This window comes from Bos grunniens, chromosome 22 (genome assembly GCF_055505025.1).
Source record: "Bos grunniens cultivar Pamir isolate PY7600 chromosome 22, Bosgru_T2T1.0, whole genome shotgun sequence".
Taxonomy (NCBI): domain Eukaryota; kingdom Metazoa; phylum Chordata; class Mammalia; order Artiodactyla; family Bovidae; genus Bos; species Bos grunniens.
Genome location: NC_141186.1, coordinates 39288987 through 40442419, shown reverse-complemented (window position 1 = coordinate 40442419; position 1153433 = coordinate 39288987). Strand labels below are relative to the sequence as shown.

Genomic DNA, 1153433 nt, shown 5'->3' with positions numbered 1-1153433 from the left:
CAACAGAACGCTTATTTTCATTGGGGGAAATTACCCTTTCTTCATTCATATGCCATACATTTTGCATGGCGTAGACCCTGCTCCATCCCCTCCATTTCCACATGTAGACAGGTATATGAGCCAGGGCTTGCCAATCAGAATATTGGGAGTAGTGAGGGTATCACAAGTGGTGAGTGATAAATAAACAGTTCCTTCAGAGGGGTAGACGCAGGTGAACACAGGGTGAACTCCATGGAGTGTGGAATTCAGGGGAGGGTGTGGAGAAAGGTAAGGGATGGCGGCCTTGGATGTCTGCTGAGGAGTTTGGAATATGTTCTGGGAGCCATGTGACAGCTTTCGACAGGGAAGATAGATCGTAGATGTGTTTTTGTAAAGTAACTCAGTCTGCATTGTGGAGAATGATTTTTAGGGGCCCAAGATAGAATCAGGGAGACAGTTGGGGAGATAGCTGTAGTTGTCTCAGATGTGATCATTATGTGCTGAACCGAGGTTCTGATAATGGGGAGGAAGAGAAGAAATGTTAAGGCGGTAAGAGCCGGCTCTGATTGACTGAGGAGAGGAGTGAGGGGAGGAAGAAGTACACACAGGCTGCTTATTTGCAAACCTTGAATCTGTTGTCAATCTCTTGGGGTGAGACTCATGTGTGGTTCTTTTCAGTATCTCTCATTTAGGAAGGGCTTGTTTGAATCCAATATAAGGGGGTGCTTAGGAGCCCAGATTCCAAAGCCAAACAGCCTGTGCTTCAATCCCAGCTCTGCCAATTACTGACTGTGTGACTTATGCCTCTGGTGCCTCAGTTTCCTCATCTGCAAAATGGAGGAGATACCTGTAGCTACTTCACAGAGTAATTGGGCATACTGAAAGAGCTATTCCATGTGTAATACTTAGGACAGTTCTGGAACATAGCAAGTACTCTACGAGTGTTATTATTAATATCGTGTACTTGCAATATGTGACTCAGTGGTAAAGAATCCACCTGCCAAGCAGGAGACATATATTTGATCCCTGGGATGGGAAGATCCACTGGAGAAGTAAATGGCAAGCTACTCCTGTATTCTTGCCTGGAAAATTCCATGGACAGAGGAGCCTGGTGGAATATAGTCCATGGGGTCACAGAGTCAGACACGACTTAGTGACTAAACAGCAGCAGCATATTTTCAATAAATATTATAATAACCAATTCACATTCCCCCAAAACACATATATTCCAGGGAAAAATAAAAAGATGTCTTTTGACATGATGTTTATCTTGGTTATCTGTTTCTTGGTGCTGAAAGTTACAAGTTACTTTCTGCATATATATGTATATATCTATTATTATTATTTTAACAAGAAAAAAGTGACAGAATGAAAAAATAGCTGCTAACAGGCCAGAGTCAAATTGGGAAAAGCAAGAAGCCAGAAGGCAAAAGCTGAAGCACAAGCTATTTAATATCTTTATTAATGATCTGAAGCACAAAGTAAATTGTACATTATTCTTATTTGCAGAAAATCATAAACAGTGAAAAATAGATCAACAGTACAGAATAATCTAGAGACCTTGGAGAGGCACACACATTTAAGTGTGATGAGTTCAATTTACAAAAACATAAAACAATACACTTTGGGGAAAATACAATGAAGCACAGACATAAACTGAGAATTCTCCTAAAGAGCAAAAAGGCTTAAGAGGATTTGGGATGAGAGTTGATAACAAATTCACAAGAGCTTACAATGTGCTGCTAGTAGCAGAAGAAAAAGGCAGGGGAGGTAAATAGCAGAGGAGCAGTGTGAGATTACTGAAACTGAGAGAACAGAATAATACTATGCAATAATCTAAGTTATTCCAAATCTCCCCAGGATTTTCCAATTTCTGGTTTAGAAAAGTACCTAGCAATATATCCCTCACTATGAAAATGTATGTCTTCATCTCTGTATTCCTGAAATAGTAAGCGAACATAAAAAATAAGCCTGAGCAAATGGAAATAAACAAGACTTTTCATAGCGGAAATAGGGCTCCCAGATATTAATAAAACTTGTCCTTTAGTTTAAGGAATTTGGGTGAAAAATAATGTAGCACTATTAGAAGCTAGTTAGTGTCTACAAAGATGTAATTATTACAGACATTGTGTTTTGCCATCATTATCTGTAAAGGAAAAATACATTGCCTTCATTTATTTATGCGGTCAGCAAATTTTATTGAGAAATAATACAAATTATAATGAGGCCAGATGTTGTACAGTGCACAGAGATCAAAAATGAATGAGATATAGTTCTTCTGCAAGAACCATGCCCTTAAAGCTGTTCATCGTAATCCCATATGGTGAATCTACTGACAGACATACAGACAGGAATAGAGCTTTAAAACTGCATGGTGGGGACAGCAGCACAAAGCTAAGGTGGGAAATGCTCTGAGCAGCAGCAGGTCTAGGCTGAGAGATGTGAGAAGTAACACTGAAGAACCACCAGGTCCTTATGGAGTCACTGAAAAGTGTTAATCCAGGAAGGGTAAGAGCCAGTTTGGGGTTTTATGGGGGTCACTCTGCAGCCAGCATGGAGGCTGAATTTGACAGAAACAGGTTTGGAGATAAATGACATCTAAGAGCCCATGTATCGAGTGTTACAAGTAACATCTGGTGTTTTTACCTGTGCTGTGTCCCTGAGTGGACACCTTCCTTTGGTAAGAGCTGCTGGATTTCCCTTGGGGAAGATCCTCCCTCAGTGGCTTCAGGCTTGATGAGAAGATGTGGGCCGAAGACTCATGCTAGGCTGACCACACTCATCCTTTCTCTCTTCCTGGAATTTGAATCACGAGGCAAGGGACAAATGAACTGAAAACAAAAGGAATTTCTTTACCCCTATAGCAGTGTCCTCACAAAACTGTTTTCTTTCTCTTATTTCCCCTGCACCCCCTTACTGCCTTTCTGTGCCCCTTCTGGCCTCTCCATAGGCCTCAGCTTTTCCCCCTGGATTCTGAGACCCGCTTCTTTAAGTTTTTGGTTTCAGTTAGCCAAATTCCCATTCTGTTACCTGCAACTAAAGGAGACAAACTAATAAAGGTCTGAGAAATAGTTAAAATAACCAGGGCACAAGGGCTCCCCTGGGGGCTCGGTGGTGAAGAACTTGCCTGCCAATCCCTGATCTGGGAAGATTCCACATGCCACGGAGCAAGTAAGCCTGTGTGCCACAACTACTGACCCTGCGCTCTGGAGCCTGGGAGCTGCAGCTACTGGGCCCACATGCCACAAGTGCTGAAGCCTGTGTGCCTAGAGCCTGTGCTCTACAACAAGAGAAACCACCGCAATGAGAAGTCTGCACATGGCAACTAGAGACTAGCCCCTGCTTGCTGCAACTGAAAAAAAGCCCAGAAAGCAATGAAGAGCCAGCATAGGCAAACATAAGTAAACAAATACAATTATTTAAAAAGGAAAAATAAGCAGGGCATAGTTTCTATATTTCAAACTATTCTTTATTAAGAAGTATGGCTAGGAATATATATATTATACATACATTCAGTTCAGTTCAGTTCAGTCACTCAGTCGTGTCTGACTCTTTGTGACCCCATGAATCACAGCATGCCAGGCCTCCCTGTCCATCACCAACTCCCAGAGTTCACTCAAATTCACGTCCATTGAGTTGGTGATGCCATCTAGCCATCTCATCCTCTGTCGTCCCCTTCTCCTCCTGCCCCCAATCCCTCCCAGCATCAGAGTCTTTTCCAATGAGTCAATCTTCGCATGAGGTGGCCAAAGTACTGGAGTTTCAGCTTTAGCATCATTCCTTCCAAAGAACACCCAGGGCTGATCTCCTTTAGAATGTTTTATATATATATATATATATATATATATACACACACACACACACACATACATATATATAGCTATATATATATAGTTTCTAAAAGAGTATATATATATATTTTTTTTTTTTTCTGAAAGAGTATAGACCAAATTGCAAACATTACAAAGTTCTACAACTGGCAAAAAAAAAAAAAAAAAGCAAGCATTCATAAGCTATTTCAAATGCATCATTCCAAAAAATTATTTGTGAAATTCCTGTTTTTAAGGCACAAAGTAATTTAACGTTCAAAGATATGGGTTTTCCCAGGTAGCATTGGAAAATGTTTAAAGCTCTACTCCAAATGCCTTAAAAGCATATTGAAGGGACATAAAATCAAGTCATATTAGAACAATTGAACAGTGGGCTCCCCAAGCATTTTCCCTTAGGGAAAATGGGTAGAGTACTTAAAATTATTTTTTCCATTAGGTATAAAAATGAATGAATTTGAAATTATTGAGTACCCAACACTGCAGCACAGAGGAATAATGTTCTGGAAGTCTTAAATTACTGACATCAGATATTTTAAAATGAATGACTATGAAATCTGCCTACAGGTAAGACACCATGTATGCACTTATTCGTTCAATTTCAACTAGAGAGACGTGCTTTTAAAAGCTTAAGATGAAAAGTTTTTAAAATTACATTAGCCATTGTAAGTATAATTGTACAATCATGGACACAGGGCCCCTCTCTTTCTCTAATAATTGGATATTGTAAAGTGAGAGTCACCCCTACCCAGGAGTTAAGTACCAGCAAGATATGTAACATCTGGCTATGCTCTTGTTTAAAAATCTTTAAGGATTCTCCATTTCCCTCAGAACTAGTTCACACTCTTTGTATGTAACTTTCAAGGATGTCTGTCAATTAACAAGATCTTTCAAATTCTGAGCTGAGGCATTGACCAAAATGTGCTCTCTTGCCCCTGGATCCCTTTCTTGTGTGCTCTTCCCCCACTGCCACTGTTTTCATCTGTCTGTCTGTATAAAGCCAGTCAATCCTTTAAAGATCACCTTAGAGTTTATCTCCTCTACTAAGATCATTGCAGCCATCAAACCACTCTGATTTATTTTTCTTTAAGCTCTTCTTACCAATCACTGGCATGGATCAAACATCATTTTGTGTCACTATGTTTTCTTTTTTTCTTTGATCATATCATGTGACATGCAGGAACTTACTTCCCCCAACCAGGGATCGAACTGATGCTCCCTGCATTTGAGCACAGCATCTTAAACACCGGACTACCAGGGAAGTCTGCTATCTTTCTTGTTACACATTCACCTATCATTTCCATGACTAGAGCATTTATTCATTCATCAAATATTGCCTGGATTCCTACTCTGTGCAGACGTGGTCCTTCATACAGAGAATCCAACACTGAGAAAATAAGATATAGATACATATAATTTGGTTGGGGAGAGAGATGGGAATTGATCTTTTTTATTAAATACATTTTTTTAATTTACTTTTTTATTAAATAAAAAATTCAAACAGTTGAGAAAGAATTTTATTGTACCCATGAAGATAACTCTAGCTTCAAGTGACAAAATCTTCACCTCGAATTGGCAAAAACAGTTTGGACATTTGCCACCTCTCAGGGGACATTTGACAGTAGGATAACTCCACCTGCTTGCAGATGTCTCAGTGCCGCCTGCCTCCTTCTGTGGTCTCCATCCACAAGCTGGCAGGACAGCACGATAGCAGAAGCTGTTGGAGGCAGCTCATTCTGGTCAGCAGAAGCAGAAAGATACTGTTTCCTCCTGAGTCCTCTCCTTAACGGCAAGAAACACTCCCCGCAGCCACCTGGCACACATCCTTTTCCATTTCATGGTCCAAAACCTGGTTATGCACCCATTCCTTAACCAATCCTTGTCAAGGAGATTCACTATGAGATGGAAATAAGGTCATACTCACTAGAGTCACATAGGGAAGGGCAGATACCTGAACAAAATTTAGGCTTTTTACTAAGGAAAAAGTTTTAAATGAATGGTGATTAGGCACCTATCTGTGCCTGATGCAACTATCTACCAACCGCGACTCGGGGCCATGACAGGAGGAAACATGATGTCATGAGAATAGCACAGGAACAGGACATAGACTGCAGGACTGTGGAGTGAAGTGGTCAGATTCACAAGAGATACAGGAAGTAAAGTTGACAGGCCTCAATGAATCGGACACCATGGTAAGGATAGCAGCTTCAGAGAAGATGACCTCCAGTCTTCTGGCTTGCATCTACCTTGAATAAGTCAGATAGAACTGGGGCCATTTCCCAAGCTAGAAAACACTGGAAGGAGACCAAGTTTGGAAAATAACTTAATTATTTTGTTGTATGTGTGTGCTTTATTATCCTTTGAGACATCCAGGAAATAATGTCCACGAAGCAGTCCAGTGTATGGGTTTGGAGTTAGGGGAGTGATTGGGCTGAAGAGGTAAATTTGTGAAACATCTGTTTGTTAGAGGTCATTAAAGCTGTGGGCATGAGTGAGATTTTCCAGACAAATGAAGAGAGTAAAGAAGGTGACTCAGGACTGAGTGTTGAGGAGCCTCAACATTTAATGGCCGGAAATAAAAACAGCTGAAAGGGGGATAGAGAAGGAACTGCCAGAAGGTAATAGCACATGCCCTACGCGGTACACGTATATCATATTTCTTGATTGACTATGGTTACTCTTTCCATAATGATCATCACAATTAGCACCTTTGAAAAGCAGTTATTCTCAAATTATCTCCAATATACAATTTAGCACTCATTTTATCCATATGCATTACAGTTGTATAGAACTGCACAGCTACTGTATGCTTCTGTTTATTTCCCAGCCAGACAGTAAACTCTCCATTGGCAGTGACCAGCTCTTATATTTTATGTCCTTTGCTCTCAAGATCATAACACAATTTTCTTCCCACAGAAGACATTCAGCAGATAATTAAATTAATTCTAACACATCCCATACATTTATTTTTATTTTATCTTTTTGGCCACGCTGCACAGCAGGCAGAATCTTAGTTCTCCAACCAGAGATGAAAACTGTGCCCCATGCAGTGGAAGCGTGGGGTCTTAACCACTGGACCACCAGAGAAGTCCCTCATACATTTATAATGTCCTTCATTCTAGGCTATGGAAAAGACTTATTCTTCTTGTTCTGAGTTTAGTACCAGGCCTACCTGATGGTACAGTATAAAGAACTAAGATAAGGAACCAACCAGTCTATTTCTAATCCATACCCATCGCATTCCCAATATCAAAATTATCAAAGGCATTTTCTTTTTTACTAACTATGCCTTTACCATTTAATCTGCAGCTTCTCATTATTTTTCTAATAGAATGGTTAATAATTTACAAAGTACAAAAATGAAGATTGTGACTTCCAAGAAACATGACCCCTCCCTTCTTTAACTAGATAAGAATTGCTAATAACATTAGACTGCTATCAGTCAAGCTACACTATTCTAATTTTATGCTCCGAAAATGCATTAGAACTCATTTCTTCTCTGTCCCTTCAATGGCCAACTTTTCAAATTAATTATAGAAACTCGATGCATAATGACTGAAGGCCATCCCACTTTTAAGAAGCTGGGTCTTAAACACAAGCTGTGGTCATTCAGTCAACATCTGTCCACTTTGGCATCTCCAGTGGAGACATAACAAAAGCAGTTGTCTCAGGAACCTTAGAATCATTTTAAGTAAAGCAACAGGAAAATCCCTATTCGAATGGGCAACATAAAAACAAAAATGTCACTGTCTGAATATTAAGAAGGAAATATTTTCACTCCAATCATCAGGAAAACAGAGGAGACATGGTAAGATCGGCAGTGAAGAAGAGTTAGTGACCACCACTAGCAGGTCTTGCCATGAAAATAGCCAAGCCAGAAACTCCAAAAGAGTTCTTGCCAAGTCTGTTGAAATTCCATAGCAATATCTCTGACAGTTTTCAGTAGGAAAAAAAAAAAAAAAAAACCCTGCCCCACATTTTCATCGTTTGTAAGGACACAAACACAAAAGCGCAGGGTGTGTTATAGATGCTTTGTTGTTGTTCGCTCCCTAAGCCATGTCTCACTTTTGCGCCAGGCTGCAGCATGCCAGGCTCCTCTGTCCTTTATTGTCTCCCAGAGTTTGCTCAAATTCATGTCCATTGAGTCTGTGATGCCACCCAGCCATCTCATCCTCTGCCGCCCCTTCTCCTTTCACCTTCAATCTTTCCCAGCATCAGGGTCTTTTCCAATGAGTCGGCTCTTCGCATTATGTGGCCAAAGTATAGGAGCTTCAGCTTCAGCATCAGCCCTTCCAATGAATATTCAGGGTTGACTTCCTGAATATTGACTGGTTTGATCTCCTTGCTGTCCAAGGAACTCTCAAGAGTCTTCTCCAGCACTACACTTCAAAAGCATCAATTCTTTGGCACTCAGCTTTCTTTATAGTTCAACTCTCACATCTATACATGACTACTGGAAAAACCAAAGCTTTGACTACACCAACCTTTGGTGGCAAAGTAGTGTCTCTGCTGTTTAATACACTAAGTTTGTCATAGCTTTTCTTCCAGGAAGCCAGTGTCTTTTAATTTCATGAATGCTTTGTACCAACCTGTACATTTATCTGCTTTGTATCCTAAAGCTCTGTGCCCAGTAGGCCATCCGTAGGCTGCCAATCAATCTGCACACCAATACTGAGAGCCTTCTGCAAGTCCATGTGGAGAGGAGGTGAGGCTGTGGAAGCAAGTTTTCCAATCTGGCGCCTTTCATTAAATTCCAGAGTCACTTGTCTTTGTCTCTGTATTAAAAGAAATGATTTCATGTCCAGTCCCTCCTTGAAAAAGTGACAGAACTCAACTATGCAATATTCATTAGCTCTTTTTGGCAATCCCATTAAGCTAATGGAAAATCAGGTACATTTATATGCAATTATTAGATATTGAAAAATTAGAAAATGTCCAACTTCTCTTTTTATAGCACACACATATTTCCAGGTTTCCCTCTATGGTTGTGAAATAAACACATGCAGCTGAGACATGTCTATAGCCCATTGTAGAACTGGTAGGTTTTCAGTTTGCTGCATTTACATACCATGTGACAGGCAGTCAGCTAGAATTGCTTTTGTTGGTTTAACTTTCTTGTACTTTTTCAAGCAAAGCTATGCAATTACTAACCCCAAATTTACCCAAAGTAGGAGAAGGTTTGAGGGGTTGCCTGAAGTGCGGAACTGTATACCATTTCTATGCTTCTTGTCATGGCCACCAAAAGGGCAGTGATTGAGAGACAGGTCTGCATTAGTGGTTTACAGTGCTCACCTTGGAGACACTTGGGGTCACCCAAGTGACTTAGAGGCATCTGCTTCATGTGTCTGAGCCTCAGCCTCTTTATATGTAAAATGGAAATAATATTAGTGAGAAAGCCAGGCACATTAGCCTCAAGAACAAAAGTTAAGAGGATGCCCAAAACTCAGACATCAAGGAAAATCACATTTTAATCCAATATTTTAATAAATCAAATTGAAAATCTACAGCCACCTGTTGTTTTTTTTTTACTTTATTTTAATCGAAGGATAATCTCTTTACAATATTGTGTACAGCCACCTGTTTTTGTACGTAAAGTTTTATTGAAACAAAGGCCAGCATTAGAGTGAAGCAAGTGAGTCAGGGTCATGCAAGTCCAGGCTCAGTTCTGTCTTTATTTAAAATGTTGGCATTTTGTTTAGCGTGATTTGTAGACATTGATTATGGGTTTTTAAAATACTATCTTAAAATATGATTTATCTCAGTTACTGTTTTTCGACACTCACTCACTTGACTGTAGCCCCAGTTGTCACTAGTACCCACCTCCTGGTGTTATTGGAAAGACTGAATGAGACAGTGCCTCTAGATATTGGCTGTTGGCTGCTCTTGTGACCCATCGTTCTGTCCCTCCTCACTCCCAATCCTCTTGGTCCACCCCAACTACAGTGCACAGGGTTCAGACGTGCTGACAACTCCCCACCTCAGGTGCCCGGCCTCTCTCCTTCTCTATCTGAGGCTTCTCTCCCACAACAGGGGTGCTTATGTAGCCCTGAGTGAGACATTCAGAGATGCCAGAAATTTAATGCCTCCAAAGGGAACCCTCAACCAATGAGAACAGTTGGTTGGTGGACAAATAGGCCATGGGGTCTTCCCCAACAGTTCAGTGGTTAAGACTCCATCCTCATTTCCAACGCAGGGGGTGCTCCCTTGATCCCTGGCCGGGGAGCTAAGATTCCACATGCTGTAAAACATAGCCAAAAACAAAAAATAGGTCCTTCATTATATGGAGGTTTCTTCCTACAGGCTGTTGACAAGCAGGACTAGGATTAAACAAGTGAGGCACTCTCTGAGGAGCAAACATTAAGGGAATACCCAAAAACTCAGTGTCAGGATAGGGATTTTCTTTTTTTTTTTTTATTGAGGTATAATTGACATATTAGTTTCCAGTATATAAATAATCATTCAGTATTTGTACACATCACAAAGTGATCGCTGTAAGTCTAATTAATATCCCTCACCATGCATAGTTACAAAAAATTTTTTTTCTTGTGATGAAAAGTTTTTAAGACCTACTCTCCTAGCAACTTTCAATATGCCTTGCAGTGTTATTAACTATACTATGCAGCACATTACATTCTCTGTCTTATTTTATAATTGGAAGTTTGTACCTTTTGACAGCCCTTCCCTCTTTTTTCCCATCCCTCACCATGTCTGACAACCAACAATCTGTTCTCTGTGTCTATGACCTTGATTTTGTTTAGTTGTGGTGGTGGTTGTTGTTTAGATTCTATATAAAAGTGAGATCATATCATATTTGTTTTTCTCTGTCTGACTTATTTCACTTAGCCTATAAGGGGAGAAGGCAATGGCATCCTACTCCAGTACTCTTGCCTGGAAAATCCCATGGGCGGAGGAGCCTGGTAGGCTGCAGGCCATGGGGTCGCTGAGGGTCGGACACTACTGAGCGACTTAGCTTTCACTTTTCACTTTCATGCATTGGAGAAGGAAACGGCAACCCAATCCAGTGTTCTTGCTTGGAGAGTCCCAGGGACGGGGGAGCCTGGTGGGCTGCCGTCTATGGGGTCGCACAGAGTCGGACACGACTGAAGTGACTTAGCAGCGATGTCTTCAAGTTTCGTCCATTAACACAAATAGTGAGATTTTGTTTTTATGACTGAATAATATTCCATTGTATGAATATACCATAACTTCTTTATCCATTCACCCATTGATGGACCCTTAGATTGTGTTCATATCAATTATGCAGCAATGAACATGGAAATATATATATCTTTACAAGTTAATGTTTTTGTTTTCTTTGGACAAATGGAAATTGTCCCAGAAATGGAACTGCTGCTTCCCAGGTGGCACTAGAGGTAAAGAACCCAGCTACCAATTCAGGAGACTTAAGAGACACTGGTTCAATCCCTGGGTCAAGAAGCTCCCTTGGAGGAGGGTGGGGCAACCCACTCCCTTATTCCTGCCTGGAGAATCCCATGGACAGAAAAGCCTGGAGGGCTATACTCCATGGAGTCACAAAAAGTTGGACATGACTGAAGCAACTTGCCACATCCCATGGTAGTTCTATTTTTAACTTTTTGAGGAACCTCCATATTTTCCATAGTGACTGTGCCGATTCACAATCCTACCAATAGTACACAAAGGCTCCCTTTTCTCCACATCCTTGCCAACACTTGGTATTTTCTTTTTGATTATAGCCATTCTAACAGGTATAAAGTGATATTTCATTGTGGTTTTGACTTGCATTTCCCTGATTATTAGTAATGTTGAAAATATTTTCATCACCTATGTGTCTTCTTTGAATAGAAGTTTAAAAGATATTTATTTATTTGGCTGTGCCAGGTCTTATTTGCAACATGCAGGATCTTTAGATGCAGCACACAAACTCTTACTTGGGGCATGTTTGATCTAGTTCCCTGGCCAGGGATCGAACCCAGGCCCCTGCATTGGCAACTCAGAGTCTTAGACACTGGACCACCAGGGAAGTCCCCTTGAACAGAGTTTTAATGCAATATTTAAAAAATAATGAACCATAATATTTAAGGACAGAAACTAAGATTGATTTGAGGTTGGTACAAGTCTTATACTCCACATCTTTTCACCTCAATCCTGAAAGCAGAGCTAGAAATTTAGAGTTTTAGAATTAATATAAGAAAGAAGTGAGGAGAAATAATGAGGGAAAAACTAAGCTCCAACATGCCAGGGATTCTCTTCATTTTCCATTCCCAACATCATAACACATTTCCCTAACAACAAACTACTCATTACATATGAAAATTATGACTGCAGTGTTTTTGCAAAGCAGACAATGAGGTGTAATCAAACACATTTGGCCCCCAAAACAATTTTTCCCTTCAGCCAAAATCCTTTTTTTACTTCCTTGATAAGAGAAGAAAACAAATTCATATACGTGAAGCAAATGAAAGGTCTCCATGTGTGTTTTAATTACTTAGTTTCTCCAATTCAACCTAGTTTTTAAAGAGAAGCCAAGTAGAGCCTGTCAAGAGCACGTATGATTTGCCTAGTTCAGTGGATGTTGAAAGCTAACTCTTTTCTTGTTTATACTCAATGCCTGACAACTTAAGAAAACCTAAACATAAGATTTTCCTCTCCACAATCCTTCACAGTGGCACAAGATTTTAATATTTTTCTTGTTCTCGCCAGTTTTACCTCACTCTGACATGGAGCCAAGTGCTTGGGAAAATCAGTGCTTTTGCTGCCAAGGGGGATTGGAAGGGCTGTCTGGAACAGAGATGCATGGGAAATGTAGTTTGTTTTATATTTACCTCTAAGATTTCCATAAAAAACATGTTATCTTAAATAATCCTAGAGGGCTTGGAATGTAAAACATATTTGCTCTGTCAGAAGTGCAGCATCTTCGATTGCTTCTTGATCTTAGCACAATTTCCTGGGAGAACCTACATTCATTCGTGTAGCACCTCACTGAGCTCTTTCTATTCAACCTGGGACATAATCTTCCTTGCTCCTCCACTTGTTTTCCACTGCTGCTGCCTCCATGATTATGACACAACCAGCCAGCATTTCTTTCAACTCAGGATATTAGCTTCATCCTATTTGCATCTAAAATCTGAAGACGCATTCCCGGGAGAATCCATGCAGAAAGCACTGGTGAAAGTCAATAATAAATAAGACTAGCTGTGATGGCCCAGTAAATTCAGCAGTCCTCTGGTAACCTTTCTGAAAATGAATGCAGGTTGTAAAGGGGTGGTATTTTTCCCAAATAAATTTCAAAGTATTTTAGTCAAACACTCAGTAAGATATTAAAAGATGAGCAAGATTTGGTTTTTCTTCTTCAGCAAATATCATATCCTATTAAGCTACATTAACTTGGTATAAAATAAATCTTATTTTAATACAAGTTAGATATCAAAAACAAATCCTTTTTTTAAGGAACTAGGAAATATGTTAACTAAAGTGCTAACCACACTGTGTGAAACACTCAAGTAGATGGGTGTCGTATTGTCAAAACGCGTAAGAGTTCAACACACTTACCTAAACACAAATGTTGCCTCTGAAGAAAATATTAAGCAATTATACACCTTGCAATCTAAGCCATTCTAGTGTAGTTTGAGTCATTTGTGGAGAAAACCAGTTGGAAAATTAGTCTTAAAAGCAAGTGATAAATTAGTGTTATAAAAGTAAAATCTGAAACTGAAGAAATTGGCTAGATTTTTTTAGAAGATTGAACAAACGTGATCATATTGGAAAAACTTGTATTGGTTGCTTAGTTTTTGTCCTGTCAAAATTAGAATTTCCTTTAAACACCCTTGAAGTCTCTTGTGAATATTTTTAAAAATATATTCAGTGTGGATCAATCATATGGCTTCAGGAATGCCATATTCTGGTTAATTTAACCAGAAAATCTTTTTGCTCAAACCCTTACTGTTGAAATTCTTACTAAAATTCCTTTTTCAGGAAAGTGTACTAAGTTTCACCTTCCCTTGAGAATCTGTCATATTGGATGACTGAGCACCACACACAGCTCAGAAAGTGAAGCCAAGATGTGGTTGCACAGGTACAGATATCAGGGTCTATTTGGGGTGGGGGGGTGATGGTATAAGCCACTCATGCCCCATACTCTCCCTCACCTTATTGAGATTTAAAAAGCCTGCCTGACCTATTTGCAGTCAGATTTTTTAAAAGCGGGAGTGGAGGGAGTACTGTATTAGTCAGGGTTCTCTAGAGAAACAGAACCAATAGAGAATGAACAGATGTAGTCTAAGAAATTGGCTCCCATGGTTTTGAAGGCTGGCAAGTCCAAAATCTACATGGTACTTAAGCAGGCTGGAGGCCCAGGAAAGAGCTGAAGTTGCAGCTTGAGTCTGGAGGCAGATTTCTGTCAAGGGAAGTCAGTCGATTTTAGGTAGGGCCCTCCCACAGTGCAGAGTAATCTGCTTTACTCAATGTCTACTGGTGTAATTGTTAATCTCATCTAAAAATACCTTCAGGGCAATCTCTAGATTAGGGTTGGACCAAATACAGTTGACCCTTGAACAACAGAGGTTTGGACTGCATTGGTCCAGTTACCTGCAGAAATTTTTTCAGTAAATATGCAGAGTTCTACACAATCAAAGATTTGTTGAATCTGTGAATATTATGCAGATTAGCCAAGGGTTTTGTTTTTGTTTTCTTTTAATTAGCTGGTTTAACTATCTCTTTTTAAGCCGCAAAGCATTATGTGCATGGTGAGTGTTCTAATGTTCCATAGTTTTGCTCTGGGAATTTTGTGTGACACCTGGAAAGTGGTAGAAAGATATCCTGGTGCATAGTAATATTTAGTAATAATTGAGTACTAAGATGATGCTGTGAAAGTGCTGCACTCCATATGCCAGCAAATTTGGAAAACTTAGCAGTGGCCACAGGACTGGAAAAGGTCAGCTTTCATTCCAATCCCTAAAAAAGGCAATGTCAAAGAATGCTCAAACTACCACACAATTGCACTCATCTCACATGCTAGTAAAGTAATGCTCAAAATTCTCCAAGCCAGGCTTCAACTGTATGTGAACCATGAAATTCCAGTTCAAGCTGGATTTACAAAAGGCAGAGAAACCAGAGATCGAATTGCCAACATCCGTTGGATCGTTGGATCATAGAAAAAGCAGGAGTTCCAGAGAAATATCTACTTCTGCTTTATTGACTACACCAAAGCCTTTGACTGTGTGGATCACAATAAACTGTGGAAAATTCTTAAAGAGATGGCAATACCAGACCACTTGACCTGCCTCTTGAGAAATCTGTATGCAGATCAAGAAGCAACAGTTAGAACTGGACACGGAACAACAGACTGGTTCCAAATAAGAAAAGGAGTACATCAAGGCTGTATACTGTCACTCTGCTTATTTAACTTATATGCAGAGTACATCATGAAAAATGCTGGGCTGGATGAAGCACAAGCTGGAATCAAGATTGCCAGGAGAAATATCAATAACCTCAGATATGCAGATGACACCACCCTTATGGCAGAAAGCAAAGAAGAACTAAAGAGCCTCTTGATGAAAGTGAGAGTTTTGAAAAAGTTGGCTTAAAGCTCAACATTTATAAAACTAGGATCATGGCATCTGGTCCCATCACTTCATGGCAAATAGATTGGGAAACAATGGAAACAATGACAGACTTTATTTTGGGGGGCTCCAAAATCACTGCAGATAGTGACACTACTTTGCTGACAAAGATCCATCTACTCAAAGCTATGGTTTTTCCAGTAGTCATGTATGGATGTGAGAGTTGGACTATAAAGAAAGCTGAGTGCCGAAGAATTGATGCTTTTGAACTGTGGTGTTGGAGAAGACTTGAGAGTCCCTTGGACTGCAAGGAGATCCAACCAATCAGTCCTAAAGGGAATCAGTCCTGAATATTCATTGGAAGGACTGATGCTGAAGCTGAAACTCCAATACTTTGGCCACCTGATGCAAAGAACCAACTCCTTGGAAAAGCCCCTGATGCTGGGAAAGATTGAAGGCGGGAGGAGAAGAGGATGACAGAGGATGAGATGGTTGGATGGCATCACTGTCTCGATGGACATGAGTTTGAGCAAGCTTCGGGAGTTGATAATAAGCAGGGAAGCCTGGCGTGCTGCAGTCCATGGTGTCGCAAAGAGTCAGACACGATTGACTGAACTCAAGTGAATTCAGTACACTAGGCACCTTCTGTGCATTACCTCATTTTATCTAACAACTCTCTGAAGTAGATAGTACTATATTTTCGTTTCACAGATGAGAAAATTAAGAACTAGGGAGGGAAAGATACCAGCCCATGCTCACCCAACAAGGAAGGGGCAGAACAGTGAGTCATAGTCAGGTCCACAGAATAGCAAAGCCCATGTTCTTATATACTGTACTCAATTGCATCTCTGTTTTCCTTCATTAATTCTCAAGTAGGTATCGAATGTGAACTATAAATAAACTGTGTGCTATTTGGACTACAAATAAATAGGAAATGACAAGCTGAGAAGTATTGCTGCTCTGTTCCCTTCCCGTCTCTCTTCTGCTTTCCCACTTAAGAAACCCAGCCAGGCCATCTACTGCATGCCGATTGTGTTGTCACTCCCTCGTATATTTCCTTGAATGGTTGCTGGAAAGTAAAATGAAATCATCATTCGGGCGCAGAAAGGCAATTTAAGTATAAACAGCCCAAATAGGCAATATTGATCACGGGAGCTAAATGTAACACGTATAACATGAAACACTGTACATGGGAGGGTCAAAAAGATGAAAAGCAATCACCCAAAGTCTAACTTGCACACAAATGCAAACCATTCTACTCCTTAAGTGTTCATGGAAGAGTGCATCAAGGAAATAATGCATTTATGCTCTCAAGAAGCTTAAACTTTTGTTGGAGAAACAAAACGCTCCTGGATGATACTGTTAAGGGAAAAAAAAATCAGTCATAGTTCAGTGCCAATAATAAGTGTTTCAGAGGTCCTTGGGTAAGAAAGAAACTGTGGTTAATAATTGGCCTCAGTCTTCTAGTTTCTCCAAGAAAACCCTAAGTAAAGCTGGACTCCCACCAAGAGGTGATGGAAATCAGTTTGCTTTCAAAAGTGGAATATCTCTGCCAGAAACTTCAGGTCAAAAAAGCACTGAGAACATCCTGTTGTGACTCTCCAAATGGTTGTCTTCTCAAGATTTGCCTCCACAAGTGGCACCCAAGGAAATAAAAGCAACCATGAGTGTCATCAACGTCAAATAATAATATGGCCAGGTTGGTGGTGGCGCTGGCTCTGGTCTCCAGCACCTGTGGGATTTGGACATAGACCAGGGCATCCTGCCACAGCTTCTAGATGGCCCATGAAGGCAGGGTCTGTGTCTGGCGTGCTCCTCTGCCCCCAGTGCCCGAGGCATTGCCTGGCATGCAGGGGGCTCTCAATAAATCAACCAAATGAATGAAGCTACCCAATCCAATGGAAAACTAAAACTAGTTTGGGGACAGTATTCACTTCTGTAGATTCTTCCTATGTCTTTATGATTCTCATTTCAAGCAAAGAGCCAGACTTTGGGCTTCCTTGTCTCAGGGGAGATCTGACGGCAGCAGCAATTCCTGTCTTGTGTGGAAACCCAAAGTCACTGAAATGATTATTGTGGGTTTTCTGGAGTTGGTGGAGGGGAGAGGGAAGCATTTCTCAGAGAAGATGGGGAAGAGGACAAATGTTGGAGATCCTTTGTTTAGTTGGGGTTTAAGCCTAACCATGACAGCATTCTGGGAGCACTAAGATCTCAGAGAGTCCTACTCTGGGGTGCTTAAGCAGGCTGGAAGCCAGGTGCCCAGGTTCTACCTCTGCCCCAGCTCTGGTGCCTTAGCCTGAGAAGGCCCTGCAGCATAATAGAATGATACCCCATGCTCTCTTTAAGACCATGGGAGACCTTTGCACAGCATCCTTGGTACAGGGTGGTGGGAGGAAACATGGGGGAAAAAGTGTTCTGGTAATGACTGAGTCTGAAATTGGACCAACTATGGCAGGATGAGAAAGCTTAAGCAAAGATTTAAGAAAATCATGAAATGTAATCATTCTTCCATATGTGAGATTGTAGGTGGCAAGTCATGACTGCCATAGTCACTTGGTATACAAGTTGCAAGCATGTGTAAAGTCCCCAACTGCTGATGCACTTATCACTTGGTGAAGCCTGACGAGTTGATAAATATCACTTAGCGGGAAGCGCAGCCATGCAGAACTGTGCTGGGGCGTGGGGATGCCAACGTCAACTCTGCTGTGGGACAAGACTGACAGAGGGGCCTGGCTTCAGTCACACAGGGCTCCAGTTTGGAGCCTCAGGGCAGGATACTCCACAGGAGGCCAAGTCCAGCAGTTTCTTCAGCCCCTTCTTGCCTGACTACTCAAGTTGTACATCAACTCCCAAGGATTTAGACGTTCATTTTGGCACTGGAATTTATGCTTCAGCATTGCAGCCATTCCACTGCCTAATGATTGGCACCTAATTAACTCTAATAATGAGGCTTCCCAGGCCTCTTGGTGGTAAAGAATCCACCTGCCAATGCAGGAGACACAGATTTGATTCTTGGGTTGGGAAGATCCCCTGGAGAAGGAAATTGAACCCACTCCAATATTCTTGCCTGGAAAATTCCATGGACAGAGGAGCCTGGCAGGCTACAGTCCATGGAGTTTCAAAGAGTTGGACACGGTAGTGGCCTTGTTCTCCGCTTTTCAGTGTTGCTGTTTGACGACGTTGCCCTGCTCACTTCAGCCTCCGGCCCGCCATCTCCTTGAGACCTACCACCATGCCTTCAATTAAGTTGCAGAGCTCTGATGGAGAGATATTCGAAGTTGATGTTGAAATTGCAAAACAATCTGTGACCATCAAGACTATGTTGGAAGATTTGGGAATGGATGATGAAGGAGATGATGATCCAGTCCCCTTGCCAAATGTTAATGCAGCAATATTGAAAAAGGTCATTCAGTGGTGCACTCACCACAAGGATCATCCTCCTCCTCCTGAGGATGATGAGAACAAAGAAAAACGAACAGATGATATACCTGTTTGGGATCAAGAATTCCTGAAAGTTGACCAAGGGACACTCTTTGAACTTATATTGGCAGCAAACTATTTAGACATCAAAGGTTTGCTTGATGTTACCTGCAAGACTGTTGCTAATATGATCAAGGGCAAAACTCCTGAGGAGATTCGAAAGACATTCAATATCAAAAATGATTTTACTGAAGAAGAGGAAGCCCAGGTACGCAAAGAGAACCAGTGGTGTGAGGAGAAGTGAAATTTCGTGTCTAATGCTGTAACACTGTAAGGATTATTCCAAATACTAGTTGCACTGCTTTGTTTATAATTGTTAATATTAGAAAAAGAGTCAACAAATGCAGCAGCAAGTCAATTGTATCAGCAGAATGTTGTCCTCATTGCATGTGTAGTTTCAGTACAGTTCCCAAACTTAAGGCCCAGTTTCTTCTAGTGTGATTGAAAGTTTCTTTTCTTTGCTCTGAATAAAATTGAACTGTGGGTTCCCTATAGAAAGTGGCATTTTGGGCTTTCCCTTTTTGTAAAGCAATTTCTGCCTAGTTTATTGTCCAGTTAATTTTAGTTCAGTGACTTTTAAAGTTGGCGTTGTAAATAAAGCAACTTGCAAAAAACCTTCTGAAAAAAAAAAAAAAAAAAACAAAGAGTTGGACACGACTTAGCAACTAAACAACAACAACAACAATTAGTGCTAGTAATAGCAACACAACTAACAACAACAATGATGAAAGTAACAAAAACAATAATACTGATAATATTGCTGAATTCATACTCTTGCCAGGGAATGTACTCATCTCTTTACATGATCAGTCAAGTGAAAAACAAACAACAAAAAAAACCCTCTTATGTTACCATTTTACAAAGGAGAGGATTAGTTTTATCTTCACCTTGAAGACCAGGAAATGGAGACTTAGAACTGCTTTAAACTCACCCAAGGTCCCAAATAAGCAGATAGTAAAGGCAGGGTTATGATCCAGGCAGTCTGATCCCAGAGCTCCTGGTTTTAGTTACTACAGAAGATGCCTTTGCTTTAAAATGCAGTAATTAACAAATAAATAAATGCTAATGTTCAGAGATGACCCCAGGTTCAGTGTAACGTACTTTGCAAACTACAAAGATTGACACAGGCCAAATACGCCATGTTCCCTGATTCCCCAGTTTCCCATGAAATGCTGGCGAGAAGGCAACCACTATCCACCTTATCTCCCTGCCTCCAGGTAAACTCCCTTTGGTCTAAAGGAATACTGTTCTCTATCCAGACACACACTGCAACAACCAAGGGGGCGTTCTTCCTCCTATGACCCAGACCTCTCTGCTTTAGACGAGTGTGGGCTTGGGGTAGCTCCCCTGGGAAGACATGTCACATCTGCAGGAAGGAGGTAGTTTAAAGTGCAAAATATAACATTTTATATTAAAATATAAAAACCGCAATATTATTTCTTTATAAAAATAAAATATTTTTTGAAAAGTACCAATCACATACTGTTTTATAACATATCCTATGTGAAAGACCCTATGGAAAAGACTCTAAAGCTGGGAAAGATTGAAGGCAAGAGGAGAAAGTGGTGGCAGAGAATAAGATGGTTAGATAATATGACTGACTTAATGGACATGAATTTGAGCAGACTCTGGGAGATAGTGGAGGACAGAGGAGCCTGGTGTGCTGCAGTCCATGGGGTCACAAAGTTAACGACTAGACAACAAAAACAAGAGCTAACACCTCTATGAGGGGAGCCCTTATCTTAGTTTGGGTTTCCAAACTAAGAATTGGTGTGAAAGTAAAGGAAATGGCAACCAATCCAGTATTCTTTCCTGGGAAATCCCATGGACAGAGGAGCCTGCCAGGACATGTCACAAACGTCACAAACTGAGTCAACTCAGTTGGATGCAACTGAGCAACTAAACAACAAGGGAAGAGGAGCTCTTATTTTCATTTGGGTTCCCAAACTGAGAATTTCTGTGAAAGTGTTGAAAGTGTTCCATGATTAGTAGGTGTGGAGAGAGAAATGAGAAAGCAGAGTAGGGAAGGGAAGAAGAGGGAAGAAGATTGCCGTATAAGCAAAGTCTCCACTCAAGGAGGTGGTTCATCCCTCAGAGGAGCTCTGGAGATCATGTATGTCAGTGATTCTCAAAGTGTGGTCCCCAGACCATCAGCATTGCCCAGAAATTTGTTAGAGGTGCAAATTCTCAGGTCTGCACCCCAGGCCTGCTAAATGAGAAACCCTGAGGTAGGACCAGCATGTTGGACTTTACCAAGCCCTCCTGGGATTTTGATGTAGGACACCTCAGAGTTGTCCTGATCAGGCAAGGAAGCCAAGAGTGTTTAGACCCCATAGTGTCCATAATTAGTTCTGTGCTGGGTGGCCAGAGTGGAGGGAATGTTTAGTGGGAGAGAAAACCCACAAGCAGGGGGTGGCAAGAGATTTCAGAGAGACTCGGGGTGGGGGAGGTCCCTTCTTTTCAAATTGGTCAGTGAGGCAGTGTGACTTGCCCAAGGCCACACAGTTGATCAGTGCCAAAGTCAAGATTCACGTCTACATCTGACATGAGAACCAGTCTTTTAATCAAAACACCACACTGCTTTCAGAGGGCATGAATGAAAAAATTGATGGGCAGATACCACTGCATCAGCTCAGGGGCCCCTCCTCTTCTCTCCCCCGCCCCCACCCCCACCCCTAGCTCTTTTCCTCAAGTAAACACTCTCTACGAATGAATCCATCACTTAGGTTTAAACTGTCAAAGAAGTAAGTAAGTAAGTGTATCTACCTGCCTCAAAGAAGTAAGTAAGTAAGTGTATCTACCTGCCTATCAGCGATAAAGCTACATTCCTTATTTAGAGTCTGCCATGGTCTCTCCCCTAACAAATCGGTGAAGGCAGAAGGACTTTTTTCTTAGTTTGGGAGTGTGAACAAGACATTCTAAATACAATACCAGAAATAGAAAGGCTTGCCTTCTAGTCCTACCTGTAGTGGGACCTATTTATATACTGATGAGAGGAAACGTGTAAAATAAAGATTATATAAATTGGTTTTGCAAATAATCCAATCAACTGCTTGGAAAGAATCATGATCTATGGAAGATGTTCTAAATAATAACTTTTGTAGTGCTAATGTAGCAACAACCGAGGAAACTGGGAGAAGAGTTACTTCATAAATGTGGATTATTGATTAACAAACCACCATGTGACATGTAGTGCAATTTTTCTCAATTTGGGTTTCATAGGCATCCCAAGAGTTCATAGACTTTACATTGCAGTTCACGTGTTACACAAGTATTTTATATTTTCACCTAAATTATGATCTAAATTGCTGTGACGTTTCCTAAATGAAAGACAGTTTAATAAAATTAGATTCCAGTTTATTCATGGTGTTTCTGTAGGCAGCATCCCAAGATGTCCACTTCTATTTTCTAAACAGAGTCCATACAACACCCAAGCATGGGAACCACTGTGTAGTGGCTTAAACAATTGCTTCTCAAACTGCAGTCCCTGGATCATCAGCATTGGCATATCTAGGGGATGATTAGATATGTAGAACTCAAGGCTCCCTCCTGCATCCATGAATCAGAATCTGTACTGGGTTCCAACCCAGACAGTGCAGGGGTTAGATCCCAGCTCCAGCACTTAAAAAAATTTTATTTAACCTTTTTCGGCCTGAGGCTGTAACTGAAGATAATAATGTAAAATCCTATTTCATAGGTTTGCTATGGGGACTAAATGAAAGAATGAACACGAAAGTGTCACTCATACAGTATAACCCAATGCTCTCAATAAATACTAGCTATTGTATTTTCATCAAAACAGTAAGAAAGAATAGAAAAACACTTTATCAGAAAAGTGACTTTCTATTTCAGCCAATAAAAGACGCATCTCCAACAATGCTTATGGCTGACATTGCCTTCAGTGTTCAAAGAAGAAATGCTCAGATTTCCTACTAATTTGTTAATGGATGATAGGCTCAATATTGATTTGCTTAATGGCAACGTGAAACCTAATAGCTTATCAAATTCTTTGTGTAGTGAAAGTAGATTTCCAGAAACAACATTTAAGCTCTGCTTCATAGAATGCTCTTGTTTGATGGAGAAATGAGGAGAGTAAATTGGAAGCTCTCTTACTGGCAAGCTCACATTCACATGAGAACTCAGTCCATACAATTCGTATTTATATCTTTGCCTCAAAATCCCTACAATATTGACTCATTTTAAAACATGACGTCAAGTCAGATTCAGTGTGACTGAAATTAAGCCACACAGACAGCCTCATCATGTCGTTATGGCAACTTCTCACATAACTTGTCCTTGTAGTCATTGAACAATTGCTAATTTCCTTGCTTTGTGAGGAAGCCTGTCTTGCTTTCTCAGAAGGCTCATCCTGGTAACAAAGGAAATTGTGTATGATGGTGATAGAAATGGTCACAATAGTAACTTTTGTAAGAATAGTATTTCACTATTAGTCACACTTTGCATTTAAATTTGTTTTCTTCAGCATGCCATTTGTGTTGGCATTGGCTTCCAAAAGCTCAGCTGACTTCAGCAGTAAAGGGCTTGGTTGGAACTTTGCTTCCTTTTCTAAAACTCAGGGTGATTTAAAAAAACATGAAAAAAAAATTAAAAAAACGTGAAAATATCTCTAACTAAAAAAAGATTTTAGACCAGTCTGTGATTAGAAGCTGCGCATCTTCAAAGCTGACATAGAAGCTTTCTCTTCTTTGTATCCTTCAGTCTAACCACCATGTTTGCTGGATAAACAGTGGAGAATCAGTGAAAATCTAGGTGCATGGGCTTTCCAAGTGGTGCAGTGGCAAAGAATCTGCCTGCCAATGCAGGAAATTCTAGGTGTATTTTGACATTATTTCCATCTTTTTCAGAGTGCATAAGAATTATTTTAATATTTTACTTTTGCAGGGTTCCAGGGGAATAATTCACTAAACAAATTGGAAATGCTGACTGTAAAGGTGAAGATGTTTAAAACAAACATCTTTACTCATCAAACACTAAAAAGTCTAAGGGTTTGTTCTGGATTAAAAGGAAACCAAAGAGACAAGATAACTAAATATAATGTGGGATCTTCAGTTAAATCCTGGATTGGAAAAAAAAAGGTGGGGGTCGGGGTTATGACCCAGAAAAGATATGACTGAGACAACTGGACAAATCTGCATATGTGCAAAATACTAGATGGTCTTAAATTAAGGTTAAATGTCCCAAATATATAGTCATGGCACATTGTCCATTATGGAGGCAAATTTCCTTGTTCTCAGAATATGACTGTTAAAGGATTTGTTACAATGTCTGCAGCCAATTCTCAAATAGTTGAGAAAAATTATGTATATATACATATATACCTTACACTTACACTGCACACATTTACACAAAGATGTATTACAGAAAAACAAAGAAAGGAAATGTGGCAAGGTGTTAACAACTGATGAATCTAGGTGAATAGTATAAAGTTGCTTCTTGTACTACACTTACAGATTTTCTCTTAGAAACAAAAGGTAAGGGTGGGAAGTCCTTGATGGTGAAAAGCTTCAAATCTGTAGGGAAAGAAATGACAGGAAAAAAAAAAAAAAAAGACCTAACAGTAGAATATGATGATCTGAAAGTATAAGAAATCATACAAAAGATTTGTGGAGACCAAAAGCATCCACATAAGATGGGTCTCCATAGAGACTACATTAGATCCTAAATATATAAATAGATTTTAATCCACAGATAAAAACACCTTAAAAATAACAGAACTAAAGTGACATAATCTAAGACTTCTTATGGAAGCACCAGAAATAGTCATATAGTCATTAAAGTCAAGAGAGAGGAATAGATATCTTGGACTTGTTTTCTTAGATAAGGAGTGCATAGACAGAGGACTGGCAAAGCCTTCAACCACTCATGTCAAGTGACTGATATCAATTGCATAACCTCTTGCAAAAATGCCTAGTCCCACGCAATCACTAAACTTATGAGCTCATAAGCTTTCTAAACAGAAGAAAAAATCCAATACACCAATATCATTTCTCAAATTCATCTTAATAATGGATGTAAATCTGACAAATGCTTCTATTCATGTCTGTTCTTGTAAATTGTTTTCAGATTTTAAAAAAAATGATCAGTCTGTTTCTTTTTTCAGTTACATTTTCCAAAAATCATTAATATGCAATATAATAGACTGGTAAAAGGTATGGGCTCTGAAGCCAGGCTACCAGACGTTGAAATTTACTAGCTATCAGATCTTTTAACCTGAATCTTCACATCCTCATCTGTAAAATGGGAAAGAGAAATACTTGGAATCTCACAGACTTCCTGTGCTAATTTAAAGTGATGCTTTGGGGACTTCTCTGGTGGCCCACTGGTTAAGAATCCACCTGCTAATACAGGAGACATGGGTTCAACCTGGTCCAGGAAGGTTCTGCATGCCGTGGTGCCACAACTACTGAGCCTGCACTCTAGAGCCTGCAAGCCACAACTACCAAAGCCCACGTGGTGAGGACTATAGGCTTTAGGAAGTGTGCTAGCATCAGCTAGCATCTATAACATTTCAATATATCTACACTCACATATTTTCTAAAGCAAAAGACAGGAATATTTAAGGGTTACATAGGGACCCTGGTGGTCCAGTGGTAAAGAATCTGCCTTCCAGTGCAGGGAATTTGAGTTTGATTCCTGGTCAGGGAAGTAAAATCCCACATTCCTTGGGGCAACTAAGCCTGCGCACCACAGCTAGGGAAGCTTACAAGATGCAACAAAGAACCTGCACATTGCAATGAAGACCTAACAGGAAAAAAAATAATAATAATAATGCTACACATAGCAGAATACCTTGCCTGTAGTAAAAAAGACTAATAAGAATACTAATAGCCAAGGCTATGGTTTTTCCTGTGGTCATGTATGGATGCGAGAGCTGGACTGTGAAGAAAGCTGAGCGCCAAAGAATTGATGCTTTTGAACTGTGGTGTTGGAGAAGACTCTTGAGAGTCCCTTGGACTGCAAGGAGATCCAACCAGTCCACTCTAAAGGAGATCAGCCCTGGGTGTTCACTTGAAGGACTGATGTTGAAGCTGAAACTCCAATAGTTTGGCCACCTGATGCGATGGGCTGACTCATTGGAAAAGACTCTGATGCTGGGGGGGATTGGGGGAAGGAGGAAAAGGGGACAACAGAGGATGAGATGGCTGGATGGTATCACCGACTTGATGGACGTGAGTCTGAGTGAACTCCGGGAGTTGGTGATGGACAGGGAGGGCTGGCGTGCTGCAATTCATGGGGTCGCAAAGAGTTGGACACGACTGAGCGACTAAACTGAACTGAACTGAATTCATAATTATCTACCTGGCTGCCATATAGAGTGGGAGAAACTACATAGGCTTTGGAGTTTTAGAAACCTGAGTTTAAATCTCTAATTGCTTCTCTTTAGCTATGTGTTCTCTAGCAACTACTTAAGATCTTTCTGGTTCCATCTCCTTATCTGGAAAATAGGAATAATATCACCTTCCCTATACTGAGATAACAAACTGTATATACAGTGCCTGTCCCACTGCAGGCAGTCAGGAAATAGAAACCATGATCATTCTCATTATACCAGCCTACTGAGCAGAAAAGCTTATCCAGTAACAAGCATACCAGATTTTAATAATAATAATATATCGGATAGTCTCAGATATAGTCCATAGTGACTGCAAGTGTTTATTAAAGATTTTAGTAACTGACTTTGTAAACACTGTAATTGTTTTGTTTTGCTTGGGCCAATTTTTTGAGTGCACTCATCACAAGGGTATAGCTTGATCAACTTTTACAGAATATATACATACACATCCGTATACCCAACACCCAGGATCTTCATCCTATAGAACACATTCAGGATCTTCAGGACCTTTCCAGTCATTACTCGTCCCCAGGCGTGACCACTACTCTGACTTCTGTCTCCACAGTTCAGTTTAGCCTATTCTTGAAACACATAAATGTAATGGTACAATGTGTGTACTTTTTTTGGTAGTAAACAGTATGTACCCTTTTGAAAACACATTCAAATTCCCAGCATGTTTCTAATGAGGTATATTCCTGGGCTCTTCCCCTTTGTATTATTATTTTTTTACTTGTAATTGGAAAGCCTTTGTCTTGGTTTCATATTCACTTGCTGTTTGCTTTCAGATCAATTTTCTGGACATGCTTTGAAATTAATGGAATGCATCCAACCATCTTTCAGGAACTAAATGATAACTACTTGTGTCATTCTATTGAAAGGAACAACATGGGTGTGGGCATTCAAGTACATCCTCTAGAAAAAGAACACACAAGTGGCTGGTGGGTGCTATTATATAACCAACAGGCATATTCTGTTATACAAGGTTTAAAGAATAAATGTTTCCTTTAGGGGAAAGAAAAGCAAAAATCCAGTTGTGTAGAGTTTGGGGAAAAGAATACACAATATGAAGAAGATATAACTCCAGGAGACGGCTGAAAGGAGATGACTTACAGATGCAAAAGAAGCAAGAAATTATGGCAAAGCCTTCTAAATATAAAATAGGATGTTATGCCCAAGAAAAACATACAAGGCTACTTTTGCGAAACCAGGGTTGAGAACATATTATGAAAGATGCAAAGAATAGTGAATATGGAACCACTCTCTCTTGTCTCTGCCGTTAACACAAAGAATGAAGGAAGTAGGAGCTCGGCAAGATAAATATTAATGAGTCTCTGGGAGTATCAAGAAACGGAATTAATAAGAGGCAGGTAAAAGAATACTTATACAATTTAAATATTTATAAATCAGCAGAGCTGGATGAGATTCATTTGAACACATTCAACAAACTGGCTAAGGCAGGACATACCTCCAGGACTAGTGTTTGTCGTGGAGACTTATGTACCGGGGAAATTTAAGCAGGCTGATTTAGTGTTGAAGATAAAGCAGCCAACAGCAGATCCGGGAAAAGGCGGGCTAGTTAACGTATCCAAACTACCAGTCAAAACCTTAAATGAAACCATAAATCAGTCCATGAGCACCTTGAGGAAAATAACATAGTAAGTAATAGCCAGAGAGGTTCATAAAAAATAAAGCCTGTCAAAGCAACTTAATCCAGTTTTGGATATGCTAAGAAATTTGAGGAAGGTAATGGATGTTACGTTTAGGGAGGCCCTGCAGGTACCACCAGACCATTCATTTTGGACCCATCTTGTTGATGCCATTGCTGTTGTTCTCACACTTCTCAGCAGTGAAAGGCAGTTTTACTTGCACATTTAATATGTGGGGATAGGACCGTCATTTATTCCCTGTGACACCCCAGCATGGAATTTAGTTATTGGGTAAATGCAGTCTGCACCTAGAAGTACAAAGTAAATGCTACCTAAATGAGAATGAGAGGTAGAGATAATACTGGGACAAACTGGACTGACATCTTTTGGAAGAATTGTGTGTGGGTGGGGGGGTGGCTGCGGTGTGTGGTGTGTGTCTGCAATTATCAGCATAACTGATAATTGAGGCAAAACCAAATGTTTTTCTCTGAATTCTCATATCATTATAAAAAATATAAAAGAATGTGGAGAAAAGGCTCTGTTAAAAAATGTGCAGATCTGATCATCTCAGCAGGTCCTGCTGAAACCAAACATTGACTTCCCATTTCTCTTAGACCAAAATGCTTAGCCTGCCCAAAAGGTCTGCCTAGCTGGCCTGTACTTACCTCTCAGCCTTCCTCATTCCCCACTACTCCCCATCCTCCTCCTCCTCCTTCTGGGCTAGCCAGTTTCCCTGGCCGTCTTTCAGTTCTTCCAAGGCAACATGTTATTCTTGCCTCTGGGCCTTTGCACAGGCTATCCCTTCTTTCATTTACTTATTAATTCTTCAGCTTTCTACCCAAATCTCACTTGGTGGAGTGGGAAACCTTTTTAACCTCTCAGACCATATGGTTCCCATTGTATTTTGCTCTGATAAAATTATATATCCTTCCCAGAAGTGGTGTTTTTGGAATGTTAATCTAATACTCATTTTAAATAATTAATATAGTCCTTCCCCACTAGACTATAAGCCCCGCAAGAGGAGGGACTGACAAGGAGTTTTTTTCAAGATTGTATCCCCAAGACCTAGTACAGTATCAAGCACAGTATCTGTGATCTGATAAAAGAAAAAAAAAACTAGAAATATATACACAGAGGAGTTCCCTTCATAAAGAGTTAACTGGAAAGAACATCTCTCCATCCTGAATATTATAATATTTTCCAGTCTTCTTTTCAAGTAGAATAATGGGGAAAAGTCTTTAATGAGGGTCTTGTTGACAGAGGTGTAAAAACACGAAGCAGCAAAAACTCAAATTGTTGAATTCTACATTTGCACATTACATTTACCTCTGATGTGTTCCAAAATTTCATTTCATGGTGATAATGAATCTGTGGGAAATTAGCATTCTATCGCTCTTCACATAAGAGTGTTAGTGAAGGTTTTCCAAGCCCCGTATCGTGCAGGAAACAAAATGCTTTTCGGGTAACTAACTTTGTAACACATCCTTACTGCTTCAACAGTGTTCATCTTTACACCTTGGAGGGATGGAAACCTAGAACTAGAGAGAACCATCAAGTTGGAGACAACACTTTGTTCTAAAATCAATCACCGATGGGGAATGTTCTCTTTTTTAAAATAACGCTTGGATTTGAGATTTTTAAAAAATATGAATTTGTAAGTTCATAAGTAACCAAATGGCTTTATGTGAGGTTTCGATATAGTCAAGGTCACACAGAAATTAGTGATACAGAGGAGACTAGAATTCAGCCTTCTAGATTCAGTCTATTGTTCTTTCACTAGTTCCTTCCTTCATTCAGCAGATGAGACCTGAAGGGCTCCCATGAGTCTGGTGCTGTGCTAAGCACTGTGGAAACAGAGATGAAGGACCTTTCCTTGTAGAATTCAGTACTCTATGGGAGAAAGCAGGCAAGAAGGAATGATTTCAGTACAGCTGTGATCAATGCTGCTTGTAACTACATCGGCTGGAGCCCCAGGCTGAATGCTCTCAGTGCTTCTCTGACTTCAGCTGTGACTGTGGTGGACAGCTCCAAGCCTGCTGGTGGCTTCCTGATCAGGAGCTCGCTTAGCAGGGAGGGCTGTGACCGCCCTGAGGGGCAGCCCTCAAACAGAGGATGCTGCAAGTTGGTGGATATATGTCCCATCCTTCGGAAGGAAAAATCTGAGGGGCATTCTACGCAGTGCTTCAGAGTCCCCTGGAGACTGAGCCTCAGAGTCCACAGCAATAACCAGCTCAATAATGTGCCTTTTCTGGCTTTTTGTCCATCTGTGGCTCACTCTCTCCACTCCTCCACTCCTGCTTCCCAAGATCACCTTCCAAACAAGCTCCCTGCACCCAAGCCTTTGTTTCAGGCTCTGCTTTTAGAGGAGTGGATACCACCACATAGTAACAGTGAATGATCATGTGAACAAATTAGTGAATGCAGAGGAGACACCAGGGCCAAGGTTGCAAACTGCAGCATCTTTTGTTGGCTGTCCACAAGGTCACTGTCTACAGTGCATTGGTTTGTGTGTGTGTGTGTGTGTGTGTGTGTAAACCTCCTTGAAGATCATGTTGTTAAGTGTTGGGTGTGCATCCAGGTCAGAGGTGAATTGCTCTCCTAAAGAAATAGATACATATGTGTGGGAGGAAGAAGATTCAGGAGCAGAGAAGGCTGGGCTGGTGCACCAGTGGCCTAGATAGGAAATGGATGGAGATGGAAACAGTGAGCAGAGGAGAGGGTGTAAAAGATCTGGGTACTGAGGATTGCTTTTGGTAGGAGTGTTGTGGTGTGGTATAAAATCCCCTGACCTTTCCCCAGGCATAGACACTGGATGTCTGTGGACACTGACACTGGATTAGACTAGATACTGTGTGCCTCCCAAGCTGCTGGGACCATGCACACAGGACATGGTTGCAGAGTCACTTCTGTGACTCCACTCTGAGCTTGTGGGAATTACTGTTGCTTACAAGAATCCATACCAAACAAAGGGCACTGAATGAGAAATCAGAGGACAAAGGTGGAATAAAATGTCTGGTGAGGGCTAGCATTCCTTAGGCTTTTCTGTGAAAACTAGGATTTAGCCTCAGGGAAGTACTCCCAATCAACTGAAACTGGATCTGGTCATTCCCCTACGATGCTTTCTGTCATATTGAGATGCTATCTGCGTCGGAGACCCAGCACGCAGCATGGTACCTGGCACACAGCGGTACTCAATGTATATGTTTATGAAACACAACTAGAAGAAAAGGAGGAAGGGAAAGAATCAGTAGTTAAACAATTAATACATCATCAATCAAAAGATTTAACACTGGTGGAAACTCAGGATCGATGCACAGAACCCAGGAAATCAAATCTTCTGAGGACAAAAGCAATAACATAATTAAGGATCTCCTTGAACCCTGCAGTTGGAGATGGCTGTGGGGACTGAGGAGTCGGTGGAGGAAACACTGTTCCCGTGAAGAAGGTAGAAAAGGTGATTTTTTTTTTTTCATTCAGAAAACATCAGTGGATAAGATGATGCTCTCTTATTGGTAATGAGACATGGGCTTCTTTCCAGAGAGTGACAGAGATCCTTCCAGCAAATCTTGTCTTTGATGTGAGCTCTGCCGAGAAAATACCTTCCGCTGAGCAAGGATGGGAGAGAAATTTGAAGAAGGTGTTTTATGTTCTCCTTGTGTCTTTGATGTACACAAAGGATTTAGTCCTGGAAGATGAAGACTTTATCCATTTTCTTCTTGCTAAGGAGAGCTTTGTTCCACGTTTCCCTGTTGGGTATGATCCTGGTGAGCAGGTGACAGATAATTTTAGGATTTTCTCATTATCTAAGGAACCGTTACACAAGTCCCCACAGGCAACAGGTTGCACAGAAAAGCAAAAGTCATTGTAACACAAAAATATTTACTAATAAATATTAGTAATATTTAATAAATTAGTAATTTATTACAAATATTACTACTCTGGCTAAAATATGCCCTGTCAATTACAAATATCCATGTTACACTATAAATTCAAAGCAAATCAACTATGAAGACAATCTCAAACTCTTTTAAGGGATACAGTTTCATAAAGTCAATCAAGTGATCTGGGAGAAGCACTCCAAGTACAGGCAAAGCTTTTGGTAAACGACAAATCAGCCTACTTAAACTAGTTACCATCTGGCGGGGCGGGAGGGCGGGGGGAGAAAAATAAAGGGGATAACACAATAGCACTTCAAAAAGAAAATAATTGAATAGCAGAAAACGATATCCTTGGGGAAACTGACAAACACAAATACGTACCCCAGATGATCTCCATGATGAACTTTTTGCAAAACTTAAACATGAAGTGAAAGATTGAACTGTTATAAAATTTGTGTTGAAAATTATGCCCTCTAAACTCCTGTTTTATCCACCTTAAACATTAGTTTATACTTGTGATTATAAACTTTAAAATTACTTAACGTATTAAAGTGGGTTTTTAGAAAATATTTATTTATTGGGCTCTGCCAGGTCTTAGTTGCAGCATGTGGGATCTAGTTCCCTGGTCTGGAAACTAGATTCCAGAAACCCCTTCCTCCTGTAATCTGACTTCCTTAATCAAGTCCACCATTGTTTCTCACTTGGATTATTACTAATACAATCACCTCCTATCGCTCCTGCCTCCCGGCTTGCCCTTCTCCAGTTCTTCCTCCTAGTTGTACCCAGATGGCAGGTTCTAAAATACAAACATGAGGATGTCACTCCTCTGCTTGCAGTCCTTTTAGGCAGCCCATCTACCCACTGTGTGCATGTGTCTCAGCATATCTTGCAACGCCTTCATCCATCTCTTTCCAACATCCTCAGCCCTTGTTCCTGTGCTGCTCTGCTCTTCGTTTCAGCTTCTCATCATCTCTAATGTACTATCGTGCCACAGATCTGGCCATTGCACAAGCCTAATGCCTACTCAGCTTTTGGTTCTCACCTTAGAGATCAATTCCTCCAGGAAGCCTTCCCAGATCACTTGGGTCTGCTGTGTCTCCCTTGTGGTCAGTCCCACAGCATCCTGCACTAACTGTACCGAAGCTCTTATGAAACAATATTATTATCAGTAATAGATGAGGGCGCTGGAACTGATACTTCAAGAATCTACAGCTCAGCATCTGGCCCAGAGTACATACCTTAGTCCTTGTGTGTGTGTGTCTTAGTTGCTCAGATACAACTGAGCAACTATTTGTGACCCCATGCACTGTAGCTCACCAGGCTCCCATGTCCATGGAATTCTCCAGGCAAGAATACTGGAATGGGTTGCCATTCTCTTCTCCTGGGGATCTTTCCGACCCAGGAATCAGACTTGGGTCTTCCACATTGCAGGCAGATTCTTTACCATCTGAGCCACCAGAGAAGCCCACTTTAGTCCTTAGTATATGCTTAATTAAAGGAATGAATGAATAAGTGTAACACCAAGCAAAGCAAAACAAAATTAACAGTGTCATGAAAGCAGTAAAGCCTTGCAATTAAACTGAGACATTTCCAAGTCTGGTAGGTAAGGAATATGAAAGTTAAGACATCAAAACTCTTCCCAGAGGTCATTTCTGGGGAGTGTGACTGGGACAATGCAAAAAGGGAATTTCGCTTTTTTACTTTATATACCTAACAGTTGATATTGCTATAAGAACGCATTACCAGTGTAACAATTTTTTTTTTTAATAAATGCCCATAACCAAGTATTTACTGTTAGTTATTAAATAGCCTCTGATCTTCTTGTCGGACATGACTTAGAGACTAAACAACAACAACAAAATCTTCTTGTTTTTTTAATTTTAATTTTATTAAAGTTGATTTACAATGTTGTGTTAATTTCAGGTGTACAGCCAAGTGATTCAGTTATACATATACATGTATTCGTTCTTTTTCGGATTTTTTTTTTTCTCGTATGGGTTATCACAGAATATTGAGTAGAATTCCCTGTGCTTTACAGTAGGTCCTTGTTGGTTATTTTATATATAGTAGTGTGTGTTCATTTGTAAGTCTGCTTCTGTTTTTTAAATAAACATTCATATGTGTCATTTTTTAAAATTAGATTCCACATATAAGTGATATATATGGAAGGAAAAGGGCATTTTCCTTTCTCTAACTTACTCCACTTAGTATGATCATCTCTAGGTTCACCTGTGTTGCTGCAAATGACTTTCATGTTTATGGTTGAGTAATATTCCACTGTGTATATATGACACATCTTCTTTATCAATTCCTTATCAATTCCTCCATCGATGGACATTTAGGCTTCCATGTCTTGGCTATTGTAAAAACAGTGCTGCAATGAACATTGGGGCGCACGTATCTTTTCAGATTATGGTTTTCTCTAGATATATGCCCAGGAGTGGGATTGCTGGATCGTACAGTAGTTTGTAGTTTTTTAGAGAACCTCTATACTGTTCTCCACAGTGGCTGTACTGATTTACATTCCCACCACCAGTGTAGGAGGGCTCCCTTTTCTCCATACCCTCTCCAGCATTTATGTTTGTAGACTTTTTGATGATAGCCTCCTCTTCTTAATTTGAATAGTTCCATTTGTTAAGCTTTTCTCTAAAAAAAAAAAAAAAAAAAAAAAACAGAAAAACTTTGAAATGAAAGCTATCCTAAAAAAATGAAATGTTCTGAACAATTTTAGCTTACCTGTATAAGATGTTTATATAAAATCATCACAATTTCTGCTTGTCATGGAAAATTTTAGGATGTTCTGAATAATTGTGTGTAATGAGAATTTAATCTTGTTTCTTCAAGAGAGTGCAATTGACTTAGGGGGAAGAATATACATCTAGAGGGAAGGAACCTTTTTCACTGTATTATTATTCTGTACTATTATTCATTATTATTATCATTCTCTATTATTCAAAAACTTTCTAAGAAGCTCCTATTACCTTTATAATAAAATAAAAACTAATTAAAAATTTAAAAGTGAAAGCATTTTATGAAGCTTTTAAAAAATACATTAATATTCTTGGCAACTTTGCAAGGTAGATATAATCATCATTTTAAAGATGAAGAAACTGAGACTACAAGAAATTCTGTGACTTGTTTAAGGTCAAAGTGGTAATAAGGGGCAAACTGAGGACTCAACCCCAAATCTAATTTTAATGCCAAGATATAATTCTTTAAAAATGTAATATACTGTGTTTTCTTGTTTTATTAAACATGTAAATAGTAGTTTGCTAGAGGATAAGTGTATTACTTTAGGGATGGAGAGAGATTTATTTTCTTAGTTTAAGGCAGTAGTAACGCTTAGGGATTCAAAATAAATGCTTTCCTTGACCAAGGTACCAAAGAGGAATCACATTAGCTGCCAAATTGAAAACAAATTTCCTCCTAACATTCTTATTAGTATCTTAAACCTTATCATATTTCCTAAATATTCTTTCTTATCTTTACCAACAACAAAGCCTTAGACATAAAGCCTTAAATAGAGGAAGCAATCAATATTGACTTTAAATTTGTTAAAGTATAAATGTGCGTGTTTTATGTACATGTATGTGGATGTTTTCATACAAATATTTGTATAGTGTAGAAAATATATATACCAGATGTTAACTGTTGTTATACTTGGCTAATGAAATTATAAATACTTTAATTTCTCTGGAATTTCCTGTACCTGTTAATTTGTCTAAAAATGGACAATTTACTAATTTGTAATAAGAAGAAAAAAGAGTGGGGATTGTTATGCAAGATAATGAGATTTATAAAGTCATAGTAACCATGTATACTGGCTCAGGAATAGACAAACTGACCAAAGAAACACAATACAAAGTGTAGAAATACACATAGAAATTTGATATATGAGAGGTAATATGCTAGCCATGTGGGATCAGGGGAGGAGGCAAAATCATTCAATACATTGAACTGAAAAAAAAAAACAGTTATCCATAATAGAAAAATATGATTTTGGATCCCTAACTCAAATCATACTCAAAAGTCAATTACAGATAGAGTAAGGACTGAAACTCCAGAGGGAAACAGAAAAGATTGAGAGAAATTCTTAATTAGATATAAAGAGTGCTAATCATTAAAGAAAAGACTGATAAGCTCAATTCCATTAAAACTAAGAACTTATGCTAAGAATACCCTAAAGAAAGTGAAAAGACAAGTCAAAAGCAGGGAGAAAATATCTGAAAGGATACCAACACCATATTAGTCAGGGTCCTCCAACAAAAAGGAGATGTGTGTACATATGAGGAGATTTATGACAGGAATTGGCTCACATGATTATGGCAGCTCAGAAGTCTCACAATCTGCCTTCTGCAAGCTGGAGACTCAGAAAGGCTGGTGATGTAATTCAGTCTGTTCCTGAGGGCCTGAGTACCAGGAACCTAGATGTCTTAGAGCAGGAAATGATGGATGACCCAACACAAACAGAGAGCAAATTTTCTCTTTACATTTTCATTCTATCTAGTCCCTCAAAGGATTATGTGATGTTCACCCACCCAAAGAGGGTGATCTTATACTCAGTGTATGCATTCACACGCCAATCTCTTACAAAAACATCCTCACAGACACACCCAGAAATATATTATCAGCTATCTGTGAATCCTTTGGCCCAGTCAAGTTGACACATAAAATTAACTATCATCACCACCAACAGATTAGAGTAAAATACATATATATATATATCAAATACTTCCCTACAAACCAATAGGAGAAAGCAAACAAATCAGTAGAAAAGCAAGAGACATGAACAGACATCTCACAGAAAAGGAGATATTTATGGCCAATTGATACAAAAAGAGGCCATCAACCTTATTAGCAATCAGAAAATACAGATCAAGATCAAAATGCCATTTTATACCTAACAGCTTAAGAAAGGGGCTTCCCTGGTGGCTCCAATGGTAGAGAACCTGCTTACAATGCAGGAGACCCAGTTTCAATCCCTGGATGGGGAAGATCTCCTGGAGAAGGAAATTGCTTTAAAAAAAAAAACCAAAAAAAAAAAACAAGAATACCAAGAGTAAGGGAGGATGCAAGTCAACAGGAAAGCTTACACATTCTGGTGGGAGTATACGTTATTACAGTCACTTTGGAGAATAATTTCATATTATTTGGTAAAGCTGAACATTCATTTATCTCCAATCCAGCATTTCTACTGCTGAGTGTGAATTCCTGAGAGAAAATCCTCTTTATGTGCCCATGAAGATGTGTTTGAGAAGGTCCACAAGAGAACTATTCATAACAGCAAAAAAAAAAAAAAAAAGGAAAGGAAATGACTAAATTGAGCACTGAGAAGAGAACAGATAAAAGTAAGTTTCTAACATAGCCATCTGGCACATGGTAAACAATCAATAAATGGTAGCCCTTACCATTAGCCCTGAGTATCAGTTTCATCATGTTAAATACAGCAATAATAATACCTATTTTACAGTAACATATAAAGAATTAAATGAGAAACAGATGTAAGTCCTTGGCACACAGATAGCATTTGACAAATGTTACTGCCTCCTTATGGATCTGGGTGAAGTTCGGGAGCTATGAGCTTGGTAATGGAAGAATGTGTATATGTGATGTTGCCCAGCAAGGCCTACCCTTAGCAGGCTTCCAAGGCTGGCTGTTTTTGTCTTGAAGAAACAGAGTATGCCTACTCCATGTCTGGAAAGCACCTTCTGACATGGTATTTTATACTATTGTTTCCATTGTACTGAGCTTTGAGAGGTAAGATGACTTGCCTCAGGTCATCCAGCTCAGAAGCAGATGTGGATTTGAACTCACACGATCTAATCCTCAATACCAGCACCCTCTGTGTACTAAGTCACTTCAACCGTGTCTGACTCTGTGTGACCCTATGGTCTGTAGCCCGCCAGCTGTCCATGGGATTCTCCAGGCAAGAATAATGGAGGGAATTGCCATTTCCTTCTCCAGGGGATCTTCCCAACCCAGGGACTGACCAAAGTCTCTTACTTCTTCTCCTGCATTGGCAGGCAGGTTCTTTACCCCTAGCGCCACCTGGGGAGTCCACCAGCACCCTCTACTGCTTTCCAAATGCTACCAGATCTCAACATCACCTCTAACAGAAAGGCAACATAATCTCAACTGGCAGGGATTCCAGAACCCTTCTTCCAGTTCCAGTTCCTGTCCCCACCTGAGGGGGAGTGTGTGTGTGTGTGTGTCTGTCTGTCTGTCTGTCCATGTTGGGAAAAGGAGAAGACCCAGTCTTGACAACCAATGAGTGACCCTGGAGCAAATGTCAGCTTGGAAGAGCAGAGGCCACAAATGGTTAATGGCATTATTCCCCAAAGGGCACCAGAAAGTCAAGTAAACTATTCTTGACCTTTCAGAAGCTATTATGAGGAAAACATAAAGAAACAATTCTGCGGGCTTAATGAAGGAACGCTGTGAAAAGTGTAATGGGCTATTTGTGAACATCTCAAAAGCATCATATAATTTGGCACAATTGGCAGTCTATTCTCCAGCAAGGCCAAGCAGTGTGTTGCTACTTTAGGCCCAAAGTGCCTTGGCAAAGCCAGGACCCCACCTCCATCCCTTCTCTAAAGCCCAGGGTGTCTATGATTTAATTTCCAAGGCTTAAACAGCAGCTGCTGAAACGAAATGTGGCACTGGCTCATTCATTTTCCCCAAGTGCTAAAATATGTTTTTTTGCTTCAAAATATGAGCCCTATTCAGGTTTTGGGGTTTTTTTCCCACTACACACACAGAGTTCTTCTTTTTAAAGTTATATTTTCAAGCAATTAGTTTATTCTATTGACTCAGCTCTTCATGGCTTTGGTGGGGGCTGGTGGAAGAATGAGGTGGTAGAGTACTTCATTATTTTTAAAAATGGTTATTGGCCATGCTTGGCTCTCATATTTCATTCCCAATTTCATAAGGACATTTAGTATGCAGAGTCTCTGAGTAAGACCATCAGCTGCCACGTTAGCACAATGGCTCTTTGGAGTCGTAACAGTATACTACAGAAATGATCCGTGGATTATATAAGCCTATAAGGTCCAATACACTTACAGTTTTTAACCCTTCTCCATTATTTATTCCTCATTAGGCTTCCCCCTCCCTTTTTTCTGCTCTTAAATACAAATGCAAAATTAACACGCAAAGCCAGGAAGAGATACACCCAAAGTATGTTTAACTAGAGCTAAGAGAAGGCTAAGAAAATGATTCTACAAAAGCAATAATTTTCAGTTAACCCTGACCATCAGCCTATGTTATGTCCTGGCAGAGTTTCTGTTCACATTTCATATTGCCTCCCAAATAGAGGAATAGGTGACTTTGGATGCCAGGGTTTCTAGCTTTGTGTAGTCTGTTCCACAGTCTGGGGAACTGTTGTATGACTTCAATAGTGTTTCTAAGTTGACTATGAAAGATTTGAATCTATTTCAGATTCCCAGCTGTTCTAAAACTGAGTGATAAAGGTAGGAAGCAAAACTGGTTACTGTGTCTTCCAATAACATGCGCATTTGTAATCAACTTACTTAAAAGGTTAAAAATGGTTATTGGCTGTGTTCAGTTCCCAGATAGAAAACTTGGTCTTAAGATGCCAGAGATCAGTGGGCAGAGGGCAAACTGAAATATTCTCAGTGGCTCGAGCTGGACCAGGACTAGAGTCCAGGTTTGCTGAAGCCATAAACAAAGGCAGCAAAGCGAGTTTAATAACAGAAACATGTCCTGGACAACTGTCACTGCTCATACTTGATTTAGATAATTCTTTACCAGCGGTACAGCCTTGCCCTTCACTTCTGACACCAGAGAATAGATTGTTTTCTTAGAAATGGAATATTCAAGTGAAAGGTATTTTTAGACATCTGTAGAAGTGCATCCACTAGGAACAGAGGGTTGACCATCAGCATTTATCATCTCTCCCTGTCAAAATCCAATAAATGATAGTGAAAGAATGAACCCATAACCAAGACAAGCACAGAAAGGAGGCCATCAATGAATAAGGCACCTGGACAAATTTCTGATGGATGGGTTGAGGGTAGGAGGCTGTTGATGGACAAAGAAAGAGCAAGGGAGTCGCTACAGAGTTTGCCCAGAGGAGACTCCACAGAAGGGAGACATGACTTAGGGGAGCCCTAAAGAAACCAGTCAGGATGGGCTGAGTCAGCAGAGGCTAGGAATGAGAAAGAGTTTGACTGAAAGTATTTTTGGAAGGACTATTCCCATCGGCTCCCTCTCTCACTTTTTCCCTTCCCAATCCTGCTGCAAACAGACCAGCACTAGGTTGATGGAGCAATTGTAGCTCCCACATTGCCTTGCAAGTCCTCCTGTCCCCAAGCAAGTAAAGCTCAGTGTTGCCCTCCTGCTGCCCTTTCCAACTGCAGTATTTTGCCCCCAGGCTGAAAAACTAGAGATTCTTATCTAAAGAAGCTGAATAACTGCCTAGAGAGGAAGAGATGCTTGGGCAGACGCAGGTCCTACAGTACAAAATTACCCTTTGGCATTTGGGAACCTTGCTTAGAATCCACGCCCACACTGCTGAATTCATTCTCTCCCTGAAGTGAAATCAGCCCAGCAGGAATCCTTGCCCTTATCCTCAGAGCTTCCAGGAAGCCTGCCCATTCAAAGGCTAACAGTACAGAGACCTACCCAGGCCACAGTCAGTAGTCATCCCTGAGGTTGTCATCAGTGTCATCACCACCATCAAACACTTATTGAACACTGACATCACTCTAAGATCAAAGTGTTAGTCACTCAGTCGTGTCCGACTCTTCGCAACCCTATGGACTATAGGAGCCCACCAGGTTCCTGTGCATAGGATTCTCCAGGCAAGATTACTGCAGTGGGTTGCCATGCCCTCCTTCAGAGGAATTTCCTGACCCAGGGATCAAATCCAGGTCTCCTGCATTGCAGGCGGATTCTTTACCGCTGAGCCACTGGAGAAGCCCAATAGAACTGTGGCAGTGTTTTTTTTTAAGAACGTGTGCTCCCTTAAAAAAATTAAACACAGAATTATCAAATGATCCAGCAATTGCACTTCTCAGCATATACCCAAAGGAACTGAAAGGAGGGGTGCCGGGAGCCGGCATATTGCATATTGAGTGCATATTGCATATTGAGTGCAGCACTTTCCACAGCATCATCTTTCAGGATCTGGAATAGCTTAACTGGAATTCTATCACTGCCGGCAGCCAGTGTGAGGAGCTCCACCCATGACAAAGGTCATGAGGAAGGAGGCTCGGCATACGCAAAGGCGGGATCCAGCCTCAGGAGTCTCCTTGGAAATTCTCGAGTATCTACCCCCAAAACCAGAGTCTGCCTACTTTCTGCTTTGTGCTTTCACCTACACCTCTAACTTTACGGGGGGCTGTCCCCCACTACCTCTGTCTGAAAAAAGAGTTAGCTTACAGCTCCAGTTAATAATTCCTGGGTGTGACAGTGTTTTAACCTACAAACTCCTTTGGAAGTCCTCTAGCCTGCCTGAATAGGTTTTTCCGGCCACATGTGGTTGTTCAGAGCCTCCCAACTGTGAGAGGCATGAGATGTTCTAAACTGTCTAAACACAGATTCCTTTGAGCAGTTAAAAGATTGATTAGAAATTGTATTGGTGAAGGGATTTTCACTTGTTGGGCCAATGTTTGCTGCTAAGTCTCCATATCCCTTACCTGCTGTGTCCCTGGCAGTGTATTGATTAATATAATTGGTGTAAATAGTAGCTTTAATGTTTGTAACCTGGGACCCTTGAGTTAATTCTTTTTCTTGTTATAGCCCACCACACCTTTGCTCTGTAGGAATGCAACTTTATCTAATGCTTTTGGAGGGTGGCTCCTGACCAATCACCTTTAGAGAAAAATAAGTTTTCTGAAGAAAGGGTCTTAAAATGTTAACAGGCCTCCGGGCCAGAAGATGATGCAAATCACCTAAGCTTTTGCATATGATAAGTTTGCAGGAAGAAAGCCTGGCTTACTGCATGACTCTACCCCTTCCCCCATTATCCTCTATGCATAACTTAAGGTATAAAAACTACTTTGGAAAATAAAGTGCGGGCCTTGTTCACCGAAACTTGGTCTCCCCATGCCGTTCTTTCTCTCACCTGGCTAAATTATTCAACCTCTTTTCTCCACTGAATTTCCTCACTGAGCTATCCTTATTCTATTACTCTTTATATCTTTGATAAGTATTTAAATAAATAGGTCGCCTATGCCGTCTCTCCTTCGAATACCCTGGATCAGCTGGGGCTGGACCCCGGCAGAGGGGCTCGGGCAGATACTGGCACAGCCATGTTCACAGCAGCATTACTCACAATGGCTAAAGAACAGAAACAATCCAAGTACTCACTGCCTGAAGAATGGAAAAATAGAATATGGTATACACATACAGTGGAATATTACTCAGCCTGAAAAAGGAAGGACATTCTGGCATATGCTACACCAGGATGAACCTTAAAAACATTACACCAATAGCCAGTCACAAAAGGACAAATATTGTATGACTCTACTTACGTAAGGTACTAAAGTAGTCAAATTCATATAAACAAAAAGTAGAATGGTGTTTGCCAGAGGCTGAGGGGTTGGGGGAATAAGGAGTCACTGTTTAATGGGTACAGAGTTTCATCTGGAGAAGATGAAGTTCTGGAGATGGATGGTGGTAATGCTTGCACAGCACTGTGAGTGTATTTAACACTGCTGCTGCTGCTGCTAAGTTGCTTCAGTTGTGTCCAACTCTGTGAGACCCCGTAGACGGGGGCCCACCAGGCTCCCCCGTCCCTGGGATTCTCCAGGCAAGAACACTGGAGTGGGTTGCCATTTCCTTCTCCAATGCATGAAAGTGAAAAGTGAAAGGGAGTCGCTCAGTCGTGTCCGACCCTCAGCGACCCCATGGACTGCATCCTACCAGGCTCCTCCGTCCATGGGATTTTCCAGGCAAGAGTACTGGAGTGGGGTGCCATTGCCTTCTCCGTATTTAACACTACTGAATCATATACCTAAAAATGATAAGAATGGTAAATTTTATATGTAATGTACCAATAAGAAACCTAACAACAAACCCAACCAAAATAATACAATTATTGAAATGTAAGCTTGTCTGTTAAATATATGAGGTATTAAAGATGAAATAATATATATTCCTTTAAAATCATGTGATGAGGGGAGAGGTTGAGGAATGTAAGGGAAATAGAGGGTGAGGGGTGTGAAGCTGACACAAGACTCTCCAAATACAAAATCACTGTTAACTGTGATGGTATATATGGGTGCATGATATGTGGATACTACTTTGTGTATGCTTGAAGTTTCCATGAAAGGAAAAAAACAGTTCATCTCATTTGACACACTGTACGGTTTGCAGGATTGGAAGTTTCCTGACCACAGGCTGAATTCATGCCTTTGGTAGTTAAAGCACAGAGTTCTAACCACTGGACAACCAGGGAATTCCCTTGAAAAATCTCATCCCAGTAGATAACAGGACAGTAGCTGTCATCGTATTTATTAAACTTTCAAAAAGAGACAGGGCCATGGAAGGAAGCTTTCCTCTCAGCCCATTCCACGATGCTCTTGAGAACATACCCAACTGCTCACCAGTAAGGATTTCACCCTCAGAGTCCCTTAGAGAACTCTCAGAACCTTTACTATCAGCAGCTGCCCACCCAAGGTGATTTCTAGGGTTGGGAGAAATAAAAAGTATTTCCTTCTAGTGAACTACCATGTACAGAAAACTGTTTCATCCTGTAATACAAAAAGGAAAATGGCAGAGAAGGTCCATACCAAGAATCTTACCTAAAAGGTACATCTGCTTCATGTCATGGGACTCATCAACTCAACAACCACAACAACAACAAAAAAAACATATTTTAAACTATAAAATTAAGGAATCCAGGTCGCTGTGAATGTATTTTTCCTGAGCTTTCTCTCACACACACACGCACGCCATTTGCCTTGACCAAGCAATCACAATGAGTTGGGAACTGGTCACATAAGCAAAGAGTGAACACTCTACTCATCGCTTCATTTATTCATGTTTTAACAAGTATTTGCTGAGTACCATTGGTAACTAAGGCATAATATCAATATTGGGTGCTAGGTGATGTGCAGACCCACTCAGACCCTCAGAGCTGATGTGAAGATCAACTGAACTAAAGACGTTTGAGATTGAACAGATCCAGAAAGAAGCCTTTATTTACTTAGCTGTGCCCGGTCTTAGTTGTGGCATGCGGGATCTTTAGTTGTGGGATGCACTCTTGGTTGCAGCATGTAGGATCCAGTTCCCTGACCAGGGATAAGACCCAGATCTTGAGGGTGGTGTCTTAGCTACTAGACAGACCACCAGGCAAGTCCCCAGAAAGCAACGTGTTTTGGAGCTTCACTTACCTGATTAAAGGCAGACACTCCTGGAAATGAGGCTGTCATAAATACCCTTTGGGGCAGCTTCACTCTGAAGAAGGGAACTTAGAGCAGAATTGCCACAAATCTTCTCTTGGGGTGGCTTTTACTAACTAGAAAGAAGTGGGAGGTGAGTACTTGCACCTGCATTAACAAACATAATCACAAATTTTCTATCTCCCGTTTTGTTCTCCTAAAAGCCCATCTGTCTTTCCTGAAGAAAACTCATTTGTTCTTCCCATTAAATCTTTTGTCTCCCCTCCCTTTCCCATTATTCAGTAAATATATAAGCCCCTATCTTTGGCTGTTTGTTGAGTCACATTTTTTCTGTTAATTCCCACATCTATAAATGAATAAAAATCTGTCTTTTCTAGTGCTAATCTCTGTCAGTTTAATTCACAGGCCCTCAACCACTGAATTTAAGAGGGTAGAGTAAAAGTTTTTCCTCCCTGACAGTGACAAAGACAGAAAAATTCTGGCTCTCATGGAAACTGCATTCCATCAGGGAATATACACAGAAGGAGCAAATGCACAAATATTTATTTACATTTTGTCATTATTGCCTGATCAAATAATGGGTCAGTTAAGAGTTGGATACAGAATGAAGTAAGCCAGAAAGAAAAAAACACCAGTACAGTATACTAACGCATATATACGGAATTTAAGAAGGTGGTAACGATAACCCTGTATGTGAGACAGCAAAAGAGACACAGATGTATAGAACAGTCTTTTGGACTCTGTGGGGGAGGACGAGGGTGGGATGATTTGGGAGAATGGCATTGAAACATGTATATTATCATATATGAAACGAATCACCAGTCCAGTTTCGATGCATGATACAGGATGCTCGGGGCTGGTGCACTGGGATGATACAGAGGGATGGGATGGGGAGGGAGGTGGGGGGGGGGTTCAGGATGGGGAACCCATGTACACCCATGGCGGATTCATGTCAATGTAAGGCAAAACCAATACAATATTGTAAAAATAAAATAAAAAAATGAAATCAGAAAAAAAAAAAAAAAGAGATTCCCCTGGTTAGCCTCAGTACAAGAAAACAATATGTTAATACTGGAGTCTCTTCTGATCAGTTGGATATATGTACATCATCACACTAGGTGGTCTAGAAAAGCCTCTCCAAGGAATGATACTTAGGCTGAGTCGAAAAACATGAAGAAAAAACAGTATTAGGAGACGTGGGGAGGAGCATTCCAAACAAAGGGAGGAAGGGAAACATCACACAAGACATGGCAGTGTTTGTGTGTGTAGAGGACTTCAGAATTTGTGAGGGTTACCACCGAAATCATGATTCTCTGTGATGGGTGAGGGATAGAGGATGGGAGAAACTCACACTTACAGACAAGTAAAGAGAGATTTAAAGTTAAATTGAGAGTGAAGTTGACAGAGGATATCCAAGATTAGGAGATCAAGTTAAGCATTAAACAGTAAATTCAACAACAAAGACCCGATGGTAGCTACAGACGTCAATTAGAAAGTAGGGGACTTCGCTGATGGTCCAGTGATTAAGACTCCACGCTTCCAATGCAGGGGTTGTAAATTCGATCCCCTTACACCCACTAAGGGGGGACTATGATCCCACATGATCCCACATGACTTGCAGCATAAACAAATAATAGAAGTAGAAGCTATCTCACCCCATAGAAACTAGGGAGGGTTGAGACGCTAGGGGGCAGGGAAGAGTCCTTATAATTACTTCATCCCAAGGCCTTATAATTTCATCCTATAGTTGTCTTGAATCCTAAGGAGGGGCCAGATGAAGCTGAATCCACAGGCAGAAATATAAAGATCAGGTGCATTTATCAAGCCATGCAATACGGTTCACAAATATTTCACCCACTGTTGTGTTTTGGTTTCACTTTATAGGAAGAATATAGAAAGGCAGATTCACACATTAACTTCAGGACTCAAGAGAAATAATACTAAAAAGTAAAGTTTCATTAAATAAAGTCCTGATTTCCCCTGGAGACAGGCCCTAGAACCCTAGACTGTAGGCAGGGCTGCTTTATGCCATATATTTACATGCAGCACTGGAGGAAAGAGTCCGCAAGAATACAACTCCATTGTTCCTAGAATTTGGTTCATAGTTCTTCAGTGAAGACCTGGGCTTACTTTTTCTAAAGGAGAATGTATTTTATGTCATCTTCCAGGAAATGCAATATTTTAAGTTAACCTTATCACAGGAGGAATTCCTGGAAAAATATAATAAAATCCAACAGTTGGTGAATTCAAGCTGGAGGTCACCCTAATTAACACAGTAAAGAGTAAATGGAATGCAAACAATCCTATTTCACACTAAACAATTCAACATGGGGAATCATTTGAACATAATGACTCAAGGGTAGATTACATTCCCCCATGCATAGGTACAGCCCCCACTGACTACCAGCGGAGACACTGATGCAGATCCAGAAACAGTTTGAGACCTAGAGGCTGGTGAAATAAATTGTGTGAATCGATTTAAAATGCGGCCAGCTGTTTTTGCTCCAAAAATGAAAAGACAAGGGTGGGATGGGGGTGGGACTCCACAGAGCCCACGTGGCAGAAGACTGAGGTATACCCAGTTTTAAAGTCAGCCGTAAATTGGTGAACTTGACCTCTTTTCCTATCTTGCTATCTTTTTATTCTGTTTAAGGAAGAATGCATACCAATAAACTATTTCGTTTTTAAGCCTCTTCATTTTAAAGCACTCTGAGGAAAACAGAGATGGACTGACCTGAATGCTGATCTCAAGAAGTTCAAAACTTGACTAATAAGAGAAATGATCTGTATGTGTACAAGATTAAACAGGGAGACATTCAGAAAATAGTCACAGATGTGTGAATAAAGTTGCCTACGGGGATTTCACGGAAGCCATTATTATAGTGAAAAACTACTCAGCAGAGAGTAGTTAAGAGTCATACTTTTTAAATCATTCCCTATTACCTTTACTTTAGGCTGCACTGCTTGGCATGCGGGATCTTAGTTCCCCAGCCAGGGATTGAACCCTTGCCTCCTGTAGTGGAAGCACAGAATCTTATTAATAACTGGACTGGCAAGGAAGTCCCAGGATTGATACTTTTTTAAAAAAAAGTACCTATTATTAACGATGGAATAGTTTGCAGCGATTATATTAGTGTAGGAAAAAATATTTAAGGACTGGAAAACTGTTGATGAAATATTAAGTTTAAAAATAGCTAACCAAAAAAAATTAATAAAATAAAAATATAAAAGTAGCTAACCAAATATTATGTACACTGTGCTCCATTTTTTAAAGAAAAAAATATTTTTGTTGATGCAGTCCAAACACAGGTTCGAAAAGAATTTCCAGACACATAGCATTTCAGAAGGGAGTGAGTTTATTAAGAACAAAGAGTAGAGATAAGGTGGGCACTGCGAGCACAGTGGGCCAACCTCCTCACAGACCAGGGAGAGTCGACTGTTTTCGTGAGTCAATAGCCAATTTTTATAGCCTCAAGACAAAGAAAATTCCTCCCGGAAGCGTGGCATTAGGTGATTGGTTAGGGGTCTACAGCATGTTCACTGGAGTGGGCACCTTTGCCTAATTTGGAGTCAGGAAGCTTATTAGGGATGATCAGGGGCTTTTGGCAACAGTTACAAAGGGACTCAGTTAGCTTCAGAGGTGACTGGTTCTGGGCTCCACTTCTGTGGTCTTGGTACAAGGCTTCACACCTTGGCCTGGTGATAACTAAAAGAGAAAAAAAATCAGAGTTATAGGGACAGAAATACAACACAGAGGAATTTACAAGAGGGAGAAAACGTCAGTGTGTTTCAACAAGGGTCTTCCCTAGTGGAGTTGCTTGAGCCAATACAACGAGACCCGGGTTCAGTTCAGAAGAAAAGGTAAGTTCCAGTCTTAGATCAAAGAATGAAGAGGGGTGAGCTCTGGCTCTAGAGCACACGCAGTCCAGAAAGGCCTGGGTAGGGCTGCTTTATAGAGTTCTTGTTCCCAGGGACAGGCAAACTTCTTGTGGCTCGGGCGTAGAGGAGGACACAGGCAGGCACTACTGTGCTGCTTGTGGGTCCCAGTCACAGTGCCGGCCGCAGCGTCTCTGCACACAGCCCACTGCTGCCATCTTGAATTGAGCGTCCCGCGGCTTCTGCACACAGCCCTCAGCTGAGGGGTCGGCACAGCCATTAAGCGCCAGGAGCTCTGGTCTTAAGTGCTGGCCAAGGCCTCTGCATGTGGCCCCCTATGAGCTAGTGAAACTAGACTAAGCACAAAGGAAAAGAAAGAGAAAAAAATGTCAGATTTTATTACCCAGATTCTACTTTTATTCTCTGGAAATTGTTAATGGGCTTTGCCAGTGACAAATCCCTCATCTGGCTTTCGTTCTGCTCCTCATTCTTGAGGGGCTCTCAAGGGGAGTGGTCTCCTGTAGCTGCTTCCTGCAGTCAAATTTTTCCTAAAGACTCTGGTATCTAGATCTATAGCGTGTCTGCAGAGCACTCGGATGCTATGTTCATTGCCAGGCCCTTTATCTCCTGGTCACATCTCTCTTGTTTTCCAGAAGAGAAGCTTCAGATTAGAGAGAGGTTCCCAGAAGCAGTTAGTCAAGAGTGTCCGTTGTTGCCCAAGGTTCTCTCTCTGGAGTTTGGTGCTTGGTGGTGGGGGTTCGGGGGGCAAGGGCGGGGGTTGTCTCTTCACTCAAGTGCTATGTCTCCATGGAGTGAACCCCAGCAGCTTCAGGACAGAATGGGTGATGGGATCACAAGTGGAGCCCATTCCATTCAGGAGTGAATGGGCCTTGCCGGCTGATGGTTTGTCAGGCTTTTAGGTCTCAGGCTGGGAGCCATGTGGGGCCAGGCTGGTGGGTGCCAGAGCACCTGAGGACCGTATTCCATGAGAGCTTTCATGGTTTCTTCTACCTGGAGGATACGCCTGAGTTGTTCCATTGCAACGGCTGTTCCTTCTCTTGGGCTTGGGTAATGGGCCTGCCACACAGGAGTTCAGAATGTCATCCACCTACTGATCTCTTAGGTCTTTTGCTTAAGCTTCCCCAAAGATGGTGCAGGAATTTTTGAGCACTTCAGACAGGACTCTCCAGCAGTACTGTTGTTTTCCTGTGTGTCTGACTCCTGCCATTCAAAAGCCAGAATGTCTTGTCACTCTGGGCTAATGGAATACAGAAGACGATGTCTTTTTTTTTTTTAAGGTTTTTTGTTTTTTTTTTTACTTATTTTAGGCTGTGCTGGGTCTTCATGGCTGCAAGAGGGCTTTCTCAAATTGTGGGCTTCTCATTGCGATGGCTTCTCTTGTGTGGCACAGGCTGTAGGCATTTGGGCTTCAGTAGCTGTGGTACGTAGGCTCTGGAGCACAGGTTCTGTAGTTGTGGCACATGGGCTTAGTTGATCCACAGCATGTGAGATTTTACCGGACGAGTGATTGAATCCGTGTCCCCTGAATTGGCAGGTAGATTCTTAATCACTGGACCACCAAGGAAGCCCACAAAGGCATTTTAAAATGTAACACAGACTACCAGGCCCCTGTGGACAGCAGAGCAGCCTGGAGGGTGTAGATGGGATGTGTGCCCTCGGTGGCTTTCAGTACCATCCAGTATTCCCCACTGGGTTTCCTTACAGGGAGAATAACGGTATTACAGGCTGATTACCATGGTCTGATAAGGCCCTAATAGGGGCAGTGCCCAGCAAAGCCTCTTGATGGAGAAGGTACTGTTTTTTATTGATTCATGTATGTACTTCTCCAGTTATACAGATCAGAAGTGGTAAGTGGGATATGTACCTAGATAAGCCCTCCTTCTCCACTGGGAACCTGCCTCAAAAGGAGGTAGGTCCTTTGTACTTTCCCTGGTGGGTTGTTGGACCCTGGTTAGTAATCAGTCCCGCTTTGTGTAGTTGATTAACTGGGCTATGGCAGAGGAGACTTGTATGGAGGGAATCCCTGGGGCCTAGGGCCCAGGTTGGGACACAGGAAGGAAGAGGGTAGGGAGGGAAGAGTAGAAGAAGGATTAATGAAGATATCAAGGTTCTCAGGGGGAGGGTCAAGCACTGGTATTATTGCAGTGGAGGAGAGCCCACATCCCTTTGGAATTTGTGTGTGTGTGTGTGTGTGTGTGCTGCACAGCATGTGGGATTTTAGTTCTCTAGGCAAGGATTGAACTCACAGCCCTTCCTTGCGTTGGAAGTGTGGAGTCCTAATCACTGGGTTACCAGGGATGTCTGAGAAGGCCACTGTTCTAAGGCCTTAAAAAAAGACAAACATAGGGAATTTCATCCCATTTTTTGTCTTTGGCATGGCAGGTCCAACTGAAAACCGGTGTTTATTAGAGACCCATTGATGGACCAACTTTCCCCATCTCCAAGCCCCATACTGGGGCCAAGCAGTTAAAACATAGGAAGATAAAATGTTTTGGGGTTGATGTAATACTGGAAAAACTCCAGTTCTGCAGGATACACCCCAAGGGGCTATCCTTTTGTATTGTAGACATTTGGTTTCCCATACCTTAGATCTTCTATTTTTGAATGTTTCCAACTACTGATTGAGGGCGGGGGAAGCAAATGTCTTAAGATTTGGCCCAAATAAGAATTCAGGTTTGGGAAATTTGGAACCAGCACCAAACTGTTAATGGATTCCTTGAAAGACCAATATAGGAAGCATCCAAATGTCATGAACTCTGATGTAACTGGGGTCTTTCTTGAATGTATAATGGCATGTGCTTGAGATAGGCAGAATGTCCCACAGGAGGTGAGACAGGACTGCCTCTTGGCCAGAGCAGCTTAGCCATCACCTTGGTCTGTTAGTGGGTGGCACACATGTCAGAAGTGGTGGTCTTCTCTTTCCTCCTTTTAGCCAAAAAGGAGGAGTTCATGGACTTCCCTGCGGTGAGAGCTAAAAGTACAAGGAGTTCCCATGCAACACTCACCAGATCACTGGGGCAGCTGGTATTCTGTGTTGATAATGGGAGATGTACCTGGGGAACTTTAGTTGATAAAGAAAGGATCATCCCAGACAGGGAGAAGAGGTCAGACGGTGGGTGTTTCTTGTTCTTGCCAGCAGCTCACAGTGTTCCTGGATGATGGGGTTCCTGGTCTTGCAACCAGCTCACAGGGCTCCCCAGCTCACTTCAGAGAAACCAACCTGACCAGAAGAGGTCAAGTCATAGGCAAACCTACCTTGGGAACATTCTGCATTCAAGCGTCCCTGGTGCCTTTTCTTCCAACTCAAAGTCAGTGTCCTTGTTTTGTTTTGTCAGGGGGTCCTAATTAGCTGGGATTTTCCCAGTCTTATCTCCTAGCTCACAGGTCTGGCCACTTTCCTTTACCAAACTGAAAGTGACCATGGAGAATGCTATTGTTGGCTCCTGGAGGTCTGCAAGGTGGGCAACAGCCCTGACATGGCAACTAGTGTCTTGAACAGAGGACAGCACTACTGGTGAGGCAGAAGCAAGACTGCCATGGCTCCCTCACATCCACACGTCCCATCATCCCTAGGTATCTTCTATCACTGGAAGGCCAGCCAGAGGCAGCAGGGAGACATGCCTGAGTTTCAATCTCTGATCCCCAACGATGCCACAGTATGATCTGCACTCAAGGGAATGCAGTCCAGATGACTCTGGGGGCTATGCTGTATGAGAACCACACCCGGGTATCAGGTTGCTGGGCAGAGTTGTTCTGAATTTGGCTAAAGACTGTTGCTGTTCTAACCTGTCAGAGTGTACTCAAAGACCAGAGGCAGTCATTCCCAGGCGAACCTTCAAAGCCTATACCATCCACGGACTGGAGCCCTGAGCTCGAATGAGTCCAGAGCTATGTGGATTGGTACAGATGAAAAAGCCATCTGGGTTGCCAAAAGTTGATCCTTTTGAGTCAGGTCCCAGGGTCCTCCTGCCTGGTGTCATTCGAGCCAATAAAACGAGTCCAAGTTCCATTCAGAAGCAAAGCAAAGTTTTATTCTTTGATGATCAAATGGAGAAGTGCAAGCTTGAGCTCAAGAGTACATGTTTTTTTCCAAACGGCGTTGGCAGGGCTGCTTTATAGGGTTCTTGGAGGACGGAGTTCTTGTGCTGCTGCTCATGGCTCCAGATCCAAATGCCAGGTGCGGCACGTCTGCGCCTGGTCGGCCACTGCCATCTCAAAGTGTTGTGCACAGCGTTTCTGCACCGAGTATACCGAGTTTAAGTGTCAGGCGCAGCCGTTTTGCATTAGGAACTCTGGTCTGAAGTGCTGGGTGCAGGCACCCTGTGAGTTAAGTGAAACTAGATTAAGCACAAAGGAAAAGAAAGAAAAAAAGGTTAGACTTAATTTGATTTCCCAGATTCTATTTTAATTTCCTGGAAATCGTTAAAGACCTTTGCCAGTGACAAGCTGAAATGGAACTGGGAATCTGGTGGAATTGAAGGATGTCATGTTGGAGCTGGTCAATGAAGGAGAGACAGAACTGAAGGCAAAATGTCCAAAGTTGATTTCTCTCACCAAATTTCCAACCACTCCTGTTTTGTAGCCTTACTATAGCCGTAAGTAGGCAGGGACCCCACGCCACAACCGTTAGAGGGCACCATCTACGTTGAGTCCATGTATATACTCCTAGAGTTGTACAATCTATATAGCCCAGTGGAAAAATTGGCTCCTTTTAGAAGTTACGGTCCTTGCTCTTACACACAGGCAAAAAGCAAAAGAAATCCAGCCAGCCAGCCAGGGAAATTCCAGTCACTTTACCGGTTTAGATCTGTAGAGACTAGGATTCCATTAAGATGCCTCTTGGGCATCAGGCAGAGACAGGCTTACTGGGTAGAATTCTGGACTACTCTCCCCCAGCCCCACTTCCATAGCCAGCTACATAGGCTGCAGGGTTCTGGGCAAAATGAAATGTGAAATCCCTTCCCTTTCCAAAAAGCAGGGGGAAAATGCAAGTTATTTGAAAAGACTCAGAATATACCACTGTAGCATAAATATAACTTTGAGCTGAAAACATCTGAGAATCAACAGATTCAGGAAGAGGTTTTGTTTGTGCTCTCATTTTCTGTCTAAAACAGAGGCTTCCAAAAGAACTCAACTGCCAAAAACCCCCCTCCAAGGGACATGTCCTATATCGGGGCAAACAGTGACTCCTGTCGACTTTAAGGAAAAATGCACATCGTCAGAGCTGTGAGTTTAACTTTTCTGCACGGGCCTTACTGACAGCTATCACCTGGGAAACAGTCCCCCAGTCGCTCTGCTCCAAAGAGGCAGGGGAGCAACCAGCTTACCTATGATTCTGGGCTAGTGAAAACATGCAGTCAAGCATTTTTCTCTATAAAAGATTATGGCCAGTTACAAAAAACAGACTTCTCAAGTTAGTAATTTTAGTGCTTTTGTACATACGGCAAGATGCACAAATCTGGGTTCATTAAAATACTTCCTGAGATACACATCTAACTTTGTAAGGGGCTGGTCTTCCAAAACACAGAGCACCTCATCCTGTTTTTCATCCTAAATTCCTCTCAAGGGGCATTGTTGGTCAGCAACAGCAGTATATGATAATGTAATCCTGTAGAACTGGGTACGAGCAACCAGAACTCTTTGTTCTTCTTTGGTCTTCTCGCCTCCTGTCACCAGGTGAGAAAGATGACACTGGGGTAAAAAACTGTATAAGTAGGCTTTACAAAAACAAAGCTTACCTTCTATTAATTTCCCCCCCTCCACATATTTCTCCGTGCCTACCATTTACTGTCCCTTGAAATCCTAACCCTTTTCCTTGTAAAGATGGTATATACATCCCAAATTCTAGCCATTTCTTCATCATAGTTTTCTGTGCACTGTTGTATATGTATGTGAATAAAGATCTGTCTTTCCTCTTGCTAGGTTAACCTGTCTTTTGTCAGTTTAATTTGCAGGCCTCCAAGCACTGAAGCTAACAGGGAAGAGGAAAAGTTTTCCTCCCTCCCAACAATATTAAAATATAAAACTCTTTCTTCCTTCTTTGGCTTCTCTTTTGCTTTGTCATAGTGTCTTTAGCTGCTTTTTAGTGCTACTTTATATAAAGAAATTTAAAATTTAAATTATTAACATGAATTGTACCATTTACCTTTATATTGTACAGTGTAGTTTTAAGTGCAAATATAAGCGCATTTGTGCAAAAATCAGTGAAATTACACAATTAATATTTTGTAGCTCATTCATGCATATGTGTTTTATTCTTATATGAACAATGGAAGAGCCGCACAAAACTAACTCAACTGCTTTATATTTTACTTCTTGATGTTCACATATCCTACTAATACCAATACTCTCTACCATGACTTACGGATGACTAAGGACGGACTGCTAAGAAAAACAACTATGGATTGCTCATCTTTCCCTTTCTTTTTCTGTAATTTTCAGTATAAGTGGTTGGCTGATACAGAGAAGTAACAAGAATAAGAAAGGATATGTTAGGGCTCCTTGGTCACTTAGGTCTCTTAGAATGCCACAGCCTTCTTTCTCTGTCAGAAGTTAATTCTGTTTGAATGAAAAATGTGGTCTTAGCCTCTACTTAGTCATAGATGTAAACCACTCACCTTGTAATGGCTTTGAGTCTCACTGAACTCCCACACGTCTCTGGTCCATCAGAATTCTGTGTTCACGTGGCATCGTCTGACATTATATGCAAATGCATCGCAAGAAACTGAGGACTGTATACTGCACCTATCTCCTCTGCTCGTGTGTGCACCCCGCTGTCCCCGTGGACTTCACCTACAAAACATAAATTCAAATGTAAAATTATTAAGAATTTTCAGGATGAGTTCAGGGCCCAAGACATCTTTTGATGTCTTTTGATCAGGGGCCCCTTTGAACAGGGGCACGCACAACTACATGTGGCTAGTAGTTACCGTGTTAGATAGTTCAGGTCTCCAGTATGTAAGGAATTCTCTCAATTCAATAACTCCTATTAGGCTCAATACCTGCATTGCGAAGATCCCCTGGAGGAGGAAATGGCCACCCACTCCAATGTTCCTGAAGGGATAATCCCATGGACAGAGGCGCCTGACAGGCTACAGTTCATGGGGTTGCAAAGAGTTGGACACGAATGAATGACTGAGCATGCACACAATGTCAATTCCCATAGGAAAATGGGTAAAGGATATGAATAGGCAATTTACATAAGAGAAAGTACTGCTGCTGCTGCTGCTGCATCACTTCAGTCGTGTCTGACTCTGTGAGACGCCATAGATGGCAGCCCACCAGGCTTCCCGTCCCTGGGATTCTCCAGGCAAGAACACTGGAGTGGGTTGCCATTTCCTTCTCCAATGCATGAAAGTGAAAAGTGAAAGGGAAGTCGCTCAGTCATGTCCGACTCTAGCGACCCCATGGACTGCAGCCTACCAGGCTCCTCCGTCCATGGGATTTTCCAGGCAAGAGTACTGGAGTGGGGTACCATTGCCTTCTCCAGAGAAAGTACTACTAAGATACAAAAAGATGTTCAAAATTATTACTAAATTCAGAAAAATCAAATTAAATCCATGAGCCCAGAAAAATCACAAAGTTGGACAACGCTAAGGGTTGGTGGGGATATAGGTATAAGGTGTCGTCATTAGCTGGGGGTAGGGGAGGATGGACAAGTGCATACATTATGAACAGTGACTTAGTCAAATTAAATACATGAGAGCAATTAATTCTGCTGATAGCTATTTAGCCTAAAAAAACAGACATTTCTTTTTGTGTTGATTGTCTTCTCCACTTGACTATAAGCTCCATTGAGAGCAGGGACTTTATTTAGGTTATCCAGCTCAAGTGGTAAAGAATCTGCCTGCAATACAGGAGACACAGGAGACTAGGATTCAATCCCTGGGTCAGGAAGATCCCCTGGAGGAGGAAATGGCAACCCACTCCAGTATTCTTGCCTGGGAAATCCCATGGATAGCAGAGCCTGGCAGGCTACAGACCATGGTGTCACAAAGAGTTGGACATGACTGTGTGATTGAGTGTGCACACACACTGTCAAGTCCAATGTAGAGATCAGGGCTGGCACACAGTAGATGCTCAATAAGTACTTGCAAAATGAATGAATGAATGCTGTAGTCATTACAGAAACCCAATGAAGCATGTACTTTACAAATGAAGAAAATGAAGCTCAGAGCTACTGTCATGATTCCAACATCATATGTCCAGTTGGAGGCAGAGTTGGCATTAGCACAAGGTCCAAAAGGCTGACTCCCAGGCATCATCTATTCATTATTTCAACATTTCTTACTGCGTATCTCAGGGAAAATCAGCCTACAAGTAACTGGAGAGAGCAACTGCACAATCACAATTTCAGGGTTTAAATTTGAGCCTATCTCAATATAGAAAAAGTCTACTAGGTAAGGATTCCCTCCAATGCCTTCCTGAGTTCTTGAGTGGTGCCTTTTCCAAGAGTTGCTCCTTTTTTAAAAAGAAGAAAAATGGATACAAGGAAAGGGAAAGATAGGAAGCTATATAATAGACTTAAGGTTTTAATTTTACTGCACATGTTCAACCGTTCAGAAACAAAACAGGCAGTCTCAGACAGAACCAATTCACAGCTTTATGTTACAGCTTTAATGTTAAAAAGGGTTAACATTTACCCACCAGCTTGTTTGCTTTTTGCCTTTCACTTTCTCTCTGTAGTGTTTTGATGAGTTATCTTTTGAAAATAGTTTGAGTACTTGCTTCAGTTTTCTCAGCTCTTGTTGGCCACCCTTCCCTTGGCAGGTCGCACCTTATTTGGGTCTAAGTACTCACTCTACACCTTCTCTCCACCCGCTATTTCATGAATCAAGTGTTAACTAAGTTTGCAGCAAAACAAATCCATCTGGAAATTGGCATTTATACGATGTGTTCCTAAAACTGCCATTTATTATTCCTGGCGTGTGCGCGTGTGTAAAAAAACTCAGAATAATTTAAAGCAGGAAGCGCTGAAATGGCTGGGTGTGCGTTTAGAAGCTGGAATGCATGCTAGTAGGGGAGAGCATACACTGAGAGCTCTAAAGGTTGAATGACTTTCGTTGGTATCAGGCATGCTAAATATTTGACCATTTTAACTAAACGCTGTTAGTCTGAATGTGTTCTATCTTCTCTATTTACTAAAGGATTATTTTCCAATTGCAAAAAGGATTACAGTTATACCAAGTCAAAATACATAACCTCTTTTCTTCATTAGTTAATTTATTTATACCCAGCCCTGCTTATGGCAAGAGGATTTGAGGTAGCTCAAACATGGTGCGATGGACTGGATTATCTGGGGAAGCATTCTTTTCCTATGCTGATTCCTACTTCCAAATGGATAGTAGTAGTAAAATTAATAACAAAATAATGATTCAGAATCACTAATATCCTCTGAGAGCCTACCATGTGCCAGGCTCTTTGCCAAGTACTTTCCATATATTTTCTCATGCAGTCCTCACAACGAACCAGGAGTAGACACTACTTTTGACTCCATTCCATTGATAATAAAATGAGGTTTGGAGAAATAGAATGAACAACAGCATTTATTATAATGCAAGTGATGAAGATGGGAATGAATTCAAGCCTGTTCCAGGAGGTTTCCTCCCTACCAGCCCTATTCAGTACAGTCCTGGTGGAAGATGTCCTGGCTGGAGGAGAAGTTCATAATCATTCACTTGAATCCAGGGAACCCTTACTGACAGGCTAGAGGAGAAGGACAACTAAAGCTGGAGGCAGAGAGACTAACTGTGTGGTTACCTCAACTTGCTCATATCAAGTGGGGGGATGTAACAAGTTCCCACCCACAGTTTTCCCCACGGCATCTCTCTGAGATTTCGAATAGTGAGCACATCTATTATACTGACCAGTCTATCCCCTGGAACATTTGTGTTCGATGGGTATTTGTTAAATGAATGAATATACCACTGGGTTCACCAACTCATAAAAGAAACCTTCTTAGGAGGTGAATGTCTAGAGACACTACCTTCAGGAATTAAAGAATGGAGCAGGAAGACAAGTGAATTTCCCTCTAGTAGACAACTTCTAAGAATAAATGTTTCATATTTCAGTTTCTGTGGGTCAGAAGCATCCAACTAATGCATGTATTCCAGACCCACAGAGATTGTGAAATATGAAACATTGTTTCAAACAGATAGGTTTCAGTATAATTTGTCATGCAGCAAAAAATAACTAACACTTTTTCTGATAACTTCGACAGTAAAGAATCTGCCTACAGTGTAGGAGACAAGGCCCAGGTTCAATCCCTGAGTCAGGAAGATCTGCTGGAGAAGGGAATGGCAATCCACTCCAGTATTCTTGCCTACAGAATCCCCCGGATAGAGGAGCCTGGTGGGCTTCCCCAAGCATGGGCTTCCCTGGTGGCTCAGATGATAAAGAGCCTGCCTGCAGTGTGGGAGATCAGGGTTTGGTCCCTGGGTTGGGAAGATGCCTGGGAGAAGGAAATGGCAACCCACTCCAGTATCCTTGCCTGGAAAATTCCATGGATGGAGGAGCCTGGTGTACAGTCATGGAGTCGTAAAGAGTTGGACACGACTGAGCAACTTCACTTTCACTTTCCAATGTAACAAGGACTATAAAAAGGAATTGAAGCTATGAAAATGGTATAAGACCATTTATAACTGACCTGTTTGTTATTTCCTGGTTGATTTACCCAGAGTAATTATCTATAAACATCCTTACAACAGAAAGGGACAATGTACTTATTTTCAGAGGCAACAAAAGGGAGAGGAGGCCTCAGGACCCTCAGTCCCATTCCACAGCCAGTCCTAGGAAGAAAGGACCCTCAAGAAAATGAGCACGTCATCATAGCTTTGGAAAGGGAAGACAGCCAGGCATAGGGAGTATGTCCAAGAGTAACAATTAACTCTATGGAAAAATTCATCCTGGTTTCCAAATACTCTTTAACACTGAAGTTGGGTGATGTATCAACTGGATTAGGTTCAGCTATGTAAAACAGAAACCTCTCAAGTAGCACAGGAAAATGAGCTTGCTTCTCAGTTACCTAGGATTCTCACATGGGACGAGGTCATCCGAGGACTGGTCTAGCAGCTCAGTGATGTCATGCAGGTCCAGTCTCCTCACATTCATCCCTGAGGAGATGCCTAGACAGCAGCCCCACTCTCCCAGTCCAACATGGCTGTTTGGTTTTTGCGTGTACATCTTACAACAGGATGGAGGAAAGGGCAAGGAAGAGTATACTCATCCATTTCAACAGACCTCCTAGAGTCCCACATGACTTTTCTGTTTACTTCTTATTGGCCAGAACTTACTCATGTGGACACGGATAGCTGTAAAGGAGGCAGTGAAATGTGTCCAGATAAAAATCAAGATTCTGTTACTAAAAGCAAGGGGAGGCAAGCAGTAACCTTTGCTACAGGTAACAGGACTGTCAGAGCAGCAGACGGCTTGTTACTCTAAGATTTCTAGGGTTTGACCCATCTCACATTTTCAGCTCTATCTCTCACCTTTAATTCTATTAAACAAGACTAGACACCACTCTCTTTGCCTTTCCCTCTTCATACCTCTGCCTCTGCTGGTGCTGCTGCTGGAGTCCCAGCCCCGACCATCCATATTCATCCAGCTCCACTGTCACTTCTCCTGTGATTCCTTTCTCAATCCTCTCCCTCTTCGGAAAACTCACAGCACTGATTTGTACTTTCACCCACTTACTAGAGGAAACAAGTATTACCGTGTGCTTTTCAACTACTAGATACAAATATGAATTAGGTAAGGACCCAGCCATTGAAAGAATGTTTAACAGTCAGTTGATAAATGTTTGCTAAATAACAAATGACTAATCTGCTTTGAAGCCTCATACTAAGAACTGATGTATGGTTTTCATAGTCATATGCATTATGAGGGATGAAATGTGGCCCATGTACATCTAATTGAATAGGATTTCTTTAATACCTCCTATGTGTTTGGTACTGTGTTTTACACATGACTCATCCATCCTACACTCACATGTTTAACAATAATGTGGCTGACATTGTGCAAGGTGCTCGGCGTAAGAAGAAATGCCTGATCCTTTTCCCTTAGAAACTCAGGGAATAGACAAATAAACAGATTGTTACAACCTGTTGCAATAAAGAACTAGGGTGGAGACGCCTATGGAGTGATAACAATATGAAACCTAGCCTACAAGGGGCAGAAAGCCCCAATAAGAAAGTGGCATTTAAATCTGAAAGATAACTAGAAAGTGGCCTAACTCAGAAGAAAAGTGTTGAGATTGAACCCTCACTGCAGGGTTGAGGGAGCATCTCCTCCAAAGGCCCGGTGGTGAACAGCAGAACATGGAGCATTTATGGTACAGTAGCATGGCCCCAAATCAGGATTCCAGGTTGGGAACAACAGGAGATGAAGCTGGAGGTGTGCTGGGTAGACAGCTGTATAAAATCAGTAATGAACTGTATTTGATGTGAATAACAGTCACCCAAAGTGTGTCTTAAACAAAAAACTATATTTTTCTATTTGTTTACTTTCTCTAGCTTTATTGAGGTATAACTGACAAATAGTTGATATTTAAGGTATACAATGTGATGTTTTGACATACATATATTATATGAAATGTTTACTAAAATCAAGTTAAATAACATATTCAACACTTTACACAGTCACCCTGGTTTTTGTTTTTTCTTTTTGGTGAGAGCAATTAAGATATACACTGCTGGTAAATTTCAAACATACAATAAATATATTATTATCGACTATAATCACTCTGTTGTACATAAGATCCCCAGAACTTACTATCCTGCATATCTGAAGTTTCATATCCTTTGGCCAACTTTAAAAGTTTCGATTTTTTTTCCCCCTAGTACAATGACTCCCAGGTTAGGCAGTTTAGGACTGACAGAGAAGCATAATGGTGCCACAAGGGACTCAGGGCCCTTCTGTCACTCAGCACAGCATCCTTAGGACATAATTGACCCTTGTGGTCACAAGATGGCCATTCCACCTTCAGCATCTCCTCAACCACCAGAAACTAGGTGAGAAGCATGAAGCAATACTACCTCAGAGCTCCCACAAGGAACCAAGCTTGCTGACACCTTGACTTTGGACTTCTAAATTCCTGAAATGTGAGAGAATAAAGTTCTGTTGGCTGGACCACTGAGTCTGCGGTAATCTGTTACAGCAGCTAATTGCTATTGCTGCTATTGCTAAGTCACTTCAGTCGTGTTCGACTCTGTGTGATCCCATAGATGGCAGCCCACCAGGCTTCCCCATCCCTGGGATTCTCCAGGCAAGAACACTGGAGTGGGTTGCCATTTCCTTCTCCAATGCATGAAGGTGAAAAGTGAAAGTGAAGTTACTCAGTCGTGTTCGACCCTCAGCGACCCCATGGACTGCAGCCTTCCAGGCTCCTCCATCCATGGGATTTTCCAGGCAAGAGTACTGGAGTGGGGTGACAGCAACTAATACAAGACTTAAAGAGATGTTAAGGAGACTAAATCAACAAGACTGAGTGGGCATGAAAAAAGATTCCCTGCTTTCTGGTTTGGCCAGCTGGGCAAATGGTGGTGCTTTTGCTGAGGTGAGAAACACAAGAGGAAGGACAGAATCGGAAGCACAAAAAAAGGTTCAGCCAGAGACAAGTTGCCCTGGAGATGCCTAAGGGACATGGGGGCGACAGGTCTGGGATGGAGATTAGATGCAGCAGCACCTGAAGCCATTAGAGCGGACCTTGCCTGCAAGCTGCCTAATACTTGTCCAGAGGGAAGAGACTTTCACATGTGAGGTGATTCAGGAACACCCGAGACAGTGTGCACTAAAATGCCCAAATGTGGAGCATAACTATTTCAGGAGGCCTGAATTAGGGAAAATTAATGTAAGGTGGAAAAAATGGCCCATGATTCTATACTAATGAGCAAGGTTGTTTCATTTTTATTATTAATTGGCACAAACACACATTAGCCTCTGACCAAACAGGCTGTACCGACTCAAGAGGTTGGTTTTCATCACACGTGTGGATACTCGTAGAATGTTAGAACTCGAGAGGACACATCCCGTTCAACCTCCTCCCCTCACAGATGGAAACGCAGAGACTCTGAAGGAGAAGCACTTGCCAAAGTCAGTAAAGAGGACCAAATGAGATCCCAGCACAGGCCTGACCTCCACCCTGAAACTCACTTTGGAAAACAAATCGTGAAAAACTTTATCTGAAGGAAAATGATGCATGGTTTGATGTATAAAAGTCGAATGAGGAGGAAAATGAGCAGATGAAAATATTGTCAGGCTCCAGAGCCAAAAAGACCTGGTTTCAAACCCAAATGTAATCAGGGCCTATCTGTAAGAATGCTTTTGGGTTTTTTTTTTAAATTACAGAGATAAGATGATTATTGGCTGGCACAATTGAGTAAGTCCAGTGGCAGGGAAGACTTTGAGTGTGGTTTAAGCAGGGCTCCAACTTTGTTTCTGCGGCTAAGTTTTTCTCTGCCCTTTGCAGTTTCACTCTCAGACTAGTTTCCCACTGCAGCTGTACCTGACTGCATCTCACCACCCAGAGCACACAGCAACTGTGCAGTGGTACACTGAGGACAGAGAGCAGGGGCGGTCCACACATTAGCTGTAGACGATTTTAAAACAGCAGTAAAACCAATGAAATTGGATCTATTATTATCATTACAGTACAGAGGCATTTTGAGACAAGGTCAGTGATGAAATGTTCCTCCCACCTAAGCCACCTGCAACCACACCCAGTGCATGGCACCCCAGTGTATCTGTGCCCCAGAATTTCCAACACAAGTCAAGAAAGCCATACTCACTTGTCTAGATTAAACCACCCGCCTACTCCTAAACCCAAGCATGGCCAATGAAAGTATGGGATGTGCTAACTGGCCTAGTATAAGTTATAGGCTGATTCCCGAGATGGAATCAGCTTTCTCAAACTCCTAAAAGTTCCCAGTTGAAACCTGGAATGGGTGAGATGGGGAAAGATGAACAAAGGCTGGTGAAGAAGCCATCAGATGTTCACTATACCTTGTGACCTTAAGAAAGGTCACGAGTCTCAAATATGTGCTACACACTATCTTAAGAGCTGCATGTGTAGGTATCAATACATTCTAACCCAGGAGATAGCTACTCTGATTATCTCCATGTATCAATCAGAAGCCTAACAGAAAGCAAACAATACACTTAAGTTAAAGCACTTTGACAAGGGCTTATTTACAAAGAGACTATTTACAAAGGTGTAGGCTGTGTGTGATCACGATGGTGTGATCACTCACCTAGAGCCAGACATTCTGAAATGTGAAGTCAAGTGGGCCTAAGGAAGCATCACTACGAACAAAGCTAGTGGAGGTGATGGAATTCCAGTTGAGCTATTTCAAATTCTGAAAGATGATGCTGTGAAAGTGCTGCACTCAATATGCCAGCACATTTAGAAGACTCAGCAGTGGCCAGAGGACTGGAAAAGGTCAGTTTTCATTCCAATCCCAAAGAAAGGCAATGCCAAAGAATGCTCAAACTACTGCACAATTGCACTCATCTCACATGCTAGCAGAGTAATTCTCAAAATTCTCCAAGCCAGGCTTCAACAGTGCGTGAACCATGAACATCCAGATGTTCAAGCTGGATTTAGAGAAGGGAGAGGAATCAGAGGTCAAATAGCCACATCCGCTGGATCATAGAAAAAGCAAGAGAGTTCCAGAAAAACATCTATTTCTGCTTTATTGACTATGCCAAAGCCTTTGACCGTGTGGATCACAACAAACTGTGGAAAATTCTGAAAGAGATGGGAATACCAGATCACCTGACCTGCCTCCTGAGAAATATGTATGCATGTCAAGAAGCAACAGTTAGAACTGGACATGGAACAATAGACTGGTTCCAAATCGGGAAAGGAGTGCATCAAGGCTGTATATTGTCACCCTGCTTATTTAAATTATATGCAGAGTACATCATGAGAAATGCTGGACTGGATGAAGCACAAGCTGGAATCAAGATTGCTGGGAGAAATATCAACAACCTCAGATATGCAGATGACACGACCCTTATGGCAGAAAGCAAAGAACTAAAGAGCCTCTTGATGAAAGTGAAAGAGGACAGTGAAAAAGTTGGCTTAAAACTCAACATTCAGAAAACTAAGATCATGGCATCCGGTCCCATCACTTCATGGCAAATAGATGGGGAAACAATGGAAACAGTGACAGAGTTTATTTTGGGGGGCTCCAAAAATCACTGCAGATGGTGACTGCAGCCATGAAATTAAAAAGCTGCTTGCTCCTTGGAAGAAAAATTATGACCAACCTAGACAGCATATTAAAAAGCAGACATTACTTTGCTGACGAAGGTCTGCCTAGTCAAAGCTATGGTTTTTCCAGTAGTCATGTATGGATGTGAGAGCTGAACTATAAAGAAAGCTGAGCGCTGAAGAATTGATGCTTTTGAACTGAGGTGTTGGAGAAGACTCTTGAGAGTCCCTTGGACAGCAAGGAGATCCAACCAGTCCATCCTAAAGGAAATTAGTCCTGAATATTCATTGGAAGGACTGATATTGAAGCTGAAACTCCAATACTTTGGCCACCTGATGTGAAGAACTGACTCCTTGAAAAAGACCCTGATACTGGGAAAGATTGAAGGCAGGAGGAGAAGGGGACGATAGAGGATGGGATGGTTGGATGGCATCACCAACTCAATGGACATGAGTTTGAGTAAACTCCGGGAGTTGGTGATGGACAGGGAAGCCCAGCCTGCTGCAGTCCATGGGGTCGCAAAGAGTTGGACACAGCTGAGCGACTGAACTGAACTGAATTGAGGCTGTGTGTTAGACAAGAAAATGTCAACCCACTCCAGTATTCTTGCCTGGGAAATCCCTAGGACAGAGGAGCCTGGCGGGGTACAATGCATGGAGTCACAAGAGTCAGACATGATTTAGCAACTAAACAACAAAAACAGCAAGTTGAGTATAGAAAACTATGAAGGAGCAAGCAGGGACCTAAGAATAGGAGCAAGGACCTAAGAATAGGAGCAACTCAGTTGTTACCACCCTTAGGCCTACAGGGACAAAGGGAGGGAGGAGTTACCGGAAGCTGAAAAAGAGAGTAAGATATAAAGAGATGGTCTCAGAAACTTGACAGTAGCCGTGGCATTTGGCTAAGAACACAGTTAACCCAAGGCAGGTTCACAGCAAGAGAACCTAGGAAATGAATAATCTCACCTCATTCCTCTTCCTCCCAGCTATGGTGGGGGCTCTGTGCTGCTCAATCCAAACAGGAAGCACAGGGTGCCACAGCCTGCTGATGACAGCAGACAGTTTCCTGGAGTGGAAATCAGAGTAGAAAGGGTGGAGAGTAGATTTGGAGGGACAGAGAAAAAAACATCTAACCCACTCCATTTTACAGATGAGGAAATTGAGACTGGAAAGTTTAAGTTACTTTTTGTGGTCCAGAGCATATACTTTTTTTTTCTTTTTTCTAGCTTTACTGAGGAATACCTAACAAAGAAGAGCATATTCTTTTAATCACTATACTATGTAATCTCTCTGAGCAAGTAAAAATCCAGGCAGAGTGCCATATACATAAAACATGCTTCACAGATGTTATTTTTCCACTTCATTTTAGCCTCCACTGGCAAAGAGAAACCACTGATAAAATCAGTGTCCAGATCTTCCGTACGCAGGGTGCTCCCCCCAGCAAACGAACTAAAGCTCCCTTCCAGGGAGTCAGCCCACATCTCGCAGTCCACACAGTCCCAAAGCACCAGGGAGACCACAATATAAATGTAAAAGACATGCTGCTTTTCCTCTCTGCATTTCTAAACTAACTTGAGTCACTGGCTGTACCACAAAAATAAATCAAAATGTGAGAGTCTGTGAATAGTTGCCATTCGAGGTGCAACTGATTTGTTACACAAGGCACACAGTAACCAGAGGCACACAGACCAAGCGAACAGGGTGTCTGACAATGTGTGCAGACTCCGGCAGCAGCACCTGCACAGGCCCTCTCTAAGAAAATCAAAGCGCTTGACTGGAGTCTTCTTAATCCAATTCATGCTCTTGCTTCACTCTTGTCAGGAAGGTGGGTGGCAGACGTTATTTATCATTCCAGTGTCACCAGTGGGCTCAGAGAGTGACATGATTTACCTATCGTCAAAGGAGTTTTCAAAACAGCCTAACTCCATTTGACACATTCTTTTCAGCAAGCGAGATATGCTGTCGGTCCATACCTTGAATGTGTCAATATTATTTGCAAGTGACACCCACATCCCCATCCCATGTGATAGAGTTAGGTTAGTCACTTGAAAGAGTTGATAGGGAGGTTATTCAGAAAAGAGGAATGCTGGAAAATTTGTACTTTGGGGGCTATGCATCACATGGATGAGAGACTGATAATTCTAATGCTGATACGTGCAGGAGATGGCTGCAGGCAGGGTACCTCAAGTAAGTGTGCGTATGACCTCACTTAAGGCTCAAAAGCACCGCAAGAAGGGGTACTACTGTCTGTATCATTTTACAGAACAGGAACATGAGTCCAGAGAGATTAAGTAACTTGCCTGGAGACAGGGTTGGATTCTTGGAGATGCACCTTTAGAAGGGACCAGCACTTGGTTCAGGGCTCTACCGCAGACATCATGAAATTCCTTATAACTTCTAAACAAGGGGACCTGCGTTTTTATTTTGACCTGCACTTTATTTACCAGGCTGTGCAAATACTGTAGCAGGCTCTGCTTGGAGGCATCTATCCTATAAATACCTACAAGTTGTCCCAGGAAGAGGGGAATGACAAGATGCTCAGGTCCCTGGTCTCACAAAGCTGCCATTCCACAGAGGGAGAAAGATGACAAAGGAACAGCAAGATAATGACAGACGGTGATGACTGCTATAAAGAAAGTAAACAGGGGGGTGAGATAAAGTAAATGTGGATGGGTAGGTGCTACTTTATATAGGGTGATCACCTTTGAACAGGTAACACTTAATGAGACCTGAGACTAAGAAGGAGCTAGCCTGTCAGGACCCAGAGACAGGCTCCGAACAAGGGAGTGCAAACAAGGGTAAAGGACCAAAGGAGGAAGGAGTGGGACCTGTGTGGAGGGTCCAGGAAGAGTCCTCAGGGACTTCACTTGTGTGATGGGAGCTGAAGTGCGGACAGTGAGAGGACAGGCGCAAGTTGAAATTAAGGATTAGGCAGAAATCATATACAGGGGGCTTTTTAGGACAAGGTTAGGAACTAGGATTTGAAGCTCCTGCACTGTGAGGTTAGTAAAGCGTATATTAATCAAGGGCATGAGACAAGGTGATGCAATTTTAAGATCACGCAGGCTGTTGCGTGGAGAACAGATTGGAGGAGGGCAGGAAACACAGGAGTAAATCACAACTATAACCCACCACCACACATCATGGCTTCCAACAGAACCAGTTAGACAGCACGGGAGGATTTCAGGAAGAGCTCCAGAGAATCTACGTGAAACTGAGTCACATTTCATGTGCATCTGTGTGTACTTGCACACACACATGCACACTTATAAGGCATCTGGAGAGTCCATGTATAATTGATTCACATTTCATAAGTATAAAGATAAATTTTAGGACAAGATTAGGAACTAGGATTTGAAGCTCCTGCACTTGAGGTTAGCAAGATTAGGAACTAAGATTTGAAGCTCAGTCGTGTCCGACTCTTTGCGACCCCATGGACTGTAGCCTACCAGGCTTCTCCGTCCATGGGATTCTCCAGGCAAGAATACTGGAGTGCAGGATGGGGAACACATGTATACCTGTGGCGGATTCATATTGATGTATGGCAAAACCAATACAATATTGTAAAGTAATTAACTTTCAATTAAAATAAATAAATTTATATTTAAAAAAAAGAAAAAAAAAGAATACTGGAGTGGATTACAATTTCCTTCTCCAGGGGATCTTCCCGACCCAGGGATCAAACCCAAGTCTCCTGCATTGGAGGCAGACGCTTTAACCTCTGAGCCACCACGGAAGCCCAAATTTTAAATAAAATATTTTAAAAAATATATACACAAATATATCATATTCCAAATTTATATTTATTAATTTGTGAAGCTGGATTAACTCAAATTTGTATATATATAAACCTGAGATTTAAAATTCCTTTGCTATCTCTGCTTATTAGAAGAGTCTCCTAAGATGACACGATGAGATAATTAACACCATTACTATTTAAAAACATTATTAAGTGCTTCCTAATACTGTACAACCAGAACAAAATAAATAGGATGCTGCTGGGACCAACAGAAAATTGCATCTCTTATCCAAAGTTCGCAATTTCACATTTGGTGATCCCGAGCTTACCACTGGCTATTTTTAAAGAAAGGAAGATGCTATGTATTGTTTTGTATTCTTAAAGAATGATTTCTCTATTTAATGTTGACATAGCAAATGATAATGAATACTGACACATAAGGCAGCTCCATTCCTTAAGTTGCACATATATTCACTCATATAACCTGAAAATAGCGAAAAAATTCTATTATTAGCCCCCTTTTCACAGATGAAGAAACTGAACTATAGAGAACTTAACTCTTCATATTAATAACTGAATAGCAACGCTACATGCGTGTGCTCCGTCACGCAACTGTGTCCAACTCTTTTTGACCCCATGGACTGTAGCCTGACAGGCTCCTCTGTCCATGGTATGTTCAAGCAAGAATACTGGAACGGGCTGCCTTTTCCTCCTCCAGGGGATCTTCCTGACCCAGGGATTAAACCTACATCTCCTGTGGCTACTACACTGGCAGGTGGATTCTTTACCACTGAGCCACCTGCGAAGCCCCAAATAACAAGGCTGCACTGCTTGTAAGCAGTCGTTTCAGAAGAAACACCCAGGTAGTCCGGGTGTAGAGTTCATGCTGTCAAGTATATGATGGAAGATATGGGTGGTAAACTACAGCCCACAAGCCAAATCTGGCCATCTGTTTTTGCAAATGAAGTCTTATTGGAACAGCCACACTCACTGGTTTACAGGTTGTTCAAGCCTGTTGTAGCAAACCTGATTTCACTACACCAGCAGAGTTGGGCTGTCATAGCAAAGATCATATGGTCCAAAAACCCTAAAATATTTACTACCTGGTCCTTTACAGGAAAAGTTTACTGAACCCTGCCCCAAACTATACTGCATGTACTACTTGTCAGGCACTGTTCTAGCACCAGGGATGACACGCACATGGAGCAAATGAGACTCCTGTTCTCATGGTGCTTATAATTATATAATGGATTTTGTAAGATTGTATGGGTGTGTGTGTGTGTGTGTACATGCGTGCACACGCTTGTTTGTATATGGACACATGCAGGGGAGCAACAGTCTGCTGCTATAAATTTTGACCATCCAAGTACAGATGATCCCTTACATTTTATGCCTGTTTAAAAAAAAAAATCTAATAGTAGCAGAGCCTTGGGTGTCTTAGAATTGCTTTGAAAGAGAAAACAATTGATATCGTTCTAGGGCCTTCTGTCACAGGCAAGTTACAAAGAGCATGGCTCTGACACAGCAGAGTAATTCTCATGTATAAAATACACCTGCCTATTAGAACTGTACAGCTGCCTTGTTCTTGACAAGTATGCCAATAAAAGGCTAATTAATAAAAACAAAGATTGCTAAAATTGATAAATGTTTATAATAACCAAATCTGAGCTTGCAACTGAAAAGGAAACCTGGCTAGTACTGCAGGAATTAAAATATTTCTCAATCAAAACTCTACCTGCAATATTTATTTTTTCCTTACACCCTTAGTAGATGCTATTAAGATTTTGTGATTGTCAACATTACCATGGCAACCTGTTTGAGAAGGGATGCAAAAAGATGCACTTAAGGCTTCTCTATAGCTGATACTCACCAATAGTGCTCGTCTTTGATTAAAAGGGTGAAGTACAAATTCTTGATGTAACCAGCATCCTATGCCAAAGAACTTGCTTTTTTTTTTTTTTGGCAGATTATCAAATAATTAAGAAATTCATTGAATTCCTAATACGAGCTGAATCCTGGTAAAATTTCACACTTGTAATCAAAACGTGGTGAAAAATCCATCGATAGAGAATAGTTTGCTGATCATATTATCATAATTGTTGATTGATAGATGACATTAACGGTCTAAACACAGATTTTCTTCTCTCTTTAAAAATGCATTCCTAATTCTAACATGTGGCCTTACCTCATGAATTTTGAAGCCACTCATCTAGAATTTGTGATTCAAATTCAATCAGAATGTATTGAGTTCCTACCAGGTGCCTTCACAAGCATCTTTTATTGAATTCTCTCAGCTACACAACCATTCTTGGAAGTAGACATTATCATTCCTATTTTGTAGATGAGTAAATAGAAGCTCAGAGAGGCTAAGTAACTTGCCGAAGGTCACCCAGTGAGAGAAGGACACAGCCAAGAGTCAAATACTACTCTGTTTATGATACTTTCAGGCCCAAGCTAATGTCTATCATTCCTTAGCAATGTTTTCTTAATAGAATGTTGATTATATATAGGACAGAGGAAAGGGCAATATTAAAATAAGTGAGGCAATTATTTTCAAGAAGCTCAAGCTCTTTAACATCTAACACCACTATTCAAATCCTTACATATTTGATGAATATAAATAGTTCTCTTACTTATTAAACCTTGAAACAAACTGTGCTGAATATTCTCCAGTCATCCCTTCAGACACACCCTCCTTCAATTTCTACCCTATTCCATGCTATGGGAGGCCTTTCTTGCCCTCTAGCTTTCTTGTGGGTTCAGTCAATGCACAGCACCACAGAAGATCAAAGGACAGAAAGCAAGTCAGGGTATTTATTCCCCTACCTTCCTACAAGTTGGCAGTGGCTTCATTCCTTTGATAAATGTTAAGCACCTCCCAGGCCACTTTATCCTAGAGCTGCAGTTCTCACCAGATTTCAGCAGAAACTGTCTACTTCTGTGCCTCCAGGCCTAGAGGGTGACAGTACTTTCTTACCACTGCTATCCTGGGGTGCTTCACCACATCATCCCTTGTGAGTTTCCTTTAACCCAGCCTTTTATCAATAGTCCCGTCACTGAGTGCTATTCAATCGAGGCTCTTCAGGTGAGACCTTCGATTACTCATTTAAGATCTTTTCTCTTTTCTAAAATAACCATTCATGCCATAAATTTTCCTCTCAGCACGGCTTTTGCTGTGTCTACAAATTTGATATGAATTCTTTTATTCAGTTCAATGTTTTATTTCCCCTGAGGCATTCTTTTTCAACCACAGATTATTTAAAAGTGTGGTGGTTTAGTTTAAAATTGTTGGGAGATTTTTCTGTTCTTTCTGATACTAGTTTTCTGTTCCATTTCTGGTCAAATACATTCCACATGGTTTCAGTGCTTTTAAATTTATTGAGGTTTGTTTCATGGCCCACATATAGTTTATATTAGTATATGTACCATGCTCAAAAACAATGTGTATTTTGCTTCGTTGGGTAGAGTGTTCTATCTATGTCAGTTAGATTACTGGTCAGTGGTGATGATGAGTTCTTCATCCTTGCTGATTTTCTGTCAAGTTGCTCTATCAGTTTTCAATTGTAATCATGGATTTGTCCATTTCGTGCCTTAGCACTATCGTTTTTGTTTTGCTTATTGTGCAGCTCTGTTGCTTTGGCACCTCAGTTATCACCTGGTGACGATGGGGCTCAGTCCCTTAGTCCATCTTCGTAGGTGGGAATAAGGGTAGGACAGTGTTTTTTTTCTGTACAGCAGCTGTTTTCTAAAAGTTTTTTGTCTTGCTAGGCTGCCCTTTTCCAGTCTTTTGGGTAAAGAAAGCAGGCTTTTGTTGGAGCTCATTTTGCCTGGACCCACTGGTCATTTCAAGTTGCCAGTTTCTTTGGCAGCCTGTCTGGGATGTGGGAGACAGAACACACAAACACACAAAACCCAGGGGACTCGCTGCCTTGTTATTATTCGGGTCCTGAGGTCTCTAGTCAGTCTGCCTTTCACAGTATTCTTATATATTCTTTATATTTGTAACATAATGCATTATAATAATGATTATACATATATGTAATTTATCATATATATAGTTAGTATTTATATAAATGTTAAATTACATTATTTCTAGGGTTTTCAGTTATACTAAGCAGAAGGAATAGGACAAAACATGTCTATTCCATCTTCCCTGAAGCAGAAGTCTTCAGGTCAGGTAGCTTGAAACAGAAAATTTAATACATGAAACTAGTTAGAAAAGGTTGGATGAGCTGAAAAACTAAACAGTGAATAAGGAGACCACCCAAAGATCTGCAACAGCAGAAAGTGGCTTCTACCCTAGGACTAGCGGTACACAGAGTACGGGTTGTAATCAGAGCCTAAAAGTTGGAGCTGCCCAATGGGAGACTGGACCATAGAGGGGAAGGACTGTCCAACAGAGAGTCTGAAGGAGCTGAAGACCAGTTATGGACTAGCCCCAACCCGAAGAAGAGACAGACAGTGAAAAACTACATTGGCTTCTCCCCTGACATCTCTTCCTCAGTCCCCTTCCAGTGCCTCCCAACAGCCAAAACAGCTGGAAGCCCCATGTCAGAGGAAATGCCATTTACAGGAGTTAGACATCTTGGACACTGAGTAGAGAAGGGTGAGGCAGGAAGCAAATATGGAGGCAAACAGATGCCTGGCACAAAGATGCATAGTTATTTCAGAGCTGCCTTGGATCTGAAGTCAACAATCCTTAAGAGAAGCATGTGCTAATGGCAAGAACATAGTAAATATCTCAGAAGCTACAAGAATGTATTATTGGGTGGCCTGTGTGTGTCTGGAGGAGGAGGAAAACCAGCCTAACATACCCTAAAACGTCCAGATTATTTCCTTAAAATCCATCCACTATACTCTGGCTATAATGTCGTAGCTTGAAAGATAACCACAAATATTTATTCTTGTGACTATGCTATCTTTAGACTCTGGTGTTCTGATAACTGGGGAAAAATAAGCCCAAAGGTATGGCTGTGCCCACCTCAGTAATTATTCTTTATTGGGCTAGAAGTCTCGTGGTGTGTTTTGTTTTTTCCATTCATTAGTGAAACTACCTGTGTGGTAGTTCCGTGCACCGAGATGGTCTGAGTAGAAGCTGGCTACGTTCCCCTTTCAGATGGGTACATGAACTTAAAAAGAGCACTAGAAAATGTTCTGTTTGAACAGGGAAAAGTTTAACAAATAGATGTTCCATGCCTATGAGTAGATCAATCCACAGAGAAGACCAACAGATTTTAGATGTACAACTACCACTGCATCATGGCGTCAACTTGGAGACAATCCATGTGAAATGTCTTGGAAGGTTCCGGTAGAAAGTTTAATTCAGCACAACCTATAAAGTTAACAATGAAGAATGGTGAGTCGAAGAACTTAAGCCAAATGTTGTAAAGAATGCAGTCAAAGAACCCATTTTAATGAACAACTACTCTATCCATCTAAATTCTTATCCTTTCACTATTATTTTGAGAATATATTTCTAAACCTGGGAGACTACGTCAACATTCCTATACAATTATTTTACAGCTCAGACTTGTTATACTCCTCTCAACAGTGTGCGCGTGTGTGGAAGGGTTACGTAAAAGAATTTATGTACAGGACAAATAAGCTATCTCTGTTCTCACAAATGAGTAATTGCCTTGACTGTTTTTTCCCAATTAGTATAGCAACCTAGAGCTGACTGTACTAGTGTTAGAAGACCAGTACATAAATTATCCTTCAACTGTCATTCAAAACAAATATCAAGACAGAACTAAATATCAGGCAGGGGGGAAAAAAGCATGGTATGCATGGTTTAATAATAACATACAAGGATAGCCAGCACAGTACTTGAATAAGATGGAGGTGACAAAAGTCAATTAAAATCTTGAGACAGTTTTTGAGATTTGGAATATTAATTAGCAAAAGCAACAACAGAATACCGGCATAAACAGGCACATATTTTGAAATCTTGTTTGTAGTTCAAGAAGCCATTTTTTAAAGAGCACTTGAGAGACTGAAAAGATGCATCTAGAAAAGAAAGCAATTAAAATAATTCAGAACTGGAAGACTTTAGGTTAGCCTGGCACATGTAATACAAAAGGATATGGTCGTCAGCAGGGCATGACAGGAAAACTACTAGGACAGCTATTTCTGTGGGACCCTGTAGTGTTTATTTTTTTCTGGCAAAAGCCACTTTAAAAACACACATGTGAGAAAGTCCGTTACAAGCCTATAGTGTTGTAAACCATCATGAATTGCCTCTTTCAAGCATAAGTGAAAGAAAGGCCATTTCTGCTCTGGTTAAGCAAATCATATTTGTCCACAATAGGATTAGAGATGCCACAGACTGGGTAGTTTGGCTCTATTTCTGTGACAGGATGTCTACCCTGCAAAAATAAAAATAACTAACATCTTTCAAGAGCCTTCTGTATACCAGGAATTACAGTAAGCTTCTAAGTGTGTCAGTCCTTCCAAAATGTAAACTACAGGAAGGCAGGGAAACTTGCTTGTTTTAAACATTATTTCACTCTTACACCCAGCACACAGTAGGAACTCAATATATATTTTATCAATGAATGGCGTTTTTTTCAGTAGTTAAATTTTTGTTTATCACTTCTGCAATCAGGAAAAAATAAATTGTGGTTTACTACCTCTTGATAGCAGCCATGAAATCAAAAGACATTTACTCCTTGGAAGGAAAGTTATGACCAACCTAGATAACACATTCAAAAGCAGAGACATTACCTTGCCAACAAAGGTCCATCTAGTCAAGGCTATGGTTTTTCCAGTGGTCATGTATGGATGTGAGAGTTGGACTGTGAAGAAAGCTGAGCACCGAAGAATTGATGCTTTTGAACTGTGGTGTTGGAGAAGACTCTTGAGAGTCCCTTGGACTGCAAGGAGATCCAACCAGTCCTTTCTAAAGGAAATCAGTCTTGGGTGTTCATTGGAAGGACTGATGCTGAGGTTGAAACTCCAATACTTTGGCCACCTCATGCAAAGAGCTGACTTATTGGAAAAGACCCTGACACTGGGAGGGATTGGGGGCAGGAGGAGAAGGGGCGATAGAGGATGAGATGGCTGGATGGCATCACCAACTCGATGCACATGAGTTTGGGTGAACTCCGAGAGCTGGTGATGGACAAGGAGGCCTGGCGTGCTGCGATTCATGGGATCGCAAAGAATCAGACACGACTGAGCGACTGAACTGAACTGATCTCTTGATAGTCATGCCTTTGTGTAAGTCCCCCTCCTTGAGTGTGGGCTGGATCGACTGGCTGACTTTTAACAGGAATACAATGAAAGTAATGAAATGTCACTTCTGGATTAGCTTAGAAAATGACTCTGATTTCTGTCTTGTTCTCTACTGCTCTTTGGCTTGCTTATTCTGATGGAAGCCTGCTGCCTTGCTGTGAGTCACCCTACCAAAGGGTCCATGTGACAAGGAACTGAGGGAGGCCCCGGCCAACAGCCAGTGAGGAAATGAGGCCATTACATTAGTCCAGGGGCTCATGAGGAACTGGATTCTGTCACCAATGACATGGGAGAACTTGGAAGTAGACTCTCCAGCCTAAGTTGAGTCTAGAGATGACTGCAATGCTGGCCATGAAATCTTGTGAGACCCTGAGCCACAGTTACCCACCCAATCCATCCCTGAATACCTGACACACAGAAACTATGAGATAAAAGCACTTGTTTTGAGCTGATAAGAATGCATAATTTATTACATAGCCATAGACAGCTAAATCTATAGAACATAAATCTACAGAAAAACATCTTCTGTCACATTTTTCATCCCCTCCCCCACCAAGGCATTGTCATTATCTACTTTCTGCTCTTCATGGAATTACTTCTGTCTCTTAAAAATTGACCTGGCAATGTGGTAACAGCTGCTCCTTCCATGACCATGGAGGCTGTATTACAACTGAATGTTTTCTTATTTTAATATGGTCCCTAGCATATTTACAAAGGGAGTTTTAAACAGTTCCTGGAAAATTATAATTAAATCAAAGTTTAAAAGCTACTTTAAAATCCATTAAGTTTATTCATTAAAACACTGTACATATCACAATGATACTAAGTGTTAACATTGATCTTCAGCCTCCTTCCTATTGAAGTTAAAATGGGTTCTCCCTATCTAGTTCCATCTATGGCATAATGACATCCATCTGTTTTCTTTCTAATAGCCAGACAACAGCTGCACAAAAGAGTCCTAAGGATTCACACCAATTCACCATTCCATTCTAAATATAGTTGACACCCTCTTGTCTGGCCCCCAAATTCCAATAATATGTACACATTACAGCTTACTTATGCATTGCCAATGTATAACCCCTTAAATTCTATAAGATACATCTAATACTAAAATGAAACCATAGTAATATAACCTTTGAAACTGGAAGGGTCTTTGGGTTGTCATTATGAATAGAAATGAAATGAATAGAAATAGTTGCCATTATGAATAGAAATAAAATATAAATTATTTTATTTCATTAATGTGGGTCTCTTATAATGTAGCTTTATCACAGGCCTTTTGCTTATCTGCCCAGACTATAGATATTCTGTTTTATCCCCAGGGACTACCTGATATACAGTAGAAACTCAGAAATATATGCCTAATGATTTAATACAAGAACTCCACCATCATATCTTCATTATTTTCAGCATTGTCCTAGCTCTCAAGAATTGACAAGAAAGGGGAGGAAATAGACAAACAACAATGATGTACTGAATAAAGCAGTAATAAGAACTGCTTTGGGAAGTATTCAAAATTATATTAGGAATTTATTAAAATCACACAAATCCCTGGACCCCAGCCTCCAAGTGAATTTCTAATTTTATATGTGAGGGAGTTGCAAGCAAATTTTTCTTTTCTTTTTTTTTTTTCCTAATGTTTACTTATTTGTTTGGTTTCATTGTGGGATCTTCGATCTTTGTTGTGGCATGTGGGCTCAAGTTCTCCGACCAGGGATCAAACCTGGGCCCCCTGCATTGGGAGGGTGGAGTCTTAGCCACTGGACCACCAGGGAAGTGCTAGCAACTTTTTCTATAAAACAGCCATAGAGGAAGTATTTGAGGCTTTGCCAGCCGTATACTTCTGTTGCAGCTAATCAACACTGCTACTCTAGTGTGAAGATATCTGTAGACAACAGGTAAGTGAACAAACATGCCCAGGTTCCAATAAAACATTATATGTAGACACTGAAATCTGAATTTCAGAAATTTTTCACATCATATTGTTCTTCAATTTTTTTAACCATTAAAAACTATAATAACCATTCTTTGCTCCTGGACTATACAAAAACAGACAGCTGGCCATATTGGCCTGTAGGCCATAGTGGCAAACCCTTGGCACAGATGAAGGAGCACAAACTCTGGAATCTTTGTGACCTAAGTTAGTATTCCAGCTCTGCGCCTTTCTAGCAGGGGACTTGGGCAAGCTACTTTCCCATATGCACTTGTCTCTTCACCTGAGAGATGAGAGACTTCAGTAATATCTACTTCATCCATAGGATGACAAGAAACTTGAAGACCAAAAAAAAAAAAAAGAAAAGAAAAGAGGCTAACAGGCCTGTCTGCTAAAACAACAACTGTGCTACTTGAATTATCATAGTAAACATGTTTTCTTTTAACATGCCAATCAGAGAACTAATTTGGACATGGAATTTAATTAAATGCAGTTGGCTGCATCACTAATAAACTCTTCTCTCTTCATCATATTCTATTACACAGTAGTCACTTCTTTTTGGCATTTGTTATTGTAATGTGATGAGACCTCACCATAGCGTGTCATGGAGTGCACCAGGCAGCATCTTTTATTTTTATATGACTAGGTTTTAATGGGATTTTACAATTTAGCTCTAGGATGTCTAGCTTGCCAAATCATTCAGCAAATGCTAAGGAAATTGTCTTAACTAGCATACTGCAAGTAAATGGTTCAATTTAATACATCATAAAAATAATAAAAAGAGGAAAATAAAATGGATAGGAAAAAAATCATTTTGGAGGAAAGCCTAGTTTCCTACTGAATTAAGATGTTAAGAAACAAAGTTTATCTTTTATTTCTTCCATTTATAGAGGGAGAAGCATTATAGCTACTGTGATCACGATTCCCTGCAAACCCCTCCCCTCCCAAAAGACATGTTCTTAGTATAATCACATTTACTTTACACCAGGCCTGACAAGTAGTCAGTCATCCAGCATCTTTTCACAATCTTTCCCTGATAAAGACGAGTCTTAAAGGAATGCTTTAACTCAAGAAAATGAGTATCTAAATAACAGAACGTTATGCATTAGGACTACAAGCAAGTATGCAGTGGTGAGGGTAGTGAGACAGTACGGTTACAGGCAGAAAATAAGCCCACCTCTGTTATTTGCAGGACCCAGGGAAGGAGCATAAATGGAGAATACATGGCATGTTGAAATATTTAGAAATTATAAATCAAGCAGCATCTCACCCAAAGTACTAGGCCCAATATCTGGGACTTGCCCTCCAGCCTGGATGTTAAAAGCCTGCTGGACTGTGTAATAGCACAGATATGCTGGGCAAGACAGGATGGAACCTAGACCTTGGTTCCCACCTTGGACTTCTGAGTGGTAATTGGATTTAAACACCATTAGAACTCATGATCAAGTTCAGCAAGGTCGCAGGATACAAGATCAATGTGTAAAAATCAATGATATTTTGAGACATTAGCAATGAAAAATACAAAGCCAAAATTAAGAAAGCAATTATATTCATAGTAGCATGAAAGATAAAATACTTAGACATAAAATTAATAAATATCAAGTGTATACTCTTTAGGAAACATTTTTCAAAGAAATTAAAGAAGACCTAAATAAATGGAAAAGACATTCTATATTCAAGAATTAGTAAAGTAAATACTGTTAAGATAATAATACTGTCTAACTTGAACAGATTCAATGCTATCCATATCAAAATCTCAGCTGGCTTTTATTGCAAAAATTGACAACTTGGTCCTACATTTCACATGGAAATGAAAGGAACTCAGAATAGCTAAACCACCTTTGAAAAAAGAAGAGCAAACTTGGAAGACTCAATTCTCAATTTCCAAACTAACTATATAGCTGTAGTAATCAAGATACTGGTAACAGATGGAGATATATAAATCAATAAAATAGACTTAAAAATCCACAAGTGTAACCTCAATTGATTTATGTCAGTTGATTTTTCACAAGACTACCAAGACAATTCAATGGGGGATATACTTGTCTTCTCAACAAATGGTTTGGGGATAGTCACAAGGTAAAGAGGTTTAATCCCCACAGTCTAGAAAATCTGACTCAAAACGGATCACAGAACTAAATGTAAGAGGTATACTATGAAACTTTTAGAAGAAAATATAGAGGTAAATCTTTATGACTGTGTTAGGCAAAGCCCTCTGAGATATTACATCAAAAGCACAAACAACAGAAGAAAAAAACAGATAAATTAGACTTCATCAAAAATTAAGACCATTTGCACTTCAAAGGACACCATCAAGAAAATGAAAAAACATGGACTGAGAAAAAAATACTTGTAAATCATATATCTGATAAAGGACTTGTGTTCAGAATATATAAAGAGCACTTACAAATCAATAATTGAAAAGTAACCCAATTTAGAAATGGGCAAATATTTTGAAGAGACATTTCTCCCAAGAAAGTATACAAATGGCCAATAAGCATTTGGAAAAATTCCCAATATCATATTCATTCATTTCAGTTCAGTTCAGTTCAGTCGCTCAGTCGTGTCCGACTCTTTGTGACCCCATGAATCGCAGCACACCAGGCCTCCCTGTCCATCACCAACTCCCGGAGTTCACTCAGACTCATGTCCATCGAGTCAGTGATGCCATCCAGCTATCTCATCCTCTGTCATCCCCTTCTCCTCCTGCCCCCAATCACTCCCAGCATCAGTCTTCTCCAATGAGTCAACTCTTTGCATGAGGTGGCCAAAGTACTGGAGTTTCAGCTTTAGCATCATTCCTTCCAAAGAAATCCCAGGGCTGATCTCCTTCAGAATGGACTGGTTGGATCTCCTTGCAGTCCAAGGGGCTCTCAAGAGTCTTCTCCAACACCACAGTTCAAAAGCATCAATTCTTCGGTGCTCAGCTTTCTTCACAGTCCAACTCTCACATCCATACATGACCACTAGAAAAACCATAGCCTTGACTATTATTATTTATTAGGGAAATACAAATCAAAGCCACAATGAGCTACCATTTCATACCCACTAGAATGGCTATAAACAAAGGACAGAAGAAAGATAATGTTGGAACCCTCAGACATTTCTGGTGTGAATATAAAATAATGCAACCACCATGGAAAATATTTGGCACTTCCTCAACAAGTTAAACATGGAGTTATCATGTGATGCAGAAATTCTACTCCAAGGAAGCCAAGAGAAGTAAAAATACATGGACACACAAAAATTTGTACATGAACGTTCACAGGAACATTATTCTTAATAGTCGAAAGGTGGAAACAATCCATGTGTCCATTAACTGAAGAATGGACAATGGAATATATGCCAATAAAAAGGAGTGACATAGCTGTATGTGCTGTGACATGATGAGCCTTGAAAACATTACGTTAAGTGAATGCCGTCAGAAGATACCATATATTGTATGATTCCTGAAATAGGCAAAGCTCTAAGGACAGATATTACATTAGAGACTGTCTATTGCTGAGGTGGTTGGGAGGAAATGGGGAGTGGCTGCTAATAGAAACAGGTTTTGTTTTGGTGTGATGAAAATTTTCTAAAATTGGTTGTTGTGATGGTTACACAACTGTGAATACACTAAAAACCACTGAATTGTACATTTTAAATGGATGAGTTGTATGATATGTGAATGTATCTCAAAAAGTTGTTTTAAAAAAGCCCAAAATTATACCACCCAGTTATCTGAGGAACATGGTCCATCTAAATACCTGCTTATTTATGTATTCATTCGATCATCATTTGTTTATGGTTGCCCACTATGTACAAAGTATGAGACTGGGACTTTGTGGGCAGGAAACCCTGGTCTTGCTCACCCCTGTCCCTAGTGTCTAGAACTGTGCCTAGCACAGAGACTGTGACTTTCTCCCAGCCCTCACCTCCCACACTTGCAAGATTTCAGTCTTGCATCCTCAAAGGTCATTCTCTTCCTTAGTTGCCATACATTCAACTGTTTACTCAACTTTCTTACGAGAGAAAAGAAAAAACAATCTTGGTGCCTGGATATTTGTCATTATGTGGGATCCATTTAAAATTTGGTTTTTCTCTTGCTTGTGTCTAACAGTGGATAACCATCAGAAACTTTGGGGATGTCCACTACAGCACATGGGCAAGGCAGTCAAAGAGTTACTGGACACTCAATAAACTTCTCTTTGTTTCTCAGAGAATGTGAAGGACTGGTAATGTCCTCCTCTCATTGGAAGGCTGAGCATCACCAAGTAGATTAGTTCACTTGAACCCCACACTACTCACCCAGGCCCATGAGTCAAGATCTCAATGTTCTTTACCTTAAATCCAAAGAAAATCTAACTGATCTAGGGTAGAAACCGGAAACCTTTTTTCTTAAAAGGACAGACATCACACATTTTAATCTTTTTTTCACCAAGGACATGCTTTTATTTATTGATGTATGCATCCCCTCCAAAAGCCTTTATCCAACCTTCCTATGTGATAAGTACTTTTAAGAAGTGGAAATTAAGATGAATTAGATCTCTTCCTTGCTCCCAAGAGGTTTGTGGTTTTTTTTTTTAATTTTATTTTATTTAACTTTACAATATTGTATTGGTTTTGCCATATATAAAAATGAATCTGCCACAGGTATATATGTGTTCCCCATCCTGAACCCTCCTCCCTCCTCCCTCCCCATACCATCCCTCTGGGTCGTCCCAGTGCACCAGCCCCAAGCATCCAGTATCGTGCATCGAACCTGGACTGGCGACTCGTTTCATATATGATATTATACATATTTCAATGCCATTCTCCCAAATCATCCCACCCTCTCCCTCTCCCACAGAGTCCAAAAGACTGTTCTATACATCAGTGTCTCTTTTGCTGTCTCGTATACAGGGTTATTGTTACCATCTTTCTAAATTCCATATATATGTGTTAGTATACTGTATTGGTGTTTTTCTTTCTGGCTTACTTCACTCTGTATAATAGGCTCCAGTTTCATCCACCTCATTAGAACTGATTCAAATGTGTTCTTTTTAATGGCTGAGTAATACTCCATTGTGTATATGTACCACTGCTTTCTTATCCATTCATCTGCTGATGGACATCTAGGTTGCTTCCATGTCCTGGCTATTATAAACAGTGCTGCGATGAATATTGGGGTACACGTGTCTCTTTCAATTCTGGTTTCCTCAGTGTGTATGCCCAGCAGTGGGATTGCTGGATCATAAGGCAGTTCTATTTCCAGTTTTTTAAGGAATCTCCACACTGTTCTCCATAGTGGCTGTACTAGTTTGCATTCCCACCAACAGTGTAAGAGGGTTCCCTTTTCTCCACACCCTCTCCAGCATTTATTGCTTGTAGACTTTTGGATCGCAGCCATTCTGACTGGCGTGAGATGGTACCTCATAGTGGTTAGGGTTAGGGTTATGGACACCTTATCTTTGACAAAGGAGGCAAGAATATACAATGAATTAAAGACAATCTCTTTAACAAGTGGTGCTGGGAAAACTCGTCAATCACTTATAAAAGAATGAAACTAGAGCACTTTCTAACACCATACTCAAAAATAAACTCAAAATGGATTAAAGATCTAAACTTAAGACCAGAAACTATAAAACTCCTAGAGGAGAACACAGGCAAAACACTCTCCGACATACATCACAGCAGGATCCTCTATGACCCACCTCCCAGAATATTGGAAATAAAAGCACAAATAAACAAATGGGACCTAATTAAACTTAAAAGCTTCTGCACAACAAAGGAAACTATAAGCAAGGTGAAAAGACAGCCTTCAGAACGGGAGAAAATAATAGCAAATGAAGCAACAGACAAACAACTAATCTCAAAAATATACAAGCAACCCCTACAGCTCAATTCCAGAAAAATAAATGACCCAATCAAAAAATGGGCCAAAGAACTAAACAGACATTTCTCCAAAGACGACATACAGATGGCTAACAAACACATGAAAAGATGCTCAACATCACTCATTATCAGAGAAATGCAAATCAAAACCACTATGAATAACCTATTTCAATCTTCATGAATCACACCAAGAAGTTACTCAACACTGTCCTTAGCACTCAGACCAAACCTGATTTCTGCTTCTGTGCTAGACAATATTAGAACCAAACTATAAATAACTTAAGTCATTTGCTCCAAATACCTGCTCCTGAAAAATAAGACTTAAGTAACTTACTAAGTCAAACATCGTGCTCATCAACATTTGCTTTAAAACTTCATCTTGTGCCCACCAACCCAAAATAAGTATCCCACAAAACTCAGCCCAATTCCAATCAGTTTCCACCTTGCAAGTCTTACCTTAAAATCATCCAGAGCTCTATAAAATAGTCTTCTCTGACCTTACCTTTCTAAGAAACTGGTAAGATTCTATGACAGTGTTCTCCCTACTACAGTAATTCTAATAAGTTATTTTGCTTGATCAACAGATATTTCTGGTGGTCTGCTGAATCTTCAGTCAACAATCCAAAATGGATAAATTAAACAGTTGTAGGAAATGAATGTTGTTATATTTAGATATGGCTTCCCTGATAGCTCAATTGGTAAAGACTCTGCCTGCAATGAAAGAGACACCAGCTCCATTCCCAGGTCAGGAAGATCCACTGCAAAAGGGATAGGCCACCCACTCCAGTGTTCTGGCTTGGAGAACACTTGTGGCTCAGGGGTAAAGAATCTGCTTGCAATGCGGGAGACCTAGGTTCAATCCCTGGGCTGGGAGGATCCCCTGGAGAAGGGAAAGGCTACCCACTCCAGTATTCTGGCTTGGAGAATTCCATGGACTATATAGGACATAGGGTCCCAAAGAATCAGATACAACTGAGAGACTTTCACTTCACTTTCATATTTAGATATATTGAAGTAACCACCTAAAAACAGAAATGGCTAAAAGAGTAGTGAGGAAGAACACAGGAGGGGACAATTGCATTTCATGTTCAGTCTTTGATATTTGAATTTGTTTCAAAATGTGTGCATATTACTCTGATTGTTGTTGTTCAGTCACTTAGTCGTGTCCAACTCTTTACAACCCCATGGACTGCAGCACACCGGGCTTCCCTATCCTTCACCATCTCTGGAGCTTGCTCAAACTCATGTCTCTTGAGTAGATGATGTCTTCTGAACATCTCATCCTCTGTCATCCCCTTCTCCTCCTGCCTTCAATCTTTCCCAGCAACAGGGCCTTTTACGGTGAGTTGGCTCTTCACATCAGATAGCCAAAGTTTTGGAGCGTCAGCTTCAATATCAGTCCTTCCAATGAATATTCAGGACTGATTTCCTTTAGGATTGACTGGTTTGATCTCTCTGCAGTCCAAGGGACTCTCAAGAGTCTTCTCCAACACTACAGTTCGAAAACATCCATTCCTCAGTGCTCAGCCTTCTTTACGGTCCAACTCTCACATCCATACATGACTACTAGAAAAACCACAGCTTTGATTATATGGACCTCAGGAGGCAAAGTGATATCTCTTTTTTATAATATGCTGTCTAGGTTGGTCACAGCTTTTCTTCCAAGGAGCAAGTATCTTTTAATTTCATGGCTGCTGTCACTGTCCACAGTGATTTTGGAGCACAAGAAAATAAAGTCTGTCACTGTTTCCATTGTTTCCCCATTCTATTCTGGACCAGATGCCATGATCTTCACTCTTTGAATGTTAAGTTTTAAGCCAGCTTTTTCACTCTCCTCTTTCACCTTCAACAAGAGGCTCTTTAGTTCCTCTTCACTTGCTGTCATAAGGGTGGTGTCATCTGCATATCTGAGGTTATTGATATTTCTCCCAGCAATCTTGATTACACCTTGAGCTTCATACAGCCTAGCATTTTGCATGATGTACTCTGCATATAAGTTAAATAAGCAGGGTGACAATATACAGCCTTGACACACTCCTTTTCCGATTTGGAACCAGCCCGTTGTTTCCATGTCCAGCTCTAACCGTTGCTTCAGTTACTGTTGCTCCATACAGGTTTCACAGGAGGCAGGTAACGTGGTCTAGTATTCCCATCTCTTGAAGAATTTTCCAGTTTGTTGTGATCCAGAGTCAAAGGCTTTAGCGTAGTCAGTGAAGCAGAAGTAGATGTTTTTCTGGAATTCTCTTGCTTTTTCTATGATCCAATGGATCTTGGCAATTTGATCTCTCATTCCTCTGCCTTTTCTAAATCCAGCTTATACACCTGTAATTTCTCGGTTCACATACTGCTGAAGCCTAGCTTGAAGGATTCTGAGCATTACCTTGCTAGCGTTAGCATGTGAATGAGTGCAATTGTGTGGCAGTTTGAACATTCTTTGGCATCGCCCTTCTTTGAGACTGGAATGAAAACTGACCTTTTCTAGTCCTGTGGCCACTGCTGAGTTTTCCAAATTTGCTGGCATGTTGAGTGAAATATTTTCACAGCATCATCTTTTAGCATCTGAAATACCTCAGCTGGAATTCCATCACCTTCACTAGCTTTATTTGTAGTGATGCTTCCTTAAGGCTCACTTGACTTCACACCCCAGGATGTCTGGCTCTAGGTGAGTGATCACACCATCATGGTTATCTGCATCATTAATACTATACTTTACTGAATAGTTTCTCTGTGCATTCTTCTCACCTTTTCTTAATATCATCTGCTTCTGTTAGGTCCATACCGTTTCTGTCCTTTATTGTGTCCATCTTTCCATGAAAATTCCCTTGGTATCTCTAATTTTCTTTAAAAGATCTGTAGTCTTTCCCATTCTCTTGTTTTCCTCTATTCTTTGCATTGTTCACTTAGGAAGGCTTTCTTATCTCTCCTTGCTATTCTTTGAAACTCTGAATTCAGATGGGTATACCTTTCCCTTTCTCCTTTGCCTTTCACTTCTTTTCTCAGCTATTTGTAAAGCCTCCTCACACAACCATTTTGCCTCTTTGCATTTTTTTTCTTGGGGATGGTTTTGATCACTGCCTCCTATAAAATGTTACAAACCTCAACCCATAGTTCTTCAGGCACTCTGTTTCAGATCTAATCCTTTGAATCTATTTGTCACTTCCACTGTATAATCCTAAGGGATTTGATTTAGATCATATAAGAATGGTCTAGTGGTTTTCCCTACTTTCTTCAACTGAAGTCTGAATTTGGCAATAAGTTCATGATCTGAGCCACAGTCAACTCCTGGTCTTGTTTTTCCTGACTATAGAGCTTCTCCATCTCCAGCTGCAAAGAATATAATCAATGTGATTTCAGTATTGACCATCTAGTGATGTCCATGTGTAGAGTTGTCTCTCGTGTTGTTGAAAGAAGGTGTTTCCTATGACCTGTGTGTTCTCTTGGAAAAATTCTTTTAGTCTTTGTCCTGCTTCATTTTGTACTCCAAGACCAAACTTGCCTGTTACTCCAGGTATCTCTTGACTTCCTACTTTTGCATTTCAGTCCCCTATGAGAGGACATCACTTTGTCAACAAAGGTCCATCTAGTCAAGGCTGTGGTTTTTCCAGTAGTCATGTATGGATGTGAGAGTTGGACTGTGAAGAAAGCTGAGCACTGAAGAACTGATGGTTTTGAACTGTGGTGTTGGAGAAAACTTGACAGTCCCTTGGACTGCAAGGAGATCCAACCAGTCCATCCTAAAGGAGATCAGCCCTGGGTGTTCATTGGAAAGACTGATGTTGAAGCTGAAACTCCAATACTCTGGCCACCTGATGTGAAGAGCTGACTCATTTGAAAAGACCCTGATGCTGGGAAGGATTGAGGGTGAGAGAAGGGGATGACAGAGGATGAGATGGTTGGATGGCTGACTCAATGGACATGGGTTTAGGTGGACTCCAGGAGTTGGTGATGGACAGGGAGGCCTGGCGTGCTGAGGTTCATAGGGTCGCAAAGAGTTGGACATGACTGAGCAGCTGAACTGAACTGATGATGAAAAGAACATCTTTTTTTGGTGTTAGTTCTAGAAGGTCTTGTAGGTCTTCAAAGAACCGTTCAATTTCCACACTTCAGCATTAGGGGTTGGGGCATAGACTTGGATTACTTTGATATTGAATGGTTTGCCTTGGAAATGAACCGAGATCATTCTGTCATTTCTGATGTTGCATTCAAGTACTGCATTTGGGACTCTTGTTGACTATGAGGGCTACTCCATTTCTTCTAAGGGATTCTTGCCCACAGTAGTAGATGTAATGGTCATCTGAATTAAATTCACCCATTCCAATCTATCTTAGTTAGCTGATTCCTAAAATGTCAATGTTCACTCTTGCCATCTCCTGTTTGACCACTTCCAATGTACCTTGATTCATGGAGCTAACATTCCAGGTTCCTATGCAATTTTGTTCTTTACAGCATTGGACTTTACTTTCACCACCAGACACATCCACAACTGGGTGTTGTTTCCACTTTGGCTCAGCCTCTTCATTCCTTCTGGAGCTATATCTTTGCTCTTCTCCAACGGCAAATTGGGCACCTACCGACCTGGAGAGTTCATCTTTCAGTGTCATATCTCTTTACCCTCTCATACTGTTCATGGGGTTCTCAAGGCAAGAATGCTGAAGTGGTTTGCCATTCCCTTCTCCAGTGGACCACATTTTGTCAGAACTCTCCACTATGACCCATCTGTCTTGGCTGGCCCTACAGGGCATGGCTCACAGTTTCACTGAGTTAGACAAGACTGTGATCCATGTGATCAGTTTGGTTAGTTTTCTGTGATTGAGGTTTTTATTCTGCCTGCCCTCTGATGGATGAGCATCAGAAGCTTGTAGAAACTTCCTGATGGGAAGGACTGGTTGTGGGGAAAACCAGGTCTTGCTCTGGTGGGCAAGGCCATGCTCAGTAAATCTTTAATCGAATTTTCTGCTGATTGGTGGGGCTGTGTTCCCTCCCTGTAGTTTGGCCCTAGCATAAACTACAGTAGGGGTAATTATATATAAAAATATATAAAACCATTTTAAAATATTAGTAAACAGTAAATCAGTGGCTAAGAGGCAATTTCCCTAACTTTTGTATAATATCAGGAGAGTTGGCATTCTTTGTTCTGAATTTAGCCCTGAAAACATAATACTGAGATAACAAATAAACATTACAAGTTATGTCCATCCCTGTTACACAAACATAAAAGTCACAGTATGATAGGCATGTTTTACAGGCAGAGATGAGGCCAAGAAAATCGAAAAAGATCACTGAAAGAGTCCATATTACCCTTCATCTCTTGTAGTGGGACTTCCTAGGTCTTATGGATTGACCTAAACAAGTTTAGGACTGGGTCCCCCTTTGCCTGTCTGCTCCCAACAAGAAAATATCACAAAGGAAAAAGTCCTTTTTCTTGTAGGACAGACCATTTTCCTGAGCCCCAATTACTTTTTTAATCTTAAACCTGAAAGAGGAAATTACCTTTTTAGATTGGAAACTGCAATAGCTGTTTCTGCCTAGCTCTACTTTGAGTCTACATATGAAGTACATACTCTGCTATGAGATGGTATTGGAAATGCTGATGGGAGAACTGAGAGGGAGTTATGGAAGTCATTTAAGGGATCTCAGCACACCAAATGCAAATACATTACCGTTCAAAGAATAATTATGTGTGTGAAAAACTTCCAAAGTCCCTGGTACAAAAAGTTCCAATCTAGTACTTCACCGTAGTCGGCACATCATAAATATTTGATGATTAAATGAATGAACAAAATGTTTTCAAAATTTAAGTCAAAATATAATAAAATCACACTTAAGCATTAGAGTTTTCTAATCCTTTTAAAATTTATTTTTACTGGAGGAATCAACCTGCCTGGCTTCAGGCTCTACTACAAAGCCACAGTCATCAAGACAGTATGGTACTGGCACAAAGACAGAAATATAGATCAATGGAACAAAATAGAAAGCCCAGAGATAAATCCACACACATATGGACACCTTATCTTTGACAAAGGAGGCAGGAATATACAATGGATTAAAGACAATCTCTTTAACAAGTGGTGCTGGGAAAACTGGTCAACCACTTGTAAAAGAATGAAACTAGAGCACTTTCTAACACCATACTCAAAAATAAACTCAAAATGGATTAAAGATCTAAATGTAAGACCAGAAACTATAAAACTCCTAGAGGAGAACATAGGCAAAACACTCTCCAACATATATCACAGCAGGATTCTCTATGACCCACCTCCCAGAATATTGGAAATAAAAGCACAAATAAATGGGACCTAATTAAACTTAAAAGCTTCTGCACAACAAAGGAAACTATAAGCAAGGTGAAAAGACAGCCTTCAGAATGGGAGAAAATAATAGCAAATGAAGCAACAGACAAACAACTAATCTCAAAAATATAAAAGCAACTCCTACAGCTCAATTCCAGAAAAATAAGTGACCCAATCAAAAAATGGGCCAAAGAACTAAATAGACATTTCTCCAAAGAAGACATACAGATGGCTAACAAACACATGAAACGATGCTCAACATCACTCATTATCAGAGAAATGCAAATCAAAACCACTATGAGGTACCATTTCACACCAATCAGAATGGCTGCGATCCAAAAGTCTACAAGCAATAAATGCTGGAGAGGGTGTGGAGAAAAGGGAACCCTCTTACACTGTTGGTGGGACTGCAAACTAGTACAGCCACTATGGAGAACAGTGTGGAGATTCCTTAAAAAACTGGAAATAGAACTGCCTTATGATCCAGCAATCCCACTGCTGGGCATACACACTGAGGAAACCAGAATTGAAAGAGACACGTGTACCCCAATGTTCATTGCAGCACTGTTTATAACAGTCAGGACATGGAAGCAACCTAGATGTCCATCAGCAGATGAATGGATAAGAAAGCAGTGGTACATATACACAATGGAGTATTACTCAGCCATTAAAAAGAACACATTTGAATCAGTTCTAATGAGGTGGATGAAACTGGAGCCTATTATACAGAGTGAAGTAAGCCAGAAAGAAAAACACCAATACAGTATACTAACACATATATATAGAATTTAGAAAGATGGTAACAATAACCCTGTATGCTGCTGCTAAATCACTTCAGTCATGTCTGACTCTGTGCGACCCCATAGATGGCAGCCCACCAGGCTTCCCGTCCCTAGGATTCTCCAGGCAAGAACACTGGAGTGGGTTGCCATTTCCTTCTCCAATGCATGAAAGTGAAGCGTGAGAGTGAAGTTGCTCAATCGTGTCCAACTCTTCACGACCCCATGGACAGCAGCCTATCAGGCTCCTCCGCCCCTGGGATTTTCCAGGCAAGAGTACTGGAGTGGGGTGCCATTGCCTTCTCCGATAACCCTGTATACGAGACAGCAAAAGAGACACTGGTGTATAGAACAGTCTTTTGGACTCTGTGGGAGAGGGAGAGGGTGGGATGATTTGGGAGAATGACATTGAAATATGTAGATCATATATGAAACGAGTCGCCAGTCCAGGTTCGATGCACGATACTGGATGCTTGGGGCTGGTGCATTGGGACGACCCAGAGGGATGGTATGGGGAGGGAGGAGGGAGGGGTTCAGGATGGGGAACACATGTATACCTGTGGCAGATTCATTTTTATATATGGCAAAACCCATACAATATTGTAAAGTTAAATAAAATAAAATTTAAAAAAAAATAAAAATAAAATTTATTTTTAAATCTGGGAAAATATTCATTTCTGAGAAGTATCATAACACTATCTTAGAGAGATACAAACTCCATATACAATTTTATTTAAATACACACACACACACACATATCTCACTCCATAAGAAGGAAAAATCTCTAATGCAGCAATCCAAAATATTAACTGTAATTTCCTTTAGGATTAGACAGTATTTGTTTTTATATTTTTACTTTTCCATCTTTTAATTTTTTTATACTAAGCATACATTCTTTGAATAAGAAGGGTAAACTATTTTAAAAAGAAAAATATTTCTATCGTAACTCTTCACTTAGCAATGGAACTAAGACCTTCAGAAACATACTGGATTGACAACTTTGCCTATCAACAATGTGCTCAACACCACAACTTTTTTTTTTCCTCAAATTTTTTCTCTGTGTGGTGAGGAAGTTCCTAATTCACAGAAAAGGAACTTGCAACTCTACCTCCGAGAAGAAACCAGAGAAGAAAAAAGCTCCATAGCACAGAATCCAGAAAACAATGAGGAACTTGTTTAAGGCAACATATACCTGACACAAGGGAGCTCTTCACACTCACACAGGGTTGGAAACATTGTCAAATGATCTCGTTATTTTTATTTCATCTGTTCCCTAACTCATGAAACTCGTAACAGTATATTTAATATTCAGTTTCTATAAAAAGAAACTTTCTTTAAAACATAAATGGTAGGTATCATGGAATAAACAGACGCTAACAATTACAAGAACAGCTAATGTTTCTGCAGGCCTGCTATGTTCCAGGCACCGTGCCATCTACTGTGCACACCATGCATGCATTATTTCATTTAATCCTCGGTGCCATGAAATAGGTACTACTATCTACCACATCTGGAGATAAGGAAACACACAATAAGGAACTCACCCCAGATCACAATGCTGCATGGAAGAGGAGTCTTCAAACCCGGGTCTAATTGCATCTCATATTCCTAATGATTAAGAGTCTTAGTTATTTACTATTATTTTTCTCTTCTTGTACCACAAAAAATTCTTCAGAACATGATATTAGACATTTCTTTCCAAAAACTGAGAAGAAACACAAGGTTTAAGCATTTAGCAACCTCTGTTTATCCATTTATCCATGTTTTCTTCATTTTTTTCCCCAAGAAAGTGATGCTTTGAGGGAAGGAAACATGCTAAAATTATTTTTTTTAATCTGAAAAAGTAAGCTGTAAAATGATACGTGGTCATTTCCACATCATTTTTTGTCTTGTATTTTATAATGAAAAAAATACATGCCTTGGTATTTCCACCATTCTTAAGGCATCCGATATAGAAAACTGTGTAGGCAGAAAAATACTCCTTCTGATGAATTTACTGTTTCAACTTAACATTTAGAATGTAGTGGAAAGAATCAATAGGCATATACTCTTCTTGGGAGCCATAAACATTTATTTAAACAAACTCAATGTTCCTTTTGTGTATATTCAACACATAAACAGCTTGAAATTGACTAGAAAAGGAACTATATTCTTAAAAATCTCAGATGAAATACTAGTGAATGGGAGAAGAACTGTATGACAAGAGCAGCATATATACACTGCAGGAGCATGAGTCTTTTCTATTACCTGATATTTGTACAAATGTGGTAGGTCAGTTTTGGATAAAATGTTAGAGCAAAGAGCAGTAGTTCACAACCTCAGGGCCCTGAAGAAAAACTGAAACTCATCACCTCACATTTCAGGGAGTCTGCCTGCGCTGGCATCTGACAATCTATACTTGACAGGTGTCCCCCAGGATGGGGATGCAGGTGGCACATGATTCACACTTCCAGAAATACTGCTATGAATAAGAGCAAATAAGAGCATGGGCTCCAGAGGCAACTGTATCAGTATGAACCATGGCTCCCCAGTCAGGCACAGAGTGTCCTTAGTTAGGCAGCTTAACCTCTCTAAACCTTAGTTTCTTCATCTGTGAAATGTGAGAACAGCAAGAATATCTTCCATAGTTGTGAGAATTTTTTAAAAGATTGTACAATATGTATCTGTCTTGAGATACACACACACACACACACACACACACACACACACACACAAAGAGAGACAGTGAAGGGAAGAAATTTCCCATACTGCACAACAAAAAGTAAATGTTCAAGAACTGTATCTTGCTGATATTAAATTACTGTTTTAAAAGACAAAGCCCCAAAGCTCTAAAACCTCTGTTGTCATGCTCTCTACATTTCTCAATCTCTTCTCAGGGATCTGAGTCACCTTCATATTTTCTCTTAGTTAAATCTTCCTTGAGTATCAATCCTAACTTGCTTTGATTGTGAGGTGCTGGCATTTTGTAAAATCACTATTAGGCATTCAAACAGTTCTTTCCATATTTCAAAATATTAGACCATCAGGACAATCTATGGCCCAATTTGGCCTTAGTTGGTACAATAATTGCAACTGGTCTCCCTGGATCCAATTATGCTATGAATAAAATAAATCCCAGAGCACAGAAAATTGATTAACTAGTTATCAAAGTAGTGTGCAGATATTTTCTACCAAGATTATTCTATATATTGTTTGATTTGTAAAGGATACACATATGCACACAAGAATAGACACTCAACTGTTTCTTTCCATTATCTTTGAATAATACAACAGATGCACTTTCCATTTCTAAATCTTTTAGAATTTTTGCCTAAAACATTTTGTTATAGTTTTTATTATTCAGCAGAGAGGGTAAAAATATGTTTTAATTTTTATTGAAATTCAGGTTTCTGGGGGAATTTGTTTTTGACCTTTTTATTGACAATATTCATGCAATTAAATGCACCAATCTTAAGGGCACTGCTCAATGGATTCTAACCAAGTTAACACATTCCTGTAACCACTAGTGAGGCTGAGATTTAGAAAACCAACACTTCAGAAAGCTCCCTCTTACTCTTCTAAATCACTACCTTCCCCACAGTTCAGTTCAGTTGCTCAGTGGTGTCCAGCTCTTTGCGACCCCATGGACTGCAGCATGCCAGGCTTCCCTGTCCATCACCAACTCCCAGAGCTTGCTCAAACTCATGTCCGTCGTGTACCTTCCCCACAGGTAACCACTATTCTGACCTCCATCACCAATGATCAATTTCATTTGCTTTGGAACTTCAAATAAATGGAACCAGAGAGTGTACATTTCCTCTACAACATTGTCTGTGAAATTCATTCATATTTTTATTTCTAACAGTAGTTAATATTTTTATCACCAATATCTAGTGTTTCATTGTATATCCGTGTCACAAGTTATCTATGGACATTTCTGTTTGGGGCTACTATGAGTAAATGACTGAACATTCCTGTCCATGTTTATTTAGCACACATGTGTACTTAAACTGCTGGGTGGTAAGTTGGCTTATGTGCAGTCCTAGCTTACACTGTCAAAAAAAAGTTTACAGTGATGATCTTAACAATTTATACTCCCACTGACAGAATATGAGAGTTCCATTCACTCAGCCCATTTTGCTATTGTCTGTCCCTTCCATTTTAGTTATGTTGGAGGATGTGTAGTGGTACTGCATTGAGGTTTTAATTTGCATTTTTCTCATAAGTGATTACATTGACCATCTTTTCTTGTCTGTATTGGATATTTCAATATTAGCTTTTTTTAAGTTCCAAGTTTTTGCTTATGTTTGTACTAAGTTGTCTACCTCTTTTTATTTTTAGTAAGTTTTGGGACCGTAAGGACAGCTTCAGATTTACAGAAAAGCTGATATGAGAAAGATGGAGAGTGACAGGATATGCAAACACTAACTAAAAAAAAGGTGTTTACCTGTAGCAGTGGTAGACAAAGTTTGATCCAAGAACTACTACTAGAGATAAAAAGGATCATTTCATAATGATTAAGAGACAATTCAAAAGGAGGATATAACAATGTCAAATTTGTTACAGCTAATGTCATAGACTCAAATACACAAAAATGAAAACAGATATAAATAAAAGGAAAAATAGACAAATCTGTAATCATCAGAGATTTTAATACATTTTTCTCAAAGACTTTAGTAGAGATATAAAATATTTGAGCAATACAATTAACAAATTTCCCTGTGTGTGTATGTGTATGTTGTATACCATGCACCAAATAAATGCAAAATATACACATTCTTTTTCAGGTGTACATGGGACATTTATTAAACCATCCACTGAGTCATAAAGCAAGTATTAACAAAGGTCAGATTATTCCTTCTAAGACCCATAATCTCTATCCAATCATAAGGAAACTATCAAACTGAAATTCAGGGACCTTCTACAAAATACCAACAGATACTTCTCAAAACTGTGAAAGTTATAAAAACAAACAGAGGACTGAAAAACTGTATGGACCAGGGGAGACTAATGAGACACAATGACTAATCACAGTATGTTAGCCTGGTTTGGATGATGGAAGAGAAAAACAGTAGTATAGTTCTTACATTTAAGGCATGTCTCTTGTAAGCAGTATATGGTGTTATTTTTTAAATCCAATCTGACAATCTTTGCTTTTAAAAATGTCTCGCGGTTGGCCAAAACGTTCATTTGGGTTCTTCTGTAAGGTGGTACAGAAAACCCAAATGAACATTTTGGCCAACTCAATATTTGCATTTATTTTTTTTAATATTTTATTTTTTAATTTTACAATATTGTATTGGTTTTGCCATGTATCAACATGAATCCGCCACAGGTATACACGTGTTCCCCATCCTGAACCTACCGCCTTACTATTTGTTTTCCATTTGTCCCATCTCTTTTGTGTTCCTTTTTTTCTGCTTTCTTGCATACATTCTGATTATGCGAGTAATTTTTATCATTCCATTTTATTTTTTTAATCAGATTGTTATACATTTTTTAAAATTTAGTATTTACCCTAGATATTGCAACATATATCCAGGACTTCTTAATCTACCTTAAATTAATAACTATACCACTTCCTAGATAATGCAAGAATCTTACAACACTTCAATGACCAATACTCTTCTCCTACCTTTTGTGCTATTGTTGTCATGCATTTTAATTCTGCACATAGTTTAAACCCACTGGACCTTACTGTTTTATAAAGTCAACATTTATTTAGACTTTTAAATATGTATTTACTTATTTAGATGTATTTATCTTTGCTGTTGCTCTTCATTCCTTCTTGCATTTCCATCTAAGATCATTAACTTTCCGCTGAAAAACATCTTGTAGTGATTATTTTAGTGTGGGTTTTCTAGTAACAATTTCTCTCCATTTTTATTTGAATGAAAATGTCTTTATTTTACCTGCATTTTGAAGGATATTTTCACTGGGCGTAGAATTTTTCTTTGGCAGTTATTTTCTTTCAGTTGTGTATACATACATCATTCTTTATCCACTAGCTTTCATCATTTCTTCTGAAAGGTCAATTGTCACTTTACTTTTGCTCTTTTAAAGGGAATTTATCTTAGATTTTCTCTTTATAGGTGTCATTACATTTTGCCATGATACTTTGTATTTATTTTGTTTGAGGTTTCTAGGGCTTGGTGAATTTGCAGTTTGTTATCTTTCTTTAGTTTTGAAAGATTTTGGCCAGTTTATCTTCAAATATTTCTTCAGCTCCATTGCCCCTCTCTTTTATTTTCCATTCGTTTTTATTCTCTGCACTTCTAATTTAGTATTTTCTATTTATTTATTTTCAGCTCACTAATTCTCTATTCTGCTGTGTCTAATCTGCAGTTAAACACATCTTTTGACTTTTAATTATTTCTGCTTTAGAACTTCCATTTGGTAATACTTCCACAGATGCTAATTTTATGGTGACAGTCTCTATTCTTTATCTACTTTCTTTAACTTAATAATCTTATTTCAAATTTTTATTTTTATATTAACCACAATATCTGTATTACATATAGGCCTATTTTTCTTGTTATTTCTTTATTGTTTTTCTTGGCTGTGCCCTTGGCAATGAAAGCACAGAGTCCTAACCATTAGACCACCAGGGAATTCCATAAACACCTATTTCTACTGTCAATTTTTTTCTCTTAGTTTTTGTCATTTGGTCTTATTTCCTGGCATAGCTGGTAATTTTGGATTGAATGCTGACATTAAGCATGAGTGATTTCAGAGACTGTGGATGATGTTATGTTTCTCCAGAGAATATTTTATTTTCTTCTGTCTGACAGGCAGGAAACCTTAATCCAATCAGAAACTGAAATAATTGGAGGTGGTGTTTAAGACTTTGTGAGGCCTCATCTATCACTAATTTACCTCTGTCATCAGCTGTAATACTTCAGAGGGCTGTTTTAAAAGCCTGAGGACTTTACTGGGATATATTCTCCTTGGCAGTTTCTAAATTATAATGTTGGTCTCTCCTTAGCATCAAAAGCTAAGATGGCCAAAAGTTGTGATTATTTTTTTAGTCCCTTAGCAACTACTTTTTGGTGTTTCTTAGCCTCTCACTCCACTCATGCCCAGCTTAAGAATTAGCTAATTCCTTGAAGGGAAATTGCATAGAGAATTCTGGATCACTTCTCTGAAGTTCCCATTTCTTCAGATTTTGGCTCCTTAAGTCTTGACTATTTAATTAGCCCTGAAGTTAAGTTTGAGGTTCCCCATTCTAGTAATATTGCTGTCTCTGCTTTCCCTATTTCAGTTTCCAAGTCCTGCAAGGCAAATAAACAAAGGTTCTAAAGGTAAAAACCTCAGTAAATGCAGAACTCACTTTATGCTTTTTCCTTCTCTATGAGATGATCACCCTTCCAGTTTTAGGCACCTTTATTGTCTGATGGCTTCCAACAGCTGTTATTTTGAATTTTAGTGAGATTTTATCACTGTTCTCAGTGGGAAGGTCAAACTAATGCTAGAGGATTTGGTTTCCGTTTACCTTACAACTAGCTCAGCCACTAACAAAACTGAAGCCAACTGTTGAATAGGGTGATATCATATCCCAGTTTGTATGGGACGGTTCTGCTTCATGGCTTTTATTCTGGAACAAAGATTACTAGTGCCCCCTTTCATGTTCAAAAGTGTCCAGTATGTGCAGTAAATTATATGATCACTTTACCTTCAAAGGTGATTTATATCCTTTTTCCTGCCTCCATTAAAATAACTATTAATTACTTATAAAGAATGCCATATGACTAAACAATTAAAAAATGGGTACTTCATATGTATTGTTTGTATGTATCTTAGAATTAGCATTTCTTCAATTTACTTGTATGTCTGACACATCATTCTGAAGCCAAACAAGCAAAAAAAAATAATTTTTATTTTTAAAGATCAAGGAGATTTCCATAGACCAAATAATCAATCCCAATGTCTAAAACCATAACACCATGCATGTAAACACAAACATACATATAAATGCAATGTGTTCATTTGCAAAAATCAACTTTTTCTGTATGTATAATTTTCATGGTCTTTCAGGACTAGAAGAAACCTCAAGATGACTGAACTCTGCCATACATTCCTTTTATAGAAAAAGACCCTGAGGTCCCAAAAGTTAGTATAGGATGACCTAAATGATTTATCCAGCATCACAGGTACATTCTGAACTGTCTTGTCTCCTAGTTCAAAGTAGTTCTCTCTATATACACTACTTAACCCAGTGTTTGTGTATCAGCAGAATCTTCCTGCTCCCATAACAACCAATACCTCCCGTTCCTATATACTAGTATACAAGGATAAAAGGACTTGGGAATCCTTCCATGTTGGGATATAAAGGGCAAGATTAGGACCTTTCATACTAGGATATAAAGGGCAAAAGCTCTTCCTGTGAATTTCATAAAGTAACCATTTACATTTTATTCACTTAATGTTTGCCAGATTATCTACTGAGTAGTCCCCAAGGATTTGGAGTTGCAGATGGTTCATTAGGATTCTTCGTTTATTTCAAATAGAAGAATTCACAGAGTACATGATTTATTAGGTAGCTGCAGCAGACACATCTGGTGCCCTGAGTCACATCCACTTAGACTTATGCCTGATTTTAGCCAGGTTGGAGTAGATAATTCAATGCAAGCTTAGATCTGTTTCCCTGATAGCATCTCACCTACAGCCAAGACTGAGTATCCTTACTTTCTGTCCTATGACCCTCTGGGATGTTGGTGGGAGTTTTTGTACATGCGTGGAAACAGCAGGGGCAATCTTGACCAATGAACAGGAGTTAGTGAAGACTTAGTCAATAAACACTCCTGCCTGCAAACTATTGTAGACAATTCTGAGGCTCATTCTTCTTAGGATCGTCATGTGCTTCCTAGGATGTTTCCGTGGAATTAAGCCCTGTTGCCCAAATATCACCCTTATGTTTCTCGGTTTTTCTTCTCTCCAATCTCATTCTTCCTGCTCCCTCATTCTTGTCCCCCTTCCTCAACATCACCTCTCAAAAACATTCACACACACGTCTTTGTGTCAAAGCATGCTTTTGGAGGAACCCAAATTACATAATGTTCAAATTCTATAAATTCTTCCACTTATAAAATGTCCCAATTTCAAACCCCTCTCAACTTCAGACTCACATGTGAAGACTAGTCCTTAGCTCCTATGCTATGCCATGTCCTCCTAGACAGTAAAGGATAACCATAATGAATGTGTTCTATTACAGTGCCATCTAGTGGCAAGGATGAATCAAAACTCATGGCATCTAAGTGACCATCCTGTAAATTAAACTTAAACTGGTAATTTCACATTATATAAGAAACATAAATGTATTAAAGAGCAGGCAATCTTACAGTTCCATTGAAGGTCAAAAAGATAAATGTTTGTGATAGGGTATTAAAAGGTTGGGATAATTTTATGATATGTATGTAACACAAGCTAACACACTGAGAAAGATAATAAAATCTCATGCATGAAAAGGCAAAAGCTAATCGCCAACAAGGTCAGGTAGAGGTTTACCTCTGTGTTTTTATTTAGCTGAGCACAAAGCCATATTAAACATACAAAGTTGGTTCATACAGCATAGAAATCTGCCCCAACAAGTAGTGCTTAAGAGATCTCAGGACAGAAATGAGAAGTAACGCTAAATAATAATTACAACAATAACAACAACAGCTACCATTTAAGGAGCACTTACTATGTTCCACGCCCTATGCTAAACATTTAATCCATGTGGGCTCATTTAATTTTTACAACAGCCCTATAAGGTAGGTACTACTGATACCTTCATTTTTTAGATAAAGAAAAGTAGGCTCAGCAAAATTGGTGAAGTTCTCAAGGTCACACACCCAATAAAGAGCAGAAGGAGATTCAAACCTAGTTCTGCCTGGCTACAAGATTTGTTCTTTTATCCAGTTCACATTTCACGCTGCATCAGAAATGATGACCAATTTTATGCCAAGTATATTGTGAGTGATTGTTATCAATAACAAGCCCCATTTTACAGATAGAGTGATGAAAACAGTCATGGTTAAATATGTTGCCTTAGGCCACCTGGAAATCAGTGACTTGCCTGAATTAAGATTCTTTGGTCATTAGACTCTAGTCAAAACATATATTCTTTCTCTTGACTGACTTCTGTCAGCAATTAATTTATATCCCTAAGCAAAAGATCTGATTGCCTTATCTTAGATTGTCTAACTCAAAATGCTATTATTAGATGATACTCTACAGAACTATGGGAAAAAAATCTGTCCTGGAGAATTTAATTGTGTGCCATCTTCTGACAGTGAGTTTCATAGTTCAACCAAGTTTTGGGTAAATTAGAACTCAATGGTTAGGATTTATGGTCCCAGTAATTCATCCTAACACAAGAATCAGGGATAAGATGGACTTATCATCAAAGGGCATATGGACCTTGATCATGACTGAAAATAGAATCTTCTTAGTTATATAGTCATGTCTCACTGAAGAAAGAAGAAATATGCTTTTGGATTCTACTGAACGATCATTAGTACAACCTTGGGTAAGATATTTAACCTTTTGGGGCCTTAGTTTTTCATCTTTGAAGAAGAAAAATGGAACTAGCTTCACAGAGTGATGGCGATGGTAAGCATTCAACCAAGAATAACATATGACACGTGGTAAAACTTAAATTGTTTTTCTTTTCATCCTTTCTTCATTTCATAAATACGTTTAAGTTGCTTATGAAAATAGTCTCAAAAAAAATGTTTTCTCTCTTCTTCCTTCCTCTGGTTCAAAGAAGAAAAGTTCTTCCAGCAATCCGAATAGTGTAAGGACCTAATAAATAAATACTTCTGAAATACCTGGACTTGCCAGTGGAGGAAAATTTAGCAATATCTAACAAAGGCGATGGCACCCCACTCCAGTACTCTTACCTGGAAAATCCCATGGGCGGAGGAGCCTGGTAGGCTGCAGTCCATGGGGTCACGAAGAGTCAGACATGACTGAGCGACTTCATTTTCACTTTTCACTTTCATGCTTTGGAGAAGGAAATGGCAACCCACTCCAGTGTTCTTGCCTGGAGAATCCCGGGGACGGGGGAGCCTGATGGGCTGCCATCTATGGGGTTGCACAGAGTCGAACACAACTGAAGCGACTTAGCAGCAGCAGCAGCAGCAGCAGCAACAACTTATAAACGCAAATACTATTTGATCTAGCAATTTTACCTGTAGGAATCTATCCTACACATAAATGGTTTACGTGCAAGGCTATTCACTGAAGCATTAATTTAAACAGCAAAATATTTGTTAAAATCTGAATGTCTATCAACAGAAGATTGCTTACACAAATTATGATACATGGTACATCAATACAAGGGTACAATATGCAACTGGAAAAAAATTACAGGATATATTTTTAAGTAAGAAAGCAAGGTATAGAACATTATGCATAATATACTACTACTGTATAAAAAGAGAAAATAAATACAAATTACTATTTGTTGGCATGTGCACAAATTCTAAAAAGACATCCCAAAAATTGTGGCTTCTAGTAAGCAAGGTGCGAGAAAACTGGATCTATGTGTGGAAAGAAAGATTTCACTGTATTTTACCTTTTTAAATCAGTGGCAAAAATTTAATAAATTAACTACATTTAAAACACGTATTGTTGGGCTTGTACCCACTTCCAAAAGCTAGTAAGATCTTAAAGTCTGCCTCCTTATCTCATATAGTTTATAATAGACAGATGGATAAACTGAGCCATAAACTACCAGATTTCCCCATAGCTTTTTTAAAAACATGAATTTAGCAAGATTATACAGCATAAGGTCAATATATAAAAATTAATTGTATTTCTCTATATTAGTGACAATTAAAATTTAAAATACCATTTGTAATAGCATAACAAACATAAACACTTATGAGTTTAAGGGGAAAAAAAGTACAACCTATACACTGAAAACAATACAACATTGCTGAGAGAAATTAAAGAAGGCATAAATAAATGAAGAGGCATACCATTTTCATGGATTAGAAGATTCAGTATTACTAAAATGTCAGTTCTCTTTAAATGAATCTAGATTCAACAATCCTGATCAAAATCTTGTCAGGATTCCTCTTGTAGAAACAGACAAAGTAATTCTAATATTTATTTGGAATTTCAGAGTTTAGAATACATCTGTAAAAAGACTAAATTGAAAGACTCTCATCTGATTTCAAGACTTACTATAAACCTACTATAATTAAGACAAAAATAGCAAGATAATTCAATGGGGAGAAAAAAGAGTTGTTTCAATCAACTCTGCTGGATCAAAATATACTGTATAGGAAAAAATGAAACTCAACATCTGCCTCACACTATATACAGAATTTACTTGAAATGAAAGATAGACCTAAACATAAAACTAAATGATGATACTTCTGGAAAAAAAATGTAGAATACCTTCACAAATAGCTCACCTTTTGAGGTAGGCAAATATTTCTTAGATAAGACAATGGAAAAGCATTAATCATAAAGAAAAAAATTGGTGAACTAGGCTGTAACAAAATTTAAAACACAGCTCTTCAAAAGATCGTGGAGAGAAACTGAAAAGGCCAACCTCAGATTGAGTGAAAATATTTAATAAAGATCTCGAATGAAGAATAAAGTTATCAATGAACTGCATACTTTACTAAAATGATAAATTGTATGTTATGAATACTTGAACAATAAAAAAGGCAAAATAAGAATATATACAGCACTCTTAAATCACCATAATAAAAAGATGCTCAACTTTACTAGTGACCAAGAAGACGTACATTAAAATCACAAAAAAATGCTATTCTACTCCTCACAGGATGGTTAAAATTAAAAAGATTGACAATACCAAGAGTTGGCAAGGATGCAGAACAACTGGTACTTTCAAACCTTGTTGCTGGGAATGCAAAATTGTACAATTTCATTATAAAAGAGTTTAGATGTTTCCTTAAATTTTAAATATGTATCTAAACCAAGTTTTCTCAGCCTCAACACTACTGAGATTTTGGGTCAGATGGTTCTTTGCTATGGGAGCTGTTCTGTGCATTCCAAAATGTTTTGAAGTATACCTGGCCTCTACTTGTCTGATGCTACTAGCACCTCCACATTCATGACAAAAATGTCCCCAACACAGTCAAATGTCCTCCAGAGTGCAAAATTGTCCCCAGCTGAAAACCACTTAGCTATTCTATGGCCAAGCCACTGAACAACTAGTTACTTACTGAAAAGAAAACATATTTCCAAAAAGAGACTTGGGCATAAAAATCCATATCATGTTTTTTCTTAATAACTAAAAAAATACAGAAATAATCCAAATGTCCCTTAACAGGTAAATGGATAAGCAAATTGTAATACATTCATTCATACAGTGGACTAATTCATGAATAATGTTGCTATGAACATTGGTATACAGGTATCTGTTTGAGACTATATTCTTAACTCTTTGGGGTATATACCTGGAAGTGGAATTGCTAGATTACACACTAATTCTTTAACTTTTTGAGAAGTCTGCAATAACTTTCGAGAGTATAAAGGGATTTGAGATTTTTTAAAAAGTTGAGAACTGCTGTCCTAGAACATTCCAGCTTTGCCTGAATAATTTCTGCTTGTATATTCAACATAAAGATAGGTATCATCTGCTGTGTTATGAGGCCCTCCTATGTGTAGCTTATGGCTCTTGGTATGCTATATTTTAATCACCTGTTAGCTCCACTCTCCTCTCTCTAAACTATATACTCTTTAAGGCTGAGATTCAGGTCTTTTCTATTTGTGTGTATACCCAATGTCTGGAACGTAATAATGCACACGAAGTATTTGTGACATATTTTTTAAGGAAATTAAAGATGATTATTTGAAATGTTCTATAGAAGAGGATTGATAAAGATTTCACTCATATGTCATCTCTAATTGCCTAGTAATGGCTGCCTGCAGGTCTGTGTTGAAAAGGATCCTGGGGTCATCTACAGGCTTAGCAGGAAGGAATGCAGAGACTAATTAGCAATGTTACTGAGATGTGGAAAAATTCATACTTACACTAGATGCTAAATCCCCTCTCAGTTCTAACATTCCATGCAGGAAAAGCAATTATTTTTGCCTTCAAATCTCATCCTTATTAATTTAGTCTAAAAATCTGATACCTCTTTTATTAGTAAATTAAATGTGACAATGTTACAAAATCCACTAGATAAGAAACACAAATATTCCTTCTTCAGTCTGCATCCCTACCCCTGGATTCTGTCAAGATCAAAAGCCCCTTATAGAATTCTTCATAGATTTTTACAAATACATCAACACAATTTTATGATAATATGAGGTTGTTAGATTTGAAATGACTCATACTGCTTTCATCTGGGGACTCATTCCTTACCCAAGTAGCATTCGGAGAAAAATATATACAGCCTACATTTTCATTTTATTTCTAGTTTCATGTCTTTGGTTTTATTTATAAAAAGCTACACACTGCTAAAAAATGAAAATCATTCCCCTGTATTATTACATTATTTCTTCAATCTCTTTTTGCAGATGGACAGCTATTTGAGTTAAAGAAATTACTGGCTAAGACAAAAAAAATAATTATGACTTAGAAAGACTAAGAAGATACATTTGAATGGGGAGTCTGAAATCGTTGTGGCCTCCATTTCAGGAAAAAAAAGGGGGGGAGAAATCTATAAATTACGTGTGGGTATATTATTATTCACATAGGTGACATGTTGATATATTATGGTATTAATTTAATGACACTGACCCAAAGATGTTACTCCCAGAAAGATGCTTTCATTTGTGCTGTTTAGATTTGTGCAAAGATGACTGGGCCTCAGAGAATGAGCAATGTACTTATCTAAAACTCACCTTGTATGGTGTAGAAACACTAAATGAGGAATTGAGAATTTCATGACAATCTAAATGATGCTACCTTCATAAAGGAACAGAAAATTTTCTCATTTCTTGAGGATAGAGAAAGAGCAGCAAGAATGCTTCTTCCATATGCATATGTGTGTAGAAGAGCTAATAAACTATGAGTGTGATAGAAAACAATTTTGCAGCCAAGGCACAAAAAAACACTACCTTGAGTTTTACAGCACTTTTTGCTTTTTAAAAACATGTTCACATCCATTATTTCATTTTATCCTCCCAAGAAACCTGTGAGGTAGGTAAGTCTAGTTTCATTATCTTCTAGATTTATCTAACACTCTTGCCACTACTACTTTATGATAGGGTTCATGCATTCAGAGAGTATTCCTTGCATTACAGGCATATTAAGTGACTCAGAAGAATCAGAGAAATGAATTAACAAGTATGCATTATAAGGGACACGGATGCTCTTTCCTAACTTGGGAGTTGACTTTCCCTTATAAATATTCTACCAGCAAAATATAGCAATAAATACATTTGTTCTGGTGTATTGCAATGGGGATTTCCAGACAAACCACAGTTGACTTGCCAGCCCAGCACAGGGTGATAACTATATAAAAAGTGACCCCCCATGACTATGTGCAACAAAAGCACTGGCTTTATTTCTTATCCCCTTTCTCTTTTTTCTTACTTAACCTTCTTTCTGGCCTTTAAAAGATCAAAATCTAAGAGAAGGAGCATTTTAGGTAAGACAATGCAGTGAATAAAAACTGCCATTGTGTAGACAGAGCCCATGATTCTATTTAATGTAAAACTACTATACGTATTATTTAGTCCATGCCTTATTAGAAATACAACTGAACAGCACTTATAGGCAGAGTAAAGAAATTTACTTATAAAAACACTACCTCAAAGTTTGTTCTTCTATCGAAGTGAAGAAAAGCATTTCTTTAGGAGCTGGGATGGAAAGTGGTTTTGGTCAGCTGTGCTTATTAATATAGCCCGTTCACTGAAAGCATTTCATCTATGTGTGTAAAGTAGAGGGGGCCACTGCATCCAGAGGTCTCTGCTCTAGACCCCTAGACTCTGACCCCCACAACTCCCTCTCAGCAAGTTCATATCTGAGATGAACGTGGCTAAGAGGCTGTCCTCTATACTGGGTCTTAGAACCAAACTCAGTTTTTCTGCTGATGGCTTGTATTTTTTGAAGGTAATGAGAATGTTATGCAATCATATTACATAGTAAGACACAAAGTTAAATTTTACAATATTCCAGGAAGCCTTCATGAACTGTTGTTTTTACCTATAGTTGAAAATATCTAGCTAAGAGGTTTTCCTGCTCCTCCATTATCTCCATCAGCTTAGGATGGTTAGACAATGCTGTTTGGACACAGTGCAGCTAGAACTTTGTTCTTGTTGGCAGCAATTCACCCCTAAACAATGAGAGGGGAATGCTATCTTCTCTCCCTTCCTCACCCCAGCTATGCTTCAGAATCTAGTGATTAAGGCCTGGGATTTGTGTTCCAGCACCTCTCCTTTCTGACTTTAGAAAATAATTTATGTGGGCATGTGCTTCCTGATTTGTAAATGAGGACTCTGAAGGGCCCTGCCTCACAGCCGGTTGTGAGCATAAAATGAGGTCATCCTTAGGGCAGAGTGCCCAGAATGGTGTAAGTGCTCAATGTTAGAAGGGTACATTTATATAGTTAAAAACATGGTTTTTCTCAATCCTGACAGCAGGCAACCTTAGGAGAGGTGAAATTTGTTGTTGTTCAGTCGCCTAGTCGTGTCCAACTCTTTACGACCCCATGAACTGTAGCATGCCAAGCCGCTCTGTCCCTCATCATCTCCCACAGTTTGCCCAAGTTCGTGTTCATTGCATTGGTGATGCCATCCAGCCATCTCATCCTCTGCCACCCTCTTCTCCTTCTGCCCTCAATATTTCCCAGTATCAGGGACTTATTTTCTGATACCTTTTCAGACAGGGCCCAAGGTGGGTATGTATTTATAGTGTTGACTTCTGAAACCATGCTAAAATAAAACACTGCTTTTTTATACCTTATGTAATCAATTCTTTCCTATCTCAATCTTCCGTTGTACCTCACGTTCCCCTATATATCATTCTACACAACTGTCCTGTTCATTATTTTGTCCTACCTCAGAGAATAGGCATGTGAAGAATGGAGATCTTTTACTTAATGTTAGTTTCTGCTACTCTAGCTCCGCAGAAGTTCTTACACTGATTGCCTAAGATTTCCATGGTGCCCATAACCAAAATATTTTTAGTCCTGATTTTCCTGGATCTGTTTCTCCATTGTACTGACTGACTACTTAGGGTTTCTTGAAACCTTCAAGAAGCTACTTTTAGCTAATACTCCTCCTACCTCCCTCCCTATTTTTTCTTCTCCTTCTCTTCCCAACCACCAAATATTAGTATTCCCACTGGGTAGCAGCTTAAAAGGAAGAAGTAGTTCTGTTTGTGCTGATGTAGATAAATTTCTAAAGTATATCATGAACTTTTAAAAAGAGATATTTTCACTTATCATTAGCTTTCTATGTTTATTTTTATATAACCCAACCATGTATATTAGTTTTGTGGGGCTGTTATGACAAAGTACCATAAATTGGGGGGATTATCAATATACGAATTTATTTTCTCATAGTTCTGGAGGCTGGAAGTCTGAGAGCAAGGTGTCAGCAGGGTTGGTTCCCTTTGGGAGGCTCTGGGGGAGAATCTCTCGCTTGCCATTTTCCTAGCTTCCAGCCTGCTGTCAATTCTTAGCATTCTTTGGCTTGTAGATTCAACACCCCAATTTCTGCCTCTGTTGTCATATGGCATTCACCTCTGTGTGTGTCTGTGTCCAAATTTTTTCTTATCTTACAAAGACACCTGTGACTGCATTAGGATCTACCCCTCTCTGATCCCATATGACTACATCTTAACTTGATTACACCTGCAGAGAACCTATTTCCGATTAAAGTCACATTCACAGGTCCTGGGGGTTAGGACTTCAATGTATCTTTCTGAAGAAAACAGTTCAACCCACAATGCTATGCTTAACTTGTTTTTTTTCTTTTCTCTCATTACATTTTTTTTAATATAAATTTATTTATTTTTATTGGAGGTTAATTACTTTACAATATTGTATTGGTTTTGCCACACATCAACATGAATCCACCACAGGTATACACGTGTTCCCCATCCCAAACCTGCTTCCCTCCTCCCTCCCCGTACCATCCCTCTGGGTCATCCCAGTGCACCAGCCCTAAGCAACCAGTATCATGCACTGAACTTGAACTGGCGATTCGTTTCATGTACGATATTATACATGTTTCAATGCCATTCTCCCAAATCATCCCACCCTCTCCCTCTCCCACAGAGTCCAAAAGACTGTTCTATACATCTGTGTCTTTTTTGCTGTCTCGCATACAGGGTTATCGTTACCATCTTTCTAAATTCCATATATATGCGTTAGTATACTGTATTGGTGTTTTTCTTTCTGGCTTACTTCACTCTGTATAATAGGCTCCAGTTTCATCCACCTCATTAGAACTGATTCAAATGTATTCTTTTTAATGGCTAAGTGATACCCCATTGTGTATATGTACCACAGCTTTCTTATCCATTCATCTGCGATGGACATCTAGGTTGCTTCCATGTCCTGGCTATTATAAACAGTGCTGTGATGAACCAAGGAAACCAGAATTGAAAGAGACACATGTACCCCAATGTTCATCACAGCACTGTTTATGCTTAACTTTTAACTGGTTTAAAATGTTAACAGAGGTAATCCGAACAGTGGGTTTCTACAACTCATTTCCTTTTCTTCTGTGTCTTTTGTATTTTTCTTAATCTAACAAATATTACATATATACACACAAATATTGATACCTACATATGCATGCATATATATTGACATAAAATAATTAGCACCTTATAACTTTCTATCCTTGGGTCACCTGGGTCTCCATTCTTGGATCAACTTCCTTTCTTTCTATTCACTCAGCAGTTTCATCCATTCTCATGAATTTAGTTCTGGCCTAAAAGATGCTTACTCCTTGGAAGGAAAATTATAACCAACCTAGACAGCATATTAAAAAGCAAAGGCATTACTTTGTCAACAAAGGTCCATCTAGTCAAGGCTATGGTTTTTCCAGTGGTCATGTATGGATGTGAGAGTTGGACTATAAAGAAAGCTGAGCACCAAAGAACTGACGCTTTTGAACTGTGGTGTTGGAGAAGACTCTTGAGAGTCCCTTGGACAGCAAGGAGATCCAACCAGTCCATCTCAAAGGAGATCAGTCCTGGGTGTTCATTGGAAGGACTGATGCTGAAGCTGAAACTCCAATACTTTGACCAACTGATGCGAAGAGGTGATTCATTGGAAAAGACCCTGATTCTGGAAAAGATTGAGGGCAGGAGGAGAAGGAGACAACAGAGGATTAGATGGTTGGATGGTATCACCGACTCAATGGACACGGGTTTGCGCGGACTCCGGGAGCTGGTGATGGACAGGGAAGCCTGGCGTGCTACAGTTCATGGGTTCTCAAAGAGTCGGACACAACTGAGCAACTGAACTGGACTGATGCACTCAGTTCAGTTCAGCTCAGTTCAGTCACTCAATCGTGTCCGACTCTTTGCGACCCCATGAATCGCAGCACGCCAGGCCTCCCTGTCCATCACCAACACCTGGAGTTCACTCAGACTCACGTCCATCAAGTCAGTGATGCCATCCAGCCATCTCATCCTCTGTCATCCCCTTCTCCTCCTGCCCCCAATCCCTCCCAGCATCAGAGTCTTTTCCAATGAGTCAACTCTTCGCATGAGGTGGCCAAAGTACTGGAGTTTCAGCTTCAGCATCATTCCTTCCAAAGAAATCCCAGGGCTGATCTCCTTCAGAATGGACTGGTTGGATCTCCTTGCAGTCCAAGGGACTCTCAAAAGTCTTCTCCAACACCACAGTTCAAAAGCATCAATTCTTCAGGGCTCAGCCTTCTTCACAGTCCAACTCTCACATCCATACATGACCACAGGAAAAACTATAGCCTTGACTAGACGGACCTTTGTTGGCAAAGTAATGTCTTGGTTTTTGAACATGCTATCTAGGTTGGACATAACTTTCCTTCCAAGGAGTAAGCGTCTTTTAATTTCATGGCTGCAGTCACCATCTGCAGTGATTTTGGAGCCCAGAAAAATAAAATCTGACACTGTTTCCCCATCCATTTCCCATGAAGTGGTGGGACCGGATGCCATGATCTTCATTTTCTGAATGTTGAGCTTTAAGCCAACTTTTTCACTCTCCACTTTCACTTTCATCAAGAGGCTTTTGAGTTCCTTTTCACTTTCTGCCATAAGGGTGGTGTCATCTGCATATCTGAGGTTATTGATATTTCTCCCAGCAATCTTGATTCCAGCTTGTGTTTCTTCCAGTCCAGTGTTTCTCATGATGTACTCTGCATATAAGTTAAATAAGCAGGGTGACAACATACAGCCTTGACGAACTCCTTTTCCTATTTGGAACCAGTCTGTTGTTCCATGTCCAGTTCTAACTGCTGCTTCCTGACCCGCATACAGATTTCTTAAGAGGCAGGTCAGGTGGTCTGGTATTCCCATCTCTTTCAGAATTTCCCACAGTTTATTGTGATCCACACAGTCAAAGGCTTTGGTATAGTCAATAAAGCAGAAATAGATGTTTTTCTGGAACTCTCTTGCTTTTTCCATGATCCAGTGGATGTTGGCAATTTGATCTCTGGTTCCTCTGCCTTTTCTAAAACCAGCTTGAACATCAGGAAGTTCACAGTTCACATATTGCTGAAGCCTGGCTTGGAGAATTTTGAGCATTACTTTACTAGCATGTGAGATGAGTGCAATTGTGCAGTAGTTTGAGCATTCTTTGGCATTGCCTTTCTTTGGGATTTGAATGAAAACTGACCTTTTCCAGTCCTGTGGCCACTGTTGAGCTTTCCAAATTTGGTGGCATATTTAGTGCAGCACTTTCGCAGCATCGTCTGTCAGGATTTGAAAGAGCTCAACTGGAATTCCATCACCTCCATACTAGCTTTGTTCGTAGTGATGCTTTCTAAGGCCCACTTGACTTCACATTCCAGGATGTATGGCTCTAGGTCAGTGATCACACCATCGTGATTATCTGGGTCATGAAGATCTTTTTTGTACAGTTCTTCTGTGTATTCTTGCCACCTGTTCTTGGTATCTTCTGCTTCTGTTAGGTCCATACCATTTCTGTCCTTTTCGAGCCCATCTTTGCATGAAATGTTCCCTTGCTATCTCTAATTTAAAGACTTCCGAAATCAATGTCTCTAGCCCTTTTAAATTCAGTTCCATCGTTCAGTCATGTCCAACTCTTTGCGACCCCATGAATCACAGCACACCAGGCCTCCCTGTCCATCACCAACTCCTGGAGTTCACTCAGACTCATGTCCATCAAGTCAGTGATGCCATCCAGCCATCTCATCCTCCGTCATCCCCTTCTAAGAGTTTCAAATATGTATCATTTAATATGTCCACAACAAAATTATCACTGGCTTTTCCTTTCCTGTCCTCATTCTGCCCGAACCAGACACCAGTGAGTCCTTCCTGAGGCCTCCTTCTCCCTCAGCTCTCACATCCAATAGAGCACCACTCTGCTGGTTCTTTCTCACTGACATCTCTCAATCCAAGTGATCCTCTCCATCCAACTGCCATTGCCTAAGTCTAGGCACTCATGATCTCTTACCTGGACTATGAAATAGCTTACTAATTGCTTCCCCTGAATCCAATTTTAACCCTTTAAATCCATCACTTACAGGGTAGGCAGTTAGTTGTACATGTGTGTGTCAGTTGCTCAGTCTGTCTGACTGTTTACAACTCCTTGGACTGTAGCCCGTCAGGCTCCTCTGTCCATGGGATTCTCCAGGCAAGAATACTGGAGTGGGTAGCCATGCCCTTCTCCAGGGAATCTTCCAGACCCAGGGACTGAACCTGGGTTTTCTGCACACAGGCAGATTCTGTACCATTTGAGCTACCTGGGAAGCGCCAGAGTTAGATATATGAGATGCAAATTAGACTATATTGCTTTGCTGCTTAAAACCTGTGTCCTGAGTCTGCGCACAAGACTCTCCATCACTGTCCTACCTACCCCTTCAGCCTTGTCTCTTGCCTCTCCTTGCTGTGAACACTCACTGCTAACATCAGATAGCTTGCGAATTCTGCTTCACACTTTTCTGCTGTGCTAGTCCCTCTGCCAATGAAGTCCATTCTTTCTCTTTAGGATGCATTCCAGGTGTATCATGTCTTCTCAGAAGCCTGTTTGAAACCCAGGTAAAGGAGTGTTCTTAGTATATATGACCAGAGCACTCTGTGACCACAGCACCCTGTGACCCTTTAACCTTTCCCATATGTATTAAATGCCAAATTTTATGACTGTCTCTCTGACTGTAAGCAGAAGAGTAAATGCCAATTATTTTCACCAAGTGTCTACAGTGCCTAGTCCAGTGCTGGAATGAAGGAGAGGCTAAAGAAATGCTGATTTAGTGAACAAAGGAAGGCATTTTACTATTCGGGAATTTCCATAAACTTAATTAACAAAGGAATAAATTACCATTTAGTTTTATGTTAATAACATCTCAAAACACTTATTTTATACACAACAGTGTCTCTTGACCTTGGTACTAGTGACATTTGGTCTGGATAATACTTTAAGAACTGTCCTAAGCATCACAGAATGTTTAGCAGAATCACTGGCCTCTACACACTAGATACCCATAGTTTCCCAATTCCTAGTTGTAACTATCAAAAACTATTCCCTAATATACCCTGGTGGGAAAGGAGGAACAGAATTATCCCAGCTAAGAGGAACTAGTATAGATTGATATTTAGTATAGATCTTAAGTTTTATAACATCTGTGAAGGTAGGATTTCCCATAACATTTTATTTGATTCCAAGGGATATCAATTATTCTTTGTAAGAGGAAATCTGCCATTGTTTATTATATGTTTTTAAAGGCATTTAAATCAACTGTATGTAAAACTTTAAAGCACTTTTCCAATATAATTACCATGTAAAAAGATGAGATCATATCATTTATTGTTCTATAAAAATATAGGTTTGCTTTAAAAAAAAAACATATATATGTGCTAATTCTCATTTGGAAAAGAAAGATGCTATCCTCTGGCTGTGAGAGAAGGAAGGACAGAGAGAAAAAAGGTATAAGGGAGAAGGTGGGGGAGAGGCTTGTTTTAATTCAAAATTCAGGTTGTTGTTTTTTTAATGTTAACTCCCAATTTCCTTTGCTCTCTGCATGATTCTAACCCACTGTTATTGACCAGTGTGGTCAACATTAAATAAAGAACAGTGAACTCGATTACACAGCCTAGTCAGGCAAAGGTCAATCCAATATTCCAATTGACAGAGTTTCCAATATTCAGAGTATTCTACTATTCATAAACACCCTAAACATGAAAACTATACGAAAATAGTTTAGAAATTCTTTGAGGCAAGGGGAGCACCTCCTATGGCCAGGAACTATAGATTTTTTTTTTTTAATGAGCCACAGATATGAGCTCTCTTCTCTGAAAGTTTATGGTCTAGTAGGTGGATATAAAAGTTAATGAAACAGTCACAATGATGGGGGTATAATTAGAAACTGAAAAAGTGCTATGAAGGAAAATAATTGAGGAACATGACCTGAACTTAGGGAAGTGACACAAGATCTAAAGAAGGAATCGAAGGAATTAACTAAAAGCGACAGAAGACAACCAGCTGCAGGTGGAAGGGAGAGCATGAGTAGATGCCCTGGGCAGCAGGGAGCACGTCAGAATGCAGAGAGAACAGAGGAGCCTGAGGGAGCTGGCGAGCTGGGCCAGGGCAGCCAGGTAGGGCATACTGGGCCATGCCGAGGGTAGGTAAGATGCAAAGGCCATCAACTGATGCAGATGAAACAAATCATTCTGCTGTGGTGTAGAGAATGTATTGGTGAAGCAGAGCGGAGAGGATGCACGGAGACTAGCACCAGCATCTTACCAAATCACTATCTCTTGAAAGCTCAGGCAAAAGAGTTCCAGTTTTACCGCATGGATGAGCCTTGAAAACATGATGCTGGACTTTGTTGGTGGTACAGTGGATAGGAATCCGCCTGCCAATGCAGGGCACACGGGTTCAGTTCCTGGTCTGGGAGGATTCCACACGCCGCAGAGCAACTAAGCCCATGCACCAAGAGTCTGTGCTCTGCGGCAGGAAAAGCCAGCGCAAAGAGAAGCTGAGGCACTGCAGCAAAGAGAAGCCCCTGCTGGCCACGAGAGAAAGCCTGCACACAGCAACAAAGACCCAGTGCCAGAAAAAATAAACACAATGCTAAGTGAAAAAGCCAGTCACAAAAGGCCGCAAGTTGAATAACTCCATCTACACGAAGTGTCTGGAATAGGTAAATCCATAGAGACGGAAAGATCAGTGGTTGTCAGGGGCTGGGGTGGGAAGGGACTAGAGAAGAATGCTAGTGGGTACTGAGCTTCTTTATGGGAAGATAAAAAATGTTTTAGAAATAGATAGTAACAATGGCTGCACAACTTTGCTAATATAGTGCAAACCAATGAACTGAACATTTCATAAGGGTGAATTTTATGGCATGTGAATTATATCTCAAGCTGTTACCAAAAAAAAAAAGCCCTTCTTATTATGTCATGGGAGAAAACAACTTCTATCTAAATCTCTAAGCAAAAATAAGGTAAAGAACTGACTTTTAAAAGTCTTTAATTTTAAAGTCATGTTTTTAAAAATGCTTCTTGCATTCTAAAATTCAATGAGCCAAAATTTAACAATTATATTGAAAAAGGCATTTAAACAAGAACAGCTGATCAACGATTTAGAGAGAGAGCCCTGTAATTCCCGAATAATAGTTTTTGTTTTTGTTTTTTTAATCTAAAAGACCAGCCACTGGGAATTAGATCAATTGGAATTTTACTATTTTGTCAATTCAGTTAAATAGTGGATTTTAACTTTCAGCACGATTTAAATTTTCTACCCAGACAGCCACTTAGCAGATATGTGCTATCAATCCTGATTTCCAACTTCAGTTTTCTGTATGAATTTAATGGGGGAAATAATTGTGCAAGAATGTGTTTTAAAACACAAATCTCAACTACCCTGTTATTACATTTACAGCTGACTACCATGTGAATTGCTTTTATGCTATGCTAGAATATCACTAATACTGTTCTTTCAAGGAGTACAGTATGAAGTAAAGGATGTATGCAACAGCTTCTAACAACGATGACCCTGGCTAACACTTAGTTTTAAATTCACATTTACATTAAAATTATTACTAGGAAAAAGTAACGTGTGGGGCATTTGCTACATCAGGACTCTTTTTGGTATACGTAAAAATCCAACTCAAAACAACACAGTGCAAATACAATTCACTGACTTTCTTAACTGCCAAGTTCAGTGGTGATGCTTCCATCAGCACTGGCACAGCTGGATTCAGGGCTCCCACGCTGGTTTTCTGACAGACTGGTTTCATTTTCAGACCCAAAGTCTGTCCCTCCTGATGGCAGGATGGGAGCAGCAGCTCCTCCCGACGCTTTCCCACATTCTTAAGAAAAGACTCACTGTGGCTGCCAGGTTCTAACTGAACCCTGTGCTTGGTCTTGGACCAACCACCACACACAGCAGGATGGAGCATGTTGACTGATTCAGGCCTGGGACACACACAGCCCTGCAGGACAGAATCCCATTCCAACCATACAGACTGACAATAGGGGAAGAATGAATCCTCTGAGGTGGGGTGGCGGGGTGGGCGGACAGCAAGTATTGCTGCTAGAAAAAAGGACAATGGAGACTGGAAAGGAAAATAACAAATGTCCCCTTAAAAGATGGGGACATTTCCAGTTAAAGATGGGCCAACCTGACAATGAGTTGGGAAGTACAGTGGACCCTTCTGAGGGTATCTTCTCATTGGTTTCCCTCTCTGAGAATTTTTCCATTTGCCTCATGGTTTGAACCAGATTCCTTCTATTTGCCCCTCCAGAGCCACTCCGCATCCTTCAAGCCCTGCTTTCTATTCCAGAAGCCTGAACTGAAAGGATGACAGAAAGAGTTTCTGGACCCTCTCCCTGACTTTTGGTTGGGGTTGGTAAGCGGGGAACACCCGCAAAAGATCTAAGGGAAGAAGGAAGGGGTCCTTTCAGTCTTGTTCTATTTTCAACCAACCATCATAGCTCCTCCCCACCCCTATCTTCATGGAGATATAACTGAAACGCGACACTGTGTAAGTTTTAGACAGACATGATGATATGACACACACATCTATATTTCAAAATAATTACAATAAGGATAGTTAACATATCCCTCACCTCACATAATTACCTTTGTTGTTCTGGTAGTGGTAGTGAGAACATTTAAGATCTACTTTCAAGTATACAATATGGTATTATTAACCACTGCCACCAGGCTGTACATTTCATCGCCTTTTATGACTGCCCTCTGTACTCAAACTTTTCTTCCTAGCTCTGGTAACCACTCCCCAGGTTGTCCTTTTAGGCCTAGACATGATCAGGACTTCTAGAATACAACATTATTCTTTACGAGTTTTCCTAAACCGTGCCCAAAGCTTTGAAAATTGTCCCATAATTAAACCCTCTTTGAATTATCACATTTGAGTGCACCATCTGTTTCCTGCTGGGACCCTGACAGATAAGTAATAAACATTGCAGCCATATTCCTTAATGCATGACCTCAATTTACATATTATTCTGAATTCTCACATTTGTTCAGTGAAATAGGCATTCTTAATCCTATTGGATCTATAATGGAACAGAGGCTCAGAGGGGTTAAGTACCTTGACCAAGATCCCAAAGCTACCAAGGGACCCAACAGACACTAGTCTAATTTCTCATTCTCTATGTCCAAGATACATCATCTCTGGCCTGGATCATGACTTCCACTCTTGCCTTCTTATAGTCTTTCTCCTCACAGTAGCCAAACACCACCCATTAGATCTGCCAAGGTTACCAAATGTCAATGAAATAACAAGCAATAGCAGTAAAGTGCCTTACAGATTTAATAAATTAGCTCACTCAATATATATGTATGTGTGTGGGGGTATATATGTGTGTGTGTGTGTGTGTGTGTGTGTGAATGAGAGATCGATCCTCCGACCACTTTCAGAATCAGACTCCTTGAAGATGGAGGATGTGGAGGAGACTTTGGAGGAACTGATTCTAGGGATCCAATCCTTCTTCACTCAGCTCACCCAGCATCTTCTCTTGGAAGTCTTTCTGATACCCCAGGAAGGGTGAGGTACCCACTCTATGCTCCCATAGTATTTATCCTACCCCAGCATTTATCCCATGGAAAAGGAGCTCGTCAAGGCTGTATATTGTCACCCTGCTTATTTAACTTATATGCAGAGTACATCATGGAAGAAACACAAGCTGGAATCAAGATTGCCGGGAGAAATATCAATAACCTCAGATATGCAGATGACACCACCCTCATGGCAGAAAGTGAAGAACTAAAGAGCCTCTTGATGAAAGTGAAAGAGGAGAGTGAAAAAGTTGGCTTAAAGCTCAACATTCAGAAAACGAAGATCATGGCATCTGGTCCCATCACTTCATGGGAAATAGATGGGGAAACAGTGGAAACAGTGGCAGACTTTATTTTTCTGGGCTCCAAAATCACTACAGATGGTGATTGCAGCCATGAAATTAAAAGACGCTTACTCCTTGGAAGGAAGGTTATGACCAACCCAGATAGCATATTCAAAAGCAGAGACATTACTTTGCCAACAAAGGTTCGTCTAGTCAAGGCTATGGTTTTTCCTGTGGTCATGTATGGATGTGAGAGTTGGACTGTGAAGAAGGCTGAGCGCTGAAGAATTGATGCTTTTGAACTGTGGTGTTGGAGAAGACTCCTGAGAGTCCCTTGGACTGCAAGGAGATCCAACCAGTCCATTCTGAAGGAGATCAGCCCTGGGATTTCTTTGGAAGGAATGATGCTAAAGCTGAAACTCCAGTACTTTGGCCACCTCATGCGAAGAGTTGACTCATTGGAAAAGACTGTGATGCTGGGAGGGATTGGGGGCAGGAGGAGAAGGGGACCAGAGGATGAGATGGCTGGATGGCATCACTGACTCGATGGACATGAGTCTGAGTGAACTCCGGGAGTTGGTGATGGACAGGGAGGCCTGGCGTGCTGCGATTCATGCGGTCGCAAAGAGTCGGACACGACTGAGCAACTGATGTGATCTCATCTAATTATTATTTGCTTTCCTTCTCTTATCCCACATTCTGCTCCATTATAATTGCCCATATGTTTCTCTCCTTCTAGAGTACAAATTTCTAGAAGGCAAGAGTCATATCTACTATTTCTGTATCCCTAATGTCTGATATATACCTTTAGCTAGGTGCTAAATAGGTATCTGTTAACTGAGTGACAATATACTTCTGAACAAAACCCATGAGAAGGAGTTCCCCAAGATGGGCTGTCAGGGACCATACTGAAGGGATTCCCTCAAGAGGAAGAAGAGAAACTGTGACTGCTGAGATGACATCTGAACTCTAAAATTACATGATTCTGGATAATAGAGCTCCACAAATTACAGGAAACATGTTTCTTTCAAGAGGTAACAGTTAATAATTTTAAAACCACCTCATGTCATTTTTGCTAACATTGATCAAATAACAAAAGATAACTGTAAATAATAAAACCTAGTTTTTCACTGTTGAAGAAAAAGACTATAATGAAAAATCTGATGGAATTTTAATTAGATCTCTAATGTAGTTAACAATATAACACCAATGTTAATTTCCTGGTTCTGATCACTACATTATAGTTATACAAGATATTAACATTAAGAGAAGCTGGGTGAGAGATAATGAAAACTTTTTTCAAATTTTCTAAAAAAATTTTTTAAATTTATTTTTGCCTGCACTAGGCCTTTGTTGCTGCACGTAGGCTTTCTCTAGTTCTGGAAAGCAGGGGCCACTCGCTAGTTGGGGTGCTCAAGCTTCGCACTGTGGCGGCTTCTCTTGCTGCACAAGCTCTAAGGCATGGATTTCAGCAGTTGCAGCTCAGCGGCCCTCGAGTACGGGCTCCGTAGTTGCGGCACGCGGGCTTCACTGCCCTGGGGCAGGTGGAATCTTCCCAGACCAGGGACTGAACTATGTCCCTTGCATTGGCAGGCAGATTTTTAACCACCACTAGACCATCAGGCAAGTCCGAAACTTTTTTTGAACTTTTCATAAAACTTTTCTCTAAGTCTAAAATAAGTTCAAAATTCAACTGTCTATGGTACATTCTTTTAAAGTCATACTCTAAGAATCTAACATAGGTGATAAAATTTCACCAAGAAGTACAAGGGGGTATAACACCTTAATAGCTTCCTGTGTTACTCAGAATGACAGAATTTTACAGTTTAAAATAAATCTTGGCAGTCCCAGTCCATTATTCTACTCTTGAGGGAACCCCCTCAGTACTCTCTCTGACAGCCTAAAGCCTTTGCTAAGATGTCTCCACAGACAGCAGTGTACCTCTATCCTAAAAATGAATTACTGGAAGAACAGCTTGAATTGTTAGAAAGATCATCCTCTTTTACCCACCAAGGTGAAATTAGCCTCATGTTGATTCTCTTGACCCCACATGGTGATGACCAGTTTCATGAAAACAGTGAGCATCATCTCACCTGTGGTTTTTCTTCTTCAAGTAAAACACCCTCAATCCCTCTCCAGATGATATAATGATGCTTTAACAGGGGTCACTGATGCTTTGATGCAGTCATTTCTAAACTTTTTTCTCAGCCACAGAAATCCTCATTAAAGAAATTCTCAGGTAGAAGTGAAAGTTGCTCAGTCATGTCCAACTCCTTGCAACCCCATGGACTGTAGCCTGCCAGGCTCCTTTGCCCATGGAATTCTCTAAGCAAGCCCCTCATGTAGAAGTCAGTATGTAAAACAGATAAAACTTCTCTGCTGGAGGTAGTAGGTGAGAAGACCAAGGGTTATCTGATCCCCTCACCCCTTCCCTTCCCTAGTGGTCCTTGAAGCACAACTGTTAGGACATTTAAAACTTCCAGAATACATAAACACTTCCTCAAACCAAAGGCATGAAAGAGCATGGGCACCTCAGAAATCAAGGCAGGTGTGTAGGGAAGATGTTTTGAGTACATGCTTTCTATTGTCTCCAAATTATACCACGTGGACAATCCCTGACTTAACTGTTGGGCCATAAGTCGTAATGATCATGACAGTAAGAACTAAGACTTTATATGTATTAACTGAAGAATCCTATGATACAGCTCTTAGGCATATCCCATGTTATAAATGAGAAAACAAAGGCATGACATAGGTAAACCAACTTATTCAGGAGAAGTGGTAGAACTGGATTTATAACCCATATCTCTCTGACTCTGAACTATGCACTTAACTGCTATATTCTCCTGCTTCACGGGAACAGAAATCTAAAAGGATTATGGGACTCTAGCCTACTCATCTAGCATCCTCACCTATACAGTAGTCACTTTACAACCTGGAATCATCTTGGAGTGGATTCACTAGGAAATCCATTGTAAACACTCTACTCCTGACATCAAGCCTCTACAATATAACCCATCTCCCTTGCTTCGGACATATTTCAGTTCTCAATTTAACAATATCACCTTGGAATCTGAGATCCTAAGGATTAAGCATTTTGGAATGGTCGGTCCATACGTAAGGAAGGGTCATCTATAGATACTCTTAGGTTAATGCCCAGCAGAGAAATGGTTTGCAAGGAACCCAAGCACCCTGTGTAGTTCTGACCTATGGCTGTTTTATGCTTTTACACAGAGCAGATACTTGGTGAGCCTCAGTATGCAGCCTTTCCTCCCCAAGTAAGGGCTGGGATGGTGTTCATTTGTTGTAAATGCCTTCCTGTGATTCCTTTCGGTGGAAACCCCCTACCTTAACACTTCAGTATTTGGCGTTTGCATCATCAGACCTCACTTTCCAAGTTCCACCCCAGAGCACATAGTTGGCTGAGCCCAGATAATTAGCATACTAACAGTTCCATGTGATCCTAGCTAGACCAATAAGACTGAATATCAAGACGTGTTGGAACCATTGAAAAAGACACGTCTTTTCCCTAGGACCTCTGAGTTAGGAGATTGCAAATCCAGCAGCCATCTTGTTACTGGGAGACTACCAGCTCAATGTTGAAACCAAAGAGAAGAAAGCAAAGTCAAGATATGAAACAGGACACCACATCCAGCTGTGCTTAGGGATGGATTCATTATACGTAGGTGAACTAATAAATTCCCTTTGTAGCATAACCCATTCCAGTTGGAAGTATGACCTTTGAATTCTCTATAAGCCTCTCCTGCTCATCCTTTATAAAATTATAACCTTCACCATACCGTGGTGCTCCCTAAACCCCTTCCTACACTTATCTTTTTTTCCTAAGTACTTATGTAATACACTACAAGCTTTACTTATTTGCCTCATTTATTTTCTGTCTCCCCAACTAAACTCCATAAAGGCAGAGCTTAGGCCTACTTGTTCATAGCTTACTTTGAATGGAATGACCCCAGAATATAGCAGGTACTCAATAAATATCAATGTTTGTGAAATGAATGAGTGAGAGAACTTGGAAATCAGATAGTTCTAAATGGTTTATATGGAAATTCTCTTTGAGCATTATAAAGTCAGGATGGAAGCTTCCGCTGTGACTGAACATGAGGCAATTTCTCTTCTAATTTCAAATATATGTTGAATAAGCATGTATTGAGCACCTATCTAGCTCATCACTGTGCTGAACACAAAGATAAATACAGTCCCTGCCCTCCAGTAGCTTTCAGAGTGACGCTACTGTCTGGCACAACAGCCAGTTGGAGAAGCACCAGCTTTCAAGTATGAACATCCTTCCAGAGGAAGGCAAGGTAGTCTCTGGCCCTCTCCTTCTCCCTGTCCCATGTTCATAGGGTGATCTACAAACTCAAAGTGAAGACTTACATGTATCCCAGTCTGGGAGCTGTGAGACAAGCACAAAAGGCAAAGATACAGCTTAATTAAGGAGAGAAGAGGAGAAATAATAGAATCTCATCAAGAACAGGGAACTGACTGTCGCTCCTCATGAGGACTGAACTGGACCCCTCTGGGATCTAAGACACCTTAGCCGTCTGGTTATCTTGTGGTTTCCTCAGCGTCCCCTAGAGTCCTGCTGTTGGCATAACTCAGCCTTTCTTGATCAGTGTCTGTTTCTCCTGGTTTGCTTGGTCTCACATTCACGCCCTCTTTCCCCTCTTTTTCCCCCATTTTCTTTCCTCATTTCCTTCCTTTCTTCCCTTCCTCCTCCCTCTCTCTTTTTCTTCCTTCCCTCCTTCACTTATTGAGTTATAACTGACATATTTAAAATTCAGTTTGCTGAATTTTTACATATACACACATCTGTGAATTTATCATCACAATTAAAAGAGTGAACATATCTGTCATTCCCCAAATTTCCTAAATCTTTTCTTAATCCTCTTTGCCTCTACTTCCTCTCGCCACCCCCATGCAATTCTCACATGCAGTTTAGGTTGTAGTTTCTAAACTTTCTTATAAAAAGAATTATGCAGTATGTACTCATTTGTCTGGTTTCTTTTACTCAGCATACTTATTTTGAGATTCATCCATGACATTGCCCTATAGCAATATTCCATTTCTTTTTCCCTGTGGCCTGACAGTATTCCACTACAGGGACATACCACAGTTTGTTCATCCACTTACCTACTGATTGCTATTTGTATTGTTTTTAGTTATTTGACTAGCAATGAATAAGATTTCTATGAATATTTGTGTACAATCTCTGTATAAACACACATTTTCGTTGTGATTCAGTAAATACCTGGGATTGGAACAGCTGGGTCTCATAGGAAGAGCATATTTAAACTGTTAAGAAACTGCTGCTGAACTCTTTTCCAAAATGGTTGTACCATTTTACATTCCCACACAATGTATGGGAGTTCTAGTTGTTCCACACCCCCACTAACACTTGTTACGTCAATCTTTTTTTAACTTTAGCCATTCTAATCAGTGCGATGCTACTTACTTGTGGTTTTAATTTGCATTCTCTAGTGAATACTAATGTTGAGTATCTTTTCATGTGCTTAATTGCCATCTGTACATCTTCATTGCTGAAGTACACATTCAAATCTTTTGCCCACTTTATTAGGTTATTTGTTTTCTTGTTGTGCTTTGAGAATTCTTTAGGTATTCTAGATATAAATTCTTTCCCATGTATGTGATTTGTTAATATTCTCTCCCACTCTGTGGTTTACTTTCTCATTCCTTTAAAATAGAAGAAAATCATAATTTGATGAAGTCTAATTTATTAATTTTATTATGGTTCATGCTTTTGATGTTATATCTAAAACATACACTGAACTCAAGGTCACAAGGTCCTCCTGCTTTCTCATAGAAATTTTACAGTTTTTGGTTTTACATTTAAGTCTGTGGATCATTTTCAGTCCATTTTTGTATAGAGTATGAGGTATGGACTGAGGTTTATTTTGTGGCACATGGATATACAATTGCTCTGCAACACTTTGTTGGAAAAACTGTTCTTTCTCCATTGAACTGCCTTTTGAGGGGCCTTTGTCAGAAAGTCTATTAATCAGATATTCTTGGGTCAATTTCTGGAGTCTGTATTCTACTTCATTAATCTACTTATCTACCTTGGCTTCAATACCATACTGTCTTGATTATTATAGCTTTACAGTAAATCTTACAATCAGGTGTGTTAGTTTAATTCTATTTTGTTTTAATTTCTTTTGGCTCTTAAAACAATCTGCTGGAATTTCAAATGGGATTACAAAGACTATAGTTTAATTTGGGAGAATCAGCACTTCAATAATGAATCTTCCAATTCATGTAATGGGTTCTCTCTTCATTTTGTGTATCACCTGTGGTTCCTCTCAGCAATGTTCTATAGTTTTCAGTAGACAGATCTGGAACATCTTTTGTCAAATTTACCCCCTAAGTATTTCATTTTTCCAATGCTGCGTAAATAGCATTGTTTTTGTAATTTTAATTTCCAGTTGTTTGTTGCTAGAAGAGTTTCTTTTTGCTTCATTTCTATTTAAAGCAGATCTTATAAAACCAAGCCATTTCTTAAGCCACTGGCCCAAGTTGTTGTCTGAGATGTGGAATGAACCCAGTCTAGTCAGCTACAGCTAAGAGTGCAGAGTCATATGGTACAGATCAGGTACATATCTTTGCTCACCTCAGGGATGGCTCAGGGTCACTGACCCTCAGCGGGATTGGCCCTTGATGAACCCATTCTATACCCTATGTTAAATGATCACGAACAAATCAGTAAAATGATGAGAACTAAATGTCAATTCTGTCCTTTTGATCCTTTTAAATTTTGCACAGGAAACTTGTATGGCTGTTTGGGAGGGCCAGCAAAAAAAAGAATCTTGCATTGGAAGTCAAGTATTTATTTCTATTGGCATCTCTAAATACAACCATATGGTCCTAGAGGCCAGAATGTTACAAATTCCACCTACTACAGGAAGATCTAAATTCCTAGGAGACCATATGTCTAATGATGTATCCCAGCCCCTTAATTTACACTCTCTTTTACCATAAACTCTGCTTTAACTGGTCTGCTAAGCTTAGAAGGCAGCAAAGTCCAAGGGATGCCCAGGGTAAACAGCAGGACTTAGAACTTTGTGACCATATGACTGCCCACTAAAAAAGGATATCTTGAGCCAAATACAGTTTTAAAGGAAGGCATTTTTAAGCCCAGTTTTCTTAGTGAATTATGTTTTTCAGCACATGCTTATGCCTTTTTTTTTTTAATTCTCATGCATTCATTCATTTTTTCATTCAGCAGTTGTCCATGTAAAGCTAATGTGGATCTCCATGCTACGGAGATGGTAGGGGTGGGAGGTAACACCAAGATTCATAATGAGGATTCCTGTTCCTAGGTAGGGAAACACACAGACCAGTACAACATGAATAAAGATACAAAGTGGAATATCTGGCACTGTGATTTGTAAAATATAAGGCAGTATTCCAATGTCTGTTATTTCATAGCTCAGAAGCAAAGACAGCACTGTAGAGAGTTGAGAAAGGCCTTCTAGGGAATGGAAGGAGACATGATCTGGTTTAACAGATGCAGAGAAATCCCTTACCTAGGTGAGAGGAAAATGTCTACCCATTTCTCCAAAGACCTCAGTGTATTGTGCTGGAGGAACGCTGAGAAGAGGATGTGGTAGAGGGATGTGGTCAATCACATTTTCCAAAGACGGCCACACTCCTCATCATGAGACAGAATCTAATTCTCTCCTTGAATGTGACTGGGCTTTTGTGACAGTTCAACCAGTAGCAAATGGCAGACACAATACCACTTGGAAGAGTCAGTCATAAAATTTCATGTCTGCCCTTTTCACCAGAACACTCTTCCTAGAGCCCTGAGCTACAGTGGGAGAACTCCCACAGCCCTGAAGGTGTCATGCTACGAGGAGGCCCTGTCTACTTGATCCACAGACTGCATGCAGAAACCCTGAGAAAGAAATGTCTAGCTGGCCCTCAGATACTCCAGTCCCAGCCACCTCTGACTGCAACTGCATGAAACACTCTAAGCCAAACTGCCTAGCTGGGCCTTTCCCAAAGCACTGACCCAGAGAAACCATGACAAATAAAGAAACAGCTACTGTTGTTTTAAGCCACTAACTTTCAGGGTGATTGGTTACACTCAGTAATAGATGATCAGAACAAGGAAGTAAGAAATGACGTGGCTGCTTTTATTTTTTTCTCCTTTCATGTCAGATTTGGGCTGACTGGGACTTGATGACAAGTCTGATTCCATAGTGCAAAAGAGGTAGGTAGAATACACCCAGGACTAGAAGTAGTATCTACATAATTGGTCAACAAGATGGTAGAGAAACAGGCTCTACAAAGCTTTGGGATAAGACAGAACCACCACTGAAGCAGGATGCTAAACTGAGAACCATAGGAGGGTCTCACACAGGACGCAAAGGCAGAGAATCCACTACCCAAACCCATGACAAGATTACACAAAGATAAGCAAGTGAGGCTTGAAGAAGTGTGACCTGACACTGAGTTATGAAGATCTAGTTACAGTGTTTCTCCCAGCAAGGGATACAGAATGATCTCAGAGCCTGGAGGGAGATGACACCTTTGATACCACCTGTGTGGATTAGATGGGAGTCAGATCAGGGGAGGTGCCAATCAGCTTATTTTGTTTCCAGTCAGCCCAGATTAACTGCCTATCCCACTTTACCCTACTTCTCTACTTGGAGAAGGAAATGGCAACTCACCCACTCCAGTATTCTTGCCTGGAGGATCTCCATGGACAAAGGTGTCTAGAGGGTTACAGTCCATGGGGTCACAAAGAGTTGGACATGACTGAGTGACTAAGTATCACTCTACCCATCCTCCAGCAAAAGGAAAAAAAGAGGCCAGAAGACCAAGTAAGAAAGTAAGTCTAAGAAAAAAAAGAAGGTAATATGCAAAAGAGGAAGATATTATGGATGGCATTCTGGTATAGTACAAATCCACCAAAAAATCAAATTAGGGAACCTACACTAATTTAGCAACATGCATCAAAACATATCAGGCAACATGCCTGAAAACATTTTTAAAAGACAGAATAGAATGCAAACATTTAAGTAACTGAAGAATGATCAATTTGATCAAATGTTTACAACAGCTACGTTCACACCTAAAAGGGGAACATCCAACAATCTAATTGTCCAACAGATTAGCTAAATTGCAGAATAGTATGCAGCCTGTTTTGAAAATTATGTTATACAACATGAAAAAAACACTACCAAAATATTGTTTAGTGTAAAATTTTTCCTGAATAGCACGTTCTGGGCCTGTTCCTTTAAAGATGCCCGTAAAAATTCCTCATACCACTTGGTACTCAAGAAATGTTGGTTCCCTAAATGAATTCTATAATTTTCAGTGCGGACCTATTACATGCCAGACATGGTTTTATGTTCCCCCTACATGTAAATCTCTTTCACCTCCACATAATCCTAGGAAGTAGATACTATTACCATCCCTGTTTTGAATGGGTGAAAATAGTGGCAGAAGATTAAGAAATGTGCCCAGTAAATGGTAACACTGGGGCAGCTAGGGATGCACAGTCTGGGTCCAAAATACAGTATTGTCTCTTAAGCTAGACAATGCCTAAAATAAGTGACCTTTGAAAAACTAAAATTTAGTTTTGTCCTCGTCAAGACTTTACCCTCAATCATCAAGGAAAAAAAGTAATAATGATATTCACTAGGTCTCATGATTAATGGCAACAAATCTTTCAGAACTAAGGGCAGAGGGAATGGTAACCAAGACTCCAGCATTAAGAAGGAGAAGGTGGAGGGATCCAAGTATATTCATTATTTACATTTTTTTCATTTTCTTCACTGGCCTCAGGAAATAGAGAAAGCAGAAGGAGGGAGGATAAAAAGGAAAGCAAATCTGTTACTAAGTACTTTGGAATCATTATACGGGAAAGATGTCAGTAAAAACATTTTAAATGCATTATCTTGGGGTCTTCTAGTTGCACATTCATTTTATCTCCCTACTTATCTGTATGCATTTGTTTCAGCACCGATTACACTGGCGTAGTTTGTCATAAATTAATTTAGGTCTGTTCAGGAAATTTAAAAAATCTTACCACCAAGAATTAAGATGAAATGAGAATAAAGAAACAGCTGATCACTGTCCCCTCAAGAGACTATCTCATGCTGTTTCTCAGTTGTTTCTTGACTCAGGTTAAGACCCCCAACTGGAAAACAGGATTAGTGCTACATGCACATTTGCTGCTTGAAATGGGGATGGCGCCAGCAAGTCGCTATTTCCCTCTCACACCTCCCCATTTCTCTGTCAGCATTGGGAATTGGGACTGACTTGAAGTGTGTGTGGTGGAGAGTGGGAAGTGTTAACCAAAATTCCCCTCCCTCAACTTCTGCATGGCACTCGCGCATGTATTACGCCACCCTAACGCTCTCCATACTGTCCAAGGGGAGAGCATATGGAGCCTCACAGTATATTTTATTTCATTTCTCCCTTCATTCTCACACTTAGAAAGAAACGGGTAAGGTTAGATAAAATTGCTACTTAATAAGGTGTTACTGAGTGTGTAATTGCTCCCAGAGTGTTTTTAGAGTGATAGTCCGCCGGTAGGAGCCAAGCTTGCTATAAAGAAGCCAAGCTCGCTAAACTGCCCAACGACTGCAATTCCACTCATTTGAGATTGAGGAACACACCAAAGATTAAGCAGTATCTTTTACTAAAATACTTTTCCTCCCACCTCGTTTCAAACAGGTCAGCAAATTCAGAAGTTCAAGGTTTCCGTCCTTAAGTTGCGAGGGAACAGGTTCTGGATTTAGTGCTAGAGTGACTTCAGAACCTTCTTTCCGGCAGCAGAAATTTACTAGCAAGCACATGTGATCTTCAACGGGGCTGCAGGCAGAATCAAGGCACTGTATAATTTCTTCAGAGCTTAAGAAATCTTAAAGATCATGATTGCATTCACGTGCCCTATTTCACAAAGTAGGTCACCCAGCTGGAAGCAGATGTTAGTTCTGCTGTTAACTTATTCCTCTTCCTATCTTCTCCCCAACAGAGGCATGGCAGACCTGGAACAATGTCGTGGTGGGCTGAGGGATGGGCACAGTCTGACTTGGCAGGTAGGCTTCTGCTTAAATTGACACAGTTCTCACTCGGTATTAATGTTTCTCTTGATGAAAACTGTGCCAATTTCAGAACCTCAGAAATGGTTTTAGCCCTTCCCCACCCTCCTCCACACATACCTTGTAGCTTTCAAGCCTTTCCTTCAAAGCTCTGTCTGGAGGGTGCCAGGTGGGGACTGTCCAGGGCTCCCCATTCTCCTGCTGGACGCTCTTGGAGGTAGCATAGAGCTACCTTAGAATCCCTGAGTTTTCGTTTCCTCTTTAAAGTGTCTAACTTGCGGAGCTCACATAAAGGTGTTCATTGGAGAAGCACCGCCTGGAAAACAGCGGCTGTTCCCTCACTTCCGGTCATGGGACTTTCACTTCCGCAGGAGATACGTAGCTAATCACGTCGCGTTCAGCTGCTTTCCCAGCGTCCTTTTCAAAGTGCTTTGGTCAGGAGTGAAGCAAAGGCAAGGAAACACGCTGGTGTACCTGCATGTCTAGGTTACTGAGTCTATGAGAAGCCTCAGCTTTTGTGGACTCCTGTCAATTTCTGGAGAGTGAGATAGATTTAGGAAATAGGACTACACCCCTGCCCCCCACCATCTTTCCAATCACCCTAAAATCTTGGAGGAGCTATTTTTTTCTGTTTTGGGAGTTTTCTCCAGAGCCTCCACTCTGTGGATTTTATTACTTTCATTTAACCTCCTTTGTTCTGTTGCTTTAGGTGAATTATTTTTGCTTATTTTTACCGTGTCACTCGAGGCTTTCAGTTCAGTTCAGTTCAGTGGCTCAGCCGTGTCTGACTCTTTGAGACCTCATGAACCACAGCACGCCAGGCCTCCCTGTCGTTCACCAACTCCCAGAGTTCACCCAAACTTATCTCCATCAAGTCGGTGATGCATCCAGCCATCTCATCCTCTGTCCCCTTCTCCTCCTGCCCCCAATCCCTCCCAGCACCAGAGTCTTTTCCACTGAGTCAACTCTTTGCATGAGGTGGCCAAAGTATTGGAGTTTCAGCTTTAGCATCAGTCCTTCCAATGAACACCCAGGACTGGTCTCCTTTAGGATGGACTGATTGGATCTCTTTGCAGTCCAAGGGGCTCCCAAGAGTCTTCTCCAACTCCACAGTTCAAAAGCATCAATTCTTCGGCTCTCAGCTTTCTTCAAAGTCCAACTCTCACACCCAGACATAACCACTGGAAAAACCATAGCCTTGACTAGATGAACCTTTGTTGGCAAAGTAATGTCTCTGCTTTTCAATATGCTATCTTGGTTGGTCATAACTTTCCTTCCAAGGAGTAAGCGTCTTTTAATTTCATGACTGCAGTCACCATCTACAGTGATTTTGGAGCCCCAAAAAATAAAGTCTGACACTGTTTCCTCTGTTTCCCCATCTATTTCCCATGAAGTGATGGGACCAGATGCCATGATCTTCGTTTTCTGAATGTTGAGCTTTAAGCCAACTTTTTCACTCTGCTCTTTCACTTTCATCAAGAGGCTTTTGAGTTCCTCTTCAGTTTCTGCCATAAGGGTGGTGTCATCTGCATATCTGATGTTATTGATATTTCTCCCGGCAATCTTGATTCCAGCTTGTGCTTCTTCCAGCTCAGCATTTCTCATGATGTACTCTGCATATAAGTTAAATAAGCAGGGTGACAAGATACAGCCTTGACATATTCCTTTTCCTAACAGAAGCAGAAGATATTAAGAAGAGCTGGCAAGAATACACAGAAGAACGGTACAAAAAAGATCTTCACTACCAAGATAATCACAATGTTGTGATCACTCATCTAGAGCCAGACATCCTGGAATGTGAAGTCAAGTGGGCCTTAGAAAGCATCACTACAAACAAAGCTAGTGGAGATGATGGAATTCCAGTTGAGCTATTTCAAATCCTGAAAGATGATGCTGTGAAAGTGCTGCACTCAATATGCCAGCACATTTGGAAAACTCAGCAGTGGCCACAGGACTGGAAAAAGTCAGTTTTCATTCCAGTCCCAAAGAAAGGCAATGCCAAAGAATGCTCAAACTACCGCACAATTGCACTCGTCTCACACGCTAGTAAAGTAATGCTCAAAATTCTCCAAGCCAGGCTTCAGCAATACGTGAACCATGAACTTCCAGATGTTCAAGCTGGTTTTAGAAAAGGCAGAGGAACCAGAGATCAAATTGCCAACATCCGCTGGATCATGGAAAAAGCAAAAGAGTTCCATAAAAACATCTATTTCTGCTTTATTGACTATGCCAAAGCCTTTGACTCTAGGCTATACTACCTGGGAAAGTTCACCAAGGGCAGGACCCTCTTGTTCATTTCATCTTTGCAAATGCCATGGACAGTGTCTGGAATAGGTAAGCACTCTACAGCTATTTGTAAAAATGAGTGATTATGAAGTATTCAAAGGATATGAATATTTATTTTTTTAGTCTTCACAAAATGAAGTATGAAATTTGAGAGGAGGAAGGGGAGGAGGTGGTCTAGTGATTTGCTTTGTACATTTCAATGTTTATGTTTACTAATATGCATAATTAAACACTGTGTGTCCATGGAAAGAAAAAAAGTGATAAGTCATGGTCAATTGGAAAGGCCTGATTACAAGTCTGTAAGAGTGAGAAAGTGTGGTGTTGGAGAAGACTCTTGAGAGCCTCTTGGACTGCAAAAAGATCCAACCAGTCCATCCTAAAGGAGATCAGTCCTGGGTGTTCAATGGAGGGACTGATGCTGAAGCTGAAACTCCAGTACTTTGGCCACCTCATGTGAAGAGTTGACTCATTGGAAAAGACCCTGATGCTGGGAGGGATTTGGGGGCAGGAGGAGAAGGGGACGACAGAGGATGAGATGGCTGGATGGCATCACCAACTCAATGGACATGAGTTTGGGTAAACTCCGGGAGTTGGTGATGGGCAGGGAGGCCTGGCGTGCTGCAGTCCATGGGTCACAAAGAGTTGGACATGACTGAGAGACTGAACTGAACTGAGCTGAAATGTGAGAGTATTCACAGAGGGATCATGAGTTAGCAATTTAGCTGTTGCCTTCTAGTTCTTCTTTTATAAGCAGCAGAAAATTTTGAGTAAATAGCTCAAGTGAAAATGGGAGGTGGAGGTTCACTGTAATGCTGCAGAAGTCTTATAGAGTCCAAGAAGAAACAAAGCTAAGTTATATGCAGATCAGAACATGGAGAACAGAAAAACCAAGATTTCTCTATAGGCGTTTTCTCATTTCTTCATCTCAGAGTCAGCGCCTTCACCTTTCTCTCACTTAGCTTCCTCTGTCTAGTCATCTTAGACAATATCCAGCAGTGATATCCTCAAATTCCAGATTATTTGGCTACTCTAGTGCCCATCTTCTATGACAACCTCTCTGAGAGGGTATCTGAGCAGCCCAAATCATCTGACATTTTTAGTGATGCCATAGAAGTCATAGATAGGTGGCCAGCCAATGGAGTGGCCATCTTTGAGTCAGATGTTCACCTCTAGTCCAACCTGCAGGCAAGGAGGGCAAGGAAGGAGGAATATGTATTACCTAGAAAGCTTTATGAATAGATTAGACTATGAAACATATCTAGTTTTATATTTCTAGTAGTCTATTAATTCCTCCGTTTTAGAGGTGGTGTTCTATTCTTCTTTGTATTCTTGGCTGGTACATAGTAAATATTCAGCAACTATCTGATGAGTGACTGAATGATACATGGATGAGACTGACTGTCCATTAAGTTCTTTGAGATACCATGTCACACACAAGAATATTGATAATCAAAAAAAACACAAAGAAAAAAAAACCATAACAAGGGTTGACAAGGATATAAAGAAGCAAACCTTCATACGTTACTGGTTAGAAGATAAAATGATGCAACTTCTTGACAAAACAATTTAGAACTTTCTTAAAATATTAAATATAATTTAACATATGACACAGCATAGTCATTTCCAGAAAATATCAATAACCTCAGATATGCAGATGACACCACCCTTATGGCAGAAACTGAAGAGGAACTAAAAAGCCTCTTGATGAAAGTGAAAGTGGAGAATGAAAAAGTTGGCTTAAACTCAACATTCATAAGACGAAGATTATGGTATCTGGTCCCATCACTTCATGGGAAATAGATGGGGAAACAGTGGAAACAGTGTCAGACTTTATTTTTCTGGGCTCCAAAATCACTGCAGATGGTGACTGCAGCCATGAAATTAAAAGACGCTTACTCCTTGGAAGGAAAGTTATGACCAACCAAGATAGCATATTCAAAAGCAGAGACATTACTTTGCCAACAAAGGTTTGTCTAGTCAAGGCTATGGTTTTTTCCAGTGGTCATGTATGGATGTGAGAGTTGGACTGTGAAGAATGCTGAGCACCGAAGAATTGATGCTTTTGAACTGTGGTGTTGGAGAAGACTCCTGAGAGTCCCTTGGACTGCAAGGAGATCCAACCAGTCCATTCTAAAGGAGATCAGCCCTGGGATTTCTTTGGAAGGAATGATGCTAAAGCTGAAACTCCAGTACTTTGGCCACCTCATGCGAAGAGTTGACTCATTGGAAAAGACTCTGATGCTGGGAGGGATTGGGGGCAGGAGGAGAAGGGGACACCAGAGGATGAGATGGCTGGATGGCATCACTGACTCGATGGACGTGAGTCTGAGTGAACTCCGGAGTTGGTGATGGACAGGGAGGCCTGGCGTGCTGCGATTCATGGGGTCGCAAAGAGTTGGATATGACTGAGTGACTGAACTGAACTGAACTAAACCAAGAAAATTGAAAAAATACATCCACATAATGGCTTACACACAAATATTCATAATAGCCAAGAAATAAAAAAAAACAGTGAGTGAATAAATGAAATATGACATACTCCTACGGTGGAATACTGTAAAAATGAAGTGCATATTATTAAGTGTTACAATGGAGGTGAGCCAAAAAAATATCCTGCTGAGTAAAAAAAAGACAATTATATAAAACCACGTATTATATGACTCAATTTACGTGAAATATTCAGAAAAGGCAAATCTGTAGACACAAAATAGATTAACAGTTGCCAAAAGGTGGGGACGGAAATAAGGAGTGACCGCAAATACGCATTTTTTGGAGAGTGATAAAAGTGTTCAAAAATTAGATCCTTGTGATCATCACACAGCTGTAAATTTTCTGAAAATGATTGAATCATACACTTAAAATGAGGAAATGTTAGGGTTTGTAAATTATACCTCAATAAGCTTTTTTTTTGGGGGGGGCGGTGTTAGTTCTAAAAGGTCTTGTAGGTCTTCATAGAACCGTTCAACTTCAGCTTCTTCAGCGTTACTGGTTGGGGCATAGACTTGGATTACTGTGATATTGAATGGTTTGCCTTGGAAACGAACAGAGGTCATTCTGTCATTTTTGAGATTGCATCCAAGTACTGCATTTCGGACTCTTTTGTTGACCATGATGGCTACTCAATTTCTTCTAAGGGATTCCTGCCCACAGTAGTAGATATAATGGTCATCTGAGTTAAATTCACCCATTCCAGTCCATTTTAGTTCGCTGATTCCTAGAATATTGACGTTCACTCTTGCTATCTCCTGTTTGACCACTTCCAATTTGCCTTGATTCATGGACCTGACATTTCAGGTTCCTATGCAATATTGCTCTTTACAGCTTCAGACCTTGCTTCTATCACCAGTTACATCCACAACTGGGTATTGTTTTTGCTTTGGCTCCATCCCTTCATTCTTTCTGGAGTTATTTCTCCACTGATTTCCAGTAGCATATTGGGCACCTACTGACCTGGGGAGTTCCTCTTTCAATATCCTATCATTTTGCCTTTCCATGCTGTTCATGGGGTTCTCAAGGCAAGAATACTGAAGTGGTTTGCCATGCCCTTCTCCAGTGGACCACATTCTGTCATACCTCTCCACCATGACCCGCTCATTTTGGGTGGTCCCACACGGCCTGGCTTAATTTCAATGAGTTAGACAAGGCTGTGGTCCATGTGATTAGACTGACTAGTTTTCTGTGATTATGGTTTGTGTAATTCCTCTCACAACAGCTACTGTCTTCCTTGGGTTTCTCTTACCTTGGACCTGGGGTATCTCTTCAGGACTGCTCCAGCAAAGCGCAGCCACTGCTCCTTACCTTGGAGGAGGGGTATCTCCTCACAGCTGCCCCTCCTGACTATAGGGGAATGGAATGCAAAAGTAGGAAGTCAAGAAACACCTGGGGTAACAGGCAAATTTGGCCTTGGAGTACAGAATGAAGCAGGGCAAAGGCTAATAGAGTTTTGCCAAGAGAACTCACTGGTCATAGCAAACACCCTCTTCCAACAACACAAGAGAAGACTCTACACGTGGACATCACCAGATGGTCAACACTGAAATCAGATTGATTATATTCTTTGCAGCCAAAGATGGAGAAGCTCTGTACAGTCAGCAAAAACAAGACTGGGAGCTGACTCTGGCTCAGATCATGAACTCCTTATTGCCAAATTCAGACTTCAATTGAAGAAAGTAGGGAAAACCACTAGACCATTCAGGTATGACCTAAATCAAATCCCTTATGATTATATAGTGGAAGTGAGAAATAGATTTAAGGGACTAGATCTGATAGATAGAGTGCCTGATGAACTATGGAGGTTCGTGACATTGTACAGGAGACGGGGATCAAGATCATCCCCATGGAAAAGAAATGCAAAAAAGAAAAATGGCTGTTTGGGGAGGCCTTACAATTAGCTGTGAAAAGAAGAGAAGCAAAAAGCAAAGGAGAAAAGGAAAGATAAAAACATCTGAATGCAGAGTTCCAAAGAATAGCAAGGAGTGATAAGAAAGCCTTCCTCAGCGATCAATGCAAAGAAATAGAGGAAAACAACAGAATGGGAAAGACTAGAGATCTCTTCAATAAAATTAGAGATACCAAGGAAACATTTCATTCAAAGATAGGCTCGATAAAGGACAGAAATGGTATGGACCTAGACAGAAGCAGAAGATATTAAGAAGAGGTGGCAAGAATACACAGAAGAACTGTACAAAAAAGATCTTCATGACCCAGATAATCACGATGGTGTGATCACTCACCTAGAGCTAGACATCCTGGAATGTGAAGTCAAGTGGGCCTTAGAAAGCATCACTACAAACAAAGCTAGCGGAGGTGATGGAATTCCGGTTGAGCTATTTCAAATCCTGAAAGATGATGCTGTGAAAGTGCTTCACTCAATATGCCAGCACATTTGGAAAACTCAGCAGTGGCCACAGGACTGGAAAAGGTCAGTTTTCATTCCAACCCCAAAGAAAGGCAATGCCAAAGAATGTTCAAACTACTGTACAATTGCACTCATCTCACACGCTAGTAAAGTAATGCTCAAAATTCTCCAAGCCAGACTTCAGCAATACATGAACCATGAACTTCCAGATGTTCAAGCTGGTTTTCGAAAAGGCAGAGGAACCAGAGATCAAATTGCCAACATCTGCTGGATCATGGAAAAAGCAAGAGAGTTCCAGAAAAATATCTATTTCTGCTTTATTGACTATGCCAAAGCCTTTGACTATGTGGATCACAATAAACTGGAAAATTCTGAAAGAGATGGGAATACCAGACCACCTGACCTGCCTCTTGAGAAACCTATATGCAAGTCAGGAAGCAACAGTTAGACCTGGACATGGAACAACAGACTGGTTCCAAATAGGAAAAGGAGTTCGTCAAGGCTGTATATTGTCACCCTGTTTATTTAATTTATATGCAGAGTACATCATGAGAAACACTGGGCTGGAAGAAGCACAAGCTGGAATCAAGATTGCTGGGAGAAATATCAATAACCTCAGATATGCAGATGACACCACCCTTATGGCAGAAACTGAAGAGGAACTAAAGAGCCTCTTGATGAAGGTGAAAGAGGAGAGTGAAAAAGTTGGCTTAAAGCTCAACATTCAGAAAACGAAGATCATGGCATCTGGTCCCATCACTTCATGGGAAATAGATGGGGAAACAGTGGAAACAGTGTCAGACTTTATTTTTGGGGGCTCCACAATCACTGCAGATGGTGACTGCAGCCGTGAAATTAAAAGACGCTTACTCCTTGGAAGGAAAGTTATGACCAACCTAGATAGCATATTCAAAAGCAGAGACATTACTTTGCCAACAAAGGTTCATCTAGTCAAGGCTATGGTTTTTCCAGTGGTCATGTATGGATGTGAGAATTGGACTTTGAAGAAAGCTGAGCACCGAAGAATTGATGCTTTTGAACTGTGGTGTTGGAGAAGACTCTTGAGAATCCATGGGACTGCAAGGAGATCCAACCAGTCCATTCTAAAGGCGATCAGCCCTGGGTGTTTTTGGAAGGACTGATGCTAAAGCTGAAACTCCAATACTTTGGCCACCTCATGCAAAGAGTTGACTCATTGGAAAAGACTGTGATGCTGGGAGGGATTAGGGGCAGGAGGAGAAGGGGACAACAGAGGATGAGATGGCCGGATGGCATCACCGACTTGATGGACGTGAGTTTGGGTGAATTCCAGGAGTTGGTGGTGATGGACAGTGAGGCCTGGTGTGCTGCGATTCATGGGGTCGCAAAGAGTTAGACACGACTGAACGACTGAATTGAACTGAAGCTTTTTTTTAAATCCATGGAACAAAAATAGGCCATATAGGTTCTGTAAGATAAAGCCCTTTGGCTGATTCTTAATTTTATTTTTTTCTGTTTTCTGAATTGTCTTACACCCAGTCCTTTGCTGGTTTCACATCTTCTTATGTCTAGCTTGTACAGAAATAATCCTAGCAGAATCAGAGTGGACAGACTGCTTTGAGTGGACAAACCATTCATTTTGGGGCTGTAAAGAATAATGAAATTGTGTTGAGATAACATCACCAACTAAAGATAAGATAATATTTTTGATTGGAATATAATTGCTTTACAATGTTGTGTTGGTTTCTGGTGTTACAACAAAGTGAATCAGCAATGTGCATACATATATGCACTCCCTCTTGAACCTTCTTCCACCCGACCCCCACTGACTGTGGTAGCTTCTTCTTCATCTTCATGGCCCAGATGACCAGTGAAATCTTTCCCCACAATATAAATAATTTATTCATCTTGGGAGGTATTTTACACACACTGTTATTATACGGACCATTTCCTTGCTCCAGAAAGCAGAACCAGCTGGTCATTTCAAGCATCCATAGAAACTATAATGTAATTGCCTAATACAGAATGCCACGTTACTGTATATAGAATGTACATTACATTCTTCATCAATATATGTCATGATGCTTCTATAATATCTTTAACATAAATAATCTTTCCATGTAGAAGGGGTTAAGCCTGAAGATGACATAAAGATATGAAAGTGAAAGTGCTCAGTTGTGTCCAACTCTTTGCAACCCCGTGGAATATACAATCCATGTAATTCTCCAGGCCAGAACACTGAAGTAGGTAGCCATTTCCTTCTCCAGGGGATCTTCCCAAACCAGGGACTTAACCGAGGCCTCCCCCATTGCAGGTGGATTATTTACCAGCTGAGCCACCAGGGACATAAAGATGTAGAAATAATCAAAATATTAATCAGTCACCATTCATTTCCTGAGTGGTAAAGGAGGATGATGTTGAGTAAATACTGATTTTAAAGACAGCAATATCACATCTAGATATTTTATAGATACTTTTATAATTCAATTTTTATAATTACTCTTATGCATTCAATTGACCATAACTCCAATCTTGCAACTCAAACAATACTTGAATACATGATTTGAAAGTAAGGAATTACTTAACTGTTCTGTTCTTTCTACCCTTTGCCATGGAGTATTGTGCTCTAAATTTTTTTAAAAGTTTTTCCCAAATTCATGGATGAATCATAAATTATGCTAGGTATGATATAAAGAATATTGACCTTTTTTTTTGGTCACAACACACAGCTTGCTGAATCTTAGTTCCCTGATCAGAAATTGAACTTGGACCATGGCAGTGAAAACACCAATTCCTAACCACTGAACCATCAGAAAATTCCCTAAAACTGACTTTAAAAATAAAACATGTTGTGAATGCCCTAAACAAGTTGATTAGTTGGGTTTTTAAAAATTTAATGTATATGTAAATCTGCATATATAAATATACATTCAATGTGTATGTTTGTATGTTCTTTATTCAACTGCTCCAGATGATATGATATGGGTCCCTCTAAGATTTTTTTCTGTGATGATCAAATTGAGCCAATAAATGTTTGATTAATTCCTATGGTGAGCCCCATAAAGGCCAGTCACAGATAGAAAGGATAGTTAAGGAGGGAACTGCTAGTTAAGGAGATTTTTTAAGGCTTAGAGTAGAGCCTGAAGTCAAATAGAACAGAAAAGGATTAGCATCAAAAGAGAGTGAAAACCCAAAAGTACTGGTCTCAGTCTCTAGAAATGCACAACAAAAATTCCCCCAAAAAAACAAAAGAAAAAAAACAAGAGTTGAGAATTCTTAAATGCAAAGACAAATAATAAAATGTTTCTTAATTAACCAGAGCACCTTGAATATATTGATTATAACTTAGGAAAATAATGAACTTATACGTCATAAATCAAACAGAACATATTCCTTAAGGCAAGATGGATGGAAAACAATGGAATGAACTTATTAAAAAGCTCATTACAAAAACAAAATATTTCAATGGTAAACTGATTATACTTCCTCTTTATCATATGATCTTCCCAAATGAAATAGATCTTGAAACACATTTTTCAAAAGCTGAGATACTGATCTTCCTACATTAATGGAAAATGAAAAAAGAAAATATATCAATCAAGCCAAAACATTACATGACTTAATGTCTTAGGGACATAATGGAATTAGAAATAAGTCTGAAATTGAGGTGTCTGTCTTTAAGGGTTAGTATGTAAGATATTTATCTTTATCTTATTGTGTTTAACAGATACCTGAGTTTAAAATTAAAGAGTTGGAAATAATCACATTTTTGGAAAATGGAAACTGCTTTTAAATAGTATGGGAATGGAGGAATAAGTATTTGAGAGTTTGTATACTATAAAATGGCACTAATTTGGATTAATGAGTATAAACCTGGTCTAAATTAGTAAAATGTGAACAGGAAAATATTTGAAAAGAAAATAAATGCTTTTCTAGTACACGCCCTTGAAATGAAAAAAATGGCTAACGAAGTACTGGGCCTGATATTAGGGCTAGTTTAATTGGTATATGAGACAAGTTTGTAAATGTGCATTAATTGCTTCTTTTCACCTGTATTAATCAACAAGTTTTTCCTAAGGCCCTTATTCCATGCCCACAAAATGCTGGGCAAGACATCAGCAAAATGTAAGAGAACTTCGTAAATCTGGCTTTCTTAGGGATGATTTATTGAGTAGCCCACCCAATCAGAGGGTCAAGTATTTATAAAATAGTCACAGACCCTCCCCCCAATATTAAAAAGAAGCTATTTGGTAAGCATTGATAATCATTGGCATTTGTTGCACGTGTACTACCATTCAGTGGGACTTATAAGAACTGTTAAGGAGCAAACAGTCCTTGAAATATTTTCAGTCACTGGATGTCTTGGTGTCTTCTTCAACTACTGCTTGTATGCCTTTAGGAACAACCCTGCTCCATTCTGATTTACTGCTTACACTCTCCATTGTAATGGAAAACTGCATAGTTTCCCATTTTATTTTCATCTGAATCATTTTCATTACTTTAATCAAATCATGATTTCATTATTTACTGATAAGTTTATTTTTATTTTATTTATTTTCAAAGTAATAATTGTAATGATAACAACAGATATTCCTATATGATGCCAGGCTCTGTGTTAACCTTCTCTGATGAACATCTGATTTTTGTCTACAGGCATCCATTTCCTTTTCTTTTGAAAATAACATCTAGATTTCACTTTGCTTGATTTAGGTGAGTGGACTTGTGGTACAGGTTGGCCTTCTCAAGATATTCCATTTCCCCGAATATGGTCATTAGTCAGGGCTGAACCAGATTGATCCAAGAGAATTGCTCCCTGTTTTGATGGGACTTTCTGGAGGGAGATGATCTCCTTCTACTATGATGACTAGGTATAAGAATAATAATGAAAACTTGGAAAGTTCTCTTGAAAGTGAAGCCAACACAGAAGAAAGCAAAAGCTAGATATGGAAAAAGAGGCTGAATCATGACAACATTAAGTCCCCTGGATTCAGCTATTCCTGAAATCCACTCCTAGACTTTTCAGTTATATGAGCCATTATAACCTCCTTTGGGCTTATGCCATTTTGGGTTCTGTTTCTGACCCTTGCAATTATAAATACCTGCTTAATGAGTGAGTGAGTGCGTGAAGTCGCTCAGGCATGTCCGACTCTTTGCGACCCTGTGGACTGTAGCCTACCATTCTCCTCTGTCCATGGGATTTTCTAGGCAATAGTCCTGGAGTGGATTGCCATTTCCTTCTCCAGGGGATCTTCCCAACCTGCTTAATAGACATTCTCTATTTCATTTGTTCTCTCATTGTCAGGAGAAGATGTTGTATCAATAATTCTCTATATTTTAGGTATCAGAAATCTGAGCCTCACAGAGATTAGGAATGTTGCCCAGTGACCTAGCCATTCAGTGATATAGTTGCTGCTGCTGCTAAGTCGCTTCAGTCGTGTCCGACTCTGTGCGACCCCATAGATGGCAGCCCACCAGGCTCCCCTGTCCCTGGGATTCTCCAGGCAAGAACACTGGAGTGGGTTGCCATTTCCTTCAATGCATGAAAGTGAAAAGTGAAAGTGAATTCACTCAGTCATGTCCAACTTTTCGCTATCTCAGGGACTGTAGCCTACCAGGCTCCTCCACCCATGGGATTTTCCAGGCAAGAGTACTGGAGTGGGTTGCCATTGCCTTCTCCAGATATAGTCGTTGCTGCTGCTGCTGCTGCTGCTAAGTCGCTTCAGTCATGTCCGACTCTGTACAACCCCATAGACGGTAGACAGACTCAAATCCATGAGTCATTAGTTAGTTTTAGTTTTAGTTCAGTCTCTCAGTCATATCCAACTCTTTTCGACCCCATGAATCGCAGCACACCAGGCCTCCCTGTCCATCACCAACTCCCAGAGTTCACTCAGATTCATGTCCATCGAGCCAGTGATGCCATCCAGCCATCTCATCCTCTGTCATCCCCTTCTCCTCCTGCCCCCAATCCCTCCCAGCATCAGAGTCTTTTCCAGTGAGTCAACTCTTCTCATGAGGTGGCCAAAGTACTGGAGTTTCAGCTTTAGCATCATTCCTTCCAAAGAAATCCCAGGGCTGATCTCCTTCAGAATGGACTGGTTGGATCTCCTTGCAGTCCAAGGGATTCTCAAGTCTTCTCCAACACCACAGTTCAAAAGCATCAATTCTTCGGCGCTCAGCCTTCTTCACAGTCCAACTCTCACATCCATCAAATCCATGTCTATCTAACACCAGTGCCCATGCTCTTAACCCCTGCAGCCATCTGCCTTCATGCTTCATTTCTCTGTCTCTCCAGCATTTAACACAAGTTCTGACATATACTCAATGTTCTGTCAGTGTTTTATGAACTAGTTGGCATTAGAGGAGAGAGGAACAGACTTTCCTGCCTAATGGACAAAGGCATATAATAAAATAGCATGAAAGAAGGTAAATTGGAGAGTGGAAGATTTAAAGGACTGGGGAATGTAAAAAGACAGATTAGACTACAGCAAAAAGTTTTGGAGAATTCCTGGAAACTGGCCCAGTTAAATCCTTAAAAAACAATTGATTCTCAAAAGTGGGTTAAACGTTTACCCAAACTAGCTTATTTATCTGATTCATTTACTTTATAACCCCATACTTCATAGATAGTACAAAAAAACCCAGAATGTTTAAATTTGCCCAAATTCCTAACGAGTAAAATCAACATATTCTTCTCCATATTTAAGATAAGCTTTCCACTTTGTTACTGTATTGACATAGCCTTTTTTTTTAAACTCACACTAGTTAATGATCCTGAAAGAACCTACTTTTTGCTCATGTTCCAAAGGCTGTGATGCTTATCTGAGAGCAGATCTCACAGAGTTGAAAGGGAACTCATCCCTCAGATATGCTCTGTGGAATTGGGTAGCAAGATAAGAAACAACCTCTTAAATGGACATGTAGACAGGTCTGTCCTAATTAAATAATACCCCATGTAGCCTCTGGCTTAATCATATCACCAAACGCACCACAAATATCACTTGCCCCAACATAAAGACAGATATATGAGGACCAGCATTGTGACATGAGGGAAGAATGTGCAGTGTGAGAATGGCTGCTAAATTATATCCATGTCATGGATCTCTGCCAAGGATGGCTGACAAGCCTCAGCTGTCTGGTTCACTCATCCTTTGCAGGTCTGAGTCCATTAGGCAGATGATGGGGGAGTGAGACTAAAGCAAACTGAAGATATTAAGGGTCCCTACATCCATGAAAATGGATGATTGCATGGAGATTCCATCCCAAATGATAGCCTGGAAGGCAAAGAACTCATTGAAAAACTCCATAAATTGTCCTTATTATTTAGCACATGTGAAATATATGAAATCATACTAGTAGTTTCAACTCACTGAAGCTTGCTGTAGTCAAGCACTTTGCTAAGCATCCTGCATTCCTTATCCCACCTTCACGACTGCCCAAGGGTTTGTTGCTGCTGTTAATCATGCAGATTCCAGAGCTAGGGAGGGTGAGGCTCAGTGAAGTCAGTAACTTATCCAAGGTCACAGAATTCATAAGTGATGGGGTTGAGGTTCAGTCTTATGGCTGGCTGTCTCTAAAATGAGGATACTTATTCATTGAACTATACAGCTCCTATGAGAGACTGCACAGAACATTAAAGATATCCTCTAGAACGTAATTTGGTTTAATTGCATTCCTTTTACTTTTTTTTTTTGTTGTGGGTAAAATATACATAACCGATGCCTTATGTGTCTAGAACATGAATCATCAAACTTAACATTTGAAGGCCAAATCCATCCCTCTACCTGTTTTTGTATGGCCTATGAGATAAGTATGGCATTTGCATTTTTATATGGTTGTAGAAAAATCAAGGGAAGAATATTTCATGACACATGAAAATTATATGAAATTTTTATATAGTGTCCATAAATAAAATTTTGCTAGGAAGCAGCCACACTCACTCATTTACATCTCATCTGTGGCTTCTTTCATGCTTCACCTGCAGAACTAAATAGTTGTGACAGAGACCACCACACACGCAAAGCAGAAAATATTACTGTCTAGTATTTACAGAAAAGTTCACTGATTCCTGCTGTAAAGTAAGATCACCGCCAGCCTTGAACTGTTATGTGAGCCCCTCAAATTTAAGCTAATGGGAGTTCGATCTCTATTGCTTTGAACAAAGTGTTTCCCCAAAAATATCCTCTTGATGTGAAGGATGAGAAACGTGAAAGTTAGAAGGACAAAGTGACTGGCGTGGTCATGGAGTTGGTGACAGAATTGAACCTGTATCCTCTTAGCCCACTGACGTAGGGCTGGCTTCATGGGTGTACACCTGTACAGTTGCCCAGGTCCTCACTCCTCTCACTGAGACAGTTCTGCACTTGGATTAATGTGCTGTTATCCTTTTAATTAATTAATTAATTTGGCTGGGTCAGGTCTCAGTTGTTGCATGTGTGGTCTTAGTTGCAAAGCATGGGCTTAATTGCCATGCAGCATGTGGGATCTTATTTCCCCCACTGGGAATCAAACCCATGTTCCCTGCACTGGAAGGCGGATTCTTAACCACTAGACTGTAAGATGTCCTGTGCTGTTGTCTTAATCTTGAGGTTCTTAATACATTTCAAATGAGGAGTCTTGTATTTCATTTTATACTGGGCCCACAGATCATGTCATAATGCCACCCACACAGCCTTCCAAACCCTACAAAACTTACTGTTTCCTAATCCTATTCTACATCCACAGTACAATTTTTAATCACCTGAGCACATTCAAATTAGAGGAAGTCACAGTGTAATGCCTCTATGTTTTAATGCCAACATAACTTATATATAGTTGAAAAAGCACATTTTCCTACCTTTATAAACCAAATTATATTTCTCCAGGATTCAAGCAAAATAGCTATACTTTGATTTTTCATGTGATTTAGTCATTCTCATCACCATCATTGTTTTGTATTTATTTTTGTATTTCATTTATACTCTGAGAGTGGTATGGCCCAAGAAATGGATTCAGTGATTCTACAAGTTCATAAATTGTAAATACGATTTCAAAAATCGTGCCTGTTACAGAAGCATCTGTCTGCAGTGATACTTAAAACATTTATAAAGTGCTTAGATATCTCTGTAACAGAGCAATGTGTGGGTCAAGAAATTTATAGCACAGGGCAAATTACAAGGTTTATTTGCCTGCTGCTGCTAAGTCACTTCAGTCGTGTCCAACTCTGTGTGACCCCATAGACGGCAGCCCACCAGGCTCCCCCGTCCCTAGGATTCTCCAGGCAAGAACACTGGAGTGGGTTGCCATTTCCTTCTCCAACGCATGAAAGTGAAAAGTGAAAGGGAAGTCGCTCAGGTCGTGTCCGACCCTCAGCGACCCTATGGACTGCAGCCTACCAGGCTCCTCCATCCATGGGATTTTCCAGGCAGGAGAACTGGAGTGGGGTGCCATTGCCTTCTCCATCAAACCTAAATCTCTTGTCCAAAACAATTGGGGCCACACACACACACAAAAAGTGAACCTAAGAAATATAAGAGAAAGAACAAGTTAAATTACACAGTACAATATTGTCCTCCATTTTTTCAAACATTGGCCTATTCAGGCTATGTTAGGTTTTTATGTTTCTCTTTCACTCTCTCTCTCTCTCTCCTTTCTTTCTTTCCTAATCACTTTTGCAACTTTTACCATTATTGTAAATTACCAAAGTAATGTAGGATATTTTTTAAGTAAAGGTAAGGAAAAATAAGAACATAAAACCACCCATGGTCTTACTACCCAAAATAGCCATGGCTAACATCAACTTTTCCATTGCCAATGTTTAGAAGATGTCCTTTCTAATCAACTTTCTATACACACATAAAACTTTAGAAAATGAAATCTCACTGTATATACTATTAGGAATGGGCTTGTGAGCATTTCCCAATGTCTTCATTCTTCTTCTTCACTGCCGTTTTAATGACTACACTGTATATCACTGTGATGGTTAATTTTATGTGTTAGCCTGTCTGGGCTAAGGGGATGCCCAGAGAGCTGGCAAAACATTATTTCTGGGCCGGTCTGAGAGAATGCTTCTGGAAGAGATTAGCATTTGAGTCAATAGGCTGAGTAAAGAAGATCTGTGCTCTCCAGTGTGGGTGGGCAACCATACAATCTGTCAAGGGCCCAAACAGAACAAAAAGATGGAGGAAGGGCAGATTTTCTCTTTCTCTCCTTAAGCTGACTCATCCATCTTCCCCTGCCCTCAGACATTAGAGCTCCTGTATCTGGGGCTTTCAGCCTTGGATTGGGAGTTACACCGTCCGCTCCCCTGGTTCTCAAACGTTCTCTTTCAGACTAAATTATACCACCAGCCTTCCTGATTATGCAGCTTGAGATGAAACATCATGGGGCTTCTCAGGCTCCATAATCCTGTGAGGCAAATCCGACAATAAACTGCCTCTTACATATCCATATATACCCTATCGGTTCTGTTTCCCTGGAAAATCCTAATACATTCCCAATTGATGGACACTAGGGTTGTTTCCAACTTTCAGCCATTCGAAACAGTACTGCAGTGTTTAGTATAGTACTAATAGCCATATCGATAACTACACCCGTGTTTCTTTTTTTCATTTCATGCGCTGTGCTGTGCTGTCACTTCTGTCGTCTCTGATCCTTTGTGACCCTATGCGCTGTAGCTCGCCGGGCTTCTCCGTCCATGGGATTCTCCAGGAAAGAATACTGCGGTGTGTTGCCAGGCCCTCCTCCAGATCCTCCCAACCTAGAGAGCGAATCTGCATCTCTTATGTCTCCTGTATTGGCAGGCGGATTCTTTACCACTAGCGCTACCTGGGAAGCCCCTTTGTTTCATACTAAAGGCTGAAAGAAATGATCCTTAATCTATATAATCAAACAAGTTTTATTTTGGCAACACTATTGACAAAGTATTTTGGATGAAAGTATATATTAATATAATACTAAACAGTTGCATAACATAGTGCCTACCTATAGTATTTGCTCAACAAATGGTTAAGAATGTTAAGAATGCCAAGGTGGAATTTCCTGATGATCCAGTGGTTTAGGACTCTACCCTTCCACTGCTTGGGCCAAGGGTTTGTTCCCTGGTCTGGGAACTGAGATCCTGTATGCAGTATGGTGTGTCAAAAAAAAAAAAAAGAGCTCCAAAAATGAGTAACGTTTCTGACATCAAACTCAAAGAGCCACTTTCCTCAGCTGTCATATAAACTTTGACATAGCATTTTTTTAAAGCAATTTAAATGGTTGCGTTAAACCATTCTTCAGGAAACAGGTTCCATTAATTTAGTAGTTATATGAAAAAAAGATTTCCTTTGCCCCACCTATATTTCAGTATCCCCCTCCTCCTGGTATTTCAAGATTAAGATGAATCTATTCTTAACTCAAAGTACATATAAAACTTACAAACTTATGGGGACATATTATATGCAAAACAGAATTCACTGTTGCTTTTTTTTTTAATGGATTGTGATACTTTTAGAAAGAAAAATCCAGTCACATCAATAGAAATTAATAAATGAGACTTAGGATTTTCACTTTTAATGTTAAATATATCTAAAATATTTTATTATAACTGACAGATAATTTTAATTTTTTAATTGGATTACGTACTGTTAGTAAGAGGGCTAAATGTCTTCCCTATGTGATTCAATACCCTACAAAGGACTTGTGTCTTTTAGACTTTCCAGTAACCAAGCTTTCAACCTGGCAGATCTTCATTTAGATGTCAGCAAAGATTTTCTATAATCACAGGTTTTTGATGAATGTCTAAAATAATCATCACTTTAGGCACGTTAAGGACCAGTTTGGAGAGTACTACAGCTTAGTGCTCAGCCTGTGTGTGTGCAGGTTAAGTTGCTTCAGTTGTGTTCAACTCTTGGCAACCCTATATAGCTCACCAGGCTCCTCTGTCCATGGGATTCTTGAGGCAAGAATACTAGAGTGGGTTGCCATGCCCTCCTCCAGGGGATCTTCCTGACCCACGTCCCAACGTCTCCTGCATTGGCAGGCAGGTTTTTACCACTAGAGCCACCTGGGAAGCCCAGTAGCGCTCAGCTTAGGGCCTGGTATGTAGGTAACAGTTAAATTTTTATTAATGAATAGATGAGTGAGTCTATGTCACCAGGTAATGCCCTTGACCACGAACATCCAGGAAAGCTCTTATTCCTTCTCTTTATTTATCATCACCATTGGTTCTCTCATCTGTAAAATGGGAATAGTAATAGTGCTTTGCATAATTGTTGTGGGCATCCAGTAATGTAGTACGTGTGGAAGCACCTGCAGCAAGCCAGGTACTTGATAAGCCCTCAACAAATATTAGCTGTGTTACATTAACAGTAGGACAGTCATCATCATTATCATTAACAGCATCATCATCATCATCGTTCTGGAATGCAAATGCCATCTGTCCTGCTCTCTTTTCAAGCAGGCTTGAGTCTTATTTTCTCTCTGAGAAGGTTATTCGACTACAGTGGAGTTTCCAGTACCTTCCCCACCTAAGGGCATGATGTGGAAGGAGTCAGAATGTGAGAGCTGAAGGAGAAAGGGAGCCCATTATCTTGGGAAAAGCAACAAGTTCCAGAAAACCTTGGCCTAGTGTTTGGGGAAAATGAACTTAGTAATTACCACTGTTATGAAACTTTCTGTTTTATAGAGCTACAGGCTAGAAGTGTACAATAAAACAACTCTGAAATATCAAAACATCACTTTGGGTGGACTGCCAAAGGATTATAGACATGACTTTTATATTGAGAGGGATTGTCTGGCATTGAATCGGAAGAACTATATGGTTTGAGCAGCAGGATATCAGTAGCTAGTTTAGGCTTAAACTTTAAAAAAATCGAAAGTGGCAAGTCAGTACAGCGTAAGCAAAACCTAAGAGATTTGTTATGTACAGTGTAAAGTAAGAGAGAGTTCTATAAACATCCAACTCTGGAGGAAAATGCTGGAGATTTTTATTTAAGCTATTTCTTTCAGCACATTGAAACTTTTCAAGGACTTAATTGATTTTTAGGGAGACATTTAACATTACAATCTGTAGGGAAATGTTCATCAAGTTAATTTAGGAGGGAATTTATCATAAAAGCTCATTTTTCTAATTATTGAGGGGAGAGTAAAAAAGATTGCAGGCTGGAAAGAGACATGGCACAGCCCAGTTAAAAAAAAAAAAAAATCTCTGCAGTTTCCTAACACAAAAGGAGAAAGGAAGTGCAGAATTGTCCTTCATTGAAAGCCACACCTGTGAAAATTAATGAGAACATGGCATTGTTATGTCTGTGAACTACTGATATTTGATAACACCTAGTTCAAAATGGAAATAAAAGCATGCACAAGTTTTAGCCCATATTTGGGCAGCTTCCAGAATTTAACTTGCTGCTCCCTCTCCTCAAGACAATCTACTGATCCACTTGCCATTCAAGTTCTAAATTCATATTTGCAGCAACCATGGCCATTTCTTATCCACAAGAATGAAACATACACCAAATATACAGTAGGGCGGCGAAATGGAGTTATGTCTTGGGATTCTTAGAAGCCAAGTGTTTTGTTTAGTCAGGTAAATTATGACATAGAGGAGGTTATCAGTACTAAAACGGAACACAAACAATCCATTATTTCTCCCTGGAAATTTTCAAAATGGGTTTTGGCAATGAGTTACTCTATTCTAACAAAGAGGAGAGTCCTGAGCCTTGTAAAGGATATTGTTATACCTGTAGACAGCCATCTTCAAGAAACAGACTTTTATAATATTAGCACATGTGAAATGTTATGATTGGAGTCTAGTCCACCTAGGGTGTTAAAAATAGAAGGCTTTTTATGTTACAATCTTGTATACTAAAATGTCCTACGACCAAACCTGTTTGACTGGAGATTCATCCATTGACTTCCCAGCCTTTCCAGAATGTCTGAATGACTGCTTGATTGCAGCTAATTAGCTCAGCTTCAGCCAGTACATATACACGTTTCCAGCCCAGACTCTTCTACCAGTGTTGGCGAGAAAATAAGAATTGTCTTTTTAAACTCTGACTAATCTTGCTGTCACCAACCTTACCTCCTTGGATCAATCCTACACAGTGCCTTCAGAGATACCTTTCTAAAATATAAATCTGATATTGTCAGGACTCTGTTTTAAAAATCTTTAGCGGCAAACCACTTTCTTACTGGATTAAGTCCAACATCCTTATAATAACGATTTGTAAAAAACCTATATTCTGGGCATTTTATAAACATTTCATTTAATAGCATAACAATTACAGTATTTTTCTAAACTACTAAGCAATGATTTTTTAAATTTCTCTTAAATGATGTGCCCTGTGGCTTTTCATCTAATGAGTAAATGGCTTCGGTTTTTCACGAGTGGAGCAGACACAGAGTAGAGCAGTGGTTTTCAACCAGGGATAATTCATCCCCCAGAGAACATGTAATGTTCAGACATTTTTGATCGCCTCAACTGGGAAGGGGTGGCTCGTCTCTAGTGAGTGGAGACTAAGGATGCTGCTCGACATGCTACAATGCATAGGACAGCCCCCCACCCCGACCCCAGCAAAGTATTACCCAGTGCAAAATGTGGTTAGTGTTGAGGCTGAGAAACCCTGGGCTAAAACAATAAAATATATTGCCAAGCTATGACCGTGAAATTTGTGTTTGGAGTTTCAGGCTACAAGGCTGGACCTTAGAGGCTTATGGGTGGGTCCCTCTGGGAATTTCCCTTTGCTTCATTCAGGGTTACAATGAACACTAAGGAAGGAGCTGGGACTATATTGCACCAATATATATGGCACACCTGGCGGGTGAGAATCTCCAGATAAATCAGGCAGGAAAAGAGGACAGTGTGCCTGCATGTTCAGTCCCTCAGATGCATCTGACTTTTTGTGACCCCATAGATTGTAGCCCACCAGGTTCCTCTGTCCATGGAATTTTTCTGTCCAGGCAAGAATACTGGAGTGGGTTGCCGTTTCCTTCTCCAGGGAGAGAGGTCAGAAGAGTTAGAAAAAAATTAGAATGGCAAGGGAGCATCTCGAATCGGGGGGGACTCCTCACTTAGCACAGTTAGCAGCATTCATTGCTGTAGGCTCTTATGAAGAACTTGGGGGAACTGAGAAGCCATCCCTCTGAGAGCATGCAGTGACAAATTCTGCTCTAGCTAATGGTCTGTTTCTACATTCTTTGCCATTTAAGATTCTTACATCATCCAACTTCATCTGTTGGTGTTTCCATTAATCACCATCTCTTTAGGACATGACGCACCAGTGAAACAATGATTTTTGGAAGCTAGGCTGAGTTGACAAAGAAAAGGCAGTTCTAAAATCTCCTTTTAATGTATCAAAGATTAAGCTTTAACATTGGACTACACATTTTTAACACAAGCTATAGGAACCTGGAAATTATGACATGACATAAGGAAATTTCCCGGCAGCCCAGACAGTCAATAAGGGTATTTTCGTAATAGGGGAATCGGAAACTAATGTGGAGAAAAAGGAAAGGAGGCTGGTGGTCAGGCACAAGGGTGACTTCCCTTCAGGATCAATAGCTTGGATGGTTTGAGTGAAAGGCAATAAAAATGCCAGATAGCATTAGGTGGGAGCGGAAAGTTTCAGGGATTTGCAACTCACTTCCCTCTTGTCATTCTGGAAGGAGGTCGTTTTCAGCATTCTTCTGACAAATGTACATTAGTGGAAGAGAAGAAGCAAAGCATGGCAAGGTGGTGGCAGAGATGGCATGGGAGGAGTCCAGATGTGTCACCTGCACGCGGTGAGGAATACAAAAGGATAACTAGATTACCCTTCCAGGTTGAGACTCAGCAGTTCAACAAGAGTTGACTTTATAGAAGAGGCTAGGAGCAGACAGCCAGACCAGGCACTCAGATGCAGGATGTTGCTGAGGTTCAGGGGATCTGCATCAAGAAAGCCCACATCAGCATAGGAAGGGAGGAAAACACACCAAAGAAAACTAACCAAGAAAATAAGACGCAAGTTTTACCATCTCTCAACTTCAATGACAGTTACCAAGTAGCACCAAGAAAATCTTCACAAACCCAACAAAGTCCTGGAAGGACCAGCCTTGTGGATTTGCAATCCAGGAGTCAGTCCATGACAATGCGTGTAATACATATACACAGGCACCAGCTTAGGAGAAAGAGGAAGAAAGGTAACGTTTTGAAAGAACCAGAACTGAAAATCTATCCAAATGTCTAAGTAAAGTTAAGCAAGTGGGCACTCAAGAATTTTAAATAAATTATGGGAAATAAAGTATATCTAAATTATAATAGTTAAAATGTTGATACTCAACATTTTAGTATAAAGCTCTACAGATAGAATTATGAGGAAACTGGAGCACAAAAAATAACCTAACTTGCCCAAGTTCACAGAACCAGTATGTGGAGGAGCTCTAACTCCAAAGACAAAGGATATTTCCACTGTGCCCTCCTTTAACATAGCATCTCAGCAGACCCTTGGCAGTCTGGCCTTATTTACCTCTACAATCTTCATAGCCCCTTTGTTTCAGTCACGGGATTATTTCCAAAACATGACATGCATTTTTCCTGCTTCATGCTTTTAAACAAGTTTTCCCTGCTGCTTTAATGGACTTCCAAGCTACCTTTTCTTTCTTCCCCCTGTTGATTTTCTCTTCCATACAACTTGACACCTTTTGGTAGGCTTGAACCCTCTTTGTTGGCTAAACGTGAAAAGTATTGAGCAACCTAGACAGCATATTAAACAGCAGAGACATCACATTGCCAACAAAGGTCCATCTAGTCAAAGCTATGGTTTTTTCAGTAGTCATGTGTGGATGTGAGAGTTGAACCATAAAGAAAGATGAGCACGCAAGAACTGATGCTTTTGAACTGTGATGTTGGAGAAGACTCTTGAGAGTCCCTTGGACACCAAGGAGATCAAACCAGTCAATAAATCATAAAGGAAATCAGTCCTGAATATTCACTGGCAGCTCCAAAACTTTGGCCACCTGATGCAAAGAACTGACTCACTGGAAAAGATCCTGATGCTGGGAAATATTGAAGGCAGGAGGAGAAGGGGACAACAGAGGATGAGATGGTTGGATGGCATCACTGACTCAATGGACACAAGTGTGAGCAAGCTCCAGGAGTTGGTGATGGACAGGGAAGCCTGGCGTGCTGCAGTCCACGGGCTCGCAAAGTGTTAGACACGACTGAGTGACTGAACTGAACTGACTGAGAAACAAGCTGACAAAACTTAGTTACCCAAGTCAGTTCCCAGAGAGGACTGCTGTCTAACCCAGTTCTGTTTCCTCTGGGCAGAGGCTGCCATGTCAGCAGACAAGACCACCCACCTTGTTTTCAGTAGCTTCTGCCATATCAGCAGAGTCTGCAGATCTGGTGAGTTCTCAAGCTCACAGAGGTGGATCAGTCATCCTGCTTAAAGCCCCACCATTCCCTTGACATTCATCCTTCTTCTGGATCACATGCCTCCTCAATTTCTCCCCAGCTTTCCTTCACCATGAAACTAGCCAGCCCACCAACAATTCCTGTTTATCTGTTTGCACATGGCCTTTCTCCTTCAGTGTCATTAATATGACATGAAAACCCCTCCAATCAGGCAATCAGAAGTGTGTCAGTCAAATCCTCTGCTTCACTTGGTTTATCTCCATCTGGCTCATCTCACTCTCATGGTCACAAGAATCTAAACACCCCACAACCTCTTCTCCTACTGACCTTCATGAGGTCTTCCTACAGCTACTCTGATCAACTCTTGTTCTCCTAAAGCCAATTATGTTAGTAGAACACTTTCCAATAGAACTTGCTATGGTGATGAAAAATTCTGAACTGTCCAGTATGGGACCCACTAGCCATATGTAGCCACTGAGCCTTTGAAATGTGGCTACTGTTATCAGAAAACTGATTTTTTTTTTTACATTTTAATTAACTAGAAATGTAAATAGCCATCTGCAGCTGGTGGCTACAAGACTGGACAAACACAAGACTGGAATATTCCTCTTTGACCAATGTAACATAAAAAATATTTCCCAGCATATATTCAAAGCACTCATGATATATTTTTATAGGCACTAACCAAATATATCTTACGTACTTAATACTTAACCTAAAATATTTTCTTTCCTCCAATACAGTAGATTTTCCTTTTCTTCAATGATAGCTATCAGCTATTCAGTTCAGTTCAGTTACTCAGTCGTGTCCAACTCTTTGTGACCCATGGACTGCAGCACGCCAGGCCTCCCTGTCCATCACCAACTCCCGGAGTTTACCCAAACTCATGTCCATCGAGTCGGTGATGCCATCCAACCACCTCATCCTCTGTTGTCCCCTTCTCCTCCCACCTTCAATCTTTCCCAGCATCAGAGTCTTTTCAAATGAGTCAGCTCTTCACATCAGGTGGCCAAAGTATTGGAGTTTCAGCTTCAACATCAGTCCTTCAAATGAACACTCAGGACTGATCTCTTTTAGGATGGACTGGTTGGATCTCCTTGCAGTCCAAGGGACTCTCAAAAGTCTTCTCCAACACCACAGTTCAAAAGCATCAATTCTTTGGCACTCAGCTTTCTTTGTAATCCAACTCTCACATCCATACGTAACTACTGGAAAAACCATAGCCTTGACTAGATGGACCTTTGTTGGCAAAGTAATGTCTCTGCTTTTTAATATGCTGTCTAGGTTGGTCATAATTTTCCTTCCAAGGAGTAAGTGTCTTTTAATTTTATGGCTATTATAAGTAAGCAAAAATTATCCCCTAAGCAAAGCTTCCCTGTTACCACTATGGAAGCAGTCATGACTCTAAGGCTCACACATCATTTTATGTGTATGTATCTATCACAGAACCCACCCCAGTGTATTAGATCAGTGTTTACATTTTGATTCTCCCCATCTCTAACAGAATGTAAGCAATGATCTAATATGCTGTCCCACCCCTCCTGTTATAGGGCTTCCCTGGTGGTTCAGTGGTAAAGAATCCGATTGCTAATGCAGGAGACAATGGATTCAATCCCTGGGTCGGGAAGATCCCCTAGAGAAGGAAATACCAACCCTCTCCAGTATTCATTCTTGCCTGGGAAATGGACAGAGGAGCCTCAAAAGAGGAGCCTGGCAGGCTACAGTCCATGGGGTCGCAAAAGAGTCAGACAAGGCTTAGCAACCAAACAACTCCTGTTAGAATGTGTTCTCTCAGAAAGAGGGGAGAGGCTCTTTTATTCCTCTTGGATTCACCAATACCTAGAGCAAGAGTGGACATAAGAAACATAAAACTGTCTGATGAGTAAATGAATGAAAAATAACTAAAGGCAAGATGGGTAGAAAGGTTACAAATATTTTTTTTGAATGAACACAGGAAGGATAAAATCCAGCTGGGGCAGAGATAATTAAAGTATCATCTGTTTTATGTCTTTTTTTCTTCCACATTTCTTTTTATGGGTGTCACTGTGATCTATTTGAGAGATGATATAGAATTCTAATTGCCAATGAGAGCTCTGTGGAGGCCAGCATTAAACAGTATTTGAGTTGTCACTTAGCAAATGTTGGTAATAGATGGGAGACAACATGCCTGGTGGAACAGTTCTCACCACAGTTGTCATCTGCTACACACACCAACCCAAGACATTTCTCTGCAGACTTCTGAGTCACAGTTAATATACTGGAGTGTTGCCATCACTCCAGCCCCCTCTAATCCTTTTTTTTAACACCGCTTTGGTGGTCTTTTTAAATGCAAGTGGTATTGTGTCATGTCCATGATTAAAATCCACTGCTGCCCAAACTCCTTCACATGAGTTGCAAAACCCTGTGTGATCTGATACCCAACTCAGCTCTCTACCACTCTAGCCTTTTTTAGCTGTCTTTGCCGAGTTCTTCTGGCCTCAGAGCATATGATATTTCAGTTCACGCTCCCTAGAATTCTCTTCACTCTCTTTTTTGCCTAGTTATTGTCAGCTCAGACATCACATTTCTTGATGCCTGGACAAGGTTTATCATAAATCACACTTACCTCTCCATATTAAAAACACTCATCACTGATGGTTTTACATTTATTTGTGAGTATTTGATACAAGTCAGTCTCTGCCCCCAAATGCTTAGATCCACGGAGACATGAGTACGTTTACTTTTGCGACCATGTGACTGTCTCTCTCCTAACACTGCCTAGCACAAAGTGGACACTCAGTAAATGTCTGTTTGATAAATTAATGAATGATTGATACAAAAAAAAATCTCCCTTAAGAGCATAAACCCAACAACTAAAGATCATTAAAGATCACGACTCAAGTGCCTAAAGATCACAAAGGTTAGGTTCCTGATAAAGAAAAAAAAAATACCAATCGTGGCCTGACTTTTTTCTAGTAAAAGACAGTAATGACTCTCAGGCAAAGGATAAGGTTCCAAAATCACTTAACAGATTCTATCTTATTCTAGGAAGTGACTCACCTGTGTGTGCATGCTAAGTCACTTCATTAGTGTCTGACTTTTTGTGACCCCATGAACTGTAGCCCACCAAGCTCCTCTGTCCATGGAATTTTCCAGGTAAGAATACTGGAGTAGGTTGCCATTTCCTATTCCAGGGGAGCTTCCCCACCCAGGGATTGAACCCACTTCTCTTGTGTCTTCTTCACTGGCAGACAGGTTCTTTACCACTAGTGACACCTGGGAAGCCCTCGCCTAGAGGTCACTAAAGCAACACACCACGTCACCATCTACGGTGACCAGACAGACGCTTCCAGGGATAACTAGAAGCACTGATGTTAAAATATCCACAAATTTCCATTGTGGAATTTACTTCAGGCGTCAAGGATATGGACCTTTTAACTTAAATGTTTCCTGATCGTTAAAACAAAACAAGAGAAATGGCAAATCCCACTGTTCACATTTTGCATCTGGATTTGGATATACTATGAATTTTGTAAACATACAGTAAAACACATTGCTTACATACTGACAGTCACCCGTTCACTCATTCATCAACTATTCAATGACTCATTAATATTTCTCAGCCGTGGTGGACACATAGGGACACTATGTCTGGTCTCATGGTGCCTACACTCCAGTGGATGATAACAGCTAACATTTATTGAGCGAATGCTTTCATTCCAAGCACTGTGCTAAGAGCTTTACATGCATTACCTCATCTTAATGTTTCTGCAAATCATGTAAGTTAATATAATAGGCATTTTGTTTGTTTGTTTGTTTGAAGACTGCCTAGAATCCACAGTTCTTAACAGCCACTGTTTCTCTTGAGAAATTATCCTTCCCAGAGACATTCTGTAGTTGGGACCATTAGACAAAGGCACCACCCTCCCCAGCCAAGTGTCAAAATGTAACCCAGTCTTCTAAACCAAGCAATGCTCCCTCCCTGGAATCTGAATATTGGGCAGGGAGAGAATGAGATCAAAACGGGCTGCATTCAAACCAGACTTCTCTGATCAAGACATAATCTGGGCTTCCTTCTTCTTAATGTCCTATGCATGCTGCCTTCAAATCCATGATGTCATCATAATTAACTATTTTTGCATAAGTTAGAGCAAGTTTCTGTTGCATATAACTCAAGAACATTAGTTATCACTGAAAAGATGGCAAGATGGGTTGAGAAATATATCCAAGGTCATACAGCTGGAAAATGGTGGGGTTAGGACAGAAATAGAACTAGAACTCATGCAGTCTGATTCTAGAACTCATCCTTACTGGAAATGAAGATGCTGTCCATAGGTGCCATGGCTCGTAAGGTAAGTTCCAACAGTTTCTATGCTGTCCTGTCTTGATCGATGTTTTATGAATGTACCACTATCAGCTCATAGTGAAGTCCCTGCCTCACATCCTTGTTTGAGTGTTTGAAGGGAATTCTAGAGCAGAACATGGAGGTTTCCTCTATGCAATAGACTGGTGGACACTTGTGAACAGAACTAGCCAGAGTCTCCAAGACACCAACTCCTGTCACTTCAAACTGGACCCAGAGGCAGATGAGCTGGCTGCTGGCTGTCGGTAGCTTCCTCTGCATAGCACCCAAAGTGACCTTGAAACAGAATCAGCTACAGGTCTAAATGGAGCCTCCCTCTCCTTTCCCCTGTCCCCTAGCCAGAGGTTCATCAAGTTCTAGGGAGTAGAGAAACTCATCCAAAAACATGCACCTAAAATCTTTGAGCCAGAAATCTCTTTCTCTGAGTATTAAAGTGTTTGCTGCAGCTTCCAAAGTGAGTGAGTCAAGCCTGTGGGAAGAAAAAAGCCTTGAAGAACCAGTAAGGAGGCACAGGGGGAGGAATACCACCAAGCCAGGGTTATAATCCTGCCCCATGACCTTAAGGACCTTGTCAACTCATGAGAGGAGGAAACACATATAAATACATTGTTGGAGTCCAGTGAAGAATCCAAGAGAATTTCTTTGGCTGTGTTGGTTGTGATTTCTCATGCATACAATAACAAGTTTCTGGCTTCCCTGGCACATATGCTTGAGCAATGTGTTGCTGTGTCTCTGACAGTTGGTGACATTTCCTTTGCAGTCAGTCAGCAAGAATCGTACAGAGGCTGTGTGTCCAACGAAGAAATCAACATCCTGAGTCCCATATTGGCTGTTAGTCATCATTTGTACCTCCATCCAAAACACATTCATTGAACACCTACTGTGTGCTCAGCCTAGGGAAAACAAAGATGGATCTGAAGCAGTTCCTGCTCCCTCAAGGAGATGACACATGTACTTAAATAACTATATTACACAGAGATATTATTAACTACAAAAACTGCAATTAACATTTAATTGTGCCAAGAACTACTCTAAAATATTTTGCATGCAATATTTCTTTTAGCCTTCACAGTAGTTATGCTATTATACCATTTTATAGATGAGAAGTATGGAGAAAATGTGTAATTTCCCCAAGATCACACTAGTATAAAAAGAACGGGGGCAAAGTACTTCTGGATTCTAGGGCAAAGATGTTAGTCACATAGAAGAGTAACAGGAAGATTTTGTAGTGAAGACAGTGTGTGAACTGGTCCTGAAACTCTATCATCTATTAAGCTGGTGTTAAGGAAACATGATCATATTTCTATTGTGATTCCTACCCTCAAGAACCATTGTTAACCTACATTCTTCATCCAAGAATTTCTTTTGAATCTGCTGGTACTGACAACAGACTTAACATGAAGGCTTTAGACTTATATTGATCTCTTTTTCAAAGCTTGAAAAAGTTCATTCTATTGTTCTGCTGTGTTTGAGATCTGAGAATTCAGTAAATTGATTAAAAAATTAACACAGAGTTAGAGGATCAATTGAAAAACTGATGCCTTGATGGATTTATCTATTGGCCAAAAGGCCATTCAACAATGAGAATCTTCCCACCAGGTGAGACTCTGAACATAAACCAATCCATCACTTCCAATATAAAAATGAAAGAATGAAAACACATCGAAGTGAAAGAGACTTGTCCAAGGGTACACTCAGACTTTGTGTAAGAGCCAGGACTGGCACCCTTGCCTTCTGATTTTTAATCCAACATTCTTTTTTATTAAAAACAGTAGCTTAATTTACTGAAGTATAATTGAAAGACACAAAATCATATGTTTTAAAGTGTACAATTTGATCCATTTTGACATGTGTATAACCTCTGAAACCATCACTAGAACAGACATAAATATTTTCATTGTCTTCAAAATTTTCCTTATGCCTCTTTATCCCTCCCTATACCTCCATTCCCAGGCAACCACTGAGCTACTCTCTATCACTGCAAGTTTTCTTTTTGGGGAATTTTATATAAATGGAACCATACACTATGTACTTTTTTTGGGCAGGCTTCTTTTACACACATGGTTACTGTGAAATCCTTCCACGCTGTGTGTGTGTCCATAGCTCATTCCTTTTCAGTGCTGTACACTATTCCATTATGTGACTATGATGCAATTGTTCAGCCATTCATCTGTTAATGTACACTTGGGTTGTTTTTGATTATGAGCTGTTGTAAATAAATCCATCGTAAACGTTCCTGTACTTAGGTTCCTGCAAGTGTTTGTACGGACATATGCATTCATTTCTCTTGGACAAATACCCAGGAGAATGGTGGTTGAATCGTATGATAGCTGCATGTTCACCTTTTTCAGAAACTACCAAACTGCTTTCCAAAGTTGTACCATTTTATGTCCCCACCAACACTGCATGTGAGTTCTACTTGCTCCCTATCCTCTCCAACATGTAGTACCAATTTTCTCTTCAGCATTATTTTTATTAGCTGATAATGATTCCCATCACAACTGACTAGTAAAGTCTTTAATGCTGCACAAGTAGAGGAATACCTTTCAGTGTCTGATTTCTGACATGATTTTCTTATCCCCTCGCTCTTTTCTTTTCTCTCCTCATTGGTTTTAGTAGGATAGCCTTTGCTCAAGTTGAGAAAAAAGAGTAGCTTTTTTTAGAGGAAAGGTCAATGTGAAAAAGAGAAAGCTCTAACTTTCTTAGAGGTGCTCCCCTTTGGTGAATATGAAAGTTTGCTCACACAGCACACAGGAAGAGCTTTCCATTACCACCAGACTGGAGCTAGGAAAAACTCACTGACCTGAGGCTAGGAGCCTAAAGGGTCCAATGAAGGGGGAAAAAAGGCAGGGAGACCAATGAGAAAGCTCTCCATATCCCATTCTGGTAGGATCTTTACAGACCAAAAGGTAACCACCTCTTTCCTTCTGGATGTTTTCTCTTGGTTATCCCTGTAAGAAATCCATAAATACCTAGCATTAGTTATTGAATCATAATAACTACTACTAAATTAGCAGAGACTTCATGTCAGGAACTGTACTAAGAATTTCACATTCAGTATCTCATTTTCTTAGAACAACTATGTGAGGTTGGTACTCCAAATCTTATTTGACATACGAGGAAAAGTGAAACAGAGATGTTAAGTGACTTGTCCATGATCATCAACCTAGTAACTGAATAGAATTTGAACCTAGTTCTGACTGATTTCAGAACCCAAGTGCCTAACCACTCAACCACCTTTTTCAATGACTGAATATGCATGTTGTGAACACAAGTGAATAGTAAATGAGTATGACCCCCCACTTCCAAGTCTAACCCTCAATGAGTTTATTCTGTAGTGTCATGGATTGATTGCAGGCATTGCATGCCAAATATTCAAGGAATTTCTGCAATCCTTAAATGTTTGCCAAGAATAGGTCCTTCATGCTTTCTAAAAAATTTTGGAGGGAAGGGAAAATCCATATTTAGAACTTCAGTTACTAGCTGCATCGATCTTTTCTGCCTACTCATTCAAGCTCATATTTCAGAGATGCTGTAGTTTTTTCCTCTCTGAGTACCCCTGCCCACAATGTTCAGTGATTCTCCATTTTTGATATACGTATCTCACCTGGGGAGCTTGTTAAAAACAAAAATGTCAGGGCTTCACATTCTGAGATTCTCATTCCATAAGACAGGTTTTGAACCCAGCATCAGTATTTTCCACAAGCATCCTACCTAAATAGAGAGGCAATTGCTACTTTGTAGCTGCCATTATCCATTTCCTAACCTAAAATCAACCCAATTTTATTTGAGAGAATTACTTCTATGCTGGGCTTGATCCCAGTGGGAGGGTAAATCCAGGCACTCATTCTCATAGAAGCCAAACCCCTTTTCCCATCGGTTGGTTTTGCTAAGGAATTTTCAGGTAAACTAAGGTTAGCCAATCGTGCGGACTCTCGCAAGACTTTGAATGTTCAGGGAAGAAAAAAAATGGAAATGTTGCAGCTCAACAAAGATGTCCTGCTCCATCCAAGAGTTTCCTTGGACCTAACTTGTCCTCCATCCTACTTGCCCAAATATCTTTTCAACAAATATTTCCTGTTCAAGTTACCGAGTCACTTTCTGATGCTTGCAACTAAAGTGATACTCTGTTAGTATCAGAACTTTCAGTTTCTGATGCTTGCAACTAATGTGATACTCTGTTAGTATCACAACTTTCACGATGCAGGTTGTGAAAGAATTCATAGGAATATTAGCAAGAGGAGAAAAGAGAGTTTTTATTCACTTTCCAAGAGAAGAAAGGGACAAGACTCATAGAGTGGCATTTGCACTGAAAGGGGGGTTTGAGTGTTGTATTGAGCTTCAAAGGGCAAAATGCAGGAAAAGGGGGTGGGTTCATCTCTATTTTGGTCCACAGTAGTACTCAGCTTTGCCGTGTCTTTATGTCATGTCATTTTTTGGAGAATAGACTTGCAGTCTTTCATAATTTTCTAGTCCATGAATGTCTGAAAGAGGCTTCATACTGACTCCTGTGCTGTTCTATTTTGAACTGTTAGATGTGTTGACATGTGGGTGTTAGTCACTCAGTCTTGTCCAACTCTTTGCAACCCCATGGACTGCAGCCCTCCAGGCCCCTCTGTCCATGAGATTTTCCAGGCAAGCATACTGGAGTAGATTGCTGTTTCTTTCTCCAGAGGACTTTTCTGATGCAGGGATTGAACCCAGGTCTCCTGCATTGAATGCAGATTCTTTCCCATTTGAGCCACCAGGGAAGCCCAGGGGTCTGCATATTCCATGATAACTCTGAAAAGGGATCCAAAGGCCAGCCTTTGAGAAACAGGCCCTTTAATTTTTAGTACTTCTCTACTTGGTCATTTTGGAAAAGGGCCTGTAATCAGTTCTAGCTATCTGTAGCCATCATTCCCACATGAGTAAACTTGTCAAATCTTTTCAAAAACAAAAGGATACCCAGTGTTCACAATATTTTAATCTTTTTCTTTTGTTGTCTCTGTATATAGTGAGGATCCTTTTTTTCCCTTTTGTCCTGTTCACTATTAAATAAGAACTCCAACATGCTGTTCTTAGGCTGACAAACTCACAATTACTCTTACTAGCTTTTCTCTGTGCACATCAGGAGCTGCTATTATCCTAAGAGTAGAGAAACCAAGTGGACATCTGACAAGCCACTAATTAGCTGGCTGGTGGTGTGTTGATGTAGGCCATGACCTCTAGGAACTGACTGCAATGTGAAGATCCATACGAAAGCATGGAAAACCAAAAGAGTCATGTTGTTAGCAGCTCTTCATGAAATGATGACATTCCAATGATAACAATAGATGCTAATTGTTCCCTCAAAGGAAGTTTCTATGGTAATGAGCACATGGTCACAGATTTTTGGCTAAAGAGTTAGTCGTTGCAGAACAAATTGTAGCCGAAAAGAATAAGGACTGTGACCCTCATTTCCCCCAGCTAAGGCTTTTGTGTTATGTACTGTTGTTAACAAACTAGTTTCGGATGCCGCAGTTATCTTGCTCTTCAGAAGAATGCGCTTCTGGTGGGTTGTGGACCTCTGGGGTTTGAACGAGGGGCAGGCAGGATGTAATATTTCTTTATTTGGTAGTGCCAGGCCTTAGTTGCAGCACTGGAGATCTTCAATCTTCACTGTGGCATATGGGATCTTTAGTTGTGGCTTGAAAACCCCATAGTTCTGGTGTGTGGGGTCTAGTTTTCCGTTCAGGGATCAAACCCCAGCCCCCTGCATTGGGAGCTCAGAATCTTAGCCACTGGACCACCAAGAAAGTCCCCTCTGGGGTTTTTGACTGGCCAACATCTTTATTTTTCCCCTTCTCTGAGAGTGACATCCAAGTATGCTTCTGGGAGACCACCATTTGCCCATCATAGTCTGTATACGTTCAGTGAGGGCAACACCACCTCATTATTTCCAAGAATGGGAATAGAACCTAGGCCTGGCTAGTCAGGGCATTCAATTTCCCTGGCCAGAGTGACTGATCCAAGATAGACAGTATGGCACAAGACAGACCAGTGACCCTCCTGGGCTAGAGCCTTTGGGAACATGGTGCTTTCAGCTGAGTTCATTAAGCTAGTTAGACCCAGGCCATTTTTACCATCAGGAAGGGAGAGGCAATATCAGAATCAAATCAACTCAGAGAAAAGCAGAACCAGGAGACTGAGAAAGACGTTGTATGAATCATTGAATTCATCCATGACTGAGGTAGCTCTACCACCTGGAGTTTTCAACTACACCAGCCACCAAATTCCTTTTTAATTTTGCTCAAGTTATTTTTGAATTGGGTTTCTGTCGCTTGCAACTACAAAAATCTTGAGTAATTCACATGAGAAGCAATATATTGACCCCCCCGCCTCCCCGCAACTTTCTGAACTACTCTTTCTGGTCTAGGAGGAGAAGTGGTATAGGCATAAGGGAAGGACAGGAAGCTCTTATAATTGAATTCTCCTGCTACAAACACTTTCCCACACATTTCCTAAGCTCTTCAGCAAAATCTTGTTTCCTTGCCTTCCTTCTGCACAATGTTTTCAAATTCAGAACATATGCTGAAACATTCCAAATGAACTTGACTTCTGCTGTTTCTCTCTCTTAATGAAAGCATTTCATTTTGTGTGAGTGACTGGCCTCCTCATCACCTGATGCCTTTCTTCCGCTTGTGTTTTCCTGTAAGAAGCAGCAACAGCTTCCTATGAGGCCAAGGTCATTCAACCCATCATGGCCACCCAATACTTCAGGCAAAGTCTCCATCAGAGTGAGTCACAGAGAGAAGACTCAGAGAACACAGGTCAGGGTCACCTCCTTGTATCCATCCTAATGTCCACACGCCACTTCTTAATGCGTTCACACCCCAGTGAGGGACACTAGGTCTTTGATATTTAATGGCTTTTCTGATGTGATGAGATGAACTAGTGAGTAGTCCAACATGCCTCACTAGTATGAAGTTATAAAGTCAGTTTGCAGCCTATCACCATTCCTGACCCCTCACAAGTAATTCATTGCCAGACCCTGTGATTTCTGTCAAGAAACTTAAAAGTGAAGCTCAGAATGCTTAAATGAAAACACAAGGGGACTTTCCTGGTGGTCCAGTGGCTAAGACTCCTCGGTCCCAATGTAGGGGGACCTGGGTTCAATCCCTGGTCAGGGAACTAGATCCCACCTGCCGCAAAACAAAGATCAAAGATTGCACACCTTCAACTAAGACCCAGATCAGTCAAATAAACAGATACATATTAAAAATAAAAAAGAAAATAAAAAGAAAACACAGGGGATTTCCATACCTCTGGCCCATAGTTTACTTGGCCCAAAGAGCCTCTGCTTCACATACATAACAAAAATAAAACCTAAAACCTGATGGAGAATAGATTGGGGAAGAAAGAAGAAGAAAAGATTGGGGAAATGTGAAAGAAAAACATAGTAAAATCTGGCAAAAACTGGACTGGGAATACAAAGAAAAAGACAGATTAGAAATTGTGCTGGAGTTTGCTGCTTAGAAAGCTAGACATAAAGTAGAAAATAGCCATAAATTAGAGCTCACAAATTTAAAAGTATTGCTTTCATTTCTTTTACAAAAAGAATGCTGTTTAATTGTAGAAATAGAAATTCCCTATAATCACAATGCCCAAAGACAAACACAATTAAAACTTTAATGCATTTCTTTTTTTTTTAATTTGGGTATAATTACTTTACGATGTTGTATTAGTTTCTGCTGTACAACTGTGTGAATCATCCGTATGTATACATATATCCCCTCCCTCCTGCACCCCCCTCCTTCGCCTCCCTCCATCCTCCCCCTCCAGGTCATCACGGAGCACCCAGATGAGCTCCCTGTGTATAGAGCAGCTTCCCACTAGCTGACTGTTTTATACATTGGGTAATACATTTCTTTTATAACCAGACATACACACCGATTTAGAAAGCTATGATTATGTTAGCATTATTTATTACAACCTGTTTGTTTAAGCATAATATTTTATGATAATTATTCCACATCGTTAAAAATTCTAAATGCTACTTTTAAATTTTATTTTTTCAGTTAATTATTCAACATTTCAGATATTTGAAGAGGTATAAGGAACAATACCTTGAGCACCTTATACCCACTCCCCATCTTAAGGAGTTAATTATTACAAACTCAGTTGAAGCTGTCTGTATAAACCTCTGGAGTAACATTCCTATCTTCTCTCCACTAAGTATGAAGTTTTTCTGGGTACATAATGCTCCCTCATAGAAATGTATCATAATCTATACATAATCAATGTATCATAATTAACCATTACTTTTCTTTAAAATTTTTTAACTTTTATTTTGTATTTGGGTATAGCCGATAAACACTGCTGTGATAGATTGAGATGAACAGTGAAGGGACTCAGCCATGTGTACATATAGAGCCATCCTCCCCCAAACTCCCTTCCTATCCAGGCAGCTACATAACCTTGAGCAGAGTGTAATGTGCTGTACAGTAGGTCCTTGTTGATTATCCATTTTAAATATAACAATGTGTAATGTCCATTCCATGGATGAGCCTAGAGATTGTCATATTGAGTGAAGTAAGTCATACAGAAAAGGAGAAATCTTGTATGACATCCCTTATATGCAGACTCCAGAAAGAAATGATACAAATGAACTTACAAAACAAAAACAAACTCACAGTCTAAGAGAATGAATTTATGGTGGCCATTACTAGGGAAAGAATGAGGGGTAAGAGACAGGGAGTTTGGAATTAACCAGTTTTTTATTGCTATTTTTCACAATTATGTATGTTAGTGCAATGAACATCATTAAATATATATTTTTTACATGCACATGTGTCATTATTTCAGGGTTCTCAGGTGGCACTAGTGGTAAACAACCCGTCTGCCCATGTAGGAGACATAAGAGATGCGAGTTCAATCCCTGGGTTGGGAGGATCCCCTGGAAGAGGGCCTAGTGACCCACTCCAATATTCTTGCCTGGAGAATCCCATGGACAGAGGAGCCTGGTGGGCTACAGTCCATGGGGTCACAGACTCGAACACGACTGAAGCGACTTAGCACGCACACACGTGTGATTATTTCCTTGAGACAAATTCCTAGAAGTAAAATTGCTTTTGCCCAATAGTAAGAACATTTTGCTCCATATTGTTACTACCGCTGCTAAGTCACTTCAGTCATGTCCAACTCTGTGCGACCCCATAGACGGCAGCCCACCAGGCTCCCCCGTCCCTGGGATTCTCCAGGCAAGAACACTGGAGTGGGTTGCCATTTCCTTCTCCAATGCATGAGAGTGAAAAGTGAAAGTGAAGTCACTCAGTCATGTCTGACTCAACGATCCCATGAACTGCAGCCTACCAGGCTCCTCCGTCCATGGGATTTTCCAGGCAAGAGTACTGGAGTGGGTTGCCATTGCCTTCTCCGCCATATTGTTAAGTTGCCACCAAAAAAAGTTCAGACTAAGTACACCTCATCTCACCTGAGCATTGTGTGAAAGAGCTTATGAGACAGCTGCACATGGAAAATTGGGTAAGCATCATAAATTTTGTTTCTATACCGTCTTTTTACCTGGCCTACAAAGTGTCTGTTTCTGGGCACAGGTTCTATACCCAGCACTGGAGATACAGAAGTCAATAAAGGTCTATCAGTTTAGCAGGGAACAGCTCTGGAGTGTGAGGCAGAAGATGTGGATTCTGGAGAGGCAGCCTAGCAAAGTGATTAGAGCACTACTTTGGCAGCCAGGCTTCCCACTTGGGCAAGTTATTCAGCTTCTCTGTGCCTCAGTTTACTTATCTATGAAATACAGGGACAACAAATCAAACTTGTCCAGTATAACCCATAAATCTAAGTCTAAAGTGAAAGCGAGAGTCGCTTTGTCGTGTCTGACTCTTTACGACCCCAGGGACTATACAGTCCATGGAATTCTCCAGGCCAGAATACTGGAGTGAGTAGCCTTTCCCTTCTCCAGGGGATCTTCCCAACCCAGGGATCGAACCCAGGTCTCCCACATTGCAGGTGGCTTCTTTACCAACTGAGCCACAAGGGAAGTCCAAGAATACTGGAGTGGGTAGCCGATCCCTTCTCCAGCCGATCTTCCCAATCCAGGAATCAAACCGGAGTCTCCTGCATTGCAGGTGGATTCCTTACCAACTGAGCTATGAGAGAAGCCCCAATCTAAGTCTAGAAAGACACAATGCACAGTACCACTTGATTGAAATGCAGTGTTACTAATTCACGTACAGGGGCTTCCCAGATGGTGCAGTGGTAAAGAATCTGCCTGTCAATGTAGGAGACATGGGTTCTTCCCTGGGTCAGGAAGAACCCCTGGATTAGGAAATAGCAACCCACTCCAGTATTCTTGCCTGGAAAAATCTATGGACAGAGGAGCCTGGTGGGCTACAGTCCATGGAGTCCCAAAGAATTGGACACAACAGAGTGACTGAGTACACACACATACACAACTCGCCTACGTGCACAGCATCTTAGGAAAAAGTAAGGGATTGAAAGGAAGGGCAGAGTAGAAGTCAGAAAATAAAAACAAGGAAGGGAAGATGGGCAGGAAGGAGAGCAACAAGATTTCTGCTTGTGGCACAAAAATTCACTTACTCTCCTAAGTAAGGGGGCCCAGGAAATGCCCCGTGACAGTTCTCCTGGGTCCCTGCCTGCGTGTCACCCCCAAAGCACATTAGCTAAATGCTTCATGACTGTGATCCACTCTGCCTGCCTGAGGCTTCCTCTGAGCCATGCAGAGGCAAGTTACTACAAGGGCTTTGGCTCCCATGAAGAGGAGTGTAGATTCTGCTGACAAGAAGAAAGGAAAATATGCACTCTTGTTGCACATCCAGTGTAATCTCCCACACACCATCACATAGAAAGAAAGCACATTGAAGACAATATGCTGCATATGATCCCATGTATATACATATGAAACTATTATTCATTCATTCACACAGTAATTCATTTAAAAGTCTTTACTGAGGCCTTGTTATGTGCCAGGCAGAATATGCTCATTGTTGTAGGGGAGTTTCCATTCCATTGGCTGAAACTGACATCAATATATTATATACTTGAGACCACTTGATTTTTTTTTTAAGTAACAATTAGGTATTACTGGGCTAATACACAGAGAAGGCAATGGCACCCCACTCCAGTACTCTTGCCTGGAAAATCCCATGGATGGAGGAGCCTGGTGGGCTGCAGTCCATGGGGTCTCTAGAGTCGGACACAACTGAGCGACTTCACTTTCACTTTTCACTTTCATGCATTGGAGAAGGAAATGGCAACCCACTCCAGTGTTCTTGCCTGGAGAATCCCAGGGACGGGGGAGCCTGGTGGGCTGCCGTCTATGGGGTCGCACAGAGTTGGACACGACTGAAGCGACTTAGCAGCAGCAGCAGCAGGGCTAATACAAACAATTTTTTTTTTTTGCTTTTGGAATGTGAATGGTCTGCAGCAGCTATTAAGACAGAGATAGAAGAAACAAATGAAAACACAAAACAAAGCAAGAAATAAACCAGATCATGGGGGTGAGAGAGAGGTTCAAGAGGGAGGGGACCTTTGTATACCTATGGCTGATTCGTGTTGACATATGGCAGAAACCAACACAATACTGTAAAACAATTATTCTCCAACTGAAAATAAATAAAAATAACTAAATTTAAATAAATAAATAAACCAAGTCAAAGAATACTAGGAAAAAACCCACAATTGAAAGGAAAGCAGGCAGTTTAGGAAGAACAGGGGATTAAAATGAATCTGTTGTTCGAAAGAATCTTGTTTAGTGATCTATTCTAGACCAGCAGTCAGTAAACTTTTTCTTTAAAGGGCTTGATAGTAAATATTTTAAGCTTTTCAGGCTACCCAGTCCCTGCTGAACTATTAATACTGTGCTCAACTCTGTCAGGGAAGGGTTGAAGCCAGTCAGCAACAATACATTGATGGATTGGCTTGGCTATGTTCCAAAAAATCTTTATGAATGAACATAGTGATTTGAATTTCATATGATTTTCACGTGTCCTGAGATATATTACTTCTTTGAATTTTTTAACCATTTAAAACTACAAAAAATCTTTTTTAATTCCTGAGGAAGATTTGGTCTATGGGCCATAGATTGTCATCTGCTGATTTAAACATTAGCCGCCCATTCCATGGGTACTTCAAAATATTTTGACCAGATCCCCAGCTGATGACATCTAGATCATTTCCATTTTTCCCTATTACGTGTAGTGCTGTGATGAGCATCCTTATAACGTACCTTTTGCATCCTTGAGTGTGTAAATAACTATCTTCTGTCTCTGAATCCATGCCTATGTCCCCAGCAGGAGCCCATTTGAAAAAATTATATGGGAGGGGTTCTTAAGACAGTCCTGCTGAGCTCCAAATGCTAAGGATCATAATGGCTCTTTTATTCACTAACCTAATAATTCCATTTTTAAAGGGCTGTCAAACTGCCCAACATGAGTTATTTCCTGTGAAACCTGCTGCTTGTTTTCAGAAATCCATTGTCCTCAGTGTTTGCAGAATTGTCAAGATGGCCTTCACAGTTTTCTTCAGGAGGCTGTCAGAAACTTCATGTCCACTCTCCAGTCCTCCCTGCCTCACCGAGAGACCGTTCCCCCCAGCGTCTCTCACCAGGCTCCTCACCCTGCCTTCGTTTTAAACATTCGATCAGTTTGACATGCAATTACCCTCCCACTTGCACTGTGACTCAAATACTTGGATAGGTGTTTGGTACATTTGTAGATTTTTCCCCTCAACGATCCTCAACTTCTACTTATGTATACACTGCAATCTCTATCATGTCTACACAGTTTTCAATTTTTTTCCCTTTGTTTAAATCACTTTGTGTTTTTTTTTCCATAAAGCTATATTTTAAAATTATTTTTGCAAAAGGGATACCAGCTTGTTGTAAGAAAAACAAATGCAAGCTCATTAAACTTCATAAAAGTGTTAGTCACTCAGTCGTGTCCAACTCTTTGTGACCCCATGGCCTGTAGCTCACCAGGTCCATGGAATTCTCTAGGCAAGACTACTGGAGTGGGTTGCTATTCCCTCCTCCAGGGGATCTTCCGGACACAGGGATTGTACCTGGGTCTCCTGCATTGCAGGCAGATTCTTTACCGTCAGAGCCACCAAGGAAGCGCTCACCTTCATAAAACAGAATGTGAAATTTTCCCCTTCTCTGTCCCACCAATAACTCCCAACCCCAGAGGCAGCCATTATTCTCAGACAAACTGGGGCTTTAGCTGCATAACTCCTTATCTTTGTGAACTCAGACAAGTCACTTACCTTCTCTGAATCTCAAGGTCTTCATCTGTAAAATAGGAGTGATAATTCCTATTACCACAGATGTGAATCATACTTGTGAAGTTTAACCCATAGTACAGTGCCTGACTGTAGGGAATGCTCAGGAAACAGGAGCTATGTTAATATTCTTGATAGTTACAGCCTTACATTATCATTCCTCTGCATATGTGGTCATAATTTTTCAACATTGTATCTGATTTTTAATGCAGATGGTATCATTCTGTGTGTGTGTTTAAAAAATTGTCAGTTAATTTATCTGGGGCATCTATCTTTATTTTGGCTCATCAGGTCTTAGTTGGGGCTCGCGGGATCATTCTTTGCAATGCCTGAGCTCTCTAGTTGTGGCCCGCAGCCTCAGTATTTTCGGTGCTTGGGCTTAGTTGCTCTGCAGCACGTGGGATCTTAGTTTCCCAACCAGGGATCACCCCAGCGTCCCCTGTACTGCAAGTTAGATTCTTAACCACTGGGACCACAGGGAAGTTCCCTGGGACACCTATCTTAATCTTTTTAATACATTAGAGAATACCAATGCATTGATATCCCATTACTTGCTTAATCATTCCATTATTGACAGTTATTTAGGCTTTCAAATTAGGTTCTCAGTGCTGAAAGGAACATTCTTGAACACAAAGATTTGAGTTTCTATGGGAGTGTTTTCTCAGTGGAGTCTCAAAAACGGAATTGTTGTGTCCATTTTTAATTTTAATAGTTATGACCCAAGGCAGTCATCTGTTTTGCTCCCAGAATATTTCCAGCTTTCTGCCTTCCAAGGCCTCGTGGGGGCTGCACCTCCTGGTCCCTTAGCCAGCAGAAAGCCTAGGGGACTTGATCAGTAAACTGTGAGGACAAGGGACACGTGTCATCACCGTGTTATTGCCAGTTTGAAGCCTTGCAGGCGTCCTTTATCTTCTGCCGCAGTGACCAGCAATGTTCCAGATAGTGGCTGCTTCACCAGCCTGAGTCCTGTAGTGAGGACCGTGTGGAACAGAGCCTCGGCTGACTCACCAAGAACACACAGAATCACTGAGAGGTAAACATGTGTTGTTTCAAACCGCCGTCATTTCGACTGTTGCTTACTGTGTCATATTTTGATTGACACACTGCCAAATTTCTCTCTGGAAAAGTTGGTTTTTTTTCTCCAATTTACACTTGTACATAAAGTAAGTAAAATAGTCTCATTACTGTGTACCCCTTTGTGCAATTTTTCTTAATTTTACCAGTTTTTCTTTTTGATTAGTCTTATTAGATATGAACAAAAAAGGGGGGTTTAATGCCTTAGGCACTTACCAAAGCTTTATTAATTTCACCCCCTCCTTATTTGTTAGAAAATCCCATTTTTTCAAAAATACCCTAAAACTACCCTAACTTTTCCCTCCACATTGCCTAATTTCCTTTCTGTCAGCCTCATCTTCCATTTGCTAGCCTTAACAAGTACATATCCCATCCATATCTCTCCCCACTACCTTGATTTTCACATGATATTTTTCCCCCATAGAGAACTGAGGAGTCACTCTATTTTATATGTGACTGTCTTGAATGGTCCTTTTGAAAAATTCACTCTAACTCCATACCTCTTACCTTTATTCTTCATCAGTTCAGTTCAGTTCAGTTGCTCAGTCGTGTCCGACTCTTTGCGACCCCATGAATCGCAGCACGCCAGGCCTCCCTGTCCATCACCAACTCCCGGAGTTCACCCAAACTCCTGTCCATCAAGTTGGTGATGCCATCCAGCCATCTCATCCTCTGTCATTCCCTTCTCCTCCTGCCCTCAATCCCTCCCATCATCAGAGTCTTTTCCAATGAGTCAACTATTCTTCATAAGGTGGAACAAATGTTAAGTGTGTATCCAGACCCTGGCCACTCTTTAAGAACCAGCTCAAATGCCACCTACTCCTTTAAGCCTCTCCTCTATCAACTGCAGCTCAAGGCGAGGACTCCCTCTTCTAAATACCTGTGATTTTTCTATATCTCTTTCAGGTCACTCACTTTGTTGAACTGCAATTAGAAAAGTCTGCTCTGTGAACCCCACTCCAGCACTCTTGCCTGGAGAATCCCATGGACGGAGGAGCCTGGTGGGCCGCAGTCTATGAGGTCACTAAGAGTTGGACAAGACTCAGCGACTTCACTTTCACTTTTCACTTTCATGCATTGGAGAAGGAAATGGCAACCCACTCCAGTGTTCTTGCCTGGAGAATCCCAGGGACAGGGGAGCCTGGTGGGCTGCCATCTATGGGGTCGCACAGAGTCGGACACAACTGAAGCGACTTGGCAGCAGCAGCAGCAGCAGCAGCTCTGTGAACTGACCCTTCCTGTGTCCCTTTTGAAGCACATTATTCACTTACATGTAACATGTTTTGCTATCACTGCATCACAAAGTTGCATCATTGAGTAGCAGCTCTCACTGGGAGAGAGGGAAAGCAAGTAATCAGAACACAAGTGTGAAGGCAAGGTCTTCCAGAGAGGTATTTGGGAAAAGCCTAAAAGCTTTAAAATATGAATGCTCTCTCAAACTCTCAGGACATTCTTGTTCTACTGATAAAATCCAGGAAGAGAAGAAACAGAGGGTGTATTTTATAACCATTGGTGTCCAAACAAAAAGTCTCCCCTGGGATGTGTCTATCTCTGGCTTGGAAGTATATAGTAACAGTGTGAACTTACTCAGGCCAATTTGTTTAAGTACAAACTGCTACTGCTGCTGCTAAGTCACTTCAGTCGTGTCCAACTCTGTGCGACCCCAGAGACGGCAGCCCACCAGGCTCCCCTGTCCCTGGGATTCTCCAGGCAAGAACACTGACTACTAGGTTTATTTAATAGAATATAAGTTCCAAGAAGGGACATAATAGTTGTTCAGTAAGTAATTTTTTAATTGGAGTATAATGGCTTTACAATAGTGTGTTCGTTTCTGCTGTACAGCAAAGTGAATCAGCTATGTGTATATACATATTTCCTCTTTCTTGTACCTCCCTACCCTGCTATCACGCTCCTCTAGGTCTTTGCAGAGCTTTGAGCTGAGCTCCCTTTGCTATAGAGCAGGTTCCCACTACATACCTGTCTTACACATGGTAGGGTATATATGACAATCCTACTCTCCCAATTTACCCTCTCCTTCCCGCACTGTGTCCATTCTCCACCTCTCTATCTCTATTCCTGCCCTGCAAACAGGCTCATCTGTACCATCTTTCTAGATTCCTTACATATGCATTAATATACAATATCTGTTTTTCTCTTTCTGACTTCTCTCTGTATGACAGACTCTAGGTCATTCCACATCACTACAAGTGACCCAATTTCCTTCCTTTTTATGGCAGAGTAATATTCCACTGTATATGTACCACATCTTCTTTATCTGCTTATCTGTCAGTGGACATTTAGGTTGCTTCAGTATGTCTTTTAATAGTTAGAGGTAGGTAAGTATAAACTGCCTCCCCCAGACCTTGCTGCAATAAAAGTATATCCAGTACCATGTTCAATCCCACAGACATTTATTAGATAAGTATTTATCAGCAAAGAGGGACAAAACAGTCACATAATCTCTATGCTTGATAACATCCCTGCTCTCTGTTCTTTAATGTGTTTCAATCATTCTTTGCATGACAAATTCTCTTGAGATAAACACAACATTCTTGAGGAAAGCTTCTTAGAATCATCAGGCAAGCAGAATCATCTCACTTAGTGAATGGAGATAGGACCATATTAGAGTCAAACCACAGGCACCATTTTGAAAGTTGGAGGATAAAAGACTCACTAGAGTTTTATGTATTCTTCATTTAAGATTGAAAAATGTCTCTAAAACATTTTAGCCAAACTACAGATCTTGAGCACCAGTCATTTTACTAGTGAAGACCCACTTCTAACATTGTTATACTAATTAATGAGACCTTTGGTATTGGTCAAGGATAAATATAGTTAAAGCACTTGTGGTTAAATCCATCTGGAGTGCGGTCTTATGAAGAAATGCAAACTGGCCATCTCTGGAACACATTCCCAATCAGAGACTGACTGCCCCTGGCGTGTAGCTTAAACTAATCAACCACATGCTTAGATCATACTATTTCAGCTGGCATAATGTAAAATCAATTACAGGCACCAAAACACAAGAGGTCACTCATGTCAGATTCTCAAGCACAGAAATTAGAGTGTTTAAACTCAGCTTCTGAAACCAGGAGGAGATGAACAATAGGCTCAGTAGGCACCTCTCTGTTTGTCTCTGGTCATATTAGCTTTTGTGACTGAGAAATAAAAAGGAGAATTTGATGCACCAGGAAGACAGTTCTCCTGATAAATTGACTGTATATAATGGAAACAGCTAAGAGTGAGCCTCAGCTCTCCAGATTTCTCAGACTTTATTCCATATGTTTCTTCCCACCCCCACCACCCCATCTCATCACAAACTCTGGAAGATTTCTAACACACAGCTCTAAAACTGGGGATACAGGGCACTAGATGCTTTATTCCTTCTTCATTTTCTGTAAGAAGGATATAAAGGAGAAAAGACCTTCTCTTGGCCTTTCACCAAACTGCTCCTTCTCACCCGTGTGCATCTCCCCTCTCCAGTACAGATGTGAAGTTGATGTAGAGGTAGAGGTGGAGGAAGTGGCTCTGAACAGCCCTACTCTCATCCTCCTCTCCCCTCATCACTCCTGACAATGAAGGATATACTCTTTATGTCCATGGTATTTTGTACAACATCTTACTGTACCCCTAAAATTCCTCCACCAAGTCAAAGCTCAACATTTTAAGGTGCAAATGATTGCACATGGCCTTTTATTATTCCTTCAGTACCTACATAATGCCTTTGAAGTGTTTTTAAAATGTGTTTTAGGTCAGTGTTAATGGATAAAAAAATGTTGAGTGGTAAGGCTCTGAGCATGCGTCTAGATTTTTTACAATACTTCTTATGGAAATAATTTCCCATTATAAATCTTTGCACTGTACATTGCATTCTTCCCAAGATATAGCCTTGACATGTGATACAAACTCCCTGTCTTCTCAGGCAAGTCTTCTCTCCCCATCAGAGCATAGCAAGAGCCGGGTCCACACCTCTTTTCAGCTTTGTGTGTCCTGCTTCTAGATCAGTGTAGTGTAACACAGTAGGCCTTCAATATGAATTTCTGGGCTTCCCTGGTGGCTCAGTGGTAAAGAACCCGCCTGCCAATGCAAGAGACTCAGATTCGAACCCTGGTCCGGGAAGACCCCACGCACTGCAGGGCAACTAAGCCCGTGCACCGCAGCCTCGTGCTCTAGAGCCCAGGAGCTGCGACTAAAGAAGCCTGTGTGCCTAAGCCCATGCTCTGCAACAAGAGAAGCCACTGCCACGAGAAGCCCCAGTCCCCGCTCTCCACAAGCAGAGAAAAGCCCACGCAGCAGTGGAGACCCAGTACAGCCCAAATAAATTAATAAAATTGATAAAATGACAAAAAATATGAATTTCTTGAGTAGGTGGATGGATACTTCTGTGATCATGAGCAGTTGGGGCTGTTTGTGTTTAGTTGGACTGTGATTCTGCGTACACACTTACCTTTGTTCTGAAATTATTTTCATGGTTCAACATGTTTAACTGTATCCTAAGTGCACATAGAAGTTTAGAGGTGTGGTTTATTTTATTTTTCTCCAATACTAATTCTACATTTTTATAGAAGTATGATAGGCATTATGCCAACCCTACATTATTTTTGCATAAAATTAATTCAGTGTAGTTGCCATTTTTTTAAAAAGACTCCAAACTGTGAGGAGAATTGGTAGCTAAGTAATTTTATAACTAGAAGAAACCCTGGAGATTATTTAGTAATACTGGTTTACATCTATTGTGTACTGACTATAGTAGAAGGCTTTGTGCTAAATACCTTACAAGCAGGGTCTGATTTAATCATTTTCCTTTGTGCCTCAGACTCCAAAACAGCACTATTACTGATAATATCCTTATTGAAAATGTTCATGATAAATTTTTGCATTACTTTTGGTTTTTAAAACATGGTATTAAACCATTATTTATCTTGACTGCTGAGTGTTTGGCATCCCCTTATATTTTGCAGTCTATTCTTGGCAACAACCTTAGAAGGTGAGGACTATTATTTCTCCCTTTAGAAATGAGAACCCTGGAAATCAGACTAGTTACACTTGCCCAAGTCTTACAGGTGCCAGTAATGGTGGAACCAAGATTGGAGTCCACATTATCTAGACATATCAGCTCTCAGCCACATAATTTCACAGATGGGAAAACTGAGAAGCAGAGAGGCATAAGAATGCTTGGAGTCACTTGACAGCTCTGCCGTAGAGCCAAACTAGAGCCCAGACTTCCTCACCTGTCACTGAAATATAGCATCATGAGCCATTCATTGTGGATGCATTGTACTTATTCTCTAGGCTACACCAGGCTGTAGAATTTATTCTCTCAGTAACTGTTTACTAAGCATCTCCTAGTTGCTGTACACTATTTACATGGTATAATGACGGCTGACTTCCTCGGCAAAGAAGCTAGGAAAAGGAAGTCTTGGAAGGCATTCATTTATTCATTCACTGTACTGTGTGATACACAGTGGAGTAAAATTTAAAAGGTTCATTGGCAAAGGACACAGATATACAACTGAAAATTTGGCATAAAATATGATGGCATCACCAACTCAACGGACATGACTTTGGGCAAAGTCCGGGAGATAGTGAAGGACAGGGAAGCCTCAAGTACTGCAATCCTGGGGTCGCAGATTCGGACATAACTTAGCAACTCAACAACAACAAAATGATAAGCACAGCCATGGAAGGGTTCAAAAGTTCAGATTCTGTCCAGAATCTGAAGTTGAATAGTTTTATTAAGTACCTTCAGAATTTAAAACACTGTGCTAAAAAGATTAAGAGAATGTAAGATTCTCTGCCTTTGAGGAATTTATAGTTGACCTGGAGAAAAAGATCATATGTACACATGTCCTGTATGTATGCTATGTTATGCTGTCACTTCAGTCGTGTCCGACTCTGTGTGACCCCATAGACGGCAGCCCACCAGGCTCCCCCGTCCCTGGGATTCTCCAGGCAAGAACACTGGAGTGGGTTGCCATTTCCTTCTCCAATGCATGAAAGTGAAAAGTGAAAGTCAAGTTGCTCAGTCGTGTCCAACTCTTAGCGATCCCATGGACTGCAGCCCAGCAGGCTGCACACAATACATTCTTAATGAATGAAGGAAAGAATGAATGACTGCCCAAGTGTCAACTACCTAATTAGAGATCAGGTACATGTGTGCCTACATGTGCCAGCCGTTTTTTTAGGTACTGGGGATACAAGCATGAATCAAATGGGCAGAGCCTCTGTTCTCAAGAAGTTTTATAAACAGAGAAACTAGCTTTGTATAACAATAAATACCCAGGGACTACCCTGATGGTCCAGTGGTTTAGAATCCACCTTCCAATGCATGGGACGTGGGTTCAATCCCTGGTCTGGGAACTATGATCCCACGTGCCATGGGGCCCCTAAGCCCAAGCTTCACAACTAGAGAGCCCTTGCACTGCAAGCACTGGACGTGCACGCTCTAGAGCCTGTGTGCCATAACCAGGGAGAAGCCTCCGCACCACACTGAAAGATCTTGCATGCCACAACTAAGACCCACTGCAGCCATACGGGGAAAAAAAAAGCAATAAATACCTAAAACAAGACAAAGAGACAGTGTGGTCAAGGAAGTCTTCTCCAGGCATTGATGATTGAGCTGAGGCCCAAATAATAAGAAAGATCCATTCAGTGATGATGTGGAATAAGAGCAGAGGAAGCAGCAGATACACAGACTAAGTAAGAATGACCATGGCTGTGCTAGTAGGAGGATGTGAGTCGCTCGGTCAGGTGCAAATCTTTGCGACACCATGGACTGTAGCCCACCAGGCTCCTCTGTCCATGGGATTCTCCAGGCAAGAATACTGGAATGGGTTACCATTCCTTTCTCCAGCGAATCTTCCCAACCCTGGGATTGAACCCAGGTCTCCTGCATTGCAGGCGGATTCTTTACCATCAGAGCCACCAAGGAAGCCCTTGGTAAGAGCAAGGAGGAAGGCTGAAGATAAGGTAAAAAGATAGACAAGGACCAGACCACATGAGGCCTCACAGGCCACAGTGAGGACTTAAGATTTTAGTCAAATTTATCCATCTTATAACTATTCAACATCTACCCTCCAAACCAGAAAATAAGATCCCTGAGGACAGGGCTTTGTTCTTGTTGTTCTCCATGACATTCTCAACACTCAGAGTAAGAAATGGATAGAACTGGTACTCAATGCTTATTTGGGGAATAAGGAAGAATAAGCAGAAGTAATTAGAAATTGTGTCATTCTGATTGAAATTGTAAACAATTGAAACGTTTCTTTTGACTTTTTATTTTTAGCATTTTTTTCTTCCCCTCAAATGCCAACTTGAATCATCATCTGCATCTCCATGTGCAAAAATGATACAAGATAGATGGTAGTAGGGTAAGTGTTCTCACTGAAAAGTCTAAGCCTCAGCATTTGACTTAAGTAAGAAGGTGTATGGTCTGCTCTGACATGGGAGAAGGCAATGGCACCCCACTCCAGTACTCTTGCCTGGAAAACCACATGGACGGAGGAGCCTGGAAAGCTGCAGTCCATGGGGTCTGAGACACAACTGAGCGACTTCACTTTCACTTTTCACTTTCATGCATTGGAGAAGGAAATGGCAACTCACTCCAGTGTTCTTGCCTGGAGAATCCCAGGGATGGGGGAGCCTGGTGGGTTGCCGTCTATGGGGTCGCACAGAGTCGGACACGACTGACGTGACTTAGTAGCAGCAGCAGCAGCTCCAACATGAGGTTTTAAGAATCTAGTAAATATTCAACCCTACGTATAAAGGCTGGGCTGTTTGAGCCTAATGCAGTATGCATGATACTCAATACTCACCTTAGAATTCCCCACCAGGCTGGATGAAAACTGTGTGGGAATCTTCTTCCTCTTACCTGTCCTGCTTCCTCCTCCTTTTTTCACAGTTTTGATCCCTAGCAAACATCTGTACACAAAGCTCTATCTTAGCATCTGCTTCTGGAGAACCCAACTGGTGACATATTCCAGATGCTTGGGCCATTTCCTAGCACATGGATCATAAACATTCAAAAACATTATTATTATTATTATTGTTATTATCATTGTTATTGGCCCTAATGAAGGCAAGAATAAAACTGCTTGCTTGTACTCAATATGATTTTCTACAACTGTATGTACTGAGATTAAATTTTTTCAGTGGCATTGCCAGGAATTTTGAACCTAATTCATCTTCGCTCTCTCTCTTTCTCAGAGTGCATGTGGATTCATTTATTTATTCTAAACCGTGACTGACTACTATGGGCCACCCTCTGAGCTATGCCAGAAATGAGAATAATACAACCAGCCTTGCAAAGCATTTTAATTGGCCTCAACTAGACTCTAAGGTGAGTGTGGGACTTACTGCCCTCAGTAAGTGATCTTGTAAATGTTGTTTATCCCTGAAACATGGACCCCAATGAAGAATGGAAAGGAAGCAGGGGCTCCACAGAATGTGATAACAGTAAATTATTCTACCTCTGTTGACACAAAGAGAAAAGTTATAGTCAGCCAAGATAGATGCATCTTTTACTACCTCCCTTGGTTTTCTCTCAAGTTTATTCATAGAGGAAGCACATAATTCCCCAAGCAGATGGAAATTCTGGTTTCAACTACGGCCAAACTGATGAAGAATAACATGGAAATAGGCAAGAATATAGAAACACAGTGGGAAGAAAAAAAAAACTTCAAAGACAACCAATTATTTCATTCGATCATTTCATAAGCATGCTAGATGCAAAGGCCAGCTATGATGCTGGATGTAAGAGACACAGAAATAAGTAAGACAGCTCTTAGCCTTAAGAAACTCAAGGCTCTTAAGTAGATAACGAGACCTATGCAAACTTACACTATAGAGAGTAGAGCATTTCTAATGGGTGTTTGTGTAAGAGTATCACATATGCGTGAATATAAGGTAACTTTTAATTTTCTCAAATGTTTATCCACCAAAATGAAGAGAGTTGACATGTATTTGAGTCCTTATCAAGTCTCTCAATATAGGACATGTGCTCAAATATTTTAATTTGAAGGACAAATTATTAAAACAGAACTAACTTCAACAATGTTGGTTTGGGTTGATTATGGAGGTCACCTGATAATATTTTTTTTAAACAAATTAAAAGAGAAATTTAAGACAGATTTAGAAAGTATTCCTAAGTGTATAACTTCACAAATCCAAGAGTTATATTATTTATAAACAAGTCTTTGAGAGACCATTTTAGAAAGCAATTCAGGACTTTGATTTCAGCAGGGCAGACACTAAATAAACAACACTGCTGAATGAAACGAGTAAAAAGCTGGATTAAAAATATAAAAACCATCTGTTTAAGTGCTTTGCTGGACTGGAATGGAAAGACAGATTCTCCAGAGGCCAAGAACAGAAAAGCAGGGTGCCTGGGAGACATTCTTCCGAGACTATAGACACTGATTTTTTGGCAATGAAAGCAGTTCAGAGTGAGTTCCTGAGGGCCTGGGGCTGGGGGTGTAGAGGCTGCTAATTTGGTGTACCAGGTGAAGGTGTATAAAGTAGAGACCCAAACAGGCTGTACTTTCGGTGCAAGGAGCAAGGAGAAATAAACCTGTGTACTGAAAGGAATCAGAAGAAAACAGCTCTGGGTGAACAGGGAAAAAAGTTCCCCTGAGAGTCTGTAACTACAAGCCAGCCTTCACCGGATTTGCAGTCTGAATTCTACCTGTGTGATCCAACAACACATCCAGAATAAAATTTAACACAAAATAGGACACAATAATTTAACAGCTGTGTCTTTTCATCCTTAAAACTACAATAATTTTTTAAAAAACATTCATTTTTTATTACACAGGTATACTTAATCATATTTTTTAAAAACAGAAAATACAAAAAGAAAAAAAAACATATGAACAGTTTTCAAGAAAAGCTATGCATTCATCTGAATGAATAAGAAATCATAGAGAGTTTTAAGGATGGCAGCCAAAGGCAGCTATGACAGAAAAATGTTGAAAAGTAGATTAATATAAAAAATGACTGAACTATTTTCCTAACTCTCTTTTTTACCTTTTTTTTGCCCTCTCATGTGAGAAAAATGAGATAAAACTTTTGGGGATATTTTGGAGCAAAGTGAAATGATGCTTCTTGTTAATCTGCTAAATTAATAAGAGTTCATACTTTTCTTTAATTATATCAATATTCAGGCTCACCAGAAATAATAATAGACTTATCTGGGCATTGGGGAAGCATTTAACACCAAGAATCTCTCAAAAGCTTGTATAAGACAAATGAAGAAGAGGAAAAGAAGTTAGATCCCTACATGTATTCAGGTCACCAGGGATAATTAGTATAAAGGGAATAATTACCCTGACATATCTGTGTTTTCCTCTGATAATTACACACTTTCAGATGTTCAAATTTGCTTTATTTGTTCAAAGAGAACCAGTGAAGGCCATAAAGCACATCGTTTAAATAATCAGGCTCTGAATTTCATCCAAATGGATTTTTTTTTTGCCTCTATTACATGTTTTGCCCACCCTTCAACATTTTTTTACAGACATTCCTAATATATATAATTTCAAGTAATTCAGGCATCACCATAAATTTATCTATTGATGGACAATCAAATGAGGCTAATGTTCACCATTGCCTAAATAATTAGTAGCTCTATTCTGAAGACATAGCTTGGAAGTCTGGATGGAACTGTTTTAAATCCAAAATCAAGAGTCTCAGCATGATTCCATTCAAACTATAAAAACAGGTCTGCGTAGTATTTCATTAAACATAAAGATAGTTCTTTAATGAATTAATATTAACCTTACCTTTCTGATGGATGTCTTCAATAGGAAAAGCTAGAGCCCACCCTCTTAATTGGGTTCTTTGTGTGTGTGCTCATTCGTGTAGAACTGTTTGCAACCCCATGAGCTGTAGACCACCAGGCTCCTCTGTTCATGAGATTCTCCAGGCAAGAATACTGGAGTGGGTTGGCATTTCCTCCTCCAGGGGATCTTGCCGACCCAGGGATTGAACCCACGTCTCCTGCATCTCCTGCATTAGCAGGTGGATTCCTTACTACGAGCACCACCTGGGAAGCCCATTATCTCTAAGGCAGTTTAAAATAGGTTGGTGGATGACTGCTTTCTAACTAAAGCCAGACATCTGACCACACTCACCAAAACTTGCCAAAAGGTGTTTTGCACTGCAGTCTAGGGAAGACCATGAAATGAATATGCCTTGAAATAGAGGCAGTTTGGAGAGAACATATTTTGGTTGCCTTATCCACATACCTTCTAGCCTTCTCTCTTTAAAAACAAAAACAAACCCACAAACTTCTCAGTCATGAGGTTTGGCTGGAATTGAACTCTCCTAAGAATCTAAAGACAGGCTGTTCAACCTGTGCTTCCTTCTCCCAGCTGGAGTGACTGGTTTTTTGGAGGAATTCTGAGAAAGAAGTGTCCTCTCTTTTCTGGAGAATCTACTAAAATAATTCTTTCTCCTCTCTGCTAAAACAGAAAAGTGTGGGCGGTATCCCTGCTTCCAGCCTTTTGTGGACATATTTAAATGAAAAGACTTCCCTGGAGGGTCAGTGGTTAAGACTCTGTGCTTCAATGTAAAGAGTCATGGGTTCAATCCCTGGTCTGGGAACTAAGACCCCACATGCCGTGTGTCATGGCCAAGGAAATATGAAAGAAAAAGGAGGGGGGGGGGGAAGAAAGTGAAGATGGGAAGGACAATATGGAGAAACAAAAAGAAACTAGGCCCCTAGTGATATGAGTGAACTACTAGATCAATCCATACCTGAAGTTTGCACCACTACTTAATTTTTCAGTTAAATAAGCTGGTAAATTCCCTTTATTGTTTAAGCTAATGCAAATTGGGCTTTCTGTTATTTGCAACCAAATAATTGCAAGTAACAGATACTTGTAATCTAGTTAGTTATTAACAGAGGCTGAAACCAGATTAGAAGAACCTTAAAAACCCAGAGTTGAATAAAATTATCCAGATTCAAAGCTTAGACAGTGTAGGGCATTTTACTTGACAAGCAAATGTAGCCTGAGTTTTAGAAAAGTTTATTTTATTACAATGAAAAGATTTTAACACTAGCATGTAGAAAAGTCTATTATTGCTTATAAAATGGCACATTTTGTTAAAACATTTTAGTTCACTGTGAAAAAAAGAGCTGAGGCCAATACCTCAGTCCATTCACTATGCACGGGCTGTGAAGAAGAAAAAGAACAATTGTATAATTTCCTCTATCATCTCCATGGCAATTTGCAGTCTCCTTCATGAAATGTTTAATCCAAGAACACTATTTTGTTTTGTTTTTAAGAAGAAAGATAAGAATTCACAGAGATATTCTTTGAACAACCAAGATAAAACAAAGACTGTTTTGTTTTTTTGTTTTTTTTTTCTGCTTCATTTTTCCCTTTTCCTATTGAATACCACCAAAAAGTAGCACATTTAAAGGTTTCTTTGACATATCATATACCAGATTGTCTGGCCAATGTCCACCACCTGACCCCTTTTCTCTATCCACATGGTTACCCCACTGGATTCCTGGCAACTGTGGTTAGCCCTGCCCACTCTTGTTCAGTCACTCTGTCATCCAGCTCTTTGCAACTCCTTGGACTGCAGCACACCAGGCTTCCCTGTCCTTCCCCATCTCCCGGAGTTTGCTCAAACTCATATCCAGTGAATTGGTGATGCCATCCAACCATCTTCATCCTCTGTCATCCCCTTCTTCTCCTGCCTTCAATCTCTCCCAGCATCAGGGTCTTTCCAGCGAGTCAGCTCTTCGCATCAGGTGGCAAAAGTATTGGAGCTTCAGCTTCAGCATCAGTCCTTTCAATGAATAGTCAGGGTTGATTTCCTTTAGGATTGACTGGTTTGATCTCCTTGCAGTCCAAGGGACTCTCAAGAGTCTTCTCCAACACTACAGTTCAAAAGCATCAATTCTTCAGTGCTCAGCCTTCTTTACATACAGCTCTCACATCTGTATGTGGCTACTGGAGAAACCGTAGCTTTCACTACACAAACCTCTGGGTTTAGTTTATTAGGCCTGAAATGCATGTCCATTCCAACAAGTCAAGGGCTCACCTTTAGAAATTTGACTTTGGAGCTAAGAGAATGTCAAGTTAATTTCTTCCCTGTGACTAATGCAGAAATCTATAAAATCAGTAGGACTGAGTGGTCATTCTTAACTATACAAACTGGAAAGTTAAGAAATCAAGTCTGCAGTCACACACTGTAATGAGAAGAATTCAAAGAACAAACAGTTGCTGAGCTCTTAGTAAGTAGCAGGCTCTTTGATAAGCCCTTCATGTGCATCACTGCTTACTGCTTAGAATCACCTTTGAGGAAGCTGCTATTATGTCCATTTTGCAGGTGAGCTCACTGAGTAAAGTAAACTGTTTAAGATCAGAGTTGTGTCAGAGCAAAGATTCAAACTCAGTCTGTCTTCAGAGCATTTGCTTTAAACCACCACATCCCTTCTCTCGTTCCATTTTGTGCCTGTTTCAGATGTGTCTCTCTCTTTGCATGCTATAAAAGTCACTCAGTATTTCTGTCATAAACTCTCCCATTTTCTTTAGTTTAACATGGCTTCTGTGTTATGCAGCCAAAAATGTCCTAAGGAGCACATTAGTGATAATCAGACAGCAAACATTTATAGTTCCTAAGAAGTTGATAAACAGTGAGTAAACAGATAAATGAACAAATTAATATCTTATTACCAGAAATCCCCCTTTGCTACAGGCTACTGGACATTGTAATTTGTAACAACTCCAGACTCAGATTCTCTGATCAGTGCTTCTGATTTGTGCCCTGTACAGAACAGATGTCCATCCCTGGGCATTTTGGGAGTAGGTGGATAAATTCCTGGAAATTAATCAAGTTCTTCATGTTCTTAAGAGGTGGCAGAGATGATACCCTTCTCTGCAGTCTTGGCATTTTGAAGGACAGATGCAGGACTCAGTCAGTAGTTAGAATCCAGGAGGAAAAGACAGTTAGGTTAAATTTTTGAAAAATAAAACCATATTACTTATGGCAAGGTTAACTCAAAGCTGAGAATTGAGCTTTGGAGGCAAGCAATTCTGATTTGGAACTCCCACCATCTCCACCCCTAGGAGCTTTCTGACATTAGACAACTTTCCTAATGTTTCTCCAACTTTTATGCATTTTTAAAGTATTGCTTTGGGAATTTAAAAGTACCCCAAAAAAGAACAAAGAAAGAAAGAATAATGAGCAATACTTACCTGGGAACTAATTGCCACTACATCTTGGCTTGGGGCTTCCCAGATGGTGCTCATGGCAAAGAACCTGCCTTCTAATACAGGAGATGCAGGAGATGGGGGTTTGATCCCTGAGTCGAAAAGATCCCCTGGAGTAGGAAACGGCAACCAAGTCCAGTATTCTGACCTGGAAAATTCCATGGCCAGAGGAGCCTGCTGGGCTAGTCCATAGCGTAGCAGAGAGTCGGACATACTCAGCATGTACACAAACACACACACACATCTTGGCTTATTTGCCCCCATTTCCATGTTTGCTTTCTAGGTTAATTGGTTGACTCAAGAAAAATTATAAAATAATGTTCACAAAGAATGATATGTGTTCAATATAAAGAATCCAAACAATGCAGGAAAAAAGAAGAAACTTTATTTTAATTACACTAAATTTCACCATCTAGAAATCATTATTGTTTACATCAGGTGAACAAAATTACGGAAATTTTTCTATGTCTGTACACTGAAAGGTTGGCTATATAGATAAATAAATCATTTGAGAAATACTTTATTAAAATCAGATAGTTTCAACAGTTTTTAAATAAAATATTTGATTTTATTTGACTTCAATAGAAAAAATAAACTAAGGGGATATTAGAGAAATTATTCTTATAATTTTTAACTTCTAATTTCCTTAGCTTAAAAGCCTCAAATTCCAGCTGATGGTTATGTAAATATCTCTACACTCCCTCACATTTACATTTCCTAAATTTCAGAAGAAATAAGACCTTCAGATTGTCCCATGGTATTTTTTTTTAATTATGGCAACTGTACCTACCATTAAACTTACCATTTAAACCACTTTAAAGTATACAATTCAGTGGCATTTAATATATCCACAATACTGTACAACCACCACGTATTTCTAGTTATAAAATATTTTTATCACCTCAAAAAGAAAATCCTACAACCATTAAACATCCACTCCCCACCCACCTCCCTCTAGGAGGAAGGATAGATCAGATCAGATCAGATCAGATCAGTCGCTCAGTCGTGTCCGACTCTTTGCGACCCCATGAATCGCAGCACGCCAGGCCTCCCTGTCCATCACCAACTTCCAGAGTTCACTCAGACTCACATCCATCGAGTCAGTGATGCCATCCAGCCATCTCATCCTCTGGCGTCCCTTTCCTCTTGCCCCCAATCCCTCCCAGCATCAGAGTCTTTTCCAATGAGTCGACTCTGCATGAGGTGGCCAAACTACTGGTGTTTCAGCTTTAGCATCATTCCTTCCAAAGAAATCCCAGGGCTGATCTCCTTCAGAATGGACTGGTTGGATCTCCTTGCAGTCCAAGGGACTCTCAAGAGTCTTCTCCAACACTACAGTTCAAAGGCATCAATTCTTCGGCACTCAGCCTTCTTCACAGTCCAACTCTCACATCCATACATGACCACAGGAAAAACCATAGCCTTGACTAGACGAACCTTTGTTGGCAAAGTAATGTCTCTGCTTTTGAATATGCTATCTAGGTTGGTCATAACTTTCCTTCCAAGGAGTAAGCGTCTTTTAATTTCATGGCTGCAGTCACCATCTGCAGTGATTTTGGAGCCCAGAAAAATAAAGTCTGACACTGTTTCCACTGTTTCCCCATCTATTTCCCATGAAGTGATGGGACCAGATGCCATGATCTTCGTTTTCTGAATGTTGAGCTTTAAGCCAACTTTTTCACTCTCCTCTTTCACTTTCATCAAGAGGCTTTTTAGTTCCTCTTCAGTTTCTGCCATAAGGGTGGTGTCATCTGCATATCTGAGGTTATTGATATTTCTCCCGGCAACCTTGATTCCATCTTGTGTTTCTTCCAGTCCAGCGTTTCTCATGATGTACTCTGCATATAAGTTAAATAAACAGGGTGACAAGATACAGCCTTGACGAACTCCTTTTCCTATTTGGAACCAGTCTGGTGTTTCATGTCCAGTTCTAACTGTTGCTTCCTGACCTGCATACAAATTTCTCAAGAGGCAGGTCAGGTGGTCTGGTATTCCCATCTCTTTCAGAATTTTCCACAGTTTATTGTGATCCACACAGTCAAAGGCTTTGGCATAGTCAATAAAGCAGAAATGGATGTTTTTCTGCAACTCTCTTGCTTTTTCCATGATCCAGCGGATGTTGGCAATTTGATCTCTCGTTCCTCTGCCTTTTCTAAAACCAGCTTGAACATCAGGAAGTTCACGGTTCACATATTGCTGAAGCCTGGCTTGGAGAATTTTGAGCATTACTTTACTAGCGTGTGAGATGAGTGCAATTGTGCGGTAGTTTGAGCATTCTTTGGCATTGCCTTTCTTTGGGATTGGAATGAAAACTGACCTTTTCCAGTCCTGTGGCCACTGCTGAGTTTTCCAAATGTGCTGGCATATTGAGTGCAGCACTTTCACAGCATCATCTTTCAGGATTTGGAATAGCTCAACTGGAATTCTATCACCTCCACTAGCTTTGTTCGTAGTGATGCTTTCTAAGGCCCACTTGACTTCACATTCCAGGATGTCTGGCTCTAGGTCAGTAATCACACCATCGTGATTATCTAGGTCGTGAAGATCTTTTTTGTACAGTTCTTCTGTATATTCTTGCCATCTCTTCTTAATATCTTCTGCTTCTGTTAGGTCCATACCATTTCTGTCCTTTATCGAGCCCATCTTTGCATGAAATGTTCCCTTGGTATCTCTGATTTTCTTGAAGAGATCTCTAGTCTTTCCCATTCTGTTGTTTTCCTCTATTTCTTTGCATTGATCGCTAAAGAAGGCTTTCTTATCTCTTCTTGCTATTCTGTGGAACTCTGCATTCAGATGTTTATATCTTTCCTTTTCTCCTTTACTTTTCGCTTCTCTTCTTTTCACAGCTATTTGTAAGGCCTCCCCAGACAGCCATTTTGCTTTTTTGCATTTCTTTTCCATGGGGATGGTCTTGATCCTGTCTCCTGTACAATGTCACGAACCTCATTCCATAGCTCATCAGGCACTCTATCTATGAGATCTAGGCCCTTAAATCTATTTCTCACTTCCACTGTATAATCATAAGGGATTTGATTTAGGTCATACCTGAATAGTCTAGTGGTTTTCCCTACTTTCTTCAATTTAAGTCTGAATTTGGCAATAAGGAGTTCATGGTCTGAGCCATAGTCAGCTCCTGGTCTTGTTTTTGCTGACTGTATAGAGCTTCTCCATCTTTGGCTGCGAAGAATATAATCAATCTGATTTCGGTGTTGACCATCTGGTGATGTCCATGTGTAGAGTCTTCTCTTGTGTTGTTGGAAGAGGGTGTTTGTTATGACCAGTGCATTTTCTTGGCAAAACTCTATTAGTCTTTGCCCTCCTTCATTCCATATTCCAAGGCCAAATTTGCCTGTTACTCCAGGTGTTTCTTGACTTCCTACTTTTGCATTCCAGTCCCCTATAATGAAAAAGACATCTTTTTTGGGTGTTAGTTCTAAAAGGTCTTGTAGGTCTTCATAGAACCGTTCAACTTCAGCTTCTTCAGCATTACTGGTTGGGGCATAGACTTGGATTACTGTGATATTGAATGGTTTGCCTTGGAAACAAACAGAGATCATTCTGTCGTTTTTGAGATTGCATCCAAGTACTGCATTTCAGACTCTTTTGTTGACCATGATGGCCACTCCATTTCTTCTGAGGGATTCCTGCCTGCAGTAGTAGATATAATGGTCATCTGAGTTAAATTCACCCATTCCAGTCCATTCAGTTCGCTGATTCCTAGAATGTCGACATTCACTCTTGCCATCTCTTGTTTGACCACTTCCAATTTGCCTTGATTCATGGACCTGATATTCCAGGTTCCTATGCAATATTGCTCTTTACAGCATCAGACTTGCTTCTATCACCAGTCACATCCACAGCTGGGTATTGTTTTTGCTTTGGCTCCATCCCTTCATTCTTTCTGGAGTTATTTCTCCACTGATCTCCAGTAGCATATTGGGCACCTACTGACCTGGGGAGTTCTTCTTTCAGTATCCTATCATTTTGCCTTTTCATACTGTTCATGGGGTTCTCAAGGCAAGAATACTGAAGTGGTTTGCCATTCCCTTCTCCAGTGGACCACATTCTGTCAGATCTCTCCACCATGACCCGCCCATCTTGGGTTTCCCCACAGGCATGGCTTAGTTTCATTGAGTTAGACAAGGCTGTGGTCCTAGCATGATTAGATTGACTAGTTTTCTGTGAGTATGGTTTCAGTGTGTCTGCCCTCTGATGCCCTCTTGCAATACCTACTGTCTTACTTGGGTTTCTCTTACCTTGGGCGTTGGGTATCTCTTCACAGCTGCTCCAGCAAAGTGCAGCCAATGCTCCTTACCTTGGACGAGGGGTATCTCCTCACTGCGATAGGCTTTCCCCAAAATATCTCCTCAAAATAGGCATGGACAAAGGAAAGTACAGAAGCCCCTTTCCTCAATGTTACTGGTTAATAGGTAATTTAACAATTCAATCTGAAAAATACTAACTCATTTACTAATCGGTCATTGTGAGCCAGGCACTGCCTCTGCATCTCACACAGTTCTCCTTGAATCCTCACCATAACCCTACAGTTCAATAGGCACTATTATCATCCCTTTCAGGTTAGAAAACTGAGGTTCAGAATGGGCTTGCTGCTTCTCAGCAGGTGGCATAAGTAGCATTTAAATACATCCTCAGCCTGATGCCAAACCCATGCTCTTAACTCATACACTATCAGCCCATAGCTGAACTTCCAAAAAAGCAAGTTTTCAAGCACAATACAAAAGTGAGTTCAGGAGAAGATGCCTCCGAGAAACTAATTTGAGTATATTGACAAGGAAAAAGTGAAATGAAATGTCGTTAACCCTGATACACCCAACCCATGAGCTTCACCAGAAGTTAGATGGTGCAGGTCAAATTGCATTATCTCCAAATACATAATACATGACATAACAGTTTTCAATCTCATCTCTTTCCAACATGTTTCAACATAAATAAAAACAGATGTACTCATGCTATCTTTTAATCATTTAAGCCACATTCATAGACCGCTACTGTGCTGGGCAGGTGGCACTTTTAAATCTGTTGAAAGATGATTTATCCCACATATTTAACTACTGGATATGCTGTAAGTCTCAGGAAGACCAGTTGTAAGGAGGAACACTGAATGTGCTGTAATCACAGCTTTCTTTTGAGGGGCTTGGTAATTAGATACTAGGAATGAAATTAAAGAGGAATTTGAGTAAGTATTTAAAACTTCTCACTATCTCCATCAATATTATTGTAATTTGATTAATCCTTATCCCTTTTCTAATGCAAAAATTAAATGTCAGCTAAGCCTAAGAATTTCACATTTTAAAAAATCAAGTCAATATGGAACAATTCAAGCATGTTACCAGAATGAGACTACACATACAAGTTCTTATACCCTTGTTGTGGAAGGCAGAATAACAGCTCCCAAAGATGTCCACATGCTAGTCTGTGAAACCTGCAAATATGCTATTTGCATGGCAGAAAGGACTTTGCAGATGCGATTAAGGGTCTTGAAATGGAAAGATTCTCCTGAATTATTCAGGTGGGCCCATAGTAATCACAGGTGTCTTCATTAAGAAGGAGACAGGCAAAGAGAAAAGTACATAAGATGAGAAAAAGAGAGTTTGAAGTGATAAAGTGTCATAATTCAAGGAAGCACACAGCCTCTAGAAACTGGAAAAGACGAGGAAAGGGATTCTGCCCTGCCAACACCCTAGTTTTAGTACACTGAGACTGATTGTGGATCTCCAGAGCTGTAAGAAAATATCTATACTGTTTTAACTCACTTAATTTGTAGTAGTTTGTTACAGCACCACTAAAAAACTTGCAGACATACCTTTCTGAATCATATGATGGTTAGCTTTTTTTCTGACTGCAGTATAGTTGCTTTACCATGTTGTGTTCATTTCTATTGTACAGTAAAGTAAATCAGCTATACAAATACATGTGTCCCCTCTTTTTTGGATTTCCTTCCCATCTAGGTCACTACAGAGCACTGATTAGAGTTTCCTGTGCTATACAGTAGGTTCTCATTCAGTTCAGTTCAGTTCAGTTGCTCACTCGTGTCTGACTCTTTGCGACCCCATGAATCGCAGCACGCCAGGCCTCCCTGTCCATTACCAACTCCCAGAGTTTCCCCAGACTCAGGTCCATCGAGTTGGTGATGCCATCCAGCCATCTCATCCTCTGTCATCCCCTTCTCCTCCTGCACACAATCCCTCTCAGCATCAGGGTTTTTTCCGATGAGTCAACTCTTCGCATCAGGTGGCCAAAGTACTGGAGTTTCAGCTTGAGCATCAGTCCTTCCAAAGAAATCCCAGGGCTGATCTCCTTCAGAATGGACTGGTTGGATCTCCTTGCAGTCCAAGGGACTCTCAGGAGTCTTCTCCAACACCACAGTTCAAAAGCATCAATTCTTCAGTGCTCAGCTTTCTTCACAGTCCAACTCTCACATTCATACATGACCACTGGAAAAACCATAGCCTTGACTAAATGGACCTTTGTTGGCTAAGTAATGTCTCTGCTTTTGAATATGCTATCTAGGTTGGTCATAGCTTTTCTTCCAAGGAGTAAGCGTTTTTTAATTTCACGGCTGCAGTCACCATATGCAGTGATCTTGGAGCCCAAAAAGATAAAATCTGCCACTGTTTCCACTGTTTCCCCATCTATTTCCGATGAAGTGATGGGACCAGATGCCATGGTCCATCCTTGTCTCTGCAAATGGCACAGTTTCATTCTTTTTTATATATTCCACTGTATGTATGTAGGGGTGGTTAGATGTTAAATTACCTCTGAATGTAAGATCATCATTTAAAAAAAGAAAAAAAAATGTGTCTTTTCACACTAGTCTTTTTTTTTCTCCCCTATGGGGATTTTAAGTGTTAATTAACTCTTAATATGGAGACATTTTTCAGTATCATGTTCCACTTACTTTTACTTTTATAACTTTTTATTGTTATTTTTTATTATTATTATTATTTTTTTACTTTACAATATTGTATTGATTTTGCCATATATCAACATGCATCTGCCATGGGTGTTCCCCATCCTGAGCCCCTCTCCCACCTCCTTCCCCATACCATCCCTCTGGGTCATCCCAGTGTACCAGCCCCAAACTTCCTGTATACTGCATGGAACCTGGACTGGCGATTCATTTCGCATATGATATTATACATGTTTCAATGCCATTCTCCCAAATCATCCCCCACCCCTCCCACAGAGTCCAAAAGACTGTTCCATACATCTGTGTCTCTTTTACTGTCTCACATACAGGGTTGTCGTTACCATCTTTCTAAATTCCATATATGCATTAGTATACTGTATTGGTGTTTTTCTTTCTGGCTTACTTCACTCTGTATAATAGGCTCCAGTTTCATCCACCTCATTAGAACTGATTCAAATGTATTTTTTTAATGGCTGAGTAATACTCCATTGTGTATATGTACCACAGCTTTCTTATCCATTCATCTGCTGATGGGCAGCTAGGTTGCTTCCATGTCCTAGCTATTATAAACAGTGCTTCAATGAACATTGGGGTACACGTGTCTCTTTCAATTCTGGTTTCCTCGGTGTGTATGCCCAGCAGTGGGATTGCTGGGTCATATGGCAGTTCTATTTCCAGTTTTTTAAGGAATCTCTACAGTTCTCCATAGTGGCTGTACTAGTTTGCATTCCCACCAACAGTGTAAGAGGGTTCCCTTTTCTCCACACCCTCTCCAGCATTTATTGCTTGTAGACTTTTGGATCACAGCCATTCTGACTGGCATGAAATGGTACCTCATTGTGGTTTTGATTTGCATTTCTCTGATAATGAGTGATGTTGAGCATCTTTTCATGTGTTTGTTAGCCACCTATATGTCTTCTTTGGAGAAATGTCTGTTTAGTTCTTTGGCCCATTTTTTGATTGGGTTGTTTATTTTTCTGGAATTGAGCTGTAGGAGTTGCTTGTATATTTTTGAGATTAGTTATAATGAGAAAATAGAAAGAGAAATTAAGGAAGCAATTCCATTCACCATTGCAACGAAAAGAATAAAACACTTAGGAATATATTGACCCAAAGAAACTAAAGACCTATATATAGAAAACTATAAAACACTGGTGAAAGAAATCAAAGAGGATACTAATAGATGGAGAAATATACCATGTTCATGGATCAGAAGAATCAATATAGTGAAAATGAGTATACTACCCAAAGCAATCTATAGATTCAATGCAATCCCTATCAAGCTACCAACGGTATTTTTCACAGAGCTAGAACAAATAATTTCACAATTTGTATGGAAATACAAAAAAACCTTGAATAGCCAAAGCAATCTTGAGAAAGAAGAATGGAACTGGAGGAATCAACCTGCCTGACTTCAGGCTCTACTACAAAGCCACAGTCATCAAGACAGTATGGTACTGGCACAAAGACAGAAATATAGATCAATGGAACAAAATAGAAAGCCCAGAGATAAACCCATGCACCTATGGACACCTTATCTTTGACAAAGGAGGCAAGAATATACAATGAAGAAAAGACAATCTCTTTAACAAGTGGTACTGGGACAACTGCTCAACCACTTGTAAAAGAATGAAACTAGAACACTTTTTAACACCATACACAAAAATAAACTGAAAATGGATTAAAGATCTAAACATAAGACCAGAAACTATAAAACTTTTAGAGGAGAACATAGGCAGAACACTCTCTGACATACATCACAGCAGAATCCTCTATGACCCACCTCCCAGAATATTGGAAATAAAAGCACAAATAAACAAATGGGATCTAATTAAAATTAAAAGTTTCTACACAACAAAAGAAACTATAAGCAAGGTGAAAAGACAGCCTTCAGAATGGGAGAAAATAATAGCAAATGAAGCAACAGATAAACAACTAATCTCAGAAATATACATACTAGTCTTTTTATAATCTTGAGAAAATGAAATGTTCCTTTTGTGAAGGCAAAGGGCACGAGGTGAAGTCTTACCTTTCAAAGGGGGATACCATGAATTTAAAAAACTTCTATGAGTGTAACTCATACAAAAATCTACACAAACCCCTACTATGTGGTCCAGTTTCAACACAGACTCATATTCAAAGAGACACAGATAAAAATCACAATTCAGAGCAACTAAAATCATAATGCAAACTTTCAAGATTATAAAGGAGAAAATTTATTAATAACTTCTCAAAAATCTGTAGCAGTGGCTCCAAAAATTCTCCTTTTTCTCTTCTACCCCCTAAAATTGTCCTCATCACCACTCCATCATGCGGTGACACTCCCTATCCCCTCCAGGTCTCAGTCCTTAAACACGTATATCTATGTTTCTCAAGTAGGGACCAGGGGTGCCACTAAACACCCTACAGTGCATAGGACAGCCTCCAAAACAAACAGCTATTTGGCATAAGACATCAAGATGTCAAGGATGTAGATGAGTCTCTCCATCTCTTGATTTTCTTTTCATTTTGGAACACCTGGACCCTGCACTACAGAGGTAGTTCCCTAACCAATGCAGCAGCCTTCCTCTTTTAGAAACAGGGGAAGGAAATCACCCACAATCTCTTATAATTTAATGTATTTTCTTTATCCCTATCCTGTAAGAATAAATTCAATAACATGTACAAAGTTCCCAGCATGGTTGCTCAAACCATGGATGGTAATGGGTGCTCAAAAATTATTAGTTCCCAATCCTTTTCCAGAAGGGAATGAAGAATCCAATTTATTCTTAATATGATGTCCCCGACATAATAGCATCTCCCTACTGTATCCTCCAACCCCAAAGTCACCTCAGATTTTTGAATATTTAAATTATAGACACTGTTCATCTGCTAAAAAGGACTAATACATTCCCCAGGAGAATTATGTTTTAGAAATAAGAACATCAGAAAAACAGCAGAGAAGAGGATTACTGAAATCCGGTGTTCGGCTGCTGAATACCAAAGGCTTCAGTTAATATGTTTCAATATTTAAAATAAACAAAAATTTTATCAAGTTGCAGTCACAATGCATAAGAAGGGAAATGATTTATACGTGTTTTCAAAAATGTCTCATTTTTATTGTGATGACCATGAAGCTCTTAAAATTTGTCTGAATATATGGAATTTCAATTTGTATAGATTTTTTTACATTGAAATCATATATACATATCATAAACTTTACCATTGTAACTATTTTCCAGTGTACAGTGTAGTGGCATTGTGTGCAATCACATCATTGGGTAAATATCAACACCATCTATCCTCAGAACTTTTTCCATTTTATAAAACTAAAACAATACATCCCCACTTCCCCTCCCCCAGTCATGGCAGTTACCATCCCATTTTCTGTCTCTATGAATTTCATTATTCTAGGTACTTCCTACAGAGAAGGCGATGGCACCCACTCCAGTACTCTTGCCTGGAAAATCCCATGGACAGACCAGCCTGGTGGGCTGCAGTCCATGGGATCACTAAGAGTTGGACACGACTGAGTGACTTCACTTTCACTTTTTACTTTCATGCATTGGAGAAGGAAATGGCAACCCACTCCAGTGTTCTTGCCTGGAGAATCCCAGGGACGGGGGAGCCTGGTGGGCTGCTGTCTATGGGGTCGCACAGAGTCGGGCACGACTGAAGCGACTTAGCAGCAGTAGCAGCAGGTACCTACTATAAATTGAATCATACAGTATTTGTCCTTTTATGACTAGTTTAATTTCACTTAATGTCTAGCACGTGACAGGATTGTATGTATATACTACATTTTGTTTATCTATTCATTCATCAGTGGACACTTGGGTTGCTTCCACCTTTGTCTATTATGAATTATACTGCTAGGAATATGGCATATTTTTTAAATGCATGTCACAATAATTGTGTTTATATTTGTACATGTTTAAGGAAAGTTATGACCAACCTAGACAGCATATTAAAAAGCAGAGACATTACTTTGTCAACAAAGGTCCATCTAGTCAAGGCTATGGTTTTTCCAGTAGTCATGTATGTGAGAGTTGGACTATAAAGAAAGCTGAGCACCAAAGCATTGGTGCTTTTGAACTGTGGTGTTGGAGAAGACTCTTGAGAGTCCCTTGGACTGCAAGGAGATCCAACCAGTCCGTCCTAAAGGAAATCAGTACTGAATATCCATTGGAAGGATTGATACTGAAGCTGAAACTCCAATACTTTTGCTTCCTGATGCAAAGAGCTGACTCATTTGAAAAGACCTTGATACTTGGAAAGAATGAAGGTAGGAGGAGAAGGGGACGACAGAGGATGAGATGGTCGGATGGCATCACTGACTCAATGGACATGAGTTTGGGTAAACTCTGGGAGTTGGTGATGGACAAGGAGGCCTGGAGTACTGCAGTTCATGGGGTTGCAAAGAGTTGGACACGACTGAGCGACTGAACTGAAACTGAAACTGAAAACATGAAATTCAAGTTCTACTTTTACTGGCTGATCAAATATTGCAACAAGTTAAGTTTTCTGAAACAAAATTAAATAAAACAGCATCAACTAGAGATAACATAATTACAGTAAAGTCAAGAATATCTGTACAGTATTTTAAGGGTTAAAAGGATGGTGCTCTTTAGTGAGCGTGAGTAACTCTGGGTGAGTAACTTGATCCTCCAATAATAGTTTTTATTTTTTATTGAGTAGTTACTAAACAGCAGATTTTTTCCAGAGTTTGTTGTGGTCCACAAAATCAAAGGCTTTGGTATAGTCAATAAAGTAAAAGTTGATATTTTTCTAGAACTCCCTTGCTTTTTCGATGATCCAACAGATGTTGACAATTTGAACTCTGGTTCCTCTGCCTTTTCTAAATCCAGCTTGAACATCTGGAAGTTCATGGTTCATGTACTGTTGAAACCTGACTTGGAGAATTTTGAACATTACTTTACTAGCATGTGAAATGAGTACAATTGTATGGTAGTTTTGAGCATTCTTTGGCATTGCCTTTCTTTAGGATTGGAATGAAAACTGACGTTTTCCAGTCCTGTGGCCATTGCTGAGTTTTCCAAATTTGCTGGCATATTGAGTGCAGCACTTTCAGAGCATCAACTTTTAGGATTTGAAATAACTCAACTGGAATTCCATCACATCCACTGCCTTTGTTTGCAGTGATGCTTCCTAAGGCCCACTTGACTTTGCATTCCAGAATGTCTGGCTCTAGGTTGGTGATCACACTGTGGTGATTATCTGGGTTGTGAAGATCTTTTCTGTATAGTTCTGTGTATTCTTTCCACCTCTTCTTAATATCTTCTGTTTCTGTTATGTCCATACCATTTCTGTCCTCTATTGTGCCCATCTTTGCATGACATGTTCCCTTGGTATCTCTAATTTTCTTGAAGAGATCTCTAGACTTTCCCATTCTATTGTTTTCCTTTATTTCTTTGCACTGGTTGCTGAGGAAAGCTTTCTTATCTCTCCTTGCTATTCTTTGGAACTCGGCATTCAAATGGGTATATCTTTCCTTTTCTCCTTTGCCTTTCATTTATCTTCTATTTACAGCTATTTGTAAGGCCTCCTCAGACAACAATTTTGCCTTTTTGCACTTCTTTTTCTTAGGGATGATCTTGATCCCTGCCTCCTGTACAATGTCATGAACCTCCATACATAGTTGGCTTAAAACTCAACATTCAGAAAACTAAGATCATGACATCTGGTCCCATCACTTCATGGCAAATAGATGGGGAAACAATGGAAACAGTGAGAGACATTATTTTCTTGGGCACAAAATCACTGCAGATGGTGACTTCAGCCCTGAAATTAAAAGATGCTTGCTCCTTAGAAGAAAAGTCCTGGGTGTTCTTTGGAAGGAATGATGCTAAAGCTGAAACTTCAGTACTTTGGCCACCTCATGTGAAGAGTTGACTCATTGGAAAAGATTCTGATGCTGGGAGGGATTGGGGGCAGGAGGAGAAGGGGACGCCAGAGGATGAGATGGCTGGATGGCATCACTGACTCGATGGACACGAGTCTGAGTGAACTCCAGGAGTTGGTGATGGACAGGGAGGCCTGGTGTTCTTCGATTCATGGGGTCGCAAAGAGTTGGACACCACTTAGCGACTGAACTGAACTGAATACCTTTGGATCTAACCTAACAAGGTTGCTGCTGCTACTGCTGCTAAGTCGCTTCAGTCATGTCCGACTCTGTGCGACCCCGTAGACGGCAGCCCACCAGGCTCCTGCGTCCAAGGGATTCTCCAGGCAAGAGTACTGGAGTGGGTTGCCATTGCCTTCTCCAAACCTAACAAGGTTAGGTTTCATCAAACAATATCATTCCCTAATTCCCTCAACCCTATTCAACAGAAAGGAAATATGATCAGTGTATGTGTGCAGTGTTAGTCACTAAGTCATGTCCAACTCTTTGCAACCCCATGGACTGTAGCCTGCCAGGCTCCTCTGTGCATGTAATTCTCTAGGCAAGAATACTGGAGTGAGTAGCCATTCCCTTCTCCAGAAGATCTTCCTGACCCAGGGATCTCCCACATTGAAGCAGATTCCTTACTGTCTGAATCAACTGTTTGGATACATGTGCAAGGTAAAACCTTTTCATAAGGATTGGATTCTGCTGAGTTAGTAAACTACTCTATAAAAAATAATTTCCACTCCCTCCAGTAAGAAATCCGTAGACACTTCCCTGGTGGTCCAGTGTCTAAGACTCCATGCTCCCAAAGCAGGGGTACTAGGTTGGATCTCTGGTCAGGTAACTAGATCCAACTTGCCATGACTAAGACCTGGCACAGCCAAATAAATTATTTAACTTTTTTTTTTTTAAAGAAATCCCTAGATGGCCTCTGTACAGAGATGACTCTTGGTCAAGTGTATCAATTGCTTCCTATCTCTTTACCATTATGAATGAAAGAGCTGGCATGTTGAAGTTTTGCTCACCAGAAGAGCATGCACAAAGCCTGTGACAGACGGATTTAACACCCTCTGACTCCCTGAATTCTAGGCCTTTTCATGTGCCATTTCATCCACCAGGCATATCCTTCCTTGCTGTGGAACTACTATCCATCTTTCAAGGCCCAGTTCCAACACTACGTTCCTTCATGAAATCTTCTAAAGCCTAGCAATTTGTAGGGTTCTTTCTCTGTTCAGCTCCAATAGTATTAATTCATGCATCTCTATTGATCTTTATCATATACTTCCTTGCTTGATTTGCATATGTCTGTCTAGGAAACTTGCCTTTTTCATCTCCAGAGTCCTCATAGTGCTTAACTCGGCATGTTACAGATGCTCAACAAACACTGACTGGTGGATCCTATCTATAGACCATCTGCAGCTAGGTGCTACCTGTGAAACTGAATCTGGTAATTTAATGCATTTATCCCATTCATATATCCCACAATCACCCTCCGAGTCACTGTTAGATTGATTTATTTTGAACAGATTATTTATTTTGGATTACTTTCACACTGTTTAAATCTCCTTGGTCAGAAAAATGTGAAAATGAGAAACGCGGAAAATCAGGAGCATCTTTGTTTCCCTGGATGGGAAAATCTTCTCACACTTGATTCAGTGCTATTCTTTATGACTTAAAGAATGGAAAAACAGACATCAACTGGATGACTTCAATAGTATGCTGTGAAGTTCCCTGAAGATAAATAATAATAAAACAGATGATTTCAAGTCATTATGAATAATCTCAATGGACACTGAACTGGGCCAGATGTCATTGCAAATAAACAAGTTTGGATAGGAAGACTAGTTGGAGATACTCAAACATGGACCAATACCAATTTGCAACTTCTGTGAAGAGAAAGTAGATGGCCTTTTGGATTTATCAAAGCTATTTATAAAAGTCCATGAGGCTATGAATTAACCATAAAGAATTAGAGAATTGGCAAGATATAAAAATCCATTGGCTGATGCTACCTAGAACTGAGGAGCTCACCATAAGTGTTGAAAGATGTCTCTCCACTTTACCTTGAAGGACTGAGTAATACATAATACTAAAGGAAGAAAGTCACACACAATCAAAGATGGGAATCATCAGCTTCAGTATAAACAAAGATGTCAATTGGCAAGCAATATTTGCGATGAATAATTAAATCTAGAATTGGCTGAAGGCAGATTCCAAGTAATTCCTTAATGTAAAATCAAATTCACTGAATAACCTCCAGGGAACTTCCCCATGTGTTAGATGGAAATCAGAGTCCCAGGGTTCTGGACATGGCTCTTGGAAAGACAACAAGCTGGCTACATTTCTGATGTTATCGCCATAGAGTCCTGCCCACAATCTCAGTGGGTTAGATGCCCAATATTTCTGTTTTTCTCAAGTTAAAATCGTATAAGTATGAAACGATCTTTGTACTTTAACCAGTTCAGTATATTCTATTAAAGACATTTGTACTTGAACAGCTCATACAACTCAGCCTCAACAAAAAACAGATAACTGGGTTTCCCTGGTGGTCTAGTGGTTAAGAACCCACCTGCCAATGCAGAGGGCACGCGTTTGATCCCTAGTCCAGGATTATTCCACATGCTGCGGGGCAACTAAGCCCGTGCAGCTACTGAGCCTGTGAGCCCCAGCTACTAAGCCTGCTTGCTGCAGCTACTGAAGCCTGTGCTCTCTACAGCCTGTGCTTCACACCAAGAGAAGCCGCTGCAGTGAGAAACCTGCCCACCACCACTAGAGAGTAGCCCCCACTTGCGGCCATTAGAGAAAGCCTGAACACAGCACCGAAGACCCAGCACAGTCAAAAATAAATACATAAAGACAATTAAAAGTGGGCAGAGACTGAAAGAGATTTCTCCAATGCATCTACATTTAATTTAAAAATCTATTTGTCAATTCCTATTAAAAAGAAGACAAATTTAAACTGGGATCATGTTGAATTTATAGATGGATTGGTATGAACTGACATCCTAACAATATTAAATGTTACAACCCATGAACATAGTATTTGTATATCCATTTATTTAGGTCTTTAAAATATCAGCAATATTTTCATTGTAAAAGTCTTGGATAGCATTAGTAGATTTTCAAGAAGTTTGTGTTTGGGAGCACTACTGTACATGGAATTTAAATTTTATTTTTTATTTGTAACCCTGGTGGCTCAGATGGTAAAGAATCTGCCTGCAATGCAGCAGACCCAGGTTTGATCCTTGAGTTGGGAAGATTCCCTGAAGAAGGGATTGGCTACCCACTCAAGCATTCTTGCCTGGAGAATCCCCATGGACAGAGAAGCCTGGTACAGTCTACTGGGTCGCAAAGAGTTGGATACAACTGGGTGACTAACACTTTCACTTTTTCACTTCAGCATATAAATGCCCCATTTGGTCATGATATCTGATCCTTTTTATATTGTTGCATTCAATTTGCTGATTTTTTTATAAGAATTTTTGCATCAACGCTTCTGAGGGATATTGATCTGTAACTTTTTTTAAGTAGTGTCTTTCTCGGGTTTGGGTATTGAGGTTATGCTGACCTCATAAAATGAGTAAGGACGTATTCTCTCCTCTCTTTCCTGAGAGAGATTGTGTAATAGTGGTTTTATATCTTCCCTAAGTGTTTGATACCATTCACCAGTGAAATCGTCTGGGCTTAGGGAGTGTTTTATTTGTGGGAAGAACTTTGATAATGTATTTCATTTCTCTAAGAGAAATAAAACTATTGAGATTTTCTGTTTTGTCTTGTATTAGTTTAGGTAAATTGCATTTTTCATAAAATTGTCAGTTTCATCCAGCCTGTTGAATCTGTTGGCATAAAGTTATTTATAATATTATATTATCCTTTTATTGCCTGTGGGATCTGTAACAAAAATATCTATTTAAATCCTGATGTTGGTGATTTGTGTTTTGTTTTTCCATTGATCATTCTAGCTACGGCATCATCAATTCTGTTGATCAATTTAAAGACTCAACTTCTTGATTGGTTAATTTTCCTTATTCTTTATTTGTTTTTATTTTACTGATCCCTTATCTTTTATTTTCCCCCTTTTGTAGTGTGTGTGTTTGCATGTGTGTGTGTTAGTCAGTCATGTCCAACTCTTTGTGACCCCATTGTCTGTCCATGGAATTCTCCAGGCAAAAATAATGAAGTGGGTTGCCATTCCCTTCTCCAGGGGATCTTCCTGACCCAGGGATTGAACCCAGGTCTTCTGCATTGCAAGAAGATTCTTTACTGACTGAGATACCAAGGAAGATCCCCCTTTTTTCTTTAGTCTGGCTACTTGTAAATATATAATTTTTGGTCACTGATGAAAAGTGAAAGTCATATCCGACTCTGCAACCCCATGAACTACACAGTCCATAGAACTCTCCACACCAGAATACTGGAGTGGTAGCTTTTCCCTTCTCCAGGGGATCTTCCCAACCCAGGAATCAAACCATGGTCTCCTAAATTGCAGGCAGATTCTTTACCAACTGAGCTATGACGGAAGCCCTTTGGTCACTGATATAAACATTTAAAGTTTTATCTTTTCACCTAAATGCTGTTTTGGCTTCATCCTAAAAATACCTGTTCAGTTCAGTTCAGTCACTCAGTCATGTCCAAATCTTTGTGACCCCATGGACTGCAGCATGCCAGTCTTCCCTGTCCATCACCAACTCCTGGAGCTTACTTAAATTCATGTCCATTGAGTCAGTGATGCCATCCAACCATCTCATCCTCTGTCGTCCCCTTCTCCCACCTTCAATCTTTCCCAGCATCAGGGTCTTTTCAAATGAGTCAGTTCTTTGCATAGGAGGCCAAAGTATTGGAATTTCAGCTTCATCATCAGTCCTTCAATGAATATTCAGGACTGATTTCCTTTAGGATGGACTGGTTGGATCTCCTTGCAATCCAAGGGACTTTCAAAAGTCTTCTCCAACACCAAGTTCAAAAACATCAATTCTTCCGCACTCAGCTTTCTTTATAGTCCAACTCTCACATGCATACATGACTACTGGAAAAACCATAGCTTTGACTATACAGACCTTGATCGGCAAAGTAATGTCTCTGCTTTTTAATATGCTGTCTAGGTTGGTCATAACTTTTCTTTCAAGGAGCAAGCATCTTTTAATTTCAGGGCTGAAGTCACCATCTGCAGTGATTTTGTGCCCAAGAAAATAATGTCTCTCACTGTTTCCATTGTTTCCCCATCTATTTGCCATAAAGTGATGGGATTGGATGCCATGATCTTAGTTTTATGAATGTAGAGTTTTAAGCCAAATTTTTCATTCTCCTCTTTCACTTTCATCAACAGGCTTTTTAGTTCTTTGCTTTCTGCCATAAGTGTGGTGTCATCTGCATATCTGAGGTTAATGATATTTCTCCCAGCAATCTTGATTCCAGCTTGTGCTTCATCCAGACAGTAACAAATACCTATTACATGTTCTTTATCATAGTTCAAAATATTTTCTACCTTTCTCTGTAATTTCTTCCTTGACTCATGAATTATTTAGAAGTATGCTGTTTAATTTTTGAATATTCAATATTTTCCTATGCTATTGTTATTAATTTTAAATTAATTCCTCTGCAGTCAGAAAACATCTTTGCATGATTTATTTTCCTATACATTTATTGAGACTTGTTTTATGACCTAGCTTATGGTCTATTTTTAAGAATGTATAGACATTGAAAAGAATGCATATTCTGCATTTCCTTGTATAGTATCCTATTACTAATCAGACCAAGATGGTTGGTAGTGTTGTTATTCTACAACTTTACTAAATATTTTGGTCCAGTTTTTGTTTCAATTGTTGTGATGGAGTCTTAAAAATTAGACCTATAGCTGTAAAATTATCTTTCTCCCTTTAATTCTGTCCTTGTTCCCTCATGTATTTTGAAGCATAGAAATAAACAGCAGGATATAGTTAGGAAACCTTCATTCAAAGCTGGGTAAGGCTGGGCATGGAGCAATGTTAGAGCTATTAATTTCCATCTTTATTAAATAATGATTGCATGTGTAGCAATAACAACATTACCATGCTGTTCCCAGCTCAGCCTGTAAAACTTTATTATAATAAAAATAGTGTTATCAGGAGAATCTGCAGGTACTTCTAGAACAAAATAACATTAGATGGAGTTTAAATGAGATTCTTTATAGAAGATTATCTTAAAATGTATAAACACAAGTAGGAGTTATCATCATCATCATCATCATTATAAAATCATAGTCCTCTTCTATCCAATTCCATCCTAAAAAAGGTTATGTTCTATCAAGACTTTAGTATTCTTAAAGTTTATTAGAGCCATTTTTAAAACTCTTTAAAGAGTCATTATAGTGTTAGTCAAGAGGAGTTCTTTTCTATGAAAAAAATGGGGAGTGGAAGATAAAAATATTCTGAAAATTGCAAAAGGTACATTATATGAATATAATATTTGATAATAAATTAAATAAGTTTATACATAAGCATATGGAAAGCTGAGTAGGATATATTGGTACATTTTTAAAAAACAGTTGTAGAATAATACATAATGTTGTTTTTAAAAAATTCATGTCTGTAAATGCATATTTATATTTCTATAGGCCTAGATCAAGAATTAGGCTTTCCTGGTAGGTCAGCTGGTAAAGAATCCACCTGCAATGTGGGAGACCTGGGTTCTATCCCTGGGTTGGGAAGATCCCCTGGAGAAGGGAAAGTCTTCCCACTCCAGCATTCTGGCCTGGAGAATTCCATGGACTGTATAGTCCATGGGGTCGCAAAAAGGTGGACATGACTGACCGACTTGCACAGATCAAAAATTAAGTTATTCACTGTGGGCAGTGCTGTTAACTGTGGGCAGTTCCTTTTAACTTTGTGTAGTTTATATTATTTGTATTCTTTCTTACAGTGAACATGCATTGTTAAACAATATTTTTTATTTAAAGATTTAAATACATCTTTATCCTGTGTCTCTCACTGACCACTCCATCCAACTAAGTCCTGATTCAATGTTGCTCTGACTAGGGAGCCCTGTGTGTCTTCCCCCACTATGCTTCTGTAGAACTTGTGACCCCCTGAGCCAATTTAATTTAATTAATCTAATAAATGACAGCACAGGAGAAGATTCCTTTAACAATTTAATTTAAATGGACCCAGGTTCTTTCCATCTTTCTGCTCTGCCATTTCCAGTGTATCAGTGACAGTGTTCATTCAAAGGTATAAGAAAGCTGCTACAGTAGCAAAAGGCAACAGTGTCAAAAAGCAGGAAGAAAGATTTCTTTCAATCATTTCTTTCTTCATTCCAGAAAATATAATTTAATTTAAACAATATTTTTTATTTGCACAAATAACAATTGATCAAAAAGCTGGAAAATATGCAAACATAAGTTAAATTTTCTAATATTAGGACAGAGCAGAATCTTGAATAAAAACAAAGAGGGATTCTTCAGTGAATTTACCTCTAAATTCCAAGGCTAGATAAGATTACTGGAGTATTTTTTTCATAAATACATGAAAATAATCTGTTCTGAAATTAATGATAATTATACATTGTAACTTGTTTGTTTTATTGAATTTTTAATCAAACTTTAAAAAAAAAAATTAGCAAATACAGAGCTATCTCCTGAGCATTGCAGCAGAAAAGCAACCTTCTGTGCTGTCATTTATTAGATGAATTAAATTAAATTGGCTCAGGAGATCACAAATTCTACAGAAGCATAAAGGAGGAAGACACACAGCGCTCCCTAGTCAGAGCAACATTGAATCAGGACTTAGTTGGATGGAGTGGTCAGTGAGAGACACAGGATTTGCTTGCAGACTGTAGCATCTTTAAGCAAATTCATTTTATCCCAATAAGCTATGCCAGCCCGCTCAAGTGTGGTCTATTAAAATGTAAAGTGATTAGGTAACAAAAAGTGCAATTACCACTATGTCAAAAAGCAGACAGTTTTAGTTGCCAACCTAACAGCCATTTTCCTACCCTTCTTTCTTGCCGGCAGAGCCTTCCTGTATTCCAAGGGAAGCTGAAAATCCAGATGTTTAATATCGGAGCCTCCTTGAAGTTAAGGTATATTGTGACTCAGGCCTGTCCAGTAGGACTGAAAGAGCCATATTTTCTGGGATGAGGAAAGAAATGATTGAAATAAATCTTTCTTCCTGCTTTTTGACACTGTTGCTTTTTGCTACTGTAGCAGCTTTCTTATCCCTTTGAACGAACACTGTCACTGATACACTGGAAATGGCACAGTGGAAAGATGGAAAGAACCTAGGTCCATAAATCAGCTAGAGAATTCCACCTAGAAATCACGTACTTCCGTGCTTCTATTTTGCTTTGGGAGATAGAGTAGTCTGTGGTCGGATCAGGTGTGGAGAAGAAATTGGGGGCAAATAGGAAAAGTCAGGTGTTATCCACCTCTTTGACACAGCTTAGAAAACGGCTACATTGTTGCAGCAGAGGTATCGGATATGTGAATGGGGAAAGCTCCTGAGTCACCCATTGTAGTCTAGGAAGGTACTGGAGACAAGGCAGCTAGAAATGGCAAATGAAATCCCCACGGGGCAGCCTGCTTCCCATCCCAAGACAGAGTTGCATTTACAAGGGGGAATTGCATCTGTCAGGCCAATCAGGAATGAGATAAAACCTACTTACCTGGTTGTTTAAAGCAGATGCCAAATCCATCCAATCTACTTCTGTTCAAGGCATTCTTTGTTCAGAATTTCTCACTGTTGTCTTCAAGACCTCCATGGTTTCACTAAGAATCCTCACAGCCTTCTTCTATGGTCCCAAAGAGGTACCTCTGTACCTCACTGTTACTCCAGCTGATGGCTCTAACTCCTGGGCAATAATATAATAATGAAATAGCTAGGGTTCATGGAGCACTCATTCCATGCCAGGTGATATTTTAAGTGCTTTAATGTGTGTGTCTGTGTGTGTATGTTCAGTCTCTCAGTCATGTCTGATTCTTTGCGACCCTATGGACCATAGCCCACCAGACTTCTCCGTCCCTGGATTTTCCAGGTGAGATTACTGAAGTAGGTTGCCATTTCCTTCTCCAGGGGATCTTCCCAATGCAGGAATTGAACCTGCATCTCTTGCGTCTCCTGCATTGGCAGGCAGATTATTTACCAGCTCAAAATAATTCAATAAAGAGGATTCTATACATGTGAAGAAATAAAGGTGCTGAGTAACCTGCCCAGCTCATATTTAGAGGGTAGCAGAGCTGAGCTACAATCCCTGGCAGTTTGGCTCCAAGGCCTGCATATCCAGCCCCCATACAAAGCTGCCTCGTAGAAATAAGCCTGCTTTAGAAGGAAGAGGCGGAAATGAGGAATTAGTCCAAAGAACAGATGTGTGGAAGTGACAGTGTAGGAAGTTAGACAGGCTGCAAGTGTAAGAAGTAACACTGGAAAAAATGACTAACAATGCGAGAGACTTTCCCGTGTCACCAAATCATTCTAAGCGCAATCCTTCGTATTTCCACTTTTTTCTGAAAAAGCAGAGAATGCACCATCGTAGTCAAAATATCTCCCTCACCAGCTTGCCAAGGTCATCAGCCTCTTCTCCCGAAACTCCTACTTTTATGCTGTCCATTCCTTCATTACTTTTTGTTTAATAATGTATTTATCATCTGATAGACTTCAGGTGTAGGTTTCTGTTTTACTTACTGTTTTGGAGACACTAGACTGTGTTACCCTTTTGTGGCATATGACAAGGACTTGGTTTTAGTTTTCTTAAACACAAAGGAGCCACAACAGTGAGAAGATGTATAAGAAATGTCCCTTTTTCCTAGTGTTTGTCTCACCTAAGCTCACAGTCAACATAAGACTAGTCCCCAAATATTATCTCTCTTCAGCAACACCCACTCACATCCACTTTTCCCAGTGAGAATCCTGAAGCACCAAAGAGACTACTAGATCAGAAGTGGTTTCAGTAGAACTTCTCTTAAGACAGTGATTGTCAACACCAAGTACTGGTAGGATCACCTGGGGAGCTTAAAAAAGAAGAACAAACAAAGTGGTTGCCAGTCCCAGGTCAATCACATCAGAATCTTTGGAGGAGGAATCAAATAAAAAGAGAGTCCAGAGATAAATAAGGATAGAATTGAACAAGCCTATACATCTCTAGTCAATTGATTTTTGACAAAGGTGCTAAGACCATTCAATGAAGAAAGAATAGTCTCTTCAAAAATTGATCCTGGTAAAACTGATTACCCACAAGCAAAAGAATTAAGTTGGACTTTTGACTCATACCATATACAAAAATGAACTCAAAATGAATCAAATACCTAAAGAGCTAAAACTATAAAACCTAGAAGAAAACATAGGAGTAAATCTTCATGACTTTAGATTTGACAATGCTTTCTTAGATATGACACCAAAAACACAAGCAACAAAAATGACCAAAAATAAACTGAACTTTATCTAAAGAGTGAGAAGACAACCCAAAAAATGGGAGAAAATATTTGAAGATCATATATGTGACAGGAGTTTATTTAATGTCCAGAATATATAAAGAATACATATAAACTCGACAACAGAAGGACAAACAACCCAATTTAAAAATAGCAAAGGACTTGAAAAGATGTCTCCAAAGAAGACATACAAATGGCCAACAAGCACATAAAAAAATGCTCAATGTCATTAGTCATTAGAGTAATACAAATTAACACCACAATGAGATCACATCCCCTAGGTTCGTCACAACCCTTAGAAAAGGAAAATAAATGTTGACAGGAATATGAGGAAATTGGAATACCTATACATTGTCATTGGGAATGTAAAATGCTGTAGCTACTATGAAAACCAGTTTGGTGCTTCCTCAGAAACTTAAACATAAAATTGCTACATGATCTAGCATTTCTAGTCCAAGATATATACCCAAAGGAATTAAACACAGATATTCAAACTAATACTTATACGAGAATGATCACAGTACCACTGTTCACGGTAGCCAAAAGGTGGAAAGAACCAAATGTCCACCAACAGATGAATGGATAAACAAAATGTGAGCTAAATGTTCAGTGGAATATTACCCAGTTACAAAAAGGCATGAAGTATTGATACATGCTACAACATAGATAATCTCAAAAACATACTAAGTGAGAGGAGCTAGACACAAAAGAAATATCCAGAGTAAGCAACTCCATAGAGACAGAGAGCAGATCAGTGGTTGACAGGAGCTGGGAATGTGGTGGAATGGGGATTAACTGTTTAACAGGTACAGAGTTTCCTTTGGGGGTGATGAAAATGTTCTAGAATTAGATAGAGGAGACTGTTGCACAAGATTCTGAACATACTAAATTTGACTAACTTGCACACTTTAAAATGGTTAATGGTTAATTTTCTGTTGTATGAATTTTACCTCAATTTTTTTTTGTAGAATTGATTAATGTCCAACAAAATCATAAAGTATACCCTTTATGGTCTTCTATTCTACCAAATAGAATTTAATTTCATCTGGCTCCTTGGAAGGAAAGTTATGTCCAACCTAGATAGCATATTCAAAAGCAGAGACATTACTTTGCCAACAAAGGTCTGTCTAGTCAAGGCTATGGTTTTTCCAGTAGTCATGTATGGATGTGAGAGTTGGACTTCGGCTGAGGGCAAAAGAATGGATGCTTTTGAACTGTGGTGTTGGAGAAGACTCTTGAGAGTCCCTTGGACTGCACAGAGATCCAACTGGTCCATTCTGAAGGAGATCAGCCCTGGGATTTCTTTGGAAGGAATGATGCTAAAGCTGAAACTTCAGTAGTACTTTGGCCACCTCATGTGAAGAGTTGACTCATTGGAAAAGACTGTGATGCTGGGAGGGATTGGGGGCAGGAGGAGAAGGGGGCGACAGAGGATGAGGTGACTGGATGGCATCACTGACTCGATGGACGTGAGTCTGAGTGAACTCCGGGAGTTGATGATGGACAGGGAGGCCTGGCGTGCTTTGATCCATGGGGTCACAAAGAGTTGGACACGACTGAGCGACTGAACTGAACTGAACTGAAATCCCATCAGATAAAAATATACAAAATCTCTGCCTCCTATGAGTGATGAAATGTCCCTGACAGTGTAAAGTCAATCTAACACTGAACTAAATAACATTCAGGAACATCTTTCCTATTTCTAAACTGTAGATATTTTTTTGCTGACTTACATATAGAGTCCACATTATCCGTTCAGACTTCACCTTAATGAGAGTTACTTTCACCTTTGGAGAGGGGTGCCTTTTTCTTTTTTTTTTTACTCAACTGGCCTCCTTCAGGGCCTCCCCAATCAATTAGAAATGCTGAACATACTGAAACTGGGAAGGCAAAGTATTAGTATCCAGATATTTTTCCTCCCTAATTGCACTCATCTCACACGCCAGTAAAGTAATGCTCAAAATTCTCCAAGCCAGGCTTCAGCAGTACATGAACCGTGAACTTCCAGATGTTCAAGCTGGTTTTAGAAAAGGCAGAGGAACCAGAGATCAAATTGCCAACATCTGCTGGATCATTGAAAAAGCAAGAGAGTTCCAGAAAAACATCTATTTCTGCTTTATTGACTATGCCAAAGCCTTTGACTTTGTGGATCATAATAAACTGTGGAAAATTCTGAAAGAGATGGGAATACCAAACCACCTGACCTGCCTCTTGAGAAACCTATATGCAGGTCAGGAAGCAACAGTTAGAACTGGACATGGTACAACAGACTGGTTCCAAATACGAAAAGGAGTACATTAAGGCTATATATTGTCACCCTGCTTATTTAACTTATATGCAGAGTACATCATGAGAAAGGCTAGGCTAGAAGAAGCATAAGCTGGAATCAAGATTGCCGGGAGAAATATCAGTAACCTCATATATGCAGATGACACCACCCTTATGGCAGAAAGTGAAGAGGAACTAAAAGGCCTCTTGATAAAAGTGAAAGAGGAGAGTTGAAAAAGTTGGCTTAAAGCTCAACATTCAGAAAATGAAGATCGTGGCATCTGGTCCCATCACTTCATGGCAAATAGATGGGGAAACAGGGGAAACAGTGTCAGACTATTTTTTTGGGCTCCAAAATCACTGCAGATGGTGATTGCAGCCATGAAATTAAAAGATGTTTACTCCTTGGAAGGAAAGTTATGACCAACCTAGATAGCATATTAAAAAGCAGAGACATTACTTTGCCAACAAAGGTCCATCTTGTCAAGTCTATGGTTTTTCCAGTAGTCATGTATGGATGTGAGAGTTGGACTTGGAAGAAAGCTGAGAGCCAAAGAATTGATGGTTTTGAACTGTGGTGTTGGAGAAGACTCTTGAGAGTCCCTTGGACTGCAAGGAGATCCATCCAGTCCATTCTAAAGGAGATCAGCCCTGGGATTTCTTTGGAAGGAATGATGCTAAAGCTGAAACTCCAGTACTTTGGCCACCTCATGCGAAGAGTTGACTCATTGGAGAAGACTCTGATGCTGGGAGGGATTGGGGGCAGGAGGAGAAGGGGACACCAGAGGATGAGATGGCTGGATGGCATCACTGACTCGATGGACGTGAGTTTGAGTGAACTCTGGGAGTTGGTAATGGACAGGGAGGCCTGGCGTGCTGTGGCTCATGGGGTTGCAAAGAGTCCAACACGACTGGGCGACTGAACTGAACTGAACTGAACCGAAGGATTTCATCATCATCTTTGGCTGCAAAGAATATTATCAATCTGATTTCAGTATTGACCATGTGGTGATGTCCATGTGTAGAGTCTTCTCTTGTGTTATTGGAAGAGGGTGTTTGCTATGACCAGTGCATTCTCTTGGCGAAACTCTGTTAGCCTTTGACCTGCTTTTGTACTCCAAGGCCAAATTTGCCTGTTACTCCAGGTATCTCTTGACTTTCTACTTTTGCATTCCAGTCTCCTATAATGAAAAGGACATCTTTTTGGGGTGTTAGTTCTGGAAGGTCTTGCAGGTCTTCCTAGACCTGTTCAAATTCAGCTTCTTCAGCTTTACTGATGGAGGCACAGACTTGATTACTGTAATACTGAATGGTTTGCCTTGGAAACAAACAGAGATCATTCTATCATTTTTGAGACTGCATCCTAGTACTGCATTTCAGACTCTTTTCTTGACTATGAGGGCTACTCCATTTCTTCTAAGGGATTTTTGCCCACAGTAGTAGATATAAGGGTCATCTGAGTTAAATTCACCCATTCCAGTCCATCTTAGTTCGCCGATTCCTAGAATGTAAATGTTCACTCTTGTCATCTCCTATTTGACCACTTCCAATTTGCCTTGATTCATGGACCTAACATTCCAGGTTCCTATGCAATATTGCTCTTTACAGCATCGAACCTTTATTCTATCACCAGTCCCTTCCACAACTGGGTTTTGTTTTTGCTTTTGCTCCATGTACACGTAAACACCAAACTTTGCAGACTTTTTCTAAATTTCAGATGCTTTATACTTCCAGAAAGGCATCCAGATAAAGAATTCCTCTTCTGGCTGCCCCAAGCCATCAGATCAGATCAGATCAGTAGCTCAGTTGTCTCCGACTCTTTGCGACCCCATGAATCGCAGCACGCCAGGCCTCCCTGTCCATCACCAACTCCCGGAGTTCACTGAGACTCACGTCCATCGTGTCAGTGATGCCATCCAGCCATCTCATCCTCTGGCATCCCCTTCTCCTCCTGCCCCCAATCCCTCCCAGCATCACAGTCTTTTCCAATGAGTCAACTCTTCGCATGAGGTGGCCAAAGTACTGGAGTTTCAGCTTTAGCATCATTCCTTCCAAAGAAATCCCAGGGCTGATCTCCTTCAGAATGGACTCGTTGGATCTCCTTGCAGTCCAAGGGACTCTTAAGAGTCTTCTCCAACACCACAGTTCAAAAGCATCCATTCTTCGGCGCTCAGCCTTCTTCACAGTCCAACTCTTACATCCATACATGACCACTGGAAAAACCATAGCCTTGACTAGACGAACCTTTGTTGGCAAAGTAATGTCTCTGCTTTTCAATATGCTATCTAGGTTGGTCATAACTTTCCTTCCAAGGAGTAAGCGTCTTTTAATTTTATGGCTGCAGTCACCATCTGCAGTGATTTTGGAGCCCCCCAAAATAAAGTCTGACACTGTTTCCACTGTTTCCCCATCTATTTGTCACGAAGTGGTGGGACCAGATGCCATGATCTTCGTTTTCTGAATGTTGAGCTTTAAGCCAACTTTTTCACTCTCCTCTTTCACTTTCATCAAGAGGCTTTTGAGTTCCTCTTCACTTTCTGCCATAAGGGTGGTGTCATCTGTATATATGAGGTTATTGATATTTCTCCCTGCAATCTTGATTCCAGCTTGTGTTTCTTCCAGTCCAGGGTTTCTCATGATATACTCTGCATATAAGTTAAATAAACAGGGTGACAATATACAACCTTGATGTACTCCTTTTCCTATTTGGAACCAGTCTGTTGTACCATGTCCAGTTCTAACTGTTGCTTCCTGACCTGCATACAAATTTCTCATCAGGAGTGGCCAAATAACCATTTTAAAATGTTCTGTGTGATCTGCCAAACTCATATGTGGACAAAACCTTCAATATGTATCTTTCATCTTTTTGCAAAGATCTACAGAATATATAATATTGCTCTCTTTATTTGTAGGTTCCTGAAATAAGAAAATAAAATTGTGAATGGGCAGGAGGAAGCATGAAAGAGGAAAACTTCATAGACTTGCTTTTTGGAGCTGTTTCATTATTTTAACTAATAGCCAACTACTGTTAAAAGACATTTATTTTGAAAAACTTATTTATTTTGCTCCACAACATTTATTCGCTCAGTGTCACTCTTATGTACATAGATTACTGGTTAATGAAGTCTGGAACAGCTTTATTCAGCACGCATTTCAGTTTTAAGCTGAAAACTCAATGAGCTCTCTAGATCAACTTCTAACTAAAATTAATCTTCACTTTTTTCTTAGGTTGAGTACATTTATAGCCCTCCCTTCCCCTCCCACTTACCAACTCATTATTTTCATCTGCTAATTTACTTTTTAATTACTTATTTCTACCATACTATACAGTTAGATTGAATGGTTCTTGACTTAGTAAACGTTGGACTATTTCAGGAAAAAAAAAAATGTCAGAATGGTATATTTTCTTTTTGAGTCTAAAATTAAAAATAAGATTTACTTTGCATGCACCATTAAAGGTGATAAATCTTCCAGCTTCTATGTTAAGAACATAGCAGCATCAAATGTCGTAGAAATTCTGTCTTTATGCCACTTATTTCATTTTGAAATTTAAAGTAGAAGTTAAGATCTTTTTAAAAAGGTCATGGAGTTGATGAACATAGCTTCTGGAAAGATAAGGAAAGCTACAAAACCAGGGCTAGTAATCAGCTGCCAGGCGCCAGTACCCAGTGTGGGGTTTCACATAAGGTATCCCTTCTCTTCGGGCTTCCCAGGTGGCTGAGTGGTAACAAATCCGCCTGCCAACACAGGAGACAAAGGTTTGATCCCTGGGTCAGGAAGATCCCCTGGAAAAGGAAATGGCAACTCACTCCAGTATTCTTGCCTGGGAAATTCCATGGACAGAGGAACCTGGCGGGCTACAGTCCGTGGGTTTGCAAAGAGTTGGACATGACTGAAGCAACTGAGCAGGCGCACATCCCTTCTCTTTGGGCAGGTGTCCATTCTAATTGATCAGGTGTCTCCAGTTTAAACGCTGAAAATCCAACAACCTGGAAACCCTTTTAGGTCTGGGGAAACTGCGACAACTGTCACCCTAATGAACCATTTCAGCAAAACCCAACATTATTAATTTTAAAGCATCTCAAGTCAACATTTTGTATAAACAATTGACCCTCTTACACCCCAGAGATTTCTTTTTTGAGACCAAAGACATTTAAGACAAGAATGGAAATCACATGAGTATCATGTCAGAGAAGCCTGGTAGCAGAAAGACTAATTTGCATTGGCATTTATAATGGAGAAAATATACATATTACTTGTGAAATTAAAAATAAAGATTGTTTTAAGAGACAGATTAGGAAATATGCCTAAAAGTTGTTAATCTGTGAGGAGTATAGAATAGAATTTCTTCTGAAGCTGAGATGTGTTATTGTTTTAAAATTTGAATTGTATTGATTGGAGTAGGTGTAAATTTACGTAGTACAAAAGTTCAAAGGAACAAACAGAAAATGAGCAGTGAAGCATCTTTCCTCCCACCCTTGTTTCCCAGCCATTCCACTGCCTAAACAATTGTTATTAATTTCTAATAATTGTCCAGAGATATTTTGTGCAAATATAAACAAAGAAATATAATTTTTAGAGGGTAAAATAATTACTGAAGATGAGATCAGAGCAGAGATGCTGAGTTTGGAGTTGAAGGATAGAAGTTAGCCAAACCAAAACAGGCAAGGAAGAGCAAAAGAAGAGCATGCATGAAGGGACAGAGTATGAAGTATCTTGGAGCACTTGGGGAACTGCAAGCCGTCAGGTCAGCGCAAAGGTACGAAAACAGGGGCAGCACTGAGAAGTTAATCTGGAGAGCCTGCAAAGCTAACACAATTTTTTCATGGTGAAAGTATAATTTTCATTTTAAATGAATAAGAACCAAAGAAAAGCAGCTTAAGTCTTCAAGGCGGTGGGGGTGAGGGTCTTGATAGGCAGTTCTCCAAGTCCATTTTGTACAAACCTCTGGATAATATTTTAGATAGTTTGGAGGGGAAGGATATCTACATTCAAGACCAAACTGAGTTTCTTCCGAGGCTAATGTCCAGCTCTGTTAAGCGAACCACCAGCAAAGCTTTGGGAATGGTAGACATCAGAGGGAATCATTTCAGCAAGGGCCCCTACTTACATGCAGAGTGCCTTGATAAACACTCTATATCCTTAAGAGTGTTGGAAAGTGCTGCTTTATGCAGCTCCCATGAGCCCTCCTCCCACAATCTTAGCTCAACAGATGTCTTAGCTGTGATCTTCTAGAAGGTGTTCTCTGTGACTGAAATCTCCATTTGAGAAGCTTAGGGGACACTGTCCTCACTTGCGCATCCCCTCTGCATGTCAACAGACTTCTGGCAACTGTAAACATGTTCCCAGTTACTGAGCCAACAAATAGGGACTCCTGTTCTAGAGAGAATGGCTGGCACCATTGCATAGTAATTTCTAAGAAAAAAGAAAGAGTTGCCACAATGCAACGCAGAAATTCCTTAACCTGGCTCTTGAAAATTAAAAGCACACAACACACAAACCCATAATTCAGAAAATTAAAAATACACAACACGCAAAATCCCATAATTCAGGGCACCAACTTTGACGTATTAGGTCAGAATGGAGGATGAGTAGTAGTAAGTGTATATTTTTAAAAGAGCACCCCAGAGATTATAATGATCAGTCAGTTTGGGAGACTCCATCTATTAATTCAAAATGGGACAGTCCTCAAACATTCTTTTGTTATCCTGGACTCATTCCAAATGAGCCTGATTGCACTAGGGTGTTGAAAGGTATTTAATCGCTTAGGTTGTGAGACTAACTTCTTGGCAATTTGGTAATCTCCACAGCAGAGGAAATGGCCGGTGGAGAAAAACCCATTGGTGATGGGTCATTGAGCTGTATTGGTGTACCTTAATACAGTAGATGTGTTCCAGAAAAAAGAGTGTATGAATCAAATTTTTATAAGTGGAATTTTTTTCAAGTGTACTACTATAAGACCTAAAGATTTAAGGGGATCATGTGGGGCATTTTTCAAGTCAGTATTTTATTTTAAATGTAATACATGCTCATGGTTTAAAAAAAAAAAAAACCCACTTATAGGCGAGAGGAAAATAATATGAAAAATAATATCACCCTTTTCTCTTCTTACTCTTTCCAAATAGTCAATTTTAATACTTTCTTGTTTTCTAGCCACTTTTGCTGCATATTTCAGTATGATTTTATAGAATATTTGCCTTTTTAAAATTCACTTATATGTGATAAACTCCACTCCATGTTAGGACATAGAGAACCCCCTCATTCTTTCAACTGCTGAATGGATATACCATGTACAATTATGTTAGTATTGCTCTACCTAGGGAAATTTGGGTAATTTTCCTTCTTTCTCCTCTTTCTCTTTCTCTCTCTCTCTCTCTCTCACACACACACACACACACACACACACACAGAGCAATGCTCCAATAAATATCCTTGCCCATATATGGAAGTATGTCTCTAGGATAATTACCAAGTGAAATCGCTGAGTGAAAGAGCATGTACATTTTACATTTGGTAAATGTTTTCAAAATATATTCTTCAAAAGAATACACCCACTTCCCCTGCCATCAGCAGTGTATGGGTCCCTATGCTCCCACTTCCTCCTCTCCATTTTATCAAATAGTTTCATCTAGGTCATTTCGTTGGTGAAAAATAGTATCTCATTCTTACTTTACTAGTGTTTATTTTAGTATGAGGGAAGATGAGTGTTTCTTCCTATTTTTACCGGCCACTTAGATCTCCCCCCTACCCCGGCCCCAGTCTATTGAGAATTCTTTTGCAAAGACTCATTTTTCAAAGTGATCCTTCAAGTACCATGATTTATTTCTTTTTAAGTTTCAGTCATCACAAATCAGCCTGAGTAAGTCATTTCCAATGGATAACTGCACACAGGTCACTCTTATTTTGAAAAAGCCATTATTTGATCCTATTCACATCCCATTTCTCTCCTTTGCTTTGCTACCAAGAGGCTGGTTCTTCTTTCCTCTCCATCAGTACCTTCCTCAGTCCCCAAGATCTGGTGTCTCTCCCATCACTCTATTGAACGCACTCTCCGGAAGGTCACCAAGGGCTTCCTTATTGCTAAACCCACAAACTGCTCTATAATCGTCCTCCTTCATTTGTAGTGGTACGTGGGCACTCCTCTGCTCCTTCACCTCGCTGGACCTCAAATTCCTCAAGAAGTACTGATAATACCCTTTCTGCCTTGGGTTTATTCAGAGGTTTTAATGAAAACATATGAATGTGCTTCATAAGCTATACAAAAACTACATAAATAAAAATTGCCATTATTGTTTGCCTGAGCCCCTGTGTTTTCCTTCACAGGCTTAGATGTTAAGAAAAGTCGGTCTACTGAGGCACTCCCCTAGATCCCTCTCCTGTTCTCCTCCTCCCTCTGAGAAACGGACTTTTATTAAGCACCTACTGTGTGCCAGGCAGCATCCAGGGTGCTGTGGAAACAGTACTAACCACTTCTGGGAAATGTTCGGTTAAGTATTGACGATGTGCCAGTGCGGTTCTTAGAAGCCCATGGGGATAACAATGCTTAGTCCTTATATGAAGACTCAGAGTCAAGTATTATTTTACCTTTTTTTTTAATTTTTAAAGATTTTTATTTATTTATTTATTTTTGGCTGTGCAGGATCTTTCTTGCTGCGAGGCCTTTCTCTCGTCGTGGGGAGTATTGGCTACTCTAGTTGCAGAGCATGGGCTTCTCATTGTAGCTCGGGCTCTAGGGAGTATGAGCTCAATAGTCGCAGCTGTGTGGACTCTAAAGTTCATGCTTCAGCAGCTGTGGTGCACGGAGTTAACCGCACGTTGCTATGTGGGACCTTCCCAGATCAGGGATCAAACACAAGTCCCCTGCACTGGCAGGCAGATTTACTGCACCACCAAGGAAGGCTCCTTACCTCTGTTTTAAAGTTAGGAGTCTGAGACCCAGAGAGGTTAAGCAACTTATCTGAAGCTACACAGCTAGTAAGTAGGGAAGTAAGAATTTAAACGCAAATATCTGTGGCTGCTCCATATAACGGCCATTACCCTGCATCCTTTCTTATGTGGTTATAGGTGACTGAGATCATGTAGGTGTTTAATGAGATGACGTAGATGGGAATGAGATGTTGTTGTCCTTGAGTCATTAAATCGTGTCCAACTCTGTGACCCCATGGACTGCAGCACACCAGGCTCCCCCGTCTTTCACTATCTCCTGGAGTTTGCTCAAACTCATGTCCATTGAGTTGGTGATGCTATCAAACCAGCTCATCTTCTGCTGCCGTCTTCTCCTTTTGCCTTCAATCTTTCCCAGCATAAGGGTCTTTTCAAATAAGTCAGTTCTTCCCATCAGGTGGCCAAAATATTAGAACTTCAGCTTCAGCATCAGTCCTTCCAATGAATATTCAATGTTGATTTCTTTTAGTATTGTTTGATCTCCTTGCAGTTCAAGGGACTCTCAAGAGTCTTCTTCAATACCACAATTTGAAAATATCAGTTTTTTGACACTCAGCCTTCTTGATGGTCCAGCTCTTACATCTGTACCTGACGACTGGAAAAACCATAACTTAATTATACGGACCTTTGTTGACAATGTGATGTCTCTGCTTTTTAATATGCTGTTTAGGTTGGTCACGACTGAGCTCCTTCACTTTCACTTTCCACTTTCCTGCATTGGAGAAGGAAATGGAAACCCACTCCAGTGTTCTTGCCTGGAGAATCCCAGGGATGGGGGAGCCTGGTGGGCTGCCGTCTATGGGGTCGCACAGAGTCGGACATGACTGAAGTGACTTAGCAGCAGCAGCAGCAGGTTGGTCATAGCTTTCCTTCCAAGGAGCAAGCGTCTTTTAATTTCGTGGCTGCAGTCACCATCAGCAGTGGTTTTGGAGCCCAAGAAAATAAAATGCTGTCACTACTTCCACTTTTTCCCCATCTATTAATATTTGGCATGAAATGATGGGACCGTATGCCATTATCTTAGTTTGTTGAATGTTGAGTTTTAAGCCCACTTTTTCACTCTTCTCTTTCACCCTCATCAAGAGGCTCTTTGGTTCCTCTTCACTTTCTGCCATTAGAGTGGTATCATCTGCCTATCTGAAGTTGTTGATATTTCTCCTGGTAATCTTGATTCCAGCTTGTGATTCATCCAGCCTGTCATTACACATGATGCACTCTGCATACAAGTTAAATATCAGGGTGACAATATACAGCCTTGTCGTATTCTTTTCCCAATTTTGAAACAGTCCATTGTTCCATGTCTGGTTCTAACTGTTTCTTCTTGACCTGCATACAGATTTCTCAGGAGGCAGGTAAGGTGGTCTGATATTCCCATCTCTTGAAGAATTTTCCACAGTTTGTTGTGATCCACACAGTCAAAGGCTTTGTTGTTATTCAGTTGCTCAGTCTTGTCCGACTCTTTGCGGCCCCATGGACTGCAGCACACCAGGCTTCTCTGTCTGCTTTAGCATAGTCAGTGAAGCAGATGTTTTTTTGGTATTCTCTTGCTTTCCCTATAGTCCAACGAATGTTGGCAGTTTGATCTCTGGTTCCTCTGCCTTTTCTAAACCCAGCTTGTACGTCTGGAAGTTCTCGATTCACGTACTGCTGAAGCCTAGCTTGAAGGATTTTGAGCATAACCTTACTAGTGTACAAAATAAGCACAATTGTATGGTAGTTTGAACATTCTTTGGCACGGGCCTTCTTAGGGATTGAAATGAAAACTGACCTTTTCCAGTAGGTGCTAATGAAGGTAGACTCTTACTAGCAAGAATGTCAACATGGTTAATTCAAGGAAGAGCAGATTCCAGACAAGATTGGCAGAGGTGGTGTACAGGCCTGGGGTGGTTGGAGGGGAACTTTGACATTCCAGATGAGCATAACAGCGGCACTGCATGGTGATCAGCTGGGGCCACAGCCATTATCTGTTTCCTTCTCTGCCACAGGAGTCCATGATGATTCTGTCTCGTCCACTCACTGGAGGGAACAACAAAGGGATCAGATGTCACACCACAGTCCCAAGTCCCAAGAAAGGCTTTTGAACTAGGTACCTGCAGGCAGAGAGAGTAGCCTGCTTTTTCGGGGGAGAAACTTCAGCACATTTTGTGTGGATAGTATTCTCTTGAAGCAGGCACTCAGAACTAGGGACTCTGGGTCATTCTGCAGATTCATCTGCTAGGTCAAAGAGAGACAAAATTCACTGGCCAGCCTCCACTCCAAACAATGAAAAAACTACCTAGACATTGCTATACGGTTCTACCAAGGATACACGAGCCCTGTGGCACAATAATCTGAATGCGATTATGACACTGATGGCTGTAGCCATTTCTCATTCAACCCTAAAAAGCATGAATTGTACAACATGCTACTTTTTAATGCGCTACCGAGAAAAAGGGCTTCCCAGGAGCCTTAGTGGTAAAGAATCCACCTACCATTGCAGGAGACACAGGAGTTGTGAGTTCTGTCCTTGGGTCAGGAAGATCCCCTGGAAAAGGAAATGGCAACCTAGTCCAGTATTCTTACCTGGAGAATCCCATGGACAGAGGAGTCTGGTGGGCTGCAGTCCTTGGGGTCCCAAAGAGTTGGCTACAACTAAGCATGCATGCCACAACTCAACAACCAAGAAAAAGCACTACTACTTAACTTGTTGTGTGCCACCGACTGTAAGACACAGCCACATTTCTGAAAAGGTTAAAAGTGGGGAAAAAACAATGTACATCTAAGAATTGACAAAATTGGTGATAGTAAGAACAGCTAAAATGTTAGCGGGCATTCTGGCTGGGGAGTCTGGCAGGTGCTTTGGATAACTTACGTTATTGAATCTTCAGAAGCTTGTGAGGGAAGCCTTACATTCCCCCTTTCACAGGTGAGGCACCCTGTGAGGCTTGGAAACACCCACTTCAAACAGACATGGCGGAACCCAGATCTGTCCACACCCAAGTGCTCTTTCTGTCACCACCCTCTGTCAGTTTGGAAAAGGTCAGTGCATCCTTTGCAATGCCCAGCAGGCAACGTAGCATCTCTGAGACCAAGTTGGAGAATGAATGGTGGTGGGAACAGTGCCCAGAGCTGCCACCTGCCAAATGAGCCTGGGACGTGTGGCAGACGACACATGTGGCTTCCGGAATGGTTTCCCCAAGGTCATCTAACACGAGAAAAGTTCAAGATGAGTTCTGGAATGTAGTTTACTAACAGGTCATGATCAATCTCCAGCAGTGAGCTTGGGAGGGTGACAAGCAGTGACATAGTGAGGGTGACAGCGAGCACGGTGGGTAGAAGGGACTCAGCCCCTCCTAACTTCATTTAATGTAGCTGAATTCTGGAAGCATCCACAGACAAGTCTGGCTGGTCAGATAAAAAAAGAAGGAAGCACGCTCCTTCTGAACATGTTTTCTGAGACACTTCAAATGAGTACCCTAAAAATAGTTGGCTATAATCGTGTTTGTCTCTATTATTAAATCTCCTACAAACTGATACTTTTGAATCGTGGTGCTGGAGAAGACTCTTGAGAGTCCCTTGGACTGCAGAGGGATCAAACCAGTCAATCTTAAAAAATCAACCCTGAATATTCATTGGAAGGACTGATACTGAAGCTGAAGCTCCAATAGTTTGGCCACCTGATGCGAAGAACTGACTCATCGAAAAAGACCCTGATGCTGGGAGAGATTGTGGGCAGGAGGAGAAGGGGGCAACAGAGGATGAGATGGTTGGATAGCATCACTGACTCAATGGACATGAGTTTGAGCAAACTCTGGGAGATAGCGGAGGACAGGGAAGCCTGGTGTGCTGAAGTCCATGGGGTTGCAGTCAGTCATGACTTACCGACTAAACAACAACAACAACACTGAGCTCAACCTCTTCACATCCTTGCAAGGAGCACCTCATCCTCACTGCTATAGCTGAGGAAATGGACAAGAGCAAAGTCATCCAAATAGGGGTCAATGGGAACTAAAAATCAGTCCCCCGGCTGCCCAGTCCCATTCAAGCCTGTTGGTCTCTAGAGAAGAAAAAAAAAAAGGCTGGATATTTTTACAAGGGAAATCAGTTCGTGATTAATAAGGGGCAGGAAGGCCTTCAGGCAACTCTCCCAACAGACCTAATCTTAGGGGTCCCCTGGGCAATCTCATTTAAATTGCTGGTGCTTGCACCCTCTCCTCCCCTGTGCACTAAACCAAATTATCTAAGAATAGATCTAATATTTGGATTTTTTTTCAGAAAGTGCCCTTGGTGATTCTTCTGAGCTGGATTGTTTGGAAAACCTTCCCCTGAGGGCAGTTCTTGTTTCAATAGTCGGAGGGTCATTGGAGTAGGGTTACCCTGGGTGGGCAAATTAATGGACTGCATACTAGTCCTCTAGACAAATGGAAAATGGAAAGTTGTTGATTCTTTTTTTCTTTTTTCAGTTTGATTCATTGTTGTGTTTTCGGCAGTGCTGGGTCTTTGTTGCTGTAGGTGGCTTTCTCTATTGCAGTGAGCGAGGTCTACTCTCTAGCTGCAGTGCATGGGCTTCTCAGTGCTGGGGCTTCCCTGGTTGGGGAGCACAGGTTCTAGGCACACGGATTCAGTAGTTGCAGCTCACGGGCTCTGGAGCGTGGGCTCAGTCGTTGTGGCACACAGGCTTAGTTGCCCCACACCGTGTGGGATCTTCCTGGACCAGGGATTGAACCTGTGTCCCCTGCATTGGCAGGTGGATTCTCTACCACTAGACCACCAGGGGAAAATCCAGGTTGTTGGTTTTTTACCATTATTTTCTCTTTAAAAAAAGTCTTCCAGCCAATTACCTGGACATGGGTGAGGATGAGTTGTACCCTTAGTGGCTACAGCACAAAAAGAATATTCAAGACTGTGAATCAGGGACTGTTTTACTGGCTACTGTTACTCTTCATGAAAACAGTTGGTAGTTGGTATGTTCTGTTATTCTTCCAATTTTACAGATGAGAATTCCAAAGCCCAAAGAGCCTCCTGGTGAGGAGTCAAGTATGAACGAAGCAAATGGTAGCTGAAGAGATAGGAAGGAGTCTAAGCTTGAAACTGTCATTCAAGTAAATCCAGTTTCCATTTGAAATCTTATCTCAGGCTTTTTAAAAGTTACTGGGCTTTGAGTTAAGAGGCATAAACCCTACTCTAAAGTAAATTAGCTTCCAACATGTTCTGCCATTTTAATTCACTTGAAAAAAAGTGACCAAAGCCCCAACATGACCAAATATTCTAAATTTTCTCCAGGTGTCACCTGATGAATTTTTTTTTAATTGGCCCACTGCCCTATCCTTATTAATAAGGATGGAGAAGATACTCATTGCACTTCATCTATACCCATTTGTGGTTCTAATTGCAAACTTACAAGAAAAAACTTCAACTGCTACACAAAGAACTTTAACTTCTATCCAGATAAGACTACTCCATCCTTCTGAGTGTTGTTAAAATAATTCTTTAGTTCTGTTGATTGAAATTCAGTGTGCAGAAGAATCCTTGTGCAGTTTGTCTAAAATGCACATTCCTGGATCCAAGATCCTGCAATTTTAATTCAATAGGTTAGGTTTCCAGTGAAGCCCAGAAATGTAATAATCAACTGCCCAGTTGAATCTCACAGTGAAGTGAAAAGTGAAAGTGTCACTCAGTGGCAACTCTTTGCAGTCCCATAACTATAGCTCAACAGGCTCCTCTGTCCATGGAATTCTCCAGGCAAGAAAACTGGGAGTGGGTTGCCATTCCCTTCTCCAGGGGATCTACCTGACCCAGAGATCAAACCTGGGTCTCCATTGCGGGCAGATTCTTTACCATCTGAGCCACCAGGGAAGCCCATAATGAGGACCCATTTGTGACAGTCTGTGTTGGTAAAACTTGTTTGTAACTGCTTTCTACACTTACTGTTTTCTTTTACTCCAAGGAAGCCTCTTTTTACATTCAACTCACAACATGTCAGAGGTGGCATGAGTTTGAAGAACAGGTGAATTACCAGCAGAGTGATTTATGAAGTGAAATAACTCCCTCATTTAGGCAAATCAGCTCCCCCTTGTGGAATGTGTTCTAGAGCTGGTTCAGGCCTCACAAAGGAACCATAGGTCCTGGTTCTGAGTTGATTCACACAACTCAACCACTAATATTCTTATGGTTGTCGGACCTGGAATTCTGGGAAAGCCATTTGGTTTCCAATGTCCTGCTGGAACAGAACACTGAACTTCTTGCATCTGATTTGATGCTTAGAGTTCCTGTTTCATTGATGCCATGAATAGAAATTAACTGAATTAGCCAGTTTCCAGTTTTCATTTGCACAAATTCACTTTGAATTTAATTCTGCAAGGTCTGCTTTCCTCAGAGCCCTCTCTTTTTAGAGGTAAAATCCCTAGATAAACAAACCACCAACAAAAAGGTTTTCCCGTTGGCTAATTCCAAAGATAGATAAGCTAAAAGAATTTCATATAATAGGGTCCATCATCATTTCTCAAACCAGTATTTTTTTTGTAAAATCTCTTAATTCTATGATAATCTCTTGTAATGTGTGTTTGCTGTATTATTTAAGATTGTTCAATTCTGCAATGGAAAGTAAGAGAAGCAAATAGGGAGAAGAGATGAAACTAAACATGGAAGCAAGTATCTTAGGAGCTACATTAGACATAGATAACTGCAGTAGAGGAATATACATGCTAAACAGAGAGAGGAAGCGAGAGGAAAAATTGAGAGGCACCAGACATTCCTGCCATACACGTAAGGACAAGATTTTTTTAAGGGTATTGTGTAGGAAATTACACGGATGCAGTTGCCTTCAGGTACATGAATCATACACTATTCAATCTGTGAGGTCTTAATTGCTTCCTATGAATGACACTCATCCTGGTTCCAGGGTTTCTGCCCCAAAATAGGTTTTCTGCTCATCTGACTTTCTGGAGTACAGATGTTGACCAGAGGTACTTGCAGGCATCTCAGAGCAAGTGTGTGTCTTGTCCCTGGTACCTTTCATTTTAGGGTATTTTACTCAAACCTCACTTCCGGTGCTCATAAACGCACCATTGCCAGGAAGACTGCTGTGGCAGAGACAGAGGGAGAAGGAGAGCGAGAGTAGGAGAGAAGGAACATGCAAACATGGTTTCAGCCTTTCAGCTCTTGGGTACCCTATATTATTATGTTAGTCTGTCCCATCTTGTCCCCTTTGCTGTGCAATGTGTTTTTTTTAATGTATTTATTTTTACTTGTTTATTTATTTGGCTGCACTGGGTCTTACTTGAGGCACACAGGATCTTAGATCTTCACTGCAGCAGGTGGGATCTTTCAGCCGTAGCATGCCAACTCATTAGTTGGGTGTGGTATGCAAACTCTCGGTTGGGGCATGTGGGATCTAGTTCCCTGACAAGGGATCAAACCCAGGCCCCCTGCATTGGGAGCTTGGAATCTTAGCCACTGGACTGACTACTGGGGGAGACCAAGCAATGTTTTCAATAAGCCACATGATGTGAACATCTTACTTGGTATATGAGGCTTTTAGTTAAGTACTCTCTGAGTTAGCTTGCCTGGCAGTTTCTTTGGAGATTATCATTGCATCCAGGTAATTTTCTACAAACATCTGTTATTTTTATATTGTCTGTAACTTGTTTCCAAACATGTCAGTAGAGACGTTAAGAGACATAAAGACAAAGGGGACTTCCCTGTCAGTCCATTGGTTAAGACTTCACCTTCCAATGCAGGAGGTGTGGGTTCAATCCCTGGTCGAGGAACTAAGATCCCACATGACTCAGGGCCAAAAAACCAAAATGTAAAGCAGACACAATACTGTAACAAGTTCAAAAAAGACTTGCTGCTGCTGCTGCTAAGTTGCTTCAGTCGTGCCTGGCTCTGTGCGACCCCATAGACGGCAGCCCACCAGGCTCCCCCGTCCCTGGAATTCTCCAGGCAAGAACACTGGAGTGGGTTGCCATTTCCTTCTCCAATGCATGAAAGTGAAAAGTGAAAGTGAAGTCGCTCAGTCGTGTCCGACGCTTAGCAACCCCATGGACTGCAGCCCACCAGGCTCCTCAGTCCATGGGATTTTCCAGGCAAGAGTACTGGAGTGGCAGCCATTGCCTTCTCTGAATAAAGACTTAAAAAAGACAAAAAGGTATATGTATTATCTATGTGCACTGCCCAAGGTGTGGTGAATTACCATACAAAGTACAGTAAGCCAGAATCCACACTCAGTTGGCAATGAAGGATCTTAATCAGGAAGCAACACACTGGAAAAACCCCTTCACCCAGAGCTTCAAATATCCCTAACTGAATCCACACCAGAAGTTTCATTAATTAACATAGGAGATGTTAAAAATAAGTTCTTGTGTGTGAAATGATGTGAAGTTGGCAGGAAATTTTGTACAGGCAATTCATTCTGGCGTGGATGAGGTATAATTATCTGGTGAGCCCAGAAGCCTACCACCCCCTGAGTGACACCTGAAGTTTATAACTCAGTTCAGTTTTGTGTCACCCAGACTGACTTTCTGGAGGCTTCTTTCATCCAATTCAGCTGGAAGGTTAGTCAATCCTGCCATTGCAACAAAGTCACATTTATCTCGGAATAAATCTTTCATGTGAAATGCTATTAATACCAATGAGCCTAAAATGACAAAGGACGGGGACTTTACTGAGTTCAGAAGGCTCAATGTGTGATTATTTTGTTTCTACTTGTCTCCACCACAGAATTAGATCTGAGGTTTGCCATCGTTTTTTTTTTTTTTTTTTTTTTGTTCAGTCATATTGTCAGGAAGAACTAGAGCTCTCACCTACTCTAATTATTGGAGGTTACCAATATCCATCAAAAGAACACGTGAATTGTGAACAACCAAATTGACTTAGGTTAATTTGAGGCATGTATTAGGGTGGCAGAGGATGAGATGGTTAGGTAGCATCACCAACTCAACGGACACAAATTTGAGCAAACTCTGAGAGAGAGTGGAGGACAGAGGAGCCTGGCTTGCCGCAGTCCGTAGGCTCACAGAGAGTCGGACATGTCTTGAACAATTGAACTCCAACAAATTAGTTATCTAGTGCTATGTAATAAATTACCTCAAAACTTAGTGGCTTAAGAAAATAACCATTTTCTATCTTTCTGTTTCCATGGGTCAGGAATTCAAGAGTGGCTTAGCTAGGCAGTCTTGGCTCTCAGAGTCTCTTACTGAGGTTGTTGTCAAGATGTCAATCAAAACTGCAGTCACCTGGCTGAGCCTGGCAGGCCTGCTTCCAAGGTGGCTCACTCACATGCCTGGAAGGATGGGACTAGGTGATGACAGGAGATCTCTCTCCATAGGAATCCTTGAGTGTCCTCAGGATATTGAGGATGACTCTCCCAGAGTGAATGAGCCAAAAGACAGCAAGGTGACAAGGACGATAACTTATACAATACAGACGTAGGAATCACACATATGGCCACTACCACATTCTATTCATTAGAAGTAAGTGATTAATTGTACAGCACAGGGAACTCTACTCAGTGCTCTGTAGCACCTAAATGGGAAGGAAATCCAATAAAGAGGGGATGTATGTATACAGATAGCTGCAGTGGAAAGCAACTATTTTCCAATTTAAAAAAGAGGTAAGTCTGTCCCACACTCAAGGGGAGGAGAATTAGTTTCTTCCTTTTATAGGGAGAAGTGCGAATTAAATTGTAGACGTATTTGAAAACCTCCACAAGGCACTTACTTGATCTTCATCTTTGCAAGTCTGATAGTGTTTGTTCTATCTATGTTCATACAATAAATATTTATCAGGCAATTACTGTGTGCCAGGTTTTGCCTTAGAAATTTGGAATACATCTCTAAACAAAACAGATGAGGTAGGAGGTGGAACAGGGTGGAGGAGACCACAAACCCATGTTTAAGGAAAGGGAGGTGACACGTATAAGAATATGTAATAGTGGTTGTTCAGTCACTCAGTCATGTCTGACTTTTGTGACCCCAATGGAATGCAGAATGCTAGGCTTCCATGACCTTCACCATCTCCCAGAGCTTGCTCAGACTCATGTCCCTCAAGTCGGTGATGCCATCCAACCATCTAGTCCTCTGTTGTCCTCTTCTCCTCCAGCCTTCAATCTTTCCCAGCATCAGGGTCTTTACAAATGAGTCAGCTCTTCTCATCAGGTGGTTAAATTATTGGAGTTTCAGCTTCAGCATCCATCTTTCCAATGAATATTCAGGATTGATTTCTTTTAGGATTGACTGGCTTGATCTCCTTGCAGTCCAAGGGACTCTCAAGAGTCTTTTCCAACACTACAGTTCAAAAGCATCAATTCTTTGGCACTCAGCTTCCTTATAGTCCAACTCACACATCCATTCCTGACTACTGGAAAAACCATAGCTTTGACTATATAGACCTTGGCCAGCAAAGTAATGTCTCTGCTTTAGTATGCTGTCTAGGTTGGTCATAGCTTTTCTTCCAAGGAGCAAATGTCTTTTAATTTCATGGCTGCAGTCACCATCTGCAGTGATTTTGTGCCCAAGAGAATAATGTCTCTTACTATTTCCATTGTTTCCCCATCTATTTGCCATGAAGTGATAGACCGGATGCCATGATCTTAGTTTTTTAAATGTTGAGTTTTAAGCCAGCCTTTTCACTCTCCTCTTTAACCTGCATCAAGAGGCTCTTCAGTTCCTCTTGATTTTCTGCCATAAAGGTGGTGTCATCTGCGTATCTGAGGTTATTGATGTTTCTCCCAGCAATCTTGATTCCAGCTTGTGCTTCATCCAGCCCAGCAATTCACATGACGTACTTTGCATCTAAGTTAAATAAGTAATCAGGATGACAATATATACCCTTGATATACTCCTTTCCCAGTTTTGAATCAGGTGATTGTTCCATGTCTAGTTCTAATGATTGCTTCTTTACCTGCATACAGATTTCTCAGGAGGCAGGTAAGGTGGTCTGGTATTCCCATGTCTTTAAGAATTTTCCACAGTTTATTGTGATCCACACAGTCAAAGGCTTTAGTGTAGTCAGTGAAGCAAAAGTAGATGTTTTTCTGGTATTCTCTTTAATCTGATTCTGCTTTCTCTATGATCCTGTGGATGTTGGCAGTTTGATCTCTGGTTCTTCTACCTTTTCTAAATCCAGTTTGAACATCTGGAAGTTCTCAGTTTACATACTGTTGAAGCCTAGCTTGAAGGATTTTGAGTATTACTTTGCTAGCATGTGACAGCACTCTTGCCTGGAAAATCCCATGGACGGAGGAGCCTGGTAGGCTGCAGTCCATGGGGTCGCTAGGAGTCGGACATGACTGAGCGACTTCACTTTCACTTTTCACTCTCATGCATTGGAGAAGGAAATGGCAACCCACTCCAGTGTTCTTGCCTGGAGAATCCCATGGACAGGGAGCCTGGTGGGCTGCCGTCTATAGGGTCGCACAGAGTAGGACACGACTGAAGTGACTCAGCAGCAGCAGCAGCATGTGAAATGAGTGCAATTGTGTGGTAGTTTTAACATTCTTTGGCATTGCCTTTCTTTGGGATTGGGATAAAAACTGACCTTTTCTAGTCCTGTGACCACTGCTGAGTTTTCTAAGTTTGCTGGCATATTGAGTGCAGCACTTTCACAGCATCATCATTAAGGACTTGAAATAGCTCAGCTGGAATTTCATTACCTCCACTAGCTTTTTCATAGTGATGCTTCCTAATGCCCACTTGACTTCACACTCCAAGATGTCTGGTTTTAGGTGAGTGATCACACCATCGAGGTTATCTGAGTCATGAAAATCATTTTTGTATAGTTCTTCTGTGTATTCTTGCCACCTCTTCTTAATATCTTCTGCTTCTGTTAGGTCCATACCGTTTCTGTCCTTTATTGTGCTCATCTTTGCATGAAATGTTCCCTTGGTATCTCTAATTTTCTTGAAGAGATCTCTAGGCTTTCCCTTTCCTCTATTTCTTTGCATTGTTCACTTAGGAAGGGTTTCTTATCTCTCCTTGCTATTCTTTGGAACTTTGCATTCAGATGGGTATATCTTTCCTTTTCTCCTTTGCCTTTCACTTCTCTTCTTTTCTCAGCTATTTGTAAGGCCTCCTCAGACAACCATTTTGCCTTCTTGCATTTCTTTTTCTCGGGGATGGTTTTCATCACCGTCTCCTGTACAGTGTTATAAACCTCCATCCATAGTTCTTCAGGCACTCTATCAGATCTAATCCTTTGAATCTGTTTGTCACTTCCACTGTATATTGTAAGGGATTTTATTTAGGTCATACCTGAATGGCCTAGTGGTTTTTCCCTTTCTTAAATATAAGTCTGAATTTTGCAATAAGGAGTTCATGATCTGAGCCACAGTCAGCTCCCGGTCTTATATTTTGACCGTTTAGAGCGTCTCCATTTTCTGCTGCAAAGAATATAATCAGTCTAATTTCAGTGTTGACCATCTGGTGATGCCCATGTGTAGAGTCATCTTTTGTATTGTTGGAAGAGAGTACTCACTATGACTAGTGCGTTCTCTTGACAAAACTCTGTTAGCTTTTGCCATGCTTCATTTTGTACTCCATGGCCAAACTTGCCTGTAACTCCAGGTATCTCTTGACTTTCTATTTCTGCATTCTAGTCCCCTATGATGAAAAGAGCATGCTTTTTTGGTGTTAGTTCTAGAAGGTCTTGTAGGTCTTCGTAGAACCATTCAACTTCAGCTTCTCCAGCATTAGTGGTTGGGGCATAGACTTGGATTACTGTGAGATTGAATGGTTTGCCTTGGAAACAAACCAAAATCATCCTGTTGTTTTTGACATTGCACCCAAGTACTGCATTTTGGACTCTTTTGTTGACTATGAGGGCTACTCCATATCTTCTAAGGGATTCCTGCCCACAGTAGTAGATATAATGGTCATCTGAATTAAATTTGCCCATTCCCATCCATTTCAGTTCACTGATTCCTAAAATATCAATGTTCACTCTTGCCATCTCCTGTTTGACCACTTCCAATTTACCTTGATTCATGAACCTAACATTCTAGGTTCCTATTGAATATTGTTTTTTACAGCATTGGACTTTACTTTCTATTGTTTTCCCTTTGACTCAGCTTCTTCATTCCTTCCATAGCTATTTCTCCACTCTTCTCCAGTAGCATATTAGGCACCTACTGACCTGAGGAGTTCATTTTTCAGTGTCATATCCTTTTCATACTATTCATGGGGTTTCAAGGCAAGAATAGTAGCTTGCCATTCCCTTCTCCAGTGAATAACATTTTTTCAACTCTCCACCATGACCTATCTGTCTTGGGTGCCCCTACATGTAATGTAATAATAGAGATGGGTGAAATGGAGAATATGTAACCTATTAACAGAAGGCATTCTCTACCAAGTCATATGGGGCAATATGAGCTCAGTCTACCCAGATCTTCTGATTTTTCAAGAGACAGTGAAAAATAAAGACCAGTGTATGAAATTTCCAGAATTTTAATGTTAGTAAGTCGTTCCAACATTATCAAAACACTCTGAGGGAAAGAGTCAAGGGACCTAATTCAACCACAGTTTGCCATTATACAATGTCTAAATGTTTACTAGAAAACAAAATTTCTGGATGACATGAGCAAAAGTAGGGATATGATACTGTTGCTGTTGAATCACTAAGTCATGTACAACTGCTTTGCAACTCCACGAACTGCAGCCCACCAGGCTTCTCTGTCCATGGGATTTCCCAGGCAAGAATAGTGGAGTGTGTTGTCATTTCTCCTCCAGGGGATCTTCCTAAACCTGGCATACAGTAATTGCTTGATATATTTTTATTGTATGAACACGTATAGAACAAGTACCATTAGACTTGCAAACATGAAGATCAAGTAAGAAAGGACATGATAAGCAAGGTCTAAATGATAAAGTAACACTTTAGCTAAGGTGGGGAAAGATGAGATGTTCATATATAAATCTCAGAGGTATTCACAGAAAGCTCCGCTGTCATCTTAGTGTTACTAATGAGCTTGTACACTAATAGATGCCTATATTTTTTAATGTTATAATGTTTTTAAGGCTTGCCACAAAAATCTTTGAGAAATAGAGTAGAAAAAAATGGTATCTGGAAGAAATTGAAATCTTCTGCATTTCAATAACATGAATTTACAATCAAGTACACAATATTCTGGATAATTTTTGCCCTTTCCTTTTACGGAAATAAAGCAATTATGGTATTTTTTAGAAATAGATGGAAATAGGGACTTCCCTAGTGGTCTAGTGGGTAATTGCTTCCAGTGCTGGGGTTGAGGGTTCAGTCCCTTGTTTGGGAACTATGATCCCTCGTTTGGGAACTATGATCCCATGTGACTTGCAGCATGACCAAAAGTCAACAACAACAATAATAAAATATACCCCATGTATGTCAGCTAGAAGCAAGGACCATATTATACATTTCTCTGGTACTAGTTCTGAGCATACTATGTAGTATTTCAGTGAATAATGGATGAACAAGTGAGAACTACCCTTTAAAAATAGATGGAATTAGAAGCAGATACAGATATAGAGATACAGATATGTCCTAAACTCAGATTCTTGATTTTGGTGATTTAAATATGAGAGCTATTGGAAATTCTCTGGTGGTCTAGTAGTTAGGACTTAGCTGGGGGGTGGTTCAATCCCTAAGATCCCAGAAGCCACAAGACATGGCTGAAAAAAATAAAAATAAATAAAAATAAGAGCCATTAATACTCTTGCATGATCAGTGTCCTTGTCATTCTCTTCATCTCCAAAATTATTTATTCTGTTCTAAAATGCAGCTTACAATTAAGAAATAGAAATAATGATGTAGAATGTCTTGCTTCAACAACGTGAACTATGGAGCCAGTAAGATTTAATATACCAGGATTTCAAATTTAAATAAGAAATCATTATGACTGACAGTCTGTAAATGAAGCAGAGTGGGTGTGGATATTTGGTTTAGAAGGTGAATGACATCTGCAGATATAATCACAGGATTAAAATCACGAGGGTATCAGTTAGAATTTGAGTTTTTAGCTGCAGTTTCTTGGTTCAATTTTAACCTTTAGGCAGATTGTTATATCTCTGTAAGGTTTTTATTTTTTAATTTGTAAAATGGAGATAATAAGGTGCACAATTCATCCCACTGGAGAGATAATGAGGTCAAGCAAGTAAAGTTCTGCACATACTATCAATGCTCAAAAAGTGTTAGCTATGGCTATTGCTGGGCCATTTGTCTTCCATATGGCCGCCTCCTGGGAAGGAAATCAACCTGCCTTGAATAGCTCTTCCTTACCCTCAAAATCCACAGGATTCATTGTAGGCCTCAATTTGGGCCAACAGCTGCTTTCTTCAAAGGCAGTTTAACATCACCAGGTGGGTGTTTGTTAAGTCCCTGAAAAATTGCCTTAATGGTCCTTGTATAGGTTCAAATCCTTGGAATTCTGTCTGTGACCTCTTCTCTCAGAAAGGGTAAATCACTTAAATTCTCAGCTTGTTTGCCTGGAGAAAAGAATAAAAAGTCACTTCCCCAACTGTGATATTAATTAGTAGAAGTAAAGTGTTTTGGAAATGCAGAATATGGTTAATTTTTAAAGGGTAAAACATAAATGTTAAGTGCAAAGGAATTTTATCATACTGTGGAGGGAATGTAACTGTTTTAACACTTTTTTTTTTTTTTTTCCAGCAAAACATGGATGGCAGTGATAATGCTTTGCTTTTGGGAGTCAGGATTCATTTTGAGCAGAGCCAAAAAGAGCTTTGGAAGATGAGGCAAGTTTTTTTTTTTTTAATTTATTAATTTCTTTGGCTGGGTTGGGTCTTAGTTACTGCACGCATATGGGATCTTCATTGCATCATCTGAGATATTTCCCTGTGGCACATGGACTTTCTAGCTGTGGCCCTCAGGCTTAGTAGCTGTGGTGAATGGGCTTAGTTGCTCCAAGGCATGTGGGATCTTAGTTCCCTGACCAGGGATTGAACTTTTATCCCCTGCATTGCAAGGTGGATTCTTAACCACTGGACCACCAGAGAAGTCTCATGAGGCAAGTTTTTAAAAATTGGAGGGGAAAAAAAAAAGCACTAGGAATTTTACATGATTGCTTTCTCCATGAGATCCCTTTTGTAAAAGTGATTTTTTTTTTCCAGTTTCCAAAGATTCCCAGTACTGAATACCTCTAGCTTTTAATATGGGCATAATAGCACTTAAATTTCTTCTTTGTCACAAAGAGGCTCTCTGTTGAGTATTAAATTGCTCATTTTACTTGTGGAAGTGAGGGTCCCTGAGTCACCAAGTCAATGTAATAGATTTTACGATCTGGTTTAGATTGGTGAGGTGTTCCAGAATAATGACTCGCTTAAAGAACTATTTAGCCTTTCAAAATGGAGGCATTATCCATTTGACCAATAAAGTGCACAAAGAAATCCCGAATGAGGGACTCATTGCCATGGCCCTCGTAAAATAACTGTTGCTTATGAGCAAGGAAACTGATCTGTTTGTATTTTTTAAGCGTGCTGATTTTATTATACCAGCCTTTAAAAATCCCCTGTGGAATAAAAGAGCAATACTGTCCCCATTGACTGGAGGAAATCGGGGCTGTTGGGCTTGGTGACTTTTCCTGAGTTTGTGATGGAAGCTAATGAAAGAGCCAAAATTAGAATCACTAAGTTCTTGCACACTCTCCGCTGTGGCTGGCTCTCCTGAACCCCCACCACTCCTGGCAAAAGCACTTCACTTTACTGTTTCCTGTTGGGTTTTGGAGGAGTTCAGCCCCTCCCTGTTCTTTCTCCTTTTGTCTGACCTTCCTAAGACAGGAACATTCATCAAAATCCCCTCTCCAAATGATCTGGTTGGCACTAACCACTTTCAGATTTACCATAAAGCACAGGCTGGTGGCACCCCAGTACTTGGTGGATTTGTTTCAGAGGGACAGTGTGCCTCCAAAAAGGGACAGACCATGATGAGAAGGGGTAGGGAAAGGGTTCTATGAGAGAAGAATGAAACTAGTTGAGGAAAGGAAAATAAAATCTAAAGAAAGCCTGGAAGAGGAAGTATTAAGAAAAAAGAAACATAGTAACTGATGTTCTCTAGGGACTGGGGACAGAGCTGGAAATCAAAAGATTTAAATTGCAGGAAAGAGGTTAAAACAGTAGGAAATGCTCGGGTTTCCTGGCTCAGTGAAGAAAGCTGGATAACTTGATGACAATAATGCCCTGGTCAGGACTTAGAGAAATTGAATGCAGTGCTGCCTGGGGCTAGGGGGCGGACTAAGTGGGTCTGTTGGGTTTGGTTTAAGCCACAGGGTTGCAGGCAGTGCAAAAAGTTGAAAGATGAAAGTTGAGAGGCAAGCAGAGGCACAAGGATCTTGGTCAAATGCAGATTCTGGTTTAGCACCCCTGAATGGGGCTTAAGCTTACATTTCTTTTTCTTTTGATTTGTTGTTATTTATTTATTCGGCTGTGCCGGGTCTTATCTGTGGCACGGCAGGGTCTTCAATCTTCGTTGTAGTTTGTGGGATCCTTAGTGGCAGCATGTGAACTCTTAGTTTTGGTATGTGGGATCCAGTTCCCAAACCAGAGATCGAAGCCAGACTCCCTTTATTGGGAGTGTAAAGTCTTAACCACTGGACCACCAGGGAAGTCCCCAAGCCCACATTTCTAACAAGCTTCCAGAAGATGCTACTGGGTCAGTGGATCACATTTTGAATAGCAAAGCCCCACGCTACACTGTTATATGGAAATATAATGTGAACCACATATGTAATTTATGGTATTCTAGTAGCTATCTTACAAAAATAAAACAAAAATTAATTAATATATTTTATTTAACCTAATTTATAAAAAATATATTTTAACATGAACTCAATATAAAATTATAAGTTTTTTTCCCTCTACTAAATCTTTGGAACCTGATACATATTTCACACTGACAGAACATCTCAATTTGGACCAGCCACATATGGCTGATGGCTTCTGTTTGGAGCAGTGCAGGTCCAGCCAACCTTAGCAAAAACTTAGCCAGTTCAAAAGCTGAGAAAAACTGTGCTTTCACCACCGGAACCCACTTAAGTAGGATCCAAGAATTCCCAGAGCCTTAATGAATTCCCTGCTATGGAACAGAAGTCCTCAAAATATGATTATTCAACAGGATCTCCTGAGGACAAGGTTAAAATACAGATACTTTGGCTTCACCCCACATTATTTTTTTTTAATCTTTTTATTATAAAAATGTTAACAGGGGACTCCCTGGCAGCCCAGTGGTTATCCTGCACTTCCATTGCAGGGAATATGGGTTGGATCCTTGGAAAACTAAACTCTCCCATGCCACAGGGTATGGCCAAAATGTTTTCCCTTAAATATGAGCATCTGTACCCTGAAATAGAGAAACTGGAGTATCAGATGTCTTCTGCCTTTGTAATGCCATTGATGTGTCTGTTAGAGAAACTGGGTTGCCACTCCTCCTTGACTTGGAGGGTTGCTTCCCTATGGCGTTATTTCGCTTATCCTTCTATTTCCTGCATTTCCTGCAAGCTGGCTTTCAATTGCTGAAGAATTCAGGAGATGTAGGTCCCAGAGATTCTAACTGGGGCAGAGGTTCTCACTCCTGGCTCCTCAGGGGAAACAACACAGAGCTTAAAAAATGTCACGTGCCAGGGCCCCTCACCTAGAGCTTCTAATGTAAGGTATGGGGTGCGGTCTGCACAGAAGGCTCTTAAAAAGCTTCTGATGGTTTTAGTAGAGCAAGGGTGGAGAACCACTAGATGAGACTAAGTGGCTTGAAAAAGAGTCAAGGGCTCTGTAAAGATCTGGAAACAGGCCTTCTCTCCCTTTTCACTCACCTAAACAGCCTTGCAAGGTTAGCCTCAGAGAATGCTCAATGCTAAGAATTAGAGTCACCTGGGGAAGTGAAACTACTCTGTCCAGATTCCATGACCAGAGAATCTGATATAATTGTTCTAGGATGGGCTCTGTTATCTTTCAGGTATCCCCTACTTTAATGGTGATTTAATGTATAGCAAGCATTTAATTTAAATATCTCCCAGGATTTAATGGTTTGAGATCTGAGACAGTGCTCCAATTATAATGAACATATCAATCAACTGAGGATTGTGTTAAAGTACAGATTCTGATTTTGCAAGTCTGGATGGATGTCCAGGTTCTTCATTACTATTGAACCCCCAGGTTGTGTTGATGCTGCTGGGACTGGTTTGAGGAGCAAGGGTGTAGATGGAAAATGTCTACTATAGAACCAGAAAGAACTGGCTCTGAACTCTGCTTTTACAGCTTACTGTCTTGTGTGGCTTTTAGTACTTCACCTCTATGAGCCTTTTTCCTCATCTATGAAATAGGGTTCTATAATGATACCTACCTTTACCCATCCCATGCCAGGTGTTCAGGAAACAGGACCCTCTTATACTGGCTGATATCAGTAGCACAGGAACCTAGTTGGATGTTGAGACTTTTTCCAAGCTCTTATCCACTGATGCTAGATCAGAAATCTGGGGAACTTTGTTTGCTTTTCGGTTGATCCTTTGTTTGAAATCCACACTAGATTTAACCAAGGACTCTTACCTTTAGACCTTTGCACATAACGTTCATTCATTGTGCCTGGAATACCCTTTCCCTGGTGGCTCAGATGGTAAAGAATCCCCCTGCAATGTAGGAGACACAGGTTCAATCCATGGGTGGGGAAGATCCCCTGGAGGAGGAAATGGCAACCCTCTGCAGTGTTCTTACGGAGTGCTTAGTAGGTGCCAGACAATGTACAAAGTGCTTATACGTGATCTAATTTAGTACTCAGGCATGTCCACCTCTTAGCAACCACATGGCTTGTACCCTGCCAGGCTCCTCTGTCCATGGGATTCTCCAGGCAAGAGTACTGGAGTGGGTTGCCAATCCCTTCTCCAAGGGATCTTCCTGACCCAGAGATTGAACCTAGGTCTCCTGAATTGCACACAGAAATTCTTTACCATCTGAGCCACCAAGGAAGTTCCATGGACAGAGGAGCCTGGCAGGCTACAGTCCATGAAGTCGCAAAAGAATCTGATACAACAGAGCAACTGAGCAAAGGGCATGTATGAGGCCAGCATCCGTATTTCTCTTCTTGTTGCCAGGGTTTCTGCTTGGCAAAACAGAATTTCAGGTTATCCATGGCCTGTCTCTTCACTTCTCGTCCTCCTTACCTCGGATTGGTTTCCCTCCCACTCTGCTTTCCCCAGCATTCTGGATGAATTGTCTTTATGTCACTATAAATCACAGCCCGCACCACGTATTTCTATGACTATGCGGAAATAAAAACCCTTTTCTCACCATCTGCCTGACTTGCCTCCATGTCTGAATCTCAGTGGGTTCTTCATGCCACGACTTTCAGGGCTCAGAACACATGCCAAAAGGAAGGCATCTATCCTGAGTTTGAGGGAGAAAGCCTCCTGTTAATATCTTATGAACTACGAGTTCAGATCGTCTATTTTTAGCCCCACGGAACAATTTATACTATACTAAGTCACTTCAGTCGTGTCCGACTCTGTGTGACCCCACAGATGGCAGCCCACCAGGCTCCCCCGTCCCTGGGATTCTCCAGGCAAGAACACTGGAGTGGGTTGCCATTTCCTTCTCCAATGCATGAAAGTGAAAAGTGAAAGTGAAGTCGCTCAGTCGTGTCCGACTCTTAGCGACCCCATGGATTGCAGCCTACCAGGCTCCTCCATCCATGGGATTTTCCAGGCAAGAGTCCTGGAGTGGGGTGCCATTGCCTTCTCCGATGGAACAATTTGGAACCCTATAAATCACATGACCATGTAAACTAAAGTAAAACCACCTCTTTCTCACACTTACAAAAAAGTTTATATTTTTTTTTCTGTTTTCTAAAGTTGACAGACCAAAAAAAAAAAGTTTGCTATGGCTTTCTGACTTTACAAATGTGTCTTCCAGAGGCTTTCAACATTGTTCCGAGCGTTAACAGTTCACAGTGGAAACTGATTAACAGCATTAATAGTTTTCCAGTTCAACAGCCCTCTCCTGTCTGAATGACTTTTAATATTTGTTTCTTTCCATGCGCTCCCCACTCAGGTGCCTGACTTCCTCTCAGTTTCAAGTTTTTGTTGTGTCTTTTGAGGAATCAAATAAATTAAAAGACTTTTTATTTGTTTCCCAGTAGAGATGTCCTAGGCTAAGTAAAGTGACTGAAAATGCATTTTCTTTTCAAATTAGAGGGGGAGAAAAAAATACTCTATCAGTATTTTCAAAGCAAACTATTTATTCACTGATTCAATAAGCAATTATTGGATGTTTGCTGTGTTAAGAATGTTGTGCTGACTGCTAGGGAGGGCACCTACAGAGATGAAAATAACGAAAATAAAGTCTGTCTCGAAGGACCTGAAAATGTAGGAAGGGAAAGAAATCTACACATATGAGCACCTATAATATGAGCACAAAGTGAAAGATGTTTCTCAAAGCCTTCCGAAGTCCTCTGAGATTTCCCTTGTACACTGTTAACCGTTGTGTTTTTTGTTTTGTTTTTATGGGAGCCCTCCTACACTGGGGGTGGGAATGTGAGCTGGTGCAGCCACTATGGAAGACAGTATGGAAGTTCCTCAGAAAACTAAAAGTAGAACTACCGTATGATCCAGCAATCCCACTCCTGGGCATATACTTGGACAAAACTATAATTCAAAAAGATACATGCCTCTCTATATTAATAGGAGCACTGATCACAATGGCCAACGCTTGGAAACAAGCTAAATGTCCACCGGCAGGTGAATGGGAAACCATTGTGACTTAAGCACTTGCCTAACCTATGTCTCCTTGGCAGGGTTATAAGGACTCTGAGGTCACAAGTCTTATTTCACTACCTCTCTGGTTTAAGCAGATTCTAAGGTGCTGGGTGAAAGAATGGGGTGGGGGAGGAGAGAGCATGCGCTAATGGCAGAGCGGGGACCTTAAGGGTAAGAAGTTGTTCCTGGGCTCCAGACATTCAAAGCTTCTCTGAAGAGGGAGGTAAAATTTAAGTCAGATTTTCAAGTCTGGGAAGAATAAAATTGACTAAAAACGAGGGAAAAGACACTCAGGCTTAAGAAATGATATGAGGAGAAGAATGGAGGCAGGAAAGTCAGGGCTCAATCTGAGGAATAATTCCTAAGTTTGCTGCTCCTATTAAACCCAAGATAGAGACATTAAGAAATGTTAAGAGGGTGATTAAGAAGCAGAAACCCTCAGTAGCGGAAATGCCAGTGACTGAGCTGGTAAAAAGCCTGGTGGCGATCCCTCGTTCATTCATTAAGCCAACATGTTTAATTGTACATATCGAGCCCTAATTATATGCATGTTGTAGTCCATGTTCTGAGGGCTCAGCGGTGATCGATTCAGGTTTGTGAGTTTCCTGCCTGCACGGGACTCATGCTCCACTGGAGTAGATAAACCAACAAAACCAGACACATATATCATGCGCTAATTTACTGTGAAAGAGAGAGTGTGCAGTGACAGAAAGTGACCAGGGAATGACACTTTAGCAATGATTCACCTGGACCCCACAGCTGTTGTAAATTATGATTTTGGGTGGATGAAGTAATTCTTTTAATAACTCCAAAAAAAACCAAAGTCATTGTTTTTGGTTGCTTTTCCCAGCTCTCTGCTATTCCAATAACAGAGCAAAAAATTATCTCTTCTGAGAGCTTGAAGAAAAAAATGTCCAAACAGTCGGCCCGTTCATTCTGTGGATCAACAAAATTCCTGCAGTGAAGAGGAATCCAGAAAATGGAATCTTGTTTAACCTTGTTTAATCCAATTCTTCAGTCTTCTGTCATGTATCTTATATGGCTCTTTTGCCCACCCAAATTGCAAATGTGGGAAGAAAGACACCTTCATTACTGAGAACTCAGACATGATGGATGATGATGTAATGATTGATTTGCCATTGCTGGAAAACTGAGCTGTACATGTTAAAACCTCATTGGAGAGAAGCAAGATTAAACAAGAATGTGGCTATTAATGTGGTTCGGAGAAACATGAAATAATGTGCCTTTGGAGGCTTTTAATGCATACACAAATGTATAGTTTTATAAACATACTCATAAATAGTTATCAGTCAATCACTCATGTATGCTACAAATACTGCTGAGCACCTACTAAGTTGAAAAAAAAATGTGTATGATGTTGGAATATAGAAAGAAAAACAAGACAGTGAGAACTTGGTTTCAAAGAATGCATGGCTTATAACTGAGGTATGGCATAGACCCAGCAGTCCCCAACCTTTTTGGTACCAGGGTTCGGCTTCATGGAAGACAATTTTTCCGTGGACCAGTGGGCAGTGTGGGTGTGGGTGTGCCTGTGTGTGTAGGCACACATTTTGGGGAAGTGGTTTCTGGATGGCTCAAGTGTATTGCATTTATTGTACACTTCATTTTTATTATTATTACATCAGTTCCACCTCAGATCATCAGGCATTACATCTTGGAGGCTGGGGACCCCTGACATAGACAACAGTGTATAATATAATCCAAAATTAAAGAAATGCTGGATGGAAGACAGGTATCTATAATTTCTGCCTGTCTAGCATATATTCTCTTTATTTTAGTAATAGCAAGTTGATTTTTCTTCAGGGAGCAACAGTCCCCACATCCTCCGTCCATGTGGACTGGATCAGTTTGACTCTCACTTACCCTCAGTTCAGTTCAGTTCAGTCACTCAGTCGTGTCCGACTCTTTGCGACCCCATGAATCGCAGCACGCCAGGCCTCCCTGTCCATCACCAACTCCCGGAGTTCATGCAGACTCACATCCATCGAGTCAGTGATGCCATCCAGCCATCTCATCCTCTGTCGTCCCCTTCTCCTCTTGCCCCCAATCCCTCCCAGCATCAGAGTCTTTTCCAATGAGTCAACTCTTCGCATGAGGTGGCCAAAGTATTGGAGTTTCAGCTTTAGCATCATTCCTTCCAAAGAACACCCACGACTGATCTTCTTTAGAATGGACTGGTTGGATCTCCTTGCAGTCCAGGGGACTCTCAAGAGTCTTCTCCAACACCACAGTTCAAAAGCATCAATTCTTTGGCGCTCAGCCTTCTTCACAGTCCAACTCTCACATCCATACATGACCACAGGAAAAACCAAGCCTTGAGTAGACGGACCTTTGTTGGCCAAGTAATGTCTCTGCTTTTCAATATGCTATCTAGGTTGGTCATAACTTTCCTTCCAAGGAGTAAGCGTCTTTTAATTTCATGGCTGCAGTCACTATCTGCAGTGATTTTGGAGCCCCCAAAAAATAAAGTCTGACACTGTTTCCACTGTTTCCCCATCTATTTCCCATGAACTGGTGGGACCGGATGCCATGATCTTCGTTTTCTGAATGTTGAGCTTTAAGCCAACTTTTTCACTCTCCACTTTCACTTTCATCAAGAGGCTTTTGAGTTCCTCTTCACTTTCTGCCATAAGGGCGGTGTCATCTGCATATCTGAGATTATTGATATTTCTCCCGGCAATCTTGATTCCATCCTGTGTTTTTTCCAGTCCAGCGTTTCTCATGATGTACTCTGCATATAAGTTAAATAAGCAGGGTGACAATATACAGCCTTGACATACTCCTTTTCCTATTTGGAACCAGTCTGTTGTTCCATGTCCAGTTGCCCCTTATTATTGCTGTCTCTCTTTCTGATAGCAGTAGGCACGTGACCTGGCTTAGCCAGTCAGCATATTCCATCTTTTGGCTGAAGGGTGGCTTGGTCCAAAATTCCAGGAAGACAATGGACTCAAGTTGGTCAAATGCTAGTCACTTCCATCAAAGGGAAGGCCAAGCTTAGAATAAATCCAGCCTAGAATAAGAGAGACAAAAGTTGGAGAGTTCAGTTCAGTTCAGTCACTCAGGCATGTCCGACTAATTTGCGACCCCATGAACCGCAGCACGCCAGGCCTCCCTGTCCATCACCAACTCCCGAAGTCCACCCAAACCCATGTCTGTTGAGTCAGTGAGCGACTTTCACTTTCTTTTCTTTGCTTGCATGGGAAATGAACACAAATGTATGGTAGTTTGAACATTCTTTGGCATTGCCCTTCTTTGGGACTGGAATGAAAACTACTCTTTTCAGTCCTCTGGCCACTGCTGAGTTTTCCAAATTTGCTGACATGTTGAGTGCAGCCTTTTAGGATTTTAAATAGCTCACCTGGAATTCCATCATCTCCACTAGCTTTTTCATAGTAATGCTTCCCAAGGCTCACTTGACTTCATATTCCAGGATGTCAGACTCTAGGTGAGTGACCACACCATCGTGGTTATCATGGTCATTACCACCTTTTTTGTATAATTCTTCTGTGTATTCTAACATCTCCTCTTAATATCTTCTGCTTCTGTTAGGTCCTTACCATTTCTGTTCTTTATTTGGCCCATCTCTGCATGAAATTTTCCCTTGATATCTCTAATTTTCTTGAAGAGTCCTCTAGTCTTTCCCATTCTGTTGTTTTCATCTACTTCTTTGCATCGTTCATTTAAGGCCTTCTTATCTCTCCTTGCTGTTCTCTGAAACTCTTCATTCAGTTGGGTATATCTTTCCCTTTCTCCCTTGTTTTCCCTTCTCTTCTTTTCTCACATATTTGTAAAGCCTCCTCGGACAACACTTTGCCTTCCTGCATTTCTTTTTCTTGCAGATGGTTTTGGTCACCACCTCCTATACAAGGTTACGAACCTCTGTCCATTGTTCTTCAGGCACTTTTCTGCCAGATCTAATCCTTTGAACCTGTTCATCACCTCCACTGTATAATCATAAGGAATTTGATTTAGATCATACCTGAATGGCCTAGTGGTTTTCCCAAGTTTCTTCAAGTCTGAACTTTGCAATTAGGAGCTAATGATCTGAGTAATAGTCATCTTCAGGTCCTGTTTTTGCTAACTGTATAGAGCTTCTCCATCTTCGGCTGCAAAGAATATAATCAATCTGATTTCGGTATTGATCATTTGGAATAGCAACCCACTCCAGTACCTTTGCCCGGAAAATCCCATGGACGGAGGAGCCTGGTAGGCTACAGTCCATGGGGTCGGAAAGAGTTGGACACGACTGAGAGATTTCACTTTTTCACTATGTGTAGAGTCATCTCTTGTATTATTGGAAGAGCGATTTGCTATGACCAGTGTGTTCTCTTGACAAAACTCTGTTAACTTTTGCCCTGCTTCATTTTGTACTCCAAGGCCAAATTTGTCTGTGGCTCCAGGTATCACTTGACTTTGTACTTTTGCATTCCAGTCCCTACCAGCAACAGATGAGAGTTTCATGTGCCAGGCATCCTACCCACTACTAGGTATTGTCAATCTTTTTTTAAGTCATTTTAATAGGTGTACAGTGATACCTTCAGTTCAGTTCAGTCATTCAGTCGTGTCTGACTCTTTGTGACCCCATGAACCGCAGCACGCCAGGCCTCCCTGTCCATCACCAACTCCCGGAGTTCACTCAGACTCACGTCCATCAAGTCGGTGATGCCATCTAGCCATCTCATCCTCTGTCTCCCCTTCTCCTCCTGCCCCCCATCCCTCCCAGCATCACAGTCTTCTCCAATGAGTCAATTCTTCGCATGTGGTGGCCAAAGTATTGGAGTTTCAGCTTTAGCATCATTCCTTCCAAAGAACACCCACGACTGATCTCCTTTAGAATGGACTGGTTGGATCTCCTTGCAGTCCAAGGGACTCTCAGGAGTCTTCTCCAACACCACAGTTCAAAAGCATCAATTCTTCAGCACTCAGCCTTCTTCACAGTCCAACTCTCACATCCATACATGACCACTGGAAAAACCATAGCCTTGACTAGACGGACCTTTGTTGGCAAAGTAATGTCTCTGCTTTTCAGTATGCTATCTAGGTTGGTCATAACTTTCCTTCCAAGGAGTAAGTGTCTTTTAATTTCATGGCTGCAGTCACCATCTGCAGTGATTTTGGAGCCCAGAAAAATAAAGTCTGACACTGTTTCCTCTGCTTCCCCATCTATTTCCCATGAAGTGATGGGACTAGATGCCATGATCTTAGTTTTCCAAATGTTGAGCTTTAAGCCAACTTTTTCACTCTCCTCTTTCACTTTTATCAAGAGGCTCTTTAGTTATTATAACTTAATTTTCATTTTCATAATGGATTATAATGTTGAACAACTTTTCACATGTTTACTTGTCATCTATATATCCTCTTTGGTGAAATGTCTGTTCATTTGTTTTGCACATTTCTGCTTGTTTCCTTGTTGAGTTTTGAGAATTCTTTAAATTCTAGATACAAGTGTTTTGTTGGATATGTAATTTGTAAATATTTTCTCAGAATCTTTAGCTTGACTTTTCATTCTCTTAACAGTATCTTTCTTATCTTGATGACAAGTTTTTTATTTTGATAAAGTCTTGGTAACCATTTTTTCCTTTTTATGGACTTTTGGTGTTTTGGTGTCTTATTGAAGAACTCTTTGTCTAACTCAAGATGGAAAAGATTCTGACCTCTGAATTTTTTATTATGTTTTACCTATAGATTTATACCCCATTTATTATTTTATTTTTTAATTCAAGTTTAGTTGATTTACAGTGTTGTGTTAATCACTTCTGTAATCAGCAAAGTGATTCAGTTACACATGGATACACCTTCTTTTCTTTTTTAATACGCTTTTCCATTACAGTTTTTCATAGAATATTAAATATAGTTCTCTGTGCTAGGCATAGGACCTTGTTGTTTATCTATCCTATATTAAAAGCATACATCTACTAACCCCAGTCTTCCACTCCAGCCCTCCCCTGATTTCCGCCCCCACGACAACCACCATTCTGTATTTATAAACCATTTTGAGTTAATTTTTGGTTAAGGTGTGGGGTTTAGACTGAGGACTTTTTTTTTTTTTTTGCATATGGTTGTCCAATAGTTTCATTCCATTTGTTGAAAAAATTGTCTTTACTACTGACATTATATTAAATAGTCTTTGCATTTCTGTGAAAATCAATTTGCCATGCTGATGTAAGTCTATTTCTGGGATCCCTGTTCTATATATTTTACTCTTCTATGTGTATATACCTCCACTGATATCATATTGCCTTGATTAGTGTAGTTTTATAGTGCATCTTACAATCAAGCAATGTGTGAACTTCCAACTTTATTCTTCCTTTTCATAGTTAGTTGCTTATTCTATTTCATTTTTTCCCCATACATTTAGAGCCACCTTGTCTGTATTTACAAAAAGTCCTGCTTGGATTTTGATTGGAGATGCATTAAATTAGTAGTTTGGGATTAAAATATACACACTACTATATATAAAACAGCTAACCAACAAGGACCTATTGTATAGCACAGGGAGCTATACTCAGTGTCTTGAAGTAACCCATAATGGAAGAGAATGTAAAAAAAAGAATACATGTATTTTTTACATATATGTATGACTGAATCACTTTGCTGTACACTTGAAACTATCACAGTATTATAAATCAACTATAATTCAATAAAATGTTTTTAAAAATAAAAAATATTAAAGAAATGCATTAAATTTATAGATTTGTTGAAATTTTACATCTTAACTGTAATGACTGTTCCAATCGATGAACGTGATATGTCTCTCATTTATTCAGCTCTACTTTGGTGTCTTCCATTGTCGATTAGTTTTCAGCATACTATCTTGCACATTTCATTAGATTTATACCGAGGTATTTCATTTTCTTAGATGTATTGTAAATAAGTTTCTGAATATCAGTTTTCAGTTATTCACTGCTTATGTGAAAACATAAAAGTTAATTTTGTAGGTTGACCTTGTCCTTTATAAATTGATTTATTAGCACCAGAAACTTTTTTTGTAGATCCCTTGGGCTTCCCAGGTGGTGCTGGTGGTAAAGAACCCACTTGCCAATGCAGGAGACATAAAAGACTCAGGTTCAATCCCTGGGTTGGGAAGATGCCCTGGAGGAGGGTGTGGAAACCCACCCCAATACTCTTGCCTGGAGAATCCTGTGGATAGAAGAGCCTGGCAGGCTCAGTCCTTAGGTTCTCAAAAAGCCAGATACGACTGAAGCAAATTAGCATGCACAGGGGACCCCTATATAGACAAACATGTCATCATCAAAATAGGGGAAGTTTTATGTCTTGCTTTCTAATACGTATGCCTTTTTTGCACTGTCTAAGGTGTCTCGGATAATGGTGAATAAGAGTGATGAGAGTGGATATCCTTGCCTTGTTGTGTGCCTTGAGGGCAAAGAATTTAGTCTCTTACAATTTACTCATACAAAATATGACTTTAGTTGTTGATTTTTTGGTAGATGCTCCTTATCAGATTAAAGAGTTTTCCTTTTTTCCTAGTTTTCTAAGAGTTTTTTTTTTTTTTAATCATGAACGGCTGTTGAATTTTGTCAAATCCTATTTCTGCTTTAATTAATATCACCATGTAGTCTTCTTTAGTCTGTTAATAAGATGAAATATAATGACTGATTTTTCAAATATTGAATCAGTCTTGTATTCCTGGGATAAATTATACTTAAAAATGGTATATTATTCTTATTATACATTGCTGGACTCAATTTTTGAGTAAAGTCCCATTTTTTTGTTTAAGCCAATTTGAGTTGGGTTTCTGTAACTTGAGTCCTGACTAGTATTTATAGGTTCAAACAAGTACTATGACAATTCCTAAGAAAGTACAATAATTTCTGAATGTTGTGAATAGGAAAGCTTACACAAAAGAATAAAGTTCTCTCCTATTTCACAAGCAGTGAAGATAGAAATTATACAGTAAAATTAAATCACTGTGTAAGTTTCTATAGTTGTTTTAGTAAATATTCCTAGATTTACATCACAATAGTAAATTGTTACTAAAGTTTAGAAATAGCTTTATTTTTGAGATTGTACATGTAGTATACACAAGTTATAAGAAATTTAAACAACAAAATGTAAAAAATAGTATATATAAATTACCTGCAATATTATTCATTATATTATCACATAACCATACTAATAAAATTTTATATGTACTGTCTATAATGGTATTTGTCAAACATTGCTGCAAATTAGAATCACCTAGGAAGTTTTGAAAATATTGACATCTGTGATCTACCTGTACGAATCAGGGTTGTGACCTCTGACTCAAGATTTTTGAAAACTCTTTCAGTGACTCTAATATGCAGCCAAGTTTGGCAAACACTGCTTTAAAACTTAGATCTTATGTGTAGCCAGTAACATATGCATGTGCTTGTTACTGTCTAAAAATTGAATCAGATATTCTTTAATGTTTGCAACTTATTTTTTAAAAATTAAGCATTATTTTCAGATAAGTGTATACTGATACATAGTTATAACAAATAACAGAATTCCTCAAAGTATAAAACATAGTTTTACAGTATGACCCAACAATTCCATTCATTAATATATACCCAAGGGAATGAAAATATATGTCCACACAAAAATCTGTGTACAAATACTCATGATAGCATTATTCATAATAGCTGAAAAGTAGAAATGACCCAAATAGTCATCAACCGATGAATGGATAATCAACTGATGAATGGATAAAATATGGTATATCAAGAGAATGAAATAATATTCGGCCATAAAGAGAAATGAAGTAGTGATATATGCTACAAGGCAGATGACCCTTAAAAACTTTATGCTAAGTGAGAGAGGCCACACACAAAAGTCACCTAGTGTGTGGTTCCATTTCTGTGAAATGACCACAGCAGACAAATCCACAAGACAGAAAGCCCGTTGGGGCTTGCAAGAAGCTAGAAGATAAGGTGATGGGGGATAGGGAATAAGTGCTTAATAGGTACAGGGTTTCTTCTGAGGTTGATGAAAATCTTCTGGAATTAAATAGGAGTGATGGTCGAACAAGCTCATGAGTACACTAAAAGCCACTGAAGGTGACTTGCTCATTTTTGAATTTAAAAATTTATGATATGTGAATTATATCTCAATAAAGCTGTTGTTAAAAAGTAAAACAGAAAAATAATAATGTGAGGTCTCAGATACCCTTTACCCAGTTCCTCCCAATGGTAACATCTACTGAAACTATAATAATATAATATTAGAACCAGGATACTGATGGTGATACAGTCAAGATACAGAAAAATTCCATTTGCTATCTATATATTCTCTTGGGTGAAATGTCTCTTCATTGCTTTTGTTCATTTTCTAATTGGTTTATTTGTTTTTACTCTGGAGTTTTGAAACGTCTTTAAATATTTTAGATACTAGAGCTCTGTTGGATATATGGTGTGTAAATATTTTCTCTCACTCTGTACCTTATCTTCTCAATCTCATCTTATGAGTTTTCAGAGAGTAAAAGTTTTAAATTTTTGATGAGGTCAAATTTAATCAATGTCTTTTTTTTTTTTTTTTGGATTTGGCTGTTGGTGTTGTTTCTAACAACTCTTTCCTTAGCCCTGAACTCTGAAGGTTTTCTCATTTTTCCTCTAAAATTTTATACTTTTATATTTCACAGTTAAATCTATGATCCATTTTAATTACTTTTTATGCAAATTGTAAAGTTTAAGCATAGGTTTATTCTTTTTATAGATATATATAATTTTTTAATGGAGGTATAGTTGATTTACAATGTTGTGAATCAACTGCAGTATAGCAAAGAGATTCAGTTATACAATAACTACATTCTTTTTCAATATAATTTTCCATTATGTTTATCACAGGATGTTGAATACAGTTCCCTGCACTGTACAGTAGGATGTTGCTGTTTACCCATTCTATATAGTTAGGTTTTATCTACTAACCCCAAACTCCCACTCCATCCCTCCCTACCTCCTCCTTGGTAAACACAAGTCCATTCTCTGTGTCTGTAAGTCTGTTTCTTTGTTACTAGGTAAGTTCATTTGCATCCTACTTTAGTTATATATATATAATTAAATTAAATTTATTGACTTTAAATTTAATATAATATATATATGTATATATATATGATTAAACTGTGGATACACAACTGCTCCAGCCTTTTGTTGAAAAGACTGTCCTTCTTCCATTGAATCACTTCTGCACATTTGTTAAATATATCCTGGTCCAATCCAGTAGAACTTTCTGCAATGCTGGAAATGTTCTACATCTGTACTCTACAATACAGTACATTCTATACGTGTCTGCTAAGTCAATTTGAGTGAAAGAATGGTTCAAGTCTAATATTTCATTGTTGATTTTCTGTGCGGATGATCTGTGCATTGGTGACAGGGGCAAATTGAAGTTTCCTACTATTATTGTACTGTGTGTTTCTCCTTTGAAATCTGTTAATATTTGCTCAACATATTTAGGTATGCTGATATTGGATGTGTATATATTTATGATGGTTATCTCTCTTAATAAGTTGACCCCTTTGTAACTATATAATGCTCCTCTTTGTCTCTAATTACCATTTTTTGGCTTAAAGTCTATGTTGTCTCAGTATAGGTACCTCTGCTTTCTTTTGATTTCCACTTGCATAAAATATCTTTTTCCATTCACTTACTTTGAGCCTATGTGTTTCCTTAAAGCTGCAGTGAGTCTTCTGTAGGCAGTACATAGACAGGTCTGCTTTTTTTTTTTGTTTTTAATACATTAATCCAGTCTTTAGATTGGAGAATTCAGTTCATTTACATTTACAGCAATTACTGATAAGTAAGGGTTTCCCTCATAGCTCAGCTGGTAAAGAATCTGCCTGAAATGCAGGAAACCCAGGTTCAATTCCTGGGTCAAGATTCCCTGGAGAAGGAAATGGCAACCCACTCCAGTATTCTTGCCTAGAGAACCCCATGGACAGAGGAGCCTGGCAGGCTACAGTCCATGGGGGCCCAAGAGTCGGACACGACTTAGTGACTAAACCACCATCACGAAGGAGTTACTGTTTCCTGGGATGATCAGCAGGTAAAGAATTGGCCTGCAACACAGGAGACACAGGAGATGTAGGATTGATCCCTGGGTTGGGAGGATCCTCTGGAGTAGGGCATGGCAACCCACTCCAGTATTCTTGCCTGGGAAATCCCTTGGACAGAGAAGCCTGGTGGGCTTTGTTCATGGGGTCACAACGAGAAACGACTGAAGCAACTGAGCACAGCACCCAAGGACTTACTGGTGCCATATTATTGTTTTCTGGCTGTTTCGTAGTTTTTCCTTTCTACCTCTGTTGCCACCTTTCTTGTGATTTGATGATTTGGGGGTATTAGTATCCCAAGCGTATCAGCCCTGGGATTTCTTTGGAAGGAATGATGCTAAAGCTGAAACTCCAGTTCTTTGGCCACCTCATGCGAAGAGTTGTCTCATTGGAAAAGACCCTGATGCTGGGAGGGATTGGGGGCAAGAGGAGAAGGGGACGACAGAGGATGAGATGGCTGGATGGCATCACCGACTCGATGGACGTGAGTCTCAGTGAACTCCGGGAGTTGGTGATGGACAGGGAGGCCTGGCGTGCTGCGATTCATGGGGTCGCAAAGAGTCGGACACGACTGAGCGACTGATCTGATCTGATCTGATCTGAATCCTAGTATTAGGATTCTCTTCTCTTTACTGTTTGTGAATGTATTGTAGATTTTTGCTTTGTATAGTTACTGTGAAGCTTCCATGAAACATCCCATAGCTGTAATAGTCTATTACACACTGGTAAGTACTTAATTTCAAACACATACAAAGACTCTACCCTTTTATTCCCTTGCCCTTTATTGTTTTTATTTTTTTGGTTTGGGGGTTTAGTTTGTTTATTTCATTTTTTTATGTCAAAATTTATTTCTTTCTGTACTGTGTATACATTAACAAATTATTGTAGCTATGATTATATTTAATACTCTTTTCCTTTAACCTTTATACTAAAATTAATTGGTTAACACTTCAGCAGATTAAAATATGATAGTATTCTGAGTTTGACTGTATACTTACCTTTATCAGTATGTCGTATATTTTCATATAACTAATTATCATCTTTCCATTTCAGCTTAAAGAATTTCCTGCAGCATTTCTCTTAAGGCAGATCTAGTCGTGGTGAATTCTCTTAGCTTTAGTTTGTCTAAGAAAATCTTTCTGTCTTCTTTATCTCTGAAGGACAGCTTTGCCCAGGGAAGTACTCTTGGTTGGCAGTTTTTTTGTTTTTTTCTTTCAAAACTTTGAATATATCAACTCACTCTCTTTCAATGTATAAGATTTATGTTGAGAAATCTGCTGGTAACCTTATGGGGGATCACTTTAAATTACAAGATTTTTTTCTCTTACTGCTTTAAAGATTCTTTTTTTTTTTGATATTTTATTATAATTTGTCTTGGACAAGTTCTCTTCAAATTGATTTTGTTTGGTTTGTTTGGTGACTTTTGAAGTTTGTGAGGTTAGATATCCAAATCTCTGCCCAGATTTGGAAAACTCTCAGCCATTATTTCTTTAGCTAAGTTTTCTTTCCCCCTTTCCATCTGGAACTTCAATAATTTGCAGTTTGCTTCTTTTGCTAGTATCTCATATATCATATAGGCGTTCTTCATTCTTTTTCATTTTTTCCCCTTTGCTTCCCAATGATTGGATAATGTCAAAGTTCCTGTCTTCTGCCTCAGATTCTTTATTCTGACTTGATCTATTCTGATATTGACACACTCTGTCACAGTTTGAAGTTTTATTCATTGTATTCTTCAGCCCTGGAATTTCTGTTTAATTCTTTTTTTTCTTTTATGATTCCTATCTCTTTCTTAAATTTCTCACTTTGTTATTGTTTTTCTGACTTCAGTGAATTATCTTTCTGTATTTTCTTATAGCTCATTGAGTTTCTTTAAAATATCTATTTGAATTCTTTATCCAGTACATTTCTGATCTCCATGTCTATGGCTTTGGTTATAAAAAGATTATTGTGATTCTTTGAAGATTTCATGTTTCCTTGATCTTTCCAAGTTCCTTAATGTTTTTGTTGCTGTCTTTGCATTTCTAGTGGAAATGGCAACCCACTCCAGTACTCTTGCCTGTAAATCCCATGGATGGAGGAGCCTGGTAGGCTACAGTCCATGGGGTCGCAAAGAGTCGGACATGACTGAGCGACTTCACTTTTGCATTTCTAGTAGGAGACACCTTCTCCAGTCTTTATTAATTACCCATTCCAGTGCGTCTACACTCATATATATATATATATATATATATATAAATTACTTTTTTTTCCTCCAATGGTATGCTGTAACTTCTCCTCTGGAAACATGAACTCCCATATAGGCTCTGTCATTCATGGGAGATTTTCCAAGTGTTTTCCAGGAGTTCCCAAATGTCACTGAGAGGGGCTGGAGCATGTTCACAGGCTACTTCAGTCACAGTCAGGACTGAGGTCGGACTATGGTTTACCCAGTACATGGCACCTTCCAGGTGCCTTGGTGTATAGTGCTGTATCCCACAACCCTTTTGTGGATGAATGCCAAATTTTTGTTGTTCGGGGGACAAAAATGAGGGATATCTATGTTGCCACTACAAATGTTTCTGTTTTGAAAAAATAAGTTCCTCATAGATAAGTGCAAATGTGTTAGACATGTAAAGAAGAAAATAAAAATCAGTGGTAATTTTACCAACCTAAGATAAACATTTAAAAGGTTGCAGTGTATTTTCTCCCAATCATTTTATATATATAAAGTGTCTTCGTAAACATCATTTAAATGGCTATGCAGTAATCTTTGGTAGGTGTTTCAACATACTGTTATATACAACTTGGATTATAAATATTTTTGCAAAGAATATCTTTGTAAATATTTTTGAGGCATTTATGGTTATCTCTGATTGTGTGTATGTGTGTTTGAGTGTGTGCACTTTGTCATTCAGTCATGTCCTTGCAACCCCATGAACTGTAGCCTGCCAGGTTCCTCTGTACATGGTATTCTTCAGGCAAGAATACTGGAACCAGTTGCCATTTCTGACTCTAGGGGATCTTCCCGACCCAAGGGTCTAACCAGAATCTCTTGTGTCTCTTGCATTGGCCAGCGTGTTCTTTACCACTGAGCCACCTGGGAAACCCTGTCTCTGATTATCTCTGTTTTAAGTGTACTAAGTTTAATTTGGGGTCAAATAATACAAATGTTTTTGAGGTTTTTGATACACACTGACCATTTGTCTTTCAGAACATCTACAATTTGTCTTCTACTGATATACAAGAGTACCTTTTTCACTGCATGTTACCAAAATTTAGTATTATTAAGCAATACCTTATTTAAGAGCTCCCCTGGTGACTCAGCAGTAAAGAATCTACCTTCAATGCAGGAGATGCAGATTTGATCCCTGGGTCAGAAAGATCTGCTGGAGGAGGGCATGGCAACCCACTCCGGTATTCTTGCCTGGAGAATCCCATGAAGAGAAGAGCCTGGCAGGCTACAGTCCATGGGGTTGCAAAGAGTCGTATACGACTAGATAGACTGAACACGCACACGCACACCTTTTTTAAACAAATGTTTGCTTATTTATTTGGCTGCACCAGGCCTTAGTTGCAGCACGTGGGATCTTGTTGCAGTATGAGGGATCTAGTTCCCGATCGGAATTGAACCCAGGTCCCTTGCCTTGGGAACCAGGAGTCTTACATTACTGGACCCCTAGGCAAGTCCCAGGAATATTTTATATGTAAATTTTCTTCCTTGTTTGCTTTTTTAAGAGGTTGGGTTGCCAAGACATTTTATAGGTCTGAAAAATCAGCCATTTCAGGAAAAAAATAGGGATTCTGCTTCACTAATAGAAAAATATCAAACAGAAAAAACTAAACCCACGGCTTTCACATTATTTCATATTTTTTTCTGAAATTGTGGAAAAGATTTTTACAGCTGTATGAAAAATATTTTAGTGTTTAACACATTCAATGTCAAAGCATTATTGTGAATTAGTTAGTTCGTTAAGTCGCTCAGTTGTGTCCAACTCTTTGTGACCCCGTGGACTGTAGCCCACCAGGCTCCTCCATCCATGGGATTCTCCAGGGAAGAATACTGGAGTGGGTTGCTATTTTCTTCTCCAGGGGATCTTCCCGACCCAGGGATCAAACCCAGGTCTCCTGCATTGCAGGCAGATGCTTTAACCTCTGAGCCACCAGGAAAGTCTTATTGTGAATAACAGCATAATATTCCACTAAACAGGGAAATAATTATTTAATTGACGCCCCTCCACAGTTGAACATTAATTTTTTTCTACTCTTTACCTGGAAATACTGTGATGAGGCTTCTTGTTCATGAATTGTTATCACCATCTCTGATTACTCTGGAACTATGATGTTTTTGAGTCATGTTATTATGATTTTTGGCTCTGACTCCTTTAGCATTTAGGTCTGGTAAGTAGGTTTCAGGACTTATGTCTGAGCCTAAGTTACTCCAGTGACCGAACTGCTTTAATCCCCAGCTCCTTGTTAGCCTCACATCAAAGTACCTAACCTCTCCACCCTTTACTTTTCATCTATAATTATTCCCATTGTTCCCTTAAAATAGGGATAATAATCTTTCCAATCTGAAAAGACTGTTGTCAAGAAGTTTCTTTTCTTTGTTCTTCTAATGTGATGGAAATCAAAAGGGAGTCCTGCCTCCATCACCAGGCTGGTCAAGTCCAGTACTTTGGTCCAGGCAGTTATAGGACTCAAGAGAGGGATATCAAAATATATCCAGGGGAATCAATATGGACACTGGGGAAGATCCTTTTTTGAGAACAGGAGTCACAGGAGCCAGTCAAGGAAATCAAAGTAAGGGAAAGCAGAACCATGAGACCTTAAGCCGGTGCATGGAGGCGTCACTACATGAGTGCATGGAGCCCATACACTCAGTCTAACCCAGAGTCTTGACTTTGCAAGCAGTGTCAAATCGATAACTTCCTTTCTTGGCTCCAACTGACTTGTTTTAGGCTTCCTACTCATTAAAAAAAAGAGCCTCATCAGTCATGTTTGCTGTTAGTATTGAATCTGACTTCTGAAATAGTATATTAAACTAGCCCCACTACTTGTTTATTCTGTTTAGGCAGCTGGATATAGAGTTTTATGTAATAATGGATATCATTATTATTAGAGGACTTTGAGGTTTTTCTTTGTCAGTTTTTTCAGAATAAGCAGTTATGCTGTCTAAATTTCTTTTCTCCTAAAATAAAACATCGCCTCAAAATGCAAAGTCAGAATGACTAGAATAGGTTTTCTGTACAGTTTTGCAAACATTCATTTGTGAGGTGGAAAATACGGTCACAACTGTGATTTGTCTACACACGAAAACCATTTAAGGGCTCTGTTTAGAGTTGCTGTAACAAAGCACCACAAATTGGGTTGCTTAAAACAACACAAATGTATTGTCTCAAAGTTCAGGAGGCTTGGAGTCCAAAATCAAAGTGTCGGCAGGGCCATGCTCCCTCTGAAACATGGAGGGCAAATCTTTCTTACCTCTTCCTAGTTTCTGGTATTTGCCATCAATCCTTGGTGTTCCTCAGCTTGTAGATGCATCCCTCCAGTCACATGGCCAACTTCTTCCCATGTGTTTGCACATCATTTTCCCTCTGTGCCTATCTGTTGTTGGTCAGTCATGTGCGACTCTTTGTGACCCCATGGACTGTAGCCCACCAGGCTCCTCTGTCCATGGGATTTACCAGGCAAGAATACTGCAGTGGGTAGTCATTCCCTTCTCCAGGGGATCTTCCCGACTCAGGAATCGAACCCCCACCTCCTATGTCTCCTGCATTGACAGGCAGATTCTTGACCACTGTGCCACCTGGGAAGCCTACTCCCCTCAAGGACTAGGGCCTATTTCCACCTTCCCCTGCATCTGGGCTTTTAGACTTGCTTTAACCAACAAAATGCTCCGGAAGGGACTTCCCTGGTGGTCCAGCGGCTAAGACTCCGTGCTCCCAATGCGGGGCGCCTAGGTTCAATCCCTAGTCAGGGAATTAGATTCCATACACCGCAAGTAAGACCCAGCACAGCCAAATAAGTAAATATTTTTTAAAAATGCTGTGGAAGTGATGTAATGCCACTGCTAAGTCTAGATCTCAAGATGCCTTGCAGCTTCCACCTTCTGTCCTACTGGCCCGAGAGTTCTGTGTGAATAAGTCTGAGAGAGGTTACTGGAGAAGTCATTGGCTGAGATCTGAGAGGCCTCAGCCAACAGCCAACGCCAGTTGGCAGGCATGTGACTGAGGTTATCTTGTCCTGTGCAGACCTAGTTGAGCCTCTGGATGCTGGTGCCATAGCTGCATGTGTGACCTCAGACAAAACTAGCAGGGCTGCCTAGCTGAGCTCAGCCCAAATTACTGGCCTACAGAATCAGAAACAAACAGAATGGCTATTGTTTCAAGTGACTAAATTTTGGACTGATTTTTTTTACACAAGAAAGACATGATTGCTACTGTAGGTTGGGTGTCAGAAGCTCGAGTCTTCTGTTGTTTATTATCTTAATCACCTCAGGTAAATTACTTAATTCTAAGAGGTCATGCTTCTTTATTTATTAAAAAAATATAAAATGTGGATATTTCACTGATCTTTTCCCATAGGTCTCAGGTTTCAAGTTTTTAGTTCCAATTGAATAAAAACCCAAATTAAAGTGGTAAAAAGAAACAAAGGAATTTAGCAGCTTAAGAAACTGAAAAGTCCAGCATCTGACCTGGGTTTCAGTAAGATTAACCCAAAGACACAAGTGATGACATCAGAGGTTTGTTGGCTCCTAGTATTCCCACACCCCACCCCACTTTCCTCTGTGTGTCAGCTTCACCCAAGCAGGTTCTTCTCAAGCCTCCTTGCTTCTCGAGGCTGAAGTTCATCCAGGTTGGATAAACCCAGGAGGAAATTTGACTTTCATTGGACCAGGTAGAAACACGTAGCCATATCTAAGTCAGTCAAGCCAGAAGGTTGAGATGGTCCAAACAGTCAAGCTGGGACAGGTGAGGTGAGCCAGTGAGGCGGAGAGGCAGAGGGTAGAGATGGGGGGAAGAAGGGGTTAGGCTTCCCAAGACCATCTGGGAGATTAGCACAAAGGAAGCTGGAATGCATTTCTTAGAAGAAAAGAAATGGGAGCTGAGCAGGTAAAAAAATAACATGTTCACTCCTTATTTCTAAAGCTTGTTAAGAAGATAACAGTAATAGTTTATGTTTATTAATTGCTTATTAGGAACCTGGCACTGCTCAAATTACTTGTTCTGTTTAACTCCTTCTAATCTTCTCGATTTAAGTGTGGGTGTAGTTATTATTCCCTGTTGACACATGAGGAAACTGAGGCACTCAATGATGAAAAGTTAAGTGGTTAAGTTGCCCATATTCAAGCAGATGTAAGTATCAGAACCCAAAGAGACTGGCTTGGGAGCTGTTGCCTTTCACTATCAGTCTGTACTCAAAACAGGGGCTTTCCAAGTGCTCCGGTGGTAAAGAATCCAGCTGCCAATGTAGAAGACATAAGAGATGAGCATTCGATCCCTAGGTCAGGAGGATACCTTGGAGGAGGAAATGGGAACCCACTCCAGTATGCTTGCCTGGAAAATCCCATGGACAGAGGAGCTTGAAAGGTTATAGTCTGTGGGGTCGCAAAGAGTTGGACATAACTTAGTGACTGAAGATGCAATACTCAAAGAGATCAACAGCACTATGATAGGAAGAATTCTAAGGTGATCCTCAAGATTCTTACCCCTGGTATATAATCCTCTTCTTATATGGGTGAGACCTGTGAATGTGAAAGGATAGTCAGCCCTTAATTAGGTTACATCATATGCCAAAGTGTTGGAATTGTCATCCCCAAAATTCCTTCACAGCAAACTGGAGGGAGATTCTCTTGTTGGTTTTATTTTTATTTATTTTTTAAATTAATTTTTACTGGACTATGGTTGCTTTGCAATGTTGTATTAGTTTTACCATACAGCAAAATGCATCAGCTATACATATACATATATCCCCTGTTTTCTGGATTTCCTTTCCATTTGAGTTACCACGAGCATACAGTAGGATTCCCTGAGCTATACAGTAGGTTCTCATCAGTTATCTATTTGATACATCGTATCAATAGTGTGGCTTCCCTGGTTATCAGTGGTAAAGAATCTGCCTGCCAATACAGAAGACTCAGGTTCATTCCCTGGGTTGGAAAGATCCCCTGGAGAAGGAAATGACAACCCTCTCCCATATTCTTAGCTGGGAAATCCCACAGACAGAGAAGTCCGGCCAGCAAGAGTTCATGAGGTTTCAAGAGTTGGACTTAGCGACTAAACAACAACAAAATCAATAATGTATACATATCACATCTGGTCTCCCAATTCATTGCCTCCCCCCAAACCCTTGGTGTCCATACATTTGTTCTCTACATCTGTGTCTCTATTTCTGCTTTATAATAAGATCGTCTATACCATTTTTCTAAATTGCACATATATGTGTTAATATACAATATTTGTTTTCCTCTTTCTGACTTACTTCACTTTGTATAACAGCTTCTAGGTCCATTCATGTCTCTACAGATGACCCAGTTTCATTCCTTTTGATGTCTCAGTAACATTCCATTGTATATATGTACCATAACGTCTTTATCTATTCCTCTCTTGGTGGACATTTAGGTTGCTTCCATGTCCTGGCTGTTGTAAATAGTGCTACAGTGAACATTGGGTTCATGTGTCTTTTGGAATTATGGTTTTCTCTGGGTATATGCCCTGTGGTGGATTGCTGGGTCATATGGTAGTTCTTTAATACTTTGGCCACCGGATGGGAAGAGATGACTCATTGGAAAAGACCCTCATGCTGGGAAAGATTGAAGCCAAAAGGAGAAAGGGGCAGCAGAGGATGAGATGGCTAGATGGCATCACCTACTCAATGGACATGAATCTGAGCAAACTGGGAAACAGTGAAGGACAGAGGAGCCTGATGTGCTGTAGTCCAGGGGGTCGCAAAGAGTTTGACACGCGTGAACAACAACAGCAACAAATACCAATTCTATTTTTAATTTTTTTAAGGAACCTCCATACGGTTCTCAGTAGTGGCTGTATCAATTTACATTTTCACCAACAGTGCAAGAGGGTTCCTTTTTCTCCACACCCTTTCCAGCATTTATTGTTTGTAGATTTTTTAAGTAGTTCTGACAGGTGTGAGGTGATACCTCATTGTAGTTTTGATTTCCATTTCTAATGCAAATTGATGAGTTGAGCATCTTTTGATGTATTTAGTTGATCATCTTTTCACGTGTTTGTTGGTCATCTGACATCTTTGAAGAAATGTCTATTTAGGTCTTTGACTCATTTTTTGATTGAGTTGTTTGCTTTTTTGATATTGAGCTGCATGAGCTGTTTGTACGTTTTGGAGATTAATCCTTTATCAGTTGCTTCATTTGCAAATATTTTCTCCCATTATGAGGGTTGTCTTCTCATTTTGTTTATGGTTTCCTTTACTGTACAAAAGCTTTAAAGTTTAATTAGGCCCCATTTGATTATTTTTGTTTTTAATTTCTCTAGGAGGTGGGTCAAAAAATATTTTGCTGCGATTTATGTCAAAGGGTATCCTGCCTATGTTTTCCTGTAGGAGGTTTATATATAGTGTTTTACATTCAGGTATTTGATCCATTTTGAGTTTATTTTTGTGTTTGGTGTTAGGGAGTGTTCTAATTTCATTCTTTTACATGCAGCTGTCTAGTTTTCCCAGCACCACTTATTAAAGACGCTGTCTTTTCTTTATTGTCCTGTTGGTTTTAAATAGGTAAGATGTTACATTGTTAGGGGGCCATGTGGCTGGGACTGGAATGCAGCTTCTAGCTGAGACATACTTCTAAACAACTCAAGTCATAAAATGAAAGCAAGAAACTGAAATCTGTCAATAATGTGAATGAGTTTCGAAGAGGATCCTGAGCTCCAGAAGAGAACCCCTAACATCTTGATTTCAGCCTAGGGAGACCTGGAACAGAGGCACCCAGTTACGCTGTGGCCCAGCTTCTGATCTACAGAGCTGTGAGATAATAAACGGATACTAGATTGTTTTAAGCCACCAAATTTGGGAATACTTTATTACCCAAACCAGCACCTTCTCTCTGCAGCCTCATTTTCACATGGGGTAGATAAGCACTCCCAGGGCTGTTCACACCTTTGTTGGCGCTCACAGGCTCCTTCACACCAATCGTCCTGGAGCACTGTGTGATGCAGCCCCTATCATCACCTGGGGGAGGGGGTTGTAATCAGCAGGGGAGAGTACTGTCAGGTCCACTGCCTGTCATTTTGTGCCGCTAACACTTGATAGAGTATCTGGTGTGTATGAACTGTTCTGTAGTCGGTTGTAGAATGAATGAAAAGGCTTCTCATGTGGTATGCCTGTAACATTCTATTTTATTATGGAAACTGATGGGGCCTGGGTTGTGGGCTGGTGCTTCCAAGAGCACTTTCTGGTATACTTCAGCCTAGGGCCACCACAGTCATCAGCCCTCACCTAATTAAATGTTAATTTGATTGTGGGCCTTCTATATTGTAAGGGTAGTGGTAATTCACTCTCCAAACCCATGGGAGGTTTTCCCTACTCCGAAGTCATTTCTCCTCATCCCACATTTCAGTGTCTTCTCAAACTATCATTTCTTTGCCTTTTCACATCTATGGAGGCAGACAGACCTGAATATCTTAGCTTTGCTTCTCACTAGCTGGGGATCCCAAGAAGTCAATGGTGACCCACTTCAGTACTCTTGCCTGGAAAAGCCCATGGACAGAGGGGCCTGTTTTTTAGGCCGCAGTCCCTGGGGTGGCTAACAGTCAGACACGACTGAGCGACTTCACTTTCACTTTTCACTGTCATGCATTGGAGAAGGAAATGGCAACTCACTCCAGTGTTCTTGCCTGGAGAATCCCAGGGACGGGGGAGCCTGGTGGGCTGCCCTCTATGGGGTCGCACAGAATCGGACACTTAGCCGCAGCAGCAGCAGCAGCTGGGGATCTGTTATTTTACTCCCCTGTCAAGGTTCCTTGTCTACAATGGGGAGAATAATTCTTACTGCGGTAAGAACTGTTGTAGGGTTGTGAGGGAGTGAATCCTTACTTTGGAAGGTCCACACAGGTCATAGGCCTCCTCTTGTTGTTCATGGCTGTGTCCCCAGTGGCCCCTTCCCTTCCTCAATAATTGCTCGATGAATTTATAGAATGAACAATTTAAAAAATTTAGCACAGTACTTGGTAGATGGTAAGCATTCCACAACGGGCAGTTTTTATTATGTTATTTTGCAGAGGAAAGTCACTTGGGTATGTCTATTCAGGTGTTCTGTCCTGATTCAAATTCCAGAGATTTCCCCATTTTATCACTCAGTTTTTAACGAGCTAGTCAGGCACGCAGGGGTCCTATGCACCTCTCTGAAAGCTCCTACTGACCAATGGACATCCCTTAAATACAACACTCCCAAGAAAACTGACCCCCTCCGAGCATTTATGGGGGAGTCGGATTCGAACAAAACCAGGAAGGACCAAATGCCAAAGCAAACAAACGACTCATTCTCCATCCTGGGGGAGAGTGTTCACCCCCGTTTTGCTAAAGATAGAGCGCGGGCCCTCCCCGGGAACTTCCTGGCTTTTATTAGTTCTTAATCCCAAATGCAACTTTTCAAACGTTTTTCTTCTGGAAGTGTGGGTGTGAAAGTGTTTCCCTAATAACATCTTGCGGGAGGCTCTCGAACATCTGTACATTTGAAAACCTAGCATCCGGTTGGGCTGTTTGGGTGGGTGGGGGACCTGCGGGGTGGGATGAAGCAGCAGGGGCAAGTTAAAAACAAGTCTAGATGGCGTTTAAACAGAGGCAGAAAAATTAGGCAAAAATTACAAATGGCTAATTACTTTGGCTCAGTTACACGTTTAATCAAAAGCCCGCCTCCCCCACTTTTAGCACCGGCGTTAAGAGGGGAAAATAGGGCGCTTAGACGTCTAAGCGATAAAGATCTTTCTCTCCACGAACTAAAGGACAAAACTCATTACAGATAAGCCCTGTCCTCCCATTTCCCTCGGACGCCTCTCCACGATTGCTAAAGAGGTTGCCGCTCCCCGCGTAGCTGCCGGGAAATCGGTCCAGCCCCGGGGCGCAGCTTTCACCCAGCCAGGGGTAAGAGGCGCACTTCCTGCGTCCTCCCCGCCACCAGGCTGGAGTGCGGGAACCTTCCCTCCTCCCGTGGAGCGGCGAGTTGGGAAATCTCGGCCACTGATCAGCCGTGCCGTGGGGAAAGGGGGCGTGGGACTCGAAAGGGCTGAATCTTGCAAGCCTAGGATCGGTATTCCTCCCCTCCCCCACCCCTCCCCAGCCGGGAACAAGGCCAATGGAAGCCCGAAAAGGAAAAAAAAAAAATTAAATCGCAAAGCGGAGCCGGAGTGCAAAGGCCGCTCGGCTTTGTTTCCTGGCGGGGGAATTCGTCGGTCTGGGGGCGCGAGCAGGGCGCGCCCCGCCGTGGCGCTGCCAGGGCGAAGAAACCCACCATGAAACCCTGCCGCCCTATAAACGCAGCCGGCCGCCCCTTCCTCTCCTCAAACCCGAGCCGGGGTGCCCCCGAGTCTCGCCATCCGCGAGCAACGCAGACGGGGGGCGGGGGGGAGACCGAGCCAAGCCCGCTCAAAGAGTGGCGTCTTTAAGAGCTCGAAAGACGGGAAACAGGCAAAGACTAGCCGGCCCGCGAAAGCAGTCGCCCTCCTCCCTCTTTCCGAGACCCGACCAGAGCGGGTCCCCAGTCCCGAAACTGCCCCGGCCGGCTCAGCAGCGCGCGGGAAGAACCTAGTTGTGGGACGCCCGAGGCGGGAGCCCCGCGCTGCAGCTTTAAGAGCTCGAGGCGCGCGCACCCGCGACCGGCAGCCCGGCTGCGCGTCCCCGCGGTCGCCGCGCGCCCACTGCTCGCGCGCCGCCACCGCCGCCGCGCGTCCCCTGCTCGCTCGCTCGCCGGCTTTAAAGTCTCTGCCAGGATCCATGCTCACATGTTACTTCCTGTATGGAGGCATGGCTAGTTTCCAGCCCCGCGCTCCCCGATCCTCCCCAGCTCGCGCCAGAGCCACAACTTTCAGGAGCATGGACTGAAGGCGCCCTCGCCCCTGCGCCCCTCTGAGATCCTTTGTGTTTTCCTCGGTTTCCTCCGGCTGTTCTATTTTGGGGGCTCTTCGCTCTCCCCCCGCCTCTACCCTCCCCTTCCCCGCTTGCAAACATGCCTCCTTCCTTCCCGGGGCCCTGGAAGGAGCTGCCTGCCTGAAGCCCGGAGACGCCGCGCCGCGCTCAGCCCCGCCGCCGCCCGCCGGCTCTCGGGCTCCGCTGCCGACTCAAGTTGGGGATCTTCGGCTACTCGCCGCCGCCGCCGGCGGTCTCTGCCTGCCCGGGGCTCCGGGCATCGCCGCCGCCCGCCGACTCCTCGCCCTACCCGCTCGACTCGCTCCTTTTTGAACATAAAGCAGCCCTTCTCCGCCGAGGATCGTCCCCAGCGTGGCTCCGCGTTCTCGGCCACTTTTTGAGATTTTCCGGGGGGCGCTCGGCGGCTTCCCAGATTCCAGAGGGGGACTCGGGCCGCCGAGCGCGGGGGCCCCGTAAAGCAGGCGAGCAGGCGAAGAGCCGGGGCTTAGCGGAGGCTCACACCGAGGCAAGAACTTATTCAACAAGTTTACCCCCCCTGCCTTCCTCTTTTCGATGTGCGTTTTCGGACATGCGGAGGTTACTGGAACCGTGTTGGTGGATTTTGTTCCTGAAAATCACCAGTTCCGTGCTCCATTATGTCGTGTGCTTCCCCGGTGAGTGCTGACCGCCGAGGGGACGCGGCCCTGGCCAGCGCGAGGGGGAAGCGGAGTTGCCGCCGGGGCATGGAGCTCAGGCGCCCGTCCCGGGGACCCCGGAGAGGGTTAAGTGGGGGTCGAGCACCCGGGGAGGAGAGAAGGATCCGCTCCGCTGACTCTGGCGGCGTAATTTAGGGAGGCTTTTGGTTGGGGAGGGTGGAAGCAAAGAGCTGGCCGGGGAGAGGAACGGGAGGCGCAGGGGTCTATTTCTCGCTCTGCTTTGGGGGCCTGGGGGAGCCGGAGTCGGGAGAAGACTCGTTCCGCTGCTCCGCCGCTGTGCAGGAGAGCTAGAGCTCTGAGGCTGTTGGGGACAGTGGGGCCATGGGGAGGATGCCTCTGTGGGTTTGTGTGGGATGCCTCTGTGCGGGCCCTGGGTGCGTTCCCCGCTCAGGCGAGGATTGAAGGAGCTCAGAAGGGGGGATTGGATTTGTTGCTCCGCGACTCTTTCGAGGGGCTGATGTTCGTGGAGTGGAAGCTCGAGGCTGGCCGTGGAGGATTGGGGATGGCGGGAGCAACCTCCGTTTGGGTCTCGGGGGTCAGGGACGACCTCAGCTTGGGGCTGGGGCGCGGGCTGCGCTTCGGTGCCGGCGCGAGAGAACCTTCCTGGCTCGGGGACCTGGGCGCGGTGGGAGAGCAGGGAGCAGGAGGTTTAGGGAGATCCATGACTCCCCCATCCCGGGCCCGCGGCCCCCTTTGCTTGGCTGGGCTGCTCGGGTAGGGGAGTGGAGGGGGTGGGGGGGCGGGTCGGCGGCTGTGTTGCTGTTCACTCCCGGGCGGATTTTTTTCTGTCTCGAGCCCTGCCTACCTGCGTCTTTGCCTTTTTGCAGGCTGTTAGCAGCTGGCGGACCCACACCCGCACCCTTCTGGTCAGGTTAAGACAGTAACACTGTTGACCACTGACGAAGATAATAAATCACCACACGCAGGGTGTGCGGCTCGGCGATCCTCCACTTCCAGCCCTCCATCGGCCGACCCTCCTTCTTCTTTCTGCTAGGGGAGGGCAGAGGCCAGCTACCTCCTTCTTCCCTCTTGCAGCCCCCTTTATGCCGGGCTGCAGCCCCGAGCTCTGAATCTGTCCGACCCCCTCCCCTGGTGGAGGCCACGTCCCCTCTCCTAGTCGGGGAAAGGGTGGGAAGAAGGGTACCATTCATTTTAAATCTTTTGCTCTCCTAAGGACAGGGAATCCCCCGTTTTTCTGCCTTTTCATCCACCAGCTCCTGGATATTCGGAAGTGGGGGTTATCCAGAAAAAAGGAACGTGCTCTCCCTGGTCACAGCCGCCTGTCCCCTGGTGGCCCGAGCGCAGATTTTGGTGCAACGGGTCCCCCAGCTGCGTCGTGCGCCCTGGAGCAGGGTGCTGGCGCTCTTGCTTGCTCTTAGGGATTGGCAGCGAGGGTCCCCTTTGCAGGCAAGTGGGTGCCTCGAGGGACAGAGAGGCAAAGCATGGTCTTTTCTTCGGCACCCCGCTTTTCCCTCTGCGCATCCTCCTGTCCCTGGAACCGCACAGAACTCCTGCCACAGTCCTGAATCCCAGCTCGGATGCAGAGCCAGGACATGTATCCACACTCGACCCGAGGCCTGGGTTTGTCCACCAGGCTCCTGCCTCCACCGGGGGCTGGAGGCAGTTTTGACATTTACTCCTAAACACTCCCTCTACCACTCCTCATTATTTGTGTTAACCACCTGCCCCTTCTAGACTCTTCTTTGCCGTGGACTTGCCGGCAGAGTGAGCTCAGGCACACACACATTGGGGTTTAGCTTTGTAAGGGTCACGCTTAAATGGGGGCAGTGGGAAGCAGCCAGAGAGCAGTCTAGCAGCCTTGCGAAATACAAGGAATTTCTGATTCCACTTCTGGCGTTCACTTTACACTCGGGCGTACAGTCAGTGGGCCAGCCGGGATTTTTCTTTTTCTTGATGTCTGAGGAAGCCTAAAATCCAAAATGGGACCGCCAGTGATGCCGCCTGTTTCGAGCTGGGACAGTTTTCATCTTCCACATTTCCTATGCCTACCCTCTCTGCGAGGTAAACAAAGAGCCCATTCCGTAGTCCGGGAGCCAAAGGGTCTAAAAGGGAAAGGGCAGCGGTGCCCGGGGAAGGAGGGTTGTGGTTTGGATGAGTGCCGCCGGAGAGGGTGCAGCGGCAGGCTTTGCAACCAAAGTTAAAATGTCAGAGCCGGAGACGTCGGCTTTGGGTTTTCCGAAAGTGCCGCGACGCCGCTGGACCTCAGGGGGCGCCCCCGAGCCACTTGTCAGGCTCCCGCCACCTCCGCCCGTCGGACTCGGCTGCCTCGGTGCGGTTGGGGCCGCGGTGGGAATGGGGCTGGGGCGCTCGGCTGGCAGCTGCAAATGCGCCTGGGAGCGGAGACGCTGTCTCAGCTCCATCCTGGTGCTCCTGGGGGGCTCTAAACCGCCCAGCAGCGGTGGGGACCTGAGTTCGCTTTGGGACGCCCCCCTCAAACCTGGAAAGTATTTGTCTGGTTGGTACCAGGGATAAAGATGCTTCTGGTTTGAGTTAGGGTCCTCCTTGTGACATCTTAACCAAAATCCCTTGTTATTTTGTGTTCCCTCTCAGAATCGCGCCAACTTCTCTGATAACATTTTGTTCTCAGCTCCTGTTCAGGATACAGGGTAGCTGTAATTTGAAAAGGTTTTGGAAGCATCGTCCTGGCGTGAATTTTTCTCCAGAAGATGGGAAACAGTGGCTTTTAGTCTCTCAACGGTGTGGCAGCTGTGGGATCCACATCACCATTAGTGTTTCAAGTGATGTTTTCCACTTTGCAGAGCATAAGCGTTATCTACATGATGTAGTGCATAGTATCTTGTTTTCTGACATCTTAAAAAAAATACTCATATGGAAAATTTTACGAAAATGGAGAAACTTAAGGGGCCCTTGAGAATCCTGTCCAGCTCTAACAATTACAACTCAATTTTTGCTCTTCCGTTACCCACCTCCCCAATACCCCATTATTTCAAATCTTATCCATAGTTCATTTAGGCATTTGGTATATATCTCTAATCATTGGGAATTTGTTCATCTTACAGCATATATATTGTTACTTGAAAGGGTTAACATTTTGTGTATTTTATATTCTTCAGCTTTCAAAAGAAACTTACAAAAAATTTCCTTTAAGGTGATTTCTCTTTCCACCCTCTGAGAGAAATTCTTCTCTATGATTCTGGTATGTTTTGTAGGATAATTACATCTAGGAGGCTGATATTGGAAATGTTTTAGATGGATAAGCTCTGCTGTGTACCTTGGATGTGTCAAAATCGGAGGACCTGTGATTGATGTCTCTAGAGTCTCCCTCTGAGCTGGCTCTTGGTATATTTGCATCTACATGCTTTGGTCCTGGTGGCCATCCTTCATGGCCGTATTAGAAACTTGCATATGTAATATAAGTCAGCAGTCTTACTCTTGAGGGATGGAGTGAGAAGTCACACACCTCTAACTCCTTTTCCAAAGTGTCTTGTTTGAAAATGAAGGGTCTTTGTCCAGTCTTGAAACTGGATCCCTTTGATGCCGTGATGGAATAAACTCTTTTGTTTCCTTCTAAACAGTGTTCATGTCACAGAGTTGATGAAGTTAGAATATTAGTACAAATAGACATGACAGAAAGAAGTAGGGAAGTTGCTCTTGGTGGAGGCAGAAGGGTTATTGGGAAGGCTGGCTGAAATGAGAAAAAGGACTAACCAATTGTGAAGCTCTGGGCAACTCCCCTTAATTGTGGACCCATTTTCACAGAGTAAAAGATAATGTTGTTTACATGAGGCAGTACAGGGAATGCTGATGATTTAACACAGCAAAGTAAAACAAAAACCCTTTCTGATTTCATCTATTTCTATTCTGAAAAACTCCCAAGTTTATGTGGTATAATCAGTTACATATCAGTGCACTAATTGAAATGAAGCTTCTCGCCTCTCATGAAAGAGCATTTAAGATGCCCCAGAGCAATTGCTATTAGGGATCTCCTCCTACTTCCTTACCCTTCCTCCTCATTTTCCTAGAAACTTCTTGACCAAAAGGACAATCTGGACACATCAGCCAGACCTAGGGTGAAGAAAGAAATTAAGTGTTGCTGGTGCTTTGTTGCTTTTCCTATTTTCTTTTATGGTAAAATTAAAAAAGAAAACCTGAATACATAAGCAGTGTCATTTCTAAGCAGGATAAAGTGGTAATAGGGGTGTGCTTTCTGAGTTGCAAAACTGAAAAAAATTGTGATTAACACTTTAATCCTAGGGTATATCTTTCATAGAGTCACATTTCAAAAATCAGTGTATGGTAGAAATTCACAGCATCTGAAGTTATCTCAGAAGTGCTTGATCTCCCTCCCCTCCCCCCCCCCCCCCCCAATAAGCTCTTGCTATGCTTTGGTTATAGATTGAACATTATTAGGTGATGGGTGGTAATGACTTGAAACTTCGTTTTTGATTGTGTAGAGAATAAAAGGCCTATGTATCCACCAATATAAAGAAAGCCAAGAAAATGTGCCCTGCCTCCACTTTCAGTTTGCCCTCTGAGAATGATTTAGGCAAAGCTGGTAACTACTCAGGGAGGGCCTCGGGAAAGTGAGACTGTTCTTCTGAGAAGAGCCTGCCCCCAACAGGCAGTGAGAGCTGCTTGTGGAATTCTGCGGCTGTTGCAGAACCAGAAGGAGGCATTGGAACCAGAATGAGGTTGCCTGGGCACACATTAGGCCCTCAGTAAGTAATCCCAGAGGATTAAATGATCTGATACCTTTGTTTGCCTGAGAAATGGGAGTGATTCTCTTGCTTGTGTAAGATCCAGGCCCAGAACTATGGCAGTGTTCTGTGCCCTCAGAAGATCAGATGCACATGTGAAAGAAAGTTATCTGTTACAGACTGTGCTTTGACTCTTGTATTTTTTAGTTTCCATTGAGGTGAGCACACATCCTTGTACTCCACCATCTTGAACCACTCTTAATTTATGTGCAGTTGTAACCTAAAAATCACTTGAAAAATGATGTATATTTTAAATACCCTGTTTATTTCTCCCTGCTTTTTTCCCTACAATTCCTTTTTGTTTAAAATTTTCAAGACCAAGGATTTGTTTATGTCTTAAAAAAAAAAAAGAAAAAAGGTCTGAAGGTAATGTAGGTGGATTTCATTTTCTAAAGTCTGTGATGACCGAAATATGTAACAGGTAAATTTGTGGTTTTTCTCCTTTGATGAGAAGGGCAGTGAGGTTTATCAATGATGGATGTGCAAGATTGCTTGAGGTAGCTAGAGGGCTCCGTGTGCAAGTTTCCTCCTGTAAGGACACCTCTAATCTGAAAGGCCATTTCCTTGGTATCATTCATAGCAAAATGTTTGGTGTTTTAACAGAAAAAAAAAAAAAATCTATGTTAGTTGGCTTGTCGGGCCTATGCAGGCTCAAAATTTCTTAGGACTTGATACGACTACTTTAAAAAACATTGTGAAAAGTGTTTTGAGGGCTGGTTAGGGGAGTGCCAGTCAGTTCACCAGGTTCTAGATGTGCCTGATTTCTCTTTTCGAAGCCCTCTTAACGGAATTGGGTAGTGTTCCTGTTGTACTGCCCACTCCAATATTCTTGGGCTTCGCTTGTGGCTCAGCTGGTAAAGAATCCGCCTGCAATGTGGGAGACCTGGGTTCTATCCCTGGGTTGGGAAGATCCCCTGGCGAAGGGGAAGGCTACCCACTCCAGTATTCTGGCCTGGAGAATTCCATACACAGACTATGCAGTCCAAGGGATTGCAAAGAGTTAGACCCAACTGAGCGACTTTCACTTTACCTTTCATTTGCCTGCTGTACTTGGGGTGGACAATGGGAGACAACTTCCACACTGAAGGAGAATCACTGTGCTGTTCTATCTGCTCATGGAAAGGAGAAATCCCAGTTCATTTGCTTAGTTATGTCTGACTCTTTGCGAACCCATGGACTGCAGCACGCCAGGCTTCCCTGTCCATCACCCAACTCCCGAATCTTGCTCAAACTCATGTCCATCGAGTCGGTGATGCCATCCAACCATCTCATTCTCTGTCATCCCCTTCTCCTCCTGCCTTCAATTTTTCCCAGCATCAGGATCTTTTCCAATGAGTTGGCTTGTCATATCAGGTGCTTAGAGTATTGGAGCTTCAACTTCAGCATCAGTCTGTCCAATGACTATTCAGGACTGATTTCCTTTAGGATGGACTGGTTGGATCTCCTTGCAGTCCAAGGGACTCTCAAGAGTCTTCTCCAACACCACAGGTCAAAAGCATCAATTGTTTGATGCTCAGCTTTCTTTATGGTTCGATTCTCACCTTTCTTTATGGTTCGATTCTCACATCCATACATGACTCCTGGAAAAACCATAGCTTTGACTAGATGGACCCTTGTCGGCAAAGTAATGTCTCTGCTTTTTAATATGCTGTCTAGGTTGGTCATAACTTTTCTTCCAAGGAGCAAGCGTCTTTTAATTTCATGGCTGGAGTCACTATCTGCAGTGATTTTGGAGCCCCCCAAAATAAAGTCTGTCACTGTTTCCATGGTTTCCCCATCTATTGGCCATGAAGTGATGGGACCAGATGCCATGATCTTAGCTTTTTGAATGTTGTTAATACTGTTTCTTTTGTTTCTAAACCAGGTAGCTATGGAAAATTGTTTAAAATACATCAGAATATCATCTCAAGCCAGTTGGTCTCTGCTATTACTGGCTGTACTGCTTTACATGAGTCACTTAACCTCTCTGTACCTTGCTTTTTTCTTCTCTGCAAAATGGCATCGTGTGAGGACCCTGAATTCCAAGGTGTTCATGAGGCTTGGAATGAGCATGCTTGCCAAAGGACTTAGCTCTGTGCATGAACAGTAAGTGCTCAATAAAGTAACCATGTTTATTTTTTGTGTATCGAAGCCAGTTGAGTAGGAGTATAGATAAAGGAGAAAACTGAACCAAAAAAACACAACTGTATGTAAAAACAAAAACATTTTCAAAAAATTTATATAAACTTGCATGATAGGTTTTGTGCCTGGATTTGCTCTTGAGGGCAAGCTAGGCTGGCACAGGGACATTTCATGTATAATTAGTAAAATGGTTACGTTTTGAGGTTTAAAGAAATGAGACAGCCTCTGTGAAGTCTGAGATACCTCCTTACTCCCACCTCAAAGGTGGTCTGTTCTTTCCCTGCTTAAAGATGAGAAATGGTATCTGCAGGCTAAAAATGTACCATGTGAATCTTCCAGGTCCTTGTGGGGTGTTATGCATTGTAGAAAGTGTTGCTTGGTCTTGCACCCTGGAATGCCCATCCCCCCTTTTAAGGCCTCTGTGCTGTGTGGTATTTAAGGAGAATGGATCTACCTGTGACTGTCATTTCTGGATTTTAGTTGTGTGCCACTGCTGGAAAGCAAGCAGTATTTGGGTGTTGCTTTTACTTTGTACTTGAGTGACACTTGAACACATTCATGCCCTTGTCTCCATATCTTCATGGATTCAGACCTGCAGCGTATACAAGAGAGAAGCACGCACCGTGTGTGCAAAACTCCTGCCCTCCAATCAGGTTTTTTCAGACAAATCCACAGGATGGTTTTCTGACCAAACAACAGAATACAATTTAAAGTACTCAACTTAGCTATTTCGGGGTTGCAGCAAAGTGACACAGTTGGCTGCTGAAATTTAGCAACTAAGAAAGAAGCAATGAAAGCATAGTTCATGGAATATGTAACACTTCCATGTAAGAAAATAGAACAACTGGTCTTATTTTTGGGTCTGTGATACTGTTTTCTTAACGAGGAGGAGGAAACAGGTTGCCAACTGATACTGCAGTGGGTATACTTTTGAGGAATCCATATGAGTTATTAGATGAATCCGAGAGGTATTTGATTTCTGACACCATTGCAGCCACATGAATTTCACAGCGTACTTAAATCAGATAAACTCATCAGTGTAGAATAATTTGGATAGGAGACATAGCTGTTAGCCATTTACCAAAAATAAAAGCATAATCCAGATTAATGAGGAAATGTCATTGACTTTCCAAGAGTCAAGTTAGTCACGAGTCATCAAAAGGATTTATTTTCAAAGCCATAGTTATTTATAACAAATGAGTTCTGTTCTTTTTCTTTTTTTAAATATCACTTTTCCTGAAGTGTTTTGATTCAGTGTGGAGGTTAAGAGCTGGCCATGGCCTTGGCTATGTCGCTGGTTAGCTAGCATGTCACTATGCCACTGGGCAAATTCCTCAACATCCTGTTGAAGTGGGGTTGGGTGGTAGTGGGGATCTGTGAGTCCCAGTTATACACACCTCTTATTCAGGAGCTACGCTAGGACCTCAGAGGTCCAGGTTGAAATTCTATGTTAATTCTATGTTATGTTGCTATGTTGAGAAAATGGCCTCATTTTTTTAATCTCTAAAGTGGGGACATTGGTTATAACAGCCCACACTCACCAAGCACTTGCCATAATCTTGCTGGGGTATGTGAGTTTTTTATATTCCTTTAATCTCCTCTGGAAGAAACCATGAATGTCCTCACTTAAGGATGAGGAAACTGAAACCAAAAGGAGGTTGTCTCTTGTTCAGGGTCACCTTTGTTCTTAGTGAGAGTAGCTAAAATATGTCTCTCTAATTGTCTCTCAGAATTATTTTGAATCAGAATGGTTTCTGTTTATTTGGAAGATGCTTTTCCTAATTCCACAGGAAGGCAGATTAAAAGACCCAGCCTTTCGTATTTCATGCTACTGCTTTTCCCATAGAAGCCAAGTACCATAAAGGCTGGGTGAAATAAAGGTGTCTTCCTGTATTTGCTACAATTAAATAAGGAAGTAATGCAATTAGTATAGGATTTTATTTGGTTACATTGAAGAGATGACCTTTCTGCAAATTACTTTAGCTTCTGAATAAGCTGATAATAACTGTGGATAGAGTGAGTTTGTTGGTGTTTTTTCTGACTCCTCTTCAAAAGAATCTAAATTGATCTAGTTTATAATTCGAGAACTTTTGTTTGGGGCGTTAAAGATGGTTATGTCATAATAATGGGGTATTATTATCATCCTATCATTTAAATGTGGGCTGCAGGCTCGAGTTATGGCTTCAGGAAAATGTCTAAGGGAAGTTGTACTTGGCTGGAGAAAGTTTGGGTTCTGGATTTTACCTCTGGAGTTTAGAACTCGCCATGGAAGCCCGCCAAGCCAGCTGTGGAATCTGGGCAAGACCCTAGGTGTTTGGGAGGTTGTCTTTCTCACTCTTAAAGAACCATTCTTCTGGAATTTTAGGGATTGTTGATTCCATACTGGATGGTTTCAGAGGTTGTGACTTCTGAGCTACGCTCGAGTCCAATGCCCGGTCCATATTATGATGTGATTTGTCAGGGGTCCTTCTGGTTAGTTTTATTCTGACAGTTGGCTTTTTAAGGCACTAAGAATCCTTTCATTATTTCTCAGACCCTGCTGCAGAATATCCTGAGGGAATTAGCAAATGGGATAGTGAGTGGATCTTGGTTAATGAAATTCCTGTAAGCTGTTTTTTTTTTTTTTTTTAAACAGGAAACCTCATTTCTCCTGGAGTCCTTGTTTAAAAAAAAGATTGGAAGTTTGCTCATGCCGATGAAGTTATGCCTGGCTTTTAAAACTTACTGAATGTGATTGAGGATTGGGAGAGTGGTGGCAGGGTTCTTTATCTAAAATGAACCACCCAACCTAGTTCCAGAGCGTGCTCTGGAAAAGAGAAACGGAGAAGGGACAGTCATTCGGGTTATCTGGAGCTCTGCAGGGGGCATCTGGTATTTTTGGCTGTATTGTGTTGAAAAAAAGGTTGAGTTAAATATTGGAGCATTTCTCATTCATGTCATCAACAAGTCTGTCCTGAATACCTGCAGCACACCAGGCACTGGGGAGATAGCGGTGACCAAAACAGGGGGAGAGTCCTGCCTTCATGGGGGCTTCTTGTAAAAATCTAGGTAACTCCTGGAAAATCGGCAGGTACAGCAGCCAAGGGCACGTGTCTTCCTTCTAGACAATAGTAAGCTGGAATTAAATAGTGGCTGCCCCTTGAGAGAGGGGCACTCATCTGGCCCGCAGTGGTTATTTACAACACTCAGCTGATCCCTGGAGGTGTTTGCCACCAGCATGCCTGATTTCTAGATTTCTACCCGAGGGACACTCTTTTTTAAAAAAAATCTTTTTGCTGTTGCTTGTTTGGGGTTTTATATTGCCCAGATTGGCTGTATGTAAATACGTATGTGTGCGCATGTGCTAGCGCGACGGAGCCCATCATTGGCTGAAGCCGTGGCGTCATTCCTGTCTGCCTGAAGTTCAGCCGTCCCGGGTCTGTCCTTTTTTGGCTTTGCAAGTAGGCTGCTGCTTGGATGCTTCATTGTAATGTGGCAGATTTCCTGCTGATCTAAATCGCAGTTGGCTTGTTCAATTTTGAGGTTACATTTCTTTCTTTTTTTTTTTTTTTTTTTTTACAAAAGTTTCACTTTGAAGAACTAGGGCCCTTGGTCACTTTGTTGTTACCAAACTACCCAAGACGGGGATGATAGGGGAAGGCCAGGGACCACACAGTGGAATGTGAGTAAAGTAATATTGGAGATATCCCCTTCCCAAGGAGCTTCATTTTTTCACATAAAATCCCTGACCCAGTAATTTTTTCCCATGTGACACCTATGTATGGATTTCTGATACATGACAGAAGTATCAGGAATCTTAATTTTTCCAACAGCAACATAGGAAAACCTGGACTTTGGATGGAGTAGTGTGTGTGGCTTTTGATGTGAGCAGTTGGAAGGTTGAGGAGGTGATTTCTTCACCCTAATTCCAGCTCCTTTTGTCATTATAATATGCCATCGATGTGAATTGTTCTCTTATGATTTAGAGCCTGATTAGAGTCTGCTGTTTGCCCCCTGAGGGCAGGACTCACATCCTTCCTCTACCTACTGAATCCTCAGTGTCTAGGTGGTGGTAGTCATATTTGACTACTGATAAAAAAAGTGAAAGTATTAGTCACTCAGTCATGTTCAACTCTTTGTGATCCCATGGACTGTATGGTCGTCTGACCATGGAATTTTCAAGGCAAGAATCCAGGAGTGGGTAGCACTCCAGGGCATCTTCCCAACCCAGGGACTGAACCTGGGTCTCGCATGTTGTGGGTGGATTCTTTACCATTTGAGCCATCAAGGAAACTGAGCAAAATTACAAAAATTAGAAAAATTGCAAAATTACAGGACATTGTTTAAGACAGTGATACCCTTGTATGTGCTTTCTAGAAATGTCACATTGTATCCTCTTAAGAGACACATTACTCAAAGTCAGCATCTTTATTAAGAATTCGAAATGTATATAATAATGTTGTCATGGTGTTTGAAGTCCATCTTTGAAAACAGAAGCTAAATGTGTGCTTTCTGTTACTCATCACCAAGGTATTTATTGCTGAAAATGACATATTCTAATTAAAGGTCACATGTCTTATGTGGCAGCAGGACTAGGTTTTGATGGTCACAGATCTTCTGTTTTCTTCTCTTATGGAATAATTGAGGCTAAATTCTGTGAATCTGGTGTTTGTTTGCATCAGAAATGCCCTTGGCTGTAGGGTTGACCCAGAAGTATTAGGCAGCCTCATTTCTGCATGGGCTGTCCTGGTGACAGTGACAGTAGATATGTGGAATATAGCAGAGCTTCTGAGAGCTGAGTGTAGGTCTGTTGCTTGGTAATGGCTTTGGGCAGATGGATCTAGGAGAAGGACCAGAAGTGACCACTTGGGCCTGCTTGACAGGTACTGGTTGACTACCCTGTCAGCTTAATTAATCAGATACTGACTGTGCATCACGTCATTCCAAATATGCTTAGGCAGAAGTTAAGTTTTCTAGAACACATTGCTAGTCGATGCCTGCCTTCTTTCATTCCTCTCCCAACTAGTTGTTTTCTCTTCTAAAACTAGTCATTTTCTCAGCTTACATGTGTGCAAGGGCCATATGTGGAGGGTGCGGAAAATCACTTGACAGTTTTAGGCATCAGCCCCTCATTTTCTCAATTGGTCAATTTGCGCAGAAGCTGCTGAAATTGTTTTATGTGATGGAGGGTGGCTGACTCTGGCATGAGAGTTCTTCCTGAACACTTTTTAGGATGTGCTCTTTAAAAGAAAAACACCTTAGTTACTGCAGTGAATTAACCGACTTGAGGGAGCTGCTGGTTCCTGAGGTTTCTGCCTTCACTCGAGATGCTGAGTGGAGGGAAAATTGATTTTTGGAGAATCTGGGGGAACTGTAAGCACTCTGACCAGATAAACAAAGCAGTTTGTGGAAATAACTCTCAGATGCCTGGGGGACCTTTAATAGGATTTTGAGAAAATGAGACTTGAGATGGGTGGATTCAGATGAAAGAAGCCAGTGGCAAATGCATGTTCTTAGAATTGCACAGATCTGTCAGTCAGGTTAACTGGCTCAAGTTAGTGAATCTTAGTTTTGGCCTGTACTAACTTGGCCCTGAACGTACTTGATTGGTTTTCTCATCTGTAGAATGGGGATAATGAGACTTTCCGTCTCCCAGAGTCCTTGTGAAGATGGAATGAAATTCTGTATGCAAAGCACCAGGAAAGCATTAATCACATAGGACAGTGTAAGTGGTACCTTCCTTTAGTAGCTGTTGGTTAAGATTTGTGAAAGAAGCACTTGCCTAACTATACTGTCAGTTAACCCCACGCAACCCTGAACAAAGCTAGGAGGGCTGGAGCTCGGGGAGAATAGAGATCCCCAGTTAATGAAGTAGTGCAACAGAATTGAACTTGGCTTTCTGGATGATATCATGTTCCTTCTCTGCTAGCAGAGTAGGCAGTGGATGAATGAAGGTACACGTGGCCACTCAGGAGCATTGTCTGTTGACAGTCTCTGTTAGCTAGCATCTCTGTTAGCGTGAGGCTGTTCTCATCCGTGGGTAGGATGTACATGCCTTGTGTATCTCTGTTAGTATGAGGCTATTCACATCCCTGTGTGCGTACAGATGGAAACATTCAGGGACAGTCTGTACTGTGCCACGTGTGTTTTTCTCTTTCCTGCCCTTGTGTTATTTTATAGTTTTTTCTACACAGGGATTGCAAATTGACATGTGAGGCCCTTCATCTTTACTGTAGCCATGGCAGATATTGCTCATTGATCACAGAACTCTTTCCTGCCTTTGCAACGATTGAACTGGGAGAGGACTTTAGTGCCGTCCCTGTGCTGTACCGAGACATGTTAGCCAACCTGTGAAAGTAGTATAAGGAGAGGCAGATCTAGGGAGCATTTACATCCTTGCAAATATGTTTGCTGATATATAAGCAATTTTAAAGCTATATAGCTATTTTGCGGAGAAGGCAGTGGCACCCCACTCCAGTACTCTTGCCTGGAAAATCCCATGGGTGGAGGAGCCTGGAAGGCTGCAGTCCATGGGGTCGCTGAGGGTCGGACACGACTGAGCGACTTCCCTTTCACTTTTCACCGTCATGCGTTAGAGAAGGAAATGGCAACCGACTCCAGTGTTCTTGCCTGGAGAATCCCAGGGACGGGGGAGCCTGGTGGGCTGCCGTCTATGGGGTCGCACAGAGTCGGACACAACTGAAGTGACTTGGCAGCAATAGCAGTATAGCTATTTTGAAATTGGCCCAAAAGAGCAGGTATTGATAGCAAGTATCTTGTGCAAAGGTTTCCTGATCCATGAAATTGATTAGGGCTTGTATTTGACTCACATTCATTTATTCAGGGGGAAGGAAGTCCAGTCTCTTGGCAGTGGTTACATCATATTCTAATGGGCAAGCCTTACTAATGGAGATTTGGGGATCTAAAATTAGTTGCTTATTTTTCCTTTCATCAAAGCCCAGAGGTTTTGCATCATATTATGGCTTTTGTAGGACTGTTTATATTCCAAAGCAACACCTTTCTGAATTCTTAGCTATTTAAGTAAGTGTTAAGTATGGCGTGGTGACAGCAGTTTTTAAAACTGTGACTGAATAAATGGATCCTTTACCTCTGTTGTTTATACCTGGTAAAGTGTCCTTTGTTAACTGTGAATACATTCATTGTTTCCTTTAGGGTAGCATGTTTCTCAAAATTTGAGTGGTCCTCTGATCAGTATTGTTTCTGATAAGGAAATTGGAGAGTTAGGATAAAAGGCAAAAGGAATTCTTTTGTGAAGCTGACATCAGATAAATTTGTGGTGCTCTTAATGCACCAGGTATTAATACTTGGGTGACACCAGGTGAGCCCATATTTGTTTCCTGGGTGTGGATTTCCTCTCCAGAGATCCTTCCAATGCTGTTGTTTAGTTGCACAGTCGTGTCCAAGTCTTTTGCCACCCCCTTGGACTGTAGCCCTCCAGGCTCATCTGTCCATGGGATTATCATTTCCTTCTCCAGGAGATTTTTCAGACGCAGGGATCAAACCCGCATCTCCTGCATTGGCAGATGGATTCTTTACCACTAAACCACTTGGAAAGCCTTCTACTGTTGTACAGTTCAGTTAAGTCTTATCTGACTCTTTGTGAGTCCATGCACAGCAGCACGCCAGGCCTCCCTGTCCATCACCAACTCCCGGAGCTCACTCAAACTCATGTCCATCGAGTAGGTGATGCCATCCAACCATCTCAACTTCTGTCGTCCCCTTTTCCTCCTGCCTTCAGTCTTTCCCAGCATCAGGGTCTTTTCCAGTGAGTCAGTTCTGTGCATCAGGTAGCCAAAGTATTGGAGCTTCAGCTTCAGCATTAGTCCTTCAAATGAACATTCAGGACTGATTTCCTTTAGGATGGACTGGTTGGATCTCCTTGCAGTCCAAGGGACTCTCAAGAGTCTTCTCCAACACCCTAGTTCAGAAGCATCAGTTCTTTGGCGCTCAGCTTTCTTTATAGTCCAACTCTCACATCCATATGAGACTACTGGAAAAACCATAGCCTTGACTAGATGGACCTTTGTTGGCAGAGTAAAGTCTCTGCTTTTTAATATGCTGTCTAGGTTGGTCATAGCTTTTCTTCCAAGGAGCAAGCATCTTTTAATTTCATGGCTTCAGTCAGCATCTGCAGTGATTTGGGAGCCCAGGAAAATAAAGTCATTGTATCCATTGTTTCCTCATCTATTTGCCATGAAGTGATGGGACCGGATGCCATGATCTTAGTTTTCTGAATGTTAAGTTTTAAGCCAACTTTTTCACTCTCCTCTTTCGCTTTCATGAAGAGGCTCTTTAGTTCTTCTTCACTTTCTGCCATAAGGGTGGTGTCTTCTGCGTATCTGAGGTTATTGATATACCTCCCGGCAATCTTGATTCCAGCTTGCACTTCATCCAGCCCGGCATTTCTCATGATGTATTCTGCATATAAGTTAAATAAGCAGGGTGACAATATACAGCCTTGACGTACTCCTTTTCCTATTTGGAACCAGTCTGTTGTTCCATGTCCGGTTCTAACTATTGATTCTTGACCTGCATACAAATTTCTCAGGAGGCAGGTCAGGTGGTCTGGTATGTCCATCGCTTGAAGAATTTTCCAGTTTGTTGTGATCCACACAATCAAAAGCTTTGGTGTAGTCAATAAAGCAAAAGTAGATGTTTTTCTGAAACTCTCTTGCTTTTTCGGTGATCCAGTGGATGTTGGCAATTTGATCTCTGGTTTCTCTGCCTTTTCTAAATCCAACTTGAACATCTGGAAGTTCATGGTTCACATACTGTTGAAGCCTGACTTGGAGGATTTTGAGCATTACTTTGCTAGCATGTGAGATGAGTGCAATTGTGCGTTGTACTGTTGATCCTTAGCTAATTTAACAGTATGTACTGTTGAGCCTTCGCTAATTTACTGTGAAATGTTTGTGAAGCTGTGCCGTCCGGTATGGGGACCTCCCCTGGCCACATGTGGCCATTGAGCACTTGAAATGTGACTTGTCCGAATTGAGATGTGCTTTAAGTACAAAATACACCTTGCATTTCAAAGATACATGAAACAAGTAGGTGTGTGCTTAGTTGCTCAGTCTTTGTAGGTCAGGAGGATCCCCTGGAGAAGGGAACAACAACCCACTCCGATATTCTTGCCTGGAGAGTCCCCGTGGATGGAGGAGTCTGGCAAGCTGTAGTTTATGTGACCCCATGGACTGTAGCCTGGTAGGCTTGTCTGTCCACGGGATTCTCCAGGCAAGATACTGGAGTGGGTTGTGTTTCCCTTCTCCAGGGGATCTTCCCAACCTAGGAATTGAACCTGGGTCTCCAGCATTGCAGATGGATTTTTTACCATCTGAACCACCAGGGAATCCCTGAAACAAGTATGGATAATACTAAAATTTTACATTGTCTGTTGAATGTTTTAGATATATTTTAGATATATAGGGTTAAATGTACAACATTAAGATGAATATCACTGCCTTTTTATTGTTTCACATGACTATCATAAAATTTAAAATAATACATGTGGCTCCCATTCGTGGCTTGCACTGTGTCTTCGTCGGATGGTGCTGGTCTAGGAAGACCAGCTCCTTCAGACTTTTCCTGACCTTTCTCAAGAGCATTTCATAGCCATAGTCCCTGTGTGACAGCAGCCACATCTTCCGTTCCTGCCCCTTGAAGCCATAGGACCAAGAGAGACCTTTGCATTGATAGAGCGTTTCCTTCTGAGAAGCACTGTCACTAGGCAGCCCTGGAGTCTGGGTGGTATCAGGATAGAGGGCTGGGGCTTTGTGTGCCTGACTGTGAAAGGGGGTAATAGTCCCTGCTCCGTGAGGTTGTTGAAGGAGTAATTGAGGTAAGTCACGGAATGCATTTTACACAGGCCTGGCAGACACGAGGCACTTGAAAATAATAGCCATTATCGTTTTAGCTCCTGAGTGGGCATTTAGCAGAGCTCCAGACTTCTGTGTCTCCCCTTTCTGGTTTCTAGCTGGTGATGCCTTGAGGGACCTGTGGAGGGTTACAAACAGGCCTGAGTCCTTTTAAGATGCCAGCCTCTGCTGTGGAGGAAATCTAGTACTGTATAGAGTTGAGCGTTCTGATTGCATGCTTGCTCAGCAGTTCAAAAAGCAGAGGGGACCTTAGACATCTCTGGAGATTGCAGGGGTCCGCAGAGGTCTGCAGAAACTCCCTGACAAGACTGCTAATGGGTCACAGTGCCCATTCTCTCTTGCTGGTCGGAGAAGCCATAGTATCCTTCCTAACACAGGCTCCCAGGCTCTTGCATTTACTCTCCTGGGTGTTTGGATTTACTGTGGCCCAAGTTCCCATTTTTAGCCAATCTTGTACCAGATCCAAACACTGAACTCTGCATATTACCAGGGAGTGATCCAAGCTTTAACACAGCTGTGGAATTGTTGAGGTGGATTGGGTGGTGTCTTTGCATTAGTACAGTGTAGAAACTTCCTAAATGTCTCTAGAGGATGTTTGATTCCTTCTTCCAACAGACTGTTAAAATGAGAGGCTCATATATGGATATGAGAGATGGACCATAAAGAAGGCTGAGCACCAAAAAATTGATGCTTTCGAGCTGTGGTGCTGGAGATGACTCCTGAGAGTCCCTTGGACTGCAAGGACATCAAACAAGTCAATCCTAAAGGAAAACAACCCTTAATATTCATTGGAAGGACTGATGGCCAAAGCTGAAGTTCCAGTATTTTGGCCACCTGATGCCAAGAGCTGACTCATTGGAAAAGACCCTGATGCTGGGAAAGACTGAGGGCAGGAAGAAAAGGGGATGACAAAGGATGTGATGGTTGGATGGCATAATTGACTCAATGGACATGAATTTTTTCAAACTTTGGGAGATAGTGAAGGACAGAAGCCTGGTGTGCTGCAGTCCATGGGGTCATAAAGAGTAGGACACGACTGAGCTACTGAAGAACAACAGATTTGCCAACCTACAGCTTAATTTGGATGTGGAAAATAGGGTGAATGGAAACTAACATACTTGTATCAGAAAGCTCAGGTCTGCCTACAAGGGTTTCTAGCCAGGGTCCTGCATGTCCCTGCACATCTACAGGCCAAGGATTTGGGCAGGAGATTCTGCTGCTGGGGAGCAGAGTAAGTAGGGAGCTGACTGGGAAAATCCATCTCCGTTTAATTGTTCTTTCGGGTTGTGGATGGGGCCACTTCCTTCCCAGGGGATGATGGGCACGGTGGACACGTACCCTTTGGTGCAGCTGATAAGAACCTGGGCTTCAGTTATAAGTTTGTTTACGAGGGATATCCAAGGATGTTGAAGCCTTAAAGCTAGGGTGTTGAAGGGGTGTCAATGGCTCCTCAGTCCCCACCCCTGCCCCCGGCTCTGAGCTTGCCTTGGAAACCCAGGGGAGAGATGATGAGAGCAGCTGTATGTACCCACATGGGAAGCGGAAGACAAGGAGCTCCCTATGGACCTTTTCAGTCTCTTCAGCAGAGCCAGATTTCAGGGTGACTCTTAAAGGCAAGTAGCCCTCCAGGCCTTTTTGTCCACAGGGAGCTTTAGTGTTTCCCTTGCTGAATTAAGGCAGGTCCGTCCCTTTTCAGGGATGGTGTGATCGCCGGTGTGTGCTGCTGCTGACAGCTGCCCACTTCCTTGTCCTTTCTCTGGGTCTGGGAGTTTTATTCCTGGGTAGTATTTCCTGCTTCAAGCCCTGATTTCTTTTCTCTCTTTCTTTATTTTTTGGCTGTGCTGGGTCTTTGTTGCTGTGCAGGCTTTTCTCTAGTTGGGGAGAGTGGGGGCCACTTTCTGTTGCAGTGCTTGGGCTTCTCCTTGCAGTGGCTTCTCTTGTTGCAGAGCATGGCTCTAGGGCACGTAGGCTTCATTAGTTGTGGCTCCCCGGCTCTAGAGCACAGGCTTAATAGTTGTGGTGCACGGGCCTACTTGGCTCTACAGCATGTGTGATCTTCCTGGATCAGGGGTTGAACCCATGTCTCTTGCATTGGCAGGTGGATTCTTTACCACTGATCCCCCAGGGAAGCCCCAAGCCCTGATTTCTAGCATGAACACCCTTGTGTCCAGCCAGTTTTCCAGGGAAGAGGGAGGGTATCTTGAAATTGTGCTATTACTCCTGCAGATGTGTTTACAGTGTTGTTGTTGAGTCGCTAAGTAATGTCCGACTCTTTGCAACCCCGTGGGCTGGAGCACACCAGCCTTCCCTGTCCTTCGCCATCTCCCGGAGCTTGCTCAGACTCATGTCCATTGAGTCAGTGATGCTGAGTATGGTACGGCCATTTATTGAGCAGCTGCTACCAGCATGGTGAGCATCATGCTAGGGGCTGGACTCATCTAAATTGAAATTCATCCTTGTGCTTCCCAGATGAACACATGGAAGTTTTGCTGTATTAAGAATCTTACTCAGCATCAGATACCTTTGAAAGTGGTGGAACCAGACTTCTGCCTCCAAAGCCAGTGATGTTTTTCCTAACAACCTGTTATTGATACTCAGATGGTAAAGAATCTGCCTGCAGTGTAGGAGATCCAGGTTCGATCTGTGGGTCAGGAAGATCCCTTGGAGAAGGGAAGAGCAACCCACTCCAGTATTCTTGCCTGGAGAATTCCATAGACAGAGCAGCCTGGTGGGCTACAGACCATGGAGTTGCAAAGAGTCGGATATGATTGAGGGACTAACACTTTCATTTTCACTGTTATTGATACTTATTCATACATAGATGAGTACCTCCACACGTACGAACTGCACTTACTGGATTGAACTCTGTGTAGTTTGAGACTGATATCTGAGTTCTGAAAAGGGGAAAGGCCAGGTGAGTGAGGACTGAAGGTCAAGTTGGACAGATGTCTTCATTCTGTCGTTCTTGGCCACTGTACGGGATCCACTCTGTGTATATTCTGATGGAAGGTGGATGAAATGCTAGATTGGATTTTAAAGTCAATAAATGATAATGTGTGTTAATAGAAGTAAGGAAAAAAAGCCTTACTGGGTAAGTGTATTTTATTCCTATGGCTAAGAATAAAAAAGTAAAAGGATTTAAAGACTATTATTTTCTTTTGGCCGCAGAAACCTTTCAGGAGTTCTTGGTAAGGTACCTTGGGTAACAGGATATAATTATACTTTTCATCTGCGGAGGGCGTGTTTGCAAGTTAGTGTGTGATTTGTACTTAGTTTCTGGAGGTTTCTGAGTAGTTGGAAAAGTATTGTCTTTGATGGAGGTAAATTATTTGTGCTTCCTTCATTGTTGTCTTACCCCAGAGCCTGGCAAACACATGTTCTCGTCTTCTGATTGCTCCTGGGCTTCAGACTTCTGCTCAAATGTTTTTGTCCATGATGTTTGGGGCACCATCTGTAGTCAAGGGAACCATCATTTAGTTGGGGATGAAGTCTTAACTTTTGCTTCTTGGTGGTGGGTCCTTTGAAAGTCTGAATAGGTGGACTCTGTGAATAATGAACTCAGCTCACTGAGTTCTCTGCCAGTTCTGTCCTAAAGGAGCTATTGTAAATCTAGACTCATCAATTCCCTGAGAGAAAGTTGCCAAGGTTTGTTTTTTTCCTGCTTTCTTTCTTGCCACACCTGTTAATTAGTTCCAGACACTAGCTAATCAGCAGGCAGGCGTGAAAGCTCAGGGGTGAGAAGGAAGGTCAGATCAGCTTTGTCTCCTTACCACCAAAGCCCTTGTTTTAATAGAAAGGTTTTTCAGTCTCCTTTTTCCTCTGCTCCTGCCTCGGTGTTTGAGTCATTTCTGAGTGCAGGGCTACAGACAGCTGTGGGGCTTTTTCCACTGTGATGTAAGATTTGTGCTTAGCAGTTTGGGAGCATGTGGCCACAAGAATGTGAGCGGGAGAGAGCAGTGGCAAAGAATGCAAAGGGTAAATGAGAGCACCCAGAATTGTGTCTTATATCTTGGCGGTTGCTGTGTGCCTATCTTTTTAACTGGGAATGCTGAATATATAAAATATTCAGGTATATTACAATATATGTATGTATGTGTGCGTGCTCAGTCATGTCCCGACTCTTTCCGATCCCATGGACCGCAGCCCGCCAAGCTTCACTGTCTGTGGAATTCTCTAGGCAAAAATCCTGGAGCAGGTTGCCATTTCCTCCTCCAAGGGATCTTCCTGACCCAGGGATGAAACTTGCATTTCCTGCATCTCCTGCATTGTAGGCAGATACTTTCACATTGAGCCACCAGGGAAGCCCATATTATAGTATATCAGTGTTAAAAATCAGAAGGGTATCAGTAGATTTGGGCAGAGTGATAAATTTTTTTTCAGTACATTATCTCTCATTGCATTAGAATGACTCTGAGATGGATACTCCTTGTCTTGGAGGGCAGAGAGACAATAAGAGATGGGTCCATCTGGCCACGAAGGCAAAATGCAGCTAGGGAGTAGCATAATTTGAACCTAGCAAACCTTTTCCTATGTTTGACAAGAATGAGATCAGTGTCGAATTAAACCATGGACTCCTGTGTCACTGAGATGCTGGGAAATGGAGGATGACCAGGCTCACTCTTAGGTGAAATCAGTGACTTCTGGACTTTACTGTTTTGAGTCCATAGATAAAAAAACGAAGGCCTGAGCCGTTCAGTGGGGCAGTATATTCTTTAACTTCTAAAGGGGCATCCTCTTGCAGGGTATTGCAAGGAAAGTTACAGGTTCAAGTCAAATGTAAGTTAAGGTTCAAGTCAAATGTAAATGGAAACTTCACATGTATAGATTTGCTTGGTGTTACGGGGGTTCTAAAAATGTGTGCAAATTGGGAAAATAAAGCGAAAGCCGCTAAATCCATATAATAGAGCTCTGGAATACTGATTCAGTTGCTTAGTGTTCAGGAGCAATAGAGTAATGAGAACGGTACCTTCCTGGGAGTAGGGACTTGAAAGCCTGGATACTATTTTATATATATACCCAGGGAACTGGTGAGCAGAGGCGGTAATGAGCTGGTGAAGGTGGTTGACGAGTGGGCAAAGTAATGCAGTTCTGGCACTCGGACTGGGTCTACCTTGTATCTTAGCTGCTTCCTTATGGCATAAAACCATTAGTGACTGTCATCTTCAGTGTGGACACTGTTGCGATTTGAGAGGCTCTCACTGTTGGATGCATTGACTGGACTTTGAATGCCAGGCTTAGGCATTTGGGCTTGAATTTGGTGGCGCTAGTGGTAAAGCATCCACATGCTAATGCAGGAGACCCAAGAGATGTGGGTTTGTTCCTTGAGTTGGGAAGATCTCCTGGATTAGGAAATGGCCACCTGCTCCAGTATTCTTGCTGGGAAGATTCCATGGACAGAGGAGCCTGGTGGGCTATAGTCCTTGGGGCCACGAAGAGTTGGACACAACTGAGTGACTGAACACACACCCATTGTTGTCTAGAGACCGTAAGTTAGCACGTGGAACAGCTGAATGACCTTCTCACGGTGGTCCTGTGTACTGAGACGGCAATGTCATCTTGCTTTGTCATGGACTGTCTTTGTGTCCTGTAGCCCCTATTTCTTCATCTACAAGGTAGAATAATAATTGCTGTCTCACAGAGTTGATGTGAAAATTAAATGAGAATATAAGGCTCTGATCCTAGCAAGCACATAACTGTCATTAATTGTTATTTACCTATTTGTTTTTGTAGCGAAACAAGTATTTATTAGGAAGAAAGAGTACATGTGGGTAGACACACGGGCTGGCTCAGAGAGAGAGAGTCACCATATTATGATTGTGCCCTTGTTTTTGCCTGCCCAGCATCCCTTTACCATTTCTTTCCTTCCTCTTTGGGTATTGATTGCTCCTCCATGGTCTTGAGGGGACCTTCTGCACACCAGGGAAATCCTGGATTTGCCTGGTGGCTCAGACGGTAAAGTGTCTGCCTACAATGTGGGAGACCCGGCTTCGATCCCTGGGTCGGGAAGATCCTCTGGAGAAAGAAAGGGCAACCCACTCCAGTACTCTTGGCTGGAAAATCCCATGGACGGAGGAGCCTGGTAGGCTACAGTCCATGGTGTCGCAGAGTCGGATACGACTGAGCAACTTCACTTCTGCACTTCAAGGGGCTCTTTTGAGGTCCAAAAGCCAGGCTAGGCCAGTCATACCTTCTCTCCCTGGAACTGGACACTTGAGGCAAGTGTCATGAAGATCTCTCTCTCAGTTCCTCCTGCCTGAATCCCCTGAGCTACTCTGTTCTTGCCTTTCAGAAGCTGAAATATTTGATGGTTGATTGGATTCTTTGAGATGTCCACTTCAGTTCAGTTTAGTTGCTTAGACGTGTCCTACTCTTTGCAACCCCATGGACTGCAGCACACCAGGCTTCCCTGTCCGTCACCAACTCCCAGAGCTTACTCAAATTCTTGTCCATTGAGTCGGTGATGCCATCCAACCATCTCATCCTCTGTCGTCCCCTTCTCCTCCTGCCTTCAATCCCTCCCAGCATCAGGGTCTTTTCAAATGAGTCAGTTCTTCAAATCAGGTGGCAAAGTATTGGAGTTTCAGCCTTAGCGTCAGTCCTTCCAATGAATATTCAGGACTGATTTCCTTTAGGACTGACTGATTTGATCTCCTTGCAGTCCAAGGGACTATGAAGAGTCTTTTCCAACATCACAGTTCAAAAGCATCAATTCTTTGGCGCTCAGCTTTCTTATAGTCCAACTCTCACATCCATACAGGACCACTGGAAAAACCATAGCCTTGACTAAATGGACCTTTGTTGGCAAAGTAATGTCTCTGCTTTCTAATATGCTGTCTAGGTTGGTCATAGCTTTTCTTCCACGGAGCAAGCATCTTTTCATTTCATGGCTTCAGTCACCATCTGCAGTGATTTGGGGGCCCAGGAAAATAAAGTCTGTCACTGTATTCATTGTTTCCCATCTATTTGCCATGAAGTCATGGGACTGGATGCCATGATCTTAGTTTTCTGAATATTAAGTTTTAAGCCAACTTTTTTACTCTCCTCTCTCACTTTCATCAAGAGGCTCTTTAGTTCTTCTTCGCTTTCTGCCATAAGGGTGGTGTCATCTATATATCTGAGGTTATTGATATTTCTCCCAGCAATCTTGAATCCAGTTTGTGCTTCATCCAGCCCAGCATTTTTCATAATGTACTCTGCATATAAGTTAAATAGGCAGGGTGACAATATACAGCCTTGACATACTCCTTTCCCGATTTGGAACCAGTCTGTTGTTCCATGTCCAGTTCTAACTGTTGCTTCTTGACCTGCTTACAGATTTCTCAGGAGGCAGGTCAGGTGGTCTGGTATTCCCATGTCTTGAAAAATTTTCCACAGTTGTGATCCGCACAATCAAAGGCTTTGGCATAGTCAATAAAGCAGAAGTAGATGTTTTTCTGAAACTCTCTTGCTTTTTGATGATCCAGTGGATATTGGCCAGTTGATCTCTGGTTTCTCTGCCTTTTCTGAATCCAGCTTGAACATCTGGAAGTTCACGGTTCACATATTGCTGAAGCCTGGCTTGGAGAATTTTGAGCATTATTTTACTAGCGTGTGAGATTGTGCGGTAGTTTGAGCATTCTTTGGCATTGCCTTTCTTTGGGATTGGAATGAAAACTGCCCTTTTCTAGTCCTGTGGCCACTGCTGAGTTTTCCAAATTCGCTGGCATACTGAGTGCAGCACTTTCATAGCATCATCTTTTAGGATTTGAAATAGCTCAACTGGAATGCCATCACCTCCACTAGCTTTGTTCATAGTGATGCTTCCTAAGGCCCACTAGACATTCCAGGATGTCTGGCTCTAGGTGAGTGATCACACCATCGTGGTTATCTGGGTCATGAAGATCTTTTTTGTACAGTTCTTCTGTGTATTCTTGCCATCTCTTCTTAATATCTTCTGCTTCTGTTAGGTCCATACCATTTCTGTCCTTTATCGAGCCCATCTTTGCATAAAATGTTCCCTGGTATCTCTAATTTTCTTGAAGAGAGCTCTAGTCTTGCCCATTCTATTGTTTTCCTCTATTTCTTTGCATTGATCACTGAGGAAGGCTTTCTTATCTCTCCTTGCTATTCTTTGGAACTCTGCATTCAGACAGGTGTATCTTTCCTTTTCTCCTTTGCCTTTTCCATCTTTTCTTTTTTCAGCTACTTGTAAGGAGATGTCCAAGAATCTTTCAGTACATTGTGTTTCTGCTTATGTTAACCAAAGATTGATTTGGGTCATTTTCAATCAAAGGACACCAGGATCAGCTAGAAAGTACATCAAAGGGAAGGTAACAAGCTGCATTGAGAAGGACAGGAACCATCTCCCTTGCCTGCCAAAAATAGTCCTTTCATAATGGCTTCATTTCTCCCTTTGATTTTTCGAGTTCATTCATTTTGAGCTTTTTATCTCCAGGAATAGGAGGACTTTTATTTTGGTGCAGAGGACAGCCTCTCTTAAGGAGACATGCTGATAACACTTAGCCTTAACTGCGTCTCTTGATTTTATTTGTAAATGAGAATCCTAAGGATCTGTAAGGAAATGAGTAAAACTTAATTGAACAACATTTAGAGCTGGAATTTAAAAAAATAATAAAAAGAGTCCATAATGGTAAGAGGCCCTGGAGGATGAGATGAATGGGAAACGGTGCATCTGGGTGTCTGTTCTGCCCGTACCTAATCCTGTCTATCACGTTTTAACTACAGATGAGACCGGAGGTCGGCTGAGTATCTGATGGCCTCTAGAGTTTGTCTCTTTTATCATATCTTGTCCTCACTCAGTTTCCTTTGCTGGCGTTATTGGACAGCAAGTGTTCCGGCCTAAATTAAAATCAATAGGAAGCAATTTCATTTGTTTTTAACTATGGAGACAAGCGCTTCCAGCAGAGTACTGTACTTCCAAGTAAAGTTCAGTTGTGTTTTGGTTTGGTTTTTTTTGCTTCTTTCTGGCTGGAGCCCAAAAGGCATTCCTTTTTCAGCGTGGGCTTTGCTAGCGTTGCCCTGCTTTGATTTAAGGCCTTGTTACCATCATCGTCTCTTTAAAACTGGGATTGTTGGCATCTGAATTACTTTTGTGTTTTATAGAGTCTTGGCAATCAAAGCGCTGTTGGGTTTGTCCAGCTATTGCGTGGGAGCTTGTTAGAAATGTCAGTCTTCACCCGCACCCTAGGCTAATGGAACTGGAATTTGTCTTTCAGCGAGACCTGCAGGTGACTTGGGAGCACCTTGGAGTTGAAAGACTGCTTTCTGTTTGAATGAGAATGTTATTTTCATCTACTGGGTTTTCATTTCTTTTCTTTAATACAAATGTAATAAATGTTCACTGTAGAAAATAGCGGAATTCATAAAGTCATGTAGAGAAAAAAGAAAATCATCTGTAACTTCCACACATTTATTTAGTTGTTGGTCTACAGCCTTTTGGTGGGTTGTTGGTATCATTTTGTGAAAGATATTAAAACATCATAAATTCAGCATAAAGCTTAATTCTTAGGAAATGAAAGATGAAGGTCCAGGTTCTCCTTTGGTCAAGGACAGGAGATTGTTAGTGAGAAAGCTTCTATCCTCCCTAACCTGTATCATTTGTTAGGGACCTGCTGTGTGCCGAGTACTGCTACCTGCCTGTGGGACCCATATGTGGGTAGTCAGAGGGTAAGATGACAATTAAGACACTGACTGACTGGGCTTTTGAACCATATCATGCATTTTCTGGACAGTTGAGACCAAGGGAATTATTAATAAGGCTTGCTTTTTGCTTCACTTTCCTCCTTTTTATTTATTTTTTTTGTCTTGTTTTGCTGCTGTGGATTTTGAATTATTTGCCAGTTTAATTGCTTTCGTTAGGTGATAGATTCCTCTGATTGAGCAGACCTTTCCATCTGAAAATATCTAGGATTTGAAACTTAAGGTCAGGAAGGACAACTTCTCCAACAGGGGAGGGGGAAAACGGTGGTTGTCTTGGCAGCGGAAGCTTGCTAATTACGCGGCCAGTTGTAGTATCTATTTATGACGGAGGCACTGGAGACCCAATTAGCAGGTCATTCTCATGTGAGGGTTTTGGAATTGAACTCTGGTGTGTGAAGATGGTATGGCAACCAGCAAGCAACTTCTCAGTGCAGGGGAATTGGGGATGGTTTCAGATCCCGTCGCCTGGGATTGCCACAGGTCACTGATAGGAAAGAGAAGCTCAGCTGTTCCTTCTGTCCCTCTGAACCCACAGATTCTAAAATTGTGTTGTCTGCAGGGCTGCCAGTGCGAAAAAGTTACTACTCTTGAGAGAGGCCACCTTCCTGGAAAGGAACTGGCCATGTGATGAGAGGAGGCCAGTCGAGTCATGAGAATCAACAGACTGGAATTAAAGGAACGGGATCTGCTGGGGGACAGTCCTTTGGGACTGGGTTCCCATTTGTCTTGGGTACGGGGCGGGTAGTAAGGGAAGGAGACTCCCTTCTCTGGAAGGAATCTACCTGGATTCTTTGACTAGTGTTACTATGCAAATGGCAGGATATCAAGAGACAAGACTGGGTAACCTTTTTCTCTCCTTGTTTATTCCTTTATCATTTATGGGGCCAGGTATCCCCCAGGTAGGTCTGCTTGCTTCCACCCCTCCACCAACAGGAGGGGTGTAGAAGGAATGTGACTGACCTGGTGGGTGCCCTGGGCAGAACGGTTGTCTGTGATGGCCTCACTGTTAGGGCTTGAGGGTATTTTGACTTGTTTTTAGTCTTGTGAAGGGCTTCCCTGATAGCTTTGTTGGTAAAGAATCCGCCTGCAATGCAGGAGATCCTGATTCAATTCCTGGGTTGGGAAGATGGGCTGGTAAAGGGTAGGCTACCCACTCCAGTATTCTTGGGCTTCCCTGGTGGTTCAGCTGGTAAAGAATCCACCTGCAATGTGGGAGACCTGGGTTGGGACCATCTGCTGGAGAAGGGAAAAGTTACCCACTCCAGTCTTATGGCCTGGAGAATTCCATGGACTGTATAGTCCATGGGGTTGCAAAGAGTCGGACATGACTGAGCAACTTTCACTTCACTTCAGTCTTGTGAAGACATGAGACACCGTCTTGATTTTAGGTGATTTATAGTTGTTAGCTGATTTATAGGAGTTGGTGATGGACAGGGACGCCTGGCATACCACAGTCCATGGGGTTGCAAAGATTCAGACACGACTGAGTGACTGAACTGAACTGATAGCCGTTTTTTGTAGTTGTTTAGTCACTAAGTTATGTCCAACTCTGTGACCCCATGGACTGCAGCATGCCACGCTTCCCTGTCCTTCACTGTCTCCCGGAGTTTGCTCAAATTCATGTCCATTGAGTTGGTGATGCTATCTAACCATCTCATTCTTTGCCATCTTTTTCTCCTTTTGCCTTCAGTCTTTCCCAGCATCAGAGTCTTTTCCAATGAGTCAGCTTTTTGCATCAAATGGCCAAAGTATTTTTTACAGTATTTAATAAATTAAAAATATTTACAGTATTAATGGCAAATGTCACCTTCCATAGGCAAATTTTTGCCTTCCATTTTGTGAAATAGAAACAACAGAAAGCAAGTAACCATGCTCTTTATATAAGGTCTTTAGACAGAGAACTTGTTGGAATCATTTATTCTTAGTCCTTAGATTTTTAAATTTTGAAATGATTTCTAATTTCCCAAGAAGGTACAAAAATAGTACAAGGAATTTCTGTATCCCCTCTGCCCAGAATATCCAAATATTAAGTTTAACACATTTACTTTCTCTTTATTTTCTTTTGGATAATTTGAGAGGAAATGGCAGATACATATTTATTTATATATATGTGTATATACACATACATGTATATACATACATATGTGTCTATGAATGCTTAGTTCTGTTTTTTTTCCTTCAAGTAGCCCAGTGCTGGAGGCTCCTGCAACAACTAGCAGTTAACAGTTCTTGTTTAGTTGCAAAGTTGTGTCCGACTCTTTTTTAACCTCACTGACCGTAGCTAGTCAGGCTCCTCTGTCCACAGAATTCTCCAGGCAAGAATATTGGAGTGGGTTGCCATTTCCTTCTCTGGGGGATCTTGCTGACCAAGGGATCCAACCCGAGTCTCCTGCATCATCAGGCCAGTTCTTTACTGCTGAGCTGCCAGGGAAGTTATAGCTCTACAGACAGGAAAAACTTGTTACATATAGGAGTCTCTCTAGTTCCTAGGATTTCTTCTAATACAGGAGTCAGCAAACTAGACTGGGCCCAAATCAGACCTGCTCTTTGTTTTTGCCCAAGCCAGTGCATTAAGAATGTTGTTCTACGTTTTTGAACTGTTGAAAAAATTAAAAAAATAATTTGAGACATGAAAATACGGCATTCACATTAAAGGTCGGTAAATCATGTTTTATTGCAGCATAACCACACTTGTGTGCTTACAAGCAGGAGCGTACTGTCTGACCTGCGGGCTTAAACTATTTCATGTGTATAATATATAAACTATGACCCATTAAAGCAAAAGTTGGCCAGCTCCTCCCATAACACCATGTTATTAATGAAACTACCACTTGCTGAATGATATATTTCAGGTCTTGAACTTAGAGCTATGCAGGTATTAATTTAACCCTCACCACAACCCCATGAGGGAGAGGTCACCTAAGATACCTCCTTCCAGGATATTATGTCCATCTGAAAATGAGAACCTTGGAGCTTTGAAGAGAGCAAAATTTCCCCCAGTTACATAGTGAGGTGAAGGGGCTGGGGTTTTGAAAGCAGCTGCTCTGCACCTTAGCTCCTGGTGGCTCAGGCTCACTCTGGGCTTGGAGGATTCTGGTGATTACTGGGATGGGTTGGGTGTGGATGCAGGTAGCCTGGGCCACTAGACTGGTCTGTGTGGTCGGGATAGTCTTCCCCATTGCTGTGTCTTTGGCATGCTGGGCATGGGGCAACTGCTCGGTGTGAAAGGATGGATGGATGGATGGAGAGATGATGCCCAAACCCAGTCTGGAAAACGGAAGTGGAATACCGGGCTATGGTCAGGGTCAGTCATTAGATTTGCCAAGAACAGCCACTTCAAGGTGGGCTAGATGAGCGTCTCATAGCCTTAGGACATCTGAGGCAGGAAGTTGAGGAGGTAGTGCGAGATGAGGCTGGAAGGACCCAGGGTGTCAGACCTAAGGTTTCCTGCATATTCGAGTGAGTGGTGACCGAGGACAGCACAGTCCTTTGCTAATGCCTGGGTGTAGTCTCTGTTTCAAGGACTGGTACCTTCTCAGGATGCTGACATCTTATGTTCCTGATAGAAATAATGGGCCAGGAACACGGAGCATCTACTGTTGGCTGTTGACACCCCTGTCCTTTATTTTTTTCTTAAAAAAAAAAAAAATTCCATGTAATATGTTAACATGTTCTTTCTTAGAACATTTCAGCCAAATCTTTAATCTGTTGACTACTTCTTATCTTGCCTTCCCAGCTATTTTAATAGATTTACATATAGTTATAAAAATATATGGGCTTCCCAGGTGGCGTGAGTGGTAAAGAGGCCGCCTACCAATGCAGGAGACATGAGAGACTTGGGTTAGATCCCTGGGTTGGGAAGATCCTCTGCGGGAGGGCATGGCAACCACTCCAGTATTCTTGCCTGGAGAATCCTATGGACAGAGGAGCCTGGCGGGCTGCAGTCCATAGGGTCACACAGAGTTGGACACGACTGAAATGACTTAGCATGCAGTCACACATGCAAGAATCTGCCTGTGAACCAGGAGAACCAAGTTCAGTCCCTGGGTTGGGAAGATCCCCTGGAGAAGGGAATGGCAACCCACTCCAGTTCTCTTACCTGGAGCATTCCATGGACAAAGGAGCCTGGCAGGCCTACAGTCCATGGGGTCACAAAGAGTCACACACGACTGAGCAACTAACCCTTTCACACACACTTACAAATATATAGATTATTTTTACATAAATAATATATTGTATATATCATGCTGCTGCTTTTTGGAGGGATTCAGCAATAAGTTAAAAAAAAATTTCATGGATGATACCTGATAATTTTAACACAGTCCTGTTACTTGTAGTGTGGGATTCCATTGTTAAGAATGGGCTGCAGAGGTAGTGAGGTACTTTCTTGCTGGTGGTCCCTGAAGTCACCTGACACAGAACAGTCTTTATGGATATCTCTTTGTGCACATGTGTCAGTACTGGCTTATGGTCAACACAGAGAATTGGAAGTGCTGGGTCATAGGTTCGTAGAAATGCGAGTCTTGATAAGTTTGTCCCTCCCCCTGGTCTTGGACACCCTGGGGTATGATTCTGTTTCTTTTTCTTTTTGGAGGTTGAGAGGGCAGGAAGATAGCTTGCTGTGGTATTTGCAGAGCAAGTGTGCAGGAGTCCAGGGCTGTCCCCTGTACCACGTCATTGGCCTCATGATGGGTTTTCCTCCCTCAGTTTGTTGTGTTACAGAGGTGTGTCACATTTGCCTGGGCATCCTTGCCTTCATGCTGACCTGTCTTAGTAAGAGGGGCCCAGAGGTGTCCACCTCCAGGTCAGTGGTGTGAAAACTAGTTGAAGAGGCAGTAGAAAGAGGGGGAGGGCAATGAGGGGTGTGGAGGAACTAGAAAGAAGGTGCAGGTGACAGGTTTTGAACTTGGCAGTGAACGCATGATCTGTTCCTCTCTAGAAATGCTGTGCTTACTAAAGCACTATTATACAGTTGTTGGGTGGGAGTGGTATATAGGCTTTGGAACTGGGTATCAGATTTTGTTTTCCTTGAGAATTGTTCCTCAAGGGTGAGACTCCAGAAGATAATGGATGTGAAGGGCCACGCACAGTTGCCTAACATTTACTAAGTGCTAACTGTTAATTCTATGTTCAGTCCCAGTTACTGAGCTTGGTGCTGAGGTTAGAAAGGGTGACTATGACGTGTAACTAAGTGAGCATATGCGAAGTTTTGAAAAAAGTAGTGAAAGTGTTAGTCCCTCAGTCCTGTCTGACTGTTTGCGACCCCGTGGACTATAGCCTGCCAGACTCCTCTGTCCATGGGATTCTCCAGGCAAGAATACTGGAGTGGGTAGCCAGTCCCTTCTCTAGGGAATCTTCCTGACCCGGATTGAACCCGGGTCTCCTTCACTGCAGGTGGATTCTTTACTATCTGAGCCACCACTCAAAAGAGGCAGAGAAACTGCTTGGAGTCCTCTGTTTGAGGCACTGGAGAGAAAAACAAAACAAAACATGACTGAATCTTCTCTCTCTCTGCAGCTTAAACTGTGGTAAAGCCAGTGTGTTCTGAGGCATACCAGTTTTTTTTTATGTGAAACTTATACCTAACCAAAATGATTTTAAATTATTTTCTTAGTCATTGTAAGAAACACCCCTCTTGGGGGAAAGGAGATGGATCTGTCCCGTCTTGTGAACTTGATACACAGTTTGTCTTTGAAAATCACCTTCTCTTTGTCGGTACACCCCAATAAAGCTGCAGGGGGTGGTGGAGGAAAAGAAACCACCCTCTTACACCTCCCTAAAGTCTGACTGGTTCACTGTAGCCCCACAGTAGATGCTGGGCAGGCAAAACCAATATAGGCTAGTTATTCTAGACAGTTCCAAATCCTAAGAGCCAAAGTGTCGTCGTTTGACCACATCACCCAGGAACTTGTTAGAAATGTGGATTCTTAACCGTCTCAGCCTCCACTCTGGATCTGTTCTTAGTAAAACTGCCCAAGTGATTCCTTAGCACATGGAAAGTTTTGAGAAGACAGGGCCCTTGGCCCCCATCTATATGTTCCTTTTCTGTAGTGTTTCCCCACATAACCATAGGCACCTCTGTCCCCCATCAGGACAGACACCTTTGAAATCCTAAAACTCTGTGTGTCAGGAAAGGCCCAGCTGGGCTGAATTGCTTTTGGGAAGCCCTGTACTTTCTTTCCTTCACTTTCCCAGGTGGCCCAGTGGTAAAGAACTCATCTACCAATACAGGAGACGTAGGTTCAACCCTGGGTCGAGAATGTTCCCTAGAGGAGGAAATGGCAGCCCACACCAGTAATCTTGCCTGGGGAATTTCATGGACAGGGAAGCCTGACAGTCTGTGGCTACAGTCCGTGGGGTCACAAATGAGTTAGACACAACTTAGCGACCAAACAACAGCAATACTTTCCTTCAGCCCAGGAATCAGCATGTCCTTTGTCGACTATATAAAAATAATGAAATTACAAAAAAAGGACAAAAGGTGGTCCTGACTGTTAAAAAAGAGCTGTAGTGGCATACGTTGCAATGACTGCTTCAGACTTATAGGTCTACTCCTTAAAGGTAAGCTGTGTATATATACAGTTGCCCTTTTCTTGGCTAAACAAAATGAAATGGGATTTTGAGAATTGGGGATAGATGAATGAGGTCTTTATAATAATCACTTGCATTTACTCCTCAGTTCTTGTTCTTGCTCTCTTCATTTCCTTTCAGATGGAAGCATTTTTAATGAGATAAATTGGAAAAAGGGGGTCAGGGAAATGAAAAGACAGAAAAATTCTGCTGAGCTTGGTAGCTATTCTCAGTTCTTACAGTGCTTGAAAAGTAATATTTTGTTGCTACTAAATCTAATTAATAGCTAGCTGGTACTCATCAAGACCTCATTTCTTTCGACCTGGAAGGCAGTTGGAAAGATACACAGATCTGTGTTTTATCACAGCAAACGAAGTCTCTCTTTTTCCTTTAATGACTTAGAATTTTGTCGGCAATGTCGGCAGCAGATAGACAGCTGGGTTTAAAAAATAGAATGCATCTCAGGGTGTTCACTGTGTCATGTAATAAAATGGGTATTGATAGAATTACTTAAAAAAGTAAAACAGTTTTGAAATTGGACTCTAAACTGTGTACCAGGCAGCCCTGATTCTCGACTGAGTCTCCAACCTTTTCCTGAATATTTGGATCAACAAGTCTTTGGGAGCCTATTCTCTGCCCAGCGCCGACTAATCAGAATGCTGTGGACCAAAATGGATTTAAACACAAAGAGAGGGTGAAAATGCTCATCCGGGAGGCGGAGGGGGCGGGCGGGGGATTACAGTGCCCAGCCCTGCATCTCTGCCGGTGTGGGGTGCAGCTGCGGGCTGTTAGTGGCGAGAGCATCTCCTCCATTCTGAGCAGACCAAGTATGAATTGACTGGGTTAGTTGATGTGCTGCTGGCTCACGTAAAGCAGCTCAGGCCTTAATTGTAGCGATCAGACATGGGGAGTCCAGGCAGAAGGGGAGAGGCAGCGATTGCAAATGCTGCTTGTTTCAAGGGCCAGAGCTACTTCCGAGGGCTGCCTGAGCACCCCCTCTTCATTCACCACCTCCCTCATCCAAATCAATTATTTCTGTTGAAGCACACCCAGGACTGGATGATGTTTCGTGTTTCAGGTAGAGTGTTACTCAGTTTTGCAAATATTTGTTAAGTATCTACTTTGTGCCAGGTCCTTGGTGTAGCAGTTTAAGCCTCAGATCCACCATTTGGTTTGTCATGAGAGCACAGCCAACATCCATCAGCGCTTTGCATGTCCGTAATTTATTCTATGGTAATAATCTGGCAGCCCTTTTTCAAGCCCGACTCTTATCAATAAAGCATGACAGAGAAATCTGCACAGTGTGTTTGGGGAAATGGCTTACAGGAAGAAACACGATGTAACAACAAAATTGGCCTGATCCAAGCATAGCTAAGGTCTGACATGGACAGGGGATGGTTACAGTTAATTAATTTTTTTTTTGTTGTTGTTGTTAAATCATTTTTAATCTGTTGTGGGAAAATGGAAGTTTTCCTTAATCCAGATGAAAAGTGAGAAAGTCTGTCTGTTTGCAGATGTTTGTCATTTAGTTCAAACACACAGATGATAGTCTGCATATTTTGGTTTCCATCTGGACATGCTCCGTGTGCCTGAGTACAGAGCACAGTGATAATTTCCCACCTCCCTGGACAGAACTGAGCAAGGCGTAGGGTATTTCCTTTGTAGCCTGAATGTAGCTTTGCCATCTGTGTTACGGTGGACGTTGGGATCAGCACAGTCATTAACATGTGAAGAATTTTATTCATTGTTTTCTTACTTTTTGCCTATAGGGAGAACAGTCTGATTATATAGTGTTACTGCTCAAATAAATTAACTGAGTAAAACCATGGAAACTATCATGTCTTTCCTTACAATTGGGAGTGTGGCCTTAGTCTGGGTGTTCTCCATGCTGTGTCAACAATGTTGCAAGTCCAGGAAGGGGAACAGAACCTTTGGTAAATATGTATTTCTTATTGCTACTTGAGGGAACCTGTGTAAGAATTTCATTTATAACTTGGTAGTTTGGCCCTAGGCCTTGACCCTTCTACTAAATGAAGTAATATCCTATTCATAAGCTATTCAATAGAAGGCAGAGTACCATTTATATACACATACTCATTGGAAAAGACTCTGATGCTGGGAGGGGTTGGGGGCAGGAGGAGAAGGGGATGACAGAGGACGAGATGGCTGGATGGCATCACCGACTTGACGGACGTGAGTTTGAGTGAACTCCGGGAGTTGGTGATGGACAGGGAGGCCTGGCGTGCTGCGATTCATGGGGTCGCAAAGAGTCGGACACGACTGAGCGACTGAACGGAACTGAACCAGCTGTGTAGCTCTTGGTGGAACTGTGTTTAAAGATTTCCATAAAAATTAGATTTGAGTTTTAGTCTTGTATCAGTTTTACAGGTTTGGGTATCTGGTTTATATAATGAATAACAAGTCTAGTTAATATTCGCCTCAAGGTAAAGGTTAGAAAATTTATTTAGTACCATTATATTCTTTAGCACAATCTGAAAATTAAAATATTTTTAAAAAGAAAGCATCTTTTCTTTCAATTTATACACCTTCAAGGCAAAACCTATTTAGGCAGGTGGACAATTCGTTTTGAAAACAAATTTGAACATTCTTCATCCGAATTGAGTGTCAGCAGGTATGGCAAAAGGTATGATTTTTAGAACAATTTTCAGTAACTCTCGCCAAGAAATATCTCAAAACAAAGTTTTCTTCAAAAGTTGCTTAGTGTGAAATGCTTGGGTTAAGGCAAAAATTCATCTCTGGTCTCCTCTTTCTTGAATTCCCCTAAAATTAATTTCAGCTTTGTTTTATCTCTGTATGTGAAGACACTGGATACCACATTTAACTTAAAAATAAGTGGAATCTTGAAGTTCACATTACTTGTGTGATTGTGAAACAATATACACATCCATTTCTACAAGTTACGGGATTACTTTTGAAAAAAGCAAAAGACCAAACTTACCAGTGGGTTTCAAACTTTTTTTTTAAAGCATAGAATGCTTCCTTCAAATCTCATTGTTCTTGTTGAAGCACAGAATATGAAACACATAAAATGCCTTATTTATTTGGCAAATAATCGGGAGGCTGCTCATGAGACCCTTGCCATCTTAGAGTTTACAATAGGTACTGTTTTTTTTTTTAAGAATTTTTATTTCTTTCTTTTTGACTGCATGGGCTTTCCTTTCTCTAGTTGTGGTGAGCGGGGGCTGCTCTTTTGTTGTGATACGCAGGCTTAGTTCCTCCATGGCATATGAAATCTTCCCAGACCAGGGATCGAACCTGTGTCCCCTGCATTGGCGGTGGATTCTCATCTACCACCAGGCAAGTCCCAGTATTTGTTTTTGATACAGGCCAGCCCTTCCCTTTTTTTTTTTTTTTTTTGATGAGGATACTGAGGTCTGAGGTGTCCGAGGCTCATTCAGATTAGTGAGTGAGTGGTAGAGGTGGGTTTGAACCTCACAACTCTTGGTTGCTATTCCTGATTATTTCCTCTTTGACAGATAGAAAGGATGATGAACAAAAATGATAATTGGACACACACAATTTCAGAGTCTCAGCTGTTTTTCAGAATTGAATAGTTTTCTCAAGGGTTTTATGCCATTTAACTCAACTTTTAGTAACTAAGTGATTGATGTAAATGGTATAGAACATTTAATGTCAGTTTTCACTTTTTCCCTGGTCTTTTAGTGGTAGGTTATTGCCAAGTGCCCACCTTGTCTAAAGCAGCCAAGTTCATTTGTTAAAAGGTTTGATTTAATCTTTTTACCATGTCAAATCTGGTATTAGGTCATTGTCTTGAATTTAGAAAACTTGTTTTAACAGCCTATGTGTTGTTTGCTTATAGCATGTTTATTTAAATCTATTAAAATGGACACATCTGCAAGGGCATGGAAGATCCTGTATGTCTTTGATAAATTTGTGAGCCATTTAGTTGTTTTATTTTAGCCTTATAGTGATATTTATGTCAAAATGCATAGACAGAGTGCATTGTGTTAGTAATTAGAGTCATTTTCCTAATATGAAACTTATCCCCTTAAAGCCTTTGGAACCATTATCTTGGAATATAAAACATAAAACATTATTCTAGCATGGGAAATCCACTTAACGGGCACAGTTATTGCCATTGTTTGTTTTTCTTTACCAACTAAGATAGGCCTTTGGAACCAAGGGACATTGGCTATGGGAAGGACCACTGGCAGGCAGTGAATAGAAATTTTGCACATGCTTGTTTTGAAACTAGGCTACTTCTGTTCAAGGTTGACTGGTCTCAGTGGTAACAAGCTTAAAATGAAATAATGCCTTTTTACCAACACCATCTTGATTCTTCTTGTATGGACTGCTTGAGCCAATGTAACACATAATGTAGAGCAAAACAAGGAATCGATAAAGCCATTAAGCGGCTCACTGTCTGGCCAGGAATGTTGATGAATGGGTTTTCATTTCCCCTTGGGTGTTTTTATTCACCACGGGAAGAAAAGGAGCGGGCCAACAAAGCAGAGAAATTGAGAAGAACGGCTTTCCTTGCTTGAGGCGGGCAGTGCAGCTCGCATCTCTGTCTTGTTCCCTCGGAGACTCCTTTCTCTTACCTGTGAGCCAGGACATGGGGTTGCTCATCGTGTGCTGCCCCCTTCCTGACTTTAAGGTTTATCAGTGGATGATAGACTGGAGTTGTCAGACACGGTAACTCATGAATCAGTTAAATTGGTAACTCCGCTCAGAGTCATAAGACCAGTGCCCAAGAGCTTGGGTGCGATGGCCTGTTGTGGGACCACAGGAGAAAATGACAATTTGGTTGTCGTATTCGTTTGCTTGGTTGTCGTATTCATTTGCTTGGGCTGTAGTAAAAGGGTACCGCAGTATGGATGGCTTACACGGTAGAAATGTATTGTCTCGTTGAATGAGCTCGAAGTTCAAGATCAAAGGGTGGACGGCATTGGTTCATTTTGAAGGCTGTGAGAAGAATCTGTTCTCTGCCTCTCTGCTAGCTTCTGGTGGTTTGCTGGCAGTCTGGCATTCCTTGGCTTGTAGAAGCATCGCCCTGATCTCTACCTTCGTGTTCTCATAGTGGTCTCCCTGTGTGCACATTTCCCCTTTTTTATAAGGGTGTTAGTTGTATTGGACTAGGGTCCACCTAATGACTTCATCTTTAAAAAAAATTACTTTCTTTATTTTTGGTTGTACTGGGACTTTGTGTCATGGACTTGGTTGCTCCATGGCATGTGGGGTCTTCCCGGACCAGGGATTGACCTGGTGTCCCCTGCATTGCAAGGTGAGTTTCTTAATAACTGGATCACCAGGGTAGCGCAACGACTTCATCTTTAATTACTTCTGTGATGACTCTGTTTCTAGCTGAGCCCAAATTCTGAGGTACTGGGGAATTCGGTCCTGGGGTTGGAATGTATGAATTTGGGGAACGCAGTTCAAGTGGTAACATGGCTGGTTTTATGTCCTTAAAATTTCAAGTCAGAGTGGTTTCAGTCAAGCCATCTACAGATTGAAAATGAGCAAGCATACACTGTATTTCACGTTTTTTTTCTAGGAAAGAAAGAAAACCACAGGTTTCACATAACCTGTGTTCCGTACTATAGCAAACAAATATATTCATGCGTATGAAGCTAGTACAGACTTCATAATGGGATAGAATTCAGTAAACCCTGTAGATGAGCAGGAACACTCTAGAATCTTCTCATCTTTTTTTTTTTCTGGGTATCAAAAAGCATAATAGTTCCAATCTGTAGTTGCTTGCATGAAGACTTTGATTTACTTTATTCATGCTCAGTAGAGGGGACAAATGTTGGTGTTATGCAATATGTGTACAATATTATAACATGAAAACATGCCCTGCACTTTTTGGGTGATTTCAAGGGAATTGACAAGGATAATTCTGACTCTTGTTGAAACCTTGTACACTGACTTTTGAATGTAACCTCATTACCCTAGCTGGTAATCCATGCTAATTAAGTGAAAGTTTGATCATGATGGGTGTTTTTTTGATTGAGGGGGCAAAAAATAGTCTTAAGGTCGAGTGTTTTCAAGTCTGCCATTAGCAGTGCAACTCATTTTGCAAATAGGACAGGCAGCTCACTTACCTGCATAATCCTGTTTGTATCCCGCAGTAGCCCCGTGAGAGCAGATACTGTAATGATTAAGATGAGGCTCAAGCTGTCCAGGAGTTTCCCTGGTGGCTCAGTGGTATAGAATCTGCCTGCAATGCAGGAGACTCAGGTTCGATCCCTGGGTCAGGAAGATTCCCTTGGAAAAGGAAATGGCAACCCACTGCAGTATTCTCCATGGAGAATCCCATGGACAGAGGAGCTTGGCAGGCTACTGTCTGTGGGGTCAAAGAAAGTTGGATACGACTGAGCGCCTAAGCATGCCTGCAAGCTGTCCAAGATCAAGGGCCTTGGCAACAATGGTGGGATTCCAGCCAGGGGTGCAGGATGCACCAGGCTCACTGAACCTGTGTCCCTCTGTGACTGTGTTAATGGGATGTTCTTAGGCCTCTGTTTCAGACCCCCGTCGCCTTTCGCCAGCCTGTGTGTGCCAGAGGGGCTGAAGCTGTCGCCATCTTGCTCACTCATCAGAGTGCGCAGCTCGTAGCTGCCGTAGTGATGGATCACAGTGTTCAGAGCAGGGGAAGACCGGCTTCCTCATGGTGGCTTCGGTCAGGCATGCAGCTGTGTGGTAGAATCCTGGAGCTGGGCTGGGGCTCGCAGCGGCTGCCTCACGTACACGGGCTTCTGATTTTCTCTGTGGGTCACACTAAATAGTCCATTGTTCATCAAGGAGAGGGGAAATTGATTTCAAATTACTCCTGTATTGGTTAAAACCCAAACTGCCACGAATGCTTTATAGGATCAGGGAGAAGATAGGCCCTGGGTTTTAGCTGTACTAAAACCTGCTTAATTAACCGAACATTGTGTATTACCATCTGACAGCAAGTGTGCCCACTCTTCTGCAGAAGGGCTTGAGTTAGAAGACCGAACTCCCGAGGGCCAGGAGTGGCTGAGACCTGTGCGGGCAGAGGATTTATGCTCTGTGTGCTTCCCTTCTGCTGTGCGCCTCCTTGGCCTGGTGTCAGGAAGCTGCTTCTGCAACCTGGGGAGAACTGGTGGTGAAGGTCTCGGGAACTTTGTGAGCCTCGTTATTAAACACAGTCTTATAAACCACAATATTCTGTAAAATTTACAACCAAATTGTATCTACAAAGTAAAAAATACTCAATTCATTATTTCAGTTTAAAATTTTATTTATTTTTATTTTTTATTTTTGGCTACATTGGGTTGCTGTAGGGGTTTTTGCTCTAGTTGTGGAGGGCACGGGCTCCTCTCTCCTTGTGGTGCGTGGGCTTCTCCTTGCCGTGTCTTTTGCTGTGAAGCGCAGGCTCTAGGACACTAGGGCTTCAGTCGTTGAGGCTGCTGGGCTCTAGAGCACAGGCTCAGTAGTTGTGGGGCACGGGCTTAGTTTTCCTGTGGCACGCGGGATCTGCCTGGATCAGGAATCGAACCTCTGCCTCCTGCATTGGCAGGCGAATTCTTCACCACTGAACTGCGAACGAAGCCCCCTAAGCGAATGCATTTTATTGTTGTCTGTGCTCTTGAGCTTCTGCCTGGTGTATCTGTACGGTAGAGATGCTATCTGATGATGTGCTGCTGTAGATCTCTTTCCTGTTCACATTTAGAGCTGTCCCGTGAGCAGGGTGAAATGAGCTGGGTGGGAATATTCACACGATGGTCATCAGCACATGCTACACGGGAACACTCTATTGAAGTTTCAGCTGGAAAGGAAAGAAATCGACACAAAGCAGCCCAAGTGGATGGAAGAACTATTGATGCCGTACTGTAAGGGTATACCAGGTTCAGGCCTGGCTGGGTTCAGGTCCTCCACCCGTTTATCGGGTCTCTCTGTTCCTTTCTGGACAGTTCTTGTGATGTTGATAAATGGCCACCTTCAATCCCCCAACATCCACAGACTTTGTTGACATAGTGCTGCGTATTTCTTTCTTTTTTCCTCAACAACAACAAAATTTTGTCCATGCTGCATGTCACATGAGATCCTAGTTCTGCAGCCACTGCCCCCTGCTTTGGAAGCATGGAGTCTTAACTACTGGACCACCAGGGAGATGATCTCTCTCTCTCTCTGTTTTTTAAATTAATTAATTTTTTTATTGAAGGATAATTGCTTTATAGAATTTTGTTTTCTGTCAAACTCAACATGAATCAGCCATAGGTAGACATACATCCCCTCCCTTTTGAACCTCCCTCCCATCTCCCTCCCCATCCCACCCCTCTAGGTTGATACAGAGCCCCTGTCTGAGTTTCCTGAGCCATACAGCGAATTCCCTTGGGCTATCTATTTTACATATGGTAATGTAAGTTTCCATGTTACTGTTCCCATGCATCTCACCCTCTCCTCCCTTCTCCCCATGTCCATCAGTCTATTCTCTATGTCTGTTTCTCCACTGCTGCCCTGTAAGGAAATTCTTCAGTACCATTTTTCTAGATTCTGTATATGTTAGAATACGATATTTATCTTTCTTTTTCTGACTTACTTCACTCTGTATAATAGGTTCTAGGTTCATCTACCTCATTAGAACTGACTCAAAGGCGTTCCTTTTTATGGCTGAGTAATAATCCATTGTGTATATATACTATAACTTCTTTATCCATTCGTCTGTTGATGGCCATCCAGGTTGCTTCCATGTTCTAGCTATTGTAAATAGTGCTGCAGTGAACAATGGATACACATGTCTTTTTGAATCTTCTCCTCCATATTTTTACAGAGGAGAAATCTTCCTGAGCCTAGATATCATGTCTTACTCTTAATTATTGAGACTTGGGTCACATTGGGCTGGACTAATAACTGGACAGGCTCAGATAATGTCCTCACCACTGTGGCTGAGGTAAAAGGTAACTCTCCCACCTTAGCCTGTTGGAATGGGTTTCTCTTAGAAAAGACTGGTTTTTACCAAAGGAAGAGAGAAGGAGCATTGAAAGTTCTTCTTTGGACCCTGGGGTGACAGACATATCCTGAGTGAATGACCCTGATAAAATTTCAGGGGTCTGGACATGGAATTCCTTATCCCTCCTTCCTTCGCACCATTGCCAGTGAAACAAATGGTTTGGACAGCTGCCTGTGAAATACAAGCTTTGAGTAACAGGCAGTCCCTGGTAGGTTTTTATTTTTGTGTAAATCCTCCATCTACTTGACATGGGCCTCCTTTAAAGACTTACAAACACTGTCCTGAGAAAATGCCACATGAATTCAGAAGTCGGATCAAGCTATGTTCTTTGGGATTCGTTAAAGCTGAAATGCCTGGGGCCAAATCCTGGCCAGATGGATCAAACGTTGCACCAAATCTGAGGCTGCACAGAGTGGAGCGCACTGACATGCTCATTGTATAGGACTTTTCTTTGCCATGAAAGGGCAGCTCCACAAACTCTTTAAATCTTACATGACTTTGTTTACAGGGGGTCTGAGAATGTAGCTGGACATTTTTGATTAGGAACCTCTCTCTCATGCTTTTCCTTAGAATTAAATTCCCCATGAGTCAGCCTGTCAGTTCAGTCGCTCAGTTGTGTCCAACTCTTTGCAGCCCCATGGACTGCAGCACACCAGGCTTCCCTGTCCATTACCAACTCCCGGAGCTTGCTCAAACTCATGTCCATCGAGTCGGTGATGCCATCCAACCATCTCATCCTCTGTCGTCCCCTTCTTCTCCTACCTTCAATCTTTGACAGCATTAGGGTCTTTTCCAGTGAGTCAGTTCTTTGCATCAGATGGCCAAAGTATTGGGGTGTTAGTTTCAGTATCAGTCCTTCCAATGAACATTTAGGACTGATTTCCTTTAAGATGGACTGGTTGGATCTCCTTGCAGTCCAAGGGACTCTCAAGAGTCTTCTCTAACACCACAGTTCAAAGCATCAATTCTTCGGAGCTCAGCTTTCTTTATGGTCCAGCTCTCAGTCAGTCAGTCAGTTCAGTCGCTTAGTCATGTCTGACTCTTTGCGACCCCATGAACCACAGGATGTCCAGCTCTCATATCCATATATATCAGCCTAGAGGCGGACATTACTCCCCTTGATGAAGTCACATTTGAGGAGGGCCAACCTGGAAAGGAAGGGAAGAAGCTGGATTCTTGTTGATGTCTTTGAGTTGCTGAATCTACCTGAGGCCTACCCTTCCAGTGGACTTTATTTTATGTGACATAATAAATTCTTGATTGTTAAATCAGTGCTGGTCAGGCTGAGCAGTTGACCAGGGAGAGGGCCTTAGTCCATTTCTAGACCCAGTGAACTGATGGTGGTAAAGGTAGGGCTCTAAGCACCCCCACCATCTTCCATGATGCTGGGCTGCGCTGTCACTGATGTAGGGTTAGGTGCTAAAAGAATGTCTTATACCTTTACTGCGATCCCTTGTTATTGGTTGCCTGGCTCTGTCTAGTGTTATCGAAATAATACTGCATCCTTTTGTTGAGAAGGATGAACTCTATGGGGAAGGGGGGCTTTGTTAATTACATCCACCAAAGGGGAAGGAGGTTCAGAATGAGAAGTGGGGAGCAACACTGTATGTTTGCCATGTGGTCAGATTCAGCCTGAACACGTTACTGAGGTCTTTGGCCTCTGTAGAGGGTTTGATATAGATTAATATAATGAAACTATGACCTTTTCCATTTATGAAAATTATTGTTGAGGTTTATAAGCCTTCGTTATGGAAAGAGCCTCACCCTTTACGAACCCATGGACTATAGTCCTCCGGGCTCCTCTGTCCATGGAATTCTTCAGGCAAGAATACTGGAGTGGGTTGCCATTTCCTTCTCCAGGGGATCTTCCTGACCCAGGGATCAAACCCGGGTCTCCTGAATTGCAGGCAGATTGTTTATTGTCTGAGCCACGGCTGCCTCTATACCCAAGGAATGATTGAGTTGTGTTTAACGTAATCCAGAAAGTTTCAGGCTCTTGGAATAGTGCAAACAGAAAGAGGTCCCTATCTGACCTTTACTGTGAAGGTAAATTGGCTGGAAGCATCCCTACCATCTCTTAAACAGCTCAGATGTTTCTTGTTCCTTTTTCAAATAAGAAATACATTGTATTATATTTATTTATTTTTAAAAATACTTATTTATTTATTTGGCTGAATCAGGTCTTTGTTGCAGCATGCAAAACCCGGGCTCCCTGCATTGGGGATTCGGAGTCTTAGCCACTGGATTACCAGGAAAGACCTTAACACTGCGTTTTAGAGAAAATGTTTTCTTATTTTTATCAGTTTATGTAGGTTATTCTTCACAGTCTATTTCTAATTAGTTAAAAACTAAAGATAGTCCTTCTACTTGTAATAATATAGGTAAGCCTGGTTATGCGCAGTGGATTTTCACATTTAAATGTTTTGTTTTGACCTGATGTGGAAACGCAGTGAGGTGTCAACTCCCATCTGTACTCCCTGGTTTTGAATCCCGGTTCTGCCACCTGCTGGCTGTGGGAGCTTCGCAAATTGCTTAATTTCTTTTTGCCTCAGTTTCCTGATCCGTAAAATAAAAGCAATTATAGTGCTGACCTTGTGGGGGTATGCAGATTAACAGTTTAATACACGAGCCCATTTAAAGTGCTTGGACCGGTGCCTGGGATGCTGTCGGTGCTCCATGTATTTGGTACTAGCCGTCATCACGATAATGATAATAAAATCTGCAAGACTGCTGCTACTGGCTGTATCATCAGGTTTCGTTAAGAGATTTTGAAAGACCTGAATCACTGGGTAGATGTAGTGTCGCTCTTTCTTAGATTACGAGTGATTTATCACTGGATATAAAACATTGCCCTGGGAAACAAGCATGGGAGAAGGAGTCCCCATAGGGCAGGGATGCTGGTCCACAGCCAGCAGTCCTCATAGCAGATGGATAAAGAGATTATGTAGTGTGTTTGCCTAGATGGATTTGGCTGTACTCAGGGTGATGGTAAGTACAGGAACTGATTGTTACTTAAGAGCTCAACACTGAAGCATGTAGCATTTAATAAAACAAACATTTGTCTGTTAAATGGCTGTTCCTTTCAAAGGTAGGTCATTCTCTCATTTTATTGACTTAAATGTTACTTATTCTCTTACCTTCTCATTCTTTTTCTCTGGATGGCAAAAGCAGTATGAGTTTTTGAACAAAAATCCTAGTCACCTTGTAATAGTTGAAACGTATGGGGTTGAGAGCTGACAAAACCTGGGTTCCAGGTCTGAAGACGCGTATTCTGCCATGATCTTGTGAGGACATTAGACAACCTCTCCTGGTCTCAGTCTCTTCATCTATAAAATGGGGATAACCTGTCCTCAGAACCTTGATGAGCTCCTCAACTGGAATCCTGTATGTAAAGAGACGAGCACAGTGCCTTCCTAGTCCATTTTTTTTTGAGCAAATAATTTTTAATTTTTTTCCCCCAGTACACTGAAGAATCATTCAATGCTGCCGGCATTTGATGCAATCCTGGACTACAAGTCTGCCCATTCCTTTTCAACTGGTCCTGTGATGGCAGAACCTGTCATCTCACCTTTATTGTTTACTATGACCGCTGTGTTATCTTCAGAGTAAAGGACCACACCATCTTTTCTCTAGTGTGACCTCTGCTGTCACATTACCACTGCTGGATATACCTTCTTTCTGAGCTCTGGTTAGCCTTTCTGGAACGTGACCATCACCATGTCACCCACACCAGCAGCAGGAAGTCTATTCAGTGTCCCTTGATCCCCTTCACAGAGATGATATACAGATTTTGGCTCCTGTGTTGTCAGCACAATTGATCATGGCCCCAGCCTGAAGACAGAAAAGTGTTAGTTGCTCAGCTGTGTCTGACTCTTTGTGACACCATGGATGATAGCCCTCCAGGCTCCTCTGTCCGTGAGATTTTCCAGGTAAGAATTCTGGAGTGGGTAGCCATTTCCTTCTCCAGGAGATCTTCCTGACCCAGAGATCTAACCCGGGTCTCCTACATTGCTGAAAATTCTTTACCTGCAATGACAAACACTGGTCCACTATCTCCTTTCTCACAGTCTTCGGGCTAAGAATTGTTCTTATATTTTTTTAATGGTTAGGAAAAAGTCAAAAGAATAATATCTTGTAACACAGGAAAGGTTTACGAAAATTTCAGTGTCTGGAAATAACATCTCGTTGGAACCCTGTCATGCCTGATCACTGACGTATCTTCCCTGGTTACTTCCAAGCTGCAAAGGAATGAGTAGGTACAGTTGTGATGCGCAGCCTAGAAAGTAAAAAATCTCTACGTGGCTCGAGTTTGCAGATGCCTGCCATCTGAGCCACCAGGAAAGCCCCAAGGAAATCTGGCATTTTGCACCAGAGGACTCACCACGTACTTGCTTTGACATCTTGAATGCCAGAAAGTCTCCTTATCATTTTAAAATTTTATCTTTTTTGCCACTTTATTTCACACCACTGTCTTGCTACCAAATCAGCAAACTTAGAAGCTTTTCTGGGAGTTTTATGTGCATTATGCCATTTTTTGCTGAGTTTTCTGAGAAGGGAGCCTAGATAGCAGGGAGAGAGCAGTTTTTCTTTCATACTTTTCTAGTTTGAAGCTGTTCTCCTCAAATCTGTGGGTGAATTACAGCAAGCATCCATAAACTCTGTCAAGAGCCACTGTAGAGATTTTTGACTTTCTAGGTAGCTCAACGCAACTGTAGCTACTCATTCCTTTGTAGCTTGGAAGTAACCAGGGAAGATATCTCAGTGATCAGGTATGACAGGGTTCCAATGAGATGTTATTTACAGACACTGAAGTTTGAATTCCGTAAACTTTTCCTGTGTTACAAGATATTATTCTTTTGACTTTTTCTTAACCATTAAAAAAATATAAAAACCATCCTTAGCTTGAAGACTATGAGACAAGAGACAGTGGATCAGTGTTTGTTGACTCTAGCATTAAAGTTTGGATAAATCATTTTATAATGTATGCAGTGATGAGGGCTCTAGAGCTTGTCTGGCCAGCGTCTTGGAATCAAAAGCATCTTTCAGAAATATTCCTGGCGATTCTTTAGTTTGATCACTATTTTCTCTGATGGCCTCGGTCCAGAGTGAGGTGCCCGCCTGCCTCTGGTTCAGGGTTCAGTACAGTTCAGTTGCTCAGTCGTGTCCGACTCTTTGCGACCCCATGAATTGCAGCACACCAGGCCTCCCTGTCTATCACCAACTCCCGGAGTTCACTCAAACTCACGTCCATCGCGTCAGTGATGCCATCCAGCCATCTCATCCTCTGTCGTCCTCTTCTCCTCCTGCCCCCAATCCCTCCCAGCATGAGTCTTTTCCAAAGAGTCAACTCTTCTCATCAGGTGGCCAAAGTACTGGAGTTTCAGCTTTAGCATCATTCATTCCAAAGAACACTCAGGACCGATCTCCATTAGAATGGACTGGTTGGATCTCCTTGCAGTCCAAGGGACTCTCAAGAGTCTTCTCCAACACCACAGTTCAAAAGCATCAATTCTTTGGCGCTCAGCTTTCTTCTTCACAGTCCAACTCTCACATCCATACATGACCACAGGAAAAACCATAGCCTTGACTAGACGGACCTTTGTTGGCAAAGTAATGTCTCTGGTTTTGAATATGCTATCTAGGTTGGTCATAACCTTCCTTCCAAGGAGTAAGCGTTTTTTAATTTCATGGCTGCAGTCACCATCTGCAGTGATCTTGGAGCCCAAAAAAATAAAGTCTGATGCTGTTTCCACTGTTTCCCCATCTATTTGCCATGAAGTGATGGGACCAAATGCCATGATCTTCAATTTCTGAATGTTGAGCTTTAAGCCAACTTTTTCACTCTCTTCTTTCACTTTCATCAAGAGGCCTTTTAGTTCCTCTTCACTTTCTGCCATAAGGGTGGTGTCATCTGCATATCTGAGGTTATTGATATTTCTCGTGGCAATCTTGATTCCAGCCTGGGCTGCTTCCAGCCCAGTGTTTCTCATGATGTATTCTGCATATAAGTTAAATAAGCACGGGGACTATATACAGCCTTGATGTACTCCTCTTCCTATTTGGAACCAATCTGTTGTTCCATGTCCAGTTCTAACTGTTGCTTCCTGACCTGCACATAGGTTTCTCAAGAGGCAGGTCAGGTGATCTGGTATTCCCATCTCTTTCAGAATTTTCCACAGTTTATTGTGATCCATAGTCAATAAAGCAGAAACAGATGTTTTTCTGTAACTCTCTTGCTTTTTTGATGATCCAGTGGATGTTGGCAATTTGATCTCTGGTTCTTCTGCCTTTTCTAAAACCAGCTTGAACATCTGGAATTTCACGGTTCAACAGAATGGGAAAGACTAGAGATCTCTTCAAGAAAATTAGAGATACCAAGGGAACATTTCATGCAAAGATGGGCTCGATAAAGGACAGAAATGGCATGGACCTAACAGAAACAGAAGATATTAAGAAGAGGTGGCAAGAATACACAGAAGAACTGTAGAAAAGAGAGCACGACCAAGATAATCATGATGGTGTGATCACTCACCTAGAGCCAGACATCCTGGAATGTGAAGTCAAGTGGGCCTTAGAAAGCATCACTATGAACAAAGCTAGTGGAGGTGATGGAATTCCAGTTGAGCTCTTTCAAATCCTGGAAGATGATGCTGTGAAAGTGCTGCACTCAATATGCCAGCAAATTTGGAAAACTCAGCAGTGGCCACAGGACTGGAAAAGGTCAGTTTTCATTCCAATCCCAAAGAAAGGCAATGCCAAAGAATGCTCAAACTACCGCACAATGCTCTCATCTGGTTCAGGGTACATGTGGCCTGTTTCTGGTTAGGAAAGTTAGTGCTGTGAGTTGGGGTAGCTGCTGGGGATGAATCGCCTGATTGCCTCCCTGAAAAGTTGTTAACTTCTCCACTGCTTTTGAAAGGAACTTCAGCTTTATGCATTCTCCAACCTGTTTTGTGCCTTGTTTTTTTTTTCTCCCTCCTTTCTTCTCCACTTTAAAGGTGCGTTAGTGTATTCTCATTGCAACACTTTAGAGTTTGTGGAATGGGCAGTGAGCAGTTATATCCCATAACAGCAGGATAATCAGTGGAAAGAGATAGATTGCCAGGCTGTAAATCATGTGAGAGAATTGATGATATCAGCTTTGGGGGGAATGGGATCTTACTACTTGTTCTGAATTCTCTGGTTCCTGGAATTAATTTTTTTCTTTTTCTTTTGTATTTGTAATTGTTTGATGGAACAGCCTTTGCTGTGAACCAGAGGATGACAAAGAACAGGTCAGCCGACCTGCACATGCTCTCCTTTCCTCTCTATCTGCGCTTACCCTGGTATAATTTCAGATCTAGAATGTGAAATGCTATTACTGTAGCCATGGTCAGCACTGCAGAGTGGAATAGACTTAGGCTGTCAGAGTTGAAAGAACATTTATTCCTCCATATTCAAAAGTGAAGAAAATCACACCCTTCATACTAGGACACTCAAAAAATCTAGCAGCGTTCTAGCAAATGCAGTTAACCAGCAATAGAAAGCAAAGGACTTTTTTTTTTCTTTCCCCATTTTTAAGAGAAGTAGACTGTGCCTTTTACTTTCTGACTTAATGCAGAGAGATAAAAAAATGCTAAAGGTATATATTTTTTAAGGCCTAAACCAGAGACATTTTGGAGTCTTTTCATCTAGCAAATCCAACCTCCCTCTTTAAAGCAGAGCATCAGGATTGCTTCAATATTTAGGTATTAATATTCCCTTGTGGCTCAGTCAGCTCTTTGAAAATGAATTTCTCGGCAGTGCTGTCACAATTAAGGAAGACATGCTGAGGTGAAAGGGAATTTGTGTGTTTCTTAGATTGGAAGGATATGTTGAGTCAAATGAACATTCTTTCAAGGTTAAATTATCTATTTAAAACCCTCCCAATTACAGTGCCAGGTATAATCTTTGATGAGATTCAGGCAGAACAGATGACTTAATCTGTGGGAGAGAGTCTCTTTGTAAAGAAGAAAGCTGTGAAATCATAATGAAGTGGACATTGTTTATGATCAGGGGAAAATAGTTACATAGATTGAGCATGGTGTAGTCTCAGTAAACCATGAGCCGTTATTGGGTCACTGAAGGCCTCATAATACAAAAGGATGGGTGGGTTCTTTGTCCTGTTTTTTCTTTTAAGAATCAGGAGATGATCATCATCAGAAAATCACCAACAGTATACTGTGACCTGTATGCACTCTGACCCAAGGAACCAGGATGGTATATACAGTTTTGTTTAGAAGGTGGACTCATAACCTGGCTTTCTAGAACAATTATCCAAGTCCTACTGGCTTTACCTCAAAAATAAATCTGGCCAGAGCTCTCTATCTCGCTGTGATACTGACTTGGTCTCGGCCACCATCCTGCCTAGGAGACAGCCTTCTAAGTGGTTGCCCTACTTCAGAAGCATCTTCTGTGACACATGATAAGCCCAGATTCTCACCTGTGTTCCTGCTTTCCCTTACATCATCTTGTACTCATCCCCATTCACTCCCTCCCTCCCATCTTCCAGTTTTGTGGCTAGGATGGTCCTAAAGTTCTGGCTCCATCCTGTCTGCATCCTGACAGTTGTTGCCTGGGGTTGCCTTCATGGTGTAATACTTAAGTATAGACCCTGGAGCCACACTGGTAGGTTCAGATCCTGTTTGTATTACTAACTGGATGAGTTACTGAAACCTTTGTCTCAGCTTCCTCATCTTTAAGCTGGGTGTAACGCTAATTCTACTTGAAATACTTAATAAAAATTCTCCATAAGGTTGTTGTGAGGAATACATGAGTTAAAATATGGAAAGCACTTGGACCATTGCTTTGCACTCAGTAAGACTGCATAAGAGTTAGATGATGATACCATTTTGTTGTACAGTCCGTGTCCAAATTGTCTTCTCTACCCCTAGGGTTTTTGTGTGTTTGGTCCTTCTCATGTATTTCTCAGCACAAGTGTCCTTTCTGAGTGACCTTCCCTATTCACTTTCTGAAAGTGCTCATGCCTTCCATAGCCACCTTCCACTCTACCCATTACTGTTAAAAAAACATTTTTTTTTCAACCATAGAAGAAAAGACAACCTATAGGATAGGAGAAAATATTTGCAAACAATGCAACTGACAAGGGGTTAATTTGCAAAATATACAAACAGCTTTAACTCAATATGAAAAGCAAACAGGGACTTGCCTGTGGTGCAGTGAGTAAGAATCCGCCTGCCAATGCAGGGGACATGGGTTCGCTCCTTGGTTCTGAATGATTCCATGGGCCACAGAGCAACTAAGCCAATGTGTCATGATTTCTGAGTCCACACTCTGGAGCTCCCGAGCCACAACTACTGAAGCCCACATGCTCTAGAGTCTTCTCTGCAACAGGACAAACCACTGCAATGAGAAGCTTGCATACCACAATAAAGAGTAGCCCTCCAGTCCTTGCTCCACGTAACCAGAGGACGCAGGAGCAGCAATGAAGACCCAGCATAGCCAAAAATAAATAGATAAACAATTAAATAAACAAAAAACAGAATTCTAGTTAAAAAATGGACAGAAGACCTGAATAGACATTTCTCCAAAGAAGGATTACAGGTCGTCAAGAGGCAGATGAGAAGATGCTCAACATCACTCATTACTAGAGAAATGCTTAGCAATGGTCAGAATGTCTACAAACATTTGTCTGTAAGATTTACTGTCTACAGACAATGAATGCTGGAGAGAGTGTGGACAAAAGGGAACTCTCCTACACTGTTGGTGGGAAAGTAAATTGGTGCAAGCACTATGGAAAACAATGTAAAGGGTCTTTTAAAAACTAAAAAGAGAGCTACCATGTGATCGAGCAATCCCATTCCTGGACATGTATCTGTAAACGACAAAAACTCTCATCCGAAAAGACGCATACACCCCAGTGTTCATAGCCACACGGATGACTAAGACTTGGAAGCAACCTAAATGTCCATCAACAGAAGAATGGATACAGAAGATGTGGTACATCTAAACAGTGGGATATTACTCAGCCATTAAAAGAATCAAATTTTGCCATTTGTAGCAGCTTGGATGCACCTAGAGAATATCACACTGAGTGAAATAAGTCAGACAAAGACACATACTGTATGATAGCACTTAAATGTGGAATCGTAAAATAATACAAATGAATTTACTTACAGAATGAATAGCCTCATAGACATAGAAAACAAACTTAAGGTTACCAAAGGGAAAAGGGGGTCATGGGGGACGTATGGGATTAACAGATACACACTGTGTATAAAGTAGATAAACAATGAGGATTTACTGTATAGCACTGGGAACTATATTCAATATGTTATAATAACTTCAGTTGGAAAATAATCTGAAAAAGTATATAAATAAGTTGGCTGTACACTTGAAACTAACACAATATTGTAAATTAATTATACTGTAATTTAAAAAAACAACAGGGCTTCCCTGGTGGTTCAGTGGTGAAGAGACATGGGTTCAATCTGTGATCCAGGAAGATCCCACATGCTGTGCAGCAACTAAGCCTGTGAGTTACAGCTACTGAGCCTGTGCTCCACAGAGCCCAGAAGCTGCAGCTACTGAAGCCTGAGTGCCGAGAGCCTTAGCTCTGGAACAAGAGAAGCCACCGCAGTGAGAAGCCCGCACACCATAGCTAGAGAGTAGCCCCTGTTCTCCACAGCTAGAGAGTAGCCCCACTCGCTACAACTAGAGCAAAGGCCTCCCAGCAATGAAGCCCCAGCATAGCCAAAAATAAATACAACTTTTTTTAAAAAAAGAAATTGCAACAAATAAAACTTAGCCCCCTGCAAACCAGTTTGAATTTATTGCCAACCTCGTGCTCTGTCATCTCTGAACACTTGTATGTATTTCCTAGATACAAGGATGCTCTCCTGTAGTGCCTTACTATGTCCATTACAACTGAGAAATTAACTTTGATACAACATTGTTATTTAAATATCGGGCCTCATTCAAATGTGCCCAGATTCTCCCAATTAATAAAGGAGCCATTTGAGATCATGTGCCAGCATCCTTTATTTCTGGAAGATTGCTCAGGCTTTCTTGGACTTTTGTGATCAGTATTTTGACATGAACAAACCAATGGTTTTGTAGACTGTCCATCAATTTGGGTTTATCTGAGGACTCTTCACCAGTAAATTTGGTTTATGTATCAGGGCAGAAATATCACTGAAATAATGCTGTGTTCCTTTCATTGAATCTTAATCAGGTGGCATGTGATTTCCTTATGTCCCTTTGCTGGTGATGTTGATAAAGACAACATCTTCCAGGCTTCTCTGTTGTATACTCCCCCCCGCCTTTAAAGTCTTTATTAAATTTATTACAGTATTGCTTCTGTTTTACATTTTGGTTCTTTTACTTCGAGGCATGTGGGATCTGAGTTTCCTGACCAGAGAGTGAACCCATACCTCCTGCATTGGAAGGGAAAGCCCCAACCACTAGACCACCAGGGAAGTCTCTTTCCCCCACTTGAAGGCCATTCTGTTTAAACTTTCATACTGTTTGTTTATACATCAGTTGGAAATCATGAATTTCTGTTTCACTCAATGGGTTATAATCTGTTACTATCCTTACTCTGATGCTCACAGTCCCCCCCACATTTAGGTAGCGGGTGTTCCTTCCAGCCAGTTCCTGTGTCCTTTTGACGTGTGTTGCTATCATTATGTCAGTGCTTCCTTACTTTCTGGAACAAGAAGTTCTAGGTTTATTTTGTTTGGCCAAGGTGTTGAGGCGCCGTGGAGCTCTGATTCCTTTTAGAGGAGAATGAAATTGAGAAACCAAAAACTGGGCATTATATGGAAGTTCATTGCTCCTGAGATGTTACAGTTCCCATACCCTCTTAGAAGACACAAATAGGGATTGTGTATGTCCATGTGTGTGGGGCTTCCCACTTGGCACTGGTGGCAAAGAACCTGCCTGCCAGTGCATCAGGCATAAGAGATATGGGTTTGATCCTTGGGTCAGGAAGATCCCCTGGAGAAGGGCATGGCAACCCATTCCAGTATTCTTGCCTGGAGAATCCCATGGACAGAGGACCCTTGTGGGCTACAGTCCGTAGGGTCACAAAGTCAGACACGACTGAAGCAATTTAGCGTGCATGCACCGCAAATTCACTACCTCCAATTCCATTTTGACACCACTTGGCTCAATTTAGTTTTCTCTTTTCTGTAACTCCCCTTCTGTGGCAGTGAGAAACTCTTGAATATAGTTAGTTATTCAATAACTTGCTGCCTATGTTGGGGCACTCTTCCACACAGACATCCTTTTTAACTCTCAGATACCAATAGCCCATCCAGTCCTTCACCCTACCCCTTTTGCTCACTCCGCTCTATCCCACAGACCCAGAAGCCGCCTTCACTATACTTGGTGCCCCTTGTGAACAGATTGTGCTTTTATGGAAAGAAAATGGTAGCTCTGTCTCCTGGCAGAGAGCAACCCTATGCTGAGGTACTCAGCTTGGCACATGGAGGATGTGGGCTGCATTTCACTACTCTAGATTGACCTTCGTCTTGTACATCGAGTATCCAAGTTGATGTGGCTCTTGATGAGTCTCCTCCTGGGTTACGCTGGATTGATCCATGGTGGGCTCCTAACCCACTGCTGCTGTTCTCAGAGATTCGCTGCTGTGTTGAACCAAGGAGATTTGAATATTGGAGGATGTTGGCGATTTGAGAAAGGATTTTACTGGTAGATGACGTCTTGCCTTTGGCCCTGGAAGACAAGAAATTGGTTGGACAGACAAGAAAGAAAGTTGATGCAAAGAGAGAACATGGAGATGGAGGACTTTTGGAGGCTTCCTAGAGGAACTGAGTGCCTGATCTAGTTTGTGTCTGAGGCTAGCTGCATCCCTGTTTTGCTATTGAGCAACAGCCCCATGTTCTTACACTAAATTGACTCTTGAAGTTAAATTATCTCAATGCAAGTCTTATGTCCAAGCCCCAAGTCAAGGGACAGAGAAGCTCTCTGTGGAACTGCACAGACTGGCAAAGAACCTGGATGCAGGGGTGAACCATCCAGCCCACCATGAAGAGGTCAAATTGTTCGCCAAAGGCTAACCCATTAATAAGCGGCAGAGCTAGGAATCAAATGAGGTCTGTCCAATTAGGGCGTCGGCATTTAATCACTTTAGTATTGCTTCTGGGTATAATAGTCAGGGACTTGATTTGCGTGTGGGTTTATCAGTGTGTGCAGGCAGTTTAAAAGGGGATTCCTCTCCTTGCTCTCTCCTGCTCTCTTGTTTGCAGGAAGTTTGCTTTCAAGAAGATAGCGTTAGTCAGATACAGAACTTCTTCCAAGAACCAGATGGCCTTCGTTTCTTTCTTCCTGATTAGCTATATAAAGCTAATTGTCCAACTGAGAGAGGCTTAATTTTACAGGCTTCCATGGGAGGCGTGCTTATCCTTTACAGCTTTTTACCCCCCTCTTGCATTCCTTGCCAGAGGCTCTGCTCCAGCAGGGAAACCTGAACCCAGTGTTAACAAATTTTGGAAGTTGGATTTTTAGAAAGAATCATCACATACTGGATAGGTGTGAGAGCACTTCTCTTTAATTCTGTGGGTTAAAAGCTGGCACGTGTGCTTCTGAGGTTGTCCATTCTGTGTCTTCTTTAGTTTGTCTCATTTTAAGTGGCTTCGACCGACGGCTGGAGTTTGAGAGGTGGTTTTCAGCTAGTGTCTGCATTAACGTTCTGTAGAGAGAGGGTTGATTGAACTGCAGACCATATTAAGGAGTTGTAATATAAAAATTACATCAAATTATAAACATGCAGGGGCACATTATTATAACTAATTGCTAAGCTTACAAAGAGGCCAAGTGGTACTTGGTAACTCTTATTATTTAGCGCGGTGGAAAAACTGTTTTCCATCAGTGGAAATACTATACTGAAACATCATGCCTTTTATGCAGAGTAAAGATAGTAGTGGCTGGAATGCAGGATCAGCCATGTGCTGTATGAAAGATGGCAGGCTTAGAAAAACTATTTGTATTTCTGGCAAATTGTCTTAACATAATCCTTATGCCTTTCTAATTTAAAATATGAAAGTTAAAGTTAATACTGAAGTTACATCCATTAAGAAACTGGTAAAACAGTTAAGTCCCCTAAGCCTAGAATCTAGTGTGGGGCGTGTGTGTGTGTGTGTGTCTTGCTCACATAGGTATTGTGAATTCACATTGCATTCCCTTGTAAGGATTTGCCATTTTTAATTAAGACTAAAACATGATGGGGTATTCTAAATGAGGCTTGATTATAATTGTAGATGGCAATTGAGCTTTTGGAAGCTGGTTTCTTTAACAGTTAAATAAAAATTGTCTTTTTTAGTATTGGTTTGTAGAAGTTCAGCAGTGGTTGTTTGGGGAGAAAAAAAGCAACACTTTTACAAAACTCTTCCTTTCCATTAAGCTGAATCTCACAGTATATCCATCTTCTGTTAAGTGGGTTTGACTCTGAAAAAATTTTTCTGAGGGCTTTTCTTGACAATTGATGAAATAAAAATTTTTGGCCCATAAAACTCTACTTTCTGGGGATTTTCTGTTGTTGAATATGAAAAACTGTGACATATTTTCCAAGTGTTCTTCTCTGGATAGTTATTGATCCAGTGCAATAATAAAGTGGCAGATTTTTTTTTTTTTTGAAGATAAAGAGTATCTTTCACTATTCATTGACCTTTACTGATAAAAATTAGCCTAACCTTCTGTTTGGTAGATAAACTTGATATTGTTCAGTGTCCCAGAAAGGTTTATAGTTGTGATAGACATTGCTTGAGTATGTAGTGGATTTTCATTTCTTGTTCCCAGTGTAACCAGGCGTTCACAATTTTGTGCCTCCTACCTCCACCTTTTTCAAGGGGACATTTGGTAATGCCTGGAAACCTTTTCAGGTGTCAGAACTGGGAGGTAGTGATATTGTCCTTTGCTTGGTTGAGGCTAAGGAGCTGCTAAAGGTCCTGCAGTGTACAAGCCAGCCTCCCACAGGGAAGAATTATCTGGTATAAAATGTCAGTAGTGAGGCTGTAGAGAAGCCCAGCACTTGGTCTTGCCTTTGTTCCCCACTGTCAAAATGGGTATGGATTTTCCACGGACCAGCTTTCCCGGTGGCTCAGATGGTAAAGAAGCTGGCTTCAGTCATTGCCCGTGACCTGGGTTCAGTCCCTGGGTTGGCAGGATCCCCTGGAGAAGGGAATGGCAACCCACTCCAGTATTCTTGCCTGGAGAATCCCATGGCCAGAGGAGCCCGGGGGCTACCGTCCATGGGGTCGCAGAGATTTGGATACGACTAAGACTCTAACACATGCTCCGTCTTAACCTCCCATTGCGGTACCAGTGGGTAGTGCATTAAAATAAACATGAATTGTTAAGAAATAGTATTTTCTGGACGAATTCAGCAAGGAAGTTGATGGGAGTGATGAACCAGGTATGTGTGGCTTGGAGACAGCCAGAGTTTGTGTAACCAGCCTTGGGGGCAGTGGGTTGCTTTGTCTGCTCTTGGAAGTCTCCCTTTATTCAAGTACACGTCACCCTTAAATATTGACTTATACGTGGTAGATTCATCAAAAGTTGATGATGAAAACATATTAATAGACGACTTTACACAACTGTGTTCCTCCTTCACAATGAATTCTGCCTAATGAAGATTGGCTGTGTACAGCCACCACTGCTTAATTTTGTTGCATTTTGTGTACACAGCTCAGAAAATTAAGAGACCCGAGAACTAGTCTTGAGCAGAATAATAACAGGACTTTCTTGAGTGGCAGCAGTTTTGATGTGTGTGTGTGTGTGTGTGTGTGTGTGTGTTTCCTACCCCTGAGATACGTGACTGGAGGAATAAGAGAGGAAGATGTCATGGGACTTATAAACAGCTGATAACAACAGGCTTCATTTACATTTTGTAGCTTGCCTAGCCCCCCCTGCTCCTTCAAGCACATGTGTAGGGAATTGAAATTGCAGTTTGCCTATTATGTGTTGGCAGTAATCTTTCCAAAAAAATTTTATGTTTCAAAATTAGGCAGCCAACAGCAGTAGCCAGTGATATATGGAGCTATTGATGTGAATTGAATTTGCAGAGGGAAAATGGGATTTGGTTGCAGTATGAACTCGTAATGAGGTGGCCCCACAGATTTGTAATGGTCAGCCATTGTTTGTGCCCAGAATCAGCTAGGAATCAAATACCTTTCAAAGGAAGACTGAAATAAGACTTGAGTTCTCTCTCTTTTTTTAACTAGCTAATGGAGTGGTTCCAAAGTGATGTCACTTAGTTTGGCTCTTGAGGGCACAGGAAGTTAAGAAATTACCCTTTTAATAAGCATGTGGACCAGTGGTCTTCACTGATCTCATTCATTGTCTGGTAAGAAAAAAATTGGAGCCTTGCCCTCATTATATGTATATTTATTTTTCTCATTTATGTATATGTGTTGTTACACTAAAACATTATACAAATTATAAAATGTGAAAGACTATAACACATGAAGTAAAAACATTTATGGGGAAAAGGTTGAATTTTTCTTCTCCCCAAGGAATCATCTTACGTACCCCTGGGTGACTGGCGCTGGAAACGACAAGCACTGGTCTCGCCTTAGGTGGATTGTCAGGTGCTGGAGAAGATTGGGCTGCCTGCCTTCCATATTGCAGGCGTCTCATTAAAATAAGTGACTTAATCTTGAAACTTTACTGTGATTGTGTGGTGTGAACTGCAGATGGAATTGGATTAATATTAAAGATTCAGAAGTGGTTCTCCTCCCCAGTTGCAAAGTGTGGAACAGAAATAGAGTAAGTCAGCTAAAGCTGACCTCATGTTTCATCTGAATTCTATGCCTTGGAAGTTTACCTCATGATTTATCTCCGTTATTTTCCTTTTTTTTCCCCTTTTGGTCCCTACCTCCCTAACTTCTTTCCTTTCTTTTTTTTGGTGCCAGGGGAAACTGGGACACAGTAATTCCAAATATATTTCTTCTCCGAGAATCAATTAGATTTTGTAGGTTCAGAGTAGAGGGTTTGGGACTTCACTGATGATCCAGTGGTTAAGACTGTACACTTCCACTGCACAGGACATGGGTTCAACCCCTGGTCAGGGAACTAAGATCCTGCATGCTGTGGGTGTGGACGAAAAAAAAAAAAAAATAGGAGGTTTTGAGTTAAAGTAATTACAGCCAATGAATAAGTGGATGTAAGAATTAATAGATTTACCCCTTAATGAAAACTGTGTTGCTTAGATGATTTTGGTGGGCAAGCTGGTAAATTCCTCTGATTTTCTGTTTCTTTATCTGTGAAGTGGGGATCATGGCTAACCCCTGCAGTTTTCTGTAGTGTTAAGTGAGGTGTATGTGAAATAGCCAGCACGGGGCCTGGCATTAAGTAAATGCCCATTTATTTATGGTGTAATTGTCCTCAGCAGTTCCTGTTCTTTTTGGAATTCTTGGAAGTATTTCTCGAATGTCTTCGCTCACTCTGACTGACACTGATTTCCCCGACCTCTGTCTGAGCTGTTAGATTCCACAATGACTACTGCTGCAGTGTAGCCGGGCACAGTTATCACATCATTTACGTAGTGTCCTTCTCCTTTCCTTCTCCCCAGGTGAATTCAGTTTCTGGAGGGTGGAAACCAAGTCTTCACTTCACCTCTTCTTGCCTCCCTCCCCAGCACTGGGCTGAGTGAGTGATCTAGGAACTAGGAACTGTTAATTGTGAGGTGAAAAGGCATGTGTAGAGTCAGAAGACCTAGCTTTTGTTTTTATCAGAAGACCTACTTTGGAATTAGAGAAGGTGAATGAGTTGCGGGGAGCTGAAAGAAGGATTTCAGAAAGGAGATTTTGCTAATTGCAATTAGTGCTGAGCAGAAGTTGGTACACTTCTGTAGTTTCCTGTTGTCAATCACTTTGGATGATAATTTTTTTTTTGCTATTATTTTTAAGTGACAGATTGCAGTACATATTTTAGGACCTGCCACCCATTTTGATATGAAAGATTATGTTGTTACAATTTTAGACAGTGCAGGTAGAGACCTCAGATCAGATCAGATCAGTCGCTCAGTCGTGTCCAACCCTTTGCGACCCTATGCATAAATAACAGGGACTTGAGAATCTTGTAAATTGCTTTCCTCTTGCCAGGGAAAGTGTTTTTCTCTGATTTATTATGCAAATTATGGCAAACCCTAGAACTGAGCAAAGTAAAAACTTTTCATGTCTTTAGACTCTTGTTTTCTGGTTTTGCTCGTTCTGTGATAGTCTTACCTTCATAGGCAAGAAGTATAAACCGTGTGGACTACAGAACAAAGATAAAGGACAGTATATTTTGGTTACTTCCGGTTGGCAACCAGCCTCTTAATGAATCAGATTAAGTGCCTCAGTCACTTCCTCTTTTACCAGTTGTCTTTAGGAAGGCACATTTGTATCCTACGTGCAATAAAACCAAATTAGTATTTTGCTACTTTTACGAAAAATGGTAATATTGTTTCCCTGTTAAAGAATTTCAGGCATCACCCCCCTGAAGCCGAAGGAGAGGCTAATTTTCCAGAGTGTATCTTAATATCAGGGAAATATCTCATATACATATCAAACTGATAAAAGGAGGTTTTCCTGATTGCTAGTAATGGGATGGATTCTGAAGGACTTAGTCAAAATTTGGCTTTGGAAGGGCACTTACAGGTTTATTCTCAGGATGAAGGGAAAATGCGATCACTGACTTGGAAATGGCTGGAACCAGGACAGGGAGCTGATGACCAATGGGTCTTGGAGAGAATCGGCCCGTCCTGTGTCTTGTTTTTAGGGAAGACGCTCTGCTCAAGATTAAGATCCATTTCTAGGAGAGGTTCTGGTTTGCTTGGGTGGGCAGGACAGCCAAGGATATCCATGTAATATCCTGCATGGATATTGTAGAGGCAAATTGGGGGATCATGGCAAATAGAAGGGGAGAAAGTAGAAACAATGATGGATTTTATTTTCTTGGGCTCCAAAATCACTGCGGATGGTGCCTGCAGCTATGAAATTATTAGGAAAATTAATAGAAGATAGTTGCTGTTTGGAAGGAAAGCTATGACAAACCTAGACAAGTATATTAAAAAGCAGAGACACTACTTTGCTGGCAAAGGTCCATATAGTCCAGGCTATAGTTTATCCAGTGATTATGTATGGGTGTGAGAGTTGGATCATAAACAAGGCTGAGTGTTGAAGAATTGATGCTTTTGAATTGTGGTGCTGGAGAAGACTCTTGAAAAGTCCCTTGGACTGTAAGGAGATCCAACCAGTCCATCCTAAAGGAAATCAGTCCTGAATATTCATCGGAAGGACTGATGCTGAAGCTGAAACTCCAGTATTTTGGTCATCTGATGCAAAGAGCTGACTCACTGGGAAAGACCCTGATGTTGGGAAAGCTTGAGGGCAGGAGGAGAAGGGGGCAACAGAGGATGAGAAAGTTAGATAGCATCAGTGACTCAATGGACTCAATCTGAGCAAACTCCAGGAGATAGTGAAGGACAGGGGAGCCTGGTGTACTGAATTCCATGGGGTTGCAAAGAGTCAGACACGTTGAACGACTGAACAACAACCTGGGCAAGTGAGTGGAAAGGACCATGAGGTTAACTACAGCCTGAGATGTCTTTCTCTTAAGGTTCTCCTCACCGTGGCTCCAGTCATAGAGTGGATTGTCAAATGCTGGAACAGGAAGGGCTCCAAGCCCCTCAGGGGAATGAGTGGGTGACTTGTTCAGGGAGCGCTGCAGCTGTGAGTGATGCTCATTTTAGTTTTTGTTACCTTTGCATCTAGCGTCTGGCTAAAGAATGTAGTTCCTGAGTAATGTTATCTAACACTGGGGAAGAAAACCTCTTTGAGTTAGCACAGATTGACAAGGAAAGTGGATGGGATGCCTATAAATGCAAGCCTTCTATATGATTGGAAAGATGCAGTTAAAGAAGATGTGAAGAAAACTTCCAGTTGCTGTTTGTAGAAGCCAAGAAGCCAAGTAAAGGAGGACTACCTGTGAAAAGCTTCACCTGTTTGAGGATTATAAATATTACTTGACTGAACAAACATTCAAGGGATTAGTAGCCAGCAGGGTAGGTGTATTCCTAGATTTTACTGCCAAACACTGAATGAAGCCTCTAGTATCGGGTAGGCCAAAAAGTTAACTTGGGTTTTTCCGTAATGCGCAAGCAAACTTTTTTGCCAACCCGGTGTTTATGCAGAAAACACTGATGTTTGAGGGTACATCTGAAGGACTCTTGGCCCTATGGCTTTCTTGGATACTCAGGAGTTCTCACTTTACCCAGAAACTCAAAAGGAGAGGCCGCTGAGCTCAGGAGCCACTTCTGGGATTCTCAACTGACTCTTAACTCTTTTTCAGTTAGGACTACCCTTTCATAAGCTTTTGGGTTTTTGGAGAGTTGCAGTATAGCACGGTGGTTCCAGGTATGGTACCACTTAATGCTTGTGAACTTGGGCAAATTTCTAACCTCCTAGGGCCTCTGATAGATTTGCTTAATCAAGATTCATTCTCTCCTTCCTTCTGATGGAATCTTTGTACCATTGGGGATTGCAGTAAACCTAATAAGAACCCTTCATTTCTTATCTTTCCCTGCCAATAAAGATGGTTGATGAGTTACAAGTGGAAGTTATTGTTTGGGGTTTCCAGGAAAGTTGTTCTGAAGGGATTCATTCATTTGGCAAGTGTGTGCTTTTTGATATTTCGTAGTTTGCATTCCTAATGTGAAATACAGATGTGATAGCTTGGAGCTGCAGCATCCATTTTAAGACCATGAGGGAAAGGCCAAGGGAATTGCAGAGACTGAGATATCTTTCCCTGCAGGCCCCTACCTCCAGACTTGTTACATGAAATAACCCTTATGTCTTTTAAGTCTCTAGTGGGTCTCTGATAGTAGCATCAGAATATAGTTCCTACCTACTACACTGTTTGTGAGAATGTAAATTGGTGTAGATGCTATTTAAAACTGTATGGAGGTTCCTCCAAAACTAAAAAATAAGAGTAGCTGTATGATCCTGCAATCCTTTCTGGGCATATATCCAGCGAAAGCTGTATTTTGAAAAGGTACATGCACCCCAGTGTTCATTGCAGCACTGTTTACATAGCCGAGACATGTAAACAACCCAAATGTCCACTGACATAACAACGTGGTACATGTATACAAAGGAATACTATTCAGCCATAAAAAGAATGAAATGATGCCATTTGCAGCAATATCTATGCACCTAGAGATTACCATACTAAGTTAGAAAGAGAAAGACAGATCGCATATGATATCACTTATATGTAGCATCTAAAATATGACACAAATGAGCTTATCTATGAAATAGAAACAGAGTCACAGTTCTTTCTCCTTGACTAGGAGATGGCTGTCTTCTCTCTGTATGCATGTCTGTGTACAGATACCCCTTTTTTTAATATAGACACCAGTCATAATGGATTCAGTTCAGTTCAGTCGCTCAGTCGTGTCTGACTCTTTGCGACCCCTTGAATCGCAGCACATCAGGCCTCCCTGTCCATCACCAACTCCCGGAGTTCACTCAGACTCACGTCCATCGAGTCGGTGATGCCATTCAGCCGTCTCATCCTCTGTCATCCCCTTCTCCTCCTGCCCCCAATCCCTCCCAGCATCAGGGTCTTTTCAAATGAGTCAACTCTTCACATGAGGTGGCCAAAATACTGGAGTTTCAGCTTCAGCATCATTCCTTCCAAAGAAATCCCAGGACTGATCTCCTTCAGAACAGACTGGTTGGATCTCCTTGCAGTCCAAGGGACTCTCAAGAGTCTTCTCCAACACCACAGTTCAAAAGCATCAATTCTTCAGCACTACACATATACTGTTATAAGCTGAATCATGTCCACCCTGCAAAGGATATACTGGATATATCCTCAGTACCTAACAAAATGACCTTATTGGGAGACAGCATCTTTGTAGAGGTGATCAAATTACAATGAGTTCTTTAGACTGCCCTAATCCATTATGATCCATTATTTTTTCCTGTGGTCATAATGGATTTGGGCAGTCTAAAGAACTCATTGTAATTTGATCACCTCTGCAAAGATGCTGTCTCCCAATAAGGTCATTTTGTGGTACTGAGGATATATCCAGTATATCCTTTGCAGGGTGGACATGATTCAGCTTATAACAGTATATGTGTAGCATGTTACCAGTGAGGTTTCAGTTTCTCACCCTTTTTCTGATAACAAAAACTCTTCAGCAAAAAAAAAATCAGATGTTATTTATGAGAAATTACCCCCCAAGTTTCATTTTTTTGCTAATGACTTTTAACTTACTTATTTCTAGATCCTGGAATCAAGAAGGGCTTCCGAATTCATTGTCGGTTTTGGGCAGTCGTTTGTTTGTTCCTACAACTTTCTTGGATTTGGGTGTTCTCTTGGGTAGGTTTCAAGCTCATTACTGAGAAATACAGTTGTCTCCTGTGCATCAGTCCAGAGATTTTGGAATTCCTTAGAATATTTAATTTTTAAAAATGTATTCTTTATTTATGTGGCTACACCGTGTCTTTGCTGCTGTGTGCAGGCTTTCTCTAGTTGAAGCCAGTAGGGGCTACTTTTTAGTTGCTCTGTGTGGGCTTCTCATTTTGGTGGCTTCTTTTGCTGCTGAGCTTGGGCTTCAGGGTGCTTGGGCTTCAGTAGCTGTGGTGCATGGCTTAGTTGCCCCGTAGCATGTGGGATCCTCCCTGACTGGGAATTGAACCCACGTCCCCCTGCACTGGATTCTCAACCACTGGACCACCAGGCAAGTCCTAGAATAGAGTATTGATGTGGCTACAGTCATATACGTGGGCTGTTGGGTGCTGTCGGTGAATTCATGTGACTGAGATGTCCCAGAGTGTCACCTACTGTGTTTCAAAGTCTCGATGCCCCAGGCTATAGCATCTATAACAATACCCGTGAACAACTCAGATTACGGTGAGTTCAGTAACAGAGGACCTGTTTAAATCCTATTCTGAGCATAATTACTTAAAAATGCTGACGTTTCCACCATTGGAGAATTTCCTCAACTCTCTTTAATCTGGAAGTAAGTTAAGCTAGTGTTCTTACAGCTGCTTTCTTTTCCTTTGCAAATATTTTAAGCATTTACCTCTGGAGTGAAGCAGAGTACTTTATGCGTTACATAAATAATTCTTCTGTCCCAACAGGGTTTTTCTTTGAAGCTCACTTTTAGGTGACTTTATGTGTTTGGAGAGGATTGTCTTCAAATAAAAGGGATAACTGAAGCACAGTTGAATAGGAATCTAGAGTGGGATTCAAATATAAGGCAAAATTGATGACATCCATGATTGTTTTACAGATGAGTTACTTTTATGGTGGCCTAGTTCTTCATAAGGGCTTCCCAGGTGGCTCAATGGTAAAGAATCCACCTGACCATGCAGGAGATGCAGGTTTGATCCCTGGGTCTGGAAGATCCCCTGGAGAAGGAAATGGCAACACACTTTAGTATTATTGCCTGGGAAATCCCATCAACAAAGGAGCCTGGTGGACTACAGTCCATGGGGCTGCAAAGAGTTGAACACATCTTAGCAACTAAACAGCGACAGCAAAGTTCTCAAGAAAGCCTTTTTTAAAAACGAAAAGTGACAGCAGCCAAAAAGGATTGCTCTTATCCTCTTCCTTACCATTTGCCGTAGACGCTGCTTATTGCTTGAAAATCTATTTTTGCCTGCTGATTTGCCATTAAAAAGGGATTTTGTAACCTGAATTCCATTTTTTTTATTTAACATAAAGTGTTACATTTTCTGTATTGGCAGATTGTGGAATAGGTAGGTGACTTAAATATGGTCTTTTCTTCATTGGGTGTTACTGTTCAAAATCTACGTGTGCAAGGAACTGGGAAGGGTTTACATGTGAGCAGGAAGAAGATGACACTGGGCTTAGTTCTCGGCATCCCCCCAGTTACTAAGCTTCTCAGACTAGGGAGCTCAGCCCAGGGAGGAAGACTGCCCCTTTTTAACTGATGTGCTGTGTTTTGCTGGGTGCCAGTGTTCCAGTAATGTCAGGAGTAAAGACTTGGTGGAGGGGAGGAAGTCAGATTGACGAGACATTAAATTGTCAGTTTAATTTATATGATCCACCTCACCACTTACGATGTATTTTTGGAAAAAAAAAGAGTAAATGGAATCAGATCAAGCTTCTCCATCAGATGCTGAGGATAGAGCATGATGTAAAAGGACAGACATGCATGCCATCAGCAAAACTCAGAATGAGGGAAATTTTATACTTTAAACCACCCACCTTTGTTCAACAAATACTGGGTTGGCCAAAAAGTTCATACTGGTTCTCCTGTAAGGTGTTACAAAAAACCTGAACAACCCTTTTATCTAATTCAATATATTGAACAGTTTAGAGAGACAGAGAACCTTTAGATTAAAAGAGCTTAAAGGGACGTAGCAACCAAATGCAATCTGTGAACTTTGGAAGTTAGATCCTGACATGATCAAATCAATGTTAAACTTTTTCTTTTTCTGTTTTTTGAGATGGGGAAGTTTGAATTAGATATTATCTGACTTATGGCATTATTATTACTTTTTTAGGGATAGACAAGATAGTAGTGTTGAAATTATATCTTTAAAAGTCCTTATCATTTAGTGATAGATACTGAATTAGTTATGGGGGAAATTAGGATGCCTGAAATTTGCTTCAAGTGTATCCAGTTGGAGCAGGGAGTGGGTCGAGGCAAAAAGAAATAGGATTTTCAATATATGATAATTGTTGAATAGGAGATAGGTATGTGGGGACTGTAATATTCTTGAATGTTTGAAATTTTTGTAGCAAAAGTTGAATCGTATGAATGACCTACCTGTCTTCTATTCTTCATGATGGCTGTTGACTTGATAAGACCTACTTCTTTTTAAGTTTTCTTGGGATAATGAATATTTTAATATATAACCTTTTACCTCAAAGTAATCCAGCTATAAATATGGTCACTAACTGCAGCAGCCCAGCCTCCAAACATTGACAGGTTTTGCTTAATGACCCATTTTCCTTCATTTGAACTCAGCCCTGTGGAATAACAGGAATGTTTTATTCATCAGACTTCACTTTTTATAAATTTTCAGATGCCTTGGTAGGAATTAGCAGGTGTTTAATTATCAGTGGGGGGATTCTTTATTTGCTGAATGCAGTAGAAGGTCATTAAAAGAAGTTTGAAGTATGGAAGAATCAAACGGGAGAACTTGGTGGGGGTAGGGGCTGAATAAATGTTCTCTTGCGTCCTGGGTTTATTAAGGTCAAATGAGGTGCGGCTTAATGTTTTGCAGCTTCATTGTAAACTGAGCCAAAAGGAAAGTTTTTCTGCCCTTTGGTCCAGCATTCCTGTGTGAAGAGAACAGCTACAATGGAACACTGCCAAGTTTTTTTTTCCCTCTTGTCATACCTTAGACCTTACGTTAAGATGGTTGAGATAAGCCGGGATTTCTGTACAGATTTATTCCCTCTCTCAGTGTTGAGGCATTATTTCCATTTTCCCATTTTCTTTCATGCTAAGTGGTTTTTTGTTGTTGCTGCTCTTTTGTGTGTGTGTGAAGTACCCGCTGTGTAATCAGCTCTGGGCTAGGCACTGAGGAACAAAACAAACTGAAATTAGAGTTTTTTGCTCTTTTGTCTAAGTTGGTTGTAAACTGTCTTTTGTGCCTTCTCATCTCTCCCCATAGCCATCCCCCCATTCTCTTGTCGTGTTACTTTTCTCTTTTTCTGGCAACATTGCCCTTTGAGTTTGTAATGACTAAGTTTGTAATCCCTTATCTCAGTTTGTAATCCCTAAGGTGATGGTCAATTATTTGGATCTGGGATAAAGGCGTGTTTAAGTTGAAGCAGTTTAGAGCTGGGTGAGAGTTGCGTGGGGAGCTAACATGTATGCGCTCTGACCCTGTGGCAGGTACTGTCCACAGAAATACCTCCGTTGTGCCATCCCCAAATCCTGCAAGGTTAAGAATCACTCTCATTTTACAAGGAAGGAGAGGAAGCTCAGGCAGCCTGAGTGACTTGATCAGTCCTCATGACTGTTGAGTATCTCTGTTGGTCAGTGTGGCCTTGTCTGTGCAAAATGGTGCTTTTAACCAATTCACCGTGTACGTTTCTCAGGGCGAAGGTTTCAGTGAAACCTCAGCCATCCGTTTTCTCTACGATGTTGCTTCGTATTGATTCTGTATGGGAAGTTGAATGGCAGGGAGAGGGGTCAGGCTTCTGTGCTTTCACTTTGGACACCTGCATGAATTTCAGGTTGGCCTAAATTTGATGTTTAACTGAAATACCTTCTGGACAGAACAGGGGCACAGGAAAGACAGACAGACACTGGTGACTTGGTTACTGTAAAATAGACTGGCTAGCTCCTTGTTTGCAGCACTGCTTTGTCTCAACCAGAGAGTTGAAAGGGTCTCCATGATGAGATCTTTGTGAACATAGACGCTTACGAGCCTTAGGCATCGCAGAAAAGCAGTATCTTCTTTTCAAAGAATTAAAAAAAATTATGTGCTTTTAAATTTCTTGGCTGCACCATGTAGCATGTGGGGCCTTAATTCACCAGCCAGGGATTGAATCCATGTCTCCTGCATTCGAAGCACTGAATCTTAACCACTGGATCACCAGGAAAGTCCAACAGTATCTTCTTAAGGCTTGCAACTGGTGATAAATTTTGTGGTCTCTGGTAAGAAGGAGATAAAAAAGAGTAAAGTTTTCCTGGAGATTGTTTTGAAGGCCTGGGGTGTTGTGAAGTGTAGTAAACAAATTCTAGTTGATCTAAAAGCCCTCCTTGTTAACCAGTGCTGTGAGTGTGCCATCTTCAACTTTGGGCTCCTTTTGCCTTCAAGCTTCTGTCAGGCTGGTGAGGAGCATCGTACCAGGAGTGAAGCCTGGTGTTGGAGCAGAACGTTTGAAAACAGTTAGATGGAGAACAGCAATTTCAAGTAATGGACAGTAAATCATCAAATTGGAGAAGTTACTCTAGCTGGGATGCTGTGCCCGAAGATGCCAAGCACAGGCTGATGACGGAGACGGACACTTAAGTAGTGCTTCTTGGCCACGGGGCAGCGGGAATTGGTCAGCTGGATGTGTGCTTTAAATGGATGGTGTTATTAAGGAAATAAAATGATGGAGAGAGGACTGGAGGCTTGCTTTCTGGACCTTACTCCAAATCTTTTCGATGGAGTTGTTGGCTGGAGCAGATTTTGAGAAAGTACTCATTTAGATAAAGAGATTGTCATGCTCTTTATTCTGAAAGAGTTTACTTGAGCTAAGTCACTTAATATGAACAGATTCCACTGTACTGGCAGTCCACATTCCTATATGAATTAAAAAGCCACAGAGAAATAAAACTAATCTCTCCTCAGTGTTTTAGGTATTAATCTGCAAGATGTCTCTTTAGGACTATAGTATTCCATGCTTTCCTATTATAATGACTTTTTTCCCAAGTCAAAGATTCTTTGTCTTGTCATCCACCCCCAGTCACAAAAAGAAGTTGCTGTCTTTTTTTTTTTTTTTGGAGAGTTCTTTGGGGGGTCTTTTAAAAGACTGATTCAGCGGAAGAAATTTTCCAACTCAGTTGACATTTTTTTCAATGTGTTTGTAGTTTGGCATGGTTGAAAATATGTATCCTGTCAAGTTTCTTCAACAACAAGGGTAGAAAGAAATATTAGTGTACTTTTGCCAAAGTGCTCTAGTAATTGTCCACTACTAAAGAAATGTACCTTTAATGGGAAAAGAAGACATCCTGCCATTTGTGATGACATGGACGGACCTTGAGTGCATTTTCCTAAGTGAGATAAGTCAAGCAGAAAGACAAGGACTGTGTGATATCTACTTGTATGTGGAAACTAAAAAAGCCCAAGTTAAAAAAAAAAGAAGATCTGTCTAGAGGGAATTCCCTGGTGGTCTAGTGGTCAGGGTTCTGTGCTTTCACTGCTGTGACCCAGGTTCAATTCCTGGTGAGGTAATTGGTATCCTGAAAGCCACATGGTCAAAAAAAAGGTATCAGTAAAAACTCAAATTCTTTATCTCAGTCAGTAATCCCCTAAAGCAATTGTCCTGTGATATGGAGAAGGAAATGGCAAGCCACTCCAGTGTTCTTGCTGGGGAAATCCCAGGGACCGAGGAGCCTGGCGTGGGCTACAGTGTGAAAAAGAGTCAGACACAACTTAGCGACTGAGCATGCATACATACAAGTACCTGTATGTCAACTTACATGTAAGACACCTAAATCATAGAAATCAGGCAACTTGCGTGTGGACACAGAAGTATTAATTATATTAGGTGTTAAGAACCATGGACACATAAACTATTTATGTCAGTTCTTTCTCTGACTGAAATCTCCAACCGCTGTGTTATCCTCCTGTTTGATAGATTCTGGCTTCCTTGTATTGTCTGTTTTCTAGACATTCCCCAGTGTTTCCTTTAGAATGGCTAAGTACTTAACTGTGAAATAAGTTATGAACATTAGATCAGGGATTTTATCGAAGATTTAAAACATCAGGTACCACCAACTCTTTGCCTCTTTATAGTCTAAATTCAAATCTAATGATTCTAGTTTTCTCTATCTAGAATGCTTGTTTCACTTGTTTCTTTTGGAAAATTGGTAAGTTTTAATTGAAGCATAGCCTCCTCTGTGGATCCTTTTATGATACCCTAAGATAAACAGGTTCTTATCCCCCATTGCACATGACTTCACGGAAACATAATTGTTCTAACAATTATTTTCCTGAAGTTTGTAAGTTTTATGGAATGTGACAGGCCCTTTTTAATTGGCATAGCACAGTGGTTCTCAAACTTCAATATGCATCAGAATTACCCGGGACTCTTTAAACACAGATTGCTCACTCCCCCCGTTCTCCCCACTCCTCCCCTGCACCCCCGAGATTCTAACTCTGTAGGTCTAGGGTGGGATGGTGTTTCTCATACCACTGTTGCTGTTTCTAGGCTGGTCTGGAATTTGAGAACTGCTCACCTACCAGCAGATACATAAAACCATGTGAGATGAACACCTGGCTGTAGATGGATATTTATTCCTCATGTTGCTAATAAGTTTTCAGTATGAAAAGGATGAGCTATTAATAGTATTGATCAGGCATGAAACTGATTCCTGCCCAGCGAGAAGGGACCTCAGGAGAGACTGGACGTTCACTGAGTTTCATCTTCATCTCCAGTCTTCCTGCCCCGTTATTTCCAACTGAATAGAAAGTGGAGACGAGTGCATGCTCAACTGTGTCCAACTCCTTGCAACCCTATGGACTGTAGTCCATCAGACTCCTGTCCATGGGATTTCCCAGGCAAAAACACTGGAATGGGTTGCCATTTTCTTCTCCAGGGGATCTTCCTGACCCAGAGGTCGAACCTGTGTCTCTTGCGTCTTCTGCATTGGCAGGCAGATTCTTTACCACTAGCTCCACCTGGAAAGCCCAAGAAAGTAGAAAGATAGACTCCTAACTTAGAAAAGAGGAGCTTCAGCTTTCTGTGTCTTCTGCTTTGTGACTGTAGGTACTTTGATGCGTCTGTCTGTTTGCATAATTTTGGTGGGGTGGATATCACTCAATAGGAATTGGATTTTAAACATTTTTTGGAAACCATTAGATTTAAAATAATTGTGCCTACATGAAATCAAGTTAATTATTTGGTGTTTTTCAACAAAATAACTTACATTTTGTATTATTAAGAAAATAAGTATAAAAACCAAACTCATAAAAACAGAAGAACATTCTGGTTACCAGGAAATGAAGGTGGGGGGATAAGACAGATGTTTAAGGATACAAGCTTACAACAAGTAATAAATAAGCCCTGGAGATCTAATGTACTCTAGTGGCTATAGACTGGAGAAGGCAATGGCACCCCACTCCAGGACTCTTGCCTGGAAAATCCCATGGACGGAGGAGCCTGGTAGGCTGCAGTCCATGGGGTCGCTGAGGGTCGGACACAACTGAGCAACTTCACTTTCACTTTTCACTTTCATGCACTGGAGAAGGAAATGGCAACCCACTCCAGTGTTCTTGCCTGGAGAATCCCAGGGACGGGGGAGCCTGGTGGGCTGCCGTCTATGGGGTCGCACAGAGTCGGACACGACTGAAGTGACTTAGCAGCAGCAGCAACAGCAGCAGTGACTATAGACAGTATTTTGCTGTAATCAACAAACTTGCCAAGATACTAGGACTTAATTATTCCTAAGATACTAAAACTTCATTATTCCAACTACTAAAGAAGAGATAATTATATAATGTGATAGAGGTGTTAATTAGCACTGCAATGATAGTCATATTACAACATATGTGTAACAAATTTATGTTTGTTCCACACCTTAAATTCACACAATGTTATATATCAAGTATGTTACAATTAAAAAAGATTATATCTTTAAGATTAATTGAAATCCAAATCTTGAAACTGTGGGGTAGGACCTATTATTGTCATTGAGGAATCAGAGCTAATGGTTCTAGTTTTACTAACTTGAAATTGAACAGTTATTAAAAAAGGGTAAATGAATAAGTCGCTAGCAACTTTTGATTCTCAGATTTGTTAAGTGAGTATATTATTTTCTAAAAATTATGTTTGCTATCTACAGACAGATGTTGCCAAAGTTTTCAAAGTTCCCCCTTTTAAAAATTTTTGTTTGGTTGGCTGTGCTGGGTTTTAGTTTCAATATGTGAGATCTAGTTCCCTGAGCAGAGATACAACCCAGGCCTCCTGCATTGGGAGCTCAGGGTCATAACCGCTGGACCACCAAGGAAACCCTTTGTTTTTATAAACAGATTACTATCAGAGTCTTTTTTGTACTTACATGTGACTCTTATTCAATAAAGAAGAGGAATATTGTAGACACATGGAAAGCATACCCTTGGTTTTTCAGTGGTGTAGTTAGTGGTGGTATAGCTTTGAACAAGACATGAATCTGTCCTTTAAACAATTCATAGTCTGGTGACAAAGAAGGACAGGTAAATAATCAATTGCAATAAAATGATACAGATGCTCTGCTTGTAGTCTAGAGTAGAGGCAGTAGAAATCAGTCATAGGGAGTTATCGATTCTGCCAAAGTGAGATTTGAGTCAACAGTCTAACATCTAGAAGAGGTGATAAGATACATAGATAATGCTTACAATATTGGAAAAAAAGTGATGTATTAAAAGAGGTAGACAATTAAAGTGCTCTGTGTTTCTTGAGAAAGAAATTACTTTTGTTTTAGATTAAGGATGCCTCAGTATGATTAATGATAATTTTGCTGTACATTCAGCAGCAAATTTCAGTTGGCATCGAACTTTCAAAGTATTGCATTGGACAAAAAGTTCATTCAGATTTTTCTGTACCATTGTATGGAAAAACCCCAAATGAACTGTTTGGCCAATCCAATATACCATCTGCTAGTTCCACAGAAAATCTGGGAGGCAGTTGAGATATATTAGATATTGGCCCAGAGAGGTAGGGTGACATACCGAGGGGTCACACAGCAGGTGATTACACGAGCCTGGGTTTGAGTTTAGCATTTCTGACCTTTATTCCACAAAGAACCAGAGTTATCTCATCATGACTTCCATTGTTCTCCTCTCCCCTCCTTGCCCAGAGCTTCAGCGGATGAAGCTTTCACTCTGGATCTTGGCCTGTAAGGCTCCAAATGAGTGGCTCCTATTTTCTACTAGGACTAGCCTTGGGCAAGTTCCCGAGGCCTCCCCCCACCGAAACCCCTCCCTACACAACCCCCCCTCCGCCCCGCCCCCGGCCCCAACCCTGTGTTCTGGCTGTTTCAGGAACATACCAGGCTTGTTTCCACCACTACATTCTTTTTATTTGTTTATTTTTGGCTGTGCTGGGTCTTTCTTGCTGGTAGGGCTTTTTTCTACTTGTGACAAGCCAGGGGCATCTTTCTAATTGCATTGGGTGGGCTTCTCATTGTGGTGGCTTCTCATTGTGGAGCACGGACTCCAGGGTGAGGGGCCTTCAGTTTTTGTGTCTCGTGGGCTCAGTAGTTTTGACTCCAGGGCTCTAAGCAGTTGTGGTGCACGGGCTTAGTTGCTCTGTAGAGTGTGGAATCTTCCGGGACCAGGGATGGAACCGACATCTCCTGCGTTGTAAGGCAGATTCTTTACCACTGAGCCACTAGGGAAGCCCCACCCCAGCATTCTTACACATGATTTTCTGGTTGCTTTGAAAACCAACTCCAACTGCCTTCTTGCTTTGGTTTGTTGTTAAATAACCTCAGGGAGACTTCCTTGACCTCTGCATTTTAAAGTTCCCCCCAGCTTCTCATCAGCCTCCATCTCTGTTTTCTGTGCTACTTTTGTGGCACTTAGTTAGCACTATCAAAAGTTTCAGTTTTCTGTTCATCTGTTGAATGTCTTGTATTCCCAACTGGAATGTGAATTTCATAAAGTGGGGTGGCAGAAATTTTTTTGTTTGTTCACTGATGTTTCCCTTGTGGCTGGGATATAGGAAATACTTGGTAAGTGTTTACTGAATAAACAAGAGTCTTTCATTGCTTAAGGTATGATTGGAATAGTTTTCCAAGAGCCAGAAATGAATAGCACTGAAGCGACTTTATAATTTTCTGTTTATAGATTGGAAATCTGGAGTTTAATCAGGATAAGTTTGATGTGAAACACAGACTTTTAATTTTTGAATTGTTCATTACTAATGTATAGAACTGTGATTGATTTTTGCATATGCATCTTGTATCCTGCAACCTTGTGGAACAGTTAGCTCTGATAGGTTTTTTTTTTTGGTGGATTCCTTAGAATTTTCTGTACGCAGGATCATGACACCTGCAAATAGATAGTTTTGCTTCTTCCTTTCAGGTCCGGAAGCCTTTTTGTTTCTTTCTCTTGCCTAATTGCCCTGCCTAGCACTTCCATTGTAGAAGTGAAGCAAAGTGGCCCCCGGAATAGAAGCCGTGTGGGAGCAGACACTCTTATTACCTTGTTAGCGCTGGTGGAAAAGCATACCGTTTTTTGAATATAATGTTCTCTGTGGGTTTCCCATAGACTTCCTGTATCAGTTTGAGGAAGTTCCCTTTTATTCCTCTTTTTGCCAAGTGCTTTTATTATGGAAGGGTGTTGGATTTTGTCCTATGATTTTTCTTCAGAAAATGAAACTTTTAGACTAGAACTCTTCTTTTTAAAGTTCCGCTTGTAAGATGCTTTTGTGACCCCCACTCAGCAGAGGTTCAGGAGTTTCCGCCTTTCCCTCCCGTGAGCGCCCCCGTCTGGAACATCATTTGTCACGGGCTGCACTGTTCGCGAGTGATGCCTTTTTTGCCCTCTGGGAGCAATGCTAGTGATGAGATGTTTCCCTATATGTCTTGGAAACAAACTGCTGGACTGTGATGCCATGTCCGATGTGCACGCGCTGCCACGTTTGTTTTGCGGGTGTGATACTGTCAAAGCGCTGTTGAGAGAGCGGATTCTGAGCTGTTGATATAGTTCAGACCTTGGCAGTTCTCTAATCTCCGTGAAGCTTTAGTGTTTGATTGCATTCGTTTGCCCTGCAAATAGTCAACGGTGTAAGTGATCTCAGAGAGAGAATATATCTAAAGCCTGTATTTATAATAGACAAGGTTCGACGGAGAGTGGAGACCTTGTAAAACACACAGATGGACTTCCTGAACGAGTAATAAAGACTTAACTTCTACTTGATAGAGCCTGTCAAACAGCCATATTACAGGCGTGATTGGGTTGCATGAGACTTCAATCCTTGATGGTAAAATAACATCCAGGAAAGTGAGTTGGTGAAAAAACAAGCTGTCAAGCCTGAGAAAGAAGGAAAAAGGAGGATATCCATATAACTCTCATGTTAATTTAGTAAGATCAATAGTTTGAGCCACATTAGTATTTTTGTTGGGAACATTCTACTGTCCAATATACTTTTTCTTCATTACAGTATTAAAAAAGCACTAATATTTTTTAGAACTTTTGGATATTTATTGGAAAAATATGTATATGTTGGGATCTCTGTTTAGGAGAGGGTCCTATCCCTTTTAATTAGTGAATGCTATTGGGTGGTATTTTAATTTTAGTTAGAAATTGTTATATAGTTGATGTGGTGGTACTAAAATATTGAGAGGTTATGGTGATGGCCCATAAGGTTAAAATTAAGTGAGATGCTCTGGGAAAAGCCTCATCATCATGTTGTTGGTTTTTACCAACTATCCAGTCTTGATTTATGTTTTTATTTACTCCATCTTTTTCCCCCATGGAAGATATATTTTCAGCTTGGATCCAATCTTTTTTAAATGAACTTAATAAAATTTTATATTTAATTGGAGGAAATCCATTTTATAAAACAAAAAACCGAGTTTTGAGCTGATTGCTCAGTAAGGTCATACTGTTAAATGGTGGAGTATGGGTGTGATTCCAGGCAGCTCCCTCATGGCCCAGTGATAAAGAATCCACTTGCCACTGCAGGAGGTGCAAGAGACTTGGGTTTGACTCCTGGGTCAAGAAGATTCCTGGAGAAGGAAATGGCAACCCACTGCAGTGTTCTTGCCTGAAAAAATCCCACGGACGGAGGAGCCTGGAGGGCTACATACAGTCCAGGGGGTATCAAAGAGCTGGACGTGACTGAGCGCATGCACACACATACACACACACACACAGAGCTTACCTCCACATTTAGTACTTAAAACAATTGTTTTTGTTGAAATACAGTTGATTTACAATGTTGTGTTAGTTACAGATGTACAGAAAAATTATTCAGTTATACATATATAAATATACTTTTAACATTCTCTTTTATTATAGCTTGTTGCAAGATAATGAATATGGTTCCCTGTGTCATACAGTAGGTTCTTGTTAGTTACCTATTTTATATATAATAGTGTGTGTATTTTAATCTCAAACTCCTAATTTATCTTCTTCTCCTTCCCCTTTGGTAACCATAAGTTTGTTTTCTGTATGCGTGATTCTTATTTCTCTTTTGTAAATAAGTTCATTTGTATCATTTTATCAGTTTTTTCAATTCCACATAAAAGCAAAATCATACTATTTGTCTTTCTCTGCCTAACTGATTCTACTGAATATGATAATCTCGAGGTCCATCCTTATTGCTGCAAATGGTATTACTTCATTCTTTTTTATAGCTGTATATGATATCCCTCTGTGTGTGTGTGTGTGTGCCACATCTTCTTTATCCTTTCATCCGCACACAAAACTAAGCTGAAAATGGATTAAACATTCAAATATAAAACTGGAATATAAGTATTCCAAATATAAATATAAATTTATATATAAATTATAAATATAAAAAATATATAAAATATATATAAAAATATAAATTCCAAATATAAATATAAATATTCCAAATATAAATATAAATTCAAATATAAAACGCTGTAAAACTCCTACATGTTTTGTACTTAAACATTCTTAATTCAGTGTCTAATTCTGCAATCACTTAGGTGTCATCCATGACAAATATTAGAATTTCAGTATTGTAGAGACAGTTTTTTCCGGCTTTCAGCCCACAATTGAAATAAATACCTTTGGTTGTAGTCTGGCTGAAATGTCCAGTAGCCTCTGCTTAAATTCTTTCAGTGCTGAAGAACTCACTACAGCATGTCGGTGATCTTTTTTACTGCTGTGTAAGTTCTTTCTTACTCTGAGACAATCTGAGGGTCAAGTTAGCTTTCTTAACAATTATAATAGATTGCTGTCTCTATTTAAATTTATAGGCAACTGAATACTCCAGATTTTTTGCAGAGGGGTGTAGTTCAGCTATATTGACATAGAATTTATATGCCATGTAATCACCCATCTAAACTATTTTTCTTATATTTACACAGTTGTGTCACCTCTGTTCCGTTTCTATTTTAGTTGCTCAGTCATGTCCGACTCTTTTGTGACCCCGTGGACTGTAGTCTGCCAGGCTCCTCTGTCCGTGGAATTTTCCAGGCAAATGTACAGCAAAATGATTCAGTTATACATATATAAATATATATGTATTTTAACATTCTCTTATAGTTTGTTACAAGGTAATGAATATCGTTCCCCGTGTCATATAGTAGGTCCTTGTTACTTACCTATTTTATATATGAAGTGAAGTGAAGTGGAGTCGCTCAGTCGTGTCCGACTCTTTGCGACTCCGTGGACTGTAGCCTACCAGGCTCCTCCATCCATGGGATTCTCCAGGCAAGAATACTGGAGTGGGTATAGTACTGTATAAAATACTACTGTAGCCGTTCCATTCTCCAGGGGATCTTCCTGACCCAGGGATCGAACCTGGGTCCCCCACATTGCTGGTAGATTCTTAACCATCTGCCCTACCAGGGAAGCTACCGTTACAAGGTTCAATTTAAGAACATTTTCATCACCCTCAAAAGAAACGCTTTACGTTTTCTTAATCATCCCATCCTCATTTTCCCTTAATCCCTCCTAGCTCTAGGCAGCTACTATTGTATTTTTATAAATTTGCCTATTCCAGATACTTCCTAACAATGAAATCATAAATATGTGGCCTTTTGTCCCTGACTTTTTTCACATAGTAGAATGCTTTTCAGGGTTCATCTGTCTTGTTGCATGTATCAGAACTGTATTCCATTTTATGGACAAATAATAGTCCACTCATGAATATACCCTGTTATGTTTATCCATTCATCACTTGATGGGCATTTGAGTAGTTTTCACTATTTGGCTGTTAAGAATCATGCCAGTGTTAACATTTGTTCCAAATGCTTTTTTGACTGAACGGTCTGGTGTCTTTATGTTTCTGGATGGCATTACTTATTGATCAATCTGAATACAGTATTTTATTTGGTTAAAATCTCCTATTGTTGGTTTTTAGTCAGGTTCCACGTTGCTGGGTTCTTTGACATTTTGGTTCTTTTATTGATTGTGTGATGTGTTCATTTCACCCTTGTATACTGGCTGTTCTTTAAATTTCCAGCCTCTAGCTTCATCCAAATCATAGATCAAAATACTGTTCAGTGTGGGGTGGCTTCTCAGTCACTTGACTTGTTACTGTGGAGGAGGTAACATCTTCTCCAGCCACTGGTCTGTGTGCAAATAGGGAAACAAAGAAACTTATCTAGAAGAGTATTTATTTGTTTTTTGGCGGCGTTGCACAACACGTGGGATCTTACTTTCCCGATGTGTATCGAACCTGGACCCCCTGCTTTGGAAGCATGGAGTCCTGACCACTGGGCCACCATGGAAGTTATGGAACTGGTATTCTTTTATGCTAATATGAAGTATTTAAGGCTGTAAAAATGGCCTTTTATTTTTCCCAGCACCAAGTTGTTCTGATATCACAGGGTTATCTGTGCCAATTTCTTACATTGAGTTGTTTCCTATTCCAGCTCAGATGAGAATCTGAACCCTGACTTTTGCACCATTTATTATCAAAATGACCTTGGGCAGGTTCCCTGAAGTTTACTTTGGTTTATTTTCTCATCTGGAAAGTGAGGCCAGTAGGAGCACTTATTTTACAAGGTTACTGAACGAACTGCCTGAAAGGATCCTTACCAGCTGTTCAGTGTGTGCGGGGCACGTTGGTAAGGGCTGTATTTCAGGGAAGAAGATGGAGGGTAGAGAACTTTCTGTGGCTGTCCCAGTGCCAGAGCTGGAGCCACACAGATTAGGCGGGTCCTGTGGCTTGGGAGCCTCTTTCTCTTAGGGCTTCGGTTTCTGAAGGAAATGAAGCTGTTGGTGATTGTGGAGCACACACCTGTGGACCTTCTGATTTCCTGGGAGTTGCTCAGATTCCAAGGCTTCCCAGGTGACTCAGTGGAAAAGAATCAGCCTGCCAATGCAGGAGACACGGGTTTGGTCCGTGGGTTGGAGAGATTCCCCTGGAGGAGGGCATGGCATCCCTCTCCAGTATCTTGCCTAGAGAATCCCCATGGACAGAGGCGCCTGGCGGGCTGCAGTGCATGGGGTCACAAAGAGTTGGACATGCGTGCACGCAATCCCAGTTTCCAGTGCTGTCCAGCATTTGTGTGTGTGCTTATCATTGCTGCCCTTGTGCTGCAAAGATGTCAGTCACATCTGAAACTCAGCTGGTCACTGTACAGAAAAGTCCTGCACCAGAACACAGTCCAGGTTTGACTGAGGATCTTATCTGCTTGGGATGATGATAAACCAGGATAGCCACCTTATTCAAATCTGAAGTTGTTATTTATTCACACTGGAATAATCTTGTTAAGAAAACTGTGTATAATCTCTGCATTATAATTGGATTTCAGTTATCACTTGGAGCTCTGACTCAGTCTTGTGGAATTTTAAGGATGTAATTTAAAGAAGACATTCCTGGTTGCCTTTTAAAACTCGGTTTCTTGTCCTGAGATTTGTCAAACCTTTAGCCGTAGTTTTGTGGTCCTAAATTACCATTTGCAGATATTCATATAGCCTGGTCCTTTGAGGGCTTAGAAAAACCAAAAAGCCTGAGGGAAGAGAGGCATCTTTATACTGATTCTCTTTAGATACTGTCATGAAAATGATTCTGAGTTGTTGTTTTTTGGTATCCAAGATTAAAAATATTTAAATTAATATCTGTATGTTGATGATTTCTTTCTGTTTAGTGAAATGTCAGAACTGTACAGTGAGTAGTATTTCTCAGATTTACATACAGACCCCTTATCAAAGGGGGAAATACTTTGCAAGGACTCTATGAATTTATCCAGGCCCCACAAACAGAAGATACTTGTTTTACAGCATTGAAATGTCTTTTGACTGTCATTTATCAGAGTTCTTGCTTGGTTTGGTGTTCATAAATGGGGATGCCTTTTTTCTGATTATCATACAAATAAAAATCCTTGAAGTTGTTTTGAAAATACCCCAGTGGTCTTTCGACCCCATTTTGAGAAACCCTGCCCCAGAGTGAGGGATCTGATTGTTTCTGGGAGGTTGCATGCTGTGCATCCATGAAACTCTGGTTATAAGATGTATTCTTTTCTGTGATTTTGTAAACCAGAGGTCTTCAAGTTTGCACGTAACTAAAACATAATTAAATGCATATATGTGTGTGTATAATATAAATAGGTATTTATCAATCTCAAATATCCGTCTTATCCACAGCCAACATCCATGTTTTCTTTGAGTTCAGTTCAATCGCTAAGTTGTGTCTGACTATTTTTGACCCCATGGACTGCAGCACAACAGGCTTCCCTGTCCATCACCAACTCCTGGAGCTTGCTCAAGCTCATGTCCATCGAGTCGGTGATGCCATACAACCATCTCATCCTCTGTCGTCCCCTTCTCCTCCTGCCTTCAGTCTTTCCCAGCATCAGGGTCTTTTCTTTACATACCTGATGATCCTGTTGTACTATCCGTGCATTCTTTCCTGGCCCTTTGAGCTGCCCTGTTGCTTTGTTGCTTTCTGACACAGCTCTTTCCTTCGTACTTGCCTGGTTGAACTTGTGACTCTGAGGCTAATTGAGAGGAAAGAAATGGTGACTCAGCTCTGTGACCTTGTGTATGTACCTGTGAATGAGGTAACTGTTTTAGTTTCTTAGGGCACACAGCAAAACCTCAAACTACAGAAATCTATTCTCTTGCAGATCTGGAAATGTGAAGTCAAAAGTCAAAGTGGTGGCAAGGTCCTGCTCTCTCTGAAGGGTCTCAAGGACAGTCTGTTGTTTGCCCTTTTCAGCTGCTGGTGGTCTTCGCATCCCTTGACTTGTGGCTCCATCTCTGTCTCTGTGGTCCCTCTGCAGCCTCCTCTCCTGCCTTGGCTTCACTCTTCACAGCTCCCTTGGCTTCACTCTTACAAGATTACTTGTCAGGGCATTTAGGGCCCACCTGGATAATCTAGGATAAATGCCTCTTCTCAAAATCCTTAATCACATCATTTGCTAAGTAAAGTGATATTTACTCTTTGACCTTGTAAGGTGACATTCCCAGGTTCTGGGCGTTACTATGTGGATTTATCTTCTTGGTGGTGGGATAGTACTATTCAGTCCACTTCTGTAAACCTGAAGCATTAGATTGTTTCTAGCTGACAAAAGCCACCACTTTTGTATATAATGAGTAAAGTGAAAGTGAAGTTGCTCAGTCGTATCCGACTCTCTGCAACCCCATGGACTGTAGCCTACCGGGCTCCTCTGTCCACGGGATTTTCCAGGCAAGAGTACTGGAGTGGGTTGCCATTTCCTTCTCCAGTGGATCTTCCCGACCCAGGGATCGAATCCGGGTCTCCCACATTGCAGGCAGACTCTTTACCCTCTAAGCCACCAGGGAAGCCCTATATAATGAGTAACCTGAAAGGATATTTTATACAACACAGGCAATACAGCCAGTATTTTATAGTAACTATAAATAGAGTATAAACTTTAAAAATTGTGAATCACTATGCTGTATACCTGTGGGCTTACATAATTTTGTACATAAACTATATTGCAATTAAAAAAATAAAAACAGCAAAAAATAAAAAAAAAAAGAAGGATCAGTGTACATTACTGGATGCTCAGTGGAAGAATATCACTCACTCGTGAGAGCTGCTACTTTTCTTTCCAGGGATCGGGGTGATGTGTTGGTCTCCTGTTGCATCATTTTCTGTTTTTCATTCAGTAAAAACTGGGCATGTACCAGGCTCGGGGGTAGGCATGGGGGATGCCCTTCAGAGCATTCAAGATGCTATGCCTGTCTTTAATTGGGTCTGTATTCTTCTGGAGACGCTCAGTGTGTTGCCTCCTACCACTTGCCAGCCTTCTAGACATTTCTCTCACCCTGTCTTCCCTCTCAGAGTGTCCTGCCCATGGTCCACGATTTGACAGCCTCGTTCCTCGGTTGAGCGCTTCATGTGAACATAAAAATTCATAGCAGCCTTAAGGGAGGAAATGAAGCTGAAGCGGTTGGTGGGTAAGGGACAGCCATCACTGTCTTGTCTCTCCCCAGAATGAAAGCTACCCTCTGGAGAAATCAAGAGTTGGACGCGGGGTATATAACCTGGGTGTTTCCAACACTAAAAATAGGCCTTCTCTGTAGTGTGTGAGAGAGATGTGTTCATCATCTTCATCTTCATTGTCATCTTCATCATGTTCATTATTCTCTTCCTCCTGCTGAACACAACTTGTTGAGCATGTGTTGGGGTCAGACTCTGTTCTTTTCGTATAGTATCATATTTAATCCTCATATGACCCTGCAAAGGGGCTACTGTTATCCCATTTACCTGAGGAGGCAGACAAGGCTTAGAGGAAAGAGGTCACCTGTTGATGCTGCTTGTGACGTGTGTGTCTGCGTTGTTTGCTTCACAGCCTGAGTTTTATCATTAAACAGTCCTCCTCCTCTGTTCATTTTGGATTTCAGGTTTTTAGGAAATGAATCTTAACCCAGAAATAGGGCTTCCGTCTTTGGAGTTCCTTTCCTCCTCCTTCCGTGCTTTAAGTGGGAAGGTGTTTGCAGATCAGAGAAGCTGATGGATTGCATGGTGCCCTTCACTGTTTGTGGCGGGGGGCTCTGAAGAAGATAGTGTGGAGATTGACAGGAGACTGGGGGAAAGCTCTGCCAACTTCAGCTGGAGAAGGTCCAGGCAGGTTTTCTGATTTCATGAAAATGAAGACTTATTTGCAGAGAGGAATCTGAAGCTTAGTTCTTTGGCCATCTCCTTGGAGTATCCTGTTAGCTCTGAAATACCCCTGCTTCTAGTGAAATGGATAAAATTCCTATCTCCCTTCTTCATTTCCCCACCTTTTCTCAAATATGTAGAGAACACCCACCATAAAGCTTTATTCTTGCAACTGAGATATGACGATGAACAGAGGCAGATGGAAACTTTTGCCCCTTTGAGTGCTTATGTGAATGTGTGTGTATGCTCAGTCCTGTCCAACTCTTTGTGACCCCGTGGACTGTAGCCCACCAGGCTTCTCTGTCGATGGGGTTTTCCAGGCAAGAATACTGGAGTGGGTTGCCTTGTCCTACTCCAGGGGATCTTCCTGACCCAGGGATCAAACCTGTGTCTCTTGTGTCTCCCTCATTGGCAGGCTGATTCTTTACCACTGTGCCACATGTGAGCTGCCTTTATATGCATGGGACAAATGAAAACCTCAGGAGGGCAGGAAGCCACAGCTCATGGCTATCCTGTGTAAGTCAGATGCATTGTGAGTGGTTGGTTAGCTAATGATTACGTGTATTAATCTGATGAAGAGAGATCTTGCGAATGTTTATTCCTCTTTGCTTTCTTCCGTGCCACCCTTTTTCTTAATTTTTGAAGGAAAAGCACTGAGTTTGTTTTGACTCTCATTTAGGTAAATGTTTGCAGTTCATTTAAGGCTTACCATCGTTTCTGTTTTGACCTGCTCCAGCAGATAGGCTTGTGGTTCTTGTTTAAAAAGATGGTCCTTTAGTATTTATATAGAAACTTAATCCGGTTTAGGAGTGTCGGCAGATGCCCCCTGAAATCTGACAGTGATTAAGAAAAAAATCCAATTTCTTTGTTTGGTGTGGGAGGAGTGGAGCCCAAATCTAGAGGCATACTCCTGGGCTATTAGAATTTCGTTGCTTATTCCTCTTAGAAAAATTAAAAGCAGGAAGTAAATTCTGCCTGCTGCAAAGAGCTGAGATTTAGGATGGATGGGTCTAATGTTGTTTTGCATTTATATTTAATGGCTCGGGCCCCTTCCTGTGGGCTGGTGTACATTTAGCTAATGAATGCTTACTGAGGAGACCTGGTGGACATTAAGGAGGTCATGGCCAGCCTCCCCGTGGAAGCCCCAGAGAGGGATCCTGTGGGCTGGCCGAGGAAGCCAAGGTAGGCCTTACCTGTGGTGGTGGTGTCATGCTCCCCACCGCCTGTATTGTTAGTTTATAGAAATCAGAGGCGCAAGGCAGAAGCCCATGTGCTGACCCTGAGTTATTGAATCTGCTCCTCTGGCCATTTTTCACAGCCTTGCAGCTGCCCTGCAGCCGCAGAACCTGACCTTATGGTGGGGTGCGCGTTGCTCTTGCCTCGGGCCCGCCAGCCTCTCGATTTGTAAAGCCATCGTTAAATTGCGTTGCGACTGTGGATTCCATTTTTCTCATGGACAGTCTGTCACTTCTCTCTGCTCTGCTGCCCTCCTGCGAGGACTTTTCTCTGCTGGCCTCTGGGGATTTTCAGTGTGGTTCGTGATGCTTGTTTCCGATTTTGGGTGTAGCCCAGGGTCCTCTGAGGGTTCTGGCAGAGCCATGGAGGAGTGGGCTGTTTCCCAGAGCTGGATTTAGCTGGGCCCATGTCGGGGAGAGGTGGCCCCCCTCCATCCCTAGCACAGGTCTGCGCTGTGCTGCTGGGCACCGCAGAGAGTGAGTTCCATGTGGATTCCACGTGTGTGCCCTAGGCTGCCCTTTGTGCTGTGTGTAACCCTGCAGGACCCCTGAGGCCGTCCTGGGACAGGCCCTTCCCTCATCCCCTCTGCTTTAGCTCCTCTCTGAAGTTCTTAGACCATAGTATCAGGCACACATTTCCTGAGTTGTTTTACAGATGCTAAAACCCCTGCCAAGTGCAAGAGATAAACTATTTGATGACCTTGAGCCCCCAGACCTAATGGAGACAAAGGATTACTAACCCCCGTGACACCATCAACCAATCAGAGAATTGTGCACCGGCTGATCACAACCCTGGGCCCCTCTTCCCTCACTTTGCCTTTAAATATGCTTTCCTGAAACTATGGGAGAGTTTAGGCTTTTTGAGTATTAGCTGTCAGATTCCTTGTCCTGGTGAAAGTGAAAGTTGCTCAGTCATGTCCCACTCTTTGTGACCCCCATGGACTATGCATCCAAGGAATTCTCCAGGTCAGAATACTGGAGTGGGTAGCCTTTCCATTCTCCAGGAGATCTTCCCAACCGAGGGATCGAACCCAGGTCTCCCACATTGCAGGCAGATTCTTTACCAGCTGAGCCGCAAAGAAAGCCCAAGAATACTGGAGTGGGTAGCCTATCCCTTCTCCAGGGGATCTCCTGGTACATTAGAATAAATGTTACACTTTCCTTCTCCACTCCCCAGGGTCAGTAGGCTGGCTTTACTGTGCTCAGGCGAGCAGACCCAAGTGACTTAAATTCAGGTGTGTCCATCCTGACCTTTTGGGGAACCCTTTGAACTCCAGATTTGACTTGACAGTAATAAGGCTTTTGGTTGGAGCTTCTGATCGTTCTCTGTGTAGTGAAAGCTTAGATGTGCATGTATGTATGTATTTTGAAACTTAAGAATAGCTCCTAATATTGTGTAACCGAGTTGTGTTACAAACAGAGGGGATGTTTTTCCTCTATGAAATTGTTGTACCTAAAAATGATAAATGATTCAGTAACAAAAATTGAGGATGGCCTTTTTGCATTCCACTTAGGAACTGACGGATCTAGGCATGGGGCATCAGCGTGTAATATCACGGAGGGAACAGAATATGAGCCTTTAAAGGTGGAACACATTAACCTCTTAAGAAGTACTCTTGCAATGCCCTGCTCCTCCTGCCAGAAACAAAACATCTTGACCTGTTCAAGTGTCCAACTACCAATTTCCAGGAATTAGGACTGAAAAGCATGGTAAATGACACTGCAGGAATACAATAGGCAAAGTCCAGGCTAGCCAAGGATCTGGGTTTTTTAAATGAAAAAATTGCAGGGGCAGATGAAGAGGAAAACCTGTAAAGATTTGAAAAGACACATTGATGACTCTGGATAGACCTTCCTTGAATCCTAATTCAAATGAATTAACTAGTAAAAACTAGGCATTAGAAATGGGACAGTATTAGGGAACTATCTTTAAATTATTAGGGGGTGATAATAGTTCTGGTGTGTATGTTTTTAAAAAGCCCTGTCTTTTAAATATTTTTGGATAAAATTATATAATGCAGATTTTTTTAGAGAATCTTTGTTGTGTGTGCTCACTCCTGCCCAACTCTTTGTGGCCCCATGAACTGTAGCCCACCAGGCTCCTCTATCCATGGAATTTTCCAGGAAAGAATACTGGATTGCCAATTCCTCCTCCAGGGGATCTTCCTGACCCAGGGATCAAACCCACAACTCCTGTGTCTCCTGCTTTGGTATCAGGTTCTTTACTGCTAGTGCCACCTGGGAAGCCCATAATTCAGGTAGGTTGCAAGTAATACTCAGGAGGGAATATAGGTAGGCATTGTGGAGCATGATTGGCTATGGGCTCATGGTCTGTGAGGCTGGGCCTTGAGTATATGGGGCTTCTATTTATCTCAGTTTTGGAAATTTTCCATAATTGGTAATAAAAAGACAGATATGATAAGATCTCTCCAAAAAAGCTTTCCCTTATATGAAAGCCATATGTGTTCATTTTAATAAATGCAGATAAAATAATCTATCTTTGAGTTAGTTTCTTTGAATATTTTCATTTATTTGTATCTGCGTACGTGTCTAGGTTTTTCTTTTTTGGGTGAAAGTGAATACTATTATCCTCCGTTATAACCTGCTCTTTTAAGTGAATTGTTTATTTTCCATATTGTCCTAGGCCATTAAATACTGTTTAAAAACTTTGAAAATTGACTGTCAAGAAGTCTTTAATGCTTGTATGATGATTTTATGGAACAATTTTTTTATTGTTAAATAAATGGTGCTTATGATTTTTGTATTATAATGAGTGCTGTAATTAAAATTCTTCTAACTAAAACTGAGCACATATCTTCCTTTCCTTAAACAAATTCCTTGGAAGTGCTAAGGCAATATCCATCCATCCCCAGTGTTTCTGATAGCTTCTGCTTACATGCTTTGCATGTGAAGTGTTCTTAATTTTCTTCTGTATAAATTTCTTTTTTCTTCCAGAATAGTAAGCTTCTTGAATTCAGGCCCCATATTTTCAGTATCCTTGTATCTTATAAACTTGTCTAGGTGTCTGTGAATATTCAGACAACTACTTTTCCCCTGGATTTTCAAAAGAAACAGTATTCTTATTGGAGCCTGGCAAGGAAGCTGCCATTTCTGTTAGTTACAAGTGGCCATGTAGCACCTATAAAATGTGCTGAGTATTCAATATTTTTATCCAGCTAAAAGCAATGAGTCCCAGCCTGTGCTCTCATATGTGTTCATCTGAAGGTAAAATTCCCTCTGTAAGAATGGAACTGGGCTGGAAGAAGCACAAGCTGGAATCAAGATTGCCGGGAGAAATATCAATAACCTCAGATATGCAGATGACACCACCCTTATGGCAGAAAGTGAAGAGGAACTAAAAAGCCTCTTGATGAAAGTGAAAGGGGAGAGTGAAAAAGTTGGCTTAAAGCTCAACATTCAGAAAATGAAGATCATGGCATCTGGTCCCATCACTTCATGGCAAATAGATGGGGAAACAGTGGAAACAGTGTCAGACTTTATTTTTTGGGGCTCCAAAATCACTGCAGATGGTGACTGCAGCCATGAAATTAAAAGACGCTTACTCCTTGGAAGGAAAGTTATGACCAACCTAGATAGCATATTCAAAAGCAGAGACATTACTTTGCCAACAAAGGTCCATCTAGTCAAGGCTATGGTTTTTCCAGTAGTCATGTATGGAGGTGAGCATTGTACTGTGAAGAAAGCTGAGTGCCAAAGAATTGATGCTTTTGAACTGTGGTGTTGGAGAAGACTCTTGAGAGTCCCTTGGACTGCAGGGAGATCCAACCAGTTCATTCTAAAGGAGATCAGTCCTGGATATTCTTTGGAAGGACTGATGCTAAAGCTGAAACTCCAATACTTCGGCCACCTCATGCGAAGAGTTGACTCATTGGAAAAGACTGTGATGCTGGGAGGGATTAGGGGCAGGAGGAGAAGGGGACGACAGAGGATGAGATGTCTGGATGGCATCACTGACTTGATGGACCTGAGGTTGGTTGAACTCCGGGAGTTGGTGATGGACAGGGAGGCCTGTGTGCTGCTATTCATGGGGTCGCAAAGAGTCGGACACAACTGAGTGACTGAACTGAACCGAACTGAACTGAAGAATGGAACACTGAAAATGAAACTGCAAGATGATTCTCTGGTGCTCATATTTCATGCAGGTTTGGAAAAAGGCTCACTTTTGGAGAAGGCAGTGGCACCCCACTCCAGTACTCTTGCCTGGAAAATCCCACAGACAGAGGAGCCTGGTAGGCTGCAGTCCATGGGGTTGCTAAGAGTCAGACATGACTGAGGGACTTCACTTTGACTTTTCACTTTCATGCATTGGAGGAGGAAATGGCAACTGACTCCAGTGTTCTGGCCTGGAGAATCCCATGGACAGAGGAGCCTGGGGGCTGCCGTCTATGGGGTCGCACAGAGTCGGACACGACTGAAGCGACTTAGCAGCAGCATTGTTTCAAATTGCTTTACGTTGGGTGGCTTGGTTGCAGCCAGCTGCTAGGGTTGTTTAGAGACTTGGTATAAACTTTTAGTTTGTGATGAGAGTTCTGCCCCTTGCATATCTCTGTTCTGTTTTCTCCTTTTCTCACGCTGGTCTGAATGTGGGCCTTGGTCATCCTGGGAAGGATGGATATGACATTGGTTTGTGTTTCCAAATCCCCCCAAGAGCCTGTCCATTTCTCATCTCTGCAGAAGGGAACTTTAGTAACTGTAGAGTGAGATGTTTGGTTTGGAGGTGGGAGGGTGTTGAGAGAGGTGTTTTTGTGCCTGTAAACAACAAACATTATAGGAGGCTCATTTTATTTTTTAATTTTTATTTAACAAATATTATTTAATTTTTAACAATTAAATTAATTATTTAATATTTAACAAATATTAAAAAAATTATTTTGACTCTTCTGATCTTACTTGTGGCAGTGGGATAGTGATCTTTGTTGCGGCTTGCAGGATCTTTTAGTTAAGACATTTGATCTCTTAGGTGCGGCATGTGTGATCTAGATCCCTGACCAGGGATTGAACCCAGGCCCTCTGCATTGGGATCATGGGGTCTTAGCCACTGGACCACCAAAGAAGTCCCATTTTTAAAAAAGAAAAAGACTTTTATGGTGTATATGTTGGGCTTTTTTTTTTCCTTTTCTATTCTCAGCTCTTTTGTCTAAAATTTAAAGATAGTGAATATGTTTGAGGCCCCTTTTGACCTTTTAGTACCTTAATTTCATTGTTAACTTTGCATTTGGTGCAGAAATACACAATACATTTCATCATCTGAGTACTCAAAAAATTGTCATAACTTACCTAAATACGTTTTTCTGTCATTTGAAACCTTTTTAGCTACAATTTGTTTTCATTCAGCTAACAACCGTAATTATTATAATAAAAGCAGTCTATGCACGTTTACTTTCCATGGTTACCCATGTTTCTAAACATTTTGTGGGATAGTGATTTAAATGTGTTTTTTAAAATAAAATAAATTTTGTTGTAAAGCTTAAAAAAAAAAAAAAAAAAAAAAGAAAGGCAGTACCATCCAGAGTTGAAGTCACTCATCTAAAGTCACAGTATTGATTGTGAAAGCATGACCCCCAACCAAGCCTTCTGTGAAGGGAGCCCAGCAAGCAGGGGGTCCTCAGGACCTCTCCTTAGCCTTATAAACCCCGTGTTGTGGATTCTATCAAAAGCCTCAGAGGACAGTGGTCAACTCTAGCTTAGTGGTTAAAAGCAAAGGCCGTCGTGTATGTAGAACCGAGTTAGGAAACTGGCGTGCCACATGTGGTTTCGTGATTTTGACAAGACACATGAACCTGTGCCTCAGTTTCCCCATATGTACAATGGTGGATAAGAATTGGGCCCACCTCACAGGGTGCTTGTGAGGCGTAAATGAAATAATAAATGGAATACTGCGTGTGTTTAAAGTGATTAGAGGGGTGCCTGGTGTGTAAGAATGGCTTATAAATAATCATTATCAATACGGTGGCTTTTTGAGAAGCAGTTAAGGCATCTAATCTAGCACTGGGCACTGTAGTGAGCATACTCAGGTTACACGGTAAGTCTGATTGTATTTTATGATACTTTAGTTCACCTCTTCCAGATCAGCTGGGACACCCTGAAGAAAAGAAGAGATTAGGTTCCCAATCCCCCCAGCCCAGCCACCACCCTTGCCATTCAGGCTCTGTGAAATCAAATCCATTATGTATACAGCACCTACCCTAACAGATAATCACAATCACATGTAAATTATGTTGCGCACCTTCAGAGATTCAGCAGATGTGTGAATATTTCGTTATTAATAACTAATTGGGTGCTAATTATGTGCCCTGGAGTTCTTGGAGCTGATAAAGAGGTGTCACCTACTGTGTCAGGCTCTGTTCAGCTCTGGAAAATCATTTTTGGCAGATGTGCTGAAGTTACCTTTGGGCTTTAAGTTTTGAATGTTGTCTCCCACAACTCTTGGTTTTATCTTTTTTTGGGAGTTGTGGTGTCTTCCTTTGAAATTGACGTGGCTTCCCATGAGCAGAAATTCCATGCCCCGTTTCTGAAGAGGAGGGTTGCTGATATGTGACCATAGTTTTTCATCTCTTAAGGAAAGAGAGGGACCCCATGAACTATGAGTCATCTCGGGGAAGAACGAAAAGCTACTGAAGGAAATTCAAGGACAATTCTAAAACCCAGTGGGTGTTGATGTATTTTGGGGAGATGACTATTTTTGAAGGGCCTTGATCTTAGATCTTGTAAGATCTGGCTTCAGCACTGAGGATCTCCATCTCATATATGCCCCACACCAACCTCATCCCGTCAGCAGTAAGACCTCCATCCCAGTTGGTAGTAGTTTGACTTTCATTAACTGGAAGTTAATGAAATCTTTCAGTTAGGAATCCTAGATGTGGAATATGATCCATGCTATCTTAGATTTATGGAACCATATAAAATGAAAGGATGCTGTGAATGAGATAATCTTTGAAAATACCACCTTCTCCCCGCTTTGTCTGTCTTTACTTGCAAGCTTTACATTGCTGGGCCTTTTTGCCTCCTGCTTTGTACAGACAAGATAGTCATTTGTCTTAAAGTCAGTCCAACGAGAGAAGAAGGTGTTGCTTTATGGTTGACAGAACCTGTTTGCTGCTAGGAAGTTGTTAGAACATTAAGTCTGCCTGGTTTGCTCTGTCTTTTAAAATTAGCTTCATAAGCACACACAATTGAAGAGACTCCTGAGCTTGGATATTGCCTTTCCTGTCTACCCAACTAAGAGCATTTAAAACAATCGAAGCATTTCTAGACTAAGGATAAAAAACGTAAAAGATATAAGGAAAAACTGAAAATGAAAGTACACAAATAGAAGCCCAGGCTTAGCAAATATTGACAACAATTAACACCTTATTGGTCAGATTGGCAGTAAACCCAGTGTTTGGGTTGAACCGCAGAAAATAATAACTACCTAGCTGGGTTGTGGTTGGTGGTTTTATCCACCCTCCACATCCCTGTTGTCTGTTGTATTTTTGGCTGCTTGCTCTCTGAGATCACTTTCTTGATTGGGCTTTCCCCATTCTATGAGTCCTGGTGCAGGCATAGTCTGTGTGATGCTCAAGTTTCCAGCCTCCCTTGCAGCTAGGGTGGGGACATGTAAGCTGGACTCAGCCAATGACATACAGCTGTCCTGGACTTTGGATCTGTTGCTAGTTTTGCAAAGACGAAGTCACCAGTTTTGTCAGTGACTACAACGGTGGTGGCAGTGGAGGGGCCTAATTGACTTCACTGGTTTGGTTCCTGAGCTTGGTTATCTCTCTCTCACTTTTAAAAAATTTTCTTGACACAGCATGTGGGGTCTTAGTTCTCCTACAGGGATCGAACCTGCACCCCTTGCATCAGAAGTGTGGCATTGTAACCACTGGATTGCCAGGGAAGTCCCCTGAGCTTGGTTATTGAGCCCAGGGGTTGGCTTGTGTTTGTTTGTTTGTTTTTCTATAAAAGGCCTCCTTGTAAATATTTCAGGCTCTGAAATATTTGGGATATTTGGGATATACAGTCTTTGTTAGAGCTAGTCAATTCTGCTGTTACAGTATGAAAGGGGCTATAGACCATGTGTGGATTTGGCTGTAGTTTGCCAATCCCGAATCATGCCTGCCCAGTGATCCTGGAAGATGAGCTACCTAATGCTTTCCATCAATTCTTTTTCTTAGATTGGAGTAGATTTATTTTGCTTGCCCCTAGGATATGCATTTTTACTTCCAGATTCCTTAGTTCTAATTTACTGTGTGTAGGGGCTGTAAAATCTTACCTGCTTTACACAGACACAAATAGGACTGTCCTGTCTCCAAAGAGATGGCAGCTCTTTGAGAGTAAAATATGGCTCACTCCTGATTCTCTGCAGTACATAATTTAAATCTTAATTGAAAGTATTCTCTTTGCTCAAAGCTCTGGAATTACACATCCAGAAGTACTTCCATTCAAGCTTTTTCCCCTGCAAGGGTCCTGGATACACAGAACCCAGTCTCCCTCAATGGTCCATTCTTTATAACTGTAGTATATCAAAACCAAGAAATTGACATTGTCCCATCCACAAACTTTATTCGGACTTCACCAATTCACACGTACCCAGTCGTGTCTGTGGGTGCGTGTGTATGTGTGTGTGTATGTATAGTTCTCTGCTTTTTTTTTTTTTTAATGGCTGCACTGAGTCTTTTTTGCGGCTCACAGGCTTTCCCTAGTTGTGGTGAGTCAGGGCTACTCTTCATTGCTGTGGGTGGGGTTTTCATCGTGGTCGCTTCCCTTGGTGTGGACCATGGGCAGCAGCGGCTTGGGCTTAAGTAGCTGTACTACTCAGGCTAAGCAGTTGTGGGGCAGGGGCTTTGTTGCTCCATGGCATGTGGCATCTTCCTGGACCAGGGATTGAACCTGTATCCCCTCTGTTGGCAAGCTAATTCTTAACTGTTGGCCCACCAGGGAAGCCCAGTTCTTTGCATTTTTATCGTATGCATAGATTCATGTAATCACCACTACAAGTAAGGTATAAGACTGTTCACCATCACAAAGACTCCTTCTGTTGCCCTTTACAACCACATGGAGCCCACCCTTGACCCCTGGCTCTCAGTTACCTCTTGTCACTTCAAGCATATTGGACGAATACAGTCGTATAGTATGTCACCTGTTGGGGTTGGCTGTTCACTCGGCAGTAATTCATCTGACCGCCAGGTTGCTGCTCCTTTTTCTCCCCCACCAGTGATATTCCGTGGTACAGATGGATGTAACTCAGTCTGTTCAGTCATTCATCTGTTGAAGGACATCTGGGTTTTTCTAGAATTGGACTATTGCAAATAAAGCTCCTACAGGCATAAGTTTACAGTTTCTTTGAGTTCAACCTAGTTGTTTGTTTGAGATAAATGCCTGAGAGTGCAATTGCTAGGTCAGGTGTTCAGTTTTATACGAAATGCACGTTCAGTTTTATACGAAACTGCCACACTCTTAGAGGTGCATGATAACTTCAATTGGCAGTTTTCCAAATGTTCTTTCGTTTTCCTCTCTTTCAAGCCATGATCTCAATTAATTTTCCCAAACAGTGATTGCAGTTCTCCTACATCACAGATATCATACTAAGCACTGTTAACTATACTATCTTATTTAATCCTCATAAAAACTCTCCAAAGGAGGGTTGATACCATTACTTCTCTAGAGAGGGAAACTGAATCAGTGTGTAATTAACTTGTTCAAGTTCATCCAGGTCATCAAGAGGCAGATCCAGCAGCTCATATTCTGTCTTGGAGTCAGTGTTGTTAACCGCCTTGCTAGACTGCCTTCCTACAGTGCGCTGAATGCATTGAGATATTCCCTTACAAAGTGTCCTCATTCTCTTCATGGCCTTTTTGGTGCTAAGTCACTTCAGTTGTTTCCGACTCTTCTTGGCCATATAGACTGTAGCCTGCCAGGCTCCTCTGTCCATGGGATTCTCCAGGCACGAATACTGGAGTGGGTTGCCGTGCCCTCCTCCAGGGGATCTTCCTGTTCCAGGGACTGAACCTCTGTCTCTTGCACTGTCTCCTGCGTTGCCGGCGGATTCCGAGGTAAGCCTCGCATGGCTTACCACTGAGCCACTGAGGAAGCCCCATGGCCTTTTTGGGGGTCCATTATAGCCTGCCCACCTACTGACACTCCCTCTCACCTATCCACAAATCCTCTGCCACTTTGGATTGTATTTGCCCATTTGCTTTTGACATAAATGAAGCCCAAGGCATTCCACTAGTTCGCAAGTGGAGGCTTAATGTTTGGCCTAACAGATCCTGCTACATGATCATTTGAGAAGGTCTTCACAGTGGAAGCAGTGAAGAACTACTGTTGGATGGGGTAGTGAGCTACACTGAGAATGAAGACTTGACGAGATTAAAAGAATCCCAGTACACTCCTGCAGCTTGTAGGTTTGTTACCCATGTGATCGTGTTTCGTGCCCAAGCCCGCGTATCTAGCTATCAGTACCTAAGCTCAGAAGAATCCCTGGCTTACCCAAGGAACCCATCTTTTCCTTGAATGCCTTTGTGTGTTTCAGACACAGTTCTAGGTCTCCAAGGATCCAGCTAGAAGACACTTAGCCTGCCCCTCTCAGGGTGCACACATTCATCCCAAGAAGGAGCCATGGAAACTGAACAGTAAAAGAATATCCAGGCAAAGAAGGAAATGCTCTCAATTGCTTATGGGATAGGAGACATTTTCTTCTGGAATGCACATGTTAAAATACCTAAATTCCTTTATCCCGAGAAAAAAGGCATTTCATTTTGTGCCAACAGCTAAACACAGTTTTTTGGTTTTTTTTTTTTTGATTGGGATGATCCCAGGTTAATGGACCAAGGGTATGCCTGCGTCTCCTCTGTGTTCTGCTGCTCAGCACAAACTACTCATCACCCGTTTGGCTGCCATCTGGAATACACTGCTTCCAAAGAGAGGGGGTAGAACATGTTCTCTTAGGTTCTATTACACAGTATTGGAAGAAGAATGGCGTGTTGTTTGACTGTTTCTCCAGAGACTATCTTCATGTGCTCCTTGTGTTTTTCAAACTCCAACTAGGAAGTAGTTGTGGTGGCCGGGGCGAATGAGGGCTTGGATAGCGCCTCTCCACGTTAATTCTGATCTTTGCTGAAGCGATAGACTGTCCTTTCCTTGAAGTTCCACAGCAAGCTAAGAAATGTGTGCAGGTTTAATATAGTGTATATAGTGATGCTAAGGACTAGTCAGATGTGAGTTTACTACCAAAGTTAAAAAAAAAAAAATCTAGTGGCAACTTTGGGTTCCATTGGAACAAAAACTAGAGTTTCATTGTGCTAAAATGTAGCACCAGGTTCTTTGGTTGTATCTTGACTCCTCTCAAGTAGTTTGTCCTGTTTTATAGATAAACTGACTTAACATTTTAATTTTTCTGCTCAGGATCATATGGCTGGTGACAGGGCTTGTATGAATAACTGGTGGAGCCCTGGCTTGGAGTTTGGACCTTGCTTTGTGATGTCCTTAAGCCTGTTACTTCAGCCAGCAGTTGACGTTCTGGCTCATCAAAAGCAGATTATAAATAAAGATCACCCTTTACAAAAAATAGCCAAATCCTAATAAACATGACACTGGGTTTTACTCCTAAACTTAGTGAGTGGCATCTCTGGTTTCTCATGATGTCTCCTTGTTTTTAATTCTTTCTTTTCTTCCCAAAAGAAAAAATTAAAGCTTTTAAGCACCAAGGGTTGTAGTTGTGTTTTTCCCAGTAGAAATGCAGTGATGCAGAGTGAAAGTATGAGAGGCAGAGCTGTACGCTGCCGTTGAGAAATGATCTTCTGAGGCATCTGAGTCATAAAACCGAATCAAGACAGTTAAGAGTGGAGGCTGCATATACCATAATCCTAAAAACGTTGAATGCCAGCAAAGGATTACGGTATTGGCCACTGCCACGTCCCCGGGAACATCAGCTGGAATGTGTAACACAAGATTTTTGTCGAATGAGACTAATGTTTGAAAAGTGTGGTGGAGAGTTCTGTGCAAAACTGCTGAGAAGCAGCCAAAAAAAAAAAAAGGAGCTCATGAATGATTGAGGCCTGGCCAGGAGAAGGGGAATTTGGCACCTATTTTAACAGGATGGGCTAGGTCTCCAACTGTTAGGTGCATCTGCGGTTTTCATGAGGAACACTGTGGGACCTCAGGGTGACGACTGTGCCAGCAAGAAGTTTTGTGTTTGAGCCCATGTGTTTCTAACCAGCAGTGTTCTTTTCTGCGGAATAAATGTTTCCGAGCACTGGTGTGAACATATAATCAAATTAACTAAACATCTCATCATCGAATGTGCAGTCAAGTTTTATTTTAAAATTTATTAACGCCATCATTTTCTGCGGCTTTGTGTTGACTCTTGACTTGCAAATGCGCTTCTTTGTCAGATGTGTCCCTTTGCAAGGGACTTTCACCAGTGTTTGGCTTTATAGCTTGCTGTTTTAATTTACTCTGTGCTATAAATTTAATTTTAACTACCAATAAAAGTTTTAGGAATCCTATTTACATCTGAACAATGATTCAGCAACTAGAGCATATATTGTTTGCCATGGAATTGTCTAGTAAAAAATTTATATGATTCAGCTCACTCTAATGACTTAGATGAGTTATACATTTATCTGTGTGTCTGTTTATATTTCTTTCCTAATTGCCTTATACTTTTAGGACCCTATTCATCAACCTCAGTTATACAGGTGTATGTGGACAATCTCTTCCTCTCTTTTTAGTTTTAAAGGAAAGACACAATTTCTATTTGCTTCCAGATGTGTGTGTTGGCTATAAGATAAAAATCCCAAAATACTTAACAGACCATCTGGTGTCTTGGTGTTGAGTTTGTTGATTAAGTCCTTGATTACTGATTTCTAGTCTTAACAGAGGTAATCTTAACCCCCTTTGGATTTCTACTTTAAAAAAGTTGTTTGTGTTTTGTCCTATTGTTAATCTTTTTTTTAGAACTTTCATGAACAGTTTTGATGGTAGATAGTACAAGCCTTGTTTATACGTTGATGCATTTCCTAGTTGATTGGTGATCGGATGTCTGAAAAGGCCCAATGAGGCTGGAGGATTAAGCTCATGGGACATAACTTTCTCTAGGAGATGGCACCTGGTCTGTATGGGAATCGATTTTCCCTGGATTCATTGGCATTGAGCTTGAAGCTAAGCAGTTTCCATTCACCCACCTGTTGGAAGTTTGGGGGTATGTATGTTGAACTTCGTGAGTCACTTCTTAATGTCGTGGCTCTTGTGTATCTTGGACAGTGTTAAAAGCTTCATAAACATTATCCCCTGGAAGTCATATAAGAATTAAATGAATAGTGCTCTGATCCTCATTTTGCAGATACAGGGTGTGTTAGTTGTTGTCAGAGCCGATCTTCAAGTCTCCGTGTGCCTGGCTTTGCAGTTGGAATTTTCTCCCCAGTGCCACTCCGTGTTCTCTTGGATGGGGCACATGCCGAGCCCCAGCTCTGTGCTGTGGGCAGTGGTTAAGGGGCCATAAAAGAACAAATGTGTCCCATCTCTGTCCTCTGTAAAACTTGCTCTGCTGGTAATGAAGCATTTTAAGGACAGTTAATAGTAATTTTTCTTTTCCTCTTTCTTTTTAGGATAGGCCTTTGGACTCCCCATAGAAAGATTTTCATCCTCAAAGTCTCAGATGGAGTTCCTTAACCTCGGCACCATTGTTGTTGCTGTTGTTATTGTTTAGTCACTAAGTCATGTCTGACTCTTTGCAACCCCAAGGACTATAGTCCGCCAGGCTTTCCTGTCCTTCACCATCTCCCGGAGTTTGCTCAAACTCATGTCCATTGAGTAAGTGATGCCATCCAACCATGTCAACCTCTGCAATTCTCTTCTCTTCCTGCCCTCAATCTTTCCCAGCATTGGGGTTTTTTCTGAAGAGTCGGCTCTCCGCATCAGCACCATTGGGGTCCAGTAATTCTGTGCTGTGTGGAGCTGTCCTGCGCCTTGTGGGATTTTCAGCAGCATCTCTGGCCTCTACTCAGTTGATGCCTCTAACACTTCCCCTGCCCCTCAGATGGACAACCAAAAGGATCTCCAGGCACTGCCAGATGTATTATGTCTAAGAAAGACACAGTCTCCAGACAGGCATAGAAGGGATATATTGTCCATGGTGTTTTGCTGTCTACTCTTTCACTTTATGTTGTGAACACTTCTCATTTCTTTTAAGTCTGCTTCTCCAGCAGGGTTTATAATGGATAGTACACCTTCTCAGCTATTGCTTGTCATTTTTAACAGCTGCAATAGTAATCCTCAGTTAACGGAACAATGTCTATCTTTCTGCTGGACATTTAATTTTTTTTTTAGGGTTTTTTTTTCCTTGTTCCTAATAATGCTTTGATTTATTCCCCAAGTGTTCATTTATAATGTTCTAGGTACCAAGCATTCCTATTTTAGGTACCCAAGAGAGAACAAGTGAACAAAACCACCTCTGCCCTGAAGGTTCTTACAGTCCTGCTAGTATCTGTAGCTCGCCATTGTGTGTATCTTCCTTTGTTTGTTGGGGTCACTGTGCCCTGTGCTTTCTCCTATACCTGTCTGTCGTCTCCCACTCCGATTTCCTTTGCTCTTCTGGACAGCAGCTTTGTAGTGTAAGGGCTCAGCCTCAGTGAAAGGGAAGCTGTAGAATCTGCTTGCTTGTGAGATTAGAGTTAGCCTTGGCTCAGACCGCCCCCGGTTTTCTAGTGAAATCCACATGAGTCAGAATCTACGGGAAACAGCATGTGTATGCTTGGTTGACTGGGGGAGCTGTCAGGAAACATGTAAGGCTAATTAAGGAATTTAGTCTGTTATTAATACACAGAGAGTGACTGAATGGTGTCTTTCTTGACCTGCTTTTCTTGGCTGGCCTCATGGGAAGTCCTGTGCAGCACGGGAGAGGCATGAAGAGGGTGTGAGGTTGCCTGCCTTTCCTGAGTCTTTGGCCTTGGCAAATAACTTAGTCTCTTTGGGCCTCCGTTTACTCTTGTGCCTCTTAGAGTTGTTGCTCGATGTGGATCGGATGTGGGAGTCGTGTTTGAAATGGGGTCTGGGAAGTGGTGATCACTCCAGAAAATGGAGACTGGTGTTGTTCCCATTCCACCTTTGGGCAGCATTTTGCATCACCCTGTGAGTACCTGCTGTGGACATGCTGTAGAGCAGATATTTGCCATTCTTTCTTCCTTTTTTGTTTTTAATGGACCATTTTTTAAGTCTTTATTGAATTTTTTACAGTGGTTTTTTTTTTTTTTTTTTTGCCTCAGGGCATGTGAGACCTTACCTTACCAAACAGAGATTGAACCCACACCCTCTGCATTGGAAGGTGAAGTCTTAACCACTGGATTACCAGCAAAGTCCCTTGACATGCATTCTCATAGCAGATCAACATAGACGGAATTCTGTCCGTTTTTGCTTCATATATTTTGAGGCTCAGTTGTTAGTGAATATACATTTGTAATTCTGGTCTGTTGAGCATTCTGTCCACGTGACCTAGGGCTTTTAACTTCCAGCCTCTGACAAACAGAGGCTTCCTCTCTGCTTTCTTATCAGCTTGTCTAGATGTGAGGCAGAAGGGACCCTGGTTGCCTAGTAATCCTGCAGGTGGGATGGTTAAGTCTCTGAGGCCCGGTTGGTCCTGAGTTTCACATGGCGTGTTGTTGTTGTTCAGTCACTCAGCTGTGTCTGACTCTTTGCGACGCCATGGACTGCAGCATGCCAGGCTTCCCTCTCTTTCACCATGTCCCAGAGCTTGCTTAAACTCATGTCTATTGAGTCAGTGATGCCATCCAACCATCTCATCCTCTGTTGTCCCCTTCTCCTCCTGACTTGACTCTTTCCCAGCATCAGGGTCTTTTCTAATCAATCAGTCTTCAAATCAGTTGGCCAAAGTATTGGCACTTCAGCATCAGTCCTTCAATGAATATTCAGGACTGATTTCCTTTAGGATTGACTGATATGATCTCCTTTCGGTCCAAGGGACTTTTAAGAGTCTTCTCCAGCCCCACAGTTCAAAAGCATCAATTCAAAAGCATCGACGCATGGCATAGCACTGCCTTAAAGACTGTTCTCTTTCCCTCCACTATTTCTCCTTATTTCATCTCTGATGCTCCTCTTACCAGCATTTCACCACATTTATAAGTTACATTTTTTCACATATTTGTTGACCTGCTCATGTATCTTCCTTTATCCTGTAGATTAATACAAGATTGACACTATCCATTTTGTTCATTTCTATACTCCGTGTTCCTATAACAGTGCCTGACGCCAAGTAGTAGCTTGAAGATATGACTGAGTGAATGCTATTACTGAAACATCTCAGTCAAGGAGGAATGTCCGTTCAACTCAGTTGTTTCTCTGGATGGTGTGTTCAAGTTGATACATGGTAATGCCTGGGCACACAGTTTGGTTGTTTCCCTCTTACTGGTGGATGCCATTCATTTCATCAAAGGGTTTCCATCAGCATCCCACTCCTGATGCAGAAGGTGAGGTGACAAAGTGGTCCAAGTCTTAGGGATTAGGAAATGTAGAATTGAATTGCTTGTTTAACCTCCAGTTTATATATGAATAATTTAAGAGCTGATTGTTCCACAAAATTGTAAACTACCAAGAATGCATTTTAAGGAACAAATCCTGTGGGGAATGGGTTTCCAGAGCAAAGAGGAGATACTAGTACCAATTACTTGACATTAATGCTGGCCATTCCCCTTCCTTGACATTATTTTAAAAAATTAACTTCTAGGAGTTTCTTTTCCAGGTTCAACCTCCTAATAGTTCACCCTGATTTTGTTTGATGAATCTATTAGAATTCAAATTCTATGTGATTTTGAAACACTAATTTTATGTTTTAGATGGATTGCCTGGATTGTGTTCAATATTCTTGTGTATTGAAGATATTTTCTTGTTTCTTTCCTTTCTAACCTCACAGACTTTAATTTTTTTCATTATTTTTTTGCTTTTTGAAACACTGTTTTTACTTACTCTCCAACCTATTTTATACCAGTCACCCAGGGTAGAACAGTGAACCAAACAGATCCTGCCCTCGTGGTGCTTATATTCTATTTAATAGTACAAGCTCACAGCTAGATTATTGTTTGTATCTTGGATTTGTTTTCGGAGAATTCATTATGCCCTCTTCTTCCTTGGATATGCTCTCTCCTTTTCCTCCAGCTTTTTTAGTTTAAAATGAAATCAGTTGATTAAAAATGAAATGAATACAGGAGGCTTTCAAGCAGTTATTCACAATGGCGCATTTGGGTTTTCTCTTCTTAGAGCTGTGGTTCACATGGCTGCTGAGAGCTTATGCGGGTCTCCTTGTCCTTAGGCCAGTAGACAGCAGTCAGCAGCAGAGGTGCCTGTGCTTTGCTTTCTGGAAAGTGGGCCGCGGAGCAGCTGGGTTTTACTTGGCTTGGCCTTTCTGCTGTTGCGCATGTGAGTGTTCACTTCCACAGTGGTTGCTGTGCTGTCCTGGGCACATACACTGAGTACCCACCCTGTGGATGTCTCTATGAAGAAGATATTCGGCAGATACAAAAACTCCAGGCTCTGTAATGGGATGGAAAGAGGACCTAACTTACAGCGGCTGTGAAAGCTGCCAGGATAGGAATGTTCTAGCCTGGACCAAGTAGGTTACCAATGCCTGTGTCTTCAGAGCTGGTCTTGCAGTTGGACCTTGTGAGTCCACATGTCTCCCACAGGAAGGTGTCCCAGGGGAGTGACTACATGAAGTCTCAGGAACAAGTACAGGGTTGTAGGAAGCATTGTGCTATCCTGATCAGGAGCTTGTACTGGCCCTACAGTCGGGTAGCTGTGGATTCAACTTCCAGTTCTGCCATTAACTATTTTCTGTGACCTTGGCAAAGCTGGAGGACACTTGGAGCTCATGTTCTATTTCTCCATCCCTCAATAGGGGTCTTAATGTCTAACTTAGCCACCCTGGTTTCTGTTGCCCCCTAACCCACCCCCATCAGTCACACTTGTGATTTCAAGTTTTATTTATCATTTATAGCCAAGATAGGTGTTTTTTGTTGTTGTTGTTGTTAATTTCTCCAGCTTGGATACAGATTCTCTGAGAGTCAGGGAATTTATTCACTTTTTTTTGGACTGCTCTATCCCAGCACCCAGCACGTAATAGATAAAATATTTGTAGAGGAAAGGAATGTTTGCTAGAGGCTTGTGGTCATTATGCTGTGCTCCTTGGCCCATGTTTTTTTGCTGCTTCCAACAAAGAATCATCTTTAAGTAAGAACTCAGCCTATGTCTGTGTTTTAGACATGGACTCTGCCCTCTGTGTCCTTGGTATTTAACTTCTGAGTCTGTCTTCAGACCAAGAATGTAACACTCATTCTCTTGGCCTGCTCTGGAGGATGTCTTTGGGAGTAGTCGCTGACACTTCTCTGCATGAGTTCTGCTGTCTTTTCTCCTGCCACCGCCTCATTTCTTGTTTCTGTTTTTCTGACATTGCCCCACGGCCTGGCAGGGGCACCCTGGGACTCCTGCAGCTTCAGAGACCTGCTGATCCCTTACTTTTAAGGGTCCTGAGCTGTGACCTGATGAACATCAAAGACAGAATGCTGGTGGGGTTGTTTTTTTTTTTTTTTTTAACTCCACAGCTGTCAGTTTGATTAGATGTTCTCAGGGCTTCATATAGGCATCAAAAATGTGTGTTTTCTTTCATCAGCAAAGGCAATGATTGTGCAGGTCCAAACAGTGCCTCTCAGTTGAGTACTTTCTAGTTCAATTTTCGACAGCTCTTGACCGACTGCATTCTGTTCTGTTGGAGAGGAAGATGGTTTGATGGTGCTGAGTACGTTTCTTAAAGTGAAAAAGACTTCGCAGATAGTTTCTCCAGGCAGTGAAGCGTAGAAGAGAGGAGAGTTAGAAAATAAGGACCTGTGTCCTGATTTTGAGCAGTTGCACTCTCTAACTCCCCACGCTTCCTAAAAAAAAAAAACCCTCAAGCAGACAAACATTAAAAAAAACACAAAACTTTTAAGTATCAAATTCTTCCTCTGGCTGAAGAGTGGATAAGATTCTATATAGTTTGGCTAATAGATTTCATTCTGCGTGTCCCTGGTGGTTAACAGGTACAGACAGCTGGAACATTGTGCTGAGAAGGATTCTGAAGTCATATCTGAACCTGGTGGGAAAGTGTCATGATTGACTTATTTCTGGTGACTTTTTACCTGAATCAAATGATGCTAGTTTTTCATACCTGGGTGTCATGTAAAATTTCTTTAAAAAATTAAAAAGGACAAAAACCAAGTTCATTTAAATGGAAGAACTGAGTTGACTTTCTAAATAAGGATAGACGTGAATTGTAAGGGAGCATGTCGATATGGTGGAAGCCATGAACATAGTCTGAGAGAGAATGAAATTGTGGAAACATTAAGTAGATGAATGTTAACTTTCCTGACAGGATTGTTTTGGGGTTTTAGGACAGGTAGAGGTTTGTGATTTCTGAAAGCACGTTTGCGTTCTCAGTTGTGTCTGACTCTTTGTGACCCCTGGACTCTTATCCCGCCAAACTCCTCTGTCCATGTGATTTCCCAGGCAAGAATACTGGAGGGAGTTGCCATTTCCTACTCCAGGGCGTCTTCCCACCCAGGGATTGAAGGCACATTTCCTGCATTGTCAGGCAGAGTCTTTACCACTGAGCCACCTGAGAAGGCCTTTTCTAGAGTGCAGAGGCATTGTGTTGTGTTCAGTTCCTTTTTTGACTGAGGTTAGATCTGAACTCAAAGCCTACTTAATCACTCTCTAAGAGGCTCTCGCTTGGAAAATCCCATGGACAGAGGAGCCTGGTAGGCTAAAAATGTGAGGTTAAAAATATGCCTTTGCAGAATCAAAAACATTTATCTATGACGATACACATTTAGGAAACTATTAGTTAGAGAATAGATATTTCTTGCCTGGTAGGCTGCAGTCCATGGGTTTGCTACGAGTCAGACACGACTGAGCGACTTCACTTTCACTTTTCACTTTCATGCATTGGAGAAGGAAATGGCAACCCCCTCCAGTGTTCTTGCCTGGAGAATCCCAGGGACGGGGGAGCCTGGTGGGCTGCCGTCTGTGGGGTCGCACAGAGTCGGACACAACTGAAGCAAGAGGCCTTACATACAGAGGCCTTGCCCTGTGCCTCAGTTTCTGTTTCATGAATATGGACAAAATAGGCATGCCTACCTAGTGTTCAGTTACAACCCAGTTCAGTTAGCTCGCTAGGCTCCTCTGTCCATGGAATTCTCCAGGCAAGAATACTGGAGTGGGTTGCCATTCTCTTCTCCAGGGGCTCTTCCCAACCCAGGGATTGAACCCAGGTCTCCCACATTCCAGGCAGATTCTTTACTGTCTGAGCCATCAGGAAAGCCCACATTCGACCGCATGTTGACAATAATGAGGATTATTGGACACAAGAAACTTAAAAGGATTCATTAAGCAGGTTTGAACATTCCCCCCCCCCCCACTTTTAAAAAAGCTGGCCTTACTGATTGCTGATACTCTTCTGAAGTCTAACATTTTATTTATGTATTTATTTTTTGAAAGTTGGCCTTTTTTGTTTAAAGGAGTTATTTCTGGATGGAGGAGTTGCAGATCTTGACTTTGGTGAATATGTTATTTCTCTCCTAGTTTCTATATGCTCTTTCTTGTACTTGTATATGTCTTATTTATCTGGCTGCCTGAGGCAGTTCAGAATATGTAAGTATTTATGCAGCTGAATATTTCTGAGAATTATGGCATCTTTGGTGAATAACTCTAGGCTGAGACATTTTATTATGCTATAAATATCAAACACTAAAAATTAAAAAGTAAGTTTATTTCATTTTTTTTGGTAAATCCTACCCCCTTTATTTTGCAGAAAATAAGAGACTTTGTTTGCAAATCACTTAGCTTTTATTGTCCTTTCTATAGAGTGAATAAAAGGTAGATATCCATTTGTGCATAGATATCAATATTCTTATGTAAAGAATTCAGTCTCAGACACTTAAAAACCCAGCACCTATGAAATAGTTCTGAAACATGACTGTGGAAAAGAGAATAATGGTTTAGGAACAATGGTCTGTCATAAAAAACAATCTCTTACAGTTTCTTTTCAAAACACCAATAATTTAAATTTTAATAGGTATAGGCCTAAAGCCTCATTAAGAATGAACTTCTTTCCTTGTAATCATACACACCTTGGTGCAGCTAACTTTTAATGAGATCTACTTAGCAGACCAACCGAAAAAACCAATTCTTAACTTCTAGGTCTCAATTTCTGGTTAATAGGCTTGAGTTTTCCTGAAGCTCTAATTTATTCTCATCAGGGTTATAAGTTTACAGTCATCTTAAAATATGTCCACAAATTCTTGATATTCCTTGTTTCAGGAGCTGAAGTTAATTCTCTTCTTATTGAGTATGGACTGGACTTAATGACAGTTCTAAGGAAAAGAATATAGATGATAGTACCTTTATAGATTCAGTCTCTAAAGAGACTTGGTTTCCTCAGTCACTCACTCTGGGGGAAGCCACCTGCTCGAGCAGCCCTTAGAGAGGCAAGTGTGGTGAGAAGCAGGGCTTCTGTGGATAGCCATGTGAGTGTGGACGTGCATCCTCCATTCAAAGTCAGCTGCTTAAACTACAGCCTGGCTGACACCCCGACTGCAACCTCATGAGAACTCCTGTGCCAGAGCCACCCCCATCCCTGCCTCAACTAAACTGCCCTGAAATCCATGACCCACAGAAACGTGATAGTGTGTGTCACTAGAAGCCATTCTGTCCTGGGATAATTTGTCACACAGCACTAGATAACTAATACAAGTTAATGGTTGGGCCACACAGATAAGAACAATCAGTCATCACTGAATCCATAAGCAGATTCCTTTCCTTGGCATACTCTTTAAATGGAAGCCAGCAATGGTGGGGACCCTGGGAAAGTCCTTTCTAGAGCTAGAGCCGAGATCGTTTTGGGGTCAGATTGGGTACTTTGCACACACAACGATCTCTTCCAATTGCCGTTTTCGATGATCCCCTAAGAGACGATGGTCACTTGACACATCTGGCTGTCAGTCTGCAGGTAAACAAGGGAAGGAAGAGCAGGTGCTCTGGATGCAGAATAAAAACATTGGCTTCTGGTTTATCTTGAAGTCTCCAGTTGCTTCTGAAGTGATGCATTTATGGAGTTTTCGATGTCATTGGAAATAACAAGAATATTGACATTCCACTCAGACTTGAATTGCACTTGCCACCAAGAGCTCAGTGTGTCTGTGCCATTAACTTCTGAACGTCTGGTGTCATGGAACATGGAATGGACATCATCATGTGATTTTGAGCTGGTTATAGAATCTCTTTGAGCCTCCATCTTCTGCTCTGTGTAATGGGGATAACTCATTCCTATCTCACAAGGTTACTGCAAGGTCTGGAGATGATGTGTTTAAAGCAGGTCCTGGAATGAATGGCCGACAGGAGGTGGGCATATGTTTCTCAAAGTCCTCAGAATTAATTCTGGTTGTGTTGGTCTGAGAATGAATGTGAAACTGGTCATGTTGCACTTTCTGCTTTGGCAGAATGAGTCTGGGTATTTTAGTTCCTTAAATTGTCAGTGATGAGCTCAGAAAGTGAATGGATGGATTTGATTTCATATATGTATCATATTAAGTGGATTATCACCAGGCTTCCACTCTCCAAGTTCCTTTCCGTCGAGCTGATGTCACACACCCTTCTCATTTCCAAGAACGTTAACATGGCAGCTCTGAGTCATAGTTATCCACAGGAAGCGACATTCCTGGGCCTCATTTATGGGACGACTGGGAGCAGAGCTGTCAATACTGATGGACCACCTCCTGTTCGTAGAATCTTCAGTCCAAGAGGCTGCCCAGATAATTTTTCTTTCACTAATATTGTTTTAATCAAGTGATCTCGTAGAAATCTTGGATATTCAGTAAAAACAGTTCTACTTTTTTGCTGTAAATAATACTTACGAATGATAGTTTCCATTTCGAGGTTAAAAAAAGGAAACATGGAAAATAGTAGGAATTGTCTGTCTAAAGGGTTATAAGAAGTTTAACCAGCTGGACATACACTATTTTTGTGTTAGTTATGTTTGTTTGGGTACTTCTGGCGAATAACTTTCTGATAATTCTTAGCACTAATATTAGTATCGCCCCTGTTTGAATAGGGATTGTCATAGGGGGATTTATATTTAATGTCAGATTTTTTTTCTTAGTATCTGTATATTTTATTGAACTATAGTTGACTTACAATGTTTTGGGTGCACAGCAAGGCAGTTCATTATGTATACACATTATACTACTTTTGAAATTATTTTCCATTGTAGGTCATTGCAAGATATTGACTATAGTTCCCCGTGCTGTACAGTAAACCTTTGTTGCTTGTTGCATGTCTATTTTTTTTTAATTAGAAATCTAGCATCCTATTCATATTAAATAAATCCAACAAGTGCAATCAAAATGTCAAATGTTTTAGTTAGAACAAAACTGGTAAGTTTCTAAAATATATATATTATACATACTATTCCCCGGTGGTTCAGTTGGTAGAGAATCCACCTGCACTGTAGGAGACCCAGCTTCTATCCCTGGATGGGGAGAATCCCCTGGGGAAGGGTATGGCAACCCACTCCGTTATTCTTGCCTGGAGAAGCCCATGGACAGAGGAGCCTGGTGGGCTATAGTCCATAGGGTTGCAAAGAGTCAGACACGACTGAGCGACTAAGCATACAAATGCATGTATATTATTTATACATATGTGTACAAAAACTTTTCTACTATTCTTGGTAAAGGCTTGGGAATGTCAGATTTTGTTCTGTGTGTTTTTTTTTTTTTTTTGTATTGCTGGGCAGTGAGGTTAGGGGTGGAAAGGAAATCTTGTGTTGTAGGTGGGGGTCATCTTGATTTGCGAGCTCTTTCCTTTATACTGTTTAGAACTGGAGAACCTAGAAGAGGTAAGAAATGTGGATCCAAGAAATACATTGTCTGACCTTCTGCAATACTTGCCTTTCTCTGTGTTTTCACTGTCCTCTTCCTGGAAATGTGATTTTCAATCTACTGCAGAAAGCCAGAGAAATAGGTTTGTTTTTCTCAGTGGTTCTTTTATAAAGATGTGTGTACCTTTTATGGAAGCTCAGTTGCTAGTTTGGTCTGAATTCTGACTTTAAAAGTATAAAGCAAAGACACTGAGTTAAAACACACAAAGACATATTTAAAGGTTTTATTTTTCTAAAAATCAAACGTACAGTTCTTTTACTGGGAATTTTATGTGTGAATTCGAGAAGTCCCCAGAATCACATCAAATAACATTATATTGGAAAGGATAGAAATCTGGTTCTTGACGTCTCACTTTTCTTCCGTGTTAGTGGCTAATTACACAGGGAATCAGAGGCAGGTGGCTGTGTATCTTACTTGGTAAATAAAGAACGAGGTTAACCTATCCAGAATGCTGGTGACTATTGAGTTTGGGCAGAAAATCCTATAAAAGAGAAGGAGCTGCAGAGTTTAATAAACTCCCAGGAGCTTGATAAAACCTGTGTTCCTCTTATGCTGGCTGGTCAAGATCAGGGCACCGCTGCTGAGCTGTAGAAGGCTCCTTCCTTGTTTGAAGGTGATGAGTTTTCTCCCCTCCTGCTATCTGTCTGAATTACTTCTGGACCTGATGGAGATGGGGACTCTCTTTTGATAGCAGTTCAGAGACTCTGGATATCTTATTTCTCTGAAGTTAGACCTACCAGTCTTCATATGCCAAATAATTTCCACTTCTGCAAAGAGTGTGTAGTAAACCTGCCGAGGTTGTTTTCAGTTCTCTGCTGTTAGTTGCTTTGGATCCCTGATTTCTGGAGCAGGCAGACCACCCTCACCCCTCTCTGTGCTATCTTTTCTGATGTCTGCCAGTGGACCGAAGGGAAACCAACTTTGTAGAGTTGTTATATAGGTGAAGTGAAGTGATAAACACATTGTCCTTGATAAGTGATTTCTACCATTATTGGTTTTCTCAAAGACAAAGCAGAGTTTCTCAACCTTAGCCCGACTGCCATCTTGGGCTGGATAATTCTTTGCTGTTGCGGAGCACCTATATGTACCATAGGATGCTGAGCAGCCTCGCTGATCTCTTTCCACTAGATTCTGGTTGGAACCTCCTTCCCCCTACTTGTGATACCAAAGATGTTTCCAGACAGATTTGGTTATGATCACCTATGACAAGGTACTTTGGAAAGTCTGATGTCAGATTTTTCCCTTTGATCCAAAATGGTGTAGAAGTTGGAATGAATTGGGTGACTTTCATTTACTATTACCTCCTGTATTTAGTAAAGAAATTCTGTAATGGTAATATGTACTCATTCATTCGATTGATGATTTAAAAGGTGATTTTATTAATACTTAAGCCAAGCCGTTTGCTACTTCCTCTTGCTTGAGTTAAACTAGCATTAATTGCTTTGGGGTAGACTTTGAAAATAATAGGAGTAATGTTCTCCTGTGACTGCAAATAGTACTAGAACAACTCAAATCCAAAGAGAATCATAAAAATCTTAAGAATAAGTTCAAAAGGTAACCTCATTTCCAACAAACTGAAAAGAAGTTAGTTCTGTTTGCCATTTTAACCTCCATAAATCTCTTTAAAAAATTTGTTTCTCAGGTGTTGACATAGGGATGAAGAGAAAATTTCCAACTTCTCCTAGAAAGTCTGGCATCTTTAACATAGGCATAGTAGAAATAAAAATATATGTATTTGGTACTGATTCTGGGATAAAGATATTAGTCACATTAAAAATAATGCTTATAGTGAACTTTATGGTACCTCATGCGAAGAGTTGACTCATTGGAAAAGACTCTGATGCTGGGAGGGATTGGGGGCAGAAGGAGAAGGGGACGACAGAGGATGAGATGGCTGGATTGCATCACCGACTCGATGGACGTGAGTTTGAGTGAACTCCGGGAGTTGGTGATGGACAGGGAGGCCTGGTGTGCTGCGATTCATGGGGTCTCAAAGAGTCGGACATGACTGAGTGACTGAACTGAACTGAACTGAATATGTACCAGCTTCTGTTTCTGTATTAATTCTCTTGCTTCTCAGAATAGTCCTATGAGGTAGGTTCTGTCTTGGTGGCATCTCTCTCTGCATTTTATAGACAAGGAAACCAAAGCCAAAAAAAAAGTAACTTACCCACATTTACTTCACTATTAAGTGGCAGCTTATATCTTTAACCTCATTTCTATGAATTCTAGGACTTGATTCCCAAGACCTGGGGTTGGCAGATCACAGCCAGTAGGCAAACATCTGCCCCCCTGCTTATTTTTGTTAATAACATTTTATTAACACAGCCATACTGTTTGTTGACTTGCTGTCTGTGGCTGTTGCCTTGCTACAGTGGCGAAGTTGAGTGGGTACGACAGAGGCCTTGTGGCCACCATCTGGGTTCTTTACAGAAAAAGTGTGCCCATTCCTGCACAAGATCAAGACTGTTCTCATCCACTGATGTGGTCCATAAGGGTAGGAAAATGAAAGAAATCATACTTCTATTAACTTTTAAATAGTTAGCTAACATTCATCTTATACATTGAAGGTCCAAGGATTTGGTGTCATTCTTAGCGTTATGGTGGATGTCAAAGTGTTACAGGCTGCATCTCTTCTTCAGGGCATTCCCAGCAATTCTTTCTGGGAGAGGGGAAAGGAATACATAGAATAAATATGTGAAAAATGGGAGAGAGCTTGGCAAGACATATAGAGAGACACTTGTCAGTGAGTGTGTAATTAAGGCACGGCAGAAATGGGAATGGGTGTGGACAGAATTGCTTTACAAAATGGGCTTCAACTCCTTGCAAAATTTGAAAATCGCCCTCTTCAGGTTTCCATTCTTCTTCAGGCTTTTCTGCAAGAGCTTCAGAATAGAAACTGATCGCCTGTGGATTTTTTTTTTTTTTTTTTTGGAAAGTACATGGCGGCCTGAAGGGTGGATCTTTATAACACCATGGCTCAAGGTTGGGGGAGGGAGAGACAAGAAATGAGTTTCTTTTGTCAAATCAGAAATTATGCAAATTTTACAAAAAGTATTAGAGGAAATGTGTAAAGCTTTAATTGGTTTTATGGTTTTATCGCTTTCTTTAAAAGGTTACTTTGTGAGCATTACCCTCCGCTGAACGCTGTAGACACTTCCTGAAGTTTAATGAGATCTTTTAGTAAAAGCACAACAAATGTGACTCTTCAGTATTTTCAAGAGATGATATTATTTTGGGCTAAAAGTATGTTACGGGAGGCTTCATTTACCAGGAGGATTCACTCCACCACACAAGCACTTCTTTATCTGAAATTACTATGAGCTGCAGCAATAAGGCTTTCTGCTCACACCTAATTCGCGGAATACTTATTTAGTATATATTAAATCAACGGTGGCCTAATTTTTTTGGCTCTTTTATTACGCTGACTTTTACTTAATGTAGAAATGCTTTATAATATAATTCTGTCCCTTGGTAAAACTAACACTGTGCATTGCATTCTTATTATTGACAACTCCTCAGTCCTTGTGAGTGAAGGATTCTAGCCACTCTCTTGAATTGGTTATTTGCAGTTTTTATTCATGGTTGAGGGGGGACTAATCAAAACTGATCTTGCATAGATCAAAATAGAAATAAAAGTGCAGAACAGTTTGTTTCAGCAGAGATTTTTTCCTTTGCCTCCCTTCCTCTGGGATTGATGGGTAGTGTTTGTAGTTTAGAGCTCGAGATGTTATGGGTCGCTCACTGAGACCCAGAGTTGAGTCAGAAGGACCAATTCCAAACAGTGGCATGCTTGGGTGCTTGTCTCGTTACTGAGAGGCTGGAAGGAACACTGAGCATCCTCATAGTAACGACAGCACAGTGACACCTGCTTCCTGCCCATGGCTGTCAGGGGTTGACTTATCCTAAAATCAAGTTCTTCTTAAAATTCTTTCAGGCCAGCAAGGTGTCATCTAAGGATGCCAAAGACTTAACTCATTCTCAGTGGTCTCAAAATGTCACCATGGCTGTCAGATATACCAAAGTTATTCTTAAGAACACCTTGCTTGGGAGGAGTGCGTTTTGTAATATTTGTTTAAATTATGTTACAAAGCTTTGCGGACTTGTAATCTGCGTTCAAAACAGCATTATCTGCCCCCATATTGATCAGCATCGCATCTTTTACTTGCTTATCTCTGCTTGCCATATGGTCAAACTCCAAAGCTAGACCTTGAGGAGACTCACTAACTCATTAACCTCGCTGACATGAAATATAAACCTTCCTGAAGGGGACTGGCTGTGGGAGACAGTATTTAAAATCTCTTTCAGGCCTACTGCGTGTTCCTGAGTCCCAGTCAGAGGCATTAGCCTTAGTGCAGATTCTCATACAACAGGCACAGATTTGTAATGGGTGAGTTTATGCTGCCATTTAAAAATGGTTGCTTTGTTTTTCTGAGACATAATTAAGTAGAACAGCAGAGAAGACCCTCTCCTTGACGTTTTTTGTTCTCATTGTGGTTGTTGAAATCTCAGCCTTCTCTGGACTCGCCCTTACCTGGGGGAGATATGAAGGAAAAACACTGGAAAACTGGAGGAATTGGGCCAGGTAAGGCAAGGTTCAGTTGACTCCAGTTGAGAACATGATGGTCTCCAGGCTGAAATGGGATCCTCGAGAGACTTAGATGTTCATGGGAAGCCATTTTTTCTCAGTGATTTGATTGTTGTTTGAGGTCTTAGAATTTTCCTTGACATGGGGTGAAAGCTTTGCAGAGAACACTATTTCTTAGAGCACCTTCATGGTTTGAAGAATGAAAGTTATCAGTTGTCTCTGTGTGTAAGTCGCTCAGTTGTGTCCAACTCCGTATGTAAAGCAAAAGTTGTCCCTGCTTCTAAAGCCAGTTCTTCCTACTTTCTCAAAGGAACTAAAATTACTATGGAGTCGTGGCTTGGTCAAGGTTCTTTCTAAAACTCTGAATTTTTTGGTAAATAATCAAGAACCTGAATGATTCCATAGGATAAAATACTAGATTTGAGACTTTTCAAAGGTGGGATCCCATTGTGATATTTCAGCCTGCTAAATGAGGGCAATACATGATAGATGTTACTATGTGGGCATGCTCAGTTATGTCAGACTCTTTGCAACCCCGTGGACTGTAGCCCTCCATGCTCCTCTGTGCATGGGATTTTCCAGGAAAGAATACTGGAGTGGGTTGCCCTTTCCTGCTGTAAGGGATCTTTCAAACCCAGGGACTGAACCATTGTCTCCTGTGTCTTCTACCTTGGCAGGTGCATTCACTGAGCCATCTGGGAAATCCTACTTGCTATAATTCAGCATTGAGTGTAAACTTGGCTTTAGGTATCAGACTGAGTAGAAAATACAACCTTATGTGATCATCTTCTTAAATATGGAACTCTGAAATAGCGCTTGATCGGATGGGAAATGTTGACTTGAGTAGAACGATCTGGTTGCTGATTCCTATTACCCCCTCTTTCAGTGTTGCATTTTACTATTACCTTGTGTCATTGTTTCATTGCTGAGTTGCTAAGTTATGTGCAACTCTTTTCAGCTCCATGGACTGTAGCACACCAGGCTCTTCATAGATGGAATTTCCCAGGCAAAAATATTGAAGTGGATTGCCGTTTCCTTCTCTAGAGGATCTTCCTGACCCTGGGATTGAACCTGAGTCTCTTGCATTGGCAGGTAGATTCTTTACTGCTGACCTACCACGAAGTGTAAATGCATACTCTATTTATCTTTTTTTAAATTAATTTTTATTAGACTATCGTTGTTTTATGACGTTGGAATAGTTTCTGATGTACAGCAGAGTGAATCAGTTATACATATACATGTACCCCCTGTTTTTTAGATTCTTTTTCCATATAGGTTCATATAGTATTAAGCACAGTTCCCTGTACTCTACAGTAGGCTCTTATTAGTTACCAATTTTATATACACTAGTGTGTATATATCAGTTCCAATCCCCCATCCTTTCCCCTCTGTAACTCTAAATTGGTTTTCTGCATCTGTGACTCTCTTTCTGTTGTGTAAATAACATGCACTATTTTTATGGAGTAGAGGTAGAAAGAGAAGAGTCCTCATTCTTCCAGAAAGTTACACTGATGTGGTGCTGGTGTCTGTCTATTTAGCGCCTCTTTGTTGCACACCTGTTTGTTGAATTGGTTGCAAATGAATTTAAAATAATTTTATTTTGACCTTTAATTTCCTTTTTGCAGTGTCTCTGTCACCTTATATGAAGTAGTTGGAGAAGTCCTGGAATGTCTTTCAAACTCTGAACGGGAATGACAGTTTAGAAGTTGCCAGCCAGTGTCGCTAGGTGGTAATTCTTCTCTGTGTGCGTGTCATGGTTACAGTCTGCTTTTTCCCCCCCTCTAAAAGAACAATTATATTCAAGAAATTTTCTGGCGCGTTTAAAAACAGCTGGGTGAAAGTCATTTTAAATCCCCAAATCCAACACATTAGTTCTTTTATGCATTTAATTAAGCAGAAGTTAAAATAAATTAGAACAGAAGACATTCAGTGCTGATTGTTGAATCAACAAAGCAGGAAACAGCCTAGCATTACCCTACCACAGATGTCTGTCACTCAGCACTGCCGCCCTATAAATTTGCATCAACTCTTAACATTTTTTGAATAATGATTTCTTTTCTAGTAAAAACTGGCACGTGATGTATAGCAAGCAAGGTTATTTATACAAACTTCATTTCTGCATTTGCGTTCTTGCCTGCGTACATACTATCTTTTTCCGCTTATAATACCTTTACATTGCTGGATCCTTTTTGGGTAGGGGAGGGGGAGACTAACCTAGAATGGTAAGATTTAGCTAAGACTTAGCAAATACATAAATAAGATATATCAGTACATTTGGATTTTTATTAGTGGAGACGACTGCTGAGATTGTTTCCTTTTTAGTATTAAAATATTCTTAAGGACAAGATGCGTTTGAGTTTGACTTTATAATGTAAGTACTGTATGATTGGTTCATTATAGGAGTAGTTGATTAAAAACACACCATCTGGAAACTTGGCCCTATATTCTCCTCACCCATAGCTATCAGTGTTAACATTTGGGTGACATTTACTTTTTTTCCTAATATGTATGTACTTTTGACTTTTTAAAATACAAGATTATGCTTTATAGGCAGCCTTATATTACCTTTTCCCTCCATTTAATAGAATTTCACAGTTGATATGGTATCTGGTATTGCCTTTCAAATAATTGAGGGACACCGTGACTGAGTGACTTCACTTTCACTTTTCACTTTCATGCATTGGAGAAGGAAATGGCAACCCACTCCAGTGTTCTTGCCTGGAGAATCCCAGGGACGGGGGAGCCTGGTGGGCTGCCGTCTCTGGGGTCGCACAGAGTTGGACATGGCTGAAGCGACTTAGCAACAGCAGCAGCAGCAGCAGCAGCAGCATGAGGGTATGTCTAGTGTTTCTGCTGAAACAAGATTTAGGCTTGATTTTTCAAAAACTTTCTTCAGCTGGGTAATGGGTACATAAAGATTTATTATACTCTTATTTTGCACAAATTTTGAGTTTTCTTTAATAAAATACTTTGTGTGTGTGTGTCAGTGATAAACATCTTCCCAGGTCTGTAGATGAACAGCGCTGTCATTCAGTCATTTGAACCACATGTGATGCTGTTAACAGCATGGACCCTAATTTGTAGCATAGTTATAATGTAACCATCATTGACTTGTTAGATCACAGTTCTAGGGTCATTCTTGGAAATGGATGCAAACTTGTTTGGTCATTCTCTTAAGAATTTATTGGTTAAAAAATTTTTTTTTTCATTAATCACCAAGGAATCTTAAGTTCTGAGAACTATAAAAATAAGCACCAGAAATCTTTATTTAGAAAAGTTAATAAAGTTTATGTTCATTGAAAGGACTGATGCTGAGGCTGAAACTCCAATACTTTGGCCACCTCGTGCGAAGAGTTGACTCATTGGGAAAAACTGTGATGCTGGGAGGGATTGGGGGCAGGAGGAGAAGGGGACGACACAGGATGAGATGGCTGGATGGCATCACCGACTCGATGCACATGAGTTTGGTTGAACTCTGGGAATTGGTGATGGACAGGGAGGCCTGGCGTGCTGCAGTTCATGGGGTTGCAAAGAGTTGGACACGACTGAGCGACTGAACTGAACTGAACTAAACCTGTGTGTACATGGGTCAACCGTTTTTTATCTGTTTCCCCAGTTAGTGATTGAGAATTCTGAGTGAGGAATATCATGTATTCCATGAACCTCAAAGTTAATTTGGGTAAGAATATATTGTAGCAACTTTCCTGGTGGCTCAAACTGTGAAGAATCTGCCCCTAATGCAGGAGACCCTGGTTTAATCCCTGGGTCGGGAAGATCCCCTAGAGAACATGGCAACCCACTCCGGTATTCTTGCCTAGGAAATCCCATGGACAGAGGAGCCTGGCAGGCTACTGTCCATGGGGTTGCAAAGAGTCAGACATGACTGAACAACTAAATATGGCTGGTGGGCTGGTGGGTGAGGAGTCACCTTGCAATGCAGAGGATGTGGGTTTGATTCCTGGTCAGGAAGCTAAGACCCCACCATACCCCAGGGCAACTGAGATCACGAGGCACAACTGTAGCATGTAGCATGCCACAGCGAAGATTCCACTTGCCACAGCTAAGACCTGACTCAGCAAAAAATAAATAAATATTATAAAAAGAATATCAATTACTACTTCATACATGAGCTTAAATATGGGACAGATTCTGTGCTATATATGGTACTTGCTTCATCCAACTGAATCTTCACAATGGTCTCAGAGGCAGTTTCTAGTCTTCCCATTTTTCAGATGAGAAAATGAAGCTTAGAGTGGTAAAGCAACCTGCTCAGTGAAGGCAACCCTGCTAAATACAGATGTTTGAACACTATGCGTGTATGCATGCTAAGTCAGTTCAGTCGTGTCCGACTCTGTGGGACGCTATCGACTGTAGATTGCCAGTCTCCTCTATCCATGGGAGTCTCCAGGCAAGAATACTGGAGTGGGTTGCCATGCCCTCCTCCTGGGGATCTTTCCGATCCAGGGATCGAACCTGCATCTCTTATGTCTGCTGCAAGGGCAGGCAGAATCTTTATCACTAGCGCCACCTGGGAAGCATGTAGTCAACCGTTTAATAGTCTGAATCAAAATCTCAGTGGATCTGTGGTGAAGGTTTGGTTGATGTGTATTTACTTACTAATTATAATGTATGCAAATGGAGTGCCCTGGATGTTAGCCCTGGGATTACCTGTCTAAAAGTTTCTTTGGTATTCATGCCTCAGTTGCTAAACCTTAACCTCATTCCATTGTTATTCTCTCTTGGTTTGGAATAAATCTGACTTCTAAGGTGCAGGGTCCCAGAGTGGTAAAGCGGCTTGCTTGTGTGTTAGCAGTTTCCGAAAACTGGCAGCCCCCCTTTGATGTGGAAGACGTAGAACAGACATCAGTTATAAACAGTGTTTATGATTCCTGGGCCATGCGATGGGAGGGGAAGGGAAGTGACTGGCAGAGTTTTGAAAGGTAGCTTCTGTTTAGCGATTTCTCCGAATTAAAATTCATGAAGGCTGTTTGGGAAATTCAATACCCAGAGGTACAGACACCTCGTTTGGAAACATTGCTAGCAGTGCATAGGGCCTGAGCAGAGCCTCATGTAGAGCAAATGGGCTGCTTAGTCATCATTAGACATAGGGTGCAGGCCAACCGGTCCACTGGGGCTGTGGCTGGGAGTAGCTGAGTCCTCTTGGGCAGCTTCCAGTCATCGTTCTGCCAAAGCCATGGGTGCCATTGACCGTCCCAGAGCTGAACCAACACGATACATGTAAAATGCCTTTTTGAAAACCAGTAGCTGCGAAAACCATTGAAAATACCTGACAGGGTAGCCTGGTGAATTTTTAAAAATGGATGAAGGGGTAAATAAATGTTCATGTTTGATCCAGGGAAGAAGTCATCAATGTGTGTTTTAAAACGACTGCTCAGTAGTCTAGCTCTTTACAAATAAAGTTGTCTGAGTGAGAGTCAAGAATAGGGAGGAGCCAGGTGGGATTAGAATTGTCAGGTACAACCTAATGGGATTTCCCTGCATCCTCCTCTTTATTTTGAAAGAAATTATGTCCGTTGTAGCTTTTCCCTTTCTCTTTGGGTCTCTGAGCTTTCTAGCTCAAAGTATCATTCAATAAGAGGGACACCGCCTAAATAAAAAGTTGACTCAGAACCCGAAGTGCATCTCCCATCTGGGCTTCCAAGTTCCTCACTTTGTCATCCCATGTTTTCAGAAAAAAATTTCCTGAGCTATTTCGCAATCCTGTTATAACCACGTGCCACTTTGATAACTATTGAAAGTAACCCTTTGTTCTTCCACTTTCAGTTGGTAGGTTGACTGAAGCTTTATTATTTTTATGTATTTAAAAATTTTTATTTTCTTTATTAGACTGCACCTGTCTCAGTTGCAGCAGGCAGGAGCTTCTAGTTTTGGCACGCGAACTCTTAGTTGCGGCATGTGGGATCCAGTTCTCGGACTGGGGATTGAAACTGGGCCCCCTGAATTGGAGGCGTGGAGTCTTAAACCACTGGACCGTCAGGGAAGTCCCTGAAGCTTTATTTTTGTTTTCCAAAAGAAAATGCCTGTCCTAGAACCTAGTATACTCTTTGATACTGTATTTTCCACCCCTAAGTTACAGATGCCTCTGAATGTCCACTCTTCAATACAAATCTCTGTATTAGATTTTTTTTTTTTTCCTTTTTCTTACTCATGTACTTTTCTGGAATAGTGGCTTTCTTTTCTCCCCCTTTAATGAAGATAATCATCGCTAAGTTAAATTTAAATGACTAGGAGAAAGAGAGATATTCACAAAGACCCGATACTCACCAGGCTGAGGTGGTTGTAGAGTCTGATAGAAACACTGCAAGACTGTGCCATAGTCAAATTGGATACTTTGGAAAGCTTGCTGCCTTAGGGATGGACGTGTATGAAAAGTCCCAAATGGGTACATTAATTGATTTTGATTACATGACTCCAAAGCTCGAGCATTTCAAACTGTTTTCAAGCTAATGGCTGCCGCATTTGGTAAGGGATCCAACTGTGCGTTGAGTTCATTATAAAAGGAGCTCTTGATAACTCATCAGGACGACAGGATGCATGCTAGCTTTTTTGAGGAGTTGTTTAGTTTCAGTGGAGCTTGTATTGTTTTTCCTTAAAAGATTCTATACATTTTGCACCCCTGCCACCAGCCAGATGAGAGTGACTGTGGTTGGCACTCGAAGAACCTTTAACAGTGTGGTCGCAAAGTTTCCTTGTTAAGATTCCAGCTAACCTCTGTAATCAGAGGTTCACTGGGTTTAATCGAATTTGATGGAAAGTTTAGGAAGATCCCCAGCAGAAGTAAAAGTCCTTGACACTTTGCCCCCTTCATCTTGTCCTACTTTTCCTCAACTGCCCCACTACTGGAACATTTTCTCAATTTCGATTGTCCCCTTAAGCAATGTACTAATTAGACATTACAATTTCCCAGCCTCTCAATCCCAAAGCAAAACTGATGAACACAGCAAGCCAAAGCATTTGGGCTAGAAAAGAACAAAGACGTGCCTGCTGCAGAGATTTGAAGCTGGAGTCAATAGTGGGAACCTGAGTAGGGTGACCATATGTCCCGTTAATGCCAGCTTGTCCTTGTGTAATTGTTAACAGTCCCTCCTCTTCACACTCAAAGGCATCCTGTTTTAGCTAATTATTTGGGCATCATAGGAGAGGGTGAGGGTGAGTGAAGTAGGCTGCTGGGGGGTGGCAGGATGTGGTGTATGGATGGGTCCGCATCTTGGGGGGGTGTGTGTGGTGGTGGCTGGCACTCTATTGACCAGCAGTGCCCTGGCTGGTTGTGTACCCAGTGTTGCCCAGTTGAGTCTCAAGAGAAGTCAGAAATCTGGATTTTTAGGCAGAGCTTTTAAAGATTTTAAACTGTTGGCAATTATTTAGCTTTATAATTAATTTTAATTAATTAAAAGTATTCAGCTTTTTAATAAACTGTGCAGCAGGCGAAATATGTGGGTGACCCATTGGCTGCTTTTGAAGAAAGTCCTCTATTTCCTTCAAAAACCGAAAGGAAAACAAAGCAAAACTCAGGAAACCACAGACACAGGTGATAAAGAGGGAAAAAAGAAGACATGGATGGATACCAGCCTCTAATATGGGATTCATTGGTGAGCAGACTTTTCCTTTGCCTATTTCTGATCATTAGCTTCTGGTACAAACGTGCTGGGTGGCAATGAGTAGAGATGCAGGATCAGTAGAATAATGCTGGTGCCCGCCTGGCTTTTGGTGTCTATGTATAACCTGCTTGGGTGATGGAAATTTGTACACGGCACATGGCAGGTGCCTCATGGAATGTCTTTAATGGGAAATAAGAGTGGAATAGAAATCATTATTTTTTACATGTGGCCATGGCTTGTAGGTTGTGAGTTTTTGTTTCTTTCCACAACGTGTTTTGGGTGAACAGCTTTGCTTTTGTGTCTGGTTGAGTTAATCTTATATCTTTATGTTCTTCAAAAAAAAAAAAAAAAAAAAATAGTAATGTCCCGGCTTCCCTGGAGCCATTTCTGTCTTTGTGAAATAGGCGATTTAAGGTCTATCCCGTCCTAAAAGCTTTTAGCCTTTGAAAAGCTTCTTTTCTTGCTTTTAAAACCTTTACTCTATGTTTAGAATAAATGGCATTCCTGGGTCTGTTAAATAGGCAGTTAATAATGCCATGGAAGCTGCCCATTGTACAGCCAACCATAAAACTTGCTCCGAGGGCAGGACATGTATTGGAATATTCTGTAATAATCAGATGCTGAAACATTACAATCAGCCGTGACCCTACAATCTGCATTCTTAATTGCAGTCTTCATTTACAGTGCAGTATTGATCTGCTTTTAGTAGTTTGTCCTGAAGGTTGACTGGATTTCGGTAATCTATTCGTGTCAGAGTGCCTGCTAGGACCAGCTTTAATTCAGCTCCTTAGAGGCATCCTTGTCATAGGGATAAGTCTACATTTGTTTCACCTTGATGTATTTCCTAATATATGGTTCGTTCTCTGGGGATAGTTTTTCATTCCTCTTTCATAAAATGTGGATTATAAGCACTCACGCCCCATGTAGTTTTTTTATTAGTTTGTGGCTGTGCTGCGTTTTCGTTGCTGCGTGGGCTTTTCTCTACTTGTGGCGAGTGAGCCTCTCTCTCGTTGCGGTGCATGGGCTTCTCATTGCGGTGGCTTGTGTTTCGGAGCACAGGCTCTAGCGCGGTGGGCTTCAGCAGCTGCGGCACAGAAGCTCAGCTCGAGGGCCCTAGAGTCTCAGACGTCAGTAGTTGTGGCCTGTGGGCTCTATAGAGTGCAAGCCCAGTGGTTTGCACTGAACCTGGTGCACAGGTTTAGTCACTGCAGTGTGTGGAATCTTCCCATACCAGGGATTGAACCCCTGTCCCCTGCACTGGCAGGTGGATCCTTATCCCCTGTACCACCAGGGAAGTCTGAGTTTTTGTTTTTTTTTTTTAATGAGGCATAAATGAGCTACTTCATATCAAATGTTTGATATGAGAACATAGTAGGCATCAAATAAATGGTAGCCGTTTTGATTTCTCTTACCCCAGATTTAAATTTCTTTCTTTTTTAAATCTTGAGTTTTGAGTTAATAATTTTGTTGACCAGCGAGGAGAGTTAAAAAATGATGTTGGTTTCATTTTCTTGATTATTGAAATATGAGCTAGTAATGAAAATAAGCAGAACATGTTAAGAGGTGGCAAGAATACACAGAAGAACTGTACAGAAAAGATCTTCATGACCCAGATAACCATGATGGTGTGATCACCCACCTAGACATCTTGGAATGTGAAGTCAAGTGGGCCTTAGGAAGCATCAACACGAACAAAGCTAGTGGAGATGATGGAATTCCAGTTGAGCTATTTCCAGTCATAAAAGATGATGCTGTTAAAGTGCTGAACTCAATATGCCAGCAAATTTTGAAAACTCAGCAGTGGCCACAGGACTGGAAAAGGTCAGTTTTCATTCCAATCCCAAAGAAGGGCAATGCCAAAGAATATTCAAACTACACAATTGCACTCTTCTCACACTCTAGCAAAGTAATGCTCAAAATTCTCCAAGCCAGGCTTCAACAGTTCGTGAACTGTGAACTTCCAGATGTTCCCGCTGGATTTAGAAAAGTCAGAGGAACCAGAGATCAAATTGCCAACATCTGCTGGATACGCCAAAGCCTTTGACTGTGTGGATCACAACAAACTTTGGAAAGTTCTTTAAGAGATGGGAATACCAGACCACTTGACCTGCCTCCTGAGAAATCTGTATGCAGGTCAAGAAGCAACAGTTAAAACTGGATATGAAACAACAGACTGGTTCTAAATTGGAAAAGGAGTACGTCAAGGCTGCATATTTGTTATCCTGTTTATTTAACTTATGTGCAGAGTACATTATGCGAAATGCCAGGCTGGATGAAGCAAAAGCTGGAATCAAGATTGCCAGGAGAAATAATAACCTTAGATATGCAGATGACACCACCCTTACGGCAGAAAGCAAAGCAGAACTAAGCCTCTTGATTAAAGTGAAAGAGGAGAATGAAAAAGTTGGCTTAAAACTCAACATTCAGAAAACTAAGATCTTGGCATCCGGTCTCATCACTTCATGGCAAATAGATGGGGAAACAGTGGAAACCGTCAGAGACTTTATTTTTGGGGGCTTTTGGGCTCCAAAATCACTGCAGATATTGACTGTGGCCATGAAATTAAAAGACACTTGCTCCTTGGAAGAAAAGCTATGACCAAACTAGACGGCATATTAAAAAGCAGAGACATTACTTTGCCAACAAAGGTCCATCTAGTCAGAGCTATGGTTTTTCCAGTAGTCATGTATGGATGTGAGAGTTGGACTGTAAAGAAAGCTGAGCACCAAAGAATTGATGCTTTTGAACTGTGGTGTTGGAGAAAGCTCTTGAGAGTCCCTTGGACTGCAAGGAGATCCAACCAGTCCATCGTAAAGGAAATCAGTCCAGAATATTCATTGGAAGGACTGATGCTGAAGGTGAAGCTCCAGTCCTTTGGCCACCTGATGAGAAGAACCGACTCATTGGAAAATACCCTGATGGTGGGAAAGTTTGAAGGTGGGAGGAGAAGGGGACGACAGAGGATGAGATGGTTGGATGACATCACCGACTTGATGGATGTGAGTTTGAGCAAGCTCTGGGAGTTGGTGATGCACCCTGGCGTGCTGCAATCCATGGGTTCACAATGAGTTGGACACGACTGAGAGACTGAACTGAATGAAAACAAATGACATGAAATTTGAAGGATGATTGAAATACAAATATAGACTGAATTAAATTATGGCAATATTTAAATTTCCTGAATTTGATAGGTGTACTATAGTTATGTAAGAGAATGTGCCTATTCTTAAGAAATGCACTGATGTGTTTGGGATTGAAGGGATATGATGCCTGCAGATTGCTCTCAAATGGTTGAGGTAAAAAATGTGTATGTAGAGAATATGAAGCAGGTGCCGCTAAATGTTGACAATGATGGGTGTGGGTGAAGAATGGATAGGAGTTGTTTGTCCTATTCAACATAAACTTTTTTTTTTTTTTTTAGAAACAGTGAGATGGTGAAAAAAACATATAGCTGGAACTTATTCACCAGGTAGACCTACTGGTTCAATTAAGTTCTCTTAGAGCCTCCCATCAAAAAGTGGTTTCTATAGTAAATCCTTGTTTATATGTGATAGTGTATGTCTGTTAATCTCTTACTCCCAATATGTGCCCCCTTTCCCCCTTTCTCAATTGTGTCTGATTCTTTGTGACCCCGTGGACTGTAGTCCGCCAGGCTCCTCTGTCCATGGGATTTCCCAGGCAGGCACAGTGGAGTGGGTTGCCGTGCCCTTCTCCAGCGGATCATCCCGATCCAAGTATTGAACCCGGGTCTCCTACATTGCAGGTGGATTCTTTACTTTCTGAGCTACAAAGGAAGCCCTTGCTTAGTATAATAATCTCTAGATCCATCCATGTTGCAGCAGATGGCATTGTTTCTTTCTTTTCTATGGCTGAGTAGTATCCCATTGTGTTTTTATACACACACTCCCCCACATCTTTTTCCACAGCACAGGCAGCTATAGTCAATATTTTATAATAACCTTAATGGAAAAGATTCTGTAAAAGAATATATATGTATATATAACTGAATCAAATGTTGCTGTTCACCAGAAAGTAACATGATATTGTAAATCAATTATACTTCAACTACAAAAAAAAAAAAAGTGAGTCCCTCCCTGTTAGAGAGTTTTCTGAGCTGCTCTCCTTTCCTACCCTTCAATTCTTCACTCCCGGGTACAGTTATTTGAAAAGTGGAACTTCTTAGCCCAGTGGTTAATGTTCCCGCTGTTTCATTTCCAACTCCAAATCATAGTCTTTTGTTCCTGACATTATAATCATCACCACAAGTGGCTAATTGTGATGTCACAAACAGGGGATTATGACTCAAATGAGGAAAAAACAGCAGGGGTGGATTAATTTCTAAGCAACGAAGAAGATTCTGTTTGGTGCAAATGCCCCAGGGTAATAAAATTGAAAACCAGAAAAAGGCGAGAGGAAGACAAAGCTGAACATATGTGATCTATTAGCCAAATTGCCTTTGAGTGGAAAGCTTTCTTCCCCTCTTCCCCTCCTTACTTAATTTTCCATGTGGTGTGAATAGCTCCTCTATGGCAGATAAATGGATTTGTTTTTAGGTCTAACGAAGCTCAAGGTGTCTTGCTGACTAATTACAGGGATGTCACACCTGGGCTGAAAAAGTGAGTCATTACGGAGCCATTGAGGTGTGTTTATTTTCCGTAAAGTGGAGTTGCTCTTTGCAGTCTGCATCAGAAAAGTCGGGCTATAAAGATGAGCACAATGGCTGCAGACAGCTGGGCTGAGCATTGACAGCCGGCCCAATCTGGAAGCCCGGGCGCTTATGGCCACAGCAAAATGAGAATGACACCCGTCGCTCAGGCTCAGGACAGTTTTCTGAATGGGTGACATGTAAATGAAGCGGTGATAACAGCTGTTGCTATGGATTGGCCTAGAATTAGTAGTCAATTCTCCATGGAACTGTAATTTTCAATTCCAAGTCAAGGATGTATTTTTTTCCCCTTTTAGGAAATGTGTGGTTCCCATGCTCTTTGGTTAACCAACATCCAAATTCTGCTGCAAATGACAGTTAACAGCTCCTTTATCCCTGGGGTTGTTTGGCTGTCTCAGGAGTACTTTTGAAATTTGTGGCCTTTTTAAAAACCATGGTTTGAGTAGCCAAACTAAACTGGAAATCCCTTTGAATCCCCCCCCCCCCCCCCAATCAGAGGACATCACGTTCCCTTCTCCTGTCTGTTATGGTCCGTTGTGCTTTTGAAACCCTCTCTCCAGTTAGGACTTAACCCTCTTCTGAATTTTGGAAGCCGTCTTGAAAAACACCGAGGAAAGAGTTGAGGCTGTGGTTTGGCATCAAGTGAGCAAATAAACCCACATTTAAAAAACATGGTAAATTTAGTTATAAGAAAGACTTCCTATTTGAGTCTAGGCATTTAATAACAACCTTGCTGCACAAAGTAGAAATTATGTGATTATTATCTTGGGGCTGTGATTAGAATATGTTGTTATATTGGTGACGTTTACAAACGTTGTAACTTCATCCGTGGTTTAGATGAGACTGCTCCGTGGTACCACAGACACAGCGTGACTTGGTCTTGTCGTCCACACTGTTGTGACATTCTCCGGGGACATAACAGCCATGAGAAACCAGGCCTCCACTTGCCACTGTTTTCTCCTGACTTCTGGAGTGACTGGAGATGTTTTCTGGATTTTCCAGAGCAGCTCAAACAGAAGGGTTGCTTTCTGGCTTATGAGGCCATGGCCATCTCTCCTGTTTCTCAGGTGGGTGTGCGGTCGGGGTGTTGGGGCAGTGGTGGTTTTACCTGCTGGTTCCCTATTAGCATGCAGTGGTCAGCGTGCAGGGCTGTGGCTGTGTGTCCTTTGGGAAGTGGCCGGCTGGTCTTTCAAGTGAATGTACGTTTAGTTTTTCCTTGGAGGATTTTGTTTGGAGCATTTAAGGCTCTTCAAAAATACAGTCATTTGAGTGTGGGTTTTCTGTGAGCCAGTAGTTACCCCACTCCAGTGAGTTTAGGGAAAACACAGGAAACGTGTCCAAGTCCAGAGGGGCTCTCTCTGCACGTGACAGGAGCTTCCAGACCTGGTTCCTATTGTGGGAAGTCTCACACCAAGTACTGCAGGGAAAGGAAGAGTCACAAAAATGGTGGCCTCCCATCCGGGAGTGGTCACAGCTCCGAGCGGGAGCCCAAAGTAGACCATGGGAGACCTCTCAGAACAGGTTCAAAATCAAGAGTCAGCAAATGTGGATTAATGTAGATTGCCTGTGAGACTCCAGGGATTTGAGGATTTCAGTTTTTTTGAGAAGGATTCCTGGAGTAACTGGGTTTGGGTGAGTGAAGGTGAAGTGGCTCATTTGTGTCCGACTCTTTGCGACCCCATGGACTGTAGCCTACCAGGCTCCTCCATCCATGGGATTTTCCAGGCACGAGCACTCGAGTGGGGTGCCATTTCCTTCTCCAGAGGATCTTCCTGACCCAGGGATTAAACCTGGGTCTCCCGCATTGTAGGCAGACCCTTTACCATCTGAGCTACCAGGGAAGTCCTAGGGTTAGGGTACCAAGTTTTTAAAGACTTTGTAGAATACAGTGAAGATGGTCATGATCTATGTCACCAGAGGCGTGAGTTCCTTCTCTGCAGTTGACTGAACCTGAGACACATTATTTAACTTAAATCTAGTCTTCTGGAGGTGATACTCTCCACCCCACCCTCCCATTTTGTCTCTGTTTCCCTGTTTCTACTCCCTCTCTTGTTCTCTCTCTTGAACGCAAGAGTACCTACCTGCCCCGTAAGGTGATTTTGATGATTACTTGGGCCAGTGCCTGTGATGAGTTGGGCAGAGTGCCTGCACTTATTAATTGAGAATTTGGCATTATCGGTGGATGCAGAAAGTGGGCAAGATTGGGAAGCTGGCATGTATAAACAGGAGTGCTCATGAAGAAGGCTGAGACTGAGAGCCCTATTGTGGAGGGCAGGTTAGCTCGGTTAGAAAGGAAGATCTGATGAGGAAGGTGAGGAGGGTTTGGTGTAGATGGAGAGGGTACCCTTGATGAACCCAACAGGGTACCCTATTCATCAGTTCAGGGGTGTAGATGCTGAGCTCCTGGTGCAAGGAGTTCACAGTGGGAGAGGGGGAGTTAGTTTGCGACAGATAAAGGGACAGGAGGCAAGATTGAATAGGGAGAGCCTCCAAACTCACTGCAGGCCTGACACAGTGCCAGCCCACCCCATGGGAAACTCTGGAGAAAAGCTGGCTCACTGTTTATTATATGAGTACAGCTTTGGGCAGAAATGACCAAGCCCCAGTACCCCCACCCTCTGTAGCCCCTTGTCTTGGCCCCAAAGTTGCTTGGATCTTGAAGGCATCTTGTAGCCGAGTAGCAAGTTTTTCCTTGACAGGGTTTCCAAGCGGCAGGCACCCCCTCCCAATCCTCCCCGCTAACTGTAGCTACTCTACCATCTATACTGGAGTCTCTGTTCTGTCTTAGTTCCATCTTGTTTATCTCCTTCACAGCCTTTTATCATCAACTGTAATAAAAATTGTGTACACGTCATCTTTCCTATCGGAGCGTGGCCCCGTGCCTGTCTAACTGGTTGCTGGCACACCTTACGGGCACAGAGTGAGCATTTCTGGGCAGCTGGGCATCGAATGGGTCAGGTGTCTGATTGCCACACTCTCTTCTTTGGGCTTGGAAGGATTCCTTACCTGTTGTTGAAGGCAGCCGTTGGGAACTCTGGCTCAGCTTCATGGGATGGTGCTTTGTGGTTGTCTCGTTTAATCCTCCCTGCATTCCAGCAAGGGGAGGGGCCAGCTTGTAGTTGTTTAGTAGAAGGATACATGCCTGTGTGACCACTTTATGGAGGAGGAAACTGAGTTTAGAGAACTTTGATATTCGGACTCTCCAGGGTCACTCAGCTTAGGAGTGGCAGAGATGGGACTTCAGCTCTTTGTGCCCACGAGTACTGTGATCTGCATTGCTCTGCTGTCTTGAAGCAGATGGAATTGGGAGTTAGTGGAAGGAAGTGAAGGAAGTTTTGGTCCACACCAGTTCCCTGAACCTCTCATTGTTCTCTGTGCATGCATAGCTTTTTCGGATTGACCTCTGCTGTGAATAGCTGGTGAGACTGTGGGGACTTGGGTAACCTGAGATGTCACTAGCAGGGATTTGAGGTTGGTATGGTTTCTATGAAAGCATTCGGCTATATTCATCACCATTATACATACACATGACCTTTTATCCAGCAACTGTGCCCCCAGGTGCTTTTCCTGCTTGTGATCTTCCACGAGTGCAAAATGACTAATTTCAGGGTGATTCACTGTAGCAGTCTTTGGACTTGAAGAGGTTTAGAAACAACCTGATAGCCCATTACTAGGGGCTGTTTTAGTAAATTGTTGTTTACTCTGTCAGTCATGTCTGACTTTTGCGATCCTGTGGACTAGGCCGTGAGGCTCCTCTGTCTGTGGGTTTTCCCAGGCAAGAATACTGGAGTGGGTTGCCATTTCCTTCTCCAGGAGATGTTCCTGATCCAGAGACTGAACGCATGTCTCCTATACTGGCAGACGGATTCTTTACTGCTGAGCCACTGGGGAAGCTCGTTTTATTAAATTGTGGTAAGCTAAGTAATGGCATATTGTCGCTGTTACAGTCAGTTAAGTAGCTGAATGGATACATATATGAATGTATCCATATATGAATGGATACATATATTTATCCAAATACCCCTATCTTTATTTCCCTGCATATCTTGTTAATTGGTGTGGGGGAGGGGGAAGCAAGGTCCATAACAGTACTTGGATTAGGTTACTTTTCCCTAGCTTCTTGGTAGTAGGTGTTGCCATCAGGGATGTATTGGAAGGAGGTGAGGGAAGAAGAGAAAGTATCCACTGTCGATTTTGACTTTGACTTTTTAAATATATGTGTGTATGATCCATTCAAAAAACTTCAATTAAGAAATCTGCCCCAACTAACCAACCCAAAATGAATTAGGTATTGACCATTAGGACTAAAAAGAAATCATAAAAAGTTGATCAGTTAGACATTGACATAAAAGGAAAGCTCCCTTTATTTCCTGTTGAAGGAAAAGCATCATGGAGATTTTCACCAAATTTGGAGGAAATACTGGGAATAATTCCACTTGAAAATCTTTTTATCTGGCTTGTCTGGAATGTGCTCTGGGAGACCTTCAGTGGCACCTCAAACTGGAATGTAGCCATTTCCCAGGGTGCTAACAGATCCAGATTTGCAGTGGAGGGTCATGTGCTGTCTGTGCTAGTTCTGTTCAAGATAACAATGGTTAATTCTGGGCTGGGTGGGGCTGTCTACCATCCAGATGTGTCTCTCAAGACCATAAATGGACTTTTGGGTGGACATTAGGGAACCAGGCCTGACCTGAGTAGAGGTGGCTTTGGGACCCTTCTTTTTTTTTTTTTTTAATTTTTAAATTTCTTATTGAAGTGTAGTTGATTTATACGTATATATGGGGGGAGCTCATTGGAGGGACTGATGTTGAAGCTGAAACTGCAATCCTTTGGCCACCTGATGCGGAGAGCTGATTCATTTGAAAAGACCCTGATGCTTGGAAAGATTGAGGGCAGGGGGAGAAGGGGACGACAGAGGATGAGATGGCTGGATGGCATCACCAACACAATGGACATGGGTTTGGGTGGACTCCGGAGTTGTTGATGGACAGGGAAGCCGGGCGTGCTGTGGTCATGGGGTTGCAAAGAGTCGGACACAGCTGAGTGACTGAACTGAACTGAACTGAACTGATGGGGCTTCCCTGGGAGCTCAGCTGGTAAAGAATCCTCCTGCAATGCAGGAGACCTCACTTCAATTCCTAGGTTGGGAAGATCCCCTGGAGCAGGGCATCACAACCCACTCCAGTATTCTTACCTCGAGAATCTCTATGGACAGAGGAGCCTGGCGGGCTACAGTCCATGGGGTTGAAAAGAGTTGGACACAATTAAGCGACTAAGTGCAGCACAACAAAGCATATATATATATATATATATATATATATATATATATATGGACTGCAGCATGCCAGGCTTCCCTACAGGCATGCTGCAGTCCATGGGGTCACAAAGAATCAGACATGACTTAGCAGCTGAACAACAACAAAACATATATATATATATATATACACACACATACACACACACACATTCTTTTTATATTCTTTTCGATTATGGTTTATCATAGAATCTTGAATATATCCTATGTGCTATACAGTAGGAGCTTGCTGTGTTCCATTCTATATGTAAAAGCTTACATCTGTTAATCCCAATCTCCCATGTTATCCCTCTTCCAGCCCCCTCCCCATTGGCATCCACCAGTCTATACTCTGTGTGGGACCCTTTTGGAAGTTATTGGTTGATGTTACTTTCTTCTCCCAAACAAAGTGACTGCGATGAAAAGAAAATGAAATAGTGAACTTTCCTATTTATACAAAAGTATGAAAAAGAATGAGAAGTTAGGAAAGCGTGAACTATTTCTTAAGTAGGACTTCACAGCTTCATTGGTTATAGAAATCTTTTTATTAACACATTAGACAAATTCTTTAGAGGCCAATTTGCATTCACTTAGAGAAACATTTGCGGGGGTGGTGTATACTATGCAGCCATACCTGCTGCTTTTTGGGAAATCAATTTGTTTAATAGCTCTCAAACTATGACAGCTTTATGGTAGGATTATGACTTTTTTTGTTTCCGTGTCTGCTCAAGGGCTAACAGAATAAGACAGTTTAATCACATGCCATTATGTTGATAGGGGTGTGGGAAGCTCAGATGAGCCTCCAGAAGTGGAATTGGGTACCCGGCTTTTACAATCTGGTTTTTAGCAGGAGTGGTTGAAGTACAGCTCCTCGATAATTACATGGTTTGGGGATGTACCCACTGAGGCCCTTTTTCTAAGGGGATCTGACCTTACTGAGCTGTGGCTGACATCAGCTTCTCTACCCAGGGCCCATGGAGGTGGTTGTCAGGGATCGTGTGTTGCTGATGCCAGAAGCTTAGCTTCTGTGTATCTGTGGGCGTGCTTAGTCACTCAGTCGTGTCCGACTCTTTTGTGACCCCATGGACTCCAAGCCAGGCTTCAGCAATACGTGAACCATGAATTTCAGATGTTCAAGCTGGTTTTAGAAAAGGCAGAGGAACCAGAGATTAAATTGCCAACATCCACTGGATCATCAAAAAAGCAAGAGAATTCCAGAAAAACATCTATTTCTGCTTTATTGACTATGCCAAAGCCTTTGACTGTGTGGATCACAATAAACTGTGGAAAATTCTGAAAGAGATGGGAATACCAGACCACCTGACCTGCCTCTTGAGAAATCTGTATGCAGGTCAGAAAGCAACTGGACTGTAACAGGAACTGGACATGGAACAACAGACTGGTTCCAAATAGGAAAAGGAGTACGTCAAGGCTGTATATTGTCACCCTGCTTATTTAACTTATAGGCAGGGTACATCATGAGAAACGTTGGGCTGGATGAAGCACAAGCTGGAATCAACATTGCTGGGAGAAATATCAATAACCTCTCATATGCAAATGACACCACATTTATGGCAGAAAGTGAAGAACTAAAGAGCCTCTTGTTGAAAGTGAAAGAGGAGAGTGAAAAAGTTGGCTTAAAGCTCAACATTCAGAAAACGAAGATCATGGCATCCAGTCTCATGACTTCATGGGAAATAGATGGGGAAACAGTGGCTAACTTTATATTTTGGGCTCCAAAATCATGGCAGATGGTGAGTACAGCCATAAAATTGAAAGACGCTTACTTCTTGGAAGGAAAATTATGACCAAGCTAGAGAGCATATTCAAAAGCAGAGGCATTACTTTGCCAACAAAGATCCATCTCATCAAGGCTATGGTTTTTCCAGTAGTCATGTATGGATGTGAGAGTTTGACTATAAAGAAAGCTGAGTGCCTAAGAATTGATGCTTTTGAACTGTGGTGTTGGAGAAGACTCTTGAGAGTCCCTTGGACTGCAAGGATATCCAACCAGTCCATCCTAAAGGAAATCAGTCTTAAGTGTTCTTTGGAAGGACTGACGCTGAAGGTGAAGCTCCAATCCTTTGGCCACCTGATGCAAAGAGCTGACTCATTGGAAAAGACCCTGATGCTGGGAAAGATTGAGGGCAGGAGAAGAAGGGGATGACAGAAGAGGAGATGGTTGGATGGCATCACCAACTCCATAGAGATGAGTTTGGGTAAACTCTGGGAGTTGGTGATGGACAGGGGGGCCTGGCGTGCTGCAGTCCCTGGGGTTGTGAAGAGTCAGATACGACTGAGTGACTGAACTGAACTGAACTGGACTGTAGCCCGCCAGGCTTCTCTGTGGATGGGATTTTCCAGGCAAGGATACTGGAGTGGGTAGCCATTCCCTTCTCCAGGGGATCTTCCCGACCAAGGGAGCAAACCTGTGTCTCCCACGTTGCAGGTGGATTCTTTACCGTCTAGCTACCACGGATGCCTGCAGCTTCTCCGTCCAGTGGTGCCAAATCAAATCTCAGAGACAGAGTTTCAGGTGAAGTAGAAGTGGGTAGCTTTATTACTTTACCAGGCAAAGGAGGCCACAGTGGGTTAATGTCCTCAAAACTGTTGTGTCCTAACTTGCAGAAGATAGTGAGAAGTTTTATAGTAACTGTGCAAAGAGGGCGTGACCAGCTCATGGCCGTTCTTCTGATGGGTTGGTGATGAGGTAAGCAGGAGTCAACATCATCAACCTCAGGTCCTACTGGTTTGGGTTCTGCATTCTTGTGGACAGCATACCATCATTAATCATTACCTTTTCCCTTTGAGAAGGGGTTTCAGTATCTGCAGAACAGCTCAAAGATATTGTTGTGAGTATCTGTTCATGGGGCAACAGGACCTTGTTCCAAGGCTGGTCTTGACTGTTTCTCCCTGGTCTTGCATCCCCTTCCTTCCCTAGTTAACAACTGCTTGACTCTGCCCACTGGAACCCAGGGAAGGTCATGGAGGCTGAAAGAAGGCTGTTTGCTGTAATCAGAGAAATGGGAGACACAGAAAGTCTTTGTTCCCAGGAGCCCCACAGGGCCCTGCGTGGTATCATTGCCAGCTGGGGATGCTGTCAGCAGAGAGAACCCTCCCCACGTCCCCAGAGTAATCCATATTTTCTGCCAGATTTGTATTATTTACTGGGGATTAGGCAAAGACCAGGATTTAGACCAATCTTGCCCTGGAAAATAGTTACCTAACCTCAGGTCACAAAAGGGCTGTGTCCTGACCAACCTAGGGAGCAGGTCCCCAAGTTGCAACCTAGACTCTGTATCCAGGAGTTTGTCATCCCAGCTGGGGATGTTTGAGGAATGAGAGCAGGGAAAGCATGAGCTCATCTGAGGCCCCGATTCCTTGGCCGCCTCCATCTTTGCAGTGACTCAGAGGCTGCCAGCCAGGAAAGTGGTCTTGACCTTGTCAGTGATTAGCCATGCAGTGGGGGAAGGCCCTTTGTGTTTCCCTGTGGCCTGGGGCTCTTTGATGGATTTGTTGTTCAGTCGCGCAGTCGTGTCTGACTCTGAGACGCTGTGGATTGTAGCATGCCAAACTTCCCTGTCTTTCACCATCTCCCAGAGCTTGCTCAAACTCATGTCCATTGAGTCAGTCATGCCATCCAACCATCTCATCCTCTGTCGTCCTGTTCTCCTCCTGCCTCAGTCTTTCCCAGCATCAGGGTCTTTTCCAATGGATCGGCTCTTTGCCTCAGGTGGCCAAAGTATTGGAGCTTCAGCCTCAGCCTCATTGGTGCCATCTGATCTGGCTACTCACTGAAAGGGATGTGGGCAGCTCCAGATCCAGTCCTCCATTCCTAGTGTTTTCCTTACCAAATGACACAACTCTTATGTTTGCAGAATTCAATTGTGAGTGGCCTTGTCAGCTGCTACTTTAAATTCTGTGTCCTTTTCCTTTTTCTGGGTCATTGCCTAGTAAATGGCGACATTGCCATACCCTAGCTTTCTTTTTCTAGGTTGTTTTGTGTGAGGCTTGTCCATAGCAGAAATCTTAGGATGGGTTGACCTTGACTTTTGCCCGCAGAATTCATGAACTGTCCTACCTTGATTCTCAGTGCATCAGGGAAAATATCCTAACGTGTTTGGTGTAACCTTTCACTTTACTGAGAGGACAGAGGTTGAGGGGGTTTGGCAGTGGACCCTGCCATGGGTTAGGGAGCCCGTGTTGGTACATTACACCTTCCTCAGCCCTGGGATTCTGAGTCCTGTTTGAGGACTTTTATTATCATAATCATCCACCACACTGGGCTTTATGTTCTAGGAATGAAAATTGTATTTACCATTAGGCTTGGGAAAATATTTTGCAATTCACATTTGCAGCTCCTGTAACAAAGATCCCCAATGCCAGCCAGAAGTGATTTGATGATTGGCATTACCTATTTGGGGGGATGATTAATGTAACTCTATCATCATCATCTATCTATCAATGATAATATAACTATCATCATCTGTAATAAAGAGTTGGAACTCTGGATACTTTCACACACGTGTGTGTACCCACACACGCACACCATGACAGTTTGTTTACTGAATCTTAGAAAAACTCTAGAAGGATTTTCAGTAAGACTGCATGCATATTTATGATAGTTTGTGGCATACATGAAGTTCACTGTGGAGGGGGCATTGGGAAAGCACCCCCAAATAAATAGATAATCAGTTTTCCTCTAGGGCAGCTGGAAGGGAGTGAGACTCAGTGTGAGGCTGATGGTGACTGCCCGGCTGGGAAGCCTGGATCTCTGTGATGTGATGCTGACACCATAGCGTCCTTGGAAATTTAGGCACCAGAGCTGAAGTGTCAAGGGCAAATGTGAACGACAGGCATTGATTTGCATTGTATCTACTTCTCTCAGGGGGCATTTCTGTGTCGCATCAGAAATTCTAGTCTTTCTATTTATTGACAGTGAATAATTTTCTCAAGCAATGAAGGCGAACAAGCTGGTAACAATAATCACAGTGATGACAGAAAAGTCTTTCTCCTTGTAGAGTGTACTTACTCCATCATTGAATTATTTGATCAGAGAGCTTGAGGGTTCAACCAGCTTTTAATTATTTTTACTGGAAGGGTTTTAGTAAAATCAGTTTGTGTTTTGAAAAAAATTCTCCAGCTATGAAGTGGGGTTAGAATTAGTGTTCCTCTTAGATGCTTGGGATTGAAAGCACATCAGCAGAAGGCTCATCAGTCAGGGAAGGGGCGCGCCTTCTGCGTGCGTGTTTCCTGCCTCCCTCGGGGCACTGTCCAAACCCTCCCTGGGCTAGGTGGTAAGGGAGAACTTTGCCAGGCTTTGTTCTGGCATTCGTCCCAATCAGGCAGTAGACTACGCTTGTCGTGACGACTTGACCAACCTCTTACTGTTTGCAGCAGATGGCTTTGAATGCATGTGTGGTTTGGGTGGTTGCTGTTACTTTTTGTCAGTGCAGAGGTTCCTTGGTTCTTCCAGGCCACTAAAGCCAAGAAGGGAGAGAGAGTGAGATGGCAGAAAGCCACGAAGGGGCAGAGTCACATTCCTTTCCTAGTGTTGATTTCAGGGAAGTCCATCAACCTATTCTCTCCAGGACAAGAGGCAATTGCTTCATTGTCCCTGTGCTTGATGGGAACACGCGGTACGCACACCAGCTGTTTCAGGACCTTGTCGTTCTTGTTTTCCATCTCCTGGACATCTGATACATGCAAAGTGGAGGAAATGTGCAAAACAGTGGAAGGTGGGTTGAGCAAACACAAACAAAACCAGGCAGAGCCTGGGACCCTAAAACCACTCTGTGTTTTCACTCTTCTGGTCCATGAAATGTTGAATTGATGCTTCCTTCTCCTAATCACCACTCATCAAGGCCAGCACTGTGCTGTTTATAGGTTACACATCTTAAGAGAAAACGATACACTCAGTTTCTGGTAGTTGACTCCAGTTCTCTTTGAAATGTCCTTCAAAGTATTTGACTGGAAACAAAGCTCTTTGAGTTAGAACAACCCTCTGTTGGCTTTTTAGCTTGTGTCAGGTTTCTGCTAGGAAATACGTTTTTTAAAGGAAATTAATAGACGATACTCAATGCTTGGCAGTTTTAGATTTCAGCACCGTCTTCGTCGAAAGCCACACTAGTATTTTGTGTTTTTTTTTTTTAACTTAAGATGAAACTGCTTAGAGAATGATTGATTTTTGTAGAGAATTGCTGTGTTTTTACATTGACAAAATCACTCTTATCTGTCAATATAGGAATGATTAAATAAAATATGACAACAAAAATGTGGAATATTAGGCACTTTCAAATGACATTAGTCTGTGTATACTGACTTGGAAAAATTACTGTATTGTTGGATGATAAAAGCAACTTGTACAATATAGAGTATAATCCTATTTGTGTTTTGAAAAGGCTTGTGAAGACCAGCCTATATATGTATATGTATTTCTGTGTGTGTATTTGTGTATGTATTGTAATCATACACAAATTTATGTGTATATATTTGTGTGTGTATTTGTAAACACTCAGCTATAAACTAAACTGTGTCCTTTCAGAAACATGAAACAACATTGAATAGAAGGGGGCAAAGGGTGGCCAACATGCTTCATTTGGACCTGTGTATTGTCCTAATGTTGCGCAGTGCAGATATATTTATTCACCATTGTTGTTCAGTCGATAAGTTGTGTCTGACTCTTTGCAACCCTGTGGACTGTAGCCTGCCAGACTCCTCTGACCTCCACTATCTCCTGGAGTATGCTCAGATTCATGTCCATTCAGTCGGTGATGCCATCCAACCATCTCATCCTCTGCCACCTTCTTCTCCTTTTGCCTTCAATTTTTCTTCCCAGCATAAGAATCTTTTCCAGTGTGTTCCTTCTTTGCATCAGGTGGCCAAAGTATTGGAGCTTCAGCTTCAGCATCAGTCCTTCTAATGAATATTCAGGGTTGATTTCCTTTAGGATTGACTAGTTTGATCTCCTTGCAGTCCAAGGGATTCTCAAGAATCTTTTCCAACACCACAGTTCAAAGGCTTCCCTGAAGGCTCAGTGGTAAAGAATCCTCCTGTCAAGCAGGAGAAGTAGATTCCATCCCAGGATCGGGAAGATCCCCTGGAGAAGGAAATGGCAGCCCACTCCAGTATTCTTGTCTGTGAAATCCCATGGACAGAGGAGCCCTGTAGGCCACAATCCATAGGGTTGCAAAGAGTCGAATGCAGCTGAACAACAATACATGTATATACTCAGTTCAGTTCAGTTGCTCAGTCGTGTCTGACTCTTTGCAACCTCAGGGACTGCAGCACGTCTGGCTTCTCTGTCCATCACGAACTCCCAGAGTTTACTGAAACTCATGTCCATCGCGTTGGTGATGCCATCCAACCATCTTATCCTCTGTCATCCCCTTCTCCTCCTGCCTTCAATCTTTCCCAGCATCAGGGTCTTTTCCAATCAATGAGTCAGCTCTTTGCATCGGGTGGCCAAAGGACTGGAGTTTCAGCTTCAGCATCAGTCCTTCCAATGATATTCAGGACTGATTTCCTTTAGGATGGACTGGTTGGATCTCCTTGCAGTCCAAAGGATTCTCAAGAGTCTTCTCCAACATCACAGTTCAAAAGCATCAGTTCTTCAGCTCTCAACTGTCTTTTATAGTCCAACTGTCACATCCATACATGACTACTGGAAAAACCATAGCTTTAACTAGACAGACATTTGCTGCTGCTAAGTCACTTCAGTCATGTCCGACTCTGTGCGACCCCATAGACAGCAGCCACCTGGCTCCCCCATCCCTGGGATTCTCCAGGCAAGAACACTGGAGTGGGTTGCCATTTCCTTCTCCAATGCATGAAAGTGAAAAGTGAAAGTGAAATCACTCAGTCGTGTCCGACTCTATCGACCCCATGGACTGCAGCCTAGCAGGCTCCTCCGTCCATGGGATTTTCTAGGCCAAAGTACTGGAGTGGGGTGCCATTGCCTTCTCCAAGACAGATCTTTGTTGGCATATAAATTCTGGGAAGTATCCCAACAAGACTAATGCTGTCAGTAGTTTGTCTTTGGTTACCATTTGGGTTCTCACCAAGAACAGATAGAACACCAAGTATTTTCGGGTAATTTTAATACGTTGAAGGGCAGATGGGGCTTTGCTAAGAGCTGGTAGGTATATTGGAATACTATTAATAAAGAGGAATGATCTTTGAAGCCCGACTCATAATGAATTTACTTGGGGGAACAGAAGTGGAATATTACTTCATGTGCAGATTGAAATACTTTTTAGGTTATGAAGACTGCATAAGATAAGAAAGATAAAAGAATGAGCATTCCATTTGATATTTATAGTTATTTTTCCTTTTGTACATTCCAGTGCCAAACTGTGAATAATATATGATAAACAACAAATTTTTTTCTGCTCACATACAGTGTCCTGTCTTTTAAGGATTCAGCTGCCCTTCAGTATATATGGTGCTACTTAATGGTTTGATACAGAGTTTTGTGTTGTACATAAGTCGCAAAATAACATTTTTAAAATTTGAAAAGATAGAGAACTGGCAGTTTGTAAGACACAAGGAGTTGAAATTTAGGTGGTGCTAAAGATCATGCCTTACAGATTTGGACAAATCATTGGTCAAGTCTCCCTTGTACAACTTGCAATACATTCTTGTAATAAGGTTTCAGCTGGAGGTTTTCAACTATGAGGTGTGATTAAAGAAAATCACTTGACTGTATACAGTTGATGTGAGTATTACATGAAGTAATGTACAACATAAGTACAGTTTATGGCAGTGTTGTTGATAGCTATTAGCCTGCTATTACACTGGAAATGATCAGAAGTGAAAAATTCTTGGCAAATGTTAGCTACTTCTGTGTAAGCACATGTAAAACTTAAGAGTATGGTGTACATTTTATTCAGTATCTTCACAGTCCTTTCGTTAATCATTGTTTTTATAGCAATAGGATATGATGTGAGACTAAGAATTTTTATTAATTGGTTGCTATTCCTTGGAATCAAAATGAAGAAAAGATTAACAGTGAAAGAATATTAAAAATGCAGTTTGCTCATTTGTTACATTAGGTGATTCAGTTTTATGGAGAGGTAGGCTTTGCATTAATGTCCAGCTATTTAGCATGATTGTATAAATGATTAATATATGAGAAATTCTGAATTTAGTACCTGTCCAAAACTTGTTAGAATAGATGATTTTTATGTTTCCATTAGGTTTTGTGATGGGAAATAGTATATTTTATGTTAGAGAATATTCAAATACTCCTGCTTATTACCCATGAGATGTCCCAAAAGTTGGCAGTGTATTCCTTATCTGCTAATATATTCTGAACTCTTATGGTGAAATGCCTAGGTAATGTGTTAGAATTGAATATACATTCATTATCTGTATTGTCTGTTAGCCAGGATCCAGTAGATTAAGCAGGCATTTTCTTTCCATGAAGTGGCTGGATTAGAGTGCTAATGAACCCCAAAAGAAGGTTGATCCTTGTCCTGGAAAGGTGGGCTAAAATATCCCAAGAAAAGAGACAGATGTGTAATCTTCTGCAGAACAAAGATATTAAAAACTGTCTGTGTTGGAGTTGCTGAGGGAGAAGGGGAAGACAACAGTGAAATCTGACTCTGCTTGGGCTCCTGTATGGAGAGGAGGTAAAGGAGGCAAGCTGTTCAAAAGTAAGTGAAGTTCGAATTGTGTAGGAAATGACTCAGTTGTGCTGGAAAATTCTTTCTGCTATAAGACTAATAAACTGTGAAGACCTAAGTAAAATATGGTGGTTATATCTGATAACACTGTTGTGTAATAGAAATTTGCTAAGAGAGTGGAACTTACATGTTTTCTCTCCCTTACAAACACACACACACACACACACACACAAATACATATGTGAGTTCATGGATGTGTTAATCAACTAGAAGGGGGAGTCCTTTCACAATGTATATTTGTATAAAATCACCATGATGTACACATTCAATATAATTTTACTTGTCAGTAATAGCTCAGTAAAGCTGAAATAAAAGAATTGCTAGGTAAATATAATTTTTCATGACCCTTACTCCAGCCTTTCCTGATTTGGTAGCCTGTGTTTTCTAGTCTCTTAATTTTTCATGTTCCTTACTCCAGCCTTTCCTGATTTGGTAGCCTGTGTTTTCCAGTCTCTTCCTCTCCAAACTAGATATTTGAAAGGAAGGAGAGTGATTTTTCTTCCTTCCTACTAAAGTTGAATTCTACCATACTGTTTAACCATATATTATACCTTTTAATTCAGTCCAGTCACATAAATACCACTTTCAATAGTTAATATAAACATTTCTTAGAATGTGTTAAAAGCTGGAGAGGAGAAAAAATGAAACAGTAAGAAGATATTTATAGTGTAAGTCAACATCAATCCATTTTATACACACACACACACACACATACACACTTCTGCCTACATCTTTCTGATGACTAATTATACTCGTACATTCCAACTCCACTTTTTCTGATTTCACTTTTTTTACCTCTTCTGATCCAGAATCGACCAGAGTGTTTTTTTTTTTTTTTTTTTTTTTTACTACCTTAGTGTTTAATATTTAGGAAAAAAACTAAAGCTGTTAAGGGATGATACAGGAATGGATTTTCTAAAATTCCCTTACATATTGAAGCTCTAGTGAGATAACATATTATTGAATGACAAAGAACAACATGTTTGATAAAACATCAAAGTAGTTAGAGTGTGGATTAAAGATACAGTTTACCCTTGAACAATGCAGGAGTTAGGGGTACTGACCTCCTCGCCTCCACTGAACATGAGCATATAACTTTACAGTTGGCCCTGTGTTTACACAGTTCTCTGCATCCACAGCTCTTGATTTGTGAACCAACTGTAGCTCCTGTAGCCCTGTAGTATTTACTATTGAACAAAATTTACACATAAGTGGACCCATGCAGTTCCACCCCATGGTTGTTCAGGGGTGTGTACCTACTACGCACCTACACCTGGCCTAGAACAGTGTCAGTGGAAACAGGTATTTGGTTCTGTAATCTTTGAAAGACAGTCTGTAAGCTTCCACAGAAAGGGAAGAATATGCACATGTGTTTGTATTTCCCACTTTTGGGAATGGTAGGCAATACATGTTCCTACTTACGGGAATTTATCCGGTGATAAATAAACTAGCATATCTATACCAAGATTTATATTCATTGATAGTAAATGCAGCCATTTTGGGGAAAGCACAAACCTTGAAACAGCCTGAATATACATATTTGGGATTTTTGCTTGTGACATACTTGTATATGGTGTGTTATGTGTAGCCATCTTGAAGCAAAGAGGTGACTATGTACGTACTAGTTCACAATGATTTCTGATCTAGGTATGGAGTGAAGAAAGATCATGTGTAGGATTGTATGATAGTCTAACTTTTTTTTCTCAGTGAGGGTGTAGGAGAGAGGAACATTCTGGTTCTCTTATGTCTCTGTCTTCATCTCTTTGTCTCCGCCTTCCACACACACAGGGTCTTTGGAAAGATGCGAAATAAATACTGAAGAATGGGGAGGGACTCCTGCTTTTCATTGTCTACTCGTTTGAACTATTTGGATTTCTGTTACTGTGTACTTTGGTTTTGCATAGTTTAAAGATAAAAATTCTGGGGGGAGAACTAGAAGACGGAGGAGTAGGTGGACGTGGAGTACATCTCCCTCCACGGGTACATCAGAAATACACCTGCAGACACAGAAGTGCAGGCAGAACACCAGCTGAGAGTGGACAGGAGTACCTGACCAGTGGGAAAGAATATATAGAACCACACGTAACTCAGTGGGAGCAAGGAACTAGAGGGAAAACCAGGAGTTGTTAGTAGGGCTGGACCTGCCCTTGGCGGGTGGGGGAACTGAAGCAGGGGTCCCATCCCCACATCAGGGCAGTTGTCTGAGTCAGAGGAGAAACATTTAAGGCTGAGAGTGAAATAGCTGATCTGTGGCAGCCTAAATGGAATGAGAATCAGTCCTTGCCGCAGCCATGCATACCCCAGACAGGGACCCCTGGAAGGCGCAGCTGCTGGGAGCTGGAGTTTAGGGATTGTGGAGCAATCCCAGGGCAAGGGTTGCTGTTGACTGCAGAGAGACAGATCCACGGGATGTGAGGGAGGAGATTGTCATGGGAAATGCCTGTGGAGGAAAGCCAGGAAGCCATGGAAGCAAGGTGATACTGCTGAGTCATGCGTAGGGGGTGGGGCCATCACTATAGCCCCTCTCTCTCCCCACATGCCAGCATTGGCAGCTGAACAATAGAGAGGCTGGTCCATCAAATGCCTGATATACTGATCTACAGAGCAGAACCCCACCCAGGGTGCTCCTTTAAGTGACTGATGCGCTGATCTACAGAGGACGACCCCACCCGGGGTCCCCCTTTGAGGGCCTGAAGGCAATGGCACCCCACTCCAGTACTTTTGCCTGGAAAATCCCATGAGCGGAGGAGCCTGGTAGGCTGCAGTCCATGGGGTCGCGAAGAGTCGGATACAACTGAGCAACTTGACTTTCACTTTTCACTTTCATGCATTGGAGAAGGAAATGGCAACCACTCCAGTGTTCTTGCCTGGAGAATCCCAGGGACGGGGGAGCCTGGTTGGCTGCTGTCTATGGGGTCGCACAGAGTCGGACACGACTGAAGCGACTTAGCAGCAGCAGCAGCAGCAGCAGCAGCAGCAGCAGGGTGTCCCTTTAAGGGCCTGATGTGCCCATCTACAGAGCAGAACCCCACCCAGGGTGCTCCTTTAAGTGACTGATGCGCTCATCTACGGAGTAGGACCCCAGCCAGGGGGCTCTTGTATGTGCCTGACACTCCAAACAAGAGAAGGACCCAGGCAAGGGTGCCCTCTAAGTACCTGAATGGGTAGAGCTACAGAGAAAGACTGGCCAAAGAGGCCTTCTGATCGCCAGCTACAAGAGGCTCGAAAAAAGACTCTGATAGGGCCATAACTCCTGCAGCGGAGGCAGTGCGTGTTCCTGTACACTTAATGCTGCCAGGGTTCCCGCAAGCCAAGCAGCTGTGCCACCTTCATGCTCCGCTCTCCCTGGGGCAGAGCTGCCACAGACAAAAAACGTCTTGTGTCTATCATGCAGGGTCGCTTTGGTTGTATCTGACTCCTTGCAACCCTGTAGACTGTGGCCTGCCAGGCTTCTCTGTCAGGGAGAGGGGTTCTCCAGGCAAGAATACCGGAGCGAGCATATTGGCCAGTACTGGTTGCCATACCCTTCTAGAGCACTATATTTTGTGCAGCCCTAGCCGCCAACTCCCCTGAGTGCCTGGTGTTGCCAGAACCCCTGTGACCCAAGCAGCTGCACCACCTCCACACCTGGCCTCACAGGAGCAAACCCTAGTCCTCCAGGGCAGCCTCAGGAGCAAACCCCAGTGGAGGACTCATATGCAGAGGTGGAAATAAAACCACAGTTGAAACCCAGGGGCAGTGTGACTAAGGAAGAAGATCCAAAACATTCCCACCATCTGTACAAGCTACAAATTAAATCCACACGATCAACTAGGCAGACTCTGTCTATGGAATAAATAAGAGGTCATTGAGAGCTCCCACAAAAGAAAACTCACTAGTTCTGATAGCTGTGGACACTGGAGGCAAGAACACACAGGAGTAGGACCAGATTAGAATCTGAGCTGCCCCCACATCAGGTCCAGAGATCAGCACAGTGTTGGAGGGAATCTTAGGGAGGTGAGATGGACTGTGACTCCCAGTGAGGGAAAGGACTCTGACAGCAGTGACTCAAGACAAACATTTTTTCTTCTTTATGTTTTGACTTGTTCTGTAGATTCCTTTGTATTTTTTTTCTTTTTTCCCCCTTTTCCCCCCTCTGTTGTAGTTGATTTTATTGGCACTATGAAATCTAATTAAGCTTTTGAGCTTTTTTTTCCCCCTCAGTCACATTTTTTATTGTTGTTATAAACCTCTGCCTCTAGGTTGGGCTTTTGCAGTTCTGGGAAGTGTTCCTTCTTCTTTTTTTTTTTTAATTTTAGTTTTTAATTTTTTAAACCTATTATTATTTTTTCTATATATATTCCTTTGTTTGCATTTCCTTCTGTTCTTTTCCCTTTGCAGTTACTCTTTAATGTATATAAATCTTCTTCATTTACCTCTATTTAAATTTGCATGGCTCTTCTTTCTTTTCCTCTCAACATATTTGTTAGTTTTATTTTCTTTGCTTTATTTGTTTTCCAGTTTGTGCTTTAGTCAGTTTTGTTCTGGTAGATATAATTTTTGGTTTCCTTTGTTTGCCAGGTCAATCTATTGTACTTTATTTTTGTTGGACTGTTTTGATTTTACTTATGGATGTATATGGCACCCCACTCCAGCACTCTTGCCTGGAAACTCCCATGGATGGAGGAGCCTGGTGGGCTGCAGTCCATGGGGTCCCTAAAGAGTCGGACACGACTGAGTGACTTCACTTTCACTTTTCATTTTCATGCATTGGAACCCACTCCAGTGTTCTTGCCTGGAGAATCCCAGGGACGGCAGAGCCTGGTGGGCTGCCCGTCTATGGGGTCACACAGAGTCGGACACGACTGAAGCGACTGAGCAGCATGGATGTATATGTATACATGTATATTCAGTCACACTTTTTATTGTTGTTATAAACCTCTGCCTGTATGTTGGGCTTTCACAGTTCTTTGGAGTTTTCCTGTTTTTTTGTTTTTATTTTCTTTTTTCTTTCTTCTTCTGTTTTTTTTTTCTCTTTTTAAAATTTTAATTCTTTATACCTATTATATTTTTCTACATTTTTATTTTCTTTTTTCTTTCTTCTTCTTTTTTTTCTCTTTTTAAAATTTTAATTCTTTATACCTATTATATTTTTCTATATTTATTCCTTTCTTTGCCTTCACTTCTGTTCTTTTCCCCTTGCAGTTAATCTTTAATGCACATAAATCTTCATCTACCTCTATCTAACTTTGCATATGTATTCTTTCTTTCTTTTCTTTCTTTCCTTTCCTCTCAGCATATTTGTTAATTTTGTTTTCATTGCTTTATTCCCCACTTGGCACTTTGCTTTAGTTTTGTTTTCCACTTTGTGCTTTAGTTACTATTGTTCTTAACTGGTAAATATAATTTTCAATTTCGTTTGCTCACCGGGTCAATCTACTGTACTTTATTTTTGTTGGACTGTGTTGACTTTGCTCATGGGTATATATGTATATGTGTACATTCCATTATTTTAATTATTATTTGCATGATTTTTTAACTACCATTTTTCTGGGGTTCATGGTTGGTTTTCGTTTTTGGATATTTGTTTTAATCTCACTTAATGCCATAACAAACCACTTGTGGAATCTTTGTTCCTGACCAGAGATCAAGCCCTGAGCCTTTGGAGTGGGAGCATTGACTCCAAGACCCTTGACTACCAGAGAACTAAGCCTAGGGAGTATCAAATAGTGAGAACTCACACAAAGGAAACCACTTGAAAACAAGACGTGGCATCACCCAACCAGCAGTAGCACCCTGTGCAGGATGCCTCATCTGAACAGCAAAGAAAACAAAAATACAAACCTAATCATCAGTAGACAGGATTATCACCTCCCTCAGTCTTGCCCATCAGAGGAAAAACGAACAAACAAAAACTCAGCACAAATCTCACCCTGTAGGATACTTACACAAACCATGGGACCAACCTTAGGAGGGCAGAAACCAAAAAGTTTGAATTCAACCTTGAATCTTGCTAAAAGGAGACCTCAGACACAAGAAGTTGAAAAAAAAATAATGAAAAATAATGAAATACTACACAAATGTAGGAACAAAGTAGAAACACAGAAGTCCAAATAAATGATGAGGAAACAGGCAAACTACCTGAAAAAGAATTCAGAATAATCGTAATAAAGATGATCAAAAACCTTGAAAACAAAATGGAGAAAATGCAAGAATCAATTAATAAAGACCTAGAAGAATTAACGAATAAACATACAGAGACAAACAACATAAGTACTGAAATTAAAAATACTCTAGAAGGAATCAGTAGCAGAATATCTGAAGGAGAAGAACGAATCAGGGAGCTGGAAGATAAACTGGTGGAAATAACTTCTGATGAGCAAAATAAAGTTAAAAGAATGAAGAGACCTGAGAATAGTCTTAGAGACCTCTGGGATAATATCAAACACACCAACATTCGAATCATAGGGGTTCCAGAAGAAGAAGAGAAAAGGAAAGGGTATGAGAAAATTTTTGAAGAGATTATAGTTGAAAATTTCTTCAACATGGAAAGGGAAATAGTCAATCAAGTCCAAGAGTCACAAAGAGTCCCATACGGGATAAACCCAAGGAGATACCAAGACACGTACTAATCAAACTAACAAAGACTAAAACACAAAAACTGTTAAAAGCAGAAAGGGAGAAGCAGCAAGTAACACACACGGAAACCCTATATGCTTAACAGCTGATCTGCCAGCAGAAACTCTGCAGGCCAGAAAGGAATGGCAGGATATATTTAAATTACTGAAAAGGAAAAAATCTACATCAAGATCACTGTACCTGGCAAGGATCTCATTCAGAATTGATGGAAAAATAAAAAGCTTTACAGACAAGCAAAAGTTAAGAGAATTCAGTACCATCAAATCAGCTTTACAACAAATGTTAAAGGGACTTATATAGTCAAGAAATACTAAAGAAGAAAAAAGATCTACAAAATCAACCCCAAAGAATTAAGAAAACGGCAATAGGAACATATATATCAATAATTATTTTAAATGTAAATGGATTAAATGCTCCAACCAAAAGACACAGACTGGCTGAATGGATACAAAAATAAGATCCATATATATGCTGTCTACAAGAAACCCATTTCAGACCTACAGACACATATAGACTGAGAATGAGAGGATGGAAAAATATATTTCATGCAAATGGGAAGCAAAAGACAGCTGGAGTAGCAATCCTCATATCAGACAAAATAGACCTTAAAGTAAAGAAGATTATAAGAAATAAGGAAGGACACTACATAATGATCAAGGCCTCAATCCAAGAGGAAGATATAACAATTGTAAATATCTATGCACCCAACATAGGAGCACCTCAATACATAAGACAAACACTAACAGACATAAAAGGAGAAATTGATAGTAACACAATCATAGTAGGAGACTTTAACACCCCACTCACACCAATGGACAGATCATCAAAACAGAAAATTAGTAAGGAAAGACAAGTCTTAAATGATTAGATGAGATGGATCTCATTGATATATTCAGGACAGTCCATCCAAATGCAGAAGAGTACACCTTCTTCTCAAGTGCACATGGAACATTCTCCAGGATAGACCACATCTTGGGTCACAAATCAAGCCTCAGTAAATTTAAGAAAATTGAAATTGTATCTCTTCTCTGACCACAATGCTATGAGACTAGATATCAACTACAGGAAAAAAAACTAAGCAACACAGACACATGGAGATTAAACAACACGTTTCTAAATAACCAACAGGTTACTGAAGAAATCAAAAGGGAAATCAAAAAATTTCTAGAAACAAATGACAATGAAAACACGACAGCTCAAAACCTATGGGATGCAGGAAAAGCAGTTCTAAGAGGGAAGTTTATAGCAATACAATCCTACCTTAAGAAACAAGAAAAACATCGAATCGACAACTGAACTTGACACCTAAAACAACTGGAAAAAGAAGAACGGAAAAACCCCAAAGTTAGTAGAAGGAAAGAAATCATAAAGATCTGAGCAGAAATAAATGAAAAAAGAAATGAAAGAAACAGTAGTAAAGATTAAAAAAAATAAAAGCTGGATCTTTGAGAAGATAAAATTGACAAGCCTTTAGCCAGACTCATCAAGAAAAGAAAAGAGAATCAAATCAACAAAATTAGAGATGAAAAAGGACGGGTTACAACAGATGATGCAGAAATACAAAGGATTATAAGACACTATATGGCAATAAAATGTATAACCTGGAAGAAATGAACAGATTCTTAGAAAAGTTCAGTCTTCCAAGACTGAACCACGAAGAAATAGGAATTATGAACAACCCAATTACAAGCACTGAAATTGAAGCTGTGATCAAAAATCTTCAAAAAAACAAAAGCCCAGAACCAGATGGCTTCACAGGAAAATTCTATCAAACATTTAGAGAAGAGCTAATGCCTAGCCGTCTAAAACTCTTTCAAAATATTGCAGAGGAAGGAACACTTCCAAACTCATCTACGAGGCCACCATCACTCAGATACCAAAACCAGACAAAGACAACACACAAAAAAGAAAACTACAGGCCAATATCACTGATGAACATAAATGCCAAAATCCTCAACACAATTTTAGCAAAGAGAATTTGGAAACACATCAGAAAGCTCATACACCATGATCAAGTTGGGTTTATTCCAGGAATGCAAGGATTCTTCAATATATGCAAATCAGTCAGTGTGATACACCTTATTAACAAATTGCAAAATAAGAACCATATGATCATCTCCATAGACCTTTGACAAAATTCCTAGATGTCCATCAACCAATGAATGGATAAAGAAGTAGTAGTACATATACACAATGGAATAAAAATGAACGAATTTGAGCCAGTGATGAAATGGATGAACTCAGAACCATTATACAGAGTGAAGTGAGTCAGAAAGAGAAAGATAAATATCATATTCTAATGCATATATGTGGAATATAGAAAAATGGTACCAAAGATTTTATTTATAGGGTAGCAGTGGAGAAATAGACATAAAGAATAGACTTATCGACATGGGGAGAGGGGAGGAGGCGGTGAGATGTGTGGAAAGAGTAACTTGGAAACTTATATTATCATATGTAAAATAGATAGCCAATGGGAATTTGCTGTATGGCTCAGGAAACTCAAACGGGGGCTGTATCAGTCTCGAGGGGTGGGATGGGGCAGGAGATGGGAGGGAGGTTCAAAAGAGAATGGATATATATATATATACCTATGGCTGATTCATGTTGAGGTTTGACAGAAAACAAAATTCTGTAAAGCAAATATCCTTCAATACAAAAATTTAAAAAAAATGGCCTTTAAAAAAAAATTCCTGCAATTGGCTTGAGGCTTCCTGATGTCTTAAAAGTGTTATACTTTGTGGGTTCAGTTATATCCCATGCTCTGCTGCTTAATTTAGTTTCTAGGTCTCAGTTTTCTTCCCTTGAGAAGGAGTTCCTCTGACTAAAGGATTTCTTTGTTCCTTTGTCATCTCTGAAATCCTGTGCCTTGTGGGGCCCCATTTGCCCTCTGCATTTGAAACATTGCTTTCATATTTCAGATTAATAATACAGTATTATAGTAAATACACACTAAATTTAAGTACGCATTAATATATTCCTGGTTCAAAAACGGTAGAGAGAATGAGTGAATGAATATTATTTTGGCAAGAGAGTTGGATATAGGGATTTAAGGAAACATTTTGTGAACGTTCTGTTGCCCCATCAATGTGGGGTTGAGTTGGTTGGAATATAAACACCGATTTTTTTTGATGTAAAACATTTATCCATTTTGAGCGTGCTGGGCTTTGGTTGCTGTGTGCGGACTTTCTCTAGTTGGGGCTACTCTCTAGCTTTGGTGCTCGGGCTTACTGCGGTGGCTTCTCCTAGAGCACGGGCTCCAGGACACACGAGCTTCAATAGCTGTGGCTCATGGGCTCAGTAGTTGCAGCTCTCAGACTCTAGAACGCAGGCTAAGCAGTTGTGGTGCACAAGCTTAGTCGCTCTGCCGCCTGTGGGATCTTCCAGGACCAGGGATCGAACTGGTGCCCTCTGCATTGCTAGGTGGATTCTAACCACTGAACCACCAGGGAAGCTCAAACACAGAGCTTTTAAACTAACACTTTGAGGGTCTTTTGAGGACAAGCCCCATCACATGCTTCTACTCGTGTCGTAGAGCTTATAACTCCCTAGTGCTTCTCTGGTTACGGTAAGCATTTTTTTTTTTTTTTGTTACTGTAGAGGGCTACACATTGACGTCTTAAGTGCGTAGCCATTTAAAAAATTCAGACCACGTGCTCTTTTCTTTTTTTAGCAGTAGAAGGAAATTTTGTTAACCTTGTTAACTGTGTGCTAAGTTGCTTAAGTTGTGTCTGACTCTTTGCCACCCTATGACCTGTAGGGCACCAGACTCCTGTCCATAGCATTTCCCAGGCAAGAATACTAGAGTTGGTTTCAATGCCCTCCTCCCAGTGATCTGCCAAATCCAAGGATCAAACCCGCATCTGTCTCCTACATTGGCAGGTGGGTTCTGTACGCTAGCGTCACCTGGGAAGCTGAACCTTGTGAGTAGTACTTGGCAAATGTGTAGAAACAACATCTTATTCAAGGCCAATATTAAAACTTTCCCTCAGAGATCAAGAATGGTAAAGGATTCCTATTATCATCACCACTATGACTTCCTCCTTCTCCTAACTTTGTTGTGGTGTAATTGGTATACAAAAAAAAAAAAAAAAAAAAAATCCCATGGTCATTTCTAATGTGATACTGTCCTTCGTTTTATAAGGCTTTCTCACTGATGGGTTGTGTCGACCAAGAGACATAGATGGTTGAAAACAAGAGAAGAGTTTTATTTCAGGGCTTAGAAATTGCAGAGATACAGATTTGGGTAACATAAAAAAAGAGTATTCTGGCGAAGAGAGTCACAAAGACTCTTTTGTCATAAAGTCTAAGAGTTATGAAGGTATTGCCACAATGTTGTTAGAGTTGTCTGGCCATGATTATGATGGACTTTGACGCAAGAAAGAGAATATTTGTCCTTCAGGCATAGGCTGTCAGGAGTTATTTTAGGGTAAAGGTTCCAGTAATTATCTGGAGTTCTAGAACATTGAGCAAATGTTCTGGATGCCTGTGTTACACAGACGTGTTCAAAGTTTGCGTTTCCATTTAGGCTGCTGTTACTGCTACTGCTAAGTCACTTCAGTTGTGTCCGACTCTGTGCGACCCCAGAGATGGCAGCCCACCAGGCTCTGCCGTCCCTGGGATTCTCCAAGCAAGAACACTGGAGTGGGTTGCCATTTCCTTCTCCAATGCATGAAAGTGAAAGTGAAGTCGCTCAGTCGTGTCCGACTCGTAGCAACCCCATGTACTCCAGCGTACCGGGCTCCGCCCATGGGATTTTCCAGGCAAGAGTGCTGGAGTGGGGTGCCATCGCCTTCTCCGTCCATTTAGACTGAGATGTGCGTAAATCATGCTTCCTCAGTGACCTGCTGGTTCTGTGTTAGGGAACTCTCTCAGCAGTACTGATTCTCATTTTGATTTTCCTTTCACAAATGCATGGAGCCCGTACCTTGTGTGTGTAGACTAGGTAGGAAGCATGACTGGCATCCTGTGCTCTCTTCAATGGAAAAATACCTTTTCCTGGCTTTTGCTAGTGTAGAGCAAAAAAAAAAAGGGTTATCTTTTTTTTTCCCCCGGAGAGTGTTTTGAAAAGCCAGCCTGTTTAGTGTTTTCCTGCTTTACTTGTTCATGGTTGATCTTGGAGTCACACCTGGTTTTGAATACTGCCTGCTCCAGAGATACAGTCCTGTGATCCGAAAGTGCCTTCAACTCTGAGCTTTCCGTGTTTCATCTCTCTAGTGGGAATGTGGCAATCTGCCTTCATGCATTTGCTGGCAGGGTTGATGGGACCCATGGAAGGTGGGCGTGACACAGTGTCTGGCACATGGGATATGGGCAGTTACGATTGATCAGCCATGGCCACCGTCATTGTTACGGTGTGTGTGTGGGTTGGAAAAGCATTTCCAGACATGAGACAGAATGAGAGAGGAATACAGTTTATTAGAGTGGGAGATGCTGTTAGAACAGCAAGCCAGCTCAAGGGAAAGCCAACCCCTTTGGTGAACTAGTCGCTAATTTTTATAGCCTCAAGACAAGGAAGGGTGGCATTAGGTGACTGGTTAGAATGCTCCAGGGTGGGTAATAGCATGGGTATTTTACCTACTGTGGGGTCAGGGAACAGGATGGTATAGATCCAGAGGCTCACAGCAACAGTTGTTACGGGGCTCGGTCCGTTCCAGAGATTTTTGTCCCGTGATCGTGGTTCAGGGCTCCACACCTGTGACCTTGCGGTGGTGCTGCAGAGTCATCATCATCATCTTTTTCTGGAAAGGGCCAGGTAGTGAGTGTTTTAGGCTTTGTGTCCCTTACTATCTCAGCACAACTGCTGAACAGCCATGGATGATACCTCAGTGAATGGGTGTGACTGTGTCCTAGTGTATTAAAAAGCAGAGACATCACTTTGCCAACAAAGGTCCATCTGGTCAGAGCTATGGTTTTTCCAGTAGTCATGTATGGATGTGAGCTGGACTATAAAGAAAGCTGAGCACCAAAGAATTGATGCTTTTGAACTGTGGTATTGGAGGACTCTTGAGGGTCCCTTGGACTGTAGGGAGGTCAAAACGGTCAGTCCTAAAGGAAATCAGTCCTGAATATTCATTGGAAGGACTGATGCTAAAGCTGAAGCTCCAATCCTTTGGCCAACTGATACAAAGAACTGACTTATTGGCAAAGACCCTGACGCTGGGAAAGATTGAAGGTAGGAGGAGAAGGGGACGACAGGATGAGATGGTTGGATGGCATCACCGACTCGATGGACATGAGTTTGAGCAAGCTCCCGGAGTTGGTGGTGGACAGGGAGGCCTGGCGTACTGCAGTGCATGGGGTCACAAAGAGTCAGACGTGACTGAGCGACTGAACGAACTGATGTCCTAGTAAAATTTTATTCATTAAGAACATTTACGAAACATTTATAAAAACAGACTGGATTTGGCTCATATATACTGTGTAAACAGACGAAGCTGTTTGTCAGTAACACCTCACATACAAAAGCAGGCAGATTAAATTTGGCCCGTGGGATGTGGTCTGCTGATCCTTTGTAGTAGTAGTTCTTGAACCTTTTATACTCAGGAGTCCTTTACAGACTTAAAAATTAAGGAGGACCCCTAAGAGCTTTTGTTGATGTGGGCTGTTTCTGTTGATATTTACTCTATTAACATTTTAGATTGAGCTATTTAAAAGTTATTAAGTCATGAAAATAACACCAATAAAACCATTGCATGTTGACATAATTTTCATGACAAGCAACTATTTTCCAAAGCAAGAAATCTTACGGGGAAGAGTTTCACTGCTTTACATTTTTACAAATCTCTTTAATGTCTGACTCAATAGAAGACAGCTGGATTTCCGTAACTGCTTTTGCACTCAATCTGTTGTGATGTTCCAAGCCATATAGTTTCTGAGAAACTCACAGTCTATCTCCTGAGAGCATCTTGGGAACCTCAGGGGGCCATTTTGAGACCCTTTGTTTCTTAAAGGATACTTTGAGAATCATTGTTCTATTGACATTGTTAAGAGGAATTAAATTAGGTATTACCTTATAAGCGCCAGCTGCTTTTACCTGTTATTTCCAAGTTCCTTTGTCATCTTATTCTGAGCTGGAAGTGAAGGCTGCAGTGTTTCCCCCTTTCTCCTGTCACAGAAAGCATATTTAAGTCATGTGGTAAGAGTTTATGAAAGCGGGCTTGCTTTATTTTCTGAAATGATTGTCACCTTAGCTTAAATTGTCTGCTGCTGCATCACAATAGAATTTTACTACTGTAGAGAAACAAAAGCCTGCAGATAGTCTGAATTCATTGGAGTAAAGAGGAACAAAAGAGAGGAGCTTCAGAACAGGAAAAATGCCTCTGATGACAAAGAAGCCTCCAGGAATGATTTGCATAAAAGTGAAACACTTGAAAAGCTCCAAGAAATTAAGGTTAAATACAAAAGGAGATTCAACCCTAGAATGGCTGCTTTTGAAATTACTTTTCAGGATTTTCAAGAGCAAATGTTTTGTACTTCAGTGTTGAGGGCCCTTGAACTCTAGGGCAGAGACACCTGGAACTGTGGATTCTTTGGGGAAGAGAGTATGTTTTTGTGGTCTTGGAATTCTTATTTAGTTAACTTGGAAAACCTTGAGAGTGTTCATATCTGTTTTGTCCGTATTCTTCTGTGCAGCCACTACCACTCAAGGGTTTCCATTTGCTCATAAGACTTGACTTTGAACTAATTAATAAGTTGCATTGCTAAAACCATTCTGTGAGATGTTAATACAATCCCTTAAATGTGAGATTTTCCTTGTAAAGGTAGAATTACTTTGTCCAGAGTATTTTTTTTTTTTTTTTTGGTTCTTAGATGTTTGGGAATAAAACTGCAAATAAGCTGAGAATGTTCAACAGTGAAGTTGCTTGTAGCACTGACTAGACCGAAAAGATGATTAAAGTAATTCAGCACAGGGCTAAAAGCCTGTACCTAAATTGCCTTTTCTTTTTATTTAGCTTAACTTTAAGGGAAATTTATAACTAAATTGGGCTCAATGAATTCCCTGGTTGCCTAATTTTATTACACATTATAACATATTTCTGTTTAATTTACCTCTTATAGGCATTGATACTTGGGTGAGAATATGACTATGTATTCGGGAGATAGTGAACTTGACTGGCTTTGGAGGTTGAACTCTAGGGCGTCTGTTTAAAAAGGGGGGGGCAATGAAACAATCCTCTGTTGTTCCAGAGTGTTCTCATTTGGGGTTTTCTCTGCTCAGTGTGGAAGGATAAAATACCCTCATTTCCTCAGACACGCTTAGCTGTGTCACTTTCATTTTGCGTAGCCTCCCTTTCCCCATTTGTTACATCTGTTCCTTGTATTTCCCTTTGCCTCTGTGAGTGCTGCATGGTGTGCTTCTCTACTCCACAGGAAATACATGTAAAACATGCTAACAACTCTGGTAGAAACAGGTGCACGTCCCCATTGTTAAGGCTACAGCTGTAAGCTTTGCCTCCAGCCGGGTCAAAAGGCCTTGCCATATAGGGAACCCCGCAGGCAGCCACCCAGTGCCAACAGCGCGGGAGGGTAAGGCTCCTGGGCTTCTGGAAATGTGTGCAGTGGAAGATTTAGGTTGCTCTCCGCCCGTCCTGCCCCTGCCCGTCTCGTTTGCCCTTCAGTCTGTTTAGTGCTGGTTGCATGTTTCTCCCTGTGTGTGCTTGGCGCCCTCCACCATCAGACCATATGGGCTTTTTCCTCTGGTGATTAATGAGTCTGCATGCTGGGCAATCTGATCTCTGGGGACTTGTTTCCTCTTGGTCTTGTCAGAACATGCAGAATAGCAGCAGGAGACTTCTCACATTTGCACCCACTGCTAACAAGGTATCTGGCAATTCCTCAGCAGCAGCACCTTGATCATAGGGCAGAAGCTGCAGTTGGAAGAGTCTGGTCTCATTTCAAAATCTCTGGTAGGTCTGAGTTGGAAGCGGCCCTGGTGACATTTTCTTATTTATGGTGTGTCTCTAGTTACATATAATTATCACAATAGTATATCTGTTCTGTTTTTGCTGGGTTTTGCTGTGAACCAAAAGATAGGGGTTTAAAAAACCATAGCCCACATTCAGTGGCTAGTTCTTACTGCTGCAGTATATTAATGACCTGAAATAAGTGCAGAAATATCTTTAAGAATTGTTATCTATCATCATAATGATGATAGAACTCATAGCAGCCTATGTGTGCTGGGGCATCATGGTAAGATTTCACTCGTCCTGACCCTGGTCACAGTTTTACCACCACTTGATAAGAAAGGAAACTCTCAAATGTTATCTCCATTTTTGAGACTGGGAATTTGAGGCCCCAGAAGTTAAGATCTCGCTTTCAGTATCTAAGGTAGTAAGTAATAGCTAGATTTTTTTCCTTTGTCCTTTTCTTTAAACAATTAAAAGTTAGTTTTGCAATTCAATTAAAACATAGGTTGACATGCAAATCAATATATATATTTATAGGCAAATTAATACATTTATATGCAAACATAAATTTATATGCAAATTGATTTATAACATGAATTAATACTAATCTTAATATTACTATTTAGACAATATATTATAAATATGCACTGTGCTTAGTTGCTCAGTTGTGTCCCACTCTTTGCAACCCTGCCAGGCTCCTCTGTCCATGAGGATTCTCCAGGAAGAATACTGGAGTGGGTTGCCATGCCCTCCAGTGGATCTTCCCAGCCCTGGGATCAAATACAGGTATTCCGCATTGCAAATGGATTCTTTATCATCTGAGCCAAGTATATAACATATAAAATAAGTAAAACTATAAAAGTATTTCATGTATGCGTGCAGCACATTTGAAGTGTGTGGCTGGAGATATTCATATAGGTGCGTTAGTGTTTTCACCTGAGTGATCGCCTTCCAGATGAGACCATTTTCAGCTCCCCAGCCGCAGCGGTCACTCCTTTTCACCCCCAACAAAATAACTGCTGTTACTCACCAGAGAGAAGATTTGACTGTTGTAGAACTGCAGACAAATGGAATCACACAGTACGTCCTCTTTGGTGTCTGACTTCTTTTGCTCGATATAGTTAGTGCCTGTGAGTCAGTCATGTTGTGTGGGATACTTTGTTCTTTTGTTGTTGTCATTGCTCAGTCATGTCTGACTCTTTGTGACCCCATGGACCGAAGCACGCCAGGCTTCCCTGTCCACCTTCTCCTGAAGTTTGCTCAAACTCATGTCCATTGAGTTGGTGATGCAGTCCAGCCGTCTCATCTTCTGTCAACTCATCTCCTCCTGCCCTCAGTCTTGCTCTTGAGTTTTCATTTAATATGTGCATACATCACAGTTGACCTTTCCTGCTGGTAGATCTTTGGGTTCTTCCCAGGTTTTAGGAATCCACTGCAAAGAACATTCTTGTAAACGCCCATCGGTGCACATTCATAGGCAATTCCCTTGGGTTCCTACCTTTGGGAATCATATGGTGGGTGCAGAGCTTGGATTTGAACCTTGGTCCTTTATCCTCAGAGCCATGGCAATGTACCACTGCCCTTTGCTGCTGCCCCATAGATTAAAAATCTCCTGAGGTGACGGAGTTCTGGTTGTTCTGGTGAAAGCTTGGCGAACTGGTCCTTGGAGATGTGAGAAGACAGAAATCTGTTTCCTCCTCTCCCGTCTGCTGTTGCCACAATCTCACAACTTTGCACCAGACATAGGAATTTCTCCCCGCCAAGCAATTTATCCTGTTCTCTGCAGACACTAAATGGCTGTCCTATGATTTAATTCAGTCTGCTTGGAGATGGTATCAGATGCCACAGGATCAATGCTTAGTCCCACAAGCCAGGTCCTCCTTGCTCCACCACACACACACACAGACACACACAGACACACACACAGACACACACATATCAGATGACAGGTGGGCCCCCAGGTTACCCAGAACTTCTGTCCAACTTGGCTAAAAGATGGAGCTACTCACAACACCTTCCTCTGATTGAATCATTTCCTATTTGATGCTTTCGAATTGTGGTCTTGAATAAGACTCTTGAGAGTCCCTTGGCCAGCAAGGAGATCAAACCAGTCAATCCTGAAGGAAATCAACCCTGAATATTCACTGAAAGGACTGATGTTGAAACTCCAATACTTTGGCCACCTGATGGGAAGAACCAACTCATTGGAAAAGACCCTGATGCTGGGAAAGGTTGAAGACTAGAGGAAAAACGGGTGAGATGGTTTGGAGGGCATCACCGACTCAATGGACATGATGAGTTGGAGCAAACTCCAGGAGATGGTGAAGGACAGGGAAGCCTGGCGTGCTGCAGCCCGTGGGGTCTAAAAGAGTTGGCGTGACTTAGTGACTGAACAACAAGAATGGCTCACAGAACTTGGGGAAAGATTTACTTACTAGATTTCTAGTTTATTACAAAGGATGTATTAAAGCTTATAAATGAAGAGTCAGGTCAAGAGATATGTAGGGTGTGGAAAGGTCCCAAGAATATGAGCTTCTGTCCCCATCGAGTTTGGAGGCTTGTCACCTTCCTGGTACTTGGTTCCATCCTGGTTCACCAACCTGAAAGCTGTCTACCTCCTTCTCTGGGGATTTTATTGAGGCTTACTAAAAGTCGCCTCATTAACATAAGCTCAGGTGTGGTTGAAAGGGGCTGGTTATGAATAGCAAAACACTCCTTTCATCTTTATAGCTTTTATCACTTAGGAAATTCCAAGGGTTTTAGAGCTTAGTGTCAGGAACTGGGACAAAGACCAAACCTCTATTTGTTATTATAGGTCGTAACATCACAGATGTTTCTTAGCAACTTGTGTTTGCCCCACTTTTACCAGACCATTAAACTGTTTATCATTTTCAGTTTGTTTTCAACCTGATGCTTTTTTGTAAAATAAATAAGGAACACGAGAGGACGGCATCTTATCAGTATTGCTTGTTTAAAAGGTTTTGAAGTTTCAGTTATAATAATGTCCAGTTCCACAAGATTAGAACTATGTAACTGTGTTTAACTAGACTGATGCTTTTTCTATTATGACTTTATTTTATTTAATAGTAAGCCTTGGTACTAAATGTTGAGGGATTCATATTCAGAAAGGAGAAATGATGTTTCTAAGATATTCCCTGATGCTGGGAAAGATTGAGGGCCAGAGGAAAAGGGGTCGACAGAGGAAGAAATGGTTGGGTGCATCACTGACTCAATGGTCAGGAGTTTGAGCAAACTCCGGGAGATGGTGAAGAACAGGGAAGCCTGATGCGCTGCAGTCCATGGGGTCACAAGGAGTTGGACATGACTGAGCGACGGAACAACAGCAACATTTCACAGACTGGGGGACTTGACATCATCTATCGTATGCTCCCTTTTTGCCAGTTGATTGTGTGGCCTTGTGAAAGCCATTTCTACTTCCTTTTTAAAATAAGATGTATGGAATTCTTCTCCTTAAAGTATTTTTATGTATTTATTGTTGGCAGTGCTGGGTCGTTGTTCCTGCGCCAGCTTTTCTCTAGTTATGGAGGTGACAGTGAATATCTTGGTTGCAACACGTGGGCCTCTCTTTGCAGTAGCTTCTCTTACTGTGGAGCACGGGCTTAGTCGCTCCGAGGCACGTGGAATCTCTCCGATCAGGGTTCGAACCCGTGTCTCCTGCTTTGGCAGGTTAATTCTTTACCACTGAGCCACCAGGGAAGCCCCAGATGTATAGAATTCTTCACCTTGCCTTGGTGGTTCAGATCCCTTTGGTACTCTGAAGGGCGACTCGCTCTTTTGAAAACCAAATTCGAATTTCTGTTAAATTTCACATGAGCTTGTTCATGCATATTTGCTCAGGATTTCTTGATTATAAAGGATATTTCCAATTCTAATATTAGATGGAAGTTCACCTCTCTGCATTTGAAGGAGAAATCTTTTTTTGTATCAGATTTTTTGTTTGGGGGATGCCAGTGTATACTGTCATTACCAAAATGAAGATGATATTCCGTAGTCACCCAGTAACCAACGTGAACTGGATGCAATCGTTGGTCCAATGTTAAGAACATCTCTGAGGACTACTACTCCGAGGCAGCCTTGTGCTGGGGTTGTGGAAAAGTAAATAAGCCATACTTCAACCCTGTCTCTCTGAGGATTCCTGTTGCAGTAAAAGGACCTGACTTGGTGAATGACTGCTGGGAGATCAGGCAGTGCCATGGTCAAGACCACAGGTTCTGGAGGTAGACACAGGTAGACCAGACTGGCATCTGTGATCTTCACGGGCCAGTCATTTAACCCTCTCTGTGCCTCAGTTTGTTAATCTGTTAAAGAGTATAATAACTCTACCCACCCATAGGGATGGTTGAGGCTTTACACGAGTCCATGCCGGGGACCCACCCTTAGTAGCGTGACACTCTGGACCATATCGTTGTTTTGGAACCACTGTCCTGCATGTTTTAGGATGATTAGCAGCATTCTTGGCCTTTCCTCACTAGGTTCCTTCATGTGTAGCAATCAGAAATGTCTTTAGGTGTTGTCAGCTTTCCTGTGGGGTGAGTGCCTCTCCTCAATCCTTTGTAGTCTTCCCTTACAGGCCTCTTCCCAGATGGCTTAGCAGAAAGGAATCCACCTGTAATACGGGAGATGCAGGTTCGATCCCTGGGTCAGGAAGATCCCCTGGAGAAGGAAATGGCAACCCACTCCAATATTCTTGCCTGGGAGATCCTATGGACAGAGGAGACTGGAAGGCTACAGACCTTGGGGTCACAAAGGGTTGGATGTGACTTAGTGATTAAACAACAACAGCACAGAGTCTTCTGTTAAATTCAGTTTTCTAAATACTTTGGAGAAATTACTAGTGACACTTCCTTTAAAGGAAAAACTCCTTTGAATAAGTCATCATTCCTTCCCTGATGCCCTCTTGATGGGAAGCAAAAACAAAATGCTAACAAAGCCCAGTTAACAAAAGTCTGTCCTGCTGACTGAATTATTGATGTGCCCTCTGAGATGAACCGCATTCACTCAGGTGGGATTAGTACCTACCTGCCTCTTGGAGAACAGTAGGTATTGCCTGGCGCCTGCCCCTGGCTGCTGTGTGTAATGTGATGGTTTCTGCGACCTGCCCATTTGCAGCTCAGCCTCCTCGGCATCCTGAAGACAGGGTTTGTTCTTGTCCTGGCTCAGAACAGACCTCCTAAGTCACGATAGAGCCAGGCTACTTTGCTGAGAGCACTAACCTGTTGGGGGCTGTGGACTGTGACAGGCAGCCAGTGAGCTTAGCTGACACACACAGCGAGGACTTGGGGTGGCTGAGACACAAGCAGTGTTAACCACCAGACACCCCAGAGGTATCAAAGTGTCTGGGGCACCTGGGGCTTGGAGTTGGTGAGGATGCCCGTGAGTGGGTGTGAAGAATAGGTGGAAATAACACTGCTGAGAAAGTGCTTGGAAACTCAGGAGTGAAATAGCAGGTTCTGATGGGTTTTGGTTGTTGAGGGGGAGGGAGTCAGATGTTGGAAGATGCATGAGTAGATTCAGATTCTTTCTTTAATAGCCCTTTCTTTGTTCAAGGATATTATTTGGTTTCTGGGTTTGGATTTTGTGGACCAGTTTAAGGTAAAATTGGAGGACTGATGTGAAGTAACTAGTTTTTAAGATTGTTCAATAAGAATGTTTAAAGGAAAAAAAAGTTACCATGTATTGTCATCAGCATGGCACAAAGGAAAAAAATGTTTGGTCACCAAACAAGTATGAGGAACATGACCATAGAATAAAGAGGAGTTGTTTATGTTGAACAAACACAGGATTATGGAACGCTGCCAGTGGTCCTGATTTTTTCTTCCTCCACCTCGGCCAGGTAAAGATGTCATCATAGACTGCTCCATTTCTTTTACTCCCTGAAGGGGGGACCCGTTTATTAACGAACCGTAGTGTTTTTTATTTGCCAGTCTTGGTGACGACTGGTGGTCGAGCAGAGGCTGTGTGGTGCCCGATGTGTTTCAGCCAGCCTGGGTCAGGGCATTCATCTCTCATTTCCCCTGCCCTTGTCTCTCTGCCCTTGTCTTTTGCCCTTTCTGGAGCTGCCTGGCAAATTGAAGCAAAACACAAGCATCCCTCTGCATCCCAAGATGTCGCAAGTCTCCCTCTGCCTTTTATTTCTCATTGTTCGTATGTACCCTCTGGGACAGGTGTGTTGCCAAGGAGTGAGTTCCCTGATATCCTCCCCACCCAGGTCGGGAGAGGGATGGCTGATTTGAAAGCCTAATGCAGTCAGGAATCAGTGCTTTTAGCCTGTTCACATTCTGAAATGCTTTGGGCACTGAGGCTTAATGGAGAACTTTTACAGTTGAGGGCACCTATGATTAAAAAAAAATCCATTGGAAAAAATACCTGGGAGAATGCCCAGGATGCAGCTGTGTGCTGACCCCTTGAACAAACGTCCAGTAGGAACTACCTCTGTGATCCTAACCAAGGCCCTGACCTGTTTTTTTTTAATCATAATTAATAATATGTAGTGACGTGGAATCTCTAAAGCTAGAAGCAATGGAAGACCCTAATTTCTTGCTTTGGAAAATGAGCATAGAAACAACCTAAACTCAGTTTCTTTCCTTGATTTTTTTTTTTTTTTTTTAAGTTATTTGCACGGCATGTGGGCTCTTAGTTTTCAAACCAGGGATTGAACCCTGGCTCCCTGCATTGTGGGGGATAGAGTCTTAACCACCGGACCCCAGGGAAGCCCCTCTTCTTTTATTTTTATCTTTCTGTTTTTACCAGAGTATTAAAATTTTGACTTTTTTTTCTTTAGTTAAAAAAGCAATCTCTGAATATTTCCCAGTTTAAAGAATACTAACAATAGACAAATACACTTGCCCAGCCCCTCCTAATTCAGACACTTCTGAAAAATAAATATGAGTTTGTGCATACACTGTGCTTTTACATTCGGAAAATACCTAATTTTCATATTACATAAATCATATATGTGTATTGTTAGACAATCTGTGTGTTTCCTCCACTTACTATATCTTGGAAATTGCAGAGGTCATTCTGTAAATAGTGTCCACATCTTTCTTAACTGCCGCATTTTATTCTACAGTATAGATACTCCATGATTTATAGAGCTGTTCAGAGTGGTATGCTACAAATAATGGAGCAGTAGAAGATTGACTTAGTACATGCTTCTTTGTGCACCTGTGTATTTTTATCTGTGATTAAACATACAGAAGATGAGCTGTTATTAGAGAATATTTTTAATTTTTTAATGTATATTATACATTATATTATTATATATTATACATCCAAAATGCTCTGTCTCCTCATGTTATTTCCATCAGTGATGACTGAGAAGACCATGCTCCTTTCTCCATATTCTAGCCAAATGGTGATCAAAGTTTGTTATAAAATATTGAGTCACTGGGGTGTGGTGACTTGAATATTATTGATCTGTAAGAATGAGGTGAGTGTTGTGGTTAGGTCATCACTTGAGCAGCGACCCCCCTGCCCCTTGCCCCCCACTTGAGGAGTGGCTGTGGATCTCCAGCAACACTTTCACACCCCAACAAGTAGATTGTTAATTCACCAAAACCTTGCTTTGTTGAATCTTTCCTAATGAGCTGGCTCTTAATTAAATGGAGCAGTATGTTAAGTTTAAATCACAACGGAAACCAGTCTGAGTTTCTTAAAATGTTTTGGAAGCATACTATTTAATGTGGTTACTTCTAAATTGCGTTTGAGGGCCTTGCCCTAAGAATAAAAATCATACTTTGTGATAATTTTAGAAAGTGTCACAAAGTCTGGCTAGTTTGGATTCTAAGTCTGTCAGAGGAAATAAACACCCGTGGTGAGACCATAGAAAAACAAAGTAGAAGGTAGGTTATTTCCTCAATAAGCCAGTGGATGGCTGGGCTGTTCTTGTTTCCATTTAGGGTTTTACTCTTGCCTGCAGCCTGATGGAGTCAGAGCTATCGTGTTCCCCACTTTGCAGTGAGTCCACCGAGGCAGACAAGAAGCAGCCTGCATGCTGGGGATACAGCCAGCATGTAAAGGGTAAGGGGTAAGCCAGACAAATGCATGTGATGAAAGTCTGCCTAATTCCAATTCCTGACCAGGGATCAACAAATGTGACCCACCACCTGCTTTTGTACAGCCCACCAACTAGGAATGGGCTTTATTTTTTAAATGGTTGCATTTTAAGGGATTAAATAAATGCCTACATTGTCTTGATTTTGCCTCTTGCCCCATAGAGCCTAAGATGTTTAATATTTAGCCCTTTACATGAAAATTTTGCAATTTCTTCTCTTGACTATTAGTCCTTAACTACCTAAGACTGAAAAGAAATACCTTCACTCAAGTGGGGAAGTTGGCTAGGCTAGTGGTTCTCAAATATTAGCATGGGTCAGAAGCACGTGGTGGGTATGGGGTAAGTTCTAACAGATGTCTGGGCCTATCCCTGAGGTCTGCAGTGGGACCACAGAAGTGGGATTCTAATCCTTTCCCAGGGGGTTGTTCTCTGCTGGGCCTGGACCACACTAGGAGCACTAAGCAAGGGGGATGGAGTGGAATTAGGGATATCGGCCGTGGAACTGTGAGATGGTCTCAGCCCGGTTATTTGCAGTTGCAGCCCCTCCAAATTAGGGCCCTAGGCTTGTAGACTGACTAAATGTGCATTCAGCAAAGAAGGCTTCTGTGTTGATGAGGAAGAAATTTAACCTGTGTTGGCAACAGCTGTCTGAAAGTGGAGATTCAGAACTTCAACTTTTTCATTCATTTAATCATAAATATTGTTGAAGATATATTTAAACATCTTTGTTATCTAAGGGATCATTGGTATCAATTAACTGATAATTTGCTATTTGCTAAGCTCTGTACAGAACTTTTATAATAATCTTATGAAGTTAGATGGTCATGTCATCACTTTAAAAGAAAGGAAGGACGTCCCTGGTGATCTACTGGTTAGGACTCTCTGTTTTCACTACTGAAGACATTGGTTCGATCATTGGTCAGGGAACTATGATGTCGCAAACCATGGGGTGCGGCCAAATATAAGATGTAAGAAGGAACTTCTGTCATAGTTGTGTGGCAAGTGGCCACAAATAATTTAGACTCTTGTTTACGATACAGCTCCCTCCCCTGCATTCACCCTCCACCATGGCTACCACATGAGAATCCTGTCTATCTCTTTCAGCTTAGAAAAATGTTGTTCTGGGGGGCGAAAAGGGCCCATTTGGCAAAATGTTGTTAGTATTATCCTTTTCTTAGAAAAAGCTTCTGTGACTACCGTAACTGTCATAATTATTTTTAAAACTTTGAATTATGGAAAACTCTTTACTAAGAGAAAATACACCGTACACTCACAGTTTGCAGATGTGAATATGCTGTCACTGTTTGTATGGTCAGGCCACTCATGATGGCTGTTCTCTTGCTCTGTCCATCCGTGGCCCACCCGGCGTCTGCTTCACCTCTGTCTTACACACCTGATTGACCTTCCTGGGTACCTGCCACAGACCCCAGCTGGTGATTGTTCTCATCAAAGGGGTGGTGAGCTGCACGCTTCCTTACTGGTTTCCCTGGTAACTAATGAGCCCACCTGAAGTCAGTGTCAGTGCCCTTCTATCTGGTAATCCAGCCTCTGCCTCCACCCTCTGGGAGAGAAGACTGCCTCCATATTCCTGCCGCTGTCTTGCACGAGGTGAGGAGTCGCTTAGACATGTAAGCTCCCACATTCATTTAACTCCTTAGGTTGCTGTTGCTGACTCTGGGCTCTCTTCTTTGATCTTGAAGCTGGGCTCGCTAGGGCAGGACTTGTAGGCCTGCAGGGTGCAGCCCAACACAGTTGTTTAAAAGATTTTTCTTTTTTAAGGAGTTAACACTAGAGAATTGTTACATCCCTAAACATCTTTTCTCTTTCCTTTCCTACCCAAAATGATGCCTGGTTTTGTGTATGCGTATTTACGGATAACTAGCCCCTCAGTCATGTCTGCCTCTTTTGCAACCCCGTGGACTGTGGCCCAAGCCAGAATACTGGAGCCTTTCTGTTCTCCAGGGGAACTTCCCAACTCAGGGGTTGAACCCATGTCTTCTTCATTGCAGGCAGATTATGTACTGTCTGAGCCACTAGGGAAGCCCATGCATACTTACATATGTAGCAAAACTAAAAGAAATGCAAGGGAAGTCATATGCTTCAGCATACAACTTTAGAGTTGGTTGTGTGTTGACGATTTATTGAGTAAATACTCTGAGAAATTAGATGAGTCATGTTTTCTGATGTTCTGGGGATTTGAGGTCAGTGTATTTACAATCTTATACCAACTTTAGGAATTCCTGTCTGGCACCACAGATCCCCAGTTTGATGATAATATTTTATTGTTTTGATTTTCTGGTGTCTTGCAAATTCCTAGAATGCATGTCTTTGGTTTTCGGATCTTTAACTTCTTATCAGAATTTTGATAGATCCTTTGAAGCAACAAATATTTTTGACTCTCTGTGGGTACCGGGCATTTTGCCAGGCTGGGGAGGATACTGGAGAGAGTGAGAGAAATGACTAACCCTCCCCCATCTAGCCTATATTCAGGTGTTTACAATTCTCTTCTGTGTTCCTCCAATTTATTGTAGTATGAGTTTTCTAGAAATTAGTAATGAAAGTGTATGAGTCGCTCTTTCCCACCCCATGGACTGTAGCCCCTTCAGACTCCTCTGTCCGTAGAATTCCTGTAGCCCAGGAATACTGGAGTGCGTAGCCGTGCAGCAGTACTTAGAATCATTTCTGTGTGTGGCAGGCAGTGTCCCAGTTTTTGGTTCGTAGAAGGTGGTCACCTTATCTATTATGTGGTAATGAGGCATCTACGCTCTTATTAAATGCCTTGCAAAAGTTATGTGCCCATTTCCCTTTGTTATTAGACATTGTGCTAATTGCATGGGTGATTTAAATGTTAAAAAGGCATTAAAGCATTTGTTGTAATAATTAACAAAGGATTGGTAGGTTACAAATGAATGATAATGCCATATTTTTAAAATACAGCATTATATATCTCTGGAAAGTGGGATATGTTATGAAACATTAATATTCAAATGAGAGATTTGAACTGAATGCTCTCTAAAATCCTTTCCAGTAAGTTCTTTCTGGTGTTTGAAAGTAAGAGCTCCACATGAATGGTGTCACACTTCTGAAAACCTCAAGGAGAGGCCACAGCCTACCTTTTGAACCTTGGATAGTGGTCTAGAGATTGCTGATTCTCTTCTTCCTCAGAAATAGAAACTCTGTTTTTCTCAGTGAACACAAAGCTACATGGAATAAAGACCAGACTTCTGCTATGGTAGTTACATGTGATTTTAATTTTACTTTATTTGAACATAAGTGGAAATAACATGCAGTTTCCAGAAAGTTTCCTTAAAGGGAAGGAGGCAAATCCTTAATATCTTCTTCTTTGCTGTTGGCTGGCATGTGGACATGCTGGCTGGATATTGAGCAGTTTCTTAGGACCTTGAGGTTGGTATTTCAGGCAGAGTCAGGAGATAGAAGCAGTACAGGTGATGCTGTATACACAGTTCCGCAGTATTCTTGCAGAAGGGCCTCTGGCTGAGAAGTTGAAGGGACTGAAGTTCAACCCAGGCTCTGCTTCTCAAGGAGCATACATGGGGAAAGGTTGGGCCTTCTCCTTTACACAAAAAGATCATGTGCTTAAAAATCGATGTACCTACAGGACTACTTTAACCTGGAGGTACCTTTTTTCTAATTTATTCAGAGGTACCACAGGAGCCTTCTTTCTATGGAGCACCGCCTCATCTCCAGACCGCCCTGCATGCCATTAATGGTAGACGGGTAACCCTGTAGCTTGTTTAGCCTCGCTTGGAACGTTGCACGGGCAGAGGAGCCCGTTACAGTCCATAGGTTTGCAAAGAATCCGATACGACTGAGCAGCAGCAGCTTGTTCAGCCACTGTTCTTTTGACATTTTCATTACTGGTGAAAGTGAAAGTTGCTCAGTCGTGTCTGACTCTTTGCGACCCCATGGTCTATACAGTCCATGGAATTCTCCAGGCCAGAATACTGGAGTGGGGAGCTGTTCCCTTCTCCAGCGGATCTTCCCAACCCAGAAATTGAACCGGAGTCTCCTGCACTGCAGGCAGATTCCTTACCAGCTGAGCTACCAAGGAAGCCCATTAGTGGTAGTTGGACCTCAGTCTGGTCAATAGATCACTGTCTTTTCCATTGCAAGGATTTCTTTGATTTTTTGGGGGTCTCTGTTTTGCTGATTTGTGAACAAAAGACACCACCTCTGGGCAATGTATGTTGATTGAAATGTTTTTTTATTTTTTTAATGGGGATATAATTGCTTTACAATGTTGTGTTGGTTTCTGCTGTGCAACCATGTGCATCAGCTAAATGTATACATGCCTCCTCTTCCTCTTGAACCTCCCTCCCACACCTCTGGGTCATCACAGAGCACCAAGCTTAACTCCCCCCATCCACAATTGTACAAATGACCCAATTCCACTCCTTTTTATGGCTGAGTACTATTCCATTGTATTTACATACCACATCTTTATTCATTTGTCAGTGGGCATTTAAGTTGCTGATTGAAGTGCTTTGCAAGGTTATCAGGAGTGCACAGGATAGAGAGGCAGCTGAAATAATCAACACTGGCTGTGGGCTGGGCGCAAAGAAGTTAGGGGAGGTTAGGAACTGAGTGCTGAAGGTTGGCGCCCTCGGGGCTGGGAGTCTGGTCAGAGGCGCAGCTCCTGTTGTCTGGGACAGTGATGTACAGCCTGGCCTTTTCTCCTTCAGGAGCTCGTTCTTGATTCACAGCTGCCATGAGAGCAGGGTGTCCACGTGTCAAGGTGTGCATCCCGTGTCCTGGCTCTTTCCCTCTAGCTCCTGTACTGGGCACATGCTCATCTGGGTCAACTGTATACCTACAGTGAAGGGCATGCACTTTCCCCAAAAAGAATTGAAGTTGCTGCTGAGCTGGGGGATGGATGAGTATCAAAAAGAAATAAAAGGCTAAAAGAAGAGAAAGAAGTAAAAGAAGATAATGACAGTAGTGACCACACCACTATGTGATCTGTAAAGCAATGGAATGTATACCAATTTCCCACCAAAGATCTACTTTTTGGTATTTAATTTCCCACCCTCAGGAAGTGAGTGCTCCGTCTGTTTCTGTTGGCTCGCAGCTGCGTCGGCTGATCCTGTGTGATTGCCTGCTGTGCACAGGGTGCTGTGTCAGATACGAGGGGGATGTGATGATGTAATAGACGGAGAGGGTCCTCCCTGTGGTGATGTAGCCCCGGGCTCCCTCATATGCATCTATGTAATGGCATCACATGGGTGGAGGGAAGCTGTTACATGTAGGATGGACAGACAGCAGGGTCCTTGCATATTCAGTATCCTGTGATAAACCATCATGGAAAAGAATATTTAAAAAGAATGCATGTATGTATGATGGAGTTACTTTGCTGTACATAAGAGATTAACACAACATTGTGACTCTCCCATACTACAATAAAATTAAAAAGCAGAATCACATGGAATGGAGGAAGTGGCTTTGCCGTCTTTGCTCCACGGCCGCCTGCCACTCCCCTTCCCTTTAGAACTCTTTGGGGAGTGCTTTGTTTGCTCTTTTCCCAGAAAAGGGGCTTCGGTCTCAACTCTTACGAATCTAATGTCATCTTGAACCCTGCGGAGGTATGTTTCTGGCCTCTGAAGTGCTATTTCGTGGTAATTTTATGGTTTTTCTTTATGAATAATTTACCCGGAGAGTCCTAATATCTTTGGAAGCCAGTGAATTTTGGTGTTTATCAAGGAAATGTCTCAACCTGAAGAGAGAAATCAATTTCTTATTACAAAGCAAAGCAAAACATATGAGATCATCTACCCTATGGGAAAGCAGTATATTTTGTAAGCTTTATTTATTATTAAGTCAGGACCTCAAATTATTGTCCCTTCTTATAAAGACATTGTATATCCATTAATCTCATTTCTGTCCTCACTGTTTACTCTCTATTTAGGATTATGAAGCATTTTATATTCACAACATTTTAGGGCTGAAAGACCAGCTTGTGCTTAGACCATTTTGTAAAAATATTTGCCTAAACTTTTTACAAAAGTTCCCAAGAATGTTGACTCCATAACCTATTTTGGTGACTTCTTTGTCTCAAGCTCTTCTAGCCTTTGTTGCAAGAGATAAATGATACTCCTGTCCAATTTTTATAAATGTTTCTTGGAATCATGTGTTGTAAGAAGTTTTTCAGGCTTCCCTGGTGGCTCAGAGGTTAAAGTGTTTGCCTCCAATGCGGGAGACCCGGGTTCGATCCCTGGGTTGGGAAGATCCCCTGAAGAAGGAAATGGTAAACCACTCCAATACTCTTGGCTGGAGAATCCCATGGACGGAGAAGCCTGGTAGGCTACAGTCCACCAGGTCGCAGAGAGTCGGACACAACTGAGTGACTTCACCTTCACCTTCTTCAAGAAGTTTTTATGCCTCTTAAACAGTCCAGTGTAGCTGTTTTTCTCTTCCTCCTATTATTCATCTCTGAATGCCCAAAGGAAAGTCAAACAGTAGTAGTAATAATAGTCATGGTTACAACTTACCAAGTGCCTCCTAAGCAATGCATAACCCCGACCATGGCCCAGTGAGATTTAGTCTGTTGTTATTTCCATTTTATAGATGAGAAACTAGGACCCCAGTTCCTTGGACCAAAGGCAAGAAGACCCAGAACTTGAGAGATCTCTGCCTCAAAACTAGTTCTGCTGCTGCTGCTAAGTCGCTTCAGTCATGTCCAACTCTGTGCGACCCCATAGACGGCAGCCCACCAGGCTCCCCCGTCCCTGGGATTCTCCAGGCAAGAACACTGGAGTGGGTTGCCATTTCCTTCTCCAATGCATGAAAGTGAAAAGTGAAAGGGAAGTCGCTCAGTCGTGTCTGACTCTTCACGACCCCATGGACTGCAGCCTACCAGGCTCCTCCATCCATGGGATTTTCCAGGCAAGAGTACTGGAGTGGGGTGTGGTAGATCAAAATCACTCCTGTTTCTCGTGAACAGTAAATTGTTATGTACTTTACTTTTACGCTTGAAGGAGAAACATGGCTGTTATTGTAAGAAGTGGTTTGTAATTTTTTTATAGGTATTAGAATATATTAAGCTCTTGTTTGAATCAAAACACAATTACTAAAAAAGTAAGACTCAGAGAACTGTAGCAGATTTAGAAACTTCTTCATTTTCTTACTGTTTGTGTGTTACATTCAGGGAAGAATTTGTTAATGATGTTACTTATTTTATTAAAAGATTATTTTCATATTCTTAACTGTGCCTCAGTTAAGCCCTCTGCAATGGCGGGGGTAGAAATGAATGGCAAAATGTCATGTAGGTTCTTACTGTGTGCTGGGGAAGGCAGGATTCCACATGTCATATCCACTTTAATGCATTTTCAGTTTTAGTGAGTTAAAATGGTGTGATGTCTTGATACTATCCTTTAGCTTTAAAACCCTGGGCTTTTTAATATTTTTTATGAAGATTGAAAAGGAAAGCAGGGAAGATGGAAATTTTGCCAGTATCTCTGTTGCTCTGAAAGAAATCAGAGAAATTTGATGTGTCCTGAATAGCAGCTTGGGGATGAGATTTGTGCTTAGTAACTTTTCTTTGGCAACTAGAAACCTTCGGAAGACAGAGGGTGATGATGTGGCTCAGAGATTTCTAGGACAGCTTGATGAGCTTGCCTAGGTGAGCTGGATATTCTTTTTTCTTTTCTTTCTCTTAAAAGGCTGCATGGCCCAGCATGTAGGATCTTAGTTCCCCCACTGGGGATTGATCGTGCACCCCCTGCAGTGAAAGTGACCAGTCATAACCACCGGACCCCCAGGGAAGTCCTGAGAGCTGGAGCTTGCAGCAAGGTTTTGATGTCCTTTTGGCCCGGTGCTCTGTCCTCTCATCCTGGTCCATTTGTAATAGAAACATGGAATTCAATACTATTGACTGGGAGCAGTTGTTGAATTGTGATGTGTGCAGTTAATTTGAAGCCTGGGCCTTAAGTTGAATGGAGATAAATAATCAACATTGAATGCTTACCTGTTACAGCTTTATTGGTTTTATAAATTGTCCCTAGCGATCCCTCTTAAGTGGTATAGATACCAGCCATCAACCTGGCTTTACTGAAAATTCTAGAAATCCCTAAGCCTCATTTTAGGCAAAGATCTCTGTTTTAACTCTTGTAAAAGCTTTCACAAACAGCATGGATTCCATATATGTACTGTTACATTGCTTTGCCTGCTGTTCAACCATAAAATCTACCATGGAGAGAGACAAAGGGCAATTGAGTATGACTCGTACACACTTTGGGAAAATAATGTCTTTGTTCACTGGTGTTGTATATGATACTAGTGTTGTATAGGAAAGTGTAATCCACGCAAGACTCTTGAATAAAAGGAAAAGAGTCCCAGAGTTCTCAAGCATTCATCAAGGGGCCTTGACCTTGGAGTTGTGGGGGTGACTGAGGTATGGAGGCCTTTTCCTACGAAAGCTGCTGGGGAGTGGTGTCCTCAAGAGCTCATGTCCTTTATGCTTTGTGGTTGCTATAGGCTTAGATCTCCATGATCAGCTGTGGTGCACCCTGAGGTCAGGGCTTTGGTGGCAGGCTTGGTGTAGTGGTCAAGAAAGGGAACCAGAAAGAGGTGGAATAAATCTCTACAGTGGTCTGTCTTTCTCCATTTTGTTCCCTTACCCTTTTTATCTTCTTCTCATGCCATTTTCTCTTCAGAGTGGTTGTGTGTTCATCAAGTCTTGTTTCTGAACTGAGTCTGTATGTGAGGCTTGGGGAAGGTAGAGCTAACAATTGAGTTTCTCTGATCATCACTTTTTTAGGAAAAAAACTTAATTTATTTATGATCATGCCGGATCTTAGTTGAGGCACACAGGATCTTTAGTTGTGTGATACACAACTAAAGATCCTGTGTATCTAGTTCCCTAACCAGAGATCGAACCAGACCTCCTGCACTGGGAGCATGGAGTCTTAGCCAGTGGACCACCAGGGAAGACCCTCTCTGATCATCACTTTAATGGATCTTTACTGAATGACAGAAAAGTGTTATGGGGGCAGGGAGAGCAGCAAGTTCTTTGCTTTTTTTGCTTCTCTTCTCTATTGTATTCCTTCAAAAACTCCAAGATGTCTGTTGCTTCCTCATTATTGCAGTGCGTCTCCAGTGGGGGTGATTTTGTTACTCATTTGGTGATGTCTGGAGACATTCTGGATTGTTATATCTCGGGGGGAGGGGCTTGCTAAATCTAATGCTTCAAGGCTATCAATGCTGCTTAACATCCCACAACGCCCAGGACAGTCCCCAGTGAAATATTAGCCTACCTCAAATGTCATAAGTGCCCAAATCGAGAAACCCTGCTCTACTGAAGTGTCTCTCTGGCCAGCGTATGGGCCTGAGAGACCATGTGTCTTGCCTGGCACGTTTCACTTGCTGGTTTATGTGTCTGAAGTATGTCAAAATACATCAAGCTGCCTTCCTCACCCAGTTTATCATGTTTGTTTTAATTTGGATTGCCAATCTTTTTCCTACACAAAGCCAAACTAATCATTGCCCCCAAAGAATCACAATTTCTAAATTAGTGGAATCAGAGGTCTTACTCCTTGAGAGTCATGCGAATTATGAATCATCTAGACAAAGATGCTTCAACAATCCACAGTGAACTTCTCCAGCATATTATAGGTTAGTGAGTAAGAGGAGAGATTTTGCATTTCCAATGGTAGTCCAGCTGGAAGCTGTCCTCACTCGGGTTCATCACTTACGTGCCAAGCCGTGACTTTGTTACGTTTCTGGTCTCCCTTGCACCACACCGTTTGTTCCATTGGCCTTCCCTTGGCTCTTAACTTCCTCCAGGAAGCCTTCTTTTCTTCCTCAAGTTTAGAGTCATGGCTCCTCCCATGCACCTACCCTTTTGGTAACATGACTCTTGACTCTTTGGATCATGATGGCCTGTTGTTGACTTTGAGGGCCAGCCTCTGCTATCTAATTCCCTCCTGTCAGACACATAGTAGGGCCTCTGTAAATACTTGTGGAATGACTAAACGGAGGAAAACTGCAAGCTAGCAGTTTGCTTGCTTACAAAAAGAAGTGTAGTAGAAAAAAAATAAGAACTCCGAACCAGAAAACATGTGCTTTGGTGTTGGTTCTCTGATTCTCACTTATCAGACGAGTGGATAAATAAGTGGGTTGAATGAAATGATTCTAAATGGGGAGGCTTTGTGTTTCTCGTGAGCACTCTCTTATGTACAGTGCTGTCACAATGAAAGTTGATCTGCATTATTAAAAAGCAAAAGGGTGTCTGTGTATCTGGAATCACAGCAAGCAGAGTATTGTTTAAACATCAACTCAGATCTTGTCACGCCTCTGAACGACACCCCTCTTCCAAGTGACAGCTCTTACCATGAGCATCAAGCGTCTATGCCGTCCGGTCCCCAGCCCCTCTGTGACTGCCCCTGTCCGACCTTACTGCTCCACCTCACTCTGCTCCAGCCACACTGGCCTCACTCACTGATCTTCACATGCCCCAAGCACCCTCCTACCTCAGTGTTTTGTCATTGCTTTTCCTTTTGCCTGGAATGATCTTTGCCACTGAGACCTGCGTGGCTTCTTCTGGACTACCTGTGGGTCTTCGTTTGGGTGTCCCATGTTGGGATTGAAGGCAAAAGGAGAAGGCGGCAGAGGATGACATGGTTGGATAGCGTCACTGATTCAAGGGACATGAACTTGGGTGAACTCTGGGAGATGGTAAAGGACAGGGAGGCCTGGTGTGCTGCAGTCCATGGCATCAGTCGCAGAGTCAGACACGACACAGCCACTAAACAACAGCAACCTATGTTTGGAAGGCCTTCTCTGGCCACTCCATCTCAAATTACAGCCACTCCCCAGTTGTCTTATTTCCTCTCTCTGATGTGCTTTTATCCTCCTGAGCTTCTTTTGGCATTCTATCTATTTAACTTATTTCTACCTCTTCCTCTGTCCCCTCCACCTCCAACCTCCTTAGAGTACAAGTGCCATGATTCCATTCATTTTTATTGAATGGCAGCAGGCAAATGTAAAAGTTTACGTATTACAGTGAACTCAACACATGATCACAATCTGAATATACCCGTATAACTAGCCGCCAGTGACTCGGTGTTAAAGAACCTGCCTGCCAATACGGGAGACATGGGTTTGATTCCTTGGTTGAGAAGCTGCCCTGGAGAAGGAAATGGCAGCCCACTCCAGTATTCTTGTCTGGGAAATCCCATGGATAGAGGAGCCTGGCGGGCTACAGTCTACAGGGTTCTGAAAGAATTGGACACGACTTAGCCACTAAGCAAGAGCAGCAGCACAGAAAGCCCCATTCCTTCCTCTTTCTAGTCACTTCTCTCCATTTTAAGGGCTACTACCATCCTGAATCCCTGCTAGGGGCTTTTTACTGCTGTATCCATAGCACATGGTGGGCACAAAGTCAACACTAGTTGAGTTTATTAAAAACACTGGGAGAGAAACCTGTACGTCTAGATTTCTAATGCTGGTCTCTAATTGTAGATTAATCTCAGTCATTGGAAAATGCAATTAGAGGCTTTTGAAGTATCTATTTGCCAGACACTGGCTACTATAACTTAGCCTATTAGATGTGTCACTTGTTTCTGCTGTGTTGGCCTTGATTATTTAAGTATTTTACCTGGAATCTCTGTAAGTTCACTCTTCCTGCTCGTAGTTTTAATTTACTGTCTATTCTGTTTGCTAGGCACTTAATCAGACATTTCTCTGGTGATTGTCTTACAGGATTATTTAACTTCTTCTGGCCTTTCAACTACATTGTAAATTCAGCCAAGCGTAATAAATTTGTACCAAAACTTGCCCTCTGGTCTTGATTCTTTCCTAGCTGAAATTATTGCACATTTCTGTTCCTGGTTACTGGCCACTATCCGGGACTCTGGGAGTGTGGGTTTCTCTTCCAGTTGGATGCCTGCGTTAGGATTGCAGCTACTGTAGGTAGTGTCAGATTTGATTATACTGGTAACCATTTGAGATGTGATAGTGAGTTTAAGGATGCAGTGGCTTCTGAGAATTTTGGTTAGCACTTCCTCTAAATGTATATGTGCCTGCAAACTCAAGAATCAGAACGACATTAATGAGTGAAGTTATTGGGCCTTTATCCTGGCAAATAGCAGAGAAATGTCCAGAGTTCCTCATACAAAGCAACATATCAGCTGGCTGTGGGGCTTGACTGTCCATAGGATGGAATATCACGCAGTCATTGAAGATCAGAAAGAAAAGCAATATATTTTAGGACCAATTTTGTGTTCTCTTTTTCTAAAACCATGTCCTGTGTACTTGATTCTCTTAATACTCACAGCACACACACTCCCGCCCCCAGCCCATAGGGCTGTCCTGTAAGCAAGACCCAAGTATCACTTAGAATGCTCTCAGCTAAAAGTCAGGAGAGACTCAACCCTGAGCAGTGAAATGTGTTACCATTCATACTAGATATCCAGAGGTGGTAGATTTCCAGGTAAATCAGTGGCCAGCCACTGTTCATTGTGAATGCTAATGGTTTTCATCTTTCTGCTCTGCCATCTGTTTTTTCCCCAGAGATGTTCTTTTCGAGGTGGCAAAATGGAGCTATACAAAGTCTGCCATCCAAACCCGCAGATAGTGATAGAACTGTTAGGACCATGTTACCCAGAGTTGAGATTTAAGGCAGCCTCTTTGAAGCTCACAGCTGAGTGGTGGAGGATGGATTCAGGCCAGTGAACATGGATTCTGACCTGGAGGAGGAAGAAGGGTGAGGAGGGTGGGGGACACATGGCCTTCATCCCACTTGCTGGGGTGAGAATTGGACATTTGGAGCATTTTTTTTTTGAGTGAACTCAAAAAGTGAAGAGTGAACAACTTCAGAGTGAACCTGTTAGTGTGATCGTGTGATTGGGGAATTAATAATAGTAAATTCTTTAATATCTATTTTGGTTAAAATTTAAAACTTAGATGTCTTAAAAAAAGATTTAGTTTGCTATCTGGCACACAGATACTTAGTATATTAAGTGTGTAAAGGTGCTAGCCTGCAGATAGTAGCATTGTTTTAATTTAAATGATTTGGGGGATAGAAATGGGAATTTAAAGATTTGGGCAGAGGGTTCATGGTTGGGCAAATTTGGATAAGAGTTGGTTTTGTAACATGTCCCTGTATTAAAACTATTCAGTATTCAATCTAGGCCAGATATTTAGACCTTTGCTTGTTTTCCTTCCTTCTTTGTTTTCAAGAAGTGTCTCTGTGGTAGAAATTTATATAATGCATCCTTTCATTGTTACATTGTTCAAAGGCCTGTTAATGTGTCACCCTCATATTTTATTTCCAGTATTCTGTCAGATGATCAACAGAAAATTCAAAGTAACGGTGGCTTCTCTACTTTTTTCCTATTACAGCATCATTGATTTTCACGGTTGGATTATCTGTGAGAATGTGTTTCCATGAAGTTGCTAAATATCTGTTCTCTTCCTCGTCCTAACTCCTTGATATTACTGTTGTAAATAGGATACGTTTACATTTTGGGAAGAACAAGAAAAATGAAAACTCTCATGGTCTCATTGGTCCCCAACATACATTTTGCCTGATATGATTTCCTTACTTCCATGTGGAGTTATCAAAATGGGTTGGTTAAAAAGCAAAAAGTGTGGCCATCGTTAGATAATCTGTCAAAAGTGTTCACACGCTAAACACAAAAGCATTCAGTTTTGAAATAACTGTAGATTTATAGAACAGTGTAAAAACAGTACAGGGAGGTTATGTGTATTCCTCACCAGGTTTCGTCCATTGGTTCAATCGTACATGATTATAGTTACAGTATCAAAAAGAGGAATTTGACATTGGTACAAGGTGTGTATATAGTTCTCTGTATTTTATCAGTGCAGACTGCTGTAAGTACTACTGGAATAAGAATCAGAATGATTTCATCATCACAAAGATCTTCATTCTATCCCTTTATAGTCACACAGTTGTCCTCCCCCACCATCCCCAGTCCACTAATCTGTTTTATGTCTGGAAGGCAGCTATGCTCACCACTATACACCAACGTCTGTGTTTGCACTTCGGCATGGTTTTGTCATTTTGAGAATGTTACACATCTGGAATCGTATAGAAAGGACCTTTTGAAGTTGGCTATTGTCACTCAGCATAATGTCCCTGATCACCATCCAGGTTGTTGTGTGCATTGATTTTTGAGCAGTATTCCTTCATGTGGATATACCCAAATTTGTATAGGCATTCACCTTTTACAGAAGATTTTTTTTTTTTTTGCCTAATTCCTGGTGGCTTCTGCACAAAGTTAATTATTAATAGTTATGTACAGATGTTTGTGGACATTAGTTTTCACTTTTCTGGCCTAAACACACAAGTACAAATGGTAAATATATGTATTTATATTTTAACAAAACTGAGAAACTGTTTTCCAACAATACCTGGACCATCCCATATCCCCACCTGCTGTGCGTGAGAGATCGGTGGTCCCTGCATCCCCACCAGCTCTCAGAGTTGTCACTGGTTTTCATTTTAGCTTTTCCAGTAGGTATGGAGTGATAGCTCATCATGGCTGTAATTTGCATTTCCCTTATGGCTAATGGCATTGACTATCCTTTCATGCGCTCATTTGCTATCCTCTGGTGAAATATCTCTGTGTCCCTTGCTCACTTTCTAATTGGATTTTTTTTTTTTTTCTTTCTATTGAGTCTTGAGCATCTGTATACATATTCCAGATACTAGTCCCTTCCTTGTTGTATGTGGTTTGCAAATATTTTTTCTCTGTCTGTTACCTGTCCCCTCATCCTTTCCACAAGCCCCTTAGTAGAGCAGATGCTCTTAATTAATATTGAGGAAGTTTAACTTACTCATTTCTTTGAATCCTACTTTTGGTATCATATCCAAGAACTCTTCACTAAGCCCCAGGTCCAGAAGGTCATCTCTTATTCTACCCCCTAAAAAGTTTTATATTTTTATATCTAATGTTAAAATTTATGATCTGCTTTGAGTTAATATTTGTACAAAGTATGAGGTTTAGGTCCATGTGATGCTTCATTTTGTTCCACTTTCTCCTCCCTTTTCTTCCTTCCCTTCCTCCTCCTCCTCCCTTCTCTTCCTCCTCCTCAATTCTTCCACCTCCTATTTTCCTTTATCATATGCACATCTAGTTTATTTAATGTTATATTTTGAAAAAGACTGTGCCTCCTATATTGAATTACTTTTGCTCCTTTGTCAAAAATCATTGACTGCACGGTGCCGGTCTCTCTATGGGTTCTGTTCTCTTTTCTGTTCCATTGATCTATGCGTCTCTCTGTCTACTAATACCACAGTATTGATTACTATGGCTGTATAACCAGTCTTAAACTTGAGTGGACAGATTTCTCACACTGTTCTCCCCTCTGATGATTATATTCTCTTTTGAAGACTTGATTCTCTGTCCTCCACCTTTTGTTGTTGTTGCCTGGATTGATCACTGATCAGCGCACATGACTTCAGTGTGTTGGTCCCCCCCCAACCTCCTGGGAAGTCCTGACTTTAACGTGGCATATTTTATCCTGAGGGTTACTTCCAGTGGATTAGTGATGTCTGCTTACAGTCTGGGATATTTTGTTCTCTTTCTGGAATCCAGTTGTGCCGTGAAATGCGAGCACTGCCTGCCTTGTGTTTAGGATGGGCACATGGAAGAGGCAATGCTGGGTGTTTGCCTTCTTGGTATCAAATAAGGTACTGTTGAATCTTAGCTGGAGAAGAGCCAGAAGTTTATGACTGTGGCTGAGGTGGGTGGTGGAGGGCAGGCCTTGCCCACACATTTAATCTAACCTAAATATTTCCAGTGAATCATCATCCTCTATGACCTTGTCACATAAATCTGAGAGGAGCTGTAGTTCTTATCTTCAAACTGCAGCCAAGTTTCATTACTGTGGCTTATGTGTAGTGGCTTTGTCTTCTGGGCATCTGGTTATCCTTCTGTCTGCTGTTTAAAATCCCTTTCAGGTGAAAGGATCTCTTGATTTATGACTTGATTTTTTTATCCCCACCCCCACCATGGGTAGAGATGTACATGGATTAATGGTTAAAAACCATTCATTGTTAGACTGTAGCAAGAAAAGTTGGATGAATAATTTTAAGGGAATGTGCTACCTGATCTCACTTGTATTAAGGGTTTTTGTATTGAAACTATACAACCGTTAAGTAGAAAGTACCATCATATTGCTAAACATGATTGTAAGTGGACAGTTTTCTACTTGGGATGAATAAGATGTTGGTAAGACCATTTTATAATCTATTAAAGGCTAGTGGTTGAATTCTGTTGTCTTTAAATTAGGATTGTTCATATTTTTTTGCATGGCTAGAAATCTTCTCTATTAGACTGTCTTATTTTCCCTGAGATTCTGATGTATTAAGGTGTTCCACATACTAAGATTGAGGTGTAGAATTTAATTTTAATTTTCTGTGGCATGTTTCTATTTACAGTAGTTTGGAAATAGAAGAGAGGAAAGAGGCGCTTGGAGTCCTAGCTACTCAGAAAAGTGGTTTAAGGCATTGCAGTATCAAATTACGATGTTAATTTAAAAAGTTAAAACCATGACTCTTACTCAAGCAGAATTAACGCATATAAAATTCAAATAATTAATGAGATAGTAATATGGCCAAGCTGGTTGGAAGGGCATTTGGAAGCAGTTTTTGTAGCTCACAGTGAAAATGTGATTGCTAGCTTTGATTCAATAGTAGTCAGTCTCCTACAGAGTTATAAAACCATAACCTGTTTCTCTTTCTTGAAACTGGTTCCCCATCTACAGGTTAATCTGTAACTTCACTGAGCCTGGTCTTTAATTGTAGTGAATAGCAAGTCAAACAATGATACCTTCCTGTAGAAATTAAATAATTTTGAGATGACTTTGTTAAATACAACTCCAGTGACATTGAAAGGACATGCTGCATTCTCTTTACCTTATTTCCACGTTTGGGATAATGTTTTCTCATCAGCTCTTTGTGAGGTATTGTCACACCATGGAGATGGACAATGCCTGAGTTTTATTTACTTTACACTAGTGTGGATGGCTAGTCCAAAGGTGAAGCCATTTACAAGATTGTAATTGAACTATTTGTGATATTTTCATTACTTTCCCCCTTTTCTGTTGACTTATGGTACTTTCAGTCTTATCCCTATCCTCACTTCCTCCTTTCGCTCTGTTAGAAAGCATTCATGTTTTTCATATTGACTTAGCTTATTCTTACTCTTAGAAGAATGGGTGACTGGAGAAGATTGAAGTAGAGAACCCTGAACAGTTCACTTACTGTGCGGTCCTGGACTTGGGCATGACTTTGCCATGTCCTTTTCACCTGTGTTACCTTGAGCACATCAGTTAACCTCTGAACCTCCGTTTTGGTCATCTAAAATGGGTTGAACAGTGGTGCTTGCTTTTAGGGATATTGTGAGAATTGAAAGGTGAAAGGATAAAAATGGTGCTTAGCACATTAGTATGTGTTTGATTAAGATGATTGCTAAGTTAGCTGTATACAGACATATATATATATTTTGGGGGTATCTTGTTGTTTTATACACTAGATGTTCCCTAAAGGGTTTGCAAACTCACTCGCTCACACAGTAACTTACTGAAAATAAGACACAGGAGCAGGAACAATTGGCCTCCCAACTGAGGGAAGATTAGTGATTGTTGGGGATGCTGGTGGAGAGTCCTGAAACTGTATCTTGGGCCAACTATTGTCATATGGTTCTGTATGACTCGATGTTAACATTTTTAAAGAGAGAAGTAGAGCTTGGATTGTCACATGTCCTTTTCCTTTTGTAAATATTGGAACTGATCGGAACACATGAAACATTGAACATTGTGTTCTGTATGTAGTAGGCTGTCGGTTTGCCGAGTTTGCCTTTAGTTACTTTAGATTATTCCAGGAGAAAGGTAAAGTTGTTCACAGTAGACCATGTCAGAATTTAAAGTGATCACAGCATTTTCCTCGGAGAAGGCGATGGCACCCCACTCCAGTACTCTTGCCTGGAAAATCCCATGGATGGAGGAGCCTAGTAGGCTGCAGTCCATGGGGTCACGAAGAGTCAGACACGACTGAGTGACTTCCCTTTCAATTTTCACTTTCCACTTTCATGCATCGGAGAAGGAAATGACAACCCACTCCAGTGTTCTTGCCTGGAGAGTCCCAGGGACGGGGGAGCCTGGTGGGCTGCCGTCTATGGGGTCGCACGGAGTCGGACACAACTGAAGTGACTTAGCAGCAGCAGCAGCATTTTTTTTTTTTTATGAGACAGTTGCGTTTGGGTGGAGTCACATGGCCCATTAGTGGTGGTACTTGTAATTTTAATGAAAATAGGCTATATTTGTCCATATTCTTCCACTTTGGGGGTTATAAGGTTTAACACATACTCATTTTTGAAAGATTCGCCACACATTAAAAAAAAAGGCATTGATTATTGAAACAGGGGTGGGAAATAAACCAACATTGTAACATAACCAACATTGGTTATGGCTATGTTTATTTTCTTGTTTATGGTTTTTAATGTACTCTCTTGTCTGTTTAATGTACTCTGCTCATTAATGTACTTTGCCTAATGTGCTTCTACGACAAATATTTATTGCTTTTATAATCAGCAAAAGCAATAAATGCTATTAAAAAAAGAATATATCATGGGAATGCCTTGACGTGTGATAATATGATTATTGATCAGTTTCATAGCCCCAAGATTGTTGTTGCTAGAAAAGTAATGGCTCATTATTTCATTTGCTCCCAGAAAATGATGGTGCATCTTATTGTACAATTTAGGTATGCTTAGATAGGTCTTCCTAGGCCTGTGGTGATTTTGTTGATGGAATGGGTTTGTGGTTACCGTGGGGCATGGAAGTTGCTGGACCTGCTCCTGGGCAGCTGGCCTGCAGGGGAGACCGTCTGTTTTGGCAGAGCCAAGGGCTGTCCTACTGGGCTGCAGCCCACCAACTGTTGCAGCCACATGCCTCAGCTGTTGTGCTTTTTTACACACTGTTATTAGCCGTGCAGACCTTTATGGTTCAAACCAGGCCACATCTGTTGTCAGTCCCATGACCTTCAAAACCCAAAGCGGAAAGAAATGCAGAACACACTTTTTATCTGAAGGCTTTCTGCAGACATGTCAGTTAACAGGGCTTAGTTAAAAATATTTTTCTAAACTTATTTTGTAAAAGATTTTCATTTTCTTTGCCCTCCTTTAGCAGTGGCTAAATTAATGATGATTTGAGCAAATTGGTGCTCCTTAGAGTGTTGTCTGTTGATCTCCTACATTTGATCCCACAGGGAGTTGGTTAAAAAATGTATTCTGGAGCCTCACTGTAGACCAAGAGAATTGTGATCTTAGGGGTATATTCCTTCACCAAAACTTTAAACCAGAGATTTGGACTTTTGGCTTCTCTGGTGGCTCAGATGGTAAAGAATCTGCCTGTAATGCAGGAGACCCAGATTTGATCCCTTGGTTGCAAAGATCTCCTGTAGAAGGGAATGGCTACCCACTCCAGTATTCTTGCCTGGAGAATTCCATGGATAAGAGGAGGCTGGTGGGCTACAATCCATAGGGTCACAAAGAGTAAGATACAACTGAGTGACTGACAGTTTTCACTTTGGGCTTTTAGGATTGTGTGACCCCAGGCACCTCCTATTGTATCGCGGTAGGCATGAAGTTAGAAAGCCAGCACTGAGATATAGGCAACTGGGCACCTTCAGGAATACTGAGACTTCTTAGAAAGTTTGCTTTTGGAGGTAAGATTTTGGGAATGATCCTAAAGGCATGTGTTGTGGTGTGCTTAGATGCTCAGTCATGTCCGACTCTTGGTGACCCCATGGACTGTAACCCGCCAGACTCCTCTGTCCATTCTCCAGGCAGGAATACTGGAGCGGGTTCCCATGCCCTCCAGGGGATCTTCCCAACCCAGGCATTGAACCCAGGTCTCCCTCATTGCGGGCGAATTCTTTACCAACTGGGCTACCAGGCAAGTGCTGACGGTCCTTGCAGAAAGAGCAACTGCATTCCCAGGGTGAACATAGTGATTCGTTAGTTATGTTTTCCAGAAATAGTCATGTCTGAATTGAAATTGTTCTCTTCTCTGCATATGCTCTGTGTCCTCTCAACTTAGTTCTTCTGAAAAACAGAATGGTCCAAATGCCAAATTCTATGATGTGTTTTTTTTTTCCTGTATTCTTCAGTGCCAAGGCATCAGACCTCCAGGCATATTCATGAGCCCTACATTTGCAAAGCTAGAGCAGTGCAGAAACCAGGGGACCAGATCCCTCTATAAAAATACATCCTCCACAACGCCCCATTGGGTTAGCTTCTTACCCAATAGAAGAGGGGGAAAAGAAGCAGTTGAGTTCCTCTAATTTGTGGGACTGGGGTCGGTAGAGAGAAGGAAAAGGGAGGGTTTCACTGAATGAGTCCAGGTCACCTTTTGTCTTCGGGGCAGGAGTGTTAGGAGGAAGTAAGCAACATATTTCCAGCAGTTTAGGTAGAGATTCATTTTATACAGTATATTCAAAATATCATTGTGAAATGTATCCCAAACAAAATACTAATGAGATGATAATTTTTTTCTTACTAAGCATTTGAAATCCTTTTGTGTGTTTTATAGCACAGCAGAGTTCAGGGTTTCCCCCAGGTGACTCCTGTATTTGACAGTATAGTTGGAAGGGGTTCTTCTCATCCCCAGTTCTCAGTTCAGATGTGAACATATGCCTTTGTGGAACATCCTATTTTTTTGTTGTGGTGAGAATGAGTTGTTTTCTCAGCAGTTAGCTGGTGTTAGGATAATGCCTTCCTGTGTAGGCTGTAGTGTTAGAATTCTCTTTGCAAGCTCTTGTAATAATTTTCAGGAATTATCACTTTTATCATAGTATTTTTAGTTGCAACTAGAGAGTTCTATAGGAGATTCTTTCAGTGTGAAATCTCTTAAAGGACAATAGAAAATACACTGTTTCTTCTCGGGGACATAGGTTGGGGCAACCTCAGTATCTTGAGGGGTCCTTGGAAAAGAATGTGTAATATGAGAATGGACCTGGTTCAGAGGTCACTGTAGCTTCCAAACATGTTATGTGTTAATGTTTAGGTCTCTAATTTTTTTAAAAAAAGAACTAAATATGCACCATCTATTTCCCTGTTACAGACCCGCAGACTTTATAGGGAGGTCTCAGTGGAGCTTCATTTTTCCTCTTCTGTCTCTTTAAAGTGTCTAGGTTTGAATTCCTTTCTCTGTCCTGTGCAGTGTAATGTGACTTTGACAAGGTTCTTAACAATTTTGTGCCTTGGGAACTAGAAAGCTGGGAGGATTTACCCCTCAGAGTTCTGGTGAAGATTAAATGAGATCATCCAGCTGAAGAATGCGGTGCCTCCCAGTACATAGTTAAGTGCTAAAGAAATATTAGCTATCTCAGCATCTTTATTAATTATTTTTGTTAATTTTAGAGACTTAAAGAAATACAGGAGGAATTATAGGAATGATTTTTTTTTTGATGTTTACATAGAGGTTAAAAAAATACTTCTTTCTGAAACATATTAACGACCTTTTTTTTTTTTTTTTCTTTCTTTCTTCCACAGTATCTTTAGCTCCACTCCCCCATTCCACTACTGTTTTGTCCTGGATTTAGCATCGTTCTGCTCTGGGTAAAATTATTTTAATATGAACTCTCTGGTTATAACATCTTCTCTCATACTGAGTGAAGGGAAAAGTCCTTAATGCATTTCACAAACTCCTTTCTCGGAAACATTGGTTCCTGAATAAAATCTGAGAGATCATATATGATTTCTACATTGCCTAAAATATGCAGCCTTTTTGGTTCTATTGTGGGAAATATGAGAAAAATGGTTTGCCAACTGTAGGGTGGTGCAAAAGAAAAACCTGAAGTTTTCTGCCAGCTTCTAGCCCCACCCATTTTTCTCACATTTTCACTTAATACTCACTCACTGATTATGCAGAAGTGATATTTAAGAGTGAATGTGTTTAATAAACCTCTGCAAGCAATATTTAAAGGAGTGTTTATTTTTCAAAATTCACTCAGGATTTCTGTAATCTTCAGGCCTGTAGTTCTGGTACACGGATTGTACCAATTTGTTTCTAAGTGTTTTATTGCATATCTTTCTCATCTGCTGTCTAAAAATCAAAGGAACAGTTTGTTCCATTCAATTTGCCTGATAGGGGAGCCTCCAAAGATACAAAGTTGCCTTTCGGCATCATTATATTAAAAAAAAAATAAAGGAAACTGTCTTTTTATTCCCCCTCCTAACCCCACTTTGACTATATTGCAGAGTCATAAAAGGATTTACATTGAGAGTTGAAATTGTCTCCTTGAAATTGATTTTATCCAGCTTCTTATGTACAAATAGGAGAGGAGAACAGAACTGAACTTTCAATTTTGAACTTAACTCTTCTAAAGTCATAAAACTGCTTTTCCATTTGACTCTTCAAGTGGATCTTGCAGTATAATTGGTCAGAGGCAGACGTTTGAAAAGGCGCAACCAAAAATGAAAACAAGAATAAAATTGCTTATTTAGGAGCTGCCAGTTGTTCATCAGAAACAGACTTTGGGTTAAATACTTCTTTTTCCTAAAAAAGCAAACTGAGTCTATTTCATACAATTAGTTGAAGCCGTTGCTTTTAGAGCTAGTTAAAGCTGATTTACAGATAAATGCTTTAGCCATCTTGATGTGATCTGATGAAAATTTCCATGTGGTTAGAGTTTTTAATTAAATCATTTTATTTAAGATTGTAATAGCCCTTTAAAATTATTTTCCTTGAGACTTGCTTTGTGTTATTTGAAGTTAATAACTCCTCTTGAAGCAAAGCAGAATGCACAATATTTCTTCTGATGATTTCTTTCTGCAGTTGAGAACAAAGCAAACCACATTATTGCTGGAAAGGAAGTGAAGCTAATGCATAATACAAATGGAGATAACAGAAATCGCTTGAAGCCCTGGGATATTCCGAGTATCAACATTAAAGTGGTTGCCTGGGCAATACTACCTTATTGCTTGGGTAATTTTTTTCTCTTAAATTCCAGGGGCAGATCTACCTTAATTGAATCAAGCCTATGAAAGGTTTGATTCTCAGTATTTCAGGAAGTAGAAATGGTCCTATATATGGACTTAGAATAAAGAAGAGAGAAGTAATTTGGCAATTTATTGTCCTACCAGTCACAATGTATATTTGTCCCTGAAAACTTTTTTGTAACTATAGACATTCCTGGACAGTTACTAAGGACAAAATTTCTGTTCTTGTGCAAAGATGAACTCCTATAGTTTAATTTATTAATTATTCTTCACTCAGGTTCCTTACTGTTCTATTGCTCACACTTGTAGAAGAGACAGGGCTTTTTTTGTCATTGTTGTGACAGTGGAATGTGGCTTTTGATTTTATTAAGGCAGATAACAATTTATTCATTAAATTGAGGTAAAATTGGTATATAATGTGAGTTTTAGCTGTAGAACATTATCATCCTGTGTTTATATATACTTCGAAGTGATCCCCACCATTACTTGCCATCCATCACCATAAAGTTCACCCCCACACCCCTATCCCCTGTCCCTGTGCTTCCTGCTGCTGCTAAGTCGCTTCAGTCGTGTCTGACTCTGTGCGACCCCAGAGACGGCAGCCCACCAGGCTCCCCCGTCCCTGGGATTCTCTAGGCAAGAACACTGGAGTGGGCTGCCATTGCCTTCTCCCACTGTGTGCCCTACCCTTCTGCTTTTGTATCTGTGATTTTTGTTGTTTTATATTGTTAATTCATTTGTTTTGCTTTTTAGATTTTATATGAGTGAAATCATAGTGTTTATCTTTTTCTACCTTATTTCACTTAGGATAATACCCTCAAAGTCCATCCCATTTTGTTGCACATGGCAAGATTTTCTTCTTTTTTATGGCTATGTTGTATTCCATCAGCTTCCCAGGTGGTGATAGTGGTACAGAACCTGTCTGGAAATTGAGGAGATGCAAGAGATGCAGGTTGGATCTTTGGATTGGGAAGATCCCTCTGGTGTAGGAAATGGCAGCCTGCTCCAATATTCTTGCCTGGGAAATCCCATGGATAGAGGTGCCTGGTGGGCTACAGTCTATGGGACCACAAAAAGTTAGACACAACTGAGCAGCTTAGCACACAGTCTTCCACTGTGTATCTGCTACATCTTCTTATCCATTTATCTATCAATGAATACTTGGCTTGTTTCCATACTTTGGCTGTTGTAGATAACACTGCAGTGGACATAGCGGTACATGCTGCTGCTGCTGCTGCTGCTGCTAAGTCGCTTCAGTCGTGTCCGACTCTGTACGACCCCAGAGATGGCAGCCAACCAGGCCCCCCGTCCCTGGGATTCTCCAGGCAAGAACACTGGAGTGGGTTGCCATTTCCTTCTCCAGTGCATGAAAGTGAAAAGTGAAAGTGAAGTCGGTCAGTCGTGTCCGACTTTTAGTGACCCCATGGACTGCAGCCTACCAGGCTCCTCCATCCATGGGATTTTCCAGGCAAGAGTACTAGAGTGGGGTGCCATTGCCTTCTACGATAGCGGTACATATATCCTTTCAAATTAGTGTTTTCTTCTTTGGGTAAATACCCGGAAGTAGAAGAACTGGATCATATGGTAGTTCTATTTTTAATTTTTAGAGCAATCTCTGTACTAGTTTCTATAGTGGCTGCAGTTTACAATTCCACACACAAGATTTAAGAGTTCCCTTTTCTCTACATCCTTGCTACCACTTGTAATTTGCTGTCTTTTTGACAACAGCCATCCTGACAGGTGTGGGATGATACGTCACTGTTGCTTTGATTTGCATTTCCCTGCCAGTTAGTGATGTTGAATATCTTTCCACCTTTTATCTGCCTCTTGACTACCTGTATGTCTTCTTTGGAAAAAAGTCTATTTGGCCTCTGCCTGTTTTTTACATTGGGTTCTTTTGTTGTTGTTGAGTTACATGAGTTCTTTATTTCTGATATTTATTGAATAAATCATTCACAAATATCTCCTCTCATTCAGCTGGTTGCCTCTTTGTTTCATTGATGCGTCCCTCACTGTGCATAAGCTGTTTAATTTGATGTAGTCCCATCTGTTTATTTTTGCTTTTGTTTCTCTTGACTTTGGAGTCATATCCCATCCCTTAAGAAAATAAAAATCTGTAAGACCAATGTGAAGGAGATTACCACCTCTGTTCGCTTGTAGGAATTGTATGGTTTCAGGTCTAACGTCTGCAATCCAATGTGAGTTAATTGTTGTGTATGGTGTAATATGGTGGCCTGTTTTAATTCTTTTGCATATGGTTGTCCAGTTTTCCCAGCACCATTTTTTTTTGAAGAGACTGTTCTTTCCCCATTGTGTACTCTTGGCTCTTTTGTTGTGAGTTAATTGTCCATATCCCTGTGGGTTTTTCCTGGGCTCTCTAGGGTTCCATTGATCTGTGTGTCTGCCTTTATGCCAATATAGAGGGTTTTTTTTTTTTTTTAAGAGAATCATTTGGGGAGGCAGAGAGAAGCCAGTTGGGCTTAAAGCCATACGCTTGTCCATGTTTAAATGATGATAAAACTGCTTAAAAAAAAATTCACCCACCTTCAATATCCATAGTAGGCAGTGTATACCTCCATAAGCATTATATAGGCAGGTAATTTTTTTCTTATAAGATACTGAGAATATAGTTATGCACTATTTAGCTCTAAAACAAAATATAGTGATAATAAGTATTCTGACCTTCTTTCTTTTCCTCCATTGTGTTTGTAAATAGATGTTTCTGATTTGTCTCTAATTAATTATCTTTTGCCAATTGGACATGTAAAAGCAAGTAATTGCTTGATTAAACTAGTGCAAATCCGAATTCAGGTGAAAAGGGGCAAAGGGGAAAATTGTAGAAAGTAATAGTAAAATAAAACTGAAAATAAACCAAGTAGGCTTTTGGTCAGACTCTTGAGAGTCCCTTGGACTGCAAGGAGATCCAACCAGTCCATTCTGAAGGAGATCAGCCCTGGGATTTCTTTGGAAGGACTGATGCTAAAGCTGAAACTCCAGTACTTTGGCTACCTCATGTGAAGAGTTGACTCATTGGAAAAGACTCTGCTGCTGGGAGGGATTGGGGACAGGAGGAGAAGGGGAGACAGAGAATGAGATGGCTGGATGGCATCACTGACTCGATGGACCTGAGTCTGGGTGAACTCCGGGAGTTGGTGATAGACAGAGAGGCCTGGTGTGCTGCAATTCATGGGGTCACAAAGAGTCGGACACAACTGAGCAACTGAACTGATCTGATCTGATCTGATGTGAATATTAGGCTACTATTTGTTTTAAATTTTCCCTCCATGAACAGCCCTTTCCCACCACCGCCCCCACCCTCGACACAGGTGCAAATGTACATTTTATGAATGATTTGTCTTGACTTACCCTGGGGGCCTAGGTGATGAGCCACTGTTTTCTGCTCTTGCCAGTATCCCGGCCAGGGCAGAGTCACCTTTTCAAAGCATACATTGAGGAAAATGTTATACAGTTAGATTATGGTAATGGTTGCACAGCTCTGTAAATATACTAAGGCCTATTATGTATCAAGAAAGCTGTTTTAAAGGAAAACACGTACGAGACATTGATTGCTCACTTGGAGTCCTTCATTGCTTTCCCAGACTGACCTAGAGCTCATGCTGCAGGGTCTTACACGTGTTCCTCCTCCTCCTCTCCACACCGGCTCACGGAGCTTCAGCCAGGCTGGCCTCCTTACGCCACTGTCTTTCCTGCCTCAGTATTCTCATCCATGCCTGCCCCCCCGCCCCCCCATCTTGACCTCTGTCCTCCCATATGGTACATCAGTGCCTTCAACTAAAGTGATATCTCCTTTATTGACTGATCTTTTTACTTTCCTTCCTTACTAGTATTTTTCCCTATTGTGTCATGCTTGTTTCACTTACTTTTTGTATTTGTTTTACCATGTACACAAATGATAATTTATGCATGGATTGATTGAACCTGCTAGTGGAAAGAAAGCTTAAAGATGGTGGGGGTAATGTTCAGTTCAGTTCAATCGCTCAGTCGTGTCCGACTCTCCGACCCCATGGACTGCAGCACGCCAGGCTTCCCTATATGGTGTGTGTCGTTGAGTTCCTTGGTGTTGTCGTATTCTGCCTTGGAAAGACCAGGGATACCTGCCTTACCATGTTTGCTAGAAATCTTCCTTTTGGCAAGAAAGGGTTAGGAACTACTGAGACAGGGTGGAGGTCGAGTGGGTATTTTGTTGCCTAGCAGTGCAGAGAACTCTTGAGACATAGACAGCTGGAGGCCACGGGGTGGCTGGCCAGCCTGGATTTATATAGTGCCTGTTACGTGGCCCCAGAGGCACCGGCTTCTGGGTTCACTAGCTAGGCAGGTCTGACCACACTGTGACTGGCTGGTGTCTAGGGGAAAGCTGTGTGGTGTCTGGAATGCCCTCTGTATGTGACCCCGGAGCCCAGGGACTGAAGTGCCTTCAGTGTGTTTTCTCCCATCTACTGTGGTCAGGAATTATCTTGGTGGGTATTTTTGTCACTGTGGAGCTTACTCTCTCCAAATTCTGGAAATGTGCATTATGGCACATTTTGCCAGGCTTGATAAGATGCACCATAGTTTTACAGTGGGCACCCAACAATACTTAAGTCAAGTTTTTTTCTTTGCTGGTTTCTTTTTGTTCTATGAAGAATGCCCATCTCACTGAATATTTTTCATTCAATATTTCATAGGGACTATATGTATATATATGCCTCAGCTATATAAAAGGCCCAAGTTCTAAAGTTTATTCTTTGTTTCTACGGGATAAAAAGTTGTCAGGCAGTCCCAGCTATAAATTTGAAACAAAAGAAAATATGAATGAAGGAAATTTATTAATTAGAGTCTCAGTTTGTTTCCCTAACTGAAATTTAACTTTGTATTTCTTTCTGCTTTAATGTAAGAGACTTTCTTTTTACAGATAAATTACCAATGTTTGTATAATTGTAATTGGATATTTTCCACATCGTGTTAGGAAAATCACTCTACTTTTTTCTGGTTGAACTATCAGAACATGATTTTATCTCAGACAATTGGCAATAGTGGTGGGAGTAGTGGCTTTGACAAATCCTTTCTTTTGAAACTGTTAGGGTTTTAGTTTTCAGAGGCCCATGGAGAAACTTTATAACTTGTGATGCTTATTTAGTTTTGAGCAGGTGGAGTAACTATTAATTCACAGATGTTGTTATGAATCCTAAAACTCAGTTTTGTGAAGAATTGCTGTAGCATAGGGTCAGTTATGCAGGCTTGAGAGGAATATCTGGTTCAAGGCTATCTGTTCATAACAAAAGTTACATGCCTTTTTTGAATAATTGTACCTAAGCCACAGGATTATTGGAAGAAGTATGGGAGTCACTATGTTGATGGTACTTTTAATAGTGCCTTTTTCATGGACAAAGACTGAGTTAGTAACTAACTTATTACTGAGTTAGGCCATGGGTGGAAAACCCAGATGCCTATAGAAACTAGATAAGAAATATACATCATCAGTGGGACTGGATGGGGTCATGATTCTTCTCTGAAGACCTACTCACTGCTTATATAGCGTATTTTTTTCTGTTTGAGAACAAAGTTCAGATTTCTCATTAATAAACACAGATATTAGAGTTCTTTCTCAGATTTTCTCATGTTGACAAGTAGTTAAACACAAATACATGTATACACATACAGTGGGTGAAACAAAACATCTGAGTCCATGGCTACATTTACCACAGTGGCCACCAGTTGAGATGGCTAAGCTGAATCTGCCAGTTCTGTTGATCACTAAGGATTCAAAGAGGTGGCACAGTTGTAAAATGAGAAGTACCGATTTCTGGCAGTTGACATTATTGCAATATTATCTATGTATGATCTTCCCAGGAATCTTGTGGAATCTAGAGACTTGATTCTTTGAGAACCAAGCAGTAGTAAAATGGGTTGGTTATTTCTGTATGATGTTTGAAGTCAGGAGGCCAGTTCTTTTTTAGGAGGGTGCCTCTGAGCAAGAGTGAACCGAGATGTTTTTCAGATTTTCATCACACGTGTAATGAGCCCCCATTTAAATCAGTTATTTAAGTGTACCTTTTCTCGGATCTACTGTGAAGTGTGTTTTTTTATTTCTGAAATTTTTATAACTGTGACATAATTGAGAGCAGATGAATCACTCTAGTTTTTGGGCTTTCTTTTAGCTTTGTCAGATTTAAAAAGAAAAAAAATTCTTCCTTTTTTTAATCAGTGTTATTTTAACGTAAAATATGGAGGAGAAGGTCATTATTTTGCCTCTACCTGTCTGAAGGCATTTTTTACAAACCTGTAAATATGTTTTCTATTTCCCGGACCTAAGATACTATATTGCTGTGTGATTTCTTCTTTCTTTGAACTGCCTTTGAGTTTTAGTAGTCTGTTTTACTTAAAAAATTCATGGCTGTTTATTAGGTATCTTTATCACTTTAGATGATGAAAAATACTTTTTTTTGTTGTAGTTGGGACAGTAGGTACATTTGAATGTGATAAAATAGATAATCTACTGTAATAGAATCTATTGTATTTGAGGTTAGCTCAGTATCACAAACAACTGGAGGGAACATTTGTAATGCAATAGTTACAAAGGAATGCACTTTTTGATTCTACTTTTTGGGAAGCTCAATAAGTACTTTTCCTGCAATTAATTGAAATACAGGCACAAAAGGAGATGAGAGCCTGATGGAATATTTAATTACTTTAACTATAATTTGATACTTTTGCCCATTGTAGTCACGAAAAAGATAAAGGTTTATTCATTTTAGACTATTGTCTGGGACTTAATGTTCTTAAATGCACTCTAAAATTTAGAGAAAATTATATTTGATAGAGATTTCATCATCCTTGAGGGATCTTTAATTTGTTTGTTGTATGAGCAGTTATAATAGATATAAACAGGCTGCTTAACTGCTTGTCTGCCATTCTGGAAATAGACATTCTGCATTTGAAAATGTGAGTGCTTATTTTATATTGTAGTGGGCTTCTTTTTGGCAGTAACTCTGGAAGAGAACTAGGACTCTTAATATGAGAGCCATCTATCCATCGTCCTAAGTAATTCTCATCCTGGCCCTGGGGAACCAGAATGTCTTTGACGTTTTCATTTTTGGATGGAAGCTGACCAATTCTCCCAGGCTTGTAAGTCCCTTTGGCATCACCTAGAACTGGACATATAGTTAAGTGGAAATACCCTCAAGTGTCACTACACATTTTGTTTTGTATACAAGATATGTTACTGTTGTAGATGGAGTTCGGGGCTGTTCTCTTCATAAACAGACTCTGGTTTCACCTTTACATAACTTCCGTCACACCCCCATTCCCCTGTATGATGACGTTGCTGTGCTAAAGTGGACATTGTTATTTATTTTGGTAAGATGAAACAGTAATGTGGAGGAACAGTGTGGTCGTTTTGAAAGACTTGGTGGCCACTGTTTTCCTTTCTTTGTAGGCACCTCTGACTTTCTTTCATTTTCACATATATAAATGCACGTGTAAATGGAATCCTTTTGTCAAAAACAGACATTAGTTGTACTCTGTAATTTCTGTGTACACATTTGTAATTTTGAAAGAGAACATCATTTATCAATCCGTAACTATTTATTTTTATGTAGCTTCAGTGATCTTTCTCTCACAGGGAAACCAATGGAAAGACTATGTCAGGAATGTTATTTAATGTGGTGTTAAATGAGCCGGTCTCTTTGTGTGAGAAATATTCAGCCAGAAAGTTAACATGGCTTGAAACTTTTTGTCCCCTCTCAAGTCAACATTTCTGTAAAACACTGAGAGTAAAGGATGACACCAAATCCTTCTGAAGATATTGTTAAGGCAGATGGGATACACAGCTGCCTTTATATTCCCAGAATAAAAACATTTATTGTTACAAACTCTGTCTGGTGGCTCTGGGAAATTAAATCATGCACATAGGAAATCATTTTGTTGATATCTTCTGTGGTAGGTAAGCTCTTAGGATATTTTTGTAGAAAAGGATTGGGCCCTTGGGTCTGGAAACATTTTTATCTTTTTTGCTTTAGGCTGGAAATGAGGTAGGCTCCGTAGAAGTTGTGAGAGGTGATAGAGTTTATGAAGACTCCCTGATGAAAAGACCTGTCACTCAGTCAGCTTTCTGCATAACAACCAACTTAAAGATTCCCCCTACTGAGGGAGACCTGGGAATCATTGGCTAGTTAACGCTATTGGTTTTGAAATCTCTACTTTTATCCTGTCAGCACTGAGAGACACATTCTCCTGGATGATGGGAGTAGCTGGATTTTCCTTTTGTAAAATCGTATTGTCATATTATTATTATACTATCCAGACTCTTGAAAGCTCTCCGAGTTTAATACTCCTCATGTCCAGGTTTGTTGTGTGTGTGTGTGTGTGTGTGTTGGTTCGAGTGTCATCAGACACAACCGCTTTGAAGAGGAGTGCGTAACAGTATATAGTGTTGGGCATTCTTTCTTTCTTCTCCACCTGTTATATCACTGTGAACCCTATTGCTTGAAGTATTATAAACCACTGCAAGCTCTCCTGAGCTTCTTGCCCTCATATGACTTCACCTCCATAAACCATAGTGGGCTTGGTGCTGCAGAACTCGGAAGAATATGGAATATATGTTTGCATAATACCAACTCCTCCCTCTTGATAGTCACCTGATAACTATAGGCAGATTTACACTTCCTGTCTGTTCTGAGAAGTGAAACTGGATATTTTCATAAGCATGCACCATTTTTAATTGTGTAATTAAGTTGCTGACATAAGCAAGTAAGCAATTTCACATTAAGGTAAGGATCCGTAAAGGCATGCATTTACATAATTTAATTTTCTGCACAGAAGATATTGAAAATCAATAGCATGATTCATAACCTCACCATATCACTGCCATGCTGCCGTTGGTTGGCTGTTGGAGTTCAGAAGAGTGCAGAGAGTATTAAAATTGATTGAATTTGGTATGCTGAGTCTGTGTCTTTACTTGGGAACCACAGATTGTTTCTTTTTGTAAATCTTTGCTCCTTGCCAATGAGATGTTAGGTTGCTTAATATACTCTGTATACAGTTTTTGATTGCTGTTCAAATAATTTTTAAAAGTTGCTTTTAGGGAGCGCTTTGTCATATGATCAAAATACATTTGAAGAAGGGACTTGAAATTGTGTTTTCAATTATGCGGTACAAGTAATACATGATTATGTTCTCATGAGGGGGAAAAATCACACACTACTGACATAGATGGAATAAAATGAAAAACTAAATATAGTTACCTTTAATGAATAGTTGATGTGTTAAGAGAAATCTGGTGCTGGGGTGGTAAAGATCTTTGCCACCTGGTTCATTTCTGAGATGCTTCCTAAAAATTGCCTGTTAGATCCTCCAGCTAGTTCCTTCTAGCTTCATGTTTTAGATGTTTGCTCTTTCTGATAGGTGAGCAGTGATTAAAAAGCGAGACAGTAGGGAAGAAGACAGTGTTTTTGCTTATGGCTCATGAAAGCATACGTACACACACACACACACACACACACACACACACACACTCTAGACGCTAACATAGGCACCATCGGTTTTTCTGGTGTTTGTGTATTCATTCAATCACTCAGTCACTCATTACTGAGCGCATCCCATATATCAAGCTCTGTCGTGTGAGGTAGGTTTAGAGCTCCTTGTCTCAGGGACCTTGGCGCTCTTCATAGGTTATACAGCATGTCCTTGCAAAGCAGGTCTTCCTGCCCATTCTCACCTTGCTGGGTTCAATCTGTGTCATTCCTGAGTCCTTTGGGGTATGTGATGACCAAGTTAACCCACCTTCCGTGGGATGGCCCTGCCCTCTGTCACTTCTAGTCTGTTGGTCTTTATACAGCAAAGCCACGCCCCTTCCTTTTGGCCCAAGTGAAACCCCCTTTAGACAGGCAGTCCCCCTGCCCAGAGCAGAGGCCTTGCACTCCCTTGTGATGTGTTTGGATGGCTGGGAAAATCCCTGCACTTCGGGGTATGGGTTCTGTTACTTCCCACAGTCAGGGGAGCATCTTCTGATGCGTACCTCCCTGTGTCTTGAGTTGGACATGTCTTTGTAGATGTGCTTTATCACTGATAGTTTAGTGGGCTTGGAGAGCTGCCGGATGTGAGACCCTAAAACCTGTGGCTTGTATGCAGTCAGTTAAAGAGTGTCGGGATTACCGTCTCCTTCTAAGTACTTGGCTGAAGTACTTACCTGATGAAACTTTGGACTCTGTAGCGCCACACTGCAAGCAGGATGGGTAATGTAACTGCTGCTGGGCTTTGTTCTCCTTTGCTGCTCCCTAATATTCTCAAAGGTTCTGAGAAATATCGGGGCTTCCCAGGTGGCACTGGTGGTAAAGAACCTGCCTGCCAGTGCAGGAAATACAGGAGATATGGGTTGATCCCTGAATCAGGAAGATCCCCTGGAGGAGGAAATGGCAACCTACTCCAGTATTCTTAGGTTTCCCTAATATCTCAGTTGCTAAATAATCCACCTGCAATGCAGGAGACCCCGGTTCGATTCCTGGGTCATGAAGATCCACTGGAGAAGGGAAAGGCTACCCACTCTGGTATTCTTGGGCTTCTCTTGTGGCTCGGCTGGTAAAGAATGTGCCTGCAATGTGTGAGACCTGGGTTCAATCCCTGGGTTGGGAAGACCCCCTGGAGAAGGGAAAGGCTACCCACTCCAGTATTCTGGCCTGGAGAATTCCATGGACTGTACAGTCCATGGGGTCACAAAGAGTCAGACACGACTGAGCAACTTCTACTTTTCACTTTCCAGTGTTCTTGCCTGGAGAATCCTATCATGGACAGAGGAGCGTGGTGGGCTACAGTCCATAGGATCACATAGAGTCAGACATAACTGAATCGACTTAGCATGCACACATGCTTCATGTATGACTGACTGAGAAATAAAAGACTTTCTAGCAAAGAAAAAAACCTGGGGATACTAGGTATGGAGACTATGATTCTAGTGGGTCTGGTATAAAGTGTATAAATTAATATCCTTGAGGATACCTCATTTATACCTCATTCCTTCTTTACTTTTATACCTGGTTCATTTGTTGGTGAGCAGAATCTGGCTGGATCTCTGGTTCGGTTCATATTTGTCTTAAGTGCTCAGGTTGACACCACACTGGTGTGATTCTTGCAGTAGGCTATTCATTTATTTGGCCAGGTCTTTACTAAAATTAAGACAGGCTTATTTAACCTGGCAAGTTACAGGCTGTGAGTGTGAGTGGACAGTGTCACAATGAACAGGGCCTAAGGTCCAGCTCTGCAGGGAGGTTTGTGGTTCTTATCGCTGGTTGAAAAATAGAATAGCCTGGAAAACTTTTAGCAACAACAACAAAAAATACTGCTATTTTGATTCCACACCTTAGACTAAAGATGAATCTCTGGAGGCAGGGTCCAACGCATAGGGTCTTTATTTTTTGTTCTGTTTTTAAAGCAGCTTGGGTTGAGAGAACTCTAGTCCAACAATAGCATTTTCTGCATGGAAAAATTGATTATTGGGTGTTGTATCCTCTTTGAAGGTCACCAAGGTCACGTTAGTGACATTGGGGGAAAAGTAAGCATTGGTGAGTAATTGGTCATGTAACTATAAGCCTTCCAGGGGTTGATTTCAAATTGGCTTTGTCCTGATCTTCAATTTTTTCAACCGAATTGATCCATAGATTTTGTATTTTCTGGCTTGGTTCCATTTTGAGCACCTTTGCTGATCCTGTGCTCGAACCTCAACCACCCCCATGAGGCTTCAACTTTTGTCATAATACCTTCAGCAAGAGAGAGAAGACTCTCTCGGACTGGCTGGTGTCCCCATTCCCAAACATATATATCACTAAGCTAAACCTACCAACCTCACAGGATTGGTATAAAGGATGACACCAGGTACTATGAGGAAAGCACCTTTTTCAGCTCTGGGCATGTGGTGCTTTTTAAATACCTGATAACATAGTGGAAATTTGTTGCAGTGTCTCTGTTTTGGTAATCTTCATACCCTACTCCACCGGCTAGGTCACAAGTCATGGATGAGACAGCCAGTCCTGTTGCCCTGGCAGCTCCAAGGGTGGGCTTTGTTTCATTTACTCTACTGAATCACTGCCAACCATGCCCCTGGCCCCAGTGGTATGTATGGGAATGGGGGCACGGGTTTTACTCATTGTCCTCGTACAAAGAGGAAGGATCATTTGGGAGTAATTATTTAGAGGGAATTAACTCTAAGAAGTGTAGTAAACAGATACATAAAATGTCTCCTATATGCACAGAAATAAGCCGAACAATTTAGGAAACTTTTTAATGGGTATTTGGCTATGTGGGTGAACCTCAGTTTCCCTATCTGTAAAACAGAGCTAAAAATACCAACCTCATAGGGTCATTATGAAGATAACACAAGTTACTATGAACAGACCATGAAGTCAACCAAGTAGTTTGCTTTAGTGGAGGAAAAAAATAGATGAAGAAATGGGAAATTTTGTTTTTTATCCCTGGAAACTTAGAATGATCAACTTCCTGAGATTCTGAATGGCTTACCTGCAAGAGTACAGGATGGATTGGATCATATATACCTAAACCGCCATCATTCTTATAAAATGGTTAGTAACTTAGGTTTTGACTCTGTCATTCAGGACCAAACAGCGGGCATACATGACGCCTGGTTTACTTTGCTGATGTGTGTCTGGATTTTATAAGATTCTCATTTCCCTCCAAAGGGCTTGTATTTGTGGAGTAGCTCTTGTTCAAGCTTTGTTTCTTTTAAAGCCAGTCTTGGCAACTGACATGCAAGTATAAAGTGTAATACTTACATATTTCCTGATTTTCCTTCATGACCATTACATTGTGAACAAAATTAATGCCATCATGGTGAGATGATTCCTATTATCACTACTCTGGCTAATTTGTAATAGAGACTGTATTGTGCTTTCTTGGTGCCTTCAGAGTCTTAAACTGAATATATAGCTCCTCTAACCATTTTCCTTGCCTTTCAGAGGCACACTTGATTTTGTTTGGGTGCATTTAAATATTAACACAGACAGCTGGGATGTATTGTTTGAAGTGTAGCTCCAATTCATTTTGGATTCTGGGCACCTGTGATACTTGTCTTCTGACACATCAGGGCAGTCAGGTGTGGGCTCACCACAGAAGAAATTTGCATCCATGAAGTGGCTGGGAGGGGAGGGCTTTGAACACTATAGCAGGCAGATGGAAGCTCTTGATAATGGGGTAGAAAACTGGATTCATTTTGAGTTTTCAAAGAAATGCATCATTAAACAGTGCTTCTTTTCTGAGCATTGCTGGCCTTGGAGGGTTTCAGGTTTCATATCTTCAGATATAATAGGTGACTCTGGGATACAGAGTTTGTGAAGGACTGGTTCTTAATCATGGGGTGGCTCCCAGGCCTGAGACTGTGCTGTGTTTGGATGGTAGAGGCCGGAGCTCTGTGCCATGCATGCTTATGTTGGATTCCTTGATCTGCTGCATACTCAGTGTCCCTGAGCGTTCATTCCTCCATCTGTAAAAGAGATGGAATGACTCCTTGCTCAGTGAATATTAAATAAGGCTGGACGCACTTTGCACCTAGGGTATAGGCTTATACACACAGTTGGAACCAAAGCTGCGAGTTCCAGGTCTGCTAGTTGTTAAAGTTACTCAACTACTCTAAGCTGTCGTTTGCTTATCAATAGAATGGGCCTGTTACTGAAACAGTGCATCTGTTGCCTGGTGGTGTGTTGCAAATTATACAAGATAATGCATGTAAAGGGTTTAGTGCACCTCGGGTTCATGGTACGGAGAAAAGATTCACTGTAGTTTGGTCAGACGGTAAAGAATCTGCCTGCCAGCGCAGGAGAGCAGGATTCGAACCCTGGGTCAAGAAGATCTTGGAGAAGGGAATGGCAACCTGCTCCAGTATTCTTACCTGGAAATGCCCCTGAACAGAGGAGCCTGGCAGGCTACAATCTATGGGGTCGCGAAGAGTTGGACATGCCTGAGCGACCTAACACATACACAAGCTATTGTTAGTATTAATGATAATCCTTGTAATCTCCTGAGGTTCTCCTGTAGTTGTTGTTCTATAAAGTCAGGAAGTTCTATTCAGCTACCCCAAGGTCTGTGCTTCTAGGCAGTCACAGGGCTGTGTGCATTTGACACCGCTCCTGGGTGCAGCAGGGGGACGGTTTTGACTCACTGCACCTCTCCTGTCTTGCAGCGTTGACGGAGGGCTACGTGGGGACCCTGCACGAGAACAGACAGGGCAGCTCGGTGCAGGCGCAGATCCGCAGGCGCAAGGCTTCGGGCGACCCATACTGGGCCTACTCGGGTAAGTTGACTTGTTCCCATCGCGATCATACGGGCCAGTTCACGTCCCATTACACTTACTCAAAGGCACACTTTTAATCGGTTTCACGCCTGATTTCTGTTTGTTCAAACCTTTTGTAGTTCCCTGAAAGTTGAAATATTCAAGCCTGTTTTTCCTCAAGGTGATAAGTACCTTAATTTATCTCTCCCACCTGTTTCCTCAACCTGCCTTTTCCCCTCAATTTGCATTTATTTCTGAACTTTACTTGTTAATGAGTTATTGTACCAAACTTGTAATTTTCCGAAAGACGTGGCCTTTTCTTGTCTCTTCCCAGAGGCTGTGATTTCAGAGAGCAGAAAATATAAGCTTTGTCTCAAGCTGCTAAATATCTGCTAAATATTGCAAAGCATCACGTATCAAAATGACCTATTATGCTTTAATCTAAGAAACGCAACTTTATTTTCTAATCAGATCTTGCTAGTTTTATATATTTCAGCCCACTGCAATATTGCTGTAGCTCTTTTCAATTTTTATTTTCACTTTTCGCCTTGGAGTCAGTGAAGAGAGAGTATACATTATTACAACTCTGAGTACTACTTTGGAAATAATTTTCTTACATTTTAAGGGGCAAAAAAAAAAAAATCTACAAGAATATACAGGCCTTTCTGGTTTATGCGTCTAACAACTATCAAAAAAAAGACAGGTGATCTAAATCTCTCTAAAAGAGATTTTGATGCTCAAAAATATATGGGAAATGTATTTTTAGCTAATTAAGGAGGAATTTTTGAGCAAGATAGACCACTTTGGAAATCACTATAGCACTGAATAATTCAAATTTTTTTATGAAAGTGCTTGGAGGCACAGAGTATTAGTCTCAATAATAAATGTATGCATTTTCTATGTTGTGGCTCATAGAACTGAAAGGTATTATTGTCATGATTATACCCTGGTCTTAAACCCTGAATTTCCACCTGCAAATCCTGTTAAGTATATGTCAGTATAAAATTTATAGGCCTGATCTTTAATTACACCTTATCTATTGGCTTTTTGCATCCTTTTGTCTATTGATAAATCTCCTGCCCCTCTAGGGAGAATAGACTATCTATTTTGTTTTGCAAGAACAGATAGTGATTCTGAAGTCTTCCATCACACCCCATTCCTTGAGATTAGAATTATCTAATTAGAAATTTTTTTGTCACCATTTCTGATAAATGAAGGAAATTGGGAGATGAAGGCTGAAATTATATATGTATATCGGTTCCTACCAAGAAACCCAAAGAAAATTTATCATTTTGTTTTCTGTGGCTCTGATAGAAGTTAAGAGGAGGCATAAAGTGGCCTGCTGTTTACATTTCATCAATTTTGAAAATAATGCTGTTGGGAAATTGGAAATTATATGACATCAGCATGTACGGTTGCAGATGGCAGTGACTTTTCCCATTATTTAGTTAAGAGTGGGCATAATTAGTAGTGTGGTCTTTGGGGTGGAGCAGTGGTTGATCGTCTTAACTCTGGACTTGACGAGTCTCCATTTTGTATTTCTGGAATGCATTGTGTCTGGATTTGAAAACTGCTTATATCGGTGGACTTCCCTGGTGGCTGAGATGGTAAATTGTCTGTCTACAATGTGAGAGACCTGGGTTTGATCCCTGGGTTGGGAAGATACCCTGGAGAAGGAAATGGCAACCCACTCCAGTACTCTTGACTTGAAAATCCCGTGGACGGAGGAACTCAGTGCAGGCTACTGTCCGTGGGGTCGCAAAGAGTCGGGCATGACTGAGTGACTTCAGTTTCTTTGTATCGGTGGAAAAGCTCATAGGTTATCTTCAGTGGGTTGGCATGCTCTTCATAAAGAATCTGGTAGTCTTGGGCCTTGTAGGGCATGGGGTCTCTGTTGCAGCTCTTCAGCTCTGTTGTTGTAGTGCAGAGGCAGCCATAGGTAGATGGACAAACTAGCTGTGTCCTCACAGAAATGTATTTATGACAATGAAATTTGAATTTATTATAATTTTCATGTGTCAGGAAATCTTATATTTTAGTCTTTTTTCCCCCAACCTTTTAAAAGTAGAGAAACCATTCTTTGCAGGCTGTACTAAAATTGGTGGCTGGTTGGATAGGGTCCACAAGCTGTAGTTTGTCAACCCTTGTTTTAGTTGTACTTTTTTCTGGAGCCAGGATAAGGCAGTTATTTGAAGAATCCCTTAGAAGGGTATAGACTGGCTTAGAAGAACCACTGAAGTAACTTGCTAGGCATAATGGGGAAAACAAAAGTAAAAGGAGAAGAAAAGCATAAGAGAGTCACCAGCTGAGGTGTATAGTCATCTTCTGGAACATTCCATGGTATCAATGGTTATTTTCAATAAAGTGGTGAAATACTGGTTTTCACATCAAGAAGTCTTAGGATGTTCTTTGGCACTTGAACTGCACTTCCCTGTAGAGGGAAATGGTTTTGAATTGAGCAATAGTGAAGTAGTCCACTTCATGAGAGAGGGGTTTAATGGTCCAGGTGTTAACCTCATGACTCTAATTCACAAATTTGTATTAGTTCTTCCTAAGATAAGGCACTGATATACTTTGGGGGTGGGGGTTGGTGTTGTGTGTGATAGAGTGATTTTTCAAGTCATGTGTGTAGACTGTGATTCAATTTAATATCTACCATTAATATCTCTTAATATCTTTATGATGTTGGGAAGGCATTTAACTGCTTGGAGCCTCAGTCTTCCCATCTTTGAAAAAGGAATTATTAATAGAACTTCCCTCATAAAGCTATTAATGGGAATGAAATGAGATGTGTGTGAAAAATTTAACAAATTCTGGGCATAAAGTGCCTAATGTTACTTTTTGCTGTTTTTCACACTATTAGTACTTTTGTTACTGGTGATACTGTTGTTATTGGAATTCTCTTCTGGGTGCTATGATTGTTACTGGGAGATCCCTAGGTAATCCTTGGAGCTCAGCAAGCTAAATTCTATCAGCCATAATTCATAAGAATTGCCCATTTGAGATTTGGGAATGAGGGTTCAGCGAACAAACTATCCTCAAGTTCAGGGCTTGGCAGACTACAAACGTCCACCTGTATTTGTGTGTAAAGTTTTATTGGGACACAACCATATCCATTTTGTTGGCTATTGTTGATGGCTGCTTTCATGTTAAGACTGCAGAGATGAATAGTTACCACACAGAACTTTGACCAAGAAGCCTAGACTATTATCAGTTAGCCCTTTACAGAAAAGGTTTGCCAGCTCCTGATCACATTGGTACAGCCGGGGGTTTTGAGCAGATGTTCAGTTCAGTTCAGTTCAGTTGCTCAGTCGTGTCCAACTCTTTGCGACCCCATGAATCGCAGCACGCCAGGCCTCCTTGTCCATCACCAACTCCCAGAGTTTACTCAAACTCATGTCCATCGAGTCGGTGATGCCATCCAGCCATCTCATCCTCTGTCGTCCCCTTTCCCTCCTGCCCCCATGAGCAGATGTTAGTCTGACTCAGAAACAAAACTGTGCGGAGATTTGGAACATGTCTCTCTTTTTCTTCTGGCCTTGCATTTCCCTTGAGCTGAAATGTCCCCAGCAAATGTTCTAGTTAGCATTCACAGTGATTCCTGTGTTCCTGCTTTTGAAAAATTCTGGGAAGAATACAGATGAGGAAGTGATATGTTTTAGGAGGTGGAACAGGGAGAGGAATCGGTGTTGGTGGTCCTGGGGCCCCTGGGTTCTGGTGTCCTTCATCGTTAGGTTGCCTTTGGGTACAGGGTGGGGTTTGGTGAATGATGCTGATCTGATTATTCTGGTAGCAGCCCACCGGTCACTTGAGGAGAGTTATATAAGTAGTTGAGCTGTGGAGAACTTGTTTTAAGGATATTGTCATGATCATACTTCATTAATAGTGTGACTTACTACGTTAGGACTAGGCAAGTGATTTCAATGTCACTGCATCATCTTGGATAATATTTATATTTGAAAATGATCAACAGCCTTACTTCCTAGGCTTATTGTGTGATGCCACTATGCACACCAGCAGCTTAGGAGGACTGTTTATTGAGGAGCCTGGAGACTGGTGTTTTAGTCCCGTTGTGCCCATCTGAGGATAGACTGTCTCTCTGGTTCTTAGTTATTTCTACTCTAAAAAGGAGTGGTCATAATGTGTGAGTTTAGTGTGAAAACATCATGCATTGGAGAAATGAAACAGAACATAAATGTAAGATTATTATCATTAACTGTTAATAATAATGAAACTTCAAGATTGCTTTATATCTTTGGATATATTTTCCTTATACCAAGAACAGGAAAAAGGGGGGGGGGACACCTTTTGGTGTATTTCATACAGAATTACATTGAGAAAAACAGTAACAATAATTTAGGTGTCTACTGGAAATATTAAAACACCTGCAATGCAGGAGACCTGGGTTCGATCCCTGAGTTGGGAAGATCCCTTGGAGAAGGGAATAGCTACCCACTCCAGTATTCTGGCCTGGAGAAATCCATGTATATGGGATCACAGAGTCCGACACGACTGAGCAACTTTCACTTTTTTTACTTCTCTTCTATTGGTTTTCTTGACTAAAACACAGCTATTTTTTCTGTGTTATTTGAGGTGATGACAGCTCATGAATTTTGGAGTTCGCCCAGAACTTCTGTAAGTATTACACAAAAAGTAACACATGCTAGGTAGGTCATTGTTGCCGGAAAGGGAAATGAGAAACAAATTTGGAGCAAGTTCAAGTAGAAATTTGAGGCATTTTTATAAAGCTTTCTGTTTCCTCTCCGCCCCCTCAAAGACTTAGGGAAAAACAGGTGGTGGGTTTCTCCTCCCACGCCGTTTTAATTTATCCTCTTCGGTGATTTTCTTCATTTTTAATAATCTGTATCTCATGTTCTTTTTGTGTAGATAGATTCTGTGAATCAATTCGGGTGGGGGGGCATTTCTAACTTTTAGAGGACTCCAAAATTGAGATATGCCATGAGCAAAATTCCTTGAAAGAAGTGTCTGGTGTGGCACCAGGTGAAGGTCAAGCAGGATTGCTCTCAGAGGCATTCCTTCCTGGCCAGGAAATTGTGGGATGAGATTTCCAGGGGCCTTGCTGGTTGTCCTGGGGTTTGATGACTTGCTCAGCTCTAAAATGGAGATAAAAGGACATACCTTATATGGCATTGAGAGCTAGCAGTAATACATGTACTCACCGGGTATGGCTGTTAATCACATGGCCACCCCACTGCACTGTGCATATGAACATCTTGTTTTATAACATGCGTGTGTGTGTGTGTGTGTGTGTGTGAGAGAGAGAGAGAAGGGAAAAGGGAAGGGGAAGAGGCAGAGAGAGAGTTTTCCCGAGCTAAATGTAGAGTTTTTAAGGACAAAGATTATAGCTTATTATTCTTGTTTTTCCTGCTGTGTGCCAGAATATCTCCTCTTGTATGTATTTGGAACATATTTTTCAAGTAGGTGAATGCATGGATGGATAAATGAATTCATACCAGAGTCTGGAACTCACGAAGGGGATCTTGCCATGAAATCCAGATACGTTAGTGGGTGATTTACAAAAGGTTTCGCCGTTGGATCCTTTTAAATAACGAGCTCCCCTGGTGAACGTAAGACATAATTAAATTCCTAAAGTAACATTTCCATGCCTATTTCTAATAACATCTGTACAGGGTAAAGCAAAATACACAAATGCCTGCCCAGGTCTGCTTTTGTCATTAGAAGAGTGGAAAGCACTGTGGAACCTTCCAGTTTAATGTTAATATTGTCATGTGATGTGCCCCACTCCCGATACCTCCTACAGAGTCTCCTAAGGGAATCATTTCCCTGGAGACATTCCCTTTGCCGCAGAGACCTTCTGATCTGATGGGACCACACTGTTGAGATCGAGTCTCGTTAAGTCCCGGCTCAAGGCTATGTCTACCTGACTGCGCTCTCTTTGCTTATCAGTTTGCTCTTTATTTTTGACAATGAGTTTCTATCTTCTTTACAATTCTCTAGTAATCTATTTACAGTTTCAAAGTAGAAGTTATTGTGTGCCAGCTGTTGTGGTGTAGTGGGAGGGGCCAGAGAAATTCCTCAGAATGGCTCCTGCCAGCTTCCCTTAGAGATGGACAGGTGTTTGCCAGGACTGCAGAAGCCTGGAGGCATAAACAGCCTATAGCCTTGACTGGGGAGCTGGAAGTACCTCACTGGGTCTGGGGCGTGTGGTCAAGTGGAAGGAGTTAAGGGAATAACACAGAGTATCGGAAGTAGACCAGGAGGGGTCCAGCAGAATTCTACTAGTGACCTAGAACTCTGAGGGACACATTTAAGGCTTTTATGGTGAAAATGGTCTAAGTTGGTTTTATGTTTGAGTGAGACCTCAGGTTGTAGGATTAAGGATTGGTCAGCACGGGAAGAGAGCAGAAACTGTGAGAAATGTTGAGGTTGTATTGTCAGGAATTTGAGATATGAAAGAGCCAGTGGGAATTGATTACATTTTGTATATGAAAGAGAAAGCAAATGAATTATCTGGGATGTTCCCCAGAATGATTGAAGAGGGCACTGCATTTAATTTAAATGAGTAAGTGAGGAATGGTGGGTTGGTTGTAAAGATAAATTTGGACTTGAACCTATTAAGACATGGTATAGTATTTTGTTCATATTTTACACCCTTTAAACTTTATGTTTCTTGAGCAGAACCTTTGTCTGTAATTAATCTTTATACCTCCCTGTTTCTACCTTAATGTTTTGAAATAGAAATAGTTTATGGGACAAAGTACAAGCTATTTTTTCCTGTAGGTACTCGTTGTTGTTATTTTTCTTTTTGCACTTGATCTATGATTACAAGGATAGATAGAGTGAGAAAAAAACACGTGTGGTCACACAGTAATCAGGACTTTATGTATAAAAGAGAAAAATGTGGTGCCATATGCCTTAGGTACCTTGAACATTTTTCCGTGCAGACTTTGGCTTTTTTCTCTTCTATCGTTTGAACAAAATTATTCTAGTAACTTAGAGATGTGTTCTTTATCTTCTTCTTTTTAACTTTGTTCTAATCTGTGCCACTTGAGTTCAAACATTTCTTGGCATCTTCTCTCTGGAGGTGGTTTCACAAGCGTTTGTAAAGCTAACAGATGCTACGGTATGTTGTAAGAGGACATCAATAAACTCCTTAGGGTCCTTGTGACCCTTGGCAAAAGCGTATTAGTAGATGAAGTTTTATTCAATGCTGGGTTGGTATCAAGTGCTGTGTAACAGTGATAAAAGTTTCAATTGTTGCTATGATGAGATGTTTAAAACGTGGGTAAATGGAAGGCTGAAAGTTTGGGTTTTAATTCGGCCTTGAAGGTAGCAGGTTGATGGAGCCTTTTTTTTTTTTTTTTTAAGGACTCTGGCATAATCTATGAAAATATTGAATGTTGGTAGTCTTTGATGTAGCACCTGTGCTTCTAGGAATTTGTCTTTCAGAAACACTTGTATGTATCCACAGCGTGCCATTGTGAGTGTAACAGCCTAAAGAACCATCAGTGGTGACCTGGGTAATTTTAGTACATCCTTATCATGAAATGCTTAGTAAACATGTACCAATATGAACGAGGTTGAACTACAAGATGCATAAAATAATTTGGGTAATAGGTCTCGTCAGTAAATAGAACGAAAAGTTGGGAGACTGTACACAAAGGTTAATTGTGATTATCAGTGAGAAATGGTGGATACTGCCTTTTTACATTTATATGTATACAATATTATAATATCTTATAGAAATATATCTGGAATGTTTTATTTTATTATGCCAATACATTCATAATATTTCCTAAGATAATTCTTTTATAATAGATGGCTGAGTTTCATCAAATTTAGGCAGTTTTCTTTGTAACTATTAATATTTCGAGGGGAGAGGAAGAAGAAGAAAAAACTGCAAAGAAAGCCAGAAGGAAAGGAAAAGCCTTTTTTGTCTCTTTAATTGGCTATATCTACATTTTTCAAGTGAAATATTTTCACTGGCATTTCAAATTTTATAAGATGCTGATATGAGCCATGCAGAAATTAATGCACTGATATTGATGCAGTTTGAACATCAAGGTTTATTGTACAGAGCAGTAAATATTGACGCAGGCAGAGGTAAGGTCAATATTTGCTTTGATATAACATAAATCTTAATATTTAGTAATCTTTACATTTAGTGGGTCTACAGAAGGCATACAGAGAATTATCTATAAGTATGTATTTTTCATACCTGTGATGGATCAAAGTCAGACATCTTTTTTCCTGGTCATAAATTTGAAAGGATGATACTCTCTCCTTTAAAACTGGTATCTTTGGGGCAGGGGCCGGATGAGTATGGGTTAGTAGAGGAACATGATTAAAGATTCAAAGGAATAGCATACCTAGCCTTACACATGCCTGATAATTGGAAAGCCAGTGATTTGCAGTGTGCTGTGTGATTTACTTAAAGGCTACTCGTTTTCCTTTGTAACCTAACAAAATGTACTCATTTATTATATACAGTTTGGTTCGTAAAACCCACTTTCTGACTGTATAAAAGAGAGAAACGTTTCTGTCATTCCCTTTGGATATTGTTAAGTTCTGTTATGTGAAAATTTTTGGCAAATAAAATATTATTCATATATATCTTGCTGAGTAACATTTTATTGGGTTTCCCTTGCAATCATTAAGATGAACTACACCCTTATTCCTTATCTTTTCTCTTCTCTTGCTGAGGTGAGCCTTACAAAAGTAGGGGAAAGCTCACTGAATTTCATTAGCTTTTGAACTTTTATCAATAGTATTGCCATTACGTGGCTGAAATGTCTACTGTGTGCCTAAAGAGGGCTCTTCTATTTGTTTACATATAGACAGGAACTTAGTTTAAGCTCAAGTTTAATCTTGTATTTGAGCAAAAGTGTTAAGTGATTTATGGTTGTGTTGTGGTGAGTCCACCTTGAATATTGCTCCTGTCTGATACCCATGCAAAATGCTGTCTTTGGTCTTCAATAGTTTGTTAAGTGATCCTGAAATTAATCTCACTTCCATCTCTCAGCTGCTAATTTCCCATGACCCTATTTGAGATCAGTAGCATTAAACGTAGTACATCTTCTTGGTTTTCTTCCTTGCTATTAAAAGTTAACCTTTCCTCCATTTCAATTATATTAAACTCTGTATTTTATCATGTAATTAAGACTTTGTTTAGGTGAAAAAAAAAAAACAAATCAGTAGGTGTATCATGTGGAACCTTGCCTTCTTGAAAAATGCTTTCTGATAACTTTAGGAATCCTTGCTTTTCATTAATAATACTACAGTGTATAATAAATAATGTTTTCCCTGAGTGTAGTATTAAATGTGATTTTTATGTCATGTGAAAAATGACTCTACTGTGGTATAAGTACTTGACTTTAGCATAATAAAGTCATTTCTTCTTAAGTTCTTTATCAAGGAGAAACTCACAATTTAGTGCTAATAGGTCTATAATAATTGTCTGTCACTTGCCAATATCACTTTTTAAAAGAAACAGGTCTTGCCCAGGGCTTTCACCTGGAAGAGTATTTTAGAATTTGATCCTGTGACTTTCATTATATCCTGGTATCCCTAATTTATGAAAGGCTGTGCTTGTTTTCTGTTTTGGTGTGTTAAGATTCCTATTAATTACGTATTTAAGATTTTATAAAAAGTTAGCCAGTTTAAGAATAAAAGTTAAAAGTCAGCAATTGTACAGCTGGGTGTTCCAATATCACAAAATAAGTCTTCACTAGGAGATGTTATCACCATTTTGGAAGGATTGAAAAGCCTCTTATATGCCATACAATCAACCTGCATCTCTGCTGAGAAAAAAATCATGAAGGGTATCAGTTCAGTTCAGTTCAGTCGCTCAGTCGTGTCTGACTCTCTGTGACCCCATGAATTGCAGCACGCCAGGCCTCCCTGTCCATCACCGACTCCTGGAGTTCACTCAACCTCATATCCATCGAGTTGGTGATGCCATCCAGCCATCTCATCCTCTGTCATCCCCTTCTCTTCCTGTCCCCAATCCCTCCCAGCATCAGAGTCTTTTCCAATGAGTCAACTCTTCTCATCAGGTGGCCAAAGTACTGGAGTTTCAGCTTTAGCATCATTCCTTCCGAAGAACACCCAGGACTGATCTACTTTAGAATGGACTGGTTGGATCTCCTTGCAGTCCAAGGGATTCTCAAGAGTCTTCTCCAACACCACAGTTCAAAAGCATCAATTCTTTGGCGCTCAGCTTTCTTCACAGTCCAACTCTCACATCCATACATGACCACAGGAAAAACTATAGCCTTGACTAGACGGACCTTTGTTGGCAAAGTAATATCTCTGGTTTTGAATATGCTATCTATGTTGGTCATAACTTTCCTTCCAAGGAGTAAGCGTCTTTTAATTTCATGGCTGCAATCACCATCTGCAGTGATTTTGGAGCCCCCAAAAATAAAGTCTGACACTATTTCCACTGTTTCCCCATGAAGGTTATAGATATTCTTAAATTGGCTTAAAAATTGAGGAGATTATTTAGTGTCGTTATTTTAAGAAGTATAACTCTTTGTATGTCCTGGCACTGGTACAGCCATGTAGATGATTAAAAATCCTAAAAACACACTGGCCCAATCCCCCTGAATTTCCCCTTCATCTCTGCCTCGACCACTGCTGTTCTGGGACCTTAGGATTGAATACCTGCCCTCTACCATCCATTGTTAGTGTTCATTGCCTCTGATTTGTTAAACGTTTTACATTATCATCCCTGCATCCATGATGGAGTGAATTTCAGACAGTGAATGTGTGGACTGTGGGCTGTTTTAAGTTATGTGTTATCCTCTGGAACCCACTTAATGAATTTTGGTTACCTTGAGATATTCATTGAGTTTGGGAAGCCACTGGATCCAAATTTCCTGTTTGTGTTAATCCACTTTCTCCAAGTCTGATGGCCATTCCCTGGGAGGAAAACGAGCTGCTTCTTGAAACTGCATGAAAATCTGCTGCTCCCAAAGGTATCATTTAGTTGCTCCGTCCCCATTATTGTTGGCCTCTTTCCCTCCTGGAACCAGTGTGTCTCTGTTCCCCGTCCCCCCTAGTTCCATGTGTTAGGACAGCACTCTTCCTTTGAGCAGGGTGCCATTAGTACATTTGGTATTGATTGGTTGTTGAGAAGCTTTAGCAGGAAAATGAAATATGAGCCTGTAGTAACTAGTCTCTATGATGAGTGTCTGCAAAGATGAGAGAGAAGCCATTTGTGGTGTGTTTCTGCTTCTGGGGCTCTCTGTGATAATGGGAGGTATTTTTCCCTCACTGTTGTGAAGTGCACAGTCCACACTCTCCTCTCGGGAAGTGATTTTGACACTTATTGAATGTCCTGTGGCTTTTATATTCTTACACCACCTTCTAATGAGGTATCTTTAGAACATCCTTTTTGTGTAAAGTTTGCCCTTTCTCTCACCATTCACTGGGGTGTGAAAAGGACGTTTCAACACTTATGGCCAGTTGGACCATGGACCTGCTGTGCCAGCAGGAACAAGTCAAGATTAGCTTCTTTTGTCCTGAGGATTCCTGGCTGGCAGTATTACCAGGATTTTTCTCCCCAGTTCATACTGCAGTCATTTCCAGGGGCATGTTTGTGTATAAGGATTTGCTTTTGTATCGATTACCACGGTTTAGCATCTGGAAAAGACCTGTGGAGTCTCCTGTCTTAATAGTAAGAGCAATGTATCTCTAAACTTATGTGTCTAGAGGGCAGAGCACACTCTGCCACCTGTAAGGTACACTCCATGTTGTTTATGTTACACCAACCAACCTTAACTGGTAGACTTGGTACTTTGAATCCCTTTCCTCATGGCTGTAATGTGACTTCTGCAGTTCCGGAGGTCAAACGCAGAGGTATAAAGTCCAGAGAAAGAGAAAGTATCCCTTTCCGATGTCTCTGTTGAAGAGCAAGCAAAATCTGCCTCAGAGCACCCCTCCTTTGGACTATCAACCCTTCCACCTCATTGGTCAGAACTGAATCACGTGTTCAAGATTCATCCAGTCACTGGCAAGAGAAAAGGAGTTAGCTTGATTGGCTCAGACTAGTCAAAGTGTACATAGAAGAGGCAGGGGGCATGCATGGCAGTTGGCTGAGTAAGCCCTTGGTGCCTTGTCCTTTCAGGTCTTAAAAGCTAAGCGATCTCACAGAACTTAAAGGGAAGGAGTTACAGGGAAGACATTTCTTTCCTTTTGAGCTGAGTTCTTGATTTCAGAAGTCTGAAGTGGTTGTAAATAAAGTAATAAGTTTCCATGGATTAGGGAGTCTTTATAACATTCAGTTAATGTCTAGTTAATCCTGTTAGCACTGGTTATACATGGCCGCTGCTGCTGCTGCTGAGTCGCTTCAGTCGTGTCCGACTCTGTGCGGATTCTCCAGGCAAGAACACTGGAGTGGGTTGCCATCTCCTTTTCCATGGCTATTTCCATTTAAAATCAAATGAAAAATCACACTAGTTGAAATTCAAATTCTTGGTAGCCACAAATGGCTAATGGCTACCTTTTTACACTGCTCAAGATACAGAACTTTTCCATCTTTGCACAAAAGACTTCTGGACAGTGCTATTCAGAGGAGTTATACGTTACAGGCAACAGCAGTTAACATTTACTGAGTCTGTCTCAGGCACTGGGGGGAATTGCTTTGTCTCTGTTGACTGCTGTTCACACCAGCCCTCTGAGATAACGCCCTTTTTACAGAAAGGAAAGTCTCTGTGGGCAAGTGGCTTCCCAAGGAGCAAGTTAGAGGCCTCTCCTGAGTAGTGACCCCTGTCTGCCTGTCCCACCCTCCTAGTCACTGGTGCTCAGTTTGAAAGTGGGGCAATCTGATACTTGCATCCATTCCCCTAAGTGGAAAGCATTAGGTGCAGATGCTCATTTAAGATCTTCCTGAAAAACTTGCATATGCCTCAAGTGTTCAGGATTCTCAAATTCAGGAATGGCCCCATAGACCTCCTTTCACTTTGTCAGTCTTGGGGAGTTATAGCTCTTAAGCATGAATTTTGCCAAGGATCTGTATCTTTGCCTAAAGTAAGAACTGACAGTGATTGACTTGTGTATGTGTGTGTGTGCTCTCCGGAGTTCAATGTATTGAATTTTTCACTGAAAGGGTGTTGCTCAAAAACTGGCCACAAGGCATGCTTAAGTCCAGGTTCTAGGGTCACAACAGAGAATAAAATACACAGAATTCCATTTTTACCTGGTGGAGACTGACAGTGTTACATGCACAAAATAATATGTAATCTCATCAAGTAATACTATAAAAAATACTCTTAACTCCAGCAAAGGGAAGCGAGGCCTACATGGGGCATTCCTGAATCTGAGAAGCTTGTGTATGTCTGAAAAGCATGCATATGTCTTGGATCATATGCACATTTTTTCAGGAAGATCTTAAATCGACATCTGTACTTAATGCTTTCCACTTATGAGAATGGATGCCAGTATCAGGTTGTCCCTTAAAGTCTGTCCCCCACGATGCTGTAAGAAAGAGTTGCCCCTTTCTAGCTAGCTATGGATCCATTTTCTGAATAGAGCATGTGGCAGGCTGTGTTGTGCAGATTTCCTAAGGTATCACAGGACCAGGTGAGTGGCATGTTGTTCAGCCCTCTCTGAAGACTGGAGAGGAGAAATAGAAAGCTTGACAAGTTGACCATTCTGGAAGTCTTTGCATGAAATCATAAAGGAAGGCATCACAACTCTGGTTGTGGTGAAAAGCCCACATCTCATATTGTGTGGAGGCAATGAATGATAGCCAGGCTGCAGTAAAGAGGTGATGAGATTGCTTTCATTATTACTGTTGTATTTTTGAGGTCCCTGGTGACTGTTCCATGTGTCAATCCTTTGACCTAAGAGGCTGTTATGAAATAACACCTACTTCAGTATTGCTAACCATGAAGGACCCTCCAGAATAGCTGATCAAGCTGCTGTAGCATCATGAGAAAATTTAGTTACCTGGTGTGAACCGTGGTAAGTCACTTCAGAATTGAGCAGGGCATAGCACACTTTCTTGGGTGATCACTTTTAACAGAGGGAGTGGAAAGGAAAATAGAGCTGTGAATGATGACAGACAGCTAATCGTAAACCAGCTTTTTGTCAAATATCAGCAGCTAAGTATTTTACTTATGTACCTGTTTTAATAATGACCACAGGTTCCTCCTAGAATGGATTCCTTACCTTCTGTGTATGGCTTAAACAAAAAGTATACTGTGTGTCGGGGAGGGAGGTATAAGAGTGTGTAATGTGTCTGTACATGTCACGGTGCCCTTAACTTTCTACAGAGCACGTGGTTATTATCTACTTGCTGTGTTCCAAGCCCTCTTGTTCATGTTTAGATATAAAGACAGATTCATGTGGTCACTGCCTCCAGGCGGTCAAAGTCTCTTTTCTTCTCTGTTTTGAAAATGAAATCCATTATCAGTGATAGTCAGTGACTTAGAAGGTTGAATATACCAACATTGAATATATTTATCCTGATACTTCCATATTTCTATAGAAGTATTACTCTCTACTGAGAGCTTGAAAAGGTGTAAGGTCATTCATATACCAGAGTGACCCAGAAATACTCTTTCTTTAAATTGGAATGATAACATCTTATGTAAGTATTTACATCTCCATTTAAATTGTGTTCAGACTTGCACTATTGCAGCTCCCTCCATCTCCAATTCAGGATTCAAATCCAGATGCCTATTTATGGTGAAGGTCATGTGAGAAGCACATTTCTCGCCAAAGAAAAGTTGGAATTATCATTGTGTCTTTTTCCTACTCTGGATTCTCTCTCATATCCAAGACTCAAAGGACTTTGTCATTACTGTTGACAGGAGACTTTGTTTTTGGAATATTTTTTTACTTTAAGTTTTTTTCTCCTAGATTTTTGAATCTAACAGCTCTGATTGATGCCAACTTTTCCAGGTCTCCATCTATATATAAAAAGGGTAGATTTGGGATTCCCCATCCCTCTGATGGAAATGCAGACTAAATTATAAAAAGACAGTATGCTCCTATTACAGATGTATTATTTAACATCACTATTATATTAAAATGTTTTTCCCAATTAAAAATGCTTAGTACGAAACAGCTGTTTATTATTAAAATTTTACTTAAAATAAGATAACCACACTCCATTTTTTAAAGTAAGTAGTTTTTTGTAGTAAGAAAGGAACACCATGTTCTTTTACACTATCTTTTTTTGGCTTATTCAAATACATCATGATTTCACTGTAGTAAATTATTTTTCCTAATTTCATCATGCAGACTACGACAAAATGCATAGATTCTCAATTAAGTAATTTGTCTAAAGGTAGCTGCAACTGAGTGCTGCCCTTTGCAGAATATGTTTTACTGGATCTTAAGAGCATTTAGGACCCCTTTTTTCATAGGAATTGCTTGACATTTACATATTTTAAGTGATTTTCATGAATCAAGTGCAGCTTAATATAAAAGGTAGAAAATATACACTTTCAGGGTTCAAAGACACTTCAGTGGGTTGTAGAATGCTTAAAATACAAGTTCAGAGGAATATTTGGTATTTGATTTTGAGCTCTCATTACAGAACAAAATAGATTTATGCAGTGAGAGGACAGGAAATATAATAATGAAAAATACATTGATTGATTTCAGATTTCTGTCTGTAAAATCTTGGTCATAAATACAGTTATTAGAATCCATGTTTATGGTCTTGAATTTGATAGAGAGAGTTATTCATCTGGAAAGCCAGCAGTCCCACCATTTATCATAATGGATTGTGAATTTATATTTCTGGAACTTAGAAGTGTGATGTATGTCTCTTTTTGGTCGGGACATTTACTGCAGGAATTAATTTTAGACATTGGGAGACTTTTATGACCATTTCAACTGTTAGTTACTTAAAGATTTAAATAATTTTACTGATTTCGTGGTGTAGCCTTTTCAAGAAGAGTTTCTGTGAACAAAAAGAGTGTTATCAGTATGGAATCGTTTGAGTATGTCTGTGTTTCCCTCTGAACTGAGTTTCATTGTAAGCAGCCTTTGGCAGAGGGCCAAGTAAAGGTGATTGTTCAGAGAGTTGTCCCCAGTCTGTGCCACCTGTGTTCAGTAGGTGGCTAAAAGACTTTGTAGGGCAGGAAAGTCCTGGTGGCAAGGAAGGTCGGGAATTGCTGAGGTGAACATAGTAACTGTGCAGGTATTTTTACTGCAGGATTTGTCATGCTGCTGCTGCTAATTCGCTTCAGTGGTGTCCGACTCTGTGCGACCCCATAGTTCTTTAGTAAGAGTGGATTATTAGAGGATTTGTCATAACCTCTAATAATCCACTCTTACTAAAGAACTGGACACGTCTCCTTCATTGTGCACTCATACAGTCCATTAGGAAGGGAGGGGAAGACAGAAGAGGCAGAGGGGTCTGGGGTGGGGAGTGTGTGGGTTGGAGATTGGCTCTCATGAGCCAGATTATATTGGGAGAAAAAAGGAATAGCAGGTTCTCAGATTGGGACGGTAGAACACATTTCCATACAGTGCCACAAGGAATGAGGCAATGCAGATTTGCTCTTGATTGAGAATCACTGCTTAGTCACTCAGTTGTGTCCGACTCTTTTCTACCCCATCTACTGTAGCCCGCCAGGCTCCTCTGTCCATGGGGATTCACCAGGCAAGAATACTGGAGTGGGTTGCCATGCCCCTCTCCAAGGAATCTTTCCAACCCAAAGATCAAACCCAGGTCTCCATATTGCTGGTGGATTCTTTACTTCCCAAGCCACCAGGGAAGCCCAAAACATAATAATAATAATAGGTCATAACAGGATAGCATATGATGGAATTTTTAGATGGTAAAACTGACTATGGTGTTTGACCTGACAAGCTTTTTAAGATAATTGTGAAAAGTTCCTTACTGCAAGTGGGTGACTAAGTATTTCTTACCTTTTTTCTTGGGAGGGGGTAACAGATGTGGCGTGGATTTCATTTCCCTTTGATTTCTGCCATGTCAGCCTTGGAAAGCATGGATGAAATTGATTGTAACTCACACTGGAGATGAAGAACAATGATTAGTTGTCGAATTAATCCCTGGGTTGGAAAGATCCCTTGGAGGACAGAGTGGCAACCCATTCTGTCCAGTTTTCTTGCTTGATAATCTCGTGGACAGAGGAGCCTGGCTGAGCTGCAGTTCATGGGGTTGCAAAGACATGACTGATGATGCACACACACTTACATGTTTGTCCCTGATCTGTACAGTTTGTTGCCTGAATTAAATCACAAAAGTAGACAAGCCCATACTATTCCGTACCTGACTATGTTGTCCTGCCGCATATACAACCATGCATACATATACTTGTTGGTGGGTCTGATTGTGGGCCTAATTTTTTGGATAATTTTCTTAATTTTGCCTACACGTTTTCCCCCTGCATATAATCTCATTCCATTCAGAACATCTCTAATTTCGGTGGAAATGGCTTCATAAAGAATTTAAAATGAGCTGTGATTTGAGATCTTCTTAAAAAAAAAAAAAAAAAAACGGAAATTAGATTTATCCAGGTTAGAATTTTATCTAGAATTATAGCTTAATAACTCTTAATGTTTTCTAATTCATATTTGAATGCAATTAAAAGTCGGCTTTTTAATTTTGGGAGTGTAAAGGGAGCTTTTTTAACTTCTTTTTGCTTACCAGGGCATCTTTTTTCTTGGCATGGACAGGAGCGCCCTCTGTCACACCTTTTTTTTTTTTTTTAACCTTTTGCCCTTGGGTCCTGGGCCTTTAAACTCTGTTGGCAGAGTGTTCTCCCTTCCCCATTTACTTTCCCCGGGCCCGTGAGGTTATCGCTCTTTCTGACTCTTGTTTCCCTCCTAAGACAGCTGCATCTCAGTATTGGCCGTGGTCTGCTTGACTTCTACTTGTGCCTCATATTTGGGGAGGTTGATGCAAGGTGGGGAGAGTCGAGTTCAGTGAAAAGAAAGTGAATTCTTTTCTCTCATTTACACTCTACAATGCCTTTTTTAAAAAGCAGAACAAAGCGAAAATAAGATACATTATGATGAAACTTTGACACTTGACCATAATTAAGCTTTTAGTTCCCATAATGTTGAGTGGAGGCCGGAAAATCTGCCTAACCTCTTATTCTGCATTCAGCTTAAGTTTACTCTGGCACCTCAGAAGGAAGAAAAAAAGGGTTGCAGAAACTGGAGGATTTTATCTTATCCCTAAAAAAAAAGCTTTGTATGCTTTGAATGGCATATTAATTTCATATTCTGGTAGTTCTTTGAGTTTTGTTTAAACCATGCAAGCTGATCATATGTGACTTCTGTGTGTTAATGCATATTTAAAGATCCTTAAGGTGCTAGGGGTTAGTACTTGAATCTTCAGTTTCCCTCATAATGTATTTTGTTTTGCAGTTTAGTTACCATGGAGATGAGATATAAATCTAATACCAAAAATAATTATTGTACCAACACAACTCAAATTTGCCACCTTGCCTTAGTGTGTTCTTTGCCACTTCAGTGAACTGTTTTTGGAACAATGTTAAAATGATACCATATTCCTGTTTTCTCTCTTTCTTCATTTTCTTTCCTAAAGGATTGGGGTAGCTTGAACAGATAGAAAAGCTGTGATAACTATTTTAACTTTCGTTCACACACACACATGGTTTTCTTTTTTAAACATTTGATTTTTGGTAACATTCTGTTAATCTAGAATAGATAATTTATCTGGATCAATACATAAAAATTCATGTTTTAAAAAAAGAACCTGATGGACTTCCCTAGGGGTCCAGTGGTTAAGAATTCACTTGCCAAAGCAGGAGACATGGGTTCATTCCCTGGTCTGAGAAGATCCCACATGCCACGAGGCAACTAAGCCTGTACGCCACAATTACCAAGCTCTGCAACAAGAAAAGCCACCGCAGTTAGAAACCAACGCCCTGCAACTGGAGAAGTGACCCCTGCTGGCTACAAATAGAGAAAGCCTGTGCACAGCAATGAAGATCCAGCACAGTCAAAAATAAATAAATAAATTTATTTAAAAAAAATCATGTCATTCCATCATACAGATGTAGTCAGACCGTAAGTTATCTTCACATTCCTCATTGATCAGCATTTGCCTTGTATCCCGCTCTCTGACACCAGTATTAATCCTGACGTGCTGGTGCTTCTAGTTTTGTAAAAGAGGGTGTCAAAAATAGGGCTGCTGGATCAAGGAATATGGTTTTATTTTTTTCCTGTGCCCTTTGGTACTTGGCTTTTAAGATTTGATTCTTTATCACAAAGAATGGAAGAAATGAGTGGAACAGCCCCATAATACAGAGGCTGAAAATACGCGAATCGATCAACCATGAAAAATGCTTTTATTGGCAAACATCAGATGTTGGTTTGCCGAACAGGTGGTTGCTTGTCTTATCAAGTATATGTCTTGAGGGCTGGTGTAGGGTACTGTGGCAGGTATGTTTCTTTGGGGGAACTGAATCTATGCTATAAATTCTTTGAAAGGGTTTCCAGACAAATGTAGTCATGTGGAAACTATTCAGAAAAAAGTGACAGAATCTTTACAATAACAATTACTTCTGAATTTAGGAGGTGGAATTTTAGCAGATATGATTTTTGAGAAATTGAAGTGATCCAATAGTTTGCTTGTTTTATTGTATGCTGTTCATAGCTTTGAAACTACTTTTCACTTGAGCTGAAGTAAAAGAGGGAGAAAGAGGAAAGATTAACCTATTAATCTTTTGATTAGTTGACCTACCTATTGATCAATGATAGCAAAGTAATAAAGAACTCCAGTTTGATAGAAAGAAATTGTGACGATTCCAGGGTTGCTGTTGATTTGGAAGTTTGATACATGTAGCCAAAATGAGAACCTTTGGATTGAAGGTGTTTATTGGAAAAATATTAATTTATTGAATATTACTTTTGTATATAGGTGTTCCAGGTGAATGATATCTCTTAATTTCTTCCATAAGTCCTGAGGGGAGGGCATGGTTACTATGGTGACTTTTAGGTTTGAAAATCAAGGAATCAGAGTTAAGTAAGTTGGCTTTTGCGAATGGCTTTATTCTCAGATCCTAGAAAAGGGCTTATTAGCACATAGTAAAAAGTTGGTCTATGCATTAAGAAAACTTCAAAGCTTCTACTTGTCTATCCATGTCAGGCTTCGAGAGTGTCTTAAGAGATTCCAGTCCTTCCCTAAAGTGGACCACACAGAACACAGCAAAACATGATGCTGAAGGTTTTTTTCCCTCAAAACCTAGTTAATTTTCCAATGCAGAATCTGAATGACTTTGACCAAGAGGTCTCCACAGGGTGAGACATTCATGCTAGTCTGGACAGTACGCTGGGACAGGACCAGACAGCATCATTATTCATTTATATGCTTCAACTAATCCTTTTTGCAGAAGACAGTTCGGGTATATATGAATACCTCACCTGGAGTCTGTTGCTGGCACTTGGAAATTTGGCTTTTTATGTAAGTAATGTGAGAGTCCATGCTGGAGCTCTTGTGTGAGTCTCACCAGAGCAGCACCAGACCGCACCTGGGGCTCACCAGTTTCCTATTCATTACACTGGGTATGTCTTGACCACTCTCTTGGGAGGTTTCAGTGTTAAAATCGTTGTTTCATAATCAGCGTCAATATAATCGACACCAGGAATGTTGCATGGGTTTGTGCAGGCAGCCAGCAGGGAGTGAAGTGTGCCTGCCTGCTCGAGTCTGCTCCCTACTCCCTGTCCACAGGTGACTATTGAGCAACTCCTCAGGTTATTGTGAAGTCACAGTCCTATAAAGGTTGTTAAAACAAGATCGAAATCAATGCCTCAGTGACCCAGGGTTTGCACTGTATCTGATCTTGTCTTCTAGTGAAGACTTTATTCTTTCATAATTTAATTGTCCGCCTTGTTGCAAGTTGGGCTCCTTTTTGTGCCGTCTGTAGTTCTCAGTTCCCAGCAAGTGTCCTTTCTCCTCACCCCCAATTAATCATTTTGATCAGCTTGTCATTATGTCTGATGCTTTTATTCCTTAAAGAAAATTCTTTCAACTTATTCACTTGCAAGACTGTAGGAAAGCTTGTGAAACAACATAGATATGGCTGTCTCATTTCCTGAACGTGGATGCGTCTTCTTAAAAGGAAAGACTTCCCAGTGGTAAGGAATCCACCTGCCAATGTAGGAGACGTTGGTTCGATTCCTGGATCGGGAAGATCCCCTGGACAACGAAATGGCAGCCCACGTCAATATTCTTGCCTGGGAAATCCCATTGACAGAGACATCTTGCAGGCTATAGTCAATGGAGTTTGAAGAGAGATGACTGAGTGACTCAACAACAACTTTTAAAAAATACTACAGTAGTGTTGCTAGAGAAATGTTTGGGAAATCTTCTTTTGATAACTTAGCTGATATAAAAAGATAAGCTCAGTCTTATCAAAGGCTCACCAGCCTTAAAAATAGCTTCACATATCTAGCTCATTTCTATGTAAAATAAACACTATAAGATCTTGGCTGAGTTGAAGGTTCTGATTGCAGTGTATTAGTTTGGTCTGGATCCCTACTGCATCTCCAGTAGGGAGTGATGTGGAGGCCAAGAGATACTGAAAGTAATATTAGACAGTACTGTATTAGCATTAGAAAATCAGAAAGAGTATTTTCTAATACTTTTAAACTACTAGAAAATAGTATTAGATGGTACTTCTGTCCGGTCTAAACGTACCTTTACCAGTTTTTTTCCCTTTCGGTGAATGAGAGTCATGAAATTGATTTACTTCCTTAAATGATTAGATGATTTCTCTTAACCCCAAGTTCCCATTATGATTGGAAATTTGAATTTCGTTTTCTTGAAAAGGTTGTTCCTGACACAGGTCCTTCCCCTGTTGCCAGAGGAGTAGGAGTTCTAGGTATCACTTGATGGTTATGGGAAGGACTAGTTGTGTCTGTTACTTTCTCTTGATCAGACTAGTTCCTCAGACTTGAAACTCAGCAGCTACCATTGAGAGGGAGCCAGGAAGCTACCTTCTGCCCTGGAACCTTACGAAGGGCTGCTCCACATTTTTTCTATGCAAGAAACCCTGTCCCTTTAGCTGGATGCTCCAGGTTTTGATGTTCTGTGGTTGTGATGATCTGTAGCCTTACATTTTGCCACTCTTTCTCTATACTTCACACTTCAGCACCAAGAGCATTTGCCATTCCTGAACATTCTCTGATTTTCCTCTGTAGCTGAATCTTAATTTACACAGACTTTGGAATCTGGAATGGCTTCTTTTATTGTCTCTTAAAATCTTCCCTGTCTTATGTATTTCAAAACCCACTTCTTTGCCTAAGTGTTGCCAGATTTTAAAATTTTGATCCAATTTGACCTAATGACTACATGCTTCTATAACTTTCCTTATTTATTATTTTTGCACTGAATTTTTAGCTAGTTATTGACTGGACTGCTTTGCTTTGCATACTTGTTTGTGACATTCTTGAGAGGCAAGCTTCAAGTTTCCTTCCTCTTTGAAAATTTGCTGGGCCTGGCTTGGTACCACACAGAGAGAAGTTCCTAAATAAATATTTCAAGGGCTTTATTGAATTAGGTGTCTCTGTGGAACACAGAAATAACATTTCTTCTAATCAATAAATAATAAAATATTTACTTGGCAGCTTTATTTTGTAAAGATCCATATCAGTGCTGTATAGTGGAATTCTTTTTGATGATGGAAATATTCTGTCCTGTGCTAACTAACACAGTAGCCAGTAACCAGACGTGGCCTTTGAGCACCAGAAATTTGGCTAGTGTAACCCAGAAACAGAATTTTAAACTTAATTTAATTTTAATTAACTTTAAATTTAAATAGCGGCTATTGGCTGGTGGTTACTGTCTTGTACAGCACAGGCAGAGAAATATTTTAACTTGGGTCATTTCCTCTTTCATTTCAGCCATCTTTATTAAACACCTATTAGGTAATGATACTTTTTCTAGACCATGAAGATACCAGATATGTTTATTAATTCCAGGACTCAGGAAGCCCTTGGAATACTGCAGAGAAGCTGACAAGATCCCTGTCGTCATTGATAGAGGACATAGAGTGTGAAGCCTCAAGATAGAATTGGGAACATATAGAAGAGGGTGCTGTAAATCTATGGATCATTTGTAGCTAAAATCATGAAACTGTGGGCAGTACTGGAGAGGTCAGGGTGGGCATCACAGAGGAGGGTCACTTGAAGTGAGCCTGTCTACTGGGACACAGCAAGAGTGCATTGGCAATCTGTTTCTAGATGCTTGAAACATGGTAGATGTTCCTCAAGCGACCGATTAACTGTATCCGAAGAAGACTCCCATCAAAGTCCTATTACTTCGTCCATTTCTTTGACTCTAAGTTGTAGCACTTAAACTTCCAAGGCTTCAGGTACCAGGTGTACTTAGCTTATATAGTTGAGCCTTGGACAACCAAAGGTTTATCTGAGTATAGTTTATAGCTGGTCCTCTGTGTCAGCGGTTCCTGTGCATGCGAGGATTCAGCCAGCCATGGACCCTGTAGTTCTATAGTATTTCCTAGTGAAAAATGCTCACCTATAAGTAGACCTGGAAGGGTTCAAACCACCTGTTCTATAAGGGTCAACTGTAATTGAATCTTCACTGTCTAACACAATGCCTGCCATGTGGAAGGGGCACAGGAAACTCATTCCTTCACTGATTCACTCATTCATCTATATGGCAGACACGTGATGGTCTGCTCCAGTCCAGGTGCTGTGGCTGCACTGGAGAACATGACCCTGTAGGTCCCAGGTTCTATGAGACCCACTTTAGTGGGTCATTTGGGCAAGAAATTCCTGAATATCAATAGATAAAACTGCTCTACTGTAGCCGTGAAGGAAATTAATGGGCTTGTGATAGACAGAAGCTATAGGTGATCTATTTTACGTAGACAGTAAATGAAAATCTCCTAATCATGTGATGCTTAGGGAGAAAGAATTCCAGGCTGAAAGAGCCAGTCCAACAAAGATCAGGTAGTGGAAGAAAGTGCATGAGTTGCTCTAGCATCTTGCTGAAGACTGTGATACTCTGAGTAAAGTAAGGGAGATTGGCATCCTCTGAGTTGAGGCCCCAGAGAGAGGGAAGGAGACAGGCAGGAGCCAGATTCTACAAAATCTTCTAGGATGTATTACACAGAATGAAATCCTAAGGAATCTGAGAAATCATTAAGGGTGGGCAGTATTTATATTTATTTCAAGAAGATTTACTTACATACACACACACACTCAAAAGGATACAAGTGTGCAGAGTCTTAGTTGATCTTAAAATTTCCTGTACACTTGTGGTCACTTGTGTTGGTATTTTGAGGTAGCCCCCTCTTGGCCTTAGATGAAGATCCATTAAGAAACTGCAGAGTTCTACATTCTCATGGGAGTGCTTGAAGCTAAGCAGACTGGGGGGACATCTGATGAATCCTTGGAGAAGCAAAAATGGAGGACATAATACTGCACAAGTAGGTTTTGACTCCTGGTCTAATTTTAAGTGTTAGGAGAGGCAGTAATCGGCCAAAAGAGTGTGATTGTCCCTAATTGCCTCCCTAATTACACATGCCAGTGTTGGGAGCCGAAGATCTGGTGCTTGGCCCTGTATGGCCCAGGTGATTTGTCCCTAGAGAGAGGAGACTAAACTGTCTCCCAGGGATGAGCCTTTTTTCAGTCCTCCAGGCAGTGGGGATGCTGACAGGGGGAGTTGAGTGATGTACATTATGTAGAAGGACTTTGCAGGAAGGGACACATGAGCCAGCTCAGAGTAGCCATCCGATCAAACCTTCTAGGTTTTAGGAAGACTGATTTCTGAACGTGTCTTATTTAAGCCTTTGCCGTAATCAGTAGAGTATGCCAAGAAGTTGAAGAAGCATAGATGCTGTTGCATTCTATTCATACTTCCTCTTCTCTTTTCCAGACCCCCGTTTTTTGTTTTGTTTGCGTTCCTTTTTTGCATGCGGGCGTGCATGTCACTGCTGGCCCCTGCAGGTCTTTGCTTGAGGGTTCTCCAGGGCCATAGGAACCTGCACATGACAGTTGGGGAGGGCCGGGGAAATCCATGCCCTGGAGCCAATAGCTCAGCCATGGATTGATCAGATTTGAATAATACTCCCTGTCTCCCCGTTGTTTCCCAGGTCACCTCTCAAATGAAGTACTGCTACTTGAGTCTTGTCTTCAGGGTCTGTTTCTGGGGAATCCTAGGCTAAGAGGATATTAAGAAGAGTTGACACAACAACTTCACGGCCACAAAACTTCATTACCAGATAAGGAAGTCACATATGAAACCAAGGTTGCATTTCTCTGAAAAAGACAAAGTCAGGATTATTGTATAAAGTATAATCAGGTCATGAGAATTTGCTCGAAATTAGTCATTTAATCAGTAGCTCTAGGTGATGCTTTTGAACTGTGGTGTTGGAGAAGACCCTTGAGAGTCCCTTGGACTGCAAGGAGATCCAACCAGTCCAACCTAAAGGAGATCAGTCCTGGGTATTCATTGGAAGGACTGATGATGAAGCTGAAACTCCAATACTTTGGCCACCTGATGCGAAGAGTTGACTCATTGGAAAAGACCCTGACACTGGAAAAGATTTAGGGCAGGAGGAGAAGGGGACAACAGAGTTTGAGATGGTTGGATGGCATCACCGACTCGATGGACATGGGTTTGGGTGAACTCCAGGAGTTGGTGATGGATAGGAAGGCCTGGCGTATTTCGGTTCATGGGGTTGCAAAGAATCGGACACGACTGAGTGACTGATCTGAACTGAACTGAAGTTTTGGAGCTTCTTCTTGGTCCAGCCACTGAGATGGTCATCACCAGTTGTATAAAGTCCACTTTTTGTTGCACATCACTAATCTGATCAATAAATGGTTCGTTGGTGTTGCCTAGAATGAAAAGACACTTCAAAATGATTAGTTTTTTTGATTTGCGATCGGTTCATGTGACACCAGAGGAGGCAGTGGCAACCCACTGCAATACTCTTGCCTGGAAAATCCCATGGATGGAGGAGCCTGGAAGGCTGCAGTCCATGGGGTCGCCAAGAGTCACGCCAAGACACGACTGAGCGACTTCACTTTCACTTTCCACTTTCATGCATTGGAGAAGGAAATGGGAACCCACTCCAGTGTTCTTGCCTGGAGAATCCCAGGGGTGAGGGAGCCTGATGGGCTGCCGTCTATGGGGTCGCACAGAGTCGGACACGACTGAAGTGACTTAGCAGCAGCAGCAGGTGATGACAATCAGACTTTGCTTTGTCATTTTGCAGGAAGGACCTTTTTGTAAAGTGAAGCTGGAAGATAGAATATTGAGTGGGGGACAGGCAGGCGTTTAGGCTCTTTGTGAAAACTTTGGGAGTGCTCCATGGAAGCTGTCGTGTGTGTCCTGTGTGAGACAAGTAAGAGGCAAACTAGATTCTACTTCATTTGGTCTACAAATTGTGTGTCTGTCTTTAAACTAGTTTCTACTTTTTATTTAAAATTAAAAAAAATTTTTTTCCCATTGTGTTGCGTATGGAATCTTAGTTCCCCAACTGGGGCTTGTCTGTGGCCCCTGCGGCGGAAGAACAGAGTCCTAACCACTGGACTGCCACGGTATTCCTGGTTTTCCAACTTTTAAAGGGGAGTTTCATTTAAAAGGCCACTATTAATGTCTTCCTTCAGCGAAAATCACAGTGCACACATTCTAAATGGAACTGTAAAAGCGAGACACTCTGGCCACATGGAGCCCTCATTCCTGCACAGCTAGCGCTCCTTTCTAGTCTCACCTTGCTGCCCCGTCATTTGTTTCACTGGGCATTTTCCATTATCCGTCTGGTCTACGGAGATAGTTGAATTTTCATCTGTGATCTAAGAATCTGTTTTCAGTTCGTTCACTATTTGAAAAACTTCTTAAGGCACTCCTGCCGATTAGCTTTCAATATGAAGATAAAAGATCTGTGAAATTCAAATGCATCTCTGTCCATCCTCTTTGTTTTAGAGAGCGATATACTTAATGGTGTGATACTATGAGTTAATGGGGTTCTGTTAACGAAAACATTGGTTAGCTAAGAGCTCTCCCAGAATGTGCCTCCAGAAGGAATGGGGAGGGATTTTTGTTATTGTATAGCTCTTAGAGTGTCTAACTTGGGTCTCTAGTTAGTTAATTTCAGCTGACTTCAGAGTGTCTGCCAAAAAGTTGAGGGAACGTGTAGATATTAAAAGGATTTGGATAGAAAAGGTTCTGTGATGAACTCTGTAGGGAGAAGGATGATGTTGCTGTTACATACTGGGAAATTCATCACTGATTTCCTTCTGCCTACACTTAAAAAGTTCATAAACCTTTAGGAATGGAAGAGCCAGTGAAATGGAACTTGCATAGTGGTTCCTATAAAATTGGTTTACTTGTGTGTGCATTTCAGTTAAACCATTGAAGGATGACTGGGTTTATGAGCATTCAAAGTCTTGTTTTTCTTTAGGAATAAATGATAGGAAGAAAACCCCTGTAACTTCAGTTTGAGGACTGTCCTTTGAAAGATCATTGTTTCAAGTCCATTGTATTTTCTGGAGACTGATGAGGACTGTTCTCTGTGGGGCAACAGATTTGGGACACACGGCATTTCTTCTCTTGTTTTGGTCCCTTCACTGAAGAAAATTTTGTCTGTCATGATGGTAGGCTTTTTACCAGCATGATAACAAGATTTAGTTTTAAATATACGCAGAGAGTTGATTTTCAACTGAATTGTGAGGAGTGTTGATTACTTCAATTAACTGAATGTTTTAATAACTATTCTTCCCATTTTTCTTAATAAATGTGATTTAAATCTGTCAGGGCTTCTGCTTATCAGTAGTTGACCAGTCGTGCCTCTGAGTGAGTATAATTCCCGTTGTGAGCAAAGATGCTTACATCTTTGTAGGTAATTTGTAGAAGTGCTGTGTTAAAAGAGAAACATCCACTCCAGCATGACGTTTTAGGATTTGTGCAGCAAGGAGCAAGGTCCTTCGTGTTTCCATCTTTCTTTCGCTGTCATTGAAACATTTTTATAAATATTGTTACTTACTTGGCTGTGCCAGGTCTTGTCTACGGTACATGGGAGCTTTAGTTGTGGCACGTGGGGTCTAGTTCCCTGACCAAGGATCAAACCTAGGCCCCCTGCATTGGGAGCACAGAGTCTTAGTCACTGGGCCTCCGGGGAAGTCCCTAAAACTTGTTTTGCATTTGCTACGTCAGGCATTGTTTGTTTTCCAAACTATCACTAGGCTAATTTGACAAAACTGTCAGTGCTAATTCAATAATAGATGATTATAGTGCTTTATGCATCAGCTGAATCATGTGTTAAATCAGTCAATAAATTGAGTGTGAACCATCAGCTAGGCTGGTGAACCCTGCCTTCCCACTCAGGTGGGATGGAAGATAGACATGAGACAAATAATGTCACCGCACATTGATTTAGAGGAAGAGTTTGGTGTGTAGTTAAACAAGAGTGTAGGGTGAGCCAGAAACTGGGAAGTGGTAAGGAATAGAGAAAGCAATGGTGGTAATTGAGGCAGGGTGGTCTAGAGGGACAAGGATCAAAGAGAATATTTAAGAAGATGTAACCTAGTTGACCTGGGTCGTCACAGAGCTCTTGCTTGCCAGTGTGATATTTCAGCTCAAGGTTATATCCAGGATGTGCCGTTTCTTCCTAGGGTAACCATTACATGAGCGTGGTTGTTTGTATCACTTTGTAATTCACTTTTAAAAGTATATATATATTATCCACTCTGTGCTAACCACTGTCCTGGATCCTCAAGGACTTAATGGGTGTTCACTGTAGTTCGGGTGGGAGACACAGAGGACAATTCACATGCTTTGGAACTCAGCTAGAAATTGTCCTAAGGTATTAGATGGTGGACAAAGAAAATTTGTGGGTAAGAAGGTGATTCTTGTCCTGAATCACAGGGAATAACTAGAGGTCACCTGGCTGAGAAACACTGGATGAAGTGTATTGGCCTTTGACAATGAGATTGTTTTCAGTGGGATAGGACCTGTTAGCAGCATATTTGATGCAGCGGACAAAGTGTGAGAATGATGTGGAGATCAGAGCTGGCCAGGTTCACGCTGGGGAGACGCAGACACGCCCCAAGCCCTGGAATGAATTTGAGGGCAGGCAGTGGAGGTCCACGAGCTTGGATTTCCAACCAGGAGCCTTCTTGTTGGGAGCCTTTGTGCAATGTCTTGAAATTTGAAATGGAGAACTAAGAACTGAATCTGTGCAGGAGATTGACTGGGTTAGTTTGCGGGTGCTAGCAGGGTGTCCTATTGGAAAAGTCCAGCGGGCCATTGGCTATTTGAGCCTGAGGTTTGGGGTGGGATGAAGATTTGGGATTAGTTGAGATCATTGAAGGGTAATTTATAGAGCAACATTCCCTTTGAGAAATACTGATTTTTAAGGAGCCGTTAATGGGAGAGAGACCTCAGAAGAGAAGGCTAGAGATGGTGAAACATGCACAGTGAGACTGGAGTGTTGGATGAAGCACAAACTGTTTCAGAAATTTTAAGGAGGAGCCTTAATTGGTGCCACTGGAGCCTGACTCATAGGACTCTGCCTCCTTTACTGAGCACTTGACCTGCAGGGCAAAGCTACATGATAGTTGGTGTGTAGGGGGGTTGTTTATTGGTCAAGAAGTTGCTGCTGCTGCTGCTAAGTCGCTTCAGTCATGTCCGACTCTGTGCAACCCCATAGACGGCAGCCTTCCAGGCTTCGCCGTCCCTGGGATTCTCCAGGCAAGAACACTGGAGTGGTTGCCATTTCCTTCTCCAATGCATGAAAGTGAAAGTGAAGTTGCTCAGTTGTATCTGACTCCTAGCGACCCCATGGACTGCAGCCCACCAGGCTCCTCCGTCCATGGGATTTTCCAGGCAAGAAATAGCTATTCTCTAATAGTTTTCTAAATGTGTATCATCATAGATAAATGTTTTTGATTCTGCAAAGGCATATTTTTAACCTCAGAAATATGTCTGTGTGTATGTGTGTGTGTGTGTAAAAGGTATCATAGGTTATTCCTGGAAAGGGTACCGTAAATAGAGAAACTGAGGCAGACTTACAAGCTGCCATCTGTGTTTTACCGTTAGCTTTTATGAGGCACAAAACTAGGTGTAAGTTTGTTGATCTTCATAGTTAATCATTTTTAAGTTTCTTGTGCATGGTACTGGGAAATTAGAAGCTTGATAGTATCATCTGGTGATCATGATCTATTTCTTCTGCCTACCCACCCCGCCCCCACCTTTTTTACATGTAGAAGCAAATACCATTAACAACCAAAACGACCCATTTGCTCTCATTATGAGATACAGTTCTTTTCAAGAATTTTAGTATGCATATCCTTGACCTTTTTTTGGAATTAAAAATTATCTCGAAAATTTACCGATCCATCTGTAATTTCTGTGGTGTGCTCAAGAACAGCTTAATAGTCTGAAAACGGATGAATTTAAAATTAGAGAGTTGAAGGTCGTAACCCAGCAGTGATAACTCAGCTAATGAAATATTCATTTCCAACTAGGAAGTGGCACCGTACATCAATATGTTGTCACTGTCTGTCATTGTTACGTAGAGTGCGGGTATATTTATGCATTTATAAATAGCAGAGGGGGAAAAAAAAAGGCTAATTACATGCAAAACTGTGATGGAAATTTTCAGGGCTGTGCTTCTAACAGGCAACTGCAAACCATTTTTCCAGGCCACGTTTATGAATTAAGTATAGGTTCTGCACATTAACCTCTGCTGTATTTGGTTTGCAGAATGATGTAATTAGACAGAGGACAGTTCCGGAGATACACATGCTTTTTTAGGTCATATCCACACCAGGGGTTTGTTTATACAAATGTAAAATGAAGTGCAGAATTTACCACTTACCTCAGAAATTTAAACGAGAAACCCTTTGGGTTGAATAATCTAGAAAATTGTAGAAGATATATATTTATATAATTAGCTTTACCAATTAGGAATGAATTTACTTTAGCAAAAATCAGTGTAATTATCCAGATAATTCAAGCTAATTAAAGTATTTCCCAAATCCTTAGATCTTTATTAGCTGCACATTTCTGGTAAAAGCAGATTTGGGGGGTTAAATGAGCTTTATAATTTGTGCCAGCCTTGCTCTATTTTGTTGTAGACCTGGCTTCGGTTGATAGTGCCCTCTTGAACAACAGAGGGGACAAGATACAGTGGGAAATAGAAAACATTACCCATCACTTCAGAAGCCTGCTCACCCTCATATTGATAAACCTTAGACGACAGCAGCATGTTTATATCAACATATACACAGACAGCAATAAAGAATTCATTAGAAGTCATATAAACAGGAGTGAACACATATGTAGTGTTGGGATAATATCCTGGTGAACAGAGTGTTTTACACACACACACACACGAGCGGTCACTGGAAATGAACTCAACCTCATCTCACCCCTTCCTTTTCTTTGATTTCTGTACTTCCCTTGGTCTGGCGGGAGCCTCCCCTTTCCCACGTTGTAGCTACCCATTGCCCTTTTCCTGTAGCCCCCTCTCTAAACTGACAATGACAGCCAGTAGTTAGATTTATAAATAAATGCCACCTTAAATGGATGTCCTATATAGATTCCCAAATCATATGTGCCTCTAGCCTTTTCTTCCCCGCCGCTGTGGAATTTCAGAAAACATACTTTTCCCCGGTTATCTGAGGGAGGTGGAGTAGGTGGTGTCAGATGTTCTCATCGTCTTGGTTGCTCAGAAATTAAGAGAGGAAAATTTGCCTTGGGCAGTTGTTACTTTATTTTAGCTTCTGGAAATTGCATTTTGTTCTTTTTCTTCTGCCTCGTTCCCACCTTCGAACATGAGAAGAGAACACAGCCTGTAGCTGGAGCTCATCTTGTGCCCAGGAAGGCATAATACAACCACACTTAGTTTTGTATAGTGTTTGGCTGTGGGTTGACTTGATAGCTGAGCCTTACAAAGTGTTTTGTTATCAGTCAGTCACTAGTTACGGTCCTTTCCCTTTGGAGAGCTTTAAGAAAAACTGTAAAATGACCACTTGGGTTCGTCATAATTGTTGTAGGAATTCAAGGGTGGTTGGAGAGTCAAGGTAGGGGAGATCTGGAAAAGAGGAAAGAAACGCACCCCATAGAGGGAGTGTTAGGAACAGGCAGGAGTATGACTTTTGGAGGAAAGGGCTGCTTTTACTTGCATGGTCCTTCTCTTTTTGTATTTGTATCTAATGATTTTTATTTAAACATAAGGAATGGCATCTGCCTATCAAGTTTGGGAATTATAATATATTTTACAGTAATTATTCTCTGTCTTATTATGTCAATTTAGAATATGCTAAATCTGAGGAAAATTAGCATGTTGTCTGAAATGTCCCACTGGGAATAGAAGTTGCACACACTGTACCTGTGCTTAAGTGACAGGGAAGAAAGATGTGCGGAGTTCTTCCTGAGTTACCACCGTGGTGATGTTCCATGTCTCACATGCCGGCTTTTCTACGCAAAGTACAGTTTCAGCTTTTAACATATTTCCCTAAGGGGTAAATAGTAGGTAATCTGATGTGTTCCCTACCCCTGTCTTGCCTCTCCCTCCTTTTCTCTCCCCATAGTAACCACTAGGTTATTCTCTATTTATATTCCTTATATTTCCTCTTGATGATTAAAGTTAAGGAAACTGACTTTGGAAAGAATCTAGCAACGAGAAAAACTCTGTGCAAGGAATATTGAATTCATGCTGTTACTCCCTTTTCTGCCTTTTTTCTGAGTGGACCTGATTTGGTCTGATCAAAACATTTTCTCAGTTTGAGAAAACTTCTCTGTGTTTAGTTTCAGGGGATCGGTTACTTCAGAGGCATTTGAAATGGTGGAGATTCCTAGTGGTATCATTACTGTTTCCATCTGCAGTGATCTGTGGAGTCAAAGGTCCCTGTGAACATGAAACTGTGAGGCCTGTAACCAAGTCACTGCTGCTGCTGCTGCTGCTCAGTCGCTTCAGTCGTGTCCGACTCTGTGCGACCCCAGAGACGGCAGCCCACGAGGCTCCCCTATCCCTGGGATTCTCCAGGCAAGAACACTGGAGTGGGTTGCCATTTCCTTCTCCCGTGCATGAAAGGGAAAAGTGGAAGTGAAGTCGATCAGTCGTGTCCGACTCCTAGCGACCCCATGGACTGCAGTCTACCAGGCTCCTCTGTCCATGGGATTTTCCAGGCAAGAGTACTGGAGTGGGATGCCATTGCCTTCTCCGAACCAAGTCACTGGGATCTGCTTTATTAGATGCTTCTGGGGGGGCACGTAAATGCTTCCTCACTGACCCCATGTACTGTAAATGTCTGCCTTTGTGTGTTCTGGACCATAATGATCATTCCTTATTAGAAGCCTTTCATTTTGATGTGATGGATCCAGCGATATCACAGTGGTTCCTATGGAGTTGTTAAAGTCAATTTGTTCTTCGAAACTTCTTAAAAAGGCTGATTTATTGACTTGATGGGCTGTAAAGCTACTTCCATCTATGACAAGAATTACTGTTTTAGGCAGGCATTCATGCCCACGATGGCTGTACCTTGTTACCCAGTGGAGGCCTGTTAAAGTCTTGACTGTAGGCTGTTTATTCCCCCAAGGACACTGTCTCCACTGTTGTACTTGTTTCTTGAAGATGGTGCCTGATGTGCAGAAGAGTACCAACAAGTGTGTCTGTCTGAGAAAAATAAAGATCTGTGGTGGTTTAGTCGCTCAGTCGTGTCTGACTGTTGCGGCCCCAGGAACTGTAGCCTGCCAGGCTCCTCTGTCCAGAGGATTCTCCAGGCAAGAATATTGGAGTGGGTTGCCATTTCCTTCTCCAGAGTATCTTCCTGATCCATGAATGGAAGCCAGGTCTCCTGCATTGCAGGCAGATTCTTTACCAGCTGAGCTACAAGGGAAGCCCTAAAGATCTGTAGCAATAATCAAAGCAACTCAAGACACTAGCTCCCAGTTTCAGAGACTCCTGCTGCTTACTTCTTGTGTCTTAAGAATTGGCTTGTTGGCCAACTTCTTCCCTTTCCCAGTTTATTAGCTATTTATTCCCATGGTTCCAACTCTTATTTTTCAGCATCAGAGGGTGCAATCTTAGTATCAAGGCTGGCATTCACATTTCATGCCACTTACATTCATAATCAATATTTTTAACTGCAGAAATCAGAGTATGTAGTATTTCACAGGTCACTGCTTGTACTTGAGACAAAGTATTACAGTTTGTGATTTGTTAATACATGAACTGTATATTGTCACCCTGCTTATTTAACTTATATGCAGAGTACATCATGAGAAACACTGGGCTGGAAGAAGCACAAACTGGAATCAAGATTGCCGGGAGAAATATCAATAACCTCAGATATGCAGATGACACCACCCTTATGGCAGAAAGTGAAGAGGAACTCAAAAGCCTCTTGATGAAAGTGAAAGAGGAGAGTGAAAAAGTTGGCTTAAAGCTCAACATTCAGAAAACGAAGATCATGGCATCTGGTCCCACCACTTCATGGGAAATAGATGGGGAAACAGTGTCAGACTTTATTTTTCTGGGCTCCAAAATCACTGCAGATGGTAATTGCAGCCATGAAATTAAAAGACGCTTACTCCTTGGAAGGAAACCAACTTAGATAGCATATTCAAAAGCAGAGACATTACTTTGCCAACAAAGGTCCATCTAGTCAAGGCTGTGGTTTTTCCAGTGGTCATGTATGGATGTGAGAGTTGGACTGTGAAGAAAGCCGAGCACCGAATAATTGATGGTTTTGAACTGTGGTGTTGGATCTTGAGAGTCCCTTGGACTGCAAGAACATCCAGCCAGTCCATTCTAAAGGAGATCAGTCCTGGGATTTTTTGGAAGGACTGATGCTGAGGCTGAAACTCCAATACTTTGGCCACCTGATGCGAAGAGTTGACTCATTAGAAAAGAACTTGATGCTGGGAGGGATTGGGGGCAGGAGGAGAAGGGGAGGACAGAGGATGAGATGGCTGGATGGCATCACTGACTCGATGGACATGAGTTTGGATAAAGTCTTGGAGTTGGTGATGGACAGGGAGGCCTGGTGTGCTGCAATTCATGGGGTCACAAAGAGTCAGACATGACTGAGTGACTGAACTGAACTGAACTATTTTAAGAAATGTATTACCTAATAAGATCTCATGTGAAATGAAAGTTGCTCAGTTGTGTCTGACTCTTTGCAACTGCATAGACTGTATAGTCCATGGAATTCTCCAGGCCAGAATACTGGAGTGGGTGACCTTTCCCTTTTCCAGAGGATCTTTCCAACCCAGACATCGAATTCAGGTCTCCTGCATTGCTGGCAGATTCTTTACCAACTGAGTCACAAGGGAAGGGATCAAGACTCCAGGTCATTTCAACGAGCTTGGTACTTCCCAGATCTCATAGGAGGTCTGACAACTATGTTAATGTAGAAGTTGTCATGAATGCACATGACATGTTGAGATTCCTGCAGCAGCTGTCATGTGAATGGTTTCTGATGGTATATTCTCAAGTCTGTACCGCTAAAAGTACTGTGGTTTTGCTTAGGTTCGTAAATTGAAAGAAATGCTTAATTCAATAACCAGTGTAATGTTGTTGAGAATAAAAACAATTGTTTTTTTCCTTCCGAGTTCTTACTACAGGTTGTTCTAGACCAAGGTCACAAACTTTTCCTGTAACGCCAATATGACAAATACCTTGGACTTTGTTGGGTAGATAGCCCCTGCTACAGCTACTCAGCTCTGCCTCATGAAAGCAGCCAGAGACAGCGGCTCAACCAGTGATCATGCCTGTGTTCCAATAAGACTTGATTTAGACAGACAGAGATCTGACCTTTGCCCATGGCCATTGTTTGCTGCTCCTTTTCTGGAGGAAATTTCTTCTTGCCAAGACTCACTTATCACCGTTGGTGACAGATTCTCACTTTGGGCCTTAATCACGGATACTGCTGTTTGTTATGCATGTGACTTTCTTATCGTTCGTGTTTGCGTGCTGTGTCCATCTTACGTTTCCTTTGCACTACATTCAATTTAATGAACATACGCCTCAAGCCCTGCCGTCTCTGGTTTCTTAAAATACAAAAAACATGATTAAGAGATACTCTCTGCCCTTACAGAACCTTATACTAGTTGGGGAGATCAACACATAAATGGGTAACTTTAGTGTTGTTATTGCTACAGTAGCTATGCATAAAATGTTACTGGGTCCATGAAGAGGACAAAAATTAATACCACATTTCTTCTTCAGGTGACTTCTCAGTCCCTTGCACTCAGTCCTTTTTATAGGAAAGAGTTTTATCTTTTCATGGCCCGATGTATCGGAAAATCAATCTATATCTAAATAAATGTTTTATTTAAAAAGAGAGAGTTTAGAAATCATAGGTGTCTAGATTATGGTCATGGAGGATTATTCACAGATAGTGATAACAGATTACTTTGGATATGCTTTGTTTCAGAAGAGTAGGTGTTAATTTTCGGTTTCTCTTTCAAATGAGGAGAGGTAAAGATGACATGTTAAACATAGTCCTCTAATCTGGGGGAGTGAATTTTGTGCGAAGAGTGCATTTCCACAGCTGGTCTATGCTACCTTGGTTCAGATCCTGTTCATCAGGTTATTCAGAGCTTTGCTTTGAGCAGCTCTTTCCTGTTACTATCAGGGTCTCTGTGGCCATTGGGTATTCATCTGCTGGGTTTACTCCAATGGATGGTGTTCACCTGAGTGTGAAGACTTCACAGGCTACACCTGAGCTCTGTGGGGTAGACATGCGATCAATTGGTGGGCTCTGTCCTGGGCGGCGGGGGTGGAGGATGACTGCCCTCGCCCTAGCTCACATCTAAACTGCAGGAAGCCTGAGGACTGAGTGTTTTTCCATTGATCGAATAAGTCTTTATCCACTGAGGTTTGGGGATGTACTGCTGCGTGGTGGGCTAGTAGGACTTGTATGGTCAGGCCACTCACGATGGCTGTTGTCTTGCCCTCTGTCCATCCTCTGCCTGACCAGTGCTTGCTTCACCTGTACTTAGGCATGTGACTGACCTTCCTAGGTACTTGCCCCAGGCCCCAGCTGTGGACTGTTCTTATCAAAGGGGTTGTGCTATGTGCTCCTCCACTGGTTTCCACGGTAACTAATGAGCCCACCTGAAGTCAATATCAGTTCCTTTATTACTGGTAATCCACCCTCCCCCTCCACACTCCTCAGGGAGCGAAGATGACTTAGGCCGCCATGTCTTGCCCTCTGTGTACTGCTCGAGTTGGGGTGTCACTCCAGGACCTTGCTTCAGACCTGTAAGCTCTCACATCCGTTTAACTATTGATGTCTCTGTTGTTGACTCCAAGCTCTTTCTTTGGCCTTTAAACGGCACAAGCACAAGCTTGTAGACCGCGGGGTGCAAGTTGCTGGTTTCTTCCCTGCATTGTTGCAAGCCCAGGGTCCATGTGAGAGCTATCTTGTCTTCACAGCTATCCTAAGACCCTGTTTATCATGAACTTGCAGTTGAATGAAAGGTGCTTTTGTCCAGTCAGATCAGATCAGTCGCTCAGTTGTGTCGACTCTTTGCGACCCCATGAATCGCAGCACACCAGGCCTCCCTGTCCATCACAAACTCCCGGAGTCCACCCAAACTCACGTCCATTGAGTCAGTGATGCCATCCAGCCATCTCATCCTCTGTTGTCCCCTTCTCCTCCTGCCCCCAATCCCTCCCAGCATCAGGGTCTTTTCCAATGAGTCAACTCTTCGCATCAGGTGGCCAAAGTATTGGAGTTTCAGCTTTAGCATCATTTCTTCCAAAGAAATCCCAGGGCTGATCTCCTTCAGAATGGACTGGTTGGATCTCCTTGCAGTCCAAGGGACTCTCAAGAGTCTTCTCCAACACCACAGTTCAAAACCATCAATTATTTGGTGCTCGGCTTTCTTCACAGTCCAACTCTCACATCCATACATGACCACAGGAAAAACCATAGCCTTGACCAGACGAACCTTTGTTGGCAAAGTAATGCCTCTGCTTTTGAATATGCTATCTAGGTTGGTCATAACTTTCCTTCCAAGGAGTAAGCGTCTTTTAATTTCACGGCTGCAGTCATCATCTGCAGTGATTTTGGAGCCCAGAAAAATAAAGTCTGACACTGTTTCCACTGTTTCCCCATCTATTTCCCATGAAGTGGTGGGACCAGATGCCATGATCTTCGTTTTCTGAATGTTGCGCTTTAAGCCAACGTTTTCACTCTCCACTTTCACTTTCATCAAGAGGCTTTTGAGTTCCTCTTCACTTTCTGCCATAAGGGTGGTGTCATCTGCATGTCTGAGGTGATTGATATTTCTCCCGGCAATCTTGATTCCAGCTTGTGCTTCTTCCAGTGGTTTGGTTTAAAATCATACTTGATGGCAAAACTCGGGCCAGAAGCTGTTTTTCTGAAAACATCAACATTGAGTTTGTTTCAGCTTCAAGAGTTAGAATAAAAACTATGGTGGAGAACAGAATTGCTGCTGCTATGTTACTGACCTTCATGGTTAGACTCTGAATCAAATATTTCTTCTAAAGTGATGAATATATAGTTTCTACACATGTGCGTGCATGCTAAGTCACCTCAGCCATGTACAACTCTTGGTGACCCTGTGGACTGTATCCTGCCGGGCTCCTCTGTCCATGGGGTTCTCCAGGCAAGAATACTGGAGTGGGTTGTCATGCCCTCCTCAGAGGGGTCTTCCCAGTCCAGGGGTTGAATCCATGTCTGTTGTGTCTCCTGCATTGGCAGGCCAGTTCTTTACCAGTAGCACCACCTCGGAGGCCCTATATGTTTACATGTACAAGTGACTAAATGCGTCTCGGGTACTGGACCCTTATAGCTACTTACTTTGCCATTGATTTCACAGTTTCCTTCACTGAGAGAACTTCTCGGTCTCTGAATGCCTTCCATCTCTAAAGTACTTCGGCTTCTCTGATTTTTTTTTTTTGTGTGTAGTTTTTTTCCTGGAATTCAGTTATTCATGTTGTGATTTATTTATTTTATGTGGGAAAGTATGTCCAAATAAGTCTTTGATCTCTTCTATAAATAGGTATAATAATTGATTTTGTTAAGTCTCTGTATATCAATAAGACGAAGATCAGATAAAATCTGATCTTTTGATCTGTGGTATATTACCGAAGGAATTCTTGGTTGAGATGAATTATAAATCACCACCTCTTTTTTCCTCTTACTGTGTTATCAAGTCATCGGTCTTCAGTTTAAAATAACAGTCCAGTCAAGTCCAATCAGTTGTTGTAAATTAACCTTGAAACAGGGGAAAGGAGTGTGATGTGAAGGGATTTTTGTTATTTGATTTTACTTATGTGCATGTATTTATGCAATTAATCCTAAGCTCTTAGATCTCTAGCTTTGGGGGTGGCTCTGAGGAGCCGGAAGCCAACATTTTTTAGTGGGTGGGATGAACAAAGTCAGGATTTACGTGGGATGCTTAGAATGTCTTGTTTCTTAGATTTGTAATTGAGGTTTGCTCCCACAGAGATTGAAGATGATTTCCTATTATAAAGATGAGTTCTTTGAGACATGTTCCAACCTTTGATTCAACATCATAAAGTAACTGGAGTAACTAGAACAATCCTGTTGCATAGATAATCTGCTTGAGGCAGAGATTGGGCAGGTACTGGTAACAGTTTCAGGTTCTCAGGACAGCTTAATTCATAATTAATGTATCTATATTCAATGATCATTCTACAAATTGCAGGTCTTGTGTGCTAGCTGTGATGTTAAGGCGTTTTCTTGTATTCAGGGGTATTTATTACTGAATTTATTTTAATCTTATCCCTTTTTTTTTGGATTTAGTTAATGATTTGCAGAGCTTTAAGAGAAGAAGAAAGCAGGAAAGTACTTATTTAAATGCATCTTCATGAATAATAAGCGGGATCCTGAGTTCTAGAGGCTGGAGCATCTCAGTCATTAGAGCTCATCTTCTGCTTGGGTTGCTGTGGCCTCAGAGCACAGAGCTTTGGGGGGCCAGAATGATAGGATCTGTAGCCTTACAGTTGCTGCAGTGTCACCAGAAGGGGCCCTGGTAAGGACAGGGGTGCTGAGCCCTAACCCCGTCCTCAGCTCTTGAGACTTTGTGGCTTCGCTCAGCCTTGAGCCTCCCCTTACTGACCTCCTTTGGGCACATGCCATGTTTCTCTCAGATCTTGGCCCTTGCCACCAATGAATTCAGGAATTTGCATTCAGATCTCAGATGTGTTTGAAACATTCTCTTTAACTCTTTTTTCCATGAAACACCCCAGCCCACAGCTTACCATTCATTCATTAAATCGCATATTGGAAGAAAGGCGTTGAGTTGAGAGTGGCACAAGAAAGTGGTGGAGGAAAGGTCTCTGGGTTGAGTGGGCATCACTGTTGGCGGTATCTCACGCTCTGTCTCTCTTGGTCCAGTCTCTCCGTTCCCTAGGTCCCCTCTCCATCCCACCCTCTGTGCAGTTCTAGTCTGACTGTCCCTCACAGGGTTCAGAACAAGTGTGGGCCACTTAACTAGCCCAGTGGTAGTTGAGACATGTTGTTCCAGCCTTTGCCACCAGTAGCTAAAATGATTCTATTGCATAGCTAATCTGCTTGAGACAGAGATTAGGCAGGTATTTGTGACAGTTTTGGATTCTTGGGACTACTTTATTCATATTAAATGTATTTTGTTCTGGTTGTATGTCCCAGGCGAGACTGATAAGTGTCTCACTTTAGTTGGCTGCATGGCCTCCTTACAAACAGAGAGTTTATCTTCTTTTGCATGTGTTTATTATCCAGAGGAGAGTATGTTTCAGTTTTGGCTTTCTGAGGTCAGCTTCTTGGCCTAAAAATACAAAGAAAATCTGCAGCCTCTTGAACCAGCTGTACCTGAAGGCTCGTATCTTCAGGTTCCAATTTAAGTCAGTTAATTCCCTTTATCTCCTCTTTATCCACTTATATTCATGTCCCTTTCAATCAAAAGCTACCCAAGTATTATACTAGGGAGAGGGGCACACAGAGTCACCGATTAAAAAAAAAAAAAAAAAAAAAACACCAACAAGCTAGTGTTCCCAGCACAGGACTTTAACCTGCAAATTGACAGGGGTCCCGGTACAACTCTCTGGATGTGGTCTACTTGTCTTTGCTGTGGCAGCCACCATCACCACCACCCCACCCTTCTTTGCCAGTTTTCCTTTTAGCTGAAAGGATCAAAATTAATTCCAAGTTTGGCTAGGTTGTAAAAAAGAAACTGTGAATCCTGTGCTCTGTTTCTCCCTGCTGTACAGAAATAAATACCTTTTTGATTATTCAGTTGTAGCAAAACGGATGTTTTCCCATGGCATGTTGAAGTTGTTCCCACCAGATAATGTTTGTGGAGTGAACTGGTGGTCACGGAAGGGGTGACATCCTCCGCAGTGGGTAGTGACCCAGTTTCTGTGTATCTGCTTAGTCCTGGAGGCTCACTTTTGTGTTCCCTTTGCTCAAGGGCCTCATGGCTCTGTGAGCACAGAAGACGATTTTAGTTAAATGCTTTTACCTAAATCCTATCATTTTTATTTTTTCTACGACTTTCTACTGTTTTTTATACTCACCCCATTTTAATATTTTAAAGAATCAGTAAAATTTATGTGATTAATTATTATGAACATGTCTTTGGGGTATCTTTTTTTAAAGGACATGTGAGATTTATTGTTAATTTTAAAATTTTCCTTGTCTTTATTTTTCTGTTGCCATCTGTTGGTTTAAATTTTCTCAGACTGTTTACAGTTCCAATTTTCCCTCCATACATTCTCTGGAATTTGGCTCTTCTTTCCTGACACAATAGGTCAGGTTTTCAAAAATCTGGCCCCTGTGTAAGTTGACTTTATCCATAGTCAACACACTGCCTATGCGTTCTGAAGTCTTCCATCTCTTAGGTCTTTGAGCAGATGTTAACTGTTTAAATATTTTGTTGTTTGGGTGTAAAAAAATTGAAATGTAAGATGTCAGTGATAGCATGCTTTGCTTATACCCGAGCAGATTGCTGCCTTCAAATTAAACACGCGCACGTATTTAAAACATGGAGAGTTCCCCTTATGCATTTTAACCATAATCTACAGGTTGTATACTCTGAAAAATAAGTTAAATCCATCAGGTTATAATGGAGATTTTGTTGCACCCAGAGGATATCTAAAAAGTGGTTTATTTATTCTCTGAATTGGTTTACAACAATGGGCCTTTCCTGGTGATGAATTCAGACTTCCCCATGGGAGTGAGAAAGGAATTTGGGAGTGGTTTATGCTCTGGTTTATGTATTCGTGATGGTGTTTGGTCATCACATGAGTGGCTAAAATAAATGAGTAGTAAGTTATTGACGTATAATCAGCTGGGGATGCGATATTGCCCTTGGTAGTGGTAATGGCTTGAGCAGGATCAATGACGAGCTTCATGGTCTGCCTGACACTGTGCGCAGGGTCCCATTGAATCCTCCAGACAGCTCGCATGTGTTGTCCCTATGATGGCCCCGTTTTAGAGATGAGAGAACTGAGGGTGAGAATGGTTAGCTAGTTTTCTGAGGTCATACAGCTGAAAAATGGGGGAACTGGGGCTCTAGCCTGGGAGGTCTGAGTCCAGTCTCTGCATTGCACTTCCGTGTGGTGTAGACTTGAAGAGCACAGGCTGTGAAGCTGAGGAGGACTTGGAGCCTCTCAGTCTTAAGTCAAGTAGATGTAAACAGTAGCTGCCTTCAAAGTGAGGTTAAATGACAAAGTAGAGACGCCTGACTGGTAAGTGCTCAGTAAATACTAACTATTATCATTGTAATTAAGGCTATTGATTAGTATTGTCTATAGAGGTAGATCTATATCGTGCCTCCTCCTGCCCTAACCCCACCCCACCATGATGTAGAGGCCTCAGGGTAGTAAAAAGTTCATTATAGCTTTGAGTGTAATCATATCTTCAGGTAGATAATGCATCACTACCTCTGTCGTACATGATATATTAAAATATTGAACAGCAGTAGATTTCTCCTTAACTTTATTCAGATTTCGTCCTTGGCCTGTTCGCCACCAGACAAAATGAGGAGAAATTTGTAGCTTGGTCCCTCAAGTTGAAAGTGGGCATTAATATTAGCAAATTCCCTTTAATAATCATCACATTAAATTTGATGACCAGAGGGGACATCCTTATAGCTTATAACTGAAAATAATGTCTCTGGGAGACGCGGGAGCGTTTCCCAAATGTTCACCACTGAACAAGATTAAAGAGACCAGAGACTGGGGCGCCCAATGGCTGGTGTTATTAATCCAGTGGTCCACACGCAGGTAACTGTCTTTGGGTTTCTTGAGCATCTGTGGCCCTTTAATCTTAACTGCAGAAATAGAAAACAAGATTGTAGAAACCTGTCTTGGAGCAAAGATTATTGATACTTTTTCCTCTTACATGACTCAGAACAAAAGAGGGCTGTGATAAATAATGACTCTGATTTTTGGGGTTATTGAAGAGGAATCATTAAATCCAGCAGTTTGGAGAGCTGATAGCTGCCCATTCGAGAGCCTGAATGGGTAGAACCTGGTTCCTTGGGGCAGATGAAGCCATGTAATTGCTCAGAGAGGGTGAAGGCCTGTGTGGCCTCTGGATAAGAATTGAATGTTTGACAAGAGGGCTGAATCTTTTCTCTTTCCAGTGCAAGCAAAAGTGTTAATTGGTCTAATTGGATTCTTTGAGATCCCATGGACTCCTTTGTCGCCCGCTAGGCTCCTCTGTCCATAGGGATTCTCCAGGCAAGACGGCTGGAGTGGGTTGCCATGCCCTCCTCCAGGGGATCTTCCCAACCCAGGGATCAAACCTGCCTCTCCTGTGCTGCAGGCGGATCCTTTACCGCCTGAGCCACCAGCGCAGCCCAGGTTAAATGTGAATTCTTAAGTGTGGCCCCTCCAGAGCACTCTTACCTCCGTACGTCACTTTGTGTCATTGCTATCACCTTGTTTATTGTTTCTGTCTCTTACTAGACCCCAGGGTAAGGACTGTGTCTCTCCACTGTCTACTCCGAATCACTACAGGGCCTGCTGACACTTTGTTCTCAAAAGCGATTTGAATGCTAGCATCAGTGACTGGTTTACTTCGTGATACCACTGTTTTCTCCCAGTTGAAGGGTTAGTTTTTGGCCCCACCTTCATTAAGTGTGCAAGGTATCAGGGTGAAGGGCACAGGAAAAGGCAGAAAGCACATCTGTGTTCTCTCAGGTTATTAGAGACCGGGGATCACACACGTGTTTTTGCTACTGTCTGTGACTAAGATGTCCATCATCAACTCTTGGAGCCTGATTTCCATTTTATCCCTGAATGGCAGAGATGATGTTTACCATGTTGCAGTCTTTCCCTGAGGACTAAATGATGTCATGGATTTCGTTGATGCTGAAGATTTTCCCCCTTCTTCTTCACCTTTTAATATCTCTGAAATCACGATGTAATTTCCATCTAGTAGTGTTTGAAAACTATTGTCTGGGGCTTTTTTTTTTTTTTTTTAGCATTTGAACATCAGTGGAATTGGTATGGTGTCCTCAACTTCATGAAATAAGGTAATTACTGGAGGTGTATCGCTGTTAGATCTATAAATGTTTGTTTCCTTATCTTTGTCCTCAGTAACAAAGGAGAAGAGAACATTGGTACAAACATCACTGTGAGAAAGAAAGGCACCTTCCTGTGGAAGGAGAAGTGCAGGCCTGGGAACTGGAAGGCTGGTTCCTTTGCCGAATCAGCATTAGCTGTAGATGGTAGTCATTACCCATCCCTCTGCCGGGTTTTGTCAGTCAAGGATCTGGCTTCGTAAAGCGCTTCCCTCTGTAGTGCCGCTGATTGCCACTGGCTCATTGGAGCTGTTTGTTCGGAGTTGTGAAGCCAAGCCCCAGGACTGTAGGCAGATGTCAAAATTGTTCAGTGCTGACTGCCATGAGCCTGATGTGCAGAAGAGCACTTATGAGCAGCCAGCATTTCCACTCCTGGGTTTCCTGGTCTTCAGCTCTAATTTGTAATGTCACAAAGACAGAGAGAAGATGAATGGGGCCCTGGGGCTTGAAGAAGGAGAAAATGAAGGAAGGTGGAAGGAAGAAAGGAAGGAGAGAAGAGAAAGAAAAGAAAAACAGGGCGTATGGAATTTTTCCAGCATAAAGTACAAGAAGTCAGGAATTTGAGACTATCTGCTGAGTCTAAGCATGTAGTAGTTTGGTTGGGACACTTGGTTACTTACTTTTTTCTTTCTTAAAATATTTCTCTGCATTTTAACATTGAGATAATTGCATGAACTATTTCTTATAGGAATAAACTTTTATGGTCTTCTTTTTCTAAAATCTTACCCTGCCCAGTCTAGTTTGGGGCTCCTAAAGGGTTTACTGGCTGTGATGTGGGAAAGAAACGTCTCAGATGATTGTGAGAAGTAATGAACACAACTGGAAATGTACATTCTAACTCAACATTCTAGACCCCCTTCTCTCCTCTAAATTCCCATCAAAATATGTGACAGTAAATGACAACTAGTTAATTTTTTTTGGTAGTTAACAAAGGTTCATTGGGCATTGAATATAGTGTCAGGCATAAAATCACTGTGCCAACAAAGGTGCATATAAGTCAAAGCTATAGTTTTTCCAGTAGTCGTGTATGCATGTGAGAGTTGGACCAGAAAGAAGGCTGAGTGCTAAAGAATTGAAGCTTTTGAACTGTGGTGTTGGAGAAGACTCTTGAGAGTCCCTTGGACTGCAAGGAGATCAAACCAGTGCATCCTAAAGGAAATCAATCCAGAATATCCATTGGAAGGGCTGAAGCTGAAGCTCCGATACTTTGGCCACCAGATGCAAAGAGCTGACTCATTGGAAAAGATCCTGATGATGAGAAAGATTTAGGGCATGAGGAGAAGGGGCGACAGAGGATGAGATGGTTGGATGGTATCACCGACTCAATGGACGTGAGTTTGAGCAAACTCCAGGAGACAGTGAAGGACAGGGAGGCCTGGCGTGCTGTCAGCATGGGATCACAAAGAGTCTGATATGACTGAGCAACTAAACAACAGCAACCACCAGATGAAATTATCAGTGCAGTGCTGGTTGAAATAATTTGCAAATTACTGCCCTTCCTCTGAGGCTTGTGTACAAAACCTGGCCGAAGTGGAAATTAAAAATTTTCAGTCCACTTCCTTTTTAAAAAGTCTGTTCTTGGCCACCCTCCTAAGACTCTCAAAGTGTTGTTGCTTTAAACTTTTTTAATCTTTGAGTTTTAGCTTTGTATTGGAAAGGTCCCTTAAGGAAGGTTGTGTGTTTTCATTTTTAATTGTGTTCAGTTGATAGTTGGCTCAAAAGTAGCCAGTGTGCTAACTCAAGAGTGGGGTCAAAGGACTGACTAGTGACTTAAATTACCAGCTTTTATGAATGAGTGACTAGAGAATAATGCTGTCAGTAGAACAGCGTGGAAGCAGGATGGGTCTTAGAGTGCCTGTTGATAAGGCAGTGCTGTGTAGGCAGGCCAGCCTCTGCTCCTGAACAGTTCCCCAGTCCTAGGACTGGAATTTTGGAGGATTTCTTGACTTGTATATACTTTTCTTCCAAGTTTTAGGGACACTGTTATCAGTCGCTAAGTCATGTCCAACTCTGTGCAGCCCCATGGATTGTAGACTATTAGGCTCCTCTTTCCATGGCCTTTTCCAGGCAAGAATACTGGAGTGGGTTGCCATTTCCTTCTCCGGGGGATCTTCCTGACCCAGGGATTGAACCCATGTCTCCTACACTGGGAGGCTGATTCTTTACCACTGAGCCACCAGGGAAGCCCATTAGAGACATAAACAATTATAAATATAAACATGTTATTTTAGAATACTTTTAGGTTTAATGGAAACATTGAGAAAATCTCACAGAGTTCTCATATACTCCATATCCAGTTTTTGCTGATAATATTGACCTCTTTATTTTATCATCACTATTGAGCCAAAGGTGATCCATTGTTATTAAACTCTCTACTTGCTCAGATTTCCTCACTTTTTACCTAGTGTCCTTCCTGTTCTCGGGTCCCATCCAGGATATTGCATTAGCTTTGGTTGTCGTGTCTCCTGAGCTGCTGCTGGGCTGTGACAGTTTCTCACACTTTGCTTGTTTCTGATGATCTTGACAGTTTTGAAGAGTACTTGTCAAGTGCTTCATAGACTGTCCTTCAGTTTGGCTTTGGTGTTTTCCGCCTGATTGGATTGGGGTTGCAGATTTGTGGGTGGTGGGTCACAGACGTAAAGTACCATTTTCATTACTTCATATCAAAAGTGCATGCTGTTAACACTGTGACTGTTGATGTTGGTGCTGGTCACTGGCAGTGTTTGTTAGGTTTCTTCACGGTAACTGTATCCTCCACCCCACTACACACACGCGCACTATATTCTTTGGAGAGAATTCAGTCATGACTTTAAGGAGCTGGGTGTTTTGCTCTACCTTCTTGAGAGCTCCTTCTCCCCCTCCTGAAAAAATGTGTATTGATTAATAAGGAGTTAATTTGATTCTTAATTTGAGAGGTAAAATATTTCTTAATTTGGGAGATGGTATCCTATTATAGTTAAGAGTGAAGATGATGAAATGAAGCCAGACCAGCGGGATGTGAATTTCATCTCAGCTATTTCCTGCCTGTGTACTAGGGGTCCTAACAGAAGTATAGTGCCCACGAAATGAAATACTCTATGGTGCAGTGCTTAGCCTTGGACCTGGCAAATTCTTAATATGTATAGCTTACTAAAATACCATTGTGATTATATAAACAAACTAGTTTTTACATATCTGGTCTTAAATTGATTTCAGTGTGTTTTTTCATAAAGGCAATTTTGTAGAAGGTGGTAGGATTTCTAGGTGAGTTGAAGACAGGTGACAGGCTGCTGCAGTCCCATTTTCAAAATTGAGAACAATCAAATAAGAAACCGTGGTTTAAAAATATCCTGAGCCCTGGTAGAAAATAGAGTTTTCATGAGAAGGGGAGTAGGTGTAGAGACTACATAGACCCTCGGAGATGCGCCTCACTGCCTTTGCTACGTTAGACGTTGGATTTTCTTGATGAACAAGCCTCCAGAGCCTGAGAGTTCTGTGTGTGGTTGTCCCAGTTCTCTTTCCTGTGTCTCAGGATGGGTGTTTCAAGCTGGAGGAAGAAAGTAACATTTCCCCGTGGTGTTAGGATGCAGAGAGGACTGACCTGTGCTGTGGACATACTGTAACAGTTCCTTTATGGAAGGAGAAGGATCAGAAGGAAACCACAATGTGTTCAAAGTTCTATTTGAGGGGTTTGTAGGTGGGAGCCCCCAACCCTGCCCTGCAGGTGACAGTGTCCATCTGGGAAGTGACTTTCTGGTGAGGGACAGACTGTGTGACCAGCTGTTCCTATAAACAGATGCACTGGCAGCCCAGGGAGGTACTTCTGAGGTGGGAAATGGTTCCTGACTGCTTAACATAGCTTCAGGAGCATGTATATTTTCATGATACTTCCCAGCGGTCTGTGCCTGGAGGGCATAAAAATGCGTGTGCGTGTGCTCAATCTCTGTCTTGTTCGGTTCTTTGCGACCCCATGGACTGTAGTTTGCTATAGTCTGGATTTTCCAGGCAAGAATAATTTAGTGGGTTGTCATTTCTTCCTCCCGGGAATCTTCCTCTCCTGAGGATGGAGCCTGCATATTTGTGTCTCCTGCATTGGCAGGTGGGTTCTTTAGCTCTCAGCCACCTGGGAAGCCCGTAACCACCCATAGACCTTGCAGATACAGATCACTGGGAAGGAACGGGAGGAAGAGGAAGGTGTTGGTTTTAGGAATACCCCATTGACAAGTTAAAGCAGAAACTCAACCCAAGTCAGTTTCAACAGTAAAGGAAAAAGATAAACTTTGTTGTCCTTGATTTTCATTGGTTCCAGCTGCTCAGGACCATGGCGAGAGAAGCTGTCTATTTCTGTCTCTGGGCTCTGCCACCCACAGTGTCTGTCTTATCCTGAGGCAGGCTTCCCATTGTAATGGCAGTGTTGCTGCCCACAGCAGCTGGTTATCTTAGGCTAACTGAAGTGCATTTGCAACCTGGAAGGCTGGGTGTAACCTTGAAAATTAATTTTTAAACTATGAAAATGATCAGTAACACACAGAAGTCAAGAGAGTAGTGTCCCAGCCCTCATACTCATTATGCAGCTTGGGTGAAAATGGTTTTAATCCTGAGGCCGTGATTTGGATAGGGAAGGTGTGGCCAACCTGGACAAACTCCGTCACCCAGACAGGTTGAAATCGGTATCAGGAAGATGACCAGAGGGTGTGGAAGCCCACCACTGTGTTCCTCCCACAGACACTGGGTAAGGCCAGCCCCAAGATGTGTCAGGCAGGGTTTGTTTAATAGCAATACATGGTGCTGCAGAGGAGATGGCCCCTGCTTTCTCTTCCTGTTCATGTCTGCATCTGGAGAAAGTTGACCATATTTTCACTGTAGGCTTAGGTTTCTTTATCAGTAGGAATCAGTGTATAGTTTCTGATGGAAGTCTATTAATCCAAATTTAATTATTAATTAAGCCTCCTTTTCTGCCTCAGAAATGATATGGTTTGGGTGACTAATGATATGAGTCAACTGATGGAGCCCTTGATAGAAACTCGCAGTTTCTGATTCCTGACCATGTGGCTCTTTGGCGTGCCAGTTCCTAGGACATCACTTTCACAGAGGGATGCATGCACATGGTCCTGGTATGAGGGAGGCCAGGTAGACTTGGTGAGTGATGGGGGACCATGGGATCGGAAACAGCCAGGCCGAGTCTAAAGATACTCACGTTTAGGTTTGCTCAAGATGCATGCTGGATATAAAAACATGTATGTGACTAAATTCATATCACATGCCCTTGATGTATTCATCTTCCTCTTTATAGGGAAATGTTGACGATCTGGTCCCTGAGAGGGAGGCAAACTGGGGCTCACAGGCCAGATTCATCTGCCTGGTTTGCAAATAAAATGTCACTGGGACACAGCTGTACACACTTGTTTATATGGTGTCCATGCTGCTTTGGCACCGTACACAGAGACAGAGTCTAAAATATTTACTCTTGGGCCCTGACAGAAAGTTTGCCAACTCCCATTGTAGAACAGTGCTTCCATTAGGAATCTCATGGGAACCATAAATTGAGTTACACTTGTAATTTAAATTTTCTAGTGATTTCATTCAGTACAGAGTCGTGTCCAACTCTTTGTGACCCCATGGACCGCAGCACACCAGGCTTCCTTGTCTATCACTGAATCCTGGAGTTTACCCAAACTCATGTCCATTGAGTCAGTGATGCCATCCAACCATCTCATCCTCTGTCATCCCCTTCTCCTCCTGCTCTCTATCTTTCCCAGCATCAGGACCTTTTCAAATGAGTTAGCTCTTTGCATGAGGTGGCCAAAGTATTGGAGTTTCAGCTTCAACATCAGTCCTTCCAGTGAACACTCAGGACTGATCTCCTTTAGGATTGGTTGAATCTCCTTGCAGTCCAAGTGACTTCATTAGAAAAGTAAAAAGGAAAAAAAAGTGAAATTAAGTAGGATAGTATATTTTATTCAACCCAGTATTTCCAAAGTACTATCATTTCAACATATGATTGATCAAAAGATTATCAGTGAGATGTTTTACATTCTTTTTCTTGCTAAGTCTTGGAAGTCCAGTGTGTATCTAGCACTGTAATGACACCTCAATTTGGACTAAGCCGCATTTCAAGTGCCTAATTGGCCAAAGGTGGCTTGTGGCCACCGTATTGAATAATATGGTCCTAGAATGTATGTTGGAAGCCTATCTCTGAGGCTGCTGCAACTCAACAGTACCTTTTCAATTTACGTTCGTGTTTTGTTGAACAGTTGATGAGGTGTTTTTCCTGAAAAGATTTTTCTTATTGCTTCTTGAATATTGCTTTTGTACAAGAACGGTGTGGCGATGTGAACATCCATTGGGTCAGCTAGGCTCTCTTCACTGGTGATATGATGTTTGGGAGTGGCTTCTTGGTGCCGGTAAGTCATTTCTTCCTCAAGATAATTCAAAATATCTCTTTGTCCTAGATCTTCTTGATCTGTTAGAATAATCACCAAGCATTTGGGAAGTTAACAGTAGCAACACTAGGGTCTTTTTTTACTTCCTCTAGGATGTAACTGTCAGGTATGAAAAATCTGCCATGGCTGGATCCATTTACTGTATTAATCACTACCTTTCCCTTGGAGTTGATTTATGGTTCAGTGGGAAGTTCTAGAAAATGCATTGTGCAACCAAAACCACATTCATTCATGGAGAATTTAGAATACAGGTTTGAAGAATAAGAACAGTGTCCAGGGCCCTTAGGAAAAAGTGTTCGGTCACTTAATTTCCCATGAACTTTCTGTAAGAACCTTGAACCTTGTCCTGTGTGTTAGTTTTCTAGCATCTTGCACACGAGAGAAGGGGAGTAGTGTTAATTATTCCTGGCCAGCTCACTATAAAAGGTATCTTTGGATTACTCCCACGTTGCCATTGCCATTAAAAAATTTTTTTTTAATTTGTTTACTTGGCTGCACTGAATCTTAGTTGTGGCATGATATTCGTTGAGGCAAGTGGGATCTTTAGTTGTGCCGTGTGAACTCTTAGTTACAACACGTGGAATCTAGTTCCCTGACCAGGGATTGAACCTGGTCCCACTGCATTGAGAGAACTGAATCTTAGCCACTGGACCTCCAGGGAAGTCCCACCATTGTCGTTTGAGGTTTGATACAGAAAGATTTACTTCCCAGACTACATTTCTTATTAGGAGGATTCTAGCTTTGTGGTACAGTCTTGGGTTAATGATTAGAACTAGATTAAGCATTCTCTTCACTGGGCTCTGACTTCTATCACCTGAATAACTCCGTATGTTGGGGAAAGAGGGTAATCTCATGTCCTAGTCAGATGTGGTTTGCTTTAATATCTCCCAACAGGTATTACAACCATCTTTATCCCAATGGTACCATGTGGTAGACTGTTTTCAGCAACCTCTTCTGCCAAGGGGTTAAAATAAACCTGGTCATCAGTGCCTTTTTGTTGAAGGGTAGTTTAAAAGTGCTGATGGTCAGCTTTACTTTCTTGTATGCTCATTCTTTATTTTTACTGCAGGAGTTACTTTTTTTTTTTTTTCCCCTGTCAAAAAAATCTTTATTGATACATCAAAAAGATGAAAAGATATTGTAAATGTACTTTGACTTTTTCGTTTCTTTGTGGTTTCCCTCTCCCCAGCTTTTAAAAATGGGTCTCATAGCATCAGGCATTTACCAGAGCAGCAGTTTTGAAGCCTAGAATCTCCCTCTTTCCTGCTGTATGAAGGCTACATACCTCTTGGCATTTGCCTTTTGGGGGGTTTCAGTTTTTTGTTAGCACACATTGTGAAGAGTTTGGCAGATCATTTGGGTAAAGATAGGTCTGTTGCTGTTTTTGGCACCCCGTGTACTTGGTGATGGCGGCGGAGGCACTGGATATCCACAGAGGCTGGATAGACCTGCAAATGCTCCTCAGCAATGCTAGGAGTGGCCTAAGTAATGTTAAAAGGGACTATCTCGTTAGCTCTAAAGCCTTGGTTGTCAACTGGGGCCATTTTCTCTCCAGGATGACGATTGACAATGTCTAGAGACATTTCTGGTTGTTCCGACAGGGCTGGGGCTACCAGCATCTAAGGGATTGAGGCCCGAGATCATATACAGCCACATGGTACAGAACAGCCTCCCGCAGCAAGGAAGCATCTGGCTTGAATTGTCCCTAGTGAGGAGGTTGAGAAGCCTGGCTATAAGGATGCTTTCTAGGGTTGAGCTGTGGCCTGTGTGTTTGTTTCTCCTCTGTTTTTCTGTTTCTTAAATATGCTAAAAAGTGAAAAGCCACCAACTATATCCATAATAAATTTCATCGTAAAGAAAATCCCAAGTCTACTTTTCCTGCAAAAAGGAGAGGGAAACACACACACACACATGTGGCCCCATGGTACGAGTTACCCACAGAGGATGTTAAATCTTGCCCTCTGAGGACTGTTTTCTGGGTTGGGGTAATTAACAGAGCCTAGAAAGTCATGAAGTCTCTTCTAAAGGGTGTCACAGATTTGGTCCCCAGATGAGCCACCCCACTAGGAAGTGTAATGGTACAAGCTGCAATTACACCTCATGATGTATGTATTTTCTGCTTTCTAGAAGCAGTGTTCTCTAGTCATTCGTACTAGAGGAAAACTCAGGCTTTTTTCATTTTAATGTGTACTTGCTTGTGAATGGTAGGTGTTGGATAGCGAAAAGAGGGGGAAATGAATTTACAAATGTTACACTTTGCAAAGTGTGACATGACCTTTTGTTTTTATTAAGTCGTCAATCTTATTTTCTCTTTGCCATTTCAGAAGAGACCACAGACCATTTTGCAGATTTTGATGCATAGTGAGAAGATTTGGTGGGATGATTGCTAAAGTTCTAGAATAGACTTTTGGACCTACTTTTTTTTTTTTGACTGGATAAGTATCAAATGTGCGAAGTATGGTGTTATGTGCCTGGGTGTCTACTAGGGTTTGCATTCAATCTTTAGCCTGTGTTCATGGGACAGGGACAACTTCAGTGATACTTCAGCATTACCATTTTGTTCTTTCAGGAGGGAGGGAGGCAGGGAGAGAGAGAAAATCCAATTATAGCAAGAACACTTGATTGAATAATCTTGGAGTGGACTTTGTGGGCAATAGTGGTGTTGGGTAGAAACAAAGTTGGGTTTCTAAAGTTAGTGAATGTGTCCATCTGTCAGAACAAGTGCATGTGGGCAATCTCCTTCCAGAATAAATCAAAGCCTATTTGCAGCGGATGGGTTTAAGACTTTGTTTCGCCATCCTCCTCTTCCAAGTTCTAAATACATATGCCCTGTCTGTTCTGGGACTCCTTTAAGATGCAACGAGTGGAAAATTGAATTTAATGATTAAGTCCCTTTGATTTCTGAGTCGTGGAAATTCTTGTGATTTTTGTGCTTTTGGATTTACAGTGCATCTTAATGAGTATCTCTCTTTTTTTCTCCTTAAATGATCTTAAAAATATGATTGAATAGTTAGTGGGTTGTGCTGGTTATGTTCATGGCCTAATGAAGGGAGAGGAGGTGAGAAAATAGTTTTCCATGAGCCCTGGCTGAATCAGAGAGTGGTAATTATTCTTTAAATACTAAAATAGAGTTTTACTTATTAGAAGCATAAAACCAGCATCCACCATCTATCTGATTTTTGCTGTTGATGTAATTTTAGGAAATTGAATGAACCGAGATGGAAATTAGGTTTCATCCTCAGCGGCTTGTGTTCTCCGAGTTCTATTAGGTTTAACAGGAGTTTTGCAGGTGGAGACACAGCGGGACCACAGCTTTTATCACTTCATAAAGAGAGAATACAGGATCATCCCCTTTATCTTGCTTTTAAAAATTCTTCTTTTTCTGCACCCAAGTTATTTATCGCCTGCTTGGAGTGGACAATTCAGGATATTGTGTTTTGAAAAAGGAAAAGAGAAGCCATTCAAATTCCTGTTAAAATGAATGGCATGAGCTGTATATCACTTTCTAATTTCCGAGACTCCTTATAAATCACAGAGAGCGAGAGGGCATTCTACCATTGGTCAGTGGGAAAATGGGAAATTTAATAGTTTGTCAAAGATTAATAAGAAAGGATTACTGCTTGGAGAGACCCTGACGTAGTGAGCAAGTTCGTTTTGAAGTTCATCAGGCTCATAAGCAGATGGAGAGTTTAATTAGAGTTACTTGCCGTACTCACGTTTGCTTCTCCTCAGGCCCTGGGACAGACGTGTGTTAACTGTGCCAGGGTCATTTTCAGAACTTAGGTTTGACCTCTAGAGGTGTGGGTTTTTCTTTTTATCCTCTTTCCATGCTTCTTGTCATGATTTAGGAGCTGGTGAGTATCTCTTAATCTTGGTCACTTCTCTGTCACAGGTGTTAATCAATATACGTGCCAGAGGTTTTAACTTTATTAACGTATCTTTTAATTTATTTTTATTATTTTGTTTTATTTTAAATTAGTTTTTATTGGAGTATAGTCGCTTTATAGTGCTGTTATAGTGTTAGTTTCTGCTATATTGATAACAGACCAGATGTGCGTGTAAGTATATGTGTGTGTGTACACGTATGTTTATATGTGTATATTTGAATGTTATTGGGATGAGATTTACTCTTTCAAACTCTGAACCGCATATTGAGACTGTTCATACCATTCTTACAAGCAAAGCTCTTTCTTTCTGTCTTTCCCTATAAGTGGCTTAGAGAATGACTGTGAGAATGCAGTTTTGATCTTGTGTGGAGCCAGGAGCACTCTGACATATGGTTCAGCAAAGGTGCACAGGCTTAGGTGGTCAGCACTTGCTTCTGTTAGCACCTGTTTATCAGATTATTGAAAGGCAAGCCTGCTTTTCTCAGAATGTGCTTCCTGAGTTTATGTAATCCAGGCAGCTGAGTACAATCAACTCTCAGCACGTGTTACCCGAACTCAGAGTAGATTCTTCAGTGTCAGGGCTTTTGTGTAGATGTAACCAAATATGCAGGAGACATGATAACCCTTGTCGGGAGCTTTTCAAAACTGTAGTTGCTGGAGACAAAAGCCAAAAACAATAAGAGAATCCACTGATCTTTTTTTTTTTTTTTTTTTTCCTGCACAGCTATTTTCAAGCAAGTAAGGTACAAAAGTGTTAGTGGTTAAGGTGTAGAGTAACTAGAATTTCAGGAGTTCTCAAGTCTTACACCCCTGGGGACCTTTGTAAGTGACACCCGTCCCCTGTTCCACAACTATGAAATCTGTTTGTTTGTTTTTTTTTCCTCCCAAGCATCCCAGAAAATTTGTATGCAGGTGGTCCCTTGGTTTGATTTGGGAATCCCTAATACAGGTTATCAACCTCATCATAACGTTCTCTGGCAGGAATTGATTTATTTGAATGTAAGTCATTTAAATTCCATAATGCAATATTGGATCTTAGAGCAGATTTAATTATGTAACACAGACTGCTGTTTTTCACGAAACACACAAGTGAGGCCGACAATCATTGGAACATACAGAACATTGAACATGGGTTTGTTGGCCTAGATAACATTGAATTATCCGCCCTTTCTTGCCCTCCCACACAGAAATTGGCTAAGGTATCCCAGTGAAGGTTATCTTCAAATCCAAGTCTGTTATTCATATATGGCCATGAAAAAGGCTTTTAAACTTGATTCCTCTCCTAATAGAGCCTTTTGATCCAAGTGATTTGAGTTAGATCTTTTGTTATCTTAGTTAATGAAAACCAGACTGTTAATATAATATTAACTTAAAAAAAGTTATTTCTTCTGGAACGTCTTGGGTTTGAATTTTTTTATTCCATTAGATGTATAACCTTAGGCAGGTAACTCTACCTTGCCACATCTTGTTGCCTACCCTATAGAGATGAGGGTAATAGAATTTGTAAAGATATCATAGGAATAAATAAAAGAATGTGTAAAGCATTATCTTCTGCATAAGAAAGACTCAATTAATGTCATATCTTCTTACTATCCTGGGGGGCGGGGAGATTACAGAATGAATGTATAGCTGATCAGACTGTAGTCAGGAGCTTGCAGCCTCAAATTTCATGTAAGGTATAATTAAATTACCATAGTACAAGTAAGAAGGACTGAAGGCTATAAAGGGAAAAGAGAAAACTGATTGCATTTTTTGTCAAATTCAGTTCAGTTCAGTTGCTCAGTCGTGTCCGACTCTGCGACTCCATGAACCACAGCATGCCAGGCCTCACTGTCCATCACCAACTCCCGGAGTTTATCCAAACTCATGTCCGTCGGGTAGGTGATGCCATCCAACCATCTCATCCTCTGTCGTCCCCTTCTCCTCCTGCCCTCAGTCTTTGCCAGCATCAGGGGCTTTTCAAATGAGTCAGGTCTTTGGATCAGGTCGCCAAAGTATTGGAATTTCAACTTCAACATCAGTCCTTCTAATGAACACCCAGGACTGGTCTCCTTTAGGATGGACTGGTCAGATCTCCTTGCATCCAAGGGACTCTCAAGAGTCTTCTCCAACACCACAGTTCAAAAGCATCAATTCTTCTGTGCTCAGCCCTCTTTATAGTCCAACTCTCACATCCATACATGACCACTGGAAAAACCATAGCCTTGAAAAGCATCAATTCTTCAGCGCTCAGCTTTCTTCACAGTCCAATTCTCACATCCATACATGACTACTGGAAAAACCATAGCCTTCACTAGATGGACATTTGTTGACAAAGTAATGTCTCTGCTTTTTAATATGCTGTCTAGGTTGGTCATCAAGGTCTCTTTTTATCAAAGGAAAATGCAGTTGCTTGTGGTTTTGCAACATCTTGTGAGAGGAAGTGACTTTTACCTTTGTGATGTGGCTTTTTGAGCTAAGCCCAAAGGTCTAAGCTCCTTTGGTCTAAAGGAGTAGGATCTGGTTGTGGAAATGATAGGATGTGTTAGTGTCTACATAGAAGGTACCCAGGAAACGACGGTTGAAAAGTATGGGCTTTATGGAGAGAAGCTTGCATTGAGTTCTCGTCCTTTGATTTGTGTTATGGGTGTGATAACACTGTCCACCTTGGGTTGTATGGCGTAAGCTAGTGAATACTGTATGTAGTGTGTTTGGCAGACCGTTTGGTGCATCGTAAGCTCCCAGTACCAGTGGTTAGTCATATAATTATTCCCAACTGATGTGAAGGGAAATAGAAAGACATCAGCTGGCAAGATAGATGTGCCCCGGATAATGAAGGCATTTTAATACTGACCTCAGGAGTTCAGGTTTTGTTCACTTGACAGTTGGGGACTAGGGAAGCATTTTGATCAAATGCAGAGACCTTGATGCTCTGTCCTCTCATGATTTCAATACAATGCCTGGGAGAATATCAGAAAAAGAACAGTTTCTTTCCACAGTTATCTTCCTGTCAGGAAGTCAGACCTTCTCCAGAAGCCCCATTGAACATTCCACCTTGGGTCCCTTCTGCTTGGGATTGAATCTCCTGCCCATCTCATAGCTACAAAAGAGGTTCCTGGAATGTGGTGACGCAGCCAGTGGTATCTGCCCCTAATGGCATGTTGGAGCCCAAAAGTGTGCTCAGTAGGAGATGCAAGAGAAAAGAAGAAAATACCTCTGATAAAGAGCATATGGGCAGTGGTAGAGGGTTGTGTAGGTGGCTGGTCGATTCAGTTCCAGACCCAGAGTGTGTTCAGGGGGAAAGTAGGCTATCCAGGAAGAAGTGGTCCACAGGTGGGGAAATTTTGGATTTGAGTGCACAGCCTCAAGTATTGATCTGGAAATCATTCACTTGAAAGGTTACAAAGAAATACCAAGATTCCCAAAGAAGGAGAGATGAGAGAGGGATGGATGAAAAACAAATAATAAGCCAAAGGGAGTGATTTCTTTTTAGGGGGCTTCTCAAAGGCAGTGACACTGCTAAAGGGAATCTTCACTTAATATGTGTAAAGAAAAAAAAAAAATTCCATTAGTCCCAATCTCCTTTGAGACACATACCCTCAGTAAGAACAGTGATGTGCTAATTTTACAATCTGTGCTAGAAGACAAGTTTCTGGGTCTGGGGGCCCATTCCTAGACTCAACTCTTTGGATAGATTTCTCCTGTCATCACCTTCTAGATAGGAATTCTGTTGTTGCCACTGTGGCCTCTTTACAGACCATACTGGCAAGTGACAGAGCCACTGAAGCTAATTGGAATGAGTGGGCATTTTTTATGATGTATTATAGGGAATTCAAGGACAAAGAAATCTAGTCACCAAGAAGGACTATAAATAGAGCAGTTGAAGTTGCTTTTGTGGACTATATTACTTTAGGGTTCTATCACCGAGTGAACACCAGAGAGAGAGAGAGAGAGAGAATGAGGATCTGATTGGCACCTGTCAGCCAATGAATGGATTATTCCTGCGTCCCCACGGCCTCTTAGCCTATTCCCATGTACCTGTGGTGGAAAATGAGAGGCTGTCAGCGGGAGGGCAAGCTCAGGTGAATTGTGCAGATCTGATTACCGTGTGTGGGCGGAACTGATGGTTGTGCAGACTGGATGCTCCCTTCCTGTAACTGCCCTTGCAGCCGCTTGGCTGAGTGACTCTGCTCTGCCTCCAGGTAGGTGGACACTTTTCTGTCCCCTAGACTTTGGACTGGACTTCGTCCTGTGGGATATACTGGGAGCATGTGGGTAGAAGGCTTCCATGTCCTTGCATGATGTTTCTTGGTCTCTGTGCCCTGCCGCCTGCCTTAGGTGGACCATGACCCCGGTTGCTGCTGGTCCCACAATGAGAGATAGGGGGTATCCTGGCCCCGACCTTTAGCTTATGCATCATGATGTCATCCAGTGTACCTGAACCGCAGTGAGCAAGAAAGCAGCCTTCCTGATGTCCACTGCCATGCTTCTTTTCCGCTTGGGGGAGTCACACAATATTATTGGAACAGAAATGTGACCTGTTCAACAGCCAAGTTGACTAATAAAGTGTCTGTTCTTTGCTCAGAAAACTGAGGAGCGGGCGTGGTCAGCCATGTGGGAAAATGAATCCATCTCTTTCAAGGTCACGTAACCTGCTCTCTGTTTGACCGAAGCTGAATTCCAGTGAAGCCCCAGCATCAATCACGCTTGTTTTCAGTACTGCAAGATGATCTGCTTTTCCACAAAACACAACTTTAGCTTTCATATTCTGATTAACAAAGGCTGGTATGCATTATTAGACTTAATTTAAAGGTATAATCAGCTGTGTCAGTCAGATAAGGAAAAAAATAGTACCGTGGACCTTTTCCAAATTCCCGCAGGCTTCAGATATAAAAACTCCCTCCAGAGTGCTGACAACACACCTTGCCTGTTATTACAGCTTGGATTTTGTTTTGTTCCTCTTCCAGAACCAGAATATCATTAGGTTACAAATCAGATCTAATGGGTTAGATTATTGTTCATCTTGAGCGGTGTGCTTTCTCTCCATTAGTTGTGGCATAACAGAAGTAATTTAATTTATTATTAGGCCATGTTCAAAAGAAGCTTTTATTTCACAGTGTGCTCGAGGACATAGTGCCGAGAACCATGAGTCTTTCCTCAGTGTCTCGAGAGTAGAAGTGCTAGCATAGGACAGATTTTGAAATGCTTGTGGTTTTGCAGAATGAAGAGATGTTTGTACCCTGATAGAGCACATCCTTGCTGCAAAGAACAGATTTCCTGGCAGCTTCTTTTTGGTGGTTTTAGTTTTTTTGTTTGTTTGTTTTGTTTTTAGTGTCATAGCAGTGACATTAGATTTATTGTCCTCCAGGTAATTGAGCAAGGGCTCCTGCCATTCACTCATTCATTCCCTGTCAGTCCATCTGTTAGCCATTCGACAAATAACAAATATTTATTCTCCACCTTCATTCCAGGGCACGGTCAATTTTCCTTTTGTACATAATCATCTGTCATACAAGGTTGAAGATTATTCAAACTGGATATGGACATTTTACAGTACAATGAAAACTCACCAGTATTAACTCAGATTTGTTATTAGATTTTCTAAGCTTGCATATATTGCCTCGAAGAGCTGCTTTCTGCAGTAGGGGTTGTGGAGTATTCTACAAATATGTGTCTTTGCTCACCAACTTAAAGTCAGATTCAACATTAAATTTCTTAAGTTTTCAGGGAGCTCCTCAATTAGCTGCTTTCCACAGTACAGGGAAGCCTGGAGAACTGCAGTCCATGGGGTTGCAAAGAGTTGGACACGAGTGAGTGACTGAACAACAGCAACCACAGTAGAGATTCTTAAGAGGCATCGTGCACGCTGTCACTTCAGTCGTGTCTGAATCTTTGCGACCCCATGGCTTCTCTGTTCATGGGATTCTCCAGGCAAGAATACTGGAGTGGCTTGTCATTTCATCCTCCAGGGGTTCCTCCTAAACCAGGGATCGAACCCACATCTCTTACTTCTCCTTCTTGGCAGGTAGATTCTTTGCCTCTAGTGCCACCTGGCAAGTCCCTAAGGGGCAGCCTCATCACCTAAATGGCTCTGGGTCTTCAAAGAAGTTCTGTGCCCTCGGGGCTCCTCTGATAATCCACCTTCTGTAGTCCTTCCCAAATTGGTCAGAGCCTGGAGTTAAATTGGGTGATACAGGTAAAAGTGTGGAAGTGTTTGAGGTCATTGAAGCTGATAAAAATGCTGTGAGCAACTGTTTTGTTGGTTTGATGAATATTTAATGTGCACCCACTGGTTCAGATGCTGGATTCATTTAAATGTGCATACCTGTCTTATGGTCTTAAATGCCCCATGCCTTATGGAGAAATTTAAATTTTAAATCCAAAGATCAGTATTGTTACACTCACTGAATAATTGCTTAGATTACCTTAAGCAACTTTTCATCCATTATTGTTTAGCAAACACCAGGGTCTTGAGACACTAGGGCAGGTTAGTATGGTTTGGGACATAATAAACTTTCTAGAATGAGGTATTGCGTGGGGCTCAGCTTAATGGCAGAGGATGGGGAACAAGGTTTTAGAAAGAGTGAGGAATAAAAGAACTAAAATGTGTGTGTGTCTGTGTGTATATGTTTACTTCTACTGATTTATTTTTCAGCCATCTTAGTTTTGAAGAGTTCTGGATGCCTTTAAAATAACAGTAGTAGTTGTATTTGAAGTGTTAATAGTCATTTATTGAACTAATACTGTGATCCTGGCCCAGTGCTATACACTTTACGTGAACTATTTTGTTGATTTATCCCAACAGTCTTATGATGAAGGGGCAGTTAATATTCTCATATGACAAACGAAGTGTTTCTTTATGTCCCAAACATTTACATAATGTTTTAGTATGTGCCAAGCTTTCTCCTAAGTGCCTTTCAGCTATTACATTAATCCTTTCAGAAATCTTATGAGATATTATTTTTAAAGACAATGAACTTGAAGTGGAGGAAAGTTAAGGCACCTGTCCAAAGTCACAGTTAACAAATGATGGAGGAGGATTTGAACTTGGGCCTTCTGGCTGTAGAGTGGGCTCCTCAACTGTGTCCATCGTTAACTAACCCAGCATGGACATCGCCCTGGGATGTGTTCTTGGACCATCTTGCATAGGAGCTTGTATTCGGACATTGTTTAGTTGCTAAGTTGCGTTCGACTCTTTGCGACCCCATGGACTCTAGCCCACCAGGCGTCTCCATCCATGGGCTTTTCCAAGCAAGAATTCTGGTGTGGGTTGCCATTTACTTCTCCACTGGATATTCCTGTCCCAGGGATTGAACCAGTGTCTCTTGCATTGTGGGTAGATTCTGTAGCCTGGAAAGACATTTGTAGTCTGTAGCCATTGCATTATTCCAACTCTTGTATAATAGAACAGATTCAAGGACGGACATTGCTTGTTTTTTAACAGAAAGCAAATCTGAAATTCACCAAGAGAACTATGTCTAGTGGTAACTTTACTTCATTGAGATTTGATCTGCTGTGGTTCAGCCTTGCTTTAGTTGCCCCATATGTTTTTTTCACTTGGTTTTTGTTTATCCTTTAAGATCTGCTTTTAAAGTCTACTTAGACCTTAGGGAACTGTGAGTTATGTGGAAGGCTGCTTAAAATTCTGTTAAGTTCGGTTTAGCTACCTAGGGTGTGTAGTCTTTTATGTATAAGCAAAAGGGGAAAGATGTACATATGTAAAAACTTACATACCCTTGTGGAGTATCTCTCTTCTTTTCTACTTCTGTCTTTCTTTCTCTTTTTTTTTATACCATCGTTTATTTATCTAGGCTGATTGGAAGGAACTCTGGAAGATAAATTTCATTGCATGACTGCTTTGTGCCAAGTCTGTTGCCAAGTGCTTTGTGTGCCTGATCTCATTACCCCAGGCTGCAACTCTGTGAGGGAGCTACAGTTTTCATCCCAGTTTTCTCTAGATGCTCAGACTTAGGCCAGTAGGGGAGATAGGATTCAAACTTACATTTGCCCAGCTCCAAATCTAGTATATATTCCCCTCTTGCAAGGCTATTTCAGACTTGAGTTCTGTGAGCTGCCTCCTAGTTTGGTTGTTAATGGCTTTTGGTTTCTCAAATTTAGTGTTATTATTAAAAGAAATCCCATTGCTTCTTTTTACTGGTTGTAATTTCATTTCTACTGCAGGGTGGAGATAGGCATTACATTGCAGTGCAGATTACCATTTCCCAGTGCCATCTCTGATATAAGCTAACAGCAGAATATGAGCTTATATTTTGTTAAGGTTTAGAAATTCAGATGATGGGGCCTCATTGTTTCACTGAGCAAAAAGGGGTTTATCACTTCCATATTGCCAGAGCTTGTTGAGAACCATGTTGCTCTTTTGATCTTGGTCATTACCAGACAAGATGAAGGATACGGTGGCTTTTATTAGGTTTGGAGAGGCCAATTCATCCATCCAACAAATACTTATAAAGCTTCTGTTACGCGCTGGGCAGTGTTACAGGCACTGTGGATACAGACGTGAACAAAGCAGATCACTTTTTAAATTTGTTTCGAAACATGACTAGTGCTTAGAAATTCTAGAATGTACATCTAATTATTATTTAATTCCAGTTTATTTGATAAGGATAAAGACTCTGCTCACAATGTTGGAGAGCCGGGTTTGATCCCAGGGTCGGGAAGATCTCTGGAAAAGGGAATGGCAACCTACTCCAGTATTCTTGCCTGGAGATTTTCACAGATAGAGGACCCTGGCAGGCTATAGTCCATGGGATCACAGAGAGTCAGACAGGACTGAGTAACTAACACTTTCACTTTCACACTTGCTTCATAAACTCAGTGGTTACTGACCATCCTTAACCCCTGAAAATATTAATGCAAATGAAGATCATTCGGTAGCAGAACCAATGCCTTTAGTTTGCTAGTGTTCCTTGCCTGCAGTCAAATAACTTTTTAAAGTTTGTTACGAAATCTATAAAGGTGACTTCAAGATTGTCTATTGAAAGTTTTACATTTATCTGGTGAGGAAATTGAGACCCAAGGATGTGGAGTTCAGATAGCAAGGTAGCTTTACTTTAGTTCAGAGGAGAAATTTTGACTTGCTGCTGCTTTGTGTCTTGGTATTCCTGAAAAGGATTCACAGAACCAGAAAAATGGCTGACTGTTAAGCTGTAGCCCATGAAAGGTACAGTATTAGCTCTACTGGTTTTTAAGGTTTAGGAGGCCAAGTATTCCTTGGATATGTCCCCAGAAAAATACTGCTGTGTGCCAGATCTCATTACCCCAGGCAGCAACCCTATCAGGGAGCAACAGTTATCATCCCAGTTTTATAAAGATGCTAAGACTTAGGCCGATAATGGAGATAGAATTGAAACTCATATTTGCCTAGCTCCAAATCCACTACGTTTTCCCTCTTGCAAGGCTGCTTTAGACTCAGATTCTGTGTGCTCCTTGCTAGTTTGGTTGTATGTTCAATTTGTTTATATATTATTTGAAAATGGATTGAAGAGGGATATAGATGGCTGGTTTTGTAGTGACTTTGGTGAGAGATGATGAAAGTTTGGTTGAGAATGGTAATGAGATAAAGGGTAAGAAGGTTTGAAGGCTGATGTCTCAATGTGCTGATTAGAACAGTTTCACTTGAAAATGTGTATGGAAATGGATTTTGGGGGGTGTAATTTGTTCACAACATTAAATTTAATGCTCTAAAGTTTATTGGTAGGTACATAAGGGTTTCATTAGTTGATTCTCTTGTGTGTTTGTGTACTTCATGATAAATTTACAAAGGGCTAATGATCATCTTAGAAAAACTTATTGCTAAATTTTTAGGTTTAATCTCTTAAATAATTTTATGTTGAAAAGCAAAAAAATCATAGAAAACATGAGGATGTGGGGGTCTTTGATTTAGGGGTAATTAGAATATTTTGATGTACTTTTAGTATTTATAAGAAATACTAAAAGTTTAATTGGTTGGCTTTGGGCTCATTATAAATTGAGTTTCCAGTGAGTTCTGGGAAGTGATACCAGTGGTAATAGTTTTTAAACCTCCAACTTCTCCATGAAAAAAATGCAGCAACTAGGAGAGGTAACATAGAAACCCACAAGCAATATTTGCTATAAAACTAGGATTTAAGGTATCTTCATTAGTCTCAGAGTATGTGTGGATGAGACAAAACAGTGAGAGCTGTAAGACCTGTGTAGGAATTGGCCCTGGAAGGGAGTGAATGATCCAAAATCCCCCAAGTCAGCTGCAGATCCCAAAGAAAAGTGTGATGAGCCCATAGGAATTATGTAGAAGAGCTGAGAGTTGTAACAGGCTCTCTAGTTCTAGGGCAAGTGCAAGGAGACTGGGAAACAGTAAGGTCTGCTAAACAGTAAGGTCTGGTAATCTCTCAGCTCTGTTATTTTATAAACTAACATCCTGAATGTCCCTTTTAAGGTAAGACTCAGCATCAAGGGAGAAGTGCTGGGAGTAGAGACCAGATTGAATAAAATTGGGCAATGAGGGTCAAAGAGAAAGAGGGTTTCAGTAAATGTGTGGACGTTGAAAAGACAAATCTGTAAAAGCAGAAGGTCACAGCTTTTGACTCTCTTTGTGACAGCACTTCTGTTCATTTGAACAAGAACACAGCTACAAACCCTCCCCATATTGGGGGATATTTATTTTATAGGAAAAAAATGGGAATAGGATAATAACTCCATACAAAGTTATAATTAAAAAAGAAAATAAGGAACAATACTCACAAGAGCTGTATACTTGATATTTTAAAATGGGACAAAGTATTTACATGATGGAAGTGTGAAAGGTCATTAGAGAAACAAATGGTTGAAAAGAAAGATGGGAGAGTTCATGAAAAAAGTACAGATAAAACTGATTTTTAGAAATTAAAAGTAAACTAGAAAAGTAGGCAGGAGCAGGTAAACACAACAGTTTATACTTTGAGAAAAGTAGAGGAAGACGAGATGAAGTGTTTAAACAGTTAAATGAAAATAGAGTAATGAAAAGAATTTAAGGAAATATTGTATAGAAACTATCTAAAGAAGAACCAAGTATGTATAACAGGAGACCTGTAAGATGAGATTGAAATTAAACAGAAAAAAACTAATATAAAAAACCATTAGAAAACTTTGTTGAAGAAAGAGTCCTTGAAGCTGCATATTGAAAGGGCCACTTTGTTCCTCATGAAATCATCTCAAATCATCACTGAGACATAGTATAGTAAAAGTGTGGTCTTTAATGCAAGGAAAACATACCTTTGAGCATGCAAGCAAAAAGACTTCATCACTATAAGGAAGAAAATTAGGTTCTCATGAGACTTTTTGACAGCAGTGCTTTATGCCAGATAAGCAATAGAAGATCATAAATAAGATAATCATGGAAAGAAATGTGAGCCATGGAATTTATAACTAACCAAGCAGATCTTCAAGTATAAACCAGCAGACATATTATTGTGAATGTGATAGAAATGAGGGAATATTATTCCCATGAGCTCTTCCTGGAGAGTTTAGTAAAGGCTTAGCTTCTTTGTGCTCCTTGGTTCAGACAACCTTAAAGCCTGAAGAAATGCTGATGAAATAAGTACACCCAGGTAACTAAATGGACTTCCTAGGTGGTGCAGTGGTAAAGAATCTGTCTGCCAGTGCAGGAGATACAAGAGGTATAAGTTTGATCCCTGGATTGGGAAGATCCCCTGGAGGAGGGCATGGCAGTTCACTCCAGTATTCTTGCCTAGAGAATTCCATGGACAGAGGAGCCTGGTGGGCCATAGTCCGTGGGGTCTCAAAAAGTCGGACATGATTGAGAGACTAAACACGCCCACACAGGTAACTAAATGGTCAGTAAAGAATCTTTCTTTTTTAGAAGTACTTCAGATAATAAATCACACTACTGTCTTTAAGCTGGTTTTAGAAAAGGCAGAGGAACCAGAGATCAAATTGCCAACATCTGCTGGATCATGGAAAAAGCAAGAGAGTTACAGAAAAACTTCTGTTTCTGCTTTATTGAGTATGCCAAAGCCTTTGACTGTGTGGATCACAATAAACTGTGGAAAATTCTGAAAGAGATGGTAATACCAGACCACCTGACCTGCCTCTTGAGAAACCTACATGCAGGTCAGGAGGCAACAGTTAGAACTGGACATAGAACAACAGACTGGTTCCAAATAGAAGAAGGAGTACGTCAAGGCTGTATACTGTCACCCTGCTTATTTAACTTCTATGCAGAGTACATCATGAGAAACGTTGGGCTGGAAGAAACACAAGCTGGAATCAAGATTGCCGGGAGAAATATCAATAACCTCAGATATGCAGATAACACCACCCTTATGGCAGAAAGTGAAGAGGAACTAAAAAGCCTCTTGAAAGTCAAAGAGGAGAGTGAAAAAGTTGGCTTAAAGCTCAACATTCAGAAAACGAAGATCATGGCATCTGATCCCATCACTTCATGGGAAATAGATGGGAAACAGCGTCAGACTTTATTTTTTGGGGCTCCAGAATCACTGCAGATGGTGATTGCAGCCATGAAATTAAAAGACGCTTACTTCTTGGAAGGAAAGTTATGACCAACCTAGAGCATATTGAAAAGCAGAGACATTACTTTGCCAACTAAGGCCCGTCTAGTCAAGGCTGTGGTTTTCCCAGTGGTCATGTATGGATGCGAGAGTTGGACTGTGAAGAAGGCCGAGAGCCGAAGAATTGATGCTTTTGAACTGTGGTGTTGGAGAAGACTCTTGAGAGTCCCTTGGACTGCAAGGAGATCCAACCAGTCCATTCTGAAGGAGATCAGCCCTGGGATTTCTTTGGAGGGAATGATGCTGAAGCTGAAACTCCATTACTTGGCCACCTCGTGTGAAGAGTTGACTCGTTGGAAAAGACCCTGATGCTGGGAGCGTTGAGGGCAGGAGGAAAAGGTGATGACAGAGGATGATGGCTGGATGGCATCACTGACTTGATGGACGTGAGTCTGAGTGAACTCCGGGAGTTGGTGATGGACAGGGAGGCCTGGCGTGCTGCAATTCATCGGGTCGCAAAGAGTCGGACATGACTGAGTGACTGAACTGAACTGTCTTTAAGGTCACTAGAATTATAGTTTCCAGTGGATTCAGAGAGAATCGTGCCAGTAGTGATATAGTTTTCCCACCCCCAATAAATTTGCAGATGTCGGCAATGATCATTGAGGGCCTCTATCATGATAAATATGGGAACACCTAAACATGATGTACTTCGATAGAGAAATACAACTCTTATCAATGGAGTAGTCTTGCTAAAAACGAAACTAATGTGATCAAGCTTCTAGGTCTGTCATTTACAGAAAATAAATAGCGGTAACAAGTTAAATGACACCATGGGGATGTAATCAGTAAAACTGGCAAAATTCAGACTTAAAACACAGTGGGTAAAGGAGATAAAAGGGGAACTTATGGGTTAAAAGAGATTCAGGATGGCCTTAGTTTATATATGGACCTTTTTTGGATCCTGGATCAATCCAACAGAGAAAAAGGTCTATTGTAATTGGAAAAATGTGAATATTGGATTTTGTTTTGAATTGGTCATTCATATTTTTAAATATTTTATTATCTTTTGGCTTTTGTTAGTAGTAGTGAAAAAGAATAAATTTTGGGGAAAAAGTCTGGGCAACCAGTTAGAGATTATAGGGTTTTGGTAGATGTATTAGAGTGAACAGAATCAGTAGAATGCGTATAAATCAAAGTTAAACCACATAAATGAAAGTAGAAAGATTTTTTAATATAGGACTGGCTCACATGATTATGGAAGCTGAAATGTCCCATGAGACCCAGCAGAGCCTCTGGTATAAGATCCATCTGAGTCTGAAGCCTTCAGAAGAGCAAAATCCCAGCTCAGCAGTCAGGAAAAGCTTGATTTCTTGTTCCTCGGCCTTTTTGTTCTATTCAGGTCCTCAACAGCTTGGATGATGCTCACCCACATTGAGGAGGGCCATCTGCTTTACTCAGTCTATGGATTTAAATGCTAATCTCATCTAGAAGTACCCTTATGAACACACCCAGAAAAAGTTTTTCACCAAATATCTGGATAATCAAGTTGACATAAAACTAAAGCATTTTTATTTCTCATCCCTGTCTCTCCTTTTGTCCTCCTGGCTGTAGGAGATCACACAGTAATTCATTGGTGTTGAATCACTGCGGTCCTCAGAAAAGAAAAAGCAGGTTTTGCTATTCCGTGCATTGAGGCTCCTGGTGCCTGGGGATCACTCCAGTAACAGCTCCAGTGTTCATCTTCAGGGGTCCATTTTTTGCACTTCCTCTGTTAAGGTAGTGGGAAGTTGAATATGAGTGAAATTTCCTGTTTTGTGCACCTTTTGGTGAACTTGATTACTTGTTACCTCTTGCACCTTTATAAGATATGTTTTGTTTTGACTCACTGTGGACATATATGGGCTTACTCCTTTTTGTATACCAAGGATTTCATATATTACTTTCCTTAGTTTTTTTAAGTTTATTTTTTATGTTTATTTCCTTATTGAAGTATAGTTGATTTACATTGTTATATTAGTTTCAGGTGCGTAACAGTGACTCCGTATTTTAGTTATACTACATTTTAAAGTTTTTATGAAAAATCGGCTCTATTCCCTGTGTTGTACAATATAGCCTTGTAGCTTGTTCATGTGTAATAGTTTGTACTTCTTAATCCCCTACTCTGTTTCGTTCCTCTCCACTTCCCTCTCGCCTCTGTCTGTTCTCTGAATTTGTGAGTCTGCTTTTTTTTGGTTATATTCGTTCACTGGATTTATTTTTTAGATTCTATATATAAGTGATAACATGCAGTATTTGTCTTCTGTGTCTTTCTTAGTCAGAATTTTTAAATGCCATTTTTAATAGACTTTACATTTTGTAGTATTCATCTCAATGTTGATTTACTGTAGCTATTGAGGGCTACGTCTTCACCTTAAGAATCTTAAGTTGTTCAGAAACAGTAACACTAATAACAAAGTCATACTTGTTTCATTTTCATTTGTTCTCCCTAAGTTCTAAATTGCGTGCTCTTCTAAGATTGACAGAAAACCTGGTAAGTTTTACATTTTTGACATTATTTAAAAACCTGGAAGGTCATATTTCTTTCATTTGGAACACCAGAAAACTGGAGGTTAAGTGGTAAGTGACTTGTTATAAAATAAAATCTAAAGGGAGAGAGTTAGATTGAATCTAGGGGGACTCTAAAGAGGCATGCAAAGAGGGAGAGACAGAAATGTTAAAAAGTGTAAACATTAAGGAGTAGTGAGTTGTGAGCAAGTTGGTGAATGAGGGGCTTCCCAGATGGTGCCCATGGTAAATGGGTTCGATCTGTGGGTGGGGAAAGTCGGCTGGAGGAGGGCATGGCAACGCACTCCAGTATTCTTGCATGGAGCATCCCGTGGACAGAGGAGCCTGGAGGGCTACAGTCCATAGGATTGCCAAGGGTTGGACACAACGGAAGCAACTTAACACGCACCGTCATGTGAATAAGGAAAACTGTAAGTGATGACAGTACTGATGATCATAACGATAGATAACACTGTCCCAGGAAGGATGCTCAGACCTCCTGGATTTCATGGTACCTCTATCAGATCCACCACCATTATTTTCTCCATTTTACAGATGAGTAAATGGAGGCACTAGGATTCATGTAAGTTGCACTAGGTAGGCTTTGCCAAGAGGTATGGGGCCGTGACTCAGTAATGTTACTTCCTCTTACGCATCCTAGTGACTTGTCCAAATCCTTCTCCCAGGGATTAAGTGCCCCAGACAGGTTAAGCAACTTCCCTAAGCACTTAAGTTTCCATCAATGGCAGAGCCAAGAAAAGCTTCCTTGTTTTCTGACAGGGAAGCGTTATTTTGACTCTTCTCAATGAGTTTGCTTGTGGATTAGCTCCTTCAAGGCCACATTCTTGTCTTCTCAGTACAGTTTCTTTGACTTCCTTGCCAGTTTGTTACTGTTCACGTCTTCACTTGCCATCCGAGTTCCCAAGTATGAAGTAAGTAACAGTTGGGTTTCACACAATAATTGCAAAAGATAAAAGGCAATTGGAAAGTAATCTGGCCTGTTGGGAACGCCGGCTTGACGTTGAAAAAATTTCTTTCTTGTCCCTGACTCAAGGCTTAACTTTCCTGTTAATGAGGAGTAACGTGTTGATGGTGTCCCTGAACTTTATTTGTGATAACTTCACCAATGGGAGCGCTCACAGCCAGCACTGGTGATGAATGTTCACAGCGACCTTCTGTAGAAAAGGAAAGAAGGAAATCTTTTCTGTTCTCACAGGGATCTTTCCTGTTTGGAAAAACCAGAGGCACCAAAAAAATAAATGAGGCACTTGAAGGAAAGGAGCTTCATTCTTGAGAAAGTTGTGTTTGTGAAACTCCTAGTAGCCTAGAGATTTTCTTTCCAATTTAAGCACTGAGCAATTTTCCAATGTGAAGTTATTTTTCATATGGCCGATAATTGGGTATTTTTGGTGCTGTTCATTGGTGCCGCAATCTTCACTCTTCTAGCTGTACACAGCAGGAGAATTTCCTCTATAACTGTGTCCTCAGACCTTCCCCCCAAAAAGGAGACAAGGAAAAAGGGAGTATTGGTTTTAGACAGATCCTTTCCATGGCTGAGGGTGTGTCTCTTCGGGGAAAGAGAACAAGGCTGCAGAGGGCAAGCTTCTGTACAATATTCTGTGTGCTGCGTTTCCTGGTCAGGACTTCTCAAGGCATTTTATTATCCTGGGTAGAGTATTTTGTGCCTTGTACTTCGTCCCATTTTGTGCACTCTGCTCCTGAAAGTTTGGCTACGTTAGGAGATGGATGGCGTTAGCGTTAATGACGAGTTGTACAAGGGTTATTAATTAATGGAATCTTATTACTCAATGCAAAGGCAAGTAGAGCTTAATGGGCTATGCATTTCTGGTGTGAGAAGTATGTGCAATTAAAATGGAGTAAATTTGAGCTTAAGAAAAGTGATGGAAAACTTAAAAGTTGTGGTTATTTATAATATTTTTAAATTGTAGACAGCAAAACAAATACAGATACAACATAACAAATTAGAACCCTCCCCCCCACCCAGAGAAAAACCTCTGCTTATCATGAAGATAAGCTTTACATGGATTCACAATGGAAGTAGAAATTGATGAAGCAGGACATGTAGAAATATCTTTAGTTCTTAGATTTGTCTCTGCAGCCAATTTACTGATGATATGTATCCGTGGGTTTAAAAAATCTTTTTAATTTAATCTTACATTTTAAATTTAAGCTTAAGTGTGGTATAATTGACAAAACTGTAAGATACCAAGAATATGCTATGGCAATTTGATATATCTTTAATATATCAGCTTATTAATGAGTCTAAAACATTGACACTTGTGAGATTCGGGTCAGAGGACCATGAATCGTTTCTCAGACCAGAGCAAGTATTCCTGTTGAGTAATTGGAAAATATTCCTGGACTTTTTTTGTAGAGAATACTCATTTCTTAAATGAACATTTTCATTCTGTCTGGGAATGGGAAGCGAGGTTGAACTTTCGTATTTTAGCTTCCTTGTCCGGCAAGATTGTTCTTCATAAGACAGCAAGCAGCTTTCACCCGCAAACATTGTAGATCCTTCTACCACGTAGAGCCTTACCGCCAGGCTGCTCAGGTAGGACAGTTAAGTCAAAGCAAACCAAAATTTACATTGAAGATGGCTCCCCGTGCAGTAGGGAAAACCTAGCTGCAAGTTCGTTCCACTGTGAGAGTTTTCAGTGTCAGTGGGATGCTTAAGTAAAATTGTAATTTCTCCACAATCAGTTGTGTAGGAGATAAGCTAAAACTCTGTAACATGTTCATGCTCGTAAGCTATACAGTGTCCAGCTGGCTTCTGTAAGTTTCATGACGTACTTAAGACAGAGCCAGAACAGTAGAGGAGATATGCTCTTGGACGTTTGATTGATTTCATGAAGTGTGGCCCAGAGCCTTGTCCTGAGGTATGGACAGTGGCAGAATGGGAGACAGATGTAAACCTTCCAGAGTAGTGATACGGGGACATTGTCTTCCAGCCCTGGCTCCCAAAGTGTCTGCTCTGAGGATGGTGTGTGAGAACAGTCAGAACCCTGAAGATGGACCAGGAAGCTCACTTCCATTGTTTCTATGGTCTGGAGAGATTCTGGGGTGTTTCCCCTTCTAAGTATCTCAGCACTTTTAGAAATCATCAGATAAGAGAAACCCAATGAGGTAACTATTTTCTCAGATTTTCTTTTATAGCCCAGAAAGTTAAATGCTTCAAGTAGAAGGCTAGTCCAATGGAATACAGAATAAATGGGACAACTTCAGAAAAATGCAGTTAGATCCTTATGGTCATCTAAGAGGTGGGTTTTCTTCTGGTCATGATCCATAGAAATAGTAAAGACTCGAACATACAGGGAATTATGGACATTTAAGTATTTCATATATAATTATTTGGTTTTACAATATGTATTAAGAGTTAAAAATGTTTCTTATGTAGGAGAAAATATCATGTGGTAGCTAAATCTCACAAAATTTGAGTAAGCCCAAGATTTGATCTTATTTCTTCTATTCCTGATTCTATGATCTTGTTAATAAAATGAAGATAAAACTAAGAATTTTGTAAGATTCATAGAAATACTCTGTGTAAATTGCTTAGTGTGCATGGCACATAGTGCTTAAAATTTCTTGGCCACCATTGTCATTAACAAGTGTCTGTATTGTTTTCAGAGGATAAATAGGTTTCTGAAATTTTTAGAAAAATCTTAATTATTGATGAATGTAGTTTTTGGATGGTGGGGCGTGGAGAAGCGTCTTCATTTATTTCTCTTGTGAAGATTCAGTTTGTATATGCTAAAAACATTCGTCCCTTTTCTGTCAAAGGGACCTGTCTCCCCAGTGATGAGTTGCATATGGTGAATATCAATGTATTGATATTCGAGATTTGAATACATTCAAATCTTGGAGGCACCAGGATATTAACCTGCAGTGATGCTAAGTGGATCTGACATGACTGTGACACGGAGGTCACTGATGATTAATGTAGGTCACAAGGGCTCGTGGGGAAATGCATTTGTCCTTTCACCTGACCCTCCCACCCCTGCAGACGTTTTTGACAGTAGGTTTGGGATCACCCAGTGTATATCTGCACATCTTGCAGAACTTAAGAATCTGATGTCTTTACTATTTTTCCCCTTTCCACTATGGCCAAATGTTTCATGTTTATGTTAATGTCAGCCTGAACTTAAGTAAGATTTTTTTTATGGTGGTAAAAGTACCTGTTACCTGTCACTTGTTTGTTTTCCTACCCTGTATAACCTTTTCTGTAAGCAAAGATTAATGACTCCACATACCATCTATTTAGGTACCCTGGGTCTGAAGTCCCAAGATACATGCTCAAATATGAAAGTTTCTGAACATGGAAATGTTAAGAAATCGGTCAGTTCAGTTCAGTCGCTCAGCCGTGTCCGACTCTTTGCTACCCGATGGACTACAGCATGCCAGGCCTCCCTGTCCATCACCAACTCCTGGAGTTTACTCAAACTCATGTCCATTCAGTCTGTGATGTCATCATATGATTGGAAAACCTAACTTGCCCTGAAATTATTTGGTGACTGAAGTAGTAATTACTGTGCTTCAAGAAGTATTTTGAGCTACACCCCTGGGCAGATGGTAGCACTACATGGCCCTGGTCTCTTGTGAGGTGGGTTTGGTCCTGGAACTTGGCACAGCAAATAGAATTTCAGTAGATAGGAGTCCTGCTGCCTTAAGTGGAAACTTTATTAAGAGTGAGTGAGGGAAGTGCAAAGACCTGAATGAGGATGGTGTTGAGCCTGGTCTTCCTAGCTGGCATATGTACAGCAGGAGCGAGAAAGCATTTTGTTGTTTGAAATTTCTGTTTTTGGAGAACTGCTAATTTCTTCAATATAAACTCATTTACCCTGAGAGAAATGGGGTCAAAAATAAGGGTTCTATTTTTAGTCTTTTTTTTTTTTTGCTATTTTTAATTGTAATATAACTGCTTCATAATTATTATTTAGTTTCTGCTATGCAATATCATGAATCAGCCATATATATACACATTACTCCCCACCCCCCCCCCATTATTTTTAGTCTTCAATACGAGTTTTGATTCCTAGTTCCCACTGGAACCTTTCTGTACTTTGTTGCTTCACGGCTCCCTCTTCTCCTTCCACATCACATAGCAGGAGAGAGGAAGGCAGATGGAATCTGGGTGCTAGTCTTATGGGTCCAGGAGGAGATATCTTCTTGGTCCCATCTAAGCACTGCAATTTTGCCCATGGCTTCTTGACATACATTAAAGGACATACTGTCCTTAAATTCATGGAAATTTTCTCGGCTGTAGGAATAGTTTCTTGACATATATGTATATGTATGTGTGTATGTATATATATGCATGTGTATACATGTATGTGTGTATATATGTGTGTATGTGTATATATGTATGTGTGTGTATATATTGATACACATGTGTATAAAATATCTTCATATCTGTCTAGAAGGCTCTACCTTACCTGTCTCTTTCTCAGTATTAGATTACGCAGCTATCAAAATAATACAAATATTAATATCAAGTAGATAAAATGCAAAGATTTTGTCTTCTGAAACAATACCTTGTCACTGGTAGTTCTGTCGTTGTAGAGCTAGTTTAGGGACCCAAGGAGATACTGTCTACTTAGTAGAATTATTTCAGAAACAGAGTACATGCTGTGCTCATTTTACAGTACCTTAAAAACATCTTTACTAAGAGATAATAAGTAGTGTATCATCTCAGGTACTACTTGAAGAGAGATGTTTAGTCTTACTTTATTTGAAAGTATTAAGTGTTGTTCTTAACAGTGAACTGTGTTTTTCCTTCAGTTGTTTCCTTAAATCAACTCGGGATCCTTGGACCAAGTCAATTATGCTCAATTGGCTTATGTTCCACATGCAATAATTAGTTTTGCTTTGCTGTGAATACTGAATCAGTGCTACATTTTTGCCAAGAGGATGTGAACTTACTCTTCTATGTGCCTTTTCTCTGTGTATCGAGACAGGTTACAGGGACTTCATACTGCAGGCATTTTTATGAAATAAAATGTCATTCATATTTTAAAGGTTTAAAAGCCTAGGATTTCAAACAGTTCAGTCGCTTTTCCATATGCAGTCATCAAACCTGGATGACACGGTAGGAAACATATTTAATGTATCTACCTGTCCATCCTTGCTGATAGCCACTTGTGTTGTGTAAGTGTAGGTACCAGGCATAGTCAGTTGCATCTGGGAATACATAGATGAAGAAGATGTAAGTCCTCTTTGTTCCATGGGGAGAATTCAGACTAGAGTGAAATGCGGTAGACAGGGTTTGCACAGTGCCTGACGGATACTTCGCACCAAATAGTGACCAAGTGAATTTCAACTCACAGCAGCCAGTTGCCACGGCCCTGACATGTGTTTTATTTAGCCTCTCAAGGAGCCACGGTGTGAACCCAGAGGAGGGAGCGACCGCACACACACCGTTGGGGTGGGATGTGTTAGAAAGGCTTCAAGTAGGACAATACTGGAGTTGAGCCAGTGGGAATTGGCTTGGTGAAGGCTTATGGGAGAGAGAGTGACAAGTCTTGCCTGCAGTGACAGCAGCTTGTATGAAGGGCCCCGTGGCAAGGATTATGTGAAAAAAAGATAAACTGTGGTTATCACTTCCCTGAGGAATATCTTTATTTGGGCCAACATCTTTTGTATTTCTTTTGTTTCACTGGGTCGTGTGTGTAATGTAGTTACCTGTGTGACTGACCCTTAACTCAGAACAGGTCAAGGCTCAGAATGGACCATTTCTCCAATACTGTCAGGATTATGTTTTGTTAGTATCTGCTTGCATTGATACAGATACACAACCTTAGCACGTGCTTGTGTGTGTGTGTGTGTGTGTGTGTGTGCGCACGCACATTTGATTGAGGAAAAACAGACTTGGTATGCTATACCAGTAAAGAAGACATTTGGTATTTGTTCAGACCCATTTGCCCCAACAAAGGAGAAGATCTGTGGTATCCTACATAAGACTTGAAGCACTAAATAATATCAAGAGAGCCTTTCTGAGCCCTCCACGAAAAGTACATTAATGTCAAGGAAGTGTCGAGGAATTCCCAGAGAGCATTGTAGTTCAATAATGACCACTATTTATCACAGATGTACACTGTTTGTTCACATTGGGTAATGAATGACCTTTCTGTCTCCATGGTCCGGGCCAAACAGGCCTGCGTTGCCTCTGGTGCAGACTGGGGGCCATTCTTCACACTTCACTTAGCCTTCTGCTTCCTTGAGCCATACCACCAGGGAAAATATTCCTCAGGCTTGAAGGATCATTCCAAAAGAAAGTCTTTGTGGGTAATCACTTCAAAGGCCAGTACTGCCTGACTCTCCCTACTGCCTCGATCTCTGTCTTATAAACAGAGACACAGATTTGACTAGAGTTTGAATAAAGTCACTGGATAGTGTTGTCAAGAAGCGAGTCTTCACTCACCCCAAAAGTCTATGTCCACCATGGATGACCCTTGCAGAGTTTGTTGTTGTTTTATTTTGTATGGCACAGTTGCCTGTAAATATTTTTTTTCCGTCCGTTGAAAATTTTTATCCACCTTCAAAGGATAGGGCTGGCATCCAGAAATTTGCTTAGTAAATTTAATTAGCTGGTTTGTCATGACCCTGAACTTGGAGAAAAAGGCACTTGTGCTTGTGACTTATTTGACTCTGTTGGTTATGCATTCAACTAATGACCATTCCTTTCATTGTAGTTTGATAAGTTCATGATGGTAGGGTTCAGAGAAGACAAAAATCTTTGCATGGGATGATCATACAGTGCAGTGTGAAGATAGTATCTTTCTTATACAACAGTAGTTGTCCCCCAAAGTTAGATTTGCCTCCAAGCCCGGTCAAATTTACTCATTTAAAAATGTATTTAAAAGCTGCTTCTGAGAATGCTGTGATGTCACCTGGCATAACCCTGGAACACTGCCAATTCTGAGAACCTATGTAGCAAATCAGAAGTGTCGTATTTTTGGAAGCCTCACTGTGTGAATTTTGAGATAGCTAGGCTTTGGAATATGGCACCCCACTCCAGTACTCTTGCCTGGAAAATCCCATGGATGGAGGAGCCTGGTAGGCTGCAGTCCATGGGGTCGCTAAGAGTTGTATACGACTGAGCGACTTCACTTTCACTTTTCACTTTCATGCATTGGAGAAGGAAATGGCAACCCACTCCAGTGTTCTCGCCTGGAGAATCCCAGGGATGGGGGAGCCTGGTGGGCTGCCGTCTATGGGGTCGCACAGAGTTGGACACGACTGAAGCAACGCAGCAGCAGCAGCAGCAGGCTTTGGAATTGTATGCTGTGAGCTGTCTTTACTCTCTTGTAGTGAAGGATACTATCATTTTTTAGGTTAATAAGGTTTAATTTAGTTGTGTGGCTATATTTCAAGTGTGAAACAGAAAAGAAAACATACATATTAAATATATGTGTCTGTACATTTTTTAAAAATGGAAAGTGGAGAGTCTTCTCTAGTATTGCTGATCCTTGACAGATTTGTTGACAGTTTTGCTCTCTTTTTTTGACTGCATCGTTTAAAACCGGTATGGCTCTCTTCATCAGAAGCTAAGAGATAAGCTACATCATGGTTTGTCGAGCCAAAGTGAAATTTGTGCTTTGATTTTGCTTGGTGGCTTCCTTTCTGTTTTAAGATTCAGTGAGAGCATTTAACGCAAATACTTCTAGTTCAGCCTTTGAAGCCTTACCTTTCTCAGTCTGGTATTCTCAAGTTCTTGAAGCCTGTCAGGAGAGGGGTGGACATTTAGCTGTAAAGTGTATTTTTTAAATGATATGTATACTTAAAGCTGATGTAATACCATTTGTATATCTATCATTTTAATGGAGATATCAAATTCATAATACTTCTAGCTGATGTTATAGACTTTTCCACTGAAATATATTAATAATATGTGTAAAACATTTGCTTTACAAACTTTATGAGACAATAAAATACCCATTTATGATGAGAAAGGATAAGATGATTAAGACATCTAGCAGTTAAATAAACAGTTTTAAGTCATAAAACTTGCATAAAATAATAGAGAATGTTTGCTATTAATATTAGAAGCCTATCACAAACAGAATGGGCCTTTTTTTCCACTTTTTGTTTCGGGTGACACCTGCTTTTTACTCCATATCGCTTCACTTGCTTCATGCTCAACCCAGGTGAGAGTGAAGTCAGACCATTCATTCTTCTTTCATGAGTCTCATTCATCTGTTATTCTTTTGTGTTGTTAATCCAGTTGCTACATTTATAAATGTTTCCCACTTGGAATGTCAGGAATGGGTCAGTTGGGACAATGCCAGTGACCATTTAAACACAGACAAAGCACTACCAAATTTAGGGTGTTTTTTTGACCTATCTTTTATGGGAGATGACAGTTTTGAAACTTTTTCCTCATTGAAAAAAGGATAGATTTTTAATACGAATTGTTGATTCTAACACTGTGTATGTGTACATATAGTTATACACATACAGACATACATCAACACTGATATGATGGATATTTATGGTGGTAGGATTTTTCTAATTGCTTAGGGTATGAAACTAAAAAAAAAAGTGTATTGAAGGAGAAAAGAGGATAAACTCACTTTTAATTGTTTATAACTGTTCCAGGTAGAGTTAAAAAAAAAACAAAACAATGTAATATTTTAAAAGATATTTCCAGATGAAGAATTTAGTTTATACATTGATTTCTTATAAAATATCTGAGAAAAAGTCAATCAAGAAATTATATCTGCCAAAATAAATGTAATCATGGTGTTCAACCTAACAAGAATTAGGAGGTTCTTTGCATGCACAATTCTATGCAAATGAATTCACATTTCCATCTCGCTGTACCGGGCATATTCTCTCCACAGCTGTGCTTTTAGTTTTGACATGGTGATAGAAGCTCCACTTTGAAAATTATTCGATTTGGAAATAGGGTTTGGAATTTGAATTTCCTGCCTAAAATAATGTCTATTTAAAAAAAAAATTTATGTGCCAGGCATTGCTGAAAACCCCACGCCTGTCCTAACTCATATAAATTTGCTAGCAACCCAGAGGCAGGTACTGTTACAATCTCCTTTTTGGTGAGAGAGTCTTCAGGCTTAGAAAGGGTAAACATTTGGTCTGGTGCTCATACAGCTGGGAAGAGACGGGTCTAAGTTCGAACCTAGGCTTTTCTGGCTTTAGAGGTCACCATGTAATTTGCTGCCTTCAGGATTCAGGCCCTTATCTCGCATCATCTCTCCTGTTTCCCCCAGTGCCCTTATAGGTTAGGTGTTACCTTCATTTTACATCTAGGAAACTGGGACGGAGAGTAATTCCACTGGGTTTAGAGAGTTGGTTCTCTATTTTCCTGTTTCTTCTTATGGGATGGATGCAGTAGAGTTGGAAGAGGTGTAGGTGAAGTGCCTTGATTGAAAGTTTTTAAGTGAATTCTGCACAAGAGACTATATATTCTATACGGCATATACCTTAATACCCATAGTTTTGCAGGGCAATTTGCTTCATCTATCAAAAGTAGGCACATCCTTTTGGTGTAGCACCCCGAGTTAAAAAATTGCAGAAGAAATCGCAAGAACATTTACTAGCTTTTTACTGATTTAATCTAGTTTTTTCAGAAATGTAGGTTTTATTCTCAGATAGTGTTGGTGATGGTTCTACACTAATGCAGAGATCCTGCAGGGGTCTGCAACCCGTGTATGCATCCTCCGGTGTGACTTTTATCCCCATCCCTTCTCTTGCATCCCTCTGTACCTCTTGCCTTTAGCGTGGCCGTGTTTTCCGTGCAACCTCATCTATAAAAAGATTGCTCTACCTAAATGTTAGGTATTATTATCCACAAAGTTATGGGTTTTCCTAATTTCTTACCTCCATTACTGATTCAGTGAGTAACTGCTTATAACTACTTATGATTAATGAAGTGAAGGTCAGTTTTAGGACTTCAGAAAGTAAACATTATAGATAGCTTATTATATCCTTTTTTTTAGTTTCTTTGTCAAAAAACGACATTTGCCTTGAAAGGAAATTATTTGTTATAGCATCTTCTTTTGACATGCTGCCTCTCTGAAGTCATTTCTTAACAAAAAAAATCTCCTGCAGTTAAAATTGTTTGGATGAGTTTTGATAAAAAATAAAAATTGGTCCTAGTGTCACCTGGAATATTTTTATTGTCAAGTTTGTTCCTGAAGATTTCTTTTTTGGTCTTAAGATTGTTTCTCTTTTAAAAATATTCTCCCTGGTAGGCGGGCAATTTCAAGAACTTTCTTTACTGTTGAGCTTAATTTATTTAGAAATCTGATTGTGATGCATGATGCTGAGTTTGGTTGCTCATCCTGACAGTTTGAACAGTGGATATATCAGGAATCCAAGGCTTACGGCTTGGGTGGTTTTATTTCAGCCAGATTGTAATTCCAAGCCTCAATTTCTAGGCTTACATATTCATATTTTGGGCTTTCTTTCCTACTAGCATACCTTTCACCTGTGTTTTCCATCATTAATTCAACTAAATACCACAGCCCACCATCATAAATATCAGGTCTACTAAACGATTATTTGCCTTTGCATTCAGAATTCTCTTGAGAAGTTTGGCAGTTTCCTTATCTCTATCGCATTGGGTGAGAAGCTGTCTGGCATTTGGTAGCCCTGTTGCTGTGATTCCACCTCAAAGTTTTCTTGGAAGAACAGGAGTGAGATTATTGCATCAGCTTCTGCTCAGCCCTCCCTGGATCTGATGTTCTATGGTGGAGTCAGTTTTCTCAGTGAGGCAAGTCATGTCATTGCCACGATCCAACTCCTTGAAGATCAGGCCTCGGTGGAGCTCCAACTCTACCTCAGTGGTTCTCACAGTGACTTACCATCAGGATAACTTTGAGCGTGTGTGAAAAGTACAGATACTGTGGCCCCACAGCAAGCTCTTTGGATGTTTTCAAGCATTGTTCTTAGACCTGTGACTGGGGTCCTTCCTGCCCGGTCTTTTCTCCTCTTTTCAAACCTTATTCTCTGTCCATGACTCTGAATCTTGTCTATCTCATCCACTAGCCACTGACCTTTCTGGTCTAGGCAGCCCTGACTTACCACCTTGTTTTTGCCATGTAGCACACTTGGAAATAAACGGCTGGAGTGAATGCAGTTTGAGCTTGTAATATTCTGAGTTGTAGGGCTGGTGACCAAGAGCGGTAGACTTAACTCCAGAACAAGGCACTAGGCTTCCATCTCTCCTGCCTGCCAGCCAACTTCGTTTAAGGTTCGTGATCCTGAGTATGCGTGTGTGTGCTCAGTCACTCAGTCGTGTCCGGCTCTTTGTGACCTCCATGGAATGTAGCCTGCCATGCTCCTCTGTCCATGGGATTTTCCAGGCAGGAATACTGGAGTGGGTTGCCATGCCCTCCTCCAGGGGATCTTCCTTATCCAGGGATTAAACCTGCATCTTTTGCATCTGTTGGGTTGGCAGGCAGATTCTTTACCACTGTGCCACCTGGGAAGCCTGTTACTAAGTATTCAGTTCAGTCGCTCAGTCGTGTCTGACTCTTTGCAACCCCATGAATCACAGCACGCCAGGCCTCCCTATCCATCACCAACTCCCGGAGTTCACCCAGACTCACGTCCATCAAGTCAGTGATGCCATCCAGCCATCTCATCCTCTGTCGTCCCCTTCTCCTTCTGCCCTCAATCCCTCCCAGCATCAGAGTCTTTTCCAATGAGTCAACTCTTTGCATGAGGTGGCCAAAGTATTGGAGTTTCAGCTTCAGCATCAGTCCTTCCAGTGAACACCCAGGACTGATCTCCTTTAGGATTGACTGGTTGGATCTCCTTGCAGTCCAAGGGACTCTCAAGAGTCTTCTCCAACACCACAGTTCCAAGTATAGCAGCTATTATTTATGACACTTATATTGTCTTCTAGACACCTTTTTAGTTTCCAATGATGAGTTCTTCAGTTTGGGGGAATCCACAAAAATAGGTGAGGAAACTGAACTCAGGTGCATTGAATGGCCATACCAAAATACCACAGATGAGGTGGCTTAAACAACCTATTTTGTTTTCTCACAGTTTGGGAGACTGGAGGTCCGCATTCAAGGTGTGGGTAGGTTTGGTTTCTCCTGAGGCCTTTCTCCTTGGCTCGCTGGCTGCTGTCTGCTCACTCTGTCCCCATACTTCTTTCATCTGTGTGCCTGCTTCTTCTTATAGAGACACCAGTCCTGTTGGCTTGGGGCTCCATTCTGATGACTGCATCCTTAATTACTTCTGTAAAGGCTCTGTCTCCAAACACTATGATACGCTGGCTTAGGGCTTCAACTTATGAATGGTGGCGGGGCGGCCTAATTCAGTCCATAACACCAGGGGAGGTTAACTGACTGGCCTGAAATTCAGATACTGTGAATGAGAGGGAACTGGACCAAGAAGTCAGAAATTTACCAGAAACCTTCTGGGAAGTGTACCAGAAGCATTGTCTTCAACTTAGTGCAAAGCAGTTACTGTGGGAAGGTTGTACTGTTGGGTGGCCTACCTCCGATCCATTGAAGAGTTGTTCTTTGTACTAAATGATTAATTCAGAGATGAATGAAGATGATGACCTTGAAGAAAGTGGAGACAGTAAACAACATAAAGAAACCTCGAAAAGAGTGACCTTTGTACTGCCCAATGATGAGGACACTGAAGATACAAATGTCTTAAATGTACAGAAAGACTCTGATGAGGTCAAATTCTTTTTTTTGAAAAAAGACAAGAAAAGGTAATAATTAGGAAATTTAAGGGATTTTTAAATTATGTTTAACAGTGACTGTCGAACTCAGACTACTAACTAATCTGCCCTGGTTTTGTGTGTGTGTATGGCAGGGGGCTTGTTTTTTTTTGATGGTACACCTAATTATCCTTTGAAAAAAATCTTGTTGCTCTCTGTGGCAGTGCATAGAGATAACCATGTAGGAAGCAGCCAATTTACAAAATTCAGTGCTGCATTTCCCAACCTGTGGCTTTCAGTATGGAGCCCATGTGTAAACTTATTTCTCTGTCCTTGCTGTCTTTATACCTGAGACAGGTTTTTTCCTAACTGGCTGTCCTATGAGCCTCTCCTGGTAACCGCTTCAATTGCTTGTATCTGTGAGGTGCTGTTGGAGAAGGCAATGGCAACCCACTCCAGTACTCTTGCCTGGAAAATCCCGTGGATGGAGGAGCCTGGTAGAGGCTGCAGTCCATGGGGTCGCACAGAGTCGGACACGACTGATGCGACTTAGCAGCAGCAGCAGCAGAGGTTAGATCTGAGTGTAACTTAGATCTCATACACCTGTGCACCAAAACTGCACAGGTGTATATGTGTGTCTGTATTTGGTCTGAAAGATCCCATTTTGATTTAATTACAAAATAACATTGTCAGATTTAACCTAGTAAGTTTTAGCATGCCATTGAGTTTTCCTTGTTCTTGAATCAGTTAAACTGCTTCTGCAAGCTTGCCTAAAATGAATGGAGTGCCTCAAGTGTGGTATTCTGGCCTGCGTGGTGATTAAAACCAGGCTTTTCCTTTAAAACTCTACATAGGAGTTTATAACTGCAAATCCCTTAAGTAAAGGTGATCCTTTAAGTAAGTAATATACTTAAATATGCTGATATAGACTAAACCTTTTGAGGCAAACCAAGTTAGAAAAACTTTTTAAAAATAGCTTACCAAGTTTTATTTCAATGGCATCATAATATTTTATATCATGTGACTGGTCCAAAAATTGAGAAATTGAGTATTCTTACCATTCTCCCTAAGGTTTTTCTTTTTCATTTGCTTTCTTCTGCTAAAACTGTCATTTGGAATTAGTTTTTGTCTTGTGTTTCTGTAAATAAAATTGATATCGTGTTATTAGTGTCTTTGTTTCCAGAAATCTGAGAGATTGCATTTAAAAGGGAGCCATATAAAATCTTAAGCTTTTCATGCTTAATGCTTAATGGGCCGGTCTTTTAAAAGTGAACAATAGTGTGAAGTTAGCACATATTAATTAAAATGTCTGGAAGACTAGTGCTTTATGAATTCAATAAAGACGGAGAGAAGGATGCAGGTTTCTGATTTATGTGTTACTACCAGAGAATTTTTAATGTAAGCAGATCTAAAACCAAGAAGGTCTGTCTCTTGTATAAGATAATAACTTTCATTTACAGGCTTTAGAAAGCTGAATTGTGATACAAAACATCATTGTAAGGAGAAATAGGATTTTTTTATTTCACAGGAAACTGTCATCTTTATTAGTGGCAGGAGAAGCTTACCTGATGTGTTGACTATATTACATAGCTCTTGAGTTGATTATAGCTGAAAAATATTTGCTGTTCAATAGATCTCAGTTTGGCCTCTCTAAAATGAAAGTCAGCCTCTTATTTCAGATGCTTAGGGCATGAGGATGTTGTTCAGTTTCTTTAAAAACGTCCAGCTGCTCATGGAAGCTTCAGATCAGCATGGAAGATAAATGCGAAAACACACTTAAGTAAAACAGTAACTATTCTCCAGCTGCCAGATAGAGTGGAATTTCTAGGGTGGACCAGCTCCAAGAACTTTGGCCCAAAATGTAAACTGAGCTTGATAGAGTTGCGGCTTGAACTGAAAAGATAGGGATTTGCTTAATACAACTTTATAGAAGCAACATTACTTTTCTCGTTTGAAACAACACCTTGAAAATATTTTTGATGACGTTTAAGGTTAGAGGTAATGAGTGCTCAATATAGAGAAGTGGAAAAGAAAGAAATATAGAAAAATAAAAAATGCCAATGAATTTTATTAAGGCAAAAGAATTGCCTTTGCCAATTTGTGGATTTTTTTTGCAGCAGCTTTTTCCTACCAGGTACTCTTTCCACTCATCCTCCGACTCTTAACATTTTCTTCATTATAAAATCACCCTTCTCACACATTTGGTTTGTTTTGTAGTCCTAATGTGTCTTAGAGTTGTGTGTGTTTTATGTGGTGCTATTTCTTTTTTCTCCCCAGAAAAGCTGCTATTAAAACGACTGAATTTCAGAATTCATGGAGTCTTGGAATTTAGGGAACAGAGCACACATATATTTATAGCCACACTTAAAATTTATAAGCGCGTATATATTTCAATGTGTCCCTGCGTTTCCCCCTGGATATTGTGTATGTGCATTCCCTACTAGTAGTTAGGTCTTACCAGCACTTTTAACAGCTCAGCATTATTACTTTGTATGATTGTGCATACGTGATAAGATTCTGCTTTAGTCACTTAGGTTGCTTTTATAAAAGGTTAGACTTTTACATGTAATTAATTTCCTAAGGACTTTCTTCGTGAATTCTCTGTCTAAATATCCATGACCTGTTGTATTGGCATTCTTCCAGGTACTGAATCTTTAAAGTTTAAAATACTAGAGGTTGTAAACTCATGTTACCTAAAAGGTGAACATTGAATTATGATTTGGGCAAGTTTATCATATTTTAAGGCAACAAAAAGCTAGGTTTTCATCTCTTAAACGAAGTGATTTAATAAGCATGTAATGAGGACGATTGCTTTTTATTATAAGTAATGTCAGAATGTGAATTGTGTAACTATTTTTTGCTTTGGTCATGCTGATTTGAGTGTGGGATAAAGAATCTTTTATTGAGTAAAGAATTATTAATTGCATAATGCTGTCCCAGACACTTTGTAGGTGTGAGTGAATGAGAGAGAGTTATTTATTTATTTTTTTTGAAGTTGCCATTAGAGGAGGGAGGAATGGTATTGAGATAGAGAATATGTTAGTAAACAGATATAGAAGATACAGATAATTTTCAGATAGACGTTTCTGTTTTCTTTCTTTTTATTTTTTAGGATACCTTTTATCTGTCCATTGAGCATTTCGCTGAGTAGAACAAATAGGAAAATATTTTAAAAAATCCACTCATGCATTGAGACTGTTTAGAAGGAAAAACAAAAAATCTTGAAGAGATATTTTATGTGTATGTAAGATAATGCGATTATATTAAGGAGACAAAAGGAGAAGAGGATGGCAGAGGATGAGATGGTTAGGTAGCATCACCAACTCAATGGATATGAACTTGAGCAAACTCTGAGAGAGAGTGGAGGACGAGGAGACCTGGCATGCTGCAGTCCATGGGATTGTAAAGAGTTGGACACGACCTAGCAACTGAACAATGACAACACAAGCTTTTCTTCGTTTTTCCAAGTCAGCTGCTGGGTGAATGGACATGAGTTAAAATGAAAACTTGCAGTGCATGCTCTGGGAGGAGAAATTAAGAGATAGTTGCTTCCTCCTCTACAGTAATTTTAGTTTAATGGAGTTTCTTTTTTTCAAAAGAAAAGAGAAAAATAAAATCTGTCCTGTAGATATAAAGCCATTACTGAGACTAATGAGGCGTTGAACTACAGGGTAGACTCTATTTTAAACCTTTTTATTGATTCCTTTTGACTGTCAAGTTAAAGGAGATGTGATTAAAGTTAGCCCTCTTTACCACCACCCTCTTGCCTTCAAAATGTGTTTTCATGACTGGCAGTTTGCTAAGTGAAATTAAGAGTAAGAGACTGCCATGGAATGGTGAAGTTTCTTGGGTACCAGTAACCCCATAACCAAAGGACCAGAAGTAGATGTGTGACATGGGGAAGGGAACTCACTGTGGGTGGAACGCTCACTTTTCCTGCTGCTTCAGTGTGAGATTGACTTAGGAGCCATGGTCTACTTGAAAAGCTACTCTGAGGTCCTGGAGACAGCAGCAGCCAGAGCCCAGGGGAAATTCTAGAGGCATAGTTGGGGTGGGTCAAGTATTTTTTGTAGAATCAGGGAAGGCAAGTGTGGCCTGCCAACAGAGTTAAAGCCAAAGACTGTTTAGCTGGGCGGAGGGGGAGGGGTGTCAGAGTCTGACTTTTTGTAGAAATTGGCAGCCTATTCTAAAATTCATTGGAAACACACGGAATCAGAATAGCCAAAACAAATTTGAAAAGGAAGAAGAGTTAGAGGACTCAAACTACTTGATTTCAAAACTCTGTGTAAAGATTCAGTGATTAAAGCAGTGAGGCCCACAAAAACCTTATTGAGACTGTTATGCAGTTGGTAAAAACTGGAAGCAACTCAGCTGTGCATCCATCAGCTGGCGAGCACAAACTTTGTGGTGTATTCATACGGAGAAATTCAGCTCAGCGGTAGAAAGGGCCGTGCTATGAACACACGCAACAGTGTGAATGAATCTCAGAAACATTGCGTTGTGTGAAAGAAGCCAGACGTAAAAGCCAGTCTACTTCAGGGTTCCCCTGTTATAGAATTCTAGAGCAAACTATACTGGAAATCATTTGGGTAGTGTGCAGGTGTTAGGGAGAAAATTGACCACAAAGGCATTAGAACATATTGGGTTATGGAAATGTATAACTTGATTGTGGTGCTGCTTATACAATTGCCTTTTTTTATTAAATAATCAAATTGTACACTTAAAGGGGTGAATCTTATTTTATGTAAATTATTCCTTAAGTTGATATCAAGTGAAAACGAGAGATAGGTAGACAGACTTCTAAACTTTCCTCTTTGAATTTATCCCTGAAAGGAGGGTTTGGAAAAATGTTTCTTTGAATAGCTGTAAATTATGAATTTTCTAAGCTATCCATGGTATGAACATAAACTGCAATGTTATTGTACTTTTCCTGCGTTTTGTGGCCTTTCAGTGCCTGGAATTGATAACTTTGGGAACTTTTTTTTTTTTTTAAAGATACATTCAACGTTTAGGTGGTTTTCTGCTTGAGAACCTGGGGTATCAGGTGTTAGCGTCAACTGCTAATGTATTTCACTGTAGCTCTGTTAGAGAAGATTTTAGAGTAGTAAAGGCAAAATCTTTTCTAGTCAATGAAATCCTGCTGATAAAAGAAATACTTTTGGTTTGGTAATAAAAAAGAGAGGAAAATTGCCTTGGGGATAGATCTCATGGATTTGGGGAGGGCTGAACAATTTGGGAACTGCCAAAGGTATTAAAATATCTTACATACAAGCACAATCAGCAGTTCAGCTTCTTCACCAAAACATTTCAGTTACTTTTCCATACTCTAATTTGTCTCAAAATACTCCCCGAAGGTAAATACTATCTCATATTCATTTATAGTTCTCTCAGTTCCCATTTGTACATGGGGCTGTTCTAGGCCCTGCATGTATGTTTTGTCTATCTATTAGCTATTGCTTTGTCAGTACTAAATATAGGCTATACTTTTTATAATGGGATTGCTTCATATTTATTTTCCTTCTTTCAAATTGCTTAATGGTGCATGAGCTGTACATTTAACCTAACCATTTCCAAACATTGGTGATAATGAAGGAATTGGAGGCTTATCGAAGTTTAAATGGACACATGCTGCAAAACTGGGTTTTCTTTGCAGAATAATTCAATAAGAAACTGGTATAAAAGAGACTTTTCCTCTAAAATGGAGAAGTGTTCTAAATCATGCTGGAGGGACAGAGTCATATGAAAGATTTCTTTAAATTTCATTTCATGAAATATAACTTAGATTTCCACTTGGATTGCAAAAGCTTGAGTATCTCTTAATACATCTAACAGGTTCTTCTATCATTAGTTCCACAGACTAAAATTTGTTTTTAATGCATGCAAAGTTAGTCTTTCAAGTCTTGGTTCTCATGAACACACCCAGGCTCCTCCTGTCTTGTAGCTCAGCTTCCCCCTCTAGCTTGGAGCATTGTAGAGGCCAGTTCAAGAAGCTGTGCACATCACATTTGCTTTCCATAATGCACATAGGTCAGTACTAATGAAGGAGTTCGGAAAATGCACTCGATTTGGATCCGCAGGAAGAAAAGGAAACCAGGTTCATTGTAGCAGTGGATGTCTCTGCAGCATTTAAGTCAGTGCCCAGCACACACTGACATAAATAGGGTTGCTTTAATGAGGACCCTGAGAATATTGCCTCTCTGGCCCTGGAATAAAAGTAACACAGAACGAAGGTAGATTTGGACTGTTTTCCCTTGAGTACGTTTCTGGTACTGACAACAGTCAAGCGTGAAGATTGAGCCAAGGAATGCTGCTCACCAGTCTGGTGCTAGGAAAGATTGAGGAAAGGAGGAGAAGGGGGTGATGGAGGATGAGATAGTTGGATGGCATCAGTGGCTCAGGGGACATGAATTGGAGCAAATACTGGGAGATGATGAAGGTCAGGGAAGCCTGGCATGCTGTAGTCCATGGGGGTCACAAAGAGTCGGATAGGACTTAGCGACTGAACGACAACAACAGGCTGGTGAGCGAAGGTACAAGTGTATCTGTGTGTGTATTTGCATGTATGTGTTGCAGAGAATCTACTTCCTTGAAGCATGTGGCAATCTCTCTAGAAACAGTAAGAAATTTTACTGCTGGCAAGTGATGAATGCACACAGACTTGATGAATGTTTGGAGGGGCAAGTTGCTAACCTTAACCTTGACTTACTTGAATTAAATGTGGCGTAGGGTGTGATAGCATACTTAAAGACAGGCTTATTTATCTCTTGTCCTCTTCAATAGTGCATTGTTTTCTGTAACACATTTGTCCAGAAAATTTAGAAACCACAATCCCACAAACAAAACATTAAATCTTTCATTTTTGGTTCACCCAGGGAATTCCATTCACAAGTGTTATGGGATTGGATGGTGACTCAGGTTGTCTTATTGTATGTTTCTACCATTTATACTGAGGATTGTTACGTAGTATTTTGCCTAAAGTTCTTAACTCTTAGAGCTCTGGTACAAAAATCTATATCTCCTATTTGTTTTACATCCTATTGTTGGTTAAATGATGTGTTAGGTTTGCCAGGTCCAGTGTAGGACATACTTATTGTTGTTTAGTCACTAAGTCATATCTGAGTTTTGCGACGCTGTGGACTGTAGCCCTCCAGACTCTTCTTTCATGGGATTTCCCAGGCAAGGATACTGGAGTGGGTTGCCACTTCCTTCCTGGCCCAGGGATTGAACCTGTGTCTCTAGTGTTGGCAGGTGGATTCTTTACCACTGAGTCACCTGTAAACCCTAGGACATACTTTGTAGAAGAATAAAAAAATCATTTGTCATTTATTAAAAGTTCAAATTTAACTGGTCATGTGTATTTTATTTGCTAAACCTGGCAAACTAGTTTCATCATATGATTTAAAAACAGATTTTAAATGCTTTGATAGTTTGGGGATAACTGAATTAAATATTGCAATACTGAAATGGTAAGACTGTATAAATGTGGATAAGCCTGTATCTCATTTGTTTCTTTGTTCCTAATCGTACTATAATGCCTATCACATAGTAGGTGCTCAACATCCATTTCTTTTTTTTATAAATTATTTATTTTAATTGGAGGATGATTACAGTATTGTGATGGTTTTTGTGATACATCAACATGACTGATGAAAGGAAAAAGTCCTTCATTCGTGTTTTGTCATTCTGTTTCTTTTAGGTTTTTAACACCTTCCCTCATAGCCCGTTTTAATCACCTTGTGGGTGGAGGCTGTTTCCTATTATTTTTGTTTGAGTGATTTGAAAGGCAGCTGTGTACATAATGCACAGGGACTCCATGAAAGAAGAGTTGCCAGTCAAGGGCTTTAGTGGATGCATAACCACTGAGAGGGGATTTTTGGGGGAGAGCAGCTTGTGATTACCATGTGGAAATTTAACACGAAGAATGTTAGACTATAGATGTGAACAGAAAACCTAACAGTGAGGACGATTAAACTGCGGGGTGGCCTCACAAGGCAAACTGGAGACTGTTGCTTTAGTCGGTTGGAGGCAGCGCCTCCAACTGGGAAGCTGTCTATTGATCTTATTATCTGGGGACTTGAAATAGGGTTTCAATTTTCCCCTTGAAAAGCCATGGTGTTGTTTGTTTTTTTTTTAAATCACATGCTTCATCCTTAAACTCTCACTCAAAAACCATTACTGCAGCTAAACCTTTCTTGCTAGAAATATCTTCAAGGAACACACTTGGCATAAGGATGTGTATTACAGAAGGTTAGAAAAGAAAGTGTTTTGGTTCTCTGTGTTAAATGGCAGGGGCTCTTGGCAAGGCGAATGCCTTTGGAACCTATGAAAAACTTCGTATAATATAGTCTTTTCCATTCTTTTTACTGGTAAATTAGTGTGTGTATTAATAGGTTGTATGAAATCATACGGCAGCATGGTTCAGGGAGAGGGTTTGGGAAACCTAGCAGATGTGAGTTGAGAACTATTCTTTCATTTTGTAACCTGAAGCAAACCGCTTAACCTTTGAAAGCTTCAGTTTGCTCATCTATTAAAGTAGAGACAATGATAGAAGTTAATGAAATTGAAAGATGTCTGTATAATGCAGTACTCACTTCAGTGTTGAACATCGGAGAAATGCTGTAAAATTTTCAATTGCTTGTTTTATTTATGCACATACTGTTCAAGAGATAATTATTGTTACATTGTTTAAGACCCAAAGCTCCAAAAGCAAATGATTAATTCTTATAATAGCAATTAATATCTGAGTGATGCATTATCTTCCCATAAGAAACAGCTAGGAATACAGTCATCAATGTAGCTGTTGTGTGTTCCAGGACAGTTTCAGAAGTTAAAGTGTAATGGAAGCAGCTGCTGTATCAGCTCAAGACGCGGGCTTGTGTGAAGTAAGAAAATGCCACATGTTAAATCAAGTCCTGACTTACAGGCTCTGTGTCTTTGGACAAAGTACACGTATTTACCCTCTGTAAAGTTGAAAGTGAAAGTTGCTCAGTTGGGTCTGACTCTTTGCAACCCCATGGACTAGACAGTCCATGGAATTCTCCAGGCCAGAATACTGGAGTAGGTAGGCTTTGCCTTCTCCAGGGGATCTTTCGAACCCAGGGATCGAATTCAGGTCTCCTGCATGGCAGGCGGATTCTTGACCAGATGAACCACAAGGGAAGCCCGGCTCTAAAGTTGGGCTTGGGTAACTGGTGGTGACGCCAGGTGACTCCTGCGCATTGAGCTTCACACGGTGGCTGGGATACAATAAGCCACGCGTGAGGTGAGTACAGTGAGAGAGAGGAAATGTTCTGGGCCTGTCCTGTCCAACACAGTAGACCTAGTCACAAGTGACCTTTTAAATAGTAACGAATTAGAAGGAATTAGAAGGATAAGTAAGATCCTCAGAAAACCATAATTTGAAAAGACACATGTATCCCAATGTTCATTGCAGCACTATTTACAGTAGCCAGTACATGGAAGCAACCTAAATGTCTATCAGCAGAGGAATGGATAAAGATGTTGTGCCTATATACAATGAAATATTACTCAGCTATAAAAAAAGAAGAAAACAGTGCCAGTTATAGCAACGTGGATGGACCTAGAGATTATCATACTGAGTGAAGTAAATCAGACATGGAAAGACAGATATCATATGATATCCCTTATATGTGGAATCTAACATAAAGAGTACACATTTACAAAACAGAAATAGAGTTATAGATGTAGAAAGCAAACTTTCAGTTACCAGGAGGTAAGCAAGGGGGAGGGATAAATTGGGAGATTGGCACTGACATATTATGCACTACTATATATAAAATAGGTAGCTATTATTGATAGTAAGAACCTACTGTATACACAGGAAACTGTACTCAGTACTCTGAAATGACCTATATGGCGAAAGAATAAAAAAATGAGTGTGTGTGTGTGTGTATGTGTATACCTGATTCACTTTGCTGTACAGTAGAAACTTAACTTTGTAACAACATTGTAAATCAACTATACTCCAACAAAATTTAAAAAATATAAAAGAGATCCTTAGACTTTTGGTTTGAATTGCATTCTGTCCAGATTTATGTGTTGGGGTCCTACTTAGCACCTCAAATGTACTTATTTGGCAATAGTCATTGCAGGTGTAATTAGTTAAAATGAGATTATAATGGAATAGGATGAGCCCTTAATGCAGTGTGACTAGCTTCCTTATAAAAAAAGGGGGATTTGGATGCAAATGTATACACAGGGAGAATGCACCTGAACTTGAAGGCAGAAATTAGGGTGCTGCTTCTACAAGCCGAGCAACACTGAAGATGGGCTACACACCACTGGGAACTGGGAGAGGTGCCTGGACAGGTTCTCCTCACAGACCTCATGAGGAATCAACCCTGTTTGCTCCTTGATTTCAGACTTCTAGCTTCCAGAATCATGAGGCAGTGAGTTTTAGTTTTTCAAGCCAACTGCTTTTTGTTGTTGTTGTATCATCATTGCTTTGCAATGTTGCCGATTGTTTCTGCTGGACAGCAGAGTGAATCAGCTGTATGTATGCATGCATGCCTTCTCTCCCGAGCTCCCCTCCCACCCCTCCAGGTCATCACGGGGGTGGAGGTGAGCTCCCTGTGCTGTATGGCCGCCTCCCGCTCGGTATCTGTTTCACACGTGGTAGTGGATATATGTCACTGCTCCTTCTCAGTTTTTCCCGTGCCCCACTTCCTCCTCTGTGTTCACATGTCCACAGCCTTCTGCCTCTGCATCTCTGTTCCAGCTCTGCAAACAGATTCATCTGTATCATTTTTCTAGAGTCTATATATATGCTTAATGTGCAATAAGACCACCCACTTTGTGATACTTTGCTACACTCGTCTCACTTGCCACTTCCAAGCACTGAGTAGGCACATGTGGCTTCTGTACTGGATGGTGGAGACACCGAGCATTGCTGTCCTTTCTGAAAGCGCTCTTGGATAGTACTCTTCAGGGGATTCCATGCTGTTCGTATTTTAAGCAAAAAAACAGTATGAAAGGTTGAATGAGTTACATGAAGTATGTTCCTTGTCCTAAAATTCAGGGCAAAGCACATAAGTGATGTAAAAGTTAAAAAAAAAACAACAAAAAAACTCATCTTAAATATGTGCTGGTCAGACAGCCAAGTATTCATGGGGACTTCCTGTTCTGGGGGAGATGGAGAAACCGGCCAAGGCAGCCTTGTCTTCTGTGCAGGATGAATTTCTGATTCTGCTTCCCTGGTTAAACTCTTACATAATTGCATTCTATATATAGAGCTTTCCTTTGTATCCAGCTCTACTTTCCCCCCCTTGTTTTCTTCTGCAACTGTATAAGTGTTTGCAAGATGCTTTGAATCTCTCTGTCTCCCCCCACCAACCAATGAACTGTAAATAGGGCTTTTCGTCTCCCTGTCCTCCCCGCCCTCCAATCCTCCCATGAGCTGTAAATAGACAGGACAGATGAGGGTTTGCTGCTCCAGTTTTATAAGTGCTTCACCATGTGGAAGGGTCACAGAGTCCTTCCTAGTTCCCAGCAATGGCTGAGGATATACTGTGAAATTCTCATGGCGCCTTTACTTTGGCTGGAGAGTAAGTGCCTGAGAACGTGTCTGGGGATGGGGCTGGCATGGAAAAGCCTCCTTGGAGCAGACGTGAAAACTTCCCTATGGGCGCTGCCCTTCATCCTGGAGGGGATTTGAATTGGCTGGCAGTGGTTGTGACCTCTGGTGGGGCAGAGTCACCATCCTTTCTGCAGTCTGTGCCCTCTTTTCAGGAGGTTATACCTTGGATGCTGTGGGAGAGCTCTGCAGGTCCTTGATCCAGGGAAAACAGTTTGTGTACCTGATCTTCCACCTCCTCCTTTCGACCCTGAAATGCGTCCGTTGGGGAACTTGGCCTTCAGTGAGTCAGAATTAGTGGAAGATGCTGAGAAATGTTTGCATTTTTTACCCTTTCAAGTTAAGGATGTTCTTTTGAAAGTAGGGTGATACTTCAGTGTATTTTTAATATCCCTTTTATAACAACTAATGTCTTGAAAAATTATTTTGTCTTTTCATATTAGATTTGTTATTTCAGATCACTTTTCTCATAACTTTTGTTAAGTTGAAGTCATTGCTATAATGAATATGGAACGTAAAGTAATACCCTTTCCTAAATAGCTAAGTATTCTTTTTCTTGAGTTGTTTTATACTCAATCTAATATTCTATTTATGGGAAAAAAATATGTGTGTGTGTGTTATATAAAACCATCATCATGCCATACTGTGTGCCAAGCATTCTGCTCAGCTCAAGGCATTCATTTTAACCTTTAGCAATAAATCTTCTAAAGAGGCAGCTATAATAATTATCTTAAAACCAAGATGAGGAAACTGACATTTAAGGAAGTCTCATGCAATGGCACCCCACTCCAGTACTCTTGCTTGGAAAATCCCATGGACGGAGGAGCCTGTTAGGCTGCAATCCATGGGGTCGCTAAGAGTCGGACACGACTGAGCGACTTCACTTTCACTTTTCACTTTCATGCATTGGAGAAGGAAATGGCAGCCCACTCCAGTGTTCTTGCCTGGAGAATCCCAGGGACGGGGGAGCCTGGTGGGCTGCCGTCTCTGGGGTCGCACAGAGTCGGACACGACTGAAGTGACTTAGCATAGCATAGCATAGCATAGCATAGCATAACAGATAATAGGGCTTCCCCAGTGGCTCAGTGGTAAAGAACCCTCCTGCAGTGCAGGAGATGTGGGTTCGATCCCTGGATCTGAAAGATTCCCCTGGAGGAGGGCATGGTAGCCCACTCCAGTGTTCTTGCCTGGAGAACCCATGGACAGAAGAACCTGGTGAGCTACAGTTCATAGGGTTGCAAAGAGTCGGACATGACTGAAGCGACAGCACGCATATACACAACAGATCCACTGGCTGGCGATCAGCAGAAAGCTTATCTGACATCACAGCACAACCGCCCCCCGCCCCTCCCCCAACCCGAGAGCTTGTGAACAAGCAAATCCATTAAGTATTGTTCAGTTAAAAATTATGTTTGTTCTTGGAGTCTTTGGAGTACACGGGGGCCTTTTGCAGTCGGGACAAGCCCATTTCCTTTCTCAGTGGGAAACACTCCAAGTATTCCTCTTGAAACAAAAAACGCCAAGGATTATTTTTGCAGACTTCTGTAGAGTGGTTTTTGGACAACACCCTGGAACAGGAAACCACAGTTTCTCCTAAATTTGTACAGGATGGAAATAGATAACATTCTTTAGAAAACCACTGCCACAATTAGTGCTTTCAAATCAGCATAATGGTGGATGGTTCAGTTTATACATTGCTTACCTGAATAAAGTATTGGAACCTGCTGCATAAGAAATTCATGAATATTTTTCCAGAGCTTTATTTTATAAACTGGAAATGCAGCAAAAAGATAGGGGTAGTTGAGGGAAAGGAGTGTGGTATGATTTAAACTATTTGAAAGCTTTCCCTGGAAAATGGATTTGAAATAGAACAGGATGCTGTAGCATAACTGATGAGAACACAATTTGCTGTGACTTTCCTAATGCCCAGAAGCTGCTTATTGTTACTGAAAAGAATGAATGAACTGGATGAAATAGGAGGCCATGATGTGTGAGGGACATTTATACATTAAGCAAAAAAAAAGATGGTCTTTAGACACTGAATTTTTTTTTTTTTTTTAATGAAGATACAGTAGCCAAAACTCTGCATAAAACATATGGTTGGTATACTCATAGGTTCCCTGGTGGCTCAGCAGTATAGAATCCACCTACAATGCAGGAGACATGGTTCGATCCCTGGTTTGGGAAGATCCCCTGAAGGAGGACCTGGCAATCCGCTCCAGTATTCTTGCCTAGGAAATCCCATGGACAGAGGAGCCTGGTGGCCTATATAATCCACGGGGGTCACAAAGAGTCAGACATGGCTTAGTGGCTCAACAGCACCAACAAGATATACCCATGACAACTCCGGAAGTATTGGGGTTACTTAACTATCTAACCCCAAGTCTTCATGCCTAGAGTCATCTTTCCATAGCGGTTGAAACTCCTTTTACATTTTGAGTCTGTTTCTGCAAAGTTCTGATAGCTGAATTGAGCTTTCTCACATTGCTACACTTTTATGATTAGTTTTTAATTATTGTAAGCAACACATGGTTATATACTACTGACAAAAATGGAAATGATTTGCACATACCTCCTTCCTTGATCCATTCCCTAATTCCAGGCCTCCCTTTTTGTCCTTCCTCTGAAAAGCTATCGGTTTTGTAAATAAGGCTGTTTTGCTTTTAATGTGTTATTTGAATGTCTTCATATCTCTTTGGGAAATATTTAATCTTTTTTTGTTTTAGCTGTGGAAGGTGTAATCTGTATGATTCTGTGTATGTTTGTGTAAATATTACGCTTTTAAAATCTTTCCCCCCGTTTGTGCTTGCATATGTTGTCCACATTGGTTCGTATTTGTTTGCTTCATGTTTTAAACTGCTCCATAGACATTTTCCTTACTGTGGCTGTTTCCTGGTGGTTTATTTGCTTATCCATTGCTTGATGTTTACATTGTTTCTATTTTATTGACATTAAGAAAGAAAATTGACTGAACATCTGTCTACCCTGCCCCCTTGTACACATGTGCTATTGTTTTGGGGAGGCACATTTAAAATTTTAGTAAACACTGCAAAAATGAGACCACCACCTTTCAGCAATTTGGGGGACTGTTTGCAAAGTGAAACGTGCCTTTGTATGAAATAGGATGCATTTAAAAGTGGATCTCGGTTTTGCTTCCTGTAAGATGCCTGATAAAGGAAGCTCCCGTGGGTGCCTGCTGCTAGGTTTCTTAAGAGCGGACAGCATCTGTGAGCTCAGGTCCATTGTAAGGTGGGCTTTTCACAGCGCAGACGGTTCCTGTCGCTCTTTCTGCTGCTCCCTGAGCTCAGTGCCCTGGCTGCTGCACATCTGCTCCATGCTGCCACCACTGTGTCCACAAATAACAGAAAATTCACTTGGGCTGCATTGGTCAGTATTGCAAGCAACAGAAGTCTACTCTGGCTAAACTTAAAGATGGGCTTTATTGCAGAAAGATAGGGGACCTGGTGAAAATTCTGGCAAAGGTGACAAAGTCCCTCAAAAAGTAATAATTTCTGGGATGAATCTGCTCTAGACTTACCTGCAATGTCTGTGTCTAAAAGACATTGGTTACATGATGGGCCTAGTATAGGAGAAGGTGTGTATCCTGCTTGCATGGTCCATCAAGAGAAGACCTAGCTGGGAGGACAAAACTTAAGCAGAAGGAAATCCAGCTACTTTGAGCAAAAGGCAGAGAACACAGATGCTAGGTGGCCAGAAAACACACTATCTGCTGCCATTGAATACCTTGACAAAAACATTTTATAGCTTATGTTATCAATACCTAACCATTTCAAAATTCAGTTTTCATATGTAATACTTGTTTACTTGCATAGCTGGGGAACTGCTTGTTTGAAATAAACATTTTCAAAGAATTAGACTAAGATGAAGTGCATGTAACACATTTGAATTTTTAAATGACTGAGAACTGGCATTAAGTGGCTTGCAATTGTTAGACTCTTTTTGATGGATCTGTGATTCTTTATTTAAAATGATAGAAAACAAATGTTCTGATTGGGATTCTGGTAGAGCTAGTGTGCTCAGTTTGTTCTTTTCTTTTGTCCTTTGGCATAATTTTGAAAGTAAAAAAATTAGAAAGTATGGTTAAGAAATAATAATTTTAAATTGGAACCACTTGATTGTCTCCTGTTTTATGATTGTGATTATGTAGATAGGATGACCCCCAGAAATTGTGAGGTAATAAATGTTAGTGCTTTGAAGTTACCAAGTTTTCAGGTAGCTTGTTATATAACACTTGGTAGTGAATGTGGTGCTGATGCAATTGAGGCTGTACTCGTGGTTGACGGGAACATTTCTGATGATTTTGGGACTCGATTTTAGAGAGTGTAACAAAACCATCTGTGTTAACAGCCTTCTTTCTAAGATGTTTAAAAGAAAATACTAAATATTCTGTTTTCTCTCTCTGCCGCCACCATTTCCTAAAAATAACCTTTGAAAAGGAGCATTTTCCATGTTGTCCGCTGTGCTTTCCCAAGAGTTCTGACTTTCTCTTATTCTGGTCAGTTCCAAAGCACTGTCCTGAGGATTATTTTGACCTTTCTTGAGGGTCAGTCATGGTGGATTATCTTCCAAGCGTGCTGTACAGAGAGTATAAGATGAGGCCAGAACCTTGGATAACAGTTTAAAAACTAAATTGCTCTGTGTGTGTGTGTGTGTGTGTGTGTGTGTTTCTTAGTTGCCCTACTCCGAGGACTGTACTAGTGTACTATATATTACATATGTGTGTGTGTTTATATATGTATACACACATGCATGCATGGCATTAACAATGTGTAGGCTTATCAAGAGCTATTCTTAGTGGATAGACATTGGCAACACATAAACCGATCTTTTCCTGTATATAAGCATTCCCAGTGGGCAGTACTTACCTGAGGTTTAAACCAGGTGCCAGGTCAGAGTATTACTCTGTGGAGAACCACATATCCTAACAATCTATGATGAGGGATGTGTAGAGAAGGGGAATAATGTCAGAGTAGTGGAGAGGGACTTGCTATATTTCTGGTTTCCAAAAAAAGCCGTAGGTATATCGGCTTTAGTGGTTAGTTGCTTGTTCATGTCCGACTCTTTGCGACCCCATGGACTGTAGCCCACCAGGCTATTCTGTCCATAGAATTCTCCAGGCAAGGAAGACTGGAGAAGGGCTTCCATTCCCTTCTCCAGGCTATCTTCCCAACCCAAATGATCAAACCCAGGTCTCCTGCATTCTAAGCAGATTATTTAGCATCTGAGCCACCAGGGAAGCCCATATCTACCTTATGTATATATTACACTTTTAAGATTATAAGATACTCCATTTGTTTTAGTCTTTTTCCCTCCTTGCTGACCGAATCAAATATTTGCATTAATTTTTCTAGTGAAGCTGGAGAGCTGCTGGTTTATAGAGGTATGGATTTCTGTTTTTAAAGATGGCTATAATTTAGCTTTTTTGTATTTTCATTGCATTGGAAGGAGAGCACAGTTACTGCACGGTTCTCATGTTTGGTAACAAGGCTTTCCTTGTCTGTGTTGTGCCCAGACCCATGTTTAGGGCCCTAAAAAAACTGCTAAACTCTCTGGTCCGTACAGGCATGAGCACCTTGGGAATGACAGTAGTAAGATGAAAAGCTTTCACCAGTGGACAGCTGAACTGTTCTTATTGTTCCTCTCTGCTGGGTTTTTGTCCCCCACCCCTCCCCCACCCCCCGGGCTTTTCTGAGATTCACAGATTTTATGATCATCTCGTTACAACTTACACATCAGTCTTTTGAAGTTAACTTCTTCCTTGTTTTCATGGTATAGATGGAGATGCTCTCATCTTTCTGAAAACAACAGGATTCTTGCCCAGGCCTGGTGGTGTTCAGAGTGTATCCTGGAATGCTCTGACTCTTTGGAGTCTTAGAGAATTCGACTTCCTTTATTTTGCTTTTCTATTTACAACTTCAAAACTCAGTTTGAAATAGCTTTAAGAAGTTCATGTTAAAGTAGACCTGAGAGTTCTGTAATGTTTTACTCAAGGAACTACAGTAATTATGACAGGCGAGACCTTTTAAAAGTAAAGAACATACATAATTATAATAATTTCTTTTATTTCTCATGTTCCTGGTTTGAATAGTGCTTCAAGCCTTACAGAGGGATCTTGCTGAGGTTAAAAGCCTCAGGTTGTTTCAACAGTGTCTGGCAGGGGGTTCCTAGAGAACCTGGGGTGAAATTGACAAGTATTAAACCAAAGACGCTTACTGGGCTTCCCTGGTGGCTCAGAGGTTAAAGCATCTGCCTGCAATGTGGGAGACCTGCATTCAATCCCTGGGTCGGGAAGGTCCCCCTGGAGAAGGAAATGGCAACCCACTCCAGTATTCTTGCCTGGAGAATCCTGTGGACGGAGGAGCCTGGTGGGCTACAGTCCACGGGGTTGCAAAGAGTCGGACACGACTGAGCCACTTCACTTCACTTCAAACCAAAGAAGCTTAGGGGGAGATACGTGCTGGATCTTCGGGTGTTGTAGAGCCTGGAGTTGGGCTTACTGTGAGTTATAGGTAGGCAAATATCTAAATATCCCTGTGGGCTCACCTGGGTTTCCACCTCTTTCTGCTCCTAGAAGAACTTACAAATTTCCTTTCCTCCTGTAACTGTTTCCTTGGTTGCTTCAATATCTGCTGGTGGAGGTTCTAGTGACCACAGTCTCTCTACTTCCACAGAACTTGAAGATCAAGAAGTTTTAAATTGTGGAAATTCCATTCCTTGACAGTCTAACGGAGAGGACTAAACACTTTCGCTGAGGGTGTAGGTTCAATCCCTGGTCAGGGAACTAAGATCCTGCAAGCTACATTGTGTACTGCCCCCACCCCAACCCCAAAATACCTAGAAGAGTTTTTAAATTGAAAAATACATACAAAATTTACCATTTAAACAATTTAAAACTGTGCAGTTCAGGGCTTAGTTCATTCATGGTGTGGTACAGCCAGCACCATTATCTAGTTCCAGAACTTTTTCATCACCACAAATGGAAACTCCATACCCATTAAGCATTCATTCTTCATTTCCTACTCCCCCCAGCTCCTGCCAGCCACTGACTTACTTGTCAAGAATTGTTGAAGGTAATTGAAAATTAAAAACACTTATCTTTTTAAGCTACAGCATAAGAACTAGCCCAAAGAACAAATCTGAAGTGAATCCCACAGTGTAACCCACAATTTCAGTTTTCTTTTTACCATCCTTCTTATGGCACCCCAGTCTCAGTGCTAAAAATTTTGGAATGTGTCTTTCACACTGTTTTTTTTTTTTTTTTAATAGCCTGCACACACATGTATTCACATATCTTTGATTCATTTCCTTATTGCTTATGAATATGGGATTGTAGTATACACATCTCTCTGCAACTAGCTTTATATAGATAGATAGATAGATGGATACACACACACAGACACACAGACACAGACACACACACACACAGACACAGACACACACACACACAGACACACAGACACACACACACACACACACACACATATATATATATATATATATATATATATATATATATATAGGGGCTTCCCTGGTGGTTCAGACGGTAAAGAATCAGCCAGCAATGTGGGAGACCTGGCTTCGATCCCTGGGTTTGGAAGGTCCCCTGGAAGAAGGCATGGCAACCCACTCCAGTTTTCTTGCCTGGAGCATGCCCATGGATAGAGGAGCCTGGCAGGCCGCAGTCCATGGGGTTGCAAAGAATCAGACACAACTGAATGACTAAGCACAGCAGCATATATATATTATGAACATCTCTCCAGTTTGCTGCAAGCAGCTTTAACTCATTCACTTTGCAGCTCTGTAATATTTCATAGTTTGGATCGTCCATAAATTACTCAACCATGCTGCTCTTCATGGCCTTTTGAAGATTCAGTAATTAATTCAAAGAAAGTCTTGTGAGAAGGGCTGGGCAATTGCAATTAGCCCTTTTTGTATATAAGGACACTAAACCTCAGAGAGAGATTAAATTATTTATCTTAAGTCACAGACATATTACTGCTCTATGACGTGATTACTCAAAGTAAGGTCTTAAGAATCTAATTCCAGTGAGTTATCTCCATTACTGCATGCTGTTCCTTTATTTTTTGAAGATCATGCCCCTTTTCCATTGGACATTTATTTTCTGGTGAATTCCCATCCTACTCTCCTATTCTTCTGTGTGTCTAATCTTTCTTCTTTCCTCTATCTGCATAGCCTTCGTCATTTAGTATTTAGCAGTTCTGCAGTTGAAGTGCAAAGTACCTTATTACTCCAGAAATGCTATATTGTAACATCTTATTTAGAAATAAAATTAAAAGACTCTTTAAATGTTCCTTAAGGAATGTTATAGAATTAAAGGAAATAGACCCAGAGAGCTTATGTGACTTTCAGTTCATGCAGCTCTTCAGTGACCAAGGCAAGACTTGAACTCAGTCCTCCTGAAATCATATCTCATCATGGATATCAGATAAGCATCTCCCACGCCAGTTCCATGGACTGGAGCACCACATAAGAAAAGTTGAGACTTTGATCAATTAATGATGCCTGACAAGAAACAGGGGAGCCTGGTAGGCTGCCGTCTATGGGGTCGCACAGAGTTGGACAGGACTGAAGCGACTTAGCAGCAGCAGCAGCAGCAGCAGCAGCCATGAATGGGAGAGGAGGCGACCAGCTGTGGTAGACATGCCATACACTGTGCCCCAGCATGCCACACTGACAAGGGTGATTCTTAAGTATGGCTTGAGAATTGAGAACACTTATTACATGTCAAGGGTTGCAGGAGTCAGCTTGGGAGACCAATCACCAAGTCAAGTTGAGGTCTTATTCCTTACATGGATTTTGGACCAGTTGGCCAACATGTGCTTTAGTGTGTGTGTTTTCTTTTTTTAAATGAGTATTTGAATTATAAATTGCTCATGGGTGTTGTTATCGTATCTTTATACTAGTCTTGACAAGAGTAAGGTAATTCCTAGTATATTAACCACTATTAATTACTATATTGCTGTTGAATGTTGAATTTGTGAAATTGGCTTTTTTATTTTTTGTTCTGCCATCATATATGGCTTTCTTTTGACTTTGGAAGAAAGGATGTACTGGTTTTAATTAAACCCGGGTGTCTAAGCATCAGTGCTATGGGTATTGGGCCTGGGTAATTCTCCCCTGTGAGGGGGTGTCCTGTGCAGTGAAGGATACTTTACCAGCATCCTCAGCTTTTACCTACTAGAAGCCGGTATCCCTGCACCTCAGTCTTAACAACTGTGAGTATCTCCAGACACTGACAGATTCCTCCTGAAAAAAGATCCCCCTGTATGATAGCCACGGAGTTAAACTGATTCATGCTTGAAATGGGTTGTAATACATTTTTTAAAAGGTTAGTTTCTCTGTAGCCCATTTGTATTTCGGGTGTTGGAAGTGACAGGAAAGAAGGAAGGAAAATAAAGACTCATTATCTTGAAAAAGACAGTAGGACGCTTTGCTTCCCTGTGGAAAGAAACAGGAAATCTTCAAATACAGAAGCTCGTTTTGTAACAATAGGTGGCACACTACCACCAAAAGCTACTGCAGAGCGTTCGTGGGGAAGGTAGTTGAATGAGTAAACATATTTCAGTCCATTTTTATTAGTATCACCAGCTCCTTTTATTTCTTTCCAAAGGATATGCAACTTTAGCAGTGCTTCTGCAGCTGAATTTATTCTTGGACATGAATACAGATTGGCCACTGAGTGGGGAAAAAAACAACCTATAATAATATAGTATTTATAATAAAAAGATTGTATCATCATGGTAGTAAACCAAATTAGCTTTGATATGTCAGGTGTTTTCTCAGTATAGAAAAAGACATTTTTTGGTCTTCCCTATGAGATTAGGTATTTTGTCCAATTTTTGAAACAGATAAATGAAGTTTTACTCACTTTTAGCACTTTTAGTTAAGAAGCTCACTAATATAATACATGGCTTCTGTTGAAAGCATGTCATGAGATGCCAGTTGGGGTTAACTGAGTTGTGGCAGCCTAATGCCTCTTTTATACTAGTAAAATAGCCTTAACTTTTAATTATGATGCTGTTGTGTGTAATTGGATCCGACTGTAAATTCAATTTTAAAGATAATAACCATGGTACGTACATTTTGCATGATAGACTAGCTCATTACACACTTCCTTTTAATAAACTGTCCACTAATAAATTTAAGAATAAAGACTATTCCTGGTTTAGCAAACATGACTTTTATTGTTTTGTATATGCAGGCCATGATGAGAAAATAAGAAAGTAGAGACAAAAAATTTCCTGAAGTAATACTGAAATTTTTATGGTTGTGTCTTATGACTTGCTTAAGGACTGGTTTTTAAAAAACTTGAAGTGGAAGAGGTTAATCTAATGGAGACTCAGAAAGAGCAATAGCTTTCTTTTGCATAATAATTAAGTATATTTTAACATGAACCTCATAGCTCCTGGGATCTTAGTTCTCTGGGCCCTAAGCAGTGAAAGTGTTGAACCCTAACCACTGGATGGGCAGGGAATTCCCAGTATTAACGTTTTGAATATTTAAAGATGCTTGGGAATTGTTGATCATCAGAATTGATCGTTTATTATGCACCCACTATGTGCCAGGCATTAAGGCCTTCGGGGCATTGTCTCACTGTAATCCATATAATAATTTTGTAGGAATGTGGAAGTTGAGACACAGGGAAGATTATTAAATAGCTCCTGTTACAGTGTTATCTGAATCACAGACCTGAGATTCAAACCAGGTCTGATTTAAAATTACCTTTTATCTTAAATCATGGAATATCACAATAAGGAAAAATCAGAGTCATCATGAAATAAAAATTGTACTTCTTCCCATAGCTCTGTCCTGTATACATCTGATGAAAGCAGAGCTTCTTGCTTGAAGCCCTGGTAAGGAGTCCATAGTTTTGGTTGCTAGGAGTTTGCTTGTCAACCAATGAAGTGGTCGCTGGTCAAGACTCTTGTTTTGTTTGTTTGTTTTTTTAAATAAGGGGAATAAGTTAAGAATGGGAAGCTGGTAAATGGCAGGCACATGGAAATAGTTGTAAGAACTAATGACCTGAACCCAACAACGGCTTACCTTATGTCCTTAGTTTTGATCAATAGAGCACATCATTTGTTAACTAGCATATAATTTTTTAAAAATGTGAACCATTTTTAAAGTCTTTATTGAATTTTTTTGAATATTATTTTGTTTCTACATTTTGGTTTTTTTGGCTGCAAGATATTTGGGATCCTAGCATCCCAGTCAGGGATCAAACCAGCACCCCTTGCATTGGAAGGCAAAGTCTCAATCACTGGGCCACCAGGAAAGTCCCACATTTCCTTTTAAAATTTAATAAACTCTGGAAAGACACTGAGGTTTTCTAATTTGTACATCTGTCCATAAAATCATGCATGATTGCTTTGTCATGTTACTAAAGACGGTGAGATAATAGAGGAGGAAACATTCTATGCTTGTTTCTGAATGAAAAGTTGTGCCTCAAGGTAAGGATGCGAAATTGAAATCGTTTATGTGAGTGATGTCAACTCATAATGAGTTGATAGGAGTGTTAGACTGAGAAGGAAATCCTTTTCTTAAATTTTAACGTGTCCCCCAGTCATCATATTTTATTTTGCTGACAGTTGCTCTTGTCCTTTTCTGCTGCCATAGACTCTTAGATGATTCCTTCTTTGCCTTTAGCAAAGCGGGGGGAAGGCTTTTTTTCCCCTTCTAGGATATAGAGGTACAGCTGATGTTTTTAGATAAAAAATTTTGAGGTAACTGATACTTCATGTATAGTTGTCTTTCTAGTTTCTTGCATTGGTGACATTTTGCAGAATTAATGTGTAATTGTACACCCAGGACATGGACATTGATAACGATCCACCTGTGACATTTAATGATAAGATTTTCTTGTATTCATTTGCGTGTGTGTGCGTGCATGTGTGTGCACAACGTGCATTAATGTGCGTGCATATTAAAGTCCTACATGATTTTATCACCTTTGTATGTTTATGTATCCACCACCTCAGTCAACAGTTCCAAGCCCACAAGGATCCCTGGTGTTGCCCTTTAATACCCACACCTGCCTTCTTCCTAGTTTCCAATCCCTATCCATCTTTAATACAGCTCCATTTCTAAAGTTTTGAACATTTTCAAAATGTTATATGAATAGATTCATACAATAAATCACCTTTTGTTTGGTATTGGCTTTTTCTACTTCAGCTTGACTTTGTAGTGAATCACCCCAATTGCCATGTATCAATAAGTGGTTTCTTCCTATTGCCAACTGAAAAAAATATCGACTGCTATTTTATTTTTTTAATATAAATTTATTTATTTTAATTGGAGGCTAGTTACTTTACAATATTGTATTGGTTTTGCCGTACATCAACATGAATCCGCCACGGGTGTACGCACGTTCCCCATCCTGAACCCCCCTCCCACCTCCCTCCCCGTACCATCCCTCTGGGTCATCCCAGTACACCAGCCCTGAGCATCCTGTATCATGCATCGAACCTGGACTGGCGATTCGTTTCACGTCCTTTAGAAAACCAGCTTTTATTATGATAGTTTCGGTGACACAAGGTGTCAAAGACAGATTGTCTGCTATAATTGTCATTCTCCAGAGTTTCCACTGAGCAGCTTTTATTTAGCCCCCCAAATTGGCACAGACATCGCTCTTCAAAGCTTTTGTCAAACTGGGGGCCCACAAACAAAACCCTGAGAAGATGTTGATCAAAGATACCGGTGTAGGAGACAGTCCTTGAGGGCAGAATATGCTGTCTGCCTTTGACTTTCTCGCCATGGTGCTTTTCCTGGAGTCTTGTCCTTTGTCTTCAAACCTCTGGAGAAATGCTCCACATAAAAGAAAACGATGCAGGGCCAACAAAGAGGCTTGCCTTTGTTGTTGTTTATGCGGAAAGTATTGTTTCCTGCTATTGGCAAAGTAATTTTCATCTCTAGGTGAGCCCAGGTCAGTTGCAGTGATTTTCCACAAGCCTTAAAAGAAGGCATAGACTGGTGTTAATTAGAGGTGGAAGAGGAGAGGAGAATATGTGGCCAGAAACTCCATCACCTTGGCGTTCCTCCTGGAGACTGGGGCACTCCTCGGCAGCCCTGGCAGTCAGTGCATGCCAATGCTGGTGGGTTTTATCACACTATTTAGGTTTCTGCCATGTATCCTCATGATTGGAATGCACTAATGGTTTTGACATCCATTGTCTGCATGTACAGTCATGTTTGACTCTTGTGACCCCATGGACTGTAGCCTGCCAGGTTCCTCTGTCCATGGAATTTTCCAGGCAAGAATACTAGAGTGGGTTGCAGTTTCCTCCTGCAGGGGATCTTCCCTATCCAGGGATCGAACCCACATCTCTCACATCTCCTGCCTTGACAGGTTGGATTCTTTACCACTGAGCCACCTGGGAGACCCAGATCCAGTATGTGTTGTCAGATTAGATTGAAAGAATCTTCTAGGGGAAGAGTTAAGACGTAAGCAGAGGCTGACGGGGTTTTTATACTTTGTATTATCATAAAATAAATGTCATGAAAACTTTTTTACATTGTCACCTAGAAGAATGGTCTTTCTTGAACTTTGGCTAAGGAATCCTAATTAGTATTAAAAGATCATTGGTAATAATGTGAGTGTTTCCCAGACTCTTATTTGTTTGTTGGTTTATTCATTCATTCATTGACTTTTGGCCACTGCGCTGCTTGCAGAATTGTAGTTCTCCGACCAGGAATTGAAACTGGGTCCATGGCAGCGGAAGCGCCAAGTCCTCCCCACTGTACCGCCAAGGAATTCCCTCACAGAGTTTTGAAAGAGTGGCAGGATACAGTTGCATTTTGCTCATTAAAACCTGTTGCAAAGCATTTCCCTCCTGTTGGCTTAGTTTTTATCTGCCATCAGGCCAATTTGTATTTTAGGAAATACTCCAGGTATCTTATCGGAGAGTTTTAATTCCCCCTGATTATGTGATCCATATGTGATCCTGCTAAGTCACTTCAGTGGTGTCCGACTCCGTGCGACCCCATAGACGGCAGCCCACCAGGCTCTCCCATTCCTGGGATTCTCCAGGCAAGAACACTGGAGTGGGTTGCCATTTCCTTCTCCAATGCATGAAAGTGAAAAGTGAAAGGGAAGTCGCTCAGTCGTGTCCGACTCTTCGCGACCCCATGGACTGCAGCCCACCAGGCTCCTCCGTCCATGGGATTTTCCAGGCAAGAGTACTGGAGTGGGGTGCCATTGCCTTCTCCATGTGATCCTATATGGCATTTAATCTGTTGAAATCTTATTTGCCTCAAGTGTAAAATAAAGGATTAGGTTTCACTGGGTGACCCTTGAACTCCTCTTCAGTTCTAGCAGTGAAAGTAAATCTGTGGGTATAAAGTAGAAGACCTACTGGCCTTCTCTGCATTGAAGGTGATGAGACGATATGGTTGCCTGAAGTTCTCTGTGGAAACCCAGAAAGTGCCCCCGAGCAATGGAGCCAGTCCCATTGGGTTGCTGGTGCTCAGGTTCAGACTCGGGGTGGACATGTCTGATGAAGAGTTGAGAGTGACCTGCTGCTGTGGCTCCACCTTTCTTCACCCCTCTCCTGCCTCACCTGTGCATCTGCCGTGGTGATGTCACGGAGAGCTTTGAGGTGGTGGGCATGTAGGTGTCCACTATAAAACTACTTCCAGTTTTGTATGTTTGAACATTCTCAAAATAATAGGAAGGGGGAAAAAAACATAGTGGGAATTCTATTGCTGTAACTTTGGGACCAAAGCAGAATGTGTATTTAGGCACAGGTCCTAATAGCATAGACTTAATTCCTGGCTGTGGCAGGCTCATCAGGGCTCACCTCTGGAGTGACAGGTGTCTCTAGGGCAGGGATGTGTAGTGGGTGAAGGATGTCTCCACTTTCCTTGTGTCTTCTCTGCCAATCTGCTGTGTAAGGCAGCACATCCCAGCTTCCCATTGTGGGGCTCCAGAACCCCTGTGTTACCTTGAGCAACACGACTGTGGGGTTCCAAGATAGGCCTCTGCTCCTGCTTGCTCTTTTCAAGCCTTCGGGTGAGTTCCCCCTGCCCTGGGATGGAAGGGGTCATCATAAAATTCTGAGCACATCATTTAAACATTTAAAAGAAAGGTCAGATTTGTATATATAGTGAACCTTCAATTCAACTGTTTTCCACTTTCACTAGAAGAGAGTTCAGCAATAAGAATATTACCTGGAATGAACCTCAGAGGTGCCTTACATATTTAGCAGAACTCATTCATCTATACCAACTCTGAAGAGGTTGCCCAAGGTTATGTGCACGCTGGTTAAGAAAAACAGCGGTAAGATCGAGGTATCTCCGGGTCCCGACCCTAGGTCGTGCTCTCCCCTGAGTTAATGGAACTTTAGACAAATCAGTTAATTTCTTTGCATCCCTCATTCTTCTCTGTTGTAAAGTGGGGAGAATAAAATCACTTACCATGTGGGATTTTTATGAGAACAAAACCAAACAGCCCTGCTTGTGGCACCTGTCATTGATAAGGATCAGTGAATGTTAGCTAGGGTGGTGGAATTCTTCCTGCCACATAATTACAGCCTATTATTTCATCTTACTCCTTCATTTATTCACCTAGGACTTCAATTCAGTAGCCCAGAAGACAAAAGTGTTCCAGTGTCTCATAGCACTGTTGGGACTTTGCCTTGTGATATTGATCTCTAAAGATGTCCATCTTTGTCTGTTGATCAGTCAGTGGATCATGCTCCCCCTGACACCTGACTGCCAGGAGTGGAGACCCTCAGTCTTTTAATGCCGCTTAATTGTAAGCAAATCAGTTACACTGAGCATCTCGGGGATTCAGGAGGAATTAAGGCAAATCCCAGGGGGATTAGGGAACCAGAGTCATTTGCTTGTCACTTGATTTTGCTCTAAAAAACTATCAAGTTTAACTTTGTGTAGTGAACTGAGTTTGTTTCAGCTCTTGATTTTTCACCTTGTAGCTGTAATTTTCTGGCTGCCATTGCCCTCTTAAAATCTGGTTCAGCAGTCACCCGGAGTGTTCAATAACCCAAACGTTTTAAGGTTTTCTCTTCAACATCTGTGCTCTGCAAATTGAGAGGAAACGACAGATTCGAAGTACACTCTGAAGGAGACTGCAGGATCCAGCTCCTTGTAACACGCAGTGTTGGTTTCCTATTCTTCCTAGACTACTCCCTGATGTTCCTCTCCATGCTATTTCAGTGGTTCTGCAGAAGGCGTCTTGCGAGGTTTCAGTGTCTTGGAAGGGTCGTTTGTGTCAGCTTGCCAGTGTCAAATTGTCATTCCCTCACCCCCCGCCCCCGCCACCCCAGCTCTGTCTGCTCCAATCTACGGGTTCATAGCTGTGTCTAGGTATCCAGAGACCATGGATCATTTTTGCTGATCACTGGGGATGATGATGCTTTTTGTCCAGAAGCAAGCTGGGGAACTGCACCATGTATATGACCAGTGAATCTGTGGGGTCAAAACCAGTGCAGCTTAGAATGCTGTCATTCAGTGTCCGTTCTGAACCCTGTTATGTCAACCACCACCACGACAGTGATGGTAAGAAGAAAGCAGCTACCAGTTAGACAGCTACATTGTTCTCATCTTCTCTAAAAGTCACTTGAGGAGAGTACTCTTATTTTTCTCCTTTTCTAGCTGAAAAAACTGAGTGCTAGAGGTCTCAGTCCGAAGCACATACCTAGTGAGTGGTGAAGCCAAGGTGCAAACTCGACCACCTCTGCCTGGCGTCAAGTGGGTACTGACTGTGCGCCATCCCATTACTCTCTGCAGTGGAGTAAGTGGGGCAAGGCTTCTTCCTGCTCCAGATGGCCTCTTACCTGATCATCCTGTGTTGGCCTAGGGCACCCCCCTCCCCCGTGCTGGCCGGGCAGGTGGCAACATGCTGCTTCTACTGCTGCTGCTACTCCATGAGCGAGGCAGAGCATGTTTGCCTTCTCATTGACTAAGTTCCCCTACTTTGCTATGTCTGCACCATGTGCCACTGGGGCCAGATCTCTGAGCTGAGCCCATTACCCCAAGGATCAAGTATATCTTCTCTGATGGCCATGTAGCCAGGACAGCCACAGAAGGCCTGGGGTGTTGTACTGGGATTAAAGTCGGTGGAGTTAAGTCAGTGCTGATCCAGGCTTCCTTTGCCAGACAGAGGGACTCTGGTTTGTCCATAGGTATGTGGTCCTAGTGTGATTAGATTGACTAGTTTTCTGTGAGTATGGTTGCAGTGTGTCTACCCTCTGATGCTCTCTTGCGATACCTACCATCTTACTTGGGTTTCTCTTACCTTGAACGCGGGGTATCCCTTCACTGCTGCTCAGCATAGCGCAGCCGCTGCTCCTTACCTTGGATGAGGGGTATCTCCTCACCTCCGCCCCTTCTGACCTTGAACATGGAATAGCTCCTCTAGGCCCTCCTGCCCCTGCTCAGCCACCGCTCCTTGGAGGTGGGGTTGCTCCTCCCGGCCGCGGCCCCTGGCCTTGGGCGTGAGGTAGGTCCTCTCGGCTGCCGCCCCTGACCTCGGGTGTGGGGTAGGTCCTCCCGGCCACTGCCCCTGGCCTCGGACATGGGGTAGCTCCTCTTGGCCGTTCCTGCGCCGTCGCAGCCTGGCACTCTTGGCTGCTGCCCCTGACCTTGGACATGGGGTAAGTCCTCGTGGCCGCCTCCCCTCGGGCATGGGGTCCTCCCGGCTTCTGCCCCTGACCTGGGACGTGGGGTAGCTCCTCTCGGCCGCGCTAAGTGCGCCAGTTGCAGCCACCTGCGCTAAATGCGCTGGTCGCAGCTGCCCGCACTAAATGCAGTATAATATATAATATAATATAGGTATAATCTTCAGTCCTTTATGGCTAGTATAATATGGTGACCTCTGATGGGGCTGCTTTATAAATGAACCAGGGGGATCATCTATCCCTGTTTCCATGTGCAATGGGTAATTCATGCAGCGCCATTCCCATGACATCCAGGAACAGGCTGAATTTGCTTTGTCCACTCTTGAGAAACACTGCCTCCTGTTGCTGTCACCGGCTATTAGTTTATTATTTGACTCTTCCTATTAAACATCTGTACTTCCCTTTCCCCACTCCTGATACATGTGAAGATGCATTCTTCATTTTGCCCCTGGTCATACACACTGTGATTTGCACTTGACTCTGATTGCTTTCCTTAACTCTCATGTCATAGAGGGGCAGAAGGTGGTGTTGGTTTAGGAATTGGAAGGCTTTTGACCCATCCTGTCCAGGCCGGTGAGATTGAGACAGGGGCTGAGGACTAGAAGGAAGAAGGGCAAGCACATCCCCGTCTTAGAACACCTGGCTGGAAGTTAGCACAGAGAAGTGAGCGGTGCTCCTTCCTGTAAAAATTACACTTCACAGGGTTTTCCCCTTTTCGGAACTGGATGCTCTTTTATCTTAATGTAGATGCGTGTTTATGGGAAGAGAGACCACAGCAGCACTGGGGCCTAGGTCATAGGAGGCTTGGATCTGGGTCATAGGAGGCTTGTTGGCTGGGTGGAACATCAGCCTCCCAGCCAGGCATCGTGCTTTGTCAGATTGCCCAGGATTGGGACAGCAACCCTACCAGATGGCCTCCTGGCCCTAGAAGTTCCTTCTGGAACCCATCAGGGTGTTCTTGTCACTGTGATTCTGCGGCAGCAGGCTTGGTGGCGCCCCCTCAGGGGGCCTGGCATGGCTTCTCCCCGCTGCTGCCCGCAGCCCGCCTCCATGGCCAAGGAGTGGCTGCACTTGGAGACATACCAGCGGCCCCCATTGAGCTGACTTGGTTGCCTGAAGTAAGAATGGTTAAATGGGTAACTGATGGAAGGAAAGCCAGGGGAGGCATGTACCTGCTGGGTAGCTGGTTCACTGTGAGGAGATGTGTGTATGGAGCAGGCGCGGAAGTGGGTGACCTTTGCAGAACAGGAGCCTGTCCCCTTCTCTTCTGTCCCTCCCTTTTGTTTTATAATAATAATAACTTTCATTCTTCACTGCTTTTTATGAACCATACACTACAGCTCTTTTCATCCATTACTCGTTTGATCTTTTCATGATGCTGATCTTCCTAGTAAAACTAGCGAGTCGGGTCATTTTGGGGAGTGACAGAAGTGGGCCTCAGGTGGCTCTAACTCCCTGACAATTCAAGCCATTACCCTGCAGCTCTTCCCCATCTCGCTGTGATCCCTCTCCCCTCCCTTCCTCAGGGATCTCCCTAGAGCCTTCATCCTAGATCAGGCTGCTGATGGAGCTCATAGAGATATGGGAAACAGCCCTTCTCTTAGTGCATGTGTGTGAGTGCTCAGTTGTGTGTGACTGTTTGTGATCCCATGGACTACAGACCACCAGCTTCCTGTGTCCGTGGAATTTTCTAGGCAAGAATATCGGAGCAGATTGCCTTTTCCTACTCTAGGGGATCTTCTCAATCCAGGGATCTAACCCTCCTCTCTTCCATCTCCTGCATTGGCAGATGGATTCTTTACCACTGTGCCACTTGGGAAGCCCTTCTTTTAAAAAAACTCTGTTAACTTGTCATAGGACAAACACATGCTTCTGACCCTTTGAAGATGAGAGACAGCCCCAGGCTGTGTGGGGTCATAGATGAGCTCCTGCCTGAGCCTGGGGCCTAGAGGTGGGTTATAAGGTTTGAGGCCAGTGGTCTTTCTTCCACTGAGAGTCTGAGCCCTTGCGGCCTTGCTGGACTGAGCACCTTTTCCCCGGCAGCCTTGAGCATGAGATACGGGAGTGGTTGCCTTCTGTGAATGTCCTGTGGATGTGGTTTAACAAGTAGGGTTGGCTAGTACACCCCTGCTTTTAAGATCTCCTGTTCTACTTAAGCTTCCTCCTTCTGCCCTACCCCGAAATTGTCCCTTCCCCAAGGAGAAGAGAGGGTACATGTCTTGAGACCCAGGTTTGTGCCAGGCTCTGGATTGGACATGCAAATTGTTATACAAACTTATACAAACTCTGTGCAGTGAGTCCTGTTCTGTCTTACCTGATGATGAAAGAACCCCAGGATCAGGGATTGTCAGGTATCTTTTATGTAACTTCTTTGCCCACAGTCCTCCTGGGATTCCTTTCCTTTCTCAGAATTGATTCCACATGCCCTAAGGTTTAGAAGAAAAGGCCTTCTGTGGGCTTACCCCTGGTGGGCTTGCTGATTTTGCTTCTTTCCAGTCACTGCCCCCCAGCCCCCTGCCCCCTGGCTTCCCTGCTATCTTCTTGGCTGGCTGGGCTCCCCCACCCAGGGCCTTGGATTTCAGTGCCCTCTCTTGCCTTCCTCTCCCTCTCCTTTCTCCTCTGCCCACCTTCTGGGCTCTCTCACCTCTCCCTGTTACGTTTTTGCTGTGTGGGTTTGATTCTGAACGTTTTTTTGGGCAAAGTGAACACATTTGGCATGTAGAATTTCCCTGAGGCTAATTTGTAACAAAATTATTAGTAAAGCTATGGGGCTTTTTTGGTTGTTTGAGTAAGCACAAGTAGGCAAACGATTCAGGGTTAAGGTCAAATGCTGTTTCTTACAGTTTTCAAAGTTTCTAGGGCCAGGCTTTCTAGATCTCATGTTATTTTGAATTCCTTTGGGCACTGGTCTTTGTACCTGAAATAGCCTCATATTTAATTCAGCAGGCACATTTATAACAAGGTCTTATTTGATGACTTGCTTAGAATTTTTTTAGATTTTAGCAGGATTGTAGAATCGCTGGCTTTGAGGTTGCTTACCTCTAGGAACATTTTTGGTAAATTAAGCCTATTCTCTCTGTGGCTTCCCTGTTTTGCTTACCCTGAGGAGGGTGGAGTTTGGTCCAGTCCCACCACTTCATGGGAAATAGATGGGGAAACAGTGGAAACAGTGTCAGACTTTATTTCTCTGGGCTCCAAAATCACTACAGATGGCGACTGCAGCCATGAAATTAAAAGACGCTTACTCCTTGGAAGGAAAGTTATGACCAACCTAGATAGCATATTCAAGAGCAGAGACATTACTTTGTCAACAAAGGTTCGTCTAGTCAAGGCTATGGTTTTTCCTGTGGTCATGTATGGATGTGAGAGTTGGACTATAAAGAAAGCTGAGCACCAAAGAATTGATGTTTTGAACTGTGGTGCTGGAGAAGACTCTTGAGAGTCCCTTGGACAGCAAGGAGATCCAACCAGTCCATTCTGAAGGATATCAGCCCTGGGATTTCTTTGGAAGGAATGATGCTAAAGCTGAAACTCCAGTACTTTGGCCACCTCATGCAAAGAGTTGACTCATTGGAAAAGACTCTGATGCTGGGAGGGATTGGGGGCAGGAGGAGAAGGGGACGACAGAGGATGAGATGGCTGGATGGCATCACTGACTCGATGGACATGAGTCTGGGTAAACTCCGGGAGTTGGTGATGGACAGGGCGGCCTGGCGTGCTGTGATTCATGGGGTCACAAAGAGTCGGACACGACTGAGCGACTGATCTGATCTGATATGATCTGATGGCTTTTTCTTCTGCGGGTTTTATTTTGGTTCTGATGTACCTGTTATTGAGCTCCAGTAATTCCTGGGCTCCAAACTCACTGCAGATGGTGACTGCAGCCATGAAATTAAAAGATGCTTGCTCCTTGGAAGAAAAGCTGTGACCAACCTAGAAAGCATATACAAAAGCAGAGACATTACTTTGCCAACAAAGTCCATCTAGTCAAAGCTATGGTTTTTCAAGTAGTCATGTATGCAGGTGAGAGTTGAATCATAAAGAAAGCTGAGCACCGAAAAACTGATGTTTTTGAACTGCGGTGTTAAGAGAAGACTCTTGAGAGTCCCTTGGACTGCAAGGAGATCCAACCAGTCCATCCTAAAGGAAATCAACCCTGAATATTCATTGGAAGGACTGATGCTGAAGCTGAAGCGCCAATCCTTTGGCTACCTGATGCAAAGAACTGATCATTGGAAAGGACCCTGATGCTGGGAAAGATTGACGGCAGGAAGAGAAGGGGATGACAGAGGACAAGATGGTTGGATGGCATCACCGACTCAATGGACTTGAGTTTGAGCAAACTCCGGGAGATGGTGAAGGACCGGGAAGCCTGGTGTGCTGCAATCCATGGGCTCACAAAGAGTCAGACGCAACTGAGTGACTAAACAACAACAAGAACATGCGTGGTATAAAGTGAACTCACTTCCATTGTTCAGCAATGATACGTGTGCTGAGATGCAGGTCACAACCACACGGGTGGATGCAAAGACAGTTCCTGGCCCCTCATGAGGATTCCCTTTGCCTCTTCCTTACCTATAAACACCCCTCTCCCTGAGGGAAGCACTCTTCTCATTTTTGTGGCCATTGATGAGTTTTGCCTGCCTTGATCTTCTGCAAATGGAATCATACCACATGTACTCTATGTTTCTGGGTCTTCTTTCTTCGTGTCTGTGAGATTTGTCTATGTTGTTACTTACACTTATGTAGTCTGTTGTCTCTTTTCCTTTGTCCTATTTTATTGCATCTTTCTACCACAGTTTACCTATCTGTGCTTCTTGTTGATGGGCACCCGGACTGTTTCCAGTTTATGACTACAATTAATAGATCCGTTGTGAACTTAAGTTTGCTTTGGTGAGTGTCTGTGTATTTATTTCTCTTGATATGTAAATTAGTATCAGTCTTCTCTGATAGGTCAGTTGGTAAAGAATCTGCCTGCAGTGCAGGAGGAGATCCTGGTTCAATTCCTGGGTTGAGAAGATCCGCTAGAGAAGGGATAGGCTACCCACTCCAGTATTCTTGGGCTTCCCTTGGGGCTCAGCTGGTAAAGAATCAGCGGAAATAGCTTTATACAGGTGTGTGCATATTACAGCTTTTACAGTTTAAAACACTTAAATATGTACTTCTAAAATTTAAATACAAGTAACTTTAAATGAGGGAGTAGACTAGATGTTGTATATTGTCTTATTTAATTTAAAAAAATTTATAATTTAAGATCATCCAAGCAATTGTATATGTGAAATACAAAATTCTCAGCATTGTCCTTTATACCATTTTAGGAAAAAAGTGTCTATATATGCTATTGTATAAATACCACTGTTTTCTTGACTTTTGCTGGAAATACCTGTTAATAGTTTTAATACACAATATACTTCACTGACTCTGAGTTTTCCATTGTTAAGTGGGAAAAATGATTCTTACTTCTCAGTTCTGTGACAGTGCTGCGCAAACTGTAAAGTTCTTTTGAAATGTTAGGTAAAATAGAACTGTAAACATTAACAATAACCCGGTTGTGTGTGCCTTACATTGTGAAATCAATTAAGTCACTTACAATAAGATCCTTTAATGAATGACTATGAAATTCATTTTAAAACATTGCTGTTTAGAAATCAGCAGTGAAATAGAGTTACAGATGAAGTTCAAAGCAGAGATTTTAGGAAAAGAAGGGAATAGTTTGTTCAGATTGTCAGTCTCTCTGTACTTCAGTTTCCTGGCTTCTAGAATGGAGGGTCATTAAGTAGAGCATCTTGAAGGTCCCTTCAGATAGCCCTGAAGGGCAGTTTCTTCCTGCTTTCTTTTGTTGTTAAAAAGCATAAAATTGCTGACTCTCCACTGGGTACTTGATTCTAATAGGGAAAATATCATCCTCTGGGCCCAGTTGGATGATGGGATGGATCATTTGACAGAATCTGTAGTGACTTCCATGAAATGAAGAAAGTTTGACGTGCTTAAAAAATATTTACTCTGTCTCTCTTGCCAGGACTGAGCTGTCATGTTCGGATCTGTTGGGTTCCAGCTAAGTTACCTTAAAAGTGACAGGTTTGCACGGGGGAAAAGGGGAGAGACCTGTTTCTCTCTGATTTTACGTGTTAGAATTCATCTTGTGTCCCGCTAACCGATCGATTCTAGGGTAGGAGTCGTGGTCATCAGGACAGTCAGTTCTGGGAATCACCGAGGCCTTTTAGAATCGCAGCTCCCAAGCAACACCGCCGGCTTGCGGTCCATTTTGAAGGAGATAAATGACTCTCTCTTTCTTTCCTTTCTGTGTCTCAGCACAGCTGTTTAACTTTAAAGGCCACAGGCATTCAGATTTCAGGGATCTGTATTTTATACCTGAGTGTTTTCGCCCAGCATTTCTAATGCCCAGCTCAAAGCTCTCGACAGCTGAAAATACCGCCTCACTCTGTGTAACCAGTAAGCAGACAGCGAATTCTTGGATCACAGAGCTTTCTCCATATATTTCATTTACTGTTGGAACCTCAGTAAGATAAACACTGGTCAAAAGGTCTGGCTATGGAGTAGATGGGGCCAAAGAACTATTTCCTGTGGAAGTGACGTGCACTTGTAGTAAGTACAGCCTCTGTAGTGCGGTGGGTGTTGAAATGCGGTGTTGTTGATTTGGGAGTTAGGATGAATTGCTTTTGTAGTGTTTGGCTCCGTGACTTGCTGGCTTTATGATCTTGGACAAATTACTTATTCATTGTGAGCCCTGATGTCTCCATCTAAAAAATGACATCACACTTAGTTTTGAGGCTGGTTTGGTGATTGTACCAGTGCTTGGCTGGTCTGGCCCTTCCTTAGTACTCACTTAGCATATGGCACAATCATCCATGAGGTGTACCACAGTATATGTGTGGTGGTGGTAATTCAGTTCTTAGATCTTGTCTGACTCTTTGGGACCTCTTGGACAGTAGCCTGCCAAGCTCCTTGGTCCATGGGATTTCTGAGGCAAGAATAATGGACTGGGTAGCATTCCCTTCTCCAGGGAAGGCCCCGTATATATGTGAAGGGTCACAACAGTTTTTTCTCAGTGACTGGGCCAGGGTGTATGTGAGCCTTGTGCACATCGAGACTGTGTGTTCCAGAGGAATCCAAATGTCATGGTGGAAACAGAATATCCAGCTTGGTAAAACAGCTATGTTTGGAAAGAAAGAGCTTTTCCTTGAAATCATGTTTCTTGTTTGCAGTTGCATCTTTAGAAAATCTGAGGAATGTGTTTTGAATCAGAACCATCCATCTCTGGGATGACGAAGAGTTAAAGAGTGAAGTAATTGTGTTGCCAAATGTGACTTGGGTTTTCTTCCCCTTTCAGAAGAGGCATTGGCTGGGAGTAAATGGATTCCACCATTTGGGGAAGTTCTTCACTCAAGTTGAAGACTTCTTTGCTTTTTGAGCAAATAATTCCATTTGTAGCTGAGAAAAACTCTTGATACAAGTAGCCTGGGTGACATGTCAAATACTCATCACAGCACAATTTGTGATGCAGAAAACTGGCTACAACCTCAATGACTTTCACCATGCAACTGGAAAATTCATGTGTTACATTCATACCTTGGGGGACCAGGCAGCTGCTGAAATGAGTAAATAAGACGCATAGGTCAACATGAATAAACTTTTAGCGTTACCTGTAATATTTCATTTCTTTAATGTTAAAACAGATCTAAAGCAAATACTGTGGAGGAGGAAGTGGCAACCCAGTCCAGTATTCTTGCCTGGGAAGTCCCATGAACAGAGGAGCCTGGCAAGTTATAGTCCATGGGGGTCCACAGAGTTGGACATGACTTAACAACTAAACAACAAAACATCAAAAGTAAATATACTGAAACATTGAGTCCTGTTAAATAAATAGTGGTAGCAATATGGCCCTCAGTTATATATTTTTTCTGAACATTAGAAACATTTTTCAATTTTAGGTAGCTGGTAGAAAAAGAAAAGTACTGTAGAATGGCTTATGGGTTGCATTTGGCATTTATTTTATGTTATAAAATATTATTTCCTCTAGGAAAGTAAATTGGTAATGTGTGGTATAGTGATGAATGTGGGTGTATGTTTATGGGAGCGCCGAAGGAAGGTAGGTTTTTCCACTTCATTTCTCTTACTTATCAGGAAAGACGTTTTTACCGATTAGCTCTCTAACGTGACTGAGAATGAGTGACATTTCCGAAGGCAGTGTAGATGAGCAGCTAAGTGATCAGGCCGCTGAGTCAGCTTTTCTGGGTTCTCGTCCCACCCCTCCTGACTGCGCGGTAAGAGGAGAGCGCCCCAGGCATCGTCTGCTCTGCTGCCTCTCTGTCAAACAGTGTCCAGGAGAGCAGTAGGTCATGAATGGGATTCTTTCTGTTGATTCAAATCCTAGACAGCGTTTGACACCGTAGAAATGTCAGCTGTTTCTGTTACTATGGTTTTTGGTGGGAAAAGGCACTCTGAAGCCAGTTGTAGACCCTTGCAATGAAAGCTGTGGATCAGACCGTCCCCGCCACAGGAATGCAGAACACAGCGAGTCTACGCGTTTTTCTCCGTCATCTGCTCATCTTGGCAGCTCAGGCGCTCCCCGGACAGTGTCATCAAGGGCCGTCCCCCATTTTCTCTCTGTTTCAGGCCTTGAGATGTGGGCTTGGCCTGGCAGCCTATGCTGTTTTCTCTCCACCAACTTTGGGAAGCTTATCTCCTCAAGTTTGACTGGGTCTCATCACAAGTTTTTCTTCCCAGGATTTTATCTGCCTTATACAGATTGGTTTTCAGTGTTCCTGATGGGTTCTGTATTTACTATCTCCAGGCTAATTTCACATTTATAGGGACTTCCGGGATGGGGGTGCTTTTTGGGTCAGAGAGGTAAATTGTCTTCCTTTTCACTTAAATATCCACAATACTTTTTCTCCCTTTCCCTTTTTTCCCTACCCTTTTCTTTGACTATCCCAAGACTTTAAGAGGTATAGGAATCAATGGGAATAAAAAAAATCGTTGCCTTTAGAAATTCTCCTTCCTCTTTTCCTTCTGCCACATGGCTTTATCTAAAGAAGGGAGATTCACTGTGGATAAAGATCTCACAAAATCCTTGCTCTGGCTTTTGATCCCTCTTCAGATTTTCTTCCTCTCTTTTCAGTGTGTAGAAATCCTATGCCAAAGCACAAGACCTGCTTAGAATATGGAGTGTTTGTAGAGGCTGCAGCCATCTTTCTCGGCATCCTGTTTCAGCAACTGACACTTGAAGAAGTGGTTCCTATTGATACCACTCAGGGAAGCCTTTCAGAAGGCCTCTGGGATTGCCTGGGGATGGTGTCAGGAGTACATGAGTGCCATCTGTGAGGCAAAAGGCTTTGAGAGAGAGAGGATCCTCGTTTAAAAGAATCATAATGTTTTTAATGATAACTACACCATCTACTTGGTTAATCAGTAAATGTCTATCTCTGTAAATGAGGGGAACTGGGAAGTGTTCCAAAGGAAGGTTACCTAGTGTCTCGAAAGAAGTGTTTGCTCTGTATTTGTGTTTTGGTGTTTGGATAGCTAGTGATCCAGACATCTATCAGATGGAGGGTTCCCTGCTTGGAGGTGTGCCTCAGTGATACGCACACGTTTCATAGACTGGCTTCAAGCCTTTGCTAAGGGGCTTTCTATTCTTAAGAGTGCCATCATTCCTTCCTAGGGATGTAACTGGAGAACAAATCTTGCAGAGATGGTTGACTTTTTTTCCACTCCCTCCATGTGCCTAAAATCAGGGTGAAGTAGGGCCAGATGCCCCCTTGATACAAAGAACCAACCCAATGTGAGGGACATGAGTGGTGATGGGGAAACTTTACAACTGAAATTCACTTCCTACTTTTTTGAAGTCTTAGCCATGATTCACTAAAAGCAATTTCTCTCTCTCTCAAAAAAGAAAAAAGAGCATTACAAGTAATGCTAATAAATGTGAGCATTCAATACCCAATATCAATGAAAGATTCTCTTACAATTAGAAACAGTAATCAGGAAGGCTATAGTATTAATTCTATGGTATTCTTGCCAAAAATGCATAATGTCACTCCAGTCCTGGGATGCTGTCAGATAACGCAGACTGAGGGACGTGCTGTGGATCAGGATTCTTCCGCTGAGATGGTGAGAGATCAGGGAAGACGGAGAAACCGTTAGAGACGGGAGGAGACTCAGGAGGAATTGCTGAATGCAATATGGGATTCTAGAACTAGAAAAGATATGAATGAAAACCTGGAACATTTCATGTAAGGTCTGTCTTTCAGTTCATTGTGTCTTGCCAATGTTAATTTTCTGGTTTTGATCATTGGAATGTGGTTATATAAGATGACATTTGGGGAAGCTGAGTGAGGGAAATGATACTATTTTTGCAACTTTTCTATAGTTCTAAAATCTGTTCAGTGTAAATTGGTTGCTTTCAAAAGCAGTAATTATTGTCTAGAGTGAAACAAGTTAAATAGTTTGTTGTTTGCTCATCCAAATATAGTTTAAATACCATTTCATATAAATAGTTCAAAAATGTGTTTAGTTTTATGAATTATAAAACCATGGAAGTATCAGTTCCAAATATTAAATGGCATTAAAAAAATTTTTTTTACAGTGGGGTACATTAGGAAACTTTTTGTGTTTAGTACTTGGAATGTAAAAAAAATTATAGAAGTAGCAGGCTTACTGTGAAAAATTAAATAATGAAAAGTAGAAACAAGTGTTCTTAATTCCTTTTTCCACTCTGCCTTACTTACAGCTCACACCTCCCTTTGTTAAAAGTGAGGTACAAATTCAGGATTTCAAGTTCACCAGTGTCCATCTAGGTAGTATGTATGAGACAGAATGTGATCACATTGTCAAAGCCTTTCTATAACTCACCTTCCTCTTCTCCCACCTAACAGTAATTCATGGCTTTCTTCAATACCCATATTTCTACCTTACGTCATTTATTTTCTGTCAAGTATTACTTCTTTTGCATCTTTTATAATGATGTGTTTTGTTCAGTTGGTAAGTCATGTCCAACTCTTTGAGACCCCGTGGACTGTAGCATGCCAGGCTTCCCTATCCTTCACTATCTCCTGGAGTTCCTTCAAACTCATGTTCACTGGGTCAGATTATAATGTGTCTGAATACTTATTTATTGAAATTTCAGCTGTCTTCCAGTTATATTCATCAAGTGTTAACATCTCTTCCTTTCTGTGTATTGTAATTTTTTTTTAATTAAGAAAAGTAGCTTTTAATTCAGGCCTGCATTTTTGTATCAGAAAGGAAGTCTGGGTCTTTGCCTTGTGCAATCTTTGTATTCCTTTTTTAAACTTCTTTTGTATCTGAAATTTATCTAAAGTGTAAATTCCTAAACATCAAATGCCTGGGTCCAAATGTAAGAACGTTTTCCATTCAGTCTACCAAGAAGAAAAGGCATATTTTAATTATGTGATTCTTAGCTTTTACGTAATTTTAGTTCAGTGTGGACCCAGAAGCACAGAAGCATGACTTTGTATCTTTAGTGCTATTCCCTAAGTATTGAGGTTGAGAATGTTCTGCACCATTGGAGAGGTATTTGACAATGCTAACCTGGCCCTCAGAAGTTAATTTTGTGTTTTTGAACTTTGGTACAAATGCTTAGGTCCTCAGTAGGGGGTTAATATGTAAACTGCAGAGAAACCACACAGGTGCCTAATTTTTGTTGTTTTGTAGTTTATCATTAAGCCAGACATGGGGAGGAAACAGCTGACCAAACAGCTTGCAGAAATTTATCATCTTCGAGTGTTTGATAAAAATACACTAAATAATGTTCAGTAGCTGTGTGTAGGCCTTGGTAGTAAAAGCATTAATTGTTCAATTGCATGTCAGAAACACACTCGGGATGTTAATGTGTTTACATATGGAAACTTCTGATGCAATGGGACGGAAACAATGAAAATAATGGCAGTTAGGAGAGAGTGTAAAATGAATGTTAGTTGGTGAAAGAAAATACCTCTTCGTTTCCAAAATATTTAAACCTTAAGCAAGCTGTGTGTTTGTGGAATTTATTGGATTAGCAGTGACACCTTTCAACACGAGGGCCTTATTTTGAATATAGAACTCTGGCATAATTACTGAAAGTACAGTAAATGTCCCGCTCATTCTTTCGGTTTAATCTTAACATAATTAGCTCCTTGCACAATAGAGTATTTAATTTGAAATGCTGCCAAGGCTTATTAAGTGAGAGAAGTACTTCCTGAGATATCTGTTGTTAAATTTGGGTCTTTCTATAGGAGATAATTTGTACCCGAAGTGTCAGGGTATCAGAATTGTTGCCCATATTCTGGCATTTGTCACTAAAACTCACTGAAACACTTAACATTTTCAGTTTTATTGATAGGGCCTTTTATGAATATTGGCGAATTTGCGGCATCTCATGGAAAGAAATTAATTTTGGGAGACCTGACAAGCCTGAGTGATAGATTCCTTTGCCCTGGAGAGCCTTCTTCATTCCGTGACTTGGGTAGTGATGATGAGCCAGTAGAATTTCATTCTTTTTTTCTGCTTTCGGTTCTCTTTAATGGTTCATTGTAGAGTCAGTCATATTATAGGAAATACAATATGCGAACACCAGTTTTCTTTGATTTGCTTGTCTTTTTGTTGTTACTTGACATTTTCCCTGGACTTGTAAAGCACAACAGAATTATCCTACATTTTGAAGTTGGAGTGCAGGAAATTTAGTTGCCTTGTCAGTTTGTAAATGTATCAAGTGACATGCTTTCACCAGTAAAGCCTGTTATTGTATAAGATCACCAACCTGTGTATCAGAATTCCTTGGTCTTTTCAACTACTGCCATATAGTATTAGAAAAAAGTCTAATTAGGGTTATAAAAACTGCAAAGTAGCCAGTGTAGGTTCACCACGAATAAAGCCTGTGGAATTTACCTCATTTCCTATTTTGATAGGAAAGAAAGCAAACATCTGAAAATTCCTTATGAAAATCATTGGAAAATGTGATATTTACATGGTGATCAAACCATTTGAACCTTGATTAATAAGGGGATTAAAACCTTAAAGGACAGCTTTCTTTGTAGGCTTCTAGGCTGTCTTATCTCTGTGTCTTCAGAATTAGTTCCAACTCAAACACTGGAATAATTTAAAGTCTGATGTGTGTGTGAACAGGGGATGTCTGTCATTTTACTTAGGTCTTTAATTGCTTTTTATGATTTCATTGTAGTTTTCAATGCAGTAGTCTTATACTTCAGTAAAATTTATTCTGAGAAATTTGATTCTTTTTCCTGTTCTCAATTTCATTTTTGGATTGTTCATTTCCAGGGTATAGTTTCATATATTTATCTGGTATGCTTCACTCATTCATTGGCTCTAATCATTTCTGGTGTTTTTCTTTGAAATCATCTATATGTAAGATTGTATCTTCTGTGACTGGAGGTAGTTTTACTTCTTCCTAGATGATCTAGATGACTTTTATTTCTTCTCTTGTATAATGAATTTTATTTCTTCTCTTGTAAAGATGTTTGCTTTCTTTGCCTTGGCTAGAACTTCCGGTACAGCATTGAATAACAGTGGTAGGATTGGCCATCATTGGCTTCCTTAGGTATTTTAAGGTGCATTTTTTTTTTTTTTTGCTTCCCAGATTGTTTATATAATCTTATATGGTATTTTTATAATTCTTCATGTTAGAATGAAACAAACTCAAAATAATCTATAGTTGAGGATGTAGAAGACTGAACTGGAGGTTGTTTTCACTGTAGCATTCCACCTTTTTCGGACTTGACCTGTTCTGTGTTCATGTAAAAGTTGACCTGGTGATGATTCTGGTGATAGTCTATTTTGAAATGACTAAATGAAATATAATTTTCATTATATTGTACTGTAAAAAAGAGCATCACACTCTCTGGCTTTATTAATAGAATGGTCACATCAGGCATACTAATCAGGATTTAAATATTCATTTAGTCAGCACATGTTTATTGCATACTTACCAAATCCCAGGCATGATTGATATTCCGGAGAAATAGCAGTTCGTAAGAAACTTAGAGTCTATTTGCTGGAGGCAGACTGATTAACAAATTGATAGATATAAAATGTGTTTTGTCTGTTTGTCTCCTCCTCACCCACCACCTTTTCTAGAATTTTTATTTTCAGGTGCATTCCGGAAAGGCCATATGGCATGGTGAGAAGGTATAAGATAATGTATTGTGAGGAAGAGCCAACAGCATCAGAAAATGATTGCCTGCTGTTTAGCCAAGAATCTTGGGATGTGGGTGAGGAGAGAATGAAGTTATATAATAGTGGTTACAAGTATTTGTCCTCTGGATGCAGGAACATACTGATTAGCTTTCAGACTGGTGGTCAGTGGGTGGATGTTAGAGTGAGAGAGTTTAGTCTCTTTAAATAAGGAGATATCCACTGGGTCAGTGTCTCTTTGGCTGCAGCCAGTTAGATGGGTAGCCACTGACTGCTTTAGATAGAGCATGCTTTTTCTCCCCCTACAGTTCCTTCCATTCCTTATTGTCTCCTTTTGGCATGTCCCCCTCATTGGTTACCTTCTTGGCATCCTTGTCATGTTGTTTTACAGGGAGATTTTTCTAGCTGTTCAAATGGTCCGTGGGCAGAATAGGGAGGAATTTAGTGGCAGTAAGAGTAAGAGCCTCTTTTCAAAAGAATATTTTAGTTACCATTTTTCTTGGAAATATAGAGTCAACTAGATTGATTATTTTAGGTATGGAGTACTTCACTCAAATACTTACATACAACACCCTTACTCCCCAGTATACATAAGTGAAGAGAGAATTTTAATCCAGATCTGTATCCTCTTGGCTTTCATTTGCTTAGATAGCTCCCAGTGGGCCTCTTAAGGACCATGGACACAGAAAGTTACTGGTTCTGATAATCCCTGGAGATCTGCATTCCTCTACAGTAGTCTTCCTCAACCTCAGCATTATTGACTGTTGCTGGTGTTGTTCAGTCGCTCAGTCATGTTGGACTCATTGTGACCCCATGGACTGCAGCACACCAGGTTTCCCTGTCCTTCATCATCTCCTGGAGCTTGCTCAAACTCATGTCCATTGAGTCGGTGATGCCTTCCAATCATCTCATCCTCTATTGTCTCCTCCTCCTCCTGCCTTCAATCTTTCCCAGCATCAGGGGCTTTTCTAATGAGTCAGCTCTTTGCATCAGGTGGCCAAAGTATTGGAGCTTCAACTTCAGCATCGGTCCTTCCAATGAATATTCAGGGTTGATTTCCTTTAGGATTGACTGGTTGGATCTCGTTGCAGTCCAAGGGACTCTCAAGGGTCTTCTCCAACATCACAATTCAAAAGCATCAATTCTTCATATTGACGTTTGGGTCCATGTAATTCACTGATTTGGCTTCTCAGGTGGCTCAGTGGTAAAGCATCTGCCTGCCAATGCAGGAGATGTGGGTTTGATCCCTGGGTCAAGAAGATCCCCTGGAGAAGGGCATGACAACCCACTCCAGTATTTTTGCCTGAAAAATTCTATGGACAGAGGAGCCTGGCAGGCTACAGTCCATAATGGACACAACAGAATGACTAAGCACACACAGACACAATTCAGTGATTGGGGTGGAGGCTGTCCTCTGTACTGTAGGATATTTAGCATCACTGGTGGCCGTCAACCCACTAGGTGCCAGTATTTCTTGCCTCCTCAAGTCATGATAATCCAAATGCTTACAGACATTGCAAGTGTTCCCAGGGGCCAGAGGTGGGTCAGTTCAGATCAGTTCAGTCGCTCAGTCGTGTCCGACTCTTTGTGACCCCATGAATCGCAGTACGCCAGGCCTCCCTGTCCATCACCAACTCCCGGAGGTCACCAAGACTCACGTCCGTCGAGTCAGTGATGCCAGAGGTGGGTGGGATGTCAAAATTGGCCCTGGTAGAGAACCACTGGGTCTATATTAGTTTAGTTACGTCTTTTCAGTCTTTAATACCCAGCTGAGGATATTTACTAGTTTTTAGTGATGAAGCATCAACTTTTGTGAAAGACTGATGGTGGGTTTGATTCCTCTGTGATTTATTTTTAAAATGGATTTTAGTAGTACCTTTCTCACAGGACTCATGAGAGTAAATACAGACAGAGCACATGGTGTAGAACTTGGAAACAGAGAACAAACACTATAATAGATGGTTTTGTTAGTGTGTTTATTTCTCATTTGTGTGTGTAAGTGATTTCTAAACATTCTTGTAACTCCTTTGAAAGAAATGTTAATTTCAGGGTTTTAATCCTTGTTTGTGTTACCCACTCCTATGAAATATATTCTTAAAACTTCTTACCCCCACCCCAGTCAATGTGCAGATAACAACAGATAACAACATATAAAAGAATACTGCTTCCCCCCTGCTGGGAGTAAGGACTTTGTGTGATGGGAAATTCCACATTTGATTGACCCCCAGATACACGGCACTGGTACCGATAATGCCCCTCCTTCTCAATGAAGTACATGCCAAATCTTTCCTTTCCTGAGAACATAAGCTGGGAGCAATTTTCCGAATGGAAAATTTGTTTGGCATTTTGAAACATAATTAAAAAGCATCTGGGTAACTCATAAATTGTGGGTCAGTCAACTGCATGTATTGTTTCTACAGTGCCAGTGACTGACTGGCTGGAAAGCTCTTTCCCCTGAACTTAATGGCTTGCTTAGATGGATTTGCTTTCTGCAAGGCTAGGTTTGTTAAAATCGCTTTATACCCTTTGGGAGGCCGAAATGTCCTGGAAACTGTCCTGTCCTGATATGACGTACTTTGAAACCACACTAATGCATTTACTGTGGTGTTACTCCTAATTGAGTTAGGTAGATGAGTCACGGATCTTGTATATAGATGTAGGTTTGACTTGATCCAATCTTGGTGACACAGCATGAAGTATAAGGGCTTTCAAGCTGTGTGCTACTTGTCTCTTTATTTTTTTTTCAGAAGAGTTTAGAAGCCCCACACATTTCCCATGGATGGCAAAGTTCATAAATTGTGGATTCGTGTGCTTCCCTGGTGGTTCAGTGATAAAGGAACCCACCTGCAATTCAGGAGACATGGCAAGAGATGCGGTTTTGATTCCCCTGGGGAATGAAATGGCAGCCTGCTGTGGTATTCTTGTCTGGGAAGTCCGATGGACAGCCCTTGGGGTTGCAAAAAAGTCATACATGACTTAGCAACTAAACAATAGTAACAAGCATCGTGTGTCTACATACCTTCCAGCTCTCACTGGTTGACATCTTGGTTTCCAGAGCGTTTCCTCTCTGGATTCACGGTGCTCTGGGTTTCCCTCTGTTGGAATCCCTGTTAGTGGTGTAATGGTCCGTTCACAGGGTGTCTTTCCCATTGTTGTTGGGAATAGTTGTGTTTGCCTGTTTCTGTGTCACACGTGTACGCACAGGAGGTGTTTGCTGATTACAGGAATGACCCAGGCTCCTCTGGCTTTCCCTCCTAAATCTGTTCCAGTGGTTGGCCTCTGGCTTCCATCGCATCTGCTGCCATCTCAGGCCTCTGCCTTTGTGGCTGGGCAGCTTCAGGAGATGTTTGATGGTCACCGTAAGGCCAGGCTTCCTCTGAGCAGATGGAACTCACTTTATAACTTTCAGCTTTCTGAACTTGTCACGAAGGCTGTTCGTATACACGGGAGGTCACCAGGTCATCCTTGGAAGTTTATTGGGACAGATGTTTTGAGGCTGGACCAACAGTTGTATCCTTTTTGAGGATTAAAAAAAAAAATTTTTTTTTAATTTACTTGTATAAAGTTAATAGAACCTTTTGGGTAAAAAAAAAAAAAAAAAGAAAAATAATAGGAAACTTACATGCTGAATTATATTTCCTGTTTCCTGTCTTCATACCAAGTCACCCCTCAGCTTCTCTTTGTTCTCATTAATGTGTCAGACTGTTGGCCATTTGTCTACCGACAGGGCTTCTTGTGTTCCCAGTTCTTCTTCTTTTAGTATTTCAGTAGTCACCTTGTTTCCAAAAAAAGGAATTAAGGTGGTTTACAGGGTAAGGGTCAATAAACATTTCATAGGGACAAAAACCAATATCTTTGAGGGTTGGTACATAAAATACAGCCAGAGATTATGTTAATATAAAAATACATGTTATAAAGTTTGAGATACCTGTTATAGGTACATATATATACATAGATACCTGTTACAGGTTACAGGACTTAGCCTGTTGTATTCTTAGTAATCTTCCTGCCTTCAGTTTTTGGTGATTTGCTTTTGGTGATTCATGTGGGAGAAGACAATAACAGTGCCTGACATCTTCTGGACACTTGCAGCTCTGTCTCTCCTCTTGTCTTCCCTAAATTGTTTGGGGAGTTGCATGTGTTTTTTTCTCCTGCCTTCCTCCCCTCATTCCCCTTTTCAAACTGACCTATATGATTGATATATTGCTATATATGTTACTGGAATCAAATGCTGTAAAAGACAGAATATTGATTTAGTAACAGAGTTAAAATTGGTGTTTTTCACTTGCTACGAAAGCATATGATGTGTCAGCTGCATGTAATCAGCTTTAAGGTTATAAAATGCTGGATCTGCCCTAAAATTGAGTCTAGGGGGCAGACTGCAAAAGGTAAGAAGTGAATTAATTAAACCAGGGGTCCCCAACTTCTGGAGTCTAATACCTGATGGTCTGAGGTGGAGCTGATGTAATAATAATAGAAATAAAGTGCACGGTTGAATCATCCCCACACCATGCTCCCTCACCTCTTTGTGGAAAAGTTGTCTTCCTTGAAATTGGTCCCTAATGCCCAAAAGTCTGGGGTTCTTTGCATTAAATGGTTAGAGATTGTGGTGAGACCTCTGGAGTAAGACAGTTCTGAGACAATTGGTCTGTCTTGAATAGAGTTGTAGAAGGCCTTTTCACGATGCATATAAGCTGAACCATGAGGTGGGCGTGTTGTCTCTGGCAGAGAGAGAGAGAGAGCAGTTTACACAAAGGCCTCGATCTGGCCTGGCAGTAGCTTGATATAAGTTTAAAGAACTGAGGAATGTCTGTGTAATTGGAGTAGTAATTTAAATGCTTTTGGAAAATTCGACATTGTCTCTAAAGGAATGCACTTTTTGTGTCTGGAGGCCCTCATCTCTTTTTGGTTTGAAAAAGCAGGTGTTTGTTTATACAAGGCTACACGGTGCTTCAAGATTTCCACATGCCACTTCTACTAAACTCTAAGGCAGTGATCTTCAAATTTGATTCCTGACAGATTTTAAATGCCCCTAGCAAAAGAAAACCCAAGGGAAAAACATGCTTAAAGTTTGGGAAAGAGGGAAGCTCAAGTTTAATCGGAGGACCTGCTCTTCTGCCCAGAGCCGCTTATAAGATCTGTCTTGCATTTGTAGCTGGTAAATAATCTTGACAAGGGATGCTTGCTTTCATTGCGGCTGGAGCAAAATGTCATTTATTTCCATCTGCCAATTCGAAAACCATGCTCTTTTATGAAAATGCAAGCAGATGAGGTGTACAGGTGGGGTTTTTGCTATCTTTTCAACCGATTTGTAAATTTCATAGATCACATAACACCATAAACTGTGACAGTTTTGCTTAAAACCAGCAAAAACTTACCCGAAGTTTTGCCTGTAAAATCTCTATTCTACTGTACTATTTCCAAAAACACTTGTGTGGGTTTCTTTTCAATATGGTAGAATATTTGGAACATACTCCAACTGTTCAAGAAGGAAAAATGATTACCTGTTCTCCTGCCGCCAAGGGCTAGCCATCATTGGTGTGTTTTTTCCTAGTTTCTTTTTCTGTACATGCATATTTACATTAATTTATGTAAGAACTCATGCGTGTGCAGTCTTATTATCCTTTCTTGTTATCCTTTCACCCAGCTTTGAGATAAAGATCAGGTATCAGATCAAAACTGTTTAATCAAAAGCAATGCTGATAGGATGTCACCATTTGTATCTACAGTCATAGTTAGTGGAGCATCTTTATACTTCATATTAAGTGCAGATCTTAGGACCATGAGGAGATGAGGCATGCAAGGAAGAGCTAGACGACACTACAGGAGCATGTCGCATGTCTCACACCACTTAGAGAAAGAGAACTAAAATGAATTAGCTATCCTCAAAGTTAGAAACCCTGTAAAATACTTGACTCTACTTCTTTGTCGGTATACAGGTTACTTCTCCTTTTGCAGGAGAGTCGTCGATGAGGGGATGTGATGGAGAAATTGCTACTCTTTTATAGGGAAGGAGTGTAAAACTATTTAAGTTCAGTTCAGTTAGTCACTCAGTCGTGTCCGTCTGTTTGCGACACCATGGACTGCAGCACACCAGGCCTCCCTGTCCATCACCGACTCCCAGAGTTTGCTCAAACTCATGTCCATTGTGTTCGTGATGCCATCCAACCATCTCATCCTTTGTTGTCCCCTTCTCCTCCTGCCTTCAATCTATTTAAAGATATACATAAAGGTCCGTCTAGTCAAGGCTGTGGTTTTTCCAGTAGCCATTTATGGATGTGAGAGTTTGGACCATAAAGAAAACTGAGCGCCAAAGAATTGATGCTTTAGAACGGTGGTGTTGGAGAAGACTCTTGAAAGTCCCTTGGACTGCAAGGAGATCCAAGCAGTCCATCCTAAAGGAAATCAGTCCTGGGTGTTCATTGGAAGGACTGATGTTGAAGCTGAATACTTTGACCAATACTTTGACCACCTGGTGTGAAGAGCTGACTCATTGGCAAAAGATCCTGATGCTGGGAAAGATTGAAGGTGGGAGGAGAAGGGAATGACAGAGGATGAGATGGTTGGATGGCATCATCGACTCAGTGGACATGAGTTTGGGTAAACTCTGGGAGTTGGTGATGGACAGGGAGGCCTGGCGTGCTGCAGGTCATGGGGTCACAGAGTTGGACACGACTGAGTGACAACTGAACTGATAAAAGTAAGCATTTCTTGACTTTCCTAGTGGTTCAGACTCTTAGGTGTTCAGTGCAGGGGGCACAGGGTTCAGTCCCTGGTTGGGGAAGTTTCACATGCTGTGCAGTGTGGCCAAAAAAAAAAAGAGTAAGCATTTCCTCTGGGAATTTTCCAGTTTTAATGTCATATTTAATGATTGTCTAATAGTTCATTTACTTACCTGCATTTTGATAATACCTTTTTTATGTTATTTTTGTTTTATTTAAATTTTTTTTTTTTTTAAATCCAACGGAAACCATTGCAAAAAAAAAACAAAAAACAAAAACAAAGCCATTACCTGGAGTAAGTAGAAGAGTGATCAGAAACACATCTGATGTGGGTTGTTCTACATCTTAGGTGCCTGCTAGAGCCCACCTGTGGGTGTTTGGATCCACAAGAATGAAAGAGGGAAAGGTAGACAACTTGAATCACATATATAGAAAGCTTGTAGATTATTTTACAATAAGACATGTGGCTGGGGGAATATTTCCTGGTTAGTCATGAGCTTTATTAACTACCCTTTCTATTTTCTGTTTCTTTTCAGATTTGTGATTTGTGTTTTATAATCTTCTTCCAAATAGAAGGGTTTTATTTTCTGCTTAATTGAGTGTAAGCAATTGATTACATGTTTGCTTCATAGACTCTGAGTGTTGTGGTATTTTTCTGCCATTAGAGAACTGATCAGGAAAAGGACTGGACTTCTCTTTTTTTTTTTTTAAGTGAAGTTTTGATTAGGAATGAAGTCCAGCCATGCTCAGTGTTCATGGATGATCAAGCAAAGCAATGAAGCATCTTTCGTGCTCTGCTAATAATAATAAGGAAAAAAAAACCACCTCTCCAACTCCACTTTTCTGATTGCCTTCCACTTAAACATTATCTGGAAATACTATTTTTAAAGTATAAATAACCATAGCATCTTATTTCTCGGTGCCACCTTTAATACCCATTTCAGCCTGCTAAGACAAATTCAGCCCTTTCTGAGGGGAGGTAAAGAAAGTGAAAACAGATCTGCAGGATGAACCTCTGCTGTGATTTCTAAACTGCTGGCAGTCTTTTCTTTGCCCTAACCAAGAGTCATTAAACCAATTTTAACAAGACCTCTAGACACAGCGAAAGACAAACGCTCAGAATAGAGAGTCCAGCAGAACTTTAGAAGATTTTCTCACTGAGAGATTTCCCAGTGCAGGGTTTACAAACGTGTCCCAGTCTTGAAGTGTATTCAGATTTCTTAAGGCCTAAAGACAAACTAAAAACACACATTCACTAGAAGGGACATTTATTTACCAGTTAATGAAATTATGAGGACTGTGTATGCGAGCTGCTGTTTAACCTTTTGTTGGATTTAGGGGTGGCTTTGAGCAATAATAGCATTACATGGTTGAACTCCTGCTGTTTTGCAAATTGTAAGCCAATTGTTACCAAGCTTTAATTATGGATGATTGCTTTTAGTAAGCCAAAGAGAGAGAAAAGGGGAAAAAGAGTGAAGAGTTAAATCATCCATGTTTATTTAGGCCAGAAAAAGAGGCCCTCAGAGTATCTTTGCATATATTTTTCACTCTTAAACAAAAATTAATATACTACTTATCTAAATATTGCTGAGGTCACATTCCTGGAAATGCAAAGATGTAAAAGGAATATTACTCAATCTAATTTTTCATAGGAACAATGTTATAGATTGAATTAAAGAGTTCTGAAGATTATCAAAATGGATTGATGTGAAATCAAATCAGGGATGTGTGTTAATAATACAGAAGCAAACAGAGATACTGAAGGTATGTGTTTTGTAACTGGGTAATTATTCGCATCTTTTTCTGTGCCCTTGAGAGTTTTGGGTTTGGGAGAACTTTTTCTGTTTTTGTTTTTAAATCATTTCAGTCTTCAAAGAAGTTGCAACAATTGTGGAAAACTGTTTTTGTATCTCTGATCCAGATTAACCAGTTTTTTTTCAAAAATCATTTTTTTCCTCTGTATGACACTGTGTGTATGCATGTATTTATATAGCTAACAATATGCCCAATTAGTTACAAATAATTTATTATTTATATCCTAGGAATAAGAATGTTTTCTTACACACCAATAGTAAATTATCTAAATCAGGAAAATTTGGTGTTGCTACGACACTATTAGGTTCCCTAGTGGCTCTGTGGTAAAGAATCTGCCTGCCAATGCAACCCACATTTGATCCCTGGATCAGAAAGATCCCCTGAAGGAGGAAATGACAACCCACTCTAATATCTTGCCTGGGAAATCCCACGGATAGAGGAACCTGGAGGGCTACAGCCCATGGGGTCACAAAAGAGTGGGACGCGACTTAGCAACTAAACAACCACTGTGACACTGTTACATAAAGTCACTGTCCGTGTTCAGATTGTATTTTGTCCCTGTTATGTCCTTTATGACTGTTGGCTCTCCAATACAGAATCATACATTGCCCTTTTTTGTCATGTCCCTTTAGTCTGGAGCAGATGAGGTTGACATCTTGAAGAGTATAGACTAGCTATTTTTCAGAGTATCACTCAAATTAGATTTTCCCCAGTGTTTCCTTTCATTATATTTAGGTCATGCACCTAAGGCAGGAATTATCACAGGCTTTGCTGTGTTTTTTCAATGCGTCTCATCACAGCACATGGTAATGTGGATTTTCAAAATTTAAGATGAAATCTTGTGTCCACCAGATCTCTGAACTTTAAAACTACTCCTTTCCCGAGTTATTTGTCAAATGATACTTTGCAGCTGTATTAATATGCTATTTTTCATCAAATGTTTCCCGCTAGTTTTAATATCCATTGATAATTGCTGATACTACTATGAAAATGGCCAAATGGTGGTGGTTTCTAACTCTGATTCCTTTGTATTTATTTCTCTATGTTAGTTGGCATTCTACTAAAAGGAAGTACTTTCTTCCCCAGTTATTCCCCACTCACTGATGTTTATCATTAGGACTCATACATTATTTCTTTATTGAGTGGGATATAATCTATTACTGTGATTATTTTGGTGTTGAAATTGATTGTTCCAGATTTGACCAGTGCGATCGCTTTAAGCTGATTGCTGTGTCATTTGTCCATGTCCATATTGTGTCTGATTTGATTAGGAAAGTTAAATTTCACACAGTAGAGGCGTATTTCTATACGATGTGAAGACTTAACCTTTATCACGTTGTTCTGTTCTACCAGTATTTTACTTGCGAGTTCAAAAGGCTGTTATTATTTCTGGTGTGTATGTTGGAGTGGTTAGCTGATTTAGACATTAGCGTCTACTTAGAGTTAATTAATGTTGTCTTAAAGTGGAATTTTCCAGTAAGTGGATGATTCTTATGAGGATGGCAACATGCTCTGGCCCAGAAGTCAGTCATGCCCTGCTCAAGTATTTCCATAATGAACTGCAGATGTGACTGTGTGTGTATTTCCTTCTTGTTATTTTAATATTTAGCTTATTTCCCTCGTCACTTCTGCAGCAGACCCAGATTCATAATCTAGATTTAATTAAAAAACAGAGACTTCTAATACAGAGGCGTACCTGCAGACACGTTACAGAACTGCTGTCTGAGAAACCGAGCGGGAAGGATTCTCTGTGAAACACATGGCATCCTTTCAGCAAGCGAGCTGCTGAGGTGCCGGCAAAGCCTGAGATTTTGCACATAACTATTCTCATACTTTCTGAAGAAAGATATTTTCAGTTCCTCCCGCTTCAGCTTTTCTGCAGGGTGTATGGGGCCAGCTGTTGCATTCTTTTTAGTAGCAGAGTATGATTTATTTTGCCGTCTGAAGGTCAGATTTGAAACTCAATTACTATCCTTGAGGTATTTATTGGATGGGAAATAATCCATAGCTTGATATTTAAGGTTAACCAGATCGCCCAATTTAACTATAGAAACAACATAGCAAAGGATGTAGTCATTTCTGTTCTTTGATTATTCTTGTCTGCCTTTTCATGAAATACCTACCTGTCTTAGCGTGTTGGATGAGCCAAGCATTCAGCATTTTTCCACCCCAGGTGATGGGTGATGGGGGTATTTGTGGGGGTTTGTGGCCTTTTCATTGTAAGGTTTTGTCAATTTTTAAGCCCTAATTCAGTAGCTCTACAGAATGTCTTTGAGCTAAGACATCTGGAAGCTTTAGCAACAGTGAAATTACAGGCATTCCTTGAAATAGTTGTGTTACTCTGCTTCATCCCTTTTTGTTCCAAATGTGCAGAGGGTTGAAATCCAGTCATCACGAACTCTTGCATTTGAGAAAGGGTATTTGGTATAAAAATGGGCTTTTTACAGCTGACTTGGACTCAAACCCTGTTTTAGCCATTGAGTTTCTGACAGAAGACATAGCTAACATCAGCATGAGGAAACACGAGGGTGTTTTTGCAAAATGTGTTTGCACTATCAGTACGTCAGTGTAAAATGATACCTCTTTGTTTTATAATTAGTTGTGTCCTTTTGCAGACTTTGACCAGTTTAATATCACGACATTCGTTATTGAAAATTCAATATTTTTATGGATAGAAGCTGTTGACTTCCAGTTTCTGTTTTATCTGTTGTAAAAAATACAAAGGCTGATCTCCCTGTGGCTTTTCTCATCCTTCATTCCACTGCGCATTTGATCTCAGCTGGCTCAGGTCTACCCCCTAAGCAATCTTTTCCTTCTGTTCTGAATGACAGGAGTCTACATGGGGTTTTTTATGTGCAAACAGTTTACTTTTTGTCTTACAGTAGGAAAGGCGGGTCTGCAGGCTAAAGTCTTAGTCATTTTTTGGTAAGTCAACTTGGCAATGCCCTAATGATGGAGAACAGATACATGATTTAGAGAGTGAAGATCTAGGTCAAGAAATGTTCGTATGTAGATGTCTATATTCTGGAAAGAGCATGGGGTGACTGAGAGCAGTGGAGAGAACCAGAAGTTGGTTTTAAAGTGGAAAAGGCATATTCATCTAGAATCTTAGGAAGATGGTTCTAGTACAGGCCAATATGATTTGTAAGCCTACAATTTATACATCTGGTACCTACTGAAACTTTTTTACCTTACTATGCAAAACATTCACTTTTTCAGTTTAATGAAGATTGTTGATATAAGATGTTCACCCACATAAGTGTCAATCCTTCTGCAAGCTAGCACTTTTTAAAGAACAGTTGTGTGACTTCTCTAAAATCATTTTTATTTATTTATTTTTTTGCCATAAATGACTTGAGCTGAATTTTCAAATAATTTCATAGTAGTCGCTATGAAAATAATAATAGCTTTGTTTTACTGGGTGTGAATAATGTGCTCGGTGCTGTGCTATTTTTAAGAAATAAATTTACTGGATCTGTTCAATAGCTTTGTGAAGTAGTATTGTTATCTCCATTTTACAGGTGAGAAAATAAACCTCAGAGAGCTCAAGGAACATTTTGCAATCCGTCTAATTAGTTAAAGTAGAAGAAATTAGATGTCTGGCTCACCCTGTGTGGTTGTAACACTCACGGAGTTGAACCCTGTTGTTCGTTATCAATATCTACATGCATAAAACATTAAGCTCTGTTCAGTTTTTAATAAGATGGTCTTAAGGATTTAGGCTGGCAAGTAACTAGGAGAAGATATAATACAGAATAAGAATCAGACCTGATGTGTTCAAGGCATCCATTGTCAGTTTCTAAGGTAGCGAGGCAGCAGATGTAGTTGCATTTAGACTGTTACTTTGATGGGTGGCACATTGCTATCGCCACCTGCTGATGAAGTGCAGATGCGTCCTGCTGGGAGCTGTATGCAGCAGCGGGTGTGGGGAGGGAAGTTCTAATTGGAGTGCTCAAGAGTGTGGAAAATTTAAGAACTTACTGAGCTTTTGGAGAAGGCAGTGGCACCCCACTCCAGTACTCTTGCCTGGAAAATCCCATGGACGGAGGAGCCTGGAAAGCTGCAGTCCATGGGGTTGCTGAGGGTCGGACACAACTGAGTGGCTTCACTTTCACTTTTCACTTTCATGCATTGGAGAAGGAAATGGCTACCCACTCCAGTGTTCTTGCCTGGAGAATCCCAGGGACGGGGGGAGCCTGGTGGGCTGCCGTCTATGGAGTTGCACAGAGTCGGACACGACTGAAGTGACCTAGCAGCAGCAGCAGCACTGAGCTTTTAGGAGGTAGCATGTTTTGGGAAAGGGTATGTGTCTACAAGCTGCTGAAAGACATTCTAGTAGACGCTTGGAAGAATCAAGAGCTACAAAAGGCCAAGGTTGTAAAAATTCAAATTCCTTTGCTAATAAGCATAATAATAGCATCATTGATTACCAGCTAGTATTCAACTGCATACGTAATAACAAATTTGATCCTCATAAGAATCCCACAAGGTAGGTATTTTGGTTACCTCTTTTCAGCAGTCTGAGTAAATAAGGTCCAGAATGGTCAAATTACACCAACTGTACCTGGAGGAACCATAACCTGGCTTCGGTGCTTGAGTTCTTAACCAAGTTTCTGGGTTCAGCTGCCTTGGTGGTTTGATGTTTTTGCTAAGATCCACTTGAAGACTGGGTGGTATTTCCTATAACAGGAAGGTTTTCCTTCATCCAATTAGTTACCCTGTTGCATTTTTGAGTCTTAAGATAGAAACATTTCCTTTTAAACCTTGAAGGAGCTGTGCCTGTGTGTTCACCATTTTATTCTTAGTATCCAGTGCTGCCAGCCCCTCAGTGGCGTGTGATAAATATTTGTTTGCCAGACTTTAAATTCTGAGCTGAGGCATCTAGTTTGCATCCTTAGGGTCCAAAATAGCATTTTATTTATATAGACAACTCTTTAGGAATGTAACTGCAAAACTTTTAGTCTCAAGTGTTCTGAACTGCTTTGATCATAGAAAAGGTGTTTGTCTGGTAATTAAGGTTATCCCTTGTATAAGAATATTAGTGAAGTGAGTCACATGGCTGATAAAGATGCTTAATGGGGTTTTTCACAGAGAAAGCAAATGACACTTATGTATATGTAATGAGTGGCAGCTCTTACTGAGTGCTGGAAGAGAGGAAACTAAGCTAAAAAAGTGATCTGATTTATCTTGAAAAAGAGGAGGAATCAGAAGTGGTTGACTTTGTTGGTAGCTAAGAAAAAGATAGTGGGGTAAGAAAGGGAGAGAACTCATTAGCAGTAACAAATATGGTTTCTTTGACACCCCATATCTTATTTATTTTCCTAAGAGCTCTTAGAAAGAAGAACATCTATATTCCTTTCCATGTAATAACTGAGACTTAGCAAACATATTTCGGAGAAGGCAATGGCACCCCACTCCAGTACTCTTGCCTGGAAATCCATGGACGGAGGAGCCTGGTGGGCTGCAGTCCATGGGGTTGCTAAGAGTCAGACACGACTGAGTGACTTCACTTTCCCTTTTCATTTTCATGCCTTGGAGAAGGAAATGGCTACCCACTCCAGTGTTCTTGCCTGGAGAATCCCAGGGACGGGGGATCCTAGTGGGCTGCTGTCTATGGGGTTGCACAGAGTCGGACACGACTGAAGCAACTTACCAGCAGCAGCACCAAACATATTTATCCAGTGTCACTCAGATATTACAGGGCAAAGCTGGAATTTCAACTTGGGCTTTGTGGCTTGAAAATCGATGTTGTTAACATAATGGTCAAAAAGAGCATCATCTTCTTGGAGTTGAATCAGAAGATGGAGGACTAAGAGCCACCTTTGTCCTGGAGGTCATCTCCACTTGATAGCTCTAAGTTATTGGCTATAAATAGCTCTAAATATTTGTCCCCATATTTTACATTGTATGTGAGTATTCCTCTGGTTAGACCCAGTTCAAGTATCCCTCTATGTCAAGGAGTTTAACCTCAGCACCAATAACATTGGGCCCCCATTATTCTTGGTTTGTGGGGGCTGCTCTTACCCTGCAGAGTGTGCAGCTCATCCGTGGCTGCCACTCCCCAGAGGCCAGTAGCACAACCAGCCCCGCCCTGCTCCCCAGTGTGACAACAGAAATGTCTTCAGACCACTATCTGAAGGAGAGACCAATAAATTGTAGGCAAGTACTTAAACAGGGTCCTGTGACTTCCATGTGTATAAAGTCACTGGATAGCTTCTTCACTGTGGTTCTTTGTGAGCACTACTCTGATTTAGTTGGTCCGGGCAGGAACTAAGCAAACTGCAGTGATTTATGTGGGTTAGTTCTTGATCCTGTGTTTGGAAGAAGTGCCCCCAAAGAGTTGCCTCATGTCCTTTTCTACAAGCCATTTGTGCTTCCAGAATGTAGTACCTTTGTGGGTATCTAAATGCTTTTCTCCCTATCCTTTTAATCTTCCTTAGATCTGCCGGCCTGTCTTGCCTCTGATTAAGTTTACAGTTCAGCTAATGATTTGCTCCGAATTCCCCAGCTTGTAAAATTGCATGCCGTGCATATAAATGTGTAGGATTTTGACCTTACAAACTGAGTAGCAGTTACTGGCATATCTTAAGATAGAGGAGGCCACCTTTTTACTTTGAAAATACCACCAGAAGGACGTTTTATGTTAGGAAGTCAACTTTGGTGTTCCTAAACATCTGTTTGTGGGGCTTTCTTGGTAGCAGTTTAGGGTGAAATTTTCGTATGAATAGAGGTTGAGACCATTGAAAAAAATGAGACCTGGGATTCACTGATGAGCTGTGACTCATCGCCTGTGGCTGCAGATAAGCAAGAGTTGCTTCTCTGGGTGACTTCTGCTAGTATCCAGTATTCAGTATTCTGCTAGCAAAATCTCAGTGGGAAGGGTGTTGTATTGGAAGTGATCCTTCGCCTTTAAAGGGAGTCCTTGGCTTTTCAAAACACACTTTGGGCTTGGCTTTGATGAATTTTAAAGTGATACTCTTCATGTTTCTCAGTCTATCTTTTTAAAAAATTTAACCCTGTATCTTTTTTTTTTTTTTTAATTTAAATTTCTTTTGGGATTGAAGATTCACATGCAATGGTACAGAATAATACAGGGAGACGTCTTCCATGTTTCAGTTGCTTCTCTGAAAGGTAACATTTTACAAAACTGTAGTGTATCACAGAATGTTGACATTATATCATGTGTGTGTGTGTGTTCTGTACAGTTTTAGCATCTGTCTAGGTTTATGCATCCACCACCATAGTCAAGATGCTGAAGAGTTTCAACACCATTAAGATCTCTCGTGTTTACTTTTTATCACACCCAGCTCCCTCTTACCTCCTGCCCCAGTTGCTGGAAACCGCTGATCTGTCCTCCATTTTTAAAAAATTTATCACTTCAAAAGTTATATAATTGGAATCAGACAGTGTGTAAGCTAGGGATCAGCATTTTTCACTCAGTAGTTTGGTGGGATATACAAGTTGTGTGCATCGGTAGTTTATCTCTTTTTACTGCTGAGTCGTGTTCTTAGATTGGAGAAGGCAATGGCACCCCACTCCAGTACTCTTGCCTCCTCCTGGGCGGAGGAGCCTGGTGGGCTGCAGTCCATGGGGGTCGCTAGGAGTCAGACACGACTGAGCGACTTCACTTTCACTTTTCATTTTCATGTACTGAAGAAGGAGATGGCAGCCCACTCCAGTGTTCTTGCCTGGAGAATCCCAGAGACGGCGGAGCTTGGTGGACTGCCGTCTATGGGGTCGAACAGAGTCGGACACGACTGAAGCGACCTAGCAGCAGCAGCAGCAGCAGTGTAATCTTAGATATGGGTGTTACAGTTTAACCTGTTACTTGGTAGAGCACATCTGGGCTTGTTACAGTCTCTGTTATAAATAAAGCTGCTGTGCATATTCTTGTACATGTTTTCGTGTGAGCCTACGTTTTCATTTTTCTGGGATAATGTTCCACGCCTGCAATTGCTGGCTTGTGTGGTCATCACACGTGTAGTTTCATAAGGAACTGGTGAATGGTTTTCTAGAGGGGCTGCACCATTTTACATTCTTTACAGCACTGTAGGAGTGATCCAGTTGTTCCTGCATCCTTGCAAGTTTTGCATTGTCCCTGTGTTTTATCTTATCATTCTAATAGGTGTGTAGTGATCAGTGCGGTTTGCATTTGCATTTCCCTGATGGCAGATGATGTGGGTCATCGTTTCCTGTGCTTGACTTCCATTCTGGATAGAGTCTTCAGTGCAGTATCTTTTCATGTCTTCTTCCCAATTTCTTTTCTAATTTTTTTTTTTTATTTGAATTTTGGGAGTTCTTTATGTATTCTAAATATTAGTCCATTGTTGGATTTGTGATTTGTAAATATTTTTCCCAGTCTGTGTCTTGGCTTTTTATACCCTTTGTATGGGTTTTCCTTAGTGAAAGTTTTTATTAACCTTAATTAGCTCTAGTATATCACCCTTTTCTTTTATGGATCATACTTTTGATTTCAAGTCCAGTAACTCTTTGGTTAGTCCTCGATCTCAAAGATTTTCTTGTGTTTGCTTAAAAGTTGTAGCATTTTACCTTTAGGCCCGTGATCGTTTTGAATGAAATTTTGTATACGATGAGGGGTTTAGGTCAGTGTGCCTTTTTTTTTTTTTTTTTTTTGCCAATAGGTGTCTAGCTTCAGCAGATGGTACATCTGAAAACACCATACTTCCTTAATTCTAAGTCTTTGTTAAGAGAAGTCGAATATCTTTCTGTGGGCCGACTTCTGGGTCCTCTCTTCTGTCCCACTGATGGACGTATCTGTCTTTCCCCCGCGCCCCACAGTCTTCATCACTGTGACTATATAGTAAGTCTTCGTATCAGGCAGAGTGATTCTTCCTTTTTTTATTCTTCTTTGTCAACACTGGTTTAGCTCTTCTAGGGCTTGTGCCTTTCCGTATAAATGTTACAATAAGCTTGTTTATGTCTACACAAACTTTGCTGGGATTTTTATAGAGATTTCATTAGCCCATAGATCAGTGTGTGGAGAATTGGCAGTTTTACTGCGTTGTGTCCTGCAGCCTGTGAACACAGTATCTCTCCATTTGGTTAGGTTCTCTTTGATTTCTTTCAGTGCCATTGGAATTGTCAGCATACAGACCCTGTACATGTTTTGTCCAGAGTGTACCTAAGTATTTTATTTACTTCGGGATAATTGTAAATGGTATTATGTGCATTTCTGTTTGCTCAGTGTTGGTATATAGAACTGTGCTGTATTTTTCTGTGCTAATTTTTTTTTTTTTTCCTGAATTCACTTTATTTCTAGGATGTCTTCTTTTGTACAATCTTTGGGCTTTTCTATATGGGCACTCATCTCATCTTCAGATGGAGGTAGTTTTCTTTCTTCATGTTCTTTCTGTCTTTCCTTCTTTTTTGTGCCTTATTTTAGCAGCTAGAACTTGGTACCATGATATTTTAGCAGCTAGAACTTGCATTACCTTGCATTGCCTTGGTCTCAGTCTTAGACTAAATATGTTCAGTTCTTCATCCTTAAATATAATGTTAGCTGAACTTCCTTGTTTTTTGGTAGATGTTCTGTATTACATTGGGGTAATTCCCCTCTATTTCTCAGTTCCTGAGTTTTTATCATAAATGCATATTCAATTTTGTCATGCCTTTTCTATGGCAGTGAATATGATCACACGATTTTTTTTTGTTAGTTTAAGTTGATTCCGTGGCCTATATATATATATATTTTTTTTTTTTCGATGTTCAGTTTGACACTTATTTTCATGACATCAGGCTTCAGAAAGGAAAGGCACGAAGCCTACATCTCCGTCAGCGTTGCACGAGATACACTGCTTCATTGTTTGCCTTTGTACCTCTTCTAATTCTGTCTTCATCTTGTTCTGACTTTATCTTTGTTTCTCTTGTCATATTGATTCAAGTTACGCTTCAGATAGTCCAGGCCAGAAAAGTTGAAGGAGGAGGGTACTGTTAGCTTGAGACATCTGAATCATCTGAGTCCGTATTTAAAGCTAGCCTTTTTGATTTGACCCTGAAAATGGGTGTGACAGGTTTCACAGCATTGTTTCTTCCAGCCATTGCACTTCTTCACTATATGATTTTTCCATGGTTTAACAAACAACAACAACAAGAAAGAAAAATAAAAAGTGGTTGTGCTGTTTCTTGGGTTCAGTTTGAACCTGAAATCTGGGAATTAATATTGGTATGTCCTGGGGCAACTTGTTTACCCCTTACTATTTTTTAAAATCTGGGAAATGGGGGCGTCTCTCACACGGTAGGTTTAATGAAGTACTGGAAGTCACTTGTGCTGCCCGGTGCTGAGGAGCCTTGTCTGCTCACTTGAGATGGTGCTGAGTTCTGGTCACAGTGTGTTTGCTGTACGTGGAATCAGTGAATAATTCTAGCAGGGAGGAAGAATGAATAGGAGAGGTGGTCACAGAATGAATGCTGAAATGTAATTGCTCCTTTTATCAGGTCAGAGGCTCCTAAGGGACATTTTTTCAGGATAAAAGCCAAAATACTTGAAACAGTTGTTTTGAGAGGGAACATGTTGAAGGCATGTGACTTGAAAGTGATTTCTAATGCCTTTGCTTCTTGAGAGGGAGCTGCCAGCTTCTGCTTTGGCAAGGTCTCAAAGTGGAGGTGTGGTGCTAGTGGTAAAGAACCTGCCTGCCAGTGCAGGAGACGGAAGAGACGCACGTTCAGTCCCTGGGTTGGGAAGAGCCCCTGGAGGAGCGCCTGGAAGCCCACTCCAGTATTCTTACCTGGAAAATCCTATGGACAGAGAAGCCTGCTGGGCTACAGCCCACAGGGTGGCAAAGAGTCGGACACAACTGAAATGACTTAGCATGCACGCACAACTTGATTCTAATGGTGCTGATGGTTCTCAGCTGCTTTGCAGGATGAAGGGGTGAGCCTTCTCAAAGAAGCACCAACAGTGGTTCCCAAACTAGGTTGCCCTGCAGACTCATCTGGGGAACACCTGTTCCATGAACAGATTTTCAGAATCTGCTTGCTGGAGATTCTTTAGGAAGTAGGTTTGGAGGAGGGCCCAGGATGCTTCATATACTACTTGAGAAAAAGATCCCCAAAAATTATGAAAGAAAATTAAAAGGAGGAGAATGAGAACCACTGGGATGACATCGTCAGTAGACATTTAGCAGCTGTCATAGCTTCGTAAGTTCCATTACCAATTTTGTGTGCAATCCTAGGAAAACCGCTTAACCTTTTTGAACCTTTCTTTTTCTAAATTAATTATTTGGCTTCACTGGTTCTTAGTTTCAGCACGTGAGATAAAATTCCCTGCCCAGGGATCGAACCCACGGCCCCTCCATTGGGAGCATGGAGTCTTAGCCACTGGACCACCAGGGGAGTTCCCTTATGTAACTAGCTTTTTGAAAGAGGGACATGAGGGATTAAAAACTTCGATTTACTTTACATGGTTGTTGTAAAGAATTACTTAAAAAAACAAACACACAAACTGGAAAGCACTTTGCAAATAGAAACTGTTCTATACATGCATTTTGAAAGAAATGTAATTTTCTAACACAGTTTTAAACACAGTCTTGTCAAGTGCATCAGCTCAAATTACCAGTTTCCAATGACATGGTATCATGGTGGCCAGAATCCAAAGTTTAGAGACATCAAGGAAACAGCACGAGGTGCTGGTGTCTTCCTTTATGTGTTTTGTCATTAAAAAATAATGCTGATGCCAACCTCTAAAATTCACATTTTCCCTTTTGGTTTGTTTTGTATTTTTAATAGGCCACTCCCACCAATTTGAGACTTTAATTGGAAAAATAAATGACTTGTGCGAGTGCTGCTGTGATGTTCACCCTCCCTTCCCCAGTCTCTCAATTAAAGGCTTGCTCCCCCGTCACAGACACATCTGTGATCTGCTAGACGTCCATAAATGGGTGCAGTGTCTCTGCAGTGTTGGCAGAGACACTCTTGGTCCTGTCCCCTGATGCAAGGTGTGTTCTCCTGTCCTTCATTCGTCCTAGTAGGAGAGCCTGAAAGTGCTCCCCTGCAAATACACCCCCGCAGTTTCCCCACACCACCCCTTTCTCTGATAGTAAGGTAGTGGAAGCCCATCAGTGCAGAGGAGCAGAAGTTACACCTGGGATTCACAGATTGTAAACTCATCAGCGCTAAAGAATTGATGCTTTTGAACTGTGGTGTTGGAGAAGACTCTTGAGAGTCCCTTGGACTGCAAGGAGATCCAACCAGTCCATTCTAAAGGAGATCAGTCCTGGGTGTTCTTTGGAAGGAATGATGCTAAAGCTGAAACTCCAGTACTTTGGCCACCTCATGCGAAGAGTTGAGTCATTGGAAAAGACTGTGATGCTGGGAGGGATTGGGGGCAGGAGGAGAAGGGGACGCCAGAGGATGAGATGGCTGGATGGCATCACCGACTCGATGGACATGAGTCTGAGTGAACTCCGGGAGTTGGTGATGGACAGGGAGGCCTGGCGTGCTGCGATTCACGGGGTCGCAAAGAGTCGGACACGACTGAGCGACTGAACTGAAACTCATTTTCCACCCCCAGAATTGCTGGCAGAATTGTTGAGGTTACACCCGATGTCAGATGGGTTAGACAGGAGTATCCATAGGAATTCAGAGCACATTGTTTCAGACATTTGTCTCTATATTTATGTCCTGTAGTTTTAAAAAGAAATGTAGATGGCAGTATAGAATAGTTGCTCTGAGATTGGACTGGCAAGTCCCAAGAGATTTCACCTCACCAAGCGTCCTTTACATCCTCTTTAATCTGGGAAGGCTACCAGTAATTATCTCACAGAAGTGTTATGAAGATCAATGGAAAGAATAGAAATTTCTTCTTTGGAGGCTTGGCACATATTAAGTGTTCCACATTGAAGGCCTACCTGCCGATAAATGCAGTGGCCCCTTATAGAAGTACAAAGTATGAGCATGTGGATCTCAGAGGTCGGATTGGTCTGCATTGAAATATTGTTAAACCCGGGAACCAACAAATGTTTCTATGTGTATTTTTTACATTTTTACAATACTTACTCTTGAATTATATTTTGAACATGGGGGATGTGTGTTTGCGGTTGTCAGTATAGATGGAAACCACACAGAGTGATGCTGTTGTATGGATTTTTTTCACATTGTGTTTATAGGCCAGTGAGCATGAAGGTTGGATGGGTAAGTGAAGAGTGGCCTCTTATTTTTGACTTTTCTTGTCAAAAGTGTTATCACACGGCTGTCCAATCAATGGATGTCCCTATCGATAGCTGATGTTAGGAAAGTGTTATCAGTTGCTCCCTCTGGCTGTGATATATATTCAGATCAGGTAGAATTAGAAGAAAACCTTAGAAAGCAGTGCATGAGCTCCCTTGCAGAAGGTAAATCTGCAGGGTAGGTATACAGTCTATGTGCTCCCCAGTTTCTACTGGAGACCCCTCAACCTGCAGAGAAGTGGTCTCCTGTTGTACTGTCCATTGAGACTGCAATAAGTGTGAATAGCAGCCCAGAATCTCAGTCCAGGAAGCTTCGAGACTTTTCACACTGCCTTGCGGATAAATCAGTTTGCCACCTGTTCTCCCACGGTGACCACCTGCTACTACGGTCTGAACCATCCTGTTTTAGACACATTCAGGGTCCACTTTGCTAGAATACCTTCTTTTTCTTTTATGTTTTAACATGGATATCATTGCCAGATATTTGCTTCATTAAAAGAGCAAAAAGAATCTACTTAATTAAAAATTACATTTAAAAATAATATTTTATCATAGTTAATGATCACCCAGTTTTAATGCCTTTCCTTCTCATTGGAGATTTTTCTCTTGTGATGAAACATGGCAATAAAGAGCAAATTGAAGGGCTAGTTAGGTAGTTGGGATGGTCATGTACACACTACTATATTTAAAATGGACAACTAATAAGGAGCTACTGTAGAGCACAGGGAGCTGTGCTCAATGTTATGTGGCAGCCTGGATGGGAAGGGAGATGGGGGGAGAATTGGGTACATGTATATGTAGAGCTGAGTCCCTTCACTGCTCACCTGAAACCATCACAACATTGTTAATCAGCTATATCCCAATGCAAAATAAAAAGTTAAAAATGTAGAGCAAAGTAGATAACAAGGTACTGTATTCTTCTATCAGCTTGGCTTGGAAAGAGTGAACAGGTTCACACTGGTAGGTTGGTTATCACCCAGTATGAGTTGTCCTCGTCTCTCCCACCATGAGGCACACCATGTGCAGACCTGGGAGCTTGCTCTCGAGGTCTGGGGAGAGCCTCCCCGTGTCTTCTCGTGGGCTGATGAGAACTGAGAAAGACGGCACGGCAGTCAGGGTAGCTGTGGAGAATCTTTGTGCCTGCTTGGAGGGAAGCATGTGGTCAGAGAATAGACAAAGAAGAGCTTTTCATAGTGTGGCTGTTGACTCATTGACTGGGTGAGTTTTGCACTATGCTTATTTCCATTGATCTAACACCTGTGGCCCTCAATGGCTGTAAGTGAATATTGAAACACTCTGGTCAATAACATTTGGAAAACAGAAAATGTATTAAGATATCTCTGGTCAGTAATGTGTTAATAATGCATCGCTGAGAAGCATAGTGCAGAGGAGCACATGCCTGGACATGTCTAGACCCAAGGGAGCAAACTTAAATTCATGGCGCCTTAGTTTCTATCACCTGTACCTTTGGATTTACTAATCCTTTCACTGTTGCATCAAATTGGTCATTAATTGTTCTTATATTTATCCACTTAGGTTTATCCACTGTTTGTAAAACTTAACCACTCTTTCATGTACCACTAAGAAAGAAATCTCACTACTAATTTACCTATGACATAATTGCAGTGGATGGGTTTCCCTGGTAGCTCAGATGGTGAAGAATCCACCTTCAGCGTAGGAGACCGAAGTTCGATCCCTGGGTTGGGAAGATCCCCTGGAGTAGGAAATGGCAACCCACACCCGTATTCTTGCCTGAAAAATTCCATGTACAGAGGAGCCTGGCAGGCCACAGTCCATGGATCGCAAAGAGTTGGACACGACTGAGCAACTAAGGATACTGTCAATTCTAGAATCTGTCCTGATTTCAGGGAGATAAGGGTGTGAGTTCTAGAATGTGTAAGGAATCCTATCACAAATTTGAAAGGACCATAATAGTTAAGACATTGCTCGTATGTTACCAGTATTAACACATAGCGAGCGCTCAGTCATCATTAACTTACTGCTCTGTCCCAGTGGGGTTTTCTTCCTAATCGGTGAATCTTTTTTGAGTGTATAATACGTGTCTGGTGTGTTCTTTGTATTTAGCACATATCGGTGAACAAAGTAGACATAAATCTTACTAATGGTGCAGCTTGCAGTCTACCTTGTGGGCACAGAAGGACCCTCCACCTCCTTAGTAAGCAGCATGGTTGACCCTGAGTTAAGCTTCCCTTTTCCACCAGAAAGAGCTGTCTTTCTTGGCCATAACCTTATGGTTGAATGTGTGTGTCAGTAGCATATATACATACAACATCTGCCAAGCTCTTTACAGTCTTGTTACCTTCCAGCATCTTCTGTGTACCTCGCCATCTGGACACCGTATCTCTCACAAACCAGACCATGCCCCAGCTCTCTCCTTTTCCCCTTGCTCTTTGTCCCTCCATCTTGCCCTTGGCCATGGACATGCAAGTTCCCTAGCAGTCCCAGAAGCTACCTCTTCCCCTAAGCCTTTGCCGATCCGTCCATCTGAATGCAGTTTATCTTCCTAGACTTTCCCCCTGTACTTCTGTGCCCTTGTCTCTGTAATGGTACCCTCTGCATGTAATACAATAGCCACATAAATACAGCTTGCTTAAGGAAGCCCAGTGAAAAACAGTTACACACCAGAGGTACGTGTTTTTGTTAACGCACATCAGCAAGTCACACCGAATCACACCAATGAATATTCTCTGGTTTCACCAAATGAAGTCCATGACCTTCCGGTTGGGTCATATGGCAGTCTTGCACTGACTCGATTATTTTTCTATTTTATTAACAGGAAGCATATCATTAAAATCTGAAGGCTCTCTGCCACCCCTTTCCTTTTTATATGTATGTGTTCTGTCTTCTCACATTTCTGGACTAACATAAACTTGTCATCTGGAAAGATGGATGTCATTCAGGTACTGGCAGCAAGAGTAGCTTCTGTAAATAGTCTATTTCACATCTGGGTGTTCAGTTTCTCCTGCTGGTGCTGAGAGAATCTGATGAGCTTTGGATATTCGCCGCCCCCGCCCCCCCGTCCTCCATACCCAGGACAGATCCAGCCTGGGCTGCTCTCTGCCTCCGCAGCAGCAGAACCTCATTCTCTTCTTCCTCGTCTTCAGCATCCAAGTGCAGCTGTGGGACTCTTCCTCAGCCTCAGACCTGCCAGTCCCCACCACTTGAAACTAGGCCCTGCTGTGATTTTAAGTCCCCATCCAGAAGGAGCTGAGTAGTTTTTTTTTTTTTTTTTCCTACCCCCCCGCCCCTACCACCACCCTGCAGGATTCAAGAGACTGTGAAAGTCTCATGAAAAGGAAAAATTTTGTGCCAAGAGAAAGAAGTGCAAACACCCTCTGTTTTCTGCCTCTAAAAGCAGGGCCTGTGGTTTCCGCTGTGTGTTTTTTTTTTTTTTAATGTCGTTTGACTAACCATCTCCCTACAGGCCCAAGCAAATGTGGGCAGTGCTGATGCAGCCTCCCAGGATCCTTTGAGACTTAACTGTGATACAGTATTTTGCTGTTTGCAGCATGACTATAGATTGCCTCTTTTATAGGATTTAAAACCTTCCTGTTAGATGCCCACAGGCCTCCGGCTCATATCTACCTAGTTTTGTGGTGAGCTTTCTAACTCTTACATAATCCCCAAGCATATAGCTGGGGTTTTCACGGCATTTAAATTGTTACTCAGAATTTAATGTAGTCTTTTAAAAAAGCCAACCCCTAGGTGGTTTACAAAGGTGTAAATCCAGTCTGTAAAAGCCAGGAAAGGCATATATATGAGTATAGTTGGCATTTAAATGTATATATATAGGCATTTCACATATGTGTGTATTTGCAGTTGACAAAAATCAACCTCATAATTTTACACTTGGTTTTCATCCCAGGCAAGTAGATTGTTAAATATTACCAAAGTATAAAGTGATCTTTGATTTTAATCAGAAAGACTTTCTTTTTGATGCTCAAGAGCAAAGTTGTAAATGGGTGGAAAATAGTGCATTTGGTTCCTGCTGTCTACCTTTCCCTGCACTTTGATGAAGGAAGGGCTTTTATCAGTACTAGGAAGACCTCAAAGAAGCTTCCTTTTTTTTCTTCTTCCTTAAAGGAAAAGACTCCTCCCTGCTCAAAAGGCAGCTGTACTATACATAAATGAAAATCAGATGTAATCATTTGAAGAGGATTTGGGTAATCTGACTGCAATGACCCGTATAGTATATGTTACAGTCATGTATATGTTACTCGATGAGAGCTAAGCTAGGCATGTCTACTTCATTAGGGTCAACTGAGGTTAGAGAAGTTTAGGGGCTTGCCTATGATCATAAGGCCAGTACCCTGTGAACCCAGGACTCCAAGATTAATTTCGGCTCCTTTCAATAGTCTTGCCATGTACTTTCCAGGAGACACATCAGAATCTTCTGTCCAAGCACATGTCTGGTGACTGATTAGTTCTTTTAGGATCGCTTCCCCTTCTGTCTTCTGATTCTGTTTGTTCAGTCCTCAGGATTCTTTGTCTGCTTTCCAAAGTTAATTTCCCAGATTGAACTTTCATCTTCTCAGGATGTAGGTGGTTCTTTAAGTAACATTTGCTTACCATAGTTTACTAGTTCATCCATTTCTTTGTCATACACTTAACGTTAATCCCCAGAACTCAAGTGTCTTAAGTGAATCTTGGAGAATCTTTTCCAAGCTTTGGCATTTATCTGAATGAAAGATTGATACATTCTCAAATGAAACCTACAGGATTCAGATATTTGCCCAATTGTAGTTGATTTTCAGTATTGCTCTTGTGGGATAAACAGAGGTACTATTAGGGAACTTTCAGTGGTGTCAGTAGAAGTTAAAGGAAGAACCTATGACTCTTTACTCTTTTCAGTGTCCATTTGACTTTCCAAATCCTTGTCTAGAAGAAGTGAAACATTTAATATTTGAATACTCACTTCAGATATTCTTTGGGTTTTCAGGAAGCAAATCCTCTGTGTTTTGGAGGAAATATGCTCTTCAGAAAGAACCATGTGAATATTAATTTTCTCATTAATGTGTTTAATTTTAGGGAGCCGTAAATGTACTTAGCTTTATTTCTTAAGTTTTCATTTAGCTTCAAGGTTGCATGTGTTATCATTAGAGTTGGAAAGGCTTTTTCTTTATCATGGAGAAAGTAAAGTTTTAGAGAAACTAAATCATATTTGAAGAAAACATTTTAGTTCCTGAAATTTTTATATCATGAGATTGTATTCATAGTAGTCAACCTATTTGAGTTAGGTTTTTAAAGGTCTGACTACTGTTACTTCTGGCTTAAACATTTTAAGAAAAGTGTTGAGCTTTCTTTTTGGAAAGAGCTCTGTTTTTCTCCCTTAATAGGAAACAGAGTTGACTGATCCACTAAGTGATGTGATTGCACGTTTGAGTTGGACAATCTAAAACACACAAAGTTTGAAATTATACGGCATTTTCTTGAGCACTTGTTTTGGGGGTATAGCCTTTTCTATTTCAGTGTGCTCCTGCCTTTTCAGTTTTCTTCTCTTCTTTCATATTAATGGTCTTCCATAATAAATACTCATTATAGAATATGCCTGGTTTGTATTGTTGCAAAGAAAAGCTTAAGAGTGAGTCTCAAAGATTCATTTTAAACCCAGCAATTGGAAAGACTTAATCCTAGATTAATCCTACAAGTATTTCCTCTTTCTCTGTGCTCAAGGAAGTGAAAGTGAAAGTTGCTCAGTCGTGTCTGACTCTTTGCGACCCATGGACTGTATAGTTCATGGGGTTCTCCAGGCTAGAATACTGGAGTGGGTAGCCTATCCCTTCTCCAGTGGATCTTCCCGACCCAGGAATTGAACCGGGGTCTCCTGCATTGCAGGAAGATTCTTTATCAGTGGATCTGTCTTCCTAGCAGAGCCCGATTTACCCTCCTAATTCTTCTCAGCATTGCTCTGCACACTGGCTCCATGCTGAGATGAAATCTGCATGTCATCTTTGAATGCGTGTATCATCATTACAGGTCATTTTATTAGGCAAAACTCTCCTGAAGGGAAGTACAAAAAATTACTTTATTCTACGAATTTATGTTTCCAGTTTGGATGGCTACTCTAACACCGGGTAGAACCATAAGCCAAGTGCAGATCAAAGCTCCTGTAACTAGGACACAGATGATCACTCTCCACCCTGGAAAATCCTGAGCTGCTCTGGTTTTATCTGAAATCAGACTTGTCTCTGGAACTTCTTTCTCAATTGTAGTAAAAGCTAAAGAACTTGTTTCCTTTCCAACTGTTCAGCAGGGACAGGTTCGAATCCATATTTAAAATCAGTAGCCTAGAAATGGAAATCTAGTTATGATACCTATGTTCGGGAGGGTCACAGGGTGCATTTGACCCCAATTCTGGGTATAAACTTTGGAGGGCGTGGTTAGAATAGTGAGTAATTTAGGATCAGCTGTTCAATCCTGTATAATTTAGTGACTCAGCACAGTAATAAACCCTGGAACCTTCTGCTTCTGTGTTTCTTCTCTGCAGGAATTAAGGGCAGATAGGAAGAAAGCAAACATGAATTAATTTGATTTTTATGTGCTTAAGCAGACATAATGAGAATCTGTTGGTGTGGCAGAAGTTACCACCAATCTACATAAAAATGAATAATACTGACATTAAAAGACAGAGCATTAATTATGTTGCCGTGGTTGCAGACTTAAATCATTTCAGGGGCTCGTGCTTACACACAAGGGCCCCAAGTCCCTGAATGCTGGACATTGTGTGAAAGTTGACAAGGCAGGGGCCCTGAAACATTGCCCTGCAATGTGACACCCCATGAAACGTGACATGGGGTGTTCCTTTCCTTGACTCTCCTTGGCACTTAATACCATCTTTTCTCAGAAACTCTAAAAAGGCTTTTGTGTTTTCGAAGAGTAATATTGAAATGGGTTTTCCCACCCCTTTTGAATAACCAGGTACTTTTAATAGCAAGGCTATTCTTGGCATCAGTCCTTGGCCGATTTTGTGATAATTTTTTGAGCATGTTGGAGCTCACATACTCTGTGAAAAATCAGAGATCAGTTAATCAGATATTTCAAATTTCCTGTTATGAAGTCAAGGAAATAATACAAGTTACATAAATATTTTCTGGGACCATAAGAGAACTGTTCTCTCAGGCTAAATGTACCCTTTCTAGCAAGCTAATATGAATCTCTGTCAGCTCAGGTTTTTACATTTTTAGTACTGTGCAGTTTAGATGTGAAAAGTAGTACAGTCATTAAAAAAATCTTGAATTGGTAAGATTTATTAGAAAAATTCAGTTGGTACCATGATATTTATCACTGGAAAAGATTAAAGTTAATTTCAAAATAATTTAGAAATTTAACTTGTAAAATTTGGGCCTAAGATTCAGAAGGCATCAAATACTTTATGGTGTGTTACCATCCTCAGTTTGTGAAAAGGTCCTGCATGTTATATTATTTTTTTCCCTTCATTCTGATTGCATTTTTTTCTTTTCCGAAGAACCTTACTAGTAATGGTTTTAATTCACCTGCATGTTTTGTGTTTAGAACTCAATTTTGTTATTGTGCAGTTTCAATCAATGCCAGCTTTGAAAATTTCTCTCCACTGTTTTATTTACATCTTATGTGTTCATTGTTTTTGATTGCTGTGCAGTGTTCCATGCATCCATCCAGCCCATTCTGCTTACCCATTCCCACAGGAAAAGGCCCCTTGGTTGTCTATAACTTGTGTTTTTCATTCACAGTGCTACCATGAGGATCTTTATACCTGTTGCCTTATGGACCTTTTATGTATAAAGATGTGTATGTATAGAGGTATATGGCAACACAGCTGATAAAAGACGGGGAAGCCTGGTGTGCTGCAGTCCATGGGGTCGCAAAGAGTCGGACATGACTAAGCGACCGAACTGAACTTGTGTGTGTGTGTGTGTGTGTGTGTGTGTGTGTGTGTGTGTGTACACTTCCCTGATGGCTCAGCAGGTAAAGAATCTGCCTCCAAGGCAGGAGACATGGGTTTGATCCCTGGATAGGACAGATCCCCTGGAGGAGGAAAATAGCTGTATGTGTATGTGTGCATGTTTGTGCATTTGTGTGTTCATCCATCCATAATGGGCTTCTTGAGTTTTACTACTGACTTTGGTTATTACCGAATCTCACCACAATCTGCTTGGTCCCTAGCTAAAATGACCATGCTGCTGCTGCTTACTCACTTCAGCTGTGTCTGACTTTGTGTGACCCTATGGACTGCAGCACACCAGGCTTCTCTGTCCATGGGATTCTTTAGGCATGAGGACTGGAATGGGTTGCCATGCCCTCCTCCAGGGGATGGTCCTGACCCAGGGATTGAACCCGGGTCTCATTCACTGCAATGGGATTCCTTACTGTCTGAGCCACCAGGGAAGCCCCTAGAATGATCATATCACCCTATTATGCTTTCATCCTTTGTATCTGGAATTCAGTGAGTGTCCCAGTAATTTGCCTGATTTTCTAATGGTTACCAACCCAGTGGGTATAAAATGGTAACTCATTCTTTTACTTCTGCCTTTTGTTGCTCTTGAGGTTGAACATCATTTTATATCTTTAACCATTGCATTTTCCCCTCTTGGAAATTGCTTGCTTAAATCTATGTCTATTTTAAATTTTGTGTTTTCCCTTTTCTTGGAGTAGTTACTGTATTTTCTTAACTGTGTTGAAGAAGCTGAGCATGAAGTCATTCCTGCAGCACTTGGGGCTGACTTTGTGACTGCAAGATACCCCTGAGATTAATCCAAGCCTTTCTTTTTGCCTTGAACAACCTCAGGTCTTGCTCCTCCTGTGCAGCCGCTCCTTCCATAAGCCACTGCCTTCCTGCAATGCAGCCCAGCAGAAGTGAGCAAACCCTGTCAGGTCCCTGCTTTGCTGAAAAGCTCCAGCGGCTCCCCTTGGCTGTTAGGGGAAAGGTCTGCATCTTGGCTGGGTCTCAGTGTCCCCCCTTGTTTAATCATTGAGTCTGGTCATCTCCTATGCCTTGTTTGCAGCCCCAAGAGGCTGCTTCCTTACCCTTCCAGGGACTTCTCCGGCCCCACCTGCTGTGCCCTGTGCTCTCACTGTTGAGCTGCTCCGCCTTGATAAGGACTCCTCCCGATTTCTCACTGCATCTCCAGGAAAGCCCTCCTGTATCCTCATAGGAGGTGAGGTCTCTCCAAGTTCCCCCATAGCAGCCTCTGCTTCCTTCTTTGAAACTCCTTCTATACCTAAGATATCTAATCCTTTTTCTGCTTAAAGACAAAAGGGTGAGGACAGAGGCATTTGGGAATTTCATGAGATCAGTACCTGTGTCTTTGTTCTTTCCTGTTGTTCCTAAGCATCTAACTTAGCACTTGAGACACGGAAGTGCAATTAATCTTTGTTGATACGGGAATAAAAATGGATGCACATTAAATGCAAATTTCCTGACTCTGGCTTCGTGACTCATTTTCACTAGACATTTGGATAGATTTATCCATTTGAGCCTTCTTTCAAGGCTACTTTTTCCATTTATGATATAAAATACCTTTAATTGCATTTTCCTTGTTGATCGAATATGTTTACTTAAATACATTTCTCTCTGTTATTAATACTAGCTATAGGTTTAATTTTCAATAGGTTTGTGTGTGCAGAGTATTAGCTTAAGTATCGTCACATATGGTGCTGTTGTGTCGCAGTTTGTATAATTGTTCCCCTATTTTGAAGCATTAGGTTGTCTTCAATTTCATTACTCTATAATGAAATATAATATTTCTTGGTATAAATTAATGTCTTTTTTCCCCGAGTTATTTCTTTGGAATTACTGCTTTTGAACAGCTCTTATTAAAGGCTGCTAGATCATTAAGAAAGATTGAAGTTGGTTTCATTGCCAGGCACTGTGTACCTGTTTAGAGCTCCACCAAAATTGAGTTTTATAATTTCATTGTATTTTAATAGCTCTGAAGTGTGACTCTAAAGCTGTTTCAATTTACATTTCTTTCTCTCCTGGTAAATCTGTGCATTTTCCACCAGGATGATTTACACCCTCTCTTTCCTCTATTCAAATTGTTGGTATGCATCCTTTGATGTCCTCCCAAAGTAATCAAATCTCTTCTTTCTGTGAGTGGCGTAAGGTACAGGTTGTCAGGACCCCATCCTGATTACTGTGTTTTAGAGTGTTTTTGGAACCTCGCAGGTATATTTCTAAGAATATTCTCTGATACTTTTCAAAAATATGTAACAATGTACAGTCAGCTTTGGAATATGCTCCTCCTTTATGAATAATTCCCATTTAAATATAGTCATGGCCCCTTAGCACTGCTCAAACTAAACCCAAACAGTAGGCTTCTGTTCATTTGGGTGAGAAATTTTCCCCTGAAAAGATAGAAATTCATATATCAGAGAGTGTGTTTTCTTGGTTCCCTTTTAAATGTAAAAATTATTTATGGATTTGTATTCCATAGTATCTCAGCATCATTTAGAATTAGGCTTTGCTTACTGAACTCAAACTGCAAAGCTTCACTTAAGCATGACTCAATTACCCTTTAATGTATCAAAAAAAAAAAAAAAAAGGCAAAGGAAAAAATCCATCGGAATTTGTCATTATGATTGATTCTGGTGCACAGAAGACTGGCAGTCTTTTCCAGAACTTTCATGGTTGTTTTTTTGATCTTTGCCTTTTTGTTTGATATACTTGAATAATCTGCATAGTTTTGATATTTAATTCCCCTTATTCTTGTCAATTGGGAGCTAGGTTTGGGAGGTTGGCATTTCTTTATTCTCCATGCAGTCAGGGGTTTCTTCTAAAGCATTTAAATTATGCAGAGCCTAGAGTTATTCCAAGAGTGGTTTGCTAAGGGTATTTTGGGTTACCGGGAGGAAACGGACTACGTGGATTTGAAACAAGTCAGAGCTTGATGGTTAGGTTTGAAGTTATTTTTTTTTCCCACCATTTAAAAATATTTCCTTTTCTTCTAGTTTCTTTTCTCTTTACTGATTTCTCTCAGGCTGAAAATAACATGGACTTTTACATGTGAAGGAAGAGCTGCCGTTGACAGCGGGGCAGGATGTTCATTGTACAGGAGCAACGCCCAGGGGCAGATGAGGGCTGCATTTCAGAGCAAGGAGCACCTTCCCTACCTCATACAAATATACTGTGTGAAGGTATAGCCACCCTACAGATATGTGATGTCAGCAGTTGCTAAGAGTTTTCTGGGCATTTCTATCAGGGCTTCTTTTCCTTTGTCTTTCTGCAGTCTTGCTTTCATGATCCTGCAAGAAGGGATACCCAGTGGTCTGGACTTTTTTGTTTGTTTTTCTGTTTATAGCATATTCCTCAATAAGTTAACACCTTGACTCGATTCTTATTGTCCTGTTCATCTAAGTTCAAATCAGTGGTCCTCCGTTATGTTCCTAACCTCTGAGGGAAGGCTCTCAGCTTTCAGTTCTTCCCAGTGCTTTCTTGTCACCACTGGGAATGTCTGGTGTTTTTCAAAGCCATGTAAAATGAGAGCTCTGGTCTTAAAAGAAAAGTTCAGCTCTCAGAGATTAGCCCAAGTCTGCTAGAGAGTTTCCTTTTGTGTCTATGCTATAACAGAAAGAAAACTTCCTCTTTTTCGAGGCTAATTGGGTATATTTCACCGTGGGGGAGCACAAAGGCTCCAGTTTATTCCCTCTCTGAATAGAGACGGGGGTGGTGGAGCTGCCTTGCTTCTCTTCGGAGGCATTTTAGTCCCCATCTTCAGTGGATCAGGTCTCAGGCAGATGGTTCTGTCACAGACATTAGGATCAGAAATCGGATGAAGGTCAAGATAAAGATACCACTGATACCTGGCTTTTAAAGTCCTCTGACCCACTTTTCTTGTGTTGGAAGGAGTTGCTTGACATATCATTTCTTTGTGATTTTGCGTTGGAATCAGATATAAGGTTCATTGATGTTCTTGAAGATGAGTCTTTCACTCTAAGACCCAGTTCAAATCAGTGCCTGCAGGGATTTGAGATTTCTGCTCCTTGCTCATTTTATAGACCCGTGTTGGGGACGCTCAGCTCTGTTCGGCAGTTTGTTGCCATCTGGTTGTCATCATTGTCGAGGTCTCTTTTCCTGCTGTAAAGACAGCCGTGTAGGAGGGAGGTATCTGCCCATCCCCTTGTTTTCCTGTTTAAGCATCTGATAGTATTGTTCCTAAGTCAGAACCAGCTTTATCATCATGAATAAAGATGTTGTTCTGAAATGACATGAGTGTCTTTCTTCTTTGGAGTGAACTACCTGCCTGATTTTATTAGCTCAATCTTCTTCCTAGCTTAATACCAAGTAAAAGATGGATCCTCAAGAAAAGATGTGTTACCTTAGTATTTAAATGAGTTATACAAAGATAGGGCTTCCCTAGTGACTCATACGGTAAAGAATCTGCCCGAAATGTGGGAGGCTTGGGTTCGATCTCTGGGTCGGGAAGATCTTCTGGAGGAAGGGAATGGCTTCCCGCTCCAATATTGTTGCCTGGAGAATTCCATAAACAGAGGAGCCTGGAGAGCTGCAGTCCATGGGATTGCAAAGATTTGGACATGACTGAGCGACTGACGGAAGAAGGCAATGGACCCCACTCTAGTACTCTTGCCTAGAAAATCCCATGGATGGAGGAGCCTGGTAGGCTGCAGTCCATGGGGTCGGTAAGAGTCGGACACGACTGAGCGACTTCACTTTCACTTTTCACTTTCTTGCACTGGAGAAGGAAATGGCAACCCACTCCAGTGTTCTTGCCTGGAGAATCCCAGGGACGGCGGGGCCTGGTGGGCTGCCGTCTATGGGGTCGCACAGAGTCGGACACGACTGAAGCGACTTAGCAGCAGCAGCAGCAGCAGCAGAGCAACTGACACTAGAGAGATAAGGAAGTGTGTACCTTATTGCTACCTCTGCCCTGAAGAGGAGGAGGGAAAGGGTGGGGAAGAAGATGCAGGCTTTATAAGGGATTCATTTTGGTTTCATTAAACATGACTAGATTAACTCTTTTAAAATGAAAATCTGTTTCCTACAAAATAATTTTTATGTGGACAGAATTTTAAAATGCATTTTAAGATAAAGAGCTCTATAGATTAACCCTGCCTTCCCTGTCCTTGCAGCGTGTTCTGAAGGAAGGCAGTCTTTCTCAACCACTTGGTTGTTCCGTGTTTACAGATTATTTCAGAATATCTCTCATTTTTCTCTCATTGGCTGGAGCATGGCGGTGGTGGGGGAGTTGAACTGAAATCCTGATTAATGTATTTGTGTTTCTTTACCGTTATCAGCAAGAGACGGCTTCGACTTGCAGGAAGGCGTTGTTCTGTAAATAGAGCTGCAGAAGATATCTTATTTGTCATCATCTTATTATTCCTTGGACTATTTCTAGAGATTAGCACAGCAAAGTTTGTGAATCCTTCTTCAGAAGCTATAGTTTTGGACTTTGCTGAGTGAGGCTTAATAGGAACTCCCCAACCCCAGCCCCGCCAGTTCAGGGAGTGTTATTTTTCAGATAGTCTGGAAATTGAACTTAATTTTTCAACGAGAGCACTACATCTTAGGAGATGTTATTAGAGTTTCAGATCAGATCAGTCGCTCAGTCATGTCCAACTCTTTGTGACCCCATGAATCGCAGCACGCCAGGCCTCCCAGTCCATCACCAACTCCCGGAGTTCACTGAGACTCACGTCCATCGAGTCAGTGATGCCATCCAGCCATCTCATCCTCTGGCGTCCCCTTCTCCTCTTGCCCCCAATCCCTCCCAGCATCAGAGTCTTTTCCAGTGAGTCAACTCTTCACATCAGGTGGCCAAAGTACTGGAGTTTCAGCTTTAGCATCATTCCTTCCAAAGAAATCCCAGGGTTGATCTCCTTCAGAATGGACTGGTTGGATCTCCTTGCAGTCCAAGGGACTCTCAAGAGTCTTCTCCAACACCACAGTTCAAAAGCATCAATTCTTCGGTGCTCAGCCTTCTTCACAGTCCAACTCTCACATCCATACATGACCACAGGAAAAACCATAGCCTTGACTAGACGAACCTTTGTTGGCAAAGTAATGTCTCTGCTTTTGAATATTCTATCTAGGTTGGTCATAACTTTCCTTCCAAGGAGTAAGCATCTCTTAATTTCATGGTTGCAGTCACCATCTGCAGTGATTTTGGAGCCCCCCAAAATAAAGTCTGACACTGTTTCCACTATTTCCCCATCTATTTCCCATGAAGTGGTGGGACCGATGCCATGATCTTCGTTTTCTGAATGTTGAGCTTTAAGCCAACTTTTTCACTCTCCTCTTTCACTTTCATCAAGAGGCTTTTGAGTTCCTCTTCACTTTCTGCCATAAGGGTGGTGTCATCTGCATATCTGAGGTTATTGATATTAGAGTTTACCAAGCTTCATTCATATTATCATTTGATTTAAAGTCAAATACCTGAAACTGAATGTAGCACAGTGGCAAAGAATCTGCCTGCCAGTGCCAGAGATAAAAGAGATGGGGTTCGATTGCTTGGTCAGGAAGACCCTCTGGAGTGGGAAATGAAAACCCACTCCAGTATTCTTGCCTGGAAAATTCCATGGACAGGAGCCTGGTAGGCTACAGTCCATGGGATTGCAAACAGTCAGACATGACTAGGCGAGTGCACACAGACACACACACAAATCTGAATAATATAGGAAATCCCACGTAGTGACTCTGAATTTAAGGTAGCTTAGGTTGCTTTCACAGCTCCTAAGAGAACAGCACAAATAATCACAGCCCATTCTTGAATGAACGTGTCTAGGTTTGTGTGACTTAGCACATATAAGGGGAAAATTGTCAAGTAAACTATTCAACTGTTGATCCTTATGAATAGAATATATACAGAAAGTGCTGTTAAGTCAGATAGGAATATTATGGCACTTCAATCCCTCAGCCCAAGTTGAATCAGTTGCATTTGACATGGAAGAAATTTTAATTAACCCTTTAGTCAGGAAACTGAAGGAACATTCTTTTCTTGAGCCATTAAAAGCTGGCTCTGTATTTTGTTGTTGTTGTTGGCATTTGTAAATTGAGTTTTTACCATGACCTAGACTTCCTTTGGGCTCTGTATAGAGAGCCATAGTATTTCATGAAAATATAGCTTGATTCAGAACTAGGGCAGTGTTGGAAATCATTTTAGTTAGAAGATTATTATAGTTATAAATTGATTTTGAAAATCCTAATTTTAGTGCTAAGTGGCACCCTAGAGACCATCTATTTTGACCTCCCTCTCCAGTGTTTTTCATAAATAAATTCTACAGGAGAAGCTATGACAGAACTGTGTTGAGAAGAAAATCTCCTGTTCAAATCAGGCACTTTCTTTTGTGTCCTGTAACATGAAATAGTGATCATTTAGGTTCCAGATGGAGTTCTGTAGATGTTGTCTAGTTATTTCTCTTTAAGTCTGTTTTTGGAGAAAACTCCCATGTAATTGCTATTATATGTTTCTGTAGATAATATATACCTTATACATCTGTATATTATATATTTGTGTATATATACTGTACATTTTAATGACTAGCTTATGTTAGGCTCCATACATGTTAGAATCCCTATATATATTTAAATCTTCATCCTAGTCTGTAGCAGTATAGACACTTTTATCATGCCCATTTTTTTAAATGAAGAAACTGAAGTATAGAAGTATTAAGTAACTTGCCTTGGCATGTGATGGATCCATTTCCATTCCAAATCTCAAGCTTTTAAACATTAATTTTAAACCTCTAGCCAATACCCTGATGAGTTTAAACGTTCTTAAATTTAAAAATTTAAGTCTAAAAATGTTTTTAAATTCTGAAAATGTGATGTGAAAATAACAGAACCCAGAGTGATGGTGAAGGATGCCCTTTCCTGTGGAAAATCTTTCCTTGTGTTCTGAGCCGGTCGTTCTCCTTTTAAGCCTTTGACCTGCCTTTGCCCCAGTGAGACTATGGAATCAGCCGTCCGGGCTGGTGGCAGATGTGTTTGGGGTCAAGGTGGCAGCCGATGCTTTCTTGGTCCCCTGCAGCTGTGCAGACAGTCTGAATCTGCGGTGGAGGTCTGCCAAGTTAGATGCGCGAGGCGCCTCCTTATGCCTCAGGAACTTACACTTTCCACAAACCTCCTGCCCTGCAGCGGCTCACATCAGTGCATTGCTATGTCAGGCTGAATAATTCGCAGCATTTAGCACTTAAATTGGCTCATTGCAGACAATCCAATTAGAATAAAGTCTATTATCGTTCGGGTACCTTGGAATGAAATGGAGTGTTTAAGGGATGAACATGCCACGTTGCCTGGCAGTCTCTCTGTGCCCAACTCATCTTCTTCGTCTTGCAGGTTCTCTGCGTCTTGCTAGAATGACACCCTGGCTTGGTGTGAGCCATGCATGAAGTCTGGTAACACACTTTCCTCGTACAAACTTTCTCTGGATGTGTTAATATTGGGAGGATCCCGAGAGCTCCACAAACACCTCTTCAAATAGCGGTTATGTGTGTCTTGCTCACAAGGGCTGTTTAATTAAGGTTGCTTTTCAGATTGAAGTCCAGAACCCAAACAGATATTGATCCAGGAGGTGATCACACCCTGAGAAAAGACATAATGCAGCTTTCGTGATCAGTAAAATTGAGGCGGGAAAAATTTGACTAATAAGCAGTTTATAGCAGCAGTTCCAACCTTTTTGGCATCAGGGACCAGTTTTGTGGAAGACAATTTTTCCATGGATGGGGCTGGGGGTGGTTTTGGGAGTATTCAAGCACATTACACTGAATTGTGCATGTTATTTCTATTAGTATTATTTCAGCTCCACCTCAGATCATCAGGCATTGTATCCATGTGGTTGGGGACCCCTGGTTTAACTCCTGTATTTCCCCTCCTATAGCTTGGCCAATGATGAATGAGAAGCAGGGAAGGAATGAGTATAGAGGCAGTGTGCTGGAGACATGATTCAAGAAAGAAGCTTGACAGAAAGTCTTTGCATTGGGTGCAGAGAGAATGGCTGTTTCTAGGCATGGTGGTTGGTTTGTGGGCAGAAATTTTGATGTCAACAGCAAAGGGCGGTACATTGTTGGGAGACTCACTTGGAAAGAAAAGTTGTTCCTAAATGATGATGTGAGGACACAGATGTATTTCTACTCATCAGGTTACAAATGAAGAAGAAGTCAATTTTTGACTGGAGATAAATATTTTTATTAATGTATTTATTTTTAATTACCCTCGGATGCATCATGGTCCTCCTAAAAAACCTGGATTTGTCATTCAGCTCTATCATTTTTTAGTTGTGTGATGTACCAGCTAGAGAGATAGCAATGAATCTTTCCCAGCTTCATCTAATGAGGAGTGTAACATCCCTCTGTACAAAGAATAGAGAAGATAGGAAATAGTATGTAAATGCCATATGCCTTTAGTAAAATCAACAAATGTCTGTCTGTCTCAGCTGTGAACTCAGAAATCACACGGACAAGGAAGATGTCTGGAATAGAGTTCTCTGCCCCTTTAAGGTTTTGAAAAGGCTGTACTTGAATTAGTCACCATGAATGGATGGGAGGGCAGGAGCGGGAAATGCCCTGCCATCCCCTGAATATGGCAGTGATTTAAACCATCTCTCTCTACCTCTCCTTTCTTTTTGTCTAACATATACTTTATATCGCTGGCCAACTGATTCTCATTGATTTCTTTTATAGTGTGAGTCAAAAAGCTACCTCATTTCCTGGGGAAAGCCCAGTTCTCTAAATATCCTTTTATCCTTCTGTAAATGCTGTTAATGACTGCTTGAGGAGAACTCTACGGCTGTGAGAATGAGACTGGGAAATTTTGCAGTCTGCTCCCACACTATAATAGGTGAGTTGGTTTTTCACTTGGTCCCCAGTGGTGGAAATGCTCCTGAAAGATCAGGGCATTGGTGCTTGTAATTCTTGTGATCGCCTGCTTTTGAAATTAGAGACCTGAACCAGAAGGGCGCTGTCCTTGGTAACCAAGGCTTTGGAGCTGCAAAGGGAATGTTTTTAAAGGAAGTCTGGTTGACAGATAATCACTTCTCTTGCTGCATTCCAGGTGCTGTGTGGAAGGGGTTGGAAAGAAATGCAGATGTGACTGGTTGCCTGTGGTCACTTGGGAGAGTGCTGTAGGCCTTCCCAAAGGAAGGGATGTAATAGAAATAGCAGGAAACCTAGAGAATGGTTAAATGGTTAGTTTTAGTGTATGCCGCAGCAACTAGAAAGCCAATAAAGAACCAGATCATACCCAAATTTCACTTATTCATGGACCTACTTACCCACCACTCGACTGTCGTGTTAATTAAACAAGGAGGCCATGAGACTGAGGTGGCGCTGATGCCCTAGTGGCCTGTGTAGCGAACCCAAAGCCAAACCTGCACATGCCTCAGGGTTATGAAATTGACACCTAACACCAACCAATCACAAACAACTTGCTGGGCTTCAACCAATCAGTAATCTCCTTATTTTATTTCTACTTTTTCTCTATGAAAGTCTCTCCTCAGCTCCTGCCAGTAAATATCGTCCTATATGAGTTGACTCTTGATTAAATAAACTCTTAAAATTTTTTTAATGCTTCAGTTTATCTTTGAACACTACCCACTCACCTAGTATAAGAAGCACCCTTTAAAAAAAAAAAACAAACTTTTTGCCATGCAGCACGTGGGATCTCAGTTCCCTTACCAGGGATCTAACCCGCACCTCCTGCATTGGCAGAGCTGGATCTTAACTATTGGGCCACCAGGGGAATCCAGGAAAGCAACATTTTTGAATAAAAAGTTGTTACCTTTGGGACTTCCCTGGTGGTCCAGTGGCTGAAACCCGGCACTCCCAATGCAGAGGGCTCAGGTTCGATCCCTGGCCAGGGAACTAGATCCCACGGGCTGCAGCTGGAGTGAGTGAGTGAGTAGTGAGTGAGTAAGTTTGTGTGTTATTGTCCTGGGACCCAAGGAGAACCCGTCTTTGGAACAGACTCACTAGCCTGCACTTACTCTTCCCTGTCTGGAGCATGTTTCCCTCTTCACCCTGTACTCTGACCTTCACCACAGGGCACAGAACTTACTCTTTCACTCAATTCTTGTCTCTGTTCAAACTTCACCTTCCCAGGAAAGCCTGCCCATAAGCCCCTGTAGGATAGTACTCCTGTCTGCTCTGTGTCATTTTCTGTACTTCCTTTAATTGTCTTCAGAGAAATTATCCCACCAGCCATTATTACCATGTTCCACTCTTAGAACTTAACCCTTTGAACCACATTTTCTTAGTGCCTAGAGTTTAGTGGGAACTGATTACATTTATTTGTTACTTAATGCTGGCGCATCAGCTCAGTCCATTTCATAAACTTGAGCCCTTTAAAACACTTACTTTCCCCTAAACATCACAAAACTAAGCTTGTGTCTTGAAGGTGCTTAGGTTGTGACTCTGAGCTGTGTAATGAGAAATAAAGGCTTTAGAGTAGTGCTAGCAGTGGGCTCAAAGATACATGATATTTGCTGTTCCTGGGTATGTCTTTACTTCCTGAGTGAAGCTGCCAGCCTTCTCCCAAAAGGAAAAGCCTCATATCGAAACTGTCTATTTCTTATTCACGTTTCTTTGAGGAAGAATATTGAGACATAGCCTGCCATAGATTAATGATCCATTGTATATTACTGAGACGGGTGGGACAAATTGGGAGAGTAACGTTGACGTATATATACTACCATGTATAAAATAGATAGCTGGTGAGTAGCTGCTGTATAGCACAGGGAGTTCACCTCCATGCTCTGTGATGACCTTCAGTTCAGTTCAGTCGCTCAGTTGTGTCCGACTCTTTGCGACCCCATGAATCGCAGCACACCAGGCCTCCCTATCCATCACCAACTCCTGGAGTTCACTCAGACTCATGTCCATCGAGTCAGTGATGCCATCCAGCCATCTCATCCTCTGTCGTCCCCTTCTCCTCCTGCCCCCAATCACTCCCATCATCAGAGTCTTTTCCAACGACTCTACTCTTCGCATGAGGTGGCCAAAGTACTGGAGTTTCAGCTTTAGCATCATTCCTTCCAAAGAAATCCCAGGGCTGATTCCAGAGGGGTGGGATTGGGAGGTGGGAGGGAGGCTCGGGAGGAAGTGGATATATGTATCCTTACAGCTGATTCATGTTGTCCAGTAGAAACTAATAAGACTTTAAAACATCTATACTCCAATTAAAAAAAAAACTATATATTACTTGTAATAACTTTTCAGGCACAGGTATATAATACAGGGTGGGGGAGACTCCTTTTTGATAATGTCAACAGTGTGTAAGGAAAGATAGAAGTAAAATTTTTAAAAGATAAAGGTTGCTAGGTAATGTATTCAATGATTTCTATGTGTTCTTTACTTTAAAAATATGAGCAATGATATATCGCTACCATCTATTGAGTATTCACCTCAACAAATGTGTAAGAGAAGTGTTAGTATTATGTCTATTTTATGGATTAGAAAACTGAGGCCAAATTATTTACCCCCATCCCTAAGCAGGAACTCTAGCCAACTTCCAGCTCTATACTGCATGATTTTTGTTTTGCTTTGTTTTTTTCCTTCTTTATCATTGTGGTATTAGGCTACAAAAATACAGTAAGAGGAATGTATCAACTGCTAATTCTGTCAAGAAAACTTGTTATCTTTGAAAATAACTAGTAACCATCCATTTCCATCATAGCATTTTGCAACAAGATACTTATATCATAATGTTCAGAGTCCTCTGTAAGATATCCTCTGGTAGCTCTTTTGCTGTAGGAAGTTGGGCCTTTTATCGTCCTGGGATCTCCTACTTCTTTTTCCGTTTCTTCCTTTATTCAAAATTTATGTTTCCTCTTGGACTCACAGAAGGCTGCCTGCTATTGTGTGTTCTCTCTTCTGTGGACTCCACTTGGCTGGAGAGCGGGCCGTCCATCCTGCTGTTGGCCGCGGGACTGGCGATCATGCAAATTCTGACCTGGACTTCCAGGCCCCAGGCTGTATTGCTTCTGGATACAGTGAGACCGGATTTGGCAGCCCCATTCTGTCCTGCCTGTAACTGATCGGAGAGGAAGGAAGTGGTATTTGCGGAGGATGAAAAGCAGGTTATTGCTATTAATAGGAGGTTATATTAAGAACTGTCATTTTTAGCATAGTCTAAACACTGAATATTGAAGAGCCAGAGAAAGGAGCACAAACTTGCAGATATCTTGATTAAAACATTGGAGCTTAATTACAAATTTCACAACTCCCTGCGCAGCCCCTATGGGCCTGGTACTGTGCTCAGAACTGGCAGATAGTAGTAAACAAGATAGCTAAGGAGTTTATTGTCCAGCAGGGGAGGAAACTATTGAAACAGTCATGCTGGTGAAATGCAGGATGGGATGAAGCATATGGGGAGTTGATTTAACGATCTAGGCCAGGGGTCAGCAAAATTCTTCCGAAGAGGGCCTGGTTATAAACACCTGAGGCTTGGAGAGCCATATGGCCTCTGCTGCAACTTCTCATCTTTGTCACTGAGGCATAAACCTAACCATAAACAGTAGACGGATGGGCATGGTTCTGCTCTAATAAAACTTTATTTACAAAAACAGATGGCAGTCTGGATTTGGCCTGTGGCTCATAGCTTTGTGACCTTTTATTTGTAGTCTTCTATACATGCCCTTTCACCTCTGTCCTTGGCTTTCAGATGGTTCCCTCGGCCCCCTGTAGCCCAGACTCACATGGCAGAGGCTTTCGCAGGAGTGAAGCTGGGAGGGAAGTCCAGCTGACTTCCCCATAAAAATCATTGGCTCAAGCTGGACTCTGTGCCTACCCTACACCCGTTTCTATCAGAGAGGACTCCAGTTCCTGGGACTGGGTTGGCTCCAGCCTGACTCAGCCCTCAGGTTCATTAGGTTGCCGCTCTTCGATAAGACAGAGAAGGCTGCCAGTAGGGAGCCCACAGTGTTTCCAGAGTTACCGAGCTCCCGGCTGTGCACAGCTTGATCTTTGGACCAAGGGCATCGGCATCTCCTGGAAGCTTGTTGGAAGTGCAAGACTTGGCACCTCACCCAGAATCAGAACAGAAACTGCTTTAAAACAAGAGCCTCAGGTGGTTTGCAGACACTTTCACGTTGGAGAGGTACAGATGTACAGGGTCAAAAAAGGCCAGATGGTTAAACCAAGAGTGGGCGATGGAGTGGAATGAGTGGTTGTGGTTGGTGAATCTCACCTTGGCTCCTGATTAAGCACCTGAATGTGCTCTTGTAATTCCAGTTTATAATGTTATTCTGCATTTAAACTCTTAGTACTTTTTATGGTGTTCAGTGTTCAAAGTGGACCACAGTTATTTAGAAGGCCTATCTCATTCCTTCTCCCCAGGAAGTCCTAGCAGTGTTCATGGTGGTATGGGATTGAAAATAAAAACAAAGTAGAGAGAATAAAGCAAGATTTGTAGACATTGTCATTGCGTCTGTTTTGAGCCACATTATAGTGCATACAGGTGACATGCCGTGTCTAGCTTTTATCTTGAAAATACTTTGCCATCTTTCATGACAGGTCACTGCATGAATTCATATGACCATCAAGTGTCTGGATTCTATTTTTGACGACAGGAAGCTCCACAGTTAAGCAGCCGAATTGCATTTCAGGATTCTGTTTCTATTTTTTGTTCTGTTCGTTTGATCTTTTCCATCGGTAGGCATGTTAGTGTCCCAGGCATGAAGAAAAAAAAAATTGATTTTTTTTCTAGCTTTCTTCTATTCAAAATGCTGAGAGTTTCCCCAGGAAATTAAAGCCTGCCTAACTGGAAATATGGTTGGCCTCCTGGTACATCTGTCGGATCCGGACAGCAGGTCTGTGCCTGTTGTCATCTTTGTAAGACTCGCCCCACATTCTAAGGCAGAACTCAACTGACCCTTGGAATTCCATTAGCCTGTGTGCTTTGGGAGCTCAGTGTGGGGAGAGGCCTATTGAAGACTGGCTTTGCCAAGCGGGCAAGTCTCCCACTTGGGTGTTTGGAGAAGGGTTATATCCTGTACCATTGAAACAGGATGAACTTGGCCATGAGTGTCGGCCAGAAGCCCTCTATCCCATTTATGCTGCAGTGCTGGCTGGGTTCTGAGAAGTACATGAATTCATTTGGGAACTGGCTGTGGTTTGCTGCTAACCATCTGAGTCTGCAAACTGATGCCTTTTGAGCATGACCGGGACAAAATAACCCTGGAGCTGTGTTTCGTGTGGTTTGTCTGTTAGGTTTAAAAGCTCACTATAGGATTTCCTTGCTTTATAAAGTTGAGGCCTCCTTTCAAGTTGTGTCATTTCTGTGGTTTATAAATTGGATTATCTTCCTCTTGTACCAGCGGTTGTTTACATTTAATAGAAACAGGAGATAAGATTCGTCTATAAAGATCTCATCATTATTTGGTGAAGTTGGGTGTTTTCACTTTTCAAAGTGCAGTTGCTGTACTTGTACTCAAAGAGAAGGGGTCTGGGAGGTCGTGGGAGAGGGCTCTTTCAGAAGCCCTCTGTACCTTGGGTGTTCTTTCTCCGTCAGCCACCCATCTGATTGTGATGGAGAGTTTGCCATGTAGTTGTGGAGGAAGATAAATTAGCCAGGTGATAGATTACTAGCCATCCTTCTTCTGCTGTAAGGAGTATGAGGCGAGAGGTTCAGTGACACAGTTCATTTCTCAGTGGAGGACAATGCAGAGGTGCATAGCTCACTCTAATGTCCACACCCTGTTGCCTCTTGACTCTCTTTCCCCCTTCTTTCCCCTGAGAGCATACCCCAGAAACCTTGGAGGCATGCTGACATAGCATGCCTGGTCTCCCCTTCTCTGAGGCAGCTCCACCATGAGAGCTCAGGAAGACGAGAGGTGGCAACGGGCATGTAGATGTGACCCACACGGGATGTGACCATTTTCCATCTCAAGTGAACACAGACTGAAACCCAGTCATATTTTCCAAATTAAACTTGTCGTTTTGCCTCCTTGTCCCTTTTTTTTTTAATCCCTGACTTTCTATTGGGCAGATTAAATTACATGAATTTATTGAAAGAAAAATCGTAGCAGGTGTGAAGACTGCAAGAGGAGGGAATTTATCTTTCAGGAAGGGGACCAATGTTTCCTAGACCCAGTTACTGAAGTTTATGAGCTTTTACACGATAGGATGTTGTTTGGTGGTCTCCATACACCGTAAGCCTTTTTTTTTTTTTTTTTAATCACCTCTGTGATAGTAAGAGTAGGAGAAGACCAAGACACTGGTGGTTTCTTTTTTTTTTTTTTTTCATTTTAGTTTTTCCTTCTGTTTAAAAAGTTTTAGATGTGTTTTACAAATTACAAAGATGTTGGAGATAGGGAGGCTGAAAATGCCTTATCTCTTTTCAGGCTTGATATGTTTTTATAAAGGTATCAACTGAATTGTGACAGTCTTCAGATGTAATCAAGTGACATTTAAGTATAAAACAGTGTGATTGCAGTAGTACAGTCTTCTCAGTTTAAGGTGATTTTCTTGTTTCTTTCTTGCCCCGCTGAAGACATTTGGCAATGGCGACATTTGTGGTTATCAGAATAGGGAGGGATGTTGCTGCTGGCGCTTAGTGGGTAGAGGCTGGGGATGCTCTACCCGGCCAGGACAGGACCCCCTCCCCACCCCCGCCACACACACACACCAGCGAGTGCTGTTGAGAAACCTTGCGGTATCATAACCAGAACCAAGTGCTCTGTCTCTGAGCTTTCGTTCTTTCACATGGCATTTATGACATTATCAAAAGCATGTCCGGGATGCCACACATCACAGGGAAAAAGCATTGTTTTCTAACGTAATAAGCATGAGACTTCTGAACCTCATTGTTTCGTAGAACTTGTTCTCTCTTTAGGGAAAGCAGACTGAGATTTTTCTTTTTCTTATACTGAGAGTTTTCCAAATACATTCCTGGTGTATTGTAAAGCCCTATGTTTAAGTTTTTTAAAATAACATTGGTTTACAAGAGGGACTTTGCAAGATTTCTTTGGCCATATTCTATTTATTAATTCAGTGATTTTCCAACAAACCCACATTCTGTTAATTCAGTGATTTTCCAACGAACCCATATTTAGTTGTAGCATTCCTTTCCCAGACTGGAAGTCAACATTTCATTGTAAAAAGAACACACTATTCTGGTTCCATATGCTTTTCATCGTGAATGTCCTCTGAGAAAAGCCCATTAATTGAGCCAAATTGTCCTCTGGATGTGGGTTTTTCAGTGTGGATCCCTGCCCAAAAGGTGATGAATTAAATTGCTCTGCCCATTACAGTTGTGACCTGCGATGAACAAAAGTGCATTTGAAAAATGAGGCACAGGTTGTTGTTCAGGCACTACATGAGCCCCATGTCTGCAGACTCTGTGCAGGTATCACGGCTACTCTGGCCCTTCGGCTGCAGTGTCTGAGGAGAAAGATGGGTGGGTTCTTTGCAAAGTGACATCCTTTTGACCTTGAACAGCATTGACGTCTTCATACATACAATTTGAACTGCCTGATTTTTATTTTCTTTCGGTATGTATCCTATGGGAACAGATTCATGTATCCCAGTTTCTACTCAATAAAAGGGCATTGAGTTATCAGTAATAGAATATCTTTTTTTTTTTTTTTAAACTTTACAGTATTGTATTGGTTTTGCCAAATATCGAAATGAATCCGCCACAGGTATACATGTGTTCCCCATCCTGAGCCCTCCTCACTCCTCCCTCCCCATACCATCCCTCTGGGTCATCCCAGTGCACCAGCCCCAAGCATCCAGTATCGTGCATCAAACCTGGACTGGCAGCTCATTCCATATATGATATTATATGTATTTCAATGCCATTCTTCCAAATCAACCACCCCTCCCTCTCCCACAGAGTCCAAAAGACTGTTCTATACATCAGTGTCTCTTTTGCTGTCTCGTATACAGGGTTATTGTTACCATCTTTCTAAATTCCATATATATGCATTAGTACACTGTATTGGTGTTTTTCTTTCTGGCTTACTTCACTCTGTATAATAGGCTCCAGTTTCATCCACCTCATTAGAACTGATTCAAATGTATTCTTTTTAATGGCTGAGTAATACTTCATTGTGTATATGTACCACAGCTTTCTTATCCATTCATCTGCTGATGGACACCTAGGTTGCTTCCATGTCCTGGCTATTATAAACAATGCTGCGATGAACATTGGGGTACACGTGTCTCTTTCAATTCTGGTTTCCTCAGTGTGTATGCCCAGCAGTGGGATTGCTGGATCATAAGGCAGTTCTATTTCCAGTTTTTTAAGGAATCTCCACACTGTTCTCCATAGTGGCTGTACTAGTTTGCATTCCCACCAACAGTGTAAGAGGGTTCCCTTTTCTCCACACCCTCTCCAGCATTTATTGCTTGTAGACTTTTGGATCGCAGCCATTCTGACTGGCGTGAAATGGTACCTCATAGTGGTTTTGATTTGCATTTCTCTGATAATGAGTGATGTTGAGCATCTTTTCATGTGTTTGTTAGCCATCTGTATGCCTTCTTTGGAGAAATGTCTATTTAGTTCTTTGGCCCATTTTTTGATTGGGTCACTTATTTTTCTGGAATTGAGCTGTAGGAGTTGCTTGTATATTTTTGAGATTAGTTGTTTGTCTGTTGCTTCATTTGCTATTATTTTCTCCCATTCTGAAGGCTGTCTTTTCACCTTGCTTATAATTTCCTTTGTTGTGCAGAAGCTTTTAAGGTTAATTAGGTCCCATTTGTTTATTTTTGCTTTTATTTCCAATATTCTGGGAGGTGGGTCACAGAGGATCCTGCTGTGATGTATGTCAGAGAGTGTTTTGCCTATGTTCTCCTCTAGGAGTTTCATAGTTTCTGGTCTTACGTTCAGATCTTTAATACATCTTGAGTTTATTTTTGTGTATGGTATTAGAGAGTGCTCTAGTTTCATTCTTTTATAAGTGGTTGACCAGTTTTCCCAGCACCACTTGTTAAAGAGATTGTCTTTAATCCATTGTATATTCTTGCCTCCTTTGTCAAAGATAAGGTGTCCATATGTGCGTGGATTTATCTCTGGGCTTTCTATTTTGTTCCATTGATCTATATTTCTGTCTTTGTGCCAGTACCATACTGTCTTGATGACTGTGGCTTTGTAGTAGAGCCTGAAGTCAGGTAGGTTGATTCCTCCAGTTCCATTCTTCTTTCTCAAGACAGCTTTGGCTATTCGAGGTTTCTTGTATTTCCATACAGATTGTGAAATTATTTGTTCTAGCTCTGTGAAGAATACCGTTAGTAGCTTGATAGGGATTGCATTGAATCTATAAATTGCTTTGGGTAGTATACTCATTTTCACTATATTGATTCTTCCAATCCATGAACATGGTATATTTCTCCATCTGTTAGTGTCCTCTTTGATTTCTTTCACCAGTGTTTTATAGTTGTCTATATATAGGTCTTTAGTTTCTTTAGGTAGATATATTCCTAAGTATTTTATTGTTTTCGTTGCAATGGTGAATGGAATTGTTTCCTTAATTTCTCTTTCTATTTTCTCATTATTAGTGTATAGGAATGCAAGGGATTTCTGTGTGTTGATTTTATATCCTGCAACTTTACTATATTCATTGATTAGTTCTAGTAATTTTCTGGTGGAGTCTTTTCGGTTTTCTATGTAGAGGATCATGTCATCTGCAAACAGTGAGAGTTTTACTTCTTCTTTTCCAATTTGGATTCCTTTTATTTCTTTTTCTGCTCTGATTGCTGTGGCCAAAACTATGTTGAATAGTAATGGTGAAAGTGGGCACCCTTGTCTTGTCCCTGACTTTAGAGGAAATGCTTTCAATTTTTCACCATTGAGGATAATGTTTGCTGTGGGTTTGTCATATATAGCTTTTATTATGTTGAGGTATGTTCCTTCTATTCCTGCTTTCTGGAGAGTTTTTATCATAAATGGATGTTGAATTTTGTCAAAGGCTTTCTCTGCATCTATTGAGATAATCTTATGGTTTTTATTTTTCAATTTGTTAATGTGGTGTATTACATTGATTGATTTGCGGATATTGAAGAATCCTTGCATCCCTGGGATAAAGCCCACTTGGTCATGGTGTATGATCTTTTTAATGTGTTGTTGAATTCTGATTGCTAAAATTTTGTTAAGGATTTTTGCATCTATGTTCATCAGTGATATTGGCCTGTAGTTTTCTTTTTTTGTGGGATCTTTGTCAGGTTTTGGTATTAGGGTGATGGTGGCCTCATAAAATGAGTTTGGAAGTTTACCTTCCTCTGCAATTTTCTGGAAGAGTTTGAGTAGGATAAGTGTTAGCTCTTCTCTAAATTTTTGGTAGAATTCAGCTGTGAAGCCGTCTAGACCTGGGCTTTTGTTTGCTGGAAGATTTCTGATTACAGTTTCAATGTCCATGCTTGTGATGGGTCTGTTAAGATTTTCTATTTCTTCCTGGTCGAGTTTTGGAAAGTTGTACTTTTCTAAGAATTTGTCCATTTCTTCCACGTTGTCCATTTTATTGGCATATAATTGTTGATAGTAGTCTCTTATGATCCTTTGTATTTCGGTGTTGTATGTTGTGATCTCTCCATTTTCATTTCTAATTTTATTGATTTGATTTTTCTCCCTTTGTTTCTTGATGAGTCTGGCTAATGGTTTGTCAATTTTATTTATCCTTTCACAGAACCAGCTTTTGGCTTTGTTGATTTTTGCTATGGTCTCTTTTGTTTCTTTTGCATTTATTTCTACCCTAATTTTTAAGATTTCTTAGAATATCAACTTTTAATTAAAGTTTTGCCCTTTCTTGCTCTGGGTGCATAGATATTGACACATTTGATGATAGAATAACAGACAGTGTGGTATTTTTTTTTAACGCCTACAAATTGCTTTTAATTCCCCACGATCTGGCTGACAATTGCCAGTGTGGGTATTTATAGAGAAAGATAAAGACGGAGCTACCTACACTGTATCTATAAATACAGCTGAACATACAAAAAGTGATGGTGACAGCCATCTTGGCTGTATCAGATGTGCGTGTTTTTAAAGATTTCAGTGTAGAAGATCTGTATTTATATAAATTAGTTTTCATGTTTTATATGAGTTTTTACTTTTAAGGGTGACTTTGGAAGAAAATTTGACCTGTGATGCCAGAAAATTAGCTCCAACAAATTTCATCTGGAACAATGTTGGTGATTTTTGGATGATCAGAGTTGTGGCTCTTTCTGTGTGTGTGTGTGTGTGTGTGTGTGTGTGTGTCTGTCTGTCTATCTGTCTCTCTCTATCTCCCTCTCTCTTCTCAGGAGTGTCGTGAAGAATTAATAGCCCAAGGATGATCCCCTCAGTTCACTTTGGGGTGTAGGACTGGATGTTACCAGTTACCTTTTACTTTTGACTGGCTCCTAACAACTATTTTCCTTGTCAGATGGCTAGAGACAAATTCTAAGAAAGACTGGAGGAAGAATGTTGAAGGGTTTTTGAAAATCAAAACACCTCAAAACTCTGAGTGGACCGTGGCCTGTGTGATTCTTTTTATGTGGGGCTGGACATCATCTCTGGATGTTGCAAAATTTAAGTTATAGGGGTCGTAGTGCTGTTGAACCACTGCAAATGAGACCTATAAGAGAAGGCGTGCCATCTTCATGCATTGCTGGGAAAGGTTCTGAGGCATCTGGGTACCCAGTGAATCTTGCCATCTGGCTCCCGCCATACCCCCTCCCTGCCGACTTAGCCTCCCATTACCTGGTCTCTGCTCTCCATCTCTCGAAGTTGCTGCTCCCAGCTCTTGCCAGTTGAATATCTTCTCACCCTCAGTATCTTCTCTTAAAGGCTTGTTCCTTGTTGTAGCTGTCTCTAAATTATTTTTTTTACAGTTTTGTATCAGGAATGTAAATTCTGTGAAGGAAGTTAATGTGCTTGCCCGGTCCCATCCTCTGTCCCTCCCACCTCATGGAGTGAGCACTCCTTAAAAATCTAGTGAATAGATAGATACATTTTTCCCCAAAATTATTTACGTCATAATGATGTTAGTGTTTAAAGGAGTAGACATCCAGGACTTCCCCAGTGATCCAGTGGTTGGTGCTGTGTGCTTTCATTGCTGAGGTCCTGAGTTCAATCCTGGCTGCGGAAGTAAGAGCCTGTAAGCCACCTAGTGCAGCCAAAACAAACAAACAAAAAAAAAGGAGCATCCATTTTTCTGGAGTTTTACTTGACAGTATTTGATAAATAGACTATTGTTAAGCACAATTTCGGCTTCCCGGGTGGCTCAGTGGTAAAGAATCAGCCTGCCAAGCAGGAGACCTAGGTTCGATTCCTTGATCGGGAAGATCCCTTGGAGAAGGGAATGGCTTCCCACTCCAATATGCTTGCCTGGAGAAGTCCATGGATGGGGGAGCCTGGTGGGCTACGAGTCCATGGGGTCCCAAAGAGTTGGTCACAACCTAGCGACTAAATTACAAAAGCACAAATTGCTGTTTGCTCCCGTTTACTGCTGGGAGGGGATGGCATGTCCCCAGACACTAGGCTTCTTCCCTACTTAGTTCTGCCCACTGTGTCCTCCACGCTGTTCCTCTGGGGTAAAGTTCAGCTCGGTAGATCTTTTGGAAAGCCTGCCGCGTGCCTGGCTCCAGCTGGGTTGTTGCTCCAAGTACAGGTCCTGCCTCTTCTTAGAGCTGCCTTCCCAGGCTGCGTCCTCATTTCCCTTGGCCCAGGAAGGACAGTATTTAGGTTTATGTTCCCCCTTGATTGCATTTTTTGGGAGCACCAAAGCAGCAATGGAGTCAGTGCTGTGTACTTTGTAGTAAAATCCCCCCTCACCCCGACCCAAAACCAAAACCAAAGAGCATGCCAGGAGATTACAGAGTGATGACTGTGATGGGACTTCCCTGGTGTTCTGGGGCTTAGGAATCAGAGCTTCTACTGTAGGGGGCGCAGGATCCACCCTGGTCAGGAAACAGAACTAGCATGCTGCGTGAAGCATCCAGAGAAAAATAAGAGTGATGACCATGTAAATTCTGCTCAGTGTTTCACTCCCTGTAGGTTGTTGGGTGAAACCATAACAACCTCATGGTGTTCTGTTCTTATCGCCAAAGGGAAACCTTTCAGCCTAACATTTTAAAAGTCTTGAATCATAGCTCATCTATGTTGCTGTCCTTTCTTATCAATTAGCAACATTCATTTTATCTTAAATATGGCAATTGTTCTTCATTTGTGTTTTTGATTTTTCACTTTTTGTTTTTGCTATTTGGAACACATTTTTTTGTGGAAAGCATTTCCTCTGCCAAAACCTGCTTCCTCCTTTTAAATGAATGAGATCAGAATTACTCTCCAGGTCAATTAAAGAGCTATTGCTATGTGGCTATAAGATGGGGTCTACAGATGTGGGGCTGGCTTGCTCCTTTTTAAATTTTCTTTTAAATCTGATAGTTTGCTAAAGCTTTGTTGGCCCAGGAACTGCATCTCTGGATTGGATATTGCATAAATTCTTGTTACACAGCACTGCATGGAATTATCCCAATGTGGGCATTGGTGTTGAACACAGCCGACCATAAAATTCCATTTCGTTTCTGTTGCATAAACATAGGATCACAAATAGTGTGATTATTTCTGGCAGCCTCAGGCATCTTAGCTAGGAGGAAGATGTAGGAAAATATGAATACTTAAATGTATTATGAGCTTCTCAGCATGAGCTGACCAAGTGCCTTTGGCACTAGCCTTCAAAAGGGTCAAGTAGAAAAACATCTAATCCCCATCATTTGCTGAGTTCTGACCGTGCAAGGCACTGTTTTCATGGTTCATTTGCCTTATCACAGCTGCTCCTCACCATAGTACCGTGTTTGAGTCTTATTTTATAACTGAGGGGATGGCGGCCCAGAGAGGTCAAGAGACTTGCAGAAATTGTATGGAAAGAGAAAGAGGTAGGATTTTAATCCATGTTATTTGACTCCAGAATTTACAGAGTCACGAATGCAATGCAGCAGTCTTGGTCACAAGGTCAGAACTAGTTGACTTGTCTCACCGTTTCTTTGATCTTTATTGGCTTTCTCTTGGAGATTACCAGGGGTATCGTGCCCTGTTCTTTTCCTCGTCTCAGTATCTTCTGAGAGGCAGGCGGTCTCTCAGACTGAGGGGGAAATCTCATCTTGACCAGATCAGAGTTGGAAGCAACCCCCTCACTTGCTGTCTTTCTTTATGTTTGTAGAAGCTAATGTACAGGATGGTTATGCCATCTGTCTGGAGAGCGGACTGCCAATTAGGAAACCCGTATGGCTAAGGATTTGTGGTCAGACAAGCAGAAGTGTTGGAGCAGAGCCTCTGCTGCAATTCTATGATTGCAGTTCCAGAAGCAAATAAATACCTGCAGGAAGGCCACTCAGGGATGATAAATACCTCACACAGGGGAGTTAGAAGACAGGAGATTGATGGAGCCCTAGCCTGTATGGTAGGATGAGTGCTCTTTTTAAGCTAATAAAGTAACAAAGATAAAAATTTTAAAACACCCTAGCAGATCTGAATGTTGCTAAGATCCAAGTTCATGCTTTCTGCAGAAATAACGTTGGCCTGTGAAATCAGAGACCTTGTCTTTTTTTAACCTTTTTTGCTCACAGTAACTGTACACGATACTGTGTAGATGCTCATTAACTACACTGTGAATTGATTGTAAGCTTTAGTTTCCTAATCTGTCAAATGCCCATCCAGACTAATAGTTTACAGTGCAGGATTGTCGAGGGGATAAACTGTATGTGTACACTTTGCTTATAATGTCCTGTGAATGTAAATGATAGCTCAAATATTGGCTTTTAATAATAGTTGCCACTCATTGATTATTGCTTCCCAGCACATCACTCCTTGCTTTACTTGCTAGCAGTAAACTTTTGGAAGAAGTCATCTGAGTCCATCCAGGTATGATTCCCTTTGACAGTGGTCACTGTCAACCATCTCCTGCTGCTCTTGTAGTCCTATTGTTTCTCTCCATTTTGGAGGGTGTTTTTCAGACTCTGTATCTCACCCATAGTAGTAAGATAATCTAAGAGATTTCCCTCTTGTCTCCTCAGCGATGCCCGTGTTTTCTTTCTTTGGCATTTATATCAAACATGTAATCAGTAGATCAGCTAGTTTGAAAATAGTCTCCACTGTAGAAAATCACCCCATTAGATATCTGTGCCATCAAGCCCAGGGAAAAGCAAATTTCCTCTCTGCAAGTTAACCACATGTGGGTCAGCCTGGGGTCCCATCTCTCACTCCTGCACCTGTGTTTTTGTGCTTGAATATTTTATGGACTCAAACATGCAGTTATAATTACCTCGCTTGTGAGAACATTTAGCTTATTTTACTGGGTGTTTTGAGTCTCAGTGATGGGGGAAATGTATGCAAGTTACATATCCTCGTTAGAGCTTAAAAAAAAAAAGGTATCAATCTTAAACACAGCTTTCATCACATTAAGTTCTATATATGTATATATATGTGTGCATGTATATGTATTTATATAAATTAGAATCTCTGACATTACATATTCTGCTGAATATTCTGAATGTCCCTTGAGAGGGATGCTTAAGTAATTTACAGACTGAATTATGTTCTTGCATTTGCTCTGAAACTTGAATTTTCTAATACTGGTCTGTCATTCACAAAATCACAGTCTTTTCTAGGCATCTGTATTTGGATTTTTGTTCATCTGTTATAACAGTAGCCCTAGTAGCAGTGATTTAAACAGCCTAGTGGATTTCATTCTCATGGAATAGTCTCTGTGTGTGCTAAGTCACTTCAGTCATGTCCGGCTCTTTGCAACTCTATGGCCTGTAGCCCACCAGGCTCCTCTGTCCTCGGGATTCTCCAGGCAAGAATACTGGAGTGAGTTGCCATGCCCTCCTCCAGGATGGAATAGTCTACACCCAAGCAATTGAATGTTGATACAGTGAAAATGTCAGAGACCCAGGCTGCATGTATAGTAAGTATCATGATCTCAGGTGGTTGCCCCAGCTCCTGCCCTGCCATTGTATCTGTCCTCCAGCCAGCTGGAAAGTGTGTAGGGGAAGAAGGTCTGAATTGTACATGCTGCTTTCACTCTTGTCCTGGTGATCATACTTGCAAATACATTCCTAGCTGCATGGGATGCTGGGAAAAGTAGTCATGAGCTTGGGTGGCCATCTGCCCAGGTAAAACTTAAGAGCTCTATTACTCATTTCTTTCAATTAAGTTGACTTCTCTAAACTTCTCACTCAGCCTACTGCGTGACATGATTGCTGGCACATCATCCATGCATGTATTGCTTGAATGAATGAATAACATGGAGCCCAGAGCCCATCTCATTTTTGGAACTTCCTGTGTGGATTTCCACACAAATTTCTTCCATCTCCTTTTTGTCGCTCTTTCTGTTCCAGGGTTTTATAGAATGACTCCATCCCCCATCCCACGTATGTGTCTTTACTTGGTTTAAAGACAACTGCCAAGTGCAGCTCCCCCCTCCTCCAGGCCCAGCACCCACATTTCTTTTAGCTGTTACACATTTTTGTAAGCATTTCCTGAGGTCCTTCCGCCATCCTTGTCTCTCACCTCCGAGTACATTCCAGTTTTGCTCATTTCTCATTTAAAAGTGTGATCTACAGAACGGAGCACAGCTTCTCAGCTTTGCAAGTAACAGATGGACAGAAAGTGGTCTGTTTCATGTGCTTTTGATGGACACCCTGTCTTCTCCAAATTCTTGACTGCCGCTTCTTTCCATGTGGCTCAGAGTGGCAAAGATATGTATGTGCATTCATACCCACCCACACGCGCGACCCTGCCAGAAATACGCATTACATAACCTCCATAGCACGTGGACGCAGTGAACTTGCTGGACCCTTCTCTAGAAGCGGGAAGAAGTGCCACTGAAGCAGTGCAGAGTCTGGGCATAAAAGCTGCTCGGTCAGGGCTGCTTTCCACATCACTCTTAGTGTAATAGCGCCAGCGTAGGGTTTTTGCTGCTGATTTTCTTTCCTTTTTCCTGCCCTCATTCTTAGATGCTCTCACCTTTTCCTTTTCTTAGTGTTTTGATTTCTACGTATTTGCAGAATGTCTCGATTGTAAAGAATTGCTCTTTATGTATATCTTAAGATTATATTACTATTTGCCACTCCCACCTAACCCTGAGTAAGACCTGAACTTTGGTCTAGGCATTTCATTTAGAATATTTAGTAACCTCCCAGTGGAAGGGGTAGCATTTCCATTCTCTTAAAGAAAACTGAGCCTAAACAAGGCAAATACCAGCCCGGTTTTTTTTTTTTTTCTTCAGAGATGAGATTCAGTACCAGGAGGTCTGATTCTAGACCTCATGCTTTTGATGATCATTAAGCTTCACTGTATTCACTTGCAGCTTTGGAGCTTTGCTTTTACCAGGGCACCCCATGGCTGTCATACTAGTTCAGTGCATATTAAAGAAGTGATACATGAAAGCCAGACAACAGTCACAGCAACCCTTGCTCTTCCCTGGTGAGCGCACCTGAGCATGTACACACATGCATATACCCACCAGTCAAAACAGAACCGAGCCTGGCTCACTGGAGATACGAGGGAAGACCAAACTGGAGAGCTACGTGTTGAAAAGGCCTGATTTCCATGGCAGCTACATTGCTACAATCACATCTGTCTGCTCTTCCTTAACATGTCTTTCTGAAATAAGAGTAATCACATTTGACCCTTTTTAACACTGTGAGCGAACTAAAATGGACTGAAATGGGTGAATTTAACTCAGATGACCATTATATCTACTACTGCGGGCAGAAATCCCTTAGAAGAAATGGAGTAGCCATCATGGTCAACAAAAGAGTCTGAAATGCAGTACTTGGATGCAATCTCAAAAATGACAGAATGATCTCTGTTCGTTTCCAAGGCAAACCATTCAATATCACAGTGATCCAAGTCTATGCCCCAACCAGTAACTCTGAAGAAGCTGAAGTTGAACGGTTCTATGAAGACCTATAAGACCTTTTAGAACTAACACCCAAAAAAGATGTCCCTTTCATTATAGGGGACTGGAATGCAAAAGGAAGAAGTCAAGAAAAACCTGGGGTACCAGGCAAATTTGGCCTTGAAATACGGAATGAAGCAGGGCAAAGGCTAATAGAGTTTTGCCAAGAGAACACACTGGTCATAGCAAACACCCTCTTCCAACAACACAAGAGAAGACTCTACACATGGACATCACCAGATGGTCAACACCAAAATCAGATTGATTATATTCTTTGCAGCCAAAGATGGAAAGCTCTATACAGTCAGCAAAAACAAGACCAGCAGCTGACTGTGGCTCAGATCATGAACTCCTTATTACCAAATTTAGACTTAAATTGAAGAAAGTAGGGAAAACCAGTAGACCATTCAAGTATGACCTAAATCAAATCCCTTATGATTATACAGTGGAAGTGAGAAATAGATCTAAGGGCCTAGATCTGATAGATAGAGTGCCTGATGAACTATGGAATGAGGTTCGTGACATTGTACAGGAGACAGGGATCAAGACCATCCCCATGGAAAAGAAATGCAAAAAAGCAAAATGGCTGTCTGGGGAGGCCTTACAAAGAGCTGCAAAAGAAGAGAAGTGAAAATCAAAGGAGAAAAGGAAAGATATAAACATATGAATACAGAGTTCCAAAGAATAGCAAGGAGAGATAAGAAAGCCTTCCTCAGCAATCAGTGCAAAGAAATAGAGGAAAACAATAGAATGGGAAAGACTAGAGATCTCTTCAAGAAAATTAGAGATACCAAGGGAACATTTCATGCAAGGATGGGCTCAATAAAGCACAGAAATGGTATGGACCTAACAGAAGCAGAAGATATTAAGAAGTGGCAAGAATACACAGAAGAACTGTACAAAAAAGATCTTCATGACCAAGATAATCACGATGGTGTGATCACTCACCTAGAGCCAGACATCCTGGAATGTGAAGTCAAGTGGGCCTTAGAAAGCATCACTACGAACAAAGCTAGTGGAGGTGATGGAATTCCAGTTGAGCTATTCCAAATCGTGAAAGATGATGCTGTGAAAGTGCTGCACTCAATATGCCAGCAAATTTGGAAAACTCAGCAGTGGCCACAGGACTGGAAAAGGGCAGTTTTCATTCCAATCCCAAAGAAAGGCAATGCCAAAGAATGCTCAAACTACCGCACAATTGCATTCATCTCACACGCTAGTAAAGTAATGCTCAAAATTCTCCAAGCCAGGCTTCAGCAATATGTGAACCGTGAACTTCCAAATGTTGAAGCTGGGTTTAGAAAAGGCAGAGGAACCAGAGATCAAATTGCCAACATCTGCTGGATCATCGAAAAAGCAAGAGAGTTCCAGAAAAACATCTATTTCTGCTTTATTGACTATGCCAAAGCCTTTAACTGTGTGGATCACAATAAACTGTGGAAAATTCTGAAAGAGATGGGAATACCAGACCACCTGATCTGCCTCTTGAGAAACCTATATGCAGGTCAGGAAGCAACAGTTAGAACTGGACATGGAACGGCAGACTGGTTCCAAATCGGGAAAGGAGTACATCAAGGCTGTATATTGTCACCCTGCTTATTTAACTTCTATGCAGAGTGCATCATGAGAAACGCTGGACTGGAAGAAACACAAGCTGGAATCAAGATTGCCGGGAGAAATACCAATCACCTCAGATATGCAGATGACACCACCCTTGTGGCAGAAAGTGAAGAGGAATTAAAAAGCCTCTTGATGAAAGTGAAAGAGGAGAGTGAAAAAGTTAGCTTAAAGCTCAGCATTCAGAAAACGAAGATCATGGCATCTGGTCCCATCACTTCATGGGGAATAGTAGGGGAAATAGTGGAAACAGTTAGAAACTTTAATTTTGGGGCTGCAAAATCACTGCAAATGGTGACTGCAGCCATGAAATTAAAAGACGCTTACTCCTTGGAAGGAAAGTTATGACCAACCTAGATAGCATATTGAAAAGCAGAGACATTACTTTGCCAACAAAGGTCTGTCTAGTCAAGACTGTGGTTTTTCCTGTGGTCATGTGTGGATGTGAGAGTTGGATTGTGAAAAAAGCTGAGTGGCGAAGAATTGTTGCTTTTGGACTGTGGTGTTGGAGAAGACTCTTGAGAGTCCTTTGAACTGCAAGGAGATCCAACTAATCCATTCTGAATGAGATCAGCCCTGGGATTTCTTCGGAAGGAATGATGCTAAAGCTGAAACTCCAGTACTTTGGCCACCTCAAGCAAAGAGTTGACTCATTGGAAAAGACCCTGATGCTGGGAGGGATTGGGGGCAGTAGGAAAAGGGGACGACAGAGGATGAGATGGCTGGATGGCATCACCGACTCTATGCACATGAGTTTGGGTGAACTCCGGGAGTTGTTGATGGACAGGGAGGCCTGGCGTGCTGCGGTTCATGAGGTCGTGAAGAGTTGGACACGACTGAGCGACTGAACTGAACTGAAGACTGTGATGGCTGTAAGTTATCTCTCAGAGCTCTAAATTTTGGAAGTGGAAGTCGTGTAGTTTATAGCCAACATGTGAAGAGAATTACCAAAAGCGATAATGGGGAGGGAATGCCTTCTGTGGTTTTTTGAACCGTCTTCTCTAAAGGCAGTGCGTTGTTGCCTCCTGTCACTTCGATGAGAAACCCAATCAAAAAAAAGTGCTCAGTATTTCAGCTGCAAATGTGTTTACTTGATAAATGCAGAACTTGGAGGACTTCTAGTCTATGAAGTTCAGCTCAGTCATGTCCTACTCTTTACAACCCCATGGACTGCTGCATACCAGGCCTCCCTGTCCATCACCATCCCCTGAAGCCTAGTCAAACTCATGTCCATTGCATCAGTGATGCCATCCAACTATCTCATCCTCTGTTGTACCCTTCTTCTCCTGCCTTCAAGCTTTCCCAGCATCAGAGTCTTTTCCAATGAATCCATTCTTCACATCAGGTGGCCAAAGTATTTATTTCCAATAAATATTAGTCTTTGCAATGAATATACAGGACTAATTTCCTTTAGGGTGGACTGTTTGGATCTCCTTTCAGTCCAAAGGACTTTCAAAATTCTTCTCTAACACCACATTTCAAAAGCGTCAGTTCTTCGTCACTCAGCTTTCTTTACAGTCCAGTCATCCATGCATGACTACTGGATATAGCTTTGACTAGATGGGCTTTTGTTGGCAAACTAATGTCTCTGCTTTTTAATATGCTGTCTAGGTTGGTCATAGCTTTTCTTCCAAGGAGCAATCATCTTTTAATTTTATGACTGCAGTCACCATCTGCAGTGATTTTGGAGCCCCCCAAAGTAAAGACTGTCACTGTTTCCATTGTTTCCCCATATATTTGTCTGTGAAAGTGACTGTCTTTTTGAGAGTCAGCAAGTGGAGGGATTGAATATGGCTGCAGATTTGGCTTCCCTGCCAGTTGGCTTTAAGGAGGAATTGCCATCCATTTCACTTTGACTCTGGTTTTACCATTGTTGCAAACCGTCTTTCTGAATACCGAGGGTCCTCCAACAGGACACGCTGCTTTCTCCCATCTCAGACATTTTGAACTGTAGTCCTTATCAACTAAACCCAGAGTCTGACCCAAACCACCCTAGATACTGGTTGTCAGATCCAGAGTCTTTGAAACGATTTGAAGTATCCTCTCCTCACTGAGAATTTAAAACTGATTGTAGTTTTGTTCTTTAAAACAAATGCTTAGAAAAGTAAACCCAACTTACCTTTGATGAATGCAGCTGAAAAAAACCCCCTTTATGAGTCCCTGTTCACATCTTTGTAACTTGGAAACTTGGAGAAATTTTCACAGCTTTTTGCTTATTTTAGAGGCAAGAAACATGCAGTCAGAGTGATCACATTTTTAGATTCCTAACAGGTGACAGCAAAGAGAGAGCTGCTGGTGCCACATTCAAGTCCCAACGCCGGGATATTTATTAACATCTTTTGAGTAAAGTCTTAAAATTATCTATTAGTCACAATTTTTCACCCTTTCTGACAGATTACTGGTGCTGCCAAGAAGCTTTTAAGCTGTAAATGAAAAGAAAAGACAGTCCTGCATTTGATCTTGATTTTTTCCTTCCTCTTCTTTGAATTATCTTTGAAAAGTCTTTTGCTGTGGGTGCTTTTATTGAAATTTAAGACTATAGTACTATCTTTTACTTCTGTGTGGACTTAAGATTCCCCACTGTTCTAAGGCTGCATTTGAAGTTCTCTATCTTACCTTGATAAAGGTTTTAAAAGTATTCTTCATTTTAATCTAAATTTCTTCTCTCTGTGGTTAGCCAAGTCTGAGTGGTTCATGCTAACAAAGATTTTTTAAATATGTTTGTTTGTTTTCTTGGATGTATTTTGCCTCTTTCTAGGTCTCCTTTTTTTTTCTAACTTCCAAAATTTTCTCCATATTTGTTTAGATAACCATGCGGTCTGGGTATATAAACTTGTGTGTGTATCCATAAAGCTTGAAAATGGGTTTTAAGAAAGTGTTTACATAGTCTTACACTGTGAATTAGAGACTTTCTGATCTGGAAAAGAACTTAGGGTATGTCTCATCTATTTCCCTGGAGTTTTATGTAAATTGAAATTTATTATGAATCAAGTTCTATTTTAGGTATTCTTAAAGAATCTATAAATGCCAGTAGAGAAGGGAAATTGATTTAGCATTCGGGATGTGATGAATATCATTGTGTTTGAAATGTGTAAGTGCTCTCCTTATATTGTTTATATTCTCCTAATAACCTTTCAGAAGTGCTGGCTAATGAAAGCTGTTGCCAGTTCTTCATTTAGGGTGCAGTCAGAGTTTAGAATGGAAAATGATAGTTTTTATTATTATGGTCTGTTTTTCTAGAAGAAACAAACAGGTTGATCTTCTGGGATGAGTAGAGATGTTAGCATGGCTTCACGTTTTCATCAATGTCTGGCTGTTGCTGGTGTCCAGATTTATGTTTTGGGCACAAAAACCTTCATATGTGGCTTTGTATCCCCATTGTGTTTCCGTGAATGGAGAGTCAATTCAGACATCAACAGTAGTTACTTGAAGTGGCCCGCTCCAGTTCACTGTAAATGCGTCATTTCAGTTATCACATGTAGAAATTACCGAGACTAGTTGCAAACCAGAAATTGGTCCTGCTGCACTGTCCATGCTCACCATGTGGGCAGTGGTTTGAATACTGTGCAGACTAGACCAAACTGGGTGTCACACTGGCAGTGTGTTTTGGATGGGTCCTTTTTGCACAAATAAGGAAGTTTTAAAAATAAAACCTTATTTTCTGGTGCAGACACCTTGTAGTTACACTGGGATTGCAGTGCTCCATGTAATAAGGCGACATCAGATGACTCCAAACAAACCTTAGATAAGCTCCTTCCCTCCAATAAGTCTTACAAGAGGATGCTTACATAGCACAATTGAGTAAATATGTGCAGAGCTCATAAAAAGTCAAACGTGATTGAACCTAAAGAAAAAGCCAATGCTTAATGAAATTGCAATGAGAAGATATACTGCTTAATCTAGCCTCAGAGCAAAATGCCAGGCAAAATACACAGAAATTGCCTAAGACTTTATATGATTTCTTTGAGTTCTTGGCATGTAAAAGAAGTAAGGCATTTCATTTTAGAGAAAGTAATCCATACTCTGTTTCTCAAATCACGGTCTTCCAGTTTTTATTAATAGTAAACTTGTAATATTTTTTATTAATAAAATGTTTTGTATTAATAGTTTTTATTAATAAAATGTTTTGAGAGGTTTGTTTAACTTTCTTCTTGTGCTTTAAGATGAGGGTCCAAGTCTGACTTTTATTAAGAAATAATAATTGTCTGTTTTGGAATGTTAAATAGCAACCTCTAGCTTGCTGTTTGGTAAAGAGTTGGAGTTTCTGCTCCATGTGCTTCCCCCTGACCACCATGCATATGGTTGGTGTCCACATGATAGATGTGGAAATAGAACAAAGGGAAATGCTGGAGACATATTGAATTGAATGAAATCTGGACTGGGTCCACATCTTGTCTTCATCACCAACTTGTTTTTAATGTGGTTGTGTTGCTTAATTCCTTTCTACTCCCTGTAGCTTTAAAAGAACGCAAGTCATTTTATAGGAAAATACTGCTTACGTAGGTGGCACAGTGGTAAAAAAAATCCATCTGCCAGTATAGAAGATGCAAGAGATGCAGGTTTGATCACTGGGTCGGGAAGATCCCTGGAGAAGGACATGGCAACCCACTCCAGTATTCTTGCCTGGAGAATCCCATGGACAGAGGAGCCTGGCGGGCTACAGTCTATGGGGTCACCAAGAGTTGGACATGACTAAGCCCACACAGTGCACTGAGGAAAGAAGTCATTTAGGTGGTAGTTTGTTAGGGCACCAATCGAAAGGTCACACGTGAATGAATGAAGTTTGAGTGACATTGGATTTCAGAACTTCTAGTTGCAAAACTTTGAGACTACTTTGAAAGCAGTTCTGAGATTTCGTTCTCATCAGTTGGTGGCTTCTGCCCTAATTGTCACTGTACCTGATTTGGCATTTGCTCATATACATCTTGTGAGTCTTTACAGTTTTATTATATTGATAGAATTATACATTTTTCTCCAGAAGACCAAATTTTATTATTATTATTGTTTTTTTTACTGCATTCTCTGGATTCAGCAGGTGCTAATTGCTGTATACGGTGGTGAAACACATGTCCAGTGGAAGCAATTTTGCACTCGATGTTGGACAGATTGGCATCCTAGTCCCAACAGAAGCCATTGGTGCTACTTGAGCAAATTAAGTGACAGCTGTGTACATTCATCATGTTTGACACTGGGAGAGAAAAGTCTTCAAAACTGTTGAGTGGGTCAAAGATGACAACCCACAATGACTCTGTAGGAACCGTTTTCCGGTAATTCCCTAACACGTCATTCATATAAAGGGCTTAGCCTCATTTCTGAAAAATACAACTTTCTAATTTTAAAAATAGAAGAAAAAGAGGCTAGTGATTTAGGGGTGCCATAAAATGACACTTTGTACTGAAACGATCGCTTAAATTTAGCCAACAATCATTCACCAGTCCCGCCTCCCCCCTCCCCTCCCCCGGCCGCGCGCCTTTTTTTTTCTTTTTTAGAATAGTTTCTAAATTGTCCATCTTGGACATATATGGCTCTTAGTGTGAATCATACTTTAGTTAATACTTTGTTTTCAAATGAATGTTTGATGTGTTATCCCACAGGTAAAAACAGATTTTACTTTATTTTCTGAAATAATCATAGTACTTTGCATCATGAGAAAAATTAGAGCCAAGCTGGCACTCTTCTCTTTGCCTGGACATGAGCTATCATGTTAGATGTGATAACATAATAGGTTAGGTCCCCATCTTTACCTGCTCAGCTCTGAGTAAGAGGCCCCCAAGTTAATGGTTATTTGTCACCACACATTTGGTGGTGTTTTCCAGGTAGCAGGACTAAGAAGTGAAATGCCTGTGTTTTTCATATCCTGTTTAGTATTTGCCATGACCCTCTTCACTTCATGGTCATTTTGGTCATTTTGATTTTGCAGATGTTATTGGCAGATAAAAATCAGGTTCAACTAATACTTATTGTCTACTTTATTCTACGTATCTCATTCAACCACTCAGTCTTTGAAATACATAATGATTATTATCATTATTTCACTTTACGAGATTAAGAATTAAGGCTCAGAGAAGATTGTGAATGAGCCTGAATTTACACAGCTCTAAACTAGAAGAGTCAGACAGGTAATTTTTTGTCTCTGCCGCACCAGAAAAACTCTTCCCCACATCTTGAACCAAAGAAATGGTCATGGAAAACAGTTATCCTCCAATTAAAAATCAGTTTTTTTTTAATCGTCAGTTTTTATTTAAATGTTAAAAATAACCCCAGAAAGCATTGCTTCTTTATTTGTTTTTTAAAAAAACAATCCTTGGTATGGAAATGTGACTTTCTCCATAAAACTTAGGACAAGCTTTCTTCCCAAAGCTAAATGAGGATGGTTAATAAATGGTGAAATCTCTTTGGAATAGACATTTCAGATTTTAAAGCTGTTGTTTGCTAGTTGGGAGAAGGGCAGTCTTCATCACTGGAATGAGGAAACTGGTACACACAGATTTTTGTCATGTGGCTGAGAGTGGATCTGCTCGCCAGATGCAGAATGTTGTCTTTGACTTGCAACTAGCTATACCAATGGGTCATATGTGTATAGGTCATTGTGTTTTCGTTTCAAGTTTTCACCCCCGCCGCCCCACTGGTGTTAACATTCCAGATGTGCAGAAGAATCCCCATATAAAAAAGTCGATACCTTAAAAAATAATTATTTGTAGTATGAAGAGAATTGAATTTGGGAATGGGGTTTGGGAGGTTTTGGGCCTAATAACCATATCCTACCTGGGATTTGGGTATATCATTTTATTGTACTAAGCCTGTTTTCTGAATATGATAATAAAAATGTATAATATTGGGTTGGACAAGAAGTTCTTTTGGGTTTTTCCTAACCATCTTACAAGACCTGAATGACCATTCTGGCCAACCCAAGGTTATAGTCCTTCCCTTGTAGGGTTACAAGGCAATACTAAGGAACACAAAGCAATACATAATTGTATTTATTTATGGCCATACTGGGTCTTTGCTGTGCGGGCTTTTTTTCTAGGGCTTTTTTTCTAGTTGCAGTACATGAGCTTCTCATTGTGGTGGCTTCTCTTGCTGCAGAGTGTGGGCTCTAGGGCGTGCAGACTTGAGTAACTGCAGCACATGGGCTCGGTGGTTGTGGCTCCCGGGCTCTAGAGCACAGACAGGCTCAGTAGCTGTAGCACTTGACTCCATTTGCTCTGCAGCATGTGCGATCCTCCCAGATCAGGGATGCAAACCATGTCTCCTTCATTGGCGGATTCTTTACCACTGAGCCACCAGGGAAGCCCCAGTAAATTCTTAATAAAACATTTTCATCATGTCATTGATTTGCCACCGCCATCATCATGCCCTAAAATATTTCATTGTCTTGATGGGATACTTGGGAATTTTTCATACCAGTCACTTTGTGGGTCCTCTTAAATAAAGCCTGAATGAAATGAGAAGACATACACTCTCAGAGGATTAGGTGGCTGCTATTTAGCTCATTGGGTGGAAATGATCACCAGTCACCAAAAGTGGAAAACAGAGAAAACCAAGAAGTAAGAGTTTTGGGGGCAGTCTCAAAGGTGCGATTATGCATTATATTTCCCCTTTGTTCACATTTCATACACTGATCAATGGCTGTATGTCTGGAATACAGCAGCAGACAAAATACCGTGTTTCATTGGTAATAGCAGAGTTTCACCTGAGCATTGCTGACGTTTTGTGGCTTCTGTCCTGTGCTTCGTAGGATGTTTCACAACACCCTGGGCCTCTACCCACTTGCCGGTAGTATCACCTCCCAGTTGTAACAGTCACATCTCTCCAGACATTGTCCAGATGTCCCCTAGAGAATAGAAACACCCCTGCTGGACAGCTGCTGAGTTTCATGGTTCACACTTTTCATGTACTAGTCATCCCGTCATGGGGATGCATCTTAAATAAGTGACGACCGACCCCCTGTAAGTCGCATTGGCAGAGGTGATTCCTCGTGGTGCGTGAATGGAATCGTGTGGTGGATGAACCCCGTGCTTCAGCAGCAGCATCTTTTCCTCCCACCCCGTTCTCAGAGCTCATGGTCGCCTGGCTGCAGTAGAAGTCTGGAGACTAGATTAGGTGAATTGAAGTTCCTCTCAGTTTGAATAACTCTGTGATTTTTCACAGACTGACTCTCCCTTTTCCAGAGGGTCAGACACACAATGATCAATTGTCTGTCCAGCTCTTTGAATTCATCATGGAAAATGCCTTAGATAGTTGTCAGGCTCTATATTGCCCAAGTATAATCCTGAAAAATTGTTTTTCAGTGTATTCCTGTGAAATGTCATAGACTGGATCTGGTTTAAATTCAGTCACAAGTTGGATCTGGTTTAAATATTTTTTACTTGAATGATGTTGCATTTATGTGTGTGATTTTTAGCTACTGAATGAAAGCTTTTGGGGACCCAGATAAGATGGTCAACTGTGATCCCCCTCCACACCCACTTCTCCCTCCACCCCCTGCTGAAATCCCCATGATGTTAAAGCTGTTCTGTAAAGTGCTCCCTGAGTTTTGTCCTACAGACAAAAGTGCGTAGACTGAGAAAAAAAATAATTACGTTTAAACACACCCAAAAGGGGTGTGTTTCCCTTTCTTCTTTAATCCACCTTCCTCATCTGCGAAACATCCTGGCAGTGGAGAGCAAAGGGCAGAGCTGACTTTGTGACCATTAAACAGACTGTCAGTACACGTTTCAAGGCGTATAGTCTTGGCTGACAAATTGTAAGCAAAGTACCAGAAACGTTCTAGTTAGGTAGGAACTCCTGTATTCACAAACGTCTGATGACTTACCTGTTCCCTTGGTAAGGGATCAGGGAAGGCCCTTGGAAGGAAAACTTTAAATTGAGGCACGTCTGGGAAATTGTGGAAACTGACCTGGACCACAAAAAGGTTCATCTACATGTTTCTCTGGGAAACTATGATGATATACAATAAGCATACATTTGCTTACTTTCTTTTTTTAACATTTATTTTTGTGTGTTTATTTATTTGGCTGTGCTGGGTCTTAGTTGCGCCATGCAGACTCTTTATCTTAATTGTAGCACTCAGGACACTCAGTCTTCCTTGGGGCATGTGAACTCTTACTTGCCGCGTGTGGGATCTAGGTCCCTGACCAGGGATCAAACCTGGGCCGCCTGCATTGGGAGCACAGAGTCTTAGCCACTGGACCACCAGGGAAATTCCATTTATTTTCTCTATTCAAGTAGTGTTGCTAAATTAATAAAGTTTGCAAGAGTTATTGTTTGTGGAGCACCTAATGTTTACCCAGACGCTGTCCTGAGAACTCTGAATGTAGAATTAACACTTACAGCACCCATAAGGCTAGTCACATCAGTAGGTCGACATGATCCCCAATTTTGTCTCAGAGATGAGGGAAATGAAACACAGAAACGTGATGTGGCTTTCCCAAGCTCTACACTTAGTAAACATCACCACTGAAATGGTCTTTCGCCTGTCTTGCCAGGTTTTTTGATGGAGTCATTCAAACTATTTGTCCTCTTGTCTCTCCCCTTGTACCCACCCATAAAGTGTTACTTAGAACATTGGCCTTGTGATTCTGTTCCTGAATATTCAGACAGCACCAAATTAAGAGTTCATTTTACTGGAAGGTTTGTGAGACACAGCGGAAGGTTAGTATTTTGTGTCTGCTATGTCCAATCCCAAAATCCACCCTCAGTATCAGCAAATGAAATCATATGAGATAACAAGTTTGAGATTGTCTGTCTGTCAGATGTATCAACAAGGCTGTGCTCTGAGTCAGTTCACAACTGGCTGGAGCTGGGAAACAAAATACAGTTTTTCATGTGATAAGTAAAAATGTGAATTCCGGCTCTGCCTCAGAGGTTTGGAGTGGGGAGTAGAAAAGGATTTCACATAGGGAGCGAGAAAGATTTAATTTAGAAATGATTTCATACAGATCTTGGTTATAATTAAAAAGAATGAAGGGAGAGTGGCAGGCCCTCAAAGCCCACACTTTTGGGGGATCTGTTTTACAGGGAGTCTACTTCTATCTCCAGATATCTCCCTGTTGCGGGGATATCTGTGCATTTTCATCCAGATGGGATATTTATCTGCAGCTAAGACAAGTACAGGTATATTCCATTGCTATGCATTTAGCTCTGCCTCGATTTTATAATTGAGAGGCCAAAAATACCTTGCTCAGTAATTAGTATCGCTTACTGCATCCGCGTGCTGTTTTGGCATTGCTGTCTTCTGCTGCAGAGACGGGAAGACATCTGTTTACTTTCAACTCTGGAAGACCTTTTCAAGCACACGAAATATGTAGGACACGAGCTTTCTGAGGTTGAGTGCCTTTCGGTACCTCATCTCTTCTAGAACATTTCTACCAAATTATTGAAAATGAGTGAAAACATTTGAACAAATTTAGACATGGTATGATAAGAAATGACAGCTTCTAATAAAGGAAAGTGTGTTCATCTAAAAATCTCTTTTTGGGGGAGGTGTGCTCTGGTTAAGTCAGGCAGGGTTTCAGAGGTTTCCAGCAGAGATATAGTCCTTTAAAGAAAAGGCCCAGGTTTCTTTTTTTAAAAAATCACCAAAGAGGGCTGACTGGGAGGATAGCGCTTTTATTAGCGGTGATAATTAGTCCAGCTTAATTATGTCAGCAATTGGGGTTTTGATCCCCTGCTAATTTGTGGGCCTGTAGAAGGAGATAAACTTTTGCAGACTAAAGGTCAGTTTTGCAGCTGGCCTGTGTAATGAGCATCTCTTCAAAGCATGTAGAATGATTGTTTAAAAACCCACAACAATTTCCAAAACTGCCTTATAGCAGAGTGGACAGTTCTTGATTTGTTTGTGAGGAATTACAGATTCAATGTACAGGATACCGTGGATGGATTGATTTGAGCGGGAGGGTTCTGACCAACAATGCCTGGGCAGTGGAGGATGAGAGATTGAGATCAAGTGCAAAGAGGTTCTTAGTGAAAGAATTTGGGTGATATTTAGAGAATCTGCAGATTTGGGATGGACCAAATGAAGGTGAGAGGAGGTACATGTATCCTTTTGGACTTGTTCAGGAGTGTGTAACAGAAAATCCAGGACATACTTCACTGGAGCAAAAATGGCATGTATTGACTACAGTAACTGGAACGTTCGGAACTGGATCTGAGTGAGTTGAGATTCATTCAGCTTGAATGGATCTTTATGCCTCTCCTGGCCTGGCTTTCCTCGTGGTGGCCCCTGGCCTCCATAGACTTAAATCATCCTAATGGCTTGCAATAGCAGTGTCACGAGAACTTGTCTCTCTGGTGTTTCATGCAAAGGTCTTATCCCTGGACTCCTGCGTCTAGAGGGATGAATGTGTCTAGTTTCTAGCATTGGATATCTGTCTGCCTACTTTTTCAGAGGACATCAGGCTTTGGTTGCCTTTTTTGAGAAACACGAGTATGGATTAAGGAGAGTTGCCCAAAAGGAAATCTGAGTGCGTCATCAGAAGGGGAGGAATTGATGCAGGCTGCGTATGAACACCAGCCATTTGTAGGGAATCAAAAAGAAACTGCAGTCTGATCATTCATTCATTCTCTCATCCCTTCAACACATACTTATTGGGCACCTATCATGGCCAGGCATCATTCTAGGGGCCCAGAGTCTAGTGATGCACATAACTCCCCCAAATCCTTTTCTTTGTAGAGCTTATTACATTTTCATGCTGTTGTTGGAAGAGGCAGGAATGGAGTATGTTCTCCAGATATGGAGTGGTGGTTGCTATAGATACAGTAAAGGGCAGAGGGATTGACTGCTTCTCAAGTGGCCAAAATAATCAAGGAAACAGGAAATGGGGTGTATTAGAGACAAGGAAAGAAAGGATGGAGAAGGGGTTGAACACTGCCGAGGAGGAGGTTGACATCGGATACCTCAAGTATTTTATACAGCACAGAGGGATTTAGCTTAAGTGTGTAAAGAGCCCCTTTGTTAATTGGGAGTGAGAGTTAATGTATTTACCTTTGAGGAGGCAGTCATGATACTGTGTTATTTTAGATACTTTGCCCGCCCTAGAAGAAGCACAGAGTTGATGATCTAATAGCTTGTTACCACAGTTAATGTCTATGATTATCTTTGTCACAGTGGGAATATAGCTGTCAGGAAAAGAGAAAGGCATTTCTTCTTCACTTTCAGTACGGGAGCTCAACTTGCTAACACTCCAAAGAAGATGCAAAGGTAGTTCCTGAAATATAAAAGCAAAATCATGCCCTGGGGCGTTAACATGTGGTGGTTTTTAATGGGAATGCCCAAAGGGTCTCACCAATGACCTGATTTCCCCCCCTAAATGGTCTTTTTTTGTTTAAGAGTCTGACACAGGGACTTAGTAGCAGCAGCAGAATGAGTGTGATAGGGGGCTTTTTATAACTGAGAAAAGAATCAGATTTAAATGAGCAGGTGGAAGAATAAAAAGAAGACAGTTTTTCTTGTTGATGGTAACAGAATGAGACTTATGTAGCTGTTTATTTTTTGAGGAATGTACAAATATGAAGGGTCTGATACAGGCTGATAAGGATAGGAGCATCAGAAATCAAGTCTGTGGAGGAGGATTAAGTATGGGTATCTTTGAGGGGGAGAAACCATAGTTCAGGTGAGGCTTTGAGTACCTTGAACCTTGTGCCTCTTGCTTCCCAAGAGCCTGGAGTATCTTACTTTACGCTCAGCTCACCCTGCCTGGAAATCAGTATTTTCCTAATGGTACATGTGAGCTTCCCTGGTGCCTCAGCTGGTAAAGAATCTGCCTGCAATGTGCTGCAAAGACTCTGCGTGGCTTTGATCCCTGGGTTGGGAAGATCCCCTGGAGAAGGGAACAGCTACCCACTCCAGGATTCTGGCCTGGAGAATTCCAAGGACTGTATATTCCATGGGGTTGCAAAGAGTCGAAAATGAGGAATTTGCAATGGAGAGAGAGTATGGAGCTAAGTTTCCACTGGTGACAAATGGCAGGTCAGACAGAGAAGGTCAGGACATTTCTTCTTCCTAAGCCTTGGGGTTTTAGCCACTGCCCTGAATTTCTGAGATCATCTGGTAAAGTTTGCAAGGGTGATCAGGTCCCGGCCTCTTAGGATTCCCTGAATGACTTTGCATGGTCTGAAAGATAAAGTCTCAAATTGCTTCACCTGGATGACAGAGTTCTGGCTGAACCTGCTCCATTATGTGGTCCCCACCTTTGTGCGAAATCGTTCTCTCCTTCCTGACCTCCGTTTTGCTCCCACCTCCTTCTATTTCTAAATTACTGCCGTCTTGTTTCCTGCATGCCCTGCACTTTCGCTTTCAGCTCTGTTATTAGAAGGATGCCTCCAGTTGTATTTTTCCGTATTCTTCACTGTGGGAGTTTTAGGGGTATTCCAGTCTTGCAGAAGTTGTATCTTGTTATTTTTTTCCACATCGTAGATATTTGATGAAGTGAATACGGAACGAAAAGATACAAATGGTAGATTTGAGAGGGTTTGTAATCATTGGTATCTCTTTTTAGACTAAAGCCCCAAGAAGAATTTTAGGAGCAGAAATCTTGCTTTAAATGGTTTTTTATTAATATATTTTTTTTAAAAACGTCAACTCCAGGTTATTTTTGTATGTTTGTATCGGGAACCGATTACATTTGCTTTCTTGTGCTCCTAGTAATTGGATGAAAAAATCTTCATTCACCTGGGAAATCTTGATGCGTACCTGAACTGGCTGATTCAATCCTTGCAGTTATTTCACCGTATTTATGCTTGCAGTAAAATTGTGAGATTGGATATTTTTAGGTCCTTAGGTTTAAATCGTTAATATTAGAAATCGAACCTGGAAAGAGAGCTCAGGTGATACATGACATGCTGTGTTCATAAACATTTTCATGTTGATAAATACCATGTCCTGAGATAAACCATGGGGGCTTTGCAATAATTCTTTGTCTTGTGGTATAGACAAGGAGTTCTGGAATAGGTGAACCCAGGACTTTCCAAGCCGTATCATTTTTCCCTTCCAATGCACTAGTTTTGTGAAACTTGCAGGTACTTAGATCCAGATAAAAACTAATTTTCTTCAGTATTAGAAGAGGTCATTGATTGTCCCAGTAATCGTTGCTAGGTGTTCATGCACACCCATGCAGAATTTAGGAATGTTTCTGTCTTTTTCAGCTAGTTCTCAACTTTTCTATTAGAAAAGAATTTTCTTTCCTCCCAGTTGAACTCTTTCTCCTAGGTACTAGAATCAGAAGTGCCAAATCACTTCTAATCCAGTCTGTCCACTGTTTTCTATGAGCTCTTTTCTGTCACTATTGAGGAAGGGCAGTGTTGTTTTCTAGTGACCAGGGAAGCCCTTCAAGCTGAAGCTTCTCGTGGTCTTGGTTTTGTAATAATCCTAGCTCTTCAAGATTGGCTTCATATTCCCATTTCTTTAGCCTCTGTCGACCATATCTTTGTGCTGTTTTGGAAATCGATTCTTTCACAGGCTGTTGTAGACTTCACATCAAGGCTGTATTTTTCTTCAGGTAGCCTTTTCAGAAACACTCTTCATCTTTGTGTGGTGGTAGGAATTCTTCACCTGCGTAGATCTGGACCATTGGCAGCAGGATGTATTCTAGTCTCCCCTCTTTGATCTTCCAGAGAGGACCCCAAATATTCCTGTGTATATGAAGTGTCTGGCTGTAAGGCAGTCTTCACACAGTGTTCACAGGTGAAGGTGCAAGGATTTCTTCTTGGCAACAGTAGAGTAACTACTGGTTTTGTAGGAAATGCCGAAAGCCATTACTCTGTTGCTGGTGGGGTTGTTGATCTGTTCTATGACTGGCATTAACATATAGCTCAAGCCCAAATCAAAAATGCTGGAGTTAAAATGCTGCCATTCCTTGGACCTCTGAAGTGGACACAGGTCATGCTCAGCAGCATTAGGGAGAATGGTAACCCCAGGACCCGAGGAGACCACTACTGACCTTGTGGGCCCCCCTTGGCACTTGACCTATCAGCTATGATTTTAAAGTTTTTGTGGCAGTTTTGCTTGGAGCAATACAGGAGGACTCTTTACAGTTTTATGGCCTGGGAATGTACAGAAATCTGGAGCAGCTGTTAAAAGTGGAACTATGACCATGCGATTCCTGTGTTGACAGCCTTTCAAGTGATTTTTCCTTCAGTCCAAGGATCCATTCCAGCAGTGGCTGTTCTCTGTGACGTCACCCTGCCTGCCTCCCTTGCCCTGCATCGGGTACACAGTTTCCCCTGGGAGCCCTTCATCGCCATCTAAGTCTGCTGGAAGGTCTTTTCCCTCCTTCCAGCCTTGCCTCTTCAGTGTCACCTGGTTAGAGTCTAACTCAGCATCAAGGCTCGGCTTAAATTACTTCTCTCACTCCCCATCAAGTCAGAGCATTTTGCTTGTTCTCCCAACACCCTACATTGTTGTTCCGCTACTGATGGTCAAGGTTTGCTTGAGAGGGGCAAAAACAGAATGAAAAGAGATACTGGTGTAGGGATTCAGGCCAAAGGGATGGAAAGGCTTGTTCTTGTTGACTTTGGTCTTTGGTAATTAAAAACCTGGGCTTCACTTGAAAAGGAACATACATATGATTCCAGGTATATAACATTATGGAAAAGACACAACTGTACAAACAGTAAAAGATAGACTAGTGGTTACCAGGGGTTAGTGGTTGGGGTAGGGATGAATAGTTGGACCACAGAGAATCTTTTAAAATTTGTTTACCTGGCTGTGCCGGGTCTTAGTTGTGGTCTGCGGAATCTTCGATATTTAGTGGTGGCATGTGGACTCTTAGCTGCAACATGTGGGATCCAGTTCCATCAGCAAGGATAAAACCTGGCTTCCCTTTATTGGGAGCATGGGGTATTAGCCTGGTTGGACCGCCAAGGAAGTCCCAGGGCAGAGAGGATTTTTAGGGCAGTGAAAACATTCTGTATACTGCTGTAATGATGGATACGTGTTATTATACATTTGTCCAGTGTCAAATTTGTGCATGTTTATTTACAGATGATGCTAGTGTGGACAGAGTAGTCTGAACAGGCAAGGGTGTTGAATCAATCATAGGGTCCCTGACTCTCAGGACTGGGAAAAGCTGTGAAAACCATCTGCTCCCATCACCTCGATGTACCGTGTAAGGTGAAATGATAGATAAAAGCAGGGTTGGCTCGTAGAGCTTTTCTATTTAATGAAGTAAGCAATAGGGACCTGCGAGAGATTCATGCGAGAGACATTTCTTAACAACCCTGAAAAATGGCATTGTTTGGCAGGCAAGATTAGAGAGGGGAGCACAGACTCAAGAGAGGCAAGGGGGAGAATTTTAAGATGGAAGATTTTTCAGAGGCTGACACTCATAAGATACTTCCCTTTATCCCTTATGAAATCCCAAACTATACCCATTATTCTTTCTTGAGCTCAGATATAGCAGAGGTCCACTGGAAATATTTTGTGGTGAAATGATGGGAATTCTGCTGCATAAAGTAGAAGGATCAGGGGATGTACAGGGGAGGACATCTCAATGAGGTGTGGGGCCGAGGGCTGAACAAATCAGATGAGGAAGGAGATGCTGAAGAGAAATCAATTCCAGTAAAAAGGAATGCACGTGTCAGACTTTGATTGAACAACACCAACATATCCCAGGAAACTGCCATAATAATGATCTGATCGAATCAACTTGTGATACACTGTTATAATCATAGAGTATCACTTCAATTTAATGACCATGCGTAATGACATCTCCCAGCAGTTAATCTAACATTAACCCCCATCCTAGGTCTTAGACATAAGCTGTAGTTTAGGCTGAAAACATGAGGGATAAGAATTACTGTTCTGGACCTATGTATATATGTCATATCATTGAACTTCATTGTTATTATTTTTTTCTAGCTCCATCTTTTTCAAATCTTTATCACTGAGAGCCAGTCTTTATTATTTGTGACTCAGTAGGCTGTTAGATGTTTTTTAACTAGAAAGTGTTAATGACCATTTTTTTTATGAGAAGTAAATGTTGTATAAATTGAATTTTAATGTTCTCATTGTCCCAGAGGAAGATGAAAACCATTAGCTAATGATGATGGTAATGTTCACATTGTTTTTAATTTTAAAATAATATTTATAACCTGTAATACTATGCTGTCTCATTTTGGATTTAGAAAAAATTTATGAACATCTACGTATATGTATGTGAATTAGGCACCAGGAAGAAGATGGCTTAAAAGAATAACTATAGTTTAAATCTATTTATATGTATGTTTGGAACTTGAACAATATAGGTATCTGGCTAGAAGCCTGCCTGCTCAATTATGACTAAACGTCAGATTCCCCTACAGTTACCCATTATTAAAAATATCCTTGTTTTAAATTTACTTTGGCAGGGGAATGTACCTGTTAGTTATCATACTGTGTTACTCTGGGGAATTCAAGATAGGTATTATGTTTCAGTTCCACTGAAATAATAGCATTTGCAGGCACACACACATCTGTGTGTATATACAAATGTGCTTGAGAAAGTTCTCCTTTAACAATAGCTGATGTTAGTATTGTCTAAAGATGAATATGCTTTGCTTCATGTCACTGTGGAATATCCCAAAATTCTTGTTTTTTTCTTCACTCCTAAAATAGGTAACACAATATAATATGTTATGCTCATTAAAGAACAGAATTTCAGTTTCTGAGAAAGAGTTGCCAGGTTCATTATTTCTTTGGAAAGGAATAAATGCCCTCTCTTAGTTTAACCTGCAGAATAAAAGAGTATATGAATTTAATGAAATGTATTTATTAAAAATTGAATTTTCTGCCTTACAGTTATCTTGTATGTCTTTAGTTCTATCAGACAAGTGATGACCATCCGCCCAACAGTGCCATGAGGAATTATGTTTAATTTTTGTTCAATTAATTATTTACATTGCTTCTATCCTGCTGGCACCCAGCTTTCATACAAGTACACATCAACATACGCGCTCACCATGTGCTCAGACATTTGTTCCAAAGGGAAAGGAAGAAACGGAACAAGACACAAGGTTTGATACTGAGAGTGCAGCTCTATGCAGAATGAACTCAGAACCTTCCTGCTGCAACTTTTGGTTCGACTTACCATCTGTGTCTTTCAGTGTCACTATTTATTGAAGAAATATTTAATGAGGATCCAGTAGATCATAGTCTAGTTAATTTCAAGTGATCTAAAAAGGCTGGTCATTTACCAGTTTCTATTCTAAAAATGAGTTGAATATTCAACTCAGTGGATGCATCAGGCCCTAAATCGAGATGAAAGGTAGGAAAAATGAAATAACCTAAGGATGATGTAGTGCAGCAAAAAGGACTGTTACTGGTCTGTTAAAATGAAAGAATATTCTAAGAAAGACTTCCACATCCATATATTGAGGTTTTTGTCACCACTGGAAGAGGAAGAAGGCCTGCCTTTATCTTCAGAGGCATCTCAGGACATAGGGACAGTTCTCACCGGACTAATTATGTGACACCCAGGAGGGGGTTTTAGTTATTGGCTACTTAGCTGTCTTTCTTTGTCCTGGAATAGTGATCGGGTGAGTTCTAAGTCGCTTCGGTTGTGTCCGACTCTGTGACTCCATGGACCGTAGCCCACCAGGCTTTGTACATGGGATTTTCTAGGCAAGAACACTAAAGTGGGTTGCCATGTCATTCTCCAGGGGATCTTCCCAGCCCAGGAATTGAACTGTGGTCGCTTGGACTTCCTACATTGGCAGGTGGATTCTTTACCACCAGTACCACGTGGGAAGGCCCCCTAGACTAGCACCTCAGTGCATCTGCCACTCCTTCTAAACATCGATTAATGAAATTGCTTTGTGTCATTGCCATTTCGATGATTTGCTTCCTTTATTCTCTTAACTTGTTTAAGGCAAATAGGAAGTTGGGTTGAAAACCTGTTAGTATTCCACATTAATATTAACTTCAAGTCTGTCCCTCATATCACTGAATTACTACAAATAAAAACTGGTAGCGTGATGTATGTTGTTTGTCTATAAATATCACCTGAAACAGAGAGCAAATAAAGCCGTGTATGTTTAACTGAGAAGAGTTGAAAATTAATGTGAAATTAAAATATTGTCACACAGATTAGTAGAGGCATCCTCACAGTCAGTCAGTCTCTGATGCCTCTCCCTTTACTGCGAACACTGAATAATAATTATTTTATGAAGGCAGTGCATTGTAAATATTTATAAACAGAAATGTAAAACAGTGAGACCACAGTGAATAAATTATTTTGAAATATTTTAAAATCCAGTTTTTATATGCTTTTTTAGTAAAAATTATTCATGGTGATCAATATTTCTTTCTCACTTGCCATCTGCTCTGCTTCTTTGGCTGTGCAGTTCTAGGTGAATGATGCACTGTGCTGTATAATGCACTCCACCAATTTATTGACTTGGATGCTGCATTTTTACGGAGAGCATGCAAACATGTAATTGCTGAACATAAGTCTTCTGGGGTAGGTAATTGCCAATTCTTCCCCATCCCTGGGAACAATTAGGTAATCATTGCATTTGCCATGAAATGCCTGTCTCCTCTCTCAGTGCAGGTGGCAGTCAGTAGCTTCTCTATTAGGAAAGTGGAAGAAATTCACTTCTCATTTTCCTAGAATGCACAGGCATGGTCCAAAAGAATTGCATGTATCCTGTGTGTTGCAGGCAGTTTTGGTATTTTTCCTGTTGCATCTGTTTGTGAAGAGGCCCCATTTTCATGCAGTTCCATTTTCATTGATTTTCAGCAGCCAGTTTTGCACTATTGAAAATCACCCCCACCTGAAAGCCTCAGATCGGGTCTTTGGGCTAGAACAATGGCATTTAGGTGGTTTGGCCGCCTCTTTCTTAATCTGAAAGCAGATGTCTGTAGCCAGTTAATGGTGTGTGACTCTAGTTCTTTCCTTTCTTTATCTGTCTTAGAGGATTTGCCTTAATGAGGTTTATGTGTTTTGCTGGTTTGTTGGATACACTTTCCATTCCCCCAAGCAAACCATTGTAGGCTTTACTATTATTTTTTTTATTTCTGCCTGCCATTGGGGTGGCTACTAATTTTTAAGGAATTTTCTTGAATCTGGTAAGATAATAGCAACACAGTGATGTTGCCTGTGTTTTCAGACAGATGAGGGTCAACAATTTTTTATGCTTCCTCTCCTGTGAAGCCATCATTGATTCTCTTAGTTTATATAACTAGCCCTCTTTTGGGTGCTTCCATAGTTATGGATTTTTTTCTTCCCCCCGTTACCTTCTTCCATGAGCCTGCCCTGCAAAAGTTGCCTTTATGACCATCTCCCTACTGCATGTCAAAGTTTTCTGAGACAGGAACTGACTCTCATTCATCTTTGCTTTGCTCTGCAGAACACAGAATACATGCTTGATAATTGTGTGTTAAATTAGAGATTGTCAGATTTTCTAGACTCAATGCCCCCAGAATCCTCATTGTACCAGTCAAGGATCACTGGGTGGGATGAATGAAAACCCACATCCACTGTCTTTGGGCAAAGGCGGGGATTTATTTGGAGGATTCAGGGGCTTCCCTCACACACAGGATTGGACAGTAGATTTGGCCAGGACTCAGGATGGAATCCTATGGATACAGGAGCCAGGAGGGCTACAATCAATGGGGTCACAAGAGTCGGACACGACTTAGCGACTAAACCACCACCACCACCACAGGTTGGAACAGAGACCATTTATGGGAAAGCCCTGCCAACTCCATTCTCTGTCTGTCTGTGGGTATCTTTTGAACTGGTGGTGTTGCTGTGTCGTGATCTCAGCCTCTATGGAGTCTGTCTCTACAGTTCTTTTTTCCTTCCTGGACCAGTGGAGCCCAGAATAATCTTGCTCTTCTTTCAACTTTTAGAGAAATACACAGTTCATAACTTTTAGACAAATACACAGAGGCGTTACTTTGCCAACAAAGGTCCATGTAGTCAAAGCTATGGTTTTTCCAGTAATCATGTGTGGATGTGAGAGCTGGACTATAAAGAAAGCTGAGACCGAAGAATTGATGCTTTTGAACTGTGGTGTTGGAGAAGACTCCTGAGAGTCCCTTCGACTGCAAGGAAATCCAACAAGCCCATCCTAGAGGAAATCAGTCCTGAATACTCATTGGAAGGATTGGTGCTGAAGCTGAAGCTCCAATACTTTGGCCACCTGATGTGAAGAACTGACTCATTTGAAAAGACCCTGATGCTGGGAAAGATTGAAGGCAGGAGGAGAAGGGGACGACAGAGGATGAGATGATGGGATGGCATCACCGACTCAAGGGACATGAGTTTGAGTAAACTCCAGGAGTTGGTGATGGACAGGGAGGCCTGGCTTGCTGCAGTCCATGGGGTTGCAAAGAGTCAGATATGACTGAGCAACTGAACTGACAGTTCATTGATTTCACATCTGTTTTCTGCCAGTCCCTACCCTGCTCCCCAGCTCTCCATGCTGCTCTTAGGTTTGTCTTCTGCGTCGCAGCTTCTGTTCACACTCTTCCACTTGTCCAGAATACTGCTCCCTCATCTTTTATATAGAAGATTTGTTTGTTTATCCATTCATGGCTGCACTGGGTCCTCGCCACTGCACACAGGCTTTCTCTCTAGTTGTGGTATGTGGGCTTCTCATTGCGGCGGCTTGTCGTATTGCGGAGCATGGGCCCTGGAGCATGTGGGCTTCAGTATTTGCCACATATGGACTCAGGAGTTGTGGCACATGGGCTCAGTAGTTGTGACTTCTGGGCTCTAGGGCACAGGCTCAGTCGTTGTGGTGCACGGGCTCTGTTAATCCCATGGCATGTAGGATCTTCTCGGGTCAGGGATCAAACGTGTGTTCCTCGCGTTGGCAGGCAGACCCTTCATCACTGAGCCACCAGGGAAGCCCCACTTCCTTGTCCTTACTTGTCCATTCAGGCTCAGCTTAAATATCACCTCCTGAAGAGGCCCTGTATTATGTAAAGTGCCCCCGCCCGCCAAGAGTTTTACTTCACATTCAGTAATTTCCGATTCTTTCTCGTAAGGTGCATTTACATATGGGTGTACTTGGTTACTTGGCCTATGCCTTTCTCCCCTGCTGGAAAGCAAGCTCTTGAAGGCCTAGGCCATCTCTGCCTTGTTTCCTTGGGTCCCAGTGTTTGATGTGCACTGGGAGCCCCATAGATGTGGCTTTAACTTGTGCTTGTCTAGCTGTCATCCATCTCTCAGAGGTGTGACACAGCCTCTTCTAGAACAACCGAAACCAAACTGTGCATCAGGCCATTGGTATCAGGGTGATAAATTCCCTGTTTGTGTAGTCAGCTGCCCTGCCACGAATACAGCACTCTGTAATGTGCATAATAGAATCATTTAGCTTTTGGGGTTGTTTTTCTGCATCATTTGATAAAGTCATAAACTTAAGTTATGAAGTCAACTCTAGAGACTAAGTCTAAGTAAAACAGATCAATGGGATCTGTCTCAGGAGCCAGAAATTTAATACACTCCACCTGACAGCCAACTAGAGTCATTGTTTTTGCTTCCCAAATGCAGGGCTAATCGTCCAGATATGACAAGGGTGGTTTGTATTTCTGCTGAGCAAGGTAAGCAGTTTCGTCTTCCTTGCTTCTGGGTCAGAGGATGAGATGGTTTGGACCTACTGCTCTTGCTGGTGAGAAATAACCTTGGTAGTAGGACTTGGGGGGTTTATGAGTCCCTGTGTTTCTGATTCAGGTTGCCAAGTATCCCAGCCTCTGAACTCTTACAATTAAGGGCAGCTAGTGGTGTGGTTTGCCCACTACAGACTGGGTTCAAATCCCAGCCCCTCCACTGATCAGCTTCATTATCTGCAGCAAATAATTTAATTTATCAGCTTCCTTTCTTCATTTATAAGACAGGGATAACAATAACACTGTCTGTGCAGGGATCTAGTTACAGATTCAGATAATTGGTACCGTCAACACGAAGTTAGCAGTTGAGTATTGTGTAAGCTTTGACATCACCACCAGCATCATTTCTCAGAGAGATCCTTAAAAGGAGGCACAGATAATACCTGGAAGGAGGCCGGGAGGTACAGGGTGATACTGAAATGGGTGTAAACATTATCTTGGGCAAGCTAAATATTTATAAATAGGAGTTCATTTATTACTCACTGCTTTGAATTTATCTTCACCTGTTGTTTCTGAATGATGCCTTTAGGGGTTGATTGTGAGGACAGACCTGTACGCCATTGTCCCTCAGCTGCAGGGATCCCTTATGGCTGAGATACATGTGGTCATCTTAAAATCCAGCAATTCCCTTGACTGTGTAGAGCAAAAGGAAACCATTTTATGTCACTTTATTACCCACATCAGAATGGGTTCTTCTTCCTTGGGGCAAGTGTGACTGATGCTTTGTTTTATCCCCTAAATGTTAATAATCACTTTTAGGCACATCTTTTCTCAAGGGTTAGACACTCTTGGTTGAAGTTTTGTTCTGCACACTATTTTAAAGATAAACATTTAATGGGAAAAGTCAGTCTTGCTTGAAAGGTATTAAAGTTTTTCTGGGTCTCCCTCATTTAGTTTCAACAATGGGCTGGAGCTGAATGGAAGCTGGTCTGTTGAGATTGGTTGTTCTCAAAGTGTGGTCCCTGGACCAGCATCACCTGGGAACTCATTTAGGAAAAACCAAAAAAAAGCACATTTCCAGATTCTTGCCCAAGGCTTCTAAGTTTGAAATTCTGAGATTCTTTTCTGTTCTGGTAATGTCCATTGAGCTAGAGTTAGAGCAGCATTATTTGGGGCATAGCTTGTGACCTGATATTTTCCACAGTCCTCAGTCTTCTCTGTTATACACCCAGATTTACTCCCTGCATTAAATGATCTCCCTTGTACCTAGAGGTATTTTTGTCTGGGGACTGGTTTGGCTTGTAGAGTTTGGTTGCCTTGTGTGCTGATTTATGTTCAACTTCAAACAGGTCTGACACCTTAAGCTTTTCAGTCCCCTGAGCTTCTCTAAGCCTGAGTACGAATTTCATGGTGAGAGGGATTTATTTCTAAGAGTCTGTTTAACGTTGTAGAAGACTGTTGACAGCTGTGTTCACTCTCAAGACAAGATCTGGATTAAATAGACTGCCTAAAGACAGTATATTAACTTTATTCTTTCAGGTAGAAGAGAATCAGTTCTTCCCAATTACCCTGGAGAGCTGGGGTTTGGATAAGGTACAGTTGGTTGGGAAACTTCAACATTGCTCCTTAAACTGCAAGGCTTAAATGAATGCTTTTAACCTCTCTGAGCACAGCTTTGCTCATCTGTGAAATGAGTATAATACAACCAATATCAAATGGTGAGAATTCAGTAGCATGCATACAGGAAATATCTTTACTTCAGGGTTCTTTTTTTATGTTCACCATCAAGCTTTTTATAGTCAAAATTGGTGAACTTACTTCTCGATTAATCAATAAGCCATATATTTCATAAATCCTACATGATTCATTTTTGTTGATGTGTTTTAAATGGTTTCTTGGTACTGGGCACTGTTCTAGAAGCTAGGATAACACAGAGAACTAACTATTGAGACAAGATCCGTGCATTTGTGAGAGCTTCCAACTTGGAGATGGAGGGAAAAGACAATAAACAAGCATAAAAATAAATGAATGTTGTGATTTTACTTATGCTCTCAAATAGCATTGTTTACACTGCTTTAGCAACAGTAGCTCATTCAAAGTATCCAGGAAAGGATAACTTGCCAGGAATCAACCATGTGGCATCTGCTTCAGAAGGAGCAGACCACAACAGTTACTGTGTGATCTTTTCAGGAATGTAAAACTAAGTTCATGAGACGGAGCAGACCGTTTCATTCTGTCATCATAAAGTGGTTTGGAGACTTTCCCAACAGTGTCGCCAAGTGGACTTCATAAACATAAACTGACTTAGAGAGGGTGAGATTCATCAGTGGTGATCACTGAGGTGTAAAGTGGTGAATGAGGTGGGAAACACCCAGGGGAAGAGTCTTGTTTTGTACATTTGGAGAATGTCTCGAGTGGTCCTCCCCATAGGGTCCACTCCTGGGCAACATTGTCACGTGTATTTATTGTGGGGTTATGAGTTAATGGTCACTGCATCTGCTTAGTTGGAGATCAAAACCCCATGTCCAACGCTGCTGAATTCCAGACATCTGAGCTGCCCTTCACTGTAGGAGAAAGTGGAGCATTTCTCCAGGCGCCTCTGCAGCCAGTACTTCTCTATTCATGTGTGTCTCCTCTGTGCCTCAGCCTCTCTTCTCCACTCTTTATTGTGGTTTCTTTGTCTGTCTTTTTGTGTCATGGCTTTACACACGTGGCTCAGCCTGAGCTTGAGGCTTTCTTTGTTCTCTCTGCTCTTTTACAAAAACTTTTTGATGATTTGCTGGGTAGTTCCAACCCTCACTATTGTCATTTGTTCACCTATCCTTTCATTGCCCTAGAATTTTAGAGGAAAATGCAGTCTAGAGTGGTGTCTCACAGAATTATTTGGCCTTTAAAAGAAAAAAAAATTCAAAATGAGGTAATTGGTAGTTAGTAAGGAATCTAGACCATGCACAATATTAATTTGACACTCTTCAAAGGGACTTGTATTGATGAGTACAGAATGTATGAGTTGTTTGGATCTGGGTTCCTTCTCAAGTATCTGCAGAGAGAGAGTTTTAACGCTTGCACAGTCATTTTGGGGTCTGCTGTGTGTTCCGTATTGGATACTAATAATGTTCAGGGAAAAGACCCTGATGCTGGGAAAGACTGAAGGCAAGAGGAGAAGGGGATGACAGAGGACAAGATGGTTGGATGGCACCACGGACTCCATGGACATGAGTTTGAGCAGGCTCCGGGAGATGGTGAACGGCAGGGAAGCCTGGCGTGCTGCAGTCCATGGGGTCACAAAGAGTAGGACGCGATTGAGCGACTGAAGCATAACAACAGATGCTCAGGGTACTAATAGTTAATACTTCACATGTCATATGCTCAGTGTTTGCAAGGCATCATTTTAAGAATTTTGCTTCATTATAGCACTGTGAGTTAGGTATTGTTACCATTCCCATTTTACAAATAAGAGAACTAAAGTTCAGAGACGTTAAGTCACTTGCTCATGGGTCACTTACCTATCAAGTGGCCAAGTTGAGATTTGGTCCTCTAGCTCTAGAATTCATGATCTTTACCCTTAGGTTATGCATGGCTTCTTTTCTTATTGAAGTGTTAATGTTAGTTGCTCAGTCCTGTCTGACTCTTTGTGACCCCATGGACTGTAGCCCTCCAGGCTCCTCTGTCCATGGAATTCTCCAGGCAAGAATACTGAAGTGGGTGGCCATTTCTGTCTCCAGGGGATCTTCCTGACCCAGGTATTGAACCCGGGGCTCCTGCGTTGCAGGCAGATTCTTTACTCTGAGCCAACAGGAAGGTTCTTTTCTTATTGAACTTGTCATCTAGTTGAACCTATATCCCATATAGTTTTATTTCCAGGACTCAAAGCATACCTTTCTTCCATAACAAAAGCAAGCTGTTGTTCCAGCTCTGCATCGCCATAGGTTCCAAATTAACAGAGTTCAAAGGAATGAGATTTAACCATAGTTACCATGCGGCCCCAGCTGACATATGACTTCCGTGTCAGCAAGATCTTCCATATTGAGTGACATTTACATGTGATATTTGGTTATCGGGTTTAAGTCAGGAAGCAGCTCGCATGCTTAACTACCTGCTGCTGAATTTTCCAGTGCCATGGGATGTGTCAGAGCCAGTGGAGCATTGCGAGTTAATTACCTGTATGCACAGCGGGCGGTGCTGCAGATGGGCAGCCCCCAGTGATAGAAAGATGAGAGACATTACTTGAGATACCCGACACTGGGCTGTTAATGAGTCATCTTGATGAGATGGTGCATGTCAGGAGGGCTAGGTATGCCTTGTTCTGATGCAGTGTTGAGCCTGTGAACCAGTGTTTTAAGTAGGTGTGCTGATGTGAGGTTGGCTTCTGGTGGCACTGGTAGACTTGTATGATGGGTATTTATAATGCCACTTACAATGCCACATCAATTTCATATGAAGAAATGTGTTCCGAGCCATAGAGCTTCCGATTTAGTTCACCATCATCTATTTTGTTTCTGACTTTATTCAGTCAAGAAGGATTTACTAGGTGCCTGTTATATGCCAGATGCTTTTACTACCCTCTTGGGAATAATGAGGAGCAAAATGGGCAAGTGGCTCTAGAATTTTTATATAAGGTTCGGCCACTACAGCCTGGGCAGAAGTTGGAGCTGTTGGAGTTTGTCTTGCAGTACTATTGGTAGGGCAAGCACTCTGCTTTTATTTAGCTTGTGTGTTTGGTTTTTAAACAAACAAACATTTGTTGTTCGTGTGTTTCGCTGTGCTGGGTCTTAGTTGCACATAGGCATGAGGAATCTTTAGTTGTGGCATACAGATTCTCTCAGTTGTGCCATGGGGGATCTAGTTCCCTGACCAGGGATCACAGTTGGGTTCCCTATACTGGGAGCACAGTTGGGTTCCCTATACTGGACCAGCAGGGAAGTCCCAACTTGTATGTTTATTTAGGTGATCTTAGGGAGGTCCACAGGCAGAGGTCTCTTGTAGCTATTTGTGAAGGCCGCCATGACACTTACAGTTGGGTTGGTGGGAGGCTGGAATTGTTATGAACAATACAGGCTTAAATTCTTTTAGGAGAATGAATGAAATTTAAGATTAGTAGTCCCAACGGAAAGCAATGTGCTTTTTCTGCAGTTTATGACCAAATAAACTGACCTAGAAATGGGGACCAAGGACGAATTCCTTGAATAAAGTCTCTTCAGCTGTAATTTTTACATGTGACCCAGAGGCTAGGCCTGAGCTGGCCTCTAGGGTGCTAGACACCAGCTCTACCACAGTGTCCTTGGCTAACCCATATCCACATTGCCGGTGGGGAAATGGGCCTGTCATGGGGACTTCTGATTGCCTGTGATTTGATTTCTCACATTGAACTGTTAAAGCCTTTTTAATAGACTAGGCAGAATGGAGTGTTAAAAATCTCTGTGAGAAAAATTTTATTACTACTCATTTTATCAGTAAGACCTTCAATTCATCTCAGCTTCTTCAGCTCCCTAATCTTTGCTCTACTTGTCAGAAGTGGTAAGAAATATTAACCCACCATAGGAATGGTCTCAAGCCTCGTTTCAAATGTTAGTAATGCATCAACACCCTAAGCTGCATTTTAGATGTCTAAAGTCATTCCCTCATTGGGAAGAGAAGGTAGATCGTTTAAACACAAAAACGGACTAATGATAATTGATAATCATGACCTTCTGATCAGACACGCGTGCCATTCTCCTGAATTTAGTGCACGTGAGTGCTGCCAAACACTGACTAAACTTAAATTTTGCTACTAGAGACAAATGCCTTCCATGTTAATTAAGGGAGCCGTGTTTATCTCTGACTAATGTTATAGAAAAATGTTCTTCAGAGTGGAGTTCATGGATCAAAGTCAGTGGATGTTTTTAAAGATGCTTATGTAAAAGGGTGCATGTATTTTGTGAATACATAGGTATTTACATGTATATAAATGGCTTTTAGATTTTCTCTAGTGAGCGTGTCAAAGAAGTATTTCAAATAGCAATAAAAATGCTATATGACTAACATGCAATATAAGATCTTGGTCTTCTTGGGGAATGTTTATGTTAATGTTTCGAGTGTGCCTTATTGGAAGTTGAATTTGAATGAGGAGAAATTGTGCCACGAAGATACCTTTTTCTTTCATGAAATACCTGTTTCTAGCATAAAGCTAAGTGGTTGATGCCATTTTGATCCTGTGAAAGTACTACATTTAGCTAATAAAATGGCATGGACCCTTAAATGTAAAGTGTGTTATTTTAGCAAAGCTTTGTGGTTGTTCGTAGAGTCATGGTGGATAGTTAATTTCACATTGTTTTCCTGCTTTTCAGTGTCACTTCTCTTGGTGAATGGCCTTCCCAGCTATGTTTCAGAGCTGTGTTTTATTCCATCAAATGATTACAGCCTCTCATTATTGGGCCAGGAAGTTTATTCTTCCTTTTAGCAATACAAATCAGGAGATGAAGTCTATTTGTGCATATAACCCTCTTCTTTTATTAAATTGGGTTTTCCTAGGTTCTTATTCCCACATAAAGACCCACTAGATTTAAATGTGAAAGTTGTGAAGGCATTAAATACATATTGTAAGAATTCTGTCCAAAATATCTGTGGTGCCTCTGGAATTGTCTGAGGGTACTTCTACTTCTAGCCTTGTATTCTTGATTAGTGGTAGCTTTCCTTTGTGAGAAGATCTGTTTGATAAAGGTTCTGAACATGATAAAACCAAGGTGCTGCCATTTCTGAGTTGCCTTTGGGCTGTTCACTGAAGCCCTCTTCCCTGTTGAATGGCAAATGAGGAAGGCCATAGTGAAGGATTATGATGTAGTAGTATTTCCTAGGATCAGTGGTGCTGTTTCAGGGGATTATACAAAGTAAATGTGTGGTAACAATTAATCCACCTTAAAGAACATGTGATAAGAGGGCAGCAGGGGATGAGATGGCTAGATAGCATCATGCACTCAATGGACATGAATTTGATGAAACTGCAGGAGATAATGGAGGACAGAAGAGCCTGGCATGCTAGCATGCAGTCCATCAAGGTGCAAAGCGTTGGACACAACTTAGCGACTGAATAAGAACAACAAAAGAATGTGTGCAGAGTAATCAGTTTCATAACATACCCTCATTTAAACCCTTAATTTCTTCTGAGACATGGTGTCTGCTCCACACATTTTATTGAAAAGTAGATGTCATGTATGATTGAGTACAAATGAGTCATAGATTCACTGGAATTTGTATTTCTACCCAATGTGACTTGTTCATGAATCAGTTTCCACATCTGTATAATGGAAATGCGACTATATTTGACACAGGATGGGATGAGGAGTAAAGTGAAATGTTGCAGGCCGATTGTCTGGTTGAGTGAATGGTTCCTGCTAACAGCAGCCACATGGTATTAATATATCTATCGTGGCAGTAGTTGTAGGCGCAAGAATGTGTTTTCTATTGAGACAGAAAGCTTTATCCCTCCACAGAGTTCCAGTATACCTGGATGCAGAGCTCAGTAAAAATGAGCCCTGAAAAAAAAAACCCAAAAAACCCTTGAATGTGATATTTGCATCAATGAATCCATAATGGGGACAGTAAATGATTATCAGTGTGTTATGAGCAAGATAATTATTCTTCTTGGGCAATTTTAATTATTTCCACAAAACAACAGTTTGGCACACAGGAGTCCAGTACTGAATTGTGTGATTCAAGTTACCTTTCTCAGCAAAAGCATCAAGGAAGATGGGAAAGGCTTCTTTCAGAGGGGCAGGACTTGGGCAGATTGGTTAGTGGAGGGTGTTCAGAAAATACAGTGAGGAGGTGAGATGAGTCTGCACTTCACAAACTACAGCGCGTAGAATGATCATCCCACAAATAGGCTGCAGACTCAGTGTCCTTCGTTTCCTCTGGCTTGCGTGTGCTTCAGGGACCCTGGTGAGCACATCTGGCCATTCAGGACTGAGACGTGTGGCACTGTCTACCTGCACGGCCAGCCTGGGGAGCTAAGCACCTGGCCCAGCATGCCTCGTGACTCTGATGGGGGACGAGAAATACCTGGATGATGTTTTTCCCCTTGAAACGCTGCAGTGGGGATATGGAACTCTCCCATGTGCCTTCTCTGTTATATGTGTAACATCGATTTATTTACATGAGTGTGCAAATTAATATGAAATCAGAGAGGTTGTTTTTGAGATATTCCAAAGTAAGCATGGGATAATTGGGAAGCTGTTCTATCTCAAGCCACAGATAGATTCCTGTTGTTTCGTTTTAGCATGGATAATCATTCATTTGTCTTTAACCATAAATTTCTTGAGCAGGTTAATGAAGCGCTGAAATGCCACTTTTTTTGGAATTGTCTGAGGTATATCTCCCAGTTGCTCATGTTTATAATGTCAATTCAGGTTACCTTGATATTGGAATAGGATATCTGGGTGACTTTTGGGATGGTGTTGAGAAACTACATCTCCCGTTAGGAAAAGGAAAGAATGATTTTAATTCCTTTGTAACCTCCTGCCTTCTGTCTGTGTTTTAGAGTTAGGAAAAGACCATTCTCAAGGAATTTTCCTTTCTCTCTTGTCTTAAAAAATAAAGAAATGCAGCAGACAGAGAGGAACATCTCTGTTTAAATAGGCCTGAAGAAAACACAGTTGCCTTATATTCAAATTTGGTTTTAATATTTGCTATTTTTTGGAAGCCAATTTAATAGCTTCATCTGCTGTGAATAGTTAATACTTGAAAGATACCCAGTGTGTTTTGCTTGGAAATTTTAGTTATTAATGTGTAACAAATTATCCATAAATATGCAAGGGAAAAACACCTTTGGGGTTAGAAAGAGTTGTTTGACATAACTAATAATGGTAGATCAGTTCACGCTCAGTCATATCCGACTCTTTAGGACCCCATGGACTGCAGCACGCGAGGCTGCCCTGCCCATCACCAATTCCTGGAGCATACTCAAACTAATGTCCGTTACGTCAGTGATGTCATCCAAACATCTCATCTTCTGTCGCCCCCTTCTCCTGCCTTCAATCTTTCCCAGCATCAGGGTCTTTTCCAAGGAGTCAGTTCTTCCCATCAGGTGGCCAAAGTATTGGAGTTTCAGCTTCAGCATCAGTCCTTCCAATGAATATTCAGGACTAATTTCCTTTAGGATGGACTGGTCAGATCTCCTTGCAGTCCAAGGGACTCTCAAGAGTCTTCTCCAACACCACAGTTCAAAAGCATCAATTCTTTGGTGCTCAGCTTTCTTTATGGTCCAACTCTCACATCCATACATGACTACTGGAAAAACCATAGCTTTGACTAGATGGTCCTTTGTTGGCAAAGTAATGTCTCTGCTTTATAATATGCTGTCTAGATTGGTCATAGCTTTTCTTCTTTTAATTTCATGGCTGCAATCACCATCTGTAGTGATTGTGGAGGCCCCCAAAATAAAGTCTCTCACTGTTTCCACTGTTTCACCATCTATTTGCCATTAAGTGATGGGACCGGATGCCATGATCTTCGTTTTCTGAATGTTGAGCTTTAAGCCAACTTTTTCACTCTCTTGTTTCACTTTCATCAAGAAGCTGTTTAGTTCTTCTTCCTTTCTGCCATAAGGGTGGTGTCATCTGCATATCTGAGGTGATTGATATTTCTCCCGGCAATCTTGATTGCAGCTTGTGTTTCTTCCAGTCCAGCGTTTCTCATGATGTACTCTGCATAGAAGTTAAATAAGCAGGGTGACAATATACAGCCTTGATGTACTCCTTTCCCTATTTGAAACCAATCTGGTTTTCCGTGTCCAGTTCTAACTGTTGCTTCTTGACCTGCTTACAGATTTTTCAGGAGGCAGGTCAGGTTGTCTGATATTCCCATCTCTTGAAGAATTTTCCATAGTTCGTTGTGATCCGCACACTCAAAGGCTTTGGCATAGTCAATAAAGCAGAAGTAGATGTTTTTCTGGAACTCTCTTGCCTTTTCAGTGATCCAATGGATGTTTGCAATTTGGTCTCTGGTTCCTCTGCTTTTTCTAAAACCAGCTTGAACACCTGGAAGTTCACGGTTCACGTACTGTTGAAGCCTGGCCTGGAGAATTTTGTGCATGACTCTGCTAGTATGTGAGATGAGTGCAATTGTGCGGTAGTTTGAACATTCTTTGGCATTGCCTTTCTTTGAGATTGGAATGAAAACTGCCCTTTTCCAGTCCTGTGACCACTGCTGGGTTTTCCAAATTTGCTGGCATATTGAGTGCAACGCTTTCACAGCATCATCTTTTAGGATTTGAAATAGCTCAACTGGAATTCCATCACTTCCATTAGCTTTGTTTGTAGTGATGCTTCTTAAGGCCCACCTGATTTTGGATTCCAGAGTGATCACACCATCTTGGTTATCTGGGTCATGAAGGTCTTTCTTTGTACAGTTCTTCTGTGTTTTCTTGCCACCTCTTCTTAATATCTTCTGCTTCTGTTAGGTCCATACCATTTCTGTCCTTTATTGAGCCCATCTTTGCATGAAATGTTCCATTGGTATCTCTAATTTTCTTGAAGAGATCTCTAGTCTTTCCCATTGTATTGTTTTCCTCTTTTCCTCTTTCCTCCTTTTCCTCAAAGGAGAAAAGGTCATATCTTTCCTTTTCTCCTTTGCCTTTTGCTTCTCTTCTTTTCTGAGCTATTTGTAAGGCCTCTTCAGACAACCATTTTGCCTTTTTGCATTTCCTTTTCTTGAGGATGGTTTTAATCTCTACCTTCTGTACAGTGTTCCAAACCTCCATTCGTAGTTCTTCAGGCACTCTATCAGGTCTAATCCCTTGAATCTGTTTGTTACTTCCGCTGTATAATTGTAAGGGGTTTGATTTAGGTCATACCTGAATGGTCTAGTGGTTTTCCCTACTTGCTTCAATTTAAGTCTGAATTTGGCAATGAGGTGTTCATGATCTGAGCCACAGTCAGCTTCTGGTCTTGTTTTTGCTGACTGTATAGAGTTTCTCCATCTGTGGCTGCAAAGAATACAATCAATCTGATTTCGGTATTGGCTGTTTGGTGATGTCCATGTGTTGAGTCTTCTCTTGTGTTGTTGGAAGAGAGTGTTTGCTATGACCAGTGCATTCTCTTGGCAAAACTCTGTTTAGCCTTTTACTTGCTTCGTTTTGTACTCCAAGGCTAAATTTGCCTGTTACTCCAGGTATCTCTTGAGTTCGTACTTTTGCATTCCAATCCCTTATAATGAAAAGGACATCTTTTTGGGGTGTTAGTTCTAGAAGGTCTTGTAGGTCCCTATAGAACTGGGCATAGACTCGGATTACTGTGATATTGAATGGTTTGCCTTGGAAACAAACAGATCATTCTGTCATTTTTGAGATTGCATCCAAGTACTGGATTTCAGACTCTTTTGTTTACTATGATGGCTGCTCCATTTCTTCTGAAGGATTCTTGCCCACAGTAGTAGATATAATGGTCATCTACCATTAACTCTAAATGAGTTAACTTTACCCATTTTAGTCCATTTTACTTCACTGATTCCTAAAATGTTGGTGTTCACTCTTGCCATCTCCTGTTTTGACCACCCAATTTGCCTTGATTCATGGACCTAACATTCCAGCTTCCTATGCAGTGTTGCTCTTTACAGCATCGGACTTCACTTCCATCACCAGTCCCATACACAACTGGGTGTTGCTTTCGCTTTGGCTCCGTCTCTTCACTCTTTCTGGAGTTATTTCTCCACTGATCTCCAGTAGCATATCGGGCACCTACCAACGTGCGGAGTTCATCTTTCAGTGTCCTGTCTTTTTGCGTTTTCATATTGTTCATGGGGTTCTCAAGGCAAGAATACTGAAGTGGTTTGCCATTCTCTTCTCCAGTGGACCACATTTTGTCAGAACTCTCCACCAAGACCAGTCCATCTCAGGTGGCCCTATGTGGCATGACTCATAGTTCCATTGAGTTAGACAAGGCTGTGGTCCATGTGATCACTTTGGTTAGTTTTCTGTGATTGTCATTTTCATTCTGTCTGCCCTCTGATGGATAAGGATAAGAGGCCTATAGAATCTTCCTCGTGGGAGAGACTAACTGAGGGGGAACTGGGCCATGCTCAGTAAATCTGTAATCCAGTTTTCTGTTGATGGGCGGGGCTGTGTTCCCTCCCTGTTGTTTGACCTGAGGCCCATCTATGGTGGAGTTAATGAAGATACTGGAGACCTCCTTCAAAAGGTCCCATGCATGCACTGCCCAGGACCCTGCAGCAGGCCACCATCAACCCACGCCTTCCCTGGAGACTCCTGGACACTCACGGGCAGGTCTGAGTCAGTCTCTTGTGGGTCACTGCTCCTTTCTCCTGGATCTTGGTGCGCACAGGTTCTTTTGCTGCCCTCCAAGAGTCTGTTTCAGTTGTGGAATTGAACCGGGGTCTCCTGCATTGCAGGCAGATTCTTTAGCAGCTGAGCTACCAGGGAAGCCCAAGGTGGATTAATAGTGGTTTCTTAATTGTAATTTTTTAAGGTGGATGTTCAGTATTTATTTTAAACTCTCTCTGAAAATTCTAGTTTCTGTATCTGGATCTTAAAGTCATGTGTATTTCTTGGCTTTGAACTTGGTAGGGCTGAAATGGCAGGTTTGGAAGAAAAACAAAGGAAAGGAATTTGATCCAAGTTAGTTCAAATATAAGAACTTCTATCTGTCACTTAGACTATATAAGAACTTTATCTCCCACTTAGGCTAAATTTCTTGAAGTATTCAAGAACTGTAAGGTAAAAAGTCCCATATTAATTAACTTTTTATTTTCTGTCCCTTCATTAGTTCAGTAAAGTGTCAAGGTGGCTTGAATGTTAGTGAATAATAGTTTCCAGGAGCACTTGATTTCCAAAAGTGTAGGTTGCTAACTGTGGACTCCTGATCATGGAAAGTCATAGCTGGGCCTATCTGAGCAAAGGATAGTTGAGGAACCGGGTCCCATTTAGTATATATCCAACCATTCAGTGAAGAAGATGTTTTCCCCATTTGATAGAGATAATGTTAGGAATTCAGTGTTTTTACGGTAATTTCCTATATGTGTTACCCATGTTTCTGGTTAAAGAACAGGATTCAAATTCTGCTCATCTTACTTCCATCAATTTTGGTGATCTGGGTACTGTATATGAACGAAAAAGAAATCTGCATTTTGAAACAAAAGGAAATTGTAGATTGATGAGTACCAGTAGTTCATGAACAAGTTACTTCATATTCAGTGTTCCTAGAAGTTTGATTGTGTTATATAATACAAGGGAGATGTCATGTAGATAGATACCCAATTAAAACTTCTACTCCAAATCATTTGCTATAATGGAAGTGATGTGAAACTGATCTGTGGTGTTGGTTGCACAATGTTGTAAATTTACTAAAATAATCGTTGAACTGTATACTTGAAATGGTTGCATTTAAGCATATATGTTATGTACCTCAATAAAGTTGTTTAAAAGCTCTATTGTAAACTAAGACTGCATTGTTGTTTATATTTGTCAGGCTATTTCTTTACCTGTGTACATATAGCAAGGCACCTAATGCGTTTCCCTGTCCTCGTAGAGTTTGTATTTCACAGGGAATGGTGAATAGACAACAGACAGTAAATAAATGAAATAAGTGTGTTACAATATGAGAAAATGAGTGCTATGGAGGAAAAGATAAAAAAAAAAAAAGGCACACAGGCATGAAGGACACAATTTGAGTGGCAGGACATTGAAAAAAATGACGCGAGTTACGATCTCGAGAAGGTGAGGGGTTACTTGTTACCTTAGATAGGACAGCAGTGAGATGCTTGACATGTTCAAGGGACAGCCAGGTGGCTTGTGTGGCTTTCATAGAGTCAATGCAGAGAGAAGTGGAAGCCGTGATCAGGAAGGTAACAGGGGGCAGGGAGCAGATGTGTGTGGTCTCGCAGACTGTTTTCCAGGTCTGGGGCTTTTCCTTCTGAATGTCAAAAGATGCTCTTGAAGGATTTTAAGCAACTGAGTGATATGATTGGACTTACGTTTTAGTAAGATCACTGGCTGCTGGGTTGATACTAGAGCAGCGAGACAAGGTGGAAGATAGCTACAGCAGTCCCTAGGAGAGGTGACAGTGACTTGGATCAGAGTGGTAGCAGGTGGAAATGAGCAGAAGTAGTCAGCTTCTGGATCTCTGTGAGGGTAGAGGCTAGCATTTGCCGCTGGCTCTGTTGAGTACTATCAAGAAGGAATGAGGAAAGACATCAAGGGTTTTGCCATGAGCATTGAAGGATGCTTGTAAAATAGCACAGACCACATTGTGCCAAGTTTAGGATAGAGGAAAGCTCTGGAAACTTTTAGGTTTATGCTTGTAATACATGAGATGGGTTCAAGACATGGGTTTTGTGATCAGTTGTCCCCAAGCGGCTGCAGCTTCTACTGAGCATCTCATGAGGGGTTGGAACAGTAGGCATCCCAGCTTTCAGGGAACTGTTAGGCTGAGGTTAACAGAGGTTCCTTTATCCACCCCTACTCTCAGATTTACACATGTTCATTGGGGTTCAGGACCTTGCACATTATCGAGAACTTCAGGCCAAGAGCAGTGCAGGTATTACGTTTTACTTGTTATTAGCTTTGATCGTGTATGAACAGCCAGTGGAGTAGTTTATTTTATTTCACTTCCTATCCTGGAATTATTTCTCTTTGGGATCTCACCCAAGAGTGGAAACAGCCCTAAAAACACATATTGCAAAGCAAATTCAGAATGGAATATTAAGTATAGTACTTTAAGTGATCCTTAGAACCACAGTAGTTTAGGGGTTTGGTTTTGTGATCCAGTAGCAATGACACCCCACTCCAGTACTCTTGCCTCGAAAATCCCATTGATGGAGGAGCCTGGTAGGCTGCAGTCCATGGGGTTGCTAAAAGTTGGACACTACTGAGCGACTTCACTTTCACTTTTCACTTTCATGCATTGGAGAAGGAAATGGCAACCCACTCCAGTGTTCTTGCCTGGAGAATCCCAGGGACAGGGGAGCCTGGTGGGCTGCCGTCTGTGGGGTCACACAGAGTTGGACATGACTGATGTGACTTAGCAGCAGCAGCAGCAGCGTCTGCCTGCAGTGTGGGAGACCTGGGTTCGATCCCTGGGTCGGGAAGATCCCCTGGAGAAGGAAACAGCAACCCACTCCAGTATTCTTGCCTGGAGAATCCCATGGAAAGAGGAGCTTGTTGGGCTACAGTCCATGGGTCGCAAAGAGTCGGACACGACTGAGCAACTTCACTTTCACTAAACATGGTTAAGAGATTGCTGCTTAAAGAACTAGTCTTTTCTTTTGAAAAGTTTTTTTCCTTATTTTTCTGATTTAGGTGTTTTTGGAGGGATTTGGAGAGAAAATTTAGTGCTAATAAATGAAAACAACCTCTTTTACCTAGATATTCTAAAGGTCTACATTCCTTCCTTAGAAGGTGGCCCCACGTTGACTATAAAGCTTGCAAAAAGAATGAAAGCTGATTACAGCACATTCCTCCTCTTTGTCCAGCATCTTCTGAAAATGATAATTTTATATTAAGTCTTTGCCTGCATTAGCAAATTTATCTGCAAGAAACGGACTTCTAAAATGCTAATTAAAGAGCTTGTTTTTCACAACCAAGAGCCTATTGTTTTGGAAATCACTAAAACATTCTCTCTGGGATATAGCGTCCCCAAATAAAAAATTCCCACTAAATCCACTATGATGGTGGCAAGAACTCCACTTAAGCTTGTTTTGTTCATGGTCAGAGTTCTAAAAGTGCTAAAGGAAAAATGTATGTTCTGTCTCCTGCTTAATCCCAAGCTGTGGATCCTAAGTTCAGTTTCTTATTAATAGTATTTCTTAGGCATCTTGCTAAATACAATTCTTCATTCAGTTGTCTGAAAAAATAGTTTCTCCTCTCTTTTTCGTTAAGCATTTTATATGTATAGAAAGTCCCGATGTAACTGTGAAATTGTGCTCTGTCTTCTTAATAATGTACCTCAAGTGTAGTCAGAAGGAAATTTTTTTCTCATGGTATTACTGGTACTAAATCACCTATTGAAGAATTACAAGACCGACACTGCACAGCCACACCTTAAGCCAAAGTTGTTCATTTCATGCACATGTTTAAGGCAGTTATTTGCTTTGATACCTTTAAAAGTATCCTTTAAAGTGAATTGATAATGTTTTAAAAAACTTTTATTACCTAAAATTGAGTAGCCCCTCTTTAATATGCAAAGGTATATGATTTTTTTTTTTAGATACTCATGTAATTTGCCCATAAGTTATTCTTTCAGTCATAATCTCGCAGTGTTCATGGCATTAGACTTCTCAGGTTTAGTAGGGTAATTCTGGGATGTTAGACCTTTCTGTGACCATGGTTGCTTACTTACTTCATTTCCCTAATCAGCCTGCTTAGCTTTGGGCCCCACCTACAGACACATGGTTTTACTGAAAAATGTTAGTATTTTGATAATAGAATTTTCTTTGCTGACTATGAAGAACCAAGGTCAAAGCTACAGGCTAGCAGGCTGTTCAAAATTTGTGGAACAGATTTTTGGACCTGGACACATAATCTGAGTTGAAATTGACCTCCAGATTTGGTAACATCAGAACTATCTAGAAGTATCCACCTATTCAAGTATTATTGTAGCAGAATATTTAAAGAGTTGTCTGTGGGGCCATCTAAGTTTGACTTCTGGCTCCCATGACTTGCTAAATGGATTGACCTAAATACCAGATAAATAAACCTTTCTAGGTGTAGTATCTTCATCCATAAAATGAAGATAGTATTGTCAGGAGCAAATAAGATAATCCATGGATTCTGATCGCTTGTCAGTGGCCTATAAATGTTAGTATATAAAGAATGCATGTGAAGTGGGGGTTAAAAGCTGCTTACTAGCGGGATCATTTTGAGCAGATTAGAATACCCTCTGGTCTTCCTCATAATATTCAGTTGGCCAAAAAGTTTGTTTGGACTATTGTATAACACCCTACAGAAAACCTGAATGAAGCTTTGGCCAACGCAGTATATAATAGGATAATAAGGATAATAGTGAAGTTTATTGCTTACATTTGATTTCAGGAGATGATTCTTGAAAAGCACACTGTCTTTAGTGACAGTATCAGTTCTTAATACTGTTCCTGGCTATTTTCTGTGCTCTCAAAACAGTTTCCTTGATCCCGCGCTGGAACGTGCTGATATGAGAGCTCAGAAATACCAGTTTTATTTTTTAAACTTTTTATTTTGTATTGGAGTATAGCTGGTTGAGAATATTGTGATAGTTTCAGGTGGACAGCAAAGGGACTCAGCCATCTCTCTCCCCCATAGCCCCCTCCCATACAGGCCGCCACATAACACTGAGCAGAGTTCCACGTGCTGTACAGAAGCTCCTTCTTGGTTATCCGTTTTAAGTATAGCAGTGTGTACCCATAGGAATAGGGTTATATTTATTTCTTAAAATTTTTTATTGCAAGATAGTTGCTTTACAATATTGTGCTGGTTTCTGCCATACATCAGCATGAATCAGCCACAGGTATTCATGTGAAGTATATGTATTATTTTTAACAAAGTTTTTATTTTTAACGAAGTTTTCTGGTCATCAAGTCCATCTCTGGGCTTTGGGTCATCATTTTGTAATCAGTGTTTCTATCATTCTTGGCCATCAGTGGGCTACCACTCCCTGCCACTGAAATCCTGAAATGAAAGTGTGTTTCACCTGAAGAAAAATTCCTTGCTGTTTTTCCTGTACGCTTTTGTTTTTCACGGTGACCACTTTCTTTGCTGTCAATATAAATAGATCCCATCTGTCCCTCCTACAATTGCATGTGTTTCTTCCTCACCACCGATCAGTTCAGTCCCTAAAAGTATAATAGTGATTCCTAAAGTTGATGAGATTTTCATCAGGAATCTTATTTTGATCACAGATTTCTGGCAGAATGAGAAACAGAGTTGGCCATTTTGTCGTCTCACTGGTTTGCTCTTTTTGTATATTCCCGCTCTGTGCCCCATTTCTGTCATGCAACCCTTAGTTATCCACTGCCTGCTCTTCCTTGGACGGGTAACAAGGGTGAGGAAATTAAAGTGTGTCCTGCCCTCAAAGCACTGTGCGCTGATATTTGCAGGAAAGGTCTTAGTTAGCACCCCTACCTCTTTAAAGCTCTGCCATGTGTCGAAAACACTGCTCAATTTTCAAGCACAACCAACACGGGCATCTGTATTTAAGAGAGAAGGCTTGACATCCTATCTCTTGATATTCTTAGAGTTAAGATAGAGAAATGAGGATTCACGGAAGATTGAAAAACTCTTCCCAGGGAATTCTGGATAATGCACCACTGTAATGATGGAGAGTTCTATCTTGGGCCCTGGCCTTTTGAGCATTTTTATCATCGACTTGACAAAGGAGATGGATTTATTAAATTTGCGACTGGCATGTTACCGGGAGGCCTACGTCTGAAATTAGATGACAAAATCAGGATCTCCCCAGCTCCTGTGAGGTAGGAATGATGGGTGAAAATTCAATAGGATGGAGGAGAGAAGCAACAGGCAGTGCAGCCAAAATGAAGAGTTATAGTTGTGCAGACTTGGGTTCAAATCATAGCCTCAAGTACTTGCACTCCAAGTAAGTGAATCTCAGTTTTCCTTTTGTAATAATGGGTATATTAGTGGTATTATTAGTATATTAGTATTATGATGGAATAATAGAAGATAAACTGGAATAATGGAGGATAAAATGGATTGATAGTAGAATGATGAAAACAGTTATTCCAAAATGATGACTGAAAGACCAATGCTGGACTTGATGACTAGAAAACTTCATTAAAAATGAAACCCAAACTCCTGCACTGCTATATTTACAGTGGATAATCCTAATATGCCATAGGGTTTTCCTGTGGGTTAATGACATAAAATTACAGTGAGGAACATACGACTTCTCAGTAGTATTGGCTTTTTAAATAGTTGTCTCGGTTTAAAGTTAAAATAGAAGTTCTACTTTCACATGGGTCTGACTCAACAATCCCATGAAAAAGACCTGTGGAGCACTCAGAGCCTTGCTCTAGGACAACCCAGAGGGATGGGATGGGGAGGGAGGTGGGAGAGGGGTTTAGGATGGGGGGACACATGTGGACCCGTGGCTGATCCATGTCGATGTGTGGCAGAAACCACCACAATATTGTAAAGTAATTATCCTCCAATTAAATGAATTCATAAAAAAAGAAAAAGACTTGAGGATCAGTTTTGCCTACAGAATTCATCAATCTTTTTCTTCTCAACCTTATTTTCTGTTACTGCCCACTGCCTAATTAGTTATTTTTACAAGATAGTTTTTGTAAAACATACTGTCTTTTGTAGTAGTTAGTACTATGTCAGCTCATAGTACTCTTTGTGACTTTTTAAATTGTTCTCAGAACAGCTTCCTTGATCCCACTCTTGAAGGTGCTGCTATAGCTCAGGAAAATGGATTTTATTTTTAATGAGGTTTCAGATATTTTCCCCCTAATCATCCCTTAGCATGTGAAGTTTTAACATTGTAGATAACATCCCCTTAATCACCCCCATCTGATTACACACATATATACATGCCTGTGCTTTAAAGATGAAAATTTAGTAATTTATTTTTACTAAAATTTAGTAATTTGTTTTAAAAATTTAGTAATTTATTTTCCCACAAAAAACAAACTTTTACCCTACTGGGGTCCCTGTTAGAATGATACCATCATGTATTAAGACCTCAGGACTTCCAGAGTCCCTCAAGAATATACTTAGGTCAAAATCTCAGAAGTGTGTCCAAAATTAAAAAAAATAAAATAAAATAAATTTTTTGTTGTTGTTAAATAAAGCACTACATGTATCCTCAAAAGAAATATCTTTCTAGATCATATTAGCATCTTCTATTCATGTGTACGTACTTTATTTGATGTTCAGTGCTTGGGTGTTCATTTCAGCCTTCCACACACATTCATGTACTTGCATCTTTTGATTCCCATCCTGGAGCTAACCACCATTTACAGTTTAGCAAGCTTCTTTGTAATCTTTGTTTTTTGTCACTGGTTTTAATTTTATTTAATTTTTTTCTGTACATGACCTGATATACTTCTGTAGTATTTGCTCTGTAGTATTACCACTCAATGGTATCAGGTACTCCTCCATGCATGTTAAGTTTCTATGTGTACTTAAGTTTAACTTTTAAATAGGTTAGTATATTACAAAGGGCATAAAGGAATAAGTAGTGAAAAACATCCTATTCTTATTTTCTCTTCATTTATTAGTATTATGCTTTCTGAAATATGCTTCCAGGGGTATTTTGTATACCTATATTAAGAAAATATGTGTATACATATATAGTTATATATATGATCATTTATTTTCTCATTGTTTAAAACATAAGCCCGCCTGGACCCTCTGTCCATGAAATTCTCCAGTAAGAATACTGGAGTGGATTGCCACGCCCTCCTCCAGGCATCTTCCTGGCCCAGGGGTGGAAGCTGTGTCTCTTAGGTCTGCTGAATTGTCACGCAGGTTCTTTACCACTAGCGCCACCTGGAAAGCCCCTAACTAACCTTAACCGTAACTTGTATGAATACAAGTATACCTGAAGAATTAACACCAGGCTCAAAGGAGTGCACATTTTTCCTGTCAGTGTACATGTGTGTACTAAGTTGCTTCAGTCATTTCTGACTCTGTGCGACCTTATGAACTACAGCCTGCCAGAATCCTCTGTCCATGGGATTCTCCAGGCAAGAATACTGGAGTGGGTTGCCATTTCCTTCTCTGGGGGATCTTCCCAACCCAGGGATTGAACTCACATATCTTGCATCTCCTGCATTGGCAGAGGTGGTCTTTACCACCGGCACCACCTGGGAATCCATTTCCTTTAAATACTTGTTATCCAATTTTCTTTTATGAAGATTGTTTCTCTCTGTGGCATAAATAAATGTACTTATTCGAACATATCGGTGTATATTCAAACATCTTGGTGTTTACAGATTGAGTAAAAGAATGCATCTATGCAATTTTAATTTGTGTTTCTTATTATTAGTGTGGCACAGCAGCTTTTCTTGTGTTAGGAGCCATTTGTGTTTTCCTTTTTTATTTCAACTGTTGATTCATATCTGTTGCCCATTTTTATGTCTGGTTTTGGGTTTATCAGTTTCTAGAATCTCTTGATGGAGAAGGCAATGGCAACCTACTCCAGTACTCTTGCCTGGGAAGTCCCGTGGACGGAGGAGCCTGGTGGGCTGCAGTCCATGGGGTCTCGAAGAGTTGGACACGACTGAGCGACTTCACTTTCACTTTTCACTCTCATGCATTGGAGAAGGAAATGGCAACCACTCCAGTGTTCTTGCCTGGAGAATCCCAGGGAGGGGAGCCTGGTGGGCCGCCGTCTATGGGGTCGCACAGAGTCGGACATGGCTGACATGACTTAGCAGCAGAATCCCTTGGTATAATATATAAAGACATTTTCCTTTTTTGTGGTTTGAATTGCAATGGTTTTGCAGATCATTTGTTTTTAGTTGTTTCTTATGGTGCATTCTGCTATCAGAAAATTAAATATTTCTTCAATATATTTGATTTTATTAGTCTTCCTGATGCTTAGGATTTTACATATGTAGAAATACTTTTCCTTCTTCAAACTTCCTCACAACTGCTGCTTTTACTTTTACTTATTTTAAATATTTAAAACTTGCAACCATTGGGAATTTATCTGAGAATAGGCTTTGTCTACTTTTGAACTGTTAAATATGTAGAAGTTTGCTTAGCAAGCCCCTACTCTTGGATATTTACATCATTGCCAGTTTTTTCATTTTATAAGCAAAAGGCTAGATGGTAAATATTTTAGAGGTTTTTTTTTTTTTTTTTTTTTTTTTGGTCTCTCTTAAGACTTTAACTCTGGAGTTACAGTCTGGAAAAAACCATGGATAATACATATGTGAATGGCTGTGGCTGTGTTCCAATAAACCTTTGTTTACAAAAACATGCCATAGTTTGTGAACTCTTGTTTTATAGTATGGGTTATTCCCATATATCTGAATTGACTGTATGGTCTGTCACTATGTGAGGGCAAGTTTCCTGGCTTCTGAGATTCAGTTTCTTAACCTGAGAAACAGAAACATGTATACTTGAGACAAGTTTTTTAAAGGCTCAAAGAAGATAAGATATAACATGTTTCATCATGATGCCTGGCACATAGCGACTGTTCTCCAAATGGATTCTCCTTAATGATGTCATTTGATGGCTGTATACTATTAAATAGGACTTCCCTGGTGGCTCAGAGGTTAAAGCGTCTGCCTACAATGCAGGAGACCTGGGTTCCATCCCTGGGTTGGGAAGATCCCCTGGAGAAGGAAATGGCAACCCGCTCCAGTATTCTTGCCTGGAAAATCCCATGGACGGAAGAGCCTGGTAGGCTACAGTCCCTGGGGTCGCAAAGAGTCAGACATGACTGAGTGACTTTTTCTTTCTTTTTTTCTTTACTATTAAATCACTCAGTCATTTTTAGTTGGGCTGGGACTAGAGTGTCAAAAAAAAAAACTCAGTAATAAAGAGAAATTACATTTTAATGCAATATTTGCGATTGCTGGTTTTGCCTTTTGCCTCAGCCTCCAGTAGGACTTTGTACAGGACTTTGTTAATGATAATATGTTTATTTTTTTTTTAATATTTTGCTCATCATAGGGTTTTTTTGTTTTGTTTTTGCATTCACTTCAAACTTTAAAATACTTCATTGGAATATTATCTGTTTTGATAACTAAGTTTTGGTGAGGGCTTCACCTTAATGCTGGCCCTTTTGATACTTACTGAGTGCCTTCTGTGTACTGCATGAACCAAGTAGTCAAGTATTTAACATCATGGAGGTTATTTTCTCACGAACCGTATACTGGAAAGAGAAATGCACGAGGTCAAGGAAATACAGCTTGGATGAGGAGACTATTTTAAATAGCTAAGTTAGCAGAGTGTCCTGTGATTTGATGAACTGAAAGGAGTTCGTGTCGTTTCTTCACTGTCAGTTGTGCGGATTTCTCCAGGTTTTCCGTATAGATCCCCTTCTTTGGATGTTACCCACACGATAAATTGATTGAAATAGAGGAGAGTGTAAGTTGAAGTGAACTATTCACAACATGTCACGGAGGCACAGAATCCATCATGTTGTTTTGGCTTCACCTCATAAACGTGGCACTTTACGTCTAGACATTTCCCCAGATGGCACTCAATAGTTAATACATTTTGGAGCATACATTCCTCCTTTTATAGTTGTTGCAGGAAGGGTGTGAATCATCCTGTCTGTACCCTCTGAAGTGCTTCCCAGACCCACACACCCCCTCCACCCCAGCTCAGCTGTTGAGTGAACACCTCATAAAATGATTTTTAATTCCTTGTTCTTTTCCTCTCAGCCCTTATATCACGGGGTTGGTCTGTACACTCTTAGCCCTTGCAAGCACCAAACTCCTAAACTGTGTCTGGAAATGTTTCCCAGTTCCTTCTCATGATGGGGATTTCTCATAAGCTGAAGTAGCTTCTGTTCTACAACAGTGTGAGACTAGGTGCTTGCTGTAGAGAGAAATGGTGTGAAAAAGGCCTTCCACTCAAAGACAGGAAGTCCCAGCACTGTCTGAGCCAGACTGAACTAGACCCTAATTGTCTTGTTTGCCCCACCCTGAGATGAAATTGTGGCCTTTGGGAATCACGCGTGGTCACCTTGGCAGGTCTTTCCTAGGTAGTGACTTGTGTTGTGTCTTGTCTCTGAGGCCGCAGACTTCAGAGAGAGGCATCTGGTCCCATTAAGTCAGGGATTCCTGTCTCATGACCTCTGTTACGCACTGTGAATTCATAGCCAGGGACTTCAGGACCTCTTCTTTTGTCTAAATGAGATCTTAAAAGCCTTACCCAAGTTTATCCTCTCCTCTAGGGAGAGAGGAAAGGAAGGAAGGGGAATCAGGTGATGTTATCCTTATACATTCCATCCAGCATGCGTTCCTGATTTTTATCTTTATAATTTGACATTTTCTTCCTAGTGATGAATGTGGAAAGCGCTGAGTGATTTAACTGTTGGTATTTTTAAACTAACATTCTGATTATCTCCTATATTTCTTCAGTCACAAATAGCAGAAAGCCTAATCAAGAAGTTTTGACTACAAAGACACTTAAAATTGAGAAGTCTAGAGATCAAATTTGAATCTCAGCGTTTGTTCGGTCAGGTCCTGTCCCTTCTCCTCACCGCCTGCCTTTTTCCTTGTCAGCTTTGGCCTCCACCCCATTCAGTCTTGATTCCAAGTCAGTCCATTCCTCGCCTCTTCTCTGTTCCCATTCAGGGAGGAGGAAGGTTGTTCCCTCAGACTCAGAACTAAAATCTGGAGCCTGGATTTAAATGTTGTTGTTCGGTCACTGAGTCGTGTCTGACTTTTTGGGACCCGATGGACTGCAGCATGCCAGGTTTCCCTGCCCTTCATTATCTCCTGGAATTTGCTTAGAGTCATGTCCATCGAGTCAGCAATGCTGTCTAATCATCTCATCCTCTGCTGTCCCCTGCTCCTTTTTCTTTCAGTCTCTCCCAGCACCAGGGTCTTTTCCAATGAGTCAGTTCTTTGCATCAGGTGGCCACAGTATTGGAGCTTCAGCTTCACCATTAGTCTTTCCAATGAATATACAGAGTTTATTTCCTTTAAGATTGACATGTTTGGTCTTCTTACAGTCCAAGGGAGCGAGTCGCAAGAGTCTTCTCCACAACCACATTTAAAAATCATCAATTATTCATGCTCACCCTTCTTTATGATTCACCTCTCACATCTGTATATGACTAGGAAAAGCCATAGATTTGAATATACAGACCTCTGTCGGCAAAGGTTAGATTGAATCCTATCAATTCAGTTCAGTTCAGTCGTGTCCAGATCTTTGCAACTCCATGGACTGTAGCATGCCAGGCTTCCCTGACCATCACCAACTCCCAGAGCTTGCTCAAACTCATGTCCTTTGAGTCAGTGATACCATCCAACCATCTCATCTTCTGTCGTCCCCTTCTCCTTCTGCCTTCAATCTTTCCCAGCATCAGGGACTTTTCTAGTGAGTCAGCTCTTTGCATCAGGTGGCCAAAGTATTGGCATTTTAGCTTCAGAATCAGTCCCCATGAATATTCAGGACTGATTTTCTTCAGGATTGATTGGTATGATCTCCTTGCAGTCCAAAGGACTCTCAAGAGTCTTCTCTAAACCTCGTACCTAAAACATTTCCTCTGAGCAGGAAAATCCCCTCTACTCAGTGGTTTAGTCCTGGATTAACACTCCTTCCTGAGTCAGTCTCTTGTCAAGGACAATGGAATTAAACCAAGGGCCAGATAAGCGATCAGGTGCTAGTTTTGGAGCCCTGGAGCAGGGTCACACCATCCAGAATTTAGTTTTGGTTGTGGTTTCCAGGTGAAAGTACAGATAATCACGCTTACCGAGCTCTATTAGTATGTGCCATGTACTGGTGGATGCGCTCTGTAATTATTTGTGTAGTCCTCACCAGATCCTTGTGGTTACTTTCAGGACTGTATACAGTGAGAGTGAATGTTAGCTAAAATGTCAACAAAATTTAATATGCCTGTTTGATTCTTTCAGGTGTTACAGGAAGTATTCTTGTAATATTTAGAACTCTGTGGAGTTTTAGAGATGATCTGGAGATCAGTAACATGAATGCTTTTTAGTCCTTTTTCCATTTTTCATGTATACAGTGTTTAACTTACAACACGTAGTTAGCTACCAGGGGTGGAAAATGCAGAAGAATCCTAAGTTAAGACCCATAAACTTTTTTAATTAAAAAATAGAGCAGTTTAAATACGTGGTTTAGATTTGGGAGAAAAAACATTAATTATACTGTTAGGTTTAAAAATGAACATATATTATTTTTGGATTGTTGCTGTTGGTTAAAAGTAGACACCAAGATGCCTGGATCAAGGTAATGCTTTTAATGTAAATTCCTTGAGGGAGGCATTAATAAGCATATTTGACTAGTAACAACATATAACATGTATATTAGCTTTGTTTTTAATTAGATTTAGACAGAATTCATTATTTTTAATGGCTTTTCATTAGTGAATAGAAACCATTATTTGGATGTGTTATTAGTAAAATAAATTCAAGGTGTATGCTTATTTTCTGCAAAGAATCTCTTAGGTATTTAAAGAAACCATTGTTTGGAATACAAATCATAGACATTTGAAATTCTTTGCTTTTAGACAAAAGTATGATTTATATGCTCTAAAAATAGCACTTTTATCTCTTTTTCTCAGCTCAGGTGTTAGTAGTGAGCTACATTGAAGTGAGATGGTTTACTTACACTACAGAAAAGTCGTACTGCTAACCAGGTATATTTGCTCCTCTTCATTTTTCAAGTAATATTGTTGGAGATGTGGAGGGGGTTGAGATGTGTCTCTCAGATTTTTATTTTTCTTTGAACACATTAGCTTAGTTTGGGTTCAGAATTTATGCATGTCAACCAAGTTCTTAAATATGCCTTAAAGAAGCAGTGCCCATTAAGCAGGACCTCAGACGTGAACCCAGATTTACAGTATTTGCCATTATTTTCACATGGGGAATTGTCTACCTTAAACAGGCCAGTTGGAATTAATCTCCAGTTGTGTGATTTATTTACCCTCCTGTAGAAATATGTCTTCTTGGTGCTAGTCTACTGCGTTGTAAGCATCTCAAAATGAGAAAATACAGTGACTTGTTAATGGTACACCATGGAGGTAGAGGTGGGTTCTTTTCATGTGCAAATAAGCCGTAAATTAATCTAATAATGTTTTTCCTTAGCTATAGTTTGTCCAACTTTTGGAGGTTTTTATGTAACCTTAAATAATGAAATATCCTTCTTTAGGCCACCTCTCTTTTCCTTTGGCATTGCTCTGTGCAAATTTCTTTCTTACAAAGAGGGTATGACAATAAGCACAGCGTTATCTGTAAATCAGTATCCATCTCCTTCATCCGCTAGGCCATAGAGCTACCCCCAAATATGTAACAGTAAAGTCAGTAAAATCTAGATATTAAAATGTAGCCCACTTAACAACACTTAGGTTTTATTTGCTTTCTGTGAGTTTCATAAATATGTCTTCCTCTTTCTTCCAACCTTTATTCAGAGCTCATGGGTTTTCTGACTAATTTCCATGTTTGGTTCCATTATTCAGTCTCAAATACCACATTGCAGTTTTGGTCTCGGCTCCTAAATCTTCTTTGGTCTGTGACAGTTTTTTATTGTCTTTCCTTACTTGTCATTACCTCAAGGTTTTTAAAGGACTGTTGGCCAAGTGTTTTGTAGAATGTTCCGTTCCTCAGTTTGGGTTTGTCTGATGTTTTCCTCATCATGGGGGTTATGGATTTTTAAAAAAGAATCCAAGAGTGGTTCTGTACCCTTCTTACCACATCCTAACAGGATGTGCATGATAATCCGTGATACCGAAGATGGGGTTGACCTCCACCACTTGACTGAGATGCTATTTACCAGGCTTCTCCATTGAGAAGTTGCCTTTCCCCCCCTTTTCTGCCTTATTCTTGGGAAGCTAGTCCCTAAATGCAGCAGGTGCTAGGATTAAACTTCACTTCCTGAAGGGGTCAGCTGTCCTTCTGACTCTTGTCCTCTGCCCATGTGGGAAGCACTTGGACCTACTGAATTTCTCTCCACTTCTGATGTAAATTTCTCTCCTTCAGGTGTCTCTCCTCTCTCCCTGTGTAGCGCTTAATGCCTGCCTCCACCTACCTTAGTCCTTGCTTGGGTGCACAGTTACTTCCTTCATTATATATGGTCGGGTTCTTGAGGGATTGCTATGTGTTTTATAACACAGTAACAGTGGCGATAATCACACCAGCCACCATGTACTGAGTTTCTATTGTTTTTTTTTCTTATACTGAGTATCTTCTGTGGATTATCTCATCTGATCCTCGTAACCAGCGTTTGAAGTCAAATCACTGATGTTCCCTGTTCGTTGTACAGATGAGCTGACAGAGGCATACGTCGCAACTCCACCCCCGCAACCACCATTTCTTAGCACTGAGCCTGGTACTGAGCATTTGTTGAGTCAGTGTTGAAGTGACTTTGGTGATGAAGTAATGAGCAAGACTAAGTTTCCTCCTTGATTGACCTTTGATTAGAGAGCTCCGCTAAAGCGTAGAAAAAACGAGCATCTTGAGAATAATCGTTTCCCAAAAGGTTTAGAAAGCAAAGTTTTATCCTTTCTTTTCTTTTATTTTTTTTTTAATTTTATTTTTAAACTTTACATAATTGTATTAGTTTTGCCAAATACCAAAATGAATCCTCCACAGGTATACATGTGTTCCCCATCCTATCCTTTCTTTTAAAAAACCGTAATTGCTGTTGGTGGACTTGTTAAGTTTGCACATAGATTCTATCCTGCATATCATGTCTTTGCTGATACAGTGTTACTGTATCACTGTTCAGATTAATGTAATGTCTTAATGAAGAAATGAGTGTTTACTTTGAAAGCTGACGAGTCCAGGAAATGAAGACTTAAGAAGAAATCAACAGATAAAAGTGTAAAATTAAAACCAAAGTAATGACAGAGAACATGTCATGAGAAGACAGACCTATGGAAGATTGCTTAATGTCATCTTCCAATTTATGTGTTTGTGGTAAAAATATGTATACTAGGAGCTCATTGTCTATACAGTTCTATGCTAGACAGTAGAATCAAGTCACACAACGTAGAGAAGGAACCTGTTCTCATAGAGTAATGAGCTGGTGGGGAAGCCAGACACTAAAGAGTAAATAATTACATTCATGATCAGATGTCCTTAGGAAAACAAGAACCCATTGCCAAGAGAATACAGAACCCTGTGCATTTCTCATGAAAGCCTCCTTGACAAGGGGATATTTACACTGAGGTCAAACCTTCAGCCAGGAGTTTCAGATGTATTCATTGAATTTATTAAAAGGAAAATACTGGGAATTCCCTGGCAGTCCAGTGACTTAAGACTCCGCACGTCTACTGCATGGGGCATAGGTTCAAGCTCTGGTCAGGGAATTAAGATCTCCCTTGTGTCCAGCCCCCCCAAAAAAGAAAATATTTTTCATTCTAGATTGAGGGAAAGTCACTGTTAAATTCCCTTGGTACTAATATGTTGGCAGTATGTCTCAATCAGATCTAATTCATACTACACTCTTAACAGGTGAACAGGGAGTTGCTGTTGGCAGCCAAGCTACCCTGCGGTTTCTACCTGTGAGCCCCATGCCTCCCCTTTTTGAGAAGATAGCCTTGCATATTAGATTGTCATGTTGGAGTTGGTGAACTGCTCTAAATAGGTCCAGCTGTTAAAATGCAGATATTCTAAGAAAGAGTCAATAAGAGGAAACAAAAATGCACCTGACTTTTTCTTCTTATTTTAGGTGGGTAATCCCAGACCTGAGAGAGGAAGGCTTCTTGCTAATTGTTTTCCCTCCTTCAAAACTAGGTTTCAGTTAACCACAGTGGTTTTGTTTTGTTTTGAGTCATGTTTTTAGCTTAAAGGCATTTACTCATAGTTTTGAAAAACAAAGCATTCAATGCTATGAGACTTGTGCATCTGGAAATGATTAATGATATAATTCTCAGTCCTTTATAAAGTGTCTGAACACCGAAGAGATTTATACAGTGTGGAACGGCAGTGGTGCTTCAGCGTGAGAATAGGTAATCGATACCTGCAAGCTTGGAAAAAGTGTTCTATTTCCTCCACTAATGACATAAGGGGTTTTTGCAAAGCAAGGGTGTCTGGAGCATGAAGCACTCCAAAGAAGAATTAATTTAAAATCTGAAGTGGAAGATCAGTTTCAATTAAAATTGCACTTGAGCAGATATTGGGTAGAAGTGTGAAAGCAAGCATGGTAGTTGGCTTAAATCTTCAGATTGTTACCAGTGAATAAATGAATCTCCCTGATATGAACCCTAATTATATTTTTATAGAGTGCTAACTTATATTTCACCCATGTCTGGCAGGTTATGAGAAATAATGTGAATGGCAAGTATCTATCAGATGTTACAGAGTATTTTTTTATTATTAGAGGTAGGATAACTACCAGGTGTCTAGGTGTTTTTACAAATGATGACTTGTGTTCTTAGTTCTTTGGAGTTACGTGTGTTAGAATTGATTTTTTACCATGCATTTCTTTTCATTGAGTGTAATTTTATTGTAGTGAGTTTCTGAAAGACATTATATACATACACACACACACACAATATTCTAACACTTCGCTTTCCATGTTTCCAACATACAGGCCCAATTGTAGCTTAGCCAGAATTAACATGGTGTTCAGCTATCAAATACATCAATGACACTTTATTCAATTTTTTAAGGAATCTCTTTGGTATGTGGAAGAAAACGTAGAGCAAATAGGGTAATTGGAGCCATTCCTGTCCACTTTCCTCTCCTTTTTTTCTTCAAGTATATTGATGCAAGGTGAAACATACGCATGCACACTCCGTTCCTTCGTGACTCATCTCACACAGTCTTAGGGAATTCGACCAAGAGGTGACATGACATGAGCAAACAGCCCTTGACAATTCCTAATGTAGCTGGAATCCTACAGTAAAGGAAGTGGTGATGCTAACTTTTTGCAGAAAGTCTTCTGGCACTTAACAAGTAATTTTGAAACGTGACCTGAGGTCGCTGAATCTTTGCCCATCAGTGAACGTGTTCTTTCTGATAGTCTGTTATCTTAGTCTTTGGGATGTGGATTAGGGAAGAGGACCCAGGCATAGAGTGAGGCTGAGCTCTTTGCCAGACAGCAAGCATCTGAATCATTTTGGGGGCAGCTTTGTCAGCTACTCTTGCAGCCATGAAGCTTCCTGTGACTGGAAAGGTTTTTGTGGTCACCTCTTTGTTCATGGTACCCCTGTTTGTATCTGCTGTGAGCTGTATCAGACTTAGGGGAACAGGGGAATCCATGGTCAGTGAGTGTGTGGTGGGTGCTGGGCACAGGTGTCGACTCTTCCTTGGTAGCAGGGGGACCTAAGATATCCTCCTGTCTTCCATCATGCAAGGCTAAGTATGGAATGAGGCAGAAAGGAATGGGTTCATGGATGAGTTGATCACCTAAAGTCACTTTGGCCATTTATCCTCTTTTATTTGATATGTGAAGAAATTTAAAGCTGAAAAAAACCTGCTAGGAATACAAGTATGTGTATATATTTATTTATACACATACTGAACTGTATTGATTGAGAAGCCTAAGTTTTATCTGCTAATTATTATACAGTTACTATATACTGCCATATATAAAAGAGATAATTAAGAAGGACCTATGGTATAGCACCCACTCCAGTACTCTTGCCTGGAAAATCCCATGGGCGGAGGGGCCTGGTGGCTGCAGTCCATGGGGTCGCTAGGAGTCAGACACAACTGAGTGACTTCACTTTATTTTTCACTTTCATGCATTGGAGAAGGAAATGGCAACCCACTCCAGTGTTCTTGCCTGGAGAATCCCAGGGACAGGGGAGCCTGGTGGGCTGCCGTCTATGGGGTCGCACAGAGTCAGACACGACTGAAGCAACTTAGCAGCAGCAGCATGGTATAGCACTGGGAGCTACTCAATATTCTGTAATGACCTCTGTGCAAAAAGAATCTGAAAAAGAATATATATATGTATATATATAATTGAATCAATTTGCAGTACACCTAAAACGAACACATTATAAATCAACTGTACTCCAATATAAAATAGAATATTGAAAAAATTATACCGTTTAGACCTATTCTATAGCTGGTTTTCAAACAAAAAATTTATCTTAATCTCTCTAGTAAATGATGTTTTTTCTAGTTGACTACTTCTGCTTTGTCATGTCACGAAGGTTGTAAAATTTTCTCTCCCTATGCCTGCTTGACACTCATTAGGGTTATGCATGATAGCTGCATTCTCTTTGTCTATGTCCGTGGCATATGCCCCTCCAAAATCTTTATATGAATGCTGAGTCCAGTCTTAAGGTAGCTTTGTGTCCCCATCTCCTATGACAGAGAGGGGCTGAGAAAGGGAAGTGGGTGCCTTAATACATATGTGTTCAAACTGGCTACACTGAAAAATCTCACGATTAGCCAAAGGAAAACCATATCCTATTGACTACATTGTTTGTAGTGACTCTCATCCCGTGTTGTGTTGCTTCTAATTTTTTTTCCAGTTCAGAAATTCCTAGAAACATAGCAAAAAGTTGTGTTTCATATAATGTTCACAATAGCAGAACATGTTAAATTGATGAAGGTGTTTTCTTGTGAGTAAATGCTTTGTTTATTTTAGGAAAATTATTTTTAAAACAATTTTTTTTTAATGTGAATAACTCTGACAACCCTTCTGCTCAATTTTCTTAATTGAGTAACAGAAAAAAAGAAAAGGCAAATATTTGATTACAAATCAAGAAGAAAAACTGTCTCAAGTAACATTTTTTTCTTACCTTTTCTTGCCCTACCCAGCAAGTGGCTTGGGCTGATAGCTTTCCAGTGGACAAACGTCGTTAGGGTGGGGATACGTAGGACAATGTATCTTGGCAGATGACATGCTTGACTTTTGTGTGCTTATTCGTTCCATCTGTGCCCTTTGAGCCACAGGAGTTGAAATCTTGTTTTCTCTTAACAGGTGCCTACGGTCCTGAGTACTGGGTCACGTCCAGTGTCAGCTGTGGGGGCCGTCAGCAGTCACCTATCGACATTTCAGACCAGCACGCACGCGTCAGTGAGGAGTACCAGGACCTGCAACTCGATGGCTTCGACAACGAGTCTTCTAACAAAACCTGGATGAAAAACACAGGGAAAACAGGTACAGCGTCTTCTTTACCTGTCTGTAGGCCAGCGTGAAATGTTTTTGGTGTCTCTGGTCTGTACCTTAACCATGACTTGCTCCTTTAGTTCTGCACGTTCCTATGGAGAACGTATAGCTGAGTGACAGCTCTGGAATTGACCCTCAGTTTAAGAACTGCTGCTTGCTGTGTGATTTTGGGCAAACTGCCTAACCACTTTGTGCTTAAAGATTTTTTTTTTTTCAATGTGATAGGGTAAAAATATAAAGATAAAAACGCATATGGATAATGAAATTGTATCAATCTCATAGAATTGTTAAAGATTTGAGTGGGTCAGTCCATGTAAAGTATATAGAATGAACTTTGAGACCTCTGTTCTAGTATGGTGACCACTAGCCATATGTTAGCTACATTTAAATTTAAATTAATTAAAGCTCAGTAAGATTAAAATTTATTCCATGTATAGTTTTGTTTTTGTTTCCTGCCTTCTTAGGGTGTCTGTCTGCAATGTTGGAAAGCAGAGGAGACACACGTTCAGATCTTTGTATTTTGAGGGTAGAGGTAGGGGATCGCCTTTATTTTTTTCAGCTTTAAGATATAGGGCTTCCCAGGTGGCGCTAGGGGTAAAGAATCCCCCTTCCAGTGCAGGAAATGCAAGAGACATGTATTAGATCACTGGGTCAGGAAGGTCCCTGGAGTCAGAAATAGCAACCCACTGCAGTATTCTTGCCTGGAAAATTCCTTGGACAGGGAAGCCTGGCAGGATATAATCCATGGGGCTGCAAAGAGTCAGACACGACTGAGCGCCTGAGCACACATTAAGATATAATTGGCATATAACATTTTGCCATTTCATTTTATTGGTAATTTTTTTGCAGTGCAGAGCTTTTTATTTTGGTGAGTCTCATTTGTTTGGTCGCTTTTGCTTTTGTTATTTTTGTCGCTTGCATCATATCCAAATTATCATTGACATGACCAGTGTCAAGGAGCTTTCTCCCTATGTTTTCTTGTAGGAGTTTTATAGTCTCAAGTCTTATATTTACATCTTTAATCAATTTCGTTACTTTTCATGAGGGATGTAAGGTAGTGGTCCAGCTTCATTCTTGTATGTGAATGTCTCATTTTTCCAACACCATTTATTGACGAGGCTATCCTTTTCAAACCGTTGAGTATTCTTGGCTCTTTTGTTAATTATGAGCAAATATTCCTATGCGTGGGTTTATTTCTTAGAATCTAGATTTTATTTCATTGGTTGATGTGTTTTTTTTTATGCCCGTTCCATACCGTTTTGATTATCATAGCTTTGGAGTATCATTTGAAATCAAGAAGTATAATGCCTCCAGCTTTGTTCTTCTTTCTAAGGATTCCTTTTCTTAGGGTCTTAGGTGGTTTCATAGGAATTCTAGGATGGTTTTAACTTTTTCTGTGAAAAACGCTATTGGAATTTTGATAGGAATTTCAAAGAACCTATAGATCTCTTTGGGCAGTATTGTACTAGCCACGTTTCGTATGTTTGGTAGCCACGTATAGCTAGTGGCTACCATAACAGCCTGCATGGTCAGAGAACATTCTATCATTACAGAAATTTCTACTAGACATCACTGTGCCAAATGCACAGATGGAAATGCCTTTCTTATCTCCCTTGAGAATTTGACTTGTTAATATTTGTTTTGTATTATAATACAGATGAACACTGTCTTATCCCTTTGTGTATCAGACCAGCAGTTTGATCCTCCGGCTTCCTTTTACCTACCTCACCTTTCACTTAGGGTCCATGAATATGAAATACCACATTTTCAGAATTGCTAATGCAAAATGCTTCCCTCTTAATCACTACCATGCAAATAACAGTTACAGATTGCTGATGGAAGTAGCAGAGATTGCCTTGCTCTGCCCCACTGTTTGATTTGAAAATAAATGTGTGGGTGTTATATTACATTTGTGCCTAGTGTTAACTGGGATTCTGTGGTGCTAAAGGTATTTTTTCTTATTTTATTTTTCTACTCTTATAACCCAACCCATTAAAACTGACTCTCTCTCTCTCTCTTTGGAATGATCCCTTTGTAACCAAGGATGTCAGTACAGAGCACTCTTAGCAGTCCCTCCAGGAGCCTTGGCTGCCTGAAGCCCTCATGCGAAGCTAAAATGACTTCATTATCTGTCTTTTGGTCCCATTCATGTTGTGGGTCACTGAGTTGCCTTTAAAAAAAAAAACATCTAAGTGGCTGCACGTACAACTTTAGGGCTCTATTTTCTTTCTCTGAACCAGCATTTGTCAGAGATTTTTTTTGTGGCTGATTGCTTTGAGTTGGTCTGACTTGATCTTAGAATTGTTTTCCACTCAACACGGTGGTTCCTGGCTTCGAGATCTTTTTCATAATGTCCCCATAAACAGGTCTTCGAGCATTATAGCAGGCTATCTTCTCCTGTACCTCGATTCATCCATTTGAGCATCTGCTCGGAACAAACTTGTATACCAGTGATATTATTTGTACACACCTTTTCACCTGCACCTTTCTACTCCCTGAGTTTAGATGGTGTGTTTATAGTTACAATTCAGATTTTATCTAACAGTAGCTCTGCTTTGTGTTTCAAATGTGAGTGTCCTTTGGAGATCCGTGATGGGAATATTACTCTACAGACAGTCTGAATGTGGTGGACGAGAGCTTTGCTCTGCTGGGGTAATCAGATCTGGGGGTTGAGTGCCACCTTGGTGCCACATTCCGGAAGCCTGCCAAAGGCAATTTGCTGGGCTCTCTGATACGGTTTTCTACTTGACTTGCAACGCTTGACAGCCTTCTGCAAAGATAACATGTTTCAGTGACAGCTTTCAGCTTGGTATCTCCAATGACAGGTTTTAGACAAGTGTAGGGTTCACTCAATGCAAGTTGATTCATGACCTTGGTCTTCCAGAAGCTGATTATCAATCTCTGTCACTCTCCTGGCCTCCAGAGTGATCCACAAGTTGTTGCCTGTCTGTGGGCGCATGCGCCTGACTTTAGAGCACAGCCATCTAAATATGAACGCATCTGTCTCTGAAATTCAGAAGCACGGCTTTCTGAGAAGCAGAAATAAATCTTTGTTACTTCTTAAACTGTGCTTATGACTTCAAAATTTATGACATCATACTAGACAGGCTAATAGCCCATGAATAATCAATCTATGATCTTTTTTTTTTAAGTACCAACCATTTACAAAAAATTAATTTATTTATTTTAATTGGAGGCTAATTATTTTACAATACTGTGGTGATTTTTGCAATACGTTGACATGAAATAGCCACGGGTGTACATGTGTCCCCCATCCTGAGCCCCCCTCCCACCTCCCTCCCCATCCCATCCCTCTGGGTTGTCTCAGTTCACCAGCTTTGAGTGCCCTATTTCATACATCGAACTTGAACTGATCATCTGTTTCACATATGGTAATATACATGTTTCAGTGCTCTTCTCTCAAATCATCCCACCCTTGTCTTCTCCCACGGAGTCCAAAAGTCTGTTCTTTTTATCTGTGTCTCATTTGCTCTCTTGTGTAAAAGGTTATCGTTACCATCTTTCTAAATTCCATATATTTGCGTTAATATACTGTATTGGTGTTTTTCTTTCTGACTTACTTCACTTTGTATAATAGGCTTCAGTTTCATCCACCTCATTAGAACTGATTCAATTGTGTTCTTTTTAATAGCTGAGTAATATTCCATTGTGTATATGTATCACAACTTTCTTATCCATTTGTCTGCCGATGGACATCTAGGTTGTTTCCATGTCCTAGCTATTGTAAACAGTGCTGCAATGAACATTGAGGTATGCAGTGTTAAATGTAAACATCGAATTGTATCTTCTGTTCTCTTAAAAGAGTTTCAATGTATGTTTCTCTAGAAACTTGGGTGCCTGAAAACCTGTCTTCTTGTTCTTTTTTTTTAAATATGCATGAACCTAGGAACAGCTTTATTCTCCTGTTCTTAAAATGCCAGATGAGTTCATAAATATTCCAGCATTTTTAGAGAAATGAGGATCCATTTGCTTTGTCTGTTATGTCTGGATCATATAAACTGAGCTGAACACAGTACAAATACAGGGCAGGATGCTGTGTATCTGAATTAACTGTCAGAGTTGATAATACCAACAGTGAATCGTATTGATAGGCAAGCTGGATAATATTAGTTTAAAAAAGTACATATCATTGTACTTTAGTTTTATAAGATTTGACTATTTGGAGAAACTGAATAGAGGGGACACAAGACCTCTATATTATTTCTGAGAACTACATGTGGATCTACAGTTATCAGGAAGATTAAAAGTTTAATTAAAAAAAATTATATCATGAGCCACATTGTTGTTGTCATCATCATTCATTTTGAATCTAAATTTCTTGACTAGATGCCAAAAAACCTTATTTTTCTTGAGTCATTAATTTTTGAGCCCCAAAAGTCTTTTCTTGAAACTTGCACTTCTACAAAATAAATTCAGGAAGAGATACTTATTTTTTCTGTTGGAAATTTACAGGTCACTTATCTGTAAAATAGACTGTCTTGTGGATATTAAAATATGAATACAGAAAGTTAATATTTAAAGCGGCCTGTTACATACAGACAGTAACTTTGCCGTAAAACAGTTTGAATGTTCATATCTGTCTTAACCTGTGGAGAGGACCATATATCCAATCCAGCATAATCAATAGAGCAATGTGGTTGTCCCTAGTCCACTTCTCGAAAGTTGTCTAAAATATCTTTAGAAGACAGATATCATCTCTCTCTTTCTTTCCGAACAGCCGTAACTCTCTATTGTGCCAGTTCTCATTTGATTTCATCTAAAGTTATTTCCCTTTCTTTCATTTTTGTAGAATGAAAAGATAATGCATTCAACAAGAACGTTTCAAGAGAATCTTGCTGTTCCTAGCATTAGCTTCGAACTAAATGATTGGAATTTAAGATGTAGATAGTGGTCCTGGTATATGTTAATAAGCCATGGTCTCCTGTGAGTTTTAACTATTTGGAGGGTGTTTATTTTTCCACCTCTTTTTCTTTTACCTTACACTAAGGACAAAGAGTAAATACATTTGCCAAAATGCGCGTTACTACTGTTTTCACACTTCATATTGGTTTGCTCTATTTTTTCTTTGCCTACATACTTTCTTATTTGTCTACATATACCTGACATAGATGGATTTAAAAAGTAGTTGTTAAATTAATAAAAGTAGATCCACAATTGGGAAAGTCTGCATAAATTGTGGAGGAACCATGTCCTAACATGTTGCTGAGCCCATATAATTCAGACAAAGATTAGGAGACTGTTGCATCTACTTTACTTCACCTAGTCCTTGGAGCTTTTATGATAAAGCAGTTCCATAAGAACCCACAGGTAAACTAAGTCTCAATGAACAGTCTCACCACAGGCTGGTAGAAAGAGAAAAATACAATCTTAAAAACAACCTCATTCATTTCCACATGCTAGTTCCGTGGCTGAGCACGTCACCCCAGCTCAGTGCGAGAGGAGCATTTGACGCTGCTTCTCTTTTTGCTCACATGGTAAGCCCCACTCCACCCCCAGCCAAGCGAGTGTCTGACCAGAACGGACACTCTACATTCATTGCAGTTGCTGCTTGACCAACTGCTGCCTCCATGGTGCCCTGAAGGATCAGTGTTTTGAGCAAGGTTGATGGAGAAACTGACGCGAGCCTTACTTAGAGCCATCATTGGCTCCTTACAGGGTTTCCAGTGGTGATTTTCATGATGCTTCATTTCTGTCCAAATTCATGGACTTCTGTGCTCAGCCCTCACTCAGGAGGGAGTTCCATAGTTTGAGCATGACTGTCCACGTGTCACACGCATAGAAAAGCCTTTAACACCTCTGAGATTGGTAAGGAATATTCTAGGAATTCTCTGTGTGCTTGTCTTCTTGACCCTCACTGTCTGTGCTTCCTCTTCTTTCACTTTGTAATCTATTTCTGTCTGTTCATGAGTGTATCTCCACATGCTTTCGTTTTTTGTGGTTTTGCTCTCTCCCATCTTTTCTCTCACATCTCCCTGAATTTCCTGTCTCCTGTAACAAAACTGGCTGTTGCCTGTTGGTCTGTCTTTACCCCCAGCTCCTAACTTTGTCCCCTTTCTCTCCCTTCTTCCTGTTATCCTTATAGCTAGTCGCAGATGAGAACCGCGGTTTGAAAAGGGGTTTTGCTTACTCTGTGTATGGAGTAGAGTGTCGAGCATTGATGGCGAAAATCTAAGTATGTCCTCATTTCAATAAAACCTTTATTCCTGGCATATTGATGTAGGACCGGTTTTTGGAACAAGTGAAAATACACAGTGATCTCCCAAGTCCGTGTTCTTAGGGTTTCCAGTTTGGCTTGAGAAGAAACCGTTACTTATTTTTATTCTATCACCCACCACCCTATCGCAGTTATCTCAATGATCCTTGACAGGTACTGAAGAGGGACTGGCATTGGATCTTTTCCCCTGGATCACATTTTCTTCTTTAAGCTATGAGTTTTTATGCCATTAATGAATTGGTTATTTTGCTCACAAAGAAGCTGCCAAGCTTTCTGATTAGAAACAGAGCATCTGCCAAGTAGACAGATGTTTGAAAGCATCTGGGTGTTCAGCAGCATTGACGTTGGGCCTGCCCAACCCTGTCTTTGTAATACCCTGTAGCACCTCTGGTTAGCTCAAGGTTGCCCAAAAAAGAAAATTTAAGTGTAATTAAAAAAAAAAGTCCGTTCTTCTTTGGGGCATGCTAAATGTGCTTTGGCTCTTCATTTTTAAAATTTTCCTATTTGAAATATCCAGATCCCTTATTATTTAGCCGTTAAAAAGAGTGAAATAATGCCATTTGTAGCAACGTGGATGGACCTAGAGATTGTCATACTGAGTGAAGTAAGAGAGAGAAGGGGAAATATCATACGACATCCTTTATATGTGGAATTTAGAAAGAAATTATACAGAGGAACTTACAAAACAGAAACAGACTCACAGACTTGGAAAACAAACTTAGGTTGCAGGGGAGAGGGATAGTTAGGGAGTTGGGGATGAACGTGTACACATTGCTGTATTTTAAATGGATAACCAGCAAGGACCTAGTGTATAACACAGAGAAATCTGCTGAGTGTTATATGGCAGCCTGGATGGGAGGGGAATTTGGGGGAGAACAGATAACGTGTGTACGTGTGGCTGAGTGCCTTTGCTGTTCATCTGAAATTATCACAACGTTGTTAATCGGCTATACTCCAATACAACATAAAAAGTTTTTAAAAAATCAAATATCCAGATTCCTGGATTCTTGTCAGCCTGTTAGCGTTCAGTCTTGCCTGAACCCTGAAGTTCCAGTTGGAGCTATTTCCCTAGGTCTCTCTTTGCAAGACACACTGTAAGCTCTGTTTCCTGCCTGCCAAGCTCCACATCCTTTCTGTTATTCCCGCAGCCCGAGCGCTCGCTCAGGTAGTAGCAGCTCTCTTCTGGGTAAACTGAAGCTTAATTTACCAATCACAGAATGGGCAAACCAGCGCTTTGTTATATAACTAGACTCACGTAGACTTTGAACTTGGAGGGTACTTTTTAAAGTCCACTTTTCTGTTTTAGGGCACAGAACCTACTGGGTTGTCATCCAACATATTTTATGATTAAAGGGTCAAGTATTCTGCCTTGTCCATCTTGCTTAGTTTCAGTTCAGTTCAGTAGCTCAGTCATGTCCAACTCTGCGACCCCATGGACTGCAGCACGCCAGGCCTCCCTGTCCATCGCCAACTCCCAGAGTTTACTAAAATTCATGTCCATTGAGTCAGTGATGCCATCCAACCATCTCATCCTCTGTCGTCCCCTTCTCCTCCCGCCTTCAATCTTTCCCAGCATCAGGGTCTTTTCCAATGAGTCAGTTCTTCACATCAGGTGCTGGGGCCTGTTTTCCCCACCAACTATACACTCTGTGAGGGCGGGAGATAAAACCTCATTTAAAATCTTTCCTTTTCTTCCCTGTAGGTACAGGTAAATATTAGATAAAGTAAATGCTGGTGCCTATAGGGAAGTCAGTAGAAGGTTAGCACTTGAGCTTCTGTGTGTTGACTTCCAGACCAGGAGCCCCAAAGCATTCCCTGATGCACACTGGAGTTGTGGGTGGTTGGGGGTCTCAGCATTAATGATCTAATAATGGTAGCCTTTCCCCATCTTGTATTGAAAGCTGGTTGACAAGTGGTGGAGGCAAGATACTGAGGCGCTTATTTTCCTTCTCTCATCGATTTTTAAAAAACTTTTGGCATCTGTTGCTATTTAGTCAGATTTTAGTGGGAATACTTACTTTAGGCCAGCATTATTTAGACACATTGAGTATAATTTATTAACCATTAATGGATGTCCTGCAAAGAATGCAGTGAGTGCCTGGTCCTCAGTCACCCCGTCAAATTTGGAAAGTAATTCCTTATCCATGGTGTGACTCCTTATGTCTCCCCTGCCCCTATGCAGAGCATTTTTGCATTATGGGGAGCCCTGGACATAGGGGGAATCTATGAAAGCTGTGGATCCTCTTCCTGGAAGAACTGTTATAAACAGTAATTATACAATGCCATCTATTTTTTAACTATAATCTTGAGGTATACAGTATTATTATCTGACATCTGTGTACACTACAAGCTGATCAGCACCCCAAGTCTCATTACCATCAGTCACCGTACAGTTGATTCCCTCCACACATTTCACGCACCCCTGGTAACTGCTCCTCTGATCTCTGTATCTGTGAGTTTATTTTCATTTTAGTTTGCTCATTTTGTGTGTGTGTGTGTGTGTATTTCCAGACATAACTGAAATAATGCACATCTGTCTTTCTCCTTCTGGCCTATTTCACTTAGAGCAATATCTTCAAGGTCCATTCATGTTGTTGCAAATGGCAAACTTTCTTTTTCGTGGCTGAGTAGTATTCCATTGTGTATACATACACCACGTCATCTTTATCTGTTCGTCTCTCTGTGAGGCCTTAGGTTGTTTCTCTATCATGGCTGTTTTAAACATAGAGGTTCACTTACCTTTTCAAATTAGTTTTCATGTGCTTTGGATAAATGCCCAAGTGGAATAGGTAGGTCAAATGACAGTTCTGTTCTTACTTATTCTTACTGTTTTCTATAGTGAAAAAATCCCCGTCAATGGTGCCCAAAGTTTCTCTTTTGTCCACACCATTGCCAATACTTACTTCTTGTCTTTCTGGCGATAGCCATTGTAACAGGTGCGAGGTGATTCACACTGTGATTTTGTTTTGCATCTTCCTATTAATTAGTCATGTTGAACATCTTTGCATGTACCTGTTGGCCATCTGTATGTCTTTTCTGGAAAAATGTCTACTTAGATCCTGTACCTAATTTTCAATTGGATTGTTAGTCTTATTGTCATTGAATTCTGTGAGTTCTCTGTATTCACCCCTTAGTGGGTATACACATTGCAAGCACCTTCTCCCCTTTAATAGGTTGCCTTTTCTTTTCTTTTAAATTGTGTTTCCTTTTTTGAAAGATGTATATTTACTTGTTTTATGGCTGCACCGAGTCTTCACTGCTGTGAGAGCACTGTTCTGTAGTTGCAGCTGGTGGGAGCTACTCTCGTTGCAGTGTGTGGGCTTGTCTTGTCGTAGAGACAGGCTCTAGGTGCAAGGGCTTCAGTAGCGGTGACTCCTGGGCTCTGGGGCACAGTTTCAATAGTTGCGGCATATAGGGTTAGTTGCTCTGCGGCATGTGGGATCTTCCCAGAATGCAGATTGAACCTGTGCCCCCTGCATTGGCAGGCGGATTCCTAACCAATGAGCCAACCAGGGAATCCCCTGCTGTTTCATTTTGATGGTGGTTTCTTTCTCTGTGCAGAAGCTTTTCACTTTGATATATTCCCATTTGTTTATTTTTGCTTTTGTTTTTCTTGTTTTTATAGTCAGATCCAGAAAAGAATGAGTAAGACCCATGTCAAAGAGTTTACCACCTATGTTTTCTTCTAGGAAGTTTGTGGGTTTGGTCTTTTAGTCAGATCTTTAATTCATTTTGAGTTAATTTTTGCATATGATATGAAATGGTAGTGTTCATTCTTTGTATGTGACTGCCCAGTTTTCCCAACACCATTTGTTGAAAAGTCTATCCTCTCTCCATCATATGTTCTTTGCTCCTTGTAAATTAATTGCCCATATATGTATGGATTTATTTCTGGGTGCTTACAATGCCATTTTCATGCAGTAATGTGGTGAATGAATAACTCTTCTGGGCATTCACCCTATGTCAACTATTGTGATCCCACAACAAACTTGTGAAGTTGCTGTTGTATTATTCCACTTTTAAGAATAGGAATGGAAGCACCCAGAATTGCAGTAACTTTGTCAAAACTGGATAGTGGCAGATCTAGGACTGAAATCCAGACCCAAGTGGCTCCAGAGTCCAACTCCATTTATGACCCCATGCTCAGAATTTTACTTCCTGTTTCAGGAGGGCATAGACCCCCAAATCTGTGAGTAGCTGTTGCTATGGACTTTGGAATCCAGGTTAAAGATTCTGAATTTGAAACCTATATCTTCTTCTACTTCCTCCATCATTCTGCTTTGACTTCATCAAAATCCATGTTAGCAGTTGAACAGCCAGAGGGCCTTATTCTATAAAGTCCACTCCTAGGTAACTTACCTGCCTCCTCATCCTCTTCCTAGCCCATCTTTCTCCAGTCTTTAGCTGTTGCTTGCTACCTTCTTTGTTGCTTGCTACCTTCTTAAATGTCGCCTTACCCAGATTCACTTTTTTGTGCCATTGTTTTAAAACTTAAATTAAAATGTATTTGTTTATTATTATCATAGTTTCATTTACCTATCATGCTATACTACTGTTTTTCAGTTGACTCCCTTCATTTTAATTAAAATGAATTGATTTTAAAACAAAACATTTTATCAACACCTTAATGCAAAAACCCGTACTATTTGACATGTGATAGACGTATGTAAAAAATTATGCCTATAAGCTGTGAAAGTAAATCAAAGGTACCAGTGTTATTACGTTCTAGCTTAAATACTTCTGGTAAAAGGGGGAAATGAATGAGTATCATTTGAAGTGTGGAGTGCATATTAGACATCAAATTAAGATTATGTTTTCCATTGATAAGCCCAAAAGGATAAAAATAATGGAAATATGTTTTTTACTCGATGTTATAGTAAATTCAAAGCAGCTACTCAACACTTAACATCTCAAGTATTTGGGCCACATCTACCTTTGCTGTTTGTTGTTTCTGCTCAAGGACACAGTTTTGTTTTGTGGGAAAAACAATACTGCTTTAGAGTGGAACTCTGAAAGTGAAAGTACAGGTGTGGTCACCCCTCTGCGCTGTGCTTCTTTTGACAATAACCCACATTGACCGTGCACTTGCTGAATTGCTGGCACTGTTCAGCGCTTTCTGTGTGTGATTTCCTTCAAACATCAAAACAGCCTCACCAGGTAGGCACTGTTAATGCCATTTGAGTAATGATGGAAACCGAGACACAGAGAAGTCAGATAACTTGCCCAAGGTCACCCAGCATTTAAGTGGCAGAACAAGATCCTCACCCAGGTCTGTCCGTCTTCTGAGCTCGAGGCTCTTACCACATTCTGTGCTCTGCAGCAACTACCTCTGGTACATTTTGTTGTGAAGCAGAGCTGTGTTATCTGTGGTCGGCAGAAACTTGTTGCATGGTAGCTGGGCAAGTTCTCTCTTCCCAGTGTTCCGTGTAAACAAAAATGTAAGCCGTAAGCTGCTTTCAGAAGGTTGGGGCAGTACGTGCTTGTAGCATGCTGTGTTCTCTAGTGAGAGATACTGTAAAATGAAAAATGAGATTAGTGTTTCAGGTTGTACGGTTGCCTAATTATGCTTTTAATTATTCATGTAAAACAAGTAAAATGACCCCTGACAGAGACATAAATGATTTAGGTAAAATCAAATATTTATAAGATGCTGCTGAGTCCCTGGATGTATTGTAACAGATGCACTCCAAATGCTTTGCCTCCGTCCTTTGGATGCAAAATGGTAAGTATAGAATCTGTAACCGGCTGAGAGTCATCAACAGTGTTTAGGACACTACTGAGCGAATTCATAGGTATTTTGGCTTTGGCACGCAGGTTCAAAATAATAGTTAGTCTTCTAAAAATATTATATCCTAGAGATCACCCACTCCAGCGTTCTTGCCTGGAGAATCCCAGGGACAGGGGAGCCTGGTGGGCTGCCATCTATGGGGTTGCATAGAGTTGGATATGACTGAAGTGACTTAGCAGCAGCAGCAACAGAGATCACCAAATGACAACCCCCTCCTGCTTGTTCTTACTTTTTTTTAGTGGTTGGGAAAATTAAAAAAAAGAAAAAAGGAGAAAAATATTCCATAACCTGTGAAAATTATATCCAAATTGTAGTATGGATAAGTTTTTATTGGAACAAAGCCTCACCTGAGCATTTACTTACTGTGTTTCACTGCTTCTGCGTTATGAACACTGTTAAGTAGTTGAAAAGGAGCCATAGGACCCACCAGTCCTTCAGTATGTCTTGTCTTAACCTTTTACAGAAGAAGTTCGCCAACCCTTCTTCTAAACCATGCTAGCAGAAATAAAGGTGGAACAAAGCTGTAGCATATTCAATCAGCTTAAGAAACACTTTTATTTCATCTTATCCTTTAATCTCCATTCTACTAATTGAATATTTTTCAGAAGTTGGAGGAAAACTGCCTTTTGAATGCAGTAAAAAGGGATTTACACAAACAGGTTTCCTTCACTTCCTTTTAGTGCTCCCTTAATATAGAGAAGTGCTGAAACTAATTATACTTGTTTTAGAAATGGGTCATTAGTTTAGTCTCTATCTTTTATGGAGACCTAATTTTCATGCAGGATTTCTCTCTAAGACTCGAACTGGGATCTCTTTAGGAAGAGCAGATGATGAGGATATGAAAGGTTTTCCCTGGTTTTCCCTGCCTTAAAAAAGCTTAGCTTTTGATCACAAACCATTTAATATATTGATTGGAACTTAATGTGTATTTAGCAGCCAATAAGTATTTGAATGAATGAATTCAGTTCAAACAACAAGGAGGGGGAAATATATGACTTACAAATAAAATCTTTTTATCCACTTGGGTATTACATTCCTTTTGGAAAAATAATTTTTCTGCTAGTATAAGTCCATGTTTTTGGTTCTTGATTTTTCTTTTCCAGGTTTTAAGGAAGAGAGATGTGGTTTTGAAATTTAGGATTTGAATTGATTGACCTTTTTTCAGATGGGCTAAGCAAAAGTTTCCTAGAATTAAAAGAAATAGTAAAGTAAATCTACTAAAACGCAGTTATTTGAGTGACTTACTGAGAATTTTGACTGCACTTTCCTGTACACCGTATCAAATATGAACACATTCCCCATCCCTGGCTGTCTTCCCTTTATTGTTGCCTCAATATTGGTTTCTTGTAGTCACTAAGTCATGTCCAACTCTTTATAACGCAATAGACTGTAGGCTGCCAGGCTTCTCTGTCCATGGGACTTCCCAGGCAAGGATGCTGGAGTGGGTTGCCATTTCCTCATCCAGGGGATCTTCCTGACCCAGGGATTGAACCTGGATCTCCTGCGTCGGCAGACAGATTTTTTACCACTGAAAAGCCCGCCTTAGTATTTATAGACCCTGCAAGTATTATTACTTGATACGTTGCCTAAGTTTTCTGATTGAAGAAACATGTCTTTTGCATCCAGCCTGTGTGTATTTCCATCTCATTCCAGAGTGAATCTTGGGGTGGCACCAGGCGAAAGAAGTGAAAGTGTGAGTCACTCAGCTGTGTCTGACTCTGCGATCCCATGGTCTGTAGCCTGCCAGGCTCCTCTGTCCGTGGGATTCTCCTGGCAGGAATACTGCAGTGGTTTGCCATTTCCTTCTCTAGGGGATCTTTCCAACCCAGGGATCGAACCCAGGTCTCCTGCACTGCAGGCAGATTGCTTACCAGCTGAGCCACTAGGGAAGCCCTAGGAATCAGTGTTTTAAGAAAGAGAAATAATTTTGCTCATCAAGCAGATTTAGGAGACCTGAATCAAAGCAGCGTATTCTGTTATTGTCTGTGATGTGTGCTTGTGTTTTCTTTTCCAACTATGAAATGGATAAATTCTGAGACCATTCCCTGGGAATTTTCAGAAGTTAGAGTCAACTGACTCTTGAGAGCATTCTTCACCTAGAATGTGCTAATGTGTGCAAACTGATGTTTGGGGTTTGCGTTTTAACAGGTACATGAGGAAATAATTCACGTCGTATAACCATGAGCTTTTTTAATGTAGCAAAAGATATCTTTTCAGTTTGGTTTGGAAACTCATTGTTCACCCCCGCACCCTATTTTTCACAGTTGCCATCCTGCTGAAAGACGACTATTTTGTCAGCGGCGCTGGCCTGCCTGGCAGATTCAAAGCTGAGAAGGTGGAGTTTCACTGGGGCCACAGCAATGGCTCTGCCGGCTCTGAACACAGTGTCAACGGCAGACGGTTTCCCGTGGAGGTGAGTGCAACCTGAGGCTTCAGGGACAGCTGGGTCCTGGGCCTTGGCGGTAACGGAGTGCTTTGTCTTTATCCCCCAGACATTTTGCGTGTAAAACTTGTACCATTCTTTCCTTTGTGTCTGAAAATCCTACATATATAGCATGACAGAGGATAGCTGTTCTCCAGTTTCTCATCTTTGTTTAATGGGCACAGCATATAGAAGTCACAAACATTGTGATTTGAGTCGACTTAAACCCTTGGTGGATGATTTCAAACCCTTGGTTTTATTTGACCCGATTTCTTCTCTCTGTCCGTTTCTGAAACCCTGCTTTCTAAAAGTGAAATTCTGTCTTCGTTTTGACCTTTTACAAAAGTGAAGGGGTAGTTGATTTGTGAATGGGAGTCTCAGAACCATCTCTCAACAGGGAAGATGCTTGAAAGGTTTGTGTGCTGCTGAAGAAGATGCTGTGGCCACTGGTCATATGATTCACTGTTACCTTTTTGGGATCAATGGTGTCATTTTGCCTCTATGTCTGTTTTCTCAGAGATCCATGCAGACAAAAGGGTGGGTGCGGTAGGTCAAGACATGTACTTGAGAGAGAGGGAAGGCTCAGTTCTCCAAGCTCTTGTTTTAATCTTGGTGGGGACAACACATCTGCTCCATTGCTAGCCTCATTTTTTTATATCTTTAATCACAGTCAGGATGTAAATATTCTTTCCTTGGGACAAGCGTATTTGTTGATTATTTGGATGCCCACATGGTAAGCTTTACAAATTTGTGAAAGAAGTAGGTAGGCTTGTACCCAAGCCTGTGACTGAACTCAAAACATGAAATGACAACTCTCTTAGGGTTTTATGACTTCAGTAAGTCATGACCTACTTGGGTCATCTGATGAATACTTTCAGTCCTTCTCCATAGAGAAAAAATATAAATGTGTACACACACATATTTGCTCGTAATCTGTAGGGTTTTGTCACTCACCCTCACTCCTCAAACCCATGAATGGGCCTTTTAGGTAACTTTGAAGCTTAGGTGAAAAATCTCTACAAGAGGTGGAAATGAATAGTATTTCTTTGTTTATACATGTTTATATTCACATACTGATTTGTCTCTCATCCATGATTGCTGGAGAAACCAGAGATCACCATTCTGAGAAAGTGCTGCATATTTTTGTTGTTGTTGTTGAGCTGATGAATTCACGGTATTAAAAATTCTTTCTGCATTAGCATTCCTCTATCATGGGACTTCCTGTCCTAGTCACATTAATGTTATGCCTTATGAGTAGGGTTTCTACTTAATGGGCTCTTTTTCTCCTTTTATGTTGAATGAATCATTTCTTAGAAATCTTAGCTTGATTTGTACTTGGAAAACTTGATTCCTAGAAGCCAAGTTGCATCAGGTTTTGAGGTTCGGGGTTTCTCTTTTGTCCCTGTCAGCCAGTTCGCGTTGGCAGTGCAGCTGAAGGGACAGTTTCTGTCCAGCCAGGTTTGCGCTAAAGCTTCTTTATCTTTGAATCAGGCTGCCATTTGTCTAGTTAATGTTGATCTGGACAAAAGACATGTACTTGAAAGTTTGGGAAACTTAATTTGGCAGCTGGCTTGGAAAAGACAAACTCTGAAAGAAAAAACTGGAAACTGCCTGCCTCATGCTGAAATCACATTTCCTAGTGCCTGTCTCCTCCTCCTGTTTGATTCTGGAAAGATGAATAGAATAGATACATATTCTTTTGAAAATTTATTGCTTTAAATGAATTTTTTTTAACTCAAAAAGGTCCATGAAATTTAGAAACTAATTAGAAATGGCAGCTACAATGCCCAGACTTACTTTTGGACCAAGCTCTTTGAATTTATTTCTTCTCAGTAATGTCAGATGGTAAGCTGCCTATATTAATTGGGTGCTTCATTGAAACCCATCTGGTTCCTAACTTGTTTTTCTTTTTAATGTGATAAATATGTTAAATTACTTAGTGGTTGTAGTTGGAGGAACTTGAATTTCAGAGATCAAAGGTAACGGGATCAAATTTAGTTGTAAAATATGCACAGAAATGTTGCTCATTTTTGCACAAGAATTAAATTGCTTGGAGCTCTTGATTAACACCAGCTCTTCCTGAGATTTTTACACTGTTTGAACATCTCAGACTTGGTTTATATCTTCCCACATAACTACACTGCTTTTCAAGATGTTAAAATGAAAGGGAGAAAATCATAATGTACCACATGGTAATTTATCAGCATTGGGGATATTATTGGTCTTTTATAGAGAGCCAGAGAAGGAAGAGACATTGTGGACGATTGGGCTGGGATTGGTCAAATACAGCATTGATTCTCCACTGGAGATATCATCCTCCCCTTCAGAGGACATTAGGCATCTTCTGGGGACACTTGGGGTTGTCGCTGTTGTGGGCAGTGGTGTGCTACCAGCATCTAGTGGGCAGAGGCCAGGGATGATGCTACACATCCCAATTCATAGGACAGCCCACTGTCACTATTGGGAGACTCTCGGGAAGAGAAAGCTGTGTGTGTAGTGGAATCCAGCCTTCCTTTACTTGTGTGGCATCATTTTAAGTAGATTTGACTAAAGAAGCCTCATGGCAGAGTTGTTCCGTCCTCCTGCGGTTTTTAGAGAAGAAATTGCCTCTCTTGCCTCCTGGGTCAGAGTCTTGCCAGTCCTGGTTCCTTTAGATTCCATTTGGGATAAAGTCATGACCTTGAGTGTTTCCTATTTCTTCAGTTGCCTCGGCCCCAGCGCTGCAGATTGGATTTCAAGTTTATGCCCCATGAGATTCTGGATCTGCTCCCTGAGGGTAAACTGCTACAAACCCAACCTTGGATGTTTTGCTGCTTCCCAGGAATTCTTTGAGGTCATCTGCAACAACTTTGTACACATTCAGAAATTAAACCTCTCCGTGTTTTCCTGGCTGAAATCCTGGACTCAGCCTTGTTGTTCCTGCAGTTAAAAACATCCAGCCTAACAGAAGAAATAAATGTCCTTGTTAAAACAAAAGCCTTTCAATAGTGGCATTCTTTACAGCTCTGTTAAAATTAGAAAAGAAAGTCGAAATCAGATGACGAGGCTAGGAGACGAGACCCACTTTGGGTCCTCAGATGCACTTACCTCCTAGTATTCAGTTTTATCTCTTGTCTAGAAGCAGATTTGTCTGGAGTGCCTTCTGTCATGTGGATGCTGGGTTACAATGATGAGGCAGAGAGCCTTTTCATCGAGATAATTATACTCGAGTCACGACACAGATATTGACCAAACACTCACATATACGGGTTTGTAATATTGGTTGTGAAACCGTCTCTGAAGGAGAAGGGCATTTTGTCGTGAGATGGAAGACATCAGTGGAGACAGGTATTTATTAAGAGGGAAGAGATTAATTGGAGCCTGCCCAAAGAACACAGGTGTGCAAAGGCCCTGAGACAGGTGATATTTAATTACTTACAGGTACCTTTAAGCAATTAAGAGAGATCAGTTGGGGTTTTGATAGGATAATACCCTCCCCCAAACAATGTTCACTCACTAATTTCTGAAACCTGTGAACTTATTTGTTACTTTGTCCAGCAAATGGGACTTTGCAGATGTGATTAAGCATCCTTAAAGTCAGAAGGTTTAAAATATTCCTATGATTAGAATAGGGGTTCTGTTTGAGTTTTTCCATGGTACTCCACTTTGTTTTATCTGTTCAATCAGTTATCTGTGATGGTTGTGTCCTGAATATCCTCACTACTCCATACTCATTCCCTGTTTTAAATAAAGGTTCATGTAGCACTAATAGGAATTGAATCATGCCGTGTTTTCGCTAATAACTGAAGTTGGAGTTAATGCAAAGAGAAACCTCCAGATGAAACCCTCTGAGAGCTCCATTAAGGTGGAGGTTCATTGCATGCTTATTTTCTGAGGTAATTAAAATCTTGTTTATTACAATAAGCGATCGTGGGAGTTGTTGATTCAGACTTATCGGTGCTTTATGAGTTGAAGTCTTCAATAAGCTTAAATGATCCAAACTGATTGTGTGTGCCCTTTCCAGTGAAACTCACAGCTGGTTCACTTCAGTTCAGTTTAGAGCATCTTAGCAAGTGAGTAGAAGCAAAGACATTTTTCCTAATACATACCGTGCACACACTACCATATGGTGCAGGTCCGCAGGGCCTTAGCTGAAACCCTTGAGGCCAGATGTTTTAGAATTCAGTATCTTTTTTAGAAAGGCATGATGGTGCATATGTCATATATATTTACAGAAGACACATAGTGGGGTCTGGGACTATACCCCTTGAATACATTTATATTTCTGCAGCATGCAGATGAATATTCACACAAGTAGGAAATATCAATATTCTAAGTAGCTTCATGTCTCTCCACCTCTGATTTTACTACTGAATTAGTTTTGCACCAAAGTTATAAATATCAATAATAACAACTTTGATCTCAGAAGCTTTTGAGGTTTCGTAGTCACTGATAAAGGATTTATCAGACATTTTAAAAATTGGTCCACAGTGTGGCCCTGGTTTATGTTCCAAAGAGTGTAGGTTATTTCCACCCATGACACAAGCACACACTAAATTCTTTGTCTCCCTGATGGGTTGTGTACGTCTGGGTACCCTTCTCGTCCTGCTCCCTGCTCTGCTCGGCCGTGATACCATACAACATTCTTAGTCAAAGTTAGGTTTTGTCCAGGGGGCAAGAAGGTGCTAGTGTTAGCCTGACCTCAGTGTGTGATTCAGTCCCATTTTAACATTCTGTTTGAGGCTGCATTCTCCGTATCCACATCTGTGGATATGTTACCTGGACCTACTCTGTATTCGTTCTTGTCTGCTCAACACCTACCTTTGTGCTTAGAGTCAGCCTGATGATTTTCCTTTCATTTTGTGAAATGAGTCTTGTTTTTCCAGTGCTTCTGTCCTGTTCTGGTTGGATAGTTGACTTGCCTTAAACCCCTAGGTTATGTCCAGTAGCTCACGTCTGCCTTCCTTCTCCCAGATAAGATGCTAAAAACAACCTAAAGTGATTACAAGAAAAACAGTGACATAATGTACAAGTAAAAATGAATCCTAGTTAAGATTTTGGAGACATTGGGACCCAGATTCTCGAATTCTAACACTACACTTCAGCCGGGGCCCTTAGCATCCCAGAAGCTCAGCTGTGCCATCTGTAAGATGGGTGTGATAAGAGTGCACTCGTGCTCTTGTGACACACACAGAGGCATCACACTCTGTCACCGTCTCTCCACTCATACAAGCATGACAGCTACTGCATAACTCAGATGTGGACCAGTCCGGCTGGGGTTTGAACTGCCACGTGGAGTCCTAGCTACAAGCATGAGAAGAGATTAAGTGGGCTGAAGGCAATTTGCCCATTACTCTTGTATGAATTTCTTTTTTTTTCAGCTGGAAATAAAGGTTGACATATGAAATGCCTTCTTGAAGACTTACTGTATGCAATGGCATTCCAAAGATTATTAGAAGTCCTCCATTGAGGAAATGTGTTTGAAAAGTGAAAGTGAAGTCGCTCAGTCGTGTCCAACTCTTTCCGACCCCATGGACTGTAGCCTACCAGGCTCCCCTGTCCATGGAGTTTTCTAGGCAAGAGTACTGGTGTCGACTGCCATTTCCTTCTCCAGGGGATCTTCCTGACCCAGGGATCGAACACAGGTCTCCCACATTGCAGGCAGACACTTTACTGCCTGAGCCCCCAGGGAAGTGGAAATGTGTTTACCTTTGTTTAAATTGGTATTTTTCTGAACTTACATAACTGCTGTCTCCCTCAGTGTAAGTTAGGCATATCACTCTTGCGGAAATGAGGTTCATAACTTTCTCCTCTCTTCCCTCAGTCCATATTCCTTGTAAGAAGTTGAGTCCTCTTCAAATAAATGTTTTCAGAGGACAGACAGGATGATTTGGATTTCTTTCATGGTGAAAACTATAAAACCAGCAAGGCTTGTTCACAGAACAGTTGTTTAGTGTCTTTATAAACTCGATGCTATCTTGCTTTGTCATTACAGGAAACTATCATTAAAGGGAGATTGAGAAATTTTCTACTAAAAATAATTTTTGCAGTACCACCCTTTTTCTTTGGCCTTGCCTTGTTCTTAACGTAAATTCCTGCAGTTGTTACAGGTTCTTGGAAAAGGTGCTTTGTATGCAGAGCTTCCTCAGTCGGTGGAACTCAGGACAGGACCTGGTTTCCTTGTCTTGCCCCATCCTGGAACATAGAAAGTGTTACAGAAATTGTTACCTGGTTGTCTAGTGTTGGCTCTTCGGCGATGTGTCCTGTTTTTCTTTAGTGGCTTCCATCACATGGCAAGGGAATTGGTTGGACTTCAAGTAATGACTTTATTGAAATAAGGATTCCATGAAATATTTAATTTCCATCTGGCTGATTTTTTTTTTTTTTTTTGGTAATACATATGTCCCATGTTAATTGGGTTTCTTTCCCTGATGGCTTTGCAGTAAAGAATCTGCCAGCCAATGCAGGAGATACAGGTTCGATCCCTTATTGGGAAGATCTCCTGGAGAAAGAAATGGCGGTATTCTTGTCTGGGAAATCCACAGACAGAAGAGCCTGGCAGGCTAGTCCGTGGTGTCGCAGAAGAGTCAGACATGACCGAGTGTGCACACATGCACACCTGTGTTAAGAACATTTGAGGAGGCCCTAGGACTTCATGCTTATCTCCAAGGACAGGGGAGCCTGGCGGCTGCAGTCCATGGGGTTGCAAAGAGTCGGACACGACTGAGCGACTAAGCACACACAGTACCTAAAGTATGCTCCATGGAGAAGCTCCGGCGTGGCTGTACAGAGCCAGAGAGTGGGTTTTGTAAGACGGAAGCAGTCTCGGTCCCCTATGTGAAGATGTCCGTGGTGTCCAACAGTCCTCACCACACACTGTCATCCTGCGATCTGAACTTGACTCAGGACTGCTTGATGCTGTGTCCCTGTCACGTGGGGTCTGGCAACTGGTTGCATTGCACTGAAAAGCTCAGACAAGCAGAGGATACTCTCTGAAAAGCAGCTTGGTTAAATTGGAAACATTCTCAATATAGAAATGTGAAGACTTCGTGATGGGGGTGGGGGAGGGTGGCTTGGACAACCAAAGAAAAAGACTTAGGGAGGCCATGATGGTGTCAGAGGTGGGGCTGCTGTTACCGACTCAGGTCCTTGGACTCGTGATTCAGTAGAAAGTGATAAGGCCACGGGTGGAATTCAAGCATCGCTTCACTGGAAATAGTGCTGAGGGAACCCGAGGAGGTTGGGCGGGTTCCTTAAAAGGGGTGAGGGTGAGGGCAGATTGGTGGGTCAGGCTGGAGGGTTGGCTTTGGTGGCCTGCCTCGCCCTGGCTGCTGCTGCACACGGGGATCACACCTTGCTTTTGCTCTTGCATATCAGCAATGGCAGTTTGGTTTTGGCCCTTTGGTATCTTACTGTTAATAATTGTTACAACTGGGCCTGCTGCATTCATGCAGTTATTTTTATTTATTTTTTTAATTTATATTTTTGAATTTTTTTATTTCTGGCTGCACTGGATCTTCATTGCTGCATGTGGGCTATCCCTGACTGTGGTGAGCAGGGGCTCCTGCAGTGGTGCATGGGCTTCTCATTGCTGTGACTTCGCTTACTGCAGAGCTCGGGCTCTAGACCTTGTGGGCTCAGTGGTCGCTGCACACAGGGTTCCTTGCTTTCTAGCATGTGGGGTTGTCCCAGACCAGGGATCAAATCCCTGTCTCCTGCATTGACAGGTGGATTCTTAACCACTGGAAGTCCCTGGTTATTTTTAGACTCTTATAGTTTCTTTGTATTTTGTTGCTTGAGGAGACATTTGTCCAGGTGTAAGCACTGCAGCTCAGGGTCCCAGGTTCCGACCTGTCTCACTGGTAGTTATGATTGTGTAACAGCGATACTACAGACACCATTTAATAAGTGTTACTTGTGTCTAGAATGTTTCAGATGTTTAATTTTCTCATGTGCCTTATGAAGGCGGTGCTCTCATGATAACCATGTAACATGGCACAGCTGACCTTCTGGGACGCTAAATGGCTTAGCTGAGGTTTACTGTTAGTACTCCAGAATCTTGGTTCCAATAATGACCATTCATTTTATTTGATAAGTTATTTCACTGTTTTTCTTATCATCACTTTAGGTTGTTTTTAGTGTCAGCAGTAGAAATAGTTTTGTTGACATCATAACCACTGTTTATTGTATAACAGGAGAAAAAAAATCAGAGAACTTAAAATGTCCAAAGATGATTGAACCAGCAGTAAAACATACAGTAAAAAAAAAAAAAAAAAAAGAGGAGAAGTGAACAGAAAATGCCATCAGCTCCTTGCCTGGAGATATCTGTAGCAAGCACTACATGTTTTATCCGGCTTGACCACTTTAGTCTATTCTCTATTGTGTAGAGAGCGACACTGATAGTATAATATCAGCCATACATTGTAATTTAAAATTTGGGGTAGCCACTTTAAAAGAGTTAAGAAGAAGTGTTTTAATTTGATTTTAATAATTCATTTTATTTCCTTTAATTTATATAATAATTATCACTGTTACAATTTTAATTATCTATTATTTTCACCAAGTTATTTAAAAATTTGGGGCTTCCCGGGCAACACTAGTGGTAAAGAATCCACCTGCCAATGCAGGAGATGCAGGTTCAATCCCTGGGTCTGGAAGATCCCTTGAAAAAGGGATAGGGCTACCCACTCCAGTATTCTTGCCCGGAGAATTCCGTTGACCAGGGAGCCTGGTGGGCTACAGTCCATGGGGCTGCAATGAGTAAAATTTTACTATTTCAACGTGTTGTTTTGCAGTTGCTCAGTAGTGTCCGATTCTTTGTGACCCCATGGACTGTAGCACAGCAGGCTTCTCCTTCACCATCTCCTGGAGCTTGCTCAAACTCATGTCCATTGAGTTGGTGATACCATCCAACCATCTCATCCTCTGTTGTCTCCTTTTCCTCCTACCTTCAGTCTTTCCCAGCATCAGGGTCTTTTCCAATAAATCAGCTCTTTTCATCAGGTGGCCAAAGTATTGGAGCTTTAGCATCAGTTCTTCAAATGAATATTCAGGGTTGATCTCCTTTAGGATTGACTGGTTTGATCTCTTCGCCTGCCAAGGGGCTCTCAAGAGTCTTCTCCAACACCACGGTTAGAAAGAATCAATTCTTTGGCGCTCAGCCTTCTTTATGGTCCAACTCTCACAGCAGAACATGACTACTGGAAAAACCATAGCTTTGACTATACAGACCTTTGTCGGCCAAATGATATCTCTGCTCTTTCATATGCAGTCTAGGTTTGTCATAGCTTTTTCTTCCAAGGAGCAAGCATCTTTTAATTTCATGGCTGTAGTCACCATCTGCAGTGATTTTGGAGCCCGAGAAAATAAAGTCTGTCACTGTTTCCATTGCTTCCCCATCTCTTTGCCATAAAGTGATGGGACCGGATGTTATGATCTTTGTTTTTGACTGTTGAGTTTTAAGCCAGCTTTTTCACTCTCCTCTTTCACTGTCATCAAGAGGCTCTTTAGTTCTTCTTTGCTTTCTACCATAAAGGTGTTGTCATCTGCATATCTGAGGTTATTGATATTTCTCCCAGCAGTCTTGATTCCAGCTTGTGCTTCATCCAGCCTGGCATTTCCTGTGATATACTCTGCATAGAAGTTAAATAAGCAGAGTGACAATATACAGTCTTGATGTACTCCTTTCCCAATTTGGAACTAGTTTGTTCCATGTCTGGCTTTAACTGGTGCTTTTTGACCTGCATACAGATTTCTCAGGAGGCAGGTACGGTTGGACTGGTATTCCCATCTCTTGAAGAATTTTCCACAGTTTGTTGTGATCCACACAGTCAAAGGCTTTGGTGTAGTCAATGGAGCAGAAGTAGATGCTTCTCTGGAATTCTCTGGCTTTTTTTATGAGCCAGTGATTGTTGGCAATGGGATATCTGGTTCCTCTGCCTTTTCTAAATCCAGTTTATACATCTGGAAGTTCTTGGTTCACGTACTGTTGCAGCCTGGCTTGGAGGATTTCAACATGTAATGAGGATTAAAAGCTGAGATACTTCACATTCTTTTTTTTTTTTTAATCGATGTGTATTTTACATTTAAGAGATCCTCTCAAGTCAGACTGGTTGCATTTCAGAGGCTCAAGATCCACGTACAGCTTGTGGCTACTGTACCTACAATGTGCAAGACTTGAGAGCACCAGACCTCAATAGCAAAATCTAGATAATAAACTGGGGTTTCCCTGGTAGCTCAGCTGGTAAAGAATCCATCCTCCTACAATGCCAGAGATACCAGTTTGATCCCTGGGTTGGGAAGATCCCCTGGAGAAGGGATAGGCTACCCACTCCAGTATTGCTGGGCTTTCCTGGGGGCTCAAATGGTAAAGAATCTGCTTACAATGCGGAAGACCTGGTTTGATCCCTGGGTTAGGAAGATACTCTGGAGAAGGAAACAGCTTCCCACTCCACTATTGTTGCCTGGAGAATCCCACGGACAGAGGAGCCTGGTGGGCTATAATCCATGGGGTTGGAGGGTCAGACAGGAATGAAGCAACTTAAAACAGCACACACAGTTAATAAACTAGACAAAAGAGTAGCAGGGATTCTTTAAGAGGAATCTTTGTGCTGAATTTCTGGTAATTTTTGCACTTCTGCTCTCCCAACAATAAAACAGACTCTGTAGTTCACTTTTGTGTTGGGATCTGAGTTGGTTGTTGAGAAGCCTTCCCCTGGATGTGATATAGGATTTCTTTTGTTCCTTTATAGACTCTCAGGTCATTTCCCATTGTTTAATTTTACGACCTTCATTCCTGGGGCTGTGAGCACTATTCTTCTCGGAATCCATTTCCAGGCTGAGGAAGTCCAATAAAGCTTGCTGGGGAGACCTTTGTGCCCTGGGGGCAGGGATGGGCCTCAGGCAGCCAGATCGGAGGCATTGTAAGTTCAGCTCAGGTGGGGTTTATGGACATTGGACTCAGAAACACACACCAGCACAGACAGACACCACCATCACTTTTTTTATTTTTGATCCTGTCAAAATTTGAGCAGGAAGGTTTCAAGTCATCTTAAATCTAAAGCCTTTATCTAGTTCTTTAGTGTCAGCATCTCTCACAACGGACAGTCAGAAACATTTATAAGGAATAGAAAGAAGTCAGGATTGAAAAAAAGTCTGTTTCCCCCCTCCCCGTCAAATCCCGGGCATAGAATTTCATTGCATCCCCGTTTAATGAGATGGGAGCAGATCCCTACAGCTTCCTGCTCCAGTTGCATGGCCTGGCACCCTATTTGTGCAGCAGAGATACCAGTCTGGGTACATTTCCTGTGATGTACTGAGGCTAGCTGTGCAAAGTCACCAAAACCCCATTTTAGTTAAAAATGCAAAATTTTATCTCCTGAATGTTTGAGGATGTCTTAGAAGACTGGGCTGTAAAACTCAGGTTAATACATGAAAGATACTTGGGTTAATAGTAAAATATCTTCTAAATCCCAGCCCTTTCTATTCAGATTGAGCTTCGGTTTTTTTAATTTCCCTATTAAAACCTTTACTGCTTAGGTTAATAAAGTTCAACATTCATGGAATCTTCTTAATTTATGCCTTGGAGTTGGCCATTCTCTGATCAAGAAAAGCTCAGGACGAGGGGAAAAAAAGCTCATCCTGTGATTTTCTGACATTGCTCATGCTGCCTCTGACTTTAATTTTGCCTGTCTCTATCTCCTTGTCTCTTTCTTTTTTCTTTTCTTGTTTTTTGTCACCTTATTTATGTTTATTTTTCTGGCCAATATGGGCTGAAATATCATAACTATACATAGGCAGTGTCCTTGGGAAAATACGTCTTTGGTCTATTTTCTAGATTGTTGTTGTTTCGTCGCTAAGTCGTGTCTGACTCTCCGAGACCCCATGGACTGCAGCACGCCGGGCTTCCCTGTCTTTCACCATCTCCCAGAGTTTTCTCAAACTCATGTGCATTGAGTTGGTGATGCCATCCAACCACCTCATCCTCTGTCACCCTTTTCCTTCTTGTTAGTGGGTCTAAATGTATAAAGAGTGATCTGTGGTCAGATAGATGTAGGAAATCCTGCTTGATATGTTTTCCTCTTATATTAATAGCTTGAGAGTAAGCTAATTTGGTAATACTTGAAGAATATTTCAATAGAGTAGCCTGCTTAATTTTCATCTGACTTGGAATTTCCAAAGCTTAGGTGACCATGGAATTCCTCTTATTTATGCCTTCTGATAAACTAATGAGGAGGAGAATAAATACTCGGGGACATGCAGCGTCTCATAGTTTCAAGGACAGCTCCTTCTGATGTCTAGCTGCTATCTATACACATGTTTAAATAACTTCCTTTATGTTTCTGAATTATCACCAATGTTTGCTTGTTAAGTTAGCATACGGAGCCTTCTCTACATGGACCAGAAAATGCCCTGGCCTCAGGGAACCTTTATTTTAATAGGTGTTATGGCCCTGAGACAGAAGCCTGCCTCTCCTGCTTGAGCAAGCAAGGGGCAGAGTGATAGGAACAAAGTCAGCAAAATAGTCAAGGTCCTGATGATACGAGCTCTCGTGGACCGTGTGAAGCTCCGTGGCTTTGTCTCCAGGTGAGTAACCAGAGGAGCGACATTATCTGGCTTATATTTGAGAAGGATCTTTGTGGGTGCACTTGAGTGTAGGGAACAGAAGTCAGAAGATGACTGTAGTACTCCGAGAGTATCCTAGGATGTGTGTGCTGTAGATGGCACCAGTGGGAAGAGACTGAATTCCTATTATTTGACGGAAGAGTGTGTTAATCAAGGGAGGTATCATATTGATGTTATCTCAGGAGAAAAAGTTTGTATGTCTTGATTGGGGAAAAAAAAGACAATTTGAGGAGAGAAAAACTGTGGATGAGTCACTAGTCTTAGGATTTTCTTGTATTTCATTTAGCTTTTAAATATACTTTTATATCTTTCTTGAATGTTTTATAGTATTCAAATGGTATTTGCATAATAGGTGTTATACACAAGTTTTGAGTATATACTATTCAGTTCAGTTCAGTCTCTCAGTCGTGTCCAGCTCTTTGTGATCCCATGGACTGCAGCACGCCAGGCCTCCCTGTCCATCACCAACTGCCGGAGTTTACCCAAACTCAGGTCCATTGAGTCGGTGATGCCATCCAACCATCTCATCCTCTGTCATCCCCTTCTCCTCCTGCCTTCAATCTTTACCAGCATCAGCGTCTTTTCAAATGAGTCAGCTCTTCACATCAGGTGGCCAAAGTATTGGAGTTCCAGCTTTAGCATCAGTCCTTCCAATGAATATTCAGGACTGATCTCGTTAAGAATTGACTGATTTGATCTCCTTGCAGTCCAGGGGACTCTTAAGTGTCTCCTCCAACACCACAGTTCAAAAGCATCAATTCTTTGGCACTCAGTTTTCTTAATAGTCCAACTCTCACATCCATATATGACTACTGGAAAAACCATAACTTTGACTAGATGGACCTTTGTTGGCAAAGTAATATCCCTGCTTTTTAATATGCTGTCTAGGTTGATTATAACTTTTTTTCCTTTAATTTCATGGCTGCAGTCACCATCTGCAGGGATTTTGGAGCCCCAAAAATAAAGTTTCTCACTGTTTCCACTGTTATCCAATCTATTTGCCATGAAGTGATGGGACCAGATGCCATGATCTTCATTTTCTGAATGTTGAGCTTTAAGCCAACTTTTTCACTCTCCTCTTTCACCTTCATCAAGAGGCTTTTTAGTTCCTCTTCACTGTCTGCCATAACGGTGGTGTCATCTGCATATCTGAGGTTATTGATATTTCTCCCGGAAATCTTGATTCCAGCTTGTGCTTCTTCCAGCCCAGCGTTTCTCATGATGTACTCTGCATATAAGTTAAATAAGGGTGACAATATACAGGCTTGACGTACTCCTTTCCCTATTTGGAACCAGTCTGGTTTTCCATATCCAGTTCTAACTGTTGCTTCCTGACATGCATACACATTTCTCAAGAGGCAGGTCAGGTGGTCTGGTATGGCCATTTCTTTCAGAATTTTCCACAGTTTGTTGTGGTCCACACAGTCAAAGGCTTTGACATAGTCAGTAAAGCAGAAGTAGATGTTTTTCTGGAACTCTCTTGCTTTTTTGATGATCCAGCAGATGTTGGCAATTTGATCTCTGGCTCTGCCTTTTCTAAATCCAGCTTGAACATCTGGAAGTTTATGGTTCACGTATTGCTGAAGCCTGGCTTGGAAAATTTTGAGCATTACTTTACTAGCATTTGAGATGAGTGCCATATTGCGGTGGTCTGAGCATTCTTTGGCATTGCCTTTCTTTGGTATTGGAATGAAAACTGCCCTTTTCCAGTCCTGTGGCCACTGCTGAGTTTTCCAAATTTTTTGGCGTATTGAGTGTAGCACTTTCGCAACATCATCTTTTAGGATTTGAAATAGCTCCACTGGAATTCCATCACCTCCACTAGCTTAGTTCGTAGTGATGCTTGTAAGTATATTCCTAAGTATATACTATTAGGTATACACTAAGGAAGAACGTAGCATGGAGAAATGATTAAAGATGACAATGATGAAACAAACCCCGTCCTGGAAGGTTCCTTTGAATTAGTAGATGTGGCATGCTGCAGCAGAACTGGAACATTCTAAGAGTATGTTCAATATTCCCCATTCCCCTTATTATGTACAAATCTGCTCCTTCTATGTGGCAGCAGATCCTTAATCCATCAGTTTATTGTCTTTGCCACTATTTCCACCCAGGTTTCAGCTATCCCCATCTCTGACTATTGCTGTAATTTCTTCTAAGGTCTGTCTTGCCCATCCACCCCTCTCCATAACAATCCACTCCTTAATCAATATCGACAGTTTTAAATCCTTGAATTGCATTATATTTTTTCTTTAAAATCTTCCAGTGGTTTCTGATCCCATGTCGAACAAATCCCCAAATCCTGCCTCACCTTACAGACTCCCACTTCATCTGGCTCCTGCCCTCCTGACTCCTCTGCTTTCACTGGTTGCTTCTCAGTGGAGAATATTCACTCCCTGGTTGTCCCTTTCCCTTGCTCATTCCTTCCCTAATCCTACCCATTACAACTACCATTGCATGCTTACTCCCCTCCCAACTCAGCCACTTTCTTTCCTATTTACCCCGTTTCATTTTCTTCATAATGCCTATCACTTTTTGAAATTGGTTATTGATTTGTTTACTTGTTTATTCACTTACCACCTCCCCTACCCCTGTATGCGGCATGTAAGCTTCTGGAGGAGAGAGGAGTCTGTCTGTCTTGGTCACTGCTTCATCTTTGTGCCCATGGATACGATGCCATAAATGGTTGAGCAGAGTACATATTAAGAAACCAACGTCCTCATTTTGAATCTTCATCTTGTCCTCTCAGTGACTTCAGGGTGAGGAACTCTAATCCCTGAGAATAAAAAGTTATAATTCATTCCTATAAAGGACCTATAAAGAAACAAATCCTACCCTCTCCTCTCAGACTTCCTCTTGTATTAAGGATGTGAAAGACCCAAATGAATTAGTTACTCCCCAATAAACACGTTCATTCCGTTGCCTCATGCTGCTAGGCTGAGGGCTAGTCATATAGCTTGGAAAAATGATCTTTTTAAGGTCTGTTCTGCCACAGTGGAGCTCTTATATTAACAACCATTACATCTACATATCAAGACAGATTGTTCCAATTAGTCAGTGAGGTCCAGGTTTTTGAGAGCTGTTAATATGTACATGAGCAATTACTGTAGCAGAGTTTAAAAGGCATGCCTTTGGGAATTGTAGATTGAGATTATCAGTTTCATTCATGAACTAAAGCCCTGAGAATTAAGTGTAGCATTTCTCCACCAATTTATTCGCTTGAAGGTTCTCCTATATCCACACACAAGGATGATGAGGTTGCCAGTTCCCCTCCTCTGCCTCACTCTCGCCCGCATCCCAGACCAGTGCCTTCCTCTGTGTTTGTCTAGAACTAGACACTGTGTTGAGCATTAGGAGATTTCATAGTGAACAAGATAAATAAGCCCCTTGACTTCAGGGCACCTGAGAGATCAGCAGAGAGAATCTCAACTGGTATTTACATCAAAATCAAGGCAGCATTTTTTAATTTTCCTAAACCAAGTTCAAGTGGTTTCCACTCATTCCTAATTAATGGTAAGTGAAGGAAAAAAAAATAAACAAAAATGCTTCATTAATTGTCGGTATTTTGACATTGCAGTAAAATGCTGTGTATTCCTCCTGTGGGCACCATGCCTCTCCCCTGGGCTCACATGCTCACATACTCTGTCTCCTTTGTAGAGTTTACTAGAATCCTGTGATGGAAGCCAGCACTGGATTTGGAGTTTAAAGAAAAAGAAAATGATTTGTAGATCCTGGGGGTGATGCTGCCTCTTTTAAGAAGCCCAGTCTCTTTGAATGATTGTGGATCGCCAGGTTTATCTTAAGGTTTGGTGGCTCAAATTCTTCTGAGTTTAAGTATTGCTGCCTCTTCAAATGCTAATATAAGGGAAGAGCAATATATATATGAGAGTTTTATGTCTTGAACACATGAATGAAACTGAACAGATCCTGCTTCAGAGGTAGCTCAAAAAGAATAAGATGCAAAAGAGGGCCTTCCCTGGTGGTCCAGTCGTTAAGACTCCTCGCTTCCAATGCAGGGGACGTGGGTTTGATTACTGGTCAGGGGACTAAGATCCCACATGCTGCACTGTGCTACCAAAATAAAAGATGCAAAGGAGGTCAACTCTGAGTGAACAAAGGTGGACAAGACTGGATACAGTGGTTCTCGTGGGAGAAGGAAAGTCTGGATACATGAATGGGGGTGTGGATTGGAGAGAAAGTGAAAGTTGCTCAGTCATGTCCGACTCTTTGCGATCCGATGGACTTCTCCAGGCCAGAATACTGGAGTGGGTAGCCTTTCCCTTTTCCAGGGGATCTTCCCAACCCAGGGATCGAACCCAGGTCTCCGGCATTGCAGGCAGATTCTTTACCAGGTGAGCCACCAGGGAAGCCCAAGAATACTGGAGTGGGTAGCCTATCCCTTCTCCAGGGTTATCTGCCTGACCCAGGAATTGAACTAGGGTCTCCTGCATTGCAGGCGGATTCTTTACCAACTGAGCTACCAGGGAAGGATTGGAGAGAGGAGGCCTTCAATCCAGTAGTGATTAGACCTGGCTGTCAGTGAGCCAGCCACACCTGGAGAGCAGATGATCTGACTGAACAGTGGGGTATGCATAGTGTAAGAGTGAGTCTCGATATTTGTGGACGGAGTCTCACCGAGTCTCATTGGGAGCCCAGAATGGAACCAAGACCAGTAGAAGCTGACCCTACTAAAGAAACTGGTTACAGCTCAGGCACAGCATGCAAGTCAGGAGCATGTACCTACCATGGCTGCTTCTGTATCAAATAATTCAGGGGGGATTTTTCAACATCTAATTTTCTCAGTCCCTCCAGGGAACTTCTGAGTCAGATGTTGAGAAGTAAAAGCTACACTCCAAGTTCTGCCATCGAAAACGGCACCTGGGATGATAAAGATGGTTAACTTTGCAAAAAGCACTTCCTATGTATACTTAGAGTGTTCTTCACAAATTATGTCATTCAGTCATCACTTATTAAAAATATCCTTCCATGAAAACAGCAGTTAATAACAAATATCTCTATTTTTCTGTAAGAAAAGTGAGGTTAGAGAGATCCTGAGACACATCTCAGTAGAGCCTGAAGTTGTCTTGGTAGAAATCATCTACGAAGGCTAATAGTCTGAGTTTAAATGCCGTTTTCTACTGATCACAGAATGATCCCTGTTACCATTTTGATCTGTTTCCTTCCAATATTTGGCAGGAGGGTGAGAAAAGATATAACTCTGGTCAGTATGAAAGTGAATACAATCATCACCTGCTTTATTACTTCACATACTATGTACATTTTCCAAGTTTTAAAATATTTTTCACTTCTTCAAAAATTTTAATTTTCTTGTCATTGCTACTGTCTACCAATTTTTCATAATTAATACATTTTACTTTAAGATCTGGGGGAAAAAAATAAGCAGAACAATGAATCTAATTTAATGTCATTTCTGAGACCTTTTTTTCCTAAGCAGAAACAAGTACAAAGGCGGCATATTGAAAACATAAGAAATATTTTTTTCTTAATATGCAAATAGTTTTGTAGTTTTTTGATTTTCAAATAATATATGTTCATTATAAAGTAACTCAAGCAATAGACTAGTTAAGAAGAAAGGACGTGTTTTTCTGGCAAACATGTAGCACTCTTTAGAAATGCCAACATGATGTGCATAGTTTTATAGGCTCGTTTCCCTTTTTAGATGAAAGAAGTCGCCCATTGACAGTAAGTAGCTCTCTACATCATGCTATTTAAACGTTGCATAGCTTGGGTTCTGAGGAAGAATATTGGAGTTCAGATCTCATCACTGCCATTAATTTGTAGCTTTGTGACTTTTGGGAATCTACTTAATCCACTCCTCTATCTGTAAACCGACATTTAGTATTACTATCTATCTGATGAGAATTTTTGGAGGAAGTAAAAGTACTATATTTATAAAATACTTGGTTTAGTGTCACACAGTAGGATGATAGAAAAATGTTTGCCTCTCCATGGTGTGAATGTGACATTATTTAGTTTAGCAGTGCTTTGTTGATGGAACTTTTGGCTCTTTCTGGTTTTCCCTGTTAGAACCATCACAACTATTTAAAAGCATGTATTTGAGATTAACTCAGGTTCTCTAGGGACCAGCAGTGTGACATGAATGTGAAAGACTGGAATTGTCCTAAATGCTATTTGGCTTGTTGACACTTGAGAATATAAAGCAACATGAGTCAGAGCTTTTGGCTTTTTCAAAAGAAGCTGAAAATCTGGTTGAAAAGGCCCAAATCTCTGCATTTATGTGGATACTACGCTCTTTATGTAAAATGTACTCTCTCGGTCTTCACAACTTACTGGTGGGCTAGAATCGATCAGTTGAATTTCACATGCAGGGTGTTTAATCTCAAAGATCAAGTTCCTGTGTCATAGCTCACTCTGCCTTTACCTTCATGAAATAAGAATATTCAGGATGCTGTAGGAAAAGTTGATTTGTTATTATATCATGTGGCTTTATATATAGTTTCTAAAACTGTCTATAATAATAATAATTGGTTTCTCTCACCGGAATGCAGTATATGAGTTCCTAAAATGGGGCTAATAAACTTCCTGAAATTCCATGTGAAATTTTGTACATTTATGTGTCTCTCTTTAATGGACTGCTTCCTTCAGACTCTAGTATTGTCTTCTGATTCTCTTTCTGACCCTCATCCCTGTAAGAGTGAAGAATTTGGAAAGAAAGCAAGATTTTTTATAGGACATTTGTGTTTTGCTTTCTTATGTTTGGAATGTAGAAAACTTGCATAGTTTCATTCATAACCTCATTAGCAGTCTCATGAATTTTCTAAAGTTTTGAATACTCACAGTGAAGGCAGACATGAGTGGCTCTTCTGCCACCATCCAATGGGCAAGGACCATCATTTTCTCATTAATTTCTATACTCTGAGCATCAAGCACAGAACACTGGACATCATTGGTGACCTATGTAAATGTTTTGTAAAGTTAAAGAATGGATCCATTGCTCTTTATCTTAGTTAATACATACAAGGAGTCTTCCCGCTCAGGTTCACAGAACGAGCTCACAAAACCTGTCTTTTAGTCAAAGCTGGTTCTTGGTGCACCAGCATCAGCGCGGATCGGGGCTGTGTTTTGACGTAGTGAGTGGCAGGCACAATGCTTGTCACCTTCTGTTGGCTCAACGAGGATGGAAAGTTGAGCAGGTCATAGTCAACCGGCTTTGTTCAATGTAAGCAGATTATAGAGTGAACGATGGAGGAGAAGAGGACGAGCAAAGAGCTGCAATTTGAATAGGAGGTTTTGACATGTCTAATGTTCTTATGAATGGGGATGGAACCTTGGTTTTTGGTGCTAAGTAGAAAGATTGGCTATAGAACTGATAGAGTCTTGGATGGATTAGTAAGTTGATTTGCTAAGAACTAGAATGATACACCTTTTTGGTCTGAAATTCACCTAGCAACAGCTTAAGATAACAAACCTACTGTCACTAGTACTTCAGAGGCATTTTGTACATAAGCTATAAGTGGCTTTTCTGTAGAACTATTATTTCTACAGAAATAAAAGCTAGTATTTTCCTTAATAGAAATGGGTAATTGATTTCTTGGTGACATATTGCTTATCTGAAGCGTTTTATTTTTCCTGGCTGTTCTTTTTTGAAAATGTGTTCTTTAACCTTCTCATTGCATATTTATTTAAATTATATGATAAAATCAAATTAAAAGGAACTCATTACTGAGGAAGATACTTCACTAATTAATTAAATTTAAACCCCAAAGGCTGCAGTTTAATTTTACTGATACATATGTTTTGGTTAAATTACCTGTTCTAAATAGTTTAATAAAATAGGAAAAAGCAATAGTACCTATTATCTGTTCAGTGAATTAAACCTTTTTGTTATATTTACCTGAATGTAAATATATAACCCTGAATCAACCTCAGTAATATTAATAAGCAGATAGTGAGGTTTTTATCTTTATGGTCCTACTGAAAATATCAGGAAATCAGAATTTTCCTTGGCTAGAGATGGGATTGACCAAAAATAGATTTATGATGACATTTATGTCAACTGTCCGTAAGCACTAGTAATACAAATATATATTTCCTCAGTGTGTAGCTTTTTAGAAATTTCACCCAAAGACCTCCCTCTTTCTTTTCCAGTTCTCTTTACATCTTCCTGATGGATTTCAATAACCATTTTTATTTTAAAGTTATTAGTATGTGGTCCATGTGGTTCAGAATATTTTTATTGCTATACATTTATCCAAGTATTTTTTAAAAATAGGTATTACTTTTCTCTCTTCATCTTGTTTCTTCATCATCCTTGTTTACTTCTGTATATAAATATATTTTAAAAAAATCATTTCCAGCCTAGGTTACCTAATGTAACTTAATTTTCAGAATTATAGAAGTATCCAAAATCTGCCCTTTTTTCTTTTTGTTTCTTTCTTTTTTCTTTTGCTAATATGGAAACCCAGAGAGGCAGAGTGTTTTGAGATCCCAGGAGCAACTTTGGCAGTGCCAAGACTTGAATATGAAAAGATTAAAACACAGGGTCCTAGTTTATGGTAAATTTAAAGAGGGTGCTAGTTTCCATAGAGTTTTAGAATATAGTAAATACTGAAAAAATAATTGTTTTATAAAATACTAAATTGTGTTATGAATCATATTCCTAATGGGAAATATTTAAATCTTCATTGAAAAGCAGATTTATCTGAGGTCATGTCATAATTGCCTTCACAGATATGAAGGGCTTCAAGGAAGTCTAGCTTTGGTCATTACTGGAAAGATGAATGAAATAAGGTTACTTAGAGAGTGTCTGTGTAGTATTACCAACACTTTCTAGACACTCACTGTTATCTTTTTCCAAGTCTTTTTGGTCTTAATTTAGTATACTTGGTTTAGCTCAACCTGGTGGTGGTAATGAATTGAGCTTTTTTTAGTATCAAGTCACTGCTACTGATTTCCCATCTCTTCACTTTTCCATAATGTGATTAATTTTGGTAATAGTTATAATAAAAGTTCACTTTATTATCTTTTGGGTGTTTAGTACTAGAAAAATGCCAGCTAACATCTAAAAAGCATTTGACTCTGTTACTGTCATTACCTGTTTTGATTTCCCATTCCATCAAACTTAGGAAAACAATGCTAAAGTCTGAATGAAGCACTAGATTTAAAAAAAGAGAAAAAGACACCTCAATGTACTTTTAAGCAGAAATGGAATGAAAAGTAGACTCAAATTAGAGTTGATCAGAGTTTCATCAGCTGCTTGTTTACTTCGCTGTAGAATCTTTTGACCATTTCATTGCTTGTTACCCTTTATATCAAGTGAGTATTTGAAGAAAGTGAAAAGTTTTGGGTTCAAGTCTTTTCTTTCTAACCCCTAACATGTTCTCTGATAGGTAAAGGTTGATCAGTTAATGAATGGATTTAAACTTCATCGATCTGATAAATGCTTTCGATTTGAATTCATGTTATTGGGTTTAGCATCATAAACAGGGCTTTATTTTGTGTAATTCATTGTGAGATTTTCTTATTTCCCTGTGTCAGATAAGGGGAAGTTATTTTCCATATTTTCAGTAATAATCTGTTTTTAAAAACAGGTAGCTACCTTTGTCATTTAGACCTCACTAGAGCAATATCCTGCTGTGCATTGTTGTTGTTCAGTTGCTAAGTCCTGTCCAAGTCATTGCGACCCATGGACTGCAGCATGCCAGGCTTCCCTATCCTTCAGTATCTCCCAGAGTTTGCTCAAACTCATGTCCATTGTGTTGGTGATGCTATCTAACTATGAGATCCTCTGTCGCCCCCTTCTTCTCCTTCCCACAGTCTTGCAGCATCACTGTCTTTTCTAGGAAGTCAGCTGTTCGCATCAGGTGGCCAAAGTATTGGAGCTTCAGCTTCAGCATCAGTCCTTCCAATGAATATTCAACTCAAGGTTGATTTTCTTTAGAATTGACTGGTCTAATCTTATAGTCCAAAGGACTCTCAAGACTCTTCTCTGGCACTACAACTCAAAACCATCTATTCTTCAGTGCTCAGCCTTGTTTGTGGTCCAGCTCTCACATCTGTACATGATGCCGGAAAAACCATAGCTTTGACTGTACAGACGTTTGTCAGCAAAGTGATATCTCTGCTTTTTAATATGGTGAGTTAGTCATAACTTTTTCCCCCCAAGGAGCAAGTGTCTTAATTTCATGGCTGCAGTCACCATGTGCAGGGATTTTGGAGCTGAAGAAAAGAAAATCTGTCACTGTTTCCATTGTTTCCCCTTCTATTTGCCATGAAGTTATGGGACTGGATGCCATGATCTTAGTTTTTTGAATGTTGAGTTTCAAGTCAGCTCTTAGACTTTTCTTTTCATACTCATCAAGAGGCTCTTTAGTTTCTCTTCTTTTTCTGCCGTTAGAGTGTTATCATCTGCATATCTGAGGCTGATATTTCTCCTGTCAGTCTTGATTCCAGCTTGTGAGTCATTAGCCCAGCATTTTTACATGATGTATTCTTGCATGTAAGTTAAAATAGCAAGGTGCCAGTACACAGCCTTGCCATACTCCTTTCCCAATTTTGAACCAGTCTTTTGTTCCATGTCTGATTCTGTTACTTCTTGACCTACATTCAGGTTTCTCAAGAGACAGGTAAGCTGGTCTGATATTCCCATCTCTTTAAGAATTTTCCACAGTTTGTTGTGATCCACATACTCAAAGACTTTAGCGTAGTCAATGAAGCAGGATCACACAGTTTGTTGTGATCCACATATTCAGTGACTTTAGCATAGTCAAGTAAATGTTTTTCTGGAATTCCCTTGTTTTCTCTGTGATCCAGCAGATGTTGGCAATGTGGTCTCTGATTCCTCTGCCTTTTCTAAACTCAGCTCTGGAAGTTCTGGGTTCACTTAGTGCTGAAGCCTAGCTTGAAGAATTTTGTATAACTTTGCTAGCATGTGAAATGAACACAATTGTACAGTAGTTTGAACATTCTTTGGCATTCCCCTTCTTTGGCATTGGAATGAAAACTGACCTTTTCCAGTCCTGTGGCCTTTGCTGAGTTTTCCAAATTTGCTGACATTAAGTATAGCACTTTCACAGCATCATCTTTTAGTATTTTAAGTGGCCTTGCTGAAATTCCATCACCTCCACTATTTTTTAATAGTAATACTTCCTCTAAGGCCCACCTGGCTTCACACTCCAGGATGTCTGGGTCTAGGTGAGTGAGCATTCCATCATGATTATCCGAGTCATTAAGATCTTTTTTTTATAGTTCTTCTGTGTAGTCTTGCCACCTCTTCTTATTCCCTTCTACTCTGCTAGGTCCTTACCATATGAGAGTTATCATTGTGAAGTATAAAAGCCATGCATGTGACCCCAGTTAGAAGGGAGATGTTTATGTAATAGGTTGGGAGGTAGACCAGAAGGCTTTCATATGTGGGCAGTGAAGTCAGGTAAACACTATAAAAGGGAGCAGGATGAAGCGTTAGAAATTTTTAATATGTGGTGTCTTAGCTGTCACTCTCTACCTCTGCTTAAGAGAAGAACTTATTATAAAAAAAATTACAGGTCTGAATGTGTATATATAGCAACAAACATATTGTTGATGCAGATGTGCTATTATTATGGGGAACCTTGCTTTATGTTTCGCTTTGGCGTTTGAAAATTCAGCTTTGCAACCTTGGCAGAAAGACTGGGACTCGGGAATGTTTGGTGTTTGTGTTTTTCTACCTATAAATATTTTTTAGGAATTCTCAATTCAGGTACAGTGGAAAATCATTTTTTATTTCTTCTCATGACTGTTTTTCCTTTGTTTTAGTAACCAAATTTTCGTCTGTATTTTTGAGTTGATATGACCTGATTTTAAGACTTCAAAAGGGATCCAAGGTTTTGTTCTGTTGACAAACATGAAATGTAACTGTTCTTAAGCAATTTTTTGCCTTTGAATTCTTTCCAATTGCCGTCAGTTATTCTACTGAGTTTTCTTTTGAGTATCTACCTATCCTTAAAGATCATCCAGTTTCAAAACAGCTCTGTTTTGAACTAATGTAAAAAGGATAAATGTTTTAACATAAATACACAATAAAAACTAATCTGATTTGAAAAAATTGTTGGATAGGCCATGTGTAGACTTCAATGATAACCTGACTAAATCTGATCAGAGTTGTAAGAGAAAACCTTAAGCAGTGTCCTCATCAATATTGGTGTTTAAAAGGCAAAATTGTTTTTATATTCTTTTTTATATTTTACTGATACATTTTTAATCACAAGTTTTCCAAAAAGTTAATAAAAATTGCAGTGCTTTATTGCCATGATGCTTATATGATTTCTTTTTCAATAAAGCATATGTTATTAAAGAGAAAAATGATTTTGTAACCCATGCATTAAGAGATGCAGTGCCATCTGTCTTAAGGCTTGGTAATCAATGATGTAAGTGAGGCTAGTTTATTTTTCATAGATTTACTGGTGTCACTGCATAAATAGCCATAATGGAATTGATCTCTTAGGGCGAAGCAGCTTTTATCACATACAAGGGTTTGATGATAACTGTATTAAACATTGGCCTTTGATTATTAGGCTTCCCTGGTGGCTCAGATGGTAAAGAATCTGTCTGCAGTGTGGGACACCTGGGCTCAATCCCTGGGTTTGGAAGATCCCCAGGAGAAGATAATGGCTACGCATTCCAGTGCTCTTGCCTGGGAAATCCCATGGACACAGGAGCCTGGTGGGCTACAGTCCATGGGTTCGCAAAGAATCAGACATGACTTGGCGACTAACACTTTGATTATTCTTAGTCTTTCTTGATACAGAGGTTCCAGAACTTCATGGTTATAGATTAATAATGCACATTTTTTACATTAACTACTAGTCTTTAATACTACTTCCTAGACACGTCCTTATGTTGCATGTCTCTCGACTTTTCTTTAACTCAGTGAAGTGCTGTGGTTACCCTACCGTGGCCATCTCCATTGTGTTCATTTCAGAGGCACAAAGAATGGGGTGGTGAGCAAGTGTATAATATTTGAACTCAGACGTATGTGCCTGGCTTTCAGGAGTGCCTTCACTCCTACTCGTATGACCTGAGCAAGTGACTTGATTTCTGCAAGCCTCCAATTTCTCATTTTAAAAATAGATATGGGAATTTCCCTGGTGGTCCAGTGGTTAGGTCTCAGCACTTTCACTCACGGGACTGAGTTCAATTATAAGCTGGGGAACTCTGATCTTGCACGCCATGCTGTGCTGTCAATTAAAAAATATATATATGTGAAATCCTACTTATAAGATTGTGGTACAAAACAAAGCAAATATGTGTTGATCATACTTGGCAGAGTGCCTAACGTACGGGCAAAGTGAAAAGTGAAAGTCACTCAGTTGTGTCCAACTCTTTTCGACCCCATGAACTATATAGTCCATGGAATACTCCAAGCTAGGATACTGGAGTGGGTAGTCATTCCCTTCTCCAGGGATCTAACCCAGGTCTCCCACATTGCAGGCAGATTCTTTACCAGCTGAGCTACCAGGGAAGCCCCAGAACCTAGGGACAAATAAATGGTAAAAATAATTAATATTGTTATTACTACTACTGCTATTATTATTATCTGCTCTTATTATTTCTACTACTGAGTCAAAACAAGACTTATTCACAGTAATCATTTAGAGGCCATATATGTGTTTTATTCTCCTGAGAAAAAGGAAAAAAAAAAAACGTAATTCTATTTTATTCCATTTTCCTGCAGTGTAGTGTTTTTTTACCATAAGTGGCTATTTAATAGGGTAAATTGGAGATGACTCTGATTGTGTTCATCCAAAATTGTTTCTCTGCAAGAGAGTAAAAAAAAAAACAAAATCACCAGTGAATAAAGCAGAAAAGGCCTCCCTTCTGCACAAATCTAGGTCTGGAGAACATTGTGAGGGCAAGGGAATCTGTGTTCCGTCCAGTGCTCCCAGAGCAGTCCTGCCTGAACTGGCCTCCACAGTCTACACTTTATTCTGGCCGTGGAAGGTGACTGACTGGCAGCTTCACTCCTGTTTGCTGGCCCCAATGTGCCTCCTGCCACCCCTACCCCCTCTGCTGGAAAATGCAGTTCCTACCCAGTGAGCTTGTATCTGAGGGCATTGTCTCCTCAGACCCCAGTCAGCAGTCAGACTGAACATTGAAGATGTTCATGATCCTGGCTGAAAGCAAGTGTCTGCTTGAAAATACTCTGTCCCTTACCTGAAAAAGCCTCTATCCCATGCTAAACCTAATTTCTCCAAATATTTTCGAGTGCTGACTCCTGTTTTTAAAGCCAGGCAGCTGACAAAAATTTGCCTGTAGGCTACCTTCATCAGACTGTAACCTAGTCTGAGGCCCAGCCAAAGAAAGAAACTTCTTTCACAAGGAGAGATTTTCAAATCTGTCAAAACATGTGCCCCAGGTCCCATGTGAATTTATTTTTTTTAAAGGGATTTGCTAAATGATAACCCAGGAAATGTGTGCATGCGTTTATAGGACAAGGCCAGTGGTTAGAAGAGAGGCACGTTTTTGTGTTTCAGTAAGTAATTTTCCTTGTTATAATAAAAAATTACATCCCTTGTTGGAAGTCTGGTCGGTACCCAAATGCTCCAGGCAAGTGTTTTCAACTCGTGATTATTTATTCCCCGGATCTGTTTAGATGTGCTATGTGTGAATCAGCCCAGCCTGCATTTAAGGTTTGAAAAATGTTCTTTAGGATTCCTTGGTATCAAAGCATCCATTAATTACTGAAAGGATAAGCGGGTGGTTTACGGGAAGTCGGAATCTGCATGGCTTTTTGTTCTGACGGGGAGAAATGGAGTCTTCCAGAGAGAGGAAAACCACTTTTAAAATTATCCTTTTAATATCCTGTTGAAAGAGACGTATTTTTTAGTTATAAAGAATTTTTTCAAAATGATCTTTCTGTAGTGACATCCACGTTATACTGGAAAATATTCCTGTGTTTCTGGCAATGATACACTAATTACTGCCTTTACATTTTTATATGGCATAATTTGTCATATTCTAGGAGGGAAGTGACTCTGACTCCAAACAGGTGAAATGCATGACCAAACACGTTATACAATATGTGGTTTCATCAAATCCTGTTTTTAATTCAGTGAGAAGAAAATTGTTTAGTTCATCAGAGGAACAGGAGTGCCAAGGTAGTATGATTGCATTTCCAAATATGCACATACCTTACTATTCATTGTCAAATTTTGTCATGATAATCTAATATACTGCTTGGGAGCTTCAAAGAAAGGAAGACCTGTCACAATTTGAAAGGAAAACATTGTCATAGATGGTAGTTCTGTTAGTACTCATGGGTTGCACAGAACAGAAACCTACTAAAGTCAACTTAAATGTAAAAGGATAGTTTATTATAAATACATAGGAGTGTCTCATGGAATTCAAGGGCACAGAATGTGACTAGAAAGCAGCTGGAATTTCTGCTTTGTGTCTCCATGGTTTCTTTTGTATCTGCTGCTATGAGCAGGTTCTCTCAGTCTCTGTGATGCATTCTGGTTCTTGATACTTCCTGAGTTTGTGGATGATGGGTTGATACTCACCCATAATCCTTTGGACCTAACACCAGAGACCCAGAAATGACAACGTGTTTGGTCCGGTTGGGTCAGGAGGTCCATACCTTTTCTAAATCTCAAGGGTAGTGGTCTTGCAGTAACTGTGCCTCATCTGAACTTGGTCTAGCAAGCGTGACTGACCTGGGTCTGCGTTAGAGTCAACCAGGAGACACTGCTTATTATTTCATTCTCACAAATCCATCTCCCGTCTTCAGAAGCTTCAAACTAGCCTCCTTAGAACAGAAGAGAAAGATATCTATTATTTAAAGACGAACTCATTATCGAAAGGTTACCAGGGATGTCCTAGCTGCAATTCACATTCCTAGCACGCCCTTAAGAACTGCTAAAACATTAGGTATTATTTATGGACAAGTCAGAATAGCAGCATGTCCTCTGAAGGGATGCCTAGGTTATTTATTTATTAATTTATCTGTCTCCGTCTGCAAACTTACCATCTGGATGTTGTCCACATTGAAGAAACACATAAATTAAAATCTAAGGCAAATTGACTACAACCTGGGTGACCTTGAAACCCCTCTCATGCCAGCCAGCCATTTCCTGTTCTGATTGCACTGAAAGGAAGGAGAAAAGAGGAGAACTACATATACACAGATTTGTCTGCTCCTGTTTATTTGGTGGGATCAGATCTTCCTTCTTAAGACCTTGCCTTCACTTTAAACTTTGTATTATAGATGATGATAAAATGTGAAGTGTGAATATCATGCTAAGGTAACACTCTGGCAACAACACAGTGCCTCTTCTCTTGCCTGGCCCCCTTGTCCCCCTCACAAGGCATAGTCCAGTCTGATTTTCCATCCTGCATTTCTGGCTCTGCTTGAATGACTGCAGAAATTGCTGTTATGATTATCCTTAAGGTCTGTGACAGGGCACAAGTTGATGAGTAAATACATTGTTTACAAAGCTTCTACCGTTTGTGTGTTCTGAGCTGCTCTCTTTTAAATTGCATGAGGTTTTCAGGGAGATCATGTGTATCCAAACACAGGTTTAACTTTTTGCAGCCATGTGTGCTACATAGAGAAACGGTTCTTAAATGATGGAAGGGGACGTGCTCCCAGTCTAGTGGTTAAGACTTTGACTTCCAAAGCAGGGGATGAGGGTTCAGTCCCTGCTGGGGAAGCTAAGAATGCACATACCTCATGGCCAAAAAATCGAAACATAGGACAAAAGCAATATGGCAACAATTTCATTTGTAAGCATGGCCCACATTAAAAAATAAGAATAAGATAAAGTGATGAAAGAATTTTCCCTCTGTTTTTAAACTTACGTCACTTTCTTCATTTCTTTTATTAAAGTCCATTTAGACATATTACCCCCCCCAAAAAAAAAAGCTTAGTTTATTAAAAAATGTTTTTGTTGTTACTGGTATTTGTATGAGAACTTAATTTCACCCTCGGTGACAAAATTCTCATCGATTAATTAACTATAAGAACAGTCTAATTGAAATATTTCTTTAGGGAAATGTTAGGGGTGGGTAAGAGGACAAAATATACATAAAACTAATTAACATTTTTCAGTAGATGGTACATTTCTATAAATCAGAACTTTCAGCCTAGGGATTTATTGTGGAATTGTGGTTAAATGGGGATTAGTCAGCTTGAGCATGTTTCATAATGATGAGTAGAAGGAATTGGGTTTTTACTAGAAATGCCGTCATTGATCAATCAGTTGACTTTCAAATTAGTCTTGAGGAGGCATAGGTCTTTGAGTGGTGGTGGGGAGTCAAACATCATAAAATCCAGTTTGGGATACAAGACACCTCCCTGAACAGTTAATGCATAGCAAACGGGGTGAAATAAAGAATTTTGTCTGCATTGCAGACAAACCCAAGCAGATTATGTGAGTGTCTATAGGGGGAGTAATTGTGAAAAAATCTGAACAGGATGAGGAACTGTCATTGACTTCTTTTCAGATGAAGGCAACTTGACCTCTGGAATGGGGCAGTAGTTTAGACTGAATCCCACTGCCTTGGTGATAGTCAGCAAAGGGGCATGGAGCACTGACTAAACAGCAGTCTGTGCTGGGTGAGCAAGGCAGAACTAGCTGTCGTTTAGTTGCTCAGTCATGTCCAAAATTTTTGTGACCCCATGGACTGTAGTCTGCCATGCTCCTCTGTCCATGGGATTTCCCAGGCAAGAATACTGGAGTGGGTTCCTATTTCCTTCTCCAGGAGATCTTCCAGCCTAGTGACTGAACCTGTGTCTCCTGCATTGGCAGCCAGTTAGTTCTTTACCAGTGAACCACCAGGGAAGCCCCGGCAGAAGTGGAGTGCATGAAAGCTGCTCATTCCACGTCCAACTCTTTGTGATCCCATGGACTATACACTTCTTGGAATTCTCCAGGCCAGAATACTGGAGTGGGTAGCCTCTCCCTTCTCCAGGGGAGCTTCCCAACCCAGGGATCGAACCCAGGTCTCCTGCATTGAGGGTGGATTCTTTACCAGCTGAGCCACAAGGGAAGCCCAAGAATACTGGAGTGGGTGGCCTATCCTTTCTCCAGCGGATCTTCCCCACCCAGAAATCAAACTGGGGTCTCCTGCAGTGCACGTGGATTCTTTATCAACTGAGCTATCAGGGAAGCCCTGGAAGATGTAGTACTCATTAATAATTTTACGTACAAAACAACAGGTGACCTATGGTGGAAGAAAATGACACGAGTCATCATCTAGCCTAGAAGCTCAGAGACTCTTTGCTGAGAGGACTTACATCTTTCCTGAAACCTGAAGAATGTAGAATAATGGGTGAGGGGAACCTGGGGAAAGGGATGTTGTAGGCAAAGGGAAGAACAAGTGAAAGCTGAGCGTTTAGGGAGAGAATGACGTACAGGAGGGGAACAGTCTGGACAGCTAGTTGAGTAGACCAAGTGACGATGTGTTAAGAAAGAAGCCTAGAGATGTCGACAGAGGGATTTGACGTTAATGAATTTGGATTATACCCTAAGGAAAATGGAAATCCTCTACAGTGCTCTGAAGAAGGAGAGTGGTGTGATCAGAGTTATCTCTTAGGTAGTGACTAGGACTGTGGCGTGAACGGAGCACTGCAGAGTGAGGTCTCCTGGGGAGGCTCCTGAATGGAAGAGGCGCATGATGGTGGATCTGACTGGAGGCAGAGGCCTGGAAGGAAGTGGGTTGATTGGAGTGCTGTTTGGGAAATGAGGTTGACAAGTCTTGGTGTTGGATGTGGAGAGAAAATAGATGACGTCAGTGTTTAGGTGTGCACATGTGAGTTCCAGACAGTGCTGTATGGAAACCGTGGGCCCTATGGAAGGGGCGGGATGTGTTCTGGTCTAGAGGTACAGGGTGTATTCGACTGGATGTGTCTAAGAAACCAGTTGGTTAGATGGATCTGCCACTCAGGATACAAGTCTGAACCAGAAGTAAAGATTCTAGAGGCATTTGCGCACATGTGGAAGTGAATGGCTTGGTGCTGATGAGCGTGACAAAGAGGCCGTTAGGTTGAATGAGAACCAGTCTTCCCAAGCCCCCAGCCTTTAGGACACACCTAAGGGAAGAAGAAAATGACAGTCTACTCCAGGATTCTTGGCTGGAGAATCCCATGGACAGAGGAGCCTGGCAGGCTACAGTCCACGGGGTCACAAAGAGTCGGACACGACTGAGCGACTTCACACACACACACGCACACAAGGGAAGAGGTACCTTCAGAGGAGACAGAGATGTCTTGGCCCAAGAAGTCAGCAGAAAACCTGAGCGTACACATATAGCTAGGGACAGACACATTTGTTCTGAGAAATACAGGAGCAGTCCATGGTGTCAGGTGGGAGTGAGAACTGGGATGGAATTCAGTTACAGGAAAACTTGGTGGTGACCCTCACCCCCACCCCCGCCACCCAACAGTTGCTTTAGATTTAATCAATATGGATTTAAACAGAAATATTCGATGTATCATTTCCTGAACCAACCTGAATAGTGAATACACAATTACAGGAAAGTCTAAAGGTCCCAGGGGCTACCCTGGCAACACTGATAGACCCTTTGTGGCCAAGGAAGGAATGAAGCAACGGGGTTTTTTTGGAGAGTGTTCCAATTTCACAAAAGTATTGAAGGAAGGAGGGAAGCAACAAATCTGATTTAGTGAAGACATTTTCCTTGACAGCAGAATTTACTCCTGGGTTATAAATTTGCCATGATCGAGACTAAAATGCAGTGAAAGTTAAATTTCACCTATATCTCATTCAACGCCTAACGTGATTTAAATGACAAGATTCCAGAAGTGACATGTAGCCTTGGATCTAAATATATTTTTTATGGCTGGAAATCTTAATTTCAGATCAGTGAAAAATCATGACGCCTCTTCATGTGTAAGAGACTTAAAGAGTGGAGCATTAGGCCAGTGCAGATGGTTTTGTCAGGCAGAACTATTAATGCTAAGGGGAGTCAGATGGCAGAATTTGCACAGGCTTATCTATAAATTCACTCCTGCAAGATAATATTGAAATGGTTGAATGACCGACCTAGTTCTAAGATAGAGACACGATGAGTTCATCTTGTTTTAATCTCACATTGGATGTTCAATTTGCCCATGACATGCTGGTGCAGATATCCTATAAAAAAGTATTACGTGTGTGTGACCCCCGTTCCTGCCTCCCAGCCCAGCTGCATCTGGAAATAGCTTTTCTCTTATTATTTCCACTCCAGTTTCAATGGCCTTTTTCCTTCCAAGGGGTTTGCTTCTTTCTGCCTCAGGACCGTTGGACCTTCTCTCCTGCCTCCCCCTTTAAAAGTCTCCATTTACCTTGTCATTCTTGGTGGAAGCCTTTTCTCTCACTTCCTTCCTGAGTTCTAAGGTCCCTATTATTTATTAATTTTTATTATTATCATTTTTAACCATGCCACATTGCATGTGGAATCTTAGTTCCCTACCCAGGGATTGAACCTGCTCGCCGTACATTGGTAGCACAGAGCCTTAACCACTGGACTGCCAGGGAGATCCAGGGTCCTGTTATTTACTCTCATTGTCCCCTGACCTTTTGTGAGTGATGGCACATTAGGGAGAGAGGGAAGAAGGGAGAAAATTTGGTAACAGCCAACCCTGACTTCTCTTGACGTTTTCATGACCCTTCTTGTTAACTAATGATTTTCATAGAGAAGATGACATGAGTCGATGTTTATTGGGTGCTCATTGCATGCTGAGCATAGGATTGTCTGAATTTTCACAGGAACTCTTCAGTGTTGGTACTCTCTTCCTGCATGCTATATGGGGAAACTGAGGCACAAAGAGGGTGCGTCTCCCAGCTAGTAAATGTACTGAGTGACATTTCAGACCTTGGCGTGGCTTCCTCAATGAGGTCTGATGGTGGAATTTTTCTTTTTAAAGGCAGATATCCTATAAATCCTATATATCCTATATATCCTGCCTTTTTAAAGGCAGCTACTCTCAGCTGTGTGCTGAGTCACTCAGTAGGATGTCTTTTAAGCCCCTCTCTCTTCTGGTGTTTTGAGCTCTTCAAAGTTATACTTACTTAGCAGTTGATGAATTTTCTGTCCATTAGATTGCTCTGTTGTGATGGTGACTAATTGAGTCAAGTGATTGAGACAAAGAAATTCCAGCAGTCAGTGCCCCCTCCTCTGAAAGAAAGTTTAAAAATTTCCATCCCAACAGAAGAAAACTATGAATGATTTTAAAATAAATAAGATCAACACCATGGCTTTGCTGGGTTTTCCAGATGATTGTCTGCGGTGGACTTGGCCAGTCACTGGAGATGCTGGTTCGATAAATGTAATGGGAGCAATCGCACTCTATTACTTTTAAATTAACTTAGTCCGTGTGGTTGTCCTTGTCCGTGGCTCACTCTTGGGGAGCGGGATGGTACCATATTGATTCAGCTGATGGATGAGAATATTAAGCGTTCACAGGCAGCATGAGGGACCGTCCGGCATCGCGGCCTCCACTGCGTGCAGACCCCTCGCTTCTGAGTAAGTCAGTGCTGCTGGATGATAACAGAACAACCCGGGGGTAGATTTAAAGTTGAAAGCTTAACATCAGCACTTTGCTTGCACCTTGAAAATGACAATTTAGAGACTCTGCATTTGGGGGCTGTTTTCTGTTTAAGTACAAGTCGAAGCTAGAACAAAGTGACGTGAATTCCTGGTCATCAGGCAAGACTGATATTTCATGGTCTTCCCAGCACCTGAAAACAAGAAAGTAGCTCCTCCAAACATAAAAGCCAATCAAGACAGTTCGGCTTTCATGCCCAGAGAAATGGCCAGGGAGGGGTGGGTGAGATGGAGTAAAGATTCTTCCAAGACATTGCAGAGTAATTGTAACAATAACACATTAAAGTGTCAGGAGGGGAGCTGATTAATTGAATTTGCCTTCATTTTTCTCATCTATTTGCTTTCGGTCCTGTCTTCACTGTCCTGTATTTTAAAAAAATAATCCAAATTGTCCTGCTTTGCCCCGTCCCCAGCATTCTCTCTGAAGTCTTTTATTATTGCAAAGTGACATATGTGAAACCTTGCTACTGACATTCATAGACTTATAATCCTGCTTCTTCAATTGCTTTATTAATGCCTTGGCTTTTAGCATAGAAGCCAGCACATTGAAAACCACAGAAAATTTCTGGTGCTGACAGTGACATTTGTCATTCTCTAATGGAGGAGTAGTAGCTTCCAGGTGGAAAGCTGGGGAGTGCATTCAATGCAAAATTCCTCCTTTTAAATGCATTCCTTACTGAGAGTAGCTGTTCTCTCCCACTGGAGTATTCTTAAGCCTCACACAATTGCAGGTGTATGTCTGACAAATTGGTGGGAGCGCTGTTAATAACTTTTAACTATCGATTTTATGGGTGAAGAATGGATGCCATGTTAACACATTATTGACTGGGGTATTTGTGCAGAAACCAATGCCTATGGCTAGGGATTTGTTACGTAAGTGAATATTGAAACACTGTAGTCAGTAATGTTCAGGGGACAAAAGACATATTAATATGTGTCTGGTCAATAAGTTGTTAGTTCAGTGATGTATTTAACATATTATAAGTGCTTTCTATATGTCAGACACTTGGGATATGTCAGTAAATAGATAAAATTTCTTTTGTCCTACATTCTAGCAAAGGGTAGGCAGACAATAAACAAACAAAAAAACACGAATTATCATATGTTAGAAGGTGTGAAGTATTAAATTTGGGGAGACAATAGAGTAAGTAATGCAAGTTCATTGAGCCAGGGATTTGTTCCTGCTTGGGGGTTACAGCTTAAGAGGCCTCATTGAGAAATTGACATTTAGGCAGAGGACCTGAGGGAAGTGAATCTGATAAGTATCTCAGAACTCTCACAAGGAATTCCAGATTATGTGGGGGCGGCGGGGGGGGGGGGGGGGGGGAGGGGCGGGGGGGGGCGGGGGCGGGGAGTCCACATTGGAAAGTAATAAATCCTGGGTCACTGGAATCTGAAAATGTTTTCCCTTTTTTCCTTTTCAACTTGAGTTCTCTTTCCTCTGTCCAAGCCCTGGCATTATTTGGGGACAGTGGCCCACCCTCTGCCCCCCTGCCCCACTGACAGGAATGGGATGAAATCTGAGAATTCAGAATGTGACCTTGGTGTGTGACATTCACAGATTGTCAGGAAATCCATTCAAGACTTAAACAGATGGGAAGGGGTGTTGGCTTCAGGCATGCTTTTGCCTCACTTTTATTGGCGTTCACTGTGATTCACTGACCTGATTCAGTTTTAATGGTTCACTTATACATGCAGCTTATTGGGAAGGAAAAAGATAAAAATGTCCCCAGAGCAGTTTTACTGAGATTTTGGTCCAAAAAAAGAAACAGTGTAAATAAACAGCAAGAAAAGCCTTGTGCTCTGGAACAAGCCGAGAGACAAATGCAGGGTAATTTGTACCATCCTCTGATTAAATGGCCATGAGCAAATCCTGGAGCCTCCAGGGCATCTCCTTTCCTCTTGGCTGGGCAGTGAAAGGGCTTCCCAGGTGGCCCTCACGGTAAAGAATCTGCCTGCCAATGCAGGAGACTCAGGAGATGCAAGATCTCTGGCTTGAGGAGATCCCCTGAAGGAGGAAATGGCAAGCCACTCCAGTATTCTTGCCTGGAAAAGTCCGTGGACGGGAGCCTAGCAGGCCACAGTCCATGGGATCGCAGAGTCAGAAATGACTGAGAGACTGAGCACACGTGGGCACAGCTCTGCCCTGAGATAACTCGGGCTCAGTTGCTACTACTCCCCAGCACCCTTAGAACCACACACATGGTGTTCCCTGATATACCCAAGCCAGTTACTATCCTTATCTAATAATCTGAGTGCATTATCTAATCTCTCAGTAATCTCATTAAAGCAGTGCTTTATTTTTTTCCCTTTTTTTTATAGTTTTTATTTTATTTTGGTCACAGCTTTATTGAAATATAATTCACATACCATAACAATTCACAAATCTACAGTGTATAAACTCAGTGGTATTTAGTATATTCAAAGAGTTGTGCAACCAGTTAACTATTCAGGCAAAAATAGGTATGACATATGGACACATGCTCTAACATCGATGAACCAGATACTAAAAGAAAGAAGTCAATTGCAAAATACCATGTATTTTGAGATTCTGTTCACATAAATTGTTCAGAATAGGCAAATCTGCATAGACATACATTTTTTAATCCTCAGTTTACAGATGGAGTTGGTGTGGAAACGCGGACAGCCTGGCACCGTAGGTCAGGCAAGAATACTTTGTTATATCCAGTTAAATCCTTTTTATTGACATGATGCTAGACAATAGTGTTCATGGAATTGGTCTCTTGATGTTCTGCTTCTTGACTGGCTGATTTAGCTTCTCAAGCCCTTCTCTTCTCTTACCTTTCATCTACCTCTCCTTGCCGGTGTGTCCTTTCTACACAGATGTCCCTCTCCTTGCTCTAAAAGTCTGATGAGTTTAGAGCTCTTTTTTTTTTGGGGGGGGGGGCGGGGAAGGCTGCCATGCAGTTTACAGAATCTTATTTCCCCAGCCAGGGAATGAACTCAAGCCTCTGGCAGTGAAAGCACCGAATCCTAATCACTGGGAAACCAAGGAATTCCCATATAACTCTATAATGTTGGTGACCTTTGCCCACTGTAATTTTCTTATAGTGTTTCTGGAAAATCTTAATTCCTTTTGCTGACTACAAATGTACATGGAAAAAGACCAGTACATGCTTTTTTTTTTTTTGTAGCTACTGGCAGTGCCTGGCAGAACTCACTATGTACTTGTTGAATTTACCCAAATGCTCGTTCACAAGTGTTTGTCCAGGGTCTGTTAGTGTCAGGTAGCGCTTGGGAGCAAGGGCTCTCAGTGCAATCACCACTGGGCATGGTGATTCTCTCCCATGCGGGGCCATGTCCCTGGCCTTAACTCAGTAGGTACCAGTAGCACCTCTTGCAAATTTTGACAATTAAGTGTCCCCCAGCTTTGCCATAAGGGCAGAATCACTCCCTAGTTGAGGGACCTGTGGTCTCAGTTTACACAGACCTGCTCTCATGTGCTAAAATTAAACTTTTCATCTCCAGTCCAACTTTTCATTTATCTGGAAACTGTTCCAGGTGGAACAGTTGTGGCTGAGTGTCTTAGTCAGTTTGGGCTGTCATAAACAAATACCAGAGACTGGGTGGCGTAGACAACAGACATTTATTTTTCGCAGTTCAGAAGGCTGGGACATCCAAGGGCAAGGTAGGGTTTGTTCTGCAACCTCTTCTCTTGGTTTCTAGGCAGAAGCCCTTTCAGTCAGTGCTCATAGGGCCTCTTCTTTATGCACTCGGGGATAGAGAGAACAAGCTGACTGGTGTCATCTTACAAGGGCACTAATCTTACTATGAGAGCCCCACCTTCATGTCAGCGTTTAACACTGATTACCTCCCAAAGGCCCGTCTCCAAATACCATCATATTAGGAGTTAGGGCATCAACATGTGAACCTGGGGGAGACAGACCATCAGTCCACAACCCTGAGCCTCAGTATGTTGAAAGGATAAAGAAAGAGCATAAAGTCAAATAGATATAAGTTCACTCATGTTCCAGCTTATTTAGACATGCTATTTAACCTTTCTTAGCCTATTTCCTGACCTGCTATTAATAAATGGGGATAAAATGATGTACTTCATGGGTTTGTTTTGGAGATTAAATGAAACAATCTAAAGGGTCTCATTTTTATTAGGAAAGAGATATTTGGTCTGTTCTCTTCTAAAGTCACCTCATACATACCCTGGGTGGGTGATGAAGGCCTACATTCAAAGTTTGAGACACATACTAGCATTTTTTTTGTAGTTTGTAGCATTTGGTGTAGGCTTTCTTTGCATAGCATTTTATTCAGTTCAGTTCAGTTCAGTCACGTCCGACTCTTTGCGGCCCCATGCAAAGTGTATTATAATGTATGCAGTGAATAATTATGCTTTATTTCTTGGTCACCATAATTGTTACACAAATAAATGGGGCAGAGAGAGAGTGATAGAGAAAGAGGAGTGCTTAAATGTATTACTTAAGTAAAAAAAAAAATATATATATATATACACATATGGAAAAAAGACACTTCTGTAAAGTTTATTACCATATCTGTAAGAAACAGTGTTTTCATGCAATAGGGGAAAAGTCCATTTTCCTCTAATAAAGCTGTGGAAATAAGATGAGTAATAGCAAAGTGACAACATAGGGTGTTTTCCAAATACTCTGGTGTTTGTCCCACATTTTCTTTCACTTCAGGCAGATCATGGCCTTGTACACAAATTTGAACTTCAGATCCATTTTTAGTAGATTTGAAGAGAGTCTGTGTACAGAACTGTTATTTGCCATCCTGAGGAATTAATTTCATAGACAATGGCTAAACAAATGTGGCTGTACATTGGTCTCAGAATACATTTGGGGCGATCCGCTATGCAGGGACTCCTACAGCTGTTGAGCCTTTAAATGTGCTTTATAACCGTCTCTGTCTGCTGCCAGCACAGCTGTAAGCACTTGGCTCCTTTGCTCTATAATAGTTAACAGCACTTGCCTTTTTTTACCCAGCATTAGAATAGGGCTAATCATTAAGTATGTTTCATAAAAAATATCTTCCCAGCCTCCAAGTGACTCTATGTGTTAAATATTTTAAAAAGTTACTGCACTCAGTGAGACACTCTTGATGTTAAATAGATTTAATAGGAAATTGTTGGTTTCTGATGGTTTTCAGTCTTAAGTATTTTTTATAGGTAGTTACTTTTCCAGCTGACAGCCAGCTCCAAGTCTTCAATATTTAAAAAGTTGCTTTTATAGCTGCTTTGGTGCATCTGTGTAGAAAACATAACATGAGCATTGCCTCTAAATTTTGAAAGACTCCTCTTAATGAACATAAGAAGAAAGCATTTTCATTTTCTAAATATGTTTATATTTCATACACCAAAGTAGATTCCAAGTTGTACAAATTGGAGACAGTTTGCCCCCAAATCTCAGTTTTCGTGTCTTGTAAGATGCCACACACAGCAGGACACTTGAAGAAATGTATTTATCTAGTGTTGAGTACCTATGGGGAATGTACTGTGGGTGATGATTAAGGCATATAATTTTGTTTCCCATGGAAGCTCTGAGACATTGCAGATAAGTTAATCTGTCTTCACAGAATTTATTCCAGCTTGCACATGCTTCTCGTGAGTAGCTGTTTAAGGTAGAACACAGGGCAGTCAAGTACAGGAATTCAGAGCTTACTCAATGATCTCAGAGAAAGCTGGGCCCACCCCTTGGATTCTGTTTTGAGAGCTTCATCCTAGGCCTTTATAGTGTTCAGCTCAAAGTTAGGATGAACTCTCTACAGAGCGTTGTTGTTAAGTCGCTAAGCCATGTCTGACTCTTTGTGACCCCATGGATTGTAGCCTGCCAGGCTCTTCTGTCCATGGGGTTCTCAGGCAAGAATACTGGAGTGGGTTGCCATTTCCTTCTCCAGGGGATCTTCTTAGATCAGGGATCAGACCTGTGTCTCCTGCATTGTCAGGCAGATTCTTTACCACCCAGCCACCTGGGAAGCCCTATGTTTTTATTAGTTGTCGATGATTTTGGCAGCTTTGATGGGTTAGCTGACTTCGACTAAACCCTGGGGTTGATCAGTTGCAGGAGGCAAGTGTAGAGAGTAGACACTGGGGATGGTGATTGATAGAGCGAGCTTTGAGACCGGAGTGTCCACTTTGCTGAGTGTGTCTGCGTCAAGACACTTAACCCCTCACTATGTCAGCCTATTGCTTTGTAATATGTGAATAATGATATCTGATTCTTGAGGGTTTTGTGAGAATTAAATTAGCTGATGCATACTGAGATTTTCTATTCAGCACCCACAATATAGTGTGTTTGTTATTTACTGTTTTATATTGTGTTTTTGCCATTGAATTGCAGAGTTCATTCTTTGCAGCCATGCTTCACAGAAAGACTGACTTGCAGACTTAGGGGCCTCTTCAGTGCCAAATTTGATCGCTCCAGTACACACAACTTTGTCACTTCCCTTATAGGACTTGACGAACATCAGGATATTTTCCCACATGTGAGCAGATTAGTGTCAGAAGTTTGGGATGATACCATGTGTGAATTCTAGGGATATATAGGACGTGCAACCTGAAATTAACAAAGGTCTGAGGGTGTCTGTGGACATCGTCCCCATTGTGAAAGTTGCTCAGTCGTGTCTGACTCTTTGCGACCCCATGGACTATATAATCCATAGAATTCTCTAGGCCAGAATATTGGAGTGGGTAGCCTTTTCCTTCTCCAGGGGATCTTCCCAACCCAGGGCTCAAACCCAGGTCTCCGCATTAAGGGCGGATTCTTTACCAGCTGAGCCACAAGGGAAGTCTTCCCCTTTGTAACACAAGGAAATTCTCCAAAATCTCTTCCCTCTGATAAAACGTGTGACCCCTTTTTCTTCGTGTTCATATTTCTCCCACTTTGCTTAGAATTGGCCTTTTTGTCATTTTCCCCAACGTCTGACACTCTAGGATGTTCCCCTGGATCAATGTGGTGAGCTGAAAAGATCTCCTCATACCTGCCTCCAAAATCTTTCACTGGACTTTGTGCTCAGATGTGATGCGGTGAATATGGAGATGGTACCTCCCTTGTGTTGACAGTTATCATGTGATTGGTACGATGCTAAGTACCTGAGCTCATAGTCTCTTTCATTCTGTATCATCACCATCCCTCCTGAATAGCAGGCTTTAGTTTACCCAGGGCTTTAACCTGGGAAGTGGTGAGCTCATATTAGAACCCAGACCCTACTTCAGCTCCTGTTGGGGGCGGGGGTGGCGACAGTCACTGAAAATCCTTCTGGAGCTCCTAGGATTAGGGTTAAGCTCAAATTTAGGCAAAGTTGACCTGGAACTTCCCTGCCAGCTGTGGAGGTAGAGTCATGAACAAGGTTTCCACCACTACTGTGGCCTCTCCTAAAACTGTGTCCAGGGGCCAGCATGGAATAAACCTGGGCTTTGCAGGTGGGATCCCAGAGACCATTTGCCTTCAGAACAAGTCCACGGTGGCTCGCCGTTCATATTTTAAAGACCTGTGATTTCTGCAGTCTTGCTGAAAACCATGCTGTGTTTAGCCTTTCAGATCATTTAACAATGATTCCAGGTCTTGAGCTCCCTTTCTATATAAATGATCTGTAAACATGATGTTCCTTTGCCCCTGCCCAAAACTTCCTTCCTCCTACTCCCCCACCTCACAGAGCCAGTCTTAACTATTGCTTCTCCTCTGGATCTGGCCTTAAGTGCTTCTTCCTTACACCTTTTACCTTCAGCTTCCTATCTGGTACCTCTCTTCCCCGGTGTTCTTCTCCTCTCATGGCCTCCTTCACATTTTGCTGGAAGTGCTCATTTCCTCCTTGTCTTTCTCAGAGATCATGAGCTTCCTGGTGATGCTAAGTCTTGTGGCATCTGTTCATCCCTGTGTGCTCAGCATTTAGCACCTGCCTTGGCTTAGTCAATATCAGTTGCCTGTGTGAATGGATTCATGTCACATTTGCACCTGAGAACCACTTCAAGGAGCATGGAATTAAGGACCTGGCATTGTGACTTTTTATCTTTTGACCTACATCTTAAAAGGGTCAAATTCTCCAGTTACATACAAGCCATCACAGTGTAGTAAAAAATACATTTCCTGTTGGAAGATGCCCTTCAAGGGTACACTTTGTTTCTAAGGAATGTGTCAAGGAAGTTGTTGGACTAGATATAGATAAGAAGTTCATTAGTTTGAAATGTTCATTTTTAAAAGACAGAAGGCATAAGGAAAGGCAAAACTCATTTTCCTCTTCTATTTAATTTCATCACATAAAAATTATCTCAACAAATACAAGGAAGCCCAGTGTGTTTTTCCATTAGGCTTCTCTGTTTATTTTGTAGAATCACCGCTATGGATGTACCTCCAGTGTTTTGTCATCTAGCATGCAATATTGTTTATTTTCATATCCTATTTTCTCTCTCCAGCAGCACATCAAGACTTTTTAAATCAACATTCAATTATCACCAAATGACTTTTCTGCCTGTTTTGGAATGATTTTAATGTGGCAGTGTTTATTTTATTAAAGAGTTTTTATATCTGCCTTGGGATAATGCAATTAAAATTTTTCCTTTTACGCAATCTCTACAGAACCCTTTGCATGAGAGAATAAAGACAATAGAGAAGGAAAATGGTTTCGGTTTATTTTAAAAGGGCAGTTAAGATGTCCTCTGTTTTTAAAAGTCTTTTTTTGGCCCTCTGTTTAAAACAGCCTATCAGTGGATTATATCATGCACTCAAGATTTAAGGCATCCTGATGTAGGTATCCAAAAACAAGCTTTAGTCACGGCTCAAGTTCTTAAGTTCTGCCAGCTTTATTATTGGGATCGTGATAGCCTCCTGTGGGTTTCAAAAATAGTAAAAGACCCAACCCTTGTCCAAGGGGTAGTATAATTTCATTAGAAAGAAACTACACGAAGGAGAAAAAATAGTCTTAGAAAAGAAGTTTTGAAATCTCCATCAGAAGCTATTAGAAAACAACACAGCTTTTCAAAAATTTTAGTGGGCCAGTGCAGATGGGTAACACACAGCAAAGAACTAGAAGCAACTAGAATAATTACGATGGACATTGCCAGTTTTCTTGGATAAACGCACTTGGAGGCTCATTTGCTCCCAGTAAGAATGGAGCCAGGGAATCCCCTGGTGGTCCTGTGGTTAGGACTCCACACTTCCACCGCAGGGTGCATGGGTTCCATCCCTAGTTGGGGAACTAAGATCCCGCATAGTACTGTCCAAAGAAATCAATAAATAGATAATCAGTTAATTAAAAATGATCATGGAGCCAGCACCCTCTACTTTGGCACGAGCCCCTCCCATTTTCTTCTCTTCTCTCTCTGGAACCTTCCTTTTTCCCAGAATCTGATTATGAATGCACGTCCTCAGCTCTGCTCCTTACTAGCTGTGCACCACTGAGGAAGTCATATAGCTTCTCTGTGCTCAGTTTCCCCATTTTTAAATTCAAGGCAAATAGTGATGCTTGAGATCACTGTAGGATCAAATGAACTGTCACATTCAGATCAATTAGTTCAGCATTAGCCACACGGTAAATACTTCCAAAATCTTAGCCATGGCTATTAATTAAAAATAAAAATAATCAATGACATATATTATGCAGCCATATTGTCATTGTTGTTAATATCTCTCTAATCTCATATATGTCATTGCTCAGCCCAAATGCCAGCTCGTCCATTAAGCTTTCCCTCTTTACCCACTGGAATTAATTATCCTTCTGTATTTTATACTTTTTATGTATGTTTATTGTAGTCCTTAATACTTGATGGATTTTGTTAGAAATGTCCTAGAAACTTGGGACCATTTCTTATGCATCCTTTTTAATCAAGCCTGACCATAGTAATTATTTTAAATTAAACAGCATTGTGGTAGAGTGAAGGATAAAAGATCGTGACCTGCATGAGTGTTTTAGATGGCTTTCAGTGCAAGACTAGGGAAGGGATAGTATTATGAGGTGAAGGCAGCTATTTCCTGAAACTCAGAAGAGTTGCTCTGGAGGCTAGCTACCTTCACTGAGCTGTGTGTTTGGATATTTGCTTAGATTTCAGCTGTTGCTTTTCAAATGATGCAAACTCTGTCCTAGGTCGAATATTCGTTTTGCAATTCAGGAAGAAGTTTCCCCCAGATGGAAAGCCTTGAATTATTGATGCAGTGTTTATCTCTGAGTTTACTTCCCATCACAACCAATTAAGGCTATTTGGTTTCATTAAAAATAGCATTTTCTCATTTGGGGAAACATTTTATCTGAAAGAAAGTTAAATTTACCCAGTTGGAAGCTTCAAAGCTAGTGTCAAGTTAGCCATACAGCCTTTAGCCAAGAAACAAAAAAAGGAAACATGCATTTTTCTCCTCACTAGACTGTTTTTTTTCCCCCTAATTCTTTAAGACTTTAATTACATAAACCAATCTCATTTTGTCCAGTTTTTAGATTTAAATCTCTGCGAATCAGAAATATATAAATGGCACAGGTAAGTATATTGCATTCACCCTGAAAACTGCTGTTTTCTGTACCATGTCAAGTGCTTTTAATATGAGTTATGATAGTTTAATACATGGAGAATGGTATCAGTCACTCAGCACTTATCATTCTCCAGCCATTACCTTGAGTAAAATGTGTTTGGTCTTCTCTTCGTAGGTCATGATCTATATAACTCGTGATTCTGAGCTCCTCCCTCTCCCAAGTTCTAGCAGTATTCCATGAAAAGCCATATTGAAGCTTTAACTTCTATAATTCAGATTTTGCATTCATTCTTAGATACCATATTTGAAATGAGGCTGAGTTACACTTCGGCAGGGCCAAGAGAACCACAGCAGTAAGGCCCAAAACTTTAGTGACCATTTGGCCAGGTCATCTCCAGGACACTGCTCCAGCTGGGCCACCACAGGCTCAGATTTTTCATCAGGAGGCAGTTGATTCCCATGACATGCTCTGCTCCCTTGCCCTCTGCTCATGCAGTGGTTGCGTGGAGCAGCATCTGACTATCATGTTGTCACTGAGGGCCCTAACTGTCAGCTATGGGATGTTCCAGTTCGCTCTCCGGGTACTCTTTTTGCACTCAACTTTCTGCAGAAGGCCAGTTGTTTTAGGTAAGAATGGAAATAGAGTAAAGCTCCAGCTGGATGATGTTGGTGATTAATATCAGGCCATCTCCCACAAAGATTATCTAGTGGTGCACACCCATCCACCCTGCTCTGTCCTTGAAGGTACACGTGGGGATGAACCCTACAGGATTCCTTCAGTTTACCTCGCTTCCGTGTCACTACCCATTTTCTCTTTCTTTAGGGAGGATAACAGTAGTATATAAAATGGAGGAATAACAGATACCTTCTTTGTATACCTCTTAAGCCCATGCTAGTCCTCACTAACTGATCCTAGAATTCTTTCCCCTGAGTCTGATAGGATTTCCTAATCTTTATCCAAGATCAGAGCCAAGCCACCACTACCACCATTGACATGCTAGACTAAAACCATTTGCTACCTTCAACTAATTCAAGTCTTTCTTCCCTATGTTCAGCTTGGGGGAACTTTCTGTCTCTTATGTGCTGATTTATTTTGAAATAAGGCTTTCAGAATTCATGTATCACCTCCAATCTGGAATAGTCACATTTTCCCATGCAAAATCATTTTATGATTTCATTCATAGGAAGAATACTTAAAAAAAAAAACCACCACCACCACCTTTGGGGAGGATTATCCTTCAGTTTACTGGTAGATATTTGCTATTTATCTGGTTGTTTCGACTCTTACTTAAAGGATGTCATATACATTGGAAAATATGCTAGTAATAACCACTTCCCTTTAGTGGTACTTACTGAGTACAAGATTGCGTGCTGAGCTAATTACAAACATTATGTAATTTAATTCTCACAAATGAATGCTAAGTAGGCAGTATTACCACCCCATTATTACAGATGATATAAATGGGATTTGGACAAGGTAATTTGCCCATGCATAGAAGTACCAGAGCTACAAGTAATGCACAGAATTAGAACCCATATCTGCTGGATTTGCAAGTTTCATCTCAAAGTTAAATCAGTCTTTCTGTTTAATATATTCAGTGTGACACAACCCCGTTTACTTCTATATAGTAGCCCTTTTCTGAATTTGAAGGTAGCTTCTAGAGTGCAGGAATGATTGTCATTTCTTGGTTCACAATTTCCTGTTGTTTACACAGTATCCCCGGATGTCTTGCTCCCAGTTCCAGACTTGCATGAAGTTCAAGTTTTATGTAAGACTTTTGTACTCCATTCAGCTGTCACCTTATGTAACATGCATTTGCCCTCGTCTTTAATGCTGGTGTCAGTAATGAGTTCTTCAGAGATAGTACATGCCTCAGGATGGTAGGACCCCTTCGTCCCAGATGTAAATCATTCCAGCAGAGGCCTTTGAGTTCATAAATGCAGTAAGCTTTTTCTCTTTTCCTGCCCTTCCTGCTTCCTCCCCTGCCTTCTTAAAACAGATTTCAGGTTTAGATTTACAGAAATACAAAAAACCAGCATGGTTGTTTAGCACCAGTCTGCAGTTAAAACAGTGGGATGCATAGCTAACTTCACTCATATTTTTTTTAGTGTGCATTAGTAACCTGATTCTCCATTAATTACTATATTTCATGTTGGGAAGCTCAACTTACTTTTCATAGAAGCCTGCTGAAAGTAAGACAATTGCCTCTGCAAGCCATCTAAGAGTGTTTCATATTTAATATAGCATGTTAACAAAATCTGCTCCATGGAGAAAGGAGGGTGAATTATATACTGATAATAAAAACCCTGCTTTAAAAAGTAAATTTAAAAAGGAAAGAATGTGGAAATGGATGTTGCTCTGTCCCAGGAGGCAGGATCTACACAAGTCAGAAGAAAACTAGCCTGGTTCAGGTAGGTTGTTGTAACCTGCCTCTTTGGCAATTTGTGGCTTTTCTTCTACTTGGCTGTGACTCGAATGGGGTGAGGGTGGCCAGTAACAAAACAGTCTAGAACACATCCTTATTTCTCCCGAGATACAGACTTTGTGACCTCTCAGCATAGATGAGATAGGTAAAAAGGAAATCCTTTGTCTGTCAATGGAAAACTTCAGAAGCTATTAATCACCTCCTGTAAAGTCGAGATGCAGGAAAGCACTGTGATGTTATTGTCAGGAAGAGCAACCTTTTATATACATTTACATCTTACCACCTTTTTAATTTACTACCCAGTTTCTTTTAGTGCCAGGAAGTCCCTTGATCACATGTAGACCAAAAATGAACGAGACAATGTATTAAAACACTGTGACTGTCTTTAGAAGATGTTTGTGGTCCTTTATTCTTCATCTGGAATCATGCAGTTTACCTGCACCACATAAGTGCTGTGTCATCACAGTTTTATTTGCTCTGTAAAGGTGAGCATACTCTTTTTCCCCCTCCCACAAGGAGCAAAGTCAGAGAATATGTATAATTCAAAAATTGGTCCAGTGAAGGCACATAATTTTCATTTAATTAAGGACTCTGAATAAAGGAAGTTTGAGATAAGGTTGAACAAGTGGCCAGCTGCCTGTTTCTCTCTCTGGCCCTTTCAAAAGGGACATGATGTATAACTGAGGATTTTGTGAACTGAGTGAGGAAATATCAGAAAAGGAGAAATGACTGTGACACAAATTTGAAGATGACAACCTTGAGAAAGAGGGAGTAGGTAAAGATCCTGAAAAGTATTTTCTTAAAACCAGAATCTGGGAAAAGAAAGTGTTCTCATTGTTCTCCTTTTGTATCCTGCAACTAATGCTTGACTCAAACTATTTCCTGTCCATTTGAGATCTAGGTAATACAAGCTACGTGTATGTTCTTTTAAGGTTTTAACCCAGATTACGCAAGCCTCTCTTGCTTTTGAAAATGAGTTGTGGTGTATAGTTTTTCAGTTTCCAGATAAATTAATAGGTATGTAGCCTTTTGACATACTGAGTAGAGGAAATTTGTTCAGAAATAATTTTGAAAGTCCCAGTTTGGTAAAAATATTTTCCAGTGGATGTATTTGCATGGCAGTACACATATAATAAGCTGAGTGCCGAAGAATTAATGCTTTTGAACTGTGGTGTTGGAGAAGACTCTTGAGAGTCCCCTGGACTGCAAGGAGATCCAACCAGCCCATTCTGAAGGAGATCAGCCCTGGGATTTCTTTGGAGGGAATGATGCTGAAGCTGAAACTCCAGTACTTTGGCCACCTCATACGAAGAGTTGACTCATTGGAAAAGACTCTGATGCTGGGAGAGATTGGGGGCAGGAGGAGAAGGGGACGACAGAGGATGAAATGGCTGGATGGCATCACCAACTCGATGGACGTGAGTCTGAGTGAGCTCTGGGAGATGGTGATGGACAGGGAGGCCTGGTGTGCTGCGGTTCACGAGGTCGCAAAGAGTCGGACACGACTGAGCGACTGAACTGAACTGAACACATATAATGGAAGTTTACTCTGAATAGTGCTTATTGTTTCCTGTAATCAAATGTGTTTTTAATTGGTCACTTTTCAAGTGATGTGTAGGATTTTCATTGTTTTGTGCCCATTAAAATCATCAGCTGGAATGGAACAGCTCGATAAATTGCAAAAGACGCTGAGAGGTAATTTTTGAACTTGCCTAAGTTTGAAATACGTAACATGTTGATGTGAAAGCTTTCAAGGGAAATGTACATGTAAAACATTTTGAGTTCTGCAAACTCAGCCTATATGATAAGTCAAAGGGAATTCCAAGCAGTCAAGAAAAATATTTCTGAGCTGTAGAGATAAATTCGGAGGAAAATTAAAATTTGTTGGTTGAAGTAAAGTGGTGTTAAAAAGTAATTTTCATGTGGCTCTCATATACACACACACTCACACACACACTCATGTGCTTGTGTGCCCAGTTGTGTCCGACTGAGCAGATACTGAGCATGTCTGGCTCTGAGACTCCATGGACTGTAACTCGCCAGGTTCCTCTTTCCATGGATTTTACAGGCAAGAATACTGGGGTGGGTTGTCATGCCCTCCTCCAGGGGATCTTCCTGACCCAGGGATCAACCTGCAGCTCCTTCCTTGACAGGTGGATTCTTTACCATTTGAGACACCTATCTATTTATCTATCTATCTATATACATACATACATATATATATATATATAGAGAGAGAGAGCGAGAGAGAGAGCAAGCACCACACTGTGAAGCTTTAGATCCCTGATCAGGAATCAAACACATGTCACCTGCAGTAGAAGCATGGAGTCCTAACCATGCTATCACCATGGAACTCCCTTATGTCACTTTCTATAGAATCTCTCTCACTTGTTTCTCCCAAACCTTGGAAAACATCCAAAAACAGTGTTAACCTGGGGAAATATTAGACATAATTGAAGACATGACTAAATTGACAGCAAGAAGGTTGTTAAAGATGCCTGTGGATTCAAGAGTTAAGCTTGTTGAGCATTTTAGTGGACTTCAGTAGTATCCAAAAAGGATAATGACTAAATATGAAAACTGTTAAAGAAAAAAAGAGATTCCTAGAGATTATCATACTAAGTGAAGTGAGTGAGACAGAGGAAAACAAATATATCGCTTATATGTGGCATCTAAAAAAATGACATAGGTCAATCTATTCATAAAACAGGAATTGACTCACAGACATAGAAAACAAACTTACGGTTATCAAAGGGGAAGGTGGGGAGGGATAACTTAGGAGTTTGGCTCTAGGTTCATCCGCCTCATTAGAACTGACTCAAATGCATTCCTTTTTATAGCTGAGTAATATTCCATTGTGTATCTGTGCCACAACTTCTTTAACCATTCATCTTTTGATGGACATCTAGGTTGCTTCCGTGTCCTAGGTATTGTAAACAGTGCTGCAGTGAACATTGGGACACGTGTGTCTTTTTCAATTATGATTTCCTCAGGGTATATGCCCAGTAATGTGATTGCTGAGTCATATGGTAGTTTTGTTGCTAGTTTTTTAAGGAAACTGGAGCCTATTATACAAAGTGAAGTAAGTCAGAATGAGAAATACCATTTAACACATATATATGGATACACACACACACACACACACACACATATATATATACATGCATATATATGGAATCTATAAAGATGATACTGATGAACCTATCTATAGGGCAGCAGTGGAGATAGAGACATAGAGAACAGAGTTTGGGGCACAGTGCAGGGAGAGAGAAGGTGGGATGGTTTGAGAGCGTAGCACTGAAACATATCCATTGCCATATGTAAAGTAGGTAGCCAGTGGGAATTTGCTGTATGACGCAGGGAACACAAAGCTGATGCTCTATGACAAGCTAGAGGGGTGGGACGGGGAGGGAGGTGGAGGGAGGGGACATATGTATGCCTGTGGCCGATTCATGCTGATGTATGGTGGAAACCATCACTATATTGTGAAGTAGTTATCTTCTAATTAGAAATAAAATAAAAGACTATAAAAAATTAGGAGTTTGGGATTAAAATAACTAGGTTATTACAGAATGGGAAAAGAATTTGAAAAAGAAAGATACATGTTTATGTATAACTGAATCACTTTGCTGTACACCTAATACAACATTGTAAATCAACTATATTTCAATAAATTTTTTTTAATGGAAAAATGGCAAAACAAAGAAACCAGAAAATGGATTAAACTGTTCAGCTTCTAGCCGCTCTGAGGCTTTGTGTACTAAAATAGACATATATCCTCAATAGAAAAAAAAAAAGTTCAACAGGTAAAGCACAATAGAGAGACACGTAGAAAATAATAAAAACAGACATAACAGGGGCTTGAGAGACAGCCCAGTGACCTTGGTTTTTTATGAAAATGGAGGGACATTCCTACTAAGTGGTTTTCAGCATTGCGTTAGTATTGCTTTGGTTAGGAACTACAGAATTCACTCCCATTTAGCTTAAGAAAATTATGGGGATTTAATGGCTTGCGTAACTGAAAAATCCAGAGGTGGGATTGATGTATCGCAGTGAAGACAAACGGACACCGTGAAGGTGCTCCGTGGCCTAGCTCCTCCTTTTGGCCAGGCAGCCTCCTGAGGTTGCCTCCTTCAGCTCCAGCACACCCTCCTAGGTTCGCACTGAATGGGAAATCCTCTCTGAGTATTCTGGAAAGTACCCCCGCCCTGTCCCTGCCACTAATTTTTCCTGTGTCTGAGTGGATCACGTTTCCATTCCTCTAGCCTGGATGTGTTTCTTCTAAAGATAGGGAAGAGGGGTATCCAAAGAAAGTTGGAACTTGGTTACCAGAGGCAAGGGTCACACCTCCTAGCATCCTGAAGGTAGCACTTCGAGCTACCTCGGGGCAGAACTGAGGCTCACCTCCGGCTTCTGACTGTATCAGACTGCCATTCTTTCCATTGGGACCATTAATCCAAAACATATTTGAGTGTCATACACAAGCAAGATATAGAAAGTAGCAAGAATATCATTGCCAAATTGATTCCAGTTTGGATTGGAGAGGCACTAGGGCACTGATGTCCAAAGTTGTTTGCCATGGGGCTTGTCTGGCATGGCTACCCTGGACCTAGTAAATCAGAATCTCTGGCACGGGAGCCCAGAAACGTGCTATATCAATGAGCCTCCTGATGACACTGATAAGCAGCCAGTTTGAAGAACTATTGTGCTAGGAAGAAGTGCTCTAAATATGAATACATGTGTCTCTAAGGGTCATTTGTGGATTATTTCTGTCATACCTGGAAACCAAGTTGGAGTTTTCTCAAAGTTAGGAGTACAGAGTTCCTGATTTGGAATTAGCATGTTAGACTCTTCAGTTTTCAAGGGCCCCTGCATGCGTGCTCAGCCACTCAGTCATGTCTGACTGCAGCCCCATAGACTAGCCTGCCAGGCTCCTCTGTCAATGGGATTTCCCAGGCAAGAATACTAGGTTAGGTTGCCATTGCCTTGTCCAGTGCTTCTTCCCAACCCAGGGATCTAACCTGCATCTCCTGCATTGGCAGGTGGATTCTTTATCCTGGAGCCACCTGGCAAGACCCTTCAAGGACTCCTATTCTACACCTACTGGAATTTCTATTCTTGAGTTCAGGAATCTGAACTCAAGCTTCCCTGGGGAATTTGAATACATGATAAAACTATTCCCCCAAATGGGTTGTGCAACACTGACCCATTGAGGCTGAGAAAGAGAGTGTGTTATTTTTATTTTTGTCAGTTAAAAGAAAGTTTTACTAATATTTGATATATCCATGGCAGCTGGCACCCTCACGTGGTCTGTGTGCCAGGTGGTCATGTGTCTTATGTGGCAGGTATCCGATGGAAAGAATGGGAATGCCAAATACATGAGCATTCAAGTGCTTTCAGCATATTGCAATCAGTTGCATTTTATGTATGCCTGTATAAGTGAATCTATGTGTTAATATTATGTTTGTAACTGAATCCCTACTCCCAAAATAGGCAAATGGCTTAATCAGCATGCTGTCAGCCTTCTTACAGATAAAAATTAAGATCTAATCAGATCTGACATGAAAGCTATAAATTATCAAGATGGTTTGATATATGCTTTTTTGTCCCTTATCATTAGCCATCAACCTCACGTGAAATATATTTTGTTAAGTATTACTAAATGGTGTGGTTGTGTAATATTTTGAAATAGTGTTTGTTTCACCCTTAACTGCATCCATGTTTTAAATGTCTACCTCTGTGTTTTAGAATGAGAGCATCGTGTTTAGTGCAGTAATGTAAGTATATAAGTTATCAGTAAACAAAAGTATTGGGAAAGCCTGCACACGCAAAATTTCTGTCAGTGGACTGGGCACATGACCTAAAAAATAGAAACCACTGCTTTGTAAAAAAGCAACAGCTAGTTTTTAGAGCTCTGGCTCCCATATTATGGTACATTTGATCAGCCTTTCATTTCCTTATTGTTTGACTTTAAAATAAAACTGCCATTTAGTGTTAGATTTAAACCATAAGGAAAATAACTCCTCTGTCTTCACATGTTCATAAATTGCCTTCACTCCATCAGATTTATTTGCATATTTCTTTGCTCTATTGGTAGAACAGAGGGAGACGCCTGGAGTAGCCAGATCAGCTCATACAACACGTTAATTTTTAAAGTGTTCTTTAGATCAGTCTCTTAAATTCATTGGATTTTCCAGTTGCAGTACCATTTGACAAATGCTGTGTTCATTTGCGTTCCCTCTGGCTTTGAAATTTTTTTTCTAAGGGTGCATCAAACTCTTGACAGATACTTGAGTGTCATTTTTCTTGGTTTAATATAGATGGTATTCATATTTATAAATGTAATTGCTCTCCAAAGGAAATCAGTAATTTGTAGGCAATTATCCGTATTTCAAACTTCACTGCCTTGCTTTTACTACATGTGAAACTTCTGTAACTGGTGCTTAATATTCCAAAGGCACGATTTGTTTGCTGTCAGAAAGATAAGCGTGGCTTGTGTTTCACACCTGTGGTGTGCTCAAAAGGATGCAGTGAGCTATATTCAGGGTTCTTCACTGGCTCTCCAGAGAATGGTGTCCATTCTGAGATTTCTTCTCATTTAAATGTAAACAGAAATCTCAACATCCCTGATACTCTCCCTCAACTGCACACTTTTAAAGGGTTTGGAGGTTCAACCTGACTGTTAGATAATTTGGCTTCCCAGGTCTGCCAAGAAAGCTGTTCATACAGTGCTGAATTAAAAATTTTTTTTATTGTGGCATAACTTACCTGCAGTCAAGTTGTCATGTAATAAGTGTGCAGCTTGATGGATTTTACATGTGTGTATACCCATGTAGGGTTTTCCTGGTGGTTCAGTGGTAAAGAACCTGCCTTCCAATGTAGGAGATGATGATTCAATGCCTGGATAGGGAAGATCCCCTGGAGGAAGAAATAGCAACCCGTGGAAATCCCATGGACAGAGGATCCTGGCAGGCTATACCCTGGCAGGGTTGTGAAAGAGTCCGATACAACTTAGCGACTGAACAACAACCACCACCACCGCCACCAGGTAACTACCATCCACAACAAGATATTAAACTTTTCCATCCCTTTTAACATCTGCCGAGTATCTCTTCCTGGTCAGTAACCTGGTCCTCACCCATAAGGGCTCTTTCAGGAGGTTCCCTGGTGGTTCAGATGGTAAAAAATCTGCCTGCAATGCAGGAGACCTGGACTCGATCCCTGGGTCAGAAAGATTCTCTGGAGAAAGGGAATGGCTTCCTGCTCCAGTGATTTTACCTGGAAAATTCCATGGGCAGAGGAGTCTGGTGGGCTGCAGTCTATGGAGTCACAAAGAATCAGATATGACTGAGTGGCTAACAGTTTTGCTTTCTGCTGACTTTGGGCCTTTCTGTCCCCTTTTGCCTGTTCATAACCAAAGTTAATTGCTGCTGATACCCTGGTGCTTGTTGGGTTAGAATAGTATTATTGGTACACTAAACTTCTATAGTTTCTATAGTGCTGAACCAGGGAAAAGTCCTGTCTGCCTTCAGACTCTTCTCCTGGGCTTTCAGCAGTATGGATGGTGTTCATTATTAGTTAGCTAGTAATTTAAATTGTAATTTTATCTTCTCTCTCCAGTTGGTCCTCAGTGTACATGCCACCAGCTCAGAGTAGCTTGTTAAGATATTAGCGTCTGCAAATTCATTTGTAACAATCAGTCAATGTCATGAGCTTGCGGATGGTAGTGGGGGCCTCCAGGCAGAGAGATGTGGGCCAGATAATTTGATGAAGAGAAAAGAATCCAGAAAGTTGGTCGTTCTTCTGGGTGCCTCTTGACTTCACCTGGTTACTCAGGAAGACTAAGGAGGAAGGGGCAAGGTTAAAAGCAGAGATCGAGACAGCTGCCTAACCACGTATCTCTTTGGGATATTTGAATTCCTTCAGGATTATGAAAATGGAAACAAAATGGGAATCCCTATTATGTTTGTCCCAGGTGGCTCACTGGTAAAGAACCCTCCTCAATGCAGGAGATACCAGTTCAATCCCTGAGTCAGGAAGATCCCCTGGAGGAGGAAATGGTAACCCACTGCCGTATTCAAGAGCCTGAGAAGTCCCGTGGACAGAGGAGCCTGGTGTGCTGCAGTCCAAGGGGTCGCAAGAGTCGGACAGTACTGAGCACCAGCAGACATGCATATGTTATGTTTGTACCTTTTAAAGCATCACAATTCACAGTCTTAACAGTCTTAACAGAACTGCATTATTTTTAAATTTGTTAACCATGTGACGACACACGATAAGGGATTCAAAGATGAGAAAGATGCAGTTTGTTACTGTTTGGTTCTTAGACGGCAGAGTCGTGTATTTTGCCAAATCAGTCTATAGATGACTTTTCAAGTCTGAATTGGACACAGAAAGTCATCCCTGCCTCTGGAGTTCTGAGGGGAGGCTGGCTGGTCTGGCATATTTCTTAAGAAATACTTGACATAGCAGGTAACACTTAATTTGAATCTTGAAAGATGATGAGTAGGAGTTTTCCAGGTAAAATTTCTTTTTTTTTTTTTAATTTTATTTTATTTTTAAGCTTTACATAATTGTATTAGTTTTGCCAGATATCAAAATGGATCCGCCACAGGTATACATGTGTTCCCGCTTTCCCAATGCTGGTCGTTCTGAATTGATACCCTCACATCACAAATTGTTATTGTGGTTAATATTGTAATTAAGGCCCAATTATGTTTCAAGTATTAGCAGAATTGAGTCCATGCTTTCATTGTATTGCAGAATTCAAAGCAGTAATTAATACAAGACTATTATTATAGCATTACACTTGTTTTAAAGATGACATCATACTTCTTTACATTTTGGATTAGAATTGCAAAATATAGTTGAGAAAAAAAAGATGAAGGTGCCATAGAAGTGAAGCTTCACCGGTTCCAATCACTGATGGTGGGCATTCTAATGTGAGAAGAGCTCCTGCTTTTTGAGCATCTAACATGGGCTAGTCACTTGGCTTTGTTTGTCACATGTGCGTTTCACAGCAGCCTTGAGAACTGGATACTCTTATGTTTAATGCCGCTTAACAGATACTGAAAACCGAGACACATGCAAAGTTCCCTGTATTGGTTTTCTAGGGCTGCTTTAACAAAGTATGGGAAGTGGGTGAGCTTAAGCGATAGAGATTTACTGTTTCTCACTTCTGGAAGCTAAAAGTTTGGTATCAAGGTGTCAGCAGGGTTGGTTCCTTCTGAGCATTTTGAAAGAGAATCTGGTCCGTGCTTCCTTGTTGGCTTCTGCAGACTTGCTGCCATCTGTAGTATTCTGTGACTTACAAATGCGTTACCCTCCTTCCCCTTCACAAGGCATTCTCCCTGTGTGTGTCTTCATGTCCAGATTTTTTCCTTTTTTATAAGGACACAGTCATACTGGTTTGGAACCCATCCTCATGACTGCATCTTCCCTTGTTTGTGGGCAAAGACCCCTTTTCCAAATAAGGTAACATTCACGGTAGGATTTAGCATTGCAGCATCATTTTTTTAAAAGACTTTTATTTACTTATTCAATGGCTGCGCTGGGTCATTGGAGCACACGGGCTTTCTCCAGTTGCGGCGAGCAGATGCTGCTCTCCAGTTGCGTTTTGCAGGCTTCTAATTGCAGTGCTGTCTCTCTTTGAGGACTGGGTGTGAGTAGTTGTGGTCCATGGGCTCAGTTGCTCTGCGGCATGTGGGATTATTAAACAGTTCCAACATGGAGTCAGAATTGGCTCTTCCTTGCAACAAGCTTCGTTCCCTGGCCAGGGATCAAACCCATGTCCCCTGCATTAGAAGGCAGATTCTTAACCACTGGACTACCAGGGAAGTCCCCACAACATCTTTTCAGCCCATAGCTTTACATGAGTTCACCCAGGTAGAGTGCAGTAGAGACAGTAGTCCACCTCAAGTTCACATCGGCTCTGCAGCCCAAGGCTCTGACTGCCTCGTCATCATGCGTTAGCCCCAGTGTGTCACCCAAGTGCATCACGTGCTGCTCAACTCAGCAGTCAGTAGACAAACAGCATGATGTGAACATCTTGTCCAGACATGATTGATTTGGGAATAGGCAGGGGAAGAAATGTTAGTCCAGTCATCTTGAAATTGGAAGTTTTTGATCAACCTTCTGTGTATGAGGAGCTTCTGAGCCGTTGTCCACTGAGTCTAAATAGAACAGAGAAAGTCAACCTTATCAGAGAAACTTCCCTGACATTGTGGGCTGAATAATTCTCTATTGCGTCATGTGCGTGGTGAAGTGTTACTAGCATTCTAAGCCTCTACCTGGGCTTCCCAGGTCACGCAGTGGTGAAGAATCCACCTGCAATGCAGGATATTCAGGTTCAGTCCCGAGGTTGGGAAGATCTTTGGAGGAAGGAAATGGCAAATCACTCCAGTATTCTTGCCTAGGAAATCCTATGGACAGAGGAGGCTGGTGGGGCATCGTCCAAGGGATTGCAAAGAGTCAAACACAACTTAGTGACTCAGCAACAACACAAGCCTGTACCTATGACAGGTCAGTAGCACCCGAGCCACAGTGCGTCAGTCTGAAACATCTGCAGACATTGCCAAGTGTCCCCAGGAGAGCGGCATCACCCCTATTTGAGAATCAGTGGTCTACAAAGGGAGGAGTGGCATTATGGATAAATGATGCCAGCCTGGCACTTGCTGTGTCATGCCTAGACTTCGTCTTTATTTAAAGTGGTTGCTGGTGGAGAGCGTAAGGAAGATAGCTATTTTGCTGAATTTACTCAATGGTCTGTGCTGTCCATGGACATGAGAAGGAAGACGACAGGCAGGATGGAGAGTTGAAGACCCAGTGCCATTAAAAATGCTCCCTGAATAGTATGATGATTTTTCAAGCAATCAGGTCGTTTTAGAATAAATTTAAGATTAAAAAGTAAGAGTCTTTCATCTGAACACAAGGGGTTATCCACAGTTTTAGAAAAATGCAAATGATTCTGGTGGCAGACCTGAAGATAATGTTTTTTCCTTACTATTTTGGGAGATATTTGCAATTCAGATCACAGTTTTGATGGGCCTTCTGTCTTAGAGGAAGGAATAGTAAACCCTGGTCATACCTACAGGATAGTTGGTGAGTTTTTTTCTGGGTATTTATGGTAAGAAAGGCAATGGCACCCCACTCCAGTACTCTTGCCTGGAAAATCCCATGGATGGAGGAGCCTGGGAGGCTGCAGTCCATGGGGTCGCTAAGAGTCGGACACGACTGAGCGACTTCACTTTCACCTTTCACTTTCATGCATTGGAGAAGGAAATGGCAACCCACTCCAGTGTTCTTGCCTGGAGAATCCCAGGGACGGGGGAGCCTGGTGGGCTGCCGTCTATGGGGTCGCACAGAGTGAGACACGACTGAGATGACTTAGCAACATGGTAAGAAGCCATAGCTATTCTCAGCTGAACACAGGAGTGTTCTTGGGAAATTCTGACTTAAGGTTCATCTTGTCCTTCACCCTCCCATTTCCACTATTTTCTCCTGTTGAAGAAGATGGAGAGTCTTCTCGCGTGGCTCAGCGGTAAGGAGTCTGCCTGCAAGTGTAGGAGACATGGATTCTAATGTGGGAAGATCCCACACGCCACGGAGCAAGTAAGCCCATGTGCCACAGCTATTGAGCCTGTGCTCTAGAGCCCAGAAGCGGCAACTGCTGAAGCGCACGTGCCCTAGAACACGTGTTCTTCAATAAGAGAAGCTACTGCAGTGAAGCCCGCAGACTGGAACGAGAGAGTAGCCCCTGCTCACTGCAACTAGAGAAAATCCTGCACAGCAGCAAAGACCCAGCATAGCCAATAAATAAATAAAATTATTTTTTAAAAAAGAAGAAGAAGATGGAGAACTATAACTCTTCTTTTAGGAGAAATGCTTCTTTGTGGGTTGCTTTGCCAGGGTACCCAGAGAATCCTGTTTCCCAAGATGTGTTGGGGTATCTGCACCCCAGGGTGTTGCCAGGCCCCCAACTGTCGGTGTGTTTTCTCTCATACCCCAACTGTTAACATGGTTGTGTACACTGGTAACAGTTCACAAAACTGGAAAATGAGCTCAGAGCTTCACTGCCAGGAAAGCCAATTCACAAAGATAACTCGGCCAGAGCAGGACCCAAAGAGGTTCACAGCTCCAAGAGCCCCCAGTGCTGATGGCCTGGAAGCCCAGTAGAATGGCTCTACCGAAGGCGGAAATCCATCTGCTGTGTGGTTAATGTTCCAAAAAGGTAATGCCCAAGAGCTCCAGATGGGTGTTAACATGCTGTTTAAGACTCAGAAAATTCAGAGAGCTGTATGTTCTATACCATCCTGTGCTTGCAGACTGAGAACAAAAAACGGTATTTCCGTGCAGCACAAATAGACAATCATGGGGAGGAATCCGTGGGTAGGAATCATTGAGCCAGCATGTTAAAATACTTGAGGTGTAGGTGTTTGAAGAAATAACAGAGCCCGATATTCCAACCTTTAGACCAGGACATGTGCTGTATTAAGGTGGAATACAGTGGGCTTCCCAAGTGGCTCAGGGGTAAAGAATTCCCCTGGCATTGCAGGTTCGATCCATGGGCTCAGAAGATCCCATGGAGAAGGAAATGGCAACCCACTCCAGTATTCTTGCCTGGAGAATCCTTTGGAGAGGAGCCTGGTGGGCTGTAGTCCATAGGGATCACAGAAGTGTCGGATATGACTTACAGACTAAAAAACAGTGCTGTGAATAAAAACCCGTCTACCAGTGACCCCTTTAAATACAGCAATGCATTTGTGAATGTATTTCCCTGAGCATGCAAATCCCTATGGACCCAGCCTTTAGAAAAAGGATGGAAGGTTCTGCTTACCTAGCCATGTTTACCTAGTTATGTTTCTTTAATGTGGGGTGTCTGGTACAACTCCATCCCTAACCTCCACTTAGTAACTGTGGAAGCAAGCTAAGTTACCTTACAGTGAAGAGACCTTGACGACCGATGACATTTGGATGGATGTTCAGTTTATTTGGGTCTGTTCTTGAATTCTGAATCCTTCCCCTCTCCCTGATTTTGTTAGTGTCCAGAGTCCTCTGACCGCCGCTGGTTCTGGTTCTTGGCTTATGTGTGTGGCCCTGGGTAGTTTCTGTACCGAGTAGGTGAAAACTGGGCTTGTGCTGGGCTGCATGCCTGGCTGCTGATGGTTAGAATGACTCTACTAGGTGGTAAGGACCAGGGTGAATTCAGGGTGCTCACAGCATCTCACAGATAGGACAGAACTTGAATTGGAAGCAAAGCAGTTGTTGAGACAAAGTACATCCATGCTCCCTGAAGAAAGAAAATAGAGCCCTAGTGATCAGAGCTGACTCAAGTTGAGATCCTTCAATGAGGCTTTTTGCTGTTGGGTATGCTCTGCACCGTGGCCATGAGTGGTCATCCCACCAGGAAGAGTCAAGGGCTGCACAGTAGAACCGCCTTTGATGGGCTGAAGTGAATAGTCCTCCAGTGTCTGATGGGTCCCACGGGGCGCATCCCAGGTGTCTGATCTGTTGGAGAGCGGCAAGGCTGGGTTCCCGACTGCTCACCAGATGTTCCTGGAAGCAGTTTCTACACTTTTCTGTGTCTCCCCTTTCCTGTCTCTAAAATGAGGACAACAGCAGCAGCCCTCCCTGTTAGAGTCGTTATGACAGAAAAAGTTCCCTAATTTTTGTGAAGCACGTGGCCCAGTGGCTGTTTCATTAAGTGGAGCGCACAAAAGTATGGATGATGACTCTGAGATGTGGAGCGTCTCACATCCCTGTTTCATAGGACCTCCTCCCATCTACCTCCTAGCAGTCATCTTGAAATAGCTCAAAAGGGTGCCTCTAAAGGCTCCGAAACACTCTGACAAACCCCCATCATCCATTAAAAAAAAAGCCAGGGAACAAGAACTCACTGATCTTCCAGATGTCACCCTTGTAAGAATGTGGACTGAAGCCTGGTGGCAAAGAGAGGACTTGCTTTAAAGCATCGTAGAATCTCTTGTTTAAAATTAGCTGAAAAGCCATCTGGTTAGAAGAATGAATCTCTGCTAGTGGGTGTCAGGAGATGGTTACTCTTGTTTGAGGGTAGTGACCAGAGGGAAACACGTGGGGCTTCTTGGGTCCAGAAGTGCTACATGAGTGCTCACTCTGAAACTTTACCAAGGTTACTTACAAGTGCATTTACTCCGGGCACTGCTCTGTATGAATGTCAGTACTTTGTAAAACTTGATGATGCATCTTGTCCTCTCTGTGTTGTTTGATTCCTGTTTAAGTCTTTCTTTGTTGTTGCTGTTTTTTGTTTATTATCTTAAAAACTTACAAAACAAAGTTTTCTCATTGAAACAATCTTTAAGCAGTACTGAACATATGAAGCAGCGAAGGCAACAGCTACCCACTCCAGTACTCTTGCCTGGAAAATCCCACGGACGGAGGAGCCTGGTAGGCTGCAGTCCCTGGGGTCACAAAGAGTCGGACACTTACTGAGCGACTTCGCTTTCACTTTCCACTTTTCATGCATTGAAGAAGGAAATGGCAGCCCACTCCAGTGTTCTTGCCTGGAAAATCCCAGGGACGGGGGAGCCTGGTGGGCTGCCGTCTATGGGGTCGCACAGAGTCAGACACGACTGAAGTGACTTAGCAGCAGTAGCAGCAGCAGAACATATGAAGTGAAAATGGAATCCATCGTGTCATCCCCATCTCTGCATTTTTAGTTCTCAGAGGTAACCATAGTTGTGATTCTTATAGATTGTTTCAGAGTTTTCTTCTTCCTCACTGTTGGTGTTTCTGTGTTTTTTCCCTTTACTTGAATAATCAGATGATTATGGACATAGTGTTCCATAACTTCAGTGTTTGACTTAATGGTATATCCATGGGCATCTTTGCATGTCAGATACAGAATAAGCATCATTCTTTTTAAGAACTGCATAATATTCTGCAGTGTGCTCCCAGTTTACTGAGTCATTTTCTCATTGATTGACAATGAATGTATCTACATTTTTTAATAGAAGTATAGTTGTTTTACAGTGTTGTGTTTCTGCTGTTCAGTGAAGGGAATCAGCTGTATGTAAACATACATCCCCTCCCTTTTGGACCTTCCTCCCGCCCCACCCCTCTAGGTCATCACTGAGCTGAGTTACCTGTGCTGTAGAGCAGCTTCCCGCTACCTGCTTCACACACGATGGTGGCTGTATGGCAGTGCTGCTCTCACAGCTCGTCTTCCCTTCCCTTCTCCCCCTGTGTCCAATGTCTGTTCTCTATTCCTGCCCTGCAGACATGTTCATCTGTACCATCTTTCGAAATTCCATCCATATGCATTAATATACAGTATTTGTTTTTCCCTCTCTTACTTTCTTTACTCTGTATGACAGATTCTCAGTCCATCCACATCTCTATGAATGACCCAATTTCATTTTCTTTATATTGAGTAATATTCTCTGTTCAGTTCAGTTCAGTCTCTCAGTCGTGTCCAACTCTTTGCGACTCCATGAATCGCAGCACGCCAGCCCTCCCTGTCCATCACCAACTCCCGGAGTTCACATCCATCGAGTTGGTGATGCCATCCAGCCGTCTCATCCTCTGTCGTCCCCTTCTCCTCCTGCCCCCAATCCCTCCCAGCATCAGAGACTTTTCCAGTGAGTCATCTCTTCACATCAGGTGGCCAAAGTACTGGAGTTTCAGCCTCAGCATCAGTTCTTCCAAAGAACACGCAGGACTGATCTCCTTTAGAATGGACTGGTTGGATCTCCTTGCAGTCCAAGGGACTCTCAAGAGTCTTCTCCAACACCACACAGTTCAAAAGCATCAATTCTTCAGTGCTCAGCCTTCTTCACAGTCCAACTCTCACATCCATACATGACCACAGGAAAAACCATGTCCTTGGCTAAACGGACCTTTGTTGGCAAAGTAATGTCTCTGCTTTTCAATATGCTATCTAGGTTGGTCATAACTTTCCTTCCAAGGAGTAAGCGTCTTTTAATTTCATGGCTGCAATCACCATCTGCAGTGATTTTGGAGCCCTAAAAAAATAAAGTCTGACACTGTTTCCACTGTTTCCCCATCTATTTCCCATGAAGTGATGGAACCAGATGCCATGATCTTCATTTTCTGAATGTTGAGCTTTAAGCCAACTTTTTCACTCTCCTCTTTCACTTTCACCAAGAGGCTTTTGAGTTCCTCTTCACTTTCTGCCATAAGGGTGGTGTCATCTGCATATCTGAGGTGATTGATATTTCTCCCGGAAATCTTGATTCCAGCTTGTGCTTCTTCCAGCCCAGAGTTTCTCATGATGTACTCTGTATATAAGTTAAATAAGCAGGGTGACAATATACAGCCTTGACGTACTCCTTTCCCGATTTGGAACCAGTCTGCCGTTCCATGTCCAGTTCTAACTGTTACTTCCTGACCTGCATATAGGTTTCTCAGGAGGCAGGTCAGGTGGTCTGGTATTCCCATCTCTTTCAGAATTTTCCACAGTTTATTGTGATCCACACAGTCAAAGGCTTTGGCATAGTCAATAAAGCAGAAATAGATGTTTTTCTGGAACTCTCTTGCTTTTTCGATGATCTAATGGATGTTGGCAGTTTGATCTCTGGTTCCTCTGCCTTTTCTAAAACCAGCTTGAACATCTGGAGGTTCACAGTTCATGTATTGCTGAAGCCTGGCTTGGAGAGTTTTGAGCATTACTTTACTAGCGTGTGAGATGAGTGCAATTTTGCAGTAGTTTGAGCATTCTTTGGCATTGCCTTTCTTTGGGATTGGAATGAAAACTGACCTTTTCCAGTCCTGTGGCCACTGTTGAGTTTTCCAAATGTGCTGGCATATTGAGTGCAGCACTTTCACAGCATCATCTTTCAGGATTTGAAATAGCTCTACTGGAATTCCATCACCTCCACTAGCTTTGTTCGTAGTGATGCTTTCTAAGGCCCACTTGACTTCACATTTCAGGATGTCTGGCTCTAGGTTAGTGATCACACCATCGTGATGATCTGGGTCCTGAAGATCTTTTTTGTACAGTTCTTCTGTGTATTCTTGCCACCTCTTCTTAATATCTTCTGCTTCTGTTAGATCCATACCATTTCTGTCCTTTATCGAGCCCATATTTGCATGCAATGTTCCCCTGGTATCTCTGATTTTCTTGAAGAGATCTCTAGTCTTTCCCATTCTGTTGTTTTCCTCTATTTCTTTGCACTGATCGCTGAAGAATCTCTGCTTGCAATTCCTTGGAACTCTGCATTCAGATGCTTATATCTTTCCTTTTCTCCTTTACTTTTTGCTTCTCTTCTTTTCACAGCTATTTGTAAGGCCTCCCCAGACAGCCATTTTGCTTTTTTGCATTTCTTTTCCATGGAGGTGGTCTTGATCCCTGTCTCCCGTACAGTGTCACGAACCTCCATCCATAGCTCATCAGGCACTCTATCTATCAGATCTAGTCCCTTAAATCTATTTCTCACTTCCACTGTACATATATACACCGTATCTTCTTTACCTATTCATTTGTCGACGGGCATCTAGGTTGCTTCCATGTCCTTGCTCGTATAAATAGTGCCGCGGTGAACACCGGGGTACACGTGTCTGTCTGAATTATGGTTTCCCAGGGTATACCGCCAGTAGTGGAATTGCCGGGCCATATGACAGTCCCGTTTTTAATTTTTTAAGAAACCTCCATGCTGTTCTCCGTAGCGGTTGTACCAACTTATATACCCACCAATAGTGCAAAGGGCTTCCCTTCTCACTACATCCTCTCCAGTATTTACTGTTTGTAGATTTTTTTGGTGATAGTCGTTCTTACTGGTGTGAGGTGATACCTCATTGTAGTTTTGGTTTGCGTTTCTCTAATAATGAATGGTGTTGAACATCTTTTCATGTTTTTGTTGGCCATCTTTACGTCTTCTTTGGAGAAGTGTCTTGTCTTATTTGCCACCCATTTTTTTGATTACCTTGTTTGTTTTTTTTTTTGATATTGAGCTGCATGAGCTGTTTGTATATTTTGGAGGTATATATTTTTGTCCATCTCTGTCAATTGCTTTGTTTCCAGATTTTTTATTTTTCCATTCTGAGGGTTGTCTTTTCTTCTTGTGTATGGTTTCCTTTGCTGTGCAGAAGCTTTTCAGTTTAATTGGGTCCCATTTGATTATTTTTGTTTTTATTTTCAGTACTGTAGGAGATGGGTCAAAAAAGATCTTCCTGTGTGTTATGTCGAAGAATGTTTTTCTTATGTTCCCTCTAAGAGTTTTATAGTGTCCCGTCTTACCTTTAGGTCTTTGATCCACTCTGAGTTTATTTTTGTGTATGGTGTTAGGTAGTGTTCTCATTTCTTTCTTTTACATGAAGCTGTCCAGTTTTCGCAGCACCAAGTATTTTGCTATTATAAATCAGGCTTCATGAACTCCATGAATCTCCCTAGTAACATACACAACACTGCTTGAATCCCAACTAAGACAGCCAATTTTAAGCTCCTTTTGATTTCAAAGTACCTTCTTCATTAAGATTTTGGGCTGAAGTTCTGTGGGGAAGACTCTCGTCGGTGACTGAATCTCAGATATGGAGATAATGAATCAAGCTTTCTGGATAGACTGCTGGGTGTGTTCACTGTTACGTTACGTGTTATAAATTCAAGACAAGTGAAACAAGCGTTGAGGCATGGTTACACTTAGTGTATACTCTCTCTGGATGTGTTCTGGTATTAGCTCATCAGAGTGGGGCATGAATGGAGCCAATCAATAACATGATTATTGACTAGCACTGTCTCCTGTAGACTCTTGGCTTCTTCAAGACATAGCTTTGATATTTTGTTGTTTTTGTCCCATCCTTTAAACTCTGTCTTTATTCCAAATTATGAACAGTTCCCTGCAGAGATATAGCTATCAGAATCTCAAGATGTTCTCATTAATGGAGTTATTAACCCCCTTGCAAACCAGCAAGACATTCCCTGGCTTGAACCCAAAGCCTGGAAAGCATTGCCTGGCTTTCTCTTAATATTGAGGTAACTAGTTGACTGCCTGAAAGTGATAATTTTTTTTTTCCCTTTAAAATGCAGTACCTGATAAAATGTCTGGATAGAGGAACCGGTTGTTATTTGATAGAGCAAGTTTCTTAGAATATTAATGTTAGAATCTAGTTTGCGGTATATAGGCGTTCACAGTAATATTCTTCAACTTTTCTCTTATGTTTGAAACTTCTTCATAAAAATATGTTGGGAGGGGGAAGGAGTATGGAACAGAATGGGAAATGAGAAAACCTAATCAATAGAGGACTTGGCTCTAAAATCATAGTCAGTGAATTCAGTACTACATAGCAAGCTGAACAGAGACATGTATTTTTTAAAAGGATTTTCATGTAATAATTATCATAGCCATAGTAATAATGAGAGGATTTTAATATCATCCATAGGTTTTGTGGTATTTAATCATAACATCAAACCTGTACATTTGTAGTCAGTCATCAAACCTCTTTTTAAGTCATCATCATTGAAATTAACCTAATAACATCATATCCATTGTTCATATTTAGAAACTGGGATCTAGAAAATATTAATTGATTTGCCTCCGATTTTAAGACAAGATGAGGCAGAGCTTGAACTGGAACTTAGATGTTCTAATCATATCTGTGTTTCTCTCTCATGTGGTTGCGCTGATCATAAGATTTTGAAATTCAAAATCATACTCTGGGGAATTCATGGAAAGGAGGATCATTCAGCAAGGATATTATGAACGACGATCAAAGCACTGTTGGTGGCAGAACTCTGTCCTCACCGCCACCTTCAACCGTTTCCTAAAAGCTTCTCCCTAAATCACTGCTTTCAGGCTGTACTCAGTCCATCAGCAGAGCCAGTGCTTTGCCCAGCTTTGGGCAGCCTTGCTTTCCTCCTTAATTTGCTCGTGTTTTCCTGACCAAATATACAGTCTGTGAGCATTAGTACTTTGTGTTTACTAGGTGTGCACACTGTAATTTTATGGCCAGGTAGGTGGGAAAGTATTAGTCTAAATAAATGTACTTTTCAACAGAGCAGCTGTGTTAAGTGAATTGAATAGTCTGTGTAGGTCAGAAACAGTAGCTCTATCTTTTTTTTTTTCCCCCCCTTCCTCCTTTGGAGTGTTACTGAACTTGAATAGTCGTGTTTCACTGCAGGCAGAAATAAATGAAGAGTGGATAGTGTCAGAGTGAAGTCAGGAATAGAGCAGGATCGTAGCCTGTGTGACGCTGTGCTCTCTGTTGCTAGGGGCTGATGGATTCATTCCTTTAGAGCACTTTGCTGATAACACAGATTTTCTGAGTTTGGTCCCCCAAATGAATCCATTAGCTTCACCTTCTCCCTCTGCAGTAGTGATGGGGATTTTGATTTTGTTCTTTTATTTTTCGATTTTTCCCTTTCCTTTCCCTCATTCTAAGGAACCCTTCCAACCCCCGCAACACAGAGAAACTATTATTTAGAGCCAGCAAGTATTTTAAACCATTGAAATAGAACAAACTACCTTCCTTGGCCCCAAACCAATCCAAGTCCCCTCTCTAGAGAAAACCACTTACTAGTTGGTGTTACTTTCCAGAGCCTTTTCTTTCCTTACTTTTGTATATCTGTGCAGATGCTTTTGTTATTGTTCAGTTGCTAAGTTGTGTCAGACTCTTTGTGACCCCGGGGCTGTAGCACGCCAGGGTCCCCTCCCCTTCACCATCTCCCAGAGCTTGCTCAGACTCATGTCCATTGAGTCAGTGATGCCATCCAACCATCTCATCCTCTGTTGTCCCCTTCTCCTCCTGCCTTCAATCTTTCCCAGCATCAAGGTCTTTTCTTTTGAGTCAGCTCCTCGCATCAGGTAGCCAAAGTATTGGAGCTTCAGCATCAGTCCTTCCAGTGAATATTCAGGGTTGATTGCCTTTAGGATTCACTGATGCAGATAGATACACAACAAATATTTTGTTGTGAGACTTTTTAAAAATCAAATGTGTATATACCCTGCATCTTGACTTCCTTTATTACTAATACATCTTCAAGAAGTTTAAATGTCAGTGCCTACTTGCGAATTTCTTTTCTCCACCCCATTATTTATCTTATCAGTTCTTCTATTTATAATGCATGTGAATTTTTTTTCCCGATGTATATGGGACAGATATGTACTTATCTGTCTGCCTTTGTATTTGCTACACTTCTGGCAAATCTTAAATTTTCTTAGTTGAGAGCCTCCTTAAATCATAAAAAGGAAAATCACTAGAAAAAAATGAATTAAGATTCTCATCTTTACTGATTATCAGGAAAATTAAAAAATGCAAACAGGAATGTTCACCCAATGTGTAAAAAATAAGGATCCGCCAATCCAGTGTTAGCAGTGGTGTGGGGAGATGGTATTCTTTTCCATTACTGCTAGAATATTAAAGGTGTGTACCCTTTTCCGGCGAAAATTTGAACCACTTCTAGGGATCTGTCTTATAGAAAAGATTTTGTGCTCGTAGAAGCATATTTACATATTTTTTTTATCAGTGATTCTTACCCTTTCTGGCTTATAGGACCTATGAAGATTTTGATGAAAGCCATTGTCCATGTGGCATCAGGACTGAAAATGTGGTAATAGGTATAACCATAAGAGTTTATCTGGTGAAAAGAGGTAGACAGTGTCCAGGGCACACACATACAGCCCTTGGCAGTATTCCAAGGGATGTGCAGAACCCCAGTTTATAGCTCCATAAATTCGTCCCCCCTCCACCAGTTATCTACCCAAAGCTGTTGTCTATAAGGGAGACTTAAAAATCAGAAAGAGTTTGAATAGAGCAAGGCAGTGCATTTCCTCCTGTGCAAGAAATAACCTCCTTCCATTTATTCCACAGTCATTTAATGAGTAACTACTGCGTGCTTGGTCCCGGGGCCAGTACTGCCCAGTGGGAGAGGTCCCAGCACGTCGGACCTGGGAGAGTCCATTGTAAGGGCACCTCATGTCCTGTGCTCAGGCGCTCAGTCATGTCCGACTCTTTGTGACCCTGTGGACAGTAGCCCACCAGGCTCCTCTTGTCCGTGGGACTCTCCAGGCAAGAATACTGGAGTGGGTTACCGTCCCCTCCTCCAGGGGATCTTCCCAACCCAGCAATCAAACTCGGGACTCTTAAAATCTCCTGCATTGGCAGGTGGATCCTTTACCACTAGAGCCACCCTTCACTAAAATTAAACAGAAGATCTGAGAAGAAGAGAGCTGTTTTAAGGAACAGATGTTCTAGTTGGATTGACCCAGCTAATCTAAAAAATGCCTCCTGTGCAGATTACCCTTAGAACATAAGAGGGTGAGGTTTTGATTTATAGAAGTCTAAAAAGCTTTGGAAAGCATCCATATTGTCTCACACGTCCGTTCTCAGACATGTTTTGCATAAACCTGTTTCTTAGGGAGAGCTTAATTTGGCAACATTTAGCTGCAAAGGGCAAAATGCAGTTTTCTGGGTAAAAGTGCACAGCTTCTCTTTGTGTAGAAGCTTTCTGGCAGACTTTTCGCTGGGAGAAAGAGAGGAATACAACTAACTCTATACCTGTGTTAATTTTATTTAGCTCGATTGCAGATTCACGGCATCATCATTTCCCCAGAACCTATTGGCGGGTAGAAAGTACAATATCAGAAATGAGGAAAGAACCATAGTGGGAATTTTGGGTGAGTCAGTAACAAATAAACTGTATTTCAGGTTTCTTGTATTTCAAAATGGGAGACATATTGCTGATTCCTCGTTGGTTTTGAATGATTTATAACCTTTTATTTGTGGTTGAGTGTTGCAGTCTATGTTGTCATGGAAATTCTATTGAATTTATAGGTCCATTTATCCAAAATGATTTTCCAGACTTCATTTCATGGTGAATCATGTGGCTGTTACTCCCAAGTACAAAGCAATTTCTAAAAAGTTTCACATTACAAAGAGCACAAACACTGAGGTGGTTATTTTCCTGTTTTTGAAATACAAATGAGTTCCAGATTCACCTCGGGCTCCCCACCCCCTCCACTATGTCCAGGGCGTTAAGCTCCACTGCATTTCAGAACCAGGCTCAGGTACAAAATAGCAAGCAAGGATAGGTTGTTTTAAGAGAAAAGAAGGTTATTACAGTCACTTTCACCAATAGGTGAAAGAGATCTTAAGTTACTGGTTTATGGGTTAGGGCAGGACCCTGCAATCTTTGAGCCCCATTACAGCAGACTTGTTCCTCCTCCCTGTAAGGTCAGTAGTAGAAAAGAGAAAGAAAATCAAAGAGCTTTCCTGTAGTCATTGACTAGACTTCCTGTGGCAGTGGGTGTAGACATGATTTGTGCACCTCAGCACCATTGACATTTTAGGCTAGATAATTAGTTGCTTTGGCGAGGAGTATCCTATGCATTGTAGAGGGTTTAGAAACCTCGCTGGCCTCTACCCAGTATATGCCAGCAGTAGCATCTGACCCCAAGTGACACCAACCACAGATGTCTTCAGACATCGACAGATGTCCCTGGGGGTCCAGAAATCAGCCTGTTTGAGAATACTACCCTAGAAGCTTTGTACCAAGATCCTAACAATAGATGATAGGTTGTGCTCATGGCTTATGGGAATTCTGTCAGGATGATCTACCAAGAAGATTTTTAAAGTGTGGGCTCTGGGTTTGAATCCTGGCTTTATTTTTTCACAGAGAAGACATAATATCTCAGCCTGAATTTCCTTTTGTTAAAAATGGGGAGAATAATACCACTTTCCCTGTGGCTCAGCTGGTAAAGAATCCACCTGCAGTGTTGGAGACATGGGTTTGATCCCTGGGTTGGAAAGATCCCCTGGAGAAAGGAAAGGCTACCCACTCCAGTATTGTGGCCTGGAGAATTCTATGGACTGTTACGTATAGTCCATGGAGTCACAAAGAGTTGGACATGACTGAGCAACTTTCAGTCACTCACTCACCCTCCATATATGCCAAGGATTGAAGGGATGAATTCATGTATTGTAAAGAGTTGGATACGATACGTTTAAGCAGCCCTCTGCTGCTGCCTCTTGGCTTCATTTTGCAGTGTCTGCCTCAAGCGGAAGGGTGGAAAGAAGCAGAGCTGGGCCCATGTCACTGTTATTTGGTCCTAGGCAGGTGTGATTCTGCATACACCTCCTGTCATCTACCCTAATTTGCTCTTTGAAGCAAATCAGTTCTCTGTGGCCATACCCCCCAGTTGGGATCAGCCTCTGTTGTATGGAATGGGTACAGAACAGGGAAACAATGTCACCCTGCTCCTTTATTATAGGAGAAGACTATATTTTGTTTATCCCAGTTGGAAAATTACAGCTATTTCACTAATTTTATTTTTCTTTCTTTAATGTGGACCACTTTTTTTGAAATCTTTATTGGATTCATTACAGTATTACTTCTGTTTTATGTTTTGTTTTTTTGGCTGCAAGGTTTGTGGGATCTTAGCTTCCCAACCAGGGATCAATCCTGTACCCCCTGCATTGGAAGGTGAAGTCATAGCCACTGGAACCCCCAGGGAGGTCCCTAATTGTATTTCTTTATTGTTGAAATATTTATATATAGAGAGAAATTCACAGATGATCAGTGTGCAGCTGAATGAATTTTCACGCTCTTGGAACCAGGCCCCAGATCAAGAAAAAGCACCTTCTCACCAGCTTCTCCCCAGGACCCCTCTTACAGTTACCACCCACCAGGTGTTGGCTTGTAACTGCAAGAGTTTTTCCTGATTTTGTACTTCATTGTAGCAGGATCACAGAGTATATCCTTTCTGGTAAAAGGAAAAAAAAATCGGGTTTATTTGTCTGAGCATGGTTTGCGTTTGTGAGGTGCGTTCATACTCTCACGTCCCAGTGTCGTGTGTTCTATTAGGTAGTCCATTATTGACTGGCATCTGGGTGATGCCCAATTTGGGGTTATTGAAAACAACCCGTGCACTAATGTATTGGGGTTTTTTCCTTTCCTTTTTCCCCCCATTAAGTAATTTTTAAAAGCAAATAATTCATTAGGGGGCCTATTATATGTCAGCTATTGTAGGAAGCACTTTACTTATTTTATTTAATCCTCAATGTAGCCCAATGACTTGTTTCTGATCCTCAGTTTCCTGCTAAGCTGCTAAGACTCAGAGAAGGTGACTAACTTCATCTGGGTCACACAGCTTTAAAATGGGAGATCTACAACTTTCTGGAGTCCATGATAAGGGACCAACTGTAGCCATATGCTTAACCTACCTCATTTGTGTCCAAACTTAACGCTGAACTTTTAAGAAATAGCCCACGAATCACCATAGTAAATCCTTCGCTGATGGAAGCAAGAGCCTGAACTTTTCCCTACCAGGAAACAGCTGAAAAAGTTAAATGTCTATTTGACTCATCAGATGCAGAAATTAAAAAAAAAAAAAAAAAACTAATAAAGAGACAATGGCATAAACAAGTTACACACAAGAGACTTTTGAAAGGGATTCCTTGATACCCAATTGTATAGGAGTCATGGCGCTACAGTACACATGGGATTCTTTTCCAAAAATTTGGATTCCTGCTGTTTATAGTTGAAGATAATTCCATATTACAGGGCAGGGGAGAAAAGGGGAAATAATTAAGGATTGATGCACTCCATGGTTAATGATATTTTATAAAGCAAATGCTTCAGAATGTTTATTTAAATGCTGCCTTGCCTGTAAAGATGTTGAATGCCATCTATTCTTTGGGTCAAGTTTCTTCCAAAAATATTCTTCAAATGAAGGCTGTGTGAAGCCCACACACAGGTTTCTTTGCCTTGTGGCATGACTCATTGGGATTGTTGGCTGGTCCGTGGAAACAATTTATTTTCACCTGAATTTGCATCTCTCTCCTGGTCTAAAGAAAGTAATAAAGACACGTAGTAATAAAAACTGAGGGCTATGGAGTTTCTTCTTACTTTTCCCAAGCAGGCGAGTAGTGTTTCTTTATTACAGCTGTCCCATGAGGTGAGTATTACCTCTGTTTGACAGAAGGGAACACTGAGCCTTAGAGGCCTCAGGCGTCTTCTGTATACAAATCAGGTCTGCTTCTGTGGCCCGTGTCCGTCGGTCTTCACTTTACATCACCCAGTTGTGCTGTCTGTCAGTTTCATGGATGTTTTTCTGTGGGTCGCAAGAGTTTGAGCTGGGTTGTAATAAGGCCCGCATTCTCCAGGGGAGAACCTTATCAGAAAGAGACGAATGAAGAGGATAAAGCTCAGAGCTCAAAGAAACTCAGAAAGGAATGAAGTTACAGAACAGTTTTATAAGGGGAAGCACAGAGACATATAGATATATCCGGATACATTTTGCTTAAGACTAGTAGTGACAGTTAGGGTTGTATTAGTGAGAGTTCGCCAGAGAAATAAGACCAGTATGAGAGAGGCAGACTGAGATTTTAAGCAAGTGCTTGTGCCTCAGTTGCGGAGTTGGGCAAGTATGAAATACGCAGAGCAGGCTGGAAATTTCAGCCTTGATGAAGAGTTGTGTTGAAGAGTTGATGTTGCAGGCTGAGGACTGAAGGCTGGAAACTCAGTCAGAATTTCTCTGTTGCATTCTGGAGGCAGAATTCCTACCTCTTCCTCCAGGTTTCAAATGATTGGATGTGGCTCCCATGGAGAGTCTAGTGATATAAATAGTAATCACATTTAAAACAATACCTTCACAGCAACACGTGAAATACTGTCGGACAAAACAAGTGGGCAGCATAGCCAGGGCAAAGTCGACACATTAAATTAACCCTCACGGGGGATAAAAATATAATCATGATGCTTTAAAAAAAAAGTAACTGGGAGTAAAGACTGTTGATTGATACAAAAGAAAACACCTATATTATAGTTCTGAATTCAGAGTATTACTTATATAGTATACGTGGTGGGTATGTGGGTATTTATAATTTTTCTCCACACTTTAGGTGACTAGATTTTCTTTTGTTGGATCATTAAAATTTCAGGCTAGAGTTGCTTGGGTAGAGAACAGTTTGAAATGCCTTGCAGATTAAAGAGAAAGGAATGTTGCCGGTGTTTAGCAGAACCATTCCTGGTTCCACGTAGTCATTTCATAATGATTTTGGGTTATATTTGCACCTTCTTGAACATTTTCTCCAGCAGTTTTAAGTCCATTCATTCTCTTAATATCCTATCTCTCTTTGCTACTCATCTCAGTGTATAATTTATTCCTGGAAATAACAAGAACCTCAGTGTAATGATTGCGATTTTATCATTCGACTGGCCTTGCTTCCAGTCATCCAGAGCCCCCACTCATTTTATTCATTCCACGAATGAGTTAATGGTATTTATAAGAACAGCACTGTTCAAGACAAAGTCTTTAACTAAGTAGGTGGCCTTCCTGCCCTCATCAGTCTTCCTGTCTGATGGCAGTGGCAGAATGAAGGAATCGTTGAATGTGTGTGATCTGGCTGTTCAGTCGTTAAGGTACAGCATAATCTAAAACTAAAGTTAGAGTAAGAACTTGTTATCCTAAACTTTGTGACATCATCATTTGCAAATCATCCAACAAGTAGAACCAGCAGATCATTAACTGTGTTTGGATTTTTTCTTTGTCTTTACTACACATTTTTATCCTTGGGTGACTTTTTTGTCCACTACTGTGTTCTCAACTGGTTGACTACATGGTAGCCCCAAACACGATCAGAAAAGTACATTTCACCTCTTTAGTCCTGTTATATGCTGCCTCCTCGGTGACTTTTAATCTTGCTGTTGCCCTTTTCATCACCATCTTTATCTCATCGTCTTTATGTCTCATTTGTTCTTTTCCTGTAGCTTCTCCTGTGTGTTCTTCTGTTCTGTTAAAGATGAACAGCAGTATCCTGGAAGTGTCTGATGAATCTGCCAGTATATTGCTTGTCCTCTGGGCTGTCTGCATGCCATTTCCTTAATTCATCATGAATTTTTCTTGGTTCATGTATGTGGGAGGGGTGCACATTGGAGAAATATGTGTTCTGAGAGGAAATTAAGATGTAGAGCTTTCTGAATCACCAAGGAAAGTTCTGTTCAGTCTCCCACTCTTGCATTGGAATCATTTCCTCTTGCTGCCATTACAGCAGGGATATGAGAGCTGATTTAAACAAACAGCTACAACATTAGAAAATAGGAAGTCCAACTTCAGCAAAATCTCCCCCTGACCCGGTCCGTTCCCTGTATTATTCTATATTCATTTAATATATCCTCACATGGCCCTGAACCATTTACTACCTTATGCTTTATTGTGGTACATTTACATATGACTCAGCTTGAATCTAATCATGAGAAACCATGAAACTGACCCCATTTCTACTTAATAACTGGCCTGCACCCTTCAAACTACCAAAAAAAGAAAAAGGCTAAGTAACTGTCCCAAATGGAAGTTGGGGGTCGGAGGGGTCATTATAAAGAGACGTGGCAACTGAATGCAAAGTTTGGTCCTCTATTAGATTCTGGGACCAAGATACAAATAGTGATCTATAATGGACTTTATTTGGGCACTTGCCAAAAGTTGAAAATGGACTGTGAATATGATTAACAGTATTATATCAAAGTAAAACTTGGCTAATTTTAATAACTTTACTGTGGATGTATAAAAGAATAGTCTTATTCTTAGAAACAGTACACTTAAGTGTGTATTGGTAAAGGGGCATATTTTCTCCCACTTATTATAAAATGATTCAAGGGAAATGTTTGTGGGGAGAGAGGAAACATGCAAATAAGGTAAAATATAAATAATTGGTGGTCCAGGCAAAGGATATAGGGAACACTTAATAGATTTCTTTATTGCCCAGTTTCTCAGATCTTTTCTTCAGCTTCTGTTCACCACGTTTCTTCAGAAGGAGGATTTCTACGCAGTCAGTATCACTTTAGTTCACATGATTAGAAAGAACACACTTTGGCGAAGGCTGAAGGAATGCTCCGAACATGGCACTTGCAAAACAGATGTAGAAAATGGATGGGCTACTCAAAATGCTCAGTAGCTACCATGACCGTTCCCAAAATGTTTTTGTAAAATAAGTTTCCAGACTATGCCTGGATTTGTCTCGTCAGTGGTAACACAAAATAATTTAAAGTCCAATCCCTCAGCAAAACTCCATCTACTTACTTTCACATTTAAGATATCTTTAAAAGTTAACAAAATTCAGTAGACTACAACTTGAGAAAGATACCGATGGCAAGGGAAATTGATATTTCAGACCTATGGCTGCTGTTCTCTTTATGAGACATTTTATTATCCTGATGGGTGGAGCCATGATTCAAAGACATTTTCTAAAAATGAATCCTCACCCAGTTGTAAATGAAAATGCTCTTGAAGAGGTTTGAAAGTATTTTGTATCACACACTATTCAGGTGATGCATTAAACAATGCCGCCCCTGCTCCTGGACTGAAGAATAATAAAACCTTGTGTGAACTTACTTCATCTGAGGGTCTGGGTTTTAAAAGGAAAAGTGAAGTGTAATTTTCTGAATATACTTGTGCAGAGTTTCTTTCTTGGGTTAGTCTCATTGTCACCAGAGCAATTTTCACCCCATATTCAACTATTTTAATCTGCACCTCATTGAATGCATTTTTCTCAGAGTAAATTCATGATATCTGTAGCTGTCCAGACATAAAGGTAACACATTTGTAAGTGGGTGGTGCTAGCGTCAATGGAAATTCACAATCTAAGGAGAACAATTCTGCATAAGAAAGAATAATCTCCAAAAGAATCTTCCATCCTCCAGTCCACTTGGGTGTCTGACTTTTCCTAGAAAGTGTCCTGATTTGGGCTCCCTGATCACACCCTTCAGGGAAAAAAAGTCAGCTTGTTTGTACGTGTGGGTGAATTCGGTCAGCAGGACTCTTCACGTTTGACCTGTATTTCAGATAGTCTGTCTGACTTCACTTTTCTCACTGGGTAGTTATCCTTTAACATCAAGTCTCCATATTCCATCTGGGGTGTGGTTGTTCAGAAAACAGCATCATGTCATTTGGAAAAGTGGAAAAATAAAGGTCATAGACGAGAACCAATGATAGCAGGAGTTTTGATTTTCTGTAAGGAGGAGGAGTGATTCAAGAAGATTCAGTGGAATTATACTGCTGTTAGAAATCTGAAGATGCCTGCTGGGTGTTAATGTGATGGTGGTGGTGCTTTGTGGACCTATAAGGTCCAGGCATCGTGCACGCACTGTCCTACACTGACATGTTTAAGCCCCACATTCATCTTACCAAGGGTAAGAATGTGATTCTGTACATAAGGAATAATGCTTAGAAATTAGCTTACTTGCCTGAGATCTCACATGCAAGTAAATGAGGAAGCTGGAATTAGGGGCCCAGATCTTTTATTCGTATCTCATATGTAGTCTCTCAAGAATACTCTGTGATCTGTTTTTGTTCTCTGAATTGTATTAGATATCAAGGAATGTTCAGGCATTCAAATTGTATAATGATTTTAAGTTGATTTACCTTAAAGGATGAGAAGCCCTTGCCAAACGTCAGAGAAGGTATTCAAGGTTGGGATGAGAGTCCCTGGATTTTGCCCTCATCAATGTTTTTGACTTGACCAAGTGAGCATCAAGTTTATGAAGTGCTTTCTTCATGTGTAACTGAGTGTAGTCATTTCTGCCCAGCCTTCACAGGGATTGTTAGATGGATTAAGTGAGATCAGGAATGGGATGGATTTTGCAAACTGTAAAATCAAGAGTATTATTATCATCATTACCATTAAATTTTTGTGGATTGACTGAAATAGCCCATATTGGCTATTTCTTAAAGCTGAGAGCCCCCATCAAATTCTTACCATTAAAATGATACTTGTCTATAAAGACATGTCCATTTAAGCCTTTAAAATTTTAACATGTGGACTGAATCTCACAGCCTTGGTTTTCTACCTTACATGTTTTAACTCCATTAAAATCTGGCTTCTTAGTAGGGACCGTTCATCATGGCATGAGTATTAGGTAATAAGATGTTGGGTGTTATTTTTGTGTGTGACCTAAAGTCATCATAGTTATGTGAAAAGACATGTGTTTTATTGATATCTACTGAAGTAGGGGTAGAATGATAAAATGTCTAGGGTTTGCTGTCAAATACTTTAGCAAAGAGAAATATGGATAGATGAATACATTGGTCAAAATCTTATTATGTTGGGGAATCTGAGTACACTGTACTATTCTCTCCACTTCTGCTAGGTTTTCCTGGTATATTCTCCTAATATGTTTTTTATTGTTCTTTTTACAGATGCAGATTTTCTTTTACAATCCAGATGATTTTGACAGCTTTCAAACCGCCATTTCTGAAAACAGAATAATCGGAGCTATGGCTGTATTTTTTCAAGTAAGTTAACAATGGCTCGAGTACTTCGACCAGAGTTCTTTGAGTATTTTTTTTTAATTCACCGAATTGTTCCATGTTTAATGAATGCATCTGTTTTCTAGTTCACACCTGTCTAAATGAAAGATATTTCATATTGTCTAATGTGTGATTTAAAATGTAAATAAGTATGTTTAGAAACATAATGCAAAATTTTGCATGAATTATTCTGATTTTACTGCTACTTGACTGGTGCACAGATTGAAGAACACATTTATCATCTAAGTTACTTCACTCCTGAAGCGTTTTGAACAGGTTCCTTCAGCATATTAAGAGGCTGATGTTTAAAAAAAGGTAGTTTTCTTTGGAGCAACTTTAAAATTTGACATTACTTGCAAGTAGATTAATAAATCGCATCAGTCATTTCTCTAAAGAGACTTCATTTCTCCCCCCTCGTTCCCCTCCAGAAATCCCCATGGTAACTAAAATTTTTATTGAGACTGTTTCCAAGTTAGTATGTTTATGATCTCCCAGACTCTCTCCTTTTTGTTGTATTTGTATTAAGGAGTTTTCCTGGCTCATGTGTTGGTTCCATGTCTAGAAGTGAAACATTGCATCCTTCTGTAGATAATACTGTCCAGGCTTCTTAGTGTTGATCAGTGGGTGTCTTAACCAAGCAGCCTAGAGGAGACCTGGTGCTTTTTTTGTGTGGGAAGGTAATCTGAGTAGGAGGTGTATGGCTTGTCTTTCAGTCTTGCAATTTGCCTAAAGACCACTTACAAGCGTTCCTTTTACCAGTGAGTCATCATGGGGAAATTATGTCTTTCTGACAACTCAAAGGAACATTAGAGACATCAGAACCTCCTTCAGTATGTGTCTTTAACCTCCGCCTTTTGAGGCAAGCTTCTTTGTCATTGAGATGGAGCCACTCTTGTGTGGAGTGTGTTAATTTCACTGCCCTTTTTAGTGAGTGACACAGAATGGACAATTCTCTTTACTGTTTGTCTCTCTCTCTTAATACCCCTCTCCCTGTCTTTTCTTGGATAAAGGCTCGAAGGGGATGTGATTTTTGAAAAATTGAAAAGCCTAATCTCCTATCCAAACTTCAGAAACAATAAAAGTGGCATTCTACAGCATTGGTTATGACACTAATTTTCATACTAAGGTTTCTGACCTAGTAGTGTGCCATGAAATCATTTCAGTGAGTCTTGACCAGCATTTTTAAAATAAATAGAATAATACAGAACAGAAAGTATTCAAGTGTACCACACATAGTAAGGGTAAATAATTTCTTTGAACTTGTTTTTTCATTGCTCATACACAGACATGCAAACAATTGGGTGATTATATGAAATGTGTTTCTCATTGTGGGTGATACCGAAATATTTTGAAATATTTTGTTTACACTGTGTATTATGATAATCTCCTCATTGTTCCTACTGTTTTCCCAGGCATTTCTTCCCCTGATTATTTTCATGAATCACAGTAGAGCGTAGTGTTTTTAAAGCTTATTCGGTGGAGTCAAAAATAACGTGCGTTTGAATCTCATCTTTTCCACTTAACTGCATGATGGTGATGTAGTTGTTTAAACTTTTTGTTTTTATTTTATTTTTTGACCACACCGCGTGGCTTACAGCATCTTAGTTCTCTGACCAGGGATCAAACCTATGCCTTAGGCATTGAAAGCGCTGAGGCCTACACCTGGACCACTAGGGAATTTCTAAACTTTTCAACCACAGCATTGTGATCTGTGAAATGAGGATGGCAACTTCTGCATCATCGAGACTGTAGTCGTTAAATGAAGCCCCTGGTGTGGGTTTTGGCACATAGTAGACATTTGGTGAATGCCAAACAAAATATGTACCCATATCCAGCCACTTCCGTTTCTATGAGATGGAGACCCCATGGTGTGTGTGTGTCTTCTCTGCATAAACAGAAGTCTATTCTGGGCACAGCCCTGCTAGGAATTCAGGTGGGTTGTCATAACCCCTTCTGCATCTAACCTGTGATAGATTTGTGGTTGGTATTACTGAGGCTACTTGAACTTCTCAGACTGTGTGTATGTGTGAGCGTGCTCTCAGTCATGTTCAACTCTTTGCAGCCCCTTGAATGGTAGCCCATCAGACTTCTCTGTCCATGGAATTTTCCAGGCTAGAAAACTGGAGTGGGTTGCCATTTCCTCCTCCGGGATCTTCCTGACCCAGGGGTCAAACCTGTGTCTCTTGCATCTCTTGCATTGGCAGGCAGATTCTGTGTCACTGTGCCACCTGAGAATCCCTTGCACTTACGTAGTTATCCCTTACTTTTTATCACTCTCCTTTTAGCACACTGTTTTTCATATCGCTAGATCTCTACTCCTGCAGCCCTGCCTTCATACCTACCCTTTCCTCCTTTTCTGTCATGCCCACCCATGCCTCATCCAACCTGGTTCTATTAATACTTTATAGGGCACCTTTTTTAATAGGAAAATAAAATTTTAAAATGTTATTTATGAGTACTAGAAAGTCTATTTCACAACATGCTCTACCCAAAAGGCCTCTATTTTTCCAGCTCTAGAAAGTCTTCTTAAATATAAGACCAATTAGAGTATGCGCAGGAGAGGCACATTGGTGTAAAACCAGCAAAAGACCTCAATGTGAAATCTAGACTTTGGATTTTTAAAGTATTTCCAGGACAAAAGTGCTTATTCACAAAGAAATACAATGTGTATTTCATCTGGTTAGTCCTCTAAGTTTTGGCTTGCTATCCTGTAGATACAAAATAGAGGACAGATAATAAAAAATAGAATAGTTTTTTTTTTTAGATAGCAGCTGCTTGGAGCTGCTTTCTTTGTTTTCCTTGTAAGTCCACATGTACGTTTATACATCTGAGTTTACAGTATGTCATTGCAGCGGAAAGAAGATGATATTATTGCTATTTTAATTTGGCAATCTTTTTAGAACCTATATTTTGAGATCTTTGTGTTTTGAATCTTTCTAATAAGAATGCTTGATTTGGGACTTTGGTATTTCTCCCCCAGGTAAGGAAATCTTGATGTACATTTCCAAATTCTAACCTAGTACCTTCCATTTTGGTCTTAAAGAAGTATTTATCATTCTCTCAGGAATGATTCGATGACATGTATGGTATCACTTACTACGTTAAATAGATGTGATAAGTGTAGTCACCTCCTGCCCACGAGAAGTGGGTCATAGTCCCATGTGATAATGGCTTGAAAGAGGTGAGAGGAGAAGGTCTCCTACTCATAAATTGGCTGTACTCTGCTCTGGTGCCCATAAATGCACAGATTCATTGTTGAGAATCACAGGATATGAATGACCTACAAGTGCGTATCTAAGCAAGGCTAAGTTCTGTGTAGATGCTGTGGCTTTGATTCCAGCTCACTCCACACACTAGAATAATTTTCCCAACAATTACAATTTTTCATTATCTGTGTTTCTTTCTTTCCCCCTGACCCTCTGCCTGTTACTCCAAGGAGTTTGGGCTCTCTTACTGCCTTTGCTGTGGTTAGGTATGATGAGGTTCTTACATTTCCAAAACACCAAAGCACACACACACCGGGCAGACACATGGTCGACCAGGGAACATATTGGCTGAGTGCAGGTGGTCCTGCTGTAGCTCATGGGAATAATGATGGATGCTCCATCGTGCTTACAATTATTTTCTTCAGTTAAACATGGAGTATTTCACATCAGATTTCCTGATGATGATGTAACACTTGAGATCTGAGTAGTGACTGTCTCCTTTGGAGGGGGTGTGAATTTCCATGGTAATAACCCATTCTCTAAGCAGTTTCCATGACTTCACTGTCAGCATGACCCTGATTTCATGACCCCAGTAACTTTGAATAGTGCCTGACATCCTTTGGTTGCGGACAGAATTGAAGGTCAGTCTCAATGTTGAAATGCAGTGAGGCAGATTTCCTGCGAGTGCTTTGTGTGAACACCAGTAAAGGAAGGATCGCTTCCAGGTACAGAGCAGAGCAAATCGTGGCAGCCCCACAAGGTTTTATGCTTTTGTGCCCACGCAGTACTAAAAGGCGCACTCATTTCATAGATACCTACTGCTGAGTGGAATGTTACAGTTTTCCAACACATGTTACTAAATGCATCTGGAGAAAGAAGACCCTTTTTCCAGTTCACACACCTTTGGGCTAGTGGCCCTCTGGAAGATAAAGGAGAAAGGAAGGCTCAAGTTTGATTTTAAAGAATTTTTTAAATAAAATAGGGTAAAATAAGAAATAGGTGAGGCATGAAGATACTTGTTAAATCACTAAGAGAATAAATAGATGGTCGTTTAGCTAATTTATTAGTACAAAAAATACGTATTTTCTGTTTGATAAAATAGAATCTTCTCTATCAGCCTGTTTTGAAGTCCTGTAGAAATGTAAAAAGCCAAAAGTCATCAAAATGCTCCTTTAATGTATTCTCATTATTTGGGTAACACACTGATTGGGTTCTCTCTTTAAAGAACAAGGATGAAAGCCTGTGTTTATAGGACGGTTGAAATGACAGTGGACTGATCAGGCGATTTGTTGATGATACTTTGTTTCGAAAATAACTCAAAAAGGTTTAATTAATTTTGATGTGAAGTTACAAATCTTCCTTGACAAGTTGAGGTTTCGTCCTGGTAAACATTGTAAATTTAAAACGTAGCAAGTGGAAAATGCATTTAATACACCTAACTTACTGAACGTCAAACCATCCTAGCTTGGCCCAGCCTACCTGAAACGTGCTTAGAATACTTACATTAGCCAATGGTTGAACCTGTTTATCTAACACAAAGCCTGTTATTGTTAACAAAAAGTATAGCACAGCATGAAGTTTTCATTGTCTCGTGGGATTTACTGAATAGTGAAAGGGAAAAAGGAAGGGTCATCTGATACAGAAAGGTTGTATATGTATTGGTTATCTACCCTGTGATGATGTGACTGACAGGAAACTGTGGCTGACTGCCTTGCCTGTCATCAGATGACAGTTTATCTTACCATCTCAATAGCCTGGGAAAAGAGCAAAATTCGAAATTATGTGTATCACTTTCAGAGTATCATCAAATCAAAATTATAAGTTAGGGACTCTCTGTATAGAGCAGAGACTACTCAGTTCTCAGAGTGACATTATGTTTAACTCGACCTGTATTTTTTTTAAATCAAGAATCTTCTATCATCGCCCTTGAAATTGGGTTCTGGTTTGATTTTTCTTTCTTGCAATCTGTTTCTTCATTATTTCCCTTTGAACTGTTTCCTCCAATATCCCCATGAGCATCAAAATGCCTTTGAACCATGCAACCATCTTAATGACTTTCAATCTGTTGCTTATAGAAGTTTGGGATTCCCAAGCTTGTAAAATTTTGATTTTATAGGTTTGATTTTTGTGGGTTTTTTTTTTTTTTCCTTTTGAGGAAGGACATGATGATTATCTTTGAATATGTGATGGCGAAGAAATCTCATTTGTATTGCTACCCAGTTGCCATTGTTATTTAAATGCCAGAAATTTTATTTATATTTCCTGAGTCTATTGAACTTCAGAATTATAAATGCATGATTCTTTAAAAGCATCTATATTTAGAAACTTTTCTCAGGTGGTTTTCTTTTCAGCTTCTTTTTTAGACCTTGTTGGGTATAATCACTTCTGAATCTTTGCATCAGACACAAAGAAAATTTTTATCATGTCTGCATCCAGGGGCCCAATCAATAGCATGTTTCTTATACATTTAAGAAATAAGTTGATGTATTTATAGGTTGTCTTATAGTACTTCTTTTTGACAACCTGTCTTCAGCAACTCCATTAAAGCTTTTTTCATTTAATGCTAGCTCCTTCTTCTGGGAGCATTGGGCCCCTTTGCACAAGTTTTTTTTTTTTTTTTTCTTCTTATTCCAATTTCTATCCACAAACTGACTGCTGTCATTGGATTTTTGCTAAGGTCTGTTGCTCATACATTTGGGCCTTCCTCTCTCTGTCCTAGGAGAAGGCAATGGCACCCCACTCCAGTACTCTTGCCTGGAAAATCCCATGGACGGAGGAGCCTGGTGGGCTGCAGTCCCTGGGGTGGCTAACAGTCAGACACGACTGAGCGACTTCACTTTCACTTTTCACTTGCATGCATTGGAGAAGGAAATGGCAACCCACTCCAGTGTTCTTGCCTGGAGAATCCCAGGGACGGGAGAGCCTGTTGGGCTGCCGTCTATGGGGTCACACAGAGTCGGACATGACTGAAGTGACTTAGCAGCAGCAGCAGCACTCTGTCCTTCCTTCACAGTTGAAAGCAAACTTCAAAACTCCAATGTTTCCAGAGTTGCTAACCCATTCTTTATATCACTCAGTGGTGCAGACTGCTTAATTATTTTTCTCCATCTGGAGAGGCTTAGTAATTAAATGAAATGGCAGCACCTGGGATTATTTATAGACGTGGAGAAGGCAGGAGGAGTTCTTGATGACTCATCCAGGGCTGGCAAGGAAGGCTTTTTCTCCACTTCCCTGGGTCTCCCCCCACCAAAGGAGCTGTGATTTGTCCTTCCTCTAACCCACCACTTCTCTTTCCACTCCATCTCACAGTCTCGCTCTGATGTCAGTCGGTTTCTTCTGACTTTGTACTGCGAATTCATGGAGGACTGGGAGCCTCTGCTCACTCATCAAGTGCGTCTCTTGTGGGTGACTCCCATTGTGACTTGGTGGTGCAAGTACTTAGGTGAATTCAGTGCAAACATATGCAGGCTGTCCCAAGTCTTGACTGGAAAGGCGCACGCGATAGCCTGGTAGCGAAGAAGTGATTAGAAACAGGCATTAGGGAGTGTTGTTTGGTCACTAAGTTGTGTCCGACTCTTTTTGCGACCCCATGGACTGTAGCCCACCAGGCTCCTCTGTCCATGGAATTTTCTGGGCAAGAATATTGGAGTGGGTTGCCTTTTCCTTCTCCAGGGAATCTTTGCTTCTCAGGGATCAAACCTGCATCTCCTTCTTGGCAAGTGGATTCTTTACTATGAGTTACCTGTGAAGCCCATGAGGGAGGGTAAGACCTGAGATTACTGGACTACAGTCTTGGAGGTGGAGGTCCATGTCTTGTTCCTCTGCTTCCTGTCCCACCATCCACCTTTCTCTAGCCCTCACATCAGTGTCTTGACCTCACTTGTTGCTCAGGATATTTGTAGTGGATAGGACTAACTTACAGGAAGCCTTTTAGGATCCCACCACAAGACTGATGATTTGGGTTTTGGAAAAGCACGTGCCTAGGTAACTGCGTAAGCTTCAGCTGAAAAAGGTGATGGTTTTACAGAAGGGTAAGGCTTTTGAAATGGTGAAGGACACTGACCATGAGGATTCTCAGACTGCGGATCCACTGAGGAGGCAGTTCTAATCTGGGACTCCTTTGGGTCTAACATTGCTCTCAACTCTATGTCTGCTTATGCCTGTAGTTGGGAAAAGCATCAGGGCTTGAAACTTCTTAAAAGGTACAGTGCATTCAGAGGCCTTAAAGGAGTGTGTTAGTGCCAAGAATATCTGGGTGTATCTATGTCTGAAATTGTTCTTATAAAGTTTCCCACAGGAAATTCCCTGGCAGTTCAGTGGTTAGGACTCTACTTCCATAGTAGGTGGGTGGGTGGGTGTTCTATCCCTGGGTCGGGGAGCTAAGACCCCACAGGCAGTGTCATGGCCATTTGGGGGAAAAAAAAATTAAGTTTCCCACCGAAATGATTTTATCTCAGTAGATGATGGGTGGGGAGAGAGGCTTTTTTGGATTGTTGGCTCTTCTTCATTCTACCATGACTCTTTTTCTTGTGCATTTCCTTCCTAGGGTTAGTTTCTTTGTATTTCTGTTCATCTGTATGTATGTCTTTTTTCTTGCTCTTGCTGTATCTCTGCTTGTGTTGACTCATTTTACTCATTCTGCGGTATGTTAAGCACCTTCTTCCTGCCATTCTTCATTAGCATGGCGAATGCATCCTCAGAAGGTAGCTTGCCCTCAAAGTAGTTAGGTAACTGTAAGCTTTGAAAAGAGGTGGCCTTTGAATTGTTGCTTTACTAATAGCATCATTTTTTCATTGGGAGGTAGGGGAAGACAGATCAAATTAAGTAGATAAAGTATCGAGAAAAGAGTACAAGAATTATGTCTTTATATGTATAATTTCAGAATGATAAATATTTAATTATAAGAGTATGGATTTCCTATTTGTGAGTTTTAGAACTGGAGTTTCCTCCATTTTTCATTTTCCTCCTATTTTTCCACAAAGCACAACACCAGTATAAACCACCCTTTTTTATTTATGGTGACCTGAAGTCACCTTTTCGGTTAATTTTTTTTTTTTTAACCATCCTGAGAAATGGTTTTTCTTTTTTAATGAACAGCACATTTTCTATCATGGCTATAGATAATTTTCTTTTTTTTTTTTTTTTTCCTTAACTACGACTGGACCTGTGGGCAAGGTGAAATGAACGCCTCTACCCCATAGAATGAAGGGAGAAGGAAGGGAGCAGAGAGAAAGAAGGAGAAAAGAAAGGAGTGAGAAGGAAAGGAAGGAAAAAAATATTAAACCCACTACCAAACACCCAGCAAAAAAAAAAATCCAAGAACTATTTTTGAGTCAGAGACTGAGTCAATTTGTGTCAGGGACTCGTGATGGATTTTTACAACTTCTTCCTTAGACTGCTTTTGGGAATAATTGAAGTAAACTAATATGATTCTTAATTTATCCCTTTCCAGTTGCTGCTGTTTGAATATCATCCTCCTCACATTTTCCACATCCTTGGTTTTATCCAGTTATAAGTTCAGTTCTTTCACTACATTACCTAGAAGTGTAATTTCGGAATGTTTTGGGCTAATTAAGAGAATTTTTTTTTTTTTATACACAGCGAGAATTAAAATACATATGTTCCAATTAAACTTTTAACAGCTAATTGATTTCACAAGACCTACCATTAAGTGAGGGCAGAGTTGTCTTTAATGCTCAGGTGCAATCGTGGAATAGATGTGTGGATGTACAACATTGCATTTATGCCCTATGAGGTGTTTTCAGTACATCTCCTGTCTGCAAATGGCCTGTAATTCAAATTTCCTCTTAGTGGACATTATGGAGGACTACAATTGGCGAAGCATTACATAATTAAGAAACTTTGAAGAAGACCATGTGAAAATCTTCTTTAATTAAATCATTGCACTTCAAGGACAGTTACCAAGTTCTTTGCCTTTGTACATCACTAAATGATGGTTTAGATTCTACCGTTTACTTTAGAATTTAGATGTTTTGGCCAGTCACCGAATCTGATTGTCATAGTCTCAGATGAAATACTGGGAACTCTATAGTGATCCCATTGTAATGACAGAAGAGAGATTGGCTGTCTGAGAGCGAAGTGGTTGGCCATGATCCCATAGCTCTTTGAAATCTACTAAGCTAAGAATTCTAGTTTTGTTACTGTGAATCCAGTTGTCTGATTTTTCTTAAGCTCCGATTTCCCTGAAGTAGATGTACATACCTTAACTATTAATAATTAAATCTCTTGGGACAACTCTACACACAAAGCATCTTGCATCCCAAGGTTAGAGGTGAGTGACAACTCTCTTCTTTTCCTTCTCTTTCCTCTAGGTAAACTAGTTGAAAAGATGCTTCTAAACAGAATGCAAGCACTTCTAATAAAAGTTAGTGTTTATCACAGACTTAATGCATGTAATCTTTACTGAGACCCCCCTCAAGGTGTTATTGTATCCATTTTACTGATGCACAAGGTGAGGCATGGAACTTTTTTCAGTATAAATTACTCAACATTGTATCAGCCAATAAATGTTGGAGCCAGTATTTCAACAGCAGTAGGGTATCTCCAGGGTCTGTGCTCTTTGTGTAAAACTGAATCAGAAAATTTGGCTATTGTGTTGGAGAAGGTAGAGAAAGAAGTGTATATCATTGGTACCAGTTATTATATATGTATATGTGCTTCTGAGCCTCTCTTAATTTTTCTGGTACCCAAAAGTTATTTTTCTCCTAACTTAAAATTTTGTCCTTACTCTTTTTGCCTACAATTAAAACCTTTGATCTCATTCTAAATTCCCTTAGACTCTGTGCCTGTAATTATTTTATAGATTTGATGACAGCTTTTTTTCTTCTGCCTTTTCCCTTTTATGAAAAGGCTATAAAGGGAATTGAATGAATGGTATGGTTAGATAAGGATACTGTGAGTGAACAGGGTTAAGATTTGAACAGTCATTTATTAACTTTTTTAATGGCAGTGGTTCTTGAGGGAGGGGTGCAGGGGATTTTCCCCCCAGAGGACCTGAAGCCATGTCTGGCTACACTTCAGTGTGTCACATTGAGGTAGCGGTGCTGCTGGTATCTAGTGGATGGAAGCCAGGGATGCTGCTCAGAATTCTGCAGTGCACAAGAGAGCCCTTCACAACACAGTTTGGTCTGGCCCAAATGTCAGCGCTCACATTGAGAAACCCAGCTTTGCGTGAGGACACCAGAGGGTTTCGATCTCAGTAGATGTGGGCTATCCGGGCTGCTGAAACTCCAGTACTTTGGCCACCTCATGCAAAGAGTTGACTCATTGGAAAAAACTCTGATGCTGGGAGGGATTGGGGGCAAGAAGAGAAGGGGACGACAGAGGATAAGATGGCTGGATGGCATCACTGACTCAATGGACGTGAGTCTGAGTGAACTCCGGGAGTTGGTGATGGACAGGGAGGCCTGGCATGCTGCAATTCATGGGGTCGCAAAGAGTTGGACGTGACTGAGCAACTGAACTGAACTGAACTGATCCGGGCTGCTTGGGTTATTCTGCTAGCTGATGGCTGTAAGAATAACTAAATCATCCCATGCCTGAGAAGTCCCCTAGGACTCTGGTCAACCAGGGTTTCGTTGACTGGATTCTAAGATAAGACTTAAAGACTTAGATGCCTGTTTGCAGGGAAGGAATGAAAACACAGGTATAGAGAACGGACTTGCAGACACAGTGGGGGAAGGAAAGAGTGGGATGAACGGAGAAAATAGCATCAACATATGTACACTACCATGTGTAAAATGTATAGTGGGAAGTCACTGTATAATATAGGGAGCCCAGCCTGGTGCTCTGTGGTGACCTCAAGGGGTGGGATGTGGGGAAGGGGGGGAAGCTCACAAGGAAGGGGCTATATGTGTAATTATGACTGATTTGTGTTGTTGGTGGGCAAAACCCAACACAACACTGTAGAGCAATTTAAATCAACCCTGCCTCTAGGTATTCCAACCTCACCTCAGCCCCTAGAAATGAAAGAACCCAGGGGAAATGTGTTCCCAGGCACCGCAATGATTTGTGAAACAAGCACCGATTTAATAGTACATTCACTTAGACCTAGAAAAGTAAACAAAGGTTAAGAGCATGTGCAAATGCCTTTGAACTAGACTTCAGTGGGACTGGTTTGAAAAACAGAGATCAAGGAAGCTCCCTTGGTGTAGGCTGTAGGAGACCGTGTCTCCATGAATCACAGGATGCTCTTGTTCCCACGGTCCCTGTGCTTTCCTAGGGCAGGATTTTAAAGCTATTAATGCTGGTTTTATTTCAGAGGTCTGTTACGGCTTCTCTCTTTGGCCATCTCGGCATTGTCCCAGAGGAGTGAGGAACCGTCTTGAGCTGGATGAATCCAATTGTTACTCACCTGTGGTGCTGCTGCATTGAGTTGCCCAAATGAGAAGCTTGCAGTTCTGAGTTCCGGGTTTACATGAAACCCACTGTTTGTTTTCTTTGTCTGTAGCATTTTAATATATATGATACAAGTGTGCTTATCTGAAGCCCAGAGCTTTTGTTTCTCTCTGTGTTCCGGATGAGACTTACCTGTCTTCTGTTAAGATTTTTTGTTCATGGAATGTGCTGAATCTTCATTGCTGCTCGGGCTTTCTCTAGTTGCGGAGAGCAGGGGCCACTCTCTGGTTGAGGTGTGCTGGCTTGTCTTGTTGTGAAGCATGGGCTTTAGGTGTGAGGACTTCAGTCGTTGTAGTATGTGGGCTCAGTAGTGCTGCGTGGGTCTAGTTACCCCCGGCATGCGGGATCTTCCAGGACTGGGGATCAAACCGGTGTCCTCTGCATCGCAAGGCAGGTTCTTAATCACTGGAGCACCAGAGGAGCCCTATCTTTTTTTTTTTTAGTATTTATTTGGCTGCACTGGGTCTTACTTGCAGTATATGGGATCTTTAGTTGCAGCATGTGGGATCTAGTTCCTTGACTAGGGATTGCACCCGGGCTGCCCTGAATCAGGAAAGTGGAGTCTTAGTCACTGGACCACCAGGGAGGTTCCAGTAACTGCCTTACTTGAGCATACCTTGACCCATACTCCAAAGCACTTGTCTGGTACACCATAGGGATTCGATGTAAAGACAGACTGTTTTGCACAGCTCTTCTTAGTTGGTAGAAATCCATTCAACTATTTTTCCATGAGGTGGTAACAAATGAAGAAGAAACTTAGTTTTATTTATATGAGCAGCTGCTGCCGCCGCTGCTAAATCACTTCAGTTGTGTCCAACTCTGTGCGACCCCATAGATGGCAGCCCACTAGGCTCCCGCATCCCTGGGATTCTCCAGGCAAGAACACTGGAGTGGGTTGCCATTTCCTTCTCCAATGCATGAAAGTGAAAAGTGAAAGTGAAGTCGCTCAGTCGTGTCCATCTCATCGCGACCCCATGGACTGCAGCCTACCAGGCTCCTCCATCCATGGGATTTTCCAGGCAAGAGTACTGGAGTGGGGTGCCATTGCCTTCTCTGATTTATATGAGACTTTTCCTCATTTCTCTAGTATCCACTTCTTCCTCTGTCATCTTGGTCTTGGTAATACCATCTGGCCAACTGTGATATTTTTCAGGAATGCAGTCCTGTGGTTTGTGAGAGAAACAGAGACTATTTGGAGAACTTCCATAATACTTTAACCCTCCTATCTTTCACTTGCAACGAGTAAGCACCCAAATGTGATACAGTAAAACACACAGTATTTGGGGTGTCTATTATTTTTTTATTGAAGTAGAGTTGATTTACAATGTTAATTTCTGCTGTGCAGCAAAGGGAATCAGTTTTACATACACATACATCCACTGTTTTTCAGATTCTCTTCCCTCATAGGCCATTACAGAGCATTGAGTACAGTTCCCTCTGCTGTACAGTAGGTTCTTACTAGTTATCTATTTTATATACGGTAGTGTGTATGGGTCAATCCCAGTGTCCCCCTTATCCACAGGTAACTGTGATTTTGTCTTCTACATTTGTAACTTATTTCTGTTTTGTAGATCACTTCATTTGTATTCTTGTTTTCTTAGATTCCACATATAATGAATATCACATGATATTTGTCTGACTTTCTCACTTAGTATGACAGTCTCTAGGTCCATCCATATTGCTGCAGATGGCATTATTTCAATTTTTTTTTTTTTAATGGCTGGGTAACGTTCCCATTGTTTCTTTATTAGGACTGCCTAGCTGTCTTTTGAGAAAGATGTTAGCATTGAGTTCCCCTGCTTTGGGTTTTGTGGGAGTCCTAAACATACCTATACATTGACTTGCCTGAACACGTTTATATAGCAGATTCTATTTTTCTCAGTCCTTTGAGTTCTCTGAATATGTATTAAGTTATGTGATTTTTCTGTTCATGCAAATTCCTGGGTTGCTGCATATAAAATCATTGAGTTAATTAATTTAGATCTCACTTATTTGGCATCTGGGTTTGTCCGAAGTTGAGGTAAGCTGGAACTTACTTAAGAAAGCATTAATTAGACACATAAGTATTATAGATTGCATTGCAGTGAGAGGAGCTGCTTAATCTGTGTGTATCAGCTGAATATTATCGACCAATTTTATGTAGGATTCATTTGATACCAATCTTTTGGTTCTAACAGAGAACTCTTAGATATCATATAAATGGATTTGGTGAGGAGCACTCCTAAAATCACATCGGTGTGAGCCACATATAATGAAATAAAAACCTCTGTCTCTAGAGACCTCTTCCTGGACCCCATAAAGGGGCTTGAACCATAAAGAAGGCTGATAAAGAAGCTGAGCACCAAAGAATTGAGGCTTTCTAATTGTAGTGCTGGAGAACGCTCTTGAGAGTTCCTTGGGCTGCAAGGAGATCAAACCAGTCAATCCTAAAAAGAAATCAACCCTGAATATACACTGGAAGGACCGATGCTGAAGTAGAAGCTCCAGTGCTTTGGCCACCTTATGCAGAGAGCCGAGTCATTGGAAAAGACCTTGATGGTGGGAAAGACTGAAGGCAAAAGAAGAAGGGGGCAGCAGAGGATAAGATGGTTAGCATTACCGACTCAATGGACATATATTGGAGCAAACTCTGGGAGATACTGGAGGACAAAGTGGCCTAGTATGTTACAGTTCATGGGATGGCAAAGGGTCAGACACGGCTTAGTGACTGAACAGCAACAATTTCTAAAATGATTTAGACTCTTAGATAATTCCATTCCTGAGTCTTTTTTATCTGTATTTGTGAGGTCTTACTTGACTTTCTGCAGGGTTTTCCCAAGCAGCTTGGCGTCCTTGAGCACCATTCTGATAAGGTTTCAATGAATTATTTCTATTTTTAGGCACCTCTCCAATGGTGGCTGCCAGGCACCAGTTCTTTTTTTTTTTTTTTTTTGACTACTGATTATCAGGTTTAGTGCCAGATGTCTCAGAAATGCAAGCAGCTAACTAACACACGATTACTAGATCGTTCAGGACAGGAAACAAATGTCTAGGGCCACATCTGAACTCAGCAACCTGGCTACCCTCCTTTTTTTTTTTTTTTCTTTAAACGGCAGTCAACCTAAAGCTTTGGTTCCTCTCTGTTTTATGTTGTACAGGTGAAAGATGTCCTCATCCCACTAAAGTACTTCGGACGGGTAAAATTCCAAGACTTCTAAAAAAGAATTACAATTTCCAATTCGCTATGAATATAAACAAACAAAAAATAAACCCAGCAGGTGGCGGTTGTGGATCGTGGTCAAGAGATTGTTCTGCCAAGCATTGTACATGCATTATCTCTTGTAATGCTCCTGCCAGTCCTCTGAGAAGGAGCTTCTGATTCCAGAACATTTCTCTGATGCTTAGATTTCCTTTGATTGTGAAATCAATGTTAGGAAAAAATTTCTGGTGAGGGTTGGCATTTTGGAATGATAGTTCTATCCTAAAATTTAGATTTGTCCCTCACTGGCCTACTCATTTGGACAAAGCTATTCCTTCTCTCGCTGCCTCAATTTCTTTGTCCATAAAATGGAGATACTGCTATCCTGTTGATTTGTCATGAGCTTCAAATAAAATCATGTCTGGGAAAGTGCCATGGAACAGAATTTGAACCAGTCTGTAAAATTTGTAGTATTTCAGTGACTGTAATAAGTAATCATTTACATGATATTGATAACGAGTAACAACTGGAGTCCAGATGCTAAAATAAAATGAAATACTTTGTTCTTTTAAAAAAAAAATTTTTTTAAATTTTCTATTAGGGTGTGGCCAATTAACATGTTGGGGTAGTTTCAGGTGAAGAGTGGAGGGACTCAGCCATGCACATACATGTATCCATTCTCCCCTCAAGCCCCCTCCAATCCAAGCTGCCAGATAACATTTAGCAGAGTACCCTGTGCTATACCGTAGGTCCTTTCTGGTTAACCATTTAAAATATAGCAGGGTGTACAAATCTGTGCCAAACTCCCTAACTATCTCTTCCCCTCATCCTTCCCTCACTGCTCCCCAGCAACCATAGATTTGTTCATTCTCTAGTCTGTTTCCATTTTATAAAGTGAGTTCATTTGTATCATTTCTAAAAGGGAATACTCTGAATGATTGCTTCCCTGTACCCTGAAGCCTGGCCCAGAATAGATACATTAAAATAATCATCCTCTATGACCCACCTCCCAGAATATTGGAAATAAAAGCAAAAATAAACAAATGGGACCTAATTAAACTTAAAAGCTTCTGCACATCAAAGGAAACTATTAGCAAGGTGAAAAGACAGCCTTCAGAATGGGAGAAAATAATAGCAAATGAAGCAACCGACAAACAACTAATCTCAAAAATATACAAGCAACTCCTACAGCTCAACTCCAGAAAAATAAATGACCCAATCAAAAAATGGGCCAAAGATCTAAATAGACATTTCTCCAAAGAAGACATACAGATGGCTAACAAACACTTGAAAAGATGCTCAACATCACTCTTTATCAGAGAAATGCAAATCAAAACCACTATGAGGTACCATTTCACACCAGTCAGAATGGCTGCGATCCAAAAGTCTACAAATAATAAATGCTGGAGAGGGTGTGGAGAAAAGGGAACCCTCTTACACTGTTGGTGGGAATGCAAATTAGTACAGCCACTATGGAGAACAGTGTGGAGATTCCTTAAAAAACTGGAAATAGAACTGCCTTATGATCCAGCAATCCCACTGCTGGGCATACACACTGAGGAAACCAGAAGGGAAAGAGACACGTGTACCCCAATGTTCATCGCAGCACTGTTTATAATAGCCAGGACATGGAAGCAACCTAGATGTCCATCAGCAGATGAATGGATAAGAAAGCTGTGGTACATATACACAATGGAGTATTACTCAGCCATTAAAAAGAATACATTTGAATCAGTTCTAATGAGGTGGATGAAACTGGAGACTATTATACAGAGTGAAGTAAGCCAGAAGGAAAAACATAAATACAGTATACTAACGCATGTATATGGAATTTAGAAAGATGGTAACGATAACCCTGTGTACGAGACAGCAAAAGAGACACTGATATATAGAACAGTCTTATGGACTCTGTGGGAGAGGGTGGGAAGATTTGGGAGAATGTCATTGAAACATGTGAAATGTCATGTATGAAACGAGATGCCAGTCCAGGTTCAGTGCACGATGCTGGATGCTTGGGGCTGGTGCGCTGGGAAGGCCCAGGGGGATGGTATGGGGAGGTTGGGAGGGAGGAGGGTTCAGGATGGGGAGCATGTGATTTTTTTTAAAAAAATAAAATTTAAAAAAAAAAAAAAAAAAGAAAAAAAAAATAATCATACTGCTTTGGGCACATCAACTATATGCATCTTCCCAGGCTCCTTGTGTTTGGTGGAGGGTGCTTGAGCTCTCTGATTACCTTGAGTGTGAGACAAGGTTCTGAAGTCTAAGTGTTGTCATTGGTGCTGTAATTCAGGAGGAGGTAACCAGATTCAAATTTCTTCAAGGAGCATCTACACATCTCTCTTACTCCTTTAAAGACGAGCTAAAGTAATTACTCCTAACACCTGGGATGGTGAAATAAATATTAATTTAATTGGAGCAGCCAGTCAGCTGGGGGAGAAACAAGGAACACATTGGTATGGGCCCAGATGCCTGCACATGGTGAGTGGGGGGTGCTCTTCGGAAGTCAGAGGACCCCATCAGCTCTGCCCCCACCTGACTGCTGAATTCCTAGTCGTGAATTTCACTCCAGTGTCAAAGTTGTAAACCAGGTATCCTTTATGTGGCCTTATTTGTGCTGGAAATGTATCCTGTCTTTGGAGATCCTTTATTATTGTCTGCCTGGTTAGGGACACTGCCAGCAATAATGATGTGATTGCTGGAGGCTTCTTAATGCTATGGCATGAGAATGATTGTGCTGGCAATCTGTTTCATCCGTCCCCATGGTCACTGTGCGCCATTCATTGGGTTGTGAGTGGGAGGTGCTTGTCATCTGTGTTTTGCGGCTCTCACTCTCTGTTCCTCCTTGTCCAAGGGGATATGATCAGCCCATACACATGTCCCTCTCTCCTCTCCTGTGGCTGTTCCATTGCCTTCTTTGTTTATTCCTTTTGCAAAGCTGCAGAGTCCACATGGTGTCCCATGTACTGTGGGCAGCATGGTGTCCAGAGAATTGAATAGACTATGGACCCTGTCATGTTATCAAGGACGTGACTCCATGCATACACACATGGATGTGTGCATGCACACACACACGCACACACACACTTTAAGACAAGAACCTTTCTCTGTTTGCTGTTACAGTCTCACTGCTTACCACAGACGTATCATGCTGTGTGCAGTCACTCAGTTGGTCTGAGTCTTTCTAATACCATGGACTGTGGCTGCCAGGCTCCTCTGTCCATGGGGTTCTCAGGCAAGAATGCTGGAGTGGGTTGCCATGCCCTTCTCCAGGGGATCTTCCCCACCCAGGGATCGAACCCACATCTCTTGGGTCTCCTGCATTGGCAGGCGGATTCTTTACCATCAGTGCCACCTGGGAAGCCCTCAGAGGTCCTGAATGCAAGCAGAAGTCACTACTTAAGAGAGTCTGCTTGATGAAGCAGAGAGACTCTGGATCTCGCTGGCTTGATTCAATCCTAGTTCAGCCCATCAGTACTTGTAAACTTCATCTCAGTTTTCTCATCTGGACAATGGAACAGATGAAAAGAGACCTACGTTTCAGGATTGCCGTGAGGACTGTGTTTGTGAAAACAGATGGAATGAACATGTGTGTGGTGCAGAGTAGGCTCTCAGTAAATGTGAGCTTCTGTTGTAATCTAGGCAGTAGCAGGTATCATCCTTTATGCAGTAACAAAAAGCCGTCACAGAGAGCTGCGGTCATGTGGAAGGAAGAGTAAAGAACCCACATTGTGTGAGAGAGGAAAGGCGTTGTCCCCTGCGCTGGGGTCCTGACTCCTTATCTGTGGTTTGTTCTTCCTCTTCCTCTCCAAGCTCAGGGACTGGCAAGAGCAAAGAAGCGTGTCCTCCGCATTGACTGCACAGTGGAATCACTGGAAGAGCTGTGAATCTCCTGATATTTGGGGCCCCCTCCCAGGATTTAGATGTCCTTGGTCTGGGTGGTGGTCTGAGCAGCAGTCTTTCTCCCTACCCTCGCCCCTGCCCTTGCTCGTGTGTGATTCTTAGATGCAGTGAGCTAGTGACTGGCTCTCAGGACTCCCTCGCATGCATGCTCAGTCTCTTAAGTCACGTCTGACTCTTTGCAACCCTATAGACTGTAGCCCGCCAGGCTCCTCTTTCCACGGGATTCTCTAGGCAAAAATACTGGAGTGGATTGCCATGCCCTCCTCCAGGGGATCTTCCTAACTCAGGGATCGAACCCTCATCTCCAGCAGCTTCTGCAGTGCTCGCGAATTCTTTACCGGTGAGCCAGTGGGGAAATCCCTGGGACTCCCTTGGGTCTCCTGAATTATCCTCACCCCCTCTTACCTCCCCCCAGCCCCCGCATTCCTGCTTAGGCAGCTAATGATTCACTGGGGCCTTACTCGACAGTCTCCTTAACAGAGCGTGTTCTCTGCTGATGACACCCCAACGACCCTCCCTCTCTCACATCCCAGGGTGGCACCAGTCCCGCTTGCATTGTGTTCTTAGTTTACAATGAACAATTTCAGGAAGTGTCGTTGTCTGTGGGTGACTCCACCTTATCCTATTACCCAGGATGGCAATAATCTCCTAGGTGTAGAGGAGCCTCATCGTCTCTCCTGCCTCCTAGTTTGTGCCAGAAGAAATGCAGGAGTAAGAGTTGTTAGCGACGAGGTGGATAGAAGGAGACTGCAACGGAGGCTCAGATGAGCTACAAGCTTCTCCCCACCTGGAGAGGATGAGGAGGCAGAGCAAGGCCAAGCTGATGCATTAACCCAGGCGCAAGGTCCTGGGACTGCTGTCTTGGGCTGGCTGCTCAAAGCTGGAGACCAGAAGCCCAGCCTTCCCCTCTGGCTGGGGTGTGGCTGTGTGAAATGGGAAGACAGTGTAGGAAAAACAGCTGAGCTTGCTTTTCTTCAAACAGTTGTATTTAGGGGGGCTTCCCTGACTTGGGTGGGCTTCCCTGGTAATTCAGACAGCAAGGAATCCACCTGCAATGTGGGAGATCCGGATTCAATCCCTAGGTCAGAACGATCCCACAGAGAAGGAAATGGAAACCCACTCTAGTATTCTTGCCTGGAGTATTCCATGAACAGAGGAGCCTAGCGGGCTACAGTCTTAAAAGATCTCAGAGTTGGACATGACTGAGTGACTAAGACTTTGGCTTCTTTCCCTAACTTAGACAGGGACTTATAGAGGGGAACTAGAAGCAGAGTTCCAAGGAATAGAGAGAGCTGCTCCCCAGGCCCTTCTGGACACATCCACGTTGGGACAGATCCCCACTTCTGGCGAGCCCAGAGGAAATGGAGACGAGAAAAGAGCTAGGGTGCATTTTGTCTCTTCATCCTCCAGCTTACTGTCTGTTACTGATCATATTTGGGAGGAAAGTCATATGTTTGTCTGGCCAATCCATACCCGTTATCTTCTTTGATGCTCAGACTTGTGCGGTAAGAACTTGCATCCCTGAATGACAAATGAGACTAAGAAACAGACAGTTTGTAACTTGCCCTGAGTCACACAAATATTAATAGAAAACGGTGGGATCAGACCTAGTCTTCCTGCTCTGGAGGCTTTTCCTGTCTGGCCAACCTCAGTTGGATCTGCTCCTACCATCCTGGAAACCCCACCTCCCTGCTTTTTCTTCCCAGGAGTGTGGACCTGGGGTGGGGCCAGTTCCTCAAAGTGTTTCTGCTCAGCCCTCGAGGTGGGCTCTGTGGTGATAGCACTCAGAACATCAGGCGATGAGAACTTTCAGGAAAAGACTTTATTGGGGAAACCTATATGTTGGAGTCACTGCTGCCAGCAGCTCTCTTAACATTTGGAAGATGCTAAGGCTGGAGAGCTATGTGTTTTCCACTACGTGCCCCCAAAGCACATGGTTTTAATTGGCTACCCGTGGAACTTCACTGCGAGCCCATCGACACCGGGTCTTTATGCTTGTTGCCATGCAGCTCCCTGAGTGTGGTTGCTTCAGTGGAAGATTATGGATGTTCTCTGCTTGGATATTCCAAGCACTGGCAGCACCTGCTCCAGATCTTGGGAACTGAGCCAGACCTCCTCCCAGCCCAATGTCCCCACTGAGGCCGTGTGCAGGGCTGATGCTGAGAAGTCAGCTCAGGCCCTGGGCCAAGAAAGGTGTTTGAGTTGGGAGGCTTGGGGAGGCTCCAGGAGTTCTCAGTTGCCTGGCGGACCCCTCGGTGCGGCTGAAACTTTCTGGAAGCCCAGAAGCAGTCCTGCTCACATCTGGGCTGTGGTCTGCCAAAAGGCTTTTCTTTTTCGACGTTTCTGGATGAGAAAGGCTGTGACCTGCTGCAGAGGAGCACTTCCATCCACAGGCTGCCTTAGCCTAGAGGAACGAAAATCCGCCTTTGGTGTGTTCATCTGCCAGAACAGCCCCATTGTAATCATCTTCTCTCCAGCTTTACACATGATGAAGTGCTGCACAGCGTTCTTCTGTCGAGAGAATGTGTACAATCAGCCCAGATTCCCAGCAAAGTACCATTCTTTCAATTGCATCCTTGTTATAAAAGCTTCATTTAAAAATTCTTGGGCCATAAAGCAAAGCGAGTGAGCAGTGTTTACCATCGCAAGTTGTTAAGTAGACGGTCTTGATGTCAGAGGGCACTCTGGTAGGCAGCGATCCTATCAGTTCTCGGGCATTTCAAAGCCACACCCGCTGTGTGGCCTTCAGTGAGCAAAGGAAAGATGCTCTACAAAGAGATTCCTGCAGCTTGTCCTGGATGTCACCTCACTGGCGACTTCCAAGGCTTTTCCAGCTGTAAAAGACAGTATTGGGAGACATCCCTGATGGTTGAGAGGTTAAGAATCTGCCTTCCAATGCAGGGGATGTGAGTTTGACCCCTGGTTCGGAAAGTAAGATCCCCCATACCATGGGGCAACTAAGCCCATGAGCCGCGACTAGAGAAGCCAGCATGCCCCAAGGGCCTGTGTGCTGCAACTAAGACCCAGCAAGGCCAGAAAAATGTTTTTTAAGGCAATATTGGAACATTATGCTAGTACAGTGGATCATGTACTATCCTGAGTCCTCAGTGGAAGAAGCGTGTTAACTGTCTGGGCCTTTCCAGCTGATCTCTTTCAGTGTTCACTAAATATCCCTCGTTGCCCAGCAGGGGCCAGGTGCTCCGCTGGACATCAGGCCTTAGTTAGGACACACTCATGTGGCCCTGGTCCTTGTGGACATCACAGTCTGTTAGGAAAGTAGATATTATAATTACATAAATGTGCTTATGATGCAGGATTAGACTTGTGTTGAACTCATTGAAGGAAAGAGACATTCAGTGCTTTGAGAGCGAGTCACGGGGTCCTGGCCCCATTTGGGGGTCAGGAGAGGCTTCCTGAAGATGTGATTGCCCAGAATTTCTCTAGGTCAAGAAGCTTCAGGGGAGTAGTAGTGTGTGCCATGGCCCCAAGGCAGGAGTACAGAAGGCCGGGAGACCTGGGAGGAAACCGCAAGGTCGGGAGCTGGACCCCATGAAGCCCGAAGGCCATCTCCTCTGGGGTTTTATCCAGGGGAGCCCTTGAGAAACTGGCTGGGTAGGGAGACTAACTTGTTAGCATCGTGGAGCTGATTAGGAAAGCTGGGGTTGGGGGACAAACTGGAGAGAAACCCAAGGAGCATGCACTGGTCATCCGTTTGTCACAAAGAAAAGAGACGGCAGTGGCTGGGACCTGGAGAAAAATGATCCCTTTCTATTACCAAGATTGTAGGAATTTTATGTTCTTATGTAGGAGGAAGAAAATTAGTTTCGGGCTCTGGGAGAGTGCATTTGAAGCGAGTTGGTGACGAATGAAAAGAGAACTTCTAGGGTAGGAAAGCAGGTCAGAGGGGTTTTATGAATGCTGCTCACAATCAAGTTTGTAGTAACATCCTCATTGTTGCTTGGAGGCCGGCAATTTATCTACATTCACTTTTCACTGACTGTTGTGTTGGGTGTTTTTTTCCTGTTGTGTGTATTTCTTGTTTTATGCGCATTGTGCAAGAGTATTGAATGGGCCTTCTGTCTTCGTCGGGTTCCATTTTAATTTTGGAGAGCTGGACAAGGGTGTGATTATAATCAGTTCATGTATGCATTTCGTCATGCCCAGTCTGCAAATACAAGCTGACTGCTTCCCATTGTGAAAAATGAATTTTGCAGCCATGTTGTTAAACCCGTAAGCCTATAGATTGAACTTTATGGGAATTTCATTAGTGTGTTTCTGCAAATAGTTTTCGGATGTCTAATAAAAATTAGGGATGTCATTCAGAATGTCATGTTAGCTCTTCACCCTCTGTTAAACGACAGATGGATGACTGGACTGAAGCTTCATTATAATTATCAGAATAAAAGAACAAACGAAGTGAATGGTCCCAGGCTACTGTGGCCTTTTAATCCCAGACTTTATACTCTGTTACAGGTAACAGTTCCAAAACCTTCCATTTTGGTTTTGTCAGTAGCACAGAAGGATTTGTAAACACACACAGTTTACTAGCTCATTTGAAAAACACAAAGCAAAGAGCTCTCCATCTTAAAAGTGAAATGATAGAGCTGAGCTGGCTGAAGATGACTCCATTAGTAACCCACTGTCAGAAACAGCAGGAAGCCCCCTAAGGAAATCAACCCTGAATATTCACTGGGAGGACTGATGCTGAAGCTCCAATATTTTGGCTACCTGATGCAAAGAGCCAACTCATTGGGAAACATGCTGGGAAAGATTGAGAGCAGGAGGAGAAGGGGACGGCAGAGGATAAGATGGTTAGATAGCATCACTGACTCAGTGGACATGAATTTGAGCAAACTCCAGGAGATAGTGAAGGACAGAGGAGCCTGACGTGCTGCAGTCCATGGGATCGCAAAGAGTTGGACATGACTCAGTGGCTGAACAGCAACAGGAAGCAGAGGGTGAACTCAGATTCTCTTTGAACCTGGTTGCCTTGTCCAACTTAGTCCTGTGGAGGAGATACTGGTTGTAAAACATAATGGTACGGAATTGAGTTACTAAAGGATGGCCTTCCTGGTTCCTTTATAAAGATCTTGCTCATGTCGTCTTCCAGCTGAGAAGTGAGAATATGATTCCTATTAAATGCTGTTCAGGATGTTCTGCCAAAGCGATATTGCTTCAAACCTGGGGCTGGTCCAGCAAATGAAAACCTAAATAAACTCCACAAGAGCACCCAGTGTTCTTTGAAGGACTCCTGGCCTGAGTGTTTCCACATAAATAAATGAACACTGGGTGAGTACTGTTGCATTTTTGACATGCTCTTGTTATTGATCTATAAGTACCAATTAGAAGGTTATGTTCTTTTAGCGGCAAAAGCGAATCCCCTCCACATTCCTTTCCCAAATTGAAGGTACCATAGCAGAGTAGGATCTGTCTTTTTTTTTTTTTTTGAAGTATAATAAATCTATAATGTTTTGCCAGCCTCTCCTATACAGCAGAGTGACTCAGTTATATGCATGTAGACATGCTTTTTTAAATATTCTTTTCTGTTGCGCTTTATCCCAGGGTATTGAATATAGTTTCCCATACTATACAGTAGAATGTTATTTTTTAATCCATTCTGAATACAATAGTTTACATCTGCTAAGCTCAGAGTCCCAGTTCTTCCCTTAAAAACAAGTTTTCTAGATGATATCACTTGTATGAAATAAACTGCACTCCGTTTTTGGTACTGTTGGTATCTAGAGTGCTCAGAAAATAGAATTTTCAAGAAACCTAACAGTCCTGTAATTAACTTCAGTATATTTTGTGTATTAAATAATAACGAACATCATATTATATCTTCAATAAATAATAAATACAGACTAATATGGTCAGAAAATATCTAAAAACTAGAAATTCATTTTCCTAGAGGATCTTTTCTATGCAATTTCTCTTCTACTATTCACTATTCTGCTGCTGCTGCTGCTGCTAAGTCGCTTCAGTCGTGTCCGACTCTATGCGACCCCACGGACTGCAGCCTACCAGGCTTCTCCGTCCCTGGGATTCTCCAGGCAAGAACACTGGAGTGGGTTGCCATTTCCTTCTCCAGTTCTAAACCTAAGTTAAACTACATTTACTCATTTTTAATACAGAGAAGTGGTGTTGATTTTCCTCTTCAGTCTTCTTTTAATTTTTCTATTACTTTGTTAGGCACAGAAAGTATATTATTTATGTTTTTATAAATATTTAAATGGATAACAGACATAGCCAAATTATTAATCTCATGAAGAACTCTCTAGAAGAGGCATTTGTGACTCTCAAAAGCACTTTTGGTTAAAAACAAGTTTTTTTTTCAGTGTACAATATAATGCTAGGAAATTAACGTCAGTCATGAAAATAAGCAGTAAATATCTCAGAACAATAATTACTGTCATCATACCTTTCCAGGTTCAAGTGATCACTATTTGGAGATTTACTAATCCTGATTAGAGGTTATGTTCATAAAGGATAATAAGCTTTTGAGAGATTACAGGGCTAATTGATTAAAAAAACTACAACAAATATTTTAATATCAATTCACCTTTCTACAGAGCATGACAATTTATCACAAATCTTTACTTATATTGTTTGGTTCTTAAGTTGGTAAATATGGCATGGTGGATCCCCTCACACCCTTTATTCTGGCCCCAGCTTTTCTTCTGGTCATTTTCTTAGCAGGTTTTTGGAAAGAAATGTAGGAGGTCAAGTGACTTGCCCAAGGTCACAGAGTTAAAACTAGCACCCAGACCCTTGGCTTTTATGCCTGTATCCTTTACTGCCTTCCCGGAAAGCTGATGTTTCTATAACTGTTGGCCTTCTCTTAGGGTCCATGGATGGATAGGCTCAAAGAATATTCTGGAAGCCATGCCAGGTGTCTTTGTATATAATCTCAGGACAGTAGCAGTCTTTGATAGCTCCTAACCTTCCATGCTTATATCTCATCCCTAACAAATGGGAGAACTGCATTGGATGCTTCAACTCAAAGGGTTGCAGCCACAGAATGTGTTCTGACTGTAGGGATAGCTGAATTAAGATATAAGATGTCTTAGAAACAAAAGTGCATATCTAAATGTCATTGGACAAACAAATCCCCAAGTGATGAATTTTTATGCAAATGTAGAATTTAGACTTATTTGAGACAGGAGGTAGTTCTAATTGCCCCCAGCCTACAAATACAGCTGTGTTTTCTGATTTACTCGTAAAATTCCCATGTAATATTCCTAACACGTGATGTCACCAGTGCTGTAAAATGTGTTCACATGTGCGTGGGAAATTTGGAAGGACAAGTGACCCAGTTTCCAGCACTGGTGACCTGTCTGATGGGAGTGTGTGAGGTTTAGTCCTGGTCTAGTCTTTTCTGTATCTTATAAAGAACTTGTGATATTTTTGTTCTTAGAACATAATGCAGTTTTAAAAATTTTTTACTTATTTCCTTATTTTAGCTGTCCTGGCTCTTCGTTGCTGCACTTGGGCTTTTTCTAGTTGCGGTGAGTGAGGCTGCTCTCGAGTTGTGATGCACAGGCTTTAGCGCGTGCGGGCTCAGTAACTGAGGCACATGGGCTTAGTTGCTCCACCTGGACCAGGACTCGAACCCTTGTCCCCCTGCATTGGCAGGCGGATTCTTAACCTCTGGGCCACCAAGGAAGTCTATAATGCAGTGTTACATAAGTGAGTACATAGAAGCCGTCTTTATGTTTCCCAGAGTCTCCTTGCCACTGAGTGAAAAGCCCTCCCTATGCTGTCATATCCATGTCTTCGTTTCTGAGCAGTCAAACCACAGTGGTTAGGTTTCCTCTACCATGACATGCATTTCTTCAGTCAGAGAGCATGTCTGGCCATATACCAAGCAAGTTTGCCTGGACATTTCTCTGTTTTTCAATCATAAGCAAAAATTCAAGGGGCACTTGGGAATGTCTGATCTGAATACTGGATCTCTCGGTTCCCATCTCATAATTTTTTAGTTGATTTGGCTAAACACATGGGCATTTTAGCCATGGAATAAATACTAGTGAAGACCTCATGGAATGAATAATGGGAGGCATTTTCCAGTGGGGCACTGTTTCCATTGAGCAATGGACAGATGGGTTGTTTGTGCTCTTTCAAATACAGCCTGTTTTTTGTTTTTGTTGTTCTTTTGCTGGTGAAAAGTAGAACCAGAGTTCTTTTGTTTCTTTGTTTTTTAACTCTATCTCTCTGCTAAGCCATATTTAAATGTTTTCCTCTGTAAACTAATTTGCAATGATAAAGTAGCACCCCAAATGCTAAAGGAATCTATTAAAAAGCATTTGAAAGAGTCTCGTTCATTTAAGAATACATATGAAAATATCGGGCTTCCCTGGTGGCTCAGAGGTTAAAGCGTCTGCCTGCAATGCAGGAGACCTGGGTTCAATCCCTGGGTCGGGAAGATCCTCTGGAGAAGGAAATGGCAATCCACCCCAGTATTCTTGCCTGAAGAATCCCATGGAAAGAGGAGCCTGGTGGGCTACAGTCCATGGGGTTGCAAAGAGTCGGACACGACTGAGCGACTTCACTTTTTTTTTCATGAAAATATTTACCAAGAAAATATGATTGAGGATTTTCTTCAACATATTTGGAAGAGGATAAGGATGTGAATGAAAGGATTGGTCATGAAGCATAGTGATGAGGACACAGGGGCTCATTAGAGGACTCTTTCTATTTTTGTTTATGTTGAAAAATTATCATCATAAAACAGTGAAGCAGAGACTTCACTGCCATCTTAGCAATTCTACTGCATCATGGAAAACAACACATTCAGTTAGAAAGGCAAACGTTCAGGGAAGTCACATAGAACGTTAATCTGTAAGATGCCAAAACAAACCACTGAAATGTGATAAATTCTGACAGTCTATCACACTGTTTGCATACAAGGCTCAACCATGCCAAAGAATAATTGACTGTTTTTTTTTTTTCCAGTTCAACTAATCTTATGAGAATAGTTTTAATGAATTTTTATATATGTTCACGTTGTACTTTTGAACTATAAGCCTTTTAGACCCTCTTACTCCTGTCTTACCTGTGGACTTTATAATTATAAAGTATCTGAAATGTTCACCTTTTTTTAAAGATATTGTAAAAAGTCTTGTTCATATTGGTGTGTAGGTGATTGACAGTGTTGTGTTCGTTTCAGGTGTGCAACAGAGTGATTCAGCTGCACGTACATACACGTGTATCTGTGTTCACTTAGGTTTCAGACTCGCCGCCTCCATGCCCTCTGTGTGCTTCTTCAGAAGTAATAGCACTTGTCCCTTATTCTTGTCTAGACCTTGCCAGTGGATCTCTTAATCACCTGTGAATAAAATCCAGATGTTCTAGTCTGGCCCAAACTTACCCTGCAAATGGGCTTTTTTTCCTCCTACCAGCCATTTCTTACAAATGGAACCGCACAGGCACAAGAGAATAGGCTATTTTAAAACCCCTGAAATTTGTTTCTGAACAATTTCTGAAATATTTGTGTGAAATTGTACTCCCACTGAGTACATAGCAGTGCTCATGTCACCATACACACAGAAATAGTAAGTATTATTATCTTTCAAAGTACCTTCCTGTAAAATAAATCTTTTTCTTAAAATTGTCATTGAAGATGGATCTTTTTCAGATTTTCATTGAGATTTATTTTTTCAATTTAATGTGTATTTATGTCCCTACCTATTGTATTATTACTATATTCTATAGTAATAGTTTACAGCTGAATGAAGGTTCATTATTTGTTCTCACAAGTAGATTTTTTGAGAGGTCCTTGTGTGTGACCCATTTCTCATCCTCCATACCTAGTCTTGTGCTCAGTGCTGGGTGGGTACTTAAATATCTGTTTTCCTGGTGGCTCAGACAGTAATGAATCCACTTGCCAAGGCAGGAGACCAGAATTCGATCCCTGGCTTGGGAAGATCCCCTGGAGGAAAAGGCTTGGTTACCCACTCCATTATTCTTGCTTGGAGAATCCCATGGACAGAGGAGCCTGGTGGGCTACAGTCTGTGGGGTTGCAGAGAGTCAGACATGGACTGAGCGACTGACACTTTCACTGTGACTATTCACTTGTTAACATCTTTCTTTTGGAAGTGAGAAGAACAGAATGGGTTTGTTAGGAGTCGGAATTTCTTTAATACTCCTTGGTAGGAAGTATTTTTTATCACTACTCCTGAGACGTGGCCAGTGGAGGGGGTCTGAGAGGGCGGTGGCTCTAACTCAGGAAGAATTGCCCTTATGATTCTGAGCTTTGCTTCCCATACCAGAAGCCTCGTGTAGGCAAAGGGAGTGTTCTGTGCTGCAACTGGAACGTTGGTCCTTTTACATGACACTTAACCAGTAAGTAACATCTCTCGTGCTCATGCCATCACCTAAATCAAAGACTTAGAATGATTGACAAGTTTTGATAAGACTTCTTTAGCTCTGTGCTCTACATTATTTTAGTGACTTTTTAAAACCCATTTCTCGATGTTGGTACTAAAAATTAGAAGTCACATCATCTTTTTGTTGTGTCTTATGATCCCATCTTTGCTAGTATTCTGCTTCCTGTCTGTCCTCTGTGGTTTTTAGTCCTATAAAAAATTTTTAATAAGCATTTTCTCATAAATTCTGTTTCTCATCACATTTCCTTTATTTTGTAATACTAGCTTTGAACACTCAGCCTAAAGACTCTGGTCTTTCTACAGCGCTTGGACTCTTTTGTGACATGGGGAAGCCGGCCTTCTGCATGCTGGCTGTGCTGAATAGATGTCCATTAACTCAAAGCCTTAATGAGACTTTGTGGCCCTCAACTCTCGCCAGCTCCCTGCCAGCTACAGTGTTAAGCAGGGTTTTGCCCGTCTCATCCCACACATGTCTACACCAAATTCTTCTAAAGGAATAAAATGAGAGTGATACACTTCAAACACCTGAGATCCCAATCTCAATTTTTAAAAAAATCTTTCATGTTCCCATGGTCTGAGATGTTCCTAGTCAGGCTAGCCCTAGAAAGGACTATTTAATTACCCCCTAGTTTTTTCCCTGTCCTCAGTTCCCATGAAGAAATTCAAGCCTATAATGTTTTCTTCTTTTTTCATTTTGATATCATTTTGTGACAGATGGTGAATAAAAGCAGTGAGCCCAGGCCAGGTGGCAGAGGGCCTGTGTCTGCATTTTGATGACACCTGTCACTGGAGAATCCAGGAACGTAGACAGTAATACTGTCTGGGGACAAAGGCAGAGGAAGTAGGCAGCCTGGGAAGCCCACCAGCTGAGGAGCTGTATTGGGGTCCCAACAGCTTAGGTAATTTTGATGTGATTTTGTAGTCAGATCCAAATTTGTAAACAGCCTGCATAATCCAAGAGTTGCTCATCATTTGAATCATGTTTTCTCTTATGTAATTTTCTTACAATCAGGTGTAGTATCCTGTTGGAATAAAATAATCAATGAAAGAGAAGTGCAGTCAGCTTTGTGACATTGCTTCTAATGAACCAACATTGTTACTAGCTCAGGTTCTACAGTGTTGGGTATAGTTCTGATTCTCCAGCCTAGCTGCTCAGAACTATGCTTTGGCAGAGAATAAGTTGGAATTTTGCCCCTAGACATATCTGTTATCAAGTCAGCAGGTCATTTTCAAGTCAGCTGGACTATCCAACCTAAAATGTTCCTCTTGCAAAGTTCTGTCCCTAACTTCTTGCCGAGCTAATATTCTGGAAGGTAGCATGGAAACGGAAGAGCTGATGACTTTAACCTCTTGCCATTACACCCTTTGAGGAAAGGAAGAGGATGCTTAAGTTTTCTCTGTAATCAACTATGTCTTTTTATCGACCTCCAAGTACTCTGTTTTTCCCTGTTCCTCTGTTTATCTCGAATCATTTTTATGTATGTATAATTTTAGCTACTTACACTCTCCTGAATGTCACCAACAGTGCATTCTAAGACTCTCAAATTATAACAAAGCTTTTCCAACTTGATCTGGTAAAATGGATTTAGCATGGCTCTGTACTCTGACCATAGTAGAGGAAAGAGTAAGCTGTGCCTGATTTTGAATCTGAAGGAAGTGATGTGACTTATTTGTCTCACAAGAGTTACTTGTATGGTTTCCTCTGCTTCAAAGCACACATCACACTGGAGCCTACGCTTTCTTTAAAAAATATTAAAAAAAAAAATTCTTGGCTGCACTGAGTCTTTTTGGCTGTGTGCAGGCTTTTTCTAGTTGTAGCTAGTGGGGGCTACTCTCCAGTTGTGGTGCTCTGGTTTCTTATTGTGGACTACAGGCTCCGGGCTTCAGTGGTTGTACTGTGCAGGCTTCATTGTTCCTCTGAAAGAATAATCTTTCTGGACCACGGATCAAACCCATACTTGCTGCTTTGTAAGGTAGATTCTTAACTGATGGGCCACCAGAGAAGCCTAGTGTTTCTGCTACATAGAAGGGAGCCCAATGTGCTTTACCTCCTATTGAATTACAAGATGCGCCTTTATGGCAACACTACTTTGGAATATTTTTATTCCAAATAATTTTTTTTCATTATTATCAATAGCAGAAGGACATGGCTGTGGTGCTCTGTCACCCAACTCATGGACTCGCGGTGAAATGACAGTATAAGAGAGAGCATGGCTTTCCTTCCATCCTGTACTACCTTGATGCGCACTTCTGTCTTCGTTTGCTTTTTTGTCTGAACCAAATATGAGGTTGAGGCATGAAATCCTACAGTGCTGGAAGTTCCAGAATCACACTCTAATAGCCAGAATCAAAGAATTAAGTTGCAGCTCTACATGCTACTGAGAAGTCCGACCTAAAGGGCTTTTGGTCCCTTGCCTTGTTTTCTGGAAATCGACTTTCCCTGGGTGAATTATCTTGGCTTTAACCAGTTGCTGATTCGCTCATTCACTTCGTAAATTACATGAAATGGCTAGTATGCACCAGGCACTGTTAAGATTTTTTCATGACAATGTCAGTGTTTAGTGGAGAACGGAAGAGTGCTGGTTGTGTTTATGACATCAAGAACCATTTTTTAAAAAGTATTTATTTGTTTATAATGCTCATCTGTGCGGAATCTTTGTTGCTGTGCTTGGGCTTTCTCCAGTTGCAGCAAGCGGCGCCTACTCTTCATGGAGTTGCTCCAGTTTCTCCTTGTGGTGGCTCGTCTTGTTATAGGAACACAGGGTCGAGACCGTGTGGGCTCAGTAGCTGTCACACACAGGCTTAGCTGCCCAGTGGCATGTGGGATCTCTTCAGACTAGGGGTTGAACCCAGGTTCCTTCATTGGCAGGTGGATTCTTAACCACTGGACCACCAGGGAAGTCCTACAACCATTTATAACGGTGGACGTGAGCACAGTTCTCTGCTGCTTAGTTAGATTTGCTTTTGATGGGGAACAGAATTCACTTAAACACTCCATTGGGAAAAGTCCTTCCAAACAGTTCTTGTGAGAGTGAAATCTAGAACTGGCTGCCATGCTACTTGTGACCATGGGTCCAGAATTGTAGAGCATAATGTATTTCTTTTTAACCTGGAAAATCTACTGCTAGAAATTTATCCTAAGGAAATTAACATGGATATGTACTTAGCCATAAAGATGTTCATTCAGACTTTAAAAAATCATAGTAGTGAAAGTTTAAAATAACCCATGTGTCCAGTAGTGGGATGGGTTACATGTGTTATGGTCTGTCTGTACAGCCACTAAAAGTGATGTTGAAGAAGAATGAAACTTTTTTTTTTTTTTTTTTTGCATATACTTTTCATACATTTGGAGAAGGAAATGGCAACCCACTCCAGTATTCTTGCCTGGAGAATCCCATGGACAGAGGAGCTTGGTGGGCTACAGTCCACGGGTTGCAAAGAGTCGAACACGACTGAATGACTTCACTTTCACTTTCATACATTTCGGAAGCATAGAGGGGGCACCTGGGAATTTAGCTTCACTGTTGATGATTTGGTGACTATTGGAAAGTGACTTAATATCTAGTATAAGCCTGAATTCTTCCTTATCCTTAAAATGGTAATACTTTATCAGTTAAGTAGTATCATTATGAAAATTAATGAGATAATTTACCTAAAGTGCTTTTAGCATGGTGCTGTGCTGTATTCATTTGATTCAGCTGTGTCAGACTCTCTGTGCCTCTGTGGATTGTAGCCCACTGGGCTCCTCAGTCCGTGAGGATTCCCCAGGCAAGAATACTGGTGTACGTTGTCAAACCCTCCTCCAGGTCATCTTCCCAACCCAGTTATCAAACTCATGTCTCCTGCGTTGCAGGCGGATTCTTTACCCAGTGAGCCTGGGAAGTTCTGTAGCACAGTACCTGCCATTTAATACACGTTAGGAAATAATTATTTAACTAGAGTTTTAAGGGAAAACACCTTAATTAAAGAAGTGTGGTCATTTGGGGCTTATGAGTACCTGCATTTTATACCAAAAGGTGTGGGAACTTTATTGTTGGTAGAACTGGGAGGATCCAACAATTTCCCACAGATATTTATGGCTGGAGTTCCACTAAGACAAAAGAACATGATTTAGTTGTCATCAGTGGAAAATTCATTGTATTTCTAGGGCATGTATATTAGCAGCAGTGGCCGAATAGCTATATTAAATGTTCTGGTGTGTGATTTGGGTTAATTACTGTCATAGTTTTATTAGGCTTTGACATGACTTTTTTTCCCCAGGAAATAAAACATGAGGAAATTTAAGATTGGTGTTAACTATCTTGCTGCAAATGAATTTCTAATATAGACAACTGAAATCAACAGCTATAAAACCACACTGTCCATGAGGAGGTGAAGATTTCCTAACTTAATGTTGAAAGCCTCTTTTTGATTTTCACTTCCCCTTGAATATGTGTTGGGCTTCCCTGGTGGCTCAGACGGTAAAGAATCTGCCTGCCTGCAGGAGACCCGGTTTCGATCCCTGGGTTGGGAAGATACCCTGGAGATGGGAATGGCAACCCACTCCAGTGTTCTTGCCTGGAAATCCCATGGACAGAGGAGCCTGGCGGGCTGTGGACCATGGGTCACAAAGAGTTGGACACGACTGAGGACTAACACTTGAATATGTGTAGTACATTCTGGAGAGAGGTATAGTGAAGTTGCCTCTGAGTGGGTAAGAAAAGAACTAGACTCAATGCCTTATAATAACCTATAATGGAAAAGAATCTGAAAAAAATATATATATATATATAAAACCTGAATCATTTTACTGTACACCTCAAACTAACACAACATTGTACTATAATTAAAAAAAATTTCTTTAAAGAAAATACCTTAAAAGGGCATAGAGTAGAGCCTCTATCTAGGTGGATTCAGTATTTCTGATTTGGACAGCTGATCCTACAACCTTTGAAGACGACGTGGAACCCTTGACATGTGTTCCGGATTGCCAGGAACTATAGACTTATCTAGTAACAAATTGTCTGTTGTTCACAATGCAACTTGGATCGTGGGCTCTTCTCCGTTTTCTTTCTTGAAACATTATGTATTGCTGGCTGCACTCGGTCTTTGTTGTCGTGCCCAGGCTTTTCTCCAGTTGCGGTGAGCGGGGTTACTCTTCATTGTGGTGCTCTGGCTTTTATTGCAGAGCACAGGTGCCAGGTGCTGGGGCTTCAGTAGTTACGGTACACTGGCTTAGTTGCCCGGTAGCATGTGGGATCCTCCCGGACCTCCAATCAAACCCATGTTCCCTGCATTGGCAGGCAGATTCCTAACCACTGGACCACCAGGGAAGTCCCTTCAATTTTCTTCGTGTGTTAAGTGAATCCTGTACTATGTGATTAATTAGGATATAGCAGTGAGCACGGCAGATGCAATTCTGGCTTTCATGTGAGAATTTCTGGTACAATTATGTTCTGTAGTAATAGTCACAAATGTCAGGATTATTGCTACCTTTCTTATCACTGTCAAAGATATATCACAAAAACTGATCTTTATTATCATATATTTGAAATACAATTCCCAAATTTGTTTTTCATGGTCACCCAACTGCATCTGAGTATTACATAAAATTGTAAAAATATATTTTGCCCAGGTAAAATTATATCCTCTATTCCAAAACTGAAAAGGAGGTGGTGCAGGCAGATTTTCTGCTGCTTCCATGGTTTTGCCATCAAGAACACAGTTGGGATCTAGAGAGGGGAAGGGAGGGTATCCCTGACTCATGGTGGGTATTTTTTTCTTTTTTAACGTTAGCTGTACTCGAGCATCAGGGTGAGTTAGCCTGTTGGTGGACTGTCTCGGCAGATACCACTCACCAAGCAGGGAAATACTGAGAAGCCTCACTCAGACAGGAGTCAGATCAGTGCGGATAGAACTCCCTTAGGGATACACTGGCTGATTGTTGTCTTTCTTGGGGTGTCATGGTTCTCTTCAGGTCCTGGTCCTGATTTCATTTGGTCCCCTGTGGCTCTGAGAGACCTCACAAATGTCTTTAGTAAAGCTGTGTTTTCCCTAAAAGCAGATCCCTGATCTGTTTCCTGGAACGTAACTCTTTGCAACGTAACTGTTTCGTGTTGAAAAAGATCTTTTTAATTTGATTTATTTCGTAGCACTGAATATTTTTGGGTGTACAACTTATGCCCACTCTCCTTTCTCAGGGTTCATATGGTTTTATGAGAAGAGTATAAAAATTGATAGTCATGTAAGAACTTTATTGAAAAGAAGAATGGTAGCTGTCTGTTTTCTTGATTATCTTCACTAGAAATATCAATGTCAGGCTACTCTCAGCGTTAAGAACTTGATTTCCTGTATCGAACCATGATCTCTCTCACCTGTAAATTAGAGGTGTTCAAGATGTTCCCATTAATATTGAGAGCAGGAGAAATGTGAAACAGCCAGTTGTAGAAATGGAAATTATAGGCATATGGTTGGTTATATCTCACTGTTCACAATGGACATGCCTGTGATGGATTATCTCTCAATAAAAATTTTGTCAATAGAATTAGATTATTAGGTGCATCATGGGAGCTTACTGTTCCAACCGTTTGTATGGTAAATTATTTATACCATGTAGCATATTCCTGTAAAATGATTAATCACCTCCAAATTTCAGTTGCACTTTTCTGTCCCCCATGTTTTCATAAAAAGGAAACTTCTGGGCCAGAAAAGGTATACTGATATGCCTACAGCATAAAAAATCTATATGAAATACTGTTATAATGTATACTATGATGATAAAGGCAGCTTTTTATAATTCAACCAAAATGTTTCTAACTCCCAGGCAGTAACCTAATAACTTGAAGAAATGTTTGTTTCAGCTTTAAATAACATTATATACAATGGATTAAGACTTCTCTGGAGGGACTTGCCTGGTGGTCCAGTGGTCCTATCTGCACTCCCAATGCAGGGGGCCTGGGTTCGATCCCTGGACAAGGAGCTAGATCCCACATGCAGCAACTAAGACCCAGTGCAGCCAAATTAAAATAAATAAATGATTTAAAAAAAAAAAAAGACTTCTCTGGAGATAATTTTCCCTGTGAATTGAGTTTTGAGTAATATATGATACATATAGTAAGTTTTCCTAGCTTACCCTGTAATGAAGAAAAAGTGCAAAATATATTTTCTGTTGTCTGAACACAGATATTTCCTCCAGCAGCTGGTAAACAAACCAGTGTCCTGGTCAAAGATAAAACACTGCAAACACTTAGGTGTTTATTTGTTCATTCATTAATTACAAATTCATTGAGCAGGTACAGGCATTGTACCAAGAGTTTGTGCTGTGCTAAGTCTCTGCCATTGTGTCCAACTCTTTGCGACCCCATGGACTTCTCTGTGACCCACCAGGCTCCTCTGTCCATCAGATGCTCCAGGCAAGAATATAGGAGTGGGTTGCCATGCTCTTCTCCAGGGGATCTTCCCAACCCAGGGATCGAACACGAATCTCAAGTCTTCTGCATTGGCATTCAGATTCTTTACCACTCGTGCCACATTACTCTTTCCCAATTCTTTTACAGAGAGAGACTTTTTAATCAGCCTTTTTATAAAATTGTTGGCATCTGCTGATGAATCCATGGAAGTTTCTAGCTTCTCGGTCCAGCTCTTTAACAGTGAGCCGTTTTTCGGCTCTCAGTTACAAATCCACCCTTCTTTGCCTATTGTGATACTTGAGCTAAGCCCTGTGAACAGTTCTCCTTCAGTAATAGTGCAGCGGTGGGTTTTGTCGATAGAGGGAGCCAGGGCACACCGCCAGGTGTGAGTTCCCCTCCTGCTCCGTGTTGGAGTGGTGGGCAGCTGGGGAGCAAGAGGGCGGCTCTGTGACTCTCAGCAGCTCTCACAGCAGCTCGCGCCCACACCTTCCAGCGAGTTTCTTCACCACTAGGTGGGCTGCTCCTTAGCTCAACCCCAGCCCACTTGACTCCTCAGCAGTGTGTCTGTACTGTGCTGTGCTCTTTGGTTCTGTGTGCTTTCCCCACCGTCTAACAAACCATTCATCTGGAGCTGTCCAGCTAGCTCTCGCTTCTCTGCTAACCAGTGAGCCAGTGTCCTGGACTGTCGCCAGCACACACTAGCAGGCTACATGCTGTGGGTTCCAGACCATGTTCCTGTGACATCCACGCCCTCCCCAAGAAGGTCTCAGTGCCAGCCTTCTGAGTTCTTCATTTCCTCTTTGCCCACGCTCTATCGGTTCTAAAGTTAGTGGCTACTTTCTGCATTTGCATCCCCTACTCCCTTTAGAGTCCTTTCTCTTCCCCCAACCCTGCCTCCACCCTCCCCCTTTTTGGAAGTTAATCATCTTTTAGTTGATAGCGATTCTTTATGTTAAAATTTCCCTGTTCGGATTACCAACGTGGTCTCTGTCTCCTGAATGGACCTTGACTGAAAGGAAAGGGACAAGCAAAAAGCCTCCTGCAAAAAGAATTACTTGCTATTAAACTGCCAGCTTGTGACCAGTACTGTAGTTTCTTTGACCTTCTTTGATATTTCTGCCTAATACCTAATTTTATTTTAGTGTGGCTTACATCAGACATTCCAGAATCAGGTGCTGAATATTCCCACCAGTATCACGCCTCTGAGTACAAAACCGGTAAATACCCTTTTATGCATTTATAGTATGGAGGCATTTATCCATTCAACAGAGATTTATTTAGCAGTGCTGGCATACTTGGCACTGGAGTAGGTGCTTAAAAAAGGCATGATACTCAGGCCCTGCCTTCCAAGTTTGTCAGGAAGACAGGACCTTGGGTGTGTGAAAAGTTAACCAACAAAGCAATAGGGTTCTCATTAGCATTTGTATTGCTTCATATTTCTAGACTAAGTAATGTTACAGAACAGCAGTATTCTGTTCTGTACAATCCATTCACATTGCTAAGTGCGTGAGCATTCATTTGTCTTTTCAATTGTTTCCTGTTTTCTCTACATCCACAGTACTTGCTGGAAGGAGTTTTAGGGGCTGCAAATTGGTAGGTCCTCTGTAGCCAATGAAAATAGTTTATGACCACTAGATCTTTGAAACGGTGTCTGAATATGTACACTTTGGGACTTCAGGAAACATTTCTTTTACTGTATAAATTACTGGAAGCCAGCTGTGCAGGATGAGGCAGGAGTGCTGGGTGGGATCTCATTGGTTTGGGGAGTGTAGGGCTCTGTGTGAAGTGATTCTACTTTTGAAGCCTTTATGCAGACAAGGTACATGAAGCCAGATTGGGAGTCTGGTATCCCACCAGCAATGCACACTCTGCAGAGTAATATTTAAGATGTTCCCTTCCCAGAATTGTTCTAGTGAGTCCCTTGAGTGGAATGGCGTGCTCTTCTCTGTGCAGTTCTTGCAGAGAAGTTAAATCACACAGGCAGTGCCTTTGCAGTCTGCAGCTCTGAACCATTGCTGAAGGTGGTGCTCTGAAATTGACTCAACCAGCCCTTCCCGGCACACATCTGACAGAGCACTAGTCTTGGAAGATGCTCGGCCTTGATTGAAACCTGGGAAATGTTTTCTAGTCAAGAATCTCCTCCTCCTCCTCTCAGAGACAGTTCAGTTTTCACATCAGAAGCACTCTCTGATAAGTTCTGAAATGAAAGGAACCTGTCATTTTCCTACATGATATTCCTTAAATCTTGCTCACCCCCCCCCCTTTTTTTTTCTCTTAAATGTCTTTTTCCCACCAAGGTTTTCTTTTCCTCATGTGGATTTGGGAACTTGGCTATTTTTGCATATCTTTCTTTAAAGAAGCTATCACCTACCTCTCTGTGTGTGTGTGTACCATATGGCTTTTTAAGAAAATATTTGCTGATTGATTGATTGATTTTGCTTGATTTCTTTGGCCTCACCGGGACTTAGTAGTGGCACGCAGGGTCTGCAGTCTTCATTGTGGCACACAGAATCTTTAGTTGTGGCGTATGGAATCTAGTTACCTCAGCAGGGGTTGAATCCAGGCCCCCTGCATTGAGAGCACAAAATCCTAGCCGGTGGCCACCAGGGAAGTCCCCTCATGCAGCTGCTGCTAAGTCACTTCAGTCGTGTCCGACTCTGTGCGACCCCATAGACAGAAGCCCACAAGGCTCCCCCATCCCTGGGATTCTCCAGGCAAGAACACTGGGATGGGTTGCCATTTCCTTCTCCAATGCATGAAAGTGAAAAGTGAAAGGGAAGTTGCTCAGTCGTGTCCGACTCTTAGCGACCCCATGGACTGCAGCCCACCAGGCTCCTCCATCCATGGGACTTTCCAGGCAAGAGTCCTGGAGTGGGGTGCCATTGCCTTCTCCGAAGTCCTCTCATAGGTTTTTAAAAAAGATTTTCCATGGTCCCTACCATCCTTAAGAATTTGAAGGATTGAGTAAATGGCCTTGGGGCTAGAAGGGAAACATGCATGTGGGAAAAAGGAATTAAGACAATGTGGGCAATGCCTTAGGATATGCCAGCAAGACCCCTTTACCACCTATTTGTAAGTGTGTGTTGGTGGTTCTGATGTAGTTGCTAAGTTGTGTCCGACTCCTGTGACCCCGTGGACTGTGGCTTTTGGCCAAAACCACTTTTTCTCTCCAGGCCTTAGTTTTTGAATCTGTTACATGAGAGTGATGATTTGTTCTTCATAGCGTTGTTGAGAACAAAGTGAAATAATGACCACAGAGCACTGGGTGTACTGCGAGATACATTGTAACCTCAGTAGATACTGTTTTTATGTTGAAAAAGAACAGATAATGGCCAGTATTTGGGGGTGGCTCTCTGCAGATCCTTCCTGGATGTGAGAGAGGCAGTGAGCAGAATCATTTTGAACTAGGTTTGCAGAGGTTCTACTGGTAAAATGGAAGAGACTGTAAGTGTCACCAGGCTAAGCCAGATTCACTGCCGTGTCACTGAGATGGGTGTATCTGTGTGGGGGGGGGGTGCTGATGTCTGTGAAGAGGGACCCTTGAGGAAGAGGCAAGAGAAACATCAGCTCCCACTGCAGTTGCTCCTCCAGATTGGCATCGCATGTCTACCCTGGTCCCATCTGCTCTGATGGCTCTTCCAGCAGTCAGTTTAGGGTGCGTTTGTTTAGGTCTTACCTGCTTTTCACTGTAAACCATGTCACCTCAAACCCTATCCCAGTACAGAGGATCACATACATCACAATTCATAGGTGAAAAGTAACGATTCCTGTCCAAGAGCTGATTTCACTCTTGGCCTGTTTGGGGAAACAGCAGCTAATGCTCTGCAAATCATTGTCTTCTTTTCCTTGCCCAGGTCAGGGGGAGGCTGGGCTTGCTTTAATCCACTGATGTATTCAGGAACGGTATCTTCTGTCCCCAGCCAGGTCCACGTGGGAGGAAAGAGGGATTGTAGATGATTGGTGCGGGAATGTGACCTTTTGTCAGCCACCCAAAAATCATGCTGTGGTTTTACAGCCCCTGACCATGTGTCAGAATGATTCCATTTGGTCAGAAAGAACCAAAACAGCACTGCTGCTACCGCTTACCCTGGGCTGTCTTTGCCAAAACACTTCTTGCCATAATATAGGCATATATGAAGTTTTTCATTTATCATTTATATACTTGATATAAACACACCAAATTTGAAATGTATGCAAATCAGGATCACAAAATGCACATATCAAGTTTGATGAATATACAAATCTATCAAAGTTGGTATCTACATATATATCAACATTCAAATACAGTGTTTTTCCAGAATACAGACAGATTTTTTTTCTAGTTCTAAAAAGAATCATGTTGTACAAATTTCAAGCAGCATGAGATTCCATTAAGGAGAAGGGGGAAATGGTATGCCCTGGATCCCAAGCTCCAGAGAGTGTCTGATGTTTGCTCTATCTGCCATCTAAAGTTTTAAGAACATTTGTAAACAAGCGTCTCCCAAAGAGGATGAAATTCTACTGCAACGTGGTTTTTACCCAGTAATATGTCATAGCCATGTCTTGATGCTGGAAGACACATGTTTTCCTTATCCTTTTTAAGCTTCATAGTGTTACACTGAATGGCAATACCATAATCCATTTAACCATTTAGCTATTAATGGATTTTTTTAGTTGTTTCCAATATAGTGAACAACATCTAAGTGTTGTATTCATATCTTTCTGCCTTTTCTCCAGGTATTCAAGTTTGTTTTTTTTTTCTCTTAGAAGATTCCCTGGGTCACTGAATGTGCCCAGGATTCATTCTGAAAAGGTGTGACCAGAGTATAACACTCAAATAAGCATGCTGTGCTCCTTTGATAAGTTTCTTATCAACATGAGGCATTTTTGATTTGATTTTCCAAGTATATTGTATATATTGTACTATTGTTATACAGAAATAACCAGTGTTGGAGTGAATTACTTAAAGCAAGAATGACTGCATCTGTTTTCATGAGAGCAGTAAGAGGTTACTTCCAAGGCTGTCGTGCTATCATTGAACCTCATTCTTCCCCCTTTATATTTGTGTGGCCTAGGTATATCATATGCCGCCACTATTTAAGTTATATAAGAAAGTCAATAGGAAACTTTTGACTAGAAATGAAAGAAATGTTGACCTATAAACGTATAAGTTAATGTAAAAAGTAACTTTTTTAAGCCAAAAGAAATACGGGAGTTTACTCATTTGGGCTAGTATTAGTGATCATAGCTTTGCTAAAATGGGATTGAACTGAATGCTTCCATTGTACAGAGGCACAAAGCCTGTGGATTTTCAGGTCATCAAGAAAATACAGATTTTTCAGCCATCTTGTCTGTCTCCTCTCTTTATTGTCCTACCTCCCAATTATTCCTTACCCCAGTGGTCTAACTTGCAGCCAGACAGAATTTTTATTTCTCTCTGTCTTCCTAGGAGGTGGTATACATAATATCTAAAATTCATAGATAAACGTTCTCTTGGTTTATCATCTCAGTACTAATGCAATTGACCGAAGATCACAAAGAAGAAATTTCCTTTCCCTCAGGAGGTTATAAAGAATGTTTATCTTTGGCACAGACTCTCAACTAAGATTTTGTTCTGTAGTTTTGAATATCAACAGATTTTCAAAGGGTTGGGAATCAAAAGCAGGTGGGTAACTGCTTTGTGAAAAGTGATTTGATGATGGAGCAAAGACTGTGAAACTCACGTCTGCTCTTCACTGAACTCAAGCAAGAGAAATTATTATTTTATTATTATTCTCTTTATAATGTTAGAATTTCAACTTAGATTATGGAGTGTAATTGTGCCAGGCACAGTACTGATGGTTCCAAGGCACATTCCTGTAGTGGGAGACAATGTAAGTGAAAGAGTTGTTCAAAAAGAAGCTCACTGTGGGACTTCCCTGCGGGACCAGTGGTTAAGACTGTGCTTCCAATGCAGGGGGGAGGGATTCAATCCCTCATTGGGAAACTAACGTCCCACATGCCATATAGCATGGCCAAATATTTTTTAAAAAAACTTTAGAGTAAGAATGGTAAAATATTTTTTAAAAATAATTTGCTATCATGTTTTTGTCAATCGGTTTTACTGAAAACAACTTTTCCAAGTATTGTATATATTGTACTATTGTTATACAGAAATAACCAGTGTTGGAGTTGCTTCCTTAAAGCATGAATGATTGCATCTGATTTCATGACAGCAGTAAGAAGTTACTAATGATTGACTTAGAAGTTGAAGACATTGAGTCTCAAGGTTAAGGGACTTGGCCAAGTCAGCCAGGTAGCCTAAACTCCAAAGTTCTACCCAACTCTCATTATAATCCCTGAGCTTGACAGTAGTGCTCTCCTGACTGCCAAGGTCAAGGCACTGATTGAGAATCGTGACTTAGATACCATTTGAACTAAGGTCAAAGTCAATGTCATTTCTGTGCTCCTTGCTGTCCTGAAATGTTGTACCCCACCCTGATGTGCTTTCTTGACTGAAAACCTTTCCATAATCTGCCTGAAATTGGTGATGGTTTATATGACAGAGAAATAATTGCCCACTGAAACAACAGAGTATTGGATAAGTAAGGAATGGTACATTAATATGATTAAATTCTCTGTAGTAGGGAAGAAGAGCAAACTACTGCTCCGTGGAACTTGGGTGAATCTCACAGATACAATGATGAGTAAAAGCAGGTGAAACAAGAGACTGGTGTATAATTCTGTCACTGTACATGTGTAATACGGGGCTGCCTGCTGAGAGGGGGTCATGAAAGAGCCCTCTGGGGTATTGGAAATATCCCTGTCTGTCTTCATTTGGACTGAGATGTGTCTCTATGTCTGTGAAAATCCATACAGCTGTGCACTTAAGATTTGTGTACTTTACCATTTTCTGTTATATCTCAATTAAAAATCAACCTTAAAAAGTAAATCACAGCACACATTTCATCCAGGGCCCCAGTGTCTGTGAAGGGTGAATTAATCTATGGACCTTTGCATCTCAGAGTCGATGCCTAATGAGACCTCTTACTGGCATCCAACTTATGTGTGGATCAGTTATCTGACAACCTTGAGAAGCTTATACGCAGGCAGTAACTGTAAAATACTTCTGAAGGTCCAGAGGAACCAGTGTATGCATCACTCCAGCCATATCCTGAAGTGCATGTACTACTGCGTTCACGAGGGAACTCTCAGGCAGCTCTCCCTTCTGGTGACACCTGGCAAGGATACATACACCCTGAGACTCTGGGTTTGTGAGACCTTTGTCACCCAATTATAATTCAAGAGGACCAGCTTTAATCATAAGACTTAGATTTGAAGCAACATGATGGACCTAGAGATTGTCATACTGAGTGGGGTAAGTCAGATAGAGGAGAAATACCGTATGACATTTCTGACGTGCAGAATCTAAAAAGAAATGAAACAAATGAACTTACAAAACAGAAACAGACTCAGATTTAGAGAACAAACTTGTGATTGCCAGCAGAGGTAGGAGGGGAGCGATAGTTAAGGAGATTGGGATGGACGTGTACACAGTGCTGTATGTAAATGGATGACCAACAAGGACCTACTGCGTAGCCTGGGAACCTGCTCAGCGTTCTGCAGCACCATGGGTAGGAGGGGAGGTTGGGGGAGATCGGATACACATATATGTATGGCCGATTCCCTTCACTGTTCACCAGAAACTATCACAGCATTGTTATTCAGTGGTACACCAGCACAAAATAAAAAATAAAAAAAATTTACTAAGGCTTAGATTGTTTTGGAGAAGGCAGTAGCTTTTACAAAGATTTTATCTGAAGTTGTAAGAAAGTTGGAGCGCCTAAAGGGGACCTCTGCGAGTTCACTGACAGACTGCTTTCCGTGGCTTATTCTCCATGCTGTTCTGCCAACAGAATTATCGCATTGTGCCTCGCGTCACAGTGTGGAACTCTGCAGATTTAATGTTCGAAAACAACCCTCACATTTCTCAGTGCACTCTTAGCCTTTGGAATTACTTTAGCAGTGATACCAAGATCTGAGTAACACACCACCTGTGAAAACTGTCTAGATTTTGGGCGATTTTCATGTGGTGTTTACAGATAGACACAACTCATCTGCGACATCAGTAACTGGGGCAGTTTCACACCATCATTGGAAGCCTCCCTACTTGGAAGTTGAACCTTCTTTAACAACCATCCATCAGTCAGTCATTCCCCCAAAGATTTTTTAAAGGCTTCCCGATGCAGTGCCTCTTCAAATAAAACAGAAGTCAAAGTCTTGTCAACATAGTCTAATACTGTAACTGCTAATACTCGTATCTTATAATTCCCAGGCTGTGAGGGCATTACAGATAGATATTTTTCATTCTTTTTTTTCTTTTTGCTTTTGTTCATCTGATAGATGTATCCACAGTCAAATATATTCTAGTTCAATCATTGCCACTTATCAGATTCTTAGTAAATATTTGTAGAATATATGAGTTACTGAGTGAATTAATGAATGAGTAATAGTTAGATGGTTGAAGGGATGAAGTTTATTGCTTATTTATTCAGAATTTATTTAGTTCATATATGCTTGACACTTTGTGAAGTATTTTATGTGGATTATCTCATTTGACTGTCTCAATAGCTCTGTTAAGAAAATACTGTTAGAAAAAGAAAAAAGAAAATACTGTTAGTAACTCCATTTCATAGATCCAGGAAACTGATGCTTAAGGGAAGTTAAGTAATTTATTTGTGTAAAGCTGGGCTTCTTTAACTTTCTATAAAGGGCTAGATAGTAAATATTTTTGGCTTTTCGGGTCATGAAGTATTGTGCCAACTGCTCCTTGGTGTCTTATACTGCAAAAGCACCCATGGGCAGTAGGTAAACCGATGGGCAGGGTTGTGTTACAATAAAACTTTATTTACAAACATAAATGGTGGGAGTGTCTCAATGGCTGTATTTTGCTGATCAGTTGGAGTTTGCTGACCCCTGTCACATCTCATCAGTGATGGCCCCTTGATTTGAACCAAAGCAACATAACTCTGAAGACCATGTTTAATTAGGAGTAAATTGCAATCTGTTAAAAACGAAAGTGGGAAACTTTCTTTAGCTGTACTTTACTAATTCTCTTCCTCCTATTATCATTGCTATTGAATTTTGTTTTTTTGATTTTAGCTTTCAAAACCTCCTTCAAAGAAAATAAAACGAAAGCCCATCTCAATGAAACATCTGATTAAGTCACTTAACCTCAGGTCACACAGCCAACATACAACCAGGACTTGAATCAGAAATCCCAGAGTTCTCTCAGCTCTCTAGATACCCTGGCTAAAGTTTCCTTTAAACTCTTTCTCCCTTTTTTCTTTCCCCTCCTAAACCTCTTCAATAGCTACTACCTATTTTGTTTTTCATAAAACTGACATTTTTAGTGCCTACTCTATGCAGGCACCAAAATGAAGTTGATAATAGAAAATCAAATCAAAGAACACATTAACCAAATTTTCAGAAACAGGAACCAGATTGAAGTAGAAAGGGATTTATTTGGGGTTTGCTGGGACTGTAGCCTGAGAGACACAGATTTATGGAACACTTGACTTGTGTTCCATTGGGCTAGAAAATGAGGCTTTTAAAGGCAAAAAACATCATAAGGTTATAGTTAGTTACATGAGTTGTTAATCAAGAATTATAACTGGAGCTGGCAAGAAGTCAGGGTGCTTGTTAAGCAAGGGTTGGCTGGGGTCTGAAATGGTTCATAATTAAAAGGAGAGACCTTGAGACCAGCAGGTTGCAGCTGCCAGGTGTTCTGAATAGGCCTGGTGGTGTCCATTGGTCTGACACAGTTCAGAGAAAGTTTAAGTTCATAGTGGTGTAGTGATGTGTCTGAGACCAGATTCTCAATGACAGCCCCGTTCCACTTTTGCATGCCTGAACTGTGGTTATTCCATTATAATCTCAATCTGTCACTGAAAGTATGAGCCCTGCCTTCAGGCAGACAGTCGGGAGAACAGTTAGAAAATAGGTGTTTAAATAGGTCATTAAAGTAAAGTAGAGTAAGTGCTATGAGACAGCAGGTGTTATAGGTGATACCTTGGTGACACGTGGAGGGGATGAGGACCTCTGACCTGCTTGAATTTCTTGGACCCTTCATCCTAGGTTGGCTCTGATGCACTGACCACCTGGGCTATACCTTGACCTTCAGGTATTGAGAGACCAGTGCTTGCAGGGAGCTAAGCAGAGTGATGGTTAACATATATAGGATGGGCCAGTTTGGATGGGCACTCTGGGAAGGTTTCTTGATAAAATCAGACTTAACCAAGGTCTGAAAAGTGAAAACTGTCCTGCATAGAGCTGAATGAGGAACATTCTCAGCCAAAGATCAGTGGGACAAAGGCCTGGAGGCAGTGAAATATTCAGGATATTTGAAGAAGAGGAGGGAGGCCAATGAGGCTGGACTGCAGTGCACCATGGGAATAAGAATTAAGACTTTACAGGAAGACCCTATAGGTGGCCTTGACCCAGATCCTGGTGAACTTCCAAGCAGGGCTGTGTTGTCATTGGATTTACTTTTTAAAAGATAATTCAGGAAATTCCCTGGCAGTCCAGTGGTTAGGACTCCATGTTTCCACTGCAGAGGGCACAGGGTCAGTCTCTGTTGGGAGAACTCAGATCGTACAAGACAAACTGAAAATAATAATAAGTAATAGATAATTCTAACTCAGTGACTCTCTGAGTCTAGTGAATCACCTAGAAAGCTTTTAAATACCCAGAAGCCCAGACCGCAGCTCAGCTCAGTCAGAACAGCTTTTGTTGTCTGATCCTGTTCTTCTCTGAAGAACTGATTAGAAGTGATAGCAGTAGGCTGCCAGGGGACAACCCTTGATATAATTGCTGTACAGAGAAGGGCTGCCTGGAGGGTGCAGTGAAGAAACCAGGGAAATCAGTCAGTGCTTGTTTAGGTTCAGGGTAGCGATGGCCTGGATAGAGTGAGAATGGAGGAGCTGGAGGAAGGTGGACCAGCTGAAGACATGTGTAGGAGATAAGCATCATAATAGGTATGGAAAGAAAGGGAGGGGTCAAAATAATTCCCAGTTTTGGCAATTAGTCTACAGGGTTGAAAGATACCATTTTATTGCAATGGAATTTTGACATGAAGGTGAAAGGGTCATGATCGACTGAATTTATCTTCAGTTCAGTTCAGTTGCTTAGTCCTGTCCGACTCTTTGCGACTCCATGAATCGCAGCACACCAGGCCTCCCTGTCCATCACCAACTCCCAGAGTTCACTCAGACTCACGTCCATTGAGTCAGTGATGCCATCCAGCCATCTCATCCTCTGTCGTCCCTTTCTCCTCCTGCCCCCAATCCCTCCCAGCAGCAGAGTCTTTTCCAATGAGTCGACTCTTCACATGAGGTGGCCAGAGTACTGGAGTTTCAGCGTTAGCATCATTCCTTCCCAAGAAATCCCAGGGCTGATCTTCAGAATGGACTGGTTGGATCTCCTTGCAGTCCAAGGGACTCTCAAGAGTCTTCTCCAACACCACAGTTCAAAAGCATCAATTCTTGGGTGCTCAGCCTTCTTCACAGTCCAACTCTCACATCCATACATGACCACAGGAAAAACCATAGCCTTGACTAGATGAACCTTTGTTGGCAAAGTAATGTCTCTGCTTTTGAATATTCTATCTAGGTTGGTCATAACCTTCCTTCCAAGGAGTAAGCATCTTTTAATCTCATGGCTGCAGTCACCATCTGCAGTGATTTCGGAGCCCAAAAAAAGTCTGACACTGTTTCCACTGTTTCCCCATCTATTTCCCATGAAGTGATGGGACCGGATGCCATGATCTTCGTTTTCTGAATGTTGAGCTTTAAGCCAACTTTTTCATTCTCCACTTTGACTTTCATCAAGAGGCTTTTTAGTTCCTCTTCACTTTCTGCCATAAGGGTGGTGTCATCTGCATATCTGAAGTTATTGATATTTCTCCCAGCAATCTTGATTCCAGCTGGTGTTTCTTCCAGTCCAGCATTTCTCATGATGTACTCTGCATATAAGTTAAATAAGCAGGGTGACAATATATACCCTTGACGTACTCCTTTTCCTATTTGGAACCAGTTTGTTGTTCCATGTCCAGTTCTAACTGTTGCTTCCTGACCTGCATACAGGTTTCTCCAGAGGCAGGTCAGGTGGTCTGGTATTCCCATCTCTTTCAGAATTTTCCACAGTTTATTGTGATCCACACAGTCAAAGGCTTTGGCATAGCCAAGAAAGCAGAAATAGATGTTTTTCTGGAACTCTCTTGCTTTTCCCATGATCCAGTGGATGTTGGCAATTTGATCTCTGGTTCCTTTGCCTTTTCTAACACCAGTTTGAACGTCTGGAAGTTCATGGTTCACGTATTGCTGAAGCCTGGCTTGGAGAATTTTGAACATTACTTTACTAGCATGTGAGATGAGTGCAATTGTGCAGTAGTTTGAGTATTCTTTCGCATTGCCTTTCTTTGGGATTGGAATGAAAACTGCCCTTTTCCAGTCCTGTGGCCACTGCTGAGTTTTCCAAATGTGCTGGCATATTGAGTGCAGCACTTTCAAAGCATCATCTTTCAGGATTTGAAATAGTTCAACTGGAATTCCATCACTTCCACTAGCTTTGTTCGTAGTGATGCTTTCTAAGGCCCACGTGACTTCACATTCCAGGATGTCTGGCTCTACGTAAGTGATCACACCATCGTGATTATCTCAGTCATGAAGATCTTTTTTGTACAGTTCTTCTGCGTATTCTTGCCACCCTCTTCTTAATATCTTCTGCTTCTGTTAGGTCCATATCATTTCTGTCCTTTATTGAGCCCATCTTTGCATGAAATGTCCCCTTGGAGTCTCTAATTTTCTTGAAGAGATCTCTAGTCTTTCCCATTCTGTTATTTTCCTCTATTTCTTTGCATTGATTGCTGAGGAAGGCCTTCTTATCTCTCCTTGTTATTCTCTGGAACTCTGCATTCAGATGCTTATATCTTTCCTTTTCTCCTTTGCTTTTCACTTCTTTTCTTTTCACAGCTATTTGTAAGCCCTCCCCAGGCAGCCATTTTTCTTTTGTGCATTTCTTTTCCATTGGGATGGTCTTCATCCCTGTCTCCTGTACAATGTCACAAACTTCATTCCATAGATCATCAGGCACTCTATCTATCAGATCTAGGCCCTTAAATCTATTTCTCACTTCCACTGTATAATCATAAGGGATTTGATTTAGGTCATACCTGAATGGTCTAGTGGTTTTCCCTACTTTCTTCAATTTAAGTCTGAATTTGGCAATAAGGAGTTCATGATCTGAGCCACAGTCAGCTCCTGGTCTTGTTTTGGTTGACTGTATAGAGCTTCTCCATCTTTGGCTGCAAAGAATATAATCAATCTGATTTCGGTGTTGACCATCTGGTGATGTCCATGTATAGAGTCTTCTCTTGTATTGTTGGAAGAGGGTGTTTGCTATGACCAGTGCATTTTCTTGGCAAAACCCTATTAGTCTTTGTCCTGCTTCATTCCGTATTCCAAGGCCAAATTTGCTTGTTACTCCAGGTGTTTCTTGACTTCCTACTTTTGCATTCCAGTCCCCTATAATGAAAAGGACATCTTTTTTGGGTGTTAGTTTTAAAAGGTCTTGTAGGTCTTCATAGAACCGTTCAACTTCAGCTTCTTCAGTGTTACTGGTTGGGGCATAGACTTGGATTACTGTGATATTGAATGGTTTGCCCCAGAGATCATTCTGTCATTTTTGAGATTGCATCCAAGTGCTGCGTTTTGAACTCTTTTGTTGACCATGATGGCTACTCCATTTCTTCTGAGGGATTCCTGCCCGCAGTAGTAGATATAATGGTCATCTGAGTTAAATTCACCCATTCCAGTCCATTTCAGTTCGCTGATTCCTAGAATGTCTACATTTACTCTTGCCATCTCTTGTTAGACCACTTCCAATTTGCCTTGATTCATGGACCTGACATTCCAGGTTCCTATACAATATTGCTCTTTGCAGCATCGGACCTTGCTTCTATCGCCAGTCACATCCACAGCTGGGTATTGTTTTTGCTTTGGCTCCATCCCTTCATTCTTTCTGGAGTTATTTCTCCACTGATCTCCAGTAGCATATTGGGCACCTACTGACCTGGGGAGTTCCTCTTTCAGTATCCTATCATTTTGCCTTTTCATACTGTTCATGGGGTTCTCAAGGCAAGAATACTGAAGTGGTTTGCCATTCCCTTCTCCAGTGGACCACATTCTGTCAGATCTCTCCACCATGACCCGCCCGTCTTAGGTTGCCCTACGGGCATGGCTTAGTTTCGTTGAGTTAGACAAGGCTGTGGTCCTAGTGTAATTATATTGACTAGTTTTCTGTGAGTATGGTTTCAGTGTGTCTGCCCTCTGATGCCCTCTTGCAATACCTACCATCTTACTTGGGTTTCTCTTACCTTGAGCGTGGGGTATCTCTTCACGGCTGCTCCAGCAAAGCGCAGCCGCTGCTCCTTACCTTGGACGAGGGGTATCTCCTCACCACCACCCTTCCTGACCTTCAACGTGGGATAGCGCCTCATGCCAGGCTTCCCTGTCCATCCCCAACTCCTAGAGCTTACTCCGAACTCATGTCTATTGAGTAGGTAATACCATCCAACCATCTCATCCTCTGCCATCCCCTTCTCCTCCTACCTTCAATCTTTCCCAGCATTGGGGTATTTTCCAGGGAGTCCATTCTTCACATCAGGTTGCCAAAGTATTGGAGCCTCAGGATCAGTTCTTCCAATGAATTAGTCCAGGACTAATTTCCTTTAGGATGGACTGGTTGGATCTACTTGCAGTCCAAGGGACTCTAAGGAGTCTTCTCCAACACCACAGTTCAAAAGCATCAATTCTTTGACACTCAGCTTTCTTTATAGTCCAACTCTCACATCCATACATAACTACTGGAAAAACCATAGTTTTATCTACACAAACTATTGTCGGCAAAGTAATGTCCCTGCTTTTTAATATGCTGTCTAGGTTGGTCATAGCTTTTCTTCCAAGGAACAAGTGTCTTTTAATTTCATGGCTGCAGCTTCCTTGGTAGCTCAGCTGGTAAAGAATCTGCCTGCAATGCAGGAGACTCCGGTTCAATTCCTGGGTTGGGAAGATCCACTGGAGGAGGGATAGCTACCCACTCCAGTATTCTTGGGCCTCCCTGGTGGCTCAGATGGTGAAGAATCTGCCTGCAGTGCAAGAGACCTGGGTTCAATCCCTGGGTTGGGAAGATACCCTGGAGAAGGGAATTTAGCTTGGAATTGCCCAAACTGTTGGTCTGTCTGTAACCCAAAGTAGAGTCATATTTGTATATTTGTGTATGTTTGTGTGTGCCTGGTCATGGTACCTCTTTGGGGGAAAGTGAGGCTATATCTACTTTTGTAAAGAATCTTGGATATATTAATCATTGTGCTAAACATTAATTTAATCCCCTTAAGCACACTCTGAGGTTATGGGGGAATAGTCTTATTTTACTCATGAGGAAACTGAGGCACAGTGAGATTATAATTACCTTTCCCACGAGCATTCGTCCCATTGAGCAACTAAGCACTTAGTTCAGTTGGTAAAGAGTCTGCTTACAATGCAGGAGACACGGCCTCAATTCCTGGGTTGGAATGATCCCCTGGAGAAGGAAATGGCGATCTGCTCCAGTGTTCTTGCCTGGAGAATCCCATAAAGAGCCTGCCAGGCTACAGTCCATGGGGTCGCAAGAGTTGGACGACTTAGCGACTAAACCACCATCCCCAGCACCATGAGCATATGGCTATTAAGTGGAAGAGTTAAGTTTCAATCCTGGGTCCACCAACCTAGTTTCTGAAACTCTGTGCTTAGTCATAGCACTGGTCTTAGAAACCCAAGTTGCTGTTTCGGGCAAGTTCATGACATTCAACTACAGGAGACCTATTTGCATGTTTTTAAGGAGTGACTTATTCTCAGGCTATTGTCAACAGCTGTTTGTATAAAATCAGCTTCATCCTGGTTAAATTTTACCTGCACTTAGCCCACTGGGGTCATTTTTTTCAACTGAGATGCTGGAGGAATTCAAAAATCCTGAAGTTCTGTTGCTTAAATAAGTAGACTACATGCTCTGTGAGGAAGTCATATTATTTTCTCAAAGGAAAGAAAGTTGGCCCAGTGAGGCAATGATTGCTGCAAACAAACTTTCTGGTTTTCCCTTGTGTTCTGCTACAAATGGCACGTTCTATCAATCAAGGCCTGCTGGGAAAGATTTTTGTCTTTTCTTGTTGCAGTTTAATTTTATCCTCTGCTGAGCTCAGGTGCATTTTAAATACAAAGCCCGAACTGTTCAGTTACTCTTCATCTGTGTCCTCCTTGAGATGGGGCTGGCTTTGTTGAGCGGTATCACTTACTTAGAGGGGACTTCTTTAATTTATGGATTTGAAGACATTTGTCCGCTTAAATCATCTTTTTGTACCCCCCACCAAAATGTCGTTTAGCGAAGGCTTTAATGCATCTGCTGAAAACAGTTTTCATCAGTTAATTGGTGGCCAAAGTGAGATGTTTAGAACAGTTCAGGGGTTGATTGTAGAGGGCCGTGACGAGGGACAGGCGCCTTAGTGTGACAGGCCCCGAAGCCCCCCTGTGGGCGTGTGGTTTGGAATAGGAAATGCCGTGTGAAGCATTGCTTGGAGAGTGGATTGGTACTTAATCTTCAGAGACTACACTGTAGGAGCAGTCATTCAGTGCTCCAAACACAGCACAAGGTAGAAATACCCCCTCCAAGAGAAAAAGAGGAAAAAAAGCATCGGGATGTGTAATTAGTTTGCACTTGGCTTGCTTGCCATGACTCAGAAGCAGCAGCTGCTCACGCCCATGCGTTTCGCTGTGCACCTTGCCCAGGAGCAGGTTTGATCAACAAGAGGCATTCGGTTTTGTGCCGCCACTGACTGGTTTTCTATGTTTGTTTAAACAAAAGAGCTACTGAAAACTGTTCACTCACAATGCGTTATCAATGACTATTGACACTGTTTAAGAATTGCTGATTAATATTTTTTTTACCACATTTTCCTGGTTAGAACTTAGATTCTAAACCTATTGCTTCCCCTTAAACTCTCGAGCTGTGATACAACATAGCAGCTTAGGTCTAAAAGGGATAAGGGTTTACTCAGAAGGGTGGGAGCTGCCTTTTAATACTTGATGCAGAGGGAGGACAGTGGCGAAGTGTGGATTCTTTAAGGAATCCTGGGTGCTCACCCCATCTATGTCAGTTTGAGCTAGACTCTCTGCTCTGAAAGGATAAGTGCCATGCTTTGTCCAGGATCATATCCCAGTGCCCTGTTCTTGACATGTGCGTATCTACTGCTGTATCACAAATTGCTAGAAGCTTAGAGGCTAAACCAACACACACTTGCCATCTCACAGTTTCTGTGAGCCTTCTGCTTCGTGGTTTCTCAGAAGCCTGCAATCAGGGTGTCAGCCGGGCAGGTGTCTCATCTGAAAGTTCAGCTGGGGAAGGATCCATTCCACTCTCACTTGGGTTGTTGGCAGAATTCAGTTCTTCCAGGCTATTTTCCTGAGGACCTTGGTTTCCTGCCGTTGCTTGCCACACCTGCCCCTCTAGCATGGCTGTGTTTGTCACAGCTGAGTAGGGACTGGTGAGAGTCTGCTAGCAAAATGGAGATTAGAATCCCTTGTTGCCTCATCATAGAAGTGACTTCCCTTTGCTTTTGCCTCTTTCTACTGTAAAAATACAGTAAGACCCCTACAATGTTCAAAGATGCAAGCATGCCACTGTATGCCAGCTGTCATACAGTACTGTTGTAATTTTCAAGGTGTAGTACTGTAAGATTGAGGCTTCTCCAATGGTTCAGTGGTAAAGAATCTGCCTGCTAATATAGGAGATGCAGGTTCGATCCCTGGGTTGGGAAGATCCCCTGGAGAAGGAAATGGCAACCTACTCTTCTATTCTTACCTGAAGAATCTCATGGATAGAGGATCCTGAGAGGGCCTGATAGGAGACTATCCATGGGGCCACAAAGAGTCAGACATGACTTAGTCACTAACCAACAATTACAACTGTAAGATTAAAAATATTTTCTTTTTTGTGTGTGTTTATAAAGTATTATAAACCTATTACAGTTCGGTACTATATAGCTGATGGTGGTAGTTGGGTACCTAGGCTAACTTTATTGGACTTAGGAACAATTGGATTTGAAAACACTCTTTAGAAACAGAACTAGCTTGTATATAGGGGACTTCCTGTAGGCCACTAGATCAGCCCAGCTTCAGAGAGCAGAGACTTGTAGGGTCTGAATACCTGGAGTGGGGACCATTGGGAGATTCGTTGAGAGTCAGCCTGTCACAGCATACAGCAGGCACTCAGTGCGTGTGTGTTGAGTGAATGAGCATAAGAGCTGGGTTCTTAGGATTTGAGCTAAAGAGAGCTTATCATTTCCCCTACTCCGCCCCCCGCCCTGCCATCACATATGTAACTATAAGATGGGCAAGGCTTGTTTTAATAATTTATATGTGATACCTATGTGATATTTATATAGTCTTCCCCATCCTTCATAATGCCATTTGGATCTTTGGTTACTGGACTTAAAGTTTATCCAAAATGATGACCTGACCTACTCCTAAGGAGGAATCTCTTCAAGAGGAGGATCATATGCTTTGTCTCCCTAAGTTTTTCTTGCTGCGTATGTGGTGGGGATTTAAAACAGTCTCCACATCCTGCTTCCCGGATTCTGAGCCTTTTGTAAATGGACAGCCCTGAGCAGCTTTTTGCTTCAAGGGAATGGAAAAGCAAGGGTGAGAGTTCACATTTAATGTGCTTTAGTTGAAGTCACTCGCTACATGTGGAAACCGCTCTGCTTTCTCCCCCAAGCCTCTGATATTGTTGGAGCTTTTCAGTGCATGGCAGGATTATGAACAAGAGAAAGTCAACATTATCCAGCATTGCAATACCAAATCAAGAGCAACTCGCTGGCAAGGCACTGAACCTGAAATAAGCTTCTCTTGCCCCAGGCTTCTCTCTCTCTCTCTCTTTTTTTTAATTTCAAAGGTCATGAGAACATCTGTGTGAAACAGTAGCTTAAGACTCTGGGTCATTCTCTGCTGGATTGGAATTTCTCTCTTGCTTCTTCCCAGTACAACAGCAGCCTTTACAGTGAGAAGACTGGCAAGGGGTAGGACAGGCGGGCTCCCCACTATCTTCTTGGCTCTGAAACGCAATGCATTAAAAAGATGAAGAAGGACAAAAATCACCACGTGGGCCCCTGTGGAAGTCCCATTTGCCAGGTGCCCTCATCTGCCCACTCCCTTGCTTTCTTCTGCTTTGGCTTTGAAACTGAGAGTTTAGTGAGTCTACAGCTAGAGGAAATGGCACTGTAGACCGAGCCCAGGGCAGTTTGATTCTCATGAAAATGAGAAATTGCCTATATTGACAGTATGCATGCTTGCTGCTGGCAAGATCTGCATCACTCCTGGGCCTCCCTGTCACCCTGCCGGGTTGGCTTTTCCAGTAATAGACTCCTCCAAGCCAAGTCTGACAATTAAGTGGTAAACCCTCTGGTGAGCTGGGGAGGTGGGAGCAGAGTGATAGAGAGTGGTCAGTTTAAGCAGACCAAGAGCTTTAAATTTATTTCATCTGTAGCCTTCTCTGGCCATGCATCTCAATTCTCTGGAGATGAATAACTTGTGAATTGACTAGTCTCTATGAATATTATGAATTAACAGGAAGTAAGCCCGTGTCCGTGCTCAAAGGCCACTGGAAGTGAGGAGGGTGAATTTTATTAGCATTTATGATTGTGTTGCTTTCTCACATTAATCCCTTCCCGTGGCTGAGGAGTTAGGAATTTTCTCATCTGCTGATGGAAACCAGTCCCAGGAGTGTGTCCTGTCAAGTGCTGGAAAATAGATGATGATACGGGGCCGTGACCTTTCCCTCTGACAGGAACTCTTCCTTCTCTAGTAAGACACCTCTGTGATGTTTTTGCATATCTATTAGATTATGCTTAACTGTGATTCTGGAAATTTTTGATTTGAAGTTAATCCAAGCCTCCTGCTCAGGAATTCGTACTTGGTTACTTGCCACTACTTATCAAGAGACTAAAATCATTCATTTCAGAAGTCCTGCAGCCTTTCAGAACTCTTTTTCATCAGCCATGACTCCTTCTGGGTTGTCTCTCTGTTTTCTCCTTGACTTTGTTCTGTGGCAGTGTGGGTGCTAAATGGACTTGAATACCTCTGATTCCACTTTTTGCAATCCCACTGCATCAGTGACAGTCCAGAGAGAATCAGAGAGCATATTTCTGTTATTGTGATGTCAAAAGGGAAAAAGAAATTTCTACCTTAGAAACTGAGAGTATAGGGTATACAAGAAGAAGAGTCATATTTGTGAGTATTAAAAAGGAGAGTCAAGAAAACAATGATATTTTCAACATAGATCAGTGTTAATAGATCAATATAGTTCAATATAGATCAGCATTGTTTCAACAGAGTCAGTAGTTTGATGCTCTTATCTTCTTGAATGTAGATAGATTCTGAGATTATTGACAAGCATTTAATTTATTAATGGCTTCTATGTTGGCTCAGGTGGTCAAGAACCTGCCTGCAATGTCAGAGACCCGGGTTCGATCCCTGGGTCGGTAAGATCCCCTGGAAAAAGGAACACCAACCCACTCTAGTATTCTTCCCTGGATTATCCCATGGACAGAGGAGCTGGGTGGGCTGCAGTCCATGGGGTTGCAAAAGAGTTGGACACTACTGTTTATTAATAAAGGAATGTGGTCAGTGCTCTGTCTCTGAGGCTTAACTTGGAATGCAGTTTTGTAAAAATAGCCAAGTTATGAATGGTTTTTGTCAGGAACGTCTTGAGAGCAACTTTAACTAAACCCTGGTGAGTGGTACCCAAGGTGCTGGAGTCAGAATGGAAGAAGCTGCAGCATCCTTGCTGTGTGGCTCTTTAAGTGATACCTGTGGGTGAAGAGAAGAATCAGATATGAAATCAGATCTCCTAAGAAATGCCTGCCCTTTTCTTGATAAACACTTTAGCTTCTGAGTTCACAGTTACCTGCTAACCATCACTGTGGATGGATCATCATTGCTGCAATTCAGGATGTGCAGAGCCTCTGGTCCTGCTGTTTGTCACTTTCCCCCATAGCCGTGGTTAATGATGTAGCCATTCGCCCTCAGAAGGCATAAATCCTTTTTCCCACATGAGGGCATTGGCTGGATATGACGTTTATAGGACTAACGGAGCAGCTGGCGATGTCGAATTCAAGGCAGCTAGGTTGTCTTGGCCATCCTATTCAGCAGATGGCCAGGACTTGATAGATTGAAGATTATTAGGATCCAAGTCAAGGGCCCCATGGCACAGTGGATGGAAAAAGTAAATGGCAGCTCATCTCCGAATGCAGACACACGCAGTCTGGCAGGGCCTCTCTGCTTCCATGTCATTCTGCTTCCAGCAGGAATAAATGGATGTCTGCCTATAGAGCCTAGATTATAGAGAGACATCTCTGGAGATTATCGATAACTTGATTACTTAATTGACAGCTGGCTGAATCACAGCTATAATTTAGAAAGAAAATTTTATGAAGTTTAGGCATCATCCATGTTTATATAAATTTGCCCTTTTGCCCAAACCTACATGTCATGGTTTCCTGTATTGCTGATATCCCTATGTCTTCTGATTATATCCAAAGACAACTTAAAAGCTTTAAATTCAGAGCCCTCTGTTGCGTCAGCATGCTATCCTTTTGAAGATGACTAATGCCATGAAAGCTGCTCTGAATTGGAAGTGCCTGAAGCTACATTTTGCAATGAAAGCAGGAAAGGACTGCTCTCCGGGAAAGCGGTGTCTATTTCTCCTTGTCCATTCTAGGCTCGTTTGTGCAATTGCTGCCTTCTCCATATTACTGCATAACTTCTTTGACTCTAAAGTGGAAGGAAGCAAATTTCAAAAGCCAGAAACACGCCTCATGTGGTTTTAGCAGGAGCAGCATATTACAAAATGGAGTGGATGTCAAATAAATTTGCATCTTTTGAAAATTGAACTCAAGGAAGTATTATTGCTTCTACAGCCAAGTGCATTAAGAAGTCTCAGGGATAAGATGGCTGGTGTTTGACATTCATTTACATTTGAGTGTTTGGGTCAGGTTGTTATCTAGTCCTGTGCAGCCCATATGAAGTGTTGCATTTGGACTCAGCATTAGACCCCAAGCTTCATACATTGCATTCTCATAACTTGATGAGATTGGGAATTTCCCTGGTGATCTGGTGGCTAAGACTCTGAGCTCCTAATCAGGAGGTCTGGTTCGATCCCTGGTCAAGAAACTAGATCCTACATGTCACAAGTGAAAGATCCTGCCCGCCACAGCTAAGCCCTGGTGCAACCAAATAAATAAATAAAATTGAAAAAAAAAATTTAATTTATCATTAAAAAAGCCATGAGATTGTATCCCCATGTCACAGATGAAGGCACTGAAGCTCTAAGATTTCCATCTTCCCCCATCTCTTGGCCTCCTCTATCCTGGGCAGAGATTAAAAGTCACCTTGTACACCTTCTCTGTAGGCATATTTCAGAGGTGCCCAAATTGCTTAGCTAATGTCTCTGAATTTTTTAAAGTGACACATTGCTTGAAGCAGTGAGTGGATGGGATTATTTCAGTTAGGCTTATGCCTTCTGGAACAAACCCACTTATTAATATGCTTAGGATTCTAATCCTGGAGAAGGCAATGGCACCCCACTCCAATACTCTTGCCTGGAAAATCCCATGGACAGAGGAGCCTGTTGGGCTGCAGTCCATGGGGTCGCTAAGAGTCAGACACGACTGAGCGACTTTACTTTCACGTTTCACTTTCATGCATTGGAGAAGGAAATGGCAACCCACTCCAGTGTTCTTGCCAGGAGAATCCCAGGGATGGGGGAGCCTGGTGGGCTGCTGTCTGTGGGGTCGCACAGAGTCGGACACGACTGAGGTGACTTAGCAGCAGCAGCAGCAGGATTCTAATCCTGATTTTTAAATCCAAGACATGAACTGGAAAGTAGGTTCCCGTATTATTAGTAAGTTACTTTGACCAGCCAGTTAATCTTCATTTTTCTCCCTTTTCTGATCCGTCTTCTAAACCTCAACCATGTAAACCAGCAATAGAGGCTGTGTAAATGGACATTGTAGAAGGCTTTTCATTTTCAGAATTGCTTAGAATCTAGGGTAAGGCTCTTGAGCCTGAATGAGACCAGTCTTGAGTAATCAAACACAGAGAGGAGTCAGAAGCAACCAGAAGTTGAAGGTGGATTAGGGTGCCGGGTAATTTTCTTTTTTCATGGGCTACAACATTGTTGGTGGATGTAAGTCACAGGGGATTAGAACACTTTCTTTGAAGTTTCACATCATCTGATAAGGCTGAATGCATTGAAGGGTTCCCCTGAATACAGAACATACCCCTATTATTGGGATCAAAAATCAGAGTATCCAGGGGACATTCCTGGTGGTCCAGTGGTTAAGACCCCATGCTTCCAGTGCAGAGGGTGCAGGGCCCATCCCTGGTTAGGGCACCAAGATCTCACATTGTGCAGGGTGTGGCCAAAAAATAGAAAAAAATCGGAGTATCTGTTAAATGTTGCCACAGTGGAAGAGGGGTAACACCATTTTGTAGAAGCACACGAGTTGCTCATGTTTATGGTAAATGTTGTGTTTTGTGACGTGAGATCTCATTGAGAAACCATCCAGACAAGCCATAAATAAGCAAAGTGTATTAATTAAGAAAATGGTTGATATCATAGCCTATCTCCCATCTTCCACCTCTGTACACAGTCATGAAACTCAGGTAAATGTTGCTCTTTAGTAAATGATCCCAATTAGTTAAAACAACAATCATCTTGTTAACTTTCTGATTCCCTAGATTAGCTGGTTGGTGCTTCTGGTCAAGGCCAACTTGGCTGGTCTCTGCAGACTGCAGGTGGTCCTTCTAAGACTGGATGGTCTTAGACAGACTTACTCTCCTGTTTGCTCTTTGGCCTCGGTCTAGGATGGCTTCAGCTGAGACTGCGTGTGTCCGCTCCTCTGGTCTCTTGTCCTCTCTTGTTTCTAGCCTGGCGTACCTCACCTGGTGGTTTCCAGATTTCAAAGATTAACAAGACAGTATAAACCCTTGCACCCAAGTGCCTATATAAGCCTCTGTCTGCATCATGTCTGCTAATGTCTTTTTGGCCAAAGCAAATGTGGTCAAGCCCAGTTTCAAAGAGTAGAGAAATTGATCTGCGCTCTTGATGAGAGGAGTAGAAAACCACCTTTCCAAGGTGTGTGTGACAGGGAAGGCGGGAGTTGGTGGCCACTTGCCATTTCCCACATACGTTAGAACAACTTTGAGTAGTTGGGCTGGCATTAACATGTCCAGCAGCCCGAATCTGGACAAGGGAGAAGGGGGACCATGTTTTTGTCTCTAACTTCAATTTGATACGGGGTGTTTGTCTGGAGTGTTGCTTTATTCTATCACTCTTAAATTTGGCCATTCACTGATAGACTCTCTTACCTTGCATTCTTGAATTGTATTTCCTTTTTGATTAAGTTTTAAAATGTTTGATTAGTCTATGCTGTGGTGCAAATATGATTTTTTTTTCCATTGTGTGGTGTTCTGTGGATCTTTGCCTTACAGGAATGTTTTGTTCTATAACCAGTGTATTAAACCCCTGGTTTGAGCTTCCTCTCAGGCTATTTTGGAAGTACACTCATGACAGCTTCCGGAATTCTACCATTGTGCTCTGATACAGTGATCCCTTTTTTTTAAATACTTGTAGTCTTTTTGATGTAGCACCAAATTCCACCTCATTTTATTAGTCTATAAACATAACCCCATACACAGTGACAACTGTGTTTGAATTTAGTCATAACTCAGGGCTCCAGACATTAATATGTAATCACTGTTAACTCAGAGCATCCATTCTGCATTTCTGTCTCAACTTAATGCGTGGTTGGAATCATGGGCTAGTTAATTCCTTGCATTTTTCTGAATGTTACCGGATGTTTAGCAGCAGCCCTGCCTCTACCCGCTTGATGCTCATAGCCCCACCTCCTCTACCCTTACTCATAACAACCAACAGTGTCTACAGACACGATTACATGTCCCCTGGGCGAGAATGGGGAGATAGGTGAAAATGCCTCCAGTTGAACCACTGCCGAGGCAGAAGAGAGAAAGACATTGCGAAGTATGACTTCTTATTAGAGAGCAAACTAGGATTGGCAACCAGACAAGGAGAACTGTAAGGGAGGAAGAGGTGCACTCATTTTTTCGGTTACCTTAAAATTTAACCTGCAATGGCCCTGGATTCCCCTGGACTAACCAGGAAACATCAAGTTGGATCTTGCTACATGTTGAAAGGTTCATCAGTATCTTAACTTTATTATGTTAGAAGTGGCTTAAATGTAAATAACTTCCCTGAAACAAAAAGAAGTTTCAGGAGATATACTGGTCATAGATAAAGGATTTGGAGAAACTCGGTTGGAAGAAGTTCAATGTACACAAAAGCAGAGAAAATCATATCATGGCCCTTCTGATTCAAATGCCCTAAGATCCTAAATGTGGTTAATGGCCAGTCCTGATGCGTCTGTGCCCTGCTCGCTTCCCCTGCTACCCATTGCTGAATTCTTTGGAAGCAAAAATCATTTCATTTGTTGCTATTTCAATATGTGTCTCAAAGAAGGAACTTAAAAACCAAAATTATAACATGCTGGTGAAATTTTAATCTTCTGGAAAAGAGAAGATTGAGAGTTATACTGAGCAGTATCAGAAGTTAAGGGGAAAGTATGTGAGTCAGGATCAAAGAAGCTTGACATTTGAGGGGATTAAAAACTCCAGGAGGAGGAGAAGGGGTGTTCCCTGGTGCTTTAATGATTAGGATTGGCTCTCCCACTGCTGTGGCCTGCATTCAGTCCCTGGTCAGGGAGCTGAAATATCCAGCAAAGTGTGCAACGCGGCCAAAATTTTAAAAAGAAAGAAAAAAAAAATAAAGAAAGCTCCAGGGGGGAATCAAGGTTGGAGACACTATCTCTTTGAGCTCCTTTCCTCTCTATGTTTGCCCTGCCTGAGTGACTCTTAGAAATGCCTCTTTGAGCATAAGTTAAGGCACATGGGACTGGGATCCTTAAAAAGGAGAGAAGGCTGGCAGGGAACAAATCCAGTTTCAAAAAAGAAGAGAAAAAAAAATCACAAAAAGGTATTGAAATATTCGGTCAATGATGGATTGCTCTCTGATGACTTTCAATGACTTTTTAGTCAGTTGGGGTCTACTTTTAATAAAACAAAGCAAGGGGAAAGTCTGCTTGCTTTTTAAGATCTTGCTGGGACAACAGTGTTTCTCTCCTGTTCTGATATGTTCTTAGAAGTTTCTCTCTTTTGATTTAGCCGTCCTCACTTGATTTTATGATGTCATAAATCTCCTGTGTTTGGTGAGAGGCATGGTGTATGTGAGACACAAGCAGCTTGCTTGATAGCATCCCCCCTCCCCCTTCTCTTTAGAAGATTAAACTGAGACTGTTGTGTCTGATGCCAGAACAGATTTAACCAATCATGTTTCCTTTACATATAGGTCAGTCCAAGGGACAATTCCGCACTGGATCCTATTATCCACGGGTTGAAGGGCGTCGTCCATCACGGTAAGGCAGCTGCGTACACTTGCCTTTTGCTGGGGTGGGGAGGGCTAAGGTCTCCACCTGAAGGAGTGGGTTATCTCGCAGAGGACGGAGCGTGACACCCATTCCTCATGCCCTGATGGTGAAGGGCATGAGAGCCATTATTTGATGGGTAAAGAGCACACCCATTTATTACCTGCAAATGGATCTGGGTTAACAGTAAGCCATTTGTTTCTCTTCAGGTACCACTCAGAATGCATATGTTATAAATCAGAACCTCTTAAGAGGTACCATTCATACACACTGAACCTGCCACCTGCCTCATAGCTATCCTAAATTGATTCCCTTTTCAAGTAACTTTTCATTTATGAATTTCTTGATTTGCCTCTGAGATTTTGGGGAATAAGTTTAAGTAACCCTGACAAGTCATTAAACTTTGCTGCATGTGAACAAGTACCATCAGCTACTGGAATGGAAAATGCTGGGCCGTGTTCTGTGCAGCAGACATGTCTTATCCTCAAGCATAAAACTGGGAGAGAAAGTAAGATAGATGGGTTCTGTCTTACCCAACCTTTTTTTATTGGAGGAATTTCCCTGCAACTTTATTATTGGCGATGCATCATTACCTATGACATCAGGATCGTCTAATTTCAAAAGTACCCTGTCACGGGGAGGTGTGGAGTCGAGAAGTAATGTAATGATTTGCAAAGTTTTAATAATCTAATTAGAATTCCAAAGACATTGACAGAAGTAGCATTAGTAACCATAATAAATCTCCCCTTCATCTCCACGGCTGTGATAAAACATCTTCACAGCTTTCTGGGAGGGTGTCTTTCCACATTAGCCAACTCTGCCGAGCTTAACAAACATTTTACCCCCTTTCTCTCAGGGAAACAAAACCAGTTTTCAGTGAAAGCAAGTAGGATTTGGGATTAATTCTTCTGCTCTTAGACCTGTTCAATCGTACAGCAGGTAACAAGAGTAACCTGCTACTTACTGCTAGTAACCTAGTAAATGTAGAAAAGTAAGATGACTTGAAAACACCCCATTGAGGTTTTCACTGTAGGAAATTCCCATTGCTTCTCTATTTCTTCTCTATTTCTGAAGAAATCCACTCACACAAAATTGGGAAGTAGGTGGTATGGACAGTTCCCTTAGGGAGCAAAACACTTTTGCCAGCTCTTAGGCTGTCTGCCCCTTGGTGACGTGATGCTGATAGCAGTATAGGAGGTAGAGGATAGCAATATAGGAGGAGATTTGCGTTGTACTCTGAACACTTTCAAAAATGCACAGGATGTTGGTGTCATGGGCAACACGCTGTGTTCTCTGAGCTCTTTCTCAGAGGATGCCCTAGAAATCTCCATTGATGAAACAGCTTCTTGAAATTCCAGCCCATTGTGTAGATGATAAGTTTGGGGGGTTCAAATGTACTGAATGATGGACAGGCCTTCCTTCCCCTGGCTCTTCTTGGTGTTATAATACAATCACCCCACAAAGAATTCTAGAATCTTTAAACAGGTACCTCTTCTTCAGCCTAAGAGGAAGTGCTCCATCAGCTGTGGCACTTGAATGGGTCTGTGGCATCTGTCATTGTCTCCACAATGATCAGTGAAGAAGATTCCATCTGTTAGAGAGAAGCAGTAGGCTTCCTTTAGTCCCTAAGTCCCCAGATCTCAGCAAACGCACTGCATTGTGATCATTTGGTTCATGCGCTGCATGCTGGCATGATCGTGTTATCCTTCTTCATTCTGCACAATTACCCTCTAAGAGGCTGTTATGTGTAGGGATGTGGTACCTGTTCTGGCAGGGATGCCCACGATGTGGTTTCAACTCTACCTCCTAACTGAAAAATCAGAGGAGACCTGCGAAAAATAGCTGCAAAGGAAGTTCACTTCTTCTTCTTCTTCTTCTTCTTTTTTTTTTTTTTTTTTTGATTTTTAGAACTCAGCATTCATGTCAGTGTAACTCAGAAGTCATTATCCCCTGGAAGGGTGGACAGATTTCTTCTTTAACACACAAGAGAATGTGTTTCTTTTGTCTCTTAAAATTTGGAAATGCCCCCTTTTTAACTTTTTATTTTGTATTGGGGTATAGCCAATTAACAATGCTGTGATCATTTCAGGTGAACAGCTAAAGGACTCAGCCATACATATGCATGTATCTATTCTTCCCTAAATCTGTTTATTAATCGTTGATATTTGACAGGAAGGCTTGAGCGTTCCTATTTGTGAGTATGTTTGGTTCAACTTTAGTCTTCTGGTCAAAGGCTGCTCTTGGTTTGGGCACGTATGGCTGGCATACCCCTAAGGCTTCCTTGAATTATTCATCATGCCCAGTTATGGAACTTGGATCAAGGTTTCTAATGTCTGGCTTTTATCCTGATTATGTTAAGTAACATATACCGCAAAGGGCATCAGACATGTGCCAAGCTGAGGTGAGGAACTGCAAAGTCACTTCTGCGAACAGAGCGACCTAGCCTGGGAGGGAGCCCCAGCCATTCTGGGAGAGGATGCCTTCCATGTTCCAGCACAGGCCTCATCAGGGCCTTGTGGTTGGGGTGAGAGTGTGGGCTTTGGAGCCGGACTGGCCTTGGTGGGGATCTCGGCTTTGCCACTCCCTAGCTGGTTCAACAGCTGCCTCTTGAGCCCCTCTGAGGAAGTTCGCTTGTTTATTCCACAGAAGTGTTGCACGCCCACTCAGTCTGGTTGCTGGACTGATGCACTGGTGAAGACAGACACAAGCCAGCCCTCAGGGACCCGGGAGGAGATGAACGCCACCCCCTCTCCCCTTAGCCTGCCCAGACTGTCTCCCCTTCTAGTCTTTGCATCTGCTGTTTCTGTTTCCTCTGCCAGATAAGTTCAGCTCAGAACCCAGATGTCTTCCTCTAATTATTTCAGGTCTTGGTTCAGATCTTGCTTCCTCAAATAATAATTCTTTTATCCTACCCAACTCCCCACCGGCTCCCCACTCCCATCATTCCTTGTCATTTCATCTTAGGTTTCTTCCTTTGAAGCTCTTAAAGGTATCTGAAATCATGTTGTGTGTTTATTCCTGTGTGAGTGTGCTCAGTCGCTCAGTTATGTCCGATTCTTAGGCCCCCAGGCAGGAATATTGGAGTGGGTTGCCATGCCCTCCTCCAGGGCGTCTTCTTCACCCAGAGGTCGAGCAATCATCTCTTGTACCTCCTGTCTTGGCAGGTGGGTTCTTTACCACTGAGCCACCAGGGAAGCCCGTTTACCCCTGTATTATCTCCTTAAGTGTAGGCTTCATGGGAGCAGAACCCATGTGTATTTAACAGCTAATAGATCCTCAGGAATGTTAGCTAAAAGTGTGAATCAAGTAAAGATGCAAATAGGTGAAAAATATCAAAATATAAAATTGGAAAAAGAAGAGGAGGAACTAAAGGCTGCTTAGGCTTTGCTTTCATTGGGAAGAGAAAGAAGTAGGATAATGTCTTGGAAACTTGATTTTGCACTCTGTTCCTGGGCCGTGGTTGACTCTCGTTTTGATAACTCCCATCACTTCTGTCTTTCTTCCAAAAGAGAAGAAACATCTGAGATTGCTTTTTAAAAAAAAAAAAAAACCTCCTCTTGAACTAGAAGTGTTTTGAGTTGAAGGTCCTATGAGGGATTTGAATGCTCTGTTAATGTGATGAGACATAAATAATCATGCCCTTCACAGAGTGTCTGGCTTGGGAACGATGATAGAGACATGTACAAAGAAGAAATCAATACGGATTTCTGTTCCAGTTCACCATTGTCTTTTATTTCCTCAGCTCTGGGAGTCTCATCTTAGAATATTAATTTCTCATTAAATGAATTTTTTTCTAATAGGAAGAATCTTACATATTCCTCCAGCTGAAATGGCAGTGAGGAATCTGGTTCCCCTAGCCAACCATTGGCCTTTGGTCACTAATGTCCCCTGTGAAGCAGATGAAAGATTGGATTTCAAGGGGAAGAGACTGCCTGGGAAGAATAAAGAGGAGAGGGAGCGGGAGTGGGTGGGGAGAGCATTAGAACCCCAACACAGGTCTGACACCTCCAAAGAGAGGGAAGCTAGGAGGACTGGCTGAAAGCATCTCTAAGGAAGTTTCGGCTGGGCCCTCGGAGAACCCCAGAGACAAGGCTGCCAATAAGAGGAGTCCTCTGTGTGCAGGAGTGACCCCACCTTACCCAATGTGGTCACTGACTAGACATCCTAACACGACCGGTCTCCCTGGAGGCACAGCGGCTGACAAGCCTCCTCACAGCAGCTTGTCTCTAGAAGGAAGATCTTAGGGGTTCTCCCATGACTGGTCCAGCTATTGACGTTTTCCTTCCAAAGACGTTTTCCTGATCACCTTGCCAAAAAGTTGATGACTTGTGCCTCTCACTTTTCCCATGCACAGAGCTTTTTACAGGCACTGCTTGCTGCTTTTGTGCACACTTATTAAGCACCTAATCTAAGTACACCATGAAGCCACGTGTAGAGAGAGAGCACAGCTGAGTTTATAGACAGTCAGGAGAGACATAAGGTTAAATATGTAATTACAGACTTTACTCAGACTTGGGATTACAGAGCAGGCATCTCAGACAAAATGACCCTTGAGACCTAAAGAGTGCATAAACATTGTCCAGGTAGAGAAGGGAGCCTAGGTTTCAAGCAGCACCAGCATAGAGGTGGCATGTTTGAGACCCTGAGCTCTGAAACCTGGCTTCTCTCATGCTGGGGAGAAATACCTGGAAATCTCTTGGCAGTGGAACGTGCACTCTCTTAAGGGTTCATTTTTCTATGTAAATTGTGATTTTTACAAACTTGAGAGGCGTGAAGAAATAGAATGAAGAGAGGTGATTTGCCATTGATTCTGATCCTGTCTATCTCTTGAGCCACAGATTGAAGCACTAAACTGTATCTAATCAGAGAATTTATTTACACTACCAGTAGCATCTGCTGGAAAGGAAAGAAATTGTGAATCATATTCACTGCACCGAGTCAGTCATTCACAATGCTTTTTGTATGTAAGAACCAGGACTTGTGAGCAGCCACGCCTGATAGAAATAATTGGTTTCAAAGAATTTAGTCTAATTCTAATTTTTTCAAAACCCATTAACAAAAATAAACTTGTATGTGAATTAGTATAAAAGCCTGACTTAGTATAAAAATATACCATTTCCCTTATAAGTATTTTGTACCCAATTGACCAGTGCTAAGAAATAGACATTGTATAATCTTTCAGTGAAAAGGGATGTATTATTTTTCTTTCCGTTTTCAGATTGTCTGCTTTCTATTCTTTTTCATAATATCTACCCAAAGAAAATCCAGCAGACTCTACATACACCTAGTCTAGAATGCTGTCGGGCATGGGAAGACAAACCATTCCCTCCTGTCAATCATCCAAGAAAGATTTGGGTTTTTTGAAGGAAATTTGATAGTAGTGATAGTTTGATTGTTTGACCTTTGACTGTCATCTTTTTTTTAATGTTTTTTGACACTCATTTTTATTTACTTACGTGTTTGGCTGTGCCGTGTCTTGGTTGAGGCATGCGGGATCTTTAGTTGTGACATGCAGGACCTTTGTTTTGGCATGTGGGATCTAGTTCCCTGACCAGGGACTGAACACTGCACTGGGAGTGCAGAGTCTTAGCGGCTGCACCAGCAGGGAAGTCCTGAGCTTTGACTGTCTGTTTCTCTTTGTGATTTCTTTTTCCACTGAATGTACTACTTTAATGAGCAGGAAGGTATTGTCCTCATTCACAGGAAACGTAAGGAAGACAGTTAGAAATTGCCTCAGACATTAGGCAGAACAAGATGGCTCTTCGCTCTGTCTTCCCTTCCCGCACGCTTCTAAGAAAGTTATCAGTGAAAGCGCACATACATTATCACCCGAGAATGACTTTCTAGTGGTGTCACACAATGAGGCTCCCACAGGCTTTACTTGTTAAAACTCAGCACAGTGGAAGTTGAGTCTATGAAAGATCAAAACTTCCTTTGCAGAACGCCTTCCCTAACTGATGAGTTTATTCACTGGGCTCACTTAGAAGGTATTTTTTACTCGTCTTCTCCCCTGCTCTGGGATACTCATCATCCACTCACCAGGTCTATGGACAAAGTCCATGAATAGCTAGACTCAATCTAGGCACCTCGCAGAAAGGGAAGTGATAACATAAATGCTGCAAATCTATGTGACTGCCAGCCAAGGGTTTTTATTCAGTGGTGAGATCTGCTGTGTCTGTGTCTGTTCTGTTCTCCATATCCCACCTGCGAGGACTGAGGTGTCCATGATCGACACTAACCTGGAAGAGACTCCAGTCATCAAACAATCTGAATTCCTTCCAAAGAGGTGGGTAGGCTTTGCCTTGTCAACTGCCAATGCCACAGATAGACTGTTTAAAAAAAAAAAAAACTAGCCCTGAGCACAGCACAGTTGACACTCCAGGAGAGGTACTGTGGGGACTGCAGATGGTGCAGCCTTTCCAGAGGCTGGGTAGCCTTACCCTCTGAGCCAGCAATTCCACATGTAGGTATATACCCAGGAGAAATGGCCACAGAAGCGCTTGTACACAGGAGCTTTGTTTATAACAGCCCCCAAGTGTAAACAGCCCAGATGGCCTCTAAGAGGAGCCTAGATATACAAGGTTTGGTCTAGTCATAGTGAGGGAATAGTCTGCAGTAATGCAAAATGATGAACTTGATTCTCACAAAAATGAAAGCTCGTGTGCTGCATGGTTCTATTTATGTAGAGGTCTAACATAGACACAACTAACCTTGGTAGTAAGAGGCAGAATAGTGGGGCAAAGGCATACATACACTGAATGAGAAAGGACCCAAAGAAATCTCCCGGGCAATAACAGTATATAGATCTGGAAAATGATTAGATGTTACAAGTAGAATATAAACATTTACCATACTGTCCCCTTAGATTCGTGCATTTGACTATTTGCAAACCAAAGAATAGCACATGTGCATTATATATTAATTTCTCAAAGATATTATATTCACAAAGATCAAAAATAATCTGGTACCATGCACCAGGTAGTCAATATTAAAAATCCTGACCATATCAAGTGTTGGCAAGGATATGAGTGCCAGGAATTCTCAGGTCTCCTGGAAATGGTTTGGCAGTGTCTAGTCGAATTGATTGAGTAGTTGCACTGCTGTGTATGTCCCCTAGAAAAACTCCAATAAAAGCACACCATGAGCTGTGTATGAGATTGTGGTGTTCGTCGTTTTTCCTGACTGCCAAAACCCAGAAGTGCCTCAGATGCCCATTGTTAGCAAGCTGGATAAATACAGTGAAGTATGGTCATACAACGAAACAATTCACCCCAGTGAAAAACGTATGGAATCTTGTGGCTCTCACCAACATGGGCACATCTGAAAACCGTAAGGTGGTGCAGGAGCCTGAAGAATGCGCTGGATGTTAAAAAAAAAAACAAAAAAAAAGGTGGGGGTGGGGAACCAGAAACCAACACAGCATTGTAAAGCAATTTTCTACCAATTAAAAAATAAAACTTTTTAAAAAAGAAAGGGAAGTCCTATTCTGTTGTTTAGGAGTGCACATGTCGGTGGTAAAAGTGTAAGAAAAGGAAATAGTGATTATTTGAAAGCAAAGGTTTCTTTTTGGAGTGGGGAGGGAGAATGAGGAGGACCTCACCCTGGGAGGGTGGCAGGTCTCTTCATGTTCAGAGTGGTGTCAGTCCAAGGTTCGCTTTAGGATTATTGATCAGCAGGACATTTGTATCTGTGTACCTGTCTGCATGTGTGTTAAATTTCACCATCAAAGACACTGATGAGCATTAGAAAGTCAGAGATGCAGGCAGGGCTTTATTCTGGGACATATCAAGTACCAAGTGGCCTCACAGCAAACAAACAGCGTTTTTGTTTTTACAAACTTTTTATCATAAGTACCCCTGACATGTAGTTTATTCTCTCTACAAATTGATTGCAAGACCCAGGAAAGAACTGTGGCTATCTCGGGATTGTATCATTAAGCAATGACTTTGGAAGCCAATAGTTCCTTGTGGAATTTAGAAAAGAGAAATCGGAAACCAAGGGGATGAGGTGGCAGGTGACAGGTTTGAAAACAGAAACTCCTCACTGCTAATGTGCTGGTACATGCTGGCTCTGCACCAGGTCAGGGTGTAATGTGCCCTGCAGCCATCACTAAATCCTCTGGAAACCCTCTGAGATACAACTCTCACGTTCCCCGTTACATAGGAAGGCAAGGAAAACAGGCAGTACCTGGGTGACTTGAACCAAGGTCTTCGTGACTTCAGACTGCCTCTTATTATTCCCAGGCCATCTCCTGCTCTGTTCTTGGCCAGGATTACCATTTGCTTCTTTTAGTTGATTGAAGCCCATCATATAGACTTGTTGAAGGGGCAAGTGAAGAAATACTTGAGGACCATACTCTCATCATCACTCCAACACCATTTTAATTATCCTTGAAGCAAAGAGCTTAGCCTGAACTTTCTGTCCAAGACTTAAGGGCTGAATCTCCTGAAAATATCTTGCATGGACTTCGGAAAAAGACATCCTAACGCAAGGAACATTGATAGCAAAGTATACTATTAGTCGGAAATGGCTGTATTATTATAATCCAGCAGCAAGGAGATGAAGGAGAGATGAATTGATGTGATCTGAGGGGTTCTTGCCTGTTTTGTGTAAGTGAACTTTGAACCCCTTGATCATAGCGTCCATCCATCAAATGCTTATTAAGTGCTAGTTTGGGTGTTGAGGGCAAAATGATCAACTAGATGTCCTCTGCCTTGGGAAAAATTTTAATCTCATGAGGATTTTTTTTTTTTTTTGGTTCTTGCCATTCTTGTTGTTGAAGGTCAAAGAGATTATTATTTGACTGCAGAGTCATCTCATGTGTTCACGTGATTATAGTTGGCCTGGAAGGAATGGAATTTGAAAAGGAATTTGGCATTTCATGGTTTGAAAGGAATTTTTATTTTTTAAAAATTTGCTTATGGGATAATTTTAGAGGAGTGGAATTTTGTTATTTTTCATTTGAAATTTGACTCTTCCAGAACATTACTGAACAAGGATTCTAGACCAAGGCTATAGAGTTCAGGTTGTCTTAGATTTGAATGCTGGCTCTGAAGCTTGGGAGCTGTGTGATCCTGTTCAAATCGGTGGTTCTCTTTGTCCCTGAGATTTCACCTGGGGGCGTGGTGATTATGAAAGTATCTGCCTCGTATTAATGATAAATGCTTTAAGACAGGGAAAGTACTGAGAAGGAAGGGTGCCTGGCATGTGTCCACTGTCCTTGAAATCAGAGGTCAGGAAATACAATCTGTGGGCCAGGTTTGGCCCACTGCCTTGTTTTTGTAAGTAAAGTTTTATTGGAACACAGCCACACCCATTCATTGATTTACTTACCGTCTATGACTAGGGCTTCCCTGGTGGCTCAGATGATAAAGAGACTACCTGCAGTGCAAGAGACCCAGGTTCAATCCCTGGGTCTCGAAGATCCCCTGGAGAAGGGAGTAGAAACTCACTCCAGTATTCTTGCCTGGAGAATCCCATGGACAGAGGAGCCTGGCGGGCTACATACAGTTCATGAGGTCCCAAAGAGTCTGACACAGCTGAGAACTAACACTTTGATGACTGCTTTTACACTGTAATGGCAGAGTTTTGTAACCGAGGGACTCTTTGGCCTGCAAAGCGTTAAATATTTTTACTTACTCGCTGGTTCTTTACAGAAAAAATTTGTCAACCCTGCCTTGTCTAAATGGTAGTAGCTATTCTGGGTCTACTAATGGTGTTGCTTCGCGCAGTGGTATGTGCATTACTTACCATTTGATACACTCTACAGAGATGGGCTTCCGTTTAGATTTTGCCCAAATTGCTACATCATCCAAATATATTTCAGTGGAATTAAAGAGGGTTCTGTTTTAATGTTAACCTTCAAGAAAGAAATCATTCAGATTTCCTCCCTCTTGAAGGGAAAAACCAGTGCTCTGTTATTTACGGGCCACTGATAGTTTTGAACATCTTAACACGCGACAGAATTTCCCCTTTGAAGTTTTCTGTTTCCAGCATCTAATTACATGGAACTTTCCTGAAGTGAGTTATAAATATGCAGCACCCTGCACTGGACTAATTTGCTCATGTCTATTGTGGATCCGGGAAGGGCAGATGCTTATCTGAACCCCCTTTGATCTCAAAATCTTCTAGAAACAGGCCCACTTCAGCCATTTCCACAGTTTCCTGGATTTGGGTGTGTCAGAACCACCACCATAGATGTGGGCTACTTCCATGTCTTTTCTTAGCCAAAGCCAGGAAATGGAATGCTGTGGGCTCTTATCACTAGGAACGCTTTTAACAATCATTGAGACAGAAAAAGCCTTCAGAAGTGATTCCTTTTAGGTTAGATTTGAATTTGGAGGCTCCTTCTCATTTAGCCAGCCTTCTTTATCAGTGTGTCATCATGAGAACAGGATTGTGGGAGCCCAGGGAAATGCCCGTTTCCTGATTCTTTCACTGGGGTGTGGAGGGCAAAGAGACAGTTTTAAAATGTCTCCACTGTGTCCTGCAGAAGCACTTGGTCAAGTGCGTGGGGCTCCCTGGGTGACTTTGCACGCCTAGTCTGTGCACGCCACCTTGGTGTAGTAGAAGCAGGGTCATGTCATGGCCAAGAGCACACGCTCTGGGTTTGAGTTTCAGTTCTGCTTTTGAGTAGTTGTACAGCCTGCACAAATCACTTCATCTCTTTGTGTTTAAATTTTCTTAGCCATGTAAAGTGGTTATAGTAACACCACTTACTGGTTTTTCTCGCGGAGCCAGTGACTTGCCAGTGACTTACTGTACATACTTGTGCCTGGTACACGGTCAGCATCCAGCGTCAGCGGTTATCACTGCCCTCCCCCACCCCTAGCGACAAGTTACTGTTGTTACCTGGGTGTTTTTTTTTTTTTTTTAATTTATTTATTTTTAATTTGTCTGCACTAGGTCCTAGCTGCAGCACTGGGATCTTCGATCTTCATTGCAGCATGCAGGATATTTAGTTGCAGGAGGTGAACTCTTGGTTGCAGCATGTGGGACCTAGTTCCCTGACCAGGGATGGAACCTGGGCCCCCGGCACTGGGAGTCTGGAGTCTTAGCCACTGGGCCAGCGGGGAAGTCCCTGTTGTTACTTGTTGATGTGGGTATGGTGGAGGCCATGAGGCGACAGGAAATGATTGTGGATTTCTGAGTTCTGCCCCATCACCACCTGGCTATTGAAATAGAATGTGTGTTGCTTGACTTAGTTGGGTCATTCAAAAATCAAATTAAGTGATGGAGAAACCGATCACAAAGTTGATTCGGGAGAGCCGGTCCCTTTGAGGTGAAGGCATAGGGAAGTGGACCAGGAACCAGAAAGAGGCTGAAAGGAAGAAAGGGGAACCTTTTATCTGTTAACTTCTTGCTGTGTGCTGAGCTCTACCTGGATGTTTTAAACATAGAGTGTCATTTAATCTCAACAGTAGCCCAGGGAGATATGAATTCTGAATCCATGGTACAGATGGGTAGACTGAGCCTCACAGAGCTGTCTCATTTGTCCTGGCTCATATCAGTGAAACAGTGATTTGAACCCATTTGTATTAGACTCAGATTCATTCTGCTGGACCAGTTTTCATTTCCATCCTCTACTGTCTTCCTAATTATTGTCAAAATCACTTACCTCTGGGTTTCTGCCTAGGTTTCTCCTCTGTGAATTAGGTCATTAACTGAGTGTCTAAAAGAATATACACGCCATGTGAGTTATGGCCACCAGAACCGTGTCAGGGGAGAGGCAGGCAGTGAAACTGTTCACTGGTAACACTGGGTCTCCGTCACTGTATAACTCTGTATAAGCTCAGTGTCCTGTGCATTATAATTGTTGATGGGACTCTGAGCTCTTTGTGTAGTTTCTCTTTGGAAATGTTAATGTCGGCACGTGCTTCACTCCAACATCAATCCTTAAATCAAAATACCACATTTGGCCATCTGCAGCTGCCAGTAAACTCAAGGGGGTTAGATGTCTTTGAACCTGCGTAAAGTGGCTGTTAACCTTGGAGGGCCACCCTAGGTCCTTGAATTCAGGAGTCTGATTATCAGGTGAGCACTCTCCTGCTCAAGTCGCCCTTGCTCAGACCCTGCAGTAAGACGCCATCATGGGAGCTTCTCAGATGTTCTCAGACCACACCCATGGTGAAAGCCAAGGGGCATGTATTAAATTCTCTGCCCACTGGCGGAGACTGTTTCAGAGGCAGAAATAAGCTCCACACATCTCTGAGGTACCCTTTAGTTTGCTCCATTTATGCTTGCATAGGATCACTTGTCCCCATCCCTTCTAAACACCCTACCCTTCACAAAGGAGCAAGTGTCAGCAAACTTTCTCAGTAAAAGGATTGAGGGCAAAATTTTTTAGGTTCTGCCGGCCATCCATTGTGGGCTGCAACAACTCAACTGCCCAGTTTTAGCCTGAAAGCAGCCATAGACAATGGCGTGGCTGTGTTCCAGTAAAACTTTATTCACGAGAGCAGGTACTAGACAGGATTTGGCCTCGGGGCACAGTTTCCCCACTTGTGAATTAGAGCTCCTTCGTGACTTGGTTCAGTCAATGTTTTCAGCCCTGTGTAGTGGACCTGTTCTCTCAGGTACTGTCCTGGGCCCTGGGGATGCAGTAAGGAGCCACAATCTTGGTGTAATAGAGCTTCCAGTTAGCTTTAAAAAAAAAAAAAAAAAGCTATTGTTAACTAATTACACAGATTGTATAGCTATGACCATTGTTTAATTATCAACTTGTTGCCTTTATTAATGACTTTTGAAGTAATGATTCATCTTACAATTGATGGTGACACGGATATGAAGAAATCTAGGATTTATTGGTTATTTAAAATACACCAGCTGCTGTGTTTGTTCCTTCGTTCTCTTTTCACAGTGATTGGGCATCTGCTCTGTTCTGGGCAGTGTCTTAGTTGCTGGATGTACAGGGTACCCAAAAAAGATGAGGTATTTTTCTCTTGTGGAATTATCCAACTCTTGAGAAGAGACCAACAGTAAATAAGTAAACACAGGAAGGAAAAGGTAACAGAAAGGTGAGGAGGAAGGTGATGGTCAACAAGGGAGAAGCTGGAGAGAAGTTGGCCTGCAGAGCTAGATCCTGGAGGGCCTCATGACTGTGGCGAGAAGCTTGGATTTTACTGTAAATGAAATGAGAAGCCACGGGAGGATTCTGAGCTGGGCAGTGTCAGGATTAGATTTAGGTCTACGAGGTTAAGTGAGTTCTTCAGTCTTCAGAGAGATTTCTTCACCTGATCATGTTTGTATCCGCTGCAGGCAGGGTGCCCAGAGACATGGACTCAGGTAGTAGAAAAGGATACCCAGACTCCCTCGCACTTCTCTGTGTGATCTTAGGTCAGCCGCTTTCCCTCTCCGGACCTCATTTTCTTTATTTGTACATGGAATAGAACTAGCATCCTTTGAAACTCTTCAGAACCCTGCAGTTCTCTGTGGTTCTGGGGTGACTCCTCAGGGATCCCCTTGTTGTAACCTCAGCGTAGTACTTGTTCCTTAAAATCTTCTGTCATGAAGCCTTGCTGAAGCTACACCTTGAAAATGGTCCAGCTCCACTTGGTTGCCCCATCTTTGCCATTTTATCCTCATTTTTTTTTCCATCTTCCTTATAGATGAGAGATGACATGTCTGCTAGTCACCATCCAGTCAGATGGAGCAAGCTTCATTTCTTATATTTAGATCATGAAATGAGTTCCTTGAGTCCCTCTGCCACCATCATAATTACAATGTAATGCTCTTTAACGTCCGTGGGGGCTGCTAGATGCCAAGCTCCTGAAGTCCTGGAGTTCCGGCCCTCCGGCTCTTTCTCCCCATTTTGAGTTCCCGTTTTTTGTTTTTGTTCGGCAGGCCCTTCTGTCACCAGCTTGTCTGACCCACCGCCCCTCCCAGATCACACAGTCCACATGTGCCTAGTCCAGGCTTCACCCAGAGCTGCTGACTTCAGTTGAGTGTTTTGGCCTCGTCACAAATTTTAGCCAAATTCCAGGGTATCCTTAACCATCAGCTGATTTTCTTTTTTTTTTTTTTTCCCCCTCCTTGAGTTGTCAGATTTGGGCTCTTGAACTTTCCTTCCAGTTTTCCTTTTCCTCTGCTTCACTTCACCACACACAAGGCAGAACCACTTTGCAGTGGCCTTTCTCTCTGCCCGGAATGTCCTCCCCAGGTAGGCACATGGCTTGTTTCCATCTTCAGGTTTTTCAGTCAGAGGCTTCCATCTCAAGGGGTCTGTGCTTAAAACCCCATTTTCAGGACAATAGTCAGAGAGAGTCACCTGATTGAGAAATGGGTCATTCAAATATAACTAAGTTGTTGGCAGCTGAATTTGGTCTCAAACCCAGCCATGAGTAGAGCAGTGAAAAAAATGTTCCAGGCAGAGTGGAGAGGCAGTGCAAGGGCCCTGGGGTGGTATGATCATGGAGTAGCCAGAGGTCCATGTGGCTCAGCCTAAGGCTCAGAAAGTAGCAGAGGATGAGACTGCAGAAGGCAGAGGAGCCCACTGACACAGTCCTCATAAAAACTGACTTCTCAAGTGTGATCAACATTATTAAATATGCAGAACCTCAGTCCCCATTCCCAAGCCTACTGGCTCAGAATCTACAGTACAACGGGCATCCCAAGTGATTTGCATACACATTGGTTTTGAGCAGCACTATCGTAAATCTTCTCCCATTTAGCATCACCTAATCCCCAGTTTTTGCCCAATGTCATTCTCTCCCTGCCTTTCCCTGTATGAAGCAGAAGGCCAGTCCTACCCCAGTGATTTTAAGCTTTTAGGGAAAAATTAATAGCTTTTCCTTATAAAAAGTTTTGGAAAACACTGAAGAAACCAGTCCTTGGGCTAAATATCAAAGTTTTGGCTTTCTGTTCTTAGTTTATTTTATATATGTCCCTAAAATTGGTTGAGTTCTTGTTTTGAGGATTTTCTTCCCTTTGCCACCATCACATTCTGTCCATACTCTGCAATGCAATGCTCTGTTAATTGGGGTGTGTGCATATGTTTTCAGTATAATTCCATAGGTCTTGATTAGTGCATAGGTCTCCTCTCTGTGCTGATTGTTCATCATATTTTATAAAGGCTTTCTTTTTTCCTATATAACCAAAGCATTGAAAATATTAGGTTATTAACACACTGAAAAACGCAATCAATCAGATGATTATCATCTAATGTTTTAATGATCACATTTTTAATCCAATTATGCATGTTTGAATCTTTCAAATTTTCTTTAATTAAAGATTGCCTCCTGGCACTGCTATCAGAAATAAGAAATTGAACAGAATTGAGCCAGATATAATTTAATGTTGAAAGGAAACTGCAAGGATAACTGGGCCTCTCTGCATTTAATGGTTGACCATGACTTTAAAGCCCTCATACAAAATTTTCTAATTGATAAGAAAATTTAATCATCTCTGGATGTACTCTGTTTGCATTCAAATAAGGTATTTCTTTTTCTAAATAAACCTCCCCTAACTGATTATTCATATTGTCGTTCAGAATGCTTAAAAATGAAAGACAGAGTTGGGTGAAATGTAGACTACTTAATACAGTGTGTATTTAATAAAAAAGTCATACATTATTCATTTTTGCAATTTGAATAACTTTGAATTTAGCATCCCTGTTCCTCATCTTTTTCTTTGATGAACAATTAATTATTAAAATATAATATTGTCTGCATACAGTACTGGGATCCTTGAAAGTGGAATATGAGATTCATTCCTTTTCAATTCTTTTATCTAGTAATGCACAGTACCTGCTTATTATGGTATAATGGAATGAATGGTAGGATAAGCAGAGTGTTTCAAATATTTTTCTCAACTAGTTAAGTGTCTGGGACAGCAATGTTTCAAATTCAAATTACTAATTAGGATAAAAGTTGGAGGCAGAGTGTCCTGATCTGGATGGCTTTAGAGTCAAACTGCCCTTTATAATAGGATTCATTTTAACAAGTACTTATCTGTGCTTATTCTGTGCTTTCCTAAGCCCTTAACTATTGTTGATTCTGGTGGCTTAGACAGTAAAGCATCTGTCTACAATGCTGGAGACCCGGGTTCGATCCTTGGGTCCGGAAGATCCCCTGGAGAAGGAAGTGGCAACCCACTCCAGTACTATTGCCTGGAAAATCCCATGGACAGAGGAGCCTGGTAGGCTACACTCTATGGGGTCGCAGAGAGTCCACTGAGCAACTCCACTTTAACTAATGTTGATTCATGTAATACTCTCCTGATGAGATAAGCCTTCAGATGAGTCACTGTTATAAACCCATTTTACAGATGAGGAAATAGTTGCAGAAAGATTAAAGTAACTTGTCTTAGGTTAGGCCCTTAGGTAGACTAATTAGGTTTCAATTCCAGAGGCCTGGCTCTAGCAGTCCCTATTAAACAGAGTGAAGTAAGCCAGAAAGAAAAATACCAATACAGTATACTAACGCATATATATGGAATTTAGAAAGATGGTAACAATAACCCTGTATACAAGACAGCAAAAGAGACACTGATGTATAAAACAGTCTTATGGACTCTGTGGGAGAGGGAGAGGGTGGGAAGATTTGGGAGAATGACATTGAAACATGTATAATATCATGTATGAAACGAGTCGCCAGTCCAGGTTCGATGCACGATACTGGATGCTTGGGGCTGGTGCACTGGGATGACCCAGAGGGATGGTATGGGGAGGGAGGAGGGAGGAGGGTTCAGGATGGGGAACACATGTATACCTGTGGCAGATTCATTTCAATATTTGGCAAAACCAATACAATATTGTAAAATTTAAAAATAAAATAAAAATAAAATTTAAAAATAAATTAAAAAAAAAAAAGATTTTCTTAGTGAGGGAGTGTAGATTTTTAGATGAAAAGTGCATTCTTCTTTATTTCCAATGGCTATACTCAGAACTCTCGATCTTGGGTCCAGCCAGTTAAGTGCCTTGTGGCTTGTGAGGGCTTTCTGGGCAGTGCCAGAAATACTGGGTAGCATTTCTAAAGTTGTTTCTAACAGTTAAGCATTATGAGTGCCCCCATCTTGCCAGTGGAGCACTCCTATGGGACTGAGCAGAAAACGGAATTTTCAGAAATAGCAGTAATAATTAATGTTTGAGTTGAACTTAGAAAACTCAAGGGAAAAAGAAAACAACTTGAGAGTTAATTCTGTAATGCATGTTCATAGAAAAAATTCTCGTTAACGATGGAGGCCCCTGAAATGTAGTGTGGCCCGCCCCCCTTCTTGCTGTGGCTCTAGGATGGCCTTCTACCACTACCCCCTCCGCCCTCCCATGCTTGGCGTGAAATCGGGAGTGGGCACAATGTGGCCCAAGGACCAAATCCGTGTCACTGTTTCCGTGTGGCTTCTGAGCTAAGAATGGTTCTCATATGTGAACCCTAAGTAAGCAAAATCTTATTCCTGCCTTCTCCCCAGTCCTAAAGAATTCCATTCTTCCCATTAGTAGATGTAAATTTTTTAAACTGTCCTCAGTTGTTATTAGCATTTTGAGCATCGTTAATAAAGTCATGGAAATGTGTTTGTTATATAGCTACCTATGTAACATCTTTGGTTTTGCCTCTTGGCCTGCAATACCTAAAATATTACTCTCTGGCACTTTCTAGGAAACATTTGCTAGTCCCTGGCTTAAAACACAAACCAATCTCGGCTGCAAGCCACTGTGCTAATAAGAACATCACGTTTATTAGTCTGATTAATTGTCACTCCTGAGGGGTAAATAGCCTCAGTTTTTCCATTTTACAGATAAGGGAAGTAACTCAGAGAGGTTAAGAGCCTTTCCTAAGGTCACACAGCTATTGAATATCAGTTGATTCTGAAGCTCATACTAGAGCTTTGGCAAAGAAAATTGTAACCTACAGTGCTCAGACTGATGGAGACTATATCAGACATGCTATGCCTCTAAGGCACTAGTAATTCTGTTTAAAAAAAAAAAAGAAAACACATGCAGAAACATTCAAGGAAGTACATGGCTAAGTATAGGCTTAGTAGTGTAGAGGAATAATAATAATAGTAATAATACAAGTAGTAAGAATTAGAGTGAGAATCGTATGTCGTTCATGAGATGTTTAGTCTGTTCCCAGCTCTTTCTGAACTCCATTTGCATACAGATTTGTTTAATCTTCACAACAGCCTGGGAAGGTTTAGTAACTAAGATCACACAGTTCACAGGTGGGAGAGTTGGGATCTGAACCCAGTAGAATAAGAATCTGCTCGTTTCACCAGTTTCTGTAGGAATGGAGAAATGAAGGTGCTGATGAAGTTTTCGGCATTTGGTGATATTTCCTGCTCACAGACTTAACTGTTTCTGATTCTCAGTGGTATCTTTGAAGAAAGAATCCAGTCTCCTTAAGTTTTTGACCTTAGGTTTGTTATTCCTCTTTGGTCTCCTATTTTCCCAACTGTAAAATTAAAGAATTGGACTAAATGGGTGGTTTTCAAAGTGTCCCTGGGGTTTCCAGCTCAGCTTCCACCTTGGTGGCTGCACTCTGGCTGTGTGACTTGCCTGGCTCCTGTGTAAGATGGAGTTTGAAGAAAGGGTTCTTCGGCTCCCGAAGCCAGTGACCCAGGGAGGTCTGGTAATAATAAGTACTGAAGCCCCTCCCTTTTTTTCCCCATCACTAGGTCTACCGGCCCCACCACTCATCTTACTGCACCTTTTTTTTAAATCAGTTTTTAGGTGCTTTGCAATGTTGTATTAGTTTTTTTTGTACAGCAAAGTGAATCGTCTATGCGTATGCCTATATCCCCTTTTTTTTGGATTTCCTCCCCATTTCGGTCACCACAGAGCACTGAGTTCCCTGAGCTATAGGGTAGGTTCTCTTCTAATGAATTAAACTGGAACCTGTGTCTGAAGCCCTTCGGTTGATTTAGGACAGAGAAACAGTGCTGTATTTGTAGGGGTGGTCCTGCCTACAGTTCCCATCAGTCCTTGCCGAATTTAAGAGCCCGTACAGGAATGGTACATGAAAGTCCCGATTCTCTTGAAACCGTGTTCCCTTTTGAAATTCACCCACCTCTGATTGGCGGGGCAGGTTTTTCTGACTTATCTGTCTGTATTCTTTAAAGCCACAGCCTCTTCCCAGAGTGGGTGCTTTTGATGGGGGCTTTGCTGCCCCGGGCTTACAGGGATTGTCCTGTCACTACCTGGCTGCATCCAGAGTGCTTAACTGCAACCCTAATGTTAGGTCAGGGCCCTCGGGGAAAACTCGGAAGATTTTCCTGTCCTTCAGTCCAGAGCCCTTGATCCTCAGGCAGGTTGGTGTGCTGCGGTGTGATGCCAGGTTTACCTACAACACCGGAGGAATGAAGGTGGCGGTTTTTGATGCCAGACCCTGTGCACCCTGTACTGCATGGGGCTTTGTGTTGACTATTTGCACAGCCCAGGAAGTCCAGAAGCAGCAAGCAGAGGCCAAAAGGGTTCTTCTTCCCAGCCAAGCCAGTCCCTGCCAAGCACGCTAACAGAATTTCCCCTATCATTAGGTGGCTGGTAACCAGGTTAAATTAAAGCCTAGACTTGCCAGCGGGTAGAGGGGTGACTCTGTTATTTCCGGCCTTTTATCCCACAGAAATTGCTTTTGTCGTTTTGATTATAGCACCCTATGATGCATTTATTAGTTAACATTTAATTTTCCCCTTTAAAAAATGAGCTAAAAACCTTTGCAGAATCAGCCAAAGTTTCTGAGCCTCATGAATAACTGCTGGCGCTTTACTCTTCACTAGTGACCCGGGGCTTATTGATTTAACCTCTCCGTGCCTTAAGTTCAACATCTGGAAAATTGGAATATTAGAAGTACATACTCTAAAGGTTTATAAAGGGAAAGGGTGTGGTGATGGCCTAAGACAAATGAGAGCCTGAATTCCAAACTCTGCTACATGGTTGTATATGACAGCACTGGAGATGGTAATAGTAATCCCATGATGTCATGCTTCATGGGACTGTCTTTAAGTAGTAAATAAATCAGTCTTTGCAAAACTCTTAGAACAGGGCCTGGCACATACAGTAAGTGCTGTTTAAATGTCTGTGGTGTGGTGTGCCAAGTCGCTTCAGTCGTGTCCAACTCTGTGCAGCCCTATGGACCCACCAGGCTCCTTTGTCCATGTGATTCTTCAGGCAAGAATACTCAAGTGGGTTGCCGTGCTCTCCTCCAGAGAATCTTCCCAATTCAGGAATTGAACCTTCCATCTCTTATGTCTCCTGTATTGAAAGGCAGGTTCTTTACCACTAGCGCCACCTCGGAAGCCAGTTTAAATGTCTGCAACATGTAAATACTCAGAAGAGTGCTTGGTATATAGTAAAAGTGAAATAAATACTAGGTTTTGTTCAATAAATCTCTACCAAAAGGAAATTTTCATTTTCATTATTCTAATATAGTTGATCTCTGTTGGTTTTTTGCCTTAACCCTCAGTTATATAGATCTCTTGAGTCTAAGGATAACACATTTGCCCAAATACCTGTACTGGTTGTTCTAAAGGAAAAGGCGGGAGGAGGTGTGAGGCTGGAAAGAATATTCCTGTAAGTCACGGGTGTGTCCATGCAGTTACCTAGAGCCTTGCAGTTCCCAGTGTCCAGGGGTGCTTGTGGAGGAGGCCATCAAGGAGCTAAGGCAACCTATTAGCAGGATGGGCTTCCCAGGTGGCTCAGTGGTAAAGATCCGCCTGCCAGTGCAGGAGACATAGGTGATGAGGGTTTGATCCCTGGGGCGGGAAGGTCACCTGGAGAAGAAATGGCAACCCAGTCCAGTATTCTTGCCTGGAAAATCCCATGGACAGAGGGTCCTGGCAGGCCACAGTCCATAGGGTCACGAAAGAGTCAGACATGACTTAGTGACTAGACAACAGTAACCTTATTACAGCCCTAAAAGAAATTCCAGACTAGGCATTTGAATAGCCAGGTGGAGATCACAACCTTCTCTGGCTTATGAGAGAAGCTAGATGATCTACTGTGTCTAATGGGGAGAGTTATAATATAGTCCCCTAATCTCTTGTACTGTTCCTTCCTGCCTCAGGACCTTTGCACATGCTGTTCACACAGCTTAAAATGCTCTTCTTTTCCTGTTCAGTATTCACCTAGTTAACTTTAGCTTCTTTAGCAGAATCAGAATTGTGCAAGCTCTGGTGTCAAGGTGCCTGGGCTCATATCCCAGCTCTGCAACACAGGAACTGAGCTCTTCTCTCGCTTGTTTTCCTCATTGAGTTATTGTACAATATCAGTGTTGGGTCTCAACTTAAATGGCATTTCCACTACCTAAGAGAACACCCCTCCACTTTTGTAAAAAGAAGAAGCCTATTTTCTGGGCCATCATTTTATAAATTCAGGGCCATGCCTTGGTTTGATTTCACTTTGATGTGAGTAAGCCTTGGATGAAGCCATAATGAAACTGTTACCAACTTTGGAATTGCAGTTTATAGTTGCCGTCATTTCGTTTTCCTTCTTCATCTCGTGGGTGTCCCAGAGTTTGTTCACCTGATTATTAGTTCATAAGTATTAGATGGAAAAGGGGTCTATGATGCAACAAGGGTGGGTATAACTGAATCCCTTTGCTGTGCCCCTGAAACTAATACAACATTGTAAGTCAACTATATTTCAATAAATAATTTTTAAAAATTAAAACAGACATTAAAAATGGACTTAGCACAACTCTGCTATATTTAAAATGGGTAACCAACAAGGACCTACTGTACAGCACAGGGAACTCTGCTCAGTGTTATGTGGCAACCTGGATGGGAGGGGTGTTTGGGGGAGAAAGGATACATGTATATGTATGGCTGAGCCCCTTTGCTGTCCACCTGAAACTGTCACAACACTGTTAATCAGCTGCACCCCCAATATAAAATAAAAAGTTAAATAGAAAGACTTAGTTAAAAAATATATAAAACATCTCATTAATAGTTTTAACTGTGATTAAATATTGAAATAATATTTAAAATACAGTGGATTAATTAAAATTTATGAAGGCTTAAAAAATGTTGGAAAGGAATGAGGTAAACAAAACCACGTCTGTTTCTTTTCTGCAGGACTCAGGGACTCGACTGTGCTAATGTTTTGCCTGTTTCCTGGGGACAGAGAGAGGGGTTGCAGTGTTGCCTGGTGCTGTTCACCATGAAACCTGTTTTTCATGAAATACAGCGCTGTGCGAAGTCTCAGAACACACCCTGGGAAATGCTGCTTTGTTTTCCATGGCTCTCCCACCACCAAATGCTCATGCTTCTCAGGATGTAAACAAACACAAGACTTGTGACGTGGCGCCCGACGCCGAGGGTTTTGACTGTGTGTCTGCCGCGTAGCAGGACTTAACCACTGTGTTTTCTTTTCCCTCTTCTCCCAAACAGAGAAGGAGACCTTTCTGGATCCTTTCATCCTCCGGGACCTCCTGCCTGCATCCCTGGGCAGCTATTACAGGTACACAGGTTCTCTGACGACCCCACCGTGCAGCGAAATTGTGGAGTGGATAGTGTTCCGGAGGCCCGTCCCCATCTCTTACCATCAGGTAGCTACTTAGCCCCCAGAGGGCTTCCATACTTAACTTGTTTTGTGTTGACTTAACCTGATGACATTGCTAGAGTATAACCAGGATAACAATTTTGTTTTTTGGTATCCTTTGCTTCTCACTGATTCTTTACATATTTTTGCACCCGGGAATTGTAAAATATAAGACATGGCTTGCTCAGCCACAAATGAACTTAGTTGAAGAGAATAGCAGGCATGAAAGCAGATATCTTGTAAGTATTCAGTCTTGAGCAGATAAATGCCACCCTCTGTGATGATGAGACCTTATGCCAGGAACTGTTGAGCTCTTTATATGCGTTAACTCATTTAGTCTTCATGAGCAGTCTTATGAGGTAGGTGCTGTTCATACCTTCATTTTATAGAAGAGACACAACAGAAGTGAAGTGATCTGTCAAGGTCACCCAGCCAGCTGCGAGGCCAGGATGTCTGACCCCAAGGTCATGCTCTGAGCTACTAAACCTCCTCAAAGTTCAGAAAAGAGAAATTGGTATACATGAAGAAATGAAAGAAAAAAATGCCACCAGTGGAGTTCTTTCTATATGATAGGCATTTTACATGTAATCAATTTAGTTGCAAAACAACATTGAGAGTTCGGTATATTGCACACAGGTGGTACAGGTAAGGACAACATCATGGTGTGGAGAAGTTGAATAACATGACCAAGGATTCATGGTCAATGAAGATTGAAGCCAGAAAACCAAGCCTGAGTTTGTCTAATTGCAAACCCATGTTGCTGACCCCTACATTGAACTGTGTCTCTCTGAGTGTGACCTGGCAGATGTCATAGTATGCTGGGCTTAGGCTGAGCTCTTAACTGTGGGTAGGAATTTGGTGAAATGCAGATGAGATTAGGGGAAAATATCAGAGAAAGAGGATCCAGCAGGGGGTGAGAGGTCTTGACATCCCCTCACCCCATGAGGATTAACAGATGGAATGGGGAAAGAAGGCAAATATGATTTTTGATGAAAAATGCAATGTGTATTGCAGTAAAAGAAGAGTAGACTTCTCCATAATTTCATAAAATGGGACCAAGAACAATTGGTAGGATTTGTAAGACCATGTGTGGATTTGAGCTGTTGACTCAGGACCGTTTGAAAAATGGAACATTCTTATCAGAGACATCCATACAGATGCATCCTTAACGTTGGTCAGCTAGGGATGAAGCTAATGTCAAGGAAGGGGGAAGTTTTCAAATTACATGATAAATTAATATAACAGAAGAAGACACAGGCAACAAGATTAAGAACCTGGCTGGCATGGGAAATAGTCCAAAGATTTTTATAACAGGGCAGAGAGTACAGTAAAGGGAATGGGAGAAATAGAATTGGATGGTATCCTGGTCAGGGCTGTTTGGGGTATCAGAAACAGAAACGTACTTAAAATAGCTTCAGTAGAGGGAATATTTGAAGGAAACCAGAGTAGGGACATCCTGAGATGAAGACATCGTGACCAGGACTGTTACTAGCAAGTGAGGCACGAGTTGTACTCTGTCTTTTAGGGGCCAGCTCTTACATCTTAAGAGTTTCTGCCACAGCTTTGTGATTCTGTCCTTTTGCAAAACTCTGGTGCTGTCTCTCTGTCCCAGTTTGAGTGTGGTTTTCTTTGGAGGGGATTGGAGCCCAGTATGGTTTGTTGTTCATTTGTTAAGTTGTGTCCAACTCTTTGCAACCCCATGAACAGCAACACCCCAGGCTTCCCTGTCCTTCACAGTCTTCTGGAGTTTGCTCAAACTCATGGCCATTGAGTTGATGATGCCATCCAACCATCTTATCCTGTGTCGCCCCCTCCTCCTCCTCCCCTCAATCTTTGTCAGCATCAGCGTCTTTTCTGAATTGACTGTTCACATCACCTGCCGAAGTACTGGAGCTTCAGCTTCAGCATCAGCCCTTTCAATGAACATTCAGGGTTGATTTCCTTTAGGAGTGACTGGTTTGTTTTCCCGCTGTCCAGGCAACTCTGAGGAGTCTTCTCTAGCACCACCCAGCTGCCAGCTGTTAGTGGTCTGGGTCTTGGGTCAAGTATTCAGAAAGATAGATCTGAGTAGAAGTTATCCAACAGCAAGTTGGATGGCCTTGGTCTTGTGTCCATTTCTTCATAAATCAGCAGAGGTGCTGGTTGTGTCCTGAGACATCAGTGTTTGTTGCCATTCTGGGCAGGGAGGGAAGTGGGAAGGGAGCAGATTATCTAGAAGGACCTATGTGACGGAGAGAGATCCCACTAGAAAACGTAGGAGCTGTGGGACCAGGGAAAACAGGTTAATTTGGCCTTACTACAGTTGGCAGGCATTTTACTTTCAGATTTTTCTTTTTTTCCTTTTAATTCCATTGTGATGAAAAAAGAAGGACTAGCAATTTGGTTGCTGAACAGGATCTGCTGGCTTTAAGGAGATAATGAAATATAAAACAAATTTTCTTCCTCATGGTGAGGCCAGCATTGTTTTATTAAAATGTAAGAAAACTGCAGTCCAAATATTTATATCCTTAAGGTTCGGGGTGGGGGACAGAGCTTTGAAAAGGGACCCTTTTTGTCGATTAAGATAAATGCTTTTGTCTTCAAAGATATAAAGGCTTGAGATAATGAGGTTAGAAAATTCAAGTTTGGCTTTTTTTGTTTTGTTTTTTTTTTTTGGAGGGTGAAGGGGAGGCATGAGAGGTAATTGTTTGGCTGAGGTGAAATAGACCTTTAACACATAACTGGGTTTTACTGCAGTTTGGTGAATGTTAAACAAAATACAGAGTTTTAGGCTTGGATGTCTTGTCAAGTATTTGTCAATGAGAAGCATTTTGACATTTGGGAACTGGGTATCTTAAAAAGTGCTTTGTTAACATCTTTTCATGCTTCTCCTCTGCTACTCATACTCTCAAAGAGAAATCACGGAAGAGTTTTGTTTTGTTTTGTTTTTCCCTGTGATTTTCAGTCTGTGACCTCTCTGTAGGTACTATTGTTTCAAGAGAATGGTGAAGAAATAAACTAGTCATACTGGCTCCCCAGTTTCTTGCCTCTGAGCCGCCTTTAGATAATGCTTCACTTGCATCAAGCACAGCTTCATATATCCCTTCCTGTTTCCCAAGGGAGGAAGCGACTCATTTTCATGTGGCCACACTGATTCCTTGCTGGTGAGCTGAGTGGAGGTCACCGCTGTGTCAGTCCTCAGACAGGAAAGTGTTAGCCATCCCAAGTATTGTCGTTTCAGCCCTTCCCACCTTGCGCCTGCCAACATTCTTTCTGTAGTTAGCACAGAATGTTCATTTCCGAAAGGCAAATGGCCAATTCAGAGAAGACAAGTAGACAGAATTCCATGTCTGCTTCTGTCAGGGGGAAAAAAAAAAAGCTTTCCTAGTCATTCATCCTTCCTTTTCTCCAAAGGCTCTTCTCTTCTACAGGGTGGGGACCTGTCAGCAGTGAAAAGGAGAGCAGGTTCACCCTAAAATAGAGTGCTGAGCACTTACTGTTGACTTTTATGATGTGGATGTCTTTCTGAGTAAATATGAGCCTCTTTTGTGGGTTTCCTTGGGCATTCAAACCAACCCTGCAGCTAGTGAGCTCTGACACTGGCTTCTGTGATAATCTAGATTTGAATGTGGTGTAGGTAATGGAATCACGTTGGTTGGCTTGGTTGATCAGCAGTCAGCATGGCTTGTGTGGCTCCCCTCAGGTCGACTGTAAATATCAGGCAAAAATCCAACCATGATTTTGTCACCCAAACAAAACGGCAACACCCTCAGTCCTGGCACAGGAGGCCAAAGGAACAGGGACCAGCACATTGAGATGGGTCCCTGCCTTGTGTTCATGATCAGTCAGGGAACATGATAATTTTTAGTCTACTATCTAGGATGTGTTTTATTCTATAGCAGTGGCTGTCAGATGGTGATACTTTGGCCATCGGAGACTATCCCAACCTTCACTTTCCAAGACTGTTGGCTTCTATAGTTTGAAATATGACACTACATATGATCTCTCCTAGCATCAGTTTTGTTGAAGTGCTTCTTGGAGGTTCTATCAAAAAGACTAGTTTATTTGTTTTATTTGCATGACTTCTAAAAAATTGAAGTTAGATGATTTTTTATTGGAGTTCATAGTTGATTTACAATAGTGTGCTAGTTTCAGATGTACAGCAAAGTGCCTCAATTATATATATATATTTCAGATTATTTTCCGTTATAGGTTATTACAAGAGGTCCAGTATTGTTCTCTATGTTACACAGTAAATCCTGTTATGTGCCTGATTTATGTACAGTAGTTTATTAATCCTATACTCTAAGTTATCCTTCTACACCACTTTTCTCTTTGGTAACCATAAGTTTGCCATCTATGTCTATAAGTCTATTTCTGCTTTGTATATATATATTCATTTGTATTTTTTTATATTCCACATATAAGTCATATCATATAATGTTTGTCTTTTTCTCTTTGACTTACTTCATTTAGTATGATATTCTAGGTCCATCTATGTAATTGCAGATGGCAGTATTTCATTCTTTTATACAGCTGAGTAATATTCCATTGTGTGTGCGTGAAGGGGGGCACAACTGGTCATCTATTAATGGGCATTTGGGCTGCTTCCATGACTTGGCTGTTGTAAATAGTGTTACTATGAACATTGGGGTGCATGTGTCTTTTCAAATTAGTTTTTGTCTTTTCCAGATACATTCCCAAGAGTGGGAATGCTAGATCATATAGTCGCTCTATTTTTAGTATTTTGAGGAACCTCCATGCTCTTTTCCATAGTGGCTGTACCAGTTTACACTCCCACCAATAGTGTAAGAAGGTTCCCTTTTCTCCACACCCTCTTCAGCATTTATTATTTGTAGACATTTTGATAATAGCTATCCTTAACCAGTGTGAGGTGATACTTCATTGTAGTTTAACTTTGCATGTCTATAATAAGTAACAATATTGAGCATCTTTCATGCCTTCATTGGAGGAATGTCTGTTTAGGACTTCTACTCATTTTTTGATTGGGTCGTTTGTTTTTTGGATGTTGAGTTGTATGTTTTGGAAATTAACCCTTTGTCAGGCACATCGTTTCCAGATATTTTCTCCCATTTCATAGGTTGTGTTTTTGCTTTATTGATGGTTTCCTTCGCTATGCAAAAGCTTTTAAGTTTAATTAGGTTCCATTTGTTTACTTTTGTTTTTATTTCTTTTGCTTTGGGAAAGTGACCTAAGAAAACATTGCTACAATTAATGTCCAAAAATGTTTTGCCTATTTTCTCTTCCAGGAATTTTATGGTGTTATGTCTTATATTTAAGTCTTTAAGCCATTTTGAGTTGATTTTTGTGTATTGTGTGAGGGTGTGTCCTAACTTCACTGATTTACATGCAGTTGTCCAGCTTTCCCAACTAGTTCCTGAAGAGATTTTCTTTTCCCCTTTATTTATTTCTGCTTCCTTTGTTGTAGATTAACTGACCATTGGCATATGGGTTTATTTCTGGGCTCTCTCATCTGTTCTGTTGATCCATACATCTGTTTTTATGCCAATAGCATGCTGTTTTGATTATTGTAGCTTTGTAATATTGTCTTAAGTCTGGGAGGGTAATGCTTCCAGCTTTGATTTCTTCTCCCTACTCCTCCAGGATTATTTTAACAATACAGGGTCTTGTGTAGTTCCATATAAATTTTAGGAATATTTCTTCTAGTTCTGTGAAAAATGTCACGGGTTATTTGATGGGGATCATGTTACATCTATAGATTGCTCTGGGTAATCTGGCCATTTAAACATTACTTCTTCCAGTCCACAAGCATGGGATATCTTTCCATTTCTTTGGGTCACCTTCAGTTTTCCTTATCTGTGTCTTACAGTTCTCAGCATATAGGTCTTTCACCTAACGATTAGGTTTATTCCTAGATACTTTGTTTTCTGATGCAATTTTAAAATGGATTTTTTGTTTGTTTAACTTTCTGGCATTTCATTGTTAGTGTAAACAAATTGTGAATATTAATCTTGTATCCTTGTACTTTGCTGAATTCATGTATTAGTTTTAATAGTGTTTATGTGGGGTCCTTAAGTGACATGACTTTTTAAAATTTCAACCAATATTGTTCCTGTCATAAAGAGTAGAGCAACTCTTTTGAATTAAGACCGTGTTCCATATGGAGCCAAACTGTTCCATTTTTGGCTATATTCTTCATCCAAGTTAATCAATTGCTCTCCTAACTCTGTGCCTCAACTTTCATCTGTAAAATGGGAATAATAATAATACCTACTTTATGGAGCCATTATAGACATTCATTGATGGAGTGCGTGTGGGATATGCTCAAGACTAGTGCCTGGCACCACAGGAAGTACTCGGAGATATTAGGTGGGTTTCTTTGTTGCTTTTTTTTTTTTAATTGCTGAAGCCACTCAGACAGCACTGTCCAGCAGCAACAAACAAGCCACATGTATCATTTTAAATTTTCTGATAGCCACACTAAAATAGTTAAAGATAAACAGGTGAAGTTAATTTTAATAATATGTTTTATTTAACCTCATGTATCCAAAATACTATCGTTTCAATGTGTAGGACTAGCCACATTACCAGCGGAATGGCCATGTGTGACTGCTGATGGTTGGGCCTCTCATTTTATCTCAAGGCCGTAACAACTGATAAATCACGTAATTCAAAGAGTTTCTATTCCAACACTACACAACGTGCAGTGATTTGAACAAAGACTTTCTTTTAATAGTGAGTGAAGATGCTATTATTAGCCCATAACAGGTAGGTTTCATTGTTAATTATGGTTAAATCCTCTTCTTTCTGTAGAAGGCCTTTCTATAATCACCTTCGCCCAAAACTATCCATAGCTGCAGGGAGAGAGCACAGCCTGCAGACATGGAGCATTCTCAGATTTTATTTTTATAGCCATGGTTCAATAAGTAAAACTTTGAATGCTCCAGGCTACTGGGAATTTCATATTCCCTCATTATTATCTTGTTTACTTATGCGGCGACCAAACCATACATACCTCTTAAATGTATGACAAAACCCCATGACCTTAGGTGCGACATTATGGATCCTAATGTTTACCCTGGAGTTTATTATTATTTTTATAATGGACTCTAGCTTGGTTTAATTGCCATTCTATATACAGTCTATAAAATGGTGCACATCAGCTTTTCCATGGTTGGTAATTACATTACTTTTGATTTTCTCTCATTTGCCCCCTTCAACCATGATAGTCCTCTCCCACATCTAATGGATCAGATCTTACAAACAGTATGAATAGTTTTCAAATTTCCTTTGACTCAAACTGACAGATTAAAAACTAATTATTCTCTGTAATGTTTTTACAGTGAAAACTTAAGTTGAATTGATTTATATACACTTCCAGCCAGCACATTTGCAATTCAAGGTTAAAATTGTTCTTGAAACAGCACCAGTTAAAATGCAATTACAACTCCCCAAGCAGGGATAAAAGAAGGAAATGTTTTACATGCTCACTTCAAAAGTTAAAAAGTCAATTTAATATTACAGAAATAAAAACTTTCATTTATTTTCCCTAAATGATAAAGAGTTCGTTAATTATATTCAAGGTAAATCCAAGTGTGTTTATTACATGCCTCTGGAAAAGAATAAGGGAAAGAGAATACAGGCTTTGTGAGGTGGATCTGTTTTCCGTTTGCAGCTCCCGTCTTGTTCGCAGTTCCTGATTCTTCCCGTGTTGGGTTGCAGGCGGTGTCTTTGCAGAGTGCAGAAGAATGTGAATAGGTGTATACTGCCAGTAGTGGAATGGCAGTAGTGGGTGCCCTGCATGGTAGGGTCTTTGGAGGGCAGCTAAAAGGAATGGTTTAGGGACGTCTGTACTAACATCAAATTCTGTTTGTCCACTACAGTATTGCTCTTCCGGTGAATGATACTGAAGCCGTTACGCGTGTGGCACAAAGTGACTGAAAAGTGTGAAAAGCAGAGTCACATAGACCCAGGCTTCTAATCCTCACTGCACCTCTCAGTTTCTGTGTGATTCTGAGCAACTGACTTAATGTCTCTAAGCCCAAGTTCCTACTCAGTCAAAACAATATAATACAAAACAATAAAAAACGATGGTAATACCGCCAACAGTACTGGATTTATATGAGGATTAAGTGGGAGAAAGCAGATAACATTCTTAGCACAGGGTGCCTAATCAATGCTCAGTAAATATTAGTTTCTAGTGTTAGTGATATCATAATAATATTATGAATAATGTCACTCTAATGTTGTTATTTTGAGCCAAGACTAAGTTAGCAAAACAGTGTTTATGAAGGGCTTGACAAAGGTACCTGGCACGTAATGAGTTTAATAAGATGCAAATATTCATGATACATATACATAGACACATTATATATGTACACAGTGTATATATAATGACATTAAAAATGTAACTACATATGTTTTGTTTACTATATATATGTATCATATACATTGTTAATATATATGTCTATATATACTGTAAGAAAAGAAAAGGAAAAAGAAGCTGCCGAGAACTTCTTACGGCTGTTGTAAGCTTAGCACGCAATCATAGTTACTACATTCTTCACAAAATAATAATAGTAACGACAGGGGGCACAGTGGTAAAGAACCCAGCTGCCAGTGCAGGAGACGCAGAGGACATGGGTTTGATCCCTGGGTTGGGAAGATCCCCTGAAGGAGGAAATGGCAGCCCACTCGAGAATTCTTGCCTGGAGAATCCTGTGGACAGAGGACCCTGGTGAGCTACAGCCCGTGGGGTCGCAGAAGAGCCAGACACGACTTACGCACTGATGCATACGCTAATGACAGTCATATTTACTGAATACCTTTTCTGTGTCAGGAATTATTCCAGGCAGGAAAATGTGTACTAATAATACCTGTCGAAAGGTGGTGGACCAAGGTACATTTGAGAAGGAGCTCGTGTACATTTTAGAAGGATCACTGTGTTAGCTAGATCTAGAAGAATGTAGTTAACTAGATCTAGAAGAACTGAACAGATTACACGCCAAATGCGTGGACCAATCAGAGGCCGGAGAGACGCAGCTTTGTAGTTTGTTCTATGTCTTGTGCTTTACATGGGGCTGCCTTGTTGCCCATCTCTTTGAAGCACCTTCCTATCATCGCCTGGCCTATGAATGGCGTCCCATGGAATCCAACAAAGTCAGGGTCCTGGTGGTGGCCAGGTTTACCTTTAGCAACTGTGGGTTTCAAGGCAAGGGTAAGGACTGAGGGACAACATGCAGCAGCTGTGTGAAGAGCTGCAGAAGTTGTCTGGTCCAGATGACCGCTGACCTCCTGCCCAAGTGAAAAATATAGGTTCCCCTTGCCAATCTGGAGACCATGAACGCTTCCACTCAATGGCCAAGCATGCCCGTCACCAGCAGGAGAGGCCACTGACAATTTTTATCCAACTGAGAGGAGAGAATGAGTTTTCATAAATGCTGCCAATACTGAAGGACATTTATTTGATGAGCCTGCTAAGCTTGTCCTCCTTTTTTCCTCTTTTATGGGACTGTCAAGAGAAGCTATGATCCAGGTGACAATATAATATCGCCCAGGTCATCAGTTCACTCTCAGAACCATCACGTCGTTCCTTTGAAATCTTCGGGCAAGTTGAGTTAATGACAAGGATGTGGCCGAGCTTTTAAGCCATTGCATGTCATTAAACTGTAAGAACACTTTGAGCAAAATCACTTCTGTGTTGAATTCAGGACCTGCCTCTTTTTACAGTTATATGACTAATTCTTTCCTGAGGCATCAGAAATAAACTTTTCAGGAGTACTAAATGAGAGCTGTGAAAGAAGCAAGTATTCAAGAGAATACACAGACCTTGGAGTCACATTGTTGAGGGTCTCCCAGGCCATCCTTTCCTGGCATCCCAGAGATGAAAGTATTTGATTACAGATGGCTGTCCCTTCTAAAAAATTTCTGGTCTAACTTGCTATGTATGACAGCCCACTCTTCTTTTAAAAAAAAAAAAAAATCACCCTGAAGTTAAGGAATTCCTTCCTCTATTCAAGTCACATCTCTTAAGGCTTTAATGCAAACCAATTTTCTCTTATTTGGCCTTCTCCGGACGTGGATAAGAGCTGGTCATCATCTTTCACATACAAGGCCTTTAATCAAATTACTCCTTACTCGCCTTTTCTTCAGGCGAAACAATTCCTCTTCCTTTAACCTTTCCACACGGGATTGTGCTCCTTCCCTTTCATCATATTGGTTGGTCTTTCCCTTGACTGCCTCCAGAAGGTCTTTGTTAATTCCTTTCATGTAATTTTTAGGAGTTATTTTCTCTGAGAAAATCCTGAAAGCTCCTCTCACTTTGAGACGCTTTCAGTTGTGATTTTGGTAGTGTCTACCAAGTGTGTGCACCTTGCTAGGTTGAGTTGATTTTTCCCTTTCAGCACCTCCAATTCTTTTCATCTGAATAGGTCACCTTGGGACAGAGTAAACAGTCCAGTTTTTGTAATTCTTCTTTTATGGCCTTTCTCCCTTCATGATACATAAACAGGGGCCATCAGAAGGAAGAATGGAAGGAAGACAAATTCTAAACAGCAACCGCATGAGTTGTTAGAAGTTCTATGAATTGTAGAGAACTAGAATAAAAGGGGAATAACAGGCTACTTTTGCGTGGAATACCACCCTGCTTCTATTCCCTTGGGGAAAAAGCAGAAAAGGTTTCATGGTTTATTATCACTTTTCATGTGCAGGAGAATTGGGAGAGGAGGTGGAATGATGAGTGAATCCGTATACTTAAATTATTTTTCTTGACGGTGTAAATTCAGTGCCTTTTCAGGCAAAGAGAGGAGTTTCAGACTGTAAGCCAGTCATTTTCTGTCATTCTGTGAGGCTGTTAGAGAAACACAGGTTCGTTCCAGGCTTCAAGACGCCCATCCAGAAATCCCGGTCCTCATTCTCTTATTGTCCATTGGCTTAACCACCTCCTGGTCCTGTTAAGTTTAGGGAAGCCACTCCATCTCAGCTTGGGAAGTGGTTTTCTATTTTCCCTTGTAATTCTGTCCTGCAGAAAGCATTCTGATTTGGCATTCAAGGAGCCAGTTGGGCCAGAAAGAGTTCGTTCAGTTTCTCTATTTATTTCGTTTTTAACTGCAGCTCAAGGAGTTGGTGTTTTGGTGGCTGGACATTTTACGTTATGCTCCATTTCTTTGGTTACAAGAGTATCTTCGTGGCCCATTGAGAACAAATCTCTGTCACTTAGCCCCTGTTCTATTCCTCTTATATAATAGAATGATCTTTTCTAAAAAAAAAAAATTATTGGAGTATAGTTGCTTTACAATGTTGTGTTAGCTTCTGCTGTACAGCAAAGTGAATCAGCTCTACTTATACATATATCCCCTCTTTTGAAGATTTCCTTCCCATTTAGGTCACCACAGGGCACTGAGTCGAGTTCCCTGTGGAGATGTTCGTTAGTTACCTGTTTTATACACAGTAGTATATGTGTCTCCCAGTAGTTTCCCAGTTCATCCCACTGCCACTCTTTACCCCTTGCTGTACATACATGTGTTCTCTACCTGTGTGTCTCTATTTCTGCTTTGCAAATAGGTTCATCTGTACTGTTTTTATAGATTCCTTATGACCTTTTTTATGCTATGCAGAATGTTGAGGGCCACAAAGAATCCTTTTTGGTAGTATAAATAGGATCCTGGAGTCCTGACTTTTCTTTGATTTCCCCTAAAAGTTTAGACAGCAGTCTTGAGGAATATGTTTCCCAGTAATATTACTAATAATGACACCTAATCTTTACTACGGGCTTACTGGCTGCTTCATAGATTTTAATCTTTTTAACAACCTTAAGAAAGGCAGTACTAGTATCATATCCATTTTATAGATGAGGAAACCTGTGTTACTGAAAGCTTGAATAATTTGCTTATGGTTACCCATCTGGTAAATGTTGAACTTCAGTAGTTTAACCTTTACATCATGGGCTTATCAACTTTGTGACTTAGTAACTGTATCCCTAGTATATAAGAAGGTACTTAGTAAGAATTATTGATAAATTGCGAATATTTCTAAAGCTCTTCTGTTCCTGAAACTGTTTTAAGGACCATGCATGGACAATCTCATTTACTGCTGACCCAAACCCTATCTGGTCGATGTTGCAGTAATTATTAGCATTTTACCAAGGAAGATTTGAAGCTCAAGAGAAGTCAAACAACTTTCTCAAGGTCACAGAGTGATTGAGCCATCGAGCTAGAATTCCCACCCAAGAAGTCTGAGTCTCAAACTTACCAGTTTCACCATATAACTCTGTGCTGCTTCCTGTAATACGGAAGTTCTTGCCAGGGGTTGGGGCAGGGATGGCTGGGGGGTTGCTGCCGAAAGACCCGGCCTCTTGTCTGAGACACGAGCTGCAAGAGTTCTAAGCACCTTCCAATGAAGTGTTTTCCTTTTCAGTTGACAGAAAAGAATCCGCAGCCAGATAAGCCCACTGGCAGTGATGCCAGCAGGCAGCCTGTGTCTGGCTGAGTTTGTCCCATTTGACTTCGGGCACCTCCCAGCACCTTGTGTTCTCATCACCCCTCCTGGCTTTGGACCATGTAGCCTTCTAACCAAATCTCTTTTTTTTTTCTTTTTCTCTGGTTCTGTGTTCAGCTCGAGGCTTTTTATTCCATCTTCACCACGGAGCAGCAAGACCACGTCAAGTCAGTAGAGTATCTGAGAAATAACTTCCGGCCACAGCAGGGCCTGAATAACAGGGTGGTGTACAAGTCTGCCGTTCGTGACGCCTGGAACCACGACATGACGGACTTCTTAGAAAACCCACTGGGGACGGAAGCCTCTAAAGGTACATTTGGATTCAGTGCCCTTGCCCAGAGGAAGATTTCCTTATCATAAATTACTTTAAGTGAAAAGGAGTTCGGAACCAGCCAAGAACTGGAACCTGGCATTAAAAGCATGTTTCTCTGCTGAAAGAGAGTTGTCTGGGTGATAAATAGAAGCATTTGTGGGAATAACTTCAGTTAAATAGATATGTTCAGAATTGCCCTTTTGACTAGCGAAATATCAGTCCTTCTCTCTGTAATTTGACCTTGTAGCGTCAGCACTAAACTTGTTGATGTGTTAAAGCTTTTTGGTGTCTTACTTTTTAACTGTTTCCCTGCTGCAATCAGGTGTTTGAGCTCAAACATCAGGACCTCAGACTCGCTTTCAACACCCCAGTCTTCAGCTTTCTTACTAACTTCCATACTAGGCAAGAAGTCCCCCTCCAGCTCTCCACCTCCACCAGACATCACGTAATCTTTTAGATCTATGGTTTAACAATTCAATTCCCAGATCTGAAAAACATAAGTTTCATAACTTGCTTGTGTCCTAATCTTTTTCCATTTCTCCTTTCTCATGGGAAACGGTCATGAATTTCTCTCCCAGGAAATTGGAAAGTCTGATTCTACCCTCACAGCTCAACCTTCAAGCTCTGTGATTTGTCATAAAATCACAGAGCTCAGGAAACCTTTGAAGGAATAAGGCTTGTCAAAGTCCCAGTATTTGGAAGGGAGGAAGGAAAAAGAAGGTATTTCCTTTGGGTTTGAAGAGATGGGCCTTTCCCAAGCCAGTTCTCTTGAAATAGTGGGCTTGGGTGATGTGGGAAGCGTTTATGTCATTTACTGACGTTGACAGTTAGACTGTGGTATTTTTAGCATCGTGAGTTATATGCAAGGGCTTTATTTCAGGAGTATACATACCCCTACCTCCAATAAAAGGGACCAGTTTACTGGCATATGACCTTTATAGGAACAAGAGGAGTGAGTTGATATTCCAGAAATAACTGCATTAATGTGCCCTTTGATGATAAGAATGAGCCCATTTTCCAGGCTCATGTATCTGCAAAGGAGCTAAAAGAAGAGGAAAGGGAGTTTTAACAATGTGATCATCTTCCTGTCTGTATACTTTTGTCAGAGGACGGTGCGAAGAAGCTAGTCTGGCCAGGTTCCGTCAAGACATACTTGAGAATCAACTAATTTGGGGCTGACACTTTGTCAAGGGCCTCATTTATCAACTGGGAACAGCGGGAAGGTTGAGAAGCACACAAACCTGTAAACTATCTTGAATTGGACTGGCATGAAGAATCTCATTTGGCTTTTTTTTTTTTTTTTTTTTTTTAATCCAAGTTAAAAATAAAGCAAACGGCCAAACTGTAAAGCTTCTCCCAAGAGAACATGCTTGGGGAAAGGAGGACTCTTAGGGCTGACTATGTTGCAAGAGGTGGGACGTTCGGAGGATGGGGAATTTATATCACAAGTGAGTATAGGATCTGATAGCTTGGAAATGCTGACGTTATGACAGTTACAAAGTTCTTTCCTGATAAATGGGCTTGAGCATCTGATATACCAGCTGTGCAGAGAGGGTGCATAGTCCTTCTTACCCAAGGAAATTAGAGAGGACACTGGTTTCCATTGTGTTAAATTGTCAGAGTGGGCAGTATCCTCCACCAAATGGGCTTTCTCTGATTTTGAGCAGAACCAAGGACCCATCCTTAGAGGGAATCAGTTCTTTGTCTTGCAAGGTTACAGTGGTCATGGTGTGCATCCATTGCTGACTCTTAAGATGTTTGAATGTTAAAATGTTTTGTGATCTTTCTAGAGACAGAGATATAGACACAGTCTTCTTTTTAATTTTTTTAGCATAGTGTTAAGAGTGTAACCTACAGAAACATGCACGCACAGTATGCATACAACTTGATGACTTTTCAGAAACTGAATATGCTTGAGTGACACACACCCAGATCCAGAAACTAACATCACATCAGCTTCCCAAAGCACATTCCTCTCCCCATTCCTAGTCACTGCCCATTCCCAAGGATAACCATGGTCATAGTCTTGCCTCCTGATCAGTTTCGTGTAAATAGAATCAGTTCACCAAGTTCTGTTGTGTGAATTGCTTCTGTGCTTTACACTGCTTTGAAGAGTCACCTACGCTATTTCATGTAGTTGTAGTTTGTTCTTGTTGCTGAATTTCAGTGTGTGACTGTCCCTGAATTTATCCATTTTAATATACATGAATTTGTAGATTTATTTTCATGTTTTGGTAATTATGAAAGTTTGTTTTTTCTAATTACTTATTTGGCTGTGCCGGGGCTTGGCTGCTAAACATGGAATCTGTTTAGTTGTGGCCTGGGAGCCCTTAACTGAAGCATGTTGGGACCTAGTTCCCTGACCAGGGATCAAACCCGGGTCTCCTGCATTGGGAGCACGGAGTCTTAGCCATCAGGGAAGTTCTTGAACATGCCTTTTAACCAGCATGTGGACACATCTCTGTTGGTTATGCACCCTGTAGTAAAATGACTACAGCTTAAAGGATACATGTATGTTTGGATCTGATTAGATACTGACCAGTTTCCCAGAATGACCGTATGTTCCACTTTACAGTTCTGCCAGTGATATAAGAAAGTTTTCTATTTTTTTAATGCTTTTTTCAAGGCCTGATTTACATATCATAAAGTTCAGGTGTAGTGAATGTGCAATTCAGTGATTTTTATCAAACTCACACTTGTGCAGCCATCACCACGTCTACTCTTAGAACATTCTCTTCACCCCGGCGAGTTCCTTCATGCCTGTTTACAGTCAGGTCTTTCTCCTAACATCAACTCTGCTTTTGACTTTAGGATTTTAGGATTTATCCATGTAGTGGATCAGTAGCTCATTTCTTTTTACTGCTGAATAGTATCCCTGTTTGATTTTTTAAAATAACAGCTTTATTGAGATTTAATTCACATGCCATATAGTTTACTCTTTTGCAGTGTACCCTTCAGTGGTATTCTGTATTCACAAAGTTATGTGATCATCACTAGTATCTGCTTCAGGACTTTTTGTCACCCCCAAAAGAAATTCCATCCCTCTTAGCAGTCACTCCTTTTTCTCCCATGCCTGCTTCCTGCCCAGGCCCAGGAAACCAGTAATGTGCTTTTTGTCTGTATGGAGTTGCCTGTTATGGAGATTGCACTTAAATGGAATCCTCCAATACTTGACTTTTTCGTCTCTGGCTTCTTTCACTTAGCATCATATTTTCAAGATTTATCCATATTTGCACATGTGTCAGAATTTCATTTCATGAACAAACTATACCTCATTGTATGGATATACCACATTTTGCTTATCCATTTGTCAATAGATAGATCCCAGTTTTGGCTCATTATGAATATTGTTGCTTTGAACATTCGTGTTCACATTTTTGTGTGAATGAATGTTATCATTTCTCTTGGATATAAGCCTAGGAGTGGAATTGCTGTGTCATAGGGCAACTCTATGTTTTCGTTTTTTTTAAGAACTGCCAAACAGTTTTCCCAAAGCAGCGGTACCAGTCTACATTCCTGTCAGCATCGTGGGAAGGTTCTGATTTCTCCACATCTTCACCAACACTTGCTAGATATCTTTTTTGTTGTAGTCATCCTAATGGATATGAAATAGTATCTCTTTCTAGTTTTGATTTGCACTTTCCTGATGACTACTCAGTGAACTCCGGGAGTTGGTGATGGACAGGGAAGCCTGGCGTGCTCTGATTCATGGGGTCACAAAGAGTCGGACATGACTGAGTGACTGATCTGATCTGATCTGATGACTACTGATGTCCCTGTTTTTTTTAATACTTATGTGTTTACTTGGCTGTGCCGGGCCTTGTTTGTGGCACACAGGATGTCTTTAGTAGCAGATGCGGAATCTGTAGTTGTTGCGTGCAGGTTCTTGTAGTTGCAGCGTGTGAGCTCTTTAACTGCAGCATATGGGACCTAGTTCCCCAACCAAGGATCGAACCAAGGCCCCTTACATTGGGAGCGCAGAGTCAGCCACTGGACCACCAGGGAACTTCCTTCCCTATTGCTAATGTTTCTATTTGTTTTAAATGTCATAGAACCATGGTCCACATGACCAAATGCTCCTCCTTATATCCCCCCAAGAAAACTCAGGTATTTTCATGGCACCAAAGGCTGAAAGCCAGCTACCAGTGCTGGCAATTATCAGGAAGCCTGGGGGGGCTTGGATTATCAAGCTTAGTGATCTGAATAGAGAAGAGCCAATACAAAGGAAGAGTCCCTTTATTGATTTTTGGCTGTGCTAGGTCTTCATTGCTATGTGGGCTTTTCTCTAGCTGTGGCAAGTGGGGGCTGCTCTCCAGTTGCATTGTGTGGGCTTCTCATTGCAGTGGCTTCTCTAGTGGAGCAAAGTCTCCAGGGCATGTGGGCTTTTATAGTTGCAGCTCCAGGGGTTTAGAGTGTACACTCAGTAGTTGTGACACTTGGACTTAGTTGCTCTGTGGAATGTAGAATCTTCTTGAATTAGGGATTGAACCCATGTCTCCTACACTGGCAGGTGGATTCTTTACCATTGAGTCACCAGGGAAACCCAGTAAGCTTTTTTGATCTAGGACCAGGTATTGGGCCGTGTGATCTCTTGTTGCAACTACTCAGCTCTGCCTCTGTAGCATCAAGGCAGCTGTAGACAGCACATAAATGAGTAAGTGTAGAAAATGTCTTCTAATAAAACTTTATTTGTAACAATAGGTGGCAGTCCAGATTTAGCCATGGAACAATAGTTTATATACCCCTGCTCTCGGGGATGGCTCAGACTTGGATGGAGAAATCCAATCTTAGGCGTGTTTGAAGGTATTTTCATGGTGGTCATGACTGTGAGAGTGTCCATGGCTTGGTTCTGCCTTTCCAAGGCACTGCAAGAGGTTTATTAGCTTGGTAACCACTCACTGACCAGTCCACCCTAAGATCTGCTCATCTTCCACCCCAGATGTACAAGCAGAGCCTCAGTAGACTGAGCCCCACCTCCCTCGTTTGCTGGCTGTGATCATCAACTGGTGTTCATTGAGCAGCACCGTGGAGGAGGCTGCCTGAGTTAAGGTGCCCCCATCCTGCCCTTCTGTCGGGATGATCTGACATACTGGAACAGAAAAAGCAGAATCAAGCTTTCAGACCCAAGCAGGAGATGCATGGCCGCCCATGACACCCAAAGAGGGGGAAACGTCATCCTAATCTTGTACTGATGCCTGAGACAGACTTAGAATGGATATCATCTGTAAAAAAATATAAAGCTCTAGTTTCCAGGAAATGGAAACAATATTTAGGCTCAGTGAATGTTCACGGGACATCCAAGTCACCACTCTGCCCTTTGTCAGTAAATAACTTGGATAGACTTTCAGATTTAATGGGCTGTCATTTTAGTTACTCTTAACACATCCCGAGCACATGGAAGAGCACGTCGGTGATGAAGTGCTGAATACTGTCTATTGTGAAGGCTTTTGGAACAGTGAACAGAGAAAAATAACTTTGCTTCCAACAACATGAAACATATGGTTTATTAATGTAATGAAACCTGTTCAAACCACAGTGGAATCAAAACCACTTGATCTGATAATGTGATTTGATGGCTTAATTAAAATGACATTGGATAATGTAATAAAAGCAAAGGAAGAGGACAGTGAGCTGCCAGGGTCCTGCCCAGTCTCCTAAAACCACTGCCATGGTTTTTGGAGAATGATTTTTGTTTTTTGTTTTTTGTTTTTTTTTGCTGATGGAGGAATCTCTTTGTTAGCTATATTTTTAGCGCTAAAGATTGCTTCCTTTCTTGGTTAAAAGGCAGTTTTTAAGGACATGTACCAGTGTGAGAATGCCTAAGTAACTAGCCTATTTTAAATCAGAACACATCGAGAAAGAGCATCCCGCTTTCCACCCAAATTAGCAAACAACGAAGTACATCCATGTTGCTTTTCAAAAGACTTTGACATTGAAATCATGGTTTTCTGCTATTTTGGGAGAAAATATTAATGTTGTTCTATTTTCAGTTTAATCATTTTCACTCACCAGATTAATGAGCTTGAATCAGTTTATCTTCATAAAAGAAATTCTGATATGAGCACTTAATTCCTTTGTAGGCAGCTGCACTCCCAGAAACTCTTCCCAAAAGTTACCTTAGTACTTCTGTAAAGTTTCAGCTTAGAGAAGTATAAGGAAAATAACATTTTAAATGCAGCCCCTTAGAAGATTGTTACCTGTCTTCTTTAAAAAGTGGCTTCCCTGGTAACTCAGGTGATAAAGAATCTGCCTGCAATGCACGAGACCCCAGTTCAATTCCTGGGTCGAGAAGATCCATTGGAGAAGGGATAGGCTACCCACTCCAGCATTCTTGGGCTTCCCTGGTAGCCCAGCTGGTAAAGAATCTGCCCACAATGTGGGAGACCTGGGTTCAATCCCTGGGTTGGGAAGATTGGAGAAGGGAACAGCTACACACTCCAGTATTCTGCCGTGTAGAATTCTGTGGATGTATATAGTCCATGCGGTCACAAAGAGTTGGACATGACTGAGCGACTTTCACTTTCACTTTTCTTTAAAAAGTAACTATTACTAGCTGTTACTTTTTATTCTTGGAAGTGATTAAGAAAGAAAGAAAGAAAGTGAAGTTGCTCCAGTAGTGCCCGACTCTTTGCGACCCTGTGGATAGTAGCCTGCACCAAGCTCCTCTGTCCATGGGATTTTCAAGGCAGGAGTACTGGAGTGGGTTGCCATTTCCTTCTCCAGGGAATAAGAAAGAAGTAAAAAGAAAAAAAAAAAAAAAGCTTGGTTTTTTAAGATTCTCCAGCATCCTGGGTTCTCATACTTTTTTTTTTTCTTTTTTTTCATTGGAGGGAAATTGCTGTTCTGTTGTTCTTAGTGGCTCAGTTGTGTCTGACTCTTTGTGACCCCATGGACTGTAGCCCACCAGGCTTCTCTGTCCATAGGGATTCTCCAGGCAAGAATCCTAGAGTCGGTTGCCATGCCCATCTTGAAAGTGATTAAGAAAGAAGTTAAAAAAAAATACAGCTGGTTTTTTAAGACTCTCCAACATCCTGGCTTCTCATACTTTTTTTTCTTTTTTTTTTTTAATTGATGGATAATTACTTTACAATATTATGGCTTTTGCCATACATCAACATGAATCAGCCATAGATATACACGTGTCCCCTCCCTCTTGATCTCCCCTCCCACTGTCCTCCCCACATCACCCTTCTGGGCTGTCACAGAGCACTGGCTTTGGTTTCCTGTGTCATACATCAACCCCCCACGGGATATCTACTTTACATATGGTAATGTATATGTTTCAATGCTGTTCTCTCCAATTCTGGGTTCTCATACTGCTGAAGGTCATGCCATGTTCTATCAAACACTTTTTCATGCTCAGATATCCCATGATGATTAATTTTATGTGAATAGGTAGAGAGTTGGTATAAGTTTCCCTTGATTGGTTGGCATAAAGTTGATACTTGACATTTAATGTAGCTTTAACTACTTTGGGCTCATGTTTGTAGGCAGTGAATTTCTTTTCATGTCTCAGGCAACGTCATCTACAATGAAGAGCTTTCTCTAGGAGCTGTGCCTGCTGCACCTATGGTTTAAAAGGCTACATAGGGGTTTTCATGGACCAAATGCTATCCTGGCCTTTTCAATTCATATATGTTTTATTTAATGCTCAAAACAGCCTCTGTCAGGATTCACATTCATTTACCAAATATTTGTTGAGCATCTCATAAGGCTGAGCAAGGAAGAAGAGTCTCTTTTGGAGCTTAAGTTTTAAGGGGAAGAAAGAAACGAACAGATTAGCCAATGATAAAGCTCCGGTATTCTTCTGCAGATGAAATCGGGTGGTTTGCTAGGAGTGGCAGAGTGTAGTGAGGCCGTGGGGAAGCAGCTTCCCTGGATAGGGTGGTTGTTCTAACGCTCAGTTGTGTCTAACTCTGTGACCCCATGGACTGCAGCACTCCAGGCTTCCCGGTCCTTCACTGTCTCCCAGAATTTGCATGTCCATTGAGTCAGTGATGGCATCCAACCATCTCTTCCTCTGTCATCCTTCTCCTCTTGCCCTTCAGTCTTTCCCAGCATCATGGTCTTTTCCAACCAGTCGGCTCTTTGCATCAGGAAGCCAAAGTATTGCAGCTTCACCTTCAGCATCAGTCCTTCTAATGAATGTTCAGGGTTGATTTTCTTTAGAATTGACTGGTTTGATCTCCTTGCAGTCCAAAGGGCTCTCAAGAGTCTTCTCTAGCACCACAGTTTGAAAGCATCAATTCTTCAGCACTCAGCCTTCTCTATGGCCAACTGGTGGGCTAGTCTACAAAGTTCTGAGAGGGAAAAGTCCTTTGCAAAGGCCCTGCCTGAGGCATAGGAACCAGTGAGATTTCAAAAGACCTTCCTTGGTAAGGGAATACTTAAGACTATGTTCTTATAACCATGGGATGCCTTTGAAGGGTTCTAAGCAGGGCTGTAGAACCATCTGACCAGGGTTTTAAATCCATCATTGACTATTAGGTGAGAAATGTTTGCAGAGGACGTGGGGTGAAATTGGCAAGACAGCCGGAGGCTGATAGAAATACTCCTGGCAGGATGACATTGGTTGGATGAGGGCAGTCCAGATGAAGGTAAAAGTCATCTGTTAGGGTTGCATTTTGTTGTAGAGTGTCTAATTTTTACTAACACTTTGGATGGAGGGTTGGTGGGGGCAAGCAAAGAGACAAATGCGGTGTTACTGTTTAACAGATGAGATAGCTGAGATTCCGAGAGAACAGGTGGTCATTCAGAGCCTCCCAGCAAGGAGGTAGAACTGAGACGTGAACCCAGATCCCTTTGTGTTCAGATACGGTGTTCTTTCTATTTCACGAGGGACTGCCAGCTCCCGTATGGATCCACAAGCAGTGGCCTCTGTTTTTAAATGTCATCAGGTAGCTTGAGCAGCACAGTTTATTACTCCTTCTCTGAATGAAGGAGCTTTAAAACTAAACGTCCTTGTGGCAATCAGATACCCTTCCTAAAGATCAAGTTTATCTTCCTGAAAGGCATCGCTGGACTCTCTTTATCTGCTTGGCTTACTTTTGACAGGTTATCTTAAGTCCTCAAGGCAGGAGCTGCTGAGGCCTTGATCACAGGGTTGCTCCCAGGGAGGGTCAGTGAACCCACTTGATGGGAATGGTAGAGCCTCCTAGACTGAGGATTTTGTGCATCTTTGAATCAACAGGACCTGACACAGTTCCTAAAACATAAGCAAACAGTTACTGTTTGTTGAATGAATGAATGAATGGGGAGACGATAGAAGGCCCGGTGGGTAAGAATGTAGATTTTGAAGTCAAGCACATCTGGACTCAAATTCCAGGCCAGTCGTTTACTCCTGCATGTCTTTGCTCTAGTAAGTGTCTAAGCCTCCGTTTCCTTTCTGTAGCATGGAGCTAATAATCACATTTCCTTCCCTGACTTTTAAGTGAGACAGAGTACCTCGGACCAGATACTGTCAAGGCATTGGTACCTTTCTTTGGTAGCACTTCTCAACATCGAAATTTTACATTCACGTGTGTGTTTTTTTCCCCTAATACCTAGCTCTCCCACTACCTTATAAGCTCCATAAGTGGTAAAGTTGTTCCTGTGTTTTGTTTTGTGTTGGTTTTCCTTTGTTAGAGAGTGGGTGCAGTGCTCACTGTTAGCTCCACAGGAAATACTGGAATGGATGGATGCAGCTAATCAATACATGCCAGGTGGCCAGGAGTAAAAGAATGCTTGCTACAAGAGTTGGCACAGTTGAGGCATTTATAACCTAGCCCAGACTAGGTGCTGTAATGGCAGGAGCATGGCCAGGTACTTGGAGTAGGGTTCCGCACCTCTCCAAGGCTTCCCCAGTGCTTTCGTGATAAAGAATCCGCCTGCAGTGCAGGAGATACAGGAGACGCCTGTTCAGATCCCTGGGTCAGGAAGATCCCCTGAAGGAGGAAATAACAAAGTATTCTTGCCTGGAGAATCCCACAGACCAAGGAACTGGCAGGCTACAGTCCATCGGGTCACGTAGAGTCGGATACAACTTAGCCAGTGAGCACTTCACACCTTTCCCAGGACCTGAAATCAGAAAAGCCTCTAGGATTTGGAAAGGCATGACAACACCATGTAAAGAAGGCTTTCCTCTCAGTCCCAAGGAACAACCATGCTACCCAACTCCTTCACCACTGCTAAAAGCAGAGAAAGGAGGCGCCGAATGAGTCAGACACTGGTGTCAGGATGCTCCCCAGCAGATCGCTTTATGGCTTGGGAGTTGCTGAGCTGATACTGGTACCAGACGCCAGCGGCCGTCTGTCATTTTCACACTTTATCGATATCCCCTAATTACTGAATCCTCTGTCTCCAAGCAGGTAGGCAGAGTTTCACCTTCAGGGCCAACATAACCACCCTCTCACAGCTTCAGCTTTTCTCTGCCCTCTAGAAAAAACCTCCCGTGACATTGGGTTTGTTTGTGTGGGCGCTGTGGTGCTTGCGAACTGCTATCTGGAAGTTAATAAAGGCCACCAGTATCCTTCCTTCCAGAGCAACATACTTCCCCTTTCTGTCGCTAACTAGCGGTTCACAGCCCAAGAAGCAGGAGGCGCTGAGATGCCTGCGTGCGTCCCGCGGAGTCCTGCGAGGAAAGTAGCTGGGAGATGGACGATTTATCTGCTCCATTCTTCCATTCATTCTTCCATGAGCAAACACAAGCTCCTTGAGGTTGGTTTTTCTTTAGGTACAAGGAATGTGGCCCAAACCCTTGGCTTTTTCAGGGCTTAAGCAGTGCTGTCACACCCCAGCACCTGAGACTGTATATAAAGGCACAGGGCGGGAGCCCACGATGAGGCCTCTGGAATCATTTTTTTCTCTCGCTTAAAAAGAAAAAAAAAAGTATCTATTTATTTGGCTGCACTAGTCTTAGTGTGAACTCTTTAGTTTTAGCATGTGGCATCTAGTCCCCTGACCAGGGATCCAGCCTGGGCTCCCTGCATTGGGAATGTGGAGTCACCAGGCCACCAGGGAAGTCCCCATCTTTTCCTCTTTTTTTCTAAGCATAGCCAGGGTCGTCACAGTTCCTGGCTTCACTCCTGGGTCCTCTCAGGACTGGTTTTGTGATTCCAGAGCACTGGCTTGGACCCACATGAGCGTCATGGCCCGTGTCACGTGTACGGCTGTGGTAGATAAGGTGCTGTCTCCCCATCGACACTGGGTGCTAACAGGTGTTGTCTGTCAAGTGCACGGAGCCCCGTGGTTTCCATGCAAAAACGGCTTCCGAGAAGAGAGGAGCGTCCTCCATGAGGAATATGCTGAGCATCTCAAACTGTTGGTTTTCGCCATTCACCTAGAAGCCCAGCTCCTTGGAGCATTGGATCTGTGTGCCCAGGGGTGGGGAGGGGGTAGCTAGGAGGCAGAAGTGGGGCTGTTGTTCCCAGATGCTGCACAGGTGAGTTCCCCTCTGGGGCCCACTAGGAGCGCTGTTTGATCACATCCTGGTTTCTCCCATGGAAGTGGCATTTCTAATCTCTTGGATCCTCTTACCCAAGGCCAGTTGGGTCTGCTTGAGGCCGGTCCTCAGACGTGGAAGACCCTGGACCAGACCAGAGAGGGCCATCCTTACCAAATGACCTGTTGGTACAGGTGCCACATCTAGGGATTGAAACAAGGTTGGAATTCAACCAGTGGAGCACATCCAGTGGCTTCCTTGAGCCAAAATGAGTAAGAAATGCAGGTGCCAGGAATCAGATTCAGAGCTGGTAAGGTGAGTGTCAGGTGAGAGCCAGAACACTCCTTTTAGATATAGTTGGTACCTGAGTGATCCCTAATTCTAAGAGGAAAAGTACTTTAAGGACCAAATTCAAGCAGAGGAGTAAAGCACTGTGACTTGCAGAGTCATAGTCATCTAGAATCAAAGATTTAAATAAAAGCCTGGCTAAACACATCAGTGAGCCACACTGGTAGTTGTGGCTCTGTTGACGTGGCCATTGGGATCACTTAAAAAGATAGCTCATGGGGTCTTAGATCTTGGGTGGTATTTAGAAAAGTCTCCCAGTCCTGAGGATAGCTTTTGTTGTTCAGTCACTAAGTTCTATCTGCCTCTTTGCAATCCCATGGACTGCAGCACACCAGGCTTTCCTCTTCTTCACCATCTCCCAGAGTTTGTGCAAACTCATGTCCATTGAGTAGGTGATGCTATCCAGCCATTTCATCCTCTGTCGCCTGCTTATCCTCTTGCCCTCGGTTTTTCCCAGCATTAGCATCGTTTCCAATGAGTCAGCTGTTTCTTCATGATAAACGAGACCGTAACATCACGTCAGCCGTGGGAACTAGGAGACTAGTCAAGAGAAGGCCCGGCTTCAGTCTCAGGGCAGTGTGCATTTGCCCACCTCAGGCCTGCAGCCTGCTTTCTGGTACCGACCCTCCGTTGCAACCCATGACTTAGAGCAAGACTGCAGGTGAAGTTAAGAGGTACCATGGAGAAACGATGCTGTGCTCAATTAAAGTGGGATAGGTCTGCTGTGCCCTTTTGGCTGGCAAGCACAGCATGTTAATGTTGGGATGGAGGGAAGGGCTCTGGGGTGCATGGAATCCAGCCTTGCACCCAGGGTCTGAGAGGCAGCTCTTCTTAGGCAGGACTGGGATGATGTCACTCTGAACTTGGCCACCTCCCTTAGCGCCAAGCTGAACAATGCTATTTCCTGCACAGGACAGAGGTACCTTCCCTGGCCTTTAGCTCTCAGAGGAAGACGGATATCGTGCAGACACAAAGACTCCAAGGAAGAGGGAGAGGTCTGGATGAGCAGAATGTGGGAAAGTCAAACCCACGTGTTTGGAGGACTCTGGCTGCTGCTGTGATTTTTGGGTTTTTTTTTTTTTTTAATATTTGTTTACTCATTACAGCTGTGCCAGGTCTTAGCTGCAGTGCATGGGATCTTCAGTCTTTCTTGTGGAATGCAGGATCTTTTTTTATTTGTGGCATGTGAAATTTTTAGAGGCATATGGAATCTCGTTCCCTGACAAGGAATCACACCTGGGCCGCCTCCATTGGTTGCGTGGAGTCTTAGCCACTGGACCATCAGGGAAGTCCCCTGATGTGTTTGGAGCCTGTGACTCCATCATATGCACCATGGAGACAGCTGATTGGATGAGAAAGTTTTCCAGTTTGCTGTCTTCCATGGTATTTTTCACACAGCTTCTGGTACTCAATTGTTGACTGAAAAATTGAATTGTATTAACACACCAAAGCTTGTTCTTGGGAATAGAGGGGATGCCACTGGGGGATGTAGAAAAGAACCCCAGGGATGTGTTAGGAAAACTGCGTTCTCCCTCCTGGGTAGGTTCTCCACCTCCTGGGTGTTTCTCCTTTACCTTTAGGCCATTCCTGGTCACCAAATGTAGGGGCAGGGGTTTCCCCACAAGTAATTCTCTGCAGCACCAGCTGAGTGTCCTACCATGTAACCCAGCTCTCACACTGCCTGGCCTCTGGCCCACAAGACCACTCCCACCCCACTTCAGATGCCAGCCACCAAGGAGCGGATTCCCAAATTACCCATAACTTCTCTCTGATTTGGTTACAAACTAGAGGTTCACGTTGTTTTCTCTTCTGCTTTGATTAATTTGCTGGAGAGGCTCACAGAACAGAGGGAGGTATGTTTGCCAGTTTTTCAAAAGGTGTGATGAGGTGACAGATGGACAGAGGTGAAGGGGGACGTGGGGTGAGGTCTGAGCAGGTCCCCAGCACAGGACCTTCTGGCACTGCTGTCGGGCGTGTTCACCCTCCCAGGGTATGGGTGTGTTTTCCTCTCTGTTTGAAGAAAACAAAACCACTAACTTGAAAAAGATAAATCCACCCTCATGTTCATTGGATTATTTACAAATACCCAAGATATGGAGACAACCTAAGTGACCATTGATTGTTGCTGTTCAGCAACAAAAAGTCTGTCCAACTCTGCGACTTAATGGATTGCAGCACACTAGGCTCTTCTTTCCTCCACCGTCTCCCAGAGTTTGCTCAAACTCATGTCCATTGAGTTGGTGATACTACCCAACCATCTCATCCTCTGTTGCCTGCTTCTCCTCCTGCCTTCAATTTTTCCCAGCATCAGGATCTTTTCCAATGAGTTGACTCTTCACATGAGGTGGCCACAGTATTGGAGCTTCAGCATCAGTCCTTTCCATGAATATTCAGGGTTGATTTCCTATAGGATAGATGGTTTGATCTCCTTGCTATCCAAGGGACTCACAAGAGTCTTCTCTAGCACCCCAATTCAAGATGAATGGATAAAGAAAAGGTGTGTGCATATATATATATATATATATATATATATATATATATATATATATAATAGAATAGTATTCTACTGTATCAAGACAGGAAAAGGTCAGTTTTCATTCCAATCCCAAAGAAAGGCAATGCCAAAGAATGCTCAAACTACTGCACAATTGCACTCATCTCACATACTAGCAGAGTCATGCACAAAATTCCCCAAGCCAGGCTTCAGCAATACGTGAACCGTGAACTTCCAGATGTTCAAGCTGGTTTTAGAAAAGGCAGAGGAACCAGAGATCAAATTGCCAACATCCACTGGATCATCGAAAAAGCAAGAGAGTTCCAGAAGAACATCTATTTCTGCTTTATTGACTATGCCAAAGCCTTTGACTGTGTGGATCACAATAAACTGTGGAAAATTCTGAAAGAGATGGGAATACCAGACCACCTGACCTGCCTCTTGAGAAACCTGTATGCAGGTCAGGAAGCAACAGTTAGAACTGGACATGGAACAACAGACTGGTTCCAAATAGGAAAAGGAATACGTCAAGGCTGTATATTGTCACCCTGCTTATTTAACTTATATACAGAGTACATCATGAGAAACGCTGGACTGGAAGAAGCACAAGCTGGAATCAAGATTGCCAGGAGAAATATCAATAACCTCAGATATGCAGATGACACTACCCTTATGGCAGAAAGTGAGGAAGAACTAAAGGGCCTCTTGATGAAAGTGAAAGTGGAGAGTGAAAAAGTTGCCTTAAAGCTCAACATTCAGAAAACGAAGATCATGGCAACTGGTCCCATCACTTCATGGCAAATAGATGGGGAAACAGCGGCTGACTTTATTTTTTTGGGCTCCAAAATCACTGCAGATGGTGATTGCAGCCATGAAATTAAAAGAAGCTTGCTCCTTGGAAGGAAAATTATAACCAACCTAGACAGTATATTAAAAAGCAGAGACATTACTTTGCCAACAAAGGTCCATCTAATCAAGGCTATGGTTTTTCCAGTGGTCATGTATGGATGTAAGAGTTGGACTATAAAGAGGGCTGAGCACAGAAGAATTGATGCTTTTGAACTGTGGTGGTGGAGAAGACTCTTGAGAGTCCCTTGGACTGCAAGGAGATCCAACCAGTCCATCCTAAAGGAGACCAGTCCTGAGTGTTCATTGGAAGGACTGATGCTGAAGCTGAAACTCCAACACTTTGGCCACCTGATGCGAAGAGCTGACTCATTTGAAAAGACCCTGACGCTGGGAAAGATTGAGGGCAGGAGGAGAAGGGGACGACAGAGGATGAGATGGTTGGATGGCATCACTGACTCAACGAATATGGGTTTAGGTGGACTCCGGGAGTTGGTGATGGACAGGGAAGCCTGGGGTGCTGCGGTTCATGGAGTCCCAAAGAGTCGGACATGACTGAGCAACTGAACTGAACTGATTCTGCTGTAGAAAAGAATGAAATCTTGCCAGTTGCAGCAGCATGGGTGAACTTTCAAGGGCTTCCCACATGGCGCTAATGGTTAAAAAAAAACGACCTATCAATGCAGGAGACGTAAGTTAGCTGGATTCTATCCCTGGGTCTGGAAGGTCCCCTGGAGGAGGCTATGGCAATCCACTCCAGTATTCATGCCTGGAGAATCCCATGGACAGAGGAGCATAGCGGGCTTTGGTCCATAGGGTCACAAAAAGTTGGACACGACTAGAGCGACTTAGCACAGACGCGGGGTGGACTTTGAAGGTATTATGCTAAGAGAAATAAGTCAGACAGAGAAAGATAAATACCATATGATCTCATTTATATGTGAAAACAAAACCAAGGACATAGATACAGGGAACTGACGGGTGAGGTTTGGGGGTGGGGAAAAGAAGTGAACTAGTTTTTGTTTGTTTTGGCTTTTGGTTTAAATAAATTGAACAGTTTTGAAAGGAAATTTTTGAAAAGAGTAAGAGATGTTTCTAGTATCACTTGGGAAATGACAAATTTTTAGGAGCAATGTGCCAGGAACCCATGGCAAAGACCAATATATATATTTTCTATTGTAACAGGTTAGAATTTGCATGATTTAAAACAGCAGAGATTTAAAACTTGAAAACAGTTGCCCTCATGCTTGGGGAAACTTGGGGTCTCCCACATCTTGAGAAAGTGGTCCTCGAGTCAGAGCTGCCAGGGATGGACTCAGCTTTACACACTTCCTTCCTTTGAGACCTGGGTCTCCACCATCCTCCTCCTCATTCTCTGCTTGCCAAGTCATGCTAGTATTCGTCCCAATTTTCCCACCTCAGGGACTTTGCACAAGCTCTCTTTCTGTCTTCCATATGTAAGTTTCCTTCCTTCCTGCTCATATTATAAACACCTAATCGTTGTTCAGATTTCAGTTCAAGTATCACTGTGCTCGGTAAGCTTTTCCTAACCAGTCTCTCAAATCTAGGTCAGAGTTCTTTATTAAACCATTTTACAGAGTGACTATGACATTTTCCTTAAAAGCATGTAATCATACTCCTTACTGCGGGGAGTATTTAACCTCTTTGATGCCACGGACTCTTTTAGCCATCGGGTGAATCCCATCGACTTCTTCTCATACTGATGGTTTTCGATCGATTACTGAAGAAGCCAATTATCTTCAGATAATATGAAAGTAATTTTTAATTGTAATATAATAATTGATCTGTTTCTTGATGAAGACATTCAATTATAAAACCTAGCAGCAGATCTAATAACCATTATAATTTCAAAGTAATAATGAACATAAAGGAAAATTTGAAGTATTAGCAATAACTGCAATCAAATAGGAATGTATCTGATTTCTCTATTGGTGATGTCACACAGTTTCTGCTGACACTACAGCAGTTTCTAACATTTGAAATATAAGGAAATGCTAAATTGTAGTTAGAGATTAGCAAAAATCAAAGTGTATTTTTTTCCCATCCGAGTTAACACATTCCTTTGGATTCTATCCAGAAGCCCTAAGGAACCCCAAATTAAGAAGCCAGTTTTAGCTGGGGTAAAGCAGTTAATGTCTGTTTCCCCTCTGGGCTATAATCTCCAGACGATCAGAGACCGTGTCATCTTGTGTTCGCATTTATCCCTAGTTCCTTGCCGTATGGTAGGTGCTTAAAAAATATTTAACAGTTGCTACGTCTTATAGCATCCTTCCAACACAGCAGCCAGCATGTGCTTGCACGTTTCATAGATTTATTCCTGATGCTTCCCCCTAAGCTTTATCCCAACTCCACTTGGTGTGTCCAGAACCGAAGGAGTCTGACTTCACAGTGACAGAGTGAGTGAATGACCATCTTGAATCTCAGACTCTAAAACAGAGGTAACGATGGAACCAGCAGCCCCACAGAATGACCTGAGGATGTGCTGATGTAATTTGTGAGACGCACAAATTCATCCCAGAACCAGGCTCCTCAGATAGGACTCGTGACTGTTGCAGTGCTGTCACAGAATAGCAAGCAAAGGCCCTGGGGTGGGCACCCTGCTCTACCACTCCTGTTTCTAGCCTCCACATGATGGCTTGAGGGAATCACAAGCTTAGTTAGTATTTCTGATGGAGGGGAACTGTACTTGGGCTGTGCCCAGTCTTAGAAGGCCTCGAAGGAGTTGGAGGCTATGCTGGAAATTGTCAAGAAATGCACACTCTTATCTGTCATTGAGAACAAAGAAAACCAGAAAGAACAGGTGGGAAGAAAGCTTTTTGCACAGAGTATTGTTAACCAGGGGGCTTTCCACTTAGCTCAGCAGTAAAGAATCCGCCTGCCAATGCAGGAGACACAAGTTCAGTCCCTAGGTCGGGAAGATCCCCTGGAGAAGGAAATGGCAGTCCACTCCAGTATTCTTGCCTGGGAAATCCCACAGACAGAGGAGCCTGGCGGGCTATAGTCCATGGAGTCAGACACGACTTAGCGACTAAACGACATTAACCAGGGAGGAGGCACAGACCCAAGACTGGAGCGGGGGTGTATTGTGTCTGTATGGGACATTTTCCACCTTTCAAGCCCTTTGAATGACCCTCCAAGCTCTTCAGTAGCATCTTGCAGATGGGAGAACAGACGTGGGAGGTGTTTATGGATAGAGTATGTATGATAACTGCACCTATCTCCTTGGTATGAAATACGGCAGGCTGGGGCCAGTTCTGAGTCCTCCTCTCACTCAGGGTGCACAGCCCACCCCAGTGGCTTGATCACTCTGAATGCCAGTGTCTTCATTCATCTTTCAGGGAGAGGGTGGCCCTGTGGACCGTCTGCAAGGAAGGCACAGTGCCTGACCCCTGGCAGGTGCTTGGCAGCTCCTTCTAGATAAGAGTTCAGGTGTTGTCCTTCCCCCCAGTGCCAGGGCTGGGACCCTGCTTTGACCCAGTTCTGGCACTTCGCCCATGAGGTTTCCCTCTCACGAGCTCTTAGGCAGTGTTGGGGGAGGTGACACCCCCCACCCAGAGTACCACGATACCACGTTTGAAGTCCTACACGATCAGCTTTGGGGGACTTCGTGTTTACCCAGACCTTTTTGATACAGCCCTTCAGAAACAGAAATCCTTCCCCGAGGCCATTGCTTTGGAAATTTTCCCTAAAGCACTCCACATTCAAGGGTTCTTGAGCTAGGCCAGGCAAGAAAGCAGTGACTGGCATTAGGCGGTCTGAGGCCAGGCTGGTGGCTGAGAAGTTCCCGCCTGTTCACGAGGACCCGCTACCTCCCCCGCGGTCCTCTGCTGGGTCCGTGTGATGTCATCCCCACCCAGTCCGCACTTCACAGAGGCAGCAGTCTCTTGTCTGTTGACAAGCTCCCGGAGAGAGCGGATGGCCCCAATCCCTGTGTTAGAGCCATGCTGTTCATTTGACGCCTGATCAACAATTGCCCATTGCCTCAGGCGCAAAACTCGAAGGGTCTGGTGGCGGGAGGAGGCCCCCGGGGAAGATTTCAAATCCAAATCATGTAAGGCACTTAGAACTTACACTGGCTTTCACATTGAAAGTCTGCCATCAGTTTATCTCTAAGGCCCCAAATGAAGAGGATTGGGGTGGGAGGGGGAATCTCTCATATATTTGTGGAACCGCCGAGAAAATATCCCTGACATTGATTGAGAATCAGAGGACCTTGGGTGCTCGGCTAGATGCCTCTTCATTATGTAACGAGGGCTGGGATCATAATTAAAGGTGGTTTAGAAAGAAGGCAGGGATTCTTGGAGCTGGCGCCCAGCATCAGCCAAGATGCCTGTGAAATGCAATCAGACTCCAGTGGGAAGGTAATCAGGCCCCCAGAAGGGGAGGCTGATGTCACGAGCACCTCACGGGGGATGTTTGTTCAGAGAGCCGGGTGTGGTGCCTCCTGCCTGGTTAAAAGGCTTTGATTTTGCGCAAAAGGATGTATCAGGATTGGCCGACGCCCTGTGGTAGGTTCAGTTGTGATGGTCATGGTCAAGGGCATTGGGCACCTGCTTCCTGCCGAGGGCCAGGCAGCTGTGAATGAAGGCAAAGGAGGGTGGTGGGCATTGCGGCAAACACGAGGGCACAGCCGCGTCTGAAGGTGGCTCTCTGGGAAACCACTGCTGTGTGCGGATGCAGGCCCAACTGAAAAGCCGGCCTTACATGTGAAATATACCAGTTTTTAACAGCTTACTGACCAGAGACGTATTAATATGTCTCGTTACCCAAATGTTATTGGCCAGTGTTTCGATATTCACTTATATAACAAATCACCAGCCACAGGTGTTAGTTTCTGCGAAAATCCCCTGCTCAGCAATCCCCAAGTCGGCCTGGCGGTTTGTCCGCGTGCCGCTGGGCCTCAGGCCCTCAGGTTCTGGCTGAGCCACAGTGTCCTCTGTGATCTTTACCCCAACCCTGTGAGGAGGGTACTGCCAGGTACCAGCCACCCATTTCGCAGATGAGAACACAGGGGTCTCTATGAGTCTGGCTCGAGTCCACTCTTTCTTCATTATACCAGCTCTTCTAAGCTGTCCCTTCTGTGATGTACCTCAGTGCCAGTTTTATCTATAGTTGGAATTTTGATGGAGGTGTTGTAGGAAGGAAGGGTGTGTGTCCCTGAAAAGGCCAGCAAAGTGTGGAAGCACAAGGCCAGAGCGTCAGGGAGACTGGGTGGAGCTGGCCCGAGAGGAGCCCATGAGGAGGACATGAAGGTGGTGAGGCTGGAGACATCGGAGCGGCCACGTCACAGGGGACCTGTGGGCCAGGGCGAGACCAGGGAGTCAGTTCCATCCACGCCGGCCATTCAGCCCACATTTACAGGGAGCCCACTGGGTGCCAGGCTCAGATCTAGTACCAAGGAAGGTGTAGTGAACAGGACAGAAGCGTGCAGCCTCCTTGTGGAGCTCACGTTTTAGCAGTGAAGTGTCATTACTCACTGCAGGCAGTCCGCGAGTGGTCCTAAGCACAGGGGGATCTCAGCTCTGGGCTGGGTAGGGGGCAGAATGCAGTGCAGAGAACACAAATGCAGTCAGTGTGGATGGAGGGCATCACCAACTCAACGAACATGAGTTTGAGCACACTCCGGGAGATAGTGAAGGACATGGAAGCCTGGTGTGCTGCAGTCCATGGGGTTGCAAAGAGTCAGACACGACTTAGCCACGGGGTCACAAAACGTATTTCAAATAAAGATTTGGCCTCCCTTTAGCTTCTGTGTGTGGCGCCAACAAACCATTGATCCACAGGCCAAGATTCTCCCCACCAGCACCTCTTGTGCACCCAGGAGTTGAGAGTGGTGTTTATATGTTAAGCAGTTGAAGAAAATCAATAAATAATATTTCATGGCACATGAAAATGGTATGAAATGGAAACGCAGGGTCCATAACCAGTTTCCCTGGAGCACGTACACGCCCGTCACGTACAGATGAGCTGGGCTGCTTCTGTGCTTCAAAGGCAGAGCTGCGTAGCCGTGACAGAGACCACATGGCTGGGAAAGTCATGCCCATTTACTGTCCTGCCCTTCACAGGGCAAGTGTGCCCACCCCTGTCCTAAGTCATCCCTGTGATCTGCAAGTGCTTCTTCCCAGTCTGGCCCAGAACATCCACTGTCTCAGGGAGCAGAGCAGGGCAATTCCTGCCCCACCTGCTCTTCCCTTAGGCTTAGCTGGGGGTCCTCAGCCTGCAGGCCCCTGACCTCTGCTTCCATGTATAACCTTTGACAAGCATGCATCTTTGGAGGCCCCTTCAGTTATGGCTCAGATAGTAAAAAAATCCATCTGCAATGCAGGAAACCAGGGTTCAATGCAAGGGTCAGGGAGATCCCCTGTAGAAGGGAATGGCAACCCACTCCAGTATTCTTGCCTGGAAAATTCAACAGAGGAGCCTGGAGGGCTGTAGTCCATGGGATCACAAAGAGTTAGACACGAGTGAGCACCTAACACTTTTTTCAGTTACTGAATTCTCCCCATGGCAGGTGGTCCCGTTAGAGTGAGGCCAGACCTGCCTGTTTTTTGAACTTAAACCAATATTTTCTAGTCCTTTAAGACAGTGGAATTCTATACTGTCATCAAAACAGTAATACCAAATTATTTTTTAAATATATTTATTTATTCATTTATTTGCCTATGCTGGTCTTAGTTACAGCATTCAAATTCTTAGTTGTAGCACGTGGGATCTAGTTCTCTGAGCAGGTATCAAACCCAGGCCCCCTGCTTTGGGAGTGTAGATGTTAGCCACTGGGTCACCAGGGAAGTCCCCCACATTCTTCCTGATAAGTCATATTGAAATATTGATAAGACTGAAATATTGATAAGACAATATTTCTGTGACTTAAAACAAGAAACTCACTCATAGAGCCACAATGCATTATATCCCATTTATGTCAAATTGTATGTATATGTTTTTGCAAAATGTACAAAGATGTTGGATCCCCAAAAAGCTAACAGTAGTTATCTCTGGATACTGAGATTATGGGTGATATTTTTAAAACTTGCTTCTTACTTTTTTGGATGACTTTGGTTGCTTTTTAAAAACATTAGCATGAATCATCTTAATCAGTAAAGAAAAAGCCAGCTATTTTAATTTCAAAGAACAAATAAGAAGAATGGTTGCATCCGCCTGTGGGTGATAGAATTATTTATGTGGTTGTGATGTAACTGGTAGAGACACATGCATTCCCATACGGCTCATCCCTAATTGGATCTTCAGAATAAAGGAGATAAGTAAGAACATGGGAGAAAGTGAGGAAAAGATCTAGAAGTCAGAAAATCTGACATGGTCATCATTGAAGGGGACACAGTCTTCCCAATACATAAATTTCCTTGGTTCGTTATTGGTATTTGGATAGATCGGAATGTAGATCTTTTCCTGGTTCGCCCCCGCCCGTCCCCCAGCCTTGACACTCTATAAAGAAACTAAGGGTATTTTTTTTAAAACTTAGGGTATTTTTTAAAATGATGTGTTGGCGCCACCTAGTGTCAGCACCCTGTCATCTCACCCCCTGTCTCCAGAGGGGCCGACCATCACATTCATTGTTTGATGTCTCTGCTCTGGTGGCATTTGCGCAGCAGGCAGCGAAATGCCTCCCGGGGTTCTGCAGGGCAGTGGGGATGCCTCATTAATTTATCCCTTCCTTCCTGTCTCAGTTGCACAAAACGAATCTGTCCGACTGAAGCAGGGTTTGGCAGTTGAAGAGCAAAAAAGGATGCCTCCCTGTCAAAACCAATCTCCACTTTTCTCCAGCAGCTGGCTCCTTAGAGCCTGTCCCTGCTTTTCTGGCAGGAAAGCCATCTTCCCCAGGGCCGCCTTGGGCTTGGGGCTCTCGTGTAGCACACTGGGGACTCTGGCTCGTGTGGGCTGCTTGGCTTGTAGTTGGGCTCCCGGGAGAAACCAACACCAAGCTCCAGTCCTCTGGGGCTGCCCCTCTCCTGCTTGCCACCACGCAGCGTTGTCCTCCCTGGCTCCCTTGCCCCCATGACCCTCCTTGTCCAGCATGGCATCGCCTTTGTTTGCTCTAGAACCCGATCCTGTACTCCTTTTCTCTCCCAGCTCGACAAGCACCCCCACTGTCTGCAGCACCTCCTCCCAGGCCCCTTCTCCTCTCTTAGCTCAGCTGAAGCTCCAGGGAGCTTTGTGAAGTGCCCCCGTCCCTGTATGGTTCTGTGGTTCGGGTCTTTCCCATGGCTTCTGAGTGCTGTAGGGTAAAGGCTGGAATTTCCCTCTGGGTGTGTGAGGCCTCCCGCCTTGTTTCCTGCACCCCGATCCAGCTGCCTGCCTTTGATTCCCCCAGGCCTTCTGCCTCCTGAGGTCCCTTGGCCCACCCTCCCCTCCTCCCTGACTCCCACACAGTGAGTGTCCACTCAGTCCTCAGTTGGATGTGTCTTCAAATGGGGCGTTCCCTGGACTGCATAGCATGAGTCAAATCTCCTGAGAAAGTGCTTGGAAAATACAGCACGGCTCTCCTCCCCTTATTCACCCCATCCCGGTGTAACCGTAACTCTGTACATGTCATTCTTTGGTGAATCGTTGTCTCCCCACTTTAGACCAACAGTTCTCAGCCAGGGATGGTTCGCCACCCTGGGGACGTTTGGCAATATCTGGGGACATTTGTGCTTGTTTTAACTTGGCAGGAGGTATACTGGCATCAAGTGGGTAGGGGCCAGGATGCTGCTAAACATCATACAGGGCACATGGCAGCCCCCAGGAGCAGAGAATTGTCTGGCCCAGGAGGCCAGTGGATTACTCAGCTATAAAAAGGAAGGTGTTTGAGTCAGTTCTAACGAGGTAGATGAGCCTAGGGCCTATTATACAGAGCGAAGTAGGTCAGAAAGAGGAAGACAAATATCATATATTAACGAATACATGTGGAATCTAGAAAGATGGTGTGACGATCCTACATGCAGGACAGCAAAGCAGATACGGATGTGAAAAACAGATTCTTGGACTCTGGGAGAAGAAGGTGGGATGGTTTGAGAGAACAGCAGTGAAACTTGTGCGTCCCTGATGGCTCAGATGGTAAAGAATCTGACTGCCATGCCGGAGACCTGAGTTTGATCTCTGGGTTGGGAAGATCCCCTGGAGGAGGGCATGGCAACCCACTCCAGTATTCTTGCCTGGAGAATCCCCATGGACAGAGGAGCCTGGCAGGCTACAGTCCATGGGGTCGCAAAGAGTCAGACACAAGTGAGCGACCAAGCACACACGGCACATTCACGTTACCGTATGTAAAATAAATAGCCAGGGCGAGTTTGATGCATGACGCAGGGCACCCAAAGCCAGCGCTCTGTGACAGCCTGGAGGAGCGGGCTGGGGAGGGAGGGGGAGAGGGGCTCAGGATGGAGGGCACACATGTATGCCGAAGGCCTGTTCATACTGACGTATGGCAAAAGCCATCCCAATATTATAAAGTAATTTTCTTCCAATTAAAATAAATAAAAAATTCAAAAATGTCTTTTGAGAAAAAGAAAAACCCTGCCTCAGAGTGGAAGCCCCATGGAGGCAGGAACCACGGCCACTGGGAAGGAGGTCGTCTGGAGAGCCAGAATGCCATTTAAAGGCTGACTCAGCACTCTCGGCCCTTAAATGGGCTTGTCTGTAGACAGGTACAGAACCACCAGCCAGAAGGAATAAGTGGGAGGATTAGCCTGACTTTTCCTTGTGCTCTACCTACTACAGAGTCCTCCTGCTCCCAAGAGAGTTATCCTGACCTTTTGTGCCTTTGCTTTAAAAATGATTTGAAGTCCCGTTTTTAATTTTATTTGTTTACACTCTGGTCTATTTCCAGTAAAATTTGATCTACTATTTTTAGTTGAGACATTCCACAAGTCAAACAGCCTTGGTTTCTAACAAAAATTTTGTTGTGGAAGCAAAGGCCAGATGACTAGGCAAGATTAAAAGAAGTTAACGCATTATAACAACTGAATTTAACCTGTGATGTGGGGGGAAAGGGTTGTAGACAACCTTTTGGAGACAAGTAGGGAAATTGGAATGTGTATGATGTTTCAGATATCAAGTTAGTGTTTATTTTCTTAGGTATGAGAGTAGTCAGCATGGGCTGCTATATCACACACCATAGACTGGGTGTCTTAAAACAACAGAAGTTTATTTCTCACAGTTCTGGGGGCTGAGGGGTCTGACATCAAGGAGCTGGACTCACTCTCTGGTGAGGACTCGCTTCTTGTAGCTGTCTTCTCACTATGTTGTCATGTGGGGAAGGGGTCTTATCAGGACCTTATCAGATCTCCCTGGGGTCTTATCAGGACCTTCATCCCACTCTCGGAGGCTCCACCCTCACGATCTACTTGTCTCCCCACGCTCGTCCTCCTATGACCATCTCCTTGGACATTAGGTTTCAGCACATGAATTTAGGGGCACACAGGTACTCGGATCCTCGCCATTACAGAAGAGAATGTCCTTATTCTTGGGAGATACAGACCCAAGTATTAAGGAGTGAAGTTCAGAATGTATATAACTTGTTTTCAGGGATAAAGCAGGAAAATGTGTGTTGTCTATGTGTTGTGTGTCTGTGTGTGGTGTGTCTGTTGTGTGTCTGTGTGTTGTGTGTGTGTGTGTACAGAAAGAGGAGGAGAGAGGGAAAACAGGTGTGGGGAAATGTTAGCAGGGGGAGGATCTAAGTGGCGGGAGTGTGGGTACTCCCTGTCCTCACACACCAGCATTTTGCGGCTGTGGCCTTCAGGAGCTCGGGGCATTGGGCCCGTGGTGCCGCTTGGCGCTGAGCTTGGCACTGAGCTTGGCCGTCTGTGTCCAGTCTGCAGCTCCCCGCCCATCCACATGAAGGTGCAGCCGCTGAACCAGACCGCGCTGCAGGTGTCCTGGAGTCAGCCGGAGACCATCTACCACCCGCCCATCATGAACTACATGGTGTCCTACAGCTGGACCAAGAACGAGGACGAGAAGGAGAAGACATTCACCAAGGACAGCGACAAGGACTTGGTAAGACCGCCTTGTTCTGAGTCGGGGCGTCCACAGCAATGAGGGGGGCCCCCGTGCATGTCCGGGGGTGCTTCCTCTGCGACATTCCAGCCGCGTGCCGCCTTCCTGGTGAAGCGGGTACTGCCGTGGACAGCACTGCAAGGCCTGCTTGAGCTCCATCCCACCCTTACACTTGCCGGCCACACCGCCAGGAAGAGTTCATCTGCTTGTAGTTAGGCTCTTCAAAGCTGACTGCTTTTTCTTTCATTATTTAAAAAAGAGACGTCAGGAAGCCCTCGTCATCTGATAGTGTTACTGTAAATGCCCCGGACAGTGGGGCCAGGCACTCGCTGCTACTTTACTGCAGTCATTCCCCCTCTGCCCTCCTCCTCCCCACTCCTTCTCTTGTCAACCCCACCAGGCAACCCTCTGCAGTCCCCACCGCTCCCTTCTGTCACATTTCATCTGCCTCACGCCTTCTACCTGCGAGACCCCGGCGACCACGCCATATTTAACCACAGTTCTCAGGCTCTCAGACCCTGTAATACCTGACTTCACTTTTGAGCTACACGTGCCCAGTTCCGTGTTTCATCGTAGATGTGCATAAATATTTAGTCGCCAGCCCCCAACAAGGCCCTTGAGAACAGATGTTTGCAGAAGCCAAGTCTTCTTCCCCTAGAAAAGCAATCACTCCAACAAGCGCTGGTCTTTACATCTTTGCCCAGAAACTCAAAGCGACACATTTGGGTTTGAAAGCCTGGCATTTATTGTTAATCAAAAGAAGTCTTTGGGATAATGAAGCCCATCATTGTATATGTACATGAAAAATGTAATAGCACCGAGTGGGATTCTTAATGACTGTTACTGCTTTTTTTCTTCCCAATACAGAGTCCCCAGGGCCCGTTCAATCACTTACAGTATAATACTTTTCGTATTGCTTCAGATGACGATTCTTTTACTTCATTTCCATTTATATTTTCAATTTCCCCACTAGACGTTGTTATCTGGGTCACATTAGGGAATGATGAGCTTCATGAAATCGGAGAGGAATCTGTTGAAAGGCACCCTAGGTTGTGATATGTTTTAACCTTTTCTCTTGTCAGGACCAGAAGTCCGGGAGGGAGGTTTCTCTTTCTGAGCTGAGGGGGCTTGCGTTAATCAGCAGAAACTAGCTGGGCCCTTATTCGGTTTCTTATACTAAGTGGGAGATAATTAAACATGCAAAGATGAATAGATACCGGCTCAGAGTGAATTCTAATAAATCCCTGCTTAGAGGAAGCGAAGATTTTTGCTCTGCACAGAAGACGAGGTCACAGGTTTAGAGACTGAGGCATAAATGAGTTTCAGAGAAAGAGAGAGATGTAGAGAAAAACATGCTTTGACAGCAAGTTCTTTTTTTATAAGGATTTCTAGGGGTGGTTCTTTTCTTTGGGGACACACAAAATTAATTTTCTTAATTCCTCAAGAAGTTGAGAGTGCTGACTTAGTGGCAGCAAAGCTTTTCTCCAATTTAGGATTCTTGTGGCCCAGAAACATTTCCCAAGCATTTTCCTGGCTTTTGCCAGCATCCCCCCAACACACACACACCCTCACTGCCAACCTGGGGAACAGGTGTTGTTGCCTGCCTTTTCCAAAAGGTAGGCTGAAAGTGAAATACCTGGACCCCAACCTCCCGCTCTACCCAGGAATACATTTTGCCAGGCAGCAGGCAGCAGGCATGGCCACAGTAACTTGTTAATGCCTCTGCAGAGGTTTTCAATAGCTACCTTGGGGGAAACCCACTCAGTGGTTAAGCTCCCAGAGCTGCTTTCTGGACCTGGCCCAGAATTCAGTGACGAGACATTTCAACATCAGGGAGTCTCTAAAAATCAGTTGCCTTTACTATTTGTTTCTTTGGGCAAGCAAGCCCTGCCAACTTTTTAGGCATTTTCCATTTTCTGATTTTTAAAAGTCTCTTGGAGTAAAGCTTTGCGGGATGGGGATCTGGATTTGGCTCCTGACTTGGGACCAGGGATTGGGAAACTTTTCTCTTGAAAGAGTCAGAGAGTTAAGATTTTAGGATTTAAGGCATCTATGGGCAACTACTCGACTCTGCCACTGAAGGGCGAAAGCTGCCACAGCAACAGGGAAATGAATGGGTGTGGCCGTGTGCCAATAAAACTTTATTTACAAAAAACAAACAGTGGGCCAGATTGGGGCTGTGGGCTGTCACTTGCCAACCCCTGTGTTAGACCAGGGGCATGGTTTCTATTGTGCGGTGAGGACTACCAATGTGCGAGGCTTGCTTGACCTGTGTTGTACAGCCCTCACAAGAACCCTGCGAGGGAAATCTTACTCTCTCTGCTTAACAGCTGGAGGGAGCAGAGGCCAAAAGACAGTGAGCAGCTGACTCAGAATCACACAGCTGGTGAGTGGCATGACACAGGTAGATCTCTTGTCCTCGGACTTCCAGTCAAGTATTCTTCCGGCTTCGTGCCTTGTGTTATCCAAGGTCTAGGTACAACAGTGCCTTTAAACTGCAAGGAAACAGTAACACAGAGACTTCGTTGTGGCTGCTCTAAACTCAGCACGGCCCTGGAAATTCAGTGCACTTGATGATTCTAGATGGTAAATCATTATCGTTTACAAGGTAGAGCAGTTCTGATACAAGTCCCAGCCTCATGGGTACAGACAGGGCTGAAGGCACGCTCCAAGACAGAGTCCAGCATCTGTGTCGAGACTGGTATTCCTTCTCTTACTCTACATGTTTTTGTGTTGAAAACATATTCCCAGGTGAGGTTACTTCTGAATGCTTGTTCCTTTCGGAGGGAGCCTTTGGTCAGTGAGGAAGCGTCGTGTTTGTTGGGCTTTGCCATGGTACCCAGCAACCTACATGTGATGCTTAACAGTCTTTTACATTCGCCTTTCGAATGTACAGTGTGCTCTGGCCTTTAGCACTAGCTCACTCCTGTCCTTTCCTCACCCTGCAGAAAGCCACCATCAGCCACGTCTCCCCTGACAGCCTTTACCTGTTCCGGGTCCAGGCCGTGTGTCGCAACGACATGAGGAGTGACTTCAGCCAGACCATGCTCTTCCAAGGTGAGGAGCTGGCCTTCTCGTCTGCCCTGAGCCCTTCTCCTTTGGGCTTTGTCCTTTTTCCTGTTCGGGTACTTGCACATGAGACTACCAACCTGGCCTAAACACCAGTGTGGGTTTTGCAGTCACACCTGAAAAGCCTGGGAGGTTTCACAGGCCAGAGGAGGGGAAGAAGGGTGAAGTGATTATTTTTCACAATTACCATCATTTTCCATCCATGGAGATCCGAGCATGTGTCTACAACTGTGTCAGATCATAGAATCAGCTCCTAGTCACGTGGAGGAGTACTGTCTTTGGATTTTTAGCTGATTTAGGATCTAGTGGAATGTTTCAGGTCAGCTTTGGGGCATAGCAAGAGGAGAATTCACTTTGGTGAAGAATTTAAAGAAGCACTTAAAAACTTTGTCATCAAGATGTCATTAAAGATGTCATCTTTAAATGGAATATTTTTTAAACCAAAATCAATGTAAAATACCCATGAACAGCAGCAAAAAATCAAAACTTTGCATGAAGACAGGATATTCTCTGTCTTACTTGCCCCACGATCAACTCAGTCTTGGTTCCAGTAAAACTTGATTGACAAAAATTGGCAGCTGGCCTGTGGGCTGTAGTTGGCAGACCTGGTTTTGTGAAGTGCACTGAGACCAGTGTGGACGGAGCGACCAGGGCATCAGGCTTTGCTCTGCCTGTCTGATGTCCTCCCTGGGAAGGTTCTTTGCTTCCTGGATCCTCAGTTTCAAAGACACAAACCAGGCCAGTGCTGCTTAACGTTTGTGAGTTATGTATCTGGGATGAAGGCTTTGGACATTTTCCCTAGAACATGCCAGAAGTTTGCATGTCACAGCTTCCGGGGTCTCAGAAACCTGTAGACTGTAGATCCGGCTTCACTGTCTGGAATCCTGTGAAAAATGCACATTCACGGGCCCCTCCCAGACTAATCATCTCAGACTCTCAGAGGATGAGGCCCAGGAATCTGAATTTGAACCAGACGGCTCAGGTACCAGGCATGCAATGAGAGATGGAGAAGTTGCTGACTCAGGGCCGGGGCCCTGACATGAGAGCCTCAAGTTGAGTCTTGGCTGCCACGTGATCTTTCTGTGACTCTGAAAATGTTGACTGTCTCTAAGCTGCAATTTCATGGTCTGAAGGTGGTAGTTAGGAGAGTACTGCCCTCATGGGGCCCTTGTCAAGTGACAGGGTGATTCATGTTACGTAATTAGCACAGAGCCTAGAACCAATGCTCAGTATCCCCTTAGTGTGAGGCTTAGTATAAAAGATAATATGTGATGAACCCAGAGTAGGAACCCCTTCAGCTGAGATTCCCTCCAAGGATCCCTTCTAGCTTTGCAGGTTTGCATCTAGTATTGAAAGAGCCTTTGCTGACATTCACATCAGCTCATCCTTCCGTTTAAACTACTTGAAATTAGCATGGCTGTATTTTTTTCACGAGTAAATCGCACTCACTGTGTGTCCACCTGAATGTACGGGCCCATCTGCTTGTGTTGAGGAGAGTCCACAGGCCAAGGCCAGGTCTGTGTGGGCCAGCCCACAGGAGACAGCAGGGGAAGCCAGAGCGCGCGCGCTTGCTGAGGTCGGGGCCCGGCAACTTTGGGCACATAAATCATGATTAGGCCGCCCATGCTCTCTAACTAGGAACCTGGAATCTGCAAAACCGCCTTTCCTGATTAATAGGCCCCTGAGCTCACTGGCTTCTGCACAGACTTTGAAAAATGAAATGTTTGTAATATAATGCAGTTCCCAAAAGCCTCATCAGCTATAAATTCCGAGCACGGAATAGTTAAAATGTCTGACCACAGTGACTCCTTAAAGATGGCAGTGCCTCCTTGCCTGAAGACTTCCCTTGCTCAGGGGTGGACGTGCATTCACTCATTTTCTGTACCAGTGTTTGTCCCTGCATGTTGACCAAGGGACATACAGTGGCCTTAGGATCTTCCCTGCACCTTCCAGTGGGCAGTGGAAAAATGAACTCTGCAGGGCAGCTAGCACACCTTTTCTGATGAGCCAGCTAGGAGCTTGTGAGCAGTAGAGGCCAAAGTTCAAAACAGATCAACTTTTAAGAGTTGACTGTTAAAAGGGAAACAAAGAAACATAGGGAATTTCATGGGCACTTTATTAAGAATAATTAGGTTTCCCCTTGATAAAGTTTGCCTCTAATTTGGCAGCATGAGAAAGCCATGTGGAATATTTTCATTGTTACAGTAAATAATGGGTTTCCCCGGTGGCTCAGTGGTAAAGAATCCGCCTGCAGTGCAGGAGATGCAGGACACACAGGTTTCATCCCTGGGTTGGGAAGATCCCCTGAAAGAGGAAATGGCAACCCACTCCAGTGTTCTTGCCTGGAACATCCCATGGACACAGAAGCCTGGCAGTCTGTGGTCCAAGGGGTCACAAAGAGTCGGACACAACTGAAGCGACAAAGCACAGCACATAGTAAATAACACAGTGTTTATGTCCTGTATAACATAATAAATAAGTTATGCTTACCTTACTGTAGTAAGTATGATCATAATAATGGTGATCATTGTCTGTGGAGTGGTTCCCAGTTACAGAGTGTTTGGCCCTAAGTCATCTCATCTGACCTCATGGCAGCTTGTAATGCAGACATTATTTTCTAGAGGGGGGAATGATGTTCTGAGCAGTTGAGTAACTTGTCCCTCCCTCCCCCCCAAAAAATCATTTGATTACTAAGCAGAGTCCAGTTTCTTATTCCAAAGCCCAGTCATTTATACACAACGACAGACCACCCCAAAGCATAAATATTATCCTGTATCCTGGGTCTTCAACAAACAGCTCGAAAGATTGATTGCCAAGTGTTCAAAAGTTTTTTTGCAGGTCTCAGCAGTCATGGAAAATAAGGGCTTGTAAGCCTTCTCTTTGAGCCACAGACCCATCAGGCAGCCTGGCCAAGCCATCAGATCCTCTCTCAGAATGGTTTAAAATAAATAATTAAAATACATAGGAAAGGAAACCAATTACACTTAGATACAGTTGTCAAAATATTTTAAACATGCAAATCGGCAACGTAGTCATTGCTGCACTTCTTTTATGAAAGTATTAAATGACAAGTGGTGGGTCTGTTAGTGATGGTGATTTCTGAGTAGCAGTGAACATAAATGATACTTCAAAATAGCTCCAGCAACTGTAAGGCAGCAGGGAAATATCCCACTTCAGTCATAGACAGAGACACAGGATGGTCCTGCTAAATAGAGCTGAGACTCCAAGCTTCCGTTCCTCTTGCAAGAAGAAGCTACATCTCCCTGACAGCTCAGTGGAGACATGTGTCACCTTTTCCCCCCATCCCTGAATTCCACCAGGCCGATGGACTGGTGATCTGAAAGGCCCAGTAGAAGCTTCCTAGTCATCACGACTAGCACTGACCCCAATGGGAATTGTTCAAGATCAATGAAAACAGGCACAGTGATGGAGTGGCCACTGAGTTTGTTGGCCTTAAATTAAGGCCTTTGTAAAGGGCAGGAAAAGCAGATCTCTTAGGAAGCTTTCTTCCTGTGTTAACAAAGGAAGGTGTGTATACCTGTCTGAGGCAGCACAGTATTGATCCCGAAGCAGCTCACTGATGGTGGGAGGTTATATTTAGTGCCAGGCAAGGACTGTTTGCTTCCTGGGCTGCCTCATCTGACCTGGTTGTATTGACGTGTAGATCAGTCTATTTCCCACAGTTGTCTCTTCACACGTTTCACTTTCCAGCTGAGCAAAGTGAATATATCGTTAAGTTGCGGGGTGCAAATGTAGATGCCCTGTGGCCCAGCAGGGAACCACATACAAATGAGGCGGGACCACATGGAAAACTGGAGAGGTGCCCTTTGAAAGGGGGTGATGGACCCTTAGCCCCTGCCAAATATGGTCCTGTAGGAAGGTGAACTCAGTTTTGCCAAAAATTGCAATTTTTCTTCAGGATGAGGAGGAAATTGGGATTTTCAGGTTAAAGCTGCTGTTTAAAATGTTGACAGTGAATTCGTTTTTTGTTTGTTTTTTTTTTTAGTTTGCAGGGCAAATAAAAAATAGTTCGAGTACTTGCCCCACTTCTAATTTAGGTAAAAACTCCAGCAGATACAAATGTTATTTATTTGGGAATTTAGTGGGTTTTTTGTACCTTTCTCAATGCCATGTATGTATGGGAAGCAAATGTTTATTTTATATAGGACTATTGTTTTTGAGATCAGCACAAAAAGTGAGTCTGACAAATAGATTACAGTTGTTACATTTTCTTAGGAAGAGATAAAAAGTACTAGTTTAAGGTAAACTGTAATAAGTTTAAGATGCATATTATAGTCCCTGAAAGGATAATATAAGACATTATCACCAAAAAAAAAGACAATAGAGAGTAACAATGGAATACTATGAAGTTCAAAAACACAGAATGTTGACAAAGGTCAGAGCGGTCGTGAGAGCACCTCTGTGGAGGCATGTACAAACCTCTGGGATGCTGGAGAATGTCTGTATTTTAATATAAGGGCGAGTTATACAGCAGTAAAAAATTAATTTGCCTCTACACTGAAGATTTGTGCATTTTGCTGTATGTAAGTTTTATTTCAACTAAGAAAATGATTACAATTTTGTAAAGTTTTAAACTAAGAGCTTAAGACAAGAGTCAGAAACTATGACCCACAGATATGGCCAGATACGGCCATCTGCATGTTTTTTGATGACTCACAAACTGAGAAGGGTTTCACATTTTTTGATAGTTAGGGGGTAAAAAAATGAAGAGTATTTATAACATGTAAAAATTATGTTTTTCAGATTTGTGTAGGTAAGTACAGTTTTGTTGCAACAACAACAAGAAAGTTCTGCTGTTTACAGTATAATTTCTTTGCTTCTCAGCTAATACCACTCGAATATTCCAAGGGACCAGAATTGTCAAAACAGGAGTGGTAAGTAGAGAATGTAATTGCTTTGTCATGGCTGGTTGGTAATATGCATGCATTTAGAACTGTCACCGCAAGATGGCAGTATGATGTTGTCAAACTGCTCAATGAGAATTAGTTAAAAAACTGAATAAATTACACACTCCATATAATTCAGTACAGTGCATTATTTTAAAAAGCTGTGCAACAGAGTTAAGCCAGCAGTGTTATACTGTATTGCTTTTGTCAAGATAAAAATTTTTAATGGTTTATAATTTGTGAGATCATAGGATGTAATAATGCAAAGGAGTAGGGACAGGCTAAGATTGAAAGGTTGTTATTTGACCAAAGTTATATGAATTTGCACATGTCTGGAGCCTCAGTATCTACGTTTTCTCCTTTCTAGTACAACTAATACTTGTAATAATAATTGCAGTGTTGGTACTAACAAATCCTACAATATATTAAGTTTTTCCTGGGTTTCAGGCACAGAGTATTAGTTTATTTACCCCTCACGGCATCCCACAAGTTTGGTATTACTATGACTCCCATTTTATGGATGAAGAAGTGGAGGTTCAGTGAGTTAATGTGCCCAGCATCTCCCAGAGAGCAAGTGAGGTATCATGCTCAAGCCAGGCTGTCTGACTGCTCTGTCTCCAGTGCCTTCTCGGGGGTGGCACCTGGCATTTCATTCACCACCTTAATAACTCATCATTTGCTAACTTGATCATCATTTAAACTATAGACTTTTCAAACTGAAATTTGATGAGACAGTAGTGAAATCTAAGTGGTTCTGGCTGTATTACTTTTAACTACATAAATGATGGGATGGAATTCTGGATTCTTCATATGAGGTTTCAAGAACTAAAAATAAACGAATAAGTCAGAGCAGCACTTATTTTTGTAAGATACCATGTGCCAATACAGTCCCCCCATGAAGCCTGATTGAGTAGGATGGGAAGAATGAGCTGAGACTTGTTCCTAGTCAGCCGCACCTCTGCTGCTTAACCTCTCTGTGCCCTGTTTTCCTCACCTATAAAGTGGGGTGATGTCCACGTGTGTCCCTGGGAGAGCCTGGGATGCCCAGGCACATAGTTGGAGCTTTTTAAATGGAACTCTTACTGTCATCTATACAAGCATGTATTTTGCTATGATTAAATCTGGAGAGTCTGAAATCAGATATGGCAGGTGTACAGCACCCGACCCAGGGATGTGGGTGTAAACCGGCTCCCAAGGCCTTCAGTGTAGAGCACGGCCCGACTTCTGATCTGGCCACTGCAGACATGTAGCGGCCACTGTCCTCTGTCCATCCACTTCCTCACTTTAAGATGTGCGGCCGGATCCTGGAGCTTCTGTAGACCTCAGGGCTGCGAGTTGCCCACAGTGCCGCAGTGAATGCAAGAGCTCCTGCCTCCTCCAGTGTCACCCAGCAACGCGTGACTGTCCAGTGTTGCCCGGGTATTGCTTATTTGATGTTTGCCTTTCAGACAGGGTTTCCCAGGTGGGCAGAGAACCCAGCAGCATGAATGCTGCTTACTTTTTTGCCACTTAGCCTCCTCCTCCTGAGCAATATCAGTGAAAAGTTGAAGTTGGGTTCAAGACATAGGTTACAAATTTTAAGTAATTATAAAAACATGAAGAGCGGTGATGGTCAGCCACAGATGGCCTGTTGTCAGCTTTGGCACCAGCCTTTGGGAGACTCTGAGAATAAAGGTGAAGATGAGTGGAAGCCTTTGGGGGGTCGCATCCAGGGCCTGGTTCCCTATCCCAGTGACTGACACTCTGCTTTCTCTTCCTCCCTCTCTTCCCCCCACCTCCCTGGGCAACCCCTTCAAGCCCACAGCATCGCCGGCCTCTTCAGCTGACATGGCCCCCATCAGCTCAGGCTCTTCCACCTGGACATCCTCCGGCATCCCCTTCTCCTTTGTCTCCATGGCGACTGGGATGGGCCCATCGTCCAGCGGCAGCCAGGCGACCGTGGCCTCCGTGGTCACCAGCACGCTCCTGGCCGGCCTGGGCTTCAGCGGTGGCGGCATCTCCTCCTTCCCCAGCACTGTGTGGCCCACGCGCCTGCCTACGGCCGCCTCGGCCAGCAAGCAGGCCGGCAGACCCGTCCTGGCCACGACCGAGGCCTTGGCCAGCCCGGGCGCCGACGGCGATTCAGCGCCCAGCAAGGACGGCGAGGGCGCGGAGGAGAGCGAAAAGGACGAGAAGAGCGAGAGCGAGGACGGCGAGCGGGAGCACGAGGAGGAAGGCGAGAAGGACTCCGAGAAGAAGGAGCGGAGTGGGGTGACCCACGCCCCGCGGGCGCGCAACCACACCCAGCCCACCGCTGCGCCCTCGGCCCCCGGCACCGCTGCCCAGGAGGGCGCGCATCAGACTACATCCGGGCGCGAGCGGGCCCGCACTGCCATCCCCACCGCCCGGCCCCAGGACGCCCTGGACCCCCTCTCGGTCACCCCCACCCAAGTGCCCCCCACAGTCACAGAGGAGCAGGATGAAGACAGTGATCCTGCGAGGCCCGAGATGCCATCCAGGAAGCCCGTGCCCCCAGGGGACCGGTTTCCCGAGGACAGCAGGTTCATCACTGTTAACCCAGGTAAGCGCCGCCCCTCCCCTGAGCCCTCAAGCTGATGTGAACAGTCTTACCCTTGAAGAAATATTTGAGAGCAGAGAGGGAAGATCCAGAGAGTGCTTAGTATTCCTGGAATTGTGTGCGTGTGTGTGTCTCTTAATATTTTCTTCTGATAAAAATCACCTCTTCTATTAAAGTGGCTCGACTAAGTCTTGTCTTCATACTTGCTTCCTGGTAAAGTCGACTTGCTTAAGTAACTCCAGGCACTTCGGCCATACCGTGAAGTACATGATGGAAAAAGACATCCATCTTGAGAAATGTATTCTTTCCGATTTCTTTGCTTAGGCTCTTACGCAGCCCCTGTGTTTCTGGGCTGCCTGATCGGTGCCAGTCGCTTGCCGGGGTGCTGACTGAGGTGAGCATGATGCCTGCGGCTTGAAGCTCACAGGGGAAAAGAGGAGCCCGAACCAGGGAAGTTAGGAAATAGAGAGGTTGGAAAGCAAGCAAGCAGATCCATGGGCAAGCCAGAAACCTAGCTAACAGTTGGTGGAGACTGTGAACGATCACAGGGAAGGAAAGAAATAGGGTGGTGTCAAAGAAAAGAATCAGGAAGAGTGCAAGGAGCTATTTTAACCACCAACGGCCACTCGGGGGAAGTGACTTTATATTAAAACTACAGGGGTGAGAACCTCCAGCGTGGGGAGAACTGGGATTCGCTCATCCCAGCTTGTGAAATAGTGCCCCATTTGCTCGGAATTGTGCGTTTTATGGATGATGACTCCAGGGCACAGCTGGTCTGCCCTCGGCGGGGAGGACATGATCCCCATCTTCCTGGCCAGGGGTGATTTTGTGGCTCTGTCCTATGCTCACATCTTATTGAAACATCCTGGTAGTTTTTACAAGGGAGTCCTGAACATGAGGGGTTGTTATTGTTGTGGGGGTTTTCTTAATAAGAAAGTCTCTCTTTTGCCAGACTACAAGATGTTTAGTAACAATTTTTTTCTTTCTTTCTTTTTTTTTTTTTTTGCGTCTAAGCTGTTGTGGAGTTATAAGAGTGCAAAAAAAAAAAAAAAGCAACTGGTAAATATTTATTTGCTTTTGCACTTGTAAACATTAAAATTCATCTAAAGCTGAGACCTCGTATGTTAAGATACAACTTAGAATAAATTTTCATGTTTTGAATTACGTTCCTCCTCAAAGATGGTATGGACTCATGTTTTGAAGTGTGGGTCTGCTGCGGGTGCTGCTCACTTTGTCCCGGTTTTAGGGGAAGGTGCAGAGTGGCCCTCTAAGAATCAAGTAAAGGAAATATCAAGCCACTTGGGAAGCTGTTTGCAGCTCTTCCTGCAGGAGCAGTGACATTCCCTACAGGAATTGATGTGGAAAAGTTGGATTTCTTGCATTTGGAGATATTAAAAGAGATACTTGTGAGGTACCCACTTAATACCAGGTACTGGACTAGGCGTTGGGAATAGACTCTAGATCTAGTCAGGCTTGTGTTCTCCTGAGGTTTATGTTCTAATGGAAAAGCTTGAGAGTGTTCCAGTAAATGAATACATTGCCATCAAGTGCTGGAGTTGGGGTCAGGGACAGTTTTCATCCAGTGGTCAAGGGAAGGGCATTTGAGTGGAGACCCCGGTAGTGAGAAGCTAGCTAGGCAGTGACTCATGGAATAACATTCTGGGCTATAGGAGCAGCAGGTCCAGAGATCCTAAAGTGGGGGCTAATTTGGATCAGTCAGGGAGCCATCAGAGGGCCAGCGTGTCTGGACCCCCGAGATCAGGGATGCAGGATGAGTTAGAGCAGAGCTCAATTCAGAAAGGGGCTTGTCAGCCATGCTGAGGCTTGGGTTCTAAGCAGTGTGAAAAACCAGTGGTGGATTTCCCCAGCAGAGTTACTCATCTGATGAACTTTTCCAGAAAGTCATTTCAGCCTCTCTGTGGACATTTAGGGAGGCAGGAATGGACACAGGAAGTTGAGTTAGGAGGTGAGGACTGAGGCAGCTTGGACCAGTGTGGTTTCTCCACAGACAAGTAGTGGACCTGGAATTGATTTTCAGGCTTGAACAGTTACGCTTGCAGGCTAGGGGCTCTGGCAAAGTAGCCTTCCGAGCTGGCTCCTCTTAAACATTTCTTTGTCCACACTCCTGAAAAGCTCTCCAAGAGAAGAGCTTGAAGCTTTGGCAGTTTGAGACACTGGTGCGGGTGGGGGCCTGGGATTCAGTCCAGGTGAGCGGAAATGAGTCCTTGCAGTGGCAGTCAAGTTGCTGGTTCCAGGGAGAGGGGAGCAGAAACAATTGGTAAAACCTGTGGAGTTTTCTGCCTTCAGATGCAGAACCTGTGAGTCTCCAGCTTCAACCCTGCACGCATCTGAGTGTCCACGATCTTGGCAGAGTAGCTTGTGGAGTCAGATCCTCCTAGGAGGCTCTGCCCTTTATTCTCACAGGGTCTTCAGGCCAGTCTTTTGCTCAGCATCCTCACCTGTAAGGTGGGCATAACTAGAGCCCTTAGTGCAGATAAACGGAGCCACCCTTCTTGTCAGTGACACGGGAAGAGGAGCTTCACGCAGCCTGAGATCCACAGGACAGCAAGAGCGACTATGAGGCAGCCCCTTGCAGGTCTCCAGCAGTCATCCTGAAACTTTGAAGAGCAGGCGGAGACTGTGGTCCCCAACGAGCTGGCACTAGAAACAATCTCCAGAAACTCCAGTCTGCCCCCAACACTGGTAAAGCAGAGCTTCTACCTTTCCACCTTCATCTCAATGGGAGCGTCCACTTCTTCCCAAAGTCAGAGGGATCTTCCTTTAGAATTTCAGGTAGTTCCAATTTGAGAGTGGTGGTGGGGCTTGGTTAAGCCAGAGATGAGCAAACTTTTTCTGCAGACAGCCAGAGAGGAAACATTTCCAGCTTTGTGGACTGTAAGTCTTTGTTGCAACTATACCTCTTTGCAAGGTGGCATGTAAGCAGCCTGAAAGACCCCACAAGTGGGCGGACGTGATTTGAGTTCTGGTAAAACTCAGTTTTCAAAAACAGGCAGTGGGCATGATTTGATCAGCAGGCTATCATTTGTTGACCCCTGTGGCTTTACACAGAAATGTGTGTGTGTGTTGCTCAGTCATGTCTGACTCTCTGCGACCCCATGAACTGCAGCACACCAGGCCTCCCTGTCCCTCACTGTCTCCCGGAATTAGCCCATTGCCCATTTGTCGGTCACGTCCATTGAATCGGTGATGCTGTCCAGCCACCTCATCCTCCACCACCCTCTTCCCCTTGTGCCTTCCGATACTTTGGCCACCTGATGGCCAGCTGACTCATTGGAAAAGACCTTGATGCTAGGCAAGATTGAAGGCAAATGCATGTGTGCCCATTGGTTAATAAAAGATATGAGTAACTTGAGGGTAAAACCCCATGTTGTGCATGACCCCCAAGGTCTCACTTTGCCTCGATCCATCTTGCCCATTTCTCCATCTGCCTCCTCCAGCTTGGTGTTTATTTTTTTAAACGAAATCCCCATCATTTTAATGTTAGTGGCGACTTCTTTTAAAGACTCTGGATGTACATTTGTGTAAATCTGTTCCACATTTATTTTTTCTTCGTGTTAAAAACAATTCTTCCAGTCGATATTTAGTCTCTTCAAAAAAAGCATTAACGTTAAACAAATTGTGTTATTTTTTTACCAGCATCTCCAAAAGGCTTATTTAAATCCCCTTGATGTTTGATAACATCTTTTCAAAAAATCCTATGAATAGTATCTTCAGTATTAACTTGCAGGGAAGAACAGAGAACGATTCTCTAGAAGAAAGGGGCCAGTTCAGACACATACAGGAATCAGGCAGGTAACAGCCAGGGTCCCTCCCTCAGCAGCCACGGCCCAGATGTGGTGAAGACACCCCCAGAGGCCAGTTGATGCAATACAGTGTTCTTGGAGTACGCAGCATGCCCCAGCAGTAGCATCTCAGGGTGGGCACAGTCTACAAACTCATCATTTAATGCTGGGGTTTTCCCTTTTTTTTCCTCATACCTGGGAAACTCCTTTTTCAGACTGCATCTTGCTCGGAGCCCCATTATGTAAACACTCATTCACTGAAAGCTGGCTGAGTGCCTCCTCCAGTTCAGGGGTCGGGAGAGTACAGTCTCCATACCAGATCTTGCCTTTGACTGACTTTGATCCTAACCCTGAGCTAGGAATGGGCTTCCCTGGTGGTCCAGTGGTAAAGAATCTGCCTGTAATGCAGGAGACTGAGGTTCGATCTGTGGATCGGGAAGATTCCCTGGAGGAGGGCATGGCAACCCACTCCAGTATTCTTGCTTGGAGAATTCCGTGGGCAGAGGGACCTGGCAGGCTACAGTCCATGGGATCACAGAGAATCAAAAGGACATGACTGAAGCAGCTGAGCACACACATAAATCTGCAGTAGACTCAGTGAGCCAGAGACTTGGGGCTGCTTTCCTGCTCTGACTCAGAGTCGAGGGTGCTAAGATCCAGTCACCTCTCTCCCTTGGGCAAATCTTGAGTACCTCTTGGGAACACTTACACTCTAAGGAAACCCAGCTTGAAAATCTTTAGAAACAATTGCATCGCTGCTTAATATTTGTTCCATGCTGGTGATGTGTGCGCTAAAAGCCAAAATGTGATGTCACTTATTCTACACAACCCCAGGGGGCCTCTGCTGTCTTTGTGGCGCTTAAACCAGTGGGAAAACTGAGGCGTGCGTGCTAAGTCACTTCAGTTGTATCCAACTCCTTGCAACCCTATGGACTGTAGCCCACTAGGCTTCTCTGTCCATTCTCCAGGCAAGAAGACTGGAGCGGATTGCCATTCCCTCCCCTAGGGGATCTTCCCAACCCAGAGATTGAACTGGTGTCTGTTAAATCTCCTGCATTGGCAGGCAGGTTCTCTCCCACTAGCATCACCTGGGAGCCTGAGGAAACCAAGGCTCAAAGGTTAAGGAATTTGCCTGAGCAAGGCATGGCGAGACGGGGGGTCAGACACAGGCCCTGAACCCACCTGGTGCTGCTGGCTTCCTGCCCTTGGGGCTTATTCGCCAAGTGGGCAAATAATTCAAATGAATTATTAATTATTAAGTGAATATTTGAATGTGTCCTTGTAAAAAGAAACCATTTTTTCACTTTTGGCACAGACTCTCAAGGTCACCTAGAGATGAGCGTGTTCCCTTTCCTCACAGGGATATTTGGCAATATCTGGAAACGTTTTCGGTTATCATGACTGAAGCAGGACCTGCTCCTAACATGTAATGGGAAGAGACCAAGGATACTGCTGAACATCCCAAGACACAGACCAGTCCCACAACAAAGAATTTCTTAGTCCAAAATGTCCATAATGCCATGGTGGAGAAACTCAGATTTATAGGTTAACATAAAGTTCCTTTTCAAAGATGTTTACTTGGGAGGAAAAAATAGGAGGTAATTTAAGGTCAGAAATAAGTAGCAATACAGGCTCATGAATACAGAGCAGACGTCATGACTGAAATTCAGCTGGGATTTATGGGGGGAGATGCTTCATGCTTTGTTTGGTTGGCTTTTTGGCTCTCCTGGGTCTTAGCTGCAATGTGTGGGATATGCAACCTTCCTTGTGGCGTGCAGAATGTTCAGTTGTGGCTTGCGAACTCTTGCTCGTGGCATGTGGGATCTAGTTCCCTGACCAGGGGGTCGAACCTGGGCCCCCTGCACAGGTGCACAGAGTCCTAGCCACTGGCCCACCAGGGAAGTCCCTGCATGCTTTATTTAAAGTAATCAGACCAGGATCTTGTACGGACTGTCGTCGCAGTTTCCAGCCTTCCTGGTTTTGTTGCTCAGGCTCCTTTTGTGGGGAGAACTCTTCTACGTCATATGGCTTGCCCCGGCTCCTGACTGATTTTCCCACAAGTGTTGAGAAGAACTAGCTTGGGTGCCCTGAAGGCACCAGTGTGGTTTAGTTTCCTCCTAGAAAGTGTCTGGGTCCTTGGAAGTTTCTGTCTCTCACTCAGTGATCCCGAGACTAGGACAGATTGTATACCTCTTGATGTAGGAAACCAGACCTCACCGAGAACAAGCAGATTTTCAGAGAGGCTGGAGCAAAGGATCCGGGTGTAAGGGGCTGTGTGTCTGGCATGAGTTCTGGTTAATGGCAGAGACACATGATGTTGCAGTGAAGCATCTATGGTGGTGATTTCCAGTAGGTTGGGACCCAGGACCTGCTGTGTTTATGGAACTTGAATTAAATTGGGATTTACCAAGTGCCTTCAGTGTTCCAACGCCTTATTGAAATACAGGTGACGCTTGCATTGTTTTGAGTCTGAGCTCTGTGAGAAATGGTAAGGGGGCTTATTGATGGCAACTCCTAGTCATGATGTAAATGGAGAGACATGATGGATGCTGTAAATCGAGCTCAGACATGGTCATGGGAACATGAAACCCATGTCCCGTTGCAGGAGAGTATATGTAGTTGTGACTCAAAGTCATGTCTCTTCAACAGCAGTTTAGCTAATGCCAGGGCTTCAGAAAATAAAGACGAGTTTTGTGGCCCTATAAAAAAGCAGCTTTCTTTTTACTTTACAACTGTTAGGGGTGCTAGCGCAAAACTCGAAAAACAAAATAGAAAACAACAAGTGTTGTTGAAGATGTGGCAAAACGAAGACTTTTGTGCCCTGTTGAGGGGAATGTAAAATGGTGTAGCCACTTAGGAAACAGTATGGAAGTTCTTAATAAAATTAAACATAGAATGGCCGGATGATCCAGGAATCCTATTCCTGGGTATTTACCCAAAAGGATTGAGAGTTGGGTCTTGAAGAGAGATTTGAACTGTCATGTTCCTAGCAGTGTTATTTATAGTGGCCAAGTTTCCAAGGAATGGAAACAAGCCACATGTCCGATGACTGATGAATAGATAAACAAAATGTGGTATATTCAGAGTGGAATGTCATTCAGCTTTAAAAAGGAAGGAAACCCTGTCACAGGGCTACAACATAGATGAACCTTGAGCCAGTCACAAAACACACACACGTGCGCACACACACACGCACACACACGAGGCCACTTACATGAGTTACCTAGAGTAGTAAGGTCATACAGAAAGTTGAATGGTGAATGGTGGTTGCCAGGGGCTGGGGCTGATGGGAATTGTCATTTCATTGGTACAGAGTTGCAATTTTATAGATGAAAAATAGATTCTTTGAAATCACTTGAGCAACACTGTGATATGGTTAACCCTACTGAGCTGTACTCCTGGAGATGGTAAAGATGGTAACTTTTATGTGTGTTTTAACACTATTTTTTTTTTTAAGTAGCACCATAATTCATAGCTGCAGCTGGTTTTGAAGGAGTGGCATTATCCAAACAAACACAGTCTAGTTTTTTGTGACTTAAACCCAGCTATAGATTTTGAGTGTGCAGGTTGTCCTGCTCTCAATCTCCCTTGAAATGTGACCAAATCCACCTTTCCCCAGCTCCTGAGAGTGGCCTGTCGGGATCCAAGCCCCTTTTAGTATTGACATAGAGGTTCTTGTCCCGAAGCAGAAGTTGAGCCCTTCCTGCAGGGTAGGAGGCGTCTCCTACGGGTCCATCTGATATTTCCCTGCCTGTAGCATTTATAGTACATTGTACTCCGTTTTTATTTGCTTCTACTGGGATGAGAGCCAAGCCAGTAAAAGGCAAACAGCATTAATTCAGTGATGACATATGCCACTGAAAACTGTTTTTCTTTTCTTTTTTTTTTTTTGAGAAAGCAGAATGGAAGCAGTTTATTCAGATTCTTGTGGATGCTGAAATAAAAGAGGAAGATGATCTGTGGGGAGGTCATTCACCCTCCCCCGCCCTCCACACACAAATGCTCAACAAAGATTATATATTAGCATTTTGCTCTACGTTTCCACTGGAAGATGTTTCTGAAACTAAATCATTCTCTGAGTCCCAGGCCTGCCTGGCCTGACATCTTCTGACCCTCCTAGCAGCCCCTTATCTGCACATCACATCCATGGGAGGAGAAGGGGGCATAAGTCGATACCCGCTTCCCATTTTTATCCTTTTACACAGAACAGCAAGACGCAGCCCTGGAAAGAGTATGAAAGGGTTCTAGGTTCACAAAGGGGAATGGCCCATGCTGTAAAGATGGAGCAACAATCTGACTCACTTCTCATTGGTTGAAAACTAAAATCACTTTCAGGATAAAAGCTGAATTGGGAAAGCTGCCTGGTACAGCCTCTCTCTTGAGTCAAGTTGATGTTTTCAGAATCCTGGTCAGGAGTTTTGTTAAACCATGCTTTTTGCTTTTGATGATAAGGCTTTTACAAAAGCATTATCATGTGATAAGGTGTGCATGCGTGTGCATTCCTGCTGCTTCCTTGCGTCAGAGTGCCATATTGCAGATTGGAATTCGACTGGCCAGAGGGAGCTGGCCACTGGACCCAGGGATAAAGAAAGCAGGTCTTATGTTGTGTTAGGGAGTGGTGAGGACTGTGGCAAACGAGTGAGCCATAGCTTGTCTTAGAGAGTATGCGCCTTGCTTCCAGCTGATGTTTGCCATCTGGGAATTCAGATCTGTGATATGGGAGATTTTGGATAGTTTTTTTGTTTGTTTTTTTTTTTAATTTTTGATTTTGATTTTTTGCTGAACTCTATTGTTTATGAAATCTTGGCACCTACCTCTCAATTTAATTAATAATTCCCAGGGGAAGGGGTGCCAACCCACACATCTTTGGGCTGCCAGTTCACACTGCCCATGGCAGGCAGGAATGGCTGGGCTGGTCCTGCTAGTAAGACCAAAGCAACTGGACAGATCAGAGATGGGGGCAAGAAGGTGCCATGTTAACCCAGCAATCCTGCACTTGTCCTGGTGTCAGGGTTCAGGCATCACAAAGAGAGGCAGACTCTCCTGGAGCTGGGCAGCCGGGCTCTGCTAGACCGTTCAGGAGGTAGCTGGGTTACAAGTGAGGCTCTAAATACAAGTGAGCTGCTCCTAACTGTTCACCCACTCAGTCATGTCTGACTCTTTGCAACTTCATAGACTACAGCATGCCAGACCTCCCTCTCCTTCATTGTCTCCCAGAGTTTGCTCAAATTCATGTCCATTGAGTTGGTGATGCCATCCAACCATCTCATCTTGTATCGTTCCCTTCTCCTCCTGCCTTCGATCTTTCCCAGCATCAGGGTACTTTCTACTCCTAACAGTTGGGAGCATCTAATTTTATCAAAGTCAGCAGTGTCGCCTGGTTGAAAGGAAGAGAAGAACCACTGTTCTCTGGACGCAGGTACTGGGCTGAATGCTTGGCTGCTCAGGGCCGTCTTTCTGAGGATGCAACCTTTGCAGTCACACAGCCCTGTGCTCAGAAGGCCCTGTGTTTACATTTATGTTCTGCTGTCACCTCTTGAAACTCTTCAGTAATTTTGAAAAAGAGGCCCCATGATTTCCTTTTGCATCTAGCATAGTCTGCTTTGCATAGGTTATTTTATTTAATTCCCCTAAGTCCCTCCAGAGGTGAGTGTTGTCCTCTTGTTTCCCCTTGATAGAGGAGCGACCAGAGGCTCAGAGACAGTCACTTACCCAAAGTCACAGAGTGAAAAAGGCATGAGGCAGGATTTGTAGTCAGAATTTGCAATCCTGGAGGGCAGGACCTTGGTTTCTCTGAAAAGTCAGTAGTATGGTCTAGTGTTTGGGGCCTTGGCGTGGGGAAGATTGTTGGGAGACCGAGGGTAGGGGAGGAAGTGTAGACCCAGCTCAGGTGGCAGGTTATGTGTTCCGAGTTAGTTTCTAGTAGTTGACTGTGTGATGGCACTTTCTCCTTTGAGGGCCTGCTGGGCCATACCTTGAGTCAGGCAACAGGACAAGTGTTTCTTCCTAAAGCATGGCAAGAAGCTCTAGTCTTAGGACAGACTTTGAAGTTCTGGCTCTTCTCTGGTGGTCACCTCATAGGCTGCCCCCACTGCCAATGCCCCCAAAAACCCACCCGAGGTTCTTGTGATTGCCACGCGTGCCCTCGTATATTACAGGGGATTCAGATTCTGCAGACACCTGACGAGTGCTCTGCATCTGCCTGGTGCTATGCTAGGGTGCTGAAGAGGGAGAGGGTGGTGGTGGTGATGATGGTCGTCACAGTTGATAATGTTAAGTAGGTGCTTATGGGTGCCAGGCAGCACGCTAAGGGTTTTATCAAATTAACTCATGTAATTGTCACACCCCCCTCCCACCCCATTGTAGTGGGAAGTATCATTATTTCCACTTACAGATGGCAAAACTGATGCCCAAAGAGCTTAAGTAACTCCCCAAGTGTTGCATGACTAGGAAGAGACAGAGCTTTATTACTGTTCTATACGGAGACCATCGGCCTGCTCTGCGGGACCTTACAGTAAGAAATAAGAGAGCGCTTGAACTTACATGTGCCGTAAGAAAAGTGCATGATGACAATCACCATAGAGAAGATTAGAGGATTTATTTAGTTTTTGCTCAATGCCAGGCACACCTCTAAGCACTCTGCTTGTGTCTTGAGTTTTCCCGCCACATCAGGGAAATAGGTTCTTGTCTCCCCATTTTATAGATGAAGAACTCCAGGCCCCAAGTGATGCCAGTTATCAATTAGAGGTCATGTAGAAAGTGGCAGAGCCAGGGTTCAAACCTGTAATCTCTACTGCACCTTCCAGAGAGCACAGACCGAGGGTTTCGGGAGGCTTCACAGAGGAGGTGATCCCTGCACCTGAGCCAGGACTGAGGGATCAGGAGGAGCTTCCAGGATAGGATGGAGCAGTGCTCCCGGAAAATGAGCTCAGCAGGGTCAGAGGTTGAAAGGTGGGATCATGGCCCAGCTGGTCACTGGATGGGTGGATGTGGCTGGATCCCATTGCAGCAGAGGTGAGTAGCAGGAGACGATGGGGTGGGGGAGGCCACTCATGGAGGACCATGCTGTCACCAGGGGCAGGGCGGGATTCCTCAGGAGGAGATGCGCATGACTGAGTGGCCATGGAGTGACATTCCAGGCTCCTGGTACCATGAAGACAAAGCGGGACTCTGAGTTTTAACATGCAGTCAGCTTTGTTGTGCCCAAGTGGAAATCCAGCCGCACTCCTATTTTTGCCTGGCTTTTACGTAAACGACCTAGGCAGATCGCGCTGCCTGCCGTTAGTCCAGGCGGAGACCAAACTGCTGTCAAAATAATCCTTAGATTTTTCTCTTTCACTGCCAGCTGTTGCTGGTCTGAGTTCTCTTCCACAAATGCCACCATTCAAGGGGCTGTCTTGAAAGGGACTTCAGATAAGTTTACTCCTTCAACCTCTCAAAAAAAAAAAAGTGCTCACACAGGCGTGATGAAATGTTAGAAACAGCTCAGTTGTGAAATCTGAAGGAGTTTGGGGCGAGGGTCATTCTCAGTGGTTTGAGGATGAGCAGGATGTGACTTTGCCTTCTGCCTCCTCCCCGCCCCTGCCTAACCATGCAGTGGCCCAGACAGGAAGCCTCTTCTGTGAGAAGGAAAGGAAAGAAATAAGACACTGGGTATGCCCGGGCTTCCTGGGGTGGAAAGTGAGTTCCATGGTTGTAAGGCGTTTATGTCAGCCCTCCTGCCATATTTTCCATTAAGGGCACCATCCTGGCTTTGAGATTCCGCACCACCAGCCACATAATACCTGGCTGGGCTGCCCCCTGCTGGAGCCCTGCAAAATTCTCATTTGCAACTCGGATTCTTTCTGCAGCCGGTGACCAGAGCTTTGCAAAGAAAGCATGGTATAGAAGGAGAGATTGTACATCTGACACTTGTCTGCCTCAGCTTACAATCTTGCAGGACATGTCCTGTGGCCTAAAACCGGTTCCCTTAATCCAGCCTACAAACCCTGGCTGATGGGGCCTCCAACTCCATTTTGGACCCCCACTTCATCCTCATACCCCCTCTACTTCAGTGCTCTCTCTCCAGAACACATCCATGCTTGCCTTTGACCTGGCTAACTCGCCTTCATCCTTAAGCTGCCATCTGAACATCAGGAAGCCCCCCCAGAATCCCTGGGCTGAGACCACTGTTCCCCGGGACCCCTTGTGCTGCCATGGCATCACTTTCATTTATTCCAATTGCTTGTTCATGCATCTGCTCCTCTCCCTTTAAATTCCCACCCCACAGACACAGAGTTGTTCCCGTCTGACGTCTTCCTGCCTCCGCATCCCGTCTCAGCATGCCTGGCACGCAGTCGGGACTTGTCAGATAGATGCTAACGGAAGCCTCTGGGACATGGTATCACGAGAAATGGGCTAGCATGGTTAGGGAGGCTCTTTATAAACCTCCGTGTGCCCTGCTGAGGTTTTTCATCAGTGTGCGTGCCTTTGTCTTGTCACCTGTGAGCTGGGCATGCATCTGGTTCCGCCTGTGCATGAAACAGAGGAGGGGATCAGGGTCAACTGCATTTGAGGAAACCCAGTAAAAAGGCTGTAACCCATTTCTTCCTCACTCCAGGTCTTGCCTCTTTAATAATCTGCTCCCAGGGCCAATTATCTCTTTCCTGCTCAGCCCACCTCCTCTCTCCTGGAAACCCAGCCTGATTAGCCCTTCACGTAGTCCATCCAGCTCGGGTGCTCGGGGCTGGCTGAACGCTGGCCTCATTTCTGCAGAGCAGGAGGAATCCTCGCTGAGCCCTACAGCCAGCGGTGGAGGTGTCTGTGGGCTTCTCCCTGCCATCAGGGAACCTTTGCTTTCTCACCACGTGCTTCTCCTGACCGTCTCTGTGCTCCTGGGCTCTTCCCAACCCCACGCCGCCCTCAGCTTCCTGTGGACCACCTGGAGATTTCCAGGCATCGACCCCACTGTTCATAGACTAGGTTCTCACCTGAGTCTGCTGGGAACTTGTGAAGATCCTTGGGACCTGAGAGAGAGGAGGAGGAGCTGCTGGGGTAAGAGGTGCTAGCCGACCCGAGAGAATCCTCGACTGTTCCGCAAGCTTCCCCTCTTAACCCCCAGGCTGGCTACTGTTGAGTGGCCGATGTGTGCTGGGAGCAGAGAGAGATGTGGCTGCCTCTCTGAGAGCCTTTAGAAGGATGGGGTGATGGGGCAGGCGGGAAATGGGATCAAAGGAAAAGCTTTTGAACCAGATTTGAGGGAAAATGGGTTCTCTGGGGATCTGGGTGGTGGGAGCTGATGGGCGGAGGAATCTGGGTACTTCTGCAGGGCTGTGCTTGAGTCCTGCTCCTTCCCCTTGGCCGGGAGACTGGGGGATCCACTCGTGGACAGTTGTCCCACCAGGACTGTTAGGGAGGGTGGTTTCCCACAGCAGGACTAGAGGAGGGGGTAATGGATACTGCTGCTGCTGCTGCTAAGTCGCTTCAGTCGTGTCTGACTCTGTACGAAGAAATATACACCCGATCAGTCACAGACAGTTGTCTTAGTAAAACCCATCTTTCCCTCCCTCCCTCCTGCCCTGGCAAACCTGCCAGGCTCCCCTGTCCATTTTCCAGAAGCGGGCTCCGTGCTCCTTTCAGACCCGAGCACATTTCTTCAGTATATCCAGAGGCCACTCAGGGTCAGTAGTGTTCTCAGAACGAGGCTGGGTCTCTGGCATCAGCTCAAGTCTTTTCAAAAACATCTTGATCTCTTATCTTCAAACCCACCCCACTGGTGACTACGGGGTGCAGCCTGCAGAACAGGCCCCGCTTGGCTTGGGACTCCCCAGGAAACGGCGAGGACAGTGGTTTGCCCCTCATCACCGGGCAGCCCCATTCTCCAGAAACCACCCAAAAGTGGGGCAGAGTTCTCTGGCACACTCAGGCTCCCCTGGCTCCTGCGCTCGGCTCGCCTCTGCCCTCTAACTGGCACGGTTTCTCTTTGCAGCAGAGAAGAACACCTCTGGGATGATAAGCCGGCCTTCCCCAGGGAGGATGGAGTGGATCATCCCTCTGATTGTGGTGTCAGCCTTGACCTTCGTGTGCCTCATCCTTCTCATTGCTGTGCTCGTTTACTGGAGGTGAGTCGCCAGGCAGCCCTGGCGTGCGGCTCGGGTTCCGTTGTCAGCACGTGCCCAGTAAAGGGGGCTTACGCAAGGGGAGGGCACGCCCACGGCCTCTTCACTTAGAAAGGTAAGGTGGCTGCGGTACTTCTTGTGTTACCATCTGGGAGACCCGCTTTATCTGCAAGCAACTGGAGATACAGAGCCACTGTTGAGATTAAAGCACCCATGATGAGCTCCTAGAATTCAGTGCCAGAGAGGCTTTTGCTCAAAAATCAGGGAGATAGCGAGTTCAAGTACCAGCTCTGCTACTTGGTGGCTACAATTCCCATTTCTCACTTTGAGCTTTAGTTTCTGAACCTGCAAAATGAGTTAATAAGTTTCCGAGCTTTCCCAGTTTCTCTGAGACCATACTCCACTTTGTCAGAACCACATAATAGCTCCTCTTGACCTTAAAATTTTCTTCATAGCCTTTTACTGAAAATTCAATGATAGAACATTTATCATATTCTGTGGCATTTAATACACATAAGATAAAGATGGCTGATGGTAAGTCATCCTTATACTAGCATCATCCTTGAACTGGTTCTCACTGCTTCCCGAGGGAAGCCTATTTGAAGCTTCTATTTAAAAGTTGTCTTTTTCAGCTCCACACTGTCAGCCAGTTTAACTGAGTGAGACAGGCTGGCCCACTTGGTTGCCCTGGCAGGCTTCACCTCTCAAACTGATGTAGGAAGCTTCTGCCCTTTAACAAGCTTCATCAGTAATGAACAGGCGTCATGTTTCCCTCCCTTCTTTCCATTCATTTGATGAATTTTGAGCCCCTGTTGTGTGCCACTCTCCTCTTATGGAGCTCACATTTTAGGAGAGGAGACAGGGAATAAATAAAGCAAACAAGATGATATTAAGTGTACAATGAAAAAAGTCAGTCTGGAAGGTGGAGGGGAATGCTGAGGCTTTAGGGTGAATGGTCACAGTGGTCAGAGTGGTGGTGGTGGTGGTTGTTGCTTGGTTGCTAGGTCATCTCTGACTCGTTGCGAGCCCATGACTGTAACCCTCCAGGCTCCTCTGTCCATGGGATTTCCCAGGCAAGAATACTGGAGTGGGTTGCACTTTTCCTTCTCCAGGGGATCTTCCCAACCCAGGGATCAAAGCTTCATCTCCTCTTGGCAGGCGGGTTCTTTACCACTGAGCCACCTGGGAAGCCCTCAGAGTGGTTAAAGAAGGCCTACCTGGTAAGGGGTATTTGTCCAAAGGAGTCAAAAGGGCTCCATCTGGGGCAGGTTCCAAGCAGAGGAAATTGCATGTGTAAAGGCTCTGAGGCAGGAATGTTCCTGCTGTGTTCCAGGAAGAGCCAAGAGCTGTGGCTGGAGCAGGTGAGTATGGGGGACAGAGTGTAGGAAAGGGTATCAGGAAGAAACAGGATAAAGGGGAGTTGGCTCATGTACAGCTTTGTGAACACTCCAGACCACTGGAACACATTGCCTTTTACCATGACAGAAGGAGTGTTTGGTAGAGAAGTGTTGTGATCAAGATTCCTTGGCTGTGTTGCAAAGAACACTGAAAAGGAGCCGGGGCAGAGGCAGAGAGACCAGCTAGGAGACTGTGGACTTGTCCAAGAAGGAGTGATGCTGGCTCGGATGAGGGCAGCCATGCAGGTTGTGTCCTGATGGACTGTAGATACATCCTGAAGGTGGGATCAACACAGTCTGTGAACAGATGGTGTCCCTGGGTCTGTTCTCAATCGGAAAGGTCAAGGGAATAAGGAAGGGTTCATCTGAGAGCTTCAGCTGGTGTCTAAAGGTAACCGTGGTGCTGTTCGTGCTATAGACCAGCTAGGTGATAGCTGACGTTGTGTTTCAGGGTGAGCCTAGGAACACTAGACTCATGTCCCTGTCACCCTTTCTTCGGGACATATTGGTTTTCAAACAGATATTGTCTGGAGCCCACTGATTGGTACATCGGAGGCTGCCTAACATGGGTTAAACTGAGCAACTGGAGGTAACGAAAGGTCTGCACGCCCTCCTCTTTTCTCTGCTTGGTGCTGTGTGGTTTTAGTTGCAGACTCTCCGCAGGAAGGAGCGGAGAGGACCCACTGCTGCCCCAGGCTTGGTAACCCTACCAGCTCCAGTGTGAAAAAGTTCCTGTTCCCAGTAGTTCTAGCACAAACCTCAGTGTTATTTCTGCTTGGCCCACCTTGGTGCTCTGCCTCCCTGATAAGGGTCATGCTGGCCACTGAGGACCATGGCTATTTGGTCAAGCAGATGTGGATACCAGGCTGACCAGACAGACATGTTGATAGCAAGCTGCTTACAGGAAGGGGCTGTGCAGTGTCATCAAGAGAGCTTTTAAGGTCCTTCCATTCAAGATGTATTTCCCCATGAGAAATTCATACTGTGTATACTTTTGAAAAACTCAGTGAGTCTGAATTGCATTCGTATTGAATAATATATTATTATTTCACGTTTAAAGTATGTTTATAATGTTTTGTACATGTTATTTACATGTTAGTTACTATTAGTTGCTCAGTCGCATCCAACTCTTTGTGACCCCATGGACTATAGCCTGCCAGTTTCCCCTCTCCGTGGGATTCTCCAGGAAAGAATACTGAAGACAGTTATCGTTCCCTTCTTCAGGGGATCTTCCTGACCCAGGGATCAAACCCAGGTCTCCTGCACTGCAGGCAGATTCTTTATCATCTGAGCCACTAGAGAAGCTGATAAACATATTATCTGTGTATATTCAAAGCTTGGTTTAAAGTAACGAGAGGTTTGCACCTCCTTCAGTAGGTACTGCCTATGAGTCGACGTGTTTCTTGTTGTTTTGGAGGGCGTTTTTTTGTTTTTTGTTGTTTTTTTAACAATGTTATTTATTTACTTTTGGCTGTGCTGGGTCTTTGCTGCTGTGTGGGCATTTCTTTTGTTGCAGCTGCTGGGGGTCACTCTCCAGTTGCAGTTCAGAGGCTTCTCTTACGGAGCACAAGCTCTAGAGCACGCAGGCTTCAGTGGTTGCAGCACATGGACTGAGTCGTGGTTCCCAGGCTCTAGAGCACTGGCTCAGTAGTTGGGGTGCACGGGCTTAGTTGCTCTGCAGCACGTGGGATCTTCCCAGATCAGGGATCAGACCCGTTGTCCTGCACTGACAGGCAGATTCTTTACCACTGAACCACCAGGGAAGCCCTGCCTGTGAGTTTTTACCAAACTCCTAACATGCCAGTACACAGGAATGAGTGCCAAGGAGAAACTTCTTTCAGAACAAACAAAGTGAAATTGAATTAGCATCAGGACAGATGAGTTGACCAAACATGAGAACACCTAGAGGGAACAAGGATCTTTTTTTTTTTCTTTTTTCAAATTTTTTTTTCTTTATTATTAACGTGAAAGAGAGATGTGTTGGGAGAGTACACAGAGAAAATGCATACGTGCTGAAGGGAACGGGTGTTCCCCTCTAGCGATGTGGTTTTGAAGCTAAAACAATAGTGCTCCTCTCCTGCCTTTGAGGCACCGTGAGAGCAGATGGTTGGCAAGCAGCCTTGACATAAGTAGAGCACGCAAGCAGATCAGAACCTCCTGGAGTGTTTCCTCAGGTGACAGGCCTGACGCTGAGGTTTCAAACCAACTCTCCATGGTGGCGGTTTCCATAACCGAGGACTGAGTGTTCGCAGCTATTGCTGTGGTTTCTGCGTGTTCACTGAGGCTGAACTGCATGGCCCAGAAGTGTAACCCTTCACTCCCATTGGCCAGACATGGTCACACAGCCCCAAGGACACGGGAGAAGTGGGAGCGTACGCTGGTATTCATGGAGCACCACCAGAAGTGTCCTCAAATGTTGGCATTATTGGGTTGAGTATTATTGGGTTTCTTGAAAAGGACACCCTTGGAGGCCAAATACTAGTTTTGTTACATTTGGCTGAAACTGAAAAATAGAGGATGGGAAGCCCAGGTGGCTCAGTGGTAAAGAGCCCACGTGCAGCGCAGGAGACACGGGAGATGTCAGTTCCATCCCTGGGTTGGGAAGATCCCCTGGAGAAGGAGATAGCTTCCCACTCTAGTATTCTTGCCTGAGAAATCCCATGGACAGAGGAGCCTGTTGGGCATGGAGTCTCAAAGAGTCAGACCACAACTTAGTGACTAAACCAGCAAAAAGTACAGGTGGAGACCTCATATATTTTTGTCCACTGGAAGGTGTACAGAGGTCCACTGGGGACTATCTGAGCAGTATTTTTACAGGTATCAACATGGGTTTGTGGGAGAAATTTGTTTTGAAACATGGTTGGCTGAGATGTTACTAGTAGCTCTCTCTCAAATTCTCCTTGCCAGGGTCCGCCTTGAAGAGATGTAGTCAAATCCCTAACAACGCAAAAGTTGCTGCAAAGCTAGAAATAAGCATGCAGGGCATTTGGGGACAAGGAATAGAGTGGTGGGGCAGCTAATAAGGATAAACTCGAGGAAAATCGTGCCTCCTTTTACAAGCGGTGCCCTGTGTGTGCCTTTTAAATAGTGCAGCCCATGTCAGCGTGCGACGCTGCAGAGCTGTAGTCGTTGCTGTTGAGATGAGGGAGGAGAAATCAATTCCGTACTTTTTAAAGTGTGCCATTTTGGCGCTGTTCCTCCAGACAGTAACAAAATGCACCTTTTGAATGACTACAAAGTACATTCCGAGAGCTCTAGCCCCCGTCTCACCAAGACAAGCTGTTTATATGGCACTAATGTGCTGGCGTTCCTGAAAAGATTGGGAGCAGCCAGCTGCTGCCACTCAGAAACAAGAGGAAATTTTGGAGAAGGTTTCTTTGCGATTTGCATCCCTTAAGGCTGATGCTGGGGAAAGAGCTGTACACGGACTTTATGCTAGGGCACACACGTTGTTTGTTTATTACCTTATTCCATGGAATAGCTTAATACCGTGTAAGTAAGACATTAGCGTCCACTTAGAAGGACCACGAGGGAAGTCCCTACAGTTGACCTTTGAACAACGCAGGATTAGGAAGATTTTTTTTTTTTTTTCCTGTAACCTTGAGGAAAATTGCTTTGAAGGTAGCTCTTCTCTCTCTGATGAGCAAAGAAAGTCTGACCCCTGAAACGGCTTCATACATCTTAAGGTCTAAACAGCCAAGTGTCTTACTGAATATTCAGCAAATCACACATGTGCTATGTGGATTGCGTTGCCACCTAATTAAACATTCAAATCCTAGGAATTATTACATCCATTTTGCAGATCAGAAAACTGAGGCTTGGTAAAATCACAAGTGAGAGCATTCATCTCCTGGATTTGAACCCAGCCAATGTGACTTCAGGTGGCACAGTGGTAAAGAATCCGCCTGCCAACGCAGAAGATGCAAGAGATACAGGTTCAATCCCTAGTCGGGAAGATCCCCTGCAGTAGGAAATGGCAACCCACTTCCGTCTTCTTGCCTGGAGAATCCCACAGACAGAGGAGCCTGGAGGGCTACGGTCCATGGGGCCTTCATTGCCCACTATGTGAATCGTTACATTATTTTGCCTAGATGAGGAGTAGCTTGTCTGGAGGCATTCTCTTCCTTCCACAGTCTGTTTTTATAGCTCATTTGCTTGTTGAAAAGATCTGAGAAGATCTTATGATTTGGGTCTGCCAAAGTCGCAAAGGAGAAAACTTGAGGACGGGCTCTATTTTCAGGTGTTTAAGAAGCAGAATAGATTGTGATGCTGAGTAATACCACCTTCCTGTCCCATTCTTAGTCCCAGCTAATCAGTGCTATCTTACCTTGATGACAAATTGAGCGTCTCATTGACCATAATTGTAGCTTGGGAGAGAACTTTCCAGAAGTGTAAAACAGCTTTTCTTCTCAGATTCAGAGAGAACTGAGCTAAGTACAGAGACTCCGAAACAGCAAACCAGAAAGTCTTAAGTGAGAATTGTGAAAAGTAACCCCCGTTGGTTGAAGTTTAGTAGTAGAAGGATTTCACTTTCTGGTCTGAGAAATCCACATCCCTCTTGAGCACACAACTGAGCCGTCTGTAAATTCCACGGCACATCAGTCCACATAAGTTTAGCTTCATAGGCAGGTGGAGAAAGGTCTCTCTTTTTACTCTCATCTTTAGACTCCCAGCAGTTTTGCCCTCTGTCAGTGCCTCCTCATTTAGAATGCTGTTCGTGAAAGCAAGTGTGTTTTGTTGACACTGCAATTTTTCTCTCTCCTAGATGTTCAGGGGGAGACAGTGTAATAAATAAGAAGGGACATAAACCGCAAATGTGTGCAGGGTTTGAGTTGGCATGACAGAGGCTCTGGCAAACAGACAGATGCACATGAGATCAAGTGTGGGCATATGCCGACATCCTTCTTGCTGGAGGAACGGTTGACCACGTGTGCCTAGCAGAGCTCGGGTCCCTCCTGGATTCCACAGTAGCAGCAGTGACGCTCAGAGCACTGTGAGCCGTGTGCAGGTTCTCCGCCCATCTGCTCTAGCAGCGGGTGCTTCCAAGCCTGCTCTCCAATCACTGGATTTGGCTTAGACATTTGTCTCCCACCCCCATCCCAGGAAGGTCACAGAGGAGCTGGGGCAATAGCAATGATTCCTCCCGTGTATGACTATGAACAAGCTAGCGAGGAGGAAGCATGATAATAATGTCACGATAATAATAATATTATTATTATTAAATAATAATAAGCACAATAATAATAAGTCACAGCAGCCAATAGTGGTGAATTAGCACAAAGCAAAGTGGCCTGACTTAATCCTCACAGCAGCCACGGGTGTTGGCCATGGTGTTGGGGACTGTTCCTTCCTTCCCATTGAAGGAAACAGTGTCCACAAAGGGAATGGACTTGCCTAGAATCACAAGCTAGTACCTTTGAGAAGTGCAATTGACCTTGTTTTATTTTTTTGGCTGTGCCATGCAGCATGTGAATTCTTAGTTCCCTGACCAGGGATTGAACCCATGCTCCCTGAGGGGGAAGTGTGGCTGGAGTCTTAACCACTGGACCACGAGGGAAGTCCCTACAGTTGACCTCTGAACAACGCAGGTTTGAACTGCAAGGATCGACTTTGAGTTTTTTCTAGTAGTCAACACTGCAGGACTATGCAGTCTGGTGTTTGGTTGAATCCAGGGAATCACAGATGTCGAGGAACTGTGGATACAGAGGGCCAAGTGCATTGCATGCAGATTTTTGACTGTGCAAAATGTTGGCACCCTTATCTCCATGTTCAAGGGTCAGCTGTACTCAAACCTAGGCCTTTGTTTTGTTTTGTTCACCTAAAAGACCCTTTATAGGTGGCTTACGTATTCCTTCCTCCCTTCATTTATTCGAAAACATTTCTTAAACATCTAGTTTGTGTCAGGCACTGGAGATATGGTGAGAAGATAGAAGTCCTGTCTCAAGGAGTGTGTAAGGGGTCTTCCCTCGTGGCTCTGTGCTAAGGAATCCGCCTGCCAATGCAGGAGACACAGGTTTGATCCTTAGTCAAAGAAGATCCCACATGCCTTGGAGCAACTAAGCCCATGCACCACAGTTATTGAGCCTGTGCTCAATAAATAAAGTTATTGAGCCCAGGAACCCCAACTACTGAGTGGGTTGGGATGGGAACTCCAACCCCGTGTCTTGCAGCTACTGAGGCCCACATGCCCTAGGGCCCTTGCTCTGAAGCAAGAGAAGCCACTGCAATAAGAAACCTGCACACCACAGCTAGAATACAGCTCCAGCTTGCTGCAACTAAAGAAAAAGCCCACGTAGCAACAGAGACACCCAGCACAGCCAAAAATAAATAAATAGTTACATTAAAAAAAAAAAAAAGTGCGTAGGTTAACAGAATAGATGAGCAGGTAGAAAACAGTTGTCCCAAGTAGAGGTTACAAACTGGTGCCCTGTTTTACTGTTTTTGTGTAGCTGACCTCTTGTTTTTAGAAACGAGAATTACTTTGAAAATGGGAAGAGTTTGCCTAAAACTCCCACTGTCTAGATTCTCATGAGAAACACTGAGGTGTGAGATCACTGTTCTCATACTCTCTCATGGCACTGGTGGGCTGCACAGACCTGACCGTGGCCCCCTGCTCACCAGTCTGCCCATCTCTGCCCTGACCTCGTACGTGCATTCCCAAGGCCAGTGGTGATGAAAGGAAACTGTGCTCCCGGAGGTACTTGCCCATCGTCAGAGCTGGGCAGAAGGGAGTCAGGGAAGGCTTCTTGGAGGAGATGGTTGGCTCTGATTTTCATAGAACTGAGAAGGATAGATGTTCAGAGTGGAGGAAAATCTGTGTGAGCTGATAGAGCAGCATGTGTTCTTGTTGTATTTGGTACTCCTTGGGGAAAAACACACTTCCTCGTTGTAAAAATAAAGTCCACTTTGATGGGCAGCCTCAGATTCTTTTTAAGGGAATCTGGGGCATGTACAAAGGCACTGGGTCAGTCTGAGCTGCTCTTCTGCATCTCACGTGAGGGAGGGAATGAGGATCAAAGGATAGGTTTATGCGCAACTTTTCTCAAGTCTGGAAAAAGCCAAGCTTCCAAGTCATAATTTTTGATGGCTTTGTGTGATCACCTTTATCATTTTCGAAACAAACTGCCCTCAGGGCCACCTGTATTCCAAGCATCATTTTTTTCTTTTATAATCTGGTAACTGCTCATGTCACTCATCTCTGTCCAAAACATGGACCTGTAGCCATAGTTCAAGAAGGTTTTAATGTAATCATTAGGAATAATTGTTGCAATGCAGCTCTTCAAAGCCTGACAGTGTGTGGAGCCAATCGGGAGAAGAAAGTGCATTTCCTGATGCTAAAACGTGGCTTGGCTCTGACGATTTTTTTCTAATGACTCAGTGGTGTCTTGCTCTGAGATGCTAAAAGGCATGGGGATAGGGAGCCTTTAGAGACCCCAGCTGTTCCTGAAGATAGTCACCTATTTTTTTTTTTCTTTCTTTTCTCTGGACAGCTGTGTGCAGGGGAATCTGGGTCACGTGGCAGATCCCAGGCAACTTTTTGCTCAATAACTGTTTCCCAAGTGGCTACTCAGGGCCCTTTCAGAATTCAGGAGACCCATCCGTTGTCATAGTAACCAGCCCCCCTGCTGTCGAGTTGGCCCTGAGATGCCAGCTGAAGCTCTTGGAGCCAGGGAACACATAGTCACTTAGACAAAAGCAGGGAGAGACTCGCTGCTAAAGATTGCCGTTTATGCACTGTGATACTTAAGAGACAGGACTGATTCTGTGAAGAAGTGCATGGATCCATTTTTCAACCACGTTGGCTTTGCAGGAAAGGGAAACTGCTAGACATACTCAGTGTCTGCTACATCACCGGTGCCTTTCTTTGGATTTCTCAGAATGAAGAGTCCTCCCTCCCAGGGTTGATGAGGTCTGTCTTGTCGGGTTTCTCAGGTAGCCCCCTCGATTATTTGGGATATTAGTTTTGTAGCATTTGCTTCTCAGCGGAGTGTTGTCAGTTTACAGGGTGGGAGTTTGAAGCGCCTGCGATTGTGTGTGAGGAGAAACTGCGGAGATAGCCGGCTCGGCTCCAAAATTCCTGAAAGAGTGAGTCTGGCAGAATTCAGAGTAGGGCTAAGGGTTGAGAAGAAGTCTAAATATTTTAGGAAGCTGCAAATTTCAAGTTCTTATGAAAATTTGCAAAAACACTCCCAACACACTCGTGATTGCCTGGGATTAATGTTGGTAGCCGCGCTGCGTGTGTGAGAGAGAGGGTTTGAGGACAGTTGTTGCAATTCCACAGTGTGCTCAATAGAGGGAGACAAGAAATTCTGGATTATAGCACCTTCCCCCCTCCACTGCTTTTTAATCATTTTCCCAAGTTTTGACTTAGCCCTTATTTGGTTTCAGCACCAAGCACTTTTACCCACCATCGAGGCTATTAATTATCAACATAAAGGAAATCTTGTATTGATGGAGAAGAAAAAACCAACAGTTACGCATTAGAGAAAGTCCATTCTGAGAAGCAGGAAGCCACCAAGACAATCAGAAGTTCACAAGTGTTCTTTGAAATCACGTCCTGAATGCAGAGTTCTGCATGAGATTAAGAAGAACTTCCAAAAAGGAGAATGTTTCCATATCGGTGTTAGTCTCTAGTGTTCTATGGAGTTGAGAAAGAATACAAAATCCTTTCAATGCGAACTCCTATAGCCCAGGTGGTTTGGGGATTACATATAATTAAAGCAACACTTCTCAGGGTGATCACAGTGCATCTTTTCAAATGCTAGAGCCAAGCCTCCAGCGCTCTGCTTATTTAAGTATTAAGAGGAAATGAAACGTCAGACCTAGTGTATCGCAGTCACTTGCCCACTGCTACCCCACCCCACCCCACCCCAGCCGCCCGTATCTGAGCTGCCCTCGTGTGAATCCACCCCCTGTATTGTGAATCAAAGTGTCTTTCCAGAGAGCAGAGACATGCATGGAGAAAAGACCAAGCCCCAGACCAGTCGCACAGCACCAGTTTCAGAGAAATTTGTGGCAGAACTGAGGTTCAAACGGTACCCAACCTGTTCCTGCCAAATTGTGTTTATCCCAGCGGTGGTTTAAGCCATCCTGTTTGCCAGGGGAGCTTGTCAAAGGTGGGAGGCTCATCAGAAGCTGTTACTGGGTCGGTGGTATCCTTATGTTCTGATCACACTGTGGGTGATAACAGATTTCTAGTATCTTAAAGACAGCTTTTTAAGAGCAGAATTTCCCTTTTTGCATTTCTTACCTCAGTTTTGAAAAACCTTAAGAAGCCCAGTAATCTTTGTGGGTAAACCCTTCTCTTTGGAGCATGCCCCCAGCGAGGTCCAGTGGTGGGGTTGGTCTGTGCGAAATGGGAGGGAGGGGTGGCCGATTGAAAGTACTGTCTTCTACACCTGTTCTCTTCTGTTTTTTGTCCATTTAGAGGGTGTAACAAAATAAAGTCCAAGGGCTTTCCCAGACGTTTCCGTGAAGTGCCTTCTTCTGGGGAGAGAGGAGAGAAGGGGAGCAGGTGAGGGGCAGTCAAGCTGAAGGTGGGGAGGGGGTCTCTTTGGCCGGGACTGGCTTGCCGGATTTTTGTTCTGTTGCCATGCGGAGTCAAGCCCTCCGGACAACACAGCGCTGAAACTCACCTGTTGTACCCCAGCTCCCAAAAGGATGGCTTGCAAACATCAGTGTGGCTGGCGGGTAGCTGGTAGCAATGCCAGTATGTCCCCTGTGTGCTTGCTGTGCTTGATTTTGCCATTGGAGGGGGATGTTTTTAATTTCTAGGATGGGGATATTTTATGTTTATGTGTTTGTATGTCTGCTGCATCCCTTTTCTTTCTGAAATTTCAGATGTTTGCATGTTTGAGAGCTTTAAAAACACTTTATGCATGCATTTAGCCTTGTGAGTGAAAGGTATCTTGTAGAAACCTAAATTTGTCAATGAGTTAAAGAAGAAGGGCCGGAAGAAAAGAGAGAAATAAATGGGATTACAGCATTTTTTTTCCATAAGAAGGCTAAAATTCAAATAAATACAAGAGTTTTTGATGGCTTGAATACTTGAAAAAATTATTGTCCTGGAGAGATTTATAATAAACCTTTAGAAGTCAGGATTATATAATCTTAATCACCACACCTAAGCCCTTAATAACTTTCTGTAAGGCTTATCTAGGCAAACTCTACTTAAGATGGTAATTAATGCTTTAATATTAAATGGCCTCTTAGAGTAATTCACTAATCAATGTTCCGTTGTGAGTAGCCCCTTGTTCCCTTTCAACAAACCAGTTTATTGAATTGATATTCAACTTTTTTCATGAACTTATTTATCTCCATTGGTTGTGGGTAAAAGAGATGATGAGATGAAATTGCAGCTGATGCACCCACTATAATCGGGGATAGCTGTGAGACCTAAGAAGGTATAGTATAAGAATTGTGGAAGATTAATGAGAAATTCTGTGATATATCTTCTTTTAAGCTGAACGGTGCAATTTTGGGCTTTTAGAGAAAGGCAGTAACTGCTAACTGGTAATGCAATAATTCTTTCTATCATCTCTTTTTCCTTATTGAAGTCTTTAATTTTGAATCCCATTTTCAACACTTCAAGAGTAAAAATTGAAATAGAAACCCCTCTGTATAAGTTTTAGATTCAAAGATCTAGTCTTAAGAGAAAGACCTTGGACCTCACTTAAATGACCAACTTTCATGCCCAGTTCATTATAAATATAATGTAGTTTTGACTCTTGACACTTGAAAAAGCTGTCATTACCTTGTGGATGGCACAAAGGTAAATGCCCATCTGGTTTCTAAGTCCTTTCCAGACACAGTCCCACAGCCAGGTGTGGACTGTTCCTAGCTCTGATTTTTGTACGTGGCCCCGAATGAGGGAGTGGGCTCGTTAGCGAGGCTGTGTTTTGTTATAAAGCGTTCAGTCCCTCTGGTATCTTCTCTACCTCTGAGTGCCAGAAGCTTGGGGGAAGAATAGTTTTATGTAGGTCTACAAGTTTCCCGAGGACTATCTTGGGAAACTGCAAGTATTTATAGAATTCACCTACTTGTGAATCATAGTTTTGACTTTACTGTTTTTTTTAATAGTGTAGCAGCTAAGACAGACCTTGGCTCAGGGACTCGTAGCTTCTAACTGCGGCTCTGCTTCTTTGTGACTCTATGACCTTGAGTTACTTACCTAAGCTCTCTGAGCCTCAATGGACTCCTCCAGAAAATGGGTCTGTGATGGTTCCTTGTAGTGGAGTTGTTGTGAGGAGTAAATGTAGTATGTATAAAATGCTGACTGTGTGAGATCTATTATACCATTAGAAGACGAGATCAAGGCTCTGAGTTCTTTGTTAGGGCCACGCTGCTCAGGCGACCCAGTGGGGACGGCCCCCTCTTGTGTTCTGAGTCCTGAGCGATGACCCTTCTCACACCCCTACGTGCTGTGCTGAGCACTCCCTGGTGAAGACCTGGGCCCCGTACTGACCTGATCCGCATGTCTCTGCTCTTCCTCCTTCTGGCCGCCCCACCGTACTCTTTCTCTCCCAGGCTGCTGCAAGAAGCTGCCCTTTCATTGGCCCCTCTGGCTCCCACCTTGTCTCCTTTGATAACCTCACTGGCCTTAACACTCCCCCTCCTCCTTTGTGGTGAGAGGGCCCCAGGCAGTCCCAGAGTGGACACGATCACCAATGCAGGACCAAGGCTGTAAGAAGTCATTGCTGATGATACCCTCCAGAAAGGAGAAGAAAAAGCAGTAAAAATCAGATCCAAGTATTTACTTTTTCAAACAAGTTGTAGGTTTAAATTTGGAATAGGTAATAATTGACATGGTTCAGAAAGCAAAACGTATAAAATTATATTTACCCTGAGATTGCTGTCTCTTCACCCAAACACTCACCTGCTTCCTGCCCCATTGTAGACAGGTAAACATTCAGTACAGTTCAGTTTTGTTGCTCAGTCGTGTCCGAATCTTTGTGACCCCATGGGCTGCAGCACTCCAGGCTTCCCTGACCATCACCAACTCCCGAAGCTTGCTTGAACTCATGTCCATCGAGTCAGTGATGCCATCCAACCATCTCATCCTCTGTCGTCCCCTTCTCCTCCTGCCTTCAACCTTTCCCAGCATCAGGGTCTTTTCCAATGAGTCAGTTCTTCACATCAGGTGGCCAAGGTAGTGGTGGAAAAGCCATAGCTTTGACTACATGGACCTTTGTCAGTAAAGTAATGTCTCTGCTTTTTAATATGCTGTCTAGATTGGTCATAGCTTTTCTTCCAAGGAACAAGTGTCTTTTAATTTCATGGTTGTAGTCACCATCTGCAGACATTTTCAAACCCAGGAAAATAGTCTCTCACTGTTTCCATTGTTTCCCCATCTATTTGCTATGAAGTGATGGGACTGGATGCCATGACCTTAGTTTTCAGCGTTTTCATCTCCTTTTTCACTTTCATCAAGAGGCTCTTTAGATCCTCTTCACTTTCTGCTATAAGGGTGGTATCATCTGCATATCTGAGGTTATTGATATTTCTCCCAGCAATCTTGATTCCAGCTTCTGCTTCATTCAGCCCAGCATTTCGCATGATGTACTCTGTGTATAAGTTAAACAAGCAGGGTGACAATATATAGCTTTCACATATTTCTTTCCCAGTTTAGAATGAGTCCATTGTTGCATGTGTGGTTCTAACTGTTGCTTCTTGACCTGCGTACAGATTTCTCGGGAGGCAGGTGAGGTAGTCTAGTATTCCCATCTCTTGAAGAATTTCCCACAGTTTGCTGTGATCCACATAGTCAAAGGCTTTGGCGTAGTCAATAAAGCAGTAGATGTTTATTTGGAACTCTCTTGCTTTTTCTGTGATCCAACAGATGTTGGCAATTTGATCTCTGGTTCCTCTGCCTTTTCTAAATCCAGATTGAACATCTGGAAGTTCATGGTTCACATATTGATGAAGCCTGGCTTGGGGAATTTTGAGCGTTACTTTGCTAGCGTGTGAGATGAGTGCAGTTGTGCAGTAGTTTGAACATTAGTTTGTGCAGTAGTTTGGCACTGCCTTTCTTTGGGATTGGAGTGAAAACTGACCTTTTCCAGTCCTGTGGCCACTGCTGAGTTTTCCAAATTTGCTGGCATATTGAGTGCAGCACTTTAACAGCACCATCTCTTAGGGTTTGAAATAGTTCAACTGGAATTCCATCACCTCCACTAGCTTTGTTCGTTACGGTGCTTCCTAAGGCCCACTTGACTTCGCATTCCAGGATGCCTGGCTCTAAGTGAGTGATCACACCATCATGGTTATATGGGTCATTAAAATCTTTTTTGTACAGTTCTTCTGTGTATTCTTGCCACCTCTTGTTAATATCTTCTGCTTCTGTTAGGTCCATACCATTTCTGTCCTTTATCGAGCCCATCTTTGCATGACATGTTCCCTTGGTATCTCTGATTTTCTTGAAGAGATCTCTAGTCTTTCCCATTCTATTGTTTTCCTCTATTCTTTGCATTGATCACTGAAGAAGGCTTTCTTATCTCTCCTTGCTATTCTTTGGAACACTGCTTTCAGATGGGTATATCTTTCATTTTCTCCTTTGCCTTTAGCTTCTCTTCTTTTCTCAGCTATTTGTAAGGCCATCTCAGACAATTACTTTGCCTTTTTGCATTCCTTTTTTCCTGGGGATGGTCTTGATCACTGCCTCCTGTATAATGTCACGAAGCTCCGTCCATAGTTCTTCAGGTACTGTCTATCAGATCTAATCCCTTGAATCTATTTGTCACTTCTACTGTATAATCATAAGGGATTTGATTTAGATCATACTTGAATGGTCTAGTGGTTGCCTACTTTCTTCAATTTAAGTCTGAATTTGGCAATAAGGAGTTCATGATCTGAGCCACAGTCAGGTCCCAGCCTTGTTTTTGCTGACTGTATAGAGCTTCTCCATCTTTGGCTACAAAGAATATAATCAGTCTGATTTGGGTATTGACCATCTGGTGATAACCATGTGTAGAGTCTTCTCTTGTGTTATTGGAAGAGTGTGTTTGCTATGACCAGTGCATTCTCTTGGCAAAACTCTGTTAGCTTTTGCCCTGCTTCATTTTGTACTCCAAGGCCAAACTTGACCATTAATCCAGGTATCTCTTGACATCTTACTTTTGCATTCCAGTCCCCTATGATGAAAGGACCTTTTTGGGGCGTTAGTTCTGTAAGGTCTTGTAGGTCATCATAGAACTGTTCAGCTTCTTTGGCATTATTGATTGGGGCATAGACTTGGATTACTGTGATATTGAATGGTTTGCCTTGGAAATAAATCATTCTGTCATTTTTGAGATTGCATCCAAGTACTGCATTTTGGACTCTTCTGTTGACTTTGAGGGCTACTCTGTTTCTTCTAAGGGATTCCTACCCTCAGTAGTTGGATATAATGGTCATATGAATTAAACTCCCCCATTCCAGTCCATTTTAGTTCTTTGATTCCTATAATGTCGATGTTCACTCTTGCCCTCTTCTGTTTGACCACTTCCAATTTACCTTGATTCATGGACCTAATATTCCAGGTTCCTATGCAGTATTGCTCTTTACAGCATTGGACTTTACTTCCATCACCTGTCGCATCCATAACTGGGTGTTGGTTTTGTTTTGGCTCCGTCTCTCCATTCTTTCTGGAGTTATTTCTCCACTCTTCTCCAGTATCATGTTGGACACCAACTGACCTGGTGAGTTCATCTTTCAGTGTCCTATCTTTTTGCCTTTTCATACTGTTCATGGTTATCATTCGTACTAGTTAATTGTCTGCTCACAGAGATGGTTATGTGTGTGTGTGTGTGTGTCTGTGTGTTTCTGTGTGTGTGGCTATATATGAATTTATTCAGTATATTCCTTTATCTCGTTTTACAGAGCAGTATACTACATATGCTATCAGAAACCTTTGTTTCACATAACATGATTTTTTTCCCTATGCATATGTAGTTCTCATTCTTTTTTACAGAAGCACAATTTTTTTTTTTTTTTTGGGTATAGTTGTGTTGTGATTTATTGCACCGTTCCCCTGTGGCTGTCATTTTGGCTGCTTCCAAGTCTTATTATGACTGACAGTAATGTGGTGAATAACTTAATATGTTCTTTTGGAAGTTGATAGGCCTATTTCTAGTATAAATTCAAGAAATGGGCTGTATTCTGAGCTGCATGCATTCGTAACTCTGATAGTGCCTGTTTGCCCTCCCCAGGGGACACCAAGGTGAGCTTCTACCAGCAATGCGTGATCCTGCCCGTTTACCTACAGCTTCTCCAGCACAGTGTGTTGTCAGATTTTGGTATTTTTGCTAACTTCACAGGTGAAAAGGAAAAACGTGTCTTAGTGTATTTTATAAGTGAGGTTACATATCTTTCCTATGGCTCTGCCACTTGTATTTCTTTTACTATAAGTTGTTGATCTTTTGCTCATTCTTTCTTTGCATTGTTTGTCTTTTTCTAATCAAGAGAGAGCTCTTGTCAGCAGTACAGGTTGCAAATATATTTTCCTAGTCTGTACATTGCCTTTTGGAGAAGGCAATGGCACCCCACTCCAGTACTCTTGCCTGGAAAATCCCATGGACAGAGGAGCCTGGTGGGCTGCAGTCCACGGGGTTGCACAGAGTCAGACACGACTGAGCGACTTCACTTTCACTTTTCCCTTTCTTGCCTGGAGAATCCCAGGGATGCAGGAGCCTGGTGGGCTGCCGTCTATGGGGGTCGCACAGAGTCGGACATGACTGAAGCAACTTAGCAGCACATTGCCTTTTAACTGTGTTTATGCTGCTTCTTTGATGTTGATATAATCAGATTTATCCATAAAGTCTTTTTTTGGTTTCTGAGTTTTCAATTCTCATTAGAAAGTCTTTCCCCCAACCGAGGTTACTTTTTTTTTTTAAGGTACTTTTATGGCTTCAAATGTTAATGTGAAATTCTTAAATCACTTGGAATGAAACCTGACTGATAGTGTGATGTCTGAATCGTTTTTTTCCCCCAGATGGTCCCAAATATTTTAAAAGTACTACAATCTGGGGCTGTTTAGTGGAGAGGCACATAACACCTCAGTCGATCCTTAAAATAGCTCTTACAGCAAAAACCTGACGGACTTAGTTCAGTCACTATGTTCATGAAATAAGTACTTGGCCAAGGTTTTTACCGGGCCGCTTTATGATACAGATACTCAGTCATACGTGCAGTAAATGAAATATGAATCTGCATTTACTAGCTCCTGCCTGAAATAAGTTGGACTGTCCTGTCCCCATTAACCCTTCCAGTCAGTAGGATGTTGTGTCAGCTCTTGCAACAGTGGTCAAGATAAGGTGAAGAGTTCCTGAAGCCTCAGTTCAGAAATTGAGAACATCCAGACCGGGGCACTAACTGAACAGGAGTGGACTTGAGGCCCTCTTTATAAGTTAACAGCCTGGAGTGTGGCAAGGACTGTCTGGCGCTCACTGTCTTAAAACCAGCTGGAATATACACATTGCCCTGTTCAGAGTCTGGTCTTGTCAAAATATGGTTCATGAAATTACCTTTTCCTCTCATATCACCCAGAAAGCATTACTAGTACTTGAGGGTGTCTGCAGGGGTCTCCGGGCAAACTTAATGTCTAGCCTGGAAGTTTGCTCCTGCTTCTCTGCATATTATTTGTTAATTTTCTCCCACTTTCCTAAGATGTTAATTGCAGGCAGTTTGTGTCCTCCAATAAAATTCTCACTGTAGAAATCAGAGTCTTGTCCCTTCCAGCTGTAACCAGGGTTGGATGGGACATCTCTCCTATCCACGTGAGATCCAAACTATCTCCAAACATTTTCTCCGTATTTGATATGTTTGCTCTGTCACCCCGCCCACCCATCATTTCCAAAACAATTTTGTTCGCTTTTCTCTTCCTTTCTCCCATCATCTCCTCACAGCAGACAAGCCCCACTGATCCAGGGTATGACAGTCATCTGTCCTAGGATGCCTGGGAGCACCCTCATGTGAATTAAGCCATTAGATTATGCCCACAAGGATATTAGTATTTGTCAGATCTCAACATCCCTTTGAAGGTTTAAAGAATATGCAAATAAGAAGCACAGGTCTGAATTCCTTTTTACTAGAAGATGCCTTCCTGAAGAGATACTCTGAGTATAAACCGAGTTTTCCAGAGTGCTTTCAGATGCAATAAAGGGAACTTAACGTGAGTGAGTGGTTGCACAGGAAAGCGTCTCAGCTGAGAACTGACACGGAACTGCTTTCCAAGCGGGACCCCTGCATTATTTCTAGCAGACCCTCCTCTTGGAGGAAAAAGCCCATCGACTCCCACAGCCTTTCCCTTCTATTGTTGTCTTTGTCAGTTCGATTTCTTGAGTTGTTTTGCCATAATAAATCAATCCTTGTCTTTTTAACATAGCCCTCAATCATCTTCCTCGAAGGCACATGCCTCTGTTCCCACTTTCTATTTATAAGTGGCTCTTATTCATACACGGTTTACTACAGCACTTCCATTTACAAAAGTACATATTAACATGATTTCTGTGCTTGACAGCACAAGAATGAATGAGAGTATTAGCAAGCATGCACCGTGACGTTAGGTGAGGGCAGTATACGTATCGGTTAAGATTACTTAATTAATATTCAACAGCAGCTCAGCCACACACCTGTTCTAGCCTCCAATTAGCATTTTGAGCTGCACACCATGGACAAACTCCTTGTCACTCCGGTGTGATTACAGAGCATTGAACTGAATTTGAAGACAGTAACTTGGTTCCTAATCCCTGTGTATCAGTATTTGGTAGTTTCATAATCCCGGGCTTCCCTGATAGCTCAGTTGGTAAAGAATCCGCCTGCAATGCAGGAGACCCTGGTTCAATTCCTGGGTCAGGAAGATGCCCTGGAGAAGGGATAGGCTACCCACTCCAGTTTTCTGGCCTTGAGAATTCCATGGACTGTATAGTCCATGGGGTCGCAAAGAGTCAGACACGACTGAGTGGCTTCCACTTTCACTTCCATAATCCCCGGTTTTCATGGAGTCTGCATGTTGTCCTGTGGCCCTACTGGCACCCATGCCCCATCAGTTACAGTGATGCTGAGGGAAGTGTTACCATAAGCCGAGGGCCCTGGATGAGAGCAGGGTCTCATCTCAAGCTCGCCAGAGATGTCCAGTTTGACCCAGGGGTCTAGAGGCTTCAGAAAGTCTCCTATAAGCAGATACAGATGCCTGCCATCAGCAGCAGTGGGCAGTGGAGTTCCAGACAGCTACGAGATAGAGTCTTCCTGGACTGGAGGTCAGCACTTAGCTTTTGAAAAGTATCTTGCGTCTAAGTTATTCTCAGCTTCCTGTTAGAGGGGCAGAAAGAGATCTGAGTAAGGAAATTGTGAAGACGTGTCAGAGGCTTATCTGAGCAGGTACCCGGGAAAACAGGAGGAGCAGAAAGGAAAGCCTTTCTGCAGAAGACTGGTCCTTCTGGGTGATTCTTGCAAAGAAATGAGAGGCCAGGAGGGAGAACCTGGAGGGTTCCTGCTTATCTCTGTGGTTGGCTACATTTTGTTTGAATAGGAAGCCTCTGTAACTTGAGTCTGTTTATTAACAGTGGGCACCACCAGAGCAGCTGGGGGTGTGTGTGGGGTGGGGGTGGGGTTTCATTTGTCAAGAGGGCCAATTAAACACCCCAGTCTGTCCTGTGCTGGCAGCATGCACGTTCCCATGGGGAGCTCTGGGGACTGGCGTTGATGACTTTCTCATCTCAGTCCGTATCTGCTGCATCTTGACTGGAAGATGTCCTTGGTACATAGGCTGTGCTGTCTCAAGAGTAGGATTTTTGATTTCTGAAAAAGTCTCTCTGCAAAGTATCTGCCTGACTTGAAAGAATGGAAAATTGTTTTTAGAAATTTCAGTCTGACACCCATTGTTCGTGACTGTAAGCTGAAAACACCTGTGGGTTTTTAAAAGCCCGGCTGATCCATACATACATACCCAGTCCTGCCATGAGGCCTTCAGACCCTGGATGGGTTCTGGGCCCCAGGCAGTGGGGTGTGCTCTTGAAACCAAGGAGCTTCTAGCCAGGATCCATGTGCATCTGATCACATGGAGAGGAATGTAGGGCACCATCCTGTTCACTTCTAGTCAAAGCTTGCTGATACATCTTAAAACACAGGAGCCCATGTTGGTTTTCTCAGAAGGGATGAATGAATGGAGAGTAACACAGAAAGCCTGTTTCCACTTAGCTACTTAGAGCTTCCTGTAAGATGCACATAGCGGACCACCTTTGGTCAAGGAATGGAGGCAGCTGGCTCGTATTCAGGGACTGTGTTGTATGAGATGTGCATAGCTTTCCGTGCCAGACTTCAAGGTGAGAGATGCTTACTCTCTGAGAGGCTCAGGGAAAGTGGGACCCACAGACTCACCTCTCCCATTTCGTTTTCATTCTGATCCAGCTCCCACTTGAGTTGAACTGAGGAAAAGTCTCTCCTGCCAACTTGGAATGCCTCTTCGTTGCATCCATCTGGGAGCACTCAGTGAACGTGTGGTGGGACTCTATTGCGGTACCTGCTTCCTAGGAGTGGGTTTTAGAAAGCCCTCTCACTCGATTGGTTTTCATTGTTCAAGTGGCAAGACGCTTGGATTTGAGGCCATCAGAACATCATGGACTACTTGACAGTCAAGTTCATATCTATAACTGGAATTCCTTCATGGAAACTAAAATTTATTTTGCTGGCAGACAAGCAGAGCCATAAAGCCCCAAAGGTGGCTTAAAAGGTAGCTGTCGGAGGAACAACTTTCATTTGAGAAATCTAACTTTTTTCTGTGCTCTGAAACTTGTTTTCCATACAGTGGCAACACGCTTGGTCTCCTTTAGAGAATTCCATCCTATGTCTGGGAACTTCGGTTCTCACAGGAACCAAGCAGAAGACTCCATGGTTTTGTTCAAGCTCTGTGCAATACAGTTTTTCTTTCTGTGTTTGAGATGAGTTATGTTAACATCGTTGAATTCTTAATCCTATTTCATTTTCTCATACAGGACCCTTTAAATTCTAGGCATTTCTAGACCCTTTAAAAAACTGGGCATTTTTAAGGCGCCCGCCACCCTGGATTGTTTTATTTCTTCAGGGCTTTCTTAGGGCCTAGAGACTCTCGGGAACCGTTTTTTCTCTCACGGTGGTCCTTCACCAGAGACAATCACACCCGAATTTGGGGAAAATTTTTGCAGAAGACACATATCCATGTACCCACCCTGGGCCTGCCCAGCTAGAATCACCAGGAATGGGGCTCATCCAACAAGGGATTTTAAAAGCTGCCCAAGGCAAAGAGCTACATGCTGCCAAGTAATAACCACTACTTGATTGAAACTTCAGTGGGGAGTGTTCTTGTGTGTGTGAGAAAGAGATAGAGAGAGGGGCTGACTGACTTCAGGACCCTCCAAAACTAAGGTGAACTTTAAAAATTCCTGAATTGAATGTAAAATAGATAGCCAACAGGAATTTGCTATATGGCTCAGGAAAGTCAAACAGGGGCTCTGTATCAATCTAGAGGTGTGGAATGGGGCAGGAGATGGGAGGGAGGTTCAAAAGGGAAGAGATGTATGTATACCTATGGCTGATTCATGTTGAGGTTTGATAGAAAACAGCAAAATTCTATAAAGCAATTATCCTTCAATAAAAAAATAAATTACAAAAGAAAAAAAATAGTAGTAAAAAGTAAGTTTAAACCAAGTAATTTTATTTGCCTTTTTTGTTTTTGCTCTTACTAATTTGAGTTGTGAAGTGAGCCTTTTCTCCTCTTCTTTTGCTTAGCTGGTTCACATCTGAAAATGACTTAGCTAGTTCAGCATGGGAGTAAATACTATATTTGTAATCGTAAAGAAATAAAGAGATTATTAGGGAAAAAACAGATTCCTAAATTGGGAAGCACAGAGTGTCAGGAAAATACTTGCTGAAAGGTAGATAAGGGGAAGTAAAAGATAACTAATTTAGATCATTACTGAGGCAGTCAGGGTTAGTGGGGGAAAAAAAAAGATCTGTTTTCAGATTCGTAAAGCAGACATGATGGGAGGGGCAGAGAAAAAGGAAAGAAAGAAAAGGGGGAAGAGGTGAATAAAAAATTTATGGTGAGTATCCAGGAGACTGTAATTTGTAGTTAAACTTAATTTTTTTTTTTTTTCCATTCCAAACACAATTGACTATTTCCCTGTTCGAGGTACTGGCATAAACAAATGCTCAGTGTGAAGAAATAATGTTATAGGATGGCTCTTGATCCAAACAATCTGTTTCCTTCAAGGAGAGATGTTAGAGTCAGTAACTTGAAGGAGAATTGAACCTAAATAGAACTTTGAAATTGCATGCTTGGCGACACTGAGGCATTTTCAGAAATTTTGTCTCCGTTTTCCTGAGCTCAGAATTAGAGACAATACTGCCTCTTGGAACACATCACAGTTTAGATATTTAGAGGTATTAAAACTCACACTTTCTTTTCATCTTCTCCAAAATCTCTTGCCTTTACTTTTTTAATTCCTGGATACTACTGAAGGTTTAAAGAAAAAAAGAAGCAAAAAAACCCAAAAAACATCTCATGAGACTTCTCTGAGATGAGCAAGTCAAATAAAATGTCGTGTGGTAATGACTCTGAACCGGCCACTTTTCTTAGGTATTAAACCCACAGTGTAGAATTTGTACCCAGAGAAGATTCATCTCCATGTGGTCAATGGTAGTGGAAAGGAGGCCACAACCCAGCAAAATTATCAGTCTCTTGACCAAAGTAGACTCCCCCATCAACAGTTATTCAAGAAATAAGAAGTTAAACATCTAACAGTGTAGTGTGCCCATAAAGTGGAGAAGTAAGCAGACTGAGGATGTCAGTTCATGTTTGTTATCAAGGAGATATGTATAATATGATCTCCTTTTGTTAAAAGGAAACTGTCTGCCTGTCGGTATGTGGATGAGATTACAACAGTAGCCCCTGGTGGCTCTCCTTGCTCCTTTCTTGCTGCTCTGTATTCCATTCATCATGTAGCAGCCAGAGCACGCGCTTTGAAGGGGATGAGTCCCAGTCTGTGGATTAAAGCCCTCTGTTGGCTTTTCATTGCTCACAGATGCTAACAAAGTTTATGGCCTTGGATCTGGCATGCCCCGCCTCTTGCCCACCTCTCTGGGTCTCCTCCTTTCCCTGCTCATAGGTCTGCCTTCCTTTCAGTTCCCGCGGTGGATAAGCTCACTCTGTGCTAAGGCTCTTTAAGCAGCTCCTGGATCTGCCTGGAGTGGTCTCCCCTGCACTTCCCATGACCCTTCCTCCTTAATCACGGCTCAGCTCTGAGGCCACCTCCTCAGGGAGGACCCCTCCCTCACCTCCCCCGTCAGTTATCACCACCTCATTCTGTTGTATTTTGTTCACAGCTCTTGACGCTTTGAAACTGTTTGTTTACTTGTTTGTGGTTGATTTCCCCGAAAGAACATAAGCACCACGAGGGCGAGACCTTGTCTGTCTTTTGTTTATTGTTCTGCTCCCAGTCTGTCATTGTCAGTGATCACAGAACAGTCCCTAGATGAGGAAAAGTGTGCAATGACACACCCCAACATAGCAGTAGTGACGATCACTAAGAGAAGGATGAGGGTAACTTGGATTTTTCTCCTTTTTTTCATTTATATCAGTAGTTCCTAATTTTTAATTACTCAAATGCTTAGCCAAGCTTAAGGAGGTGTTTTTAAAGCTCCCAGAAAGAGAATGTGTTCTCTGCATGCGCCATGCTAAGCAGTGGGTGCCGAATAAATGCTCACTGGGTCCACTGAAACCTTTTCTCCGAGGGAAGGCGTTTGCCACCGAGTTCTGTAGTTGGGTGCCCACCCGAGTCCGTGTGACCTGCCTCAGGGTGCGGATGTAGCGACCTCGGTCCCCGAGTTTCTGACCTTCATCCCCAGGGTGTGCTCCTCGCTGGCAATCCCAGAGTCCTTTGCTGCAGGGAAAATCCATTATGAACAGCCACACTCGGAGCATGTGATATGCTTCAGTCCATGCTGCTTTTTCCAAAGAGGATACGGAGCCTCTGGCCTCACGTGTTACTGAGGGTCTGGGTGAACCGTCTGCCTATTTTCTTCCAGGAAAAGAACCTGCCGTGTCAGTTTGTGCTTTCCAAGTCGTTTGATATTAACAGTTACTTGGCCAATGCTGATTGTTTTGACTAATACTTTATATTTTAGAAATCTTATCAGGTAGCGTAATTATGGTCTTAGAATAGTTAATTCTTTGTTGTGTGGTATCTTTTTTGCACTTTTTTTCCCCCCTTTTGTGCATAGTTCAAATCTGAGCTGGTAACCTGGGCCATTCATTTCACTATCACACAGTACTTTTTTGGGCTACTAAATACTTCAGTGGTCCAGTATCTTAAGAAAAAGAGATACTCCTCAGCTATGACAGTGGGTGGCTACAGGTGTAGCTGGTTGGCAAAGTCTCCATCCTCCGTGTTTTAACTCTAAGGTTACATTCTGGAAATCTGTGTAAATTGGGGACAGGGACATGGGAGGTGGCAGGGATGAAGAAATAGAAAATTTGATGACCTTGGAAACAGAAAGAAACTATTACGTCAAATCACAAAAATCATAGGTTTTTTTTTTCACGTGAATCCGCTTCCTTTCACACGCAGTAGAAGATCCTGTCACCACCGTAGCCCTAAAATACTTGTACGTTTCATGTCCTTGTAGCTTAAGTCAGACTGACTGTTCCTTCCAAATTTAGGGGTAGGCAGCTAGACGGTGAGTGGTAAAAACGTGTTCTGTTATTTATACTACAAATGCCAGGCAGTTCATAGGAAAAAACCATTGTTCGGTGCTCTGCGAGAGCAGTCCCGTGAGATGTGTGCCAGGAAAGGAAGTGATTTATGTTCCGGAGCCCCTCATGGCAGGGAGCAGCCCTCCAGACTGCTCCATGGCTGTGCCTGGGCGTGCAGTTGGTTAGAACTACTTCCTGTCTGAACACAGGCGCCGCTGAAAGGAAAACATTTCCCACTGGGACGTGTGATCCTTCTTGATTGTGTGTAGTTATAACAGCTCCGTGCAAACCTACAGTCCCAATAATCTGCAGAACTCAGAGGCTTCCTCACTCCCACCAAGATCTCCTGTACTCTCTGAGATTCCCTGGTGTTTGCTCTTCCCCCAAAACCCCTCTGCTTTGGCTTTGTAGAAACATGAGACACCCAACAGAATCATCACAAGAGTACTTGCGATCAGGGGAGCCAAGACAACTTCTAAGAAAAGTTGACTTACTCCATTGGTAGGGATACCCATAGCCTACCCCCGAAAAAGTGAAGCTCTAATTAATTGGGTGTACACAGGGCTCTTGGGAGACGCCAGAGGAGTGGCCTGGGTCCCCGGGACCCCAAGCACCAGAAGGCTGCCGCCTGCTTGTCTCAAAGACCCAGCAGTGGGGCCAGCTATTGTGAAGCCCCTCTGCCAGATGAACAGGGACCCGTCTCTGGTCACAATAGCCATTCACGCTGAGCAGCCTCATTAAATATTCAGCCGGTGCTTCCGGCAGCTCATTAGGGCCGCAATGAGCAGTGACGTGGCTGCGGGAACACCGAGGGCCGGCCGGCGGCAGCAGGCAGAAGCTGAGCGAGCCGCCGATGGCTTTTCTGCTCCCTGGCTGTCCAGTGATGACCAGTGTCTGCTCCCTGCTTTGTCTCAAGTCCAGGTAAAAATCAAACAGAACCCCTGACATACAGACGACACTCGACAGCATTGGGTGCTGGTCTCGGACGTTATCTGGCTAGGGTGCTTGCCCCTGGAAGCCCTCTGACCCCCTTCAAGAGCTGTCTGGGGCTCGGGGTGGGGGCCTCTGCTGAGCGCTAACAATGAGGTGCTGTTGTGTGCTTGGGCCATTCGATGACTGCATTTGGGAGGGTTCAAGGTACGGTTTGAACTTGGTGCTGAGAGTTTAGAATAGCGAATAATTCTTCCTCTGGAGCAGGTTGAATTGGGGAAGATTGTGAGCTAATCCTTGCAGTTCATACAGCAAGTTTCCTCAGTTCATGCCAACTTTTCATGTGTCTGAGTGGCTTGTGACTAAGTTGTGTCCCTTTTATCTCTCAGGATGGGTATAGTGTAATAAAAAGTGGATATTCTTCAGCGGCGGGGGGTCCTTCCAATCGGCTGGACATTGTCCCCCTGTATCTTGTTCCTTTCCCGTGGGTGTGTACTCGGTGCTGGCTGAAATAGAAAGCGGGGAGAGTCTGAAAGAAGAATTGAAAGATGGTGAACTCAGACAAAGTGTATTTCTCTTCTCACTGTTTGTTTGTCTCTTTCCTGCACAGAAAATGTTTTCAGACAGCTCATTTCTATGTGGAAGATAGCAGTTCACCTCGGGTGGTCCCCAATGAAAGTATTCCAATCATTCCTATTCCGGGTAAGTAAGACACGACTCCTATTTCCAGTGGGCTAATTGTTTTTCTTTTTTGTTCTCAGTGTTATGTGACAGCCATGACAAAATATTATTTTTATAGTCTTTTCAAGCTCACCCAGTCTAAGAGAGCCTTAACTAAGGGTAATTTAATGAAATCTTTGCTCCTTTACATCTCTTCCATGTAATGAAATCATCTTTCAGAGAACAGATGACTATGAGTTCACATAATGTAGAATCTCATGAAGAAAGGGAAGAAAGAGTAGAAAAAAAGGGGAAAACATACTTATGTACTTGCAGTCTCTTGGACTCAATTTTGTTATGACAGGCAATGTGTGCTTGCTTTAAAAAAAAATTGAAATACTGTTACATATATATTTTAAAGTTTTATCCTAAGATTCCTTACTCTGAAAATAATTACATGATGGTTGAAAGTTTTCATACTTAGGCTCTTTGTATGGGGGTCTAGAGAGATGTTTTTGGTCTGGTATCTGTTTCATTTGTCCTTGATACAAGTAGGAAATGCTCAGGTGCTGTTGGGGTAGGGATTGGTGAAAAGTGTTAGTCACTTGGTCATGTCTGACTCTTATGACCTCATGGCCGATAGCCTGCCAGGCTCCTCTGTCCTTGGAATTCTCCAGGCAAGAATACTGGAGTGGGTAGCCATTCCCTTCTCCAGGGATGTTCCTGACCCAGGGATCAAACCCAGGTCTCTTGCATTGCAGGCAGGACACTAGTAAATCTTGGCTGATGCCACAGATGTGAGAAGTTCATCAGTGGCTTAGCTCTGGTAGATGGTGTGAGTGATTTGAAGGTTGCCCCCATCATTTTGGGGGTTTCTCTGGTGGCTCAGATGGTAAAGAATCTGCCTGCAATGCGGGAGACTCAGGTTTGATCCCTGGGTCGGGAAGATCCTTGGAAAAGGGAATGGCTACCCAACTCCAGTATTCTTGCCTGGAGAATTCCATGGACAGAGGAACCTGGTGGGCTACAGTCCATGGGGTCACAAAGAGTGGGACACAACTGAGCCGCTAACACTCACTTCTTCACTTTTCCATCGTTTTTATTTGGTGTCCCCTTCCTGTTGTGCCAGAATCAAACGTTCTTCCTCTGAGTTGCATTCTGTACTTGGAAACACGTATTTTCAAATATCTTATACATTCATCCTTTTGTATTTTATAATGGAGTAGTATAGCCTATTAACAATGTTGTCACGGTTTCAGGTATACGATAAAGCAATTCAGCCATACATAATACATGTCTCCATTCTCCCCTAAACCCCCCTCCCATCCATGCTGCCAGGTAACACTGAGCAGAGTTCCCTGTGCTGTACAGTAGGTCCTTTTTGGTGATCCATTTTATTTAAATATTTATTTTACTCATTAGTATGCACTGGGTTTTAGTTGTCGGATCTTTAGTTGGCATACGGGATCTAGTTCCCTGACCAGGAATTGAACCCAGGCACCCTGCACTGGGGGCGTAAAGTCTTAACCACTGGACCACCAGGGAAGTCCCAGTTATCCATTCACGTATAGCAGTGTGTACACGGATCCTCTTGACATCATTCTTTTGTAAGCAGAGGTGCCATCTCCCACTCCCCTGCAGACCCTGGATCCCAGCTGTCTGCCTCATTCTCTAGAATGGTTTTCTTTATCATCTAGTACCCCATACATTTTACTTGGTTTGTGGTCTCCCCCAACTACAATGAGAGCTTCCTAAAGGCAAATGGATGTCTTCTTAGTGCAAGAATAAATACCTGGCACATGGTTGGGATTCTCGAACTCTCTGGGTGAATGATGAATATGAGCAAAGCTTCCTTACAGTTCTTTCAAGACCTTTGCTGTGAGGCTCGGAGATGCAGTACTTTTCTGAGTCCCCAGAAGGAACGCTGCTGTTGTTTGCACGTCTTCTCTAGATACGATTATGGCTGGGGACTGCTTTGGCCCTGTATGTTTCTATATGTTAAGACATTAGATATTGCTGGAATTGGCCATGTTCTCGCCATTCTGTGAGCTTCTCTTACTAAAGCTTGTCACACAGCAAAGAGAGAGTAGCAGAAAAGTCTCTGGGTAAGTGCCCCACTGGATCATTCTGTGGCTGCTAAACAATTCCCATACAGATGGGTAGGTTTTGTGTTAGTTTGTTCTTCTCCACTAACCCTCACCCTTTATTACATTCTTTGCCTTTGAGAGGAGGCAGACAGGACCAGCCCCCCATCCCCATGGAATAAGTTTTGTTGACTCTACCGCATTTGTGCAGCAGTGCGTGTATAATCATTTTCCTCTTGCATCACCTAGAATATGTGTTGACCTCTGGAAAATGCCCGGGGCCTCTCCCCTCTGAATTGATTCAGCCAACAAACACAGCTGTTGGGTAGCTGTGCAATTGAAATCCATTTTAAAAGGTTAAGTGGTGAGAGATACTTCTTGCACGGTCTTTGCATTTTTAGTTTCTTTCCCCCTGGATGGGGAATCAGAACACCAAGGATCTCACCCTGCCTCCACCATGAAACCTAGGTCAATGACTTGACCTCTCTGAGCCTAGTTTCCAGAATCTGCAGTGAGCAGGATATTAAAGATCGCATGAGGTGGTATGTGTCAGGGAAGTTTGGAAAGATTCATGGAAGCCGAAGTTGTCAGCTGTGGATATCTCCTTCCCAAATCGTGATGTCATTCCTCCCAGCATCTGTGGACAGCAAGCATTTGCACAGTCCCCAGGTTAAGACTGTCCCAAACACGGATCCACATCCACTGCGTGCAGCTAGCTTCACTGCGTTCTTCCACTTGGATTTTAGGACTTTTAGTTCCCTGGGATCCTCAGAAAATGCCATCAGTCGTGGCCGCTTTGCCACACCTCTAAGTAGGTGTCTTAGACCAGAAATGCTCTTTGAGTGTTCTCTGCTTCATTTCTCAGCAGCAAGTAAAAAACTCACAGTCCAACAGCATATCTATTCAAATGTGAGATTCTCACTCACTGATGGTAGAAATACGTGGAAGGAACAATTCCACGGCATAAGATTCGCCACTAACTGAGAAGTGCATGGAATTGAGTTGAATCTCCCTTGGTCTAGTAGATGCATCCTTTTTCTGAAATAAGATATTTAATATAGGTCCCTGTGCTATATAGTAAATCTTTGTTGCTTACCTAGTTTATTAATGTTTCGGCCATGCCACAGGGCATGTGGGGTCTTAGTTCCCCAACCAGGGATCGGACCCTTGCCCTGTGCATTGCAAGTCAAGTGTCCTAACCATTGGACTGCTAGGGAAATCCTAGTAGACACATCCCCTTGATGAGTTGTGATGCATTTGTGAGAGTGAATGACCTGAAACGCTGTAGTGTTAGAGGACTTCCCTGGTGAAACCAGACGTGAGACTGCTCTTCCAGCGTTTCCTCAGGTTTTTATAGAAAGCAGCAGCCTTCCGTGGGGATGCGCCTAGACAGAAAACTTATTTCACCCTTCACTGAGAAGAAGTTACCTTATATGACCTTTCTTTAAAAAGCTTTCAACCAGATCATAATCCCTTATTTTTTGTAAAACTACGCAGTCCTATTTAGTAAATTTGTAACATAGTTTGTAATTTCATTGTAACAATTCATGGTTGTATTTATTCTTAAGGTTTCTTCCAGTTATTATAGGACAGTTGTCTTACATAAGAAAAAGCAATGTAAGGAAAACACAAATTTCTAAAATATCACCAGTTTTTAAAAATTCTATTAAGTTTCAGCACAATTTTTCTTTAATTGAGACCTCCTTAGTATCCTTTTAAATGATTTACCTTAGGAATTATCTAATTTTATAATTTTTTTTATGTGGACCAGTTTTACAGTCTTTATTGAATTTGTTACAGCACTGCTTCTGTTTTATGTCTTGGTTTTTTGGCCTTGAGGCATATGGGATCTTAAGTCCTCAAACAGGGATCAAACCTGTACCTCCTGCATTGGACAGCGAAATTGGACTGCCAGGGAAGTTCCTCTAATTGTTTTTATGTCTAAAAGTAGTAGGATATTTATTGAATATTTATGGAACACTTACCCTGCCCACTGGATCTCACTCATTCTTTGTCCATACTTGAAACCTAACAGGAAGATTTCTAGGCTCTAGATGTATTAACTTAAGTTATTTCATCATTTGAATCCTTCACTTTCTATCACTGATTTTTCAAAAAAGATGTTTCCAGACAACTACCAGTAAACTGAACCATTACACAGTTTTGAAGTGTGGGCAACAGAATGAGACTGAAAATTCAGCTACCAAACTGTTGTAGAGTCCCTAAGTCATCATTATAAAAGGTGTAACATACTCTGATCCTAGAACTTACTTTGCACTTAACCTTCCTCAGAAGATATCATCATCATCTAATATTTATTGAGCATTTATTGATCAAAATTATGTGGTTTATGTTTTTTTTTCAACATCAATTTTAGGGAAAGTGGTGCAATCCATACCCCCATTTCACAGATGAAGAAACCAAGGCTCAGAGACATCCTTTAATTTGCTGGAGGTTGCATGAATAAATGGTGGGCTAGCATTGGAATTATCTGTGTGACTTCAAAGCACAGATGCTTAGAAATGGCTCTGCCACCTCTTGGCATGTTCCTGACAGTTCTGATATCTGAGGACTTCAGTCTCATTAGGATTTTGCTTCCCTAAATCAAGGCATCTTCAAATACATGTGACTGTTCTCTTAAAATTTTTTCTGGATTTTCTTCTTTCAGTACCGCTGACCACTTGCTTTTCCACTAAATTCTCCTTCATCCTCCATGAAAGCATTTCATCATTATTCTGTTGAAATTTCCTCCATATAAAAAAAAAAAAAACCCACAAAACTCTCCTCTTTGTTTCCAAGTCATCTTTATTCTTTTCTTTCCTAAGAAAAAGACTCTCCCCACCACCACCAATATCGCCATTCCCTGTGCCAAGTAGGAATTTGTGATTTATTTTTTTTTTACGCTCCAGGTCTTAGTTGCCACACATGGGGTCCTCGCTCTTTGTTGGGGCATACTGACTCTTCTGATTGTGGCATGCACGCTCTTAGTTTTTGGCATGTGGAGTCTAGTTCCCTGACCAGGGATTGAACCTGGGCCCTCTGCATTGGGAGCTCAGAGTCTTAACCACTGGGCTGCTAGGGAAGTCCCGAGGCTGTGTGGTTTAAATGACTCGGAGAACAGCTCAAAAACATGTTGAATATTGTTCTATATCACCAACTTTTGGATGATTCTGCTGTGGTTCAAATTCACGGATAAACAGCTCTGATCTTGAAACCCCAAAGCGTAAGTAGAACCAGCAAGTTACATTGGCTCTTTAAAAAATACTATGAAATAGACGAAAGGTTAAGGAAAGCTTTGCTAACCTTTTGATCCTCATCTCTTGGAGATAGATGCTTATAGGAACCTTTGAGGAAACTTGAGTTATCAGATTTACTAGCTCGAACTGAAATTTAGAAATTTAGACTCTTCATAGTGTCCTGGTTTAATTGGCAAAGATAGTGCTGTAAGAAGGAAGACTTTTTTTTTCACCTAAATCCTGTACAGTGTGGAAATTGTAAACCCAGTGCGGCAGCGAAGGTTGGTTAGCCAAGCATATGAGAGAGAACTCCTTATGCAAACATTTTACCAGACAGTTCCAATCACTAGAGAAGTGACATCAATTATTTTATTAAGATTTTTTTTTTTTTTGCCATCTGAAAAATTTTATTGAAAATTCTCAAAGTAGATTTTATGAAGCTATTGCACATTTAGAACTACCTATACATATGCTATGTCAATGATTTTTTTTTTCTAAAAAAACTGCTGCAGAATTTACCGAAGGGTTTTTCTGGATTGCAAATACACAGAGAGAATCGTTGAAGGATAGAAAAATCTGATTTAAGAACATTTCTGTGATTCAGGTTGTATATGTTGGGGCTACTATAGACCTCTGTAGGCTAATGCTAATGATTTAAACAATAAATAAGCTGCATAAAAGAATTGTACAGTGGATCTCAAGCTTTACCCTGCCTCAGAATCTCTGGGAGGGCTGATAAAGAGTGCAGGACCCCAGCCCCAGAGCAGACCACAAGCATCAGCAACACCTGGAAACTTCCTAGGAATGCAAGTTCTCAGGCTCCACTATAGGAAATTTTTTTTAAAAATTCATTCATTTCTTTGGCTGTGCTGGGTCTTACTTGCGGTATGTGGGACCTTGAGTTACAAAATGCAGGATCTTTAGTTGTGGCATGCAGACTCTAGTTCCCTAACCAGGGATTGAACCCAGGTCCCCTGCATTGGGAGCAAAGAGTCTTAGCCACTGGACCACCAGGATAGTCCCTATCAGGAAATGTTTTACATTGTGAAATTTGCTATGTGTATAATGCTTGAGAAATTACGCAGTCTTCTTCCAGATAAATTAAATTGTGACTTCTTCAGGAGAATGAAAGGGGCTTTGACTCTTCATTCATCCCACTAATCACTTTTCAAAATCAAATGTTCCATGCTCACTGGTCTCCCATTGTTACTCTGGGAAGATAAAGCACAATTGAATGTAATGACCTAGCTATCAGCCCCGTTCTAGCAGTCTGTCTTCTAAGATATTGAAGTAGTCACAAACTTCTGTCCTTTAAGATCATCATCATCATTATTATTTTGGCCAAGCTGTGCAGCTTGCAAGATTTCAGTTCCCCAACTAGGGATTGAACCCACACCATGGCAGTTGGATCCATATTATTATTAAATTGATATTATTATTATTAATATCTGCAAGTATTTTTAAAAATCTACTGTTTCCATCTTTGGGGCAATCTTTTGAAACACCAAGCTTACGTTATATTTTCACTGCAGTTATTAATGAATTACATTTTCACTCAAACTATTAATGAAACATATATAATATGTCATCTGCAAATTATATTGAGTGTATTATGCTACTTATTCTTTTAGACTTTCATCATATGTAGCTTTTTAAAATCAGAACTCAGCTCATTGAATTAGCCTGTTTATAGAGCATGTTGAAAGGGCTTTTCCAAATGTGCCTATTGTCAAACACAAATGTCCTTATAAATGTTTTTCTCTGGAAATTAGAAAAACTAACTAACAAGAACATTACAAAACAAAATGTTGCTGCTAACCAACATTTAGAAATCCAGAAATGATTCGTGCCTTTCCCTCAGTTAAAACACATCTTAATAATTTGAAGGTCACTGGCTTCAGCAGGGTGCCAGCACATAAAGGGGTTTTAAACATGCAGTTTAAAACCCTTGGGATTAAACCAACCTTGTTGGCATATTTTATTTATACAGAGATTATCTCCAAAGGAGATTCATTGGTCTTTTGACTATAATGAAGCCCTTTCTTTATTGACTTCATTGTGTCATAAATGAAAAGAGATTTCTTTTTTATGGCAGGAAATAAAATGTCCTCATCTCCACAGCGCTCCTTGCATCCTAAGAGTCTGATTTAGACAAAAATCTATTGTGTCCTAAATCAGGAGCTAAAAATCTCAATAATTGTATTTGCTATTTGCTTTATCTTCTTAAGTTGACACAGGTATTAACAAGCACAGAGAGAGGCCTGAACTTGGCTTCTGAGATGAGAGGCTGATCCCTCCTCAGAAAGGAAGGAGACTGAGTTCTCAGCATTAAGGTCTGTCCACTACAGGGGTGGTTCGCAGTCCCTGAAAACAGCCCAGTCATGGGGCTTGGGGTCAGGAGGATGCCTGAGTATGATTGAACTGGACCCAAGTACTAGGCCCTCCTTGCCCTCATATCGATTTGGTTGGGATTTGGAATAGGGTTGAAGGAAATGCTAAGTATTAAATGAAGTTCGCACAGGTTGGCCTCAGTAAGTGACTGAAGGCCTTCTGGAATCTTCATGGTAAATTTATATGTATACCCACAACCTGCCAGAGTAAACAAGCAGCGATAATTTTCTGAAACAGACCTTAGGCCAGTCAACCCCACAGCTAAGCATCTTGGAAGGCAGGAAGGTAAATACCATGGTATTTTATTTACCTGGCATCTTCAAGGTGACCCAGAGTTTACCTTTGAAGCCAAAGTGATTCATTTCAGCCCATTTTTGTTGGAGAACTTCTTTAACACGTATTGTATGCTTTTCTGCCCTCTCGCTGTATATGTTCAGTTTAAGACCTAGAGGGGTCACGTTAAGGCCCAGGAAGCCAGCTTTGGGGTCAGCCTGGCCCAGCCATTTGATGGCAGTGAACCCTGGCCAGGTTCTTTGTTTCTCCCAGCCCCCAGATCATAGGATCTCGCATGCATAGCGATTCTCATCTCATAGTAAATCACAGCTTTACTATGATTTACTGTGGCACCTACTAAATGCCAAGCTCTCTGGTAAGTACTTATGTTTTCCAGTTTGTTCTGCATAGCACTCTGAATTAGCTGGTTCTGATTTCCAACTAGATGAGGAACGGCAGTCGTAGAGATGTAAGGTCCGGTATCACCAGGCCGACTGATTCTGGCTTTTTCCACCACTATCTCTGGGTACCTGATGTACAGGAAGCATTCTGGCCGCGGTGGCAGGTGAGAATAAGGGCTACACAGTTATACGGAGTTGCAGGCTAAAGACCCTACCACCCTGCAGCGTGCTAGGCAAGGCCCTCTGCAGCTCCCCCCTGTGGTGGGCTTTCAGGGACCGCCTCAGGTGCTGATTTTTTTTCTTTGCAATTTCAAAGGAAAAATTGCTGAGTTTTTCCTTTTGGTTTATCTGTTGTTCCTTAATACTAAGAGTCTGCAAATTTAGCATGGGTGAGTTCTCTCTAATGGAATGGGTCTGAGCATGCAAGCACAACAGAGATATAACCACAGATTTTAGAAGCAACTTTTCTTTTTTTTTCTTTCTGTTTTTATTGAAGTATAGTTGATTCACAATGTTGTGTTAGTTTCTGGTGTACAGCAAAGTGATTCAGTTATATAGACATACCCATGAATATGTTGGAGAAGGAAATGGCAACCCACTCCAGTGTTCTTGCCTGGAGAATCCCAGGGACGGGGGAGCCTGGTGGGAGGCCATCTATGGGGTCACACAGAGTCAGACACGACTAAAGCGACTTAGCAGCATGTATATGTATTCATTTTCATGTTCTTTTCCATTATAGTTTATTGCAAGATATTAAATATAATTCCCTGTGCTATATAGTAGGACCTTATTGTTTATCCCTTCTGTATATTGTAGTGTATATATGTCAATCCCAAACTCCTAATTTATCCCTCCTCCATTCTCTTCCCCCTTTGGTAACTGGATGTTTGTTTTCTATGGCTTGTGACTCTGTGTCCATTTTATAAATATATTTGTTTGTATCACATTTTAGATTCTACGTGTAAATAATATCATATGGTACTTGTCTTTTTCTTTCTGACTTACTTCACTCAGTATGACAATCTCTAGGTCCATCTCTGTTGCTGAAGATGACAAAATTTTATCCTTTGTTATGGCTAAGCTGTATTCCCATTGTGTGTGTGTGTACTGTGTCTTCTTCATTCATCTGTCAGTGGACATTTAGTTTTTAAAAGCAACTTTTCTTTATGTTCACATGCATTTTTCTCCATTTTTTGCAGTTTTGCATTTGAGGTCAACATTAACCAGCTCTTTTCTCCCTCTTGGAATCTCTCACCTTCATACTTTGTTTTCAGTAGAGGTTCAGCCTCTTACAATGCTCTGCTTTGGATGCGTACAAACCAGAAACTAATTTCAGGCTTCATCAGAGGTGGTACATAAGGATGTTTTGTTGTGGACTGACCAAAATAAAGGACCTCTTATGTGCTGGATTTAATTCCAACCACAAAAGGCTAAAATCTTGGAACAAAGTATAAATAATATTATTTAAGACCAACAAGGCCACTTTTCCTGATCCTCAACTGACTGTATCAAATATTTTGTAACAGGGTAGTATAGTGGTGATAGTAGTTATCCCATTTTTGCCTTATTTAAACCTTTGGTATCTGAAAGCTCTATACTTAAAAATACTGGCACAAAGTATACTGTGTATAACATTTTATCAGATTAACAGACACGCTGTGCCTAATTGCTTGCTTTTCCTTGCAACTGTGCTCTGAGAATGAAGGCGGTGTGTTCCATCACATGGGAGCCCGGGCTTTGGGCTTAATACACCAGGATTCGAATGTCAGCTCTGCCGCTTAGTAATGGTGTCGCTTTGGACAAGTTGCCTCAGGTTCCTTACGTGTAAATTGAAGATGACGGCACCCTCTGTGCCTAGTCCTTGTGAAGATAAGTGTATGCAAAAGGCTGAGCGTAATCCCTGGCAATCAGTGAGGGCTTCCTTCACATTTCCTTCAACTCTATCATGAGACATTTCACTGAATCATGGTAATCCAACGTCTAACCTGTAGTCAGTGAAACCGTCTTTGTTTTTGTTTAAATCATCTATTTATTTGTCTGTGCCAGGTCTTAATTACAGCACATAGGCTCTTCATTTATGGCATGTGAAGTCTTAGCTGTGGCATATGGGATCTAGTTCCCTGACTAGCCCAGGGATGGAACCTGGACCCCCTGCATTGGGAGACGCCGAGTCTTAGCCACTGGACCACCAAGAAGTCCCAAGGCATCTTTACTTTGATTCTAACTCTTTTCCTCTTCTTTGTTTCTCCCTAGTCACCAAGTTATCAAACCCATCCGTTTTAAGACACTGGCAGTCTTCACCTTGCGGTTCTTGCTCTCACTTTCTTATGTTCAGTAGGACACACGTTGCCCTTGAGCAGACACCATCTCACTAATATCTGGCTGAGTCCTAGGTGCTCAGTAAACACCTCTTTAGTGGTGTCCCCTTCACTGTGACCTAGACGACAGCCGCTCTCTCCCACCAGAAGCACTCTTCGCCTTGACTCTGCAGCCAGCTGCCACCACCATGCTCCAGGCTTCAATTCATCTTTCCAAGCCTGTGTTTTCAACTCTTAAGATGAGTATTGAAAACAGTGCCTATCTCTTAGGGCTGTTGGGAGGAATGAGTACATGTAAACACATGTAAAGGGCACAGAAGGTGCCTGGTCCGTAGTTAGTGCTCTGGTCATTGTGGCATTTGTTAATGAAACTCGGCTGTATAGGTGGAAATAACATCTCACAGATGGGTATCTTCTTGTACACAGGCTTTCTACAGATATAAACTGAGCAGATCAGGTCTACAATGCTGTCCTAATTGCTTGGCCTTCTGGCTAGTTAGAGTAATTTTATAATTATCTGGCTCATGTTGAGAGAAATTTAATAGAAAACCAATGTAAGAGGAAAACTATTAGGACTTCTAATTAGCTTCAGCCTTATATTTATCTTCATATCGAAGGAAAAAAGATTTACGACCCTTCAGTTTTATTTATCTTGATTGAAAGACAAAAATGTGTTATCCGGGTGGTCACTATACCATGCGTGTGTGTGTGTGTGTGTATATCTTTCTGTTTGGTTGTTTGGTGGTTTTTTAACATTACTGATGGTGCTTGGAAACCTAGAGAATTGTGATTAGACTTCTTTGGATAAAGAACCAAATTTGAGAGACTAGTGAGTCGTATATTTCCATATGCAGTTCTTGAACTGAGCTCTGCTGGGTTTTGCTGCTTCTAACCATGGGAGGAACTGACCAACTGAGTTATAGGCATGTATAGTGTTAGCTTAGATCGTATAGTTGAGCATTTTGTAGGAAAAAATAATAAATTGTTAACCTTAAAGTGATTTTTTTTTTTTAGTGACTCGAACAGGACTCTGCCCTTTAAAACACCGTGGTATGTACCTTGGAGTAAAATAACTCTGAAGCTGAACTGCAGTCTTATTTGGAGCTAGAGTCCATGTACTTAATCATGGCATGCGTTCCTGCTAAGTCGCTTCAGTTGTGTCTGACTCTTTGTGACCCCATGGACTGTAGCCTGCCAGGCTTATCTGTCCATGGGATTCTCCAGGCAGGAATACTGGAGTGGGTTGCCATGCCCTCCTCCTGGGGATCTTTCCAACCCAGATTTGGAACCCACATCTCTTGATATCTTTTGCATTGGCAGGAGGGTTCTTTACCACTAATGCTACCTGGGAGTCCATATACTTAATCATGGCACCTGAAGTTTATCGGGGATTTCCAGTTCTAAACTATCATTACAGAATAAATGTTGCCCTCAACCTATGACACTGTTTTTTTTAACCTTATTTTGTACTGGGGTATAGGTAAAGAATTCACCTGCAGTGCAGGAGACACAGGTTCCATCCCTGGGTGGGAAGATCTCCTGGAGGAGGAAATGGCAACCCACTCCAGTATTCTTGCCTGGAAAATCCCATGGATGGAGGAGCCTGCTGGGTTACAGTCCATGGGGTCTCAAAGAGTCAGACATGACTGAAGTGACTGAACGCAAGTGCACATAGCCGAGTAACAGTTTTGTGATAGTTTCAGGTAGGTGCAAGGGGACGCAGGCTTACAACCTATTAAACTATTAACCATGTCACTCCACTCTTGGAAACAGTGTCTTTCATGAAATGTCTTTCATTTCAAAATAAATAGGAGAAAAGTGTTGCTGCAGTCTGTAGGCTAGAGTGTTTGTGGGGCCAGGTTGTGTCTCATCTTATTTGTGTCGCCTCTTGTTCAAAGATGAGTTTATTCTTGGGTTAACCTCTTAGACACACTCTAGTTTTGTACACATTAGTCCTTTTCTCAACTTAAGATCTTTTCATTGCCACTTGATCTTTATTATAGAATTTGCTTACTTCTAAACATTTTAAGCGAAGTGATCAGATAATTTGGGAAATTTTTCTTGAACTGTGCATTCTGCTAAATATTCCGGGGAAACATTTTGGCTCAGCTCACTTTGTTAATGCCGGTTACATCATTATGGGCGCTATAGATTTCTTGGGCGTGCAAAATGATTGCATATTCATGAACATCTTCAATCCTGAAATATTTGTAAATAACTTGGCATTTTTTTTTTCATAAGGAGGCCTGTTAAAATTATTAGGTCTTTAGTGGTTCACACAGAAAGAATTGGTACGTACAAGGCACCCCCTATTGGATAAGTCACATTTCTCCGCTAAGCAGGTTGGGTTATGAACGTTTATAAGTCACCTTCCCTAAACAAACTGTATGAGAGACGCTTCTTTTCCTCTTAGGAATGATTCAAGTTTGAAAATGTCAATAGATGCAAAAAGCCACCCTTAGAGCTTTGCTCTCTCGAAAGAAAGTCGAGAAGGAATGACATAGTCAATGTTAGCTGTCACCAGATGAAGAGAAATCAGATTGTCAAGCCTGGATCTCTAACATTCTTGCCAAAGTAGGACCTCATTTACACATACAGATCTTCATACCCTTTGCTAAGAAAAGCATCTGTGGCAGTTTAGATGTTTGTGCGTTTGCCAAAGATCTTTCACTCTGAATAAAGTAAATGTCATGTCTGTTGTTTATCTCAAATTCAGCAGAGTATTTTTAAAAGGAAATATTTGCGGGGGAGGGGCGAGGGAAGGAGAGAAGGGGGAGGTCGGGCAGCTCCAGTGGGTGGGGTGTGGCCGTCCTCAAGGTGCAGGGTGGAGCTGGGTAAATCAGCGTAAAACACTCACGAGGCTCACGAACTGAAAACGTCCTTTTGAAGTGACAGCATCACAAATAAATTGGAATGTGGCGTCTTCCCGAATTTGTACCTAGTTCTGTCAACACCAAAAGAAAATCCAGTTAATTCCATCAAACTGGTTGTTTGGCATTGTGTAGACACAGCTGTCTCGCACGGAAATTGTGAACACGTAAACGTGGATGGCAGTGTACCCAAAGCCAGCTGGTTCGGTGGCACCTGTCTGTGACTGTCTGTGATTGTGTATAAAGATTGCATAGACTTCAAAGATCAGAAACAGAACTGAGTTGTTCCAACTTCAAGCTGGACCCCACTGAATAGCAAATTCTTGAAAAACCTAGGTCGTGATAACATGTCTTAACCAACAAGTACACTTGGTAAATTCAGTTTTAGTTAAAAGTCTGATGTGGTGATTTAAGTATGTACATTTCCTTGAATATGAAAACTAAAGGTAATTCTTTATAGACCATTTTTAAAACCATACTTAGCTTTTCAGTTCAGTTCAGTTGCTCAGTCGTGTCCAACTCTTTGCGACCCCATGAACTGCAGCACGCCAGGCCTCCCTGTCCATCACCAACTCCCGGAGTTCACTCAAACTCAGGTCCATCGAGTCAGTGATGCCATCCAGCCATCTCATCCTCTGTCGTCCCCTTCTCCTCCTGCCCCCAATCCCTCCCAGCATCAGAGTATTTTCCAATAGGCATTCAAAAATCATAATGAGACCCTAATGTCAAGGAAATCCAGAGAAGGCATTTTTCTGGAAGACGTTTATTTCAGGTGATACAGTTATATCACTCTTTGCAGAAATCAAATACCTGTCTTTAGGAATTCCCTTATCGGTGTCATTTGTTTCTAAAAGGAATCTATGTGACTCTGAATATTATTTTATTCCTACAGATGACATGGAAGCCATTCCTGTCAAACAGTTTGTTAAACACATCGGTGAGCTCTATTCTAATAACCAGCATGGGTTCTCCGAGGATTTTGAGGTATGCTTCAAAACCGGACGTTCCTTTCCAGAAAGCTAACTCTTCTTTTACAGAGATTTGTTTGTAAACTTGAAATGAATGTATCTCGAGCATCACAAAAGCAGTCACTGAGGAAAGTGGGGACTGGCTGTCTTTTCCTTACACTGAGAGTTCTCACGGGCCTTCCTTTCCCAGTACAAGTGAGGTGAAAGAGAGTTGCCTGCACACTTCCTGAACATGCATTTCTGTGAGAGAACAGACTCAGTGGAAGGAAAGAGGCAGACTCGGATTGTGTCTTTTGCATTCTCACTGGGACAGCAGTCGTCATGCAGAGGACAGGCTCCTAATTCCACGTCCGTTCTGGGAGGCACATGGTGTAGGGGAGACCACAGGTTGTCAGTCTGAGGAGTCAGATGCCGGCTCCACCAGTCATGATCATTCTGGAGCCAGTCATTTCACCTCTGATCCCCAGTTTCCTCATTTTTTATGATTTTATTTATTTATTTGGCTGTGCTGGGGCTTTGTAGCTTCACAGGCTTTCTCTAGCTATGGAGAGCAGGGGTCACTTTCTCGTTGCGATACACCAGCTTCTCACTGTGACACCTTCTCTTGTTGCAGCGCACAGGCTCTAGGGTGTGCAGGCTTCAGTAGTTGCGGCTCCCAGGCTCTAAAGCACAGGCTCAGTAGTTGTGGCACACAGGCTTTAGCTATTCCACCGCACGTGGGATCCTCCCAGACCAGGGATCGAACCCGTGTCTTCTGCACTGGCAGGTGGATTCTTCACCACCGAGCCACCAGGGAAGCCACCTCCCCCACCCCACCATCCTTCCTTTTTGAAAATGGCAGCAACATCACTTCCTACCCCAACCATGTTGGCAGAAACGAATGATGAACATCCTGGAGAGAGCTAGGTTAATAGCTGCTGCTGCTGAGTCGCTCAGTCGTGTCCGACTCTGCGCAACCCCATGGACTGCAGCCCACCAGGCTCCTCCGTCCATGGGATTTTCCAGGCAAGAGTACTGGAGTGGGCTGCCATTGCCTTTTCCGTTAACAGTTAAGCCCGTGCAAAAGTGGATTGTTCTTGTTTTCGCGATTATTAAGCCCTGGAGAGGAGACATGGGTGAGCAGAGCCTCCTGGTTTTGAGAGCTGGTGTGTAGGGAACAAGGAAGGTAGAGAGCAGCGCGCACCGCCCTGCCAGCTCCGGGTCCCGCGCCAGCTCGGCAGTGACAGGGTGTCAATGAGGAGCTATTAAACAGACTGCCCTTTTCTTCACTGAGGCGCTTCACTGAGGCACATCTCTGGCAGCACGAGCGGTGCTGAGGGGGCCAAGTTTTCGTGGCAGCTCAGCTGTCTTCTAGCTTTGTGGGTAAGTCAGTTCCTTTCTGTCTCATTTCTCCTTTAAAATGGAAATGACGCCGAGGGTGCTAACCTGCCCACCTCTTTTCACAAAATTGGTCTGGGGGCCCACTTGGAATAATGAAAGGGAAGCCCTTGGAGGTCACCTAGGAGCCATACGGCTGGGAGGCTCAATTATTTTCTCACAGAGGAGGAGAGAGAAAAAAGAAGACCAGAAGCCCTGTTTCTATGCAAATTTGGGAGTCCCTGAAGGCCATCCTAAAGGCAATTACATTGACAACTTGTTTTAAATGAAGTCCCTCTCCTAGCTTTTTGGTTCTTTGTTTTATTTCTGGAGCAGAAGCAGAGCAAAGATGGTAGAGAGAAGGACCCCTCTGACGTATTCTGCAGAGTCATATGTTTCTTGGAAAAAGCAAAAAAAACATGTCAAGTGCTTATTGCGGCTATTAGATGCTGACCCAAAAAAAGGTGCCTGTCCAAGTACAGAGCACATGGTGTGAAGTCAGACATTTTGCATTCATGAGGACAGCACATGTGTGGGGTGTTTGAGTGATTTAGTTCAATTGACTGTTGGCTGGATGACTGAGCAAGAATATTGAGGCATTTAACAGTGTTGATGGTATTCCGGACAAACATTCATCCTCTCGAGACGAGAATTTGATCAGGATGATCAAATGCAGCTCCAGTTTCTCAATTATTTATGATTTGAGACCCCAGTGCTATTCATCACAGCTGGTTTTGACACCATTTAATTATTCAAAATAATCAGCTACACCTCTGTAAACTGGCTCTGACTCAAAATGGGCTTCACTGCATCAAAATCACGCCTCTTAACAAGTCCTGGGCATCTGTACCCTGTTTCTAGCCTAAAAAAAAATTACTGAGGCTGTAGCTTTTGTCACCTATATTGAAGTCTGTAGCTTGTCACCTGGTATGTTTGGGACTGGAACAGGGAGGGCGGGGAGATGGGTGGCTTTGTTTTATCATTGTTATTTCACAGTCTGTGCTAGTTTGAAAGGTTTCAAGTCAGGGCTCTTCACCCTAGCAAGAACATCCTTTCTTCCAAAAAGAATAGTAAGACACTCATGCAGAGAAGGAAATGAGACGGTAGAAAAGCCTACTTCTGTACTGTTGGCCTTCAAATTTAGGAGAAATTTGAAGTATTTTAAAACAGTAGTGCTCCTTTTACATAGCTCTGCTAAAAAGGAAAATAGTAATAGGATCTTTAACAAACTCTCAAGGCTGGTTTTTTTTGGCTGTACCACGCAGCTTGATCTCGGTTCCCTGACCAGGGACTGAACCCAAGTGCTCAGCAGTCCTAAACAGTGGACCGCGAGGAGATTCCCTTATCAAGGCTATTTTATAGACAAGAGATAGTCATAGACTGTAAAAAAAAAAAAAAAAATAAGGTCAGGACAAGAGATTTTGTGTAATTCAACAAGAATAAAACAAAACCCTCATCGTGTTAAGAGAGTAGAAACCTCAGCTCCAGATTTCCGGGTCCTTTTACATGGAGTAATTACAGCCGATATCTGCTTGGCACCATTGCTCAGATTATTTCACTCATTCCTCAGAAATAACCCTTGTGAGCTGTGAGCTGTTTTGTCCCCATTTTGCAGATGAGGAAGACTGAGGCATTGGTTAGTTCAGTAATGAAGTGGCAGCAGTAGGACCACTTTCTGATCAGGAAGACCAAAGCTTTCTGATTCAAGCCCACATGTTTAGCCCTAAGGCCATCCAGACTCTGCATTTAAGTAAGTAGTATCCTATAGTAAGGAGAATTAACCAAGATGATCAGTGATTGTCTAAAACTGATCATGCAGCTGACGGACCAGTAAATTCCTTGGCAAAAAAAGTAGAAGAGGGAGGTTAGAATAAAGGAGCTACCGCACCCCCCACCCCATCCCACAACTAAGAATACTGGGAGCCCAATACATGATCTTCATGGTCTAGAGCCTTCCCAAAGGGCTGAGAATCTCACTTACAAAAATCTTACATAACTTGTGAATAGAGGCCTGAAATTAGTCCAAGAACGAATCTTAAGATTATAGAGAAAACCACTTAACAGTTAATATTTGCCCATGTTGTTATTCAGTTGCTCAGTCTTGTCTGACTCTGTGCCCCCATGGACTGCAGCATGCCAGGCTTCCCTGTCCTTCAGTATCTCCCAGAGATTGCTCAGACTCATGTCTGTTGAGCCCATGATGTCATCCAACCATCTCATTCTCTGTCGTCCCCTTCTCCTCTTGCCCTCAATCTTTCCAGCATCAGGGTCTTTTCCAGTTTGCCCATGAAAAGGCGTTGAAGCCAGTCATTCTACAGTTACTAAGTACCTGCTATTCTCTGGATGTTTTATAAGGCACAGAGATGGACTGGACAGAGAACTTGCCCTCAGAGAGTTCATTCTGGTTGGGGGAGACCAGAGTGAACACAGCTAATGCAGAAAGAGGTCAGAGCAAAAGAAGTGCCAATCCAGGAATGAAGTTCTGCCAGGAAAGCAGAGGAGAAAGGCTGCTAGGAATTTTGATTGGGTTTTTCCGCGAAAGTTCTATTATTTGCCCCATCTTGTTTTCAGATTGTGGAGGGAAATGGGAAAAAAAAAAAATGGTGAATACCTGTCATGTGTTCAGAACTTTGCTGCTTAAGGAGAATGAGAAATGATCCGCTGGTAATTTTGAGTCTTTGTCTAGAGGTGATACTGAATGCAAGCTTTTTGTCCTTGTCAGATAAATTCTGAAGGCTGTTAAAAAGCTGGGGACATTATAGCTTTAGCAGATTTTGCAGTCCCTGGAAATAGCATCAATCCTGGTGTCAGGATAGTGCTCAGTGACTATTCCCTTGACTACCTTAGCTGACTTCAGCCTCACTCTTCCCCCGCCTCCCAGGTCATAATCAAGGAGTCTTCCAGAGGCTCGGTGCTAGCAAATAATCTTTCAAAATCAGGGGAGCTGCAAGGCCCTGTGGGTCAGCAGAATTAATAGGCAGAGGTCAGGAGCATCACAGGCTTAAAAGTGGAGTGCAGAGATGAGGCCAGAGGTCCAATACCCTCTTGACAAGATCCTTTGGGGGATCGAGTCTGTTAAAGTTAGCTCCAGCTCAGCTGAATTTGGGCCGGTTGCTCATCTTAAGTCAAGAGAACAAAGCTTTGTCCACCTTGAGCCCAGGCACCAAGGGGCCAGTGGCCACAATTACCTTATGTAAGATGCAGAGTTCCGTTGTTGCTGATGACACATACGAGGGAGTTCCTGACGGAGGTGGAAAACTGCAGAAAGAAGGCTGCCTGCAAGTTGGCAGTTTCCTGAGCCTCAGTGACAGAATGCCGGGGTGGGTCTTATATGACCCAAAGGAAAACTTTGTAAAACCTTATCGTGAAAGAAATCATAGGTGATGAAGCTGAGGTTTTTACGTTGAGGCTCTTATGAAGAGTGAGGAAAAAAGTGTGTTAGCCAAGTTGTACAGGAAAAAATAATTCTGTTTTATAGACCAGCTGTAGGATGACAGACACTGGGATAGTTTCTTCAGAGATAGGTTGATTTTCTGGAGGGTAAGGCAGACACTTGGGATAAAGACATACGGATTTAGAGGGGGATGAAGAGGAGCACAGACTATCCTGGGTAAGGAAAATTGCTGTGAAGCAGAGAGCAGGAGGTTGTACAGGCTGTTCAAAGGGCACAGAGTTAAAACTGTCCGGTGTTGGGAAGGAAGAGGTACATAGGTGGGGGCCCTGAAAGCCTGACTCGGGGGTTTGGAATCTCTCTAAGAGGTGTCTGAGCAAGAGAAGAACATAGGTAAGCAGCCTTTGAAGAAAACCAGTGTGGCCATAGTGGTCGCCTGAGCAGAGGGGAGGAGAGGCTGGCAGAGGGTGTGACTGGTACCTGATGAGGGCCAGCTCCCTGTCCGACACTCAGCGAGCACTGTGCTGTGGTCCTGACTTATTCTCGTGCAGGACAGGCCCCTGAACGTAGATGGGGGCGGCCTGAGCTCAGACACTAAGGCTGTTACACACGCTTGGCCTAACCCTTGGTCACCAGGTCCAAAGTATTTCCTTCTCAGCTTGCTTCATTGTGAAGCTGAGTAACCTGAAAGATTTCTAGATCTGTTTCGGCTTTTTTTTCTTTTTTTCCAATTAAGCTTCTGAATGGGAGGACAGGAGGTCAGCATGTGCCTTTGGACAGCCTCCTCCATCCACAGCTCCAGGCACGAGGTGAAGCAGCCCGTATCATCTCTGAAGAACTCTCTATCTGTCAACTTGTATTTTTCTTTTTTTCTCTTTTGGTTCACTTTTTTTGAGTTAGGCTTTGTTGTAGATCCCTTGTTTTCAGTTGGCTCTTCTTGGTGGTGGTGTGTCCTGGTCATTCGCATAGTATTCATTTTGAGAATTCCGGCTCTGTTATAGAGACAGGAAAGTGCAAACAAGCTTAAATCTTAAACTTTTTATTTGGGTACTGACTAAGTAACTGTACTATACACATTCTGTTGGCCAGTGTCACTTCAAAGGGTCTTAACACCTATTAAAATCACATTAACTTTGAAATGCCAGTTCAGCTGGAGAAAAAGCACTCCAGGATCAGATGATATTATCAGCATCTAAATGAACCAGGCGGTACTGCAAGGAATTACAGATGACATTATTATCCACAAGACAAAATCAGAAGGCCGTAGGCCAACCCCTTGGGTTCTCGTAAAATCAGATTTAGCATTATTTATGACCATTCCTTGTTTTCTGTCATTCACATAATTGGAAAAGTGAAATAGAGGCGACAGATCAGACTAAGGGTTTTAGATAGCCCAGAGTTTGATTGGCCATATTGAATGGCCGCTTTAAACAGTACAGACAGCTGCTCCCACACAGGCTCAGCCAATTGCATTAGACTGTAATAGAGGCCCCACCTCAGTCCAGTGAGTGTGGTCAGAGTCACACAATGGGGAAAAAAAATATCAATAAGGCAAATCTCCAACTAAAGTACTCAAAGCTGAAATCTCAGCACAGGATGTCTGAACAGCTCAGCCCAGAAGAGGTACATGCCAAAGGTTTGACCTTCAGAACCCAGGAACCAAAGCATGTCAGCTTATTTCACAGATTTGTGTACAGGCTGAATTAATGTCTTCCAGAATACAAATCCATTTTCAAAGGTTTTCTGCCCCTGAAACTATTCAGAAGAGTACACCTTGGGCTTTCAAGGCAATCCTGAATGGCAGATATTCTGAGTACGGCTAGCATTGCTCCTGTTCCTAGAGATGTTAAAACAGCAGACTCATTAAATTACGCTCACATTTTATGTCTATTTTAGAGAGAACAGCCAAAGGCAGCCTTCAGGCCTTTTAAACCAGCATTCACCAAACTGTAGGTTATAAACCATTTTAGATAGAACAGCAGGTATCAGAGTTTATCACATTTAGTAAAAGTAAAAAAAGATAATGCACTCTCATGAAATGCACACTTTCTCCAGAGAGATGTGTTGAACTAATGGATATGGCTTTTCTTTCTTTCTCTCTCTCTTCTTTCTTGCCTTCCTTCCTTCTCTCTCTCCCTTTTTTTTTTTAATACATAATTTTGTGTGTTTATTTTTGGCTGTGCTAGGTCTTCATTGCTGCAGTTGTGAGGAGCCAGGGCTCCTCTTCGTTGCAGTGCTCTGGCTTCTCTTGGTGTGGTTCCTGGGCTCTAGAACCCGGTAGGTGTGTGCACAGGCTTAGTTGCTCCGTGGCACGTGGGATCCTCCCAGACCAGGGATCAAAGTCATGTCTCCTGCATTGGCAGGCAGATTCTTTACCATGGAGCTACCTAGGAAGCCCCTTCTTTTTCTTCCTTTTGTTCTTTCTCATTCTTCCTTCCCCCGGGAACGCCTCCCAATTCTGAAAAAGTGCCTGTACATCCTCCAGGAATCAGGTGTCTGTGAGTATGGTTCCGAATATTTAGTGACCTGTTGTTTTTTGCCTTAGCTCTTTGATCATGGTGAGCCCCTCCTAAGTACTTGGTGAATATAAAAGACAACTGGTTCCTTATAGATTTCATTGTTCTTCATTGTACATGATGAGCATGCTGTGGACATCATCTGTACTTGCCACGCAGCAAGTAAACTCGGTTACATCTGTCACATGTGAAAGGCTTTTCCTGATCCCCTCATGTCACTTTGCCCTGCTCTTTGTCGCAGCTGTGCACTGCAAATGACTTCCTTTATTAGTTAGCACCAGTGGTTTCTTGGGATTTGAAGCATATGGTGTAGAAAAATTTGGCTTTTTTAGCAATCTTTTATTAGGCTAATGAATGATGTTTCTATCCATGGCAAAGGTAATAGAAGAGGAGAGTTGCTTCTCCCATGGCTGTTTTTCTAAAGAAGGAGCATGTAAGTAAAATCAGAGTTAAAAATTAGTGCATCAGAGCCATATATGGGGTAAGTCAGATATGACAGTTTTTAGGTTCTATTAGTGTCATTTCAGGGCTTCCCAGGTATCACTGGTGATAAAGAACCTGCTTGCCAGTGCCGGAGACATAAGAGACGTGGATTCGATCCATGGGTCAGAAAGATTCCCTGGAGGAGAGCATGGCAACCCTTTCCAGTATTCTTGGCATGGAGAATCCCACAGACAGAGGAGCCTGGTGGGCTACAATCCATGGGGTCACAAAGAGTCAGATACGACTGAGGCAACTTCGCGCACACACACTGTCATTTCAGGGCTGAGGACAGTCACTTGGTAGTCTGTCATAAAACAAGGCTGTGAGGACCATAATATAAGCATATTGCACATCATGCTGGAGATTATTCTTCTAGAATATTCCTGTTCATCTTTTTAAGACCCAGGTGAATTCTCTCCCATCTAAACCTTCTGTGTTCCTATCCATTTCTTCAGGCCTCTCTTCTACTAATCACATTTGACTATCATCATGTTTTTATATGTTTTTCTCACCCATTTGACTGCAACATATTCAAAAAGAGACACTATTTCTGTAATCCTCATGCCTAGGTCAGATCTGGAATAAAATGGATGGTGGATGAATTAGTAAAGAATGAAACCCTTTTATTTTGTTTTCATCCTTCATACATCTGTTATGAATACGTTAGTATTCATTTCTGAAGTTGAGTTTGGGGAGGTGATGGTGGCCAGTGACTGGGGAGTGAGTAAAGGCTCTGGGCTTTTGGATGTCTATAGTTGCTTTCTTTTGGCTGTTGTTCAGCGTCCAAAAGCATGTCTAAAAATCTTGGTAACCTCCCTATATATTTCCTTCTCTAGGAAGTCCAGCGCTGCACGGCTGATATGAACATCACTGCAGAACATTCCAATCATCCAGATAACAAGCACAAAAACAGATACATCAATATTTTAGCATGTGAGTAATAAACTTTAAACTATCTTCAACTGCAAGGAAATGAAATCTTCCTTCTGGGTATGAGCTGAAATGCAAGCAGTTGGAATCAGGATGCCAAGAGGGCATTACACGTGCAAGTTGGCCCATCTTCTTCAACAATGTGTAAGAAGAAGAAGTGGGGACATCCTCTGCCCCCTTAGTGTTTCATGAAGCTGCGAGATCTCTGTTGTCATAATCAGGCGATCGAAGGAAATGTTCTGAGCTTTACTGTTTTTACATGAAGTGATTTCATATCCAGTGTTGGGAACCAAAATTTAATGTCACGTGGCTAGCCTAACATTGTTTTTAACCCATGAGAGCCAAGCTTTTTAATGCAAATGGAAATACTGAGAGCTGAATCGAGGAAGCTGAATTTCAGAGCAGTCTTTCCAAAGATTAGGTAATTGGTTTATTTCATTCCTTGTGGCCTACATGTTTAGTCCTGTCCAAAACATTTCCAGGGCCATGAGTACCCTGGAAGTTTAGGAGCAAATAAATAAGAGTTCTTCTTACAGAGCCTCAAGGCTGCTAGGAGGACAGGCCACTTCTGTGGCTGGAAGGCCACTTTTCACAGACACCGAGACTTGACTCACTGGCTGAAAATACACACTTCGATATTGAGAGCAGGAGCACAGATGTTTATGGTTAATGTACATAGTTTCATGTAATAGTATGTTTAAAGTTACACACCACTGTAGACAGATTTTTAATAATACTTTCAGTTTAGTTGCTCAGTCCTGTCCAACTCTTTGCAACCCCATGAATCACAGCACGCCAGGCCTCCCTGTCCATCACCAACTCCCAGAGTTCACTGAAACCCATATCCATCGAGTCGGTGATGCCATCCAACCATCTCATCCTCTGTCGTCCCCTTCTCCCCCTGCCCCCAAAACTCTTCACATGAGGTGGCCAAAGTACTGGAGTTTCAGCTTTAGCATCAGTCCTTCCAGTGAACACCCAGGACTGATCTCCTTTAGGATGGACTGGTTGGATCTCCTTGCAGTCCAAGGGACTCTCAAGAGTCTTCTCCAACACCACAGTTTGAAAAGCATCAATCCTTCGGCGCTCAGCTTTCTTCACAGTTCCAACTCTCACATCCATACATGACCACTGGAAAAACCATAGCCTTGACTAGACGAATCTTTGTTGGCAAAGTAATGTCTCTGCTTTTCAATATTCTATCTAGGTTGGGCATAACTTTCCTTCCAAGGAGTAAGCGTCTTTTAATTTCATGGCTGCAATCACCATCTGCAGTGATTTTGGAGCCCCCAAAAATAAAATCTGACACTATTTCCACTGTTTCCCCATCTATTTCCCATGAAGTGATGGGACCGGATGCCATGATCATAGTTTTCTGAATGTTGATCTTTAAGCCAACTTTTTCACTCTCCTCTTTCACTTTCATCAAGAGGCTTTTTAGTTCCTCTTTACCTTCTGCCATAAGGGTGGTGTCATCTGCAGTGAGATATAATTTATATAACATACACAATTCACCCATTTTCAAGATAATTTGATTTTAAATTTAATTTCAGTGGTTTTTAGTTTAGTCAAAGAGTTGTACAACCATCACCACTGTCTAATTTTAGAATATTTTAATCACCTCAACATGAAACCCCTTATCCATGAGCAGTCACTTCTAATTCCTCCTGCTCCCAAGTCCCTAAAAGCCACGTAGCTACTTTCTTTCTCTGTGTGTTTGCCTATTCTGAATATTTCATCTAAATGGAATCATTCTGTACGTGCCCTTTGTGTCTGGACGCTTCTACTCCACATGATGTTGTTAAAAGGTACACAGGGCGTTGCTTTTATGCCTGAATAATACTTCACGGTATAGATATACCATGTTTATTCATTTCTCAGTGGATATTTGAGTTGTTTCTACTTTCTGTCATTAATAATGCTGCTATGAGCATTTGTGTATAAGGTTCTATATAGACATCTATTTTCAGTTCCCTGGGGTATATACTTAGGAATAGAATACCTAGGTCATATGGTAACTTTATGTTTAATATTTTGAGGAGCTGCCCAACTGTTTACCGAAGTGGCTGCGCCATTTTACATTCTCAGCAGCAATATATGCAGGTTCTAGTGTTTCTACATCCTTGCCAACATGCGTTACTTTGTTTTTTTTCTGATAATAGCCATGGTGATGAGCTTGAAGTGGTATCTCACTGTAGTTGCGGTTTTGATTGGCATTTCCCAGTGATTAGTGATGTTGAACATTTTTTCATGTGTCTGTTGGCCACCTTTCTGCCTTTTTTAGAGAAATGTCTATTTAGATCCTTTGCTCGTTTTTATATTTGTTTACTCGTCTTTCTATTGTTGAATTCTTTATACATTATAGATACAAATATATATATAATTTGCAAATATTTTCTTACATTCACCATGTCATCTTTTCACTTCCTCGATAATGTCCTTTGAGGTACCAACTTTTAAAACTTTGGTGAAACCCAGTTTTTTTTTTTTTCTTTTTTCGTTTCCTGTGCTCTTGTCATATGTAATGAACCAGTGCCTAATCCAAGATCGTAAATATATACCTTTTTTTTTTTTTTTTTGTCAGCTTCTTCTGGTCTTAGCTCTTACATTTAGGCCTTTGACCCGTTTGCGTTAATTTTTGTATACAGTGTGAGGTAGGGGTCCAGCTTCATTCTTCTTTGTGTTAATATCCAGTTGTCTCAGCACCATTTTTTAAAAAGTTTCTTCTTTCTCTCCATAATGAATTGTCTTAAGCACTCCACAGAAAATCAGCTGACCATAAGGGTGAGGGTTTATTCCATACTTTGATTTCTTTTCTGCTGATCTGTATGTCTGTCTTTATGGCAGTGTCACACTGTCTTGGTCACTGACTGACCATGGCTTTGTAATAAGTTTTGAAATTGGAAACTGTGACTCCTTCAACTTTGGCCTTCTTTGTCAAGATTCTTTTGGCTATTTTGGATCCTTTGTTTTTCATATGAATTTCAGGACCTCCCTATTACTACAAAAAGTGCAGCTGGAATTTTAATACAGATTATGTTCATTCTGTAGACTGATACGGGGAACACTGCCATATTAATAGAATTAGGTCTGCCAATTTATGAAGATAGGACATCTCTCCATTTATGTAGGACATCTTTTATTTCTTTCAGCAATGTCTTATAATCTGTATGCTACAAGTATTAAGCTTTTGTTAAATATATTTCTAAGTATATTATTCTTTTACTTGGAATTGTTTCCTTGGTGTTTTCAGACTGTGGATAGAAGTGTGATTGATTTTTGTATGCTGACCTTGTATCTTACCAACTGGACTGAACTTATTTATTAGTTCTAACAGTTGTTTAACACTTATTTCTTGTCTTTTTGGTCATAGCCATTCTAACAGGTGTGAGATGCTCATTTCCCTGAAGATTGGTGGTGGTTGAGCTCCTTTTCATGTGCCCATTGGCCAGCTATAGATCTGCTTTGGGAACATGCCTCTGTTCCCAAACAGGTCCTCTGCCCATGTTTTAATTGATTGCTGGTTTTGCTAGCTGTTGATTTGTATGCGTTCCTTTTATATTTTGCTTATCATCCCCTTATCAGATATATGATTTACAAGTACTTTCTCCCATTCAGTAAAGCTGCCTTTTTCTTCTGTTGATGCTTTCTTTTGCCATACAGAAGCTTTTTAGTTTGATGTGGTCCCACATGTTTATTTTTGCTTTTGTTGCTTTTGGTGTCAGACTGAAAAAAAATCACTGCCAAGACCTACGTCATGGAGCTTTTTTCTCTGTTTTCTCCCAGGAGTTTCATGATTTCAGACCTTAAATTCAGTTTCAATCCATTTTGACTTAATTTTTATGTATGCTGTGATATAGTAATCTAGTTTCATTCTTTGCATATGACTGCCCATTTTTCCCAGCCCCACTTATTGAAGAGACTTTCCCCATCGTGTGTTCTTGGCTTGTTTGTCACAAATAAATTGACTGTATATGTGTGGGTTTATTTCTGGACTCTCTCGTCTGTTTCATTGATATATGTGTCTGTCTTTATGCTAGTACTTTTCAAATTATTATAGCTTTATAATATAATTTGAAACCAGGGGTATGATGCCTCCAGCCTTGTCCTTCTTTCTCAAGATTGCTTTGGCTGTTTGAGTTCTTTTATGGTTCCATACACATTTTAGGATTGTTTGTTCTATCTCTGTGGAAAGTAGCATTGGAATTTTGATAGGGATTGCACTGAATCTGTAGATTGATTTCCAGTCCATCCATGAGCATAGCATATCTTTCCATTTATTCATGTCTTCAGTTTCTTTTTCAGTGTTTTACAGTCTTCAACATACAGGTCTTTCACCTCCTTAGATAAGTTTATTCCTAGGTATTTTCTTCTTTTTGAGACAATAATAAAAGGGACTGTTTTCTCAATTTGTCTTTCTGATAATTCATTCTTAGTGTATAGAAATTCAGTAGATTTCTGTATGTTGATTGTGTATGTTGCAACTTGACTAAATTCATTTATTAGTTCTAACAGTTTTTTTCATGGAGTCTGTCACGGTTTTCTAATTATAATGCCATGTCATCTGCAAATGGTGACAGTTTTACTTCTTCCTTTCAGTTTGGATGTTTTTCATTTCTTTTTCTGGCCTAAATGCTCTGGCTAGGACTTCCAGTACCATGACAAATAAAAATGGCAAGAATGGACATCCTTGTCTTGTTCCCAATCTTAGAGGGAAAACTTTCAGCTTTTCATCTTTGAGTATGATGTTAGCTGTGGACTTGTCTTATATGACCTTAGGGTTTCTATGTACAACCTCATGTCATCTGTGAGTGTAGTTTTACTTCTAGAAAAAGTTTTAAAAGAACTAAAAGTCATTTCTTAAATAAGAGTATTTGTTTCAGTTATCTGAGAGAAGGAGAAAAAGAGAACAAGGAAGAAGAGTCGAACTTTTCTTTTCTCACCAGTCTTTGCATGGATTGACTCGGGCAGCGTTGGTTGACCAGCTCAATCAAGGCTCACCTCCCTGAGATTGTGAAGAACTGTCCATGTACAGACCTCATTTCTGACCACAGCAGTCAGGCAGAGATATATGCACATATATGCCTCACATATGTCCACATCACTCTCTCCACCATGGCAGCGTCTACTTCTAGTGACCTCACTGCCTTAGCTAAAAGTATGCGGCAAAGAGGAAGTCAGAGCAACTCTGTGTGATGTGCTCAAGGGTCATCCTGTTTTGCCAGAAAACCACTATTTCTGGTTAGATGTGTTTGTACTTTCAGAAGTTTACTTGAGGTATAATGTTCACAAATTCAAATCAGGTGTTTTATTTTCACAAGTTCAGAGAGTTAGGTTTTGGTACTATCTCGGCTCCTTGGTCAGGTTCTGGGCACATCAGCCATCACTTTGGTCTTCCCCTATATTAACGCTTTTATATAGCAGAGAATAGCGTGGAAGTGTCATGGAACAAGTAGAATTAGTCCATGAAGGTGCTGGATGCACAATATAGGAAGAGCCTTTTCTCATGGAACCATGACAGCTTTCAAAGCAGACATGTCTGCCACCTCCAGTATTTATCTTTTTTAGCCAGTCTTTGACCTTTTTGATTGACTATGAAGAATGCAACTTGAGTATGTGTTCTTATTTGTCAGTCTGTGAGATAACAATATAATGCTACAAAGAGTTTGAATCCAGATGCCTTAAGAGAATATTTTCACGTGGGGCCCCTGTTTAGATTCAACAGGCAGCCCCTGTTTAGATTCACTGCAGTCTGTGCATTTCTCAGCACAAAAGCAGTTCAGAGTTCAAGAATGTGGAGGGCTTTCCAGAAGTGCATGAAGTAGTCTGAGGTCAGTAATGTCCATGCTAATCCACTCATTGGACTTCTTTTCGAACTAGCCTTTTATGATCATGATTATAAATAGAAATGTAAATCAGCTTTTGCCCATTCTCTTTCTAGCTAGAGGGGGGAAAAAAAAGTATGACCTCAGCTTTCTTCTGTTTGTTACCTTATAAATGCAAGCTCCTTCTGTTGGACAACCAGAGGCACATATCAGCGCTCACCTTTTGTTCATAGGCAAAGGTTAAGTGGGTCTTGAATCTGATCACGGACTTCAGATGCCTGCGTTGAGATTACTCTGAGAAGCAAGCTCCAGTTCCCTCAGTTACTCAGGGTCTGCTGGGGTGGTGGGGAGTCCAGCTGAGTGGCATCTCCTAAAAGTTGATGTTTTGGACTTGATATAATAATCACCTTTTTATATCTGTATCAGTGGAGAGGGGATGGAACATAGGTAATCAAAGATCTTGGAAACTTGTTTTAAAATGTAGGATAAGGGAATTTCAGAGGGTTGCATCTTGAATCATTTTACATGAACTAATAAGGACCACTATTTGCATTTCTTGCATATCAGCACTCACAGATCAGAGCATGCGGTGGGAGTGTCCCCGTGATATGCAGAGGGGTCCCAATGCTGTAGCTTTGATGTTTTAGTTGTTCTTCTGCCAAAAGCTTTCCCAGGGCCCTCTGGGAGATGCCACGTTGCCTCTTTGCTTTGTTGTGTGCTTCAGAATGCTGCTAGTTTTTGACTCATACATTTTGTTTTTGCTTTTTTTTCTTTCTTACCCTCTATAGATGATCACAGTAGGGTGAAGTTAAGACCTTTACCAGGAAAAGACTCTAAGCACAGCGACTACATTAATGCAAACTATGTCGATGTAAGTCAGAAATGTTTTCCTAAACCTGTTTCTGATAAATGAAGCGTGCTGCTGAGACGGTTGAATGTGTTTTCGTACTGCACAGAGCTTTCATGACAAACACAGCCTATTCAGTATGGAAGGCGCTTGAATTATTAACCGGGCTGTGGTACTGCCTTCATCTCACTGTGCTGTGTCATCTTTGAAGGGTTACAACAAAGCGAAAGCCTACATCGCCACCCAGGGACCGTTAAAGTCCACGTTTGAAGATTTCTGGAGGATGATTTGGGAACAAAACACTGGAATCATTGTCATGATTACGAACCTTGTGGAAAAAGGAAGAGTAAGAACTTTTACTCATGTACCTTCACTCAAAAAATTACTTGTGGAGTGTCTGCTGTAGGGCAGAAACTTGATAAGGCCAGAAGATTAGAGAAATGAGAAGAGTCCACCATGCCAGGAAAGTGGGCACTTTCCAGAGGGGGTTAAACATGATGATCAAGGTGAACAGGGTATCTTTAGGTGTTAATCTGCCTTTCTCAAATAGATTAACAATACATTTATAAAAGTCTTTTTAAAAAAGATGAATAAGGTATTAATTAGAAGGATGCTGCAAAATGCATGGACATATTCTGTAGTACAGATAACTTTTTAAAGAGCTAATGTTTGAGGTGAGATTTAAGCAATGAAAGAGAAGGCAGAAGAGTCACACAGATGTGAAAAGAGAAGGAAGGACATTCTAAGTACAGTGGGAAGAAAGACAAAAGTAGGGATGGTGGAAGAAACGCAGCATATAGTTGAGGAAATACTAGTAGTTCAAATCCAGGGGAGTAAAGACCGCTTAAACACCTCGACCGTCTCTAAGAGAATCTTTTTTAAAGACGATGAGTCATAGTTTAACGTTATCGGATTTTGAACTTACATTAGATATGAATTAATTAATGGAATGGAATAGAATAAGGTCCCAGGCTCTAGTCCCTTACTCAGAATCACTACTGCCTCCCTTCGTGGAGTCAAAATTGGTGACCAGTTTTTAACACAAAGGCTCTCACAGTTACAAGAGACTTTCCCTTTTTCCCCGCTTCGTGTATTTAGCCACATATGGTATGGCATATCGGATCTTAGTTCCCCAGTGAGGGATCCGACCTGCACCCCCTGCATTGCAAGTGCAGAGTGCTAACCACTGGACCACCAGGGAAGTCCCGCAAGGGACTTTTCCTTTACCTGTGAATGCAGGCCAACCTCCCAAATGATACTTAATCTTCCTTGGTAACCTACCCACATTTCGTATGGGTCAAATATACAGGACTTTTCCTAGACCCTCTTTAAAGTACATCGTGAGATGCAGAATGGTCACAAATACTAGGCCCAGTCCTCAAATGATCTAGCCCACACGTGTCCCAAGATTAACCTCTGCAGGGGTCGCAGCTGCCTGCGAGGACTGCAGCCCATTCATTCCTGACTTAGTCAGCCACATGGTGAGAGTACCTGTGTTTCAACAGTGCTATTTGAAACCGCAGTGGCATTGTGGTATTACCAACAGTGGCATTGTGGTATCGATTGTAGTTATAATTTACAACTGTTTTTATTTATCTTTTTTGCAGCGAAAATGTGATCAGTATTGGCCCACCGAGAACAGTGAGGAGTATGGAAACATTATTGTCACCCTGAAGAGCACAAAAGTACATGCCTGCTACACTGTTCGTCGTTTCTCAGTCAGAAATACAAAAGTGAAAAAGGTATTGAAGGGGTTGGGTGGGCTGCCAGGGCGTCTCTTTTTAAACTAGTATGAAAATCACTGTGCGACCAAGGCCAACTCTCATAACCAACTTGGTTTTTTTTTTAAAAAAGTATTTTTGAAACGTTTTTTCACAACTCTCTTGATTGACATCAATGTATGGTGTGAAAGATATTGGCAAAGCACATAATAGAATTTAACTGGCCTGACTGAGTTCTTTAATCTCTTCATGAAGGAGGCTTCATTTGGAGTGGGGGAGGGACAAAAGGTCCTCTGAGGTTTTGGTAACCAGCAAATATGGCAGCATCTGTTTGGTAATTTAGCTTTTTAAATCTAATTGTCTGACAGCTTTAAAGCAGTGTTTCCCAAAGTGTGTCCCAAGGACACATTTGCAAAACTCAAATTCTGTGATTCAGTGTGGAAAATGAATGCTACATGAGCCTGAATTCCCCCTTAAAAATTTACAAGGAAAACAAGTACCCAGAGTGCCAGAGTAAGGAAACCGATGTAACTCTGTCGTGTTTCCTAATGTGATTTAACACTAAAGAACTCTTGCCATCCTGAGAATCACCCTTGTGGAAATGCCACTTTTAAGTTTTCTCAGTTCCTCTTGTTGAAAATCCACTGTCCCATTGAGACTCATAGATCACTCTAGCAGTCCTAGGAACTCAGGACAGATGCTCATTAGGACAGCGTGGAGTGTTACTTACTCTGCGGAGGCTTAGGTAGGCAGCTGTTGGTAGCAATGGTTCATTTCTTTTTCTAGGCTTGGACATCTTTGGGAATGCGATAAAACTGTCTGCCTCTTGCCCCAGAAGAATTCACATTTACTCAGGTTTTTGTATACCATTTCAGTGGCTCTGAAGCCCATTCATGGTCCAGGGTTAACAGTCCTTTCCATGTGTATTTTTCTTCCCAAGAATGGCAGAAGTATTATACATAAAGATCAGTAGCACTGTCTTTATCTATGTTCTCTACACCAGAGCTGTTAGTTGGTTCAAGCTAACCAATAACCAGTTTATAGTCATGAAGTATAATGTCCATTAGGCATGGAAACATCTCAGGTATTTAAATGTGGCCCACTTACTCTTCTTTTAGAAATGCCTTAAGTCAGAGGAGGATGTCAAATAGGAATGTCTGGTGTTTTGCACACTGACAGTAGGAACTGAAAATGGGGAAGAAAAAGGAAAAGGAGAGGTAACTGGGGAATTGATAATCAAGGACATCCAAGCCCTGTAGCACAGGGCCAAGCACCCTACAGTGTTCAATGTCGATGGATTCATGACCCTGAATCATCAAAAACATTTTAAAATTTTACAAGTATTGGTAATAATAATAATAATAATAAAAACACATCACAGAAACTGATCTGTTTGAAGAAGATTGTCAACCAAAGTGGTTGAAATGTAAAAAGTTCAGCCACTTAAAGGAAAACAACTCTCAAAAATTCATTTTGAAAGGGACAGATAAATTGACTGTTGCCTTGGACTCTGGACGTTGAGAAGGATCTTCCCCACACTTCCTGGAGGTTGCAAGCATGTGCCTGCATCAGCCTGGACAGTGGAGAAGGAATGGGAGTCCTGGCACAGAGTCAGAGGAGCTGGGGCAGGAAGTCAGGAAATGAAAGTTGTTGTTTAGTTGCTAAGTTGTGTCAGACTCTGCGACCCCATGGACTGCAGCCCGCCAGGCTCCTCTATCCATGGGATTTCCCAGGCAAGAATACTGGAGCGGGTTGCCATTCCCTTCTCCAGGGGATCTTCCTGACCCAGAGATAGAACCTCTCGTCTCCTGGACTGGCAGGTGGATTCTTTACTGCTGAGCCATTAGGGAAGCACCTAGGAAATAGAAATCTTGTAGGCAAATTACTGAGCTCTTTGGATAGCAGATCCAGAAAAATGAAATATGAAACATTCATTCTTGGTGCAGAGTGAAACCATATTCTCTTCTATGAGGTATCTGAGCCTTCTCATCCAGCTGGGTCATGTCCTCATTTGTGGCCTGAGAGGACCTCAGAGAGGATATCAGCAGTTAGGGCGAAATGAGAACAGAGGTTGGGATTCGTGCCATCCTTACATCATCTTCATCTAGAATGCCCACTGTTGGCTTAAAGACATGCTTTCTTGCCTTTCTCTTAGGGGCAGAAGGGAAATCCCAAGGGGCGGCAGAATGAACGTGTGGTGATCCAGTACCACTACACGCAGTGGCCCGACATGGGGGTCCCGGAGTACGCCCTCCCAGTGCTGACCTTCGTGAGGAGGTCCTCGGCAGCCCGCACGCCGGAGATGGGGCCTGTGCTGGTGCACTGCAGGTGAGGACCGCCCGACTGGGGAGGCAGAGGCTGCGGGCCTGCCGCTGCTCTGACACCAAACTAGAGTCTTCCGCCCCAGACTGGGACCACTGAGACTTGTGAGGGTTACAGGAGGTCACTATAGTCCTCTAACAGTAAGAAAGCAGCTGCTGCTTGTGAGGGTAAAACAGAATGAACTCTTAGAGGATGAGTCTCCAGTTTTTATAACACCATCTCATTATTGATAAAATCCAGCGTTATTTTATAAGGCAATTGTTGGTAGCTCCTAATATATAAAAAACTTAAACACAAGTTTAGAACTTCCCACACTAGAAACTTTGAGGGGTTTTTTTTTTGGTTTTTAATTTTTATTGAAGTATAGTTGCTTTAGAGTGTGTGTTCGTTTTTGCTGTACAGCAAAGTGAATCAGCTATATGTATACATATATCCCCTGTTTTTTGGATTTCCTTTCCATTTAGGTCACCACAGAGCATTGAGGAGCTTTTGAGTTTTTGAATATGGCTTTTCTGTAGGGTTTCTCCAAAGAATAGTATTTATTTTCTGGGTGAAAGGCTTTGAGCTTATAGGTACTATAAGCTCAAATAAAATACCTTTGTAAAGCACATAAAAAGCCTGTTTTACCTTCTAAAGTACCTTAAACAACCTTAGTAAATAGTAACATTAATGCTCAGTTGTGTCCAACTCTACGACCGCATACCCTCCAGGCTCCTCTGCCGGTGGGGTTTCTCAAGCAAGAATACTAGAGTGGGTTGCCATTTCCTTCTCCAGGGGAATCTCCCCGACCCTGGGATCGAACCATGTCTCTTGTGTCTCCTGCATTTGGCAGGCAGATTCTTTACACTGAGCCACCTGGAAATCAACCTCAGCTGATTGTTTAAAAATGCTTTTAGTGTATTTTTTTATTTATTGAAGGATAATTGCTTTGCAGAAATTTGTTTTCTGTCAAACCTCAACATGAGTCAGCCATAGGTATACATATATCCCCTCCCTTTTGAACCTCCCTCCCATCTGCCGCCCCGTCCCGCCCCTCTAGGTTGATACAGAGCCCCTGTTTGAGTTTCCTGAGCCATCCTGGATTGCTTGGCTTGGGCGTTCAGACAGATGTTGCTGCCTCTGTGATGTGTGTTACATGGCTGCACAGCTTCCTTGGCACTTCTTTGGGGCGGCTCCCCTAATAAGCACCCACAGAGCAGCGGGAGTTGGAGCCTGTCTTCTGTTTAGAGTGCCACGGGAACTCTCCATCTTTGCTAATCCATTTACAATCACTAAAACAGAAGAGAGAGTCTACCAGAGAGCTCGTGTCTCAGCAGAGTTGTGTCAGACGGGGAACCTGCTAGGGGCATGGGAGCAGAGATTCTGCCCAAAAGAAGTTTGTTGTTCAGTACGGCAGAACTCGGGTCTCCCTATTTTTCTGAAATAACAGTTAGGATGTGGGATTAAAGAGGCCGGCTTTTCCAGGTGGGCTCTTCCTAGCCCACCTCTGGATTATGGAAGGAAAGTATCCTTTTCAACAGGAACTTTCCAGTACTGAGCCCACTGGGGAGTCTGGTGGGCAGAAAGTGGGTGTGTTGAAAGGACGATGGGCTCCCCCAGGATTGCTGGGGGAGCGGGAAAGCCAGGTGATGCCTCCGCGGGAGTGCTTCTGGTGTGGGCACGCGGCTGCCAGGAGGGATGCCTTGGGCTCCCTGGCATCATGGACTTAGATCCTTTTGCTTGAGCTACAAGGAGGGCCAAGAAAGCTCGTGTGTAGCTTATATATATTTTATTTAAGTATACATAGTCTCTATTTTCAGGCAAGGTATGAAGGTAGCCTTCCCTCCTCATCAAGACTCAAGAGGGAGGAAGGATCCTCTTGTCCTTTGTGGACGCTCTCCATTCATCGTAACCTGCACCGGGTCCCCCGAACAGCAGGGTTATTTCTCAGGGCCTTAGAGAGGCGGAGGATGGTTTCCGCGGTCCATGCCGGGGTCGAGCAGCAGGTGTGCTAGGTGAGGTCTGCCTTTCTTCCAGCGCCGGTGTGGGCCGGACAGGCACCTACATCGTCATTGACAGCATGCTGCAGCAGATAAAAGACAAAAGCACAGTCAACGTCCTGGGGTTCCTGAAGCATATCAGGACTCAGCGCAACTACCTCGTCCAGACTGAGGTGAGGAGAGACTGCGCGGCCCCGTGGGGTCTCCGTGCGCTGGAACGGAAGGGTGAAGGAGCGGCAGCAGACACGGGTGGGAGAGATCTACAGGGGTTTGGATTGGAAGGTGTCCTGACGAGGATATCTGGTTGTTCCCCACTTCTGTGTGGATGTGCAATGAAGCTGGGACACTGTACCCAGCGCTGTGTATTCGTTGCTCTGGGAGTTAAACATTGTCTGGCCTGAGGGGATGGTTCTAAAGCCCTCCGGTGAACACGTGTTTCCCCGTTGCATGTTCGGAGCGTGGTGTGGAGTACAGAACCGACATCAACGCAGTCCCTGCCCTCAGGCCAGTTCTGGCGGATTAGGAAGGGAGTACTGAGGGAATTCACGGAGAGCTCCCTGCCAGAGGAGGAGCTCCTTGAAGGCAGATTTCCTGCAGGAAACAGGTGGTGTCCCGTCACAGCTCACCTCGGTGACCGTCATGTCCTCTGCCTTGTAGGAGCAGTATATTTTCATCCACGATGCCTTGTTGGAAGCCATTCTTGGAAAGGAGACTGAAGTGTCTTCCAGTCAGCTGCACAGTTACGTTAATAGCATCCTCATACCAGGAGTAGGAGGCAAGACACGACTGGAAAAACAGTTCAAGGTACTGCTTTCAATACATTTCTTTGGGCAAAAAGCAAGGAGGTAAAGAAATGCCTGGAGTTTAGGGGTCATGTGTTTTTCGCATGAATGTTTAGACTGAGATGGATTACTTTGTGTACTCCTGAGATGTAATACATGGGAAAATCAAGCTGCGACTTGTCTGTAGGTGTCTGAGTAGACAGTGCCCTGCTATATTTTCTTCTGTACAGTTTACAACTTTATTTGAACATAAACACATGCCCCTGGCCACAGTGACATAATATGTTGTTGTTCCAATCAAAAATTTTCTGACCTAATTTATCTTACCCTTATGAAGAACGGCTGTTTGTTGACATTATCTTAAAAGCTGAGCTCTTGGAAAGACTATCCCAGTAGATGATTTAGAAACTAAAAAAGACTTACTAAACAAAACTAGAGAAAAGGTTAATTTTTCCTAAATGGGGTTTTTTTCTCTTTGATAGGGGTACAAGGTGTGAAGACAGTTAGGGTTATATGGAATTGAGTGAAATTAGGTGAAAAGAGAGACTATAAGAACTATTAAAGTAATTAAGGTCAGAGCAGTTTAGCCATCTCAAAAGTACTGAATGCCTCCTATTTAGCAGTCTCTCATTAGACTTTAAAAATCTGTCTTTTTTGCACATTGTTCTATTTCTTATTTTGTGTCAAGATAAAAAGAATGAGATGAATCACTGCAGTTTTCATTTTCACGGTAAAACTTTCCATAGACACTGAAACCTTCCTTTGAATCTCAGCTGAAGAAATGAGACTGTCAAGCAAATGATAACAAGTGATATGAAATGAAAAATAGATTAATTTCACCAGGTTCAGTCATAACAACTTTATATTTCTAGGTCTCCTTTTATAATGTCCTACCCACTCTAAAAATCATTCAGTTAATTAATAGTGAGGACATAGTGTCTTATTTTGAATGTTGAAAATGAATTCTTTAAAAATTAATATTTATTTTGTTAAAAAAATGATTTTTTATTAGGGCATAGCCAGTTAACAATGTGATAGTTTAAGGTGGACAGCAGAGTGACTTAGCCATATGTAGACGTGTATCCATTCTCCCCGAAACTCCCCTCCCGTCCAGGCTGCCACATAACACTGAGCAGAGTTCTGTGCTCTACAGCACCTCCTTGTTGGTTATCCATTTTAAATATAGTAGTGTTGAGTACCAGTATTTTTAAAATTCTGCCGTTTGTTCCTGAAACATGTGTTTATACCTTGTTTTAAAAAATTCATCAAAGGAGACTGGGTTGTTTGTTCTTTTACAGGTGTAGAACTTACCTAGAAAGAAAACACAAGAAACAGAAACTCAGGCTGCCTCCAGGGCCCTGGACAGTGTAGCTGTAAAGCAGGTAGAGCAGGAGACCGTTCCCAGACACTCTAGTAGAGAGTGTATGGGAAAATCCACAGTAATTCAATAAATCCAAAGAATTCATTCAGTAAGTCCACAGTATTCAATACATACTGCTTACACAGAGCCTGCCGTCAAGAAACCTAAGGCCTAAAAGTAAGTAAAACAAGACGCAGTCCATCGAGACAGTTGTGAAAAGTGCCACCAGTGAGACACAAAGTGTTCTTAGGGTGCAGAAGCGTTCAAAAGCCATCAGTTATCTCATCATTGGCATTTTTGCCAGATCATCAAGCAGCTGCTATCAGTTATAGCTTTGTTTTTGTTCTGTTGTCTTTCCAAGCTTTATTGAGATAGAATTCTGAGTTTAGGGGACACAAGGTATGATTTGATGTTTATGTACATACTGAAAAATGTTTGCCACAGGAAGTTAACACATGCACAAATATAGTCCTTTGAATGAGGACGAAAATGTTGCCTTTCTTTCAGCTGGTCACACAGTGCAATGCAAAATATGTGGAATGCTTCAGTGCTCAGAAAGAGTGCAACAAAGAAAAGAACCGAAACTCTTCAGTCGTGCCATGTAAGATCTTAACATCAGTTCAACTTGACTGTGTTTTTCTTTTCTTGAGATTTTGTGTGTTAGGTAAAGAGGCAACCACCACCACGGGGAAAAGTTATACTTAGGACAAATAGGACAGATGGGAGGGGCAGCTGTCCGCACCAGGAAGTTGCTATGTCTATGGCACAGGAAATCTAGCTTCAAGTTCACCTCGAGATTGAAGAGTTAGGCTATTTCTACCATGTCTTAGCGTAAAACCCTAAAAACAAAGGTAAAGTCATTGTCACTGTGGCGTGAATGCTCTCTGAAAATAGAGAGTCCTGGTTTAATCTGTCCAACTGGAACTACAATTATTAAAGTATCCTGTCAACTGAGACCAAGACACTTGATAGGTGGTGACCATCATGTAAGTAACTTGGGACTCAGCAGAGGATATTGTGTGTATGCTGTAGAAACAGACATAGGGAATCGGTGGAGAGATTCTCTTGATTGAAAAAGGCCAAGATTTTCTAAGTGCTTCCTGAACAGAAAGATAGAGAGGTAAGGGCATGCGGAAGAGCAGAGTGCAGTATGTTGGTCTAATTGTAGGAACATCAGACCGGGGTCAACAGTGACCTCAACTCCTCTTTTGTCTCTAGCTTCTTCGTGACCTGCTGAGAAAGTGTCTCCCACAGTTGTATGTTATTTCCATAAAGCCTGCGTCCCTCTGGGCACATGCAGATGGACGTGTAAAGTGCCCTTTTGCATTCAGTCTTAGCTGATAATGCTTTAGCTTGGTTAACAACATAGGTAAATCTTAAAAAGAAACAGGAGCCAAGGGACTCTATGGCTCATCAGGTAACTCTGAGAAGGTGCTGTTGATGGTGTGTGGGTAACCAAGGCAAATGTGTTTGGTTTTTTTTGTCATAGCTGAACGTGCTCGAGTGGGTCTTGCACCGTTGCCTGGAATGAAAGGAACGGACTACATTAATGCTTCTTATATCATGGTGAGAGTCAACAGTTAGTTATAAGTGAAGCCGATTACACTGAATGGTGCTAAAGAGCAGACACCACCTATGCAGCTTTGATTATTCAAATACTTTGTTAATGTGTAATATCAAAATTTGAGGGATTTCTGCATCTGGAAACCTTTAACAAAGAATACCTAATCCATGAGGACACAAAAATGCTTAAGAAACAAGCTTGTTAAGGAAGTGATCTTCTTATTGATTTCACCCATCTAGTCTTGGAATACATGTTGAAATTACTGTTAAGTAAAAACAGCAGGGGGAATGAGAAGTGAATAGGACATGGAGAGAAAACTGTCTCCACGTGTTAGCAGAAGTACATCTAAAAATTAGCCAAGTGCACTGAGAGCCTCTTTGGATTGTTTCAGTGAGGTTAGCACCATGCTGGTCTTATTTCATGAATGTGTTTAACTACCGTGGAGTTAGAATAAGATGCTCATAATCACTGGTTTTTCATCTTCCTAACTAAAGGGCTATTACAGGAGCAATGAGTTTATTATAACCCAGCACCCTCTGCCACACACCACCAAGGACTTCTGGAGGATGATTTGGGATCACAACGCGCAGATCATCGTCATGCTGCCGGACAACCAGAGCTTGGTGAGTGAGGAGCGCCTATTCTGCATTCCTGGGCCCGTGAGGCCACGCGCATTCATGACCTTGCGATAGGGCTGTAGTGTCTGCACGCGCTGGGGAGGGAATGCAGACTGCTCATTTCATAGGTCTGCTCCAATCCTTGATTTCTGATTCCTGGTGGTAGAACCCCTCAACTCTACTGTACACAGTAGGTGACAGAAGGTTTTGGAAAAAAGTTCTGTCTCCAACCTCACTAGTGTATGAACTGACCCTGATCTCTTAGTTGCTGCATGTCACTGTTGAAAAACAAATGAGTAGTAACAGTAGTCAACGTGTATTGATTATATGAGCTTGTTTTCACATGTATTAGCTCATTAAATCATTTCTACAACTTGCTGACATAGGTACTCTCTTCACCTCCTTTAGGAGCTCAGAAAACTGAGGGAACTAGTTTGCCAAGGGGCATATACAAATAATTACAGCCATGATTTGAGTCACTTGCCTTATTTTGTTATTGTATATGTCCAACCCCACATCATAGAAATGTTTCCCAGCCAAAAAAAAAAAAATCAGTATCAAAAGTACTAATAATGTATCATCATTTACCCCCCCATTCCATAGGCAAGCCAGATCTGTTACAGGGAAGGGAGGAGAAAAGGAGGGACTTTTTTGTTGGAAATTAACAGTGCTTTTTAAAGACCTCGACTAAGCTACTAATTCTTTCTCCTCCCTTTAGTCCTTCCCTATTGAGGTCTCCAGACTTCCCGGTGGATCAGAGGTAAAGAATCCACCTGCCAGTGCAGGAGACCTGGGTTGGGAAGCTCCCCTGGAGAAGGAAATGGCAACCCACTCCAGTGTTCTTGCCTGGGAAATCCCATGCACAGAAGAGCCTGGCGGGCTACAGTCCAGGGGGTCACACAGAGTCAGACACGACTTAGCAACTAAACAACAATTGAGGTCTCTAAGACCCTAGAGGAGAAGGGTGGGCACGTTTATGAAAACAAGTTTGAGTGTTACCGCTGCACTCCCATTGCCTGAAGTTTTCAATCAGTTGGGTCTTCAGAAGTTACTATGAGGACATGGAAGCACACAGTAAAAACAAAAACAAAAACGATCTGCTTCCTTGAGTGTCAAGAGTAGTGAGTTTTTTAATCAGCAAAGAACAGCATGTGACTGAACCCCTAGTCTTGATGACATGCGTTTGACTGTGTGCCCAGTCAGTAGGAACTTCACTTTGTCGCTTTCTGCTCCAGCTTCAGAATACCAAGACTGCTTCTGTGTGATAGAATGGCAACAGAGTTGAGAATCTTAAGCTAAAAACTGGAGTGTAAATTTTCAAATTAGCTGGCAATAGGGGTCTATTCTGTTTGGCATATGGAAATTGGAGGCATTTAGGGTTGTTAAAACGTGCATTTGTTGGATGAGTCAGTGTTTTGTTATCCTCACTGAACAGAGGACAGCCACTGAAAGCGGTTCTGCCCACAAGCTCATTTGCATGGGCAGGCGAGTGGGAGCCTGGATCCAGTGAGTCTGCTGTGCCGACAGCGAGGCTTCAGGCCCAGGCCTGTCGCTTCCGGGTCTCTCTCCGGCCCACAGAGGTGATGCTGGAATCCTGCATGTCCGTGCTCATAGCTCAGAGGTGGAAAGTCAGATGTAGTGTTTTCTAAGGGCTTTCCTCCTGGCTGAGTCGATAAAGAATCTGCCTGCAATGCAAAAGACCTGGGTTCGATCCCTGGGTCGGGAAGATCCAAATGGCAACCCACTCCAGTATTCTTGCCTGGAGAATGCCATGGACAGAGGAGCCTGGTGGGCTACAGCCCATGGGTCTCAAGGAGCCGGACACGATAATGTCTCTGCATTTTTTGTTTGCTTTGTCATTTATCACTACTGTAACTTTACAAGACCATGATTCTGTGGATGGCCCAGAAGTCACTGTGGCCAAGGCATCTGTGCCTTATCCATAAGCAAAATACCCATGAGACCAGAGGTCCTACTGAAGTCAGTAGCATTGTTTCTTTGTAATAGTCTGTCAAGTTGAGCCTTTATTCCCTAGTTTACTGTTTTGTGTTCAAAACTATTTTTCTGCCTTTCTTCCACCATTTTGTTAGTTGCTCGGTTGTGGGATTTGTGACCCCGTGGACTGCAGCCCACCAGGCTACTCTGTCCATGGGGTTCTCCAGGCAAGAAGACCCAAATGGGTTGCCATTACTAACTCCTTTTGGCAGTTGTAAGGCCAATTAGAGAATTTCTAATTCATATTATCATAATAGTTATTTGGGGTATATAGTTTTATTATTCCCACTTTTCCGATACGGAAATTAAGGCTTAGTCAGATTATTCAGGGTCATATCCAGTCCTATGCTTAATCTGTGTATTTGGTCAAATTTAGAGGCCTTGTTCATCATTATGTCATTGTTGTTTTAGTTGCTTAGTGGTGTCTGACTTTGTAACCCTATGGACTGTAGCCCACCAGGCTCCTCTGTGCATGGGATTTCCCAGGCAAGAACACTGGAGTGGGTTGCCGTTCCCTTCTCCGGGGGATCTTCCTGACTCAGGGATCAAACCCACATCTCCTGCATTGCAAGTGTCTTCTTTACTGCTGATCCACCAGAATATCTGTTAAAAGGGTCCTAATTCCATATCCTAGGGCACAGTGTATTAAAATCCAAGACAGTTACAGACTTCTTTTGTATAGACTAAACCCGATTGCTAATCTGTTTCCCCTTATGCTGAGCTTTAAAAATAAAAATGTACTTGGCAATAAGCTATATTGAAACTTGAAAGGGTGATAAGTCTTATTGGACTGTTGGCTCATTTCTAATGCAACAATGTAAGATTAAACAAAACCTTGCTTTGAACATTATTCAGAATTATTTCTGACTTCACTAGTATAGTGTCTAGGCTTTTTCAGGAAAATGCCCATAGAAATCTATATATTACAAGCAAACTGTAATTTGCCATTTGAACTGATGAGAAAAAGGAGACGAGGCTCACCATGATGATTGTATTTCTCAGTCTCCAACCTAGGCAACGGTTATCTTTGTTCATAGTTTTCCGGGAAAGAATTCAAGTATCAAGCCTGAATATTGTATTAGTTTCAGATGTAAAGCTAAGTGATTCAGTTATTTTTTCTGATTCTTTTCCATTACAGGTTATTATAAGATATTTGAATATTGCTCCCTGAGCTGTAAATTGTTATTGCTTATCTATTTTATGTACTGTAGTTTCTGTTACTGAATATTTATCTTTAATCTTAAAATAGACAAACATTGAAAGCTTGCCTGATTCAAGACTGAAAGACTTGAAGTCTTAACATTGACAGCTTAACTGCCCTTTTACAAAGCACCTTATACTTACAGCTAGCATGCTTATTTATGGACCTGTCTGAGCCTTGGTGTTTTCATCTACAAAGACGGAAGATAAAAACCTCCTTCCCTCACGAGTGTATTAAGAAAAGTACATAAGATAATGTTTACAAAAAGTCTTTTGGAAAATGCTAGTCAACTGTAGAACTCTTAATAACATAATCCATAGAACAACAATTAGCATATCTTAATTGCATTAAGCCACTGTGAAATAATAAAATTGATAGGAGATCATATCTCCTTTTTTATTCTCACACTTACATTACCCAGCATTTCTCAGCTAGGGGTTAGACATCGCCTACAGAAGGAGCCTTTTTGGTTGTTAGAGTAACATAGATGAGAGGTGCCAAAAAATAGTGATTGTGTTTTACAATAAAATATTAATAACCACTGACCTCAGCATGATGCAATATGAGTATATCAATAATTGTATGAACCAAACTTAAAAGATGATCTGGGAATTATGGGAAATTGCAAACATAAGAAATTGGTAAGAAAATTGAAGAACAAATGGTTGACAGCCCTGCAGAAGAATTTTTTTTTTTTCCTTTGGTGCTTGTAGGCTGAAGATGAGTTTGTGTACTGGCCCAGTCGAGAAGAATCCATGAACTGTGAGGCCTTTACCGTCACCCTTATCAGCAAAGACAGACTGTGCCTCTCTAATGAAGAGCAAATTATCATCCATGACTTCATCCTTGAAGCTACACAGGTAACCCTAACCTCAGGCCCTGGGTAACAGCTGTATCTGGGTCCTGGGTGATTCTAAGTCACAATGAAGTAATCTGCCACCCTGAGGACAGGCCCGCGCGGGCGTCTTATGACCTAATTTTAAATGTGCACACTTCCTTTTTTGCTTCCTTCAAGTATTTGCTTTTTCCAGGTGGAAGGATGAAATGTAGCCGTTCCTCTGATTAAGCATGCATACAAATAGGCTTGTTGACCTGATTGTAAGAACAATATACTAGAGCTCTGTAGTTACTTTGCCATCAGAAATGTAAGCCTTACAATATAATATGTTGCAGAGGTGATAATATTAAGACTATACATTAAAAAAAATACACAACATTTTGATGAGTAATTAACTATCCTCCTATGGAGTGGTTAAGAGGGGAGTTATCTTATTTAGTAAATTAAATACTGATGTCCTTTCCCCTTCCTTGTTTTTATTTTTATAGATAAGATAGAATAGGATATAAAGTCTGTTATAGTTTGTTGTCCCTTAAAATGTTTGCCTGAACAGGATTCTGTTTCACTATGATAACCTCATTTGTTGCTTCTCTGGTGGCCTAGCAGTAAAGAATCTGCCTGCAGTTCAGGAGACACAGGTTCAATCACTGGGACAGGAAGCTCCCCTGGAGAAGGAAATGGCAACCCACTCCAGTATTCTTGCCTGGAGAATCCCATGGACAGAGGAGCCTGGACAGAGGTTCATGGCGTCAGATAGGATTCGGACACAAGTGTAGCGACTACACTACCACACCACCAAGCTCGTTTGCTACCTGTCAGGCGGACGTCCCCAGTACTTTCCTCCTCAGAGCGGTTTGGGTCTCCTGGCAATCATGACATTTTTCAGTTGTCTATACTATGTACTTCCCCAGGAGCAAGTTCTAGTTGTTAAGACTATAGACAGGATGAAGTGAAGAATGACCTGTGACTCATGTCATGCTGCTTGCAGGATGACTATGTCCTCGAAGTTCGACATTTCCAGTGTCCCAAATGGCCCAACCCAGATGCCCCCATCAGCAGTACTTTTGAGCTTATCAACGTCATCAAGGAAGAGGCCTTGACAAGGGATGGCCCCACCATCGTCCATGATGAGTATGTACCGTTTTTTTCATCTTCCTGTTGCACTGTGATAGGAGGAGGGAGGAAAGAGAGACTTCACAAGCCCTCTCTCTGCGTGCGACAATTCCAGGATATTTCTAATGTGCATATGTTGTGGTTTCTACCGGGAACGTGCGGTTTCTAGCGTGTACCTGTGTAAAATGTGCATTTTAGTTTGTCAAAGGCTTCAGGTTCTCTTGGAGTATAGGTTCATCTTTCTAGATAGTACTGTATATTAGCCTACCACAATATATCTGCATGCTTTCCTAGGTTTTCTGTTTCAGTAATACAAACCAGACAATAATTTACATGTTTACATTTATATTAATTTACATGTCGTAGTTTATACTATCTTTAAATCCTTACACTGATTTTCAACAAACACTAGGTAGAAAACCTTTTAAGATATGTTTAGTTGATTAGTAATCAAAAAGTTAACTCTTAATAATACTTATAGTTTACCATGTGTTTTGAAGGTTACCGTCTCTGGAGGTTTAAAGGTAAAGCATGATTTGCTTCTAGCTCAAAGCTGCTAAGTGTCTGAATGGAGTTCAGACCCAGCGTACTCTCACTTTAATGAGGGGACAGGGTCCTAGATACACCTAATGGTGTATGAATATCTGGAGTCAGACTTCATAGATGGGACTTGACCTGCCAGATGGTGGCAGATGGTTTCAAATCTCACAAGCCTCTGCCCCAAGTTCCAAGGTAGGTAGCTTCCTTAGCCAGCAAGTTGTTAGGCATTTACTATTAAATTACCACCCCCTCTGCTAGTGTAGATATTGATACATTTCACAGTAAAGCTTATAAAATAAGCCTTTGCCTTGAACTGTTGCTGTCATAGGAAATGAACAGAGACTGCTGGCTGAGGTCAGTACTTCACCAGTTTGAAGCAAGCCACATGATTGGCTCCTTCCAAGGAGTCTGATGGTCTTTTTAAAATAGTGACTATTTCAAAATGTTAGCCTGCCTCTTAATTAGATTAAGAAGAATTAAGAGGCTACAGTCTATGGTGTCCCAAGAGTTGGACAAAAGTTAGCAACTAAACCACAGCAGTAGTGTTTAAATGACACAGCCTCAAAATAACTAGGTACTTGCTCCTAGTCTATAGGATATGCAGTGATAGCAGAAAGTGAGAACTGCTTCCAGAGTACCCCCCCCCGCCCCCCGCAACTAATCTGGGTTAGCTTTTCAGGTATCTTCTGGATTTTACCAGCTTTTAGCAATTCAGACCAAATGCTAATGCTGCTGCCCAGTTTTGTGATGGATTTTGTGGTACTAATAGTATTCCAAGGATCTGCCCTTAAGTCAGGAATGCAGCTGATCTTATATTAGAGAACGGAGAAAGGGGGGGGGGGGAAGTACAATTTTAACAGAACTGTTTGACTCATTCATCTACATACAGCTTTGGGGTGGATTGTCTTAGGCAGTGATTTTCATTTGACACTACATGCTGCATATGTTAGCTCTGGACTTAATCAGATATAGCTTGTTCTTAGGTCTAAATAAGAAAAGAGCAAGTTAATCCTACACTCGTGCATCTTCACATGTTACATAGGCGAGCTGGATGAAAAGCCCCCAAAGATCAAGTGTTCATTCATTTATCCACCATTTTTAAGAGAGAAGTGAGTCCATTAAAATTATTTTTCTACATTACTTGAGCAAATTTGAAGCTTTTAAGTAGTTGCTCTAGTACAGCACTCTGAATGCCAGTTAACTTTCAGTTTCCATCTTACCTTTTGCACCTCTAAATATCCCTTCCTGCTAGCCTACAGACACCTCAAGTCTAGTATCTGTAGGTCCGAACTCAGCCTCCCATCCTGCTCCCATCCACTTAGTTGTACAAACCAGAAAAACATCAAAGTCCTTCTTGTGCCCCCTCACCTCCACGTATCGTTGGCCCCCAGGGCTTGCAGATGCTCCACACGCTTTCAGTACATTTTCCAAATCCTTCTGCATGCTGGTTGAAGTCTACTGCCCTCTGGCTACCATCCCAGTCCTCCTGTTCTCTCATTCCACCCACACCTCAAAAGGCACTCTCTTTGAAATTGTCTCTGATTCATCCCAGAGGTGATCATTCACAGACAGCACATCTTTACCAGTGCCATTCCTGTTTATCATATCCGCTTGTCACTGCTTATATCCATGACTGTCAGCCCCACGCTGCAGAGACCAGCAGTGTGAACTCATTTGTCCCCTTCTCCGTAGAGTGAAGCCCCATGCCTGACAAACAGTGGGTAGTAGATAATACTGGTATGAGTTGGTACCGTGTTTCAAGTTAGGATGACTTACCCGTTATTCAGGGTATGTGCTTATATATGAACTTTCCCCGGAGAGCCTTGTTTTTGTTTTGTTTCTGTTATTTTACCTGCTTACATTCATCTGTGGACTATAAAGCCAATTTACAAAGTTTTTTAAGCTCTGTCAAAAAATAGATGGGTGCTTCCACTGACAGAGAGTTAAACTTCTAGCACACAAACTCTGTGCTGTCTGCCTGGTCCTTACAGCTGTGTGCCAGGCAAATGGAGTTTCTAGATAAAACGATCTCTAAGGGTAAAACTTCCTCAACGAAAAGTACACTCATTCAGTTTGAGCACAGGCATAGGTTAAAGGCAAACTGCTTTGTTCTCAGCTTGCTATGTTCGTCTGCTCAAGACAGTCCTATCCAGAGGCTGATCTGTATCATTACTGTCAAATGGTAAACACAGAGCCTATTTTCCTAAGAAGAGCATGGAACACAGTCATGGTTCTAATACCGTTTTATGAGACAGTAGTAGATTAGACTTTCACTTACAGAACGAAAAGGCTAGTTTCTTGTATGAATGCTGCCACCCTGTTGGATGCTAGAGTGGGCTGATTTCATTCAGCAGTTCTCAGAGTGGGATCTGAGGGTCCCCGATTGGGAAGGGCAGCAGGGTGGTCTCCTAAGACCCTTCCAGGTATTCCAAGTGGACACAACAGTTTTCAGAATAATACAAGGATACTGGTTGCCTTGTTCACTCTTACTCTGTCCTGAGTGTACAGTGGAGTTTTTCAGAGCCACCTGACCCAGATGACATCCCCACTCTGACAGCGAAGGGAGTGTGTGCTTGCATGGTTGTGTGTTTCAGTGTTTTCTCAGCTCTAATGTCTGATAAAGACTGATAGCTAACGGCCAAATAAGCAAAAGCTCTTTTAGGGGGTTTTCAATAATTGTTAATTGTGACCTGAGATGTATAGCAAATGCTGAAATACATGGACTGCTTTCTGTACGAGCTGCTGTAAAGACACCCCCTCAATTAGAACTAATTGAATCCTTCTTTTAATCCTCAAAACCACCCCATGAGGGGAGTAATTTTAGGATCTGCTCTTCCTGTGTGAGGAAATGAGGGCTGCAAAGGGAGGTCCTAGGGCCTGTGTGCACATGTATCTGGTTAGCAAGGCAGAGCCAGCACCAGCTACTAAGGTGTAAGGTCCCGGGTAAAGGGAAAACATAGGACCCCTTGCTCAAAAATTATTACCAGTAAAGCATTTCCAGTTAAAGAAACAATCCTATTTACCATCACATCAAAAAGAATAAAATACCTAGGAATAAACCTACCCAAGGAGGCAAAAGGTCTGCACTCTGAAAACTGTTAAGAGACTGATGAAAGAACTTGAAGACTACACCAACCGATGGAGAGAGAGAATATTGATTCTTCCAATCCAAGAACATGTTAAAATATATTACCCAGGTTAATCTACAGATTTGGTGAATCCCTATCAAATTACTAATGGCATTTTCATAGAACTAGAACAAGAGATTTTTTAATTTGTATGGAAACACAGAAGGTGCCAGATAACCAAAGCAAGCCTGAGAAAGAAAAAAGAACCGGAGGAATCAGGCTTCCTGACTTCAGACTATACTACAAGCTACAGAAATACAGACCAGTGGAACAGGTTACAAAGTGCAGAAATAAACCCCTGCACTTACAGTCAATTAACGTACAAAGGAGGCAGGAATATACAATGGAGAAAAAGCAGTCTTTTCATTAAGTGGTGCTGGGAAAACTGGACACCTACATTTAAATGAAATCTGAATGTTCTCTAACACCATGCACATAGACATCACCAGATGGTCAGTACCAAAATCAGATTACTTATATTATTTGCAGCTGAAGATGGAGAAGCAGTATACAGTCAGCAAAAACAAGATGGGGAGCTAACTGAGGCTCAGATCATGAACTTCTGATTGCAAAATACAGACTCAAATTGAAGAACGTAGGGAAAACCACTAGGCCGTTCAGGTCTGACCTAAATCAAATCTCTTATGATTATACAGTGAAAAAGTGAAAGTTGCTCAGTCATGTCGAACTCTGCGACTCCATGGACTCTACAGTCCATGGAATTCTCCAGGTCAGAATACTGGACTGGGTTCGGTTCAGTTCAGTTGCTCAGTCGTGTCCAACTCTTCACGACCCCATGAATCGCAGCACGCCAGGCCTCCCTGTCCCTCACCAACTCCCGGAGTTCACTCAGACTCATGTCCATCAAGTCAGTGATGCCATCCACCCATCTCATCCTCTGGCGTCCCCTTCTCCTCCTGCCCCCAATCTCTCCCAGCGTCAGAGTCCTGTCCAATGAGTCAACTCTTCTCATGAGGTGGCCAAAGTACTGGAGTTTCAGCTTCAGCATCATTCCCTCCAAAGAAATCCCAGGGCTGATCTCCTTCAGAATGGACTGGTTGGATCTCCTTGCAGTCCAAGGGACTCTCAAGGGTCTTCTCCAACACCACAGTTCAAAAGCATCAATTCTTCGGTGCTCAGCCTTCTTCACAGTCCAACTCTCACATCCATACATGACTACTGGAAAAACCATAGCCTTGACTAGACAGACCTTTGTTGGCAAAGTAATGTCTCTGCTTTTGAATATGCTATCTAGGTTGGACATAACTTTCCTTCCAAGGAATAAGCATCTTTTAATTTCATGGCTGCAGTCACCATCTGCAGTGATTTTGGAGCCCAAAAAAGTAAAGTCTGACACTGTTTCCACTGTTTCCCCATCTATTTCCCATTCCCAACCAGGGATCAAACTCAGGTCTCCTACATTGCACGTGGATTCTTTACAGGTGAACTACCAAGGAAACCCAATGATTATACAGCAGAAATGACAAATAGATTCAAGGGATTAGATCTGATAGTGTGCCTGAAGAACCATGGACAGAGGTTCATAACATTGTACAGGAGGTGGTCATCAAAACCATCCCCAAGAAAAAGAAATGCATAAAGGCAAAATGGTTGTCTGAGGAGGCCTTACCAATAGCTGAGAAAAGAGAAGCTAAAGGCCAAGGAGAAAAGCAAAGATATACCCATCTGAATGCAGAGTTCCAAAGAACAGCAAGGAGAGATAAGAAAGCCTTGCTCAGCGATCAGTGCAAAGAAATAGAGGAAAACAATAGAATGGGAAAGACTAGACATCACTTCAAGAAAACTAGAGATACCAAGGGAACATTTCATGCAAAGATGAATGGCACAATGGTATGGACCTAACAGAAGCAGAAGAGATTAAGAAGAGGTGGAAAGAATACACAGAAGAACCATACAAAAAAGATCTTCATGACCTAGATAACCAAGATGGTGTGGTTATCTCACTCACCTAGAGCCAGACATCCTGGAGTCTGAAGTCAGGTGGGCCTTAGGAAGCATCACTACTAACAAAGCCAGGCTGGATGAAGCACAAGCTGGAATTAAGATTGCCAGGAGAACTATCAATAACCTCAGATATGCAGATGACACCACCCTTATATGGCAGAAATTGAAGAACTAAAGAGCCTCTTGATGAAAGTGAAAGAGGAGAGTGAAAAAGAGCTAGCTTAAAATTCAACATTCAAAAACCTAAGGTCATGGCATCTGGTCCCATCACTTCATGGCAAATAGATGGGGAAACAATGCAAACAGTGACAGACTTCATTTGAAGCAGCGGGGGGGGGGGCTCTAAAATCACTGCAGATGGTGACTGCAGCCATGAAATTAAAAGATGCTTGCTCCTTGGAAGAAAAGCTGTGACAAACCCACACAGCACATTAAAAAGCAGAAACATTACTTTGCTGACAATGGTCTAGTCAAAACTGTGGTTTTTCCAGTAGTCATGTATGAATGTGAGAGCTGGACCAAAAAGAAGGCTGAGCACCAAAGTATTGATGCCTTTGACCTCTGGTGTTGGAGAAGACTCTTGAGAGTCCCTTGGACTGCAAGGAGATCCAACCAGTCCATCCTAAAGGTAATCAACCCTGAATATTCTTTGGAAGGACTGATGCTGAAGCTCCCCTACTTTGGCCACCTGATGTGAAGAGCCAGCTCATTGGAAAGGACTCTGATGCTGAGAAAGATTGAGGGCAGGAGAAGAAGGAGACGACAGAGGACGAGATGGCTGGATGGACATGAGTCTGAACAAGCTCTGAGAGATGGTGATGGACAGGGAAGCCTGGCTGCTCCAGTCCATGGGGTCACAAAGAGTTGGACATGACTGAGCAGCTGAACAATAACAACCAACAAACACCATACACAAAAATAACTCTAAATGAATTAAAAACCTAAAGGCAAGACCAGACTCTCTAAAGTTCTTAGAAGAAAACATAGAACAACACTCTTTGACATAAGTCACAGCAGTATCTGTTTTGATCCATCTCCTGTATAATGGAAATAAGAAACACATGAGACCTAATTAAACTCAAAAGCTTTTGCACAAATAAAGGAAACCACAGACAACAAAAAGACAGCCCCCAGAATGGGAGAAAATACTTGCCAACTCTGTAACCAACTAGGGATTAGTCTCCAAAATATACAAACAGCTCATGCAGCTCAATATCCTAAAACAACCAACCCCAACAAAAAGTGGGCAGAAGACCTAAATAGACATTTCCCAAAGGAGACATACAGATGATCACCAGGCACGTGAAAAGATGCTCAGCGCGGCTCATTATTAGAGAAATGCAAATCAAAGTTACAGTTACGTAAATCTCACACCAGTCAGAATAACTTGCCTTTATTTTCTCATCTACTTCCAAAAGTCTTACTATTCCAAGATTAATGTACATTCAAGCTTTAACTCTATTTTCCTTCCTGCCATAATGATTTTGAAAGGAAGCTTCACTTCCTTCATAGTGACAGGGTTTTTACCCCTGCATTGCCATCTTGGTTATGGTTTTTAAAACATTGTAAAAGCAAAACAATAATTGTTATTATACAAAGTAGTTGCTTTCAACAATAATTATATGAAGTAGTAAACAGTGTAATTAAATGGCAAAAGGCCACAGGTATTATACACACTGATGATACAAGGAACCCCAATGTCTCTTCAAATGAATATAGACAGAGCCACTTGAAAACATTCCTGTACGTTGGGAATTTGCTTTCATTTCTTTGAGGCATTGACAGAGGAAGATGAGATTACATTGTAACAGCTAAGAGTTAGAGCACAGTTGCCCTCAAGGGGGCCCTTTAAGAAAGTGGCAAACTACCAAACCAGGGAATTTATATACTATTCTTGTATTAGCTAAGTTATAAATTACCTGTGTCACTTTTCCACCAAGTCTCTGTAATGTGAAGTGCAAATGCATGAGACTTGACAAACATCCTTTAATCCTCCTGAATTCCCAAACTTCTGAAAAAGAATGGCCTTTTTCAGTCTTTCAAGACTGATACTTCAAAGTATCTGTGCATTTGATTGATTTGACCTAGTTTCTAGTCGTGTTTAAAGTCTTATTTTGTAGGAATTTCCTTTTATTTACGTACTTATTTAAGAGTGGCTAAGTATTAAGGAAAGACAACCCAGGCAAAGGGCAGAGTAATCCCACATGGAGTGCGCACTGCGTGATAAAACACGCAATTCCTGACTTTCCTAACTAATGGCTATGGTTAGCTTGAAAGGGAGAAGGAAAAGAGATCCTAACAGTTTCACTAGAACAAATTAAGCAGAGATTAAAAGGTTAAATGTTGAAAAAGATTAATACAAATGATTGGGGTGGAGGAGGTGGGAAATCCCAGCTATGCTACAATGAGAAGGTAAAACTCAGTTCATTTTAGAATCTGAAGAAAGACAACATGATGACCAAGAAGAAAAAATACAGTGAATCAGAGTTAAAACAGCAGTTGTAACTGTTTTAAAAATAATACACACAGAGATCTAAAGATTTAATGAAATGAATCAAAAACACTTATTATGAAATTAGAACAAATTAGAGGCTAATAAATGGAAAGGATAAGAGACGGGCTAGTAGTAGAATGGACAAAACTGCAATTAGACTCAGATGTGGAAGTCAAATACAGAAGGTCTAACATCGGTCTAAGGGATGATCTATGGAGAGAGAGATGAAAGAGGAAGAAAAAAAGCTGGAAAAAAATCATGGCTGAAGATTCTCTAACAACTGAATAAAGGGATGAGACATTAAAATGAATTATCAGGACACAATGAATAGTAACATTCAGAGGAAAGATCTGAAAACCATAATTACCAAGGCTGATCCAGTAGTGGCCTATAACAGTATGTACCCCCATCAACAGAGGAATGGATAAAGCAGAAGTGTACACAGTGGAATGCTACGCTCGCACTAAAAAGAATGAAATAATGTCATTGCAGCCACGTGGATGGACCTAGAGACTATCATACTAAGTGAAGTCAGTCAGAGGAAGACAAATACCTTGGGTATCACTTATTTGTGGAATTTAAAATACGGCACAGATGCACCTACCTGCAAACAGAAACAGACTCACTCATACAGAGGTCAGACCTGTGCTTGCAAAGCGGGAGGAGGGGAGTGGGAGGGGTAGATGGGGCGTTTGGGGTCTGTAGGTGCAACCTATTATACAGAGGACAGATAAACAACATGGTCTTATTGTATATTCCACAGGGAACTTTCCGGCATAAACTCTCATGGAAAAGAGTAAAAAAATAAAAAGAATGTATACATGTGTTTAACTGAGTCACTTTGCTATACAGCAGAGATTGGCACAACATTATAAGTCAACTGTATTTCTAAAGTTCTATTTTTTTTTTTTATTTAAACATTTCTAAATTAAATATGTAAATGTTAAAGTCTGTACCCAAGAGAAGGACATTCCAAGTACAGGGGCGAGAAAGACAAAAGCAGGGATGGTGGAAGAAACACAGTATGTAGTCGAGGAACTACTAGGAGTTCAAATTGGGGGAGTAAAGACTGCTTAAACACCCCGACCATCACTGAGAATCTCAAGATGATGATTCACATGTAAACTTTACTGGATTTTGAACCTACAGTAGTTGTTACTTTAAGCTGGAGTAAGGATCCAGGCTACGGTCCATTACTCAGAATCAGTACTGCCCCACTTTGACTGTGGAGTCAAATTGCTGACCAATTTTTAACACAGAGGCTCTGATAGTTACAAGAGTCTCTTCAGACACAGATGGTTTATTTATAATTACCATAAATGGAACTTGAATACATTCTAAAAAAAAAACCGGTAAATTATAACAAGGCAACATTCATTGATTATAATGCATTATTTAGAAACCAGCAAAGAAATGAGACCCCAAATTCTTACACCCAGACCCTGAAGTCCTTACATCTGGCGTTAGAGATAACTCATAGGTTAAAGAGGTAGTGAAAATAGAAATTACAGATTCCTAAAACTAAATGATGCTGAAGTCACTACATTTCAAAACCTAACAGTATACACACTCAGAAGGGGGAAAAAATGTGTGTGTGTGCATATATATATCTCCATATATTGGAGAAAATATTAAAAAAACAAAAAACTAAGCTTTCAACTGGAAAAGCCAGAAAAAGAACTAAATAAATCCACAAAATGTACTAAGAAAGCAAATAGTAATGAAATAGAGGCAAGGATGAAAGTGAAAGTGAAGTTGCTCAGTTGTGTCCGACTCTTTGCGGCCCCATGGACTGTAGCCCACCAGGCTCCTCCATCCATGGAATTTTCCAGGCAAGAGTACTGGAGTGGATTGCCATTTCCTTCTCCAGGGGATCTTCCTGACCCAAGGATCGAACCTGGGTCTCCCGCAATGCAGGCAGACGCTTTACCATCTGAGCCACCCGGGAAGCAGATCAACTTTATTGCTTAAATTTTATTAACAAGAGATAACTCTGGAAAATGGTGGGAAAAGCAGAGAAGGCACAATTTACCATTGGGGAAGAAAATAAATCTACCACTTAACCTGTAGTCCTCAAATGTTTTAAAAATTGTTAATTGTGATAAGATGATGTTTATTTTTAAAGTCCTTATCTTTTGGAATTTTATACTGATTTATTAATGAATTTAAAAATCTGGGGTTTGCTTCAAAACACATGTGGCAGAAATAGACATGAAATAAGACCAGGTGCAAGCTGATGATTGTTTTAGTTTAGTGACAGAGCCATAAGTGTTACTTACCTATTCTTTGTATTTTACTAACAGGTTAAAAATTATATAAATGTTTTAAAGGAAATGAAATAAACATTTTAAACTATTTATAATGCTATACCAATAAATTGTTAAGCCTACCTAATCATAATAAACGATACTTAGGGAACATATGGTACTTTATTTTGAGCCCCCGACATGTATCAGCCCCAGCAAAAAACTCTCATCTCCCAAGCTATGACCTCAGTTACTTACCTGGATGTGCATTTATTCAACCTCAAAATGGGGATGTTAATAGTACCTAGATTTTTCTGAGAATTAAAATCATTGGCACATGTAAAGTACTTACAAGCCTGGTACGTAGTTTTCAACCTGTCGAGGCCCACTACATTTTGACCAGGCTACGCTTGAATAGTAGCACACAGAGAAAACATGTAATGTAACCTTGATTAAGAAAACAGACAAAGCTAACACCAGAATGGAATGGAACAGTATAAGCCATTGTTAACTTACTTGAATATGGATACAAACATCTGAAGAAATTGCTGTCAAATAAAACCCAGTGTGTTATATTGAAAGAATTACATACATCATTTAAAAAGATTTCTCCCAGAAATACAGAGCTAGTTAAATGGTACCAAAAAAACTGCTCTCAGTGAATTCAGGACTTTAGGAACTTTTTTAAACTTAGAGATGTTTGAAAACATACAATAAAATGACACCCATTCATGATCCCCATCCCCAAAAGAAAACACTCTGAGCAAACTTAAAGTCAAAAGCATTCTCTTTAACTTGTTAAATGTTACTTCTCAGACGCCTATAGAAATACTTTTATTTAATATTAAGAGAGTAGACGCTTTACCATAACACAATATGGTACCTCTTTCCAGTGTCAGAGTGGAAGACTACTGATACCCTATCCACTGCAGTAAAAGCAAAAGATGTAAGAGGAATAAAAGAAAGACATTATTGGCAGATGACGGTGTAGCCAACTGACCTAGAGAATCCACAGATTATTAGAACTTAAAGTTCTACATGGCTGAATACAAGTTCACCATGTGAAAAATCAACAACTTCCCTATATATATCCACTGAAACCAAACACTGATGTCCTAAAGAGAGGCCATTCTTTGGAATAACAGAACCTACCTAGGAATCACCCTAAAATGACACTGGGAAAGACTACATAGAAAACTGGACTTTCCTGGTGGCTCAGTGGTGAAGAACCTGCCTGCCAATGTAGGCAGTGCCGGAGACGGGGGTTGGATCACTGGGTCAGGAAGATCCCCTGGAGAAGGAAATGGCAGTTTTCTTGTCTGGAGGATCCCATGGATGGAAGAGCCTGCTGCTGCTGCTGCTAAGTCGCTTCAGTCGTGTCCGACTCTGTGCGACCCCACAGACGGCAGCCCACCAGGCTCCCCCGTCCCTGGGATTCTCCAGGCAAGAACACTGGAGTGGGTTGCCATTTCCTTCTCCAGTGCATGAAAGTGAAAACTGAAAGGGAAGTCGTTCAGTCGTGTCCAACTCTTGGCGACCCCATGAACTACAGCCTACCAGGCTCCTCCATCCATGGGATTTTCCAGGCGAGAGTACTGGAGTGGGGTGCCATTGTGGGCTATAATCCATGGGGTCCCAAAAGAGTCAGACACGACTTAGCAACTAAACAACAGCAACAACATGCAAAAAACTATAAAATCTACTTGAAAACTATAAAAGACCTGAGTAAATGGAAGGAAAGATACGTTCATGAACAGAAAAGCTCAAAAAGAGGTTTACTGCCTCAGATCTACTTAAGATATTCAATGCAGCCTAACCAAAATCCCAACAACTTTTTATATTCCTTGACAGTCCAATCTCAGTTAATATAAGGTAGAATGGGATGAGGTAGGAGGGTAGAGGTGTATGGAAATGAGTGTACAAGTGAAAAATGCAAATACATATGTCTGAAGCCCTAAAAGTGAAACAGTAACTGTACAGCTAGCAGCCAAGACTATTGTGTAAACCTGCTTCATCAAGTATCAAGACTACTAAAAACCTAAGGGAATGTAAACAACTGTGGGGAAATACAGTATCAAAAAACAGAGAAGCAGATTAAAGGCCAAACTAGAGAGTTCAGAATGAGGCCTGTGTATATGAGAATTTGGCAAATTATTAAAGAGGCAGCTTAAATCTGTGAGGAAAGAGGAGACTGTTAACTGTAACATGCTGGCACAGTAGTTATCTACTGGAAAAACCACTAAAGTCAGACCCCTACCTTACACCAAAAAAAGAATAACGTTCCAATGAATTAAACAATTAAATGTAATGGGGTAGAAAATTGCAGGAGAATATTTCTTAAATACTGGAGTCAAGAAAGCATTTTGAAATGGCCTGATGAAAATACCTGCTACCCTTTCTAAGCCTTTTTTCTGCCTGTGTGTGAAGCAAAGAGAAACATATTTTTCCAAGAATTTTATAGAAGGTGGTCATACTTGGAAAGTTCCACTTCCATGCCAGAAATAATTACTAAATACGAAACTCACTGTGAAAATTTTCTGACTGCCTTTTGGGCCATAGATTTCCATTTTTATTCAGATTCTGGAAGTTCAGTTTAGCCATTTGGAATTAAAAAAAAAAAATTTTTTTTCCAGAGCTTTTTACCTCTTTCTCCTTAACTCATAGCCTCCAGTTAAAATCCTCATATTATTTTTCCTATCATATCACCCAACTCTTCCCTCACATCAAGTCTTCTTATTGCCCTCGCAAGTCTAATTTTGAACTTTTCAAATTAGACATCAAGTTAAACATCTGATAAACCAGTCTCAACAGAGGCCACATTTATGAACAAGTGTCACCTTTATGCTAACCTTAAAATCTCTTCCCTTGTCAGCATTTCATTCATTTTTGTGTTCTAGAATAGGTATCAGTACAGGCTCCCTAGCTTCTATAGAAATGCGTGATGGTGACCTCATTCCAGTATATTCAGTCTTCTAGTGATTCTGCAATAGCTTTTTCTTTTGTTGCCCCCAAGGTATGGCGCGGTTTCAGCAGGAATGTTGTGCGCTCTCACCACCTTGTCCCAGCAACTGGAGAATGAAAATGCCGTGGATGTGTTCCAGGTTGCAAAAATGATCAATCTGATGAGGCCTGGAGTATTTACAGACATTGTAAGTACTGTGCTTATTTGCAGAACCTGTACAACATCAGTTGAAACTCAGCCTCACCCTGTACAACAGTAGCTGTCAGTGGGGGTGAAGGTGGAGTAATTTTGCCCCCTAGGGGATGTTGGGCAATGTCAGAGACCCTTTTTTAATGATCACCAGTGGGGGTGGAGTTAAGCGAGTGGAGCCCAGGGACACTGCTAAATACAGCACACCTGAGATGGCCCTCTGCAATAAAGGATTCTCCGGCCCACGTGTCAGAAGTGCTGAGCTTGACAAACTCTGCTTTCTAGAGTATATAGTGTTTTCTGAAGATAAAGTATAGATTTCTTATTATCTTAGTGGACCATCAACACTGAGAACTCATTCCAAGGTAAGAGATGTAGAGAACACAAAGCAGGTATCGGTTTTGATCATAACGGATTCCACAGATGATTTTGTAAGTTTCTTCAAGCACATAGACATATATTCCCGTGTCTCTAGTGTATTTTTCATAGTTACATTTTTAATCAGTATTTTTACCTGCAGTGAAATGAGATGAAGCTGTTCTTCAGCTATAAAACCATCTTCCTCTCGTTCTCCAGGAACAGTACCAGTTTGTCTACAAAGCGATGCTCAGCTTGGTCAGCACTAAAGAGAACGGAAACGGCCCCATGACAGTGGACAGAAACGGCGCTGCTCTCACCGCGGACGAGTCGGACCCTGCCGAGAGCATGGAATCGCTGGTGTGACTGGAATCGTGAAAGAGTGCTTCATTTGTAAACCTTCTGAAGACTGAGAACTTTCTTGAGGCCTTTTTTTTGCCAGACTCTAGGTCTAGGTTATATGATAACCCAGTTACTTTTTTACACTGATAAAAGTTTTGATATTTATTTTTTGCCATTTTATGTCTTAATGGTATCCTACTGAGCATTTGCACTCCTGTTCATTTCCCACAGTGAGACGCGGTTTTACCTAGTTTGCACTATCTGATCAGTGTTACTGCCTATAATCTGATACTACAGCAAACCCTGACGTGACATTCCACACCACCATACATGCTACTTTTTAATTCAATATAGTGAAGGTCTTTGTTAGGACAGTGACTCTTGATTTTTTTTTTTTAATTATTATTATTCTTGCTAAAGCAGCTGCATCCTCCCAGCAGGCAATGCTGTCCTTTTCCTCAGTCCTCTCCTATTTTTTAAGGCACTGCTCAGTACTTCTGTATGCCTTCTGTGTTTTAATGGAGTGGATGAGCAGTTTTCTTTGAAAGAACAGTGGGTGGGGGGAGCTACTCTGAAGGTCTGTCCATGTCCTGGCCTTGAGAGAGTCCCGTTTGTGATGTGTGAAGGTGTCCATTAAGAAATAAGAAGGTTTAAGAGTCATCTGATGTGAACATCACTTCCTAGTTTCAAAGTTATATTCCTAGCTTTAAAAAATGCCCAACTGTGTCAAAATAAAGGATATCTCTGTATTACAGTTTTCACAGTAGCTATGTGGATAGTGTGTGTTATTTCCGTTTTGACTCTCTGAAATAGTTACATCCCTGCCCCCCAAATCAGGGCCATCTTTTACAAAAGAGAGATGGCAATATTTTACATAACTCCAGTTATGAAACCCTTTAGTGAGTCTTCATTAATGCCTCATGGTTTATAATTTCATACCTCTTGGCAGGTGGAATAATGCAAATCTTGGCAGGTGTGTAATTTTGAAAGTAGTCCTAGAAAATATTACTATTACTCATATAGCAATCTAATAAAAACTACCTATAGAGTTAACATTCTTACATTCTTTTCTTTCCTTTTTTTTTTTTTTGTCAAATATTTCATGATAAAACTCGTTAATTACATGCATTCTTCTACTTAAACTGAAAATATTGTATTAATTAGCAAAAAGTCTTGGGACCATCTAGGTTCCTCCACATGGAGAAATCTGACTTGGAGAGAGACAATTAGAATCTTGAGTGAAAGGTAACAGTGACATTTTCAAAGAGTTCTTAACAGCAGGAGACAGCTTTGTATGCTTTTATGTATTTTAGCCTCAAAAACAGGTTCACTTCAGTAAGAGACTGCTCCTAGGGACACAGAGCCCAAGGAGGTAATTTCCCAGAGCCACATTCACCCTGCCATCCATCGTGGGAAAATCAGGAGCATTCACAAGAAATTTCAGTTCAGCAAGTTAGAAAGATAAGCTACTTACTGAGATCCGTTTCTTCTGGTGCATATTGCTTTTGAGAGGTGACTTCTGTCAGAAGTTAAGCCATCACCAGGACTCAGCCTGTGAAGAGGAAAAGGGTTTTGGTGGTTTTTACTTTTTATGTCAATAAACATCTACCAACAGGTCACACTGGCTATGACCATGCTGTCTGGCTAGGCATTAAAACATCCGTGATAAGCAGCACTGAGACTCTGTTTATCCTGAGTTGATTTTCCATGAAGTTTGTCAGAGCGGAGCTCAAAGGGCCAAAGCTGCTGAGGCCTCCTGGCCCGGGATTTCTAACACGCGGGCCAGGTCAGCCAAGTTTTCGTAAACAATGTAACTTGCCAGGGTTCATCTCATCTTCTCATCGCGCAGATTCAGCCACACAGGGTAGTCCACTCCTCACGGACTGTGAGGGCTTGCTTGAGAAAATGTGGACAGGAGAGCCCAGCTGTGTGTGGTGGAGGACACAGGCTCACTCACCGGCCCTCCGCTCCCATCGGAGGTGACGTGCGGAGCCTCTGCCTGACACCTGAGGGAAAATCCTGACCTCACCAACTCTACCGCCATGGGCTGGCTGAGAGAGACCAGGAAGGGGAAGGTTTCAGCATGGTTTCACCTCCTCGTGGCAAGAGCTAGGTCACTGGAGTCCATTACGGAGCTCACTTCAGCTGCACAGAGTGTTGACATGAGCTGACTCTCCTCAGTAGATGACACAGTGGACCTGACTTTCAGAAGTAACATTCAGGTTGGGGTTTGCGGTCCCTCTAATTTGTTCAGGACACATGGCAAGTATTCCCTTCTGTGCTATTGTTCACTCAGTCGTGTCCGACTCTTTACAACCCCATAGACTGCAGCCCGCCAGGCTTCCCTGTCCTTCACTATCTGTACTATTACAGAGGGCCCAATTCATGGACATTGATACCCTCCAATTCTGTGACCATCTCTTCCATGGGTTTCAGAATCATGATAGAGAGAGAGGTTGGAGATAAAACAGAAACATCACAAGGATGGCTTAGAATTCCTCTGTGAGCATTTGAGTGTCTGTAGTGGGCCTGAACCAAAGTCTACAAACCCTAACCCACTGAACCACAAGCAACTGCTGTCTGCCCATCTTGCCAAAATGGTCCAAACACTTCACGGAGAATAATTATAGTCAGCAGTTCCTCACTTTGACTATAGAGTGCATCCTATAATTCTTCATACGGCATTGGCAAATATACGCTTGTATCTTTCCAGAGGCAAAGAGTTTCAAAGATGGTGTTTTCTTTGAGACAGAAGCGCATTGGTTAACTAAATAATCATTTAGCCCATGCACTCAGGAGGAAAGGAAATAGCTATTGCAAATTACTGTGTGCTGTGTTATAAAAATAAGCTTTCAGAGTGTATGAGTTCTAGGTAAGCAGAAGGCACACATTGAAAATGAACTGCAAAGATCAGAGAAAACACACCTTATTGCCACTAAGAACCTACCTGCCTCTAAAAGTTACAATACTGTCTTTTATATTCAAAAAAAAAAAGTTTCCTTCTGAAATTCAAGATGATTAAGATGAGGTGAGTTGTTTTTCCTAATTTTTATGCCTTGGAGCTTTCAGAGTCAATTTCAAGTTGAAAAGTTCAGCAAGGTCAGAGATGTTTCTGGCATTTAGGGTCTGGTGGCTGGAGGTTTTAGCCCGGAGTGACATATTGAAATCAACAGATAACCTTAATTATTTTATAATGACACAGCACAACTGCCTTGTTACGAATTTTCTTAAACGCATATATACTGTATTTAAAACTTAAAATATAGATACCAATTTACCAAAGACACATACTAATTGTAAGCAAAAAAATTTAAGAAAGAAACCCAAACATCATAATTTAGGAAATAATAATCAAAAACGTAGTTTGTCGTAAGAATCTAGCAAGTTATATTGGGAAATGCACTTCCAACTCCTAAGTCATAGAGTTTATGTTCAAATGGTGCCAGTGAATTTTTATATGAAGGGAAAATGCCTGCTTTTTGTTTTTTAAACAGCTGTAATCTCACTTGCCCCTCTGCGCTTGCCCATAGCTGCCATCTAACATACAATATTGGCTTCACTTATCTCTAGAAAGAAGGCATGCGACGAACCGGAAGGAGTTGTAAGAATGGTATTTGGCCTCTACTTTGTCTTAGCTGTTAAACTGTTTTTAGTATTTTTGTTAAATATTTGCAAAGGGAAGCATTTTCTACAGAGGATAATTAATTTCAAGAAAAATAATCTTGAGTTTTAAGAAATAAAACATCTCCAGAAAAGGAGACAAACGATTTTATAAAATGTCGCAACTCTCCAACATTTGGGGTAGTGACTCCTTTTTTGTTAGGACATTTGAAACTAGCAAGTAGCCATTGTTTCTTAAAAAAAGGAAAAAAAAATTCAGCCTTTGTGTGGATTCACGTTTCTTTCACTTCATTTTGAAATAGCGAAAATCATTAAAACTGTAAATATTTTGTTGCTTGGATAAGCATCTTCTGGGAACTTTGTATCTATGGTATATAATCATAGAATTTTATATTTTCATATAAAGCTAATTTTTTTCTAGTTTCAATTCTGTCATAGTTTTTTTTTTTTTTTTTCCTTTGTGGTGGATATGTGAATTCAACTTTCTGTGTATTGAAGTAGCAGGAACCATCTTTGCATTCCAAAAGAATCCAACACGTGTTATTTCTTTGAGGCAGTGATTGTGACAGTTGGGTTTCCTTTTATAATGTCATTGACCATTTGTGCAATAGGAATTAGACATAATTAGTCACACTGAATACATTTGTTGCATTGACCCATTTGGATAAAGTGCTGTTTTTGTTTTTTTTTAATTTGTTCGGGGGGAGGGGTTTTGTAACCTGAAATTTTTCCCTTTTTTCTTCTGTTTAAAAGTATATCAAATCATTCTATTATAGTGTTATTTAATATGTAAATTGTATTGCTATACATAAAATAAAGTATGGTTTTTGATGTATTCATTAGTGCTGAGCATTTCTAAGAAAATACCTACATCCAATAATATCAGATTACTCTTTTCTTTTAATAGCTCACATTTATACACACAGACCCTTGGTCTTAGTTTTCATGGTAGTAAATCATTATTAGGAGTCATCTTCACACAGGCAGAAAACCACAGAAATGTCTTTTCTGAGTAAAGACATTTACTCAGTAAACATGCGTAGCCCTAACCCTTTAAAGAGTAAACAGTAATATTTCACTGGCATGTCAAATGAAACTTTGCTCACTTTATGAACCTCCTGCTAAATTATAAGTAGAATTATTGTCTTATCCAGTGTATCAAATAGATTTGGAGCAACTCCTCCCTCTAAGTATTTACTTTGTAGAATGAGAGACATTTGTTGGCAAGACTTTGGGAGGATCTATGAAATGCATACATAAGATCCTGGAACTCCTTCTACTGAGCAGACATTTTGCCATCTCCAAACACAAGTCCCCGGCTGGGCAGCTTGGGTCCACCATTCTCTGAACTTTGAGCAGCACTACATCAGGAATTCAACTCATCACTGTGGCTCCAATTTTTCTTTTCAGCAAGATAAAGAACTGATCGTTCACTCTCCAAAAGTAACTGGGAATTTAACAAACAGCGTATTAATCCTTCTTGTGGTACCTACAACGCTCAGTACAAAAGAATGAAACTCTGCTAATATAACCCTTTGTCTGCGTGCTCAGTCTCCCCGTCACATCTGACTCTGTGACCCTATGGACCGCAGCCTGCCAGTCCATGGGATTCTCCAGGCAAGAATACCAGAATGGGTCGCCATTTCCTTCTCCAGGGGATCTTCCCGGCCAAGCGATCGAACCCCCATCTCCTGCATCTCCAGCACTGGCAGGTGGATTCTTTACCACTAACGCCACCTGGGAGGCCTGATCTTCCTCCAACACCCACAGGGGTTCAATCCTCTCTATCAGAGAGTACATGAGTGGTCACAAACTGTTGACCTGTAGATCGTATTCGCACTACAGATATATTGAAGCCATCATCTTTATCACAGTTATTAGTTTCCAACATCTAAAAAGTAAAGACTTTTTACAGTAAGATTTAGATTTCAAGTTCTTTGAAAACGTGCATTGTTACAGCCCCAGGCTCTTGTTCTCACTTGGGGGTCATGAGCCGCAGAGGAGGAGCTGTTGCCCCTTTAGGTGATGAGTGCTCTCTCCAGTTCACCAGAGTCTACGCCTGTCCCATCACATCTACCTGCCCATCACCAGTCTACCTTGCCTGGATCCTCCGAGCAGCTGCACATGATTTTTCAAATTATCATCTGTTGTTGGTATATTTCACTGTAATTGTTCTAAAAGTACAACTTTACCTCTTACTGTTCACATGTATATATACATATATATATATACATATATACACACACACACATATACATATATATGTCATTGCCTTTCTTTTGGAAGAAAGAAGGCAATGCCAAAGAATGCTCAAACTACCACACAATTTCACTCATCTGACACACTAGTAATTAATGCTCAAAATTCTCCAAGCCAGGCTTCAGCAATACATGAACCGTGAACTTCCAGATGTTCAAGCTGGTTTTCGAAAAGGCAGAAGAACCAGAGATCAAATTGCCAACATCCACTGGATCATGGAAAAAGCAAGAGAGTTCCAGAAAAACACCTATTTCTGCTTTATTGACTATGCCAAAACCTTTGACTATGTGGATCACAATAAACTGGAAAATTCTGAAAGAGATGGGAATACCAGACCACCTGACCTGCCTCTTGAGAAACCTATATGCAAGTCAGGAAGCAACAGTTAGAACTGGACATGGAACAACAGACTGGTTCCAAATAGGAAAAGGAGTATGTCAAGGCTGTATATTGTCAACCTGCTTATTTAACTTATATGCAGAGTACATCATGAGAAACACTGGGCTGGAGGAAGCACAAGCTGGAATCAAGATTGCCGGGAGAAATATCAATAACTTCAGATATGCACCACCCTTAGCACCACCCTTATGGCAAAAAGTGAAGAACTAAAGAGCCTCTTGATGAAAGTGAAAGAGGAGAGTGAAAAAGTTGGCTTAAAGCTCAATATTCAGAAAACTAAGATCATGGCATCTGATCCCATCACTTCATGGCAAATAGATGGGGAAACTGTGGAAACAATGGCTGACTTTTATTTTTCTGGGCTCCAACATCACTGTGGATGGTGACTGCAGCCATGGAAAAAGACGCTTGCTCCTTGGAAGGAAAGTTATGACCAACCGAGATAGCATATTCAAAAGCAGAGACATTACTTTGTCAACAAAGGTCTGTCTAGTCAAGGCTATGGTTTTTCCTGTGGTCATGTATGGATGTGAGAGTTGGACTGTGAAGAAAGCTGAGCGCCGAAGAATTGATGCTTTTGAACTGTGGTGTTGGAGAAGACTCTTGCGAGTCCCTTGGTCTGCAAGGAGATCCAACCAGTCCATCCTAAAGGAGATCAGTCCTGGGTGTTCATTGGAAGGACTGATGCTAAAGCTGAAACTCCAGTACTTTGGCTACCTCATGCAAAGAGTTGACTCATTGGAAAAGACCCTGATGCTGGGAGGGATTGGGGGCAGGGGGAGAAGGGGACGACAGAGGATGAGATGGCCGGATGGCATCACCAACTCGATGGACGTGAGTCTGAGTGAACTCCGGGAGATGGTGATGGACAGGGAGGCCTGGTGTGCTGCGATTCATGGGGTCACAAAGAGTCGGACACGACTGAGCGACTGAACTGAACTGAACTGAGATAATCCAAAATCACTTCAGTACAGGGCAAACCTTCAAGAGACCAACCTCAAGGGGTGAACATGAATGAAAATTGTCTTTTCCCTCCCTCCCTCTGTGTCACTCTAAAAAAAAAAAAAAATACACAGGAAATTTTGACCTACATCATGTATTATTGCTGCTGCTGCTGCTGCTGCTGCTAAGTTGCTTCAGTCGTGTCCAACTCTGTGCGACCCCATAGACGGCAGCCCACCAGGCTCTGCCATCCCTGGGATTCTCCAGGCAAGAACACTGGAGTGGGTTGCCATTTCCTTCTTCAATGCATCAAAGTGAAACGTGAAAGTGAAGTCTCACAGTCGTGTTCAACTCTTAGCAACCCCATGGACTCCAGCCTACCAGGCTCCTCCTTCCATGGGATTTTCCAGCCAAGAACACTGGAGTGGGTTGCCATTTCCTTCTTCAATGCATGAAAGTGAAACGTGAAAGTGAAGTCGCTCAGTCGTGTCCAACTCTTAGCAACTCCATGGACTCCAGCCTACCAGGCTCCTCCTTCCATGGGATTTTCCAGGCAAGAACACTGGAGTGGGGTGCCATTGCCTTCTCCACATGAATTATTACGGAACTGCAAATCAAAACCACCACCAGGTGTCACGTTACACTGGTCAGAGTGGCAATCCTCAAGAAAATCACGGACAGTAAAAGTGGGAGACAGCATGGGAAAAACAGAACCATCCTACCCTGATTTGGGGAACATAAATTGGTAACAGCCAGGATAAAGGACAGTACGGAGGCTCATTAAATACTTTTAATTGGGCTACCACAGGACCTGGAATTCTCACTCCTCAGCCTCCACTTGATGAGAAACCATAATATGAATCGACACAGCCTCCCCGTGGTCACTGTAGCACTATTTACACTGGAGGAGACACAGAAGAAACAAATGTTCACCAACAGACTAACTGATAGATGTGATACATGTATATAATATATACACCATGGAATACGCCTCAGCCATAGAGAAGAACGAAAGAATGGATACACGGCTACACTGAGTGTTGATCACACTGAGTGAAGGAAGCCGGAGAGAAAAGGCAGGTAGCCTATGCTATCACTTCCGGGTAGAATCTAAAAATCGGTATCAACAACTCATTTACAATCCAGAAACAGTCTCTTAGTCCTAGAAAACAAACCTCTGGTTACCAAAGGGAAAGGCGGGGCGGAGGGAGGCATACGTTAGGAGGTAAAGAAGAATATATGCACAGCAACATACATACAGAACAAGATCAACGAGCCTACTGTCTGCTCGAGAAGGCTCTTCAGTGTCCCTTGGACAGAAAGGAGATTAAACTAGTCAACCTTAAAGAATATCAACCCTGAATGTTCACTGGAAGGACTGATGCTAAAGCGCCAACGCTTTGGTCACGTGATGCTGAGACCTGATTTATTGGAAAAGACCCTGATGCTGGGAAAGATTGAGGACAGGAGGAGAAGAGGGTGGCGGAGGATGAGATGGTTGGATGGCATCAGCGAATCAATGGACATAAATGCAAGCGAATTCCTGGAGAAAGCGAAGGACAGCCAAGTCTGGCATGCTGCAGTCCACAGTGCTCCAAAGAGTCGGACATGAATTACCGACTGAACATCATCATCACCAACAACTGCGGAGCACAGTGAACTCTACTCAACGCTCTGTGATCACCTACATGGGACATGAAACCCGAGAATACATAGATGTGTATGTATAACTGCATCAGGGGATTTAAAAGACACCCGAATAAATCCACTGGACTCCATTATAAAATAAAAATTAACATGCAAAAAAAATTTTTTAATGCCAGCAGTATACCCCTCAGGCCTGAGTGACCTGGCCTCTTGCTCATCCCTGGAGTATGAGAGCAGCCTCGAGTCCCAGGTGGGACTGGGTTGGACTCAGGGAGCTGGGGAGGAGGTGCCAGGAAAGCAGCCCCCCTTGGACCTGGAATAACTGCTCCCCTGTGGTTGGGGCCCCAATCTCCAGATCCAGGCGGGCCCTCCTAGAGCTCACCCAGGCCTAGGGCACCCAGAAAAAGGCGGGCCTGCTGGGCAGGAAGAGCTTTGACATGGCACCTGCTGTCCAAGTCTCCTGGTGGTGCGGTTCCTTCCTTCCTCGGGGTCGTCCCGCCTAATTACAACAGCCTCAACAGTGCAGGTCAGGGAAACTCTGGGATTTCTCAGGGTACAGGCAGGGGATGAAGTCATGAGACATCACAATCTAATCACAACCGTCCCAAGGGGACTTTCTCTAGGGTTGCCCCAGGAACCCAGTGAGGCAAGAAGAGGTGCTGCTGCCTTGAGGAAATTTCCTGTAACTACAAGTTGAATACCAGTGCCTGCAGGCAATTCTGACAATGCCTGCGGGGCTGGAAAGGACACCTGTCCTTAGGCAGGGTCCTGGGTTTGCCAAAAACAACAACAACAACAAAAAAAACCCAGCTCAAAACAGGGCCAGCCTTAAGGCCCAAGCTCCAGGGATCAACTGTAAAGCACACTGTCTTTTTCCCTCTCTTTCTCTTCCTCTAAAAAAGGGGGAAAAAGAATTCAAAATAGGAAAAGATGCTCTACATCACTAATTATTCAGTTCAGTTCAGTTCACTCGCTCAGTCGTGTCCGACTCTTTGCGACCCCATGAATCGAAGCACGCCAGGCCTCCCTGTCCATCACCAACTCCCAGAGTTCACCCAAACTCATGTCCATCGAGTAGGTGATGCCATCCAGCCATCTCATCCTCTGTCATCCAGTTTTCCTCCTGCCCCCAATCCCTCCCAGCATCAGGGTCTTTTCCAATGAGTCAACTCTTTGCATGAGGTGGCCAAAGTATTGGAGTTTCATCTTTAGAATCAGTCCTTCCAATGAACACCCAGGACTGGTCTCCTTTAGAATGGAGTGGTTGGATCTCCTTGCAGACCAAGGGACTCTCAAGAGTCTTCTCCAACATCACAGTTCAAAAGCATCAATTCTTTGGCGCTCAGCCTTCTTCACAGTCCAACTCTCACATCCATACATGAAGACTGGAAAAACCATAGCCTTGACTAGACAGACCTTTGTTGGCAAAGTAATGTCTCTGCTTTTGAATATGCTATATCGGTTGGTCATAACTTTCCTTCCAAGGAGTAAGCGTCTTTTAATTTCATGGCTGCAATCACCATCTGCAGTGATTTTGGAGCCCAGAAAAATAAAGTCTGACACTGTTTCCACTGTTTCCCCATCTATTTCCCATGAAGTGATGGGACCAGATGCTATGATCTTCGTTTTCTGAATGTTGAGCTTTAAGCCAACTTTTCACTCTCCTCTTTTACTTTCATCAAGAGGCTTTTTAGTTCCTCTTCACTTTCTGCCATAAGGGTGGTGTCATCTGCATATCTGAGGTTATTGATATTTCTCCTGGCACTCTTGATTCCAGCTTGTGCTTCCTCCAGCCCAGCGTTTCTCATGATGTACTCTGCATATAAGTTAAATAAGCAAGGTGACAATATACGGCCTTGACGTACTCCTTTTCCTATTTGGAACCAGTCTGTTGTTCCATGTCCAGTTCTAACTGTTGCTTCCTGACTTGCATATAGGTTTCTCAAGAGGCAGGTCAGGTGGTCTGGTATTCCCATCTCTTTCAGAATTGTCCACAGTTTATTGTGATCCACACAGTCAAAGGCTTTGGCATAGTCAATAAAGCAGAAATAGAAGTTTTTCTGGAACTCTCTTGCTTTTTCAATGATCCAGTGGATGTTGGCAATTTGATCTCTGGTTCCTCTGCCTTTTCTAAAACCAGCTTGAACGTCTGGAAGTTCACGGTTCATGTATTGCTGAAGCCTGGCTTGGAGAATTTTGAGCATTACTTTACTAGCATGTGAGATGAGTGCAATTGTGTGGTAGTCTGAGCATTCTTTGGCATTGCCTTTCTTTGGGATTGGAATGAAAACTGACCTTTTCCAGTCCTGTGGCCACTGCTGAGTTTTCCAAATTTGCTGGCATATTGAGTACAGCAATTTCATGGCATCATCTTTCAGGATTTGAAATAGCGCAACTGGAATTCCATCACCTCCAGTAGCTTTGTTCATAGTGATGCTTTCTAAGGCCCACTTGACTTCGCATTCCAGGATGTCTGGCTCTAGGTGAGTGATTATACCATTGTGATGATCTGGGTCCTGAAGATCTTTTTTGTACAGTTCTTCTGTGTATTCTTGCCACCTCTTCTTAATATCTGTGCTTCTGTTAGGTCCATACCATTTCTGTCCTTTATCAAGCCTATCTTTGCATGAAATATTCCCTTTGTATCTCTAATTTTCTTGAAGAGATCTCTAGCCTTTCCTGTTCTGTTGTTCTCCTTTATTTCCTTGCATTGATTGCTGAGGAAGGCTTTTTTATCTCTCCTTGCTATTCTTTGGAACTCTGCAGGCAAATGGGAATATCTTTCCTTTTCTCTTTTGCTTTTTGCTTCCCTTCTCTTCACAGCTATTTGTAAGGCCTCCCCAGACAGCCATTTTGCTTTTTTGCATTTCTTTTCCATGAGGATAGTCTTGATCCCTGTCTCCTGTACAATGTCACAAACCTCCGTCCATAGTTCATCAAGCACTCTATCAGATCTAGTCCCTTAAATCTATGTCTCACTTCCACTGTATAATTGTAAAGGATTTGATTATGTCATACCTGAATGGTCTAGTGGTTTTCCCTACTTTCTTCAATTTAAGTCTGAATTTGGCAATAAGGAGTTCATGATCTGAGCCACAGTCAGCTCCCGGTCTTGTTTTTGCTGACTGTATAGAGCTTCTCCATCTTTGGCTGCAAAGAATATAATCAATCTGATTTCAGTGTTGACCATCTGGTGATGTCCATGTGTAGAGTCTTCTCTTGTGTTGTTGGAAGAGGGTGTTTGCTATGATGGCAAATCAAAACTACCATGAGGTATCACCTCCCACCGCTCAGAATGGTCATCTCAGAACGCCAACAGGCAGTAAAAGCGGGAGAAGGCATGCAGAAGATAGAACCCTCCTACTCTGGTTTTAGGAATATAAATTGCTAACACCCAGGATAAAAGACACTATGGAGATTCCTTAAATACTTTATATTAGGCTAACACAGGACCTGGCATTTTCTCTCCTGGGCCTCCAGTCAATGATAAACCGTAATATCAATGGACACTTGCTCCCCAGATTCATTGTAGCACTATTTACGCTGGACAAGACACGTAAGAACCAAAACGTCCACCAACAGACTGATGGATACAGAAGATGCTGTACATTTATACACACACACACACACACACACACACACATATACACACATCATGGCATATGCTCAGCCATAGAAAAGAATGAAAGAATGCCTTCTGCAGCAACATGCATACGCTGGGTGATTCTAAGTGAAGGAAGCCACAGAGAAAAGGCTGGATAATCTATGATATCACTTCATGAGAGAATCTAAAAAATCAATACCAAATAACTCATGTACAGGCCAGAAACAGCCTCACAGTCATAGAAAACAAACCTCTGGTAACCAAAGGAGAAAGGGGGGAGGAAGGAAGCATACCTTAGGAGGTAAAGATGACCACATGCACAGTAATATACATAGAGACCACAATCAACAGGACCTACTGTGGAGCACAGGGAACCCTACTCAACACTCCGTGATCACCGACATGGAAAAGAAAACTGAAGACAAATACACAGATGCATATGGAAAATGGAATCAGGGGCTTTCCAGGACACGAAATCCTCTGGATTAAAGAATAAAAAGTAGCATGCAAAATTATAAAAATGCCAGCAGTATTCCCCTCAGGCCTGGGTGACCTGGGATGCTGTCACGCCCCTGGAGCCTGAGCAGCCTTGGGTCCCAAGGTGGGACTGGGTTTGCCTGAGGGAGCTGGGGAGGGTGTGCCTGCAAAGGAGGCCCCCTTGGACCTGGAGTGATTGATCCCCTGTGGATGGGACCTCAGTCTCCAGATCCAGGCTGACCCTCCTAGAGCTCACTTTTGCCAAAAACCGATGGACCCAGTGGGCAGGAAGAGCTTTGCGATGTCACTTGGTCTGCAAGTCTTCTGGTGGTGGTGTTCCCACCAATCGCCTCCATTCACGAAGCCTCCCTACCTAAGTACCATAGCACCCTCAACAGCACAGTCTGGGGAGGGCTTGGGGTTTCTCTGAATGCTGCAGAGGAAGGGAAAGAAGTCATGAGACAGGAGCCCTGGTACATTCCACTCTCAACTACAACCCTGCATCCTGACTTTCTCTAGGACTCCCATTGCCAGAGGAACCCGAGTGGGGCAGGAAGAAGTGCTGCCGCCTTGTGGATATTTTCAGTCATTACAACCTGAATACTGGCGCCAGCAGCAATTCAAATTCACAAGGCCTGCGGGGCTGGAAAGGACACCTTCCCTGGGGTTGCAAAACGAAAAAGCAACTCAAAATAAGGCCAGCCTTAAGACAGCAATCACAGGGATCAACATTAACACACTGTGATTTTTGTCTCCATCCTTACTGCCCCACCCCACCCCCAACAAAAAAAAAAAGAAAAAAAAAATACAGGGAAGGATGCTCTACATCGCTAATTATTAGAGAACAGCAAATCAAAATCATCATGAGGCATCACCTCTCCCTGGGCAGAATGGCCACCCTCAAGGGACTGCAGACAGTGAAAGTGGGAGAGGGCTTGAAGACGATGGAAGGCTCCTACCCTGTTTGGGGGAATGTAAATCGGTAACAGCCAGGATAAAGGACACTACAGAGGCTCATTAAATACTTTAAACTGGGCCACCACAGGACCTAGCATTCTCACTCTTCAGTCTCCACTTGCATAGCGAACATAATGTGAACCCACACATGCTCCCCAAGTTTCCAGGAAACCTATTAAAACTGGACAACATGGGTGACCAATCACAACCAAAATGTCCACCGACAGACTGAAGGGTACAGAAAGTGTGGCGCACACACACACACACACACACACCTGGAGTATGAGTCCGCCATAGAATGAAAGAATGCCTTTTGCAGCAACATGGATACACCAGGCGATGATCGTACTAAGTGAAGGAAGCCAGAGAGAAAAGGCCGGGGAGCCTGACATCACTGCCAGGTAGAATCTAAATACTGATAACAAACAACTCATTTACACCCTGAAACAGCCTCAGAGTCGTAGAAAAGAAAACTCTGTTAGGAAATGGGAAAGGTGGGGTGGACGGAGGCATATCTTAGGGGGTGAAGATGATCATATGCACAATAACATACATATGGAACAAGAAAGGAAAGGATGCTCTAGATCATTAATTATTAGAGAACGGCGAATCAAAACTACCATGAGTTATCACTTGCCACTGCTCAGAAAGGGCATCCCCAAAATGCCTGCAGGCAGCCAAAGTGGAAGAAGGCATAGAAAATAGAACCCTCCTCAGTTCAGTTCAGTCGCTCAGTCGTGTCCAACTCTTTGCAACCCCATGGACTGCAGCACGCCAGGCTTCCCTGTCCATCACCAACTCCCAGAGCTTACTCCAACTCATGTCCATTGAGTCGGTGACGCCATCCAACCATCTCATCCTCAGTCGTCCCCTTCTCCTCCTGCCTTCAATCTTTCCCAGCATCAGGGTCTTTTCCAAGGAGAACCCTCCTACCCTGCTTCTAAGAGTGTAAATTGGTAACAGCCAGGGAAAAGGACACTATGGAGACTCCTTAGAGTACTTTATAATGGGCTACCTCAGGACCTGGCATTCTCACTCGTGGGCCTCCACTTGATGAGAAACCATAATGTGAATCAGCACACGATCCACATGGTTCACTGGAGCACTATTTATCCTGCATGAGACGGGGAAGAATCAAACTGTCCAACAGACTGAAGGATACGGAAGACGCGGCACATACATATAATACATATCACATGGAATATGCCATCGAACAGAAAGAAAGAATGTCTTTTGCAGCAACGTGAATACACTGGGTGATGATCATACTAAAATGAAGGAAGACAAAAAAAAAAAAAAGGCCAGGTAGCCTATGACATCACTAACGAGTAGGATCTAAAAGTCAATACCAAACAACTCATTTATACCAGAAACAGCCTCACAATCTTAGAAAACAAACCTCTGGTTACCAAAGGGGGACGGTGGGGCAGAGGGAGGCATACCTCATGGGGTGAAGATGAACCTATACACAGTAACATATACACAGAACACAATCAACAGACCTACTGTGGAGCACAGAGAACTCTACTCAACACTGTGATCACCTACACGGAGAAGAAACGGAAGGGGAATACATACATGCACTGTATACCTGAACCAGGGGCTTGAGTTCACTATACAGCAAAAAACTAACACGCAAATGTTTAAAAAATGCCATTGGTGTTCCTCTCAGGCCTTGGTGACCTGGACGTTTCCACATCCCTGGGGCCTGAGCGGCCTTGAGTCCCAAGGACCCCAAGACTGGGTTGGCCTGAGGGAGCTGGGGAGGGTGTGCCTGCAAAGAAGCTCCTCTTGGACCTGGAGTGATTGGTCCCCTGTGGATGGGACCCCAACCTTCAGATGCAGGTGGGCCTTCCAGGAGCACACTCATGCGTAGCGCACTGAAATAAAGATGTGTCCGCTGGGAAGGAAGAGCTTTGAAATGTCACCTGGTCTCCAAGTCTCCTCAGCCCTGGCACTTTCCACATTAACCTACAATTCAGCAAGGGGACTTTCTCTAGGGCTCCAGTTGCAAGAGGAATTCTGGGCGGGGGGCGGGGGGTGGGGCGGCGGGGCGGGGGGCGGGGGGGATGAAGAAGTGCTGCCGCCTTGTGGACATTTCCTGTAACTACAACTCGAACATAGGTGCCTGTGGGAAATAAAAACTCGCATGGCCTGTGGGGCTGGAAAGGTCACTGCTCTCAGGCAATGTCCTGGATTTGCTTAACAGAGGAAAAAAAAAATGATTCAAATCAGGGCAACCTTAAGAAATCAATCTCTAGGGGTCAACTTTAACACAGACTGATCTTTGCCTCTGTCCCCTCTGCCCTCTTTCTCTCTCTTTAAAAGAAGAAAAATACCAAATCAACGAAGGAAAGGACGCTCTACATTCCTCATTATTAGAGAATGGCAAACCAAAATTATCGCGAAGTACCATCTCTCACTGGTCAGAACAGTCACCATCAAAACGACCAGGACAACCAGGGGGAGGGGGCTTGAAGAAGAGGGAAGCCTCCTACCCCGCTTGGGGGAATGTAAACTGGTAACAGCCCAGACAAAGGACACGACGGAGGGTCCTTAAAATACTTTAAATTGGCTACCACGGGACCTGGCACTCTCACTCCTCGGCCTCCACGTGGATAGTGAACATAAACGTGATAAGAGTCCACACACGCTCCACAAGGTTCAAGTCGAAGTGTTCACACTAGATGAGCCGGGTAAGCACCCAAAGTGTCCACTGACAGACTGATGGATCCAGAGGATACAGCACATATATATGTAACGTGTGATATGCCTCAGCCTTAGAAAAGAATGAAATAATGCCTTTTTCAGCAACGGGGATACACCGGGTGATGATCATACTAAGTGAAGGAAGATAAAGAGAAGAGGCTGGGTGGCCTATAATATCACTTCTGGGTAGAATCTAAAAATCGGTACCAACAACTCATTTATGGACCAGAAATAGCCTCAGTCGTAGAAAACAAACCTCTGGTTACCTAAAAGGCACGGTGGGGTGGAGGGAGGCATAGCGGGGTGAAGATGACCATGTGCACAGTAACACACATAGAGAACATAATCAATAAGCCCTACTCAACCCTCTGTGATAACCTCTATGAGAAAGGAAACCGAAGAAGAATGCACACATGCCTAAGTGCGACTGAACCTCGGGTTTTACAGGACACTGTAAATCCACTGGATTCCATTAAACAATAAAATTAACATGCAAAAATTAAAAAAATATCAACAGCATTTCCCTCAGGCCTGGGTAAGCTGGAATGCTATCACATCCCTGGAGCCTAGGCAGCCTCGTCCCAAGGATCCCAGGGCTGGGTTGAACTGAAGGAGCTGGGAAGGATGTGCTGAGAAAAGTTAACTCCCCCTGCCTTGGACCTGACTGGTCCCTGTGGATAGGACACCAGTCTGCAGATCCAGGCGAGCCCTCTTAGAGCGTACCTGCGCTTAGGGCACCCAAAAACCGCTGGCCCTGCTGGGCACGAAGAGCTCTGCAATGTTACCTGGTCTCCAAGTCTCCCGGTAGTGGGGTTCCCACCAGCAGCCTCCTTCCATGGAGTCTAAGTACCCCACCTAAGTACCGTAGCAACTCAGGAGCAGAGTTCAGGGAGACCTGGGTATTTCTCTGGGAGGCAAGGAAGGGGAATGGGGAAGAGTCATGAGACACCAGCCTTGGGACATTACACTCTAATGATAACCTTGCAAGGGGAACTTTCTCCAGGGTTGCCGCAGGAACCCTGGTGGGGCATCAAGAGGTGCTGCCACCTTGTGGGTATTTCCCATAACTACAACTTCAATACCAGTGCCTGTGGGCTATTCACATTTACAAGGCCTGTGGGGCTGGACAGGACGCCTGCCCTCAGGAAGGGTCCTGGGTTTACTAACAAAAATGCAACTCAAAACAGGGCGAGCATTAAGAGACCAATCTCAAGAGGTCAACTTTAACACTACAGTCTTTTGCCTCCATTCCCCCTGACAGCTCTTTCTCTCTCTTTAAAAAGTGAAGGAAAAAAAAAAAAAATCAACACAGGAAAGGACGCTGTACATTGCTAATTATTAGAGAATGGCAAATTAAAACTACCATGAGGTATCACTTCCCACTGCTCAGAATGGTCATCACAGAACGCCAACAGGCAGTATAAGTGGGAGAGAGTGTGGAGAAAATGGAACTCTACCACCCTGTTTTTAGGAACATAAATTGTTAACAGCCATGATAAAGGACACTATAAGGGAAAGGCGCTCAGTCGTGTCCAACTCTGTGTGACCGCATGGACTATACAGTCCATGGAATTCTCCAGGCCAGAATACTGGAGTGGGTAACCTTTCCCTTCTCCAGGAGATCTTCCCAACCCAGGGATCGAAGCCAGGTCTCCCGCATTGCAGGCGGATTCTTTACCAGCTGAGCCACAAGGGAAGCCCAAAGGACACTATGGAGGTTCCTTAAAATACTTTACACTGGGCTACCACAGGACCCGGCATTCTCACTCCTGGGCCTCAACTCGATGAGAGAACATAATACGAATCAACACATGCTCCACAAGTTTCAAGTAGGAAGTATTTACACTGAACGAGATCAGTGAGTAACCAAAATGTCCACCGACAGACTGATGGATTCAGAAGATGTGGCACGTGAATATGTACACCATGGAATACGCCCCAGCCATGGAAAAGAATGAAATGGTGCCTTTTGCAGTAACATGGATACACTGGGTGATGATCATACTATGTGAAGGGAGCCAGAGAGAAAAGGCCGGAAGCCTATGATATCACTTCTGGGTATAATCTAAGAATCAACACCAAACAACTCATTTACGTATGAGAAACAGCCTCAGAATTGTAGAAAACAAACCTCTGGTTACCAAAGGGGAACGCTGGGGGCAAGGAAGGCATACTTTACGGGGTGAAGATGACTGTATGCACAGTAGCGTACATTAGCACATAATAAGATCTCCTGTAGAGCACAGGGAACTCACACTTTGTAATCACCTACATGAAAAGGAAACCAAAGAATATATATGTGCATATTTAAAGCTTCCCTGGTGGCTCAGACGGTAAAGCGTCTTGTCTACAATGCAGACCAGAGTTCGATCCCTGGGTTGGGAAGATCTCCTGGAGAAGGAAATGGCGACCCACTCCAGGACTACTGCCTGGAAAATCCCATGGACAGAGGAGCCTGGTAGGCTACAGTCCATGGGGTTGCAAAGAGTTGGACACAACTGAGCGAGTTCACTTCACTTCACTTCATAACTGAATCAGGGGTTTTAAAAGACACTGTGAATCCACTGGATTCCCCTATACAATAAAAATTAATGCAAAATGTTAAAAGTGTCAACAGTTATTTCCCTCATTCTGGGTGACCTGGGATCCAGTCACATCCCTGGAGCCTGAGCAGCTTCGGGTCCCAAGGTGGGAGTGGGTTGTCCTGAGGGAGCTGGGCAGGATGTGCCAACCTTGGACCTGGAGTGACTGGTCCCCTGTGGATGGGACCCCAATCTCCAGATCCAGGTAGGCCCTCCAGGAGCTCACCTATGCCTAGGAGCACCTAAACAATGGTGGACCTGCTGGGCATGAAGAGCTATGAAACGGGACCTGGTCTCCAAACCTCCCAGTGGCGGGGTTCCCACCAGCAGCCTCCTTCCATCCAGTCACCCCATCTAAGCGCACAGCGCCCTCAGGAGCACAGTGTGGATAGACCTTGGGATTTCTCTAGGGATTGCAGGGGAAGGGGAAGAAGTCATGAGACATGAGGCCTGTGACATTCCATCTAATCTACAGTCCTGCGGGGGGAGTTTCTCCCTAGGGCTGTGGCTGCCTGAGGAACTCAAGGGGGGCCTTGTGAACAGTTCCCATAACAACAACTTAAATACCAGGCTGTTGTTCAGTCACCTAAGTCATGTCTGACTCTCTGCAACCCCATGGACTGCAGCATGCCAGGCCTCCCTGTCCTTCACTATCTCCCAGAGTTTGCTCACACTCACGTCCACTGAGTTGATGATGCCATCCAGCCATCTCATCCTCTGGGCAGTTCAAATTCATAAGGCCTGGGGGGCTGGAAAGGACACCTGCCCTCAGGCAATGTTCCAGGTTTGCAACAAATAAGCAAGTGAAAACAGGGCTAGCCCTGAGAGACTGTCTCAAGGAGTCAACTTTAACACACCCTGATTTTTGTCTCTGTACTTCCTGGATCCTGGTTCCAAAGCTAAATCTTCTTCGGAGATCAAGAATCCAACATTGTTCCCGTAAGCTATCATCTGTGTGTGTGTGTGGGTGTGTGTGTGTGTGTGTGTGTGTAGGTGTGTATGTGTATACATATCTATATATAAACATATATTTACATGCACATACACCTATAGCTTGAGATGTGACTCAGTCATGAAAAAAATGACAGAATGCCTCTCCCAGTAACAAAGTTGGCCCCAGAGATTATCATACTAACTGATGTAAGTCAGAGAATGGCAAATATCTTATGACATCAGTCATATGTGATTTCTAAGTTTAAAAAAATGATACAAATGAACTAGTGCACAAAACAGAGGGATTCACACATATGGAAAACAAACTTCTGGTTCCAAAGGGGAAATGGTTTTGGAGGCACGGTGCGGGTGGGTATGGGGATAAATTAAGAGCTTGGGATCAAGATCCTCTCACTAGTCAATATGGGCTGATAATCACCAAGGACCTCCTTCTGCAGCAGCAGATCTACTCAATATTCTTCAATAACCAATAAGCATAAGGTTATCAGAAAGACGGGGCTCTATATGTGTATAACTGAACGACTCCACTGTACACCTGAAAGAAACACATTGTAAATCAACTATACTTCAGTATTTTCTTAAGTTAAAAGTAATAAAAAGAAAATAAAAATAATGCCAAGAAAGACCATGAACCAACCTTTTTTCTGTGTGTGTGTTTTTTTTTTTCAGTGCCATGGGGTGTGTGAGATGGCAGGTCCCTGACCAGGGATGGAACGGATAACCCTGTAATGGCAACACCGAGTCTGAAGCACTGGACCACCGGGGAAGTCCCAAAAGAGAGGATTTCTCTCAGTCAAGTCAGTTTTCTCCATATTTTTTTTCATGAAAACATACCTCTTTTGAAAGACAGGATTTTCCTGAACATCTTTGGATAAGGCTCACTCTACTTAAAACTGTCCCTAAGAATGATTTCAAAATTTAAATACAAATACTTATTGTTCAGTCGCTAGGTCATGTCTGAGTCTTTGCAACCCCATGGACTGCAACATGCCAGGCTTTCCTGTCCTACACTATCTCCCTCTTTTAAACAATTAAGCCAGAAATAAGTGAATTTCTTTTCAGCCATCTAGGGATTAAAAAGTGTTATACTTTTGTGCTTCCAAGCAATACCTCAAACTCCAACAGACTTGTTAATTCTACTCTCTTGGAAATCTTTATAATGTGCATTTTAAAACTTTTTAAAATTAAGTTTAGATTATTTACTTTATCAGTCACTTTTGAGAATTAAATTTTGTAAGTTTCAGAATGAAAGTCGATACTCGGTTCTTTTGAGTCTAAAAAGCATGAGAAAATTAGTTCACAAAGCCTAATAAAAAGCTCAGGATACTATTTAAAGATTTATTGTCAAAATTGTACTTTTATTTGCATGTTTAATAAATATATATCTTTTTTCCCCCCACATACTGGTTTATCCATCTTTTCAGGTTATTATTTCAGAGATGAGAGAAAATACTACCTTTGAAAAGATGTGAACTTTTCAAATTCAAAGAATAAATTCAAAGAATAAATCAGAACTAAAATACACCTGAGCCTTACATGTGGTAATTAAAATATACCACAGCCTTGCTGTGAAGGAAACTTTAGTCCATGAGATCGAACTATGTTCTAAATTACCCAAGTTCTGTTTATTTTTTTACCACATGGAACAAGACTACATGTGACACAGTGTAATAAAACAGATCTGCTTTCCCACGACACCCACTCAAAAATAAAATCTTGCATGCCGTAGCGTCTCTCAACTCTGAAAGCACGTTCATATGCATTTTTTCTTGGGCCCTCACAAGTATCCCTTGAAGCTGAGAGAGATGGTAATGCTTTCTCTGTCTGGTCAATGAAGAAACTGAGTTTTTAAGGAAATCTGGAGCTAGAAGCCATGTTTTCTGATTCAGCGACCTGGCTGTTTTACCACACTGCTTCTGTGGCAAATATCAGGGCCCGGTTCCTCAATATTTCTGTTGTAAAGGTCAAACTCTTTAGTTTTATTCACAACATAAACTGGGTTAACATTTGTATAAGGTCTGCGATAGGAAAATGAGCTACTTTTATACCTCTTCTTCTATATGTTCATGTTTAAGGTTGACCTACTGTTAGTCAAGGTAGAAATTTTATAAGGATATACTTATGTATAGCAAAGTTGGCACAGACATAAACTAATATAAATTACATTTTTTTTCTTCACAGAACTTTGTGTAAAGTCTCATAAGTACTATCAACAGACTACGTTTAAACCATCATTGAAAATAAAATGATGGGCTTAAAAAAATTGAAAAACATTCCCAGATGTCAGAAAAAAACTTGTCTTACACAAACAGATTAAACAATTTACATGCAAAACTAGATTACAACAAAATCTACAAGAATATCTTGATTTCAGCAATGCTGAAATACGTTAACAATTTAACATATCTTCTGTGGTATGTCTACTGAGAATTCTCTCTCTACCAAGAACTTGTATACTGATATGTGAAACAAAAAAAATTATATAAATAATTATTTACTCTTATTTCTCTAAATCCTTAATTATTTGACATCAATGCAAAGTATTACTATGAAACATCTCCAGGGTTTTATTGTGAACATCAAATATTAACATGAGAGTGTAATTTCAGAAAGGATAACTTTCTAATAGATTTTATATCATAACAGTATTGCACACATAAAATCACACCATGAATTTAGTAAGTCACTTAGGAGAGTGTAGTTGTGCAAAGCATGTTTAACATGTCATTTTTAATTCTAGCATATAATACAAATTAAAAAAAAAACCCACTGGGGTCCGTGGCTACAGTGATGGGCAACTACATCGAATGTACATCACCGAGGCACTTGAGTCAGAACTTTGCTTCTGCACCCCTTTCCAAACTTGAGGCCTCTCTTCTATCACTCAGTATCAAAGTGGCTGCCTAGATCTTCTTTATTCATTTATTTGACAATACTGTTATGCAGTGTAGGGCTAGTGGCTGTTCTATGTATTGAGGAATCAGCAGTCAGTAAGACAAACTTCCTGCTCTCATCAAATTTATATTCTAGTGGGCAAGACAGACAATAAACAAATCAGTCAATATAGCAGCTATATACGTGTATGTCTATATATTGACACACATATGTCCGCAAATAAACATCAGGGAGAGGTGAGTGCTATAAAATAACAGGATAGAAGATGATGGTGAAGGGAGTGTTTTTAACAAGGTGGGCAAGAAGGGACTCACTCAGGGAGTGACATGTGAAGACCATGAAAACCTTTGTGGAAGATGTTCCTGGCAGTGAGAACTCTGAGTGCAAAGGTTCCTGAGGTAGGACTGGGTTGGCTGGCATCAGGAAGATCACAGTAAATGAGGGGCGATCTGGTCAAAGATCAGAACACAGGTAACCAGGCCTGACCGAGCAGGGCCGTGGGAAGGAGCATGGATCATCCTTGAAGGGCAATGAAAGATCACCTCAGGGTTTGAGGATGAGAATTACAAGTTCTGAAATTACAAGTTTTGAAAAAGAAAAAAAAAATCCCACTGTGACTGGAGAGGAGATTGCAGAAAGGAAAAAAAAAAAAACAGAAAAAAAATTAACAAGGAGGTTTTCATGCACTAGTCTTTAGTACTTGCATATTTGGACCCAATGCAGGTGGCATGTGCTACCCAACAAATTACTTGCAAAACCTAATTTAAGGTTATTCTCTGAAAGTGAAATTACGAAGAATCAAACTGCAAAGGATGGGGCAGATATTTGTAGCTATTACTCAAAAGAATGATAGTGAAGATGAAATTGAAGACTTTTAGAAAGATCCCCAAACCTAATTTTAAGAGAACTAAAGAGCAACGTCAAGAAAGTATGATTAGATGACAACCATAACTAAAAGATCCAACATTTTATTTTAAAAATGAGCTTACAAAGTGAGAGTGGTACATGATGAACCATCAGACACTGGTATGTGGGTCCACGTATGTGTGTGTGTGTTGTTTTTTATTCGAATTAGTTGCTAACGCTGAAATATTGGAAAATTTCACACTAAAATTCAAATTTCTGTCTTCACTTAAAAAAAAAAATTAGAAGCTTCACTAATTTATATTCAAGCAAGGAAACATGAGTAGCAACTGCATCAATCATTATAAAATTCTAACAGAAACTTCTGTATAATAAATGGATAAAGTTTGGGGGGTAACATAGGACTGTTTTTATGTTGCTTAAAAAGAGGAAAAGAAACAAAGCATTTATCATGCTGCCAAGTTATATTCAACAAGCATTCATCAAGAAACTATTATAAACCAGCACCTGTTATTAGGAGTTTGCAGTCTGGGGAAATAACTCCAACAGCACTGGGGACTCTCTACAGTGGGATCACATCTCTTATTACAAAGTCTGCTTCACAGTTGGTATTCTACCAACTCAGATGCTCATGTTCATGCTCAGGCGCTTCAGTCGTGTCTGACTCTTTGTGACACTCTGGACTGTAGCCCTCCAGGCTCCTCTGTCCATGGGATTCTCTAGGCAAAGTGCTAATTACAGGACCTGAGATGTTCAAGGCTACTTTGAACCTCTGTATCTTCGTGTCTGGGGGCTTACCAGGTGGTGCTAGCGGTGAAGTACCCTCCTGCCAATGCAGGAGGCATAAGAGACACTCAGAGGGCTGTTCCTGTTTTGCTCTATAGGAGTCACGGTTCACCCGTGAGTTGGTTGTTTTTTCTCCCTTGACCTTTGTGCTGCCAAGGGATTGTCTCAATAGAGCTGTGCTGTTTCAGGGGGCAAAGTAAGCAATCCTGAGTTTACGCTTTCCTTATGTTTTACGAAAACCAGATTTTTTCAAAGCCAGTATTTCATAACTCTCTTAATTAAGCAGCTGACAATTCCCCTTTCACTGTTTATTCCTGAATACTAGCATACAGCACAGTCAAAACCCCTTTCCCTTACAGGGTGAGTATCACTGTAAGATTGTCTTGTCACTGCTAACTCTGTTGCAGACAGCCTTAGGGCCCATTGGGGCTGCCAGCGAAAGGGAAGATTTGTTTTTCACCAGTTTGATAGAAATTCCATACCAAATTCAGCAATATACCTGTCCTATGTTTGTTTAGAAGTCCTTTCTATGAATCTTCTTGAAGATTAAGCACTTTTCCATAGCATCAGCTTAACTGTCTATTAAAGACTTAAAAGACAAGATTAACAATCTCATCATGTGTTAGCAAAGTTCAATCAAGTTGCTGTGATACAACCAGAATTATGGCTGACAGATTATACCAGGACATATAGTAACATTTACCCATAGAGTATAATCTTAGAAGGTTTATCATTCCTTTGAAAACACTTCCCATGTAACTCAACATACCGATAAAAATTAATTATATACTCCTCCTTGAGGTGCCTTAAAGGACCCCTAATGAACCTCAAAGTTAGCTGGAAGTCAAAAGAAATTTAATTAAAATTTGACATATGGGAAGTTTGTCGAAAGTTTCAAAATACTTGGTCAAATAAGATCATTGGTCACTGTAAGACAATATAGTCTAAAGTTTATGTACACTATGGCACAAGATCTGGTACTCAATTAATACTTAATAAATGGATGACTAAAGGATAAATAAATGTGAGATTGGTTAATACTGCTATCACCTATGTCTTCACTAGCAATCTTGTAAAATTTGATGTTGCTGTTCTGTCACTAAGTCAGGTCTGACTCTTTGCAACCCCATGGATAGCAGCACGCCAGGCTTCCCTGTCCTTCACTATCTCCCAAAGTTTGCTCAAACTCATATCCTTTGAGTCAGTGATGCCATCCAACCATCTCATCCTCTGTTGCCCCCTTCTCCTCTTGCCCTCAATCTTTCCCAGCATCAGAGTCAGCTCTTTGCATCACGTGGCCCGAGTATTGGAGCTTCAGCTTCAGCATCAGTCCTTTCAATGAATTTTCAGCACTGATTTCCTTTAGGATTGACTGGTTTGATCTCCGAGCTGTCCAAGGGACTCTTATAAAATAATGGAGCCCAAATTTCTCCAAGTTCCTCCTCCCAATGTGGATCTTTGCTTAGTGGTTGAAGATTTTGGAGGAAATCTAAAATGCTCATAAGGTTCAAAGGAACCTCCTCTGAAAATACATATTATCTCTTCTTGCTAGATTAACCTCCTACAAGTTATAGCATTTTAATGCAGTGCTGGCTGCATGGAAACTTCCCAGAAGTTAAAGTTTCTGAAGCAGTTCTTATGCTGGCAACAAAGGAGAAATCCTTAATTGGTACAACACAGACAACTATTTTCTGACAAGGAGGCACATTTCAAACCTGTATGTCAGGAGGACATTACTGAACTGGAATGCTAAAGCTGATGGTGATCTCCTTAGGAAATTGTTCTCAGCCTTAGGAATGACTGCCCTTTTGAAGTAAAAAGACCAACATCTGACATCATTTGCAATCCCAACATCCCATGCTATGAGTCACAACAAGATTGATTCCTAGTCCAATGTTTGCCTTTTTTTCTATTATAAATTTTACAAATGCAGAAAACCTGAAAGAAGAAAACAAAATCACTCACCATTCAAAGAAAGTCAGCGTCAAAATCTGAAGTATTTCTCTCCTATCATTTTTCTATGTGTATTTTAGCATAATTATGTTTGTGTATTACATGGAAAGATTTTACATTCTGATTTTTTTCCAATTTAACATGATAATATAGCATTTCTTCATATTTTCTGAAAATTATCCATATATTAGCAAAATCAATTTATCTAATTTTAATCTAATCTCAGCCTGATCTACGTAAAACTCCTTTTTTACTCAGAACGTATATCCTACATTCCTACTATATACTGAAAACTTTCCCCTTTCTTTTTAGTAGCTTTAACTACACATTTAGCTTAGAATCCTCAACTCTAAAACATCTTAATTTTTAGTGAAAACCAAGAAGCAAATGATTATGAATTGTCTGTCATACCAGCATTTTCTGATTGGAAACTTATGCTTTAGTTTTCCTCTCCTAAGAAGGCAAAGGTTAGTACACTCAGATTTGCCCAGTAACCAATGTTCTAATATTTTATCCTATTTGAAATGACCCAGATAGTCAATGAATTCTTGCCATTTAACTTAATTCAGTTTCAATGTACCAAAATCTGGAGAGGCTATTTTTGACAGACTTAATGCTTGTCTGTATCTAGTTACTGATATTTTCTTGCTGACAAGTTTGCAACAGATATAAGGTCTTACTTGATCTCTAACAAACCTAGGTACAACAGTACTGTTATATTTAGCAAAACAACAAACTCAAGCTAGCTTCAATATGAGATATCAATTCAGTACTCAGCATTTCCCACATCACAAGGATTTGAAATTCATTTTGGCCTATGTTCTAAATATTATCAAGTATTTAATTTGCAAGTGCTTACTTTTGAGTCAGTTAATAGAGCTCATTTGCAAATTAACTCAGAAGTATTATAACCAAAAAGGATCCATTTCTTGAATGCACCTCAAGGGACTGCATTCAGGAAACAAATTTGAGTTTCCATAGCATGCACACTAACAAACAAGACAATACAAACACACAAAGAACAAAATCTAATTCCTGCAGGACAAAAACAAAAGGCCAAAGATCAACAACTTCCTCAAATTTTTTCAAAGATTCCTCTTAGTAATAATGAACGAAGTGCAAATGGAAAGACAGGAAATCATGACCACATGTGTCATGGCAATTCATCTGACAAACACAAAACCAGAAATAACAGCTGGAATAAGTCAGATTTACTGAGTTAACTCCATGCTTTCTTCTAGAAATATTTTTATTTTCTCGGTATCAGAATTCTGAAAAAAGAATTTCATCAAGCCACCTTTCTCAAACTGCATATGCAAAAAGAGCCAGTTTTGGAATTTCAGAAGTTTCATCTTAACCCAAGTCCATCTCCCCTCCTCCAGAGTCTAAAGAGTGGCCACACAGTGTAAAGAAATCTTTTTTCTTATACCCTAAGGGAACTATAAGATGAAACAGAGTTCTGATTATCACAGCAGGTGTTATCAAACAACAACAACAACAAAAAATGCAAGGCAAAATGGTCTCCATGATACCTCAGTTGGTTAAGAATCCGCCTGCAATGCAGGAGACCTGGGTTCGATTCCAAAAAGGGACAGGCTACCCACTCCAGTATCCTTGGGCTTCCCTATTGGCTCAGCTGGTAAAGAATCCCACCTGCAATTTGAAGACCTGGGTCCAATCCCTGGGTTGGGAAGATCCCCTGGAGAAGGGAAAGGCTACCCACTCCAGTATTCTGGCCTAGAGAATTCCACGGACTGTACAGTCCATGGGCTCACAAAGAGTCGGACACGACTGAGCAACTTTCACCAAAACAGTCTCTCAGGATCACAGTTCCCTAGAACCAGAAAGGGAGATACCCACACACTGTAAAGGGAAAATGCCAATCGGTGTTCCACCACAGACAAAACCCAATGCAGTAGGGAAGGATACCTGGTGTCGTCAATGTCAGCTCCATTATTCAGACAGCTCAGCTGGCCAGTGCAAATACTGATTCACACACACACGACAAACAAATAACAAACATGGTCCCAACACAAAAGGACAAACTGGAGGGCTTACTCCAAAACGACACACACACAAACACCAACATACGACCTACAGTCACAGAGACAGAAAATCACAGAAGGTGTAGTCTAAAACTCACTTCCACTCCTAGACAGAGGCCTCCAAGCAGAGAGGCCCAGCTCTCAAAAGAGAATGAACCTAAAGTGGCTCACTTCCTGCAAGGGAAGCAGCCCAAATGGGGATGACAGCATTCCTAGCCCCCACAAGCTTGACTGACACCAAATATGGACCACAGCTCTGGCCCTTTCTCTGCTCCAAATAGCCTTGTGCCTTGGGGTGGCCGGCACCTGTCAGGGAGAGTCCTTCCTGGTCCCCTGGAGCAAAATGAACTCTGGCAGCTGCTGGGAACTTGGGAAGGGGCAGCCCCTGGCTGGAATCAACCTGCCATGGACACAGATCTCCTGGCTGGCTCGCCTGCTCGGTTACATTACCATTGTGGATTAAATACTAACATGTAAAAAAGCCTATTTTCAAAGACAAAGCAAAGCAAAAATGATCCCAAATGAACACTCTGGGATATCTGTGCCAGGTTTTGGAGTGGACTTTTACGGAACACCTTGTTTATGAAAATAAGCTTTGCTTGTATTAAAAATTTTCAAGACGTTAAATATGTAACAGTGTTCCCAGTGGCAGATGGCTTGAACTGATATTGGTAAATAACTGTACATAAAATAAAACTACACTGAATTAAACGTTAGCAAAAATGGCAAAATAAAATACAGGCAATACACTACTGCACAGGTGTATGCCATATTACCAGCTGAAAAAAAATCTCGCAATTACAGGCCTCCACTATTTATTTCATTTGTGTGCAATTACATTATATACATGTTTGTTTAGTAATATCGATCCAAGACATCATTTTGAGAAATATAATTAACTGGCCGGTAGAACAGAATGTGTGTGTGTTTTACTGTTTTTGTATTTCTGTATTTCAAACAAGTTGGTCTTTGTTAGTTGTGTTCAACTGCCATCTAGAGTTAAAATGAATCCATTTCCTTTCCCCTCTAGTACTCTTCAAAATGTTAGGCATATGAGCCAACATGTTTAACCCCTTCTTCATAACAAATATTCTTCAAACAACAAAACTGTAAAAGGATGACTATCCAGCTTTTCAAAGCACTAGTAAATTTCTACTGGCTGCAAATATTTTAAGTAAAAAGTGAGGCTCACATTTAATCTAATTAAAACAGTATTTCTGAATGTATAAACAAATCAACGAGCAACTAATACACATTTAGACTTGGGGAAATACAATAGAAACTTAAAACTGACTTTCTATTTCTATATACACAGCCTATTTGTATTTTTTTCAGAGTCTGAGAAAAGCACTCATATATAAAGATATTACAGAATTATTCCATTTTTATATCTGAAAAATTTGAATATGAAAACCAGCCAAATTCCAAGTGTATATTTAACCAATTAACATTTTTAATATTCTTATGTTAAAAGTGGCATCCAGGGACTTCCCTGGTGGTCCAGTGGTTAAGACTTCCCGCTTCCAAGGCAGGGGTGTAGATTTGATCCCTGGTCAGGGAACTAAGATCCCACAGGCTGCATGACACAGCCAAAAAAAATTAAAAATGGCATTTGTATTCAAATTGAGGAGAAGGTTTGCAAGAATAAATTGTCAGTAAATTGCTCAGCTTTCAGCTTAAGAAAAACATGATTGAAAAGCAGTACCATCTAACCTGGCACCTAAGCAAGAAAGAAGAACAAACAAAACCCAAAGTTGGTAGAACGAAAGAAATCATGAAGATCAGAGTAGAAATCAATGAAAGAGAAATGAAGGAAAAAATAGAAAAGACCAATAAAACTAAAAGCTGGTTCTTTGAAAAGATAAGAATTGATAAACCTTTAGCTGAACTCAGCAGGAAAAAAAGGGAGAGGGCTCAAATCAATAAAATTAGAAATGAAAAAGAAGTTGCAACTGATGCCACAGAAATACAAAGGATCATAAGAGACCACTTCAAGCAACCACATGCTAATAAAATGGACAACCTGGAAGAAATGAACAGGTTCTTAGAAAGGTACAATCTTCCAAGACTGAACTAGGAAGAAATAGAAGCTATGAACAGACCAATCACAAGTACTCAAATTGAAACTAGCTTAAAAACTTCCAACCAACAGAAGTGTAGGACCAGAGGTCTTCCCAGAAGAATCCTACTGAACACTTAAGGAAGAGTTAACACCTATCATTCTGAAAGTCTTCTAAAACTCTGCAGAGGAAGGAACACTCCCAAGCTCATTCTGAGGCCAACATCACCCTGGTACCAAAACCAGACAAAGATACCACACACAAAACAAGAAAATTACAGGCCAATACCACTGATGAACATAGATGCAAAATCCTCAACAAAACACTAGCAAACCAAATCCAACAATATATTAAAAGGATCATATACCATGATCAAGTGGGATTTATCCCAAGGATATAAGGATTCTTCAATATATGCAAATCAATGTGATATGGGTGTTTTCTTTTTTTTAATCTGTACCAAACACATTAAACCACAACAACAACTTTGACAATATTTTTACAAATTATTAGGTCCTGAAACTAAGAAGTCCCCATGCAGTAAAAACGCCAGTTTTCTTCTTTCAAAAGGAAAGTACATTAAGTTTTCAAGTAGATACATATACCAAACAATAATGATGAAAAAGCAGATGGAGCAAATAGCCTTGAATGGTCTGGATTAACACAATGGCACTGTATTACAAAAAGGTGGACTACCTCAACAAGTAGTCAAGCATGCATTTAAGCAAGTTTTCAATTGCTTAATCAAGAGTGGACTAATGATACAGCCGTTACAGAATTTATAAGAGCAAAATGGAGGGGGGTGGAGATGGAGAAAATAACAGGCAGAAAGGCTCTGAAAGAGAAAATTCTTACTTCAAGAAAAACCCGAGTTAAACAGTTATAGTGAAACTTGTGAATGAATTAAAAGCCACTAGGAAATCAAGGAGACAGGACTGAAGTGAGGTGATAAAAAGGCCTTTATAAGTTATACACAGCTATGAGCGCACTGCTTTAAGGCAGAAGGATCACATGAGCTTTGAATTACTAAAACTTGGGAAGTAACAAGTATGTATTTCTATGTACACAATGTACAAATAATTTGCTATGAATTATCATGTGTGCTGTCAACTTTAAAATTCAAATACTTCCTCAAGTGCATTTTTGAACTAGTGAGGTTTTTTAATTTGACACCCCCCAACCCACTCCAGTGTTCTTGACTAAAGAATCCCATGGACAGAGGAACCTGGCGGGCTACAGTCCGTGGGGTCAAAAGAGTCAGACACCACTGAGCAACTAGCACTGACATACAGAATAAACCCAAATGAAATCTAAAAAGATTGTACAAACCATAACAGGATTTACTGTTAGTAACTTGGAGTCTTTGAAATTGTCAAGGATTCCGCAATTCTTTGAATTATTTCTTACTCTACAGCATGTCCTTCCTTTTTCATCATCAAGCCTTCCTCTTCTCTCCTCATTTTTATTTTCCACTCACCAGTCTCATCTGCAAAAACACTCCTTCTCTTTATTACTGTCAATCCTCTATTTTCATATTCTCTGGTACCAGAAACGAAACCTTTACAATTGGGGGGAAAGAGGGGAAAACACTCTTCTCAACGTTTCCTTTCTATTGGCCCTCATTCCAGGTGTGTTCTCAAGCACACACTCCTGTGCCCACTGAGACCTTCACATGGAACACTTCACAGCCCACTCACCCCGTACACCCAATCTCAAAAACAGACCTCCAAACTCCATCCACTTGCAAAGTCTCCAAACCCCACCCACTTTTCAAACTCCACCTCAGTCTCCCAAAATGCCATCTAGACTATCTCAAGTCAAACTCATCTCTCCTGCCCTTTCTAGCTCTCTCAATATCTGAATGATATATTTAAATTACACAGTCTCAAGACAATATACATAACTACTTAGAATACCAACATCAAACAAGCTGGTGTCCATTTACTAGCAGTGGGCTCTTAAGTCATTTAAGTCGGTCAAAACTAAGTCTTGGTTTTCTCGGCTATGAACACGGGGATAATAAGAGTTTGGCACTGCTGCTCATGGGGTAGTTACGAGGATTAGAAGAGTAATTCATGCAAAGAGCTTACAACAGAACATGCAGTCAATAGGTATTAGACATTTTTATGTTGTTAATCATCATCCTGTAGCTTCGCATATGCCTTAACAGCCCAGCCAGAATCTAGGCTCTTACAGATGCTTAATAAATACATCTTTATAACTAAATCACATGTGTTAGTCACTCGGCTGTGTGTGACTCTTTCCGACCCTATGGACTGTAAACCTGTCAGGCTCCTCTCTCCATGGAATTCCCCATGGACATGAAAGGCTAAGGGGATAATTATGGTATACTAATGCAAAGAACTAGTCTAGGGTTAGGAAGCAATAACCACCACAGATTTAAAGAAGGCCCCATTACGGACCAAGTGATACTTAGTAGGTTACCATAATTTTTATGGTATGCCATGAATACCTCCAGAGAAGGCAATGGCACCCCACTCCAGTACTCTTGCCTGGAAAATCCCATGGACGGAGGAGCCTGGTAGGCTGCAGTCCATGGGGTCACTAAGAGCTGGACACGACTGAGCGACTTCACTTTCACTTTTCACTATCATGCATTGGAGAAGGAAATGGCAACCCACTCCAGTGTTCTTGCCTGGAGAATCCCAGGGATGGGGGAGCCTGGTGGGCTGCCATATATGGGGTTGCACAGAGTTGGACACAACTGAAGCGACTTAGCAGCAGCAGCAGCAGCAGCAGCATGAATACCTCACTCCAGAAAGTATCTAAACTTACATAGTGAATACAGAAGCTGTATGTTAATAGCTAGCCTGTGAAATGCCAGAGATTCTTCTCCCCAGCCAGGCATCTCACAGGATCAATCATGGATTACATCAGGAGGAGGGGACCTATCATAGCAGATCTTTAGGCAGAGAGTAAATACTGGAAAATAAATTATCTCTAAGTGTCTGTGAGGTAGCCCTACTTATATTCTCTTAAAAATTGCATGAAAATTTCCAAAGCATTCCATAGTTCACTGCCAAGGCAGGAAATAACTGAAAGAAACTGGGTTCAAAGGTCAAAGACCTGGATTTGACCCAGTTGTGTCACTATGCAAGTTTACATGAAGAAGAGAGGTGTGAAGTTTAAGCAACATACCAATGCTTTAATGTGCTGTCTCCCAGCTCTCTATCATGCAATGCATTACCAATTTAAGAAAAATCCTTGTTAACTTTAATAAAAGATAAACAAGAATGCCTTGTCACCATGCAATAACTTCATTCTATTTCTACAACACAAGACCATTTAGAAGTCTATTTTTTAATCTTTATTAAGTACAGCTAAAGGTGTATACTGTCATCCTGCTTATTTAACTTATATGCAGAGTGCATCATGCGAAATGCTGGACTGGAGGAAGCACAGGCTGGAATACAGATTGCTGGGAGAAATATCAATAACCTCAGATATGCAGATGACACCACCCTTATGGCAAAAAGTAAAGAAGAACTATAGAGCCTCTTGATGAAAGTGAAAGAGGAGCATGAAAAAGCTGGCTTAAAACTCAACATTCAAAAAACTAAGATCATGGTATCCAGTCCCATTACTTCAAGGCAAATAGATGGGAAAACAATGGAAGCAGTGACAGACTATTTTCCTGGGCTCCAAAATCACTGCAGATGGCAACTGCAGCCATGAAATTAAAAGAAGCTTCCTCCTTGGAAGAAAAGCTATCCGCAATCTAGACAGCATATTAAAAAGCAGAGGCATTACTTTACTGACAAAGGTCCGTCTACTCAAAGCTATGGCTTTTCCAGCAGTCGTGTATGAGTGTTAGAGTTGGACCATAAAGAAGGTGAGTGTGAAAGAATTGATACTTATGAACTGTGGTGTTGGAGAAGACTCTTGAGAGTCCCTTGGACTGCAAGGAGATCCAACCAGTCAATCCTAAAGGAAATCAATCCTGAATATTCGTTGGAAGGACTGATGCCGAAGCTCCAATACTTTGGCCACCTGATGTGAAGAGCTGACTCATTAGAAAAGATCCTGACGCTGGGAAAGATTGAAGGCAGGAGGAGAAGGGGACGATGGAGGATGAGATGGTTGGATGGCATCACCAACTTGATGGACATGAATTTGAGCAAGCTCCATGAGTTGGTGATTGACAGGAAAGCCTAGCATGCTGCAGTCCATGGAGTCCCAAAGAGTCAAACATGACTGAGTGACTGAACTGAACTGAAGTAAAGCTAAAGTCCTAGCAACTGAAGACACAGCTCTCTTACATTATGATGAAATTTCAACAGGGGGAGTTATTTAACCCATTCATTCAAAAATATTTACTGAGCACCTATAGTCAGGCAGTTTCAACAGCTCAGCAAATAAAAAGAGACAAAAGGAAGTTCAAATTCTAGTTGGAGGTGCCTCCTAAACAAATGAACAAGTGATGAGAAAATACGTGGAACGATACTGTGTTCTAGAGAGAAGTAAAGCAGGAGAAAGAGCATGAAGGGTGAAGGGTCAGACTTGTGATCCTCTACTGGAGCTTCAGGGACTACTTCACTGATGAAGCAGCACTGAAAGATAAGAACTGAGTCTATGTCAGTATCTGGGGAAATTTCCAGGCGAAGAAAATACAGAAGTGCAGTAGACCTCAAGCAGGAGATAAATTTAATGTAGATATTCTGGAAGAAAAAACAAAATTTAAACACCTAGAATGGACTCCTAGCTCTTTGCCCTTTACCAACTCAGTAACCTTCAGAAAGAAAACATTACCCCTCCTGAACCTCAATATTTTACTCTGTAATTAAGGATACTACCATATAACTTACAAAGTTCTTTCAATGGGAATGTTTAAGAATGTACTCTACAACACCGAAGGATTATTCTCAAATGTTTTTGTCCAGAGGGCTGTGGGAAATCTAATGGAGGCGCTGATGGCTTCCAGCTACCACTTAAATCAATGATCAAGTTTGTTTCCTTGTCTGTCAAATGAGAAGAACGGCATCTATCTCACCAGGCCTTGTGGGGATTCAGTGAATGAGATCATCCACAGAAATACAGGGACTGATATACATATTTCTCAACAAGTGAAAAATCAGCATTATTATCCCTATGGGGGCTGCCCTACAAGCAGGAAGAGCTCTGCGGCCCGGCTCAGCATCAGACGCCCAGGGTGAAGCTCTCTAAAGCTGTTCCTTGGGCATTTGTGGACCCGACTGTGCTTACGTGGTTAGTCACTTCAGTCGAGTCTGACTCTTTGCGACCCCACAGACTGTAGCCCACCAGGTTCCTCTGTCCATGGGATTCTCCAGGCAAGAATGCTGGAGTGGGCCACCATCTCCACCTCCAGGGGATCTTCCCAAACCACGGATCAAACCGCCTCTCCTAGTCTCCTGCTTTGGCAGGCGAGTTCTTACCACTAGCGCCACCTGGGAAGCCCTGATTGTAAAGTCTGTTTTAAACAGTTTGCAGGACTCTTAAGTGTTTTTTCCCCCTCCACATTCTACTGTGATGTTCTGGCTTCTAAGAAACCATTTTCACTCTCTAAAGTATTTTCAATACATGCAGGTACGCTTAAAAGAGGCTTGAAATTAAGCTACCACCGAAGTGATTTTCCACCTAGTTTGTGACGACTTCCCAGTCCTTCTTCGGAGCCGCCTTACTTCACTAGTGTTTGGTGCTAGACGCGCTCCTTTTATAAGCACGTGATGACATCACTTTGCTTCGCGCTTGCGCAGCTTGGTGGCGTGGCCACGCCCACGCCTGCGCGGAGACCTAACGTCCGCACAGTCTGTGGCGCGCCTTCCCGGAAGAAGTCAGTACGGGGCTCTGTGAGTGAGGTCCAACAGTAGGACGGCCGGTGGGTGAGTGCCCCGAGTGTCCGAAGGACAGCTGTGCGCTGGTGGCGAGGATGCCGTTAAAGGGGAAGAGGTAGGGTGATGAGCAAAGTTCCCGAGTCCTTCCAGAGTAAGCGAGAGTTGCAGTGGTTGGTGAACTGATGACTCCGAAAAGCTGCAGATCTTCGTCTCAGAAGGCAGACTTTTTCTAAGTGCTGATGCTGGTCGACACAGAAAAGAAGTTACCATGGACTCACTTCCAGCGATTTCCTTGACACTGAATTCGAAACCGGGAGAAAGGCCTGCCGTGATTTCGTCGGAAGTGTCTGTAATTCGACCCCTTCCGGGCTAGCCTGCGCGCGATTGCTGTCCGTGGTGCTGAAAATAGAGCGGTATCTTCAGGAAGAAACCCGTTGAGGGCAGGGCAGTATTTCCATTTTCTTCGGCTTTGCTCAGAGTTTCTTTGTGTGTGCTGAAGGAAGGGCTCATTTTTTTTTTAACAGCTCTGGACACGGAGGCGACGAGCAGACAACCAGCATTAGTTTCATAAAATTTAGGAAAGCCAGCGCTTCATTCTAAGACTGAATTTTCATTTTTTTTTTTTTTAATTATATTATTTCGGCTTAGTTGCATTCTTCCTTTGTGCAGTCAGGAAACTTCAATCCTTGCACCCAACCAGATGATTTGCCTTCAGACTCACAGCCATCCAAGTAGTTCACTAGACCTCTGTCTGTATTGGCCCAGGCACTTTTACCAAGGTGAGCTTGCTTATGGTGTATAGTGTTTTATGAAAATGGGTTTTCCCAAACTCCCCTAATGAAGAGTCCAGAGCAGCCAGGGTAAGGTGAAACCACTTTAATGTGCTTTTCTCCACAGTTAGGCATGAAAAATACTTACCCATTTGGAAGAGAGATAGTAGAACTGGGCAGTCTTCCAAAAAAGGAAAGACCATGAGTTTCCAGTTGGTTTTCATACTTGTTTGTCTCTCTGTGTGTCTGAGGGATGGTGTTTCTCTGAATTATACACAGTGGATTTTTTTTTTTTTCCTTTTTTGTTGACTCAATAAAATGTTTACTAGTCTTGGTACCAGCTGCTTGTTTGTTTTGATTTCTGATTAAGGTTAAAGTGTGTGCGTGGTTGCAGGGAGGTGGGGGGGAAACAGGGGAAGTATGCTGTGTTGACCTGTGTCGGTGTTCTGGGATGCACCTGGGAAACTATGCATTGTGAGTAAACATATGTAAAATGAGAGAAGGCATTTAAAAACATCATTACAGCCCAAGCCGTATTTTTCCCTTCTGAGACAGAACCAACAGATTGAGGTGCTGAATGATCAAATATTGCAAAGCTAAGGCCACAGGGTAGAAATAACTTTAAATGTCCTTACTATTTAGCAGAAAGCTTATCAAGGCAGCTTTGATTAAAGATGACGTCTCTGTTCACTCAAGAAATTCGCCTTTCTAAAAGACATGAAAAAATGTAAGTTGCTGTTGTTGTTTTTAAAAGGCTAATCTCAATGTATACACTGTACTGGCTTTATTAGTGACACTGTGTGCACAGGAAAACTTAAAAATCTTATGTGTATCATTTTTTGTGACACTTGAGAGATTTTGGTTTTAAGGAATGGCATTACCCCTCAAGAATAACACAGATTAAAAGGTCTAATTGTGTTTTATGTCTTTTAACTTCTTGTTACTAATATCTAGAGAAATTCACTCTCCCTCTCAGCCGCTCTATGCTCTACACTGCTATTCAATGAACTTCTCTAAGCCTTTTACCAAGGCCAGCTTTCATGAGAATGTGACTGGAATAGTCACAGGCCCTGTACTAGATTTAGTCTAGGAGCAAAATTTTCATTTGCACTGGGCTCTGCAAATTATACGGCCAGTCCTACACTTTTATTTAGTATTAACCCTTCTCTAACCTCTGTTTGTGGGCTCTCATGTTTTGCTTTTCTCTAATTAATTACTAGCCTCTCTGCCATGGCCTTCTAAGGTATTTTTCTTATGAAAATGACTTTTCAAAGACCTAGGTTTTTGTTTCTACTCTCAAGAACAACCCTGTGCAACATACTGTTTGCTGAGAATCTCAACTCTTTGAGAAATAGTTAGACTGTTACTGCACCACTGGAGTATTTTTTCCCATTTGATCACTTAATAAGACTAAACACTTATAAAAGGAGTATTTAACCACAGAGAAACTTTTGAAGTCCATTATATATAACAAAGTAGTTTGATAATTTATTTACAACTTTCTACATCTTCAATTAGTTTTCCCATGTTGTGAGTATGCATGTGTACACACAGCCTCTCACTCATATATGGAACCATCATCTTTCTCTTGGAAAAAGAGGAAAAAAATATTTTTATTGCTTCTTCAAACATATGGAAGTTTAGCACAATTCTAAATGTGTAACATAAGATTCAGGGGTACTGAAGTGTTAAGCAGAAGGTTTTGTATAGCAAGTCATACCAATGTATGTGTGGGGAGGTATATATAAGTATGTGTACAAAGGGATATGGATTACAGTTTGCATTTTCACTAAATATTTTCCAACACTTTAAAATACTTTCAAGACTAGAGAGGTTAAAAAAACACAAGTGTGTACTTACAGTGTAAATATGAAAATAAAAATAATTTCACTAAGACTGAAGACTTGCTGAACTACCTAAGTTTTTTACTGTCTTATTAACTGACATATAGTAACTGGCTTTCAAAGTAGGTTGAACTGGGAGTGAGGTGCAATTAAGAAATGATTTATATTGGCCAAGCAATAAAAAGTTTTTTAAAAATCTTTACATAATCTTCATTTTTTTGTAGAGTATCACAAAGATTAATGTTACTTCAACAAATGGAGAATAAACCTGAAGATCAAAACAAGGGAAGGGCCTCTCAGACACAAGCAGCTAAGGCTGCTTTACAAAGGAATGTTAGTCTTTTAAAGGTAAGATTCTCTGAATTAAACCTATTTTCCCCACTTTTGCAAAAAGGTTTTAATTCAATTTCATTACTTTGATTTATGTAATTCCTTTGAGTTGATACACTACTATTTAAATTCATGTTAACTGGACAAGAAGCAGGGAGTCTCACTTATTAAAATGAAAGCCTTGACGTTTGCTTAGGCTAATGAAAAATCAATCACTATACAAAGAACTTTTAAGTCACCTTTGTGCAAGAATAAATACAAGTCATAGCTTCTGGGGACTTCCCTGGCAGTCCAGTGGTTAAGAATCTGTCTTCTGATGCAGGGGACATGAGTTGGATCCCTGGTCAGGGAATTAAGATTCCTCATGCCCATAGCGAAACTAAGACCTAACGCAACCAAAAAAAAAAAAAAAAAAAAGACATAGCTTCTATCTTCCATCTTCTTTTATTTGTAGGGAGATTCTGAAACATGATAAAGTACCTATAATATGCTCGAAACAATTTGATTTTGCCCTCCTGGGGCCACAGTCAATATACAGATTTCGTATCTAAGGTAACAGATTTCCCAGGATCTTCTTTGATGGTGATGGAGGAGGTGGTCAAAGTATGTGACTGCGCAGGGCCTCACCATTTGGCCAGTGTGCCCATTTGGAGTAAAATCATATGTGTAACATTTTTGGCTGCTTGCTGTACTTTGCTTCCAGAATTGTATGGCTTCATCCATAATTAAAACCCTAAAGTTTGCTTCCATTCGAGCTTCCAAGAGATCCTATGACTAAAACATTTGGTAGTAAGGCTATATTATTTAAGTTATAAAGCAGTGTTTTCAGTTTTTTATTGTTAAATATTTTCATCGATAGGCATGATGTAGTTCTCTTCTGTCCTCACTAGAGGATAAAGGAAGAGGAAAATTCAGTTATCTTCTCAGCTTCTGGCAGTTTGATCCACAGTAATTTAAGTCACAGCCATAGTGCTACCAAAGCATTCTATATTGCCATATGTCTTACTTGCCCAATGGTATTTGCAATATTTATTTTTAAATGGAAATATATAGGGTAATCTAGAAGTTGCTCTGAAAAGTCAGAAAATCCAAATTGGAAGTCTTCACCGCTTGCTTGCTACTTGTTACGGCAAATGCAGGTAATATCGGCGAGTGCAGGTAATATTGTCTTCTTTTTAATGCCCAAGTATTTGACGAATGCCCAGCTCTTTACTCTTGAGCTAGTTCTGAGCAGAAAGTGAGGGTAACAAAATAGCTACAAGTTAGGTCCTTTGCATCAAGTAGCTTACAGGCTCTGTTCATGACCTAAAATATACATAAAATAGAGACCTTGTATGATCAAACGTTAATTACATGCTGTGGAATACTCAGCACTTTGCTGTGTGCTCAGTCGCTCTGTTTTGTCCTACTCTTTGCGACCCCATGGACTGTAGCCCACCAGGCTCCTCTGTCCATGGAGATTTTCCAGGCAAGAATACTGGAGTGGGTTGCCACGCCCTCCTCCAGGGTACTCAGCACTTCAGGAGTGTTAAAATACTTAGCACTTTAGAAGTGTTAAAAACTCTTGGAGAGCTAGAATATTCTATGAGGTCTCAGAGAAGACGCTAAGCTAACAGGGAAGACATTCCATTGAGTTCTCAAGGAAGAGCCAAGACCAGAAGAAGAATGAATGGCCTATTAATGTTCACGGGATCCTAAGCTAACTGGCTTGGAAAGCCCCAGGAAACAGGCTGAGTATATATTGTGAGACGAAATGAAGTTGAGACTTGGTAGGTAGAGATAATATAGTGTTGTGAGCAAAACAACAACAACAAAAAAAAACAGCAAGACTCAAACATATGAAAGAGTTTTTAAGAAAGATGCATTTGCTATTTAGCAAAGTAATTTCAAAAATGGAGAGATTTAAGGAGGTAGCTAAGAAATCACTGTCATATCTAGAAGGAAGGTAATGAACCTAGTTTCATAGTCTTGAGAAACCAGTTTGGTATGGTGTTTTTTCCCTTAATTATCAAAAAAATATACTCTCATTATAAAAAAAAAACTTGAAAGAGCAAAGATGGAAAACCTTCTATATCATCTGCCTGTCTAGAAATCAGTATATTTTTCTATATTTCCTTTCAGCTTTTTATAAACATTTTTTAACTGTCTTACATCCCAGGTAAAGTTAGAGATACAATTCCCCCTGTTTTTTAACATGTGTGTTTAGTTGCTTTGAATAATTGGATATGCAACCTTATTTTTGTCCTTCTTTCCCTCATATATAATTTTTATATACGAGGGATATAATTTTAGTGGCTCTCCCACAGAAGTTATTGTTAAGATAAATAGGACATGATTACAGAATTGAGCTGGGAAAGACTGTAAAAAGCATATAGCTTTAGATTCTTATCTTAAGTCTTTTTTGTTTTGTTTTTTAGCATAAAAACTTTTCCCACAGATGTAAATTAAAGGTCTTCCCCGATGCTTAGTGGTAAACAACCCACTTGCCAATGCAGGAGATGCGAGTTCAACCCCTGGGTTGGGAAGATCCCCTGAAGGAGGAAATGGCAACCTACTCCAGTATTCTTGCCTGGGAAATACTATGGACAGAGGAGCCTGGCAGGCAACAGTCCAAAGGGTCACAAAGATTCAGACGTGACTGAGCACACATAGTAGATAAAAGCGGTCCTGCTTTGGCCCAAAGTCCTACAATCCCTTCCTTGACTGTACTGCCGTGGCTCTAAAGAACTGGGAAAACCACTGATCTGGGCTAATCCCTTAATTTATAGAGATGAGAAAAACCATCATGTATCACTCCTAACATCCCTTTGCAAGAACAGATTAAATAGGATTTCCTGGGCAGTTCAGTGCTTAAGACTGTGCTCCCAATGCAGGGGGCACAGATTTGATCCGCAGTCAAGGAATACGATCCCCCCGAACACACACACACACACATACACAGAGATTAAGTTATAGCAGGATAGGTACTTAAGTACCGAGTGCAATGGAAAATGGTGCCCTTAAAACCTGGTAGCACTCCTATAATATAGTAAACAAAATAAGGATGACTGTATACTGCCCATTATCTGACCTTATTCCCATGTTCTGAACAGTATCATTAACACTAAAAGGGCATGAGCTTTAAGAAAGAAAGATATAACACTAGCATCTTTCAATGACATGTCTTTATACTTAAGAGAAGCCAAAGTTGTTTCAAAACTAGTATGAGTTGAGTAAAATTAATGGGTAAACCATAAACATTTAAAAATCAATAGCAATCCTATGTATACAGGTGGAAAATAGAGATCACATTCACACTACCAATAAAATTATAAAATACATACTTGAGAATGCTCTGAACAAAGGATCTGCATGACTGCTATGAAGATAATTATTACACTTCAGTGGCAGTTTTAAGGGAAAACTTAAATGAAGACATAAGACTTAATCCTGACTGGGGAAACTATGGTTTTCTTCTAAGTCATCTGTCACAAAATTATTTTTAGATTTAGTAAAATCCCAAGAAAAATTTTCTTTAGTTGCATTTGCATAAATAAATTAGCACAAATATCAAAGACTGCTTTTAAAAGGGGAATGAGAGTAATCCCATCAAAGATTCCAACTTAGTAAAAAATGTACATGAATCTAAGTAGTGAAGAAAATTCACAGTGAGGGTTTAGTCAGTAAATATCATAGAAGACAGTGGATTTTGAACACTGGCTCAGTGATTTTTCTTCTGTTACCGTTAATACAATTAACTCTTATCTGCCTTTTAAAATCAAACATCAATGGACTTAGAAGCCAGAAAATATTTTATTTCTACAAATATTTCCATGATATAAACCGCCCTCTCTCCCACCTTTCCCTCCACAAAATTTAGTTTAAACCCCAAAAGATGCTTTTTTGGTAACAGACATCCTTTTGTGAGACGGACTAACAGGACAGAGTGAGGAAGAATGAGAGTGTCCTCCAGCAGATTAGACATGCGGCCGGTTCTTTCCTTCAGGGACATTCTGGAAGCCTCCACGGGGCAGCTGGCAGTCAGAACTGCCACCCAGGATGGCCAGTACTTGCCGGCCCACGTGTTTCCTCTTCTCTCACATTTTCACTTTCCCCGATGCATATGTTTAACACATGTTCCTGTGTTCTTTGTACCAATGACCCTTGCACTTCATGCCTTTAATATCTTATTTTTTGTATCCCAGAAATTGCCCCTCCAGCAGCTTAAAAGATTAAACCTAGCCCAGCCACAGCTCGATGAGGAGGGATGGATGTAGGCAGGGAGGAGGAAAGACAGATCTTGGTACATGATGCTTTATGCTCCTTCCTTTTCCTATTCAGGAGCCAACTTGTTTATACAGGCTCCCGAGTCATGCCATAGAGTAACAGTTATACCATCATCCACTGGAAGCTTGTTTTTTAATTGCTATGAAAAATCTCACAACTATGCAAAAGAAGGAATAGAAGAATGTTTCCACGTACTTATCACCCACATTGAATCATTGTCAGAACACAGCCAGCTGGTTTTGTCTATACTCTTCCCCTCTACCCCCTCACATCACTTTGAAGCCAACCTCAGACCCAGAATTGTTTCACCTGTAAATATTTCAGTACATCTCTTTATTTCAGTGTCTGTCACTAAAATATAAGGACTGTTTTAGTCAAAATCAAAATGTCAGTGTCAACCTAAGAAATTAACAATAAACCCTCAAATAGCTAATCGGGTTCCAAATAAAAGTCAACTTGTAATTGATAGGTTTCCTGAATTTCTCACAGTACTCCCTGCTCTTTTATCCTCCCTTTTAATACATTTGTTAAAGGAACTGGGTCATTTGTCCTGTTGAGTTTCTGGGTATCGCTACTTCCATCACTGAGGTACTCATTTAACATGTTCCTCTGCTCCCCCTCATTCCTTTTAATATAATTGACAGATCTAAGTTGTATTGTGCAACAGTAAAGCCACATATGTAATTTTAAATTTCCAAGGAACTAATTTTAATAATGTCAACCTAAATAGATTAAATAAAATGTTAAGATTTCAAACATATTTCAAATGTAATTGCTATTAAGAGTTAGTAAATATTTTATATTCTGTTTTCTTACTAGACCCTCAAAATTCAGTGTGTATTGTACATCACAACACATCTTAATTCAGACTTGTATATTTCGAGTGCTCAGCAGCTACTTGAGGCTAAGAAATATTCCATTAACAGTGCAGATTAGAGAGGCCTGAGTAGATTCAGATTCTGTGTTTTGGGGAAGAACACTTTCATAATGCCAGCTGTCTCTCTTTTTTTGGAATGTTAGGCATTGATGATCACTGCCTAAATATACTCATTAGGGGTTATGAAAAGCAGTATTCAAATTCTTGTATTCCTTCTCATTCAACTGCTGATTAGTTATATTAAGAGACACTTGTCCTCATCAATTATTTGATTACACTGACATATATTTCATAGAGGAAAACGCATGATGAATGCTTGATTCTATTTAGTTTTCAGAATAATAGGTTTGTTCTCTACTTTCCTGCAAAAGTGATCAATTAGGTGTTGTTGGTCTTGGTTGTTTTTTATATTGTTTTGTGTTTTGTTGCTGTTGTTTTTTGAGGTGTCCTGGATTGGAAATGTTTCAATACATTTCAATATTTATTCCTATTCTCAACTTGTCCCATTTTTAACAAGCGGGAACCTCTTCAGACCAGCTCCTGAACGCCTCTGCTGCGATTTCAGCAGCCTGACAGTCTCCTTTCTGTTCTGATGAGACATTGCAGGCTCATCATGTGCGTTTTGCTGAGACCCGGGGCAGCCCCTGTTCCAAGGAGCCCTGGATCCTTTTGGTAGGAAATATGTTCAGAGCCCTCTGTCTGGGCAATGGTGGTATTTATTGTGACTTTTTTTTTTTTTAAGATAAGAGCTATCAGAAATTCCAGGATTCCAGTTTGCAAGGCTTTTAACTTAAAATCATAGATTTTATACCTCCGACTTCTTTTTCTCAAATCCAAAATCTGTTCCCAAAGAAGTTTCCAACACCAGCACAACCACTTCTGTACCTTACATCCTGTGATCTAGACAGCACTGTCACCATCCATGTGATTATAAAGAACGGTTTTCAGGAAGATGCTTTTACTAAGATTCTTTTTGTCCTTAGGGTGTATCCCACTAGGGGTGCTCACTCAAAATATTGTGTTCTAAGGTCACGTAATATATTTATTGTCTGTGTGGTTATGCCACCAACTAGATAGCAGTTAGATCTGTTTATTTTCAGTTTGTAGGGACTGCTTTTTCAGTGGTTTTCTAACTGCATACAATTTTAAATGGCCTAGTGACAAGGCTGTACAGCAGGGCAACACGGTAGTCAGGTAAAGCTGGCCAGCAAGCCCCTGTTCTCCTCTTTCTTCCTCTTCTTCCCCTACCCCCTTGGGTACTTTTTTCTTTTTCGTTTTTTCTTTTAAAGTTTCTGATTTATACTCAGGATTCTTTGACCCTTCAGCCTGTATTCACTTACTGAATATTTCAGTACCTAGTACATACCCTGCACTTGTTAGAGTCTCAGATGCTTAAAGGTTATATGAGACATAGTCCTTTCCTTCGGGCAGCATATAGTGAAAAAGAAGGTTCTTATGTCGAAGGATTAAGATACAACTTGCTACAGAAGGCTGCCGTCAAATTGCTGAGATTCTGAGTCAGGCTAAGGAATGCCTGCTTGATCCTCTGTTTTGTGGGTACCAATTTATTTTTTTTTTTCAATTTAGGGGAGGACATATTTAAAGTAGTTTTTAGCAGAACTAATCAATTCCAAGTTACGTATGTATGAAAGTACAATATGGTCTAGGCATGAGTACAAGTAAGCATTAAGTATTTGTGGAATGAATAAGTGGAATTAGAAGGCCACGGCATTAAGAATCACATGAAAAGGCCAGAGGAGACATCCTGAAAGAACAATATAGGGAGTGCTGAAGTTTTAAATGGCAGGAATAAGAAGATCTGGCATTCCACGATACAGCGTAGGTGTCTGAGTGGACAGAATTCCCACTAGTACACGTTTAATACATTCAGTGGGAAAAGATGAGTTTAGTTTTATCAGGTTGAGAATTAAGGGCCAGGAAAGAAACTAGCCATACGTCTACAATAATAATTGATACTAGATCAGAGACAATCTTGGAGGGAGAAAAAGTGAAAAGATGGGGCCAGATGTCTCAAATCTTAAGAAAGCCCACACTGAGGATTAATGAGAGAAAAAAAAGAGCCAGCCAAGGAGAAGAGGAGGAGCAGGAGTCCGAGAGGTGAGCAAAACATCAAAGGAAGTGAAATATGACTTGAGCTAAGGAAGTTCTCTCGAGGGGTGATAATCCCTGTCCAAATGCTGCGGAGATGACAGCTGGGTTCGGCGGACTTGGGCCTGCTTTTCCAGGCCATGCGTCCCTCTCCACCTGTCTGCTCTTTCCATTGCAAATCTGCTCTTCTCTACAAGATACTCGGTTTTCTTATTTTCTGATCTTTAAGAAAAATGTTTTAATCTTGCTTATAGGTGCTAGTAGCACTTAGATCTCCCAGTTCAGGCAACTTTGTAACTGTTCTTAGAATAATGGTAACATTGGGGTTGTGAGTTTTGTTTGATTCCTAGATGTATAAAGTGGTTTTTCAAGAACCTTACTGAATCTCGGTGTAAACAGAAGAGTTGGTATCCCCTGTCTGTTGTATCATTGACATCAAAAGCCCTCTAAGCCTGCGTGTTGGTCGTGAACTGCTGGTATGGGATAGACATGCGAATAGATGGGCTTTTTTATCCCTAAATCGTTTTCTTTCCCCTTCAAATCACCTTCCTCCAGACAGCAGGTGCACTAATGGTTGTGCGACTTTGGGGAGTCCCTTTAGGGAATTTCCTGTTTTTCCCTTTTCCATTTCACACCCATTCCTTGCTCCCGCCGCTGCCATCTGCTATCTCTTTTCTCCTGTTCAGCGTTGGCTTCTTCACACCCCACTCCCACGCCCTTTTCCATCGCTCTCCTTCTGTCCAACAGCCCTGTACTCAGATCGCTCCTGTGCTTCTCCATGGAGCAGAGAACTTTCTCTTTTCTATCAACTTATTAAGCTGAGAGACAGCATTTACACAGCCTTCCCAGCAGTGGCCCTATGAACTGGGCAAACCTAAGCAAGCACGTGACAGCAGAGGTGCTGATTTGGGGAGAATTCACCACACAGGGCTTGAGTATCTCCATAACGATTTGCAAAGTCGTATGTTTCTGGGCATGAACTTTATGTATAGATCTAGATAAAATCGTTCCTGAAGTACGAATCAAGCTTAAATACTCTTGTGTTTCTACATCCATAAGAGAAAACATAAATATCTGCATGTTGAAAGTACTTAGTAACACACAGTGCTTGAATGCCATGAGCTGAAGGATATACTACCTCACAATAAAATTTGCCTTTGAGATTAGCTTAGAAACCTGGTACTAAAAGTCTAAACAGCGTCGTGAAAGGTTCTTGTTGCAGAGTACTCAGGTACCTCATGGACCTTTTAAATAGAGGAGATATTTGCCTGTGTATGAAATTCAAATACGGAGTCCTGCATAAATGAAAGGTGTCTCATTAATATCCCATGTGATGATCCAGACAGACCACAACTCTCTACTTTGAAGGTTAGCCTAGCGTGGGTCTGAGGATCTGATTGTTTTTAGTATCGGAATATTTGACTATTTTATCCATCTGGCTGTTTTTAAAGGATTTTAAAGCTAAGTCAGTCCTCTGAGCAGTTTTAGAGGAAGTTCTTTTTCCAAGAATTATTGGCATTTACTAACTACTTAAAATGAAAAAGGCAGAACTTAGATGTACCACCCCCATCCCCTGCCTTTTATTTTAAAATAAGAAACGCTTCCTTCTCTATTTGCAACTGGTTAATTAAGCAGTGATCAGTTCTCTGTCAGCATCATCTCCATGAGTTTAAACTGTGTATGCACAGAAGAGATGAAGCAAGAGATTAGAAATATATAGATACTGCTATTAGAGGTGCTCTGTGTGTGTGTGTGTGAATGTTTTGAAAAATGCTTCTGTCTGTTTCAGGACATAGAAGCGGCAGAAAAGTCTCTCCAGACCCGGATGTATCCAGCTCTACCACCTGAGGTGGCTGCTCTCGAGGTGAGAATCTTAAGGAACAAATGTCCAACAAGACAGCCTGTTCTGTCAGAAGTGCATTTTAAGTGGCTCTGTGTACTTCCCAGCTTTCTGCGTTCAAGAAAATACACCAAATGTATCTGATCTCTCTGTGTCCACAGTGCCATACCTTGTATGTTGTAGTAATCTGTAAGTATTTTGGTTTTAAAAAATTTTTTATGTCAAGTGAAAATTTTATCAAGGCTTTGTGTCTTTTCACCAAGTCACTTAGGAACTACTTTCTTGTTAAATCCTAACAGAAAATATGCACTAAATCTTAAGATGACAGCCTCACCAAAATGCTTTTCCTGTTGGCTGATGTTACAAGTAACAGCTCAGTCTCTTCACCGAAAAATGCAACCAGCACTATTTAAATGCATATTATCATGCAGTACAGCGTGGCTTTTGTCTGTTTGATTTTGCTCTGTTCAAGAACAGATTGAGAAGATGGCTGGCAAAAATAAACCATAGTTGGTATATGCATGTATGTGTGCTGAAAGGGAATTTGCTACATATAAAATAGTTTGACTGTATTTTTAATGACCTTTATCTAAGTGCAGTTTTGCTTGCTGCCTAACCAAGGAGGTGAACAGACTCAAAAACGAAAGGCTGAGAATTTGCCCCACACTCTTCTGTGTCATCTAGGGTAATAAGAAAAGGCAGTGATCAAGGACAGAAAAAACTCCCGTTCAAAGTTGTGCCCTGGGCATGTCTTTTTCTTTGTTGAATTTTCCAATACCTTACCCTGGCCTGCACAGGGCCCACACAATAGGGGTTAATCCAGCCGTGAATGGCGGAGAAACACCCAACCACAGGCCTTGGCTGGTATTTTTCTTAGCTAGTCTCGCACAGCAGGATGGCCCCTGTTTTAAGTATGTCAGGCTACTTCTCAGACCACATGCATAGATGCAGAGATAAATGGAGTCCCTTACCATTTTCAGCTTTCAGAACTCCCGTTATCTTTTTTTTTTTTAATGACAGTGTTTTGTTTTTTTGGTCATGCAGCACATGGGATCTTAGTTCTCTGACCACAGGTCGAACCCAAGCCCCCTGTTGTGGAAGCGCCGCACCCTAACCACCGGACCGCTAGGAAGTTCCTCCCACCCCACACCTTTTCACTGCTCAGAGTGTGTCCCCAACGCTATCTAACTCTGACTGAATTTCCCAAGATGAGACCAATAGTGACGATCTCATATAAAATGCCCTCCTATGACACAGAGTTTTTGGCAGCTTACTTAGGACAGTCAACCAAGAAACCACCCAGCTCATGGACAGCGATCCAGTGATGCATTTGGAGCTTCTGGAGCTTAAGGACTGCTCCAGCCAAGGCAGAAACACAGCACCTCAATTTCCAAGTTATTTGAATTAAAAATAGCTAGGTGATGTTGGTATTATTTTGTCATTATCCAAAAAGTGTGGGAAGAAACTACAGTTTGCCACATGAAGTGCTCTTCTAAAAGATAGAGTGGATACATATTTTTAATGTTTCTCCCTCATACAATTAAGGGGTTAATTCACCCGAATCCTGTTATCATCCTCTTTATATTTCAGTTCCTGATCTCATCCCAGGTCACTTCTTTTTCTGTTAATTCTAAAGCAGTTGTTCACAGTGAATCATTTCATTGTGATAATTATAGTATGAGGAGTCATTTGGTATGGGATTAGAAACATTAAACAAGAACTTTTAATGATTTTGTGGCCATAAATGATACTACTGGGAATAATCACATGATTGGCCACAAGAGGGCGTGTAAAATCACAATAAAATTGTAAAACCTGTAATTCTGCCAGGCTCTGGTTTTACTGAGAAATTTGAAAATTAACACTAGTAAGTAGCCAGATTTTTTTTTCTAAAATTAACATAAAATATTCTGCAGAGGAAGTGCATTCTACGTATGTGTGTGAGTGTCTGTGAGTGTGTGTGTACACGCACACACACACACTTAAGGGAATAAACATTTAGACTATTATGAAGAGCCAAGTTCAATCGCTTGATACGCTTTTTCACTTTTGGATGTTTCCCACCCCCCAGACTCTTTACTGGGCATCAGTAGAAGAATATATTCCCAAATGGGAGCAGTTTCTTTTAGGAAGAGCACCGTATCCTGCCTGTAGTGAAAATGGAAATGAAGCAGAAGATACCATTCCAAAGAGGGCGCAGCAATAGCTTCTCCACATAGTATTGCAGAAACCTGTCGAGTAAAGCTGTACATTAAAGAGCATTCAGGTTGCTGCGGGGACTTCAGGACTCAGAGAGATAGCCTCATCGCCTCCTCTGCGACAATGAAGGGTTGAGGATCTACCGGCGGCTTTCAGGTTCTCACCGGAAGATCTACTGCTATTTCAGTGCCATAAATTTGTTTTCTACCAAACCCATGGAAGTGTGTTAAAAGCTGATACTGGAAAATGGACTGTTGATTAAATAAGTTGCTGAGTGTTGTGTGCTGTTTTTTTTTTTTAATCTAATCATATACCATGATTCTCATCTAAACAGTGAATACCAGATTAGACATTTTCTAGACTCTTTACTTTTCAGTTATTTTATTAAGAAGATAAGGCACAGGATCCAAGAGGTTTGCTTACATTGTAGTTTTTTAACAGGTGAAAAGACTACGACAACTGCTTTAGTGTGGTAACACTGAGTAGGAAACAGAGTCACAGGGTTTTGTCCCTCATAGATAACTGATCCTGTAAAAATTCTGGAAGAAAGAAGTGAACTGCTAAGCATTCAATAAGCAGCTAGTTTCAGGAGGCTCAGACTGGGTTCTGAAAAAAGAACTAGGAGAGCTGTGAATGGTCACTGGATTTTGAGTTGATTTTAAAGATCACCAACCTGTGAATACAAGTAACTCCTCTCTTATCTTTTCATCTTTAAATCTGCCCTTCCCTCTCCCTTCTATTTTTGTTATTTCTCAAACAACTGTCAGTCAGAAAGCTTTGGGTCACAACCCTGAATAGCTCTGAGACTGTTCAATCCACCACTGCTGGAGAGCTCAAAAAAAAAAAAATTCTAATTTTTCTAATTATAAAAGCAGCTCCTGCTTAGTAAAGGGAGTCCACATCACTTTGAATTCCAAAACAGTTTGTGGTTTTAGAAGATAACAATAGGACAGGCTGGAAAAAAAAAATCCATTGTGCTGATAAGTTCCTTCACACTGCCATCTTGGAAATACCCTGTTGAGTCGGTGTTGGTGTGGGTAACAATAATGTTGTTTTCATAATATGTGCTGGCAGATGAGCACACTTCTCTACAGTGTTAACAGTTGTAATTAAGGAATAAACAGCACAGAGTGTCAGTCCGATGACAATTTCATCTATAGTGTCACAATACAAAATGTCACAAAATATTAGAACTGTTACATAACTATAAAAAGGATCGGCTTAAAAGCTGAAAGCCCTTTAAAAAGCAAGACAGAAAGGAAGAAAAAAGAAAACTGGCATAGAGACCAGAACAATTTTATACCTTCTCAAGAATGTTCTGTCACGAAAATAAATTGATATATATTTTTTTTCCCTGTTACATTACAGTTTGGTTTCTAGCCATCCAGTTGATTTAGCAGGAGAATGCAGGGCTTTTTAGCAGCTTCAAATTGGTAAACAGATTTAGATGTAGTAGGGAGAACATGAGGAAGTTTTTTTTTTTCTTAACATCCAATCTTTCCCAGCATATGCACATAAGAAGGTGAATGAAGCAATGTGAAACTTATTTCTCTTTAGTCAAGTGAAAAAAAAAAGGCTAAACATTTGTTGAGATGGTAAAATATTGTGTCAAGCAAGTAGGCACATTCCAAAATTAAACAGTGGTTGATACGTGATCGTCCTCAAATATTTGAGCATTACACTTCCTTTGAGTTCTGGAAATTAAATCACCAGTAGGTTAGATTAAAATACAAAATGAATAGCAACGTAACCATCTCAGAGAAGGTTCAGGCTTTTTCTCCCCCAAATTGATTAACTTGCTAAATCGTGTTTTTAAAAAGCCTAAGTTTAATGTTCCCTGGGTTATGATTTAGGGCAGAGAGGAAGGGATTTCTGGGCTTTGACTGTTCCATTTCCCCCATTTCTAGTTACTACCTCAGCAACTCCCAGAGAGGACTTTATTCCTGGCCCCATAGAGCTTTTCCCCAGTCCCCTCCTTGTAGGCTGGAACAGATTGCACCACATGGTGTACGTTAAAAAAAAAAATTCCCAAAGGGACCTGGATACCCCCATTAAAGGGCGTTATATTCCTCATGTCAAATTAGCTTTAGATAGGAATTTCTAAATATTTTTTTTTCTGTAAGGAGGGGAGAAATACCAAATCTACTACAGATTTTGTACATAATTAGTAGGAAAAAGACAAGGAAAAAGAAATGTCATCCATTGAGTCTTTTTCCTCTCTATTCAGTGCCCTTATATATTTTGTATATCCACTAGTCTTTATGAAAACTATGAGTTTCTTTTTTTCTTCAGAATAATGGGGTTTTCTAAATAAAGCTTGTTCCAAGAATTTTTCATAGCCTTTCTTGGGTTACTGCAAATGCATAAATATTCAAACCTCATTTTCTGCTGAAACACTTCTAGTGTATGATATTATTAAGCTAGAAAATGCTAATGATCAGAAGGAGCTGCAGTTTTTCTCCAAAATATTAATTTTACTAAAGTACTCAGGAAAAAGCCTAATACTCTGGAAACCAGACATCTGCTCTTTCCCATGCGTAGGGAGCAGTGTGAATGAAAGTGATGTCATAAGGACAGTTTTTCTCTGCCTTCTGTACAAGGTGTTTTAACTTGCTAGGTTAAGATTTAGATAAGAATTAAAATAAACTTTAACAGTCTTTACCATTTTGTGTTCTCTGCTTCATTCTCCTTTTTCTATTAAGAAAAAAGGTGTGTGGGTATATTTATTTTTTGATTCAAAATTAAATTTATTTGGAGGTTATTTTGTCACTTTTGAGGCAACTGGAGACAGATTAAGGGTAGAGTGAGGAACATTTATGTGAAAAACCAGGGCACACAATCATTAATTTTAGACAGGAGGAAGATATTAGCATGAAACCCACACTACAGTGGGTTATATTGTGTAAAATTTAGTGCACAAGGCCATGAATGTGTCTTATCTACAAAATACATTCTTTTCCTTCCTAAGTCTATTGTCTTTTTACTCTAAGCCAATTCACATCCTTTTATTTTTATTTTTTTTAAAAGAAATCCTCTTGTTTAGAAAAAAAGTTCTAAATCTCCCTGAAGAGTTTCCCCCCGCTTTTCAAGAATTGCCCAAACATAATACCTATATGACTTAAAACATCCTTCATTTAAGTAGTCTATTTTGACTCTTCCACTTTAATTAGGATAGTAAGTTTGTTTTTAAGAGTTGCTGACCAAAATCTCTTCAGAGAAGGTAGTAACTAGATGGTGAATTCAAACAGTAAAAGAAAGTCTGTGGAAAATATGGAGAAGGTGAAGAGGAGTGAAATTTGAGAAAAAGCTTCAGACTGAAACAAGAAAGTGTGTCTGTGCCTCTCTGTTTGCTGGTGTTTTTGTTTCTAATTTAGAAGTCAATTTGTCTACATAGGAAATTTAATTCCCTACTGCTAATAAGAGAACAGTTAGAGTTTCCTGGGACCAACATGGGGACATGTCAAACTTCAGCAATTATGGAGAGGACTGATTTGTGAATTTGACACCTGGCATTGTGATCCCCCTTTCTAACTGGAGCTGAGATTATATCCTTACTAAAATCCAAGACAAGGAAAACCAGTCCAACAAAAAAGAGGCTAAAAAATGCTTCCGGACATCATCTTACCTCTCAGAATCAAGTTTCCTTGCTTACAAGAGAAAGGACTGGGTTTCCAACACTAATAATGTTTTAAAGTTCTTGCTATTTTAAAAACTCTAATTTGTGTCTCAGGCAGAGTCTGAGACTGTTAAAGTAGTAGCCTGACCACAGTGCAAATCAATAAAAAGCTTCAGAAAGGAAACAATAAAGGGTTCTTATTTTAGAGAGCAGGAATGAAGTTGTTCTCATCTTGACAACTATGATCCAACTGGATCATTTAACCTCCACCTTTACAGTCAAAGGTTGTTTTTTTTTTTTTTTTTCATTACTCTTTAATGAGTCTAAGTTATCAATATTGAAAAATTTCTGATGTTTTACATAATACCACTTTGGAGACAATACTATTAAATTAGAAGGAAGCAAACTTCCACTTACTTTGTCTAGTCTACCTCTGGCTTCTTTCATCTCCCAATAATTATTTTTCATACCTTGTCTCTTCATACATTTACAAGGTCTATAATACTTACAAACATATTTTTGTACTAGAATGTTTTACTCCAGGAAAACAAATACTGAGTTATTCAAAATAAGCCAAATCTAGAGCCTTTTAAAATGATATCCAGTAAACACAATGGTGGATAACACTTGAGCATCATTCATCCATTCCCTAGATCTTACTGCCTGCCTACTGTGTAGTAGGCACAGTTCTAAGCACCAAGAACAGAGCAATAAACAATACAGCCAAAACACAACAAACCTGGCATGGAATTTACATTCTGGAGTGGGCAATGGGCGGAAGGAGTTGAAGATAGTGAAACAAAAAAGAATACTTTATCTTTAGATGAGGATAATGTCTAATAATGTATGAACTTCTAAAATGCCTTCTCTATGGGAAAAAAAGAAAGCAAATGTCATAGTTTCACAGAAAATATGACTGGAATAGAGACTCCCCACACCCCCATCCACAGATCTTGAGTTAGGGTTGTCCAGTGAAGCAACATTTCCACTGCTACTAATTTGGAAGCAATGTAATCTTAATGGATAGGGAGGTGGTTGTTGAAACATACAATCTACCAGGACGTAATCATGAATAGAAAACCTGAACACACCAATAATAAGGAAATTGATCAGTAATCAAAAACCTCCCAACACAGAAAAAAGCCCAGGACCAGATGGCTCCACTGGTGAATTCCACCATGTATTTAAATAAGAATTAAGGTCAATCCCTCTCAAACTCTTAAAAAAAAAAAAAAATATATATATATATATATATTAGTGGGGAAACATTCCAAAACTCCTTTTACAAGGCCAGCATTACCCTGATATCAAAGACAGATAAGGACACTACAAGAAAAAACAAAACTTAGACCAATATCCCTGATGAACACAGAGACAAAAATTTTCAATGAAATATTAGCAAACTGAATTTACCAACACATTAAAGGGATCATACACCCTAACCAAATGGGATTTATCCCTGTGACACAGGGATAGTTCAACAAAAACATCAAAAGTGTGATCTTGTATTCAGGCTCAGTCACTCAGTCGTTCCCAAATCTTTGCAACCCTGTGGACTGTAGCCCATCAGACTCCTGTGTCCCTCGAATTTCCCAGGCAAGAATGCTGGAGTAGGTTGCCATTTCCTACTCCAGGGGATCCTCCTGAATCAGGAATTGAACCTACGTCTCTTGTGTTTCCTGCACTGCCAAGCAGATTCTTTACCATTACACCACCTGGGAAGCCCCCAATAAATGTAATACATCACATTATCAGACTGAAAGATATATATATATATATCTCATCATGACAACAGATGCAGCAAAAGTATTTTACAAAATCCTTTCATGATTAAAAATCCTCAACAAACTGGGTAGAAACCGTAACATAATAAAGGCCGTATATGATAAACTGACAGCTAACGTCATACTCAATGGTGAAAGACTGAAAGCTTTTCATCTAAGATCAGGAACAAGAAAAGAACGTCCACTCTCACTACTCTATTTAAACATAGTACTGAAATTCCTAGCTAGACCAATGCAGCAAGGCAAAAGAAAAAAGGCATCCAAATCAGAAAGGAATAGGTAAAACTGTCCTTATTTGTACATGATATGGTCTATATGTATGTGTGTGTGTGTATATACATACAAACACAATTTCTAAAGACTCAACCAAAAAAGTGTTAGAACTAGTTTATGAATTCAGTAATCAGTAAATGCAGGATATAAAAATAGAATTTTTTTTATATTTTATATTTAATTATATATATTTAATTAATATATTTTATATTTCTATAAAAATAGAAATTTTTAACACAGAAATTAATTGCATTTCTATACATGAACAGCATATCTGAAAAATTAAATAAAGATTATCCAATTTGCAACAGCATCAAAAATAATAAAGTACTCAGAAATAAATTTAACCAAGGAAGTAAAAGATTGAACAATGAAAACTATAAGATTTTGGTGAAAGAAACTTAAGAAAACACAAATAAATGGAGAGCTATTCTATGTTCATGCATCAGAAAAATTATTTAAAATGTCCATACCACCCAAAGGCATCTATAAATTTGATGCAATCCCTATCAAAATTCAAATGGCATTTTTCACAGAAATAGAGAAAACAACCCTAAAGTTTTTATGGATCCACAATTCAGTTCAGTTCAGTTGCTCAGTTGTGTCCAACTCTTTGCGACCCCATGGACTGCAGCACGCCAGGCCTCCCTATCCATCACCAACTCCCGGAGTTTACTCAAACTCATGTCTATTCAGTCGGTGATGCCATCCAACCATCTCATCCTCCGTTATCCCCTTCTCCTCCCGCCTTCAATCTTTCCCAGCATCGGGGGCTTTTCAAATGAGTCAGTTCTTTGTATCAGGTGGCCAAAGTATTGGACTTTCAGCTTCAGTATCAGTCCTTCCAATGAACACCCAGGACTGATTTCCTTTACAATGGACCGGTTGGATCTCCTTGCTGACCAAGGGACTCTCCAAGAGTCTTCTCCAACACCAGATCAAAAGCATCAATTCTTTGGCACTCAGCTTTCTTTATAGTCCGACTCTCACATCCATACATAACTACTGGAAAAACCATAGCCTTGACTAGGTGGACCTTTGCTGGCAAAGTAATGTCTCTGCTTTTTAATATCCTGTCCAGGTTGGTCATAACTTTTTTACCAAGGAGCAAGCATCTTTTAATTTCATGCCTGCAGTCACCATCTGCAGTGATTTTGGAGCCCCAGAATATAAAGTCTCTCACTGTTTCCATTGTTTCCCCATCTATTTGCCATGAAGTAATGGGACTAGATGCCATGATCTCAGTTTTCTGAATGCTGAGTTTTAAGCCAACTTTTTCACTCTCCTCTTTTACTTTCATCAAAAGGCTCTTAAGTTCTTCTCTTTCTGCCATAAGGTATCATCTGCATATCTGAAGTTACTGATATTTCTCCCAGCAATCTTGATTTCAGCTTGTGCTTCATCCAGCCCAGCATTTCTCATGATGCACTCTGCATATAAGTTAAATAAGCAGGGTGACAATATACAGCCTTGATGATCTCCTTTCCCAATTTGGAACCAGTCTGTTGTTCCATGTCCAGTCTAACTGTTGCTTCTTGACCTGCATACAGATTTCTCAGTAGGCAGGTCAGGTGGTCTGGTATGCCCATCTCTTCTAGAATTTTCCACAGTTTATTGTGATCCACACAGTCAAAGGCTTTGGCATAGTCAATAAAACAGAAGTAGACATTTTTCTGGAACTCTCTTGCTTTTTCAATGATGCAGTGGATGTTGGCAATTTGATCTTTGGTTCCTCTGCCTTTTCTAAATCCAGCTTGAACATCTGGAAGTTCATGGTTCACGTATTGTTGAAGCCTGGCTTGGAGAATTTTGAGCATTACTTTGCTAGCGTGTGAGATGAGTACAATTGTGCAGTATTTTGAGCATTCTTTGGCATTGCCTTTCTTTGGGACTGAAATGTAAACTGACCTTTTCCAGTCCTGTGGCCACTGCTGAGTTTTCCAAATTTGCTGGCATATTGAGTGCGGCACTTTCACAGCATCATCTTTCAGGATTTGAAATAGCTCAACTGGAATTCCATCACCTCCACTAACCCACTTGACTTCGCATTCCAGGATGTCTGGCTTTAGGTCAGTGATCAGACTGTTGTGATTACCTGGGTCGTGAAGATCTTTTTTGGATAGTTCTTCTGTATCTTCTTGCCACTTCTTCTTAATATCTTCTGCTTCTGTTAGGTCCATACCATTTCTGTCCTTTATCGAGCCCATCTTTGCATGAAATGTTCCCTTGGTATCTCTAATATTCTTGAAGAGATCTCTAGTCTTTCCCATTCTGTTGTTTTCCTCTATTTGTTTGCACTGATCACTGAGGAAGGCTTTCTTATCTCTCCTTGCTATTCTCTGGAACTCTGCATTCAAATGGGTATATCTTTCCTTTTCTCTTTTGCTTTTCACTTCTCTTCTTTTCACAGCTATTTGTAAGGCCTCCTCAGACAACCATTTTGCCTTTTGCATTTCTTTTTCTTGGGGATGGTCTTGATCCCTGCCTCCTGTACAATGTCATCATGAATTTCTGTCCATAGCTCTTCAGGCACTCTGTCTATCAGATCTGATCTGAATTTGGCAATAAGGAGTTCATGATCTGAGCCACAGTCAGCTCCTGGTCTTGTTTTTGTTGACTGCATAGAGCTTCTCCATCTTTAGCTGCAAAGAATATAATCAATCTGATTTGACCATCTGATATTGACCATCTGGTGATGTCCATGTTTAGACTCTTCTCTTGTGTTGTTGGAAGAGGCTGTTTGCTATGACCAGTGCATTCTCTTGGCAAAACTCTATTAGCCTTTTCCCTACTTCATTCTGTACTCCAAGGCCAAATTTGCCTGTTACTCCAGGTATTTCCTGACTTCCTACTTTTGTGTTCAAGTCCCCTACAATGGAAAGGACATCTTTTTTGGGCGTTAGTTCTAGAAGGTCTTGTAGGTCTTCATAGAACCATTCAACTTCAGCTTCTTCAGCATTACTGGTCGGGGCATAGGCTTGGATTACTTGATATTGAATGGTTTGCCTTGGAAACGAACAGAGATTATTGTGTCATTTTTGATATTACATCCAAGTACTGCATTTCGGAGTTCTATAGTAATTAAGACAGTATAGTAAAAAAATGAAAATAATAACAGATACATGGACCAAAGAAACAGAATCAAGAGTTCAGAAGAAACCCTCATATAAACAGTCAACTAATATTTCATAGAGGAGCCACAGACACTCATAGGAAAGGATAGTCTTTTCAACATATGGTAAGAAAACCACATAACCACATGACGAAAAATGAAATTGGACTTTAACACCACTCACAAAAATTAACTAAAAATGGGTTAAAGACCTAAACATAAGACCTAATAAAACAAAACTCCTTGACATTGGTCTCTGCAACAATTTTTTGGATACAACACCAAAAGCAGAAGCAGTAAAAGCAAAACAAACAAGCATGACTACATCAAACTAAAAAAACTTCTTCACAGAAAAACAAATAATGAGCATGATGATGAGGCAAACTATGGGAGAAAATATTTTCAGACCATATAATGAATAAGTGGTTAATATCCAAAATATATAAAGAAATCACACAACTCAATAACAACAACACCAATAATAAGCAATGCTGTTAAAAAAAAGGAGGAACTTAAGACATTTTCCCAAAGAAAGTATCTAAATGGACAAGAAGTACATGAAAAAGTACTCAACATCACTAGTCATCAGAGAATCTAAACCAAAAATGAGGTATCTGTTAGAAGGGCTACTATCAAGAAAAAACAAACATACACACAAAAAAACAAATGTTAGGGAGAATATGGAGAAAAAGGAACCCTTGTAGACCATTGGCAGGAATGTAAGTTGGTTCAGCCCCTATGAAAAATAGTTTGGAGGTTCCGCAAATTACAATCACCATAGCATCCAGAAATCCCACTTCGGGTACATAGCCAAAGGAAGTGAAAATAGAATATCAAAAAGACATCTCCATTATTCACTGCAGCATTATTAACAATACTTAAGATAGGAAACAAGCAAAGTGCCCATCAAGAGATGAACGGATGAAGAAAACATGGTAAAAGAAACATGAATATGTATAACTGATTCACTTTTCTGTATACCTGAAACTGGTGAAACATTGTAAATCAACTATATACCAATAAAAAAAAAAATAGTTACCAACAGGGACCTACTGTGTAGCACAAATAACTCTATGCAATACTTTGTAACAACCTAAACTGGAAAAGAATCTGAAAAAGAATAAATACCTGTATATGTGTAACTGATTCATTTTGCTATACATCTGAAACTAACAGAACACTGTTAACCAACTATATTCCAATATACAATAAAAATTAAAAAAAAAGAAAATGTGGTATACACTGGAATATTATTTGGTCATAAGAAGGAAGGAAATCCTGTCATTTTTGACAACATGAATGGACCTTGAGGGTGTTATTCCAAGGGAGATAAGTCAGATAGACAAAGACAAATATTGTATGATATCATTCCTATTCAGGATCTTGAAAAAGCCAAACTCATAGAAACAGACAGCAGAATATGGTGGCTGGGGCTTGGGGGAATTGGAAAGAAGTGGAAGATGAATGAGTTCTGGAGATCTAATGCAGAGCACATTGATTACAGTCTGTAATATAGTACTCAATACTTCAAAACTAGTGAGAGTCTAGATCTCAAATGTTCTCATCACACACAAAAAGAAGCAATAGTTATGTGACAGGAACTAAAGTTGTTAGCTAAAGCTACAGAGGCACTCACAGGACAATAAATAAAGGTATCAATTCAACATGTACATCTTAAATGTATACAATGTTACAGGTCAGTTATATCTTAACTTTGAAATGTGGCTTATCCATAAAATAGAATATTATTTGGGAAGGAAATTCTGACGCACTCTACCACGTGGAGGAACCCTGAAGATGTTAACTGAAACAAGCCAGACAGAAAAGGACACGTATCGTATGATGCCACTTGCATAAGATACCTAAAGTACCAAACTCACAGAGACAGTAGAGCTCCCAGCAGTGGTTTTGTGTCTGTGAAACTCCTTATAAACAACATTCTAGCCCCAAGCCTGCCACTAACTGCCACTCCGTTTCCTCAGTGGTTTGAATTAGAGCTGTATGGTGCAACAGAGCTTTCTGCGATGGTTGAAATGTCCTGTGTCTGTGCAGTCCAACGTGACAGCCATAACCACACGTGGCTATGAGTATTTAAAATGGAGCTAATGCCCCTGAGAAGCTAAATTTTTATTTAAGGTTAAACTTGTAGAAAAAAAATCTTTAAATATGTCTGTAATAACTTTTAACTGTTTTATGAAATCTAAATAGAAATCAAGTATTTCCAATGAAAATTTCATACCCAAGTGCAGATGTGCTATCAGTGTAAAATATACACTGGGTTTCAAAGACAGTATGAACAGAGCAATGTTTGTATCTTGTTAATTTTTGTATTGATGACGTATTGAGATTCTTTCAATACAATGGGTTAAATGTAGTACTAAAATTAATTTCACTTATTTCTTTTAATTTTTTCTAAAGTAACTGCTAGAAAATTCAAAGTTCCATATGGGTCTTACAATATATTTTACTGAAGAGTATTAAACTAGACAATTTCTCAGAGCCACAGCAATTCCCTGAATCAGGAGCTTTATAAACATTTCCTAAAATCCACTCTAATATTTAAGAACAAAGACAATAATTACTGAATTTGGGGGAAACTTAAATAGTTAATAGGACTTCCCTGGTGGCTTAGATGGTAAAGTGTCTGCCTACAATATGGGAGACCTGGGTTCAACCCTGGGTTGGGAAGATCTCCTGGAGAAGGAAATGGCAACCCACTCCAGTACTCTTGCCTGGAAAATCCCATGGATGGAGAAGCCTGGTAGGTTACAGTCCATGGAGTCTCAAAGAGTTAGACATGACTGAGAGACTTTATTTACTTACTTTTAAATAGTTAATGGACATTTCATACTTTTAACACTTCACAAGGTAAGTGAAAGTTTTTTAACAGCTGCTGCTGCTGCTGCTAAGTCACTTCAGTCGTGTCCAACTCTGTGTGACTCCATAGACGGCAGCCCACCAGGGTCCCCCATCCCTGGGATTCTCCAGGCAAGAACACTGGAGTGGGTTGCCATTTCCTTCTCCAATGCATGAAAGTGAAAAGTGAAAGTGAAGTCGCTCAGTTGTATCCAACTCGTAGCGACCTCATGGACTGCAGCCCACCAGGCTCCTCCATCCATGGGATTTTCCAGGCAGGAGTACTGGAGCGGGGTGCCATTGCCTTCTCCGTTTTTTTTTTTTTCTAATTTTATTTTATTTTTAAACTTTACATAATTGTATTAGTTTTGCCAAATATCAAAATGAATCCACCACAGGTATACATGTGTTCCCCATCCCGAACCCTCCTCCCTCCTCCCTCCCCATACCATCCCTCTGGGCCGTCCCAGTGCACCAGCCCCAAGCATCCAGCATCGTGCATCGAACCTGGACTGGCAACTCGTTTCCTACATGATATTTTACATGTTTCAATGCCACTCTCCCAAATCTTCCCACCCTCTCCCTCTCCCACAGAGTCCATAAGACTGTTCTATACATCAGTGTCTCTTTTGCTGTCTCGTACACCGGGTTATTGTTACCATCTTTCTAAATTCCATATATATGCGTTAGTATACTGTATTTATGTTTTTCCTTCTGGCTTACTTCACTCTGTATAATAGGCTCCAGTTTCATCCACCTGATTAGAACTGATTCAAATGTATTCTTGTTAATGGCTGAGTAATACTCCATTGTGTATATGTACCACAGCTTTCTTATCCATTCATCTGCTGATGGACATCTAGGTTGCTTCCATGTCTTGGCTATTATAAACAGTGCTGCGATGAACATTGGGGTACACGTGTCTCTTTCCCTTCTGGTTTCCTCAGTGTGTATGCCTTCTCCGTTTTTAACAGCAGAGGAGAATATTGTTTTATCCTCACAGTTGTATTTAGACACATTCATTTTTAGAATCTTGAGTCCAAATACAATGCCTAAGAGATACAGATGTTCAGTAACTATGTTGCATCAATATTAAATCGAGGACTTGAATTTTCACCAGACTCTTAATTAAGGTGCATTTGATGAGATTATTATTAAAGATCAAATGGCATGAAGCCTCAACCCAGATAAAATAATTTTGCATTGGTTTTCCTACGGTACAAGGTAAAAAGAAGTTGGCTACTGAAATCAAAGCTCTGTTTTTCCTCAGAACAACTTAGTAATCATTGGAAGCAATATTAATACTTGGTGATAACAGCATTTTTTATAGGAAAAGTACATTACTGACAACTACTATTAATCCTCAACTTGCAGATGGTGAAATGGAAGGACTGCCACTTAATGCCACATTAAGTGAGAGTCTAAGTCACGTCAGGGGTTCTCTCATTATATCTGGGTACTCAGCACTGTAAGTGTCTCTTTCCCATTCCCATTCCCACACCTACAGGTTCTCCAGAGGAACCATAGAGAAGCAATTACCAGTTAAAATTAAGTGGAAAGGAAATACTGTTTTCACAAAGCACATATTTCAACTTCATAAACTAATAAATAGTCTGAGTCCAAAATGGAATTAACATCATTGTCACTCACTAGCGAAAGGCTCGGAGAAGGCAATGGCACCCCACTCCAGTACTCTTGCCTGGAAAATCCCACGGACGGAAGAGCCTGGTGGGCTGCAGTCCATGGGGTCGCTAAGAGTCAGACACGACTGAGTGACTTCACTTTCACTTTTCACTTTCATGCATTGGAGAAGGAAATGGCAACCCACTCCAGTGTTCTTGCCTGGAGAATCCCAGGGATGGGGGACCCTGGTGGGCTGCCGTCTATGGGGTCGCACAGAGTCGGACACGACTGAAGTGATTTAGCAGCAGCAGCAGCAGCAGCAGTGAAAGGCTCTGAGCAAAGACTTTTGCATTAACCTTTATTTGAAATCATCTTTTTTTTTTTAAAAAAGCAGATACACCAGGTTCTTGAAGTGTCTTACTCCGCTGGTATGGCAATGCCAATGTCAGGAGGTATGGTGCTGTTTTTGTATCAACTTTGTAACTGCCTGCTCATCTAATGGAACATATTTTCTTCATTCACTCCCCTACAATGCTCATCTCATTCAGACTCTTCTCTAACTAGAACAAAGCCTCCTTTATCTCATCCCCCCTTTCAAAATGGAATTCAGAGTGAAATTCAATTCAAAAAATAATTATTACTGAGACCCAGAATGGCCTAAGATTACGGAGGAAGATCAACAACATGGCTGCCCCAGAGCCTCTTGTCTTTAGTGGAGTCACCTGGAGAGAGACAGATAAAGTGGAGACTGATAAGAAGGCCAAGGTGGGACTTCCAATGCAGTCTGAGGAATGGCAGGCGTGGTGGGGGTGATAGGCGTGGAGCTATGGAAGCTGGGAGAGAGAAGAAACCAGGGCTACATTCTAAGCAGCTCTGAGTAGAAGAGCAGAAATTGGCCAAGGCACTTCCAGCCTTCAGAGAGCAGAGAAGCAAAGGCCACAGCTCTCTCACTGTACCCAACCTTTGTAAACGTGGGGATCTCCACTTCATCACGTGATTTCTTCCCCAGCTCTCTCCACTGAGACTTCTCAAGTAAAGTCACCATTGTCCTCTGTCTCACCAAGTCCAACGTGTGTCCTAAGCATGCATCTTCCTCAATCTTTTAACAGCATACAATACATTCCCTCTCTCATTCCTGAACTCCTTCTCCTGGTTTCCAGAGCCCTGGCAATCCTGTCTACTGACAATCCTGTCTACTGTCTTCTCCTTCTGAGTCTCTGCCTCCAGATACTGGAGTAGCTCTCAGCTCTTTCTCTGACCCTGTTCTTCTTTCTATTCCTCCAGTGATAACATCCAGTCTGCTGTATTAAGCATGCTCCCTTAAGGCTAGTGCTAGTGTTAGTCATTTAGTCGTGTCTGACTCTTTGCGATACCATGGACTGTAGCCCACCAGGCTCCTCTGTTGGAATTCTCCAGGCAAGAAAACTGGAGTGGGTAGCCATTTCCTTCTCCAGAGCATCTTCCCAATCCAGGAGTCAAACCAGGTCTCATACATTACAGGCAGATTCTTTACCATCTGAGCCACAGGAAAGCCCATTAAGGCGACTACTCTCAAATATATACTCCCAGTTTGGATTTTTTTTTTTTTAGTTTAATACCAATTCAACACCTAGAGCTATTAAGTTGTTGCAAAAGTAATTGCAGCTTTTGCACTGTTGAAATTTGCTTTTGATATTGGAATACATTCTTAAATAAATGTGGTTATGTTACACACCATTTAATGCACATTTCTTGCTTTATAGGGTTTTTTTGGCTGATGACTTATTACTTGTTGTTTTATATTTATTTTTGACTATGGAAATGATGTTAGACAAAAAGCAAATTCTAGCAATTTTCTTGAGTTCGAAGTGGGTTGCAAAGCAGTGGAGAAAATGCATTTGGCCCAGGAACTGCTAATGAACATACTTTGCAGTAGTGGTTGAAGAAGTTTTGCAAAGATGAGACCCTTGAAGATGAGGAGCACAGTGGAAGTTGACAATAACCACCTGAGAGCCACCATCGAAGCTGATCCTCTTACAACTACATGAAAGTTGCCAAAGAATTCAACACCAACCATTCTACGGTCATTCAGCATTTGAAGCAAATTGGAAAGGTGAAAAAGCTCCATAAGTGGGTGCCTCATGAGCTGACTGAAAATCAAAAAATATCATTGCTTTGAAGTGTCATCTTCTCTTATTCTGTGCAACAACAATGAACCATTTATCTACCAAATTGCGTCATGTGATGAAAAGCGGATTTTATACAACAACCGGCAATGACCGGCTCAGTGGTTGGACGAAGAAGAAGCTCCAAAGCAGTTCCCAAAGCCAAACTTGCACCAAAACAACTCACGGTCACTGTTTGGTGGTTTCCTGCCTGTCTGATCCACTACAGCTTTCTGAATCCTGGCAAAACCATTACATCTGAAAAGTATGCTCAGCAAACCGATGAGATACATTGAAAACGGCAACACCTGTGCCCGATGCTGGGCAACAGAAAGGGCCCAATTTTTTCCCACGACAACGCCTGACCACACGTCACCACACCACCAACACTTCAAAAGTTGAACGAACTGGGCTACAAAGTTTTGCTTCATTGGCCATATTCACGTGACCTCTCGCCAACTGACTACCACTTCTTTAAGCATCTGAACAATTTTTTGCAGGGAAAAACACTTCTACAACCAACAGGGTGCAGAAAATGCTTTCCAAGAGTTCATCAAAGCCCCAGGCACAGATTTTTACACTACAGTAATAAAGTTATTTCTTGTTGGCAAATATGTGTTAACTGTAATGGTTCCTATTTTGATTAATGAAGATGTGTTTGAGCCTAGTTATAATGATTTAAAATTCATGCTCCAAAACTGCAATTACATTTGTACCAACCTAATAGTAGGCATGTCAAATGTAACATTTCCTAGAGCTCTAGATTTGTCCCCTCAAGCCTGCTCCCCTCGCAAGTCTTCTCTACATTCTAAGTGTCATCAGTATCCTCGAGTAGCTCACATCACTCTTGGAGTTACCCTCATCTCTTCTTTTTCCCCCTCGAACCATACATACACATGTATCATCCACCATCATCCATCAGCCACTCATGCCAGCTCCACCTACAAAATATATCCTGTATGTCACTCTTCCTCACGACCTCCAATGCCACGATCCCAGACACGCTTGCCTGGGTGTCTGCAATACTTGCTGCAATACACACTTGACTGTTCTCCATGCTGCCACACTTGTCCCTCTTCCCGTCACCAGAGTCACCTAAATAACACTGTCCCAGCCGCAAACCTCATACCCTGGAAATACAAGCACCTTTATCGTGGACCTCAATGTCCTTCATGATTTGGATCCCGCCTTCCTCTGTGACATCATTTCCTGCAGTCTGCCCCTCGGCCTCTGGGCTCCAGCCTCACCATCATCCCTCCGAACCCTCACTTTCACCTCAGCCTGTCTACACTTGCTGATGCATCTCCTGGGACAGCTCTTCTTTCCCTCACTGCATTCAGGTCTTTGCTCAGACCTCCCCTCTTAGTAAAGGCCTTCATGGCCACCTTCTCCCTGCCTTGTGCCCACAACCTTCACCACTTTGTTCACATCATCTTCACAGGACATGACATTGTGCCACATACCCTTAATATGTTGTCTCTTTCTCCCACTGAAATGCAAATGCAAACTCAAGGGGGCAGAGGCTCTTGTATTGTCACCACTCTGTTGTAGTGCCTGGCACCTAGCAGGCACTTGAGGAATATTATTTTAAATAAATTTAAAGATAAAGAAGTTAATACCTTCCTTCTACTTCAAGTTATACTTGAGCAGAGTATAACTCTGGAGGAAAAAATCAGCAATGGCACCTCACTCCAGTACTCTTGCCTGGAAAATCCCATGGACGGAGGAGCCTGGTAGGCTGCAGTCCATGGGGTCGCTAGGAGTTGGACACGACTGAGCGACTTCACTTTCATTTTTCACTTTCATGCACTGGAGAAGGAAATGGCAACCCACTCCAGTGTTCTTGCCTGGAGAATCCCAGGGACGGGGGAGCCTGGTGGGCTGCTGTCTATGGGATCGCACAGAGTCGGACACGACTGAAGCAACTTAGCAGCAGCAGAGAAGCTACAGCAGAGAACCAGGGCGCAAACAAGCAGCAGCCAGCCTGGAGAGCCAGAGGCAAAAGAGGTGCAGAGAGAAAAATACAACTGCTACCCAAGGTAGCAAATGATTCCGAGTCTTGAGAATAACCCTGGACACATGAGCTACACCAAGATACCATTTCTCACTCATCAGATGGGAGCAAGTAACACAGTATGGTATCAGCAAGTGGTAAAAAACATGGGAAAAACATCTTCTCGGAAGCTGCTGGTATGAATGGAAAGAGGGGCAGTACGGCCAATTTGCAGGGCAGCCTTGCAGTATCTATAAAATCCCCGAATTCACACAGCCTCTCATCCGATATTTCCATTTATAGTCTAGAGAAACGTTCACACAGCTGGACAATGAGGCATACACAGGAATGCTGCCTGGACCTTGGTTTGTAGTATTTAAAAGGTTAGGAACAAGTTGGACATCCTCGGTAGAGAAATGGAGACAAGCATGCTATCTACTCATATAATGGGATATTATACAGTCGTTAAAAGGCACAAGCTTGATCTACATGTAACAACATGGATACCACACTGAGACACACTTCTAAGTGGAAAAGGGAATATGCAGCCATTATTCACTATATCATTTCTATTAAAAATGTGTACATACAACGGATGAACATACTTGCAGAGCAGCAACAGAGACCCAGACATAGAGAACAGGCTTATGGACACAGCTGTGGGGGAGGAAGGAGAGGGCGGGATGTAGAGAGAGTAACATGGAAACACACGTTACCATATGTAAAATAGACAGCCAATGCGAATTTGCTGTATGGCTCAGAGAATTCAAACCGGAGCTCAGGAATAACCTAGAGGGGTGGGATGGGGAGGGACGTGGGAGGGATGTTCAAGTGCAAGGGGACAGTTAAACCTACGGCTGATTCATGCTGATGTTTGGTAGAAACCAGCATAATACTGTAAAGCTAGTATCCCTCAGTTAAAACTAAGCAAATAAAAAAGTCTTGCTGATAAGAATCAAAAGTTAAAATATTTGTCATGTTTGTAAAGACATTACATTATATGAGACACGCTTGTAATATAATAGTAAATGATAAAAACAGAATTTCAAATCCTACATACCATATTGTTTAACATTTTAAAATGAAACACTGAATAATGGATTTAAAGAGGCACACTAAAAAAATGTATACACACAAGATTACTACACGTCTCACAAGGATATAGTGTTTTTTGTATGTTGGAGGACACAAAATCAAGTAAATTGTCCCAGGGGAGCTCATCTTTATATGTAACACCATAATATTTCACAGGTGATTTACAGAGCGAACTGTTGTTGTTGTGTAGTTGCTAAGACATGTCTGACTCTTTTGCAGCTCCATGGACTGTAGCCCCCCAGGCTTCTCTATCCATGGAGGGGGCTGCTATTTCCTTCTGTAGGGAATCTTCCTGACCCAGGGACTGATCCTGCATCTCTTATGTCTCCTGCACTGGCAGGCAGATTCTTTACCACTGAGCCACTAGGAAAGCCCACATATACATTATTTTAAGAACACATATGGGCTTCCCTGGTGGCCCAGACAGTACAGAATCTTCATGCAATGTGGGAGGCCTGGGTTTGATCCCTGGGTTGGGAAGATCCACTGGAGAAGGGCATGGCAACCCACTCCAGTATTCTTGCCTGGAGAATCCCCATGGACAGAGGAGCCTGGTGGCCTACAGTCCATGGGGTCACAAAGTATCAGACATGACTGAGCAACCAAGCACAGAAGAATACATAGGTATATATTCCTGGAGCAGTAAGACTGAGGCAAGTAGTGGCAGTAACTGAGACCAGGGAGGCTGCCTAGGGCAAGCAGTCAACAGGCTAGTGTACCAGGCTAAGTCCTGTGGACTTTATTCAATGATTCTACACCATTCATCCATTTCTCCAGTGTAATTTGTAGCTTTGAGAACCAAGAGAAATCTCTCAATAATTAGGACTGACCCTATACATTTAAAAAATGTATTTGAAATCATTACATTCTCTTGCAGCCTTGCACAACCATCACGCCTATTATGTATGTACAAAAGTTGCCCTGCTAAAAGCATTATATTCTTTTAGACATCATTAAAAAAAAAAAAAAAAAAAAAACCAGAGGCTGAATATGGCACCTATTAAATTACCCTGCCCTATCTCTTTGAAATTCCAGGAAAAAACTTGAAGTTGAAAGAAAAATGAGGATGCTTAATTATAAAGATGTTTTCAGCCTGCACAATTAACTGCTTTATGGTGACAGCATTCAGTCTATTAGCCAGCATATCATTCACCCAAACTTGTGTTGAGCTCAATGGTATTAGGTATTCAGACTACACTGATGAGCAAGGACAATCCCCACTCTCATGGAATTTACCGACTAGGAAGGGAAAGGTATTAGATATATTACTGCAACAAAGAATGAAAAACTGCAATAGCAGCTGACTGTGGCTCAGATCATGAACTCCTTATTGCAAAATTCAGACTGAAAATTCAGACTGAAATTCAAACCACTAGGTGGTTTGGGTATGACCTAAATCAAATCCATCATGATTATACAGTGGAAGGGACAAATAGATTCAAGGGAGTAGATCTGATAGAATGCCTGAAGAACTATGGATGGAGGTTCATAACACTGCACAGGAGGTGGTGATCAAAACCATCACAAGAAAAAGAGATGCAAGAAGGGAAAATGGTTGTCTGAAGAGGCCTTCCAAATATCTAAGAAAAGAGGAGGAGCAAAAGGCAAAGGAGAAAAGGAAAGATATAAACATCTGAATGCAGAGTTCCAAAGAATAGCAAGGAGAGATAAGAAAGCCTTCCTCAGCAATCAATCCAAAGAAATAGAGGAAAACAACAGAATGGGAAACACTAGAGATCGCTTCAAGAAAATTAGATACCAAGGGAACATTTCATGCAAAGATGGGCTCGATAAAGGACAGAAATGGTATGGACCTAACAGAAGCAGAAGATATTAAGAAGAGGTGGCAAGAATATACAGAAGAACTATACAAAAAAGGTCTTCATGACCTGGATAACCATGATGGTGTGATCACTCACCTAGAGTCAGACATCCTGGAGTGTGAAGTCAACTGGGCTTAGGAAGCATTACTACGAACAAAGCTAGTGGAGGTGATGGAATTCCAGTTGAGCTATTTCCAATCCTAAAAGATGATACTGGAAAGTGCTGCATTCAGTATACCAACAAATTTGGAAAATTCAGTAGTGGCCACAGGATTGGAAAAGGTCAGTTTTCATTTCAGTCCCAAAGAAGGGCAATGCCAAAGAATGTTCAAACTATCATGCAATTGCATTCATTTTGCATGCTAGCAAGGTAAAGCTCAAAATCCTCCAAACTAGGCTTCAACAATAACGTGAACTGAGAACTTCCTGATGTACAAGCTGGACTGAGAAAAGGCAGAGGAACCAGAGATCAAATTGCCAACATGTGTTAGATCATAGAAAAAGCAAGGGAATTCCAGGAAAACATCTACTTCTGCTTTATTGACTACGCCAAAGCCTTTGACTGTGTGGATCACAACAAACTGTGGAAAATTCTGAAAGAGATGGGATACCAGACCACCTTACCTGCCTCCTAAAAAACTTGTATACAAGTCAAAAAGCAACAATTAGAACCAGACATGGAACAACAGACTATCTTCAAATTGGGAAAAGAGTAAATCAAGGCTGCATATCGTCACCCTGCTTATTTAACTTATATGCAGAGTACATCATGGGAAATGCCAGACTGGATGAAGCACAAGCTGGAATCAAGATTACTGGGAGAAATATCAATAACCTCAGATATGCAGATTTTACCACCCTTCTGGCAAAAAAAAAAAAAAAAAACCCACGAGGAACTAAAGAGCCTCTTGATGAACGTGAAAGAGGAGAGTGAAAAAGCTGTGTTAAAACTCAACATTCAAAAATGAAGATCATGGCATCCAGTCCCCTCACTTCATGGCAAATAAATGGGGAAAAACTGGAAACAGTAACAGACTTTATTTTCTTGTGCTCCAAAGTTACTACAGACCATGACAGCAGCCATGAAATTAAAATTCACTTGCTCCTTGGAAGAAAAGCTATGACAAATCTAGACAGTGTATTAAAAAAGCAGAAACGTCACTTTCCAACAAAGGTCTGCATGGTTACAGCTATGGTTTTTCCAGTAGTCACGTATGGATGTGAGAGTTGGACCATAAAGCAGGCTGAGCGCCAAAGAATCGATGCTTTAGAACTGTGGTTGCAGAAGACTCTTGAGAGTCCCTTGGACTGCAAAGCAATCAAACCAGTTAATCCTAAAGGAAATCAACCCTGAATACTCATTTTAGGACAGGTGCTGAAGCTCTAAGACTTTGGCCACCCGATGCAAAGAGCCAACTCATTGGAAAAGACCCTGATGCTGGGAAAGACTGAAGGCAGGAGAAGAAGGGGACAACAGAGGATGAAATGGTTGGATGGCATCACCGATTCAAAGCACATGAGTTTGAGCAAACTCTGGGAGATGATGGACAGGGAAGCCTGGTGTGCTGCAGTTCATGGGATCCCAAAGAGTCGGACAAAAGTGAGCGACTGAACAACAAAATAAATAAGTTCTACAAAAGAATGGCCCGAGGTGTTTTATCACATAATGGGAGAATATGACTTAAGAAGGTCACAGAAAGTTTTTCTGGAGAAGTAGAGACTGAGATTTAAAGGAAGAAAAGAAAAAAACCTATGTTCTGCAGCAGTGGATAAGGCAGTTAACTCCTCTTGATAAATGGAACAGCATACGTATACATCCTGTGGCCCCAAACGCAGAATGCCAAGATTTCAAAGGGCCTTTGAGGACACAATAGCTGAAAAAAAGTGGTTTTGTTTGTTTTCTGCTGTTTCCTAATTTCTTTACCTGGAGAAAAATGATGAGAATATAAAATTGATATATCATGTAACTAAATACTGGACCTTGCCATCTTGCTCTGAATCATTCTTTTAAAAAAAAAAAGAAGTGCCAGACAAGGCTTTAAATCCACTGCTTGAGAATGAGACTACAAATCTGAGCTGCTGCATCTTCTCTGGTCCGAGTTACTTAATCAAGCTCCGCAAATAGTCAAATCAACAACCTCTTAGAATGAGTAGCCTGTATATTCACAATATAAGAAAAATTCTTATACCTCATGGCAGGGGCAGGTAGGTGGAGAGCCAAAGCATTTAGCTCCATATAGATGACATTGATGGCTGAAATTTTAACTTTGGGCTGCCTCTTGGCATGTACAGAAACTGGCTGTCTACAAGAAGAAAAGTTTGTTCTTGAGTTCCCAAGAAGCATCAGTCAATGCCCTCAGGAATAACTTTCCAGAATGTTTTTGACTACAACCCATATTAAGAAAGCTATCTCTCATTGTGACTTACCACAGATATATAGACACATAAAGTTTTATATTTCAAATAAACCAAATATAAAAAGATTTTTTTTAAAAGAGTTCACTGGGGCCTATGGTCAACTAATCTATGACAAAGGAGGCAGGAATATACAGTGGAGTAAAGACAGTCTCTTCAATAAGTGATGCTGGATGGAGATGCAGATAGAGAACAGACTTATGGACACAGCAGGCGTGGAGGGGTAGGAAGGAGCGCGTGGGATGAATGGGGAGAGTAGCATGCAAATATATACACTAACATATGTCAAATAGATGGCCAGTGGGAATTTGTTGTATGACTCAGGGAACTCAAACCAGGGCTCTGTGACAACCTAGAGGGGTGGGATGAGGTGGGAGGGAACTGACATACGTATACTTATGGCTGATCCCTGTTGATGCATGGCAGAAACCAACACAATACTGCAATTATTCTTCCATTAAAAATAAATTTTAAAAAGATAAGTGGTGCTGGGAAAACTGGACAGCCACATGTAAAAGAATGAAATTAGAATACTCTCTAATACCACACACAAAAATAAACTTGAAATGGATTAAAGACCTAAAAGCAAGGCCGGATACTTTTTTATAAAACTTTTAGAGGAAAATACAGGAAGAACACTCTCTGACATAAATCACAGCAAGATCTTTCTGGACCCACCTCCTACAGTAATAAAAATAAAAACAAAAACAAACAGAAGAGAACCTACAGAATGGAAGAACATATCTGCAAACCAAGCAACTGACACGGGATTAACATCCAAAATAAACAAAGAGCAACTCAGTATCAATAAAACAAACAACCTAATCAAAAGTGGGTGGAAGATCTAAATAGATATTTCTCCAAAGATGACATATAGATAACCAAAAAGTACATGAAATGATGTTCAATGAAATGATGTTCAATATCTAATCAACACTAATTATAAGAGAATGCAAATCAAAACTATAAGGAGATTATCACCTCATACTGATCATAATGGCCATAATAATTAAAAAAAAAAAATCTACAAGCAGGAGTTCCCTGGTGGCACAGTGGATAAGAATCTGCCTGCCAATGTAGGGGACATGGGTTCGATCTCTGATCGGGGAAGATTTCACATGCCTTGGAGCTGCTGAGCCCATGTGCCATAATTACTGAAGCCTGAGCACTCTAGGGCCCTTGAACCACAACTAGTGAGCCCCTGGGCCACAGCTACTGGAGCCTGTGCACCCTAGAGTCCAAGCTCCAAAACAAGAGAAGCCGCCTCTATGCGAAGCCTGTGCACCGCAACTAGAGACAGCCCCCGCTCACAACTAGGGAGCCTGCATGAAGCAATGAAGACCCAGAGCAGCCAAAAATAAACACATAATAAATAAATGCGGTAGTGTGTACATGTCCAAAATATATATATATATTTTTTAAAATATACAAACAATAAGTGTTGGAGAGGGTGTGGTGAAAAGGGAACCCTCCTATTCTACTGGTGGGAATGTAAATTGGTGCAGCCATTATGGAGGACAGTACAGAGGTGACTTTAAAAGCTAAAAACAGAGCTACCATATGATCCAGCAATCCCACTCTTGGGCATATATTTGGAGAAAACCATAACTTGAAAAGACACACGCACCCCAGTGTTCACTGCAGCACTATTTACAACAGCCAAGACATGGAAGCGACCTAAACGTCCACTGACAGGAATGGATAAAGAAGATGTGGTACCTACATACGATGGAATGTTACAAACATTCAAACAGAACAAAATAGTGCCTTTTGCAGCAACATGGATGGACCTAGACACTGCCGTCCTGAGTGAAGTACATCAGAGAAAGACAAATATCGCGATCGCTTATATGTGGAATCTAGGGGAAACGGTACAAGTAAGCCGACAAAACAGAAATCGTCTCACAGATGCAGAAAACTAGCTGTTACCTGGGAGAAGGTGGGGTGGGTAGTTTGGGAGGTAGGGATTGACATATACACACATATAACTAATAAGGACCTACTGAGGGCTTCCCAGGTGGTGCAAGTGGTAAAGAATCCACCTGCCAATACAGGAGATGCAAGAGGCGTGGGTTCAATCCCTGGGTCAGGAAGATTCCCTTGAGCAGGAAATAGCACCCCCCCGCAGTATGCCTGTCTGGATAGTTTCATGGGCAGAGGAGCGTGGCAGGCTACTATCTACTGGGCCACAAAGATTCAGACATGATTGAGCACACACAAGGACCTACGGTACAGCACAGGGAACTCAATACTCATAATAACCTATATGGGAAAAGAATCCAAAAAAGAGTACATATATGTAAATGTATAACTGATTCACTCTATACCTGAAACTAACACAAACTGTAAATGAGGGACTTCCCTGGTGGTCCAGTGGTTAAGATTCTGTGCTTCCACTGCAGGGAGCAGGGGTTCGATCCCTGGTTGGGGAACTAAGATTCCTGCATGCTATATGATGTGGTCAAAAATAAAGTTAAAAAAATAAAGCTTTGTACGGATGATATCTCAAATGTATTAAATAACATTATTTTAATAAATATTATAAATTATACTCCAATAAATTGTTTTTAAAAAAGAGTTCACTGGGGAAATTAGAATATTTGAATATTTTAGAGACTGGCTATTACATGATATTAACTGTTAATTTTATTAGGTTTGGTAACAATTACATTATGGTTTTGTAAGAAAAAGCACACACTTAAAAATATATATACATCCTGAAATATATGAGAGTAAAATGAAGTAATGTCTGGGATTCACTTTAAAATATAATCGGCCAAAAAAGAGATAAAACTGGTATGGCACAAATCTTGACAACTGTTGGATCTGGGTGATGAACATATGTGGGTTTATTATATTATTCTCTCTACTTTTGTATATGCTTGAACTTTTTCATAGTAAAAAAATTAAGTTCAAAGGAAATGAATCTACTCTTACCCTAGCTATGTATAACACTCTTTCATATTTCTGGGTTTTTTTAAACTAAATAATAGAAGGGGAAAAGAAGGGTGGTGGTGACCCCCTAAGTTAATTTAATGATGCTCTAAAGGTTTGTGGTACATGGTTTGAGATTTATAGCTACCTGGTCTTTGCTCTGCCCATATGGAATCATTCTATCACAAAAGAGACATCTTGGTCACTTGAATGCAAATCAAAAACAAAAAGCCTAATTCTATTCAATGTTTCCAACTTCTAAAAATGTAATGCTTCCTGACATTTCCATAGTTGTCTATTTAAGTTCAGTGTAAATAGCTGCTGCCACTTCGGGAGCGCCTGATAATGTCTATCACAGTACAAGGATGCATGTCTCTCTGGTGACATCTAAATGTTGATCTTGTAAATTCTACAGCAACACATAATGTAGTACAAGGATATGCCAAGTAGCATCAAAAACATTTTTTTTTCAAAAGCTGGGTTTAATGTAAATGTCAAATCAACTCAGAGGAAAACAAATTACAAAATGTATTCAGATGATTTCAGCTAATTAATTATCTCCATTGATAATATTTTGAACTTTGGACGCATAGGTTATCAAATGCATCCTTCCTGTTGTTAGTTATAATTGCTAACTTACACAACACGGTGATTGTATACGTTGCTAAAATGTAAGACAAATTATTATTTTTTTATTTTTTCTATGTGGGCATTTTATATTTTTATGTGGGAATTTCCAACATTAAATTTATATACACCCAGTGTTTTTACTGTACTGAGATATGGATTGAAAACAATGCTCGTGATCCCAAAGATAAATACATCACACTCGCCTTCCTTTTGCTCACCTGGGGGAGATCACCCATCAGTTCCAAAATGCCACTGTCACTTGGTGAATGTGACTGGATAGCTAACATTTATAACACTGCTTCCTCCACCTGCTTAACTGCAACTGTATTTTATTCAAATGTCACCTTTTTCCAAGCCTCAAGCACTTTAGGGAAGCTGGGTTACATAAACCCTTTTATCTAAACCAGTTATGGTAATCCCCTTCTCCCTGCCATTGATTGGTTTAGTAATGAATATGTGATAAAATTCTGGCCAATGAAATAGGAGAGTAAGCCAGGTAGGGGGGTTTCTGGGAGGGTTTCTCCTGCTCCTCTAAGAGGTAGAAGATTATTCACGTGGACACTGTCAGAGCTGCACATGAGGCTGGGTCCCCTGCAGCATCTTTCTACCAGCCTCAAAGAGAACTTCACATAGAGGAGAACCAATCTAAGACAATCACACATAAAAAGAACTGAGGCTCCTACTTCTGAGTTTCTTACACTGTGAAATGGTCAATTTCCTTACCCTTTAAGCCTCTTGCATGTTACTTGCAGCTAAGAGTTCTTAAATGATACATGAGCTTTTTTAGCATTTTAAACTAAACTTCCTATCTATCACTTATTAAGTAAACTGTGAGCTTAAACTGAGTGGATCTGTGTGACTCCAGAACAGCTGGTCATTTCAGCTCAAAAACACCAAAAGTAAGTTGGGATGGGATCAAAGAAAAACACTAATGTACAAGTCTCTGAGAAATTTAGGAGTACTCTAGCCAACAGGGTGAGGCTGAGTAGAGAGAAGAAAAGATCAACAACAAAAAAATTGGTGCCTAGGTTAACTCTATTAGAACAAGGAGGCAAAAACTCAAACATCTGAATTTCATATATCATGGATCTCAAAATGTCTGGAGGCATGACTATAAGGTGTCAGCTGCAAGTGAGAAAGATCTCAGCTAATTATGAGACTACATGGTAGTGTGTGGTGTATCAAAGCAGGTGGCTTCTGAAGTTAAGTATCAGCAGAGGGAGAGATGCTGATCTAGTCTAAGGGTTGGAGAGAGAGGGAGAAGGAAAATGACTGAATTTTGACAGGAGATCTTTTTGTGGGAAAGGGGATGCTGCTGCTGCTGCTGCTAAGTCGCTTCAGTCGTGTCCGACTCTGTGCGACCCCATAGGCAGCAGCCCACCAGGGTCCCCCATCCCTGGGATTCTCCAGGCAAGAACACTGGAGTGGGTTGCCATTTCCTTCTCCATTGCGTGAAAGTGAAAGGGAAGTCGCTCAGTCGCGTCTGACTTGTAGCGACCCCATGGACTGCAGCCTACCAGGCTCCTCGGTCCATGGGATTTTCTAGGCAAGAGTACTGGAGTGGGGTGCCATTGTCTTCTCCGAAGGGGATGCTGGGCCACCCTTATTTTGCAACTGATGAGAAACGATTAGCTAGGCAAGGAATGGGCAGAAGGGCTGTATCACTCTGTCTTCACCAACGACCCTTCATAATTTTTAGAAAGGCATGCCAGGTACAGGAAAAAGTAGGTAGCACTTGGTTTTCATTAAGTGCAGGAGGATAATGTGAAGGTAACTGTTTTGACTCGAAAAACATCTTGAGCTTCTTGAAAGAAAGGAATGATGTCATTTCTAAATGGGAATTATGTATTTTATGTAAAGGAGTTATATGCTTGGCATATGCTATTTAAAGCAAAATGATCACAGCATATGTTTTGTTTTTTGTTACTTAAGTGACATTCAATGTTAGAACATCACCCAACGCATAGTAGGCATGCAGATTCTGGTTGAAGAAGTATTTCTTGAGTATTTACTAGAAAAAGTTGAAAAGGTGGAACATTTATTTGGCCAAACACAGGGGGGAAAGCTTTCTTAACATATAAAACTTCTATATAAATTTAAAATATTTTCTTTCTTTTTTTTTTTTTTGCAAAATACACCTTTTAGAATAAATTATTTCTATTATTACTTCAGGGGCTTTTTTAAGCTGACAATTTTTTAAACTAGCAAATATATTTTTAAACAGTTTCTAAAACTAAAGAAAGCTTGATAATTAGGTGTAAATAGAGATGTGAGTGGCAATTCTATTTAAACTCTTTAAAATCCATTCTACACTTGTTAGTATTAATGCAACATTTGATTTTTAGTCAAATTTGAATGGAGATAATATATAGCCATATCTGCCCGTGACAGAAGCTATCATGGATTTCAAATATGTTTATTATTTAAAATCCCATAAAATAAGTCTAATGGTTCAACAGGGATTTTCATTAATAGGGACAAGACTTTATAAACCACATTTGCAAAGTGTACAAAGCACATTTAAATCTAATCTGACCCACACATGTACAATTTCTTAGAAGCTTATCAAATCCAAGCCTTTGAAAATGCATACACTGTAACAGATTTTTCAAAAACATGATGGAAAATATATACCACCCAGCTAAACACTCTCTTGATTTAGAATCGAGGCCTATATGTTTCTATTTCCATAGTGACTATTGCTGTGGAATCGACATGTTTTAATTTAGATTTGAGATTATAAACATCGTTTGGAGACAGAATTTATTTTCTCTCCTACAACTTCTGAAAATTGATCAGTCTAAGTGCTACAGAACAGAAGCAAATTCTGAAGTAAGATTCAGAAATTATTTGGCTTGAGGGGCATTTTTTATTAACAGAAGATGAGTTTTTATGAAAATTTATGGCTTTTTAACCCACAATTTTTTCATGAATGTTCATACTTTGTAAAAAATACTCTAAAGAAGGGATTTCCAACAGGCCTCTCTCAGAAGCATTTAAACTGTGTTAAGATGTAATTGTTTTGTTTTTTAAGTCAAGGTCATAAGGATTCTTCAAATATTTTTGCCTAAATTTCTTAAAAGGTTAAAATAAGACTTTTTTTTTTCCTTCATTCATCATCTGAGAAGGGTAGTTAGAATGTGACTCACATTTAGCAATGTAAATTAGCAATCCAAATGACTAATGAAAAGAGGAGAATGAATTATATTCTTTTTAAAATCCTTATTTATTTTGTGGGCAGGACAATTGATGCATGGCAACTTTCACCCTTTCTGGTTAGCTCCTTGCTTCTGTCATGCCTATGTCTCCTCAATTCCTTTTTTGGCCATACCCCGCAGTGTGTGGGAACTTAGTTCCCTAGCCAGGGATCCAACCTGCACCCTCTGCAGTGGAAGCACAGAGCCTTAACCACTGGACCTCCAGGGAAGTCCCTACTCTTTTTATTAATGTTTTCCATGAGCTTTCTTTCTCTTTTGGAACCCCTACTCTCCCTCTGCTCAAGAAGCTTATAAATGAGAATGGGCAGGGTCGAGGAAAGCGGTGAAAGAAGCAGAGGTTGCCAAGTGCTAGGGTGGCGAGCAGCTCAAGATGCTGGTGGAGAAGAAAGAGCAAACCCAAGGACGAACGTGAACCCTGGGAGAAAACGAGGTGAGCAGGAACACGTCCCAAGAGCTCTACGAAAGGAAAATGTCTTATATCCTGAAAGGAAGGTCTACTTCTTCAAATAAAAACAAACTCAGACAACTTCCCTTCACAAGGTTCATATGACCCCCACAGCCCAGCTGCTACAGAAGCAGCTGCCAGCCCACACCTTGGGGCCTGCAGGGACTAGAAAGCCATACTAATTAAGGTTGCTCTTGAACTGCAGCTTTTAGTTTTGGAGAAATAAGGTTGAAAAATGCTTCATAAATCCACCCTCTTCAACAATTTCTGATTTTTTTTTTTTGTTCTCTCTGAAGAATAAAGCTAAACCAAAAGTTTATACACCCCCATTCATTGATAGAACTGCTCCATCCTCAGAAGCCAGCTTCTCAGCCCAGAGATGGTCTTCAATGAAAAGAAACTGTGAGTCTGCAATGGGGAAACCAGGAGAGATGTCAAGGAGAGGAGATTTCATTCATGATTAGCCAGACTCACCAATGATAACTGAAAGCTAACGCTTTGCAGTACTACTGCAATATGATTTCTCTCAAAGACTGCTGAAGGTGTGTGTGTGTGTGTGTGTGTTGCTTGTCATGTTCAACTCTTTCAACCCTATGGACTGTAACCCACCAGACCTCCTCTGTCCATGGGATTCTCCACCCAAGAATACTGGAATGGGTTGCTATGCTCTCCTCTAGGGGAATTTTCCCAACCCAGGGATCAGAATCACGTCTCTCACATCTCCTGCTTTGGCAGGTGGGGTTTTTTTTTACCACTAGCGCCACCTGGGAAGCCTGAAGTTTATTCAAATATGTCTGGCACACTCTTTGAAGGGACCACATTTACTATCCAGGGACAGATTAATTCATTCTTCAATGAGATATTCAGTGAATGTTTGCTGGAACCCTGAGGGCCATGAAGAACAATAGGCCAAGATAGTCATTCATTCCAAATTTACTAAACACCTCTTATGTGTTATGTGCTATTCTGGGATCCAAGGAATATAGCAATGAAGAAAATACATAAAAATCCCTGCCCTAATAAAGAAGGAAAGGGAAGAGGGAAAAAGTGGGAGTGAGTGTGAGTCTATGGGCATAGAAAGGAGGAATTCAAACTGACTGGCATGGAAGGCCTTCCTCGAGACCTGAAGGGAGAGATATTCCATGGGGATAAAAAGTTCCAGAGGAAGGCATGGAAAGTGCAAGGTCCTGAGGCAGGGGTTTGCCCAGCATGTGTGAGCAATATCACGCAGGCCATGGAGCGAGGGAGGGGGAACAAGCGGACGAGCTCAGACGCCAATTTAAGGGGATGGGTGTGGGACCTTGAAAGTCAGAATTAGGCTTTTACTCTTGGGCGGTAAATGGTAGAGCATTCAAGGGCTACAAGCAGAGTGACCGATATTTTGCAGCAAACAGTTACTGGGCATCTATTGTGAGCCAGGCGCTGTGCTAGTCCAGACGTGTGGGTGCTGGGGATGTGCTATCAACATGGAAGACATGGTCCCTGCTCTCATGGAGCTTAGACTGGAGAAGGACAGAAACACAAGCAAGAAAACCAGCTGACAAAAATGGTGGCTTGTGACCATTCTGAAAACAAAATCCAGGCCCTGCATCCTTGCATAATGCTAGATGGGGTTAGAGAATGGGTCTAGGTGTTGAGGAAGACATCTTCAAGGAGGTGATACTGGAGGTGAGTCTTCAATGAGACAGAGGAGCTAAATATAATGATGGGGAACAGAGTACATCAGGCAGTCCATGCTAAGTCACTTCAGTCGTGTCTGACTCTTTGCGACCCCATGGACTGTAGCCCGCCAGACTCCTCTGTCCATGGGATTCTCCATGAAAGAATACTGGAGGGGGTTGCCATGCCCTACTCCAGGAGATCTTTCCAACATCAGGCAGAGGGAACTGCATATTCTAGGGCCTGAGATATCAACAGGTGTGGCTTATTGCAAGGACAGAAAGACACCAGGACAGCTAGTCCGCAAAGCATGGAGGACAGCAGACAGAGGATGAGATTGTAGCCTCAGGCTGGAGGCAGACCGGAAAGTGCTTGAGCCCCAGGGAAGAGATCTGAAGAAGATACTGGTGATCCAAGGAAGAAAAATGTCACACATTATACAAGAGCTACGGACAGAAAACTGTGAAGGTTTTCAACGAGGCACTTGGAGGAAGGAAGTTATGTTGAACTGAGCTTTGAGGATGCACAGAATTGAGGCACGCCAGGAGGGGAGAGGACCCTGTGAAGGCGGAACGGGCACAGAGGGAGTGAATCCTGTCATCAGCACTTGCCCCGTAACAGCTGGGCCCCACTGCAGTCCTTGGGAACTCCCTTTTCCCCTAAATGAAAGGGCATGTGCCCGTAAGGTTTGAGAGAAATAAAAACTACTATTCACAAAATTCCTGTGCATAGTAAATGCCAAACAAATACTCGTTCTCATCTGTGTTAGTCATTCAGCCGTGTCCAACTCTTTGCAACCCCATGAACTATAGCCTGCCAGGTTCCTCTGTCCATGGGATTGTCCAGGCAAGAATATTGGAGTGGGTAGCCACGCCCTTCTCCAGGGGATCTTCCCGACCCAGGAATCGAACCTGAGTCTCAGATTCTTTACCATCTGAGCCGCCAGGGAAGCCCGTGAGTTCTCATGACAGAATATAAATGTTGCTGATTTAAGTTCTTGTCCCCCAATTTGAGAGACAGGAGGGAACCAGCAACAGTTATCTTCTGAACTTTGTATATCCTTTTCAACACTCGATTTTTTTTTTTTTTTAAAGGAGGAAGTACCTAGCTTCATTCAGACCTAGATTTGATGAGCGTGGAACTTGGCATGGGACATACATGACTGACAACCCCACACTATGGTCCTCCCAGTGTACTCAGGGAAAATAGGAAAAAGTAAGCCATGCCTTAATACAAGCCCACCTAGAATTAATGAGGTGGAGTGAGGGGAGCTAGGGCTCTTTTCAAGGATGAGCCTCACAAAGACCAGACCCACCCCCAACATTACTATATTACATATGTCCTTCCTTTCCAATAAAGACCTTTGCGATGCAGGCTATGCTCAAAGGATGAGCAGGAGCCAGCCACAAGAACAGTGAGGGAGAAGAGGCCACTCTACAGCTGAGAACAAGAAACGCAGGTGCAAACTATCAGATGTGGGGAAAACTCCAAACAAACAAAATCAGCCACCATTTAAAAAAAAAACAAAAAAAAAAACCTCATGGGGAAATGAAAATCTCTTCTCTCTTGCAGGCACTCTGGCATCTATTTTCCCAGAGGACAGAATGCCTAACACTGACTTCCGAAGCTATTGATTTCCCATGATCTAAGCAGGAGTGATGTGAGGAGTACTTTAAGCATACAGCTTCCACTTGTGAGTTCCGCGGAGCACCCCTCGAGGGACGCAACGGCAAACATCAGTGCATTCTTTTTCCAACACAATATTCCTCTGCAGTAGATCGTCAGTGGTCTTATGTCAATTTTAAAGATTTGAGAGAAAGCCATCGAGACCCCGCATCTTCTTCAAATTAATCTTCGGCCTACAGTTTAAATCCCACGTTTACTCTGGCTCACTCAAGACATCCAACTCTGCTCTGCTCTCCTCCCCAGAGAAACCCTGCACATGTTATCACAGACGTGTAGTATGTGAGAAATTTATGTGAGAGAAAATTCAGGCCAAGAGGACACTTTATCTAAAAGTCATGCATTTTCATGAATTAGCCACAAGTCAGAGCATTTTGACTTTCCACATTTCTTTTCCTCTGTGAGCTCTGGACATGACAGAAGTTGGCTAGCACCTTCTAGTTATTACTATACAACCCAGCTGGTGTTAACCTGTATGCGGGTTTCTGGGTGCACACTTCACAATATTCAAGACCGAAGAGCTAACTTGAAACCTATTAAGACAAATCGGATCAAGGAAGCTGTTCTGTTTCCTGGCGTCTCTTGGGGAATGTCAGCATGTAACCCACTGGCCTTCCTTTTACGGCTACGAGGAAGTTCAGTGTCTGTCACCATCAGTAACCCTAGTAGCTCAGGGACGCTTTCTCTCAGTAACCTAGTAACTCGTCTATTTCCCCTCCCATATGTCACCTTGACTTAATACTTTTATTGACTACCTTATTAAAAAGTGGTTTTGAGTGAAATTAGATTGATTTACTTTTGGAAAGGGACAAATGATAAATGACGGTTCTTGACTCTTAGGTCCACCGGGGTTTAGGGTCCATGTCCTGCAACAGACAAGGCACAGACTTCTAGATTCAGACCCCAGGAAGGGAAACCAGACTTCTTCCACGGCACCACTTGACCTCAGTCAGAATCTTCCTAAAGTCTATGTTGAGATGTCCTCTTTTTCAGTCAACCACACTTACATTGTTCCTACATCATGGGAGTACTGCAAAAAATAACCAGATTATATCCTAAGAGCTCACTCTTCTTTATTGTTTTGGTGGGGAAGAGGGGTATTTTACTGTTTCTCCCAAAGTTCTATTGAGATAAACTGACACAATGTTATATCAATTATAAGATGCATGACATGCTGATCTGATACACATATATTGTGAAACGATTACCGCTACAGTGTTAGCTAACACCTCCATCACGTCACATAATTACCATTCATATTCTGTGGTGAGAACACTGAAGATTTGTTCTCTTTGCAACTTTCAAGTATAAAATGCAGTATTGTTAACTATACTTACAGTGCTGTCTATCAGATCCCCAAAATGTATGAAACTTCTAACTGGAAGTTTGTACCCTTTGATCCGCATTTCCCCGTTTCCCTCCCTGAGAGATCTTCCTAAATCTCATCATGGTGGTGGTGTATTTTTAACTTTTCCCTGAGTTCCTTGGCTCAGCCTCAGCCCCACCTCTGAAGACATTTTTATTCTGTATATAAATACGATGTGTGGATAGGGTTATAGAGTTTTCTTCCTCCAAACTTCTTTCACGTCGCAAAGTAGGACATATCTACTTGAAAGATTCTCACAACCAGAAGAAGGGATTTAGGCAGACTATAAAAATGAGGCGCAAGGAAAACCAATCTTGAACTTCAGACGTTCTGTTTCTAAGGATTACAAGGAGAAGGTGGGTCATGGCTGAGATTACTGTAGTAGTCAGTATTTTTGGTGATAAACTACAGAAGAGAACTCTGGCTAATTTATGTGGGAAATTAATTCACTGGAAGGTTATGAGGGAGCTAGCAGAACAGAGAGGGAAGTTGTAATAGAAGGTTTGGAAGGGCAGGAATTAGGGCAACTCATGTAACAGGCTGACCCTCAGGTCTCCTTGGAATGAATGAGGTCCAGTTATCTGCAGTCTTGTCCCTCTGCTCAAGAGTTGAATTCCAAATAAAGTATCTGCATAATTCAACTTAAGCTCCACACCTGTACCCTGGCTGGTGGACATGTCCCAGGGGGGACTGCTTCACAATACCAAGGATCTGTGCTCAGTGGAGAACAGCAGCTCCCTCAAAGCAAAACCAGAAGGCTGATAACCAGGAGGGAAAGCAGACAATGCTCAGGCGAAAACAAACAATGCAACCATGCTTATGCTTGTGAAGCATCATTAGCAGCAGTCACCGGCATGAGGACACCCTACAAACCTCATCACTCCGTGAGCTGTGTAATAATTCGCTCTGTCACTCCCCTCTCCTGACACTTCGGCCAGGTCTCTGACTTCTGTGACTTCAGGAAGTGAGAGAAAAAGACTGGTATCCTGGAAAGCTCTCACCCAAAAGTCTGTTAAGAGTCTCAAGTTCCTAAGACAAGCAACCACCTCCTTGTGGAAAAATATGGCCTACCCAATATAACTGTTAAACAGTCACATTTAAGTCAAGGATGTGTTGCTTCGGTGATTCCATCTGGAGACTTGGCTGAGAAACGCGCGCTTTAAAAACATGGCAGCAGTATCTCTTTCTATAAATTTTTTTTTTAACTTTGATCAATTACTGTGTCATTCAGTGGGAAAATGATATGTGGGTCAATGGCCTATAGCACTCACTGCCCAGGGGTGCTTTTTCTTTTGTGTATCATACCATGGAAAACCCTTTTACCAAGTCCCAAGCAGATTTGAGCTATACCAACCAATGGATAATTAGGAGATGTGGGGGAGGAGAGGCTTTGAGATTAAGTCCAAGTGGATTGACTCCAGGGGCCAACTTGAGGTGTGCTGATGCTTCTCTTAGCTGGTGCCTGGATACAACAGGGCCTTGAATTGTATCATGACTGGTACCGATGACTTATTTCAAGTAGCTTTCTCCCACATATATGTTCTATCAAGTCACCCTCTTTGATTTCCTTCCTGGTGTTTACTAGCATCTGAATCTGTCTCCTGTTTCTTGGCTTGTTCATCACCTGTGTCCCACCATTAGGATGTTAAGATCCACAAGGTCAAAGTCTGTGATGTTCACAGCTGTATCCTCACCACAATGGCTGGCACATAGCGAGCCTTCAGTAAATGTTTTAGGACTGAATTGTTATGAGAATGCCAGTGGCTGCCCAGAAGCCTGAGCAGGTAACCTCCCTGCTCGTGGGGAGGAGTGGAAGTTCTTACCCACTCATTTTCGTGTACCTACTATGTGCCAAGCGCTGGGCACATGGCAATGAGCAAGGCAGACAACCTTGCCCTTGCAGTGCTTACTTTGCTAAAGAACTTGCAGGGCCTTCCGAGGTGTTTCAGTGGTAAAGAATCCCACATGCCAAGGAGCACCTAAGCCCGTGAGCCACGACTAGCGAGCCCACGTGCTGCAGCTACTGAAGCCCACGTGCCCTAGTGCCTGTGCTGCGCAACGAGAAGCCACCGCAATGAAAAGCCCGGGCAATGCAACTAGAGAGCAACCCCTGCAGCAACGAAGACCCAGCCCAGCCCCAAATAAATCAAATTACAAAAACCCAAAACATTGCATCATGGACCTCAAAATTTGAAGGGTAACAACTGTAGTATTAGCAATTAGTAGAGTAAAAAAGCTATAATTTATTGCATGTCAACTATGTGCCAGCCACTTTACACATATTATCTCACTTAAGTCCTTCTAACAGCCTTGCTATTGGCAAAGAATTTAAAGATGAGGCAACTGGGTCTCAATGTTAGAAGCTTAGTCATGCAGCTTAGTCTAGGGTACTCCACAAAGTTGATGATATTTGATCTGTATTCCCTGCTTTACTCAGAAATAGGCAGGCTTCAGCAGCCAGGCAGATGCTGTCGGGGCGCTAGGGTACCAATCTTTGTCCTAAGACACCTCAAACTCCAGCAGAACACTCCATTGGACCACGTGGGAAATCAGAATGCTGACAGTCCCTCCCTCTTAAATCACATCATTGATATGTGGTTTGTCTTTTGTCATCCGAACATTATTGACCAGGGATATATCAATTTGTTTTAGAGAGTGATACAATTAACATCACTAGAGCTGTGATGTTTGTTAGAGCTTAAAATTCATCAAAGGTTCATTATACAACTTACTGCTATCATTAGCACATTTTGCTCCGTTATGTTTTTTTCCATCTCATGTATATTATAAACTCAAGTTTATTACTGAAAAATTTTCAAAAATGGCGCATGGTGAAATTTTGAGTGAAGAATTTTTTGGTGAATTTCATGCAGATACTTCCTCTGATTGTTTGAGCAACACATATACTAGTGTCTCTGAAGAGGACAGTTCTTCAGAATATAGTTCTAAATCAGGCGACCTCAATATTAGACCAAGAAAAAGACAAAAACCTTAGTGATTGACTGTTATGGGAAGTGAAAATGAAACTCATGGTACATAAGACTTTACAGGTGTGTTGGGTATAATTATTGAATGTAATAATCCACAAAGTGTTAAATAACAATTAATTTTTGGTTTGTCAAAATAAAAATTGCCAATCACAAGCAGCAGTTTCAGCAAAAATCATCTGGTCAGTAATGAGTTAAGGTGCCTCACATTCCGGTGATAATCATCACAGTTATTTACCTAAACACCTGCAACGGATCCGGTGTTTGATTAGCCCCACTGCATCGAATCCTTATGGCCCATGTTACTGCACGCATTTTGCAGAGAAGACATCTCAGCTTCAGAGAAGACAACACTGTAGCGCAGAGTCTTACAGTTGCTCAGAGGCACAACTAAGTTTCAAAGTCACGCTCTTCGTATTAAACCCAGCCACACCCAACCTCATCTAGACGCTTCAACTCACCGTCCTTCTTTCACCTGTAGGCTTTCACGTGGGCTGCATGAGACGGCTCTCCTTCCATCTCTCCGTTGGTAACACCTCCTGCTTGTTGAAGACTCAATGCAGGCACGACTTTCTCTAGCCAAGCATCTCACGCTTCCCTTTTTTCTGCCCAGTGTCCATCAGGAGTCGCAGAAGTGAGAGCTGGGAGACTCCACATTAGAGCAAATAGCCATGAAGTCCATGCGTGCCTCCGGCTTCAATCATACCAGAGTCCAACAGGGTCTTTCTGGGCCTCCTTTCGATTCCTCTCCCTCTCCACCTATAATACTTTCAGTACTGGAAGGTCTGAATATTGTAACAAACATGCATACACCATAACATTGTAACAAACACGTGTACATCGGTCCCCAGACTTAGGCTGAGTCCACTCGAGAACCTCAGGAGCACGGCTTCCACCTTGACCCACGCCAGGGCACAACTTACAAGTCTCTGATTGGGTCACGTGACCAGTCCTGAGCCAGTCACCATGGCCAGGAAGACGCCGTACTCTGATTGTTCAGACCTGGGTCACATGCCCACCATGGAGGGAGGGACCCACCTTAACCATATGGATGGAGAGTGGAGGGGAGATGGTGTCTCAGAAGGAAATGTTGATGTTGTTACCAGAGGGGAGAATGATGATCAGCAGGCAAAAGAAACAGATGTCCACTACACACCCCACGCCAGACAGGACTGAATGCGAATTTCATCTTCATGACCAGGTGTTGTATGGGGATTTTTGTTGTATGTGATTTTCACCTCTACTCTATTATAAGGGCTTCCCTGGTGGCTCAGAGGTTAAAGCATCTGCCTGCAATGCGGGAGACCTGGGTTCGATCCCTGGGTAGGGAAGATCCCCTGGAGAAGGAAATGGCAACCCACTCCAGTATTCTTGCCTGGAGAATCCTATGGACAAAGGAGCCTGGTGGGCTACAATCCACAGGGTCACAAAGAGTCGGACACGACTGAGCAACTTAACTTTCACACTTTTCTGAGGCAGAGACTATGTTCTTCTCTTCCTTGTAATTCCAGCACCCAGCATAGTGTCTGACACATTGGAGGTGTTCTTATCATATTTGTTGGATGAATAAGTGTATTAATTTATGAAGCCCTAAGGGTGTTATTGGGGCTTCCCAGGTGGCACAGTGGTAAAGAATCTGCCTGCCAATGCAGGAGTCACAGGTTTGATCGCTAGGTTGGGAAGATCCCCTGGAATGGGAAATGGCAACCCACTCGAGTATTCTTCCTTGGAAAATTCAATGGACAGAGGAGCCTAGTGGGCCACAGTCCTTTCATCTTTTAAGGGCAGCATCATTGTGAGGTGGAACGAACACAGATGCTAAATCAGTGTTTCTTAAGTGTAGTCAGGAACCAACTGCCTCAGGTTACAATGCAGATTCCTGGGCTACAGAGCAGAACTGTTAACCCAGCATCTCAGTAAATGGAATTCAGGTGCCTTTTTCTTTTTTAAAAAATTCTTTTATTGCAACGTAATTGCTTTACAATGTTGTGTTAGTTTCTGCTATATAAGAAGTGAATCAGCCTTATGCATACATACATACCCTCCCTCTGGGACCTCCCTCCCACCCACGCCCCCATCCCACCCATCTGGGTCATCACAGAGCATGAACTCAGCTTCTGTGCTTTACTGCAGGTTCCCACTAGCTATCTATTTTACATTAACACATGGAAGTGTACATATATCGATCCTAATCTCCCAGTTCGTCCTACCCTCCCTTCCCACTCTGTGTCCACGTGTCTACTCTCTGCATCTGCATCTTTATTCCTGCCTTGGAAGTAGGTTCATCTGTACCATTTTTCTAGATTTCATGTGTATGTATTAATACACGGTACTCATTGCTCTCTTTCTGACTGACTTCACTCTGTACGACAGACTCTAGGTTCATCCACATCTCCACAGATGACCCTGTTGCATTCCTGTGAGTGGCCGAGTAGTATTCCATTCTGTATGTTGCCACATTTTCTGTATCCATTCCTCTGTTATTGGACTTTTAGGTTTCCACGTCCTGGCTATCATAAACGGTGCTGAAACGAGCACTGGGGTACCTGTGTCCTCTTGGATTATGGTTTTTTTCAGGGTATGTGCCCAGTAGTGGGATTACTGGATCATATGGTAGTTCTATGTTTAGTTTTTTTTTTGGTTCCATCTGGTCTTGGTTGCAGCACATGGGATCTTCATTGCATCACACGGGCTCTTCCATAGTGGCATGCATGCCTAGTTGCCCTGCAGCATGTGGGATCATAGTTCTCTGACCAGGGATCGAACCTGTGCCCCGCTATCCCAAGGCACGTTCTTAACCACAGGACCACCAAGGAAGCCCCCTGTGTTTAGTTTTTAAAGGAACCTCAATACTGTTCTCCACAGTGACGACATCAATTTATATTCCCATCAGATGCATTTTAAACAAAAATGTTATGCGGTTCTTGTACATCGTCCTTTTAAAACCATGACCCATATTTAGACAGAATCATCTGAGTATGAGTCGCCAGTCCATCACCTTCCAGTCATGTGAACTAACAGGAATCATACCTTCTCAGCAACTAGGTTTGCCCCTCTTTAAAATGAGGCTGAGAAAACTTACCTAATGAATATGTAATGAAGAGTCAACAAGATAACACAGGTAAAATTTCTTTAGAAAGCTCTGCATTCATGTTTTGCTACCTGAGTTTTTCTAATAATTACCGCTAACTTCTGGAATTCTTCCTGTGTACATGCCAGGTACTATTCTAAGTTCTAATTATATGTGTTAACTCATTTAAGCCTCACAACAGCCCTGTGAGAAAAAAACATTTTTTTTTTTCTTTTTAAGGTACAATTGACACAGAACGTTTTATTAGTTTCAGGCACGATAGAAACTATTTCTATTTTGCAAATGAAGAAACAGAGCCCTGAGAAGTATCTGAGCTAGGATTTGAACTCAGCTGTTTTGATGCCAGACCCCAGGCTCCTAACCAATCACTGGATTTTCTCCTTAGAAATAATAAGTTATCTTTCCCAAGGCAATTCATCACCTTGCACTTTGTGGGGGCGGGGCAAAATGAGGACCGTGAAACTCCTTGAGGAAGGAAAGAACTCCAAAAATGACCCAGGACTGAAGACCACCGAAGGAGAGAAACCACAAAGGTTATGTGTCAGGTCACATGGCCTTCACGGGATGCCCTGATAAAAAACACATTATATCAGATTCTGATTGATCTACAATAGAAACGTCTCACTTTCTCCTCTATTTCCTGAAATCCACCTTTCTAGATTGTATAACACCTCTGTGCTTTGAAAACCAGAGCCAGTCTTTCATCCTAGATGACTGTTTTTATTTTGAATTGGTATACTTTTTCTTCCCCATTCTTTACTTCTAGGCACCAATATATTTTTTTCATGAAGCATGAGCAAAGCCTGAAGTGCAAGCCAAGACCTCAGAAATGTGATAGCTGTTACCAAGGATTTGAGAGTAAGAATACAAAACCTAGAATCAAGATTTCAAGGCTGCACTCTAGTATCTGAGGTGGCACCGGTCCCACATCAAATATGGAATAAATAAGGCATTAAGCAACCACACAATTTGTTCTGGGTTCCTTAGCTGGAAGTTGGGCTTCCCTGGTGGCTCAGACACTAAAGAATCTGCCTGCAATGCGGGAGACCTGGGTTCAATTTCCGAGTAGGGAAGATCCCCTGGAGAAGGAAATGGCTGCCCACTGAAGTATTCTTGCCTGGAGAATTCCATGGACAAAGGAGCCTGGTGGGCTACAGTCCATGGGGTTTCAAAGAGTTGGACACTTAACACACTCCTTAGTTGGAAGTGGAAAACCCTATCACACACAGTGTTAGGCTCTCTTTACCTGGCTTTACTGAACACTGAGTGTAAAAGAACTCCAAACACTTCCACTGTTGGGAATGTCTGGACATTTATGTTTAATTGGGATGTAATATGCATCTGAAATAGACAGATATGTTGACCTACTTTGTTAAAAAGTGAAAACATTAAAGTGACGCAGTGTCTTAATGCCAGATGAGCTAAGAGAAATAATTTAAATACTTGATCACCTGGTCCACAAAGCCGTGGGTGATGAGTGTCTTTCTCTCTACTTCTGTGCCCTGTGCAGAATTAGGAAGGCAGTCACCTGGGGGGTGACAGTTTTGAATGGTCACTAGGACGGAGGGTAGAAGATCTGAATGTGAGTTAGGGACATCTGGTATCCTGGTGGGTGGGAGCGGGGTGGGGGTGGTCTTAGCTCTAGAAGAGAGAGAGGTATAGTTTGAGGAATGCTGGGAGCTCATAACCAGATTACCAGAACTTGTAGGGAGTCCTCAAAGGCTAGCCTGATACATTTTTTACTTATGAAAGAAACATCCAGAGGGTTGGTGATGGGCACCAAGAGCTTCAGATCAGCACCACCAAAGGTGTGTGGCTCGTGGTAGAGTTTGCTTTGTGCTGGCAAGCCCACCTTTCTGCCTACTTCCTCGCTCTTGGCTGGTTGAGTTCTGCCTCTGTCTGTCCAGTGTCCACCAAGGGGCCTGGCGGCGGCTCCCTTTTCTTGGGCTATGTACTTTCAACCAGTTTTGAGCAGCCCCATTTCAGATTGGCCTTTTTATGTTTGATATAAAGAATAGTTGTTGGCCAATTTCATCTTTTCATCGCTGTTCTCTAGGCCTGAATCCAAGCAGTTTGTCAGATGCTCATTAACTCCCCCTTTGGCTCTTTCTAGTGTGTCTCCTAAGCTCATTGTGCCAAGAACTAACGCTTTCTTTTACACGATTCTCTTTCTCTGCTCCATCAGGGAGACAAATTACTTTCCAAAAGGGATCGCCAGGGATGGTTTAATGAGAATTTCTTTGGGGCTAGGCATGGAACGCAATGTAGTTAACATTCGGTGGACTTAATTGGACTTTTCTTTTCTGCCTCTTTTTAAAAAAATCTGAAGCTATCCTGTTAATCTCTCATTTGTAATCAATTGTGTTGACTAAACAAAAGTCTAGGTCGTCTTTTCTTCCTGTCCCAGACAATCCTTTGTTGCCTCTAAATGCCTCATTCTTGAGTGATCCTGGTCGCGTAGATGGGCCCGATTGTTGACAGTTCATTATTGCGCTTTTGTCCATTAATCTTTCTTGCTGTGTTTTGCATGTGCATGCCTTAATGAGCTCCGTTGGCAATTAACATGTTTCTAGGAGCAAACTGGTTGCTCAGACGTTTGAGAGGGAAGTGCAGGGAAAAGGGCAACGCAGCTGCCTTGAGGTTGTTTATTTCCCAGCGTTTTCTCAAGACTCCAGTCCTCTCTCTGGCAGCACCCCGCCCCCCCACCCCTCACTGTTATTCACTCCCCAGCTCATTCACCACCAGCACACCTGGATGCCTTGTTGCTGTGATTCTCGGGCCTGGCTCAGGCGACTCCCTATCCTCTTGTGAGCCAAACAGCAAAATGGGGACCTTACAGACACACTTCTGCAGCCGAGGCAAGAGTGAGCACAAGTGCCCCCCAAAATGCGTCTGGATGCTGGCAACTTCTCTGTGTCGCTCTTTGCAGAGAGGAACCTCTTACTCGCCTAAGGCAATAGGACTGTACAATCTGTTATGTACAAGGCTGTGGCTTTGGAAGAAGGAGGGTTTTTTTTTTTTTTTTTTTTTTGAGTCTTGCTGGCAAGATTGCTGAAGTGTGAGCAGTCATGGACAGAACAAACATCTTGTAGGGGAAAAGATAATTGGAGTCTTTTTTGTGTCTGTGACAGGATTCCCCTCCCCCGCAATTTGATTTTTTTTTAAAATATTTTTTAAGGGTGGCCTCTTCAATTTAATCAAGGTTAGAATATTAATATGTGCCTGATGACTACCTTGTTTAAGTCATTTGTTAATAATGCAAACTACAAGTCATGCAAACAGATTAATATTAAGAGGCAAAAAAAAAAAAAAAAAAACCCAGAAAATAGAACCTTTCACCCATCAATTCCGATGCATGGGGAATAACCTAGAAGGATTTCAGTGAGGACAGTTACTTACAACAGCTTAGCGTTGGCGTCAGAACCTGCACTGGCTGCGAAAGGTATTTAGTCATACAGATAGAAGGTTCCTTTTCTCCTCACACTACTTTCCAGGTGAAGAAATCCTTTTCTGAATCCCCCCCAGCTGAAGGAAGCAGACATCTTAAACTGAGGAGGAGGGACTTCAAGCCAAGCAGCGTTAAGCCCTATAGATATGGAAGAACTCTGTTTATCTACAATTACCACCAGATGTGAAATAACACCTTCTCAGGGCAGAGCGATTGACAGGCGCTGGTGTGAAGGTTAAGTAACAATCAGGTTATGAGGGAACAACCTCAAGGAGGTTGGAGTAGTCAAGTAACTGCGCAGGTTCCACTCAGAGCTCTGATTCCTTACCTCTCCCCGACGGCAGAGAGAGATGAGCAGTCCAAGAGAGAAATGCCTCCTGTTCCACGCATTAGTATTATCTCATTTGCAGTCCTTTGCAACTTCAAAGGATCTTCAACCCTCTTCAGAACCGTCACCTGGAAATAAATGTCTCCAGTTTATGAGACGGGCAACCCTTTTAGTCTTTCTCCTGTGAAAACATTACAGAAGAATTTCCTCAGAGAACCATTCTCTCACTTGATGGTTAGAAAGTTATTTCCCTGGATGGGAGTGCCCCATCTATTTTTTATTTATCTTTTCTTCTTAAGGAGAAAGAGGAGAACCGAATCACCTTTCCCGAATGCAGGCCAACTTTTTAAACTCAATTCTCTAAGAGGAGGCTTCTGCGCTAAATTTTGTGGTGTCTGCCCCTTGCCCAAAGTTCTGGAACTATTTAGGAAGAAGGTGGACTTGTCCTGGCCAGTGTCTGGTCTCCAAGAAGCCCCTCTGCCAAGGATCCTTTCAGAGATGCAAGAAGCAAAGGATTTTTGATTGAGACAGTCGGAGGGCACCCAGGAGCTCTCAGAAATGGGGAAGGGGTGTGTATCTGTGAGGCGGGGCTAATAAAACCTAGGGAGATAAAACTGGGATAGGATCGGACTCCTCAAACCAGCCCGCAAGCCCCCTGGGGATAGATGTCTGGGAAGAGCAAGGCGCTATTTCCGTATCTTTAGCCGCCAAGTCCTCCTCGCCCAATGTGGGGTTTCCTGGGGTTTGTGGCATCCACCGAGATTTCGGAGTTAAATCTGCATATCCCTCTGGGTCCCAATCTCCCCTCAGCGAAATGCAGCCAGAACGAGCTAACATTTAAATTCCTCCTCGCTTCCTCGCCCCCCTCCCCTGGCTGCGTCTTCCCAGACTTGGGAGGGGGAGAGGAATACAAAAAAAAAACGAGGACGCTCTCCTTTCAGGAAATGGAATTCTAATGTACACGTTCCTATTTCTGAATCGGAGGTACTAAAAATACCCCCGCGACAGCCTGAGGAAGCTGTCGCTGTCCTCTGTGCAAACAAAATCGACAATTCTCCTTCCCCGCGCAATGGGTCTGCGAATCGGGCGGGGGGTGGGGTGAGGACCCAACCTTTGGCTGTGACCTGGACAGAACTTCCACCCAGCAGCCGAACGTCTTCTCCCGAGTCCCAGCTGGGACACTCCTCCCCCACCAACGAGGACTGAAGGCAGTTGGGATTTTCTAAAAGTCTAGACTCCGATTCCTGACCCTACCTAGTCCTGGGACCCTAGGCAGGTCATTTAGTTTTGATCTCTGCCTCAGTTTCTCCATCCTTCCACAGGGTGAGAATAATCACCCCCCAGCTTGCGGGTTGTGAACGTTCGAAAGAATATGGTTTGAGTGGCGTGGAGCAAGCGCTCCGGCAATGTGAGCTTCTTTGGTTGTGGGAGTCCCTGGCGCAAGCAGCGCTAAGCGCCTACTGTATACCGGGCTCTGGGATAATACCCACTCAAGTCACTTTCAGACTTACTTGGGAGTTTCCTTTTGCATTAACCATCTTTCCCTCCAAATACCCTCCACCTGCAGTGGGAATCCGCGTGGGATCAGCGCCCAGACGCCGCCGCCCTAGCCCTTGCAGTGGCGAGGCTGCGTGGAAGCCCACTCCCCGGCCCCGCGCCACATTTCCTTCTGGCGCTGGGGAACATTGTTCCAGAAAACGTGGGCTGAATCGCGGTGCGAATATTAGGGGCGGGAGGAGAAGGCCCGGCGCGCCGAGCCAGTAATCCGAGCTCTTGATTATCCAGATTCGGATCAAACGGGGCGGCGGCGGCCGGCCCCCTCCTGGGAATGATTAGATGATTAATGTAATGCTGTTTGAAGGGTCTCTGTTTTCTCTCTTAATTTGGGTCATTACTTAGAAAGCAAGCGTGAGATCATTTCATCAGCGTGCTCGGCGGCGGAGATAGCTATTCAGGAAATGGGCTAACTGAGCGGTAATCAGGACGCTGGGGGCGGCGGCGGCTGCGAGCCGCAGGAGCCCGGATGCGCCCTCCCGCGGCAGGGCGCACCGCACCCGGAGGCCGGCCTCAGACCACAGCGCGGGCCGCGGAGCCCTAAAGCTCGGAATGGGCTGGGACACTTGGCCCCCAGTTCTCGCCGCCAGGAATGACTGAGTGGAAGAGTGGCTCCCCTTACATCACCCAGACAAGAGGGAATGCCCAGAAGCGCCCCGGCGCGGCAGTGCCCATGCCATCTACCCCACTGTGGTGGGGCTCTTTGCTCTAGGACACGCACCCCAAACCTGCTCTCCAACACCTAGCCACTTTGAATCCCTTCTTTTTAAAAAACTCACCCAAATATGGCAACACCCAGAATCCCTTGGTCAGAACAGTTAGCAAATAAAAACTTGGTACAACGTGAGGGCCGTTGTAGGCCTTTACATCCTTGGTTCCTGGGGGGATCTGAACACGTTAGCGTGGCAGGAGGACCGATCTGGCCTCACCCTGGTTCCAGTGCCCTCAGAAAACGTCGCATGTGCGCGGCCGAGAAATGCTTAAAACGCCTATTTCTTTTTCATTCTTTAGGGTTGCTGAGCTGATTTGCGGCGAGGGGAGAGGGGGGAAAAGAAAAGACGCACTAAGGATTCTGTTTATTGAGTTATATATGTATATATTCCGTGTTCGTGTGTACAGGAGAATTTACATGGCTGTATAAAGATGGCTGGGGGCGCCGCGCTCTTCCGGGACGTTCACGTGACAGGCTGGGGTTAAAACCCGCTGCCGCCGGAGGAGAAGCCAGAAGCCGAGGCCTGGAATTAAATACGTTTCGGCGCGCTGGGTTTAAATAAGTTTCCCGAATATACAAAGGTGGGGAGCCAGGCGTTTGCTGCCAGTCATCGAGGAAACGTTTAGCTTTCCAAAAATATGCTGGTTTCGATAAATAGATTTTAGCCTTTCTGCTATAGCTTTTTTTCTCTCTCTCTCTCTCTTTCCTTTCTCTTAATTTTAGAAATAAGTTTATACGTGTGATCTGTTTGGGGGTTGGATAGGACTGGAAGGGAGGGTGAGGCAGGAGCTCTCAGCTCTGCACTGTCCGAGTCAGGTCCTTTGTGGAGGGGGCGGCGGGGCCCACGCTGTCGTGGAGTTTGCGCACGTGTTTCTTTAAGTCAAAGTTTCTGCAAAACCCTTTGCCGCAAGTGGCGCACGTGAAAGGCTTCTTGTCGTTGTGGGTGTGCATGTGGAAGGTCAGGTTGTAGACTTGGTGGAAGGCCTTGTTGCAAATGGTACATTTGTACTGCTTCTCGCCGCTGTGGGTCAGCTTGTGATTCTTGTAGTTCCCTACAGGAGACCAAAAACAAAAAGGGGGGGGGGGTAAAGTGGGACGGGGAGGGGCCGGGTGTCCCGGGGTTGGCTCAGGTGCCCGCGTAAAGAAGGCGACGCTTGGCTAGGCAGGCGCGACCTCTCCGAGTGAAGAAGTTGTCAAACTTCGTACGCGTCAAGCCCCGGGCTCTCACTACAGGATGCAGGGCCGAGTCCCGCGTAGCCGCCCCGCGTCCCAGCCCCGCCGGGGCCTGAGGCCCGCGCAGCATCCCTCCCGCTGAGCTCCGCCGGCCTGGAAACTTTTGTGCTGCCCAGAGAGATGCATGGGGCCCTTCTCCGGGCCGCCGCCTCGCTCGAAGAAATTCGCATGAACCCGGACTTCGTCCCCTATTATTATTATTTTCTTATTATTAAAGTTACTCCCTATGGTCCCCTAACCACTTGGAGATCCGAACGTGCCTGGGAAAATCCAAGCGGAATGCTGGAGACAGTAGCGGTTTTCCCCAGTCTAAACTGTTCCCAGGAGGTGGATTACGCCTCGAATTTTTTTTTTTCCATTTTCAAAAGAATCCCGGCTACAAAGGGACGCTTCCGCCATAGGGCGATACCTTGTCTTTTCCCAACTTCCTTTCCCTCTACCCCTTTCCTTCTTCCCATCTCCCAAATTCACAGTCTCCCCGTGCAACCAGCTTGAGTCCAGCGAGCTCTACTAATCCAACCCGGAGAGCTTCCACCGAAACCCGGTACAACCCGATTCCAAAGAAATGCTGCGCCTGAGCCCGCGGCCCTCGCGCGCGCGCTCTCCAGATCCTTCTTTGCCTTCCCGCTAGCGATGACCTGCCGAGACCCAAGGGGAGGTGAGGAGAGGGCCTCGCCCTACACGTTACCTTTTTGGTGAAAGCCTTTGCCGCAAAATTCACAGACGAAGGGCTTGTAGCCCGCGTGGATGCGAATGTGTGTGTTGAGCGTGGAGCTGCGGTTGAAGGCTTTGCCGCACTGGTTGCATTTATGCGGCTTTTCCTGCGGAGAGGGGCGTGCGCATCATGAGGCTGAGGCCCCGGCCAGGAGAAGCCACCTTGGGGGGCACCTGGAAGGGGCACACCGAAGGGACAGGGGCCTCTGGTGGGGGTTATAACGGGAACCCTTGGTCATTCTCTCCCCAACCCCATCACTTAGTTCCGGGTGTTGGGTACGGGTCGGGCCAGACCCGGGGCCCACGTACCTGGGTGTGGATAATTTTGTGTCTGCAGAGCGTGCTGGCCTGGCGGAAGCCTTTGCCACAGACTTTGCACACGAACGGTCTGGCTCCAGTGTGGACTGGCATGTGGCGGGTGAGGTTATAGTGAGCGTTAAACACCTATGGAAGCACACAAGGGGGCCTTGTGGCTGTCTGTCCGAGTCCGCCTGGCAAGGTTGGGGGGGCGGGCACGCAGAGACCACCTCCCCCAACCAAAACCCCCTTCAGAAACCACAGCCCTTTTCATTTTGTAAAGAGCTTCCCAATCCACTGTTCGTGCCAGTCCTGTGAGGCTGCTGACAAAGGCATCCCCATTTTACAGAAAAGGAAACTGAGGCCCAACTGTGCTCTCAATTCGAGTAGACAGCTACTAGGGAGCTCCCAAATTTGAGAAAGGGGCCGTCCAGGCTGCCCCTCAAGGAAGCAGCTGCTCACCCCTCCCAGATTCCGAGGACCCCGAGCCTCACCTTTCCGCACACCTCACAGGTGAAGTTTTTAGGCTTGCCGTCCGCTGAGCCACCGGGCAGCTTGCTGTGGCCCTTGACGCCGCCGCGCTCAGCAGTCAGGGCCGAGTTCTCCTTCAGCACCTGCTCCAGCGGCGCAGGCAAGCGCTCCTTATGGGCGTAGGGGGCTGGATGGGCAAACTTGTCCGCGGTCAGGCCGGCCAACTTGGCGTTCTCCAGCAAAAAGAGCTTGGGGTGCGCAGCCAGGGCAGCGGGGGCCTGTGTGTTGAGGAGACCGGACGGGAAGAGGTGGCCGCCGAGGAGCTCAGACGGCGGGTAAGTGGCGGAGTCCAGGTAGTTGAAGTAGTAGAGCGAACCGCTGGCCGGAAGCCCCACAGCCTGGTTGATGACCTGCGGCTTGATGACCCTGCCCGCGGGCAGCGCCGACGGTACCAGGCCCAGCTCGGCCTTGCAGCACACGCCACAGTTGGTTTTGCACAAGCCGCTGGCGCCGCACACCGGGGCCCCCCCACCGCCGCCTCCACCTCCTCCTCCGCCGCCGCCGCTGCCGCCCGCCCGGAGGCTGCTTTTCCAGAGCTCAGAGTAACTGAGCAGCGTCTTGGACGGCATCTCGTAGCCTAGGGGCTGGAGGGGGATCATACAGGGCAGCGGCGAGCAGAGGTTGAGCAATTTCTTGCCCTGGCCGCTATCCGCCTCCAGTGCCCCCGGCCGGGGCTCAAAGGGCGCGCGGGGCTCCGACGTCTTAGCCATGATGCGCTCGATGGAAAAGGCCAGAGTCTTGGAAGTGGCCGGCGACGCTCCTGCGCGCGGGCAGGCCGGGGGCACCATGGTCTCCAGGGAAGCCGAGCTTGCCATGGCGCGCCGAGCCGAGTCGTACCGGACTGGGCCAGGGCGCAGCCTCTCTCCTCTAAGTCTGCATTCCGGAAAAGGCAGGGAGGGAAACCGCAATTTAATAAGCACCTTGTCGGGTCCAGGTCACCCATTTGCATTCAAATGAACAGGGGCAGAACAAAGTGCACCCAAGGGTACCAAATTACCGCCCATTAACCCGCCGCGCAAAGGAACCCACCAGCCCCTGCCCCGGGACTTTGAAAGGGGGGAAAAGGGGGAGGGTTTACAGAGGAAGAAGAGAGAGGGAGAAAAAGAAAGAAAGAAAAGAGCCTCAAATTAACCCCCCTGAGCCGCTCCCTGGACCCTGGCCTCCGCCACGCGTGCTGGGAGCTAGATAGTGAAGGGGCAAAGTTAAAGAGGACCGGGAGAGCCACCTCGCATTTACCTCTTTCCCCCACCGCCAAGGAGATGCGGTCCGAGCCATGCAGCCTGTCTCCTCTGTCACATTTTGATGGCAAACATCTTCCCCTCCGCGTGAGATCACTGTCTTTTACATTCAGCTGACATCACATGAAGTCACTTGAAGTGGAATGACATGGGCGGCGGCGCGGCTCCTGTAGCGGCCCCTGTGTTCCACCGCGCCTGCCGGCCGCCGCCGCCACCGCCCCTCAAACTTTAAAAGGAGGCAACTGGCGCCCGCGCTCCCCTCGGGAAAGTGCGAGCGGTTCGCGAATCGGGAAGGAGGGAAGAGACGGGAGGGGGAGGGGGAGGAATCGTGATGGTTTTGCCGGTGGAAAAAAAAAAAGGGTGGGGGGGAGCCCAAACCCAGGCAGAGTTCCGTGCGTGATTCACAACTTTGGGGGCCTATAGGTTTGGGGGACGCGGAGAGGGCAGGGGGTCCCGGGCGCGCCGCCTCAAAGGGCCCCTGGGTGTCCGTCTAGTCACCGAAGTATCCCTTAGCCCTCTGCAGCCGCGCTGGGCATCGTGCTAATAAACTGCCATTTACCCACGGAGCCGGCGCCAGCCCCGAACACGCGCAAATGATAATTACCTCATTAGGATGTGGCGCAGGGACGCGGGCGCTGCGTTTGGAGGGGGGAACTTGTTAATGGGGAAATATTAATTTATGCAAAAACAACCAGCTCGCCTTGGCTGGCGTCGGAGGTCGGGAGAGAGCTCCTGCAGCCAAAGGACGACCCCGTAGCGTCCGTAGGAGCAAGGCCGCGCGCCCAGATCCTGGGGGCTTCGGCGCCTGGAGGGTGCGCGTCCCCCTCTCCGACTCGCTCTCCGCCTGCGGCTGAGGGAGGCTGCACCCTGAGCGGGAGGGCTGTTTGAGAGCTTGATTGATCGGGATCGCTGATTTGTGATCGGGTTTCTGAGGCAAAGCCCGACTCCGCTGCGGGTTCAGGGCTGCGAGCAAGGAGGATTCCGAGGGCAGGTCTCCCCGCTGACGGGTACTTACTGTTTGTATAATTGAGACGGTCCAATCTCCACCTGTTTAAGGAGCAGATTGAAACAGCAGAACCTCCCCTGGATCCTATTAAAACGTTTTTCCTCCTAAGGCCATTCAGTCGAACCAATTTTCCGAAGTGATTCATAGAGCTGAATTCTGCCAAGGCAGCTCTTTCACTTTTAGCCACTAAAGCACCGCGTGGAACCGGGTTTTGTGTTTTTCTAAAATAAAGAGAAGGATTATCAGAGGGGAGAGGGAGGAGGACTGAAGGGGGGCGGGCAGAGACTTAGTGTGGCCAGAGGTACACGCAGAGGGAAGAAAAGGCCCTTTTCTAGACAGGCCCCAAGTAAGTTCGGAGGAATTCAGCGTTTTGTGCCTCGCCACAAAAGCAGCGCACTCCGCGCTCGGTTTGGAGGGGCTGAATTCATCTGTTTGCAGACCATTCCACCTGCGTATCACAACAAACTGCTCAAAGACGCTCCAGCACTTTCAACAGGCCGGGTGCTCTTGGCGACAACAAAAGTGATCGAGGTTGAGGGTTCTTATGGGGAGGGGCACAGCGGCTAGCAAGAGAGCGAGGGAGAGAATTAGGTTTAGGAAAGGAGAAGGGGGATTCTGGGGTTAAAAAAAAAAAAAACAACTTTTGGAGGGTTTTGTTTGCTGGACAATTATATCTTGCTTGTCGGCTTTTGCAAAACCAGGAGCTTTGTAGCAGCAACTACAGTTTCAGAGGATTATGGTTGGTATAATATGAGCAAACAGGGCTGAGGGTTCGATAGTGAATTTTCTCTCCAAAGGTGTAAGATCTTGTGGAGCTCCAGAGAGTGCTGGTGGGAAGAAAACCCTCTCCCTTCTCACTTGAGTGCCCCATCCCAGGCCTCTCTCATGCAAAATATCCCAGGAAAACCAGCAGGGGAAAAAGACAGGAAAGGTCTAGTTTTAAATTCAGGCAAACCACTCCTTTCTCCCCTTTGGAATTTCTCTTTTCTACCCACTCCCCCTCTGACGTGTAACTGCAGACATGATGTGGATGTGGCAGGTAAAAAAAAGGAAAAGTGTACTTGGAACGCTAGGAGAGAGAGCAGAGAGAGAGGTATCCGGGGGAAAGTGGCCTGGATGGCCACGGCCGTGGTTTAATTCTTCCACCCTGCCAAACCTGGAAACTACCCCTAAATTCAGCAGTCTTAAATACGTTATACAGCATCCCCCCCTCCCCCCCAATTTCCAAATTTCAAAGCTAGAAAGAGGCTAACTCCTCTGGAAGAGTACATTTCCATATAGCCTATTTAATTTAGATGTTCAGAGAGGCAGAATTCCAGACTCAGTATGCCCCCATCCCTATGTTAATGTAAAAACAAGACAGATAAACTACCCCCTACCCCACCCCACCACCAAACAGGAAACAAATCAACAACTCACCCTGACATTGAAACAGTATCAATAACACCCGAAGGTCTCACAACCTGCATTTCTATCCCGACTTTCCTGTGGATCCCGTTCAGCCATCAGCACTTGCACCCCAACCCCCTTTCCAATTTGGGTAATTGTTGATCTCCGCAGCAGCTCGAAAGATCTGCTGGTCTGAAAGCTCCATCAGGCTGAAAGGCTTCCAAAGACTTCCCATGAACCTGCCTTGCCATCCCTAGTGCTTTTCGGAGCTGCAGAAGCCATCTCTCTCTCCCCAGCATCACAAAGGAGTGCTACCTCCACAGAAAGAAAACATTTGGGTAAAAACAAGTTGCCCCTAATGTGCCTCTCTTTCCAAATGTTGGGTGAATACACTGGCTTTTATGAAAGTATTTAATTAGCTTCCACAAACTTCTCCTTCCCTGCCTGCAGATTATATTGAAGTGGAGGGTTGGAAACTATTTTACACCTTGCCACTCACATGTTAATTAATCTCTATCTAACCCTAATTGCAGTTTATTCAAGCACCGCTCAACAGCTCACCCACACAATAAACACTGATCCTACTTTTATACATATTACTTCACGTTAACACATTGAGTAATTAACTCCAGTACCAACTAATAGTGCAAACAAATATTTTCTGTAAACGAGATGATTTCAGGCAGAATAATAGAGGACTGGGGAAACGTGGCACTCGGTGGAGGCAATGTTGAGATTTCGATTTGCTGCTCCCAGCCCTCTAAATTCATTCTCAACCGCAGCATCTTTTTTCCCCCTGAGGCTGAAATGCTTTTTAGAAAGGAGGGGGGTGGGAACAGTATGGAAATGTGACAATTTTTCAGAGTTCTTGGAGGGGTTCTTCAAGAATAAGGACAACTTTTTTCCACCCACACATTTTTAGTGAAGGAAAAAAAATCTGGAGTAACTGGACAGTAAGGGCAATTGGAGGCTAGCTGGAGAGCAACTATCTCAGGGATGTGGATCCGTTCACGACAAAAGTTTTCCAAAACCTCCTACTCTAAGCAAGTCCTGTCGTTTTAAGCAATGGTTGTAGGAGAGGAGTGAGCAGTGACTATTCAGATAGATAAGAAATCCCAGGCTCTCTCCCAATCCAGACTAGCATACACGTGGCTCTGAGAGGCCAGTGCCTTGGTCTCAGCCCCAAACAAGGCACCTGACCTGGAGGCCCGCGGCCGCGGTGCAAGCAAGGCCCACTAGGCCTCACTCAGCGCGCCGCTCTGCCCCAGGGGCCAGATGACAAGAGGTTGCATGCCCGCAGTCCCGGAGCACCCAGGCCAGGGGCTGCCGGCCTTGCTGGACGGCGCGGGCTGCAGCTCTTCGAGCTCGGCCTGTCAGCCCTGGACCCACCGTGGGGTCCTCTCGGGCCCTGTGGCCTCAGCTTCAGGCCCTTCTCCTCCTGGGCGCCTCCGCCGAAAGCCAGACGCTTTCGTCTCGGCCCATCTGGCCCACGTTTGGGCCTCCACAGCTCGGCCGCGGTGGGGAAACACTGCCAGGGTTGCGCCTGACGCCTCTCGCGGCCGGTGCTCTTCCCACGCTGCAGAGCGGGGTGCCACGGCCCGGTGCTCCGCAGCGCCGCTGGGCCTGACCCGGACAGCGACCTCGGGGATCGGCGGCTGTGGGACGCCGCGCCCGGGGCCAAGCTGCTCGCACACCACTGACTGCGGATCCAGGCTCAACCAGGGACCGGAGCGCAATGTTTTAATTGAAATTGCAGGTTTAAGCACAGCTGGCGGCTGTCTATTGATTTTGCAGAGGCTTCTCTTGTGGGAAGCATATTAAATATGACTGGCACGGCTAGAGTCTTCCTCCCTCTACCCCCTCCCTCCGGCCTTTTTATGGTCACTAAGCCGAACACTGTAAGGATGACTTCTGTTTTCAAAAATGTCTTAATGCCAGAAATCGCCCTCACTTTAGAATAAATTACTTAGCAGACGCCTTCCTGGGGTGTAGACAACCTCAGAGGAAAACCCACCTCGGGAGCAAAAGCTCACACGTTTGCATTACTTCTGAGATGGCAGAGGGAAAAGGCAAGCATTTCTGCTCCACAGAAGTGTTGCAATTCCAGCCCTGGTGGCTTGTGTCTCCTGGTGCTAGATGGCAAGAGGTGCTGTGTTTTTTGTTGTTGTTGTTGTTGTTTTTTAAGTATTACGATTATAATTATTTCCTCACCCTATTATTAGGTTGCAATACATAATATAGCGTCCTGTGTCCTCTCTCCAGGGAGCTGAGTAGCTTGGGGGCCACTGCAGGCTGGAGGCTGCTGAGTTTGGGGAAATGCCCACTGGGCAGACTTGATATTCTTTCTCACCGCTGCTCTGAAACTCGTTTGGAAACAAATAAACAAACAAAAACCAAATCAACCAAATACACAAACCCAAACCAAACAACCTTCATGGTTTAAGGAGTCTCTCTCTTTTCCTTCTTCTTTCTAAAGGGATATTTAGGATCGGATTTACCCGGTGCTGCGTTTAATCGCTGAAAATAGATTAACTTCTGCAGAGAAATTCTTCTGCGATCTCCTTTTTTTTTTTTTTTTTTCAATCCCCTAGGAAGCATTTTATTGAAAACATTCGAACCGGCTTGCCAGCGGCGGGCTTGTCCAAGGCCCAGGGGCCTCCGCCTTTAGTGCCCACAGTGAGCTGGATTAGTGCGTCGGGAAGACAAAAGAGGCCCTGATCCCCCGGCCAGGCAAGGCCCGGAGCGCCCGGTCGCCGGTAACGCGTACCGCGCGAGCACAGTCTTGGGCCCGGGCCTCCAGGGACAGATGGGCCAGAGCCGTCTGCATCTGCCCGCGTCCTGAGAGATGCTGCGGCGCCCACAGCCAGGGTGGCGAAGCGCCCGGCCCACTGCACCCGGCTGTTTCACAGCGCCCCTCGCATCCGGGGACTGGTTTGGAAATCTCAGTGCACCCACAGACTGGTTTTTACCCTCGAAGAGGAGAGATGCCTATACATCAAGGGCAGCCGGCTTTGCTGCCAAGGAGGGAGGAGGATGGTGCTGTGAACCTATCACGGTTTCCAGGACTCTCTCAACCCCCACCTCAATCGCGGCAGAGGACTTCCACCTCGTCTTCGGAAATCCGGGGCAGTGTGCGCACTCTTTGGCCAGAGGGAATCTCCCCAGAGAGCAGATCTGCAGCCCCTACACGCAGGTTTGGTGTGCTGTCCCCTCTGCTTTCGATGCACATATAACCACACTGATGCATATATATGCATGTGTAAGTATATTGTGTGTATATGTATATATGTTCACTGCTCTCCACAACCCTTCACTTAAAATGCCTTTTGATTAGGACTCTGAATCCAATACCTGCATGTCGCAGTTTGCCAGCGGACCTGTCACGTCCTGGGCCGTAGTGGGGGCAGGTAGTCATCTTGTAAATGCTTTTTTTCCTTGCCACGAGATTTTCAGGTGCAACTCAAAGGAAACAATAGTTTACAAAGAAGTTATATTTTACATATATTTTACACATTATGTACATACATATAAGTGTGCGTTTTATATATATATGAAATAAAAAGGCATTTTGTAGGAGTAACAGACCCTGTAGCTCGGATGCTGTCGGATTTCTAACTCCCTGGGAAGACGGCTTAGGATCCTCCGCGTTATTTAACTTGGCAGCTAGTTAAACTCCGCGGTGGAGCCTGCCCAAAGGTATTAGCGTTAAGTGCTAAGAGCTGGAGTTAAGCCGGCAGTGAAAAGGAGGGACTGGAGGGGCCAAAGGGGAAAGAGGAACTGATTCCAGGTTCACCCAAACTTCTGGAAGTCTGCCGGGCAGAGTAGGGCTGAGTTGGATGGCCTGTTGGACAGGAATCCCGAACTCTGTGATCGTGATCGCTTTACAAGCGAATCTCCTGGTACTGTTTTGTTTGCTTGGTTGGTTTGGCTTGGCTTTGCTAGGTGTGCATAAGAACGGAAAAGATCTTTCCTGCCCAGTTTTCTTGAGTTCTCACTAGTTCACGCGAATCCCATCTTCTCCTCACCTAGGTAAAGACTTCATCTGCGTGCTCACCTCTGGAGTTTGCAGTTGGGCTTAGGTAACAAAATAGGAACTGTGAAAGTGCTAAGTAGTGCTCCAGCAAGAATGAACACATCTATTTCTGCTTCCATCCCTGTCTCCCTGTCACATACAGACCCTCCTGCTTTGGGGGTTCCGCTAGGGTGGCCATCAGTAGGTGATTACTTACTACTGAGGGCCTTTTACATGCCAGGCACAGTAGTAGCTAAATATCCACTCTAGTCAGTTCTGTTTTGTCCTATAAAGTCAGTATCTACAGCCAATGTGCCCATTATACAGATAACATGTCCAAGGTCACATAACTGGCAAGAGACTGGCAGGTCCATACTCCTAAGGACCATGCCAAGAAAAACACAAAAAACACCATCTAGACAATTAGCCTGAGTTGGCTGATGGAGTGTAAACTGGGAAAATTTGGAGTAGAGTGTAAACACTTGGAAAATTGGTTGGCAGTAACAATTAAATTTGAATATGTGCATTCCTTATAACCCAGCAATTTCACTCCTAAGTATATACACAGCAGAAGCGTGTACTTAAGTTCACCAAAAGACAGGCACTAGAATGTTCATAGCAGCACTGTTTGTATAGTCCTATGTTGGAAATTTCCTGAATAACCATCAAGTGTGGCAGATCAGATCAGATCAGTCGCTCAGTCGTGTCCGACTCTTTGCGACCCCATGAATCGCAGCATGCCAGGCCTCCCTGTCCATCAAAAACTCCTGGAATTCACTGAGACTCACGTCCATTGAGTCAGTGATGCCATCCAGCCATCTCATCCTCTGTCGTCCCCTTCTCCTCTTGCCCCCAATCCCTCCCAGCGTCAGAGTCTTTTCCAATGAGTGAACTCTTCGCATGAGGTGGCCAAAGTACTGGAGTTTCAGCTTTAGCATCATTCCTTCCAAAGAAATCCCAGGGCTGATCTCCTTCAGAATGGACTGGTTGGATGTCCTTGCAGTCCAAGGGACTCTCAAGAGTCTTCTCCAACACCACAGTCCAAAAGCATCAATTCTTCGGCGCTCAGCCTTCTTCACAGTCCAAATCTCACATCCATACATGACCACAGGAAAAACCATAGCCTTGACTAGATGAACCTTTGTTGACAAAGTAATATCTCTGCTTTTGAATATGCTATCTAGGTTGGTCATAACTTTCCTTCCAAGGAGTAAGCGTCTTTTAATTTCATGGTTGCAATCACCATCTTCAGTGATTTTGGAGCCCAGAAAAATAAAGTCTGACACTGTTTCCACTGTTTCCCCATCTATTTGCCATGAAGTGATGGGACCGGATGCCATGATTTCATTTTCTGAATGTTGAGCTTTAAGCCAACTTTTTCACTCTCCACTTTCACTTTCATCAAGAGGCTTTTGAGTTCCTCTTCACTTTCTGCCATAAGGGTGGTGTCATCTGCATATCTGAGGTTATTGATATTTCTCCCGGTAATCTTGATTCCAGCTTGTGTTTCTTCCAGTCCAGCGTTTCTCATGATGTACTCTGCATATAAGTTAAATAAACAGGGTGACAATATACAGCCTTGACGTACTCCTTTTCCTATTTGGAACCAGTCTGTTGTTCCATGTCCAGTTCTAACTGTTGCTTCCTGACCTGCATACAAATTTCTCAAGAGGCAGATCAGGTGGTCTGGTATTCCCATCTCTTTCAGAATTTTCCACAGTTTATTGTGATCCACACAGTCAAAGGCTTTGGCTTAGTCAATAAAGCAGAAATAGATGTTTTTCTGGAACTCTCTTGCGTTTTGCATGATCCAGCGGATGTTGGCAATTTGATCTCTGGTTCCTCTGCCTTTTCTAAAACCAGCTTGAACATCAGGAAGTTCACGGTTCACATATTGCTGAAACCTGGCCTGGAGAATTTTGAGCATTACTTTACTAGCGTGTGAGATGAGTGCAATTGTGCAGTAGTTTGAGCATTCTTTGGCATTGCCTTTCTTTGGGATTGGAATGAAAACTGACCTTTTCCAGTCCTGTGGCCACTGCTGAGTTTTCCAAATTTGCTGGCATATTGAGTGCAGCACTTTCATAGCATCATCTTTCAGGATTTGGAATAGCTCAGCTGGAATTCCATCACCTCTACTAGCTTTGTTCGTAGTGATGCTTTCTAAGGCCCACTTGACTTCACATTCCAGGATGTCTGGCTCTAGGTGAGTGATCACACCATCGTGATTATCTGGGTTGTGAAGATCTTTTTTGTACAGTTCTTCTGTGTATTCTTGCCATCTCTTCTTAATATCTTCTGCTTCTGTTAGGTCCATACCATTTCTGTCCTTTATCGAGCCCATGTTTGCATGAAATGTTCCTTTGGTATCTCTGATTTTCTTGAAGAGATCTGTAGTCTTTCCCATTCTGTTGTTTTCCTCTATTTCTTTGAATTGATCGCTGAAGAAGGGTTTCTTATCTCTTCTTGCTATTCTTTGGAACTCTGCATTCTGATGTTTATATCTTTCCTTTTCTCCTTTGCTTTTTGCTTCTCTTCTTTTCACAGCTATTTGTAAGGCCTCCCCAAACAGCCATTTTGCTTTTTTGCATTTCTTTTCCATGGGAATGGTCTTGATCCCTGTCTCCTGTACAATGTCATGAACCTCATTCCATAGTTCATCAGGCACTCTATCTATCAGATCTAGGTCCTTAAATCTATTTCTCACTTCCACTGTATAATCATAAGGGATTTGATTTAGGTCATACCTGAATGGTGTAGTGGTTCTCCCCACTTTCTTCAATTTAAGTCTGAATTTGGCAATAAGGAGTTCATGGTCTGAGCCACAGTCAGCTCCTGGTCTTGTTTTTGCTGACTGGATAGAGCTTCTCCATCTTTGGCTGCAAAGAATATAATCAGTCTGATTTCGGTGTTGACCACCTGGGGATGTCCATGTGTAGAGTCTTATCTTGTGTTGTTGGAAGAGGGTGTTTGTTTTGACCAGTGCATTTTCTTGGCAAAACTCTATTAGTCTTTGCCCTGCTTCATTCTGTATTCCAAGGCCAAATTTGCCTGTTACTCCAGGTGTTTCTTGACTTCCTACTTTTGCATTCCAGTCCTCTATAATGAAAAGGACATCTTTTTTGTGTGTTAGTTTTAAAAGGTCTTGTAGGTCTTCATAGAACTGTTCTACTTCAGCTTCTTCAGCGTTACTGGTTGGGGCATAGACTTGGATTACTGTGATATTGAATGGCTTGCCTTGGAAATGAATAGAGATCATTCTGTCGTTTTTGAGATTGCATCCAAGTACTGCATTTTGGACTCTTTTATGGACCATCTGATGGCCAGTCTATTTCTTCTGAGGGATTCCTGCCTGCAGTAGTAGATATAATGGTCATCTGAGTTAAATTCACCCATTCCAGTCCATTTCAGTTCGCTGATTTCTAGAATGTCGACATTTACTCTTGCCATCTCTTGTTTGACCACTTCCAATTTGCCTTGATTCATGGACCTGACATTCCAGGTTCCTATGTAATATTGCTCTTTACAGCATCGGACCTTGCTTCTATCACCAGTCACATCCACAGCTGGGTATTCTTTTTGCTTTGGCTCCATCCCTTCGTCATTTCTGGAGTTATTTCTCCACTGATCTCCAGTAGCATATTGGGCACCTACTGACCTGGGGAGTTCCTCTTTCAGGATCCTATCATTTTGCCTTTTCATACTGTTCATGGGGTTCTCAAGGCAAGAATACTGAAGTGGTTTGCCATTCCCTTCTCCAGTGGACCACATTATGTCAGACCTCTCCACCATGACCCGCCTGTCTTGGGTTGCCCCAGGGGCATGACTTAGTTTCATTGAGTTAGACAAGGCTGTGGTCCTAGTGTGATTAGATTGACTAGTTTTCTGTGAGTATGGTTTCAGTGTGTTTGCCCTCTGATGCCCTCTTGCAACATCTACCGTCAAGTGTGGCACCCATAAATAAATCAGGATAAAATAATATACATCAATAAGAATCAACTAACCACTACTACACTAAACATGTCCATGAGTTTCATGAACATAATATTGAGCCAGATCCAGAAAACTCCACACTGCATGATTTCACTTAAGGTTCCAAGGAGGCAAAACTTGGGGTCATAATGGGGGCTTCTGGGGTGCTGGTAAGGGTTTGTTTTCTGATCTGGATTTTGGTTTGTGAATATTTTTTGAACTGTGCACACTTATTATGTGAATGTTTTGTGTATGTTTGTTATACTTCTATATATCAGTTAAATATACTTATCTGTTCACATTTTAAGATATCTATTATAATATCTCTTAAAGTCAAAGTGTTATTCACTCAGTCACGTCTGACTCTTCACAACCCCATGGACTATCGCCCGCCAGGCTCCTCTGTTCATGAAATTCTCCAAGCAAAAACACTGGACTGGGTTGCTATTCCCTTCTCCAGGGGATCTTCCTGACTCAGGGATTGAACCCAGATCTCCCACACTGCAGGCAGGTTCTTTACCATCTGAGCCACCAGGGAAGCCTAATATCTCTGTATTTGTTAAATAAGTGAATTATCAGCGTGAATATGTCTAACTTACTCCCCGTCCCCAGTTTCCCCCAAAGATACTGCTCCTTATCTGCCTCTTGCCTTGCATTTCTTCCTTTGGACCAGACAACCACATCAATTAATTGGGCTCTCATAAAGACTTAAAAATAAGCAGCTTCCAGACTTCTAAGACAATTGTCTTTGGAGCCTGGGCATTGGATCCAACTTCCCAGGGAACCTGCAATGGGCTCAAGAATGCTTAATCAGGGGAGCTCATTTGAAGCATTCTGCTCACCCAAGATCTTAGCGTAGGGGTGGCAGCTTTGAACTTTGACCTGTACCCTTCACTGCAGGTGAAGCAGGTAAAGAACCTTTTGCCAGGAACTGCCTCAAACCTTCCAGAAACACAATCTGGCAGGTTGCGCTGGGAGATGGAGTCCTGGCTGAAGGTGGCAGGGTGGGATATGGCATGCTTGTAGGGACTAGCATTAATAGAAAACCTTGGCAAGTCCTTAGAGCTCAACTCACTGGTTCCTGGCCCAGAGGAGTCCAGGGGGAAAAAAGTCTTGGCTGCCTGGCAAAGTGACCCAGTTAGCAGAAGGAGCAGCTCTGCTTTAGGAGAAGGTGGGGAAGTTTATTTCAGCAGGAAAAAGCTTTGGGGCACAGAAATCAAGTACTTGACAATTCCTTTCTGCAAAGCCAAAGTAAATTCTACCAGGGGCAATGGTTGCAAATCTGATCTCAGCACTTTAAGAAATAAATCTTAAAGAACCTACAACTAAAGCATTAAAGAGAAGGTAAGGAGGTAAGCTATAATTAAGACAGACTAAAAAGATAAAAATTCTCTGGCAAGTAGATGAGATAAGACCCAACATAAAGTAATTCATTCATTAGTTAGCCTCATCTATCTGAGACTTTCTGTACTGGGTACTTACAAGCTACATGCCAGAGATATAGTGCTTACCAAGATAGACACAATCCATACCCTCATGCCTCTTCAGTTTAGTTTAGTTGCTCAGTCATATCTGACTCTTGGACTGCAGCATGCCAGGCCTCACCAACTCCTGGAGCTTGCTCAAACTCATGTCCATCAAGTCAGTGATGCCATCCAACCATTGTCCCCTTCTCCTCCTGCCTTCAATCTTTCCCAGCATCAGGGTCTTTTCTAGTGAGTCAGTTCTTCGCATCAGGTGGCCAAAGTATTGGAGTTTCAGCATCAGTACTTCCAGTGAATATTCAGGACTGATTTTCTTTAGGATGGACTGGTTTGATCTCCTTGCAGTCCAAGGGACTCTCAAGAGTCTTCTCCAGCACCACAGTTCAAAAGCATCAATTCTTCAGCACTCAGCTTTCTTTACAGTCCAACTCTCACATCCATACATGACTACTGGAAAAACCATAGCCTTGACTAGATGGACCTTGTTGGCAAAGTAATGTCTCTGCTTTTTAATATCCTGTCCAGGTTGGTCATAACTTTTCTTCTAAGGGGCAAGCATCTTTTAATTTCATGGCTGAAGTCACCATCTTCAGTGATTTTGGATCCCCCCTCCCAAAAAAAAGTCTCTCACTATTTCCATTGTTTCCCCATCTATTTGCCATGGACTGTGAAAAAGGCTGAGTGCTGAAGAATTGATGCTTTTGAACTGTGGTGTTGGAGAAGACTCTTGAGAGTCCCTTGGACTGCAAGGAGATCAAACCAGTCCATTCTGAAGGAGATCAGCCCTGGGATTTCTTTGGAAGGAATGATGTTAAAGCTGAAACTCCAGTACTTTGGTCACCTCATGCGAAGAGTTGACTCATTGGAAAAGACTCTGATGCTGGGAGGGATTGGGGGCAAGAGGAGAAGGGGACGACAGAGGATGAGATGGCTGGATGGCATCACTGACTCGATGGACGTGAGTCTGGGTGAACTCCGGGAGTTGGTGATGGACAGGGAGGCCTGGCTTGCTGCAATTCATGGGGTCGCAAAGAGTCGGACATGACTGAGCAACTGATCTGATCTGATCTGATCTGATGGGACACGATGCCATGATCTAGGTTTTCTGAATGCTGAGTTTTAAGCCAACTTTTTCACTCTCTTCTTTCACTTTCATCAATATGCTCTTTAGTTCTTCTTCGCTTTCTGCCATAAGGGTGGTGTCATCTGCATATCTGAGGTTATTAATATTTCTCCTAGCAATTCTGATCCCAGCTTGTGCTTAATCCAACCCGGCATTTTGCATGATGTACTCTGCATATAAGTTAAATAAACAGGGTGACAATATACAGCTTTGATGTACTCCTTTCCCAATTTCGGAGAAGGCAATGGCACCCCACTCCAGTACTCTTGCCTGGAAAATCCTATGGACGGAGGAGCCTGGTAGGCTGCAGTCCATGGGGTCGCTGAGGGTCAGACACGACTGAGCAACTTCACTTTCACTTTTCACTTTCATGCATTGGAGAAGGAAATGGCAACCCACTCCAGTGTTCTTGCCTGGAGAATCCCAGGGATGGGGGAGCCTTGTGGGCTGCTGTCTATGGGGTCGCACAGAGTCGGACATGACTGAAGTGACTTAGCAGCAGTTTCCCAATTTGGAACCAGTCCGTTGTTCCATTTCCTGTTCTAACTGTTGCTTCTTGACCTGTAAACAGATTTCTCAGGAGGCAGGTCAGGTGGTCTGGTATTCCCATCTCTTTAAGACTTTTCCAGTTTGTTGTGATCCACACAGTCAAAGGCTTTGGCATAGTCAATAAAGCAGAAGTAGATGTTTTTCTGGAACTCTCTCGCTTTTTCAATGATCCAACGGATGTTGGTAATTTGATCTTTGGTTCCTCTGCCTTTTCTAAATCCAGCTTGAACATCTGGAAGTTCACGGTTCACGGACTGTTGAAGCCTGGCTTGGAGAATTGTGAGCATTACTTTGCTAGCGTGTGAGATGAGTGCAATTGTGTGGTAGTTTGAACATTTTTTGGCATTGCCTTTCTTTGGGATTGGAATGAAAACTGACCTTTTCTAGTCCTGTGGCCACTGCTGAGTTTTCCAAATTTGCTGGCATACTAAATGCAGCACTTTCACAGCATCATCTTTTAGGATTTGAAATAGCTCAACTGGAATTCCATCACCTCCACTAGCTTTGTTCATAATGATGCTTCCTAAGGCCCACTTGACTTCACATTCCAGGATGTCTGGCTCTTGCTGAGTGATCACACCATCATGCCTCTTACATTTGTTCATTCAACCAATACACTTACATCAGTACCTTCTATAAACCAGGCTATGGGCTCAGAAATGGAGAAAAGACAATGGGCATGGCTAGGGTGGTGCAAGATTCTCAAAGAGAGCAGAATTTGAGGGAAAAAGTAAAAAATCCACCCAAAGAACCAAAATATAACCAAAGAACTCCCTGATGGGGAAGTTAAAAAATTTTAAAGCTTCTCACTCCAACAGAGGCCACAGGCTGAAGTCATAAATACCAGTTCTCTAGAGGCATTTCCATGATGTGTAGGTAGACCCCTCTCTGACAATTTATCATCTGGTGCTTTTTTCTAGAGACAGAATTTTCTGGTTTGAATGGAGCATGGCATTTCTTAGGATATTAGGACATAGCATGAAACTCCTTTCTGGGCTTGGGAGGGCTGAGTGTCTTTGAACCAGAGAATGGTTCTAGAATCAGATCAGGTCAGAAGCCTGGCTTGTCTGTGAGCCGTCGGTCTACAGGCAGGTTACTAAACATCTCTTCAAGTCTGAGTTGCCCACCTTGGGCAGGAGATGAACACCTATTTGGACACAGGGTGGTGAGGACTAAATGAGAAAATGCAGAGAGAGAGCTCAGCACCCGTGACTGGCCAAAGGAAAGCCTTCAGGGAGCATTTGCTGTAATTATTATTCTAAGTGTTGTTATTTGTGGACATGGTCCTTCAGTCTGATGGGTGGTGAGATGGGAGAAGACGGCCACAAACATTTACTTTGCTCTGTACTTGTTTTACTTCTTTTGGTCAATAAAATGAGGTGGTTTTTTCCTCCCCTAATTTAAAAAGTAAGCAGTGGAAAAAATATTGGAAAAAGCAGAGAATTACAAAGAAGCATATTAAAATTATATTAAAATTGTACCTAATCCTATAATTCAGAAATCACAGACAATGCTTTGGTATGTATTGTTTCTTTGCCTTTGAATGGTTGCCATCATAGGATATATACTGTTTGATAATCTGCTTTTCTATTTAATATAGTATGAATGTTTCCCTGGTCTTAAATATGCAACTAAGACATGATTTTAATGTCTCCATGGTACTCCACTGCCTGGCTTTAACAGGAGTGAGACAGTCCTTTGTCGTTGGATATGTAGGTTGTTCACAAATTTTTTTTTTCCCTAATAGTTCCATCAGGAACATTCTCACACATTAATTTTGTGCATAGCTAATTCCTGTAGGATAAATTCCCAGAAGGAGAAATACTGTGGCAAAAGATATGCACATTTTTAAAGCTTTATATACCAAGTGACAGATTGCCCTTCCAAGAGGGGGTACAATGCCT

The 1153433-nt window shown here is 41.7% G+C and overlaps 3 protein-coding genes, 3 long non-coding RNA genes and 1 pseudogene across 29 annotated transcripts; 3 read left to right on the top strand and 4 right to left on the bottom strand.

The window, feature by feature from the left end:
- The first annotated feature begins 18473 nt into the window (after positions 1-18473).
- LOC147348319 (S-phase kinase-associated protein 1 pseudogene) lies at positions 18474-19470 on the top strand (annotated as a pseudogene). Its single transcript, XR_015151955.1, has one exon. The product of XR_015151955.1 is annotated as an S-phase kinase-associated protein 1 pseudogene (transcript).
- A 27940-nt stretch (positions 19471-47410) lies between these two features.
- On the bottom strand, positions 47411-128839 carry LOC147348318 (uncharacterized). Of its 2 annotated transcripts, none has more exons than XR_015151446.1 (3): positions 128599-128839; positions 54587-54761; positions 47411-47778 (listed from the first exon to the last, which is right to left on the bottom strand). It is a non-coding gene; the product is annotated as an uncharacterized LOC147348318 (long non-coding RNA). The 2 variants fall into 2 exon arrangements; XR_015151447.1 differs by lacking the exon at positions 47411-47778 and adding an exon at positions 51974-52306.
- A 134766-nt stretch (positions 128840-263605) lies between these two features.
- Positions 263606-1040846, top strand: PTPRG (protein tyrosine phosphatase receptor type G). Of its 19 annotated transcripts, none has more exons than XM_086367082.1 (32): positions 264928-265803; positions 451456-451521; positions 452741-452890; positions 467087-467197; positions 708327-708506; positions 722803-722951; positions 801120-801215; positions 864233-864299; positions 886626-886783; positions 899350-899542; positions 925478-925662; positions 928611-928719; positions 933577-933626; positions 935436-936198; positions 949966-950098; positions 960920-961006; positions 976737-976828; positions 991252-991343; positions 999910-1000006; positions 1006617-1006699; positions 1006887-1007021; positions 1008283-1008417; positions 1010552-1010724; positions 1012735-1012870; positions 1013355-1013501; positions 1015347-1015440; positions 1016329-1016405; positions 1016898-1017026; positions 1020930-1021076; positions 1022043-1022185; positions 1035554-1035689; positions 1036268-1040846. In XM_086367082.1, exons 3-32 carry the CDS (start codon positions 452788-452790, stop codon positions 1036412-1036414), a joined length of 4347 nt encoding a protein of 1448 aa, XP_086223208.1. In that variant the 5' UTR covers positions 264928-265803; positions 451456-451521; positions 452741-452787; the 3' UTR covers positions 1036415-1040846. The 19 variants fall into 19 exon arrangements, with proteins under 19 accessions (XP_086223209.1, XP_086223214.1, XP_086223208.1 ...); XM_086367081.1 differs by lacking the exon at positions 264928-265803 and adding an exon at positions 449506-449627; XM_086367092.1 differs by lacking the exons at positions 264928-265803; positions 452741-452890 and adding exons at positions 449522-449627; positions 536076-536240.
- Positions 425808-431310, bottom strand: LOC147348317 (uncharacterized). The gene is made up of 2 exons (XR_015151445.1): positions 431194-431310; positions 425808-426472 (listed from the first exon to the last, which is right to left on the bottom strand). It is a non-coding gene; the product is annotated as an uncharacterized LOC147348317 (long non-coding RNA).
- Positions 1035238-1125943, bottom strand: LOC147348314 (uncharacterized). Of its 2 annotated transcripts, none has more exons than XR_015151443.1 (4): positions 1125310-1125943; positions 1037865-1037942; positions 1036206-1036385; positions 1035238-1035669 (listed from the first exon to the last, which is right to left on the bottom strand). It is a non-coding gene; the product is annotated as an uncharacterized LOC147348314 (long non-coding RNA). The 2 variants fall into 2 exon arrangements; XR_015151444.1 differs by lacking the exon at positions 1125310-1125943 and adding an exon at positions 1125087-1125297.
- CEP15 (centrosomal protein 15) lies at positions 1070585-1087468 on the top strand. Of its 3 annotated transcripts, none has more exons than XM_086367099.1 (5): positions 1070585-1073736; positions 1074373-1074454; positions 1075796-1075919; positions 1084943-1085017; positions 1087065-1087468. In XM_086367099.1, the coding sequence occupies exons 2-5, from the start codon at positions 1074402-1074404 to the stop codon at positions 1087197-1087199; spliced, it is 387 nt and encodes a 128-aa protein (XP_086223225.1). In that variant the 5' UTR covers positions 1070585-1073736; positions 1074373-1074401; the 3' UTR covers positions 1087200-1087468. The 3 variants fall into 3 exon arrangements, with proteins under 3 accessions (XP_086223225.1, XP_086223224.1, XP_086223226.1); XM_086367098.1 differs by having other exon boundaries at positions 1074370-1074454; XM_086367100.1 differs by having other exon boundaries at positions 1074370-1074454; positions 1086038-1087468.
- An 8409-nt stretch (positions 1125944-1134352) lies between the features above and the next one.
- On the bottom strand, positions 1134353-1138352 carry FEZF2 (FEZ family zinc finger 2). The gene is made up of 5 exons (XM_086367078.1): positions 1137993-1138352; positions 1136720-1137629; positions 1136238-1136372; positions 1135903-1136035; positions 1134353-1135033 (listed from the first exon to the last, which is right to left on the bottom strand). Exons 2-5 carry the CDS (start codon positions 1137569-1137571, stop codon positions 1134774-1134776), a joined length of 1380 nt encoding a protein of 459 aa, XP_086223204.1. The 5' UTR covers positions 1137572-1137629; positions 1137993-1138352; the 3' UTR covers positions 1134353-1134773.
- Positions 1138353-1153433: the final 15081 nt, after the last annotated feature.

Coding starts and splice junctions, on each gene's coding strand:
- PTPRG (XM_086367079.1), top strand. CDS start 431,416: ATGAGCCCACCTGAAGTCAGTGTCAGTGCCCTTCTATCTGGTAATCCA. Junction 928,720..933,576: donor CCAGACCATGCTCTTCCAAG/GTGAGGAGCTGG, acceptor TTTGCTTCTCAG/CTAATACCACTCGAATATTC. Junction 991,344..999,909: donor GGTTCTCCGAGGATTTTGAG/GTATGCTTCAAA, acceptor TTCCTTCTCTAG/GAAGTCCAGCGCTGCACGGC.
- CEP15 (XM_086367099.1), top strand. CDS start 1,074,402: ATGACGTCTCTGTTCACTCAAGAAATTCGCCTTTCTAAAAGACATGAA. Junction 1,074,455..1,075,795: donor TCTAAAAGACATGAAAAAAT/GTAAGTTGCTGT, acceptor ATTTTTTTGTAG/AGTATCACAAAGATTAATGT. Junction 1,075,920..1,084,942: donor GGAATGTTAGTCTTTTAAAG/GTAAGATTCTCT, acceptor TGTCTGTTTCAG/GACATAGAAGCGGCAGAAAA.
- FEZF2 (XM_086367078.1), bottom strand. CDS start 1,137,571: ATGGCAAGCTCGGCTTCCCTGGAGACCATGGTGCCCCCGGCCTGCCCG. Junction 1,136,036..1,136,237: donor ACAAAATTATCCACACCCAG/GTACGTGGGCCC, acceptor CCCTCTCCGCAG/GAAAAGCCGCATAAATGCAA. Junction 1,135,034..1,135,902: donor CAAAGGCTTTCACCAAAAAG/GTAACGTGTAGG, acceptor GGTCTCCTGTAG/GGAACTACAAGAATCACAAG.